At 39.7% G+C, this 1,153,433-nt stretch overlaps 5 protein-coding genes, 10 long non-coding RNA genes, 2 other non-coding genes and 2 pseudogenes across 66 annotated transcripts in view; 6 read left to right on the top strand and 13 right to left on the bottom strand.

Moving 5' to 3' along the window:
- Positions 1 to 60,013, bottom strand: part of CYTIP (cytohesin 1 interacting protein) — a 73,082-nt gene extending 13,069 nt beyond the window's left edge. Inside the window, exons 1-7 of one of the 4 annotated variants that reach the window (XM_077883409.1) lie at positions 59,766 to 60,013; positions 59,187 to 59,277; positions 11,290 to 11,339; positions 11,008 to 11,062; positions 7,124 to 7,226; positions 6,822 to 6,915; positions 3,922 to 3,991 (exon numbers count right to left, since the gene is read on the bottom strand). In XM_077883409.1, coding sequence (XP_077739535.1) covers positions 3,922 to 3,991; positions 6,822 to 6,915; positions 7,124 to 7,226; positions 11,008 to 11,062; positions 11,290 to 11,339; positions 59,187 to 59,189 — 375 coding nt within the window. In that variant the 5' untranslated portion in view covers positions 59,190 to 59,277; positions 59,766 to 60,013. Of the gene's footprint in view, positions 1 to 3,921; positions 3,992 to 6,821; positions 6,916 to 7,123; positions 7,227 to 11,007; positions 11,063 to 11,289; positions 11,340 to 12,449; positions 12,725 to 17,632; positions 17,898 to 59,186; positions 59,343 to 59,765 lie in introns of those variants that run through there. The other 3 variants (XM_077883408.1, XM_077883406.1, XM_077883407.1) reach the window with 3 other exon arrangements.
- LOC144304818 (uncharacterized) lies at positions 14,275 to 37,099 on the top strand. The gene is made up of 4 exons (XR_013371788.1): positions 14,275 to 14,404; positions 22,605 to 22,710; positions 35,817 to 36,349; positions 36,545 to 37,099. It is a non-coding gene; the product is annotated as an uncharacterized LOC144304818 (long non-coding RNA).
- LOC144304816 (uncharacterized) lies at positions 53,462 to 114,030 on the top strand. 7 transcript variants are annotated; one of them, XR_013371781.1, is made up of 7 exons: positions 53,462 to 53,604; positions 54,691 to 54,800; positions 89,661 to 89,692; positions 90,796 to 90,869; positions 109,463 to 109,613; positions 111,860 to 112,005; positions 113,575 to 114,030. It is a non-coding gene; the product is annotated as an uncharacterized LOC144304816 (long non-coding RNA). The 7 variants fall into 7 exon arrangements; XR_013371783.1 differs by lacking the exon at positions 89,661 to 89,692; XR_013371782.1 differs by lacking the exon at positions 109,463 to 109,613.
- ACVR1C (activin A receptor type 1C) lies at positions 91,914 to 171,528 on the bottom strand. 4 transcript variants are annotated; one of them, XM_077883402.1, is made up of 9 exons: positions 171,431 to 171,528; positions 141,004 to 141,234; positions 118,560 to 118,796; positions 113,560 to 113,790; positions 110,769 to 110,936; positions 109,049 to 109,205; positions 107,112 to 107,236; positions 104,825 to 104,955; positions 91,914 to 99,059 (listed from the first exon to the last, which is right to left on the bottom strand). In XM_077883402.1, the coding sequence occupies exons 1-9, from the start codon at positions 171,498 to 171,500 to the stop codon at positions 98,934 to 98,936; spliced, it is 1,476 nt and encodes a 491-aa protein (XP_077739528.1). In that variant the 5' UTR covers positions 171,501 to 171,528; the 3' UTR covers positions 91,914 to 98,933. The 4 variants fall into 4 exon arrangements, with proteins under 4 accessions (XP_077739528.1, XP_077739530.1, XP_077739529.1 ...); XM_077883404.1 differs by lacking the exon at positions 171,431 to 171,528 and adding an exon at positions 171,201 to 171,270; XM_077883403.1 differs by lacking the exon at positions 171,431 to 171,528 and adding an exon at positions 171,136 to 171,234.
- Positions 171,529 to 189,426: 17,898 nt separating this feature from the next.
- LOC144304778 (uncharacterized) lies at positions 189,427 to 303,767 on the top strand. The gene is made up of 4 exons (XR_013371750.1): positions 189,427 to 189,606; positions 231,853 to 232,038; positions 302,895 to 302,979; positions 303,631 to 303,767. It is a non-coding gene; the product is annotated as an uncharacterized LOC144304778 (long non-coding RNA).
- ACVR1 (activin A receptor type 1) lies at positions 301,342 to 428,650 on the bottom strand. 4 transcript variants are annotated; one of them, XM_077883335.1, is made up of 12 exons: positions 428,528 to 428,650; positions 376,210 to 376,473; positions 370,404 to 370,484; positions 357,863 to 357,936; positions 340,788 to 341,051; positions 338,354 to 338,565; positions 334,919 to 335,018; positions 331,443 to 331,589; positions 324,947 to 325,222; positions 320,454 to 320,651; positions 303,311 to 303,441; positions 301,342 to 302,562 (listed from the first exon to the last, which is right to left on the bottom strand). In XM_077883335.1, the coding sequence occupies exons 4-12, from the start codon at positions 357,927 to 357,929 to the stop codon at positions 302,428 to 302,430; spliced, it is 1,530 nt and encodes a 509-aa protein (XP_077739461.1). In that variant the 5' UTR covers positions 357,930 to 357,936; positions 370,404 to 370,484; positions 376,210 to 376,473; positions 428,528 to 428,650; the 3' UTR covers positions 301,342 to 302,427. The 4 variants fall into 4 exon arrangements, with proteins under 4 accessions (XP_077739461.1, XP_077739458.1, XP_077739459.1 ...); XM_077883332.1 differs by lacking the exon at positions 370,404 to 370,484; XM_077883333.1 differs by lacking the exons at positions 370,404 to 370,484; positions 428,528 to 428,650 and adding an exon at positions 382,672 to 382,819.
- Positions 396,117 to 397,492, top strand: LOC144304691 (uncharacterized). Its single transcript, XR_013371626.1, has 3 exons — positions 396,117 to 396,583; positions 396,689 to 396,752; positions 396,835 to 397,492. It is a non-coding gene; the product is annotated as an uncharacterized LOC144304691 (long non-coding RNA).
- Positions 428,651 to 506,204: 77,554 nt separating the features above from the next.
- On the bottom strand, positions 506,205 to 518,591 carry LOC144304623 (uncharacterized). Its single transcript, XR_013371550.1, has 3 exons — positions 518,532 to 518,591; positions 516,950 to 517,287; positions 506,205 to 506,319 (listed from the first exon to the last, which is right to left on the bottom strand). It is a non-coding gene; the product is annotated as an uncharacterized LOC144304623 (long non-coding RNA).
- On the bottom strand, positions 512,915 to 513,021 carry LOC144305003 (U6 spliceosomal RNA). Its single transcript, XR_013372036.1, has one exon. It is a non-coding gene; the product is annotated as a U6 spliceosomal RNA (small nuclear RNA).
- A 10,888-nt stretch (positions 518,592 to 529,479) lies between the features above and the next one.
- On the bottom strand, positions 529,480 to 530,620 carry LOC144304443 (uncharacterized). Its single transcript, XR_013371355.1, has 2 exons — positions 530,005 to 530,620; positions 529,480 to 529,600 (listed from the first exon to the last, which is right to left on the bottom strand). It is a non-coding gene; the product is annotated as an uncharacterized LOC144304443 (long non-coding RNA).
- Positions 530,621 to 627,711: 97,091 nt separating this feature from the next.
- Positions 627,712 to 909,243, bottom strand: CCDC148 (coiled-coil domain containing 148). Of its 15 annotated transcripts, none has more exons than XR_013371894.1 (17): positions 908,973 to 909,243; positions 846,495 to 846,548; positions 845,206 to 845,327; positions 838,118 to 838,221; positions 832,459 to 832,535; positions 832,100 to 832,251; positions 830,919 to 831,014; positions 830,659 to 830,840; positions 815,144 to 815,282; positions 812,767 to 812,973; positions 754,104 to 754,244; positions 725,532 to 725,650; positions 679,274 to 679,391; positions 676,857 to 676,997; positions 644,155 to 644,890; positions 628,135 to 628,345; positions 627,712 to 627,796 (listed from the first exon to the last, which is right to left on the bottom strand). XR_013371894.1 is itself a non-coding variant. In XM_077883545.1 (14 exons), the coding sequence occupies exons 1-14, from the start codon at positions 846,418 to 846,420 to the stop codon at positions 644,729 to 644,731; spliced, it is 1,866 nt and encodes a 621-aa protein (XP_077739671.1). In that variant the 5' UTR covers positions 846,421 to 846,440; the 3' UTR covers positions 642,976 to 644,728. The 15 variants fall into 15 exon arrangements, 4 of the variants coding, with proteins under 4 accessions (XP_077739671.1, XP_077739672.1, XP_077739673.1 ...); XR_013371892.1 differs by having other exon boundaries at positions 627,713 to 627,796; positions 846,486 to 846,548; XR_013371891.1 differs by lacking the exons at positions 846,495 to 846,548; positions 908,973 to 909,243 and adding an exon at positions 846,315 to 846,439 and having other exon boundaries at positions 627,720 to 627,796; positions 644,155 to 644,338; positions 644,770 to 644,890.
- On the bottom strand, positions 643,024 to 643,130 carry LOC144304995 (U6 spliceosomal RNA). Its single transcript, XR_013372029.1, has one exon. It is a non-coding gene; the product is annotated as a U6 spliceosomal RNA (small nuclear RNA).
- Positions 646,282 to 660,619, top strand: LOC144304912 (uncharacterized). 2 transcript variants are annotated; one of them, XR_013371902.1, is made up of 7 exons: positions 646,282 to 646,585; positions 647,609 to 647,624; positions 648,291 to 648,369; positions 648,448 to 648,560; positions 648,697 to 648,831; positions 651,124 to 651,296; positions 659,678 to 660,619. It is a non-coding gene; the product is annotated as an uncharacterized LOC144304912 (long non-coding RNA). The 2 variants fall into 2 exon arrangements; XR_013371903.1 differs by lacking the exon at positions 647,609 to 647,624.
- On the bottom strand, positions 704,525 to 708,251 carry LOC144304550 (methylosome subunit pICln pseudogene; annotated as a pseudogene).
- Positions 802,015 to 803,138, bottom strand: LOC144304696 (TP53-regulated inhibitor of apoptosis 1 pseudogene; annotated as a pseudogene).
- Positions 909,244 to 909,621: 378 nt separating the features above from the next.
- PKP4 (plakophilin 4) lies at positions 909,622 to 1,143,530 on the top strand. 16 transcript variants are annotated; one of them, XM_077883072.1, is made up of 23 exons: positions 909,631 to 909,775; positions 946,835 to 947,068; positions 981,752 to 981,888; positions 1,038,151 to 1,038,263; positions 1,066,018 to 1,066,052; positions 1,083,737 to 1,083,868; positions 1,083,981 to 1,084,171; positions 1,087,157 to 1,087,709; positions 1,093,169 to 1,093,357; positions 1,096,568 to 1,096,787; positions 1,103,892 to 1,104,024; positions 1,105,089 to 1,105,302; positions 1,119,468 to 1,119,651; positions 1,122,698 to 1,122,815; positions 1,124,123 to 1,124,314; positions 1,124,519 to 1,124,692; positions 1,128,349 to 1,128,499; positions 1,131,987 to 1,132,182; positions 1,136,133 to 1,136,217; positions 1,136,339 to 1,136,456; positions 1,138,959 to 1,139,087; positions 1,140,735 to 1,140,808; positions 1,142,522 to 1,143,530. In XM_077883072.1, exons 3-23 carry the CDS (start codon positions 981,757 to 981,759, stop codon positions 1,142,768 to 1,142,770), a joined length of 3,582 nt encoding a protein of 1,193 aa, XP_077739198.1. In that variant the 5' UTR covers positions 909,631 to 909,775; positions 946,835 to 947,068; positions 981,752 to 981,756; the 3' UTR covers positions 1,142,771 to 1,143,530. The 16 variants fall into 16 exon arrangements, 15 of the variants coding, with proteins under 15 accessions (XP_077739206.1, XP_077739204.1, XP_077739205.1 ...); XM_077883085.1 differs by lacking the exons at positions 909,631 to 909,775; positions 946,835 to 947,068 and adding exons at positions 982,009 to 982,105; positions 1,046,996 to 1,047,102 and having other exon boundaries at positions 981,751 to 981,888; XM_077883080.1 differs by lacking the exon at positions 946,835 to 947,068 and having other exon boundaries at positions 909,622 to 909,775; positions 1,083,737 to 1,083,862; positions 1,096,571 to 1,096,791; positions 1,103,896 to 1,104,024.
- LOC144304581 (uncharacterized) lies at positions 924,435 to 977,329 on the bottom strand. Its single transcript, XR_013371517.1, has 3 exons — positions 977,228 to 977,329; positions 976,975 to 977,080; positions 924,435 to 924,897 (listed from the first exon to the last, which is right to left on the bottom strand). It is a non-coding gene; the product is annotated as an uncharacterized LOC144304581 (long non-coding RNA).
- On the bottom strand, positions 1,035,842 to 1,082,146 carry LOC144304580 (uncharacterized). Of its 4 annotated transcripts, none has more exons than XR_013371516.1 (5): positions 1,082,001 to 1,082,146; positions 1,078,945 to 1,079,122; positions 1,057,116 to 1,057,319; positions 1,056,937 to 1,057,040; positions 1,035,842 to 1,036,164 (listed from the first exon to the last, which is right to left on the bottom strand). It is a non-coding gene; the product is annotated as an uncharacterized LOC144304580 (long non-coding RNA). The 4 variants fall into 4 exon arrangements; XR_013371514.1 differs by lacking the exon at positions 1,035,842 to 1,036,164 and adding an exon at positions 1,053,505 to 1,053,710; XR_013371515.1 differs by lacking the exon at positions 1,035,842 to 1,036,164 and adding an exon at positions 1,055,932 to 1,056,275.
- Positions 1,143,531 to 1,147,616: 4,086 nt separating the features above from the next.
- On the bottom strand, positions 1,147,617 to 1,151,611 carry LOC144304868 (uncharacterized). 2 transcript variants are annotated; one of them, XR_013371862.1, is made up of 3 exons: positions 1,151,491 to 1,151,611; positions 1,149,993 to 1,150,117; positions 1,147,617 to 1,148,248 (listed from the first exon to the last, which is right to left on the bottom strand). It is a non-coding gene; the product is annotated as an uncharacterized LOC144304868 (long non-coding RNA). The 2 variants fall into 2 exon arrangements; XR_013371861.1 differs by lacking the exon at positions 1,151,491 to 1,151,611 and having other exon boundaries at positions 1,149,993 to 1,151,477.
- Between the last annotated feature and the right edge of the window lie 1,822 nt (positions 1,151,612 to 1,153,433).

The raw sequence follows: 1,153,433 nt of genomic DNA, 5'->3' as shown, positions 1-1,153,433 counted from the left end.
CCATCAATAGAGGAAGTGATAAAGGTGTTGAGATATGTATATATATATATATATATATATATATATATATATATATATACACATACACACACACATACACACAGTGGAATATTACTCATCCATATAAGAAATACTATCTTGCCATTTGTGACAACAGAAGTAGGCCTAGAGGGTATCATGCTAAATGAAATCAGAGAGAAAGACAAATACCATATGATTTCACTTATTAGTAGAATGCAAAAAAAAAAAAAAAAACCCCACAATCAAACAAACAAAAAAGCAGAAACAGATTCATAAATACAGAGAAGTGGTGGTTACCAGTGAGGAAGGGAGACGGGGAAGGGGAAAATAATGGTGAGATCCTTCATCACTAAGAAAACTCACTACCAAACAGATGTTAAGTGTTTTCAAATTGAAATATCTACACAAAATGTAGTATCAATCAAAATTCCAAAATTTATCTATAGAACTAGATAATCTGAGTCTAAAATTTATATAGATGGTCAGAAGAACCAAGAATAACCTGGAAACCTTGTTTAACTGGATAGCAATATTTATTGCAAAGGTATATATACTGAATTTGAGAGAAACAATGGATCAGAATATGGAGCCAGTAAGAAAATCCATGCATATAAGAAATTTGCTTAAAAACAGAGGCTTCGCTGTAGGAGCATTGGGGGGGGTGAGGGGAGGACTAAAATAAATGATACTTGGGAGAACAGAATATGGAAATAAAAGAAATAAAGTAAAATAAAAAGAAAAGAAAATTAGAATCCCATATCTACCACATACACAAATTAATTCTGGATGAGTTGAGGACTTAAGTATAAAAAAAAGGAAAAACTTTAAAACTTTTGGAAGAAAATATAGAAAATGCAGATTACCTACAAAGGATAAACAATAGGAGCTCTTTCATAAGCAAAAATATCAAAGGCATAATACATTTAAAATGCTAAGGAGACAAAACAACAACTGAGAATAGTTTAATCACCTAATCAAACTCTCCTTCAACATTAGCAGTAAAAGATTTTTGGGGGTAAGCCCTACTTACTCTTGCTAAAGGAAGTCCCACAGCGAAAAAGTAAACCCACAGAGAAGGGAGAGAAATAAGCAGCAAGCACGTCAGTTCAACACGAGTGAGTGTTATGTGCTCACTACCAGCTACTCAGAACAACCATTTGTAGTGTTTCATTCTAAAAATTGATAAAACAATAATAAAAAAAGATGGAGTCTTAAGATGAACATTTAAATGTTGAGGTCTTCTGGGGATCCCTGGGTGACTCAGTGGTTTAGTGCCTGCCTTTGGCCCACGGCGTGATCCTGGAATCTCAGGATCAAGTCCCAAGTTGGGTTCCCTGCAAGGAGCCTGCTTCTCCCTCTGCCTGTGTCTCTGCCTCTGTGTGTGTGTGTGTGTGTGTGTGTGTGTGTGTGTGTGTGTCATGAATAAATTAAATTAAGTTTAATTTAATTTAAAAAATAAAAAATAATAAATGTTGAGGCCATCATGATGCTCTGAGAGAGGATGGGTGTATTGAAAAATTTATCCCTCATTTGAAAAAATTGCTAAGTATGGATATTACAACTTCAAGAGAAAACATTGAAGGAACAGAAATTGCTTAGAGACATGAAGTGTGTTTTTTGCAGGACAAGGCTATATTCCATGAAATCCAGACCTATTTGTTCAGTTATGTTTTGAATAACACCACCAATTTGTTTTGTTTCTTTCCTTTTTCTGCAGAGAGGTAGAAGAGCTAGGTTTACTTAATAAAAGATCCTCACTAATATTCTCTTTTTTATAAAAACAAATTATGTTTTAACAGCTTTAAAAAATAAATATAATATGAAGTACTGCTTATTCCATACAAAAACTTAATGATAAAATGTTAGAGGCATTCCCTTTAAAATCAAGAATAAGATTATCACTATTTATAATAGTCCTAGCCAATGCTGTAAGAGAAGAGAAGCAAATGGTATAGTTGACGCTTGAACAATACAGGGGGTTGGCGTGCTGACCCCTGCACAATAAAAAATCCACATATAACTTTGCCTCCCTAAAAGCTTAACTACTCATAGACCTACTGTTGACTGGAAGCCTTATCAATAACATAAATAGTTGATTAATATATATTTTATACATTACATTATATACTGTATTAATAAAGCAAGTTAGAGGAAAAAAAGTATTTTTAAGCAAATCACAAGGAAAATACATTTATAATATTGTAACATATTTATTAAAAAAAAAAAAACCCTGCATATAAGTGGATCCATGCGATTCAAACCTGATGCAGTTCGGGAGTAGTTGAATCATCAGGGGTAAATGAGCAAATTTTTCAGTATCTGCAGATGATGTTATGCCTATGTAAAAAAATCTAAGGGAATCAACAAACCTATTGGAATAGAGGGCTCAGCGAGACTGTCAGATTTAAAAAATTACTCAAAAATCAATAGCAACAAAATAAAAGATCTTTTAAAATTAAAAGATCACCTTTATTATAGCAAGAAAACTTAGAAGGTACATCAGAATAAGTATAATAAAAGATATATAAATGTGTATACAGAAATGATGAAATGTTTTCGAAGTACCTAAAAGACCTGAATTAAAAGGCCAAGATTCGGGCAGCCCAGGTGGCTTAGTGGTTTAGCGCCGCCTTCAGCCCAGGGCATGATCCTGGAGACTCGGGATCGAGTCCCACGTTGAGCTCCCTGCAAGGAGCCTGCTTCTCCCTCTGCCTGTGTCTCTGCCTCTCTCTCTCTGTGTCTCTCATGAATAAATAAATAAAATCTTAAAAAATAAATAAATAAAAGGTCAAGATTCTGTGTCTGAAGGAGGAAAGGTGAACACCATAAAGATGTCAATTGATATTTATTCTATAGATGTCAATTCCGATCATCATCTGAATAGAGGAATTTTACAAACTAATTCAAAATATCACAATAAGTAAAATGGCAAGAGTATAAAACCAGAGTTGACACAGAAGGAAACAGGCAGGGCTCACTGAGGAATTAGATACGAGGGGGGTATACAAGATAAAAGATAAAAATAGTAATTCTATCCTCACGGGCTCAATAATTAAGAACACATACTTCATAAAGAAAATTCATAAATGCCAGTTGTCACTAAACACAGTCCAAGCGACAACCCGCCTGGAAGCCCTGCAGTCCCTGCCCAGACTGGCCAGAGCACGGCCACGTGGGGCAGGTCTCGGGGAGAGGGGTCAGGCGGGCCGCGGGACACTGACTCAAACGCATTCGGACGGGGGTCTGCACGTGACAGGCTGGCCAGAGCCACAGGCTAGCAAACTGAGATTCTCAAGACCCTCAAAGAGCCATCCCAGAGAATCTTCTCTGAACATCCTGCATCAGGTGCTATCTCCTGGAAACGTTTAACTTTCTTTCCCACTCCACAGTTGCTTGCGTGTTTGCCACGAGAGCAGATTCAAGGACAGCCACAGGAGCAGAGGGAGAACGGTGTCTGTAGGAAGAATGAAGCAGAACAGGACACGGAAGAGAACAATGGAAAAGCAAAACTTCCAGGCCCGCCTGCACACATGCAGCACTTGGAAAAATGTGGAAAAGACCAGCGACTCCTCCTTTGTTTTTTGTTTTTTCCCCAGACAAATGTAAATCAAGAGAGATCACAGGTGCATGAGTGAAAAGTTCTTCAAGTGACGTGCCTTCCTGTTGCCTTCCTGAGCCTCATAGAAACACGGAAGGAGGAAGGAAGAAAGTGATTTGCACTGGTTTATGGAATTTAATATTCCTGTAAAGGTAATTGTGTGGCTCTTGATAATTCAGCAGTTTAGACTCATCAAGACATTTCATCTTCAAGGGCTATTTCAATCCCTCAAATAGATTTTTATTCTACTACTCACACATTCAAGGATGAAAAATGTGCCTCATTGTATTAAATTAAATTACCTTTAAAACTTGCAGTTTTGCTTCAAGCTCTGCTCTTTTGAGAATCATTGTTCCATTAACAGTCTCTATCCTGTTTTAAGAAAAAAAAAAGGGGGGGGGGACAGCATGAGAGATCCTTTCAAACTAGCACCATCCTTATGGAGCACTACACTTTGAGCACAGACAATACTTTGAAAAGCAACCTAAATGTTATGATTCTCATGGTGTTTCAAGTACCTGGACCTAGGTCAAATCTTCCGACAACATTCAGAGAAAGAAAATGGAAAAACAAAAAAATCCCAAAAATCCCGTTGAGAGGGTGGTTGAAAAGAAAAGATATTGGTTAACTTGTAAACTGTAGCTCTTTTTTGTACAGTTGCCACTCTATGGCAATGATTATTGGTCTCTCCTGGAATTTACTCTTATGAGCTCTGACTGAATCACCTATTTTATTCAGTGAATGCTCACGGGGCATTTAGTACGTGCCAGACTGTCGACACCATGCTAAGCATGAGTGGTCCAGCAGTGAGAACAACATGTAATGGGAATTTTCAAACAGTGGAATCAACATGCCATTTCTTGGAAAAGGGAAAATCCTTCTTTCCTAGGATTCTAGGAACCTGTGTCTCTGGAAATTGCCTTCATTTTGCAACTAGAACAAACAGAGCCAGAACCATTATGAGCCAATAGCCTTCATATGACTCTCACATCTCAGAACCTTTTAAGTTTATAAACTTCAATCCTAGAATTATCAGTTTAATGGCGTTTGTTTCTCCCTATACCAAATGCCTTTCTAAAAATAAAAAGATTTGTTCTATCCTGAGTGATTTGATTTGTCTTATGGGCTCATGTTGAGGCCTTTATTTTGACTACTAAGTCAATAATCTGAATAGGATAAGACATTTCATGTGTGAGTCACACACCTAAGCATTTTTAAAATATCGGTTCAGATTCCTTCTGATAAGTTAGCTGGAACTATTATATTCAGATGCAGAAATTTTTCAAGTCATGGTAAAACAATAGCATTAAATATGAAGACCTATTTTCCTCTATTGCTAATAGCACCCTTCCCAAGATAACGCGATGACAATTCAAGCCAAGATGTCTGCTTTCTCATTAGGGTGGACTTGTGTCTGGACATTTGGGAGGATCCTATGAATCCATTTCAATCGGACTCTAATGCGCATCTGACCTGCCCAAGCAACAGATGTCTATGCACAAAACCACAGGCACACATCAGTTGTTCGCTTCAGTATTTACACAGATGTCGCTCGTTTTCCTGATCTCTGGATCTCCATTTGTCTCCACCCCTTACTCCCCAACTGTATGCCTGTGTCCTGCCACTTTACCCATTTGGAACGTAGCTTTCTGTTTCTAACTGCCACCTTTCCCCCTTAGACTCTCTATGGCTCCAACCTTATAGATGCAAGCTCTCTGGAGTAAAGAGAACCCCCATCCTCTACCCTGAACTCACAGGATCCAGAGTTGGACTAAGTCCCCCACCATCAGGAGTCATTTTTTAAAATGACACCCACACACTCCCAGGACATCTTTGAAATTTTAGACTAGGATCGCTAAAGGTAGAGCATCCCGCAGATTTTCTTTCTGTTGGCAGCTTGCAATGAGCAGCTGTGGGGTAGCTGAAGAGAATGGATCCTGGCATCCGGAGCAGGTGGTCAAATCCTAGCCCAGTCACTTATGAGATCATTGATCTTAATTCCACCTAATTTAAGCTTCAATCGCTTTAATCTATAAATAGAAAAAAAACTAACCTCACATGGTGCCTGTGAAGAATGAAGGAGATCATGTAAGACCCACCTTGGTTAGAATAAATCCTGAACTAAGCCTGACAAGACCCATGCTCTGTCCCCTGGCAAGCTCCCTGCCTTCATTTCTTATACTCTCTCTAATCTACCAACCAGCCATCACACTGGTTCTCTCTCTCTCTCTCAGCCATGCCAAGCCTATTTTGAGAATTCAGAGGCCTCTCTCTTTGCCTCAAATGCTTTCACCAGGAGTTCACATGACCATCCCTTCTTTTAGGTCTCAGCTCAGATTTCCCCTCCTCAGAGAAGATCCCTTTAAACACCCAAGCTACAGGAGCAGCCCCCTTAATCACTATTTTATCCCACTCCTTACCTTACTTTCTTAACAGCAGTAATTAATAATTGAAATATCAAAACTAATTCTTTTGGAGGCTTTCCTTGTCCACCTCCTTCCACAATTAATAAAGCGCTACGAGAGTTTTTGTCTGTCTCTCCTAAGTCTATCACAAAACTGGAAACATCATATTTGCTCAGTAAATATCATTTAAATGATTGAGCAAATTCCATCTTTTAACTAATACTGAAGTCTTATTAGAAAAGCCAGTCAAATCTCTAGCTGAGGAGGCCAATCTCCCATTAGTAAGTCTGGAATATTAGTAGGTGTGAGTGTGTGTGTTGTAGGGCAGAGAGGATTGAGCAGACTTTTTTCTTCCTTCCAAATGGGACACTAGAAAAGAGTAACAATTGCCTTGTGGTATAAGAGCAAAAACTTCAGCCCTTCTGACCTTTTATTTGTTCTAACCACAAGATTATATCAACCATGGAAATTGGACCAGTTCCTCTCTGACCAAAGAGAATGTGTGCCAGTTTAATTGAATTTGACATAGAAAAATAAATTTTCTAAATGCTATCCCTCCCACTCAGACGTTTGGGCTATTGATGTCTTCTGACTTCAGATGTTGACAGTATGTTCAAGTTTGAGGAAACCTTGAGAAACAAAAGGAACTGATAAAAAATGTCTGTACCCAATCCCAAAGTTATGGTGCACTGCCTCCCTTCTTGTGATCCTGAACAAAAAGCCTATTCATTCACTCAACAGGCATTATAGGAGACTCTAACATTTTTGAAGCCCCGCGGAAGCAGATGGATAGTTACGTTAACAGGTTTCCTGAAGATCTGATCAGGTCAACAACTTGTTTGTGGGTAAAGCCTTCTGTGTTCACACCATTGATATTTGCAAGGACATCACCTGGGAGATGCCAAGAAAAACGAGTCGTTAAAATGCTGCCTAAATAATCCCTCCTGACACGAAAAGAAAACAAGCAAGCCCCAAACCTTAGCAACATAAAAGAGCTAAGAAAATTCAAAGCAACGATCAAATCTCAACCTTTGATATCAGAAAGTTTTCTTTTCTTGCTATTTAAATAATTCCTAACAAGAGCAAAGCTACAAATTACCAGTTTGCAGGCCAGCATGGTGTGCTGGGCTGTCCTCCTGGATTTTGCAAATCAGAGTGCACATCTCTAGGGAGCACATGTTCTGGTTCTGGAGCCTGTAAGTCTGCAAAAATTAGAGTGATGCATAATTACTATTCAAAGAACTCAAAATCTCTGTGTCCAAAAATAAAATGGTGTTGATTACCTTAAGCAGTACAGTAGGTAAGTACAAAGAACAATTTGGAAAGGCTTTCTTGAATATAAACTGAACCAAAGATACCAATCTTGATATTCTATGATGCAATTCTATGATGCCAACTCCATTCATTTAAAAAAGTGTGGTGGGGGGCACCTGGGTGGCTCAGTCAGTCAAGCGTCTGCCTTTGGCTGGGGTCGTGATCCTGGAGTCCCGGGATTCAGCCCCATGGGCTCCCTCCTCAGCGGGGAGTCTGCTTCTCCCTCTCCCTCTGCTCCTGGTCCCCACACCCCCACTGGTGCTCTCTCTCAAAGAAAAAAGAATCTTGGCTTGAGACAAAGTAGGATAAGACTGGCTCGCTCAAGATTTTGAATGTTCAAGCCCAAGAGATCACCTGATGCTGTCATTATTTGGTATCTGTTAAGAAAAATCAGGTTTCTTATTTCCCAATAGGATAAAACAAAAGCAAATAAAAAAATCTCTGTGTAGTTCTCCCAAGCTAAAGTACTCATTACAGGAGCATATGGAACAGTACATATCCAGGGAGGGAGATATGCCAACAATAATTATTTTAAATCAGAGCTCTGCAAATAATGACAATCTGCCCTGCATTTTTTCAAAAGTACTATAATTGACGCGATTACCTTCTTGTCTAAGTGGTCTCGTATGCCTGCCCTGAATACTCACCGGTTCGTTAGTTCGCCAACCAAATTAGAAAAAGTTATGCTTCGTCTCTTGCCTCAGTTTGGCAAAAACAGTTTGGTTTCTTTCTGTTTTTATTTTTGTTTCAACTTGTACCACGAATACTGCACAAATATTGCTAGATACAGTGGCCCGATGACCTATACCAAACATATTTCCTTTTTCACTCGTTTAAGTTATGAAGCCTATTCTATTTAGAACCAAAATCAGTATCCAAGTTAAGTAATCTGATTCCTAAAATTAAGCCACATTACAGTACTGCTTCCTCATGGAGAAATTAAGGTCTGATCTTCATTCCTTATTTTATAGACCCACAGGCTCCAGAACCAGAAGTCAATCGCATGCAAGTAACTGCCAGAAGCTTGACTTGGTTAACATCTGAGGAGTTGCTATTCACTCTGCAAGGCAGCATTTAGAATCCCCATATCATAAAGGTAGAAAAGACCTTCTAAAGATCATTTAATATACTTCCCATCTATGACAGAGACCTCTTTAATGGCTTTTCTGCCAGAAGTCTTCCTAGGGCCTGGACCCTTCCAGGAATGGAAAGGTGATCTAGATCTGGTACAGGAACCAAGGCTCTAACAGTCACTCCTTCGGGAAACCACTCCTCTAACAGTTTGAATTATTAGCAGTGAGCGTCTACCCCTCCAGGTCCAGTGACCAAGGGAGTACAGTGAGAGAGAAACGTGCTGATTTCACAGCGGGCATATATATCTGCAACCAGGGTAAAATGTGCGGCTTGGCGACAGAGAGAAAAACAGAGGCCCCAAAGTTATGAACAGAAATAGTCAAATACGTCTTTCTCTTTCACCAGAACTTCTTGGTCCCATTTTTAGAAGCCAATGACAGAACAATCCACTGCATTTCTTAGAGATACAAAAGTCACGTTGCCCTCTCTCATGTCCAATGGCCTTCATGCTAACACCTGCCACTGGCTGACCTATGGTACCAGGCATGTTACTAAGTACTTTACAAGATGTGTTATTTCATTTGAAACTCCTAAAAACCCCACAAGGCAGCGTTGAGAGAACAGGAACTTGTTTCTATGAATCTAACATTTGTGCCGCTACCGTACCCCCACGATTCTCACTAGCAGTATAAAACTAGCACCCATGGAAATTCAGAGGAGGTGGACTTAGCTTCTTTTCCAACATGCTAGAAGACCAGGACCCAAATACGTGTGACCGACGGGCACACAATCGGGGTACATGAGGCTCTATCCGGTCTTCTAAGAGTTCTCAGGGCATTTCCCCTATTTGATGACTCCCGCAAATCTTAGAAGTGCTAAAGAATGGATTATGGTGTGGAGCTGGCAGTGAAAGTGTACACCAAATAGAAATTGGCAGAGGAGTGGGTTCCTGCTTTTCTGGAACACGCTGCAGTTCAGAAATGAAATCATGAGCTCATGTTCATCTACCAGGGATCAAGGGGCTGGAGCTTGTAGTCCACTAATGGAAGTTTTGACTCTCGCTCCCTTGTAGAGTCGGCATCCGCGCTGTGGGGGAGAAACATGGGGAAACAGTGGCATATATCATAGAAGAGTGAGAAAAATAATCCCCATTTGTTACATTACATAGGATCAGGGAGTAGTCATTGATCCTGTTTCCAGCAGCAACTGTTTCAAATCCTGCGTTTAATTCTCATTTATTTATTTTTTAAAGATTTTGTTTATTTATTCATGAGAGACACAGAAAGAGAGAGAGAGGCAGAGACACAGGCAGAGGGAGAAGCAGGCTCCATGTAGGGAACCCAACGTGGGACTCGATCCCAGGACCCCGGGATCATGCCCTGGGCTGAAGGCAGGTACTCAACCGCTGAGCCACCAGGGCTGCCCAATTCTCATTAAAAAGGAAGCAGTCACAAAAAAGCATAGACTGTCCACGTCAGAAAGGGAGTGGTTCATGCAGATGAGGAATAAGTGAGAGTACGCTGCTTGTAAAACCTGAGAGAAAAATTATAGATTTCATCAAATTTAAAAATAGAATAGCTCAGAAAGTGGAAAGCATCTTTCCTCCTCCTGGAGCCCTCTCCCTATTCATTATCGCTAGAGTTCCACTTTGCTTCCTTATTCAGAAAGCATGTTTTACTCGGCAGTTTCCTGTTCCTAAGGTTCAAATACACACTGACTTTCCCATTTGGGGGTTGGTATTCAGCCACCAGAGTTTTCTGAAAGCAGCACCAAGGCTAAGACCTAGAGGCTGATGTGCAGTGCAAGAGCATGATAATGCAAAAGAAATTTCAAATAATAATTATAAGGTGTTGTCATTAAGAAAAAAGCCAAGAGGCACCTGGGTGGCTCAGTCGGTTAAGCCTTTGACTCTTGGTTTCAGCTCAGGTCGTGATCTCAGGGTCATGAGATCAAGCCCCGCATGGGCTCCATGCTCAGCATGGAGTGTGCTTGGGATCCTCTCTCCCTCTCCCTCTGCCCTTCCCCCTGCTCATGCACACGAACACTCTCACTCTCTCTCAAAATAAATAAATCTTTAAAAGAAAAAGAAACAGGTCCCAATTCCTTCATTATATCTGAGACACAATCATTAGTATTTAAAAATGTAACAGGAGTTATATATGAATACATGTAGCCTCATACACACAACTCTACACTCTTTCAAGTATTTCTTGAATAACAAAGTACAGATTTAAAACCTGATATATGGTATAAAAGTGATTATCCAAAACACATCTGAAATGCAGATATATAAAAATGCACACCTGTAGAGAGTGTTTCACTCTAAGTACTTCTGATCAGTCTCAGACTTAGAGGAAAACTAAAGCAATAAGAACAAGGAGCTGAGCATGTCTCGGGAGTTTTATTTTATCTGCTTCAATGTTTTCTTTGCCTGATGGTACCTAGCATGCTGAAAAACTACCTCAAACCACAGCATATTGAAGAAAAGTCACAGTGTTCATCACTCTCTAATCCTGACTTCATTCTTCCTTTGCAAATATAACTACCAGCACCACTTTTCTTCATTAAAAGTCTGGAAAATTGAAAACTGCCCACCTGAATTTCAAATCCAAATGTCCCATTATCTTGCTTTTCCACGGTAATGAGCTTTCTGTAATAAAAAATTAAAAATATGCATGAAGATCAAATAATCACACTTGGCACATTCTTATCACGAAGTAACTGTCACAATTACAGATAGCTGACATTCGTGCAAACTGTAGTATGTAAGATTGTGTGTGCATGCGTGTACATGCGTGCACACCCAGTCCACAGTCTAAAGAGCTGTGGTCCTAAATGCCTTGGTGAGAGACCAAAAAAATACATGAATCTCTTTACCTTTGAGACCAGGAAAAGTCACCTAAAGAACTTGATCTCGTCAAAGCAAGCTGAAAAATATAACAAGCACACAGTTATTACAAGGTCCCAATACACATCTATAAAATGTTCTAAATCACAAAGGACTTTGTTCTTTATCACCTTCTTTGGCCCAGCTCTGGGAAATTGTTACGTAAAGGAAGTCATTTCCATTATCTATTGGTAGCGAAGGAGAGCCAGAGCCAGGAAAGGCAACATTCAAGCATTAAAAGGCTACAAGAGGCTCAGATAATGAGACACCATGGCAAAAGAGTTCCCATAATGTGGCAAAACCCCAAAGCTTCCCAAGAGAACCTCATATCTAATCTGTAGTTAAAATAGCCCCTGAAAGATTAACCATAGCAAGTTATAATCACACGGAAATCCAAAGAAAACACCACCCATAGAATGGCATATAAAACTCCAATACTTGATAGTTTTTTGACATACTGATGAAATGACTGTATTTATTATTAATAATTCAATATGTTACTGTTTTTAGCAAGATAAACTAATCTGTAAAGAACCAACTCCTATTCAGGAACACCATTCAGGTGAAACCAGAGACTCAAAACCTCAGTTCTGTTTTATGATTTACTTTTACAATAATTTTGGAAAAGTGCAATGAGATTTCCAGCCAAGAAAGGAAAGGAATTACAGAATGGTATAAACAGTGTGAATTGTCACCCTCACTCCCATGCATGCTTTGGAAAGAGATCATATAAACATAAACTTCCAGGATACATTCTACCCTTGTGAGTAGAAAAAATAAACAAAAGGCGGCACCTCGTTTTTCAGATAATTGCTGTGAGTTTTGGTGTGTTTTCATTTTATTCATTTAGGAATTGACACATGTTAACTGGCTCTCTCTCAAGTCTTGGTCTGGGGACCCAAAATGTCAGCTTATGGTTCTAGCTAACCCATGGGGTTTCACTGTCAACCTGGTATGCTTGTCATCTTTCAGTGAATACATAAAAAAATGTCAGGACATCGACACATAGTCCAAACAAACACAAACAAGACAAACAGAGAATGAAAATCAGGAGAAAAACATGTAAAAGAAATGAATGCACCAACAAAAGCCTCATTAAGGCATTTGTTAGGAAAGAAGCCTATTACCACTGTTAATGAATTTGAATTACCGAGTACCAAATGGCAGCGTTCTCACAAACTTCCTGGAATGGCTCCGTGTTCAGAATTCGGCTATTGATCACTAACGCCACAGTAAAGAAGAGCTGATCTTCTCTCATGGATTTGATGTAAATTAACTACATTTTGCAATTGCTTGTCTTTTCAGTTCTGGACCTCACATCATTTATATCACCCTGAAAACTGCAACAGGAAGGCTCAGAACAAAAGAGTCTCTAGATTCGTGAAAAAAGTATTTTCAATTTGCTTTTTTTTAAAAAAAAGATCTTATTTATTCATGAAAGACACACACACACATTGGCAGAGACAGAGGCAGAGGGAGAAGCAGGCTCCATGCAGGGGAGCCCCACGCGGGACTCGATCCCGGGACCCGATCCCGGGACCCAAGGATCATGAACCGAGCAGAAGGCAGACGCTCAACCGCTGAGCCACCCAAGGGCCCCTTTTTTTTAATTTGCAAGGACTGACCGTAGAAGGCCTACTGTGATGGCTTATTTCAGCCTGATTTGTCCTACCTACTGCACAAGCATGCGGACCACTGAGCTATGTGATGGGGCCACCTTCTTACGGAGGGGACAGCAAACGACATTCCCAAGCGTTCTCCTCTCTCCCCTATGCTATACTCACATGGTCTTCGTCTATGTTCATTATTTGCATCTCCCTGGCTTTTATCCTTATTTCCGATTTTAAAGTACTTCGGGAGGTCAAATCTACTTATATTACTTATACTTTTTAAAAAACGTTCCTCTTGCTATCAATATTCATCACCTTATTCAGTATATTCATACTTGTGAGACGTGGATGCAGGTTCATACAAAGGGAGGCTGGGCCAAATACCTCCCCTCCGTCCGTAATTACAGTATCCCTTGGGCCTCCTGGGGAATGTTCTCGTTTTCCTCTCTACCCCAGGGCCTAGTGCTGGGCCTGGAATAGGGCGGAATGTTACAAATGGCTGGACAGGGCAGCCCGGGTGGCCCAGCGGTTTAGCGCCGCCTTCGGCCCAGGGCGTGACCCCGGGGTCCCGGATCGAGTCCCGCGTCGGGCGCCCCGCGTGGAGCCTGCTTCTCCCTCTGCCTGGCTCTCGGCCTCTCTCTTTCTCTCTCATGAATAATTAAAATTCAAAGAAAATAAAGCTCAGCCCAGGAAGAACGTTCCCGACCCGAGCCGCAGGACCGCAGCGGGGGGCAGGCGGGCAGGGGCCCAGCCGCGCTGTCCCGCGGTCAGGCTCGGGTCCCCGCGACTCCCGGCCCCCTGGGCTTGCAGCGCCCCCAGGCCAGCGGCGCCCGGACCGGACCGCGGCGAGCACCCGCCCGACCTGCAGCGGGGGGAGGGGGCGCAAAACAGAAACCACGCCCAGCTGCTCGGACTCGAAGCCAAAGTCTCTGAAGTCCGCGAGGCGAGGCCGAGAGGCCGAGACCCGGGCCCGAAGGCAACGTCCCGGGTTCGGGGTGCGAGTCCGGCGGGCGCCGGGCGGGGCAGGTGGCGCAGCTGCGCAGGCGCGAGCCCGCCCCGACCCCCCCCTCCCCCCGGGAGCCCGGCTCCGCGCCGCCTTGGCCGCGCCCCGTGTCAGGCCCGAATCCCGGAACGCGGAGACCCGAGCGCACCTCAGCGTCCGCCTGACACGTGCGACGCCGCGGCACGAAGCCTCGGGCGGGCTGGAGGGGCGGGCGCGGGGGGCGGGGGGCGGGGGGCGCAGGGGGACCCGGCTCTGCGCGCAGCCCCGCCCCGGCCCCGCCCCCGCGCGAGCCCCGCCCCCTCTGCCCCCCTCCCCCCGCCGGGGCCTCGCCCGCGCCTGCGCCTAAGGGACTTGCTCCCCGACGCGGGCATCACGCGCTCGGCAGCGCCCCAGGAGCCCAGGTAAAGGCCGGCGCCTCCCGGGAAGGCCCCACCGCGGACCCCGGAGCCTCTCTTCCGAGGGGAGTTGGCTGTTGGTCGCGAACGTGTCACGGTACGGACTGGAGAAGATTTTCCCAAGTCTTGTAGTGAAACCATCCGCCTCCCCCCTAAAGCCCTGGTGAACGAAGGCGCGATCGCCGATAGGAGCCCTCGGGAGCTCGGGAGCTCGGCAGCAGGCGGGGGGCGGGTGGCGGGGGGCGGCCAGAAAGGGGCGAAGACCCCCAAGGGGCGGAACGGACGCCGGAGCTGCACCTCCTACGGATCCTGCGTCCGAGCCGCTAAGTGACCTCACCCTGCAGAATCTGCCCGTTACTTGGCAGTAATTGGACGCCGCGCCCCGGAGGCTGCCGGGCAAAGGCGCCGGTGGTGCCACCGAGGCACAGTCCAGCTCCTCCCTGTGCGCCTCAGGTCCCTGGCTCCCGTCGCAGCTTTTGGGGAAACCTGGCCTCCAGATGCAGCCTCCTACCCTGCGCGGGGCTCCTCTGCCATCCGCCGCCTGTAAAGCCTCTGCTCACTTCCTCCTGTCTCCTTCCCACACATTGCAGGGATTTCTTTCCCCTGAAACTGCATTCAGGAGGAGAAGCTGCACTGCGGCGCCTGTCACCTCCCACAAACACAGGTATTCAGATAATAGGCACACACACAGTCTATTTTTAAGCCATTCCAAGTGTAAACACCCAAATGCTTCTGAAGATTAATCTGAAACTACAGGCTCACAGATACAGCTTTGCAGAAACCAAAGCCAACAATAACGAGAAGTATGAATTGTTGACGTCAGCCCTGAAAGTGTTGAAAATAACAGTGGGCAGAGAAACACCTGCTCATGTGATTGCCTCACAGGGATCTTGTTGCCTGCAATTCAGTCGGTGCCAAGTGGGTGATTATTCTCTAAAAACCACTTAAAAGAAATGAACATCCATTTGGAAAACTCTGAAATGTTGGGATAAACTTGCATCAAGTCTCATTGATGATAATTGTACAGAACCCTAAGTATCGCGTAGAAGAGGTTTTGTTTTGCTTTTTTGTTCCCCCTTCAAGTGATTCTCACAACAGGAAGAAAAAGCTGTTTCAATAGGGATTTACTCTGGGAAAGAATAGGAGAAAAGAGAGGAGAAAGGGCCTAAAAAGATGTGAACAGGAGATAAAGCAATCGGGGTGTGTGTGGAAGTGGAAGTGGTAGATTCATACACACAATGTGTGTGTTTGGTGTGCCTCAGTTCCCCTCAATATCTCCTTCCAACAACCCCCTACAAAGGCGCCTGCCTTCTAGGCCATGCTTGCTTCTCGCAGCCCTAAAGCCAGATGGGACTCCTGCATCTTCCCTGCCTCTCACGGCCACGTATCTGGGTCTCCTCTCCCTAACCCCCACCCCTTTCCTCTTCCTCCAACTACTGCAAAAGTTGCTCCCTACCCACTTACCCAAACACCACGTTTCTAGGGTAAGGTTCCTAAAACCCTCTTCTGCTCAGACACACCCCGTGGCTCCTGTGCTGGTCAAATTACCACTTCCTCAGGGGGGAGTGTTCAAGTGTCTAGGAAAGCAGCCCAGCTCGAGGGCTCCCCTCCCCTCCCACTGACGCGCCTAGATGCTGTTACCTCAACGTACCCTAAAGGCTGACATCTGTGCCTCGGCGCTAATGACTGCCTTGCTCTGGAATACCCTTCAATAACCAGAACGTCTGTCCTTAAAGGTTACATTAAAAGGCGTGTCCTTGGGTTAGAGCATTTATGGTGTATCAGGCCTACTGGTCCTGCGAACTGAACTGTTGACCCTACAAGGCGGGGAAACAGGTTCTTCTCACCTCTGTCCTTCCACACTGCTCTATATCTGAAACCTCAACAAAGATCTTGGTGCTTCCCACAGCAGCTTTACTTTCAGGCAAGTAGTAAATTGGTAGACATGTTCATCATTTGATTAAGCTTAATGTCATAAAAGCATTTTGGATTAAAAAAGATCAAAAATCCAAACCATGGCAAATTATGCCCTTATCTTCGTTGCAAAAAATAACGAGGAATCAGCTATATACATCACTGAGAAAAGATCATGACTCTCCCACTGCGCTCTGACTCTCTAATCCTGAAATTAGACGGCTTAAGAGGAGCCCGTGATGTGAATGCAGGATTTAAGGGCAAAACTTCATGCTTTAAACCAATTCTAATGTTAAATTCAGAAACGTACTTGGAGGCTTGATAGCAAGTTGTATTACCAAAACCTGACGAGGTGTTACAGTCAAAACATTGTTTTAAAAATTGGAAATTGGGGATTCCCTGGGTGGTTCAGCGGTTTAGCGCCTGCCTTTGGCCCAGGGCGTGATCCTGGAGTCCCAGGATCAAGTCCCACATCAGGCTCCTTGCAGGAGCCTGCTTCTCCCTCTACCTGTGTCTCTGACTCTCTCTCTCCCTTTCTCATGAATAAATAAATAAAATCTAAAATAAATAAATAAAAATAAAAATTGGAAATTGCAGCATGAATGAAACTAAAGACAAATGCGACTAGATGTGGATTTTTCTAAACAAGTTTTCATCTCTAGGGAAATACCTTGCAGTAAAAATTAAAATGGTAGCATAATGATAGAGCACACACTACATGTCAGTCTCTGTAAGCACTGCACATTTCCTCGCTGAAGCCGCAGAAGAGCTCCTTCAGGTGCTTCTGTTATAATCGCCATTGCAGGAAAAAGAAAACTAAATCTTAGAGAGGCAAGTGACTTGCCCAAGGTCCCACAGCTAGGACGTGGCTGAGCTGTATTCGATCAGCCATCCACTTATCCAGTAAAAGCCTTCATTCCCAATAGCAGTAGGTGCGTGCCTGTGCCCCAGCGCTAGAAATAATTTAGTCGACAAAATTCGTCCTGAAGAAAAAGTAGCCTCATTGGACTGGAAGTGACTGCCAAGGAGTGAAGCTGGGAGGGACGGAATCAATGGGACCCAGGCGGGGAGAACACATCGCTAACTCTCCAACTGGCCGTGTCTATATGCACTGTCTACGTTCCATGTCCTTAATGATGTTCATTTTACCTTAACGCCTCTTCAAATGAGAAAGACAGTCTCCTTTTAAGTTTTGCCTCGAAAACCCCCCCCCTTTTTTTTTATTACGATCTTAACATATTTTGGACTAGTCCACGAGCTCTCTGGACTCCTTGTTGCCTTCCTCACCCACACTCTTGGTGACTCACTGCAAAGCCTCTAAAATACCATTTCAGTGTCAAGTCAGACAAACCTATCAAGTCTGCTCTCAAGAGAACACACACACTCTCAAAGTACAAAAGAGTAATCCTACCTGCTTTCTTCCCCGGGGCAAAGTGGCCACCGTGTCTGCCAGCATTTGAATCCTTCTATTGTCATCCATGTGGAAGGCCGGGAGGGGGGAGTAAGAGCTATAGGCTGGACCAGCACAGTAGTCCACCGGGTTGGGGTTGCCATTGCTGCTCTGCTGCAGGAGCCTTTGCAAAGACATAGTGAATAAAGATCACTCCAGCTCGCACATGGTTGACCGGCCGCAGGATGGGGGAAGCTAAGAGTAGAACTCTGACAAGTAATCAAAAGTAGCAAAGCAGAAAGAGCCCATGTGACTTCTGTGGTTTTAGGTACTTGTTACACAAACCCTCTCTTGCAGTTCACTCCCATTTCTCAAGGCTTTTTTTTTTCTTTAAGGCCTTGGGAGAAACTAAAGTTAGTTCTGCCATTAAAAAAAAAAAAAAAAAATCAACTTATTTTTTTCTCTTTCAAACAGCCAGAACTCTCATGCTTTTATGTTCTACCGCAAGTTGTGTTCAAAACACCATCTGCCTTTTTTTTTTTAAAGGAAGAAAGAAAAATGTCCCCAAGTTCTGCCATTTGTTATCCACCCATTCTCCTACTTAATATGGGCAGCGCAATGTCAAAGTCAGGATATGCAGACGTTCAGTTCTTGTGGACGTAAGCAAGAATTACAGGGTCCAGTCATAGCATCTCTCATGAAGTCCTTGTAACGTACTTTCCCGAAAGCACACCCTAGCTCATTAATGTTCATCAAAAAGACATTACATCTGCCACTTGGGCTGTAACCATTCAGCACTCTTCTGGTTGCCCTTCTACTACTTTGTCCTGACTAAAGTTATCCATCATCTTTACAAGGAACAATTGGAGGAGAAGACCGGCACACTCAGAGCTCCAAGTTGGCCCTTTCTTAGACTGAACTTTGCTGCAGCATCAGCATGAGGTCCTGGGGGCAGGATGGAAAGGACAGGAAGGTATCAGGTAAACCAAGGTAGCACAAGCATGTCACCTGTTGGCCCCTGCTTGCTCATATGGGCCAACGGCCCCATCATGGTGTACACAAGATCACAGATACTTTTTTTGGTGAGGGTGTGGGGCATTGCAGTTTCAAGAGAATTGGTTTCAAAGGAGGAGCAGGGGATGTAAGCAGAGGAAAGAATCAAAACAAAAATCAAAAAGAGAAGTTTAACGTACTACAAAAAGTCAACTGTGGTTTTCAAAATAATTTTGAAGGTCAGTAGTAGAACATGAAAGGTGAGAAAGTTTTATTTATTTATTTTTAAGGCTTTTATTTATTTATTCATGAACATTTTAAACTAAAATGGAAGCTATGGTGATACAGTTCAAGCAGACCTTGCCAGATATAAATGGTAAAATCTTCTGAGTTAACAGTGCTACAAGAGATAGAACTACTTCAGAAGTTTCTAAAACCTGATCACAGCTAATTCACTACACTTGGAACTGGATTATGACATGAACAAAATGATGTCTCAAAAAACTTAAAAATATCTAAATCATGGATTATAAATGCATTTGCCTTCAGGGGCCAGGTGGGTAAAATAATGTAACGTAAATGTGTAAGACAAAAGAGAGTGGTAGAGGCTTTGGCAGCTAAATGATATGTCAATTATGAAGACATTTACGGTGTGTGTGTGTGTGTGTGTGTGTGTGTGTGTGTGTGTCTCAGAGAAAGAGAGAGATTTTAAAACATCTCTAGGCTATGAGGTACATGACTTAAATCAACACTATTAATTAAGGACATCAGTCCATCTGTCACCTAGGAATTTTATGAAATTAGGTAAATATTTTAATATTTCAAAATGCCAAGCAGAAATTATGCATTTGCCTGATATAAGGCCATATAGGCCAACTGACAAGCAAGTGTTATAGATGGATGCCAAAATTGTATCAGTTTAGTAGGTTATACTGATCTTAAGCTAATATAAATTACAGAAGTATATTATTAAATTGAGAAATTGGAAAATAATTTTTTTACTTAATTTATGAAATGCATTTGAGAAGAATCTTTCAAATCATGAGACTTATGGCTGTAGAACCAGAGACTAAGGCAGGTCTCACATTCAGCCAGAACATACCAGCATGGTCACATTTGTTAATTTTATATATATATATATATATATATATATATATATATATATATAACCTGTTCTGGTTTGATTGGCCAGTTCCCTGTTCTGATTGTTAAAGTATCACATCATACCAGTCATTAAATATTCTGAATAATATTCTGAATCAAACATATCCTTTGTGATATAATGTGGGGAAACACTAATTTTTTTCATACAAATATGACTTCAAGCCTCAAACCTTTGATTCACAAAGGTGTTCTATTATTTACAACTTCTTTTTTTCTATAGAATTTACCTCAGGACAATTACGCTATTCTGAACTCTCCTCGTCTTCATTCTCCCCTTTATTTTATAAAGGTGATTCTGAAAATGAATCAGATCAAGCTACCTACCCACTCAAAAGATTTCAGAAAGGCCTCCTTGTTCATTAAATAAAATAAAACTTTAAAAAATTGCAGTTCTTATCTAACTTTATTCTCTGAAACGTCATATCTTTTTTTTTTTTTCCAGATCTGTCTTTTGAGACTTAATATACTTAGATTATACCTTGGAAGCAAGGGCCATTTTGTATCTTTAAATTTACATTCATGTTGTATATATAAAAAGTGTTCGAGATATGTTTGTGAGTAAAGTGAAAAGGGTAAGGAAGTAGATGTTTAACAAAATGAATTAAACAATATTCTTCTAAAGCATCACAGAAGAAAAACTAAACTAGCAGAAAATGTTTGTATTATGCACTCATATTCCAAAGTGCCACAATCTTCTGCAAGGAGTAATCTGAGGGATGTGGAATCTCTTTTAAAATATGTCTGTCAGGTATTTAGAAAGCTAACATCTCATTATCGGGGGGAAGAGCCTTTTTATTTGAGGCATTTTGTTCATAAATGTACAAACACTCTTGGAGTGGATAAAGCTTTAGCACAAATTAGATGACCCCTGAAGAACTAGCTAGAACATGGGGAAGATGTGATGGAGCAGGTGAGAAAGGTATGCCCAGAGTACAGAACACAGAAAGGCAGAAGGGTCTAGAAGACAAACTTGGCCAACTCTGTGACAACCATAAGACTCACAGACAGCTATAAGGAGGTTGACAACATGGGTTTCAGTGTTGAACTGCTTAGATTCAAATCCTGGTTCTGCTGTTCAACAGTATTGTGACCTTGTGAAAATCACTTAATCTTTCTGCTATGGACTGAATTGTGTCCCTCTACACTCATACGTTGAAGCTCCAAACCCCAATGTGATTGTATTTGGAGAAAGGACCTATAATTAGGGAGGTAATTAAAATTATGAAGTCATAGGGTGAGTCGTGATCCCACAGGACTAATATCCTCTGTCTGTCTGCCGTGTGAGGACTGAGAGGGGGGTAGTCGTCTGCAAGCCAGAAAGAGAGCTCTCACGAGGAACCCAATCTACTGGCACCTTGCTCTTTGACGCTTCACGTTCTAGAGCTATAATAAATTTCTGTTGTTTAAGATATCCGGTCTGTGGTATTCATTACTATGGTATTGGTCCAAGCTGCCTAATATGCTTTCTAAACCTCAGTTTTCACATATCTTAAATAAAAATTTATAGGGAGGAACAGATAAAATAGCCCAAGCATAGCACTTGGTACAAAGTATTACTCAATAGTTTTAAGTAATAAGAATTCAAAGGAAAAACTTCAAAGGAAATTACTCGAATTTCCTACAAACTGTCTTATCTATTACCAAATGCTCCTATATACAGCAAGAAAGCAAGAATCCACGAGCAGACGGGGCTAGAATGCATATGCAAATCCTTGCTGTCGTGTACCAGGTTATGCTTGTAAAGCATTGTGAAAGCCAATGTCTGAATTTCTGGGTTACCATCAGCCCAATTCATCTATTCATTAGCGTAGATATGGGAGAGGAGTAAGTGATTGTTCAAAATAAACAAGAATTCTTCTGTGTCCTTCAGATTTTAAGATAGTTGCTGAGTTAGTTTGTTTTATTTTGGCCATTTGCCTTTATTTGCACAGGAGGCCTTTATTTGCTTCCTAAAATACCATAGGGTTTTGTTTTGTTTGGCTTCTTCGTTTTGCTTATTTGTTTTATTTCAGCATTTTGCCTTTATTTATTTGTTCAGGAAATCCTTATTTGGCTACATGGACTGAAATAAGAGACAGGATAAAGTCATCCAGATAATATTTGAGTCTTTTATATTTGAATTTATATAAAGTAAATTTAGTTTGGTAAGCTTACTCTCATATCTGAGAGCCAATCAATAGTGACAACTGTTTTGTCCTATTTCTCACCTTATTTGAGTAACTGGACTGGGTGGATGGGTGTCTCTGTCTTCCCCAAACACTCAGTGTGGGTCACTGGGATTATGAGAGCATTCCCTAGAGAGGAGGAACCTTTTTCAGAAAAAGGTAAATTACAACTAAGCCTGGTTCTGAAAAATAGCGAGCTCAGGAAAGGGAAATAACAGAAAACGAGGTCATGAAGTCTCTATATTGGACATCTTAATGTGGGTACAAACCAAATATTAGCTAAGAGTTGTGACGTCCGTGTTTAAAACCACACATACGCACAACTCTAAATCTAATATAAATAACAGTTAACAATAGATCATATCCATTATGTTTTACTATAAGTGCAAGGAAAAGATTTTCTGATCCATTAAAGCTAAATCCAAACAAATCATGAAGCTATGGGTAATTACAGTATCAGACAAGAGATTTAGCCACTGAATTCATCTGGGTCTTTAAACAGATTATCTAGATCAGTGTTTCATGAATCCACTCAGTAAGATAATTTCAAGCCTTCTTTTAAATGTAAAAATGCATGATCTTGATATGTTCATTTTGTGCATTTATCCTATAGAAAAGTCATCAACTGCATTTTAAAAAATTCTATTTATTTATTTTTTAACCCCCTTCAGGTTTAAGGAGAGTCCTGTGAGCACAGTGAAACATACCAAAGATGGATCTCTGGGAGTGTCCATGTTAAAGATATAAAGTTACACGTGGGCCACTTGGAGGTGATAGGTAGGTATGCAGGGTTTTTATGGGATCTTGTAGACACATCAATGTTATCTAGACAAAATGCTCCATAGGTACAGAGGAGTTAAGTCTTTAGGAGAAAGTCTCTACCATGATTTTAAGGCTGTCCTCCTCTGAATGTAAAGAGATCCTTTGAATTACCTGGAGAGGAGGAAAAAGGAGATGTGAGAGCTTCTGAGATTTCCATCCCTGACTTCAACCACAGCTGCTCTGCTTTTATATTTTTTCTACTTTGTTCCTCCTATCACATAGTTTCCTTGGGTTAGAAGATAAGTGAATGAAAAGAATAGGCTTATAGAAGAGAGAAAAGAATCAACATATACTGTGCAAAGAACAGTAGCCTTTGAAGTCACTCTATAAGAAAGTGTCAGTCCACAAATGAGCTTCCCCAAATCCACAGACACGGCTCCCTTTTGGAGGGAGACTCCCTCATCATGAGACAGTTCCACGGTAATGAGCTACCAGTGAAAAACACTGGGGACCCAGGCCCTTTCCGTTGCCTGCTATTGTTAACCTGCTTCTGCTCCAGAGCTGCACCAGAACACTGCCTCATACACAAGCTGAACTTAAAAACAATAGGACCCGCGCTCCAAAGAGCACCAATGAACTTCCCGAGTTGCCTCCCAATATTGACCAATCAGGATGAAGCTCTTCCAATTGGTTAAGAAGAGGATACTTTCTCCACAAAAGCAGGCCTCCCTTGGTTTTGGGAATGGCTACCTAGCTGCTGCCTGTAGGTGCTGTTGCTCCCGTACCAGTAGTAAAAACTCTCTTTAAGCATAAACACAAAGTAACCAGCTAATCAGTAGTCAAAAGATCCCTAATTCTGGATTTGCTGAAAAGAGTGTTTACACAATTTTTCTTCATGAATTTATTAGGACATAAGTGGAGAAGGTTTAACCAAACTGAGATGCATTTGCATCCTAAAAAAGTCATTCTATGAAATGAAGACACATTTCTGAGAAATATTAAGTCTCTAAGAGACTTATAAGAGACTTATAAGAGACTCACTTATCACCAGAGTATTTTCCTTGCTTGAGAGATACTACCTTACCCAAAACAAAAACAAGCAAAAACAGGTAGCTATTTTTCTTTCAAAGTTACTTGGTAAAATAAGGAGGAATATGTCCAACCAAGTTTAAACTTAAAGATCAAGGCATATATATATATATATATATATATATATATATATATAGAGAGAGAGAGAGAGAGAGAGAGAGAGAGAGAGAGAAGAGAGAGAAATATATATATATTTATACCAAGAAATATATATATATTTATTGCTCTAATAACCATGAAATAAGTGAATAATATCAACCATGCCTAATAAAAACTACATCAGTAAAGTAAGTAGTTTCCATTGAATATAGGGGTAATTCATTGAAATGAGTGTATTCAAAACCATTTGAGTCAAAAAGCAGGACCTTAAGCATTTGGGCAAGAAGACAAAATATTTATAAATAGATAAATATACATATGTGTGTATATATATACATATATATGTATGCATATGTATGTGTATGTGAGAGGAAGAGAGAGGGAGAGGAAAAGTAGAAATTATAAATAGACCAAATATCATAGAAGAAATTGAAAAAGTAGTCAGAGGCCTATCGTTTAAAAATATCATGAGGTCCAGGTGATTTTATCAGTGCTATGCCAAATTGTCAAGGTAGAGGTAAATCTTTTTTTTTTATTTATTTTATTTTTTTTATTTTTTATTTTTTTGAGGTAAATCTTATATTAATTGCCATAGAGCATAAAACAAGATGAATTCGATAAAGTTAAGTAACCTGATGTCAAACTAGATATAGAGGGTAAAAAGTAAGGAAAAAATGGAAGGAGGAAAAGACTGATGGGAGGGAGGGAGAGAAGGAAAAGAGGGAGGAAAAAATGGAAGGGAAGAAAAGGAGGGAGGAAATTAAGTCAATCTCACTTATTAATTCTGACACAAGTGTCCTAATTAAAATATCAAATTGAGTCCTCTAGTGAATTAAAAATAATGCCTCTCAACTAAATACAGTTGAGTGTATCACAGGAAAAGGAGAATTGTTCAACAATAGGATTTAAAATATTAACAGAAATCACTAAGTTTCCGGATGAAAGAAGATTTCAATGCAATAGATGCCAAAGCCATCCAGGGAATAGAAAAATCCAAGTAGGAATAGGAAGAAAACTTTTTTTTTTAACATAATGAAGAGTATCTGCCAGAAACACCCACCAAATATCATCCTCAATGTTGACATGCGTTTCCACTGGAGTGAGAAGGAGACAGTGATAACAATAGCCTTCATGCCTGTCACTCTTGTACCCTGCTTCACAGATAGGAGGTAGAAAATGTGTAAAAAAAAAAAAAAAAGAGAGAGAGAGAGAGACAAAACCATAAGCTTTATTGATGATATGGTTGCAAACTAGAATATTCAAGACAGTCCACAGTCTACCGAAGAACAGACTTAGTAAGACAGTTTTCTTAAGTGTAGAAATCAAAGGACAACTATATAAAGAGAAACGAATTCATCATTCTGGAGCAATGGATAAAAAGAATTGTATTAACAGAGGAAAGAAATATTATCAAAATAGCCAAAAGCCATAAAATAGGATTGAACTCAGTACGCTTAAGATTTGATGAATAACATTATAAAGTCCAGACTAAGGAAAATAAATACCATGTTCCTATATAAGGAGAGTCCCTCTTCTTCTTGTTTTTAAGATTTTATTTACTGATTTGAGAGAGAGAGCACAAGCTGAGGGGAGAGGGAGAAGGAGGCTCCCCATTGAGCAGGGAGCCCAATTTGGGGCTCAATCCCAGAGTCCTGAGATAATGACCTGAGCTGAAGGCAGACACTTAGTCACTGAGCCACCCAGGTGCCCCCAAGTGAGGGATTTTAAATGCTTTCTCAGATACTACATTATGTGGAGATTTTAAGATCAGATATATATCACTGACTGATGATCCAGTAGACCAGGGGGTCCCGTTCATTAGACTGCAGCCATACCCATTTACTTCTGTATTCTTTTTTTCTCTAGTTTATTGAGATATAATTGACACTTAATATTATGTAAGCTTAAAATATACAATATAATGGTTTGATATATGTATTAATTGTGAAATGATTACCATAATAAGTATAGGCAACATTCATCACCTCATATGAGGAAAGTTCTTCTTGTAAAGATGCCTATTATCCCCAAATTTTCTAAAGTATTCAGTGCACTGCAAATCAAAATCCCCACAGGTTCAGTTTGCTTCCTTATCACATTTGACATACATTCTTGCATTCATCTGAACAAGAAATTACACAAGACTGGACAAGAATAATTTGAAAATACTAGTGGTGGGTGAGAATGGGCATTGAGAAAACTGCCCTACTTGGGTATCACAAAATGTTATAAGAGTTAAAACTGTCAGATAGAATGGGTCAATAAAAAAGAACATTAACAAATGGAATATCATCAAATGAAGAGAGAATACAAAACCTATCCATGCATATTCAGAAATGTATCATATCATCAAGGTAAGTTATTTCATTAGGAAAAGAATAGACCTTTCAATAAATGGGGTTGGGACCCATCTGGAAAAAATTAAGTCATAGTCCTTTGTTACAATACAATAATAAATTCCAGATGGCTTAAAAAGTTAAATGTAAAGGTAATTTTACATAGATGATATAATAGCAGAAAATATAGAATATTGTAGTAAGATTAGGTTGGGAATGGTTTTCCTAAAGATACAAAAGTCCAGACAGCATTAGCGACATAAAGATTAAAAATTTGTGTTCAATGAAAGCTATAATGTACATAGGTTAAAGCTAAATGGCAAATAACAAGAAATTACTTGTGATGTACAATTGATTTAGGCCATAATATACAACATAAAGAGTGCTTCGAGTTACACTTTGCAAAAAAGTACATTTAAATGAGTAAAGGCTGTGAACAGATAATTCGCAAAAAAACAAACAAACAAACAAAAAATAAAGCATCAACATATTTATTAAAGGATATTCAAACACTTTAGCAATCAGGAAAGTAAAATTTGAAATAACAGATACAAGTTTTTGCCCACCAAATGAACAAGAAATAAAAATGGTTCACATCTAGTATTGTTAAAGTTACAATTAAGTAGACTTTTCACAGTTTATAGGAATATAAATCAATAAACCTTTAATAGTAGAGTAATTTGACAGTACTGAAATTAAAACCTACATACCGCGAATTCTATTAAGAATTTACCCTGCAGAGGTACTCTTAAATGTTCAGAAAACAGTGCAAGAATGTTTCTGTGGTAATGTTTGTAATTGTGAAAAATTGGAGTTTTAAATATATATCAGATGAGAAGTGTCTAAATAACTGATGATAATTCAATGGAATATTCTGCACCTGTTAGATAATATAAAAGAAACATCCATATGCATAAAGATTTTTAAGGCAAATAAAGCAAGAGAAAAGAACAATGTGTATAATGGGATCCCATGCTTTTTCCTTAAAGAAAGATCACATATGTATATGTACTATAACATGTATAGACCTAAAAAAAGTCTGCACAGATATATACCAACCTGTGAGTAGTGGTCACCTCTGGATAAGGAGTAGTGGGGGCTGTGGGGGGCACAGTGTGAAGGAAGACTGACAAAATTTAGTCTGTGTATGGTTTAAACCTCTTTTTTTTAATTTTTTTAAATTTTTTATTTATTTATGATAGTCACACAGAGAGAGAGAGAGAGAGAGAGAGGCAGAGACACAGGCAGAGGGAGAAGCAGGCTCCATGCACCGGGAGCCCGAGGTGGGATTCGATCCCGGGTCTCCAGGATCGCACCCTGGGCCAAAGGCAGGGGCCAAACCGCTGTGCCACCCAGGGATCCCAGGTTTAAACCTCTTATAATTAGTATGCATTCATATATTAGTTGGTCAGTTTTAAAAATACCAACAATTCACAGAGAATTTGAAAGAGCCAATCACATTTCATTGGTAATAATATCTTCACATTATCTAGGTCCTCATATTATGCATATCGATGAAAATTGTTGGATGTTTGCTGTTTGTTCATTGGCTCACATTATGTTCTGCTTCGTGGGATTTTTTTCACCCATTTAGGAAATTCTTTCATATTTCTTTATCATTTTCTTTAACCAAGTAGTCTTCCTCCTCAGAAAGGACTGCCGATATCCCCATGACGTATTGTAATAAAGGAGAGGAACACAATCACAGGCCACTAATTTTTATACAGGTAAAGGGCATCGGTTTGTTCTAAGGAAACCCACTGTGAAGCGGCAGCTCTCAGCTCCCTAGTTCAGTTCCCATTAGTCATTTATTACCCCTCCCCTCCCCTGCTACACATGCAGAGTTCCATTTCAAAACCCAAATCTTTCATCAAAATTCAAAGTAAACGAGTGACAGCGTTCCTTCCTCTTCCCTTAGCTAACACCCTGGGTCACCTAGTTCTTCCTTCAGTTTTTTCTTCACTTGCCCAGGGGCTGTGGGCAGGTCCACCCAACAGAACTGGGAAGGGCTTGGGAGCCTTAAAAAGTAGCTTCTTAGAAAGCCAGAAACCTGTTTGGGACTAGAATTTGGGGTACTACTTGGAACAATCAAAAGCCTGCCTGACAGGTAGGTAATTTCCTCCCAGCCTTTGGATAAAAGTCCAAACTCCTTAGCCTGGCCTTCGAGGTTGTGTATGTTCTAGTAGATCCTATGACCTCATAGCATCCCGGTTACACTGGCTTTTCCTCTTGCTCCTCCAACTGAAAGCAGTTCTTCCTCAGGGCTTTTTGCACTCACTCTTCCCTCTGCCTGAAACAGTGCTCTCCCCACCAATCTTCAGGTGTCTTGTCCTTCTCCCTCTCTCTCCCTCTCCAAATCCCAGTTCAGATATTACCTACTGGAGAGGCCCCAACTATTCCCAATGGAATGAATAAAGGTGTTAAAAGAAAAATCACATTCAAATGGAACAACTCTGGGGAGAGGGTTTGTCTTGGAGTCCCCTCAGTAGACAACTCTCCAATCTACTGAACATCCCGAGCTGCCTGGATTCCCCCTGCCACCTGTAAAGGACTTGACTTTGAGGATAGTAAGAGAGTCAGTGAGAAAGTATAGCAGGAAGCAACTTCAGTGTTCCTCACCTTCTCCATTTTTCTTTAGAGTCTAGAGAGGTGAGAGTGTATGTGTGTGTACTTGTGCAGCAGAAGGAACCACAGAAGAGCAATAAGATAGCCTCTTAGAATAGCAGGATCCTCTATTTTACTTCTTCCATCCCTGTCTACTTACAATAAGAGGAAAAGACAGGAAATCTTAATTTCTTTGAGATTCAAGTGTAATATAGGAAAGAACAGTATATTAGTCATTTCTATACGCCCATAAGCCTAGCACAGAGCCTAACAATGGGCATCGATACATCTTTCCTAACTTTATTTAATCAAAATAATAAAGTCCAATAGAGCACGAAGTAGGGTGGCTCAGTGGTTGAGCATCTGCCTTTGGCTCAGGGCATGATCCTGGGGTCCTGGGATCAAGTCCCACATCGGGCGCCCCAAAGGGAACCTGCTTCTCCTCCCTCTGCCTATATCTTGGCCTCTCTCTCTCTGTGTCTCTCATGAATAAATAAATAAAATCTTGGGGAAATAAAAACAGCACAAAGCAGTGAGCACAGGAGACAAACCAATAACAATACATCCTCTTTGGTAAATCCCCAGTATTTGTTAGAACCTTCAATATAGAACCAACTAAATATAGAACCGAAAAAATATATATCCTTAAAGTCATAGGATGATAGTAGCTGAATGTATAGAACATTTGACTGGAAAGAACGTCAGAGCCATCTCACCTAACTCCCTTAAATTTCAGGTAAAACAGACAAAGTAACAAAACTAAGGCCTAGGAAATGTCAGTCGCCCTGAAGAGACAGTACTTTCATGGCAGAGCTATGACCAGACTACTTGCTTCCTTCAGTTCTGCAAGTATTTCCTGAGTAAATAACCATAGTAACATCTAAGTAATACCCTGAAGTGTTTACTCTCGTTAAGTCATGAGAATAGTATCATATTTATCATCCTTTTTCAGGTGAAGATACTGAAGCTAACAGACTTGCATAATGTTACACAGCTAATCCCGAGGACAGCCAGGATTAAAATCCACATCATGCATTTCCAGTGATAAGAGTGTTAACCACTGTGCAATATTGCTTCCCCAAAATTGCTCTAATTCTGTGGGGATATAAAGATGAGCCAAATGTAACCTCTTTCTTCATGGAGATCAGAATCCAGGTAGAGAAAAAAGCCTCCATATGATTGCAGTTAAAACCACAATTCTAAAAAATGCTATGGATTTATCAAATAGGGGCCAAGTGTTTCCTCTACTGTAGCTCAGCTCATCCCCCTAAGAAACTTACAATCAGATAAAGTGACGTGGTTTGTATATAGTAACTATAATAAAAGGAAGAGTGCCAACTGTTGCTTGCAGGTTGAATTGTGTCTCCTAAAAAGATATGTTGAAGTCCCAACCATTGGTACCTGTGACTTTATTTAGAAATGAGGTCTTTGCAGATATGATCCAGTTAAGATGAGGATTTAGGGTGGGCCCCAATCCAGTGTTATGACTGGTGTCCTTATAAGAAGAAATCCTGTTGAAGGAAGACACGCAGAACTCAACAATGTGACAGAGGCAGATGTTGGATTGTAAGTTTTGTAGCTGCAAGTCAAGAAATAACAGGGACCGATGGCCACCAGCGGAAGCTGGGAAGAAGCAAGGAAGGATACTATCCAGAGTCTCAGAGGGTAGATGGCCCTGATGATGCCTTGATTTCAGACTTCTAGTTTCTAGAACTATGAGAAAAAAAAGTTCTGAGCTAAGCCACTAAGTTTGTGGTAAATTGTCATGGCAGCCCTAGGAAATTCATACACATCCATTCTTATATTTAGAGATAACATAACAATATCAAAGGTGAAATGTGCAGTCAGTCTTAGGAACAGGTGATCATTCGGCACCTCCTTGGTCTGGGTATTGACTCAAAACACAGTGAAAGGTCTTTGAAGTAAGAAGTATTGAAATTTTATACACCAATTCATGATAAAGAATTATGCTGAACTTGGAAACAATGATACCTTCTCTTTAGCCAACCACTGGACATACTTTTTTACTAATGACCTGGGTGGAGCTGGCAGGAATGTTGTGAAATGAATGATTTAACCTAAGATAGGCAGACAGCTGGCCTATATCCCAAAACAAAAGTCTTGGGAAATTGCCATGAAGTCTGGACACTAAGTCTCCAGAGACAGCCAGCTAGGGCTTTTCCTTCCTCATCAGTGGAAAAATACAGAAGCTATTGCCTCTCTGGACAAGCACCTGATCATGTGGTCCTGCCAGTATCAGCCAGAAAGTGATCCACTTGTCTTACTGGGCAAGAATATGATCTACTTAAATGACTACCTATTTCCAGGGTTGAGCAAATGCATCCATTGCTATGTGGATGGCCATTTACATATCTGATTGTAAGGAGGGAATTTATAAGGTAAAAGTAAGCCAGGGCAGCCCGGGTGGCCCAGCGGTTTAGCGCCGCCTTCAGTCCACGTCAGGATCCTGGAGACCCAGAATCAAGTCCCACATCGGGCTCCCTGCATGGAGCCTGCTTCTTCCTCTGCCTGTGTCTCTGCCTCTCTCTCTCTGTCTCTGTGTCTCTCATGAATAAATAAATAAAATCTTTAAAAAAAAAAGATAAAAGTGAGGAATGAGTAAAATAGTAGCAATGATGTAGGCTCCAGAAGATCTTGTTTCCTACCCCAGCTCCACCACCTATGAGCTTTAGGGCTTTGGTGACATCAGTGCCAGTTTGGGGTCTATTTCTCCATGGACCCAATGCAGGGAGAAATACCATATCATTATGATAATTGAAATAAATAACATACGAAATGGAAAAGATCTACGAGATTATAGTGTTATAAGAACTTGAGAGTCTTAAAGTTTTGCATTTCCCGGAGGGTGCTGGAATTTGACACCGAACCAACACTCTTCTGGTATCATATTTCTAAAAACGATTCTGGTCCAATTCCATTACACACACCATAGCAGTGGTGACATTGTATGAATGCCGTCACAACAGCTACAGAGTAAACTTCGGAGTCCTTCACATAGTTTGTAGCACCTTCCTTGGCCTGTGTCTTACCCCTTTTCAGAGCTGTATGTGACCTTACATGTACACTGCTGTGAAAAGAGCAAAGTCAACCTGTCCAGTTTGAGTTCTTAGGTCCCAGGGCAAGTTACTGAGCTGATCTGTGCTTTATTGTCCTCACCTATAAAACAGGACCAATTATACCACCTATCACCACATAAAACATAAGAGTACCCAGCATATGGTATTGTTCAATAGATGTTTCCTGCAGTCATTATTACTGTTAACTCATATTTGCCCTCCAGCTACCCTGGGCTGCTATGTTCCCTTTATACGTGTGGTTTTTTTCCACCTTCTTACTTTTGTTCATAACACATCGTTGACCTGAATTTACCTACTCCTGCTCTATCTGGAGGATAGGAACCTACCCATTCTTCCACATCTGGCTTAAATGCCATATCCTTCATAAAGCCTTGCGTGATATCCCCAAGCAGATATGTGCATCACCTCTCTGGGGCACCCAAAACACATCTTGGGCATCTCTGTTACGGTGAATCACATTATCTCTTCTCCCTTAATAAGTTGTGAGCTCACCTCCCCACCCCAAGACAGAGTTCTTTCCTCATTCATTTTTGTATCCTTCTAGCACTTGGAAGAGTGACTTTCCCATAAGAGCTGCTCAGTAAGCATTTGATGAATACATTCATAACCTGCCCAGAGCTCTGGCAGTTGATTTATTCTCCTGGTGATTCTTTACTTTGGGCAACGTAGGTATTTGATGAATAACATTTGCTGTGTTTTTAATATTCAAATGTAATTTAGGTTTTCTAGATTGTTTGGCTTAATTGTAATGAATATGAAATAATTTGGCAGTTTGAAAGGAAACCTAATTCAGTAATAATATACATATTATACTTTATTTCTATGATGATAAGGTGCCGTTAACTGCAATGTGTACCACTGATTTACTCTACTTTTCAAGGAAAACTTCCACCTTAAATGTATCCATAGATGATAAGAAGCATCCTAATATCAGAATTGTAAATTGTGAACAAGATATGTATTAGAATGCAAGAGGTGCAGTTAGGGTTCATTTCTCCCAACATAGCCCCTTTTGTACTCCAAGCTGTACACACGTTAACCCAGACTCACCTAGCCAGTCCCGTAAGGCAGAATGGAGCCTCTCATTTCATTTGTCTCAGACTTTTTTTTTTTCCTACTTGATTGAACCTCAAGTTTTGTCACTTCTGCCTCTAGAATGTCTAACATCTGACAACCCCCCCACCCCAACCTACCTCTTCAAGCTCAGCCCTCTGGGTTCAGCCCTCAACACAACAAAATGGCAGGCAGTTGATCTCCCTCCATATAGTCTTCCCAACCTAACTATTCCTATCCAATTATGCCATAGCCCACACCTACTTAATTTAAGTTTAGACTTCTTCTTCTTGCATTAAAAATCACCCACAATCTAATTCTTACCTAATTTTCCAGTCTTAACTTTTAATCTAAATAAATTCAGAGGCCCTAAGACATGAAAGCCTTCTTCCTGAGAATACACCTAGCACTCTCATACCTCTGCATCTTTGTTTAAACTGTCCTCTCTTCCTAAAACCCAATCCCCATTGCTATTCATTGAAATTTCCCCCACTGTTAAGAGCTACTCTCAAACACTACCTCCTCTGTGAAGTATTCCCTGATGACAGCAGCTAGCATATCTCACTACTACCACCACTGAACTCCTATAAAAATTTAGAATCTGCCCCATTCACACAGCCCTTAACACATCACCAGATATTTTAGTTATTTATTTGAAGAGCCATCCTTCTAGTAGGATGAGAACCCTATTTTATATATATTTGTCACCTTCATAGGCTTAAACAACATGTTAGTTCAGTAAAAATTGAATGAATATACATCAAATGAATAAATAAGCTTTTTAGAAAAGATAATTCAGTTGACTGAATATCACGTGGAGGTTTCTGAGGTGGCATGGAGGCAGGCAGAGCAGATAAAAATTACCCAAAATAAGAATTTTATTTCAAGCTATTTCATGTGCTCATTTGGCAGGGCACTCAGAAGCGTGGTAGAGGAACAGTTGGCATGTTTAAGGATGTACTAGGTGGTTTAACAGCCATTGTCCCTGGCCAATTTGTTTTGTTTAGACTAAGTAGGAAAAATGCAAAGTAGAAGTGATAAAATATTTAAAAATTCTTGGGATCACAGAGGGGAAACACTAAAGTATATGGAATGAGTAAAATACCTGCTTTAGGTTAGCAGTGTCAGAAAAAGTTGTCACCATTTTATAGAAAAGAGAAAAGGATGGGGAAATATGCCATTTTATGAAAAGCGAAAAGGAAGCATTTTTATGTCTTCCCTACTGGCGGTTCAACCTCAGCCGACAAGCTCTACAACACGGAGAATTTCAGCACCACCCTCCTCTCTAACACTGGAGAAGAATAAAAATGAAGTCTGTAGAAGAGATGCATCTGGAGAGAGACAGTAATTACTGGCCAGGACTGATTAAAATTCTCTCTAAGACCTCAGAGAAGCACTGATCATGGCTAGGCAAAGAAAGGAAAGCATAACTACTGCTTCCCCAGAGCACGTGTGGAGGGAGGAACAAAGACAGGAAAATATATCACTGGCTTCTAGCCACAAGCTAAGAAAGTGAATGAAGGAAAAGCCAGATTGTATCGATCTGTCGCTCCCATCTATGATAGGATATTCAGCTCCATCATCAGTGTGAGGACAACACTCGCACTCCCTGTAAGCAGATTGTGAATATTCCCTAGGCCTTTCTGGAACTGCCGCATTTCATCTCCCCAAATAAGAGCAATCGTAGGGGCAAAGTTTGCTTGTGTCACATATTTGTCTCACCCATACACCTGACAAAAAAATTCTGCACCTATTACAAACTGATAGGCAGCCCAAAGGGGAATGTTCCCCTCCCTCTTCACTCCAGAAAAGACTTAAGGTTTTACTCCCAGAACCAGGGAATACAAGGTGGGTTTTTTGTTTTTTGTTTGTTTGGGTTTTTTTTGCCAGTCTGTTGACTCCCACCTTCCTCTGGCCTAGAGAGTTAGTTTACTAGTTGGCTTCTCGAATAGATTTTTTAGAATAAATGCTTTTGAAATATTCTTTCCAAAACGTGGGGATAATATGAGCAATGGTATTCACTACAATATGAACTTTGATTTGTTTTCCAATAACTGCTGATGACTTTATTAAACTTATGTCTCTGAATTTTTCTAAGGGTAAAAATTCCCTTCAAGAGTAAATGCTTCACAAGTGCACACCATTATAGATTTGTCACTCTCTACCATATCCCTGGCTTGCTGTTTGCTATCCTCTGCTTAATGGTTTAGCTTTCGGAACACGGTTCACTCTCCCAAGCAACAAATGAGAAGTCAAACCAGTGAACTCCCCAGGAAAAAACAATGTACTTGAAAATGCTGGGAGTGTTTAGGGACACACTAGGAGGTTATGTGCCTTTAGTCATTTTCAAGTGAACCACCTGGCTTAGTGTAAATTTCCCCTTTCCACCACTTTTGAAATGTGATTTCCTTATGGGCAAGGATCATGTCATGGAAACTATGGACTAAATGGGATTTTGAAGATCATCTAGTCCTTGTTTACCAAACTCTGAGGCCTTCTTTGTCATTCCCCAAATAAACAGTAGTTAATTATTTACTTAATTTCTTGGGCGCCTGACAGATCTAGGTACAGAGAAGAATGCAATTCTGTGTTACCTTGCTTTTAAGCACTGGTAGTCTGGTAGTTTTATTTAGTTGCTTAGTTGCCTTTTTTTTTCCTTTTGCCACCACTTTTTTGTAAAAACTCAAACAAGGTTTGCAAGGAAACATGAAATGGGCATGCAAACAAGATTGGAGGAAAAAAACAGGGCAGACTGAGAGGAAACCAGTGGACTCCCAGAAGAAATTGTACTTGGCAATAATTTTTCTATTTACACTGTTTTTTTCTTTCCTTTTTTTAACAGCTGGTATTTGAAAACTGTTAAGAATAAGCAAGATACAATGGGCTTTGCAGAGGGAAGGAAAAGAAGATAAGCATTGTACCCAAATGCCGACATCATAGATTGACTAAAATTTTCCCAAATTTTATGAGTATTTCATTCCTAGCCTTAAAAATGCTGTACATTTTTCATATACTCTGTGCATTTCTTCTATATTCCTAGTAGATGAAAAGCCATTATAAAGTTTGAGCTAGGAGTACCTTAAAAATCATTCAACACAATGCCCTCATTTTACTGCTATAGAGGATTTGACCCAAACAGGTCAAACCACTTTGCCTAGAGACACGTGGATTCCTGGGAGTAGCTGCAGAGTAAGGCACAGGCCTGCCGCTTCCCAGACCACTGCTGTTTCTGCCAAACCGCACCACCTTTTACTGGAAGATCATCATTGGAAACTGCTTTGCCTTTTTCTCATTTTTCCACAGAAGTCCAGCCTTCGATCATTTTTATGCTCTTTCAACTAATCTCTAAAACTTTGACATGGCATAAGATAGCAGGTAACTTTTCAATAAAATACAAAACAATCAGTTCATTTGCTCATAATGGTATCTAATGTTCCAGCTCTCTAACCTTACTATTTTTCTGTTCCTCTTAATAAAAATAGTTCTTTGCTGCTATTTTCTGACTTAAAACTAAACTCTCATACGTATTTCTGTTTTTGCTCTTTTCCTATTCTTTCTCATGTGCTACAGATCAGACTGCTACGATTTTCTGAAGACTGACACAAGAGTCGTTCAGTACTCAATCCTGCTGCCTACTGCCTGTCAGCCGTCCATCAATTCAAAAATGAATATGTAGGAATGTATTTCACAGTCTTGGCAGGACAAATTTTTTAAAGACTCTGACTGATTTACAACATTTAACCAAATTGCTAGAAATATACTCTGACAAAAAATAACCCTCAATACTAAAACATAATTATAGGAAAGCAAAAAAAAAAAGAAGAAGAAAAAAGAAAGAAAGAAAAAAAGGAAAAAGAAAAAGAAAAAAATGCACTCTTCTCTACCTGGAAACAGTCTGAGATAACACTAGGTGAAATACTGATTTTCTTTCTGCTTTTTCTTTTAAATTAAATAAGCTAAAATACTTTTTGGTACTTGATTATTTGATGTGGGGTAGGAGAGGAGACAGAAGGTATATTCAACCACAATAACTGGAATTTCTTTTTTTTTTATTTTTTTTAATAACTGGAATTTCACAAGAAAATAAGATTAACATATTAAAGCAATAAAAATCCATTGAACTAAAACTGCACACTGAATTAGCGTGCCCTTTTGTCATGAGAAATAAAAAGGCTGTGCATATGGGAGGCATCTCACAATCTAATAAATATTCTCTCTCCTAAGCCCTTGTTGTCTCACGTGGAAAACTGGGGAAATGCAAACATAACTTAATACGCTAATAGTAAAGTTTAAAAACGACACACAGACACTGCCACAGTCTTTTTTGTTCAGTATGAGTCTACCTAAGAATAAGAACCTGGGGTAGTCTTTCCCAAAACGTTCCAAGTATGCTGCTTAGAAAATTGTGCCTTCTTGCCTCTGAAAGGATAAAATGAAAAGAAAGAAAAAGAAAGCAGAACATAAGGGGAAGGAGAAGGAAAATAGAAAACAAAGAAGAATAAGAAGAAAAGCACCAGGAGGAGGAAAAGGTCAAAGACTGTTCCTGACTTATGGGAAGACTCTTGCAGAGGGAGGAAGAGGGTTCGGCTTGACACCCAAATTATTTTTAACTTCATAATTCATGTCTTTCTACCCCACTGTCCTTTCCAATCACCTTTCCAGGAACATTAAAGTTCACCTAAAATCACAAAATTAAATATATATATATATATATATATATATATATATATATATATATATATATAAATTAAAGTTAAAAAAATCCTTGGGACATTCCCTTCCTCCACTGCATTTTACAAAGAAACTCAGGTAGAAACAGGGTATTAGATTTGTCCAAGAACAGAGAAAATTATTCTAAATAAATTAGAAGAAATAAATTAATTCCATAACGAAATTACTCGGGGCAGGCGCGTGGTTAGCACCAGTCTTTTAGATCAGTTTATCACAGTGGGATATTTAGAAAAGATCTATTGGCTGCCCTCAACTGTTTAATCCCATGCATATGAAAACACTCAAGTTAGAGGACTAAGAATGTCCTTTATTAAAAACTTGTCACCAGGGTAATTTTTCCTGGTCCTTGAGTTCCTGAACCAGAAGAGCCAGAGTTGAACTGGTTGGTGAAAAGCAAACTTCTCCCCATTTGGTTTATTTCATATAGAAAAAAACTTAAATATGGAGACTAACTTAGAGTAAAGAAAGCCCCAGTTTTCATCTGCCATAAGTTGCAGATATTTGGAAGGAGATGCAGAGAAGAAACCAGGAAGAATCTAAGCCCTGAGTGACATGGGTTTGAAATAAAACACTAGAGCTGACCTGATGATATTGGCCTTTTGATTGGCTGACAGAGGACAAGACTTGACATCCTCAGATGTCCAGGCAAGAGCAATTACCAAATTTCTTTTATTACTCTTTAAGTGACTGGTTATTATTATTCTTCCGTGACTACCTGAGGTGACATTTTCCAGAAAGGAAAGACCATTCAACGTGAACATGTACTGGCAAGGCATTTGTGGAGTCTCTTTTTCTGAAGTTTTACAAAATTAGGTAATGATATGGGAAAGCTTTGTTCTTGTCTCATGGAGTCAAAGAATGAATCTCATGGACAGTAGAGACTTAAGCAGAGATAGAGAAAGCTCTCAAAAGTAAGAGGGGTTCCCCATAGGGTTGCCACTGGGGGCTTTCATGGTCTGTCTTTTATAGGAAACTGACCAGGAAACTTGGTAAATTTCTTGTCAATATCAGGTGGATATTTAGAACAAAGGTGTTGACTTGTAACTATCATAACAACAAACAAAATGTTTTTGTAAATATCATGAGCCCAAACAAGGCATTTCCTTATCTCTGGTTAATATCTCCTTCATAATATTTCTCTACATCTGGGATTTCTGTGAGCCTAGTCAGGTAGCCCATGGCCTTGAGATTCATGTCCCATCTTGGTTTGAACAGGGACTATTAATAACACCTTAATGACATGTTTATGTGATTACCTAGTAGCCATTAAAAAGGTGATACTCCCTCATATTTTGGAGCTAGGGAGCCAGGTTTATTTTTTTCTATTTTTACTGTCTTATCTCAGTTTTCTTGGGATGGGTAGGAGCCTCACTCTGGGGTCTTTTCCTTATGTTTCCCTGCCTAGCCCCATCTACCCCTAACTTGTTCCTACATCAGTAAGACATCCAGGGAAGAAGATTGGATGAAATCCAGTGATTACTTATAAGAATTGAGTATCAGGGCACCTGGGTGGCTCAGTGGTTGAGCATCTGTCTTTGGCTCAGGTCATGATCCAGGGGTCCTGCTTTTCCTTCTACCTATGTCTCTGCCTCTCTCTGTGTGTCTCTTGTGAAAATAAATAAATAAAAATCATGAAAGAAAACGAGTATCATTAAGTACACTTCTCACCCTAACAAGTCAAGCAAAAGATCAAAAATGTAAAATAAAGAAAATATATTCTATTCTCCTTTTTTAAAATTAAAAAGAAAAGGCAGTAAAAAGGGCAATAGCCTTAGGCTATCTCCTAGCATTTGCAGAAGAGAACACAGTGTTTGCACCTATAAGGACTGGAAGACACTGTCAAAAATTATCAGTTTGTGGCATGACAGTTCCTGCTAGAGTAACCTAATTGTCTTTGACTCACTTTTAATCTGGGTGGATGTGGTGAGAATGGCTGATGTTGCTTAACAGCATTTGGTGTTGGTGTTAAATATAGAAAATTCACAAAAAGATTCTTATCTACAGAGGAGTGGAAAATATTGTTACACTTGATGAAAGAGAGAGAGAGGAAGGTGGGAACAAAGTTCCCACTGGCTTCAAAAAAAGATCTGTGCCCAAGAGAAATAGGTAAATGTGTGGTGGGGACTGAAAAAGCAAGTCCATTATGAATAACATTACCCCAAGAAAGTCTACATTACCTGAAGGTAATGATGGAAAAATGATGCACCATTCAAAACTGAAAACAGGATAACTAAATATTATTACAAGGTGCAAAGAGAGTCAGTTCTGAAAGTGATCATTTTTAATGCAGGAGAAGAAAGATTCATAACAAATCACAAAAACAGTTTTGCTTTAAAGATAGTAGTTTTGTGCAATTTTACTATGCAATTCTCAGTGACCCCAATTCTCAGGCTAGTTCACACATCAGCTTCTTAGTATAGTTGAAGACAGGAAGACATATTGGTGGTCTCATGTCTCATAAGGACACCACACAACAGAATCACCTCTAAAAAGAGATGAAGGGGGCACCTGGGTGGCTCAGTGGTTGAGCATCTGCCTTTGGCTCAGGCTGTGATCCCAGGGTCCTGTGATCAAATTCCTGTGATCAAATCCCACATCAGGATCCCCACATGGAACTTGCTTCTCCCTCTGCCTGTGTCTCTACCTCTCTCTGTGTGTCTCTAATGAATAAATAAATAAAATATTTTTAAATAAATAAATAAATAGGAAAAATAAAGGCATAAGATGTGTGTGTATATATATATATATATATATATATATATATATATATATATACCAAAAATATTTAAGGACTTCCCATGTCAGCATATAGGGTGAACAACTATTGGTATTACCAAATATCAGGAGTTTGTATCTACTCCTGTAAAAGCTGTTAGAGTTGATAAATTCTAACACATACTGTACATCCAGTGTTTGAGAAAACAGTCCTATTGTCCTTCAACAATTATGTCTCTTAAGCATTCTTTATTCAATCATATTTAAAATGTTTTACTCGGAACACATAATCATAGTCATAAGAAAACAAACCAATCATACATTTTCACCACACTTGCTTTACACACTTTGTATAGAGAAAAACTTGAATTGATAGTCTGGATTAAATTTAACTTTTTCCCCAGAGAGATTCTGTGAAAATTCAATTCAAAATAACAACCTTTAGCAAAGGCCTACTATATATCTGGCTCTAACCTAAGGGAAAGCGATGCTGAAGTTTTTAAAACATCATCTCTGCTCAGAACAAGTCTATAGTATAGTAAGAGATCAACATACCCGCTTCTACAGAATAAAAGATAGAGAATGGTACAAAGAATTTCAAGAAGACAAAACCAAGAGATTAATTTCTCCTTGGGATGGGACAGGAGTTGTCTTTGAAGGAGGAAGACAAGTTTAGAGATATTAGTATAATTTCAACAGTTAGATATGGTGGTCATGGAAGAATCAACATTTTGTATACAGAAGACAGTACAAACAGAATTGTCAGGAGGAGAAAACACAGAGAACTGATCAGAGACTGGTATCAAGGCTGGTGTTTCAGGAGCGTGGGCTGCTGGGTAAGAGATAGCTCCCAACAGCTTACTGGGACTGGATGGGTGAGGGCTCTATCAACTATGCTAAATATTTTGGACTTGATTCAAGAATCAGAGGGAAATCACTAATTTTTTGAGCAGAGGCATAAGTCAACTAAATGGACATTTTAGGAAAATGGGCTTGCTTGTAAAATAATTGGAAGGGAAAAAGCAAAAGTCTAGTTTGACTAATGCCATAATCTTAGAAATAGGCAATAAAGGCTTGAACTACAGCAGGATCCATGGAGAAAAATGGGAAAGAGTAGAAGCCAGAAGCACAGGAGGATGGGAATAGGACTTACATAGTGACTCTTAGGTGTAAGACACAATGGGCGTGGGAGTTGAACTCTGAGAAATACTGGGGAATAGGAAGGATGATGATCCCGTGCGCAGTGATGGCAAGGAGCCTAATGATTTTGTTCCACTGTCTGACTCCAATTTTACTGCCCCCCTCTGCAACCAAAGTCCCAGCAAATGGTGCTTAACCTTTGAGGTCCAAAAATTAAATCACATTGGGAAATTGAATTCTTTCTTTATCCTACACTACAGAAGCTGTTTCTAGTAGGTCAACAAGTATTAAAATTCTGCAATTTTTGAAAAACAATAGTTCTGCAAGCCACACTAAGTGCATATCCTAAAGTCACTAGATAATTTGAGTCTGACCATCCCTTCAGACTAATTTCCAACCAGAGAATCCAACCTGAGCATCCAAAGACTGTTGTGGAATTTCTTTCAGTTGCTTCCTCTTCCTGTATGAGACAACTTCCCAATGGTTACCAAGAAATTATACTCCACTAGTGAAATCTTATCAGTAGAGGAAGAATGTGGACAGTGATTGGTAGGCAACTAAAGGTTGGCCTTTGATGACCTATTCAAAAAAATAATGTCTTATTAAAGTAGTTTAAATATTAAAAAAATAGTAAGAAACTAAAAGGGAAATGGGTACAATACAAACAACACAATGAGTACCCATACAGATGGAGAAGTCAGCAAGGGCAAGGTGACAGAAATTTCCACAGATAGCCAGAAACATTTAGCCAAAGATAGTGCCCTTGTTCCTCTGATAGATGTTTTCTCAACACAATTAAATATGAGCACAAACTCTTTTAAAGTTATATCTCTGGTTCGAAGCTCTCGTAAGCATATCATCACGGAACCTTAACGATTCTATCTAGGCCAAACTAGGAAGAGGAGAGCCCTTGGAACTTGAATGCCCTATTTACACCCCTATTTACACAAGTATGCATATTGCAGGCGTACATGTGAACGTGGTGGGAGATGGGAGAAAGATTATTCCCAGGCGTCAGGGGGGTCTACTTTGGGGTTATCGGTTTGAGTGATGTGACACCAAGAGATAACAAACGTGTCAACGACCGGTGAGCAGAGGAGGTGGATAGCTGAGTGAGGAAGCTAAGTGTGAAAGGATGTAGGGCAGGACAGAGGAGAAAGGTAAAGAAACAAAAAAGAGAAAATAAGACGTACTAGGAATGGGTTGTGAAACACATCCCATGAATAGAGACTTCCCTCTCGTGTTCACATCTCCTTACATGTAGCTGACTCCACTTTGCTTGGTCAAGAGATGTGTTCTTTGATGCCAGACCTTAGTTGGTGTTATCGCCGTAGTGTCGGTACCAGAAGGCCAACAGAGACACCATCGTGTCCAGCCTTTTCTCTCCTAGTACCTGTAATAACGATTTCTACCAAGTCTAAGAGCCAATAGGACATAGCCTAGACCCTCGGACTTCATCTTTTCTACGCAGGCTTTCACTTTCATCCTCATTTCACTACTGTCAAACCATTGCTCAGACTTTTGAGCAACTCAGGTGAGCTTTGCTAGGAAGGGGCAGGGCTTTAGGCGCTGATTGTGGTCCCCGGAGGATGCAGTTTTAGTGCACCTGCTCACATGAAACCCAGCACGGCACTAGTCCCGGTTTCTCTTGCACAGTCAAATAGCACTTTTCACACACCTCGCGGACAAAGAAGACAGAGTAAAGGCATCTGCAGGTTTCCCCAGGGGAGTCATTTTATAAGCACCTTTTCTAGCAACCCCTAGCAATTGTCTCTGGTGAGATTTTACACCTGAATCCTCCTTCTTTTTTTTTTTTAAGATTTTATTCATTTATTCATGAGAGACACACACACACACACACAGAGAGGCAGAGACACAGGCAGAGGGAGAAGCAGGCTCCACGCAGGGAGCCCGACGCGGGACTTGATCCTGGTCTCCAGGATCACGCCCTGGGCTGAAGGCGGGGCTAAACCACTGGGCCACCCAGGCTGACCTGAATCTTCTTTTAGACATAATGGGACAGTATCTTCATGAGCTCCATCCTTGTTAGCCCAGTTAGTGCAGAAAACTTCTTCCTCTTCCTCCTCTTAACTGGGATGGAAAAATTCAGTTTCATAGACATTAATTGAGCACGACTATATACAAAGCTCTGAGATAAATCTGGACAGTAGAGGTATGAGCCTAAGATGATAGGCTCCTCGAGGCAAATTGTATTTTTTAAAGATGGCCTCATCGATGTCGACAGGCTATCCCACAAACTTTCCTTACAATGTGACTTTTGAGAGGCAGGGTGTACATTCTATCGCCTTGAGTCTGGGGAAGGCTGTGGCTACCGCAGAAATGATGCTCTGCAACATCCAAGAGCACATCACACAAAAAGTATATATAGTATCTGCCCTGTTTTCTTTGGATGCATGCAACCCGGCCACTATATTGAGGAAGCCAGCTCCACAGAAAAACCACGGGAGGATGTCCCAGCTGCGGTCTAACTTGGGGTCCCAGCTGGAACACTCACATATGAGCGGGTGAGCCTTCACATGACTCCAGCCCCAGCCTCTGAGCCGTCCCAACCAACGCTGAGTGGAACAAGGATGATGACCACCCCTACCCCCGGAGCCTCACTCAAATTGCAGATATGTGAGCAAAAAAAAAAAAAAAAAAGTTATCATTAGTTTTAACCTCTAAGTCTCAGGATCACTTGTCATTTATTAACAGATGACCAGAACAGCATGCGTAGCATGACCTCCGAGTGCTCACTGTCAGTTTAGGGAAATAAGCATGTTCACAACAACTATAATATGTCAAAGTGTAACACAAGGACCTTAAGAGATCCACAAGTGCAAATGAATGTGCACGCAGAGGTGTGTACATCCTGGTTTGGGTAGAGGCAATTTCTGAATACATTAAAATTAATAGTAATTACCTCCATGGAGTAGCGTTTGGGTGTAAGGGAGTCTTGGGTGTGCATCTCCTTGAATGTTTTGAGCCCTGCCTTATTTATACACATCCTTCCTTCTGAAACTTCAAAAACAGCTTAACTGCCTAAAATAATGATAAAATAAGTGTGTGTGGGGGGGGAGATCAACTAGTGCTGTCAGCACCTTATGAGGCCAGAATGCAAGGAAGCTATTAGAAGAGCTGCATCTTCTCTCCGCGTGCCTTAGTGGTCCTATCTGTGGGAAATACTACCAACCTCGAAGACTCTAGTGCACACAAGTGCTTCCTGACACCAGGAAGCACTCAACAAACATGGATAAAAAGATCTAAGCAGGGTGTCTGCGTGGCTCAGCCGCTTCAGTGACTGCCCTTGGCTGAGGTCATGATCCTGGGGTCCTGGGATCGAGTCCTGCATCAGGGAGCCTGCTTCTCCCTCTCCCTCTACCTGCAGCTCCCTCTGCTTGCGCGCTCTCTCTCTCTCAATCTCTCTCTCTGTCAAATAAATAAAAAATATTCTTATCAAATAAATATAAAATCTTAAAAAAAAAAAAAGATCTAAGCAATCCTGAACTGCTGAGAGTTGCCATGGCAGGTGGACTAGAGGGTCCCAAGTCACAGAATCAGACTGTTGCTTTAGGAAGAAAGACCCTCTCTCTCTTCCGAAGATTAAAGGATAAAAAGGAACCGGTGTTCTAAGGTACAATTACACAAGCGCATGACGGCAGTGATTACAATGTGACAACTTCTGCAAATGCCACATTGACTTACTCGTTTTCCAAAATGTGAAGAGACCACTAAATTCAAACTTTCCATCCCACTTCCCCATTGTGCTTCCCCTTCAGGGTTTTCACTGGGTGTAACCAGTTGCCTGCGTCTTACAGGTGACTGCCGTCCGCGGGAGGCCGAGGTTAGTGCTCACAGAACCTTCGCATCTAACGTCCACTTTTCCCCTATATTTTGAGAAGCTGGGCATTGCGTGGGTTATGTCAGAGGAACACTGATCTTTCCATTTGTCCTCATGGATGGTTTCCCCACTCGGGTTACGTAGGATGGGGTAGGCCACCCAGAAGGTAGAGAAGGATAAGTTAACTTCTCCCTCAAGGTGTCCTGTGTTCTAAAGCATTTGCGAAGACGTGATCTAGTTCTAGAGGTCGGAAGGATTGGAATATTCTATAAGAGATGGAGAAGGCAAAGATGCCCATGAGATGACATGATGCGAGAGTATCAGCCTAGTATGTCAGAGTTGACAGTGCGTTACCCTGAGGGCAGTACGTTTCAGGGCAGTGGCATCACCGCTGTGCTTGCAAAGCCAAATGAGTAACGAGCAGTTCCTCTCTGACTCAGAAACTTCTGTTGTTTCCTGTTTGATTTAACTTCCCCAAGTATCTTAGAAACAGATGAACTATTCTTTCGGCTTCTTAAAGGTGACCCGGCTTGATGTCTTTTCTTATGAATCAAGCGTTTCTCCTCCTCCAAATTTCTGGCATTTCAGGAACAGTTTCAAAGCTCCATTCTCCTTTCCCTGACTTAGAGATGATACCAGCCTCCCAAGTGCAAGAGAACTCTCTATGCTCACAATGAATTAAGCAACAGCAAAAAATAGTAAAAGAAAAGAGAAATCATGCTAAATGTGGTCAAGAGCCAACTTGTTCAATTTGACTAAAATGTAGCCACGTCAAATCCCTTTTGGTATCAACAGGGATAAAATTAAATAAACCAAGAGAATGACTGTGTAACAAACAAATGCTGCTGGTTCCATCGCTGCGTAGTGAACATGAACAAATGTCCGTGTGAATTGTAATGAGTACAAAGAGTACATTGTGCAAACGCATACTCGGGGTTCTCCCTGACACGTGGGGTGGACTGGGATGGGGACCCGAAGGCTCCCTAGTTCGCTCTACATGGAGTTCTCGAAGGGGAGAAGCATTATCTACAAAGGTTCGGTGGCAATTAGTCCCCCTTAGCTGGGACTTCTGAAAGCTGGTTCAAACCACCAGCAAAAAGCATCATCATCATCATTAGCACAAGGGGCACATCAACAAGAAGGCTGGCAGTCCAAGACGGGTGAGCTCTGAGGCTCTCGTGTACAACGTGGGACTGCGGTTGCTAACACTATATTATATAACTGAAATTCGTAAGGAGAGTAGAACTTACATGTTTTCCCCACACCAGAGAAAGGGCTAAATAGGTGAGGTGATGGATGTGATAATGAGCTAAAGGGGGGGGGTGGATTTCATGGTGTTTACATGCATCAAATCATCATTCTGTACACTTTACATTTCTTACCATTTTGTCCATTTTGCCTCCATAAAGTTGGAGGGAGGAGAAAGACGTCTACTGGGGTTGACATTACTTCAAAACAACAAGAGACAGAGCCCCACTAACTCATGACCTGAGGCTGATGCACCTTCTATTCTTAGCTGCGCAGGCCATACCTCTTTCTCCGCCACTAAAAGTGCCTCTTAATGATCTGATTAGAACCAATTTGACACCTGCTCTATCTTCATGCCCTCTAGGTGAGGAATTTCGACACTTTCTAATCCATCTGTCGAGGTGCACACAAGCACACAGCCCCTCACCTAGCATAGATAGAAAATTTTAATTAATTTATGTGTTCTTTCTTATTTTTATGTATTCTTACAATAAGTAAAAATTTTTTCATAATAAAGTGGTTTATTTAAAAAAATAGTAAAACTTTTAGGGCATGTCAAAGAGTCCGTATATTCGCAAGGAAGTGCTTATGGTCACGATGGTGATCTCATAATCCGGGCACCTGTTTCCCTAACCCCCAAGAAGGGTGGTTTCAACTACAGTACCTCAGATTAATTTTTTTGCCAAGAAATAACATCGCTAAGCCCGTGACAACCAACACTCAGCAGACAGCACAAACAAAAACAAAAAGAAAACAAACCAGAAAACTAATGCCCAGTGACATTCCTGCCCCAGGATGGAGTATCCAGGGCTCCTCACTGATTCCTGACTCGAGTCTCCTGGACTGTATTTCTCCTTTAGTGAGACCCACTCACCCCCAGGAAGACCCTTTGTTTGCCTTGTCCTATGAATTGCATGTTTACATCTCTACCATCACCAAATTTATATATTGAAACCCTAATACCAGTGTGGTGGTATTTGATGAGGAGGACTTTGGAAGGTAAATACATCATAAGGGTGAAGCCCTAATGATGGGACTAGTGTCTTTATAAGAAAAGCCATGTGAGCTTGCCCCTGTCTCTGATCTTTTCATCATATGACACACAGCAAGAAGGAAGCAGGCTGTCAGCAGAACCCAACCATGCTGGCACCGTGATCTTAGACTTCCCAGTCACATGAACTGGGAAAACTGGGAGAAATAAATGTTTGTTCTTTAAGTCACCCAGTCCGTGCTATTTTTTATAGCAGCCCAAGACTAAGATTCCTTAAAACCTGTGATAACTGTCAAAACCCAGGCTTTTGCTGCCAGTGTGTCACAGACCGGGAACGCTCCTGGGACACATGGGCCTCCTGAATCACAGGGACTGTAAACAGAGCTCAACAGCAATTTGCTGTTCCATATTGTATATTAACTTCTAATGTGCTCCATAATAAATTGAGGATAATATTCAATGGATGAAAGTTTTTGAACTCTCTGTGCCTTGATATCCTCGCCTGCAAAATGAAGATAATATATTTATTCTGCAGGATTGTTCTGCAGATATGAAAAAATGCTTTGGACAGTGCCTGGAATATAGTCACTCAACAGTAACAACAACAGAAACAACAAGAAGCTTTAGTAGTGGTGGTAGGAGGAGGAGGGGTAGAAATGGTGGTAGTAGTAGCATCAGCAGTACAGGTAGTGGTAGTAGTAATAGAAATGGTGGTGGTGGTAGTTGTGGTAGGAGAGGTGGAAGTAGGAGAAGTAGTAGGGGTGTAAACAGCAGTAGAAGTAGTAGTTGATGTAAACGTCATAGTAGTAGTGTTAGTAGTAGTACAAGTAGTAGTTTAATAGTAGTAGCAGCAGCAGAAGGTATAGTACAAATAGCAGCCATAGTGAAATCGTGGGGTGTGCAAGTAATAAAAGTGGTGGTGGTGGTGGAAGTAGTAATAACACGAATGAGGATATTTGGGAGGAGCCAGATAGAGACGTTGGACATTACAGGCAGATCAAGTTGGAGAGCGATTGTGGCCAGCAGCTGGACACTAAGGTTCAAAGAATCTGAGGCAAACAAAGAGGAATTTACAGAAGGCATCCCAGGGAACCCTCAGCGGCATGTCAGCCTTGCCCACGTGGACCCTCTCGAATGGGGTTATTCACGAGGTGGGTCCATTCTCAGAGGTCACTCTGGGCCTCCAGCGAACTGCCAGGAAAGTTAGATCTGCAGCCAGACACCAGAAGAAACCCTGGATCCAGGAAGACACATTCAGGATGTTTGTTCATGACAAAGAAATCACCATTTATATATATATATTTTTTTTGTTTAACATGTATTAACACTGAGAAAATGCCCCCCAATTTTAACAAATGGAAACACCACCAAAACCAGAGAATAATGACTGCTGTTTCCCTAGAGCCTGGCCAAGTTTGGTCTGGATGATTTACTGCCCTCTCACCCTGGGGCTTCTGGAAGTCTTGTATGTGCCGGTGCATCCCATGGAGGAGGGACCTGAAAGCATCAGACGCACATAGTTTTTGCCTCTCTTCTTCAGCTTCTATGCGGTTTCTCCAAGAACTTTCCCTGACCAATCCTCTCCAAAGCCATTCTGGGTGCCCCTCTTTTGTACTCGTGTTCCTATAACATGGGGGATTTTTCTTTCCACAGCATATTATTATTTTTTTTTTTACATTTTTTATTTATTTGTGATAGTCACAGAGAGAGAGAGGCAGAGACACAGGCAGAGGGAGAAGCAGGCTCCATGCACCGGGAGCCCGACGTGGGATTCGATCCCGGGTCTCCAGGATCGCGCCCTGGGCCAAAGGCAGGCGCCAAACCGCTGCGCCATCCAGGGATCCCTCCACAGCATATTATTAATTGGCTCTTTCCTTCCTGTATTTTCCAATAGGTTGTAAGCTCCCTCCGGGCAGGGTCTCAACTCTTTCTCACTTGTGTCTCTAGCACCTGTTGGAATGCCTGGCAATTGGTGCTCTTTCTACTTGCTGAACAAATTACTGAATGCTACAGGTAGATGCAGTGGCAGGGTTACATGAAAGGCTAACAGCACCAGGATTTCTAACAGGAAACAAAGGGGGCTTATGGAACATGGGGTGCAATCCCAGCCTAAAACTGGCTCCACGCTTCTGGAGAGATTTGGTGGCTCCACAGGCATTTGAACCTACCTATAGACATTCTGATTTTAAATTAGCATTTTACAGTTCTGTTTGTGACTTCTGTATTTCTAAAACAGCAGCAAAAACCATAGCTGTACTACTAGTAGGTATGACTCACTAAAAGACGAACTGGCCCAAGTGACAAGATGTTCCTATAAATAGGCACAACGCCACTTGGTTTGAAAATTTGGCACTTGGCGGACAGTGTTTGGTGATGGCCAAAAGAAATGGAGATGGGAGAGGAAAGAAGGTGAGCGTGGAAGAGTGTGAATCCATACACATCATCTCCTCGGCGCCACAGGGCAGAGCAGTGAAACAACGCACACGCCATGGTGATTGGTGACGCCACCTTTTGAGAGCCAACAGCCCGAATCTCATATCCTGGGCTGAGGGAGAACCCCACAGGATCTTACTAAGGGAGGGGAAAGAAAATGTTCTCCACATAAAACACTTCATGGGATCCCTAGATGGCTCAGTCAGTTACACACCTGCCTTTGGCTTGGGTCATGATCCCAGGCTCCCTGCTCATCGAGGAGCCTGCTTCTCTGTCTTCCCTTCCTCCGGTTAGTGCTCTCATTCTCTTTCTTTCAAGTAAATAAATAAAATCTTTATTTTATTTTATTTTTTTTAAATAAAATCTTTAAAAAAAATAAACAATTCAGTGATGACTCAATGGAAAATACCAGCTTTAAATACACCTTATTTCTCTTCAAGTTTATTAGAGGTAATTACATTCATGTCTGAACCAAATACATTGATACCTCCTAAAAAGGAATGAAGAAATGACATTCCTTTCTACCATGTCTGGATAAATGGCCGCTCACTGTGGACCTACGGCTGAGGTGGTGGTAGGCAGGCTGGCGCAAGGGAACACAGGAAGAGATCCGGGGTTGTGAGGAGACAGGCACTGAGAGCGTAAACTTGAGTGTGCACCAGGATCCAGCATGCTGAAAACAAGCAGGTTAGGGTCCAATTCTGGAAGGGTTTGATTAGAACCAAGAGGTCAAGATGAGAACTAAAAATGCACGGTAATCAATCCTCCTGGCCACGGAGCAGAGCTTATAAGACATAAATACATCCAACTTCCTGGGGTAGACAAGCGTTTGAAGAAAACAATTAGAACTTCAAATTTCTCTAAGACATTTTAGAAAGTCCTGTTGAAGTGAGGGTGGGGAAAGTTGGAAAATTCTGTGTATATTTATAGAAAACTGAAAGCAACAGCTAGTAGACCAATTACCTCTACTCTTGTTGCTGCCCCCCCGCCCCCCCGCCAAGTTATAACAGCATGAACTGGAAAGTCCATGGGCTTAAATAAGAAGAAATGCTGCACACTGAATTTCGAGACTCATTCCTTTGAAAACATCTTAGCCAGACAGTTGAGAGGTAGCACTGAAAATCTATGTGACATCTGTACAAACAAGAGCTTGGGCAGAGAACTGGTTTGCTTTAGACAAACACTGGCTTCTATCAACAAACCCCAGGGGATGGATTGGCAGGTCTTGCCAAAGGTAGAGAGAGAAGCAACTATCCTTGCAGTTTTGCTATTGACTCCATTGCTTTGAAGGAGCCGGCCAAGAGCGTGAACAGTCTCAATATTTTTATTCACTCTAGACTTTCTTCTGGCTCTGCCATCATCTCTGATTTGAGATATTTGTGTGCCTCTCACCATTTTCAATGATCTGTCTGCCCTTTACCCTTGGTCTGTGTATTGCCCCTATACTTATTTTTTTATTGAAAATACATTTCCTCCCATTATTGGCTCTGTTTTAGGCAGCTTGTAAGAGATAGAAGTCCCTACCACTAGTTATAGCCATGGTGAGCATTTGTCATAATCCTTCAAGTCCTCTTTTACTGTTATTATTTTTAACTACATAAATAATTATGTATCATCCTTTGTTACACTTAAAAAAGCACTATCTAATAACCATGTTCACTTCTCACTAAGAACTACTCATGACAGGATTTTAATTGTGGTAGGATAGTCCACCCTACAGCTATGCCATATTTTCCAGTTATTACCAGCTAATCCAATATATAATATTAAGTAGTTTCTAACATATCACTATTAGAAATGATGATACGATGAAAACTTGAACATAAATATTTGTCCACATAGCCATTTTCTTAGGATGAATCCACATATAAAAACACTAATTTGAAAAATATGGCTATTTTCAAACTTTCAATGGCTATTGGAAAATTATCTTTAGAAAGGCTATACATGAAACCATCCATCCATCCTGCAGTGCTCCTGACAAACTTGATTATTACCAGTTAAAACTTGCCTGGTTTTTCTTGTAAAATGTCACCTGGTTTTTTATGTAATTTGAATTTTTGAAAATTTGCGAGTATTTTTCATATTTTGTTAGCCACTTCCATTCTTCCTTTGTGGTTTTCTCACAAGTGTGTATGAAAAAATTATAATTTCTTAAATATGTTCATTGTTTATTTTTTCTGTCTTATGATATACTAAAACTTTTATTTTTTTCCATCAGTATTTTCCTCTGTGATTTTTTAAATTACTTTTACGTTTAGAAAATCCTTTTTCATCCAGAGATCAGATACATACCTATCTATATTTCTTCCAAGTTATTTTGGTTTGCATATTTAGATTTAACGCCTTAATTTATTTGGAATAAAATGGGTAATTATTTTTATGGAGGAGGGTATGATAAACTGAATTTTAAAAATCTAAATAACTACTTTCCCCAAATAGAGTTGTAAAATTACCCACCTTCTGTTTCACTGATTTATGGTGCTTCATTTTTCCTATTAAGCTTTTCTATATTCTATTTCCAGTCTATTTATTTTTATTACTTTAAGAGCTCTGATTTTCAGTGAATGTTATGTTGTTCTTACTATTTTCTTTTTTGTAACTCAGTAGAGTGATAAAGATCCTGCACTGGAGCCAGATGCTTATTCTCAGATTTCAACTCTACCCCTAACGAACTATCTTACAGTGGGCTGGTTATGGCCTCTCTCTGATTCAATTTCCTTCTCTGTAAAATGGGCACACCAATATTATTTCCCTCATGAGGTTCTGAAGACTAAATTCATTTATAAAATAATGAGCTTAGAATAGTGTTCAGCACATAGAGAGTGCCCGTTCTGTGTTAACGGAGGAAGCCCCTGTAATGCTCATCCTTCAAAATTTTCATAGCTACTTTGTCTGTTTTTCTTTTGAGCAATATAAATTCTCAAAAGGAAATAGATTTATTTTTTTCTGATGATATAACAATGCATCTTCATCTTAAGGACAATTTTTAGATAATGCATAAATGTACTTTGAAATCACCTGTAACCCCATCACCTAGAGATACATGCAGGAAATCTCCAAATAGTCACTCTTCGTTAGTTGTGTAAAACATTTTAATTTGACAGAAGGTGTCGGAGAGACCAAGACCCAGAATGGATGTTTACAGCTAAATGTGAAATAATACTACAGTGGTCAAGTGCCAGTGTTGTCCAAGTGACTAAATGTCTCAGGGCTACACCACGCCTGACTTGACAGCTTCAGTTTTGTCTTTCTCTGCTTCTCACGCTGATTAAAGACCAACTGAAGTTGTGAACAGAGAAAAGAGTGTTCTAAGAAAACAGAATCCCAGATGCTTTTTTTAAGGTAATAATGACTCACTGTGGAGTTACATCATTCAGAACCGTAACTGATGCAGGGTTCTCTGCAGCCCTGAGGTGGCTGCACCATCTAGGAGAAGGCTTCCAGGAAGAGGTCTCTGTACCCCTCCACCTGTGCTGTTGCCCAGTCATCTCAGGATCAGTATCTCCCAGCATGAACTACAGACAGGAGGTAGAAAACTAAACTGCACCTATCGTTTGTTAGGCATTCTCCGTCCAAGAGATGGACAAACATATAACAGATTACTTGGTCCCATATGGATGTGAAGAAATCTGTTATCCATTTGGAAAGCAGATGGCTCTATTTTGGCTACCTATGACTCTTTATAAGAATAGTTCTACTATAAATGTTTAATAGACCTTATTTTTTAGAGTAGTTTTAGGTTCACAGCAAAACGGAACAGAAGGTATAGAGTCCTCATGTACCCCTAACTCCTACACGTGCACAGTCTCTCCCGCTATCAACATCCCACACCAGGGGATTTGTTACAATTTTTTAAAAGATTGTATTTATTTATTCTTGAGAGACATGGAGAGAGAGGCAGAGACACAGGCAGAGGGAGAACCAGGCTCCCTGCAGGGAGCCCGATGTGGGACTCGATCCCAGGACCCCAGGATCACACCCTGAGCCAAAGGCAGATGCTCAACCACTCAGCCACCCAGCGTCCTGGGACTTGTTACAATTATTAAACCTGCACAGACACATGATTATCACTGAAAGTCCATGGTTTACATTCGGATTCACTCTTGGTGTTGTACAGTCTAGAAGTTTGAAAAAATAAGATATATATGCACCATTGTAATATGTACAGATTAGTTCCATTGCCCTAAATATCCTCTATCTATCTATTCATCCCTCCCTCCTCCTGAACCACCGATCTTTTAACGGTCCCCATAGTTTGCCTTTTAAAAATTTGACATAGTTGGAATCATACAATAGGTAGTCTTCTCAGGTTGGCTGCTTTCACTTAGTAATACGTATTTATAGTTCCTCCATTTCTTTTCATAATTTGATAGCTTATTTTTAGTACCGAATAATATTCTATTGTGTGGACGTGCCACAGTCTCTTCACTCACGAAAGGACATCTTAGTTGTATTCAAGCTTTGGAAATTAGGAATAAAGCTGTTATAAACATCTTTTTGCAGGTTTTTATATGGACATATAACTCATTTAGGTAAATATCCAGGAGTGCAATCATTGTATTTCAGGGTAAGGACATTTTTAATTTTGTAAAAAACTGCCAAACTGTCTTCCAGAGTGGCTGCAGTGTTTTATATTCCCACTACAGTGAATGAGAGTTCCTGTTGCTCCATACCCTGGCCAGCATTTGGTGTTGTCAATATTTTGGATTTCAGTGTTCCAATGGGTACGTAGTGGTATTTCATTGTCGTTTTAATTTGCAATTCCCTAGTGACATATGATATTGGGCAGCATACAAATGCTTATCTGCCATCTGTGTATCTTCTTTGATGAGGAATCTGTTCAAATCTTTTGCACATTTATTTCCTCGGTTTGTTCATTTCCTTATTGTTGAGTTTTAAGTGTTCTCTGTACCTTTTGGATAACAATCTTTCAGTAGATATGTCTTTTGCAACTATTTTCTACCAGTCTGCGGCTTGCCTTTTTATGCTCTTGACAGTGTCTTTTGCAAATAAGGAGTTTTTCATTTTATATCAATTAAATTTTGCCCCCAGAAGGGCACAAATGTAACAGAGCTGCTAAGTGCAAGTTTCTCTGCCACCCCGCAATGAGCCAGGAGGGCCCTGATCTCCTCCTGCAGCCTCCACCTTCTCCCAGGCACCCTGATAGGATGGCAAGTGCTCTCACCCGCCACCCCCCACTGCCCTCTCCTTCCCCAGGGCAGTCTAAGCAGACGACTGGAGAGGGAAAGGAGAAGCAGCAAGTCTTCAAAGCTGTGAGGCGGCCTTGACAAGGGTGGAAGAGGGTGACGCTGCAGGTTCTTCGGCCACTCCCCAGACATACCTGTCACCCCTGAGCCAGGGCAACCATTCTTAAAGCCCGGGAGGGGGCCGTGGCAAGTGGACACCAGCCAGCATGGCCTGGCTACCTTTGACATCTGCATAGGCAGTGGTCTTGTCCATTCACTTCCTGTATCTGTTTGAACGGAGGGAGCAAAGAGGAGAGAGGGCGCACAGCGCTGGGGCAACTTGCAAGCTTTCCTCTTGGGCCAAGTGAACTCAGGGGAAGAAGCCAGTTCGTGTTACCTTGTGGGGTTCCCGGGGTAGTCATGGGCTGCTGACTTCACAGACCCAGCAGCAGTAGGCTGGGTGGTAGTGCTGGGAACAGGGGCTGTTACATTTATAAAATCTTGCTGGAGCTGGATCTCCCATCAGTAATTTGGAAAGGCCCCCAATGGGCACTCCAAAAATGGTCATGTGGATGCCTACCATGCACAGGGCCTCAGTCTGCCTGGTCAACATTAACCAGAGAAAGAGTCAAAATCTTGAAGAGGAAGGATGAAAACTTCTCCATGACATGTGAGAAACTTGTCCTTTCTTCTCCTTCCTCCCTGCCCCAAATCTCCTCAAATTGTAGTAGTCTGGAAGAAGGAGAGACAGATGGTATCCCAGAGACCTACCACACCCCAACCTTCCTTCTAAGATCTTCTACTAACCGACGATGTCAAAGGAGATACTTTTAAGTTGCATTGAGATTGAATTTATATAACACAGAGTTGGTTGTGTTTTGCTTTCATTTTTTTTGTAGATCATGGTTTCTGCCCAATGAAAAGGGAAATTTGACAAAGCTTAAGTAACTGGAGAAGAAAGCATTGTCACCTTCATGTAATACGCACATGGGCATGTTCAGACTAGTCAGTAAACTCAGTGCTCAAAGTAAAAAAAAGAGAGAGAGAGAGAGAGAGAGATTGCTGTTAGGAAAAGTGCTCCCCTCACGTGGTCACAAGTGAAAAATGTAGCAGGAGGACAATACACACACTTTGCACTGTATTTTTGAATAATAGAAGAGTCTGGATCAGGGTGCAAACTACACAGGCTTACTATGGACGCACCTAATAGAGCAGATTTACGGTGTCCTACAGGATAGAAACATGGAGTGAAGAGTTAGAAAGACCTGGCCTTGGATCCCAACTCTGCTCTTGGTTCCTCTGTGACTTCCCATAGAAGTCATCATAGAATTCTCGTCAAAACTGGCCACAGAAAACCCAAACAAACCAAACCGAAATGGCCACAGTGATGCCTCCTAACAGAGCCAGAATAAAGATTAAAGAGGAACGAGAACAAGCATAACACCTAGGAGATCATAAGTGCTCAAAAATGGTGGCTACTGTTCACATTTCTTTCTTCGTCATTTATTTATCATCACCATGCACTATCATACTTATTTAATGAGAAGATATCCGGAACATGCAGAGAAATAACAGCACCGGCTAAAATGTATTTAAGTTGAAATTTGTGTTTGTGGAAAAGCCCTGAAATATTTGTATTTCAGGGTAAACAAAATTCTTCAAAATAGCTAGCATTTACAATAACCTAGGTGCCCTCGTTTGGGGATTACTTCCCAGGTAAAAATATGACAACATCGGGATGTGTCCCGCCATCCGTGCCTTACCACCGTGTGTCAGGACGAGACGGGCATTTAGGGAGAAAAGTAAGGCCCAAAGAGGCTGAACGAGGTGCTCGGATCAGTCTGGTGGCATCTCACCCCCGTTGGGCCTTGTATCCCCCACCCATTCATTGGTTGGCTGTGTCAGTCGTGGCATACCTTGCAGGGCCTCTGAATTTTACCTGTGTTTGAGGACAGGCATCTCCCCAGGGGTCGGCCTTTTTCCTCTGCCCCTCACGCCTGGCCCCCGGGGAGCACCTTCAGTACCACCCGGCCCCGCGCTCAGTCACCAGGCAGGGGGTCATCTCCTTACAGCCTTATGATTGGTGCTCCCTGCTCCTTTCATTCTCTTCCTTCATTCCTCCTTCCGTGGACAGTGGGCGGCAGGTATGAACAAGCCACCGAATTGCATGCATTTCCCTTCGATCCCCTCTAGAGGCCCTTATAAAGGTTTTCCCAAGGAAAATCAATTTACTGCTGACTTGCATAGCACGGGGGGATCAATTTCAACTCCAATTAACTGTGCCATCTGGGCTCTGATTACCGCTCTTGGGAAACATTTGTAATGGTGAGAAAATGTGTCTCCCATCCTCATGTTTATGCATTTTCTGGTCTATGATCTATCTTCAGACCTCTTCCCTGGACCCCCAGGATCCAAGAGCCGGCCTCCTGGTCGGTCACACGTTGGCTCTGCGGGCCCCAAACCATCCTCCTGGCCACAGAGGGCTTATCACCGACATTTCCCTTCTCTCTCCACCACAGGAGGTAGTATTTCCTACTTGCGTTATTTGGTGCCACTCTCCTAAGTGCCTTGTGTGCATTATTTCTTTAAATCCCTAGAGGTAGACAATATGGTTGTCCTCTTTTAAAAAGGAGAAACCTGAATTTCAGAGAAGAAAAGCACTTTGTGCACAGCCACGGGGGATTCAAGCCCACACCCGTGTGACACAGGCAGTGCCTCTTCATCCCAACTGCTAGGAGTCTCAGAGCCAGGCTCCTGGTGGTCTCCGAACCAACGGTCCTCCAATGGGATTAACAACCCAGAGAAACCCCACATATTTTTCTCAAAAGTGGGGTCCTTCAATACCTGCACCTTTTACAAAATGAAGATTCCCAGGGATATATTCATTCCCCACCTCCCACCCCGGCTTCCTGAATCAGAATCATTACAGGTAAAACCCGGGATCCAGTACTCGAACACCTGTCATTCTTAAAAGTTTGAGATCCACTGTCCTGTTCCGTCTGACACCCACTGTCCTTTAACAAAGCTTTCCTGGAGACGATGCGCTGACCCCTGGTGGTCTAACCCAACAGTGTGCCGGCGGTGAGGACCTTCTGAGGGGAACACCTGCTGAGCTGCTCACCTTTTGACTCATTTGATTGGGTTGCAGCGGCCTGTGTCTGAGCCCTGCCTACCTTACCCAGGTCCATCACACATAAAGGACCTGAGAGCAACCAGTTTGCTTTTTTTTCTTGGAGCAGCTATAAAAAGAGATAGCTTTTTGTTCAATAAATATTTGATTGTTTCTTCTTTGCAGATGATACAGAGCTAAAGACACACACACACACACACACACACACACACACACACTGAATTTCCATGAGCTGCTTTACACAGTCTTCATCACTAGGGCATCACGTTTGAGCTCCAGTGCTTGGTCAATTTAAACTCGGCTCCTTTCCAGCTCTTTCTTTTCTTTTCTCTTAATAAGAGCTTGCAACTTTCTAGTCCATTCTCTTTTTTCCCTTTTCCTTTCCGTAATATCACACTCTCGTATTTATTGGACCTTCCTGGCTCTTAACAACAATAGTCGGGGTGTCACAAGCTCATCATCTCCCTTTACAGAAGACATTCCACCACCAGATCCACTGACCCTATTACTAAAGAAACAGTAGAAGGATTCTAGTAACAAGAATAACAAGAACAAAAAAAGACCAACTTCTAAAAACAAGTAGAAGTCCAAAATATTTAGGAAAGAAACCCGAAAGAGCCAATCAGCTTACTCACTCAACGCATGAATGAGGAGTTCCCGGCAACCATTCCCTCAATATTTTATTTATCTTACTATGTAACACTTCGGTAAAACTTGTTCCCTTCCTCCCCTCCTGGCTGCAAGAAAATAACCCAAAATGAGAATCAACCCACACATTTCAAACTCCAACTTACCATAGAGCTCTGATTGGCAAATCTCAGCGATCCCTCCCGGCTTCCAGGCCCCGGCTCACGGGGTGCCCTGCCGTCCGGCCCCCTGCGACACCTCGGGACACCAGCATTCGGAAAAAGAAATGTGATCTCCCCCTAATTCATACGGCCCTCCCCCTCCTTCCTGAAGGGAGATCCCGCCTGTTTATTTTAGAACCTGGGCAAACTGCCTAGTATCAACCACCTCACAAAGAGACGGGGGAGAAACCAATAAAAACTCAATAACCCCCATGTGATTCTCAAGCTCCAAACAAATGGAAAATCAGGGTTCTTCATTTTATAATGAATCGAGCAGAGAAAGAAACCATTTCTTATCTGGAGTCACCCCCAAATAAATGTCCCACATGTGGCTTTTATGGGGACACTAAGCTCTCAGAGTTTGAAAGTGTGCACTGTAGTCTAGCTGTAAACGTGCCCGGCCCTGTGTGTCTTCAGGTAGATGAGCCCACTTTAATAGGAGACACGTTTCCTCCCACAATTTCCTTTTAAACAAAATGTAAGACTCTTGGTTGGCTTCATGCTCTCAGCAAAAGCCAGACTTACCTGAGCTTTTTCCTCGAAGCACAACAGACATCGTCTATGTGGTCTTTTCAATGGGAAACCGTGTTCATTTCTGTCCACGTAGCACCCACTTCCAGTCCCTAGGGACGACCTAGGGCCAGAACAAATTTGCTACATGTCCAGCAACAGGCATATGAACTTGTATCATGGAAAAAAATGAATATATATCATGGAAAATTTTCCACACACGGAGGAACCCTCGTGAGCTGGTCTGGAAAACAAGTCACTTCAAAGTTGTGGAAAACAGGACCTGTTCCTGCCTTTAAGGCAAACTCTGCCCCGAGGGTCAATTCGGCTGTTCTGCGTCCAACCAGCCCTTCCTGCTTTACTTTGAGATGTTTGTTGAGTGTGAGCAGCTGAAAGCCAGTATATTATGACCTGCAAAACCCCACAAACCTCTCTCTCCCGAGTCTGTCCATAAGGAACAGCCATCCTTGATAAACCAAAACACAACCAAAACAACAACAAAAATAAAATAAATAAATAAATAAATAAATAATGAAAACAACAACAACAACAAAAATCTTGTTTCCCAAATCACACTTGGACTGCTTCATTATTGAGCTGGTATTGAAGGCAATCTTTATAGTCCTCAATACGTGGGAGGACGTGGAAGCCTGGATCCCTCGTGAGGCAGGCCCCTTTATTCGCCACTACCGAATATTTAAAAATTATGGAGAAAGCAGTCATAAGAGCTGAAACTTTTACCCGCGTGAAGGCCATCTGGCTCGTCTCAGGAGTCCTTGTAAGGCCACTACTTTCTCCAGCTGCTGGTCAAGGCGTTGCATTATGTGTGCAAACCCGTGGACACCAGGCAGCCACCTGCGCTGGCACATCCTGCCGGGCGCCTGAGTGACGCGCCCTGCTTCTCCTTCACAACCTGGTCCTCGGGGCCCAGCCGGGGAACCTAAGGGCGTCTTCATGGGGGCCCGGCACCCCTCTCCCCAGAGCCTCTTCGGAGGCCTGAAAGAAATCTTCCCAGGCCTTGCTGTGTCCCCCCCACCGTCCTGGGGTGCTGGAGGGGCTGGAGGGAGGCAGGAAGGGCCTGCAGCTGCCCCCCGTGCCATCGTGGCCTGGCCCTGAGCTGGGGGAGGGCCCCGCGCCAGCAGCTGGAGCCAGACAAGGAGGGGCAGCTCGTGAGCAAACACGCCACCGAGCCAACAAAAACACCATTCTTCCTCCCAAGAAGTTCAGAGTGCTTTGCAAACATTCACTCGTGGGCCCCGGGAGCCTCGGAGCAAGCACTAGTTCATGGGGCCCTTAGGAGGACCACGGCTAGCCAAGCACCGAGGAAAGGGCGACTGTCCATTGCTCCCTTGTTCCTCGGGTGTTTATTGAGCACCTGCTACGCGCCAGGTACCTGCCAGAGGAGAACAAGCAACCCGGGCAGGGTCGGGCCCCTACAGCACGAGGCACCAGGCTACCCTGCGTACACTTATGTACACGTTATTTCTGTCCAAATTATTTAATGGAACGTGCCCCCTTCTTCAGATGGCCTGCAGTGTGCTAAGTGCTGAGCAAACGCACAAAAGAAAAATTGTGTGAGTTACCTGTAAATCTCATTATGATGAGAGGAACTGGGAATATCAACTCAAAGTGCTTTCTCTTAAGATGCCATAAAGCCTCATTGTGAGCGATCCCGTCTCTTGCGATGTTTATGGGATCACTAGTCAGACAAGGAGAGTTAAGATCAGTAATATCACGCCAGTTTATATAAATAATCCGGCTTTTGAAAAATGATTAGTCAGATGGGCAAGCGTGTTCAGAGAAGCAGAGAGCCTTGATCCACAGGTCTTTTCCTGACCTCCTTTTTATTTTAATGTGAAAAAATGGCAGGTCTGATAGAGGAAATGACTCATGCCATGTGCAAAGTCTTTTCTTCAGGCACTGGATTCCAGATATTTTAGAGTATGTGGTTATCTATAGTAGATAGATATGGTCATCTAAGCCTATGGTTATCTGAGTAGGCACTACTACTTTTAAAAGATGCATGACTCTCTGATGCATTAAAAGGGATTTAAGCTGTTTTGTTTCAAAGATGCTAAGTAAGGATTCTAGTCTGTTCTAGGAATCACTAATTCAACTCACTTTCATTTGGCAACTTACACATATTTTAAAAGACTAGGGAATTATAATATCACTCTAAAACCCAACTTTCCTCCCTAGGAAACACTTCCCTGACTAACGAAGATTATAGATGTATGATATTGATCCGCCACTCAAGTGTGTTGGTTAATACACATACCCAGTGAGAGTCAAGCTCCATTTCTCAGCCCTTAAATAGGGTCTCCATTTGGCCCCAAACTACCTTTCTAGGCTCAAGATCACCCACACTCCAGTCATTCTAGCAACAGCACAGATTTCCATAAACTATACACACTTACCTGGTACACTGCCATGAAGGCTGCTCCCTTGCCTACTTCTTCAACACACGCACACACACACTTTGCCCACCTGGAAAATTTTTCATTCTTCAAGATTAGATGACTTTTTCTGGTTATTTCCTCCTCAATTCCCACATACTTAGTCATATGTGTATCTAAGATTGTCTTATTCCTTTGTATCTTCGGCAACTAATATTAAATTTTTGTTGAAGTAACATTTTCTACAAAACATCAATAGAGCACTGATTGAGGGTGGCAAGGAGATCATTACACTTGGGTTTACTCTTCAGCTGGAAGCACAAATGGGAGGTTTTAAAACCCTTTATTAAGCAGAGCTGCTAACTAAGAGAACAAAATCAATTAAACAAATTTTCACTTAAAAAGTTTTTTTTTATTAAAGAGCTACTACATTAATGTGAAAAACATTGGCATTCAACTTTTCGCACTTTGGATGACCAATGACTTAAGACCTGGGACCATATTTTACCCCAATCCTAATCACAGCACTGAAGAGCAAAAAGTCGGTATGCTTATAGAATTGCTATATGGACAAGAAATGGCTCACCCTCACCAGCAATGACAATGCTAGTGGAAACAACTGACTTCAGGTTTCAAATCAAACAGGAGGAGAACAGGACAGAGAGGAATAGGGAAGAACCCAGAACAAAAGAGGAAAAGAGGGAAGAGAGGGATTGGATTCCTGTACAAGATTATCCTTAGAATTCATTTTGGCCATTTATCTATTTATGAAGGTGATAAATATAGATGTTCTTATGGCTTATCCAGAACATAGTGATAGGCACTAGAAGGTAAATACTACACAGTAAAAAGTTGCTCTGTCTCCAGATCTTGTTACAAAAATTATTTTAAGGCCATCCTGCTTTCTTCCAATGTTTAGGAAGGCTTCTTTCATTCTCTAGATTTGAAATATTGGTATCTGTTTTCTAGTTTTACCCAAAATCAATTTCAGGAAGTCAATAAAAGCCAATAATCAAACAGTGTTGCCTGGTACTTTTGTGTGAACCTCGTGTGTGTGTGTGTGTGTGTGTGTGTGTGTGTACATGTACTCTTGCATGAACCTGTGCATAGTCCATATGTATAAAATGCCACAGTTTTAGTGGGCACAGTAAAGTCCTTTCACATACATGATTAGCTTGCTTGATCCTCACAAAAAAACTTTCATAGTGGGTTTGGCATCTGACACATGAAGAGACTCAGTCTCAGGGAGATTTAGTATCTTGCGAATTAAACCCAGGCAGGCTCACAGTACTCCTGAAGGCTTCTCCATCACCATCTAAATACATTAAAAATTATTAGAGATGTGGCTTTGATTCTTTACATGGCTTTTAAAATGTCTGCACTGTGTATTTCACACCCTTGTTTACTGAGCAGAGAGTATACTTGTGATAACGAATCTTCCTGGATACCTGAAAACCCCCTAAGAAACCAGATGTCATTTAAAGGATGTGCTCCCTGATTAATTAGACCCCATCAACACACAAGCAAATATTTGTTTTCAGATAAAATAAAAAAACCTTCCATCTAATTAATTCCTTAGCAGGCAACGCAAATTCATTCTTCCTGCCAAATCCAGCAGAGGGCAGGATGCTCCCACCAACAGCCGGCTAGCTGGTGCCACCAATCAAACCAGCACCACTACCAAGTAGAGAGTGATCCAGCATTACAACCGTCATCATTTGCTCATCTGTATCTGAAAAAGAGTTCAGGCTCGAGCTGAGAATAGGGGCTGTGGGATGAGGACTGGGGAATGTTAGGGAAGGCTTTGCCTCAGGGCCTGCCCACGTTTTTGGGGGATTTGATCCTTCACGTACCTGGAAACTAGCCACTTCCAATTATCTTCCTGGAATAACTTGCCGAGGAGGCCACCCTCGGGGATTAATATAAGACAGAGCGTGATCATTTCTGTTTCTAGTTTTAGGCTGTCTGGGGTTGCAGTGAGCTGTTACACTTATAGGCCTTGTTGGGGGGACACCTATCTCTGTGTGTCCTCCAAAACTTGTGATGGTTCCTCATTGCTTGGCCTCCTTTGTTTGACATTACCGCACAGCCCCCACTGATAAGAGATAATGACCTCTGTCCCCAATTCAAATCCCTTCAAGGTCCCCAGGCCCAATTCTGGGGCTATCTCAGGAAGATTTCTAGAATTCCTGGTCCTGTGCTCATCATCAAGAAACTTTCACCAAATGGACCAATAGGTGAAGGCTTTGTACCAGGTCTTGGGCCTAAAAAGATACACTCCATTCTTTCTAGTCCAGATTGGAGCATGGTAAATACAACACGGAAGGGAGTGGTCCGCAGTTTCCAGAAGACACCAACCAGTGCTTCTAAAGATGGCAGAAATATTGTACCAATCTTCTATCCCAGAGTTTTCAAACTATGGACAAAAAGTTCGTCACCCATACCTCAAAGCCTCCCAGAGTGGAGTGGTGGCTAGCAGTGGGGTGGTCAGTTGGAAGGACTCTCCCCCACCCCCACCCTCATCTCCTCCAACCAGATGAGAGCAGTTCCATTTCTACCTGTATTGTTCACGAACACCTCTGGGTATTATATAATGATTTTTTTTTTTCAAAGAAAAGGAGCCAGTAAACATGAGCAAACAATCTACTCATCAGTAATTACAAAACAACAAAATAAATGTTAAAAACACTTTGAAAATCATTGCTCAAAAATACAAAGGCCTCTCTTCACTTTTGAAGTAATTGAGCCTGGAAAGGAGGAAAGACCTGAGGTGCGCTGTAGGCCCGAGTACGAAAGAAAGGGCACCCGAATACCTCTATCAAGTCTCTAAAGCCTGAGATGCTTCCCGATACAAAGGGGGCTTGCACTGAGCCTGAAGGAAGGAGAGGCATTAAATAAAGGGGTAGAGGCCTCAGTCACCAGTGAACGGAGTACTCCAAGCAGTGGAGGTACTCACAGCAAATGTGAGAGACAAATGTGCTTGCAGGGGCCTGACCAGCAAAGGAAGACTAAGGGTGTGCTTTTCTGCACGTTTATTGGATAACTATTCCGCCCTGGGACAGCTTGGTGAATGAGGTGGATGGGCACCGTGTTCGGGGAGCTTATATGCTCACAGGGGAAACAGACATGTGATTTTAATTTGATAAATGCTACACTGGAAAACTAGGGGTGCCCACAAGACCATTCTTAAACCCTCTGACTCATACCACCTCCCGGACTACGCACTTGGCCCACTTTCTTCAATTACTCAAGCAATCACCTATTCGAATAGCCCCAAGTCCTGCCTGGCTCTGCAGAGAGCTTCCCCCAACCCCCAAACAAGACAGAAGCAGGAATCCCCACACTGCCGTTGGCCCTTGTGTCTTCTTGGTCATCTCCAATCTGGGACTGGCCCTCAGTCTCATTTCCTTTGTCCTTCACGGCCTTGACACTTTTGAAGAGTACTGGTCAGTTGTTTTGTAAAATATTCTTCAGTTGGGGTTTGTTTGATGTTTCTTCACGATTAAATGAAAGTTGCGTATTTTTGACAAGAAACCACAGAAACGGTGTCATGCCCTTCTCAGGGCATCATGTTGGGAAGTCCAGGATGTCGATGTGTCACGCTACTGGTAATGTTAATCTTGATTACTTGGTGAAGTTAGTGTCTGCCAAGTTTCTCTACTGTAAGGATACTACTTTTTTTTCTTTGTAATTAGTATCTTGTGGCGAGATATTCTGAGATTATGCAAATATCTTGTTTCTAATTATATGTTTGCCCACTAATTTTAGCATCCATTGAGGCTTCCCTAAAACAATTATTACAGTGGCATTTGCCAAATGGTGATTTTATATTTCCACTGTTCCTTTTGCATTTACTCACTGGAATTCCACTGTAAGGAAAAACAGTCCTTTCTTTTGTATGTAGTTACTTGTTCAATTATCTGTTTTATCGGTACAGACTTGGATATTTATTTTAACTGATGAATTATAATCCAATATTCCCAGCTTTGGTGATTGGGAACTACTTCAGGTTGGTATCTAACCTTTTCAACATGCTTCCATCATTTTTTGAACATTCACTTTCTGGCACCACAAGATAATCCAAGCTTACCTTGCACTCAGCCCTGGACTCAGCTATTTTATTGAGAAACAACATTTACAAACCAAGTTTTGGGCATTAGGTATACTCATTGCTGCTGATTTGTCATTGCTTCTATGTCTTCTAAGTGAACAGAGCAAGGAACTACATATAGGTACACACAAGTACATGCACAGCTGCATCTATCTCTGTATCTACCTCTCTGTATATGTATTGAAAACCACTAGTTAAAACTCCGCCCTATGATCCTAATCCACAGGGTTCATTCTAGCTTTCCTCTTTCCTCATTTTTAACTCCTTTCCCTGACAGTAATAAATTGGCTCTCACAGTCCATAATTTATTTACTCATTTATTCAATTTTCGGATATACATGAAGTAGTTCCAGAATTACCAAAACAAACCTCTGTGAAAAACAAATTTACTTAAAAGAGTGCCATAATTGTGTGTCTTTGGCCTTGTAGGCCAAATATTTCCAATATTGGGCTTATTATTTTCTTTTTTTATCCCATTTGTTATGGCTGTGGTATTCATTTTCAGCAGTTGGATTCATTGGTTACCATGTGCATTCTGTTTGGGTCCCCACACATCCTAGTTAATACTAATTACCTATTTTTTAATATGTGAAACACTACATGGTCCTAACGGTCAGAACTATAACAGAAGGTGAGCTTAGAGATATGCCCCTACTCATGCCTTCCACCCATTCCCACTCCTCCATTCTTCCCACTCCATTCCCAGTCACCTCTGTAGGTTAATTCAACACTTTAGAGTCTAATTTATGCCTTCCATATTCCTTTTTGCCCAAGTGAGCAGACGTTATGTATATTTTCTTAGATCTTCCTCATTTTTACTTGAAAGATACCCTACTATGGGTATATTTTGGCATTTTGCTATCTTTCACATAAAAGTATATTCTAGATTCTACTGTATGTTGGTTTGGTAAGATCTTCTTCATTCTTTTTTATAGCTGCGTAATACTCTCTATTATATGGATGTACCATAGTTTATTTGAGTATTCTCTTACATATGGGCATTTAGATGCTTTTCCATATTTTGCATTTTCAAATGGTGCCCTAATGAATAACATTATACTTGTTATTTGTATTGCTGTCTTCAGAATAACTATCTACAAACAGGATTGAGCCAAAAGGCAATGCATGTATACCTTTGTTAGATATTGCTAAATTTTCCTGGGGATATTTAATACCTAACAATGTCCACCCCCTGCCCCCAGAGGTTCTGATATAATTGGCTGAAGAATGCAACCAAGAATTGGTATCATTTTTTAATACTTTTTGTCACTTTATCGAGGTATACTTTACATCATAAATTCACACACTCTAAGTGTATGATCCAATAATTTTTAAGATAAATTTATAGAGTTGTACAAACATCACCAGTATTGATATGTTTTCCAAGCTAATGAAAATCAAGTTTAATTCCACCAACTGGTACACTATTGTTGGTACCACATGGTACCACATGGTGTCACTATTAAAGGCCCGGTCTGCTACTTGGAGGCACCGGGCTTTTCCTATACTGCAGCGCCCCTGCTGGTTTAGATCCAGCGGAACTGTTTCACATTGAACAAAAGCACTCCGGCCAAAATCAGTCCTAATCCTTAGAATCACTGGGCTGTAAGAATGGCATTGGAGGGACCTTCTAGCAAAAGTTACATGCTGGTCCAAACCGGTTCTCCTCCACCAGACTCTTGCGCTATGAAACTGTGTCATTAAATCAGACTTTGTGACTTCTTTAAAGGTGTTCTCTTACTCAGGGTCTGTTGGTCTTTTCTGTCCCAGCAACCAGCTGTGCTTAACCCTAGACAGAGGAGAAGCCAATATAAATTTTAAATATTTGCCATGTGAGATAGCCCTTGGGATGTCTTCCTTAAGAAGCACTCATACAGTTCCATATATAAAGGGTCTCGCCAGCATAAACCCAGTCTGGGAATGTCGGGAATGAATTTCTTTGGCAAGTGATATTTGAACAAGCTTTGGCTGATAACTCCTAATTAATCTGGTAAAACGGGAGTGGGGGGGGGGCGGTAAAGCAGTGCACATCCCGTGCAAAGCAAGTGGTATATGAAAAGAACCAGTTGGAGGACAGAACAGGAGAGCTGACGTGACTGGTTTGCACAGAGAGGTGATAGGAGAATACACCTCCCATCTAGATAAGACTAGATGGGTAGATCTGAGGCCAGATCAGACCCTTTTAGACCTGAAGGATTTTGCTCCTAATCTTAAAATTAGTGGAGACCCACTGAAAAATTTTAAGTGCTGGATTAGAAGAAGATAAGGGGGAAGTACATGAGCTTATTTACTGAGAAAAGTTCACTGTGACAGCAGCAAAGGAAACAAATTGACGAGAGTGGGTACTGGAAGACCGATTAGAAAATAAATGTTCTGAAACAGGGAGAAATGATTTTTTCAAAAATCTGGCTGGTGACTAGAGTTGTGCTATATTGAGAAAAGCAATAGACTGATAGGACTTAATGATTGGTTAACTCTGGGGCTGAGAAAGAGAAGGTATCAAGGATGACTCAAGTTAACAGCCTATACCACCCACTTCTCCTCCTGGTGGCAGTAATCTCTGGTTCTCCCCTCATTACCCTTCAACATTCCTTTGAAACTTTAAGCTCCTCACTCTGTCATTCTCACCATCCTATGATAATTCTTGATGATTTCAAAGTATATGCAAACAATTCTTCCATTACCCTGATTGTTTGGTTCCTTGATTTCCTCTTCTTCAATCATTTTGTATTCTATGTTACCTTAACCACTGATTCCCATGGTCATATACTTGACCTTTTGCCACTATTAATTGAAATCCATCCATAATTTTATTTGCAAAAGCCCCTTCTAGTACTCCAACTCCAATAATCCTTTGACCCTACTGGGCCTTATATTCCATTGATACTACCAAGATCACACTGTCCCTCATCCCATCATGTGCTCAAGTCCATTACTAAAAAGCTTAAATTCCAGAACCAATCATTCCAATCACTCCAACTCACTTACCACCCCCACCACCCAATCTGCAGAATCTCTTGTCCAAGTTACCATTCTGACAATTTTTTTTAAAGATTTTATTTATTTATTCATGAGAGATGCAGAGAGAGAGAGAGAGAGAGAGAGAGAGAGAGGTAGAGACACAGGCAGAGGGAGAAGCAGGCTCCACGCAGGGAGCCTGACATGGGACTGGATCCCGGGACTTCAGGATCACGCCCTGGGCCAAAGGCAGGCACTCAACCGCTGAGCCACCCGGGCATCCCCCATTATGACAATTAAATGATGCCCTTTGAACTTGAGTAAAAATAAGGTGAATGCAGGTATCTTCTATTTTCATCTTAAGATCCAATCTCCTTCCTTCTCCTCTCTACCTATTGCTGACCTAGAGGGACCACATACTATAGAGCAACCATACCCTCTTGGCTTTCAAATGGTTCAAGCAACGGATAGGCCTGGCAGGAAATGGAAGGGATAAAGGATAATTGAGTTCTGTCTGGTTCTATTCCTGCAAGTTCACCAAAAGTTGTCTTTGTCTCTAAGTGAAGTCAGTTCACTGGCTTGCTGTAGAAACTCACTCACTTGATTTTTGGAAATCTCTGCTCCCACCCAGGCCTGCCCTTCCAGAGATGTTAGTAGCTCTATTTCTAGTAAACCTGGGTTCCTACACATCTCTGTAGTTCAAGTGCACCCTACCTACAACGTTTGCATTACATTTATTATTAAGGTATGATTGACACAGTGAAATGCAGCCAATCAACTTTGACAAATATACACACCTGAAAATCCCACATTTCAATCAAGCTATAGAACATTTCCATTTCATCAGAAAGTTTTCTCATGACTCTTTCCAGTCAGTGTACTCTCTACTGAGGCAAGAACAATTCTGATTTCTATCACCATCGGTTAGATTTGCTTATTTTGAACTTGTATACATTTAATTATATAGTTTTTATTCTTTTGTGTCTTGCATTCAACATCACATCTATGGACTGATCATATAGTTGAATCATGTCTCTTTTCACTGTCTTATTCCATTGTATGAGTAGACTACAATTGACCTCTTCTCCTAATCATGGACATTCTAGTGGCTTCTATTTATTGGCTTTTATACCTGAAGATGTTATGAGTATCCTTGTACAATATTTTTGTAAGCATATGTTTTCATTTTTCAATTAAAGGAGAGTGGAATTGGGCACCTGGGTAGCTCAGTCAGTTAAGTGTCTGCCTTCAACTCAGGCCATGACCCCATCAGGCTCCCTGCTCAGCGGGGGAGTCTACATCTCCCTCTCCTGCCTGAGGCTCCCCCTCCTTGTGCTTTCTCTCATTCTCGCTCTCAAGTAATAAATAAAACCTTTTTTTAAAAAAAAAGGAGTGAAATTGATGATTCTCAGGGAAGATCTATTTTTTTAAAGAAATTGCCAAGCAGTTTTTCAAAGTGGTCGAATGATTTTATATTCCATAAGCAATGCATAATAGCTCCAATCACTTCATGGTTTTGCAACATTTGGGGATGTTATATTGTCTTGATGTTTTTAGACATTTTACCGAGTATATAGTAGTCTCACTGTGGTTTTAACTCACATTTCTAATTCTGAGGACCTCTGCATGCACTTATTAACCATTTGTCAATATTCTTCTGTGAGGTGCTCTAGTCTTTGGCCCAGTGGACAGGGAAACATTTATCTTCTCTGAGTTGAATTATGACAGTTCTTTTTATATTCTCAATATAAGATCTTTGCACATGTATATTTTGCCAATATTTTCTATTTAATGCCTTGTCTCTTCGTTTTCTGTGGATCAGAGAATAGAATTGTATCAATGGTAACTTCTTAGTTTGATCACTGTACCACAGTCATCTCGGAGAATGCCCTACATATTTGAGTAGCTAGAGGTAAAGAAGCATCATGTCTGCCATATAGATAAAAGAGAGAGAAAGAGAGAATGATAAAACAAATATGGTAAAATGTTAACATGAGGAATCTGAATAAAGGGTAATCAGGAATTCTTTATACTAGCAACTTTTCCGTAAGTCTGAAGTTTTTCAACATAAAGTTTAAAAACCTTATGTGCTAATGAAAACTTGAGTCAGTTAAAAGCTGGCATATGTTGGAAAGGTGTGTACAGGATAAGTGGTCAGAAGCCTTAAATGTAGGACTAAAGGTAATTGTATTCCTGAGAGCAACTGGAATAAATGAACAGTTGTTGAACATAGGAACATATGTGATGTACTATTTTAGGAGTATTAATCCACCAAAAGCATTCTTGGGAAGACAGGAGATTAGCTGGAGACACCACTTAATGGATAATTGCTGGCCTAGCAAATGAAAATGTAGACTTAGGTACTAAGGTACTATTCTAATGAGAATAGAAAGGAAGGGACAGATATGCAAAGAATTATGGTGCACTAGCTTTGGATGGGCCTTAGAAATCTTTAATTTTCAAATATCTCCAGAGAATTCTGAAACACAGCTAGCCATGGGAACTTTGAGACTAGAGTAGGTATTGGCACCTTAAGGTAACATTAATTGAGACATGGACCCCTGGATGGGGGAATTAGTGGTCAAGGGGAACCAGATTGAGGCTAAAGAAAATGGAAAATTACCATAACAAAATTGTGGGTTTAATTATTTAAAGACAGAGCACTTAAACCAAATAAAAATTCAAAGTAATAAATCCAAAGGAAATGCAATGAAATTAACAACTTTACATTGACTGGAAATGGAGCCAGAGATTTGGATGGGACTGTTCAATATTGTTTAGGCCAAAATATTGCCACATCTTGATTAGATTAAAATGCCTTTAAAGTTTGATTTTGTTATTGTGTTTTAGTTTGTGTTTTGAGGACACTACCAGTGAATAAAAACATGTGTGACACAATACAAGCTCTATCTACTCCTATTCCCTTTCTTCATCTCCTTCATTACCCTGAGCTTTTGTAAAAACCTTTCCTGAGTATTTCCTAAGGAGTGAGTCAAATGCCTGTTCAAAAGACCTTGCAGTTATATACTTCATTCTCTGTAATTCTACCTCAGGAGCCTCTGCAGCTCAACATAGAGAAATACTTTTGTCAAACAAGATGGAGTAAAGTCACCTTGCCCTAGTCAAAGGAAATACGTAATTACCTTTTCCTCTTTCTTTCTTTCTTTCTTTCTTTCTTTCTTTCTTTCTTTCTCTCATTTGAATGTCTCATAGAACTCAAATAATTAGTAATAGTGAATACATTTCTAAGAAAATAAAGTTTGGCTAATCCAGAAAGTAAACACACAAGCAGACAATGGCATTAAAAGAAAGCTACATAATAAAGTACTTCCTATGTCAAGGCGATCAATAAATAGTAGCCTCCTCCCATACCCAACTCCATCCACTATTTAAGGAGAATAAGAAGTAGAAAAAAAAATGTCACAATAAAGTTCATTTGTGTTTTGCTGACAATCTCAGTTCTCACCCCAGGCAACAATTCATTTCCATTGGGCCCTGTTGGGATATGGACTGTTTTCCAAAAGGGGTGCAGAGAGGTTACAAAGTAGCTTTCAGGAATATTTTTTGCTTATTGTGGGTGGAAAGAAAGAGTAGGCAAAGAACTCTGGGAACAAAATTGTCTCTCCCACTACTTCTAACAATTAAAGATTCATAGTAGTTAATGAGCTGTTCTTTTAAAGTGCAAAGGTCTCATGGGGTTAAGCCTCATTTGCACCTGAATGTCATTAAACAAATAATCGATTTTAGCTAAAATTCGAGGCAGAAATTTTGTGATACCAGGGAGATGTGAAGAGCCTTTTTGAGGCATAGGGGAAGCAGCAGAGTCCTCATAGCTAGAGGCGCTGAGGGAAGTGAGTGTCTAAAACTAGGGGAAGAGATGGCAGGTGGCAGCGGGATTTCAAAAGAGAGAGAGAGAGAGAGAGAGAGAGAGAGAGATAATGGCCAAGTTCAATGCTGACATTTTGATCTGAAGTCAGAGAGCAATGAGTGTGTGCACCACCCATATTCCAGCAGGATTTTCAGATGACTACATTCAGACATCTAGACTCATAATAATAATTTCTCTTATTTCCATACAAAAATTATAATCGCTACAACCATTTTGCAAGGCAGATATATCATCATTTCTCAGCTTAGGAAACCTGCATACAGAGAAGTTATATAGCCTCCTCGAGGTCATACCAAAGCCCGTAAATATAAGGGCAGAATTTGACCATAAATTTTCTTGACTGCAAAGTGTGCCTTGTTTTCAAGGAAGGCCCATGTACTTGGCAGGTTACAAATCTCATCTTCTTTCTCCTGGGCTCAATCTTCTCAGGCTAGAGCTTAATGGAATTTTTAGTTCAGCTCAATATCTTTCTGGTCAACCTATGCCTTCTCACAGGAGTGGGTCAAAGAGTGGAGAGAATTCAAACTGTGGATTCAGACACCCTGGAATCCACAGCTCAGCTCTGCCATTTACATGCTAGGTGGCTGTTAGCGTTTTTCTTCATCTGTAAAATAGATGATCATATCTAGCTTACAGTATTTTTGGTGTTCATTTGAGTTATCTATTGCTGTGTGACAATCACCTCATAATTTAGTGGCCTCAAAATTTTGGTATTTATTTGGCATAAATCCATAAACTGACCAAAGTCTGGTAGGGATAACTCATCTCTGCTCCACTCAGGGTCACAGCTCCAAGGCTGGGCACAGAATCATGTAAAGGCTCAGTCACTCACGAGTCTGGCAATTGATTCCGAGTGCTGTCTGATACCTCAGCTGGTACAGAGAGCCAGAACATCTACACATGGCCTCTCCCGTGACTTGGCCCTCCTCATAAGGTGGGATTCCAAGGGTCAGCATTCCAAGAGAAAGAAGTCAAGTGGAAGCTCTATTTCTTTTTATACTCTGGCCTCAGAAGCCACACAGCATGACTTTTGCAGCCTTTTATTCTCTGATGTAGTCACTAAGGTCTACTCAAGTTTTAGAGGATGAGATATGTATCCTATTAATTGGCAAATGGCAACATCCTGGAAGAGCGTTTGGGACCAGAAGTATTGTGGAGGCTGCTCTTAGAAACTAAAATCTGCCACAATCCACTTTTGGCCACACCAATTCACATCTCCTCCATATGCAAAATAAACCCACTTTCTTTGCCATGATCCCTCTCTGAAGCTCATCAGGCTTGGGCTTGAGATCCAGGATCTTGTCATCAAAATCAGATGACATTCTTTGGGTGTAGTTCCTTGGGTTTAGCCTTGAGTGACTTTCCTCTTGATATGCAGATGTGTGAACTAAAGAGATGATTCCTTTATTCCACACACACCTGACATACAATAATGTGATAGGTGGAAGAAAACCATCAAATGTGCTCACATTCAAAATGAGGAAACTTGACAAAACACAGCTGTCACTGGTTCATTCCAAAATACAACCAGAAACAGTTACCAGTTCCTTGACCAGGACTCAGCCTTATCACCTAAGAGTTCCCCATGGCTCTTTGCCCTGTCTTTGGGCTTTTTCAACCCAGTACCTTATCTTTTCTATTCCATAAAATGTGGATCGTCTTTGCATCTGAATGATTTTCTTAATATGCTTCCTGCCCATAGATTTTTGGGGATCCAATGGTCTCTTAATTCTGTACTGTCTCTATCCTTTTTAGTACAAGAAGACAAAATTCCTTTAAACAATTTGTGGGTTTCTTATGAATCACTTTATAACCCACCCCATTATACAAAAGTAATATGTCCAAGTCTCACTGAGATAAGCCTTTTTTCCCAACTTGGGCTCTCTTGAAAGACACCCACCTTAAGATTCTCAGAAGCCCTATTGTTTTACAGAAGGAAACTATAAGGCACTCCTTAAGATTCTTATGGGTACTTTGGTCTATTTGAAATGGTCTATAAGGCACTATCTTAAAATTTTATGAGGCTTTAACAAATGGTTTTATATTTAGACCATGTTTTCCTGACAGCACCCTGGATTTGATCTCTGCTCAGAAGCCACATCTTAATTTTAGTATCATTTGCCATCTGGAGAGGCTGGGAATGAGAAACAGTTTTCTTTTCCAACCCAGCAAGTCCTGGAGACTTTATATATAACAGTTCTTTCTTTAGCTCATCTCTTTTCCTTACATTTTACTACAGGCAGCTAGAAACAGACAGGTGGCAAAGCATTCTCAACCCTCTTTCTGCAAATCTTCTTAGCTAGAAAATAGGTATGTTTCTTGTTTTCCACCTTACTGCAGGAGACATTGTTGCTAAACTTTCTATCACTATATTACAAGAGTCCCCTTTTCTCCAGCTTCTGATGCCATATTTCTCTCTTTCTTTTAAGTCTTTACCAACAGTCTTTCCAGGTCCATGAGGCTTCCTCTAATGGTCTCCTTGACCCCTTTAGTATTTCACTAACACTCTTACAGATGCTTCCCATTTCTGCCTGCCTCCTGGTCCTAAGCTGCTACTACATATATTAAGTTTAATTTTGGCCACACTCTACTCCCCGAAATTAAAATGTGTTCCAGCTGTCTACTGCTGCCTATAAAAGCACCCTAAAACTTAATGGCTTAAAAGAATTATATTTATTTTGCTTGAAAATCTGCAATTTGAGGAAGACTCTGTGGGTTGCTCATCTCTGCTCAACGCAGCCTTAGTGGGGGCATCTCAAAGACTGAGGATGAAATTAACATTTCACCTCTGCTTTATGATGGGTTTGGTACCCCAGATGGTAGACCTAAAGCCAGTGGATGACTCAGGGTGGATCCTAGAATCACCTGAGGGCTTCTTAATTCATATGTCTAATGGTTGATACTGGCTGTTCAGGCTGAGATCTTTACTGGGGCAGTTAGTCAGAACACCTACCCATGATCTGTCCATGTGTCCTAGGCTTCCATCATGTGGCTGAATTCCAAGAGTGAATATTTTGAGAAAAATAGTGAGCCAGATAGAATATGTATTGCCTTTCATGACTTAGTCTAAAAAGTTATGTATGTCACTTCTGCTGTTGTCTTGTCATTGAGATAGTTACACAGGTCCTAAGTTCAAGTGGCAGAAAAACAGATTTCATAGATAGGACAGTGACAAGTTTCTAGAAGGGCATGTGAGACCAAAAAAACATTCCACCACTTTTGGAAAATATAGTCTGCCTCAAAAGAGTTAAACAAAATAATTTATATCAAAAAATAGATGTTCAATATATGTCAGTTCCTTGTCTGAAGCAAAATAAACATTTCTATCTTCACCCAAAATATGGACTTAACATGGACTATATTCATGATTTTTATTTATTTAAAGATTTATTTATTTTTAAATAAATTATTTATTTTTATTTATTTTTTAAAGATTTTTTTAAAAATATTTTTAAAGATTTTATTTATTTATTTATTTATTTATTTATTTATTTGAGAGAGAGAGACAGAGAGAGACAGAGAGAGAGAGAGAGGCAGAGACACAGGAAGAAGAAGAAGCAAGCTCCATGCAGGGAGCCCGACATGGGACTCGATCCCGGGTCTCGAGGATCACCCCCCGGGCCAGAAGCGATGCTAAACTGCTGCGCCACTGAGGCTGCCATATTCATGATTTTTTTAAAGATTTATTTATTTATTTATTTATTTATTTATTTATTTATTCATGATAGACACAGAGAGAGAGAGAGAGAGAGAGAGAGAGAGGCACAGACACAGGCAGAGGGAGGAGCAGGCTCCGTGCAGGAGCCCAACGAGGGACTCGATCCCGGGACTCCAGGATCCCGCCCAGGGCCAAAGGCAGGCGCTAAACCGCAGAGCCACCCCTGTTCATGATTTTTAAAGATAACTTGGATTTAATGTAAAATCTGGTTAGTATATATCTGTGTACATATATCTTTTAATATGGAGAGAAGCCATTAGAGTATTAAAATATCAATGACCAGGAAAAACATGATTGGAAACTATTTGCTGTGGTCTGCATCATAGAGTGCACCATTTTTTAAAAATCTATTTCTCCTGTAGTGCTGAAGGTCAATTTTATAGATGTTTCCTATAGAGAAATTAGCAGAAAGATAAAGGAGCATTGATACAAAAAAAAAAAGTAAATTTTGTATCACTTTATAATCCAATCAATTTGCATTGTATATTCTGAAGCAAACACATATTGTCTCTTTGTTCCATCCTGTCCCTAAATAAGCTCTCAGAACTGAAAACAAAACCAATTTGCAGTAATTTAGCATTCCTATTTCATTAGAATGGCCACCAAAAAAAAAAAAAAAAAAAAAAGTATATTATGATAGTTCTGAAAGCCACTGTGTCAACCTGCCCCTTGAGGTTTTTTTTCCTTCAATTTCAATAAACAAGCTCTGGTGTCATGAATCTAGCCTCACAAGACTATAAACTAAATTTATGTGGATCATGAATCAAAGGTGACCAAGCCATGGGAAGGAGGAACTAATGAGTCAAAATTCTTTTCCTCTTCAATACCAATTCTCAACAGTGTAATTCCCAATATCTACTCCTTCTTGAGTAACAAAGGGTAGGAAATGAAAGAATACACACAATCAGAAAGGAGAAAAAAAGTGGAAGGAATAAAAGGGAGCATAAGTGCCACATTAAGAATCATGTCAGGCACCTGCCACTCCAGCCCCCACCATTCAAGAGGAGAAAAACATGATAACTGTCAGAAATAAGGTAGAAGTATCAAAAGTATATATAATTACCTACATTCACTAGAATAATAATCAATGGTCTTGTTCTAGAGTTCTGTAAAAATTGCAAATTTGTAAAGAACTAATATTAAAGATCCAAGTAACATAGGTGTCATACGAAACATTATGTTCAAGCTACATCTATGATGAAATTGAGCATTGCTGGTATGATTCTGGAGATCTTTGCACCGCGTACAAGTAGCCCATTCTTCAAAATGAATATCATTCATTATCTCCCATCATGTTTATACTAACCCATCAATATGAGCAAATGATCATGAAGCTCTTGTGATCTTTCTCTCAATACTTGTCCCCTAGTCATGCTTCATATTAGAAACACATTTAATAAATTGAACATGTCCAAAATTTTACTTTAGATATTTATTCTGTTGCACTTGACCTCATTCAGTTTTAATAAACTAAGTCCATAGAATAGATAAATTATTGGATAAATAATTGAAAAACAAATATAATACGTAAAACAACTTTAAAGCTAAAGAGACTTCTGCGGGCAGCCCAGGTGGGTCAGCGGTTTAGCACCACCTTTAGCCCAGGGCCTGGTCCTGGAGACCTGGGATTGAGTCCCACGTCAGGCTCCCTGTATGTCTCTGCCTCTCTCTCTCTTTCTGTGTCTCTCATGAATAAATAAATAAAACCTTTAAAAAAATAGGAAATAAAGAGACTTCTGCTTCCATTCATAACAGACAAGCTGGTACTATAATCCTTCTACCATAAACAGTTAAAAATCTGAAATAGAGGGAGGAGTTAAGATGACAGAGTTGTTTAGTAGGGGGCCCTGAGCTTACCTTGTCCTTTGAACACAGCTAGAGCAACATCAAATCATTTTGAACAACTAGGAAATCCATCTGAGGATTAAGAAAACAATGTGCGGGCAGCCCGGGTGGCTCAGCGGTTTAGCGCTGCCTTCAGCCCAGGGCGTGATCCCGGAGACCCGGGATCGAGTCCCACGTCGGGCTCCTGGCATGGAGCCTGCTTCTCCCTCTGTCTGTGTCTCTGCCTCTGTGTGTCTCTCATGAATAAATAAATAAAATGAAAGAAAAGAAAGAAAGAAAGAAAGAAAGAAAGAAAGAAAGAAAGAAAGAAAGAAAGAAAGAAAAAACAATGTGCACAATTGGAGGGAGAGAATGTGACAGATGTGAGGTTTGGAGCCATGCACTGGTGGAGAGGAAAGCCTTGGAGTGGTGAAGGGGAGGGAGCCCTTTTTGTGGAGAAAAGTCAGGGAGAGAGGGAGAGAATAGGAGAGGGAATGGCACATGGGTTTTATACAATATGCCATGGTGAGGGGATCCCCTAGGTTGCACTGGGAGAGCTCACTGCCCTTCTTGAAGTACATTTAGAAGGTAATATTTTGCCTCTCCAAAGACAAATGGCCCACCAGGAGCCATTGAGCAGCCAATCAGTAGCAGGGGACAGAGGAGCATTTAGGGGACAGATAACCTGGTCACAGCTTTTCCCTGTGCATCACAATAGACAACAGCCACCGTGCATGCACCACGTGACTGCTTTTCTGGGACAGAATGGTGCCACATGAAAACCTCCCTTCTGGGTGAGGTGAACGGATCTGTGCCTTACCAGGCACCTAAAGTTTTGGAGTTTTGAATCCCAGTCACCGGCCAGAGATAAAACACAGGAGAACTATGGCATTGGGTATGCCCATGGCCTGGGCACAGACAGGTTGGGGGCAGGGATCTATCTGACCAAAGCTTGGGACACAGGAGGGGAGGTTATTTGCCTTTCTGTGAGGGCCTCCTGAGCAGCAGCAGCTGTGAGTTCTCCTACCCAGGGATGAGAGGGCAGGGTGATGTCATCTTCCACCCCACCCTCCCCCACCCTCAACATAGTCAATTCAGAGAGTAACAGCACCTCCAGGGAAAATAGAGTCACTTACACCAAATCCCACCACTCTGTGCTTGGCAGGGGAATCTTTACCAGGGCAGATATGACTGTGAGTCAGTCCAGCCAGCCTCTCCCTCAGAAGACCAACACAGGCATGCCACATGTACCAGGTCCACTGATAGAGTGCTCCAAAGCATCAGCTTCAGGAGTCTGGTGGAAAGGGAGCCAAACTTCTCCCTTCCTTCCTTCCTTCCTTCCTTCCTTCCTTCCTTCCTTCCTTCCTTTCTTTCTTCTTTCTTTCTTTCTTTCTTTCTTTCTTTCTTTCTTTCTTTCTTCTTTCTTTCTTTCTTCTTTCAATTTTTAATTTAATTTTATTTTCTTCTTTTTTTCTCTTTTTCTTTGGAATCAGATTTATAGTTTTTTGTTCATTTCTTGGTTTGTTTCCTTTTCTCCCTTTTTGGATCAGGCTTCTTTTTTCTTTCTTTCTTTTTCTTTCTCCTTTTTTCCCCTTATTTCTTTCTTATTCTTTGGCATCAGGCTTATAGTTTTTTGTTTGTTTGCTTGCTTTTTTGTTCCTTTTCCTTTTCTCTTTTCTAGGATCAGGTCGGTTTTTTGTTTGTTTGTTTTGTTTTTGTTTTTGTTTTTTCAACCAGGCTAATCTTAACAAACAAATCAAAGCACACCTAGTTCAGGTCCAAAAACTCCCCACTGCAAGCAAGAAGGAACTCTGCAGAGAACTGATCTGTGGGAAAGAACAGCTAAAACACAGCAGAGTGCACAAAGCATACACCAGAAACACTTCCTGAAGCACTAGGCCCTGGACAACGTAGGACTCCTTCTTAATACAGCATTACTCTCAGGAGCAGGAAACATAATACCTAGATTGTAATGACAAGATGACATATTACCTAGATGTAATGACAAGATGGAGGAATTCTCCTCAAAAGAAAGAATCACAGCCAAGGATTTGCTCAAAACAGATATAAACAATATATCTGAATAGGAATTTAGAACAACAGTCATAAGAATACTAGTTGGGCTTGAAAAAAGCATAGAAAACACCAGAGTAACCCTAGCTGGAGAGATAAAAGACCTAAAACCTAGACAGGGAACATAAAAAATGCTATAACTGAGTTGCAAAGCTGACTGAATGTAAGTTAAGGAACTAAGGGATTCTACAAAGCACAATAATATCTGTATCATAGGAGTCCCAGAAGAAGAAGAGTGGGAAAGGGGGCAGAGGGTTTATTTGAACAAATTATAGCAGAGAATGTCCCTGATCTGGGGAAGGAAACAGGCACACAAGTCCAAGAGGCACAGAGAACTGCCCTCAAAATCAACAAAACCAGGTCAACACCGAGACATAGCATAGTGAAACTTGCAAAATACAAGGATAAAAGATAATTCTGAAAGCAGCTAGGGAAAAATGCCCTTAACCTACAGGAGTAGATACATAAGGTGAGCAGCAGAGCTGGCCACAGAAACTTGGCAGGCCAGAAGATAGTGACATGATATAGTCAATGTGCTAAGTGTCAAAAGCATACAGCCAAGAATACTTTACGCAGCAAAGCTATCATTCAAAATAGGAGAGATAGAGTTTCCAAGACCAGCAAAAACTGAAGGAATTCATGAACATTAAACAAGCTCTGCAAGAAATACTAAGGGGGACCCTTTGGGCAGGAAAGAGAAACCAAAAGCAAGAAAGACTAGGAAGGAACAGAGACAATCTACAAGAATAGTGACTTTCCAGGTAATACATTGGCAATAAATTTTTATCTATCAATAATATCTCTGAATGTAAATGGACTCAATGTTTCAAGCAAAAGACATAGGGTATCAGAATAGATGAAAAAGAAAACAAGACTCATCAATATGCTGCTTACAAGAGACTTATTTTAGACACAAAGACATCTCCATATTGAAAGTGAGTGGGTGGAGAACCATCTATCATGCTAATGGACATCAAAAGAAAGCTAGAGTAGCCATACTTACATCAGACAAACTGGATTTTAAACCATAAGAGATTGAGAAGGGCACTATATAATAATAAAAGGGTCTGTCCAACAAGAAGACATAGTAATTGTAAATATTTATACCCCCAACTTGGGAGCAGCCAAATATATAAATCAGTTAATAACAGACATTAAGAAACTGATTGATTGATTGATTATAATACAATAATAGTAGGGGACTTTAACCCCTCACTCACAGCAGTGGACAGATTATCTAAGCAGAAGATCAAAACAGAAATCATGGCTTTGAATGACACACTGGACCAGATGGACTTAACAGATATATTCAGAGCATTTCGTCCTAAAGTAGTAGAATGCACATTCTTTTCAAGTACACGTGGAACATTCTCCAGAATAGATCCCATCCTGGGTCACAAGTCAGACCTCAACTAGTACAAAAAGATCATAGAACATATATTTTCAGACCACAATGCAATGAAACTTGAAGTCAACCATAAGAAAGAATTTGGAAAGACCGCAATACATGGATGTTAAAGAACATTTTACTAAAGAATGAATGGGTTAACAAGGAAATTAAAGAAGAAATTTAAGAATTACATGGAAGCAAATGAAAATGTGATAGTCCAAAACCTTTGGGTTGAAGCAAAGGTGGTCATAAGAGAGAAGTATATAACAATATAGGCCTTCCTCAAGAAGCAAAAATGGTCTCAAATATACAACCTAAACATACAGTTAAAGGAGCTAGAAAAAGAACAGTAAGTATAGCCTAAAGCCAGAGAACAAGGGAAATAATAAAGATTGGGGGAGAAATAAATGACACAGAAATTTAAAAAACAACATCAAGGGTAGAACAGATCAAAGAAACTAGGAGCTGGTTCTTTGAAAGAATTAACAAAATTTATAAACTCCTAGCCAGACTTATCAAAAAAGAAAAGAGAAAGGACCCAAATAAATAAAAATTATGAATGTAAGAGGAGAGATTACAACCAACACTGAAGAAATACAATTATAAGAGACTATAATAAGCAGTTGCATGCCAATAAATTGGGCAATCTGGAAGAAATGGGTAAGTTCTTAGAAGCATATAAACTATATCAACTGAAACAGGAAAAAAATAGAAAACCTGAACAAACCCATAACCAGCAAAGAAATAGAATTACTAATCAAAAATTTTCCAACAAACAAAAGTCCAGGGCTAGATGGCTTCCCACAGGAATTCTACCAAACATTTAAAGAATAATTAATACCTGTTACTCTGAAACTGTTCCAAGCAATAGAAATGGGAGGAAAACTTCCAAACTCATTCTGGGAGGCCAGCATCACCTTTAATCCAAAGCCAGACAAAGACTCCACTAAAAAGGAGAGTTATAGACCAATATCCCTGTTGAACATAAATGCAAAAAATTTTCAACAAGATACTAGCTAATCAAATCCATCAGTACATTAAAAGAATTATTCACCATGATCAAGTGGGATTTATTCCTGGGTTGCATGGGTGGTTCGGTATTCACAAATCAATCAATATGATATACCACATGAATAAAAGAAAAGATAAGAACCATATGATCCTCTTAATAGATGCAGAAAAAGCATTTGACAAAATAGAATATCCTTTCTTGATAAAAACCCTCAAGAAAGTAGGGATAGAAGGAACATACCTCAATATCATAAAAGCCATATATGAAAGACCTATAGCTAGTAACATCCTCAATGGGAGAAAATTGAAAGCTTTTCTCCTAAGAGGGAGGACAGAGATGTCCACTCTCATCACTGTTGTTCAACATAGTACTGGAAGTCCTAGCCTCAGCAATCAGACAACAAAAAGAATAAATCAGCAAAGAGGAAGTCAAACTTTCACTATTTATAGATGACATGATACTCTATGTAGAAAACCTGAAAGACCACCCAAAAATTGCTAGAACTGATACATGAATTCAGCAAAGTCAAAGGATATAATATCAATGTACAGAAATCTGCTGCATTTCTATACACTAACAATGAGACAGAAGAAAGAAAAATGAAAGAATTTATCCCATTTACAATTGCACCAAAACCCATAAGATACCTAGGAATAAACCTAAGCAAAGAGATAAAGATCTATCTGCTGAAAACTATAGACCACTTATGAAAGAAATTGAAGAAGGCACAAAAAATGGAAAATCAGTCCATGTTCATGGATTGGAAAAACAAATATTGTTAAAATGTCTATGCTATCCAAAACAATCTATATATTTAATGAAGTCCCTATCGAAATAACACCAGCATCTTTCACTGAGCTAGAACAAATAATGCTAAAATTTGTATGGAACCAGAAAAGAATCTAAATAGCCAAAATAATGTAGAAAATAAAAGCAAGGCAGGAAGAATCACAATTCTGGACTTCAAGCTGTATTTAAAAGCTGCAATCAAAATAATATGGTACTGGTTCGAAAACAGACACATAGATCAATGGAACAGAATAGAAAACCCAGAAATGAACCCAAAACTATATGGTCAACTAATCTTCAACAAAGCAAGGAAGACTATCCAATGGAAAAAAGACAGTCTTTTCAACAAATGGTCTTGGGAAAACTGGACAGCCACATTCTAGCCACATGAAACTAGACCACTTTCTCACCATTCACAAAAATAAATTCAAAATGGATAAAACACTTAAATGTAAGACAGGACCCCATCCTGATCCTAGAGACAGCAACCTCTTTGACCTTGGCTGCAGCAGCTTCTTACTAGTCATGTCTCCAGAGGCAAGGGAAACAAAAGCAATGAATAAACCATTGGGAACTCATTACGATAAAAAGCTTCTGCAGAGCAAAGGAAACAATAACAAAACTAAAGGCAATGATGGAATGGGAGAAGATATTTGCAAACGACATAACTGATGATGAAGGGTTAGTATCTAAAATCAATAATGAACTTATCAAATTCAATGCCCAAAAAACAAATAATCCAGTTAAGTTTTGGGCAGAAGACATGAATAGACACTTTTCCAAAGAAGACATCTAGATGACTAATAGACACATGAAAAGATGCTCAACATCACTCATCATCAGGGACACACCACCTTCCACCACTCAGAATGGCTAAACTTAACAACTCAGGAAACAACTGGTATTGGCAAGGATGCAGAGAAAGGGGAACACTTTTCCACTCTTGGTGTAAATGCAAACTGGTGCAGCCACTCTGGAAAACAGTATGAAGGTTCCTCAAAAAGTTAAAAATAGAACTACCCTATGACTCAGCAATTGCACTACTAGGTATTTATTCAAAGATACAAAAATGCTGATTCAAAGGAGCACATGCACCCTAATGTTTATAGCAGCACTATCAACATCAACAATAGCCAAATTATGGAAAAAGCCCAAATGTCCATCAACTGAAGAATGGATAAAGAAGATATGATATGTATATAATGGAATATTACTTGGTGATCAAAAAGAATGAAATCTTGTAATTTGCAACAATGTGGTTGGAGCTAGAGTGTATAATGCTAAGTGACATAACTTAGTCAGAGAAAGACAAAGACCATATGATTACACTCATATGTGGAATTTAAGAAACAAAAAGGTGAACATAGGGGAATGGAAGGAAAAATAAAATAAGATAAAAACAGAGAGGAAGCCAAACCATAAGAGACTCTTAACTAGAAAACAAACTGAGAGTTGCTAAGGGAGGTGGGTGGGAAAATGGGCTAAATAGATGATGGGCATTAAAGAGGGCACTTGGGATGAGTACTGGGTTTTGTATGTCAGTGAAGAATCACTGGATTCTGCTCCTGAAGCAGTACTGCACTGTATATTAACTAAATTGAATTTAAAATGTTAAATATCTGAAATAAATATATGTGCAATATAAGAGTGAAATAGAAATGTAAGGTTTTATATCTAATATACATGTTTATATATATACATAATATATATATATATACATTTAACAATAGGACATACAGGATTATAATCCCTAAAACAAGGGAAACACATGAAACAAGCACGCCCATTATTGCCTGGGTTCTTTTCCCAGAGGCACTTCTTGGAGGAATGTGAGAAAGGAGGAAGCAAGCTAAGTGTGGCAGTTTGCTGATTTGTAGAGACAGAGACTGCATTTGAGAAGGCTAAGATAACTCATATTTGCAGAATAAGGGGGAGTTTTACAGAGAAATAGCTTCAAAAGTCTGCACTGAGAGAACTTTGAATCTTTTGTTAAGTGCTAAGACTACTTAGGTGGATTTTCGTAAGACAAGGCAAAGAACACATACTGAGAATCTGTGAACTGGACAATTTGCCAAGTTCACACAGGCTAGCAGATGTTTGAGTTCTGACCAGCAGAGTATAGAGAGTTTATCAAAACCTGGGGCACGTGGTTGAAATCCTAAGAGTCCCACTTTTCCCGTATGGCTAAAGTAGACCTAGGATTAGGCTACTCTAGACCTATCCTAATGAAGATTAAAACAAGACTTGAAAGAATAAAACTATTCTAAATGCCTTCTAAATCAAACTTCAAATCTCCAGGGGAAAAAAATGACAATAAAATCTAGAAACTCAATTATTTAACCTATACAATGTCCAGAATCTAATTAAAAATTACTAGACATGCAAATAAAGAAAATATGATCCATAAACAAGAGAAAAGACAATTCAAAAAACATCCCTAGAGGAAGACAAAGATTTTATAAAAACACTTCAGGACTAAAATACAAAGTACAGAAAGTAAAGTACACATGAAAATAATGAGAAGAGATACAGTATAAGAAAAAGATTTAAGTGATACTTCTCAAGGTGAAAAATACAATATTTCTGAAATGAAAATTTCACCAAGATGGTGTGTCAGGAGAGTGGAAAATGCAAAAGAAGGGAGTAATGAACTTGAAGTCACAGGTAATCAAAATAAATCAAGTTTGGAGCACAGAGAGGAAAAAAAAGCAGCAGAAAAAACAAACAGAAACTCAGTTACCAACAGAGCATTTCCAAGATGTCTCACAGGCGTGTATTTGAAGATCTCTACAAGAGAAGACAGTTCATGGGGTAGAAACATTCTGAAGAAATTATGGGGATTAGAAATTTTCCAGATTTGATGAAAACTGTACACATGCAGATCCAGGAAATCCACTGAAACAAAAGTAGAATATAAACAAAGAACTACACCAAGGCCCATCATAATCTGATTCATGAAGACATGGGGAAGAGAGGAAATCTTAGAACAGTATAAAAAGGCCACAACACAGGAGAAGACAAGAATTAATGCTGCCTTTCTTATCAAAAACAATGCAAATGGGGAGATAATGAAACAATGACTTTAAAGTACTGACAAAAGAGACTCACAAACAAAAAAAGAAACTGTTAATTTAGAATTCTATGTCCAATGAAAATATTCAACAATATTTGCAAAAAGGTATTTGCAGATTAACAAAAGCTGAGAAAATTCAATTCTGTACAAGGAAAGTTAAAGGAAAATTTTCTGACTGAAGAACATAATATCAGATTAAAACTCAAATCTAGGGGCCCCTGGGTGGCTCAGTCGGTTGGGTGTCTGCCTTTGAGCTCAGGTCATAATCTCAGGGTGCTGAGATCAAGCCCCTAAATGGGTTCCCCGTTCAGTGGAGAGTTTGCTTGTCCCTCTCTCTCTGCCCCTCCCCCCTGCTCGTGCTCTCTCTCTCTCTCAAATAAGTAAATGAAATATTTAAAAAAATAAATAAAATGCAAATCTACACACAAGAAAATGAAGATATAGTAAATATGATGGGAAATAATCTTCATTTAAAAGTCTTAAATTTGGGGCACCTGGGTGGCTCAGTCAGTTAAGCATCTGCCTCTTGGTTTCAGCTTAGGTCATGATCTCATGGTCATGAGATCAAGCCCTGTGTCCAGCTCCATGCTTAGTGGGGAATCTGCTTGCCCCTCTCCCTCTGCCCCTCCCCCCTCTCAAAATAAATAAATAAAATCTTAAAAAAACAAAAATTAAAATTTTAAATGTAATTTAATTTTTTAACATATAATTCACAGTTTAAAGCAAAAATTAAATCAATATATTGTGAAATTATAACATATATAAAAGGACATCGTACAACAACAGAACCACAAAGGACAAGAGAAAGAAAATGAAAACCTGTTTTGTAAAGTTCTTACATTATATATAAAGTGATATGACAGTATTAAAGGTAGATTGTGATAAATTAATGATGCTCTAGGCTACATGATGCCATTTGTAAGCATAGGGAAGGCAGATAGAAGAGTAACGAGAGCAAAAGGTCCACTGTGGTGGACAGAGAAAGTGGATGGGCAGAAAGGAGATGGGGACAGGAAATGGTACCCTACTTCTACAAACGTTTGTTTCAGGAAGGAAAGAAGAAATAATAAATAGCCAAGTCTATGTGTTTCTGAATGTCATCTTCCTACCTGATTGTAAATTTGGGGTATTTACTAAGTACTTTGTAGCAAATGGATTCTCAGTAAGAAGTTCATGATATCACCCATGTATTTCTGGTAAAGGAAAAGCTGACTTTGAGAAAAGTGCACTTCATGAACTAGTTCACGTATTATATAAAAGCAAAGATCTTGATTGCAGTATAGAATTGAAATGTGTTTTGCAGTCTTGCTTTTGCTCTGTGCAGAAAACTAGGCTCTATTTCCCTGTTCTGGTTCACTTCTATCTCTGTGTCATCTTGTGTTTTACTATTAAAAAAAAAAAAAAAAAAAAAAGGCAAACTCAGCAGTTCCTTTATCTTAAACTGCTTCAGTAACCAGCAGTTGCCACATTAAAAGCTTTAGCAGGAAGATTATAAAAATAGCCTAATGCTTCCTAGCAGGTAACTACTTTTGAACCAATTCTCCTTTCAGGGATGTAGCGAGGTCAAATCAAATGGCTAAGGAAGGACGGGCTATGGGAGAGAAGAAAGCTGGTTGACATTCAAAGGGCAAAAGTGCATTGTGTTTGGAATGTTTTGTGTAAATGTTAAACAGTGCCCACATTTAACCACCTGCTTCTTGTTTGGAAGAGTTCAAATGAACAATTTCAAGCACAATTGAGTAACACTCAAAAGAAAATCAAGTGTAATTTCCTAAGTTGCTGAAGCAAGGGTTCTTCTATGAAATCACCATTAGTATTTCTAAGCCCAATTTGATTATATTTGAAATGTACTGCACACAGTTCAGTGGCACCTGGAAATTTTTCATGTGGAGATGGAATTATGAGGAAGACCTTTATAAATGCTTGTTTCTATGTGTGTGTTATAAAATTCATATTTGCAATAAAACCAAACTATTAAGGATAAAATCTTTCATAATCTTTAATTTTTTTATCTTCCTTGTGAATATATTCTGCTTTGCTTTTAAGACACATTAAAAAGTGGGGGGAAAGCACCATATAAAGACACCTACATCACACCAACTGTACAGCTCATCTTAAAATTCTTCACCTGTCTGCTGTCTCTAAATATCCAGCAATTAGAGAGGAAAGGTAATGGAGGAATCTTCAGGTCTCTTTGATATATCTCCTAAGAAGGTAACTTTTAAAATTCCTTTATGAAAGTGAGGCGTAGCTTCATTTTATTGTGCTTCAATTTATTGCACTTCACAGCTATTGTGCTTTTTGCAAATTCAAGGTTTGTGGCAACTCTGTGTTAAGTGAGTCCCTGAGTGCCATTTCTGTGACAGCATCTGCTCACTTTGTGCCTCTGTGCTGCATTTTGATAATTCTTGCAATATCTGAAAGTTCTTCATTGTTATTTTATTTGTTATGGTCATCTGGGGTCATAAACTAAGACTTGCTGAAAGCTCAGATGATGGCTAGCACTTTTTAGCAATAAGGCACTTTTAATTAAGGTATTTGCATTGCTTTTTTAGATGTAATATTATTGCACACTCAAAAGACAATAGTAGAGTGTAAACATAACTTGTATATGTACTAGGAAACCAAAAAATTCATTTGACTCATTTTATTGTGGTATTTATTTGCTTTATTGCAGTGGTCTGAAGTTGAGCTAGGAGGATCTTCAAGGTATGCCTGTCCCAAAGTCCTATTATCATTGCTGCTTTAAGACCTTCAGTCTCCCTCAAAGGCAGGATCAAGCTTAAATGCTGTAATCTGAATTTATAAAAAACCCTCCTTTCTACTCCTGTAGATTGCTCAGTGCCTTGAGCATTCCTGTCTTTGTTTCAGACAGTTTTCCTACCAGGGACCTCTCTGTCTGTCCCACTTACCCAAGTCTTTCCCATCCTATAGCATCAACTCCTTAATTTTCTTGAATATTCCAACTTAACCTCATGCCTCATTCAACTCTTTGCTATCATTTATATCTGTATCCACACTCGGCCTCAATAACTTTCTTCCTTATGACATCTCTTCTGATACTAGCTTCTAAGGTTAGACAGGCCGTTTGTGTGCACGCCTCATGTTCTTTCAACAGATTATTTTCTGAAATGCAGGAGCTTATTGTTTTCTTAGTAGCATCTGCAATAACTGTTATGATACTATGCACTTTGCAGCAACGTTTGATAAAGATTTATTTTTATCTTTATTTTCTATTTAGTTGATAAGGATTAATATTTGAGAGGGAAAGAATTTGAATCTATTTTAAGTACGGAAGGGATTGATGGTAATTACAATTTTGTTACATACAGCATTAACAACAACAATAATAAAGAATTTCTCTATAGAAAAGTTTTTGTTTCTATATAAAAGTTTTTGTCATTAAACAGATTTTAAAGAAACTATTCAAAGTTCAAATACTCTCTTTAACCACAACAAGGCTCAAAGTCATAGAGCATTTCTTTAAAATTGCACCTGTAGAACATCCCATAAAACAGCCTGGATTTAGTTATCCCCCAATGTCATGGAATCTATCCTAAGCGAAAAAGAGGTGACTACCCACTTTTAAGTTCACTCATTAGGTAAATTATTTCATCATTGTGAATGTTCATCCACTTTGCACACATTGGTGTTAAAAAATAAAAATGCTGAGAGGCTATTGCAAAGTCATAACTGAAAAAACCCGCTACTACCAGGCCTGCTGAAACAAAATCATTTGTCTTATTTCAGGCAGGAGTTTCACAATCTAGACTGACATAAGACAAATAGTTTGCTTTTCTCCACAATTCCAGGAAGAAGCTAATCATGAAGCCAAATGAGAACCTGACTTAATGATTGTTGGGGAGAATATTCAAGTGTGAACCTGGTTAGTACCTACTTAATGCAATGAGGATACGTGAATAAAACTGCCCTCAACGTGAAAAAAATGAAGTAAAGGGACCGAAAACCCACACCAACAGTAAAACCAATGCAGTATTCTGCGTGTCTATGCTGAGTCCCAGAAAACAACCGGCTTCATAGGGTTGAAAGTACAAACCACACAACCTATTTTTCCCATCATGTCATTTTGCAGCAGCCACTATGAATTTGGATAAACTCTTCTTGACTGGGTTTATTACAGACATGAGGGAGGGGATGGGTGGGTGATGAGTCCCACAGATGATTTCTCACTGTGCACAACACATTATTCTTCATGTTTTAAAATGACATCTTCAAACTTACGTGAAAAGATCCCTAATTCTACTGTTCAAGGTCTATGATACAGTATAATGCCAGTTAATGCAAAGTACAATAAAGAAAAACAAAACAGGTTAAGTGGACAGTGAATAATAAAGGGCGCTACTCTAGAAAGAACGGCCCCAAAACACCATTTGTTGTGATAGTATTTGACAGAGACCTACACCACCCGACTACCTGCAGGAAGGATGGTCCAGGCAGAGGGAATAGAACAATCCCCTGGGGACAGGCAACTGTCCTGCAAGTTCAAGGAGCACCAAGAAGCTCAGTCTGGAGAACAGTTGGGGCTGGAGGTGGGGGGATACCAGAAATGAAGGCACAGAAGTTGTCAGGCCCCATACCCTGGAGGTGGTTGTAGACCATGTGAGTGTTCAGGATTTTATTTAAAAGTGAAGGAAGCAATTTTTGGCCTGAGAGCAGGCCTACCCAGAAATCTTTCAATACATCCTTCAATAAATACAAGGAATGGTTACTCTACAGGAAAAACAAGACAGACTATTGTAAGTTTCACATAGAGAAATAAATGCCTATTGAAGAAGCAAGTGTCTTTTCCAGGAAGAAGGAAGAAAAATCCAGTACCCATTGGAGCCAACATTTGAAGTTACAAAACCCTCCTATTTACTGCATGCAAATATAAAGACAATTTTAAAATAATAGAACATAAAAACTGAAATAGGACACATTTTCTTTTTATTTAAAATAGAGCTCTATATGCTTCACAGAAACAAGTGCAAGGAGTGATTGATTTATTAACTTGGCCACTTTACAAAACAATACATTTTCAGAAATGCATACATAAAAATATAACATTTAGGCTGATAAGTCTTTACATTGGAGGCAGCTGAAAGTTATGCAATAATATTTAAAAAGCTTTAAAATAAATACTTTTCTGACTTGCTGTTGGTAAAGTTAAACATTTTGGTATGAAGGCTATCACTGAGTTCTTACTAAATTTTAAAATACTATTATTTCTAAAGAAAATAAGTATACGTGTTACTACAAAATGCATATTTCCATAGACTAGAAGTTAATGAAACATCTGAGTATCATTCATTTCTCTTTGGAATTTGGAATTCTTTTCAGTTTCAACAATTAAAATTGTAACTACAGAAATTGCCATCTGCATTTTTTTATACTATTTATTGCCCAGTTCTTATTTAAAACCTAGTTTATTTCTTCATATTCTTTATATACATTCATTTGAGCCTGCCCGTTCAAGAGTAATATCTTGCTACATACCTATGAATATCAGCCAGCTTACAATAAGTCTTTACACCAGTGATTCTTTTCACAGTAGTTCAAGAGTTCAAGGCATGTTTTGCGATGTCAAAATGCAGTGGTTTTGACATTTGTAATATGTTCTTAGGTATAAGAAAAGTCACACTACCAAAAGAAAAGTATAATTAATATTAGTACTTTGAAAGTCAATCCAAAAATTTTTTTTGAGATATGAATCTAATTTTCTGATTTAGGACATTTTAAAACCTGAAATACAGATTAAGTTTGAATAATTTTCTCCAGTCTAGGTTCAGATGAGTACAAGAGCTTGACACTAGTCATTGTGGAAACTAGAAGTTAATATTTTGGGTCAGACATCCTTTATATAAATAGAAAAAAGAGTTAGACTTCTGGAAAGTATTTAATTACTTGTCTTCAGCCTATTTAAGGAAATGGAGATACTAGTAAATCTCATCTTATCCTTGCATTAGTTAGAATGTAGGCATGTAGTTGCCTCTTTACAGGCAAAGCCGATGAACAGGCTTACACATGTAAAGACCACTCAACGGAGATATTAAATGTGGGCCCATGTGTCTTGCTGCAGATTGTCGGGGCTGAAAAATTAAATCGACAGAATAAACACACAATCTCTTTTTCCTGTCTTGGAAATGCTAGGATGAAGATCTAAAGAATTTCCCACCAAAGTTCTCTAGTCAATTTGCAGATGTCAAGAAGCATTTTGAAAGTTTAATTCTCATTTTCTGAGGTTGTACAAGCAGGACCCTTTTTCTGCACATAAGGTGCATTTCTGAAAAATATAAAAATATTTGAATTGGAGGAGCCAATTGCGGGTTAGATTTCAGCTCCTATCTGCCCCTCAGGGGAGAGTACTTGTGTAAAGTACAATATACCCAGCTGGATCTGGTGACACTCAATATAAAGCTCATTTCCTAATACATTCGGGCTCTGTGGCTCTATTAACATTCAGGTTCACGTGCCCCAGTGTAAAGATATTAAAACCGTTAGATCTGCAGAGAAATTCTTCTTGTACAATAACATGGACCAGTGATGAGAAAATATAGTCCTATCTGAATATATTAAAATCTAGAATGAGACAGTGTGCATATTCTCCCAAATGTTGTGTTAATCTACAACTGAATTAAGAAGTACCCTGGAAGTTCTTAACAGAGGGATTTTAAAAATGGGAACTATTACTTAATTTCAATACAATCTTATGTTACAAACCATATGCCATAACAGCTTAATTCTAAAAGATGGCCGATGCAAAACAAAGCAATTGTATGAAACAGCAGAAATAAATTTAGCAATCACATTATGAGACTTGGATTTCACATTCTCTGTCCAAGTCATCATCTCTGAAGAAGAATTTGGCATTAAGGCAAAAGTAGACATTCCTTACATGTTAGCTAAAAGCTAGAATGTAACTAACTGGTAGTCTTTTTAAAATGTAAAAGAAAATCTTCTCTGCCTTTAAGAAATACTCTTTTCATTGTGCCAAATGAAAAATCACTGGAAAAGGCAGGAGACAAGACCTCTCACATGTGGGCATGGCAAACTAAAATCTTGCCAGGAAGTTCAGTGTGGAGCAACCTGAACATGGGCTAGAAGACTAAAAGAACAGGAATTACAGAAGAAAAGCAGAACATAAGGTAATGAGAAACTGAGACGAGAGAAGACAATATGCTACTAGCCATGGTCTGAGATTCAACTACCTATCATCTCTCGCTCCCATTCTCAGGCATAAAAAGAACAATCCTTACAGAAAGGAGGAACAAGAGGCATGAGGTGTCTCATCATTACTTGCCACTTGCACAAAGAAATTCTACATTCTCACAATTCCTAAATTTCATTCAGCACTTTAGTGGTTGCCTACCTAACATGACAACTATTTTACGACTTTTCCCTGGTCTGTTGTAGTTTTTCTCACTGACTCCACCATGAGTGAGCAAATTATTTTAGCAGAAAAAAAAAAAAAAAAGAGAAGTGAGATTTGATCAACACCATTAAACGGTGCATTCTATCAGTATACATTCCAGGTAGGTCTCAATGCATGCTAATTATTTTTTAATTAGCAAATGTGGTAGAGCCCTGTGGTGGGTGTCATCATTTTTGCTAATAATGAGTGACTTTAATCTTTGATCCTTGGTTTCACCATCTATACGATTTGGGAGTTGAATTATAAAATCTCTTACATCCTTAACAATTTCCGAGTTCTGGTTTTTGTTATTGTCTGTGACACATATTAAATAACTTAGGACAACCAAGGAATTCTTTTTCATTGGAAGGCAAAATATTAGATTAAGTTAAATAATATAGTTGCTTTTTACAATTGGGACTAAATATAATTTTGGAAGACAGTAGGGAATTTTTTAAAAGGAGGCGAAAAAATAAACATAAAAGCAAAGCTAGAGAGAAAAGGGAGTGTCAAATATTGGAAAATTTGCATTGAAACACTTTGAAAAGCTGCCTATTATGGAAATTCTATTTAATATTAACATTTTTAACGAAACTTTTGTATTCCAACCAACATTTTTTCCTTCTGTTTAGAAGAAGCCACCAGAAGCAAAGGGATGACTGTGTTCACTAAATAGTGCATAAAGTCCCTGTAGGCATTACCTTAGGGAGCGAGCCAATACAGAACAGCGTCAAACATAGAAGGGACACGTTTCACATGGAGAGGATATTTAAAATATCTTCAAAAACCATGACACCATTTTAAGATATGAATTCTTAAATATTTCCAAGTAACCTAAAATGCTGTATTTGTAAATTTATTTAGAGGGATGCTTATTGAAGGCATTGAGCGCCATCAACTTGACTCATTTGCTACTGTTACTTTCTCAATTTCCTGATGGGAAATAAAATGTCCAAACTTTAAATGAATTTATTAAAACAAAAAAAAATCTCCATATTTATTTTAAATAAATAATCAAAACATATCCCCTCCTAAGCAATTTTAAGTTGAATTTCATGTAATGGCAAACGTGGGCTCCCTGCTTTCAGATAACTTGCTCAGCAGGTTCCCTGGTATTTTTGCGTAAACTCTAAGACAGCCCTGAGTTTTCTCTGCCCCAGTAAGTCACATGGTGGCAAAATTCCATCACAGTAGTTTTGTTTAATAATTCTACTATAGTAGAAGTATTAAGAATAATAAATTCTTATGGAACTCATAACCTAATGAATCTATCGTAGATCTTCATTTTAAAATAAAAGCTGATTTTGAAGTCTTCAGACACTGCAACCAGGTTACTATTTTCATACAATCATGGAAATTTAAAATGCAAAGTTAATTGAAAGTATAAAGATGAAAAGCAAGTGCTATGCCTAAAATAGTGCACGACACAGTCATGTTTCACTTAACTTTCAAGTCAGAACATAAATTAAGAATTCTAGATGTGACATGCCAAATATTTTAGACATAGAAGAAAGCACACAACAGAATCTGTACAATTACACACTTAAATGCGTAGCTTAAAGGCAACAAGTTCATGCTTAATATTGACAACAAATAATGTTTCCCTTATTTTAAGGAAGTGATGCTGCATAGAAACCCCATCACCACTTTATACAGTACCAACATTTCATAAATAGCATTTTCCCAAGGTTCATATTATACTCAAAGTCAAAATATTTGAAAGGAGCAAAGAACACTGACACATTGAGCCTAAGAAGAATATTTTTTTTCTTATAACACAATTCAAAAGAAATAAATATTATACGATGACACCCCATCAAAAACAAATAATACATACTTTAACAGCCTAGGTATATACAATAAATTTGTTTTATGCTCTAAACTTTATCCTGCTTTTTTAAGTGAGCATTTTCCATTTGTAATCATGTAGAGGATTAAGGAAAATTAGAGCTTTTAATTTTTTTTTTTTTTTTACCATTTTTGTTAAACTATTTCTTAAGAAGTGTGTTTGGTAATTAAGATGTAAGACTAGTCAGTCAGAAGCTATAGTAAACTAAGACAAAACCAAGAAAAAAACATCTCAAAATGTACAGATTTCTCTAGAGTAGAAGCTGAACCAATAAAAATATGGAGTTCTATTTGGACACACCCAAATAAATTATAAAACATAGTATCAAGGAAAATGGAGATGTTAAAACATTCTCTCAGAAATTAAATGAGTATATTCACCCAACACAAGTGAATAAAACAGAAAATACTATTCTCGTTTATTTGAACAACCATATAACTATAGTACAACCACAGTAAATAAATAATTTTATTCTCATATATTCAAAAACAATCTATGAGAAATCAAGGTATTAAGCACAAGCAAGATTACTCCTTCACGTAAGTTCTTTTTAAAATCCCTTCATATACGCAATTTAAAAAACTGATTACATAATTTGGATTGTCTGCAATAGCCAAATAAAGACACTTTCTAAATGTTTTGCAAATTGAAAATAATTTCTGGAACCCACTGTTGTAGGGAACTCAAGACTTCCTACTTTGTACTTCCTACTTTGTATTTATTTCCTTCCGCCAACCTGACACCTACATCCCTGTTCCCATTTCCAAATTAGTCTTTAAAATCCCTGAGGGCAGATCCCATCCATCTTTTCTCTATTGGCCCCAATACTGTGGCAATGAAGAAATGGGGTCCCCTATCTTATTTAATGAATGGATAACTGCATGAGTGAGAGTACCACAGCTGTCAGATATTTGCCTTCGATATCTCATCCCAGTCAAATGAAGATGGATTCAGTAACAGATCCCATGGCAAAATGAACTATAATCACTAGATTGTGCTCTGCATGAAAATACATAGATATATCCTTTCAAACACTGTTACTCAAGTTATGGTGTGTAGAACACTAAAATGTGGGATAGTAAAAAGGTTTCCCCTCTCTTCATAAAAAAGTTCTATGGTCAAATAACTTGGGAAATTTAATTCAAAGATATTCAAGTAACATTTCTTTACTGCTAGATTCCTCAAAGCACATGATATGCTAATGTGTACTATCACTTTCTAAGAATCTATCAAAGAACGCTTTCAGTCTTGGAACATCTCAACAGAAGAATGTACTAAGGAACAGAGCTTAGGAAATAATGTTTTAGAACAACAAAAGATACCATGTTAAATCTCCTTTACCAAAGCAGAATTATAGATTTGAATGAAATATTCAATGTTCCATGTATTATTCAGAATTCATCACTTCTGTCCCCACAGAAAGTAGAATAAAGGCTAAAGTGTCAGGAGCCTTCTTTTGCCTCTACTTGCTCATTTTGAAAGAGGAGGGAAATAACTACTTCTAGTTACTGAAAGAGTTTTCATATTTTTTCTCAGAATATTTCCTACTTTCCTCCTCCTCCTATTCTTTCTAAGTGTGTATGTACAAAAGTAGTGGGGACCTCTGAAAAAAGTCTTAAAGATCTCTTCTAACAATGAGTCTTTATGCCTGATTAATCTCTGGAAGAATTCAGAAAATATTTTGTTTATCTAACAAATAGGCAGACTATGAAATTTCTATGAGGAAAATGTCAATGGATATTGTCCTCAGAATTCACGCAGGTCCATTATGACTGTGCAGAATGACCCAATTTGTCTTCTGTTTGACTAAATCACAAATACCATCACGAAAGACTTGTTTCTGCATAGGCAGAAAAGTACTGTAGGGGAATTAAAGGGAAAGTAGGAAGCTAGCTAAGTCTACAGTGTGGATTATCACAAGATTTGGACCTAGTGCCAGCTCCACCACTAACTATGTGACTTTCGGGATTTCTCAATGTCTCAAGCTGTCAGATATCTCATTTGTAAATGAGAGAGAGTAACAACTGTATGGCTTTCATACTGCTTCAGGGGCTGCTGTGGTAGTCGATTTATGAAGAGCAGGGCAGCAGGAAGAGGGGAGGCAGTTTCTGGCTACTTTGACCTCACTTCCATCTGTCAACTGAACACCTCCCCTTTCAAATGTTTTAGACACTAGAGTTCAGAGAAATATGTAGTTTTTTCAAAGATCCTTCTTAATTAAAATAAAGAAAAAGAAAACCACAGATTATGCAATCTAAAATTCTGCTGAGATATAACATGTTCTAGTTCACATTTTTAATGAATATGTTTTCATCTCAAAAAAATGCTTTTACATTTCTTTTTCTTCATTCATGTGCTCTTGATTCAAGTAAAATAAAACCTTAATGACTTGTATTATTTTTGTCTAGCTTATTTTACATTTTTGTAATATCTTTCATATTAAATAAAAAGATGAATTGACGTGCTGCTTTTCAAAATAAAATTAAAGACAACATGGAGATGAAGTCAATTCTGGCCCGTGCTTGACTTTAGAGTTATTTTTTCCATGTTGCCTCTGGGCTCTTAAATACTGTACTGCATTATATTTGAGGTAGAACAACAACAACAGAAAGGAGAAATACATTCACAGAAAGAGGGAAAATGAGAAAAAAAGAGCTGTGAGAGATTTCTTTTTAACACAATTATCATCATTAGGCTTTGCAGTCTTCTTTGACACAAAGTTGAGAGATCGTCTTCTTAATACGAAGGGCCGTTAGGCGGGCTGCCCCATTGGCATACCAACACTCTCTCATTATTCTCCCCATGACTCGGAGTGCCTTTAAGAGAGAAAAATATTAAACATTTTAGCTAGTCACACAAACACAGTACAAGAGAAGCATAACCACAAGCCCAGGAATTGATGCTAAGCTCTGGTGAAGAAACAGTAAACCTAAAACAGTATTAGATCAGGACCAAACCTCTTTTTTAAAAAAGTGGAAACATACACATTAACCTTATACAGACTCTTTTAAATGAAAATTCAATCTGGGAATTTTCTGAGAATATGGTAGAGTAGCTATCTTTTAAAATCTGAGAAGGGGCATGAAAGACAAAAAGGGATATGGGATGAGTTGTAAATTCCTCTATACTGATCTGGATGGTGAGTACGTATGTGTATACTTCTTTTTTTTTTTAATTCATCAAGCCATATACTAAGATTTATGCATTTTAATATATTTAAATTATGCCATAACAAAATAATGATTTAAATGTAAATATCAAAAATTCTGAATTAAAAAAAAGTACAAGTGAACTGCTAAATAAATAAGATAAATACTCAGAGGGGAAAACAAGAAGAATGCATGAATCCAGAGAGCTATAAGAAATCACTGAAGTAAGTGGCCACTCTGGTGACATTTGCTGATCTCAAAGCCTAGAATTTCAGAATTGATGAACCACTTGTGAAAGATAGGAAACACAGCCCAAAGCACACAGAGGGTGTCAAGTCAAGATGTTTCCAAAAAAGTCCTTAATATAAGGATGAATCATTCTTACCAGGAGTTTTGTAAAGAAAATTATCTAAATCTTGACTTTTGGGAAGGAAAAAACCAAGCCCAGGTCTTAAAATGTTACAGTAATCCTAAGCTCAAGACAAAAATTCATGAGCACAAGGGAAAATAAAGTATCATAAGCTGGAATCAATTGAAACAACGAAAAGTAAAATCAAACCATCAAAACATTATATGCTAGAATTAAGTGTATAAAATACATAAAAATAAATATTTAAAAAGCAAAGAGGAAATTAAAAAGATAAGTTAAAAAGAGTTTTTTTTTTTTTTTAAGAAAAAGTATGAATAAAACATCTTGACAACTCCTCAGGGGAAAAAAGTGCAAAAATAAACTTTTGGGACTAAAACAAAATTAAATGCTTTTCCACAGAGAAGAAAACCATCAACAAAATGAAAAGCCAACCTATGGAATAAGACAAGATATTCACAAAATATATATCTGATAAGGAGTAATATCCAAAATATATAAAGAACTTGTACCACTCAATACACACAAAAAACAAATAGTATGATTAAAAAATAGACGGAGGACCTGAATAGATATTTTTTTCCATAGAAGACATACAAATGGCCTACAGACATGAAAAGATGCTCAACATCTCTACTCATCAGGTAAATGCAAAACAAAACCACAATAACATAGCACCTCCTACCTGTTGGAATGACTAGAATCAAAAAAGAAAGAAATATCAAGTGTTGGTGAGGATGTGGAGAAAAAGAAACCTTTGTGCACTGTTGGTGGAATGGAAACTGGTGCAGCCCCTGTGAAGAACAGTGGGGAAGGTCCTTAAAAACTTGAAAATAGAAATAGCATATGATCCAATAATTCTACTACTAAGTATTTGCCCCCTTCAAAAAAACCCCACTAATTCAAAAAGATATATGCACTCCTATGTTTATTGCTGCATTATTTACAATAGCCATGATATGGAAGCAACCTAAATGTCCATCAGTAGATGAGTAGATAAAGAAGATGTGGCTATAGATACACAGTAGAATATTATTTGGCCATGAAAAGGGAATGAGATCTTGCCATTTGCAACAACATGGATGGACCTAGAAGGTATTATGCTAAGTAAAATAAATCAGACAGAGAGACAAATATAACATGATTTTACTTATATGTGGAACCTAAAAAACAAGACAAATGAATAAATTAAAAAAAAGCAGAAACTGACCATATATATATACAGAGAACAAACTGACGGTTGTCAGTGGAGAGGGAATAGGAAGTATGGGCAAAATGGATGAAGGGTAGTGGAAGGTACAGGCTTTCAGTTATGGAATGAGTAAGTCACGGGGATGAAAGGTACAGCATAGGGAATACGGTTAATGGTATCATAATAACATCATATGCTGACAGATGGTAGCTACACTGTGGTGAGCACAGTATAATGTATTGAGTTGTCAGTGTTGTATACCTAAAACTAATGTGTCTCAACTACACTTAAATAAAAAACAAACAAACAAAAACCAATAAATTCCCATCTTTTTCTGACTGAAGGAAAACTTTCTTGACATGAAAAATATTAAAATAAAAAACTAAATGGATGAGATAAATGGCAGATAAGACACATTTGAAGACAAAATTAGTGAACTGGAAGATAAATATGAGAGATACTATACAAAGACACAAATATGGAAAATAGAGAAGAATAAGAGACAAAAAAAAAAGAAAAAAAACATAAAAGGTCTAACATGCATCCAATGAATTCTCTAAAAATGGTCAAAAGAGGGCAGCTCGGGTGGCTCAGCGGTTTAGCGCTGCCTTCAGCCCAGGGCGTGATCCTGGAGACTTGGGATTGAGTCCCACGTTGGGATCCCTGCATGGAGCCTGCTTCTCCCTCTGCCTGTGTCTCTGCCTCTCTGTGTGTGTGTGTCTCTCATGAATAAATAAATAAAATCTTTTTTAAAAAATGGTCAAAAGAGACAATGAAAGGAGGAACTATTTGGAGATCATGGTTCAGAATTCCCCAGAACTGAGGAATGTCACAAATCCTCAGAATTAGGAAGTCCAGGGGTGCCTGGTTAACTCAGTTGGTAGGGCATGCAACTCTTAATCTTGGGGTCATGAGTTCAAGGCCCACATTAGGCTACTTAAAATAAAATTTTTAGGAATTTAATAAAAAAAAAAAGTCCAAAAATTCCAAGCAAGATTAATGAAGAGACACCAAACACATCAGAGAGAAATGGCAGAATACCAGACATACAGAAGTTCTTAAGGTAGTCTGGAAGAAAAGATAAATTAACTAAAAAGAAAGAAAGCTCAACTGACTTCTCAACAGCAATAATGAAAGCCAGGGACAGTGGAATAACGCCTTCAAAGTATTTAGAGAAAATAACTGAACCTAAATTTGTTCAAGATAATTTGTTCTGAACCAAAATTTGTTCAAGATAAAAAACCAAATAAAGATATTTCCAGACACCTAAGCACTGAAAGAACTTACAATTCCTAGGTCCTCCTAAAAAAAAAAAATGTAAATATAATACGTTTAAAGAATGTTCATCAGGAAATCAGAAAAATGATCTTCAAAGGAAGCTCTGAGAGGCAAAAAGGAATGTTGAACAAAGAAAATGATAAACATGTTCTTAAGTCTAAATAAATAATAACAGTATAAAATTACAACAGTATCTAATACATGGGATTAATACAAAACAAAATAGAACAAAAATACTAGACAGAAATGGTCAAAAATTGCTCATATCCACAATGTACAAAATTGATCACATTAAAAAATGACTATGTTAGGTCTATTCTAGAAATGTGATTGGTTTAACAGTGGGAAAATCTGTAAATGCAATTTATCACATTAAGAGATGAAAGTAGAAAGACCATATCATCCCCTCATAGATAAGAGGAAAGCTTTTATCAAAACAAAGTCAGCTTTTATTTAACCTGATTAAAGTTTTGACAAACAAAGCCTGCAGCAAATATCAGATTTCATGAGAAATGTACACAATTTTAAGAAGTAAAACACAGATATCCACTATTAACCTTCGAGCAACATTATACTGAAGGCCTAGAAACTAAAGTAACAAAGAAAAGGCTCGAGGATTGGTCCCAGAACTCACATTTTTTTGAGATATGATTGTCTATGTAGACACCTCCCCCAAAATCTACAGTTTTATACTCTAAGACATTTTTCTCCACACACATGCATATGTATAGCAGCGTTGTTTAAAAATATTAAAATCGTACATAAATCAACAATAGAAGAAAAAATTGTACTCTAGCCATATAATGGACTACTGCACCAATATGAAACTGAATAGATCATAGCTACACGTGTAAAGGAAAGAGAAAAGAGATTAAGAAGAATAACTACAGCAAGTTTCAATAATATGTTTCACAATTACACAAAAGTAAACAATGTATTTTTAGTGTGAGTATATATACACATATACACTTTTTTCTCTCATAAGGAAAAGCAAGGCAATAATAAACAATCACCATAGTAATCTCTCAGAGGGGTAAGGAATCTTGGTTCTATTTTTTGCACTTGGTAGTGAATTCACTGATTTTCATTTTATTATTATGCTTTGAATTTCGTATTATACATGAAATTGTTAACATTAGAAATAATTTAGTTCAATTTCAGTTTGGTTGTAAATGTCTCAAATCCTGCTTCTAAAATAAGTAGGTAGGTAAGAAATCTATATAAAATAGGAAACGTCAAGACATAAATCCTTTCCTAAGTAGAGAAAGAGTGAAACATGAAGGAGGGGGAAATGAGGAAAAAAAACTACTATATAAATAACCCTTATGACAAAGCCAAACTAACAAGCGACACTTTAAAAAGACCTCAAGGGCAGCCTGGGTGGCTCAGCAGTTTAGTGTGATCCTGGAGACCCAGGATCGAGTCCCACGTCGGGCTCCCTGCGAGGAGCCTGCTTCTCCCTCTGCCTGTGTCTCTGCCTCTCTGTGTCTCTCTCTCTGTGCCTCTCATGAATAAATAAATAAAATCTTTAAAAAATCAAAGGACCTCAAGTATTATAATACAGCAAAATCTAACAGTAATAGGGCTGGGGGAGATTAAAGCCTCAAAATAGTTGTGGAACTAGTTAGATGGTTTGTAGTCTTTCCCTCATCTTCCCTGCCTTTTCCCTGAGGGAACGGGAAGTCTCCACCTGCCTGTCAGGGAGAACAGGCCCTGCCACAGCCACGTCATATGCCTACGGCCTACGACATGATGCTCACTGGATGCATCGTTGGGGATGAGGAGGTAGCAGTGGACTCTGCCATGAGGAAGCTTTTCTGATAAATAAGCTGATAAGCTCAAACTTGGGCCAGTGAGGGGTTAGAAATAATTTACTGGCTATAAAGATGATTGAACCTGTAATCATCCAAAACAACCAAATGTGTCTGTGCTCCTGGCGGGGATAGGGGGGCTGTGCAACTGACTCTGGTCTAGGAATCGTGAATGCAAGTGATGCGGGTCACCTGAAGCCAAAGCACAGAGGCACGTGTGCCCCTCCAGCTCTTCTCTTTTCCTGACCTAGATGCTTGGGAACTATGTGTTGAGACAGCAGCACCCCAAGATCAAAGTTACCTGGGTTACTGAATCACCACAAGGAGCACAGCTGCCTGACGGGTAGGGGACGTTACGCAGCAAGAAATAAAGGCTTGTTGGGTAAACTCACTGGGATACCAGAGCTTGTTACTACCACTTAACTGAGCATTCTGTATACACATGACTAAAGGGAATAAAATCTTTCTGAAGACTGATCCGAGGACATACACTTACATATGTGAAAGGAACTGGATGCCTAGATTAAGAGAGAACTGTATGGGCTTTGAAAATCTTCCCTGATACCCCAAAATTATAACAGATAAAACATATAAGAACACAGCCTGGGACTCCTGAGTGGCTCAGTTGGCTAAGCGTCCAACTCTTGATTTTGGCTCAGGCCATGAACTCAGGGTTGGGGGATGGAGCCTCCCATCAGGCTCCACGCTGGGCATGGAGCCTGCCTGAGATTCTGTGTCCCTCTGCCTCTCCCCCTCTGCCCAACAAAAAGGAACATAGTCTTACTTCACAGCTTTGCCACTGGTTTGGGATACTTGGTCGAAATTTCTGGTCACAAACAACTTTCCTCATTTCTTCTATTGAGGGATCTGAAGGCACCATGTCATAATAAGGCAACTGGTACTCCTCAACAATTCCTAGAAGAAATTTGCATAATAAATTTCCCAGAGTGAATAATAAACAAAGATGCTTATTTCAAAAGAATACCAATTAAGTCCTTAAAAGCACAAGTGTCACCCTGGGAAACTGGAAAGTCAGGTTTATGAAAACTTTGCATCACTATAAAACTGAGGATATAAGGATAAAGCACTTGGCTGAATAATTATTGCATAAGTTTATAAAATGTGTACTATGAAAACTTACATAATTTTGATAATTACAAAAATTTTACATAAAACAAATTGTATCTATTTTATAAAATAATTTCATACAATTACATTATATATAATTTTATATAAATGACATTTACATAACTTAAATTACATAAAAGATAATTTTATATTATAAAAATTATGTAATTTCTGATTCATATAAAATACCATCATACAATTCAAAAGTTATGCCTAATTGCAAAATTTATAGCATGGCCTCACTTGAGAATAGAGTCTGTTTCTGAATTAAATAACCTTTTCAAAAGAGAATAGCTTTCTCCTTTTGAAAATTGATAGTCTTTTAAAAGTTGAATTTCTTACATTTGGATTTTGGAAGTACTGGACCTGAGAATGTGCCACAGCAGCAGCAAAGGTACTAAAGATGGAGAGTTCAACATGAAGGTTCATAAAATCCAAAAAATCTGTCACAGAATTTTGAGACCCATTAAAACAAAAGTTTAATGAGAAAAAAAAAAAAAAGAGTCTCAAATACAAAGACCTGACCTTAATTATCAGAATATTACCTGAACTTGAGAATTTCCTCAAAAAATTGTTTGGATTAACAGTCCTTTCAATTTAAATATTGAAAATATGCCCTAATATTATGTTAACTAATATACTATTTCAACAGTTGAAGAAAATTTAAGGACAATGACCTAAAAGCAGATCCAGAAAAATATTAATATGAAAACTTTAAAAATTATTACAAGCATGTTTGAATCTTGCTATTTACCACACACTGTCCTAAGCCCTTCACATGTTTTAAGAAGAACCATATTATCCCTACTTTACAGAATGAGGAAACTGAGGCACAGAGTCATCAATTTGCTCAAGGTCAAAGAGCTTCTAAATGGCAGATCTGGAACTCAATCCCAGGCTTAAGAATTCCATTATAATTCTACTGCTTCTACAAATAGCTTCACCTTCCTGAATGGTTTACTATCTTATCTGTGAATAAAAGGGGAAAAGCATATTCTCTCATTCAAAAGAATTTTACCCTTGTAAGTTGAAAACATTTGTTTTTACTCATTTTTTAAAAAATGAAATTGGTGTAAGGCAAAATGACAGCAATACAAAATATAAAAAGTGACACTGATTTGATAATGACAGCTCTTTTATAATGTTTTCTATGGGCACGCTCTGTACTAATTAATTAACCAAATTAATCCATGAAATCCTCAAAGGCCAAGGGGCCAGTTTTGTTATTCATTTTACGGATGAGGAAAGTGAGACCAAGCAACCTGCCTCAAGTCAGACATTGAGGAATTTGCTAAACTGTGGCTCAGTTTTAAATCTATCTCACTGGAAAGTGAAAACTCTAATCCGTTCTCAACCAGTAGTTAACTCTTCTCCACGGATGCCACAACGTCGTCAGGCTGCATTTGGAAGGTTCATCCTTTCAAACTCTTCCTCTCATTATTAATCTCTAAACTGCTAGGAGAGGTAGAGTCAGGAAGTTAGTCTCTGCCCACCTCTGCCCTCCACGCTCTCCCCTCCATATTCATTATCACAGGGGAAAAACAAGTACAACAGCAACAGGAAAAGCCTGAAAACTAGAAGACCTCAAGTCCCGTGGCTTTTGGTAAGTCATTTAACACGTTTGGGTCCAATTTCTGTTAGAAAGTAGGGATCCAGCTAACTTCATACAACCTCAAGAAAATTTTCAAGTGCTTTGCAAAATATCATTAAGAAAATCAGAATTATCAAGACACTTGTCACCCCTACTTGAGCTGTAATCATAATACAAAAATCATCATTTTATGTAGGATGCTCCACTTTTGCCACTGGAAAGACCAGCAAAAGGTATTCTCTTAAATGTTAAAAAATGATTCAATATAGTGCTTAACAAATACATAGAAATCATATCTTATATTCAGAGCATCAAGGAAAGACAGATGCGAAGAATACTTCCAACACCTTACCTCCAACTGAACACCTTCGGGCTATTTCCCAGTAAACCAGACCAACAGAATAGATGTCAGCTCGTTTGAAGGACTCAAAGATATTCACATTCATTGTATCGTCAAGCATTTCAGGAGCCATATACCTTCAAAAACACGCACATCTCAGATCCTCTGTATGACTTTATAGCAATCCGGTAAAATACAACCTTAATAAATCCTCACACAAAATATAAATCAATAGCTTACATCAATTTTGAAAGTAGATCTAAGCCACTGTAATAAATTAAATTTAAATAATACAGTTATTGACTGACCTATAATTTTATTTTATTTTATTTTGACTGAACTATAATTTTAAAAACGTTTTAAATAAAACTAGAGGTCATCCTACTCAGTGTGTCAAAGCACATGTGCCAGGAGCCAAATACTTGCAAGGACAAGCTAGAGGGAAATTCAGTAAGCAAAGCACTCAATAAGAGAGATGGAACTCAACTTCCACTAACAGACGTTGCCATGGAAAGCTCCTTGAGGGCAAAGAGCACCTCTTATTCATCGTGGTGGGCCCAGGACTCTAACAGAGTGCTCAGCAGCATTCCATAAATACCTTCTCTGAATGAACAATTTTATGGCTTCAAGAAATACATACACATTATATATTGGCTACAAGAAAAGCACAGCCTTGGTTGAATAAGATGAAATCAAAGAAAGTACAGCCCATTGGAGCTGATGGAGTCTAGCTGTCCTAGGGGGATTTTGACGATTTCCCAGAATATTAAGATGAGGATGCAATTACTACCCCCCCCCCAAAAAAAAAAACTCTTAAAAGTTTTAGATCCTCTGAAGGAATCCAGCATCCAAGACTTCCCTGGGGGTCTCTAATGTGGAGGCTGTCAGATGAGCAAGTTGAAGCTTACTTTTCAGAGAAAAGAAGTCCCACAGGGCCACTGGGTTTGAATAAACTTCCCTGAAGTGTTCCTGGAGCCTCATTAAATTCTCCTAGGGAACCAAGTGAAGGGATCCGAGGGACGGGCCTGGAATCTCAAATATGGTTTGGAGGCCAACTGTACCAGAAAGTCCGTAGTCCCAAGAGTCTTTAACAACTCCGGGAAAATATTTTGGTTGTTTTCTGATTTCAAGGTCAAGAACCCACGAATTATGTCAAAGTAGCATGAGCCTGATATTCAAATAAAAGGAAATGGAAGTATGCTGGCCATATGGCCACAGGCTGTCCTGAACAAGAAAACAGCAGAAATCCCATTACTAATGGGCCTGTCGTAATACGAATGTAGTACGTTCTGCTTCTCTTGTACTTGTTCTGAACTTTCAGAGACTCTTTCCTTGAATGTGGGACTTATGTCCAAGCTCCTATTATCCTAATATACATCAATTTGGGAGACTTGTGCAATTACAGTAAATACAAAAAAAAATGTTACATATTCTTAAATATTAGGGGAGTACAGTAGTACATGTACGCATTTATTTAGAGTCCCTCACTTATCTATCTCCATATATCGACCCTGCATCTATTGTTTAGAACAGTGAACAAACAGATCTAGCCCCGAGCTTCAGTTCATTTATGAGTGTAATGGCTTTGGAGAGCTATATACTGATGACATTTATTTTCCTTCCTACCCATAGGAAAATGTATTCTCAGAAAGTGGTGCACTCAAAATAATGTATCATCATCTCTTCCACCCTCCCTCCCTCTCTACTGGATTCGCCACTCAAATGGCTACTGTCTATATGACTGAGATGCCAACCATCCTTGCTTCATAAGCATTGTGTCACTGACTTCTCAATGACCCAGAAAAGACTCTCCGCTTTCCTGGGCCTAATGATTTTCCATTTAGACCCCCACTCCGACCCCACTCCCCAAAAAACCCCACATACTCATCCCAGGATTTCATGCTTACAGGGCAGTCATACATCTGAGTGTGCTATGAAAGTTATCTTACCTTTTGGTTCCCACTTTAGGATTCTGAGGTATATCTATCGTGTTCAGTAGTGAATCATGCTTCACAGCCAACCCTAAGTCTGCTATGGCACAAGTTTCACATTTTTTCACTAAGATATTCTTTGATTTTATATCTCGATGAGCAATAGCAGGTTTACCTATGAAACATAAGAAAGAATACTCATTTTTCCTTTTTGTTACTGAAGACTGACTCTCTCCAAAAGGAATCATTTTGAAGACCTGGCTCAAATGTCACCTCCTAAGACAGGTCTTCCCTGTCCATACATCCCGATTCCCAGTCATTCTCCACAGAGTACTCCATTTTGCCCTCTTCATAACCCTTATTACTATCTAAATTATATCGTTCATTCACATGTGGTTTTTTTCTAAAAGATTTTATTTATTCTTTCATAAGAAACAGAGAGACTGGCAGAGACATAGGCAGAGGGAGAAACAGGCTCCTCAAGGGGAGCCTGATGCAGGACTCAATCCCCGGGACCCCTGGATCACGCCCTGAGCCGAAGGCAGACGCTCAACCACTGAGCCACCCAGGTGCCCCTTTACATGTGTGTTTAATTATCTGTCTCTCTCAACTAGACTTTAAGCTGCCTAAGGGCAGTGCCTCTGTCTTACTCATCAGCATGTCTCTGATGCTTAGAACACTAGGTGGCACTTAGTGGCCACTAATAAATTTTTGTTGCATGAACAGGGAAAGAATTAGCATTGCTACATCCACATTAGAACATAGCAAATATTCTCTTATAAAACAAGTTTCAAACTTCTACTACCCTAGACCAGCAGTTCTCAGATGTGACCCCCCAGATCTTTGGGAGTCTTGAGACTCTTTTCCAAACACATGTCTATGTGATGTTACCTTTTTTCACATACTTCAACAAAACAATATGATGGAACAACTGAATGAAGAATATGCATGAAAATCCATACATTAAGTCAGACAGTAAAGATATTTGCAAAAGTGTAAAACAAAACCATCACTTTCACTAGGTTGGTTTTGTATTATAAAAAAAAAAAAGATCCAAATTTTTGAAACTTATTTAATATTTAATTGATTAATTATTAAGCAAATCAATAAATAATTTTTCAATTTTTCAATCTTAGCTTCTAATATAGTAAATATTAAAAGATAGAACCCAAACACATAAAAACCTTTGGGGTCCTCAATAATTTTTAAGAGTTTAAAAGGATCATAAATCCAAATTTGAGAACCACTGCTCTGACAGGATAAATGACTTTCTAGAGTAAATTCTCTATTAACTCAATAAATAGAAAAGACAGTGGGTATTATTTGGCCTCTGAGAACATGATAAGTAAATATTTTTTCAAGATCACATTACCATCTCCAACTATTTTATCTATCAAAGGTAAATATTTAAATTATTTATATTCTCTGAATATAGAGCATTTACCACCAAAGCAAGATCTCCCAGGTATATACACTAAATGGCAAAGTTGGAGCCACCCAGTATAAAAATATTATTATGGCTAACATATAAAATGATGAGTATGTAGATGAGAGTTGGCTATACCATGATAGTACCCTCAGCTTTATAAAGTACCTTAGTGTTCCTTTGATCACTGTTTATTAGTGTTAGTTACATTTGATCATTGTAATAAACTGAAATACAGCAAAACACTAAAACACAACTTGATGTTTCTATCCTCATACTCAAGCAGAAAAAACTTAGAAAGAAAACGCATACCTTGTGTCCCAACAATCTCCATATGTAGGTGGGCCAGACCACTAGCTATTGAAAGTGCCAGTTTGATCATGCCAGCCACTGTCACTATGTTTCTATTCAAATAGTCATATAAAGAGCCCAGCTCGTGATATTCGGAGACAAGCCAAAGTTGAGTCCAAGTTCCGTTATCTAAATGGGAAAAAGTCATTGTATTGCTGTAAGTATATGATGAGGAAGAAACCAAAAGCTTTTAGCAACTGTCAGCATTTAAAGTAAATCTATGTTGTTAACAAAGCAAAGTTAATTCCTTTAGTGATGATGCTGACAGTCCAAGATGGCAAAGTAAAATTTCTCAACGAATCCCTGAAGATATTGATGTACTGGGTCCTGTTGTATGTACCCACCATAGCTACAGGAAGCTGTGAGAGTGGTTCTGACCAAGTGACAACTCCTTTCTTATTCCCTCTATGTATTGATAGTACCACATTCTAAGAGGAATTACTGACAGCTGCGTTTAGGCTCAGTGCTGTGCTATAAATTATGGTGAGCTTTTAAGAAAGATTGTTTCAGCACGAGCCAGAAATGCACCAAGTTTACACAATGTGTTATTACTGTAATAAAAGCTCTAAAAGTCTAAGAATGTTCACCTTGTTCACCTTTCAAAATACGAAGTCGATTTTCTCCAAAAGCTTGCGTTAAAGAGTCAAATACAGTTATTAGACATTTTCAAATAATTTCCTTCGTTTAACCAAAAGCTAACCCAGCTTATAAAATATTTTTAGCAGAACAGAAATTAGCCTAAAACTTCTCCAGGTATTAGAATCCCTAGAGTTAGCTTTAGCTTTCAGAATAGTGTCTACAACAGCCCTGGGCAGTCCTGACCAGTTCTGACGCTCAGAGAAGGGAAGGTATAATGAACATTTGCTAAGGACTTTTCTATTAAATGCTTTATGTACAAAAGCTACTCTTAGTTCAAATATTTAATTTCCAAATCTGGGTAGTGATAAAATTTCCTAGGAATACAGAAATCAACATAGCATAATAAAGTTCAGTCATAAACTGACCACGTATAAAACTAATTCTTACTCATACCTCTCTCTCTCCCTGCTCAGCACCAAGGGCTGTCTTGCCCTCTCACATCAACGTCTTTGTCAGACAGTTGACTAACAAGTGGAACTATAAAAATACCACAAAAGATTTAGAAATGAGAATGTAACAGGATGTTAGCGGTCATTTGAAATCACCCACAAAGCCACTGGTAAGTAAGCCAGTGACAGAGGCAGACCTGTTAAACTGAAGAAGAGACAATCAAGGATGATCTTTCTTGGGCCTATTGTTTTATAATCAAATAAACATCATGATTAAATTAGCCACATCAAAATAATCCATATAACTAAAGTCATTACTGCTTTGACAAGAATGCTAATTAATCTAATCAGTAGGTGCAGTTCAGCTCAATTTTAGCAAGGAAAAGAAAAAGTTCAAAGCTTACTAAGAAATATCTCATTTTTGATAGTCTGGATATATTTTCAAAGTATATATATATATATATATATATATATATATATATGAAGTTATGAATTTGGAAAGAACCCGTTTTGTTCAAAGCTCATCTTGGTTCTACTCAGTTTATACCTGGCAAATCAGACAACACATGCCATCAGCAAACATAATTATGGCCAAAATGTACAATAGTTCTAAGCCCCTCTTTTGTCATCTACTTAATAAGAATCAAGCTTATACTAGACAAAAATAACCATAGATTTTAATTTTTATAGGCAATGATGGATCCCTGATATCCACAGATAATCTATGTTTTAGATAAAGGTTGCAATCTCTGCCTCACCAAAATTTTTCATGAAGTATTACTGATTTGAATAAAAAAATTGATTGGGTCAAGTTTTGCTCATCCTTGTGCCCTATTTCCCTCTGTTATGGGAACTGATGCACAGTTAAATGAGTAAAAGCTATGCAAAAAGAAGAAAGAAAGCATAGGTAACCCACAAACTATATCTAGTCCCCGATGACTCAGGGATTTATGCCATATTTTATGAATACTGATTTAAATACCAGAACATTGCTGCTCTGTCTTGTGCCACAAAACTCAAAAAGTCACACTGTTTGGGGTTGTTGATGTTAAACCTCAAGATATAATTCATATTCAAAGTACATTAATAGAAAATTTCACTAAAATTAATTTGCTTGCTGCCATTCTGTGTTCATGGAAAATGTGAGTCCTGGAGTCGAAGCCTATTTATATAGATGATAACTACAGTCCTAGCAAAGGTGAATATTCAGCTAGCACTTGCTGGTATGTCTGTACCAGTTATTAAAATATTGAAATATTTCTGTCCTCACTGGCTAACAGTTGGTATTCAAAATTCCAATGCCTTTCTTTGCCCTAGATACACAAAGCAACCTCCTCCACCTCCCACCACACCCCCTGACAAGATGCTTTCAGATCTCTGGGCAAATAAGGCATAAAAGTTAGCATGGCAGGGTTTCCCCAGGACTCTGTGCCAGCCGAAGGTGCTCTTCTGATTGGTTGATTCCTGTGACACACCAGTCACCCAATATTTTAAATATCAACCTGGCTATGGCGTCACTATGGTTTCATATTACTTGTTTGCCCTGCCTTTATTTATTGTATGGCTCTGTACATTTATCTGTGAGGAAGAGGAAAAGCATTTTCTACCCTCAATAAATAAACTAGATTTTTATGTAGATTTTATTAAAACAAAGAAATTATTTATCTTGACCTGATGATAGACAGAACATATTTACTTGCTGAACCCAATTACATTGAAAATACCTTTGTTGTCAGCAGCAATGAAGCCAAGTATGTTTTCGTGTCTCAGCATAACCGTCTGGTAAATCTCTGCCTCACGAAACCAAGATCTTTCATCTCTGGAGGAGAATATCTTTACAGCCACATCTTCCCCACACCATCTTCCATGCCAGACCTCACCAAATCTACCTTTTCCTACTATCTCCTGAAGCACAATCGTCCTTGCAATTGTTCTTTGAACCAACAGAGGTAGACCTAACCAAAGAAAAGATGGAATTGATTAAAAACAGGCAAGTGTCAGAAAAGAACTGTCATGATGACCATTGTTTTCTCATAAAAAGGCAAACATTTAAGCGCTTTCATAATCTTACCAATTTTGAAGAACTAAGCACCATTATACCAAACTTTAATGTCAAACCATGCTCAAAAAAACCCTCCAAATTCTAAATATGAATTTCTCTTCTCACATTCCCAAATAAAGATTTCTTGAACGTAGCCTACTGATACAGATACCTGATTTTCCAAAACTGTTGCAAATCTCCCTGATTTGCCCAGAGAGCTAGTCAAGTTACTAAATACACAAAGGTCAAAAAAAAAAAATTGCCATTAGCCTCTAAAAAAAATGCATTGTTTCTAGTACAACTAGGGAAGCAGAAGAATCCCTTGTGAGTTTTTTTTTTAAACCAAGTTAAAATTGCACAGTGAAGAATCAGATTCAACAATCAAGGGAGGTAATCATGTTACACAAAAAGCAAGGCATCGTCATAGAAAATAATCAAACGAAAAAAAAAAAAGAAAATAATCAAACGGGTATCCTTTGTGAAAAAAAAAATTCAAAGAAAATATATTCTGAGTGTATGTGAAAAGTTCAGGCTCTTTGAACCAATAACCCCCCCACCCCGCCCCTAGAATTCTATCCTAAGGGTTTAATGCAAAACATAGAAACACTTACATCAAAATATTTGATACATTATTATTCATGGGAAATAGAAGGGAAAGTTTGAGATAATAGAAAAAGGTTAAACATAGTGCAGCGATTAAGAGGACAGATAAGAAAGACCTAGGTTCAAATTTCAGCCGTGCCACATGGTAACCACAGGCAAGTAACGGGATTTCTCTGAGCTTCAGCTTCCTTAGATAAAAAATAGGGGATATTACCCCTGTCTCATAGGGGTAATACAAGAATGAATAAGCATGTTAAGCACCTAGCACAGTATCTGGTAGAGTACACGCTCAATAATGGTGAGCCCTTAATATTCTATCTTGGAACAGATTACTTCGAGCAAATGATAATGATGCTGCTGCTTATGAGGAGGCATTTCTTAATGACATGGGAAAATACTTTTGCCATAATGTTAAATGAAAATAGCACAGTAAATTTTACCAGCCATCTAGGTAAGTGTACCTAGCCATTCAAAATACGCACAGGAGAAAGACTGGAAAGGAGATTTGCTAGATGCTATGATGGTTATTCCTATTTCGTGGAATCAGGGTGAATCGTGATTTTCTTCTTTCTAATATACATTTTCTCAATTTCCACAACGGGTACTTATTACTCTTATAATTAGAAGAAAAGAGTTAAGAGGTTACAGTAGAAGTTTACTCTGGGAAGTCATGTTTAGTTATTATCCTCGTACTCAGATGGCTTGGAAACTCTCATTCTGCAGCCCTGTAAGCTCTGCAGGCTTCGGCCTCTGCTCCTGAAACGAGCCGTGGTTTGTTCAGATGTTCTCCTCTCCATGAGAACCACCCACTGTGGCTAAATAAGCACAGACTATAAGGTTGCTATTATGGATCTCAACAATTAGTCATAGAGCCCCATAGCCAGAAAGTTCTGAGATTGTCTAGTTCCACTTTATCATTTTAGAGCTGAGAAAATCAGGGCCCTGCAGTAATCCAAGACTCGCCCAGAAATATGCTTTAGTGGGAGGCCGACCTTAAACTAACATACTGGTGTTCGGTCCAAACTCTTGATCTCCCCATTCAGTGGATGTGCCTGCTGTCCTCTCCTGTTGGGAACACTTCCAGCAATAACTCTAAGGGCTGTTTCTACTGAATACGGTCAAGTTTACTACTTGACGGCACAATAAAAGTTGTACTAGCAATTATCAGGTCAAACTGCAATCTCAATCTCTCTCCTCCCTTCCCCCAGCCCCCCCCCCACCCCCCCGGGCCCAGTCTTGCAGGCACACACTCGCAAAAACATCACCATTGTCAACTGCAACCAACAAGAGCTGACCAGAGAGCTGGATAAGCCCATGTTTTCAAACTGCAAATTGACCAAAGCACAAGACCAATGCCACAGACCGTAGACAAAGTAAGACAACATCGAAGGTACTTAGCACAGCAAGTAAGCTAAGACACTAAAACTCTGTAAAAGCTGCTTCTGTATCTTTCCAGGCAACCACCTCAAATAATCTAGTTCTTGTTCATAGGCTTAGAGATTTCGTTTAAAGATACAGAGACTTCAATTCTTCCTGTAGGTTCATTTTAATTATTATTATTATTATTATTATTATTAATTTTAACCAGGGTTTGTAGAAGGGAATGCCTGTCTGATGGGAAGGCATCTTTCGGGAATGTCACCACCTTTCAGAAATGTTACATTAGGACAGGAAAGCAGTGATTCCCCCAGTCTCTTAGGAGCCACCTGAGACACCATCCATTCACAGAACCAGTCCAGCAGCACATCAGTCCACTCTCCTTTCTTGCAGGTATCACATCTCTTTGAAATATGTCCCTGACCTGGTCAGGAATAAGCTTCATACTGTTCACTTCTTACCCTCTAACAAACTGCCTTTGCCTAAAGTTGGCTGGCCAATTAGGAGAAGCAAAGAGGGAGCAGAACCACCTGATTTCCTCCCAATGAATGAGCTTTCGTAATGGAAACCTCCCTGCAGCTAGACCCGTTCTCTCTGATTACCAAAGGCTGCCATCAGCTACTCTTGGCCAGTGCTCACTGCCACATGGATGTGGATGTAGCTGGCTTTGAGAGAAAGTGCCTACAACTCTTTAGATTTGGTCATTTAAAAAAGTCATCTGGGCTTGGATACATTTACAGCTTTCTTTTTAAGAATGATCTTAGAATAATCTAAAGATGAGAGTCCAGCAGGCATTAAATCCAGATTTAGATTTAAAGGTGCATAAAAACACCAAAAATCTTAATGTTCATTTTTTTTTTTTAATTTCATGCCCTGGCTCACGACTATTTTCTTAAACTAAATAAATATCCAGTCTCCGGTTATAAAATCTCCACTACTTTTATTTGAAAAGGAAATTCTTAGTCATCTTAAATATATTCAAGGAAGAGCTCTAAAATACATATTTCTACTTAATGTCTTCAGAGGAACTGAAATGTTGGGGGGCATTAAATAGATGGTTATTTAATCACTTGAACTTTATAAAGAAATTATATTAGAGGAAGTGGGCACAAATCAGAGCTCTCTGTGTTCATATTTTGTGCCTAAAATGTTACCAGCGTTCAGGAAATTAGCCAGCGCTGGGCCTGGGATGTAAAGTCAGGGAAGGAATGAGTACTACATCTGAACAGTTTTACTTTTAAAGGAAGAATGTCAGATTTCCATGCAATAGTTTAATTTGGAATTTAGTTCTATAAAATTTTCCTGGTATGCCTCCTTTGAAAACCTGCCACCTCCTTTGTGGCATAAACATTGTGACCACTGTCAATGACAGAGCAGGCGATCTTGCCCCCAGAAGCAACAGACTACCTGGGCTCTGTGAATGACAGAACTAGGCCTCTCTTTTCTGGACTCTTTGGTGAGTCTAAAGCTGCTTGATGTTCACTACAGATGCTCATACAGATGCTACCGCCCCTCGGTCATCTGCCCTTGTTAACTGTGCTTGTCTGGAAGCTCCTAAAGGCCAGGGGCTGTGGAGTTTCTGAAAGTCTGTTTGGGGTAATCATCCTTAATGACCCTTCCAAGCAAGAGGGGGACCCAGGGGCTTCTGAAGTGACCCCCCCCCCAGGCTTATCCTGGTTCACATTTCCGCTGTACCACATGCCAACAGGATTTCTGGACATATACATGAGGAACGGGCATTTTAGAAAGTCTGGTATTATAGAGAAATCTGCGTTGTCGCCAGAAACCCAAAATGCCCTCATACAGCTTGTGCTACGAGACTCATTTAGGCCATAAAACAGCTTGGTATTTTGAATTGCTTCACCAGGGGTCCTGGAGTTCCCCTGGTTCTGGAGAAGAACAGAACTATCATAGCATCTTAGCAAACGCCAGCCCAGCAGTGCTTGCCGCTCCCTACCATCTCCGCTTCTATGCTTTAAGAATACATTCTTGGGGGCCCTGGGGGGCTCACTGGGTTAATCACCTGCCTTCGGCTCAGGTCATGATCCCAGGGTGCTGGGATCGAGCCCTGCGTGGGGCTCTCTGCTCAGCGGGGAGTCTGCCTCCCCCTCTCCTCTCTGCTCGTGCTCCCTGTTGCTATCTCTGTCTCTCTCAAATAATAAATAAATAAAATCTTTAAAAAAAAAAGAATACATTCTTGATCCTAATTTCAGGTCGGCTCCCTGTTCACTTCACACACACATCCGGGGCGGGGGGAGGGGTGGGGGTGGGGAACTATGGATTCTGAAGACTTTGGTTACACCAAGCAAAGACACTGTAGGAATTCCACTTTGTAGAACTGACATCTTTGCCTCAGAATTCAGCTCCCTGGATGTGGTGACTTTTGTGCCCATGAAACATCCTAAGAGAGCAGCAATGATTACTACTGACCGTCACGGAGGAGGGAGAAGGGGAACTCTGTCTTGCTTCAGAAATAAATTCTGAACGAATATAAAAATGAGAATCTTACTACCCAAAGGCAGAAAAGGCAACGGGGAAGACTCCAACCTTCTGGCCCCGACAGCGTGTTTCTTCATCAACCCCCCAACAGGATGCTACGGCACGTCGAGCCCTCTGAGCCATACAGTTCGGAATAATCGCGTCCTTGGTGTTAGATCTTTTTGACCAAGTCTCTCTCACTGTGAAGCGGCGCCGAGCACCTACCGGAGCCGGATCCAGAGGCCGCCACGTCGCAGATGAGGTCTTGCAGGGTCTTGCCGGCGCCGACGAGGGCGCGCTCGGGGACCGCCTCCTCCACGTTCCGGCGCCTCCTCTTCCTGCCGCCGCAGCGGCGCCCCCGGCGGGCGCACAGGGTCAGGGCGGCGGCCGCCAGCAGGGCCCCCGGCACCGAGACGGCGGCCGCCAGCTGCACGGGCCCGAGCCCCGGGGCGTCTGGGGAGGCTTCGGTTACAAGAGAAAGCACAGGAGCGTAAGTCAACCAGCGGGACACTCCCCGAACCCGGACTGCCGTGGGTCGCGGGGTCGGGCATCTGCGCTGCGGGGCTCGGCGGCCCGGGGCGGGGCGGGAAGGGGCGGGAAGGGGCGGGGCGGGAGCATCCCCGCGCCCGGGGCACGCGGGCCAGGGCGGCTTCCCAGAATGCTCGAGGCTCGACGGGCACTGGGGGGCGCTGGACGGGATGAGCACCGGGTGTTATTCTGTGTGTCGGCAGATTGAACACCAATAAAAAATAAATTTATTATTAAAACATAATAATGATAAATAAAATCCGCCGAGGCGGGTGACAGCTGTTTTCTCCCCATTTCCCGGCTGCCCTCCCGCGGAGCGCAGCCTTCACCCCCCCCCAGCCCCGGACCCCGGGCGCCCGCGCTCTGTCGGGGGCTCCCGCTCCGGGCCGGGGGGCCAGGGGGGCCAGGGGGGCCGGGGGGCAATGGGGGGCCGCAGGGGGCCGCAAGGGGCGGACCCGGGGCTACGGGAGGACAGGCCCCCCCACCCCCCCACCCCACCCCGGCTGCGGGACGGCACGCCCGGGAGCCCCGAGGCCAGGCGCCCCCCAAGCCGGGCAGCGCAGGTGCGGCCCCCCGCCCCCTCTCCCCTCCCGCCTGCCCCCTCTCCCCGGCCCCTCTCCCCTCCCCCCTGCCCCCTCTCCCTCCCCCCCGCCCCCTCTCCCTTCCCCCCGGCCCCTCTCCCCTCCCCCCTGCCCCCTCTCCCCTGCCCCTCTCCCCTCCCCCTCCCCCCCAGCGAGCTGCATCTGCGGGCGAGCGGCCGGGCGGGAGCTCACGTGCAGGGCGCGAGGGCGGCGGAGCGGGCGGGCGTGAGCGAGCGAAGCCGAGGGGCCCTGCGGTGGGTCCCGGTCGTCCTCCCCCCCCCCCCCCCCCCCCGGTTGGCCCCGATGCCCGGCTTCCCCCCCGCCCCGCCCGGCCACTCCCCTGTGTCTACCCCGCGAACGGGCGCTGGGGGCGAGCAAGCGGCGGCGCCTACCTGGGCCCCGGCAGGCCTCGAGCACCGAGCACCGGAGGCCCTGCCGGCTTCGCTCTCGGGAGGGAGGGATGAGATTTTTAGTTTTAGAAAAATAAACGCGGTGACTGAAGCCAGGCAGCGCAAGGATGTAATTAAATTTGCGGGTCTGACATGAAAACACAGCTAGGCACTTTTTCCAAAGTTCATCTTGCACTTAAGAAATCTTAATTTAGGGAAAACAGTGATACAGGAAAAACCCATTTGACAGATATTTTTCAAAGAAGTAATTTTGACCCTTGAAATGAGCACATGGTTCATTTTCTTTTCGTTCGCCAAAGACAGCCTCAGGATCCATTTCATGTCATTTCATCCCCAAGTCCTATCATCAGGGACGTTGGTTTTCGTTTTTAATAAACCTTAGGAAGTATTTTGTAGGATATGGGAACACAATTCTGGAGCCTCGGGTTCTCAAACATCACAGAAGTAGAAGGACGCAGGCTTTGGAGAAAGAGAAGCCAAAGCGAGCCGACGTTGTTTTCTCCATCTGTGGCCTCGGTGCCTGGAGCAAACCGAGGGGACCCCCCCCCCCAGGCCTGCAGACGACCTCTCTCCAAAGCAGCAGCACAACACCTGCCCCTTACAGTCTAAACAAATGACCCTGCCGACAAAACAGACCTCGTGAATTAACCATTCCTCCGTCTCCCTCCTGTACGACGACAATCCTGGAGAGCTTATTACATTAAATGCACTTACATTTTACTTAAAACATGTCAACTGGAATATGTAAATATAAATTTAAAACAAATATTATTTCATTCTCAAGGAAAAGGAATCAAATTCCTCAAAAATGTGTTCATAAGAGTTTCATTATAATCCAAAAAACTAGGTGGGGTTCTTTTTTTGTTTGTTTTTTTGGTTTTTTTTATACTATCCCTAAGTAAAAGATCTTAAAATGTCACGTGAACTCTGGAAACAAACATAATCCCTGCTCTTCTTACTTTGCCCAGGAAATTCTGGCAGATAACCAATGTTCCTGCTCCAGGTGTTCCAGGATTCCTCTGAAGGCATCAGAGGTTGTACAGGTGCAGATGAGGAGAACTTGGCCTTGAATGTCCTCATGACAAGGGACTAAAAGAGTTCTCGGACTTGACTTTGCTTTAGAAATCATTAACCGTGGTATCTGCCACTTCTAACGTTTGCTGTTATAAAAGAGTTTTATTATCCATTTCACAATGATCTTTCATATCTACATTTCAAGTTGTGTCTCTATCTTTAGGTCCTTCACCATGGTATTCTAGGAATCCTATGAAAGCCACAGAAAGCGCCTAATCACTTGGAACCTCCATAAACATCTAAATTAAACAAGTTTTTAAAATAAAAATAAAATTTAAAGAATAAGATTCCGCTATAGATACATTTATATGATTATCTTATTTCAATATATGTTATCAGGGGCTATCAATATAAACATTAGAGTTAAAAAGCTTATTGATTGTCTTCATTTTAGTAAAGCCCTATTAAGCAGAGCTCAGATCATCACTATGGTAACCGATAAAGAGGCAAAAGGTCAGCAACCCTGAAAATAGAATAAAAGTGTACTGCTCTAGTGAAGGTTACTGCTCTCAAAGATGTTTATTACAGATGGGCAATGTTTCTACTTTTGTGAGCAAATTTACTGATAGGCGTTAGTAATAAAAAAAGATTACTCAGCTAGAAAAAGGCTAGAAGCAATATCCAGAAAGAGCTCCTTCAACACTGAGCAATTTTTAAAGCAAACATTTGTAAGGCCATCTTCTAAACCAAATGTTGATTGTAATCTCTGCAGGAGATAAATGAAAAAAAAACTGTAGTCTACACCCACCGAGTCATGGCAAAAGGAGATAGTAGTGTAGTTAAGAACACATTTTAATAAGTTACCTTATTAAAGTTATTTATTTATTTTTTAAGATTTTTTTATTTATTCGTGAGAGACACACAGAGAGAGAAAGGCACAGACACAGGCAGAGGGAGAAGCAGGCTCCATGCAGGGAGCCCGACGCGGGACTCAACCCAGGGACTCCAGGATCACACACTGGGCCAAAGGCAGACACTCAACCACTGAGCCCCCAGGGATCCCCAATAAGTTACCTTTAATGAGCACATTGTTTCCTAGCTGGTTTTACATTCTAAATCACAGGACAACTCTTATTATTCAATAATTTCCAATTTGAGATTGACTGTGCCAAATGAAATGCATTCTCCATAATCTGAGTAGCTCCGTCGGGGACTATGTTAAACCCAAAAGTGAGGGACGCCTGGGTGGCTCAGCGGTTGGGCGTCTGCCTTCAGTTCAGGTCATGGTCCCGGGGTCCTGGGATCAAGTTCCACCTCAGGCTCCCTGCGAGGAGCCTGCTTCTCCCTCTGCCTATGTCTCTCTGTGTGTGTCTCTCATGAATAAATAAATAAAATCTTTAAGTAAAAAAACAAAAACAAAAACAAAAAAACCTAAAAGTGAGATTTGGGGAGTGCTGCATTGTCCACTCATGTTACTTCACTCCCTAGCGAATTAAATAGAAAAGAATGGGGGTGGGGGAGCACTAGCCCAGATGGGTGAGAGGAGCCTCACTCACAAGTATCTTCCCTATATAAGCTCTATAATACACTGAACCAAGTCAACACAGAGAATGAAGTACTTACAAGGCAGGCAGAAGGGTTGACCAGATGGGGATGGAAGATTTTGGATAGCTGGAGAGAGTCATGGGAAAGGTAGATGGATGTAAGAAAGATAACACAAAACAACAACAACCAAAAAGGAAGAAGGGAGGAAGGAAGGAAGAGAGAAAGAGAGGGAGGAAGTGAAAAAGGAGGACTTAAAAAAAAAAAAAAATTTGGTGTGTGAACTTTGCAACTTCCCCTACAGACCTGAGTGGAACTGTTGATGAAAGCCAATGGTCACTGCCACTGCTCAAATAAATATCAGGACTAGTTTCGATGCTTCAGCTTCTCCTAGGACAGCGCCTCCTTGCCACTCCCTACTTCCAGCTTTAGGTAAGCAATCCTCAAGATTAAAAGAAAAAGATAATATGGGTATGATCCCCATGACCCCCATGTTTCCTCCTCTGCTGACCTCTTCTCTTTCCTTATTAAAAATAATTTTTATGATTACTGATGTTTATGAGATTTATGTGACCTTTAAATTAATTAATTTATATCTTCTTAGCATATGCTATTAGTAGGAGATGACTTAGAACTAAGTGGAGCTAACATAGAACTAAACGATCTATGGACAGATCAATTGTTTCAAATAGTCCATATTGACCATTGGCACGGAAATCTTATAGAATGTCTGTTCCACGTAGAGACACATTTCTTCACTACATTTGAATGACCTTCAACTGACTACGAACTAAGACGTTACAATGGGGTGAGGAACTGTAACTCTTTGAAAAGGGGCATCTGGATGGCTCAGTCAGTTAAGCATCCAATTCTTGATTTCAGCTCAGGTCATGGTCTCAAAGTTGTGAGATTGAGCCTTGAGTTGGGCTCTGTGCTGCATGTGGAACCTGCTTAAGATTCTCTCCTTCTGTGTCTGCTGCACTGCCTCCACCAACTTAAAAAAAAAAAAAAAGCAGCTCTTTGAAAATAGAGTAACTGAAGAGATATGTGCTGGCTGGACAGTGGTTAAAAAATAAAATCAGGGCAGCTCAGGTGGCGCAGCGGTTTAGCGCTGCCTTCAGCCCAGGGTGTGATCCTGGAGACCCGGGATCGAGTCCTACGTCAGGCTCCCTGCATGGAGCCTGTTTCTCCCTCTGCCTGTGTTTCTGCCTCTCTCTCTCTCTCTCTCTGTCTCTCATGAATAAATAAATAAAATCTTAAAAAAAAAAATTTCAGACGGGGCATCTGGGTGGCTCAGTGGTCGAGCATCTGCCCTTTGGCTCAGGTCATGATTCCAGGGTCCTGAGATCAAGTCCCACATCCAGCCCCCCTTGGGGAGCCTGCTTCTCCCTCTGCCTATGTCTCTGCCTCTCTCTGTCTCTCATGAATAAATAAATAAAATATTTAAAAAAAAAAAAACTTCAAAGAAAACAGAGGTCTCCATCCATCCAAAGTGAAGTTTTGTAAGACTTTACAAGGTTAGTGTTTCCTTCCCAGAAGCCACTGGAGCAAGTAGCCTAGAGAAATTGAAGAGAATCCAAAACACTCCTAAAGAAACCACAGGCAAATTTAATATTAAACCACTCTTATTCCTTTCATTAAAAGTTTTGCCCCAAGTGAAAAGATACCATCCTGCAAGATAACATTCATGAATGTATAAATATCAAAGTCTTCAACTGCCTCCTCACCCATTCCCCCTACAAGGAAAAGCATTTCTTTTTCCAGCTTGGAGCGTGTTCTCAGGTAGTAAGCCAACCAAAAAAGATAACGGTGCTTGAGATGCTTTCTGACGGGTCTGCTTCTGTCCTGGCACATGGGGGAAATGCCACCAGGGTCAACTGAATGCTGTGGTCCCTCCACCTACCCTTTAAATCCTCTATTACACAGGTACGTGACATCAATGAAAGGGTCTTTGTTTAGTTTCATTCACAGGTTTCTGGGGGAAATCGTGGAAGGAATACATGCAACTGAAACAAGAGAATACGTTGCCTCTAAGACATATTGTTGTTCATGAGCTCCACAGGAATAATTTCTTTTGTCAAAAACAGAGTGGCTAAGCATGGAGAAGTCCCCCAAATCTTCCTGATGAACCTTCTTTAACCTGCCATTTCAAATCCTCCTCAAATGTGGATACTGTCATTTCAAAACATTTGCTTGATGATAACGAAAATACATTTTGAATCGGTTTCTTACTGCTCAACTAAAGGACTGGCTCCAAACGGATTGCTTTGTATAATGTTGCACTGAGAACAACTGTCTAGTGAAGATGCCAGAAAGTCGGGCACAGTCCACATCCTCATGGAATTTAAATTCTACTAAAAAATACATGATCCATCTAGGGAACAATTCCAAAGCAATTCCAAAAGTAAAAATATGAAGACAACTTTACATAAGAGCAAGGGAAGTGAGAGATAAGAGAAAGAGCATGATGAAGAATTCCATTCATGATCAATCAGTCCAATAGAAAACAATATGGAAAAAAATATGGAACATGTACTTACTACACTTACTCACATGAAGTAGAATGGATCTCAGCTGCTAAGTCAAAAATATCAGTTTTATTGGTCTAACACTCCTATGTAATTCTGCACTCCCTAATTGCAGGCAGCCCTCCACTCCCTGGAGCTTGTCCTAGTTTCCTACTTCTTCACAGTGACCCTTAAGTGATAAGTGTCATCAGGAATAATCCAGGTAGAAGTTAATTCGGTTAGATCCCTCCAACATACTCCACTATAGGGAATAGCAAATGGTCACCCTTCTCCACAGAGCAAGAATAATCATGTCGAACAGGTTGTTTGTGATCAACATGAAGCTCAAGTACTGAACGAGGGCAGCATATCTTTTAATCTAGGGACACCTGCGTGGCTCAGTGGTTGAGCATCTGCCTTTGGCTCAGTTCATGATCCCGGGGCCCTGGGATCGAGTTCTGCAGCCGGCTCCCCATGAGGACCCTGCTTCTCCCTCTGCCTGTGTCTCTGCCTCTCTTTGTGTCTCTCATGAATAAATAAATAAAAATGTTAAAAAAATAATACCTTCTAATCTAGAGATTCAACTGGGTGAATGAAGGGGACAGAAATAACAAGAGCACTGATCTCTGCCTTTTAACTGGATCAGACGAGCTACGGATGGGCCATTCCACTGTTCAGTGCTCAGAGAATGGCTATTTGCACATGCTGTCTTCCCCTGGAATTATTTCATGATTTTATAGCATGTGGGTCGCACTGCACCTGAAAGTATTTCCTGTATAACAGGAAAGTATAACACTCTCCTTGTGTTATGGGGCTTCTGGGCGTAGGTGAGGAACACTGGGTATCTCCAAATCTTCTCTTGTCCACTTTTGTCTGAATTTAAGAATAATGTTTTTACACATTAAGGAATTAGAAATGTGAGATTGAAGAATATAATCTTTGACTTGGGGTCTGTAGAACTTTGAATTAAACAGAGATGAGATTAATCAAATGTAGAAAGGAAAATTTAAATCAGCTCCATGGTTTTTCTCAACTTCAGTGCATCCACCCAGAGGTGAGTTTATCTGTCATCAAAACACATATTCTCAAATGATACCTACTTGTAAAAAAATTAGATAGTAACTATTCAAGGAATATTTCAGGGTTTTTTTTTTCTTAAGCCAAACTTTTACATGGAAAAAAGGAAAAATCCTTGAAAGTAGCACCCACATGTCCTATCGCAGTTCCCCCTCGTTCAGAGAAGGCATTTAAAGACATTGACCACAAGGGAGAAGTTACACTTCTCTGTCCTGAGGCTCACACTACTATAAATTCTCCCACAGCATACACAGTCACACAAAGTAGCTCATTCACTCGGAAAAGACTGGTGTGAGATGATTCTATTTTGACCCAGTCCAATATCCTGTACATAATAATCACCCAAAAAGGATTTCAGTAAACAGGTAATAGTATTTACATAACTGAGAGAGTAGGTGCTCACATAGTGTGAAATTCTCAATTTAGAATTAGTTATAAATTTACTTCCAATTTCCTATTACATCCCTATGAACAAAATTTCATAATTGAAATCAGTGTACTTGTTTCCTGGGGTAGGAAATCCTTCCTATATTAGACTTTAGAAGCACAAGCTTGACTTCTTTGTATCCTTATATTTCAGAGCACTTTCCTAAATATAAAAATCATAGCACCTTTCAGTTTACGGAGGGAGAAAAAAAAAAACCCTGTCTGGCACACCTGTCAGGTGTGCACCGAGTCCTTGGAGAATGAGCTATAAATGGATTTGTTCATGTGATAGCAGAACAATTCCACAAGGGGTCCCGTGAGTATTTCTCAGCATGTAGATGTCACCTTAGACTGACTAGAGCGATGAATTGGTTTAAAATAGAAAAGCATAAGAAAGTTAGAAAACAACAATGCATTTTTTAAAAGATAGTAGATCACAAGACCTTTAAAGTCCCAAAAGAATAATATGATCAGAGCGCAATTTATATACTTATAGCATCCTTTAAAATCATTAATTTTTGATCAATCTAATTGTACTGTTTTGGCAGTTTATCTTCCTTCAGATGTTATCCTTCAGTTTGGTTGAAATGAAAGTCTAATTTAGACATGGACCTAATCAATATGCATTGTTTACCTACCCTGACTGATATAAATAATCAATTTCCCTTTTTCTCTTTACACATCTGAGAACAGAACAGGAAGGTGGAAATTGTACTGAGGTTAATAAAGCACCCAATATTTTAATGTTGTGCGTGTCTTTTCTTTACTGAAACCAATTATCTGGAAAGCAAAAAAATATAATAGCATTATTAAAATAGTGTATGAAACCTGAAAGGAAATTATTAGCACATTTACCCTTTCAAGTGCTGTATGTTTTGGTAGCAAAATGGAAACAAAGATACCTGGAATTTGGATGTTTTTGTTGAATAGTCGATTTCCATATGAAAGGTGGTAATTAGTGTGAGCACGAACTAAATAGCAATTCCTATCAAAATTAACCCAGTAAATACCCAGCTTCTCTTGCCGGGGCTTCCTGACCTTATCCCCGATGACTCTTCATAGAAATTTTTAGAGTGCTCTCAATGCTATCTGATATCACAGCTATTTCTCTGAGCATGTCTCTGATGTCACCTAGAGTCACAAGAAATCATGTTACAAACCGAAATGCAATCCAACCATGAGAGAATCAAGCCACAAAATGCGATTCCTTCACAAAGGAGAGACATACGTCTTAATAATCAGGAAGAAAAGTGAGATCTAAAATTGTATTCAACAGAAAACAAAGGGTTGCAGAAGGGGAGGTGGGTGGCGGGATGGGGTAACTGGGTGACAGGCACTAAGGAGGGCACATGATGAGATGAGCATGGGGTGTTATATGTTGGCAAATTGAATTTAAATAAAGTTTAAAATAAAATTGTATTAAACAGAGTAACTCAACTATGCTAAAATAGAAATCTACTAAACTATTGATAGTGGGAACTCTAGGCCAGTGGGTATAAGCTTGCTACACACTGGGGCGCCTGGTGGCACGGTCGGTTAAGTAGCCAACTCGTGATTTGTCATGGTCTCAGGGTCCTGGGATGAGCCTGCATCCAGCCCCAGGGGGAGACCTGAGTTGGGCTCTGCACTCGGCAGGGAATCTGCTTCTCCCTCAGCTCCTTCCCCCTGCTTGGTCTCTCTCTCTCTCTCTCTCTCTCTCTCTCTCTCTCTCGCCCCCTCTCTCTCTCTCTTAAATAAACACATAAAATTGTTTTAAAATAGAAAAGGCTTGCTACACAGAGACAGAGTGAATAAACAGGGAAAGCCCATGTCTGCTAAGGAAGACTGAGTTACTTCTCAGCTTCGACCACCAAGTAGACTTCAAGGATGCCATGCCTGATTGTTCAAGGCAAGCCAGATATCTAGAAGTTTTATAATAAAACTCTTAATTTTTAACAATGTCATGAAATTCATGTTTCTTTCCTTTTGCTGAAACTGTAGGTCAAACAAACCCAGTCTGTGAACCAGCTATAACCCCAAAGCAGAAAGAACTCTGGAGGACTTGTCGTTTCTATGTTCATTGGAACTGGGTTTAGCCACAAATAACAAAGGAAATCAGACAGCAGTTCCTTTTTCTCTTTCGTGTGAAAGTAATTTGAAGATGGGTTGTCCAGGGTAGGAGGGTAAGTGGTCAGCCAGGACCTCCCATGCTGCCACGCATATGGCGCCACGCATATGGCTCTGCACCCTCGTGGTCCGAGGGAGCCACTGAAACTCCACCCTCTACACCCAGGCAGCATGATGGAGGTGGCATAAGAACGTATCAGTTCTGTTTTCACGGGTCTGCTCAGAAGTTTTCCAAAACACTCCTCTGGCCACTCATCCCATTTGCCAGAACCTAGTCATACGGCCACACGCATCAGTAAGAGTAGCTGAAAATACTGTGTTAGGTGGACAGCTGATATTATCAGCTAAAAGTCTAGGGCCTGCTACTAAGTGGGTATTGGGAGAAAACAATATGTCGTTGAAACTCTTATTTACAAGCATGATAAACCTTGATCTATTAGATTTTTTCGGTAGAAAAAGAACATATGTGCAAAGAGACAAGTCAGACTGTACAAGAATTGATAAGGAGTTACATAATGTCCTCAGCTGTTCAGCGCTCCAGTACCAACTTAGATGTTAATAGAATGTGCCACCTCAACTCAAACAACTTTGAAACTTGATGTTTTGTTCTTCTTTTATTTTTAAATATAGTGAATATACAGAAAAGTGCATACGTACATAGGTTGAGTATAAAAAGACTGATAAGTTCCCATGCATCACCACCCTCCTTCATCCCCTTTCCCCCTCTGCCCTCACTCTGAGATACTCCCACATGATTACAACCTTATTCCCTCATCAAGGGTAACCTTTACTCTGATTTGATGAAAAATGATTTCCTTACCCTTGTACTGTGGTTCCCAGAATCCCTTTTCTTATATGGTTCCATGTTCAAGTTGGCATATTTGCATACATGTTCAAATATGAGAGTGGCATGTAATTTCCTTTTCTTATATTGTCTTTGTTGGGTTTTGATATCAAGATTATGCATAAAATGGGGCACCTGGTGGCTCAGTGGTTGAATGTCTGCCTTCGGCTCAGACCGTAATCCTGGTGTCCTGGGATCGAGTCCCACCCACATCAGGCTCCCCACAGAGAGCCCGCTTCTCCCTCTGTCTGGTCTCTGCCTCTCTCTGTGCCTCTCATGAATAAATAAATAAAATCTTTTTCAGAAAAGATTATGCATAAAATGAATGAAGGAGTGTTTCCTCTTTGTCTACATTTTGGAAGAGTTTGTGTGAGTTATCTGTTTCTGGAAGTTTGTCAAAATTTTCTGGTAAAGCCTCATGGGCTTTGAAATTTTCTTTCTGGGAATATTTTTCACTACCTTTTAAAAACTATGGTCTTTATCATCATAAGACTATTCAGATTTGATTAATTGCAATTTTCTAAAAATTAGGCTGCTTGAAAACCATATTGTTTCAACTCTATATGGTCTCACTAATTATTTTATCTACTTGTTCTATCAATTACCAAGACTGACTTATAAAAATCTCCCTCTGAGATTGTAGAATTCTGCATTTCTCCTTATAGATCTCGAAATATTTTCTTTATTTTTTAGTCGCATCCTTAAGTCCACAGAAATTTAAATTTATTAAGAATCTCTGGTAAATTGAAACTTTAATCATTACAAAATGACCCTTCTTAACTCTAGTAATATTTTTTGCCTTAAAGTTAATTTTGTCTTCTCTTAATATAAAGAAGCTAACAGGGATGCCTGGGTGGCTCAGCAGTTGAGTGTCTGCCTTTGGCTCAGGGCGTGAATCCCAGTCCCAGGATCCAGTCCCGCATCGGGCTCCCTGTGAGGAGCCTGCTTCTCCCTCTGCCTCTGTCTCTGCCTCTCTGTGTCTCTTGTGAATAAATAAATAAAATCTTTTTTTTTTTTTAAGAAGCTAACATTTTTTGTTTTAATGTATGTATGGTCTGTCTTTTCCATCAAAATAACTTAAACATTTTTGTAAACTTTCCTTTTTCAAGACATTTTTAAAATGATACTTAATTGGATTTGTTTTCTCTAGTTTGGTAACTTTTGCTTAGTCTATTTACATTAAATTATTTACATTTAATTATTATTGGCATTTGGATGCTTTCTTTTTGTCACCTCTGTTACGCGCTTCTCTCTCTCTGCCTCTCTCTCTCGTTACTTCTTTTGGATAGTTTTTATTGTTTTATTTTTCCTATTGTAGATTAGAAGGAACGTAGTCACACTCTACTCTTTTAGAAGTAATTTAGAAATGACAACAGAGACATTTCAAAGCATAAGGATTAACAATCTTTTTACCTTGACAAAAAAAAAGGCCCTTAGAAAATTTTAATTCCATTTACCCCTCTCTTGATATGTACAGTATGCTATTTTTATACTGAGTGACCATTTTATCTCTATTTTTAAAACCCTAGAAGACATTGCTGCTCTTGTAGATTAATGCTCTTTAGAATTAGTTACATAGTTAGTACCTTTTTTTCATTCCTCCTTGCATGCCAGAACTTTGGTACAGTTCCTTTCTGCCTAAAGTTCATCCTTAGAATTTCCTTAATCAAAGACTTTGATAATGTTAAACTCACTTATTTGTGTTACTTTGAAAATGTCTTTTACTTAACCTCATTCTTTAAAGATATTTTTGCTCTGTAGAATTATGGATCACCAGTTAATTCCTTAGAGAATATCGAAGATATAATTCCATTTTTTCTCTTTTTACTTTTTGCTATTGAAAGGATATCAGTTCTTCTGTAACTCCTTTGAATTTCATTTACCTTTTTCATCTGTCAACTTTTAGGATTTCACTTTGTCTTTGGTGTTCTGCAGGCTTGCTATGCTATTTCAAGGTTTGGCTATCATTTTATTTCTTCTCTTGATATTGATTGAATTTATTGGATTTATAGATTGCTGTTCATCAATTCTAGAAAATTCTGAGCTGTTAATTCTGCAGAGACTTTTTCCCAAATATTTCTTCCTTCTCCTAGGACCACTGTGTAAAAGTATACATTAAATCTTTTTATGCATTCCTCTATTTGTCATTCTCTCTTCCATATTTTCCATCACATACTCTCTGTACTACTCCATACAAAAAAACTTCTGAACTCTATATGAGATTCCTAATTCTCTCCTTATACTAATTGTTATTAAACTCATCCATTAAGTTTTCAACTTTTGTTATATTTTTAATTTTAAAAAGTTTTATTCTGTTATTGTTCAAATCTGGTAGGTCACTTTTTTATAATATTCTATTCCCTAAAAATATTTCCAAATTTCTGCTGGGTCATGCTTGCTGCCTTGCATCCCTGTGTGCTTGGGGTGCTTATTCTTCACTATGTACTGTTCCTGTCCTTGAAAAAGTATCTATTTTATCTGCTTGAGGCCTAGCATTAAAGTCTCTTTCTCTAGAGAGCTAGTACTTTCTTCTGGCAGACTTGGGAGTGAGAATAGTCTGGGACTGCCTTAAAGAAAGTTTGTTCTCTGCAGAGTCCCCGTACCACTCACTCAAGCAATGGGAACATAGGCCTAAAATCCATGTGATGTCCAGGCCCTGTGCATAGCTTCGGAGGAACAAGTTTTATGTTTGTCGTTCATTGCTCCTGTTCTGCTTAGTGATAAGCCCAAACCTGCCCCCCTGGACTTAGAAGGAGATGGGTTTATATCTCATTTAAACCTGCAATAAGCAAAGAGACCTTTGATATCACTGCTCAACATGGTGACTTCTATTAGATGATCTAATTTGAGCAAATTGTGTTTCTTGACCTTCGTCATCCTTCAACCTTGAGATCCTTAATAATAAAACTCAACACGTTCCATATTAGAGAAAGCAGACACACATGAGGAAAAGAGTATCAGATAAAAGTATCAGAAAGTCATATAATACTGTTGTAAAAATAAGAGTGTTTACTGGTTCATATAACAAGAAATCTGGAAATACGCTGATGACATTGTTGAGTTTCTTTGTTAACAAATTTTAGAACCAATCTACCTCCAGATTTCCTACCATGATGAGTTAGCAAACTGCCTTATTAAGACATTATTATCTAGGTTTCTGGTACTTTTAGTAGAAAACATCTTGACTGATACCTTATTCTTTTAACTTACGTAAATCTAATGGATGGAAAAGAATGGTTGTTTTAATTTGCATCTCTACAGCTATGAGTGATGTTGAACATCTTTTCAATACTCTGACCACTTAGAACATTCTCTTCCATAAAATTTCTGTTTGTGTCTCTTGCTCACTTTTTCATTTAGTGCCCCCTGTCCTTCTCTCTCTCCACTCTCTTGCCATGCACAGGCACATAAACACACGTACACACATATGAGCTCTTTACCTTCTCATGGTTAATTTCCTTCCAGTCACACATACTGCAAATATTTCTATGCCATATTTAACTTATCTTTGGTTTTATTTATGTTATCTTTCATTACTCATTTTTATTTTAGTTTGCATGCAATTATATCTCTTTTCCTTTTATAACAGTTGGATTTCCTGTCTTATTTAAAAACAGCTTCCATACTATAAAGTCATAAAAATCTTTTTTCTAAATTTTCCTCTGACATTTAAATTGTTTTATATTTCACAATTAGATATTTAATCAAGCTGTAATTTATTTTTGTATATGGTATGACACTGTGGTACAGCCCTGTTTTCTTCCAGATGGATAGATAATTATGCCAGCATCATTTCAAAAATAAACTATCCTGGAATTTCCATTTCTGCCAAGTTACACTTTAGATGTCCACAGAAGCCCTTCTTGGTACAGCATACACAAAAATGCTGAATAAAATATAAATGAAAAAGTCTTTTTTTTTTTCTATTACATGATTAAGCTTGTTGGAAAAGAAGTGAATTGCTCAGAGCCACAAATAAAGCAAAACTCCAGAGAGACACTTGAGCACTGGGACTGCTATTTACCCTGGAGGCATCTGTCAGCTTCTGGTGGTTACACAGCTCACCAGACTGGAGCACAAGATCAGAAGATGAAACATGGTTCCTAAGACAACGAAAGGCCAGATCAGAGATCCTCATATAAATCAGGCAGCTAAGAATGGCATTACAGTGGAAATAAACAACACACAAAGTGTTCTGTAGAGAGAGACAGAATCTGAACCTTGACTTTGATACAGAAGAAAAAAACCTTCAAGAATTTCTCCCCCACCCCATGTATATACCATAGAATACTAGAATACAGGGTATATACCCCAAGTATGTACTAGAGGCAGGCTTAGAGCTTGAATTCATATTATATGTTGGGGCTTCTCCCTCTGCCTGTATCTATGCATCTCTCTCTCTCTCTCTCTCTCTCTTTCATGAATTAATGAATAAAATCTTTAAAAAAAAACTAAACATATTATATGTTGGCCAAAATAAACCTAATTGAAACAATGGGTTTCAGTCGGTAGATCCCCAGGTACCTAAAAGAAGCTACTGTACATCCTCTCTAGAGGAACATATTTTAAATACAGGCCCGAAAGTGTCCTACAGATACAGTTCCCAAAAACATGAGCTCACATTCAAAAATCACAAAACACAAGGTAAGCAGCCACCAAAATATGAGTCAGCAAAATAAAAAAACAGCACATCCAAACCCACAAAAACTGTAAATATTAAAACCATCAGAGATTCAAACATTAGAAAATATGGGAGAAAGATTTTAAGAGACACAAAATAGATACAGAAGGCCCAGCTCACACGAACTCAGTGAAAGAATTGTGAGAAAAACTGAAGAGAACCCATCAGAAGACTTGCAGACAAAATCCATCATAGAGACACACCCAAACGCCTTCCAATGCGAATGGAACCTATTATTATGTGTTTACCCTACTTGATTCCCCAGCTCCCCACCAAGTGCACAGCAATTTGTGGAAATAAGTCTTTTATTTTTGAAATGGAAGAATTTATCAGTTACTTTGGAAGACAAATTTTCTCTCCTAAATTCAGAGGAAACTGAGAGTGGACGATTGCAGGAGTTACTAGGCAGGAAGCTTCCTGAAGCCTGGAGTACTAAATTAAAGTCAGAGCCGGAGTCAGAGTGAGAAAAGTAATATCCAGAAAGGTAAGCAGATATCTTGGGAATTGCAGATAGCTATTCTTATCTGATCTAAAAATAAACAGGAAGGATACATTAGACAGGGAACACTACATAAAGTATATGTCTCTCTTGTTTAACCGATTTGCATGGTCTATATTCAACTTTTAAATATTTAGCACTAAACTTGTTTTGTGAAAATAGTAACATATTTGCTGTTAATAAAAATGTGAACTCAAAACACTAGTCAAATAAAAGGCTATTTTTTGGAAATGGATGTTGTCTTTCAAAATTTTATATAGGAAAAAATCTCTAAATATTTGTGATAATACTTGAACTTGGAAGGTCACTCCAGCGACATCAAAGATACCAACTTCAATAAGCTTCAGGGAAGGAGGCAAATTTTTTCTGATATTTTATCTCTATCAAACTATAAAATTGCTTCTATCCCCCAAATTATTAACTCCTAAAAATTAAACCTGTGTGCAATGTCAAAGAAAAAAGTATGTTTTTTAAGGGCAAATGATTGAATTAAATGTGATCTAAATCAAACCTTGCTTACAATTATCTAAATTAATTCAACTTAAATCTAATACAACTTAGTATTAAAAATGAATGGGTAAAAGGCTTTTAAAGGCCATTTAGAAAGCATTTTAGATTAAAACAGTAACTAGATTCTTAATAGATTTTTGTGCAAGTAAATGAAAAATAATAAGTGTCCTTGCTCCATTTTAAATTACCACATTTTAAAGTTTTTTTTTTTTTTAAAGTTTTTTTTTTATTTATTTATGATAGTCACACAGAGAGAGAGAGAGAGGCGGAGACACAGGCAGAGGGAGAAGCAGGCTCCATGCACCGGGAGCCCGATGTGGGATTCGATCCCGGGTCTCCAGGATCGCGCCCTGGGCCAAAGGCAGGCGCCAAACCGCTGCGCCACCCAGGGATCCCAAATTACCACATTTTAAATACCTACTAAAGTGGTGTTTCTTTAACTGTGAACAATCTCTTAATGGAGTCTCACCAGAATTCTTACTCAAGGAAAATTCATATGGAACCTCATACATTTTAAGGATATATTCTGTAAAATTATTTTTTTTAATTTTTTTAAATTTATTTATGATAGTCATACAGAGAGAGGCAGAGACATAGGCAGAGGGAGAAGCAGGCTCCATGCACCGGGAGCCTGACGTGGGATTTGATCCCAGGTCTCCAGGATCGCGCCCTGGGCCAAAGGCAGGCACCAAACCGCTGCGCCACCCAGGGATCCCATATTCTGTAAAATTCTTACGTCAGTTGGTGTGCATGCAGTTTGAGGGAAATTGTATAAAATGTATTTCTTTCTGTGTGCCACAGTGGAAACCTGTATAAAAGCCACTAGTCTAAGGCTTTAGAAATTAGAACCAAACTTAAAAGGATTTTTAGGAGGTAAAGGGTGAGGGTCTACATTTTTCCAATTGCTGAGTTACAATTGCACAAGCAGAGAGGGGCAGGGAGAAGAAAAGTCCTGAGCTGTATTCAAGGTAGGGATTTTGTCACAAAGAAACAAAGCAAGAGCCCAATGGTTACACATAGGACTTAAGGACAGAAGAGGGTCAGCTGAAAGATCACAAGCCTTGGTTACTACACTTCCCATCAAGTCACTACCCAGAAATGGCCCCACAGCCTGGGGTGAAGGCTGAAAGAGCCAAAGAGGCAAGGATCCACCTGGCTTTCAGAGGAACCAAGAAGGGAAGTCCAGGTTTTCTCCAATCTCTTTCAGTGAACCACTGTCTCTTTTCCTATTTTGTTCACAATGTGATGCAGAACATGAACACTGTCGAAATGTCACACTCTTTACTTTGCACAGTGCTTCTGTATATTTCATGTATATGTAACCACATTTGAAAGTAATAAATGTCCTCCAAGCAGAGCAGGGGATGGATATCAATCACGCTTACTGATGACACAAAAATAGTGGAGTTCTTGGCACTGTGGCTGGGTCAGTGCTCAGCCTGGAAGCTCCTTTCCAAACAGCTGCTGTTCCAAATACAGCTAATAACCATTTAGTGCTGCCTTACAGACAGAACAACCCGACACAAGATGACTACACATACGATCCTATTCAATTTCATGTCCATTGACCATACCATGTCACTAAAAGACAAAATTTCTTAGTTTCAGTGCAAAAATTTGAATTCAATAAATGTCACATAGCATTTTGTGTAGACACATTAATTACTGGCTAGACAACACATATCTTCCCCGTTATAAGTAATATTTGGAAACCAATTAATGTAATCATCACATCAATACACTGGAGAAGAAAAATCATGCTATAATTTCAATAAATTCATGAAAATACTTGAAAAAAATTTAATATCCATATAGGATTAACCTTCCCCAAACTAGGAATAAGAACAAATCTCATCAACTGATAACAGGAATCCATAAAAATCTACAGTTAAAATCATATTTAATGGTAAAAGAGGGAGTGCATTTATTCCTAGGTCAGGGAAAGGCAAGGATCTTCACTCTTAGCGCTCTTATTCATCATCATATTAGCAGTGTTAGTGCAAAAAAGCAAGAAAAAGACATAAAATGCATACAGATCAGAACAGATGTCAAATTGTCTGTACTCACGGATATGATGATTATATATGTAGAAAATCCCAGAGAATTTTTAAAAAGAGCTACCAGAACTCATATAATTCATTTTGGCAAGCTTGTAGGAAATAAGGCCAATATACAAAATTAATTTTATTTTCATACATTAATAATTAACATGGAGCTATTAAACACACCATTCACAACAGCACCCAAACACAGGTAATACTTATACATTCCAGGAAATACATACGAGACCTGTTCTCTGTCAACTACGAAACATTGCTAAGAGTAACTGAAAAAGAATTTAAAAAATGGGAAAGCATATTATATTCCTGGTTAATATTGTTAACATGACCATTTTCTTCAAATAACTTACACGTTCAACTCAATCTCATAAAAATCTCAGCATGTGTTTTTGCAAAAAGCATCGAACTAATTCTAAAATTTAAATGGGGATCCCTGGGGGGCACAGCAGTTTGGCGCCTGCCTTTGGCCCAGGGCGGGATCCTGGAGACCCAGGATCGAATCCCACATCAGGCTCCCGGTTCATGGAGCCTGCTTCTCCTTCTGCCTATGTCTCTGCCTCTCTCTCTCTCTCCCTGTGTGACTATCATAAATAAATTTTAAAAAAATTAAAATTTAAATGGAAATGCAAAGGACTCAGAAGAACCAAAGCAACTTTTAAAAAGAACAAAGTTGGAGAGGTCACAGGACCTGACTTTGATACTTACTATATTAAGCTACAATAGCTACAATAATAAAGAATGTTGGATAGTGACATAAACATAGACATACAGAATACTGAAGCAGAAGAGCAAGGCCAGAAATATACCCACATATACATGGTCACTCATATATATGGTTCAAACCAAGTGGCAAGGTAATTGAAAGGATAGATTTTCAAACAATTGATGCTAGAACAACTTCAGATCCATATACAAAATAAAATTTCACCTAAACCTCACATAGTAGCACAAACCTCACATAGTAACACAAATTATGGTTAAACTGAATATAGGCTTAAATGTAAATGCTGAAATATTAAAATTTCTGGAAGAAAACATAAAAGAGGGTATTTACAGCCTTTGAGTACACAAAGACTTCCCCATTTAAGGCATGACACATAAAAACAATAGCAAAATACATACTTCATCAAATGTTAATCTACTCTGCAAAAGGCATGTTCATGAAAACAGCAATCCACAGAGTGGGAGAAAATAGAATACACATATCTGATAAAGGACTCGTTATTCAGAATATATAAAGAAGTTTTAAATTCAACTATAAGAAGATAACTCAATGTTTTTAACATGCAAAGATTTGACATGTTATAGAAGAAGATACACAACTGTCCAATATGCACCTAAAAATAACTGAATATCATTAATCATCAAGGAAATGCAAACTAAAACCACAGTGGAATACCACTACACAATCACTTGAATCACTTGAAAGGCTACAATTTAAAAAAAATGATTATCCTAGGTGACCGTAAAAATAGGACCAGCTGGAACTATTGTATATTTCTGTGGGGGGTGTAAAACAGTACAGTTTAAAAACTACTTGGGAGATTATATTTGTAAAGTAGATACTTATATGATCCTAGGATTCCACCTTTAGGTATTTTCTCATGAGAAGAAAAAAACACATATATCCAAAAACTTATACCTAGATGTTCATAGCACCTTTATTAACAGCCCCCACATGGAAAAGATCTGAATACTCATCAGTGGGTTACGGGGAAAACAGCAACAGCTATACTATATTCATATAATGGGTATCACCCAGGAATAAAAAAAGGATCAAGCTACTAATATCCCCAACAACATGAATGAATCTCAAAAAGATGCTGAATGAAAGAAGCCATGTGCAAAATAGTATCTTCCAGAAGGACTCTATTTTGTGAAACTCTGGGAAAAATAAATCTAGTCTATAGTGATAGAAAATAGATCAATCTAGCCCTGGTCAAAGTGGGGCCTGAATGAGAACATCCTGAGGCAATGGAAAAGTGGTGGTGGTTACATGGGGTATATGTGTGTCAAAACTTATCAAACCGTGTGCTCAAAATTTCTGCATTTTATATCTAAATTATACCTCAATAAAATTGATTTTTTAAATAAAAAGACTGGTTCCTACATGGACTTGAGGGTAGAACATAAGGTTCTCAGTAGTTGTTAGGCAGAGCTTACTGTTAGGCTGGAGAGGTCCTACATTCTAGCTACACCGAGTTTCTTTAATTTGCCCAACTGCATATGAACCATCTTGTCCTCCAAGAACTGCTGCTCTCAGCGTTACTACGGTCTTGTGTCCATCCTGAATGGCTGAATGTGGTCTTGTGAGTGATTCTTTACTGAGAAGCCTCCTCAAAGATGCCACCACTACAGCCTAACGCAGACCTACCGCCCCCTTAATTTTTGGATCTTGGTCACGGGAAGACCAGCATCAGATACAGGGAACTTCCGTTTCAGGCTGTCTTGGGCCCATACATAACCCTGGGAGAAAAATATAAGGGAAGAAAAATACCCAGAACAAATGCCAGATCACCACCAAACCAAGGAAGTCTATGGAATCTGAGGCAGGGGAGTAAGTGTGGTCTAAGAATCAAGACTGCAAGATGAAATATGGCAAGTATGACTTCTAAGGCTGCAATAGGTAGTATAATGAATTAGAACATTCCCAGAGTGGGACAAGTACCGGTGGTGATTCATGAAATGATTCTAAGGGTTCTTGAGACCATTTGGAGTGGTCAACAAACATGATTTAAATAACACTGAATCACATAATGATTGATAATTTTTTCTTTAGTTCTCTTAGTTTTGCTGATGATCAAAAAGCCTCATTTTGTACCAGTATGTCTTGAACATCGCATTCTTCTCCCTCTTAAACACAGAGAAAATCCAAAACACTTAACTGGAATGCAGTAGCTATGTTTGGTTTTGTACATAGTTGTCTTCTACATATGGTAAGGAAACCAGTTTTTCCTTTGTGGTAGTGACGCCAAGTTTCTGCATAAAATAAATGTTCTTTGGTAGGAAAGGGGAACCGTGAATTTATTGAAAAAAAAATTGGTTAAAAATACCGGAGTAGGATATTGATAGGGTGACGCAGGAAGACCTGAGATTGGATAATGGTACCTTAAAATGTCACTTTGTAAATAAGACTATATATCTGTGTGAAGATATTATATTAGCATATCAATAAGCACTGGATTATTACTAAATTAATAAACAATAAAGAAAACCCACTACATAGTATTTTCAGGTCATACATTAGCTTGTGATTTTAATTACTTGCCCCTTAACATCCCCAAAATTACTGAAAAAACACCAGACTGATTGTCAGTGTCTTGTAAATTAGGATAAAGCACCATGAAACTGGGTGAAAGGCAAGACTATATCTGCACAATAAGGAAGAGTTACTTTCCATCCTACCTCCATCTTTCTGCTCATAAGTGCTTGCACTTGAGTGTGGGCAGGCAAAGAAGATATGCAGAAGGTGCCCATGAGAAAAAGAGTTTGTCTCCATAAAAGTTGGCAATCTACTAATTTTAGTTTTGCTTCCTTTTATCTTTTTTTTTCTTCATATATGTGTTAATTTCTTTCCTTTACAAGAATTCATACAAATTGACATTTTACTTTAGGTCCATTAATCACTTCAAAAAATACAATCCACGTGGACAAATGTCTTCAAAATTATTATGCTGTTGTCAGTGTTTTGACAGTCTTGTGCAATTTAAAAAAAAAATCAACCTCATCTAGGCTCTAGAGAATGTCACCAGTCAAAAAAAGGAGAGAACCATAAAATGGATTTTCTTACTTAAAGAAACATCATGGGATGATGAAGGCCTACTATGCTTATAATTTCCCAAGAGTACAATTACATTTGGAATGAACAAAGATAAATGCATTACCTGTGGGAAGGTGCAGTGTTATGTTGTTGCAAAAGTCTGTGAAGCAGCATTCTGTTTTGGTAACATTGTTGGAACTATGACAGAAGACTTGAGCATTCAGTTCTGGGAGAGAGACACAGGACTTGATCACTTGTTCTTTTCCATTGGTCAGCATAACTGAAGCCCAGCATGCTCCTTCAGTTTGGCAGGTAAAGTTTGAAGAGTCACACAAAAGACAGACACACTTCAATCCTGAAAAGTGTAAGACAGAAAGCTTTAAGATATAGAAATATCATGCAAATTTATTTCATAATACTTGAATTTAAGAATTCAATCTTAATTAGAATTGAAGAAGGATTTCAATGAACGGCACTGGATAAACACAGGCTACTGTTCTCAGCAGTCATGCATTTTATTACACAGGTGGCCCAATCATCATTTACTACTGCTTGTATTTTTGTGACTTTATTCAGTTGCTACTACATTATAAAACCATTTTCTTGGCCATGGTCTAAGTCCCTCCTTCTCAAACTCAATTGGCCTATTTCTAAGTCAACAGCTCTCATGAAATGCTGGGATACCGCCACACAGCAACCAAGGGGTGCTGTCCAGTATCACTTGTAAACTGTGGTTGGAGAGCTAAGTAACCAAACCATCCAGGGTGCTCTGTTCATTGACCCCTTCTCCCTTGAACTTTTAAGTGAATGTTCTAAACACAAACCTAATCATAGAAATTTACCGCTCTAAAAACAAAACAAAAAAGTGTGATTATTTACCCTTATATTCGATGATGTGTTAATATTACTGCTATTGTCATAGTAGGCACTGATGAGCCATGACACTTTCCCCCTCTTCACTAAGAAATACATCATAGAATAAGAGTCATCTGAACAGAGACCATGACCTTCAGGCAATTTTCTTTAATGAACACATCTATTCCATGAAGCAAAATACATCAACAGTAGAATTTAATATCTCAACATCAATAAAACTTTCAAAAATTGGACTTTGCTAATCTGTCCACTGTATAAATTTCCTCGATCCTCCTCACTTACTACACATACACAAACACCCCCCCCCCACACGCTCATGAACTCACATGTTCCAAGTGACACAGCATTCCTCTGTGCTGATGTAAAATATCCATCAGCATGAAGTTCAGTGGTTGTGACAATTTATTCAAATTTTATTTAATTACATTGTTTTTAAATAGTACAGTACTAAATAAGCCTTTGTATTATTATTCTAATGAGTTTTCTGTTAAATCATAACTACTCCCCACAATTATCTGAATGCACCAAGTTTTATAATAAAAATCATTTTTTACTGGAATTGAAGTCTTTAAATCGCTAATTACTGAAATTGGAACTGTTATAACTGTACAATTTTTGATACATAAATAATAATTTTTATACTTGACTTCAAATATCAATATAAGGGCAAATATGGATAATATTCTTACATAACTGTGTAAGAAAGAACAAATTACATATTGACCAATAAAAATTATCTTTCCTCTGGTCATTTTTCTTGATTGATATAAAAATACCATTTCTATAAACATATTTATTATGGGATAAAAGAAATACATCATAAAATAAAGTATTCTTTTATTAACGACATTGGGCCAAACATAATAGCTCACTCCTCTGTTTATTCTAAGGGAGATTAATATAAACAAATCTACAGCTGACCCTTGAACAACATGGGTTTCAACCACACCCATCCATTTGTAAGTGGATTTCTTTTCAATAAATGCAGTACCATACTCTAAATATCCTTTTTCTTCCTTATGGTTTTCTTAATAACATTTTATTTTCTATAGTTTACTTTATTGTAAGAATACAGTATACAATACATGTAATATACAAAATATGTGTTAATTGTTTATGTTATTGGTAGGGCTTCCAGTCAACAGGAGGCTATTAGTGAAGTTTTGGGGGAGTCAAACATTAAGCAGATTTTCAACTGTGTGAAGGGTTGGTGCCTTTCCATGCACGTTGTTCAGCAGTCAACTATACGCATTTGTTGGTATGTATGTGCTACAGTAGAACCTTGTAATCTACATTGATTAGGATTCAGTAGAGCTAGATGTATAAAATCCAGGTGATCTGAAAAATGTTTTAAGTCCCTTTCCTTGTATAAAAGAGAGCTCATATTGTCACTATCCATCCAATCAGGTGTCTTCTGTCAGTGGAATCTCTCTCTAGTACTTTTCAATTCCAATCTGACAAACGCCTTCAAATCCCCGTTATATTAGCTTTGAATCTTGGCCATTACTTGGCCTCTTTATGCTTCCATTTCCTTATATGAAAGATGAAGAGAAGAATAATATACCTCCTCATACTGTTGTGAAGAATAAATTAATCTACATAAAGCTCTTAGAACAATTTCTGGCGCACAGGAAGCCTATGTAACCATCAGTGACTATGACTTGCCCTACCAGAGGAGGTAAAGCTGGTTGTCTTATGCTAACAATTGAAATACATTCATAATCCATAAAGGAATGGCTGAATGGACTAGGCTGTAAGACCATTTAAGAGGCATACAGGGGGGATCCCTGGGTGGCGCAGTGGTTTGGCGCCTGCCTTTGGCCCAGGGCACGATCCCCAGGATCGAATCCCACGTCGGGTTCCCGGTGCATGGAGCCTGCTTCTCCCTCTGCCTGTGTCTCTGCCTCTCTCTCTCTCTCTCTCTCTCTCTCTCTCTGTGACTATCATAAATAAATAAAAAAAAAAATTAAAAAAAAAAGAGGCATACAGGGATCCCTGGGTGGCGCAGCGGTTTAGCGCCTGCCTTTGGCCCAGGGCGCGATCCTGGAGACCCGGGATCGAATCCCACGTCAGGCTCCCGGTGCATGGAGCCTGCTTCTCCCTCTGCCTTTGTCTCTGCCTCTCTCTCTCTCTCTGACTATCATAAATAAATGAAAAAAAAATTTAAGAGGCATAACAAAGAAATGCATCCCTCTCTACTCTGTGGAGTAACTTGAATGTTCTCCTTCTTCAAATGGCCCAGATTAGAATCTAGAGAGTCACACAGCAGGGTGGTGTTTGGCCATGGTCTAGATAAAGAACTCAGGAAAAGAAAGTCTCAGTTCTATCTCTGTCACTAACATGCTCATTGCCTTTAGAGATGATATTTGACCTTACAGTGCCTCAGTGCCTACTTCTGAAAATGGGAAATGAACTGGGGTCAGGGTAGTGGATCCCAAATCCTGAAATCTCAGAGTGCCACCATTTTATGACTCCATGATTTTTTTAATTCACAGAAATTTACAACTGCAAAATATAGAAAACGTTTTGACATTGAAGAAACTTAACCCACTGTGGTTATTCTTTATCCTCATATTTTAAGGGGCTGAAGTTGGGAAGACTAAGTCTCCTGACACACAGTCTCAAACCAGTTATTACTGGACTCCTCATCAGAGTCTCCATGAATTTTCTGTTTCCAGGAAAAGCCTACCTGGAAATCAATGCAATTAACTACAGAAGAGGGGTTCATGGAAGGAAGACAACCATAAAGCACTCAACAATTAAACATATGTTAGTTTCATGTATGTTTATCATTACGCATAATTCCCAGTGCAAATGTGGGATGCCATCGTCTCCGTTTTCTAGATAATGAAATATGAGGGTCAAAAAGATCAAGTGGCTGAATTAATGTAGCAGTTATTAGATTATACAAGCAATGTTGTTTCTGCCCCCACCAAAGCTGATACATATCTAAAAAAATTTTTTTAAATGATAGGTTCATAAAACATTTTCCAACCTCACCAATTTCTCGCAATTGAATAAAATATAATTCTAATACAGCAGAAAGAAGTTAATAATTAACAATTGATGATTGAGATGTTGCCCTGTATTATCCTAATTATCTTTTAAAACACAATGATACTTTTTTAAAAAAAATTTGTACCTACTTATTTTCTGAGAAGACAGGAGGTTAAATAAGAGTCAATTATCATGTGTGTGCATCTACATAAGTAACCTTATCTTTCAGATTGTCTAAGTTTTGTATCAAGTGTAAACCTCTAAATACCTAACCTGATACTTTTTCTTTGAAAGACTACTAGCTCCTTATAAATATGATTATATAATAGCTCTTATCAAGGAATGATATGGATACTCATAGAATGTTTAACAAGCTATAAAAATTTCCTTCAGTTTTAAATAAAAGGTATGAATAAGAATAGTAATTCAGACCCAGGTGATAGAGTTAAGACACAGTAAATACCACCTCACTTTAAATGGTGCACAATGGAAAACACTGACAAAACTGAGAATTTGTTGATAACAGCTTCAAACATCGGCTAAATGTTTTCATCTATTCCAGGTCAACTGGTAGTACCAGAGCACTGATGGAGAACAAACAACAAACTGAAAGAAACCTAAGATGTATCACTAACATACAACATACTCAGTCTTGCATTTTTCGTTTCCCACCAAACCACTATATGGTTACATTTGGTATATAATTAAATTATATTTATATCAACCACCCTCAACATAGAACCCTTGTGCTGCCAATTAAAACATAAGTTGCCCTTAGTGATTAGACTTATGCTTTCATATTTTGTTTTTTAAAAGACTGATGTTAATTGAGTCAATTATACTAGAATATTCCATGACAGGATAAATCTGGCTGTTAGCAGACAGTAGTCCAGCCTTATGTTTCTTTATTTTGTACTTTCCCATTATAATGTACTTGAGTCATATGGAAAGATAGCAAATGAAGTTGAAGAAGGAGGTAATTACCCAGAATAAGGAGGTCTATTAGAGTTTTCCCCACAAGAAAGATTGCACTTTTCTTGCGTCTCCTCCCACCCCTTTAATTAGCCCCCTTTCCCCCTTTTTGCCAATTAGTCTGTAAAAGCCAAGACATCTGTTACTCACAAGACATCTGTTACCCACATGAAACCAAAGGATGTGCACATTCCTAATCAACCAGAAAATAAATTTTCATCCATATTTACATGTGATGGCAAGCACATCCTGGTGTCCAGAAATGTAAAAACCATCAGACTACAGAAAAAGAACCAAATTCATTGATTTGCATTTATTCTTTGCACTTACACTATTCTCGTTAAATGGCCAAATATTTGCTTGGGAAATATTAGTTGTTTTGAATTAGGTACTATTTTCAATAAGTTGGTTGCCTACATTTTGGGTCTATATGCTGAAATATCTATTGACCAGTGCTTTACACCAATTTCTGACACATATGCCCTTCCCTCTTCTCTAGACATCAGTTGATTCCATTTCCCTAATTTTAGAGTAGGGTACTGAACACAACTTTTTTTTAATTCAGAAAACTGTCTCAAATTTGACCTGCTGCATATATAATCTTTTCATCATTTGCAGGCTTCTGAGTTAACAAAGGAACAATTCAAGCTCATCCATGTGCTGAATATGAAAAGAACACCAGGACAACCAGCACTAGGATATGTAAAGGAAAGCCAGACGGGGTCAAAGGAAATCAGGCAAAGACCTATCTTCCCTTCTTTTCCTTTTCAACATTTGATTTTCATGTCATGGGGTCGTTTCAAATCATTTCTCTTTCTTTGTGGTAGGGAAAAATATGATAGAGAAAGAAAGCAGCATTAATGAAATATGGACAATATGAATGTAAATCTTTTGGCCAAAGGAGTTTTCAATAGAGACATTACTTTTAGAAATTCTATTTACCAGGCTGTATCTAAGGACATTCAGAACTCCTAAAATATGGGAATACATCCAGCATAAAGGAAAACTGTTCTTTTGTGTTAAGTGGTAATTATGCTCCCTGTTCAGGAAGGCCTCATCCTTATAGCTGAGAAGGAAAAGGAACTACTCTCATGGGAGGGATTCCATCCAGGACAGTTGTTTTCACTTCCAGCTGCAGGGCTCAAATTAGGAAGAGTCCAGCACACTTTGAATTATAGGACTAGCCATTTTGAATGTCCTCAGTCCACAGGTAACACTCAATGAAACCGGAGGTTTCGGCTCACTTCCACCACAAACCACCCAACACTACACCTCCACATCTTAGATTCTTCACCTGAAATGTGATCAGGTCAGGAAGCAGATTAAAAGATTTCTAAAGATCCCAGTTTTATAGTCTTTTCCTGCTCTGAGCCCATGTTGCAATTCTCAATACCAGTAACTACAGGGTTATCTATGTATGACAGATAAAAAGAGATAGCACCCAAAGTATAGGTTTATACCCCAAAATTCACGCACTGGTATTTCAGTGGATGAAAGGATCCTACTAGTTTATAATCCAACAAAATTTCTCCAGTTGGTATTAAAGATGATTTATCTTGTCCTGTATCATATGGGAATCTAATGCTCTTTCCAATATCAGCACAATATTTTTAGGAAGTAAAGGGAAAGTTCACAGCTTCTCTGACTTGGGCCAGACACCCAGAGTCTAATCCCCCAATATGATATATATATGATATATATATCATATACCATCACAGAAATGGCACGCAAGACCAAAAGCTATTCAAGGGTACCACACCATAGCAACCGGATTCTATTAAACAGAAATGAAAACACTTCCCAATAATGTCTAAATGGCTGACAAAAAGAGTAGAGTTCAAAATTGGCCAGGATTAGGCTATTTATTTAGTTACTTATAGCCTCAAAATGAGGACTAGATACAGAAAGGACATGTACTGCGGCATAATGTCAAAAAGCTTTCAGTACAATTTAAAAACTTTTTAAAAGAGGAAAAATGATCAGTTTAACATTTTTGCTTATCAGCACAGTTATTAACTGAAAAGTTCACTTTTCAAAGAAATGCTTTTCCAAAACTACTATTAATAACATTAGCCCCTAAGCTCGTACAGTATGGTACAAAAATAAGTCAACCATAAAGGGATATAAACTTGTCTAAAAGGGGGATGGCAATATTATTTGTGCAGATTCTCTGAAAATATCCCTGTGAAAGCATGAAAATGCAGAAGGATTCTGAGCTGTGGAGAGGATAGCCTTTTCCTTCCTGCCTTTGGAAGTCAAGGCAGTAGTTAGCAGCAGGCTGGCAGGGGTGGCGGTTGCATGATGACTGCTTTTGGGAACAGTGTGACATCTCTTAGAGTATATGCTTATCTCCTTAGGGAGGGCACATTTCCTGCAATCTTCTGGCCAACTTAAAACTTTATGGTCATCCACGGAAGAAAAGGACCTCATTTGGGGCCTCCTATATCAAAGGATCATATCAAAGAATAGTGTTCCTAATCACAAGACACATTTCCTCTGCCACTCTCCCATGTAATTTTCATTTAATTTAACAACAAGTTATATTCTTGGGCTACCAGCCTAAATGGTTCCTCACCAAACCATTCTCTTAGTCTTGCATTTTTTTTATTGTCTTCTAATGAAGAAAAGAGCTATCTATGTTCAATGGATTCTAATTACATCTAGAATAAAATAAAATCCACAATCATTATTTGTGACCTAATAGGCCAGTAGGTCTGGGTTGGGTGCTTCCCACTTTTGAACCTCATTGCTTATAACAGCCCTTCAGACATACTGGTCTCCTTTTCATAGTTCTAGATAACAAGCTCTTTCCTGCCTCACGTTTTTTTCCTCTGGCTATTCCCTTTGCCTGTAGTGTGCGTCCTCTGCTTCTAATTCTTCAAGCTCAGCTCAAATGTCATCATCTCAGGGAAATCATCAGACATTCTTCTTGATGAGTGATCTGCTCCCCATCCTTTCTGGCATATACTGTAATCTGTAGTAAGCTAATTTATTGTATCAGCCCTACCAGAATTAAAAATCCACGAAGGCAGGGATCTTTCCTACTACCATCTACCATCACATCCCAGTGCCCACAATAGGGTATGACAGATGATTTTTTAAAAAATCAAGAAACATGTATTAAATTAAAAAGTATAAAAAACTCTACAGAAGAATGCAAAATGGCCAAACACATAATACTCACAACCAAAAAACAAACAAACAAACAAAAAACAAACAAACAAACAAAAAAACTCACAACCCTGTAACTATTCTCATTATGGTATATTATCTTCCAGTTTTCTTCTATTCCATAATAGATTTCTATCTATAAACACAATTTTACATGCTGCCTTTTTATTCTATTATCATCATGTCATAAGCTTTTATGATCTCTTGTTTATAGTCACTTAATGGCATTTACAGACCTCCCATTAGTGTAACTGGATGATATCCAGCATTTTCTTGCTTTCAGGCCTTTCACTTGTTTCCAATTTTTGCAATTAAATAACACTGTGTTGAATATCTCTGTGGATTAATCTTTAACCAAATTTAGTTTCCCAGGCTAGAGTCCCAGAAGTGGAATTACAACATCAGACCTTCTCGAGAGACACTGTCAAATAGCTTTCCAGAAATGTTGTACCAATTAAGATTTCCACTGGCCCTGTATGAAAGTACCCATTTCATATACACTTGTCAGCATTAGCTATTCTCACTAAAATCTTAATAAAGTGGTGGGTGGAAGTTGCATCTTATTTTAATTTGCATTTCCCTATGATTGGGGTTGAACTTTTTTTCCAAATGTTTCCTGTGGATTTTCTCTTGGGTAAGTTTTTTGTCCATGCCATTCAGCTCTTTGATTAGTCTTAAATTTCTAATCGATTTAAAGAGCTCTTTATAAACATAGAAATCCTTTGCTATATGTGTTACATACAACTTTCCCCACTATCACATTTATTTATTTCTTCCTAATGTACCACCTTCATTGTTTTGGAAGGGAAAAAAAGTACTTATCCCTTGTCAAAAAGAAGTCAAGTTACATGTATTATATAATACATATAATATAAAGAAGTAAAATCAAATACATCACTCCTAATCCCATATCCCCAAAATGACTTAACATCTTCTCCAAATATTTTTCTATGGAGCTTTACTTATAGCTATCAAAAAAACTAATGTAATAGATGGAAATTCTGTTGATCCATCTTTTACTTAGCACTTTCTTCCTTTGCCTTTAAGCTTAGAAAATCCTCATCCAGTTTATGATTTTTTGTAATACATCTAACCCCTAAATTTATGTGGATTTGATTGTGGTGTTAGGTAATACATAAATCTAATAAATAAATCTCTTTGACAGGTGATAATTGAACTATTTTATGGTAAATGTCTAGTTTTTAAAATTTTTCTTTAAATTATTATTTAAAGAATATTGTATTAGCCATGCTTTTCCAGAAACACAGAGCCAGTAGGATGTACATGTATACACACACACACACACACACACACACACACAAAGAGAGAGAGAGAGAGAGAGAGAGGCTGAGATTTCATTTTAAGGAATTGGTTTACTGGATTGTGGAGGCTAATAATTCCAAAATTTCCAAGGTAGGTTGCAGAGAAGAGTTGATATTGCAGTTTAAATCTGATGACTGTGTGGAGGCAGAAATCCCTCTTCCTCTAGGGACCTCAGTTTTTTTTCTCTTAAAGTCTTCAGTTGATTTGATGAAGCCCATCCAATTATGGAGGGTAATCGACTTCATTGAAAGTCTACTGCTTTAAATAATAATCTCATCCAAAAAATACCTTCACAATAACATCCAGACTAGTGTCTGACCAAATATGCAGGCAGGTACTGTGGCCTAGCCAAGTTGATGTATAAAATACACCTTCCCAAACATATACTGTATGTCAAATATTATGCTAAGAGCTGAGAAAAGAAAAAAAGATCATTCCCTAAAGGCATTGTAGAGTCGAAGCACATTGGAATAGTGTGGTGAAACAGTCAGGGACGTGCGCACAATGTGTTCGGGCACAGAGGCTGAGCACTGCTTAATCCAATCTGGGGGAGAAGGGACAGGTGCAGGCAGGAAATTTTCTTTGAGGTGAGTCTTGAAGAGCACAATAGTTCTTCACCATCCCCAGCCCACTTCCCTCCTCCACTGTCCGACCTACCCTCTCAGTAGTGGTCATAGATCCTCCAGCAATCCCTACCACCCTGGGGAAAATGAGACAGACGGTGGGAAATGTCTCCTGTGGGTGGGGCTGATATGTATGGGGTTTAACTTGCCAACGTGTTCTTGTCACACACACACACACACACACACACACATACACCCTGTTGGATCCCCATTTCCAGTTCCAAAGGCATCTCTGCAACCCAGGCACAGAGGTTGGAAAAGTTCAGCCTTCCCTGGAGTTGCAGGATGGGACTGGGAACCCTTCCCTAGGACAGGGCCCTGGGTCTTCCACCTTCTCTTCAACTGACCCATTTGCCAGCCTCCTCTTGGGTCACGGGGGACCCTCAGGCTTTCAGCCAGGCACTGGCATGAGCGCATTCCAGACCTGTCAGCCCCTGGCCATATAGCTGTTGATATTCACATAAAATCATACTTGATAGTGATTACCAGATTGTGAGATTTCATCAACGAGTTGAATTTCAAAAATAATTTTGGGATTCAATCAGGATTGCATTAAATTTTTGCTTTCCCCAAGGAAGAACACTGGGGACCAGGGGAAGCACCCCATACCACCATCTCAAAAAGAAAGGTTATTATAATACCAAGTACATTACAATATAAAGAATTATAGACTGAGGGATAGATCAAGGATATCTTTTTAAAATTTCAAATGTTGAAAAATATAATTATCTTCTATAATGTTCAATTTCTTTTGTCTTTTTCTGAAACAAATTGTTAATCTGGGGGTTGACTATGTATCAGAAGGCAGAGCTTGAGTGCCCAACCTGTTCCTGCGCTTTGTTTTGTTCACAATCAATGGCCATAACCCACGTAGGAATGTTCTCTAAAATGGAAAAGGCAATTTTCCATACTGCTATCTCTACTCAATATGGATATTCTGGAAAACTGAAAAAAAGCTGAATAAAGAAAGCTAATAGTCCCAGATCAGTGGTCTGGCCAACAAGGAACTTCCTTGTTTAGTGAGTGGGCTACTGGGCCTTTTGGCCTCAACTCAATGAGTTCACTCTAGGCAACGCCTCCACCAGTACTGGGGCACAGAGCTTAGCACTATATTTGATCAACCTGCACATTAGAGTCTATTTTACAAAATTTGGAGGATGATATATAATTTTTGGATCATTACACAACTGCATTCAACTTGCTTATTGTATAACTTGCTTATTGTATCTATGATTTACTTGATAATAAACTCCTGATCAGGAACATCCAATATAATTTTAATACTGTTCACATGGGAAATTATGACCAATTATAACCAACTCCAGTAAGCTACAATTTCCAGCAACAACTTGTGGTGATATGCAGAGATTGCTGTTGTGTTGCATGAGGAAATGAACCTGGGTAAAGAGAGGAAGAGTGTAGTTGTTCTAATCCAGTCTGGTGCATTAGGGTCATGTTAGGAGACCTGAGGTTCTGATCCTAGTTCTACTAATGTGGCCTTCGAGGCTTCTGTGCCTTCAACTGATCTGTCCAAGAAAGAATTCAATTTGATGATCGCCAGTTGTTCTAAAGTTGTAATACCCAAAGAAATGAAAACCCTGGCTGCCATGTAATATCAGCAAGAACAATATGAGTGTCTGATATATATATAAAAAAATTGTTGTCCTGGAATCATAGTTAACAAAGCAAATTGTTCAGGAAAATACTGTATCATTCTGATAAGGACTGAAGTGAATAATCTTGAGTTCATACTTTGGAGGTCCATTAAGTCATAGAAATCTAGTTTCATGTTTCCAATCCCCATGAGGTACAAAAGAAGGAAAACAAATGGGAGAGGATCACAAAGAACCTGGTCATGGAAGGAAAACAGGAGCACATGACATGGTCAATCTACTTGGGAGACAAGAAATAAACTACAAAATTTAATGATAAAAACGTAAGTTTTTAAAGCTAAGGAAGCTCCGACTTTTTTAAGGGAAGCAACTAACTAATCAGTAAAGAAACAAGTAATCAATAGTTAATAGTCAAACCACAAGGCTAAAAGAATATGCGGATAGGAAAAGAGACAAAACTATCCCAAGTTAAAATGAAAGTAGCAAAAAAAAAAAAAAATTGAAAAGTTAAAGTCCTTGAGTTCTCAGGGGTTCACTTGTCAGAAATTTTTATCATGATCCACAGCTATTCATTTATATGATCAGATATGGTAAGGAATAGATAATTCTCAATCTAGAAATAAAAGGAAACTATCCAAAGTAAGATGATCTAACTAAAAATAGATTGCCAAGTGAAGAGTTGAAAGGGGAAAAGGAGGGCAAGTGATTTTAGAAGGAAAGTTTTTTCTTAAAGGCTGATCCTAATTGGGCCTCTTTCCGAAATTGACCCCAAAACTAAGGCCTGGCTTAGATAGTATGAAGAGCTTATATTATGCAAGCATAAGACGGCAGCATCTCCTGCTCCTCTATTCATAGAAGGTACCTGGGAGTAAGAGCTGAGGCACCTGGGTGGCTCAATGGTTGTCTGCCTTTGGCTTAGGGCATGATCCCAGGGTCCTGGGATCGAGTCCCACATCTGGCCACCCGCAGGGAGCCTGCTTCTCCCTCTGCCTGTGTCTCTGCCTCTCTCTGTGTCTCTCATGAATAAATAAATAAAATCTTTTTTAAAAAGTGGAAGTATCTAGAATGTTAATTCTTGTTTTTTTTTTGTTTTGTTTTGTTTTTGTTGTTGTTTTTTACTATTCAGAAACAAGATGGACTAGGTTGTAGAAAAGGCCCTTTGCTTGACAAGACGGTTAATGTTCGATGTTAATATTCAGCATTTAAAAACTCGGGATCGACAGGAGTCAGAATTGTTGAGTTAACGGAGGGATGGACTTAGGTTAAGAAACTAGTTTTTCAAATACCGCTTCTTGGCCTTTTGGCTAAGATCAAGTGAAGAAACTAGCTTTTCAGAAAAACCAATTATCTTGGGGGTTGGCAATCAGTTTAACAGATTCAGACTCTTGGATTGATCCCAAAGGCTAGTGTCTCTTCTGGAGCAGCTGGAATCTGCTTCCTAGGTGAGGCTGGAGGCTCCCTAAGGAGGGAACGTGTAGAGCCCACCCTGCCCTTCCAACAGACTCCGCAAGAGTCTTCTCCAGAGCTGAGTCCGCAGGGAAGCTTCAGTCTTGTAGTCGGGGGGCTGCTGAAGGTGGGAAAGTGGGGCTCCGCTTAGGAGAGCACTAGATCTCAGTACCTAAGACTCTGCTTGGTGAGGCTAAAGGATGGGGGGAGACAAGGTCCTGTACTTAAGAAGTCCCCTCCACTAGTAAAACCAAGCACAACCAGGAATGAACAGGAGAGGCAGACTGGGCTAAAAGACGTGTCTGTTTAAGTACAAGGCCTCGCAGGCTCAGTCTAGAAACGTGATAGGAGAAATGCTGCTGTGACACACATAAAAGGTGCTTGACCGTCCCACAGGAAGAGGCTCCATGAGGAAGGTAAGTGGGAAGAGGTCTCTCCCCCACCAAAACCCAAAAGGGGTTCACTTGTTCTTTCCTGGTTCATAAACCATAATAAAATTGAAGCATGACGTAAAGGATGCTAGAGAAGAAGAAGAAGTGTGTTTTGCTCCCCACTGTCTCCATTTTAAAAAGGAGGCAGAGATAACTGGTAATAAAGAACTCCGTGGTGTTCAGCGGAGCACATCCTGGAGCATAGGCCGGAGATAAGAGCAGAATGTTAATTCTTATATTGGTTACTACATTAATTTTCTCCCCTTCTTGAGTCTGACAAATTATTCCTTGGGTCTGACAAATAAATTTGGGAAGGACAAATATGTCAATGAAAAAATAAAATAAATGACAATATATATTTCCACTTGCCAATTAAGAAATGATTTTGCAAATTAAAACACCCAGAAGTGATAAGGGGCTATCAGTGAAATTTCACCTTTTTTCATAGCTGGTAGAGTAACAACTGGTACAAATTTTGGGGAGTGCAATCTGAAATGTTTGTCTCAGGATTCCTAAAATGTTTATACTCTTTGTGCTTGTATTTCCTCTTTATGAAATAATCAAGAAAACAAAATTTTATTTTAATTTTCCATTGCAGTTTATTATTCACAAAAGTAAAAACTGAAAATAATAAAAAATCTCCCTAAATCAAAATGTTTAAGTAAATTTTGACAAAACATATGATGGCATAATATCCTGTTTTTAATAATATTTAAATAGAATGGAAATTGCTCACTGTGAATATTAAATGAAAAGTAGAATCATAGGATGCCTGGGTGGCTCAGTCCATTAAGCATCCGCCTTCAGCTCAGGTCATGATCCCAGAGTTCTGGGATGGAGCCCCAAATTGGGCTTTCTGCTTAGCGGGAGCCTGCTTCTCCCTCTGTCCCTCACCCCACTTGTGCACTCCCTCTCTCTGTCTCTCTGTCTCTCTCTCTGCCTTTCAAATAGATAAATAAAATCTTTAAGAAAAAAAAAGTAGGATCATAGAGGATATGATCTCAATTTACATATATATGGACAGGAATAAAAACTAGAAGGAAAATATATCTAAATATTAATAGTGGCTTCCTCTGAGCTAAAAACTAAAGGTGATTTTTACATTTTTCAACACTTTTCTCTAATTTCCTATAATGAACACATATTAATACTATGACACTAAGATCATATTTTGTTAAAATCATGTCTTACTCTGTTGAAGTATTTCATTCATGGAGATTTATTTTGGAAATCACAGGGATACCATCAGTCAGCAATTGTGCACAGCCTTTAAAATCACACTGCTGGTGGAGTCTGGTGAACATCCACATGCCCACTGCCATGTTACTCCATAGCTTATAGCAACTCTATTTTCTAGGCCAAAAATTGGAATTTGTGGTCTGAAAATAGGGTAGCATATTTGAAAGCTGGTTGTCCCTGAAAATTCAGATAGATGATTATTACAGAATGACTGCCACTCAACACTGGAAACATCCCTGATCCTGAAATGTAAACCAACAGACTTGCTAGCCTGATGATCTTTCCATAATTTTACCCCTCATCTTTAAATCTGTCTTGGTAGAGGATTAAGACAGGTATCGTGACTTCCCTTACTGTGTGGAAGACAATCAAGAAAATGCTGACTGCCCACTGTGTACATGACATTGTACTGAACAAGGGGTACCTCTAATCTAACTCAGCAAAATGAGGTTTGTTAATGCAGTAATGAGCCTGTGTATGGACTGCTGACGCAAGCAAAATTCTCCATAAGCAAGCTTAATGCTACAGGAAACCAACAAAAACAGCCCAAGCAGCCCATAAGTGCTCCCTTGTAGGTGATAAATGACCTTTCAAGTCGAACCAAATGCTTTCACCTAAGGAGAGCAGGGGAGTAATGCTGCATTTACAATAGGCTTTATCTACATGTGGAAAATGTCCCTCACTTGAAATTTTCTTTGCCCAGAGAAGAAATCACTACTCCAGTCTAATAAATTAAACATAGTCTGATCTAGCCTAATTTGATTTCACTTCAATCTATGCCATTTGACAGGCTGAGGATGATACAAAAAACATTTTAACAGAAATCCCTTATTTACATAGAAGTTACATAGCAAAAGCAAATCAATTCTGTGTCATTTTAAAATATCTTTTGTTTGTACAACCAACCCTATCAGTGCATATGGTAAAAAATATATATATATAGGAAAAATTAAAATAGAAAGCATTTATCTAGTGACCCACTTCTTTCCCCTGTCTCACTTCACAAAGGCAATTTTAACCGTTTTCGTTGTTCTCTAGGACGTTTCCATATATGGGACATTAACTCTAAAACTACACTGCTGTTCTTAATTAACCAATTTGAAACGGTACTGGCTGACTTCTTGATTGATATAAGACTTCTTAGTTCTCATACATGCTCTCCAATCTGGGGAGGAGGATCAGGTTTATTAAGATTGAATTTACATGTAGTAACATTCATCCTTTTTAGTGTACAGTTTTATGGGTTTTGACGACTGCAGTTCAATCGCCCCTCCTCCCAGATTTTCTCAGACTCTTTTAGACAACTCCTGCCACTCCAGCCCCTGGCACTTTCTGTCCCTGAGGTTTGTCTTCCCCAGAATGTCAAATGAATGCAGCCTTTTGATTCTGGCTTCTTTCATTTACTTCTTAAGGCTTTCATTCAGGTTCTTGCATACATCAGTAGTTCACTGAATGGACATACAACAGTTTGTTTATCCATTCGCAAGTTAAAAGCCATGTGGGCTTTTTTCCTCAGTTTTTTCTGATTTAAGAATAAGCTTGTAATAAACATTAATATACAGCTCTGTGTGGGGAATAATTTTCATTTCTCTTTGCTAAATCTAGAATTGAAATGACTATATTTTATATAAAATGTATGTTTAACTTTATATAAAATTACCGGTGTTTTTTCACTTTATATTCACCAGTAATGGATAAGAGTTCTAGCTACTTAGGATTCCTACCAATACTTGATATTGTCATCTTTGGTTTCTTGAGCTCTTTTTTTGGTTGTTGTTTGTTTTAGCCAATCAAATAGACGTGCAGGGGCATACCGCTGTAGTTTAATAAGGACTTCTTCAATGACTAATGATACTCGGCAATTTTGGTGTGCTTATGTACATTCATATGTCTTCTTTATACCTGTTCAATTCTTTGCCCACTTCTTATTGGGTATTTTCTTACTATTAAGTTTTGGGAACTCTTTATATGTTCTAAGTGTTTTATTAAATATGTGTCATGTAAATACTAACTCCCAGGCCATGGCTTGTCTTTTCATTCTCTTAACAGTATCTCTCAAAACAAAATAAGTTCTCAATTTTGATGAAGTCCAATTTTTCAATATTTTCTTTTATGAATTATGCTTTTGGTGGTCACATTTAAGAAATATTGCTTAAACCAAGATCAAAAGATTTTCTTCTACTTTTCTTTTAAAATTTTTTATAGTTTTAGATTTTATTTTTAGGTTGATGGTCCATTTTAATATTTGTACACATGTAAAGCATATTTTGAGGTATTCTTTCTTTCTTTTGAATATGAATATCTAATTATTCCATAATAATTTGTTGAAAAGACCATAGCATTGTCTGTACCTTAGTAAAAAAAAAAATCAATTGGCTACATACATATGGGTCTACTTCTGGTCCCTCTATTCTATTCCATTAATCAATGTGCCTCTCCTTTTGCCAATAACACAGTCTTAATTACTGTAGATTTATAAGACTTCAAATAAGTTACTGTAAATATGACAACTTTGATCTTTGTCAAAACTGATTTGGTTATTTTAGTTCCTTTATCTTTCCTCATAAATTGTAAAAACAGCTTGGTGACTTCTGCAAAAATCCCCACTGGAATTTTAATTGGGACGTTGATTGGGATTACACTGAGTCTATAAGCCAAATAGAGGGATAACTGTTATATTAACATTTTGACCTTGATTCTGTGAATGTAGTATAACATTCCATTTATCCAGATCTTCTCTAAATTCATTCAATTGTGTTTTATAGCTTTCAACAGACTTTCCATATTCTTGTTAGATTTTCACTTAAGTATTTCATGGTTTTTTAGGTGCTATTGTAAATGGCTTTCCAATTTCTAATTTTTCATTGCTAGTATATATAAAAATACAATTGATTTTGGTGTATTAATGTGTGTCTTGAAACCTTGAACTAGAATTTATCAGTTCTAATTCCTTTTTTTGGAGATTTTTTGGCATTTTCTCTATATAAAACCAAATCATCTGTGAATAGAGAAAATTTTACTTATTCCTATCCAATCCGTATGCCGTTTATATATTTCTTTTTTTAAGATTTTGTTTATATTTATTCATGAGAGACACAGAGAGAGAGGCAGAGACATAGGCAGAGGGAGAAGCAGGTTCTTTGTGGGGAGCCCGATGTGGGACTTGATCCCCAGACTTGGGATCACGCCCTGAGCCAAAGGTAGACGTTCATCTACTGAGCCATCCATGTGTCCCTATTACTCTTATCTTAATGCATTGGCTGGGACTTTCAATGTAGTAATGATTAGAATTGGTAAGAGCAGACATCTTTGCTTGTTTTCACTTGTAGTGAGAAACATCTAGTCTTTGATTTTGTTTATTATCTACCATTTTTCTGGTTGCTTTCTATTTGTTCTGACTGTGTTTGGTACACCTTTGCCATTTTGTCATATTTTTGGATTAAAATTTTTTATTTCATTTTATGTACTTTATTATATTATTTATGCATTAATATTTTAATTTAGATTTCAGTATTTTAGGGGTAGTTCTTGGTTGTACAATGTGCATCTTTAATCACAGTATAACTTGAAATAATACTATAATACTTCACATAAAATACAAAAAACTAAACAATTGTATATTCTCAATTTCTCCTCCCCATCCTTGTGCTAAGGCTGTCGTATATTTTGTCTACATTTTATCTATACATATGCTATACACTCAAAGAGCATTGCTATTTTTGCTTTAGAAAGTCAATGATATTTTAGAGTGATTAAAGTCAAGGAAAATATATCTTTTATTTATCTTCATTTATTTCCAGAGATATTTTTTTTTGTGCATTCAAATCTCATTCAAATCTATGATACTTTCTGAGAAAGTTCCTTTAACATTTCTTGCTGTACAGGGGAGTAGTGAATTCTCAGTTTTTATTTATTGGAAATGTCTTCATTTCACCTTTATTTTAAAAGATACTCTATGTCATGAATAAAAAATAAATACAATCTTAAAAAAATAAAATAAAATAAAATAAATAAAAGATAAATTCAGGGGTGCATAGGTGGCTCAATTGGTTAAGCGTCTGCCCTCAGCTCAGATCATAATCTCAGGGTCTTGGTATAGAGCTGCATATCAGGCTCCCTGCTCAGCGAGGAGTCTGCTTCTCCCTCCTCTTCTGCTCCTCCCCTGCTTGTGCACGCATGCCCTCTCTCTTTAATAAAAAACTAAATCTCTAAAAAATAAAAGATAACTTCATGTGGTATGGAAAAATTGGTTGCTTTATACTTGCTGCACTTTAAAGTTGTCACTTCATCGTTTTCTTGTTTGCACAGTTCTGATGAGAAGTCTGCTGTAATTCTTAACTTTGTTCCTCTGTAATAGATCTATTTTATTCGGGCTGCCTTCAAGATTTACTTTTATCTTTGAATTTCATCAATTCACATATGATGTGTTTAACAGTGTAAGTTTTGGGAAAAGAGATACTTATCCTGCTTGAGCTTCTCTGAGCCTCTGTGATTGGTAATTTGATATATTTCATTGTAATTGGAAAATTATTAACCAATATCTCTTCAAATTTCTATCCCATTCTGTCCCTTTTCCATCTAGGATTCCATCTACATATATGTTATACCACTTCATATTGTCTCAGCTCTTAGATGTCTGTTTGAGGCCTTTTCACTCTTTCCTTTTTACCTCCTGACACCTTCCACTTTAGTGTAATGACTTTATAATACTATAATTACACATTTCTAAGGTCATTTCTATTGGTCTATCTTCAATTTCATTATTCTTTTTTTGGCTGTGCTAAGTCTATGAGCATATCAAGAGTATAATTCTTCATCTCATGCTTTCACATCTAGCATTTCCATTTGAAATTTCCTTATATTCTTTTCCTGCTAAAATACCATGTATTTTCATGCATATTTTCTACTTTTTCTACTACAGGTTTTAGTCACAATTATTTTAAATTCCTACACAATAGTTCCAACATTTGCATCATACCTAAATCAAGAGTGCCCTGTTTCTTGCAAGTCAAGTTATTTCCTTGATTATTTGTGTGTCTCATTATGTTTGGTTGATGTCAATATAATTACACTACTGGAAAATGTAATCATACTATTATAAGGTCTTTACAATAAATGTAAAGGAGGTGTCCTGGGATAAAAAGGGAAGTAAAGTAGGCAAAATGAGGTGTCAAGTGTAAAGACCGATGTATGAAATAGTATAATACTGACTCAAAATGAATATTAAACTAAGAAAAAATACACACAAGCCTACAACTACTAAAAAACTAATTAAAAGAGAATGTTAGGAAATCAATAAAGGGAATGAAATGGAATACTCAAAAAAGTGACTAGCTCAAAAAAGGCAACAAATGAGAAACAGAAACAATAAAAAGAAACAAATAGCAACATGGTAGGCTTGAATCCATACCACTAATTACACTAAATGTTAATGGCCTAACCACTTGAATTAAAGGCAGATATTGCCATATAGTAAATGGGTAAAAATCAAGAACCAACTATATACTATGTACAAAAGTTGCACACCCAATGTAAAGACACAGATAGCATGCAAGTAAAAGTATGGGAAAAATAAACATGCAAATATGAAGCACAAAGAAGTTGGCATGGTTATATATAACATTACACAGAGTAGATATGAAGACAAAAGGATTACTGAGATGAAGTGGGACATTTCATAATAATTAGTCATTGCATCAGGAAGACATGACAACTGTAAATGTGTGTGTACCTAATAAGAGAGTTTCAAAATACCTGAAATAAAAACTGACAGAACTAAAGGGAGAGAAAGATAAATCTACGAGTATAGTTGGAGATTTTTAACATCCCTTTCAGTAAAAATATAGATGATGTGAACAATACTATCAACAAACTTTACCTAGTTGGCATTTACAAAGCATTACACTCAACGGTCAAAACTAATCTAAAGTGGAAAAAATAAGTACTAAAGAATGGGTAGAAACATGAGGAAACTCATTGTGGTGATGTTTATGATTAATATCTTGAAAAGATTAAGAGAATGAATTTCTCAAAACACCATGAATGCACATATAAGATTTATGAATGTTATTATATATAAAGGTTTCATCAAAAGAGAAAAATGATAGCACATACTGAACTTGTGTAATATGCATACTGAAGTATTTAGAGGCTAGGGTACTGATATTTGTAATTTATTTAGAAATACATATAAAATAATATGTATTAATGAATAGAGGAATAGATAAATGGATATATATGTGATAAAGCAAGCAAAATGGTATAATCTAGTTGGTGGATATATGGGTGGATGGTAACTAAATATCTTTCAATTCTAGGTGATGAAATTTTTTTATTATTAGTTTAAGGGATAGAATTTAGTGATTCATCAGTTGTATATAACAACCTGTGCTCATTACATCACCCAGTCACCCCATCCTTCCACCCCTCTCCCCTCCAGCAATCCTCAGTTTGTCTCCCATTGTTAAGAGTCTCTTATAGTTTGCCTCCCTCTCTATTTTCATCTTATTTCTCCTTCCCTTCCCCTATGTTCATCTGTTTTGGTTCTTAAATTCCACATATGAGTTCAATCATATGGTATTTGTCTTTCTCTGACTTAGTTCACTATCAATATCATTGCAAATGGCAAGATTTCATTATTTTTGGTGGCTGTGTAATAGTCCATTGTATATGTATATACCACACCTTCTTTATCCATTTGTCTATTGATGGACATCAGGGCTCTTTCCATTGTTTGGCTCTTGTGGACACTGTTGTTATAAGCATCGGGACACAGGTACCCATTCAAATCACTTTGTTTGTACCCTTTGGATAAATACCTGGTAGTGCAATTGCTGGGTCTTAAGGTAGTTCTATTATTTTTACCTTTTTGAGGAACCTCCATACTGTTTTTCAGAGTGGCTGCACCAGTTTTCATCCCCATCAACAATGTAAGAGGGCTCCCCTTTGTCCACATCCTTGCCAACATCTATCGTTTCCTGAGTTGTTAATTTTAACCATTCTGACTGGTGTGAGGTAGTCAGTTGATGAAAAGTTTAATAAAATTTTTGAGGAAAAATGAAAATGAAATAAATCTTTTCCAGAAAACAAAAAAGCATTAGGATTCATTGTCACAAGAACTGAAATACAAGAAATGTTCTTCAGGCTGAAGGAAAATGACACCAGATGTAAAATCACATCTACACTGAGTAATGAAGAGCAATGAACAAAAATGATATATAGGTCGGTAAATGCAAAATCCTACATTCCTCTTTTTAATTCATTTAAAGGTAATTAAATATTTAAGCCAAAATAAGAACTATTTTTTCAAGGTCTATAAGATATTTAGAAGTAAAATATATGAGATTAATAGCACAAAAGACAAGAAGAGGAAAATGGAAGAATATGATAATAAGGTTCTTAAAGTACAATAATTTAAAGATGGTTATTATAAAATCTGGAACAATCACAAAAAAGAGATGTAGCTTATAATAACTAATAATGGAAATACAGAATAGTAACCTTTTTAAATTAAGCCAAACAAAGGCAAAAATAGAAAGAAATAGAGATATAACAAGATGACAGATTTAAACACAACCATATTGATAAGTACATTAAATGTATATGGTCTAAATTCTCTATCTAAAAGACAAGTATATAAGACCTAATAAAAAAGCAGGACCTAACCAAAAGCTCGCTCTCTTCAAGAAGCCCAATTTAAACATATATTTATGTGTGTGCACACATAAGTATATACATTTATATACAATAAGAGTTTAGAATGAGAGGATAGGAAATTTATGATATGCAGGCACTCAGTAAAAGAAAGCTGGAGTAGCTATATTAAAAGAGATATATAAATATTAAGCGTAAGAAAGCTGGGATACTAATGACAGAGCAGACTTTAAAGTAAAGATTACCAGTGATAAAGAGAGATGTGTGTCATAATAATAAACACCACCAGGGGTAAAGTGGGAGATTGCCTAATGATATAAACACACATTAAGAGGACATAAAACAATCTTAATGTATATGTACTAATTTAAAAACTTTTCAAATACATGAACCAAAAATCAAAAAACTAAAAAGAGGAGTAAACAAATTCACATGGATGTGGGAGATGTCAACATCTTGTCTTTTGGTAATTGATAAATCAAGAAGACAGAAAATCAGAAAAGATATAGAAGCCTTGAATAACACTGTCAAACAACTTGACCTAAATAACATCTATATAATATTCCACCCAACAACAACATAATATATGTTATTTTCAAGAGCATGTAGTATATTCACTAGGTCAGACACATGCCTAGACACATGCTAAAACAAATAGACAAATTCAGAAAAATTAAAATCACACAGATTATGTTCTTTCCCAGTGAATTTACTTTTTTTTTTTTTACTTTTTTTACCCCCAGTGGATTTAAATTAGAAGTCAATAACAAAAAACAACCTGAAAACTCCCCAGATATTTGGAAATTAAACAACAGACATCTAAATAACCCACAAGTCCCAGAAAATCATAAAGAAAATTAGAAAATATTTTGAACTCACTGAAAGGTAAAACACAACATAGCATGATTCATGGATGCACTGAAGCATTGCCAAGAAGGAAACCTGAAGCTTTAAATGCTTATATTAGAAAAGAAGAAAGGTCTTAAATGAATGATTTAAGAAAAGACCATCAAACTATGGTCCACTGGCTGGCCTATTTGTAAATAAAGCAACACCTAGGGGCACCTGGATGGCTCAGTGGTTGAGTGTCTGCCTTCGATTCAGAGCGTGATCCTGGGGGTCCTAGGATCAAGTCTCACATCGGGCTCCTTGCAGGGAGCCTGCTTCTTCCTCTACTGATGTCTCTGCCTCTCTCTCTGCATCTCTCATGAATAAATAAATTAAAAATCTTTTTTAAAAATAAGGCAACACCTATTTGTTTATGTATTGTCTATGGTTGCTTTTATATGAAAATGGCTGAATTAAGGAGGTGCAACGGAAACTGGCCCACAAGCCTAAATTACGTATTATTTGATCCTTTAAGAAAAAGCTTGCCCACTGCTGATTTAAAGTACCAACTTAAGAAGCTAGAATAAAAAAGAATAAATCAAAGTAAGTAGAGGAAGGAAATATGAAGATTAGAGTAGAAGACAACTAAAGAAGAAAAAATAATCCTGAAAATCCAGAAAACCAAAAGCTATTTATTTGAAAGAATTCAATAATTTTTTTAAAAGATTTTATTTATTTGTTTATTCATGAGAGACACACAGAGAGAGGCAGAGACACAGGCAGAGGGAGAAGCAGGCTCCCCGCAGGGAGCCCAATATGGGACTCAATCCCGGGTCTCCAGGATCATGCCCTGGGCCGAAGGCAGATGCTCAACCACTGAGCCACCCAGGTGTCCCGAATTCAATAAAACTGATAAACTTCCAACTATATCGATCAAGGTAAAAAGAAAGAAAATTAAAATTCCCAATGCCAGGGATATAAGAGAAGACAGCACTATAAATTCTATAGATATTAAAAACATAACAGAGAAACACTAGGAAAAACTTCATGATAATGGCAATACCTAAAGCAGAGTTCAGTAAAAGCAATTCTAAAGGAGCATCTTCATCTTGATTTGGCACAATAAATCTCATTCTTTTAAAGAGGTCCATTTGTCTTAATGAAGTCAACTTTCTTCTCTGTGCAAAAAGTAATACCTTTTAATATAATATACTCAATATACAGCTAGAGAATAGCCGTAGGAAAAAAATTTAAAAGAGAGGTTCATTTAATTACACATTTATTATTCTGTAAGAAACGTTCTGTTAATCATATATTTATTCTTTATTTAGTGTTTCAAATTTACAACATATTATCTACTTCCTGGAAATAACACTACAGATTTTAATGGAATTTGAGTGAGAACAAAGTTTCACTTTGATTACTAGAGCAGGCAAATATTCACAGAGCAGATCTTTACTCTTGAAGAGCAATAATGGTGATGGAGAAAAGAAAAAAACACACTTTTAGGGGAGCAGGCCAGAAAAATGTCATCAGATAAAATTATGAGATGTGATGAGTTAATACTCTTTAATATATTTGGCTCTGTTTTAAAACAATCTGGTTCCTTAAAGCTGTGTTAATCTGGATTACCACCCTCTGAGTTAACATCTCTTGGGTAAGCACGCATTTATGAAACTAAACATTTTGCTTTAAAATGATCATTGTCCGGACCATAATGGGTTAGATTTATTTCTAATCCTGTTTTTGACCACGGAGTACTTATTTCAGTCAAGCATGGCGTTAAGCGAAAAATGTAAAAGGAACTCCATCAACACCAGATATGGCGTCTTTATCATTGTACCTTATCATGAGATAAGGATGATAAAACAAATTAGAAAAGATATGTGTCTCACTTTCAAAACTAAAGCATCCTAATCGTTTTCTTGATGTGAAAAGTTTAATGAAAAAGTAGATTGATCTAATTTGGGATCCTTAAGTCACTGGCAAATTTAAATTGTTTAAAAAAATAATAAGCCAAGCTCTTGAGTCATACTGAATGATTCACCCATGAATTCTTGAGGGGATTAATTTAAAACAGTTCCAAAGAAACAGTATCTTCACATACCTACTCTAAAAAACAGAAGAGAACAACAGAAAGGGGAAATTATTCTAAAGGAGAAAAAATAAAGAATGAGGACAGAGCAGGGCCTTATTCTCCTCGTTGGCCAGAGTAAGTGAATTCAAGAGCCACATGATAAGGCAAAGGAGCATCCCCTGAGAAACAGGGGCATTGGCATCTACGGAAATAAAGTCTTCATGCCTGTTTCACACTCCTACTCACCTCCTCCCTCCTTTTTACTTTTTAGTGGATCCTAAGAATGAGGAGTAGTGGTTTTACTGTCCTCATTCCAGGGAACCAAGAGGTTCTGGGCTTTAGGGAAGCAGCTTTCAAAGAATGGGAAAGGCATGGGGTTCATGACCACAGTCCCATCTTCTCCGGAGGCAGCACATGTGGGAAGGGCAGGACCCGCTTCCTCGTAGAAGAGAACCAACCACCTCTCTCCACCCCTTCCTCCCTGAGCAGTAGCCCCTGACATTATTGCCTGAAACTCGCCCGAGCTCCCAGGAAGGCTGGGTTAACGTGAGGCCCAAGGGAAAGAGGTCCCCACTCGGCCGTCCGGGCTTCACCTTGCAGGCAGCACACAGCGTCTCAGTTGGCGTCAGGATCCAGGATGCTGATGGACCACAGCCTCCTCCCTTTTATCCTTAGGCTGTTTAATTACTAAAACTAGTTTTGAAAAGAGGAGTACGTTAGAGATCTGCCGTGCAATTTGGGGACGAAGTACCAGGTAACCAACCTGCTTTATTTTGCCTCTCCTTTCCAGGTGTCACCCTGAGTAACCCCTCTGACACTGCAGGAGGCACGGCTGAGACAGGAGGGCATTTAGGTATCCCTTCTTCGCTTAGGAAAAGTGGAAATTCTATATCACTTATAAACATATCCCTTTACTATCCCAGTTTCTTAAACAACATAAGGATAAAACCTGAGATCTGACAATCAGCTGCGAATATTTAAAATAGAGAAGGCCAAAGCAATGAAAGATCCAGAGGTGGCTTCACAGATGGAAGTGAAAAGGAATAATACACAGACCACTCTTTGTGCTTAGAATTATCCCCCTTTTTTTTCCTGTTTAGTTCTGTTTTCCACTTATATTTAGAAATAAACTCTCTTTATTTTATTAATTCGACTCTTTACAAACACGTGAACAGATCCATCTGAGCTTGTTAATGGTCCAGGCATAGAGTTGTTCATTTATAGGTCACTGTCCTCTACAAATCCTAAATTGAAGCCAATACTAATCATTTGGTAGCAGGTCAAGACTTGCAAGTCCTTTGGGAAATGGGCAGGGCTACATTAACATCAGCTACAAGTTCTTTAGTTCCTGCTCCTAAGTCTTGACCGTCTCATAGGCACCTGCTCGAAAACCTCCGTCTGCCTCCGATGAACAGGGCCTGTGAGGCCAACCACCTCCCTGGCTCTGACTCTGTCCGTTCTCCAGTCCTGTTAACCTTCTCTTATTTACAGTAAGACATACAAGTCCTGCCAAGAAAAATACAACGAACTGCATCTTGCCTACTGCCTGGAAGCACTTCCCCTGAAAGAGAAACCGGGGGGATCCCTGGGTGGCACAGTGGTTTAGTGCCTGCCTTTGGCCCAGGGCGTGATCCTGGAGACCCGGGATCGAGTCCCGCATCGGGCTCCCTACATGGAGCCTGTGTCTCTGCCTCTCTTTCTCTCTCTCTCTTTCTCTCTCTCTCTCTATCATAAACAAATAAATAAATCTTAAAAAAAAAAACAAAACATTTTGTGTGTGTGTGAACTTTGCAACTTCCCCTGTACTTCTGCTGATCAAAGGGTCAGCCCCACAGGCAAGGGGAGCAGCTTAGCTCACCGCAGTATTTCTCTCGCGTCGGGCTGCCAGGCCAAAGCCCGGAACACCCGTGAAATCAGATGAAACAGCAACTAACTTAACCCTCGATTTTTTAGCATTAGCCTAGCCTTGCGCCCTGAACCCTGGATCCCAAACAACCGATGGCTTACTTGGTATCTCCACTTTAGGGTGCACGAGGCATTCTAAGTCCCCACAAGGAAAGAGCAGCCGCCCTGGGCTCCACCCCTCCCGGCCCGCCTGGGCCAGACCTGCTCCTGCTGTGATCCACCGGCCTCACACAGGGCTCTGCTCCTCCAATGCTCCGGGCAAAACTTTGGTATCATTCCCCCATTCCTCTCTCATACCTTACAATTATTTGTGTAGGATGATAGCCAAGCAGAGGAACTCTATTTGATACTCCTGTAAACTTGAGGCTAGATAGCAGGTTGGGGCACTATAGTTAATGAAGAAATATGCCCCCAAGGACTTCTGCACAGAGTTTCTCCCGGGCCAAAGAAGTGTCTTCCTTGGAACCAGGAGCCTCCTGTCACATGTGTGTCAACCGACCAATAAATGACCCTGCTTAAAGGAGGGCAAAGGTAGCAACATCTGCATTTATGCACTCAGCCAGCCCAGGGCTTTCACTTTCACTTCCAGCACACCTTAAACTGTGCAGTGAAAAAAATCTCCCTACCTGAAACCCCTACCCTGGTTATTAAATGAAATGATTATCTTTTTACTTCTAGAGCAACAGCATCTAGCTTTCCAGACTCTTTTTTTTTTAAAGACTTTATTTATTTGAGAGAGAGAGTGAGAAAGAGCACCAGCACAGAGGGAGAGCTGGAGAGGGAGAGGGAGAAGCAGACTGGGGGATGGGGTGTGGGAGCGCCATCCCAGCACCCCAGGATCATGACCTGAGCTGAAGGCAGCCGCTTAAGCAATAGAGCTACCCGGACACCCCCTGGACTCCTTTTTTTTTTTTTTTTTTTAAGCTTTCTGGACTCTAACTAATCCTTTCCCAACCAGAAGCCCCAGGACTTTCATGAAATTAGTAGAGAATGCACAATGTATAAATTCATAGAATATTCCAATCACAGCTTCAAACTTCAGATCTCCAGGATAGTTTGTGCCAACTCTTTAATATCCTGATAAATGTGAGATCATGTCAGGCCTCTCTTACCAAGTAACAGGGAAACTGGAAACTAGATAATTAGAGTAACTCATGATAGACTAATTTCTTAGCCAGCCCAGACCAATAAATACCTTCTCTAAGTTTCCATCAGTGATAACCCTCTAAGAGCCTCATCAAGGAGCAATGGTTTCTACCCTACTGCTAGCGCAAGACGTGCCTTAGGTGACAGAGATGCTGGGGAATAACAGCCCAGGCAAAAAAGGGTTTATTGGCTTATCGATGTCTCCAGATAATGAAATTCCTAGGCCTGGTGGTCAGCAAAGTCAAACTGGTAGGTTGGTGTTTTCTGTCACCCAGCTATCACAGAGTTAGCAGCAACTTATCCTACATTTTCAAAAATATCCATTATGATGAACCATGTAATTTATAAAAGTGACTAGATAAAAAATGATGTAGGTAACCACATGAGAAAAACAATTTTAAAAATGAAATAAAGAAACTAACTTGACTCCCTCTACCAAATAATAGATGTGTATAAAAGTTAAGATTCAAAAAAAAGTAGACAGAGAGACACGTGGGTGGCTCAGGGGTTGAGCATCTGCCTTCGGCCCAGGGCATGACCCCGGGGTCCTGGGATCGAGTCCCGCATCGGGCTCCCTGCATGGTGCCTGCTTCTCCTTCTGCCTGTGTCTTTGCCTCTCTCTCTCTCTGTGTCTCTCGTGAATAAATAAATAAAATCTTTAAACAAAACACACACACAAAACAAAAAAGTAGACAGCAATAGACATTGTTACTGTGGGACACAAAGAGGGATAAAGTTCTTAAAAGAGATTTGAAAGTGACTGCATTTGACATAGAAAAGCTTATTGTAAAAGTTCAATTTTGGTAAGTACTTCTCTTCTGTACTGACACATCATGTCCATATTGGGCATTTTTCTTAGCCTTCAAATTTTGAGGAGGAAAATCACATTTGAACGGATAATCTGTTTTTTTTCCTTTATGTACATCTCGATGTCAAAAGTTTCCATCTCTTTTAAAGACCACAGCCTGGCATGTTCTCCTGTACTGCTATGCCCAGGGCCTCGAAACTTTCTAAAGAGTCTGTCATATAATAAAACATGACTTTCAAGCTATATTTTTTTAAAAATTGAGTATTTCTTTAAATGTCTGCATCAAAGTTATTAACTCCCTAAAATAAAAAGGGTTGTACAGACAGCGTGTGGAGGCCATTTCACAGGTGCCTAGTCAAAACTGTGATATCTAGAAGGCTTTTTCATTCTCTTTTTCTGATTTTTGGAAAACCTATTAAATTCGTCAGGAGTACTCTGAGTATTCCAAGTCAGTGGAGTTTCCAGTTATTTCTTATAAAGACTCTCCCATTGTCGGTTTTCTTCCCATTGATGAATTTACTAACTCTGCGAGTATTTCACTTTGTCCCACTATCCTCTGGACAGTCTCTGAGTAACGGCTTTCCTAAAAGGCTGTGCTTTTCCAAAGATAACTAAAATGCTTGAATCCTCATATTGTATTAATTAATCAGTCCAATAATGAATTTTCATCTGAATATTGTATTTAGTGATTCTCTCACACCATCTGAAACATGAAATCTGCACATGACAGCAATCACACTATTCAAAACATTCCCCTGCACATGTCACCAAGAGGAAAACTAACCACCCTGGAGTATAGCTATTAATGTCAAACAGATTGTCATCTGGGAAAACAGAAATGCATAAAAATCAGCTTCGGACAAAGTACAGCTCTACGGGGGGGAAAAAAACACCAGGTTTTTGTGTGCAAATGTCTTCAAATGTCTGATCCAAACGTTTTAAAGAATGAGTTAGCAAGGAAGCTGCTGCCGCTCACGTATCCTGGGATAACGTTATAACGAAGACAGTCCCGGAGCTGGAGGGTTTTCATCAGGGCACCCTGGGATCTCACCGGACCTGCATGTGCCCCAGTTGCTAGTAAACATCAAAAGAGATGTTTGGTTTCTAGCTTGGGCCAAGGGCTCTATTTAGCCTATCAAGGCACAGACCTGCTAAAAACGCTGGGGCGCTTGCCGGAAGGTTTTTTCCCTGCGACTCTTCGCGAAGACCGTACCTCGAAAGCAGTGTGGCTGCAAACCGCGCAGGCTACGCTCCGGGTCCGCCCGCGCACCTGGCGCCGCTGCTGCCGACGTCCCCGCTCCCGCGGCTCAGCCCGCCCCCGCCCCCCCGCCCCCCCCGCGGCCCCGGAGCCCCCCGCGCCGCCCCCGCCCCCGCCCCCCGCCCCTCCCGGCCGCACACCTGCCCGACGTCAGCTGCCCCCCGGCCGCAGCAGCGCCCGCGTACCTGCCGACAGCGCGGCCGTGGCGAGCAGCAGCAGGGCCTGGCGGAGCGGCGCGCGCGGCTCTCGGGCCATGGCCCCGCCGCCCCCCGTCCCGGAGCCCGGCGAGCGGTCGCTGCGGCGCGGGCCGCTTTGAAGTTCCCGGCGCGGGCGGGAGGCGCGGCCGCACTAAGCCCCGCGGGCGCCCCCCCGCGCCGCCCCCATCCCGCGCGCCCGCCGCCCGCCGCCCGCCGCCCGCCCCGCGCCCGCTCCGGGGGGGCCGAGCCCGCCCCCGCCGCGCCCCGCGGGGCCCGAGAGCTGGGGACGGGCCGGGGCGGAGGGACGGCGCCGCCGAGGCTGCGGCTCGGGACAGCTGAGCGCCCGCGGCCCCGGACGGAGGGTCGCCCGCGGACGAGCCGCGCGCCCCCGCGCCCCGACCGCGAGCAGCCGGCCGAGGTCTCTACGCGGGCGGGTCGGGGCGCAGCAGGCTCAGGGCGGTCGCCGGCCCCTCCAACCCCCCGCGGCCCGACCGCCCACCTGCGCGCGCCCTGCTCCGCGGCCCGGGGCACGGGACCCGCCCGCCCCCCCCCCCCCCGGGGGACCCCGGGGCCGCGGGGACGGGGCCGGAACAGGGCGGCGTGGGCCCGGATCGCGGGAGGCCGGAGAGCGGTGTCGGCGGAGCTCGGCCGAGCCCAGTTCCCGAAGCCGCGAGTCTAGGGAGTGAGCCTCCCCCGCGGGCTGTGATGGGACGTGGAAGGGCAGCGTTACAGCTGGTAGAAAGTAGCCCAAACCCAATCCTTGCAGGCAGCCTGCACAGCGACATGGCGTGGTTGTCATCCGAACAACCCAAAAAGCCCAAAACCCAACGCTGGAGTTGTCGCCACTGTTGGGGGGTTCCTTGAAAATCGACCGTCCTACGAATTAAATGCTTCGGAGTAAAAGCTACGACCTGCTTCCTCCCACCTCAGCCCCGAAGAACGCGGGTTCTTTGTGAGGGCTGCGAGGGACCAGAGCTGAAGCCACGCAGCTCCCTCACTTCACTATCACAAGATCGCGGGGGGGGGGGGGGGGTTGGATTTGGTGACAGTCCTGGGGATCTCACCCCCACCGCCACCACCCCGGATGAATCAAAACATTCCTAAGCGTAAAAAGACTTTGTTCTAATTTTATTCTGGATCCAAGCAAACAAACAAACAAACAAATGGAGTTGTGGGACAAGACTGAGCCCTTCCACACACCCACAAAACAGATGCTTCAAAAAAAAAAAAAAAAAAAAAAGCAAGAAAATGCTAGGGCACGTTATATTTTGGCTGACTTGGCTCACTCATTATTTGATAACTGAACCCTAGTTTGTGATCTGCCGTTGGATCATGAGATTTGGAGCTGAAAGCGAAGGATTTAGTGTCTGCGCCTGCTTCTTCAAAAGTAATTGGAACTTCATCTCCCCTTTTCCCCCTGATTTCTTGGAACCATGGATCCAAGATTTAAAGGAGGAGTGAATGTGAAAGCGCTGTTAAACTATCAGGCATTGTACTAATGTACTAATATTTACTTTCAATATCTATTTTGTCTCTTGAATACAGTGAGCAACACCCCTGCCTGTTGGAAAGCTCTCATCTTGTGCAAAAAGCAAGGTTCGTACCCAAGAAGTCTAATATTGAATGACTTTAGTATTCTAAAAAAAAACTCTGCACTGCCCTCTGAGGCCAGGGGTGCACGCTCTGCTGCGGTGATCCACTGGCCACACGCTGTGGTACGGCGGCCACGTCCAGGGAGTAAGCACTTAAAATGTGTAGTCCCAACTGGCATGGCCTAGAAGTATAAAATACGTGCTGGATTTCAAAGACTTGGTACAAAATAGAATATAAAATATATCATTAGTGACTTTTATGTTGTTTATGTTGAAGTGATAATATTTTGGAAGTACTGGGATAAATATATTGCTAGAATTAATTACACCTATTTCTTGTCACTTTTTAACACGACTACTAAAATATTTTAAATTACGTATGGCTTGTGTTATATGTCCACTGAACAGTGCTGGTCTAATGAATCTTCATCAAATGGCAAGGATCGTCACCTTTGTCTTAGGCACAGTATAAAAAAAGAGTTGTTAGGAGCCTTGCCAGTGGACGGATGGCCAGGCAGTAAAGGAATCAGGATCTTTTGAATTCTTTGCACAAAGTTCTGTGACATATCCACACAAAAAAGGTTAGTATGTCAAAAGCTAAGTACTTAATTTGTAGAAGTATTTTACTTTTTTAAAGATTTTATTTATTTATTTGAGAGAGAGAGAGCACACGTGCAGGGAGAAGGTCAGAGGGAGAGGGAGAAGCAGACTCCCTGCTGAGCAAGGAGACCGATGTGGTGCTCCATGCAGTGCTTGATCCCACGATCCTGAGATCATGACCTGAGCGGAAGGCAGCTGCTTAACCAGCTGAGCCACCCAGGCGCCCCATAGAAGTATTTTAAATTTCATCTTCAAATACTACTTCTCTCTGTCCTCTTGTGCATGTTCTTCTTCCAACATCAATTCTATAGAAGCTTTGAAGTAAAGAGTTGGTCACTCTAAAGGTATTAAACCCCAAGAGCTGGCAAAGTATATTCTTAGGTAATTATAAATATTTCTGGTATATACCACCTTTGTGACAATCAAGAAAAAAACTTAATCCTCATAATGTGTCCAGTCTTTACTTAAAAGAGTATACTTTTAACACACACACACACCCCTATAGAAATTAATCCAGTTCTAATCCAGTAGATTTTGTGTGAGAACTATTATTGAGAAAATACCCTTTGAAGCATATTGAGTGATTTCCATCATTTAATATAAGAAACACAATGCACTGCTTGTTGAAGATATGATATAATATCATATAATGGAATATTACTCAGCCGTTAGAAACGAGAATACCCACCATTTGCTTCGATGTGGTTGGAACTGGAGGGTATTATGCTGAGTCAAGTAAGTCAGTCGGAGAAGGACAAACATTATATGGTCTCATCATTCATTTGGGGAATGTAAGAAATAGTGGAAGGGATTAAAGGGGAAAGGAGAGAAGATGAGTGGGAAATATCAGAGAGGGAGACAGAACATGAGAGACTCCTAACTCTGGGAAACGAACTAGGGGTGGTGGAAGGGGAGGTGGGCAGTGGGGAGGCAATGACTGGGTGATGGGCACTGAGGGGGGCACTTGACAGGATGAGCACTGAGGATGCTATATGTTGGCAAAATCGAACCCCAAGAAAAAAAAAGATATGACATAATATAATACATCTTTTATATTTTTTGTACACAACAAAAATTCATGTGTGAGTGTTTTTTTATTCACTGGAAAAAATTTATGTGCAAATGTGTTTCTTAGGATTTAACCTCCCCCCCACCCTTAATCATCTATTTGTACATATTCATTACCATAGCAACATTACATCATGACTCTTGGATTCTCATAATCAAAAGAAAACAACAGCAATAATCAAGGAGTTCATAACCAACCAGTGAAATAGACTTTGGTTTAATAAATCTTACATAACCAAGGGAAACAAGTATAAGGACTTTAAGCTATAAAGACTTGATACATCTGTAGATTAACATCCCTAATTAATAAGGCAAATAAATGTGTATAATAATTGAACTTTGAAAATGACTACTTGTTGGGTATGATTGTTTGGGATTTTTTTTATCATACATGTTTCTTTTTTTGTTATCCTTTCTAGAATCTCCAATGCCATGCATCTTAATTTTTCATTTCATCTTGGAACATGAACTTATCATGGAATGAGCATATGGTGAGGAGGCATACTACGATAATTTGCTATATACTATCAAGGTCTAATCTGTTCTCATTTGACTGCATTTTTCCTTCCCTAAACTCATTCTCCCTAAAGGAGCCTACAACACACTCATTTGCGCTCATCTATCTCATCTTGTAATCCCAGAAATCTTTCTATTAGGGAACCTAGGCTTCACCTCTGTTCTCCTCCTCCTTTTGATAATGCCATTCCATAAAAATAGTCGTGTGTTTCAGGAGCTTTATTAAGGATCTACAGTGTGTACCTTCACTATGTCTACTTCATGGGACAGCTCGAGTCTCATAAAGGAGAAAAATAATGGCATCTCTGTGGATATGATAATGGGCATCAAACAGTTCTTTAATCAACTACCACCTCTAAAAGCTTAAAGTCTTTGAGTACTTACATTAACTGTTTTCACCACCTTCCAAAATGGTTGCACCCCTTCACTGATTTTCCATATCCTTTTAATACTATAACTATGGTCTCTCCACACAACTCAAACTTTGTCTGAGTTTTGTCTGTTTTCCCACGCACTGGCTAGTGTCAGTGTGCTGGGCTGATCAGCTGCATTCAATACAGGCTTTGTCTGTAACATGCAGGTCAGAGATTCAGTTCCAGGTAAGCAGGCCGCTACCCCTTGGCTCATTTCCTTAGAAAGGGCCAGTAATTATACTCTATCAGAGTGAGTTATGGGACTCAGTACAAATCCATCCCTTCCTGAGTAAAGAACTAAAAAAAGAAAGAAACAGTTATTTCACTCCCAGCCAAATCAGCATTGGCATTCTGATGACCTTGACTCAAGCAAAATAATAATCTAAAGCTGCTGTGTTGAAGGTGGTAGCCACTAGCTACTTGTGGCTCTTGAGTACTTGGAATATGACTAGTCTGACCTCATAGGTACTGTGAGTGTAATATATACACAAGATTTCAAAGACTTAATATCCCCCAAAATCTCAATAATTTTTTATGTTCACTACATATTGAAATGATCATATCTTGGATATATTGGGTTAAATGAAATATATTATTAAAATTAATTTTACCTCTTTTGCGCAGCTAGTAGGAAATCTAGAATTATGGCTTTCATCATATTTTTATTAGATAGTGCTTACCTCATGAATCTTCATCAGATGTCAAGGATCATTTTTCCTATACTTAAAATGGTAGGAGAAACAAGACCTTTCTTCCAAACACATAGTTCCAACACCAGTTATCTTTTACTCCTTTCCTTTCTTTAATAGTGACCCACAATCAGTCAATAATAAAATCACATTTATTTTCCTTTTGTGTTGTCCGTTGTCATTCACACTGTTATTTCCAAAGTTCAAGCCCCTAGCATATTCATTCCCTGAGTTGTTATAATTACCAACCAAAACACCTCCACAACTTTATGTCATCCCCATCACAATGTATCCTCAAGACTGCCATCAGAATAACTTTCTATTAACATGACCCTGATTATGTTTTCCCATGCCCTCAAATCTTTAACGATCACCCTTGCATGTAGAATCAAGGCTAAATTCTCTAGGCTGCTGGTTCTCAGACATTTTGATATCATCATCCCTTTACACTTCAAAAATTCTGAGGACCCTTGAGAGCTTATGTTTAAGTGGGTTAGAACTATCAACATTTATCATATTAGAAATTTAAATTGAGAACATTTTAAAACACAGGGGTACACAAGCATACATTCCATTAGCCCTCAAAGCAATGACATCCTTAACACATCTTGTAGCTTCTGGAAAATTCCATTGTACCTTTGTGCCAGAATGATACTGGAAAAGAAAAGTTACATCTTAGCAATACTAATAGACATAGTTTTCACCTTGTGAATCCCCAAAATAGTCTTGAGCACCCCTCAGGGGTCCCTGAATCATACATCGAGAACTGCTGCACTAGATCATTTCTCTACACTTCCCCTTGGTGATCTAATAATTTTCCATGACTTCATGTCTATTTCTGTGTTATGTGCTTATGATATGTGCTTATATCCTACAGTCCTCTCTACCTACATATTCCAAAAGTGGCCAAAACTGACATGTATAAAACAGAACCTGCTCCCAAACCTACTCTCCCTGTCTTACTTATCTCAGTAATTGTCACCACTTGAGCCAGATACCTTGGTGTTTTTCCTTTTCTCTCCCTTCTTTCTCATCATTCACATAACAATTAATCAGTAGTTTCCATGGATTTTAACTCTTATAAAAATTTTCTCAATTTTTTTCACTTCTTTCCACTTCACTGCCACCACTCTACTTCAGATCAACCATCTTCTTTTACTTGAAATGTCAAAAAAGCTTCCTAACTGTTCTCCCTTCCTTAAGGTTCACTCTTCTCCAATCTATTCCCACTGAACCTTCAGCCAGAGGGATCTTTTTATAGCAAAGGTGTGATCCTAGCACTGAAAGCTATCTAAGACATATTGCCATTTCTAACACCAGCAATTCTAACATTGGCATTTGAAATCATCTTAGCTCATAATAAGCACTCAATAGCTACTTGTTGAACGAATAAATGACATTTAAAACCCTCAACTGTGTTACCCCAAACCTGCTTTACCAAGTGTATATTCATCTTCCCCTCCGCTCTCCTCACACTGACACTATATTTGTTGAGTGAATGAGTTAGCTGAACAACAAGTGGCATTTTTATAACTAAAGATTTGTTCCCTTTGTATTCACATTGCCAAGCCAGAGACAGTGGTTTGGGTAAAGTACACATAATGAGAGTGATTGCCAAAGCTGAGAGTGAGTAAACATTTTTAAGTGACCAAAGAGCGTTCATTAAAGACTCTCTGGCTTGTGGGCTAAGTCATCCCAGTAAATAACTTGAGCTACATATCAGTCAAAGATTTCAGTTGCAAACAAAGAAAGCTGCCCTAATAAGTTTAAGCAAGAGTTAAACGTATTAAAGAATCTTAAGTAGCTCGTAGCTTCTCTAGAAAAGTCTATGAACCAGGCTTGGAAGCTACATGGCCAGGGACAGTGTGCCCATCCTGCCACACACCTGGCCTCAGAGATACTCTGCCTCTGTCACTTCACTAAGCATAGACCATGCATCTTGCACCATTACCACCCTGAGATTGGACAGCTAAAGCCTTTCCAACCACTGCATCTGAATACTAGCTGCAACTTCCTTCATCCTAATGGGAGCTTCGAGGGAGACTTCGGAGCTGAGCATCAGGCTTTTATAAAGATGCAGGGATTCATAAAGTAGGGAATTCCCTTCAAACTGGATGAATACTCACAGGTGCTGGTGGTCCAAAAGAAATGACAAACCAGAGTTCTAGTCTCAGTTTTCCAAAATTTAGGCACATTACTTAATCTTTCCAAAGCTACAGTCAGAAACTGAGATTTTTTTCCTGTACGCCTTATGAGCCACAGCTTTACCACATTTTATACTCTTTTATTATGCAAATATAAAGAGGTATAAATATTATTTTCGTGAACTGGGTATACTATTTTCCCCTGTATAGAATTGTTGATATGAGATAAGATCATGCGGAGTCTTTTTGAATTTCCAAAAAAGTTGAACAAACGCAAGGAACAGATTTTTAATCACTTGCCTGAGAAAGAAAAGAGTAGAATACTTAAATGTAACTTAAAAAATCACAAGTCACACTGTTGCTAAAATTTTTGAAAAATACTGGATCTTTGTTTGCCTTTTCTGTTTTGATGATAAATGAAGTTTATGCGCAAATATTGGTTGGCATGAGTGACCTATTTCCAAATGAAAGGGACCATGTATTTTTGTTTGTTCCTATTTGCCTGTTTCTTTGTCTGGCAGGGGCTTGGGTCTCCATGTTTTTCAAAACAAAATGTGAAACATAAAATGTAAAAAATCAAAAAAAGATTGCAAATGACAAAAGCCCTAAAAATACATATACATATATCAAAAAGAATCACTTTCTGTTCCCTCAGATGAGGCCTCTTGTCCCTAAACACAGAAATCAGGGCTTCTTCCAAAACCTAATAGGAAAGAAACTAAAAAGAACAAGGATGGAAAGCACGACTGTCTGAAGCTCCAGAAACACAAGTATGAGACTGAGGAGAAGGATGGTGGACCATCTCAATAAAATCCAACAGGGTTGGATTTTCTATGTGACCCAATATCTTTCATAATTCTGTTGCCAAATTGGGGTACTTGTCTTGTGGTAAGATCCCCAAATGTATCTCTGCTCTGAGAATTCATAAGCCATTATTAACCCACCTATTTCCTTTGAGATGACTCTTATATCAGGACTTCTAACATACAGCAAACCATGACATTTTGGATGATGGGATTCATTATTTTCTTGGTACTCCCCTCCTCCTTATCTATTGTGTAGAAATGTAAAATGCACTGATACTTGTATTTATGCATTCTCTGGGAGTCAGATGGTCTCTAAGAAACCCTGCTATGGTTGGGGAAAAAGTCACCCAGTACTTGGCCCATCACTCCAAACCATGTGAGTTAGGCTCATAGCTCATAACCAGGCTCATAGCTTATCACTTTCCCCACAGAGCAAAAGGACTCAGAACAGGGCCTGTTACCCATATCTAGTTGAAAGTAAATATGCCTCATTCCAAGAAAAAAGGCAAAGTAACCCCAGCTTGCCTTTGATATTCCTAGCCTCTCTTATTTCCTTCTTCCCTACACAAAAGGATCCTATTTCTGGCCCATTCCTCCCGTTCAATCAAGAAATGTCAAGAAATAGTATGTTTGTGGGTTGTTATGTTGTATTTCAGAATGAACAAAATTCTATCAGACTACTACTATAGGTATTTGTTTACTGTGCCCTTCAGCTTTTTTTTTTTTTTTTGAGAAAATTTTTTCTTCAATGACTTTCAAAGAACAGCAACCTGATTAGGCAGAAATCTGAGAGCTCTGGAGAAACTTGAAATGTTACTGTAAGAAGATTCTAAAGATATTCCTCTAAGGAGACCAGAATCTTGCTCAATACGTCTAATATCTTCTGTGATTTCAATGGGGAGAATATTGTAAGTGGGGAAGAGATAGATGGATAGATATCTACTAATCAGTTCTGCCACCATCACATGGTCCCAGAGAGTGAGGACATGAGGGACACAAGTAGAAGCAAATGTCCACCTGTAACACTCTGGGTCAAATGTGGACCACAACTGGTCTCTAAATATCTAGTACTAGAGTTAATGCAGGAATGGAGCATTTAAATAAATTCCACTTAAAGCTCAGATACAATAAAAAAGGAAACAAACCAGATAAACACAAAACCATACAACTAGGCAACATAATTCACAAAATATCATTTGCTCTTGTTTTATCTCATTGTCTCTAGAGAACTCTTCATGCCTCTTTCCCCAGCTCCAGGTTCCTTTCTCTGTGGCCCCTCTTTGGCAGGGGCCATCTTTAATGAAGTGGAGGCTGACCCCAGAGAGCAACAGATATTTCCTCTTGCATTTTTAAGCCTACCTTCTAAATGTTGATTTTTTCCAAGAATCCTCCCCTTTACCACCTCATTGACTCCAGGAATATCCAACTCTTTAAAGTGAAATTCTTCACTCTCCTCCCACCCACATAGATACCACTTCACAGAATAACCATACCAGAATCCAATGCAAAAAGGCATGGAAGAGAAACAATGCACACACACACACACACACACACACACACCACACACACACACACACACAGTAGCAAGGGTCTCAACTCTCTGTAACACCAGATTTATCTCTCTGTGGATGACTGGCAGTCAAGTCTGAAATCAAGAGCACCTAAGCTGAGTTTCCCTGAAGAGGATGGCCAATTCCATTACCCACTTGCAGCTGTCTCTAAAAAACCAAGCCCAGAAAATAAGATAGAGACATGGAAATGGACAACCAGCTGTCATCTGCTTCTTCAAGGTCCTGAAACATGTCATGCCATAGCACAGACACATCTAGTAAGCTCTAATGTCCTTAGGATAAATGAAATGGAGAACAAGAATGGTTTTAGATGCTTTCATAAACCTCAGAGGTCAAAGTTTCTAATAGCACATGTCAAGATAGAAAACTTGCTGTTTTCCACCTTGATTAGATGAAGACTACTTCTACAAAGCCCCAAAGTTTTATTTAAGTTTTAAGTTTTCAGGGCCATTAACACATCTTTAGTTTATGTATCAAAGCACTATTGCTAATAGCTATCTTTTCTTCATTCTTTCAGAAGTGATCATTATGTAATGGAAATGGTTTCTTGACACACAAGTCAAACAGACTTAGATTCCAGCAACTTCTTTTGTTAATAAAACTCTAAATAAATCAACATAGTTGTTTAGAAATATTTATTGAACATCTACAACATGGGAGATGTTAATCCAGGGTTCTATAATATGTAAGAAGATAAATTTGATCTGTCGGAGGTAGCAAGGAAAGTTTACAGTAGAAAGTTTATAGTAGCAAGTATGCTGAAGAGAACTTGAAAGTAGAATAGAAATTAGTTAGGTGTCATGTGTACATGTGTGTGTGCGTGTGTGTGTGTGTGTGTGTGTGTGTCTGACGGACTCAGGCAAGAGGGTGCATGGTTTTAGAGAAACCTGAATAAGGCCAATGTGACAAGATGGGAAAGTACTAGAGATGAGTCAAAAATAAACATTTAGATCAGGTGGGTGTCTTTTAGGCCACATGAAGGACTTAGGTCCTAATTTCTTACTTTTTTAAATAATAAATTTATTTTTTATTGGTGTTCAATTTGCCAACATACAGAATAACACCCAGTGCTCATCCTGGCAAGTGCCCCCCTCAGTGCCCATCACCCATTCACCCCAACCCCCCGCCCTCCTCCCCTTCCACCACTCCTAGTTCGTTTCCCAGAGTTAGGAGTCTTTATGTTCTGTCTCCCTTTCTGATATTTCCCACACATTTCTTCTCCCTTCCCTTATATTCCCTTTCACTATTATTTATATTCCCCAAACGAATGAGAACATATAATGTTTGTCCTTCTCCGATTGACTTACTTCACTCAGCATAATACCCTCCAGTTCCATCCACATCGAAGCAAATGGTGGGTATTTGTCATTTCTAATGGCTGAGGAATATCCCATTGTATACACAGACCACAGCTTCTCTATCCATTCATCCTTTGATGGACACCGAGGCTCCTTCCACAGTTTGGCTATTGTGGACATTGCTGCTAGAAACATCGGGGTGCAGGTGTCCTGGCGTTTCATTGCATCTGTGTCTTTGGGGTAAATCCCCAGCAGTGCATCCACGAAGGCAAAAGAAACAAAAGCAAAAATGAACTATTGGGACTTCATCAAGATAAGAAGCTTTTGCACAGCAAAGGATACAGTCAACAAAACCAAAAGACAACCTACAGAATGGGAGAAGATATTTACAAATGAAGTATCAGATAAAGGGCTAGTTTCCTAATTTCTAAGGTAATGGGAAGTCACTGAAAAACTTCAAGAAAGAGAATACCATTATCAAACTGAAATAGTAAAACATCACTTATAGATCCTAGTGTGGAGAATGGGTTGTGCCTTGGCACGAGCGAAATCTGTCACTAGCTGGGAGGATTATTCAGTCATCTGTGCAATAAAAGAGTTTTGGCAAGAACCCACTGGGCAGGGGAGGTGGAAAGAAGGGAATTTTATTGAGGAAGGAGTAGGCAGGAAAAGAGAGGAATATTCTCGGTATGCCCAAGAGTTCTGATCTCTATACTGAGGGAACGAAGATGTCATTCACTAAAAAAGGGAAGAGTCAGATCGGATACGTATGAATCCTGCCTAAGACTTTGAGTCTGAAGTGGCTGTGAGAACCCCAAGTGGAGCTGAGGAGGCAGGAATTTAAAAAATAGGTTTAGGGTTCAGAAGATTGGTCTTGGCTAGAAGCAAGAATTTGAGAGTTCTCTTGGTATACAGGAGATAATTAAAACCTGTAATAAGGTTTTCTGGATACATGTTTTTAATCTAGACATCTAGTGAAGGTGTCTTGAGTTTTTTCCTGATTTTTTATAACCTCCTAGAAAACCTCAGTTGGTTGGTTCATCCTGACTTAAAATGTTTTCAAGAGCCATACTCTATGGCACCAAGGTTTGGGTTCTCAACCAATTACTTACTGTAACTACTCAAAAAAAAAAATCCAGAATTCTTCCCTAAGAAAAAATACCGACTGTATGCATAGCTATCACTGTACTGGCCAATTCCTGTCCTGGTGTGTTGGGCTTTTGACTGGGATAGACCTCACATTTATGTACTCACATTTATGAACACATTTATATACATAACTGACAGAGAACTTTGCCCCTTTGAATCTGGGGTTGAAAGCATATGGCCTTCACTGGATTCAAAACACAAAAATATATAATAGAGGTACTTTTTAGAAAATCTAATAGTGAATGAAAGTCATTTTTCTCGCCTCAGATAAGCATTCGTGGGGGAAGAGGGAAACAAGATAAAATCCTCTCCTAAGTTAATCAGAAAAGTGTTTGCCATTGAAGGTGTTTGTATTATTGCAGCTATGTTGCCCTAAGTGAAGATCTTTTTTTTTTTTTTGTATTGGTGAAGGTTAAGGTATTAAAGAACAAATTTCTGCAAGATTTCAGAGCTCTGCCTCTTTTTAGGCATAGAGTGGCAGAAAAGGCAGAGGCAACCAAAGGTAAATTTTTAATTTATATTTCTCTGTGTTCCATGAAGAATTTGAGATGCCTTACAGTAACATATGAAATATATATATTCAAAACAAGGAAAAATACAAATTGGAGCAGATGGTTATGACTGAGGAAAAGGTAAAGTGCAAATATATAGGCCAAGGGCCCCTGCATAAGCGCTATAGCTGCGTTGCAGATTTGAGTCTGACATTTCTGCTTTTGAATAAAGGGATACATCATTACATTCTTCATCATACACAAGGAAGGTATTTTCTTTCTTCCAAAAGTCATTTATTGCTTGAGGTTTTCTTTAAAGGACTCCAAATGATATATTTAAAAATATACTCAAAAATATCTCTGAAGAAAAATACAGTAGTCGATTTTGTACAGCTATTTCTGGTAGTATGCTTCAGTTCAAGATTAGGGCCTGATTCTGAAACCAAATCCATACGAGCAATTCTGTGAAGTGAGAGAAGTAGAAGGGAGATAACCCATGTGGCCCAAATATGTGACTCTTTGATGGCCTTACTTAATCCACAGCTAAACCCTGGAATAGCTACATGACTGACTCTTAACTGCTTGGTTGAGATATCCTAAGGGAATCTGATTAAACTATGCACCTCCAGCAAAACAAATATTACATGCACGCATGTTGCACACACACACACACACACACACACACACACAATGTAGTATATAAATTCAAAGGATTCACTAATCCTTCAGAGCCTAGGTTGGAACATTGGACCTCAAGTGCCTGAAAAAAAATATTACGTAAAAAATCAGATAATATGAGAAACTGCTTAAGAGTATATGTTCTGGCATCAAACAGTGTTCCGTTTGATTCCAGGTTCTGCTCCTTGCTGGCTGTAGAGCTTTAAGCAAGCTGTGTAACTTCCCTATGCCTTAGTTTTCCCATCTATAAAATGAGGCCAATTAAATTTTTACTTCATAGCATCAAGGTAAGGATTAAATGAGATGACACATAGAGGGAGTTTAGCACAATGTCTCTAGCATAGTAAGGACTTAATAGCTATTGTTTCTCATTGGTTTAGTTAACCAATGATTAATTGAAGCTATAATTTCTAGTTCTATTGTTTTCATTTCCCTATAAGACCAAGAACATTACAGGGGAGCCTGCCTGGGTGGCTTAGTCAGCTAAGCGTCTGACTCTTGATTTTGGCTCAGGTCATGGTCTCAAGGTCATGAGATCAAGCTCCCAGTTGGGCTTCCCGCTTAGCGGGAAGCATGCTTCCCTGCCTCTCCCTCTGTCCTTCCCCCTACTTCTCTCTCTCTCTGTCAAATAAATTAGTAAATAAATCTTTAAAAGAAAGACCAAGAACATTAGAAAAGTGGTAATCAATCCACAAAACACTATGCTTATATGTAAATGCAAAATATTTCTCCAGGAAGGGTATATAGAATCATATTTCAGATTTTCAATAAAGTCCATGAATGAAAAATGTGGAGATCACTGCAAAAAGGCAAATGTAAGTTGGCTCTGTTCATTATGAAGATACTGACTCACAATCACTCTTCTCTACTCTCCATTTCAATGGAACATTCATGAGCTCTGAGCATATATTTATCTTATAAGCTGTTTCTCTAAAAAATAATAGTGGCCTCATGGCTCACTAAGTGTCAGTCAGGAAGCTCCTTTATTGATCTGGTTCTATTTCTGGACACTCTGTCATTGACCTGAGTATGCCTGGCTCACCCCAGAAATCTCTGGATATGTCAAAGACGCATTAACATAAGAAATGACAGAAAAACTCCCAGGTGAATTACTGAGCTGTGCAAAATTACTTTAAAATCCCACCAAAATTGCCAGCAATCATCACTGCTTCTCCTGTTTGGGACTACTTTCTCCCGTTCCCGGACTTATTTTACCTTGTGCCTCTACTGCCCTTTTTTTTTTTCCCTCTCTAACCCAGACTCCCCATTTTGTCCTTTTAAAAGCTAGCATTTGTAATAAAAATTATTCTTTTTGTTGACCAAATAACTAATCAGAAAAAAAAACTAATCAGGATAAATCTCAAAACCTTAACTCTTTTCCACAGTTTATCGCATCCTGTTCAAAGATACTTTTGTTGTTGCTGTTGCTAGACATAAGACATAGCTTGTTTTATTTTTTCCCCAATTCAGAGCTATTCTGAATACTTGAAAGAGTCTCCTTCCATACAACCAAGAATTTATGGTATTGGCATGAACATTTTAAAGCTTTAAGATTTGGAAAACTTCCAAAAGCCTCGCAACATTAGGGTTAAAGATAAGGCCTGTGGATCTAGGGGTCAGTGAGCTTTGTTTTCTGCCAGCTCTGACTTGCTAATGTGTTTACACAGTATGTGGCTCAAATAAAAGCCATCTCCAGCTCATGCCATTGCAGTGTTATCTTTGCTCTAGTATCACTATTTCTGTCCTTAACATTTAATGTAAATAATACAACCATGAATCTCTTAGCTCAAATAACTATTTAATATTCAGGCAATATCCTCACTGCAAACCAAGCAGGCTCTTTTTGAGTGCGCACAATAAATAACAGATATTTCTAGTACTTACTATATGCTAGAAGTGTGTGCTGATGCTGTCCTACGTTCTTTGCCACACTGGTGTGAGGACAGCTACCATTCCCATTCTTTAGGTGGATAAACTAAGGCTCAGAAGGCTTGCCCTAGTTCATTGTTAAGAGTAAAGTTTTTATTTTTAACTCAAGTATGTCTGACTCTAAAAAGCCCTTCTTTCTCTGGCTAATAGAGATCCAATTAATTTCATGAGAACCAATGAAGGAACTTCATAAAATTGTGTATTTTTGAGATCCTGAAGCTTCTAATTCAGGAGATCTAGGTGGAACTTGGAAAACTGGTAAGGATTGGATTAATGGTATCTATTGTTAGTTGTTAGTTATGCTGCTTCAGTTTTTTTAATAGGACCAAGAACATTAGAGAAGAGGTTATTAATATTCAAAACATTGCATGAATATGCAAATGCGAAACTCTGGGAAACTTGCCATAATCTTGTTCAGATTCTCAATGAGGCCCTCAAACCAAGAAAGTTGAAAACTACTGGATAGAAGCAAACACAAGTAGGTTTGTTGTTGTTGTTGTTGTTTTTAAACGAAGGTTTCTACTCACACCTAAATACATTTTTTTCACCCTTTAAGAATGCTAATACGCTCAGAGCAGGCATGCTTATTTTATATATTGTCGCTCTAACTCTGTAGGTCACAAAATGTCTATGAGTTTTTTGTTGTTCAAATCACAAATACCTTGGACCATTCCATTTTTCCCACTAATGCTCTTCATCTATCCCATAGACCCTTGGAATTTCTAAAGCCCTGGTCATTCAGATTCATAGCCAGTTTTGGGAACAACCAGTATTTACTGACTCTTTGGTGTAACATTAATCTTATTTACTAACTAAAACCTCTTTATTAACTAGCATCAGTTACTGGCCTAAAATAACAAAAATTTTCCTAAATATACCTCAACATGCACGGATACTAGGGCAGTCTTCAAGTAGTTAGGATACATCTTATTACCACAACCACGTTCAGAATTATTGCTTTTGCACACCTTTTACCCCCAAGCTATTTATGAACGTGAATGCCTAATCATTAAGAATGCCATCCTTGATGTGAGATAACATTCATCTCTGTGGCACTAGGATTTGTTCTTTGAATTCATTTCTATGTGTGATAAAGCACACAATGGTGGTTACTTTCTCATCACTCATTATCCCTTTCCTTCTGATTTGTTTGCTTCGGTGTTGATACCCATAGGATGAATTATCATTGGCCCAAGTCACTCTCCTTTGCCAATGATTAGTCTAGTGGTAGACATATAACACACTTCTTTTCATTAGCAAGGAAATTAAATGCAGGCAGTCTCAGTGTTCATTTCATAAATCAGCCTGTCATCAAGAACCAAGGTTCTATGCCATTTTCAAAGCTGCACAAATAACTTATGAACTCAAAAAAAAAAAAAAAAGATTTAGGTTCCTGCCATACATTGAGCTAGCTCTAATTTAGCATTATTGTTTTCAGTAAAAACAAAATGATTTCTGTCAGCCTCAAAGCTGGAATTATCCCAAGACATTTAATAGATATCTATTAAAACTAATTTTAAAATAATTATTTAAAAATGATTAATTTATCATATATGATATATAGTCTATATCAATTTGTACATATATGATCAAATTAATCAGTTTCCAAAGAGTATGGCTAATATGAAATAATGTCTTAACGCCTAGATAGGAAATACTATAGGCAAGACAAGGAAATTGATGCCAGACACTTCACCAAACAGAACATTCTATATAAAGCTGAAGAGATACACAATTGGTTGCCCCACTGCAATGGTACAATATTCTTTGGTTTCTTCAGACACTTAAGAATCCTGAACAGTTGGTTTAAAAACAAGAACTTCAACAATGTGAAATGCTACAGATAATGTTTAGAAGAGTAATTTATTCTCACTATTCACAATGATTATGACTCAAATACTTGTCATGATTTTAGCAAGGATTTGCAATGCTGGCCATTTTATAAACACAGTGTCATTAAGAGGACATAGCTGGACACGTTTCTCAACACTTCACCTTGGATGACTTTTTTTTAAAGACTGCAGGCAAGCTTGATTCGAATGTATCTAGTAGCTTATGTACATGTTTTACATTATATATTACATGTGAGAAAAAGAATTTGTCGATTCACTCAGTCCAGACTGTTTTGTTGTTGTTCTCATTTTGTTTTTGCTAGAGAACTTTCCCATTACCTAGCATTTACTTTTAAAAGCTCTAGCAAAAAGCCCTCATCTGAGAAAACACACTAGGTATTAGGTGCTTGTGGGTAGGCCAATGCGAGAACTAGGAAACATCTAGTCTGCCATAGAAGAGAATCAATCAAATTGTTGAGATAACAAATTGAGTTCTCCTTCTGGCTCTTCCACTAAGTACTATTATTTTAGGGGCAAACAACTTAATTTATTATGACAACTAACATTTATTTAGTGTTTGGAACATGATAAGAATTTTACCAAGCACTTAAAGTAGGTTTTCTCATTGAACCAACCTATTATCCCTATTAAGGACCCAGTATTCTTGACCTCATTTTCACATCAGAATCTGAAACTCAGAATTTACGTCTAATTTCACAAAGCTAGGAAGTGTTGGAGTCAGAATTTGAACCCAGACAGTCTGATACCAGAAACCTCTTAGTTATAATTACGTGAAAAATATATTGATAAGAGAATTCCTAAGGCACTTTTATGCTTTAACATCTTTTTAATTCATCAAGAAAAGTCTTCAATGCAAATACAATACTACAAGGCTATACATAATAAAAATGGAATAGCTCAATCTAATAAATATTAATTCAGCACTGCAGTTGTACCATATGTTGTTTAGATATATAATCGATAATACACTGCACAGTTACACATATATGAATAAAATATTCAAGATGGGAAAGCTTCCAGTCTAGGGAGGAAATGACAAGTGTCAACTGATCATTTCAATAATATGAAGCACGTGCTATGATGGGGGTATCCTTAGGATGCTTCTATGAGGAAGCACAAGGCACTTCATCCATTCGGAAATGAAAGAGGAGGCGGGAAAAGTCCTCCTCTGGGAGGCAGATGTCCAAGCTGGGCCTAAGCAGAAAGCCGGAGTCGGCCACGGGGGGCGGCGTGGGCGAGGGAGGCTGCAGAAGGAAGGCCGCAGGCCGGGCCGCCGGGACGCACCGGGAGCAGCGCGGACCCCGCTGGGGTCGCTGGAACCTCGCGTCAGAGGCAGGATGCAGGGGAGGAGGAGGCTGGAGCAGAAGGTGGGTCACACCATGAGGAATCAAAGTATCATTTTAAAAACTACAGATCCGGGATCCCTGGGTGGCGCAGCGGTTTGGCACCTGCCTTTGGCCCACGGCGCGATCCTGGAGACCCGGGATCGAATCCCACGTCGGGCTCCCGGTGCATGGAGCCTGCTTCTCCCTCTGTCTATGTCTCTGCCTCTCTCTCTCTCTGTGCGTGACTATCATAAAAAAAAAAAAAAAAATTAAAAACTACAGATCCCCCCCGGGGGGCACGGTCAGCCGAGAGGCCGCGCGCGTTCTCCACGCCCACCCACGGCCGGGGGCGCCCTCCTGCCCCCGCCGGGTCTCGGGGCGCGGGTCGGCCCGAGGCGGGCTCCACGCGGGCCCCTGGAGGGGCGGGGCGGCGAGGGTGCCCGGGCTCAGGGCGGGGAGCCGCGCCCCTCCCTCGTCCCGGGGAGGCCGGGAAGCCCAGTCTGCCGCCCGGAGCTTACGGCACTGATTTTCACGCACTATATTGTGTATGTATATTTTTTACTTCCCAGTGTCTAAACATTGGAAAAGGTCGCATATAATCAGGGCTTTTGACTTCTCTCTGGCAGTTAGAAAATCTGCAGCTCTGACCCGCGGCCTCCCTGCCCCGCGTGCGCGCGCCCCTGCGGCCCCCCCTGCGGCCCCCCCTGCGGCCCCTCTGCGGCCCCCCCTGCGGCCAGCTCGCCCCTGGGGCCCTCCGCCCCTCTGGCCCGCGCGCCCTCCTGCCCGCCCCCGCACGCCCCCGCGGCCGCCCGCCCCCCTGCGGCCCTCCCGCCCCGCCCCGCCCCGCCCCGACGGCTGAGCACTGCTCTGCACCGCCCGGGCTCGCCTTAACTTTGCTCAGACAGAGAGTGTGGACAGAGAAGACGCAAGTGGAATACTTTTTGGACTCTCATCTTTGTCAGAAGCTGGAAAACAAAGCACACACCGAAGGGGCCAGTCTTGGAGGCAGAACATGCAGGGATGTTAGGGCGTCAGTGTCCTTCCCACGAAATTTCAGGAAAGATTGACGACATCCTTGTGCAATGGCTTTGCCAAACAACTGCTTTAAGTCAGTTTCACAATGTTAATACGACCACGGGAGTTTCATTCCGCCAGCTTTTCTTATATGTTAAAGAGCAAAAGGGCAGCCGGGGTGGCTCAGCGGTTGAGCACCTGCCTTGCGCCCAGGGCATGAGCCTGGGGTCCCGGGATCGAGCCCCACGCCGGGCTCCCTGCCTAGGACCTGCCTCTCCCTCTGCCTGTGTCTCTGCCTCTCTCTCTGTGTCTCTCATGAATAAATACATAAAATCTTTATAAACAAACAAACAAACAAATCTTTATTTAAAAAAAAAAGAGCAAGAGTTGAGCAGAGGGCGGCGCAGAACGCGCTCCGGCGGGCGGTGGGGCCTGCATGCCGCGGGCCGCCCGCCGCCTCCCCACGCCGGCTCCGGCTCCGGCTCCGGCTCCAGCTCCAGCTCCATCGAGGGCCTCGGCGTGATCTTAGAATATGTGCGGTGGGGAAGCCAGTCCTGAATTTAGTTGTCGATGAGCAGTCCTGAGACACTTCCTGATTATTTGTGATCTCATATTTGAATTTCCGATTGTATCCTGAAAATATGAATCATCTCGGGTGAAATTTTGGAAGTAATCATGCTGGTAAACTTCAAAGCAAGCAGGACTAAGGATGACATTGATACGGGGTGGTTGGGTTTTCAAGTTTTAGTTACACGAGTACCTGTGAATACATTCTAGTCATAACCTCGACCAGGGGGCACCTGAGGGGCTGAGTTGGTTGAGCCCCAGAATCTTGGTTTCTGCTCTCATGGGAGGTGGGATCAAGCCACCCATGGGGCTCAGCGGGAAGCTGCTGCAGGACTCTCTCCCCCTGCCGCTCCCCCCACTCACGCAGCTCTCTCTCTCTCTCAAATGAATAGGTAAATCTTAAAAAATAAATAGATAAACAGAAAGGCATAGAGAATAAAAAGCGTAACTCTCCTTTACTTCCCCAATGCCCCCTCCCCCATGGATCCCACTCTCATTACCAAAAGCACCCCATGAACGTTTAGGTGCGCCTTTTTCCAAACATTTTTCTTCATAATTATATATATGATACATACTTTTGTCTGAAGGATTTATCATTTATGGAATCACACTACACATTTTGTTCTGCAACTTGCTTATTTATGTAATAAAATGTTGGGAAATCTTTCCTCGTCAGTACTTTAACCACATGATTTTTAACCATTTTATAATGTTCCATATCAACTATTCTTTTTCTATTGCTAGATATTTAGATCATTTCCACTTTTCCTTTCTGATGTGGCAATTAATTCCCTTAAGCATATGTCTCAGTGCCCCTATGTGTGTAGAAAAGATATCCAGAAGTGGCATTTGCCGGTTCAAAGTATGTGTATTGCATAATTTTTTGGTACTTCCAAATTACAGTCTACCTGTGACGTACCCATGCTCTTGCCTTGTAAGTATTTTGAGTGTTTGTCTATCTGAAGGGCAAAAATATGTCTCTGATTTTGCATTTGAACATTTTTAACATGTTTATTAACCATTTGTAATTGTTAAGATTTCTACTAGGATGCTTTTTCCTTCTTAATTTTCATGAAACCTTAAATATTCAGGCTGATATCTTTTTATGTATATATGTGGCAAGATTTTTTGTCAGGTTGACAGTTGCCTTTTAACTCTGCTTTTGACGTCTATTGAACAGAAATTCTCCACTTTTAAAAATTAAAATCAGTTTATGCTTTCCTCTCTAATATATGAATTTTGTGAATCCCCAGGAAGATTTTTAATATACTCTTCAGGGTTATAAATATACTCTCCTTCAGATTCTATATGTGTTACTCACCAGGCCTACTGATTTGGGTTTGAATCTCATAATTAGGTAAATGTAGTGGACACTGAGCATAAGCAAGGCTCTTCAGGGTCCAGGTGGCAATGTGCAATCAGAAACAGGCCCTTTCTCTATCTTCTAACATAATCCTGCTCTAAAATACTGTGGCTTTGGGAGTGTGGCTTGTCCGGAGACAGCATCTGAGACAAGATGCCCACTCTATGTACCTTTGTCATCACTCAGGCTCCTTTCCAGACCAGCAAAGGCAGCCTTTTCAATGGGACTGTACCTAACAAACTGATTTTAATGGTCATAATGATAATAATATCATTAATTTTTAATAACTATGTTAATAATGATGATAATGATTATCATGCTTAACATTGCCAAGAACTTTCAGTGTAACAGGGATGACATGTATCATCTCATCTCATACTCTCCGAAACCTTATGATGTAAGCATCACTGCTACTATGACCATTAGCATCGACTCATGTTTTCTGAAAGTGCCACAGCTAGTAAATAGCAGAGTCAGAATTTAAATCAAAGTCTGTTTGACTCCAGAAGCTATGATTATTGCCAAGGAATTATCCTGTCTCAAACTTAGATGATTCATGAAATTATCCCTTGAGAATATGCAAAAAACAATTGAGGGAGACTAATAAAGTGGCTAAGGTCCTCAAAACTAGTAAATAGGGGTATGTGTCTTGTAAGTTGAGTGTTCAACCTATAGAAGTAGAATGAAAAATTGATAGAGAAAAAAATAGAATGATCTCTAGAAGCATATAAGATCAAACGTGATTAAAAAAATAATCCATAGAAGTACTAAAAAGATCAGGTGATTTTTCAAATAACTTGGAAGAGGAAATAAACTTTCTAAATGTCAAACAAAATTCAGAAACCACTAAAAATTTTTTGTAAAAATAAGAACTTTCTGCATTGCAAAAATGACCAAAAGCCAAATGACAAATGGTAACTTCGGGGAAAGAATGGGCTAGGAATTTGCAACCAATGTCACTAATAAAAGACCAAAAGCCTTAAACTTATATAACTCAGTAGGAAGAGTCCAATAACCAAACTGAGAAAAAACAGAAGTCAAATATTAATAGAAAATCTTTTTTAAAAATTGGTTCTTAGACACATGAAATATTCCTCAGCCTCACTGATAATTTTTAAAAATAATAAAATGAGGTTATATTTTCATCTACCAGGTTGGCCATGATAAGAGAGAGAGAAGGAGAGAGAGAAAACTTATGCTGGGCAGAGCTGAAGGGAAAATACATTATGAATACGTGTATTTCTTATACATTGTTGGTTGAAAACTATATTGGTATATCCACTCTACATAGGAAGCTTACAATTTTTAATTTTTTAAAAATAAAATTGCACATACTCTTTGATCCAACAATTCCACACTTAAGTATGATGCTACAAATAAATGATCACTTGTGAAAATGGTATTAATATAAAGATATTCATCGCATTACAATAGCAAAGATGGAAAACAGCTTAATAAGGGATCATATAATATTTAAAAGGATGAATAAATTTCAATATATCCATATAAAGAAATACTTCAGAATCGGTAAAAAGAAATAAGCAGCTTAAACAGACTACATTTTTATTAAATTAAAAAGCAAAATACAAAGGAGTATATAGATTATGGCAATATTTGTGGGGGGAAATTTTGTATACATCCCCCCTTCCCTGCCACACACACACATAAACACATACAGAGAAAATCTCGGGAAGTAGTCACAAGAACAGGAAGGAAACTGAATGGTTGGGAAATAGGAGTCGGGGTGCAATTATTTTTCACCATATACTCGTATGCATGTTTTGAATTTTGAATCAAATAGAAATAATACCTATTAAGATTTTAATGATGAATGTTATTGGGAAATTTACAAGGATATCTTCAGCAGGAAGTATTTTTATAGAAAAAAGATATTGAAGATGACCTCAATATTTATCAACAAGGAAACGATTTTTTAAGTGGTACATGGAGTGGTCTGCAGTTGTGAAAACATTAATTTAGTCTTTATAAATGTTCACTTTTAAGATTAAAAAACACATACAATCAGTGTAATCTGATCCCAAGGTTTATAAAACAAAAACTGTGTATATGTATGCAAATGCACATATCTAGGTGTGTTCATGAAAGAGGGCCTTAGGCTTTTATACTCTATGGATACCTGAAAAATAGGAGATGGCAGTGTGTAATCACTCCAATTTTTATTCACTTCTGTGTTGTTTGAATTGTATAAGGCCATGTGTTACATTTATTGTTAAGTACGTATAGTCTTACAAATCAAGTCATTGAGACCTTACTTGTAAGTGGAGGATAGAGAAGTCAAGGACCTGGCGGTTATGTAACACCAAGCTATTTTATTATTTTTCTCTGAGCTACCCAAACAGGCATAGTTTCTGCTTCATCTACTCGATATACTCAAACATTAGGAAATACATTTAAATGAGAAATATGTACTTGTTTACAGTATGCCAAAGTTTATATGCTAAAATTAACCTACAGTCTACACCTCGACCTCAATAAAAAAGAAGTGTTTGATAAGGAGCTATAAAGGTACTTGATTGGGTTAAAAAAAAAAGTGAGGTTTCAAATTAAGTTAAGAAAACAGCCTCAATTTTAACTCTGAATTTCTTATGTATTTATTCTTTTGAAGCCCTATGTCAGGCCAATTTACAGATGGTCTGGTAAGCCACAGGAAAATAACCCCACTTAGCTCATGAATCATAAGCAGTTACTCTAAATAGTTATTAATGCAACTTCTCAAGGCATCTGCCTTGCCTCAAGGGAACATTTTACCCATAAGTTTGAATCTTGCTCAAAAGTAAAATGGGTAGATTGATGCCCTGCTTATAACTGAAGCTGCTTCCTAATGAAGTCCTTTGGGTACTTTATAATCTAAATTCTCCACCACAAAGAAGGATTAAAATGACTTCAATTTCATACAGAAATTCTGTTCTGTAATTAACAAAGTTTATACAAAGGCCCACGTTCAACAGAGTTTCACAGTTAAAACCACGGGCACTCTAAAATGCTAGCGGACCTTCACTTTCAGATTTTTTAGAATGCCAGCTACTAATGCGCAGAAAGCATGTTTTCCACATGTTCTTTAGTGTACTTGAATCTTTGGTTGTACTTAACAGATATTAACCAACAATGAGTTTTCCATTTTCAAAAAAAGTCACTTACCTTGCATGTGCCTAAAGAACTAGTCCTGGATGGGAATGAAACCCTCCAAGGACTCAACCGGGTAAATCAAGTTCTGTTCAGTTACTCGAGTACTGTTCCACTTGGTGTCAGGGATGTGGATATTTAACTTTATTGTTTTAGATAGGAAGGATGCATACTCTATGTTTTTGCAACATAACTCAACATGACTCATTTACAAATGACATTAAAGAGAATGGGTGTAGGTAGGGATACCTGGTGACTCAATAGGGTAAGTGATCTCAACTCTTGGTTAAAAAAAGAGAGAGAATGAGTTTAAAAATACTGGACTATAACCCTTCATGATTAAGTACATTGGCAATAAAATGGCTTTCCTAAAGGCTAACTATCGATGATATCCTATGCCATCCATGAAATATCCAGGTTAACAGGGCTTCACGGTAAGCAATGAATGTAAAAATATTCCCAGGGCTCTATTTTGATCAACAGGCTAAGTCACCGCCCCTACCAAACACTTTGTTTATGGAAAGCTTTGGTTTCTTTCTTTTCATCCTCTATGAAATGGACGTTCTGGTGAAGCTTGTATTACCTAGAAAACAGGGACAAATTATAATATTAGAAAGAGTACAGTACTGGAAATTAAGGAATGTAAGTTCTAGCCAAAATTCTGTCAAGAACAGGCTGAACTATAAAGGAAAGTCAGTTCTCTACAGTCCTTAGTTCCCTCACTTTATATATAAATAAAGGGCTAACATTAAAATTTCCCTTGGGTCTCACCAGGTCTAAGGCAATATAGAATCATGTTTAAGAGATTATCCTCAGGGGGATCCCTGGGTGGCTCAGCGGTTTGGAGCCTGCCTTTGGCCCAGGGCGAGATCCTGGGGTCCCTCCCTCCTCCTGTGTCTCTGCCTCTCTCTCTCTCTCTCTCTGTGTCTCTCTCTCATAAATAAATAAATAAATAAATAAATAAATAAATAAATAAATATCTTTAAGAGATTGTCTTCAGTGATATGTACTGCTTGTGCAAATTTGGGCAGGATCATTAACTTTTTGTGCTTCAATTCCTTATCGGGAAAATCAGGATAATAATAACGTATACTACGTTGGATTATTGGTAGTTGTCCATGAGTTAATATGTGTGTAGAATCTAATCTGCTCCCAAAAATCACGATGGCAAAGATGAAAATGATAATGGTGGTGATGCTGTTAGTGATGACTATGATTTTATGGACTGAACATTATGAGAGAAGGTAAAGTACAAATATTTGGATCAGCTACAAGCTGTACAAAATCCTAAACAATACAAAATATGATTATATATATTAGTCAAAGAAGAAATTCAGTTGAGAAACTCATTTCCCTTTTTAGTCTCTCAAGAACAGAGCCACCGTTCGATAATACTCCTTTATAAAGCCACTCTCAGAAACATTGAGTCCCATATTCCTACACAAAAAGACTCTTCACAAATGAATCAACTAATCCCTGTACCACCTGGAAATGGAAATTCTTAACACCTAGATCATAATCCTTCTGCCCAGATGGCTAGCAGTTTCACCCCTGAATGTAGCTGGCCCATCGGTTCCCTCTGATTCATGGGGCCTCCTTTCTCATTAGCGGAGGCGTTCCCTGGAGGAGCCCAGTCCAGCGACTGACCACATGCAGCCACTTAGGCAAGCCTCCAGGAAGTACTGCTTTGCCAAAAGATGGTGAAACTCTTGCTTGATGTTTTCCGCCTCACATCCATGTCCCTGTGAAACTGGCAGGGGGTGGGGCGGGAGCAGAAGGGGGGTGTATGACTGAAAACCACTCCCCTTTGGTTTACAGAAACTGTAGTTAGTGACTGACTGGAGCCATTATCGATGCACTAGAGCCATGTCAGGGCCCACCAATCAGCGAGCGATGATCGAGCAACACCGTGAAGGATGCAGTTATTTTCAATAAAAAGGATGGTGGTTTTAAAAACAGACTGTTAAACTCAATCACGCTCTTCCTGGGAAAGTCTAATCAAATGTGTTTGTGTTGTTAAACAAATTTTCTATACTGTCTCCCAGTTCAGGGGGACAAAATCAGCCCTCAGCAGAATTATAATAAGTTTTGGGGGAAGTAATCTAATCTCTTCTTTTGTCCATCCAATGCCCAAGGATAAACAAGTTCCTTTTTAAATTTACTGTAAACTGCAAACAGATATCCAATCATGTTAAAATTTTGTGTGAGATTAGAGGAAATTGGCTCAAAGTGAGGGCCTGGATTGTTTTCCTGCAAATAAAGTATATGAGCTTGGTAAATAGACTTAGTGACTTCTATTTCGGATACTTAGAGGTTCATTTTTACTTATTGGATAGATGTTATTTTTCAAAATTTGAGATTCTTGAATTAGTGAGCTAGTGTTGCTAATGAGCACATTTATCATTGCTTTAGAGTCGCTTAGTCATCTCCATGTCTATTATTTCCATCATGAAATAGAAACATTGAAGGAGCAAAGGCTCTGCCAAAGCCACTTCACACAGGTCTTACACATGGGCCATACAGTTAGTAGAGTCCTAATGCCAAGTAAAAGCAGTAAAAGAGATTTAAAAAACAACAACGACTCAAATTTGTAATGAAAAACAAAATCCATATCTTCCAGCTTGGCATACAGCCCCCTGAGGGCTAAAATAGTGCCTCATTTACCTTTTTATCCCAACACTGAATACAGTGTCTGGCATATTCTATAGTAGTTGCCTTAATCATTACTTGTTGATAATGAATAAATAAAGGAGGTCTTTTTAACTGACTCCTAACACAAGGCAGCCCAGTGTAATGGCTAGACTATTTACCCATCGTGAGTTTTTTTTCTCATCTGTAAATTGAGTATGATAATATAATACTCAGGAGGGTAATTGTAGGACCTATGCTGACACAGGACCCGGCCCAAAGCAGGTACTGTTTGCTGAACTGGAATCTTAGATACTTTAAAATAAGTTAATAGGCAAAGAGAGAACATGCATGCCATCCGTTCACAGAGTTTGTTTAGATCAGAACAGCTTGCTGCAAAAGAGGAGGTGGACTTTCCCTCAACATGGGGAACATTTATAGGTAGTCTCCGTTCCCTAGTTATGGAGATTGTATTTATCAACAGCAAGGGATTTGCTAAGAACAACTTGCAACAGACCAGAATCTTACATCTGTGTAATTGCTGGCTGAGCTATTGGGCACTGCGTCATTCAGAAACACGATGGGCACAATTGAAATTTGGGTCTGTAAACCCTCTTGGGCCAGCAACCCCAACCCTACTCAGTTAAGAGACTGACTACTTTAATGAATCTATAAGACCAGTTTCATATTTAAGGGCTTAAATATCCATTTTGGAACATCCAAGTCTCGTTTATCTTTTTTTTTTTCTCTTAGACACAATTTTGATTTGATTTTTTTTAAGATTTTATTTATTTATTTATTCATGAGAGACAGAGAGAGAGAGAGAGAGGCAGAGGCAGAGGGAGAAGCAGGCTCCTTGTGGGGACCCTGCTGTGGGACTCAATCCCAGGACCAGGATCACGGCCTGAAGGCAGATGCTCAACCACTGAGCCACCCAGGCATCCCACAATTTTGATTTTAACAGACTCATTTGCCACTGCATCAAGAAAATGGTAAGCTTAGGTAAAGAAAACCATATCAAAATCATTCACATTTATTATTTAATAGCTATAGAAATGGGTTTAGTGTGGGCAGAAAAAGGTGACATCAAAACCATGGTTTCTAAACCAACCCTGTCCCCTATTATGGTGATGAATTGAAAGTGGCTAGGACTACTCTATTCAGGTTTCACAAAATCCAAAGTATGCTTTTATCCAATTAATAAACTAATAAATTTAGAGTGTATAGAGTGTTCCTCTTTTATAAAGGAATCTAAGCCCAAGGTTAGTGAAATAAACATCTTAGCAAAGCAATAGCAACAAAAACAGAGAAACCAACTTTTTATATATTCCTCACTGTGACAAAAGGTTACAGTGATGGAACTGATTAGATTGGTTAAATTTCCCAGGTTGACACACTGGAGCCACTCACCATAACAAGAGAGCACTCTATGTCCTCCAGATTTTATTTTGGATTGTTGGGGAAGGTAAACACATCTCCTGCTCTAAAGAGGAACACCATGTGCTGTTGGAGACATTCCTGGTCTTACTACCTAAATAACTTACAGAATATTCCACAAGTCTTACTGGAATTCATGCAGAAGCATTATTTAATGGTAATCAACTTATTTCTTGTGTTGGAACAAATGCTATCATGCTGTCCCACTGTTCACTATGATTCTCACAGGGTTCCAGGAATTATGCCCAGTGTGATGTCTCAAGAGCAATAGAAAAATAGCTTTGTTTTGCATGACTTTTTTTTTCATTTTAGAGCCACCATAACAAATTATGGATAGCAAATAACTTTTTTATTTTTTATTTACCAAACCTCTCTCCATCAAAGCTATTAGTACTAACCGCAGCCATGGGGGGATATAAATCAGAAACAGTGAGGTGGACAAACAGAGACTGGGTATTTTGTCATCAACCAAATGGAGTACTGAGGCATGTAATAAAACAGTAACTGCTTTTGACTACAACCACTAATCACCCATAGCCACTCTCAGATTCGAAAACTGCTCAGGGTTGGCCTCTTCCTTGATAGTCAAAGTATGTGGCTGCCTAACGGTATCATTTGAGGAGTACTTCAAGTCTCTCTGACTGATAAATGTCCACCTTGTTAGTTTCTAGAGTTCTAAGACTCTATATTAAGGTTTTATTCATTAGGGTTAAGCCCCATGGCTTGTTAGCATAGTAATATTCCTGAAATCCATAAACAGTAGGCCTTGATCCAAACTCTCTGTATCCAGTAGAGGCAATGCCTTCTGAAGAATGACTTCCTTTGGGCTTCTCCTGAGTCTCCCAAAGGCAACTAGATGAGTACTCTCCAACTTTGACATATATACAAATTATCTGGCCATCTTATTAGAATACGGTTTCTGATTCAGTAGGTCTAGGGTTGAGCCCAAGATTTTCTATATTTATAATACATTCCTTGATGCAGCTGCTACTGATCTGTAGACCACACTTGGAGTAGCAAGCTCCTAGACTTTTCCCAAGGTCCCCTAGGCTGGGACACAAGACCAGGGGTCAGCAGGACTTTACTGTAAAGGGACAGATAGTAAATATTTTAGGTTTTGTGTGCTATAGGGTCTTCGCTGCAACCATTCAACTTGGCAGTTATAGCAAGAAAGTATCCATAGACTATATGTAAGTGAGTAGGCGTGGCTATTAATAAAGTATTTGAACAAAACTTTATTTACCAAACCAGGCAGCAGGACAAATCTGGCTCACAGGCTATGGTTTGTGGACCTCTGCTCTAGCCATGCCTAATCAAGGCAAAGAAAAACAATGCAAACAAAAGAGCAACCAGGAAGCAAAACTGTGTGTTTCACTATCCTCATAGAAAATTTGGAGTTACCTTGAGAAGCCTAGCCTTATGCTCTAAACCAATAGGACATGAGAAATGGACATTCAAGAGTACCAAACCACCTACCACTTCACAAGTTTATGTGTAACTTGCCTTGTGCTCATTTTGGGTTGTTCCTAGCAGAATAAGGGATCTAGGACTAAGAAAGAGGCAAGGCAAGTTTATACCCTGTGAGCTCATACCCCTACCACCAGCCTTTTGTTAATACAGGTAAAATCACATAAAAAAAGATTGTTGGCAGCCAAGAGGAGAAAAGGTATTCCTGATGTACCGTGAGGTTCACTGTACAAGCAACACAGAGATGGCCCTCCCTTTTGTCTAAGAGATCTAACCCCTGCCCTCAGAGTTGATGGTGTAGTGGTGGCTTTGCTGTGAGAAGAACCATGAGGGCAGGAATTCTGGAGCTTTGAGCAGTAACAGGACAAACATATAGCTCCACTGTGACTGCAGAATGAGCGGCTGTTACCCAGGATTGAAAAAGGATGCAAAGAGGCTCAGGAGGAAAGAAGTGTATGGGAGCAAAAGAATCACATATGTCAGAACTGAAAGGCCTTTGGAAAAACAGAGTATAAGTAGGAGATAGTGAGAAATAAGATGAAAAGGTAGGCAAAACCCAAATAATAAAAAGTCTTATATATAGCACAACCCTATAATCTATCAACCAAAGCAGAATACATTTGTGAGTGAAAGGAGGGACTGTTAATTATGCTGAAATAACAAGCATAAACTGACACTATTCCAGGAAAGTGGATATATGGTCAGCTTACTTATAAACCATATGAAGGAAAAAATAAACATAAATAAATGATATGAAGGAGATAGGTCTATAAGTGCAATGGGAAGCTGTTAAATATTTAGGGCAAGTGGTGATATGACCATATTTGTGTCTTAAAAGAATTATTCTGGCCACATTATACCGAAAATGGAGGCAGGACAATCATGAGGCAATTACTACAATATCCATGTGGGAGATATGGTAATCTCAACCAGAGACATGACATTAGGCAGGAAAGAAGTTAATAGAGCCAAGAGCTACTTGGGACTTAGAATCTGTAGCACTCAGAAATGATTAGGTTGGTCACTGGGGGGAGGTGGTAAGGAGAAAGAGAGAAGAGGGCGTCAAGGATGAATTCTTGGTCTCCACTCTGAGCAAATGAATTCATAGTGGTGACATTCAATATTAGTAAGCATAGAAGTCATTATAGATCTGATTATAGATAAGTATGAATGAAGTTTTTGTATATTCTAAGCTTGAGAGGTTGTGGACCATCCCAATGGAAATGTCCAGCAGGCAACTGGCTACATATGTGGACATGAAACACATGAGAAAAGATCAGGGTGGAGATATGATTTGATGATCATCACCTTATAGGTAGTAATTGAAATCATAAATTGTCCATGTAGAATGTGTAGTAAGAGAAGAGAATGTGGCCTCAGACTTAACAGATATGAATTTCACAGGCCCCAAACCAAGGCATGCAAAAAAAACACTAACTTCCTTTATTTTGGGAAATATTGCATTACATTTTACCCCCTCTTAGATAAGCATCCTTGGTTGAGTGAATTCCTTTATAATCAGTTGCCATTTATTAAGTGCATGTTCTACAAAAGGCATTGGCATAGCCTGGCACCTAGTAGTCTTCTTATTGTATCTCTGATGCTGACACCCAGACCATGTATTACTCTTTTTTTTAATTTTAATTTGATTAATTAACATATAATGTATCCCTGGTTTCAGAGGTAGAGGTCAGTGATTCATCATTCTTATGTAATACCCAGTATATCAAGTGCCCTCCTTAATGTCTGTCACTCAGTTACCCCAACCCCCCCAGACCCCTCATCTCCAGTGACTCTCAGTTTGTTTCCTATGATTAAGAGTCTCTTATGGTTTATCTCCCTCTCTGATTTCATCTTGTTTTATGTTTTCCTTTCTTCCCCTATGGTCCTCCATTTTGTTTCTTAAATTCCACAGATGGATGAGGTCACATGATAATTCTCGTTCTCGGATTGACTTCTTTCGCTTGGCATAATATCCCCTAGTTCCATCTGGATTCTCTATTCTGTTCCATTGATCTAGTTATGCCAGTACCACTCAGTCTTGATGATTACAGCTTTGTAAAATAGTTTGACGTCAGGAGTTGTGATGCCTCCAGCTTTGGATTTTCTTTTCAACATTCCTTTGACTAAAAAAAAATTTTTGATTAAAAAAAAGCATTCCTTTGACTATTTGGGGGCTTTTCTGGTTCTGTACAAACTGAAGGATTTTTGGTTCCGATTCTGTGAAATAAGTTGATAGTATTTTGATAGGGATTGCGTTGAATGTATAGATTGCTCTAAGTAGCATAGACATTTTAATAATATTTGTTCTTCCAATCCATGAGCATGGAATGTTTTTCTATTTCTTTGTGTCTTCCTCAATTTCTTTTGTGAGTGTTCTATAGTTTTCTGAGTACAGATCTTTTGCCTCTATGGTTAGGTTTACTCCTAGGTATCTTATGGTTTGGGGTACAATTGTAAATGGGATCAGCTCCTTAAAAACACTTTCTTCTGTCTCATTGCCAGTGTATAGAAATGCAACTGATTTCTGTGCATTGACTTTATACCCCGACACTTTGCTGAATTCCAGTATGAGTTCTAGCAATTTCGGGATGGAGTTGTTTGAATTTTCCAAATACAGTATCATGTTATCTGCAAAGAGTGGGAGCTTGACCTCCTTGCTGATTTGGATGGCTTTCATTTCTTTTTGTTGACTGCTGAGGCTAGGACTTCTAGTACTATGTTGAACAACAGTGGTGATAGTGGACATCCCTGTCGTGTTCCTGACTTGAGGGGAAAAGCTCTCAGTTTTTCCCCATTGAGAAGGATACTTGCTGTGGGCTTTTCATATATGGCTTTTATGATATTGTGGTATGTTCCCTCTGTCTCTACACTGTGAAGAGTTTCAACCAAGAAAGGATGCTGCTGTACTTTGTCAAATGCTTTTTCTGCATCTATTGAGAGGATCGTTTGCCTCTTGTTGTTTTCTTTTATTAATGTAGTGTATCACATTGATTGATTTGTGGATGTTGAACCACTCTTGCAGTCCAGGAATAAATTCTACTTGGTTGTGGTGAAATTTTAATGTACTGTTGGATTTTATCGGCTAGTATTTTGGTGAGAATTTTGGTATCTATGTTCATCAGTGTGATATTGGTCTGTAATGCTCCTTTTTAGTGGGGTCTTTGTCTAGTTTTAGGCTCATGGTAATGCTGGCTTCAGCATTTAGAAAGAGTTTGGAAGTTGTCTCTCCATTTCTATTTTTTGAAATAGCTTTAGAAGTATAGGTACTCATTCTTCTTGAAATGTTTGGTAGAATCCATCTGGGAAGCTATCTGGCACTGGACTCTTGTTTTGATTACTCCTTCAATTTCCTTGCTGGTTATGAATATGTTCAGGTTTTCCATTTCTTCCTTTGGTAATCTATACATTTCAGTTTTGGTAGTTTCCAGGAATGCATCTATTTCTTCCAGGCTGCCTACTTTGTTGGCATATTGTTGCTCATAATATATTCTTATAATTATTTGTATTTCTTCAGTGATGGTTGTGATTTCTCCTCTTTCATTCGTGATTTTATTTATTTGGGTCCTTTCTCTTTTCTTTTTGATAAGTACGGCCAAGGATTTATCAATCTTATTAATTCTTTCAAAGAACCAGCTCTTAGTCTCATTGATCTGTTCTACTGTTCTTTTTGTTTCTATTTCATTGATTTCTGTTCTAATCTTTATCATTTCTCTTCTCCTGCTGGGTTTAAGCTTTACTTGTTGTTCCTTCAGGTGTAAGGTTAGGCTGTGTATTTGGACCTTTCTTATTTGTTCAGAAAGGCTTGTATTGCTATATCCTTCCCTCTTAAAACTGCCTTTGCTGCATCCCAAAGATTTTGAACAGTTAACTTTTCATTTTCATTTGTTTCCATGAATTTTAAAAATTATTTTATTTTAAAATAAATAAATAAATGAATGTTGGTCCATTCATTCTTTGGAAGGATGCTCTTTAGTCTCCATGTATATGAGTTATTTCCAAACTTCCTCTTGTGATTGAGTTCCAGTTTCAGAGCATTGTGGTCTGAAAATACGCAGGAAATTATCCTAATCTTTTGGTACCAGTTGAGACCTAATTTGTGACCCAGGATGTGATCTATTCTGGAGAATGTTCCATGTGCACTCAAGAAGAAAGTGTATTCTGTTGCTTTGAATACATCTGTGAAGTCCATCTGGTCCAATGTGTCATTCAAAGCTCTTGTTTCCTTGTTGATCTTTTACTTAGATGATCTGTCCATTGCAATAAGTGGGGTGTTAAAGTCCTCTACTATTATTGTATTATTATCAATGTGTTTCTTTAATTTTGTTATTGATTGACTTATATAATTGTTTGCTTCCATGTTAGAGGCATAAATATTTACAACTGTTACAAATTCTTGTTGGATAGACACTTTAATTATGATATAGTGTCCTTCCTTATCTCTTATAGTCTTTAGTTTAAAATCTAATGTCTGATATAAGGTTTGCCACTCCAGCTTTCTTTTGATGTCCATTAGCATGATAAATGGTTTTCCACCTCCTCACTTATGTATAGAAACACTCACTTTACAGGTAATACAATGGCACTAATTTCATATCTCTCAATAGTTACTCAGAATGTAAATGGGCTAAGTGCTCCAATAAAAAGACACAGGGTAACAGGTTGGATAAAACAGTGAGACCCATTGATATGCTGTCAGCAAGAGTCTCATTTTAGGACCAAAGACACCTCTGTTTTTAAAGTGAGGGGGAGAAAACCATGTCTGATTCTTAGCAATGGACCTAGCCTTGCTCAATCTAGAACCTCTGTTAACAGAGATAGTGATCTAAAATGGTCATTCTTACAGAAATGAGGCCAAGAATGGGGCCTCTCAGACTGTCCAGACAAACAGGAGGTTTTCTCCCTCCTAACAGTCTGTATTGGAGATCCCTCTTTATCTATTTCCAGGGCAACACAAATGTAATTCCATCCGAGCCCTTGCCTCTCTGTACTGTATCATCTGCTTCCTTGTCATTTTCCCCATGAACTGGAAGTCTTTGATGATAGGAACTATATTTTGTTTGATGTTATGGCCCAAGGCCCAACATAGTGCCTGATGGGTAATAAGATTCCTTAAATATTTGCTGAATTAAGAGAGAATGGGCAAAAAGAAAGATGTTTATATCTTCTTCCCCACTGTTCTTGTTGGTATGTTTTTATTAACCTTTTCCTTTGTTCCTTGTAAGAAAGAATAATTTTGCTAATTAAAGAAGCCTTTGGATTCAGAGTGTGGTGCCTATCCCCTGTATATGTCATAGCATATGGTATCAGGATGTCGGAAACCTATGAATTGGAAAAAAAAAACAACTATGTAGAAGAGAAACCCAGTGGATACTAAATATTAAATGGCCCTGAGAAAGAAGCACCTCAAACAACAAAACTACTCCTTTGGTATAGGATCTCATAACAGGGACTCACAAACACATTTCTAGCTTGTGATCTTCACAAGTTGGATAAGATGTCAGTGCTTCAATTTCCTTAATTGTAAAATGAAGGAAGGGGAGAAAGAGGGAGAAAGAGAGAGAGAGAGAAGCAAACCACAAGAGATGAGAACAAACTGAGGGTTGATGGAGGAAGGAAGGTGAGGAATGGGCTACATGAGTAATGGACATTAAGAAGGACACTTGTGATGAGCACTGGGTGTTACACATATGTGATGAATCATTAAATTCTACACCTGAAACCAATTTACACTATATATTAATTAACTAGAATTTAAGTAAAAAATTAAAATAACAAAATAAAAAATATCAACAAGCTGCATATTTAAAAGCTGTGCATTTTGCTATATGTTAATTAGACCTCAAACTTTTTTAGAAAAAAAAATTGTCCTTGGTTATCAGAAAGCATTTGGTGGGTAAGAAAACATTTAAATTATATTTTATTGATGAAATAAGCAAATCTCATCACCTGTGATATCCCATATGCTCCTCCCACCTTCATTCATGATTCACACCTGATTAACAAGAAAGCTAAAGTTATAAGGGTCTGGAAATTTATCACACCTGATAAAATAAAATAGCGTCTGAATAATGATATTAATACAGTTTAGTTCTTGGTCTTCAAAAAATAATAATGTAGTTAACATTTATTGAGTGCTCACTGTGTGCTGAGGAATATAGGACTCAGCATGCATTAACTCATTTAATATTTACAATACCCTGAAATATAGGTACTATTTTTTCATATTATAGATTTTTTTAAAACCTGAGACATAGTACATTTTCTAAGTTATATTCAATCTAGGCAGATTGGCTCTAGCACTGAACCTTTTACCACTATACTATATAGTCTCTCAACAAAGATGGCCATTTTCACTGAAATCCACATTTACATAAGGACTATAACATCGTCTTTTTATTGAGAAACATGGGTTTGCTTCTTCCACACTCAGGTCTTCATTGGCCTCTGGTTTGTACCTCCTAAATACGCAGTATTTGGCAGTTAAACTAAGGCACACACAGGACATGACACCAAAAACACTAGCAACAAAAGCAAAAATAGACAAGTGGGACTATATCAAGCTAAAAACCTTCTGTACAGCAAAAGAAATAATCAGCAGAGTGAAAGGCAACTTACAGAATGGGGGGAAATATTTGCAAACCATATATTAGATAAGGAATTAATATCAAAGGACATAAGGCACTCCTAAAACTCAATAGCAAAAGAACAACAGCAACAACAAAACTAATAATCCAATCAAAAAATAGGCAAAGGATTTGAACAGATATTTCTCCAAAGGAGACATACATATGGCTAATGAGAATATGAAAAGATACTCAGCATTACTAATTAATGGGGAAATGCAAATAAAAACCACAATAGGATGGCTATTATAAAAAAGAAGAAGAAGAAGAAGAAGAAGAAGAAGAAGAAGAAGAAGAAGAAGAAGAAGAAGAAGAAGAAGAAAAGTATTGGTGATGATGTGGAGAAATTGAAATCCTTGCATCCTGTTGGTGGAAAAGCAAAGTAGTCCAGCCACTTCAGGAAACAGTGTGGAGATTTCTCAAGAAGTTAAAAATAGAACTATTATATGATTCAGCAATTCCATTTCTGCATATATATTCAAAAGAATTTGAATTCCGCACTTCCATGTTCATTGAACCATTATTCACAATATCTAAGCTATGGGAACAACTTAAATGTTTATTGATATAGGAGTGGATAAAGAAAATGTGGTCTACACATAGAGTGGAATACTATTCAGCCCTAAAAAGGAAGACAATGCTATCACACGCACCAGCCTGGATGAACCTGGAGGACATTGTGCTAAGTGAAGTAAGCCAGTCACCGAAAGACGCACAGTGCATGTTTATATGGGGTATCTAAAATAGTTAAACTCATAGAAACAGTAGAATGGTAGTTGCCAATATCTGTGGGGAAAGGAAAAGGAAGAGATTCTGTACAAAGGGTATAAAGATTTAGTTATGCGAAATGAGTAAGTTCTAGAGATCTGCTGTACAACATAGTGTTTATAGATTACACCATTGTATTGTACTCTTAAAAATGTATTAAGAGAACGGATTTCATGTTCAGTATTCTTACTACAATAATAAAAAAAGAAAGGGAAGCCGTCATCACACAACATATAATTAGATTCATTCCATTTACTCAAAGCTTTATGTCTCGTCCTTCAACGTTCAATAATCTGCTAAACTACAGTAGACAAATTCTCTTTTTTTATCTCATTCTTCCTTTGTTTAACTACTTATCTATAAAGAAGCTCAGAATAAAAACAATAAAGAAGAAAAAAAGTTAAAGCCCACGGTGAATCAGGAGAAAGTATGAAACCAACAGTATTTAGTCAATCCTTAAAAGCCTGTCTCAAATGTCACTTCCTCTGCAAAGTTTTCCCCAAATCCCAAAGCCAGATGAATCTCTCCTTCCTCTCTGTTCTTAAAGTTCTGTGGCTTTGAGCTACGTTAACATTTGCCATGGTAAAATATTACATTTCTAAGTCTAAGAGGAAATGAATCATAACCAGCCTTCTATCCCAGAACTTAGCATATATGGCATACAGTGGGTGCCCAATACATATTTGATTGCTGAAGAAATGAAAACACTTTTAGAAGTGCTTGGAAACTTTGTGTTATTTAGTATATAAAGTAGCATCCATAAGTTGATTGTATAGAAACTGAAATTGACAATACATTAAGATTAGGCAATGGTTAGTTATTAATTAGCAGTCTGCTGTAATAGCCCTTGCATTTGTTTGGTTATAAGCAGAAATTCTCTCTGAAAAACAAGTGATTTTTGAAGTCATTGACGTAATTTTTCCAATACATTCCTCCATAAGTTCTTGCAAACTCTACCTCCACCAATTATCTTGAGGAATCTGTTAATATATTTCTCATTTCAATATCTACAGTGCTTGACAGATTAAAGCATTTTATAATTCAGATTTCCTTTTGCATACAGCAATCCAAATATTTGTGGTTAGTTCTTTTTAAAAGCTTATTTTTTTTTAAATTCCAGTATAATTAACATACAGTGTCATATTAGTTTCAGGTGTAAAACTCAGTAATTCAACAATTCTGTATATTACTCCATGCCCATCATGACAAGGGTACTCTTAATCCCCTCTACCTATTGCACCCATCCTCCCACCCACTTCCTCTCTGGCAACCACCAGTCTTCCTTGTAAGAATCTGGGGTTTTCATTTGTTCGTTTGTTTCTGTTTTTTCTTTGTTCATTTGTTTTGTTTCTTAAATTCCACATATGAGGGAAATCATATGGTATTTGTCTTTCACTAACTGACTTATTTCACTTAACATTTATACCCTGTAGGTCCATCCATGTTGTTGCAAATAGCAATATTTCATTCTCTTATGACTAGGATTCCATTGTATATATGCCACATTTTCTTTACCCACTCATGTATGGATGGACACTTGGGCTAACTCCATATCTTGTCTATTGTAAATAATGTTGCAATTTGAGTTCTGGATATTTCCTTAGACCATTCTACCAAATGCCTCTCAGAGAATTACTGAGGCTGTACGTCTGCTACCATTCTCAGCCCCTGGCTGATATTTGAACCAATTATAACCCTATTTCCTGCACCTTCTGAAACCTCAACACATACTCAAGACAGTCATTACTAAATAACCGAATAAGCCTAAGCAGTATTTCTAATGACCAAGAGTCATTCTCCCATACCACTGGTCTGCTTTCCAAGCCATGTTTTCCCAATCATTGCCCCACTCACTGTTTCATACATACCCGAACCACCTAATGAATCTGAATCTGAAAACCTAAGCAGTTATCAAGATCTTCCTTGGTCCCAGGCTTTGAAGTTTCCCCACCCTTTGAGTTCTTGTACCTCTCAAGACCTTGGTCTCTAGCCTGAACTCTGAGCCACTTGCATTCTCTCTTCATGAGTATTTTTTCTTATGACATGGCATTCAGAATATTTGGTTCTTCAATTCAAGCTACCAAGGTCTTACACCCTGGACTTCAATAAGCACAATTTCTTGTGCTTGTGAATCTTTAGGAAAAAAAAAAAAAAAAAAAAGAAAGAAAGAAAGAAAGAAAGAAAGAAAGAAAGAAAGAAAGAAAGACAGAAAGAAAGAAAAAAGCTCAGAAGATTCCCATGAAATGTGAACAAAAAGTTCAGGAAAGAATTCTCAAGTCTTGCTGAATATAGCTTTTTCATTACCACATTATCATTGTGGGTGCCAAATTGTTAATGGCCATCATATAGGCTGGGTCCCTAAGGAGTAACGTATTCTCAAGGGTGGGTTCTTTGTTGATGGGAAATATCTAAAAGGTATGATAATTCATATCTAAGACATATAATTTTCCTGATTGCAACTCTCCATTCTTTCACTCATGTCCAAGTACTGCAAATCCAACTTACTAAATACGACCTGAAATTCAAGAAACAGTCACATTTGCTTATTGGCATAAATTAATGTGAAATGAGTCTTTTCAGATCTGTAACTTCCTTGACTTTCTGTAACTTTCTTGACTCTTCCTTCGCAGGGCACCTTTTCCTTTCTTTTTAAAAAGATTTATTTACTTATTTACTTATTTACTTATTTATTTATTTATTTATTTATTTGTTTATTTATGAGAGAGAGAGAGAGAGGCAGAGACACAGGCTGAGGGAGAAGCAGGCTCCCTGCAGGGAGCCCCATGTGGGACTCCATCCCAGAACTCTAGGATCACGCCCTGAGCCGAAGGCAGCCGCTCAACCACTAAACCACCCAGGCATCCCCCCGGGGCACCTTTTCACTGAGAAACTGTTCTTTCCTTATCCCGTGTGATAAAGACTGAAAGTGTCAAAATGGCCAAGTGGTCCTAAGGCACCAGACTCAAGCTCTGCTCCCCATGTTATTAAGCCTCAGCCGTCATCCTCTGTTCATCATGACTGGTCCACAAAGCAGTCACTAAGAGTCCTTCCCAGACATATCCTATATATGGGCACTAAGAATGAAGTTTCTCTAATGTGAAGTGGAAAGCTGTACTAGCCACAGAAGACCCAAGTTGATGACTATAATTCCCACAGAAAGAGATAAATTCCTAATGACATTCCTGATCCATTCTATCCCTGACTTTGTCAATCACATTGGTCAATAGAATTTTTTTTTTCTTAAAACAGTTTCAGTTGGGTTTGGGTTTTGGTCACCAGAAGAAATCTGACTAAAATATATACATATATGAAATGTGTATTATTTATAGGACCTATGATATGCTTAAAATTTGAGAAACTCAAACTATACATTGTAAATATGCTCATTGGAGCTGCCATTATATTCCAACTTGCTGTATCTAAACTACTCTCCTGAGTTCCTAGCACCCAAGACCTAAGTATAAGATAAGAAGGAAAAAGCAAGAACCATCTTAATTGATTCCTCCTCTGGCCTGGTGTCTCCACCTGCCTCCACTTGTCTTCCTACCTCAGTCATATTATTCCTAAAGCTACTAACATCCCTACCACTACATGGTATGTAGCCTCCTACTTTATATTTATATATAATGTTTTTCTCCTTGACTAAATTATAAGATTTTTAAGGAGAGAAAAACATTGTTTCACACTACTTTGAGCCCCCCAAAGCTCAGAGATGAAGGTCTGCCTCAAATTTGTTTTCTTGGGATTTTTTAAATTGCTACGCAAAGTATTAATTTTCCATAGAATATTGCTTTAGTTATTTATTGTGATTCTGGAAGTTTCATTAGAGGCAGCAACTGCAAAGTGATTACTAAAACAGATTCTGAGTGAAAAATAGTTGCTACTATTGATGTGGGCTCAAGCTTACAATTCTGTAGACTCAGCTTCTTCCAACTAAGCACACTCCCTAGTTAAATATTCTAGGCAATTGTCCATTTATTTACTTTTGTGCCAGGAAGCTAGAATAACTTTGCAGAATCAAACATTCTGATGAATGACTTACAGTTAACCTGAAATCTCTTCATGCTCCATTATCATTAAAACATTTTCTGAAATTTCTAAAGTTCCACCTTTTAAAGATAGAACATAATTTTTATCTAATAAAAATTACTACAGTGTCTTAAGGTTATCCTTTGGAACTGCAATTCTCTTTGTCATTTAGAAATAGAAAATGTAGACTGTGGGCTCACATCTCTATCAGAATGTTTATTTTGTTTTATCTAAATTCCTGATAGGTTTATTATGTTGGGATTTGTTTCACCTAGAAGTTGAGTGCAGAGAAAAACAATCAAATCAATTGAAGGATTTGCATATCTATCATACTCTGTTTGAATGGAGTTAAAATTCATGAATGAGGTCTTATTTTATGTACTGTATTAAGTGTACAATCTCTTATAACACCTCAGTAAGCCAGAGTTAACACATGAAACACAAATCTGTTATTATGCTACAAACACACTGTGGATGTAAATTTTTGAAGACACAAGAAACAGTAGAATTGCCTCTAGACTTAATGTGGTCAAAGTTTCTATTTGTTATGGTGGGAGGAAGAGTTAGACTTTCAGGAGTACATTTACTTTCCATGAGAAAGAGATTTGGAAAAGAATACCACAAAGAGAATGGAGAGGAGAGTCCACCCACAAATTTTGGAAGCTGGAAAATGGAAGGATGACATAGCAGACCCAAGAAGCTGTCTTAAGCTGGTAGTGAGGAGAGCAGAAAAGCAACTTAATTAACACTACAGAACCCCCAAAGACTCAGGAAGTACACACTAGGTACCTCTAGAGATGGTATGAAGGAGAGGTTGAAATCAGGCTGGTTGGTTCTAATTCTGTTTAAGAAACAGTTTACTTCCAAGATCCCCTCTCTCTTGGCAGAAGAGAAGAGTTTATTCTCTGGAGAAGGTAAAATAGAGTCTCACTGGGGGACTCTGGACTCAGTTGACAGTGGGTGTCCTAACCTGATTAAAAAACAGATGTGTAAAAGATTGCATATTAAATGTTGTGACTGGGACACCTGGGTGGCTCAGCGGTTGAGCATCTGCCTTCGGCTCGGGGCATGATCCTGAGTCTCAGCGATTGAGTCCCACATCGAGCTCCCTGTGAGGAGCCTGCTTCTGTGAGGAGCCTGCTTCTCCCTCTGCATGTGTCTCTGCCCCTCTCTTTCTCTATGTTTCTCATGAATAAATAAATAAAATCTTTTTAAAAATATTTTAAAAAAATAAATGTTGTGACTCTTAGCCTTTTGCTCCATTTGGATTCTGGAGCATTGGCAGCCTGTCATATACCCTCCAGGTCAAAGATTATAAGAGTTTTCTCCAAGGAATCTGACCAGCCAAAAAGAAAAGTCATCAAGATAATGATATTGGGGGACACGTGGGTGGCTCAGTGGTTGAGCGTCTGCCTTCAGCTCAGGATGTGATCTGGGGGCCTAGGGATGGAGTCCAGCATCAGGCTCCCTACAAGGAGCCTGCTTCTCCCTCTGCCTGTGTCTCTGTCTCTCTGTGTCTCTCATGAATAAATAAACAAAATCTTTTTTAAAAAAGACAATGACAAAAAAAAAAAAAGACAATGACAGTGGAAGCTCTTTAATTAAATGGCTCACCCCATACACAGAGAGCTTTCAACTGATTTCTCAGATCTCCACTCTTACATATAATCAGCAAACACCTGGAAAACAACTCTAACATGAATGCAGAGGTCAAAACTAACAAGAAAAAAATAAAACATAGAGGAAACAAAGAATTCATTCTCATGAAGAAGAAAACTACACATGAGCTATAATTAATATCCAGAGAATTAAAAGACATATGCTGTAACCATTGATATTGAACAGGAACATGTATGTGTGTGCACACGTGTGTGTGTACATATATCCATACTTACATATATTCAAAAACAACAACAATAAAGGTTCTTTGGAAATTTAAATGACAGTAGAAATTAAAAAGCCCAAAGAATCAAAAGGTAGAGTAGAGAAAATTTCTCCAAAAATCAAGCAATATGACACAGTATGGAAATAGGAAGCAAACAAGATTTCAGGAAGAAACCAGATGGTCCAAAATCTGATTAACAGGTGTTCCAGAAAGGGAATACAAAACAGCCAAACAAACAAAAAGAGAGAGAAAGAGAGAGAAAAGAGATAATTATCAAAAAATAATTTTAAGAACTTTTCCAAAACTGAACAACCTAAGTTTCCATACTAAATGGGCTCATGAAAAACTCAGCATGATGAAAGCAAAAGGACATACACTGTATCAGACATCTCTTATGTAATACATCAAATCCTCCTGGTCTCCCTTGTCCCTTGTTTCAGTCACTGTTATAACAACCAGATCTGCCAGGCTCCCACAAGCTTCACATATGTCTCACCTCCAGCCAGCACTGCATGCCTCTTGACTCCTGCCCTGAGGCTTTTCCATTGGCACTAAAGAGTGAGATGCCCCAAAACTCTATTTGACATGCACACATGTACCTACCCTGAAGCTCAGAGCAAACCTTTCACCAGTAAGAAATGGAAACTAATGGATAAACTTCTTTCCTTTCCTTTACCTAAAATGGATGATCCTGAGATGCATTCAATCCAAGAGGACAGCTCCATGATATTAAGCCATTAGCAATTCATCTTCATATTGGCTCTATTTCTTTTCTCCTTCACTCTTCTTGTTTCTCACCGTGACTTCTGGACTTGTAGTACCAGTAAAATAATTGCAAATAAGCTTTTGCTTCAAGTTCACTTTCTGGGAAACCAATATAAAACATACTAAGATACATCATAATGAAATTTTTGAACTCTAGAAATAAAGAAAAATGTCCTAAAGGCTTTTGGAAAGAAAAAAAGTAGGTCACATGCAGAGGACCAAATATTACAACAACAATAAAAGAAAGCTTGAAGAGAGTGAGGCAAAACTTTCCAAGTTCTGAGAAAACGATGTTCCAATATTTGTATCTATAAACAGAGGCCAAAAAAGCCATTTGATAAAATTTAACATTCATTTATGAAAAAAATTTTAGCAAACAAGGAAAAGAGGAAATATTATTAATCAAATAAAAATGTTTATAAAAATAGGGGCACCTGGGTGGGTTAGTTGGTCAAGCATCTACCTTTGGCTCAGGTCATGATCCCGGTATCCTGAAATCAAGCCCCATGTTGGGCTTCCTGCTCTGTGGTGAGTCTGCTTCTCTCTCTAGCTCTACCCATGTTCATGCTTGCTCTCTCTCTCACTCTTTATCAAACAAATAAATAAAATCTTTAAAAATATATTTATAAAAATGTAATTTGCAAATTATCAACCAAAAATCAGGTAAAATAAAGGCAAACAACTTCACAAAAAGCAAACAAATAATAAAATAAAACAAGAATATCTCTCATGTATCTATTCACAGGTAATTACCAGAGGATTTGCTCCACCAAAAATCAGGGGGTAAACTAAGAAGAAAGAAACCCTGGGATACCAGAAACAGGGAACCTAATCTAAGAGACAGGAAAAGGTAACCCTAAGATGATCATAAAAAGAGATATCAGGAAGAAGGTTGCACACAGAGCTCAGATGATAACAAAACCAGCTTAGATCCTCTAGGTTCTAGAAACTCCTTCAATAAGATGGTAGAGATAGAATATCTCAAAGGTTCAAACATAATAAAAGGATAAATACTTAACTAGAGGAAATTTTGGAGATGAAAAAAGCAAGATAGTTATGAACTCCAGGAAAACTAACTTTATTTATTGTATGTAATAAATAAAAATAGCATATTATGTGGTCCAGCTAAAAATACATACTATAATATAATCAAATATTTACACAATCAAAATTATGGTGTGATGATATTGGGAAGATGGAGAATGGGAAAGTTTTATGTATGGAGTAAGGGTGGAGAATAAATAAAAAGCCAAATTTCTGTACTCTCTCATGGAAAATCAATGTTTAAAATAAGACTAAGGAAATAGCAACCTAAGCAAAATGGAAGTTAACATGAACAATCAACAAGAGGATTGAAAGTAATTGCATTTGGGAGTGAGCAATGGGGTCATGAACAGGTAAGTGCTATTGTTTTGTTTGCTTTATAAAAACAAAGGAAAACTATTTGACTCTTTAAACTGTGCATGTACAAATGTGAGTAAAAATTAAAATTTGGACTTTTTATCCATAAGGAAGGAACAAAGTTTAGACTTACTGTCAGCCCACAATCAACTAGAAAACTGTACAAAATATATAAAACAATAACTCTCAGACTTTGAACAACAGGTAGCACAGGACTGTGATGGATAAGAGATGGGAAGTTAATAAGGAGAACTCTGTGAATGCCTAGGATCTATGCCTGGAAGTAATTTCCAAAAGTCAGTGCAAAAGAAGGAACCTATCAGTTTCATTGGGTAAAGGAGACAGACTTCGGAGTTCAAGGAGGCTGAGGAATTATTTGTGCAGAGAAGAGTAATGAAGAGAAAAAATAAAGTGCATCAGAAATAATCATGGAGTCCTTTTTAATGTTTGGCTAAATATCAATCTGCACAAGCATAAGGCTGTACAAAGAACAACTTCTAAGAGGAGAACAATTGCCAAAGAACTGCAAACAACTCCAGAGTTTACACGACTGGGAATATTTTGAATTAACAATAGAAATTGAAAAGAAAAAGATAGTGGACTTACAGATAAGGCAATACAAATTCACCAAAATGAAGCATGAAGAGGATGAAAATTAAAGAAGGAGGAAGATCCTCAATGGCATGCGAAACAGTATCAAAAAATCTAACATAAAATACGTGGGACTGGAATCCCAAGAAGAGTTAAGAAACAAAACGGGGGAGGGGAGACTCTTGAAAATATCATGGCCAACAATTTTTCCAGAATTAAAAAGACTATAAATCAAGCGCCTGGATGGCTCAGTCAGTTAAGCTTCTGACTCTTGATTCACACTGAGGTCATGATCTCAGGGTCATGAAATTGAGCCCTGTGTCATCAGGCTCTGCACTGGGTGTAGAGTCTGCTTAAGATTCTCTCTCTCCCCCTCTGTTTCTCCCACTCCCCACTCACTTTCACTCTCTCTCTCTCTCTCAAAAAAAAAAAAAAGAAAAAAGAAAAGACTCTAAATCAAGACTGAAGAAGCTTAATGATCCTTATGCAGGACAAGAATAAGGAAAACCACAACACATCATAATCAGAGTGTTAAAAAAGTAGTAGTAAAAATGAAAATATTACAGGCAGCCAGAGGGAAAAGAAAAGGCAATAATAAAAAGTGGAACAAAGAAAAAACTACAGCAAGTTTTTCATCAGAAACTATGAAAGCCAGAAGTCAATATAATAATATATTTAAGTTCTGGAAGAAAATTTCAATCTAAGCTTTTATACCCAGAAAAAAAAACCTTTCAAAAATGAAAGCACTTACATATAAATAAAAGCTGTGTGAATGCATAGCCAACAGAACAAAAAATTGCACCAGATGACAACTTAAATAAATAGGACCAGAAATGGTAAATGAGTAGATAAATAGAAAATATATTATTTTCCCATTTCAAGAATATTTTAAATAGCTGTTGAAAATAATAGTGAAAATAATGTATTTGGAGTCTCATAATACATGTAGAAGTAAAATGTATGACAATGATGCCACAGATGAGAGAAGAAAGGAAATAGGTTATACAGTTGTGAAGTCATTCATTATATGTGAAGGCTTTTAAAAAAGATTAATTTATTTATTTTACAGAAAGAGAGAGAGCACACACATGAGCAGTGGGAGGGGCAGAGGGAGAGAGAGAATCCTTGAGCAGACTCCCCACTGAGCACAGAGCCCAACTTGTGCTTGATTCCAGTACTCTGAGATCATGATCTGAGCTGAAATCAAGAGCTCATTGCTCAACTGACCAAGCCACCCAGGCATCCCACATCATATGTGAAATTTTGCATAATTTGGAGATAGGCTGTATTAATTTTAAAATGTATATTGTAAAGCTTAGAAAACACTCTAAGTGGTAAAACAGAAATATACCTAATAAGTCATTAGTGAAAATAAAATGGAAGAACAAGAATAATAAATTATTCTTAAAAAAATAAGACAGGAAAAGAAATAAGCAAGGAATAGGACAGATAAAAAGCAAGTTGCAAGTTGTTAGATTTAACCTCAAATGTATCATTAAGTACACTAAATATAAGTATTTTAAACTCTACAATTATAAGTCAGAGATTGTTGGACAGGATAAAAATGCAAGATTCAACAATAAGCTATCTTCAGCAAATTTACCCTAAACATCAAGACATCACTAGGTTAAATGTCACTAAATTAGAAATCAATAATAAAAATTCCCAAATGTTTAAAAATTATACAATAAATTTATAAGTAACCTATGAACTTAAGAAGAAATTACAGAGAAATTAGAAAGTATTTTGAACTAAATGAGAATGAAAATACACATCAACATTTGTGAGATGTGGTGATACGTAGAGATGTGCTACCCAATAGGGTAGCAGCCACCAGTCACAGGTAGCTATTTACATTTCACTTTTAATTATTTAGAATTGACAAATAAAAATTCATTTCCTCAGTTATAGTAGCCATATTTTAAGCATTCAATAAGCTTTTGAGGCTAATATCCACCTTACTGAACAAATCATAGAACATTTCTGCCATCACAAAAAGATCTATTTGCCAGCATTGTCTTAGAGGAAATGATCAATCATTAGATAATTATTTTGGAGGATAAAATGTTCAAAAACAATTATCTAAATGTAGTCTTTAAGAAACTAGAAACAAAATAAAACTCCAGCAAATTTAACTCAAAGTAGAAAGAAGGAAATAATAAAGATTAAGAGTGGAAATCAATGAAATAGGAAACAAAGAAAAGTCAATGAAATCAAAAGCTGGTAATTTAAAATAATCAAGTAAATTGATAAACCCCTAGATAAACCAAACAAGTAAAAAAAGAGCAGACACAACTTACCAATATCAGAAATGAAAGGGGATTTTACTATAGATTATACAGACATTAAAAGAATAATAAGGGAATATTACGAACAATTTATGTCACTAGATTTGATAAACTGGTGGGGAAAAAATTCCTTGAGGGTCCCCTGGGTGTATCAGTTCATTAATCCTCTGACTCTTGATTTCAGCTCAGGTCATGATCTCAGGGTGGTGAGATCAAGCTCTGCATAGAGCTCTGTGCTGCGTATGGAGCTTGCTAAAGATTCTCTCTCTCCTTCTCCCTCTATCCCTCCCCTTCCCTCTCAAATAAATAAATAAATAATGAAATAATAAAATGTTTTTAAAAATCTGTTTAAACTTCCTTGAAAGACACAAATTATCAAAATAACTCAAGAAGAAATTTTTTAAAATGAATTCCAATTTAAAACCTCTCCAAACAGAAAATATTATTAAATTTAATCAAGCAATATCTAAACAGCAAATGTGGTATCTAAACACTGTAACTAAGTGGCATTATTGCACAAATTCATTTCAGAAATGCATAACATTTTAAATATCAATTGACATAAATACCCAATAACAGAATAAAAGAAACAAACATACAACCATGTCAAAAGATATAAAAACAAACATTTGATAAATGTTAATAACCATTCACAATAAAAATTCGGCAATCTAAAATAGAAAGTTTTTGAGCTAAATAAAAGGCAGCTGTAAACAACCTACAGCTAACTTTTTTTAAAGATTTTATTTATTTATTCATGAGAGACACAGAGAGAAAGGCAGACAGGCAGAGAGAGAAGCAGGCTCCCTGCAGGGAGCCCGATGTGGGACTCGATCCTGGGACCCCAGGATCACGCCCTGAGCCAAAGGCAGGTGCTCAACCACTGAGACACCCACGTGTCCCAACCTACAGCTAACTTAATGGCAAGAGATTGAATGCTTTCCCTCTAAGATCAGGAATAAGACAAAATATCATTCTAACTAGTTCTGTTCAATTATTGTACTAGAGGCCCTAGCAGTAAGGCAAGAAAAATAAATAAAAGCATATGTATTAAAAAAGAAAAAGTAATGTTGTCTTTATTTCCAGATGATATTATTATCTATTTATACATACTAAGAAATGTAATTTTTAAAACTCTTGCAAGTAATAAATAAATTTAGCAATATGTCAACAAACATTAACACACAAGTCAATTATATTTCTATATTCCAGCAATAAACAATTAGCATGTGAAATTTAAAAAAAAAATAGTGTAACTTCTAAAGCATTTAGTAGTAATTTTTTCAAGACATATGCATGATATCTACACTAAAACCCAAATTATATCACTAAGAAAAATTAATAGGATCCAGATAAATGAAAAGATATATCATGCTTAGATAGGAAGACTCAATATTTTTATGATGCCAATTTTTCCCAAATATATTCAATGTAATCCCAATGAAAATCACAGCAGGCATTTTTGTTTTTAGAAATTGGCAAGCAGATTCTAAAATTCATATGGAAATGCAATGGACCTAAAGTAGCCAAAAGACTATATTGGGGGAAAAAACCCACAAAGTTTGAAGGCTGATATGCACCTGATTTTAAGACTTACTATAAGACCAAAATAATCAAAGAGAGTTTGCTACTGGTGTATGGGTGAACATATAGATAATGAAACAGATAGAACACGTATATATGGTCAGATGATTTTTGACCAAGGTGCTAAAGTAATTCAGTGGAGGAAAAGAAAGACTTTTCGACAGATGGTACTAGAACTGGGATATCTATGGATAAAAATGAGACTTGTATCGCACATCACATGAAAAAATTAATTTGAAATGGACTATAGGCCTAAATGTGAAACCTAAAAGTGTACTACTTCTAAGGAAAAATATATGAGCATCTTTGTAATGTTGGAGTAGGCAAGGATTTCTTAGGACACAAAGAGCATGATAAAAGAAAAAGTAATGAATTAACCTTCATAAATATTTAAAACTTCTCTTTGAAAAATGAACTAAAGAAAATAATAAGGCAAACCACAAAGTGGGAGAAAATTCACATGTCTACAAAAGGTAGACATCACCCCCCCAAAAAAAAATGCCAAACTTATACATGTTTAAGAAAACAAACAAAATGGACAAAACATTTTAACAAAACCCTTAGGGAAAAAAAATACACAAAAGGTCTTTAAAGTATGAGACAATGCTTAACATCATTAGTCATCAAGGAAATGCAAATTAAACCACAATGAAATACTTTCACTTCACACCTACTAGGATAGCTAAAATAAAAGACTGACAATGCCGAGTGTTGGAAAGAATGTGGGCAACTGAAACTTGCATACTTTTTAGAGGGAATACAATGTGATATTGGCATGTTCTTATGAAGTTAAACATAAACTTAACATTTGACTGAACAATTCACTGCAGAAGAAATGAAGACGTTTATCCACACAAAGACTTGTACATAAATGTTCATAGCAGATCTATTCATAATAGCCAAAATTTGGAAACAATCAGATGTCTAACATCTGGTAAAAGTATAAAGAAATTATAATACATTCATACTATAAAATAGTGCATAGCAATAAAAAAAGAGCAACTTATTGGTGCACACAACAACACGGACAATCTCAGAAATAATATTTTGAGAGAAAATAAGGCAGAGAGAAAATAATACATTCAGTAGGATTACATTCACATGAAACTTTAGAAAAATCAAATCCAATCTATGGGGATAGAGAACAGATCAATAGTTTTTTATGCTTGGATTGCAGGTGAGGATTGACTAGGAAGAGGTACAAAGCAATCTTTTGTGGTGATAGAAATGCTATCTTGAATGTGGTGTAGATTCAAATGTATATACATTTTTCAAAACTAATCACTCAGCACAGTTAAAATGTCTGTATTTTATTGCATGTGATTTATACCTCAACAACATTGATTAAAGGACTAAAAATTTCAAAACGGTGACAAGTGGAGAGACAGAAAAGGAAGAGGGAAAGGAACTTGGGAAGTAAGAGGAAAATTATGGCCAAGTTAGAAAAAGAAAATTGAAGAAAACAAGAGATTAAAATGGAGGGAGTTTCAAATTAGCTCTTACAGGACTCACGGCTATGGGCTTGGTACTTTACTATTTCCTTGAATTCTCACAAAATTCTGTAAGGTATAGATGATCACCTTCGTTTTTTGTTTTTTGTTTTTTGTGTTTTTTTTTTGATATGGAAATTGAGACCCTGAGAACTCATATGCTTTTCCAAATTTTCGTGTTCTGTCAATGCTCCCAAACTCTTCCTATCACATTACTAACATCCTTGGGAAATCAATTTTCATAGGGTCAGCTCTCCAGCTGCCGAGTTGGTTTGCGTGCAGAGTATTTATTAGGGATCAAGTCCTGTGGGAGGCAGAAAGAAGTAGGATTAGGCAAAAAGCGAAGTCAAACTAGAGTGCGGGGCCCCACAATGCCTCCACCACTGCTGGGCGGGGGATGGGGACCAGAGTGTCATGCAAGTCACCCGCCTTTCACTGAAGTGATTTCAAGACAAGAAAGGACGGGAGAAGGAAGGATATCCAGTAACTATAGTACAAAACCAGTTGCTAGTATGTTTTATGTGCACCATACATGTTTTAACTTCATTTAGAACTCATAACAACCCTTTGAGGTAGATGCCGTTTTCTAATCTGTACTTGATATCATGGAAACTGAGGCAGATATCAATATAACTTCTGGCCTAGGCCACATAGCCACTAACTGCAAATGCTAGCATAGGATCCCACAGTCTGACTCCAGACTCTGTTTACCCAGCCTCAAAAAGACAGCTAGCCCTTGTGAGTGGCATCCTGTAGATATACTTGATCCAGTGCCACCTGGAGTCATATAGCTCCTCCTCAAAAAAAGCTACCCACTGAAGTCTCCAGGTTGCTCTTCCATTTAAAACAAGAACCTTCTGTTGGATACTCTTTCTCCTCAGGCAACTGGTTCTGATACACTTGGCCTTGAAGCCTTCTACAGTAGCTCAAAGCTATGAGGGAAAAAAGTTTTAGTTAAAGCAAAGAGCCACCTTGAGGGAAACTAGAGTGAATTTCCTTTGAATTTGAAATAAAGGGTTTTTGGGTGCTAATACCCTGCCTCCACGAAGCCCAGATTGGTCTGTAACACAATCTGACTCTTGAATACTTAAAAATAGAGATAATTGAACACCCCACGCTGTAATGTGGGGCCTTGAAATTCAGTGCTGAATTCGGTGGTGGGAGTGCTGATTTGCATTAACTTAGTCATGCCCACCTCATCAACTTAGATAACTGATGTTAGGTCCCCAGAGTTTCCTAGGAACCTAAGTGTTCCTAGGAACACATTAGACTAGGAATCAGACTAGGATTTTATTCCAAGTTCTGTATTTAACTAGTTCACTAACATTAGACAATTCACCCAGTTTCTCTGGGCTTCAGGTTCCTTCACCCATAGACTTTGGAGCTTGGATTGTAAGGTCCCTTAGTAGCTAATTCTGCAACTCCAAATAAACAAAAAATTTAACGTATCAGGTTATAATAGGTGCCATAAGGATAAATGAAGCAGGGAAAGGGGAGCCGAGAATGGTGGCATAAAGTACTATTTTAGAAACAGCAACTAGGAAAGATTCTTTGTTAAGATGAATTTTGAACAGAGACAGAGGTAAAGAAGGAGCTAGTTAGCTATAAAGAGGAAGAGTGTTCCAAGCAGAGGGAACAGAACAAACAAAGATCTTGAGATGAGAATATGCTTGGCATATTTATGGAACAGCAGAGAAACCAATGTGCCTGGAGTCAGCAAGGGAAAGAGTAGAATCTGGGATTAGACCTTAGAGGGAGCAGGTTATAAGGTTTTGGAGCTAAAGTAAAGACTTTGACTTTGACTCTGAATGGGATGGGAAGTCCTTGGAGCATAATATTAAGATGATGTAAAAAAAATTAAGATGATGTGACTTAAGTTTTAGAAGGATCACTCTGGCTGCTCTGTGGACATAGACTAAGTTAAGAGGGCAGGGGTGGAAAGAGAGAAAACAGTTGGGGATCTATAATGATAATCCAGGGAAAAAGTGACGGTTGGTTGGTTGACAGTGGTAGTGAACTGGCAAGAAGTGGTCAGATTCTGAATACATTTCTAAGCTAGAGACTGCATGATGCGTAGTTGAATTGGATGAAGGGGGTTAGAGAAAGAGAAAGAGACAAGGATGACTCCAAGGCCCTGACCTGAACCACGGGTTGAATGAAGTTGCCATTCACTGAACAAGAAGAGGCCACTAGAGTAGTTTAAGCTGACAAGGAGGGGCCAGTATGATCACGTTCGTTGGTCCAAAGGAGCATTCTGTGTGTCATGTAGAGAACAGGTTGGAGGTAGGTGTCAAGTCAGGAAACTAAGCAGGTAGTCTAGACAAGAGACCCATTAGTGGACCATCCACAAACTCTTTTTTCCTATTTTAACAGCTTCACTTAATACTTATATGTTTATATGGAGGAATATTAGAATAAATAAAACACACCAACCCTGTGACTTCAGGAAATCGCTTAGGAAACAGGGTAGTATGGTACCTTAAATTTGATGTAAGAAATATATTTAGTAAATAATGAGATAGTTGGGACTCAGAAATGCAGGCAAATTTGTGATCATGATATGTAGATACTACAGTTTGAAGAAGATACTCTATCACACTGCCTGTTTAAAGCCTTATTGATTAAGTGAGATCCTTTGAGCGACTCCTACCTTGAGATATACACTCAGTCCACGAGCTAAATTATCCCACAATGCTCTGGGAAATTTCCTTTACTTGAACTGCAGCTGTGTCTGTCTGATGTGACCTAGCCACTGAGTATGGCGATGGGACCAGGCAGGAACAGACACTGTCTTCTGGAGTGCCGACTTAGGACAGTGACAGCCAACTAGCTTCTGTGGATGGATTGAATGATAGCCCGTAAGCTCAGGACCTGGGGGTGGTCATCATTTGTTCTGTGATATGGAGAAACAGGGGAAGCTGGCTGCAGTAAGAAGCAGAAGGAAGCAGATACAGGGAGAGGTGCCAGGATAAGACAGACAACTGACAGATTTTCAGCCTCTAGTTCTGGTTCCTTCCCGAGGCCCAGCGGCCTTTCTGCATTGGATCTGAAGGCAGTCTTCTACAGTGACAATTAACACAACTTTTTAATTTAGCTCTCTCAATAGTTTTTCTTACTTGCTAAAAAAGGGTCACACCTAATGGTTATTTTCACACTTAAGAAACAGTGTATTAAAAGCTGTATTTTTGTTTATGACTACCTGTGGGACTTTTAAATTTTCTATATCCAAACATCACTCCAACAAAAGAAAGTTCTAAGTTGTCTAGTTGGGGGCTAGAGGATTCATATGGCTCTAGACTTGTAGAAGCAGTAAAAAGAGGGGTTCTAATGGATGAAGGGAAGCCAACACCGGTTGAGAGAAAAATTAACAGAAGACACAACAATAGTCCCATTTAGGAAGAAGAAAGAATGAGAGAGCCCTAGAAAGACATCAGTGCTGAAGAATTACTTCAAGTGAGAAATTTGATCAAAGTATGTTGTAAAATTAATTTAAAAATCAGAAAACTTCACATAACCATCACTATTTGAATTCCTGCATTGTATGAAAGCATGGGACATCACATCAAATTGGGGAGACTGTTTTCACAGGAAGCAGTGTTTTGATGTTTTTACTTAAAAAAAAACTATAAGCATAGGGTATTAGATTCCTTCACCTCATCCCTGATGCCACCTATTCCCCTTATCCATGGTGGTTTTCTCTCCTCTACCCTACAAATCTCAGAGGGAAAAAAATGTGTAACTGACAGAAATATTATAAGAGCCCACCAGAGTATAGGAAACTGCCCACAGGTTGCGAAAGGTAAAACACCGTGATCTGTTTCTAGACTGTAGGTAAAACAGTTTATTTTCTTTTGTTTGTTTAATAAGATGAAACAATAGAAATTAGAGAACAATATTAAACAGAATATTCCAGCATTCTCTTACTCAGGTGCTCCTCTCCTAATGCTCCTCTTCTTCTTCTTCTCCTCCTCCTCCTCCTCCTCCTCCTCCTTCTTCTTCTTCTTCTTCTTCTCTTCTTCTTCTTTTCTTCTTCTTCTTCTTCTTCTTCTTCTTCTTCTTCTTCTTCTTCTTCTTCTTCTTCTTCTTCCTCCTCCTCCTCCTCTTCTTCTTCTTTTCCTCCTCCTAGTAGAAATGGTAGTAGAGTAATAGTAGAAAGACTAGTAGTAATAGGGGTCGCAGTAGTAGCAGCAACTACACCACCCTACAAGTTCACCACATTACACTTCAAGTACCACTACACGTACAACTACACCAATAAAACTGTTCCCATCATGTATTGTGTCTTTATTTTGTGTGAAGCACTTTATATGAAGAATTTCTAATGTTTCTAATGTTTACAACCATCCTACAAGATGGGTGCTAACTTATTTTACATACAACTCAATTAAATTAATCAACTTTCTTGATATCACAATCAGTGTGATACTGATTTATAATAAGAAATATGTATTTGGTCTTTCCTGGAACAGTGCTTCTAAAATCCTTGGAATTTCCTATAATAAGAGCAATACAGGTGGCTTTTGGAAAGCATGTAAGGACAGAGATTATTGACAGAAAAGCCAACCATGTGACTAAAGGGTTAGAACTCTCAGTCCCTGTCTCAGAACTGCCACCCTCACACATACACCTCCAGGGAGGTGAGAGGGGCCTGGAAAATTTGATCACTAATGACCAATAATTTGGTCAGTTGTGCCTATGTAATGAAAGTCTCCATAAAAACTCAGAAGTATGGATTCAGAGAGCTTCTGGGTTAGAGAAGACATGGAGATGCAGAAAGAATGGCAGCTCAGATGAGGTGTGGAAGCTCTGCACCTTTGCCCATACCTTGCCCTATGCTTCTATTCCTCTGGATGTTCTGTTTTATATTATTTTATAATAAACAAGTAATCTAGGAAGTAAAATGTTTCTCTGTCCTGTGAGCCGCTCTAGCAAATTAATCAACCCAAAGAGGGGTTTGTTGGAACCACCTATCTATGGTCGGTGGGTCAGAAGCACAGGTGGTGACCTGGACTTGGGATTGGATCTGCAGGAAGTGGAGGGCACTTATAGGATGGAGCCCTTAACCTGTGGGATCTGATGCTATCTCCAGGCAGTCAGTGTCAAAAATGAGTTGAATTATAGGACACCCAGCTCTTGTTGGAGAGTTAGGTTGGTGGTGGAGAAAAATCTCACACATCAGAATCTAATTGATGAATACATATCATAGTTAGTAATTAGTAAATACAAGATCATTGGAAACTTTATACCATGCTACTTTAGGTAACATCTACTGTCCAACTAAAATTTTCCACCTTGTGGCCCATTCACTTAGGATAAACTTGCCCTTTGGGTAATAAACAAACCAATTAGGTTTATTTGGTAGAATGTTACAAACTAATTCTTAAGTTATTATTTTTCCCCTAAATAATGTTTTAATAAGATTTTTCATGCCTTAATTTCCAAAAGTGATCAATGAAAGGAATTTTAGTCATTACTATGGCATTGTGTTTGCATCTGTAACACTTCTAAAGTCATGCCAAGTTTGTGGTCATATACACTACTGGCATCAGAATTACTCAGTTGATAGATGGAACATGGAATCTAGAGGTGGGGTCCGCAGATATTTTTTTTCTGCAAAGGACCATATTTTTTTATGAAGGGAGGAGCTTTTTTTTTTTTTTTTTTTTTTTGGCTTTGTGGGCCATACAGTCCCTGTCAAAATTTTTCTGTCATAACTAATCAATTTCTGTTTTAAGGCAATGGTAACCACACACAAGAGTATAAAATTGGGAGTAGCTATATTCCAATGAAATTTTATAGACATATTTGGCCTGAAGTCCGTAATTTGCCCCCCCCCTTATCTAAGTTTGGCCTCATACCAGCTCTGTTGCCATGATGCGGATGGGGGGATCACTTAAACATTATTAACCCTGCTTTCTTCATCCATAAATATGAGGATATTGCTACTATTTCAACTAACTTGAAAATATGAAAAGGAAGAACCAAATTAGATAATTGACATAAAATCACCTTATAAACTGCCTAATAACAGATTGTTTAATAACTAATTCACAAACATTGAGGCTTACCCAACTAATATTGGGCTTCCTGACAAACTACCACCTTTTGTTTTCTTCCATCTCTCCTTCCAGTTCCCTACCTATTTATTGCTGTTCACAGTTCCTCTTACACACACGCACACACACACTCTCACACACATACATACACACACATACCACATGCCTAGAACCATATTCCTACCTGTTCCGACTGTACCCTAGAGCCCCTTTTTCCCACCCATACCCCCAGGCTTGATTTTTGCATGCTCCCTTTCAGCCCATGACTGAGCCAACATGCTTTCTCAAATGAATGATTTATGGATAAATGGCTTGTTCCGAGATGCCCTTAGAGCATCTCACAAGAAAAGTCTAGAAATTCAAGTGGAGTGTGTGATTCTTTGTAGAGTACATTAAATTACTTCTGAGAAACTCACTTATTGCCCAAAACAGCAACCCAGCTCTAGGAAACTAGAAGTTCAGGCTTGGAGGATGCCTGTGAAGCTCCTTGCACACAGAGTTGCATTTGCCGAGTAGAAGCCACTGGCAGTGTGCAAAGGCAGGTGGGCTAGGTGTGCTGAGTCTGGACCCGGCATACCACCTGCCAGTTGCTGAAATGAACAAATTAAAAGAAAGAGTGGATTCATGGCAGCGTTATGCTGGTCAACTGGGAAAGCAAGCAAGCAAGCCAGCCCTGTTTGTAGCATTTAATCAACTTCTATGATGTAAATACTCCCACCACAGATGGTATCGAGCTACCAGTGATTTAAGAACCAGCTCCACAAAATTGCCGAATATTTCACCGTTACTTGTTCCTGGCAGCTCTGGTACATCCCTGACTCCATGACTTAACTATTGAGCAGTTTAGATAAAACAGTTTAGCTCTAATAGTCCCTAGAGGAATGAAAGCCCCCCCCCCCAATTTTCTGACCCAGACCAGATTAGTTCAGAGGCAAAGAATTTTCTCCATATCTTGATCTCAAGACAATGTATAGATAATAAGCTCTTCCTCTAAATGAAACAGCGTAACTAATTAATAAGCTATTTCATTTACACAGACACACACACCCCTTAGTATTCTCTTCATGAACTAATGGCTATTTTCTCCCCTAATTATGTACACCATATGTTCCTTTGTAGGTGTTAGGATAATTTTTGACAGAAATGTCACTTGTTGCTATTTAACGTACAGTCCTCAGATAAGCAGCACCACCTTACCTGTAAGTATATTAGAAAGCAGAATTTCAGATTGCACTCCTAATGAATCAAAATTTGCATTTTAACCAGATTTGTTTATGCAAAGTTTGGAAAATGCTGCTCCCTGCCCCATTCAATTTACACCCAGGGGATAGATAAAAACCTTGATGAAATTTGCTATTTATCATGCCACAAAAACAAATACTCAGTCTTGCCCTTTTGCAGTGATGATTTGAAAGATTCTGTATGAACATTTTTTCACTCAGATATAAATATATTCCAAAATTAGTCTTATTTAAAACATGAAAGCAAACTGCCCTTTGCAGAATCATAACAGTGTACTCTTAGGTAACTACCAAAAATAAGGCAAATTAAAAAGATGTTCTTGTCTTGGTTCCAACCTTCCTCTTCAGCCTTATGTCTGTCATTAAATGACAGCTCTGATAGAAGAATAGAGCCCCTCCCCCAAGATGGCCCCATTCTAATCCCCAAAACCTGTGAATATGTAACTTCAAATGGCAGAAGATACTTTACAGATGGAATTAATTGAGAATTTTGAGATGCGGAGAATCTCCAGGTGTGCCTGATGGAATCACAAGCTTCTTAAAAGAGAGAGACAGAGCCAGGAGAGTCAGAGATGTGACCATAGAAGCAGCCGAAGGAGCGTTGCAGAACCGCAGACCAAGAACTTGTCCTGGAAGCTGAAAAATGGTAAAGCAATTCCTTCCTACAACCTCCAAAAGGAACGTGCTCCTGCCAACACCTCGATTTCAGCGCAGTGAAACTCAGTTTAGACTTCTGATCTCCAGAACTATAAGGTACCAAATTTGTGTTGTTTCAAGTCCTAGATTGGTGACAATTTGTTACAGAAGCAATAGGAAACTAGCGCAAATGCCTTCTCCCCTTAGACTGTGAGAATTTCAAGGGCATGACTATATCCTCTCTGTATTTTGACTGACTACAGAGCCTAACCAGAAGGTTGCTTGGAGAAGAAATGAGTGAATGAGCTAGTAACTCATTCTCCTACGTTACAGCTAAGTCTCCTCTCATGCTTTCCCTACCTAAAGCGTGTCAGTGGTTTTCCATTATCCTTAAGCCCTTGACAGGACTACAAGGGCTGCATGCCAGACCTCTGCCCTTTGGCCTAGCCTTGCCTCCAGCACTTCCAGCTCTGTCAGCTTTTTTCATGTTTGAATCTCTCGCCTCCCTTTCCAGCTCCTCTGTATTTGGTTAACTTCCATTTCTTCCTTCAGATCTCTCTCAGGCATTACTTCCTGTGGGGAGCTCATCCTTCTTTGCTTAACAGATTTCTTTTATAGCACTTTCTTTTATAGCACTCACTTGCATTTGTAAATATAAAAAGTTCTCCTTCCAACACTAGCTTCTAGCTCTAGGAGAGCAGAGGCCATGTCCACTGTGTATTCCAGTACCTGGCATAAGGTGGGGACCCAGTAGCTTTTGTGTTGAATGAAAAATATTTGTTGAATAAAAAGTATAAAGAACATGTATAAAAGAGAAAATGCCTTAGTGATTTGAGCCTCTAACTCATAAAGAATTATGTGTTGCAAAATTCTTTTTTTAAAATTGTTTTTCTAAGTCTCTGTAGTACACAGTATTGTTTTTACATTTTAGTAACTGACCCCAATTTAGAATCCTCTTCACTGAGCTACTGCACATATTTAATGAGACTTAATATATGTCTGTTAAGGGGCTGCTAAATGACTCTCCAAATTGGTTAAGGTCCTTTAATCAACATTTCCTTCTAGAGTTGGTCCATGGAGTCAGTAATATGCTAGAATCTATATCTTCCAAATTTTGTGTTCAGTCATTTTACTTTGGTAGCTTGAAATCTGCCTTGGTGACAGCCTTTATTTACCCCACAGAAATGAGCAAGTGCTTTAAATTGAGGCTCTCTTGATCTTTCCCCTTGTTCTCTCTGTCCACCCCCCACCATCGCCAGTTGTCAAATGTGTGCCTACACACCACTTACCCGGAGTCTTTTCTTTCAGAAGCTTATCATGGTGCCGAGCATGACATATGATGTCTTGAGGCGTTACAGGGAAATTCTACTGCAAGGACACCAACTCTTAGTTAACCATCAGGTCTCTTCGGTCACACTGCATTCTGTCAAGGAACTCCAACCTTCCCACAGTCAACATCAGCTGTGTTTATGTGGCCTTAGGTTCCCCTTAATGGTAAGTGTTTTTCAAATTAAAATATAACACTTTTCCTTGATGAAACTAGGTATCAGAGCTGAGGTCCGGAGGAAGAAAGATGACCAATCCCAAAGACTTACTTTACTTTTACAATTTGTGTATTTCCATCATTTAATATTATAATCTAATAGATGCATGAATATGGGCTCAAGGGATTTAGAACATATAATAAAAACTGTGCTTAAGTATCCCAACCTATATCTCTGAGGCCTCTGGTTTTGATCAAGCAAAAAGCAAATAATTGGCCTACCCCATAAAGGTCTTGCACACTCACAGGGATCTAGATGGGACCCCTGTATGAGCAACCAACTGTGTATAGCTTTAAGTAGCTACCTTCTCTTAAGGTGAAAAGATTCATGTAAGTGGTTTCCAAGGCTTTAGTTTACTAAAGATTCTGATGTCATTAGTAAATGTTTAATAGGGTGATAAAGTACACAGTCTCTTAACAGCCTGTCAGTGTTCTACACATAGTGGGGTTTTACTAGATGATGGAGAGTGATTTTTAACCAATGTCTTATGTTTCTCTTAGTATCCATTAATATGATAACTACAGTTTTTTTTCTTTGTGTTTTACCATTCCTACCTGGGTTGAAAAATTTACTCTTCTAGCCAAGATATTTTGAATGCTGCTTTAACTCTTAGCAATGGTTAGACACAGAAAAGAGAATTTCATTGTTAATGAATTAAGCGCATGGAGGGAACATTGCACTAGTATGAAGTTAATCAATAGATAAAGGTATAAAGATATGTTTTATGTTTATAGAAGAAACCAAATAGATAAAATTAAAATCAAAAACATTTGTTAATAGTCTCACTTACACTTGAGTTAATTCCACCACTTAAAAAATGGACTGCCAGATGTTTCTAAGTACTTAGAACAAGAAATGATCAATAAACCGATAAATGATTTATTCAGTGCTTTAAGACTGGGATCTTGAACTTGAAGCTACAAAGAAGCTGATGTGGTGTGGCTTTCTCAAAGTAAGTTAGTTGAGCAATGGAAGGAGAAAAAAATGAACTCATTTGCTTAGATATCATTCCATTTTAAAGTAACTCTTTTATCCATTCATCTTTCGATGGACACCGAGGCTCCCTCCACAGTTTGGCTATTGTGGACATTGCTGCTAGAAACATCGGGGTGCAGGTGTCCCGGCGTTTCATTGCATCTGTATCTTTGGGGTAAATCCCCAGCAGTGCAACTGCTGGGTCGTAGGGAAGATCTATTTTTAACTCTTTGAGGAACTTCCACACAGTTTTCCAGAGTGGCTGCAATGGAATATTAGCCATTAGAAACGATAAATACCCACCATTTGCTTTGACGTGGATGGAACTGGAGGGTATGATGCTGAGTGAAATAAGTCAATCGGAGAAGGACAAACATTACACGGTCTCATTCATTTGGGGAATATAAAAATTAATGAAAGGGAATAAAGAGAAAGGAGAGAAAAATGAGTGAAAATATCAGTGAGGGTGACAAAACATGAGAGACTCCTAACTCTGGGAAACAAACAAGGGGTGGTGGAAGGGGTGGTGGGCAGGGGGTTGGGGTGACTGGGTGATGGGCACTGAGGGGAGCACTTGGCGGGATGAGCACTGGGTGTTATTCTGTATGTTGGTAAGTTGAACACCAATAAAAAATTTATTATAAATTAAAAAAAATAAAGTTTTAGGAATGTTATTGATAGGTGTATACTTGGCAAGATATTGAAGGGTTGTTTGCTGATAACCATTAGAATTTAAAATTCCATTTCTAAAAATAATGACTTATACAAGTATATAAAAATATACAGATGTGTTCTAAACTTTGTAATTGTAAAACATGAATAGCCTAACTGTCCATTAATAGAAAATCTCTTAAGTAGACTATAGTGGCATCATCAGCTGTTTGAAAAGATAAGATATCCGTATTACATTATGCTGTGATAAAGGAGGTTGCATAACAGTTTTTATAATTTTACATAGTGCTTACTTATGCACTGAAAAGTCCAGAATGATATGACAAACTACTAACAGTGAATATATCAAGAGAATAGGATTGGAGAAGGAAGCAAGATTTTCACTTTCTAGTTTATATACTTCTATACCCTTTAGGTTTTATTTTTAATTTTCTACTACAAAGATTAATGTAAAAGTCTTTTACCCTATTTGTGTGTGGACATAGGTTTTCATCTCTTTTGGGAAAATCCATAAGAGTGAAATCGATTGGTTGATACAATCCCATCAGCAATAATTAAGTTTGATGGCATTTGATGTTATTGTTAATGGTATTTTTTTTATTTCTATTTCTAGCTGTTTCCTGCTGCTATGTAGAAGTGCAACTGATTATTGTAAATTGATCTTGGTAAATTTGTTTTAGTTGCTGTGTAGTCACATTTCTTGGAATTTCCTATCTACATTTATTTCTAGACAACACATGATCATGTAGTTTTTTTAAGGCAAACATTTTAAAATGCATTATGTTAACTAGAATTTAAATAAAAAGTTACAGGATAATATTGGTTTCAGGTGTACAACACAGTAATTCAACGTTTCCATACAACACCCAGTGCTCACGACAAGTACACCCCTTAATCCCCTTCACCTATTTCATTCATCCCTCACCCACCTCCCCCCTGGTAACCATCAGTGTGTTCTCTGTGGTCAAGAGTTGGCTTCTTGGTTTGCCTTACTTTTTCCCCTTTTGCCCATTTGTTTTGTTTCTTAAATTCCACATATACATGAAATCGTATATTGTTTGTCTGACTCTGACCTGACTTATTCTGCTTAGCATAATATTCCCTACCTCCCACCGTGTCCTTACAAATGATAAGACTTCATTCTTTTTATGGTTGAGTAATATTCCATTGGATATACGTACCACGTGTTCTTTTTTTTTTTTTTTTTAGGATTTTATTTATTTATTCATGAGAGAGAGGCAGAGACACAGGCAGAGGGAGAAGCAGGCTCCATGCAGGGAGCCCGACATGGGACTCCATACCCTGGGCTGAAGGCGGCGCTAAACCGCTAGGCCACCCGGGCTGCCCTGTACCACATGTTCTTTATCCACTCATCAGTCAGTGGACACTTGGGCTGTCTCCATAGATTTACTGCTGTAGACAACACTGCTATAAATATCAGGGAACATGCATCCCTTTGAATTAGCATCTTTGTATTCTTTAGTATATACCTAGCAGTGCAATTGCTGGATTGCAGGTAGCTCTATTTTTAACTTTTTGAAGAACCTCCATACTGTTCTTCAGAGTGGCTGCACCAGTTTGCATTCCCACTAACAGTGCAAGAGGGCTCCCCTTATTCCACATCCTTGCCAACACTTGTTTCTTGTGGTGCTGATTTTAGCCATTTTTGACAGGCATGAGGGGATATCTCGCTGTAGTTTTTATTTGTTTTCCCTTGATGAGTGATGTTGAGCAACTTTTCATGTGTCTGTTGGCCTCCTTTTTGTCTTCGTTGGGAAAACGCCTATTGTGCGCATTTTTAATTGGATTATTCCTTTTGGGGATGTTGAGTTTTTAGAAGTTCTTTATATATTTTGGATACCAACCCTTTATTGGACAGATCTTTGCAAATCTCCCCCCATTCCTTAGGTTGCCTTTTAGTTTTGTTGCTTCCTTCACTGTGCAGAAGCTTTTTATTTTGATGAAGTACCAACAGTTTATTCTTGCTTTTGTTTCCCTTGCCTCAGGAGACCTCTCTAGAAAGAAGCTGCTATGGTTGATATCCAAAAGGTTACTGCCTATGTTCTCCTCTAGAATTTTTATGGTTTCAGGTCTCAGATTTAATTTAAGTCTATTTTTAATCTATCTTTGTATTTGGTGTAAGAAAATGGTACATTTTTCTTTTGCATGTTACTGTCCAGTTTTCCCAATATCATTTGTTGAAGAGACTGTCTTTTCCCATTGAATATTCTTTCCTGTTTTGTCAAAGATTAATTGACTATATAGTTGTAGGTACACTTCTGGGTTTTCTATTCTGTTCCACTGATCTGTGTGTCTATTTTTGGGCCTGTACCATACTGTTTTGATCACTACAACTTGGTAATATAACTTACGGTCTGGAATTGTGATGCCTCCAGCTCTGCTTTCCTTTTTCAAGGTTACTTTGATTATTTGCAGTCTCTTGTGGTTCCATACAAATCTTAGGATTGTTTGTTCTAGCTCTGTGAAAAATGCTGTTGCAATTTTGATAGGGGTTGCATTAAATATGATCGTGTAGTTTTATTACTTCCAATCTTTACTTTTTAATTTTTCTTGCATTGAGACCTGGCTGGGATCTTTTATATAGTGTTAAAAGGGATAAAAGGTATGTATGCTCTTGTCTTGTTCAGAATCTTCTTTTTTCTTCTTGTTCAGAATCTTAAGGGAAAAGCAACTTAGTATTTCGCCATCAAGCTGTAGATTCTTTATAGATCCCATGTGTTAGATTGAGAAAATCCCCTGCTACTACTAGTTTACCGAGGGCTTTTATCACAAACGTGTATTAAATTTGTCAAGCACTTTTTCTATTTCTCCTAAAATGATCATGTATATACTTCTTTTACCCATTTAATATGATGAAATACATAGGGGTTTTTTGAAGTACAGTTGACACAAAATTCTATAGTTTCAGGTGTACGACACTTATTTGACATTTATATACAACACAAAATGATCACCACAGCGAGTCTAGTTACCATCTGTTACAGTATTATTGACTACATTCTCTGTGTTCTGCTGTATATCCCTGTGACTTACTTATTTTATAACTGGAAGTTTTTACCTCTTATCTCCTTCACCTATTGCTAAGGCTCCACCCTCCTTCACCCTGGCAACCACTAATATCTTTTCTGTATTTGAGTCTTTGTTTCATTTTTTTCTACATATGAGATTCTACATAAGGTGAAATCATCCAGTATTTGCCTTTCCCAGTCTGATTTATTTCACATAGCATAATACCCTATAGGTACATCCATGTTATTACAAATGGCAAGATTTCTGTTTTTTTTTTCCTATGGCTGAGCAATATTCCATTGTGTGTATATATACCACCTATTCTATAATGTTATGCCCATCAAAGGACATAGATCGTTTCCATATCTTGGCTATTATAAATATCATTGCAATAAACATAGGGGCTCCTATATCTTTCCAAATTAATATTGTCAGTTTCTTTAGGAAAATATCCAGAAGTGAATTATTGGATCATATGGTAGCTATGTTTTTAGGTTTTTTAGGAACCTCTATACTGTTTTCCATGAGGGTTCCCTTTTCTACACATCCTTACCAATACTTGTTAGTTCTTGTCCTTTTGATACTAGCCATTCTGACAGGTGTGGCGATATCTCCTCGTGATTTTGATTTGTGTTTTCTTAAAGATTAGTGATGCTGAACATCTTTTGATGGGTCCATTGTCCATCTGTATGTCTTCTTTGGAAAAATATCTTTTCAGGTTCTCTGCACATTTTTAATCAGATTGTGTGGAGTTGTTTCATTTTTTTGTTTTGTGTATATAAAGTTGTAGAAATTCTTTACATATTTTATGTAATATGTTAATATAACCCCTTATTGGGATATATCCTTTGCAAATCTCTTCCCCAATTCAGTAGGTTGCCTTCTCATTTGGTTGATGGTTTCCTTCAATGTACAAAAGTTTTTAATTTGGGTGTAGTCCCATAAGTTTGTTTTCACTTTAGTTTTCCTTGTTTGAGGGGACCTATCTAGAAAAATGTTGCCAAAGTTGAAGTCCAAGGAATTACTACTTAGGTTTTCTTCTAGTAGTAGTAGTATTTCAGATGTCACATTTAGGTCCTTAATTCATTTTAAGTTTATTTTTGCATATGATGTGGGGGAGTGATCCAGTTTCATTCATTTGCATGTAACTGTCCATTTTCCCAGCACCACTTACTGAACAGAAGATCTTTTCCCCATTGTATATTCTTGCCTCTTTTTGTTGTAGATTAGTGACCACATTAGTAACTGTGGGTTTACTTCTGGGTACCTTGTTGTGTTCCATTGACCTCTGTCTTCTTGTGTCAGCAGCATACGGTTTTATTATAGCTTTGTAATTTATCTTGAAATCTGGGATTGTGATACCTATAGTTTTGTTCTTAAGATTGCTTTGAGTATTTGAGATCTTCTGTGGTTCCATACAAATCAGGATTATTCTAGTCCTGTGGGCAGTAGGGAGCAGTGGGTGGGAGGGGGGAAGCTGTTGGTACTTTGATAAGGATTGCATTGAATTTGTAGATTGCTTTGGGTAATATGGGCATTTTAACAATATTCTTCCAATCCATGAGCATTGTACATTTTACCATTTATGTCATACCAAATTTTTTTTCATCAGTTTCAAAGTTTTTATTTTATTTTATTATTTTATTGACCAGAGAAGCCCCATATAACTACTGGCGGCTTCTGTAATTAAAAACTTTACTGAAGTAAGGTAGATTCACACGCAGTTATAAGAAGTAACACAGAGATCCTTTGTAAACTTCGCCCAATTTCTCCCAAAGATAACATTCGTGTAACTACAGTAGTGTCACCACCGGGACGTGGATGCTGACCGTCCACTCACCTCCTTCAGACTTGCCGCGTTTCCTGTGCTTATTTGTGTCTGCGTCACTGTGTGTGTCCTAAGTTTTACAAAACGTTTTCATCTGTGTAAGTTTTGGGTCCACCACCTCCACCACCACCACCACCACCACCCTCAAGACACCCAACTGCCCAACACCACGTGGATTCCTCATGCTGGTCTTTTGTAAGTGCACCACCTTACTCTCATTCCTGCAAACTTACCCCCACTGCTAACCCTGCAGCTATTACTTAACGAGGCCTCGGTCTCCAAAACGTCATTTCAAAATGTGTCAATGGAGTCATGCCTTCTCAGAAGTCATTTTCTCAGAGTGCGATTCCTTGTTTTTTTCCATGTCAGTGCGGGCTGCACTCCGTGGTGTGCACGGGTCCGTTTACCGCTCACCCTTTGAAGGACATCCTGCCTGATTACTCCAGTGTCTGGCTGTCATAATACAGCTGCCACAAACGCCCATGTACAGGTTTTTGTGGGGACACAAGTTCTCAGGGAAGAAGTCAGAGGTGACACAACAATGCTGCTTGAGATCTAGGTCAAGCTGTACATGCCGCCAGATGCTGCGCGCACGCACGAGGCGTGTGGGTTCCTGTGAGGTTTCCATCACTTGCTTTACATTGCTAGCCAGTGTGGACGTGTCGGGTATTACACACGATCTCACGTGGAGACTGGAGAGATTATGATTTGGGCGATGGTGTTTTACAAGCATACACTACATAAATGTGAATCATGTTAGTACCTTCTCACAAGTCATGTGATCTCAGGATAGAGCAAGTATCTCCCATTCATCCAGAAATATCCACTTTTTCTTATGAACCAATATTGAGTTTTCTCTCACTTGGTTTCACTGTTGTAGTGATCATATAAGCCGTCAGACTGGAGCTGGACAGAAGCACGAATTGCAGGATATTTATAAATGAAGCTCATCTGGAAGTGAACTCCCTGAATTTTTAGGGTATGTGTCTTTTACCTCAAGTTTATTCCTAGGTATTATATTCTCTTTTGGTGCAATTGTAGATGAATCGTTTTATTTCTTTCTGCCACTTCATTATTAGCATATAGAAATGCAGCAAGTTTCTGTATTTATATCCTATAACTTTACTGAATTCATTTGTTCTCAATTTTTTGGTGGAGTTTTTAAGGTTTCCTATATGTATCATCTGCAAGTAGTGACAGTATTACTTACCAATTTGGACGTCTTTTAGTTCTTGTCTGAACGCTGTGGCTACGGCTTCTAGTACTATGTTGAATAAGATTGGCAAGAGTAGATATCCCTATCTTGTTCCTGATCTTAGAAAAGTTTTCAGTTTTTCACCATTGAGTAAAAATACAGCCATTATATGTTGAGGCATGTTCCTTCTAAACCCACTTTGAGAGGGTTTTTTTTTTTTTTTCTGCCATCTACTTCTTACCTACCATTTGGATGACTCATTTTTCTATTTCTTTTCACTAAGGGTAGGACTTCTAGTACTATATAGAATAAAAGCTAGAGAGAGTGGGCATCCTTGTTGCTGTATAGCTGATAAATATATTTTGGTCATCTAAATGATACATTTGGTTGTCATCCACATGTTCTGAAAATATTTGAGTCATGAAGGTGAGGTGGGTGTCTTGATAGTAATGAAGGTGGCTTTTGGACCCCATTCAAAGGCAGAGGCTTGTTTCCAGGAGGAATAATCATGTGAATATAAGGTTAGAACTTTCAGTCCTCCCCTTCCCCCCCACCTCCAGGGAAGGGTGAAAAGCTGGTGTTTAAATCAACCAATAGCCATTGACGAAGTCAATCATGACAACACAATGAAACCTCCATAAGAACCCAAAAGGACTGGGTTCAGTGAGCTTCTGGTTTGGGGAACATGAAGTAAAAGAGTGAAGAGTAGATCCAACTCTTGGGGAGTTGATTCATTTGATGTATAAGGAAATGCAACCTAATAAGAAAAAGACAAAATATTCTTCCCCATGATTATCTATAACAGCTAACCTAAAAAGTAAGTGTGCTGGATCAGACCTTGATGAGACCAAGCTCAGATTTCAGTGAGTCTGAGCTTAGGCCATTAGCATCAAATCCCCCTAAAAATGAAAAATCGTACAGGGACAACCAAAAGTACACCAAGGCCTTTTGTCAACAAGACACTTGATGTGGAAGAAGGGCAAAACCAAGAAACTATTGAAAGCAGAGGGTTTAGTGTGAAGGAGTGGTTTCATTTTGTCAGTTAATATCACAGGCTTCCTGAGAAACCTTTATTGAAATGAATTATGAGCACAACCAGTTTGGGGGCTGTGTCTTTGTTTTAAATGCTGCAAAGTACAAGAACATATTTGATGATATGGTTGATAGGTTGATACAGGACCCACATCTCATGAAGGAGCAGTCCCAGATGACTGTATGTTTTATGGACACATAGGAAGTTGTTCTGGAGGGAACAGCCAGCCTGTTGGGCTAGACAAAAGCCATGATTAAATATTTTTATCCTAAGAGGGGCTGTCCAACATGCCCAGTAAATACCAAATGGAATACCCCAGATGAAGCAGCTATGTTCTATATGCTAACCCTGTAGGATTGGCTTTATAATGAAGGGGTATTTATCTGTTAGATATGCCAATGAACCAGGTTATGGCAAATGGTGTGATTAAGGAGACCCATGTTGCAGTAGCATACCATGTAACTTTCCTGCTACGAAATTGAAAACGGTTTGAGTAGTATCACATTTGCTATCTCTGCTTCCCTGTATGATTTTTTACTGATATCATAAACCTATAAACATTACAGTAAGAAAATTGGGAGTGGGGATGGACAAAGGGGGACAAAGGACTGAAGCTAGCAAAGTGAAAGTCTTCAGATTGTTATTGAAAAATAGGGATGAGTAAAGCAGGCATTGATGGAACACTAATAGAGATTGAATAGACCAGTGGGACCTCTGTTGCCCCAACATTACAGGGCCCCAAAAAAGTCTGTTCTATTAATCACTGTTTGGAGGAATTGAAAAAGCCAGAAGGCAAAGATGACCATGAGCTACCTCACCAGCAACCTCTTGGGACAGTGTTTGGGCAGGCTAATCAAGTAAAGGTCAACAAAAGGGCCAGAGTCCCTTGGCTCAACCCCTCACTGGGAACCCAAAGTCTTTTGCAAATGAGTAGGTAAAATGGCCAAGGGTTGGGAGGTAGAAGGTGATATGGGGGTAGGGGAATGAAGAGGAAGAAAAGATTCCCGGAGTCTTTGATATGGGATTTCCATGGACCATTGTACTAAAATCCACTGGCAAGGTTCTGACATGGTCTACAATTAGATTAAGATAAATATAATGGTTGCTAAGGATTATGAAGTTGGAGTGTTTAAGCAAATATTACATAAAGATGTATCTCTCCCACCTGAATGGTTAATTGGCAAAAGTACTCTGGCCAGCAAACACTTCCCCTACATAGTATTTGTAAAACCAAGTCTTGTAGTGACGTTCTAATTGAGGCTACAGTTAGGAATGTAAGAGTTGATGGAATTATGTTAAAAGCTTATAGAAGAATTATGTTTTTAAAAGGCTCTGTATGAAATGGTTGTATCTCTTATCAGATTGTATTATGGGGATGGACATTGTATTTCCCTGGGAAACCTTTCTCCTACCTCGTACTGTAAAACAGGAGGCATGTAAATCTACCCTTCAAGCAATATTAATTGAACATATTAATGGGAACCAATAGGACTGCCTGAGCCCACAGAGTGTAGAGTAGAAGCTGGAGCACTGAAGGGACAAATTTTCTACATAATAGCCCTGTGTGGAACCTAGTCTGGCGCCAGGCCTATAAGTGCCTTTCAACAATGACTACTGGGACATCGGATGAGAGAAGTGCCCTTTGAGGGGCATTACTGCCTTGGTATTGAATATCATCAACTGAAGCTACCACTATTACTTAAAGACATGAGATACGGGTACTCTGTGTTTCAGGACCAATGCCTAAAATGGTGTTGGAGGGTGCCTGGGTGGCTCAATTGCTTAAGCATCTGCGCTTAGCTCTGGTTATGATCCCAGGATCCTGAGATTGAGCCTCCGTCGGGCTCTCTGCTCAGTGGGGATCTGCTTCTCCCTCTCCCTCTGCCTGCCACCCTACTGACTTGGATGCTCTCTCTCGGTCAAATAAAAAAAACCTAAAAAATAAATTAAAAAAATAAATGGCGCTGGAGGAACACCCTAATACGGACGGCAGTGCCCAGAAGAGTTCCATAATATAGAAATGGCTTATACAAAATCATGCTGCCTGGAAAATGAAAGGAGGGGATACCCCAAAGCAGAGAGCTTCTTTTCCTTTAGGACCAATTTTGGAGCCCCCCGAGAAGCTGCCAGAACTAACTGCCACATGAACAGTACCCTATGAACAGCTCTCCACTGAACAACAAAGAGCTGCTTGGCTTATGGATGGTAGTTTCAAGGTGAATGGACAACATTCTATTTGGAAGGCTACCACTGTCATTGAAGAAGGTAAAAACAAGCTTGGTGGGCCAAACCACATGCTGTTTTAAAAAGTTACTGGAGAACTGAACTGTGGTAAAAGCCCCTATGCTTGAGTTTTTACTGGCTTATGGGATGTGGCCAATGGCTTGGCCATATGTCAGGTGGATGTGCAATGGAAAACTGGGCTATTAAGAGGATTCCCTTGTGGGGCATGGCCCTAAGGAAAACATTCCAGGAATCTAAGGAGCATATAAAGAATATGCTGATGCCCATCAGAAGAAACCCTTCCAGGTTTGGAAGGTGAGTAGAACAAATAAGTAGATGTTCCTGGGGGCCCTCTCAAGATGGCCATCTGGGTCCATGAAATGAGTGGACATGGGGATGCTACAGCATTGCAGAAATGGGCCGAATGTGGGCATAGTCCTCTTGAACCCTCTGAGACATAAAATGCCAATAAGAATGTTCTCTGTCTCATTTGTTGGCAGATAGGTTACACATGGCCATGGGGCAGATTCCCTTGCGGAAAGGCCCTGCACATAGCTGGTGAGTCAAATGGAGGCTGGCAGCCTTCACCGGGCTACAGGAGTCCTGACAGGAGTAGACCCTGACTCTAGACCGGGCTTTGCTTTCTCCATGGTAGATGCAAATACTGAGGGTTTGAAAGCACCAGAACGATAGGTGATGGTCTGCTGTCCAATCGGTACAGTTATTTCTTCAGACCATGGGATTCCCTTCCTAGCCCATGATGTCCAACAACGGGAAGAGAGCTGGTCTCCTCCGAGTCCTGTTTGATAGAGAAATGGATACGGCAATTAAAATACTGGCCTTCTACGATGTGTGGGTGATGCGGGGGAGAAGAAGGGCTGAAGGTTTACATGCGTTCGTGACATGTGAGCACGCTGCACAGGAACACGAGTGGGCTCACAGGGGTGGCCCCCTGGATAATTTCTTTCTTTTTGGGGGGGGGGGCAGATCTGCAGGTGCTGGTATTCTTCTTTCCCCCACGTCACCTTGCCTTCTTTTCCCCTACCTACCTGATGCAGTGGTCATGAGACCAGGACTGCAACTACATGGACCATAAACAGGCATGATTCCTAAGCAAGAAACTGCAACAACACTTTTAACTTTTTTGTCAGAATTCCTAAGGGCCTGAGGGCAGGATGGGCCTTCGCCCCATCCGGCAAAATTGGGATTCACAGTGAATGCAGTTATATTGCCAGATAACCTGCTGGCTCTGTGCAGCCCCACTCTGCGGGATAGGAGTGGACTGAGGGGGCAGCACTTTCTAGACTAGGATTGCTCCTTGCAATCCACACCGGCGTGGTGGCCAACGTCCCTTCCAGAGATGGAAAATTTGGGATGTAAATTGAAAGAAAGAAAAATAGTAGCTGAGGGTGAGGGAATGAAAAGATGCGTTCCAATATTGCATTAACGCCTGGGAGGAGACCTGAAGCATGAGAGGATCTTGTCTCTTAGACGGTTTCTCCCTTTCAGGCATCTGGTATAATCGAGCTATTACTGGGACCATTCCCGCTTTTGGAAACCAAAGAGATCAAATCTGAAGGGCCTTACCCTGGGTAACTTTTCATATGATACAGTGCTGGGCTAGATAGTTAATGGTGACTCTGTGAGATTTTAGTCACGGGCTAGTATCTTTTAATTTATGGCTGTATTCCTGTCTGTGTTTGAAGACCAGGGGTTGGACTGTGATGTAAAAAATTATAAGAAAATCATGTTTGGTTATTCCAATGACCAAAATAGATTTATCAGATTTATTGTTTTCATCCACATTTCCTAAAAACCCTTCAGATCCATTTAGGTGATGGGTGTCTTAATAATAATGAAGGTAGCTTTTGGACCCCACTTAGGGTAGGAGTTGGTTGCCAGGAGAACCAACCACAGAATTAGAGGACTGGGACTTTCAGCCCTACTCTTGACCTCCAGGAGAGGGAGAAAGGCTGGAGGCTGACTCAGTCAAGGAGTGTTGGATGATGAAGTCTCCATAAAAACCCAAAAGCTCAGAGAGCTTTCCGAGTTGGTGAATACATTGGAGGTATGAGGAGAGTAAGAGAAATGGCAAAGGCATGGAAGTTTTGTGCCCTTTCCTCATAATTTGCCCTATGCATTTCTTCATCTGGCCAGTGATTCATATACTTTATCACATCCTTTAGTAAACATAAGTGTTTCCTCGAGTTCTTTGAGCCACTATAATAAATTAAAAGAACCTAAGTTGGAAGTCTTGAGAACCTCTGATCTAACCAGTTGGTCAGAAGCATAGGCTACAACTTGGAGCCTGTGACTGATGCCTAAAGTAGGGGATGGGACACAGCCAGGTCGCACCGAAGCCTTATCTTGTGGAATCTGATGTGGTTTGGGGGTAAATAGTGTCAGAATTTGGTTGACATTCTCAGACACTTTGCTGGTGTCTGAGAATTGCTTGGTGTTGTGAGTGAGGGCACCCCCACCCCACGCTGAATTGGGTCTGGTATTTCTAAAAGAGATGGTATCAGAACATTTTCCCATTCCTGATCTTAGAGGAAAGCTTTCAGGTTTTCACCTTTGAGTAAAATGTTGGCTGTGAGCTTCTAAAACGCTGTTATTATGTTGAGTTATATTCCCTCTATATCTACTTTGTTGAATGTGTTTATCATTAATGGATTTTGAATTTTTCCAATGCTTTCTCTGCATCTATTGAGATGATCATATCATTTCTCTTTTATTTTGCTAATGTAGTATACCACAAGGATTAATTGTAGTTATAAAATCATCCTTACACCCATGGAATAAATCCCATGTTATGGTAGTTTATATACCTTTTGATATACTATTGACTCTTCCTTACTCATGCTTTACAGATTTTTTTAATCTATCTTTATCAAGGATACTGGCATATAATTTTCTTTTTGGAATGTTTTTGTCTGTTTTAGTGTCAGGATAATGTTGGCCTCATAGAGTCAGAATTAAAGTGTTTATTCCTTGCAAGTTTTTGGAATAGTTTGAAAATAATAGGTATTAATTTTTCCTTAAATGTTTGGCATAATTCACCAGTGAAGCTACCTCATTCTGGACTTTAGTATGGGAAGATTTTTATTATTGAGTCAATTTCACTAGTAATGAGTCTGTTCAGATTTCCTTTTTTTTTTTTTTTTTTTTTTCCTGATCCACTCCTGGAAGACTGTGTGCTTCTTTTTTTTTTTTTTTTTTAATTTTTTTTTATTTATTTATTTATGATAGTCACAGAGAGAGAGAGAGAGAGAGAGAGAGAGAGAGGCAGAGACACAGGCATAGGGAGAAGCAGGCTCCATGCACCGGGAGCCCGACGTGGGATTCGATCCCCGGGTCTCCAGGATCGCGCCCTGGGCCAAAGGCAGGCGCCAAACCGCTGCGCCACCCAGGGATCCCCAGACTGTGTGTTTCTAGGAATATTTCTATTTCTCGTAGGCTGTCCAATGTGTTGGTATATAATTGTTCATAGTAGTCTCCTATAATCCTTTGTATTTCTCTGGTGTTGGCTATAATTTCTTTAATTTATGATTTTTGAGTCCTCTTTTTCTTGATGAGCCCGGTAAAGGCTTATGCATTTCCTTTCTCTCTTCAAGGAACCAACCCTTAGTGTCATTGATCTTTTCCATTGTTTTTAGTCTCTTTTTCATTTATTTCCACTCTGATCTTTATTTCAGTGGAAAACCACTGAAATGTTTTAAGTTTGTCCCAGTGACTGCTTAGTTGCATGTTGTTTAGCCTGAATGTGTATTTCGATCCTAGTTTTTTTTCTCATAATTGATTTCTAGTGTCATACTGTTGTCATTAGAAAACAATGCTTAATATGCTTTCAGTTTTCTTAAATTTAAATTGTTCTGTGGCCTATTAAGCGATTCATCCTGAAGAATGTTCCATGTACACTTAAATAACATATATTCTGCTGTTTTGGATGGAATGTTCTATAAATATCTGCCAAGTTTGTCCAATCTAATGTTTAAGGCCTACTGATTCCCACCCCTCCCCACCCCCCCCACTGCCTGGATGTCTATCCATTGATGTGAGCAGGGGATTCAAGTCCCCTTCTGTTGTATTTCAATTTCTCCTTTATGTTGGTTAACATTTGCCTTATATATTTATAAGGTGCTCCTTTGTTGGATACACATCATCTATAATTGCTATATCTTGTTGGATTAATCCCTTTATCATTATGTAATGCTCTTCATTGTCTCTTGTTATGGTCTTTGTTTTAACATCTATTTTTTTTTTTTCATATAAGTATCGCTACTTTGGCTTTCTTCTCGTTTCCATTCACATGGAATATTTTATCACAACCCTTTACTTTCAGTATGTATCTGCCTTTATGTCAAGAGTGAGTCTCTTGAAGGCAGCATATAGATGGGTCTTGGTTTTTTTATCCATCCAGTCACCCTATGTCTTTTGATTGGAGCATTTAGACCATTTACATTTAGGGTAATTGACAGGTATTGCCTATCAATTGCCATTTTGTTAATTGCTTTCTGGTTGTTTTTTATAGTTCTCCCCTGTTCCTTTCTTCTCTTTGCTCTCTTCCCTTATGATTCCATAACTTTCTTTGTGTCATATTTGGAATCCTTTTTCCTTTTGCATATACTATTATAGATTTTGGTTTGTGGTTATACATAACACCCTAGGTTTATAGCACTCTTCTAAGTTGATGGTCACTTAAATTTAACACCTTCTAAGAGCACTGTCTTATTTCACACATAGGCACACCACGCATCCACATTTGTGTATTTGATGTCTTATTTTGCATCTTTTTTTTTTTTTTTGGTGTCTGTATCCCTTAACTAATTATTGTAGACATAATTGATTTTACTACTTTTATCTTTTAACTTTTATACTAGCTGTATAAGTGGCTTCAGTATGTTTTCTTTTGCCAGTGAAATTTTCCTTTTAACACTTTGCATGCCAGAGAGATGGCATGATATATTCAAAATTTCTGCTGAAAAATAAGCTGTTAGCCTTATGGGTGTTCTGTTGTATCTGTCTAGTTGCCTTTCCCCTCCTGGTTTTAAAATTCTCATTTTTAACCTTTTATATTTTGATTATGTATCTTAGTATACACTTATTTGGGTTCCTCTTATTTGGGCCTCTCTGTGACTCCTGGACCTAGATGTCTATTTTCTTCTCCCTGTGAGGGAAGTTTACCTGTTTCTTCAAATATATTTTCTCCCCCTTCACTCTTTTCGTTCTGGGACCCCTATAATGTAGATGTTAGTATATTTGTAGTCCCAGAGGTCCCTTAAAACTTCTTCATTTAAAAATTCTTCTTTTTGCGGATCCCTGGGTGGCTCAGCAGTTCAGCGCCTGCCTTTGGCCCGGGGCGTGATCCTGGAGTCCCGAGATCAGGTCCCACGTAGGGCTTCCAGCGTGGAGCCTGCTTCTCCCTCTGCCTGTGTCTCTGCCTCTCTCTCTTTGTTTATCATGAATAAATAAATAAAATCTTTTTAAAAAATAAATAAAATAAATAAAAATTCTTCTTTGTTTTTGTTGTTTGACTTGGGTGGTTTCTACTAACCTGTCTTTCAGATCACTGATCCATTCTTCTTCATCCTCCTTCTGCTATTGATTTTCTCTATTGTGTTTTTCATTTCAGGTATCATATTATTTAATTCTGATCAGTTCTTTTGTTTTCTATTTCACTGTTGAAGTTCTTGCTGTATTCATCCATTCTACTCCTGAGTTTGTGGAGCATCTTCAGGACCATTAGTTTGTACTCATCAGGTAGATTTCTTATTTCCATTGTATTTAGTTTTTTTGGAGGTTTGGCCTTGTTCTTTTGTTGGTAACATGTTCCTCTGTCTCCTCATTTTGCTTGACTCTATTTGTTTCTATGTGTTAAGTAGATCAGCTATGTCTCCCAATCTTGAAGGAGTGGCCTTACATAGAAGGAATCCTGTGGAGCTCAGAAGCACAATCCCTCCTGACCATTACAACCAGATACTCCAGGGTACCCCTTGTGTGGCTGCATGCACTCTCCTATCATGACTAGACTGTGACCTGGCTTGGCCTGATGAAAAGTCTAGCTGTGGCTGCTATGGGTGTACTGGTTGGAAGGTCTAGCCCCCATTGTGGCTGACTATAAAGCCCACCCACAAATGTGGGCATGCTGATCAGCAGGCCTGCCCCCCCCACCCCACCCCAGCAGAAGCTACTTTGTGGAGAGCTGTTCCCAGGCACAGCTGTCTGCCAGATGTGGCAGGGTGGAAGTTGCTTTGGAGGGAGTGCACCATTGCCAGCTGATGCCACCCTGCAGGTTGGCAGGGCAAGAGCCACTTTGGAGGGCACTGGTCTGGGCCAACGCTGCCTGGTAGGCCTGAAGGGGTGGGAGGAGTATCTGCTATGGTAGGCCAGTTATGTCAGCACTGGCACCTGCTAGCATGGAGCCAGCTAGGTAGTAGTATGGCAAGAAAAATGGAGTTTTCCAACACTTCTGCTTCTGGAGAAAGTTCCTACAGATTCCTGCCCCTCTGTCACATGCCTTAAAATTTGTTCAAAAATCTCCTTTACATATGGCCCAGGTGCTTTTCAAACTGCCTCTGTACTGGGTTCCTTAGTGAGTGAGTTTTGTATGTGTCCTTTAAGAGTGGATTCTATTTCCTTCAGACCCCCTGCTCTCCTGGAGTTAAGTCTCACTGATTTTTCAAAGTCCCAGATGTGGGAGCTAATTTCAGTACATTTTCCCAGGGTGGGGAATGCCCAATGTGGAGTTTCAACTTCTTGCTCCTCAGGGAGAACCTCTATGCTTATGGTATCTCTCCTACTTGTGGGTCACTACTGCAGGTGTGGATCCCAACACCCTGCTACCATTCTCCACGTGACTTTTTCTTCACATCTTTACCTGTGGGATAGCTGTTATGCTTATCTCCAGGTCATTCTCAGAATTGCTCTATATGTACACTTGACCTTTTGAACAACATGGGATTGAACTACATAGATTCACTTAGAAGATTTTTTTTTCAAAATATACAGGACTATAAATGTATTTTTTATGGTTTTCTATTTTCTATTGGAGTTCAATTTGCCGACATATAGCATATCACCCAGTGCTCATCCCACTTATGATTTTCTTAGTAAGCATTTCTTTAGCTTTATTATAAGAATGCAGTATATAATCTGAATACAAAATATATTAATCAACTGTCATCAATAAAGCTTCTGGTCAACAGTAGGCTATTAGTAACATTTGGGGGCGAGTCAAAAGTTATACACAGATTTTTGACTATATGGTGGGTAGGTACCTATAACTCCCATATTGTTCAGTGGTCAACTTGGTGCATCTATGGAAGGAAGTTGGCTCAGAATTCTCCTGCTCTGCTATCTTTATTTAGATCTGAAATTGATTGATTTTTGTAATAAGCCAAATTTGTATTCCTAGAATATACTCCACTTTTGATATATGACTGGATTCAAAATATATATTGCTGTATTAATTTAATATTTTATTCTCTCCTCTATTTTACTTAGATATAATTGACATATAATAGTAAAGGTATACAAGATAATTATTTGATACAGGTATGTATCATGAAATGATTACCACAATAAATTTAGTTAACATCCATCACCTCACATTCTTTTATTTTTTTTTTAATTTTTTTTTTATTTTTTATTTATGATAGTCACACAGAGAGAGAGAGAGAGGCAGAGACACAGGCAGAGGGAGAAGCAGGCTCCATGCACTGGGAGCCTGACGTGGGATTCGATCCCAGGTCTCCAGGATCGCGCCCTGGGCCCAAGGCAGGCGCCAAACTGCTGCGCCACCCAGGGATCCCCATCACCTCACATTCTTACTGATTTTTTTTTTTTCTCTTGTGATCAGAATTTTCTAGAGCTACTCTTAATAGAATATTGTATATTTGGAAGTTACTAACTGCAGTAACCATGCTGTATATTACTCTCCTAGAACTTACTAATTTAACTGGTTGTAAACTAATTTAACTGGTTGCCTTTTCAGCGCCTTCACCCAATTCCTCCAACCTCACCTATGACCAACACAGATTAAAGTCTGTTTCTATGAGTTTATTTATAATAAATTTCACATATAAGTGAGATCATATGGTGCTATCTTTTTTGACATATTTCACTTACCACAATGCCCTCAAGGTCTGTTGTCATAAATGACAAGATTCCCCCCCTTTTTTAACAGCCAAATAGTATTCCTCTGTGTGTGTGTGTGTGTGTGTGTGTGTGTGTGTGTGACATAACTGATTTTTAGCAATTTTTTTTTTATTTTTAGCAATTTGATTTAGCCATACCTTGGGGGATTTTTTTTCTTAGTTTTTATTGGGTTTTGTGTATATTTGGTTGATTAAGTTTTATAGGATTTCACCCACCTCTTTTGATCTCTATGTAGATAGCATTCATCATATTTGGTAAATTTTTAGGTCCCACTCCTTCAAATATTTTCTTCTTTCCCCTCACTTTCTGGGGCCTTTGACTACACCTATGTTAGACCTCTTGATGTTGTCCCCAAATAACTGAAGGAATCTTTTCATATTTTTTCATTTTTTCCTTTTGTTAATTTTTGTTGCTATGTCTTCTGAGTTTAATCACTTTTTTTCTTTCAGGATTTTATTTAAATTCCAGTTAATTAATGTATAGAGTAGTATTAGTTTCAGGGATAGAATTTAGTGTTTCATGACTAGCATATAACACCCTGTGCTCATTACAAATGTATTGACCTTTTGATCTTTCCCCCAATAGTGCACAAGGTTCCTTTTCACGTATATCTTGTCTTTTCAATGACAGCCATCCTGACAAATGTGAGAGGATATCTCATTGCGGTTTTGATTTGCATTTCCCTTGTGATGAATGATGTTGAACACCTTTTTTTCATGGATCACTGAGCCATTTATCTTTATAAAATGTCTATTCAGTTCCTCTGCCCATTCTTTAATCATTTTTTCCTATTGAGTTTTATGTTTCTTAAATATTTTGGATAGTAACTCCTTAACAGGTATGTGATGGACAAATATTTTCTCCCATTAGGTAGAGTGTCTTTTCACTTTATTGATAGTTTCCTTTGCTGTGCAGAAGCTTTTTAGTTTAATGTGGTCTCGTTTGTTTACTTTTGCTTTTGGTATCAAATCTAAAAAAAATCACTGGCAAGACACATACCAAGAAACTTACTGCCTGTGTTTCTTTCTAGGAGTTTTATGGTTTCATTCTTGCATACAAGTCTTGAATCCATTTTGAGTTTATTTTTGTGTATAGTGTAAAATAAGGGTCTGGTCTTTCTTTTTGCATGAGTCTGACCAGTTTTGTCAACACCATTTATTAAGGACTTTCCTTTCTCCACTGTATATTCTTGGCATCTTTGTTGTAAATTAATTGAATATCAGTGCATGGGTTTATTTCTGGATTCTCTATTCTGTTCCACGCTCTTTGTGCCTGTTTTTATGACAACACCATACAGTTCAAATTAAGCTTTGTGATACAGTTTGAAATCAGGAAGTATGATGCCGCCAGCTTTTTCCTTTTTCAAGAGTGCTTTGGCTATTCAGGATCTTCTATGGTTCCATACAAATTTTAGAATTCTTTGTTCTATTTCTGTGATATATAATTACTCTAATAATCTGATGGGATTTTGTTAAATCTGTAGATTGCTTTGGGAGCATGGACATTTTAATAATATTCTTTAAATCCATGGATTAATCTCCTTTGCTAAATTCCTAAGTATTATTCATAAGTATTATTCATAAGTATTATTCATAAGTATTATTCATAAGTATTATTCATAAGTATTATTCATAAGTATTTTTGATGCAATTGTAAATGAGATTGTCTCCTTAATTTCTGATAGTGTCATTGTTAGTATACAAAAATGCAACTTATTTTTTTTACGTTAATTCTTGTATTCCACATCTTAACTGAATTCATTGATTAGTTCTCAATGTTTTGTGTGTGTGTGTGTGTGTGTAGTCTTTAGAATTTCCTACATGTAATATCCTATCATTTGCAAATGGTGACCGTTTTACTTCTTCCTCTCCAATTTAGATGTCAGTCATAACCCAAACTTGCATTCCTGGATAGCACCCCATTTTTTATATATGTCTGGACTCAAATTCTATATTGCCAGATTTAATTTCTATTATCTTTTTATGAATTCTTGAATCTATTTCCATGAGAAATTTTGGTCTTTGTGGTTAAAGTTTTTTATTATGGCCAAATATTTGGCACATTAAATGTATGGACAGTCTTTATTTTTTAAAGAGTTTGCATAGGATTGGTATTATTTCTTCAAATATTTGATAAATTCATCAGTGATAACATTTGAGCATGAATTTTCTTAACAGTAATGATTTAAAATGCACATTCAATTTATTTAATTCATATAAGGTTTATTAGGTTTTATATTACTTAAACCAATTCATAACTTATTTCAAGAAATTTGTTTACCTTGGTTGCCAAATTTCTTGGCATGAATGTATTCATTTTTCATATCCTTTTGAATGTCTGGAGAATCTCTAGTGTTAACCCTTTTATGCTCCTGATACTGATAATTTGAGTCATTTATGTTTTGACCTTTTAACCAATTATTTACTTTTTACTTACCTTTTAAAAGGCAGATTTTAACTTTTTTGGTTCACTTTTATGTATTTCTGCTTTTATATTTCCTATTATAGACTTAATTGCTTTTCTTTTCCTAACTTCTTGAGGAAGTTTAGATCATTTCAGCTATTTTTCCTAACATAAGCTTTTAATGCTATGAATTTTTCCCTAACCATTATTTCATTTGCATCTCACAAATCTTGATATTTTGTTTGTATTCTCTTCAAAATATTTTCTAATTATCTTGTGATTTCTTCTTTGATCCATTGGTTACTTCAGTGTCTAATTCCTAATTTGGGAAATACTCTAATTTTCTTTTTAATTCTGTGAATGGGGAAATAAAAAACGTAATCTATAGTCCCTTCAATTATTTTTTAATCTACTGAGACTTTTGCGAGGCAGCATAGGCTCTCTTGATGAATGTTCCATCTGCACTTCAAAGGAATGCATATCTTATTGATGAGTGAAGAGTTATAAAAGTTGGGTCAAATTTGTTGATTATTTAAATCACGTAAATCTCTACTTTTTTATAATTACTAAGAATATTGAACTCTCCAACTATAATTATAAATTTGTGATTTTTTTTTTTTTTTTTTTTTTTTTTTTTTTAGTTTTTCAGCATCTGTCATTAGGTCCATACATATTTATGATATTTCCCTTTTTAAAATATTTTTCTGTCTTGTTGCTAAATTGATCTCCTGTTCCTTTGTAACTCTGGATATTGTCCTTCTCCTGATCACTTTGATATTGCTAAAATTATACCAGGGATCTTCTAATTGGGATTTGAATAATTTCTACGCTTCTATTTTTACTTAATCTGATCTTAGTGAGTTTCTTATAAGCAGTGTAGGATTGGGTAATAAAGACTAGAGCAGCAATCAATGATATATAAGTCAAAAAACCAGTAGAACAGATCAACGAAACTAAGAACTGGTTCTTTGAAAGAATTACTAAGATCGATAAATCCCTAGCCAGACTTATCAAAACGAAAAGAGAAAGGACCCAAATAAAATCATGAATGAAGGAGAAATCAAAACCAACACTGCAGAAATACAATCATAAGAGAATATTATATGCAACTATATGCCAATAAATTAGGCAATCTGGAAGAAGTGGATAAATTCCTAAAAACATATAAACTACAAAAACTGAAACAGAAAGCAAGAGAAAACCTGAACAGATCCATAACCAGCAAGGAAATTGAGGCAGTAATCAAAAATCTCCCAACAAATAAGAGTCCAGGGCCAGATGGCTTCCCAGAGGAATTCTACCAAACATTTCAAGAATTAACACCTACTCTTCTGAATGTGTTCCAGGAAATATAAACAAAAGGAAAACTTCCAAACTCATTCTATGAGGCCAGCATTACCTTGATCCCAAAACACCACACTAAAAAGGAGAATAACTGACCAATATCCCTGATGAACATAGATGCAAAAACTTCTCAATAAGATACTAGCTAATCAAATCCAACAGTACATGAACATGAGTATTTACCATGATCAAGTGGGATTTATTCTTGGGCTGCAGGGGTGGTTCATTATCCACAAATTGATCAGTGCAATATGTTACTTAATGAAAGGAAAAGACCCCTATGGTCCTCAATAGATGCAGAAAAGGCATTTGACAAAATACAGCACTCTCTCCTGATAGAAACCTTCCAACACTTAGGGGTAGAGGGAACTATTGTAAATGAACTGAGTTGCTGGGGCGTGGGGGGAGATGGGGCAATTAGGTGATGGGCACTAAGAAGGACACTTGATATAATGAGCACTGGCTGTTATATGCAACTAATGAATCACTGAATTCTACCCCTGAAACAAATAATACACTATATATTGACTAAATTGAATATAAATAAAATATAAAAAATAAAGTTTCCTGAATTATATTTTTAAAAAAGCTGTCAGCTTTTGTTTGTCTTTAAAAAGAGCTTTATTCAACTTCATTTTTGAAGGACATTTTCACCAGCTATCTTATTCTAGATTTACAGTTTTTCTTTCAACACTAAAATTGCCATTCCAATGACTTCCTACTTGCATAGTTTAAATGAAAAGTTGCAGACTGTTGTACATATTGTGGGCTTTCTTAAAATCGACAATATATTTTTCACTGATTTTTAGCAATTTGATTCTATCTCATCTTGGTGTAATTTTCTTAGTTTTTATTGGGTTTTGTGTTTATTTGGTTGCTTAGGTTTTACAGCATTTCTTTCATCTCCTTTGATCTGTGTTCACCATGTCTGGCAAATCTTTAGACCTCATTCTGTCAAATATTTTCTTTCCCCTCACTTTCTGGGACCTTCAACTACACAGATGTGAGACCTCTTGATGTTGGGCCCAAATAACTGACGTATTCTTTTTTTTCTTTCATACTTTGTCCTTTTTCCCTTTAATTTTTATTGCTGTCTTCAAAATTTAATCATTTTTTTCTTTCAACATTTTATTTAAATTCAAGTTAGTTAATGTATAGTGTAGTATTAGTTTCAGAGAAAGAATTTCATGATTCAACAGTGGCCTAGAACTCCCTGTGCTCATTACAATAAGTTTACTGACTTTATCTTTTTTGTCTAACCCATTGGCATCCTAGTAAGTAATATTTCCATTTTGTACATTGTCATTTTCACATCTAGTAGTTCAGTTTGATTTTTTATCTTTCATTTCTCTCATTATGTTCATATTTTAAGTCTATGAACATATTAACCATATTTTTAGCTGTCTTAGAATCTTTGCCTCCTATTTCTATCACCTAGAACTGTATTGTCTTTTGTTGTTTGATTGTTTATGTATTACATTTTCCTGCTTCTCTGCACAATAATTTTGGGCATTTTCATTGTTGAGCAAAGGGTTTTGTTAGATTTCTTACAGGAGTTTTGAACTTTGATCTCAAGAGTATTTAAATTATTTGTGAATGAGTTTGAAAATTCTAGTTGGTGGAGTTTCTTGTCGTTTGGGTCTTATTGGTTTGTGTGTGTGTGTGTGTGTGTGTGTGTGTGTGTGTGTGTGTGTGAGTTGTTTTGTTTTTAGAATAGGCCTGTGAGAGACCTTCTTCTAAGGCTAATTTAATCCTGCTACTAAGGCATAACCCTTCTGATGGTCTACATAGAATTTTTTATGTATTCAACAAGGATTCTTTACCCTAGCTATTGTGAATATGTTCTATTCCTGTTTGAGCATGGGGAATTTTTAACTCCATAGCTCCCCTATGGTTATTTATTCCTTAGGGTAAAAGTTCATGAGGCTACACAATAAATTTTAAGCATATGCAAACTGTTATTCAACCAGAGATTTGAGCACACTCCCATAAATATTTATAATATTCTTTGGGACAGAGTTGTGGGGAGGAAGAAATTATGCAAATTCCAGCTGCCTTGGTTTCTCCAATCTGCTCATCCTGGCAATATTGCAGGGATTGTTCATTGTTGTTCCCCACCTCTACATCATTCCTACCTCATTTCTAAGACTTACCTCATTTGGCTTTCAGCTCTTTATAGCAGAAAGCAAGTATCATTATAAAGCTTATCTCATTTGTCTCCCACCTCCTGGGTGTCACACTCCAGTTTTGCCCATTGTGCTGCCTCATGAAAAATATTTCATATATTTCATCCAGTTTTCTAATTATTTATTGTAAGTAGGTAATACTGCACTTTCTTGCACTCAGGTCAGAAGCGGAAGTCTGGATCTTAAGTAAATTTTATTAACATTTAAAAACAATGCCTGGCTGGCTCAGTTGGAAAAGTATGCGACTTGATCTCAGGGGTGTGAGTTAGAGCCCCACATTGGGAGTAGAGATGACTTAAACATTTTTTAAATTTAATTTTAAATCTGTAATTTTAAACTTATAAGTCACTCATTTTAAGAATTATTAGTTTCCTATGTCCTGCCATAACAAATTGCTACAAATTTATTGGCTCAAAACAACACAATGTATTATCTTACAGTCCTATATGTCAAGAGACAAAGACTAATCTTTTCTTGCTTACAGCATCTAGTATCTAGTGGCCCCCTTCCTCCATCTTCAAAGCCAGAAGCACTGCATCTGTTACACCTTTTTTCCATAGTCCCATTTCCCTATAACTCCTCTCTTCTTCCAACCTCTTCCATTTTTAAAAAACCTCTGTGAGGACACCTGGGTGGCTCAGTGGTTGAGCATCTGCCTTTGGCTCAGGTCATGATCTTGGGGTCCTGGGATCTAGTCCCACATCAGGCTCCCCAGAAGGAGTCTGCTTCTCCCTCTGCCTTTGTCTCTGCCTCTCTCTGTGTGTTTCTCATGAGTAAATAAATAAATAATTTTTTTAAAACCTCTGTGACTATACTGAGTTCACTTGAATGATCCAGAACAATCTCCTTCTTTTAAGCTCAGCTAGTTAGTAAACTTAATTCCACTATATCCTTAATTCCCCTTTTCCATGTATCCTATTTACAGTTCTGGGGACTAGGAGAAGAGCATCCTCAGAGTGCTATTAACTACTTACAGCAAAGGACAAATACACAATCCATCGTATCATCTTCCAATTTTGATACTGGATTTGGCTTAAGACCTAAATCTAAAAAAGTAATTTCTTATATAACATTAAACCCTACTGTTTACAGTCTTAAGAATACCATTGGCAACAGGCTTTCAAAAGCATAAAGTTAATTTCCATTTATATTTTCGTAAACTAGAATGTAAATGAGAAAATGAAAAATTCTGATTTATAGATTTCTAAATGGGTACTTTTTTCTTATAAGTTATAACCCGTACAAATCATAAATAGATGTAGACATGGAGATACTAAGGTACATCTCATTTATGGTTGTTGCAAATTTTACTATAAAGCCATGTACTTATATGAATACACAGCTCCTTTTCTAAGGTATGGGATCTTTGAGGTTTTTTTTTTCCTCCAGTTATATTCAGATACAACTGATATACTGTGTTTATAAGTTTAAGGTGATAGGAGTTAATGATTTGACTCATATTGTGAAATGATTACCAAAATACGTCAATTTTGACTATATATTTACTGTTATCAGTGAGTTTTATACTAATTTCTTATGTTTTTATGATAGTTCATATCCTTTTATTTCCATTCAAAGAACTTCCTTTTAGAACTTTTTTGTAAGGGAAATCTAATGGTGATGAACTCTCTCAGCATTTATTCAGGAAAGTGTTTACTTCACTAATTATGAAGGACAACTTTGCTTGGCATAGGCTTCTTGGTTGACAATTTCTTCTTCCCATATTTTGAATGTGTCCTCCCATTCTCTCCTGGCCTGAAATGTTTGTTGAGAAATACACTGATAGTTTTATGGTGGGTTTCTTTTATAGAATTTCTCTCTGCATTCTTGGTATATTAATTTTTTTGTCTTGACTGTTGACAATTTAATTATAATGTGTCTGTGTAGCCCTATTTGGTTTCAACCTATATGGAGTCCTTTGGGGCCTCATGGATCCAGCTATCCCATTCTCCAGGGTTGGCCATTATTAGCCATTAAGTTTAGCCATTATTGCTTAAATATACCTTCTATCTCTGTCATTCTCTTCTTCCAGAATTTCCATAATACATATACTGTTTCTTTCAATTGTGTCTTATAAGTCCTGTAGGCTTTACTTACTCTTTCATTGTTTTTCTTTGTACTGCACTGCCTGGATAATTTCAGATTTCCTCCTTTTAGTTCATTGATTTCACCCCTCTCAGTACTACTCCACCCCGACCCCACCCCCATCTTTTCTTGCTTGGTGAATTCACTTTTGAAGCTCTTGAATGTTCTTCAGCTTGGTTATTATCTTTTTCAGTTCAAGGAGTTCCATTTGTTTTTTTAATGGTCTCTATTTCTTTGAATTTCTCATTTTTTTTCATACATTGCTCTGATTTCTTTTAGTTGTCTGTGTGTTCTTGTTCACTGAACTTAAGAGAATTATTCTGAACTCTTTAAAGCTCATAGATCTCCATTTCTTTAGGGTTAGTCATTGCAGGTTTATTTCCTTTGGTGTCATGCTCCCCTGATTTACTTTCATGATCTTTGATTTCTTACACTGATATTTACACATTTAATTGCATGATCCCCTCTTCCAGAATTTAGTTTTACTTTTCAGAGACTGTTATTTACTTTTCAGAGACTGTTCTTTTCAGAGACTGTTCAGTTTAGCCTTGTAAACATGTCCACTGGTAAAATTCCTGGGCTGATGCAGTTTGCTATTAGGGTCTATTTTGGGCAAAGCCACCGCCTGAGCTCTGAACTTGGGAGAAGTGCCACTGGCTGAGAATTGTATTGGCTTGGTTTCAGTCCCAGGTGAGGCCATAGGATGAGCTCCATGGTTTCCTGGGCTTTCTACCAAGGCTTACTAGATGGCCAGTACCAGGTGCGATACTCAGTAGTAGGTGGGGCTGTGAATTAGCTTCCTTGCCCTGGTGGAACAAGTTTGGGGCTCATGTTTGGGGAAATGAATTTAAGCAACACTGTGCACTGAATTCCCTGGCTAGACAAGCTATGAAGTTTTTGCTCTACAGATGGGGAAAACCGCAGTCTATGCTTTCTGCTCAGTAGCCACTGTAAGTAGGGCCAGTGGCTGGTCCTTTTCATTAGGTTGCCTGGACAGACAAGCTGAGGGTGGCCATTCAGTAATGAGTACAACTATAAGTTCATTGCCTTGCCTGAGTGGAGCAAGAGAACCAGCCCCAAGTCTGACTAGTCATCGTCGTCTTTCCCCTTCCCCCTCCTTCTTCTTCCTTCCTTCCTTCTTCTTTTTTTTTTCTTCTTCGTTGTTCTGCCTTGAACTGACTAACATTCCCTGGACAAACAGGGCAACCATCTACTCTGTGGATGATCAGCTCTGCCTGCTCTAATCAGCTCATGCACTGGGGCCTGTGCAGCTTAGGTATTCTGGTCCGCCTTTCTCATTAGGTGGGGCAAAGAGTTACACCCAGCAGTGGGGTGGACTTATGCCCAAGAGTAGGGGCAGAGTAGGCTGCAGGGATGGCAAGACTCTTTGTTTGAAGACTCAAATCAGGGAGACCTACATCCTACCAAATTCCCTGATTAGACTATACCACAACTTGGTTCCGCAGATGAGCAAAGCCACTGGCCGAGACTAATACTTGGTCATTGCCAATAGGAATTTGGTCTGCCAAAATTTGAGTGATGGTTATTGCAAGTCTCTCTCCCTTCTACATCACAATCAGATCCCCAGTGATACAGCCCATAGATTTCCCTGCAATTCCTATGGAGTGAGACCAGAGTAGGGTTCCAAAGAAGTAACCCACAATGCTCTGAGAGCTGAATGTTTACCCTGTGTTCTTTTCCCACTGGAGGAACCATGGGCTCATTGGAGATCTCTAGCTGTGGTACTACCCTTGCCTGGAGGGGGGCAATGCAGTCAGCATATAGCCATCTTTCTTAGCCTATCCTGGTCTCTGTAGTACAAAGGGGCACTTCAACCTCACCTCTGTGTTCTAGGATTTTCTCAATGGTGTCTCAACTATAAATAGTTGTTGTTCTTGTTGCAAGGGGAGAAAAGACAGGGATGAACTATGCCACCATCTTGTTGATGTCACCCTGGCTTTCACTTGGTTATTTATAATTGTTTTTTATGTATGTCCACTTCTAATCTTCTGATCTTAAATGCAATATTTGCAGTTCAGAATACATTCTGAGGTTTATGTTATCTGGAGGCCATATTAAATTTTTGCATTAATTGGAAGAAGCTACTAAGGCCTTGGGACCTTGTTGAGCTTTTCTTTTAAAGAAGAAAAAAATATGACTTTGTTTTTGCAATATTAGATTGCAAGAGTATGAAAAAAAATAAGCCTTTTTGTGTGAGGAGATCTTGGCAGAGAAACTCTCAGCCAAAAGTCAGGATGCTTGTTCCCATCTCTGATTTCTCTCCCCTCCTTCTTCATATTTTGCAACTTCCTCATAAATATTCCTGTGGGGCTGGCTCAGTTTTCTTCCCAAGCCAATTATATGTTTCTGAAAACATAGACATGACAGCCTTTATTTCGTGTTAGCTATTTTTTCCTCAATGAATGTTGTTTATGACCACACCTGGTGCACAAAAGGTGTGGAAGAAACATTCCTAAAAATTAGCAAATGCTTCTCACTCTCCTGAAGATGGTGCCATCTTCCAGGAAATTCTTGACACATTCCATATGAGCTTGTGGTATTCTCAAAATCATGGTTTTTTTCTGTGGAAAAAAAAAAAATCCTTTCAGGCATTGCTTGTGTTATGGGTCTTGCTCAAAACAATGATTATGAGTATGACTGCAGGCAAAGGGAGTTTCTAGAAAACATTTCCACACATCAGCAGGTTCCCCAACAAGCAACCCAGCAAAAACATTACCTTAAATTCCAGAAAAAAACTCCAAGTTCCATCCTGTCACATGGATGCCACAATAACAAAGCATCACAACTTCTTAGTGATGTCCTATGAACTACCACTTCCCTCAGAGAACAGGTTTAGTGAAAATTTAGTCCAGTGATTAGATTTTCTACACTTCCCCTTTATCCTGGAGTTGTTCTCATCGCTATTTCTCTTCACCTTTGTTCTGTCTCCTTTTGAAATCCTTGCCTCCTCTATTAGCTTAATGATGGCTTCATCTGGTTGGGCTCTGTTATGGATATCCTTATAAACTACCATTTGGGGTGCTTATATGTGTGTCTGTGTCTGCGTGCTAACCAAATCATTGTAAAAAAAAGCTGAATTTTTTTTTTTTTAACTAAAACAGAACTCACTTAAAAATTTGAACCTCAGATTTTCTTGGTGTGGCAGCTTTATACTTTAATGGAAAATTTTATATAACAATACAAATTTCTGACTTATCTCGGAAAACTGGGAGATCTGGCAACATGAGAGGTCATCATTCTTACATGGCAGAAATTGGCTGAAAGTAAATTACAGTTGCCTCCACTGACCGAACCCGTACTTTCTAGTTTGTCTCGGTCCTTACCACTGCCTCTTCTATTACCCTTAGCCCGCCCGATGGATTTAAATATAAGAGCCCTAGACTAGATAGTATCGCCAAGTAACACAGGCTCTACAGGAAGGCACAGCGACATTTAGGACACTTCCAGTTTCTGCAATAAAGGGAAGGGAAAAATCTTATGTATCAAGTAGTGCCAAGTGATCCCTGCTATTAAATAGCTTATATTGTATTAGGAGAGAAGCCCAAATAAACTGTCCAGGTACAACAAGACACGTACTAAGACCCAGGAAGAACTTCTTTCTTGTTTGTGATCAGCATTTTTCGACGCCAGCTGACAGCGTGATTTCAGCGGCGACTACAGACTCGGGCGTGGGAACCTGCATTTAGGACACAACTCCAAAAACTGAAGGAGACGGTCAATGCGAGGCAGGAATGGGAATTATCTAAATTCTTCATACATCATTTTTCTCTTCTCTAAATAATACTCTCTTTAGATTGTGAGAATTAAAGGAGTTGAAACAGTAGATGAGCTGACGTTAAGTCCTTAGAGTGCCTTGGAACGAATTAATTTCAAAATATTAATTTTAACAAAACTTTTATAATAACTTTTAAGACAGGGTTCTAAGCTTGGAATTTGATATGGAGATAGTGGTGAGGTGAGGGAGTGTAGGGACAGGTAACCAGGACAGACTCGATTATGAGAACAGGTGGAGAGCTCAGAGACTGCACCTAAACAAAAAGAGACTATAAAGACCTTGCAGCACTAAAAAGCTCGTGGTTCAAGATTCCTGTTTCCCTTTTTTTTTTTTTTCCTAAGATTCTTGCTTCAGTGAGAATACACATTGCATTTTTGCACACCTTTCTTCTTTGAAAGCAAGATGGAACTTCTTGTTTCCTAGCACCTGCTACAAGCTTGCCTCTTAGTAGATCACCAATAAAAGTTTATCGAAACAAGGGTATGAAAGAAGTATATTAGCAATCCAATTTTAAGTCCTCGGTTGTTACCAGAGCTTTAGGAACTGCAGGGCTGAGGCTAGAGATGAGAGTAAAGGAGCCCCATCTGAGAAACTGAGTACCTCTATGGGCTAAGAATGTGATGCCAATTTCAACAACTCCTAAGTACTGAAAAATTTGTGGGTGATTGTATCAACTGTGTATATTGTCCAGCCATTAGCAAAATAAATTTCTTTATATATATCACTTTTTCACACTACCCAATGTGTTCCTCAGGCTAACAATCTTTTCTCAAATTAGGGTCTGTTTAGGAAGAGCCTGATTATTTAAATATGAATAAATTTTCCCTTGGGCAAGGAGGAGATAAACCACTTACAGAAACCAAGAGAGCAGCCACTTTTGTCTTCTCTTTTGTCCTTGTCCCATTCTTGATTGGCAGAGAGGAGAGGCAGGGGCCATTATGTGCCTAAGAGAGACAGTAAGAGGCTAGAGTGAGGCCTTCAGGACAAACAAATCTGCCTGCCTGGGCATCTGGCCCACTGCTGTTGAAAGCCTATTTTTTCTCAAGATAAATGCTTTTGCCCAACATTGTTGCAATTCTTTTTCAATGCATGCTGCCCTGTGGCATGAACTCTCCCCTTTCTTTAAATGCTGCCAACTTCCTCTCTGGAGCCAATAGCCTGTTTACCCAACATGGCATTAGGGATCAAGAAATCCCAAAAGCTGGGGCTATGGTCCCTAAGTGTGGTCCCTTAGCTCATTTCCCTTGAAAGCCTTATGTGCATAATAGGATTAGTTACCACCAGTTCCCAACTCTGTACAACCCTCTCATTTCCCAAACTCTTTCTGCTATGAGGGAAGAGAAAATTTGGAAATAGTATTCCTAATCAAGAAGCTTTCCAAGAAGAAAGACTGTTTTCTACTTCCTATATTCTCTACAGCTTGAGTAATCCCTGTGTACTCAATTCTCTATCTGATTAGAACCAACCTGTATGCAAATGAGATTGGCAGCTGCCTGATACTGAGGACTCAAGGGCAATGGAAATGTTCCCTAGGCCTCCTCCTCTACTTAAACTGAATTCTAAGAACTTGTATCCCAAACATTAGCACCTATCAGAATTATCTGCAGGGCTTATTAAAACACAGATTGCTGGCTCTACCTAATGCCTCCCCATTCAGTTTCCAATTCTGTAAGTCTGAGGTACTGCCTAATTTGGAGTTCTAATAAGTGGTCAGGTGATGCTAATACCACTGATCTAAGAACCACACTTTGCCACCGTCCTAAGGTATCAACTCAAAATCCAAACTTAATTTTCAAGCACTAGAGAAAATTCATGCTGTGTATTATATGTGTAAAACAGTAACAAGATTTCAGATAAGGTCTTCCGGAAGTGAAGGCCTATACTGTATGAAGAATATTCAGCTGGGTACCGATTGTGCATAAGGAAAGTACACAAAGCTAGAGAAAGAACAAGCTGATCCTTTGATCAGAGGCAATTGTCCTTGGTTTTCACACATTTTTAAAAAAAAAAATAAAATGCCTATTTCTACTGAGGTTGAAAAATTTATGCTTTAGGGGGGCATTGGGCAAAGTACATAGAAGAGTCTTGCCTCAGTAGCAGGAATGACTTTCCCTAGGTGGAGTACAGCTCCAGGCCCACCTAATAAATCTTGAAAGCAAGAACCAAAACGCCTGAATTGCTTTAAAGTAACTTGAACTAAGAACAAAATTTAGAAATATTTAGAAGAATAGAAAAATATCTGGCACCCAGTAATTTTATAGAATTATAAAATTTATATAAAATTCACAATGTCTGGCACCTAATAAAAGATTAGCAGGGTTGTAAAGAAGAAACAAAATATGACCTATAGAAAAAAACTAATGAATGGAAACTGTCCGAGTTGACATGGATGTTAAAATTAGAAGACATGCACATGAAGCAGTCATTAGAACCGTATCCCATATAGGCAAAACTTGAGTGACATGAAAATATTTTTAAAACACTCAGATTAAAAAAAAAAACTCAGAATGAACAAGAATTCTAGAAGTAAAAAACTACAATAAGTGAAATGAAAAACATTTACATGAGATTAATATCAAATTGGACATTGCAGAAGAAAAGATTGGTGAATTTAGTGTAATAGAAACTTTCTAAAATAAACCCTAGAAAGAAAACTACTAAAAAATAGCATCAGTGAACTATGGAGCAATTTTAGGTGGCCTAATACATAATTAAAATCCCCAAAGGGAAGGAGAAGAGGATACGGAACTGAAAAAAAATTTTAGTTGAAGAGCTGTTTTTTCCAAACTTTTTTTTTTTTTTTTAAGATTTTTACTCATGAGAGACACAGTGAGAGTGAGGCAGAGACACAGGCAGAGGGAGAAGCAGGCTTCCCTCAGGGAATCCAATGTGGGACTCAATGTGGGACTCAATCCCTTACCCTCACACCTGGGACCAGGCCTGAGCCAAAGGCAGATGCTCTACTGCTGAGCCACTCAGGCATCCCTATTTTTTCCAAACTTAATAAATGATATATTCAGATTTGAGGAGCTCAACAAATGCCAAGAAGAAAAATGAAAAAAAGAAAAAACCACTAAGGCACATCATAATCAAATGCTCAAAAACAATTAGTAAAGATCTATTAAAAGCAATGAGAAGGGCAGGAAAACAGTTTTAGTATATATGTGGGTTTTTAAAAAAAAAATTTATTTCATTCATTAAAGACACTGAGAGAGAAGAGAGAGCGAGAGAGAGAGAGAGAGAGAGAGGCAGGCTCCATGCAGGGAGCCGGACGTGGGACTCGATTCTAGGTCTCCTGGATCACGCCCTGGGTGGAAGGCAGCGCTAAACCGCTGGGCCACCCGGGCTGCCATGTGTTCTTTATTTTGGGCTTAACTAAGGCCATACTTGATCATATCTGGCCAGCCATAATTTAAATACTTCTATATTATACATTGTGACACTGATAATTAGCACCATGAAGAAAACCTTAGGAAAAAAATTTTGAAGTACAGTGAGCTAAATAGTATATGTGTATATTCTAAAAATACATAGTAAGCATTGATTATAATGCCAAAATGTAGAAGCAACCCAAGTGCACATCAACAGATAGATTGATGAATGTGGTGTATTGATGACTACAGCTGTGTAGTAGAACTTGAAGTCAGGAATTGTGATAATTCCAGTTTCATTTTTCTTTTTCAAGATTGCTTTGACTCTTCAGGGTCTCTTTTTGGTTCCGTACAAATTTTAGGATTGTTTGTTCTAGTTCTGTGAAAAATGCTGTTAGTATTTTGATTCGGATTGCGTTAAATGTGTAGATTGCTTTGGGTAGTATACACATTTTAACAATGTTTGTTCTTCCAATCTGTGAGTATGGAATGTCTTTCCAATTCTTTGTTCATCTCCAGTTTCTTTCATCAGTGTTTTATAGTTTAGAGAGTACACGTCTTTAACCTCCTTGGTTGAGCTTAATCCTATGTATTTTATTTTTGGTGCAACTGTAAATGGGATCATTTTAACTTCTCTTTCTGCCGCTTGATTATTAATCTATAGAAGTGCAACAGATTTCTGTATATTGGTGGGGTTTTTTTTTTTTTTTGTATCCTCTAACTTTACTGAGTTTAGTTCTAATAGTTTTTGATGGAGCCTTTAGGGTTTCTATATATAGTGTTGTATCATGTGCAAATAGTGAGAGTTTTACTTCTTCCTTACCAATTGGATGCCTTTTATTTCTTTTGTTGTCTATTGCTGTGGATAGGACTTCCAGTACCATGTTGAGTAAAAGTGGTAAAAGTAGACATCTTTGTCTTATTCCTGACCTTCGGGAAAAAATTCTATTTTTCTCCATTGAATGTGATGTCTGCCATGGTGTTTTTCATATAAACCTTTATAAATGTTAAGGTATGTTCCCTCCAAACCTACTTTATTGAGAACTTTTATCATGAATAGATGTTGTGGGACGCCTGGGTAGCTCAGCAGTTAAGCGTCTGTCTTTGGCTCAGGGCATGATCCTGGGGTCCCAGGATCAAGTCCTGCATCAGGCACCTTGCATGGAGCCTGCTTCTCCCTCTGCCTGTGTCTCTGCCTCTCTCTCCCCCCTCCACCCTCTCTCTCTGAAATAAATAAATAAATTCTTCTTAAAAAAAAACAAAAATAAATTCAAAATGAATTAAAGACCTAAGTATGATACCTGAAATCATAAAAATCCTGGAAAGCACAGGCAGCAATATCTCTGACAGTGGTCATAGCAACATTCTTCTAGATATGTCTCCCGAGGCAAGGGAAACAAAAGCAAAAATAAACTATTGGGACTACCTCAAAATAAAAAGCTTCTGCATAGCAAAGGGAACAGGCAACAAAACTAAAAGACAACCTATTGAATGGGAGAAGATATTTGCAAATAATATATCTAAAAAAGGGTTAGTATCCAAAATATATAAAGAACTGATAAAACTGAACACCAAAAATTCAAATAATCCAGTTAAAAAATAGGCAGAAGACATAAACAGACATTTGTCCAAAGAAGACATACAGATAGCCAACAAATACATGAAAAGATGCTCAGCATCACTCCTTAGAGAAATGGAAATCAAAACTACAATGAGCTATTATTACCTGACACCTGTAAGAATGGCTAAAATCAACAACACAAGAAACAACAGATGTTGGTGAGATATGGAGAAAGGAAAACCCTCTTGCACTGTTCATGGGATTGCAAACTGGTGCAACCACTGTGGAAAACAGCATGGAGGTTCCTCAAAATATTAAAAATAGAATGACCCTACAACCCAGTAATTACACTACTATTTACCCAAAGAATATGATCCCTATATCCCTAATTCAAAGGGATATACTCACCCTTATGTTTATTGCAGCACTATTTATAATAGCGACACTATGGAAGCATCCAAGTATCCATCAATAGATAAATGAAGAAGATACGGTGTGTGTGTGTGTGTGTGTGTGTGTGTGTGTGTACACAGTGGAGTATTCAGCCATAAAAAAGAATGAAATCTTGCCATATTCAACAATAAGGATGGATCTAGAGAGTAAAATGCTATGCAAAATAAGTCTAAGAAAGACAAATACCATATGACTTCATGCATATGTGGAACTTAAGAAACAAAACAAATGAACAAAGGGGAGAAAAAAAGATACACCAAGAAACAGACTCTTAACTACACAGAACAAACAGATAGTCACCAGACAGAAGGTTAGTGGGAGGATGGATGAAATAGGTGAAGGGAATTAAGGAATGCACTTGTGTTGCTGAGCATTGAGTAATACGCTATTGGATCATTATACTGTACGTCTAAAACCAATATAGCACTATGTTACTACACTAGGATTAATATCCTAAAAACATTTTTAAAAATATTTAAATGTGGTACACACATTAAATATTATTGTATTAAAAATGAAGAAAGTTGAGAAATTAGATCTCAAATACATGCATTTATTGATATAATCTTTCTTAAAACTGCTTTTGCTGCAAGCCACAAGATTTGGTATGTTGTATTTTCATTTTTATTTGTTTTAAGGTAATATTTTGCTTTGACTTCTTCCTTGCCTTATACATTGTTTGGAGGTGTACTTTGTAGATCTTGTTGATTTCTAGCTTCATATCATTGTGGTCAAAAAAGATAGTTGGTATGATTTCAATGTTCTTAAGTTTGCTAAGATTGGTGTTTTTGTCATATCATATGACCTGTTCCACAGAAGGATGTATATCCACTTGAAGAATGTGTATTCTGCTGCTGGTAAATATCCTGTGTATGTCTGTTAACTTCATTTGTTCTAAGGTATGGTTCAATTTTAACATTCTAATTGATTTTTGTCTGAATTATCGCTGTAGTGTTGTCTAAGATGTTAGTATTTGCTTAATGTACATCAGTACTAGTGTGTTGGGAGCATATATATTTACATTTATTAGATGACCTTGATGATTTGGCCCATTTATCATTGTATTATGTCCTTCATTGTCTCTTTGTACCATTTTGGCTCAAAGTCTATTTTCAAGTAGATTTGCTACTTTGGTTATGTTATACTCTTGGTTTCTACTTCATCCCTTCACTTTGTGCCTATGTGTGTCCTGCGAGCTGAAATGAGTCTTCTGTAGGCAACATATAGTTGGGTCTTATTTTTATCCATGTAGAAGGGGAAAAAAAGCCAGAGGTATTATACTTCCTGGTTTCAAACTATACTACAAAGCCATAATAATAAAAACAGTATGGTACTATCAAAAGAACCCCTATAGGTCTATGTGTCCAGGATTCCAGAACTACTGTTAGCACATATAGTTAATTCATATTTGACAAGGGAGTTAAAAACACTAAATGGAGAAAGGCTAGACTCTTCAACAAAAGGTGCTGGGAAAACTGGAGAAATGCATGCAATGAAATTGGACTCCTACCTCACACCACTTATAAAAATTAACCTGAAATAGATCAAGGGCTTAAACATACAACCTGGCACCATAAAACTAAAAGAAAACATAAGAACCAAGCTCCTCAACATTGGTCTTAGCAATGATTTTTTTGGACATGACACAAAAAGCATAAACAACACAAGCAAAAATCATAGCTGTGACTACCTCAAACTCAAAATCTCCTGAACAGCAAGTGAAACAACTGACAAAATGAAAAAAACTGCAAACCATATTTTGGATAAGGGGTTAATATACAAAATATACTTAAAAATCAAGAAATCTGGGAAAATGCTGTATGTAGATAAATGCCTAATTTAGGGAGGACATCAAAATGGCCAAAGGACATCTGAAAGGATGCTCAACATCACTAATCATCAGGAAATGCAAATCAAAACTGCAACGAGCTATCACCTCACAGCTGGTAGCCAGAAGACAGACAGTAGGTGCTGCTGAGAATGTGGTGGAAAGGAAACCCCTATACACTGTCAATGGGAATATAATTCGTTCCAACCAGTAGGAAAATAATGTGATGTTTCCCCCAAGTAATTAAAAACAGAACTAACTATAGCCAAGCAATTGCACAATTAGGTCTTTACCCAAAGGATACAAAATTGCTGATTCAAAGGGGCACAAGCAAAAAAAAAAAAAAAAAGGGGGGGGGCACAAGCACCCCAATATTTATAGCACCATTAAAAGAAATAGCCAAATGATGGAAAGAACACAAATGTCCATCAGCTGGTGAATGGATAAAGAAGCAGTGGTGTATACATACAATGGAATATTACTCAGCCATCAAAAAGAATGAAATCTTGCCATTTACAACAATGTGGATAGAAATGGAGTGGATTACACTAAGCGAAATAAGTCAGAGAAAGACAGGTACTGTAGGATATCACTTACACGGAATTTAAGAGCATCAACTCAAAAACAAACCCAGTAAAATGGTGGTTCCTAAAAGATGGGGGTATGGTAATAAAGTTGATGTTGTTTTAAAGTATAAACTTGCAAGTAAGCTGCAGCAAATCTACTGTGTGGTAGGTACGATGACAATATTGTACTGTAATTATATAATGTAAATAGCACTACAGCAACAATCATATTACAATATATAAATGTATCAAAGTAACACATTATACATCTTTTTTTAACATTTTATTTTTTATTTTTTAAAATTTTTATTTATTTATGATAGTCACACACAGAGAGAGAGGCAGAGACACAGGCAGAGGGAGAAGCAGGCTCCATGCACCGGGAGCCCGATGTGTGGGATTCGATCCTGGGTCTCCAGGATCGCGCCCTGGGCCAAAGGCAGGTGCTAAACCGCTGCACCACCCAGGGATCCCCACATTATACATCTTAACTCTAAACAGTATTATATCTCAACTATATCCATTTTTAAATGTGTTATCATAATTAGAAATAGCAAAATTAATGTAAACTGAAAAATTGCAATGCAAAAAGAAAATAAAGGAAATTCTGACATATGCTACAACATGAATTGACCTTAAGGCTATTGTGCTAAGTTAAATAAGCCAGTTAAAGCATACTGGATGATTCCATGTATGATGTACCTAGAGGAGTCAAATTCATAGAGACCTATCAGTGGTGGTGGCCAGGGACTACGGGAAAGGGAAGGGAGTGGGAGGTTGTCTAATAGGTATGGTTTCAGCTTAACAAGACAAGAAGATTCCTAGAAAGTCAGTTGTACAACAACTGTACTTAACACTACTGCACTTTACACTTAAATATGGTGAAGAGGGTAAATTTTATGTTATGAACATTTTGCCACAACTTTTAAAAAAAGAATGAAATTCTGATACATGGAATAACAGGGATGAACCTTGAGAACACACTAAATGAAATAAGCTAGCCCTAATAAGACAAATATCACATAATCTCTATGTGATACATAGTATAGTCAGACTCATACAGAAAGAAAGAATAACAGCTAAGGGTTACCAGGGACTGGAAAAAGGGTAGAATGAGAAGAATTGTTTTTAAGATTTTATTTATTTATTCATGAGAGACACAGAGAGAGAGAGAGGCAGAGATACAGGCAGAGGGAGAAGCAGGCTCCATGCAGGGAGCCTAATGCGGGACTTGATCCTGGAACTCCAGGATCATGCCCTGGGCCGAAGGCAGGCACTAAACCACTGAGCCACCCAGGGATCCCAGAAGAATTATTATTTAATGGGTAGAGAGTTTGGAATAATTCTAGAAATAGATAATGGTAGCTTCCCAGCACTATGAATGTGCTTTATGCTGCTGAATTATACATTTTAAAAGAGTAAAAATGTTGTTTTATGTTGTATACATTGTATCACAATAAAAAGGAAAGCATGTGATCTGAAATTTTCCCTTTTTTAATAAAAATGGAGCTTATAATAGAAAACACTTAAGTGTTACATATTTTATATACACTGTTTCTTAATTTCACATGTTGATTTGTACACAGGGTTCACGTTTTAAATTTATTAAATTCTTATCCCCAATGCCAATTTTTCCCTTCCTCAGGAGGTAGATGATAAGTTGCACCTATTAGCATTTCCTCCTTTTTAAATTACAGCTCCAAAACACATTTGGGGCTTGTTCCTAAGATGTGCCTACCTTTGCATATGATTAGCTTGAGATTATACAACTTGTTGCTACAGTGTTTATAGATAGATACAAGGGCAGAAGAATATCATAGGAAGGAAGCTTTAAGATGTAAGATGCTTTGCCAACAAAGGCTTGAGAGTATAAGCACTTTCCATTAAAGTTTGAGCAAGAATGTGAGAGCCAAGTGTATTCTTTTCCTTTTAATGATATATTTGTCATCTGTGGCTATAACAGCTGGAAACTGAAGTCTGAGGGGAAAGAATTTTTTAACGATAAATACAATTAGCAAACCCCAAGAAGGCAATTGCTTTCCTGAAGGCAGTTGCCTACACAAAGATCTTCTGGATGCTTCATGACCCTGACCACCAGATCAAGTACCACTGAGTCCTCCACAGGTCTAAGTGCAATCATAGTTCTTATAAGAACAAAACAAAAACTCTGAAAACTGCTATACTACTAAGAAAAAAAGGAGGTACCCCCCCAACAGGTATAAAAAAACGTGATTTCATGAATTCTAATGGTCTTCAAAGAGTGCATTTTTCCCTTCACAGTGGGTTAATAAAGAGCATCTTATCAAATCAAATGGATTGGCTACAATTATGTAGTAGATCTGGCTTTATGATGGCCTGAGTTTTTTTATGCTATGCGTGAGAGGCATGGCAGTAGTTAAGGGTTCCTTAGACTGAAAATGTCCATATGTTAGATTTCTGTATTTTATAGGCCCCTCTGTCACAAGAGCCTCAAAGTACTATCTGTGGAGTCTGGCTGCCTCTTCTGCAACATCAGGCCCCAAACTGAACTCAGAAGGTACTCTATCAATACCCAGTTATGTGGGATTTTCCCCTGAAGTTCTCTAGCTCATTTCAAGTCATTAAGCATGAGCCATTGATGATGGGGTTCTTGCTAACTGCATCTCATGGGCATGTTTAAACTCCCTGTACCTGTCCTCACATTTCCGTCCCTCTAATAAGCCTCTGAGTCTCTATGTGTATTTGTTTTGACCTCTTTGTTCTTTAGGTTGCTCCATGCGGTGGTTCATTCAGGGCACTGCTCAAAAGGCACTTCTTGACCTGTCATTGTCAGTGTGTGCTGTTGTATTGAGGTAAATAAAACACGAGTTGATGGAAATTTTTAAAAATCTACCATTGGGTGATGAAAGATTGATGTCAGTAATTTCAGTCTGGGCTCAGTTCCTGACTAGATTGGTGAACGCTTAAGGATTATTTTCTCCAAACCTCAATTCTAAGTTTCTATAAGGATAGAGATCACCTGCTGCTTCAAACACCTGAGAGGATGGCAATGTTAATGTCAGTTTCTGAAGAGTTTTCAACCCATTTAGGGGGGTAAAAAAGGCCCTTCTTGCCATGTGAGTGATTAATGAAATGTTAACACTGAGAAAGTCTTTTAAGTAGATCGTTTCTCCTCTAACCTTTTCATTTACTGAACGGAAGACTTGAAGAGAAGTCAAGTGCAATCTGGCAGTGAGGTACCTGAGCTTGGACCTCCTGATTCACTGCCCAGGGCTACTTTCCTGCCAGTCGTTCCAAAATGAGTATGAATGGCAACAAGTCCCTGAATCACTAAGACAATGTGAAAAATTACAAACTTACCATCAGAGAATCCATGTTTTGGCTCCTTACCACCAAAGAACCCTGCTATGGAGCTAAGTTTTTAATTACCGCCTCCTCCTAGCTGCCTGGGATCTGAGTTAGTGAGCCCAGTGATGACAATGAGAAAATGAATCTCCAAAAGATGAGACTCCAGGATCCATACATCCCAGGGGTGTCTCACATGATACGCTGGGTGCGGGAAGAAATCTCTGTGTATATGTATATGCTCCACGATATCTAGAGAAGATATTGTAAGTGTTATGAATAGTAGCTCAAGGGTGGTACTGGCAGCATCACATGGGTTACAAATCAGAAGAGTGGAGAGGCACCTGTGTGGTTCAGTTGCTCAAGCATCTGCCTTGGGCTTCAGTCATGATCTTGGGGGTCCTGGGATCGAGCCCCGTGTCAGGCTCCCAGCTCGGCAGCGAGTCTGCTTCTCCCTCTCCATCTGCTTGTGCTCTTACCCTCTCTTTCTCTCTCTCAACAACAACCAAAAAGCGTGGAGAAAGCCCATGTAGATAAGCCAACAGAGCACCACCGCTCCCCTCTCTGCCAAGCATTTGTTTGCTTTCAATGTATTAAAATGAATTGTTTTTTTTTTTAATTCATCTAGTTAACATCTAGTGTAGTATTGGTTTCAGGAGTAGAATGTAGTGATCATCACTTACATGTAACACCCAGTGCTCATCGCAATAAGTGCCCACCTTAATACCATCACTCAGCCCATCCCCACCACCACCTCCCCTGCAGCAACCCTCAGTTTGTTCTAACTATAGAGTCTCCTATGGTTGGTTTTTGCCTTATTTTTCCTTTCTTTCCACTATGTTCATCTGTTTTGTTTCTTAAATTCTACATGTAAGTGGGATAATATATTTGTCTTTCTCTGACTTACTTCAGTTAGCATAATACACTCCAGTTCTATCCACGTTGTTGCAAATGGCAAGATTTCATTCTCTTTGACGGCCAAATAATATTCCATTGTATGTATATACCACCACTTCTTTACCCATTCATCAGTTGTTGGGCATTGGCTCTTTCCATCATTTGGCTATTGCTGACAGTGTGCTATAAACTTCGGGGTGCTGTGCCCCTTCAAATCAGCACTTTTGTATCCTTTGGATAAATACATAGCAGTACAGTTGCTGGATTATAGGGTAGCTCTATTTTTAACCCTTTGAGGAACCTCCATACTTTTTTTCAGAGTGGCTGCCTCAGCTTGCATTCCCACCAACCTTTCTCCACATTCTTTCCAACATCTATTGTTTTCGGAGTTGTTGATTTTAACCATTCTAAGAGGTGTGAGGTGGTATTTCGTTTTGACTTTGATTTGTATTTCCCTGACAACGAGTGATATTGAGCATTTTTTCATGTGTCTGTTGGCCATTTGTATGTCGTCTTTGGAGAAATATCTGTTCATGTCTTCTGCCTATTTCTTAATAGATTATTTATTTTGGGGCTTTTGATTTTGAGGATTTCTTTATAGATTCTGTATACTAGCCCTTTACCCAATATGTCATTTCCAAGTATCTTCTGCCTTTCTGTCAGTTGTCTTTTGGTTTTTTAATTGTTTCCTTCACTGTGCAGAAAAGTTTTATCTTAATGAAGTCCCAATAATTCATGTTTGCTTTTGTTTCCCATGCCTTCAGAGACACGTCTAGTAGAAAGTTGCTGTGGCCCAGGTCAAGGAGGTTGCTGCCTCTTTTCTTCTCTAGGATTTTGATGGTTTCCTGTTTTACATTTAGGTCTTTCATCCATTTTGAATTTGTTTTTGTGTATGGTATAAGAAAGCAGTCCAGTTTTCCCAGCACCAGTTGTTGAAGAGATGTCTTTGAAATGATTTATTCTTAATGTTAGGTGAATTTGTGAATTACGTATCTACTTTAAGCCAAACTAATTCCTAGGAAATGACAATTTAAAGGGAATTGTACAAGGAAACTTCAGGTTAAATGTTATAATGAAACCAAAAGCAAACAAATAAAAAATATTAGCAAAGATAACTCTTATCCAGTTCTTAATGTAGCTGGTGCATAACTTTTACTATCAGGTAAAAACATGATTATCAAATAATGTTTTGGCTAACTTTTTTAATCTTAAGACTCAAATATGGATTTACACATACTATTGTTAATGAATAATAATAAAACAATTATAGAAATTGATATAACTAAAATAATAAACTTTCTTAGTTGGCTTTCTAGTATCTTACTCTTAAATATGAATAGACAGTCAAGGACCTTCAGACAATTAAGGGATTGTTCTAGTGGAAAACACATAAACTTGAATAAGAATTAGGAAAAAACAGAAATGAAGGAGTTAGAGAAAACTTAATCTATAACATTCTCCAAAGGATAGGAGAATTCTACTTCCTGCATGAAGAAGAGTCTTTAAAAAGGTGCTTTCACAACTTCAGGATATTAAAAGATTGTGAACAAAAGAAATATGAAACATACCTTATGAAATCTATAATAAAAATATTAAAAATGGAAAACTGTAATAAATATTGGAAGCCAAAACTGATAGTGCTAAAATATTAAGAAATACTAATTGCTATTATTTGAGAGTTTACCATATACCAGGTGCTATTCTAAGTACTATCTAGGTACTAACTTAATCGTCACAACAAGCCTATAAGATGGGTACTACTATCTCCATTTTATAGAGGAAGAAAATAAAGCATCAAGAAGTAAAGTGACTTGGTCAAAATTGGACAGCTACTAAATAATAGGACTAAGTAGGATTAAGATTGAAGTGGATTTGTGTAGAGTCTATTTTCAGATCTTCATGCTAAGGCAAGTACAACAATCTGGAAAACAGAAGTTTTTTTAACGAGCAAACTAGCTAAGTAGGTCCAACATTCAAATAGCTTCAGATAGAAATGTGGGGACAAAGATCATATTCTAGAAATTCTGAGAAAAATAATCTGATTACCACAAAGACTGGTAATCAATACATGATACTTGCAACATCAATAGAAAAAGCTGGATGATATCATAACACCCTTAAAACTTAAAGAAAAAAATTAAAACATTGAATTCTACACCCAGGCAAACTCTTAATTAGGTGATACAGTAGAATAGATGCTTTCAGACCTGAAAGCTCTCCAAACATTTACTAAACACACTCAGAAATTTATTGAAAGATGCGCTTCAACAGAACAAAGGAATAAATGCCAAAGATACTAAGAACCAAGATTCCTACACAAGAATGAGCCTGCGGAAATTCATAGATAATTGTATGGGAGACCCCAGTGGATAGCTGTAACAGGTTTAGACAGCAGCCAGTTCAGACTGGTACAGAGGGACAGAGACTCCAGGGGTTTATGTTTGGGAGAAAATATTTTAGGTGAATGAACTGGGAGGATATTAACACAGAGGTAGCCTGTTTGGCCAGGAGTTATATAGTACATTAAAAACCAAACAGATGTGAAAAGAAAATCACCTCAAAGAAACCGAAGACTCATATAGGAAAGGAAATGTAATCATTGGTGAATAATATTTTGTTGATGACAAAATAAACAGTGGACATTGAGTCGACACAAAATTATATGCTGTACAAATCTGAGGAAAGGAGTTTTGCCTGTTTTGTTCATCACTGCTTTTTTTCTTGGCAGTCAGAGGTAGGATGAGGGTGAGGGAAAAGCTGGTAAGAGAAATGCTCATCTTCCATAGAAGCTGATAATATATACAACTAAAAAAATGGAAGGAAAATTATATTTAGAACAAGGCAAAAATCAGAAGAGACGGTTTTAGAAGTAATGGTTGCTGTTGTGGGATGGGAAAATGGGAAATAACAAAAGATTGCTACTATTCTAGTTTTATTGAGACCGAACACAGCACTGGAGACATTTCAGTTGTACAGCAAAGTGATTGAATTATACATATTGATAGTGATTACCACATAAGTCAACATGCATTATCTCAAATGGATACAAAAGGGAAAAAACCAAAAAGGAAAATAAGCCTTGTGATGAGAACTAGGATTTAGTCTCTCAACCACCTTTAAAGATACCAGATGGAAGTGTTCACTGCAGTCATCCTGTTCTTTGTTCCTGTTACTTTATCTTATAACTGGAAGTTTGTACCTTTTAATCACTTTCATCCAATTTGCGCTCTCCCAAACCCAGCCTAGGGAAATCAAAATCTTTTTCAATGAGGTTGCTTTGTGCATGTGTAAGATTGAACATGTAAGTGAGATAATACTTTGTATTTCTCTGCCTTACACATTTTACTTAGTGTAGAACGATCAGGGTCCATCTAGGTTGTTGCAAATGGAAGGATTTCCTTTTAGTGACTGCATAATATTGGTGTGTATGTGTGTGTACATATATACATATGTATGTAGAGGCATTAAAGGGACGTGTAGGTGGTTTTTATCTCGTGGCTATTGTAAACAGTGCTCTTATGAAAAAGGCAGCGCCACTAGCTCTTTGACAGGACGCTTATATTTAGATATATTCGCAGAAGAGGAATTGAAAAATTATATGGTAGTTCTACTTTTAATTTTTGGAGGAACCTCAATACTGTTTTTTTTTTTTTCTCAATACTGCTTTTTAAAGTGGCTGTACAACTTTGTTTCCACTAACAGTGCATAAGGGATCTCTTCTTTCCAAAGCTGCGCTGTATGTTACCTCTTCTCTCTTTAACACTATCAATTCTAACAGATATGAGGTTATATTTCATTGTGGTTTTGATTTGCATACCCCTAGTGATTAGTAGTGCTGAGCATCATCTCATGTACCTATTGGCCATTCATATATCTCCTTTATAGAAGTATATATCCAGGGCCTATTGCATAATTTTAAAATTAAACTATATATATATATAAATTTTTATTTTTATTTATATATATATATAAATTTTACTTTTAGGTGTATTTGCGTAGTAAGATGAAAACTACCAAGTTATGCTCACCTAAAGTGGAGCTACAATCTGGTACAAGACAACACTATTTAAACACCATTGGCTACATTACCTATGTTGTACCTTTCAAGCCCATGACATGACTGAAAGCCTCTGTCTCTCACTCTCCAGCACTCCTCGTGCCCATCAACTAAACCCTCCATGCAGGCCAATATCAACTCATTCTCTGTATTTATGGAGCTGGGCAGCTTTTTGTTTTTAGTTTATTCATTTGATTGTGAAATTCTGCATATAAATGAATTATATGATACTGGATATTTCCCTTCTAGCTCCTTTCACTTAGCATAATACCCTATCTATCCATCCATTTTCTTGCAAACGGCAAGATTTCATCCTTCATTTTATGGCTGAGAAATAATCCATTTGTGTGTGTGTGTGTGTGTGTGTGTGTGTGTATCACATTTTCTTATCCGTTCATCTATTAATGGATATTTGGGTTCCTTCCATACCTTGGCTCTTATAAATAATGCAATAAGCATGGGATGATGTTTACATATCTTTTGGAATTGGTGTATTTGTTTTCTTTGGGTATGACCGAGTGGTGGAATTACCAGATCATATATTATTATATATTATTTCTATTTTTAATTTTTTGAAGAAACTCCATACTGTTTTCTACTGTGGTTGCACCAATTTACATTCCCACCAATAGTACATGACCACTCTTTTTTCTCCACATCCTTTCCAACACTTGTTAGCTCTTGTCTTTTTGATATTAGCAATTCTGTGTGAAGTGATAACTCACTGTGGTTTTGATTTACATTTCCCTGAGGATTAGTGAAATTGAGCATATTTTCATGTGTCTAACAGTCCTCTGGATGTCTTTTTGGGAAAAACTTCTCTTCCGGTCCCCTCCCCTTTTTTTACCTGGATTGTTCTTTTACCATTGAGTTCTTTTAGCAAGCTCTTTATCTGTTTTAGATATTAACCCTTTATCAGATACTTCATTTGCAAATATTGTCCACCATTCACTGGGTTGGTGTGTTTGGTTGATGGTTGCCTTTACCATGCAAAAACTTTTAATTTTGGTGTAGCCACATTAAGTTTGTTTTTGTTTCTAATCCCCTTGCCTGAAGGAGCATATCCATAAATATGCTGCTAAGGACAATGGCCAAGAGATTACTGCCTCTACTCCTTTTAGGAGTTTTATGGTTTCAGATGTCACATTGAGGTCTTTAATCCACCTTGAGTTTATTTTTGGGTATGGTGTAACAAAGGGATTCAGTTGTGTTTCTTTTGCATGTAGCTGACTGGTTTTCCCTGAAGCATTTATTGGAGGGAAAAAGCCATTTTACTTTTGTATATTCTTGCCTCATTTGTCATAGATTAACTGACCATTTAGGAGAAGGTTGATTTCTGGGCTCGCTCTTCTGTTCCACTGATCTATATGTCTGTTTTTGTGCCAGTAGCATACTGTTTGATTTCTACAGCTTTGTAGTATATCATGAAATTTGGGATTACAGTACCTCCAGCTTTGTTCTTTCTGAAGATTGCTTTGGCTATTTGTGCTCATTTGTGATTCCATTCAAATTTGGGGAGGATATGATCTAGTTCTGTGAAAAGTGCTATTGGTACTTTGATATGGATTGCACTGATTCTGTAGATTGCTTTGTGGAGTAGCCATCTTAACAATACTAATTCTTCCAATCCATGAGCATAGCATACTTTTCCATTTGCTTTCGGTAGTCCTCAACATCTCTCATCAATGTTTTATAGTTTTCAGAATATAGTTCTTTCACTTCTTTGGTTAAGTTTATTCCTAGATATTTTATTCTTTTGTGGTACTATTGTAAATGGAGTTCTTTGCTTAACTTCTCTATTATTTCATTATTAGTGTACAGAAATGCAACTGGTTTCTGTATATTAATTTTGAATCCTGCAACCTAACTAAATTCATCTATCTATTCTAATCATTTTTTGTGGTGTCTTTAGGATTTCCTAGGTATAATATCATGCTATCTGCAAATAGTGATGGTGCTGAGAGTGGACATCCTTGTCTTGTTCCTTATAGAGGAGTAGATGTCATTTTTTCACCAGTAAAGGTGATGGTAGCTGTGGGGTTTCCATATATGGCTTTCATTATCTTCAGGTATGTTCCCACTAAACCCACGTCATTGAGAGTTTTTATCATGGATGTTGAATTTTGTCAAACACTTCTGCATCTATTGAGATAGCCATATGGCTTTTATCCTTTCCCTTGTTGATGTGATATATCACATTGATTGACTAGCAAATATTGGATCATCCTTGTACCCCTGGAATAAATTTTACTTGATTACCATGAATGATTTTTTTAAAATACTGTTGAATTCAGTTAGCTAATATTTAGTTAGGGATTTTTGCATCTATGTTCATCAGATATATTGGCCTGTAGTTCTCCTTTTTTGTACTGTCGAGTTTTCGTATCAGGGTAACTCTGGCCTCATAGAATAAATATGGGAATTTCCCTTCTGTTTTTTGGACTCATCTGAAAAGAAGAGGTATTAAATCTTTTTAAAATAATTGGTAGATCTAACCTGTGAAGCCATCTGGTCCTGGACTTTGGTTTGTTGGGAATTTTTTGATTACTGATTCAATCTCATTGTTAGCAATTGCTCTGTTCAGATTTTCTATTTCTACCTGGTTCAGTTGTAGAAGATGGCAGGTTTCTGGGAATGTGTTCATTTCTTCTAAGTTGTCCAATTGGTTGGCATAAAACATTTCATAATGTTCTCTGATAATCCTTTGTGTTTCTGTGGTGTCAGTAGTTATTTCTTCTGTATCCTTGATTTTATTTTAGTTCTCTCCCCTCCCACCACTACTCCTCTTTCCCTTCCTTTGCTTCTTTTTTCTTTGATGAGTCTGCTAAAGTTTTTATCAATTTTGGTTATTTTTTCAAAGAACTAGCTCTTAGTTTCACTGATTTTTTTTTTTGTTTTGTATTTTTAGTCTCAATTTCATTTGTTTCTGCTCTATAATCTTTATTATTTTCTTCCTTCTTCTGGCTTGGGCTTTGCTTGTTCTTTTTCTAGCTCCTTTATGTAAAGTTAGCATGTATATTTGAGATTTTTCTTGTTTTTGAGGTAGGCCTGTATTGCTATAAATTTCCCTTTTATAGCTGCTTTTTTCTTCCCAAAGATTGGAGGCCATTGTCTTTTCATTTTCACTTGTCTCCATGTATTTTTGCATTTCCTCTTTAATTTCTTAGTTGGCCCATTGGTTCTTTGGGAGCATGTTGTTTAGCCTCCATGTTATTTGTGTTCTTATCAGATCTATTCTTGTAATTGAAATGTCATTTCATACCATTGTGCTTGAACAAAAGTTGCTTAATATGATTTCAATTTTCTTAACTTTCTTGAGACTTGTTTTGTGGCCTAACACGTGACTTATCCTGGAGAATGTTTCAGGTGCATCTTGAAAAGAATGTGTACTCTATTGTTTTGGCCTGGAATGTTCTGCATATAGGTTAGGTCCATCTGGCCTAATACATTGCCCAAAGCCGTTGTTTCCATGTTGATTTCCTACCTGGATGATCTATCCATCAGTGTAAGTGGGGTGCTTAAGTTACCTGACATTGTATTACTGTCAATTTTTCCCCTTATGTCTGTTAATATTTGCTTTATGTAATGAGATGCTCCAATACTGGATGCATAGATATTGTTATATCCTCCTGTTGGATTGATCCTTTCTCATTATATTATGTAGCACCCTTCTTTGTCTCCTGCTACTCTTTGTTTTAAAGTCTGTTTTGTGTGATAGAAGTATCGCTCCCCCAGCTCATTTTCAGCTTCTGTTTGCATGGAATATCTTTTCTACCCCTTCACTTTCTATGTGTGTCTTTAGTTTGGAAACGAGTCCCCTGTAGACAACATATATACAGGACTTGCTTTTTCATCCATTTGGTCACCCTATGTCTTTTGATTGAAGCATTTAGATCATTTACATTTAAAATGATTGTTGACAGATGTGTCCTCCCTTGCCATTTTATTCATTGCTTTCTGTTTTTTTTTTTGTTTGTTTGTTTGTTTTTGTAATTCTTCTCTGTTCCTTTCTTTTTTTCTTGCTCTCTTTCCTTATGATTGATGACTTTTAGTGTTATACTTGGCTTCCTTTTTATTTTGGATGTGCCTATTATAGGTGCTTGGTTTGTGGTTAGCATGAGGTTCATATCCAGCCTCCTAAGTATACAGTAGTCTATATTAAGTTGATGGTCACTTAAATTCAAATACATTCTAAAAGAACTTCATTTTTACTCTTCTCCTTCACATTTTCTGTGTAGGTTGTCATATTTTACATGTTCATTTTGTGAGCACCCATCACCAATCTTTTAGATATAACTGATTTTACTATTTTTGTGTATCTATATTCATACTAGTTTTATTAAGTGATTATTCTACCTTTACTGTGTGCTTGCTTTTCCTTATAATTTTTTTTCCTTTCATAATTTTGTCAGTTTATGCTAACTTTTTATGTTTTTAATGATGTTAATTAGCATCTTTTTACTTTTATGCACAGAACCTCCCTTAGCATTTCTTATAATGTAAGTCTAGTGGTGATGAACTTCCTCTGCTTTCGGTGATTCAGAAAGTCTTTATCCATTTCTGAAGGACAGCTTTGCTGAGTATAGGACTCTCAGTTAACAGGGTTTCCCCCTCCCATTCAATATTATGGCTATGTCATCTCATTCTTGGAGGGCCTGAAAAGTTCCCATTGAGAAAACTGTTGATTGTTATTAAGGTTCCCTTGTATGTAACTTACCTCTTTTCTTTTGTTGCTTTCCAAATTCTTTGACTTTTTACAACTTAATTATGTCTCTGTGTAGCCATATTCAGGTTCTACCTATTTGGTATCCTTTGTGCTTCATGTATCTAGATATTCATTTCTCTTCCCGGGGTTAGTAAGTTTTTAGCCATTGTTGCTTTAAATATATTTTCTAACACTTTCCTCTCTGGAATTTCCATTATATAGCTGTTATTTCACTTGAGTACCAGAGGCTTTCTTCACTGTTTTTTGTTTGGTTGGTTTTGGTTTGCATTTGTTTTTTCTCCTCTGGACAATTTCCAATGTCCTGTATTCTAGGTTACTGGTTCTTTCTTCTGCATGTTCTAGTCTGCTTTTAGAGATCTATTGAGTTCTTCCCTTTGGTCACTGTATTTTTCAGCTCTAGGGTTTGTTTCTTTTTATGTTTTCTATTTCTTTGTTGAATTTTTCTTTTTGTTCATGCATAGGTTTAATTTTGTTTAGCTGTCTGTTTGTTTTGACAAGTTACTAAACTTCTTTAAGAGAATTATTCTGAATTCTTTATCTAACAGCTCATATGCCTCCATTTCTTGTAGGGTAAGTTTTGGGAACTTGATTCGTTTCCTTTAGTGGTGTCATTTTACCTAATGTTTCATGATCCTTGATTCTTCAGATTGGTACCTGTACATTTTAATAAGTGGTCTCCTCTTCCACACTTTATAGGTTCATTTTGGCAGAGATGGTTCTTCACAATTCAGCTCAGTTTGGGTTTCTGGATGTGTCTGCCAGTAATTTTGGGGCAGGTGGGGCCCACCTTTGGATGAAGCCACTGCCCTTATTCTAGGCTGAGGGTGGGAGTAGATATTAACAGGTAGATAACTGCTGGCTTGGCCACCTGCATAAGTGAGACTGTACGATGGACTCGTGTTTGCCTGGGTTCTCTGGTTAGGCTTAACAGACAGTCATGACTAGGTACCATCTGTAGTAGGTGGGCTATGAATAAGCTCCTCCATCTTGGCAGAGCAGCAGGATGCACCCCGGGGTCTGCATAGCTCATTGTTTGGGGACTTAAATTAGGCAAGACTATGCATTGAATTCATTGGCCAAACAGGGCCACCAATTTGCTGTACAGATGGGAAAAGCCACAGGCAGTGTTCCATTCAAGTGCCATTGTAAGCAGGACTGTTGGATGGGATATCAGCTTTCTGGGATTTTCTTTAGGTTCCTGGCTGAAAGATGTATTCAGCAATGGGCAGGGCTGTGAATGAGTTTCCATACTTGGGTGTAGTGGGTGGACAAGCTCCAAGGCCAGTAAGTCTCTTTATTTGTGGTCTTGACTCAAGACAACACTTCTCCCAAACCCAAGCTCCTGGCCAAACAGACCCCCTTGCATTATTCTTTAGACTATTAGCTCAGCCTGCATGCCCTCTGCTTGAGAATATAGGCTATACAACTTCTAGGTGTTCTAGTTCACCTCTTTGGTCAGCAATGCCCAAAAGCTACGTTCAGCAATGGACTGGGTTTGACTCCACTCTCCTGCCTGACCGAGTCAGACTGGGCTCCAGCTACCTGCCAGCTATCCTCTTTGTTGGAGAACCTGAATCATGCAGACCCATACACCACCACATTCTCTGGTTAGACTGTGTCACCAGCTTCATCCTGCAGATGGCAAACCACAGGTAGGGACGACTGCTTGGGCATTGCATGAAGGAACTCAGTCTGCTAGATCTGAATGTTTATTGTCACCATGCTTCCAGCATTCAGATTCCCAGTGATCAACCCATAGATCCTCCTGCAATCCCTAAGGTGAACCAAAGTGGGGACTCCAAAAAAATAAAGTGATCCATAATGCTGAGGAAGCTAGATTCCTACCCTGAGCCCTCTTTTCCCCAAGAAACCATAAGTTTGGTAAAGACCTGTCTGTGTGCTGTGCCAGCCTGGAGGTGGGGGTGGTATAGTCATCACGTAGCCATTTCTCTTACCCTTCCAATGTACTTTGTCTTCGTATCTGTGGTGCAGTAAGTACTCCAGCCTCACTTTGTCTTCTAGAATTCTCTGAGTCGTGTCCAGTCCATGAACAGCTTTTAGTTGTTTTTAGAATATCAGGAACACCTATGCCATCATCTTGGTGATGTCATCCCCAATTGCTACTTTTTATTATAAACCTTGTAGAATCATCAACTTTTTTATATAATGACATGCATAGCTTAGGAAAAAAATAAAAGTATAAGTTCACTAAAATAATTATTAGTCATCCACTAAGTCTCATTAATTAGCTGACAAACCAAGTTTCTCAAACCAGCACAAAATTGTCATTTCTTTAACAGTCTGTAATACATCCTCAATAAAAAGATGTTAAATACAGAAAATAATGAGCACTTGAGCACTACTCAAGGTAACATCGTTAAAAATTTTTGTATAATCTGATTTTTTTTCTAGGTATTTTTTTCTAACAACTTAGTTCATAACCCACCGTGGTAATTTGTGCCTCATGTTCATTTCTAAAAATATTAGAACTAAACAGGAGGAAAAAATCATTTGGGAAGAAAAAAAAAAGTCAACCTCTCACTACTCATAATGTGGCAATTCAGTATGTATACTCAACTGAAAAGAAAGTCAATGACATCATTTTCATGCAAAAAAGTAGAAAAAATGAGTAATTTCTTTTAAGAAGCAGCCGTGCATGGTATATTAAGAGCAAAGTACTGGAATCAGTCTACCTGGGTTTAAATCCTGCTTTACTGCTTCCTGGTTGTGGAATAGACACAGTCACAACTGCTCTAAACTTCAGTTTCTCTGTCAAATAAAAATTATGATAATGTCTACCCACTACTCTTGCTATAAGTACATATAAAACAGCACAGTACCAAGCACTCAGTAGTGAATGCTCAGTAAATGTTGATTATTATTACTTAAGTTATTATGACTAATAACCATCCAGAGCATGAAACTCACACTACAAAAAAATATACCAGACAGGATAAACAAAGGGCTCTTATAAAACCTTACACAACAGGTTATCGGTGTGAGAGGAAGGACAGGAGGGAAGCCTCTACTCTCTGGAGAGGCTTAGTAGACACTCAATGTTTGTTAAATAATGAATTGTGGACACACTTTAATGGCAAATCTTAGCACTTCTGGAGTGGCTTGGTGATATTATGACTTTGGGATTAAGAAAAGGTTGTCTGGGTAGGATAACAGCTATTTGAGGGTGATTCAGCAGGTGGAAACTATCAAAATCAGCGTGCAGGAATAAACTCAGAATAGAAGTCTTGCGTGGCACCATGCCTCCTGAAATATGTGAATTAATAAGGTTTTGAAAAACTGTATTGGGTGTCTGAGAGAGGGAGAAGATAAAGCAGGAAGCTTTGAAAAGAAAGCTTGGGAGCGATAGAAGTGTTCAATGATAATACAGATCTCTTGTAATTGAGAGAATCCTTAAAGGCATTCCAATTTAAGGGGAGATATTGTCATTTATTTTGGAATCGGGGTGGAAAAAAACCAGAACAGCTCCTCTGTATAGAAGTGAATATTCCAGGGGGAAAAGATTAGTTCAAGACGTGTGTTATTTGATCTTCCTGTGGAATACAAACACGGTAAGAAATCCGTAAACACAGGCCAAATGACTTTCCTCTTCTTGGTCTTTCTTCTAGGGAGATATATAAACTGGTGGGGGGCCGGGGTAGGCATCAAGGAATCACCAGGGTAACAGAGCTCTGGCCTCAAAATTTAAGAATCCAATCTTAGTTCTGCTACTGATTAGCTAGACAGTCACACTTTATTGCCTCAAGTTTCTGATCTGTAAATCGGGGTTGTAAGAACCTCAAAAAATGTCAGTTTAGTCAGGGCATAGAGACCACACCAGACTTCTGTTTTTCAGTAGAGAGACTAATCAACTAGGTATAAAAATTATTAATAGGGTATAACTAAAGAGGCCAAGAATACACATTAAAGTATGGCCAAGGAAACAACTATCAGAGCACCTCCACCCCAAAGGGTAGAGCAATAAAGGGAAGAGAGCAGAATTGTTAGAATTTAAAGGTTTAAGAGGGAGGACCACAGAGCTGACATTCAGCTCTCAGAAGAGGTGGTGCTGTATTTAGAGGTGGGCCCCAATGCAGCGAAGACTCTACACCCTGACAAGTGAATGCTTGAGGGTTAGTTCATATCTTGAGGTGGGGGCACAATAAAACAACTTCTGCAAATATTAGAACAACCGCAAACTGGATTCACCTGCTTACTATACTAGAAGGGCCTGCCCCTGCTGGAACCATGTGGACAGAATAGGAAGCATGCTGGAAGGGGCAAGTCCCCTCTTTCTCCTCTGGCCTTTCAGTTTCCCTTTCATGCCTCTCCCTCCCACGGCAGAGCCACGCTGCATGCTCCCAGCCCCACCATCACAAGGTGCTATATAAAGGATAGGTTTGGGGGCACCTGGGTGGCTCAGTGGTTGAACATCTGCCTTCAGTTTAGGCCGTGATCCCAGGGTCCCAAGATCGAGTCCCACTTCACGGGGAGCCAGCTTCTCCCTCTGCCTATGTCTCTGTCTCTCTGTGTCTCTCATGAGTAAATAAATAAAATCTTTAAAAAATAAAAATAAATAAAAGGATAGGCTTTCAACTGGAAGAGAACTGCTTCACACCCAGTACAATGCCCACAAGAGAGAGAGAAAACAGCCTGCCTGCCTCTCTTTTCTTACAGGTCCTTTGAAATAGGACATCTCCATTATACTAGAAGACAGCTGGGTAGGGGACCTAAGGAGGTGAGCAAGTCAAATATGCCCTCATCCAGAGCTTTCAATAGTATCTGCGCAGCTTGGAGAATGTGACTCCACGCAAAAGAAGGTAGAAGAGTTTGCTTTGGAGGACTGCAGTGTAGCCTGAAACAGTTTACGGTGGTCTTAGAGTCAAAAGGTCTAGTCCTGACTCACCAGCAAAACTCTTTGGACCTCAGTTTCCTTACTAGATACCAAGGTAGTGTGATTCTATGTAAACTTGGCTTTTTAGAGGGGCTAGTGTGTTTTGTTGTCTTCTTACCCATTCCCTGGCCTCTTTATAAACATAAATCTTAAATTGTGATTAGGTTTCAAGATCAGCAAATAAGGGGGGGGGATGTCATATGTGGTCAAACCTGCCTTGAAATATGCCATTTGGGGGTGCCTGGATGGCTCAGTCTGTTAAGCATCTGCCTTTGTCTCAAGTCATGATCAAAGGGTCTTGGAATCAAGTTCTGACTTGGGCTCCCTATTCAGTGGGGAGTCTGCTTCTCCCTCTGCTCTTGCCCCCATTCATTCTCTTTCTCTCAAATAAATAAAATCTTTTTAAAAATATGCCATTTCGAAACCTACATATAACCTATCATCAACGCAGCCAGATTATCCTCCAGAGTTGGAACAACTTTCTCAAAAGATGAGTACCAGATGAAGTTGTTAGATTGTTAAAGGCTCATGTTGTATAAAAAATAACATGGATCACAAAATGCTAGACTCCAACTCAGCCAGCACATGGGAACTGAAATCTATATATACATCTTAGAACTTGTTCTCACATGTGTTCTACAGTCCCTGAGAATGGCAAGAGCTATTTAAACAGTAGCATTTACTCCACCCTTTCTTTGTTTTTTTGTGTTTTTTTTTTTTGAAATATGTGTACAACACACACCAGAATGACTAAAATGAAAAAAAAAAAAAGTACTATTGGTGTTATAGGACAACCAGTACTCTCCTACATGGCTGGTAGGAATTTATATTGAACAATCCCTTTTGGAAAATGGTTTGGTAATGTTTACTAAACCTAAATCTGTGCCAAATCTTATAATCTAGTGATTCCCCCTTGCATACATACCTACCAGCATTCATACTGTATAATTCTATAAGTTCAATAAGTGAATATAATCTATGCTGTTAGGAGTCAGGATAGTAGTTACTCTGAGGGATTGATGAGGGAGACAGGAGCAGAAGGGAGGCTTCTAGGGTGCTGCTAATGTTTTGCTTTTTTAATTGAAATACATTTGACATATACATTGCATAAATTTAATGTGTACAGCATGTTATTTTGTTACATTGTATACTGTAAAATGATTGCCACTTCTATCACATTACATAATTATCTTTTTAGTGGTTGGAATAATTAAATTCTAGTCTCTTAGCAAGTTTGTTGCTTATAATGCAATATTGTTGTCTATATTCATTATACTGTGCATCACATTTCTAGGGCTTATTTACTACTACTAAGTTTTCACACTTAAACATCTGTCTTATCCCTCCATTCCTTGGTAACGACCATTTCACTCTGTTGTTACAAGTTTCATTTTTTTTAGTTTGCGCATATAAGTGATATCATGCAATACTTGTTTTTCTCTAACTTATCTCACTTAGCATATTTTACTCAAGGATAATTCATGTTGCAAATGGCAAAATATCCTCCTTTCTCATGGATGAAATTTATTCATGTATGTATTCAGGAATTTATATACCTAATTTTCTTTATTAATTCATCTATTGATGGGCACTTAGGTCATTTTTATATCTTGGCTATTGTGAATAATGCTGTAATAAGCATGGGAGTAGCTCTTCAAAATCCTGTTTCCATTTGCTTTAAACATTTACCTGGAAGTGAAACTACTAGATCATATGGTAGATCTATCTTTAAATATTTGAGGAAGCCCCATATTGTTTCCCATAGAGGTTGAGCCGATTTGTATTCCCACCTACAGCTTTATAGGGTTCCCTTTCCTTCCACATTCTGGCCAGCACTTGTTACCACTTGTCTTCTTGAGAATAGTCATTCTAATAGGTGGGAGTATCTCACTGTGCTTTCGATTGAATTTCCTTGATGATTAGAAATGTTGAGTATCTTTTCATGTACCTGTTGGCCATTTGGCTACATTCTTTGGAAAAATATCTATTTAGATCTGCCCATTTTATATTTGGACTTTTTGTTGATACTGATTTGTATGATTTTTTAAAATATATTTTGGATCAATATTAACCCCTTGTCCAATATATGACTTGCAAAAATGTCTTCTCATTCTGTATGCTCCCTTTTCATTTTGTTAACTGTTCAACCTGTGCAGAAACTTGTTTGATGGAGTCCCACTTGATTTATGCTTTTTTTGTTTCTGCTTTTTGTGTCATATCCAAAAAATCATTGCCAAGACTAATGTCAAGGACTTTCTTCTCTATGTTTCTTTTTAGGAATTTTATAAGATTAAGTCTTTGATCCATTTAGAGTTGATTTTAGTGAGTAGTGTAACATAGGGGTCTTATGTCATTGTTCTGCATATTTTTCCAACACTATCTGTTGAAATAACTATCCATTCCCCACTGAATATTCTTGGCTCCATTCTCATCTGAGTTGACCAGATATGCAGAGGTTTAATTCTGAGCTACTCTCTTCTGTTGGTCTAGGTGTCTACTTTTATGCCAGTATCATACTGTTCTTATGATTATAGCTTTGTAGTATAGTTTGAAGTAATTAAATGTGATTCTTCCACCTTTACTCTTTCTTCAGAATTGCTTTGACTATCAGGGTCTTTTGTTCCTTACAAATTTTAGAATTTAAAAAAAAAAATTTCTGTAAAGAGTGCCATTGATATTTGGTGGGTATTTTATTAAATCCATAGATGGCTTTTAGGAGTATGGACACTTTAACAATAATAATTCTTCCAGTCCAGTAACATGGACTTTTTGAGTCCATGGGAATGGACTCAAACATTTGAGTCATGTTTGATTCCCTTCAGCAAAGTCTTGTAGTTTTTATTGCACGCATCTTTAGCTTTCTTGGTTAAATCTATTCCTAAATACCTCATTGTTTTTGATGCTATTGTAAATGGGATCGTTTCATTTAATGAGGAAACATCTGAAAAAGAAATAGGGTATAGAAATGCAACTGATTTCTGTATGTTGATTTTGTTTCCTGCAGCTTTACTGAAATTGTTAATTAGTTCCAACAGTCTTTTGGTTGAGTCTTCAGATTTTCTGTATTTAAAATTACATCATCTGGAAATAGCATCAGCTTAACTTTTTCCTTCTGATTTGAATGCCTTTTATTTCTTGGTCTTGCCTAATTTCTGTAGCAAAGACTTCCAGTGCTATATTGAATAGAAGTGGTGAGACTGGGCACCTTTGAAAAACTTTCAATTTTTTTCCCATGGAGTATGATGCAGTTGTGGGCTTCTTGTAAGGACTTTTCGATGGTGAAAGATGTTCCTTCTGTTGAAAGTTGATATCATGACAGTATTTTGTTGTATGCATTTTCTGCCTCTATTCAGATGATCGTGTATTTTTTAGCTTTCATTTAATTAACATGTCTTAAATTTATTGATTTGCATATGTTGAACCATCCTTGTGTCTAAAGGATAAATCCCACTTGGTCATGATGTATAATCCTTTTGATGTGTTCTTGAATTTGGTTTGCTAATATTTTGTTGAAACTTTTGCATCTATATTCATCAGGGATATCGGTCTACAGTTTTCTTATGGCGTCTTTATTTGGTTTTGGTATCAGGGTAACGCTGGCCTTGTAGAAGGAGTTTAGAAGTATTTCCTTCTCCTCAAATTTTTGGAGGGCTTGAGACTGATTAGTGTTAATTCTTCTTTAAATGTCTGGTAGAAATCACCAGCAAAAGCTGTCAGGTCTGGGCTTTTTTTCTTTTGGGAGCTTTTTGATTACTTATTCAATCTCTTCACTTGTTAATGAGCTGTTCAGATTTTCTATTTCTTCATGGTTCAGTCTTGTTAGGTTGTGTGGCTCTAGAAATGTATCAATTTCTTCTAGATTATCTTTGTTGGCATATAATTTTGCAAATGTCTCTTGTGATTCTAAGTATTTCTGTGGTATCTGCTGTAATGTCTCCTCTTTCACTTCTAATTTTATTCATCTTACCTTTTATTCTTAGTCAATTTTATCCTTTTGAAGAACTAGCTCTCAATTTCATTCTTTATTATTTTTTTGGTCTGTTTCATTTATTTTTGCTGTAATCCTTATTTCCTTCCTTCTAACTGGGCCTAATTTGTCCCTCTTTCTCTAGTTGCTTGAAGTTTAAAGTTTGGTTGTTTGAGATATTTCTAATTTCTTCATATATGCACTTGTCACCATAAACTTTCTGCTCAGAACTGTTTTTGCTGCATTACATAAGTTTTGATATGTTGTATATCCATTTTCATTTGTTTTGAATAATTTGTCTCCCTTTTGATTTCTTTTTTTTTTTTTTTTTTTTTTTTTTTTTTTTTTTTTTCCTTTTGATTTCTTTTTGACCCATTGGTTGTTCAGTATGTGGTGTTTACAAATATATTTCCCACATATTTGTGTATTTTCTAGCTTTCCTCTTGATTATTGCTAGTTTATACCATTGAAATCAAACCAACTACCTTCTCTGACCACGATCTTCTTAGATGTGCTGAGATTTGTTTTGTCTTTTGTCATATGATCCGCCATAGAGAATATTCTGTGCACATTTGAAAAGAAAGTATATTTTGGTTACTAATGGACAGAATGTTCTATAAATGTCTGCTAAGTTCTAACATTACCTTATTGATTGGGTGACCTATCTATTGCCAAAAGTGGGGTATTGAGCCACACTTCAAAACAAATGAACTTGAGTCCCCTACATTATTGTATGGTTGATCAATTCCTCCTTTTCAATCCTAATTTGCTTAATATATTTTGGTGCTCCAGTGTTGGGTGTGTATATATTTATGGTTGCTATATATTCTTCATGTATTGACCCTTTTATCATTATATAATGACTTTATCTCTTGTAACTGTTTTTTGGTTTTGGCTTGAAGTTTACTTTGTCTGATAAAAGTATGGCTATTCTTGCTTTCTTTTTGTTTTCACTTGCGTGGAATACACCCTTCCATCTCTTCATTTTGAGCATATGTGTGTCTTTAGAGATAAAATCAGTTACCCTGTAGGCAGGGTTGGGCTTTTTTCTTAAGAAAGAAATCTGGCACACCTGGGTGGCTCAGTGGTTGAGCTTCTGCCTTCCGCTAGGGCAGGATCCTGGAGTCCTGGGATCAAGTCCTGCATCAGGCTCCTCGCAGAGAGCCTGCTTCTCCCTCTGCCTGTGTCTCTGTCTCTCTCTTTCTTGTTCTGTCATAAATAAATAAATAAATAAAATCTTAAAAAAAAAAATCCCTTTAGTGACTTTGTGCCTTTTGATTGGTGAATTCAATCCATTTACATTTGGAGTGATTATCAATATGTAAGGAATTATTATTGACACATTATTTTTTTCCTTCTGGTTATTTTGTAGCTCCTTTTCCCTCCCCCTTCTGTTTCTGCTTGCCTTTGAGCACATCACAGGGAAAACCACCAATTTACAATTTCCCCCTTATGATTTGTGATTCTTTTCTAGATTTTTGCTTTGTGGTTACCGTGAGGCTTACATAAAACATCTTGCATATAAAATGGCTTTTATGCCGATAGCAACCTATCTTCATTCACCTGTAAATTTTCCACTTTTACTTCTCCCTTTATATTTTTGATGCTACAATTAGAATATAAAGGTTAAAATAAGGAGGATTAACAAATTCACAGCATAAAAAGAAATTGTTTAACACCATTAATATAGTTTTCTAATGTTTACCTTCACCAGAATTTTCTGTATTTCATGCTTTTTGTTGCTAATTAGAATCTTCTCATTTTTTTCTTGCAAGGCAAGTCTAGTGGTGGTGAACTCCCCCAGCTTTTATTTATCTGGCAAAGACACCCTTGAGATATGAAGGGAGTTTCCCAAAGTGTTCTTTGCTGGCATTTTAGATCTTTCGACACTTTGAATATTTCATTTTACTCTCTCCTGGCCTGTAGAGTTTCTGCTGAAAAAGTCTACTTCCTTCCCCCTGCCCCCAGAAGGTCTCTTTGCATGGAGATAATAGAGTATTCCACTAGTGTTGTCCACCTGTATGTCCAATTCCTTCCCCAGGTTTAAGAAGTTCTCAGATATTATTTCCTTAAAATCTGCCCCTCTTGTCCTCCTCTTCCTTTTTCTCTTCCTCTTCTTTTTTGAAAAATGGCATTTTTGTTTACAACTCTTTAGTTCAATTAACCTTCTGAACTTCTACAACAGTTTTATTTCCTTCTACTTTTTGGCTGTGTATTCTCTGACCATCTTTTCATATGGTAACAATTTTACAATATTTCCCCTATAGAATGTAAAGAATAATTCAGTCTTTTACCAGACTGATTGACATTCTTTAGATCGTAATTTTACTTTTTATATCTTTTAAGTTTTTAAATTCCAATTGGTTAATATACAGTGTTAAATTGATTTTAGGTATGCAATATAGTAATTTAACACTTCCATATATCACCATTACAAAAAATGCACTCCTTAACCATCATCACCAATTTCACCCATCCCCTCCTGGAACCATCAGTTTGTTCTCTACAGTTAAGCATCTGTTTCTGGTTTGCTTCCCTTTACTTATTTGTTGTTTCTTAAATTCCACAAGTGAGTGAAATCATATGGTATTTGTCATTCTCTGACTTATTTTGCTTAGTATAATAATCTCTAGCTCCACTCATGTTGTTGGAAATGGCAATATTTCATTCTTTTTTATGACGAATATTACGCTGAATATGTATATAGCACATCTTCTTTATCACCAGTTGATGGATACTTGGGCTGTTTCCATAGTTTGGGTGTTGTAGATAATGCTGCGATAAACATGGCAGGGGATATATCACTTTGAATTAGTACTTTTGTATTCTTCGGATAAATATGTAGTGGTGCAACTTCTGAATTGTCAGTAGTTCTATTTTTTAATTTTTTGAGGAACCGCCGTACCATTTTCCATAGGAGCTGCACAAGTTGCATTCCTAACAGTGTGAGACAGTTGATTCCGCTTTCCCCACATCCTCACCAACACATACTGTTCCTTGTGTTATTGATTTTAGCCATTCTGACAGGTGTAAGAGGGTATCTCCGTAGTTTTGATTTGTATTTCCCTGATGATGAGTGATGTTGAGCATCTTTTCATGGGTCTGTTGCCCATCTCTAGGTCTTCTTTGGAAAAATGTTCATGTCTGCCCATTTTTAATTGGATTATTCATTTGGGAAGGAGTGTTGAGTTTTATAAGTCCTTCATATATTTTTGGATACTAACCTGCTATGAGATGTGTCATTAGCAGATATGTAATCTCCAATTCCATAGGTTGCTTTTTAGTTTTATTGTCTCTTTCATTGTGCAGATGATTTTTTTATGAAGTTCCAATAATTTATTTTTGCTTTTGTTGCCCTTGCCTCAGAAGACCTATCCAGAAAGACATTGCTAGGGCTGATGTCAGTGAAATTACTGCCTGTGCTTTCTTCTAGAATTTTTATCGTTTCAGGTCTCACATTTAGGTCTTTAATCCATTTTGAGTCTATTTTTGTGTATGGTGTAAGAAAATGGTCCAGTTTAATTCTTTTGCATGTTGTTGTCCAGTTTTCCCAATACCATTTCTTGAAGAGACTGTCTTTTTCCCATTGGATATTCTTTCCTGTTTTGTCAAAACTTAACTAAGCATTTAATTACGGGTTTATTTCTGGATTTTCTTTTTTGTTCCATTGATCTACCTGTTTTTTTTGTGTCAGTACCATAGTGCTATATGTTTTGATCACTGTAGCTTTGTGGGTTTTTTTTTTTTTTTTTTTTTTTAATGAAAGATACGGGGAGGGGTGTGTGTGTGTGGCTGAGACACAGGCAGAGGGAGAAGCAGGCTCCACACAGGGAGCCCGAGATGGGACTCGATCTGAGGTCTCCAGGACCAGGACCTGGGCTGAGGGTGGTGCTAAACTGCTGAGCCACCGGGGCTGCCCTCACTACAGCTTTGTAATATAACTTGAAGTCTGGAGTAGTGGTGTCTATAGTTTTGCTTTTCTTTTGCAAGGTTGCTTTGGCTATTCAGAGTCATCATGGTTCCATACAAATTTTAGGATTATTTGTTCTAGCTCCATGAAAAGTGCTATTGATATTTTGATTGGCATTACATTAAATGTGAAGATTGCTTTGGATAGTATAGACATTTTAACAATATTTGTTCTTCCAATCCATGAGTATAAAATATTTTCCATTTCTTTGTATCATCTTCCGTTTCTTTCATCAGTGTTTTATAGTTTCCACACCATAGGTCTTTCACCTCTTTAGTTAAATTTATTTCTAAGTATCTTGTTTTTGGTGCAATTGTAAATGGGATTGAGTCCTTAATTTCTCTTTCTGCTGCTTCATTATTGATGTATAGAAATGCAACAGATTTCTGTATGTTGATTTTGTATCCTGCAATTTCACTGTTTTTATGATAAACATAAATGGATGTTCTACTTTGTCAGATGCTTTTTCTGCATCTACTGAAATGATATGGTTCTTATCCTTTTAGTAATGTGGTGTATCACACTGATTGATTTTATGAATATTGAAACACCGTGTTTCAATATTCATAAATCCTGACAACTCAGGAATAAATCCCTTTGATTATGGTGAATGATTCTCTTAAAGTATTGCTGCTAGTTTATTAATAATTTTTGCATCCATGTTCATCAGGGTATTAGCCCGGAGTTTTCTTTTTTAGTGGTCTTTATCTGGATTTGGTGTCAGGGTAATGCTGGCCTCATGAATGCATTTGGAAGTTTTTCCTTCCTTTTCTATTTTTTGGAGTAATTTGAGAAAAATTAGGTATTAACTCTTCTTTAAATGTTTGGTAGAATTCACCTATGAAGCTGTCTGGCCCTAGACTTTTGTTTGCTGGGATTTTTTTTTATTATTAGTTATTTAATTTCTTTGCTGGTTAGTAGTCTGTTCAAGTTTTCTATTTCTTCCTGTTTCAGTTTTAGAAGATTGTATCTTTCTAGGAATCTATCCATTCTTCTAGGTTATCCAATTAGTTGGCATATAGCTTTTCACAATATTCTCTTATAACTTTATTTCTGTGGTGTTGGTTGTTATGTCTCCTCTCTCATTTGTGATTTTATTTATTTGGATACTTTCTCTTTTCTTTCTGGTAGAAACCTGCCTCCTGCCTGGAGGTTTATCGATTTTATTAATTTTTTTCAAAAAACCGGCTCTTGGTCTCATTGATCTGTTCTATTGTGTATCTTTTAGTTTCTTTGTCATTTATTTTGGCTTTAATATTTATTATTTCCTTCCTTCTGTCAGCTGTAGACTTCATTTGTTCATTTATTTGAGATTGTCCTTGCTTCTTGCTATATGCTTCCCTCTTAGGACCACTTTTGCTACATCCCAAAAGTGTTTGACCGCAAGTGCCGTTGCGGTCATAGATGAGTGATACTGTGTTTTCATTTTCATTTGTTTCCATGTATTTTTGTAATTTTATTATCTGGTTGACCTATTCATTTCTTAGTAGCATGTTGTTTAACCTCCATATATTTGTGCTCTTTCCAAATTTTTCCTTGTGGCTGACTTCTAGTTTCATAGCATTGTGGTTAGAAAAGGTGCATGGTAGGATATATTTTAATTGGTTGAGGCCTGAGTTGTGACCTAATATGTGATCTATTCTGGAGAGTGTTCCATATGCACTTGAAAAGAATATGTATTCTGTTTTAGGATGAAATGTTCTAAAAATATGTTAAGTCTATTTGATTTTTCTCATTGAATCTAATAGCAACCATAGGATTTCTTCACTTTTAAAAAAATCTTAGTTCTCGTTTCAAGCCACCTATTTTCTTTCATCTGGTCTATCCTGTTACCTATGCTCTCTAATGCCATCTTTATCTCATTCATTGAATTCTTCATCTCCGTAACTTGTTTGAAATTTTTTTTAAAAAGAACTAATGTCTTTGGTAAAGAACTATTTAATTTATTTCTGAGTTCATTGAACTGCCTGAGTTTTCTTGTAGCTTGAATTTCTTCATAATGGCTATTCTCAATTCTATGTCAGATCACTATATTCTGTGCCTTTGAATTTGGTTGAAGAATTATCATTTTTTAGTAATACTGTATTTCCTTGATTTTTTTGTGTGTGTGTTTGCTACTTCAAATGCAAAAGCAGAGGTGCATATCCTTTCTTTAGTAAAGAATTTGTTCACTTCAGCTGTTATAATTCAAAATGCTGACAATTAAAAGCGTTTCTTTTGTGTCTCCGAGGTGATCCTAGAGCTCATGTGTTTGGTTCTCCCCTGGGGGCTAGAGACTGCACTCAGCAGCACCCAAAGGGAGCTGAAAGAAGGATCAGGGAGGCGTGGGTTTAGCATCTGGGGCTTTGCAGGTGCCCACGACTGATAGAGGCATTCTCCAGTGTGGGACTCCAAGAGGTCCATAGGTGGACCTCCTGCCAAAAGCCAGAAGTGGACAGCAGGAAACATTTCTTCAACACTCTTTGGTATCTTTCTTGGCCTCTTTTCCTTTTCTTTCTTTCATCTCAGTCATGGAGATCTCTCCTCCGAAGATCAGGGTCCTACTGGAAAGAAATTGGTCACTTCAGCTGCAACCCCTACAGGAGGGCAGCCATTTTTGCTTTCCATTTCTTCTAGCAGCAAGGTAGCCAATGCTGCTGACAAAAACCAGTATATTGCCATGTTGCCCTGGAGAGAGGGGCACCTGGGTTCCTATATAACTGTACCCCAACAGTCAAATATGGATGATGGTCCTGTAAGACCAAAGAAATGACCAGGAGATAGTGAGTGAAACACAGATTTACTGGGGAAACTTAAAGGGAGTCCAGGACTGGCTGACTGGAAAAGCATCCACCGCTAGAATCTGCGTGAAGCAACCAGCCTAGCAACTATCTGTAGCTCTTCTCCTCCTAGCAGGCCAGCATTCTAAGATCAAGGTCTGCCACCCAGACATTCTTTGTTACAAAGAAGATGCTCCGGGTTGGCCATTCCCAGAGCCCCTGACTTTGAATGCTAAACAACACGTTCTTCTGTATCTTCTGCTTAATGGGAATATAGAAGGAGAATGGGATCTGTATATTCTCAAGATAGTGATTAACAGGGGCAATCAGGATGTGCTTATATAAACCAGCCATCTAGCATGTATAGTTCCTCTTTCTCCTCTGCCTCCAACCTCCTCCTTGTCCCACTGGAGGACATGCTGGGATCTTCCATCAGGCTGGCTTAGACCGCTACAAATTCTCTGTCTCCTGTGAGTGTCCACCCAGTTGTGTACTCTCCAGGTTCCCCTTTCCCCCCCAATCATAGCAAGGGGAGAGGGATAGGCTCACTGACGCCCTTGGGTCCACAGTCTCTTCCAAGATCCTATCCACCTACTTTCAGATGCATGGGTGTATAGAAATTTCCCAGGTGTCCTGGTATAATGTGCAGAGGCACTTTTGTTTGATTTACATCTAACTGGACATCAATAACCAAAGGTAAGAATAAAAAGGATTCATACCACCATAATGCTGATGCTGACTTCATTCTAGAGAAATCAAGGTTGTGCTTCTTGATCTGAGTGCTGTTTCCATGAAAGTAACAAATTTACAAATTTTTATAAACAACAAAAAATTTAAACATGCATCAAGCTCTACAGTTGGACATAGGTATACTTATATATGCAGGACTTCAATAAAAGTTAAATGTGATTCTATTCTACTTTAGGGTATACAACCAAAAGAAATGAAAGCAAGAAATCCAAGATACACACCCATGTTAATTGCAGTATTATTCACAAGAATAAGGTGGAAGCAACCCAATTCTCCATGAAAAGATAAACAAAATGCTGCATAAATGTAACACTGGAATATAATGAGCCATAAAAAGAAGGAAATTCTGGTACATGCTATACCAAGGGTGAACCTTAAGGACATTAAACTAAGTGAAATAAGCCAGTCTCACAAATACTGTATAATTCCACTCCTATGATACCTCATTCAAGTAGTCAAATTGTAGAGAAGGAAAGTAGAATGATGGTTGCCAGGGACTGTGAGCAGTGAGGAATGGGGAACTATTGCTTAACAGGTAGAATGTTTCAGTTTTGCAAGATGAAACAAGTTCTGTGGATGGAATAGTAGAAATGGCAGCAAAAGTGTAAATGTACTTAACCACCTTTAAATGGACAATCCAATGGTATTAACACATTTTACCAGTGTTTTTTGAGTTTTTGAGTTAATATACACCCTTTAAGTAAACATATCTTAATGATGTTATCAACTTACCTCTGATGAACATTCCAAAAATTCACCCCTCTTCTCTTAACTGGGCTATTTTAAATCTTACCTTTCAAATCTGTTGAACACAAGAAGTAAAAAGGCCAACAGCAGACCCTTGCCAAGGAGTAAGGTGAGACATATCGATTTCCACTTATGCAGGACCACATACTAAAAATTGCTTGGATATCATTCCTTCTTTATACTCAAAACCCTCATGAAAGGAAAACGGATCAAACAGGTCTATCACCCTCACTTCACAGTGGGGGCATGGACCAAGAAAAAATAATCACAACCAAAAAAAAAATTCAAATTTTTGGATTCCATTTTCGAGCTGGATATCATCCTCATAGGACCCTCAAAAGATTGTTAGTAGATGTGAAAAGCAAATTTGATTTACAAATTCACATTATGCTCCTATTGTTTCCATAATAATATGCATTCTAGAATATAGATTTTTTTAATATGATAAAAAAAATTCACTTTGACTTGAAAACCTTTTATTTAATTTATACAAATAACTACTAAATACAAAAAGTAGATTAAAACAAAATAGTTATTTTTTTTCTGGCAGAGTTTAAATGCACATAATGGATAATTCCGAAGAAAATGCATTTTCCCCACAGCGTTCAGGACTAAAATTCTACTGAAATCTTTGCTTCTAAATCAGTAATATATTCGGTGGTGTCACATGGGTAATGGCTAAATACATTTCTGCATATGAACTGAAAAAAGTTACAGTCTACACACATACAAATGTGAAGCACTTAAAATGTGAATTTAACTGATAATAAAAGAAAAATGTCCATTTCAGAGTATAGTGTTAAAAACATTTCAGTAATAAAATCATAAGACCACATAAAAATAAGCTTTAACATATGCGCGAAGCAGTTTTGTAAAAACTGCTAAGTGCACAAGTAATAAATAATTTGCAAAGTTGTGTATAAACAATTCCTAATGTTTCAGCATCATTGTAAACATCAGCACATGTGTAAAATGCAGCAAAGTCTGACATTACATTTTGTTTTGCCAAATTGAATTCCTATTATCCAAAGACAGACCAGTGGAGTACGCAGCCAACGTTTTGGCAAGTTGGGTCTTTAAAATTAAGAGTAACAGTGCAAGTAAGGAATGCAAAGAATTCCTAGTGCAATAAAGAAGAGAAGCACAGGCAATATTGCTGATAAAAATTCACCACCTCCTTGAGTTTCCCATGGGGAGAGTCTAGGAGACCTGTGAAAGATATGCAAAGCCACTGTCTTAATGCCCAGATCTCTTTTAGGATTTCTCTGTGTTCCTCCAGTTCCCCTACCTTTGCAACAGTGTCTGTCCGACATTAGTCTCTGCAGTGTGAACAGTTTGTGAAATGCCCAGGTCACAGTCATTGAGCGAGGTTAGGGTGGTTTTGGTGTCTCCCCAACACACGGCTGGGTGGGATGTCTGCCTTGGCAAAGCAGCCATTTGCGGAGGGAGACAGATGGATTCTGTTCTGACAACCAGTCAGGCCAGCATTAGGTCCCAGCTGGACAATGACAACGTCAAATCTTCCTTCTTGACTCCATGAAAATGTCAACAGTCAGTTTTCAATTTGTCTAGGGAATTATCAATTTTGGTCAAAGTCTTTTTGATACGCAGAGCTGTGAGTCTTGCAGATGGATTCTGATACCAGCATTCTTTCATCAGCTTAGCCAGAGAGGTTAATGTCTGAGGAGAGAAAGAACAAAGACCACAGTGAAAAAAGTGGCTTTTTAGGGGCCCCAGAAACTTGGCAGATGTTGCATCAACAGATTTTGCAGAACTCTGCAGGTATTGGGAAGTCAGTAAGGTTACTTACTGTCATGTTCTTTAAACAAATAATCAAGGCCTTGACCACTGAAAAGGAGTCACTCTGGCCTTTGGACTCGTAATGCTACCAGCTGACTTTATGAGGTAAATTACACAGGATGGACCTCCTGAGGTCTTTTGGGTGCTAAAAGAGATAATGCTACCCCACAGTCCATGACTTCTGCAGATGGTGTCATATCCTGGTATTTCAGGTTTGCTGCTACTAAAGAGAAGCAAGAAGAGCCTTCAGTTGAACAACTTCTGATGGGAATTGGAGATATGCAGAGATGGAAAGAGGTTAGTCTTTTGTTTTACCTGTGAAACTGCAGCCCTAGGTCTAGTGGCATAGTCTTGAGTCTCCTGACTCCTAGAGCTAGTCAACAGTAGAAATTCTTGTGAATATTGTCATTTATTAGCAAGATCGGAGAACTTCACTCTTTCGATGAGACTATTTTGTAAGGGAGACCATTTTGTGAACCTACTTAACTAGGTCCAGGGCCCCTCTACATAGGGCAGGAAGCAACGGGCAGGGCAGATCACTCAGAAGCAACGTTATCTGCTCACCCTTGAGTTTCACCCTAGTAAAAAGGGGAAGACAGCTCGGAAACTAGGAAACTGGTGTGCTTACCGGGTCTGAGAACCACCTATTGGGTATGTTTGGCCTCTGTTGATCCACACAGACCACCTTTCTCATATCTTCAAAACTTGGGTCATTGGGGACCACATCGTAAAATGGTGGCTTGTAATCCTCCACAATACCTGCACACACGGACAAGAATTAGGTTGGTTAGCAAGAGCGCGGAGGTTTTCCCCAGGCCTTTATTGTTATCACAGATTATAATGTGACAGGAGAAGGACTGAACATCTTCCTCACTTCAAGGTAATTCTGAAAGCAACACAGTAAGTGGAGAACACAGTAATAATTATTCTTCCTCCAAATCTCTGCAGGAATTACGTTAGAAGAAAATGTGGCTACTACTCACGTAATTACACTTACTGACAAATGCTCCGTAATACCCAAAATGTAATTGAGGGCAAAATTCCTTTGATGATCAAAAAGTGACAACATTCTGGTACAAGATGGCGACCCAGGAAGACCCTGAACTCCTCCTTCATGGATACACCAGATCTATATCTATTTATAAAGCAGTTCCTCCTGAAGAAGAACGGGCGGCTGAATGAACAGCTTCTGTACAACAAAAGACCATAGAGAGAATGGCAAAAACATAGAGACATGGTAATGATGGGAACCCCCACCCTCAACACTGTGGAACTGCAGTAGTTCACTGAGGGGCCGTGAACAGGTTTGTCTACCTGGGGCACAGAAAAAATGCTGCAGTTCAAAAGACCAACTAGTATAAAAGATTAGCCCTTACAACTGCCACCGAATGGCAGGGGAACTGCTACGAGTCTCTCAGTCAGGGGCTGGTGAACACCACTGCTAGGTAGCCTTGATAGTGCAGACAAGAGCAGGGTCTGAGCACCACAGCTGGCCTACTGCCTCAGTGAGCCCCAGGTCCATGTCCCAACCAGCCCCAGCCATCCACCAAGGCAGCCACTTGCAGCACACACTAAGACACTCCCTGTCAGTGCTCACTATGGCTCCAGTCACCTTGTCAAGGTGACAGAGATACAAACTACCCAGGAACACTCCAGACCCACATCACTTCAGCTCCAAACAACTTGCCAGGGTACCACCAGTTTGTAGGGCCCTGGGACCCACAGCCTGCACCTAACCCAACAGGTTTCTCCTTCATGTAGCACCTCCACATAACCTGGCCTGTGCAACACTTCAGCTCCATTTGCCCTGCCAGGATTCCCTCTGCACAGAGCACCCTGGGATAACCTAGCTGACAGCTATTTCAGCTGTCCTGAAAGGATACCCTCTACGTAGGAGAGGGTCCCACAGCTGGCACTCTCTGACAGGAGAGCCCCAGACTTCTCAGTGCCCAATTCAGCTCTGGCCATCCAGTCAAGGCAGCCCCAGCACCCCCAGCTCACATCAGCCATAGCTCCAGCCAGCTAACCAAAGTCACCAGGCATAGTCTCACAGTTGGGAAAACCACAAAAAAAGACCATCCCTTCAAGTTTAGAATGAGCTTCTCTGCCTAATTCACAGAAACACTGAAAGCCACGCAAAGTGAAGAGATGAAGGAATATGCTCCAAAAGAAGGAATAAGATAATAGAAAAAGAAGTAAATGAAATAGAAATAAGCAATCTACTTCTACTAAAGAGTTCAAAGGGACAGTCATAAAGATGCTACCAGACTGGAGAGGAGAGTAGATAAACTCAGAAATAATTTCAATAAAGAAATAAAAAAACATAAAGAAGCAATCAGAATTGAAGACACAATAACTGAAATGAAATATACACTGGAGGGAATCAATTGTAGATTAGAGGATGCAGAAGAATCAATGATCTACTGGAGAGCAATCCAAGGTAATGGAAAGCATCCAAGCTGAACAGGAAAACAGAAGAAAAAATTTAAATATAAGGATAAACTAAGGCATCTCTTAGACAACATCAAAAAAAAAAAAAAAATCTGCATTATATGGGTCCCAGAAGGAAACAGAAAAGGGGCAGAAAATTTACTTGAAGAAATAATAGCTGAAAACTTTCCTAATCTAGGAAAAAAAAATAGACTTTTATGTCCAGAAGCACCAAAAGTCCTGAACAAAATGGAAACCAAGGTAGCCCACACCATGACAAATAATAATTAAAGCGTCAAAGAATAAAGGTAAGGACAGAAGCAAATAGTCACATACAGAGAAAACCCCAAAAGGCTGTCAGCTGATTATACAGCAGGAACTTTGTATATAACATGTCACTCCTTTCTCGCCTGCAAAATGCTGAAAGGAAAAAAACCTAAAGCCAAGAATATCTCTCCTTAAATTCTAGATGATAATCTTTCTGGGTAAAGAGTTCCCCAAACAAAAGTTAAAGGAGTTCATCACCACTAAGAAATGTTAATAGGACTTCTTTAAAGTGGAAAAGGAAAAGACTCCAAAAGTAGAAGAAAATTAGGAAAAAAAAAATTCATGAATTAAAAGTAAACACTTAAAAGCTAATATGAAGGTTAAAAGACAACAGTAGTAAAATCATCTATACCTAAAAACTAGGTTACAGGGCATCATAAAATAAAAATGTAAAATCTGACAACATACAAAATGAGGAGAATAAAGCTCTTTAAGAATGTGTTCAAATTTAAATGGCCATCAACTTAATACAGACTGCTGTATACTTAAGATGTTATATATAAATCTTATGGTAAACACAAAATAAAACCCTATAATAGATACACAAAAAAGAGAAAGCCAGGTAATGACTCTTAAAAAAGTCATCAGTCGGGATCCCTGGGTGGCTCAGCGGTTTGGCGCCTGCCTTTGGCCCAGGGCGTGACACTGGGGTCCCAGGATCAAGTCCCACGTCGGGCTCCCTGTATGGAGCCTGCTTTTCCCTCTGCCTGTGTCTCTGCCTCTCTCTCTCTCTCTCTCTCTGTGTCTCTCATGAATAAATCAAATCTTAAAAAAAATAAATAAATAAAAGTCATCAGTGATAAGGGAAGACCAAAAAGAAGAACTACAGAAACCAGAAAGCAATGAGCAAAATGGCACCACAGGGTACATACCTATCACAACTATTTCAAATGTAAATGTTAATCTAAATGTGCCAATCCAAAAACTTAGAGTGACAGAATGGATCAAAAAAGCAAGTCCCACCTACAGGAGTTGCCTGTAAGAGACTCACTTCTGACCCACTGAAAGTGAAGGGATAGAAAGAGATTCCATGCAAATAGAAGCCAAAAAAACCCACAAAAACCAGGGAAGCAATAGTTATCAGACTAAATAGATTAAAACAAAGACTGTAACAACAGACAAAGAAAAGCATTTCATAATGATAGAAGGTTCAATCCAACAAGAGCATATAGCAATCGTAAATATCTATACACCCAACACTGGAGCATCTAAATACATAAAGCAAATATTAACAGCCAAAAGGGAGAAATTGACAGTAATATGCCAATAGTACAGGACCTTACCACCCCACTTACATCAAAGGGTAGACCATCCAAGCAGAAATCAACAAGGGCACAATGACTTTGAATGACACATTCAAACACACGGACTTAACAGGTATATATAAAATATTCCATCCAAACGCAATGGAATACACACATTCTTTTCAAGTGCACATGAAACATTTTCTAGGACAGATAAAATGTCAGCCTACAGATCTCAATAAATTTAAGTAGAATGAAATCCTACCAAGCATCTTTTCCGAACACAACAGTATTAAACTAAAAACCAATTCTAAAAAAAAAAAATCTGGAAAAAACAAAAACATGTGGAGGCCAAGCAACATACTACTAAAGAATGAATGGACCAACAAAGACATCAAAGAGGAGATACAAAAACACATGGAGAGAAACGAAAATGAAAACGCAATGGTCCCAAATCTTTGGGACACAGCAAAAACTATTCTAGAGGGAAGTTTATAGCAATACAGGCCTACCTCAAGAAACTAGAAAAATCGCAATCTAACCATATACCAAAAGGAACTAGAAAAAGAATAAACCCAAAGTTAGTGGAAAGAAGAAAACAGTGATGATCAAGGCAGAAGCAGAAAAATTAAAAACAGGGAAAGAAACGAACAGAAAATATCAATGAAACCAAGAGCTGGTTCTCTGAAATATCAAGAATATTAATAACCCTTGAGCCAGACTCACCAAGAAAAAGAGAGGGCCCAAATAAAAAAATTAGAAGTGAAAGAAGAAAAGTAAAAACAGAACACAGAAATAATCCCTCCCATTGGTAGAATGCAAACAATACGAAATATTCATTTCTTCATTCTGTGGGCAATGAGCAATCTCAGACTGCCAGACAGTTGCCTGCTTGATGGCTCTATTATTTACCCTCAGATTGAAGGCGCAAAAGAAAATGTAGAGAAAGACAGTCATTTGGGAAGACAGAAGAATGGCTGATAAGCATGAACTCTCTTCTTACCCCCAGGCAAAGATGAAAGCAGTTAATTTTGGCTTAGCGTGGCTTCCAATGTCTGAGAAACTCTTTTTCCCCAGAAAAATTACTCTTCCTTGTGAAAGAAATTGATGTAATTCTACAAATAGAGAAATTTTAAACTTCATCACTTAGAATTAGAAAATTGATTCTTCTCCTTAAAGAGAAGAAACTAAGAAATCCATTTTTCTTCTATCATCAAAGGCTTCAACAATGACACTGGGGGGACTGTTTGGTTTATTGCCATCTTCCTTTCTCCATGTAACTTTCTTTTATTCCCAAATACTTAATAGGTTGTTTGGGGAAAAGAAAAAAAAATTGAATTATAACTTTTCTCACAGCCTTCTAATTCCTCTGGATCACCTGAAAAACTTCAATCCCCTTGTCATTGATCAAAGAAATTAAGTTACTTAACTGCAAGAATCCATTTCACAAATCCCAGATAAATACACACCATTTATGAAAAGATTAGCCATGAAAAGCAACATGTTAAAGAAACTGCATGGATCTTCTGAAACTTCATTGATTTGACTAAGTTGATTTATACTATATTCCATGTTCAGTAATGTAAAAGTAAATTTCTAGTTGTGTTTAAGTTTAAATAACTTACCCACATTGCATAACTGTAATCATAAAGTATATTAGTGAATGGATTAAAACCTTTCCTGGTAAAACACAAACCACTGCTTTTAGGAGATATGTGACACCTCATCTCAAAGGCCTTATCTGCTTTCATGAGGATCCAAAGAAACTTTTAAACAAAAATACTTCCTTCTAATACTAAGACATACCACACAAAATACAACTGGACATGGATGTATAAGATCATGTATACCTTTTTCAAGGACCACATGAACTTACAGGATATATAATATTTAGTAGCCTCCTTTAATTTCTTAGAATTTAATATAATGACGTTCCCTGTTCACATTCACTTAGCCAGTTATTTGGGATCATTGGCCTGGCTAGCTTGGGAAGGGCTAAGTGGGCATTATCTCTAGAAATGCAAAAGAAAAAGGCAAGGGTGGATTTTTTTTTTTTTTTTTTTTTTAAGGGTGGATTTTTAAAACACGAGATCTAGTGATCACCAGCAACAAATTTCACTGTACGAAGCTGACGTTCTCCCTCCTGTTTGTATTTCCCATCCTTTAATCTCATTAACTGCCCCCATGTTTTAACAAAAGGAATCAAATTCAAAAAGAAAGACCATCTAATTGATTATGCTTGGGATTTAGTCACACCTCTCTTTCTTCAATCTCTGGTCAATTGCTAATGATTTCCATCTTACTCTGGAGAAGCATGACCAGTGCCAGAAAAATCTGAGATTAAAGTTTAGCAGTCATGTGGAACCTGCTCTAGTCAAAGAAAGCACTTATTTCAATCAATATAAAGTACATTAGGTACCTACTATGTGCGGAGCACCGTATCAAATGTTGAGGATAACAGAAGCGTAAGACGTGCTCTTGTCAAGGAACTCAAAATCCGTGGAAGACAGGGACAAGCCCTTCTTTCCTCAGATAATGGAAATCGTATAAAAAAAGAACCTCAGAAGTGCTTTTTACCCCACTACTATATTTGCCTTTCAAAATATATTTTTGTGTGCGAGTTCCTAAACCAGCACGTACAGTTTAAGGATCAGGATGGCTACTGAGTCAGAGGTCGTGCTTGGCACTGGGGATGCAAAAAATAAAAAAGATGCAGTGCTGGTAATAAGTCCCAGAAGAGCAAACAGAGAATATGACAAATTACAAACTAGGCATTCGAGGTAAGAACAGCGAGAAGGTGCAGGGATGTGGTGCTCAGCAAGTCTTAAAGAGAAACAAACAAACAGCTGGATGGTTTAAGTACCAGACACATCCGGGTTTCCTAGAAGTAGAAGTAAGCTTTCTCGGAGCTAGGGCTTGAGCTGACTTAGAAAGATAAGGAGTTCGCAAGGCCAAGAAGAGGACAGGGATGAGAAACACCAGCAGGGGGAGGGGGAGGAGGGGTTACAAATGATCCTCACTTGTAAAGAGGGAGGGGAACTCCCTGGGGCTGAAATCAGGTGCTCACGAGGGTCGGTCGAGGGTCGAGGGTCAAGGGTCAGCAGACAGAGAGGGCAAGGGCACTGAAATGATGATATGTCGTCAAGGCAGGAAGTTACTTTGAACTGTTCCTATTTGTGCCAGAAAGCTGGGGATCCAGGCAAAAAAGTGAACGTTTAGGTTCTTTAAAGACAGCACTCAATGAACAACTGCCAAATTATGAGCCAGCAGAGAGGACAGCAGGAAAAGTGACTAAAAATGCGCAGGACTCTGAGTGCCAGCTGAGTGGTGCACACGACAAAGGGTGCAGGAGCACAGGGGAAGAGGAGCTCTTCACAGTAGTCAGGGAAGGACGACATGAGCCAGGCCCGGCTTTCCCATGAAAGGTGGCCAGCGTGACTCAAAAGGCCACGAGAAAGGAATCAGATATTATTCATAACCTACTCCCCCACAACTCTTGGCATATGTATCTGATTTATACAATAATTTTTCCCCCTGGGCATATGTCTATTTGGAACTTTTCTATTCTCTGGTGCAAATATAGCTTTACCAACCAATATCCGTACCATTAGTTTGCTGCATGGTCCTGAGTCAACCCCTTAATTACCGTGCCTTAGTTCCAACACCTCCAAGTACACAACACACAAAGCTGACGCACAGATCAAAAAGACAGAGCTCCAAAAAACATGAAATGCCAGAGCTGCATTTCAGACCACTCTCTGGAGAGAAAGCCTTCTCTGTGGTCCTCCCCACCAAAGCCTTAGACCGGGGTACCATCTCTTCCCCCTTTGACAGCTTTATCTGGGTCATACATGTATGTCTACTTCGAATCCTCCCCTGCTAGCCATCTACCATAGCCCATGGCCCCTTGCTAAATCTTTAGGAGAAAACCAAGGGAAAAGCTCATTATGTCTCCACGAGCTTGTGCTCATTCCCCTCATGGCCCTCCTGGGCATCAGCCAACTGTGTGCCTTGCAGTCTAGCCAGAGGGCACCTGTACCATTCCCCACAGTGCTTCCGCTTGCACAGGGTACCACCTGTCATCATCGCCGGATTTTATTTCTCATTCCCAAATAAACATCCACCCAGGCTAGTCCAACCGACTAGGTCCTTTCATCTCATTTATGACTCCGTTCATGCTTTCTATCTTCTGAGAAGACCCTCCCATCTCACTGCCACAATTCCAAGCCCCTAGATGGAGTTCAGTGTCTTCCCTATACCTCCCTATAAACCTCAACCAGAGTTGCTACTAAAGAAACATTGAGGAGATAAATGACAATGTCTTTGTTCCACTGCTTCCCAGAGCCTAAAGGAATACCTAGTATCTGTATACATACTATTTGAGTGAATGTTGATTGTATGTCCACAATCCTTTATCCAAAGTCCTTTGAGTTGGATGTGTTTGCAGAATTTGAAATTTTTTATACTTTACAAAGGCAGTAAGAGGCCTACACCCTATTTATGTGACACCCTAGCGGAGTCTGAAGGATACCCCACAACTAAACACACTTCTGTAGTGAAACACATGAATAATGGGATAAATAAAAGCTATAAATAGACCCAATTCAAGTCAAGTCTGACTGCTAAATGAGTTCAGGTGTTCTGTCAAGTAAGTGAAGAACGGTTTGGATTCTCAAGTTTGGGGATTTCTCAGTCACAGATCAGGGATCATAGACCTGCCTATACTTTGAATAATCTGAAGGTAAGGAGAAGAGAGATCATGGGATGTTGGAACCACATAGATTACATCACAGTCCTGTTTTCCTTCACAAGAGAAACACTGAGGACCACAGAGGAAAACTTACTTGTCCAAATTCACAGGTAATTAATGACAAAGCTAATAACAACATCCGATTGCCCTGTTTATGTTCTAGAATTCTTCCCAACAAGACACAATGAAATATGCTCCACTCTGCATTAATCTCATGTCACAACATGTTAATTTCATGGTCTTTCTTCACATCCTCAACATGGGTAGTCCCCGTGATAGTCAGCTCTCAGGGACGGAGAATACAGTCCCTCACACCTACAGCCATATAGAGAGCTACTGTTACCAGTTAACGCCTACAGAAATTCTGAAATCTTTTAGAGGTTAGACCTTTACAACTGAAGTCATTTTAGTAAGAGAAAGAATGGTTTATGTTTGGCTTCTGAGAGAACTTTAAGATAATACACTGTTTCCTTCAAGAGTGGCATGTGAGAAAATTTGAAGTAGTTCATGGACAAAACTTTTTCATCTTCACAGCCAATATCCTATTCAATGGTGAAAAGCTGAGAGCTTTTCCTCTAAGATCTGAAAAAAGACCAGGATGTGCACTCTCGCCACTTTTACTCAGTATGATACTGAAAGTTCTAGCCACAGCAATCAGACAAAAAAAAATTAGAAAAGAAATAAATGGCATCCAAACTGGTAAGAAAGTAGTAAAACTGTCACTATTTTTAGATGACAAACTACTATACATAGAAAGTCCTAGACTCCTCCAAAAAATTATTAGAACGAATGAATTCAGTACAATGATAAAACACAGAATTAATACACAGAAATGTGTTGTATTTCTCTGTACTAATAATGAAGTAACAGAAATTAAGAAAACAATCCCATTTACAGTTACACCAAAATGAATAAAATACCTAGGAATAAACTTCCCCAAGGAGGTAATAGACTTGTACTCTGAGAACTATAAAGCACTGCAGAAAGGAATTGAAGATGGCACAAACAAATGAAAAGATCTATCATAACCGGAAGGATACTGTGAAAATGTCCACACTATCAAATCAATCTACAGATTCAATACAATCTTCATCAAAATAACAATGGCATTTTTCACAGAACCAGAATACATAATCCTAAAATTCATGTTGAGCCACAGAAGACTCTGAAGAGCCAAAGCAATCTTGAGAAAGAAGAAGCTGGAGGTATCACAATCCCAGATTTTAAGACCTACTACAAAGCTATAATAATCAAAACAGTATGATATCAGAGTAAAAACAGACACATAGATAAATGAAACAGAATAGAGAGCCAGAAAGAAACACACATACTTATATGATTATTAATCAAAAACAAAGGAGGCAAAACTATACCATGGGAAAAAGACTTCAATAAATGGTTCTGGGAAAACTGGGCCACTTTCTCATACCACAGACAAAAATAAATGCAAAACAAACTCAAGACCTAAATGTGAGACCTGAAACCACAGAACCTCCTAGAAGGTAACACTGGTAGTAATCTCCTGGACATCAGCCATAACAACATTTTTCTAGATATGTCATTAGGCACTAAAAACAAAAGGAAAATGAACCTTTGGGACTAGTCCAAAATAAGTTTTGCACAGTGAAGGAAACCACAACAAAATGAAAAGGGAATCCAGTGAATGGGAGAAGATATTTGCAAATTTTATGCCCAATAAGGAGTTAATACCCAAAACATAAAGAATTTAGGTAACTCAACACCAAAAAGTAAAAACAATCTAACTAAAAATGGGCAGAAGACATGAATAGACATTTTTCCATAGATGACATACAAATGGCCAACAGACACATGACAGGATGCTCAACATCACTAATCATCAGGGAAATGCAAATCAAAACCACAATGAGGCATCACCTGATACATGTCAGAATGGCTAGTATCAAAAAGACAAGAAATAACAGGTGCTGGTGAGAATGTAGAGAAAAACCCTCACACACTATTGGTAGGAATGTAAATTGGTACAACCACTGTGGAAAACAGAATGGATGTTCCTCAAGAAAAGTTAAAAGAGAAATGCCATCCAATACAGTAATTCCACTACTGGGTATTTACCCAAAGACAATGAAAATACTAATTCAAAAAGATATATGCACACGTATAGTTATTGCAGCATTATTTACAGTAGTCAAGATACTGAAGCAGTCCACATGCCCATCAACAGATGAATGAATAAAGATAATGTGTGTGTTACACACACATGCACATGCATATTATGTACACATGCAATGGACTATCACTTGGCCATAAAAATGAAAGAGACTTCACCATTTGCAACAACATGGATGGACGAAGAGGGTATTATGCTAAGTGAAATAAGTCAGAGAAAGAGAAATACCATATGAATTTACTTACTATGGAATCTTAAAAAAAAACAAACAAACAAAAACAAATGAACAAAAAGAAATGGACGAGAGGGGAGGGGCAGCTGGGGAGATGGGCAAAATGGGTGAAGAAGAGGTATAAGCTTCCAATTATGGAATGAGTAAGTCAGGGGAATGAAAGGTACGGCACAGGGAATATGGTCAGTGGTATTGTAATAGTGTTGTATGGTGACGGTCACTACAACTGTGTGGGCACAGCATAATGTAGAGACTTCTCGAATCACTATGTTGTACATATGAAACTAATGTAACATGGTGTGTCAACTAGGCCTCGATAAACTAAGTTGGAAAAAACCCAAGTTAAAGAAAACATTAATAATGGTGCTAGTACCACTTGGATATGGAAAAAATCATGAAGGTAGTATGTGTATAAATGAATTTAGTCTCAGCAGAAAGAATGCCTTTCTGTGAACTCTGTTCTTCAAAATTCAAAAAGGTATATCCGATATTTGTGTAACTTCACTTAACATTCGTAACAGGAAGACTTTAAACATTTTTGTGCCATGGCCCACATCAGGCATTACTGATAGATAAATGGATGCAGCTGCTCATGGCAGAGGTGACAACAGTGCAGGAAGTTCTGGTCCCCCTGGGTCCTGTCTCACTGCTGGAGGTTTCAGAGAACAGGTATCTCAGTCACTTCTATAATCTAACACAACAGACTTATCCCAGGCAAGTACTCCTTTCTGACATAGTAAGGGAATTGGAAGCACAGCTCTATTCCCTGCTAGGTAGGATACATGTGTAGCATGTCCTCATCCCTCCACTCCTACTGCAATGCATATGGAACCATGCACCTCACTCAAGCCAAGACTGACTCTATTCTCAGAGATCTGTGTTAAAATTATAAACATAATTTCTATTATTGAGATTCTCATTAACGTAACATAGCAAACGGTTTATATATTATTATGTAGTCAGGCCCCACTAAAAAAAAAAAAAATACATTAATACCACAGTTGTCAGAGGGAAGGACAAAAAGCCTAGGAGAGATACACAGCCATCCTCTAAACTGAGCTCTGAACAAGAGGTCTCTGGTCTGGCATAGTGCCAACACCTGGAGAGAGAGGTTCTACTAGAGTTTGAAACAGCTGACAGCTACATGGGTCTCATATGGGAGGAAGAAGGTCTTGCTCACTGAATGCTGGGCTGTTACAAGGTTTAAGACCCTAATACTTGGGGATCCCTGGGTGGCGCAGCGGTTTGGCGCCTGCCTTTGGCCCAGGGCACGATCCTGGAGACCCGGGATCGAATCCCATGTCGGGCTCCCAGTGCATGGAGCCTGCTTCTCCCTCTGCCTGTCTCTGCCTCTTTCTCTCTCTCTGTGTGTGACTATCATAAAAAGAAAAAAAAAAGACCCTAATACTTGAACAGCACCCAATAATGGTCAGCCAGATTCAGGTTATTTTGTCATGAAGTCAGTTGACTACCCTCCTCTAGTCTGGATCTCTAAATTCTGGAAATCAGTAGGAAAATATCCTTCTTTCCCCCTCCACCTCCATATTCCTGTCCCCAGCCACTTAACTAAAGGCTAATAAAACAAAACAAAACAAAACAAAACAAAACAAAAAAACACCTGAAAGAAATTAATGAATATGAAAGAAAATTTCCCTAATGTTATGACTCTTCCCTTTGTTCAAACCTTAATATAATACACACTAGTGACATAAAATCATGAAACAGTGGATATTAACTTGCTCCAGGAAATAAAAGTTGTCAGGTTTCCATACACAAGGCCATTGTGCTTAGGAATTGAAGTGTATGCAGTTCCCTGGTAAGCCCAAGGATTACTTAGAAGTAGTTTATGTTTGACACACATCCTTTGGAAAACCTACTCTAACAAATATTTCCTAGTCCTCACCCCGTAAAAGATGCAGCTAAGCCAGCAAGGATTTTTCTATGATTATGTTTTAACACTGGAAGCCATCACAAAATAAGCAAAGCTAGAAACAGCGAAACAAGAGTGTGTCCACCCAGTCCTCCGGTGGGAAGTGAAGAGGGAAACAAATGTTAGTATCTGAATGAAGGATCAGCATAAGGAGAGGTGAAGGAAGGCCAACTGAGAAGCACACGAGCGGCCTCCAGCACTCATTGCCAATGAACAGTAAATACCCGTGGCTCTGTTACTGAACACTTACTACACGCCAGTCACACGAGGTGCCCAACACACGCTATCTCACTTCATCATCAGAACTCTAAAGTAAAATACTATTACCACCAATATTTTTTTAATGATGGAATTGATGGAAGTGATCAAATCAGGGAGTACGATCACAGAGCCTGAGACGTGAAGGAGTACACTGTACTGCCTGGAAGGGCCCATGAGCAGCAGCACACAGCTGCACAGAGGGCTAATTCACATCAGCTTCTGTGCGCAGTGCTCCGGCCCCGAGGAAAGCCACAGCAAGGACGGAGAAAAACATGTCCCAACAAGGTATTTTTTTAGCAACCAAACATAACAAAGGAACAGTATCTACCCTAACTTCTAAATGTATTTGCCTATACAATCTGAGTATGCTGCCTTTTTCAAAATTTCTAGAGTACTGATGATAGTGAAGTGTACCTGTCACATAAATGACAAACTGACACTAAGTTGCAATGAAACATAGGTAGACTGTGAGCTTCATGAAGGTGAACAGGGCTCATGCTGCTTAGGTGATGCAATATAGGTCCAAGAAGCGCTGGTTTTTAAATCCATGAGCAGATGACCACAGTCTGAGAACAACACAACTACAGTTTCTGCATATAGACATCCTAACAAGGTATAACACTGACAGCTGAGGCTCCAGAGAAAGGACTTCTATCCTGGAGAGGGGACATACTATGGGAGACGCTTGGGAGGGGCGACTAGAGGTCTTCTATCAGACCAAGGCTAAACAGTGCAAGGTCCACCCATGTAAGTTCTCTCCTCACACCACAATGAAGACCAGACACAAATATGTCCACAGAACTATCAAAAGAGGAAAAGAATACTGCCAGAGAAGTAGCAAAAATCTAAAAAGAAAGGCCAGGGACTAGATACAAGACTCTTTAAGAAATGAACCCCTCTTAAGCTTGCAGGAGGGAACGTCACCTAAAGCAAATCATCGGAAACAAATCATGGCATCCTGTTTGGACAGACTGTCAGCATCCTGGAGGCAGCCGATTTCCCCGCCTGGGAGGACTCACTGATGCCATTTCAATGTGAAATCTCAAGAGTATAGTCCCTGACCCGAGAGGAGTGTGGCAATCACCTGCGGCCCCGTTAGAAAAGGAGGTTCTCCATTCTGACCTCCTAAATCAGAAATTCTGGGGCAGCGGGCCAAGCATTCTGTATTTCTGGACTAATCTGACATATACTCAGGTGAAGAACTATTGATCCAGACAAACCTCTTCCTTTGGTTGACACAGAATTCACACAGGTAAGTTGAGAAAACCATTTTCCTTCTCACCAATTCCAAATTCAGTGTCAACCTAAACCTAAGAAGTAAATTCCGGAAGACACTACTGAGAAGTTTTCAGATGTGCAAATGGACTTAATTCTCATTTCCTGTACAGAAACAGCATGAAGTTCATTATTAGCAGCAAATAAATGTTCCATTCCAATGAAAATACTAAATGCAACATATTTTTATACTCATGGTTCACTTGAGGATCATATTGCTCCAGAACTATCTGGTCATCAATTTTTATCATGGACTCAGAAACTCAAAGGACGCATAATTATAATGACCTTCCTAAGATAAGATATTCATATATTTAAATGAGGTACATTTTATATGCAATAATTTCAAAAATATATATTCTTTTAATGACAGTTCCTAAAGCTGGTAAGAAAGGGAAATAGGTACATCACACCCTGGGGTGAGCAGGATATTGTAAATTAGTACAACTCTTATGAAAAGCAATTTGGCAATATGTGTCAAGCCATAAAAACCTCCACACTCTTTGACCTATCAGGTCTACTTGTTTTCAGATTAAGAATTAATTCCCCCAATGAAAAAGTTATGTGAACAAAGGTACCTACTACAGGCCCCAAATGGAAGAGATGGGATGTCTGAAATATGAAGATGGCTAATAAAAACATCATGTGACTACGTAAAATAAAAACAGACTATGTAACGTTAAAAGACACACTTGAAAGTAGAAGATGATACAGAAGAGTATCTCTACTGTGATTACAACTGAGGCAAAAACATATGCAGGGGTGCACCCAGGAGAAGTGGGAAGGCTCGCGGAAGTTAGAACATAAGGGCAAAATTTCTCTTCTCTCTACTCATTTCTGTTTTGGTGTAGTGATGACTGAAATATTAATAATAACCCTGAAGGGTTCAAACCTATTCTGAGTCCAGATAAAGTGATTTCCATTTGTGCGCGTGCGCATGCCTGTGACCATTCATGCAAGGAGGAGGACCACGGGGAGAAGGGGAAAATATCAAATTAGTCACTGCCAAGGGACAGTAACTGACTTAAAATGAGACACAACATACCGTTACCTCCCACTAAAACTCAAACCACACCACGGAAGAGAAGTTCAACCCACAGAATTTTAGAAACCACAGCCACCTCAATGATGACGTAACAGGAAGTCAATCAACCAATCAAACAGCCAAAAGTAGTCTCTCTTCCTCTACTCTTTATGATATTTTTCGGCGAAATAACATTAAACATGGGACAGGTGATACAAACTACCATTTGTTGAGCTCAATTTTAAACTGAGGACTCTAATTTCAAATGGACTCCTCTATTAAGTGCAACTGATCTTTCAGAGCCACTTGGGTTTATGCCTGTGACACAGTGAATGTGCCTGCAACACGAATTCTTACAAAGCCCAAATCCCACGTTTGTGCCAAGCTCGGCTTTCATCATGCAGGCTTGCTTGGAGCTGCTCCAGCACAGCCGCCGCTGGACTACTACCATCCTGGCCTCGGGGTATTAGTTTCCTCTTCATTTGGGGCAAGTTCTGTGTTGCATGGTTCATTATGACGCCAATCCTCCTCTAAATTGTTAAAATGAACAAATTAAAATCAGATTTTCAGTTCCAAGATGCTCAAGGATTATTGGGGAGGGGGTGAGTAAATGGAAGCCAATGTGCAATTCCAGGCAAAGTTCAGAAATTCATAAATCAGCAAAACAATCTCCCTGTTGCAGATAATTCTCAAGGCACTTGATGGCACAAAGTGCTAGTCAGTAAGCTCCCAATGATTGAGAAACAATTACCAAGAAAATGTTCATGACTCCATCAGAAGAAGGAAAAGAAAAAGAAAATTAAAAGAACGGTCAGGTAACAACGCATGTATGTTGACATTTAATCTAAAACATTGCTTTTAACGAACTCTCTAAGGGTATGGGAGCCAGATGCACTCTGCTGTCAGAGAAAAAGAAAGGGAAAAACAACATGAGCTACCACGAAGGCATGCCAATTTGAATTACTGCACACGAAAGCTATGGTAAATTACCCACTTTCCTCAAAGAACTTCCTATTCTCTGGCTATGTTGTTCAGGAAAATTATGATTGCCCCAAGAATCTCAATCCTTGAGAATTCACACGTTATTTCTTTCATACTTCAAGTCCAGGATTCCAACGAGTCCTAGGAGTGGAAAATATCTTTTGAAAATAATATATTCATCTAAATATATGGCATTTTCTTATTTTTCTGGAACAATTTCAGACATGTCCTCTGAAAGGAGACTTCCGGTTGAGAAGACAGAAGTTTATTTAGGTGATGGGAGAGGGTCTGCTGTAACATCCACTTTGTGGGTAGATGCGGGCATGTTCAATTTAAAACAACAGTATCCTCAATGCTTTCACAATACAGTGTGCTTCCAGTAAAGTTCAACAATGTGTTTGTGGCTGACGTGAATATATGAAAGTCAAGAGTAAGAGTTTACCGTAGGGGTCACAGGTTAACAATGACTGACCTATGCTTCTCTAACTGCTAAGATAACACTATTTCATAAAACTTGCTTATAAGAGGACCCGCATTAGCCTACTCTGGGCTTCCCGAATTTAAACTTGACTAATTCAGAAGGTACAGCCTGCTTCTTACAAAGAGGTGAATTCTGAGTGGGCAACCTGATTCTTTTCTCAATAACCTAAATTTAAGAAGTAAAAATATCTAAAATAACAAAATTCACCCTTAGATTTACTTGAGCATTCTTCTCATCTTAAATCTCACTTGTGAGAAGAACAAAGGAGGAGCGAGGGTGGGAGGAAGGGCAGGAGAGGAAGATGAAGAAATGAGGGAACGAAATATGGACCAATCAAAAGAAAAGCCAAAGAATAACTAGTCTTTTCCAAAAATACCCTTTTTTTTTAAAGTGTTTATTGGGGGCTTATACTCAAGCACCAGGGAGGCGGCGCCAGGAGCAGATGTCCCAGCCCAAAATATTCTTCTTTTTCAACCATCATTTCCTCTTGTGTAGCTAAAATATAATGCCATTACATTCCACCTACTAGCCATAAATCAAATATAGATGCTGATAGCTTGATGTATGATTCAAGGAATAAGTATGATTCATGGAACAATGTAGATTTAAATATTTCCCTTGCCCTTTTAAAGACAGCAGAATCAGGAGGACTCGGAGAGGATCTACTACGTTAGATCAGATACTTACCGTTGCTTACCATACGCCTGGCCACTTCCCACAAGACAAGACCAAAGGCCCAAATATCAACTCTCTTGTAAGAATCGAAACAGTCCACCTGGATGGTTTCATCTAGAACTTCAGGAGCCATGTAGCGTTTGGTGCCCACACGGGGGTTGTTCCCCACATCGAGCTGATTGGTACTCTGGGAATGCATGACTGCCAGGCCTACAGGGAAGAAGACAACAGGGTGGGTCAGGTCACTTGCTTTCTCACAGAGGGTTGCTGAAGAATGTCTACACTGACCCCAGTCAGAGGCGCCCTCTTGTGGTATTCGTGGTCACTGTGCCACTGCCCCCAAGTCATTGGTCTCTTGTAGGGGTGATGTCTGTGACAACAGCAAAAAGATCTAATGCCAGAAACATTCTGATGCCATCAGGTGAACACATGAGCCTCTGAAACAATAAGATCTGGATGAATAATAAGCCAAGGCACCGCACCAAACTGGTATGAGGCCAGCATTTCAAGTCCACAGGATAATAGACTCACAGCGGGACCCCCAAGGGTCTCCTTGAGAAGTGAAGCTCTCACGGTCTACCACAGCTCCCAACAGTGCACAAACTCAAATTCCTCACGCTGCGAGGCCCAGAATTTGAGGTAATACACCAATACTTCGGCAGCAGACTGCCACAGGTACCGCTCCAATCCCTTCAGGACGAGCTGCACACCTGAGAAACCAACTCTGACCAGACCCACAGGCCTTTCTCTGCAGTCAGGCGGGCGGACAGCATTAAATGAGATTCAAAGCACAACTCTCATGCTAAACAGCTCTGAAGCACTTTCTGAAACCATGACTCATATCAGAATTCCTCAGTTAGAGAGACCTGGCATTCCTCGCAGACCGGGAGGGTTAGGCAGATAGACGCGTGATTCATTTGAGAATGAAATTACTTTGTGATGTATATGCTGACCAACTCAAAACGATTCCGTTAACACTCAGAATAATGAAAAGCGCCAGAGTGGAACAAGCAGCCTCTGTAAACCTTTGCAACCCAATGATCCTTTGAGGCTCCCTCAAGCCTTCTACGGAGAATGCTTCTCCTCCCGCTCCATGGCTTTAAATGTGTGGGAAGAGGACTCCTTATCATGCCAGGGAGATGGCACATGGTATCACACCCTTAATAATTAGCAGCGAAATCAGCAACTGCATTCACTGAATCAGTCTGGTTCCTCTTTCCCTGATTTTTATCATCAACTCCAAGATTCTATGGCCACTGTGAACATCTCCTGAAACACATACACCTCTCTACCCTTTCCAGAACCAAAGAAGTCAAAAATAACAGAATATGAAAAGGTGCAGCTTAAATAGATCATGGCAATACTAGCTGTGGTGGTTTAAAAATATGTCCACAAGTTCTTTGAAACTTCTCCCTTCAGGAGGTGAAGCTCAATTCCCCTTGACTTGAGTGTGGGCTGAACTATCAAACAGAACACGGCAGATCTTCAAAATTAGGACACCAACGACATCATGGCTTCCTCTCCGTTCTCTCAGTTCTCTTGTGTTATGAGGACACTCATGCAGCCCCGTGGAGAGGTCCCCCTGACAAAGAACCGAAGCCTCCTGCCAATAACCATGTGAGTGGAGCCATCCCTGACGAAGCCCTCAGACACTTGCAGCCCTAATCGACAGCTTGACTGTAACCCCCACAAGATCCTGAGCCAGAACCAGAGAGCTAAGTCATTCCAAGACTGATGACCCTCAGATGATTACGTGAGATAACAAACTTGTGTTATTTTAAGCTGCTAAGTTTTAGGAACAATGTGTCACCCAGTAATTGATAATTATCCCACTATCTAAAGACACAAAACATCCAAATGCAATGTATAAACTTTGGCTGAGTTCTTGTTGGAGAAAACTAGAAAAATATGAAAATGGATGTCCAACGATATTAAAGAATTATCAATTATTTTAGGTGAGAGAAACTGTGATTATTCAGGAGATACATTTTGAAGTATTTAGGAGTAACATGGTGTGATGTCTGCAACTTGTTTCAAATGTATGAGCAAAGACAGATGCACAGCTACATATAGATGAAGCAAATATGGCAAAATTTTAACAACTGTTGAATCTAGGTGTTGTGAATATGAATGATCATTATGCTTAGTATTCTTTAAGCCTTTCCGTATGTTTGATTTTTTTTAATAATAAACAGAAAAATAAATAGAATACTGGTATTTTTGCAGTATCAATAACAGAACATGATTTCTGGGACGCCTGGATGGCTCAGCGGTTTGGCACCTGCCTTTGGCCCAGGGTGTGATCCTGGAGTAGTGGGATCAAGTCCCATGTTGGGCTCCCCGCAGGGAGCCTCCTTTTCTGTGTCTTTGCCTCTCTCTCTCTCTCTCATGAATAAATAAAATCTTTAAAAATAAATAAAAAATAAATAGAACATGATTTCTAATGAGTGATCCTTAATTTCTGGGTGTGAAGTGAAAAATTACACACAAATGATGCTCTTATAGGAGCTGTCTTCTATACCAAGGAACCACTCCCTGAATAATAACACCTTAACAAAGATTTTTGTACAAATCCATGTATCTAATTGGAAGGCTACAGGCTAAAAGAAAGATAAATGAATAAATAATTAGTTGGACTTAATGAAAAACACCTCTGACTCCCTATCAAGTGCCATAACCAAATTTAACAGCTTCCTAATTTTCCATCTCCCCTAGACCACTGGACTATAACAGCAGCTACCATCTGAATGTTTATTATTTGCCAAGCAAGTATAATAATTTCTGAATTTTGTAAGAACCATGTGAGGTACATAATAATTGATTTTTTAGTAACATGAACAATACTTCAACACAGCGTTACAAACATTTGAAACAATACAGAAGTACAGTGCACAGTGTGAAACGCTAAAGTGTTCCTTGCTTAGCTCCCCATCCTTACATCAAGTTATAAGCAGTGTTGTACTTTAGGCAGGTAAATAGATAAAATATCTACATAGATATATGGGGAAGATAAAGGGGAAAGCCAGGATTCAAGTCCAAATCACCCTGCTCCACAGCCATGGCATGGCCATAAAAGTCCCCTAACCACAACTAAAACTGCCCATGAAGAGCTTTGGAGCCATACCCTTTCAATGCCATCCCAAATATTTCTCTTCTCACACTTGCAAAACTGTGTAAAAATAATACTCAGCATGAATGCAAAGACTTTAAGGAAATTCAAAAGAAATAAATTTTTCTGACATGTAAACTCTTTTGTGTTTAAAATAAGAATTGAATTTTATCATTTATATGAAAGAGCTAATACTGTCCAAACCTTTATCAGCCTAACAATAACTACAATGATATCAATATAATATAAACCATTTTTTAATCAAATTGAGTGAGGACTCTCAATAGTCCACTGAAATGAATAACCAATATTACAATTCAGTTCTCATTAGCATAATTATTCAGCCAATACCCAAGTTGAATATGGTTTTATATACAATGTCACTATAAATGAAAAGAATCTTATTTATAATGCAATTAAAGTTACACTGAGCATTACCCTAACACCGCAGGAATGAGATATCTCAACAGGGGAATATATAAATTGGTTTAGGAATTATTTTCCTCTTTCTTGACTGATAATTTTACCATGATTACAGAAAAACAACTTTAGAAACCATTTTTAAGATGAACTCATTCCATAGGTTACTTTTTTTTAAAGATTTTATCTACTTATTTGAGAGAGAGAGAGTGAACAGGAGGTAGAAGGAGAGAGAATTTGAAGCAGACTCCACACTGCATGCAGAGCCTGATGCAGGGCTCGACCTCACAAGCCTGAGCTCATGACCTAAGCTGAAACCAAGAGTCAGACACTTAACTGACCAAGCTGCCCAGGAGACCCTCATTCCATAAGTTATTTATCTGTGTACCTATTCTGTGTAAAGGTTTGTGAAACCAGAATGCTACAGACTATTGGTTGCCTCTAAGGGTGAGGCTGGCCAGGAACTGACTAAATGAGCAGTTCACTTGGGAGTGACTTTCCAAGGTAATGTGAAGGTCTGAATTTCGATGGAGATTTAGATTTTACAGCATTTGTCAAAACTGTGAGAACGTATTACTTAGATTTGTTCATTTCTCGTGAAATTGAAATTTCACCTGGAGAGAGAGAAGTAAACAAATAATAGACTCACTCTAGTGAGTGACACAATATACAGATGCTGAAGTCTTTAGAAGAGCTCTCTTGTCTGCAGTTTACTTGGGAACATATCAATGATTAAAGATGGACGGATGAGTGGAAATGGATGGGTATGTGACAGAGCTTAAGAACAGTAAACTGTTGATGGGAGAATCTAGGCAGTGGGTACCCAGCTATTCACTGGGAAGTTCTTTCAATTTGCCTGCATGCTTGAAATTCTTCACAAGATGTTCGGGGAGGGGGCATAGATGTAACCTAGCTAAACAATGGAATCCAACAAAAGTTAAAAACTAAATAAAAAAATATTTTTTTAAAAATTTACCCAAATCTGCTATGCAACACTGTCCATTCTTCTTAACCAGGATGTTTTTGCTCTTTAAATCTCGATGAGCAATGGCTGGCTTTCCTTGGGTCCCAAATATCTCTATGTGCAAATGTGCAAGACCACTAGCTATGGACAGCACTATTCGCAGGCAGCTAACAGTATCCAGAGTAGTAAGCTGAAGATAGTCGTACAACGATCCCATTTCATGATAATGTGTGATTAACCACAACTGGGTACTGGAGTGTCTTGATGTCATGTCTGAAGCAATAAAACCTGGAGAGAGCAAGAACAAAAGGAGCAGACATGTAAGAATTTCACGTTATAACTTATAGTATACAGAAATAGTGACCCACACAATAGATACCACCTATAACCAAAAACAATCAAACTAACCAACTACCATGAAAGGAGGTTTACAGAGGTGTCAACAGAAAAACATAATACTATTAATACTACCATAAAAGGTACTGCCAATGAATAAGCAAGTTCCATATTCATTTTCATTATAAATAATCCTTTTAAAAAGAGTTTACTTTGCATTACAATTTGGATAGGAATAATATCTTTGTGTTCATCCATAATAATAGTATCAAACTCTTTATCATGCTCATATTCCAAGCACAGATTATTCATCAACCACTCAAAAAGAATAAAAAAACAGAACCTAAACACCTATGTTCTAGTATTGACTCTGCCTGTGATTTGCTGTGTAATCCTGAGCAAGCATTTAGGTTCTCTGGATTATCTGTGCTCAAATATAAGATAAAGGATAAGTTTTATTAAATGACTGACTACTCATCAAATAAAAAAGAAGCCAAATACAGTAAGAATCTGTGATGCTCTTTGTCATCACACAGGAAAACCAAGGGGATAGCGTCTGTCGGCTAGAACAAAAGACTGATATAGGAAGGAAAAATTATAGTATAACGTAATGAATATAATGAAAAGTACTGTTAGATCCGCAAAAGGCAGTGTGAGTCCAGAACAGGGAATCCTAATGATTCAGACTAGATGTTACAACAGGTTTCCATTGAGAAGTGATAAAACTGAAGCGGTCTTGCAAAGAAGTGAGACTTGAGAGATGCCAGTAAAGAGGTAGGAAGAGATTTTTCTAGACATTCTAAGGGGACCCTAGAGCAAACTGAATGAATTCTAGAACTTCCTAACCTACAAAATAAATTATGATGTGTGTGCTTGCCTTTCCTGCCATAGATGTGCTCTCCAGACCCTTGCTTGCACATTCGCTCTCCATTTGTGTGTATATAAATACACACACACACACACACACACACACACCCCTAATGGGCACACAGGTGGTGACCTCTGGTCTTTATAAATTAAAGAATATTTTTTTAAAAAGACAGATGTGGCTTGGGCAGGATTAAAGGACTTTTCTGTAAAAAAAAAAAAAAAAAAAAAAAAAAAAAACAGAAATATGCGGAACATGCCTCACGCTTGCAGAGCCGGATACACAATTTGTGCCACTTTCACACATATTTTCTCCTAGGATTTTTCTCAATACACCAGTAACACAGATCTCATTATACTCAGTTTATAAATAATAAAATTGCTGCTAAGAATAAAATAAAATAAAATAAAATAAAATAAAATAAAATAAAATAAAATAAAATAAAATAAAATAAAATAAAATTGCTGCTAAGAGATGTCAAATTACATATCTATTAAGTTGTTGCTGACCTCAAGTTTGGTGCCAGCTACCTGGGCACACCATACCTTGTACAGGAAATTCTGGGAACAAAGAAAGGTCCCCTATTTGATCGTCATCATCATCAACAATAGAAGCAGCTAGTAATTACTGGGACTAACACGGTGCCAGGCAGAGTTCTGCACACTCCACATGTAATTGTCCAACACTCACTGGAAGGAGGCAGAGGATATCGCTGGCACAAAGGCTAGTAATGGTCCCCAACAGTCTGCTCTAGCACCCATACTCTTACCCACTATGCCAGACTGCCCCCAAACAAGCTGACTTCTAGGAGAAAGACAATTTGACACTGAATCTACTGCACATCTGTAAAGTGAACAAAGTGATGTTTCCACACTTTGATCCCCTACCTCTCTCTCCTTGCCCTCTGCGCCCCTTCCCCTGGGCAGTCTCCATCTCTCACTCCTTCCCTCTCTCCAGTCTGTCTCTGTGGCCCCGCAGCGATTTCTCCTGGAGCCCTTCACTGGCCACAATATGAATAATCAAACTGTGTATTTAGATATTTACTGTTACTAAAGAAAATGTTTCTGCTTTATTATTTTAAACCAAAGGCTATTAATCATTAATGACTTTCAAAAATAAATATCCTAAACTATAAGTACCACTCGAAAGGAATCAAATTACTGTTGTGTATTTAATGTCACCTCTACTGATTTCTCTGCCCAAGGGAAAGCAGCCTCTGATTAAATAGATAAATAAATAACAAATAAATATTTATTCTCTCACCTTCCCTAAGCCTCTTAAAGTCTCAGAGAAGGATTTTTGTCTGTCCCGTTAATTATGCTCTAGATCTTCCAGAAAAAGGACTTTTAAAAAGGCAGGATTTTTTTTTTAACTGTTTATCTCCCAAGCATGAATTACAGAACTACATTTGTTTCAAAATGCTAGGGCATTTTTATGAAATTTCTCCATTTTCAGTCAAAGCACTGTACTGGTAGTGAACGCTGAACAGGTCCTTAGAAGCTGGGATGCTGGCATGGCCACTGGACGTGTTCATAACGGGGAGGGAAGGTGATTAGAGCAAAGGCTTCTTATTTAACAGCCAAGGTCATCCTCCCAGCCTCCTCAGGAAAGAAAACAAACCCCAAAATCTTAAGCAAGGTCATCAGTGGCCCTTGCGAGCCTCTTCCAGCGAACCTTCTCCTCCAGGAACCAGGCAGCTACAGCAGCTGAGGACTGAGGCCACCTCACAGTGGGGCACGGGGGTCCAACCCTGGGGACCCACATGAGCTCTCCCATTGCCCAGCTGGGTGATCTCACACAAGTCCTATGAAAGGTCCTCCTTGGCTTCCTCGTTTGTAAGATAAGGATAACGTCATGAGCAATCTCAAAGGGGTACTGTGAGAACAGAAGAGTAATTATAGGTACAGTGCTTCCCACCTTGCCCAACCCAGGAAGTATCAAGAATAGCCGACTACTATTACATTCAGAAGAGCTCAGGGTTCAATTAAAACCACAACAATTCTGCAACATCATATCTTCTGTGGGTAACTTCCTTTACTTCCACGTGGTCTCAAGAAAGTCTGATAAAACGGTTAGGCATTACCTCTGAAGAGCCCGGGGCAGTTCTAGAGATGGAAGGCGGTAATGGCTGCACGATGTGAATGCACATGTGTCACTGCACTGTCCACTTAACATGATTAAACACTAAACTTTGTATCTTAGTGTAATTTTTTTAAAAGAGCCTAAGATGAGACTTTGGAATAAAATTCTCACACTAACTCAACTCCCTTGGTCTTAGTAATGAGGACAAGAATACTCCAAAACATGTAACTTTGGCCCAGAGTCACAGAGTGGGCCTGTTCGAGGCGCTGAGAGTAGAAACCAGTTTCTCAAATCCCCCGACCACTCTTCCTGCCACCACACAGCACAGCCACCCATTACCCCCTTGTCTGCTGAATTCTATACCAGAGCAGAAGGAAGAGTCAAAAGCCAACCTAGTCCCTGGAAAGATATTGCTGCAAAGGAGATAAAGAGTGAGTGTGCAGAGTTTTGTATGTATGCGTGTGTGACTGATTCATTCTGAGGGGCCAGAGTTAGCAATTCTCAACGGTGGAAGGACATCATCATCCAACACTCGATACAATATGCTCCTTTGATAGAAAAAGAAAAGATCACAGAAAATCTTGAGGTCTCTATATCCAGAAAACTGGTAAAGCAAGGAAAGGACTTTAACCAAATTTAGCCCCCCCCCCCAAAAAAGTGTGGTGCATTTCTGTAAGCTTTCTTAAAGTTAAAAGAACTACACAGTAAAATCAGTCCATATAGCTCTAAGTATGATGACGGTGGAAAGACCTCATGAGTACAGAATTTCCCTGGATCACCAAGTAATAAGAAATGAACAATGTTTTGCTCTATGTGGTCACACTAAAGGAACCTCACCTCTCACATGAATCATATCGCAAAGGTGACTTTCAAATTCCTCTTATGATTACATCCAGTTTAACAGATATGTACTAAGCACCTAGCATGTGCAGGGTACTGTCCTTAGCACGTGAGAGCAAAACCAATGGAAGTGATCCTTGTCCTTGGCATACAAGGGAATGATATCACAATTCATTTAACTCAAGGGCACTGATAAAGTGACTATTTGCATAGCCCAGCAATATCTAGCCCATTTTGTTCAATGAACCTGTGAGCCCATAAGAGGGGTGCCTGAACATGCCCTTCTATTCATGTACTCAGACCCCGCATACTTCTTAACAGTATGTGCACCTGCCCAGTAAGAGTAATTCCACTGCCTAGGGACGCCTGGGTGGCTCAGTGGTTGAGCGTCTGCCTTCAGCTCAGGACGTGATCCCGAGGTCCTGGGATCAAGTCCCGCATCAGGCTCCCCATAGAGAGCCTGCTTCTCCCTCTCCTATGTCTCTGCCTCTCTCTGTGTCTCTCATGAATAAATAAATAAATAAAATATTTTTTTCTTTTTAAAGAGTAATTCCACTGTCTAAAGAGTACTCCTGATACATCATGGCTTCTAACACAACTGACACTCTATCCGTTACTCCCCTCTCTATTCCAGTGTCAGAGGCAAAAGTGGGACATTTAAGGATAATTTTGACTGTGGATGAATCTTTACCTCATCCTCTTATTACAGAATCACAGAAGCAATTCCACTAGCTAACCACAACACAGAGTACAGAACTGTGGTTAAGAGACACACTGCCCAGTAGGATTCTCAGCTTTGCGATTTAACCTGATGGGTGATGCTAACCTCCCCACCCTGGTTACCTCATCAGTTAAAACTAGAAAAACAAGAGTACCTACCCACTTATGATTGTGGGGAAGCCAAAATGAGAAAACGCACATGAAGCACTTAAAGCAGCGCTTGCTGCACAGTAACGAGTGATTGTTGTTACACATGTGCATCTAACTGTGACACACCGTAGTGTGTGATCAGAGTTACAGCACAGCTGCAAAGTAGGGAGTGCAGAAAAGCACAGGTAAACCCACTGGGAGAGACTAGATGGGAACTGCGACATTTTGATGGAAAGAAGGGTGGTTGGAGTATAGGGTGTGGATCGTGGGTGATCAAGACTGTGAACAAAGGCACAGACACTGGAATGCTCACAGCGATCCCAAGTAATGGTAAATATCAGAAGTGGCTGCCATCTAGGGATATTTGTAGAGAAAGTCTGAGCCTCCTTGGGACCCCAACATATAAGGAGTCTGGAATGCCAGGCCCAGAAGGCACAAATGTGACAAGCAATGGAGGAGTCATCAAAGATACTTTGAGGAGTACCCAGCTACCCAGTGAAAGATAACTCAGTGTAGCAAGATGGACTGGAAATGGGAGACCAACAGCAATGATATGAGTAAGGGGGGCTGGGTGACAGCTGGGGCCCCACAGTAAGGCAAGGGGAGAAGACAACAGCAGAAACACACAAGTCTAAGATGGAACACACCGCCACACTGTTAAGGCAAAACTTGAGACAACTGTCAAAGCGTTCCTGGTAGACAACCTGACTCGGGTTTCATACTAAATTGGCAATAATGGAATCGAAATAAGTCATGGCCAGGGCCTTCTGATAAGCCAAATCTCATCCAATAGCCATGAAGAGGCCAGCACTATCCTAGGGAGTCAATTTCTCTATAAACTTTATATCCCCTATTTAAAAAGCACTCTGAGCAGCACTCAGCATACATGTATTGGTATAAACACACTGAGAGAAACTTTCCAAAAACAGAGAAGTCAAGGAATATTCTCATCCCTTATACCTCCTTAGCAGTATTTCGATGGGCTCTTCACATATTTCACAAATGGTTCTAAGCTTTAGTTTCCAAATTAAAATGGATGCTAAATCCCTCTGTAAATCTGGGCTTTAAAAACCATGCCTAGTTTGAGGGAACGTGCATTTAATTACGATGTCCCTGGGAGCTGTGAATCTCTAGGAAATCGTCCAAAGAGCTTTCTTAGTTTGATTCAATAAATATTCAAAAAGGGTGCGGTAAGTAGAACAACGGATGAAGCCTTGAAGTGAACAATATGGGGTAAATTTTTGTTGCTTAAATAACAACCTACAGAATAAGAATTAGCAATAATGATTTCATTTTCATCATCCAGAGAATCTTCAAACTTAGCTTCTTTGCAGATTTAAACAAGAAATTAGTGTTAAAAGAAAATTAAACATGATATAAACGCTGATGATTCCTATTATCGCTTTTCAGGGGGAGACTTGCAGATTCTCATACACCAAATCTGAGAGGGCAAAGGTAGGCAATTATTTCTTTCTAGATAAAATTAATGAGTGGGATTATCTTTGTACTTACCTAAAATATTTTCATGCCTCAGCATCACAGTGTTGTACAATTCTGTTTCCCTGAACCACGACTTCTCATCCCGGGAGGAGAAGATCTTCACAGCAACGTTCTCCCCTTGCCAGCTGCCCCTCCACACCTCACCATACCTGCCTTTCCCTGGGGGAAGCAACACAGAGGTGACATGGAACGGCAGGACAGGAGACATAGCCAGGACATAGCCTGCAGCTCTTCCCCCCCACCCCCCCATTGTTTACTCAGGGGAAAAAACTTAATCTGGGGATCTAAATATCACAGCTTACCTGTGAAGACATACAGAAAGGTGTGGAACCTGCCCCTCCCAACCACCCACTGTCATAACAAATCCAACACCCCCAGTATCTACACTGTACAATTAGCTGCTAATTACGAGGCTTACAGTTAAATTCTTCTATCAAAGGTCATGAAACATATGATTTTTAAAAGGACATAAAAGTTAGTAAAACGAAGAAAATAATACAGAGTATTAGGTTACAATGTGCTGAAAGCCAAAAGAAAAAAGGAAAGAAAAAGCACATGTGGCTACATTGAATAGCTTACTGGATCCCTTCCCTTCGCACAAGATCAAAGCGGACATTTTCTTGAGGAGTCCAAATTTGTGAATTTACATATGCATTTATGTTTTTCATAAGGGAGACTATTAGGTTTGAGATCTGCATTCTGAAGAATCCCCCAAAATACACACAAATACACAAGTACACACACACACACACAACAGTGCTGTGGAGGAGACTGACAAGCAGCCACTACCTTCCCTAAAGGATTTCTGGGCAGAGGATATATTTCAAAAGAGGATTTGCAGAGTCTTAAGACATAATCCCAGCACAGTTCTGATTCCTGACATTGGTCATGGGAATTTGCTTGTTAGCCCCTGTGATGCCAGAAGTGGGCCACATTGAAAGGGCCGCTTGGAGAAAGCATTTCCCAAAATGTGACTCTGGTTTGTGACCTGGCTCTTTGGGGCACAAGCCCCGTCCTGCAGCAGCAACACAACTCTCAGCCTGTCAACAACATGCTCCCTCTTCCATTCTTCTCCTTAATTACAGGTAGGGGTGATCAGGGAGGCTGGGGGGAGGAGGAGGTAATTACCATGAGACCGTGAGGATCAACTCGGGGGCTATAATCAGGGTAAAGACACACACGGCACCTAGAGAAGGCTGCAGCGGGAGACAGACCTTGCAGGGCTTTCTACCAGGCAAGGGTTGCTGGGAGTCACAGCTCGTAACAAGCAGCTGCAGCACCACCTGCACACACGGGAATACAGCTCTTTGCTGAAAAATGAAGCCACGAGAACCCAAGAACCCAAACGTGGAGAAAGAAAGCATGCTTATCCAGGGGGTTATGTCCTGACATAGAATGAAAATGACACAATCAACACTCCCTCGTGATAAACAATGTCCTTGTGAAATACCAATGACTAATCCAAAAGGATGGTAAATGTGGCCAGTAAGTCATCACTGTGGGCTGCCGTCAGGTCGCAAAAATGGTATTTAGAGCAGGACCCATTTTAATACAGTCACAGCAATTGCCCAGCATTTGGAGTTCAAGACGAAGGCTAGTGCTAAGGTACTACAAAACAGGCTGCTAAAAAACAGTATGCTGATCTTTTCCTGCCTTTGGTGAAATTCTTTATTTGTCATTTGTCCTCATAGTCTTATTGGGAAGGAGAGAAAAAATGTCCCAGAGAATTGTATACATTACTATAAAGTAGCCTTAAATCCTTTTGAAAGAAAGAAAGAAAGAAAGAAAGAAAGAAAGAAAGAAAGAAAGAAAGAGAAAACAGAGATGGATGTCAGGGTAAGTAGACATTTAAAATAGAAACCTACTTCAGTGGCTTTCAAATGCTTTTAAGTTGTCAAGTGCTTTTTAGAAATGCAACCTTATTCAAAAGTTCCTAAAAACAGAAGCAGAACTGCCCAAAAGTACAGGCCATGGAGCCCCCCACAGGAATCGCTAAGGTATCTGAAATTTGGGGGGTTCACAAATCACTATCTGGTAACAACTGATCTAGTCCAACTTCCCATTTTGAACCCAAAATGGCAACATACTATCCAAGCAGTTCTTCACATACATTTTTATTCAAGGCTGCACGCGTGAACACTAACTTTATAAGCTACTGAAATGGCATTGCTTTTATGAAAGTCTTTAGCACTAAACCAACAAAATGCTATAACTGAATTTATACTATTTCCGAAAATGCTCAAGAATATCTACACTAGCAGAAACAGTATGTGTTTTTAAACGGTGCAATACTGTTTTGCCCTTTGGACTCTGGGGTCGGTCTCTGAAAACTGATACTGACATTGGCTGCTCTGTGAATGGTGAGTGGCCACGGGACAGGGGGGTAGGGGTAAGCAAGACAGGTAAATGTCGCCTGTCACCGCCTTCTCACTCCTACCCAAATACCCCCGTTCATAATCAAACTGCATGTTAGGCAGCACAAGAGGACAGCCCTGGTTGTGTGTGATGAGCGTATTTGGGGCTTTTCTATTTGTATCTTCCCTGCTCACAGTCCACTGTGCAAGAGAAGCATGAAGTGTGGTTCCCAAAAATTACTGACACCTACCACATGACTCATAAATACCTACCAAATACAAGTAAAACTAATAAAACTCAGGACTCCCCCCCACCAAAAAAGGCATTTTGCACCATCTTCGTAGAGGGCAAATCAGCAATTTACAAACAAGCCATAAAAATGTCACAAATTTTGACCCAGGATACTCCAACTCCTGGGAATTTTTTCTGAGCACTCAAAAGAAAGATGCAATACGTGCAGAAGCTTTCTTGAGTGGTAGCGTTAAAATGAAACAGTCATTCAAGGGACCATAGTTACACTATCTTTTAAAATATTTGTGATGTGTATAGATATGTGGAAATGTGTACGAGCTTAAAACTGAAAGAAGCAACACAAATTGTATACACATTCTAATTGCATCTATATATAAACATGTTCCTAGATGGGGAAAATATGAGACCACAGAGAGAGAGATATTGCTCTTGTTTAAACAAAGCAATTATAAAGGTAGCTTTGATAAATTTATCTCATTATTTTTAAAGACAGTGGGAGAGTGAGCGGGCTTGGAGGATTGCCATAAGCAAGTGTATTGTCCAAACGCCCACTCACCTCACATCACTCAATGCCTGCAGCCAGGAGCAGCCATGCTAATTCATTTCTCATGCCTTCCCATCATCCCAAAGGGTCTACTTGCAACTAAAAGCTTTGGACTAGCCATTCTTCAGACTAACTAGCGATGGACTCCTTTGACAAGAATTCCAACAACTTGAGGTGCTCCAACTCAAGTCACAGAGAACAGATACATGGCCACAGCATCTCCTGTTATTTCACAAGCAATAGGCAATGCAAGGCAGATTTTCCAAGTTCTGTCCTGCTTCTAGAGCCACTGCTAACATTGCATACAACCCACAAAGAGGAGGAAAAAAAAAATTACCGACACACTCCAACAGTGTGATCTGACGAGCCACTGTTCTTTGTACCAGAAAAGGGAGACCAGAGCCACTTCCTGATGTACACGAATGATCCAATAAATCCTGTGGTTCAAAACAAGGAGAAAAAGAAACTCCTGAGAAACAGTTCCAGTTTAGAGTATGAGCATGCATATCACTTTAACTTGCATGGAGACGGCGATCCTGGGCCTGGGGCCCATTTGTGTGTATGAGAGCCCCACTGGAGGAAGAACTGGTATTCTTAGGAAAACCAGATGCTAGCCCTTTCCCAAACATATGATAGGTTTTCCTGAGGGATAAGTAGTCTTTTCTTGCATCTAGAGTTTTAGAATACAAAATATACATTGAAAAAAAATATATATATATATATAAAAGCTGAGTGGACAAAGTCAAAGATGCAAATTAGAAAGTCCAAGAAGCAGGGCTGAGCACACGGGAAAGCAGCCAAATGAGGGACCGGCGGGGCAAAAAGAGGGAAGGGTCTTCAAACCCAAGGCCTGGGCATAACCAACCATGTTCTGCTCTGCTCCTAAGTATCTATGAAAGGATTCACTTTGGTTGACAGGCTAACTAAGGAACTCTAATAGGAACAAACAAATTAGGAACAAGGAACAAACAAGTCTCTAATGTTGTTTCTCTTGTAAAGACTCCAATGGCCACGTGGGTCATCTAGCTGGTACACTCAAGCAGAGAGGGGCCCCGGGATGGAGGTACCCTTTAGGTAAGTGAGGAACAAAAGGATCACAAAGGCTAACCCTCAGTGTCATTTCCGGATGTGAATTATTCACAAATGAGAGAGGGAAAAAAATAAAACTTTCATACAAAACATAAAACCATGCCCAAAACCTACTTCTGAAAATGAACATATTGTGCAAAAAAATCCTCAATTAGTTCATTCCTAAGTTTTCCCTTTTTATCCTCAGTGCAAGCCGAGGAGTAGACATCTCTTTGTATGGAATGGACTATTTGGAATACACCATATTATGCCCATGGAGGTAAGTTTGCAGCAATGTTGAGCTAACATTCCCCAAAGCTCATTCTTTCCCAACATGTTAGCTGGCCTGTTCAAGCAATACATTGATTTGTCTGAATTTCGTCTTCTTTTACTTACTCTGAGCACCACTGTGAAGTACTGTTGATCAGCAAAATTACCAAAATCTGAACATCCAAAGGAAGATATTTAGAATCCTTAAAAACCACAAAATGGATAATCAACAAGAAATTGAATGTAGATGAAGTAGTTTCACATCTCCCTAACCATCTCTTTTGCTGTTCTTTTTTCTCTTTATTCATTCAATTTTTTTGAGAGAATAATTCTGAAAATTAAACAAATGCGTTTTTTCATAATGTATAATCGTGATTTTAAATCTAGTTCGTAGACTTAAGGCAAGGCAGTGGCATCCACCAAAGACTAACCAACCTCTACTTCAACTCCTGGGTCCCAAGGCTTATTTTCCAAGTTAGGAAGCTGTTCAGTAAGTCAGGCTTTGCTGAACCACATAAGTGAACATAAATAAGCAAGTATAGAGACCAATAACGACAACTTGCTGTAAACAGTGTTCTTCACTGTGCTACTGTTACCGCGATACCCTGTCCTCAGACACCACGCAGTTGAGAAGACGATTTTAGCACATGCTCCCATTCCTCTTCCAAACTCAGAGAAGCTACATAAACAGTGATTTACGCTAGATAGTCCTGTCCTTGTCCATCGTGGTTAACGGTCCTGGGGAGCCAAGTGCTGACTAAACTACTTAAGAATCTTGCTTTGCTAAAGCTTTGTCAGGATTCAGCTTCATCTCTTGCTACTGACTCCAGAAACTCAGTTACTCTTCCTTGATGTTTGAAGCAAACTTCTGAGCACATTGCTAACGAAAAACTGTATTTCTTCACTTTGGGAAACAGACTGTCCTCACCTCCTCTTTTCCCCAGTTCTGCTATCCCGTAATCCAAATACATAGGTGAAAGGAAGCCAATGAGATACTCTCCCGCCCTTCGCCCTTCTTTGACTGGTGGCCCGATGACCGGGAAGGCAGGAGGGTGGGATATTTCCCAGCCTGAATCAGCCACCACCAAATGTCTTAACAACTCGCCAATGTTGGTCCAAGAATTGCCCTTGAGCTACAAACACTGGTAAGGGCGTGTCTCCTCCAGCACAGAGGAAGCTTAGCTGCGACCTACCACACATTTGGAAGCTTGTTGTCTAGCAGAACAAGACTTAACACGAGATGGTCTTAAGGGATGCGTGGCCATGGCCATGACATAAAATAACACCAGATCATGTCAGAAAGGTACAACCTCGATGGTCTTCCATCAAATTATGACAAGGAAAGTCTTTAGTATCAGCATGTTTTTAACACCTAGCACACACTAATCTTCACCTTTTCCAGAGGAGGCATCAGACTCAGCATAGTACCACTTCAGAACTTCTGTCTTCTGCATTTTATGGTAACCTATTTATAGCAAGTGGCTCCCTTAAAGTTTCTTTGAAAATAACACTGGACAATTTTTAAAGGTAAAAAGTGTTCATGTGATTTCATCATTTAAAAACATGCAAAAGAACAACTTTAAAAACTGGTGTCTAACCCTGAGCTGTCCACGAAGGTAGCTACTGGCCACATGTTGTTGACGTTTAGCAAATTAAATGTAGTTACACTGAACTGGTATATGCTGTGAGTGTAAAATATACACCAGATTTTAAAAACTTAGCTTAAAAAAAAAAAGAAATTAAGAAAGACATCACATTCATGATTCTTTATGGTTAATGATTATATGTTGAAAGGGTAATAACCATATATATTAGGTCAAATATGTTGTTAAAATTAATATCACCTATGGTGGGAGGTTTTTAAACTTTTTTTTTGAGTGGCCACTAGGAAATTTAAAATTATATATGTGGCATATGTATTTCTATTGGATAGCACTGATTTAACAAATGACTACCCTCCACCAGGGGGCAGCACGGGAGCGTGAAAAGTTTAATAGCTGCTTTTTTGGATGTCAAGTTTTAAAGTCTTAAATTACAGGGTGTTAAAATAATCTAGAAGGGAAAGTGATTTTAATATTAAGCAAAGGTGCTTTTTTTGAAGGCACTTTCATTGCTAAAAATAGGGTAACTGAGTTACTCCAAGCTCCCCCCAAAATTAGAGGCAACCATTCTCTGTACCTTTTCCCTTACTCCCCAAGAGAAAAATAACTACCAAGAATCTATTAAAATAAATCCCCTCCCTCATTGAACATAAACATGTGTCTAAAATAAATGTGCTCACATAGGGGAGACTAAACAGGTGCCAACATGTGACCAGTGGTATGTGTGCACGTTGTCCAGCCACCAGCTCCTGGTTAGCATTTCAGGGTGGAAATAAGAAAGCATGTTTAGCCATCTTTGTCATGCTTGGGATTCCCTGGGGTCACAAACTCACTGCTAGAGTGCTGTCTCCAACATTGGTGGTGATGAGCCCTTCGATGGTGCCGTACTCCACATCTCTGGGATTGAGGCGTTCTTGATTGCGCCTTTTAAATTTTCGGAGAGCGACTCCCAGTAGGCAAGCTAGAAGGCATACTGCAAATACTACGGACAGAATAATGAGGCCGACCTCCAAGTGGAAATTCTGTGTTTCAGGAAAGGATTTCCCTGGAGATGAGGGAGAAAAGGGCAATTGGTGGTAAGGATCACGGTTTACTTATTATTTAGCATAACCAATACCTGACAAGTAGCTCCTGAGCCTGACCACACGGTCTCACAAGTCACAAACTGTTAAAAACTGAAATACTTCCCAATGCCTGGCCAGTGGCCTGGTCATTTGAACCATTATTCATTTAGGCACAACCAGAGTTTGAAAAAAATCCACTGAGAACCAACCATATAATTCACATACGTATGCATAAGCACTTTCAAAATATGAAGTACTACACAAATCTCTGGCTCTACTGTTACTAATGCAGACTTGATCTGTACAAATGTTTTATCCTTAGCCCTTCTAGACAGAGATGATGATGTAATATTCCTATGAGAAAGTGCTATCTGAGTTAAAAACAAATTACCCAATCTGTGGTCTCTCTCCTCAGTGTATCTTGGATGTCTACCACTGAATTCTCATTGATCTTTTCACATCACGATTTCTGCCTAGGAACCCATTCATTCATCTGTTCTTTTACTCACTTATTCAATATTCACTCACTTGAAACCCGCATTCACTGATTCACTCACTCGCCTAATCACTCATTCACCCCCTCGCTCGGCATTATCACATTACCCATTCAAACATCCCTGCATTCACTTCAACACTTGCATACCACTCTGGCAAATACAAAGACTTGCTACTTGCCTAGCGATCTAAATAAAAAAAATTCCTTGGTTGGATAGTAATAGTTCATAACTGAAAGGTCTCCAAACAATAATCATCTCTGAATGTCTAACCTCTAACGACATGGTGTCACCAAGCCCTGTTTTTCCCCACATAGGCCTTTTCCACATCCCTGCCTCCTTCCACAATCCAAGCACAAGCCTGACATCCTTTTTACATTTCTTTTAACTTTCCAAATCCAAATTAATCAACGACTTGGCACATAATACTCCACGGTACGTGTCATTTGTACAAAAAAGTGTAAAACTAATTATATACAACATTAAATTATAAATATGGTGTCTCCCTAATTGAATTAGAAATTCCTTAAGTAAAGAAAATAAATTTTCTATTACAACTCAGTCTTGCAGATTGTGCTGCAGATTAGGAACTTTCCGCACTATAGGTCTTACTTTTGCGTGAGTGCAGATATTTCTTCATGTCCATCCCCTCCAATAATTACAATTTAATTCACAAAGGTTAAGAGTAAAGTTTATTCCATCCGGGACTCTTTTAGTTTTAGCCATTTAAATACTTAATCTCTCTTTTAAATACCTTCTTTTATTATTCAATGATATTTGCATATCAGAATTAACATATGCCTTAAGGTCATCACCATAACTGAAACACTGCAAAGCATAATCTTGTATCAGTTTTTTTCCTTTTTCTTTTTTTTCATTTTTCTGTCTCTTCTGCCTAGTTGACATTTCTGGCAGTGGACAATCCTAGTAGCCTTTTCACTCCACTTTTTTGGTCTGTTTATTCTTTTGCGAGGCCAAAATTAAGTAATTATGCCTATTAAAATGTTCTATAGGTTAAGAGAATTAACTTTGGCTTGGAGTGGGTCTACAAACACCAAGGAACATTAATATTTGTAGTGACTTTGAGGCAGCAAATTAGGGCTCATTTTATGGGGAAATGGTTTTAGAGGAAGACTGATTTCCATAGATATGGAATCCATCTAATACAACACAGATTCCACATAAACTACAAGGTTCATGTGAAATCTTACCCAGCTTCAAGCTTCAGTGATGGTTCACTGGGAAATCAGATATGGGAACAAAGGTCAGCGAGGCTTTGTTTCTTTCCTCATGAGGAAGGAAACATATTCCACTCAGCCACCAGAGTCTTCCGTCCCATTTTCCTTCCCACACACCCAATATAGAGATGAGTATTTACCAAGCAGAACTGTTTCAGAAGTTATGACATCATGGTTCCTTGATGGAAAAAGGAGCTATTCACATGCTCATGATCTAGTCAGCCAAGCAAGCCGTCTCTCCCAGATGGCCATTACCTTGCTCACTTACCCAAAGGTATTTATCCTCCTTTTAGACTCCAAAAGGCCATGCCTTTTCCTTCCTCACCTAGAGCTACCTTTCTCTGTCACCCATGGCCTCTAGTTCAAAAAGTAGGAAGAAAGCCTTGTGACTACTTCCATCTTTAACCCCCAGAGAATAAGAACAGCACCAACAGAAACCCTTGATCTAGCAATAGAAAAGTCAACGGGAACCTTTAGTGGGCAGCTGGGCCGTGATGTTCCTGTTACACCAGTCCCCTTGGCAGCACTCCACAGCTTGGCCAGGTGATGGCGGGGTCTTACAGGTCATCTTCCCCTGCTCGTAGACCTGGAAGCAGCCTTTCTGGTAGACATGGAAGCCATCGTTTATGCTCAATGAGGAAAAGCACTGCTGGCCTTCACAATGGTCCTCGTTCCCACAGGAGAGGCCTTCACACACACACATGTAAAGTTTGGGGTTTACCTTGGGCTTCTCATCTGCAAAGGAGCAAGACGAAGCAAAAAAAAATATCACTCTGTAGGTTTTACTCTCATTAGGGGAACAAGACAGTTTCTCCAAGACCATTTCAACACATTTACCAAATAGAAAGTCAGGCCAAGCATCATCACTAGCCGTGAGGTGCACATTTTGTTATCTCATACCTTTCACTTGATCAACCAACCACCAAATAACCATCACCTTTCAATATATGAGTACATTTATACAAGCTGTGTACTCTTTTAGATCATACCAGGCCAAAGAATGGTTATCATATACCCTCAAGGCTTCTGACATTGAACTTCCCCCACTGTGGTTTTCACATTATCTTCAGCCTGATGGGCTCTCATCCCAATTTTCTTGCATCAAAATAAAATATTATTCCAGAACATAATGTTCATCACCTTTATTTTATAGGATTTTTTTTAAAGGCTCCTAAATACATGGCAATTGTTAATACCAGTCCCTGCTAACTCCATACTAATCCATCAACTAGTAATACAAGGGATGCTGGTGTTCCTGCCATTGTCTATAATATATCAGTATAATCAAGGGTTCCCAAGGATACAGCCTATAATTACAAATATCTCTTACCAATATTTGCAGCTAGATGCCTAATTTTTCAATAGGAGTAACACTGAAGTTCTCATGTTGAGTACAATGGAAATTCTTGGCGGCTTACACATTTTTTAATGGCAAAAAAAAATTGGCACCGATCATTAAAGACGAGGGTACAAGAAGACAAAGAGAACAGAACAATGTTTTAACAGTAAGGTAACAGGTAGGACCACGGGAACAGTCCACACCTAGTAGGTCCAAGGTATGAGAGAAAGAGGCAGAAACGTATCATCCATCAGTGAAGCCTAATCAGACCGCCTAATTAACTTCTTCAGGAAACACTTATTTGTGATCTAATTTTTCAAACTGCTCTGCTCCTTCTTTTCCCTTCCCTTGTGAGGATGATTAGTTCATACTTGCTGGTCCCAACAGTTTGCACTAGTAGGGAAGGAAAGTGAAGATAGAATGTAAACAGCCAAGTCCTAGAGGTTCTGAAGCAACGCTCACATTAAAAAAAATTCAGCTTTTAGAAGCTCCCTCCGAAGGTCTATGGCACAGACTGACTGCCTTCTAATTCTTGAACCCCCTGTAGCAGGTCTGTGAGATAACTGCTTCTTTCTTAAAATAACAGGTCGGGTGGCTGTGCTTTCAAGAGGAGACCTTAAGGTAAGGTCTTTGAAAATGTCAAGTTCATTTACACAGATTTGTGTGGGTGTGTGTAGAGACGTGGGTTATCTCAAAAAGAGAAAAGTGTTCTTAATCTTTCTTCTTCCCTCTTCAAAGAAGTGAAAAATAGTTCACTACCCACTGTAATGTGGGTGCCTCATCCCACAGAGTAAGTGCACGCAGACACACAGACACAAGCCTTCTATTTATAATTGACTTGCTAGTTCTTTTGAAAACCACAAGGGGCTCATCCAAGAGCAAAGACATGCCTGAAAGCAGAAAATCCAAAATAGCCGCTGACAGTATATGTATGTCACCAGTCTCACCCCCGAGAATCAAGAGCCTCAGACATTTTTAATGAGCAAAAATTTTAATGAGCCAAAAGATAGTCTTTATTTTCCCTGCCTAGAGAAACACCAGCACCAATCTATTTCTATGAGGATGAGAAACATATATATCTGTTGACATAATCCCGCAAAAAGTTTACACTTGCCAAAAGTGAGTTGAAAGATAATATTTCTAGGGAGTCTAGACTCTTTGCCACTCTTGAATGGCACAAAATTGGGCTGAGGGTTGCCAACTATGCTGCCCAACAGGTGATGATTCTTTGGAGGAAAATGGATAGGCAGGGTAAAAGGGAGAGAGAGTTAATGGTGTCATGTTGATTTGTTTGTGATCTACAGCAGGGAATTTAAAATACCGTATTTTAAAACTGTGCAAGAATGCATGTGTGAAAATTTGAAACACGAACATATATTTTAAAATCCTAAATATTTTCAAAGGTCATAGATATCCAAAGACACACACTAACACCTTATTATTAAAGAGGTTGTGTCTCCTGACACTGGGTTGGGGCTGACCAGTCAGTGTAAGGATGAAGGGGTAAAATGAAAATAAGGTAAGAGAGTAGCTGTTTGTGGACTGATAATGGACCAAGGAGTGTGGATCCCTTAACTGGCTGTGCCTACGGTCCAGCAGGAGCAACAACAAACTGGTAACGCCAGACAACAGAGACCTCGCTCATCACTGATCCTATGGAAATAGTCCAGTTACAAAAGAATTGAGGACACCTTGTGGTTATAATTTAAAATGTCAAATTTAAATTAAAAAATAAGATAACGATAATTCACGTGCTCTCCGACTGAACATTGCTTTTTAAAATTAGAGCCCTTGGGGTGCCTGGCTGGCTCAGTGGTGGAACGTGCAACTCTTGATCTTGGGGTCACGAGTTCAAGCCCCAAGTAGGGGGTAGAGCCCCCTTAAAAATAAATTAAATAAATAAATAAAATAAATAAATAGATAGATAGATAGATAGATAGATAGATAGATAGATAGATAGCCAGAGTCCAAACTGAACCCCTGCTCCACAGATAGAAGGTGTGGACTGCCCTTCCTAGGTCCCTATCTTTTGACAGGATGTGGGGACAGTCTGACAGATGTTTGGAATGTAACTGAAAGAATTTTGCCAGCACTGAGCACCTTCAAGTAAATACCATCTTCAGTAAAAGTCAACTCACCACACCCAACTATGCAGCACACACCAGCATCGCGGGTCATAAATTGTAATCAGAGCTTATCCTGGGGGGATCATAAACTAAGTCAAAGGGATTCATTCATTTATTAAACACTCTCCTTGAATCTTTATATTCTTCCCCTAGTTGTATACAGATGGCCACGAGTTGACTACTTTTAAATAGGTCATTCTTTTTAAGGTGTCAAAAACTAGAGTTTTCATATCCTCACCTCCACAATCCAGAAAAAGAAAAAAGGAGGAGAAAGATGGTTATTAATGATATGTGATATTAAATTAATCTCTGCTCTGAGGGCCCATGAGCTCAGTCCAGGGGTTAGCTAATGGGAAAAATACAAAACCTTCACCAGCTTCACTTCCAATTTTGCTTCTCACCAACATTCAACCTTCCTAATTTGTACATTTCCATATAACTAATTAGCAGAGCCCTTCATGAATCGATTTTTTTATATACCACCAAAGATGAATGAAGACCCCCAATTCTAAGTATATCAGAATGACCACACGCAGCACACACATGCCTGCAGGCACACACACACTCATGAACTGCCACTTTGGCAGTTTCATTCGACATGTGTGGATTAGTCGAAGAGATGCCAGAAAGATTTCTGAGCTGGGATTACTAAGTCAACCAGGAAGGTTAAAAGCAAGGTGGTAACATTTTCAGATCTTAATATCCACAATTCTAAGAGCACACAGCAGGCCCCAAAATGGCTGTGACTCACTCTTTTAGTCTGATCAAAAATTTAGGAATAACCATAACATGTGTGGGCCTGTGATACTTTATTTGGAGTGGGGCTGGGGGGTACACAGGATGCAAGAATTATCACAAAATCCCTTGTAGGGCCCGGGGTAGGAGTGTAATCTCTCAGACAGTGATGTGAATTCAGTACGTACTGAGGTACACCGAGGCCTGGACAGTCACCTTCTGTGACTTTCGACAACACAGACAGGAAGCGCCGTATCTGACATGAAGTATTTTACACTTGCCTGTGCAAATAACTAGGAAGTGCCCTGGCAGAAAGCAGCAAGTCTACTCCACCTAATTGACACTCATTTAAATAATTCAGTAATTTAAATGTCAAGCCAGAGGTATTCCCTCTCTGTGAAGCTCACCCACATTGTTTGTTCTAAGAGGCACCTCCCAGTATTACTCAGTGTTATGGCTGGCACCGTGTGCCCTCTGTATCACCAGAACCAAGTCCCTGTGAACAGACTGGGAGGAGCGGGGAGTCCTCCACTCCCAGCCAGTCCTGGGAGGACTGGGGGCTGGCGCTACAACCAGAGGCACGGGCTCAGAATCTCAAATCTTTTAAAAGATCTTTCTTGTTCTGGGCGATGCTCTGCTCACTTCTGGACACAACTGCTCTCATCACCTAACCAAAGACCGTCACAAGAAAAGGCAGAGCAAAGAGCATTGTGGACTTTTTAAGAATGTCCACAGTTTCACATCACCCTGTAGCTCAGAGTAAAAGTATTCACATCAACGTTTTAGGGGGGACTTGAGAAATCTCAGCACAACACTATGGGCTCATCATCCACATTCTTAGTCATGTACTCCAGAACACTTGAAAGCATTTAAGCTGATTATCAATCTAAATGGTGCACAAAACCTCATATTTCCCACTAAAGTCTGACACAAAAGACAAATGAGAAAATGCCACAAGTAAACCAGCCTGCAGCCATGACCCCAGAGATCAGCAAAAGGAACAGACTTGAATTTCTCAGAAACTCACCGCAAAGCAGCACAAGTAACAATGTGGTGACTACACTACTACACTATTCTTACAAAAGTCATATAGCTCAGAACCTGATAGGCTAAAAAGGGAACCCCAAACATCCCTGGACTCCTTCCAACAGTATAAATGATTCATTCATTTGAAATGACAGCTTCTATTAGGCTTATTAGATGGGGGGGGGGGGGGGGGGGGGAGGGAGTCTTTCCATGGCCTCCTAATCCATGAGTGCAGCTTGGCACTTCTCCAGAATCAGAAAGCATTTGAGATCTCTGGCATTAAACAAAGGCTCAGGGATGGATTTTGCAATGCCAGGTATCACTGCCAGAAGCCTGCTCCTAAGACAGAAACACAAAGGTCAGTCTGGAACGCCCAGGGAAGGGCATTTGATGGTCTGACAAGAAGGCAAGCTATATGCTTGGGAAGACAATACCCCAAGAGTCTAAATGCTCTCATAAAACACCCAGACAGGGAACCCAAATCACTGCTTTTTTGGGTTTGTTTGTTTGTTTTCTTTTTTTTTTTTTTTTTTTTTTTTATTTATGATAGTCACAGAGAGAGAGAGAGAGAGAGGGGCAGAGACACAGGCAGAGGGAGAAGCAGGCTCCATGCACCGAGAGCCCGATGTGGGATTCGATCCCGGGTCTCCAGGATCGCGCCCTGGGCCAAAGGCAGGCGCTAACCCGCTGCGCCACCCAGGGATCCCTGTTTGTTTGTTTTCTGATCAGAGAAACCCATACCCTGCAAAGTTGTAAAGCCAAGAAGAAAACATATTCCAGGAGTTAAGAAAGATCGAATAGGATCACATATACATTAGAATAACAACAGAACATGATTTCATGATTCCCAAGATTTCGAAAATGACAATAGCTACAAATATGTCCTATCCTCCAGCATTCTGGAACTGAGTAGATGGCATCCCCATTGAGATGTAGTCCTCTCTGCCTTCCATGATTGTTGAAATGGGTTAATGTGGCCACAAGTCCTGGTAGAGCTGATCCCCACCTCTTTAGGCTGCCCTCACCACGCCTCCGTTGTCAGAAGGCCTCTCTTGCTCCAGGATGTCAGGTCCTTTAGGTACAGAATTTCCCCCACAGGTAAAGCTTATTAGCTCCCTCCCTGCCGACTCCCCATTTATGTATTCACACTCACTTCCCCCTTGGAGAAACCTTTGTTAATACCCTCAAATTTCAAGTAAGACCCACCTGCATATACTCACATGCGTGTATCTGTCTGGCTACTGAATGAGCATGTCTTTCCTCTCGACTAGGAGCACCATGAGGGTAGGAACTAAGCCTATTCCGCCCACTGGTATATACCTGCCCCCCTCCCCCACCTGCCTCAGTAATTGACAGGAGTACCAGCCTGATGAATATTTGCTTCAGAATGAATTCACAGAAAGGATTTAGAGGTGGGAAGAGACATGATACTGGTTTTCAGAGCAGACTGAGCCTATAAAGTCTTTAAATGTCAGCAGAGATCTTAAGGCAAGGCTTAGTCACTGAGCCAGCATGTCTGTGCAAACCACTTTTTCGTAGAGGAGCTCACCATGGCGTCACATCTGTTCACCTACTCCGGCTTACAAGTGTAGAAAATTAATACTTGTTGTGGTGCAGTAGGTGTTCTGTTTGCCTGTTTGTCTGTTGCAAGAAAGAGGTAAAAATACAAAAGTCCCTAAAAACAAGACATTATTTAATACATTAATAGAACAGCAGGGCTTTCAGGGATGGTCCTTCCTTAGATGGTTGATGTGAGGACTCTGGGCTACTACGATGCTCAGGTGACCAGAACGATCAATACAAAGTAAGCGCCTTGACTCCAGCCACGTGAGGGGGGTCATGCAGGACTTGCCTGCTCGGCAGTGAAAAAGATGCCCCTGGTTTTTGCTGCCACTTTTCTCCTCTTGGTGAAAGTAATGGCGTTTTCAGCAGGGAGTGGGGAAGAGTGAATTACATCATTTTCCCTTCCTTGCTTTGCTCAAGGTGATAAGGATTCCCAAGTCATCCTGCATTTGAACTGCTGAAGCTGAGAGGGGAAAAAAAAAGTGCCATCTGTTTATTTTGTGTCTGGGCTGACTCCTTGTCTCTGAAATAATCCCTGTAAATTAAGCCCTATTGCAGCAACCACACCTTCCATTTCAAAGCCAAAAACTTGGTCTGTGTTTAAGTGACTAACAAGTGAAAGAACATTGTCGGGTATTGACCTAAGACAATATCGGTCTGTCTTTTCCATGCTTTTTATGATTCCCAGAACGTAGCAAAGACACGGCTTTCACACTTGCACCATGTCTATGAAGCAACTCTTTAATAGGGGGAAAATAATGACCCCTTTCTTCATCGTGTCTTCAAACTTCTTGAATCTCTGCTTCAGAGAAAGAAATGATTACAAGGCCTAATGGGAATTACCTACTAAGGAATTCTTTTAAAGACCAGAAAACATCCCCACCCCATATACGGACAGTGCCCGGGTCTGAGCAAAGTTCCACTTACAGGAAGAGTAACAGTACCACAGTCTGGGGGTGAAGAGAAAAAGACCGGGTGCATTTCAGGAGGGACGCCTGTGTGGCTCAGTAGGTTAAGTGTCTGCCTTCGGCTCAGATCATGATGCCAGGGGTCCTGGGATCAAGTCCTGCAGCGGGCTCTTTGCACAGCAGGGAGCCTGTCACTCCTTCTGCTTAGACTCTCGCGCTCACTCTCTCTCACTCTCTCTCGCTCTCTCTCTGACAAATAAATAAATAAAATCTTTTTTTAAAATAACCAATTCAGAGAAGCCATTCCTTGTTTAGACTTGAAGAGAACCAGCGATATAGTCCCATCTAGCCAATGTTGAGACTGGAAGGTCTGTTCACAGTGTGGGAAGACGTGTGCCTGACTCATGTGGTTGTCTCTCAACGCTCCACCGGCTAACTGGGGAGCACGTGGCTTGCTCCAGTGAAGGTTTCCTAGCCAGGCTCTGTATTGAAAATTCTGGTGGTAGGAAACCTCAACCAAGGGCTCTACGTGGGATAGGACAGTGGAGAAAGAACTACAGGGCGGCTTCGGCACCAGGCTCCCACCTCTATTTGCCCTTCCATGCCCTACCAGTGACTGGGCCTTCAAGGTTGCCAATCTTGGCTCTACGTACCAGCAGCAAACCACCACCACACCCCACAGCCTTTCTGGAAGCTTTCAAACCACAGAGATAAATCCCTCAGAAGATGGGCAGGGCTACAATTTGTTGAACAACAGTCTTAGAATGCCAGCCTCCAGGCATCGCAGCACCCAAAGCCAAAGGTAAAAATGTCCAGAATTAGTTAAATTCCTCCCCTCTAGCTCCCTACCGTACCCCACCCCAGGAAAACCACAGAGGGATCAAGGTGCTCTCTAGACTATTTTCTGTCCAGCCTGGATGGAGCCCAAGAGATCTGGATATCCAAGGGTAGAAAACTGGGGCAATGATCAGGCCTCTGATACTGCTACTTCTCTATCCCCGGATTTCCCAATTCATGCCCTAAGGCCCTACCAGGTCCAGAAGGCTATGCAAGGCTCATTACGAGAGGAATCCCATGCCTTCAATCCCATGAATTGGGACTGAATTCCAACCTTTAACTTGATCTTTGCTTTGTATATCTTCTTTCTCCTATCAATCTAATTAATATGGTCCATAAGAATGCACTAATTCCCAAATTCAACACTTAAGAAGATTGGCTTATTAGTCATAGACTAAAGGATCCTACCGTCACCATGACATAGTTGAGTCTGGGTCATTGTGAGCTTATTCTTTTTTACCCCTGAGCCCGCAGAAAAGGCTCCAGGTACCTACACTCAAGGTAGAAACCAAGCATTTTTTGAGAGTGCTGTGACCCAGAGCTGGTTTTGCAAACACTCGTTCCCTCCCCCATCCCACCCCCCAATCTCTATGGCACAGCACACTGATCCTACTTCCACAATCATCTCGGACCTTGGCAGAAGAAAGGCAGCTAAATCTGAGATGTGTCACGAGGCCACTGGCTGGGGAGCAAGAATATCTAAACACACACTAAGGTGAAAGCAACAGGCCAGAGTTTCCACAGACTCCCACTGGCTCCTGTAGCTGCAGAGCACTGACAGCCTAAAGATAACCCAAGTATCTACGAAGGGTCACTTTTAAATAGTAGCTGTAATACCACCAGTCATTTCAGAAGTATTTCCTTCCAGAGCCCGCTTCCATCCACACTGACATGCCAACTGTGCCCAACAACGGCAAGCCCGCTGAAGAGATGAAAGCCCAGAAGGAAATGGAAGGAGTCCCAAGGGGGAAGAGAGCCCTGTAACATGCTGTGATTCTATTCCATGCCCACATTTGGACCACTGAGCAAGAATCATTTAGCAAAGAGACACTGGGTAGAAGTGATCTAGTGACAGTCATGGGCGATTAAAGGGCAGATAGAAAACCAAACCAAACAGCTTAACTCAAGGTCTCCCCATCCTAAAACTGAGCCAGTACAAACCACGGATATCTACCTTCCAGGAGTTTTTCAGGAAAGCTATTACCTCCACGAGAAAACATCTACCTCTCAGTCTCCTGGACCACAGTGTGGCTGGGCAAAGAGCACCGTAAGGAGTCTTCAGCTCGTACTGTACGTCCTGCAGCCCCTGTGACCAGCCACCAGCTGGTCAGAAGTGCCAAAGGGAACTGCTCAGAAGAGGCTGCTACCTCTTTTCGTCCTCTTAAGCCAAGGTCACGGGTCCCAAGACCTTCCTAGGAACCACTGAAGTCCACTCAGCCCCCCACCGACCCACCAAAGTGAGTCCTCACTGTCCTAAATGGCAGTCGGCCAGGGGCTGGTGTACAAGGGACAGGTGCTCCGTGGGCTATTTTCAGTTGCTATCGGCTCAATCGGGAGCCGCACATGCTCCGTACGCAGGCCAGTCTGGGTTGCGTTTCAAACTCCAGGCAGCCAAGAGACACACACCTTGCCCAGCTGCCAGGGAGCCAGCTGCCCGGTGCTCCTCCCAAGACGGGAGCAATGAAGACAGTGTAACCTGGCCAGCCGACATGCCAGCGAGCAAGCCCTACCTCGCATGTCACTGCCTGGGTTATTCTGAGCCGGGCTTATTGACACTCCATGGCAACACAGGAACAAAGGGCCAGCAAGAGGGATTTAAATGTCCTGCAAAAGTTGCTAGAAAAGTCAGCAGCTCAGGCTTCTGTTTTCATAATAATAAGAGTAGCTGCTGAATTATTATTAGATTATTATTTGCCTCTCCAGTTATTGTTATTTGTGAACAATAATCACCAAGGTCCCCTCTCGGAGCTACGGTTTTGTTTTCGTTTTGTTGCCACCCTTACGTTGCTATAGTTGGGACAGCTCCAAAAATACAACCGGCGGGCCTGTGCACCACCCCAGCAGCCCGGCACGGCTGGTTTGCCTCATCCGCTTACTGCTTGCCATACCCTGTGGTCCACGTCCACCATACAACTCTGAAAACACACCAACTGCCCCTCTTTCACCTTTTGGTAGCCCTCACTGCCCCCAGGATAGGAGGCAACCAGCTCAGGACGGCAGGACGGCCAGGCCAGCAGGACCTTTAGTCCTAACCCATCCCCCTTCTTACGGCTGCCCTGGCCAGACTGGGACGGCCCAGGTGGTGTCCTCCAACCCCAGCCACCGCTTCTCTGGGGGAGGCCCTTCCCCACGCCCCAAGTCTTTCCCAGTGCTTCCTCCGCTGCATTATGTGTCGATCCTGCTGGGCTCTGGCTCCCTGGCCCGTGGTCCCCAATCCCAGCCCAGGAGGATAGGAGGCCCTTCCTGTTGCGCCCTGGCACCGGCAAAACCCTGGCGTTGGGCAGCTAGACGGGGCTCCCTGACAACGCGACGCTCCCGCCCCGCCGACACCACAGCGCCCACCAGCTCCCCCTGCTCACCCAGGGGTACCGCGGGGCTACAGCGGTTTCTCCTCCCAAACCCACAATAAAGTCTTTGAAAGGGGGATCCCTGGGTGGCGCAGCGGTTTGGCGCCTGCCTTTGGCCCAGGGCGCGATCCTGGAGACCCGGGATCGAATCCCACGTCGGGCTCCCGGTGCATGGAGCCTGCTTCTCCCTCTGCCTCTCTCTCTCTCTCTCTCTCTGCGACTATCATAAATAAATTTAAAAAAAAAAAATAAAAAAAAAAAAAGTCTTTGAAAGACGCGCTGCCGCCATCCCCTCGGGCCAGGCCAGTCGTCCCAGGGACTGCATCACACTGGCTGTGCCTGCGGCCCACGGGACAAGCCGCTCACTGCCAAGTGCCCCTGGAGCACCCACGGCCAGGCCTGCCGCAGGAGTGACGCTGCCCAGGGCAGGCCCCCCACGGCCAGCCACTCGCCACGGCCACCGGCCGCCCGCGGTCTCCATCGCCACTGCGGGCACAGCCCAGCCGGCCAGGTGACCCACACACACTGACACTGGGCGGAGTGGGGAGATGCCCGGCGTGTGTCCTGAGAAAGGCTGGGGCCTGCCCCCTTCAGAGGACACCCCTCGACCAGCAACCCCATCTGCCCGCCAAACGTCACCGTGCTCTGCACGACTGACACTGTGAGGCCCCAGGGCCAGGGCCAAGCCCCAGAGAAGCCACGACTGCCTGACCCCACACGGCACCTGGCACCACACCGCCACGGAACCCCAGTCTCTGGGGGTGGCCTCAAGGTGCCCTGGGGTGGCTCAGCGGGGGCTCAGTGGGGGGCAAGGGCCGCAGAGGCCTACACGGGGTCACCACCGGTTACAGGGGGGTGTTCACTCTGTCCTGTTTGGGGGGATCATCACCTCCTCCTTCTCAAGAGCAATTTCCCTGCACCTCCTACCCCCGTCTCCCTCCCCGCCCCAGGCTCACACCCATGTCCCCGCATGTCCCGCTCGGAGCCCGGAGGCCGCCAAGCAGGGAGCAGCGCTGCGGCCTCAGCGCCCGGTTGCGGGGCACACACCTGCACCTCAGTCTCCCCGTCAGACCACTGGGGACCAGTGGGGGTAGGCTTCATGACCTTGTGGAAAACACATGAGGTCCGAGCCAGCGCTGCTGCAGGCCCCAACCGGCAGCGGCCGGGGCACTCACCCAGGGTGGCAGAGGTCACCGGGCCGCGAGCTCGGGAACACAGCACGGGCACCTTCTCTAACCACTGGGCCACTACCCGAGCTCGGGGACACACTGTGGACGCCTTCTCTGAACCGCTGGGCCACCACCCATTCCTGGGTCAGGAAATCGATTTAGTGGTTCAAGACCAGACCAGGTCTCTCGCTTTCTTTTTAAACAAAATAAAGCCAAATAGAATGGGGGGGGGGGGGTAACATGGGAGTACATTAAACACCTTAAGAGTGACTACTGTGTTTTTCATGACTTTTTTTGTTTCAGATGCGTGTGGGTCCGACTCTAAAATTTTTCTCACTGTGAGTCACAGTGAAAAGTTTGAAAGTCACCCCGCCCTGTGTCTTACATGATCTTGGAACTGACAGGAGTTCTGAGTAATTATGACGACTGCGTATAATCATTATCCATGGAAGCTCGCCTGAGGTCACGCTGGGCTGCAGAAGGAAGTGCGAGGCCGCTTAACAGTGTTCGGGGAATTGCAAAGTCATTTTTTATTGTGTCTTGTTTTTCGTGGTGGTTATTTCTTCCCAAGAGCAAAAGTTGCATATATGACACACCTACAAATCTCCTGCTTCACTAGTCGTTCCATAAAGAGAAGATGGGATCCATCTTCTCCTTCTTGAGACCCGTCTTCATGAAAGAGAAGCCTAGAAGCAACTGCACTGCCCTCTCACTGCTGACCACAAGGAAATCATTTATCGAGCGTAGGTCTTAGATTTTTCGTATCTGTTCAATATTTGACTTAGATTGAATTTTTAGATTCTCCACACCCTACTGACACTACCCATCTCTCATATAAATGCACTGAATGTGAATGTTTTAAAATGTCCACTGGGGGGGGGGGGGGCCGCTGGTGTGGCTTTAGTTTAACTAACCACTGCCAAAACAAATGTTCCCCAAGAAGTAAAAGCTAAATGGAAGCTTTGTCATAGTTCACCTTACATCAACTAATACACCACCATCCTGTTAGATAAGAAAATCTGACAACAAAGAAGCAGTATCTTCAAAGGGTGCAGCTCCATCAGATATTTACAGTTTAGGTCCTAGTAGTGAGCAGCCAGTAGCTCGGTATTTCTCATCTCTCTCCCCAAAGAGTCTCTCATTTGATGATGTGTTGGTAAAAAGATTTTATTCTGAACAAAAGGGACAAATTATAGGAATGAGAAATGAGAGCAACAAATTTAATAGAGACATTTCTCTTACATTCATTCATTCAACCCCTTCAAGAACTTCCTGAATCTTCAATAATGAGAAATTCAAAGAAAGGCTTATTCTATTCTTCTCCCACAGTGGCAAAGAGGGGCACCTTTGTGGACCCTAACAAAAAGTCTATTGAAGTTAGCCCCTTCCTTCCCTCATTGGGTAATTGGGGTGGAAAGTCTGAGTGGTGGTGGTTTTGGAAAGAGTAAAATCAAGTCAGCCCACAAAATAATTTAGAACTTGGCCATCTTCTCTAGGACAGGCCAAAATCTCTTACAACAAAACTCTGCACAAGGCCAGCCCTCATTGCTACAATCAAATCAAACTATGGCTCGTAAATTTGATAAAATGTGGGTCATCTTAGCTTAGAAATATTTCTGAAGCTATATTCCATTTTAAGTATTTGTGTCATGGATGTCACCTGCAAATGCTCTCAGGGACAAAGGGGAAGCCAAACATGGAAGTTCTGAAACAAAAATGGACTTCTCCCCAGTGGCGTAACAGCAATATTAGAGCATGATTAGTTTTATTAATGGGAAGGGAAAGGAAGGATATACGGATAATTAGGACTCAAGTGCTCTTCTCAGTAAGAGCAAATAAAACTCTTGCTGCAGCTAGAATTGTGTATATATAATGAACATGAAAAATGAATATTGGTGTGAAAGAGGAGAAATAAAAAAACACAAACCCAGGTGAAGGAGCCTGATCATTTGCTATTACAAGCTCTCATCTCAGCTCTCAGACTGGACTGAGCTGGATTCTAGATGCACCAGACATAATGTGGATGTGGATATAGCTAATTTAAGGTACCCCCTGCCAAAAGAAGCCAAATTTTGAAGAGGATGGATAATGATTGAAACTCTTGAACACCATCTCTTAAAGTATGTGGTACCTTTTGTTGGCTGTGTAACCTCAAGCAGGAGTTTTAAACAATTCAAAGGCTCATCTCCCAAAAGCCTATCTCATTAGGGTAATCATGAGGATTTCAGGAAATGATGCATATGATTTGGGAGACAAAGGGGAAGAAGTCTTGCTTGCTTTTATTTTTTATTTTTTCCAACTAACTAAAAAGAGTGCATTACTCAACAAAATATACTGGAACAAAATCTCTATGACTTTCTTATTTGTGCCCCGATAATACCACTTAGCTTCACTGAAGCATAATCAATAAGGTGCCATAACTACCCTGCAAACATCAAACATGGGCTACTTTCTTTTAAACTTGGTAGTCTAAAGGTCTGCACTAGACCATCTTTGGGGCTAGTATAAAGATTTTAGTTGTCTACCCTATTATTTACCTCTTTTGGTTAAGTATTTCACATTTGCTCTATGACTAATGTTGAATATATTAGAGTGTATTACAATTAGGGATTCTCAGTGTTTTTTTTTTTTTTAATTCCTAGTAAATATACAAAAACAAAGAGTCTTTTCATAGAATATGCTATTGACAGTTACCAAGGAGTTGAGTCATGGAGGGAAGACGGACTACGGCAACTGTTATTATGATTAGAGTACTCTAGGCTGTAGCACTCTGGATATTCTGGTTTAAGGGGAAAAAAATAGTTATTGCAAGTAGAGGATGATGTGTCCTTTTCCTTCCTTGTAAACATGCTAGTGGTGGTGGTATATTAAACAGCAAAACTTTAGTGGCAATCCATTTCCACTTCAGCCAGACTGACTTGCTTCATTACATAATCTTCACTGTGACATTAGAGGGTCATTTGCTGGATTCTTAGCGCAGCTTAAGAGCTAAAAGCAGGAAAAAACAACCAATGGCATGGTTGTTAATATTGATTCATAAATGTCCTTTTCCCCTTCTCTCCTCTCCATTCTTTCTCAACTTCTCCATCTCTATTTGTACCACATTTCCACCTCAATTTGTCATCCATTCTCTTTCTTTTCAATCATGCCCACAACCACAGCTCCACCCACGATATCAAATGAAACCAAATGGAACTGCTTAATATCACACAGAACTGGTACCCTACCTAGGGAAGGGAATGGAATTTGGAGAGACTTTATTCCGCCACATTCTGTAGATTTTTTTCTACTTATCATAGTGCTTATCGATTACACAGAGAAGGAAAAATCCTAGAAACCTGTCTGTTTTATCTCCAGATAATGTCAAATGTTCCTTGGGGAGTAAAATAAACCCCAGGTGAGAACCACTATTAACCCATCAAATTTTTCCAACTCAATTCTTATTAATTCCTACAACTTAGACCCAATCCCTCCTCTGGTTTAAACACCTCCAATTCTTTTACCACATGGGATCTTTATTTTATATCTTCTTGGCACTAAAAGATTACAGCATTATTGAAATGTTTTTTAACAAAACTGCTTAGAGCAAAATCTAGACTGTGGATACCTAAATTGGTTATAATAGCACTATCCAATAGAAACTCAGTGTAAAGCCAATTACGTAATATTACGTCACGTAATATTATTAGATAGCATAATAGAAAACCCAGATGACCTTGGGTACAGCAATAACTTTCTAGAGGCACAATCCATGAAAGAAATAATTAATAAGCTGGACTTTCTTAAAATTAAAAACTTCTGCTCTGTGAAAGACAACGAAAGAGAGTAAGAGGGCGAGTCACAGTGGGAGAAAGTATGTGCAAAAGACACATGTTTATTCAAAATATACGAAGAACCCTTAAAGCTCAAAAATAAGGAAACGCACAACCTGATTAACAAAAGGGTCAAAGATCTTAATAGACACCTCACCAAAAAAGACATATAGATAAGCATATGAATATGCAAATAAGCATATGAAAAAATGCTCCATATCAGATGTCATCAGGAAAATGTAAACTAAAACAGCAATGAGACACCACTACACACCTATCAGAGTGGCTAAAACCCAAAACACTGACAACATCACGTGCTGGTGAGATTGTGAAGCAACAGGAGCTCTCATTCATTGTTGGTGGAAATGCAAATGGTCCAGCCCCTTAGGAAGATAATTTAGAAGTTTCTTACAAAACTAAACATACTGTACTATAACAGCCAGTAATCACAAGCCTTAGTGTTTACCCAAAGGAGATGAAAACTGAAGTCCACAGACAACCTGCACATGGATGTTTATAGCAACTTTATTCATAATTGCCAAAACCTGGAAGCATCCAATATGTTCCTTCAATAGGTCAATGGATAAATTGTGGTACATCCAGACAATGAAATATTATTCAGTGCTAAAAGAACTGAGCCATCAATGCATGAAAAGACATGGAGAAAACTTAAATGCCTATTAATAAATGAAAGCCAATCTAAAAAGACTACGTACTTCATGATTCCAACTATCTGACTTTCTAGGAAACACAAAACTATAGAGGCAGTAGAAAGATCAGTGGTTGCTATGGTAAGGAGGGTGGAGGGAAGGGATGAACACGTGGAGCACAGAGAATTTTTAGGACAATAAGATACTCTGAATGATACTATAACGGTGGATACATGTCATCATACACCTGTCCAAACCCACAGAATACACAACACCCAGAGTGAACCCTAATGCAAACTACGGACTTGGGTGATAATGATGTGTCAATGTAGGTCCATCAATTATAATAAATGTACCACTTTGGTGGGGGATGTTGGTAACGGGAGAGGTTCTACATGTGTGAGGGCAAAGGGTATGAAAACTCTCTGTACCTTCCTCTCAATTTTGCTGTGAACCAAAAACATGACTTTAAAAAAGGAGTCTTGGGGCACCTGGGGGGCTCAGTTGGTTGAGCATCTGCCTTCAGCTCAGGTCATGATCCCAGGGTCCTGGGATGGAGCGCTGCACTGGGCTCCCTGCTCAGCGGGGCACCTGCTTCTCCCTCTGACTTCCTGTTCATGCTGTCTCGCTGTTTCTGTCTCTCCCTTTCAAATAAATAAAACCTTTAAAAAAATAAAATTAAATAAATAAAGTCTTCACAAAGGGGGAGAACGGAGGAGTACTGAATGTGATAAGATTAAGAACAAACTTGTTTACAGACAGCCAGTCAATCCGCAGGAACTTAGCCTACTCCATATAGCTGGGAGCCACTTACCTTCCATACTAGGGGAAGGGAAGGCGATCATCATTAGCACAGGAAGTATCATCACTCCATCTACCATTGTACAACTGTGGAGGAAAAATAAGAACTATAAGTACAACAAAAAACTTAACTGCAGGATGACAAATTAAATTAAGCATACTATCTTCAAACTGCCATTCAAGGCCTTTCTTACAAATCCCCCTCACATATGTCGCCTTATTTCTTGCTAAATTTAAACATATACCCTTTACATAGATCTAAGCAAACGATCTTAAGGAGTCAATCAGATTTATCTCCTACTGGTGGCCACTCTAAGGTGATGACCCTTTCACAGAGAACTCAATAGGGACGTGGAAAATTCTCAGCTATAAGGCTAAGCATTCTCAAAGAATTTTAAGTTTGGAATTTTATCTGAGCCTATGAAATGCAAAATTGGCACTAAATTTAAAAACTCTGAGAAGCATGAATAAACTGTTGTAGCATCATGTTAAAGATTAAGTGACTGAATAATTCAAGCCAAATTACTGCGTTTGAACCTTACTTCTCCTTTAAAAGAACTAGAAGTGGAGTATCATCACACAGCCCAAAAGGGGAATAACAAGGACAACCAAAAAAAAAAAAAAAAAAAAACCCAAAAAACAAAAACACCTACAAAAAGTGAAACACAGAATGGTTATCTGGGTACAGAATGGCAGTCAGTGTATTGGTTGTTCACCCTTGTGATCCCGTGGCTGACTGGGAGCCATAGCTGGCTGCCACTCCCAGTGTCAAGAGGGAGGGTTGTACCACACATCGCTAACCCAGGAAAGGATCCGAAGGTCAAAGATCAAAATCTGAAGTATGGTTTCTATTGAATTCTTTATCACTTTCACACCAAATGTTTTGATTAAAAAAAAATCATTAAACCAAACCACCGTAAGTCAGCAGCTGTATGTACTGCAAGTTGCATCTGATAAAAAATGTTTTAATCGAATAGAGCAATAAATAACTTGAGCCTTTGTTTGGTGTGTTCTCAGTTCCTAAGACTGTCTAGTTCAGGAAGTGTCTTCTAGAAAGAGTAGGAGTTACTAAAAAGGTGGACATGGTTTGCTTAGAGTACAGCCATGTACTATACTTTTGAGGGTCGATTTAAAAATGTTATGAGGGGCACCTGGGTGGCTCAGTGGCTGAGCGTCTGCCTTTGGCTCTGGGCGTGATTCCAAGGTCCTGAGATCGAGTCTCACATCAAGCTCCCCACAGAGAGCCTGCTTCTCCCTCTTTGTCTCTGGCTTTCTCTGTGTGTCTCTTATGAATGAATGAATGAATAAATTCTTTAAAAAATAAAAAATGAAATAAAATAAAATGTTATGAAACAAGCCCTTCCCAAATTGCAAGTGTTCTAAAGCCATTAAAGAAACTAGAGATTGGATATATTATTAATGAAAGCACCTGAAAGAATAAGAAAATGGTGGAGCTGGTTATCTCTGTTCCTAGTGGTTCTTTGTTGATCACTTCATTAAGGGGGAAAAAAAGCAATTAACATTCACTTCAATCTGACAGGAAGCACGATCCCCAAATTCAAAATTAAAAAATACTTGAGGGGCACCTGGATGGCTGGGTTGGTTGAGTAACCAACTCATGATTTCAGCTCTGGTCATAATCTCATGGGTCATGGGACAAGCCTCTTGACCAATGTGCTCCATGCTCAGCATGGAGTCTGCTAGAGATTTTCCCTATCCCCCTCCTCACTCTCTCTCAATAAATATATCGGGGTGCCTGGGTGGCTCAGTCAGAGTCTGACTCTTGATTTCAGCTCAGATCAGGATCTCAGGGTCCTGAAATCAAGCCCCATGTTGGGCTCTGCACTCAGCATGTAGTCTCCTTATCCCTCTACTGCTCCCCCTGCTCATGCTCTCTCTCTCTCATAAGTAAATAAAATCCTCTTTAAAATATTTGAAAAATGATGTGCATCCAGTATCATAAACAATTAACATTATCCTAAATGACTTGAGATTCTCATTAATAATAATACAATAATAATGGTGTCATCACCATTTACAATACCTTAAATATTTCATCTTCAATCTTTTTTATATTTCCGTTTTATGTATGTCTTATCATACATGATTTTTATTTTAGATGAAACTTGTAACCAACATACATACTAAGAGTGCATGCTTAAAAAGCTTTTAATGATGGGATATGTCATCAAAAGCCTTTGAAAATCACTGGACTATATTGTTCTTATCATTGAATTCACAGTTCTTCTCTCCTTCCTTCCTTCAACCCCTATTAAGGGTTTACTATGTAGTAGATGTTAGAAACTTAAAATGGGGAACCCTGGGTGGCGCAGCGGTTTGGCGCCTGCCTTTGTCCCAGGGCGCGATTCTGGAGACCCGGGATCGAATCCCACGTCGGGCTCCCGGTGCATGGAGCCTGCTTATGTCTCTGCCTCTCTCTCTCTCTCTCTCTCTCTCTCTGTGACTATCATAAATTTAAAAAAAAAAAAAAAAAAGAAACTTAAAATGATAAAGATAACACAAACACGGTCCTTACTATCACAAACCTTACAAGATCTATGGTGGTAATCAAATAATCATCCAAACGATTAGATACTTAAAAAACAAATTAAGTATCAGTTATAAAGAAACATGTTAAATAAGACCAGTAACAAAATAACTTGAGATTTTCTGGAGGACAGAAGAACTTCCCTGGGTAGGTTATACCTAAATAGGGAGAAACAAGAGGAGTAGAAGGTACCAGAAAAAGGGTAAGAGTGTGTGAGCGTGCATGCATGTGTGCATCCGTGTTTGTGTGTGTTGGGGTGGGTAGCACCCTGTGGCAGAGGGTGGCGTTTAAGGAAAAAGGCACAGCTTCTTAGCTTCCACAAAGGCCCTGCGACCCAGGGAAGCCTGATGTCCTGTGGATTTATGACATATTTCAGAAGTAAAGAAAAAAGCAAGGACAGGTCACAGACAGCCTAGACAGAGGAGGTAAAGAGGGTGGAGAGACCTAAAAAGACTGGAGGAGTAGGCCAGGGGCAGAACCCCAGTAAGCTACAATAAGCCCAGGCAAGCCTTCTGCTCACCTCTCGCCACTCCCTGCCAACCAATCACCTTTCGCTGGGTTCTCACAGCTGTTCCCTAAAGGTGCATTTTCCCAGGCACTCTGACCAGCCAGCTTCCTAGCTTTGCATACATGATGCTCCTCAAGATTGGGCCCTTTTTTCACAGTCCAACCTGGCTAATTCCTATTCATCCTTCAAGTCTCTGATATTACTTCCTTCTAGACTGTCCTTGCCTAAACCTTCATATGCCCTCATTACACGCTCACATACCACTGTTAATTTTCATTCACAGCACTTATCATAATTAATAATTATGTATTCATACCTGTCTGTGCTTTTGAACATCTGTCTCCTCACTAGACTGTAGATTCCATGGTAGCCAATTCTATAGTTTATTTTATTAATCACTACCAAGTAGATGCACATTTAATATTGTTAAATTCAAAATTTCCCTGAATTAATCAGCTCAAGTTTAAATTCTAAAGAATTAGCAATCGCTCCCATGTTCCAACACACAAGCACATACACACCTGCAAAGAAATTGTAGGATTAAAATATTTATCATCTCTGGGACTTTAATCTCTACAATTTAGCTCAAATACTAATAAAAGTCAACAGTTAATAAGCTTCAAGCTTCAAGATCAAGAATCCTTTCACTATTGGGGAAAAGGAAAAAAAAAAAAAAAAACTGAAAGACAGTCACCAGCGGCATTTTTTCCTGTCATAAAGCCAACAAAAGCCCATGCCCCAAAAGATATTTTAACAGATTATTATCATGCAAGCAAAATTAAAACATTGATGTAGGCTCATAAATGGAAAACAGGAAAAAGAAGTTATAAATTCAGTCCCCCAAACCAGTCTGTTCATAAGATAACTCAAATCTGTCAAAAAAAATCTTTGGAAAAGTATATCAGCATCACTACTAGTTGCCATTTTGTTCAGTGTCTGCAGTGTCTCTGCTGATGAGGTAATTCAGCTATTAAAAATACTATCTCCAAAGGAAAGGGAAAAAAGAATGTAGAAAGGAGAATGTTCTGGAACAAATTTCCTGGTCATATTTTAATTATGAAAAAAAAAAAACTAATGCTAATAAAGTCCCAATTGAAGCTCCAAGGGTCTATTCCCAATTTTAAAATACACTATAAAGAAAATGTTGTTTTTAAAGGTAAATTTTCATGGGGAAAAATTAGAAAGGAAGACAAACCATGAAAGACTCCTAACTCTAGGAAACAAACAAAGAGTTGCAGAAGAGGAGGAGAGTAGGGGGATAGGGTGACTAAGTGACGGGCACAAAGGAGGGCACTTGATGTGATAAGCACTGGATATTATACTATATGTTGGCAGACTGAATTTAAATTAAATATTTTTTTAAATAAACGTTAATTTTCAACTATCTTGCTCTGAAGTATTTTTTGGTTAAAAGTTTCAGATATAGGTTGGCAAAAAAGAGGGACTGGTGGTGGAAAAAAAGAGTAGCAATAAATCAATAGTTCGGGGAATGACTTACACCAGTAGTTTTCCCACTTTTTGGTCTCAAAATAACTTTTAGTCTTATAAAATATTGAGGACCCTAAGCAGCTTCTCAATGTGAGCCACACCTATCAATATTTACTCTATTAGAAATTAAAACTGGAGAAAGGGATCCCTGGGTGGCGCAGTGGTTTAGCGCCTGCCTTTGGCCCAGGGCGCGATCCTGGAGACCCGGGATTGAATCCCACATCAGGCTCCTGGTGCATGGAGCCTGCTTCTCCATCTGCCTATGTCTCTACCTCTCTGTGTGTGTGTGTGTGTGTGTGACTATCATAAATAAATAAAAAATAAAAAATAAACTGGAGAAATGTTTAATATTGCATTTGTTTTAAAACAACAATAAACATATTACCCTGTTTTATAGATTTAAAAACTATTATTTTCTCCCCCAAAAAAGTAGTATTTTAGAAAAGTGCCATCATTTTCCATTTCTGCAAATCTCTATATGTTTAGCTTAGTAGAGAGCAACTGGATTCTTTTTTTTTTTTTTTAAGATTTTATTTATTCATGAGAGACATGGAGAGAGAGGGAGAGAAGCAGAGATACAGGCAGAGGGAGAAGCAGGCTCCATGCAGGGAGCCCGACGTGGGACTCGATCCCGGGACTCCAGGATCACTCCTTGGGCCGAAGACAGGCACTAAACCACTGAGCCACCCAGGGATCCCCGAGCAACTGGATTCTCATATATGAGAAGCTGCATTACATCTGGTCGAAGTGTGTATAGAAAATACAGCCTCACAGATATATGTCATTAGAAGAAGGACCTCACGGAACTACTGAGAAAATCATGGAAATTCCATGGGATTCTGGACATTCTGAAAACTATTGCCTTACTCTTTATATGACCGTTCCTCCTACCATACCAGATAATCAGATGGCACCTGATATTTTAGGTTGCACATTTACCTGATACATGACAAAAATACTACTGTTCTACAGGTTTAGAAATCTTATTAACTTCTCTAACATCAAAGAAGTCAACAAGTCTAATAGACAAGGAAGAAGGCATTAGACATTTTTTTAATGTAGGAATAATACTTTATGTACACAACCAAGTATTTCTTAAATAAGACTTAACCCTGTGATAAAAAGGTTCTCAACTGTTCAACTACTTTAGGTTGAACCAAAATCTTTATGCAATGTTCTACAGTCAAAATGCCTAACTGAAAAACCATAGGCTACAGGGATTACAGTCTCTTATCTGAAGGGGTCAGAGTATAATAAATTCTTGCCTCCAGTATACACCATCTCCTTTCTGTTCTTGGATAAAGCCTTCTAACCCTAGTAATTGATCTGTTTTTTCTTCAGACACAAGGAAAATAGCTATTCAGAAAAAAGGTTAAAGACCTCCCATCTTAACTAAGGCACCCTCTTTAAGTCAGCACCATCTCTTGCAATGTTTCAGGACTACTCCCTTGGGAGATAGAACAGTCCCATGATATTCTACTACAAAAAGGTATATCATCAGGGCAGAACAGAACCGCTTTCCAAATCCCATGGTACTTTTTAACTCCTTTTATAGACCAGACTGATATCCAGTTAAAGAGCCACAATTTAGCTCAGTTTCTAACATGTGTGGGCTTGAGACCAAGTTTGGCACTTCTTTTGCTCATCCCAATTTTACAGCTGGATAAAAACCACAGATACATTGCAACACATTACCCCTACTGCTAAGAAATCAGAAAATATTTCGGTATTGGTCACAGAATAATCAAGAGTATAATATACTTCTGTATTCAATTTTTGGAACTCATATTAAGCAATCTAGTTGATAATCCACTATTTGAATAAAAGAGATTTCTAAAACCTAGACTACAATGTTGAAGATGAAGGAAAAATTGTAAGATGAATTAAGATTCTTTCCCATCAGAAAATTCTACAAAGTGTTCATTGTCTGGACAGCCTAAATTCATTTAGCTTGTCCATTTGTTCAACACATAATCTACTGAGTACTTATTCAATAGAGACTTTCTTGATACTCTCTTCAATTCAACTTCTAACGATATCTAAGTTAGAAAGAATCTTAAAAGACCAGGTTAGAGAACCCTGGTATCTCAGTCAGTTGGGTGTCCAGCTCTTGATTTTGGCTCAGGTCATGATCTCAGTGTCCTGGGATTAGCCCCATATCAGGTTCCACACTCAGTGGGGAGTCTGCTTGAGGGTTCTCTCTCCCTCTGCCCCTCCCTCTGCTCACGCACAATAAATAAATAAATAGGCCAAGTTGTATAGCCACCCCCTCCCAATTTTGAATGACTTTTACACCATCTACATGAAGTTGCCTGCTCATCATTGGTGAGGGCTGTCAGTACTTTTCTGGTTTTCTTCTTTATATTTCCATATGGTCTATGCTATGCCTTCCATAAGGAAAACAAATTCATTCTCTTTAATATAAAAGGTAAAGGCAAAGCAGGAAAAGGACTGAGAGCAATTCTGTTAATTATCCGTCAACATTACATCATTATCACCCAGCAGCAGTGGTACATACTAACCAGCCAGATACTGTGCTTAGAGATCACATGCATTATCTCATTCCGTCTCCCCACAAAATACTCTAAAATAATACATTTATCCCATTTTTCACATAAGAAAATGGGTGGGTCAAAGTAACTTGCTCAAGGACACAAGGTTAAGCTCAAGACCATCTGATCAGAGTTCAGGTCTTATTCAACCACCATCCCTAACCTTCGTTAAACCAGCCAGCCACAGACTAGCAACCTGCTTTTACCATACTTAATATTTTATCCAAACTTCAACACATTCTGTGCTTTAACCATTTTGATTTTCCTCTTAGAAAATAATCTTTACTCATGGTTATTTGGGCCACCTTTCAATCATGCCCTCTTTCCATCCCTCTAACCTCAAAATTAATTTCATATGTTCTGCAACCTGATCCCTGAAAAAAACGATCTTGATAGGACAGGAAAACCAAGAGACACCTGGGTGGCTCAGCGGTTGAGCATCTGCCTTTTTTTTTTTTTTTTTTTTTAAGATTTATTTATTTATTTATTTATTTATTTATTTATTTATTTATTTATTTATGAGAGAGAGAGAGAGAGAGAGGTGCAGAGACACAGGAGAGAGAAGCAGGCTCCATGCCAGGAGCCCGATGTGGGACTCAATCCCGGGACTCCAGGATCGCGCCCTGGGCCAAAGGCAGGCGCTAAACCGCTGAGCCACCCAGGGATCCCCGAGCATCTGCCTTTGGTCCAGAGGTGATCCTGGTCCCTGGATCAAGTCCCACATCAGGCTCCCTGCGAGGAGCCTGCTTCTCCCTCCGCCTATATCTCTGCCTCTCTCTGTGTGTCTCTCATGAATAAATAAATTAGATCTTTAAGAAAAGGGGGGGGGGGTGCGGAAGGAAAACCAAGCCACTCTGATATTGTTCATCAAGTGGTTTCTACCTCCCATCCCTCATCCCACTCCGTGGTCCTCTTGTAGCTCATATCTCAAAATAAAAAGAGGAATTAGTGTAAGTTGGGTACATTTGGGGAAAAGATCTATAAGACAAATTCTAAGATATAAAACTTTGAGGGAAGGTATCCTTAAAACCACCACCCCCAAGGAGGACAAAAATCATCCATTATATATCAACAATTCTCTTCCTTCTATGCTCAACAGGCAGAGAGAGAACCCCAGGGCAGCTTGCTCCAAACTCCAGCTACCTGGGCCTGTGGCATGGGTAAAAAGAGACAGGAGCTGTCAGTTACAGCTTGGGGGAAGAAAAGGCTAAACCAAAGCCATCATACCATATAAGTCAGGGTCTTTTCTCCAGTTCACAAATGACCTGTGAAATATTTTTAACACCACACTGTGTCTGAACTGGCAATGTGTAAGTTGCCAGGACTTGGTTTTATATAGACTTCACTGCTGCTGGAGGGTTTCTGGAGGGGTGTTACTTTCAGAATATTAGCATGTAATTTGATCTTCCGCGATAGATGAATACAAATAGCTTCTTGGACAAGTCCTATAGAACTGAAACCCAGCCCCTGGATCAGTTCATCCTGTAGTTAGAGGAAATAATTACAGATTATTTCAGGAAAGAAAGGGTTTTGACTGAAAGAGTTACACTACAAACATTCCAGCTGTGACAGATGGACCCAAGATAAGGCCTGGAAAGGAGGGGAAAAGAACAATATAATCTGTAAGGGGTGGGGGTAGAGGGGACATGAGGCTTAACTGAATGAAAACAAGTGAAAGGTTTACGTTAGGCTAGTATGTAAGAACCAAAGAACCCCCGGTACATTTATTTTAATTGTTGTATACAGGACAAAACTGACTTTGCCGCACCCCTATGGATAACAACTAAGCAAAGCTTCTGAGATTCTGATGTTTTGATCACCCACTGCATTGCATGCTTTACTATCTAAAGACTAGGTTTTATTTCAACATGCTTGACTAGATGGAAACTGTCCCTCATTTTCCACTTCTTTCCCTCTGTATCAAATAGCCATGCCTCTCCTGCTTTGTTTCAACTGATAGGACCCCATCATCTCCCAGCTGTTTTGTTATATTCTCCTCAGAAACTCAGGGCTCATGCCTCTCCCTCCAGTTCACAAAGTGTGGCTGGAACAGTATTTTTGTTTTAGCCTAGTGATAGGAAGGACCCTGGTATTCCCCACCCCCATAACTCATGGATGCCTAACTACAGAGTCCATCTAAGATCCCACTGCCTCCCTAAGTCTTCAGGCAATGGCAGCCTTGGCCCTGTCTTCTCCTTTCTAACTATGCCCAAGGTTTCCCCTTTCACTTATAGTGCAGAACTTCCTACCCCTCCCGTTACCAGACAAATGATGTTTCAGGCTCCTACATCAGACACAACGGTCTCAATTCTAAGACCAGTATGATTAACCTATAGTAATTAAAAGGTGGGAGGCAGTGGGGGCAGGGGGATGTGAAATAAAAAAGATGTCAGCACCAGGAAGGTATCTCTCTCTCTCCTTCTCTCTTTTTTGTTTGTTAATGGGAGAAAGTAGAGCATACTTCTGTGGAAGTATTAAAAAAAAAAAAAAAGCCCACCCTTTGTACACTAGCTTGACCAAAGCCTTCCTTCGCATCCACACTACCTACACACTCAAGCCCATTCCTGTCTCAGACTTCCCCATCCCCACCCTGCATTATATTACCCTGACGTATCTTCCTCATAGCACTTAACGCCATAAAATTTGTTGCTGATTTATTAGTTCATTGATTTTTATTGTTTCCCCCTCTCCCACTCCTCCATCCCCACACATCAAAATATAAGCAGCACGAAAGTAAAAATTCTTCCTAGCTCGTGGCTACCTCGCCATGTCTGGCACATACTAGGCTCTCCACATAAACTAAAACACATTAACTTCTTAGTCTATGCTCCCCTTGGGTTTAGGTAGGGAGAAGGAGGTGAGGTTTAAGGAACTGTATACAGGCTGGCAAGGAAATGACTGGGGAAGGGGAGTGCTCCTCATCATCAACTTAATATAGTAGCAACCAGGTATTTGAGATAAATTAAAAGATATCATTTGTAACTTGGATTTCAGTTTTCAAGGGTGTCATCCAAGAGAAGCCGCCAAACCAAAAGACGGCTGGCAGACTCCGGGTATACCAGACAACTCCCTGGTGGACAATATCCCATTTGGAAAGGACTGCTTGGATCTCTAGTTGCAGACACCAGCTGATATGCCCAGAGCCATCCCCAGTGACCTCTGAGACAGCTTCTGTAGCTTGAAAATACATCTTCTACAAGTCAGAAATTGACATATTATCTCCTCCTCCAACTCCCAGTCTTCTAACAGTTATTGATGCTATTTGGAAAGCCATGCTTCCATGCCTATTAATAACCTTCAGAAAGAACCCCAAGGAAGTGTCAAGAGAAAAACAGATCTGGCTGGTGGAAGCCAAAGATTCAATCAGAGTTAGAATTAGCAATTAATATATTTGAACAAAAAGAAAGTTGTAACATCTTCTGTATCATATGTTATCTGTCCAGGAGACTTAAAACAAAACATTTCGCCAATGAATTCAAGAAACGTTCAACCAAGAACACTGGTCTTTACAGAGAGGAACACTTTTAAGAGGCCCCTTTATCTATTTAAATAGACCAGCACCAGCTACTAACTTTATCTACACATCAGTGATCCCAGGGAATTTTGCCTACAAGGTGGGTATCATTAAACCTCTATAGTTATTTATTTACCTCTTTATAAAGTTTCTTCAGGTGACACCTCAAGGAGCCCCGATATCAATCTCCTCTAAAATAACGGAGTAACGAATTAACTCTTTCCAAAGACTTTTCTCGGTGGTCGGTCTTTCTCCTCCCTCCTTCCCGACTAGATTAATGGAAGTGATTAATGGAATTCTCTCACAATTTCGCTTGAAATATGCTTTTGCCAGTCGAGCAGCTAGAGCAGAATCAGATAATTGTGGTATGACTCAACAAATGCACAGCTGTTCATTTAAATATATCCATCAAAAGTATAAATATGATCATGAGAAAGAAAATGAACTGTGTACACAGGGTCAGTGTACAAGTTGAAAGAGTTAGCACCGAAGTAACCACAAGAGAAAACACCGGGAAGGGGAGACGGAGCTAGGAAGGACTCCACAAACTGGCTAGAAAAAGACCAGAAAAACCAATGTAACTGAAAAACCACTCACCCAACCCAAACACTCACTGGCCTAAATAAGAAATTAATGGCAAATTAAAAGTAAAAGTAAGTGTACTCTACTCTGCGGGGAGAAAGAAATGGAATCTAGGAGAGCCTACAAGGCAGAAATGAAGAACCCAATCTGGTATTAAAAACAAAACAAAGGCGTTAAGGCCGAGGAAAACAGGAGGAACAGGATTCTCACCTCAGTCCTCTCTCCACAACCTCCAAAGACTGATTATGAAATCCTGCAATGTGGGAATCCCTCCAATAGTCCCAAAGCAAGTAACTGAAAAATACTGCCCCAGACCAGGCAACATTTTTGAGAGGCTCTGTGTACATGAGGGGGCCCCCTGAACACAAGGGAAAGGAAACCAAGAGGAGGAAAACAGAGGATGTGAAGAGGAGCCAAGGGAGCACTGATAAAGAGAAAAAAGTGCCTCGGGGGCCCTGAAGACCTTTTTCCTTCCTTGTTCCTCAGGGATGGGTCCCAAAGGCCCATCAGAACTTGAGAAGCAAAGGCATTGAAAAGACATGGGTGCCTCTCCTCTTTTAATACGTAATTCAAGATAACAACAAATGAGTATCTAATAATCCATGATGATGATTTCCAAGCTTTCCCTGAACTATCAAAAATCAAGTTCTTGCCAAAAAATAATCTCTCCGGGAGTGGGGGGCCCATGCTTAGCCTGACTACTCAGTCATCTTGTCGGAGAACCATTCACGGTCTCCATATTTACAGGCAAACCCCTCTCATATTCTATAAGCGACAGCTATTACAACAACCGCCCTGCCTCCTGCCTCAGCCCCTAGTCCTCCCACAGCTACCCTCCTTCCAGAAAACGTTCTGGAAAGAGCAATCTAGAGAGCTCCTTCCACATCCTCCCTCTCCTCCATCCAGTCCATCACCAAATACCTCTTTGTAACCCCACCTTATCCTTCAGGTCTATAAGGGAGCTTCTTCAAAATGTGGATTCTCAAGCTTCAACCCCAGAGATTTTGATTCGGTTGACCTGAGAGGAGGCCTAGGAACCCCCGAGCCCACAGCAATTCAGGTGGTGCTGAGGATGCCGAGGGCGGGCTCACTTGCCCATTCTGTGCAGGAGCCCTTCTGTTCCCGGGCTCTCCCTGGCTAGGATGCAGAGGCTCTCCTCTCTCTGGATCTTTACTTTTATGGTTTGGACTTTCTCAGTTTCCTTAGATGGGGTTTTCCCCTTCTGCCACCCATCCCTTAAATCTTAGTTTTCCTCAGGGCCTCACATCTCAGCTCCCTCTTCTCATTCAAGATGGTACCCAACTCCTTAGCTTCAAGGCCGCTGAGCAGAGACTTGAATTATCACGTGGAGAATGGAATCACCTGTTCTTTACTCATATCGACCCCTCCTCCACGCCACTGAATCCTGATGACAGTCTCCAACCGTATGTCCTTGTCTTTTCACTGTTTAAAAAATTAATTTAAAAAAAACTGTATTATGTATATTTCAAATTACATAGAAACTGAAAACTATTAAAAACCCTATTTTTGACCTCCCAGTTTTAATTATAAGCACCATCCCACTACCCAGTTTCAAAAATAAGCCATCTTATTTCCTCTAGTCTGCCCATTTTCTTCCTGAGGTATTTTAATGAGAATCCCAGATGTCACATCATTTCACCCACAAAATTCTCTCACGAATAAAGACTTTTTCTAAATACAACTATAAAATCAACATCTCACCTAACAAAATTAAAAGTATTCCTCCTCCAAATATCATCTAAAAGCTAATCAGTGTTTAAATTTGCCCAATTTTCAACTATAAACATCCCCCGCACCCTCCCCCCCAACACCCGCCAAAAAAAAATTGCAGGGAGAATGGGAACAGCATACCAATAAGAAGTTGTTTTCATTGCTTTTCAGTTATTATAACGAGTGGTTCAGTGTTAGGATTGTGGCAGTATTGAGAATACTCTGTGTATAATGTGGCAGAAAGCAAACGAGTTACTGTGGTACATTCAAATTCTATCATCTCCTGCTGTTCCGGAGAACCACAATGTTCCATGTGAAATAAAGGTAATATAGAAAAGGTTAAGTAAGAACCTTAGCAACAGAATTTGAATTGGAAGTATCAGTATGAATTCATGAAGTATTTTTTTTTTAATTTTTTATTTATTTATGATAGTCAGAGAGAGAGAGAGGCAGAGACACAGGCAGAGGGAGAAGCAGGCTCCATGCACCGGGAGCCCGACGTGGGATTTGATCCCGGGTCTCCAGGATCACGCCCTGGGCCAAAGGCAGGCGCCAAACCGCTGCGCCACCCAGGGATCCCCATGAAGTATTTTATATGTAGTTATCCTCTGTCCACTAAAAGGCCTAGAAACAATGACCTACCCAGGAACAAGTATTCTTGGTGCCCAGAGAGTGGTGTTAAAACACTGCTTCTCACTAAAAGAAAAAGAATAAGCTGAATTGAACTATGAGGTTGCAATCACCAAGTCCAGCCAGTAGGAAATTAGAGGTCACATGGATGGGTTCTTCAACAGATAAACCTTAAGGAAAGGAAAGGGGTTGCAGGGGGAACCTGAGGTTTAAGAGGCTTAAAAAAACATAAAAAGATGTGCAAGACTAAAGTACAGTGGCTAGGTATGCACACATGGGTGATAAAACCATAAAGAAAGGCAACAGAGCAATTACTACGAAAATCAAGAAAGCAGTGACTTCTGGAGGGGGAGAGAGGCTATGTCTGGCATGGGACATGCCAGCGGCTCGAGGGAGACTGCTAATACTCTGTCTCCTGATCTGTGGGGTAGTCACAAAAAATATTCATCCTATAATAATTAAATTATGTATGCTTTGTATGGACATCTGTGTCTGTGTCTTATTTTACAATATAAAGATAAAAAGAAGATAAAAACAGAATGTGTGCTGTTAAAAAAAAAGGTGCAGACTAACATTCGCTCACACACACACACACACACACACACACAGGAAGTAACAACAGCACTGCATATAATGTATATACGCAAAAATCTGCCCAGATTTATGTCACAAATAAGTTTTTGTAATAAACTTCTGAAATATCGACTATTTTTTATCTCCAAAGGAGAACTGTTTTTTCAAGTTCCAAGTTTATCCATTTTTAATAGAGAAATAGGCATCAGTTACCTAGTCATAATTGGAAATCAAGTATTAAATAAAATTAACACAATATCTCATAAGTTGGTGCTTTTTCTCTTACTTCAAATACATAAGTTTGATGGGTCAAGAATATAGAAAGATTGTAGAGTCCAGATAATGTTTCCCAAACACTGCATAACATTATCATCAAACAAGAAAAATTAACATCACAAAGATGTGAGCACTCGAAAAGTATCTATACGTATAACACAACCCCAATCATAATATTAGCAGGCTTTCTTCTTAGAGAAGAGGGGGTGGTGACTAGATAGGAGTATTTTAAAGTTCATATGTTTTTTAAAAACCTCACACATGAAAACAGACCTGAGTATTCTTTAAAATGGAACTTTAAAATTCTGTTAAAGGAAACAAAATATGAAAATTTTGCAAAATGGAACTATCCCCATCACAAGGAAAAACACAAATAAGCTCCAAGGGTTAAAAAAAACTGTGATCCTGGCACACACTTGGGCAGAGAGGTCAATGAAACTAAATGGATACCCCAGAAATAGACCAAAGTGTCTACAAGAATGTATATATAATACAAAAGAAATCAAAGGAGAAAAGCTGGGACTACTCAGTAAAATTGGAATAACTAGCCAATGTGACAGAGACCACTAATTTTCCACTAAATATTCCTTCTTGGCTGCTTCTTGGGTGCATGCTGACCTGCAGAGATTGCACTCCCCACTCTCCCTTGCAGCTAGATGTGCCCCCAAGACTAAGTTCCCACCAATGGAAGTAGAAGTGGTGTGTGTGCAACTTCTGATCACCTACCCTGGACTTTCTCCTTTGTCCTTCCCACTGAGGGAGCCCAGATATGTTGCAAACCATCTATGACCATGCAGATAACTACAGTGACAAGCGAACAGAAGGAACATGAGTCTCAATGCCTAGTGGAAATGGGAGGTTCTGCTGACCTGGTTTGCTCACATGGGGACAGTTAAGTGAGAAAAAAATCAACTTCTATGTTCTTTGAACCACAGCATATCCCTTGGTTACAGCCACTCAGCCTTATCCTAATTAACAGAGCACCTAGAGAAAAATTAAGTTGGATTCATACCTAACATTCCGGATGGATCAAAGATTTAAACCTAAAAACCAAACCACACGACATACAAGGAACCGTGAGATAGGTTTTTTAGCTTAGAAATGGAAAAGGTCTTTTAACTGTGATACAAAATCCTGAAGCCACAGAAAGTTTATCTATTTAGCTCTACAAATCCTTTTGAACATCTGTTATTGACTGTCTCTTCCACTACAATGTAAGCTCCATGGAACAAGAATTAGGATGGGTTTTCTTCACTGTTAAATATACTGCTACCTAGAACAAGTGCCTAATACGTAAGAGGCATTCAGTAAGTATCTATTGAATGAACTGGTAAATTTAAGTATATAAATTTTAAAATAATCTGCACAGCAAAATAATATTTTTGTACAAATGATAACATATAAATATCACTTATCATATTCAATTTTATTAATGCATAGGAGCCTCCTTTGAACTGATAATAGAAAGATCAATAACCCAATGGGAAAAGAGCCAAAGTACACAAACACAGGGGGAACACAACAGGAAATACAAATGGTCTTTAAAATTATGAAAAGAGGGACGCCTAGGTGGCTCCGCGGTTGAGCGTCTGCCTTCAGCCCAGGGTGTGACCCTGGGTCCAGGATCGAGTCCCAAATCGGGCTCCCTGCAAGGAGCCTGCCTCTCTCTCTGACTTTCTCTCTCTCTCATGAATAAATAAATAAATCTTTAAAATAAAATAAAACTATGAAAAGATTCTCAATGTCAATGAAAAAAAAAACACAAACTAAAGCTACATTAAACCGTCATTTCTCACCTATCGATTTGGCAAAGAAAAACACCTTGACAATCACCCTGTGATCAGCAAGGGTATGAAGAAGCAGCGTTCTCATCCACTGCTGTTGAAATCTAAAACTTCACAAACTCAATGAACTGAGTAAGTTGTCAATAAATTTCTACCAAATTTAAAATGTGTGCACCTTTTGATATACAGCAATTCTACTATTAGAAAAGGATCCTACAAATATGCTCATGAACATGTTTGAAACGCTATTTGTACAAGTTTATATTCCCTAGAGCCTTGTTCATAATAATAAACAATAGACTAGAAGTGATCTAGACCGCCACCAACATGGCACTGGGTTAAATAAATTACAGCAAATGTCCACCGTGGGATAATAGGCATCCACTAAAAAAGAATGCAGTATTAATATGGAAGATCTTCCAAGAAATATTTTCTCAGTGAAAAAAAGGTACAAAACAGTATAAATTGTTATCATCTGGGTTATAACACACACATCCACACACACACACACACACACGAAACTGCAATAATCTATAGGTTATGTGCTGATATAATATATATGCCCTGAAACCTCTGAAAGAATACACAAAAAAAAAAAAAAAAAAAAAAAAGAATACACAAAAAATTAGTAACAACAGTTGCCTCTAGGAAAAACAACTGGGCACTTGGGAGATGGGAAGGACTAAAACTTATTTTTTCGCTCTTTCGTAGCTTTTTAATCTTACAAACACTACTTATATCACCTTCCTAAAAATAAATATTTTATAAAGGAACAACAATACAAATATTCATCCCCAATCCCAGATATCTGAAAACTTCTCTGGCGATTCTCACTGTCACACACACTAGGGAACCACTGACTGAACAATTTTAACCCTGTTTCATAATTAAGAATTGCAGGGTTAGCAATTAACAAACCCCATCATCTCCTCCTCCATCAAACAAATACATATGCAAAAAAAGTCAGTCTCTTAACTCCATCCCTGTTATTCATTACTTCCTCTTAAAGCTAATTCAACCTCATGCCACCTTAAATGGGCATGAAAATCTCTCAAAATTCTCCAGGGATGGTAAGCCAGAACCAACAACTATACTAATATATTAACACAGCCTAGTGCCAAAGAAGTTCCTTCCAGACACCCAGAGGATGAAAATTTGACATAACTGACACCTCGGCAAGAGCCCAAAGCTGTGCATCATCTGCCTTGGAAATAGAAACTCACATCATTAAACTAAAAAGTTCCAACGTCAACAGTCGTGGCTTTTGTTTTCTCCCTAATGGGAAAGGTCTCCCCCCTTGCATCCCCCTTTAAATTATAGGCTAACCCCTCACTTGAGGACTGGTTATTATGTTACAGCCTTATAAGGAACACTAAGCAGTCATTATTCAGACTGAGATTCTGCTTAAAAGGGAAAATGTCCGCAACTTATCAAATGGAAGGAAAAAGTAAGCCGTAAAACAAAATGTGTACTCACGGTCTTCAATTTTTAAACATAATGAATATATATATTTTATTTGCAATACGGTAAGATTTGTAGGTGGAAAGTATGTGTTCCAAATTATTAGTTGTGTGTCAAAGACCAAAGGCAGGGAGGAAATACCGTTTATGTCTGTACTTTATACTGTTTTGTACTATTTGAAATTAAATAATCAAGGGGCACCTGGGTGGCTCAGCCCGTTAACCCCTATAGCCTGGGGTTGTGATCTCAGGGTCCTGCCATCAAGCCTGCTTCACGCTCAGTCTGGACTCTGCTTCTCTCCCTCTGCCCCTGCCCCTGCTCCAGCTTGTTCGCTCTCTCTAGCTCGTTCTCTCTCTTTCAGAAATAAATAAAATCTTTGAAGGAAAAAAAGAAAAAAGAAAAGTGGCTCTATAGGGGGGAAAAGAATAGCAAAAGTATTTTACACTTAGGGAAATATTTATAGTATTTGAATAAACTGGTCAATGGTAAAGAATAATTAAGCAGCTCCACCCAAAAAAAAAAAAAAAGAGAGAGAGAGAGAGAGAGAGAGAGTGAGTGAAAGAAGAGGGGAAGAGAGAGAGAGAGAGAGAGGGAGAGAGAGAAGCCCACCTCCAAGGCAATGCAAGACCTAAAAACACTCAGGCCAGGGTCCTACCCTTCTCGTACTGGATTCGTATAAACCAACAAAATCATCACTGTGGCTAAGAATTTACCGTGTAGATTTGATCTCTGCCAAAGAGCATTAAAAGAGGTGATTTGTTGCAACGGCTCTGGGGCCGCAGTGGCAGCTGCTCGGGCGCGGGCAGGCTGACTCAGCTCCCTTGGGCCTGGCGCCGCATCATGCCTTCCCACGGCGGGTCCCGGCTCCCGCAGGCCGAGGTCACGGGTCCCAGGCACGGAGACGGGGGGCTGGGAGGCTGGCAGGCGCTCCGGGAGCCAGAAGCTCTCCAGCAGTTCTGCTCGCAGGCGGCTCAGGGCTGCAGAGGGGAAGAAGGAGGAAAACCAGCTAAGAAGAAAATTCTGCAGGTGTGAATGGGCTGGAGCCACTGGACAACTGGGGCCACAAAACTGAGGCCAATCTGCCACTGAAGCGAATATGGAAGGGTTGACAAACAATGACATGTGGTACATTGAGGTCACAGATCCATGCTGGCCTTCAAATACTTTTCTATGGGGCACCTGGGTGGCTCAGCAGTTGAGTGCCTGCCTTTGGCCCAGGGCAGGATCCTGGAGTCCCAGGATGGAGTCACACATGGGGCTCCCCGCAGGGAGCCTGCTTCTCCCTCTGCCTGTGTCTCTGCCTCTCTCTGTGTGTTTCTCATGAATAAATAAATAAATAAATAAAATCTTTAAAATATTTTTTTTTTCTAAATGACACACAACTCAGTAAGCTCTGCAGTTGGTAAATTTCAAAAGCAAGTTCCTTCAAAGCTATATACCACGGACTCCAGCCAATTACAAAAACAACCCCAAAACAGGCTTTGCATATATTAATTATATATACTTGGTTAAAAACAGAATAGTCCAACAGTACACAAGTATAGAACGAAAGTCTCTCTCCAGAACCTCCCCCACCCCTCCTCCTCCTAGAGACAACCCCTTGTACCAGAGGAACCAGTTTCTTGTGTATCCCACCCAGAAATGATCTGGTTTAGGTCCACTTTCAACCATCATTCTCAGTTGTAGATAGAACTAGTTCAAAGGCTCATAAAACAATGGTGGGGAAGGAGCACCAAGCGGAAGGGAAGGGGCCCTAGATAACTAACAAAAAAACAAAAAGCCACCCCAGCTCCCCTTTCCTTTAGGAAGATTTTAAAAACACCGACATTTGCCAAAGGAAGAGGAAATTTTTATTAGGATCAAACTTTTCCACTCAAATAAATCAACGAAACACTGAAGAACTTACTCCGTTCAAAAAGCAGCACTTTTTTTAACCTCGAGGAACATTTTGCCAAGAAAACGTTCATGTAAATACATTTAAGCAGAAAACAAACCCAACAACAACATCCCTAAATAATTATTTGGAAGAAAAATCACAACCCTGACATTCAAGGGTAATGCTTCATAAATAATATCAAACCTTTCCTTGCTTCAGTTTAAATGAAGGCTCGTAATCAATTTGAAAAGACAGTCTAGACATGTAAAAGGCACACTAAAAATAAGACAATAATATCCCTATCCCTCCTCCTACAAAAAAGGTCAACCAGAAATTTCACATTTGCAGCAATTGTTTAGTGAAATTAGAGAGGAATAATCCACTTCTAGAGTGGACATCCTTAAAAACAAACTCATTAACTAATACGCAGCATCTACGACCTTGAGTTTCAGAATGGACTGCTGGAATCCTGGTATTCTCTGAGATGCTGGGGCCAGACCCACTGGGTGGCTTCACACTGAAGCTGCCTTCCCCTTTGCCACAAACCATGTTTTATCAGGGGACCACTGTGAAGCTGTCCTGCCTCGGGCTTACCATGTCTTTAAGTTACAGGTACTCGTTGGGAGGGAGCTTTAGATCGTATGGAAATAAGGAAACACTGGTGCATATTTTTCTGATTCTTTCAAAAAAAAAGAATCATCAGAAAAACTGTCAGAGTTTGACTACTTAATTACAAAGGTGCTTGTATTTCCTTTCCAACTTCCAGCCCTACCTATTACCTTCACTGCATGGAATTCCTTCAACCCATGCTCTCCTGCCTCTCTGTTTAGCCTTCTCTCTAACGATCCTTATATTTTCCAGATCTTTCCATTCTGACTCCTCTGGTATTTATATTCTATATGACTCAACCTGGCACTTAATCCTCTGTCTTGAACTAGACAAAATTGGTTTGTCTCAAAACCAATTTAAAACTAGGAAAGAATCACATACTATCCTTCTGCTGTATCATTTCTTCCCAGTACCTAACATATAGCTGGTGCTCTTGAGTTACTGGATAAAACTCAAGTCTTCAAATTAGACATAATTTAATATTTGTTTTGGAATTCATCAGGTTCTCAAATAACCCATGGATTGAAGTCAAAACTGTGGTGTACTACGAGGAAGAACAGGTTGGCAAAAAAGGAGCCAAAGTGGAAAGCGAATTCCAGATACTTAACTCTTCAAATGTTCTACACAGGACACCCATCTCCCCACAAATACACTTCATGCCAATAGCCAAGCTTGGCAGATCCTGAAAGGTAGTGGAAAGCGGTTATGTTCAAAACCCCAAGAATGGTTAAAAAAATTAAAAAACAAACCAAAACAAAAGAGACGTGTGCCAATTAAAATCAGTGCTGTAAAATAAATATCTATGTAGCAAACTCCAGCATTTAGTCACAAAACTTTCATTGAGCTGAGTTTTTTTCTAAAATCTTAGCCGACTCCTTTGTTTGGCTTATTGTATTGAGGTTTGATTATTGGCAGCAAATCACGCTGTACAAAAATCTGACCCTTCATAAAGGTTACAGGCACATTCCTCTGAAGTGGTGGAGAGTAAGGGTAAGGAAGAGCGAAAAAGAGGAAAAAAAAATAGTTCTAACTCCAAGTGTAGGTTTAACATGGCAGTATGTTTTTCTTTAATCCAATTTAAAAGAACGTGCATAGTTTCTTAAAAGCTATTGTAATATGATGGGACCTGAGTACCAGGCAAGCATAAAAGGTACTTAAAATCAAACAAGTTCTTGGCAGTCAACATAGCAGCTAAGCAACAGGAAGAAAAAAAAAATTCAGGGCAAGTTTTCTCAACTATTTAATTATAACTGCATCCTTGGCCTCTAGAAATTGTAGCTTCCAACTACTGCAAACTTCAAGACAGCACCCTTTGTATGGAGACGGATGGATGTTCATTACACTTATTGTAGCCATCATTTTACAAGATACACAAATATGGAATCATTGTGTTGTATACCTGAAACTAAGATATCGTTATATGCTGATTATACTTCAAGAAAAAAAAAAAAAAAAACCTCATCCCATATCTTCCCTGTTTATCCACCCAGCCGCATAACCCAAATAAACCATGGTGAATCTTGCTGTAAAATTACTGCAATTACTTTAAGAAGCAGCATATGGTTGCAAGAACATGGACTTAGGAAAGAGCCAAACCCAGTTTTTCAACCTACTTAATATGATCTTCCACATATCACTGAACCTCTGTGAGTCTGTTTCCTTTCCCATGAATTAGGGTATAAGTGCCTTCCACCTTTGATGGTTACTAACAATGCCAGCTATCATTCAGTGAGCCTTTAGTTCCTGAACTGTGCTAACCACAAACTTGCATCATTTGATTCAATCCTAAGAGCACAAAAATTGAGAGGAAGGTACAATTATTCCCATTTGAAAGATAAGAAAACAATGTTAGAGAGATGACGTAACACTGCCCAAGATCACACTTTTTTAATAAGCGGAAAAAACAAGAATCAATTCAAGTTTTGCTGACTCCAAAATCTATGTTCTTAATTGCCAATAAGTAAAATTGCATCTTGACAGTTTGTAAGAACTGAACTCAACGCTCATAGTAAATATTCTTAGTTCCCTTTCCTGTTTTCTACTTCTCAGAATAATAGGAGTGCAAAAGCACTGTGGGAGGAAAAGCATAAAGCACGCCAATCCCAAACAATAACACAAATCATCTACAAATCACACTACAAATGTCCTCTTGTTCTGGCTCTAAAATAATATTCGCTATGACAAGCAAATAAATGTCGAGTATCCTTGAAGAATAACCTATTCCAGACACTCGAATATGTGAGAAAGGCAGGTATGATAGTTTAGTAATTCTGGAGAAAGGCAATGGGATATCAGCTGGTTCCCAAGATCCCCAATCTCCCAGTGGAACAAAACTAGGCCACACGCCCCAGACAACTGATAAACTCGGGGGACACCGTGGAGCAGAAAAAACAGGGAAAGCCATACAAAGCTGAGAAAAAGATAAATGGTGACAAAACCGAGAAGTAGGGAGGAGCATGGAGATACAGCAGATCCCCTTCTCTGGGGGGTTTCCAAGTTCTCAAACAGATATTAATCTTTGGATTTAGGGATGAGAGATGTGAATTTCCAGGAATTTCTCCAGAATTCTCCCAATTATAGCTATTCTTAAAATACTTCCAAATATTCTTTACTCCCTCTTATGAGGATATCTTTTTTAAAATGTCACATAAGTAAGAAATAATGGTATTTACAAAGAATTGTAGCCTATAACAAATACTCAAACGCTAGAAAATGCCAGTGAACATTATTGGGTAGTATGCCAAGAGCTGGCCAAATCCAGCCCGCAGTCTGTTTTGGTAAATAAATGTTTTATTGGAACACAGCCCCACTTGTTCATTTTACGTATAGTCCATGGCTGCTTTCATGCTAAAACAGCAGAGCCGATGGCTTTGTCAGAGTCCATATGCCTTGCAAAGCCTAAAATATTTACTATCTGGCCCTTCAGAGAAAAAGTTTGTTGACCCTTGCAATAACTTGCATTTGAATCTTATGAGGAGGGTTTTAACAGCACTGCATAAAATCACATGTTGAAATTGCCATTTTATAGACTTCTCCTGCTTCAGAAACGTATTTCTTGGAATACCACGCGCAGGCTTTGTATACAATATGCTATGTATATAAACTTATTTTATTTGCAAGGATGACTCACCAGTAGCAGCAGACAGGGCCACAAACACATATTTATAACATAGCAACAGCTACACGCAATCACAACCAATTCTTTCCTCTGTACGCCGACCCAGTCCTGGCTCTGGGAAATGTCATTCTTAGCCTCCACTCCACAGGCTAGGGTGCAACTTGACATCCGCGGATTCCTTCTATCTACCCAGTGTTCATGGTTTCATTCTCACAGGAGAAGTCCACACATTTTCCCATTTACCTGATTTCTTGACCGATTGCTTTGGGGATCTGGAAAGACACAAATTTCCCAAGAAATCCTGGGCAGGAACCCTGCCATGGAAATAACTATTCTCTTCAAGTGTATAGACAGACACTGAGTAGAGATCAACCCCCCTGGCCTTGTAAGGAACAGAAGAAAAAGAGTTGAGGACAGGAGGCAGAAAGTGGGAAAAACAAAGTCTTCAGGATGTTTTCAGGCAAAGATTAAGGTCTGTCTCAAAGTCTGGAGAGAAAAGCAACCAAAGTGGAGATAAGATGAGGATGAAAATTCCTAATGCTATGGCCTCAGTGATAGGTTTAAGGCCCAAATATCAAAGCACCTTTCTCCTTCCAGAATTTAAGTGCTAATTTGGCTGAGATGAGAGATATTCACTGTGAATTATGACAGGAGTGAGTGTAATGAAGCACCAAACTATTCCTGAATATAACCTGCTTATAGTTTATAGTCTCAAACACCCTCATCTGAAGTGCCTGGATGGCCCACCAAAATCCCATTTATCCATCTGTCCAGCCAAAGATTCATTTATTTGTGCCACGAATACAAAGCATAAGGACCAAGGGTAAAACGCAAGGGAACAAAAGCCGTGGTATGCAGCAGCACCAAAAGGGTTCCAGGCTTAAATCAAAGGGTCCTGGGTCGAATCCCAGCCCTGCCAATCATGTAATCTTGGGCCAACTGTCTGAGCCTCAGTCTCTCACAGGCAAAATGGCCATCATGACTTCCTTGCAGAGTTGCCACATGTGAAGTCCACAGCATATGGTGGGTGCTAATAAATGGTAGCTATTATCATAAACAATATTAATGGAGCAGGTATAAGAAGAGGAGACAGTGATGAAGACAGAGAATCACACGGGTTGACATTATGTCGAGTCATTTGAAAATGTTATAATTTGACCATTTTGACTCATAAAAATAGCAATTTTTAAATAAATATTATAAAGGGCTCTGTAAGGAAGCCTGAAAGGAGACAGCATGAAAGACTAATACCCCATCCTCATTCCCCAACTGGTGGCAGCTTAGAAGAAATCCAGACACCAGATGGGAAGGCTGCAGACTAAAATAGAATACCCCTTAGTCAACTCCTCACTAGAGAGGAGGTGTGACTTCAGGGAAGAGAAGAGTCAACAAAAGACAGACAAACACACACACCTCACTCCTAGGTAGCCCACGTAACTCTCTGCTTCTCTCTTTCCTTCGCCGTTTCTGCCCTGTCCTTTCCTTTCATTACTGCTGTCCCGAGGCAAAGCCCAGTGGTGTCTTATTAACTAGTTTGGGAAGGAAATGGCATTTCTGCTCAGCTGATGTTACCAATTACACAGCAAGCCTTTGGTAGGCCTTGTAGGGCAGCTGGTAGCTCAATAAAGAAATCCAATGGATTTGGGGTGCCTGGCTGGCTCAGTCAGTTAAATAGCCAACTCTTGATTTCAGCTCAGGTCTTGATCTCACAGTCGAGAGATTGAGCCCATGCTGGATGTGGAGCCTACAAAAAAAAAAAAAAAAAAAAGAAAGAAAGAAAGAAAAAAGAAATCCAATGGATCTGTTGCATTTTCCCTGTTATTTTTAATATCTTCCCTAATTAACCACAGGTGTTAATTTTTTCAAGTCCTGTTAACCCTCACCCAGCTAATGAGTCTGTGGTTGATCAATGTCATCATGTCAGTTCCTGGATGAGATCCGAGTTTCAAGCCACCCCACTCGCCCAAACCCAAGTAGCTCTATTCCAGCTATCTCTAAATCTCCAAAGGGTTCTAGGTGAGAAATCAGAACACCTAGTGTACAGAGGGATGAATAACAGAAAGAGGTAAGAATGGAGGAACATGTCATTTCTTCCACCCTCCCAACCCATGTTCTCAAAACAGAATTAGACTTCCCAGGTAATTAGATTGCCTTTCTCAGTCTGTTGGGTCAGCTTTCATGAAGGTAAATCCAATTCCTGCAGGACATCGGCAATCCCCATCCCCATGTTTCATCTGTTGTCTCAAAGCAATGTGGCAATCCTTGATGATTACCTTCACACAGAAAACTATGGAGGCTTTCATCAGCTGATGATCTCAAAGCACTTTTTACAAGAGTTCGAGTTCGCAGGGATGCCTCCCACGTGGGCCAGAACCAGATTTTCTGGTTTTCTAATGGGGTGTCTGGCATTTTGTTTCTCCTGAACTTCACTCTGGAGTTCCTGTGTTATATGCTCACTAGATTGACATTAGCAAAGCTTCAACAGGGAAGCTTCTTGGAAGCAGGGACTCTGTGTGTCCAATATCCTGCTGGACCTCCACAACCTGGTCTAGCATCACACCAGACCGATTTAAATGTTTGTGGAATGAATGAAGCTTAAAACTAGAAAACAGGGATCCCTGGGTGGCGCAGCGGTTTAGCGCCTGCCTTTGGCTCAGGGCGCGATCCTGGAGACCCGGGATCAAATCCCACATCGGGCTCCCGGTGCATGGAGCCTGCTTCTCCCTCTGTCTATGTCTCTGCCTCTCTCTCTCTCTGTGTGACTATCATAAATAAATAAAAATTAAAAAAAAAAAAACTAGAAAACATCTAAAGCATTCATAATTTCAAGCTCATAAACTTACTAAAGAAAACTTCTCTCTCACTAAATGGCTAAGTGTCTACCCTAGACTTTAATTTAAAACAGTACAAAATGCGCTAAATACTCTTGAGTGGGACAGACCAACACACACACACAAAATAAACATATAAAATATTGTAGAAAAACTACTGTTTCATAAAAGCAGTCTTAACTTTAGAATGGTAGTAAGTTTTCTTAATACATTTATTAACTAAACAGCTCCAAACTTAAGGTTAAGTTTTTCAAAATTGTATCTACAGAAATTTCCAGAAACACTGATAGGGCTACTACAAAACCAGGGTACCAAAATAAATGAAGAGAGAACTAAAGCTTTTAAAAACCATTCTTCCAAAGCCCTCTTGAAAATATTTATGTCAACTACCAACCTAAATAAAATTTTTACCAGATCACTCTCCCTAATTAAGGTTTACCAAGAATAAACGGAATAAAAAGCAACCAACATTCTTTGTCTGTTTGGCTTAATAGATTATTTGCCCATAGGCATACTGGCATTTCTGAGGCTAGGAGGGGGAAAATGTTTGCCCCGTGCGCAGAAAGAACAAAGTAACAAAAAAAAAAAAGACCCAGTAAAGTTTTAAAAAATTAAAGTGAGGGATCCCTGGGTGGCGCAGTGGTTTGGCGCCTGCCTTTGGCCCAGGGCGCGATCCTGGAGACCCGGGATCGAATCCCACATCGGGCTCCCGGTGCATGGAGCCTGCTTCTCCCTCTGCCTGTGTCTCTGCCTCTCTCTCTCTTTCTCTCTCTCTGTGACTATCATAAATAAATAAAAATAAAAAAAAAAAAAAATTAAAGTGAGCAACATTTTTATGGCTTTCTTTTTTTGTTGTGACTGTATGCATACGTGTACATATACCACATAGTCATAATTACGTCAGGCGAGCTATGCACTTTATAAGCAGTTGCCAGTCCTATAATGAGTCATCTGAAAAACTAATCTGCAACTTCTTAAAGAGAAACACAGCCAGCCACTTAATTATCTTCTAGTTTTATAATAATTGGGAACAACCCTTCCATACTAGTCAACAAATACTTGCTGACTGATGAACAGTGAGATTAATTTGAAGATGAAAATCAAGAATCCAGGTACCTCGGTCTACCAGAGACTGAGCAGCCTTGAACATTATACTTCTTCCAACTCTGTTCCATCATGCTGATGGGATTATTGCAGTCATCAATGTATGGTGGAGAAAACACTGAAGTGAGGAGCTAGACATCCCTGTGCCACAGCTGTGTGGCACTGGCAAGTCACTTATCCTCTCTAGCATCCATTCTCCCTAATAATACATTGAGAGTGGTGGCCCAAGTTGCTATGTTTCCCTCCAGCTCAAAAATTCTGTTTAGATATTTCTTTTACAATCGCTAGCAGGATTCCTCAAGAATTATGCCAAAGAGAAAGGCTATGTCTTTAATTAAAAATGGTTTTCCAATCTACCCCTGTACTGAGATGGCACACAACCCACTCATTAAAAAAAAAAAAAGTAAAAATAACATTTTTCATTTAATTTAGCCAATTGGTTCTTAACTCATACACGTTTGCTTTTAATTTAATTTGCTTACCAATAATATGTTTGCCAACTGAAGGATAATTGAGTAAGAAAATGCACAAAAAGAAGTAGAACAGTAGGGGGGGTATCTATCAAGAAGTTTCTCAAGAGGCATGAGAATATTCCCTGTTCCCAGGACAAGGAATCAAGATAAACAAAACTAAAGTCATCAAGTCCACTTCACCCACCACTCCAAACCTGCCAGTCTTCCTTTATGTCATATCTCATGCAATGGAACCACCAATGAACCCTGATGACACAGTTGGAAACTGAGAGGTTCACCTTAAAAACCCCACCATTGCCTTTGTCTCAGCTCCAATGATCTCCAACCAGCAATATTTCCAACCGCTTCTTTGGTGATCTCCTCTGGGTACCTGCCAACAGTTCAATCAATACCACTGAGCTCTTTCCTCTGCTTGACCATCAATGGCTCTCCTAAGCATGAGCAGATTCTTGATTTCCATGACCTGGCCTGTGTCCTCTCCAACCTCATTCAGTTATCACCCTACAAGTACTCTGACCCTAACTGTGCCATATAGCACCCTGAAGACACCACAATCTTATTCACCTCCTGCCTTTACCCTTGTCCCCACGAAATGTCTTTTTTCCATCTGTCAAATCCCTATGGTGCAGGATCAGGTCACCAATCACCCCTGATAGAAGCCTTCCCTGAAGCCCCCATGCCTACACCCTGTCTGGAGTAAATGCACCATCTGTTGTTCCAAAACTTAATTTCCATGGCACCTAAAAAGTACATTTTTTTTTTTAATTTCAATGCTTAGTGAGTCTGTGATTCCTTAAAGATAAGGAGCATTTTTTTTTTCATCTCTAAAACATCAAGGACAGTCTTATAAACAATAGGTCCTTAATAAATGTTGATGGATGAATGGGTGAACCCTGATAATGGATGCAAAGCATAAGATGGATTCTCCAAAGGAAAAACGAACAATAAAAATTGAGAAATAATTATGCTAATGGAAAAAAAGAGGTAGGCCTACCAGAATCCACTTTTAGTGTTGTCATGGCTTTTAATTCAAGGCAAAAAAAAAAAAAAAAAAAACCCTCCTCAAATTCTAAATTATAGAAACTAAGAGAGAACTAAAGTGTTTCTTATTTCATACAAAAAGATAATGGGAAGATCCCTGGGTGGCTCAGTAGTGGTTTAACGCCTGCCTTCGGCCCAGGGTGTGATCCTGGAGTCCTGGGATCAAGTCCCATGTCAGGCTCCCTGCATGGAGCCTGCTTCTCCCTCTGCCTGTGTTGCTGCCTTTCTCTGTGTGTCTCTCATGAATAAATAAATAAAATCTTTAAAAAAAAAAAAAAAGAAAAGACAATGGGTAAGCTAAACATATACACCAAGCCATAGTTTCCCACTGACTTATGTACATACACAGGGAACTATTCCCTACTCCAACACTTTAGAACATCATATTTTTCTAAATTATATACATAAAAAAGTAACTTGAAAATTGCAGTTGAATACTATGATAACACTGTAATACTATCAGAAACTGAGATGCGGTCAGTAAAATATAAGAAGACACTTCATCTTATAAGAAAAACATGCGTTTTTTATCCCCGAAAATTCTTCCCAAGGTGGTCCCTTAGAGCCAAGCCCCTGTACAATTCCCAAAGCTAGCCTTTCACTCCCTGGCCTCCTTTCAGATGTCTCCAGTCAAGGCGCTGGGGGCCAGAGTTGGCAAAAGAGGAGTTCTTCTTACCATGACAGTGCTATCTTCTTAATGGTTATTCCACATCCCACTGCTGATTCCCTACCCCCTCAGCCCCAATCTTTTTATACCACAGAGCAGGAAGAAAAAAAACATACATAAACTGCTATATAATGTAACTGAGCTTAATTTAATGATATAAAGAAGGCAACAGAAAGGAGGAAATGGTCAAAGTTGAATATTAAAGAAAAGAGAAGGAAGATCCAAGGAATACTTGCCTATTAGTAGTACTCACTGGCTGGGCTTACTTTAAGTTTACGCATGAAATTGCTTAATGCATGAGTCATTTTAAATCAAGACTGTATTGATTCATTTAATATGTTCAAGCAAACCTGCAATGTAGATGACCTAGAAGTCAGGAGATGCAGATGATTCTCCAATCCAAAGAATGGGTGTGGCATATATATTCTAGAAAAACCAAAGACATAATAAAGTATGTGTTTGGAAAAGAAAAATTTTTTTAAGATTTTTTTTTTCTTTATGAGAGAAAGAAAGAAAGAGAAAGTCTGAGTGAGAACATGAGCATGGGAGAGCAGAGGGAGAGGAAGAAGCAGGCTCCCCACTGAGCAGGACCCCTGGACCTGATGACCACACATAAAGGTAGATGATGAACTGACTGAGCCACCCAGGTGCCCCTGGAAAAAATTTAAATCCTGTCGAGAAGGTGAGATAATTTATCAAAATTGAACACAGGTTTTAAATAAAAAAAAAAAAAACAAGTTTAGAATGTACTATTCCAAAGGCTTCTGTGACACAGTCAACAAACACTGGTGCCCACTGGGGGGCTGGTCCAGGAGCTCAGCTTCTACCCTCACCCAGTGCACTGGATGACTGGGAGCCCGACCTTCAGCTTCTACCTCAATGATCTTAGCTGTAAAATCAGTCTTATATGCTGATGGTTTCTTTTTGGGGTGATGAAAATGGCCTAACATTGGATAGGTGACAGGTATACCACTCTGTGGATTTATTCAAAGCCACTGAATTGCACACCATGAAAGGGAGGGATGTTACAGTATATGAACTAACTCAACAAAACCATTTTGAAAAAAAAAAAATTAGTCTGAAAACTCTTAGGACTTTTTCTATAAAGCTTAAGAACCTGAGTAAGTGTATCCTGTGCTATTTACAATGTAGACATATTGTGTCTCCCAACTCATTTTTATGGACAGAGCTGAAGCTCTGGAATCCCACCGTTCAGTTTGGGAACTGAACCTAAGTCTGTCATTTCCTAGGCTCCGGAATCTTGAGCATGTTACTGTCTGAGTCGTAGTCCTCACCTACCTAACAGATGAGCAGACCAAATCTGCTCAAACTGATGCTAACTGGCAGAAAATTAAAACAGAAGGGGCTCTCAGAAAGGCCATGCCAGCTGTACAGAGAAAACTAAAGGGAAGACACAGAAGCAGAAAAGATATGGCAAGCGAAGAGTAGAGACTGAGGCCAGCCTACCTCGATTAGGGCAAATCCCTCTGGATTCCTCTTTTGGGTTCCAAGGATGCTTTGGGGTCAGACCGATATGGGGTAGGAGGGTAAGAGAGGTCTGCTCCCAGAAGCATGTGCTGCTATTATTATCAGACTACATTACGTATGACACCTAAATTTCTGGATCCCTTACCCAAGTAATTTTTATTTGAGGAACCACAAAACAGATTTTCTATACTTTTAATCACCTCAAGAGTCATTAAGCATTCAGTCCACTAATGGAATTATTTGGACTGCTATTAATTAGAACACATAGTTTTGCACCAGGATTCATTTTTTGTAGATTAATTCTATATAATAAAACATGCCTGAAGTTGATTGTGTTAGCAGCAGACTTTTCATCGCAAGCCTCAAGATTCCACACCTGTGATTTAATTTACATCAGCACAAGTTGAAACATCAGCTTTTCGATCATTTGTGATATCGCAACTCTTAAGAAACAACTTACCCGACAATGAATACAAACAATCTATATTTACCATCAATAACCCAAATTCCCAACTGGGCCAGAATTTGTAATGTGAAATTCATTCCTCATAGTGGTTTTAATAACACCATTCTCACTTAAAAGGGGCTCTATGTGATCAAGTAACTGACCCCTTCAACATATATACTGTGTATCTATTTGGGTACATGTGTATGTACACATGTGCGCGCACACACACACACACACACACACACACATTTTAAAACATACCAACATTATGCTGCACAGGTTTCTACCCTGGAAAAACAAGAGCTAAGGAGGACTAGCGACAGTCGTCAGCTCTGCCCTCACCCAGGCAGTAGAAGCTTCAGAGCAAACTAAATTGTCACACTCCAAGACCCCGGAGGGACCCACAGTGTCACAAAGTAGTCTCCCCGCCAGGCACAGAAGCACTGAGTGGGGACTGCTGTCTGCAGGCGCCACACAGTGAGCTGAATACCACGGCGTGGAGAATTCCTTCAGGAAGACGATGGGACCAGGAAAGCCCAACCCGGGATTCACAGGAAATAAAACACGAGCGACCGCCTGTTTACCATCCGCACTGTCAACAATTCTGAGAAAACTCGTGCTTGAGCTTCAGGTCACTAAACCCTCATCCATTTTATAAATATTTGTCTCCCTGATTTGGATTTTTTTTTACTTTTTTAGATCCCAGAGGGAAATGACAATGTCCTAGAAGTTTTAGGATGGCTTATTTTGTAAAATCAGCAGGAAGGAAAAGGCTGGCTTCTGCTAGCTCTAATTCTGAAAGCAATAAGTATTGAGGGAGGAAACTCCTAGGTAATCATTTTTTTAATAAAATTTTAGTTGTTTCATGAGCAGCGTTTTTGTTGGTTCTACCAGCATTGCGGTGCAGTCAGGTTTATTTTAAGACAACACGCTCTAGCATAAACTCGACAGAGTCTCCGAGAACTCACGACCAAAATTTAAACTGGTTTAGCAAAACACTGAGATGTCCTTCCATCATTTTTCACTTCAGATGTAGGAAGAATAGATCAAATACATGTTTAGAAACTCTTTTAAATATAATTTTGTAGGAAGTTCTCTAGCTTGCACGCGCGCACACACACAAAATGCTTTCACTTCTACTTCAGAGTTATACTCAACTTCTAATGCCTTTGGCAAAGGCAAGATCCAATATGTAAGGTAATTAAGGGGAAAAAAAGGCAAATAAATATGAATATTCCACGGAAGTAGTATGCCAGGTTTGGAAAAAGCTTCCAAAACTTCTGTATATGAATATGTTCTCTTTCTAAAGGGAGAGAGTGGTTTGCAACTATAGGGTTTTTTGGTACATCAAACATCAAGAATGTAAGTATCTCACACCCACATGTGTCATTTTTCAAATACAGTATGATTTATGGATACATATTGTATGAACATACATTTAATCCAGATTTAAAATGCGACTGCAACCTTTAATGCAGGTCCTATTATGTTTCATAGGAAATGACCAGCACTCCATACCCTACCCCAGTCATACCTTCTTCTTCCCCTACTTGTAGCTAAAACTTAGAATTAAGACAAGGGGCCTACGTTAGAACCGAGGCCCGGCAATTCGCTATCTTATAGCCTTAGGGGCATTCATTTAGTGGGCCACATTTCCTCAAACTATAGAATTAAGATTAAAAAAAAAAAAAAGTTGTGCCTGCCTCAGAGTTATTAGAAGGACTAGAAGAGTGAAAATATGTAAAGCACTGAGAACAGAACCTGACATACATGTACCATTAAAGAGTAAGCCACTATTGCTGATGCTGTTGCTACTACTACAACCATTATTTTAACTTTTGTGATACTCATTTCCTTCCTTTTCTTTTTTTTTTTAAGATTTTATTTATTTGGGATCCCTGGGTGGCGCAGGGGATCCCTGGGTGGCGCAGCGGTTTAGCGCCTGCCTTTGGCCCAGGGCGTGATCCTGGAGACCCGGGATCGAATCCCACGTCGGGCTCCCGGTGCATGGAGCCTGCTTCTCCCTCTGCCTGTGTCTCTGCCTCTCTCTCTCTCTCTCACTGTGTGCCTATCATAAATAAAAAATAAAAAAAAATTAAAAAAAAAAAAGATTTTATTTATTTATTCATTCATAGAGATGCAGAGAGAGAGAGAGTAGCAGAAACACAGGCAGAGGGAGAAGCAGGCTCCATGCAGAGAGCCCGACGTGGGACTCGATCCAGGGTCTCCAGGATCACACCCTGGGCCGCAGGCGGCGCTAAACCGCTGCGCCACCGAATCTGTCTCCTTCCTTTTCTTTTTTTTTTTTTTTTTTTCTCTCCTTCCTTTTCTTAATAGTTCTTACCTTTTAACAACTAAAAACTATAGTTACTTTGGCTTGTCTTTGAATTCCCTTCTTTTCTCACTCTAGAAGACATAACAGAAGCCGTAGGGGAGTGTGGTGCTGAATCTGCTCTAAAGTATGTCAAAACTCCTTTACCTCAAATAAATAATAAACGACCTGTGATACTCACAATGGACTGCCATCTAGCTCTGCCCACGGCAGAACTGAAAATCAATGGTAAATGCAAAGATCCCTTAACCAGTAGGGCTTATTGACAGACTCAAGAAAAAACTTCACACTGATAACGACTTTGCAGATTCTATCCTTCAAGGGTTATCTAGGGAGGAGAAAACTGAACGCAAATCACCACCAACCAACCAGCCAATGACACCTTTAACTTAATATACAGTGCTAGGGATGTCTGGGTGGTTCAGCCGTTGAGCGTTCAGGGCATGATCCTGGGATCCCGGGATCGAGTCCCACATGGGCTCCCTGCATGGAGCCTGCTTCTCCCTCTGCCTGTGTCTCTGCCTCTCTCTCTCTCTCTCTCTCTCTCTGTCTCTCATGAATAAATTAAAAATCTTAAATAAAATAAAAACAAATAAAAAATAATAATAAAAAGTGTTTATTTATCAAAAACACTATGGAGCCATTTATACAATAATATCTAAAAATGAAAACCAAAGAGTTCACATCTGGAACTCACCCAAGTCCTTTATTTTTTTTTTTTTTTAAGATTTCATTTATTTATTTGACAGAAAAAGAGCATGCACAAGCAGTGGGAGAAGGAGAAGCAGGCCCCCCGCTGAGCAGGGAGCCCAAGGCGGGGCTCGATTCCAAGACTCTGAGATCATGACCTGAGCCAAACGTAGACACTTAATGGACTGAGCCATCCAGGCACCCCACTCAAGTCCTTCAAAGATATAAAATTAACATGGTTGTGGCCTGATATTTAGAAAAAGACAAGGTGGCACAATAGTGTAAATGTCCTATTTTAAGGGCCATTCAATCAATATTAATTGAATATTAATCATTGAGGAATCCTATTTCCTCAGAACAGTATCTCTAGTTTGCCATCTAAATAAAAATTATACTAGGAAAGGCCACATACCTTTTTTTAAAAAATGCCTATCATAGAAGTTTTACATAAAGGACACAGTTTGTCCATGAACCTCATTTTGCCATCCTTAGTCGCAAGAGAAAAGAGACCATGCTTGAGATGCTATGGCCACTGGCCCCTTGCCATGGCCTGGAAGTGGCCTGGGAGGAAGAAGTCTGTAGCCAGAATCCGTGAGACCACTATAATCCGCATGGAGCTTCCAAAAGGGAAGGAAACCAGATTGCACCTAAAATCAGATCTGCATCTCCTAACCCTGGCATGGTGCCTGACACAGGGCTTGCACACAAGGGAGTGGGACTGTCTCTCCTCTGCCACAGAGCCTTCCAGGTGCCCCCACGCCCCACCACCAGCATTCTGCTGGGTCTAGATACAGAGCTCCCCACGCTCAAATATCTGTTCTCTTCCCGTCACGTACCAGATATCAAAAAGTCAAAGTAACTTAGATTATAAACTTACAGGAAACAGACCATACTAGGGCACTGGATCACCTCTCTTTTGAATTCCCTGAACTGCTTTTCTACACCACTCAAATAGCATTTCTTTTCTTTCTCTTCTCTGGAGACGGTCAGAGCTCACCTTGTCTTGAGTCCTGAAACAGTAAGTTCCTAAAGTGAGGTCTCCTGCATACAGCCTTGCCTGCATGGCCTAGGGTCGGAGGAGAGGCTTTACTCAGAGAATGGGCTCAGAAGGCACAGAGAGCATGATTGGGACTAAACCAACCTTCGCCACTCTCCAAAACAAGGTACCTTGGGGGAAAACAATTTTTTTTTTTTTTTGCTACTAATTTTGGACATGGAAATTCAAAGATGTTTGAATTTTTTTGGGGGGGGAGGACTACAGCATTATCTCAGTGACAAGTGACTATTCTCCTGCTTCCTAAGCAGGTCTATCAAACTTTAAGGCTAGTAACCCTTGGATACACTTTATATAAATTAACAATTTCTATTGTCAAAAACTCAAACTAAGCCAGACAAATAGGCTTGGAAACTACCAGCCAACTTCGTTCTGTGAGTAATCATTAAGTTTTAATCAGATGTGGTCCAATTTCTGGAACAGCGAGCATGAAGAAGGGATCATCAAGGAAAATGGGCAAAAGTGGAGGCAGGAGGAGAGGGAGGAGGATGAGGACCAGGAGGAGGAGGAGGAGGAGGACGAGGAGCAGACGGGAGGAGGAAGGAGGAGAACAAAAGAACCGCCCCCCAAGCCAGTCATGTAAGGCAGACTCTTGACTGAATACTTCTGCCCCTCTCTGCAGCTGTTGTCTCCTGCAGTTGGCATGAAGCGCTGCCAGTCTGGGACCGGCTTCCAGTGAGGACAGCATTGTTTTATTGGCTACTTAGGCAGTGCACACACCATTAATGGAGTTTTTATCTCTCCATTTTCCTGTCAGTACAGAACCAGCCAGTCTGACTCTGTTATTATCATTAAGAAAGCTTTTTTTCTCCCCCCCTCCCCACACACATCTTTAATCCAAACAACATCTGGGAACTTCAGCCTCTATCATATAAAAGGGAAACAGATTTAGAGGTGGGGGTGGGGGGGGTGAGACAGTTGCATCCACACTGAACAACAACCAAATTCCAACAGCCAAACTTCTCTGGAGCCACTCAGTATCTCCAAAGTGCTCTTCACTTCAAAAAGGCAAAGGTATTTCCCACCGCATTGCTTTAAACGCCCTCTGGACCTTTGCTACATGAAAATAATATCATTTTGACATGTAGCTTTTGTAAAAAAAAAAAAAGGGGGGGGGCGGTGAGGGGGAGTTTATTGCTGCTTCCTTGGGGAGCAAGTTCCATTGTGAAACCAAAGTCAGGAATAATATTTAGGGAATGCCTGGGTGGCTCAGCGGTTGAACGTCTGCCTTCAGTCCAGGGCGTGATCCTGGAGGCCCAGGATCGAGTCCCACGTCGGGCTCCTGACGCATGGAGCCTGCTTCTCCTTCTGCCTGTGTCTCTGCCTCTTTTTCTCTCTGTGTCTCTCATGAGTAAATAAATAAAATCTTCAAAAAAAAAAAAGGAATAATATTTAAAAGAGGATTTTTAGAACACTGTATTTCTTTTTCAAAAATGAAAAAAAAAAGACCCTTCATGACACATACCAAGCAAGTACATCTCTAGTGTACAAACTAATAGGAAAAAACTGGCGCCATTAAACCCAGAAAATATGTCCCCTTGTAACAGACAGCTGTCTCCTCTGTAGTTTAAATGTGCTTTTTGCTTAGATCACTCCGTGAGTCATGGAATCAATACAGGAAAATGCACAGAGCCAGCCACACTGCAGATTCACGCGGCAGAGCAGGTTCAAGCCACAGGGCTCCGCTGTCCCGGTCCTGCCTCTGGCATCTGCACCGGTGGGGGTGCGGGGTCGGGGGCCAGGGGTTCACCCTACTCCATGCCTCAACATGCCTCAGGGGGTCCCCAATGCTGATCTTTTCATCCAATTCCTTCTACATAAGTAGAAACTAAAAGTTACAGACCTCAAAAACGCAGTTGTCAGGCAATCCCTCTTGCTCTGCGCCCCTGTCCTTTCCAAGTTTTCTAGAATGCACCAATAACAACTATACTTAGAAGGGATTTACTTCCCCAGAAATGCCCATCACCAAACAGAAGGCACAATCAGAACGTTTTGGAAAAGCCAAGATGTGAGAGTCAGCAAAGGTTAATAGTTTATTTTTAATTTATCTTTTTGTTTCATTCAGCAAAAAAGAGGGGGAAATCACTGGCTGTCTGCGCCACAGGCTCCTGCTCACTGGAAGCTTTGCCTTAGAGCCCCTTGCAGTCTGTTGTTAATGACGGTCTCAGTAACCTGATCCTCCCACAGTGGGAGACTTGAGTAAGCACTGGCCTCTCTCTGCTCTCGCCTTTCCATTGTCCCACCCCACAGGGCCAGCTGTTTCTGACAGCCAAATTGCTGCGTGCTAAGCAATGAATGCTGTCAGAGAAGGAATTTTCATTTCTATAATGCATAGGCCTCCGTGGACAAATTATACAGCTTATGGTGCTGGCTGCAGGATGCTGCTCCAGGCTTGAAGTCCTGCCAAAATGCAGCCTTTCCTCCCATCTCCCCAGCCCCTAGCTGACGAGACAGTCACTCAAAATGAATCTGAATGGCCAGAGAGAAACCGAACACGTGCTTTCAGGGACAAACAAAACATATGTCAAGAAGAGCTGTCCAGCTACGATCTTCGATTTAATGGCATACAGTGAAAGCTAATTGAGCTAATGTCACACTGTAGAGCCACCTAGCATGGCATCCATTAAGACCTCCTGTAATTTGACACCCTGCAGTGAGCATCCCTGGGGCATCAGCAAAATCACTGGCCCTCTGCTTCTAAGGGATGTCAGACTTACCTAGAAACCATACCAAGAACTTATGGCTTCCTGAAAACCAACGTCGTAACCATCAAGCAACAACCCAGGAGGTTCCGTAACAGTACTCTCTCATGGTAACAAAGGCTCCTCGTAGTGATGCACGGAATTCTTTTGGAGGAACTGTCTGCCTCCCCAACACCACCCCCCACTTCCAGCAACAACCCCTTGACCTGGGTTGGAGCTACGCCCCTTTCTTTCCTGAGTGCTGGGGGTAGAGGGACTAGACCAATCGACACACTGCATTCCATTGGGGGATGTGACCTTGGCTGGTCCAGTCAGAGTGACTCCTGGAATTCTGCCGGAACTGCTAGAAGAGAAAGTCTGATTTTCTCATTATACTCGAACCTGAGAGAATATGCCACAGCCATTTTACTACCATGGATGGAGAATCTGACTAAGATTGGAGGCGGCAAAGAAAGAATTAGAGGGAAAATAACAGGGTCCCAGGGACACCTGCTTGAATCCTGGGTCAACCCAGATCTAAAACCTGCCCTACTCTAGGCTCCTGAGGATGGCAACCCTCGTATTCTCATCTTACTAAGGCCAGTCTGGGCTTTCTGTCACTTGCAAATGCAAATTAACAGATGAACCATCATTCCATCCTAAGAACACCCACCGGTTAGCACAAACACATATGTTATACCTTACCATGTAAGCAAGAAAAAGTTTTTGTATTTTTGGTTGTTTCCTGTGAGAACTTACTCTTTCACTTTTCCCTTCTAGTTCTTATACCCTAACGGGAGCCAAAATATGCAAAGCATCACCCTGATTTTGCCCCTTCGGCACAGTGAGTATAAATCTGCAACCTGAATTCAAGGAGAGTGGAGAAAACTAAATGCATGACCTGCACTTTCTTTTTGGTGTCTTAGATCTAAACATGACCTGGCCCATGTGGCACAGAGGAAGCGGAGCCTGGCTAGCAAGGCTCCACCAGCACTGTATCGACGATGCCATCTCAGAGAAAGGCCAGGAAATCATCGGAGCCCTGACCAGAGGATGGAGGGGGACACCTGCTCTTCCGTAGGGGTTCAGGTCAGCCAAAGCACAAGCACCTGCAGGCTGCAAGCCGCCAAGGCCATCACGCGCGCCACATCCCGCAGCCACCCGCTTTATCATTAACTACTGTCTGGCCAACAAGGGCAGGGTTCGGTTCAAGAACACCGGGAACTTTAAGGCAGGAGGCAGATCCAGAACCATGGTGGGCTCACAGCCACTCACTACAACTATAAATATCCTCCTGGCTGCCGGCCTGACAGCAACCACAATTCCTGCTCCCTTGTTGGTAATAGCACTGCAGGCCTTCTCCACCTCCATCCCCCCCCTACCCCCCGCCAGAAATTCAGCACAACCAGCAGCAGCAAAAATTATGAAATGTGTGCAAGAGCTTACTCAATCCCCAGGCAAGCCTTGTTTCCCCACCCTCCTCTCATCTGTACCTGACTCCTGGGCCCCAAAGATTAAAATGAGACTTTAAAGTTGAAACTCATATGATTAAGATCTCAGTTTGGCGCTTAGAAAATACTGTGGGAAAAGGGTCAAAATCACAAAAGATGGGAGAGAGGCAGGAAGGAACAAGATCAGCCCACTCTCATCCCCTTTGCATCATGATGATCATTAGGTTTGAATCCCAGGCCCCGAGAGTCATTCTTTTATTGGAAGATATGAAGGAGCACGGTGCCCTGACTCTTCCCTCTCTGGTGCAGAACGCAGCACAGGAAGCCCACTAAAACTGCTTAGACAGGGAAATCATGTAAATGAATGACGCACTTGTCTTGCTGTTTCTCAAGGACAATAAAAAAAAAAAATCCAAAATTCTCAAGACTGATTTAGGCTTGATGGTTGAAGATCCACCCAAAACCTAAATCAGAGCTCTCCCTTGTACTTTACGAGGGATCATTCTAGGGAAATATCTTCTGTTACAGCCCCCATGGAAGCACAGAAACCACAATGATCCAAATGCTGAGGAAGACCCTGGATAAGATCTTTTGTACCATTTCATCGTCCATACCTGGCACGACCCATAGAGCTGGCATCTCAACATGCCATGTCCCTAGGATGCATGGCTCTCTCTTCCAAACAACTTCTTGACCCGAAGGAAAGGCCAGTCCAGGAAAAAGCCAGCACAAAGTACGGAGGGTATTCTGAACCCTACACCAAGTTCACTGCCTTGCCCCATGCACTTGACCAATCTGTCCTGAGCGCCTACAAGCAGCCAGGGACTGTGTTCAACTCTGGACACATACGAGCAAATGTGACCAAGTTCCTACCCTCATGCAGTTTCCATTCAGGCAGAAAACTCCACATGGAAGGACCTTCACGCATCTAACCACATGTCTTCTGCTTAAGGACCTAAATCTGAGAGTTTCCCTCCATTAGAAGAACACATGCCCCTTTATATAAGGAATTCTTCATCTCATGAACCAAATAACTCTGGAAAAAGTCTTAGCCACTCACAAAAACAAAGTTCAGCATCAGATGATGGCCCAATTTACCCAATTTCTACCACTTTATGCCCCTTCCTTCTTTTTCTCCCTGAAATGATCTGATACACAGAGGGACTTATAAGGAAAATCATTTTAATCCAAAAATGTTGCCTCTCGGCAAGGGTCTGTTCCAAGGCTCATCTACTATGGTTTCTTTTTTCGCCCTGAAAATCAGTGAGGCAGTGTATGAACTGAAGCTTTCCTAGTACAAAAAACAACGTATTTAATCACATCTCTATTATATAAACCAAGTGATACAGAATAAAGCTCTCAGACTTTAACAGTCACAAGATTACTCCTAAAAATATGAATTTAACACTCATTGAACCATATTCTGTAGTCTACCCTCCCACTGACTTTGGAGGCAGAGGCCTTGGACTAAAGAAAAGTATAACTTTACAAAGCTAGCATGATACATGCCTCCATTCAGTAATAGTAAGCGTATTTTTATCCCTGCCATTTTTCTATCTTTCTACAAACAAACCAAATAAAGAACCTGGGCAAATAAAGAACCATACGGCCAGATTATAAGGACTGACATATTCAACACAGCATTACCCAACACACACTGGTCTGTGTCGTAAATCCTGCAAGTTAGGATCTTACTGCAGGGGACTTGGAAACATTGCTCGATACCACTAGAATCCCGGTTTTCCCCTGCAAGGTGAATAACAATAGCAGCCACAAGTTTTTGAACATTTCTCAGGGTACCCAGATAGTGCCAGATTTGCATGTACATTATCACTTGATCCCCCCAACATGGATAACGATGCAACAGGAATTATGATCTCCATTTTACAGACGACAAAACTCAAGGAAGCTATAAGTAATGTCACAGCTGGAAAGTGACAGAATGAAATTCAGATCCACACTTGCCTGAAAGCATCAGGCATTCTTACCCATCCCATTAAAGTCTCTGCGTCATTGGGGGGGCACCTGGGTGGCTCAGTCGGTTAAGCAACAGACTCTTCATCTCTGGCCAGGTCACGATCTCAGGGTTGGGAGATGGAACCTGGTCAGGATCTGTGCTCCGTGTTTAGCGCAGAGTCTGCTTGTCGCTCTCCCTCTACACATCCATCCCCTTCCCACCCCCACTGTCCATGCATGCATGCACTCTCTGCCTCTGTTTCTCTTTCAAATAAATAAATAAAATCTGTTTTTTTTTTAATTTTTATTTATTTATGATAGTCACACACAGAGAGAGAGAAAGAGAGAGGCAGAGTCACAGGCAGAGGGAGAAGCAGGCTCCATGCACCGGGAGCCCGACATGGGATTCGATCCCGGGTCTCCAGGATCGCGCCCTGGGCCAAAGGCAGGCGCTAAACTGCTGCGCCACCCAGGGATCCCTAAAATCTGTTTTTTTTAAAAAGTCTCTGCGTCACAGGGGAGGATCAGCAAGCACCTTAGGGAGCACCCTTGCCACAGACACTGCCACCACAAGCAATGGCTACATTTCACAGCCTCAAGCAGATATATCAGGATTCAGATATAATAAAACTCCAAGTGAAGATATAACCACCTTGAAAACACCAAAAAAGGCTGAAAATCAGTCACCTTCAAATGCTTAGGACAAAAAAAAAAAAAAATCAGCTTAAAGTTTAATAGGGTTGTACAGCCAGCATCCATTCAAAGTAAGACTGAGACTGAAGAAAAAAAGGTATTACCAGATAACCTTGAAATTACGCCCAATAAAGAAAATAGTGGGGAAGGCAGCTGTGTTTGTGGGGCAGGCCAAGGAGACCGAGCCTGTAGCCTGGATGACATGGTGAGGCTGGCCTTTGGGGGCAGCCAGGCGGAGTCGGTGCACTCCACTGTGCTCAGGGAGACCGAGGGGCGGCACCTCGGTCTGGAAAGAATCCACTGGAAAGGGTTCCGGTGAAGCCTAAGATTTCCAAGAGACCAGGTAAGACAAATTCCAGACAGTGATGGATCTGCCAGCCAAGTGGCCTCGGAGCTTCACCTGGCAGGGCTCCGAACGCACCATCCCCACCGGGCCTGCCCTGCCCCGCGGATTCCTCCGTTGTTTCAGAGCTGCCCCCCTCCCGACTACTCACTGGACATTTCTGAGATGTAAAAAGCTCCCCACACAACGTACCAGAAATTAATAAACCAAAAACACTGAGAAAGATGACTTGCTATATTTCAAAATAGCACCCTGACAATCACCATGCCAGGATGCTTACATGCTTCTGTTTTATTCAAAAAAAAAAAAAAAGCAAAAAAAACTCCTCTTTATCATTTCTTAAGCTCCCTGCCAGGAGCTAAGGGTTGCTTGGCAAAAGAAACCTTCTTGCCTTCAAGGGCAGGAATTATCCATTAAAGCACAAAATAACAGGACAAAGATGGGGGGTTCCAAGTCTAAAGTTATGTCACTAATGTCAAGAGGTCAAGGAAATAAACCACAACTGCTGGCTGAGATGTGTCATGGGTTGAATGGGGAGATACACCTCCCAAAAGGTGTATCCACATCCTAATTCCTAGAACTTGTGAATGTGACTTTATTTGGAAAAAGGGTCTTTGCAGATATCATTAAATTAAGCATCTTGAGATGAGAATGTCCTGGATTACTCAGGTGGGGCCTAACTCCAACAAGTGTCCTTCTAAGAGGCACAGAGAGTCATGGAGAGAAGGGAAGGCCATGTGCAGATGGAGCAGAGGCTGGAGATATGTAGCCACAAACTAAGAATCGCTTGGAGCACCAGAAAGCAGAGCAGGGAAGGATCCCCACATAGGGACATCAGAGAAGCATAGCCAGGCCCGACATCCTGATTTCAGACTTCTGGTCTCCTCAACTGTGTAGGAATAAAATTCTGGAGTTTGAAACCATCAAGACCGTGGCAATTTGTTCTGGAAGCCTAGGAAATGAACACAGAAGGTGAGGAAAATGCTGCTCAGGGAAGAGGCCTTGCAGGAATGGTACAGGACACCCTGGGCAGGAGGAGGAGGATGGCCCAGGGCACCATGGGCACTGCAAGCAGAGAGCCAGTGGTAGTGGAAGCACAATGAGGAAATGCATGCTGCTGCACTAGAGACCAGAGAGAGAAGCCTGAATGTAGAACATGCTGGAGAAAGCAAGTGGAATGTCGATCTAGGTCATGTTAATTTTATTAGTTAATAGGGGAGTCACCAAAGACATCTGAACCAGGGAATAAAATGTGCAATGGAGTGTTCAAGGAAAAGTAACTTAATGTGAAAAAGGAGAATGAACTAAAAGCAAATATCCAACAGACTTTCTTGTTGTGAAGAAGGATTCTTTGAGGAACAGAAACCAAGTGTCCACGTCCTAATCCCCAGAATCTGTGGACGTTACCTTCTATGACAAAGGAACTCAGCAGATGTGATTAAACTAAAGATCTTGAGATGGGGAGATCATCCTGGATTATCCGGCTGGCCTTAAATGTAATCACAAGTGTCCTGTTAAGAGGAAGGCAGAGGGAGGCTCAACTACAGTGAGAAAGTGGTGTGACAACAGAAAGACTGAAGGAATATGCTGTGAAGACAGAGGAAAGGAGACACAAGCCAAAGGAAAGAGACTCTTCTCTCAGAGCCTCCAGAACTCTAAGAGAACACCATTTGTGTTGTTTCAAGATACTAAGTTTGTCATGACTTTTTACAGTGGCAATCCCAAACTAAGTTTTATGCTTTCTCCTCTGAAATTCAGATAAAACTTCTGAATTCCTCTGGAAGTGATGCTTCATTGTTCTTCCCCTTGGCTCACCTATGCTGGTCCTGTCTTATTCTTCAAAAATTCATATTCAACATTCTCCATCTTAACACTTCCTAACTCAATTGCTTTAGACCTTCATACACTTTAAAATTCAACATTATTACCTATATATGCCATAGGATTCAGAAGATAGAATCTACTAATTTACTCACCCACTCACCCACCTTGTTCCAGAAAGGATTTAAGAATAAATCTCTTTCTGGGACATCTGGGTGGCATAGTCAGTTGGCCATCTGACGCTGATCTTGGCTCAGGTCATGATCTCAGAATTGAGGGATGGAGCCCCAAGTTAGGGCTCTGTGCTCAGCACAGAGTCCGCTTGAGATTCTCTCCCTTTGCCTCTCCCTGACCCCGTGAGTGCACATGCTTTCTCATTCTCTCTCTCTCTCTCTCTGGAATAAATAAATAAATCTTTATTTAAAAAAAAAAGAATAAGCTCTGGGATGATAGAAATGTTTTCTATCTTCATCTGCATGATGCCTTACATGGATGAAATCAGATGTCAACATTCACTGAGCTGTTTGCTAGGGATGTGTGCATTTTACAATATGTGTGCTATACCTCCATAAAAACATAAAAGAGGAAAAGGAATTATCTAATTTCACCTCTTCTCCTCTTGAGGACAGAAGACTAGGCTTAAAGTCTCCAAAAGAGAAGAGAAAGCAATAGGTCACATTGGAACAGTGAGGTTTATTATAAAAAGAGGCTAGATAAGTGAAGAAAAGCTTGAGCATAAACGATGGTGTATACAAGGTCCTCAGAAGAGATCTGCAGATTAGCCTTTAGAAAAAAAACCATCAGGGGCACTTGAGTGGCTCAGTTAAGCAACTCTTGATTTCTGGGGATCCCTGGGTGGCGCAGCGGTTTGGCGCCTGCCTTTGGCCCGGGGCGCGATCCTGGAGACCCGGGATCGAATCCCACGTCAGGCTCCCGGTGCATGGAGCCTGCTTCTCCCTCTGCCTGTGTCTCTGCCTCTCTCTCTCTCTCTCTCTGTGACTATCATAAAAAAAAAAAAAAAAAAAAAAAAAAAAAAAAAAAGCAACTCTTGATTTCAGCTCAGGTTTTGATCTCAGGGTCCTGAGATAGAGCCCTGCCTCAGGCTCTGCACCCAACAGGGGGTCTGCTTGATATTCTCTCTCCCTCTGCCCCTCCCCCAGTACGTGTGCTCACATATGTGCACACACGCACACGCTCACTCTCTCTCCCTCTAAAATAATCTTTTTCAGAAAAGATTATTAAAAATATCAAAAGCAATAAATCTAAAAAGGGAAGGAAAGAAGGCAGGGAGGGAGGGAAGGAGGGAATTAGAATACCAAGAGTTTAGAAGGCAGTTGAACAGTCTTTCAAGCTTTTTGACCCCAAATGTAGTAACAAATATCTTACATTTCAACCCATTACATACATACATATGTAAAACCAAAACAAAAATTTCATGAGGCAATTCTTACTCTTGCAATACATGAGTTTTTATTCGAAATTCTATTCCCTTTTATTTCTAATGTTGGATGTGACTCACTAAATTGATCTAGTAATAGATTAAAACTCACAGTTTGTAAAAACAGTAAGGCATGGGTAGCAGGAATTGAACTGGACAGGAAGAAGATAGTATCAAAAAGCTACTCTCCTCTAATGTTATGCTATGGGGAGAAAAGTTCATAAGTCTTACTTTTCAACAGAAAGCCAGTTTAAAAAAAAATCTTTGAAACAATCTGTATTAAAAGGAAAGTTTTTAATTTTCTCATTAAAATTTTCTACTTAACCGCTGCCAAGTCCCAACCCATCTGGGTCCCAAATTTGAGACTCAGTTCGATACTGAATGTACAATCAAGGACTGTATCTGCTTAGATTACGCAAAGGTAAACAAGATATGGTCCTTACCTTCAAAGAGTTTATAATCTACGAATAAAGAAAAAAAATAATGAAGCACTTAAAGGACGGAGACACTGATTTTCACCAGAGAATGGGATATGGCAAAGGCGCATGGTAAAAGAAATGGCATTTGAACTGGGGTGGGAAGAGAGAGTGGAGGAGGGGAGGGAGAGATGGGGGGACAGCAGCTGACAGAGAAAATTAGACACAGTACAGAGGAAGGCGGCTAACAGTAGGCTGTGGTAGATTTAAAACATGGCCCCAAGATTCACTGGCCCTCTTCCCACCAAGGCGCAGGCACTACATCCCCTCCCCTTGAATCTGGGCTATGTGACTGTGTGAGCGATAGAATATGGTGGAAGTGACACTGTAACAGTTGCCAGGAACAATCCTCAGGAAACTAGAAGCTTCCATTTCCTGTTTCCTGTGACACCTGCTCTTGGAACTCCGCCGCCATGCTCTGAGGAAGCTCAGAGAGACCACATGTAGGCGTTTTAGCTGACAGACAGCATCACCCACCAGACATGTGAGTGAATGAGACTTCAGGTGATTACAGCCCCCAAACTTCAAACATTCTCAACTAAGACACCAGACACAGTAAAATAGAGACACACTGTCCTTGCTGTGCACTGTTCAAATCCAGATTCGCTAAACTATGATCATAACAAAATGCTTGGAATTTTATACCACCACATTTGGGATGATTTATTGTGCAGCAACAGACTGAATGAAACAGCACAGCCAAGAGTATGAGAGGTCGTGGTATAAGACAACCATGGGAAAGAGTCTAAAGGAAGATGCCACACATCTTAAAAGTCAACCTACACAGTTTAAAACTTCTTCTAAATGCAACAGTGAGTAGTTGATGGGTTAAGGGTCAAGGAAATTATATAACTGGATTAGGAAGATTACATTAGCAGCACCACATGCAAGGGATTTCCAGCAAGCTCAGAGAAACACTTGAGGTAGATATAACAATCCTGAGTGTAGCTCTCATAACATTCCCCATTTTACAAATGAAGTACTTGAGGGAAAGATAATCTAGAACACTCCAGCATCTAATCCAGTAATGAATCCCATTGGCTCAATCTTCAAAGCATTTCCTGATTCCAATCAACCTCTTCTCATGCTTCCAAGCCTGGTTGAAGCCATCACTCTCTCATTTAGACCAGTGCTGATCCAACTGAATTTACCATCTAGAATGGATCAAAACCGATGTAAGAAATCCTGTCCAGTGAGTTGAGTCCACTGATCACATGTCAATAGCGGCAACATCAAATTGCCTTAACAGTTTCTAAACTCTTAATCATAATTTCTGAACCTACCACATTTTAGATCAGGATCAAGTAGTTTTGGGAACAAGCACTATGGATTATTCCCTACAGACATCAACCTTTGGGATCTGAGAAGCAGCAATTGGGATTCCTGGGAATTCTTGAAATCACAAGCTATTTTAAAACATTCCCAATATTCTTCACTCTTTACTATTACGAATATATTTTACAAGAAATGTTTAACAAGCTTTTATAAGAAATGTTAAGCTTGGTAGTACTTACAAAACTGAAGCATATAAGAGTAAGCAAACACTAGAAAATGACAACAAATATGTAGCATTTGAATAGGTTAGTAGCACTATGCAGAATCACATGTCAAAATTACCAATTTAAGGATTTATTTTGCTTCCAAAACTTATTATCACTACCCACAGGGTTTTTATTTAAAAAATACTCTACATAAAAATTTATTAATATTTATTTGCAAAATGACTCATTGTTAGCAACAGACAGGGCAACGAATATACCATACATGGATAATCTGGCAATAGCAACAGGCAAGTCTGACTGGTTAAATCTTGGCCACTTCTCTCCTTGGTGCTCTTCTTCTGATTCCCAGAATAGTCAAACTTAACCTTCTACTCCATGTGTCAGTGTTTCCTGCTCTGGCTTTCAACTTGAAGTCAGTCAATTCCATACACCCGAGAACTTCTGTAGACTGTGGCTAGTGGCCACCTTATTGGATAATGAAAGTATTCAGAACTTTAGAGAACAAATGAGCAAAGGGAAAGAGAGAGAGAAACCAAGAAATTGGTTAATTATAGAGAACACCCTGCTGGTTTCCAGAACGGAGGTGGGGGGCGGGGAATGGGTGAAATAAGTGATGGGGAGTAAGGAGCACACTTGTGATGAGCACTGGGTGATGTAAAGAAGTGCTGAATCACTATATGGTACACCTGAAACCACTGTAACATGGTATGTTAACTAACTGGAATTAAAATGAAAAAACTGGGAGAAGAAATGTGTGGGAAATATCAGAAAGGGAGACAGAACATAAAGACTCCTAACTCTGGAAAACGAACTGGGGGTGGTGGAAGGGGAGGAAGGCGGGGGTGGGAGTGAGTTGGAGACGGGCACTGAGGGGGACACTTGACGGGATGAGCACTGGGTGTTATTCTGTATGTTGGTAAATTGAACACCAATAAAAATTATTTTATAAATAAATAAATAAATAAATAAAATGAAAAAACTGTTAAAAAAAGAATCTTAAGAGGATGGAAATTAAAAGAGAGAGAAACAATCTATCTCAGAAAATTCCAGAATTTGGTGGAAAAGGTACAAAGAAGCCAGTAAAAAACTAAGTCAGAAAGGATTAAATAATCAATAAAAGCTCTAAAAAATTTAAACAAGGGGAAAATGTTAACAGACTATAGAGACACAGACCAAAGTCCTGGGCAAGATTTGAGAATGGATTTTAAACATTTAGCAGATGATAATCCCTGGTGACCCCAATACTAAGAGCAGGTCATATAAGATTAACCTAATTTCCTGTTTCAATAAGACTCTGAAACTGTGAGTTCAAGGAAACACTTCTAGATTTTGGCAAGGCGTCTGTCTGACAAAGGCTCTTACGAAATACCTGTGGTCAAGATGGACAAAAAGATAAGCAGATGTATCTGTAGGTTAGTGCATTCAAAGGATGCATTAGGGAATCCAAAATGTTCAAGGTTATTGCCACATGTAAGAACTGACAAACTGAAAATTACTCCAGGTAAAGGTAAGGTCTTCTATTTAGTGAAGGGAATAAAAAAAAAAAAAAAAAAAAACCAGCACAAGTGGACACGTGGAATTGGAGGGAACCAGGATGTAGCAGCAGCACCTAGATATGAGGCAGCTATGACAGAACAGGATACTTTTTGAGATTCCTGTTGGTAGTCACCTCACCTAAGTAGGACTACGTGGCTGTCGGAATTACGGCAGTTTGGGCTGCACCGCGCAAGCATGGAAGTCAAAAAAATCGGAAGACAGAAAATCCAGTCAGATGTACCGCAATGCAATCCACTCTAAACACCGACCTTTAAAGACTTTCAAGCAGGCAAAGACACGCGCAACAGGCGGGCAAGACCACAGAAGCTCCAAAAACATCGCGCTCAGATAAGAGGGTGGGGGGGAGGGGGGGGGAGGCGGTCCCTGGGTGGCGCAGCGGTTTGGCGCCTGCCTTGGCCCAGGGCGCGATCCTGGGGACCGGGGATCGAGTCCCACGTCGGGCTCCCTGCGTGGAGCCTGCTTCTCCCTCTGCCTGTGTCTCTGCCTCTCTCTCTCTCTCACTGCGTGCCTATCATAAATTAAAAAAAAAAAAAAAAAATTTAAGAGTATGAGGGGAAGGACAGTTCTAATCACGTAACTACAGTATTCTTCCCGATTTCTTATAGCTAAAAAGAGAACTATGGCCGAAGGATCAACAGAAGCTGCACTTTATTATAGGTGAAAACAAACAATCCGTGAAAAGACACAGTGTCTACAGGTAGAATGGGCACCTCCCGGCGCTGCATCCCTAACCCTGCAGAGGTCCTAACCCTGCAGAGGCGCCGCGGCCGAGGGCTCGCAGAGGGTACAAGGCAGGGCGGCCCGGGGCGCTGGACAGAGCCCCCCGCGCCTCCCCCACGCAGGGGCCCCTGAGGAGGCCACAGTCGGCCCTGAGGGCCCGCCTGGCGCTTCAGAAGCAGTGAGCGGGAGCAACTCGGAGGAATGGGGAGAAACGGAATGTTCTGTCTCAAAGACCATGACAAGGGGCTTAAGCGGCAGCAATGAACGCAGACTCCTCTTTTTTGGAAACGCTTCCTCAGAAAGCAGCCCATGGAAGCTACAGCGCTCAAAACGCACTCGGGCCGGGCGGCCTCAGCCTACGTCTGAGCCCAAGGCAAATGCCAACAGAGGAGGAAGCGGAGGAGGGAGGGAAAGGGCAGAAGAAGACACAAAGCGAGGCCTTGGGAGGGAGACCAGGCCCGGCCGGGAAGCCTCTGGGGCAGCGGAGGCGCCGCGGGCACGGCTAAGCCGCTTCACACGAACACACACTGTCCTGAGGTCACCGTCGCACGTGGCCGGCGCAGCGCGGCGGGGCCCCGGGCACCCTGAGCCTCTGAGCGCAGTGGTTCCCCGCGAGCCCAGTTTCCTCATCGCCCAAATAACCAGGAGAGCCTGGGGGCCCCTCAGGAGGCCGGACCGAAGCGCCGCTCTGGAGGCTCAAGCACCGCCGCCCGGTCCCTGAGGGCCCGTCCCGGGGCCACACGGCCGCCCTCACGCGTCCTCGCGGGGCACGGGGCCAGGCGGGCGGCGCCTCAGGACGGGGCCAACACCCGGGGCCTCGCCCTCCCCGCCTCGCGCTACTCCCCTGGGGCCCGGACGCCACGTCAGGTACCGGCGGCCTCCGCCTCACGCAGACCTTGCGAGCTCCTGCCATGAGGGCGGAGTGAAAGCGCCAACCGGACCTCAGATTGCGTCGCGGAGACCCTGCCCCCGGCCCGGGGCCCCTCTCCGGGCCGCACGCACCGACCGCCGACAACTTACCATCACGGGGCTCTGGGTCACGGCGTCGTGGCAGCCCCGGGCAGGCGGGGCGGGTGTGGTAGATACTTCCCCACTTAGGGCATTGTCAACTCACAGTGCGTTCCTCAGGACCTGCCCTACCCTAAGCTCGGGGGGCCTGTACCGGGGTCCCCGGGGGCCCAGCGGCTGAGCGCGCCTTCGGCCCGGGCCTGGTCCTGGGGTCCGGGATCGAGTCCCGCCTCGCGCTCCCTGCACGGAGCCTCCTTCTCCCTCCGCCTGTGTCTCTGCCTCTCTCTCTCCGTCCGTCTCTCTCATGAATAAATAAATAAAATCTTAAAAAAAAAAAAAAGGAAGCTCTGTACCATCACACTGGGGGGTCAGAGTTTCAACACACGAATTTGGGGGGACACCCACATTTCAGTCCATTGCCTAAATGAACAAATAAAATTATTAAAGATTATCTTCAAAACTGCTGCCAGTGAATGCTCCGAAATCTAAGTGGCCTCGGACCCCTTTCCTACCCAAAGTTCCCTAACAGGTTTGGGAGTAGCTCTGACTTGTGCAGCACAGAATAAGGAGTCCTCACAGCGTGGCCTCCAGCCGCCTCTCGGGCCTCAGGCCACATCAATCCCCTCAGGAACCCTAAGCCATAAGCCACACGCGCTGGGGTCGCGCGGGCACCACGCTCTGCTCCTGCCTCGTAGCTGCCTGCGGCCGTTCGCCAGGTTAGGACAGGCTGCCCTGCCGGCCAGGCCATTTGTACTTATTTTTCAAGTGTGCACTTAGTACCTCCTTGGGCCAGAGACTTCCCCACATCCTTCCCCCGCGGCGGGTCGGGCGCTCCTCCTCCGGACCCGCCGCTACGGCTCCTGCACGCTTCTGTGCGGGCTGCGCGGGCCCCTCCGGACTGTGGCCGCCCACGCAGGGGTCGCGCTCCTAGGCCGCGAATACTCCTGAGGCGGGGAGCAGCGCTCTGGGATCAGCACGGGGCCTACCACGCACCTGTACCGAGTAAGTAAATATTTTTTTTAAAAAGAACAGATAAAAACATGAATCAAAATAGACCATCAATGGATCATAAAAGTTTGAAAGAAGAAAGATGACGGAAGCCCTTTTTGTTGTTATTCCTAACAGTTCGCATCCACCTTCCACAGACATGGCTCTACTCAGAAACTCACACAAAGCTTCGGTGATGATCTCGATCACCAGCGAACTGGAACACGGCACAGAAACCACCGGAAGGCCAAGAGCAAAGCCAGCGGGAAAGAACGACGGCGCTTGGCACAGGAGCGGCGCACAACGCACAGCAGAGGCTGCTTCTCCGTAAAACAAACTTGACGCTCCTCCCTTGGGTTTCCCGCCTTTTGGTCCTTCCGGTGAAAGCCGCCGCACAACTGACAGGCCCCTCACCAAAGCAAGGCCCGGCCCATCCATTCAGGCGGGCACATGGCCCTCTCAGGGCTGAACTGGCTAAAGCCCCTTCCCTAAGAGGCCAACTCACGTGCACCTCACTCACTGAGCAGCAGGGACACACACACACGCACACACACACACACGCGCGCACACACGCGCGCACACACGCGAGCCCGCAGGCGGCCCTGGGGAGGCGGCCCCAAGTACGGCGGGTGCCCGCGCCAGCAGGCCCTGCGGTCTGACGGAGGAGCCCTGTGGGTCTGTGCTCCAGCAGGAGGGAGGCGACAGCCAGTGGCGGGCACGACCTTCCGCTCTCACAGTCGGCCTCTCTCTCCTCTCAAGAGAAACAAGCTCCTAACGGCGCATTTTCTGATGACCAAACAGCAACTCATCTGCCTAAATTTCCTCAGTGACTAAAGAGTCCCTCGCTTCACGCTGAACCAGTAGCTTGAAATTTTAACATAAATACAAAAAAGGGACTCAAAATTTTATGCCTCTTCCTCAATCCGCTGCAGTCTTAAAAAATAATGTATCTGGGGGCGTCGCGGTGGCTCAGTGGTTGGGCGTTGGCCCCTGATCGCAGGGTGCTGGGATGGAGCCCCGCATCCCCCATCAGGCCCCCTGCTCAGCGGGGAGTCTGCTTCTCCCTCTTCCACTGCCCCTCCCCCAGATCATTCATTCTCTCTCTATCCCTCTCTCAAAGAAATAAATAAAATCTTTTTTAAAAAGTAAAAAATCAAAAAATTAAATAGAAGACATTTTAATGTGGTCTGAAGTGCAACTGCTTGGACGGGACCCTACAAAAGAGCTTACACCCTACCATCTCTTCGCAGAAGTAGAAACAAAGTGCTATAACGTGCTTTTGGCCCGTGGCTATAATTAAGCTTGAAAAAGACTTTCTTCAGTTTCTCCTCTAAGACATCATCAGATGAGAATCACTCCTGTCTCGTCCTCACCTCGCCTCTGTGGGCTCCTTCAAAAGTGCCTGACATCCTTCCAGTTCCCCCAAGCGACTCCCTGCTTTCAACTTTTCACAGCTCACTCAAAACCTCTCGTCTCTTGTCCTAAAACTTGCTGATTCCATTTCTTCATTCTCTTTCATCATTCCCTTTCCCCAAAACCTAACATCGTATCTTTAACGACTCACAAGGAAAAAAAAAAGTCATTTTAAAAACATTGATGGGCAGCCCGGGGTGGGGGTGCTCAGCGGTTTAGCGTCGCCTTCAGCCCAGCGTGTGATCCTGGAGTCCCGGGATCCAGTCCCACATCGGGCTCCCTGCATGGAGCCTGCGTCTCCCTCTGCCTGTGTCTCTGCCTCGCTCTCTCTCTCCCTGTGTCTCTCATGAATAAATAAATAAAATCTTAAAAAAAAAAAAATTGATAATGGTCCCTTGTGATAAAATGGAGAAAGTGTGATACAAAACAGCATCTCCCTTATTCAAAACAGTATTTATTGAGTGCCCACTACGTGCCCTGTAAGGACTACAAAACAAGACCAGCTCTCCTGAACTGCGAACGTGGTTAGAGAGGCTGACCCACCTTCACACCACTCTTCACAGCCCATCAGGGAACCTCAGACATAAAGGAAAGCCTCTCTGAAGTCCAGAAAGCTTTGGGCCTCTTCCACTAAGAGGACTTCTGGTATTAAAATATGAAGAAATGCCAAAACAGAGTGACAAAAACCGTGTATGTATTCAATGTTTACAAGCCATGCCAGGCAGTATTATTGGGCTGGTCTCAAGATAATTACATGGTTCAGTAATGAGACACAAGTTCAAAGTAACATGACCCATGATGCCTTCGTTCAATCCTGTTGTTATGTTTCTGAGGCCCTGTCATTCAAAAGTAATGTCAAGACCAGTGTGAGGTACCTCGTGAGTGGGAAGTTTGGGCCAACAGGCCTCCTGCCCACTACCACCTCCCAGCCCTCTTTACAGTAATGGGTGAAGGAGTCGATAAACAGCAGGAGCCACTGAGGGCAGCAAGTTCTGCCCTCAAAGAACTTACAGACTAATTGGAGGAAAAGGGGGGGGGGGTGACACTCTCCATCCCCACTCATTCCAGAATGTGATGGAAGAAGCATGGTGCCAGGACACCAGGATTCCAACCCCGCCCGATCACTAAGTCATCAATCGTGGGCAAGTCCTCCTCAATATATTAAACCTCAGAGCTCTTATTCTTCTTCCCTGTAAAACAGAAGAATTCTTTTCTCAGCCCTGCCTTCTGTACAAAGGTTACTGCAGCTCACATAAGATGGGGTGTTGCTTTGGGAAACTGCAAACCCTCCACAAACGTGAACTACAAAGGAACAAAGGTGGCATGCTCAATCACATGTGGCCGTATCATCAACATTAAAAAAAAAAAAAGTCTAATGACATTTATAAACATATAAATTCAGAATTTGACATTGTTGTGTCCAGGGAATAGTAAAAGAAGGAGAGAAAATGTGAATGGTACGATTTGAAAGTTAAAGCGATTTTATGGAACCCCAGAGAGCTCTGGCAATTTGTCTGTGAATATCTGAATATTCGTTATGATCTTTGTGCCTTGTTGAAATAACTTCCATGAGTAACCAGAGGATGACTACTTCCCAAACAAACCCAGATTTATTCCCTAAGGTCCCATACGATCCCAGGCTTTTTCTTCAGTTAAAACTAGCTCTAGCAAGTCTCTTCCCTCTGGACCCGCTGTAATCTTGTGTCCTCCCTCATGCCAAATTTACACAAACATGACTAATGACGTCCTGAATAACCGAAACAAACTGCCCTCTGGAGCTCTTATCTATCTGGTTCACAGGACTACCTTCTTTAGGGTGAGTGCAGGAAGACACACTCTCCCGAGCATCCCTCCTACTCCTGGGGCCGTTCCCAGACTCTCCCCCCCACCCCAGGGCCTTCTCCCCGCACCCATCCTGGGCCCTGGCTGCAGACCACCCTCAACCCTGTCCCCAGGCAAGCTGATTCCCCACCTGGGACTTCACTGCCATAAGGACCTGGACAGGCTCTCATTTGTTTCCAGCCCAGCCCTTTCTAACTGCTCTTTTCTTCTAACAGGCCATTGGTCAACTCCCCCAGGATGTCCCAAGGCCTTTCAAACAGGGCTCGTAAATTCAGCCCTTCACCTTCCTGCATTCTTTACCCCTCCCTATCCTGTTACGGGATCACATCTATAACCAATGTAGCCAGAGACTCTCCTCCTGTTACCAAACCACACCCATCAGGATCAGATCAGTTTTCCACATCTCAACACCTCACTCCCCTCGACGGCTCTGAAACCTCCACCATCTTCTCCAGCCATATTTGTCACCACTGCTTGGCCAGTCTGGGATCCCCAGCCTCCACACAAGTGTTTCCCAAAGTGTGGAACACGTACTACTGGTGGTCCCCCAACATGATGCTAGATCAAGTTCTAGAACCTTTTTTTCTTTGATGATTAATGCTTCTCTTCTAGAATAGAAATTAATTCAATGAAATTAAAATCAACTCTTAAGGTGCATATCAATACTGCATTTTCAGTGATAGTTGTTTTGAACGAGCTTTCACGCCCCTAATCTAGGGGGCTATAAAAAAATCCCACGCCAGGGTATATCCAGACCAATTAAATCACAACCCGGTAGGGTGGGAATGAGCGCTGGGTTTGGAAATCCCTCTGGTGCTTCAAATGTGCAAGTAAATTTGGGTATTATCCCATTAGAATGAGCCTAAAATAGGTATTTAAGGTCAAAGATTGAGCCCATCTAAAGAAAATGAAGTAATTAGTCACAGGCACAGAACACGAATAGGAAGGGTACCCAACTCACCTTGTCTGCCCACAACTTCAGCACGGAACGTCTAGCAACCCTACAATGGCCCTCATTCTCTGGCAACCCCAGAGAGTTGGTCACCCTGAGTAAGGCAATGTCTCAAGTGTGGGAATAAGTGCTAGCATTTCCCAAAATGTGTTCTGCAAAATGCTATCCACCCTCCCCAGGGTGTTAACAAAGGGGTCCACGGTGTAATAACCTCAAAGACTAGGGATATCCGGGCTATCCCAGGGTAAGTGATAAGGGGTCCCTCAAAGCCAATTCTCAGAACTTTCAATTTACTATGAAAATTTATACTGGCAGAGAGAAGAGTGTAATGTCCTGCATTTTTCAAACTTACTTAAGGACTTCTTTTGTGGTGCACTTTTTGATTTCAGTTTCAAGAAACTTCTTCGAACATTCTGCCTCACTTCCAGATAACTTGGGGAAAAGATAAATCTGTTAAAGTTATTTTTCATTATCAATCCCATGTTTGAAAACAAAAGTCCAGGCTCCTTAGCAGGCAGTCTCCTTCCCCAGCTCTCGTGCTTGTTTCTCTAACTTCTAGAAGCATTCAAGTCACCTGGGGATCCTGTTGCAACACTGATTCTAGTTCAGAACTGGGTGGCCCTGACACTCCCCATTTCTGGAGAGGCCAGTGCCCCAGTGGTGCCACTCCTGCTGAACCAAGCACCAAACTTTTGAGGAGCAGAGCTCTGGTAACACTTGGTTCTGAAGGATGCTGTCTTTCCTAAAAGCCTCTGTGCCTCAAAGGCCCCTTTCTCACCTGCTACCTTCTTCCTCAACCTTCAAGATGCTCAAGAATATCCTTCTGAAAAGAGGACTTCAGATGCCCCCTCGAATAAAACTGCACACCCCGTCTTCAGGTTCAGAGTCCCATTCTGGTGTTTGCTCTGTTGTAATCTGGCTATTTATTTTTCTGCCTCTCCCAAGCTGAGCCCTCTGACAGCCATTCTGTCTATATACGTTCAGTGCCTGGCACATAGTAGCTACTCAACAAATCTATAGGGAGAGAAGGAATAGCCAAACAGAGGAGATAATATATGAACTTGGTCTAGGGAGACCTTTAGAAAGTAAGGTTGTCATGCAGAATCAAGTTTGTCGGTTCGGAGTTTCGTGGTTGGAGACCTTAGGCAAGAGAAAGAAGCAGAATCTAAGCTAACGCTGCAGAGAATCAAATCATAAATGAAGAGCATCACCTATTCTTTATACTATACAAAAAAATTAAATTCTCAGTTTTCCTGAAATGAAAACTAAATCCAGATAATCTTCTGATTAACATTTAACAGACAAAAATCACCAGGCACAGTGGGAAATAAAACACCATTTGACCTCTAAATCTGTGTTCATCTACTTCACAAAGATTCCTTCTGACAATTCTAAGTTTAAACAAACCTTTGTGCAGAGTGCTCCAGCAGGTTTAATGTAGTCACAGCTGTCAAAATCATGGGCAATGTATCATACTTAAGAGAGCATTTGAAAATGTGTCAATAATTATAATTAGACACTTGTACCAGATCTAATATACTTTCACTACCCTTTAACTTCATCTGATGTAAAATTAAAACCAGTTTCTTAAAAGTGCAACTCTCAGATCATAATTTAATTCTAAAGTAGATATAAAACCTGTCACACTACAGAGATACAGTACATTTTACTCAAGAGGAGAAAAGGCCACGGTGTTGTAATACATCATTTTAGGTAAGGTGACCACCTTTAATGCTGAAAGGGTAAAATACATTCCTGAGGTGACATAATCTTCCAATATTTACTTCACCCGTTTGTATTTAAAGATCTTTTTCTTCAAAATTATGCATGACCCACAGCTCAAAGACAGTAACTGTTAACAGGCCCGTTTATTTCCTACCAGCCTTTTTTTCCCCTCCATGTCCATATGTGTGTGTGTATATATACACATACACACACATACACGTATGTACATATATATATACACATACGTATATACATACATATATATGTCTGGAATTGTACTGTTTTCTGTTTACTTACACTTATGGAATTACATAGAATTTATGGGTATGGAACTGGATAGTTTTTGTGTCCTGATTTTTCTACTTAATGTTGTTTTGTATACAACAGCCTGTCCTATTCATCCCCCACATTTCTGCATGCCCACTATGGATAAAGCAGCATACCAAGCATAGGACACACATGCACACTCAGAGTACCAAACAGTCTTGGCTCTTGGTACTTACCCCACAGATATATACAGAAAAGAAGAAAGGATCTAACTAGATGGAATAGCCAACAAAACCCTCTTTTGAGAAGGTTACTTTGAAGGTGAGATCTGTTCCTGAAGACTTATGAGATAAAAAATTTTGATGACTATATAATGTTCCATTTCGTGAATAAAAATGTATTTTTATGTACCTAACATATGTAAAGGTTATATGTACACGTTATTAAAGAACATTTAAGTGTTTTGTTTTGTTTTGCTACTCTACAGCTAGATGAATACATTTGTATATTTAAAGAGCTTTAGTAAGTAATTTTTTTTTTTTTTTATGAGTAACCAAGGGCTCAAAATCTTTTCCAGGAAAATTACATTTATATTGGCAGCCCAAAATTTTTAAGTCTTTGAAATAAAAAATCTAAGTATGTTGCTTAATTCTGGGGGAGCCAATTTCTAAAGAAAAAAATGCAGCATGGGAAAAAACATGAATTTTATATTAAATTTTATTTACTTGAGTTTGAATTTTTAAATACATCTAATTTGGTAACTGCCAGGAAACCCAACCATTTTATTAAGCTACACCAGCTAAATACCTCAAAATTTGCAACAATCCCCTAACATATCTTCTTCATATTATAAAAACTTTGAACGATCAAAAGCAGCCCACTCTGGTAGGCTCCAAAATCATAAATAAAATTTTGCTGTTTTTTAAAAACTGTCTATCATATGCTTATTGCTTTTTTAAAAAGCTATTACAAAAATAAAACTTTTTCCCTAAGTCTAAAAATCCATTGCCTCTATTCTTGATCAATAATAAAAAGCTGACTATACAAGTTTCTTGGTCACTAAATGCCTACTTACCACTCACCATATTTTTTCTAAAGATAATCAGCCATATAAGCTCTGCTTTTAACATAAAGCACAAACCAGACACAGTGCTTTAAAACAATCAAAGTAAAGCTGTGGTTAGCAAGGCTTCCAAAGCCCAGGGTTCTTCAGTCTCAAACTTACATAGGAAAAAAAAAAAAAAAAAAAAATCATCAGGTTCCATTTACTGGAAGTACTAAAAAGCAGGCAGACTGAAAGATAACCAACAAATTATTAAACTTCAGAAATAGCTGAGTCTATGCTCTTTCCAAAGATGAAGAAAGTACCATGAAGAAAAAAGTCAAGAAAGTGACTTTCTTGGGCCACAAAATTGATTTACACCAGAGAACAGATTCCTGCTTGAGTCTCACGCATTGCTTTGTCATTTCCACCACGTCACTTTGCTTCATTACAACAACTCAAAAATCAAATTCTTGGTACAACCTATACTATAATTTAAAATGTAAATACCGGGATCCCTGGGTGGCGCAGTGGTTTGGCGCCTGCCTTTGGCCCAGGGCGTGATCCTGGAGACCCGGGATCAAATCCCACGTTGGGCTCCTGGTGCATGGAGCCTGCTTCTCCCTCTGCCTGTGTCTCTGCCTCTCTCTTTCTCTCTTTCTCTCTCTCTCTCTCTCTGTGTGACTATCATAAATAAATTTAAAAAAAAATTTTTTTTTTTTAAATGTAAATACCCAGGGCAGCCTGGGTGGCTCAGTGGTTTAGCGCTACCTTCAGCCCAGGGTGTGATCCTGGAGACCCAGGATCGATTCCCACATCGGGCTCCCTGCATGGCGCCTGCTTCTCCCTCTGCCTGTGTCTCTGCCTCTCTCTCTCTTTCTCTCTCATGAATAAGTAAAATCTTAAAAAAAAAAAAAAAGAAAAAAGTAAATATCCTTAGATTCAGTAATTCCAGTCCTTGATATTTACAGCCAGCTACAGGAGACAGACAGATCTACATAGTAGCATATGTAAAGAGTCACTGCCACACTGTAACACATAATGTCACCTAAAATAAGTAAAAGACTACTTACATAAATTATAATACACCTACACGAAGGAATTACCTTTCAAAAGAATAAGAGAATTGTTCATACCAATAGGAAAAGATTTCCAAGAAAAATTCAGTGAAAAAAGTCAGGTAAAGAACCCAAATTGTACGATATACTATATTTATAAGAAAAACACATTAGTATGTGTTTGTAAATATAAAAATGATCCCTGGAAGGATACACAATCAGTTTTAATGATGGTTTTTCTCTAGGAAGGTAAAGAAAAAGCTGGAAGACAAAAGTTACCTTCCCTATACACCCTTCCTATACTTCAAATCTTCTACTGAGCACATGTAACACCACATATTGTCTCTAAAACATAAACTATCGTAAAAAATAAAAATATCTGGTTATTAAGAAAAAAAGAAAAAAATTATGGGAATCCACATCAATGTACTCAGGTAATGAAATAAAGCTATGAATTAGAAATAAAAACACCAATTTGGGTTTGTTTTTGTTTAAGTCATGTGGCCCAAAAAGGAGACTGTAATGTCTGAGACAAAAGCATGAAAACGATAGAACACTGTAAGTTAACTATACTGGAATTAAAATCAAAAACTTAATTTAAAAAAAAAAAAAAAGTATGAGAACAAAAGAAATTCCCTCCTGGAAGATTTTCATGCTCAAAGGCCACATCTGGGAAAGATTCACTCCACCTGTGCCTAGAATGTCCTAAAACAATAAGACCTTCAGGGATCACAAGGGGAACCAAGTGGGAGAAGGAGAACAGCTAGCTGATTAAGTAACAATGTGTTGGAGGGAATCCTAAACAAACAAGCCAAGATAAGAAGAAGAAAAAAAAACTCATCTGTAATTTAAAAAGGACATTCCATTCTAAACTGGCTAAAAGAATAAATCTCAAAACAAATCATTCGCTCCTGGCACTGTTTTCCCCATCTCACAGGGCTAGAGTAACCACTTTTTCTGTCACCTGTGATGAAAGAAGAAAGAAAAAAGGGGAAAAAAGAAAAGGAAAGGAAAGGAAAGGAAAGGAAAGGAAAGGAAAGGAAAGGAAAGGAAAGGAAAGGAAAGGAAAGGAAGAAAAGAAAAGAAAAGAAAGGAGAGAAAGAAAGAGAAAGAGAGAGAAAGAGAAAGAGAAAGAGAGAGAAAAGAAAGAAAAGAAAAAGAAAAAGAAAGGAAAGAAAGGAAGAAAAGAAAGGAAGAAAAGAAAGAAAGAAAGAAAGAAAGAAAGAAAGAAAGAAAGAAAGAAAGAAAGAAAGAAAGAAGAAAGAAAGAAAGAAAGAAAGAAAGAAAGAAAGAAAGAAAGAAAGAAAGAAAGAAAGAAAGAAAAAGAAATCGTTAGGGTTCCTTTCACTTAATTTAGGCTCAGTGCAATAGGGCATAAACCTAAATTGCAGGTGTCAGCCATCAAACAGTATATGTGCCTTTGATTCTATGAGCAGATGTTTATCAGGCCCCATGGTCAAAAGTTGAAGACTGTAACGGTATTCCTTTATTAGGATAAACATTTGATTTATTTGCAAGATAAGGTGCTTGACCCAAAAAAGTCAATAAGAGACTTTGAGCTGTTTGTGTAGCTGGTTCATTTTATCATTCAGACCTCAGCCCATTTCTTCCTAGTTCCAAAAGGGACCTTTCTCCCCCAGATCCAAGTGCCCTCAGATGGCATTCTGTGACACAGATCGAATCCCCACAGCTCCAAACCCTTATCTGCTGGGTCCAGGGCCGTGTTTCCAACTCCTCACAAGCCTCCAGGAAGCCCTCTTCTCTATGCTAACTCCAGAAGCGGAAACCCAATACCATGCCCTGCTCCAGACCAGCTCTTAACCTTTCGTTTTAAGATCAACACCATGCTCTGGGCCATCCAAGTTCCCCAGGTCAGATGCTTCTGCCTCTCACTTGCTCCTTCCCTTCTTCACAAAAATGATTTGTGCACCTTACGGCTTCTCCGGCAAGAGGCCCAAACCCGGATTCCATCCGCTCGTTTCCCTCAGCTCCTGGGCATCCACCCTCACCCCTCAGGGCGGCGACAGAGAAGCCTACCCACCAGGGGACCCACCCAGAGGCCCACAGGGACAGCGCGATGCCGGCCTCGGGCTGGGAGGTCAGGTCCCCGCAGAGGCCTGGGCCCCGAGCTGCCAGGCCTGCAGGTTCGCAGAAGAACGTGCAGAGTTGAACATTTTACGGGAAATACCCCCAAGTTTAAACGACAGCAACTACTTCAACAATGAGAAGGAAAAACTGTCTTACGTTCGGGATCACACGGGACAGAACTCTGAGGGGTGCTGGGCCTGGGGCCACCGGTTTTCAAAGTCTGCGTTCGAGCAAGTGCCTTTGGGGTGGACAGCGTGGGTGCAAGTTCAGGCAAGTTTTGGAACAATAACTGTGTCGGGTCACCTCCGACATCTTCCATCACCCCTCTGAAGCCTCGGTTTCTCCTGCTGTAAAATGGGGGTAGGAGAGTAGGTCGGTCAGCAGGGGTGAGCCTCAGGGGAGAGCACACAGGGAGGGCGCCTGAGCAGGCCTCCCCATGGCCACGGGCTCACGGAACCAAGTCTAAAATTTTGAGCCCGGCACTCAAAGTAAACCAAAATTTGGCTCTCAGCCTCCGTTTCCACGTTCTTCCACGGCGCAAACCCCACCGTACTCTACACGGTCACACCATGTCACCCGGCTGGTCGCTCCAGGCGCTGCCACATAGCCCAGCAAAACGTGACAGGACGGGCCAGCGTGTGCAACAGAAGGCGGCGCCGCACCGACCGTCCTACCCAGCTCCGCTCCAGAGCCCGAGTCAGCTCTGCCTTCCAGCCGGCCCAGGTCCCGCTGCCTCCCCGAGGAGCTGCACCTCAAGGCACGCAGCCCAATTCCAGGGGCAACAAATACGTGCAAATGCGTTTATACAACTTGGCCCTTAAACGAAAGCCAGCCACCTCATAGGCATTCGCCCGTTCCCTGCTTGGGCAGGGTGCCTAGTCCACATCTGTACGATGCTCAAAACGGTACCATCAAAGTGGTACCTTCTTCCAAGGCCAGCCTGTCACTTCCACAAGTGTTATTTGCTCCTTATCCCTCTGTGTCTCCCAAGATACTTGGCCTCCTGCCATTTATAGTTAGATGTCCGATTCTTCAGTCTTCCTCTTAGTGGCCTCTTACTCCAGTGCAGCCTAAGATCAACTTAATTTTACTGTCCTTTCCATGCCCAGCCCCAAGTCCGGGAGGCCTTGATAAATGCTCAACAAATGAAGGAAGAAGAAAAGGGGAAACGATGGAGGAGCAGCAGCAAGGCAGGAAGGGATTTTAATGATAAGGACAATGACAGCTACGAGGACTGCAGTCACCAATTCAGCTCTTACATCTTTGGATGCAAAGAGCTGGCCCCTACTAGCCTTGTTTTGTGTTTTGGAACAATAACTGTATCGGGTCACCTTGCCTACTTCTTGCCCATTCTCCTTTCGGTGCAGGTGACCTAAAAAGGGACTCCTGCTATCCCCTCATTACTGACGGCCACCATCCCATTTCAAGTATAATCTAAATAAACAGGGATCTAAGTGGCTCCTGCCCCCAGTTTAAATTAATTAGGCCCACCTTCGATGCCGATTAGGATCAAGACGAGCATGTACTTTTGGAGCTGATCCAAAGCACATATTAGTCACTTTAATCTGATATACAGAAACAAGCAAAGACCCCCTACACAGAGAAGAAAAAACAATGGGTGGGGGAATGGTGGGAGAGCAGAAGGGCACGGACCATCTGTAGAATAATTGAGACTCAACAAAAAGAAAAACAAAATTCTCATCCAGATTAGCAAATGTCCAATAAACAAATTAAGGCTGATTTCCACAATATCTCGAATAGTTGTGGGTTTTTTTTTTTTTCCAAACTGCTAGTTAGAACCTATTAGCAAGTTGTGAAATCAATTTAGTAAACAGAAACCAGAATTAAAAAAAAAAAAAGACTAGAAATTAGGAAGCATTGCTATATTGTGTTGTAAAAATTGTAATTCAGCTTTATTTTCAATATGCATGTGTGTATGTGTGTGTACTCAGTCATGATGTAAAATGTATTGCTGCGAGTAAAAAATGTTTTTAAAACACTGAAATAGAACATTTATGTTTATATAATCTCCAGGGACTGAGATTTTCCATTTTTTACTAGGGCCACACTCATAAAGTAAGAGAATATTTGTTCTTGCCACCTGTTGTGCACAACAGTTCAGTTCCTCAAGTTCAAAAACATCTAAAAAAAATATATCACTTGGCACACTTGTCCCTTACCATTTTCCTTATTCTCAAAAGGAAGATAAAGGTTACTCCAGATAACCACCTACACTTTTCCCTCCTACTGGTTGTCCTATGTATATATTTCTATCTTGTGTTAAGTCCCTGACATCAAGTTACGAGTCCAAAAGCTTCAGCTTCCTTAGTGGTACTCACTTATAAGTGAGTATTAAAGTATAACTTATAAGTATTAACCTATAACTTAAGGAGAGTGATCCATCAGGCACATTATGTTTTCACGAAGAGTACCCCACCACTCACCAGTAGCTACAATAGAGGAAGTTTGGCTTAAAATATCTCAACTCATCCCCTCTACACCAGAATGCCTTTTCTCAAGTTCTTTTTATTGCACATCTTTCTCAGTATCCAGTCTCTTCAAATTCCAAGTACCATCCCACACATCTAATATCCAGCTTTGTCTCAGACCACTCCTATGTTCCTTTATCTCCTCTGTACATTTCCCATCAAACTCAAGGTTATTTTTAGAAGTTCAATCAATAATTCTTCCATGATTGCTTTAAAAAGAAAAAAGAAAAACTGGAGCAATCTTGTTTTCTCTGTGTTACAATTTTTTTTAAGTAAGCTCTACATCCAATGTGGGACTTGAACTCATGACCCCAAGGATCAAGAGCAGCATGCTCTACCAATTCAGCTAGCCAGGTACCCCAGAGCGATCTTATTTTCAATGTCATCCATGCTGCGTGGAGGCTAGCGAGGACCCATCCTAGCTTTCACAGATGAGCAAGGCACCCAGTTACCAAGCATTCAAGCAGAAAAGGTCGACATGGCATGCCCACTCAAATCGGCCCTTAAAAACCTATCAAAAGAGAAGTTCACTCTGGAATCTCTCCATTTTCCAAAGAGGTCATCCATATTCCACCTCCACGGGAGTGTTGCCTACCATACTGTTTTCACTGTCAACTGTTTGTGAACATATGCAACAGGACAAAGTCAGTGTGAAGGAGTCAACTCACCAAGAGTCCCAGCCATGCACTCAGTATCACAGGATTCCATGCTCTGTAGGATATTAAATATGAGTTGAGATATTCCTCCCCAAAAAAGGTTTTGCCCTTAGACCCAAAAACAATAGGAAGCATTAAGTTTAAAAGAATTCAATAAATGCTTGTTGAATCCACTATGTTACAACACCAAGCTCTTATGTCTTTCATCCCTTCTTCCCAAACTTATGCTTAAGGACTTCTGTGTCTGGTATCCTCTGCTTTCAGGCTGCCTCCCTGACTCCCTAGAGTACTGGGCTTGTCTGCTTCTCTAATACGCAATCATACAGTCATTCTCTCGACAATTAAAAAACCACCTACTGACTGTGTAGTCGGGGCCAGGCACTGGGTTAGGTACAAAACATAGACCAAAGAATAAGACACAGTCCTTGCCCTCAAAGAGCCCAGTGAGAGAATTCTGAAAGGTCTGAAGTTGGTGAAGGAGAATGAATGGTGTCAAACAAATAGACGGAGGGGTGAATAACTTGAAGTCTCTGCCCTCAAAAAGATCAATCAGTACAGAATGAGTAGTAAAGATGATAAAATGCTAGGAAAATGCCAAAAGGCGAAATCCAGGACGCATTCCTGCACCGAGATTACCCAGAGCCCTGAGGATTTGGCCGTCCCCAAAAGTGGGGGGAAGGGCAACGCAAAAAGACCGACTCCAAGGCTTGGCCTCCATGATGAGAAAGTGCTGAAACTATGAGGACACCTGAGAGAAGAACCATGAGGATACCTATGCTGAAGGGGACCCCCTGAGCTGGCCCCATTGTCCAAAGACCAAACCCCACCTATGGCATGAACCTCCACAAAATCTGGAAAAACTAAAATTCAGAGTCACTTTCCTGATCGCAGAAATAAAGGCCAAGTACCCAGAGCAAACAATGAAGCAACCCGAATGGGCAAAGTGGAATGTTGGTCAGAGACTGAAACCCAAAAATCAAACAAATGAGTAGTGGTGGCTCTGGAAAACAAACTCTCATGGATCACAGAAGAGTCTTTAGACATATAAACAAGCTCAGATTTCCCTAAATGCATTTGAGAGCACAGGAATATTATTCAACTGGGCAGTTGGTTTGAATATTGGGGACAGGGAAGTATCTGTTTCAACTTCAAAAAGGAAGCTGCTGGGGGTCGTTAGTTAATTTGGGGAGCGTGAATGCAAACAGAACCACCTCCCATCTGAACCAAAGGCCACGGTTTGCCAACCACACCATCTTCGGGAAGCTCTTTCAAAAGGAGTCTTTGATTTGAATGCCCTTCCCAACAGACAAATCCTGCTTAAACTAGCAGGGCAAGCAACAGCAGTCTAGGGCCAACCAACTGCTAAAAAAGAAGAGGTAAACCTTCCACTTGGTTCTTCGGAGAGCTGCAACTGGCCACAGAAAGAAACACAAAGTTCTCACTCCCGGAGATCAAAGAAGGCATTTTGTACCAGGAAACCGAATTCAAATTCTCATTTCCAGGAATAAAGCCACAGTGCCCAATATTTGCTTGGGAAAGTAAAACAGGAGACCATGTGGACTCCAACTAAAATCTCTGATGGCTTCACTTCTCAGCCTCGCCAGTGTAACGCTGTTAACATCTTACCCAGGCTTTGCTTTAACTTAAATCCCAGCTTCCCAGCCTGAATGGTCACACGTGCCCACTGGGTAAAAATGAAAGCACTGTAACACTTCATGACAGCGTTTTCTGACCCATCCTGAGTACTAGATGTATGCGACGAGGTGAGGCTGACAAGTGCCAGCTTCCGCTCAGCCCTAGCCTCCCCTAACCACAGTCAGGAGAAACCACTGCAGCCCACGCTCTGATGTTGGTCACAGTATTGAAACGAGAGTGGAAGCAGGAGAATACAGAAAAGGGGGACATACCTCAATCTCCTTCAGGTATGACAACAATCAACTTGCTTTAAAATTATCACCTGGGGTCTTATCAATTAGCCAACAGCATTTGCGTGCCTACTTCGCACAGGCACCGAGCTGTCTACAGTCATCATAGTGCAGGGAAATATTCCCCAAGTAGTCATTATGTTAATAGTCATGTGTTTAATTTTCTTTATCTTTTTACCAAAAAATATGTATCATGTATGTAGGTTAGAAAGTCTAAAAATAAAATCAGCACCCTTGAACCCACCACCCAACCCAAAACCCCAGAAGGTCATCAATGCTCTATCATCTACCTACTTCTTCCTCCCTGAACCTCCCCAGGTCCCTGCAAAATACACACACACACACACACACACACACACACACAAGGTAATCATTTAATCATTGTCCTGAATCTGGGGTTTTATTATGAGTACAAATGCATCTTTATGATTACATCCTATTACTAACAAGGGAGTTGGCTTTCCAAATAAGGCAATGATATATTGGTTCTTCTTAAAAGATGACATCTTTTAAGTTTTTCTAAGGGCAATCACCACTTTAAAGAAAAATACTAAATAATTAATAGACTGAAACTTAGCCATAACAAACTCCTGAAGACAGTGTATGAGTGAATGAAATTTGTCAAACACTGGCCAAAAGGGGCTGAGGACACGCGTTCCAGAGTCCCACAAACTCCTGGTTCAAATCCTGACTCCACTGAGGACTAGCTCTACAACTAGGGCAACTACTCAATTTCAGGAAGCCTCAATTCCTCATCATAAGAGTGAAATAATAATAAAACATGTGGTTGCTGTGAAAATGTAATGAAAAATGCATGTGAAGAGCTGAGCACTGTGCCTAGCACATATCCGGTGCTCCCCAACATATCTGTCACCAAATTCATTCAAACATATCAAAGGGTTTTTGCTACCATTAACAGTATACTTCTCCCCAGTGTCTAACAAGTTGTACATTAGACCCCTTCACATAAAGATAAATCAAGATGCAGAGATCCAATAGCAGAACAAGCATAGAGGACTGTTCCCAGTCCCAGCTCCTCTTTGTCTAAAGTACTTTTTGCGCACACGCACGCGCGCACACACACACACACACACACACATTGATTCAATCTTCACCTCATGACCTTGAATAACAGGATCATTTTTCAAGCGCATCTCTGCCCTGTCCCTTCCTCCCCCATAAGGCTGGACTACTTGATCCAACAACCCTACCTAGAAGTCTATCATGATTCTCACAGTATTGGTTCAGTGCAATCTAAGGTAAGTCATAGTCTCCACTGCTTCAATCACTGTTAGCTGTTTGGTGGACAGAGGCAGAAAATTTGGTAAATCACTACTGTGAAAAAAATTATTACAATGCTATTAATGGCATTAAGGTCCCCACTTCTGAAATTAATTACATTCCTGAAGAAGGCAAACTCCTCCATCTCAAAGCAGCATCCTTAATATTCTTTTAAATTACTCAGAGATAACAAGAAATTCACTCGGATTCAAATGATCACTCTCTTCCAAGGTACAAAAGTTGTAACACCACTACCTAAATCGAGTTTTACTTAAAACCCGCTCTCTCCATTTCAAGAAAAATTCACCCGAACTCCAGAAAAGGAGGGTATGAACCCATTCTAGCCCCCCTCCCAGCTCTTGAGTTTTGCCATTTATCCAGAATTTACTGCAACATCATTCACCACCTTCTGAGTGTTTGCGTGCATGTGGGGTGAAGCAGAAATGCTATTAACCCACCACACAATTCCGTCGATTTAAGACCCACACATTGCAGCTTCAAAAGACTTCCTTTTTGGTTTTTGTTTTGTGTGTTTAGTTCCAGGCCAGAAAACAGAAACGACTGCATCACAAAACAAAGTGATTAGGTCTTAGGAGCCAGGTGATCCAAGTCCCGTCCAGGCCTAGGACAACCTCTTGACCCCTCTGTCCCCACCAGCTAAACAGGGGAGGCCCCTATTTCATACCAAAGCATACTGTAAAGCTGGATGGCGAGGCCAGTGTCTGAGGTCAGCACAAGTCTAGTGTCTGCTGGCTGCCCAAGCCCGGGCCCCCAGCCAGCCACCCACCTCCAGAGACAAGTGCCAAGACATACTATAGTGTTTCCATTTAAGGCCTGCCACTTGGATCAGCCCATCTCTGAAATTTCTTAACACCACCTTTCCAGGAAGAATTTTTTTGGGGGAAAAGGGAGGTGGTGTCTATTTTTTGCCACCGCCTTCCCTTGGGCTGTCAGAGCAGTCTGCATCTCTGGGACAGGATTCTTTAAAACCACTGGGTTATATCTAAGTCTCAATTAGACGGCCTCTTCTCAAAAACAATACAAACTGTGCATGAGGCCAGTCCTCTTTCCCATCCCCTACTTGCCATCACTCCTAGTCTCCTCTCTCTCCATCTCTCTGAAACAGACACACACACACAAAAGAAAGCCCAACAAAACGAACAAATCCACTGATTACTCTGCTACCACCTTCCAAAAGCCAAATTAAGCACAACTTTTTAACCATGACTTTCCTCCCGCAGTGTGTTTTCCTCCCTCGGTAGCTTCCTCTGCAGCTTCTCCCCCAGGCAGGGAGCGTTCAAAACTCCGGGGAAAGGGGGCTGCGGGCGCGGGGGGAGGGGAGCCACGTCTGGCGCGGGCCGGACAGACCGACAGACCGACGGCGGCCTAGAGCCCGGGGCGAGCGGTGCGGCCCCGGCCCCGGCCCCGGCCCCGGCCCCTGCGCGGCGCCCCCGCCCGGCCTCCAGCCTCGCTGCCGGGTTACGGCGGTGAGCGAAGGGCTTTAAACTTGGCAAAGTCTCGTGCAACATCTGTAACCACATTCGCCTTCTGGGGATCGGGAGACGAATCCCACATTCCTGGCTTTGAAGCTTTTTGAAACTGCAGCTCGGAAGCCCGGGGGGCGGGCGGGAGTTCAGCGGAGTTTACTGGCTGCGTCTCCGCAGAAAATTCCTCCTGGAAGCGCCCGGCGTTCGGCGGCGGGGCCGACGCGGCCGGGAGCGGAGACGCGGCCCCGACGGAGCGGCCCCGGGCAGGACGGCCGGGCTCCAAGGCGCTGGCCCCGCCGGCGGGGAGGCTGCGGGGAGGAGGCACCGGGGGCGCCCGCGAGGCCCCCGCCGCCCGCCCGCCGCCCGCCGCCCGCCGCCCGCCGCCCGCCGCCCCGGCCCGGCCCCGCCGCCCCCGCCCCGCCCGCCCGCCGCCCGCCCTCACCTCTGGTCCCGCCGCGGCCGGGCTGAGCCGGGAGGCGGGGAGCGAGCCCTCCGGGCGCTGCGGGGCGGCGCGGGCGGGCGGGCGGGCGGGGCGTGCGGGCGGCGGGCGAGCCCGGAACTCGGCGGCGGCGGCGGCGGCGGCGGGGCCGGGGCGCTCCTGCCCTCGGGCCGGCGCGCTGGCTGGGGCTGGGGGCAGCCTGGCGGCGGCGGCGGCGGCCACCGGGGAAGAGCCGGGGAGGGAGGGAGGGGAGGCGGGGGAGGAGGAGGAGGAGGAGGAGGAAGGGGAGGGGGCGGCGGGATAAACTTCCCGAGGCGCGGGGGCGCGGGCGGGGCGCGGCCGGGGAGCTGGCGGGCGGCGGGCGGCGGGGAGGCGGGGAGGCGGCCCCGGAGTAGGAAAGTTCCCGGGCGCGGAGGGGAGGCTGCGGCGGCTGCGGCGGCGGCGGCGGCGGCGGCGGCGGCGGCGGCTGCGAAGAGCAGGAGCCGGAGCGGGAGGAGCGGGAGCGGCGGGAGGAGGAGGAGGAGGAAGTGGCTGCGGAGCGCTCGGCCAATGGGTGTCTGGAGCTGTGATTAACCAGGCAGCAACACATCATTTCCTCCCGGCGCGGATCCAGGAGCCGGGAGGGAGAGGGAGGCGGCGGGGCGGGGCCGGGCCCGCGCCCCCTGCAGGCGCCCGGCCCGGGGCGAGCCCGCCGAGCCCGCCCCGCCGCCCGGCTGCCCCGCCGAGCCCGCCCCGCCGCCCCCGCCCCCGCCCCCGCCCCGCCGGCCCCGCCGCCCCCGCCGCCCCCGCCGGGCCGAGGACGCCGCGAGCGCCGGGCGCGGGGTCCTGGGAGGCGGGGCGGCGGCGGCCAGGCCGGAGCGGGGCCGGGCGGAGAGGCGGGCGGGCGGGCGCGCAGGTAGGCGCGGGGGGGCGGCGGGACGGCTCCCGGGGCGCGGGGGGCGCGGGGGGCGCGGGCGGCGGGGCTCGGCGTGCGCCTCCGAATCCCCTTCCACGTTGCTCACTTCCCCGCGAGGTCCGGGGTTATGCAAGAGCTTGCCATCCTCGCAGTCGGCCTCCTTAGCGATAAAAATGAGCGGGGGGCGGGGGAGGGGGCTTCTGCGGCGCTCTGGCCCCGTCCTAGGCGCCAGGGCAGCTTACTGCGGAAAGGAAGGAACATTCCCCGCCGCACGGAGGCTGACAACCTCGGTCCTTGGATACGCGAAAACACTCCAGTGTGCTAATATTATCCAGAGCATCAAAAAGGCATGCGGGGATCAAATTTTGCATGGTGCCTGCTGAGTGCAAGGAAAGCACCAAGCCATTTCCTCTGCCCTCTAGAAGCTTATAATGTACAGTCCTATCACAAAGCAGAGTAAGAGCCTGAAACCAATAAATGGGGATACCATAAAGTATTTTTATCTCTACAGGTTCATTCATGCAGCAGGCATTTATTGGGTGACTGCAGTGCTGCAAAAGGTTGCAAAGGAAATGGAAGATCTGGTCCCTGCAGGTCAGGAGTTTACAATCCAATTAGGAACGTAAGGCACATATACGTGAGACAGCTAGGAAATAACCCCCAGGTGTTACATAAGCAATAGGATGGAGAAGTCCGGGGGGGGGGGGGGGCGTTTTTTCGCAAGGGGACTCCGTACCTGCACGCTTGCTTGCCGAGAATCGGGAGAGGAAACTCCAGGTCAATCAAGCAAAAATGCCTACGTGTACCCCTGCTCTGTAAAACAGTACAACGGGGATCTCGGTGTCACTTGGCTGAAGCTCCGCCACTTAGAAACTGTATGACCTTGGGCATGTCTCTAACCTCTGGGGAGGGAATAAAGCCTGTCTCCAGGTTCGTCGTGGGGTTCAAACGAGATGACCCTTACTTGAAAGCCCGTCAGGGTGCTGTGTGAATGTTCCTCAGTCCCGTACATTTACAGAGTCCTCATTTTACCAGCCTCTTCTTGGTAACCTTCCCAGTCCTCCCTAGGCCGTAAGCTCCCTGAGGGCAGGGACCAGGTTGGCTGTGTTCACGTGTATCATCATGCCCAGCAGACTGGAACACGTGGGTGCCCAATAGACGTTTGCTGAGTAAGTGGATAAATGAACCAATGAATCCTGTTATGCTTTTAACTGTTGTATCCGTACCTTCAGTAGTGGCCTTGTGTGACTTTGTCAACACAAAACCCTCTAACCCAACCTCCCTGGGACTACCTTGCATTCCAGGAGACTATCTGGGAGGATTCTAGGTAGTTCTTGTGGCCTTGTAATATAAATTGATGATTGCACATGCATGCATGTATGTGTAAAGCAGGAGGATACACATGGATACAGCCTGTCACACAAGCCCTGTCCAAACAAGGATACAGCCCAGATACAGTCCTTTGGCTTGGACACCTTGATCCAGGGTCATTCAACCTTGGTACTGTTGGCATCTTTGGCTGGATAATTGCTGTGAGATGTGCCCTGTGCAATGTAAGGTGTGTTGCAGCATCCTTGACCTCTGTCCATTAGATGCAAATAGGATGCCTTCTCTCCACAGTTGTGAGGTTTAAAAAAAAACGCCTCCAGAGGTTGCTAAATGTCCTGTGGGAGCAAAATCTCCCCCTGCTGAGAACCAGTGCCTTACCCCACCGTCTAATCCACTGATTTAACTCTGGTGGAGAAATCATACATGTAAAGTAACTTGAAAGAAATACATCTTCTGTTATTCCAAGATTCTTAGATCTCTTCCATCATATGTTTCCAGGAGCACGACTCTTGTTAATTAATTGCCTGCTGCATTGTGAATTGGCATCTCTTCTGTTTTCTGCGTATCCTCCTCCTTTACACCCAGATCAACATGTTCATTTCTAAAAGTCAACAGCTTTCAACAACTATTAGGAAACAGAGTCTTGAGCAACCTAAGGGTCCTGTATAATATTTTCCTATAAAATTTGGAGAATTCATTCCATAAGATTTTGCAGAAAGCTTCCCACTTGTAATTAAGCTCTTAGACCTACCACCGCCTCTCTGCACTCAAATTGTAAGTAATACAGAATATAAATTGTGATTTTTAGAAATTATTGCATTTAAAATATTTAAGGAGCTACTTTGAGTGATTTTCTTTCATCTTGAAGCCATTTCTTTCTGGTTTTAGAAAGAGTTTCCCTTTCCTAGCAGTGTAGAGAACATGGCTTATTAAAACCTATAAAGCAAAAATCAGCTTAGTTATACGTATCAACTTCCAAAAGCAAGTTCTAGAAGAATATTAGGATGTTTTAGAGCTGGTGTTGATGAGAATCCTGACGGTTGATGTGCTGCAGTTCAATTGTTTAAGGTTTCTTGAAGAAAAATAAAGATTAATGGTTGAAGGAATGAACTAATTCTGACAAGTCCGTTCCTTCAGTACAGGCATGTAGAAGCAACCAAAACAAACCCTCCTCCTAGCAGGCAACAAGACTGTGTTTGTAAGGTGAGCAGACATTTTTGTTCAGCAAGACAATGTCATCTGTCTCATTAAATAAAGTTATTTGAAACATTGCTTTTATAGTCTTATTCATATTTCGTTTGGGCTTTACAGTTGTGTAATGGTTATGAGCATATGGAGATTAGTTTACATCTAGTTTAGTGATTATTCACACTTACGTTGAGCCTTGAAGATGAGGTAGGCATCCAAACTGCTTAGAAAAAGGGCAAAGTTTGAGGGTTGGATGTGGTTTATGGGAAAGCAATTTTCTGTTCTGTTAGACTGAAAATAGGACACATACTCCAGGGATCCCCAGGTTCTCTATGAAATCCATGAAATTTGTGTTTTTGCTTCAATTACAATATTTTTAAAAGAAATTAGTATCATGTTAAACTAATATGATGCATATTCTGGATCATATGAATATCACCTAGCCATGATCCCACTACCCTGTTTTGCTATGTACCTGTAGGAATATGCAGTTTATCTAAATGGTATCTTAATAAAAATAATTGAAGTCATCACTGAAGGTGTGTGGGAATTGTCTTCCCTTTAGAGGTGTCTACATATTACTCAAGTGTAAGAAATACTGATCCAGCTGCATCATTAACTATTCTTGGAGAATGATGAATTTATTGAATGATAATAATCTGGAATTTATTCCTAATCCTGAGGCCATAAGAAGCCATTATTATATTCCAAAGATGGAAGTGACTGGATCAGAATAGTAGGAGGTGGAAGAGAAAATCATAACCTGTAAGGGTCACTAAAAATCCTATCAGGCCTGGCACACTTGCCCCAAAAAGTAAACATTTAACCAGTCAGGACAGACATTTGTTTATCTTCCAGTTAAACTTTCCCAGGTGTATGAATGACTCATTAATTGTTCATTTCATACAAGACCTTATTGGCCATCTACCATATTCAGAGAACTGTGGGAGCTGCCCCGGGAGTCCTCAAACTGCCTACAGTTACTTCCCACTGGGAAAGTTAATCCAGACACTCCAAGCACAGCAGGTTACATGCAAACCAGTGTGCGACTCCCAGCCAACCATATGATAAAAGAGGCTTTACAAAACCATTGCAGAAAGGAAAGATTATTCATTAAACAGTGTTGAGGCACTTGGGAAAAAATCCTGTTAGTGCTCCCTCTCACACCATTCCTGAAAATATTTTCAGAAGGAACAAGCATTAAATATTTTTTTAATTATAAATTAACTCGAAGCAAATATAGGTAGATACCTATCTTTGGATGGGAGAAGGACTCTGTTAAGTAAAAGCTATGGAAAAAATAAATACAATTGGCTGACCTGACTATGTAAAAATTGTTCCCTAATTTTTTTTTTTTTTTTTTTTTTAGGAAACAAAAAAAAAAAAGGGAAAAGCAAAGTAGTGAATCCAGCTACCTACAACCTATATGCAAAGGGTTAAAATCTTTAATATATAAAAAACTTGAATGAATCAACAAAATGTACTGTTTGACAGAAAGTTGGTTAGATGTTATGAATAGGCAAAAATAAAAATAAAATATATGAGCATTATGAAAAAAGTTTAAAATTCAAAAAAAGGGCATGCAAACAAAACAGATAAAGTATTTCAGGGACACCTGGGTAGCTGAGCGGTTGAGTGTCTGCCTTTGGCGTGATCCCAGGATCCACGATCGAGTCCCACATCGGGCTCCCCGCAAGGAGCCTGCTTCTCCCTTGGCCTGTGTCTCTGCCTCACTCTCTCTGTCTCTCATGAATAAGTAAATAAAATCTTAAAAAAAAAAATATTTCGGGTAATGTGTCAGCAAATGAACAAATTCTTGGTTAAGACTGACTATAAAGGACACTCCGTTGCTGTCGAGAGTGTAAATGGGAAAACAACTTGATGATAATTAGATGCCAATGTATCAAACCCCTTAAAAATATGTATACCTTTTGACACTTTAATCCCACTTCAGGAATTTATGCTATGAAAATAATCATCAATCACTCAAAGATGTAAAAAAAAATCACTCAAAGATGTATATAAAATGATAATCATCTAGTAATTTTGGAAATGCCAGCAATAAAGCATAAGCTGAAAAAAAGAATATAAAGCTAATATTCTAATTCAGTAACCCCTATAAACACATGAATCCCTCATGTTCACATGTACACTAAGATAAAAAACTAGAAGAAAATATTCCCAGAGGTACAGTCATTATTATCTCTGGATCATGGATATGGTTGACTTATATTTCCTTCTTTACACCAGTCTATGTGTTCCAACTTCTCTATACCATATTACTCTTATAAGCAGAAACTTTAAAAAACATTATAAAAGTAGAGCTAGAAGGCACCTGCCTGGCTCAACCAGTAGAGCATGTGACTCTTGATCTCAGTTCAAGCCCCACTTGGGCCTAGAAATTACTTAAAAATTAATTAATGAATTAATATAAAAGTAGAAATGCACATATTTGAAAAAGGTCTGACAATTATAGAACAAAACCTAACCGGTGAAGATTGCATATGAATTTATATTTGTGAAGTGGGAGGTAGGGTGTAGAGAATGGGATTCAAATGTATCATTTTTGTGCTCTTGCAGGTAGGTCCATTTCTTTCAGAAAATCATTTCCCAGAGGGCTCACAGCCTTATCTTTTTGCCTGCATCTCAGTCTGTGACCCATTTCCTTGAAACCTTGAGGGCTAGATGCTCATCAGGACTGTCCGTGGTCCTGCTCACATTCTGAAGCTGCTTGAGTTTCTAATTTACTTAACTATGGTTAATTTCGCTGCGTTGTGGAGATGTGGGTTTTAAAAGCTGGTCCTGTGGATGAATGCCCTGAGGACTATCAAATTAATTTCTTCCTCAAATTAAACAAATATATTTCAAATATAATTGTGTAGTTCTTGGTAGAATCCAACATCACAGAGGCTTTTCATTTTTAGGGAACATTCTTTTGCCTGATTGGTCCCTCTGAGCATTGGCATCATGAAGACATTTTCATGGATAAGAAATCAAATTAATTTTCCAAGTCCTAGTGTAGCTCCACTCTACAAATATCTAAAATCTAAAGGCTTCCTTTTTATTAACCTACTTTTGTTTAATGAAACTCCAGAGATCAGCTGCTAAGGTTAATTACATATAGCAGAGAACTAGCTGTGTGACCTTAGGCAGGTACCTTCAGATTGTAGAGCCTAGCTTCTCCTTACGTGTAGTAAGGTAAGGGGCGGGTTGCATTTTGGAGGTCTCTTAGTTTTGAAACTCCACGACTTGAGTTGGAATTCCTAAAGAAGCTTATCTGAAGTTGCTGGTGCTGCATTTGACATTTCTGGAGGTGGAGAGCTTAAGACTTCTAGGAAATGATGATCAAGGTGAGGGGAATCAAAGGACCATGTGGAGAAATGTCACAGAGAGGACTGAGCCTGGCCCGACCATGCAGGTCTCAGAAGGACTGTGCAAGGGAGGAGATTAAAGGGGTTTAGCAAGGGAGTGAGTGACAAGTTTGCCTAACACCACCTATCATTACACCGAGATATCTAGATTCCTTCATCAACAAGACTTTCCCCCGATGATTATTTTGTTTAAAAAAGAGAGATGCAAAATATGGAAGTGCAAAAAGATATATTGTATAATGAAAAATACATTCCAGGGACTCCTGGATGGCTCAGTGGTTGAGAGTTGGCCTCTGGCTCAGGTCGTGATCCCGGGGTTCCTGGGATCAAGTCTCACATTGGGCTCCCTGAATGGAGCCTGCTTCTCCCTCTGCCTGTGTCTCTGCCTCTGTTTGTCTCTCATGAATAAATAAAATCTTAAAAAAAAAAAAAAAGTAAATTCCAGAACTACCCACTTCCCATTCACCAACTTCTCTGTCCTTGATGCCAACTTCTCTGTACCCTTACAGAAATGCAGTAGACATATGAAATTATACCCATATTCCCTTCTGCTTTAACCAACTGAGCCACCCAGGTGCCCCTGATTATACTTTCTGATTACAAAGTTACACATTTATAATTAAAAATATTTTTCAAATGGGGACACCTGGGTGGCTCAGTCAGTTAAGTGTCCAACTCTTGATCTTGGCTCAAGTCTAGATCCAGCCCCATGTCAGACTCTGTGCTGGATGTAGAGCCTGCTTAAGATTGTGTCTCTCCCACACTCTCTTCCTGTGCCCCTCCCATCTGCTCCCCATCTCTCTCTCTCTAAAAAAAAAAAAAAAAATCAATGTTTCAAATGACATACATGGCGTGATCTGAGTTTTATTATTTAAGCAAGTATGTATGATGCACAGAAATGAGTTAATAAGGCTATGCACCAAGATACGGGCAGTGGAAATCTTGGGATGGTAGCAAGTAATCTTTTTGTTTGTTTTAAAGATTTTATTTATTTATTTATTCATGAGAGACCCAGAGAGAGAGGCAGGGACACAGGCAGAGGGAGAAGCAGGCTCCTCGCAGGGAGCCCGATGCGGGACTCGATCCCTGGCCCAGGATCACGCCCTGAGCAGAAGGCAGACACTCAACCACTGACCCACTCAGGTGTCCCTCTTTTTGGTTTTTATAGCAGCTTTATTGAGAAATTATTCACATACCATACAATTCACCCATTTAAAGTGTACAATTCAATGATTTTTAGTGTATTCACAGAGCTATGCAAACATCACTACAATTAATTTTAAAACATTTTCCTCATCCCCAAAAGAAACCCTGTACACATCCCCATATTTATACTTTTTATTCTTGTGTTGTATTTCCAAAACATTTTACAGCGACTGTTACTTTTATAATAAAAAAATCAATTAGAAAATATTAAAATAGGGATCCCTGGGTGGCGCAGCGGATTGGCGCCTGCCTTTGGCCCAGGGCGCGATCCTGGAGACCCGGGATCGAATCCCACGTCGGGCTCCCGGTGCATGGAGCCTGCTTCTCCCTCTGCCTATGTCTCTGCCTCTCTCTCTCTGTGTGACTATCATAAATAAATAAGAAAATTTAAAAAAAAAAAAAAAAGAAAATATTAAAATAATGCAATATTCACAATAAAAGCCTACAGAGGAAATACAGAAAAGTATTTCAAAGAAGGTAAAATCACTTAATTTATTATTTCCAGTATAAATAGATAAAATATTTTGGATAATTTTCTCTTGGTCTTTTCTATGCATATTCATATATTTTATATAAGTACACATCATTTTCTTTTACTCTTCTTGCTATATTACAAGCATTTTCCTAGGTCATTAGATATTCTCTGAGAGTATGATTTTTTGACTGATTTAAACCCCTGAATATACCACAAATTTTGACAGCATCTCATTGTTTCCTAGGATAGATTCCTAAGAGTAAGAATCTAGGTCATATTTCCAACTGCTAGGTGCTTTGAACTGTTTCCAGTGGCTTGTCCAGCTCCCCACACTCTTTACCATTTCAGTTAGGATCCTCCCTATCATCCTTGCCAACGTGGAAATTTTAAAAATTTTGTTTTAATTTGCATTTGTGTGGTTGCTGCTAAATTAGTACCTTGCTCATAAATATATCAACTGTTTGTATTTTTCTAATCTTCTCTTCAGTTAATGCCCTTTACCCATTGTTCCATTGGAATGTTAGTGTTATATTTATTGATAAGAATATAAAGAGCTTTCTTTTTTTCTTTCCTGCTGAGAACTAAGAAGGTAGAAATTCCAATCTACAAACAACTTTTAAAGATTAACTTGGTTTCTAGTCATTGTTTCCCACATCTCTGTAGTGGAGCTGGCTGCCTTTCTTTAGGGGGACTCTTCGTTTTTCATGCACTGAAGAAAGTGCTGGGGATGCAGTAGGGACCAGTCTGTGAAGTTCCTCATATTTCGATAAAATGGTTGTTTGCCAATTTCAGTCTGAAGTTCCCCAAAATAGGGGCATCTGACTGGCTCAGTCAGTTGGGCGTCTGATTTCGTCTGGGTCCTGACCCCTGCATCAGGCTCCCTGCTCAGCAGAGAGTCTGCTTCTCCCTCACCCTCGCCCCTCCCCCTGCTAATGCTTGTGCTCTCACACTTGCGTGCAGGTGCTGCCCCCCCCACCATGGATAAGTAAAATATTTAAATCTTTTTTTTTTAAGATTTTATTTATTTATTCATAGAGACAGAGAGAAAGAGAGGGAGAGAGAGAGAGAGGCAGAGACACAGGCAGAGGGAGAAGCAGGCTCCACGCAGGTTGCCCGACGTGGGACTCGATCCCAGGTCTCCAGGATCACGCCCTGGACTGAAGGCGGCGCTAAACCGCTGAGCCATCCAGGCTGCCCTAAAATCTTTAAAAAATAAAAATAAAAACAAAATAAAGCTCCTAAAAATATACTTACCAGCAATAAAATTAAAACTGCCTTAATAAGCTTTGATTTTCCCACGTAGCCAGACAGGTTGTGTTCAACCAAATTCATCCATCCCTATACAGGAGGACATCAATGCTGGGAAAACAGTGCCAGGGTGTGGAAGATGCACCCAAGTCTCTCTTCACTTTTCTCTCTGACGAGCAGGAGTGTTTATGCCCATGAACAGTCTGAAGTTTAACTCTCAGTTCTCCTAGTGTTCCACCACAGAGCACCAAGGGTTGTCAGAGCCCCGAGTTTCTAACACACATCCCATCTGGAAGAAAGGGAGTAAATGTATCCCTCTCTAAACAGGTAAAGGTGTTCTACTGATCATATCTAAGAAACTGGAATTTCAAAATGTGAATTTTGAAAAAGTTTGAATCTCTTCATAATAGAAAGGACCTTGGAAAATAAAAGAAATACACAAACAGCAAGGAAAAATTGTTGATGACAGTGCTTATTAGATACAAAATAGCCAGTTAAGATTTTGATTTAAGTGGGAGAAAAAAAAGAGGCGGGGAACCTGGGTGGCTCAGTCCTTTGAGGTCGTGTTCCCAAGGGTCATGGGATGGAGCCCAGCTCTGGGGCTCCTTGCTCAGTGGGAAGTCTGCTTCTGCCTCTCCCCGTGCCCCTCCTCCCTGCTTGTGCTCACTCTCTCTTTTTCTCTCAGATAGATAATAAAATCGTTTTAAAAAATAAAATACATTTAAAAAGAGGAAAAAGGCAACTATTTTTTTAATGATTTTATTTATTTATTTATTCACGAGAGACACAGAGAGAGATAGAGGCAGAGGGAGAAGCAGGCTCCATGCAGGGAGACCAACGTGGGACTCGATCTTGGGTCTCCAGGGTCAGGCCCTGGACTGAAAGCGGCGCTAAACCGCTGAGCCACCAGGGCTGCCCTGAAAAAGGCAATTTATTGTTCCTGGTGAACACACAGAAACCTCATATGGAGCAGAGATGAGCTTTTGATTTAGACAAGCTTACTCTATTGCGGCTAAAGGTTGGGGTTCCCTCTTGACAAATCAAGTGTAGATTTGTTGACAAATCTGTTCTGTTCATCAGAACTTCTACTGTGAATTGTCTGCTTCTACTTGATTTTTCAGTTATGTATGAGGCATCTGTAAAATTTAATAACCAGAATACAGCCTTAATTCAATATTATTTGATTTTAAAAATCAAAACAAAAATGGCTTTAGATTTTTACAGCCATCACTACTCAGCGTTTGAAATAGAATGATGGAGTTTTCTTTTTGGAAGAAAATCTAGAAATAATTTAATACAGCCTCCATTTTTTCTTTTTCCTTTTTTTTTTTTTTTTTGATTTCATGATATTAGTGTTTCTTTTTTTTCTGTGACGATTTTATTTATTTATTTATTTATTTATTTATTTATTTATTTATTTATTTATTTTAAGGAGAGAGAGAGAGAGAGAGAGACAATGCTTGCCCACATGCACCAGCTGGCAGAGGGGCAGAGGGGGAGGGAGAAGAAGAGGGAAAGAAACCCAAGCAGACTCTGCATGGAGTGTGAGTCGACTTGAGGCTCCATCTCATGACCCTGATATGACCAGAGCAGAATCCAAGAGTCAGATGTTTAACCGAATGAGCCACCCAGGTGCCCCATATTTGTGTTTCTTTTTAATGAAAAGTCTCAAACATAAACAAAAAGAGAAAGAAACAGAATAAGGGACCCCCACATACCTATGAGCTCGTTGAGCAATGACCAAGATAAGTCTGGACATGTTGCCATCCCACCCCATCCCACCCCACCCCCTGCCCCCCAGCCTGACTTTTGGAAATTGTTTAAAAGTAAACTTGAGCCATTGTGTCCTTCCATTCCTCCGGATTTCAGCAAGCAGCTCTAAAACATAAGGACATTTTCTTACCCAGCCATAATGGCATTATCAAACCTAACAAAATCAATGATTACTCAGTACATTCAATTCCCAGTTCAGATTCTAATTGCATAGATTTTCTCAGAGAAGTCTTTTATCACATCAGAACCCGGACAATGACTATGTAGATCATTTGGTCCTTTGGCCTTTTGTGAAATCTTGAATTCTGAGATTAGTCCTTCCCCCTCCCCCAACTCCACTCAGTGTTGTTGGCGGTGCTGGTGATGATGCCATTGATTTCGTGAAACCAGCTCAGTGGGCTTCACCTCCATTTTTCTTTCTAACTGTTGAAGAATACAGGCTTGGATGACTTGAGGGAATTCCCCCAGAAGAGGTAGTTAACCAATACGGAGTAGAATCTCCTAATCCCATTCTATCACACCTTTTCCCATGTCCTGTTGCCGTGCCATAGTTTTACAACATCTCTGATAATAGGGTTCTGGTGATTCAGAAAACGTTAGGAAGAGTTTAAAATTTAAATTAAAAAAAAAAATTTAAATTCTATTTACATTAGGAACATTTTTTAAAATATTTTTTTTTTGTTGTTTATTAATGAGGGACACAGAGAGAGGGAGAAGCAGAGACACAGGCAGAGGGAGAAGCAGGGTTCCCCCTAGGAGCCCGATGCAGGACTCGATCCCAGGCCCCAGGATCCCGCTCTGGGCCAAAGGGAGCAGCTCAACTGCTGAGCCACCCAGGTGTCCCTACATTGGGAACATTTTAAACTCAATCTCTTCCATGTCTGTTTACATTTAAAACTCCTAGTTATTTTCTAAAAGTTAGTCAGGATTTAGAATCTGCAGCTTGCTTTTCCCTAATACCTGGCCTGTCAAAGTTACTTCAGAAATGGTATTTTCTGAAAATATGCCAAAATGAATTCAGAAACTCAAGTTTCCAAAAACAAAACATCTCCTAGCAGACTGATAAAGAGTACTACTGCTTTCCCTGAGAATGGGAAGCAAAACTACTCCAACAAGATTGTACAGACACATATACCAGATATTAGAATCAGGCATTGAAAACTTAGAAAACCTCCAAGACAAACCGACTTACCATAACCTCTTTTAGTTAAGCAGGGCTTATATTTTTCTATCAGTGATAAAATGAGTTCATGGAATGAAGTGTAGTCGTTGGTACTTTGTATGCTCCCAGGAAGCATGAAGGTGGAGAGGACGCTGGGGAATCCAGGGCAGAGAACACATCTTTCCTCATCCATTTCTTAGAGCCTCCAGAGAAGATGGAGAGAAGAAACAAAACCTTCAATCTATTTCAGTGGCTCTGGCTTTGTCGTTTTCTTTAAATTTTTTTTTTTTTTTTTTTTTTTTATTTATGATAGTCACAGAGAGAGAGAGAGAGAGAGGCAGAGACACAGGCAGAGGGAGAAGCAGGCTCCATGCACCGGGAGCCTGATGTGGGATTCGATCCCCGGTCTCCAGGATCGTGCCCTGGGCCAAAGGCAGGCGCCAAACCACTGCGCCACCGTTTTCAACAAGTCAACCAACAGATCATTTCTTTAAAACCAGTTTTAGCTATTAGAGACTTAGTTGCATATGCCCCATGCATTCCTTCTGTGTTCTAGAATTCTGATTAGGAATTGTTGCCTTCCAACACCACAACTTCCTCACATAAAAATGAAAAACTCGTGGCTACATGTTCTCCTCAGTCCCTTTTAGCCTGCTAAAACTAGGGGGCACCTACTACTTTCTGAAATCTGTTTATTTCAGCCCTTAAATGTATCTGAACAGAGATTTTAAAATATTACTTGTTACAGTGGAACGGATTCTGCATGGTTGCTGCTGAGTCTTTTCTTTTCTTTTTCTTTCCTTTTTTTTTTTTTTAGAAAGGAGAAAAAACCACATTGTTTTGAAAAAACATGTTTTTAAAATAATTTTATAGATTGCAGATTTTGTAAATGATCATGTTAATTGTTGGGAGGGGGTTCCCAACCTTGTTAATGTCCCCTTAGCATTAGGCTTTTGTTCCCCAGCCTTGAATATGTCATTTTCTCCCACAGACTGCATTTCTAGGGGTATAATTGCTGTCTCCATGTAAAAGACAACTCATGTGCATAAATTTCCACTCACTGAAACAAGACTCTGCCTCCCCTAATTTTAATGCAGATGTGATCCAGGGGGTAGAGTTACACTTACTTCCCCAAGCAAAATGAAACAGATTACACATTAAATATTGTCTTTGGAACCAGGTGCACAGAAACAACCAATTACCTAGACAGCTCATCAAGTCCTGATATGTTTACCACATTGTTTTTTGTTTTCTCTTTAAACATTTGGTGAATTATTCTGAGGCTTTCATTTCTCTATAATGAACAGAATATGCGTATTAATAAAGGCCCCTTTTGTGTGATTCACTAACAGTTGACTCATAAAAGCCTTTAAAACCATGTCTGAAAGTTTCTGAACTGAACTTGGGTTCCCGTGAAGACAAAGCCTTCTTACTACAAAGAGGCTATAATGCTTCTGGTTCATCTTCTTTGCTAAATAATGGGTTATCCAAAAATGACTTACAAGGGGAAGGGGTCCGAAGTCGCAAAAAAGAGCGATGAAGAGGGCACTTCTGTTCCCCCTTTAGATATTTTGAGTTGCTCATACTTAACAGTATCCATATTATCAAGTTTTGGTCACTGCTCATTATAGCCTCTTGAATCTTTGTGGGTATCATTATTTCTTTGGGGTTTTTAATCAATGGCAAATGCTGATGAATTCAAGGGCTCTTTCAAGACCTTGTTCCTGTTATTCCAAGAGACTTCCCACTTCTTGAGGAGGGGCTGTTTTAGATTTCCACAAAGTCATTAACCTCCTGAAGAATGCGAAGAATAAATAGAATGGGATGGTGCCAACTCTTGGGAAGGTGGAGGCAGGGCGCCCTGTAGGGGGCCCTCCTGACAGCCCACTGAGGGGAGGGAGGGCTGGGGGAGAGGGAAGAGGACGCTGTTGTTGGAAATCTTACAGAAAGCTGCAGGGGCGAATGGCCTAGAGATGGACCATCTGCTGGTTGAGTGGTGACACGGCGCTAACGGACTGAAGAGGAGCCCAGCTTTTAACCGTGCATCCTCTGAGCTTTCCCTGGAAGTTAGGGGGAGCTCTAAGCAACGTAGGTGAAAGTAGGCAACAGAAAAAATTCCCTATGTGTATGTATGTGACCAGGTTGCAGAAACTGAGTGTAAATTTTACGTTTTTCATTTTATTAATTAAACAATTTGAGACATTTTAGAGAAGATGAAACTTACAGGTGTGGAAATTGAAAAAACCCTCAAAATAGGGAGAATGCTGCAAGTTACTCTCATATATTAGGGTCACATTGGAAGTTGGTACAAGGAGGGCATTTGACCTTTTATTGCAAAATTACAAATGCGGACACCCTATGACCTTGCAATTCCAATCTAGGAATACTTCCTCACCCAACTGTGAAATGATGTATGTACAAAATTTTCATTGCAGCAAAAGTAAAGGGTTGAAAACAACCTAAATGTCATCTGTAGGATACTGAGTCCCTCAATTATGGTATATTCGTACAATGCAACACTAAGCAGCTTTTCTTTTTTTTTTTTTTTTTTTTTTTTTTTTTTTTTTTTAAAGGTTTTTATTTATTCATTATAGACATAGAGAGAGAGGCAGAGACACAGGCAGAGACACAGGCAGAAAGAGAAGCAGGCTCCATGCACCGGGAGCCCGACGTGGGATTCGATCCCGGGTCTCCAGGATCGCGCCCTGGGCCAAAGGCAGGCGCCAAACTGCTGCGCCACCCAGGGATCCCTAAGCAGCTTTTCTTTAACAAAATAACAAAGTTCTTCATATATTGATATGATTGAGCTCCTCAATAGGGTGGTAAGTGAGGGGAAAAAAGCAAAGTTGGGGAAATTGAATTATAAGCTATCATTTGAGTTAAAAAGGAGAAATATACATCTAAATTGGCTAATGTAATTGGACAAAGATTCTCGAAGACAGTGGGGGGTGAGTGAGAATGGAAACAACAGAAAGGCAGGGGAAGATATTTCACTACTTTGAACAGGAAAAAGTGGAAAGTTTTGATGAAAAAATTGCTAGGTCTAGAGTGAGGCAGTCCTAGTTCCACGTAGGGGTTCTAGCACTTTCTAACTATAAACTCGGGTTCCTTAGCAGAAAGTAGAGAGAATAATACTACCTGTCTCAGGAGGGAGCTGAAGAGAGTAAACAGGGACACACACAAAGCGAGGGGTAGAGGTGGTACAGTTCCCCGGGACATGTTCCATAAGTGCCAGGTGTTTCCACTACTACTATTAACATCACTGCCACCTTTCTCCCAAATCGCTGGGTATTTGGGCAAAAGGGAATTATGGAAATGATTACTAACACAGAACATTTTCAGCTCCAAAGGAGTCTGTCGAAGGAATCATTTGTAGACCACCTCTCTGTATTTGGCATTCTTCTCTGCACAACTAACAAAGAAAGGCCTTCTCCTGAGCTTCCCACCATGCACATCTCTTTCCAAGTTCCATCATAAACTTGTTTGCCTGCCTTGGGGCAGGTGCTTTTCTCTGGGCCAGGCAGTGATGGCCACACCATAAATGTCAGCTCTCCCAAGTACCACCACATTGTTGGATTGGGAAGGACCAGATCCCAAGGAAAGAGGAAGAACTCTCAAGATAGCTGTTTTTGTAGTGTTTCTGATTTTAAAGGTGGGGGCAGGGGTGGAGGGAGAGGAAAGAGAGTGGATATTTTCTGTACTACCTCTGTGAGTTCAGGCAGCAGCCTGGGTGGTTTTGCCCTGGGCAGGCAGTGATGGAAGCTGGTGTTCCTCTCAGAAATATAGGTAAGGCTTAGAGGCTCAAATGCTGACCAAAGAAGTTCAGAAAGCAAAGAAGGAGATCGCCAAGCAAATGGACCCAACCTTGAATTTATGAACTTGAAATCTCCAAGTCCATAGATAAACTCCAAGTGGCCCCCAAAACCCACAAATTATAAACAGGAGTTGATTTGTATATGAGAATATATATTTTTCTGGTGAAATCCATAACTTTCACCAGATTCTCAAAGAGGGCTATGATCTCAAAATGATGACAAGCCCCCACTAGACAGATGATGACAGAGTGCTGTGACCCAAGGAGTATGATTCATCCAACATGGGTAACCTGAGGCTCATACAATACGGCTTTTCCAAAAAAAAAAAACCAGAAAGAAAGAATAAAAGAGCCACTGCTCTGCTATCGTTGCTTTCTAAGCCACCATTCTTGTACTTCTGCTTCCGTTTTGCCATATTCACTTTTAGTATTATTACTGAACATTCTTCCTTAAATTTGTTCACTTTTAAACTTAAGAGCCTAGTTTAGGCTCATCCTATGGGGGGAAAAAAAAACTCTGGGAAATTGTGGGTATATTGTGCCATTTGCAGGATTTTTTCCCCTAAAGTCTATTAGAAGAAATCTATTACATTTAAAATGTAAACTGATGCAACAATGTTTGTATCCTTTCCAAAAGCATTCACTACATGCACAGAGGTGAGCTCATGGCACTTCGGAAACCCCTGTCTCCAAGTATTCTAAAATTCACAACACAGAGTCCACTTTATAGAGAAGGAAGCCGAGGCGTGAGGCAATTAACGTACCTTCTTAGAGATTCCAAGCAAAAGGTGGAAAACCTTGAAGTCAGGTCCTGGGCAATACTGTATCTGCTAATGACTTGGCCACGTTGTCTATCCTATTGCTATGCAGCCGGTTTAGAGAGATTTTTAAATGCTCTCACGTTTCCCCACTGCCACATGAGGGGACCAACTAGGCTAGAGTACAAACTTGCTCGATTTAATACTCTGGTAATGATCCCAGTAACTGAGGAGGTGGGGGGAAAGCCAGTGAGTTTCTTTCTGCTGAAATTCCATCTCATTTTTATTTCTCTTAATGTTGTTTTTTTGAATCCCAAGTTCCAAAACCTGTCCCCTATTATGCAGTGCAAACGAGAACAGATGGGGAAAAGTTATGTTGGAAAGGGCTTTGGAGGGCCACCGAGAAGGGAAATATGACTACTCAATGTGTCACACACCAACTTGCAGCTGCCACCAGTCCTTCCACACGATGCACCGCGTATGGAACCAGCCCGTGGCGCTCAGAAGGCGCAGGCAGGCTGCAGGAAGGGAGCGCAATTAGGGAACAGTCGCTTGACTTGTGTTTCCTTGAAAATATGAATAAAGAGCAGAGCAGCGGCACAGCCAGTGAAACAGAAATCAGTCCAAAGGCCAGCCTGGAAAATGGGTTGCTGTACCCCTGAGTTTCTCGAATGTTAACCCATAACTGGCTTGATCCCCGCCTTTTTGTAGCCAAGAGTTGCCTCAGAGGCTCTCAAAGTCACCACTCAGCTCTTCTCTGTCTAGGAATTACCCTTCTGGAAAGGTCACATGAGCCCACATGCACGATGTGGCTTCCGACAAGGATTTTTCAGGACTTGCACAGTGCTGACGAGTTCACTGAACAGTTCAAGGGCCAGGCGGCTGGTCTGGTGTCAAGGGGCAGGTGTGCCAGGGACTAGCTGTGAGACCTTGGGCAAGTCACCTAGCTTCTCTGAGACTGGGGGCCTGCAGCTGGGAAACAGAGATCACCTGACTTACTTTTGAGGGTTTCAGTGTTCGAAGTAATGTATGTAAATTCCTGGTACAGGAGCATTGTTCAATATATAACAACTATTACTGCTGTGATAATCAAGAAAATTAGCATAGAAAATGCATAGTCCTGAGAATCCATGTTGAAAGTAATTATCATGGCTTACATTATGTTATTCAAAGGGTGATTCGGGTCATACAGATGGTATCAGTGAACAAATCTTCATGTTGTAAAAAAGTTGTGTTAAGTCCTGCGGAGATTTCCTCTGAAATCATGCCTGTCTTTGCAGAGTAAGTACACAAGAACTTCATGTCATGGAACACACTTTTCCTTCCCAGGGAGGCTCAGCCATTACCTAGGTCAAAGTACCTGTGGGAGGGTGTTCGAATGCAGTTCTCTGAGCCCACCCCACACCCTATTTTCAACATCTTTAAGGTATGGAGTTCAGGGATCCTCATTTTGAATAAAAACGATGGGGACCCTTAAGCCCAGAACCCCCTTCCTGAAGACATAGGGACAATGATCATTCTCATTGTGAGTCGTTTCCACCTGCCTTCCCTCTCTCACCACACACAGCCAGGCCCAGAAATGCGGCAACTGCTCACGGGGCAGGGGTTTGGGTAGTTCTAGCTTCTGTTCTCTTGTTTTGCACAGTATTTAGTTAATCCTGGTCTCTTCATATTCTCTTAATCCACAGGAAACATTAGCTTGGTTAGAGTTTGTCCTAAGAGGATGGCCATGCACCCCACTTTGCCCGGGGCAGCCCTCAGTAGCCCAGCATAGTTATTAATAGCACTTCTTTTCATTATCAAAAGTGTCCCAGTTTGTACGAGTAATTATATCATTCATTACCTGAGGTCTAGAGGAACTTTGATTAGCACATGTAGGACATGAATGAGGGCTGGCAAAATGTGTAACACATGCGACTCACTAGCAGAGGAGAGACACACCTCAATACCATCGGCAACAACGAGGAGGTACATCAGGCTGAAGTGACCTAGGGAGGATCAAAGAAAACTGTACTTTTTCAAGTTATTCCAAAAATTGGTGTTGGGAAAAGAAGGGTACGCAGCAACTAGGGATTCTAGACTGGTTGGTAGCTCCCCTCTCACCCAAGCGGCTGGGCAAGAAATGGATCTTGGCACCATATAGAGTTAGATATTCTCTACCTTTCTGTTTACTGGTTGTGACCCTGGGCAAGTTATTCAAAATCCCTGAACCTCACTTTACTCACGTGTAAAAAAGATAATAAAGGTGACTTTAGTTGTGAGGATTTAATAAAACATGTGTATAAAGCCACTGGCTCAGTGGGTAGTGCTCCATGACAGTGGTTCTGCCATTATTCTTTCCATCAGGGCCACGGCGTTGCAGTTCTACCAAAGACACAGGACTTCTAAAATAACAAGTCCTTTCAAGAGGAGTCGTGAAGGTGCTGTAGAAATGGGAATAGATTCCAGGGTATAAAAACTTTTTCTATCTTCTTTCTATTTTTCTTTCTTTCCTTTTTGTGGCAAACTCAAAGTCACACTCTTTTGGATGGAAAAAAAAAGTCAAAGGCCAGGGGCACCTGGGTGGCTCAGTTGGTTAAGTGACCAATTCATGATTTCTTCTCAGACCATGATCTCAGGGTCATGGGATGGAGCCCTGCATCGAGCCCCACGCCTGGCTTCACGCTCAGAGGGAGTCTGCTTAAGATTCTTTCACCTTCTCCCTCTGCCCCTCCCTTCCCTCATGCTCTCTCTCTCTCTCTCTCTCTCTCCCCCTCTGGAATAAATAAATCTTTTAAAACAAGTAAAAGGCTAATGAGATAAGTAGTGACTGAAGATGGATCAAGAAAAGCATAATTATAATCCCAGGTGAGAAAGGAAGGAAGGAAGGAAGGAAGGAAGGAAGGAAGGAAGGAAGGAAGGAAAAGAAAGAGAGAAAAACAGGTGATGGATTATGATCTCTAGCCAGCAAAACCTGAGTAGCATTTGACCTGAGAACTTCCATAAGAATGCTGCAAGTTTTTTGGGAGGATGGGGGGCGTAGTCCATCCTATGTTCCCAGGCTTCTGTTCATCTAACTGATGCCTTGCAGCCATCCAGACTGCTGTTTGGGTGGGCGGGATGGAGAAATACTATTCTGTTAAAACTAAGAGCTTCGAAGTGGAGACAAACACAATCTGGTAGTATTACAGAGGCATTATCCACCCTGATGACTCATTCTCTTTGGCTCCCACACAGCAGAAGCAAGAAGTAACATCAGTGACCTTGAAGATGTTGGCCAAGTATAGATCTAGCCCGAAGGCCTGATTTTTCAAATGAACACGTCTGTGTGTGTGTGTGTGTGTGTGTGTGTGTGTGTAGAGAGAGAGAGAGAGAGAGAGGTAGAAGGAGGCAGAGGATGGGGAATTCACGTTAAAGAGTAAGAATGTATGGAGAACAATTCTAAAGGCCCAATATAAAAACTCTTAATGCTTAGACAGCAAACAACTAAATAACAAGTACTTAAAAGGAAATAATCTCATGAGTAGGTCTCAGTTCGATGCTTTGAAAAGGTGGCTCAGTGTGGGAACATTTAAATTAAGCATTCTAACCTAGGAGTTGAATATGAATCCAGTCCCTATTCGTGGGCTCAGATCTCTCTCATTATTTCCATTCATCATGACTCCATGAATCCAGTTTGCTTAGAGTAATGTTTTCTATGTTCCAAGCCACACACGGCTCTATGCTCAGAGCCTACAAACAATTCAAACAGATGCAGTCCCCAGGTCTTTGACAACATGCAATGGAAAGCAGACAATAGTAAAAGGGTGCATCGGAACATACAGATGTACAGGCAGCTGCACAAATGGCAAGCAGAGTCATGGCCTTAGACCAGATGGTCCTTATGGTCCCGTAAAAAAAAATAATCAACATGGAACCCAGTAATGGTTTTGAGTTGGTAGAGACAGTTCTTGGAATTTTACATTGAAGTCTCAAAGAAAATAAAAGCAAAACCGTAAAGTTATTTGAAGCTAATATAAAAAATAGAGAACTGCAGTTGAAGCACTAAATAGAATAGAAAGGGTTTCTAGCTAAGGGGTGTGCAACACAGAAAAGCCAGGAGGTGATAGGAAGCATGGCATTATAAACCTGGAAGAGTCTCAGACAGATCACCATGTTTGTATGAACAAACAAAAGGATTGGATTGGAAGGGTTGTAAATGATGGCTTAAAAATAGACTTGAGACAACTGGCCTCACATAGCTTGTTCTTGGCGTAAGTTTTCAAAGGTTTATGATCATGTTTTGAGTCATAATTTTCTCACGGTGTTTCTACTTTACATAAAATTTTTACTTTTCATAGGTTCATATAAGTTACAGGAAGTAAGGTACAATTTGCTCAAAATTAAACAAACAAAAAAAACCCTTAAGATCTTTTTCCTGCGATGAGCAGAAGCCCAATTCAACATAGCCTAAGGACAAAGGAGACTTCATTATAAGAAAATTCATGTGTTTCCCAGATCCAAGAACTGGAATCCAGGTGGGTCTCGTAAACCCCTGGAGCCACACTTCAATACCGTGATCATTCTCTATCTTTTGTCTTTGTTTCTCCATCCATCTGCTTCATTCTCTCTTCGTGCTGTCTGCTAACCTGTTTGCGGTGCTCATGAGTACACACAGGAAATACACTGCCAAAAGGCCACAAGTTCACGTTTCTTCTACTTCAAAAAGCAGGAAGATGGAGCTTGACTCTTTTAGTCTAATTCCAAATTCCTGAATAAAAGCTAACTTTGGGTCAGGTAGTTATTGCTGAATAACTGTGGCCACAGAGTTGTACTGTATTACTTTGCCCCCCTCATATCCATGCTTGTTTAGGTGTAAGGAGACAGTGCCTCGAAAAGGATGGTACTGGGACACCAGGGTCACAGGATCGAGTCCCACATGGGGCTCCCCGCAGGGAGCCTGCTTCTCCCTCGGCCTGTGTCTCTGCCTCTCTCTCTGTGTCTCTCATGAATAAATATTTTCTTTTTAAAAGAAAAGGATGGTACTGTTTAGACACAAGGTATTGGAGTATCAAGATGCTTTGGCTATAAGGAAACGGATATTTCTTATCTCATATTACAAAAAGTCTTGTCTAAAATTTGGAGAATCTGAGATCCAAGACAATTCAACTCAACCAGTTTTCCTTGAGTACTTACTATGTGCCAGGACTGTTTTAGGTGCTGGAGATATTTGAATGAATAAAGTAGACAAAAATCTCTGTCTTCAGGGAGCTTATGTTCTACGATTGGTTAGTTTTGTGACTCAATAGTATTGACAAGTTTCCAAGGGTTTTTGTTTAAAAAAAAAAAAAAAAAAAACCTCTTGTCAAACCAGCATGTCAGCTATAAACATTTCTGACAAGAAGAATCAAACTGAGGAACACAAAGTTTTTGGAATTCACCTGAAGTCATACAACTACTAAATGAAGGAGTGATGAGCCCAGATGCTTACCCCGCCTGTGGTGCTGCTCCTTGCCCGAGGCCTGGAGAGGAGCCCAGCCTCCCTGAAGCACAGGGCTACCTGACTCCTGTACAAAATTGGGGTCTAACCTCCAGGAATAGATGGTGGATGGCTTCAGGAGGGGGAGCTAGGGTGATTTCTACAGCCTGCTGCATTGAGACTTCTTGGGTCAAACGCTTCTCTAAGTCTCAGGATTGACCACTTTACTTTTAGTCAGGTTTACTCAAGGTCAAGTTTAGCAGGTTGGTGGGAGAGAACCTGAGGTAGCTCACGCAGGATCAAGGTGCCCGTGGGTCAAGCTTTCTATTTGCAAAGGCAGTGATGAGCACAGAAAAATGGGGGCTGGTCAACAAGCACTTTTCCTCAACTGCAGAATAGTCAGTTTGACAGGCAGAAAGCATACAAACGCTGGAATTTAGAGGCTCTGGGCATCAGTCTCTACAATAGAATGGCCAGAAAGTTCTTAAGGTGTGTCGGGCATCCTTTTGGCAGAGGCTGATGAAAACTATCACCACTTGACTTTACCCAAGAGAGGAACTTCTGCATCTCAAGTTCCCAACATTGGTGTAGGTGGAAACGAGGGCATTCTGGGGGGTGGGGGTGGGGGGGTGGAAAGCAAGTATTTAAACAGAATTTAGGTAAACTTCAATAATATAGAAGGAAGGGGAATCATAGATAATTACTTCCATGAATAAAAACTGGAGATGTAACATCCTATAGAAAGAAAACAATAATAAGCCTTCTTATTGAGATAAGGAAATAATCAGAAATGCTGATTAATACACAGAACAGAGTTCAATTGTATTTGCAATATTTTACTTTAGGTACTGAGAGGTGGGTACATGGATACATGTTATATTATTCTCTATGCTTTCCCTTTTTTCTGAGAAAAAAATATTTTTTAATATTTATTCATGAGAGACACAGAGACCCAGGCAGAGGGAGAAGCAGGCTCCCTGTGGGGAGCCCGATGCGGGACTGGATCCTGGAACCCCAGGATCACATCCTGAACCAAAGGCAGACGCTCAACCACTGAGCCTCCCAGGTACCCCTGAAATATTAAATTAAAAAATATTTTAAAATATGAAATATTAGATTAAAAAATAAATTTGGTATCATTCTGGTTTTTTTGGGGAATCTGCCATTTGAGATTTCATGAGTTGTCATTAGTGAGAGGGGTGGAGAAAAGAATCTGAGTTCTGAAGTCCTCTTCCTTCCAGAAAGAAGGACAAGACCTTGGGTTCCTGATTTCAGATTGTCCACAATATTCCTCACATCTTTGCAAGTCACCGGGTTGCTTTTCCCTCCGGGTCCCTTGCCCCCTTGCAATTTTTCCCTTCGTATTGGAAACTCAGTTGCCTCCTAAAATTTGCCACTGCCCCAGTTGTACCAAGGAGTGGGTGTAGTAGAAATTCAATATCCACTGCTATGTGTCATGTTCCTGAGTCAACTTTGCTTTTCAAAAACACAATATGTTATTAAACAAAATCTTTCCTCTGCTCTGAACAACAGACTAGCAGTTGGGGAGATATATATATATATATATATATATATATATATATATATATATATATTTAAGAAAATAGTATACATGTTTAGTCCACTCAGAGGCTAATCACTTGCCAGGGTTTATTGAAAGTTGCTAGGGTGGTTCCCCCCCACCCCCAATACCAGTTTTTGAGTCACATAATGGCAACATTTTGCTATAAAAATGCTAACTTCTCTTCTGTTGTGCTTCTGCTGTTATTCAAAAACAGCCAAATGGATGTTATTGAAATCCGGTCCCAAAAAAGGTTGAAATTGCTCCCCAGCTGGGCCTGAGACCCTGTGTGCCAAATTTCAGCCTAAAGAGAATTCTTATATTTGAGTCACTGTGAGCAGCTGAAAATACGAGGTTTGGGGTGGAAATGCTAACAGACTCTTAACTATCATTTTGCAAACCATGTGATTATAACACAATGCAAACCTCCTCTGGAGCAAGTCTCTGGCAAAAGCAACAGAAACAAGATGTCTGGGCCTAAAGTTCTGCCTTTACAAGCTTCTGCTGGGCCAGCAGGAAGCAGGGGAGGCTGGCGATGACATGGCCGACATTTCTGTTCTTGCGGAGGTTAAAAGATGGGTCCAGTTGGTGAATTTTTGTTAAAGAACAGAAGTATGTGCAGCTCATTCCTTTACAGGGCTCCTTGGAACACGGGTTTATGGTCACCCTTGCTTGTTCTGGAAGTGTTATCGCCAACACAGTGCTTGGTTCCAACCAGACACGAATTGTTTGCCACCTCTAGTCCCATTGGCTTAGTCACACTCGCTCCCATTCCAACTTGGCAAAAATGCCTGCACTGCTTGGCCACTTGCTTCTATCATCTGGCATTTAAATGTGGGCTGAATCTCTCCTCAGTAACGTCCAGGGCCACAAAGATGCTTTAGTTCCAGGCTTCGAACACATGTTCCAGGCGGCGGGTGCCCAAATGTAGGTAGAGTTTCCATAGGCCAGTCCATTCATGGACCCTTCAAATGACGAGAGGTGGTTAGAGCTTCTTGAGGACAGGCCCCCGGAGTACTGTTTCTAGAAGGGTCCTCATCACACTCCGTGCAACGCTCAGCCCTCTCTAGGGGCTGAGAGAGAGCTTTGTCCCCAAAAGCCTGGTCAGAATGCGGTTAATCCGTTTCGGCCACTTGGCAGCCAGTCTACTTTGGGCAGGACACTTCACTACACTTAGCCTCAGTACCTTCGTCTATAAAATGGGGATGGCACCTGCCTTCTATCCACTTGTAAGGATCATAGAATACAAGAGTGTTTCCTAAATTGCAATGCACTATACACATTTTTGGCAGTGTTATTATCTCCAGAATCTCATTATAGCTGCAGAATTCTAATCTGAGTTAAAACTGTGGTTGAAGCCAATAGGAATGGATTTAGAAGATCTGCTCCTATTAGAAATAGCGGGCCACAGGGGCGCCTGGCTGGCTTAGTTGGTGGAGCATGTGACTCTTGATCTTGGAGTTGTGGGTTCGAGCCCCACGTTGGGTGTAGAGATTACTCAAAAATAAAATCTTAAAAAGAAAGAAAGAAAGAAAGAAAGGACTAGCAGGGCACAGTTCGAAGAATGAATATGTGTTTATCAGATATCTCCTAGGTGCTCAATTCTCTGTAGAGGCTAGCAAGGATGTACAGAAAGAGAAGACGCGATTCTAAACTTTAAGAAGAATATAATTTAGCAGGAAGCAAAATATCTGATAATTAAGTGATAAATACTTTAAATACAGGATCAGTTTAGAAGTGGAGAGAAGGAACGAAGGCTAGACAAAAAGAGGTGGTTTCCCGGCCCAGGTGGTGTGGTAGGTCCTATTGTTTGTCTTTATCAAGATCCCTTCTTCAGGGGGTTTGATCTTCACCCTCCATGTGGTTTGACTGGGTTTGCCAGTCACAAGAGGACGTGATTATAGTGCAACGCAAACCCCCTCTGGAGCAACCATCCGGCTAAATATGGGCATATGCCCCAGGCTTGGCTACTGCCCAATCCCATCCCTCTAGCTAGAATGCCACTTGATTCAAATCAGGCCAATGAAAAATCTACCCTCCCCCACAAGGTATTATAAATGAAAGAGACGGGGGAAAGTTCTTTCTTGTGGGTTTTGCTTAAGAGGGGATGATGTAACTTTGGAGTTTTCTGCAGCTCCTTCAGTCTAGACGGATAGGGTGAGAAGGAGAGAGTAAGTCCAAGGCAGAGTGCAGTGCAGACCAGGCATGAGAAGAGGGAACCTCAAAGCACTGCTTGGGTTCCTGGCATCCTTGGGACAAGTTCTTCCATTCTTCTGAAGCCAGACTTCAATCTTGCGCCCACAGAAGTTTGGTTTAGATTTTCTTCCATTTGAACCAAGAGTCCCAGCTCTTATAGGGTGGGATTTGTGTTTAAATTATGTGTTTAAAAATGGATAGGATTTGGATATTGTCAGGGAAGGAGGCAGAGTGTTCTGGGCAAGGTCCACACGTGAATGTGGAATGAGCATGGTATGTTTGGGGAATCTGAGAAAATCAGGCTAGGTGGAGCAAAGGAAATGGGTCTAGAGTATAAACAGGGGGATTATTAAGGGAGAGGCCAGTTTGTGAGTTTTTGCAAATTAGATAAGAGTTGAGGTTTGATTGGGAGGAAATCATTCCTAAAAATAAACCAAAAAACCCTGCAATCTGTTTTTTTTTTTTTAAGATTTAATTTATTTATTCATGAGAGACACAGGGAGAGAGAGAGAGAGGCAGAGACACAGGCAGAGGGAGAAGCAGCCTCCCTGCAGGCAGTCTGATGCGGGAATCAACCCCAGGACCCCGGGATCACACCCTGAGTCAAAGGCAGGCACTTAACCGCTGAGCCACCCAGGTGCCCCTCCTGCAATCTGTTTTAAGGCAAAAAATTAAAGTCTGCTCTATTGGTCTCCTTGGGCTGCCACTACAAACTACTGCATGCAGACTGAGTGGCTTCAACTACAGACATTTCCTTTGTCACAGTTGTGTCAGCTCAACGTCCATGACCAAGGTGTCAGCGAATCTGGTTTCTGGTGAGAGGTGTCTGGCTTGCAGATGGCCATCTTCTTGCTGTGTGTTCACAGGGCTTTTCTTCTGGGCGTGGTTGGAAGGAGAGCACTCTGGTGTCTCTTCCCCTTCTTATAAGAACATCAGTTTTATCAGAGCAGGGCCTCACCCTCATGATCCCATTTGACCTTGATTTCCTTCTTACAGACTCGCTCTCCAAATACAGTCACATTGGGGGTTGAGACTTCACATATGATTTTTAGGGGAATTCAGTCCATAACATCTTTCAAAACTAAGACTAGGAGAAGATGAGGTTAATGAGACTCTGATACACTGTCATTGGCAGAGTAAATCTAAGGAGAGAAATCAGGTAAAATCTAGTCATGTTGAAAACATGCATGACCAAGACCCAGAAATCTATTCTGAGATTTAGAGTCTTTTGTACCATGAAACACATTCAGAAATGATTCTTATAGCATTGTTTTTAAGGGTCAAAAAACTCTGGCTAACCCGACCCCTACATGCCGCTCTCCTAAATGTCCATCAAAAGGGACAATAAATTTTATTTTTATTTATTTATTTTTTTAATTTATGATAGTCAGAGAGAGAGAGAGAGAGAGAGAGAGAGAGAGGCAGAGACACAGGCAGAGGGAGAAGCAGGCTCCATGCACTGGAAGCCTGACGTGGGATTCGATCCCGGGTCTCCAGGATCGCGCCCTGGGCCAAAGGCAGGCGCCAAACCGCTGCGCCACCCAGGGATCCCGGGACAATAAATTTTAGTGCATTTATACAATCTTCAGCCCCATATGGCACTAAAGGTAAAAAATCCTAGAAATATGTGTATCAACATGAATAAATCTCAAATATAATGGTGATGAGGGAAAAAAATCAAGTTGCCCAACATATAGAGCAGTGTAACAAATCAGTGGCGTGTTGGAGCCTGCTCATACCTATTGGGCTCATCTCTTCCCAACTCCTTGTTCACTGACATCAGGTGGTAGCTTGAAATTGGCTGCGGTGGGAATACTTACACTGTTGTAATTGGCAGGAGCTTTAATCAAGTCTTTTATTTATTTTGAAATTTTTCTCCTTCCTTGGAGATCCAGTTGTTAAGCATTTACCAGGATACCAATGAAATAACATTTTTATAAATAGTAAAATATTTAAAACAGCACAGTATATCAAGGTAATCATATAAAGACAGAATTTGGTATGATAAGCACCACATTCAAGATAGCGATTACTTCTTGAGAAGAAGGGTCAGGATGTGATAGGGGAGTGATACACAAAGGCTTCAACTGATCTTAAAATGTTTTATTTCTTAAACTGAGGAGCAGGTGTATGAGTGTTTGTTAATTTATATTTTATACTTTGGGTTTTTTGGAAACATTTAGTAAGTCAGTGCGATATGGAAGCCAGTCTTCTCATGCAGCAGTGTTACACGGGCACGATGGGGGAGGCACCAGACTCGGTCTCTGTCTTTGCACCATTCTGCTGGTTCAGCAGTGATGGGACATCTGTGGCTCTCAGATTTGGCCACTGGGGCATGGGGGAGGCTCCAGATGAATCTGTAGTATCTCTGGGGCTGCACACAGGTGCCACATTTGATTCTGAAGTCCCAAGACGAAGAGGGAATAAATACCAGCACAAGAAGAGGTGAGATAATCTGAGGGAAATCTTCAGGTGGTTAGCAGGCTAGCGTGATCATTCCCAGATAGACGCCCCTTCAACTCTGGCTAACCCGACCCCTACGTGCCGCCTAACACACAGGGCAGCATATTCACATTATGTGTCACAAACAGAATTTTTTTTTTTTTTTTTTTGGTATGGGTGCTTGTTCCTAGTCAACTTGGGTCATAAGGGAATTCAGATTCTCCTAGAAAGGGGCATATCTTGGAGATGTTGGGCAGATTTACAGCAAACTGGTTGGGAGATGCCAGGAGGGGATGACGCCATTCCTAGGGGAAAGACCTTTTAGCCTTTCTATTTGGATTTATGGCATATTTTCATTCCTAGGTGAGGTGGACTATAGTGTTCTATTTTAGTTACAGCCCCCTTCCCCTTGCAAGCAAGTCAATAGGCTGGTCTGGATTTTGGACCTCTACCCGACCTCCTTTCCTCCCCTTCACATTTAGCCATACTCAACAGTTTGCTAAACACACCATGCTGTTTTCTCTGCCTAGAATCTACTACCCCACTCTCACCCCCACAGTCCTTCTCTTTCTTTAAGCTCCTCCTGCGTGAAGACTTTCCTCCCCACCTTCCACAGGAGCAGCATTTCTCTCTATCTCCTGTGGGCACCCCTCCTCCTAAGACACGGCTTCTGCATTCTCTGTACACTCGGAGTGGTACTCACTGCTCATCTACCCACCTCCTCTGCTGTAGCACTGAGCACCTTCATGGCAAGGACTCTGTGTTATTTTACTTTCTACCGTCAGGGCCTAGCATCCTCTCTTTTCTCTTTAAAATGATCTATGAACATGAACACCCCTGCAGAATCCAGCTGTAGGCAAGGAAGCCAGGCAAGGGCGGTGGGGCGTACCAAAGACAAGGAAACAGACACTAGCGGGCACAAAAGGCATGACTCCATGCATTTGTGAAACTTCAGCTGACTTTGTGCAGTTAGTGGAAAATAAACCAGAAATACACAAAGGCTGGAAGTGCAGAGAAGGCGGGGTCAGGGCTGACCAAGCTCCTGGTGCTTCTTCCTTCCCTTCAGCCGTGACCCCCTTCTCCTCCTTTTCTTGTGCCTCGTTAACCTGGTCTGGAATCTCCAGAACCGTTGTCAACAGCTAGTTATTCCATGTGTGTTATGCCCTGAATCCTGTTCTGAATACAACGCTAGTAGGTTCCACTAATTAATTAAATTGTACTTCATAGACTTGGAGTCAGGGCTCTTGAATACAAGATGCAAATTTATGCAACATATGCAAATCACTCATGTTCTCAAATTCCATGAACAAAATCTGGTAGCCTTGAGATAAAAAAGCCCCTGCCAAGCATCATCTCTTCTAATTATTTCTTAATTCTCCCCCCACCCTCCACCCCTTAGCACTGAACTAACACTTTCAGGCTTGGCAGAAACTGGTAGAAATACAATGAGTGTTGGTTATAAACAGGAAGTTCCTTAAGGGCAAAGACCCTCTAATCTACTTGATGGTCTCTGGTGGCTCCTAATTTACTGTTGAGCACACACAGCCTTGCACAGGGCACACCATCAACAGTCTTAACTACGAAATTCTGGATAATTTGGATGAACAAAAGTTGAGAGCCCTGTTTGTAAAACGTGGCACAAAAATCTAGGAACAAGGAAATGATGACCTGTACAGTCTAATACATGTGGTTACATAAATTCAAATTAATTAAAATTAAAATTAAATAAAACTGAAAAATTCCATTTTCAGAATAGCCACGTTTCGGGCGTCCGATAGCTACACATGGCTAGTGATTTTCTTGTTGGTCAGCGCAGACACAGTCCATTTCTATGATCACCGACAGTTGTATTGGACAGTGCCGATCTAGACTTTGCCACTCAAAGTCTGGTCCTGGGGCCAGCAGTATGGCATCACGCGGGAGCTTATTGGAAGTGATGAATCTCAGGCCCTAACCCAGATCTGCTGCAGCAGAATCCACATTTTAATAAATTCCTAGTTCATTCACGTGCATATCAGAGTGAGGCACATTGGTCTAGAGCTAAAACAGAGATCGGTGGCTCTCAGATTTTAGCATGCATCAGAATCGTCTAGGGGGATTATTAAAGCCAGATTGCTGGGCATCGATATGTGAGTTTCTGATTCAGTAGGTATGCTAGAGTCCTGCCGTAACAAATTACCCCAAGCTGGCTGGCTTAAGACAAAAAAAAAAAAAAAGTCTATTATCTCTCTCAATTCTGGAGGCCAGAAGTCTGAGATCAAGGTGTTGGCAAGGCCATAGCCCCTCTGAAAACTTCCTTAGGTAAAGAAGAATGCTTTCCTGCCTCTTCCTAGCTTCTGGTGGTTTGCTGGCAGTCTTTGGTGATTCTTGGCTTGAGGCTGCATAGCTCCAACCTCTGCCTCCACCAGCATATGGTGCTTGCCTCTTGGATCTGTGGCTCTGGGTCTGTCTCTTCTTCTTAAAAGGACACCAGTCATATTGCATTAAGGGCCCACTCTACTTATGGTGTCCTCTTATGTAACTAATTTCATTTGTAATGATCTTGTTTCACGTTCTGGTGTCCTAGGGGTTAAAACTTCAACATAGCTTCGTGGGGGGCGGGGGGGGTGCTCGATGTAATCCATCCCAGGAGTTCTGGGATGGGACCTGATAAATGGCATTTGTAACAACTTCCCTGGTCACCTTGATGTCACTCCAGGGACCACACTTTGAAGACCAGAGGTCTAAAGTATCTACAAAATGGGACTACGTGGGACTACAAATTGGATTATACTATAGAAATAACTGTGTTCAAGATTCTATTTTAAAGCATACATGAAAGATCGTCATCCAGTCTGCGTGTGAATACTTCCAATGACAGGGTTCTCATTACCAGCAGAGCAGCCTTCTCCACAGCTATTCCTGTGAAAATTCACACCCTTTGAACTTTCTAAATATCTGATATATCTAGATATATCTAGATATCTGATGGCAGCTGAATGTCTCAAGCCCGTACCCTGTCTACATTCCCTCCGTTTGACAGAACTCTCAGGCGCCTCAAGGTTCTGGCTTGCTCCCGACGGCACGCTTGCTAAGGCGCATAGGGGTGCTGATCACGCCTCCCACTGAGTATAAATTAGAAATAGACACTGGAATTGAACAGATAAAGATCAAAAGGTCAGCTTTATTTCCAGCAAATGTATGTTGGAGAGTAGACCCCGGACCTCGACTGCAGTCAGCCTTCCTCACAGCCCCCACCTACTGGGATTCATCTGACACGGTCTGATCCGGAGAAGTGGGACGACTGAACCCACCCCACTCTGCAAGGCTCTGAGGGTAAGAGTGGCAGTTATTACCACACGAAGAAAGGCTCCACCACTCAAAGACAGGTTTTCCTTCTTTTTTTTTTTTTTTAAGACAGGTTTTCCTAAAAGAGAGATGAAAACTACATCGCTTCTCTTGCCCCAAACCCACCCATCGAAGGAGACAGCCTTCCTCCCTGGTTGCCAACTGGCCACCCACTCCCGCTACTTTCCCCCTTTCAAACATATTCCCAACGTTCTTTATAAAAGCCCTCCTCTCCCATGGTGCCCAAATGTCTCTGGAAGTTGACTCCATTCTCAACTCAAGCCAATCATAGTACCTCTAATCCCCTTGCAAGTGATGGGTTCTGCAGCTCAAGCTTCAGCCAGTTGGTTCACGGCATTGTTCTAGAGCCTGCTGTAGGACCAGGGATGGGCACATGACTCCAACTAGTCTAATGAGAATGAACGAGAACTTTCATGCAATGGTTGGAAAAGAGATTCTTTTTTTTTTTTTTTTAAGATTTTATTTATTTATTCATGAAACACACACACACACACACATACAGAGGCAGCGACACAGGCTGAGGGAGAAGCAGGCTCCAGGCAGGGAGCCCCATGCGGGACTCGACCCCGGGTCTCCAGGATCATGCCCTGAGTTGAAGGGAGGCGCTCAACTGCTGAGCCACCCAGGTGTCCCAGAAAGGGGATTTTCTAATGAGGAAGTATTTTGTTCCAGGACTAATGGTAGGTCTCTTCTAACCACAAGGAGACTCAGTCTGAAGAAAAAAGCCCCCACCTGGAGGCTGGAGGAGTTCAAAGAGCAGAGAAATAGATCTTCAGCTCCAATCATAGCATGTTGGCTCTATCTTTGTTTTTTGTTTTTTTTTTTTTAATTATAAAAAACCCAAACCCAAGTTTCCGTATTGTTTAAGCTAGGTATATCAGTGTTTCTGTCATTTCCAGATAAAATGTTTCTTCCCAATAAAATATGCAAATATTGTTCCCATGAGCTAGTGAACATTGCCTCACGGAAACTTAGAGAAATAGGACTGCGTCTCCACCCGCCAATGCTCTATTTTAATTCATTAATGCTGCTTTTAAAGTATATGCCCTTCACTGGACAGATTACTCCAGACACTGCGCTGCTGCCAAGTCCCAGATCCCATCACAGTACCTTCCACAGAATGTACCCTAAGGAATCACCTATTGAACAAATGCACCTGGAGACCGCATCAACATTTTCAGCAGACACATAATAGTTGTCATATTAAGTTCAGATAAACTAAAAGCTCTAGAACATTTTTTATATGAATTGATGTCAAAGCTGTCCGTCTCCACCCTGTATCTGAGCAATTGCATTGTGTATGGAGTTTGCTTTTGAACATTTTTACCTAAATAAAGGCCTTGATACTTCTTGCTCGTCAATTATATCTAGGAGATTCCAGCTCAGTTGAGATAATTTTTAATTGTGGTTTCATCATTTGTCATGTCAGCTATTCTTCCTAGTTCAGTGTCAACTTCAAAAAGATAGATGTTCCTTCTCTATCTTCGTATGAATCAAATATCTTGTCTTGTGGAGCCACCCCCATAAACGACAATTCCTCTAAGATTTCTGTGGCTATCAAATGGCACTTGGATCTCCTCCAGTCCCAGGAAATGTAATTCCCAAGGTCCAGAGACTTGAATTCATAAAAACCAAACAGATGAACTCTTACCAAATCTTGTCTCTTGAGAAAATTCAAACCATAGCAATTGTCACTCTAAGTTGTCAACTGTCTATGAGACATTCAGAGATCCATGGTCGGTAACAATTTGTTACTTTGCTGGCCATCTGGCTCTGGCCCACTCTCATAATGGTAAGTGGCATCGGTTTGCCTACTGGTGACAGCCTAGTCATCTGCCCAACATCCCCATCTCAACTGTGTGTTCTGTACGTGCTCTAACTCATCGTGGTGACTACAACTGCTCTGTCTTTATGAAAAAGATGCTTTAAAAAAGTGGTTTCTTATTGTTAGGATAGAAGTAAAAAAAAAAAAAAAACTAAAGAAAAGATTGCATTCTTGAGTTTAAAAGTTTATAATGGTCTTGAATCAAATGTCTCATAATGCCAGTGAACTCATGTACGTTGGTGGCATGATATGATGGTTTATTGAAATATTGATTTGTGTTGTGCTCTCTGTATTTTTCTTCTTTCATTTCAAGAGGGTAGTTGGGCCATTGGTTGGCTGAATCAGAAGCTGTTTCAGAATAACTTTGTTTCCTGTCTTCTGGGCAAAGCTGAGCACATTGAAAGGGTTACGCCAGGAGTCCCAGAGAGAGGTCAGAGAGGACAGAGGCCGTCCCCAGACAGAGGAGGAGTAGGATTTGATGTGTCCGTGGGGCCGGCTCCCGGAGAAGCGGCAGGGCCCCCGGGGTGGGGTGGATTCTGGAAGCCAGCAGCTGCCGCCGGACCATGTGGACTGAACAGGGAGAACAGCAGAATCCTGTGGCCTGAAAATTAGATATTTTGGAAAAGGTTGCTAAATTGTGTCGGTGTCTATTTGCCCTCTCCTTCCCGGGGACCCGGGCCCACCCCCGGCCCCGCCAGGGTCCTGCCGGCCAAGCGGAGCCGAGGTGTCCCGGCCGCCTCTGGGTGCCGCCTGAGTCAGGCAGGAGGCGAGGGGCTGCGAAGCCGGGGGGGGGGGGGGGGGGGGGGGGGGGGGGAGCGGGGAGGGCCCGGGAGGGGGGAGGGGAGGGGGAGGGGGAGGGGGCCCAGCCGCCCCGGGCTTCCCGCCGGATGGCCACGTCGGGCTTCGGAGCCGAAGGGACGAGGTGCGGGAGGCGCGGTGGCCGGGGGCGCCTGGCTTCCCCAACCGCGCTGCCTGCAACGGCGCGACGTCCTGGGCTCAGCCTCTCGTCCCGACCCCGCATCGGAGCCCCGTCGGGTCCTGGAGGAGGTGGGCACCAGGCGCCTGGCCCTCCCGACACACAGGGGTGCCCCGGCCTCCGCCCCGGCCTCCTGGCCTCTGCCCCCGCCCCGGCCTCCACCCCGGCCTCCACCTCTGTCCCTGGCTTCTGCCCCGGCCTACCCCCTCCGACCTCCCGGCCTCCCCGCTCCGACCTCCCAGCCTCCTCCACCCTGGCCCCCCGGCCTCTGCCCCGGCCTCCACCTCTGTCCCTGGCTTCTGCCCCGGCCTCCCCATTCCGACCTTCCGGCCTCCCCACTCCGACCTCCCAGCCTCCTCCACCGTGGCCCCCCTGGCCTCTGCCCCGGCCTCCCCCCTCCGACCTCCCGGCCTCCCCCCTACGACCTCCCAGCCTCCTCCACCCTGGCCCCCCGGCCTCTACCTCTGTCGCTGGCCTCTGCCGCGGCCTCCCCCCTCCGACCTCCCGGCCTCCTCCGCCCCAGCCTCCTGGCCTCTGCCCCCGCCCTGCCCTCCCGGCCTCCACCCTGGCCCCCCGGCCTCCGCCCCGGCCTCCACCTCTGTCCCTGGCCTCTGCCGCGGCCTCCCCCCTCCGACCTCCCGGCCTCCGCCCCCGCCTCCCGGCCCTTGCCCTCCCGGAGTGTGGGCCCGAGCCTGAGAGCTTCCGCCTTGCTCTCAGGGCCCGCGCTCCCCCCGCGGCTAACGGGCTCCAAATGTCCCTCGGCCGCCGGCCCTGGAGGGCGCCCGGGCCGGGGGTGGGGGGGTGGAGGGGGACAGCGCCGCCCCGAGGCCCCGCGGCCGGCCCAGGAGCAACTGCCGGGCCCTGTTCAGCGCCCCCGCTCCTCCCTTCCCACGGAAGCTGCTCTCGGTTCACCGCGAGGGATGAAGAGCTTCTCAAGGGCGAGGCAGAGCACGCCTCGGAGGGCTCCAGCCCAGCTGCCCCGGAGCCTGCTGGGGGGACACGGGGGGGAAGCCCTGGGGGGGACACGTGGTCGTGGGGGGGAGCCCTGGGCGCGGCCTCCTCTGCTGGGGGGACACGGAGGCAGGAGGCGGCCTTGGACTCCGGCTCAACCCCCGGGCCTCACACCTGGCTCCTGGCCCCGGAGCCTCCCAAGGGGTCGGGGCGTGCCCCCCCCCGGGCGTGCCCCCCCCCCCCCGTCGGGGTTTGCCTGCTGCCGTAGGTTTCTCACATCTACTTCCTCCAAACAGGAAACAATCTGCTTGGTTCGCCTCCAGGAGCCCGAGGGGAGGGGCCGCCTTTGTGTCCTCTCCTGTCTCCGTCAAGCCATATGCAACTGGCAGCCGCCACGCTCCTCCCCGGGGGAAGAGGAGAAGCAGCGCCGGATTCCTGCATGGAAGGGCCCATGCGGGGGCACCGGGGGCCTGGACTCCCACCCCGGGGAGCTGGGCTCAGGCCGCCCCTCGCGCCTCCCTGCCCCGAGGCTGCGAGGGGACAGGGGCACGGGCCTCGGAGGCACCTGGGGAGGATGCCCCATCCCAGGTGGCACCCTGGGCTCCTCAGTGACCCGAGCGCTTGGCAAGACCCGCTCTCTAATTTCTTTCAAGAGCAGAAAACGGTGCTGCCGGGTGACGGAAGAGACGAGCCGAGGGAGCGGAGGGTTCAGGAGGCCTGAGATGACTCTCCAGTGTCCCCTCCCGTTAAGCTTCTCCGAGAGACAAGGGGCAGGGAATGAAAACGAGCCCATGGTTCCGGCAGCTTGGGGAGTGAAAGGCCAGACCACCTGCTGAGAGGAGACCAAAACATGGACTAATTTCATGCAAAGAATGCCTAAAAGAAACATTTTCATTATGATGCACCTTGCACCACCGAGGTACAGGGCTTACCGAGACACACGGCAGGGGCAGGACGGGTTTTTAAAGGCAACGGGACAGCCGGAAAAACAAAGACCTGGGCCTAAGGGCAAAGAGACTGCGGATGAACGCGTATAATAAGGTTATACTGAGACCGAGATGGGGCCACCAATTAGGCCCCGAGCTTCCAGCAGGCCAAAGCAGAAAGGGAAATATTATGTTACCAAATGTATATCTTTCATGAGGAACCCCCTACTGCTACCAGTTCCTCATCCTTTTTTATCATAAGATTCATAAGCATGGATAATTATCTTCAGGAAGAGAATACTTAGGGAGTTTCACTACGGCCTCTTTCAAGTATTTGATGGGCTGCCAAGTACAAAAAGGAAAGATTGCTTTGGGTAATTCCAAACCACAAAACTAGAATCAATGAGTGTAAGTTAAAGGGAACAGATTTTGGTTAAAAATAAAGAACTTTCTAACAATTAGAGTTGTCCATAAATGGAATGAGCTGTCTGGCAAAGAAGTGAGCTCCCTGTTACTGGAAGTGATCAAACAGAGGCTGGCTAACCATCTGTTAAGGATAAAAAGGATTTGTACATAATGAGAGAATTATGCAACAACATAATACAAGGCTCTTCATGACAGTTTTATTTATAATAGTAGGAAAGAAAATAGAATCAACCTAAATGTCCAACAATAGGGGATTAGATTATTATGGTACTCTTATCTGATTTATTTTATTTTATTTTTTACAGATTTTACAGATGTTAAAAATCAATAAAATGATGACATGGGAAATGCTTAGAATCTATTACTAGGTGGAAAAAAAAACAGGCGACTGTAGCGTATATATCGTGATGCCATTTTGTAAAAAATATTTGTGTTTGGACAAATAACACTAAAAAGTACATAGGTGAAAACATTAATGGTGATTACCATTAGTGTTTGAATTATGGGTGATTTTTCTCCTCTGGGCTTCTCAGGGTTTTCCTGGTTTTCTATGTTGAGCACTTACTACTTATGTAACTAGAAAAAAAAAAAAAAGTAAAAAGAAAAAAACTCCAAAGAGTGTCTTATTAATTAGTAGCTTCAACTAGATGATCTCTATAGTTTTTCAAACCAAGAGTCTATGATTTTTTTTTTGAGTCTATGATTTTTATTTTAAATTTAAGTTGGTTGTTTTTCCTCATAAAATAACTTATCTTTCTAAAAGATTTTAATCAGGGGGCCCCTAGATGGCTCAGGAGTGTCTGCCTTTGGCTCAGGTCATGATCCTAGGGTCCTGGGATCTGAGCCCCTTCTGGGCTCCCTGCTGAACAGGGAGCTCTCCTCCCGGTGGGTGATCCTCCCAGTTGATGCTCCGTCTCCTAGTTGGTGCTCTCTCTCACTATCCCTGTCCCTATCTCTGTCTCTCTCTCTCTCTCTCAATTAAATAAATAAACTATTTTTTAAAAAATATTTTAATCAAATATAAACACCCTCCCGCCAAAGAAATGTTGGCTAAAACCATAAAGTTTTTGGTATAATCGAATGTATTTCTGATTGCTATGGCCATTTTCATCTGAAGTCTCTTTTGAAAATACATGGGATATAAATTTAAAAATCCACACGGTAGAGTAGAAAGAGCTTACAAATTAGAATCAGATACCTCTGGTTCTCAAATTTTGACTCCACTACATATCAGCCTTAATTTACTCAACTTTAATATGGGATAAAAATTATAATAATAATAATAATAGCTAAGATTTGTAAAAGATTCACTATGTGCCAGACACTGGTTAAGTGCTTTACATGCAATGGAATCCTCAATAAAGTCCTCTGAGGTGAATTCTCTATTTTTCAGATGATAAAATGAAAACACCGAGAATTTCCATGGCTTGCCAAGATGAGGCAGCTCTAAATGATGGAGTAAAAATTCAACCTCTGGCAGTTTAACCTTAGGAACCACGGTGTTAACCACTGTACGGTACTGCCTTGCAGCGTTGTGGAAGGACTAGTTAGTTGAACGTACCCAAAGTGCCTAGCAGAAAAGCAGGCCATCGGTATGTTAAGTTTCTCCCTCAACTTTTCCATAGCTATTTGGCCCCAGAAAGTCTTCTGATTATCTTCTCCAAGAATGCATTCAACGAACACACTGGAGAAATGAGGCTATGTGGTAGGTAGTCTTACAACAAGTTCGTTATCAATGGCATTCATGTCAAACTCAGAGATATTAGAAATCATGTCCCACAGGATTCCATTCTGGGACTGATTCTTTAATATTTCATCAATGATTTACATGGATAGAACAGAAAATAAGCTCCTAAAGCTGACAGATGATACATGCTGTTAGCAGATGACACCCATCGTCAGTTAGGAGGGCTAGCATCCAGGACAGGATTAGAATTCCAAATGGTCTGGCAAGATGGAGAAGAGGTGGAGGCAAAAAGAATGAACTTCATTAGCAACTAGCACAGAGTAATACATTTATTAAGAGGGAAAACGTTATATCGGCATAGCAAGGGCAGTGACTAACAATGAAGAATTGTTGCTGGAAAGAGTTAATGGTTAAAGTAGCTCACAAGCTGGAAACGAGACAGAGGAAGTCAAGGATGATTCTGGAAATGCAGCGAAAAAATAAGATTGTTGGAGTAAATCGATTTACCATTATATACCATATTTTAAACACTCTTTTGAGTTCTGTATTTTTTCCCTCAACATAGTTCTGGACAGTTTGGAAAAGGCATACAAAAAAACAAAAGAAATCTTTGCAATTACAAAACACAACCTGAAGGCATAGTGAAGAAACTGAGATCTTTCAGTTGAGGAAGGCAAGTCCATTGCTGACAATTCGTTTAAAAATTGCTTACTGAGCAGCATCTATGTGCCAGCTTTTGTGCTGGGTGCTGGGAGACAGAGAGAATCAAGATGTGGTTTTTGACCTTGAGAAGCTCAGAGACAGGAGGATAATCACTCCTAAGTTTATAAAGACTCTTATTTAAAACTCTGATATTTGTGTCATTCCTGCCTAATTCCTATGTATCTCTCTCTCTCTTCTTTTTTTTTTTTTTTTTGATTCCCTCTTCCTTCCTTCATTTCCTCTTCTTTTTCTTTTCCTTCCCTTCTCTAGATGTTAGGTCTGTGATTGGAGCCCACTAGCATGGCAGGTTAGTTAGGTATATTCCATAGGGTCCCATCTGAGACTTGGCCAGGATACTAAGCCTTCTTTTCTTAACATTTCAAAATATTTCTATAAACTTATCTTTCAACCTCCAACACTTCCAATTAAATTGCAGGTGATGGAACAAGGCTGGGAGAGAGAAAAATAGGTTTCCGGATACAAAATAAGGCAGTTTGGCTGGAAAAGATGCTAGAGTAGATATATTATGAATATTATAATATTAAGGAATTTGAACTTTCTCTTACTGATGACAGGAAGTCAGTAAAGTTCAGTGAAAGTGTGTGAGAAAGGGACTAACAAGATCAATGTGGGTTTTAGGAAGAGTAAACCTATGTGGCAGACAGAATGGATTGTTAGGGGACAGGCTGGAGGAGGGGTCATGTTAGAAGGTGGTTATTAAGCAATAAACAATGACCAGAGTTAGACAGTAGAGTTAAAAGAGGCAGAAGACGGGATCCCTGGGTGGTGCAGCGGTTTAGCACCTGCCTTTGGCCCAGGGCGCGATCCTGGAGACCCGGGATTGAATCCCACGTCGGGCTCCCGGTGCATGGAGCCTGCTTCTCCCTCTGCCTGTGTCTCTGTCTCTCTCTCCCTCTCTCTCTCTGTGACTATCATAAAATTAAAAAAAAAAAAAGAGGCAGAAGACAGGTGGATATGAGAGACCCTGTAAAAGAAAAGTCAATAAGATTTGATGTCAAAGTAAATACGAGCATCGAGGGAGGGGGAAAAATGGAAAACAACCCCTGGATAGTAGATAAGGAGTTTGGGAAATGAAAAATGTACCAAAGTGTGGCAGTGGGAAGGTGAAGATGGTTTGTGGCAAGGGCGTCATGATGGGTTCAGGGCCAGAAAGGTTGTATTTGTGTCGATGGAATATATAAATAAAAACCATATATCCAACAGGGAACTAGGAATAGATTTTCTAGAAGATCATCCTCACAGAGGTAATAATGTGTTTTGGACACCTCCACCTGTATATCCCACTGATACATCACACTCTGCATGCCTAAGACTAAGCTCTACTGTCATTCACAAACACAAATTTTAATTTGTGTTTCTCCTCCGGGTTAATTATGCTTTTAAACACCCAGGCTGCCAAACTCAGAGTCATCTCTGGCACCTTTCTTTCCCACCCACCAGCTCCCACAAGCAACTAGCCACTAAAACAATTGTATCTAAGAGCAAAATACGTTGTATGTCAATTCCTAGTGCCATAGTTAACGCTCACGTGATTTTCTTAACAATCACACAGTTTATAACAAATTTTCTTGTCACGTGAGTCTGTATTTTTCCACTGGCTACAGAATGAAATTCAGTCTTCCAGGAATGAACATACCTGTCCAGCCTAATCACTGAGAATATCTATACATACCCAACCTAAGAGTCGCATCAGCTTCCTTGCCTTTCTTTAATGATGTCAGGGATTTCTATGCCTGGTGTGCCTTTATTGATGATGTTCCATTATTTTGGGATAATTTTCTCTACTTAAGAAGAATATTTCTGAAGTTCTGAGTCCCATCCTAATCCCATTATGAGGGCTTCTCTGACCTCCTGTTGCTTGTCTTACTTCACTCATGTTGCTATTTTTTTGGAAAGCAAGAGCCTGAACCAGGGAGGTGGAAGTTGACATGGGAGGAAGCAAACGATGTAATACAAGTCTAAGCAAAGGATAGATGCACACAGAGAAGGGAGAAGTTCAAGATGAAATGACAGTCTTGGCCAGACCTGGATAGCTGGAGAGAATTACCATGAAAAAAAAGAAAAAAGAAAATAAAAGAAGAAAGGAGGAAGGAAAGTTAATTTGGCTTTGAGCATGTTTGGGTTGAGAAACCAGCAATGAACCCAAGTCAAGCCTTACAGAAATGAAAAGGGTAGTTGAGGCTAAAGAAAACTATTTGTAATTTATATGCAAAGAGATAATACCAGATGTGAGGGGGAATAAAGGAATAGAAGAGTCTGTTAGGGAAGATGTTGGTCTGAGGCTAGAGCTATAAACATGTTACCAGAGTTCCAGCCAAGATGGAGACTTAGGAAGACCCTGAACTCACTTCCTCCATGGACACACCAAGTCTACACCAGTTTATAGGGCAATTCTTTCTGAAGAAGAAGATAGAGAAAAAAAGAGAACAAATAGAGAATGAATGGCAAGAGAGACAGAGACAGCGAAACAAAGGGAAACCCCACCTGCCCACATGGTGACCTATAGTCGGGAGAGATAGTACTGAAGAACCGTGAGCAGATTCATCTGTGCTAGGGCACAGAAAAAAAAAAAAGCTATGGTTTAAAAGGGCAACTGGAATATAAAGGGACCATCACTAGAAATCTGCCAAACAGCCAGAGAACTGCTGGAACTCTTTCCAGGTCAGAGGTGCTGGTGAGTGCCATGGTTTACATTTGGCCTCTACATTAATAGTGCAGACAGGTTCCAGGCACCATAGCCAGCCTGCCAATTCAGTGGGCCCCAGGCCCCTAACCCACATCAGCCTCAAATGCCCTAGGGCACAGGAAAAAAAGAGGTGGTTTATTTTTATTTTTTAGAAGATTGTATTTATTTATTTATGAGAGACACAGAGAGAGGCAGAGGCATAGGCAGAGGGGGAAGCAGGCCCCTGGCAGGGAGCCTGATGCAGGACTCAATCCCAGGACCCTGGAGCTACAACCTGAGCCAAAGGCAGATGCTCAACCACTGAGCCACCCAGGTTCCCAAAAGGTGTGGTTTCAAAGAACAACTAGAACACAAAACTAAGCCTAGAGCCCTGCCAAATGGTAATTCAGATTCAGCTGCCCTACCAGGCCACCCCTGCAAGAAGCACCCTGGGATGTCCCCACTTGCTCCCACTTCAGCTTCAGCTGTCATCCCAGGGTACCCTCAACTCAGAGAACCCCGACCTATGCCCACTTGAGCTCCGGCCATCCCGCCAGGGCAGGTCCCGCACAGTGCCCCAGCATACTGAGCCAGCCAGCCCCAGCGCCAGCCAGCCAGCCAAAATCATCTGGCACACATAGTTTACATAGGGGATGATCATACACAAGGTCATGTTCTTAGGAGAAGTAGCTGTTCCATTCACAGAAACAAACAGAAAGTTGAGCAAGATGAGACAGAGATATATACTCCAGATGAAAAAACAAGACAGACCCTCAGAAAAAGAACTAAATGAGATAGTAATAAGCAATCTACCTGATAAGGAGTTCAAAGTAACAACCATGAAGATGCTCATCAGACTGGAGAGAAAAGTGGATGAACTCAGTGAGGACTTCAATAAAGAGATAGAAAGCATGAAAAAGAACCAAGGAGAGTTGAAGAATGCAATAACTGAAATGAAAACTACACGAGAGGGATCAACAGTAGATTAGAGGATGCAGAAGAACAGACCAGCAATCTGGAAGATGGGGCAATGGAAAGCCCTCAAGCTGAACAGCAAAAAGAAAAAGAATTTTTAAAAATGAGAATAGGTTAAGGGACATCTTGGACAACATCAAGTGAACAAATACTTGCATTATAGGGATCCCAGAAGGAGAAGATAAGGAGGCAGAAAACTTATTTGAAGAAATGATACCCGAAACCTTCTCTAACCTGGGGAAGGAAGTAGACATCCAGGTTCAGGGAGCACAGGGAGTTCCAAACAAGATGAACCCAAGGTCCACACCATGACACATAATAATTAAAATGTCAAAGATCCAAAACAAAAATGCCAACTCCACGCTTAAAAGTATGATATTAAAACCTGTGAGGGTAGGCATCAAAATCAGCATTAAACCACAAGCCCTCTGTGTGACCTTATGCTTACTAAAGTTTTTAAAGAGCTGCTTGATATTAGAATGACAGATTTTAAATTCCTTAAGGTCGCTGAATGTGCGCGCCAATATATAATTAAGTGTGTGTATGTATGGTGGGGGTGTGGAGTGATGGTGGAGTATGAAGAGTGCTGAAGTTTGACAGACCTGGTAGTCTGGGAATTGGTTAGGAAAACAGTTTTCTTGAAGGTGGAGAGTATGGCGATCAGATAGGATGACAGAGAGGAGGTGTGTGAGCAAACCCTGGCGACGGCGATGTCTTATATGAATGGGTGCTTGATGGCTGTGGTTCACTATGTAAGTCCTGCTGTGAAACTCTGTTATGGTGATAGTTTTCAAAAACTATTGTGAGAAATAAACTAGATAGGCAAACATCTAAAGTATAACATGTATTTATGTTTGACCAATTCCTAAAAGATAAAAGTTGGTATTTTTAGGAGTATGGTATTTTAAAGCCCAAATATCACATGACTCATTATTTTGGATAACCTTTATCACTACTAATCACCCTCAAACCAAGTTATGTAACTTTAACTTAATAAGCTACCACTACCAAGTTAAACAATATTAATAACTAGCAATTTACCTCATTTCTTAGTTTGAGTACACATTAGTCTTAGAAATTCTCTCTTCAGAAAGATAAGCTTAAAATATAGACAATATATAGTGAAAGCTTTGTACTCTATAAAAAATTGCCATCAGTTGTAAAGCTGTCTTTTTTTTTTTTTTTTAAGATTTATTTATGATAGGCATAGAGAGAGAGGGGCAGAGACACAGGAGGAGGGAGAAGCAGGCTCCATGCCAGGAGCCTGATGTGGGACTTGATCATGGGACTCCAGGATCGTGCCCTGGGCCAAAGGCAGGTACTAAACCGCTGAGCCACCCAGGGATCCCCTGTAAAGCTGTCTATTAAAGAGAATGTTTATGAGGAAAGAAGAGAAATAATGAACACCCGTGTCACCCTCAAATACTTCATGCCTTTTGTGATTCCCTCCCTCTCATTCCTCTTCACCCTCCACTTGGTTCCAGGTGACTACTGAGTCTGCTTTGGTCATTGTCAATTAGATTACATTTTCTGGAATTTTATATAAATGGAATCATACAGTATGCATGTGCTCTTGTTTTTGTCTGACTTCTTTCACTCAGTATTTTGAGATTTCTGCAGGCTGTGGTGTTCGTAAATAGTTCATCCATTTTTATTGTTGAGTTGTATTCCATTGTGTGACCATACATTTATGTTAACACACCTACCGATGGACATGTTAATTGTTTCCAGTTTTTGGTTGTTACAAATAAAGTTGCTATGAACATTAAAACACACACACACACACACACACACACACACACACGTTACTCATTTCTAAGATGAGAGGAGGAATTCAGTGTAGTAAAAGAGCCAGACAAAGACTGGCCACTGTGGTGAACTTACATATTTTAGTTTTCCTAAAACTAAAAACATAAATTTTTTTATGTCTTTAAACTTTTATGGGAAACTTCCAATCTGAGATGTTCTATTTGTGATTTGAGTAAACTGCCATTTCTCTGCTCAATTGGGTCCCTTTTGATTACAAATTTTGAAAATTAGTCATTTTCCTTTCAAAAGAGGTATTACATTCTTACATGAGAGTATCTAACTGAAAACAACCACCAAAGATCAGGCCATAGAATTTAAAGAGAAATGAGTTAGTAGGGTCTGTTTTCACACGATCTACTAACATATTGGGGGGGGGGGGGCTGGACTAATATGTGTTAAAATGGATTCAATTTGACCAAATTACAGCTTTTGAAAGAACCTTTCTTTAGCACAGGCATTCTTTGTTGTTTTTAGAGGAATTTATTGAAATAAAAATATTGTAAAAATACATGCTTGTTGTATCCAAATAATAATAATAAATAATCCAAATAAGCCATAAATATAGAAGTAAATATGAAAGTCTCATCATAATAAGCAAGTTGGCCTATACCTTTATAGACTTTTCTGAATACATACATAATCATATATACCTATATCTTTTTCTGCATGTGACTTGTCCAACTTCTATCATCTCATTCCCCCTAAAAATAACAACCTATAACAATTAACAATTACATTAATAAAGATTACACTTCTGCAGGATGCTCACACACATTACATTTCCCAAGTGTTATATTCTGATCCTTACTCTGAGTGGCAAAAATAGAGAGGGTGGGATTATTGGTGTCATTTATGCAAAATCTCAAAGCTACCTGTGCTGAAGAAATTGTACTGGACTTGGGTCCTCCCTACCAAACAACATGTATCTTTCCTACATTACACGGTTCCCCACAGTGGGGTTTCCAATCCAGGTCTTCTCAGCCTCAGCTAAAATATCCTACAGAGTATGTCAGCTCAAATCTTGAAATAGATATCATTTTGAACATCACCATGTAGTTGCTTAGTAGTTTTCCTTAGATAGAAAAAGAGTGGCCTTCTAAGTTTGATCTACCAAGATTTGGAGTACATCTTGATGTGATGACAATGGAGCAGACAATGAAAACTCTACAGGACCCCGCACGGATGTTTCTATATGGTTTTTTAAAAATATTTTATTTATTTATTTATTTATTTATTTATTTATTTATTTATTTATTTATTTATTTATGAGAGACCCAGAGAGAGAAGCAGAGAGACACAGACAGAGGGAGAAGCAGGCTCCATGTAGGGAGCCCAATGTGGGACTTGATCCCCAGACTCTGGGATCATGCCCTGAGCCAAAGGCAGACGCTTAACTGCTGAGCCACCCAGGCGTCCCTGATGTTTCTGTATGTAATCCAGCTTTAGCCAGAAGTATTTCTGGCAATGGGCACATCCACCATTGAACAAAACAAAACAAGACAATGGGCCCAGAGTGGAGTCACTTATGCTAAGTCCAACATCACCAAATTGAGACTTAATTATAGTTTCAGCTTCCCCAGAAATGGACTCTTAAACCAGTCAATCAGGAGTCACCAGATCAGCACTAGTTAGGGTATAGTGCCGGAGAGAGCTCCATCCTCTAAAGAAAAGTAAACATGCAATAACCAACCCACTTTTTTTGCCTAGTAAAAACTGGCAAAAAACAACTGCTTCCCTCAGCCTGTAAAAGGTTATCATTTTGTACAGCTCCATGGAGCGCCATCCTGTCTGCTAGATTGGATGTTGCTTGATTTGAATTTATTTTTTGCCCAAATAAACTCTTAAAATTGTTCATATGCCTGAGTTTATCTGTTAACAGTTGTAGTGAAGGGAAGAGATGCAGGAGGTAGTGTAGGGGAAAGAGCACTAGTATATTTCATTTCTGAGAAACACATTTTTCCCCACATCTTAGTGCTTAGAAATAAGCATTCATCTTACAAATCCATGAATCTTTGATTTAGTAAAGAGCACTAAATGGGGACTCACTGAAACTAGACCCTTGTCTAAATTCTGGTATTTCCCCATCTTGGGAAGGTCATTTGACTCCCCGATGTTGTGAACAAGAGGTGACATATATGTAAAGCTCACTACAGGCTACACGGGAGTTGCTCTTAATGATAACTAACATTTATGGAGGGTTTACCCTATTCCAGTTACTGTTCTTAACACAGTGAGAGGATTTTCTCATTTAATCCTCATAGCAAACCTCTTAGGAAAGTCCTATAAATATCCCAGTTTTAGAGATGAGCAAAGTGAGATTTAGAAAGTTCAAATGAATATAGCTATAGGTTAAAACTGGTAAGTGGTAGAGCTGGGAGTTGAACAAGGTAGTACGAGGCCAGAGGCTCCCCCACTAACCCCAATACTATTGACCTACTTGCTAGCTATGAGTTCACATCATTGTCCTTTTATTTTGCTTCTTCCTATTCCCTTCCTCCATGGTTTACTAGGTGATCTTGATTTATTATAAACTCAGATGCCTTCAGGATTATAAATGTAGAACTGGTGAGGGGCAGTAAATGTTAGAGATGGGAAACAATATGATTCTCAGCCTACAGGGGCGCACACACATGCGCACGCGCACACACACACACCGCATACCACACACCACACTGACTTTTGGATTACCTTTTGCACACACAAACACACAGATTAAACAACACATCAAATTAAACTGAGAATTGGACTGGCTTTTTAAAAGTAATACAAATTAGATTTATTAGGGATCCTTGGAGTGTCCCCCAAAATGTCTTGATTTCAGCTACCGGTGTGAGACCTTCCATTAAGTCTGCAAGTACTACTATCTATTCCAGGTGGAGGATAGCAACACCTGCAAAAACTTCAATAAAGCTAAAGGAGATACTGAAATGGAGAAGAAAGTAACCCAGAGTGGATCTATAATTTCCTAAAGAGGAGGTCTCCAGAGTGACAGTTTTATTGAGCACTTCCTATCAAGTAACACGTCCTTTCTTTCTTTCATGCATCTTTACTTTATAGAATTTCTAAGAAGGACTAGAGGGTCCTGTTTTACAGATTGCCCAATTAAGGCTCTAGGGAGTGAGCGAAGCTTTTTTTTTTTTTTTTTTTAAACGATTTTATTTATTCATTCATGAGAGATACAGAGAGAGAGAGGCAGAAACACAGGCAGAGGGAGAAGCAGGCTCCCTGCAGGGAGCGCGATGCAGGATTCGATTTGGGGACCCCAGGATCGCACCTGGGCTGAAGGCAGGCACTCAACCACTAAGCCACCCAGGCGTCCCCACCCAAGTCTTTTGAAGGCTCAGCTTTTCCAGTACACTCTGTGGTCAGAGGGTGTATGTATCATGTATCACGAAGCCCCTCAGTTCTTTCCAAAACCCTGAATGTGATTTTGTTCATAGTTTTATGTTCTCTGTCTTAAAGAGAGCCCTCCAAGCTGTCTAACATCAGGCTCCCCCCAAAACACAGATCCATGCTGTAGGGGAGGCAAAGGCTGTGCTAAGAGGTATCTTGAGCAAGGTACCCTCTGACTACAGCTCCCTCCCAGGCAAAAAGAAAGCTGCAAACCCCAGGATCCCTGGCCCTCCCCAGGACTGTGGACTGTAGGCCTCCTGTAGTTCTCCTGGGGGGCCCTCCAGGAGAAGCATCTAACTCTCCCCCACTGGTCCACCAGGCAGAGACAATGATGACTATATTTCTGCAGCTCCAGTTTTTCTATTAATTGCAGTTGCCCCCAGCCTGCAGGAAATGAGATGCCCAAAGGAAGGGGGAGCGGATCTCTTCCAGACCTCTACAACTCTCAGATTATACTAAACCAGTAGCAAAAACCCTCGTTAGCATTTGAAAGGGAAGGCAATCGTATTACTAAGCCTCACTCTACCGCCTCCAGACTTTTCTCAGCCAGAGAACAAAGGGAAAAAAGCAAACACCACTTCACACTCTTATTCATTGGAGGTTAAAAGAGACCTCCCAGCACACAAAAGTCCCTGGGAGGGTCAGCTTGGGAGTGCACTGAGGAGGGCACGGGGGACGCGCTGTGCACCGGCTGGGCGGCTGCTCCTGGTGTTGGCCCAGTCCGGGGTGCAGCCGTCAGAATTGGGTGTTCTCATCCCCAGGTAGCTTGCTGGTGGCTGAAGTATATACTTCCTTGGCTTTCTTCGGTGTTTTCCAGATTCTGAATTCCAGTTGAACTAGGAAGGCAGGGCCCCCTGGGCTGGGCCAAGTCCCTAGGACAGTCATTCCTTCACTGTCATTGAGTCAGCAACCACTCATTGGGTACATAGCAAGCGCTGCAGCGAGGCAAGAGCTGAGGCCCTGTCTTAGAGCCTCCATTCAATGGGGGGGGAGGGGGGCTGACATGAAGCACACTCTCCATTTTTTAGGTGTGACTGTGACAACTGTCTGAAGGAGCACAGTGGGCAAAGAGTGGCTAACGCGACAGTGGCTGACCTCACTGGAGGAGAGGGGGCTTCTTTGAACAAGTGAAAGTGGGAGTCAGCTGTGTGCCAGGGCAGTTGAGATCATGCTGCGTATTGCAGGCAAAAAGTCCCTGACTTGGGAAAAATCTGGCCGGGCACAGGAACTAGAAGACTAAATGTGGCTGGAGCCCAGAGGGCAGGCCAGAATGGGGCTGGAGATTTGGCAGGAGGGGAACTTCCATCGGGCTTTGTATTCTGTAGGCTTTTGCTTCCGTCTCCAAAGCAAGGAGGAGTGGTGGAGGGAACTAGTTATAAGATTTGATAAGTGACTTACGAGGTTTGTAGTGTCAGGAAAGAGTTTTAGGAGACAAGAGACTAATTTAGGAAGACCAACTAATAAGCTATATCAAAAGCCAAAATTAAGGGGCCACCTGGGTGGCTCAGTTGGTTAAGTGTCTGCCTTCAGCACAGGTCGTGATCCTGGGTCCTGGGATGGAGTCCCAAGAGGGGCTCCTTGCTTAGTGGAAAGCCTACTTCTCCCTCTCCATCTGTTGCTCTTTCTGCTTGTTCTCTCTCCCTCTCCCTCTCTCTGTCAAATAAACAAACAAATAAATAATCTTTGAAAAAAATAAGCCAAGATAAGAATTCTCAAATTTTAATGAATTGCCTGGGAATACTATTAAAATGCAGATTCAGATCCGGAGGGTCTGCGGTGGGGCCTGAGACCTGCATTTATAAACCAGGTGCCCAGGTGCTGGTCTGTGCCACAAACGTTCTACTAGGAATTTTAGATTAAGGCACTTGTAATGCAGATGAAGAAAAGCCGAGGAACTTGAGAGGAGAGCCATCGTGTGGGAAGTCTCACGGGTCTCTGACTTGGGCAACTCCAGAGGAATTGCATTCATGGAGACAGGATGCACCAGACAAGAAAGAGCCGGTTTGGGTGGCAGGTGAGGAGCTCAGTTCTGGACATGCTGAGTTTGATATGTCTTAGGAATCTCTAAAGAGGCTGTGTTACATATGAATCTGAAGCTCAAGAAAGAAGGGGAAGCTGGAGTTACAAATTTAGGAGCTATCAATATGGAAATGGTAAATGAAACTATGAAAATGGATGCTATCGGCCTAGGGAGAGGGAATGCAGCAGGTGGCCCAGACGGCAGTCTGACCTGCCGGCCATCTGTTGTCCTAAGTATCTCGGGAAGAGCGGAGGCCCAAGGTGAAGCAAGTATTTAACAACTGAGTGGCGAGGAGAAGCCAGAACGAGGATCAGAGAAGAAACTGTGAAAGATGAAAGAAAAACCATGTTGTTATCCAACGGCCATTGGCTTTCTTTCTTGCTGACAACAGCTCTGAGAGGTGGGGATGGCTCGAGATGGCGAAGGCCAGCCCTCCAGGGCCCTGAGTCGCGCTGGGACCTAACCTCATCACCTCTGCCAGAGGCTGGACCAGCAGGGGCTCCGACCAAGGGGAGGAAAGCGCAGGCTCTGAGTGGCATCCAGGGAGGCCTTTTGCCTCCTCTAAACAAGGACGGGGAGGAGAGGAGCTTCAGGGCCCTGCGGCACATCCTGCCCGCTGTGAGCTCAGACCTGGTGTCAGAGCAGCTTCAGGCACCTGGGGCTGCGAGCACAGGACATGAGGGTGAAAACTCAACAGCTAAGGACGGTGACATTGAAAACGATGCAGGACACAGGTGAGCTGCTCATCAGCCCCCCAGGAGCCACCTCCTCCTACTGTTTTCATTAGGTGAGATGATAAATGCTCCTGCTGGCTGAGCCACAGTTAGGGGACTCTATCACTTGCAGCTGAATGGATCTCCAGCCGTTGACTAGTGTATATTGTGTAGTGTAGACCGGGAGTTAGTTAGACACGGTTCAGATAAATATGGCGTTTCACTGCCGACGGTTTGTGTGTCTCCTCATCTGCAAAATGGAGATAATAGTGGTATCTCCCCTGAGAACCCTCCTATACTGTTGGTGGGAGTGCAAATTAGCAAAACTACTTTGTGATTTGGCAGGATTTACTGAAGCTGAAAATGCATGAAGCCTAAGGCCCAGCCATTCTACTTCTAGGTAAATCTTTGAGAGATTCTTGCCCAGTGCGTTGGGAGACATATATGACATTATTCATTGAAGCCCTCTTTGTGGTAGGAAGGAATTAAGGACAGTGTAGCTATCCACTGGCAAATACATAGGTGAACTATAGTGTATCAATATGATAGTGTACCATGGAGCAGTTTAAACAGATGAACTAGCTCTCTCTATATATATCAACATGGATGGATCTCAGAAACATAATGCTGAATAAAAAAAGCAAATTGCAGAGTTAGACATGCAGTATGATCCATTTATATATATTTTAAAAGCAGACACTACACTACATATTTTTGTGGATCTGTAAGTCTATGGAGAATAGATTGGAACAACATACATTAGATACACTCGGGAATGAGGGATAAAGAAGATAAGAAAAAAATAGGGGTCATGTCTAGACAGATGATTATATCATGCCAGTCACGGGAAAGAATGACTGACTGAATCAATTCAGTTCTGTGCATCTGCAGCTCAACCTTAGAAACAAAATAAAACCAAACAAAACATAATAGTATTGCTCTTCTAGGATTAAATGACATAATCGCTCAGTGGCTCATAGTAAGGGCTTAACAAATGGTGGTCATCATCATTATTATTATGCCCACTTGCTGTGCTCTGCCTTTTTGCTTTCTATAGGCTCTTTCTATTAGAACAGTCTTAGAAAGTTGGAGAATTTGGTTGGGTGCTGCTCTCTGGACCTAAATTCCCAATTCCCATTTATTGGGTTATTTATGAGGGTTATAACAGCAAAAGGCTTGGTTTGGGTCAGGTCTCGATGTGCATGATGGCTACTCTAATAGATTAAAAAGAAGTGCCATAAAGCATACACAGTGGTAGCCCCAACCTCCCAGTGTCCCAAATAACCACAGAGAGGGGAACACATTGCTCTTGTGAATCCTTGCATTTTGCACACGTAGCTTCCTTTATCAGAACTAGATCGAGCAGGGCAGCCCCGGTGGTGCAGCGGTTTAGTGCTGCCTGCAGCCTGGGGTGTGATCCTGGGGACCCGGGATCGAGTCCCACATCGGGCTTCCTGCATGGAGCCTGCTTCTCTCTCAGCCTGTGTCTCTGCCTCTCTCTTTGCTCTCTCTGAATGAATGAATAAATAAATCTTAAAAAAAAAAAAAAAAAGAACTAGATCGAGCAAAACAAGAAATTTATTGGTACATGTGAAAACTGCGAATTTCAAGAAAAAGAACTGGCTTCGACTTTTTCACCTGAATTGGGGGAAATTTTCACTGCCCTGTACCTACCTGCAGCAGCCACTTCCACAGCTGAGATTTCTGTTGCTTGCAATGTTCATGTCCAGGTCCCAGTTTTTGAACCAGTTCCACAAGCAACTGAAAGAAGCCCTGATTCACATAGGTGGAAGAAGGAACTTAGTGGAAGCCTACCCTTTAGGTCACAGAATTAAAGGAAATGCTAAGAGCCGGGTCTTGGGAAGAGAGGGAAAGAAAGAAACTATAGGATCTTATTAAGGAATACATCTTTGTTTAGCCATGCCACAGGAACAGTACAGCTCCACCTACCTCGAGTCCCTCTGTATTTCTCCTTCAACAAAGAGTCTGAGTGGAGTAGTCTTACGGGGTGCCTCGTGACTGACAGTCCTATTAGGACTCCACAGAATTGGGAAGGAGTAGTCCCCTAAAAGATAAGCTCCTTCCAATAAGAGGGGAAGGGTGCTGGCCGAGCAAAAACAACAAATGTCTACTATACAGTTAAATGTTGTTTGCATGTAAGTGGGAATTTCAAAGGTCACAGATGGAAAGATAACGTCATTATCAGCTTGTTTAGTGACTTGGGGAGCTTAATTTCACGATTCTCTCTTTCATACTGGCAAAGCGGGATTCATGACACATATTCATTTCTTATGTCCCCAAATGTAAGTCTCAATAAATTAATAATAACCCTGAGTTGGAAAGGGTCTCAGAGCCTTAAGGGAGGGATTCTCAATCTTGCCTTGGTTGCACATTAAAATCACCTGAGACACTATTTTAAAATGCACACCCCCAGAGATCCTGATTTAATTGGTTTGTGAGCGAAAGTTTAGGCATTAGTCCCCCCTTTTTGGCATCAATATATTTAAAAAGTGTCGGGATCCCTGGGTGGTGCAGCGTTTGGCGCCTGCCTTTGGCCCAGGGCGCGATCCTGGAGACCCGGGATCGAATCCCACGTCGGGCTCCTGGTGCATGGAGCCTGCTTCTCCCTCTGCCTATGTCTCTGCCTCTCTCTCTCTCTCTCTCTCTCTCTCTGTGACTATCATAAATAAGTAAAAAATTAAAAAAAAAAAAGTGTCCCAGGTAGCATGCCTGGGTGGCTCAATCAGTTAAGCATCAGACTCTTGATTTCAGCTCAGGTCATGACCTCGGGGTCCTGAGATCGAGCCCTGCATCGGGCTCCATGTTGGGCGTGGAGCCTGCTTAAGAGTCTCTCTCTCCCTCTCCCTCTGCCCCTCCCATTCACACTCTCTTTCTTTAAAATAAATAAATAAAACATTTTAGAAAGAAATAAATGGAAAGTCCCCCAGGTCATTCTAATATGCAGCCGAGGTTGAGAAGCCCTGGTAGTTTGCTCTCGCTCCACTGTCCTTCGGAAAGTCCCTCTGTATCTCTGAAAGGTGACTGTCAGCTTGTTTGAATGATTCCAGGGAGGGGAGTATCTTAGTCTGTTCAGGCTGTGATAACAAAACACTATAGGCTAGGTGGCTTAACAGAAAGTGATTTTCTCACAGTTCTGGGAACTGGGAAGTCCAAGATCAAAGTTCTAGCCCGGCTCAGTTCCTGGTGAGAGCTCCCTTCTGCCTTGCAGAGAACTGCCTCTTCCCTGTGTCCCTCCCATGAAGAAGTGGGAACAAGCTCTCTGGTGCCTCTTCTAACAAGGATACTAATCCCATTGGGTCGGGGCTTCACCTTTCTAACCTCACTTAACCTAAATTGCTTCAATAAAGGCCCTATTTACACATACAGTCACCTTGGGGTGGCCCCAGGTACCCCACCATCGTGATGGCCACAGGAAGCAGAACAGCACGTCAGAACGTGTACACTGTCCCCTCCCCGACACGGTCATTGGTCTAGCTTGTCTTCTGGCAGCTGATCTGTGAAGGGCCAGTCCGAAGCGCCATGGATGCGGGGAGAAAAAGAGTTCTCCTTGCTGTAGCTGGCTGTTGCTGATGCTGGCAGCCACCCTCGTCCTCACACGGAGGGGGTCTGCCTGCAAGTGAAATGACCGTAGAGGGAAGGAGAGCATGAAGATGAAGAGCGAGAGAGACCAGCCCCATGGCACCGTGTCTAGGTTTGCTGACGGCTGTTTCTCCCTTAGGTGACCCTTTCCCTTGAGTCAATAAATACTGTGTGGGAGATCCCTGGGTGGCTCAGCAATTTAGCGCCTGCCTTTGGCCCAGGGCGCGATCCTGGAGTCCCTGGATCGAGTCCCACATTGGGCTCCCCGCGTGGAGCCTGCTTCTCCCTCCTCCTGTGTCTCTGCCCCCCTCTCTCTCTCTATCATAAACAAACAAACAAACAAATAAATCTTAAAAAAATACTGTGTGGTATAAGCTTCTTAGAGTTGAGTTTTTACTTCTTGCAACCACACTTTAAGCTATAAAATGTGTTCATTTTGTCCAACACCACACTCAATACTTGCTCACAAAATATGCACCAAATGAATGAGCAGAGAGAGTTCTCACTGTACATTTACTTTCCTGGGTCTCAAAATTGACTGAAATACCACAGCTCTTGCTGGAACTTCATGCAGAAACTGCTTTGGAATCTGTTTTTGATTCCTGGGCTGCAGCAGATGCTGGGATGGGAATAGTGGTTGAGAATCCAGGATTTGGAAGCACCTGGGTGGTGCAGTCAGTTAAGTGACTGACTCTTGGTTTTGGCTCAGGTCGTGATTTCAGGGTTGTGAGATTAAGTCCTGCTTCGGGTTCCACGCTGAGTGCAGAGTGTGCTTGGGACTCTCTCTCTCTCTCTCTCTTTCTCCCTCTGCCCCTCTCCCCTGCGCTCTCACTTTCTTTCTCTGAAATATATAAATAAATCTTTTTTTTTTTTTTTTTTTTAAGAAAAGAATCCATGGTTTGGGTTGGCCAGAATTGCGTTCAAACTATAGTTTTACAGGTACAAAACTGTAAACTCTCTGAGGCTCAATTCTTTCTCATTTTTTAAATGAAGTAACATTATTTATGAAGCAACTGTCACTTTGGTTTGTTCCATTCCTCACGCTCACTCTTTTTTTCCCCCATAACTCACGCTTCCCTAAACATGCTCCTCTTGCCCAAGGTGGGCATTTGTCTCAGGCAGGGCCAACAATAGTGCCTTTATTTCAGCAGAGTCAAATTAAACTCTGCTTGGAATTCAAATTGTGAGTGAAAACCCACAGAGGGCGAAGGCAGTTTAGGTAGAGTCAGCTGATGGTGATAGTGCCATAGACTGAGAAGAGAATCAAGAGCTGGGACTGAGTCCCTGGTAACCTTTCTGTTTTTTTTTTTTTTTTTTAAAGAATTTGTTTATTTATTCATGAGAGACACTGAGAGAGAGAGAGAGAGACAGACAGACAAACAGACAGACAGGCAGGGGGAGAAGCAGGCTCTCTGCAGGGAGCCCGATGTGAGACTCCATCCCAGGACTCCAGGATCACGCCCTGGGCCAAAGGCAGGCACTAAACTGCTGAGCCACCCAGGGATCCCCTTTTCTGTCTTTTCTAACACCGTTTGTGCAGCTCTTCTGACTCATGAGCCAGTCCAGAGGTCTTCTGATAAATCATTTTTTGGTTATGTAGGATACAACCAAAGAGTCATAGTCAGTCAATCCACCACTTCAAAGTTAGCTCTGAGAATTAAATAAGATAATACATGTGAGGTAATTCAGTCAGTACCGGGGATACAATAAATGCGTAATAAATGTTAACTAGTACTCCAGTTTGACTTCCTGATTGGTTGGTGAAGCCTCTGTTGGTTAAACAAATAAATTCCTATTTATTACCCAGAAGTCAGCTCTCTGGAGTTTCCCATGTGAGAAGCAGTTTGACTATGACCTGGAGCCTACATACCAGTGTCTACTCTTATACCTTCAGTGATTCCGATGCAGTAACTCAGGGGTGGGAAAGTCCAATTTGAAGCCACCAATTATTTTCTCTACCTGTGGTGTCTTGATCCACATGGTGGTTTTCTTCTCATTGGCAGATACATGGAATTCCCCTTGTTTCTCAGTATTGGGTCTAGGAGCAGATTGGTCTTTGAAAAGATGGAGTCCCTCAAAGTGATTTCATATGTATTAGGTGTTTAAAACCAGTCTCTCTGTAGCAGGCTGAATAATAGACCTCAAAGATGCCAGGTCCTAATTCCTGGAATCTATAAATGTTAACTCATAAGGAAGGAAGGAAGGGTCTTTGCAGATGTGACTTAGTTAAGGATCTTGAGATGGAGATTATCCTAGATTACATAAATGCTGCTACAACGTCCTTAGGAGAGAGGCAGAGGGAGATTACACACACACACAGAGGAGAGGGCCAATGTGAAGATAGCAGAATTGGAGAGATGTGGCCACAAGCCAAGACCTACTGACAGCCACCAGAAACTGGAAGAGTCCAGGAAGGGATTCTGCTCTCGAGCCTCCAGAGGGAGTGTGGTGCTGCCGATGCTTTGATTTCTGCGTAGTGACACCGATTTCGGATTTCTGGCCTGTAGAACTGTGAGAGAATAAAATTCTGTTGTTTGAAGCCACCAAATTTGTGATAATTTGTTACAGCAGCTGAAGGAAATGAATACACCATCCTAAATACATTTGTCAAATGTATTGAAAATATGTCTAACCAAAAGCTGTAAGAGAAACTTTATTCTGCTTATATAAATTATTGGCCCTTTCCATTCTGCTAACTTGCCAAAAAGCTGAGAAATGTTCTTTTTTTTTTTTTTTTTTTGAAGTAAGCTCTGCACACAATGTGGGGCTTGATCCCACAACCCCAAGATCAAGAGTTGCATGTGCTACCAACTGAGCCAGCCAGATACCCCTAAGAAAAGTTGTTAGGGCAAAGATTCAGCTCCTCCTGCGGTATCATGTACAAACGGCCCCCAAATGAATCACCTTTCTTTAACAGGCACACAGGTTGCCCTGCTTCTGATGCAGTTTCCACTGGCTCCGGATCTCACTTGCAAAGTCCATCGGCCCCTTCTGAAAAGGAATGAAAGAGTAGGGCTGACCACAGATAAGCCCTTTCCCCTCACTTCTCCAGGAGCAAGAGACTGGTTCATCACACAATGGCCTTCAGACATCCCTTCTCTTCCCGTGGGGTGGGGTCAAGTGAGGTCAAACCTCTTGGGAGAAAATCAAGAGCATTGCTAAAGATGTTCTTCTTTCATTTCTCTCTCTCTCTCTTTCATTTCTTCTCCCTCTGTGGCAATGATCATTTTAATTTTTCTAGTACTTTAAAATATTGCCCAAATGTTTGTAGTAAAAATTCAGACAACAGAGAAGAATGTATAGCAAATAGTTCAGGTTCCTCTCCCCACATCTTCCCATTTTACTCCCTTCCATATATGTGACTACTGTTAAAAGTTTGATGTTTCCCTCCAGAAATTTCTTTAAATGCTTGTGTACTCCGTTAGCATGTGCCTGCCCATTTGTGTGTGCTTGTACGCATGTTGAACCAGAGTCCTTTTGGGGTTTTCTGTTTGTTTAAAATTGATATCCATAATGGGAAAAGGTTAAATGCTAAATCAAAGCAACTCTGTTATGCAAAGATTAGGGTCACGGTTAAAAAAAAATAGAACACTGACACTCAAGCTGGGGACATTTGGGTAGATGCTGTTTAAGATTTTGAACCCTTGACTTCTTTGAATCCTCCTGGCTTACAGATTACAGGAGTGACCACCCATCTCCATTAAAAGCTAGCACTCTTTCCTTGCTTGAAGACAATGCAGAGGTGTTTCTTTGCAGGGCAGAATGTGCCTTCTTTATGATCTGCTCCACCCCCCCCCCCCCCCCACCGCCCCTGCCATTTTTCCCTCTGGTCATTGGGCCTCTAGCTAGGGTTAAGTTCCAACGTAACATAGCTGGGGACATGGTGGGCCTGATAAGGAAGGAAAGAGATTCTTACCTAAAGGAGTTATAAGACTTAATTAGAATGCATTGGTAGTAGCTGAGGGAACATTATAGGGACTGGATTCTGAGCTGCTCCATCAAGGCTAGAACAATGTATTGGATAGAGGAGAGTTTATTGACTTGTAGACACTTCCTAAAATATAACATTTAACAGCCTGCCAAGGATCTGAGCAAATAGTGTGAATTCACCAGTAGTATAGGTCCTAGAAGCATGGGAAAAAATGATAGCTCAGGCTAAATGAAGGTGAAATGTCAAAATTGCTGTGGTAGACAGTAGGGAAAGGGATTAAATGCCCAGGGAAATGGGCATGCTCAAAGAGATATATATGTAAGGCTGAAAGAGACACCAGATGATTATGAAAGGACTATTGGATACGTCATTGTCAAGGTCATAAGTGATGCACTCGTGAGACGGGTAATAGCACTACTAAAAAGTTCAGTGAGGAAACTCCTTTTTAAGACCGAGTTGACAGTGGGAAAGGCCGTTACAGAATTAGGCTCAATAATAGCAATAGCGTTGTTAGGACTCCAGAGCAGGAGAGAGTAGGTAGTGCCACTTAACTGCCAGAAGGAAGAGGGATGTAATTTTCTTAATGAGTGGCAGAGTCATAGGGTAGCTAAGGGGTCCTGATCTGCAGAGAGTAATAGAGATGGTTAATGGAGCACAGTATGCCATGGGGCAAAAGAGATGGGCACCCAACAAGGGTACAACTCAGCTTATTCCGTTGGAAGAAATAAAAGATGGATGACTGCTAGATGGCAGGCAATTAAATGCTTTGATTTCTTGCTCTGCTCCTGGACCTGAATTGGTTTTCTGGTACAGAACCCGTTGACTGAGAAATCCCAAACATTTTGGAGACTGTGGGAAACAAAGGTCTGAGATAATATGGATATTCAGAGATCCAATGTATCATCGTGGTCTTTCTTTTAGAGTGGAGGCTCATGGAATCTTGACCAAGGTTCTGCTTACAGTGAACCTACTAGATCTATTGATCCACCCAGCAGTCATCTTCATCATCTCTGAGTGTATAATTGAGATTGACCTATGCACTTGTTGGTGCAACTCCAACTTTGGGTTCTCAGCCTTTGGAGTATGCGCTTTCATGGTGGAGAAGCCCCCCAAAATACTTTATCACCCCCTGTCCCCCACCAACCCTGGTCCCATCCAAGAACCAAAACCAGTATCACCACCCCAGCTAGGGAGATGACAAAAGTTAAGGATATGAAAGATGTAGGAATGGGGGACTCTATCATATCTCCATGTAATTTGTCAATCTGTCCCCCAGAAGAAGATGGATCTTGGAAAATGATAGCTTACTGCAAACGTAAACAAACTCTCTCCTTAATTGTAGCCACAGTACTGGATATGATGAATATATTTGCTAGAGGAAAATAGCATGGCTTCAGGTACATGATACATGGTGATTGGGCAAACGTATTCTTTTATATTCTGGCAAAAATTGGCATCAGGAACAGTTTGTATTTACAGAGAGTGGATAATAATACATATTTACAGGTTTTCCCAAACCTATGTTAATTCTATGCTTTCTATAAGAATATAGGGCAAAGTGATCTGGACCATCCGGATGTCTCATAGAACTTCATATTGATCCATTACATCAACGATATTAGGCTAATTGGAGCTGATGAATAAGAATGGTTAATAGACTGGAAGACTTAGTAAGACACACACACTCCATGTGAGATAAGCTCTATCAAGAATAAGAATTCTGACACATAAATAAAATTTTTGTAGTCCTGTCGTCAGTGGTATGCCAGGGCATTCCTCCCAAAGTAACAGACAGATCATCGTACCTTGACTTCCCTCTGCAGAGTGGGAACTCCTATCTGCGATAGGTTGCTCTCAGTTCTAGAGACAGCATATTCCACACCAGAGAATACTTATCTAGCTCACATGCCAGGTGACAAGAAATGATGCCAGCTCTCTGTAGGTGCTAGCACAAAAAGGAGTTCTTCAGCAAATCCAAGCTGCAGTGCAAGCAGCCTTGCTGCTTGAGCCACACAGCCCTGCAGGTGTCATGGTATTAGAGGTAAGAGGCAGGACAAGATGCAATGTGGCGGCCCTGGTTTATGGCGAGCGCCAGCAGAATAGTGGCACAGACTCCCGAGATTCTGGCCCAAGGAGCATTATATACTTAAACAAATAAACAAAAACTTCAGGCCCGCTAATGGACATTGGTACAGATGGAATGCCATGAGACACTAAATGACCATGCTTCCAGAACTGCCCATCAAGAGCTGGGTTCATATAAGGTTGCTTGAATCCCATAACAGTTTGTTGTAAGATGAGCAGGAGCTCATGCATGAGAAGGACGAGAGAGCAAAACCAAGCTGCAGAAGCCAGTAGCCCATGACCTTCACCACTGTGCACCAGCACCTCGCCCTCACCACACTATGATCATATCGGGAATCTCTTATCCTCAGCTGACGGAAGAGCAAAATCTACAAGCTCGGTTTACAAATAGAACAGCTTAGTATGCCGGTGCGTAAAAATGGAAGCAGCTGCACTGCAGCCTCATTCGGAAGTGGCTTTGAAAGACACTAGTTAGTGAAGGAGAATCCTCCTAATGGGCAGAGGTTTGGGCGATGCACCTGTTTATCCACTTTGTGCCCAAGAGTGGCCCGAGGTTTCAATAGATCCAGATTCACGGGCTGGCACAGAACAGAGCAAGGAGGTAGATGAGCATGACGGCAGTGGGAACAAAGTATGAAAATCTTTGCGTTGTACACTAATGCTCACCAGAGAGCGGCAAGCAGGCAGGAAGATCTAAATGGCCAAGTAGACACAACTGCTCCATCAGTCTCTGTCACCAGCTATTTCAGTGCTGGCTCAAGGGGTCCATGAATACAGTGGCCCTGGGGGAGAGAAGGGTCCAACAGCTCACCAAGGCTGACTGAATTGTTGTTGTCATCAGATGCCCAGGGGGCATCAGAACACACCAATGCTGAGCCCCTGATACAGTGTTGTTCCTCAAGGACACCATTGGTGACAACTACGTCGAGTCCCTTCTATCCTGGAAAGGCCAGAGTCTTGTTCTAACAAGAAGAAACACATATTCTGGGAGCAGGTTTGCTTCCTGCCTGCAAGGCCTCGGTACCGCAACTATCCAAGGACTTACGGAATATTTTATCTCCGAGGAAGGACCCTAGATTACATTGCACCAGAGCAGGGAGCTTATTTTACTACACAAGATGGTGTGGGAGGGGAGCCCGACTGGCTCAGTTGGTAGAGTGTGTGACTCTTGATCTCAGAGTCATGATTTCGCTCCTCCTGTTAGGCATAGAGATTACTTAATAAAGTAACTTTTTTTTTTTAAAGAGGACTTATGGGAGTGGACCTATGATGATTGGGCCGACTGGTCATACCACATACAATACCAATCAGAAGCCACCTGCCTGATAGAGCATTAAAATGGTCTTTTGAGTACACAGTTGAGATGCTAGCTTAGACACAACCTTTTGTGAGAAAAGGCATCTACCTTCCAGAAGATGGAATCCAAGAAAATTTATGTGACACTGTATCCCTGGGTAAGATTAATACATAGATCTGGTAACTGAGGGATGGAAGTAGGAGTGATCTCAATTACTATGTCTCGCAATGATCCGCTGGGGACTTTGTCCTTTTTGTCCCCATAATTCTAGACTCTGTAAGGTTAGAGGTTCTGGTTTCCAGAGGGGCACACTTTTGCCAGGAGACCTAGCAAGTGTCCCATTGAAATACAGACTGCGATTGCCACTACAAGTGCTGCTAGACACTCGAGTTTCCTCGTGTCCAGGGACTGGCAAACAATGAAAGGAGGCACCGTCTTGGAAAGGTAACGGGACCTTCATCTTCAAGGGGCAGTAGAGGTGCTTTTATAGAAGGGATGAGTATGGGTGGCATCCAGATAGTCAGTACACTTGAGTGTGTTTTTGTACTCCTTTGCTCAATTGTGATGATAAATGGACACGTCAGCAACCCTGGCCTCAAGAGGGCGTGGTGTCCAGGGACGAACAATGCCCCTCGGGTATGGGAGGATGGGTAACACCAGTAGATAATCAACAGAAGTAGTGCTGAGGGAAGAGGAATCCAGAATGAATATTGGAGGAGAAAGATGATGAGTGTCATGGTCCTAAGACCAGTTCTAGTGGTAGGGACTACAATTTGTCCCACTAACCTTTCCCTTCTAAGTTTCTTTTGGAAAGAGGGACATTAGAATCCTGGAAGAATAACTCTCCAAATATATACATATATGTTCTGGAGTGGCACTTAGGGGAGACGAGAATGGACACGGATGTGAGCTACAACGATCCCCTTCAAGGAAAAACTTTCCTTGAAGCTGTTCCGTCAGCTTCTTCAGACTTCATCTCATCCCTTGCTCGGGAACACACCGTTTGCAGGGTATCCTACATCCAATGCCTTGTCACTTGAGGGCGTAAAGGCCTAGCTGTATACTGTGGAACAACTTTGATATGTGTGTTCCGGAGTTCCCAGAGAAGTTAGTTAAGACTTTGCTAGAACCACATCATAGTTCAGCTTCTCCCTCTACTCAATCACACTTCCTTGCCCTGCTTTCCATGAATGTCGACTTTTAACAACTAGGCTTCTTATTACACTTTACCTCAGACTTTGCTTCCGGGGCTCAACCTATAATAGGGGTTAACCCTATTCCGAAGATGTGAGGAGAGTGTCCTCAAAGCGACACCACCTGGAATGGGACGTGCGAGCTGATCAGCTGAGGAAAGCATTTATGCGAAGTGGGAATGACAGCAGCATTCGGAGATTTCCTACACAGTGGAATTAATGAAACAAGTAAATATGAATTAATTCACTAATGAAAATAAAAGAGAAAGGGTTTTATAAAAAGTTTCTGGGTCAGAGAATTCTCCAGGTCAGGCAAAGAGGTTTCAAGGGAAGATAAAAGAAGACATTTAAAAAAAAGATTTTATTTATTTATTCATGGGAGACACACACACAGAGGCAGAGACCCAGGCGGAGGGAGGCGCAGGCTCCACGCAGGGCCCCCGACGGGGACTCGACCCCGGGTCTCCGGGATCACGCCCCGGGCCGAAGGCAGACGCTCCCCGCACCTCCCTTCAACCGCTGGGCCCCCCGGGGCCCCTGAAGACAACATTCCTGCTTCCTGGTGTCACCTGCCCCTGGAGCCTGAGTAGGTTCTGGCAAAATCCTCCGTTGGCGGTCACTCCTGTTTATCCGACGGGTGGTGAGCTGGATGTAGCGGGGGTATCGCCGTGGGTCCAAGAAGACCTTTATTCTGGGGACAGTGTAGACGGTCAGCAGGACCCCCAGGGCTCTCCGCCGTGATACCTCCGCCCCCCCCCCGCCCTCCCCGCCCCTCCGCGGGCCCCGCACGGCGGCTTCGGGACCAAGCGCGCGGGCTCGGGCGCCTCGGGCTTGAGCAGGGCCTGAACCCCGGCCCCCGCGGCGCCCTGCGGCAGCGAAGCGTGACGGTGCTCGGGGCCGAGGGCTTGGGGCGGCCCCGGGACCCCTCGCCAACCCCGACCCCCAGGTCAGTACTTGAAAGTCGGTGGAAGCCGTTTTCTCAGGTCGGAACAGGGGGTGTAACTGCAGCAAAGACGGGGTGCGGGCTGGATGCGGTCGGGGCGCGCCCGGGGCGGCTCCGAGTCTTCATGCGCACGCGCCAATCCGACTAAAGACCCGACGCGGCCGCGTGTGTGCGGGGCGGGGGGGTGGGGGGGTGCGGCTGCGGGGCCCCCGGGGCGGGGGGAGGTGCGGCTGCGGGGCCCCCGGGACGGGGGGGGGGAGGTGCGGCTGCGGGACCCCCGGGGCTGGGGGGGTGCGACTGCGGGGCCCCCGGGGCTGGGGGGGGTGCGGCTGCGGGACCCCCGGGGCGGGGGGGGGTGCGGCTGCGGGACCCCGGGGCGGGGGGGGGGGGTGCGGCTGCGGGGCCCCGGGGCGGGGCGGGTCGGCTGCCGGGCCCCTGGGCGGGGGGGCGGGGCGGGGCGGGGCCGCGCTGGTGCTAAGGGCGCACGTAGGGGTCAGATGTGCGTTAGGTGCGGGTCCGTGGGGCGCCTGCGGGCGGGTGGGCTGGGGCCGTGACTGCAGGGTGCGGGCATCGCGCCCACCCGTCGCCTGCCGCCCCCGCCGTGCTCCTGCCTCCGTCAGATACAGAAGGAAGAGCTTCGGGGCGGCCCGGGGCGCAGCAGGTCAGAGCCGCCTTGGGCCCAGGGCCTGATCCTGGAGACCCGGGGTCGAGGCCCACGTCGGGCTCCCTGCCTGGGGCCTGCTTCTCCCTCTGCCTGGGTCTCTGCCTCTCTCTCTCTCTCTTGCTCTCTCTCTCTCTGTCACGAATAAATGGATAAAATCTTAAAAAAAAATCTTCAAAATAAGTAAACACTGTCTTCCACTCTGGGGACCCCGGGCTCCTTGAGGAGCGGCTGACGCCTTGCGGAGAGCGGAGAGCGGCGCCCGTTTGCGGAGGGCCCTGAAGGCTCAGGCGCGGGGGCCCGGGGGCGGGGGGCGGGGGGCGGGCCTCGGGTCCCCCAGCCTGCGGGCCCCCAGGCGCCGTTGCCTCCCAGCTGAGGAGGCCTGAGCTTAGGGAGCCTCGGTGCTGTCGCGAATTCCCTGCCGCTTGCCTCGATTTGACCAACAGGGCTCCCCTCCGGGACCTTCCCGGCAGCCGCCGTCGGCCCAGGGAGCTCAGGCCCTTCTGGACGCCCGTCGCGGGCGGCTCGGCCTCGTCTTGGCACTTAGCTCCTTAGGGACACACGTCCCGGTAGGCTCTGAGCTATTTGATTTCAGAGACTGGATTTTGCTGATCTCTGCATTCCTCGCGCTAAGTCCCGTACCTGCAACAGAGTAATTACCCATTTAAGGGCTTTTGCGTGGGCACGTTTGAGTTGAACCGAACCAATAAAGGAATCACAGCTGGTACCAACGTAAACTGCCGGGCTCATCCCATTACCGGGACCGGGACCGGGAGTGTCCACGTCGGGGAGGGTTAAAAGGGAAACGGTAACACAGATGCCCGCCAGCCAGGGAATAGCTACAGAAACTATGATACAGTCATACTATGGAATAGTCCACGCTGATTTAAAAAAAGAGACGGCCCTGTATGTACTGAAACAAAAATCTACGAAATATATTAAGATTTTTTTTAAAGGGGGATCCCTGGGTGGCTCAGCGGTTTAGCGCCTGCCTTCGGCCCAGGGCGCGATCCTAGAGTCCCGGGATCGAGTCCCGCGTCGGGCTCCCCGCGTGGAGCCTGCTTCTCCCTCTGCCTGTGTCTCTGCCTCTCTCTCTAGATCTATCATGAATAAATAAATAAATCTTTAAAAAAATAAAGAAAAATATTTTTTAAAAGAACATTGAGATTGAGGATAATACCTGTATTTGCAAGTCTGCGTGTGTATACTTATGTGGGCACATGTATACGTATATGACTGTGTAGTAAGCGTGTGTATTCCTTTTTTAAAAAAAGATTTTATGTATTTACTCATGAGAGACACACACAGAGAGAGAGAGAGAGAGAGAGAGGCAGAGACACAGGTAGAGGGAGAAGCAGGCTCCACGCAGGGAGCCTGACCTGGGCCTCGATCCCAGGTCTCCAGGATCACACCCCGGGGCAGAAGGCAGGCGCTAAACCGCTGGGCCACCCAGGGATCCCTGTTTATTCCTTTTTGTGACAGAGTCTGCTGTTTTCCCACCCATTGGCCTTTCTACCTTCTTCCTTGCAACAATATGTCGAATCCCAGGGCATGAATTCTATATGATTGGTCTAAACCATCATGGCAATTCCAATTCTCTTTGACTGTAGTTGGTCTAGAGGCATGTCACCAAGTTGTGCTCTGTTGAGAACTTTAGGAAATCATTATGTTCCAGGAGAAAGGTATGAAAAGAAAGTCTTTTGCCCACTCCTACTCCCTTCCTGTGTAGGTGTTACTCAAAGCTGATGTGTGAGACTTTTATGCTTGGAGTTCCAGCAGCCACTCTAGGACCACCATGGGAGACCTGGCTGACATACTGATGATGGCCCAGGAAAAGATGGGAAAAGCCTAGATCCTTGACTTCACCATGGGCTTCCAGAACAAGTAGGGACCACCTACTTCCATTTTGCTCTCAATTGAGGAAGAACTGTCCTAATAGTTGTTAATATTGGTTAATTTTTCTGTTCTTTACAGCCAAAATTATCCTATTTGCTATGTGCTATTACTATTTCACAGTGATACTATTTGAGCATTCCCTTTTGCGTTCTTTGTTTTTTAAGATTAAAATTTTTTTTTAAGATTTAAAAAATTTATTCATGAGAGACACACACGGAGAGAGACAGACGTAGGCAGAGAGAGAAGCAGGCTCCATGCAGGGAGCCTGATGTGGGACTAGGTCCTGGGACTTTAGGGTCACGCCCTGAACTGAAGACAGATGCCCAACCGCTGAGCCACCCAGGCATTCTTAATTACAAAATGTATAATACATATATTCTTGTTCTCTTCAATTTCCTACCTTTCTGCCTTGTATTTCATCCACATATCTTCCACAAGTTTTCTTACTTTAGCTTTGGACCATCTCCATAAGCATAATAAGAAAGAGTCCACGTTGCCAAAGCCTTGTTGGATTCCCAGTAAAACCAGACCTATCTCTGTTTCCCTTTACTTTCCACCTGAAATTTCGGATAGCTTTATGGGTCCAGTGAATACCTGGGATTTTTTCATCCTCTTGTGGATATTTATTACGGACAAATAATCATAGATATAAAACTACGATGAATTGAAGTATGGTGACTTTCAGACGTTTGATCAAGGTTTTGGTGAGTCCAAGAGTCACATTGTATTTGAAATCTCTCATCTGATTCCAATAATTTGCTTAAATAAAGATGTATCTGGTAGTGCCAGATGGAAAGATCTCAATATGGGGAAAGAATCCTTCACCTAACAGGTATGGGAGAGCGGGTGTTGAATGAGTGGGGATGATAGATAGAGCCATAGGAGACCAAGTACCATTGGCTAATCAGGACATGTATGTATGTATGTATGTATGTATTTATTTATTTATTTATAATCAGGACATTTTAAAGTCATAATAAGAGGTGCAGGTGCCTGGATGGCTCAGTTAGTTAAGCCTCCAACTCTTGGTTTTGGCTCAGGTCCAGACCTCAGGGTCCTGAGATCGAGCCCCTCATCAAGCTCCGTGCTCCACAGGGAGTTGCTTGAGAGTCTGTCTCCCCTCTGCCCCTCCCCACCACTTGCGCGCGCTCTCTCTCTCTCTCTCTCTCTCCTCCCTTCAAAACAAATAAATAAATATTGAAAGTCATAATAAGAGGTGAACATTGACTCCTTTCATAAATACTTTGTTATATTCAAGAAGTCAGGCTAGAACTTCAGGGAGCAGAGTCCCCACCTTGTCAATTAATATTTTTATGACCTTTGAAATTTTCCTTCCTTCCTTCTTACTTACAGAGTGGGATACCAGGATTGTTGTGAGGCCCAAAGGAAATTATGCATGTGAAATTACTTGAAAAAGAAAATTCGATGGGAGATGTTCACATGGAAATGTTAGCCACTTTCTTTTTTAAGTTATTAAGCTCCAAGAAGGAGAGAGATCTTTCTGACCATAAACAGATATTCTCATCTTCCTTCCCTTTTTCCCAACATACAAAATGTGTATACATTAGTGAATTAAAACTTATTTGGCCTCAGGAGTCAGAAATTTGGATTTGCGTTTTGGCTGTTAATGCTTACTCAGTTTTGCATGATCTTAGACAAGTCACACTTCTGTCAGTCTTTTACTATGTGTAAGGCAGGGGGTCCTCCTTACTTGTGCTCTTCCTTCAAAGGAAAGATGTCACACTTCAGTAGAAATAAATCCAAACTCTTGGAAATATTATCTCACAACCCTTCTCAGGAGACACCAGGAATGGGGCCAGTTGGTAGACGGGCAGGCACTTCTAAGTGATGTGAGTCAAATGGCCACAGGGCATAAACTCAGATACTTAAAATCTGCTGATAGGGGTGCCTGGGTGGCTCAGTCCATGAAACATCTGGTTCTTGAGTTTGGCTCAGGTTATGATCCCAAGGCCATGAGATCGAGTCCCACATTGGACTCCAGGATCAGTGGGGAGTCTGCATGAGATTCTCTCCCCCTCTTCCTCTGCCCCTCCCCTCTACTCTAAAATAAATAAATAAATCTTAAAACCTACTGGCAGAGAATCCTTGATGAGGGTCAAGTTTTCCAAACAACCAGAAGTTTTCTTTGTCTTCAGACATTTTCTTGTCATCCTAGTAAAAAAGTGTTAAATATCACTTAACGATTTCCTAAACAATGGAATTATTAAACCCAATTATTTCTTTTTTTTAAGATTTTATTTATTTATTCATGAGAGACACAGAGAGAGAGAGAGAGAGAGATGCAGAGACACAGGCAGAGGGAGAAGCAGGCTCCATGCAGGGAGCCCGATGTGGGACTTGATCCTGGGTCTCCAAGATCACGCCCTGGACTGAAGATGGCGCTAAACCGCTAAGCCACTGGGGCTGCCCCCAATTATTTCTTTTAAGTGTACAATACAATGATTTAACAATTGTATATATTACTTAGTACTTATCACTCTAATTGTACTCTTTATCCCTTTCACCTATTTCTTGTTTTTTTTTTTTTTCTAAGATTTTATTTATTCATGGGAGACACAGAGAAAGGGAGACAGGTAGAGACACAGGCAGAGGGAGAAGCAGGCTCCATGCAAAGGAGCCCGATGTGGGACTCGATCCCAGGTCTCCAGGATCACACCCTGTGCCAAAGGCAGACGCTAAACTGCTGAGCCACCCAGGGATCCCCTCTTTCACCTATTTCACCTATACCCTCACCTCCCCTCTAGCAACCACTAGCTTGTTCTCTATATTTAATAGTGTTGTATTATCTTTTTTCTTTCTTTGTTTTTCTTTGTTAAATTCCACATATGATTGAAATCATATGGTATTTGTCTTTCTCTCACGTATTTCACTTAGCGTTATATTTTAGAGATCCATTCATGTTGCCTCAAATAGCGTGATCTCATCCTTTTTCATGGCTGAGTAATATTCTATTCTCTATATAGCATATATAAAATGAAATGTTTTATATATAACATATATATGATATATATAAACGAGATACATATAATATCTTCTTTATCCATTCATCTATTGATGAACACCTGGGTTGCTTCTATATCTTGGCTATTACAGATAATACTATAATAAACATAGGGGTGCATATGTCTTTTTGAATTGGCACTTTCATTTTCTTTGGGTAAATATCCAGTGGCAGAGTTACTAGATCATACGGTATTTCCATTTTTAATTTGCCATCTATATGTCTTTTTTGGAAAAAATATTTATTCTTGTCCTCTGCCCATTTTTAAATTGGATTATTTAATTTTTGTGATATTGAGTTGCATAATATTTTGGCTATTAACCCCTTATTGGACATATCATTTGCAACTATCTTCTGTTCAGTAGGTTGCTTTTCGTTTTGCTGATGGTTACCTTTGTTATGCTAAAGCTTTTAACTTTGGTGTAGTCTCAATAGCTTAATTTTGCTTTTGTTTCACTTGCCAGATAAGACTTTTCTTATAATGTTTTTATCTGGTTTTAGTATCAGGGTAATGTTGGCCTTGTAGGATGAATTTGGAATCTTTCTTTCCTCTATTTTTTAGAATAGTTTGAGAAGAAAAAGTATTAACACTTCTTTAAATGTTTGGTAGAATTGACCTATGCAACCATCTGGTCCTGGACTTAGGTTTGCTTGGGGCGTTTTGCTTATTGATGAAATATCGTTGCTAGTAATTAATCTGTTCAAATTTTCTATTTCTTCTTGATTCAGGAATATAACCATATATGAACAGACATTTCTCCAAAGAAGACATCCAGATGGCCAATAGATACATGAAAAGATGCTCAACATCATTCATCATCAGGGAAATTCAAATCAAAACCACAATGAGATAACACCTCACACCTGTTAGAATGGCTAAAATAAAAAACATAAGGAACAATAAATATTGGTGAGAATGTAGAGAAAAAGAATCCTCTTGCATTATGCTTAGGAATGCAAGCTAGTGTAGCCACTGTGGAAAACTGTCGAAGGTTCTTCAAAAAGTTAAAAACCAGGTGGCACAGTTGGTTAAGTGTCCCACTCTTGGATCAGGTCATGATCACTAGGTCTTGAGAATGAGTTCTGCATTGGACTCTAAGTTCAGTAAAGAGTCTGCTGGAGTTTCTCTCTCTCTCTCTCTCTCCCTCTGACCTTCCCCACCCTTTCTCTCAAATAAATAAATCAATCTTAAAAAAAAAAAAATAGAACTATCCTACCACCAAGTAATCACACTTGGGAGTAAATATTCCCCAAATACAAAAACACTAATTCAAAGGGATATGTGCACTCCTATGTTTATGGCAGCAGTATTTATGATAGCCAAATTATGGAAGCAGCCCACATGTCTATCAATAGATGAATGGATAAAGATGTTGGTACATATACACAATGGAACATTATTCAGCCATAAAAAAAGAATGAAACCTTGCCATTTGCAACAACATGGATGGAGCTTGAGAGAATAATGCTAAATGAAATAAGTCAGCCAGAGAAAGACAAATACCATATGATTTCACTCTTTTGTGGCAATTAAGAAACAAAAGAAATGAACAAAGGAAAAAAAAGGGAAAAATAGAGACCAGGAAACAGACTCTTAACTGTAAGAGAACAAACTGAAACTTACCAGAGGGGAGGCCGGAGGGGGAGTGGGTGAAATAGGTGGTGGAGATTAAGGATTCATTTGTGATGAGTACCAGGTATTGTATGGAAGTGTTGAATCACTGTATTGTACAACAGAAACTAATATAACACTGCATGTTAACTATAATGGAATTAAAATTTTAAAAATAATAAAATAAATTTTAAAAAAGGAATATAACCACAAAATAACAACCTAATAATTATAAGTATTTATGCACTCAACATGGGAGCACCCAAATACATAAAACAACTATTAACAGATATAACAGAAGAATTTTTTTAAAAGATTTTATTTATTTATTCATGAGAGACACAGAGAGAATGGCGGAGACACAGGCAGAGGGAGAAGCAGGCTCCACGCAGGGAGCCCGATGTGGGACTTAATCCCAAAACCCGGGATGACGCCCTGAGCTGAAGGCAGATGCTCAACTGCTAAGCCACCCAGGAGTCCCTAAAGGAAAAAATTAATAGTAGTATAATAATAGTAGGAGATTTGAACACCCAACTTACATCAATGGATAGATTGTTCAGACAAAAAATCAACAAGGAAACAGTGGCTTCATCTTTTTAGAAAATATTATTTTATTTTATTTTTTGAGAGAGGAAGAGAGAGTGCAAGCAGGGGATGGGGAGGGGCAGAGAGAGAGAGAGAGAGAGAGAGAGAGAATCTCAAGGAGGCTTCATGCTCAGTGTAGAGCCGGACTCGGGGCTCAATCTCATACCTCTGAAATCATGACCTGAGCTGAAATGAAGAGTCAGACATTTAACCGACTGAGCCTCCCAGGCACCCCGGAAACAGTGGCTTTGAATGACACATTGGACCAGATGGATATAGCAGATATATTCAGAAAATTCCATCCAAAAACAGTGTAATACACATTCTTTTCAAGTGCACATGGAACATTCTCCAGAATAGATCACATGTTAGGCCACAATACAAATCTCAACAAATTCAAAAAGATTAAAATCATGTCATGCATCTCTTCTGATCACAACTGTGTGAAACTAGAAATCAATCATAAGACAAAGTCTGGAAAGAACACAAATACACAGAGGCTAAATAACATGCTACTAAACAGTGAATGAGTCGGGACGCCTGGGTGGCTCAGTGGTTGAGCATCTGCCTTTGGTTCAGGGCGTGATCCTGGAGTTCTGGGATTGAGTCCCACATTGGACTCCCTGTAGGGAGCCTGCTTCTCCCTCTGCCTCTGTCTCTGCCTCTCTCTCTCTCTCTCTGTGTGTCTCATGAATACATGAATAAAATCTTAAAAAAAAAAGACATTAAAAAAAAGAATGAGTCAACTAAGAAGTCAAAGAGTAGATAAAAAAAATAGATGGAGAGAAGTGAAAATGAAAACACCGTGGTCCAAAATCTTTGGGATGCAGCAAAAGCTGTTATAAGAGGGGAGATTAATACAAAACAGGCCTGCCTCAAGAAGCAAAAAAAATCTCCAACAACCCAGTCTTACACCCAAAGGAGCTAGAAAAATAACAAAGCCCAAAGTTAGTGGAAGGAAGGAAATAATAAAGATGAAGGCAAAGTAAATGAAATAGAAACTAAAAAAACAATAGAACAGACCAATGAAACTAGTAGCTGGTTCTTTGAAAAGATCAACAAAATTGATGAACCTTTAGCCAGAGTTATCAGAGAGAGAGAGAGAGAGAGAGGACTCAAATAAATAAAATCAGAAATGGAGGAGAAATAACTGACATAACAGAAATACAAAGGATTATAAGAGAATATTATGAAAAATTATATGCAACAAACCAGACAATCTAGAAGAAATGGATGAATTCCTAGAAATATATAACCTTCAAAAATAGAATCAGGAAGAAAACCAGCAATGGTTAATTCTAAAAGCCCAACTTGGGGATCCCTGGGTGGCGCAGCTGTTTAGCACCTGCCTTTGGCCCAGGGCGCGATCCTGGAGACCCGGGATCGAATCCCACGTCAGGCTCCCGGTGCATGGAGCCTGCTTCTCCCTCTGCCTATGTCTCTGCCTCTCTCTCTCTCTCTCTGTGTGACTATCATAAATAAATAAAATAAAATAAAAAATAAAAGCCCAACTCCCTTTCCTTAAAAATTATTTTTTTTTCTTTATTTGAGCCAGAGCAAAAGAGATCACAGAGGAGAGAGAGAAGCAGACTCCCCACTGGGCATGGAGGCCGATGTGGGGCTCGACCCCAGGACCCTGAGATCAGAACCTGAGCGGAAGACAAACTCTTTTTTTTTTTTGGAAGACAAACTCTTAATCAACTGAGCCACTGAGCCACACAGGCACCACCCAACTCCCTTTTTATTGATAGATATTTTATAACCTGCTTATAATTCTGTCATTAAATACATAGCTTAAATAATTTTTTTTTAAAGATTTTATTTATTTATCTATGAGAGAGGCAGAGACACAGGCAGAGGGAGAAGCAGGCTCCCTGTAAGGAGCCCAATATGGGACTCGATTCCGGATGCCAGGATCACGACTTGAGCCGAAGGCAGATGCTCGACCACTGAGCCACCCACATGTCCCTTAAATAAATGTTTAAATAAATATAACCGACATATGTATATAATTTCCAAAAAAGCAACACAGTGCTTAATTATAAATACAAAATGGTAATAAAAGCAAAGTTGTTTATAATTAAAAAGTATTTACTGCAATATGTAAATGTCTAGGTGTAACTAGTAGACATGACAACACAGTGAGAGGTTTGCATCTATAGATAGAATCATTGTAAATGAGACCACATTAAATGTTGACTGATAGAAATGTGCTATACTGGAGACTCAAAAACTATGTGCAGCATTGCCACTCACGATGTGATTTTCCTAAATGTTGAATAACATTTATGGTAAATTTCTAACAAAATATTCCTAGAAAATGGAAATCTATTAAATGTGTGCAGAAGATATTTGGTATTTATTTGTAGAATGGAGTTAGGTTCTAAGTCTAGATAGTTAAAAACCCACTTTCACCTAGATATATGTCTTGGTGGGTCTCAGAAAGGAAGCAGGAGAGGAGACAATTCTTACTGCATGAGACTGCACCATGCACTTTAAGAAGTGTTATATTTCCAGTACCAATCCACTAAATACTAGTAGCTCCCGTTATTTTGATATTACAAAAACCTTGCAACAAATGTCTGTAATGCTTTCAAATAGTAATATCATGCTTATTGCAAACTTCTGCTATAAGCACTATCTGGCACTCAGTGTGTGTTTAATTCCTGTTTATTGATGGGATGGATGAGTGAATGTATAAATATTGTCCTTCAAAAAATAACTTTAGCTTCTGATGACAAGTAACAAAGAACTCAGCTAACTCTACTTTAGACAAATTAGGGTTTATGACTTCTTTTTTAACAAAGTTTAGAATTAGGCCACCTAGTTTTGGTGCCACAGCTCGTAATGTTGTCATTGTCTATGGTTCCTATTTTCCTTCCATTTTGCCACTTGGCAAATCTGTTCTTTTATCAACTCATGAATTAAAGATCACCACAGCACCTCTGCATCTTATATGTGTATTCAAAGCAGAAAAAGGGAAGGAAGAAGAAAGGATCATTACTAGCATTGCTAGTATATTTTCTTTTTTATCCTATTGGCCAGAACTGTGTCACATAGCTAGTGCTGGTGGCAAGGGAAGCTATGATCCTCCCGCTGAAAGTAATATTCTCATATAAAATGTAAAACACAAAGAAAAAAAGAAACAAAATCTTCCAGATACATCACTGAGCTGCCAAGAAGTAAAGATTCTAAGGATCTAAAAAGTCAAGTGAACATAGAACCCCTAGTAGGTAAGGAAGTACTAGGCATGGCTTTTGCCTTGGACAAATGTGTCAAACCCCGGTGGTGTTGTTATTTCACTTCTTAGGTTTTACAGGAAGTGGGGGTTGGGGACAGATGATAACATTTAAGGCCCGCCCAATGGATGAAGTCTAATAGACTCTGACTCAAAGTTGGAAAATGAAAAGGCAAGGCACTGACTGGTAGAAAATATTCATAAAACTTTGTAGTCAGAATATATAAAAACTACAAATCAGCATCAAAAAGAAAAATAATTGAATATTTTAAAAGGACAAAGGTATTGAAAAGACCCTTCCGAAAAAACAATACACTTACAGCCAATAAGCACATAGAAATATACTCAACATCCTTAGTCATCGGAGAAATGCAAATTTAAACTATCCTACATCTATTAGAAGAGTTAAAATTTGAAAAAATTAACCAAACCAAATGTTAGTGAGAATATAGAGCAATTAGAACTCTCATACACTGCTGATTGGAATATAAAATATACAAATATTTTGGAAACCATTGGGCAGTGCCTTACAATGTTAAACACTTACTATATATCCAAGAGAAAGGAAAACATATATCTACACAAAAGCTTGTACTTGTGGGGCACCTGGGTGATACAGTTATTAAGGAATCAACTCTTGGTTTCAGCTCAGGTCATGATCTCAGGTCGTGAGATTGAGCCCTGGTCGGCTCCACACTCAATGTGGATTCATTTAGGACTTTCCTTTCTTCTGCTCTTCCTCCACATCCTCTTTCCCTCTGCATCTAAAATAAATTAAATAAATAAATAAATAAATAAATAATCTTTAAAAAAAACCAAAATCTTATTCTTGAATGTTCATAGCCACATTATTAGTAATAACCAAGATGTAGAAACAACTCAAATGTCCATCAATTGATGAATGGCATATCACAAAATGTGGTATATCCATATGCTGGAATATTATTCAGCCATGAAAAAGAAGCTGCTGATACATGCTACAACATGGATAAACTTTGAAAACATTATGCTAGGTGAAAAGAAGCCAGACCCAAAAGCCACATACTGTATGGTACTATTATACGGCATATGTCCAGAATAAGCAAATCCATACAAAGAGAAAGTAGATTAGAGGTTGTTAGGTGCTGGGAGGGGGAGAAGGGAGATAACTTCCAATAGGTATTAGGTTTCTTTTTGGAGTGATGAAAATGTGGAATTGGATAGTGGTGATGCTTGAACAAGTATACTAAAAATCATTGAATTGTACACCTTAAATTGGTGGAGTATATGGTATGTATGGTATGGTATTCAATGATGCTGTTATAAAAAAGAACAACAAAATATATATAAGGATCAATGGCATTTCCATCATCCCAAGATTACCAGTGCCATCATCTTGGTGCATAGACTTTTAAACTCATTTCCATGCATCATATGTACTTTTTTAAAGAATAAAAATTAGGTCATACCATGCAAAAAAAGTATTTTTGACTACAACATATAATTTTAGATTTATAAAGTGATGTCAGACTGGAGGGTGACTATCTTCTTCCTGGCTCTTTGCAGGGGAAACCCATTCTTTCACCTCTAAGTAGGATGTTAGCTGTAGATGCCTTTTATCAGGTTGAGGAAGTTTCTTTCCATTCCTAATTTCCTAAGTGTGTTTTATCATGAAAAGGTGTTGAATTTTATACAATGCTTTTGCTGCATCTATTGAGATGATCACACAAGTTTATTCCCCTTTATTCTATTCTTATTATTCTATAATACATTATATTATACAGATTGAGTTTTGTATGTTGAAATAATCTTTTGCCCCCATCATAAATCTCACTTGGTAAGGTATAAAATCTTTTTATATGTTTTGCCAAATTTAGTTTATCATTATTTGATTGAGGAGTTTTGATTCTATAGTTATAAGGATATAAATCTGAAGTTTTCTTTTCTGATGTCTTTGTCTTGCTTTAATATCAGGGAGATACTGGCCTCAAAATATAAATTAGGAACTGTTCTCTCCTCTCTTATTATCTGCAAAAGTTAAGAATGGTATTACTTCTTCTTTAAATGTTTGGTAGAAGTTACCAGTGAGACCATAAAGTCCTGGGCTTTTCTTTGCTGAAAGTTTGTTGATTACTAACTTAAGCTATGTACTTGCTACGTGTCTTTTCAAATTCTCTATTTCTTCATCAATTAACTTTGGTTGTTTCTATGTTTCTAGGAATTTGCCCATTCCATTCAGGTTCTCTACTTTGTTGGCCTATAATTGTTCACTGTATGCCTTATGTCTTAGCCATCTCAGGCTGCTATAACAAAATACTGCAGACTGGGTGGTTTAAACATCAGAAATTTATTTTATGGTTCTGGAGGCTGTAGAGTCCAGGGTGCTGATTTGGATCCTGGTAAGAGCTCTCTTCTTGGCTTACAGACAGCCACCTTCCCATTATGCTGTCACATGGTCTTTCTTCAGTGCACGCACATGTCGAAAGAGAGAAAGAGAGAAGGAGATCTTACTTTCTTCCTCTTCTTCTATGGTCATTAATTCCTTCATGAGAGCCCTATCCTCATGATTTAATCTAATCTAATTACCTTCCAAAGGTCCCATCTCCACATCCTATCCACCTTGCGGCCAGGGCTTCAACATACGAATTTTGGAAGGGGGGACACAAACATTTAGTCCATGATATTCCACCCTGGGCTCCCTCAAATTCATGTTTTCTCACACGCAAAATGTATTCTTATCTATTCCAACAACCTGAAACATCTTAACTTGCTCTAGCATCAACTCTAAAGTCCAAAGTCTCATTTAAATATCTAAATCGCACATAGTGGAACTCAAGTATGATTCATCTGGAGACAAATTCCTCTCCAGCTGTAAACCTGTGAGACCAGACAAATTATGTGCTTCCAAAATACAATGGTGGGACAGGAAGAAAGGAAGAAATACGATATAAGGAAAGGGTAATGGGTCCCAAGCAAGTCTAAAACCCAGAAGTGAGTTCCATTAAGGCTTGAGATTACTGTCTTTAGTTTGATGCTCAACCTTTAGGACCATTAAAGCAGAGATCTTGCCTCTGAGGCTTTGTTGGACTGGGGTTGTGCCCGAAAGACTGCCAGTCTCACTCCCAAGGCACCTCAGGGTAGCCCTGGCCCACAGCCCTGCAGGATGGTTCCAGTCCCCAGACCCCTATCAGAGGCCATCTGATCTTTTGAAACCAAGTGATGGCTCTGATGATCTCTGAACCACTTTTGGGTCATTTTGTCTTTTACTTAAAGAATAGCACATGTCCTAGCCTAATAGCACTATCATCCAGTCTTGTGAATTTATCATAAAGACCCATGGCCTTTCTTTACTTTGTCTCATTTCCATTCTCTTCAGTTCAAACTGGTAGTACTTCTCTTTGTATAACCCCATAAACTCCTTATCAAGAGATAGTCCAGAGGCACCTGGCTCTGTGGTTGAGTGTCTGCCTTTGGCTCAGGTTGCAATCTCAGGGTCCTGGGATTGAGTCTTGCATCAGAATCCCCATGGGGAGCCTGCTTCTCCCTCTGCCTGTGTCTCTGTCTCTCTGTGTCTCTCATGAATAAATAAATAAATTCCAAAAAAAAAAAAAAAAAAAAGATAGTCCAGTCATACCCATGGTGTTCTCTTTAATACATGTGATCTAATTTTTTGTAATATGGACAAGTGGAGAGTTTTTCAAATCTCCAAATTCAGATTCCTTTTTGCTTAATAATTCCTTCTTCAATTCATTCCTCTCTTGTATTTTAGTATATGTGCTGCCGAAGCGAGCACTCTCTCTTGTATTTTAATATGAGGAGTCAGGAGGAACCAAGACATGCCTTCAAAACTTTGCTTAGAAATCTTTTCAGCTAATCCCAGATTTCAAGATATACTACAAAGTGGTAGTAATCAAAACAGTGTGGTACTGGAACAAAAATAGACACATACACCAATGAAACAATAGAAAGCTCAGAAATAAACCCATGATTATATGGCCAATTAATCTATGACAAAGGAGGTAAGAATATAGCATGGGGGAAAAGACAGTCTCTTCCATTAAATTGTGTTGGGAAAACTGGATAGCTACATGTATAAGAATGAAACTGAACCATTTTCTCACACTATACACAAAAATAAACTCAAAATGGATCAAAGCCCTACATGTGAGACAGGAAACCATAAAAATCTTAGAAGGAAACATGGATGGTAATTTCTTTGGCATTGACTTTAGCAACTTTTTCTAGACATATCTCCTCAGTCAAGAGAAGCAAAAACAAAAATTAACTATTGGGACTACACCAAAATAAAAAGATTTTACATGGCAAAGAAAAGCATTAACAAAACAAAAAGGCTACCTACTGAAAAGGAGATATTTGCAAATGATATATTTGATAAAGGGTTATTATCCAAAATATATAAAGAACTTGTATAATGCAACACCAAAAAAATCCCAAATAATCCAATATAAAAGAGGCAGAGGACATGAATAGACATTTTTTCTGAAGGACATCAGATACCCAACAGGTGCATGAAAAGATGCTCAACATCACTCATCCTCAGGGAAATGCAAGTCAAAACCCCAATGAAATATCACCATACACACCTGTCAGAATGCCAAAAATCGAAAAAGGAAAGAAATAACAAGTGTTGGCAAGGATATGGAGAAAAAGGGACAGTCTTGTGCTGTTGGTGGCAATACAAACTGCTGCAGCCACTGTGGAAAACAGTATGGAGGTTCCTCAAATATTTAAAATGGAGACACCATTTGATCTAGTAAACTCCACCACTGGGTATTTACCCAAAGCAAATGAAAATGCCAATTCAAAAAGATATATGCACCCCTATGTTTACTGCAACATTCTTACAATACCCAAAATATGGAAGCAACCCAGGTGTCCATTGATAGATGAATGGATGAAGAAGAAATGGTCTACATAAACAATGGAATATTATTCAGCCTTAAAAAAGAATGAGATCTTGCCATTTGCAACAACATGGATGGATCTAGAGGTTATGATGCTAACTGAAATTAGTCAGAGAACCACAAATAACATGACTTCACTTATACGTGGAATCTAAAAAATAAAAACAAATGAATAAACAAACAAAAATCAGAAATGCTGCCATAAATACAGAGAACAAACTGATGGCTGCCGGAGGGGAGAAGGGTGGGATGGGCCAAATGAGTGAAGGGGAGGCGGAGTACAGGCTTCCACTTATAGAATGAATAAGTCATGAGGATGAAAGGCACAGCATAGGGAATATAGTCAATGATATTGTAATTGCATTGTATGTTGACAGATGGTAGCTACATTTGTGGAGAGCGCTGCATAACGTATAGACTTGTCGAATTTACTGTGCTGTACACCTGAAACTAACATAGCATTGTGTGTCAAAATTTTATTTTGAAGAAAAATAAATACAAAAAACACAAAATAAAATATATTAAAAAACCTTTTAAACTAAATATCTAGTTTCATAACTCACAAATTCTACTTTCCATAAAACACTAGGACACAAACAATTCAGCCAAATTCTTTGCCATTTTATAACAAGGACTTCTTTTCCCCCCAGTTTCCAAAAACATGTTCTTCATTTCCATCTGAGATTTCACAAATGGCCTTTCATGTCCATATTCCTACCAATATTCTATTCATGATTCTTTAAGTCTTTTTCAAGAAGATGGAGCTTTCTCTCTGAAAAAAAAAAAAAAAAAAAAAAAGGGTGCCTGGGTGGCTCAGGTCATGATCCTAGGGTCCTAGGTTGGAGCCCCAAATCGGGATCCCTGCTCAGCGGGGGAGCCTGCTTCTCCCTTTCCCTCTGTGACTCCTCCTGTTTATGCTCTTTCTCATTCTGTCAAATCAATCAATCAATCAATCAATCAATCAAACATCTTTTTTTTTAAAAAAAGAGAGAGAGAAGATGGAGTTTTCTCTTCAGCCCTCCTCTTCTTTCTGAGCTCTTACTAGAGTCTCCCTTAATGTCCGTATGTCTGGCATGCACCTCCATACTCTTTTAGGTTCTTTCCATTATCTAGTTCCAAAGCCACTTCACAGGTTTAGATATTTGTTACAGCGGTGCTTACCAAATCTGTCTTAACTCAGGCTGCCATAATAAAATGCTATAGACTGAATGGCTTTAACCACAGAAACGTATTTTACATAGTTCTGGAGGTTGGAAAGTCCAAAACCAAAGTGCCAGCTAATTTGGTTCCTGGCGAGAGCTCTCCTTCTGGCTTACAGAGAGCCACCTTCTCATGGTCCTCGCTTGGTCATTCCTTGGTCGTTGCATTTGGGACAGGGGTGCGGTGGGGGAAGAGGGGTAAGGGGAAGAGAGGAGAATCTTTCTCTTCTTCTAACTTCACTAATCTCCTTGTGAGAGCCCCACCCTGATGACATAACCCAGCCTGAATTATCTCCCCAAGGCACCATTTTAAACCCCATCACATTGATTGTTAGAACTTCAAGGTATGAATTTTAAGGGACATGAACCTTCAGTCCACAACACCTTATAATCTTTTTTTTTTTTTTCCTGTAAGTTTGGTAGATATGTCTTTTGCTGGTGATTTTAGCAAGTTCAGTCCTTTTTTTTTTGTTTTTTGTTTTTTGTTTTTTGCTTGATTAGGCTAGCTAAAGATTTGTCAATTTTATTAATCTGTTCAATGAAGCAGCTTTTGATTTTTTTGATTTTTCTCTATTCTTTCTCTAATATCTATTTCATTTATTTCCCTCCTTCTGTTTGTTCTGGATTTAGTTTGCTCTCATTTTTCTAGTTCCTTAAGGCGGAATGTTACGTTATTGATTGGATTTTTTTTTTTTTTAATATGGGCAATTACAGCTATAGAGTTCCTCCTAGGGATCCCTGGGTGGCGCAGCGGTTTAGCGCCTGCCTTTGGCCCAGGGCGCGATCCTGGAGACCTGGGATCGAATCCCACGTTGGGCTCCCGGTGCATGGAGCCTGCTTCTCCCTCTGCCTATGTCTCTGCCTCTCTCTGTGAATATCATAAATAAATAAAAATAAAAAAAAAACTTAAAAAAAAGTTCCTTCTAGGCACTATTTTCACTATATCCCTAAGATTTGGCATGTTGTGTTTTCATGTTCATTCATCTCGAAGTATTTTCTAATTTCTTTTGTGATTTCTTTTTTGAATCTGTGATTATTTATGATTGTGTTTAATTTCCATTTGAAGTGGTGCTTGAATGCTGAGTCGGTTAAGCATCAGCCTTTGGCTCAGGTCATGATCTCAGGATCCTGGGATTGAGCCCCATGTCTGGCTCCCTGCTCAGCGGGGAGCCTGCTTCTCCTTCTGTCCCTCCTCCTGCTGTGTGCTCTCTTGTTCTCTCTCTAATAAATAAAAAAAAATATTTTTAAGAAATATCTATTTGTAAATTTGTCTCATTTCCTTCCGTTAGTAATTCCTAATTTTATTCATTGTAGATGGAGAATATACTTCACATGATTTCAATCTTTTGAAATTTATTGACGCTTGTTTCATGGCCGTTATAACATATGTTCTATCCTGGTAAATGTTTCACATGTACTTGAGAAGAATGTGTACTCTGTAGTTGTTGAATGGAGAGTTCTATAGATCCTTGTTAGCTAAATTATAGTGTTGTTTGAGTTTTCTCTTTGCTTGGTGACTTTTTATCTGGTTCTATCATTACGGAAAGTGAGATATTGAAATCTCCAATATTATAGTTGAATTGACCATTTTTCCCTTCAATTCTGATACTTTTTGCTTCATAAATTTGGTATATATATATATATATGTCTATAGTTAGATCTTCTTGATGAATTAACTGTATTTTTATCAAATGCCCTTCTTAGTCTCTGGTACTAATTTTTGTTCTAAGATCTGCTTTGTCTGGTATTAAAGTAGCCATTCTAGGTCTCTTCTTGTTGTTGTTTACCTAGTATATCTCTTCCCATACTTGACTTTCAACTTCTTTGTATCTTGGAATCTAAAATGTGTCTCTTACAGACAGCATATAGTTGGATTTGGAGTTTTTGTTTTGTTTTGTTTTAATTTGTTCTGTAAATTTCTGCACTTCAGTTCAATCCCTTTCCATATAATGAAATTTCTGATAAGGTCATGTTTACATTGGCCATTTTCCTATTTGTTTTCTACATGTCTTTTTTTTTTTTTTCTTTTGATCCTTTCTCCATTACTGCTTTTATTTTAAAAGGTTATTTTCTAATGAACTCTTTTAATTTCCTTATTTCTCTTACTGTAGTTTTTTTAAAGGTTTATTTATTTTAGAGGGAGAGAGAGAGGAGAGGGAGGGGCAGAGGGAGAGAACATTCAAGCAGGCTCTCCAGTGAGCATGGAGCCCAAACATAGGGCTCAATCTCATGATTCACGAGATCATGACCTGAGCCAAAACCAAGAGTCAGTGCTTTAACAGACTGAGCCACCCAGGCACCCCTCTTACTATATATACTCTTTTAAGATTTCATTTATTTATTTGAGAGAGAGAGAGAAAGAGAAAGAGAAAGAGAGAGAGAGAGAGAGCATGAATGGGGAGAGAAGCAGAGGGAGAGGGAAAAGTAGACTCCTCAGCAATCAGGGAGTCTGACAAAGGACTCAATCCCATGACCCCAGGATCATGACCTGAGCCGAAGGCAGATGCTGAACTAACTGAGCCACCCAGGTGCCCCATTATATTTTTTGAGTCATTGTCTTAGTGGTTGCTATGAAGGCTCAATTAACATTTTAATTCATAACAAGCCAGTTCAGATTAATATCAATTTAATTATAATAGTATGTAAAAACTTTGTCCCTCTAGGACTCCTCCCCCTTCATTTGTGCTGTTATTGTCATGTAAATTACATCTTTTTTTTTATGATTTTATTTATTTATTCATGACAGACACAGAGAGGGTGAGAGGCAGAGACACAGGCAGAGGGAGAAGCAGGCTCCATGCAGGGAGCCTGACATGGGACTCGATCCCGGATCTCCAGGATCACACCCTGGGCCGAAGGCAGTGTGAAACTGCTGGGCCACTGGGGCTGCCCTAAATTACATCTTTATAGATTGCATGCCCATAAACACAGAAAATATAAAGAATGCTTTACACATTTATAAGTTATCCTTGCTCAGGGGCCATTCTAGTCTTTTTTGTATTGTTCCAATTTTAGTATATATGCTGCCAAATTGAGCGCAACATAATCTAATATTAGCTTTAAAAATGACTCTGGCTTCACGGTGAAAAACAAATTAAAGAAGAGGCCAGTCTGGAAGTGAGATGACTAGATAAAAAATGCTGAAATATATCAGGTAAAAGATGATAGTGGACTATCTAGAGTTCAGTACCAAAAAATTGGAGAACAGATGTAGTCAACAAATTTCAAAGATATTAAGAAGATAATATTAACTAGCCTTGGCAACTGGATGTATAGTCGAGCAAAAGGAAAGAGTCAAAATGACTAATTATCTGTATCATGTAACTAAGAGAATTATGGTACTATTCACAGAGAAAGATAACATTGAAATAGAGGCTTTGGGAAAAACTACAATGAGCTCAATTTTAGACTTAAAATTTATGATGCTTGTAGGATATTTAAATGAAAATAGGAGATGTTCAGTAAAGATGCGATATCTAGTTTTGAAACTTAAGTGAGCAATATGAGCTGTGCATAAAGATTTGAGAGTGATTAATATGTAGATAGTAATGAAAGTCTTGAGAGTTTATTAGAATGTCCAATAAGAATATATAAAGTGATAATAAAAGGGGACCAAGGTTGGAATCCTAAGGAATAGTAATATTTTGAGTTTGAGGAAATGAAGACGATTCATCACAAGAAAGTGAGAATAGCTTTAGAAGTATTGAGAAGATCAGAAGAGCGTGTTGTCATGGAAGTTGAAAGAAGAGAATATTTTAAGAATTGAGATGTCACATAAAATAAGGAATGTATTGTTTTCATTGGATTTGCAATAAGGAAAACCATTAATTACAGCAGTACATTAAAGATAGCTGCAAATCCTTTGATTTAATCTGTTGGTGGGAGGAATAGCAATTGTCCTCTTCAGTCTGGACTGTATTCGGCTTGTATTGACCAATAAAATGCGGCAGAAGTCTGACTGTTTAACTTCTGAGACTGGACAGCTCCTACTTTCACAAACTTAAAACATTCCCTCTTAAAACTCAGCTTTCATGCTGTGGGAAGCCCACATATGGAGGAACCATGAGAAGAAGGACTCACTTCCAGCTAAGCTCCCAACCTAGAGCTACCACCACCTGCCCGCCATGTGAATGAGCCATAGTAGATGTTCTAGTCCAGTCAAGCCTCCAGATGACCACAGCTCCACCCAATGCCACGCAGAAAAAAAATGTTTTAAGTGACCAAGTTTGGGTGGCAGCTTGTTACTTAGCAATCGATAATTTTATATTTATTACTATTTTTTAACATTTTTTAAACATTTAAACATTTTATAACATTTTAAACATTTTAAACATTTAAACATTTTTTAAAGATTAAAGATTTATAACACAATGTTCTGTTAAGGTATTGCAGGTATAAATTACCATGGATTGAAGAGTGACTTGAAGGCATCTGGGTGGTTCAGTGGTTGAGTGTCTGCCTTTGGTTCAGGTCGTGATCCTCGTGTCCCGGGATCCAGCCCCACATCAGGTTCCCCACAGGGAGCCTGCGTCTCCCTCTGCCTATGTCTCTGCCTCTCTCTCTGTGTCTCTCACAAATAAATAAATAAAATCTTAAAAAAAAAGAGTGACTCGAAGAATAGGAACTGGAGACAACTATTTTAGTAAGTCGATTACGAAAGAGAAAAGCTATTTAGAGTAGTATATATAAGAAAGTTTGAATTTGACAAAGGTATTGTTAGCTTTTAATATGAAAAGTTTACTTTTTTTTAATTTAGTTTTTTTTGAGAGAGCATGTGCACATGTGAGTGGTGTGGGGGAGGGACAAAAGGAGAGGGAGGGAAAGAGAATCTCCAGCAAACTCCTTGCTGAATGCAGAGCTTGATGCTGGGTTTGATCTCACTGCCCTGAGATCATGACCTGAGCTGAAATCAACAGTCAGATGCTTAACCAACTGAGCCACGGAGGTACTCCTTCAATGTGAAAAATTTAAATGGTATTTAAGAAGGTGCATCCCTGTGCCACAGTAGCAATAGTAATATACCTATAAGACAAAAGGAAATACTTAGAAGTATGGTTCTCCAGTGACTTAGTAGAGAGGTCCTTTCCACAGAAAACGTTGAAGAAACAGAAGAGAGATGGGTTAGCTGATAGAGAAAGGTTCTGAGGAAATGAGAGAAAATGTTATCTTTTTCAGAGCCCTGCCTCCCCACCCCCCTCCACCGGCTGCAGCCCCCTCAGGAAGGATCTGATTAGTCTCCTTGCACAGGATCCATTATAGAGTCCCTGAGAGGTGGACTCTCATGTCCTGACTCCTTGGCACTCACCGTTTGCATAGCTGCTTTTAGCTCAAGCACTAATCCTTTTCTAATAATCTGTGGTTAGGGTCTTAGGTTGTATTAGTTAGAATACTATATTTTGGGCCACAGGTAACTGAACATATATTTCAAAGTGGCTGAAATATAAATCTGGAGTTTGATGATTAGTTAACTCAGCAGCTCAACTGCATCATCAAGGGCCCAGGTTCTTTCCAATATTTTGCTCAGTCATCCTCACTCAGACTTTTGTCTCCTTCTCTTAGGTTGGCTCCTGTAATTGTCTCAAGATGACTGCTGTAGTCCCAGGGCTTATACTCAGAAGTTCATGTCATGGGACAGAAACAGGCGTTTTCTCCTTGTATGTTCCTTTCTCATAAGTCACATAGCAGATTTCCCTTCTAAGGTTAGAATCTCATAATATGGGGCACCTGGGTGGCTCAGTTGGTTAAGCATCTGCCTTTGGCTCAGGTGATGATCCTGGGGTCCTGAGATTGAGCCCCATGTCAGGCTCCCAGCTCAGTGGGGAGTCTGCTTCTCCCTCTGCTCCTCCCCCCTGCTCATGCTCTTTCTCTCGTTCATTCTCCCTCTCAAATAAGTAAATAAAATCTTAAAAAAAAAAGAATCTCATTATGCATGCAGTCAATTGCAAGGATGATTTTAGATAGGCTATTTATATTTTTTTTAAAAGATTTTATTTGTTTATTCATGAGACACACACACAGAGAGGCAGAGACCTAGACAGAGGGAGACATTCAACTGCTGAGAACCCAGGTGTCCCTATACTTTCTGAGCTTCAGTTTTCACATCTGTAAAATGGGTAGTATGGTACCTACCTTAAGATTATTGTAAGGAATAAAAGAGAGTATTCTCTTAAGTACATGGCACATTGCTTGGCTCACAGAGCCTCCTTTCTTCTATTCTATCCTCCATGCTGTGTTTAGAGTTTATTTTCTAAGAAGCAAACTTGAGATTCTCTTCCCATTTAAAGGACCATAACTGGCTTCAAATAAACTTGATTTGTCTTTTGGTGCTGGGGTCTACTTTTCTAAAAACACTTAGAAGAGTGGAAAAAATTGAGTGCGTATTAGAAAATAAAATGGCTAATGGGTGAGTAATAGTATCTGCCACACGGGACTACCAGTATACGAGAAACTCTTCTGGTTGCCTTGACTCGGGGGGTGTGAGGATTCCCATGTGCTGGGTAGAAACTGAGATGTCAGAATTTCCTTTTTGGGGTAAAGGGTGGGAATCCAGAGCACAGATGGAGTACAGGTTCTGTTATATGTGTTTGGGTGACAAAGTGGATGAACACTCAGCCTGATTTATTCTTATCCCAACTATATCCCTCATAGAATGGCCCTGGGCTCCACTACAGCCCTGCATCTGAGCCAGAATAATAAATCATAAAGTTCCTTAGGCTCCAAAGAGGGTGCTAACATGAATACTGAGTAGTATTCGTGTTATCACGTTACAAAGTAAAAAAAAAAAAGCAATGCATTCTTACATGCAGTGTGCTTTCTCTAGAAACAATTAGATTTGCCATCTAGACTCTCCTTTCGCTTATCTCAATAGACACAGTGCCATCTACTGAAACTAAAGCACCAATAGCCATGACACCCCGAGGGATTCCCAGGAGAGCCCCCCTCTCTGTGGGCTCCCTAGCGCACCCACCTCCCAGATGGACTGAGGCAGTAGGCGGAATCCACAGGCTGTTCTCCTGTCACAAACTGTAATGCATCTGTTCCTGGTGCTTTCTGAGAGCAGCAAGAGGAAGACGTCCCTGTAGGGACCTGGGGAGCCGGCCAGAGACGTCAGGGGTCCGTGAAAGCTCCTTTAGGCCAGCTTCTCCCCTGCGTCTCGCCAGGTGGAAAGTGAAGCTGGCCTGTACGGACGAGGCACGCTTTTCTCTTACAGCAGAACAGGGATTGTGACATGTTTTTCTTTGGGTGATTATGGTAGGTTTCTTCCCATGTGATAGCGTAGCAACGTATTCAAGTCTCTTTAGTTTTCTGTGAAATTCGTAGTGGGTAGAAGAGAGAAGAGATTAAGAACAGGATCCAGGAGCATTATCAGGACCCCTAGGTTTTGGGGGTTTGTGGGTGACCTAGGTTGCCATGAAAATTCATTCGTGCCCAATTTCGCATTCTAGTTAATTGCATTCTCTCCAGATTGCAGTGTCTCTTGGTTTCAGAAATGGAGAAATGGAGAAACAAAAGGAAGATTGTTGCTTACATTTAGCCACCACCGTCAGCAATAAAATAGGAAATGGAACTCTTTAAAATGCACAGCCTTCTGTAGGACACACTCAACTCTTGTCCTCTGTCCCTCACTCTACCATTCCTCCTCGCGAGGAATCCTGGCTCCGTCTGCTCGTAGCCCTTCAACGACCATCTATCATTTAAAGTTCTGCTTTGAATTGATTCTGATTTGGCTTTTTGTAGTCAGAGCTGGCATTCCTTCCCTTCACCCCTCCAAATCTGGCCCCATTTTCTGCTGCACTTGCTGCTCATTCTTTCTGTTTGCTTCTTATTAGATTTTCCAAAGCAAAACTTCCCACAGTTAAGTTTGTGGTCCGGCAATTTATCATGAATATTCTTAAAATCGCCTCATTAAAAGAGGCATTTGAAGCTGAAACTTAAGTGTCTGTTACCATGGTAACCAACAACAACTATTTAGAACTGCCTGCCTAAGAGGTAAGGGTTGCTGTTGGCGGAAGATTGAAGGTAGGCAACTAATGACTAGTGGGCAGGGAAGACAGACAAGGAAGGAAGAGAAAGACCTATAGAGCATGATGTGGAATTCTGAACCCCAAATTATATATCCTTCTACGCAACAAGGCAAATCAAGTTGGTACAAGGCTCCCAAATTTTCCACATCACACAATTCAGGAAATTTGGAGATAGGAAGTCCTTTTCACCATCAGGTTCCTGAGGGGAGTTTGATTCAAAGTTTACAACCTGAAACTTATGGAATCATGTGTTACCTGTTCTTGAGCCAATCACTTACCTCTCTCTGCCTCAACTTACCATTTTTTTTTAAATGGGCAAAAACATTCTCTATGTCACCATGTTATATGAATATCAGTGAGGCAATAGAAGTGAAGCCTTTTTGCAAACAAAGTGCTGCATCCATGCAGACAAAGACCCATGTTTTGAGTCTACAACTGTTCTCTAGAAGTTCTTCTGGATTACCACCAGTCAACCTTTCTCAAAGAAAAGACAATTTCTCCAACAGTAAGCAGTGTCAAACTAACCTTATCGATTGCTTTTTCCAAGCCAGGACTCTCTAGGTTTTCCATTATTCACCAGGCCTGTAAAAGAATATCTTGAACTATTAGGCATGTCTTGAACTGCTACAAAAGTGGTTATAAAAAAAAGGTATATTTGATAAATAATGAAGGTTACAAAGAGTACAAATTACATTCTTTCATTTTCTGTTTTCTTGCCTTTCCAGTTGCAGTTTGGGGCAAAATGTTAAAGACACAGTCGAGAGTGGCAAGCATTGTACTTAAAAAGAGAAATGTCAGGTCAGGGAATATATATGGGAAATGTAGGAAGATTTACATTTAAAAAGTAGTTAAATGCTTGGGAGTCTTTTCTATGTATTGCTTTCTTGGCTGAATCAATAGGATTAGACAAATATGACAAACGGGAAAATACATCTTGATGAACAACATATGGAGGGATACAGTCATATAAAGAAGAAAATACTGCACAGTGTTGACATTCTTAGGACCACAAGAGAGCGGCAACACTTGGGTGGGGTCTTGGTAGGAATTCTTATGGAACATAATAACTAGGAACATATGGAGAAGGGTTGAGTTATAAATGTGAATGAATACAGTAAATCTGCCAGATTCTAGTACTTCTTGGGCATTGCCCACTTTTGTTGTTTCTCTTATTAGCACAACTGTCATCAGCATAAATAATAGAAATTTTAGTGAATTTTTGATGACTCATCTGTGTGCCAGCATGAAGGATCTGGGATAGGCAAAGCTCCTTCTCATTCTCTAGGTGGTCATAAATTGTCAATCTACTGCTTCAGGTGTTCTAATTTCTCCTTCCTACCGAGTAGAAAAACCAAACTTTCCCAGGGATGGGTGGGGTGTGAAGGATTTCCCTGAATGTTGAAAATAGTCAGGTGCTCAAATCAGAATGGGTTCACCTTCAGGGATGACTTGGTGGCTCAACTGGTTGAGTGTCTGGCTCTTGATTTTGGCTCAGGTCTTAATCTCATGGTTGTGAGTTTGAGCCCTGCCTTGTGCTCTGGGCTCAGCAGGAGTCTGCTGAAGATTTTCTCCCTCTCCCTCTGCCCCTTCCCCCCGACTGTGCACGTATGTATGTGTGTGTGCGTGCATGGGTGCATGTGCACTTTCTCTCTCTCTCTCTCTCTCTAAAAGAAATCAATAAATCTTAAAAAAAAAAAAAGAAAGAACGAGTTCACCATCAGAGATGTCTTGCACATGTTTTGAGAAAGAATAGACAAAACAATTCCACACAAAATCGTTAGTTTTATGATTGTTCATGAGAAATGTCCAAAAACATACTTCTTACTGTTTATGTTTCAGACCTTATAAATCATGAAATGTAGTTTCAAATTGTAGTGTAAGACCTATAGAGTAACACGGGTATTGCTGTTAGCTGTAAATACAGTTCTTTATTATGGTTACAGCTTGCTCTTCCTAAAATAAAACTCAGCATTTGCTGAATTTAAGTTTAGCTTGGCTTACTTCTCTGCCAAACAGAATATAAGTATACCGGATACAATACTACGTTAGCTTTCTTTTCAACATCAACCTCAAATCTGAATGTTCTTATTGTTTATTATTAAACTGCCATGCAAAAAGAAAAAAGGGCAAATTTAAGGGCAAAATCTTTGGCATCGAATAGACTTAGTTCAAATCTTGACAACGCTGCTTAGTTGATTGTTAATCCTTACTTTATCTGTAAAAATTGGGTGACAAAAATGCTTATCTCATAGGGTAATTATGAAGTTTAAAGGAGCTAATGAATGTAGACTGTCCTGGGGTGTTTGTACAGCTTCGATAAATAATACTCATTTTCCCCACCCAAGTTCTGAACCAATTAAGAAATCGACAAGAGGAGGGCAGACAGGAGACGTTGTCATCGAAAAAGCTGACATCGGTGAGCATGGGCTTCCTGACACTGAACACTGAAATAAACAGACTTACCACTTGGTCACAAGCAGTCCTAGACAATAGGTCTCCCACTGGGAAAAGGTATTTGCTACTAAGCTTACAGCATGCCTGAGATCAATTGAGAACACATGCTCCCTGTGAAAAGATTTGCTACAGAGAGAAGAGGCTGGATTAGAAGTACCTAGTTTCTTCCAAGCTCCCTAATGAGATAAATCACTCCTCCCCTGGGGGAGGGTGGAAGGTATCCAGGTGTGTTACAGATCATGGGGCTCTTCTCATGGGAAGAAACATCAGGAGCGGAGAATTAGCATTCCCGGCAACTGAATGCTTAGCACAGCATCTGGCACAAAGAAACATTTATTTTATATGTTATAGGATAAACTGAGGCATACAAAAAATTTTAAGAGTTTACTTGAGCAAAAACTGATTCACATGGGGCAGCCTCCTGGCAAGCGGGAAAAAAGGAGATCCAAGGAACTGTACAAAATGACTTATTGGCAGAAGGGAGCAGGAACAAGGAAGTTCCACAAGGCAAAAGAAGAGGGTTGGTTATTGTAAGGTCACTTCCCATTAAGGGATGACCTATCAGGCATATTACCTCCCTTAGTGCTGACCAGGCGAATCCTGACTGACTGGTTTGAGATTCCATTTCTGGGAAAGTTGAGCCTAATTAAGTCCCAGCTTGGTGATGTAAGCAAGTATGATGTTAGCATAAGCCTTTTGGGACTGATGTCCTGTTTTTAACATGTCATTTATGCCTATTATAATTATTGATCCTTAATGAAAAGTGAAAATACAAATTATATTTCAGATGTTGGTACATGTGAGAGAGCGATAGGTGGCACGTCTAGAGAAGTGGGTAAAACCTGGTAGCAAAGATCTTCGTATGCCATAATGTGCATCTTTGTTATGTTTTGTAGACAGTGGGTAACCAAAAATAATTTTAAGTTGGGGAGAGACCCTCAAGCTAACGTTTTAGCCTATGATTTCTAACTGCATGCTACCGGATGGAGGAGACAGCCTCTACCAGCCAGGCACTATGTTATGTACACGTAATGATCTCTCTCAATTGTCACAACAATCTTGAGAATGCTGCTGTACTCTCATTACTCTGATCTTACAGATGAGAAAGCTAAAGCTTTAAAAGGTTAAGTGACTTCCTCAAGATACTCGCTCAGGTTGTCAATGGAAAACCTAGAATTTCATCTCATGCCTACCTGACCCCAAGACTGAGCTCTCACGTACGTTCCCACCAGACTCCATGCTTAGAAGGGTCCCCTTCTTGCTTTAATGCTCTGCTGTCACCATCTTGAAATTCTTACAACTTTTAGAATCACAGGCCCCCCATTTTCATTTTGCCCTGGGTCCCTTAAATTATGTAGCCAGTCCTGCCATGACGTCTTTCCTTTCCACTGCTCTAGTCACCACTTTCATCAAATCTGGAGGATTCTGCACAAGTGAAACCCCTCTTTCAGTCAAAGAAACATGGAAAATTAATTCTACTATAGGTAGAATATAAATATGTGGACAATTATATATGGATGTTTTAGCACTTATACATATAAATATCCACAATTCAGAGCCACATCTCTATCACCAAATAATCCTTTCTCCACCAGAATTTCTTTGGTTCCTGAGCACCTCCCCAGTGCTACATGTGGGAGCCAGGCCAAGAAATGGTGAGGACAAGGTCTGAGGTTTAGTAGGGGGTAAATACATTCATGTCTAAGCACATGTGTCTGGTCATATTCCAAGTTCAAGTCCAAATTAATTTAGGATTATCTTTTTGATGTTTTCCATATTTCAGCTCCCATCAGTTGGCACAAATAATTAAGGATGATGGAACACATCCTGGCACAATTTCGTGACTTTTTTGAAGCTATAGGACCACTGAAGGGCAGGCAGCTATTATAGAAGATGAAGAAGGATATTTCAGAAGAGCATGCTATGTGAATAGCGCTATACAGATGCTCATTTTCAATCACATTATTTAATCATGGATTCATATAGTCTTTGAAGTAGTTGGCTATTCTTAATATCTTTTTGAAGAAAGAACTTTTTTAACATTAGAGAAAAATAAGAAAATACAAAAAGAAAGACTCTAGGAAAATTATTCTAAGTCCTTCCATATTTTTTTCATATGCACCCACAGATACACACACACACACACACACACACACACAGAGTTACAAAATTGAAAATAATGGGCACATGGTTTGGAACCTGAATTTTTTTATACTTAATGTACTGGGTATTAATAATTTTGAAAAAAACCTCAATGGTTTTCTTGGGCATTTTAATTATTTCCCTTATTTTTTATTCTTATTTTTTGCCATAAAGACCATTGTAAAAGAAATCTGATTATTTTCTTAGGCTAAAGTAAAATATCTTATTCAAAACACATGTTAATTTTTGAGGCCCTTGATATATATCGCTAGATTGCTCTACAGATTGACTTTACCAATACGTAAGCATGGTTTAGTGTGAGAATGCCTGTTCACATTAAACCTCTCTTTAAAGTTTGGCTCTCAATTTAGTTTTCTTCTAACTACTTGTCAACCCAAGGTACATCCTGTGAACCCTAGGAGAGCAGAAGATGCTCAGCCACTATACCACATTCCTCTCTCCCTTGGACAGAAGAGCTTTTCTTCATGATTTTACTATAACTTTGGCTATGACTTTATTTACCATCGCCCTGGTTAGGAGACATCGCTAGTTTCTAAATATACTTTTTTTTTTTTTTTAAAGCTAGGTTCTATTTTTCTCTGAGCTTTTCTTGCTAAATGATTTTATGATTAATTGATTTTCTCACATGATGCCCTAGAGCTTGTTTACCTGCTATCAAATAAGTGGAACTTTCCAATCTGAAGTCATTAGACCTGTTGTTGCATATTGTTGCCTAATTTTGAGCTCCTAAAAATGACTTTTAATGAGTATTATAGTCTAAAGAAAATAATTCTTCCAATGAATTCTAAACCTTTGATAGCCATTTTGATGCTTGAGTTGTGTTCTTTGAGGCTTTTCATGGCTATTAAGTCCTTCTAGAGCCTTCTAGAATTCAGCAGAAAAGAAGCAGCCTGAAAACCAACATTATGGGTAAGCTCAGACATTGCTTATAGGAACTTGCACACTTTTCCAGATCCTAGGTTTGCTTTACTGGAGGCCATACTGATCAGGGCTTAAATCAATAAGAAGTTTAGTAGGGAATTGTTAAAAAGAAATCCTGTCTAGGGGCACCTGAGTGGCTCAGTGGATTAAGCAACCAGCTCTTGATTTCTGCTCAGGTCATGATCTCAGGGTTGTGAGATAGAGCTCTGCACTGGGCTCTGAGCTAGGCATGTAGCTTCCTTAGGATTCTCTCTCTCCCTCTGCACCACCGTGTTTCTCTCCCTCTTGAGAAAGAAAGAAAGAAAACTTCTCTACCCAGAAATTGAGTAAGTACTATTAGGGCAATATGACATGCTTTGAATGATAAATGCATTTTGCAGAGACATGTATTCAGTCCTACTAATAAAGCAATCATAATTCCTGTTTCCATCTCAATATTTTTCAGTCAGCCAAAGCCCCCAAAGAATAATAACACCAACTTGACCTTTAACTTTTAACCGCAGCAGTGAGTCTTCACACCACTCCAATAGCAGAGGCTGAAGGAAGGGCTGCAAGCAAGAGTCCTTCCCTCTTGTTCTCCCATTACATCTCTTTGGAATTGTACTCTAAGCCTGAAGGGTGATTTGTCTGCCTGTAACCTAAGGGGACTACTCTGATTATTAGGTCAAATAGGAAGGTAAACTAGAGAGCTCATCAGAGAATCAGGAAAACATATTTGGGACACCACAAATATTTGTTTCTGTCCCTCCTACTTTTGTTTTGCTGCCAGGCACTCTACTTGGAAAATCCTTGCTCATATTTTTTCTTATGGGGTTATCATTTTATAATACACTATTGAACATGTGTAAAGATCCCCACAGTTTTAGGTAGCTAAAATTGGACTTCAACATTCTTTGAGAACCCTGTTGCTCAGTAGAAGACAAGACTAAGGACTAGAAATAGCTATTTTTAAATTATTAGCAAATTCTGGTTTCTCTAGAGGTAAAAGTTTGAATTCTCTTTTCAGTACGCATTTTCCCTCTACTTCCACTCCTTAATTTCCAGATTTCTGTCTATTGGCTATGGGGGAAATGCCATGATGTCGTGGTCTCTGATTCAAAGCATATAATATACCTGGTAGGACAGGACTTCCATTTTTTTAGACTGTTGTCTCTCAAAAAACTCCATAACTGGGCAGCCCGGGTGGCTCAGCAGTTTAGCTACACCTTCGGCCTGGGGTGTGACCCTGGGGACCTGGGATCAAGTCCCACGTCAGCTCTTGCATGGAGCCTGCTTCTCCCTCTGCCTGTGTCTTTGCTTCTCTCTCTCTCTCTCTCTGTGTGTGTGTGTCTCATGAATAAATAAATAAAATCTTTTAAAACAACAACACCACCATAACTGAGTCTTCAGTAAGCCATTCTAGCCCTCAAATAGCCCAGCCATTTCTGAGAAGTGGGCCTGTGGTAAGACCATGTAATTCCATGAGCATTTAGTCCATTGTTGTACTTCCTTAGCTGGGAAAATCCTGGAATAACCTCACCTGGGGCAGATATCTTGAAAGGGGGTGTCCATTCTCCACAAGACTTACCACAACCATGTAACCATGGACCTATGGATTGAGTCAGATCTCAGCATGTTCCATGGAGATGGATAAACCTTATGATCCAGGAGGAAATAATTTACACCCCAAAAGAATTTCAAGACTTTGGGGCACCTTGGTGGCTTGGTTGGTTAAGTGGCTGTCTTCCGCTCAGGTCATGATCTCAGGGTCCCAGGATTAAGCCCCATATCCTGCTCCCTGCTCTGTGGGGAGTCTGCTTCTCCCTCTCCCTCTGTCTTCCTCTGCCTTGAGTTCATGAGTGTATTTGTTCTCTCTCTCAAATAAATAAAATCTTAAAAAAAAAAAGATTTTCAAGATATTTCGAAAATGTATATCAATAGAAACTGGGGAACATTTGTGTATTCCAAAGGCATTTATCCAAATGTAGTAGATTGAATTGAACTTATTGACATACGTACACTTCCTAGAGATTCTGGATTTAATGTGTCAGTTCATGAAGCTGGAGGTGGTTCTAACATCTTTCTTGGTTGATCAATTAGAGCTTGGACTCAGTGCTGACCTACATTTCATGAGATGACATGTCAAAACTTCCTTGGCATCATGTGGAGGAGGAAATGCACAGGCTTAGGGGATAAGAATGTTGGACTGGATTTATCACATGCAAGTTGCGTACCATCCCCCCACCTTGTTCCATGAAGGCCCCTTCATTAAGCCATTGAGAAATAAATTAATGAAGGGAACAACTGCATCTTTGGATGCTCTTATTTGAACACCAGGTATGAATTGTTGGGGATGCTGTTACTGATTATGAAGTGCCTTGGTATGGCTTCTTCATTTGTTTTTTAAATTAGGGTTTATTAAGTTTTTTGGATCTGGATATTTCTGTTTTCTCAACAAATTTGGAATAACTCCAGCCATTACTTTTTCAAACAATTTTTTCTGTCTCCTATTCTCTTTTCCTTTGGCGTACTACAATTACATGGATAGTAAATCATTGGAGGTTGTCCCACAGTTCACTGGTGCCCTGTTGATTTTTTTTCTAGTCGTTTTTCTTTTTAAGTTTCATTCTGAATGTTTCTATTGACATGTCTTTGAATTTACTAATGCTTTATTCTACAGCACCTGATCTGATTTTAATCCCATCCTGTATACTTTTTACTTCAGGCATTGTATGTTTTAACTCTAGAAGTTTGATTTGGGCCTTTTTTTTTTTAAAGATTTTATTTATTTATTTGAGAGAGAGAGAGAAGAGGGGAGGGGCAGAAGGAGAGGGAGGCTCCCAAGCAGACTCCCTGCTGAGCACAGAGCTCAATGCTGGGCTCAACCCCATGACCCTAAGATCGTGAAGTGAGATGAAATCAAGAGTCAGATGCCTAACCAACTGAGCCACCCAGGTACCCCTCCATTGGGATCTTTTTTATACCACTCTATTTCTTTCTCTAATACACTTTTGGTTCTCTCTACTTTCTTGAACATGAGGATTATAATTATAATTCCCTTAACTACTTAGTTCTAATATCTGTGTCATTCTGGGTCAATTTTAATTTAATTTAATTTATCTTATTTTGTTTTGTTTTAATTGCAGTGTAGTTAGGACACAGTGCTATATTAGTTTCAGGTGTACATTATAGTGATTTCAAAATTCCATACATCACCCAGTGCTCACCACAAGTGCCCTCCTTAGTCCTCATCACCTATTTTACCAATCCCTCCACCCACTTTCCCTTTGGGAACCATCAGTTTGATCTCTTACAGTGAAGAATCTGTTTTCTTGTTTTTTTTCTCTCTCTCTTTTTTTCCCTTTTGCTCATTTGTTTTGTTAAATGACATGTAGGAGTAAAATCATATGGTATTTGTCTTTCTCTGACTGACTTATTTCACTTAATATTAAACTCTCTAGCTCCAGTGTGTCTGGCTGGCTCAGGCAGTAGAGCATGCAGCTCTTGATTATGGGGTTATGAGTTCAAGCTTCATAATGGTTGTAGAGATTACCTGAAAATAAAATCTTAAAAAATATATACTCCCTAGCTCCATCCATGTTGTTGCAGATGGCAAGATTTCATTCTTTTTATGGCTGAATAATATTCTGCTGTGTATACGTGTGTGTGTGTGTGTGTGTGTGTGTGTGTGTGTATCACATCTTCCCTTCCATAATTTGGCTATTGTAAAGAATGCTGCTATAAACATAGGGGTGCATGTATCCCTTTGAATTAGTGTTTTTGTTTTTGGGGGTAAATACCCAGTGGTATGATCACTGTATCTTAGGGTAGTTCTATTTTTTAACTTTTTGAGGAATCTCAGCTTTCTACAGTGGCTGCACCAGTTTGTATTCCCACAGGAGGGTTCCTTTATTTCCACATACTTGCCAATACTTGTTGTTTCTTGTGTTGTTGGGTTTAGTCATTCTGACAGGTATGAAGTGATATCTCATTGTGGTTTTGACTTCATTCACCTGATGATGAATGATGTGGAGCATCTTTTCATGTGTCTGTTGGCCATCTGTATGTCTTCTTTAGAGAAAAATCTGTTCATGTTTTCTGCCCATTTTTAATCATATTGTTTTTTTTTTTTTTGATGTTGAGTTGTATAAGTTCTTTACATATTTTGGATACTAACACTTTATCAGCTATGTCATTTGCAAATATCTTCTCCCATTCAGTGGGTTGTCTTTTAGTTTTGTTGATTGTTACTTCTGCTGTGCAGAAGCTTTTAATTTTGATGTAGTCCCAATAGTTTATTTTTTCTTTTGTTTCTTTTGCCTTCGGACATCCAGAAAAATGTTGTTATGGCCAATGTCAGAGAAATTGCTGCCTATGCTCTCTTGTAGCATTTTTATGGTTTCCAGTCTCACATTCATGTTTTTAATGTATTTTCAATTTATTTTTGTGTATGGTGTAAGAAAGTAGTCCAGCTTCATTCTTTTGCATGTAGCTGTTTCAGCATCATTTGTTGGAAAGATTGTCTTTTTCCCATTGCCTATTCTTGCCTCCTTTATTGAAGATTAATTGGCAATATAATTTTGGGCTTTCTATTCTGTTCTATTGATCTATGTGTCTATTTTTGTGCCAGTGCTATACTGTTTTGATTATTACAGCTTTGTAATATAGCTTAAAGTCTGGATTTGTGATATTTTCAGTTTTGTTTTCCTTTTTCAAGATCGTTTTGAATATTCAAGGTCTTTTGTGATTCCATACAAATCTTAGGATTGTTTTTTCTAGTTCTGTGAAAAAGGTTTTGGTATTTTGATAGGGATATTCTGAGTACTGATATTTCTGAGTACTCTACTTGGTGTCTCATGTATTATAAGACTTTTTTTCATTCAGGTTTATGAGGTCACCAACTATTTCTGGATATATGTGAGTTCTCAAGATTGTTTCACCTGCTTCATCTGAGTCTTTCCCCAACCTTGGATGGTTTCCTCACATGCATGTGTTGATCACTGTTGAGCTGAAGGAGTTCTTACTTAGAAATTGTATTTATAGGATATCATTATATTTTTATATAAATATTACATTTGTGGGATACTTTTAATGATAAATAAGAAATTCAACTTAGATTAAGCAAAAAGGATTATAATAATTCAGATTAAGATAAAAAAGCATTTATTGACTCATTAAGAAAAATCTAGGGATAAAACCCACTTGAGGACAGCGGATGCAGGAGCAAATGAGGTCTTTTATCTTCTGCTCACTTTTGCTCTTTCTCCAGCTATCTCTTGTCTCTGTCTCTCTTTGTACAATATCATATGATTTCTTACCAGAGAAAGCTTTTCCAAGCAGATGGAAAGACGGCCCCAGTCAGTAGCAGCTTACATAATCATCCTGCTAATTCTTTCCCTAAGTCATATATCAAATTACCAAATCTCAAGGAAGACTTAATGGCCTGTTGGGTACATGTGCATGGGAAGTGGGTTGTTCTAACTGGCAAAGGCAGAGTTAGCCCTGAAACATGTAAAATGAAGTCCTTTCAGGAACTTTTGTTAAGAAGATATCGAGGGATGGATATTGGGTAGACAAAACAGCAGTGATCCCTAGCTCTAGTTTATTCATCTGCAAAATGATCTAAAATGTGATAATGTCTTAAGAGTTTAGCGCAGTATCTGGCCTGTAACAAAGGCACAGTACATCTTATGTTACTATGACTAATCTGAGCTTGGTATCTCCAGATGTCAGTGAATTTATTTGCTTCTCTGCATCCCTAATTTTCAGTGAAGAAGTTTCTCCTTTGTCTCTCTGGGTCAAGAGTGACTTAAATTCCTGCCTGTGGACCCCGGTTTCCAGGTAACTGGGTTCCTGATCCATTGTAATTTCTCAAATACACTTGTTTCTGCCTTGCTTATACAGAGATCTTGTGTAAGTGTCAAATTAGTGGCAGGAAGCAGACAGTCCACTGGAATTGGGTAATTTGAAGAGAGTTTAATAAAGAGATTATTAACAAAGGTGTTGGCAGGTTATAGGGAAATCAGGAGGGTAATTCAGGAATCTGGGCTAGCCAAAGGGTACTCTTATGCTCCCAACTGGAAGGGACAAAGGACAGAATGGCAATTAGAACCAGAGACAGAGTGAGCACCTGTCAGGACTGGGATATTTAGCCAGCCTGTGGTGACCCCACAGACAGGGAGCTGGTGAATAAACAACCCGACCTCCACCTCTCCCTGGTCCCCAGTGCTCCCCGTGAGGTGAGTCCAACAGGCAGCCATAGGACTGGGGCCTGCTGTTACGGTCCAAGAGGCCAGCCTCCTGCGTGTGTCACAGACAGGGGCGGCAAGGGCTCGAGGAACCTGCCCCATATCCTAGATCTTGGACCCAGTTTGGCTATTTCTCCCTAGGTTTGTGCATCCTGTTGGATGATCTCCCGGGCCGTTTGGATTCAGAGTTCTGTCCCTATCCTCAGAACTATTCCTGGTGGTATTCACAAAACCTTTGCACATCCAGGATCTCTCGGGTCCTGAGCGAGGGAACCCCGCACTTCCATAACCAGGAACGGGGAAATGGATGGAAGCCACCGCCTGGCATTCAAGGAAGCAAAATGCCATTCAAGGAATCTCCTGCCAGGAGGCTCAGTTCTTCAGCGGGGAGCGAAATCCAGCCAGTTCTTGGAAGGGGCAGTTTCAGTGGCTGCCAGGAGAGACCCTGCGTCAAGGAGGGCGCTGTGACCGCGCGTGGATTCACTCGGGCTTGGAAGGTCCGCTCCGCGTCTCCCGCGGACCCTCACTCACCTCATCTTCAGTGTCTTTGGAGAGGAGGCCCCCTGGGGCTGGGGCAGGGGAATACGAAGGGGGGACAGTGACCGTAGGAGAGAGGGAGGCGGCCGAGGGCGAACAGGTGGCGGGAAACCCCGGATCTCAGTGCCGCGGGGCCGCGAGGAGAAGGCCCTGGACGGCCGCGAGGAGCTTGTACCAGGCGGGGCTGCAGCTCGACGGCGGGGCCCGCGGGGCGGGGGGGGGGCGCGGGGGGGGCGCGGGGGGGGGGACGAGGGGGCGGGGAGGGCCGCGGGGGGGAGGGGCGAGCCGGGCCTGGCCTTGGGCCCTCGGAAGCCCTCGCGGGGAGCCCCGGGCACAGCCGTCCAGGCCCGCGTGTTCCGGATTTATTAGCTAATATCCCAAAAGAAAACTCACAGCCCAAGCGCCCCCGGGCTTAAGTGCATGTTTATTTTCACAGCCTTTGTCTGCCGGAGATCAGCACTCTGTCGCTGTGTTGCTATTGTGAGGATGGAAAAAATAGAACCATGTTAATGTTGTGCTGTTTGCATTTCCCGACAGTTAAGGAGCAGCCCATTATTAGCTGGTAACGCTGTTGTGACATCAGTGGTGACTCTGCTGCTTGAGATTCAGCTCATGAAATATTTTCCTCCCTGGTGCAATTATTTTTCTTTCTTTCTTCTTTCTTTCTTTCTTTCTTTCTTTCTTTCTTTCTTTCTTTCTTTCTTTCTTCTTTCTTTTTTTTCCTTGTCTTTCTTTCTTTCCTCTCTTTCTTTTTCTTTCTTTCTTTCCTTCTTTTTCTTCTTTCACCTTTGATGTTTCATTTTCATGCAAATGAGTGGCTGAATGGCCATCCATGCTTCTAGTCTTTTCAAGAATTGATGACCAGAGATGCTAACGTGTCAGACTTAACCCAATTTCAAAACATTAGATCCCCAGACACCACTTACTTTTATTTATTTATTTATTTATTTATTTATTTATTTATTTATGATAGTCACAGAGAGAGATGAGAGAGAGGCAGAGACACAGGCAGAGGGAGAAGCAGGCTCCATGCAGGGAGCCCGACGTGGGACTCGATCCCGGGTCTCCAGAATCACGCCCTGGGCCAAAGGCAGGCACCAAACCGCTGCGCCACCCAAGGATCCCCAACACCACTTACTTCTATCTATCTATCTATCTATCTATCTATCTATCTATCCATCCATCTATCTATTCATGAGTGACACAGACAGAGAGAGGCAGAGGCAGAGACAGAGAGAAGCAGGCTCCCTATGCGGCGCCTGAGGTGGGACTCGATCCCAGGGCCCCAGGGACCGTGCTCTGAGCCCAAGGCAGATGCCCAACCACTGAGCCACCCGGGAAACAAGGACGCCACTTTCTCAGGGTCTTTCCATCAATGGACAAGGGAGCTGTCGCTGCCACGCTGGCATGAGTTGGGGCGGCGGTGGCGGTGGGTAGAGCGAGGAGAACCTGGCACGGAGGAAGGAGAGTGTCTGTGCTCTGTTCTGGCACAGGTGTCAGAGCCTGAGCGGGGCGAGGCTGTCCCAGGATGGGGTGGGAGGGGGTGCGGGAGTGGCTTGGAGACTGGTGGACAGTCCTGACACGTTAGCATCTCTGGTCATCAATCCTTGAAAAGACTAGAAGGGCGGATGGCCATTCAGCCACTCATTTGCATGACAATGAAACATGAAAGGTGAAAGAAGAGAAGGAAGGAAGGAAGGAAGGAAGGAAGGAAGGAAGGAAGGAAGGAGAAAGAAAGAAAGAAAGAAAGAAAGAAAGAAAGAAAGAAAGAAAGAAAGAAAGAAAGAAAGAAGAAAGAAAAAGAAAAATCAGAAGGACACCCTGCCGGGGGTGGGGCCTGTGAAGGCAACAGGAAGGAGACTGGTCATTCGAAGGGGGAGTGGACCCAATACAGAATATATTGAGGACAATTGGAGTCAGCCTTCTCCTTATTGGAGAAGAGAAATACACATAAAAATAGGGGTGCCTGGCTGACCCAGTCGGAAGAGCAAGCGACTTGATCTCAGGGTGCTGAGTTCGAGCCCATGTTGGGCGTAGAGATTACTAAGAATAAATAAATAAACTTTTAAAAAAGAGAGAAAAATAAAACTCTAATTATAGAAATTATAGGCGTTCATAGATCTCATGGTTCGTATGATCTCAATGTATGGAGATACAGAAGTAAATGTAGACATAAAATATGCATATATGTTTTTGTGTGCTTTTCATGTTGTAACTTCCTCTAATTTGAGGTTGTTTCAAAATAAAAGCTAGAAAGCTGTTACTATTGGATGGTAGTACTATTTAAAATAGAGATAAGATGCTAACAGCATTTGACTGTTAAAAGAATTAAGTGATATAATTCATGGAGCGGGTATAAGATAGTACCTGGCACATAGTGAGCTCTCAGTAACTATTATTATAATTCCTGGGATAAAAGCATGTCATGAACACTATTCTGCATCTCATTTTTGTTTTCACTAAAAATACATCTTGGAAATCTTTTCATAACAGAACATACCTGTTTTTTAAAATTCATAAGCCTAGCTTGTGTTCTTTACTATATTACTTTTATAATTAGAAAACAACAACAAAAAAAAACCCCAATAATCGTGGGGGGATAATCTGCCTTAGTATGTCATCTGCCGATGACTCATAATTTAATTAATTCTTGTTGCTAATGGAAACCTCTGGTTGAACAAGGCGTAGTTGTATTTTAATAGCAGTTCTTTAGTAGAAAGAATAAGAAAAACATATCCAACACCAAATCCACGAACACATGGATATTTACACTAATTTTTCCTACTTTTGCACAGCTCTCAATCAAAAGCATTGGGTGATTAAACCAGCTGTCAAAATTCACTTCTTTATTCATTTTTTTTCAATGTATGGACAAGTCCCTACTTGAAAATTGCTCTGACCAGGTACCTTTGCTGCTTTAGGGGGGCAGCAGTGAATCACACAGACTCCCCACCCCCACAGGGCTCTCTTATTCTAGCGATGGGGAGAAAGATAATGAGCAAACACCCAGTCTTATATGATACATCAGTTAGTGATAAATTAAACATTAGATCAGCCCCTTTCCTTCATGAAGAAAGGTAATTTGGTAATTTTTAAAAGTTTATGCCTTACTAATCATTTGACTTTTAGTAACCTTTGGAGCTTCCGTTTCCATATATCAAAAATAAAGATAATAATATTTATCTTATAAGATGGTTGTAATCAAATATGTTAAATGCCTGGCATAAAGCCAGCCCTTAGCTGGTACTTGATAAACAGAAGCAATTATTATATGTAAGTTATACAATTTTGGGTTCTTGCTTTTGCGACTAAGATAAAGAGTGTTGCTTTGACTTATAGAGAAGCTGTTTCCTTCCCTGGGTTTGGTGTGTCACTGATAGATCCCCAGAACTTACCAACCTGTTCCTACATAATTAGTCACATTTCCTTTGCTGTCTTTTCACACTTCTCCCTCGTAGGGATAGGAAGTCCATAATTCTATTGGGTCACCTTCCAGAAGGGATCCCAAGAAATTGGTCATGGTTTCTTGTCACTTACCCAGGAGTCCACACTTTGAATGGACATTTTGGCACTGTCCTATCATTAGGATTTTTAGGCATCTCTTCTTGGAAGCCAGGACTTACACTAAAATCTTCAAAGCATCAAGTTTAGATTTGGCCTTGTAAAATATGCTGAATACTTAGGTCTACATCCCAAAAACATTGAAGAAGTGGAAAGGTTTTAGGAAGAGAATGACTTGACTTCACTTACATTTTAAGAATTCCCAGGTTGCTCTCTAAAGAAAGGAGTAGAAGAGCCAGGAGAAGAAGCAGGAAGACTGGGGCTGCTGTAAGCCAGGTGGAAAATGTGGAAGTTGAATTGGAGTGGGAGCAAGGACTAGGAAGGAGCATGGGCTTGGCATTTGGTCTGTTTGAAGCCAGGATAGATAGTACTTGCTGATGGATTTTATGTAGCAGTGGGAAGGAATAGGGGAGTTTGTAGTTTAAACATTTGGGCTGGGACACCTGGGTGGCTCAGTGGTTGAGTGTCTGCCTTTGGCTCAGGGTGTAATCCCAGGGTCCCAGGATCGAGTCCCACAGTGGGCTCCCTGTATGGAGCCTGCTTCTCCCTCTGCCTGTGTCTCTGCCTCTCTCTCTGTGTCTCTCATGAATAAATAAAATCTTAAAAAGTTTTTTTTGGGTAAATTTATTTTTTATTTGAGAGAGAGAGAGTGCATGTGCAAGGAGGGATGGTCAGAGGGAGAGAGAGAATCTCAAGCAGACTCCCTACTGAGCAGGTGTCCATTGCCTCTGGGCTTCATTTCATAACCCTGAGATTGTGACCTGAGCCAAAATGAAGAGTGAGATGCTTAACCTACTGAGCCACACAGGTGCCCCAAAACATTTGAGTAAATTTATATGGCTGTGCTATTTATTAAATATGGGGAAAACCTATGGCATCTAATAAAACCCTCCCAAGTGCCAAAGGAATTCCAAATTGAGTGCTTGACACTGCAGGGACCACGAGTACACTGAGGTTCACAGCTGGCCTGAAACAAACCTCTGGGTCCCAGCCTAGTCCCCAGAGGCCTCTGCATGGCCAGGACCAGCCCAAAGCCTCCAGTGCAAAGTGTCCAGGCCTCTGCAAGCTTCTGTCCCATGCCTAACCCGGTAATGCCCACAGAGCTAAGCACTTTCTCTCTCTTCTAGTCCAATGCAGTTCTATCTTCTAACTCAGGGTAATTAAGGATGGGAAAAACCATCCACCACACGGACAACGTTCTCAGCTTCACTGTCCAGTCAAGGCAATCAGCAAGACACCCCAAAGTACATTTCACATAGACTGGGTCCTTCAATAAGTACAATAAATGGGGGGAGAGTCCAGTTTATAAAATTCTATGGCCAGAAAAAAAACTACTGAATTCTTTAAGAAAAAAATCTAGTTAAAAATGTCTGTAATTCCCATAGGAAGCACAACATTTCACATCTTGCAGACTGTAGCATCTGTACTTAGATGTCTGGAACCTCACCATCTTCTCCAAAAACAAGAGAGAGAGGTGCTTGCTTCACAGTTTTGGAAATAAGGGGGCCATTCGCATAAATAAAAAATGATGGTAACTTCCAATTGTAAAAAATGATGGTAACTTGGCAAACAAGCTAAAAACTAATTTCCAGTGGATGCCCTACCACGTGTGCCATTTCCATTCTTTTTTTCTTTTTAAAAGATTTTATTTATTTATTTATTTTGAGAGAGAGAGAGAGAGAGAAGAGGGAGGAGCAGAGGGAGAGGGACAAACAGATTCTGTACTGAGTGCAGAGCTGATGCAGAGTCAGTCTCACAATCCAGAGATCATGACCTGAGCAGAAACCAAGAGTTGGATGCCCAACTGACTGAGCCACCCGGGAGCCCGCCATTTCCATTTTTATTTAATATATGCGCTTGTAAGATAACTGGGTCTTGATCAGATATGACACTAGGTTTTCCTTCCAGAGCAGCTACTACAAATGACTGGATTCCAAGGTATCTTTAAGACACGGTGGGGATAGGTGGACATCCCTAGTGGGAAGATTTAAGTGTACAAGACTTTTGGAACCAAAAAAGCTATCAGCTCAACTCAAAGAGTCGTCAGGAAAGTCCTCACCCTCCTGGCTCCCTTTGCCTTGCTTCCCTCATCCCCCAGACTTGGACTTCTCTGAGGCACCCATTCATTTCCTTCTCTGAGGCTGGCACTCAATTCCACTTTGCCAGCCTCTCTGGCAGCAGCAGCAGTAAATTATAATGGCTCGCAACATTTGTTAAGCCCTTTCTGTATACCGTTAGGCAATGTGCCAAACACTTTACATGCATCATCTTACGACCTTGTAAGAATTCTGCAAGGTGGTAATATAATATCATTATGCTCACTTTATACACAAAAAGTACCAAGTCTGAGAGATTAAGTCCCTTGCCTGAGGTGACACTGTTGGTAGAGTGTCAGAAGTCAGGTTTTTGTGACTTCAAAGCCTGAGCTCTTTCCTCTTTGCATTCAGCCCTTTATTGCTCCCTTTCCTTGTTTCTCCTGGCTCGTGCTTCCTGTTACCAGCCTCGCTATTCAGCTGGCTTCCTCGCAACAGATTGATCTTGCCCAGTGCCCGGGTGTCCTGAGGGTTCCCTGGCAACCACCCGCTCTTGAGGTCCTGGGCTCACCAGTGTCTTTGCAAAGTGCTCTCTGCCGCCCCCACCTGGCAAGCCTTAGCACGACTAGAGGGCCTTGGACAACACCTTGGCTAGGAAGAGCATCACTTTCTCACACACTCTATTTTCATTAATCAGATGCCTACGTGTCACCATTTAAATCAAAATCAATTGTCAAGATTAGGATCTAAGAATCCATTTAAGGTCTCAAAAACGGATTAGAAAGAATGTAAATTTAACTTTAATTGGATACACAGGTCCTCAAAAAAAAGTTAATGGGAAATAAGGACATTTCAAATTCAAAATTCTTTGAGGCTTTTCCTAGAAATGAGAAATTATAATTAAAAAAAAAACACTGTGTCTCTTTAACATGATTTCTTGCTTATAAATATGTTTGTGAAATTTGCTGGAGCGTTTCGGGCATGCCAGTCAAAAGTGTAAATTGACTGATTTGAGGTCATTGCTTCTTCAGCTTATTAGAAACAAGCCCGTGGGAGATTAGTCATGATCTCTTGGAGCACTATATTGCTTGCTTGACCCTGTTGTGTGCCGGGTATGCAGTAGGTGTTCAGCAAATGTTAGTGAATTATAAGGAGTATCTAAATAGCTTTTATAAGTTACAGAGGAGTGGAGAAGAATATTATTTAACTTGGGTTAACGCTAAAATTTTCCCTGACTCCACAGTTGTTTGGAGGGCTTTTTCAAGAAGATACTGTACTTGTACGATGAAATGGGTGCCCTGTTCCTCCAAAGTTAATGACTTTCTCAAGCATTTGGCTTTCTTGCCATACGCTTAGCACCATTATTTCTAGGCCAATCAATAGGCACAATTCCAAGATTAAGAGCAATTTGGATCATTATTCTCCTTTCATCACATATTCATTATTTTCTGTTTGAATAAGACCTGTAATCAGTGTTATTTACCAATCTTTACAGTGAAACTTTAAACCACTGATTGTTCCTGTCTTTGCAGGTATTAAATGCCATTTCAAATATCCTTTCAATAATTTTGTAATAGCTAATGAAGTCCATTTTTCCAGATTTTTCAGTCCGCTGAAGGAGCATTGAACCCCCCAGGAGTCTTTAAAAAGTATGTGTTGTTTAATTGGTGGCAGCTGTTCCTTAGAAAGTTACCCAAGTATATAAAAGTGTTTTTTTCCCCTGTTTAATAGCTTCGTTTTTGTGTTTTTTTTTTTTTTATCATGGTTTAAGTTATCCTTGAAATATATATGGAATACATATGAAGGTCCCCTGAAGTTTTTTGATATTGAAATTTTTCAGATACTATTAATTCCAACATATGCAAGACATTATAAGACAGTACCCTTTAATTTTGGATTTAATTACTAAAACTTAAATAAGTATATTCTCTTGGTACCCTGGATAGATTTCTTCAAGGCAAGTTAGTAGTTTATTGTGGTTAATTCTAAAACGTGTACATTCTGTGTTACTTGAATGCAACATTTTTCCTGCCTTGTCCTTGAATTCTTTCCAAAAATCATTAAGCATTGGATACATACAGCAATAGCAGATTTGCTTAAATGTCACTATTAATCCAGTTTATAACCTCCAACATTTTGTATGAAGAATTTTGGAAAGAAAGCCTCACATAGACATCTAATGTCCAGAATAAGCAGAGCCAAATATAATGATTTTACAGTTGAAGGATAGCCAAGATGCACATTTTCTGAGTGTGGTTTTACTGAGAGGCTGTGTGCAGATGAAATATGGCTTTTAAGAACATAATCTTCATGGAAAAGGTCTTTCTTGTCATAGCACTGGGCTGACTTTCAAGCCAAGGTCAAAGTACTTGCTGCAGGCCTATTTTTAGGTTTTCCATTTCTCAACAGGACGTTCTCGGTTTTGAGTTAGTGCAGCAGACTGCACGGTGCTGGCGAGGAGGAGGGTGGCCTGGTCCCTGCGGCTTCCCAAGGCTTCTGTCCCTGCTTCGTGCATCTCCCAGGTCCTGGGTGGACTGGCTCTCTCCAGCTGGGCGCCCCACCTGGCCCCCTGGCCCCACCAATCGGTGTCCTCTCTGAGAAGGCAAAGGCACACTGGGGCTCTCCTGCTTTTGTCTCTTGGATTTTTCTGAGGGTGGAAACGTTACGTAATCCTTATTAACCAAGAGCTGTCTAGATCGGCAAACTGTAAACCTGCAGGGAATGGAAGTAGTGAGGTCACCTGATTTCACCAAGACGGCGGTGGAAGGAGGCCGGGACACAAGAGCATGTTGCTAGAGGGTGTCAAATGCCATTCATTTGTTTCTGAAATTGAATACAAGGGCCTGGAAGTCTGTAACAAAAAAACAGATCAATGCATTTCCATTTTCTAGTATGGTTTTCTTTTTTTATTTACTTTATTTTATTTTTAAAGATAGTTTTAATTAATTAATTAATTAATTTATTTATTTATTTATGAATGAGAGACAGAGAGAGAGAGAGAGGCAGAGAAACAGGCAAAGGGAGAAGCAGGCTCCATGCAGGGAGCAGGACGTGGTACTCGATCCCGGGTCTCCAGGATCAGGCCCTGGGCTGAAGGCAGCGCTGAACCACTGAGCCACCGGGGCTGCCTGTCTAGTATGGTTTTCACTGAAAGAGTCTGGGGAAGGAAGCTGAATGGACAGTGAAAAGAGCAGTGAGCCACCTGGATGGCCACAGAATCTCTGAAAGGAAGACGTCTGATGGAGTGATCATGTATTTTCTCCCACAAAAGGAATCAGTAGGTTGTGTCTTAAGGAGCACTTCCTAAATTTGTTACAAGCAGCGCTTTGATTTTACAGAAAGTTTAGAAGTGTGTGCATTCACAAAACATTTTCTTTCTTCTCTTTTAGTGAGGGAAGATTGAAATGTTCCATTCTGGATGTTGGAGACTATTGCTTCCCCTCTCCGGCCCCATAAAATTTTACTTTCATTGCGTAACAGCCCCATCTTGTGGTTATTTGCAAACTTTCCATTAAATACATGTTGCATTTTCACAGTTACGGGCATAAGTGGGATCCACTCTGTTAATTTGCCCCCTAGGCTGGATGACATTAAGCAGGAACGAGGAAGGAGCGCACGTCGACTCAGTTAGAAGCCCACAGACCGGAGAGAGCACATAGTCAGCTTCAGTGAATAGGGGTTGAGTTGCTGTCGGGTGAAGGGACAGTAGTGCTGAGAGCCAAGAGGAAATGCGATGATGTCCCTGGGGGGAGGCACCATCAGCTGCCTCCTTATCTTGCCAAATTGTTTGACCTAGTACCTACCAGCTTCCCTCACCCCAGGGGGCTCGCTTCTCCGCCTCAGTATCCCTGCCACCTAACCCGAGCCTTGCAAAGCCCGGCGCTGCCCTTGGGGAGGACTCAGGTTTGGGTTTGGGTGGTGGAAGCACAGCGAGATCTAGCTTCTGAAGAGCTGGAAGGGAATGGCTCATGTAACCAAACAGCCAGAGGAACAGAGGAAGCGGTCAACTAGGGAGATCTGAAACCGGGATTTGAACGCCAGCAGGACTCTTTCTCCAGCTTGTGTATCTGAATATCTCTGCTTATTGCTCCATTTTCTTTTTTTTTATTTTTTATTTTTATTTTTTATTTTTTTATTTATTTATGGTAGTCACACAGAGAGAGAGAGAGAGAGAGAGAGGCAGAGACATAGGCAGAGGGAGAAGCAGGCTCCATGCACTGGGAGCCCGACGTGGGATTCGATCCCAGGTCTCCAGGATCGCGCCCTGGGCCAAAGGCAGGCACTAAACCGCTGCTCCACCCAGGGATCCCTATTGCTCCATTTTCTACTCTGCTTCTTAGGTGGCTCATCGCAGCTTCCAGGCCCAGATCTTCACAGCTCCCTAAACGGAGGGAAGAGGGGCCCCTGGGGGCTCAGTGGTCAAGCAAGTGCCTTTGGCTCAGGCCACATGGGGTCCTGGGGTCCTGGGTTCAAGTCTGGCAGCAGGCTCCCTGCGGGGAGGCAGCTTCTCCCTCTGCCTGTGTGTCTCTGCCTCTCTCTCTGGGTCTCCCATGAATAAAGAAATAAAATCTTAAAAAAATTAAATATAATGGAGGGAGGAAGCTCTTTTTTCCCAGAGAGTTTTGGAAAAAGCCAGGGAAGAAGCCTGACCTGGGAAAGAACAGGACCACACTTTGGTCAATTGCAATGGCCCAGTGAGATACACCGACTGATCTGCTAAGCTCGGGTAATTGGCCACGGCTCAGCCAATCACTGTGGAGAGGATGTAGGGTCCTGGGAAATGATGGAACACCGAACTGGAGAGGGGAGGGGAGGGGCAGTTTCTCTAAAGAAGGAGGGGAGCAGGTAGCTCAACACCCTTACCTGCAGCAGATTCTCTCCTGCCCTGTTCTGTCTCTATCATGTCACCCAATAACTATTTGCTCAATGAATGACAGATTCACTATATGAGTAGAAGACTGCAGGGTAGGCATTAAGTGGTACTGGGGCAGGGTGACAGGCGTGTTGGCTATTTTCTGGAACTGTAGAAACCACACATTTTCTTCCTTATTAAGCCTTGCAGCCTTTCCCCATTGTTGGCTTTGGTCATGTATGTGCTTTCTTCGTCAGAGCTTAAACCCAGAATCCTGGCTTTTTTCTCTACTGGATTCAGTGAATACCTTCTTTATCCTTTGCATGTTTTGTCCTTAGTTCTGACGTTGGGGTCACCTTCACTTTCCTGAGCATTCCTTGCCACATAGAATAATAATAATAAAAAAAAACAATAAAAAATAAAATAAAATGACAGAAGGAAGTTTCATAACAAATTGTTTTCCCTTTTAAGATATTTAAAGATGTGCCCAATCAAAAGGAGCTTTCCCCCCCATGATAATGCTTTGGTTTTATTTAAATACTGAAACAAGTTTGGTTGCTAAAATAACTTAAGTTTACTTTCGCTTTTTCTGTAACATTTTGTTTTGGTCATTTTTTGGGGGGGTCTTTATAATATTTTATTGTATTTTTTTTTCCATGACTGTGTAACTATTACCTTGTTCTTGGAATTTTAGTTATTAGCAATTTTTATTATTATTAATAACATTGTGATGAATTCCCTCGAGATCTTTAACCATGTGTTTGATTTTCCTTAGAGTTTCCTAAAAATGGGATTGTTAAAGTATATAAATATTTTTATTAAAAATGTATTTCATTTTTCCTTTGTTATAGCAGGTTTGAAAAATGCTAAAGATACATGCGAGAAAATACATATAATTCTTAATAAACTCATTACTCAGAGATAGCAACTATTATAATTTTATTGGATATTTATTTCATGTATACATTTACTTTAAATAAGAGTAATTATAAAGATACTTTATTTTTTTAAAAGATTTTATTTATTTATTTGAGAGAGAGAGAGAGAGAGAGAGAGAGAGAGAGAGGGAGAGAGAGAAGCAGACTCCCTGCTGAGTAGGGAGCCCCTGCAGGGCTGGATCCCAGGATCCTGAGATCGTGACCTGAGCCACCCAGGAGCCCCCAAAGATACTGTAACCACAGGGGCACCCGGGTGGCTCAGCGGTTAAGCGTCTGCCTTCGGCTCAGGGTGTGATCCCGGGATCGAGTCCCTCATCCGGGTCCCTGCGTGGAGCCTGCTTCTCCCTCTATGTCTCTGCCTCTCTCTCTGTGTCTCTTACGAATAAATAAGTAAATAAAATCTTTTTCAAAAAGGTACTTTAGTAATATCTATTCACCCAGCAAGAATTCACATTTTTCACATTATTAATAATTTTTAATGGTCCACTTTTAAGAAAATATTATTTATTTATTTATTCATGAGAGACACAGAGAGAGGGGCCGAGACCCAGGCAGAGGAGGAGCAGGCCCCACGCAGGAGCCCGACGCGGCCTGGATGCCGGGCCCCGGGTCACGCCCTGGGCCCCGCGGCGTCCCTAAGGGCCGGTGACGCCATCCTCTGAGATGGACGGACACTGATCCGTCGGAACGCCCCGTCGGACGCTTGCATTGCTTCCCGTTTGCTCCTTTCACCTTGGGGTAAACCTCGGAGCAGGTGCGCACGCGGCCGCCAGCCGCGGTCCTGGGCGCACGGGCGGGCTCAACGCCTGGGCTCCGGGGGCCCCGCGCCGCGTCCCGGGCTCCGCAGCCGCAGCCGCAGCCGCAGGGAGCGGCGGGCGCCGGGGCGGGAGGGCCCGGGCGGGCTGCGGGGTCGGGGCGGCTCCGCGCCTGCCCTCCTGGGGCGCACCGAGAGCGAGCGTCGCCGCGGCTGCTGGCGCCGCGTGACTTGGCGGCCCCTCGGGACCGCGTGGGCTGCGGGACACGGGCGCGGGCGCAGGGTCCCGGGGCGGGGGCGCCTGGCGACGGGGAGCGGGCGGCCCCCGCGGGCCTGCAGGGCTCTGCGCACGCGCACACTCGGGTCCGCCCGCAGCACGTGGCGCGAGGGAGCCCAGGCCGCGGCTCGGTTCTCTGCGGCTTGCGGGAGCGTCGTGGGGCCGCCGTGCGCTCGGCCTGAGCGCCCCCCCCACCCCCCCAGGCCCCGAGCAGGAGCCGCGGGACGAGCCGCCCACCTGCTGTTCGGAGCTGCCCTGTGTGGCGGGTCCTTCCACTTAGGGAAGCGCGCAGCGCACTTGGCTGCAGCCCCCCCCCCCCCACGAGCTCGAGGGGCCCGGGCTGCGGCCCTGAGCCCAGCGCTGACCCGGCCCTGGCCCCGGGGACCCCGCCTCGCCTGGAGCCGGCCCGGAGAGGGGGGGGTGGTCCGCGGTGGCAGCCGGTCTCCCGGGCCTGGCGGACGGACCAGAGGGGAAAGCGGGGCCCAGCAGGGGAAGGCTGGGCCCACCCGCCCCGGTCCTGGGGCCCTGGTGCGCTCTGGGGAATGGGCCTCGGGGCTGCCTGGAGCCGGCGGGGGGTCCAAGCTTGCTCGGGGCTTGCTCTGGGAAGCCAGGGGTTCCCTAAGTGTCCCCCCCCCGCCCCCCCGCCGCACTCCATCCCTTCGTCAAAGGACAGTGAATCCGGGCTTTCTTCCCCTTTAATAGCAGAAAAGAAATGTGTCTCTGATAGTAAACGTTCCCTTTACCGCACAGCTCTATTTCACCAGGGCTGTGGTCACTACATTGTTGCCGTGTGGCACCAAGCCGAGAGACGTGCGCCTCGTAGCATTTGCTCCTGACGGTCCAGTCATCCTCTGTTCTCCAAACCACAAAAGCAGCCCCATCCAGAAGCAATCGCACCAAGTCCATCCCCAAATGCCCAAACCATTGAGTTTCCGAGGGAAATTTGGTTGCCAATGAGCTGTTGGGTCACCACTTCTTTGGAAAACCATGCTTGTACTCCAAAAGGATCCTAGGCTCTGGGGCCATACAGAGTTTCAGAATGAAACTTGGTTTGTAGGAGGCGGAAATCTTGGGCGGGCAACAGGATGGATCATGAGAGCACCTGCCTTCCTATCCTGTAAGGAATCTTCTGGCCATCATTGAATTCCTCTTGGTTATGGTCATTTAAAACAAAATGAAAAAAATTTTTAGATGACTTTTTTTTTTTTTAATGTTAGTTGAGAAAAGATTTTTAATCAGTCCTTTCCACGAAGACCATCTTTGAGTGTCTCCAGCATACATTGAGCACCTTGGAGGGATCACGTGTTCTCTTAAAGACCTTACCTTGTGCAAAGGTTGATGGGCAACCTATGCTACCAAAACAATTCTTGTGAACCAGATAGTGCTGTGAGTTGTATACCACTGGTGTGTTTCTGCTATTTTATTTTTGAAAATTAAGTTTAATAAACAAATGCTGTAGGTCTAGGTCTGGATGACCCCAGCCCATCCCTTCTTCCTGTGGAATTTGAACTTGAAATTAGCTCAGGCAGCTTTGATGATTGCTAGGCCTCATCTGTAACCCTGGAGGGAGCCCAAGGATTTCTCAATTAATTATGTGCTGAGAGGGACCCCTTCCCTCCTCACCTCACAAGCTGAATCAGGTGGGTGATGGTTCAGGCATAAGTCCAATCCTCTTCAATTTTTCCCTCTGCACGGAAAGGAGAGCCGAAGAAGAATGAGTGACTAGACTTTGTAACTGCTCATTACGGGGCCATTCATTACACTTTTTAGTATGCAGTATGTTAATAAGCCAAGATATTATGGCAGAGGGTCCATAACTAATCTACTGTAATAAATAAGAGTAATGGCCATGGTACCAGTATATTCTATGGATATAATGTGCTGCTGGCAAAGTGTGACATTTTAAATAAACTTTATTCTTGAGGTATTTAAAAAAACATAAAGGCAGTAATGAAATATAGAGCACAACATTAGTTGACACAGCAATTCCTGCCTCCCAAGACCCTGCTAAATAACCAGAGTTTAAATCTTCATCTTGAAATACACAGCTCGTCTATGATTTTAAGTGAGTTGTAAAACTTTTATGGAGTGTGCCCTAACTTTATTTAAAAAATATTCTCCACTTTTATTGTAAAGGTGACCCAGAAGTACCTTGTGAATAATAGAACAACATATTTAAGCGATTAAATTCACCTCTCCAGACAATACCTGAGCCTTTGTGGTACTTCTGTCTCTTCCAGAAGGAAGTGAGAACAGGGAGGAATCTTGAATTAACAGTTTACCCCGAACACACTGATTTTTAACTCCAGAAGGGACAGAGCTGTACCTCAAATGGGCAAACTTCAAACTTCTGCCATCAGGTTGAAATTAGGATTCAAAAGCTAACACCACTTATTGTAGAAAGTCACAGAAAGTCAAATATTTGTATACCTGAGTGTTGAAATCACCAAAAGTTCATACCCCCCACACCTGGTTTTGAGCTGTTGTTTTTGGACTTTCAAAAGCTGGCTTAGGCCTGTGGGATGAGTTCATTCCCATATATGGAGAAGTAATTTTAAGTCCAAAAACTAATTAAGATACTCAAGTGCTTTTCATTTACTGCCAGTTTCATCACTGAGTTGCAATCTCCTAATTACATCAAACTCCTGTACAGTTCTCTGTAAAGAACAAACCGTTCATTTTCTACTTTCTTTGGTTTTTCTTCTTAAGCTTACAGTCTTTGAAGATACTTGCTGTCTATTAAATATATATATTATGTCTGTGGGTATTTATATACATACACACAGAAGGGTCTTGAGCCTAACAGTGTGTGCGGCCTCGTGTGGCTATGGCAATGGCTCACCAAAAATGAGGAAGCGAGGATTCGTCTCTTTATTTCTTCTTTTTTTCACTGAATCACATACAATAACTAGACTGTGTCATAACCAATAAAAAGCACTTAGCAAGTAGTTTCTTTTCTGTGGTGCCACATTGAACATTATTCAAATGACACGGGTTTTAGTCACTGCAAGTTCTGCTTTCTGTAAATTCCATCAAACATCCACTTCAAAAAATATTTGCAGGAAGGCAATTATTACAGAGTCTTGTGAAGACCACTTGGAGTTCATGAACACTGTCTATTGGAGTGTTTATAGAGGGCAGGGAACATGATGGCGCTGGGCCTTTTTTCCTCCATAGGACTCCCCTGTGTGAGCATTCGCTGCCTTTTTATCAGTGCTCGGTGGCACCTCTGTTCTCTCTCTGTCTCCACTTCCAGCCCCAGCTTCGAAGGGAAGAAGTCAAGAAGAGGCGCAGCAAGGCTCAGGTATGGCTGTCGCCCATGTGTCTTTGGGGAACGTGTGCTGCTAAGCCTGGCGGCCTGGAGCGAAGGTGGGCAGTGTGGACACATGTCTTGTATTTCAGGTAAGGTTAGGTAAGCGGTAGGTCTGTACTGGGGAAAGTCTTAGTGGGAGGGAAAAGGTAATCTTTTCCATGTTGCCAATACTCTTCCATTCCTTTTTTTTTTCTTAAGGTTTTTTTAAAAGAATTTATTCATGAGAGACACACACACCGAGAGAGAGAGAGAGAGAGAGAGAGAGAGAGAGAGAGAGGAAGAGTCACAGGCAGAGGGAGAAGCAGGCTCCCACTGGGGAGCCCTATGCAGGACTCAACCCCAGGGCCCTGGGATCATGACCTGAGCCAAAGGCAGACATTCACCCAGGTGCCCCTAGACTGCTCCATTCCTAGCTTACTTGCCAGAGGTGGAAGAGAGTAGAGGAGTGGCAAGAAGTAGAGAAGAGGCCAGCAGGTGGGGTTTATAGGGAGGGAGGCATGAGTGGGGAAGAGCGGAGGAAGCTGGAGGGATGCCAGGAGCTGGTGCTGGGGAAGGGGTCTGGGAGTAGGGTGGGAATGGAGGAGTGGAGGTTGAGGCTCCACTGGGTGGTGGGGAAGGGGAATGCCGGGACGCCTACCTTCCTGAGAGGCTACTTTCCTCTCGCATGGTCCCACCACTGCCCATACTGCTCTGATGTCTCCTGTTACAGCCTGCAAAGTCAAGCCATCATTTTGCTTTTAAAAATTATTGAGGGACCTGTGTGGATTCTTTCTCAATAATTTTTGTATCCTCCAAAGTGGAAGGAAATCAAATCCTCTAAAGCACACACGAGTTTTGTCTTACAAACAAAATGTGTATTTCATTTTACAAATATCTTGGTGGCTTTCAATTTATGTGTACACCAGGATAACTATTTTGAAAATCATTTCAAAGGGCCAGTATTCAGGAGCTTTTAGGTGTGATGGATCTGTCTCCTGAAGGTGGTTACACATATCTATACATATGTTAAAATTCGTGGAACTATATGCCAAAAAAAAAAAAAAAATCAATGATTTAAAAAGTAAAATAAAATACAGTATTTTACTGCCCCAAGAAAAGCCCAGCTCCATTGTAAGATCCAAGGTCTCTGTCTTTTTGTCTTTCTTTCCGTAATTAGCCTAAAGGCTAATGTGGCTGTTGAGAAGAGACTAGATTAACTCTAAAGGTCTAGACTCGCTCTCTACAAACATTAATGCATCCAATTAGACAACACTTACCAGACACTTGCTGTGGAATTCCCAAAAGGCCACTCTCCTGGAGGAGTGGGTGTTTTGTTTTCCCCCTCAGATGTTCAGCTAGAGCAAAGTTCAGGAAATCTGTGCTCTCCTTCTGACTTGACATCACACTTTTCTTGAACTTCACTGGTCCTCCTCTGCAGAATGGGCTTGATTCCTTTCCTCTCCTTAGAAAGGTTGGTATGAGGAAGTGGAGTCCTGGGAGTGAGCTGTGTGAATTGCGCTGTGCAACACAAGTGTGGGCTTTCTTAGGACCAGCTCCATGTACACTCACGTCCAAAGACCAGACAGCAGGGCTGAGGTAGCATCTCTGTTCTTTTGCTGAAAAGGAGAAACAGAAAAGGGTTTGGTTTTCCCTGTGCCCCAGGATACTGTAAGTGTCCTCCGGAGCATCTGCTAGATGGCACCCCCGATGCCCTGATGTTCTAGGAAGAAGGGAGGATGCAGCAGGGAATAATGTCCAGAGAGCTAGAGAAGCCCACTGGGGCAGCGACGAAAAAGACTCCAGGCACAGAGCTGAGGTTCAGATGGCACGCTCCTGAACTGTCTGCGTATAATTGGCATCCATTCCGATTGGTCAGTGGCCACACTCCACTGATGGTCGCTGATGTTGAACATAACCACCGCTGGGCAGGGACCACTGAGGCAGCATAAACAAGTGGGGCAGCTTACTGTAAGAATTTCAAGGCCCTCTTGGTTCAATTTTTCCCCCCAGCTTTTCAAAGAACATGAATACAGGGAAATATTTCATGACAGTGGGAAAAGCATTTCAGTGCAGCAGAAATTGGAAGTGAATGCATGGATGCGTGGCCGCAGAGCGAGTGAAGACTGATGATAACTGTGGCCAATTATGTGTAAAAAGGACAGCTGCTAGCTGGCTATAGACTAGGGGTTCTTAACCTTTACAGGGCCATCAGCCCCTTTGGCAGTCTGGGGAAATCTCTAGATCCCTTCTCAAGATGAGGTTTTTAAATGAAATAATATATGTAAGATTATAAAGGATACTATTATTTCAAAATACAGGGATCTCATCGGTCAAGTTTTTAAAAGCAATTGTACCCGTGTAGAAATATGGGCGGTGTGGTGCCAAATATTTTGATGTTTTAAGAGAAGCCGAGTGCCAAATTTTTAAATGAAGCTTTCTGAGTTTTAAGTGTCAACATGACATTTTTCAAACATTAAGCCAGTCTACCTCAGCAACATGTCTGGGTTGGGTTGGCTGCTGGCCACCATTTCGAAACCTCTGTGTTAGATGTTGTAGGAGACTCTGCACAAAAGGAATGGTGACAATAACACATGATGTCAACAGGTAAGAGTGGGAACAGTATCATAGCCAAACCAAGGAAAGCCTAACACTTAGCCATTGGTCCGATGGAAGAGTACAAAATATGGCAGAAAAGATGTATGTATCCCATGTGCTTGGATTCAAGTTCATAACAAGGTTAGTCATTATTTTTCTTCCTTTGTGATTTTAATTTTAGCATCCCACCTTCCACTGCGATTTCCCACTGAGATACTTAGATTTTGTTGTAAGTTTGGATTTGGAATTTAAGGTTTTTAATTTGCTTTCATCACTTCTTTCCACTGTTAGAAAATGGATTCTTTTTTCTTTTTTTTTTTTTCTTTTTTTTTTACCCTGATAGGAAAGAGGGGAGAGCTAGTCGGATGCTGTCAGTATAGAAAGGTAATACAGGAGTAGACACCAAAGGAAAAACAGAGAGGAAGGTTGTTATTTCAATGAGAATTTCTTACAATAATAATATCTAGAAAGGATTTTTGCTTGGTTGGAACTTAACTGAAATTAGGTAAGATCAGATAATTATATTTTAATATAATTAGAAAATACATTGATCTCTCAAAAGAGTTATGGAACCCATATATATTTACTTATAAATGGGTCCCCACATTCCAATAAATGGAAGCCATACCATGAGGCCAGTGAGTTATTTTTTCAAATGAAGTCAAGGTAGTATATAGGAATGACCTTTCCCAAATCAGTGGCTTCTAAATTTTTTGACTACCCCATGTAGAAGAGAAGTATATTTTATATCATTGTATGTGTGTGATTATATATATGTATACACATACAAATATTTATATAAAACAAAAGCTCCATAAAACAGTACTTGCTCTTGCCAAGAGATGTGTTTTCTAATTCTATTCCGCTCTATTTCATTTTAAAATGTTGGTCTGCGGCATCCCGGGTGGCTCAGCGGTTTAGCGCCGCCTTCAGCCCAGGGCGTGATCCTGGAGACCCGGGATCGAGTCCCATGTCAGGCTCCCGGCATGGAGCCTGCTTCTCCCTCTGCCTGTGTCTTTGCCTCTCTCTCTCTCTCTCTGTCTCTCATGAATAAATAAATAAAATCTTTTAAAAAAAATGTTGGTCTGTGACTTGCACTTTGATAAGCAGTGTTAGCATAAGTCACCATGTTTCTTCCATCCTCCGGGGTCCATCGGGTCTGGATCCGGTCCTTCTTTCTTCATCCAGGCTTGTTGAAGATTAGGTGTGTGGCTTCTGTATAATAATCCGTTTCCATCTTCTTAATTCTTTAATTTACTCATTTTTTCATTTTTAGTTTCATTTATTCGATAACATATTTCTTGAATATTCACTATGTGGTAGACACAGGTCTTACATACAGGGCACCAGGAGTGTAAATTGATTATAATGTCATGTATTAAGAACTGAGCCAGGTAGTGTATGCACAGGTAGTGATGGAATCGCGGAGAAGTGGCACCTGCTGGTGGTGAGTTTGAAAGGATAAGGATGGGCTGGATAAGGTCTGACTAGACAGTCGCTTGCAGGCATCTGAGTGCCCTCTAAAATAAGCTCCCTGGTAGGAAGTGAGTCCATACACCTGAGGCCGGGGCATAGGCGTTGGCATGGGTAGGGAGTCTGGGATGACAGGGTGAGCTGAAGTCTTTGGCTTATAGCAGGGGGAGGGGAGAGGAAGTGATGAGATAATGGGGTTTTGGGAAAGTTTGGAGGTCTCTCGGCCTGGTGCTAAGTTTTTCTCCCACAAAGAGGTGACATTGCAAAAGTGTGTTATTTTCATGTTGACAGAAGGATCTCGTCTTTCACCATGATACTCCCAGAGAATGGATTCCTGCAAACTAGTAAAACCTAGTCCTGAGCTTGGAATGAACAAGAACTCTCAAGATCACTCCTCATGAAGAGCCCCTTCTTCCTCTGAAAGTTCAAAATGACAAGAGATTCAGTTAGAGCTGGAAGAAAATTCAGTAATGGTCCTCCAACCACTCCCATTTTGTAGAGGACAACTGAACCCAAAGACCCACCCACGTCCACAGAGCTAGTCAGTAGGAGAGTCAGGCCCGGAAGCCGGTCTTCTGCGACATGCCCCAGCCTGGGCCCCACCCCCGTGACTACCTGACGAGGAGCTTCTGGAGGGTTGGCCCCAAGGAGCAGGGCAGCCTCTCCTTTGCCTCCTTGCCTTTTGCTGCTTCCTGTGCAAGCCCAGGGAGGCACCTGCACAAGTGGGCCACTCTTTTGGTAGATGACAGCTTCTTGTTTAGAGGGTCAGCTGCCGTCACAGCTCACTGCAGTCTTTATGGCGTCTTTTTTGTTCCAGCAGCAAACATTCTGGCCGGCAGGAACTTTGGAAACTTACTGCATCGGTGTCTTGAGCTCTGTTCAGCTCCAAATTCCCTCTGTCCCAGCGCCTGAGGGAAACTCCTCAGGGTCAAACCCAGTTTATTTGGGAGGCCTCTGTCTAATTTCTTCTTTGCGTAGACAAAAATGCAGCATTAACAATTTAGTGTGTGCAAAAGTCACCTAATGAACTTGTTAAAAATGCTAATCCCACAACCGGTCCCCAGACATTCCAGTTCTTAGGTCGTGCTGTACGTGAGCCTTTTAAATATCTTCTTCAGGATGGGGATACACGAATCCCCGTAGGGCACATTTAGAAAAAAAAATACCAGAGGACAAGCATAGAGGATTAGAAGAAAATGGAGAGCTGGGCTCCCCTGAAGTTATTTCCTCTCTTGGCTGAGGTGAAGTTAGAAGACCAAAAAGGCCTCCTTCAACGAAACCACTGAGGCCACTTAGATTAGCCTCCTTTCCCCAAACTGCCAAGAAATCTACACAAATTGGCCCACAAAGAAGCAGGCTTGGGACGTGAGCTGCCCAGGGAAAGGGGACAGTAGGCGCCCTTCGCTGTGGGGGGCGGTGGGCCCCAAGCCCAGGACAGAGCGGCGCCGGCTGGTCACAGGTCCCACAGTGGCCACAAGGTGGCGATCTTCTGCATCCATTTGAAAACGCTCTGTGCGTTCTCCTCAGGTTTAGCTTATTTTCAGTATTAAATACATCATTAGTTTCAGAAGGACGCATTAATTTTAAAAGGATGCAAGGAGAAACGGTTTAACAGGCAAGCCTTCAAACTCGCATTTCAATCAAATACTGACATACTCTAGATGGAAGAATTTAGTCAGATTTCCACATCAAACCCCAGAAAGATGATAAAAATCTGTTTGAGAAAAGGCTGTAGTCTTTGCAAAATGAAAAATGTCACTCAAAGAAAGTGTCTTAAAAGCTTTCTGAGAAGTTGGTTTTTTTTTTTTTTTTTGAGAACTAGCAGGTCATTAAGAAATAAAAAAAGCATCATGTGGTAAAACTTCCTTTATCTTGGTCTGCAGTCAGGATCAGAAAAGAGAGAGAGAGAGAGAGAGAGAGAAGCTCTGGATAAACATAGTACCAGGGCAGTTCTGAACAAAAGTGACAGCGGAGCTGTGGCTTGGCTGGTGCAGACCTGAGTTTCTCCCAGTGACACCCCCACCCCCCACCCAGGCCTCCTGGGAGGTGCAGCTGCAGGTGAGGAAGCCAGTGGGCCGAGAGCAGAGAGACGCTGTGAGGCACCACAGCACAACTCCAAGCCCACAGCGCGGCCTCAGACTACTGGAAGGGCGAGGCATCAGCAAGGTTGCACGCTGGGCCTGGGAGCTCAGGCACAGAGAGGCCTGGGGTTGGGTTTACAGTGAGAGCAAGACCACATTCCTCAGGGATAGGCCGAAAAAGATGGCAAAGGCCTCAGAGCCACTGGAGCATGCAGGGGACAGGGTGGCTGGTCACCTCGTGGGCTTTGGGCCATAGGTGTCCGTGTCTGTGCACACTTAGCAGGGAGCAGCCCTTGGCCGCAGCCTCACAATGAGGATGTCCCTGACACATTTGAATGTCGGAACAATGTGTCTAGGAGGTTAGGCAGGAGGAGAGCGTGAAGGGATAAAAACTCACTTTTCAAGGGCACATGGGAAAGGTGGCCTCACAACCTATCCTCTCATTTTAGCTTCTCCTGGAAGAAGAAACCCTGGAAGGCAAGAGGACATCACTGCCGGAGGTACAAAGGGCTGCCAGGACTACAGGGTGGCAAGGAGATAGACAGGCCTCCGTAGATGGGCCTTCCTTGCTCTCACTTTTCCTCATGTTTTCCCATTGCGCTCATGGTCAGGTTAGGACATGGTTGGAAGGGGAAAACTCTCATGAAGAGGAATGGCTGAAGGGACCGTTTTCCTAGGAATTTGGAGAGTGCAAGAGAGATGCCTGAGAGGTTGCCTTTTTTCTCTTTTCTTTACAACGTGGGGCTGGGGCAAAGGCCTTGAGGTCCTGGTTGTTTTAAGGGACAGCCATCCTTTGGTTATCCTCTGTTCAGGCCCACTCACCGCAGGGAAAATCAGCGAGAGCTTTGGCAGAGAGGTTAGACATTCTCTGCAGAGCTAGTGTGTTTGCAGGACAGTGTCCCATGAGAACCTTCCCTTTGCTGCTAGGCAGCTGATGGAGAGGCTTCTAGAGCTGAGGAGAGGGATATTTAAGAGACATTCCCTCGGTAAGACCGTTTCCCCACTGCATTATCTGTGGATCTAGGGAGATGGGCCTCTCGAAGCTGGGCCCATGGAAAGAGCTCAAATCTTGCCGTCATGAGACCTTGGGCCACGAGTAATGTCAAATACTGTAGGTGATTTAAGGATAAGCAGTTTTATTTAATGACCCTCGAAATGAAAACCATATCCCCTAGCCAGTGTGATAAATGCCTTACCTTTGGGGTACACGACTCACTGACCTGGGCTGATTTACTTACACTCGGGCAATCAGCTCGTAGAGGCAGGAATGGAGAAACATGGAAGTTGGTTTTAAGAAGTAAGGTTTTGAGTTTTTGTTTGTTGGGGTTTTCCTTGGATGGCAGATTTCATGTTTGGAGATGACGTTTCTGATCTACAATGAGGAGGGATGGTGCTTAGAGCTTATTTTCTGAGGAATGGGAATGGATTTGCATAGATTTGTCCTCTTCAGTCTCTGCATAACTGCATAATCGTGCAGGCAATCAGCTTGACCCAAAGAAAGGGAGGAGAGCTCGCGGGCTGGCACAGGGGCTGGACTCCTGATGTGGGTCTCCTGGGCCTAGAGCTTAGGGCTGCTCCTCTACCTGCTTCTACCCCCCTCATTACACGTGACACCCTCACCTGCAAGATGGTCACCTGGACATGAATTTTGCCTTCATCAAGACATCTTTGTAAGTATGAACAGTTACATCATAAAATAAGAAATAAAGACAAGTTCCCTCCAAATATTTAGAAATATTAAACTAATAAACTAAATGCATTGTTCTCAGATCAAAGCAGCTGTTTCTAACTAATTGAGAGAGTTTCTTGTAATTAGATTTCTTTTAAAGATTTGCTTAAAAAAATAATGTTTCCTTTAGAAGCAGATGCTGTGTTGACTGGTAGTCAAATTACCAGAATCTTAGACATTTTAATATCACTTTAGATAATTAGCTGCGTTGCATTAATTTCCAACTACTGTGCCTTTGAGTTCTGTCTGGCAGCCATGTGGGTATTAGTCTCACAGGAAACTTGCTGAATGGCCAAAATGTTGGATGCCTTGGCAAGGCCGCAGAATTACAATATACAGTGTGCTCCTTGCTGTAAGTGGAGTAGCGTGTAATTTATTGTCCAAACTTTAGAGAATAAAATGAGGCACAATTAATAATCACTCCAGGAAAACAGATATAAACTGGGATTTCCTAGCCTATAAGGCAAGGTTTTTCCTTCAAAGTTATTTCACAGAAAGATGGAAGGTACAGCTATAATTATAAATGTTATTCAGGTTCTCATGAAGTTATTCATATTTCAGGTCAAGCTCCCTTTTTTGTTGTTGTGAACTGGAAAATACTCTTTAGGCAAGACATCCTGAAATGATTCCACCACTGTTAGTTTTGCATTTCTGTAGGGATCAACTAATGGAAATCAGGTTTAAAAAGGAGGGATAGAAATTTGACACAGATTTACTAATTATTCCTGCTGGATTTTGCAAACAGTTCTAAAAGCAAAACGGTAAAATGGGTGGGCTGTCAACCTATAGGATAAATGGAAATTCCTATTGTTATGAAAATGTATGGGTTAGAAGAAATTTTTCAGCAACACCATCAAGCATGATTTTTAAAAGTACTATATGTCAAACAACTGAAGCGTGATGATATGTGCTCTGGATGACTCCTCAAAAGATAAAAAAAATTGGCCATTGTGATGAAGGACACAATGAAAACAGAAAATGTGTATGGAGACTGAATGTATAAGAGTGGGCAAAATGCTAAATGAAGCATTATTTTATGTAATACCTGATATTTAATATCAGTATATAGTTTATTTAACAAATTAAATATTATGATTAGACACTTGAGTATTTTATTCATATCCCCAAAAGTTTATGTATGCAAATTGGCCAAAAACTTCCCTTTGGATTTTCTTAGGGGAATCACTTTATATTTGGAGTCAGCTTACATCCAGGCATATGTTGTAATCACCACGTGGGTTTCTGTTCTGTGTAGGTTTGTAGCAATAGGCTCTTGGAATTTAAGAGGGGGTGGATAAGGGAGGGGTCCCCCTGACTTCCTGACTGGGCAGAAAATTCATCAGGACTCCAGGTGATAGAGCAAAACATTGAGTTTGTGAGCTTTGTCTTTTTTAATCCTAAATCCAGTTGCTGTCTTTCAAAATACCACCAGGGGGTAGGGGATTATGAATATGAGCAGGTCCTAAGATTAGTAGGTGACCAGCAGGGTCTCTGCAAGCTAAGTCTCTCAAGGCTACACTGAATGGCTCAGGGGCAGTTCCTTTCAATCACATGCTCTAAGAAGCCTCAGTCATGGACCCTTGGGTCCCTAACTTAGTTTGGTGTTAAGTACGTTTATCAAAGACCAGCCACTGTATGGCTCTGGAAAGAAGAGTGTGTCGTCCTGGTCTCTTCAGGCCTCCTGGGAGCTTAGAGTCTAGCTGGGGACAGGGGGGTGATAAGATGCACTCTTGGGATAACCAGCTCTGCAACTTCAGGCGAATCCCTTAAACCTCCTGATGGAGTTAGAGGAGTTTTCTTAGAAATGTTAACATCAATGATGTTAACAATGAAATGTTAACATCAATGGTATAGAAAATGAACACCTCCGAAATAAAAAGAAACAAGATCAGCGTGGCTGGGGTGATTGGGAAATCCTCTGATGTCTTAGGTCTTCATGATAAAAAGAAATTAGGCTTCCCTTCTCCATTTACTATGGGCTTAGTTCTACAGATCTTGGAGTAGAAGTACACTGAGGGTCAGGGAAGAGAGTTCACTTAGTTAAACCTATACAGATACATAAAAGGCCCTTAAGAACCAGAGAAAATAGTCTAGCCTCCCAAACCCTAACTTAAGGTATTACTCGGTAGAGTGAGTGGCAGAAATCATGTGATCCTGGTGATGACTCCATTCTCTTGATTGGTCCTCTAAGGGAACTTCAGAGATTTCGAGGTGCTGAGAGCAGGCTTAGGGATGAGAGAGGAGTGTAGAGATGGGGAGCCAGGGTATTGGAGCACCTCCAGGACTGCTAAGGTACTTGGTTGATCTGGCTGTTTTCTAAGGAAGATCTGGAGAGTCAGCCAGCGTCGGTTGGGGAGGCTTGCGGCTCTGATTCTCTTCCTTTTCCAACTTGCTCTAGTTACCTCTGTGGTTGGGAGCACATTGCTGGATAACCAGGCACATGAACTTCTTTGTAGAACTCACACAAACCACAACTATGCCATCAAAAGGCTGTGAGATAAAATTGAGAAGATGGATTCCATGTCTGTTGCAATCCAGGTGGTTCTAATTCCTACACTTTTGGTTTTCTTTAAAATTGGAATCCCTTGGTTGGGTAAAATACTTCCTTGCTTTCTTTAAAAAGAATTTCTTTCTTGTTTTAAGCAAAGATCATTGCAATCTGGTTCTGTTCAAGATCATCATGGTTAACATAAAAAAAAAAATCTCCTTCAGTGGGGTGCCTGGGTGGTCCAGTGGGTTGAGCTTCTGACTCTTGATTTTGGCTCAGGTCGGCTCAGGTCATGACCTTAAGGTCATGGGATTGAGGCCTGCATTGGGCTCCATACTCAGCATGGAGTCTGCTTGAAACTCTCTCCCTCTGCTCTTCTCCCCTCCTCTTTGAAATGAGTAAATAAGTTAAAAACAAAACCCAAAACACCCCAAGCCTCCCTCAAGTGCCTTCTTCCCTTTGTTTTGGGCTCATCACTCAGAATGCACATTTTCAATAGCCAAGTATTGTATTTAGTTCCAGGCAGCACATTTCATGAGGGATATCAGAAACCAGAAAGTTCCCAGGAGAGAGGGATGCTTTAGGATCTGGAAACTATGACAAATGAAGACCAGAAAAGAGAACTGAGGATCTCGTCTGGAGAAACAAATCTCAACCTAAAAATTGAGAGCTGGTGCTGCCCGTTAATGCAAAAGTGGGACTAGATATCGCTCATTTTAGCTTTAATAAAACTTGGGGCTAGTCAACTTTGGAATGGGCCGGGATGAAGTCACGAAGTCATGAGAAATGTCCTTGGAAAGATGAAGTAGGCCTCTTTCAGGGGTGCCACATCTGGGACGCCTCCCAGGTGTCCACTTGCTGTGTAAGGCTCTGAGTTTAAATCGGGGATACAGGTGATGTATTACAGAGTGCCTACCTTGGCAGTGCCTACTGTCTTCCAGAAGAAATGACGTCTAAATAAAACCATAAGTTAACAGTGTAGGAAGTGCATACCACGGACTAGGGACATACTGACAGATGCAGGACGGCCAGGAATCGGCAGACGCAGAGGGCTTCATTAGGAGGTGGGATATAGGATGGGTGTGAAATGTGGCTGAGATTCAGATAAGTGCTTGGGGAGGTTCTAGGGGTGCAGCTGGGGCTCCAGGAAGACTGTAAACAAAGGGCTGGGCTGGAACCCTGAGGATGCCTAGAACCAGGAGGAGGGTCTGTGAGGGGAGGACTCATAGGGATCGGAGATAGCTGGAAAGGCCACGTTCTGGAAATCCTTGAACTCTAGGTTGTTGGAGTAAATTCTCTGCTGGTACCTGAGTTGCTGAATAGCGATGTCTTTCATACTTGACAGGCAGTGTTGGCCTCTTTGTGAAGCACCTCGAGAGAAGACAAATGTTAGGGTAGAAAGCAACTACTAGCATGGCGTTTTCCTGACCTCTTTCATCAGTGGAGTCTCTAGCCTTAACAGGCTTTTAAGGGAAATAGTACATTCTTTCGGCATTTGCCCGTATTAGCCTGCCCACCCCTAAACCCTCAGAGCCCTCTGTATAATTACCCCAGGAGGCCAGAGGTCATTTAGAATGGCAAGTGTAGGCAACACCCAGCTATTAGAACTCAAATTTCAGAGCTCTCCCTAAATTCTGGCCTGAAGCCTTTTGGAGATGGCAGGGGGCCCCAAAGGTGGGGAGCCTTTGAGGTTGGTATTTCCTGCCTGCAATGAAGGCGTGTGGTTTCTGAGGTTGGCATGGGTAGGCTGTGTTACTGTAGGGAGGGGTGCGGGTCCACTTCAGGGAGGCTCTGTCTCCTAAGCACTGGCTGCAGCCCTACTCTTGGCCCCTCTACTTCCTCAGAGGCACATATTTGTCTGTTCTCCCTTTTCCTGCATTTATTTAGCTACACTCCTAGGAAGTGTAGGAAGCTCAGAGGAGACTCAGGGCTGCTCCTGTGACCTGCTACCCCAGATGGGAGGGGTGTTCCAGACAGGGAGTGCTAAAGGGCAGCTGTTCCAGAACGGTTCTTCCAGTGAGTCTACAGGAAGCCATCCAGCTAGCCAGTGCTTCTCTGGTTTCCTGAGACAAGGAGAAGCTGGGAGGTGGGCAACACAGTCGTTGGTCTGCATGTGGGGCCTTTGCTTGGCAATAACCACCTTTCTCTGTATAAGAGCTGCCCCACTTGTTCTCATGGAGGGGCCCCAGAAGCCCCTCAGCAGCTTTGGCATTAGGCTATCCGAGGTTTAAAAAATGCTACCATCAGGATGGATTCACTGGATTTTAGAATAATTCTCACTCCGGGGTTCTCTTTAAAAATGTAATTTCACCAGATACAATAAAATTAGTCTATTGGGTCACTCCTCCCTAGTAAGAGGAATGCATTGCCCTGGAGGCATTAGGAGTTGGAGAAGGCAGCCAAAGGCAGCTAAATATTTCGAATGGAGAGAACAGATAATACCAAGGGCCCTTTTACTTCCTTTAGGATTTGCCATGGGCCAACACAGACCCAGTTGAGCAGCATCTCTTGGCTCTGGGTAAGCTTCTCAGAGCCCAGGGTAAGGCTCTATACTCTAAAATGGATGCTTCTGAAGCCCTGTTTTATGTTCACTTTTCCCAGCAGCAAAGCACACGGGAACCCAGAGCTTAACCGTGATCTCTAATTCCACCCTTTCACCCCCGACCTGCTCTGTCTGGTGTCCTTGCGTTCATTTTCACCATCAGGGTCTTGTCTTTGAAGTTGGCTGGAGAGTCTTAAGTCTGTTTTTGGTGGGAAGGGGGCTCGTTTTCACTGAGCAGACCCAGCACTCATGAGGGCGTGGCAAGCTCTCCATTCCTACTCCAGGCCAGAAGCCAATGACCTGGGACCATCGCATGCACAGCAAAAAAACTTCTGCTCAAATGCTTTCCAGAGAGAACCGTCCAGCAGGTGTCAGTAAGTTCTAAGATGTGCAGTGAGCCTGGCTTGACGATCAAGTGTGCTCTTTTCCAAATCGGCTTAGCTTTCAAGGACTTCATAGGGGGATGGGACCCACCAAAGGGCCACGAGTAGTGGAGTTCCCAAACAGGAGAGCGAGGAGGGGAAATAGAAATGCCTTTCCTCACAGAGAAGAACTGAGATTTGTCGTGCGGCTGAGGATTCTAGAAGTCTGGCTGTGGAGCCCAGGCTGAGAAATGCATGCTGATTGACGAGGAAGAGATCCCAAGGCCCAGACAGCAGTTCATGCTGTCTTTTTTCACTGCCCCAGGGCACGTCCAATCTTACCTGGAGGCAGCCTGTTCAAACTAACCTCAGGTTTCCGGTTCTACTTGAATGAGGCCTGACCTGAGGTCATTGTGAAGAGCCCAGGCCCTGTCAGTTGGCCCAGGGGACTCCATTCTACACTAAAATGACCCTCCACCATATAAAATTGTGCACATTGGAAACCCAGGAGCCACTATAGCTTGGATGGGGGCCCTGTTTCTGGCTTAGCATCAGACCAGGCTCCAGGAGACATGAGGCAGAGGTGTGGAAAAGTCTTTACTTCTCCATATCCTCTTTGTTTGATCAGCATTTACTGAAAGACTGCTGTTCTCAGAGTTAGTGCTAGAAACTGTGGAGGATACGGAGAGATGCAATGTCAAGTGCCTGAGTTTAAGGGGATCGGTGTCCTGAAGTGGACTCCGGATTTACAATCATTGTCCATCAACTACTATCCTGTCCCTATTGTGCTGGTTCCAATTAGAGGAGCCCCTCCCCCAGCTTATAGAATCTTAATAGAGTGATCAATTAGGCATCATACCCTACTACTACTGGGGTGGGATTGTGACCTAACCTGGATGATCAGTCTACACTGACATAACTACAGGAGGTTCTCTTACAGCTAAAGGAAATGAAACTAATCCATAGATTGACGATATTTGAGCTGTCAAACTGTTTAACACTATATAAAAAACAGCGTGAAGTTTCCCAGAGAAAGGATTGACTGATCCAGAGATGTTCTTGTTTTACATGGGATGTAGTTGTTCAAATATACTGAAATTGGGTTTCCTCCGATAATCAGCGGATATCATCATAAGCTACTGGAACAGGGGATGTCTAGGAAGTTGATTTTCTCACTAAACTTAGATTAATGAGTTCTGAAGGACCAGGATTGTGTCAAATAGTTGGCCAGTAGTTTTTGAGCCCTTGGAGATGCTCTGACATGTGAGTCGGTTGGCCAGTGGGAGAAGGAACCTGAACATGGACCTTGAAGGAAACCAGGCTCAGTTTGAAAAGTAAAAGTGCCCATTTAAAAAAGGCAAAATACCAGCTTTGCTTCTTTATCCTGAGATATTAGATACATCATCATCAGAGAATGGCCAGGAAAAGTGCTTGCTGAGTTTCCTAAGCCATTCTCCAAGATTCATAGTGTCACACATTCTGTTATTAAAGTGATATTTTGTGTTTTACAGTTTTCCCTGTCAAAGTCTAACCTAAAGTCTTTCCACTTGAGCCTGAAAGGAAAGGGGGTGGCAACAAGTCCATTCACTACTGCTCTAGCCCCATGTGCTAAGCAGAGACATCACGTGTTCCTGCCAAGGCCAGGGATGGTCTTATAATTGACCTTAGTACAAAGCTGTCCGCCTTAGCATTCATTATGAATCCATTAGCGTTGGCCTACTGTACACCACACAAGATGAAAGCTGCTTTCCAGCATAAACTGTACCCAGTGATACATGTTTATGTAAAGACCATGAGCAGAAATTTTGCTAGCTCTTATCTGTTCATAAGCTGGTGTAAGGCTCAGAGAAAGACACAACTTCAAAATCAATCAACTATAGATTGTGACAGTGATGCTGTGAATATAAATGTTTATGGAAAGGCAAATGAAGATAAGACCAGTTGCTTCTAAGTACTCGACACGTCAGTTTCCTGTCCCTGTGGGCAGAAGATAAATATTCAATGAATGAGGCAAAGAATGGTGATCAGTTGAAAGGGGTACAAAGTTTCACATTTCCAGATGTGTTTTGCTTCACACTGACAGATCCCAGACAGTCAAGGAGACCCAAGGTCATCTGCGTGTGCTTTAAAGAAAAAAGTGACACAGCTTCCAACCAAACACTGGTCAGTCTCAAGCCTGCACTGGGTTGGGAAAGTTTCTGATCTTCAAGCTCATTTTGTTTCCTAAAATCTCAGATTCATTCTCACCTTACAGAGTCAGCCACAGTCTTTAACCTGACATAGAGGAAGGAAATGCAACAATCCCCATAAGGGGGACATATTAGTTTCCTAGAGCTATTATAATAAGGTGCTACAAACTGCGTGGCTTAATGCAATCAATAGAAGTTTAATCTCAGAGTTCTGAAGGCTAGAATTTCAAAATCAAGGTGTCAGCAAGGTTAGTTCCTTCTGAGGGCCTTGAGAGACCATTTATTCACTGCCTTTCTCCCAGCTTCTAGTGACTGGCAATCTCTGGCATCCCTTAACTTGCAGATACATCTCTCTAAACCTCACGTCCATCTTCACATTGGTGTTCATTCTCTGTCTTCATATGACCATCTCCTTATAAAGACACCAGGAATATTGGATTAGGGGCTCTCCCTACTCCAGGGTGACCTACCTCGTCTTAATTATACTTGCAACAACTCTATTTCCAAATAGAGTCACATTATGTGGTACTACAGGTTAGGACTTTGACATATATATGGAGAGAGAGAGAGAGAGAGAGAGAGAATTTTATGGGGCATAAGGGGAAACAATCCAACCCATAATAGGGAATGAGGAATTATCTGACCCTGTCAAATAATGAATGTTGCCAAAGCATATATGGTAACATCTTAGATAGTTTTGATTTGTGGTGGCAGGCCCAGGGGGCCTTTGAAACTAGGGGATCCGATAATGTATCCGCAATGGATAGAAGTGTTTGTTTCATTGTCTTTCCATCTCAGCTCTGATTAGAATGTCCACTGTCACCTAAAAGAGAAATTTCTATATCCCATCATGAATTTTCAGATCCATCTTATTTTTTGTTTCCCAAATTTGAAGATGTCAGGAACACATCCTTTGGTATTTGTGTCAATAATACGAGCTTTCTGTTTTGGTTCAGGTGGCTTCTCTCCCCAGAGCTTTCTACCTGCCAGATTTTCAATATAGCTTCAATACATGTAGAAACAGAAAAACTATCCCACAGAGGCTAAAGTAATATGAAGCTGATTTGTTAAAAAGTCTGTGTCTATAGGATAAGTGGATCCTCAAGTAGTCGATCTCAAAGAACTAGGTCGATAACGCCTCATTATTGAATGAGGACAACCAAAGTAATGCTACTTGGTAGCATGCATTTGCTAGTTGTTTATAACTTCTCACTGGGCAGATGTTGGAATGATATATTTTGTATCATGCAGCAACAGTAGACAGACAGCTAATATTTCTTTTTCTAGTTCAGTTATTCATGTCTCAGCACTGCTGTAGAAAGGAGTCATCTCGCTCCTTTTACCGCAGAAAAAGGAGTTCATACTACTCTTCGCCACTGAATTGGAATATCCTGTGGCTAATGCAAAACCACACTAGAAGAGAATTTTTTACTTTCCGCTTTCTGACCTCCCCAAAGAGATCACTGTCAAGTATAGGCATTAAAAACTCTATTGAGGGTTCTTATAAAGATAATAGGGATAAAGAGAGGGCTGTATGTGTCCAACACTTGGACTATATATAACTTTATCCCCGGGGACCAGGTCAGCAGGACTAGTGCATACGTGGTCTATACCATAGGTTCCACTGGGCATCTGTAATTTCCCCTGGGGAGGAAATGCCTTCCCTTGAGAGCCATGGGGTTCTGCATACTGCACTGAGGAGATCTAATCCATTTTGGCTGGTTGCACTGAGATACTCTCTGTTCCCAATTAAATCAATTATCTGGGCAATCTTCATAACTAGCGGCAGAAGACTTGAGCTGTCAGGACTGGCTGTAGCAAAAATATTTGGGCATGTGGGTTAAGCCACAGTTGTTCTGTGGGTGTCTGAGGCTGGGGCAGGGAAGTGGGCTGAGTGCACACTGGGGCCAGCTTTCTCAGTTATTGTTGGGCTCTAACTAAACAGCAGAAAGGGCTTTTGCCTGGAAGTCAGGACGTAGTGTTCTCACTCCATCTCTGGCACATTAAGCGAGCTTCTTCACCTCAGAGTAAACTTACCTTTACATTTACAAAATGAAAGGGTGAAGCCAGACGGTTTTTGTTAGTTTTTACAAAGCAAATGCTGAATATCAGGCACTGTAGTAAGCATTATTTCATTTAACCCTTACAACCAATCTCTTATGAGAAATGAGGCCCAGAGATGATAAGTAACTTGTCCAACGTCACACAGCTAGTAATTTTTGATGATCAGAACACCCCTAAGTTCCTTTCTGACTATAATTTAATGGCTATTCCTGGAGAAGTCAAGTGGAAGATCCTGTGTCCCAATAAAGACTTAAGTTCACTTAGATTCTTGCTCCTCAAAGTCCATGGACCAATCACATAGGCATCCCCTGCAATTTTTTTGGAAATTTGGAATCTCAGATCCCATTCCAGATTTGTGAATTGGAACTTGCATTTTTAATCAGATAACAAGTTGATTCCTATGCCTATTAAAGCTTGAGGGACACTGATCTAACTAAGGCTGACCAAAGGCCAAATTGAGACCATTCAAGGGATTTCTGTTTCCGGTCGCCTCTGGTAAGCATTGAAGGCTCTATACTAAGGGGCCAAGAGAGGGGTGCTATGTCTTCCTTCCTGCAGCACCAAGCCATCTGCCCCGGGCAAGGATCTGTGTTTCTTCTTGGACTTTGTACCCAAGTCATATACTCCTGACTGTTGGCTTCACTCCCAAAAGGAAGCTTTCCGTAGCCAGAGGAGATCTTTGTATCTTTGGGGGCTGACTGCAGTGGGAAGGCCATCATCAATGGATTAACATATGTTCAAGATGAAATTCTCCAATGTCCTTTTGCAGGCGGGAGAAATTGCTCTTCTCACTTTCCCACTGGCTTCCCTCCTTTATTTAACAATGACTCCACACAAAAGCTTTCTATGGAAAGATAATTGGATTTCTAACTCTATTTGTTCAAAACTCACTTAACATTATAATGGTCCCAGTTATATTGTTTGTATCAACTCATCAGTAGTAAAGTACCAACTTCTGAATAAATATGTAGATTTTTGTACATACATCCAGCATTACTAAAGCAGGAAAGGAAAACGAAATGAGAAATAGAAATCCATTAATAAAAACAGATACCAGGTACCTTGCTGCACTAGGCTTAAACATGCTGGATAAGTTAGATTTTCAACGTCTGAGTGCTATTTTTATCTTACCTATGTATGCATTTGCTTAGTGTTTAATCACTGTGGAACTTCTGGCAAACGGGTCACTGAAGAAGAGTATAGCCTGCTGTATTCAGCACTGAAGTGCCAATTTACCTCAATCTAAAAAGAATTAAACACACACTTTAACAGTGATTATCCCTCCCTCAGCATGGGGGTGCAACAGAACCTTGGATTCCTGAATATCCTAGAGGTTTTCCTTTAACATCTTTAGGCCAAAGCAGAATGTATGTGTGTGCGCGCTTGCGTGTATTTCTAGGGCTTTCACTAGTAGTTGGACCAAGATTTTTTTCACCTTTCAAGTACACATAACAAGGCCTTTTTTCCATGTTTTTTCTTCACTGTTCTTTCCCCTGGACAAGGAAGAGGCTACCACTCAATAAATGAAACAAAGGGCAGAGTGTATCATCCGCTAGGCCCAAACCAATGATGTTCATAAGACATCATCCTCCAGAAGAAAGCACGTGGCTGCTCTTACGTGGGGGTCTGGGGAGGCTTGGCGCTCCGACAAGTGGGAGTAGTTGGGGTTGGCCAAGGGGAAGCAGCACTAAAGTGTGGCTGCTGCTGATGGGTTGGGTTTCAGAAGCCTCATTATGGATTCAGAGTTGTCATTAACTAATTGGGAAGGGTTAAAACTGAATCGGGTGGTTACTTCTTGAAGATCAACTAGCCTTCAGTCTTTCCTTGTTGAATTTGGAGTCTAGACACTCTCTATGTTCACCTCCTGTCCCCACCTGCCACCTCAGGCAGCCCATGTACTCACTGTTGTACGAACTATTAAGGAATATATTTATGAGTCCACTGAATCTTAAAGTGCCATGCCTTGGCACTCTTCCCTAGGGAGAATAGGAAACACACGGCCCATGTGTGCACCCTCCCCTTCCAGGCCTGCTCAAAGCTCATGCCACTCTGCCACAGAGCCCACATTAAGACTTTGACTGCATTCTAGCAGCCTCTACTCATTAAGTGAGATTGCCAACTGAAGGAAGACGATTGCCATCTTTCATGGAGGAAGGCTGTCATCCCTGCTCTTGAACAACTTTGTAAATTTTTTAAAAAAGATTGTATTTATTTATTCATGAGAGACACAGAGAGAGGCAGAGACACAGGCAGAGGGATAAGCAGGATCTGGGTGGGGAGCTCAATGAGGGACTCCATCTCAGGACCCCAGCATCGCACCCTGAGCCAAAGGTAGACACTCAACTACTAGCACCCAGGTGCCCCAACCTTGTAAAATTTAATTATCCTGTGCCTTCTACTTTTCAATAAACCAGCTGAGGAGAGTTCCAGGCAATTTTCCTCAGAAAATGTAATGTGTTATGCAATGCATGGTTGTCCTATAACTGTTAAGGGCAGAGATCCTGAGTGTCACAATGTGGAATAGATCTATTCCTGCCTGAGAGGGCACGGTAGTGCGTCAGATAAGAGCACCAAGACAGATAAACACGTGGATTCTAATTCTAGCTGAAAAGTTTACCAGCTCTGGGACATTGGACAATCTTTTAAACCTCTCTGAGACTTACTTTCCTCTCTTGTAAAATAGGGATAAAGCACATAGGATTCTTGTAAAGATTAGGTGAGAGGAACACATAAGACACTTAGGACGGTACTTGGTAGACTGTAAGTGCTCAAAATGTTGGTGATAGCATAATTTGCTATTTTATCTGTAAAGAAATCCTGGACATGGGAGTCAGAAGGTCTGAATTTGAATTTAGCTAATATTACTAGCCCTGTGGCCAACAGTCACTAAAATTAGAACACTTGCAATGCCTACGTAATTGAAGCTGATGTGTACTAACTTTGTGGCACTGTTCAAATCACCCTTCCAGGGCCTCGACTATCTTCTCTGTACAATGGTGATAATAACTACTCAGTCTAAGAGATAAGGTGGCTGTCAGTATTAAATGAAATAATATCCATGACTTGATAAAGAACCATGGGTGGCACTCGTTTCTTGAGAATAATCGAGATTATTTAAAGAATAAAGGGGAAATAACTTAAACCAGGAACCAAAATTCCTCCATAAATAGTATTTTTAAAGTACTGGTTGAATTTTATTGTTAAAAATGAAATACATAGGGGCACTTGGGTGGCACAGTCGATTGAGTGATCTCTTCTTGGTTTCTGTTCAGGTCGTGATCTCAGAGTCCTGAGATTGAGCCCCATGTTCAGTGTGGAGTCTGCTTAAGATTTTCTCTCCTTCTCCCTCTGCTTCTTCCCTGACATCTCTCTCTCTCTCTCTCCACCCCCAAATAAATAAATCTTTAAAAAATGAAATGTATAAAAATAAGTTAGCTTATATTTTCCAAAATTTTATAGTTGTAATTATTTAGTAATCTTTAGAATTATAAAATGCATCTGATGTTCATTTTATTGGCTTAACTTGACAGACAAAACGTTTAGTCATCTTTTTCTTCACATTTGACTTTTGCTACACACTTATTGAAAGGGTCATTTTTTGCAAAAATATTAAAGGACTTCACTCATTCTCCCAAGGGTCTCTTTTAATTCTGATATTTAAATGACTCTCTTTTGAAGGTCAAATTGTGTCCTCATCCAAGTCAGATGAAAGCCCGCATCGTTTGCAGGATATGCAATTTCACTTTGTTGCAATCAATTTGCATTTGATTTGCATTGTATTATTGACCACATGGGAGTGTCCGACAAAGATCTTGATACCATATGTGAGGGTAGGCACCAACTTAATGGGAAGTTATGATTAAATAGGAACTAATTATAAAAGTGGTCAGTTAATTAGTGAATCTACTTCTGTCCTGAGAACTTTTGCTTCCTCACCAAATCTTGGCACTGCATAGATGTAGTTAATGAGTCTCCCTGTTCCCATTAAGACTGTATATGATCCATTTCCCAAGAATTTGATTTGGTATCAAATTCTTAAGAATCAGACTGTATTTCAAATGCCCTCAGATGGGAGATTCTATTTTAAGGCATCCTTTGATGTTTCTCAAGTAAAACGAAAAAGCTACCTAATCCCTGACTTAATCTTACTTTTCACAAATCTGAATTTCCAGGAATCACATTTTCTTAGAGCGGAGTGCATCCACATGGCTTCAGCAAGTTGGCGAGAGTGGGGGTGGGGGTGGGGGGGTGGGATAAGTGTTGTTGCCTCAGTTTTCTCTCTGCAGGGAAGGGGCGAGGCCCAAGACCATTTTGAAGTAGGTGCAGGTGGGCCAGGTATAGAAATAAATTCCCTACTTGCAGGGAAAGAGTGAACGCCCATGTGGAGCACCTTTCCCCTTCCCAGCTGCCCGACCAGTAGACGACTGGGGAACAGGACATAAGCAGGCGAGGGAAGCATGGCCCCATCTTTCCTCAGCACCTCCTGACCCTGTTACATCCCTTGACGTGTCTGGAAGGAGAAGCGTCCGGTGTTCGTCATGATCATAAAAGCCACCCTTTCCCCCATTTTTAAGAAAAGATTTTATTTATTTATTCATGAGAGACACAGGCAGAGGAAGAAGCAGGCTCCCTGGGGGGGAGCCTGATGCAGAACTCGATCCCAGGACCCCAGGATCACGACCTGAGCTGAAGGCAGACGCTCAACCACAGATCCACCCAGGTGTACCCCCACCCCCGCCTGTTTCCCCAATTTTGAACCAAACTCTACTCTCCTATCCTGTGAGTATGGTTGAGATCAAACCGGATTTCATGGTGCTTTTGTTAGATTTCCTAAACAGGCAGCTGTGGGCGAAAATTTAAACAAACAACAGGTCTTTTAAGGGGATCCTGAAATGATCTTGTCATTGTGGACTGTGTTGCTCCCAGGCTGCAGTCTGACCTTAGTATGACAAGAAGCTTGCCCTCTGAAGAACCGGGAGGGCCTTTTGAACAGGCTTTGTTCTTTTCTTTCTCCCAAGGAGGACAGTGGGGTGGGTAGAGAAGGAGACAGAGGGAGAGACAGGGGAAAGTTGGGGGCAGGTGGTGAGGCAGAGGCTCTGGAGAAAATGCTCCGCTCCCGGGAGAAGGGAGGCGCCATATTGCTTGTTGGGAGGACACCTGCGAGGATGTGGGTCTCCACCCGCTACCCCCACCCCTGGCAAGTTCTCCCACAGTAAAGTGGCCGCGGCTGAAACTTCTCCTGCCAGGCCTGGGTCTGTGAAGCTCCCACACATTATCCACGAAGACCCAAGCCAAATGTTGACAGTCTCCAAGCCTCACTTCACTACATCTTCAGGCAGTCCTAAATGCTTGTAGCTTCTCGTTTAGAGGAGGGGAGAGAGATCCCCTTGGGAGACTGCCTTTGAAGTCCTAAGCTCTAATGTTTAAAATCTGTTAGCAAACCACACATTTCTCCGCTCTCTCTGGAGCAGCTGGCTTCTCTCCAAATAAAGCACAGGGCTGCTGAGCATTCTAATGGGAGATCTTCGGGCTCTCCTTTAAACACTGCTCATAAGCCCCAGCTGCAGAGCGGTTGGCCTGAGACCACCTCCTACGGGCCGCAGTCCTGCTTATAAAGTCCTTTGGGACTGGTGTCTGGAAGGCGGACTTGGGACCATTGTGCGATCCCGACATTGCAAAACGGCGTCAGGTGGTGGCCAAGGCCCTGGGACATCAGAAGTCAGGCCTAGAAGATCAGCAGAGGGAAAGTTGAGGCCTCCATGAGGCATTAGATGCCTCCAACCTTCTGTGGATGGCACCTTAGCTGTGTGGGGGCTCACAGAACTTTCGCAGGAAGAAAGAAGAAACACAGCACCTAACCTCAGGAGAGTCTCAGTAAACCTTAGATGTAAAGGTCATGTTGTTCATATCTGAAAAATGGTGACTCAACTGGTTCGGGGGAGATGAGAAGTACCACTCCAGGGTCTGCTGTGTGCCCGCATGGGAGGGCCCAGAGGGCCCAGATGGCACCATCTGGCCATATGGGTGCTTGTCCTCTCGCTGGGGAGATGGATGAGGACAACTCACGTCAGAAGGAGGCATTCTCTGGCGATGATATGCCATACCAACTGAAAGGCCAGCGTCTGGAGTCCAGTTTCTTAGCATGAATCCCCCTGCGTCCCCCCACCCCGTGTACAATCTCAGTAGGGCCGAAGCTTGTTAAGGTTGTACCATAGTGCCCACCTCACAGGGATGCTGGGCATTTCAAGTGAGCAATCCCTGCGAGCCCATGGCAGGTGCTCAGTAAACATCAGCTCTTGACATTATCCATTACTCAAAGATGGACTATAACTAGGCTCTAAGTGGCGGGGTATGCCAGAGGGTGACCCACAGTTCGGAGAAGCAGAAGATACGTGGCTGTGAAGTAGGCCTGGAAAAATGGGCTGGATTTAACCTCTCAGAGGAGAGGGGCAAAAAACAGGACATGCAAAGGGCATGAGAGGAAGGCCCAGACAGCGGTGTCTATTGGGTCTATTGGGTCTAGACAGTCTATCGGGTGCCAGACTGGACTGGAGCTGAGCAAAGAAAGCACTGGGATTCGTTTACAAGGGCAGAGACAACCAGCGGGCTGGGGCAAATCGGACTGGCTAGGACAGGGAGGAGGGAGAGATGGAACTTCTCTGAGCAGGAGTGCCTGTGGTGATGGTGGAGTTTTAGGACTAGAATAACAGGACAGCAGAGAGCCTGGGGTCAGGCTGGCCAGCTAGGGTGCCGTAGGGGTGTATCGGGGGGTGCAATGACTGGTGGCATCTGGGGCTGGGTGGAGGGCTGCATTCGAAAGACCTTTGCAGGAAATAAGAAATGGGACTTGGCGACATTCACCTGGACGGTGGACACATTGTAGAATGTGAAGCCTTCGCTGAAAGCTTTCCTTCAGTCAGATATCTTGGCTTAAAGGAACAGAAATGCACTCAAGTTAAATGAAGTGATTAAAAATCCGTACACAAGCACAAGGATTTGGGAGAAGCTAGACAAGCAAACTAACAAAAGGAGGCCTCAGGGAGACGCTAAGTGGAGAGTCTTCTCTAACCTAAATGGCTCCAGTGAAATGTTTGTGTTTTTGGGCTCTACCGATAACAGGCTTAATTTTGCTCCAAGTGTGTGCATCCATCTCAGTTTCTCACTTCTGACCCCCTCCCTCACCCTTGACAATTATATTTTGTAGTCCCTATAGTGTAACAGGGATACTATTTGCAAACTAATATGTTTTATTCCCCTCTTCAATCATCTTCTTTGTAGCTTTCCATCTCCGAGGCTCCACCGTGAAATCTTTTATTCTTTGAGAAAAGAGTAGTTTTGAAAACTGGGCTAGGGTGAGAAAAGCTTTTCTAAATGCCTTCAGAAATTCAGGAACTGACCTTGTTTGGGTCAGATCATAGAACTCCTCGCAGGGCCTGGAGATATCTTTTCCATCTAATCTAGCCAAGTCCCAAGGCTTGACTAGCACTGGTAGAGGGATCACAGGGTGCAGGTGAAGTGAGGGGAAAGCCATCCTCTGCAGGACCGAGGGAGAAGGGAGAGAGGCAGAGTTGAAGGAAAGGAGATTTCAGACACCTGTTTTGTTCTTCTTCTTATCTCCCACAGTTGCCTCAAGGCCAAATTTGAAGGGCAGCGGGTAGCTTTTGGACCATCTAGGTAATGCGGAGTGTTCAATAGCATGAAGATCCTGCTCCGCTCTTGCCCAGGACACCAGAAGGCCATCACTTCCACGTTAGCTCTGGGACAGCTTCATCAAAGTGAACCCGGTGGTGCCTCCTGTTGCTTTAGTGTTTTCCAACTGCTTTTGGTGTTTCAGTGGTGTGGATTCAACACAGAGGAAAGAGTTCAGGGAGCTCTCTTTCTGAGCAAGAGTGTTTTGATGCTGTGACAAATGAATGGGAGTCACAGGCCTTTCATATGGGCAGGAGCAGAGGGAGGCCACAGGACAGGGAGGGCCACCAGCCATAGTCAGAGCTGCACGAGACAGGATGGCAGGTGACACCACCTGCCAGTGGCAGTGGTGTGTGTCAGCAGGGCCAGCTGTGGGGATGAGAAGAGACAAAGGACATCGCATGGCTTTTAGGGCTCTTCCCCATTTGCCCCATAGACTCAGATGCCATACTGAAATAGAGAAAAGAAAGAAATAAAATTCTAACACACTTCGTAATACCTAAAGAAATGTCAAAATTATTACTTCCAGTCAAGAACTGGGCTAAGGTGTTCTGCTTTATTTTGCTTTGTCCTTTGTTACCAGTCAATGGGGCCTCAAGAAGATTAAAGAAGCTATAAATCAAATGAGGAAACCACATTTTCTCCAATTCTGTGGAATTATACTTCAAATAAATTTATAACCTTACCATGAGGGTGTCTGCTTGCTCATAGTTTCCACTTGAATATGGTCCATCATGATTTCCCAGCCAACTCCCAATTGCTCTCTAAATCAGTATTTACAATTTTATTTCTTACTAAGTGTCTCATTTGCCCACCATTTGTTAATTTAAGGACCCCCCCAGGCAGAGAACCTGCTTTGGACCAGATCATCCCTTTGAGCCAGATTGTGCATTGGGCTCTGACGTTTGTGTCAGGAAATGGGAGACAGCTGTACATAGGGAAGTTCCAGGAAAGCATCTGAGGTACAGAAAGTAATAGCCTAGTGAATTCTTTACTATTTCACCTATGATTCAAGTCATAACCAAAGGAAAAGTTGGAAAAATACCCTGTAAAGGCATAAAAATGTTCTGTCTCAAAGACACGTTCCTTCCTCTGTGTCTTGCCAGTAGACCTTTGTAGTTGTGATTGAGTTTCTCCCCTACCAGAAATAAGTGTAGGGTGTCCTGTAAATTTCACCTTCTTCTCCCACATGGGGAACCGAGGATCCGTCCATTCTTTTTATTTATATATTTATTTACATATTCCAGTTCCTCAGATATTACAGTTAATATAATTTTGCCATTATATAAGTAGAATATGATTTTTCAAAGAATTCAAATATATTGGAACAGACGAACTAAAATCACGTATCGCATGCCCAAACACACTATTCTTATTTGAAGATCTGAAGATAATTCAGCATTTTGCAGTATCTCTGGGTTATAATTATGAAAGTCAGTTATCATTGTTCTTTATATGTGCATCTGAGAGAGTTTTGGCTAACAGTCTATGTCAGTTTATAATTCTTTCTCATGTTGGCATTTATTCCAAATTTCATTCTATCCAAAAGCAACTTTGAGGTGTCCTGTGGTGTATTTCCTCCCTTGTGAACATCTTTGTCAGGAGCTCCACATGTTCACACAGCAGGGATGTTGAGGATCATTTAAAGAGAATCAATCGTAAAACCCAGTCCAGGTGATACATACTTCATCATGAGCTCGGGGCTGGTGAGCTAATGAGAAGGCCACATGGTGACCGAGGGGTGTTTGGATATATAGAGAGCTGCTGGTTTGTTTACTCATTAGCCTAATATCAGCATAAGTTTAAACTTGCCTTTTCTGAAATTTGTGTGTCAGTGGCAAGAGCAACATGCCAATATGAAGATTTGGTAGCTGGCATCAGTTTTAACCTGGGTATTATCACCTACTCACAGCCATGAGACCAATAGAAATGGACAGCCACAGAAAGTCTCTCTTATTTTTTCTAATTTAGTGCCACTCCTTAGTGTCATGTGGAAATAACATTCACTTCAATATCAGCTGTAATTGTTAAAAAAATAGGTTAGGATAGAGCAAAATTATAAACAAATGTACCTTCAACTTTATTTGCAAGTAGGGAACAGCTGATCATCCTAATCCCATGCCCTTGTGGCTCATCTACTAATTTACTTTTATTCAACCAATATTTAGTGAACAGTTACTATATGCCAGGCTTTTTGTAAATTGCTGGAGCACAGATCTCCTCAGCTAGCTTTCCTCCCACCTCAGCCCTGGTATATTCGGGTATTTACTTGTTTTGTGGGATGTCCACTTCCAGGTCAGCTTAAAATCTGAAGAGAGAAGAGGTATGCAGGGTAAACAGTCTTGAGTAGCATTTGGTCAAGGGGAGATGAAAGGGTGAGGGCCTGAGAATCCATAGCTAGCTACTCAACCAGGGATAGATTAAGGGGTGAGGTGTCTGGGCTTCTGTCCCCAGCCACCTAATTGAGAAGGGGCACTCAGCATTACAGGACATTAAATAGGAAAGAACACAGGTTTTTGCAGCAACTGTTCTCAGACGTTGCCCTTCTCGTTTGGAAGGAATACATGGACAAGTGGGATGGGCTGGGCAGGAGCATTGTGAGACCATCCCCTGGGAAGGCTTTGGAAATAGTGAATGTTAAAGAGTGGTATTATTATTATTGTTTAGAGAGAGAGAGAGAGAGAGAGCGACATAGAGGAAGGTTAGGAGGGAGAGAGAATGTTAGGCAGGTTCCACTGAGTATAGAACCTGATGAGGGGCTTGATCCCACAACCCTGAGATCATGACCTGAACCGAAATTAAGAGTCAGAGACTTAACCCTGACTGAGCCCCAAGAGTGGGGTGCCCCAAGAGTATTCTTGTGTTGCTGAGTAGTGGGTGTGGTCCCAGCCAGAGGTGAGCTGCTCAGGAATATAAGAGAGTTGAGGGAGGCCCTGGGTGGCTCAGTTGGTTAAGAGGCTGTCTCTTGGTTTCAGCTTGGGTCATGATCTCAGAGTTGTGGGACTGAGCCCCGTGTTGGGCTCTGCTCTCCACAGGGAGACTCTGCTTGAGTCTCTCTCTCCCTTTGCCCCTCCCCCCTTCTCTTACTCTATCTAAAATAAAATTAATAAATCTTAAAAAAAAAGAAAAGACACTGAGGACCCCCCTCCTGTGTCTTCCCTCTCGGTTTCCCCTGATGTAACACATAGTCTGTCCTCTAAGCCAGGCAAGTACTTGAGTATTGGTTTAAAGGGGTGGCCGTTACTAGCTGTCCAAATTCCTGATTCCATGTTTAGCCATACTCTTCTAGTTTCTCTGGGACCTAAACCATTTGAGTGCTTTGAAAGGACATCAGAAAGCAGCATGAGGGCCTGAAGGGTGTTTGGAAATCGAGGTGAACTCCCATCCAATTTCAACCCCTGCTCCTCTCCCAGCTAAGCCGTGCAGGCTCTTTCAAGATGTGAGGTGAGTGAATATGTCCTCGGTCATTGCTCTTTTCCTCTGTAGCCCCCGCCGCCTTCAGGCACCAGTGCTATTGGAGTGCGCCCTGACACTTTAGGTCTCCCCGGTGGCTCCAGACACTCTGCTTGCCCACCTGCATCACAACTTAATTGTGAAGTGTTCAACACCCTTGGAGCTTCACCAGTGACTTTTACCATAGTATCATATTTCAAAATAGTAGTTGATTATGGCTCCATGTTGAACTTCTTCCCCAGAAGAAGACACCTTTTAACAGAGGTTAAAAGTAAAGTGTGAGAGAGAGACAGTGTATTTCAGAGGAATGCATGTGGCATGGTAGGCTGTGGGGACAGATAGTGATTTGGAGGCTTGTGCCGCCTGATAGTGTACCCCGGAAACCACAGCTCCTGTGGTATGAAAACTTCCCCATCCATGACTCGACCCTGCTCTCTTTCTTTGTCCTCAGCAGATCAGTTCCAAGTTATTTTCAGGTGCCATGCAAACCGGAGGACACCAGGTCTTATTATGTCTTTTCCCCATTTTCCTTTCTAAATTTCCTCATCCATTTGTGACTCAGCATTTCTTAGTAGCAGAGAAGAATTTTTCAGCCCCTTTTCATCTCAGGGTGTGACACAGTCGTGAGTTTTCTCTCTACTGTGAACAACAGGTGCATGGAAATCGTAGTTGGAGAGAACAGGCTGTAGCGATCAGACTCTGCAGGAAGTAGGGGCACCGAGCACTCCAACAGAGTCCTGTACTTGGGATCTAAAACCATTTCAAAAATCAGTCTGTACTAGAACAATCATCAGCTTTCATTTGGAAAGAAGTTTGTGTTTTTCATTAGTTTCTTATGATTATGTATTAGAATTCAAATGTATTTGTTTTAAGGCCTAAATCCTGTGGACAGTTTTTACCTGAAAGAGACTTGAACAAAATGGCTCAAATAAAGAAATTTAGCTGAAAAGACTTTTGAGGAGTAGACACTTTTATGCGCTGAGGCTCTCCATGAGCATATTCTGACATAGACCATCTCCTCAGACAGGGAACATAGTATTTTCTCGAATCTGCATTTTGAAGGAACTTGTGAAACTGTTAGCAACTCCTTGTTAAAAGCCTAGAGGCAAAGCCTTCAAGTGAAGACTAGGAAGTAAACAGTTTGGCTCCAATTTATTTACGTGGGTTACTTGCCTAAGTTTTTTTTCCCCTTCATGCTACTTTACTCTGTCCTTGTTTTCTGATGAGATAATTGATGAACACTGCATTGACTCCAACCAGAAAATTCCAGTCTCTAAAAGAGCTCTTAGAGTAAGAAGGACCTGGCATTTACTGAGTGAGCAAAGAGGACAAAAATTCTATTATTCAAGAAATTTTTTAAGATGACATTTTATTTGCTGCTATCATATGTGAATATGGAATTTGGAAAAGGGTGGCAGTCAGAGCAGATAGTATTACTGGTCGTGAGCTATTAAAATTCATCGGGGAACACTCTAAGGAATATATGCGTGGAATATCCTTCATTTTATAGCAACCTGAGTTGATTAATTGATTTTTTTTCCTATGGAATTTATAAACCAAGGAGGATTGCTTAATATTTAAATCAACTTTAATGATGAGTGAAATTCCTCAGTCAGATGCTAGAAAAGAAGGAGCTTGGGGACAGAATCCACTTGGGCTATGCTGAAGGCATATTGAGGAATATGAATTGAATGTGAACTATCAGAGGAAATGATTAAAATGAATTAACAAATAGTGCTTGGGGAGAAAACAGTTACTACTCTTTACCAAGGACAGTGCTTTACACATACAACATTTTATTGAGTCTAGGAGGACACTGTTATTCCCATTTCATGGGCCTGAAGTATAGGTACAATGAAATGTAAGTATATGACCCAGTGGTCCTGGCCCATACTTCTTCTAACAAGAAATCATGTGTTCTTTTTTCTAACCCACAAGACCTTCCATGGAAATGTCCTGCCATTCTGCAGTGGATAATTCATCTTCTAGCTACAGAAATATAGGGATAGGGTTAAGGTTGCCAGATTTAGCAAATACAAACATAGGAGGTCCCAAATATTGTATGGGACAATTTTTTCCACTTAAAAGTTACCTTAATTGTGGTAAGATACATGTAACATAAAATTTGCCATACTAAAAAATTGTTGTTTATCTGAAATTAAAAGATAACTGATGTCCTATATTTTATCTGGCAATGTTATGTAGGGGACATGGGGGATTGTGAGCATTTGCCGAAAGGGAGGAACCTGAAGGAAAAAGCAGGCAAGAAATTGGAACCCAACAGTGAACCCCTAGAGTCCAATGAACAGCAAGGAATCTTCCTAAGGAAAAAAAGATGCACCTTACTGAGTCCATTTGCACAGGAAGCTGTGGGAGAAAGTATGATGACAGAGACACCAGAATGTGGTAAGCTTGGAAAAAGTTCACTTGTGGTAAGTAAACATTCAATAAACCGTGGCAGAATTAAGGGCTGCTGTTATCGAGAATGGACTCACTTCTTTGTCTAGAATAAGACCGACCATATTACCCCTGATGGCTCATCCTCTGGATACCAACCGTACCCATTCATTGTAGAGGTGTGGAGCTACTAAGTTAAGAGCACAAACTTTGGAATGATACTAGCTGCCATTATTATCTCCATCACTTTGATCAGGTTATAAAAAGTCCGTGGGCTCCAATGCTTTTATTTGTGTAATAGAGTTGATATTACTCTCTTTAAAATCTATTTTTACTCAATAAACAGCAGAAGTGGCTTTTCTTCATCACCACCACCACCACCACCATCATCATCTAGAATGGGAATTGGTAAACATTTTCTGTAAAGCCTCAGATGGCAAATATTTTAGGTGTGATGGACCATAATGTCCCTGTCACAGTTACTCAACTCTGCTATTGTAGTGAGAAAGCAGCCACAAACAATATAACGGATACGGCTGTGGCTGTGTTCCAGTGAAACTTCATTTATGAAAACAGGCGTTGGGTCAGATTTGGCCTGTGGGCCGCAGTGTGCCAATTCCTGATTTAAAGCAGGGTCCTCAGTCTCCTCCCAAATCTCATTATCATGAGGAGGGAAGGAAAGAGGTGCTTCAGGAACTGCTGGATAAATAGGAATTTATCTGTCAGGACATCAGCTCTATGTGGTGAATGGCAAGTGTGGTGAATGGCAAGTGTGTGTGTGTGTGTGTGTGTCTGTGATCTTATATTTTTACAGCAGTTTTAAGTTCACAGCAAAAATGAGGAGAAGCTAAAGAGATTTCCCATATGTTCCCTGCACCACTCATGCATCACCTCCCCCTTACCAGCATCCCTCACCAGAGTGGCACATGTGTTAAAATTGGCGAACCTACTGACTCATCGTAATATCATAACAGCCCAAAGTCCGTAGTTTGCATTAGGGTTCACTCTTGGTGTTGTGTATTCTGTGGGTTTGGACAGGTGTATGATGACATGTACCCATCATCATGGTATCATACAGAGTATCTTCACTGCCCTAAAAAGTCTCTGTGCTCCACCTGTTCATTCTGCCCCACAAACCCTGACCCCTGGAAACTACTGATCTTTTCACTCTCTCTATAGCTTTGCTTTTTCCAGAATGTCATGTAGTTAGAATCATATAGTATATGTAGCCTTTTCAGATTGGTTTCTTTTGCTTAGTTGTATGTATTTAAGGTTTCTCTATATCTTTTCGTGGCTTCATAGCTTATTTTTAATGCTATATAATATTCCATTGTTTGGATGCACCACAATTAATTAATCCACTCACCTACTGAAGGACCTTTCAGTTGCTTCCAATTTTTTTGGCAATTATGAATAAATAAAGCTACCATAAACATCCATGTGCAGGTTTTTGTGTGGACATAAGTGTTCAGCTCCTTCGGGTAAACAGCAAGGAGTATGATTGCCAGATCGTATAGTAAGAGTATGTTTAGTTTTGTAAGGAACTGCCAAACTGTCTTCCAAGGAGGCTGTACCATTTTGCATTCTCACCAGCAATGAATGAGAGTTCCTGTTGCTCCATATCCTCATCAGCATTTGGTGTTGTCAGTGTTCTGGATTTTGGCCATTCTATTAAGTGTAGAAAATCTCATTGCTGTTTTAATTTGGATTTCACTGATAACATATGATGGGAAACATCTTTACATATGCTTATTTGCTACCTCTATATCTTCTTTGGTGAAGTATCAAGGTTTTTGGCCCATTTCTTAATGGAATTGTTTTGTTATTGTTCAATTTTAAGTTTCTTTGATATTTTGATGGACAGTCCTTTATTAGATATGTCTTTTGCAAATATTTATTCCCAGTGCCCTGCCTTTTGAGAAGGCCTGATGTGGAGGAGTAAGGAAGAAACATGTACGCTCTCTGTCAAAAAACTCTAAGGAAAAAGTTGAATTTTATGTATTTTGTGATAATATGTAACACGTACTGGATGCTTATTGTGTGCCAGCAACTCTGTTAAGCATTTTATACACATTATCTTGTTTAATATAGCTCAAGCTCTAAAAAGAACAGGTAGTATAACTATCTCTACTTTGCAGATGAAGAAACTGAGATTTGGAAAGATTCACAGGATCACACAGTTAGCCAGAGTTCAAATTCAAGCAGTCTTACTCCAGTGTCTGGATGCTCGACTCCTATACCATAATCCTAGTGCCTTGTCCTGGGCCTGGTTCAGTACCATTCTAGAATCAGTTGTAGAAGGAGCAAATGAGTGGGTGAATCTATGAAGCTGTAGATCACATCCTTCCAGGAAATTTGAAGCATTTTACGCACAAGTTGTTGAACTCATTGCCATTCCTTTTGAAGCCCAAGGGATTTATCCACTCTAAGTCAAATGTGGAGAGCTTGGCATAGACAGATTAAGGTCTTCTTAACTGGAGGTAGAAACAAGTAGTGAAGAAAGTAATAGGGAATAACACCCTATTATTATTCCAAAGAAGGTGTTTTGTTTACTAGGTGGTATCTGCTGTAAGCATTTGCACAATTTCACTGTGACTTACAAGCAAAATGTTAGTAGCTATGTTGAGTAAAGATCTGTACATGTAGGAAAGTCACCAAAGGGAAAAATGCAGATTTGCAAATGATTAATAAGGTTTTACTTTATTTTTTCATGGTGTTGTTTTGTTTTCTTGAAGAAGAGAATTCTTAGAATGTCTGGGAAGGAAATTCAATATTGTATTTCTCTGTGTGTTTGCAGAATTGTGGGGTCTGCATATTGAGGTTCCTGATAACATGGGATCATGCTGAAATTGCTGTAGTGGGCCATGAAGAAGAGTGAGGTGATCAAAAATGTAAAAACTATTCCCAACCCAATGACTTGTGGGAGTCCAGTGTGTGCTAGGGGTGCTTGGGGGACAGGCTCTGCCTGCGGCTTTTTTGAAGCCTTCTCCAGAAACATTGCCACTTGTATTTCTGTTGCCTGCTTTCATCCCCATAGGCAATGAATTTCACATTATAGTGAGCTAAGAATTTTGTCCATTAACAATTATTTTAATTGTGGTAAAATACATGTAATGTAAAAATTTCCATCTTAATAATTTTTTAAAGATTTTATTTATTTATTCATGCGAGACACAGAGAGAGAGGCAGAGACATAAGCAGGGGGAGAGGCAGGCTCCTTGCAGGGAGCCTAATGTGGGACTTGATCCCTGACCTGGGATCATGCCCTGAGCTGAAAGCAGACACTCAATCACTGAGCCATGCAGATGCCCTATTTATTTATTTATTTATTTATTTATTTATTTATTTATTTATTTATTTATTTTACTTTAGAGAGAGAAAGAGACAGAGAGCATGAGTTGGGAGAGGGGCAGAGAGAGAGGAAGCGTGAAAGAGTTCCAAGTGGACTTCACACTGAGCTCAGAGCCCAATGCAGGGCTTGATCTCACAACCTGGAGATCATGACCTGCGCTGAAACCAAGAGTCAGACACTCAACCAACTGAGTCACCCAGGTGCCCTCCATCTTAATAATTTTTAAATGTACAGCTTAGTGGCATTAAGAGCAGTCATAGTGTTGTACAACTATCACCACCATCCATCTCCAGCACAGTTTTCATCTTGAAAAATTGAAATTCTACTTATTCAATAACTGCCCAATCCCACCTCCTCTCGATCCCTGGCAACCACCGTTCTACTTTCTGTTTCTATGCATGCACGTGACTACTCTAAGTACCTTGTGTAAGTGGAATTATGCAATTGTTGCTTTCTTGCATCTGGCTTGTTTTCTTTTTTTTTTTTTTTTTTTTTTTTTTTTCTATTTTTTTTTTTATTGGTGTTCAATTTACTAACATACAGAATAACACCCAGTGCCCGTCACCCATTCACTCCCACCCCCCGCCCTCCTCCCCTTCTACCACCCCTAGTTCGTTTCCCAGAGTTAGCAGTCTTTACGTTCTGTCTCCCTTTCTGATATTTCCCACACATTTCTTCCCCCTTCCCTTCTTTTTCCTTTCACTATTATTTATATTCCCCAAATGAATGAGAACATATAATGTTTGTCCTTCTCCGACTGACTTACTTCACTCAGCCTAATACCCTCCAGTTCCATCCACGTTGAAGCAAATGGTGGGTATTTGTCATTTCTAATAGCTGAGTAATATTCCATTGTATACATAAACCACATCTTCTTTATCCATTCATCTTTCGTTGGACACCGAGGCTCCTTCCACAGTTTGGCTATCGTGGCCATTGCTGCTAGAAACATCGGGGTGCAGGTGTCCCGGCGTTTCATTGCATTTGTATCTTTGGGGTAAATCCCCAACAGTGCAATTGCTGGGTCGTAGGGCAGGTATATTTTTAACTGTTTGAGGAACCTCCACACAGTTTTCCAGAGTGGCTGCACCAGTTCCCATTCCCACCAACAGTGTAAGAGGGTTCCCTTTTCTCCGCATCCTCTCCAACATTTGTTGTTTCCTGCCTTGTTAATTTTCCCCATTCTCACTGGTGTGAGGTGGTATCTCATTGTAGTTTTGATTTGTATTTCCCTGATGGCAAGTGATGCAGAGCATTTTCTCATATGCATGTTGGCCATGTCTATGTCTTCCTCTGTGAGATTTCTGTTCATGTCTTTTGCCCATTTCATGATTGGATTGTTTGTTTCTTTGGTGTTGAGTTTAATAAGTTCTTTATAGATCTTGGAAACTAGCCCTTTATCTGATATGTCATTTGCAAATATCTTCTCCCATTCTGTAGGTTGTCTTTGAGTTTTGTTGACTGTATCCTTTGCTGTGCAAAAGCTTCTTATCTTGATGAAGTCCCAATAGTTCATTTTTGCTTTTGTTTCTTTTGCCTTCGTGGATGTATCTTGCAAGAAGTTACTATGGCCGAGTTCAAAAAGGGTGTTGCCTGTGTTCTTCTCTAGGATTTTGATGGAATCTTGTCTCACATTTAGATCTTTCATCCATTTTGAGTTTATCTTTGTGTATGGTGAAAGAGAGTGGTCTAGTTTCATTCTTCTGCATGTGGATGTCCAATTTTCCCAGCACCATTTATTGAAGAGACTGTCTTTCTTCCAATGGATAGTCTTTCCTCCTTTATCGAATATTAGTTGCCCATAAAGTTCAGGGTCCACTTCTGGATTCTCTATTCTGTTCCACTGATCTATGTGTCTGTTTTTGTGCCAGTACCACACTGTCTTGATGACCACAGCTTTGTAATACAACCTGAAATCTGGCATTGTGATGCCCCCAGATATGGTTTTCTTTTTTAAAATTCCCCTGGCTATTCGGGGTCTTTTCTGATTCCACACAAATCTTAAAATAATTTGTTCTAACTCTCTGAAGAAAGTCCATGGTATTTTGATAGGGATTGCATTAAACGTGTATATTGCCCTGGGTAACATTGACATTTTCACAATATTAATTCTGCCAATCCATGAGCATGGAATATTTTTCCATCTCTTTGTGTCTTCCTCAATTTCTTTCAGAAGTGTTCTATAGTTTTGAGGGTATAGATCCTTTACATCTTTGGTGAGGTTTATTCCTAGGTATCTTATGCTTTTGGGTGCAATTGTAAATGGGATTGACTCCTTAATTTCTCTTTCTTCAGTCTCATTGTTAGTGTATAGAAATGCCACTGACTTCTGGGCATTGATTTTGTATCCTGCCACGCTACCGAATTGCTGTATGAGTTCTAGCAATCTTGGGGTGGAGACTTTTGGGTTTTCTATGTAGAGTATCATGTCATCGGCGAAGAGGGAGAGTTTGACTTCTTCTTTGCCAATTTGAATGCCTTTAATGTCTTTTTGTTGTCTGATTGCTGAGGCTAGGACTTCCAGTACTATGTTGAATAGCAGTGGTGAGAGTGGACATCCCTGTCTTGTTCCTGATCTTAGGGGAAAGGCTCCCAGTGCTTCCCCATTGAGAATGATATTTGCTGTGGGCTTTTCATAGATGGCTTTTAAGATGTCGAGGAATGTTCCCTCTATCCCTACACTCTGAAGAGTTTTGATCAGGAATGGATGCTGTATTTTGTCAAATGCTTTCTCTGCATCTAATGAGAGGATCATATGGTTCTTGGTTTTTCTCTTGCTGATATGATGAATCACATTGATTGTTTTACGGGTGTTGAACCAGCCTTGTGTCCCAGGGATAAATCCTACTTGGTCATGGTGAATAATTTTCTTAATGTACTGTTGGATCCTATTGGCCAGTATCTTGTTGAGAATTTTTGCATCCATGTTCATCAGGGATATTGGTCTGTAATTCTCCTTTTTGGCGGGGTCTTTGTCTGGCTTTGGAATTAAGGTGATGCTGGCTTCATAGAACGAATTTGGAAGTACTCCATCTCTTTCTATCTTTCCAAACAGCTTTAGGAGAATAGGTATGATTTCTTCTTTAAACGTTTGATAAAATTCTCCTGGGAAGCCATCTGGCCCTGGACTCTTGTGTCTTGGGAGGTTTTTGATGACTGCTTCAATTTCCTCCCTGGTTATTGGCCTGTTCAGGTTTTCTATTTCTTCCTGTTCCAGTTTTGGTAGTTTGTGGCTTTCCAGGAATGCGTCCATTTCTTCTAGATTGCCTAATTTATTGGCGTATAGCTGTTCATAATATGTTTTTAAAATCGTTTGTATTTCCTTGGTGTTGGTAGTGATCTCTCCTTTCTCATTCATGATTTTATTAATTTGAGTCTTCTCTCTCTTCTTTTTAATAAGGCTGGCTAATGGTTTATCTATCTTATTAATTCTTTCAAAGAACCAACTCCTGGTTCTGTTGATCTGTTCCACAGTTCTTCTGGTCTCGATTTCGTTGAGTTCTGCTCGAATCTTTATTAACTCCCTTCTTCTCTTGGGTGTAGGATCTATTTGCTGTTTTTTCTCTAGCTCCTTTATGTGTAAGGTTAGCTTTTGTATTTGAGTTCTTTCCAGTTTTTGAATGGATGCTTGTATTGCGATGTATTTCCCCCTTAGGACTGCTTTTGCTGCATCCCAAAGATTTTGAACGGTTGTATCTTCATTCTCATTAGTTTCCATGAATCTTTTTAATTCTTCCTTAATTTCCTGGTTGACCCTTTTATCTTTTAGCAGGATGGTCCTTAACCTCCATGTGTTTGAGGTCCTTCCAAACTTCTTGTTGTGATTTAGTTCTAATTTCAAGGCATTATGGTCCGAGAATATGCAGGGGACAATCCCAATCTTTTGGTATCGGTTCAGACCCGATTTGTGACCCAATATGTGGTCTATTCTGGAGAAAGTTCCATGTGCGCTTGAGAAGAATGTGTATTCAGTTGAATTTGGATGTAAAGTTCTGTAGATATCTGTGAAATCCATCTGGTCCAGTGTATCATTTAAAGCTTTCGTTTTTTTGGAGATGTTTTGCTTAGAAGACCTATCGAGTATAGAAAGAGCTAGATTGAAGTCACCAAGTATAAGTGTATTATTATCTAAGTATTTCTTCACTTTGGTTAATAATTGATTTATATATTTGGCAGCTCCCACATTCGGAGCATATATATTGAGGATTGTTAAGTCCTCTTGTTGAATAGATCCTTTAAGTATGATATAGTGTCCCTCTTCATCTCTCACTACAGTCTTTGGGGTAAATTTTAGTTTATCTGATATAAGGATGGCTACCCCTGCTTTCTTTTGAGGACCATTCGAATGGTAAATGGTTCTCCAACCTTTTATTTTCAGGCTGTAGGTGTCCTTCTGTCTAAAATGAGTCTCTTGTAGACAGCAAATAGATGGGTCCTGCTTTTTTATCCAGTCTGAAACCCTGCGCCTTTTGATGGGGTCATTAAGCCCGTTCACATTCAGAGTTACTATTGAGAGATATGAGTTTAGTGTCATCATGATATCTATTCAGTCTTTGTATTTGTGGACTGTTCCACTGAACTTCTTCTTAAAGGGGAATTTTAAGAGGCCCCCTTAAAATTTCTTGCAGAGCTGGTTTGGAGGTCACATATTCTTTTAGTTGCTGCCTGTCTTGGAAGCTCTTTATCTCTCCTTCCATTTTGAATGAGAGCCTTGCTGGATAAAGTATTCTTGGTTGCATGTTCTTCTCATTTAGGACCCTGAATATATCCTGCCAGCCCTTTCTGGCCTGCCAGGTCTCTGTGGAGAGGTCTGCTGTTACCCTAATACTCCTCCCCATAAAAGTCAGGGATTTCTTGTCTCTTGCTGCTTTAAGGATCTTCTCTTTATCTTTGGAATTTGCAAGCTTCACAATTAAATGTCGAGGTGTTGAACGGTTTTTATTGATTTTAGGGGGGGATCTCTCTATTTCCTGGATCTGAATGCCTGTTTCCCTTCCCAGATTAGGAAAGTTTTCAGCTAGAATTTGTTCAAATACATATTCTGGCCCTCTGTCCCTTTCGGCGCCCTCGGGAACCCCAATTAAACGTAGGTTTTTCTTTCTCAGGCTGTCGTTTATTTCCCTTAATCTATCTTCATGGTCTTTTAATTGTTTGTCTCTTTTTTCCTCAGTTTCCCTCTTTGCTATCAACTTGTCTTCTAGGTCACTCACTCGTTCTTCCACCTCGTTAGGACTTCTAGTTTGGATTGCATCTCATTCAATTGATTTTTAATTTCTGCCTGATTAGCTCTAAATTCTGCTGTCATGAAGTCTCTTGAGTCCTTTATACTTTTTTCTAGAGCCACCAGTAGCTGTATAATAGTGCTTCTGAATTGGCTTTCTGACATTGAATTGTAATCCAGATTTTGTAACTCTGTGGGAGAGAGGACTGTTTCTGATTCTTTCTTTTGAGGTGAGGTTTTCCTTCTAGTCATTTTGCTCAGTGCAGAGTGGCCAAAAGCAAGTTGTATTGGGAAAAAGAGAAAAAGAGAGGAGAGAAAGAAGGAAAGAAAAGAGAAAGAGAAAAAAAAGGGAAGAAAAAGAAAAAAAAAAAACGAAAAAAAAAAAAAAGGGAAGAAAAAGAGAAAAAGAAAGGAGAAAAAAAGGGGGTGGGGGAAGGATACAAATCAAAAAGCAAAATAAAACAAAAACAAAAACAAAAACAAAAACAAAAACAAACAAAAAAAGAACCACGGGGGAGTATCTTCTGATTCTGTGTTCTTTAAGTCCCTTGGCTTCTCCTGGAAGTTGTCAGTCAGTCTAGCTGGTGTTCTGGGGGAGGGGCCTGTTGTGCTGATTTTCAGGTGTTAGCACTTGGGGGAGCTGCTCTGCCCCTGCCTGGTGCAGGGTTCAGTGGGGGTTGTTTACCCCGTGAGGCCGCAGGAGGAACAGCCCTAGTGGCGGGGCAGCTCTGGAAACCTGGATTCAGCCCCCGCAGTAGTTCCGCAGCTCTCCGTCTGCAGGGCCTGGAGGCTCCGGGGCGGGGCCGCTGATCTGCTCAGCTGGGGCAGGAGCGTCCTTGCTGTCCTGGGCCCTCCCAGTCTCTGCCTGTCCCGGGGGAGGCCGGATCCTGGGCTGTGTCCCGGCGCCCTGTGCTCCGGAGCCTGCGCTGGTGGATTCGCGCTCCCGGGGCCGCGCAGCCCCCTCCGCGGAGCCGCCGCCCGAGCTCCTCCGAGCTGCTCCGGGTCCCGCCGGGTCCCGCCGTGCGCGCTGCAGCCCTTAGGGAGCTCGGCGCACTCTCCTGGGCGCGCAGTTGCTGTTACTGTCCCGGGGAGCCCGAGGGCATCCCCGCCCTCCTGGGTCCTGCTCCACCTCCCCACGAGCCCCTTTCCGCCCGGGAAGGTCGGTGCAGCTCCTGCTCCTCCGGGACGGGGCTCTCCTGCCCTGGGGACCCTCGCCCCGGCCTCAGCCCGGCTCCTCGCGGGGCCCCTCCCCCTTGGAGGCCTTTGTTTCTTTATTTCTTTTTCCCCGTCTTCCTACCTTGATAGAAGCGCGAATTCTTCTCACTGTAGCATTCCAGCTGGTCTCTCTTTAAATCTCAGGCCGAATTCATAGATTTTCAGGATAATTTGAAGGTTTTCTAGGTAGTTTGGTGGAGACAGGTGATTTGGGGACCCTACTCTTCCGCCATCTTGCTCCTCCCCCTGGCTTGTTTTCTTTAGTCCCATGTCCTCAATGTTCATCCATGTTGCAGCAAGTGTCAGAGGGTCGTTCCTTTTTAAGGCTGAATAACAGTCCCTTGTATGTATGCACCACATTTTGCTTATCCACTTATCTGTCAAGGTACATGTGGGTGGCTTCTGTCTGTTGGCTACTGTGTGAATAATGCTGCTATGAACATGAGTTGAGCTAATGATTTCTTAACTTTTTTTTTGAGTATAGTTGACACACAATGTTCCATTAGTTTGGGGTGTGTATTATAGTGATTCAATTTCTCTGTGTGTTACGCTGTGTTCACACAAATGTAGCTACCATGTGTCACCATACAACACAATTACAGTATCATTGACTCTATTCCCTAGGCTGTGCCTTTTATTCCCATGACCTCTTCATTTCCTAGCTGAAAGCCTGTATCTCCCACTCTCCTTCACTCATTTTCCCTCTCCCTTCCTTCTGGCAACCATCATGAGCTCATAAATTTTACATAACACTGTGCTAAGCTCTGTATAGAGGAAATGCAGAGACAACTCTCTTGGAGTTTCTGTTTTATTTGTTTTTTTATTTTTCATTTTTATTTATTTATTTTAAGTAGGCTCCATGCCTGGTAGGGCCCAACATGGGGCCCAAACTCATGACTCTGGGATCAAGACTTTAATGAGATCAAAAGTCAGATGCTTGGAATCCCTGGGTGGCTCAGCGGTTTGGCACCTGCCTTCAGCCTCCAGCCCAGGGCGTGATCCTGGAGTCCCGGGATTGAGTCCCACATGAGGCTTCCTGCATGGAGCCTGCTTCTCCTTCTGCCTGTGTCTCTGCCTCTCTTTCTCTGTCTCTGTCTCTCATGAATAAATAAATAAAATCTTAAAAAAAAAAAGTCAGATGTTTAACTGACTGAGTCACCCAGGCACCCCTAGGAGTTTCTTTTTTAAAATAACATCACATTTAGCCAGCAAATATAATACCTAACTCTTAACTCTTTCATTTATTTGACATTTATTGAGAGCTTACTATGCACTCTTGTGTACTAAAGAATTTGGCCTTGCCAACGAGAAGTTCTAGCCTTTGCCTTTGACTTCTGGGAGGTAATCTCTGAGCCTTTGGAAAGTTATGCCTAGTAGGAGAGCTTTGTTTGCTTGGGGCCTTTAGGTCATACTAGACGTCTAACAATGTATTCAATCTAACAGTGTATTTATGGTGAGGGCTGCCTGCATTCATTAAACCTTAGGATGGGACTGACCAGACCAGGAAGATTAATAGTGTGGCCTAGGGTCAAGGAGTGAGGGCAATCTTGGAGACTTTATCTCTAACTTTGTACTTGGTCTAACTCCTTATACCTAGGTGTTGTGTTAGGCACTGAGTGTATCCTATTAGATACAACACAGCTTCCTCAAAGCAAGGGAAAGGAGAAGTTAGATTTCCAAGTGCTGAGGACAGACTGTTGGAAGTGCTGAGGCATGAAATAGCATGGTACATTTCAGAAATGGCAAGCAGTTTGGCATAACTGGTCTTATTTTGCTTTCCCATATTTTTCTGTCTTGGTGGATGACATCTCCATCTATCCAGCTAGTCAAACCAGAAATCTAGAAGTCTTTAACTTCATGATGTATCCCATTAATTTGACTTTCTATACCTCTCAAGTATCTACTCCCCATCTCCTTTACCACTGCTACCACCACGTGGTCTACACTACCATCAACCTCCATCTGGATTCCTGCAATAGTCATCTAACTAGTATGCAAGATCCACCTCACCTCTGTCAATCCAGTCTCTACACTGTAGCCAGAGTAATATTTTAAAAGTACAAATTTGATGATGATGTTACTTATTCCACCACACAAACATTTAATCTTTTATGGTTTCTCATTGTTATTAGGGAAAGACCAAATCCTTGGTCTGGTTTCAAGATCCTGTAGGGTCTGGGCTCCAATTTCCTTCTCCAGCCCCTTTCTACATAAAATCACTTCACCCCACCTCACTCAGGAAGATGATAGGAAGAACAGATGTGTAGGCACAATACCCATGAAAAAAGGGAGAAAGGATGTTGCCCAGATCAAGCAAAGATTTCCTGACTAGTGGTCAGAGAAGTGAAGGAGGAGAGATAAGTATAGGGATATAAATGAAGAGGACAGGGGTGCCTGGGTGGCTCAGTGGTTTAGCGCCTGCCTTTGGCTCAGGTTGTGATCCTGGGGTCCTGGGATTGAGTCCCACATTGGGCTCCCTGCAGGGAGCCTGCTTCTCCCTCTGCCTATGGCTCTGCCTCTCTCTCTCTCTCTGTGTCTCTCATGAATAAATAAATAAAATCTTAAAAAAATAAATGAAGGGGACAAGTACAGAGGGTCCCAAAGTCAGCTGGGGTTATCAAAGCAAATGGCCCTGTTATTAAGTGAGCTGTTGATTATCAGTCATTGAGGAGATCTTCAATAAACAAAAAAGAAAACCCTGGCTAGTGGTGAGATCATAGATTCCCTCCAAAAGGCCAAGCAAGATGGGAAAACACACGAGAGGGAAACTTTGCACTTACCGAATTTGCTGCCTAGCTCTAGCGATTTAGTGAACTTGACCATCAGGTAACAAATCTGGTGTTCTCAGCCAGCGTCATATTGGACACAAAGCCTATCGATATTTCAATCATAAGGCTATTTGATTGATGGTTAGGATAACTGTGAATTCCTTGGGCTTCTCTTGAGTGTTTTCCCATGTGAAGTCATGTTTTAACATAAGCGATATATCATATCTAGGCAGCAAGGCATGACCAAACTTGAGCACCTGGCTGGCACAGAGACAGGTTTTAGTGACTGACTTTGACTATGGTGAGCAACGGGCAAATGTAGACAAACCTCTTTGAGGGAGGCTTTACACAGAGTACAGATTTTTTAGTTCAAATGTTGGCTATTTACTTGGTATGTAACTTGAGGTATCTTATTCAATAAGTTAGCTGTGAAATGCAAGTAAAAAATTCAATAGCTGTGAAATGCAAGTAAAAAAGTTCTACTTCAAAAGATAATTGTGGGCAAAAACAAAACAAACGAACAAAGGAAGAAAAGAAAGAGACAAACCAAGAAACAGACTCTTAACTATAGAGAACAAACTGATGGTTACCAGAAGGGAAGTGGGGGGGAGAATGGGTGAAATAGAGGATGGGGAGTAAGAAGTGCATTTATCATTATAAACACTGAGCAATATATGGAATTGTTGAATCACTGTATTGCATGCCTTAAACTGATATAACACTATATGTTAACTCTACTGGAGTAAAAATAAGAAACTTAATAAAAAATAAAAATGAGAAATTAAGATGTAAAAAAAGATAATTGTGGGGGTAAATGAAATAAAACATTTGTAACATCTTCAGTAGAGTATCTGGCACACAGAGATCTGGAGAGGGCACACCCCACTTTCTGTAGCCATCTTCCTAACATGGCTTCCTCTTTCTCCTCCATTCTTTTTCTTTCCCTCTTTTCTCCCTTTCGTGTCTTTGTCTGATACCCTAGTTGTTCATGGCTCCTAAATTCAGCCTTCTATTCAGGCCTCTCATCCCACAGTTGTCCCAAACCAAAATAGCTTCTTGCTTGTTAACATTCATCAAAGCTCTATTTCCTGAAGTTCTGACCTCAGCCAGATGTTAAGGAAAAAGCACTTTGATTAGTTGGTTAAAGTAGTTCATTACAAAGTGTAAATAGTTTATAGACATTAATACATTAATTAGTACATGTCACTAATACATGTTATTTTGTTCAAGCATATCTCTGGTGTGTGTATGTGTGTGTGTGTGTGTCTAGGGACTCTCCCATTACTTGTGTCCAACCTGAGGCTGTACAGCATAGGTGATTAGGAGAGTAGGCTCTGGAATTAGTCTGCTAATGAATCATATCCAGACTCAGTGTCATATTAACTATGTGACCTTATGCAAGTTACTTAGGCTTTCCACATATTAGCCTCTTTATCTATACAATAAGTCTAATAAAATTGCAAGGTGAAATGAGATTATTCATACAACATACTTTGAAGAGTGCCTGGTGCACCATAAGTTCCCCAGTAAGTGTTAGTCATCGTGATAGTTGATCATCAGGCCAGTCATCCCTACATCATCCCACCTCTGCTTTGAATCTCAGAGAAAGTGGGACTCAATTTGATACTTCCTGCTCAAAAGTTTCCTAGTGATAAGAAGAGCTTCTCCTTTTGCTTTGTCCATGACCAGAGAGCAAAATTCCAGGAACTCAGCATCTAAGCATAAAGTCATTTCAAGGTTTGTGTGATGGACAAGGATTCAAGGGTAATTAGGTTCAGATGAGGTCATGAGAGTGGAGACCTCATGACGTTAAGTGCCCTTATAAGAAGAGACCCCAGAGAGTGCCCTCTCTTTCTTTTCCTGCCATGTGAGGACATCACTAAAAGGTGCCATCTGCACCCAGGAGGAGGGTCCTCACCTGGAATCAGCCATGCTGTCACCCTGATCTCAGACCTCCAGCCTCTAGAACTGTAAGAAGATAAATGTCTATTGCCTAAGCCACCCAGGCTGTGGTATTCTGTTACGGCAGCTCAAGCAGACTAATACACTTTGAATGATAAGAAGATCTTATAATCATCCAAGTATAAAATGTCACAACTTTTCCGTGCCCTGGTAGAAACTTACTAATAAAGCTAAGACTTTGCTCATTGACCTGTGATCTTGTTCGCTACGCTAATGATAGTCACGAGCTAAAACCCCCGTCGGGTGTCTTTTAGATGAATCACAAAATTGTTGTCCGAGTTGGATAAGAACTTCGGACTCATTGATTTACCTTCTTGTGTGGTGGGTGAGGTAATGAGGCCTAGAGGGGGTAGGAGCTCCGGCAGGAGCCGCACAGTGGGGGTCCGGCTCTCTCCCTCCGAGGCCTCTCCTCTCCACACAAGCCCATGGTACACATCATCAGTCACAGGAAGCCCTGGTGAGGCTGTAGAGACGAATTAGCTCAAGCCAGAGCTCCTAGGGCGTGCAAAGATTTCCTTTCCTGCTCTTCATGTGCACAGGAGGAAACACCGGGCAGCAGTGTTAACCGTTTACCTGCTCTCTAACTCAGAGATGCAGAGGGACTGGGGCTTGTTTCTTATTATAGGTCTAAGCTTCCTCTTGAGCCCCATCCCACCCCTCAGTGTGGGAGATGGGGTGACAGGGAGTGGTGTATTTGGGACAGTGGGTCGTGACACCTATATTTGCTATCAAACAGCATGGCTGCCTCTTCCACTTAGTCTCTTTTAGATCATTTGGCTTATTTGGGTTTATTATTCCAGTTTCTCCCCCCACCCCCACGCTCCTTCTCAAAATGGAGCACACCTTAAGTCAGTCTGTGCAAGTCTGTGCGCTGTTCTGCGGTGCTAAGTCTGGTCCTTGGCTGGTGTCTGCTGAGTTGCCCCTGGACCTGCATCATCACCTTTGGGTGCAAGATCAGGTAATTTGGCCCTATCGCAGGGCTTCACAAGCCTGCCAGTTCTTTCTGTGGCTCCTGTCCCTTCTCTGAAGCACATGGGAGCTTTGGATCCTCTGGACCAGGGATGGGCCCGCTGTGGCCCTCTGGCCAAAGCCTGTTTTTGTAGATAAAGTTTTATTGGAACATGGTCACGCTCATTCATTTTCACACAGACTATGGCTGCTTTCGTGCCAGTATTGAGTAGTTGTGAATAAGACCGCGTGGTTCACAATGCCAAAAATGTTACTATTGGGTTCTTTAGAGAAAATGTTTGCTGGCCACTGGTCTAGATCACTAGAGCTGTCCAATAGGGCTTCCTACAATGTTGGGGCCGCTTCTTATCTGTGCTTCTCAGTACAGTGGCCAACAGCTGCATACAGTTATTGAGCACTTGAAATGTGACTAGTACAACCAAGGAATCATATTCAAGTTTTATTTAAGTTTGATAACTTAAAAATTTAATTTAAATAGCCTTATGTGTCTGGTGGCTACTATGTTGGACAGTGCAGCTGTAGACACTCCGAACAGGCCCTGGGAGCCAGGAGTTCTGCCTCAGGATCTGCCCCAGCCACTCCCGGGGTAGATGTTCCTACTGAAGGCTTTTCACCAGGTGTACACAGCTTTCCTCAGGGAGTGGGGAGAAATAGGCCATTAGTCCCTGAGGTTCCAGATTCCTTCACTTCTATCAGATATCCTATAGAGTACCACCCACCCATGCTCTAGGTTTTGCCCCAGAGAAAGGTTGCAAAGAGCACTCTAACTCTCTTCCATGGCCCCTGGGTCCAGGAGGGCAGGTGTTTCCTCCTTTGTCCCGTGGCTGAGACTTCCCTTCAGTAAGGGAACTGCTCTGTCTTCCAAGTCCCCGAGATCACATTTGTTCTCTTGCCTTCCCAGGGCCATCTGATGGATGAGGTGCAGAGGAAGAAGCCAGCCTCACTATAATAGAGGGCCATCATGGCGGCACTTGAAAATACTGTTCTTAAAGGGCTGCTACATTAACTTGATTTATGTGAGGCTAGAAGCTTGACTGTGCTCAGGTCCAACACACATTTGTTGCGTACCTGATGTTTCAAGACCTCAACCCATTGCTAGAAAAAACCCTATCTGCTTTTCTCCCTTGGCTTTTTCTCTTCCACACTCCTAAACTGACAAATACAGTTTCACCACCATCCCTTTGAATCTGCTTCAACAGTTTTAGAGGAAATACCTGCAATACAAGCATAGTCTTTTCTTGAATAATCAACATATATGATCTTGAATAATCAATTATTAACTTTCCTGGAATGCCTTTCCTGATCCCGTCCCTTAAGGCCTCATCACTCGCCCACCTGTGGCAGCGCCCCCAATCCTTTCCCTGCTTCGCTGTTGTCCACTGCACTCATCATCACCTGCCAAACTCTGTGATTACCTGACTCACTAACTTCCTGTCTCCCCGCTTAGCATATGGCTATAGTCTCTGGTTCACAACTGTATTCCTAGAACACAGAATACTGCCTGAGAGAAGGTAGGCACTCCAATATTTTTTAAAATTTTCATTCCAAAATAGTTAACATATAGCGTTACATTTGCTTCTGGTGTAAAATATAGTGGTTCAATGATCCTGTAGATTACTCTGTACTCACCAGGACAAGTGCACCCCTTAATTCCCATCACCAATATATTTCACTCACCCATCTACCCACCTCCTCTCCGGTAACCATCAGTGTGTTCTTACAGTTAAGAGTCTTTTTGTTTGTTTGTTTGTCTCTTTTTCTCCTTGTTCATTTGTTCTTGAATTCTACGTCATGAGTACAATCATATGGTATTTGTCTTTCTCTTTTTTTTTTTTTTTATAAATTTTTATTTATTTATGATAGTCACACAGAGAGAGAGAGAGAGAGAGGCAGAGACACAGGCAGAGGGAGAAGCAGGCTCCATGCACCGGGAGCCCGACGTGGGATTCGATCCCGGGTCTCCAGGATCACGCCCTGGGCCAAAGGCAGGCGCCAAACCGCTGCGCCACCCAGGGATCCCCCTTGTCTTTCTCTTATGGACTTTTTTTTCTTAGCATTATACTCTCTAGCTCCATCCATGTTGTTCCAAATGGCAAGATTTCATTCTTTTTGATGGCTGAGTGATATTCTATACTACATCTTTTTGATTGTCCTAATTTTATTTTATTTTTTAGAATTTTATATAAATTCAATTAATCAACATATAGTGTATTACCTTTCAGAGGTAGAGGTGAATGATTCATCAGTCTTATATAATACCCAGTGTTCACTATATCATTAAGGAGGGCTCCTTAATGTCCATCATCCAGTTACCCTATCCCCCCATCCCTCTCCCCTCCAGCAACCCTCAGTTCATTTCCTATTTTTTAAAAAATATTTATTTATTTATTTATTTATTTATTTATTTATTTATTTATTTGACACATGGAGAGAGAGGCAGAGACAGAGGCAGAGGGAGAAGCCAGCTCCTCACAGGGAGCTTGATGTGGGACTCGATCCCTGACCTGGGATCATGCCCTGAGCTGAAGGCAAATGCTCAACCCTGAGCCACCTAGGCGTCCCACTTTGTTTCCTATTTATTAATTAAGAGTCTCTTATGGTTTTTCTCCCTCTCTTATTTCACCTTGTTTTATTTTTTCCTCTCTTCCCCTATGATCCTCTGTTTTGTTTCTTAAATTCCATGTATGAGTAAGTCATTCTCTGATTGACTTCTTTTGCTTAGCATAATTACCCTTTAGTTCCAACTACATCATTGCAAATGGCAAGATTTCTCTTTTTTTTCCATGGCTGAGTAGTATTTCATGCCATATATATATATATATATATATATATATATATATATATATGTAGTAGTATTTCATGCCATATATATATATATATATCACATCTTCTTCATCCATTCATCTGTTTATGGACATCTGGGCTCTTTCCACATTGCTGCTATAAACATCGGGCTGCAGGTGCCCCTTTGGATTACTACAATTGTTATCTTTGGGGCAAATATCCAGTAGTGAAATTGCTAGGTCATAGGATAGCTCTATTTTCCACTTTTTGGGGAACTTTCATACTGTTTTCCAGAGTGGCTGCACCAGCTTGCATTCCCACCAACAGTGCATGAAGATTCCCCTTTCACTGAATCCTCGCCAACATCTGTCATTTCTGACTTGTTAATTTTAGCCATTCTGACTGGTGTGAGGTGGGATCTCATTGTGGTCTTGATTTGTATTTCCCTGATGCCGAGTGATGTTGAGTATTTTTTCATGTGTCTGTTGGCCATTTGTAGGTCTTCTCTGGAGAAACCACTATTCATGTCTTCTGCCCATTTCTTGATTGGATTATTTGTTCTTTGGGTGTTGAGTTTGGTAAGTTCTTTATAGATTTTGGATAGTAGCCCTTTATCTGATATGTCATTTGCAAATATCTTCTCCCATTCTGTCAGTTGTCTTTTGGTTTTGTCAACTGTTTGCTGTGCAAAGCTTCTTATCTTGATGAAGTCCCAATAGTTCATTTTTGCCTGTTTCCCTTGCCGTTGGAGGCATGTCTAGAAAGAAGTTGCTGCCTGTTTCTTCTCTAGGAAGAAGAACAGATTTTGATAGATTCTTGTCTCACATTTAGGTTTTTCATCCATTTTGAGTCTATTTTTGTGTATAGTGTGAGGAAATGGCCCACTTTCATTCTTCTGCATGTGGCTGTCCAATTTTCCAAATACCATTTGTTGAAGAGACTTTTTTTCCATTGGACATTCTTTCCTGCTTCATAAAAAATTATGTGACCATAGACATGAGGGTCCATTTCTGGCCTCTCTGTTCCATTTATCTGTGTGTCTGTGTTTGTGTCAGTACCATACTGTCTTGATGATCACAGCTTTGTAATAGAGCTTAAAATCTGGAATTGTGATGCCACCAGTTTTAGTTTTAGTTTAGTTTTCTTTTTCAACATTCCTTTGACTATTCAGAGGGCTTTTCTGCTTCCAAACAAATTTTAGGATTATTTGTTCCATCTTTGTGAAAAAAGTTGCTGGTATTTTGATAGAGATTTCATTGAATGCATAGATTGCTCTAGGTAGCAAAGACATTTTAACAATATTTGTTCTTCCAATGAGCATAGAACATTTTTCCATTTCTTTTTTGTCTTCCTCAGTTTCTTTCATGAGTGTTCTATAGTTTTGTGAGCACAGATCTTTTGCCTCTTTGGTTTACCTAGGTTTATTCCTAGGTATCTTATGGTTTTGGATGCTATGCTACATCTTCTTTACCCATTCATCTATTGATGGATACTTGGGCTGCCTCCATAATTTGGCTATTATAAATACTGCTGCAATAAACATAGGGGTCCATGTATCCCTTTGGATTAGTAATTTTGTATTTTTGGGGTAAATACAGTAATGCAATTACTGGAATGTAAGGTGTTCTATTTTTAACTCTTTGAGGACTCTCCATACTATTTTCCAGAGTAGATGTACCAGTTTGCATTCCCACCAACAGTGCTCAAGAGTTCCTTTTTCTCCACATCGTCACCAACACTTGTTGTTTCTTAAGTTTTTGATTTTAGCCATTCTGACAGGTGTAAGGTGATATCTCGTTATGGTTTTGATTTGCATTCCCCTGATGATGAGTGATGTTGAGCATCTTTTCATGGGTCTGTTGGCCATCTAAATGTCTTCTTTGGAGAAATGTCTGTTCATGTCTTCTGCCATTTTTAAATTGAGTTAGTTATTTTTGGCATTGAGCTGTATAAGGTCTTTATGTATTTTGGATACTAGCACTTACTGGGCATATCATTTGCAAGTATCTTCTCCCATTCAGCAGCTTGTCTTTTAGTTTTGTTAACTGTTTCTTTTGCTATGCAGAAGCTTTTTATTTTGATGTAGTCCCAATAGTTTACTTTTGCTTTTGTTTGCCTCAGGAGACATAACTAGAAAAATGTTGCTTAAAAAAGAAATGTTGCTAAAGCCCATGTCAGAGACTGCCTGTGTTCTCTTCTAGGATTTTTATGGTTTCAGGTCTCACATTAATGCCCTCAGTCCACTTTGAGTTTATTTTTGCATTTGGCATAAGAAAGTGGTCAGTTCATTCTTTTGCATGTAGCTCTCCAGTTTTCCCAATGCCATTTGTTGAAGAGATGGTCTTTTTCTCATTGCATTTTCTTGTCTCCATTGTCAAATGTTAATTGACCATATAATTGTGAGTTTATTTCTGGGCTCTTTATTCTGTTCCATTGATTTATATGTCTATTTCGTACATTGATTAATTTTGAATGAATAAAAACATGGGATTATACCTCATAGTATGACTTTGGTATTTTATTTTATTTTTTATTTAAAGGTTGTATTTATTTATTCATGAGAGAAACAGAGAGAGAGAGAGGCAGAGACATAGACAGAGGGAGAAACAGGCTCCATGCAGGGAGCCCGACGTGGGACTCGATTCCGGGTCTCCAGGATCCTGCCCTGGGCTGAAGGTGGGTTAAACCACTGAGCCACCTGAGTTGCCCCTGACTTTGGTATTTTAAAATGAATTAAACTCCTTCCCTTCTGGGAGTAAAGATAGTAAAGGCCAAGGGGGATGAAGACTACAGAGATCTTTCTTTACTGGAGGAGCAAAAATTGTAAAAGAACATGGAATCCCACTCACATCATGGGTTAAAAAAACAAAACTTTGACAAGTTAAATGATGACTCATTGCTGGCAAAGAAGATGTAAACCCACCTGCTCTGTTTCCAAAATTCTAATTTTTCAACCATTCTTTACTTAATTATAAATACTGCAATGCAGATTAACTTCTAAAATTCATATTTACATAAAATTACCAACTTCTGGAGGTGTCTGTTCTTTTATAATAAAATAATGAGGTTGTGGAGATTACTTCAGTTTCTATTTGGAATTAACTAGAACATTTTCTGAATTATATTTCACCTAACATCTTTAAGCTTCAATGTATCCTAAATTAGGCCTCTTTCTTAGAAAATAAAAGGGTACTAGCAAATAAAATTTCTGGAGATTTATTTTAAATTAAATAATGTGTGTAAAAGCATATCATTAACCATGAAGTGTTCTGCATTAGTAAGACGCTGCTACTATCGTCATCATCAGCAATCTCGGGAAAATTTTGTAATACGGTTTCCTTTCTCACCCTGCCAAGAGTGTGAAATTATTTGGGATTAGAAATTGCCTAATGCTTAGATACTTAATGAAAGTAGCATATATTTCCCATTCTGGTGAAGTGATAGGAATCTGTACAACCTCATCACATGGAGAGTGATAGCTTTGAAAACACAGGACAAGAGAAAAGGGGGGAATCAATGGAATTGTTTTTGAGTAGTAATTATAGATTGTGAGGTGCTGATCTGGTTGTCAGGGATTGTGAGTGAGATTTTACATGAGGGCACACTTAATATCAGGGTAGTTAACCCAAAGAAAAACAAGTCTTGATAAGCCCCTGGGTCTTTTCTTGCCAGAGGATTACCTGAACACGTTTCTTCTAACAATCTCCTGATTTTATGTAAATGAGCAAAATCTATGCAACTTAAGCAGCCCAAATCCAGTGCAAGTGTTTGAGAAAAATCACTATTTAAGATAGGTTTATTTATTACTTCCACTTTGCCTTTTGTTTGAATATGACAGAGATGGGAGCAGAGGAAGGAGTAGCTAGTTTAAGCAGGCTGTTTCATTTCTCTGAGCCATGGTTTTCTCATCTGTAAGATGAAGCAGATAGATGGTCAGGGATCACAGATGATCACAGGGACCTGGTGTGTATTTGTATGAAGCCTGCTTGCTGCAGCTAAGGTACTAGGGAGTTCCTGAGAATTTGGTAAACCAGAAGGCCTTCCTTAAGGGATTCACAGTCAAAATGCTGTATGAGTTCTAGCTATCTTGGGGTGGAGTCTTTTGGGTTTTCTATGTAGAGTATCATGTCATCGGTGAAGAGGGAGAGTTTGACTTCTTCTTTGCCAATTTGAATGCCTTTTATTTCTTTTTGTTGCCTGATTTCTGAGGCTAGGACTTCTAGTACTATGTTGAATAGCAGTGGCGAGAGTGGACATCCCTGTATTGTTCCTGATCTTAGGGGAAAGGCTCCCAGTGCTTCCCCATTGAGAATGATGTTTGCTGTGGGCTTTTCATAGATGGCTTTTAAGAGGCTGAGGAATGTTCCCTCTATCCCTACACTCTGAAGAGTTTTGATCAGGAATGGATGCTGTATTTTGTCAAATGCTTTCTCTGCATCTATTGAGAGGATCATATGGTTCTTGGTTTTTCTCTTGCTGATCTGATCAATCACATTGATTGTTTTACGAGTGTTGAACCAGCCTTGCATCCCGGGGATAAATCCCACTTGGTCATGGTGAATAATCTTCTTAATGTATTGTTGGATCCTATTGGCTACTATCTTGTTGAGAATTTTTGCATCCATGTTCATCAGGGATATTAGTCTCTAATTCTCCTTTTTGGTGGGGTCTTTGTCTGGTTTTGGAATTAAGGTGATGCTGGCCTCATAGAACGAGTTTGGAAGTACTCCATCTCTTTCTATCTTTCTGAACAGCTTTAGTAGAATAGGTACGGAGGTACGGTTTCTTCTTTAAACGTTTGATAGAATTCCCCAGGGAAGCCATCTGGCCCTGGACTTTTGTGTCTTGGGAGGTTCTTGATGACTGCTTCAATTTCCTCCCTGGTTATTGGCCTGTTCGGGTTTTCTATTTCTTCCTGTTCCAATTTTGGTAGTTTGTGGTTTTCCAGAAATGTGTCCATTTCTTCTAGATTGCCTAATTTATTGGCATATAGCTGCTCATAATATGTTTTTAAAATCGTTTGTATTTCTTTGGTGTTGGTGGTGATCTCTCCTTTCTCATTCATGATTTTATTAATTTGAGTCTTTTCTCTCTTCTTTTTAATAAGGCTGGCTAATGGTTTATCTTATTAATTCTTTCAAAGAACCAACTCCTGTTGGTTGATCTGTTCCACAGTTCTTCTGGTCTCTATTTCATTGAGTTCTGCTAGAATCTTTATTAACTCTCTTCTTCTGCTGGGTGTAGGATCTATTTGCTATTTTTCCCCAGCTCCTTTAGGTGCAAGTTTAGCTTTTGTATTTGAGTTCTTTCCAGTTTTTGGATGGATGCTTGTATTGCGATGTGTTTCCCCCTCGGACTGCTTTTGCTGTATCCCAAAGATTTTGAATGGTTGTATCTTCATTCTCATTAGTTTCCATGAATCTTTTGAATTCTTCTCTAATTTCCTGGTTGACCCTTTCATCGTTCAGCAGGATGGTCCTTAACCTCCACGTGTTTGAAATCCTTCCAAACTTCTTGTGATTTAGTTCTAGTTTCAAAGCATTATGGCCTGAAAATATGCAGGGGACGATCCCAATCTTTTGGTATCGGTTAAGACCCGATTTGTGACCCAGTATGTGGTCTATTCCAGAGAAGGCTCCATGTGCACTTGAGAAGAATGTGTATTCAATTGCATTTGGATGCAAAGTTCTATAAACATCTGTGAAATCCATCTGGTCCAGTGTATCATTTAAAGCTCTTGTTTCGGGATCCCTGGGTGGCGCAGCGGTTTAGCGCCTGCCTTTGGCCCAAGGCGCGATCCTGGAGACCCGGGATCGAATCCCACGTCAGGCTCCCGGTGCATGGAGCCTGTTTCTCCCTCTGCCTGTGTCTCTGCCTCTCCTTCTGCCTGTGTCTCTGCCTCTCTCTCTGTGTGTGACTATCATAAATAAATAAAAATTAAAAAAAAAAAAAAAGCTCTTGTTTCTTTGGAGATGTTGCGCTTAGAAAACCTGTCAATTGTAGAAAGTGCTACATTTAAGTCACCAAGTATAAGTGTATTATTATCTCAGTATGTCTTAACTTTGGTTATTAATTGATTGATATACTTGGCAGCTCCCACATTCGGGGCCTAAATATTGATGATTGTTAAGTATTGGGACTTCATCAAGATAAGAAACTTTTGCACAGCAAAAGAAACAGTCAGCAAAACTATAAGACAACCTGCAGAATGGGAGAAGATATTTGCAAATGACCTATCAGATAAAGGGCTAGTATCTAAGATCTATAAAGAACTTATGAAACTCAACAGCAAAGAAACAACAAATCCAATCATGAAATGGGCAAAAAACATGAACAGAAATCTCACAGAGGAAGACATAGACATGGCCAACAAGCACATGAGAACATGCTCCGCATCACTGGCCACCAGGGAAATACAAATCAAAACCACAATGAGATCCCACCTCACACCAGTGAGAATGGGGAATAATAACAAGGCAGGAAACAGCAAATGTTGGAGAGGATGTGGAGAAAGGGGAACCCTCTGCACTGTTGGTGGGAATGTGAACTGGTGCAGCCACTCTGGAAAACTGTGTGGAGGTTCCTCAAAGAGTTAAAAATAGACCTGCCCTACGACCCAGCAATTGCACTGCTGGGGATTTACCCCAAAGATACAGATGCAGTGAAATGCTGGGACACCTGCACCCCTATGTTTATAGCAGCAATGTCCACAATAGCCAAACTGTGGAATGAGCCTCAGTGTCCATCGACAGATGAATGGATAAAGAAGATGTGGTCTACGTATACAATGGAATATTACTCAGCCACTAGAAACGACAAATACCCACCATTTGCTTCGACATAGATGGAACTGGAGGGTATTAGGCTGAGTGAAATAAGTCAATAAGAGAAGGACAAACATTATATGGTCTCATTCATTTGGGAAATATAAAGAATAGTGAAAGGGAATAAAGGGGAAAGGGGAAAAATGTGTGGGAAATATCATAAAGGGAGACAGAACATGAGAGACCCCTAACTCTGGGAAATGAACAAGGGGTGGTAGAAAAGGAGGTGGGGGTGACTGGGTGATGGGCACTGAGGGGGCACTTGATGGGATGAGCACTGGGTGTTATGCTGTATGTTGGCAAATTGAACTCCAATAAAAAATAAATAAATACAAATGTTTAAATTCTTTCCTGTCCTGGTTTGGTGGGCAAGCCTCTGGCTGGCTGCCCCTGGAGTGAGTGATTGCTAAGATGCAAGAAGTCATGTTCCACCAGCCTATATCTTTTCTTGTAGGAGAGTGCTTTTAATGTCCACCTGTGCAAGTTGTTATTGCATTTAGGTTTAAATGTGCCCTTTTTGCCTGCTCTGTGAAAACTAAGCTGGGCCGTTTATTTTTTTTAAAGATTCACTTATTTATTTTAGAAATAATGAGAGAGAGAGAGCATGAGAGAGAGGAAGGACAGAGAGAGGGGGAGAGAGAGAGTCTCCAGCAGACTCACCACTGAGCACAGAGCCTGATGCAGGGCTCAATCCACAACCCTAAGATTAGCAACCAAGCTGAAATCAAGAGTTGGATGCTCAAGTGACGGAGCCACCCAGGTGCTCCCAAGATGGGCCTTTAGATAGTTTTCTTATGTCAGGTGGCATGAGGTTAAGCTATGCTAGTAGGTGGTGCTGGAGAAAGATTATAGAAGAAAGAAGTTTACTTCTTGATTCTAGTGAACTCTCTTGGTGGGCTCCCTCTGTGCAAGCAGCTTCTCCAGTGTCCACGCCTGTAGATGCATATCCTCTCTAGCTCTTGGCTTTTGTAGCATGGGTGACTCCTCAAGCATTTGACTCCTGCATTGCGTGCAGCTACTGTAGTGCAGTGACTTCTTCAGTGCCCACTTTTACATGGAGAGTGATTTCTCAAGCATCTGGATTCTGCACCATAGCCATTTCCCCAACGTCCAGTTCCTATAGGGTGTGAAGCTTCTCCAGCACTCAGCTTCTACAGCATGGGTGACTTCTTAAGCATCTCTCTACTGTAGTGCATATAACTTCTCTACACCTGGCTCCTGGATATCTTTGGTCACGTTAGTAGCAGAATACTTCTGACAAGACACCTCCCTGTAAACAGCTTTTCCCAACACCCTAGAGGGAGGATTTCCAGCAAGTTCCACTGGTTTAGCATCACAGCGACTTTTCTGACAATCTGTGAGCCATAGTCATGCACTCCAACAAGATCTGGATTTTAGCCTTAGGTAGAAGAGGTCTTTCTTGGGTGCTCTATCTCAGCCCTAAGTGTAGCACCTGACCTTATAGCTGCTGTTTCTATATTTGTTAGAGTTCTCTTCATTTCTTAGTAGCTAATCTCTTGTGACTTCTTAGATTTAAGAATTATTTATAGTAAATTGTCCCTTGTTTAAATTACTGTGTGGTTTCTGTCTCGTGAATGGACCCAAACTGAACTATCCTGGAGGTCTCAGTAGCTCTCCCATTTATGTTGGTGTCATTCAGATGGGGCATCCCTACCCATTCCAGGTAAGACACTTCTATCTATCTCTTTCTAGAAATTAGACATGCCTTACAATATATGCTTAGGTCTCTTGTCTTGAGTGAAGACTCTAACCTCATTTAATAGATAAGATCTCTGAGAACAAGAAAACTTACATAATTTCTTTATGATCATGAAGCCAGTTAATTATGGAGGTGGCACCAGAACCCATGGCCTGACTCCCATTCTGGTGCTCCTTCCTTTCTGCCCCAGTGACATTATTCACCAAAAATATTGATTAAGCAACTATTCGCACATAACTAAATTTGTAAGTTTTAATTAAAATTTGAAAAATTGATCCAATATCCTTCTTAAGTAGAAGTGGAATTTAGGATCAGAGAGACAGGGGCTATTCACCACTTGCAGGAAGTAGGGAAAATGGATGAACATTGTTGTAAAAAGGAAATATCTATATTAAACATTTGTTGTAAAGAAGAAACAAGATAACATACACAAATCACTTGTCATCATTAGACACATTTAGGGAAGCCAGACAACTGAAAAAGCACTTAAATCATGCTGAATCCATTTCATTTCACACAATTCTTTTCCTTGCTTGCTCATTTCTTTCATGTATATTTTACTTTATTTATTTTTTAAAAGATTATGAAAGGGTATGATTTTACTTATACTGACACAGGTATATGATTTTACACTAAGATAAAACTAAAGAAGCTAAACATGTCTTCAAGAGACAGGGTGCTTTTTGCAACAGTATATGTTATAAAGCTTCATTTTCTCCCTCATCCCCCAACTTCATTGAGGTAAAATTGACAAAGAAAAATTGTATATATTCATGGTGTACAACTTGATGTGATATAAGTATACACTGTGAAAAATTACCACAATTAAACTGATTAACACAATTATTGCCTCACAGAACTATCACTTTCTTTTGTTCTCTCCTTTTTTGTGTGTGGTGAAAAACACATAAGATTTACCTTTTTAGCAAATACCAAGTATACAATATAGTATTGTTGCTATAATGATATTGTTGCACATTGATCTTCAGAGCTTATTCACCTGGCATAATTAAGACTTTGTACCCCTTGACCAGACCAACCTTCTCTCTCTCCCCAGCCTCTGGCAACTACCATTCTACTCTCCCATCTATGAGACTATTTTAGATTCCACATATAAGTGAGATCCTGTCATATTTGTCTTTCTGTGCCTGACTTATCTCAGCATAATGTCCTTTAGGTTCATCCATGTTGACACACGTGGCAGGATTACTTCATTTTTAAGGCCTAATAATATTCCGGTGTATATATATGTACCACATTTTCCTCCTGCATTCATCTGTTGACAGATACTGAGGGTGTTTCCATATCTTGGCTATTGTGAATAATGCTGACATGAACATAGGAGTACAAATATCTCTTCCAGGTCCTGATTATATTTCCTTTGGATATATACCCAGAATTCCATGCATATTTTAAGAAAAATAGTTTTTAAAAGGCTTTCCCAATTTTTTATCCTTTGTTTGTAACTATTTCTGCCCTCAAATAATGAGTGTACATCTAGCAAAGAATGGTCAAATTAATTAGAGTGAGTCACAATCATTGAGAGAGGGTGAGCTACATGCTGCCTGATTCATTGCTCCTTCATGGAATCAAGGTGGGTAAGTGTAAAGTTAACTGCATTCAGACAAATATATCACAGGAATCACTTTTCTGTCTGTCAGGCACTATTTGCAGAGATATCTGGGCCATTCAGTGTCATCACCACCTGTGGTTGAAGTCTGATTCTCTAGGGCAGACGCCTGCTTAGGTACAATACAGCCACATCAACATGCCTGGCCTCAGCCCCATGACTCTCCCCTTTTGAAGCATTCTTATTTGACAAAGAGATTTGGATTCCATAAACCACACATCATTTCACATTTCTCTAGTCGCATGTTCCACAATTTGTAAAAAAAAAAAAAGGGGGGGGACATAATAAGATAATAGGTGGTATTAAGGTAGAAATTGTCATCCTTCATTAAGTGCTTATTATAATCCAGGTGTTTAATATATATTTTCTCATTTTGTCTTCCCAACACTCCTGCGTGGTAATTACTATTATTTCCATTTTACAGAAAACAACCAAACTAACTAGAGTTTGAAAAGATGATGAGCTTGCCCAATAATACATGGATCCACTTGACATAAAAAAAAAATTATCTTGGGGATCCCTGGGTGGCTCAGCGGTTTAGGGCCTGCCTTCAGCCCAGGGCATGGTCCTGGAGTCCCGGGATCGAGTCCCACATCAGGCTCCCTGCATGGAGCCTGTTTCTCCCTCTGCCTATGTCTTTGCCTCTCTCTCTCTCTCTCTCATGAATAAATAAATAAAATCTTAAAAAAAGAATTATCTTTTCAGTACACCATATTGCCTTGGTAGGTGCAATTTGTTAGTCTACCATTATGAAACAAAACACCATTCATATACTGTGATAGAATTGTGCTTACTTTTTCCTTCTGCGTTCAGAGCCAAGAATATGGCTTTTCTCTGAATACAATGACTTTCCATTTATCCACACACTGATTATACTCAAGAACAATGCATCATTTGGTTTGTTGTTGGTCTATTTTTATAAATCTTGGTGTTCTACTCTCTTCAAGCTTATTAAAGCCATAGTTCTCTGTCCTAGCTAGCTTGACTTAAGTCAAAACTTGCCAAATTTTGCAAATTTTTTTCCCCCTGCTTTGAAAAAGAATTGTGATGCTTGTACCAAAATCCCAGCCCCTGCCTTTTGTTTCCCAGGCTATGTCCTCATTGGTCTGTGAATGAAGAAGGGATTAAGGCAAAGAATTAGGGTATTTGAATCAGGGTGGAATATCTATATGGTCCTGTTTCCCTGCCCCTTCTCTCACCCTAAGAATGGAGAAGGAGCCAGGCTCTGACAGGAAGAGAGGGAAAATGTCCATGAATGTGAGTTGTTAGGAAACCACATGTAGCATTTTGAAAGTATTTATTTAAAGGCATGTATTTAAAATTTTTCGAAGAAAATTTAGTATTAAAAATAGTGAGCAATGCCTGTGTCCTATTCTAAATGTTGATTTGCAGTGTTGTCACACCTCAAATGAGTTAGAGACATAAGAATCAAGCATTACCAGGAAAATAAAGGAATAGATATATTCTTATAAAGTAAATCATAGAATATAGCAGAATTATGTGAAATGCTAGTATTGGGGAAAAAAAGAACACAAGTCCAAAAGCTGCTTGTGTCAGTTCTTTAGTGCTTAATAGAAACAGGCCATTTTTAGTGCTTAACAAAAATCAATCCTATTTTAAGAAAAACTTGTGGCCCTGAATTATATACTCTGTACTGAGCCATGTTTTTCTTTCACCTGAGGACTCAGTTGAAAAAATCTCCAGTTTTTATAGTATTATCTTTGCTTATTAAACAAAGCATGTGCAAGCAACATGGAAAAATGAGCCACAGCGACATGTCTCTGAAAGTAAACAAGATTAGTACTGCATAAATGTTAATGAGTGCCCTTTAAGGAATAAAAGGGCTAACCCTAAACTGCAGAAATGAAGACCATCAGCTCATGAGCTGATGCTATCACGGCATAGTGAGGATCAATCTTGGAAGAGACCCTTATGATGCCAAGGTACACGGGTTTTGCAGGATGCACACACGTGGTCCTGGCTGACCAGAGGTGGGACTTGGACCTGAAACCCCTGCCTTAAGTTGAGACCTTGGAAATTCTGTACCTAAATATTCTAATGACCCGTCTTGAAATGCAAAGGAATTTTGTTTTGTCAGCAAATGTCGATACAAATGCAGTTTCTAGTGAGAGACAAAGTATGACGTGTGGTTGTACATGGTACTGAAATCCTTGGATAGGAAATTTATATAAGCCTGGTGCTAGACTAGGGCTACCCTTGGAGCTCCTGGTAGGAACAAATACAAAACCACTGTCTAGGGACACCTGGGTGGCTCACTGGTTGAGCATCTGCCTTTGGATCAGGTTGTGATCCTGGGGTCCTACTATCGAGTCCCACATGGGGCTCCCTGTGGGGAGCCTGCTTCTCTCTCTGCCTGTCCCTGCCTCTCTCTGTGTGTCTCTCATGAATAAATAAATAAAATCTTTAAAAAAACAAAAAAACCACAAACCACTGCCTAGGGATACTTTCATAAACCGGTGTGTATTAGGCTCATAGAAAATGGCTCAAAAATAAAATTTATAGGTAAAACTCAGAAACAATCCCTTATGAGGGAAAACAACAGACACAACAAACAGGAAGATTTGCACCTCCAAGGACTTGAGAGAATTAAGCAGTCTGAAAGAAGCTATAAAATAGCTCTGTTTAAAATGATCAAATAAACAAAAAGGTGAGATATAAATATATGGAAACAACAGGACACAACTTAAAAAGAATAGGCAAAGTTGAAAAATTACAATTAGAATATCTATGCATGGAAAACCACTCAGCGGAAGAGACATCTCAGAAGATGGTGTAGCTGGTATATGTTGCCACAGTAATGCTATGGCCTAGGACTTGAATGATTCACAATAAGCGTATGGTGCCCATGTGCCTGGGGTCAGCTGGGGCTGGCAAGGTGGCTCTGCTATCCTTGGCTGGGTCTACTTTTGAGGCATTAACTGGCTGTTGGCAGACCTAGGCTGGCCTCAGTTGGAGTTCCTGGGGTGACTGGGCTCTGATTTTCATGCTTTTCATCCTCCAGCAGACTAGAGTGTGCATGTTCTTATGGCAGTGATGGAGGTGCAGGGGCAGGAACAGCTGGCATGCTGCCTCATTTGTTTGATCAAAATAGTGACATGGCTAAGCCTGGTTAAGAGGCAGGGTAGGTCACTCCACTCGTGGTGAAAGGGAGGTCACGGAAGAGGGTGCAGATTCGGGAGACAGGAGGAATGGAGGATGTTGCTATAGGAGATAGTAATTGGGTGAAAAAGCTAGTTTAAGGACACCTACCGAGAGAATGAGTGAAGAGAGACCTGAGAAAATTTCTCAGTTCGTAGCAGACAAGTCAAGAGATAGAATATGTGAACAAGGTAAGACATTGGGACGGACTGAGATGGCCCAACATATATCTAATCGGAGTGCCAGAGAAGACAGTGCATTCAAGGAAGAAATAGTGAGAAGTTTAGAGTCTATAACAGATCTGCGGTCTCTAATTTGGAAGCACAATGAGTCCTGAGAAGAACTTTATTTTTTTCAAATGACACCTAAAATATACTTTAGAAAACTTGAGACTATAAAGAGAAAATTCAAAAGACAACAGAAAGAATAGTCAGGGAACTTACTAAGATAAAACAAGTAAATGAAAGCAAAATTTTCATTAGCAACAACAGGTACCAGAAGACAACAAACTAATACCCTCTGAGTGCTGGGGGAAAATAACCATCCATCCAGAACTTCATCCTCCTAAATAGTCACTCTAAAATGAGGGCAAAAATAAAGACATTTTTCAGATAAAATCCATGCTGAAGAACTATTATGTAATGTGTTTTAAATGAAAGAAATGAAACTCAGAAGGAAGGAATAGAAATGAGAAGCAACAGGAATCAAAGACATGGATAATTTAAAGTATTATTAACTGCAAATAAAACAGTAACCATAATAATGACTAATGGGGGTGGAGAGGCATGAAAACAGGATGCAGGAACTAGGATTAGAGTTCTAAGTCCTTGTGTTATTCAGAAGAGTAGAGGTATTAGTTAAACATAAATTTTATTAAGTCAGGTATGCTTGTTAAAATGTAAGAATAACCATTAACAGAACAAACATAGAATATATAACTTCAAAAACAACACGGAGAAATGGAGTCTACAGATAACCTATTCGACAGAAGGCAAGAACAAGTGAAAAGACGTACTGTCTGTCTCTGTCTCTCCGTAAACACACACACACAGAAACACAAAATAAGGCAAGAAATGAATTACAATATATCAGCGATCACAGTATTTGTAAATGCATTAACTCGGGTATAAAATTCTTAACCTTGGAACCCCTGGGTGGCTCAGTTGGTTAAGCGTCTGCATTCAGCTCAGGTCATGATCCCAGGGTCCTGGGATGGAACCCCTCATCGGGCTCCCTGCTGAGCAGGGAGCCTGCTTCTCCCACTGCCCCTCACCCTACTTGTGCTCTCTCACTCTCACTCTTTCTCAAATAAATAAATGAAATCTTTAAGGAAAAAAGGAAAATGTTTAACCTCACTAATAATTAGGGAAATATAAAATGAAGCAAAGAAACACCATTTTAGGACTGCCACCTTGTTAAAAGAATTATGGTTAATAAATAACACCTGATTTATTGCCAAGGCTATTGGGAAACGGGGCACATTATACACTATTGACGCAAGTATGACTTGGTAAAACTACTTTGTAGGGCCGTGTAACAACAGCTGGTGAAATTGAACATGTACAAACATATGACCAGAATTAGAGCTCATGTGCATACACAAGCAGATATTCGTAAGGAATCCAGAGAGAAAAATTGGAAGCAGCCTAAGAAAAAGGTAAGCTGTAAAGAATATTTATATAGTACATACACTCTCTCACGTTGTCTCTCCCCCCCCCACCCCGTAGCTTATATTACCACACGCACACACATGAGCACAGGCAGGTTTAAGGTACAGATATACATGTAACTCGCTCATGTAGATATAAACATATAATAAAAGTTTAAAATGTGAGGCAAGATTCCATCAAAATCCTAGAGAAGAACACAGGCAACACCCTTTTTGAACTCAGCCACAGTAACTTCTTGCAAGATACATCCACGAAGGCAAAAGAAACAAAAGCAAAAATGAACTATTGGGACTTCATCAAGATAAGAAGCTTTTGCACAGCAAAGGATACAGTCAACAAAACTCAAAGACAACCTACAGAATGGGAGAAGATATTTGCAAATGACATATCAGATAAAGGGCTAGTTTCCAAGATCTATAAAGAACTTATTAAACTCAACACCAAAGAAACAAACAATCCAATCATGAAATGGGCAAAAGACATGAACAGAAATCTCACAGAAGAAGACATAGACATGGCCAACATGCACATGAGAAAATGCTCTGCATCACTTGCCATCAGGGAAATACAAATCAAAACCACAATGAGATACCACCTCACACCAGTGAGAATGGGAAAAATTAACAAGGCAGGAAACAACAAATGTTGGAGAGGATGCGGAGAAAAGGGAACCCTCTTGCACTGTTGGTGGGAATGTGAACTGGTGCAGCCACTGTGGAAAACTGTGTGGAGGTTCCTCAAACAGTTAAAAATATACCTGCCCTACGACCCAGCAATTGCACTGTTGGGGATTTACCCCAAAGATACAAATGCAATGAAACGCTGGGACACCTGCACCCCGATGTTTCTAGCAGCAATGGCCACGATAGCCAAACTGTGGAAGGAGCCTCGGTGTCCAACGAAAGATGAATGGATAAAGAAGATGTGGTTTATGTATACAATGGAATATTACTCAGCTATTAGAAATGACAAATACCCACCATTTGCTTCAACGTGGATGGAACTGGAGGGTATTATGCTGAGTGAAGTAAGTCAGTCGGAGAAGGACAAACATTATATGTTCTCATTCATTTGGGGAATATAAATAATAGTGAAAGGGAAAATAAGGGAAGGGAGAAGAAATGTGTGGGAAATATCAGAAAGGGAGACAGAACATAAAGACTGCTAACTCTGGGAAACGAACTAGGGGTGGTAGAAGGGGAGGAGGGCGGGGGGTGGGAGTGAATGGGTGACGGGCACTGGGTGTTATTCTGTATGTTAGTAAATTGAACACCAATAAAAAAAAAAAAAAAAAAAAAAAAGAAAACAAAAAAAAAAAAAAAAAAAAAAAAAAAGTTTAAAATGTGCCCTAGAACAATATCCACCAACTTATCCTGCCTCTGGATAGAAAACAAAAGTAATGCAAAGGTAAGGAAGGTGGAAATCATTTTAATGGGTTCTTTAAAAAAAATTGTATTAAATGTGCAAATATTAGTAATTGGTAAATTTGTGTATTAACTACACGGGCATCTGTTATAGCTGCACGCTTTTACATGATTGAAATGTTTCATAATGAAAACTTCAAGGAAATTGACAACATAAAATACTGAGAGAAAAACCGACAATCATCACAATAGAAAATGAGATGCAAAGCCAAGGTGAAGTGTTCAAAAAAATCACTTTAGAAAAATCATGACATTTCCAAGGATGGCATTAATAGAAATGTGAATGTGACCATGATGATGTACTCAAGATTTTCTACTGCTTTAGAAAAAATGTGAGTTCAACTCAGTGTATTGCACTTAGTAGGTTAGGAGAGTTACCCATGGAACACGCTGTTCGCTGGCACTCAGCTAAACCCAAATTAGAATCACTCAGCTTTGAAATTTCATGACTTTCTGGGCCTGGAATTCATCACCTCCACGATGTATTAGCATTATTTTCCCATCTGGGCCTTCTTGGGCAGCAGCAGTAATAACCTTGGATTTTGTTAGAAGTTTGGGCTGCACCTGCCTTGAGTTTCAAGGCAAATAGCGTCCTCTCTCATTTCAGGGTGAGATCTGTCAAACTCACAGAGCTTCTTTCCAACTGAAAGTCTGATTTCCTGATGAACTTCACTTTCCAGGTGGGGCATTTTCTTTTTTGAAAAGTAAACTCTACACCCAATATGGGGCTCGAACTCACAACTCTGAGGTTAAGGGTCACATGCTCTGCCAGCTGAGCCAGCCAGACACCCCACAGGTGGCGCATTTTCATCTGGGGCTGTGAAACAAACTCGGGGCTTTAATCTCCAAGGCCTCAAATCTCCATAATGGGCAAGCCACAGGGAGCTAAGAGCCTCTCAGGCCCAGGGCCTTTTAACTCCCTTTATAGAAACTGCTCAGGAGCACACAGAACTGGCTACAGGTAGGGTGTTAAATTGGACCAAACTTTTTTTATGGCTGAATAATATCCCATTGCATATACACCACATGCAAGAGGGTTCCTTTTAATCCACATCCTTACAACACTCCTGGTTTCTTAAGTTTTTGAGTTTAGCCATTCCGACAGGTGTGAGGCGATATCTCCTTATGGTTTTGATTTTCATTTCCCTGATGATGAGTGATGTTGAGCATCTTTTCATGTGTCTGTTGGTCATCTGGATGTCCTCTTTGGAGAAATGTCTGTTCATGTCTTCTGTCCATTTTTAATTGGATTATTTGGGAGGCGCTTGGTGTTGAGTTATATCAGTTTTTTATATATTTTATATACTAACTCTTATTGGACATATCACTTGCTAATATCTTCTCCCATTCAGTAGGTTGTCTTTTAGTTTTGTTCATTGTTTCCTTTGCTGTGCAGAAGCCTTTTATTTTGATGTAGTCTCAATAGTTTATTTTTGCTTTTGTTTCCCTTGCCTCAGGAGACATATCTAGAAAGGCATTGTTTTGGCCAATGTCAGAGAAATTACTGCCTATACTCTCTTCTAGGATTTTTATGCTTTCAGATCTCACATTAGGTCCCTAATCCATTTTGAGTTCATTTTGGTGTATGGTGTAAAAAAGTGGTCCAATTTCAATCTTTTGCATGTTGCTGTCCAGGTTTCCCAACACTATTTGTTGAAGAGACTGTCTTCTTCCCATTGCATATTCTTATCTCCTTTGTCAAAGATTAATTGACCATATAGTCATAGGTTTATTTCCAGGGTCTCTATTGTGTTTCAAAGAGCAGTTATTTTCTTACAGAAAATCTCAACTTTATAAAGATTCCAGATGTCAGAGCTCTGTGGGTCCTGGAAAATATGTCATTTTTAATGTATTTCTAATCTCATACACAATTACTGAACTTTCAAAACCTAACTAGAGTAACTCTAGTATCCCATGGGACTGAACACAGGAGCCTCGGTCCTCTGCAAGGACTGGGGGATGCTGGCATCCACTCCATGGTCTCATTGTGGGTCAGTCTCCACTAGAATCCCCTTCAAGGGACCCCGCTCATGGCAAAGGCTTCATCCACTGCCCCTCTGCATGGCCCCATCTAGAAGAGGATCATATAGTTCAAGTACAGAATTCTAACAGAACTGTAGAGGGATAAGTACTCCAAAGAACAATATAAATACTGGTATTCCTGGCCTATGTGCTAAGGCTTTAATTCTTATTGCTTAGAAGTGTTATGGAGATAGTGGCTTTGAAACATATTACCAAGCTCTTCTTTCCTTTCTGGGCACAAGACCATTTTCATAGTCCATATTCCTATCTACTTGCTGAGGTAGGTAGTACCTCAGGGAATTAGGACTTTTTTTTTAGAATTTTACTTATTTATGAGAGTGAGCAAGCAAGCATGAGCAGGGGGAGGGGCAGAGGGAGAGGGAGAAGCAGACTCCCCCATGAGCAGGGAGCCCCATGTGGGGCTCGATCCCAGGACCCGAGATCATAATCTGAGCCAAAGGTAGATGCTTAACCAACTGAGCCACCCAGGTGCCTTGACTTAGGAGTCTTTTCACAGGAAGTCTGAGTCCCTAAGGAGGCAGTGTGAGGAACAATAAGATTTTAAGAATATTTGTTTTCATTAACTGTTAGAAGCTAGGTCCTGTGAACTTGAAGATGGGGATTTCCAGAAGCCAGGGAAATTTCAGTTTATGATACAAGGGTATTTTACTTTGGTCAGGTAGAAAAGATACAAAGAGGACCTCATCTCCCTGTGATGAGAAAGGTGGGCTTGGAAGCAGGGAGAAGTAGGGCAAGATGTTCAGACAGGGTTCCTGGCCATCATCTACCCCTGGGGATGAAATTCAAGGGAGACAGTACCATATAAGTATCCAATTAGGCATAGGTCAGCCTGAGACCACAGGAGCAGGAAGTGTGCATTCTTCGATGAAGCCTGGGAGAGATTGCAAGTCTATAGGAAAATCTCCATCTAGCATGGTGTGGGGCTCCAAGTGGGCAGAGAGGAATCGAGAGAGACAGCTCAAGACAACACCAAAGCCTACATCTAGCATGCAGAGTACTCTCGCAAGGAAGCAGAAGTTCTCAGAAGCCAGTGGGCTGTCAGGGGCCTCAGGACTAAACGAAGAGGCCACCAGAAAAGGGAGCTTTGAGACAAATAGGCCTCAGACTTCAGAGGTGGGTGCCAGCATCATGTTCCATGTGCCAGATGGGCCCAGCTACATTTCTGTCACCCCATTCAGAGACCTATAGACCAACCCAAATAGCTATAGGTTCTTCCCCCAGAACACAACGGATAGAGCCTGACCTGCCACCTCCCAGTGGAGCCAAAAGATGGGGACCTAAGAACATGGATCCCAGAGCCCTGATCTTCCTTCCTGTCAAGTAACCAAGTAAGCCTCTCCCCACCCATCCCATTCAGTGTGCGTCATCTCACATGGGAGCGGTGGGCAGAGGGAGGAAAACATGTACTTGAAAGAGATCAAGCCATTTAAATGAGACTGTCCAAAGCAAAGACCTGGGACACCTGGCTGGCTCGGTGGTCAAGAGTCTGCCTTTGGCTCAGGGCGTGATCCTGGGGTCCTGGGATCGAGTCCCACATCCCTGCAGGGAGCCTGCTTCTTCTCTTTCTACCTATGTCTCTGCCTCTGTCTCTCATGAATAAACAAAATCTTAAAAAAAAAAAAAAAAGCTTAAAAAGTAAAGCAAAGACATGAAGATGTTCTTGATTGGCAAGTTTAAAGTCACCATGCCTTGCCCTAACTTTCAGGATGGTGGGCATATTGGGAAAGATTGGATGGCTAATAGAAAATAAGATACATTTTCCTGTACATATGAGTAAAAATGTCAGGTTGCAACATGTCTATTCCATAAAGGAAACAATTGTGTGTTTTTTAATACCTCCCCTCTTCATTAAAGGATTTGAGGCAGCTGCAATCTATGTATTGGAGAGTAAACACTTAAGGAAAGATCCAAAGTTTCAATGAGCTTTAGTTATTAGGTATGAAGAAGAGAATATAATGCTGTATGTTAATTATACGAGAATTAAAAATAAAAATAGAATGTTGAATCACTTAGTACAAGTGATTCAACATACAGGTTTGCATGAGCAGTGTGGTAACTTGTATCTTTTCTATTTATGGAATGTCAATATTTTTGTGGAAGAAATCAGAGAAGCAAGAGCTCTCTTAATCATACCTGTAGCTCCAGCACTTTCTAGATTTCCTGGAGCGCAGTGTGTGCTCAGTAAATATTTGTTCAATGAATAAATGAAAAAATACACTGCTTAGCATCAGAATGGATAACTTAAAACATTCGTGAGCTCTTTCAAGCCATGGATGGTAGCATGGGCCAAATGGTGGAGCAGAGGAAACTGGGGTGCCAGGAGGTAGGCATTACCCCAAAGAGTTACCCCATCGTCACCATGAAAGACCAGCTTCAGAGAGAGGGACAAAAGAAAGGAGTAGAGGTGGGGCTTTGCTGTGCATTGCCACCCCTGTCTCTCACAGGGTGTGTGTGTGTGTGTGTGTGTGTGTGCGTGATTGTTTCCTGGGCAAGAGTGCTTGTTGCAGCCTTAGGAGAACTATAGGATCCTTTGTAGGCACCTCGTGGAGAGGCACTATCAAGACAGACTCTGGGCCCAGAGCAGAAGGGGTTGGTCGGGAGAAAGGAAAAGAGCACCAAGCATGGCCTCAGGGAGGCAGGCCCAGCCTAAAGGTGGGACAGTGGTTGTTCTAAAATTAGACTCAACTTCTAAACTTTGTTCCATTAAACTTACAATGTGTGATGAATTAAGAAATATTTTTATAAGCCCTGCAATGTCTTGTGATGTAATTCGACTATATTCTTTATTAAAAGAGTTAAGATGCCAATTTGTTAAGTATAAAATTTTTTTATTAAAGATTTTATTTATCTATGTGAGAGAGAGAGATAGTGAGAGAGAGCATGGGCAGTGGGGCGAGGGAGAAGCAGGCTCTCACGTGGAGCTCGATCCCAGGACCCCGGGACCATGACCTGAGCTGAGGGCAGATGCTTAACCGACTGAGCACCCAGGGCCCCCATTAAGTGTAAACTTTTAATGCATGACTACCACCACCCTATTTTGGCCTTTCTTTATTTTTTAAAATGCCAGAATTTTAAAAGCTGAAAGCCACCATGCCCTGTCGGAGATGTTCTGCTGCCTATAAGTGGAAGCAGAAGCACATACTGCTACAAAAGGCTCCCTAAGTGAGACGCTTGCTCTATCACCTCTGTGCATCTCACACACTGGCCCCTGGGCCCTGAGCACAGGCCGCTCGTATTCACCCCTGACCCCCAGGAATAGTTTTTGGGACTACATCTTTCCTCAACACACAGCCCAGGAATCACATCCTCCCAGAAGGGCCTGCCCCTCCCCGACCACCCCCCCCCCACCCCCCCGCCGCTGGGCTCAAGGCCTCACTGAAGGGTTTCCATAGATCCTGTCATATTCTTTACTGCTCATCTCTCTTCTCTCCAGAGTGTAAATACCTTTAGGGCAGAGGCCACCCATCTCATCCTCTTTATGTCCTCAGAATTCAGCACAGGGGCTGGCATGAGGTAGCTGCCCAGGCCTCAGAGCACGTTTCTGGGAGCCCCAATTCCTAGCCATGCTCCTCCCCAGAATGGTAGGAGCACTGTTGTCGGGGGTGGGGATGGTTCTACGTCTACACAAGTACATCTCACCGATTAAGCAGAAAGCATAATGATCTTGGAGAGAGACCCAAGGTCATCCGGCTGCACACTGGGACTGATTTCTTTTCTCCAACACTAAAGAGACAGGGGCAAAATCGAGCCAGATAGAGCATTGTCATGGGAGTGAGAATAGGAGAATGCTGGCACCGCGGAGCCAGCCGGAGGGAAGTAAAGGCCTTTGTCCGGGGCCGGGCCCTGTGAAGCGTGGATCTGGCAGAGCCGACGCAGGCCCACCGACCTCGAGGCTGTGCCGGGTCACAGGGCTTTGCCTGGCATGCGGCCTTCATTTACAAAAGGCCCAGTGCTGGCCCTTGGTTGCCCCGTGCAGCCTGTGCACCTGCTTTCTACAAACGAAAGCTTTGCCCTTTGCCATTCAAGTGGTTGGCCTTTTGCAACACAAAAAATTAATACCATCCAGGAACAAGCTACCATAAGAGTAGGATGGAGTCTGGGAAGATTGAAAACTAGGGAAAATCATTTAAGTCCAGCTAGAAGACATTAATCAGTACTCTGCTTTCAAGGATTCCACAAAGCTATTGTGCAATTCACCCCAATGATGTCCACTTGCCTTAATGTCCTGGGGTCTTGTTCTATGGGGCCCATGAATCTTGGCTGGCACGACCTGGCACTACTGGTGATGGAGACCATGGCTGACGGGATTTGCACTGGAAACAGTCTTGTTAATTAGTCTAATGAAGTCACAGGAGTCATTAATTAGCTAACACGTATCTAATTAGCTCGCAGTGTCGCCTGTCAGAGCCAGGGGTAAATGCCAGACCGGAATTCGGTGGTCCTCCTCATTATCCCCTAAAATAAATTGAGACATGCAGCATGGAATACCAGGTAAAGGGTGGAGATGCCCTGGTGGTGAGTGGGCATGCTGCAGCTCCCACGCTCAGGTGGAGCAGTGGGAGGTGGGTCACCAGGTTGGACACGGATGTATCATTGTAAACTACCAACAGGTACTTCTGTCTCAAGTCACAGAAGCAACACCCCTGTTCAGGCTTATGTTGCCTCAAGGTTGTTATGACCCATGCGAAGATCAGTTTCTTCGAGGACTTCTGAGTACTTTGGGCAAAGTTACACACATCTATTTGGTGGTGGCAGCGGCAAGGTTTAGGCTGCTACTATGTTAGTTCTCCAGTCGCTTTCTGTCTCATTCTGTAAGCTCTGTTAGCTGGGCAAGTTGGACTGAAGGAGCCCAGCATGGAATTTGAGGAGTTTTTCCAGAGTGACTATCACCACAAAGAGGAGCATCCTCAACATGGAGATCCCAGGTAGGATATGAACACTTGATTATTGACTGTCGTGCACATTCTTAGAAATCCGTTCACAGTATGCAGTGCTTTGTATTTGCTATTGTTTGGGCACTTATGGACATTTTGAACTCTGATTTGCTTGAAAGTGATGAGACTAATGTTCTCAAAGCTCTTACCAGCATAGGATTTTTTTTTTTCCAGCATAGGATTTTAAGTATCATAGTTGATTGCCATGAAATCTGAGGCAAAAAAGGATCGAGATGAATTTCCTCTAAAATCTTTTAGATTTTCTATTCCTAAAGTATAAAGTGAGAAGCAGCAGCAAGGTAGTATATTCATGGATTTCTTTTTTTTTGTTTTTGAAACAGTGAGAGAGAGCTCATGTGCATGTGCGAGCATGCAAGCTATGGCGGAGGGGCATAGGGAGAGAGAGAGAGAGAATCTTAAGCAGCCTGATGGAGCCTGATGCGGGGCTCGATCTCGCAACCCTGAGATCATGACCTGAGCTGAAATCAAGAGTTGGATGCTTAAATCCACTGAGCCACCCAGGTGCCCTAGGAATTCACAGATTTCTTAACACTGTGTTTTCTAAAACTATTGGACTATAGTTCATTTTTCTACCTGGATTAACCTCTGGCAGGTAGTTCACTGGATTTTAGCTAGGATTTAGCTAAGTGAAGAGCCCCTGGGAAATGGATTGTGTTTAATTATCAGAACTTCCATGTGATTTTGAATGGGCAAAGTTCACATGAAGTCCTGACTTTGAATGTTCTCCTCACTTCTGTTTATAAAGAATGAGACCAAGTTGGGGAGAGGTAGGGATGGGGGGTAAGAAAATGAAATGTTTGGAAAGGGAGACATTTTTGGGACACATTTTTGAGATAACCCAGTGGAGTTGCTATGGAAATCAATGGAGAACTCATATCCATGTATAGTTGTCTCAAAATAAATAAGTCAGTATGCTACACCAGACCCACACTGGGACTAAGGCCAGATGTGAGAGAAAGGCTCACTGGTTAACAGTTGACAAGCTAACCAACTTGGTCAAGAAGACAGGATGCCACACTTTCAAAGAGAGCCTATCACCTTGGGGAAGTGCTTTTCTGAGAGCTGGATTGGAGTATAAAAGGCCATGTCAGGGAGGATATTTTTGAATTGATAAGGGACTTTAGAATGCCGAGGGAAAACTCCATTAGCAATTTTAGAAGAAAACATAGCTTATAAGGGAGGGTATCATTCTAACTTGGAGCTGAACTACTATGATTTCATCTATAATTTAATAGCAAATCACAATATTTTTATTTTCTGACATCAACTTAAAAATGATGTAGTAAAAACTATGGCTTCAAATTTACTTGCTCAGAATAAACCCACAAAATCTGACAGGAATACATATGTCGAGTGAGTAATTTTGATTTTTTATTTGTTCTGATGAGATGGATATTCTTTGGATTTTATATTAAGTGTTATAAGATGGACCTCTGCAGTTATGGTTCTTAAATTTATTTATTTATTTATTTATTTATTTATTTAATTTATTTATTTAGGTTCTTAAATTTAGAGATAATACAGTTGGAACACAGCTCATAATACAAAACAGAATAAAAACAATTCACGTTTGCTTCCCAATGGCATTTTCATTTCTTGGTTCTTTATGGTATTTGGCTCATCTAAGAAAGTGGAGGAGTCTATCAATTATATCTCACTTAAAAAAAAAAGAAAATAGGACAGAAAAAAATGTCATAAAAAACATGCAAAGGTTTAACCAACCTGCATGAGTGAACAAACTCAAAGTTCAGCCTGGGATTCAGCCTTTAATTCCAGGACCCTGGGCTGAACCTAAGAAATAATTAAAGGAGCTTCCCAATGCCTAAAGGAGATTTAACTGTGTTGCAGCCTATTATGAAGTGATTTCATGTGCTTTGTGATGGACTTTACATAGAATTCACTTCTAAAATATCATGTATGTTATTCATCTCAGGGGTAGACATAAATCTGCCAAAGCTGTCTACAAATTTAGCTCCAATTCTTGCCCCAGGTTCACAGAACATAATAGAGCATTAATCTTCATGAGGCTTAAGGAATTCTTGCGAGTTCCCTCTGATTTGCTGAGAGTTGTGTGAAACCTCTTGCTAACGGCCTTTATCATGTCAGCATTTCAGAAAATGCTCCACTTACTCATCCCAAACAGAGGTAGCCTCCTAGGTGTTCATTTCTTTAGGGAAGCCAAAGAGAGGGATAGGAAATATTATGAAGATGAAAGCAAGGGTAAAATGAAAGACTTCTCAGCCAGCACTTTCCTTTGGTTACCAATATTTAAAACTGACCATTCTGTGTAACTTCTCATGGTTTGCTATAAGACTTTATTCCTAATCCCACCTTTGACCCATGTTTTAGGAAAAGAAAATACAAAACAAGATTGAGGAGGAAGTGGTAAAAGCAATTCTACTCAGTAAAAATATATTTTAGAAAGATCAAAGTAGGGGTACCTGGGTGGCTCGGTCAGTTAAGTGTCTGCCTTCAGCTCAGGTCATGAGCCCAGGGTCCTGGAATCGAGCCTCACGTTCGGCTCCTTGCTCAGTAGGGGAGTCTCTCTCTCTCTCTCTCTCTCTCTCTCTCTCTCTCTCTCTAATAAATAAATAAAATCTTTAAAAAAGGAAAGGTCAAAGTACTACCGTTGCCAGATTCATACTGGGTGGAATTTGGTGGGATACCCAAACGAGTCTTTCCTTTGATCATTAATAAAGTGATCATCTTAGGAGTGCCTCTTGGTGAGCTCAATGGGATAAAAATCTATGGATGTGTCCTCCAATAACTGACCAAGGGATTATCAGACATTGGGGCAGACATCAAGGAAAACTAAAGAGCAAAGTAAATGGTTGGCTGGCTTGAGAATTCTTGCTTCTTGAAGATAGGAAACACAGAGTAGATGGGTGATTTTAAAAATACCAAAGCCCAGATCTCCTTGACCAACTGAATCAGAATTTCTGGGGTTGGGGGCCCAGGTATCAATACCTTTTAAAGCACCCCAGGTGACTCTGAAATGTTGTTGGAGTTTAGAATCACCAGAGAAGATGAATGATTCCTCTTTTATAGAATAATGATTCATAGATTCTATTGGGAAATCTCTAGATAGTGAAAGCAGTTTTGTGGAGTAAAGCAGAAATTGTAAAAGTTGGAAGAGAAAGTGGATGGCAGTGTTCCTCAAACTTTGATGTGCATGAGAACAGCAGAAGAGCTGGTTAAAATCAGATTTTGATTTGGTAGATCTAGGTAGGGGATTGAGATTTTACATTTCTGACTCAATACCCAGGCAATGCAGCTGCTGCTGCTGGTTCATTGACCACACTTTGTGTAACAAGAGACTATGGGTAAATGTCCTCTTGCCCTTCACCAAGAGAAGAAAGGAGGTGTCCTTTTGCCTTGAGGCTTTGAGGCTTATTCTGAAATAGGAGAGTGTACTAACATCATGGAATGCTTTATTTTTGAAACCAGCTATGATCCACTAACTAATTAAGAATCTGTTACCCTAAATGTTTTTGAGGAGGAAGTTAATAGTACTTCTGTTCCACTTCCTGAACAGTTAAATTTAATTCAACAAATAGAATTTGTTAAGACTTAGGGATTAAAAAAAGATATATGAGACAGCTTGTATGAGGGAATTCACAATCTTTCTGGGGAAACAGAAAATTAACATGTAAAATGCTAAATCAGTGCTCTAGGAGCACAGCGGGGAGGAATCTGTATTGACCAGGGAGGAAAGATTCTTGGAAAAGCCTTCATGGAGGAGGTGATATTTGAATATGAGGTTGAAGAACAAGTAGGATTCTAATACGTGAAAAAAGGAAGGGAAGGGGAAGGATGCTTCAGGAACAAAGGCGTAAAGCAGGGGTTCCTAACTTTGGCTGCACATCAGACCATCTGGGAAGATCTAAAAAGTACTTTCAGAATCTAAATTAATTGGGGCCTGAGGACCAGTATGTTAAAAAGCTCCCTGGTGATTTTAATGGGCAATTAGGTTGAGGATCACTGGAAATATATAAAGATACTGGCTTTTTGTTAAGATTTTTTGAGGTATTTGGAGGAAAATGGGAGGAATGCAGAGCAAAGAGGTCCCAGATGGTTCTTGGCAAAGATGGCTTGACCCACTGCAGTGTAGGGAAGAAAACTTGTTATCACTAATAATTAAGGCAGTATATAATTATTACTGAAATAACCGAAGGCTGTGAATGATGTGCTTCATAAATATGGATTAAATTGAATTAAGGTCATTCCCATAGCAGCAGTCAGCTCCCTGTCTTGCATACATGGCTGACATTGTTTTCCTGAGAGAGGAGAAGGGCTAGTGGCCCAGCTAGCACCACTGTGCTGGAGGCCTGGGCTGGGCCAGTGGCCACCAGGGAGGAAAGGAGGTAGATTTAGCACAGGCGATAGAGGGAGTCCTCCATGGCAGTTCTCCTCAAAGCATGCTGCTTGGGCCAGCAAAATCAGCACCGATGAGGAGCTTATCAGAAATGCAAATTCTGACACATACACCCCCAACCTGTTGAATCATAACTTCTGGAAGAGGAGCCCACGAAGAATCCAGTGATTTTTATGTCAGCTAAATTTTGAGAAGCACTGAGCTACAGGGCTGAGGGACTACAGGACTCACAGATGACATGAACTTATACACAGAATTTCTATACACATAAGTTCTATGTATAGAACCCCATGGAAACCCAAGAAGGAGGCAAAGAAGTGGAGATGGAGAGTCAGGAGTGAGAAATGCCCCTCAGCAGGGCGTATGGAAGAATTGCCATGGGAGCATCAAGCTGCCAGTTCAGGACGCACTGCTCATGGAGTGGGGGAGGGGACAGGAGGACTGGCGGCCATGGCAGGGCTAGGATGGATGCTGCGGCGTGCTGGGCCATCACAACCAGGGTGAGCCCGAGTGAACAGGTCACCACTGAACACACTGGGTGACGGAGTGATGGGCTAGCCCCCTGAGTGGCTATAGTCCTTTCTTTCTGGCAAGCCTGCTTTCCTTTGCTAAAATTTCCCATATACTCTCCTGGGAATCTGGTGGAAAAATGCTGCTGGACAAATATTTTCTATATTAGAATGTCCTTCTTTTTCTCTTACCTTCTGTTTTTCAGTTTCACTTACCTTATGACAATAATTTTGTATTATGCTGTCACATGTTTGCTAAACTGAGGTCTTTGAGTCTCTAAGCTCTTTAGCCCTCATGTCTTCTTCATGCTTTTTCTTGAGCATTCCTTTTCTTGATAAACTCTAAATCCTGTTTCTACAGAACTTTGTGCCCATTCATTCTTTCTTTGCCCCTGTTATAACCAAATCCAGTCTCTCTGGTTCCTTCTCAGCTCTATGCTTCTACCCCATTTCATTTATTTCCTACTTAAATCTTCCAATGGCACAAAGATCATTTCCAAGTTGATAAAACTAAAAACCTCTTGTTGTTCAGGTAGGATAATCCTATTTACAAATATCAGTGGCTTCTGGGGTACCTGGGTGGCTCAGTCGCTTAGGTGTCTGACTCTTGATTTTGGCTCAGGTTGTGATCTCTGGGCTGTGGGATAGAGCACCATGTTGGGCTCTGGGCTTACCACAGAGTTTGCTTGAGATTCTCTGTCCCTCTGCCTCTCCGCCTCCTTGCTGGCTCTCTCTCTCTATTTCTCAAATAAGTAAATAAAATCTTTTTTTTTTTTTTTTTTTAAAGTGATTTTTTTTTTAATTTTTTTTTCAATTTTTTTTTATTTATTTATGATAGTCACAGAGAGAGAGAGAGAGAGGCAGAGACACAGGCCGAGGGAGAAGCAGGCTCCATGCACCGGGAGCCCGATGTGGGATTCGATCCCGGGTCTCCAGGATCGCGCCCTGGGCCAAAGGCAGGCGCCAAACCGCTGCGCCACCCAGGGATCCCGAGTAAATAAAATCTTAAAAAAAAAATCAGTGGCTTCTTGCTCAATCTAAAATAGTGATGTCTACCCTGCAGCCATTTGAGATCCAGGGACTTCCATCTCCTGCATTTTGGCCAGAAGGCAAAGGATTGGGTGAGATACTAGAAGATAAGTGTGTCATTTCCACCGACATATCATTGGCCAGAACTCAGTCAGATGACTTCACCTTACTGCAGGGAAGTTGGAACTGTGGTCTAGCAGTGGAAAAAGAATTGGCATTTGATGAACGCACTTTGCCACACCCTACTTTCTCAAGGTCAGTCTCTTTACAGCTGCTATCTTTCAGATTCTTCATGTGAGAGTTGTAATAATGAGAGCTAACAGAGTTAGTCTCTGTTTCGTGTACATCAGGTATGTCACAGACATTATCTCAGGCCTTACGGCAATCTTGCAAAGCAATTATTTTCATTCTACCCATTTTTACAGATGAGGAATCTAACAAACCAAAATAAAGTAACTTACCCCAGAACCCAGGCAGTCTGCTTCCAGACCCCAGTAGCTTATATTATACAGTCCCCCTGCAAAGAAAGAAAATGACCACTAGGGCCTGACAAAATTGGAGAAATGACTGTTCTGTAATCTACTGGTTGTATAACCTTGCATGAGTTTCTCAGCGTCTGTAAGCCTTGGCCTCATCATTTGTAAATTGCATTATTAATATTACTTACTTAATAGAATGATTATAATATTAAAATGTAACCTACTAGCAATGCTTGGGGATGTAAGGCTAAAACTATTTCTAACTTTAGGAAAAACAACTGAGTTTCCTCTGCTGCCGTTTCTTCTTATTTTCCTAAGAGAAAGTTTATACCTTTGGCTAGAGAAATGTCAGAGATCCCAATAGGAATCAAGCTATGTTCATACTCTGAAACCATTTAGAATGTACACATCATGAACAATTGTCTCCATCCCAACAAGACATAAAGTTTCCTAAACTAAATTGAATACAAATACGATTATTTGGCTGCTCTGGTCCCTAGAGATAAATACATTTTTATTGACAATACTGCTGGGTATTCGGAATTCGTTATGATGTTAGTGAACTTAACATCTACATTCAGAGCTGAACCTCATTAATTCTCATTTTATTAAATCATACACTAAATCAACAAAACTAACAATACTATCTTATTCCACTTCTTGAAAGTAACCATTATCCAATATTTCCTATTATTAAGATTTGTGTTATTTCATAAGAAATATTATGAGAAAATTGTTTATGTAAGACTGCTAGGAAAATTGTACTTCTGTATTATTTATTTTATCATATATATTTAAATATAAGAGCAACTCCTGTTGCTTATTTTAAAATTGAGAAAATACAAACAAGAACCAAACATACCTAAAATATACCCCTGACTATTTAAACACAGATACCATCAATTTATTTTCTTTTCTCTCAATTGTTTTTAATAAATATTTTAAACAGTTGGAATTATATAATTTTGCATTCTGCATTTTTCACTTAACTTTATGTCGTTAACATCTCCCCATATTACAACATTTTCTTTGAAACATGTGTATGAATGTCAAGTGGCTGTACCATCCACTCTCTAGTCTATGTTGATTTTTATGTTGAAGTATTTTCTATGATAAACAGCACTCAAATGGATATTTTTATAACTAAAGATTTTCCCCACTTACTTAGGATGATTCATAGAAATGGTCAAGGGAATAAACTTTTTAAAGAACTTTTGTTTTCCAAAAATCTGCACCTATTCATAGTACTGCCAGTAGGAAGTTGTGTGGTTTTCTTTTTTCTTCTCGGTTATTGTTATTATTTTTATTTATTTTGTACTTATTGACGTATAGTGACACACAGTGTACATTAGTTCCAAGTGTAGTACGACATCATGTTTCAACAAGTCTATAGGTTATGCTGTGCTCACAGCACATGAGAATTGTGTGAGAACTATCTGTGAGAATTGTGCAGTGTTCATCTGACTTTTATTCACTTCTTTAGTAGAAGGGAGCAAAAGTCAAAGTTCTTACATTCACTATCTTGCTAAAGCTTCAAATTAGGTCTTGTAGGTGAATTTAGCAGGTATTAATTTCCTCCATAAAACAAGGTAATTGTTCTGAAAGGTTAAAGGAGGTAAATAAGTTACATCATATAGTGGCAAAGCTAGGGCTGGGGCCAAGATCCTCTAAGTCCCATTTCCAGACTTCTTGCCCACTCTACTGGGTATACTCTGAGTCATAGTAACTGAGAACAGTCCATTAAATGGGAAGGGGTATTGAAGAAAAGGAAGAGGTTAGCTAGAGGAAGAAATAGGAGAAGAAAAGAAGATGAAGGAAGAAAGGGAGGGAAGGAAGGAGGGGGGAGGAAGAGAAGAAATAAATCTGTAATGTTCATTAATATTGGTGCTAAATTGCTTCCTTTCCTCCCATCTCTCCAAGGGCATCTGTGATAGGCATAACACAACTGGTAAATAAAAAAGCTGGGATTAAACCTTAAGTTTCTCTGATGAAAAAGGTCATGGCTCTTTCTCTATTTGAAAGAAGAAAGTACTCTACTTTGATATTCTAAAGGTAGTTTCTGGGAAGCCATTGGGATGGAAAGCTTTATTTTAGACATGAAAATTATGAGACTCATCCCCTCCACACACACACACAGTTGTCTCGTCTTTGCTACAATTCCAGGAATCAGACCTTTACCTTTCTACCCAAATAGATTTTCATTATCACTTATTCTCACACTTAGTCATAACCACTATCCAACTTTATAAACTTACATCTACTTGGTTATGGATGGACCTTTTCTGTAGATTGTCTTTTGGACAAAACAAAAATGAAAACATGCTGTATGGTCCCACCAGAGAACAACTCTTATTGAGTGGGTCATTTTGATGGCTAGGAGGCAAAAAGTGTGTGTGTGTGTGTGTGTGTGTGTGTGTGGTGTGGCTTGGGGAAGTATAGTCTGGTATGATCAGAATTGGCTGTTTAACCTCTAGCAGGATTCTTTAGAGGTAGCAGGTAAAGTAAAGTCTGTTTTACACACACAGAAGGTTTTCTCAGAAACTTGCCTTCTTCCAGCCACATTTTTATCTTTGAAAGAGAACATGCCAGGTTCAATCTCGACTCCCTTGAATTCCTTCAATCTTCTTCTAGCTAAGAAGAGAGGATAAAATGCATCAGTATCTGAAAATTTAGCCTTGTCTTCATAAAGATGATAATCATTATTAATAGTATTATCTACAAAGGAAAGGAGAACTCTGGGTGTATAAAATTTAAACCTCAAAGTTTCTAATAAACATTCTTTTGTCCTTCATTTCCTTGCTTACTAGATTTTAAAAGGGGTTGCTAGCTGCTGCTGAAAAATATTACTTGCTTAACACAATGTAAATTTATTTCTCACTCTCATAGATAAAAAGTAAATGTTCCTGGTGGCTTTCCCCCCAACTAGTGATTCAGGGACCCAGGCTCCTTCCATCTGGTTGTTCTGTCACCTTCAAGGAGAGGCTTAGGAAGTTTCCCTGGGTGTCAATACTCATTCAGCAGACAGAAGAAGTCAATCTATTAGAGCACCAGTGGGAGATTTCTATAGGCTAGGATGGAAGTGGTACTCATCAAATTTGTTCACATTCTAGTTGCTGGAATTCAGGCATATGGCTTCATCCAACTGGAAAGGAGGCTGAGAAGTTGAATTGAGTTGTGTGCCTGGAAAGAAGGGAGATAGCTCTGGTGAATAGCTTAATCAGTTTTTATCAAACTGACTAGAAATAGGACCAGATTAATGCAACATGGACAACATGGCAAAGTTAAGTCCTTTAAGACACTGAGTAGGGGCGCCTGGGTGGCTCAGTTGGTTGTCTGCCTTCAGCTTAGGTCCTCAGGTCATGATCCCTGGGTCCTGAGATGGAGCCCCATGTGGGACTTCTTGCTCAGTGGGGAGCCTGCTTCTTCCTCTCCCTCTGCCTGCCACTCCCTCTGCTTGTGCACTCATTTTCTCTGTCAAATAAATAAAATCTTAAAAAAAAAAAAAGACACTGGGTATATTTGAAAGTGAGTTCATTCTGGTAGTCATTACTCAAAGTCCATAACATATTTTTGTAATTCTTCAGAAGGACTCCTTCCCGATTTATTTCCTCTTTGATAAAACCAGGAAAAATGATAATTTTGCTTAGGACATAAATCACAGAAGGTGCCACTTAAGGTCAATGTTGATTGGTGGTCTTCAGCCATATTTTACTTCTCATTAAAGCAGGCAGACTGAAAATTGTGTCTAGAGGTGATATTTAGTAAGTCTGAGTTAGGAATAAGTCCTCAAGAATGAAAATGTTTCTGTCTGTACATATTATCTTTGTGTCTCCAGAAACATTCAGAAATTCCTGTTGATTACAGCAGTATCTATAGTTCAAAGAAGAATTCAAACCACAAGCTATTCTAACATCTGTTTTGGTTATATGGTCAATCTGAAGAGTTGTAATTTATATTCACTGGCACCACATAATGAAGTTATTTTCAAACTACTGTATTTTGTAAAAAGAAAACAACAACAAAAATGACCTCTTTGTACTTAGATGTTGAGCCGAGTCCTAACTCTCCATACCAACAGAAGGAAAAAATTCATGAGTTATGAATAATAACTTAAGACTCACCTTAGACCACAATCTTACCCTCTTTGCTACCCAGCCTTTATGGCTAACTTTCATTGCAGTTCATTACCAACCTTAGGCCCATCAGAGAAACCCGTAACAGGGCACTGAAAAGACAATAAGAGGGTAGAAGACTAGCAGAGGCCTTGGATAAAAGGATAATTATATCCTATAGTTGAAAATGAATGTGGAACAGGAATTATTGTTAAATGGAAACAGAACGCATCATATAATCAGACCACCCAATAGTCCTAGTAAATCTTTTGTGAATGAGGGGACCTACTCTGTAACCTCAGTTAGGTGTTTCCTTGGACAGATAGTCTTCATCGCTGGGAGGAAGCTCACCAGCAGTCCTTCTGATCCTGTGCCTAATGCTGCCCACACTGGTTAGGCGCCACCAACTGCCTTTTCCTTACTGGATTCCAACCAGCTTCATTTGTACTAAATTCTACAAGTACAGCAACAATAAGCAAGCTCAAAAGCAAGGCCAGGAAATTGCTACGTGATGTGAAAACTAGTAGTTGCCATTTGTTGGACACTTGGAAGTTACCTGGCTTTGTGCAATGTCCTCTGCCATATTGGATCCCATTTTATCCTTACCAAAACCCCCCAAAGGGTTCTGCATTTTTCTATCTTGGTGACAATGATCTGAAGCACATGGAGATTATGTACGTAACACTAAGCAAGTCACTAATCAGCGATAGGGTTGGGGTGCAAAGCCAGGTTTATCTAACCTCGGAGGGCAGGCCCTGAAACACTACATCCGTTGCCTTCCCCCTCTGACTTGGACCTTCTTTAGACTCTGTGCTCCTCACTGCTTAGCTCAGATTTCCAAGGGGCACCAAGCCCTTAGCTCAGATTTCCAAGGTGCCAAGGGGCACCTCTTCTGGTGCCCTTGTATGGGCAACTTCCCGGGGTCTCTGACATCTGCTACTGCTCATCTACTCCACTGCTGGCCCGGCCGCCCGCACTGTTAGGCTGCTACCCCCCTCCCTCTGGCCTCCGCCTCACCCATCCCCGAGGCGGGCTGCACCCCGATAGACCACTGCACACGCAACCACCAGACAGTTTCATCACCACATGGTTATTAGATTCGACACCCTTGACTACAGCACCTATAATTTCAGAGACGTTAAAATGTGAATAAAACTAAGACAAAAACAAATCATTGGAATTGATGAAATATCATAGTGAGATTTCCAGTCTACAACGATATGCTTATTTCACGAGAATTTCTTCTGAAGGAGAAGTTGGAAACTCTTGGTGTGATTTCTTTAAAGATTTAAGCTAACATAGCACATTTTACAATAAAGACTTATGTTGGGGACTGTGGAATGAGAAGACACATCTAAAACTCACTGTTCTTTTTTTTCTCCCCTCATGTTACTTATATTCCACATCCATGGTAAGCATATGGCCTGCTAATGCCCCCAACTGAGCTGTCTGTAGCAACTCAAGATGCTGGCTGGTGTTCACTGTAAACAAAATCACCAGGAAACACCTACCTGAGCAAAATCATCACTTACTTTGATTTGGTGATTATCTTTTTCTTTACTGATTAAGTACATCAAACTTGGAGTCAGGTTGCCTTATTTACAGGTCAGTGACACAAGTTAGCTAACTCATGAACATGACCCCTAGCATCTCTGGGCACCCACAAGGAAATTACTGAAAAAATAAAATAAAAACATTAAAGTTGAAAGCTGACCCTTGGTGCTTATACCACTTATAAGGTGGAGGTGTTTATTTTTATTCAGTTTGTCTGTGTTGGTGGGAGCCCGGGCACAATGAAAGAGTTTGCAGCGTTTATGCCTAAGAGGCTGGGATTGGAGGAAGATGGAGAGGACCTAAAGGACGTCTGAGCTGGAACGGACAGATGCTGCGTGCCCAGAACCGGTGCTGTGTCCTCCCCCGGCCTAGGTCCTCAGTGGCTGCCCTCTGTAGTCCTCACAGGCTAGCAGAAAAAGGTGCAAAATCCTGAACACAGAGTTCTTTCTCCTCGCCTGCTTTGCATTTTCACACAAGCAAATTAAGAGCCCAGCTGTGGCATTCATTGTTGGAAGAAGTCCTAGGGGCAGGACATGGCTTTGGGGTCACTTTAGTTGAGTTTGTTAGCTATCACTTAGCTATTCAAGTTAGGGGGGACAAACCCCTCAAAACACACCTCCTCTCTTTAGTTTATTACTGATTAAGCCACCAGCAATTTTCTCTCTTCTCCCCCTTATCCAGCTCTGGGAATGTTGTATTCCGAAACAATAGCTCCATGTTGTCGTGTGTCTGGACGTGGGAGCCCTCCCAAGGGGCCCAGGCCGGGGTGGGGGGTGTCCATGCAGAGTTGCGACACTTCTGAGGAGCTGGTGCCATGCAGGCCCTGCACTGGGGAAGAGCCCTCATCTGTCAAGCACCTCATGGCACCTGTGATGGACCGATGGTGACCGGGGCGGGAGGCCTGGGCAGCGGAGGTGGGCTCCCCTCTGGGCCAGGAAGACCTTACACCTGCTTTTGGGGCTCAGATGGAAAAATCCATTCATTTAACCATTTGCTCATTCAACTATTACAGAACGTCTGCCTTAGAAGGAAACTGAATATTCTCCGATCTCGGCAGGTTTTGTTTTACTAAACCTGTTTTTGCTTGACTTTTAGGCTACGACTGTTTATGCACAGTAAATGGGTAAGAACAATAAAGTGACATTTATATAAATGTGAAACTATCATAGACAAGCAGTAAAGCTTCCGAGTAAGAAATAAAAACAGCACTGGACTGATCCGCTGTCCTGTCTGGGAAAAAGACCTGAAACATGTGTCATGGCCAGGGCTCGGCCCATTAAAAGCAGCCTCCACTGGGCAGACAGAGGATTTCCAATGGGGACCCCTTTAAAAATTCCTTCTCTCCAACAGCTGCTGAGGGTGTGTGTGTGTGTGTGTGTGTGTGTGTGTGTGTGAGAGAGAGAGAGAGAGAGAGAGAGAAGAGAGAGAGAGAGAGAGACTTTAGCAGGAATACATTAGCCCATTTGTCATTTTATCATCATGTTGCATAATAAGTGATAATCATAAACCTATCAAATATCTGATTTAGAAGGAACCTAATAGATCAAATAATAGTTCCTTCTCTTAATTTATAGTTGAGGAGAATGAGATTTAGAGAGTCTACCCATTAGTGGCAGAGCCAGTGCCAAAGCCCAGGCTTGTTAATCTTGGACATGCAAATTAATACAGGTTTGATTCATGTCTCCAGGAGGCTTACAATGCATTTGGAAGCCAGGACCTGTTCAATGGGAACCAAAAATGGCAACCTAGGGGTTCAGACTTTCCACAGTTTAATACTCTTGATGGCGAGAGAGGGGGAACTCAGCTGAGCACATGATGGTCAGGTTGCAATAGTTTCCCAGATACGTTAATGAGAGAACTAGTGGCAGGTATCACCTCATTGCCAAGATGCTTCTGGTGCTTTTCCACACACACAGTCTTTGTACCCAAGAGGAGAACACACTGAAGAACACGTTTGACTCTCGATTGTTATGTTAGGCACGAAATAGCCACCGATTCAAAACTCAGCTCCAGCTGCTACCAATTCCAGCACAGAGGATCTTTCTGGAGAGTTATTAGAACATACTGTAGCCACCAGGAGTCACTAAACGCTCTTACCTTTGGGGACCCCTATATTTCTGGTGACATTGATTTTATTGTAGCAAATGCTGAGGAAAATACGGGCTGTGGTCATGAAGTACGGCGACATAGGCTCACTGCGCCCCGAAGGCCCAGGGGCGGTGTAGGCCGCTCCTCTACCCTCCCTCAGCCCACGCCGAGTTAGCAGCAAACGCATGAGCACGACGAAGCGGATTTACTATTCCATTTAGTACGTGGGAGAGGACGAATGACACGACAGCCAAATTTATATTTCCTCGGAATCAAGTCAGTCTCGCGAAAGGCTCTTTTCCAGAGGCTCACCGCGAAGAGCCCAGCAGGGCGAGGAGAAAGGCCGAGCCCCGACCCCAGGACGCCTCCCCGTCCCCATCTTCCGCTCTTGACAATGAGCGAGCTCCGTGTAACGGGCGGGGACACGGCTCTGTCTGGTCCTCACAGATGGACACATCTATCAGCGTGTCAGGTAGGCGTCAGTTAGAGCTGACTTACGTTTTCCTCAGCTTTGGCAAAGTCATAATGATTATGTAAATTTATCTGAGGGCTGCTAACTTGTAATGAAGGAAGAAAATATGTCCTGCTCGTGTACCAGTTTGCAGGATGTATAATGACTTTCTCTTTTCTCCCGACAGCATGGCCCTGGCAGTCCCTCCACTTCTAGAATGCTTATGCTCCACGAGCTCATCCAATTAGAGCACCAGGCCTGGTGCTGTGAAGTCACCGCTATCAGAATCGGTACCTGGAGGAGAATAGGTGAGACGGGCTGATTTCTATCATCAGATCCAAGTGACTGCTCCAGACAGGGAGCTGCCAAAGTACAGCAGCATGCTCCGGGCCCAGCAGATACCCAGATGGGCTAGAGAGTGTCAGGAGGCTGGGCCTGAGGAAATTTAAAGAAATTTAAATGAAAGAAAACTAAATCTAGTGGAATATTTCCTTTCTGTCTTCCTCCTTTTTTGTCCTCCATGGAAACCTGGTGTGAGAGATCACACTGCGTCTTGCCCAGATGGACTTAGGTAGTCTTACGGGGGAGGCTGAAAGAATTGCTAGCGAATATGCATGAGGATAAGTAGAAGTTTTGGAGATAAGTATGAGTAAATGTTGAGGCTGAGGAATTTTGTAAGTGACAGAAATAAGTGCTTTGAAGGAAAAATTAATCACTAAGATTTGCCTTGTTTGTCAGCTAAGGAAGCAGATTTCAGAGCTTTTAGGAAAACATTGTTTTAGCTCATGTCAGTGACTACAGCCCTTTTCCTGACTGGCTCTTTTCCTCATCAACACACCAGAAGAGATCAGGCTGGGCTTTTGGGGAAGGGCCAGGTGAGGTTTCCTAAGGTTTGGCCAGGGCCCCTCCTCCTCCCTTCTTCCTTCTTCCTCAGCCGGTCAGGGGCTGTGCCTCTGCTTCCATCCTGGGTTGACACCCAGTTCTGAGGAAATCTCCTTATTTTCCAATCTTTTCTCCAGGAGCAGACCGTGTGAGGAGGCGATTTTACTATGTCACCAAATTCAAATATAGACAGGACATCCTAACTGAGAAGGTTTGGTTGACAGAGTGACTGGATTGCATGGGAATTGTCAGAAGGCCTGTGACTCTGCTCTCAGAATTACACAGTAATTCTGGAGTAAGTTTGGACCTTAGCAAACTTCAGACAAAGACCTAGAGAAGTGATTTGTCCAGTTGCACAGAGCCACAGGTGGCTAAGCCAAGCTTCACCAGAAACAGACATGTTCACAAAGATTATGCCCTTTCCACTGCTGTGGTACAGGGCAAAGTCAAGCCATGGCCCTCACAGGTGGGATAGAGAACATCTGTGGATGGCCATTCAGAAAGAGAAGGACAATGTTAGCAAACACTGTTAAATCAGGCACCCTCCCGGACTGTTGTTCATCCAATGTTACTCCAAATAACCAGTATTATGTAACAGTGCATTTGGAGATGAAATGGGTAATGTTGTTATTAAGATTGCTTACAATTTGCGGTTGTGAGATACAAGGACCTGCTTGCATAGCCCACGCCCATGCAATGTACCATCCTTGCCGCTGTGGCTGCCACTTGATAGGAACAAGTGTCCAGCATGAGCAAGGTACTCTGCTGACCACCCAGCTCATGGTCATGGATTCTAGTTCTTTAATTCTGTAACATGATACATCCGGTCCACAGGCAGTACCAGTATCACAATGAACGTCTGTGAATGGTGGGAAATGAAACCACCGTGCTGTTGTGTATACTTTCATTTCGAAGTTTTATCCTCACTAAGAACACTTTACTTATTGGTAGGATGCAAATGTTTGTCTTGTTTTAAGCAGCATTGCATTCAGAGATGAAGGAGGTAAAACTCATTCCTTTGCTGATGTTCCCACTCCTTAGATGAGCCAACGAAACTTGATGAGGATAAAATACCCAATTAAATGGTACTTTGACCTTTGAGTGACTCTGACCAAGACGTAAATGTTCTAACATATCTAAATTTTAGGATGGCATGTGAATAATATCATTTTTTAAAAAAGATTTTATTTATTCGTGAGAGACACAGAGAGAAGCAGAGACACAGGCACAGGGAGAAGCAGGCTTGCTCTGGGAGCCTGATGCAGGACTCAATCCTGGGATTCCAGGATCACGAGCTGAGCCAAAGGCAGACACTCAACGACTGAGCCACCCAGGCATCTCCTCCCTTTTTTATTTTTTATAAGATAATATCACTTTTGATGCCCACATTTTCAAATTCCTTCTCAATCACTTTCCTGTTTCTAGGATATTATGTATAATTCAAGGAGCCTTTTGTTTTACTTATTTGTTTTATTTTATTTGTTTTACTTATTTTAAAAGTGTCTGACCCACCAAGCTCTTTCATCGGAGCCCACTGTGGGTCTCTCCCTGTACCTTCTAAATTAATCCCATGTTGATCAATTTTGGAATTCATAAAAACCCAGAAGGTTATGGCTGTGCTCTGTGGCACGGTGAGATAAGCTTCTGTAAAGGGCCAAATAGTAATTATTTTAGGCTTTGCAGATCGTATGATTTGTTGCAACATCTCAACTCTGCCATTGTAGTGTGTAAGCAACCAGAGGTAATGTATATGTAAATGAATAAATGTGGCTGTGTTGCAATAAAACTTTATTTATAAAGACAGAATTGAATTTGGCCCATGGATTGTAGTTTGCAGATCTCTGCTCTATGGCATCTCTATGGAAGCATTCACTCATCCAACAAATTTTTATTGAGTACCTATAATGTAATAGGCAAAATGCTAGGCTTGCAGGGACAACGGTAAACAGACATTGCTCTTATCTTTATAGAGCTCACGTGTTATCCGGGCAATAGACAGACAATGAGTGAGGATGATAAACTAAGGATGATAAATGTTAAGACACAGAGAGTCTAGGGCACTATTGGTATATGTCCCCTTATCCAGGCTCTAAACAGAAATCAGAATGGATCAAAAATTAGATCCAAAGCTGGGCTGGGGAAATTTAACATAACCTATCCATGTTGCCTCAACACGGATCATTTTTCCCCCATTTCCCCCCCATCTTCCCCCATCATTTTTCCCCCTCCATGGATGCAGATGTTTTGAAAGAAGTGACTTACTTGCACACCTGAAGAATGAGTTGGAGGTAGTCTGATGAAAGACTATGGGGGAGGACAAGAGAGCATTCCAGGCGGGGAGAGTAAGAGTTGGCATAAAATGGTTTCTCGAGTCCCTAAGTCTTGAGTTCCTGAGTTCCATGAACAAGCCAGGCTTTGCAGCAATGGAAGGTCAGCCAAGAGGCCTAATTTACATGAGGTGGGGGTGGGGTGGGGGAATGATGTGACAAGAATCAGAAGGAAGAGAGGATAGAGATGCACAGAAATTACAGTAATCAAGGAGTTGCAGAGAAGATTAAATATCAAGCAGTCACATCACTTTATGAAAGCTACTTGCTGGCAGGCTCATTTGGTTTATTCCTGACCTAATTTACTCAAATTTGAGCCTGAAGGCCGATCCTAATTTGCATGTCCAAGAGTCATGTTTGTCTTGAAATCTAAACCTGATCACATTGTAAATGCGAATCTGGAAAGACAGCAAATGTAAATGCCTGTTCTGAATGTGATCATTTAATTGCATTTGGAAAAGAAAATAATGTAAAAGATGAAAATAGGGAGAATCATTAGCAACCAGCACTAATTAATGTTGGCAGAATAGATTACATATTGCATGTCAAAAGTAAACTCTAAGTGACATTCTTCCGTAAGCACTTTTGGAATCCCACATTGCAGCACTGCACCGGGTCGGGTGTACCAGCAGATGCGGCCGACTGCTTCCCGGAGCCCCAGTTTGAGTAGGTCACGTTGGACAACATCACCACCTGAAGTACTAAGCTTGACAAGGAACTGGCTGAGGAGCACCTCAGCTGTGGGAATTCCCACTTCCCAGCCCCCATCAGACATGTGATGTGTACCTAGGATTTTTATAAAGGTGACAAGAAGTTATAAACTGAGAGAGGGACAGAAAATTGTCAGTAACTCTTTGTTATTCAAAGCCATAATTTATATTAAAAACTCTGCTTTAGAAAGTTAAATAGTTGGGGATTAAAAAAAAAAGAACTGAAACAGCCTTTTTAACTTATTAGAGCGTAGGACTGTAAGGACATAATAAGCAGCAGAGAAACATCCATAATGAATTTATATTGAGAGTGGGTTTAATCCTCCAAGAAAAAATCAAATACTAAAATACAATTAGCCATGTTAGCAAAATCTTATCTCTGTTTATGCCTTTAATTTAAATTGGTGACTCTGGGAAAAGAGGAAATGCTGATTATATGTTTCTGCCATTTTGTTTTGCCAAATGTACCTCAGAAAGGATCTGGTACCCAGGGAAGAATGGGGACCCAGAAACAGGGACAATTATTTAATTATTTGGGAGAGGGAGAAATCTAAAGGGATGGGTGGTCTCAGAAATTTTTTTTTTTTAATCTCTCAACCATGAAGGGTCCCCAAATTAGGTTTAGGGACAAACTGAAGGTGATTGCCAAGTAGTAGCTCTTGCTACTACTTGGTGAGGGAGGGGCCAGGGGAAAACATGCTCAGAGGCAGACCTTGCTCATTCCCGAAGAAAGAACCTAAGCAAGATTGCTACTGTTCCTTAAAGGGCCTTCTAGAAATCTTGTGGTGTTGTTGTGTTTGTGTATGTTCATCAAACTATCTCATTTTAAATTAGGTTTCTTTTCTTTTCCCTTGGATCAAACTTAGGGTATGATATAGAATTTTTTAAAAATTATGTATGGAGACAGGTTATACTATCTGTAAATGTTACTTCAGATTAGTAGAAGTGGTGTCAGTATGTATGTGTCATAAAATAGGAGGCATGTTGTGTCTGATAGGGTGGAGACTCTGTCATAGGCCCCTGGCTGCTTCGCGGGGAGGGTCATCGATAGGTTTCAGCCAGAGCCTGTAAATGGCAGCCTGTTGGAGCTGACGTTTTCTTTGGCCTGCACGGGTATTTTTTTTTAATGTGAATTATTTTGCCAACATTGAACATTTCTGGAGGTTTCGCATGAAAGTCCAGATTTTTGGCATCTTGAGATAACATAACATAAAAAATATAAAATAATCTATGCATGGCAGCCCTGGCAAGGCCCAGCCCAGAGCCAGGCTCCATTTGCTGAAGGTGAGGCAAGGCTGATCCATTCAGACCACGCAGACCTCATCGATGTTACCTGCTTGGCTTCTGGGACATCAGGGTTTGCATTGGCTCAAGTAACACCGTAGTAGAGGTGTTGGCAGACAGCAGGGAAGAGGGAGAAACAAGGAGAAGCAGACAGCCCGGGTGGAAGTAGTGTGTAAGGGGAATGGAATGGGAGGAAAGAAGGAGAAAGGAAGCCAAGATGGAGGCTGTGTGAATAATGGATGGTGACAGAGTGCATCGCCTCCCTGCTTCAACCCCCCCCCCCCCCCCTTAATTGGGAGCAGTACACACACGGTGGAGGAGGCACAATAGCATCAGGCTTTTCCAATTCCTTCTGGCTTCACTAGTTGGCACAGGTGAAATTAAGTGCTAAATGAACACTGAGAGCGGCCTAGAAGGGAAAAAGGGATCACAGAAGGGTGGCATGCTGCCTGAGACACGTGGGGCCGGGAAGAAGGTGGATGAGTATTGGTTGTATACAGCTAGCACCGTCCTAATGGACATGGGGAGCTACAATGTCCGAACCCCCCTTCCTGATCCACAAGTAGCTTCAGGAGACTTGAGGCTGCCTGCTGCTTCTCCGCCAGCGCCCGTCCCTGAACCATCACCCAGTCACGGAAGCAACCTGAGATTTTCCTCAAAGGGTAGATCTCCTAGCAATCCTCGAGGTTATGCTGTCCCAGTCCAGCGCTAGCTGCTGTGGCCACTCAAGGATTACTTGCCCCAGAGCTGGAGTGCTCAACACCATGGAGACTCCTCTCTACAAGAGACTCTTGAGCCAGGCACAGCCTTGCCCCAGGCCCCTTGATAGGAGGATTCAGATGGCTGGGTTTATCCTATCAGGAGCGCAGACCCAAGCACTAGAGGTAGCCATAGAGCGCTTGGGTCCCCAACAAGCCCCTTAGTAATACTACTGTCACGCTGGTAGGACGTCAAGTTGCTACATGTTCTCCATTCTCTTTCAGGCCAGGGTTGACTAGATGGAACACTGTTGGTCCTCTTCCAGAGAAGAAAAGTTACAGCGCTTGAAGAGAGCATATAAAGCCAGTGTTGGAAATACTGAAATGGAATCAACAGTGTTCGTGCCTGAGTGTAGATTTTGTGGTCTAAAAGGTAAGCTATTCATGAAAACCTCAGGTCCAATTCTTTTTCATGCAGTTATTTTCACTTTATAGGAGAAGAAAAAAGAATCCAACCATATATTACTTGGGGCTGAAGGCATGCCTTGTGATTGTTTATAATATGATAATGTCTTGTGGGAGGGCAGGACATTATTCTCACTATGAGATGAGAAAACCAAGCCTCAAGAGTCAAAAGTGAGTTGCCCAAAGTCATGAAGGTTATGTAGTCAAGACTTGACAGCAAGTTCTACTTTTTTTGATCCTGGCAGTGGCTGCTATTTTCTGTTACAATTCAATTTATCAAGATATGAAACAAAATATTCCCACCCAAGACAGTTTATCAAAGGACAAAACATTAGTGGAGTAGTATGTTTTTAAAGTTAATTTACATGCATTTTTGCTTTTCCCAGCTTTTTATTTTGAAAAATTTTCAGAATTCAGAAAAATTTAAAAATAGAATACCTGTGTGCACTTTACCAAGATAAAACAATTTTTAATATTTTGCCACATTTATGAATGCTTCCCAAATATTTATATACACCTATTATATGTATATATATTTATACTGGCATGTGTAAATTTAAGTATCTATACATCTATTTGCTCTTTTTCCTGATTCATTTATAAATGAATTGCAAACATGCCACTTAACTCTTGTACCTCAGCATCATTTCCTTTTTTTTTTTTTAAAGATTTTTATTTACTCATGAGAGAGAGAGAGAGAGAGAGAGAGAGAGGCAGAGGGAGAAGCAGGCTCCATGCAGGGAGCCTAACGTGGGACTCGATCCCGGGTCTCCAGGATCAGGCCCTTGGCTGAAGGCGGCACTAAACCGCTGAGCCCCCCGGGCTGCCCCTCAGCATAATTTCCTAAGGATAAAGATACTCTCCTAATAACCAAAATACCATTATCAAACCAAAAACAAAACAAAAGAAACTAAGGAAAGTAAAAACAGCTTCATAACATCACTTAATACCTATTCCATATTTAAATTTCCCTAGTTTTCCTAAAGTACCTTTTATAGATTTTTTTCTTACTCAACATCAAAATAATGGCATACATTATATTACTTGGCTGTTATATCTCTGTACTTTTTACATCTAGAATAGTCCCTCTACTTTTCTTTTCTTTTTTTCCTATGACAATGGATTTTTTTTTAAAGAGTCAAGGCTGTTATCCTGTTGAATATACCATGTTCTAGATTTGTCTGTGTGTTTCATCAGAGGTTCACTTGTTCATTTATACTGCAGATTTCCTGTAAGTGGAAGTGAAGTCCAGTGGCCTCCCTCAATCAGCTACATGCCAAGAATACTTTATGGCAATGTAAGCTTTTGATCGCACTGCCTCAGGGAGATGTAACATGAAGATGTCTCACTATTAGTAATTTAAAATTGGATTACATGGTTTAAGGGGTAACTGCTATTGTTTTCCACCGAAAAGTTAAAATTTTCCCTTTGCCTGGAATAAAAGAATCTCTGCAGGACACTTTGGCACTGCGTCAACACCGTGTAACCCAACCATCTTTTACCAATTATTTTAGCATGGGCTGCAAAATGGCTATTTTTTTTTATTTTATTATTTTATTTTATTATTATTTTTTTAAATGGCGATTTTTAATTCCATCATTCCCCCTATGTTTAATATCTGGCATTCTTAAGAAAAGTTTTTCTTTCTCACACTTCTCTTTCTTTTGGTAGTGGGGGGTGTAGTTATTTATGGCTTTCTGGATTTTGTTCAAATCAATGTGTTGTAAAGGGTTTCTGTCATTGTTTTTGATACTCAAATTATCCCAGTATTGACCAGGAAGAGCTCCTTCTAGTGTACTCTGTTGTCCTTTTGACATAATCCTTTCAACTCTTGAGAATTTTCTTGCTTTCAAACACAACAGGATTCTCAGGCACAGCTTGGGCTTTCCTTGCCTCGGGTCTGGAATGAGCCATTTCTCCAAGAAGCTCTAGTTCCTTTTGGTGGAGAATGGTAACAAGAAATCAAATATGGGTGTGCCATGCATTTTAATTTTTGGTGAAATTATTCCAATAGATTTATCTCAATTATTATCTTCTTAAATAAAGGAATTTCTTTTTAAATTAATTTATTCATTTTAGAGAGAGAGAGAGAGAGGACACACCCATGAGGGAGGGGTTGGGGAAGAGGGAGAGAGAGAATCTCAAGCAGACTCCCCATCGAGTACAGAACCCAATGCTGGGCTTGATCCTAGGACCCTAAGATCATGATCTGAGCCAAAGTCAAGAGTCAGACACTCAACCAGCTGAGACACCCAGGCCCCAAGAAGGACTTTCTTCTGTGCACCAAATAGTGGCCTGAGTGCCCAGGATTTAGTAGAGGACAACACAGACAGTCTCTGCCTCTGTGGTGTCTAATGAGGGAGACAAACAACAGCAAAGAGTAATGTGTAGTAACAGCAATATGTTGAATGCTGAAGAGTGCTATGGCAAAAATTGCAGCAGGGAGAGGGAACATGGACAAACAAGTTGGGGAGTAAAACCATAATTTTAAATTGCATGGTCAGGGAAGGGTGCATGGAGAAGGTACTATTCAGGACAATGGCACATGGATATCTGGGGAAGAGCCTGGGACATGCAGATCAAAGGCTGCCAGGCAGGAGCACACAAGCTATGTTATAGGAACAAGGCCAGTGTGACTGGAGGAGAGAGAGCAGTGCAGAGTGGGAGGAGCTAGTGGGTGCAGATTGTGTGGTCACTGTGAGAACTGTGACTTTCACTCTGAGGGACATGGGCAGCCATTGGAGGGCTGTGAATAGAGAAGTGACCAGATCTGACTTGCATTTTAACAGGAGCACACTGACTACTGACATGGGGAAAGCCTACTGGGGGGTTCGAAGCAGAAGCAGGGAGAGGGGTAGGAGGGTAGAACAGTGGTCCAGGGGGAGACGATGGACCAGGGTGATAGTAGTGGAGGGAGTAAGAAGTAGTCAGATGCAAGGTACATTTTGAAGGCATATCCAACAAGATTTGTTGACAGTTTGATGTGGATTTTGAAAGAAGACAAGAGTTAAGAATAACTTAGGGTTTGGTCCTGAACAACGAGTAGGATGAAGTTAACATAATTGGATTGGAGAAAATTAGGGTTAGTAGACATCAAACGGAGGCTAAGTAAGCAGGTGGACTTATGAACCTAGAGTTTAGATGAGAAGTTTGGGTTGGAGAAGCAAAATGTAAGTTGACAACATATAAATAGCATTTATTTTATTTTATTTTACTTTATTTTAATTCAATTTGCCAACATATAGCATAACACTCATTGCTCATCTCATCGTACACCCTCCTTAATGAAAAATATGGAGTGTTTCACAAATTTGCGTGTCATCCTTACACAGGGGCCATGCTAATCTCCTCTGTATTGTTCTAATTTTAGTACATGTGCTGCCGAAGAGAGCACTATATGTGGCATTTAAAGCCATGCAGTGGGGACACCTGGGTGGCTCAGCAGTTGAACATCTGCCTTTGACTCAGGGTGTGATCCTGGGGTCCGGGATCGAGTCCCACATCCGGCTCCTGCATGGAGCCTGCTTCTCCCTCTGCCTGTGTCTCTGCCTCTCTCTCTCTCTCTGTCTCTCATGAATAAATAAATAACATCTTAAAAAAAAATAAAGGCATGCAGTGGATGAGATAACAAAGTAAATAAGTCTAGAAGCAGATGAGAAAAAGTCTTTGGTTAGATCTGAAAGCTAGGGGAGGTGAGGGGGATCCAGCCAGGACCAAGGAGGAGGGGCCAGTGGGATGGGCAGTACACCTGGAGAGTCTAGTGTCCTGGTCCCTAGAAACCTCCAAAGAAGTCAATAATTACAGCATGTTAATGTGTCTTTTAAACACAGGTAGAATTTTAATTCCAATATTTGACCTTATAGTCAATCAGCTTCAATATATAAAACCACAAACAAAATATATGGGGTAACATTTCTAAAAAGACATTTTAGAAAGAAGTTATAGTTCCTAAGAGATTAATTGCAAAACCACTGTGCCTAATACTCCCATCTCTCAGAATACAGCACACGCAGATCCCCGCAGTATGTGGGGGACGAGTGCAAATGCACCGCACCCTCTTTAGAAGGTCAGCAGTAACGCCCTTTTGTCTCCACAAGCTAGTGAGGGTAAGAGCCACAGGCGGGGGCCAGACGACCAGGAAACCACCACCAGGTGATGATGGTTAATGGCTTCACTTATACATAACTTTTTTTCTTAAAGATTTTACTTATTCATCCCCAAGACCCACAGAGAGGGGCAGAGACACAGGCAGAGGGAGAAGCAGGCCCCCGCGGGACTCGATCCCTGGACCTGGGGAGCACGGCCGGACCCCAAGGCGGACGCCCAACCACTGAGGCACCCAGGCGCCCCCCATACATGACTTTTTATGTAACAAGCGTCTCTAGAAGCCATTGTACTACCTCAAAGGAGTGACTCACTGAATTTGGACTGATGCGAAGTCGATCTTCCTGCATCCCCCTGGGACAAGGAGGACAACCTTGTGTCCACGTGGATGGCCGCTTCCTATCTCTGTGATGAGCATCAGCTCTCGCCACAAATCTCACTTCACCAGGAAGACTTCCTTGTATGATGACCTCGACTCACCCACTGTACTTCATTTCCCTGCAGCACATTGACCACACTATAAATTAGATTTCTGGTTTCTTTACGTATTAACATATGTATTATTTTACAGATATTAATGAGTGGAGGTACATACTGAGCATCTCTCTCCATTAGCACTGTAAGCACCGTAAGAACAGAGACCTTGTTTGTGGTTTTCTTGCTGTTTCTCCAGCACTGAGGCTAGGACCTGCCATAGGGGCGGTCCAGACGTATTTGCCACATCAATAAACGAATGAATGAAAGCAATGGCCATTAACTCTCATTTACCATGAAAATTGGCTACAGCAAATTCCTCTGGTTCTCTCATTCCCCGGCCCCACTAATGACTTGGAATTCCTAAAGGCCCTTAGAGCATCTCGAACTGTCCAAATGGGAAAAGGTAAAGCCTTAGAGGCAGGCCTTCCTTTGCTGTGAGGCGCATGCCCTACCTCTGCTGGATCTCCAGCCCCTGGACCCTTTTGTGCAATAGGTGTACAATAGGTGTACAAGCTCCTCGAAGTGTGGCCACGGACACCCGGACGTTTCTGTTGTTATGCTGATCTCGTTATCCTGAAAAAGAACAGCGGAAATCCAATGTTGCTTTAACAAAGATTACAGCAAAGGGAAATAGTGGCATTCACAGAATCATTCTCCACTGGAAGGCTAAACCTTCAGAATAATGTAAATCCACTGTACAATGCGGCATGAATGAATTCATCTATGGTTCTGTAATCTGCATACATCTGTCCCTCCCTTAAAGCAGAATGTACTTTAATTAAAGCCCTAACACTCTGATTAAAGATGATAATCCTTTTGCACTGTGAACTTGTGATAAGTATGTTCAATTTGTATCCATTTAAAAGACCGTTGCTGCCTTTTGACCCAAGCTTGCTTGCATGGCTGTCTGTGAAACCTAATATTTATCTAAGATTAAGTTCTGCTTAAATCCTCTTCTCTGTCTTTAGCTGTTTGCAGCACTCACAGTGTGGGTTTTTTTGTTTTTTTTGTGGTTTTTTTTTGGGGGGGGGTAAAGGAAGAAACCAGTGTTATTTCTTTTGACAGATGCTGGTAACTTTGGGGATATAGTCGATCTTCATAATATTATTTTATTACAATTCAATGAAAAGGAGCAGAATCTTGATTTTAATTCAATTTTATATTCTTCTGCTGGTCCCAGCCATGAAGGATAGTGGGCTCTGGGAACTGCACAGAGATCACTGATAAAGTAGATATTACAGCGATTAAAGATTACATCTGGTCTAGAGCTGGAGCATTTCTTAACTGCAAAATGGAGAAAAACAGGGTTTTAAAATATTATTACACAAAGTATGAGGCAACCAATTGCAGTTCTCTTCACCCTCCCAAGAGACAAACTGTGGCTCAGAGAGGTTCAATAACTTTCCCAATTCTCCCAGTTAACAAGCAGCTGAGCTGGGATTGGAACCCAGCTCTGATTCGAGACCCTTTTGCTCCACACTCTGCTACGTCATCCCAGCAGCTCCCCATGGATACACAAGGTTCATAGTCTGTTCAGAACAGCAACGACAACAAAAATGCAAATTTCCCTATTTTAAAGGCTGTGAGCAGATAGCTGTTCTACTTTGCCAAGAAAATCAGTCAGTGTATCCAGGAAATTAGGCATCAGTGGCAGGTAAATCATTTATTACTTTTACAAAAACTAGATTTTTAAAAATTGCTTCTGTGTTAGTTTTTACATACTTTTAATCAATTTGAGCCTCTATAGTTTTATTTAATTTATTCTAGTTCTCCTCTCCTACCCTCTATCCAACTCTCCCCCCTCCCACCATACCAATACATTCGCGTATAAGGGGATCATTTAGGGTCAATGACTCAACCATTTGCCTGGTTGGTATTGCTTGTGACCTGTTTTGCCCTCACTGTGACCCCAGTGAGTATTCCTGGGTGTCCCTCCTGGAGTCTCCCACCCGCAGCACATCAGGTACCATCCTCTACCCATCCTGATGCCTCTGTAGTTGGGGTCCAGCATCCAGCAGACACTCAAATACTCAAGGCTGCAGGTGGACCTCTTGGAGATGACAGCATGGTCCTCACACTGACAAGATGATGGGAAGCACATAAGCTGAGGGTGTGGACTTGGGACACGCCTCTGAGATCCAACTTGCTCCCATCTAGAGGGTGAAATGAGGCAACCTGCCTAAGGAAACCACTAGACAGAGAAAAACAGATGGACGAGAACCGAGATTTCCTGTCTCCTGATCTTCACTCTCTCCACTATTCCATAAGGTGAAAAGAATAACATTTATCTATTAACAGGTTACTTATATTCTTTTTTTTTTTTGAATAGGTATTAGCAGCAGCTTTCTTTTTTAAAAAATATTTTATTTATTTATTCATGAGAGACACACAGAGAGAGAGGCAGAGACACAGGCAGGGGGAGAGGAAGGCTCCTTGTGGGACTCAGGTTCCCTGATGTGGGACTGGATCCTGGATCCCGGGATCACGGCCTGAGCCGAAGGCAGTTAGATGCTCAACCCCTGAGCCACCCAGGCGTCCCAGCAGCAGCTTTCAATAAACGATGAATGTTTAATGTAATTTAAGCAAAAGTAAAGAGAATTGAGGCATATATTTAAGGAAGTAGGTGAGCAGTTCTCAGTATGAAAGAGGCCACAAGGGAATACAGTACTAAATCTAAATACTTAGATTTAGATCTGAGTTTCCTGGAGGCCAAGTTGAAAATGGAAAGACGTCTGGGTTATATAGCACTCATCATCTAATAAAAGAAATATTCAAGGTTTATCATAAAAGCTTCATCCAAACATTAAGCTTGAGTGAAGTTGTCAGCTATATTATAAGAGATAGTGTCTTCAATAAACACTTTTATAAGTGATATGTGGCAATTCTTGATAGAATTCATTCTAAGTCTTGGTTCTGTCTAAAATCAGCATTTCTTTGGGAACCTAAAGCACTAGGGTTCAGATATGTTGTTGTAACTTGATCTGACTCAGGATAAAGTTTAAAGTCTTAAAAGCAAATGTGCTCAAATATCAATGTGAAAATAATTTACTGGTAAGGTTTTCTTTTTTAATGATATAAATCTATATTTTATTTTATTTATTTTTTTAAGGACAATGATGACCGTTTTTAATGATTCTTGTTCAAAACATTGCTGATCCCCTCATGTTTGCTCCTCCAGATTGAAGGAAACTTTGTCTCTAGAGATATCTGTAACTTACAGAACTTTTATGAAATGTTGTTTTGTAAACAAATTAAAATATTTATCTTTTCTCCCTACCTGTAACCCTCCAGAGTCCAGAAACTCTCAGTGAGTATTCTTTCTTTTATAGCAATTGTAAATCATCTGCGTAGATTGGGTGGGAATCTGTATTGTAACCAGATACCATTGGAAGGATTGGTGTGTATTATTTCTTTTTTTTTTTTCTTTTCTAATGTAGACTCACTGCCCTCTCTCACCCTCATCCTTCATTGTCTAGGCCTAAGAATCTGTATTATTAACAAGCACTGGGGGCACCTGGGTGGCTCAGTTGGTTAAACCTCTTACTCTTGGTTTCAGCTCAGGTCATGATCTCAGGGTCATGAGATTGGCCCCTGTGTCGGGCTCTGCACTCAGCATGGAGTCTGCTTGAGATTTTCTGCCTCTGCCTCTCCCTCACCCTCTCCCTCTGCCCCTCCTCCTGCTCACACTCAATTTCTCTCTCTAAAATAAGTAAATTAACAAAATCTTTAAAAATACAAAAAACAAAAAATAAGCTCTGGTTCTGATCCAGGTGGCCAGTGGGGCACATTTGAAGAAATACCAATCTAGAAGAAAATTATTCCTATGTTCCTTAGCTTTGATCCGCCTCTTTGAATATAAATTTTCCCCACTTGGTTTTGATTAGCAGCCAATAGCCTGAAATTGATGTTTCAGGGAAGACAGAGGAAATGCATAGGCTCTGGGTTGTTGAGCCTCCTATGCTTTGTATTCCAGGCATACACGAAGTAAAGATGGGGTCTGCTTAATGAACTCAAAGCTTGAGGAGTGAAGGGGGCCATGAAAAAGGTTGAGGGTAAGTGAAAGAAGAGCAGTCATAAGGGCCAGCCTGGAAACTCCAAAGCTGATCTTTGCTGCTTTGCTATTTTCCAAGGCCCAGTCCTGCCTGGCTTCTGCAGTGCACAGAGGCAATCTGTGCCTCACCTCGCTGTCTCTGCCTATGGTTTATGCAAAGCCCCTCCGAGAAGTCCATTCTGAATCAGAGAGGTAGGGCTAAAGTGGGGGGGTCCACTGGGGTCTGCGGATTCCTAAGGATTCATGGTGGATTTCAGGGGCCCTGAACTCCCTGAAATCATACATGAATATTTTGTGTGTATGTGTATATGTGTATTTTTGTGAAAAGAGTTTCCAGTTACAACTTTCATCAGATGCTCAAAGGGATTAGAAAGGATCCCAAAGAATGGAGAATCGCTACAAATTCCTGGTGCAGCAGAGCTCCATGTTCACGTTGGTGTGTTCCATCATGCTGCAGCCTCAGGTCAGTTAGCTGACAACCTCCTTGGTGACAGCTAGGTCACCAAGTCTCTCTATATAGGAGCCACTCTCCCTGCCCAATCTGAGGATTATGGTAGCAAAGCTGTCAGCCTTAATTTTGACAAATTGTTTTGGGTAATTAGTCCCTTTTAATTGCTCATGGAAATAGTAATTTTAGGTGACAAGATTATTATATGCTGCTTGTTAATGGGTCCTCCAGGGTCAAGAAAACACCTCTGGGATTGCTATGACCTGTTCTCTTCCATCTTTGGCATTCCCCCTTGAAATCACCAGAAAAGACGTTTAGTAAAGTCAGTTCCCACTCTGTGAAAGGTACAGAGCACGAGTTTCCTTTTATCCATTTGCCAAGTGAAGGATTAGAGGAGGACTTTCAACTTTTCCCTGCTACTCACTGCCAGCCGATGCCAGGCTTCACAGACTAGCTGATCATTAACTCGAAGGGCTGAGGAAGTTTCTGGCCCTTCTCTTTGCTTATTTACCCATTCAACCAAGTTGCTTTACAAGCGAGTGAGTTTTAAATAAATAGAGTCCTAGGTGATAAAATATTTGGCTCTCAGCTCAAGTTGAGTATTTTCATTGCTTTTCACTTCACTGAACAGGAGGGTCGGTCTGACCAGTAGGTCAGGGCAGATCCAGGTAATGGTTCACCATGTGCCTGCTCAGGGGAGCAGTGGATGGAAGGCAGAGAACTCTTCTTGGCACTTTAGGAGGCTGGGAATTGACTGCCTGTTTACTAACTGTGTCATTCTGGGCCAGTTGTTTGACCTCCTTAAGCCCTCATTTCATCATCTGTCAAAGGGGATAAAAATAATAGCTAGCTCATAGTTCAACCGTAAGGACTAAATGATATCATAAATACCCAGCATATAACACGAACTGAAGCAAACAAAAAAGATAGCATCTATTATCATTACAGTCCATTTCTCCTTCCGAAATCCAGATCTTATTAAGAAGTCTGAATTAGTGGGGAGGTAAAAAAAAACCCACAAATATTACATTCATACCCAACTTATCTCCATGTCTTCCAAGCTTGTTAAGGTAGGCACACCTAATCCATTGTATACTGAAATGTATAACGATCTAAAATGATGCAGATGAAGGGCACCTGGCTGGCTTAGCTGGTGAGCATGCGACTCTTGATCTTGAGGTCATGAGTTCAAGCCCCAAGGTGGGCATAGAGCTTACTTACAAAAAATAAAATGATGCATATGAAGGTAGAAATTACCACATTGCTATCTATTCAAGGCAGTTAACACGGATTTCAGTGTGCATAACCACGTTCCCTGAAATCAAATATTTCTTGTGAAACTGACAATAAAAGAATTTGCAGAGGACCCAATTTTTCTCTCTGGTTTTTCTTGATGGAAAAAACCCAAAGACACTACCTTCATGATGACTTTTCTTTTTTTAAAGATTTTATTTATTTATTCATGAAATACACAGAGGAGAGAGAGAGGCAGAGACACAGGCAGAGGGAGAAGCAGGCTCCATGCAGGGAGCCCGACGTGGGACTCGATCCCGAGACTCCAGGATCACGCCCTGGGCCGAAGGCAGGCACTAAACTGCTGAGCCACCCAGGGATTCCCCAGGGTGACTTTTCAAAACAGTTTCTTTTTTAGAAAAATATGTTTGTTCTTCTCCCCTGGTTTCATATTTATCTTAAAAATTTTATTCCTAGTCTTTAGAAACTAAATTTTAACAAATTTGCTCCTTCACGGAGCTGGTTCTTAGGTTTATGCATTTCATTTCATATTTTCCTGATCAAATTTCATAAGGGTCAGGGATCACACTTATGGGTATTTCCTGATGTCTGCAATCATACCTCTTCTCTATTTACTCTTCAGCAAGGGCTGCAGCAGGCAAACTCAAATATTGCATGACAGAGTAAAATGTCATCTCAAGAGTAATGGCTAGCTCTCCAGTAATACCCTCAAGTAAGAAGCTCCTGCTCTGGCAATAGGATAGAGAGCTGGAGCTTTGTGTGTCTAGGATGGCAAAGATCTCTCCTTTTCTTGTCCTGAACACTAAGCTTCCCCAAGCCTTAAAAAAGGGAAGGGAGAGTGCTTAAAATGATCCCAGCTAACTTATTTAGATAGAGGCTTGCTGGAGTCTCCAGAAATATGAATTATACGGAAGGCTAGAGGGTTCAGCAGTTTGCATCTATGTAACGGAAAATAACACAAAGCACATATGCTATGGAGATTGGAATATTTGTCTGGTTTCTACACAAAAGATAAACCCACTTATTCAGTAGTGATATTACCTGCTCTTCTAGCTCCTGTGATCCACATGACACATCTTGACCAGATCAGCTTGCCCCATGTATTCCGATGGAATGCCAGCAACGGCCTCAGCCTCTAATCTCCAACTTCCCAACAGCAGCTTGGATTTCATGGCCAGATATCAGAACTGTGCAGCCCAATCCTTCCCTGAAAATTTGCAGTTCAGGTTGTAATGTTGAAATCATATATTATTTGTGACATTTTTATATAGTTCTTATCCATGTGCTAAAAGAGTAATAGAGAGTGGTTTTATAAAACCCCTTTCTCTTGAAAAATGAATTTGTTGTAAAGGAATTTAATACTTAACATTAAATTAAATTAAATTAAAATTTCATCTTGGAATAAGTTAGCTAAGTTAGTCTAATAATTAAAATTTTAGAACTCCTGGATTGTAACATTTGGAGTTTCATATGCAGCATTAATTAAGCTCACATCAAAATAGATTAGCCACTTGTAGATACAGTTACCAGTCACTCTGTTTCTGGAACCAATCCAGAAATGTTGGAACATTGTCAGGCACTTACTAGGTGTTGGACAAGTGACAGAAATTGATGATGCACATTTAGAATATCTACAGAAAAGAAAGTGTCAGTGTAAAGTAGGTGTATATGAGAAAGCTGCCCTCCAGGAAATTTGACCATACTTTTCTACCACCTGCATGATTTCAGTGCACCATAGAATAGGATTAGAGGCCTATTTCTGCCTATGTTCATGATTTTATCATGGAACATAACAATTCTAGACCACACATTTATAGTCAGATGCAAAAAAGGATCCTGATTTTTTTCAGAACTCACAAATGACTAAATTGCCTTCTAGCATTTTTCTTGTCTTTTGAGGAAATGTTCTGAGGAGGCTATATTTTTAAATCTCATTTCAATATTCACCCAATAGGCTGAGGAATTAGTAACAAGTGAGTTTAGACTTGAGTTCAAGATGTAAAAATCATCCTTTTGTGTGACTGTGCTCTGGTGGAGTTACTGCCTCCTGGGGGGTTTCTAAAGCCGTGTGCTTGGAAGTTGGGAAGCAGGGGTGGGTGGTGGGTGGAGGATGGCTGACATGCTTGTGTAGTGTGTAATGTTGTGTGCAGATATTTATATGGTTGTGGCTCAAATAAAGTTTAAGTCCAACTATAATAAAGGTTCTTTGCATCCTGAAACCACTGCCACATGAGTGAGGCGCAGGGTGGGGTTCCCTGTTGGTGGTCAACAGGGTCTAGTCTGGTTGAGTCTGAAGGGGCCTGCTTCTGCTTAGAAAATGATCTTATATTTTAATCAGTGACAATAGACAACTCCCTGAGAGGTGCATCCATTTGAGGACTTCTTTTGACAGTAGATATGCTTGAAATATGATTTTTAAGGTACCCCAATAACTGACCATCAAATACACAGATCAGAGCTAAAAGTAATGTAGAATAACACTGCAGTCACTAGTGAGGTTTTCACTTTGTTTCATATCCTTTTTAGACCACGTGGAACATTTCATAATGTTCTCCATAAGACTCTCAGCTCCTGGAAAATCTCCTTTATTTTCCTTTTTATGGGAGAAGAAGAGGTTATGAAAGAGGGAGAAGAATGAAATAATTGTAGTTAATCATCCTCTCAGTTCCTGACTAGGAGTGTGTATGTGCCTGCCCACCTAAGTTTGTAAATGTGTATTTTCCCCACTAGTTATTTCCCATCTCAGAAAATGGTATCAGCCGAACAACCCAGAAACCTATTTTTTAAAAAAATATTTTATTTATTTATTCATGAGAGACACACAGAGACAGGGAGAGACACAGGCAGAGGGAGAAGCAGGCTCCCTGCGGGGAGCCCAATGTGGGACTCGATCCCAGGACCCTGGAATCACAACCTGAGCCAAAGGCAGATGCTCAACCACTGAGCCACGCAGGGGCCCCTCTTTGGTGATTCTGTCTCCTTCCAGTCAATCACCAAATCCTGTTAATTGATTTTCCTAAATATTTCTTCAGTTCCCTTCAAACTAGGGTTACACTAGGAAGATACCAATTTGTTCTAATTCCTATATTATGTTGAGAACATTCATCATTTTTCATGAACTTGGGTTATGACCTCCCAGCTTGGCTTCATTTGAAAGACCATGTCTCCCATCTACCCACAGACTGCCATGGAGTAGTCCTCTGTAGGTAATCTGCTCACCCGTGCCTGCCCTATGTTGGGGTATTGGCTTTCACTTCACTAATTCCACCTTTCCCACTCATTTCATCTTGCCCTCCTTAAGCACTCTGCAAGAATCAGGCTCAAAAAACTCTCTCCTGGTTATTCCTAAGTATGGCTGTTTGTGTACAATTTTTAATATGTTTGTTCCTTTGTTCATTCATTCATTATAAATACATATCCCTCCTTCTTCCCTAAAATAATTAGAGTAGAGACAGGTTATAAGGATAATACAAGCACATCAAAATAGTATAGATTAAAATAAGTGGAAAAAATAGGGAAGTGTGAAGGGAGGGGACATCACTGGCACAGAGCCTGGAGCTGATCCCAAGATGCATAGATGATGCATCCCATACAGTCTATTCTGTATAGAGCCTGGAAGATGGCAGGCCCTAAACTGGCTTTGGGCTAGCTAGCACTGCTCCTTAACGAGAAAAGTTTAGTGTCTCTAAGATAAAATGTGAACTAATAATTAGGAGAAGAACAACTAGTCCCGATTCTAAGAGGTCACAGTGTGTGGTATGGTGAGGAGCAGGGGCCCTGGAGCAGATGGCCTGGGCATGGGAGGTGGGGTGAGTGGTGGTCAGCAGTGGTACACATTAGGATCACCAGGGAAGCCTTTAAAAAACATCATCTGGGGCCCTTCCTCAGGACAACTAAGTACGAATCTCTGGGAATGGGACTGGGAAGCCCTATTTAAAAAATTTCCCCTGATGATTTGCTGCCAAGGTCAATGATTTAGAAGGATGGAGAGTCTGTGAATATGACAGGACATTCCTCCCGGAGAACTTCTACAAATCTTTAGGTGTGTCTCCCCTGGAATAGTTCTATAAAGATCAAGCTCTTTCATTTGAGTCTCAATGTCAGGAACAGTGTGTATACACACACACAGACACAGACACACATATTTTAATTGAAGTATAATTGACAAATAAAACTATATATTTACAGTGTACAGGGTGATATTTGATATACATATACATTGTGAAATGATTAACACAATCAAGTGAATTGACACCATCCACTACCTTCATAGTCCCCCCCCCTTTTTTTTTTTTTACAATAGTCAAGATATGGAAAGAAATCCTAAGTGTTGATCAATGAATGAATAAAGAGAATGTGGCATATGCACACAATAGACTATTATTCACCCATAAAAAGGATGAAATCCTGTCATTTTTAACAACAGGGATAAAACTGGAGGGCATCATGCTAGGTAAAATAAACCAGACAAAGAAAGACAAATACTGCATAGTAATACTTATATGTGGAATAGTTAAACAAAAAGAAGTCAAGCTCCTAGACACAAAGAATAGAATGGTGGCTACCAGGGGCTAGGGTGAGGGAAATACAGATATGTCGGTTAAATTGATCTGAGGATACAAATTTTAGCTACAAGATGAATACACTCTGGGAATCACAGCGTGGTGATTATATTCAATAATGCTTTATTACATACTTGAAATTTGCTATAAGAGTAAACCTTAAGTACCCTTACCACGGAATAAAATTTTTTAAGAGAAATTTTTTATCCCTTCTGAAATGTATGTGTTGAATTTCTGATCCTTAGCGTGGCTGTATTTGGAGATGGGACCTGTAAGAAATTATGAAGGTAAAGGAGATCATAGGGTGGGGCCTTGATTGGCTAGCAGTAGTGTACTTATAAGAAGGGACTCTAGAGAGCTCACTCCAGAATTGTGAGAAAATAGATTTCTGTTGCTTAAGCAACCTAATATTTTGTCAGCTTGAGCTGATTAAGACATGATTTATATGTATATAATTGTACATATATGAATTATATATGTGTGTGTATATATGTAATTTATGTGTATAACTCATTCACTCTTAGAATATACCAGGCACAGTGCAACTGTGTGTGTGTGTGTGTGTGTGTGTAGTATATAATGATATATATACAAAAATAAACACCAACAAAGCCATCATAGATAGATGATAGATGGATAGATATAGATAAAAGCTAATGTATAGCTAACTGCCTGTCAACTTAATCTTGCCCAAATGTTGTTCTTAACCAACCTTTCAGAGTAATATGTGTATATTATTCAATGTAATGTGCTATGTGAATTCATTAACAACCATGAGCAGCTCGTTAGTTCCATGTTTCACTTCTAAGCAATAACAAACTCAGTAATTGACACACTTAACAAATGCTTAGTAAAACTGAATCTTTGGTCCAAAATACACCAAATAACCTCCTGACTTATTTGTATAGAATGTTATTTAGTGCTTTGTACCCTGTAGATCCTTAACAAGGGCTATAAACCATCAAGCTCAGGGATTATAACAAAGTCAGCTTGAATTTTATTTCCATCTCTTAAAAATATAGCTCTTAACATTTGGGACTCATTTTGGAGATTGTTGATAAAATCTATGGGCCCATTCTGCAGGAGAAGGCACATCACACATATATTCCCAAATTTGTATTAAATTTCATGGATCCAGACACTTGCCTCTGGCTGTTCATGGCAGGATACCTCGTGTCCCCCATTCCAGACTTCCTGTAGGTGGCCCTTGCCATATTTCTGTCCTCTCCAGGTTCTGGCAATTGCTCCCCCCTATCCAGCTGTTCCCAGCTCACTATCCTTTCTTGTTCCTACATCCTGACCGCTCCCTTTGTAAATAGTAATTCTTCCAGTACCTCGGTTCCATTGTGCCACCTGATTCCTGGAATACAGCCTCCAAAATATATCTGGGGACCCCAAACCATTTTGAAAAACATGGACTTACAACTCCATTCCACATGAAGATCTTTCAGTTACTTTTTTTTTTTTTTTTTTTTTTTTTTTTTACTGCAAAACAGAAGTTAGTTTTTTTCTTAGCTGGTGGAACACTTTTTAAAAGATAATCTTCTATACAAGGATATTTACTCTTACATGTAAAACTTCTCAAGGAATTACCAGGGCTTATAGCTTGAGAAACATGGTGCTTGACTTATTTTCTTAACTGGCTGCTGGGCATCACATGTATGAAAGAATTGAAAGCTTGAGTAAAAGACAGATAAATGGCCTCTGTTGCTTGCCTCTAAGCTACGGTCTCGTCATCCTGTCATGGAAGGAAATTAAAATTGTCTGACACATATTGAGTTTCATAAAGCCACACTGTTCCTCTACGGGATCCTGTGTGCCTGTAGAAGTCAGTACCACAAGTAGGTTTTTTGAGGATTTGATCTACAATCTTCATTGGGAATTAGAGCTAAGTAAATTCATATTTAGTTATCAGGGTCTCTCTTTGTCCCTTTTAAAAAATAAAAGAACTATATAAATGTTTCTTTCCTCAGTCCTTCAGGACTTTTTCTATCTTCAGAGAATCCAAAAATAATATTCAGTTCCTCCTAAGATGAATAACTGAAATACTTGTAATTTGCAACCTGCTTAATTATTAACTCCTCAACTGTTCTATTTCTGGTTTGCTTTTTTATTCCCCCCAAATAGGTATTGCTCAATCCAGAATCAATTTATAATTTGTTTTTCTAAGCACTGAGCATGACAGTTTTCACTAGCAAACAAAAGCCCACCTTTAAACCACTTTTCCCCCCAAAACTTTAAACTTGATTTAAATATTATTTTTTATAAGTATAAAAATCAAAGAACCTAGAAACCAATATTACATATTTTGTAGAGGATTAGTAAAGAATTAGCCACAAAAGGCAGTAATTTAGGATTGTGCCTATTTTTTCTAAATTTCTTAGAAAAGCTGTTACTCTACAGTAGCTTATAATCATTACCATCATGAAACACTGTAGACATTCCAGAGTTAGAGAAACCATCTGAGTAATGTGATTTTTTCTCCATGCCCTATCAGAATAAGATGAATGAATTATTTAAGATTTAGGTTTTTCTGGGACACCTGGGTGGCTCAGTGGTTGACAGTCTGCCTTGGGCTCAGGGTGTGATCCTGGGGTCCTAGGATTGTGTCCCACATCAGGCTCCCTGCAGGGAAACTGCTTCTCCCTCTCCCTGTCTCTGCCTCTCTCTCTGTCTCTCACAAATAAATAAATAAAATCTTTAAAAAAAGAAAAAAAGATTTAGGTTCTTCTTTTTCATATCACTTTATTTTTCTTCTGAGTTTAAGATCCTTTGCATTTACATGTCTTCCCAACATGGCAAATAACAAAAACTAATGAAGAGGCAAACAAAATGTTAGTTATGTTTTACTTACTCTGGGTAAATAATCAGCAGTGGAAACTAGTCCACTACTTAGATATATTTCCTACACTTCACTGTCCTGCCTTCCTCTTTCTTCCACTGGGCCTCCGGAGAAGTCACCTCTTAGAGAGCTGGTTCCATGATTGATTTAAGGTTGCAACACCATGGATCTACTCTAAGTCAACAAGCAAATGATAGAAAAAAATGTATTTATAAAGAACTTATTTTGTGCAAGTCACAGTGATAGGTGTTGTAGGAGAGCAAAACACAGTAATTTCCTTAAATGACGTATAACCTACTAAGTTTGAGGCACTAAGACAAATGGGTGCATAGTTATAATTCAAAAGATAATCTGATAGACTCCAAAAGAGACATAGAAATAAAAGTGTTTGGGGAGTCAACAGAGGCAATGATCATATGGAGTGGAAAGGATTTGAAAGGGGTTCTTGGACAAGGTGGATATTTGAGACAAGCTTTATTTAAGAGCCACAATTTGAAAGAGTCTTTGGGGAGGGTATTTTCATCAAAAATTAAACCATGAAATAAGACAGAAAGAAAATAATAGGACACGGCTATTCTAGTCATATCCTATTTGGCTGAAAAGGTAACTTTTGTGGGACCCTACAAGTCAGGTTAAGGAGATCAGGCCTTGAGCCTAGGCAAAGGGAGGTGGCTGAGAGGCATAAAGTAGGACCGATGAGGAGTCTGTTGGAGGTAAATGGGAGGAGGGGGAGGAAGGTAGAGATAAGTGCCCATAGCAAGAAACTGCATCTGGGTGTGAATGACCAAGACTTGACCGCTACCTTCCAGAATATCAAGGTTGCGGGGAGGGCAGAGATGGATTAGAGACAAGTTGAAGCTGCCAAAGACATCATTTTCTTGTTAGACTAGTCAGCTCCCCTACTTGTGAAGGTCACTGCCTTCACATTTTCACCTAATAAGTTAAGCAGCTTACATATTTCAGAATAAAAATTCCCTTTTCATGTGAAGATGATGTGTTTCCAAAGTCTTTCTTTTGCTAAAAGGCAAAGGAAAGTTCAAGCATAACAGAGCCAGGAGCAGCAGCTATGGAAGAGAATGGCATCTAAAGGAAGAGATGTCGGCCATGGTCTCAGTATTTGTGCAGATAAAACACTTTCTGGCTTTGTGACTAATAAAAACTTAGCTTTCCCAGAAAGAAAAAAATGTATGAATTCAATGTTAAAATGTAAGGACTCAATGAAATTCTGACACATTGTACAACATGGATAAAAACCTTGAAAACATTATGCTAGGTGGAGTACGCCAGACACAAAAAGGCAAATATTGCATGATTTTTCTTATTTGAGATAGCTAGAGTAGTCAAATTTATAGAGAAAGAAAGTAGAATAGTGGTTACCAAGGGCTGATGGAAAGAAGACAAGGGAGTTATTGTTTAATGGGTACAGTTTCAGTTCGGGATGATGAGAAGGTTCTGGAGACGGATGGTGGTGATGGTTGCACAGAAATGTGAATGTACATAACACCACTGAATTGGATACTCGAAAAAAGGTTACAGTGTCAAATGTTATGGCATGTATATTTTACTACCATTTTTTAAAGAGCAAAGGTCTTAAAAAAAAAAAAAGAGCAAAGGTCTATTTTGTGTTTCTATGATGCCAAATTCCAGTTCACTAATTTTTAGAGAGAAAGTTCACACTCTGATCTGATAGGATCATGCCCGCAGGTTGGCCTTTCTACACGGACCTCTGTTCTATAGGAGAAGTCATGGTCTCTAAGAAGTTTGCAAGGGGAATTAGGAATCAGAGCAAAAGGAGTTGGGTATGGTAGTGGCTACCAGAAGAGAGATTGGCCTAACATTCTTGTCCTCAATGTAGAAATATATCTGCCAAGGAGGTCTGAATCTTTGCATTAGCCAGTCTGAGTACTCTTCCTCAAGATAGTGTAGCCAACCAAGGTTATTTTTCAAAGCACAGTTCATCATAGTCAGAAATGCAGTGAGAAAATATGATGAACACATCAATAGCTATCAGAAAGAATGATTAAATCTAAAATACTCACTAGAGAGAAAAGGAGTGACATCCGGGAATATTTCTACAGGATCAAAGTCTGATTTTAAAGTGAAATTTTCCTGTATCAACCCAATATGCATTGCCCTTGGCATAAATGCTTTGGTGTCTCAGTGACAGTAGAAGACCAATTAATAAGGCTGTTTATCTTTGCAGGTTGACATAGCACATACGGGACTCTGTAGGATTGAAATATGCTACCAAAGAAGGAAAGAACATGATGTGAAGTGGAAGAAGCTGATAAGAAAAAAATGAGAAGAAATGTTGAGAGGGAAGGGAGACTAGCAAGGAAGGAAAGCAGTTGTGAAATAATGTTATGAGAAGGAAGAGGTCTATTAGGGTTCTGCAAGATGGAGAGCTAACATATCCCCAAGGTGCTGGAAACAGCTGCAAAAGCTGTATGAAATAGTTTTAGAAGAGAATTAAAATATGCTTAAAAAAGAAAATTTAAAGTCAGAGTGGTGACCTGAGTGGATACCTGTCTATCTGGAGGCTAGGATTTAAAGTTCATGTAGGCATAAGCCTCATTTTGGGTGAGGCAAGGTGTTGGAACTAAGATCCCCAAAATCTAAGGCCCTCAGATCCAAAAAACACATATTTCCCCAAGTAATCCAAATTCCATGCTTGATCCTTATTCAGACTTGGAGCTTAAATTTATATCATATTCCAGGAAGCCTCACTTAAAAATATAAACAGAAAATTCGGTCAGGAAATTGATGCCCTGGCACTCCTTGCATAAGTAAATGCAAAACCCACACAGGAGAACACAGACACACCTAGGTGGCAAGGGATCCTCACAAAATGACAAGACTTACTGAAGATGAGCCCATGATAAAAAAGTCATAGAATAGCAAGTAACAATTTTTGTGTGAGGTACAGGCAGTGGACACAAGATACGGGAGGATTAGACCCAATAATGTGAGTTACTAGAATGGAACTTAGAAAGTAACAACCAGGGGCACCTGGGTGGCTCAGTGGTTGAGCGTCTGCCTTTGGCTCAGGTCATGATCCTGGGGTCCTGGGGTCGAGTCCCACATTGGGCTCCCCGCAGGGAGCCTACTTCTCCCTCTGCCTGTGTCTCTCCCTCTCTCTGTGTGTCTCTCATGAATAAATAAATAAAATCTTAAAAAAAGTAACCACCAAAGAAAAGATCTTTAACATTATTAAAGCTATCACAGAAGTAATTAAAACACAGGAATGAGAAATGGAAAAAGACAAGGCCACTTTGAATAATGTTGATGCTGCTGCTGCTAATAATAGTACAGTACTGGTCCTTTGCTAGGCCCTTTTCTAAATGTTTTGCAAATATTAACTCATTTAATCCTCACAACAATATTATTGTATTATGAGGTATTAGTACTTTTCCATTTTATAGAAAACGCAGCATGACATCATCACCTCCCAGAAGCCCCTTCTCCTAATATCAACACTGTGGGTTTGGATTTTAACACATGACTTTGTGGGGGGTGAGGGGGTGGGGGAATGGATAGGCACAAATTTTCAGTCTATATTCTAGAGTACAGGGTCTTAACCACTACACCAAACCAAAGAGCAAATTTTATTTCCAAATGAAATTCCAGATTCCAAAAACTTTCAAGATTTCAAAATTACAAAAGTGAAAAAACTTATAAAGAAAACTCAGTGAATGAATTAAACAGCAGATTAAGCACAGGTGAAGAAAGAATAAGTGTAAAACAACTGAAAAAAAAATCTGAAAATATAGCACAGAAAGAAAAAAAAGATGGAAAATATAAAAGCAAGAGTAAGAAATATGAGAATAAAATGAAAAGAACCAACATATTTCTAACAGAAGGTTGTAGTAGGAGAGGGTAGAGAGAACAATAAGTAGGCAATATTTAAAAATGTAATGACAGAAATTTCCAGAATTGGTGAAAGATATGAATGTTCAAGAAGTGCAGTGTAAGTAAAGGTAAATCACGAGGACATTTTTTAGTGAAACTAAGAAAACTAAGAAAATATCAAAAGCAAGCAAAAAAAAAAAAAAAGAGTGGGATTCCCTATAAATAATTAGATTAATAGCACATATCTCAATAGCAGCCATAAATTCTAGAAGATTCTTTATCTGAAAGATAATATCTTCCGAGTCCTGAGGAAAGATTTTTTAACCCTGAGTTTTATACTCAGGTAGAACATCCTTCAAGCACAAGAACAAAATAAAAATCCTACACTTAGATTCTTGCTGAAAGAACTAATTAAAGGATGTAGTTCCAGGGAAAAAATGAACTCAGAAGAATGTGTAGGATACAAGGAGCAATGGTGAGCAAAGAGACTGGAAAACATTGAGAAATCAATTTAGGGAATTAAACAGTGCTAGGTAACATTAAATGGAAAACTGAAATGTGATCAATTGAAGGTCCTCAATGCTCCCATCACCAGGGAGGAGAAGAAAGATATTTGGAACAGTGTTAGAGTTCACTAAGTTACTTGCGTGTATTAAAACATGAGGGCTTTATCAAAAGAATTGAGATTGAATGTTGAATTTTCAAATAATTAGAGGGGGAAAAATAAAGGAAAATTTGATTACAGTAGTAGAAGGAAAAAAGGAGAAGAAAGAGAAAGAATAGAAATAGCATGGGAAAGTGGGAACAAACATAAGGTGATGGAAATAAACGTAACAGTGCTCACAGGAAGTACGAATGAACTCCTTGGTCCATGAGACTGAGAAGTAAAGCCAAATCCAGCTATATTCCATATATGGGAGAACTTCTGAAACCTAATGACATAGAAGGTTGACATTAATGAGACAGGAAAAAAAATGTCAGATTTATATTTCCAACAGGATGGAGAAGTAGGTATAAGAAAACCCTCTGCCACCCCAAAACACCTAGATCTGCATAGATCGCTAAAGGACACTTTCAAATGTTTTATTAAACTCACAAGAAAATAGGGGAAATCCTTATAAGACAGAAGCAGCAAAGAGGAAGCCCGGATCACAGAAGCAGATGAACACAAACACAGAAACTGGAGCCGCTCTGGATCCGGGGTCAGCGGCTCCAGCTCAGGGGTCAGCGGCTCCAGCTCCGGGTCAGCGGCTCTAGATCGGGGGTCAGCGGCTGTAGGTCGGGAGTCAGCAGCTCTAGATCAGGGGTCCGCAGCTCTAGCCTCGGAGCCAAGCCCAGCCTGCCCTCCGTGTTGTCAAGCATTAGCGAACCGGGCCAGGCCTGGCGTTCACATGCTGTCTCTGGCTCCCCGTGCAGAACTGAGTGGTTTAGACAGAAATCATATGACCCGAAAACGCTGAACTATATCTATCCCTCTAGAGGAAAAGTTTGCTGACCCTTGCTCCCGGGGTCCAGAGATCTGAGGATTCATGGCTGCCGGGGTTGGCGTGAGGTGAGGAGTGAGAGCGGGAGCCCAGGCCTCCCGTCTGAGCACCGTGAGGACGATTACGTGGAGACTCCTCCAAAAGACACCATCGAAATGAATCTCCTCTCTGTAAAGGGGGAGTTGAGGGGACATCTGACTGTTTGCAAAGGGTGCAGGCCAGGAAACCTGTCAGCGCGCTGGGCGTTACTCTGAGGCTGGTGCTCATTGCCCACCAGGCCCACCAGGCCCCCCAGGCTCACCAGGTCCCCCAGGCCCGCCGGCCCCCAGGCCCGGAAGCCCACCAGGCCCCTCAGGCCCCCCAGGCCCGGAGGCCCACCAGGCCCACCAGGCCCACCAGGCCAGCACAAAAGCAGCCGGCTGGCTCCGAGGTCCACTTCTACCGGCGTTTTCTCTGCATCTGCCAGCTGTATTCTAAAGAAGGTGTTACCAGCATTTCCTCTCTGTTGCTTCTGTGCATTTTAAAAAAACAGTTTATTTATTTGAGAGAGAGAGAGAGAGAGCGAGCGAGTGAGCAGGGGGAGGAGCAGGGGCAGAGGGAGAAGCAGGCTCCCTGCTGAGTGGGGAGCCCTATACAGGGCTGGATCCTGGGACCTCGACCATGACCTGAGCCGAAGGCAGGTGCTTAACTGACTGAGCCACCCAGGTGCCCCATTTCTGTACATTTTTTCATTCGCTGTGGAAGACTGACTAGTCTCAAGGGAATAGTTTCATCCTTCAGGGCCTGACAGAGCTGGCGGCTGCCTGCAGGCAGAGGACACATTGGGTTCTCTCCCAAAAGCAGGCCACTACGACATCATGGCACGACTACCTTGGGGCAAGCCACCAGTGGCCGGTGGGAGACCTCCTGTGGAAGCCAGGGCCTGTGATCCCATCTCATATATTAGTCCTTTATTTCTCTGCTCATAACCCCCCTTTAATCTCCACGCCATCAATAAATCTTGTCACTCACTGCAGGCTGATCACAGCTATTAGGGTGCGGAATTAAGGAAATTCCCTGTTTTTATGCTTGTAGCCAAGCTTAGAGAGAGAACAGCAACTGCCCCTGGAAGGCCAAATGTGAGATGGCAAAAGATGGTCTTCAGAGCACGGGGCTGTGGTTGGAGCCACAGGACTGGCTAAGATGACAGGCTGCCACCAGGACACGTTTGTGTGACATGTAGCCATTGCCAGAAACCTGGAGAGGAGTAGCAGGTGAAGATACAAGCTGACGGTTATGGCAAGACTATTGATATATAAAAAAGAGGTGAAACTTTATAGTCACTAGCTGGGAAGTCATTTGGTACTTGAATAAATCTTAGGAAACGAGGTTCTATAGGATAGACAGATGGAAACAATGGCTCCAGGTAGCAGCCCTCACAGAGGATTCACATCTTCATAAATGCTTCACTACTAAAAGGGATTCAGCATCCATTGCAGATAATGAGAGATCACTGAAGGACACGGCGATTGCTGGGGGACTTCCCAGCACCTCTTAAATCACATTACTATGATACGTTTGATTCCATATCCAGGTAAAAACCCAAAGAAGAGTCGCCACTACCTGACTTGCGGTTATGTCCCGTCATTTTCAGCTGAGGCCCAACATAGTTCTAGATATTTGGGACAACAGAAGGATGGCCAGGTTGGTATATCCTGAGAGTGGAGGCAGTAGTGTTCGGGGCTCAGAGGCCAGGTTACCTGCCTCTAAATCTAGGTTCTGATGAGATTAGGAAGACAAGCCACCTTACTGTACCTATTTCCCCATTAAGGGCAGCCTGGGTGGCTCAGCAGTTGAGTGCCTGCCTTTAGCCCAGAGCATGATTCTGGAGTCCTGAGATCGAGTCCCACGGCGGGTTCCCCGCAGGGAGCCTGCTTCTCCCTCTGCCTGTGTCTCTGCCTCTCTCTGTGTGTCTCTCATGAATGAATGAATGAATGAATGAATGAATGAATGAATGAATAAATAAATTCTATTAAAAATATATTTCCCCATTAAGTAAGAGGGCTAATGTTAGTGCGTAGCTCATAGACCTGTTGCTGATCAAATGACTTCATACACGTAAAGCCCCTAGAAGAGTGTCTGGGGTGTGGTTAGTGCTCAGTGCACGTCGGCTGATCTACTAGGTGTTCAGGCAAAGGCCTGAACAGAGTCAAGTCCGGGATCTGTTGTTCAAGAGCTTAGATTCAGGTGTCGGTGTCTGCGCAACGAACCCCCTTAAAGCAATAAGGTGCTGCCATGTCTCATGATTCCGTGGGAGAGTGGCCTCAGAGGAGCGGTTTTCCTGTGGCTCTCACTGGGGTTTCTTGTATGGCCACAGCCATACGGTGGCTGGGGCTGGAGTCACTTGGAGACCGGAACCTACTGGAGTGTCCCAGATGCCTTCTTCCCTCCGCGTGTGGTGCTTTAGTGCTTGTCGCCTGGCGTCTCTCTCCACGGAGCCTCCCATCCTCCCCCCAGCTCCCCCCAGTCCCCGTGTGGCCTCCCTTCCAGCAGGGGCTGACTTCTCGCACCGTCTTTCTCCTCAGAACACCACAGCAGCAGCTGCCCAGGCCTTCCCTCGCGCTTAGGTCCAGGGCTGGCACGGTGTCCCAGGGGAGACAGCAGTCACAAGGTCACCTAGAGCCAGGGCGGAGGGAAGGGACTGCAGGCTCACTGGTATGGTCTCACGGGGCTTTGCAGAGGGGAAAGGAGCGATGCCTTCAGTTCCATTTTCCCCCTCATTTGACAAGGATCAGACTCCACTCCTCTTTATTTTCACATCACCTCACACCTAACTGATCATAAATGGTTCTCCCCAGTCCCAGTCTTCTCCCCACTTTCATCCAGCCTGTACCAACTCTCATGTTAGCCTTCCAGAAGCACAGTCTTTGTTTCCATGCCCAAGAAAGGTTAACTATTTAGTACTGTCTACATGATAAAGTGTGGACACCTTAGGCTGTTATTCAAAGGTCCACGGGCTTGTGTCTGAGAAGATGAGGTTGGGGATAGGTTGGAGAACGCCGGAAGCGAAACTCACATCCCAATAATTACTGCCTTCTAGCTTTATCAAGCCTAACAGGTGCACAAACAACACAAAGGAAACATATGAATAATGTATCATTTCTTTTCATCATGAGAACAGACCACAGAGGCGACAAGGGTCAGCAGCCTGCAGGGATGAAGAAACGGCCAGATTTTAACAAAAGGGCACCTGGAAATTCATTCCTTCCTCCTGGGAAGGGTCTCATTATCACCCCAAAGCAAACTGCTACCTTGTAAAGCCACTCAGCAAGCCACATCACCTAGGACAGTCATCTATGCCCAATGTCGGAGTTCTGGGTCCCAATATTCTTGTGGCACTATTTTCCTGTGCCTGTGCTATAGGTTATGCAGTTGCCTCTATTTATACCTGTGTAGGAGATTAGGGGGGTTTCATTTCTCCAGGAGGGAAGTTTGGGTCCTAGTCAACGACAGAATTCCTCTGCGATGGTTTCCCAACTTCATGTTTTAACTTCAGACTTATCTGTGCGCCACACAATGTTACTATAACACTCCCTTTTGCCCCTTGACACAAACATTTGCAGCCATTCATACCGGTCTACCCTCTGTTTCTCCACTTCCTAGTCCTTTCTCATCTCTCTGCGTAAGATAGGAAGGGACCGCAGGGAAATAATGGAGAAAACTCAAGCTGTTCCAATGTCCCACAAGCCATGAAGGTAGCAAGAAGGATAAGAAGGTCTTGTTCTTTAGCCCTATCATATTTACTGCCTTTTACTTATATTTTTTTCTTAAATATAGATGTTTTATTTCCTCAGCCATATGCTGAACATGTTCTAGGAAAAGAAGGGATTTATTTTATTAATTTTTAAGGATTTATTTATTATAAATCAGAGGGAGAGGACAGAGAGAATCTTAAGCAGACTCCACAGAGACTGACATGTGGCTCAACCCCACGACCCTGAGATCATGACGTGAGCTGAAATCAAGAGTCAGATGCTTAACCAACCATGCCACTCAGGCACCCTAAGAAGGGCTTTATTTTAGACTATGTCTTTCTACCTTATATATTTATATTTATTCAGAGCAGCAATATAAATAATTATCTGCTAGTTGATTATCCCATATAAAGACAAAGTTCTTACAGTTCACCTATCCATCCATCAACCCATTCTGTCATTGAGTCAATAATCATTTACTGACTGCTATGCACCTCAAATCTCTGCCGGGTGGTGCCCATCACAGGGCAGTTTATGCAGGTTCTGGAACTCTTAGATTCCTCAGCATCTGATACATAGAACCAAATAAAATATTCAGCTTTAACATTATAAAAATAAGGGGATGAAATTATGAAAATAATACAAGCTCATGGTAAACATTAAAACAGCATAGGAGGGCTTAAGGGCAAAAGTAAGACTCCGGTTGCCACTCCACACAAACTTCCTATTCTAATAGCCTAAAAGTAATAGTTGCTGAAGGATTCTCCTCTATCCTTCAGAAATTTGTATCTTTCTTTTACAAAAATATCATTCTATATGTATTTTTCTGTTGTTGTCCACACCTCTCATCTATACAATGTATTTTGGTTATTTTTTCATATAAGGTCATGTAACTCTCCTTGTTCTTTTTTTTTTTTTAACAGTTTTATTGAGGAGGGGCACCTGGGTATCCCAATCGGTTAAGCATCTGACTTTGGCTCAGGTCATGATCTCAGGGTCCTGGGATCAAGCCCTGCATCAGGCTCCTTGCTCAGACAAGAGTCTGCTTGTCCATCTCCCTCTGCCCCTTACCCACTTATGCTCTCTCTCTCTCTCTCAAATAAATACATACATACATAAATACATAAAATCTTTAAAAAAAAGAATCCACCCAGTTTCATTGAAGGGCACCTGGGTGGCTCAGTTGGTTAAGTATTTGACTCTTGATTTCAGCTCAGGTCACGATTCTCAGAGCTGCACGATTGAGCCTACATCACTGGGCTCCACACTAGACAAGGAGCCTGTGTAAGACTCTCTCCCTCTCTGCCCTCTCCCCAACTTGCTCACTCTGTCTCTCAACAAAACGAAACAGTTTTATTGAGCTATAATTCATATACCATGCAATCACCTATTTAAAAGTATATTATTCAGGGGTGCCTGGGTAGATCAGTGGGTTAAGTGTTGGACTTTGGATTTCAGCTCAGGTCATGATCTCAGGGTCCTCGGATGGAGCTGCATCCCAAGCCTGTGTGGGCTCTGGGCTCAGCAAGGAGTCTGCTTGAGGATTTTCTCTCTCCCTCTGCAAACCCTCCCATACCCCCCCACTGCTGCTCATGCTCTCTCTCTAAAATAAAGAAATAAATCTCTAGAAAAATAGTGTATCATTCAATGATTTTTAGAATATTCAGAGCTGTGCAGCCACCACCATAATCCTCATTCATTCTTCTTAATTGTTGCAGAGATTTTGTTTTATCTTATGCCACAATCTCAGTAAATATTTGTTGAATGAATTTAAACAGATTTGGATTGAAAAAGTGGGGGAAAAAGAAAATTAGAAACATAAAAATAAAAAGCTCCAAGGCTTCTGCTAGTCCTTTAAGACAGTTTTAAACAACTATGTCATAGTGATATAACAATATAAATGAAAAAATATTCTTTTCACATTATCTGAATCTTTTCTTTCCAAATAGCAGAGTCCTAATCCATGTGTACATAAATTCATTTTGCATTGTGCTGGATTTCCTTTAGCAAGTCAATTATTTTTGCTTTCAAGTAATGTTTTATTTCATTTTATAAGCTTAAAAACAAATATTACTTCCAATAATCTTCCAAATTAAGTTAGCTTATAATATTTCAACAGTAACAGGACAATTTTTCCAGCATTTGCTTCATATGTACTGTGAAGGTAAGCGTTTCAGATTAATACAATATTTATAAAACGTCTAAAGAAATGTAAGCAAATTGTTTTTGAAATTATTTATAAATATTAGGAGCTTTAAGCATATGTGGTGCTAAGTAATATTGACATGTCTGGGAAAATGTGCAAAACAGAGGGAAATAACACAACTACTCTTTCCCCACACTTACGTTCCCACATACAAAATAATACGTTCTGAGTGGGAAAAAAAGGCACTTGGTAAATTAGTAAGGCCTCCAGTGACATTAAAACATGCCCTTAAATCCAAACCTGAATCAAGCTAAGAATGAAAAATTTAGACTCAAATGCTGTTGAAGATAGGAGAGAAAAGAACACAGGCTCTTGTTCGTGTAAAAAGAGGAATTGTCTCTACAGAATGTTGGAAAACATCTTTCTGGAGATTTTAAAAACATGACAAGAACACGACAGATATGATGCCACATTCCTCTCTAAGGATTGAGATTTGATTCCATGAGGCCATACAGCTCATGGATTCTATTATTATAATCCAGGCCACACTGAGGCTCAAAGTGCAATATTCATTGTTCCTAAACGCTTCGTGTCTAAATTCCTGAAAGCTCTCCCCTTCAGGACGGCTCTGGTGCTCAGCAGTAATCTAGCAAGTGCTCAACTTCAAATGCATCAGCAAGCATATACCATTTTTCCAAAAACAAATCGATCAGATGTCAGAAACAGAATTCTCAGATCTTTTTCTCTCCTTAAACTTAATCATTCCTGGGATTTGACGGAGATCTGAAGAATTCTCTATCTTAGATTCTTCAGGCAAACAGTCTTGATCTTAAAAAGTTTCTAATTTCTCCAAGTTTCCTTAAAAATGTATCTTACCTTTCGAATGACTTTATACTTTGCCCCTGTGTCTTGGACTTAAAATCTAGCACAGGTAAGAAGATAATGGATCTGTTTTAATGAGGGCAAAATAAAACCCAAGAAAATACAGTCTCCATAAAAAATATCCAAATATATACCAGGCATAGGAAGCTCCAGCCTCTTCATGCTTTTTAAAAACACTGTACAGGACTTTGAATACGGGGAATTGGCTGAACTCTTTGAAAGTAGTTTTTACTTGGCCCACCCTCAGAGTGAAAATCATTGTTGTGAAAAACAGTCCTCAGGAGTTAAGGTGACCAAAAAGACGCCTGAAATGTTCTCTTCTTCCTACTTTCTGAAGAGAGGGGAGAGGGTAATAGAGAGGACAGATTACAGAGTCAGAGAAATTATCAGCGGAGGGAATGAGACTGTGCATGGTGCATCAGAAACCGCAAAAGATCAGTGTATTCCTGCAGCCATGGTAGCAAACTGACTTAAGGCAGTTTACATAGAAAAGCAATTTATTAAAGAGTGTTAGGTATTTCTGGTACACCAGAGAGTCTGTCTTTGAGGTTATCCAACTAGGGAAGATGCTCAACCTTTATTAGGAAGCTTCCTCAGGAGCCCCACTGCTCTACTTGCCTCACCTACCCTGAATGCTAGATACTAACAGCTATGCACCTATTACCTCCTAAGCTTGAAAGCCCCCACTGCCAGCCTTGCCAGAAAATGGATTCTTGCCTTCTCACATAGCTCTCTTATAACAAAATCTCAAATAGGTGCATTTGATTGCCATAGAACATATCATGAGAATGGGGAAAATTAAGCAGTTAGCTTCTACTCTGGGAGATGGGTACATGATGTGAGATAATCCCCAAATGTGAGAATGGTGTGGCTGGGAAGCTACAAAGCATGGTACGTTATCTTCCATTGGAAGAATGGTTCCAGTTATAGAAGCCAGAAAATCAGCAGGTCTTGATAGATTAGATATTACAAGTGAGGGAGAGGGGGTAGTATGAGTGACTCTCGGATTTCAGGTGTGCATATGTGGTGGATGGTGGTGCCATACTAAGTTGGGATGGGCATGTTTAGTGCAAGAAAGGCCATTGGGGTCAAGGATTCAGTTTGGGGGGATTCTGGGAAGACAATAGCAGAAGTGTCATATTTTTTAATCTCCTCAAAGCAGCCTATGAAAAGAAACCAAAAATAGAACAATAAAGCCAAACACTCATGGGGATAATCTTCAACAGTAGGCAACAAGGTGCTTATTTCCATCTACTACAAAATATGAACGGATAAGGAGTAACCGCTGACAGCTCTAAGACCTGCTTGTCCCAACACCTTTGCAGGACAGAGGGAAACAAGAGACATCAGATGGACTAGAGAACCCAAAAGAGCCAAGTATTCCTCAATGGAAACTTCAGAAACCCGAGAAGGGTTTTACATTCTAAAAATGAGTGAGCACACCGTTTGCGGTGAGCTCTGAAGGGGCCCCAGAAGTCTATCCCATCAGGTCCCAAGTCGTCAAAACTTACTTCTAGGACAAAGTTCTATCATGATGAGAAAATGCTGCAAGGAGAATGCAAATTGAGCACCACAGGAACAGTAGAGTCAAAGGAAATAGCAGGTCAAGATAAAATTACGGGAGGACACAGCTCCAGAAAGTAAGTTGCGAGATCTTTCGAACATTGTACAAATACAGCGAAAGAGAGAACTAGAACTGTGAGTTTAGAAGGATTATCTGGAGCCACACATATTTCTAGAAGTTAAGGAAAACAAAGGAAAGAATGATCTTAATCTTAATGTGAACAAAACGATTAAGAAGCAGAGTAATGTCTCTACAGAAAAGGAATGAACACTAGAGAGACGTTACCACAGTATGTCTTGCCAGAGAGAGAGGATGTGCTCTGACACAGCAGGGCTCTCATAGCTTATGGTCTGAAGCTTTGCATCAAATAGAGGACCCACAAAGGAGCACTGTGACTGTGGGAGACAACCTCAAGATAGTTGCCAAGGCTCACTGCCCTGAGTCTTGTTAAGGGTTCTTTCTCTTATGAGATGTGATGGTGCAAAAGGATGAACTGGGAGGGCATTTAGTGAATTGCAGATATAGGTAAGGGGTTTTGCCCATGGACATTTTTGTGAAAGTTTATTCTAATGAGCTGGGTTCACTATATTTTTTATTCCCACCATGTTGAGAATAATCACGAAGCCAAATATTCCACCAGTCAGACTGATCTTTGTCTTTTACATTTTCCAGCAGCTGCAACCTCCTGGGTAGGAAATGGCAGGGACTTGCAGTGGAGAGAAAAGACTTCTGCAGTGGAGGTAGACTTCTGAATAGTAATAACAGCAACTTTCAACAACACTGACTTGTTATTCTGATTAAATAATCAAAATTTTTAAATAGTAAGAAATACATACTTGAGGGTTTTTTTTTTTCAAAAGATTTTGAGAGAAAGACATGAGTGCATATGCACACACAATTGAGGAGGTGAAGAGGGGGAGAGGGAGAAGCAGACTCCCCAGAGCAGGGAGCCCAACCTGGGGCTTGATTCAAGGACTCTGAGATTGCAACCTACAGACTGAGTCACCTAGGCGCCTCTATGCTTGGGTTTTATTTATTTATTTTATCTAGTGCGCCTGGGTGGCACAGTTGGCTGAATGACTGACTCTTGATTTCCACTCAGGTCATGATCTCGGGGTGGTGGGGTCAAGATCCATGCAGTGAGCTCTGCGCTCATTGGGGAGTCTGCTTGAGATTCACTCTCTCTCTCTCTAAAAGTAGATAAATCCTTTTTAAAAATGCTCCTTATCTATAATACTATCTAGATATTAAATAGATAATTTGGAATTTTTGTTAGCATTTATAGATTTTAAAATATTCCTTCTAAGCAACCACACAAACACATTTTTTTCCCTAGCCAAAACACATATTCCCATGCTTGAAATGCTGTTTCTAATTTCTAATTTATTTTTACAGGCTAATTTGCAAAATGAAATTGTTTGGATGATTGGTTTGCAGTAAACATGGTATACCAAATTGGTTTCTAAATTTAGAGAAAGGTTGAATCTCCTCTTATAATAATCAAGAAGTAATAAAAGTATTAATGATAATGGAGCTTCCATAATTAAAAAGTCAAATTCTGAAATAAGCAGAAATGAACTTTAGCAGGTAGTAGCAACATAAATTATAATTCTTGCAAATGGTTATTTTGAGCTCTTTTCATGGGATAATGCAATCTCCAATATGCAATTTACTAAATGATAATACATGTATCATATGTGTCATAATTATGTTCATAGTCTTGTTGAATTTAGTACTATTAGGCATAACAAAGACATAGGAAATAGTACATGAGAGTCTAAGAGTCATAAAACAAAGTTGTTTTAATGAACGCCTTGATTTCTATGTCTGATATTTAAGAAATTTTTAGAAAGTAGTAATTGTTATCCATAGAAATGTTTTCAAAGACAAATCTTGTTTATATATAATAGGATTTGCAGATGAACTCTAGATTTTAAATATAGTAGACTCCATGTCCTTTCTTGGAGGTTTTTGAGGGTTGATTTTTGGTAAGATCTCTTTGGCATAAAATGTTTTATGAAGTCCAGCTTCTCGAAGTGCTAACTCAAAACGGAGTCTAGGGTCAGAAATTATCTGTGGAAATAAAATACATTTAAATAAGTGGCAATTCAAACTAATTAAATTTTACCATTTAGTTCTATATTTCCTCAAGATGTTTAACTTATTTTTTTCTGGGTAGATGACTAGATGAGAATAAACTTGGTGTACACTGTGACTATATTATTGGTTTGCCTTTTTTTTTTTTAAACTGAAAATGTCCAGGGCACCTGGGTGGCTCAGTCGGTTAAGTGGCCAACTCTTAATTTTGGCTCAGGTCATGATCTCAGGGTCCTGAGATAGAGCCCTGAGTTAGGCTCACACTCAGCCAGGGAGTCTGCTTGTGGATTCTCCCTCCCTTTCTTTCCCCCTCCCCCAGGCTCATTCACATGCTCTGTTTCTCTCTCTCTCTCTCTCTCTCTCTCTCTCTCTCAAATAAATAAATCTTAAAAGATAAGGTCCAAATCTTTTTTTTTTAGCATTTTTTTAAAAGATTTTATTTATTTATTCATAGAGACAGAGAGAGAGGCAGAGACAGAGGCAGAGGGAGAAGCAGGCTCCATGCAGAGAGCCCGATGTGGGACTGGATCCAGAGTCCCCAGGATCACACCCTGGGCTGCAGGCGGTGCTAAACCGCTGCACCACCGGGGCTGCCTGTAAAGGTCCAAATCTTGATATCATTTTCCAGTGCATCTGTGGTTTCCAATATAATGTGTAGGGAATATCATACTAGATTAGTCAAAATATGACACCTTGAAATTATTAAAAGATGAGGTAAAAAAAGCTCACTTTCAGTACTATCATTGATTCATAATTGATAGCTAGAATTAGAAAATACAATCATTGATTAAACCACAACCTTGTGCATTGGTCTTTAAACATTCTAATTTCTCCATCATTCAGTAATATGTAAGTTATGTTTAAACGCATGGCCCCTACTTTAAAAACAAAAATCAATCGAGTTCTCCTTCCAAGCCTGAGATTTCTATTTCAAGCAGAATTAGAAAATGTTTCCACCAATGTGATCCTAAATGGGAATCGAAATATGAATAGCTCAGTTTCTATTTTCATTTATAGCCAATTGGAACTTATTCTTCTTCCCCTCCTTCTATGAATGTTAAATGTCAACAGACATTATTTGCAATGATAAGGTAGCCACATATTGATTTTAGCTAATGGGACATTTTATGTGGACTTGAAGTCCCCCCCCTCCCCGCCCCAGAGGATAGGATAATAAGCTGTTGAATGCAGCCCCTCCTTCAAGAAACTCTTAAACTATTTGGGGTCATAAGAAAGTATGCAGATAACTACAGCTCATGGCACATGTGACTGATGTTCCAAGAATAGAATACAGAGGTACATCTCCTGGTGCGGGTGAGACTAGGATGACCTCGGGTAAGGCGGAGCACTTGAGCTAACTATAAAGCCCACCCTATTCTTCTATGAAGCAGAGTGGGGAGGAAAAGAGATGGAGCAGAAAAGGAAGTCACATGCACATTCAGAGGTCAAATAGGTCAACTTGGGAGCAGGGCAGTTTGGGTAGAATGCTGGAGTGGCAGTCTACTACAATTGTCTACACAGGAAGTAATAAATGCTAAACTTGACTGGTCGCAAGGAAGAGAGAACCGTCAGAAACACTATGAAGAGAAGAGTCAAGTGATGAGGTACAGGAATGAGAGGCAGTGATGCGTACAAGTCAAAAATATGACAGAGATTTGTGTCTGAGAAGCAACATATATTTGAGCCTTAGACCTAATTTCTCCTCTTCTGGCTATAGTCTCTGTGCTCACTTCCAATGATTTATGCCCCACCTGTGTGCTCCCTAATTATGTCCTGGACTCACCTGTCTTCTCTCACCTTCTGGTTCATAAGGTTTAAAACGTCTCATTATACTATTTGTAAAATAGAGATCAAATGAAATGGAGACCTCTTTCGAAAACTGACCTCCATTTCCCCAATTTACCTCCCCAGAAGCAGCCCATCAGTTTCTTGTGAATGTGTCCTAGACATCTTCACCCTAAACCTGACAGGAACAAAACAAACTCTCTCCCTAAGTCTGTTTTTTACTTCTGTTTTCTTATATGGTTAATGGCAGCCACACCTAATGATTATAATTTACTGAATTACTTCAAGGTGTCAGACAATAGCCTAGGCAATTGACATTTATTATCCTAATCCTCATAAGAACCTTACAAATTATTATTTTACAGATGAAGTAAACAAGACATAAAGATGTTAATAGCTTACACCAGTTCACACAGCCAGTAGATAGCAGATGTGGGTTTGAATCCAAAATGCAGGCTCTCCTCAGTGTCACTTGCTGCCTTGCTTAGGATCATTACTCCCTCCTCCCAGCCAGGGCCATCCATGACCACCCCCCCCCCCACCTCCCACTTTCAGGAGAGGGGCACCACCTGAAAAGGATCTGACCCCTGCCACCAAACCCACCAATTTGCTGTCCAGGACACGTGGCTAAAACACGCCTGATTGTATAATTCACCTGCTTCTGAGTCGCCTGTGCTCTCAGGATAATATCTCCGCAGGCAAGAGTTACTGTACTTTTTGGTCTGACCCTACCCTGTTCCCAATCTCACCTACCAGCACCCACCCTTGCCACGTGCCTTACACTGGAGACACGTCAGTAAGGGCCCCTTTCCACCCTCTTCTGCTTGGTGAAACCCTTATTGCCTTAGCCCAGGTACCCGAGAGCTCTCCAATTTCTGACTTCGACTCTTGGCCAACCCCAGCTGCCCTGCTCACTTCTCCAACAAAACAATGCATCTTGCTTGAGGAGGCAGCCCTGGCGACGTTGCAGTGCCAGATACAGTATACGTTCCATACATATTTGTCCAATTAGTAAATGAGTTGTTCAAGAAGAAGCACACTCAATTTGTTAGTAAGTGAACAAAGTTTCTTACTTTTTAATTAAATATTTAGCTTCTCTCCTTAGATCTGTAAAATTAAACTAGGGAGAACTTTCTCCCTTAATTTCAGCATTGACTATGTTTTAGTGTGTTTATAAATGTGAACTCAGTTTCTGAAATTAAACTTTTTATTTGCAATTTTCAAAGAAAAAAAAAATTCAGTGACATCCATTCATCTGTCCTCCTTCCCTGCCTTCCATCCGTCCATCCAAAAAGACTTTAAAATCCCTTCTCAGTAACAGGAACAGACTAAGAGGAGTCAGAAGTTCCTAGAAATGGTTAAATGACGCCTTAATACTTTTCCACAGAAAATGTTTTATCATTAGCTCTATTATCTTCATTTTAATTTCTGAAAGCTTCCCTCTGCTTTGTCTTATCAGTATCATCAGTTGTTGCTTTAATGGGATTTACATTATGAATTTAAACAAATTCTGAATGATAAACATTTAAACAATAAAATATGGTATTAAGACAACCTAAGTTTTAAAAATTATTTTTAACATAAAAATGTAAATTTAAAAAATAATTTTCAATGACAGATTCCTAATACCTTCAGATAAACTGTCCCATGGTCACCTATCAACTATTTTATAACATTAAGAATTGGGCAGTAATTGTGTGCTATCATTTAGCAGTAAAAATTATGCTAATCTATGTGGCATTCAAATGTAAATCTTGAAAATAATCTGAAACCCAAAACACTTCCATAAATCTTAACATCATGATGGCTTTTGCATCAATCATGCTAATTCCCATAATTACCTGGTGTTCATTGTATGTATTCAGTGTAAAGAGTGGCTTTTGAAGAATAAATTCTTCTTCAATTCCAATACCCATCCTTGCTTTTGATGCCGTTGTGTCTGACATCATTCTAACAGGGTCAAACTGAGCAACAATAGCAACCTAAAAGAAGAAAAAGCATGGCTACTTCGATTAAGATACAAGCTTCCTACATCTGGGGAACCCTGTTAATGTTTAATGTCCATTAAAGATAAAACATCTTTAATAAAATTTCCTAAGGACAGGCAGACAGAACAGTGAAGCAGGCCAATCCTAGAGATCCTTTTTTTTTTTTTTTTTCAATCCTAGAGATCCACAAAGGAGTTAATGGTTTAAAAACAGAGCGTATTAAAAGGCCATGATATTTATTGTTTGCTACTGACTGAATAATTAGTTATTATTAAATTTATAATTAAATTTAGATAAAAATTTATCTATCTGGTACTAAGTCACAGGAGATCTGATATAGAAAACCTACACATGGACTTTAAAAGTAAAAAATATTAATCTTTAACCGCTAGCAACTTATGGCCATGGTAACAACCCCACAAAGCTTTTCAGAAAGTTTAATCTGATCAAGCTCAGTCTCAAATATATTACTCTTGCCTACAGTTGAGTTGTGTTGGCATTACTGGGCAAGATGGGTGAATCCTATTAAGTAACTAGAGTTCCAGGGACTGTTGTAAACCATTGACACCCTTCTACTGAAAAACTGCAGAGTCATTTTAACCTAACTGACCTTGTCCTTTATGATAATTGAAATCATTCAAACCTGTATCCTAATGAAAAGCCACTAATTTTGTAAATTATATGCACCATTAGTAACACCTGCCTGTTAATTCCTAAAGTCAAGAATTAACATTAAGAAAATGGCATTTTTAATGCCATTTAGAAACTGTAATGACATAACTGGGGGTTGAACATACTTTAATTATTATAGGTTTCCTAGTCAAAATGTCTTATACTGGTTCTAAACACTGATTACAGGTAATGGGCACCGATATTTCCTCTCTCAAAGAGTTCACAGATGGAAAGAATTCTAGTCATAGGGACTCTGTAAGCTGTAAAAGTTACACTGTGATCAAGAATGTGTTTAGTAATAGTGACATTAAAGTTTTATCCCCAGAAGGCCATGGTATGTAATTATTTGCTAATGATTGAATAATTTAAATTTTGTTGAATCTAGGATGACAAGGACTTACATTCCTACACTTTGAATTTATTTCTGTCATCTATTTTGTCGAAGAAGATGATATAACAGTTGTATGCATTTACATTTCTTCTAAATTATGCCATTTAACTAGACCTCCTTGGTTTGAATCCAGTCTGACAGTTAATAGCTGTGTGACTTTGGGGAACCCCTGTGCCTCCCCAGTTTACTCTTCTATAAAATAATATTGCTATAAAATAGAAATAACACATATCATGGGGTTGTTGTAGGTATTAAATGGGATAAAACCTAAGAGCATTCAGAATAGTGCTTTATACTTAGTATTTTTTAAAAAAATGTGAACACATTGCTACAAACCTCTGAGGCAGCTACTATTCTTATTCTCATTGTTCAGGGGAGGAAATGAGCTTAGGGAAATTAAGTAAAAGATCTAAGTTTCCTCTGCTAATAGGAGCAAACCAGGTTGTACCAGGTTTGACAGACACCAGAGGCCAAGTTCTTATCCGAGATTCCATGTTGCCTTCACTGACATGGATGGGAAATCAGAGAGTCATTTCCTGTCAGCCAGAAAATGGTGTCAATGGATTTTGGAGCTTATGAGTTGAATTAATCACTTCCAGATCAAATCTCTGAAAAATTATCAAGTAAAACTATTTTAATCACATTTCTCAAATTCTTATATTCCTGCTTTTGCCATCTACTGTCCACTTTAAAAACTTTGGTCTACTTTCTACGAGGCAAAGCAATGGGAGGCTCTAATTCTCTCACAAAAAAATAGTACTTTTAAAAAGTGGTTTTTCACGTGTTTGCTGATTGTAGGGTATTTCCAAACAGAGGTTTCTATCCCCAAAGAGGATTACCTGGCTCTAGCTCCACCAGGTTTTTTGAGACCATAAAATCCTTCTGGTAGATGCAAAGTTCCACTCCTGTAAATGGAAACTCTTCAGCTAATAAACTAGAGGAAATATGAATGCATTTACATCTTGGGAGAGCTAAAAAAAAAAAAAATCTTGGGAGAGCTTTTTGAAAGGTGCTGATAAAATTATTTTAATATACTAAGAAACTGGAAACTGTTCAACATGAATCTAATTGTTCCCAGGAATGAAGACCGGTGTCCCAATTTGGCAAAGTTACATTTTATAATCACAGATGTTGTGAACTAAGCCTGCTAATAATGTTATTAAGGACACTTACAAACCACCCATGAAACTTTCCAAATTAAAAACACCTGTTTCCTCAGGGCTTCTAGCCGCCTCTCTCTCTCCTCTTCTTCATGTGCTTCTTGAAGGGCCACTTCTTTTTTCTCCACCAAACGCTTTTCCAGTAATTTTTGTCTATATTTCACCCTTTAAAAATAAATCACAAAGAAGTTGGGAAAATAATTATGGAAATTATATGAATAGGAGCACAGGGGCAGAAAGCATGTTGGGGGCGACATCATGGGCATAGTTTATTTTTACTTGTTTTTGGCTGATGTCTCACATCCACACGATAAAATGCAGTGGTATAAAATGCAATCTACACTAATTCGAATAGCCAGAGGACTGCAGATCATGAGGCAGGAAAACACAGAGTAAAATCCAATAAATCCAATCCATCTCTTTCTTCCCTAGAATCATTGTATTGACTCTCAAACTGTCTGTCGCCTGCCACAGTTGCAGCTCATCCAACCCAACTGATGACAGTCTCACTCTTTGATTATTCCAGCAGTTTTCTGAAGACGAGTTTTAACACAATTTGAGATGTTAAAAGGGCTGTTACCAGTTAAATACACTTGCTCTTAGAAAGAATAGTAAATAAAATACTATATTAATATGCCCAAAAGGTCTCAATTACTAGAACTTAAACCAAACTTTATATTATCACTCATTTTGTCAAGAATGCCTTCGGGGGTAGGGGGGCGTGTGTGCATGTGTATGAAGTTTAAAAATTGCACTTAGACTGTAGATGGCAGCAAAAACATGATTTTCCCATAGCATTGTTTCCATTCTTTTTAAACTCAGCAGGTACCAAAGCAGAGCACATTTCAATACCTCCAAACTCATTCGGTCCTCTTCTGCTGTTTTTAGACAGCCTCCCTTCCTATCTTTTTGCCCAAGCCACTCTTCTATTGAATTATAGAGAGGAGATTTATCTTTTCTAAAAGAGTAGGCACTTGGGTTCTCAAGGGAATAGGAGGCCATTGCCTGTCTTCCATTATTGATGGTTTAGATTTAACTTTCTTCAAGACATCAGTCACAAATGTGCTTTGCCCTTAGTGCGCCTACCTGGATTTTCCACAGAGGTACCTTCACTAAAACCTTTTAATTCTGGATCTTGAGGTTTATTTACTGAGGTAGGTGTTCACTATGCATCAAGTCCATTGGTAAGTGCTTTATGGGTTTTAACTCATTTAGGCTTCACCACGACCGGATGTTGGGGTACTATAATTGACCCTATTTTAAAGGCAAGGAAATGGAAGTATAGACTGATGATATAACTTGCCCATGTTCTCACGCCCAGCAAGTGGCAGAGCCGGAGATCAAACCCAGGCAGACTGACCCCAGATCTCACGCCAACCCTGACCTTCCCAGCTCCCTGCAATTAGCCACTAAGCTCTTCTCTCTTCCCTCCTTGATTGCTCCCCTCACCTCACTGACATGAATACTTACTGTGTGCTTACCCTGTGCTAGATATTATAAGCACATTGAGAGAAAGATAGCCCTTAGAAGTTTGTAGTTTAATAGAAAGACAAAAAACAAAACAAAAACAAGCCTAAGAACTAATCAAGGTATACAGTGCCTTCAGAGAGGTATAAACAAAGTCCACTAGGATTGACTGGGTTGTGGGAAAAACGGAGCAGATTCAACAAGAGCTTTGTGGAGGAGGCAGCATGTGAGCGGGGGCTCAAGGATTAGCATTTGGAGAGACGTGGTGGTGGAGGGGAGGCTGGCCTTCCTGGCAAACAGTGCCGGACAAGTGGGACTAAAGAAACGCACTCATACTCAGGCACCTGCAAATGTACGGTTGGCATCTAACAGTGGGCAGCTTTTTAAAAGATTTTATTTATTCATGAGACATAGAGGCAGAGACACAGGCAGAGGGAGAAGCAGGCTCCATGCAGGGAGCCCGATGTGGGACTCGATCCCCCGACCGGTATCACGCCCTGGGCCAAAGGCAGATGCTCAACCGCTGAACCACCCAGGTGTCCCAAGAGTGGGAAACTTTTAAGTTTTGCCCCTTGGGCAACTTGCTTGCCTTGCTGGTCACAGTTCTGAGAAGGGAAGAGGCCAAGGGGGCTAGAACAGAGTGAGTGAGGCACTTGAATCTGTGTCATTTGAACAGAGTGAGTGAATGAAAGACAAGCCCAGGGAAGTATCAGCAGGCTGAGCCCAGCAGTCACCTGGCTCCTTCAGGAAGATTTGCTCTTGGGGAGGAAAAGAATCTTTAAAACTAGGCTGCTCCTGAGGCTGACAGTAAGCAGCACAGGAGAGAAAGGAGGAGGGAAGCATGAAGTAGACGCTCAGAGTACAAAACCCACAATGGGCTTGAGTGGGAGAATCCTGAACTCCTCTCCTGGCCGTGGCTGTCCTCCTCCTCATCTGTGCTATCAGGAGTCCGTCATATACATGGGTTAAAGAAGACCCAGACCAGATCGCTTCCTTTCCTCCAAGGCCTCCACGTCATGGAAACCTATTTCTCATTCTCTCCACTTCCACTAAGGCATGACACAACCTCCCTAATGAGGTTCTACTCGATTTATGTACTGAGTACAAGCTAAGTACACTACTGTGAAGGTTCAATTAAAAGATACCCTGGGATTTTATAATTACCATATGCTAATTCTCAGAACCTTTGAAAAGTTTCTATTCCTTTGGGATATATAGGTTGCTTTGTCTGCAACTAAGTTTTGTCTCCTGTGGAAGAGTAATACTCGATCCAGTTAGGGGAGCTTGACTAGTGAGGAAGAAGTTGCAAATCAGAGTCAGGCATTTAAACCTGTGTCTGAAGAAGCCCAGCTCCCCCTTTACTCTGAGGCCCACTCACACATGCAACAAATGTTTACCAAGCACCTGCTCTGCATCTACCGCTGTTGCAGGCATTGGAGGTACAGTTTCAACACAGGAGACATGGTCTGTCCTCACAGAACTGACAATCTAGCGGGGATACATAGACCCAGCCAATTCTGTGAAAGGGTGGCCGTTGCTCTGAAGAGGCAATGGGACAGAGGCCTTGGGAGAAGCACTTTGCAGGCTTGGGGCATTCATTCAAGGAAGCATCCAAGAGAAAGTGCTCTAAATTTCAGACTTGAAAAACAGAGGGGGAGAGAATAAAAAGAATGTTCCAGGCTGAGAAAAATAGCATATGAAGTCCTAGAGGTGAGAGAGCACAATATTTTTGAAGAACTGAAAAATATTTGGAATGTCCAAGAGTGACGAGTTCCAAGAGCTAAGGCTAGAGAGACCAGAGGCTAGACTGGGGCTTTGCAATCATGAGGGCTTTGATAAGGGAAACGTGGTGATCCGAAAAACCTCTCCAACTCCTAACTCTGGGAAACAAAGGGTTGCAGAAGGGGAGGTGACATAGTCTTGACATAGACCAGCCTTTACAGATCTGGGCTGAAGACATAGACAGGGGGATCTTTATCAACAGCACAGAATCTCTCAGGGGGTTGGGGTAACTAGGTGACCGGCATTAAGGAGGGCACATGACGAGATGAGCACTGGGTATTAGACTATATGTTGGCAAACTGAATTTAAATATTAAAAAAAGGAAAAATATCTTCTATGGATATGGATTGTAAAGAGTCAAGACCAGGGAGGGGTATCCACATGCAAGTTGATGGTTTCCTAACCTAGGGAACTGGTAGGAGGTAAATATTGAGGAGATACTGAAGAAGACATAGATTTAAATTTTATGTAGGAAATAGAAAAAAATGGAATAATTTTTTTACGGGAGAGCAGAAGAAATAGAGAAATGAGTTAAGTTTTCCTTCTTGCATAATGAGCGACGGTGTCCCTCACTACAACTGGGAACTTAGAAAAACAGGGAAAAGAAAGAAATTAGGTTCAGTCTTGACATAGACCAGTCTTTACAGATCTGGGCTGAAGATGTAGACGGGGGATCTTTATCAACAGCACGGAATTGAGGCCATGGAGCAGATGGAATCAATCAGGAAGAGAGTGTAGAGCAATACGAAAAGTAGGTCTAGGAGTGATTGCCAAGGAAACATTTCAGAAAGGGACAGAAGAGGAAACCATTGAGGAGACTGAGGAAAAATGGTGCCAAAGCAGTGAAAGAAAATGACATTAACAATGTCAAATGCTACAGGAAAATCTCACATAACACCAAATGGTCACTGGACTAAATAGGGGGGAGTCATTGGTGATCTTGGCAAGAGCAGTTGGGAGAAAGGTGGCTGAACAACTCGTGGAGCAGACTAGGAGGAGGTGGAGGTGGATGAGGGAGTGGAGACAAGCCCTTCAGCAAGACTGGGGCCCCTGTAGGGAGGAGAGAGACGGGGCACTGCGGGGAGCGTGCAGCTGATCACACTTGTGTTGGCTCCAAAGTGATGATCAAGATCCCTCTGGCCACCTTGGGGATTTGCCACGAAAAGTTTAAGCAAACAGGCAACACACTCAAACTCTTCATTTATACGGATGCTAGAGTTTAAACTCAAATAACCATTCCCTTTAAAGGGGGAACTCTCGGTGCCTCTTTCTTCTCTCAGTCTGGATAGAAACTTTTCTTTGCCTAAAGAGAAGTGATGCAGAAAAACTCCTGGGAGAAAGCCAAATACTCACATATTCATGGGGAAAGAAAATAGCAACACAGTAAAGTCAATCATTTGGAAAATTTTCCACATAAATACCTTTAGCTATTTGAGGTAGCAGATTTTCTCCAAATTAAACTGTTGCTATGAAAGTCAATGTCAGGAAGTGGCTAAGCTCAATAGTCTTTAAGTCGTGCACAGAATTCCCAAACAGGAGTCCTAGGTCTATCTCTCAGTCCATTTTATTCTCCCAGAGTCTACAGAAGTGGGAAGTGTGGCAAAATGGGCATTTTCAACTTCTCGTGGGGGAGGAGAAGCATCGTATGGTTCAAAAGCAACAGCTGCTGCAGAATCAGGCTCGGCATTAACAATAATCTGGAAAGGATTTTGTTTAAGCCTCCAGGCCTGAGTGTAGTTGAAGGTACAGGGAGCTTTCATGTCGAAAGGGAGAGTTTAGGTACCTTTAGGAGACTCTTTATTGTGTACTGCACTCTAAGAGATGAATGGACAAAAGCAAATGGCTTGGAAGCACCTGGAACTTTAGTAGCAGGGTCTCTTCAGTAAAACTTCAGTGAAAACTGGACAAAATATTAAGTACTGAACCTTGACCTCCCCCCTGTCTGTAGCCGCAGGTAATTTCAATCTAAATAAACCTACAGCAACCAAGGGGGTTGATAGCTGATAGTGGCAGGATCTGCAACTTAAAACAACATCAGAAGCTTAGGCAGTAAATAAAACAACATAAAGGGATCCCTGGGTGGCGCAGCGGTTTAGTGCCTGCCTTTGGCCCAGGACGCAATCCTGGAGACCCAGGATCAAATCCCACGTCGGGCTCCCTGCATGGAGCCTTGCTTCTCCCTCTGCCTATGTCTCTGCCTCTCTCTCTCTCTGTGTGTGTGACTATCATAAATAAATAAATTAATTTAAAAAATTAAAAAAATAAAACAACATAAGGACACCTCTTAATTAGGATACTGGAACCAGTATTGAACTCCCCCCAGAATTGTTTCAGGAAAGTGATTTGCCCTACTGAGTTAAAGGCAGTTTATATGCAAATTTGCTACTTGGGGTTGAGGTCACGTGGCTCACTCACTATTGAACAAGAACTCAGTCAACAGGCACCTGCAGGAGGAGCTGCTGCCAGAGGCTTTGGAGCGGCAGCCTGGTGAGCCTGTTCCTGCCTGTTGGGAAATCCATTTTTGGCTCAAGCCCACTCAGAAAGCCATTCTGCCCACCAAGTGGAGAGAAACCCCTCTCCTGGCCATGGGGTACTCCACCAGGGAAGAATCGCAGATAGAAACACAGGCAGGCCAGGGGGCAGCACCTATCAAGAGTGGAAGGGGTGGGTAAGGGGAGAAAGGGAAGCCAGCCCAGAGAAAAGAAGGAAAAGAATGTAACTGGATGCTTCTAATAATATGAGCAATGAGATTAGACTCAGTGGGGAGCCCGGCTAAGGGCACAAGCGGGTGCCAATTTCTACAAATAGAATATGAATCCTGATACAAGGCAGTGACATCCTGGTATGGACAGGCATGGGGCAAAAACAAAGGATTCATAGTGTATCCACAGGACCAAGAGATGAACCCTTGCCAGCCCCAAACAGAGACTCTTCTTCCAGTTCAGAGCATTTCCTGGTCCCTTTGTGAGGTGTAAAGGCAAATTCCAATTGGAACTCTAGTCTTTAATTGATTCAGTTGGTCAACATATGGTTATTTGAGCACCTACTATGTGCCAAGCACTGTCCCCTGTGCTTAGGATATAACAGGGAAAAGATAAAACTAGACAAAAAAGATCCCCACCCTCTTAACTCTTACAGTATTTGTGGTTTGTCATAGGCTGCCTAAACTAACATTCTAATAAAATACGATTGTTCTTATTTAACTTATCACAAAGCCCTAAATTAGCCTCTTATATTGCTATAGAATAATGGTTTTCAACTATGACAGTCACTAGTATCACTAAAACTTATAAAAAGTTCTGATGCCAACCAAGGTCCCAAGCCAAACTAATTACATCAGAATCTGGGGTTGTGCTGTTGGGGCTCAAGCACTGGTGTTTTGTAAAAAGGTCCCCCAGGTGATTCTACTGTGCAGCCAGGCCTGAGAGCCAACACCCTTGGCCCACCGGTTCCCTAAGTTGAGCTAAGATCAGAACCACATGGAGGGCTTGTTAAAGCTCAGGTCACTCGCCCACCTCCAGGGTTTTTGATTCAATAGGAATGAAGTGGGGCCTGAAAATTTCCATTTATAAGACATTTCCAGATGATGCTGACTCTGCTGGTGTGAGGCCTACACCTTGAGAAGTAGAGTATAGATAAATATTCAGGTTAGAAGTTAGAAGGTTAGAAGGCCTCTGCCTGATTATTGTCACCAAGACAAAACCAGGAACAAATTACTACCCAGACAGGGCTTATTTCTGTTTGCAGGGGCCAAATAGCACACTTATATGCCTCCGGACTGACCCAAACTAGAAATTCCTGCTTTGGTGATACTGACTCTCAAGGGCAGCATCCTGCAACCTCACCTCCCCCTCCATGACCCTACCGCACACAAATGACGGGTTCCCCCCAAAACAGAGGCCTCTCAGGCTCGGGTCAGTGTCAGCGACGAGCAGTTGCAAGAATGGCTGCTACTAAACCAATTTCTTTCTCCCCAATGGACGAAGTGCGGGTGTATCCTGATGACAGTTGAAGACTGCAGGCTACTGGACATATTTAAAGGGTATACTCAGAAAAATCAAAGAAGGAAGAAATAACTTGAAAATATTTCAGCCTTAAAAAGGAAGTATGAGACATTTCCTTTGGGAATAATTCTTGTAGCTCCAAGGGGGTGGATATTTTTCATACTGCAAGTGAAAACCCACAAATGAGAGTGAAGTACATTTTCCTGTTTGTGGTGACCAATTTCAACCTAGCGTCTGACTTCCCTTGAGTTAGAAACACAGACACATAAACAGCTGCGAAACAAGGACTTAAACCTGACAATCTAGAGTTGAACAGGATCACATGTGGGGAGAGGGCCACTGAAAGACTGTTGCAAATATCCTATAAGCTCCTTCCCCATATTAGTGCAGAAAGACATTTCTACCACAATTTGTCCCCCTTCTTCTTGTTAAATTTTATCTCTTTCCTTCTAGATTTCAGTTATCCTTTTATACCCTTAAAATTTGCCTAGAATACTGCTTTCTAATAGCATTTCCAGAGGTGCACCGTTAATAAAGAATTAAGAATAATAAACATCTTTTTTAAGATCATGCACTAGCAAGAGTAAACAGCTTATTCCTGTGACCAAGCTTGGAGCTCGGCATCATCTAGAACCGCTTCCTGCCAGCATTTCAAACTGAAGAATTCTGTTCCGACTCCGATGTCTAAGGCCACCACATACACTGATGAAGACTATAGAACTCCACGCGTGGATTGCCTGCTAACTGCCTGTACTTTTTGTGTTCTCATCACTTATCCTTACTCAGCCTGCTACTTTAGCTCATCAGGCTCTCCATTTTTCTATGATCTATTTAAACTGTGTTCTGTGTGCCAGACGCGGAGCTAGATCTTCCCTCGTGAAGTTTGCTGTCCTACTTCTCCTCTCCCCTCCCCGCCAGGCTGTGAGGCACAGTCAGACTCCCTTTACCTCATTCCCTCTCCAGCTATGGATCCCCGGGTCTGTGTTTGTGAGGGTGTTATCACTAGTATCCTCTCATTGTCTTCTTTTCTTTCCACATATGCCCTGCAATTCCCAGCCCTGATCCTTTGCTGAATTTATTATGTATTTATAAAGTTGAACTTTACCTGGTCATTCAGCACTCCTCCAGATTAATTTTATTTACACCAGCTGCTTAAGATTCTCCCCCTTAGCAGAGAACCTCATCTCCTACTTTACTGGAAAGGCCATAAGCATTCATTTCCCCAATGTGTTTTGCCCACATCCAATTTTGTCAAGACTCATTCATATTTATCCTCTGCTTTTTAAGAAAAGTATGTATTCATGAGAGACACAGAGAGGCAGAGACATAGGCAGAAGGAGAAGCAGGCTCCTCTTGGGGATCCCGACCCGGGACTCGATCCCATGACCCTGGGATCATACCCTGAGATGGAGACAGATGCTCAACCCTGAGCCACCCAGACGTCCCTATCCTTTGCTTCTTAAATCTGGGCTTTTGTGCCATCAGCCTATTTGGTTCTAGGCTCTTGCTCCAGAAATGAATTTCTTCCTGTATTTCTTCAGTCTCTTTCTCATGGTCCTTTCCTTTATGGTTCTTTTTCCTCTACTTGCAAACTTCTTCAAAGGGGAAAAAAAATGTGCCTCTTATCTGAATCTCTTTTCAGCTGCCATCCTCTTCTTCATTTTCCCTTCACTGCAAAAATTTTTAAAAGAATAAGACATACTTTTGACATTAGTTCTTCACTACTCTTTTAATCCAAAACCCATGCAGTCTGGCTTCAGCCTCCTGCACTCTCTGGAAACTACTCTCCCCAGTGTCACCAGGGACTCCGGATTGTACACCTAGATTCTTTTAGAGCTTCTCTCTACTTAACCTGTCTGCATTGCCTGGGACTAGTGACCACCTCCTTGAAATGCACATCCTACCTCTCTGCTTTTCCTCTCTCTCTTTTAATGGCTCCTCTTCACCTGTCCACCCAGGGTCCCAACATGAATCCTCTTCTTAACTTACAAACTTCTTTTGGGAAATCTGACTCCAGCTACAATCAAGGCATCAGTGTCTGTAGCCTCCGCCTCCTTCAAACCCCCAAATACTCTGATCTTTTATTTTTTTCTTTATGTAAATTCAAAATTGGTTTCAGATAAATCTCTCAAGTGTAACTACATCATACTGATAGTTAAATACAGAGAGCATCTGCTTTACTGGGCATCTGAGGTTGGCGGCATAATTTTTTCACACAAAAAAAATCTTGGGAACAAACCTAATGACACATGCCTATGAGAATTCCGGAATGTCTCCCCGCATCCTTGTAGACACGAGCCACCCTGGTACCATGGAGAGGGCCAATATTCCATCTCGTCTGTTACTTTAGGTTTGTTCTAATTCAAAGGCAGAGATTAAGTTCCCATTGCTTGATACCTTATAACACAGCTGCAACAATTTTAACCTGAAATACTTATAGCAGGGTTAATTTCAACTACTTAAACATCACAGAATGTATAACTTTGAACAATATGACTCCTTGGAGCCAAGAAAATCTTTCATATCATTAACTGTCTGAGGTCACAACATTTGGGATTATTAGCTACTAATCATTTTATAAATCAGGAGAGGTCTTCCAAATATAATAATTTTATTAGAAGAGTTGTTGTTTTAATTTTATTCCTGCTTTTTGGCAGTAATCGGATACTAGGGCTAACTGCCTATTATGGCCAAATCTAGGTTTTAATAATTAGACCACATTGTGGTAGACATCTGTCTTTTTTTCTTTTTTTAATCTTCTAGCATCAACCTAGTAACAATCAAACCCTTTCAAACTGCCTTTCCTCATTCCTTCTAGGTCTGTTGAAACCTTTAATCAGAGAATCCTCCCCCTGCCTTTCCTGGTGACTAGATATGGTTATAATAGCAGTTACAAATATGGCCACAGTGACTGGCCCTCAGTGAGCTTCAGCTGAGCCAATCAGAATCTCTCCTGGGGATTTATAAATGGCTATTGAAGAAGAAAAGCTTTCTTTTCTCCCTGATGTCACTAAGCTAAAATAATGTAATTAAACCTGGAGCTGTTCAAGCCATGTCTCTTTTCCTCCCAGTCTCCCCAGCCCAGGCATATGAGGAAGTCCATATCAATGCACAAATAGATAAGAGTAAAAAAGTAGGAAGGGAGTGAGAGGAACCTACAGATGTCACTTGAGTACCTGAGGCAAGACCCACTCCTAGATTCCCATTCGGGTGACTCAATCTATTCTCCTTAAGCTAGTTTGAGTTAGTTTTCTCTCAGTTGCTTCTGAGGAGTCCTGACCAATAAACATATCATCTATGTATAAGGGAATACTTACTTATCTGTACAGGCTCTGGAACAGGAGGGCATGTACCACTCTGTTCCAAGTGATAATCAGTTCATTTCCCAAATTGATGGCCCATGGAATGTTAATATCCCACAGGATGTTAACATGAGTGCCATGGATAATGTGCTGGGTGGTCAAGGAAGCCTGATAAAGATAAACAAAGTGAATAGGTTCCTTTATAGGAGGATCTCTCAGAATACTTATTAGAATACGGTGATACATGCATTATGAATTTTCAGAAAGAAGACTAGTGTGCTAATTTCCCCCAAATTATCTGATAATAGAAGCTTTTTTCTAATAGAATTTAGTTTGGGAAATGTTACTTGCCTTCCACTGAACAAGCAGAGATATTCAAGTAAGCATTTTAACTAATAGGCATAAACACAGATATACTTATTTGTACTACAGTTATTTGTTTCCATGTGCTGTTTGTGTTAGACTACATTTCCTGAGTACATTGGCTATGGCTTAATTGCCTTTGTATCCATAATAACTAGCATAGTGCCTAAAACAGAAGGCAATATTCATTATAGACCAAGAAAGACAAGATAAATGATAAATTTTAAAAGTCATGGCAAATATTCAATCAAATTTTCTAAAATATAGGTAAATAACAGAACATTAGAGTTGATAATATAAAAAATTAAAAATAAGTTGAATACACACTCTTGTTAAGCCTGTCTAATCAGTGGGTATTCCTTTGTAAGATCTGTAATCATTTGAGGAGTTGAAAGAGAAGTAAGAGAAGTTGAAACACCGGAGAACAAATCAGGTATCTAGTTCCTTTTATCAGTCAGGAACCATGGATGCTAAAAGGCAGACTTAATTGTGACATCCATGACACAGACCTGCTAGTCCTGTGATTTCGGATAGGCAGCAGAGGCAGGAATGACTTGTTTGCTTTTAGGAATTATTTATGATGATCTGAAATTTAATAGTCTACCCACACAGAGCAGCATTTATTTGCCTAATTGCCTTCATACATTCATTTATTCAACATATTAAGTGCCACATATGTAAATATGTAAAAGTCATAATCATATCAAGTCACATAAGAAAAGCCCAGAGCAACTAGAAACACCAATAATGTAGATGAAAAGATATATTTGAATCCATTCGGGAGCTTGCCACTTGCCATCACTGGAGTTCACTAAGAAGAGACATCTGGGGGCACCCGGATGGCTCAGTGGTTCAGCTTCTGCCTTTGGCTCAGATCATGAGTGAATCCAAGGTCCTGGGATCAAGTCCTGAGTCAGTATCCCTGCAGGGAGCCAGCTTCCCCTCTCTCTGTGTCTCTGCAGCTCTCTCTGTGTCTCTCATGAATAAATAAATAAAATCTTTAAAAAACAAAACATCTATCATTCGACACTAATTGGGTAATTTGCACAGTGACTCTTGAACTCACAAATGGTTTATGGTAGATAAAGTTTAATGTCACAGGTAATATGGATTGCATTTTAAAAATCTTCAAGGATCTATCCAATCATTTTATCAGTTTTATAAGAAGAGAACTCATGTTGAGGGTTTACCTCACAATATTAGCTTTCTTTAAATTATGTTTCCACTTTGGCTCGTACAGAAAAAGAAATAAAGGTAAGAAGGTGACAAGCACAGATATTTAGTTTTATTGGATTTTTTCCTGAAGAATCTTGTAAGATACATATAATTTCTGATAACCCTAGTTTCAAGAAGAGTGTTTTCAGAATAATCGCAACTGAAAGAAGCATTGTGTTAGAATGAAATTTTAAAAAGCCTAACTAATGAAATACACCACTGGGTTATCAAGTTATAATAATTCAGTTTGGTTTTGCCTATTTTCAACTTCTGACTTTAATTGGTCCTATATTTCCAGAGACAGACTCCTGTGTCATTTTGATTGAACTGGTTTCTGTCCTCCAGGAATCCTGATGGAATGGCACAGAGAACAAAAGAAACCACAGTCCTCTCCCTCAAACAAATGCTTTAAGTAAATAGGATTAATAAAACTTGCCTTCTCTAATATTGTTTGAAAATCCCCCTTACATTCTCTTTCCTCCTTGCCAGGTCCCTCAGAACTTCTGTAGACAGCAAACATCAAAAGGACCAAAGATTTTTATAGTGATTCAACCGCCCACAGCAATGAAGTAAACCCTGATTTTCTTTCAGCCTAGGAAATGATCAGCAAAGAGGCTTCACAAACAGCCTCTTTAACATTTGAAGTTTAAAAAAAAAATCAGTGTAGCAGAACGGTTACTTTCATAAACACCTTTGGGGCTTTGTTTTTTTTCTCTCCTCTTTTTTTTTTTTTTTTTTTAAGTACCCTGCTAATCCCCCCTCTGCAAACATTATAGAATATTTACTTTACCATGACTTTTTGGTTAGGCATTTTAAATATGCTTTTAAAAAAACAAAAGATAAAAATATATTTCATTTTGGGCATGACTTTCCTCGTGCTTCTTTCCTTGGCTCCCTTAAGTGCTGATCGACTCCCCGTCTTGCCTGGAGTTCCTGCACGACTTCCTGCCCAGTCACGCCTCTCTTAGTCTCCCTTCAGCCCCAGAATTCAGCCTTTGGGGCTGAACTCTGAAATCACTGGGCGTTTTCTTTCTTTAGAGGCAGATCCCTCCACAAAGCAGGGCACCCTGCAATCCGGCCGGGTGAGCGCTGCGGTTGGGATCTGGGGGGAGGGCGCATCCCCAGGGCCAGCTCCCTGAGCTCCCAGGCCTGTACTGCGGTTTGTCCAGGTGAGACGCTGAAGCTCCTGTTCCAGAAAGGCTATTGCTTGAGGCCAAGGGAGAGATGTGTGGTTTTCCTCGGGGCTCAAGCAGATAAACAAAGGGGGTGCTCAGCGGTTTAGCGCCGCCTTCAGCCCAGGGCGAGACCCCAGATCCCTGGGATCAAGTCCCACGTCGGGCTCCCCGCATGGAGCCTGCTTCTCCCTCTGCCTGTGTCTCTGCCCCCCCTCCCCCGTGTGACTCTCATGAATAAATAAAAATCTTTGAAAAAAATTTACAAATAATACCCACAGGGGATGCCTGGGTGGCTCAGTCGGTTAAGCATCTACCTTTGGCACAGGTCGTGATCCCAGGGTGCTGGGATCTAGCCTCTAGTTGGGCTCCCTGCTCAGTGGGGAGTCTGCTTCTCCCTCTTCCTCTACTCGTCCTGGCCCTGCTCATACTCTTTCTCTCTCAAATAAATAAATAAACTCTTAAAAAAACAAAACAAAAACAAACCTACATCACCAACCCTCAGCCTCACTTTTAAAGGATATATATTTTTTCTCAGCACTATTTAGGTACAGGCAGAAATAAATCTACAAAAACTCTGTATTTTCCTTTCTTATATTAAGCTAGAGATATCCACACCCATGTTCCTTGGGACCTCTCTGAGTGCAGAAATGGAGAAATGCCTAGAGGAGAGTCATGGACCAGAGAAGTAAAGTGGGTAAACAAAAACACACAATTTGCACAATTTAATAGAATATCAGAATTATAGTTAAATCCCAAGCTTGGGGAGCAGCATGGGAAGCAGCTGGGGAAGGGTGGACAGGATAGAAGTAGGACCGAACTTCCTAAATAAGTTGTTGGTATAAACAAAACAGGTAAATTAACTTTTACGAAGTCCTACTTAAAAAAAGTTACCATGGGGATCCCTGGGTGGCGCAGCGGTTTGGCGCCTGCCTTTGGCCCAGGGCGTGATCCTGGAGACCCGGGGTCGAATCCCATGTCGGGCTCCTGGTGCATGGAACCTGCTTCTCCCTCTGCCTATGTCTCTGCCTCTCTCTCTCACTCTCTCTGTGTCTATCATTAAAAAAAAAAAAAAAAAAGTTACCATGGCCAAGCATTGGCCTCTCTAGAGCAGGAGATGGGTTGTCGCTGTTCACATTTTGCACAGCATGTAAAGCAACAGCACGAGAGCTTCCTTAGGGAGAAGAGCTCTCTCTAGTCACAAGACCTTCTTAGTTATCAAGCTCACAAAAGAAACAGACTCAGCTCTCTCAGGCACCTTATTATGACCCCCAAACAGTAAGCCCACAGGAAAATCCACTTAGTCCAAGTTAAACTAATGAAAGGGGCATTGATCTTGCTCCTCAAAGGTAGATTATTTACCCAAACTCAAGTCATTGGGTGATCCAATGGCCTGGGTAGCAAAAGAAAGTGATTTTATTTTGCCTAAAAGCTATAAGCTGAATGTCCTCAGAATTCTAACTTTTTTTTTTTTTTTACATAAGGAATTACTTTGTGGTAAGGAAACAAAATTGATAAAACTGGAAAAATATTCTCTTTAAACAAAAATGAAATATGGCTGCCCCAAATGACTAGCAAACGGCCAAGAGTTACATTCTTTCTTCAAATACTAACACTACATGTACACATCCTTCAACCTAACTTTTTTTTAAAATTGAAGTATAGTTGACACTCGATGTTACATTCATTTCTGGTGTCCAACATAGTGATTTGACAAGTCCATATGTTATGCTGTGCTCTCCACAAGCATAGCTACAACTGTCACCACACAACACTATTTCCACACCATTGGCTATATTCCCTATGCTGTATCTTTTATCTCTGTGGCTTATTCTATAAATGGAGGCCTGTATCTCCTATGCCCTTTCACCTGTTTTGCCCATTCCCCCTCCCTCTGGCAACCATCAGTTTGTTCTCTGTATTTACACGAAATTCTAATTTCTTAGAGATATAGCCAACCTTGTCACATATATGAAAGGCAACTCACATTTTCTCTCCAGGTAACTCTAAATTTCAATCTTTATTGTCCTCTCCCAGATGTCACAACTCCTCCTGCCAGATTCCCCATTATTTCAAGAGACAAGAATATTCCCTAAGGCCTCCTTTTAAATATACATCTTTCTGAGATCATGTTTCTGGTTTCCCTGAAGATTGTCACATCAATAAATCTATCTTCTGCCTGGATCCTCAGTTTTGAAAATAATTTTATCACCTTAGCTAGGTACAGCCGACATTTCTCTCTTATATGTATTCTTCAATCCAAACAGAAGGATTGTACCATTTGAAGGCATAAAAACATTTATATGTAGACCTTGGCATAATTGTAGATGCAGATGAGACTTTCTGCAAATAGGCCAATTGCCAAACCCAGACCACAGGAAGACCCTATCTGAACCTGGCCCAACATAAAATCAGTTATGTCCATTATGTGGAAGCCTTAGGAAAGTATGGTTTATGGAGCAATAGCCTGAGACATCATAAGGATTAACTTGCTCCCAGTATTAAAAAAAAAAAAAAAAGAAAAAAAAGGCATCAAAAGCCTTGCTCCTTTAGAAACATTTAGAGCTTTCAAGCCCACACACACTCAGATAGTACTGATAATTCTCTCTCTGTTTGTAGGATTTGGAAGAGCTACAAAGAATAAAGAGCCACAATATTTTGACAAAGTATGATGTATTCTTCTCTTTAGGTATGTTTGTTAGAAAACCTGGACTTTTTCCCTTCAATTAATAAAATATCATAAGTATAAGAAGCTTTGAATATATAAAGACTTTCTAGGAATACAACAGATAAATACACATACTTGTTATATATAAAGCACTGATATTTTAAAAATCACCTAGTTGTATAAAACCACAGTTTTCAAGGTACTCTCACATACATTATTGTGAAAGATTCAGTATAAAACATTTTATTCAACTAATATCTAAACAGCATTACTCACTTTTTCCACTTCTGAGTACATGAGAGAGGCCATCAGCAATTAATTTTTAAAAATTAGGATTTATATCCTACCTGTTCCCAAACAAGATTGAAATGATGCAGAATATTAAACCCAAGGTAAAATGGCAACATTAAAAATCAAAGAACATAGAAAACCAAGTAAAAGAAGTAGATGTTTCCAAGCAATTGCAACAAGTTGTGACACTGGGGGCCGTGAACGTGAACTTGCCTCTCACAGGAGTTAGCCTTTGCTCACCAGCAGGGCGGGGGTTGGGGGTGGGGGGTGGGATGCTGAAACACCGGGCTACTTAACAATATGTTTCCAGAACCATCTGACCATCAGGGCCTCTGGATTAATTATACTCCTGTATTTCTCAGAAAGTGATTGGTAAACCAACTGAAATGGGATTTTCAGTGATGCTTATTTTTAGAATGCATATTCCTGGGCTTAGCCTAAGATCACTGGTGGCAGGATTCTGGGATTATATTTTCACATACCCACTAGGTTCTATTTTTGCTCTGTAAATTTGGAAACCACTGCTTTTCTGGGATTAGTGCCTGTGATGTGGGAATAATAGAAAACCCAGGACCAGGAAGACAGAAAATAAGGAATGCCTGGGTGGCTCAGTCAGATAAGTGTCCAACTCTTGATTTTGGCTCAGGCCATGATCTCTGGGTTGTGAGATCATGCAGGCATGGAGCCTCCTTGGGATTCTCTTCCTCTTCCTCTGTTCCACTGCACCCCCCTCCCGACTCTCTCTCTCTTAAAAAAAAAAAAAAAAAAAAGTAGAAAATTGTTCTGTTCTGGTTCTCTATCTCTTGGATACTGCTTTTTGCCCTCCGATTTTTGCCCTGTGCTCATAGTACTTTCAAATGCCTGGTCCATTGAAAGCTTAATGTTTTTCTTTGGATGTTCCCATATACTTGGCCTCTTCTAACTATAGTATTCTCCTTCCAACTTCCCATCCCATCCCCTAAAATTGTTGTCTGTTGGCCATTTGTAGGTCTTCCCTGGAGAAATATCTGTTCATGTCTTCTGCCCATTTCTTGATTGTATTATTTGTTCTTTGGGTGTTGAGTTTGGTAAGTTCTCTATAGATCTTGGATGCTAGCCCTTTATCTGATATGTCATTTGCAAATATCTTCTCCCATTCTGTTGGTTGTCAACTGTTTCTTTTGCTGTACAAAAGCTTCCTATCTTGGTGAAGATAGTTCACCCAATAGTTCATTTTTGCCTTTGTTTCCCTTGCCTTTGGAGATGTGTCTAGCAAGAAGTTGCTGCAGCCAAGGTCAAAGAGGTTGCTGCCTGTGTTCTTCTCTTGGATCTTGATGGATCCCTGTCTCACATTTAGGTCTTTTATCCATTTTGAGTTTATTTTTGTGTGTGGTGTGAGGAAATGGTCCAGTTTCATTCTTCTGCATGTGGCTGTCTAATTTTCCAAAAGCCATTTGTTGAAGAGACTATCTTTTCCATTGGACATTCTTTCCTGCTTTGTCAAAGATTTTGTTCATAGAGTTGAGGGTCCATTTTTGGGTTCTCTATTCTGTTCCATTGATCTAGTTTCTGATTTTGTGCCAGTACCACACTGTCTTGATGATTACAGCTTTGTCATAGAGCTTGAAGTATAGCTAAAATGTCTGTGCTACCTAGAGCAATCCATACATTCAATGCAATCCTTTTCAAAATACCATCCACTTGTTGGTGGAAAAAATAATCCTAAAAATTGTATGGAATGAGAAAAGACTCCAAATAGCCAAAGGAATGTTGAAAAAGAAAAACCAAAACTGGTGGCATCACAATTTCAGGATCTCTTTTATAGCTCTGCACAGCTACAATCTCTCCTTGTCTTGCTTGGGATTAATTTACTCCAGCACTGTTTAGGGGAACATGTAAGATACTCCCTTCATAGCTTCTGGCCATCAATAACCAAATATGGACCTATGTAGGAGGAATTATCTGTTCTCTGCTCTTTAATGTTATTTCCAGTTAATGGGCCTTATTGGATTATTCTCTATATTTGAGGTACATATCTTATGTTTTCCCTACTCTCCAAATGCTCTCACATTCTACTACTCTTGCTATTTTCCACTTTAGCTCCATATATTCCCTGGCTTATGTTATCTCCTCATGTGCCTCCTGTATTTGACCATTCACCTGAAGGTACATTCAACATCTTGACTAAACTTAAAGTTTATGGTCCTAATTTCTGCAGTATAATGATCAATCCTCCAGTCATACATCTGGGAATTCATCATCATTCAACACCCATTTAGTCCCAAGGTTTTGCTGCTCTTGTTCCCTGTGAATTTTTGCCTTTTCTCTTATAATTTAGGATTTTACTCTGCTCTCCCCACTATGCCCCACCCCTGACTTTTATTAGGATTGTTAAGACTGTTGTCAAAAATATTTGCTCCATCTTTAAGAAATATCTTTGTCCCTAGCTCAAAACTTCTCTTAGATCATGTACAGCATGTCCTGAGAGTTATCTATGTTTGACTCTGCTTCCTAAGCTCCCAGTGTTAATAAGAGCATTAGATGAAAACACCCCCTCCGTACCCAGCTCCTTCAGTCTTACACTAAAGACTTCCAAGTTTCTAGAAAACCTTCTACTTTTCTTCGAACTGACCAGACAAGCCAGAACAAGGGCAAGTGTCTGCTGGGTGCATGGGGTTTAGGATGTCACTTCAGATTTTGGGGAGAATTCACAAGAAGGCCGGACAGCTAATATGGCACAGCAGGTCTGCATACAGGCAATTCCATAGCAATCCACAAGAAATCACAATTATCTCTTCACGGGACCTAAGTCCTATTATTGCTTTCATCTGCTGGGGTGACTGTGCCCCTTAGTCAAGTGCCAAAGCTGTCTCATACCAGCTGGAGGGTGACAACTGCTAAATGTTTAGGACCTTTGCAAGCTAGTTCTTTAATATAGCCATTAATAAACATTAACTTATATTAACTTACAATGAAATAAATTGTATTTAAAAACAAAGGGAACATGGCTAACAGACATGTGAAAAGATGATCAGTATCACTCCTCAAGGAAATGCAAATCAAAACTATAATGAGATATCACCTCACATCTGTCAGAATGGCTAAAATAAAAACCTGAGAAATAACAAATGGTGGTGAGGATGTGGAGAAAGGGGAACACTTGTGCACTGTTGGTGTGAATGCAAATTGATGCAGCTACTGTGGAAAACAATATGGAGGTTCCTCAAAAAAGTTAAAAACAGAAGTACTCTGCATTCCAGTAATCGCACTACTGGTATTTACCCTAAAAATACAAAAACATTAATTCAAAGGGATATATGCACCCCTATGTTCATTGCAGCACTATTTACAATAGCAAGCTATGGAAGCAGACCAGGTGTCAATCAATAGATGAATGGATATGGAAGATGTGGTATATATGCAATAGAATATAATTCAGCCATAAAAAAAGAATGAATTCTTGCCATTTGCATCAACATGGTTGGAGCTAGAGAGTATAATGCTAAGTGAAATAAGTCAGAGAAAGGCAAATACCATAAGAATTCACTCACATGTGGAATTTAAGGAACAAAACAAATGAACAAAAGAAAAAAAAAGAGACGCAAACCAAGGAACAGACTCTCAACTATAGAGAACAAACTATGGTTACCAGAGGGGAGCTGGGTGGGGGAATGGGTGAAATAGGTTAGGGGGATTAAGGAGAGCACTTGTCATGTTGAACACTAAATAATGGATAGAATTGTTGAAGCACTATATTGTACACCTGAAACTGAAATAACACTCTATGTTAACTATACTGGAATTAAAGTTAAAAACTTATTACAAAACCAAAAAGTCAATAAAAAATAAAAACAAAGGTGGCAATAAAAATTCATCACTTCCTAATTATTTTACTATTATCTGTGCTCTTGGGGTTATTTACATCTGTTGTATCTGTACAATAGAAATAATATATAATGGCATACAACCACACATGTCCTCTCAATTCTGTGTTAAGTCACATCAAGTTGGTTGAAGTAAGCCATGGTGAAAGTATGTACACCAGAGAAAACAGCAAATGCTACAAATCAGGGCTTATCCCATCCCTTCCTTCAACCCCTAGAAAGCTGTTGAATACTGACCAGTACATTATTACTGTGAATCCACTTAGTATTAAAATGGAAAAATACAAAGGTACAGTATAGTTAGTGAAATTTCCCTACTTTAATTCACACTTTTCCATTTCTTCCAACCTGCTTTTCTTTCAAAGTGTTCCAACCTCTCCCAAGTCAAAACATGTGGAAGCATAACCTATATCAAACAACTGACCTGAATAGTGTTCATATTATTACTTTATTAATTGGCTCTCCTAAGATGAAGAGCCAATTAATAAGACTAAGACTTCATCTCCTAAGATGAAGTCAGAAATTCCTTTATATAAAGGAATCTGATTTTTCTGTTCAAAATCCCTTCTCCTTTACCTACATTGTCCCCAGATCCTTTTCTGCACATGTGTGTTTGTACCTGTGTTTGTGCATATCCATTTGCTCTATGTATAGTTACTTCTTAATAGCTAACTTGAACTTCAAATAACTACAGTTAAAGCTCAACTCTGTATCTAGGAAGACACTAGAAAGGGAGATCATTAAATGCCTTAGAATCAATACTTGAATTCTTAAGAGGGAATTCAGGAGGAGATCAGCAAATGTTATTAAAGGATCAGGAACTGACTCAAGAAAATATAAAGAAAGTAAGACTCCTTATATGGCAATGATAAGGCTAATGGGAAACTGAAAGTGATCTTAGAGAATGACTGGGAATTTTATACAGAGGAGTCATTGTTCTGGGTTTCCACTTAGGATAAGTTAAGAGAGATTTAACTTACAGCACTTCATAGAAAGAACTTGAGAAGAATTCAGCAAGAGAAAATTATCTTAAGGGGTTATTTCCCCCTAAAGTTCTTTTTAATCAGCCATTTTAATCAATGTTTCCACAGAAGCTTAATTCAGAGGTAGAGAGTCTTATTACTAAAAAGTCACTCAAAAACGCAATCAATGGAAGATGGGATGTCTGGATTTTCCCCAAAAGTAGATATGGACTTTAGCTTTCTAAATATTCTCAGATGTTCTAAGCTCACCTGAAGATCATATTTACTGAGGCTTCCTCGAATAGGTGGGTACGTATACATAAGGGATGAGGATATAAATACCAAAGACACATAATACCAAATCAGATAAAAAAAAAACCTTCATTCTGAGACTCAGTTTCTCAACAAGATCCCTTTGTGGGAAGGCATGGGAGGGCCTTAAATAAACAAATTCCCCTAATAACCTACCATTTGTGTGTCTAATCCCATTTTGAACCCATTTACGCATTAATAAGTGCAACCTCCCAAGGTAGTTACTTCCCTGTTGTTTTTTTCTTCTAGTATTTGGGGATTTGTTAAATCCTATGCATATATTAAAACCCTTTTGGGATCCCTGGGTGGCGCAGCGGTTTGGCGCCTGCCTTTGGCCCAGGGCACGATCCTGGAGACCCGGGATCGAATCCCACTTCGGGCTCCCGGTGCATGGAGCCTGCTTCTCCCTCTGCCTGTGTCTCTGCCTCTCTCTCTCTCTGTGTGACTATCATAAATAAAAAAAATAAAAATAAAAAATAAAAAATAATAATAAAACCCTTTTGATGGGGATCCCTGGGTGGTTCAGCGGTTTAGTGCCTGCCTTCGGCCCAGGGCATGATCCTGGAGTCCCGGGATCGAGTCCCACATTGAGCTCCCTTCATGGAGCTTGCTTGTGTCTGCCTCTCTCACTCTCTGTGTCTCTCATGAATAAATAAATAAAATCTTTTAAAAAATCCTTTTGAAAATAAGGCTATAAATCACTAAATGTATTAATTAACTGCATTAATTATAATTAATAAATTAAAAGTCAGAATTTACCCTACTCGGGACACCTGGGTGGCTCAACGGTTGAGCATCTGCCTTCAGCTCAGGGCGTGATCCTGGAGTCCTGGGATCGAGTCCTGCATTGGGCTTCCTGCACAGAACCTCCTTCTCCCTCTGCCTGTGTCTCTGCCTCTCTCTCTGTGTCTCTCATGAATAAAGTCTTTAAAAAAAAAAAAAAAAAAAGATTTTACCCCATTCAATCCCTATGAGATGTAAGACTTCCAATGACTTCCATAATTTGGCCTCCACTTATCTATTCAATCTCTTCTCTTACCACCATTTCCCCAGCCCACTCCAAACCCTATGCTTCAATGGTACCAAATCATTGCCAGTTCCTTTAAATTGCATGGGTATTTGGCAGAAAGATATTTCCCATTTCTGGAAGATGTTTCCTTCTACCGTGAAGACTTCCTGACTCCCCCTGACCCCTCCTACCTGGTTTAGGTACTGCTTCTGTTTGTTCCTGTTGTACTTGTGCTTGCCCTCACCAAGAGTATCTGAATTCCCCATCAGACTGTCAGGTCCTTGGAAACAGGAACTGTCCTTTTTGTTCATCTCTCTATCCAACGTAGCAAGCATTCAGTTATAATTGTTAAACTCATAAATTAGAAAGGTTAATAGACTTAAAATAACATCACCACTACATTCCATACTTGAGGCTCAGTATATCAACTCTGGCCCTCTATACAGAATGGGATGATTTCATGGTCAATATAGTCACCACTTTCTGAATTTCATTAGGAATCATGCAGTCTCCCAAATGCAAGTTTATGATGATTTTATACACATATCAAGTCAGTTTTTGCTTTCTTTCCTAGTAGTGTCTGGGATTTCATTCAATTTTTTGGCTTATATCTTCATGCAATGTTTGTGGTGGCATCAAGGTCTATTTTATAGGTCGGAAAAGATCATTTATAACTATCATCCTATAAGGATGGTTTGTAGGATAAAAAAGGCAGAAACAGTGAACTGCATTTAAATTTATCTTGTTTGATTTTGTATATTACTGGTAGCACGTAATTCAGCCCTTTGTTAAACAAAATTGAAAAGCCACTGTGAAGTTCAAAAACATCTCCTCCTCTAAGGAACAAAAGCAGGAGAAACTTTCATTGTAATGAGGGAAATTAAACCTTGATTTTGAAATAGCTTTGTCCTCACAAAGATGAGTTATTAAGAGAGGAAACCAAGAGTGGAAAGATAAAGGCAGAGATGATCAGACTAGTAAAGATTAGTTGAATGTACGGAAGTCTGCTCTAAAGCTGTGTATAGGCTTTACTGGGAGAATTAGAAGAGTGTCATGGTGGTGAGGTGTGAATTGGGGAAAAATAAAATCCTGATCTATAAGAAATATTACTTGGCTTTATTTGCTCAAAAGCATATGATACTTTAAGCTTGGAAACTTTTAAATAGTTTCAATTAAAAAGATATGTTGATGTTGATTTAAAACCAGTTTTCAGCTGATGTTATTCTTAAGTTATTTCTCTATAACAGAACTTAGGAGTTTTAAATGACATTTTCTGAAATAAATTGAGATTTTAATTCCAAGTCATGTCTCACAGGAAAATTGCAGGTGAATAGGAAGGTCACCTTATTATAATTATTAGTAAAAATATAGTTATCTGCTTAGATTGTTATCAGGAACAAGCAAAGTTTTCTTTCCCTTTGGGAATAAAAGGGGTCAGTGATACAAACCTCCTGTTTGTGACTGATAATTAAAGATTGGTGATTAAAGCATAGGCACTTTTTTTCTGCCTCTCTTGCTCTTCATAAACTTGCTTTCTTAATGATTTTAATCAAAAGTTTACAGAAAAATAGGATTGATTTTATGTCATGAGATTGAAAAGCAACCCAGGAGGCTTGAGATACTCTCAAGTCATTCTGGTCATGATTACAAATCATTCTGATGGAGGAGAGAGGATAATCAAATGATCCTGTACATTGGTCCAAAAAATAATCTACACAAGAACAGGGTGTGGAGACAGGATTTAGTGGCACCGTGTTTAAAAAGGATGGTTGTTATCTAAATCCATACACTCAAACAGGTTTTTATGTCTCACTAATTTATTTTAGTCTAAATAGTCAACAGTTCCATCATGTTTTTAGCCATGATATTGACTTTTTTGAAGCATTAAAGTTGTAAATAGCATATCCATCATTTTGGGTTTGTCTGATTATTTCCTCTTGGTATCTAATGCTTTCCCTTCATTCCTCTTCCCCCTAACTTTCCTTTAAGTTTCAAACAAGGTGTTAACCAACAATATACAACTCAGAGGCCAAATCCAATCCTCCATTTTATTTTTGTAAATAAAGCTTTATTGGAACAGAGCCACACCCATTAGCTTACATATTGTCTATCACTGCTTTCCTAGGGCAGGGTTGAGCAATGCTGAGGAGACCATATGGCCCACAAAGCCTAAAATAATTATAATCTGTCTCTTTTTAAAAAATCTTTGCCAATTCCTATACTGGAAAATTGTTTAAATTGAGATAAAGTATTTTTGGCACAAAGGTGATGTATTTCATATTGCATCCTCTCAGGATGCACAATGTCAGGTTGTTAGTCCACTACTAGTGATGTTGTTTGTTTACTTAAAGCGGTGATAGCCAGATCTCCCCAATGTATAGGCATGTTTTTTTCCCTCTTTTCATTTAGTAAATAATTCATGAAGAGATACTTTGGTTCTGTAAATATTCTGTTTATCATATAAAAATATTCCATCTAAAGACTTTATTATCTACTGATGGTCTTTACCTGAAATAATTATTACATTGGCGATTGAAAAGTGCCAGCTTCTAAATCTATTAGGTCTTCAACATTTATGAGTGACAAAATGATAATTTCTTTGCTCCAAATGTAGAATCAGCCATTTTCTTCTCAGTTAATCCTGATTCTTTTAGGTGAAAATGATATTTAGAAATCAATATCTAAATTGATGTAGGTGCTAGCCTGTATGATTTAGTACCTGGAGTGTATGGCCCATAGGCTGAAATATTTATTATCTAGCCTTTTACAGAAAAAGCATACTGACTCCAGGTATAGGGAAATAGCACATGTCACATGTGCTATTGTAATGGGAGGGCCATTACATACCCTAGTCCTGTTAACATTAAAATGTTCCTTTAAACGTTTTGTCCTACCACAAATGTAAAATATTTCAAGGTCACAATACCAATGTTCTCACTAATAGTGAACCACTGAGTGAAGTTTAAGGTTTCTTCCCAGTACTTTTCCCCTTAAAATTCATCTGACTGGGATCCCTGGGTGGCGCAGCGGTTTGGCGCCCGCCTTTGGCCCAGGGCGCAATCCTGGAGACCCGGGATTGAATCCCACGTCGGGCTCCCGGTGCATGGAGCCTGCTTCTCCTTCTGCCTGTGTCTCTGCCTCTCTCACTCTCTCTCTCTCTCTCTCTCTGTGACTATCATAAATAAATAAAAATTTTAAAAAAATTTAAAAAAAAAGAAAAAAAATTCATTCTTCGACGGAGGATGTATAGAGGCCTAGTTTCTTTTCTTTTCTTTTTTTTTTTTTGAGGCCTCGTTTAACTAATATTTTCCTTCCTGTGGTTATATTAGTTGGGAGGGGGCTATAAAAACATTTAAATGATAATTAAGGAAATTAGAATATGGAGTCGATACTAGATGACATTATAGAATTTTTGTTCATTTTCTTAGCTATCCTAATGGTATTGTGGTTAAGTAGGTGATTGTCCTTATTAGCTAAATCATGCCAAAATATTTAGTGGTAAGATTTCATGTCTGCAATGTTCTTTTTTTTTTTTTTTTATGTTTCAGTTTTTTAGAAAACCTAGATTTATTTGTTAAGCTATTACAAAGACAGGACAATTATCATCTGAAGTACTCTGAGGACTTCATCCCAATTTCACTGGTTGTTATGGAAACCAACCTAAGAGGTTAGAAATTAAAGGATATAAACCTGAGGTTATAACAAAACAGACTGGTGACATGTGGCAAAAGGCATTAAAGGCTAATCAGCAGCACTTGTGTTAGTGATAGTATATGTGGCTAAGATATTTCCCAAGAGGCTCCCTAAAGACACTTACCCCTCTGGAGAATGAGCAGCGGTCGGGATTTCTCTGAGATTTTTTTTTTTTTTCTTTTTAAGGGGTAAGGGAAGGCCTAGGCTCTAAAGGGGGTAGATATTATACTCCACCTCCCTCTTCCCATCCAGCCTACCTACACTTTCAAGTGCCTGTGTATTCTCACCGTGTGGCCTGCCAGGTTACGGAAGATGCACGTAGTGAAGGTAGGAACTATAGGCCTACTCAGAGGGCACCTATATACAGAGAGTTTTAAGGTAGATGATAAACTACAAATACCCTCTTAGTTCATTCACCTTTGTTAATAAAGGTCATAGTTTCTTCGGTGACAACTTTTTAATCTCTGTATAGTCTGTCTCATAAAAGAACTGGTTTAGGTAAATTTTGGAGAAGGAAAAAGACTTTTATCAACACTTACTCCACAGTAGAAGAGGCACCAAGTTCTTTTCTACAGTGAGGAGTAGAATCTCACAGCAGCATGAATCATTCTCAGTGACCACAATCTGCATCCCCGAACTATCCAGCAACTGTTGGAAGCTACCTCCATCCCACCTCATAGTCTCTTGTTGACTCTTCTGTCCAGACTCCAGCCATGTTACACTGGCTGCTCAGCCTGAGAAAGCCTGTGTTCTAAACTCTTCAATGTGGCCGGGCCTGCTGCTGCTAATTGGGATAATCCTTCTTCATGGGTATAAAATGTAGGGATGTCTGCCCACCCTTGTTCATGTGCTTCTGCATCCTATTCTTCTCCATCCTCGTCAGATGGTTATCTGAATCTTCATCCTCAGGATCTGGAGGCAAAGTTGGGCGTTCACACATTGCAGTGAACATTGCTGATTTATCACTAGGCACAAATCTAAGTTCAGCAATAGGTTCAAAATTATCATCATTGTCTTATTCTTCAGCAACAGATACTTTTGATTCTTCCTCAAATTTGGCATTTACCATAACATGCAAATACTCACATGGATAGGCATCTAGGTGTCTGGACACTGTGCAAACTAATGGTGGCATATTCCATTGAGAATCCTAATCTAGGGCCATCTAACCAAGGAAGGTGGCTCTCAGTAATGTAAGAGGTGCCAAGATGCCAAAGGCCTTGCTGTTCAGCCCAGCCTTGATATCTGGCTGCTGCTGCCGGAGCCCCTCAGTTGAGCATGGCAGCAGGAAACTTTGAAGGAAGCTCACTGAAGCAGGAAGCACAGAAACACAGGCCTGGAGAGAGAACCAAAGCACAGCAACTCCACCACTTGCCTGAAACTTTTATTTTTTTATTTTATTTTATTTTATTTTATTTATTTATTTTATTTATTTTATTTTATTTTATTTTATTTTATTTTATTTTTAAAAAAGATTTTATTTATTCATGAGAGACACAGAGAGAGGCAGAGACACAGGCAGAGGGAGAAGCAGGCTCCCTATGGGGAGCCTGATGTGGGACTCAACCCCAGGACCCCGGGATCATGACCCAAACCAAAGGCAGGTGTTCAACCACTGAGCCACCCAGGTACCCCTGCAACTTTCTTTTAAATAGTATGGTAGACCACAGTGTATGGGCGGGGTGGAGAGAAAGAGGGAAGAGAGCAAGAATACAAATAAAGGAAATAGGGCATAATACTTAAAGTTAGTATATCTGGGTAGAAATTCTTTGTACAATTTTTGCAGTTCTTCCTTAAACTTGAAATTTTATCAAAGTTGGGAGATAGAGGAAAAAGAGAGAGATGATTGTGAGTTCAATAAAGATTTTAAAAAGTGATCCATATACACATGCACCAATACTTTGTCTCCTTGGGCAAAATTAATTAACATACATGTTCTGCGGAAGAACCTTTTCTTGTGCTCTGCTTTGGCTGAGGGTCAGAGCATACCTAGAGCTCTAATTACTTTAATGTGAAAGGGAACTGACAAAAAAGAATGACGCCGTCGATTGAATAGAATTGTCAGGTTTTCTAGCTTTCCTTAAGATTCCAGTTCAATTTATCTAGAGGCTAGTTATGGATAGAACCCAAATACATAAGGATATTTTACACAAAGCCACAGCATTGATGCGCTCCCCTTCTACCATCCCACTAACCTGGAGTCAGCAAACGTTTTCTTTAGAGGGTGAGATAATAAATATTTCAGGCCTGTTGCTGTGCTCATACAGTCACAGTATGTCCCATGGTCATTGTTACACTGACACTGTGGGCCATACAGCTGCTGTACGTGTCACACTATATGTGCCATTGTGGCCTACAAAAGCAGCCATAGATAAATGAACGAACATGGTTGTGTTCAAATAAAACATTTCTTATGGGCACAGAAATTTAAATTTCACGCAGTTTTCACATAATGTGATTTCTTTTTTTCCTAGGCATTTAAAAATGTAAATATTCTTGGCTTACAGACAATAGAAAAAATAGACAGAATGGTAGGTATGGTTCAACCTAGAAAACAAAAGGGAAGAACTTACAATTGCACCTTTGTGCAGGCTGTGTTTTAGCTGCCTCACTTGGCTCTGGTGAGGGAAAGGGGCTCCTCTGAATGGCCTGACAAGGCTAAACAGCTCTATGCTTTTAAATCCACTGAGCAGATACTAAGTCTGTTCCCAGACCTCTGAGATTCAAAAGGTCCGTTAGCTGCCCTAAATAGGAAGGTTCTAAGTTAGTAATCAGTATAATCGGGAGGAGTCAGTCATCATGTAGGTAAATAACAACTAGAATCTTGGTCTATCAGCTTGGAACTAGAGAGGTTTCTCATTCACTTCCTTCTGCAAGTGAAGGCACCTTATCCACTGTCTTTTTAACCTGGGGCTTTACCATGACCGATTGATCACATGTTAATACCTCTGTGCAATCAAATTAGTTTGCTTGTAGATGTAAATTTGTCTTACTTAAATAAATGTATTTAGATACTGACACAAATAGCGTCCTAAGTAATGGTTTTTATTTATAATAATCTCTATCCTTTAATAATATTGCCATAGTGACCTTGAACCATGATATGTGCTGAACCATGGTGGGCCCCTTTGGCCAGAGAGGGTTTTCCCCTATGCCTCTCCTTCATTGCAAATGACAAATGAGTTGAAAACCTACCTCTCCAAAAAGAGCTTATGAAAAGAAAGGGCTTATAGGGATAGAGATGGAGATGGGGAAAGAGAAATACATAACTATCCTCAGTATTTAAATGGTTGTCAAGAGAAGGAAGGTTCAGACTTGTTCCACTTGCTCTCAAGCAATAGAAGAAGGATTAATGCGTGGAAGCTGATAAGAAAGAGCTGGGCTTACTACCAAAAAATATAGAAATAACAAGAGGAAAAGAGAAAAATTCAATAGCTGTCCAAAGATGAAATGGACTGCCCTGGAAGACAGAAAGTTTAGTGTCTGGAGATACACACATACCTAGGATGTATGACCACTAAGTGGAGAGGTAGTAGAAAAGATTCAAAAATTGAAATCATTGAACTAGGTAACTTTAAGATCTATGACATTTAACACTTAGGCCTGACACTTTTGAGATGGCATTCTTAAGAAAAAAAGAGGCAGGGATCCCTGGGTGGCGCAGCGGTTTAGTGCCTGCCTTTGGCTCAGGGCGGGATCCTGGAGACCCGGGATCGAATCCCACGTCGGGCTCCCGGTGCATGGAGCCTGCTTCTCCCTCTGCCTGTGTCTCTGCCTCTCTCTCTCTCTCTCTCTGACTATCATAAATAAATAAATTAATTTAAAAAAAAAAGAAAAAGAAAAAAAAGAGGCAAAGATAAATAATCATAAGAGTGAGGTAATTCCTTATTCCTCTAGTTTAACCACAGCAAAGACAAACGTGGCTCATTCACCCACAACAAATTCAGGCCTTACCACTTTATTCTAGCTGTATGCATTCTCCCATTTAATGGATGTTTATTGAGATTGTGTGTTACTCTACAATTGCTAAATATGAGAACATTGTGGTGTAGACACAGATTTTGTTCTCATAAAATTAAAAATTTATTGGAAAAAATAAAAATCTAACAAGTAATTATAATTAAAATATGGGTGTTGAGATTGTGCAGATGTAGGACATTGTGCTGGTCTTTAAACATGATGACAGGGGCACCTGGGTGGCTCAGTGGGTTAAGCGTCTGCTTTCAGCTCAGGTTATGATCCTGGGTGAGGGTTAGTGGGATGGGCCTGGGATCCAGCCCCATGTCCAGCTTCCTGCTCAGAGCAGAGTCTGTTCTCCCTCTTGCTCTGCTCCTCCCCTCACTTGTGCATGCTCTCTCTCTCAAACAAATAAATAAAATCTTAGGGGAAAAAAAACATGATGACAAATTATTTGATACTTCCTCTTTTTAAGAATTTGGAGCTAAACTCCCTTTACTTGAATCTGGTTAGGCTTATAACTACTTTGACCAACAGGTAAAATAGAAGTAACACTATGTGATTTCTAGGTCATATGGCTTCTGCCTTGCTTATTGGAAGATGAGTTTCTGGAGCCCTGTGGTACCTTGTAGGAAGTCCAGCTGCTCTGAGCCCACTGTGCTTTGAAGGAGTCAAGCTTCAGACAGAGACCATGTGGAGCCCCAGAGCTCCTGCTTCTCCTAAATTTCTAGTCAACCCAGTCCAATGAAAAGAGGAAGTCATCAAATTATTCCAGCTCCAGGCATTCAAGCCACTCCTAGCCATTGATGTCTTCAAAGGTCTGATAGTCCAGACATCATGGAGCAGAGATAAGCCATCCTCTGTGGGACTTGTCTAAACTCCTAACCCAATGAATCCAAAGCACAATAATAACATCATTTTTGTCCCATGCCAACAAGTTATGGGATGGTTTGTCACCATATTTCATCACAACAGGTCTACGAGAACATGTATTAAGACCTAACCTTGTTTAGGGGCCAGAGAAGGCCTCCGAGGAAGTCACATTTGAGCAGAGACATGAAGGAGTAAGAATTAGCTGTGAGAGTGTTCTCAAAAGATGCAGTCTGAAGAGCCAGTGGAGGCAAGTAAAATACTGGGGCCCTTCAGGAGCTGGTAGTGTTTAGGAGTCTAAAGAGGAGTCGGATGGGCAAGAGTCAGGTGGGAGGGGCGCCAGGGTGGCTCAGTGGTTGAGCATCTGCCTTTGGCTCTGGTTGTAATCCCAGGGTCCCCGGATCAAGTCCCTCATCAGGCTCCACACAAGGGAGCCTGGTTCTCTCTCTGCCTATGTCTCTGCTTCTGTGTTTCTAATGAATAAATAAATAAAATCTTAAAAAAGAAAATCAGTCAGGTGGGAGGTAAAAGATGAAGTAGAGTCTGACCATGGTCATCTCCTAAGCAATATTATGGCATCTGAACTTTATCAGAAGTGTGAAGATGAACCACTGAAGAGTGTTTTGTATCAGAATCACATGACTGGATGTGTTTGCATTGCAGGCAAGGATGAAATAGTGAGAGTTATAGCTTTAATTCTGGTGAGAGATAACAGTAGACTGATGAGGATAGCAATAGAGACCAATATTCAAAAGGTAAATTCATGGGATTTCAGCAGCCTTTGGCTGCTGAAATGGGGAGTGAGAGAGGGAGGAGTCACCTGACTGGGCAGCAGGGTGAGTGGTAGTTTCCTTTACCCAAAAGGAAATAGTAGAAGAAGAACAGATTAGAAGGGTTGATGAATAGCTTCCTCTGAGGCATGGAGAATTTGAAGTGCCAGAGAGACATCCATGTGGCAGTCAGGAGACAGTTGGTTAAACATTATAGGTAAGGAGGAGAGTATGCAGAGGAACTAATATTGGAGTATTTTAATCCAGGTACTTTATAGATAGTATTTCCTTTAATTCTGATAACAACCATGTGGGACCTGCCTAAGATCAGAGAGACAGAAAGTATAGGGTCGAAATTTCAAGATAGATCTTCTTACTCCAGTTCAAAGTAAAAGACCTGTACTATTTTCCACTTATAAAAATCACAGTGCGGGCTGATAGCCTTTGGATTTGGAAAGCAGCAAAATCAGCATTTGGGAATGCCTCTCCAGTCAGTCTAGTGGGTGACCTGGAAAGCTACAGTTTGAAAAGGGACCAGAGACAAAGAAAGCTATCCAACTGATCTAAGCCACAGTGGAGACAGCAGTGCCGCTTGGCCTATGGCATCACAGATTCCCTGATGTATTCTGGAGGGTCAGAATGTTCCATAGAGCTTGTCTAATACCCTCAGGACTGGATAGCACACTCAGGTCTTCTTTGCAGAGTTTTCTTTTAAGAACCAGCTCTTGGTTCACTAATGGACGCTGACAATCATGATGACTAGCATTTGTCAAGCAGGCGCAATGTGGTAGGCTTTGTGGTGAGTGCTCCCATGTTCTAATTTATTTATTTCTCAGAACAACCTTATAAGATAGTATTATTTTTTTAATCTACCTTTTATAGACTAGTGTAGCTACCAACTGGACTATTGACTTTAAGACACCAGGTGACAATAAGACTCCAGGTATTCATAATGAGCTGGATGTTATCTGAGCCACCTGGCCATAAAGCTGGGAGTGACTAGCAACATGGACTAATGAAATGAAAGTAGATTGAGCTTGACCATGAGCATGACCAGAAGACACAGATAATTTTTATGAACAGGTGGCTCACCTTCCACACTGACATCACTCCTTCAACCCACACATATGGCCCAAGGGGCATTCTCAATAACTAGCTGACTGGAGAAGAAAAAAAAAAATGAGCCAGTTTTATAGCCAGGTCTATACATATCCTGGCCCCAGACAGATGTAAACTGCTATGATGAGTAGCTCTGCTCTGAAATCTCCCTGAAAGATGGTAGAGAGAAGAGAAATTTTCCAAGTGGGTATAATTTCAAGAAGACTATCTTAATGTTCACTTTACTTGAGGCAAAGGATTAGGTAACTGCCACACATTAGGTACTTGAATATTCTTTTTTAATTTTATTTATTTATTCATGAGAGATACATAGAGAGAGGCAGAGACACGGGCAGAGGGAGAAGCAGGCTCCATGCAGGGAGCCCGATGTGGGACTCGATCCTGGGTCTCCAGGATCATGCCCTGGGCCCAAGGCAGGCGCTCAACCGCTGAGCCACCCAGGCGTCCTGGTACTTGAATATTTTTAAGTAAATGAATAAATGATGGATTAATAACAATTTGTAGGTGGTAGTTAATAGTTTGGCCAGCTGATTAGGGACATTGAAGGAATATGATTGGAGGATTTGTGACAGGAAGAGTCAGGGAGATTATGTGTGTGGGAAAGTTCCCCTAATGGAACTGGTTCAGAGTGTGGGAATAATATATGGGTGATTTTAAAGAATTAGATGGAAGAGATGATCTGCTATATGTGTGTCAGTCTTCTTCTCCAACAAATTAATACTTGTTCAGTGGGCTCATGGTAAAATTCTCCCACTGGTGGGAACAAAAGTTATACATTGCTCTGTTACATGAATTTACCCTCATCAAGGCTGATCCGATTTTGTCAAGGGCAAAATACAGCAGGGATTTAGACAGTGTTAACTCGTTACAACGTTGTATCACACTCATTCCATCAGGGGAAAGGCAAAAAGAATTTGGATTTTCTTTCCCTGTACACCATGTTTGCACCATTTGTGCACTGTTGTTGCATTCTACAAGATGATGCTTCTTCCTAAGGAACTCCCTAACTGTGTAAGATGTAGGGAAATGGGCTGAAACCCCCATGCTGCTGTCCTTATAAAACAAAGAAATGGCCTATTGAAGACTTAGATATATCATGAGCTGTGAGATAGTATTTTGTGAGGTTGGGTGTTATTTTACAGGAGGCGGTTTTGCTCTCAAGTAGTGGCTAATATATTATCCTGTTTCTCCACACAGCCAGATCATATAGAGTGGGAATGGTGCTTTTCACTATTAACCCTAAAGACCCATTTGCAAAATCTCTTTTTCCCCATCCCTGAGACTCTAGTCTCTGCTGGTTTTAACTTCTAATACTGCCAGCGGGAGGATAACAATGGTTACATTGAAATGGGAGCTGATGTAAATATTTGCCTTTGGGGGTTTATCATACCAGTTAGTAAACAAGTAGAAAAGGAGGTTCTACTTGTGGAACAGTTGACATCAGAGGTGGAACAGTTGACATTTGGAACAGTTGACATCAGAAGGAAATAGGACTGCTGTCATCTAACAACAGAGGCAGGAAGAAGTAGGTGACCTCTAAGGAACTCCTAGGATATCTTCTGGCATTGCATGGTCAATAGTAAAAGTCACCATACATAAGCCGGTATAGGTCAACCCATTAGGTAAAGAACTTCACCCAGCCAAGATGCTGGCTGAAAGCAAAGAGCAAATGTAATGCATAATAGAAAAGAAAAATTATAAATAAATTTGAATTATGATTTTCACCACATACACACATATACATACATACATACATTTATAAATACAGATCTTCCTCGACTTAATAAACATCTTAATAAACCCATCGTAAGTTGAAAATATTGTCATTTGAAAATGTCAATAACACACCTGACCTGCCATACATCGTAGCTTAGCCTAGCCTACTGTGAGTGTGCTCAAAACACTTCCATTAGACTACAGTTGAGCAAAGTTATCTAAAACAAAGCCTATTTTATAATAAAGTGTGGAATATCTCATGTAATTTATTAAATACTGTGCTAAAAGTGAAAAAAGGAATGGTTGTATGGGTATAAGTGTACCGATTGTTTACCCTTGTGTGGCTAACTGGAAACTGCAGCTTGCTGCCACTGCCCACTCTCAGGAGAGAGTATCACACTGCATATCAATAGCCCAGGAAAAGATCCAAATCCAAAATTCATTATATATAATTTATATATATATATATGTATATATATATACATATATATACACACACACACACGCATACACACACACTAATTTTCTGTCTGCTTTCTTCACCTTTCTTTTCCTTCCAATTTTACATAAGGCATGTTTATTGGTAGTAATCTAATATTTAGTCCATAAGTCATGGAATATTGGGATGGATCATAATAGAACCAGAGAACAAAAAAGCAAAAAGACATCATTTAGAGATCTTCAATTTAGAGCTAGACAAAATGTAATACATGAGACTTCGAGTTGATTCCCTTTAAGATGAGGTAAGCATGTTTTGAGTTGTAAAAGGTAAAATTACTGTGTTTGGTGGAAGGAAATTTATTGGCAATGTGGTATGAAAAGAAGGGTATGTTGATTTTTGCCAACTCTAACTGTGGACTATAAGAGACATCTTTTTAATCTTTCTTTCCTTTTCTCAGCTTCTGAGTCCTTCTTTTGAAGAAATTTCCCCTGTAAAGCGATGTCCGATACTTGCTTTCCCACCTTGGCAGCTGGCTCATGAGCATGTGATCTGAGTTCGGCCCATCAGCTGCCTCACTTCGAAGCCAGTAATGCAAAGAGGCAGGGCCTGTGGAGACACCGTGAAGGCTACTGGTGGCAGCAGTGTGCCAGGAGTGTGACTAAAAGCAGCACTGCCAACTGGGACATCTGGAGTCCAGAAATGGCAGAGGAGGAGGTGCAAACTGTGGCATCTAATGGACTGTGGCTGGACTTGCTGGGATGAGTCTGTGCAGGGAGTTAGAGTACAGTCTTGCCTCTTCTTATCTTTCCAGCCTCTGTTATTCCCAGACATTTTCTAAGCTCAGTTCTGCAAATGATTCTGTAAGCTATCCTAATATGAAATGTTTTTATTGCAAAATCCAAGCAGAAATGATTTAGTTGTTTGTAAACTAGAACCCTAGTTAATACAAGGAGGCTAGGCTGGATGCTTTCCCAGCTCTAAAACTACATGACCCTATCAAACTCATATTAAAATACATAAAGTAAGAAAATAACCTAGATCATAAACACGTTCCTTTCACTAAGTAGTTACTATTTAATATCATCTGATAGCTGTGTGTGTGTGTGTGTGTGTGTGTGTGTGTGTGTGTGTTCCTTACAGGAGTAGTGCCAAGCAAGGAAGGGAAGGGTAAACAAGTGCTTGAAGCTATATTGTATCCTCATAGTGGTATTTTGAGGAGGTTACCATTACATTTCTCCCAGCCTGTGGCTTTATACATCCTTCATCTAACCATGCTTGCCAAGTTTCCACCTGCCTAGCCCTGCAGCTTTAGAAAATCTTCCTAGAGTTTATGCCTAATAGGTCAGTGTGTCATTACCGGAAAGTGCTTAGTAAAACTCCCTTGCTAAGGAGTTGGTGATTAAAAACCTTTGTAACCTAAACAGTGGTTGCCTCTACTTCACTCAAAAGACCATGTGGGGCATCGGAGAACAAGCATCCCTTTGCTGTAGAAAAGACATAGCAAATCATTTGCCTCTCCATATTGGTATAAATGTTGAAATGATAGCATCTGTGGTCACTTCATTGACACATACATATGAAGGACAAATAGTGATGGGTACTAAAGGGAACCAATAATGCACATTTGTATAAAAATGTATTATAACAGGTTTCTGAATATTGCCAACCCTCAACCAAACACATACCTGCTGACATTCCATTTTATGTCCTAAACAAGTAGCTGCAACAGACAGATCAATGTGGCATTTGGTAGAAATCCAGTAGCTTTTTTAATGAGCAAAGATTTCTAAAATCAAAAATCAAAGTTGTAAACAATAAATTAAAGCAGCCCAAACTCCTAAACAAATGGTACTCTCTGATTGCTATGGTTTGGAAAGGATCATAGATCTGAAGCTGGACCTGCCTACCTCAGGAGATAAATCATCATCCAAGACCTCTACAATGACCCTTAGCTGAGCCATCTATGCCCAGCTGGTGCTCCGTCTGCCCACTGGCACAAGATTGCTTATTTATATTCACATTAAAATTACTGTACATTACTTTGTTCATAAACTTCTAAGCCTCCCTCTGTCAACTATGCTTGTTCAGCTAAAATGCATTTAAGAACTATTACAATAGTCATTAACAATACAATATTACAATTAAGTCCAAATAATTTTTATTCATTCTCCAATATATGAAAATACACACACTCACACACATACATGCCATAGTTAGTTATATTATACTGATGAGCATGTTCATTTTTAAAAAGATTTTATTTATTCATGAGAGACACAGAGAGAGAGGCAGAGACACAGGCAGAGGGAGAACAGGCTCTCTCAGGGAGTCCGAAGTGGGACTCGATCCTAGGACCCCAGGGTCACAACCTGAGCCAAAGGCAGATGCTCAACACTGAGTCACCCAGGTGCCCCTGATGAGCAGGTTCTAAGTATTATTATTTTTAGACAGAATTGCCTCTATGGGTTGGAAAAATGGTTTTTTGGTTACCAGTGGGGTCTATTTCAGTCTTTTACATTAATGCTAATTTGTGAAACATTTCTAATATCATTTAAAAGACAAAGCAAACAGTCTTAATAAGAACTATATTTGTTTAATGTCTCACAGTGATCCTTGGTCGACATTATTTGGAACATCCACTTGGAATGGGGATTTGGTTGACAGAGATTTAATGAACAAGAGCATTCTACTAATTTTGGGAAATCTCTTGCTGAGAAGCAAAAACATAACAAATGCTGGTAAAGTTTCTGTTGAAGTCACTCTAATAAACATACTCTTTAAAAATCACAGATTAGACTGTGAACCCACTTTAAATGCCCTTAATGTCTTCCAATACAACATGCTGAATTTTGTATATTGTTAAGAAAAGGCATGGAAAATAGAAACATCTGGTTTTACTACTTAGAAAATGCAATAATTGTCAATTTCCTGCTGTTGGCAAGCACCCCAAAACACACACTAGATTAACAAAGGCAATTTAGTGTTAGGAAGGCAGCTGGCTCTAGTTTCTTCCTTCCCAAATGGTCATCACCATCTTAAACTTCAAATATGTACTGTGTTGCAACATAGAAAAACTCCCTTCTTTCAGAAACAATAACTAAAAACTAGTGTTTGTTATTACACAAAGCATTACTTTCTCCATTAAACACACACCCAGGCACCTGTATGCACACTCACACACATACACACCTGCTTAGAGAGAAACCTGCAAGATTTTTGCTTACAGAGGATTCTTGAATTGATAAAATCCTCCATGAATATAAAGTTTCACCTCCATAACTTCCCTGGACTATTTCAATGAAGGAATAGCATCAGAATTTAAAAATTCAGGGCACATCTACAAAGGATGGGATCTTCTCAAGAACCCAGTAGATGATTTGGGTTCATACTTCAAAAAATAGAAAAAGAAGTCCTGTATACTGGTCCTCAAACTTCACTGCACTTTAGAATCCCCTGAAGATATTAAAAAAAATGGTTAGGACCAAGATCCCATTGCTACAGATTCTGATTTAATTGATTTGGGGCCTGGCCTGGGCATTAGGACTTTCAAATACTCCCCAGGTGATGCTGTTGTAATCAAGAATGCAACCAAGAATGCAAAGTGCTCTAGGATTATATTAGCACTGACCAAAGAAGTTCTTACATCTTTACCTTCCAGTTGTTGGTCATGCTGGCTTCATTCAGGCATCTGGTTATGAAATGCTAGCCAGAAGAGCTACTTAGCCAAGAAAGTCTGTTTTAGAAATCTTTAAATTACCTTTTAGAGCATACAGTTAAAATTTTAAATATGTTAAAGTTATTACAAAGGAGGTAAGTGGGAAAGGCAGGCTTTTTATTAAATTACAAAGAACAACAGTGAATATAAATAAGTGAAATGTCACAATTACATCCATCCTTGTAAAAATAACAGTTGGCAAATACAGAGGAAGGAGAGTCTACGTTAGCTGCACTTCAGAGAGCTGAGCTTCAGAAAAGTTAGAGACTGAACATTTTAACAAGCATTTACAAAATGTCATCATGACAAGAGGAGAGAGGGCCCTCTGCATGGAAGAATGATCTAATTTCTGCATATTTACTCTGCAACTTTCAATGGTAATGGGAAGCAATGATGCTTTCTGCTCTTCCCTGTGCATATCTGACGTAAAGAATGCTCAATAAAGGGGTACCTGGCTGGCTCAGTCAGAAGAGCATGTGAATCTTGATTTCAGGGATTTGAGTTCCAGCCCCATGTTGGGTGTAGAGATTACTTAAAAATAAAATCTTAGGGGTGCCTGGGTAGCTCAGGTGGTTAAGCATCTGACTTGATTTTGGCTCAGGTCATGATCTCAGGGTCGTAAGATCACACCCAGTGTCAGGCTTTGTGCTGTTAGATGTGGACCCTGCTTAAAATTCTCTCTCTCCCTCTGCTCCTCCCCATGCTCATTCACATGCATACGTGTGCTATCTCTCTCTCTCTCAAATAAACAAATACATCTTTTAAAAAAATCCAATTCCACCTGTCACTTTTTACATCTTTAAGTGTGGCTACAAGAAAATTTTAAATTGTATGTTTGATTTGCATAATATTTCTATTGGATAGTACTGCCTATACCCTGGAGAGATAGAAGGATGAGATGAAATTGAACAGGGTAATGAGGACCCTGAACAGTGTCAGAATCTGTAGGTTATCCAGTCATTCCATCGGAGACTGGAGTTGGTGTTTTACACGCACCCCCCCCCCCCCCCCGCCAAATGAAGAGAGATAATCCAAAATGAGATCATTTTGAAATGAAAGAGCCTGAGATACTTTTATTTTTTTATTTTTTTATTTTTAAAGATCTTATTTATTTAATCATGTGAGAGAGATAGAGAGGCAGAGACACAGGCAGAGGGAGAAGCAGGCTCCAAGCAGGGAGCCCGACGTGGGACTCGATCCCGTCTCCAGGATCATGCCCTGGGCTGAAGGCGGCGCTAAACCACTGAGTCACCCGGGCTGCTACTTGAGATACTTTTAATGGAAAAGTTTTCATCTTTGTTCACTACCCTGGATGATGGGGTCTCATTAAGAAGTTGAGATCAGTTATTATTCTTCACACATTTGGGAATGATGTAAATACTTCACCTCAATACAAAGTAAAGTCTTTTATAGAGTTGATATCATACTTTTATGTAAATTTTGAACCCTGCTTGGTTAATCATCCTGTATACATTAATCTCTTACCAACATGAAGAAACATATATTGTCCTAGCAAAACAGATCTAAAAAGTAATACTGAAACGGAATACCATTTGGAAATAAAAAGGAAAAAAACAATACTTGCTATAACATGGATGAGCCTCAAAAACATTATGCTAAGGAAAAGAACTCAGATGCATTACATTTATATAAAATGTCCAGAAAAGGCAAATCTATTGAGGCAGAAATAGATTAGTGGTTATTTGGGACTTGGGAGTAGGATCAGGAATTAATGGAAATGGGTGTGAGTGATTTTTCTGGGATGATATAAATGATGTAAAACTAGACTATAGCAATGGTTGTACAACTACACAAATTTACTAAAAATTATTGTACACTGAAAACAAGAGAGTTTGTAATATATAAGTTCTTCAATAAAGAGGGTTTTTTAATGTTAAAAGCAGTAAGATTAATAGATTTCTATAGAGTATTCTAAATTTTTGTACATTATTATGAAAAGATGTGGAAAATAGACAAGTAGAAAAAATTGAAAACTATAAGTAACCTTGCCTTTGGCAAATACCCCAATATCTACCAATTTATTGTTAGGACATCAAAAATGAGATGTAAACTATTTAGAAATTAGATAATGAAACGCTATTTCAAAACTTGTAGAATGCAGCTAAAGAGACAGGGAAAAAAGGAATCTATAGCTAAATATATTTATTAGAAAATAAGAGATTGAGAACAAACTAACTAAATCTTTCAACCTAAGAGGATAGAAATAGCTCAATAATATTCAAGACCATGTTTCTTTCTCTGTCTTACCTCAAACTCTACTCCTAATGAAACAAGTCCTCATATTTTACCTAATCTAAATACTTGATGGACATTTGTCACCTCTGTGTCCCTTCCTAGCTCATACACTTTTCCTCACACAGCTACTAAAGAAAATCTAGAATTCGCTTCTTGGTCATCAATTTCTACTTATTCCAAAATAATTTTGAAGCCTTCACCAGAAAAAATCCTATGAAATCTTTTGAAGAAGCTGAGAGAAGACTTGAACTGGAGAGCTATTCCAGAAGGATGATCCTAGATTAGAGATTAAGTTTGGTATGTATTCTTTAACAAAATTTCAATGCAAACAATCAACAGAATTTTTTAAAATGAAATTTGACATAAGAAAAAGATATTTTTGAAAAGAATAATGAGTGAACACTTGCTCTATCAAATAGCAAAACAGATTAATTAAAACAGCACAGTATCAATGTAGAAATATAAATATAGATCAGTCTTTATTTAATCTAATCGAGAGTCCATATGGATATGAAAGTATAATTAGAAGTATAATACATAATAAAGGTGGCATTTCAACTTAGTGAGTTAGGATGAATCATTAAATAATTGATGTTGAGAGAGTTGGCTATCAATTTAAACCAAAAAATGAAAGTCAGACACTTAGCTCATAGCATTCTTGGAAATAAAGTCCAGATGGCTAAATTTTAGAAGAAATGTGGATAATACTTACTATTTTCAAAGAATTAGGTACATCTATTTGCAGAGATGCTACATATAATTTTAAAGTTTGTGTTTTGCAAACGTGATGCTGGACCAGGATTATAAACAGGGAATGAGTCCACTTTTGCTGCTGCTTGTCAAGCTGACTGCTATGGTTCAGAAAGGGGTCTTTTCCTAATTTGTCTATTCAGGTAGAGAATCTGTGCAGTTTGCCATTAAAACAGAGCACCTTTTCTAATTGGCACAAAAATCTTAAATGCTAGCAGTAATCAAAAAATAGTTAATAATAAATAGGTAAACTTATAGATACATAAATGCTTTTATAAACACAAATGGTTTTTATAAATTGAACATGTCCCTCTAAAATTCATATGTTGAAGTCCTAATACCCAATGTGATGGTGTTTGGAGATGAGGTCTTTGGGAAATAATTAAATTTAGATGAGGTCATGAGGGTAGACCCTCATGACGGGATTAATGTCCTTGTGAGACAAGACATCAGAGAGCTACTGTCTCTCTCTACCTACGGACACAAAGCAAGAAAACAGTTGTCTAAAAGCCAGAAAGAATTCTCCCCAGAAAGTCACCATGCTGGCATGTTGATCGTGGACTTTTAGTCTCCAGAATTGTGAGAAAATAAATTTCTGTTGTTTAAACCACCAGTCTATAGTATTTTGTTATGTCAGCTGGAGTTAATACAATAGTATTATATTATAAAATGTATTGGGTTTTTTTTTGTTTTTGTTTTTAAACTCATTTTTTATATAGGTACATATAGAATGTATGCATATATATCAGTAGATAACTGATAACAGAAAGGACTTCAAGAGAAGACATTATATGACAGTAGTGATCAACGGGCACTTTAGCTTGAACCTCGTGTTTTATTTTTAATAAAATGTCTCGTTATTACATGTTTTATCTAAAATGTTAAAATGCTTAAATATTTTGAGAAAAAAATTATTAGGAAGTATCTTATGTTTTAAAATTTCAATTGATAGTAATCACTTATAGTTAATGTGTGCTACATTCAGTACTTCTTTAATCCTTGCAACACCCCTATAAAGTAGACACTAGATATGCCTTTATTGTACAGATAAAGAAATTTAAGCACAGGGAAGTTGAACAACTTACCCCAAAGTCATATAGTTATAAAGTATGGAGCCAGGATTCTAATGTCGACAACCTGATTAAAGAACCTTCCCTCTTAACTTCTCTGACATGTTCAGAAAGAGAATAGAGCTTAGGAAATCAGGAGGTTAGTGGAAACTTTGGCAAAGACAACGTCAATAAAATAAAATAATTCTTAACTATGGGAAACAGAGGGTTGCTGGAGGGGAACTGGGTGGGAGGATGGGGTAACTGGGTGATGGACATTAAGGAGGGCACATGATGTGATGAGCACTGAGTGTTATGTGCAAGTGCCAAATCACTAAACCTTACCTCTGAAACTAATAATACACTATATATTAAATTTAATTAAAAACATTTTTAAATGAGGGTGAAACACAGATTATAACTGAGAAGGAAGACATAATTAATAAATAAAATGAATCACTATATCTTTTTATGCTGAACCACATAAAACTGCCAATGCTTAACCATTTCTGACCTGCAGAAATGGAATTTTCTTACAGTTTGACCTAATATATTTGGTAATTTATGGATATTGTTTTCAAGAAACTTAGAATTCAAAAATAGAAAAAGAAAATGAACAACAGAAGTTTTTAAACCCTCAAGGCCATAGGTGTGTGTTTTTAACAGATCTAGAAACTGTCTCAAGCTTTTATTCTGATGCGAAAATATGTGCCTTCAGTTAAAAAAATAAATATGAGATTTGTGAACTGTATTTAGTAGTAGAGAAAAAAATACCTAGCCAGATTTCTTAGTGTCAGGGTGGTTATTAGAGAACAGAACTTCTGGTTCTTGCCAGAAGCAAAAGCTACCAGTAGTTTTTACATGTTGAACTCCATCTCCCTAAGTCACAGAATGAGGACAATGCTTTCATTTACAACATTATCCAACATTTTCAGGAAACAATTTTTTGATACATTATATTATCCTGATGTTTTAATGAACTTCTCCACTGATTTCCCACTGGCATGCAAATATTAGGCTCATAACTATCCAAGTCTACACGTCACATGAGTTGAACCTACAGATCATAGACCCCTAAAAGTTGATAGCTCATTTAGCCCTCAGAAACGATCCAGTTCAATTTTACAAAGAACAAGGTAGAACTTCATAGAAGTTAAACGAATGGCTTTGGCCAAGTCATACACTATTCAATGAACATTTAAGACTAAAACCCTGGTCCCCTGATTTCTAGTACTTAGTACTCTTTTTGCTATGTGTGACATGCCTATTTTTTCCTGTTATGTAATGCAGATTAATCTGATTTTCCTTTTCTTCTTTTCAACTGGAGTTCTGAGTCAGCTAATCTTGATAATTATTGGAACAGGAAGCAAAAGACTGAAATGGCTCTGTAATCAAAGAAACTCCCTGGCTCTGAGGGGGAGATTCTATTAGAAGCATGCCTGCTAGATGCTGGGACCTCACATCTGTTCTGTTATTCCCACCCCCTTTAATTCCTATGGCTCTCTCTTGTTTTTCCAGCATAGCTTCAGACTACCTAACCAGCCTTTGGCCTCCACCATTGTCTTGTTCTTTAGTGGGATTTTTTGTCTCTGACTCATGGCATGACCTATTTGCTGGTATCCACCTTATCTTAGTTTGTGCTTGTTTGGCTGGTTTCTCATTGGCTGTTTTACCTCTTAGCCTTGAGCCTTGGCTTTTCTGTATTCTCAGTTTTCTCCATAACAGATTAAACTGAACTCTAAAATTCTGAGATATCTCAAAAATGATGTAAATTTCATCCAGAAAATCTTTAGGAATTGTCTGGCATCTACATGGAACTTCAGATTTACTCTGCAAACTTGGTGACTGGAGTTTGAGATAACTCCCATGGGTCACAAAGGAAGCTTCCTATATGTAAGTGAACCTCGTTGTATAAAATGGTTATATTTTCCAATATAAGTCTAAGGGGTAATTTTCATTATTTATTTTTTAAAAAGATTTATTTATGTATTTGAGAGAGAGAGTGGGGAAGGGGCAGAGGGAGAGAGAATATCCAAGCAGATCCCAAAAAGGGACTCAATCTCATGAACCATGAGATCAAGACCTGAGTTGAAACCAAGAGTCAGAAGCCCAACTGACTGAGCCACCCAAGCACCCCTATGAGGTAATTTTTAAATAGACTTTATTTTTAGAGCAGTTTTAGGTTCACAGCAAAATTTAGTAGAAACTACAGAGTTCCAGGCAAGTTTTTTACACTGACTAACAGTAAAGTTACTGTGACCCCCTTTGTGAAACAAAAGAGCTATTCTTAATTTATCTCTTGTTAAAATCTACTCAGAAGCCAGTTATCAATTTATTATCTCATAACTCCAAACCTACCCTTCATTGCCTACTCTATGAAAGTAGAGCTACACCCTGTGACTATTTCTCCCTTTCAGCTGGCACAATGTTATGTCAGAAAGGGGTTCTGGAAAGATGGTGATGGAAGAAGTGGCCTTCTTTCCTGTTTCTGGTGTACTCCTTCTTGCTTCTACCATATGGCTGCCTGCTGCATGTGTGGGGTACACCCAGTGGCACCTGTACCCATGGAGTTCCAATGGCACTCAATGATCAGCTTCCCATCAAATTTCAGAGGCACTCCCATGGTCAGATTCCCACTGAGTTTTGCAGGCCTCCCAGTGGTTGACTTCTAGCTTTGGCCTCCTATACTCAAGCAGGGTGTTTCCTGCTTGCCCAGTGACTATGAACATATGCTGGTTGAGCCCATCTAAGAACTTCACTATGCAGTGAACCCCAACTGTGTCTTCTACAATGAGGTTTGAATCCCAACCATGGAGTGTGTGTGTGGGGGGACCCTTCCACATTTGTTTCTGCTATGGGAACCTTCGTTCAGCCCTGGGATTTTCTTTAAAGTTCTCTTTATCTCTTTATATAACAGAAGTTTTCTATTAGAATTAGTAATTCTTTATCTTAAATTTTCCCTATTCAAATTACTATGTTGTCTCTGTCTCCTCACTGACCCTGATTGATACAGTAAACTTGGAAAAGTAATTTTAATTTCTCAGGGTACTCATTCATAAAATCAGGACACTGGGTTAGTTGATCTCAAATGTCCTTTTCAGCTTTAAAATTACACCATTCCAAGAAATCCTCTGTGTTTTTCTATATAGGGTGCATTCTAAGTATACTAGAACGAATTACATACAGGTATAATTGTGTACTGCCTTCCCCAGCCATCCTCACAGTAAATGGGTCTCCCTTCTTAACTGAATAATGGTTTCCTCCTTCTAGGTCAACATATTCAGTCACAGCAGCAGCCAGTATCATTTCATGCACACAGTGGGCAATCAAACACTATGAAATTGTCTATGAGGGTTTTAACTAGGAAGCTATCTAAGGAACTAAATGGCAAGCTAGAGATTTGTGTATGAATATAAGACTGAAATGCATTATAAATATCGTTTTATCTATTTGTGAATATAAATATTGTAAGAACACATTAAGTATAGAAAAATCCTCCCTCTGCTACTGGTTACCCTACCATCTCCATCACTATGCAATTTAAGATTTTTCTTTTACCTTTCTCGGTCTTTCACTGATTGTTCAGCCATTAATTTCTTCAGTTCTTCCAGGCGCTGAAGATCTCTCATTTCCATTTCTTGCCACTTCTGCTCTTTTTTAGCCCAGTATTTTCTTATCTATTGTATAAATGATACACAGAATTTAAATTAACAACTGATAAGTCAAAATCAGGTGAAAAGTAATGAGAAAATATTCACTGGTTCATATAGCCAATATTGAATTTAAATGGCACTTTATCTTTTTCATTTCTTAGATCTGGCCACAGTATATTGACAACAGAAAAAAAAATAAATGAAAACGTGAAGGTACATGTCCTGAGAAACTGCATGGTTTAACAATTTCTGAGGTGGAAACATAACTTATGCTGAGATCTAAAGTTTAAATCTAGGGCTAAAATAATTGACTTTCAGGGAACCACAATAGAAGCATGTTATTGTCTCTAAAGTATATGATCTACCTGTTACTCAAGAATATTTTTATCCCCTTATGGTAATGCAGTCTTTAACAAATATAGCTTTAAACCTATTTTTACTTTAAAAGCATGAGTTTATTTATGCTAATGGACAGCAGGATGTTGAAAGCTTTATGCTTCTGGGGAAGTGGCAGGAGATAGGTGGGAGGAAGGAGGAGAAGAAAAATTAGCAGAGTTGTGATATATAGTAGTTCTGACTTATGTGGTAAAATAAAGGACAAATTTATCCAGCTCAAAAAGGGTGAGAGCATTGTTCTTACTGGCCCTGATTTACTTCTGTTCTCTGAAAATGGAGGCAGACTGAGGAAACTGAAAGTACACATAGGGATTTTCAAGGGGATGAAACCATTATTCAAGGTCCCCTAGTGACGGGACAGTTGAAGTCAACCACTCTGGTTTGCCATGTTGTGTGTGACCCAAGAGACTGGATCTTGCTGGTAAAGAAAAGAGCAGAGCACCTCCATGGTGAATGATAGTGAGTAGCTGCCAGCAGAAGCTCTGTGTGGGGGACAGGTTAGCTTCACCCACAATGTGACATTGTCTCTTTTAAGAAGTAAATATGAGGGTGCCTGGGTGGCTCAGTTGGTTAAGCATCTGCCTTCAGCTCAGGTCATGATCCCAGGGACCTGTGATCGAGTCCCGCATTGGGCTCCATGCCCGGTGGGGAGCCTGCTTCTTTCTCTGCTTCTATTTCTCTCTCCCTCTCTCTCTTTCTGTCTCTCACGAATAAATAAATAAAAATTTTTTAAAAAGTGAATATGAAAAGCTAAGTGCTTTCAGACTTTCCCTAGCAAACATGGTCTCTGACCCCTGGGAGAACTAAAAGAAGCATCCCGAGCAACATGGCCACAGGCGTCGCAACTCCAACACCAGCAACCACAATGGAGACATCCACTCAGTGCTTAGTGAATAGATGAATAGACGCACAGTAATTTCACTCCAGACATCATGGAGATGTGGATTTAGGAAGAATGGAGACGAAGCTAGAAAGGTAGCAGAACCAAAGATGGGAAGTGAAAGGAGAGGGTAGGAGAGACAGACATAGGAAACACTGACAAGGTATGTTTCGGAGCCCTAACGGATAAATGCCGCAGCATTCTATCAGTGCCAGATGTGGAAATGTTAACATGGTTATATCTTCTTCCTCAGGGGTTTAAGTGGTCTTTTTTATGCTTTATGCTTTTCAGTGTTACTTTATTGTTTTACAATGAATATGTATTTCTTTTGTAATCAGAGAAAACCAACTTCAAAACTAAATGTTTTTTAAAAAAAGCAGATATTAAAGAGCATTTTCCTCTGGGCTCCAACAGACCAACAATGCTCATTTACACTGGGTGTTGGCGTTGGACGGAAGTCAGTGGTCCTTTTGTCAACATCCTTTGACTACAAGCAGACCAACCCCAGGTTGCTGGTGTCTTCAGATTGCAGACATCATTTGGCCTGCTATCCTCTGCAGGCTCTAGAAGTAAGTCATACCTGAGGCATTTGTCATCTTTGGATCAATCATTTCCATTCCCAATTCTCTGCCATCTTCAGACATTGCTAGAGTGTGAGCCTCCCTCTCCATCTTTCTCTCTCTTTCTCCCTCTGACTCTTCCTCTCCCCCTCTTCTCTCTCTCCCCTTCTTTCTTACTTCCTCCCCATCTCTCTCCCTCCCTCCTCTTATGTGAGCACAATTTATTCTCTCTCAGTGCTTTCTACTGGGCTCTCTGAAACTCCTGTATCATTACACATTTTGACTGTTTTGACTGCAATTCTCTTGAGTAAAGGATGATTATCTTCTGATTCCCCATGTGCCAGGAGGCTGGGGAATGGTTTGGGCATTTTCCTCTTTGTTCACTGCTGCTTTACACTCCAATGATATTCCTCTCATGTACAATGCTTTCTTCCTTCTGTGTTAACTGTATCTGGCTATATCACTTTCTACCTGTCCTTATCACTGGCATGTGTGGACTTCCAGGTCATTCACAGATATTCATCAAGAATTCAGATATGCGGGTCACAGCCACATAGGACTCATTGTCCAAAACAACTCTTTCCACTTTCCTACACAACTTCAGCATCTGCCTGAATGCCCTCCAATCTATTAATCTCACAGTTTCATGATTTCCTCCATTCCAGGGAGCCACCTCTTCCTCCAGGATCCTATTGTCATCAAGCACATTTCAGTTCCAATTCTGAAATTTTCAATTATAACCATCGATTCTATGACCCGAAACTACCCACTCCTTTTCTATCATCCTCTGTGTTCTGGTTGCATAATTTTATTCCTCTAGTAGAGCCCTCATCACAAGGCTTTGCTAATTAATATGCTTGTTTCTCTCTCCCACCAGACTTCAGAAAGTGGGATGTATTTATCTGGCATTTCCAACATCGACTAAAGGGTCTAGACCATAGTATATACCTAATAAACATTTGATTGATGAATGAATCACACAATTGTAGAAACTGGCACCAAACTTATGGTTTCAACTGAATCTTCATTGACAATCAGCATTTCTTTTTTTTTTTCTTTTTTCTTTCTTTCTTTTTTTTTTTTAGCATTTCTTTTATGAACTCCTGGTTAATGCCTCTTAATTTCTCATGTCTGTATTCTAAAACCTGTTTGCTATGTTAAGTTCCATATTTGCCTCTCCTTCTTCACTTTTATCAGGGGAAATGGAATCTCTAAATGATATTTTCCATGATGCCCTGCCCCTCAGAAGAAGAGATGCCTTTCTTTTGTTAAAGACTTATCCCTTTTGGGCTCTAGATCCTACTCCCCAATTCCATCTTCTTCATAACCTTTCTCCATCATCTACCTCTCTCTCCCTTGTACCTTCAAACTCTTGGTCTGTACTGCTTCCTTTTCCTCACATGGAAATATATACAGGTCTCACACATTTACAAAAATTTAAAAACTTTCTTTAGATCCCCAAGACTATACTTTCATTGTTCCCTTTTCAGTCAAGCATCTTAGAATACTTTTCTTCAACTTCACATCTCCCGTTTTACTCCTCACCCATGACATTCCTACCACTGCCTTCCCTCCAAATTCAGTACTCTCACCAGTGATGTCCAAATGAGCAAACTAAATGATCCTTTTCAATCCTTATTTTACATAATGTGTTTGTGTATTTAATTCTGTCAACCCTTATCTATAGTCTTAAGATATTACTGACTTTGGCATTCATTTGTTCAACAAATATTTATTGAACACAAGCTTTAAGCCAGATACTGTGCTATGTACTTGGAGTATGATGCTTAAAGAGAAATAAGGCCTCTATTTCACAGAGCTGCGACTCTCTAGAAAGAGAGAACGAATAAACATGTAAATGAAAATGAACAGAATATTACATCTCAAGTTCTAAGAAGGAAATAATTATAGAAATGATTTAGAAAAATTGGGGTAGAATTTTCATTAAGAAGGCATATTTTTGTAATGACACTTGAATTAAAACTTGAAAGATGATTGTGAGACAACTACAGGAAGAGATGGAGGGTGATCACCACAGGAAGTGGGAGCTCTAGGTCCAATAGCATTGAGTGGGAAAGACCTTGTGCATTTTTAAGACAGAGAAGAAGCCAGTACAGCTAGAGCATGTGGTATGAGTTAAGAATGAAGGTGAGATTGAGAAGCTAGCTGGGAGCTAAGTGGTAGGTGAGGATTTAGGTCTAGAAACAAGGAAAAGCTATTAGAGAGCTTAAAGCAGGGAGTGACATGATCTGACTTACATTTTTTTAAAAGTAGCTCTGGATATTGAGTGAAGAATGGATAGTAGAGGAACAAAGGAGAAACAAGGGGACCAGATAGAAGAATAAGGTAAAAATGATCACTTGGATCAGGAAATGAAGGGAAGTGTTCAGACCTGAGAAGGTTCTTGAGTGGAATCAAATTGTTCACTGAGGAATTAGATATGAAGATTGAAGAAAAAGGGAATCAAGGATGATTCCTAGCTTTTTGCTAGAGCAGTTGGTTGAATGATGGTACCAATAACTGGGATGGAAGATTGGAAGAGTAACAGGTTTGGGAAAGAAAGACAACCAGGAGCTCAGTATTGAATATTAAACAGTTGATGTGATTGCAAGACCTTGAAGTGGAGATTCCAAATAAGCATACATCCGTACAGCTGGGTGGCTGAGGGTCAGTTCAGGGCTGGAGATCTAAATTAAGGAAATATCTATTTACAATGGTATTTGATGCCACAGGATTAGTAGAGATGTCCAGGGTGAGAACATAAATAGAAGAAAAAGGTGGCCATGTACTTTCATTCCTATCTGCCTTTTGTAAACTTTCTTAACTAGATCTATTGCCTTTCCCTCTTCTACCTGTCAGTTTTACTCTATCCTTATCATCAGGATAAATACTATCTCCTCCTTGACTCATCCTCTGAACCCTCTAGGAAAAAATCTTAGCTCTATCCTTGGCACACCGATGACCCTTGGTGAAGATCTGTTACTCTCCCTTCTTTGTCCTGCCTTGAGTTCCTGGATTCTTTTTCACGAGGCTCTGCCACTGCATTATTACTGATATATTTCGTCTTTCCTACACAGCTGGCATGGTCTGCCCTGCCTGTAGCCTGCTGAATCGCTCCTGTCCATCCTTTAAGATGCAATTGTAGCATTACTCTCTCAGCCTTTCTCTTTCTCCCTCTCTTCCAGACATAGGCGTACCTTCTAAGGCACTATTTAGGTATCCTTAGTGTAGCACTTTCCATATTGGTCTGCATTATTCATCTTGGTATTGTGGTACCTTGTATCATGTCTGACACAGGGCTTAATTGATTAGGTGAGTGGAAGCTTCTTCTGGTCTCTCATCCGAGAATAACAAAGTTGTGGATGGGAACAGGGCCAGCAGTTTTATTTGCAGGATGGTAAAGTCTGAACTAAGCACTTCCCTAAGGACAGTTCCATTCACTTTTTGTCAATTAATAGGAGCAGGAACTATGTGTCAAGAATTATTGGCTTTGAATGCCTCAAGCTAAAGTTAAGGCTAAGGATATTTAGCTAGCCCTTTGGGACATTTGTTGAGACACAGATTTCAAACACCCTGCTTTTCACTTTTTGAGTGATCCTTGTAACATTCCAATGATAGGGAAATCAGGCCCTAATTATGCCCCTATTTCTTCTTCTTATCTATGATTCATATTGGATGTTCCCCTTCCATAGTCCTACATTTTGCTCATTTTGATGAAGTTAAGCCAGTAAAAGTGTAAATAAACCAAATAATTTTTCTGTAACATAATGCTATGCTAACTTTTCAAAGAGCTTGAGATCATTTTTATATCCTACTTTACCTTTCTAATCTTCCAAACAATATTTCTCCTATTAAAAACTCCACTAGGAAACAATGTTTACAGCATTGTAGTACCTCAGAGTTTATTCTAAAAAACTTGGACTGATAGTACATAGCCATTAAATTATATTTTTCACTCCTTCAGTCCAAGAATTATTATAATTTAGCATGAAATAAGAATTTTTTTACACATAGAAAGCAAAAAGTTAGGACTAAAACATTATGGAAGGAAGACAGTTTGGTTTCTGATTTGAAGCAATCTGTGTGATGTTGAATCCTTGAACAAATAAGCTTCTATACCTTGCTTCCAGGTCATTATTTCAAAGGTTTTAGTGACTCATGCAGAAGGAGGTCATAATTCTTAACTAGATACATTCCCTGCAATCAATTTGACAAGCATCTATATTTCATCATATAATTCTTTCACACGTTTGTGTGAATTTCTGAAAGGTAAAGAACATTCCTTACAGTATAGTATTTATTTGTATCTAGTATTGCCTCTTGCAAATGAGAAATACATGATAAACCTCTGCTAAATGAATCCAGAGAGAAATTATATGGAAAAGCAACATTGCACACAATACTTTTCTTATTTCAACTTATATAAATCCAAAACTATTAATAAAGCATCCAATTAGACAATAACAATAGACAATAAACAATCAGCAGTCCACCCCCTAAGTCATGTAGGGGTGGAAGTGCATTTAATTTCAAAAGAGCCTGGGGGGCTTGGTATTTCTCTAAGTCAGATTGTCCATGAAAGTCAGATTAAAGATCTTTTTTTTCTTCCAAAGATGGACACTTTGTCACCTCTATCCTCAAAACCTTTCAGCCAACATTATCTCTTCTATACTCTGTGGTACAGACAGCTCTGTGGGCTTAAACCCAGGAAGCTTCTGATAAAAATTTGGCCCCCAAAGAATTACTTTGCATGGCATTCTTTATGCAAATATTTTGAACTCTCTATATGGGCAAGAAATCAAAATAGAAAGTCAAATTTGCAACCATCCTGCCTAGTTATTTGAATAGATCTCCTTTCAGTTCACAATTCAGACTATTTGTATCACAGCCCCTTATCAGTGCCCTAAACTTGAATATTTTTGCCACCAATCTCCAACTTGATGAACAAGTACATCCACCATTGGTAAGAGGGTAGGTTGTCATACACTTTCTGAAGAATAAATAAGAAAACCACTCGCAAAAGCCTTAAGGATTAAGAAACAAAGTTTAAGAGGGCCTGGGTGGCTCAGTTCTTGAGCATCTGCTTTTGGCTCAGGTCGTGATCTTGGGGTATTTGGATCAAGTCCCGCATCAGGCTCCCTGCAGGGAGCCTGCTTCTCCTCTGCCTATATCTCTGCCTCTCTCTGTGTCTCTCATGAATACATAAATAAAATCCTAAAAAAGAAAAAAAAGAAAAGAAACAAAGTTTAAGAATTAAAAAGTAGGGACATATGCAAAGATTTGGGTATCGGTATGTTTATTACAGCCTTAAAATGGCAAAAAGTTGAAAATAATTTAACATTCCAAAATAAGAAATTGATTAAATGCAACATTTCCCATAATGAAATACTATATAAACTCTAAAAATTATGTGGTAGGAAAACAGGAGAAAATATACAATTTATTGATAAATTTTAAAAAATAGGTTAAAAATATTATATGCAGTATGATTCCAGCTAAGTTAAACGTATATATATCCCCATGTATATAGAAAAAGGAATATAAGGACACTGTTAATAATTTTCTTTTGGTGCTGGTTTAGGAATTGGGGTATATCATATTATATTTTGAGTGCTTGTTTGTATCAACAAAGGACAAAAATACTTTACAATTAAAGTATGTTTTTTAAGTCTGGCCAAGAAAAATCAATAGTTAGAAGGAATATCTAAGGGACACGACTATTATTCATTCCTGAAGTTTCCAAACTCTATTTCTATACCAAGTCAGATGACAAGAATATTGCATATCCTTGTACAATAACATTTTCACTTTTTATCACTTTGCATGCAGCATTTTCACTTTCTAGAGAAAGTTTCATAGGACTACGGTTTAATTTTATATCATAGGCCTTATAAAGGTTGATGCAATATCATATGAGGATTGATTTAGATTCTTCTGTAAAGCAGTTCTACTAAAAATGCTATTCACTGCATGGTTTGCCTCCCTCCCCCAGTACATGCTGTCAGCTCCTGATGTGCTGGGATGTTGTCTATTATTAGCAAATAAGAGCTAAATGCTTCCTTTTAACTTTAACCATGTTCAATTACAGCACCCCTTTTTAGTCTTGGTTTGCTGACATAACTATATTCCCATCCTCTTAATTTTTTGTCTTACATTCTCTTACTAATTTTCTATTTTAATGATTCTTAATAGGAAACAGATGGCACACTCAAAATTAGAATAAATCAAGAATATAATAAGGGGACAATTGACAAAGGAGGGTTGGAATTCAGGGCAATCATAAGACATCATGCAATAGCTGGGCTGCTTTATCACCCATTGACCAGAGTCAGAGAAAGCTGTGTGAGGAGGGCCACCTGACAGGAGCTGAGAACTCTGGTGGAGGACGCAGCTGGTCATCACAACTCTGCAGGGCTAGGAGCTGGGGAAACAACTCTCCCAACATCAGTCTCCTTTCTCATCCCCACCTCCAGTGTACCATTTTGGCTGAATCTAACCAGAACCCAGAGGGCAAGGGAGCTATACAAGACAACTCCCTGGGCTACAGGAAAGCATAGAGAGTAGATATGACCCAAGGGGGAGATGTCCAGCACAATAGTACTAATGCCTCTTACTATAATTTGCTTGGAAGTAGGTGATGTCTATATGCATAAATAAGTAACATGAATCTCTTTTAGGTGGTGTTCACTTACAAGAGCATTTTTCCATAGCAGAGCTGTCTACTTGAATTGGCAATAGCTGTTTTCTGCTGTGATGTAGTCTTATGTCCTTAGAACAATGATGAGCCAAGAAAGTATTCTGGGGTAAACACATTAGTTATCTCCCTCCTAATTGAAATGCCAGGTAGATTAAAAAATAACTGTCATGTCTTCTTTAGAAGTAAGGTCTATTTTCAGTATGAGCATTGAAATACTACATAATGATCGTGTCATATGTTGATATTGCTAAAATGAATTTGTCTGTAATCTTGTTTAATTTCTCTCTTTTCACTATTCATTAGGAAGGGAGTATATATACCAAGGATGTTGTATTTCACAGCCTGAGGTGTCACAGAGAGTAAAAAGTGAAAAGTAATCAAACCTCAGAGTCATTCAATCATAACTTCTTAGAGCTAAGGTGATTTTAGCGATCATTTATTCCAAACACCTCATTTTACATTTGAGGACGCAAACCCTCAGAGGCTGCATAACTTGCCCAAGGTCATACACCTTGTTAGGGCCTCCTAGCTTGGCATATTCTCCTCTATATCTCAGATTTAAAGTACAGTTGTATACTGCTTGTTCGTTATATTCGTTCATTCAACTAATATTTGTTGAGTGCTTTGTGCCAGGCACTGGAGATAAAACAATAAAAATAGACAAACCCCTCTTTTGTTATGGGCCTTACATTCTAGAAGAGAAAGAGAAAACAGCCAATAAATAAGCAGATGGGTGGCAGGTGGAATGATAAATGCTAAGAAAAAAATACAGTAGGGTAAATGGACAGAGTGACAGGAAAGGAGGATGCTATTTGAAGTTTGGTCATTGAAGTTGAACTTTCTCTCTGATAACATGATACTGCAGTGGGATCCTGAATGAAGTGAGAGGGTGAGTTATACAGACATCTGGTAGGACAGTATTCCAGGCGGTGGGAATAGACAAAGCAGAAGCCTACGGGGACCTGTACCAGGGTCTTGGAAGAGGAAGAAGTAGGCTGGTATGGCTTGTGCAGGATGAGTGAGGGCAAAAGTGGCAGGATATAAGATGTAACAGACAACAGATTATAGGAACTGACATAATCTGACATGAATTTTAAAAACATTTCTCTGACTGCTGTGTGGAAAATAGCCAGGAGAAGGAGAATGGGAATGGAAAAGGTGGAGGAAGAGAAATTTAAGGGATGGAGATGTTATTATAATAACTCTGACTTAAAAGGTAGAACCTTTTATTTATGACGATAGGTGAGGGTATTGGTAGGAGATGTGCAGGGGAAAAGTAAGAGTCAAAGATAATACCAAGGCTTTTGGCTAGAGCATTGGGATAATAGGTTTCCATTTTTTGAGAAAAAAAAAAACTGGAGAAGGAGTAGGTCTGCAGGGAAAAACAAGAATACATTTTGGGCATACTAGATTTGAGGCAGTGGGGTGTGTGAATTTGGAGTTCAGGAGAGAGGCCTAGACCAGGATCTTAATTGTATTTGTCAGCCTATAAATGACATCTAAATAATACCGCATTGATTGAGATCACCTAGGAAGTGTATATGCTTAGAGGATGGAGCCCCCAGGGCACTCCCAGGCCAAGAAATTAGAATGATGAGGAGGATCCATCCAAATTTATTGGAAGGAGAAACCAGTCAGGTCAAAAACAAAGGGAGATAAAAGCAGAGAGAGAGAATGGCTTCCTGGGAACCAAGTGTCAAGTTTTCCAAGGAGGAGGTGGTGATCACTTCCATCTTAATAGTTCAAGTAAAGTGAGGACTGAGATCTCCTGGAATGAACAAGATGAAGATCAATGATGACCTTGGTAAGCACAGCTTTGCTAGAGTGGAGGGACAAAATTGCCCATGAGAGAATGAGTAGAAAGAAGTTGGAGATAATGTGTAGGCCATAGAATGGTACATTTTCTACAGGAGGGTGCCTGGGGTCAAGGGAGAGTATTTTTAAAACAGAAGTCATAATGGCATGATTTGTAGGTTAATAGAAAAGATCTAGAAGAGAAGAGACAAGGGGTGGTGGGAGAGAGATTGAGATGACCTTGAATAGGAGAGAGGGGATGGGATGTAGCACATAAATGAAGGGGCTGGCCTTAGGAGTACAGATACTTTATGCATTGTAAAAGGGAAGGTGGGTAATGGGTACAAATTCTAATTGGTTGGTAGATGTGATATTGGAAGCCTGTGGAGATCCTATTCTTGCTAAATGAGATATTGATAGATAAAAAAAATCACATCAAAATCATTATTTTCTTCAGTCTACTCACCAAGAGAACAATGAAGGTGGCGTTTCTTAATCCATTCATAACACATCTTACACTTGACACTTCAACTATGATCAAACTATAATGGTATATGTAAGTGATGAATCACCAAATTCTACACCTGGAACTAATATTGTACCGTGTGCTAGCTAGCTGGAATTTAAATAAAAACTTGGGGAACAAAATCTATAATTGTGTGGTTTCTTATAAATTTCTCTCCCAAGGAGAGAAATCCTCAGGGAATATTAAGAAGAGTAAAGCGACAGACACAGTGAAACTGTTTGCACCCATAGAACAACAAATACTCCCTAGTAGGCAGACTACTAAAGAGTTTTAAAATTATCAGTTTCCAAAAAAAAAAAAAAAATTATTAGTTTCCTGTCTATTTAACAATTTTGAACTAAACTAGGACGGGACCAAAGCCATGAAAATGACCCTAAATAGTTTAAACTGAGCTTTCTCAAAATTGGTTAATCACAAAATTAACAGCAAACCGCAATCACAATGGTGCACAGCATAGCGTAGTGTTTAGAATCATGGACTGTGGAGTTAGGCTTCTTGGGTTCAAATTCTGAATCTCTTTATGTCAGTATGACTTTGGGGAAATTCTGTATCTTCTATGTGTCTCATTTTTTTCCTTGATAAAATGAAGATCATATTAGTACCCAACCCTTAGGGTTGTTGAGAAGATTAAATGAACACAGAACAGTGCCTTGCATGAAGCAAGCACTCTATAAATGTCTGTTAATTAAATCAAATCACTATGAATAATCCAGAGCTAGGAAGAAAATATAGCCAAAAATTAATACCTGGAATTAATTAAAAAAATTTTTTTTGAAAACTGCCTACTGGAAAATCTCTTACAAGGAAACATGTATCTGATTCTTGATGACCCAGGCTGCTATTTTTCCGTCTCCATCTGACTTTTTCTTAAAACTGCGCCCTGACAAAGAGTAGGAAGATTCTCTCACCAACTTTTGTTTTTACTTTTTAAAGAGAAGCCCTAGTAGAAAACTCCACTATTTCCCTAAGTTTTATTGAGAAATAATTGGCATACATCCTTGTATAAGTTTAAGGCATACTGTATGATGGTTTGTTTTGTATGATGTAGTGTAGGATGATTACCAAAATAGGTCCAACTAACATCCAATTTCTCATATAGATACAATAAAAAGAAACAAAGAAGAAAAGAATAAGGGAAAAATTTTTTTCTCCTTGTGATGAGAATTCTTAAGATTTACTCTCGTAACTTTCTATACAGCAGTGTTAGCTATGGTCACCATATTGTGCAATTAATACCTGTTATGCATTTATCTTATAACTGGAAGTTTGTACCATTGGACAATCTTACTCTACTTTTCCCTCCTGTCACCCTCTCTCTTGTGATCATAGTCCAATCTTTTTTTCAGAGTTTTTTTTTTAAGATCGCACACATAAGTGAGATCACATAGTATTTGCCTTTCTCTGATTTCACTTAGCATAATTACTTTCTCTGACTACACTTAGCATAATGATTTCACTTTCTCTTATTTTTTTAGCATAATGCATTCAAGGTCCATCCATGTTGTTGCAAATGGTATATTTCCTCAGTTTTAATGGCTGAATAATATTCCATTATATATATACATGTACATAAACCATGACTTCTTCATTCACCCATTGATGGATACTTAGGTTGTTCCCATGTCTTGATTACTGCAAATAATGCTGCTTTGAATATGGGGGTGCAGATAACTTTTTGAGTTAGTGTTTTTGCTACCTTTGGATATAGTCCCAAAAGTGGAATTGCTGGATTATGATAGTTCTATTTTAATTTTTTGAGGATCCTCCCTACTGTTTCCCATACGGCTGTACCAATTCATAATCTTACCAATAGTGCACAAAGTTTCCCTTTTTCCCACATCCATGCCAGTGTTTGCTACCTCTTGTCTTTTTGATGATGGCAATTATAAAGATCATTAGGTGATAACTCATTGTGGTTTTAATTTGTATTCCCTAATGACTAGTGATGTTGAGCATCTTTTCATGTACCTGTGGCCTTTTATATGCCTTCTTCATAGAAATGTCTATTCAGATCCTTTAAAAATGCCTAATTTTTAAATTGGGTTGTTTTTGTTTTTACTGTTAAGTTTTATGAATTCCTTATGTATTTTGGTTATTAACCCCTTCTCAGATATATGTTTTGCAAATACTTTTTCCTATTGCATACATTGTCTTCTCATTTTATTGGTGGTTTCTTTTGATTGCAGAAGCTTTTTAGTTTGATGTAGTCCCACTTGTTTATTTTTTATTATGTTGCTTGTTATTCAGGTATCATTCCTAAAATCCACGTCAAGGAGCTTTGCTCCTATGCTTCCTTGTAGGAGTTTTACAGTTTCAGATCCTATTTTTAATTCTTCAACCCATTTTGAGTTAATTTTTGTGAGTGGTATAATATATGGTTCCAGTTTCATTCTTTACATGTGAATATCCAGTTATCCCAGTTACATTTATTGAAGAGACTCTCTTTTCTTCAGTGAGTATTCATGGCTCTCTTATCAAGTATTAACTGACCATAAAGAGTTGGGTTTATTTCTGGGCTTTCTATTTTGTTCCATTAGTCTATTTGTCTATTTTTTATGCCAGTACTATACTGTTTTGATGACTATAGTTATAATATAGCTTGAAATTAAGAAGTATGATACCTCCTGCTTTGTTCTTTCTTAGGATTTCCTTGGCTCTTCAGAGTCTTCTGTGGTTCCATATACATTTCAGGAGAGTTTTTTCGACTTCTGTAAAAAATGCCATTGGATTTTGATAGTGATTGCACTGAATTTATAGATGACTTTCAGTAGCATTGACATATCAACAATATTGCTTCTTCTAACCCATGAACACGGGATACCTTTCCATTTAATTGAGTCTTCTTCAATTTCTTTCATTAGTGTCTTGTAGTTTTTAGCATGAAGATATTTTACTTCCTTATTTAAATTTGTTGAGTATTTTATTGTTTTTGATGCTTTTGATGCTACTATAATGGGATTGATTTCTTTGTTTTTAAAAATTTTATTTTTTACTGATCAGAAATGCTATTGATTTTTGTATGTTAATTTTGTATCCTGCAACTTTACTAAATTTACTGATTAAACAGTTTTTGGTTGAGTCTCTAGGATTTTCTATATATAAAATGTCATCTGCAAATAGAGACAGTTTTACTTCTACCCTTCTAATACTGATACCCCTCCCTCCCTCCCTCCCTCCCTCCCTTCCTCCCTTCCTTCCTTCTTTCCTTCCTTCTTTCCTTCCTTCCTTCCTTCCTTCCTTCCTTCCTTCCTTCCTTCCTTCCTTCCTTCCTTCCTTCCTTCCTTCTTTCATTGCCTGATTGCTCTAGCTAGGATGTCCAGTACTATGTTGAATAGAAGTGTAAGAATGGGAATCCTATGCTGTTCCTGATGTTAGAAAAGCTTTCATCCTTTCACCCACTAAGTATGATGCCAGCAATGAGCTTGGCTTATATGGCCTTTATTGTGTTGGGATATGTTCTCTCTATGCCTGATTAAGAGTTTTTATTAGGGGTGTCTGGATGGCTCAGTTGATTAGCATCTGCCTTCGGTTCAGGTCATGATCCCAGGGTCCTGTGATCAAGTCCCAATATCAGGTTCCCTGCTCAGCAGGGAGTCTGCTTCTCCCTGCCCCTTACTTGTTCTTTCTTTCTCTGTCAAATAAATAAGTAAAATCTTTAAAAAGAGAGTTTTTATCATGCATGAATGAATGGATTTTGCTGAATGCTTTTCATGCATCCTTTGAGGTGATCATATAATCCTTTTCTTTCATTCTATTAATGTGATGTATCACATTGGTTAATTTGCATATGCTAAACATCTTTGCATCCCAGAAATAAATCCCACTTGATCATGGTGAATGATACTTTTAACATGTTGCTAAATTTAGTTTACTAGTATTTTATTGAGAATTTTGTCATCATCAGTAATTCATCAGGGATTGACCTACAGTTTTCTTTTCTAGTAGTGTCCTTTTCTGATTTAGGAATCAGGCCTTGAAAAATGAATTTTGAATTTTCCCTCCTCTTCAATTTTTTGGGAAAAGTTTGAGACGGTTTGGTATTAATTGTTCTTTAAATGTTTACTGAAATTCAACAGTGAAGCCACCTAGTTCTGAGCTTTTCTTTATTGGAAGATATTTTATTCCTGATTTAAAATCTCACTAGTAATTAGTCTATCCAGATTTACTATTTCTTTCTGATTCAATATTGGTCATTCATATATTTCTAAGAATTTTCTCATTTCTCCTAAGTTGTCCAGTTTTTTGGCATGTAAATGTTCATAGTAGCCTCTGAAGGTCCTTTTCTCTTCTGTGGTTTCAGTTGTAATATCTCTTTACTCATTTATAATTTTGTTGATTTGGGTCTTTTTTTTCTTTAGTTAGTCTATTTAACGGGTTTGTCAGTTTTGTTTATCTTTTCAAAGAACTAACTCTTTGTTAATTTTTCTATTCTCTATTACATTTATTATGCTCTAATCTTTATTATTTCCTTTCTTCTGCTAATTTGGGCTCATTTTGTTTTTCTAGTTGCTTGAGGTATAGAGTTAGGTTGTTTTCTTGGGCTATTTCTTCTTAATGTAGGCACTTATTGCTATGAACTTCCCTCTAAAAACAGCTTTTGCTATGTCCCGTAAGTTCTGGCTTGGTAAGTTTCCATTTTCATTTGTTTCAAGAAACATTATTTCCTCTTTAATTTCTTCTTTGAGCCATTAGTTATTCAAGAGAACATTGTTTAATATCCATGTGTTTATGAATTTTCCAGTTTTCCTCTTGTTATTGATTTCTAATTTCATGCCATTGTGGTCAGAGAAGACACTTGGTACAATTTTAGCCTTGTTATATTTGCTAAGACTTGTTTTGTGGCCTAATATAAGGTACATCTTAGAAAATGTTCCATGTGCATTTAAGAATGTGTATTCTGTTGTTGGCTAGAACGTTTTGTATGTCTGTTAGTTCCATTTGGTCTACAGTATTGTTCAGATCCACTGTTTCCTTATTGATTCTCCATTTGGAAATCTATCCATTGTTTAGACTATTAAAGTGCCCAACTATTATTGTATTACTGTTTATTTCCCCCTTTTAGCTCTGTTAGTTTTTTGCTTTACATATTTAGGTGCTCCAATGTTGGGTGCATAAATCTTTACAGTTATATCATCTTCATGTCTTAAAACTTTTATCATTAAATAATGATCTTCTTTATATATTTTTACTATTTTTAGTTTAAAGTCTATTTTATCTGATGTAAGCATAGCTACTTTTGGAATTTTGCTTTGTTTAGTTTTTTGTTGTGGATTGGTTGGTTGGCTTTGGTTACCATTTGTTTGAAACATCTCTATCCATCCCTTGACTTTCAGTCTATGTCTGTCTTTAAGACTAAAGAGAGTGTCTTTGCAAGCAGCATATTGTTGGGTCTGGGGTTTTGGTTTTTTTATTAAGTCCATTCAGCCATTGTATGTTTTTTGATTGGGGAATTTAATCTGTTTACATTTAAAGTAATTTTTGATAGGTAAGAACTTATTATTGCCATTTTGTTAATTGTTTTCTGTTTATTTTGTAGATCCATTTTTCCTTGTTTCTTATCTGTCATTTCTTTTAAGTTTTGATATCTTTTGGTATTGATATACTTTGACTTCTTTATCATATTTTTTTGGTAATTACTACAAGATTTTCCTTTGTGGTTACCATAAGGTTTACCAAAAAATATATTAAAGTATATAACAACTTCACTTCAATAGAATATATTTTACACATTTACTTCTTTTCCCCTTTCATATTTTAGGTTATTGCTGTTACAATTGACATGTGTTTTCTTTGCATTGTGTAATAAAAGATCATTGTATTGATTATTTTTTCCATGTTCTTTTTTTTAACTCATAAACTAGAATTGTGAGTTATGTACCACTATTACCATATTGCAGAATCTAACAATGACTATATATTTACCATTACCAGTGAAATTTATGCTATTTTGTGTTTTTATGATGTTAATTAGCATTCTTTCACTCCCACTCAAGAACTCTCTTTAGTATTTCTTGTAAGGCAAGTGTTGTAGTAATGAATTTCCTCAGCTTTTGTTGTTTGGGAATCTTTACTCTTCCTTCATTTCTGAAGGACAGTACCACTGAGTATAAAATTCTTGATTGACAGTTTTCTTTCAATTTAATTGGACTTCAATTTGCCAACATATAAAATAACACCCAGGGCTCATCCTGCCAAGTACCCCTCTCAGTGCCCATCACCCAGTCACCCCAACCCCCCCCTCCCTTTCTACTACCCCTTGTTCATTTCCCAGAGTTAGGTGTCTCCCATGTTTTGTCACCCTCACTGGTATTTTCACTCATTTTCTCTCCTTTCCCCTTTATTCCCCCTCATTAATTTTTATATTCCCCAAATGAATGAGACCATATAATGTTTGTCCTTCTCCGATTGACTTATTTCACTCAGCATAATGCTCTGCATCACTGGCCATCAGGAAAACACAAATCAAAACCACAACGAGATACCACCTCACACCAGTGAGAATGGTGAAAATTAACAAGACAGAAAATAACAAATGTTGGAGAGGATGTGGAGAAAGGGGAACACTCTTGCACTGTTGGTGGGAATGTGAACTGGTGCAGCCACTCTGGAAAACTGTGTGGAGGTTCCTCAAAGAGTTAAAGATAGAACTGCCCTATGACCCATCAATTGCACTGCTGGGGATTTACCCCAAAGATACAGATGCAGTGAAACGCCGGTACACCTGTACCCCGATGTTTATAGCAGCAATGTCCACAATAGCCAAACTGTGGAAGGAGTCTTGGTGTCCATTGAAAGACGAATGGATAAAGAAGCTGTGGTCTATGTATACAATGGAATATTTCTCAGCCATTACAAACGACAAATACCCACCATTTTCCATTTTCTTTCAATTTTTTGAATGTTATCATTCAATTGTCTCCTGGCCTAAAATATTTGTGCTGAAAAATCTACTGATGCTCTTATAGGGGTCTCCTTATATGTAACTTTTTTTTTTTATACTGCTCTTAAAATTCATCTTAATGTAGCCCTATTTGGTTCAATCTATTTGGGGTCTTTTGGTATTCATGGATCTGAATGTTCATTTCTCTCCTAAGATTTGAGAAGTTTTTAACCATTATTGCTTTAAATATATTTTCTGTCCTTTTCTTTTTCTATTTTCATTCTGAAATTCCTATAATGTGAATTATTATATTATTATTAATTATAATTATTATAAGTGTAATTATTCTTACTCTTTTTTCTTTTTCTCCTCTAAGTTTTCTAATGTCTTATCCTCTCAGTTGCTGAATCTTTCTTCTGCATGGTTGAGTCTACTTCTGAAACTCTGTTGAATTTTTCAGTTCAGTTCAACTTAAAGATCCCTTTTTGTTTGGTTTGGTTTGGGTTTGTTTTTTTTGTTGTTGTTGTTGATGGTTGCCATATCCTTGTTGAACTTCTCATTTTGTTTATGTACTGTTTTCCTAATTTTGTTTAGTTGTCTGCATTTTCTTGCACTTCACTAAACTTCCTTAAAAGGATTATTCTGAATTTCTTTTTTTTTTAAGATTTTATTTATTTATCCATGAGACACACCCAGAGAGAGAGAGGCAGAGACACAGGCCAAGGGAGAAGCAGGCTCCAAGCAGGGAGCCTGACATGGGACTCGATCCCAGGTCCCCAAGATCACACCCAGGGCCAAATGTGGTGCTAAACTGCTGAGCCACCAGGGCTGCCCATATTCTGAATTTCTTTGAGAGTTCATAGATCTCACTATCTTTAGGGTAAGTTATAAGAATTTTATTAGTTCTTTTTGGTGGTATCATATTTATCTGATTCCTTATGTTGGCTTCTGTGCATTTTAGTCATGGAGCTCCTCTTACAGACTTTACAGGTATGCTTTGGCAGGAACAGTTCTTCACCAGTAGGCTCAGTTTGGGTTTCTGGGTATGTCTGCTGGTAATGTCTTTGGGTAGGTGGGGCTTACTGTTATGGCCTATTTTGGGGTGAGGGAAATATTCAAGCTCTGAGGACAGGGATGGGGATATGCCATTGACTGAGAACATTTAAATAGGACTGCTAGCTTGGTTCTCTATACAAGTGAAGCTATAGGATGGGCTCCACAGTTGTTTGAATTCTCTGGTCAGGCTTACTAGATGGTTGGGACTGGATATGATATTCAGTAATAGATGGAGCTATGAATTAGACTCCCTGCACTGTCAGAACAGCAGGACATGGCCCAAGGTCTGTTCTACTCACTGTCTGGGAAACCAAATCAGGCCTGACTGTGCACTGAATTCCCTGGTCAGGTGAGGCCACCAGTTTGCTCTGCAGATGAGGGAAGCCATAGGCTGTGCTCTCTGTTCAAGTGCCACTATGTGAAGGGCTGTTGAATCATCTATGCAACTTCTCAGGTGCTCTGGTTAAGTTCCCTAGCTGGACAGGTTAAAGGTTATATTCACCAATAAGCAGGGTGATGAATTAAATCCCCTGCCCTGGCAGAATGGAAGAGCAGCTCTAAAACTGTTTTTGTGTGTTGTCTTAATGAAGCCAACCTCCACCCCAAGTTCCCTGACTACTGCCTTTGCTCTGTAAACTATCAGCTCTGCTGCCCTTCTCTCAACTTGAGTACCACTGGACCACACAGCTTTCAGGGTATTTTTACCTCTGGTCAGATGAGGCTGGATGACACTCTCCACAGTAGGTAGGCCTGTGTCTCAGCTCCCTTGCCTGAATATGAAGGAAGGGATGCTCCTGGCTACACTCAAATTCCCAAACAGGATCTCTACTGGAGAAGGTCCGGGACCTATCCTCAGACTTGTCAATGAATTATTCCCCCTACCTATGCATAGCATAGGAAGCTTCCATGCCCTGTGGCTTTGCTCTGGGGGCTATCAGTTTTGTCCACTCACCTTTTAATTTAAGTGTCACTGGACCACACAGCTCCAAGAAACTGTTACAACCCCTTCTGGTTAAAGGGGACTGGATGGCACTTTCCACAGTGGGTGAGGCTATGACTCAGCACCTTGACTGGACATGGGCAAACTAGGCTCCAGGGTGGGCAAAACTCCTATCTGAGGATCCAAATTAGGCAGATCTGCACCCACAACTTGGTGCCGCAGATGAGCAAAACTACTCTTGTGATTACTATTTGGACATTGTGGGTACAAACTCAGTTTGCCAAGATCTGTGTGCTGGTTGTTGCAAGCCCCACCTTCAGCCTTCTCCATTACAGATCCCTAATAGCTGGGCCCCTGCAGATTGCCCTGCAATCCCTGTTGTATGAGAGAAGAGGAGGGGCTCCCACAAAGGGATTCAAAATGCTAGGGGAAGCTGGTCATCGCCCCTGGCCTTTTTCCACTGGAGGAACTGGAGGCTCAAGGGAGACCTCTTTGTGTGATGCTGGGTGGAGGATTAATGCAGTGTCAATGTGTAGCCCCTTTTCTTACTCTTCTCATGCAGTATGTGATGTCTGGTACAGGGGCCAGCTTCAGCCTCACCCCCATGTTCTAGAATTCTCCCAGTGCTGTCTTGCTCTTGAAGAGATGTTAGTTCTTTATCTGAGTGGGAATGAAATCAAGAATGACTTATGTCACCATCCTGGTGACATCACCTAGAGATGTTAATTTTTAAATACAGTTGAAACTAGAAAAGTGAGCTGCTTGGACTACCATCCTACCTTCATGTCACCTGTTGATTGATAATTGTGCATTTGAATGTACATTCAGTCTCATATTGAAATGTTAGAATCAGTTAATTAATAAGCTTAAGTTAATGTCCATTTCTAAACTTTAATAACAAAATCAGGAACATTATGAATATTTTAAAATTATATGATCTTTGATTTCTTTTGGATAATTAAACCTCCCATATTACATTAATTTCTTTACTTAATATTATTCAGAGGGCCAATATTAAAAATTCAGAAAATAATAAACTGAACCCAATTTATTTGGAGTCATTTTTACAAAAAATATACATTCACTATCTTCTTCTTCTAACTATTATAATATCCTGATAGTTACTTTACTCATTAGGTTTTATAGCTCCCTCATTTGTGGTATTTCATCAGACTCTCAAACAAAAAGACCAATAATTAAAAGACAATCACCCCTTTTCACAAGAGTGCAACTTTACACTTCTGGGAGTTAGTAATTGAGAGAACTGGGAGGTAGTTCAACAGACTGGGCCTTAGCCAGATGGCGCTACTTTGGCTTTAGTGGCAGGTGGTTCCTTTAAAGAGAGGATGTTTGCAAGTGAGAAATTTAAGTGGGTGTATATTAAAGCAGAGATCAAACTGGAGTTCAGAGAGTTTCAAAGACATATTTTTAAGGTCCAAGGCATCAATCAGAACTTTTATATTCTATATTCTCCATTTTATGAAAATGTAAAAAAGTGCTCTAAGCTCATTTTAGATCACCTGAGTGTCATGGCATTACTATGCTGCTGAGTGCTGCCATAATGTTTTTTGTAAGTTCACAGTTCAGTTGGTCCCTAGTGATACATTAAATACATTTACAATATTTATATCTTAAGTCATTTTAGCCTCAGTGGGATCCAGTTATCTCTCTTTTACACACACACACACACACACACACACACACACACACACGTGTGCATGTGTGCTGTTCCTTTAACCAAGGGATGTTGTCCAGGTAGTGTTCTTATCTTAAAGGCTCTTTAAGCCTTTATCCCACTACCTAAATCCTCAAATCTATATCACCTTCCCTCTGCAATAGCAGAGAATTCACTGGAAATGAAAGGCAAGCAGTCACAGGCATTTGAAAGAAATTGCATAGGACAGTTCTATGTCCTGCAGTTCAGGGCACAAATGCATACAGTAGCAATTAAAAGCCTAAACAAAAACAAAAAAAAATTAATAGAGAGTTGGTGAACCTTATTGGAGTCAGGCAGGGCAAAATGTTCATACACTAAGGCCTGAACTTTGATCAATTATAGCAAAACTAATAACTTATTGGCATAAGAGGATTCACACTAGGAAGCAATCAGGCTAGCATGGGCCATCATGAGGATAGATACCAAAGTATGGTTTGCTGATACAGGACCAGGAAATAAGAGAAGAGGAGATCCCGACATGAATGAAGGCAAAGGCGCTATCCTAAACTCCTTAAGCTATATCAGTACCACTGAGAGAACTGGGAAAGTCACACTGTAATTATGTGTGTGCATATGTACATACACAAGTATATCCATTTGTAAATACTGTGTATATATGCATAAATACTTAATTTACTTATGTAGTCATAATTTAATTGTAAACTCCATGTAGTCCATTTTGTATTTTTAATTTTTCTCTATTTAATTTTTCTTTTTGGTCTACTCATAAAATTTAAAGCTAAAAGAAACCCTTTTGTATTATTAGTAAGAGCTTCTACTAACCTAACCAAGAATTACATATTATCTTCGTGGTGGAGCAGGTAAACACAGCCCTTTAAAAAGATACCAGAGTGGTACCTGGGCGACTCAGTTGGTTAAGTGTCCAACTTTTGATCTCAGCTCAGGTCTTGATCTAAGGGTCATGAGTTTAGGCTTGACATTGGACTCCATGCTGAGTGTGGAGCCTACTTAGATAGATAGATAGATAGATAGATAGATAGATACCAGAAAAGGGGCAATTTCTGTTTGAGTAGGGTGACCTCTTAGAATTGCATGAAGGATTGTGTATAATGTGTCTCACATTGAAGACACTTGGTACACACTTATTGAATAAATGAATAAACCCATGGATAAACGATTATCCTATTTGGACCTTTAGTGACCCCCTTGGGTTTATACACAGTTTTACTGTCAATATATCCTACTGAGAGCTGATACAACTATTCTATGTATAATAAGGTGGTGAGAAGTGAGGAGTAATTTTACCTGAGCCTAGATGGGTGGGTTTGGTCTAGTGGTGGAAGTATTAGAAATGCCAAGTCTCTGAGTAGTTTTATCAGCCTGTTTCCTGCCATGAGAATTTTGGGAGGTCCATGAGCTTCCTTTCATTTCGTATTCACTCTGTCCTTTTCAGTCCAAGCTGGCAGTATTTCTGATAAAATTTTCTCAAGAACCAAGTGAACCTTTGCAGATTTTATGGGGATTTCACTCCATTAGACAAAAGCCACACAACCACAGGTCTTTTTGAGATAATCCTTTCTCTCTCTCTCTCTTGGTTTTCTATTGAAGTGGCTGAGAGAAATCACTCTTAAACTTTCAGAGTCTCTCTAATTTGAAATCTATGAGAAGCACTCTTAATCTCTTGGAAGGGTCTTTTATATGACTGAATACTCTGACCCTGTGCTCTTTGCAAGGCTATAACAAAGGGCTGTATATTCACACTTTCAGCCTTTTCTGTATGGCATGATGATGGCAATAATCTCTTAACTCTGGAGCTGTTTGCCACTTAGATAGGCTGAGAATTTCCCAGAGCATCAAATCTCTTCTTTTTACTATAAGTAGCAATAAACCCTAGTGGCATCTTCAACACTTTGGAAATCTTATAGCTCATCACATATGAAGTTCATTACTCAGGAATGTTCTCCACCTAACTGCAGCACAGAATTAATTCCTTAGGCTCCTTGTCACCACCTAGCAGTGACCCTCCTTTCCCCAGAGTTCAAGAGTATGTTCATCTCTTCCTTCTGAGACTCAGCAGCCACATCTTTAACATCCATATTTTTACTAAATCAGTTCAAGGCATTCTAGTCTTTTTCCTATTATGTTCCTAAAATTCTTCCTGCTTCTTCTCACTTCCCAATTCCAAAGCTACTTCCACATTTTCAGGTATTTGTTATGGCAACAATTCACTTCTAGATACCAAAAACTGTACTAGTTTTTTAATTGCTCTGTAACAAATTACCACAAATTTAGCAGTTTAAAACAACACTCAACTCAGAAGTCCGACATGGTGTACCTGGCTCTCTGCCCATGACATCACCAGAATGAAATCAAGGTGCTGACAAAACTGAGTTCTAATATGGAAGCTTTAGAGGAAATTATGCTTCCAAGCTTATTCTTGTTTTTGGCAGAATTCAGTTCCTTACAGTTGCAGAACCATAGGTTACAGGTTCCCATTTCCCTTCTGGCTATCGTCCAGGGCCACTCTCAGCCAGTAGAGTCTACACACATTCCTTGCCATGTGACTTCCTCATCTTCAAGCCAAACTATTGAGTCATGGCTTTTTCATGCTTTAAATCTCTGATGACCCCTCTTGTGGGTCATCAGCCAAAGAAAACTCTGTACTTTTAAAAGGCCCATGTGATTAGGCCAAGCTCTTACAGGTAATCTCCCTTTCTCAGGGTTATCTGTGCCATATAACATAACCTAACCCACAGAAGTTATAGTCCTGGTGATTATATAGGATATGTATCCCAGGAGGGCAGGAAATTTTGGGGCTCATCTTAGAAGCCTGCCTATCACAGGTGTTATTCATTAGCCCCCTTTAAGTCCCAACAATCCTGAAGAAGTAGAGTTTATAGTCTGGGAATTCATTTTTTTATCATTCTCTATGTCTACCTCCCCACCCCCACCATTCTTAGCTCTTTAGATCAGTACATTATTAGATTAAGAAACACTGGGTAAAAAAAAAAAAAAGAAGAAGAAGAAGAAAGAAAAAGAAACCTGGGTAAGGGATTTCATGATAAATTGTTCTCATAGGAACCCACAGATTCCCACACTGAGAGAATAGCTTTGATCTGAATTGAAAAGATACTCTGTATTCCCTCCTAAACACAGAGCTTCTTGAATCTTCTGGAAAGCAGTACTGTTCTAGCCTTCTAGCCTGCATTCTGTTTATGATAGCCTACCTTCTTTTATTTTAGACTTTCTGCTCTCCTCTGATTATCTGTGGAAGAATATAATTCTGAGTATTTGCTATATCACCTGAGGACAAGGGGGACCACCTAAATGCCAAGGTTCTACTGAAGTCTGGGTCTATTGATATTTACTGATATGATGTCACTTGAGGTTAAGAGATCACAAAATGATAGATTTCTCCCCAGAAACATCTCTGAGGTAAGACTGAAGGTCACATGGCTGATGGGCCATGGCTGGTGAAGTTATTCTGACTTTCCTGATAATGCTTCCCATCTCTTAGCTGTACAACGTGGAGGCTTCAGTGCTGGATTAAGAATTAGTAAAACTGGGAGAAAATTTGTAACATGCTAGAGCAAGGAAGGAATATGTCTCCTTTTAATGTAAGCCTTGCTTGAAGTCTCTATTTTGGGAGTGAGGCTGTAACTATCTTTGCTTTGACCCCATAGAACTCCAGGCATCAAGCAGCAAAAAACCTCCTAAAACTCTGTGATGCAGAATAGTTTTTATGTTGTTCAAGCCATCCAAAATCTACATCTAGTGAAAGGCTGGTACTGGGACCAATATTACATATCAGGCATTTTAAGGTTCACCTAGCACAGTAGTTTTGTTTCTTACAATAGCTTCTAGGGTTGGTTTATGGGAAGACATTATCTTTTGCTTTTATCATGACAATAATTTCAAAAGTGGAGAGATGCTTCTGAAATATTGCCATTATCACCAAACAGCCTATGAATCAAAACTTACCTTGAGTCTTGAGATAAAACTATGAAAACTGTGAATGCTATATTCAACTCAAGTTTTAAAGCACAGAAGAAAAAATGATCTAATAATTTAAAGGTCAATTTGAAAAGAGTTGGGCATCTACCAGGGTAAACCTTGGCACTAGATACAAATTAAAATGTTATTCCAGCAAAAAGACAGTGTCATTCCCTAAAAGATAAACTGCTGAGAAGAAGAATTAGGAAAAAGATTATTTGTTATTCAGAAATCCTTAGGTGGGGTTTTATACATGGAATAGTTTCTCTATCTCTACACCTGCTAACTTATAAGAAGAGAAGTCCAGGCAGGTGAAACAGTAGATGAGGAAAAACAGAGCACCAGCTGACAAAGCAATCAGTCTCAAGTCAGGGGGAGCTTCTGACTTGAGAAACTATAAGTGTGTTTCTGTCAAACTGCTGTTAAACACCAAAGAACTAAAATTGTTTCTAGCATAGAAAATAGAACAAAGAGAGTCTGGATTAGTAGTACATATAAAGGTAGCCAGAACTTTGGTCAGTTTGTCTGAGTTGACATAGAAATTTTGGATAAACTATAACACAACAGCACACAAACACACAGAGTCCCCAGTCCTGAAGATAAAGATGGAACTCAAAGTCAGAGCAGTAAGGAGCCAAAACCAAAGGACCCTGAGCAGAACTGGGCCAGATACAGACCTGAGGAGCTGGTGGCTGGGTCTTTAATATTAGCTGTGAGATTTGTGTACATGAGAGCTGAAATCGTGCCACCTAAAAAGAGTAAAAAGTCCTGTAAGACTTGTCCGTATACAAAATGGGAACAAGACACACCAGGACCACTCCCCAGAAAAGTGACATGAGAGCTAACTTTCTGCTTGGGACCAGAGGGAAAAAGGGATCATGAGCAGATCCCAGGCTGGTGCTGTGCGTGAGTGCTAGATGAGCACCCTCTGAAAGGTCCCAGAATAGGTTCCCAATCTCACAGGTAACCCACGTGGTCCTGGGCCAGTAAAATGTATAGGGCCCTAAGCAGAAGTGAACAAAACTCTCCATAAGGATGCTCTTACTGGGACGCCTGGGTGGCTCAGTGGTTGAGCGTCTGCCTTAGGCTCAGGGCATGATCCTGGAATGCCAGGATCGAGTCTCACATGGGCTCCCAGCATGGAGCCTGCTTCTCCCTCTGCCTGTGTCTCTGCCTCTATCTCTGTGTCTCCCAAGAATAAATAAATAAAGTCTTAAAAAAAAAAAAGATGCTCTCACTATCGGGTAACGGTTCATAAAGGAAAACACAATTCAAAAAAGGAAAAAAGTTTAATAACTTTGATTATTTGATCATTTTAAATTTCTGTGAAACTCCAGACACTATAAACCAAATTTAAAGGCAGAGGACCATTGAAAGAAAATATATGGAACCCATATAACTGACAACGAGAAATAGTATCCAGAATTTATAAAGAACTTCTACAGATTAATAAAGAAGAGACAAACAAAAAGTATTAATTGGCAATGCACCGAGGAAGAAAATGCCCAATGAACATGAGGGGATTTTTAATCTCACAAGTGATCAGATGAATCCAATTTAAAATACTAAGAGGGGGAGGAATGCCTGGGTGGCTCAGCGGCTTAGTGCCTGCCTTCAACTCAGGGTGTGATCCTGGAGTCCCGGGATCGAGTCCCACATTGGGCTCCCTGCACAGAGCCTGCTTCTCCCTTTGCCTGTGTCTCTGTCTCTCATGAAGAAATAAACAAAATCTTTTAAAAAATAAAATAAAACACTAGGATACTGTTCACATTCATCAGATTGGCAAAAGTCAAAAAGAAGATAATATTTTTTAAGAAGATAATATTTTTATAATATTCTTATAAACTAAAAAAAAAACTCTTATAAAATTGAAAGCATACAAATCATATCACATAGTAATTCTCTTCCTCAGTGTACCATAGAGAAAGCCAGGCACACATGCCCAGTCCACATGAACAAGGCAGCTGCTACAGCACGAACAAGAACAAAACTTTAGAAATGTAGTGTCAATCACTAAGAGAAGTGACGAATGGCAGCCTACTTCTCTAATGAACCAGTCTATAGCAGGGAAGGCTATAGCAGAGAAGGGCTGAACTATGTCTCCTGCTTATTCACATAGCTCTATCTCAAAAATATAAGGTTGAATGAAGAAGTACATGCCTCAGAGTGATATGAGAGTAATCACGAAAAAAATTCAAAAGTCACAAACCATACCTTAAAAGATGTCAAAAGCAATAGATGGCCAGAAAAGATAGGAATAAAATTTATAATTGAGTCTGACTTTGAGGAGGTAAGAAGTGGTACTGAGTAAATCCTCAAGAGAGGACTTCAACTTTATCTGTAAAATAAATCTGATAAAGAATTAAAAACATTAACAATTTCAGTGCTAGGTGATGAGTACTAATGTGTTCATTTTATCCATTTTTGTGGTGTAACAAACACAAGTAACTAAATAAATATCCCAGATATATTTTTAAAATCCTGCCTCAAATTCACTTTTTTTCCCACAGTTTCAGCAATCATTAAAGCTGTTTATAAGTGTTGTGACTAATATTTTGAAAAGTGGGAAGCAAACATTTGCTCAAAAGTAGAGTGATGCATTTGTATCAGCAAATGAAAAACAAACACTCTAACAAGTCAAGAAGTAAATTCTTGAAGAGGCCTTTTGGTATTCCATGAATTGCTCTGACTCTGGTACAATGTATTTTATCAGCAAAGACATCTCTTGACAGTCAGTTGCTCCACTGCAGTCAACCAAAATGCTATCCCAGTATCCTCTTATCTTTCCAAGTCCCTACTTAGTACAAGACTTGACAAGTCATAAATCCCATCCTTTCTTTACCTACCACATTTCTTCTAATTAAAAGTACCTGTGCTCCTGCAGGTCAGTAAAGTGGATTCTCCTCCATGTCCACAAATCTTTGAAGCTTAAACGAACTGAAGCAAGACGCCACTAGAACCTTATGAATCTTTCTAAGAACTGCCTCTGATGATTCCATGCCAAACACCAAGATCAGTCAAAGCTGAATCAGACAACTAAGCATTCGTTCACACATTCACAGCAACAGATTTCATACTTTCTTTTTCTTCTCTGCTCTTTGTAACAATTCTTTCTCCTTCCATAGCTTCTCTTTCTCCTCCTCCTTTTCTCTTCTTCTGGCAGAAATTTCCATTTCCAGTCTTGCTATCTCTTCCTGGTGAGCTCTCCATTGAAGAACCTGAAATAAATGGAAATTCATTCCAATAACTATACCCACTCAAGTGATTTTGCAGACATAATAAGACTACATTCTATATCAAGCAAAGGTTTTCCAAATACACATTAAAATTCTGTGTGCATATGACTGATATGTGCATGATATATATGCAAGATGTGTGTATTAGTGATAAGATGAGAAAGCAACTTTAAAATCATCTCATTCAGGGATTTTTCATTTAGATTCATGGCCTGAGACCCTAAAGAGTCTGTGAATTGACTTCAAAAAAATCTATGAATTCTCATAAACAGTATGTAAAAATTTTTGTTTTTGCATAGGTGTTTTTCTGTAACAACAGTTCTAGTTTCTGGTCAACAGTTTTCAAAAATTCTCAAATGATACTAAGCTCCTAAATAATTTAAGAACCACTGTTATATTTCATCCTTCCTATATTATAAGTGAGGGAAATGAGCCTGAATAAAGGTGAAGAAAAATTTTAAGACATTTAAAAGAACTTTCTGGGTACTGACAGGTATTATTGGTAGAAGCAAAACTGGTTCTGTACTTCTAAACGACACCGGGCAATATGTAAATAAATATATATCACAATATAAAATGTGCATAGCCTTTGACTCACAACCACATTTTGGGGAAGTTATTCAAAGATGATCAATTAGATAAGTGCACAAAAATATATCCACAGGAATGTTCACTATAGTGCTTAAATAGAAAAATTAGAAAGAGCCTAAGTGTCTGGCAACAGGAGGTAGCTTAAATTAATTATGGTACCCTCATGTAATGACTTCCATTGAAAAAGAATAGTCTATAACTATATTCACTGACATTAAAAATGTCTACAACATATTATTAGATGAAAAAAAGCACATGCTTTTACATGTAGTATGCATACATTAGTAGTATGATCTCCTTAATATAAAATATCATCTCTGTATGTATACATAGGAAAAGACTTGGAAGGAAGTTTACCAAAATAATAATACTGATTATCTCCTTATCTCTGAATACCATCATTTCATGAAAGTTTTCATTTTTCAAAGTTTGTTTTCTAAAAATATACTTTCCCCTATTTATCAAAATAATCAAGAGGGGTGCCTGGGTGGCTCAAGCCCAACTCTTGATTACAGCTCAAGTCATGATCTCAGGGTTGTGAGATGGAACCTTGAGAGGGGCTCCATGCTCAGTGAGGAGTCTGCTTTTCTCCCCCTTTCTCTCCCCATCCCTTTGCTCACATGTACTCTCTTTCCCTAAAATAAATAAATCTTCAAAAAAAAAAAAAAATAATCAAGGGGGCAGCCCAGGTAGCTCAGCGGTTTAGCGCCACCTTCAGCTCAGGGTGTGATCCTGGAGACCTGGGATCAAGTCCTGCATCGGGCTCCCTGTATTGAGCCTGCTTCTCCCTCTGCCTGTGTCTCTGCCTCTCTCTTTGTTTCTGGAATAAATAAATAAAATCTTTAAAAAAAAATAACCAAGGAAATTCAGACTCTTGGTTTTCAGACACACCTAGGTTTCTCCATCTGCTGCATATCCTGGCCATTATATTTACATTCTTCTTTGGAAGCCCATTCCTAGAATAAGATCATATGCTTTCTATCCTGATCTCCCACTCCCAAACCATTCCTTCCTATAAACCATCTTCCATCTGTAACGTACTGTATTAAAATCAAGTGTTCTATCAAGTGCTGCTAGTGATGCTGCTACATCATGTTGGCCTGTTGACCATCTTTTCCCAATTAAAGCTCTTTACTTCCTGCCCCACAACATTGTTCTCTCTGCTTCTCCACCGATGGATAGCACTCTCTTCTTTTCCTGTTCTCTGTGTCCACTCTCCATCCTCAACTCTACTGCTATCCTTTTTTTTTTTTTTTTCCGAGAGAGAGAGAGCATGAGTGGGGTGTGAGAGAGCAGAGGGAGAGAAAGGGAAACAATCTTTTTTTAAATTTTTTTTAAAAAATTTTTATTTATTTATGATAGTCACACAGAGAGAGAGAGGCAGAGACATAGGCAGAGGGAGAAGCAGGCTCTATGCACCGGGAGCCCGACGTGGGATTCGATCCCGGGTCTCCAGGATCACACCCTAGGCCAAAGGCAGGCACTAAACCGCTGCGCCACCCAGGGTTCCTGAAAGGGAAACAATCTTAAGCAGACTCCATGCTGGGCATGGAGCCCAACGTGGGGCTCAATCTCCTGACCCTGAGACCCTGAGCTGAATCCATGAGTCTGATGGTCGACCGACTGAGTCACCCAGCTGCCCCTATTGCTACACTTTTTCTTTGACCTCAGCCACTCTATACTTATTATGTGTGTCTCCTATGAGTTAACCTATCCTTCTCTGTGTTTGACTAAAATGTACAGTATCAGCTTTGTCTTTTTGCCTACAATCCTATCCTAAAAAATGCTTAAAGCCTTTACTATTTGCATGTGCACCCAAAATACAGTATTTTTAAAAATTAAATTCAACATCTTTAGCTCCACCACAGCTTCACAAGCCCTGTGCACCTGCTTCTTCTTTCAAATATCCTGGGTTGTCCTATGGAACCACAAGCAGTTTGTATTTTTTTATTACTGTATATACCTATCAAAATAACTAATTCTTTACATTTTATATCTGACTTGGGCTACCTTATATTTCTTAAGATTAGATGAGTTTTACTTATGACAAATCAATTTCTAAAGTATTGAATTTCCCTAGGCCACTTCACAGTAGGTTCCTAGATCACCCAAAGTCTATCTGCTAAATATATTGAGAAAAATACCAGAGTTCATGATGTGATGCCAATTTATCCCAATAGAACCTAAGTAATTTAGTTTTCTTACAATCAGTGTCCCATTTTAACTTAACTAAGTGTAATCTCGCATTATGTGAATATGTGGCTATTTTTGTTCTTAGCCTCATGGTATGGTCCAAACTATTGTCCTACCTGGAACACCCTCAGTTTCCCCCTATTTCATAGAATGCTCCTTGGGTCAGTACATGTCCCACATCTCCCATGAAACATTCTTCAACCCATGATCATTTTTCTTATTTCACTTACTAAACCATAGCTGCTCTCTAATCATTTTGAGCATAATGTTTAATTTTTATTTACAAGAGGGTCCATGATACACATGTATTTTGTCTTCCTCATACCATCTAGCAGAGTACTAACACATCATAGATGCTCAATAATTACCTTCTATTTAATTTACCAAAACAGACCTTTTTAAACAAAACCTAATAAATGAAGAAGAAATCAAGGCATTAGAATATACCATTTTGTAACATCTAATTAAACAAGGATCATAAATTCTTGTTTATGATCATCAATAGCTACTAAACACTTCACGTTAATAGCAGATGGGAAACTTTGTACTGGAAAAATCAGGCTGGTAACAACTGAACACACTGAACAAACAGATATTTTGGCTTCCTGATGGAAATATACAACCTTCCCTGAAGTATTCCTACCAAAAACTAAAAATGAATATCATCAAATCTCTAGACCTATCTATCAGGTTACAGGAAATTCAGCTAATGGAGAAATATATTAAACAATAGTATAGGGATACAATCAGCAAAACTAAAATTTGAAAAACTTTTTAAAAAAATATTTTATTTATTTTTTCATGAGAGAGAGAGTGAGAGAGAGAGAGGCAGATACACAGGCAGAGGGAGAAGCAGGTTCCATGCAGGGAGCCTGATGGTGGGACTCCATCCCAGGACTCCAGGATCATGCCTTGGGCTGAAGGCAGGTGCTAAACCACTGAGCCACCAGGGGATCCCCTAAAATTTGAAAAACTTTAAAGGAATTTAACAATTACAAGAAAAAAGGAAGGAGAACTATGGATTAAGAGATTTAAGAAACATATCAATTAGATGCAATATGTAGATTATATTTGGCTTTTATTTGAGTAAAATTAATGAAAAAATAAATTACAAAAAAATGTTTTAATATTGATTAATTAGTTGATACTATTAAGAAAATATTGTTGAAATTTTTAGGTATGATTTTAATATAGTTATGCTTTTTTATTTTTATTATTTACTTTTTAAGAGATCTATCCATTTATTTATCTTAGAGAAAGAGGAGAGGGGCAAACACGCTGAGTGTGGAGTCCAACCAGGGGCCCAGCCCCACAACCCCAAGATCATGATCTGAACTGAAATTAAGAGTTGGAAGCTCAACTGACTGAGCCACCCAAGCACCCCTAGTTATGCTTCTTTAAAGAGTCTTTTTGATTTTAGAGATATATATCAAAATATTAATAGATCAAATTGTATGATGTCTGGGGATTTGCTCACTCTTACCCAATGGTCATAGGTAATTGTACAGATGAGACAAATTTGACTAATGAATTGATAACTGTTGACATTGAGTGATAATAGACTTGTTTATGTTTAAATTTTTCCACACTAAAAACCTTGTAAAAATAAATAAACCATAAAATATAATGTATGTCCAAAGAGTTTTATGTAATAAAATATTGTAGTCTCAAGGTTCTCACACAGTAGAAAGGGAGATTTGAGACACACTCAACTAACGAAAAGAAAAGTAGCATACATTTAGCCTTTCTGAGTACTAAGACTATTTTTATAAATTTCAATAGAAAGAAGCTTGGATTTTAGAACTACTCTTCTTAAGACTAACTTACGGGAATTATCATTGAATAACCATTACATATGTGATATAATATTTAATGAAGCCTGCACATAAGCAAATATCTATAACTGGAAAAGATTCCTATTTCTAAAGACAAGTATAGCAAAATAATAATAATAATAATAATAATAATAATAATACCACCAATAAAACTAAGGCAACCCATTTTACCCATCAATTTAGCCAATTTACCCTTCCTTGTCATTTGCGAATCTAAATGATGTTTCTTACGTTCTCCAGAAAAAATATTATGGTAGTTTTTTAACTGGTTAAGTTCATATTAAATCTACATAAGTAAAAACTGTGCCATAAGAGGCTATGGTAGATTTTTAAAATATTTATTTATGATAGACAGAGAGAAAGAGAGAGGCAGAGACACAGACAGAGGGAGAAGCAGGCTCCATGCAGGGAGCCCGACGCGGGACTCCATCCCGGGACCCCAGGATCGTGCCCTGGGCCAAAGGCAGGCGCTAAACCGCTGTTCCACGCAGGGATTCCCATGTGGTCGATTTTTAAATGGGACAAACACTCTGAAGAATTGTAAAATAAAAGGAAGTTCAGTAACCAAAAGCCAATGGGTTAAGATGTCAAGCAACAGATGTATGTATGAAATTCTGGGGAAAAGACTCTTGAGCAAGTCAGCATCAATCTTTAGAAACTCAATTACTGGGGCAGCCCGGGTAGCTCAGTGGTTTAGTGTCTGCCTTCAGCTCAAAAAAAAAAAAAATTTATTTACTTATTTGTGAGAGACACAGAGAGAGAGGCAGAGACACAGGCAGAGGGAGAAGCAGGCTCCATGCAGGGAGCCCGACGTGGGACTCTATCCTGGGTCTCCAGGATCAGGCCCTGGGCTGAAGGCGGCGCTAAACCGCTGAGCCACCTGGGCTGCCCAATAAAATCGTTTTTTTGTTGTTGTTGTTTTTTGTTTTTTGTTTGTTTTTAAAAGAAAAGAAACTAAATTGCTCCACTTAATGGAATCACAAGAATGGTCAGGGACCCTTAGAGTTTGCTTGAAATCAATAACTCACAATATCATCTGTAATTATAACCATACTCAAAAATAAAAAGTAAAGAGTAAAAGAAGAGAAGGTTGTTGGAGTAGCATTATATCCTAAGCAGCTAGAGTTGTGAGATCTTAACAAGAAACCGGCTCTGCAGCAATCGGTTTCCAGGCAGTAAGGTAAACAGGGCTTTTCAGAATGCACAATGGACACGGTGAAGAATCTGGTGGGAAAAGGGTGTCATTGAAAAAAAAAATCCTTATCCCATGGATCCCCAGAGGCAGTCATGGGATTTTGATGGCTCCCATGTGGAGAGAATGATACCCAATTATTGTATTTTTGAGATGCCCAAGAATAAGAAAGCTGGCAGGTGGGCAAAGGAATCAATATTATCACAATAGGCTAAAGTATAGAAGACTTTTGAGCAAACAGTGAGTAAAAGGAAGAATAGTCCAGAAGAACATTTTAGTGGTTTTATTTTAAAGGGTTTGTTAATTATATAGCTTTAAATAGAGCATGTGAGCATAACTGTTCAGCAACTGTGCAGCAATAATAACCACGCAAGAACATTACCACAGTGGCAGTCAGGAGCATGTTGTAAGGAGAGCATTATTTAGATTATTAACTACAGGACATTTTTCCAGGTCTTTAGTTAATACTTTAATGTTCCTGCCAAAGGTACAGTCTGAATGAAACCTTAACCTAACAAAGAACAAATGGAGTTTAAAATGTTCATCTATTGCAAATAATAAAGCATTTAAGATAAAAATGGTTAGTAGCATTACATGTATTCTTTGCTTGAAATTAATAAACACATATATTCTCAGAGTAAATAAAGTACTAGAAAAACAAAAAACAAAGCCCATCAAAACTTCAAAGGTAATAATGGAAATTAACATCAAGGTAACAATATTAACACAATTTTACAACAAAGGTGAGTACATGAAAAATTCTATGATAAGTGGCAATGTGGTATAAAGGAAATGAATACTGAACTGTTGGTCAGAACACCTGCTTTTTTTTGTCTTATCTCTGCCAATAACCAATAATATTGTTACTTTGAACAAATGGCTAACCGTTTTCTTTCATGTGAAAGGGGAGGACTGGATCAGATGACTTCTATGATTTCTGCAAGTTATATTATCCTTATTCGATGTTATATTTTCCTTATATGGAGAGATCACAGTATATGATATGCTCTACAATTTTCTTCTACAAGCAAAAACGAATCGCAATGAGAAAATCAGTATTTTATAGGCCGGTTAAATAATAGACAATTGAATATTAATATAGAATTCTATCATTCATGTTTATGGAAACATTGTGTCATGTGTGTTGCCTTATACAGGAAAAGTTCTGTCTGGCCAATACCTATAACCAGCAACAATAATATTTTAAAAACTGCCATTTATGAGGACTTCTTGTGTGCCAGGCCCCTGCTACACAAAGGCAGTGAACACATGGTATGATGTAATCTTGGAAACAAGCAAGTTCTCTTTTTCACACTTCACGTGGCTGACTTCTACTTACACTTTTTCATGTCTAAGCTTAGAGATCATTTGCTCCAGGAAGCTTTCCCCAACTCACCATGTCTATGTTAGGTGCCTTTTCTAATTCCCTAGCACACTGTCCCTCTCTTTTATTACAACATTCATTAAACCATTTACCTGTACTTCCCACTTGGCTATGAACTCCTTAAGGGCAAGGACCAAATTGGTCTTATCCATAACCTTTCTACCGAGCCTATCATGGTATCTGGTACTTAATAAAGTTTCAAGAAATACTTGGGATATGCACAGAGAAGGCTCTGAGGTTTGCTTGGCAATTAGGTTGACATTTCCCCTTCCCTGCCACACTGGACTGGTCTTTAGAAAGAAAAGGCACCCCCCACCCCTACCATACACCACACATGCTACCATATTCTGACTCCTCCACAGGAGACTTCTGATTCTTGATTTCCCCAGTCCTAGTTGTTTCCATGCCCCCTAGGCTCCATCTCTGCTTGTCTCGACAGTGAAAAAACATCCAGAAAACGTTGTCAGGATTTTCAATAACTAATTCACATTGCTAGCAATATTAGAGGACACGTGCAAAGAAGTGGCAAGCTCTCTGTCTTCTCCTTCAATATTCCTATAAGTTTCTAGATTCAGTTGAGCTGAGTAAACTTCGAGTTTTCATTTTATTAAGTCTTAAACAGTCTGATAATTCCATCAAATTCTTTCCAGTTGTTCCACTATTTATCAATGTTACTTAAGCTTTTTAATCTCCTGTGTTTCATTCATGTTTAAACTTCATTCACATCATTACAGTACCTGTGGTATTGCCTATCTTACTTAAAGCTTTCTATTCTCTCCTTGGCATTTTTACTTAGCAGAAAAATTTGTTTTTTTCCTTTGGTTTCACAACTATCCCTTGGTTTCTTGGTTGAATCTGTAAGTGCATGTTTTATCACCTCACTTTGATAACCACTTTCCATTTTCTGTGGCTTTTTGTTAGTCTTTCTCAGAATCTCAAAGATTATTCACTATTATCTTGACTGTTTCATGTCCTTTACTTTTCTAATAAAGTCTTGCAAAGTTTCATTTAATTGGGTCCTATAGGGTCTTAACTTTAGTGTGAAATAAAACTTATGGAGAAAGAAGCAAACTAAATGTCAGTAAGCAGAAAACTACCAAAAGATATATTTTTTTCCATAAGAGGTGAAATCTACAAATCTATCACTCTGTTTTATATATGAAGCTGACAAAGCCAAATTGTATAATATTGTCAGAAAATTGTCAGGAAATCACTTGCCTGCTGGCTATGAGATCCAGGGGAATCCTTTCCTATTTGTAGGCCTCACATCCTCATTGAAAAAATGAGGAGGACTAGTTCAGTTTTTTAAATGAGGGCCACAACTCATTAGTAGATAATGAAATTGATTTTGTGGATGGGAACTAGTGTTTTCTTATGAAAGAAAACAGAACGGAAAATATCAGAGTGCATTTCATGTCATTATAGTAATGCCGTTGCAAGAAATTTTTGTTTCCATTTGTGTGTGTGTATGTGTGTGTGATCTAAAATACATTTCTCATTGTAGGCCATGGTCAAAGAAGCTCGAAAAATACAGCAGGAAGTTCTCTATAATCTCTTCCAATGCTAAAATTCTATGACTCTGTAATATAAAGAGCAAAGCTATTGTGTTGCCGTCATTAAGCCACAGTCCCTATTCCTTCTGTAATCAACCCAGAAGCGTGGTATAGATGAGAGAACCCAGGTTTTGAAATCATAAGCCAGAGCTTGAATACTTACCCCTGTAACTTATTAATGGCATTCTGTGGGGTACACTGCTTAACCACCTAGAACTACAGACTAACAAAAAAGGGAGTAAGAGTGATGCACGCCTTACAAGACTGCTGTGCAAACACCATCAGTTTATACAAGCCAGAAACTCATTCTGCTTGTCCCTGACACTCTATTTATAATCAATTGCTAAGTCCTGCTGACTGTACCTCTGTCTCTCAGACCCATTCACTTCTCTCCATCTTCACAGCCCCCATCCTAATCTACAAGGATGCATCTGGCACCCACTCTTAGTTCATTCCATGCCCACATCCCCATCTCACTGCCTACGCTTGCAATGGTTTCCGTTGTTTCCAACTATGGACCCTAAGACCTCCGGGATTTGGCCCTGCCTATATCTGCACCCCAACTCATTACCTCCTACCAATAATAGACTCATCCTCTGGGGTCCAGGTGCACCTGGCCATCCTACAAATCCCTGAACAGGCCACATTGCCTCCAGCTATGTGGATATTGTACATGCTATTTCCTTTGCTTGGAATGTTCTTCCCTTCCTCCTTGCCTCCCCCACACCTTTTCCAAATCAATCCTTACACAGTTCCAATGCTGTCAGTGAAGCCTTATCCACCCGCCCTACAGGAGGTTAAGCCCCCCAGCTGCATCCTCCCATAACAGTTTTACTTTGCCTTCAAGATATTTCTCATAGTTTAAAAGGAGGTATCCAGTGCTGGGATTACATGACCACCATCTGCTTCCCCACCAGACTGTGATCTCCACAAGAATAGGGACCCTATCCAATTGGCTCCTCATTATATCTTCAGTGCCTTACACACCACCTGACACCTACTAGATGCTCAATAAATAAGGTTGAATGGATGAATAATGGAATAAGAAAGCAGCTACAAAATGTTAACTATGTTCTTAGATTGCTGCAATTGCTTTCCAGTTGACTTTCCTGACTTCAGTGTCACTTTGATTTAACCCATTTTGTACACATTTGTCTATTGGATGACTTCTTACATATCTCTTTGCCTCCTGCTCTGCTCAAGATTTGAATAGTAGGGTCTTTGCATTGGCTATCATTTCAAGTGGTTTTATAACTATTTATTTGGACACCACCTTATTCATTTGAATAATTCCTTATTCAAAAGGAGGATTCAATCCTTAAAGGTAAATTTGGACTTGAACCTATATGGCCTAATTTCCTATTACTCCCCAGAGCAGACAGGCCAGACCTTTCTCCTTCTCCTCTGCCCCTTTCTCTCCCCACTACTCTTACACACTCATGCTTATCTCTGTCGCAGGCCTTTGCCTAGAAAGCCCTTACTCCTGTTCACCTATCCTTCAGGGTCATTCAGGGCCTCTTCATAACGATTTCACGCAATATTTGCTATCCCTCCCTCTGATCTGTACTCATGAATAGTTGTCTAAAATAGATACTATCCAGTCACTCTCTAACCTATCTTGATTTATTTTCATTTCACTTATCACTAGATAAAAATATATTATCCTAAGAGTTTTCAACCCAAGGAGAAAATTTTTTCCTTTCTTTTTATTGTTAGATACATTTAGATACATTGTAGATCATGAGATGGTGGATATTAATTAAACCTATTGTGGCTATCATTTCACAATACATGTAAATCAAATCATCAAGTTGTATGCCTTAAACTTATATGGTGATATACCAATTATTTCTTAATAAAATCGAAAAAAAATTATTATTAATTTATTTTCTTGTCTGTGTTTCTCACTAAACTTTAAGCTCCATGGTAACAGGGACTTGGCCTTATTTATCCCCTGCTCTATCCTCATTCCTGGAACAGTGACTTACTCAGGGTTAGGTGCTCTATGATTATTTCTTGGGTGGATGAATTAGTGTCCAAAACTCAGATTATAAATTTTATACTTGATTAGGCCGTAAAGCTCAGATCCAAATAAGTACCATCTAGCATGTCACTTCCGCGAGTCCATACTTAAGGTAGGAAAACTCAGGCTGACCAATTCCTTCTATGCGGCATAATTCCTTCCACGTATCCCCGGTCTCCCTCTGCTCTCTGCCCTTTTATTAACAAGATACGCTGAAGTCATTAAGATCTCACACCGCTTGTGGGACCTGAACTCGGCTTTGAACTTTCACAAGAAAGAAGGAGGATTAGGCTGTAAAACAACGGAAGACTTGAGAATACATTAAGACTAGTTTAGGGGAGGGAGGAGCCAAAGTGGCGGAGGAGCAGGAGACCTTCGTGTCCTCTGGTCCCGGGAATTCAGCTGGGGAGCTATCAAATAGGGCCCCCAGGTGGCCCAGCGGTTTAGCGCCGCCTGCGGCCCGGGGCGTGACCCGGGGTCCCGGGATCGAGTCCCCCGTCGGGCTCCCCGCATGGAGCCTGCTTCTCCCTCTACCTGTGTCTCTGCCTCTCGCTCTGTGTCTCTCATGAATAAATAAATAAATAAAATCTTTAAAAAAAATGCTGAACACCCAGGAATTCAACCAGTGACCTAAGGAGAGAATAGCTGGGAGTCCACGGAGAGAAGTGACCCCTCTCCGCAAGGTGGGAGGCACCGGAGGGTGGATGCGAGGGGACACCTGGGGGAGGGAGCCCTGGGGGAGGGACACCTGGGGGAGGGAGCCCTGGGGGAGGGAGCCCTGGGGGAGGGAGCCCTGGGGGAGGGAGCCCTGGGGGAGGGACACCTGGGGGAGGGACACCTGGGGAGGGACACCTGGGGGAGGGGGCCCTGGGGAGGGACACCTGGGGGAGGGAGCCCTGGGGGAGGGACACCTGGGGAGGGACACCTGGGGGAGGGGGCCCTGGGGAGGGACACCTGGGGGAGGGAGCCCTGGGGGAGGGACACCTGGGGGAGGGACACCTGGGGGAGGGAGCCCTGGGGGAGGGACACCTGGGGAGGGACACCTGGGGGAGGGGGCCCTGGGGAGGGACACCTGGGGGAGGGAGCCCTGGGGGAGGGACACCTGGGGGAGGGGGCCCTGGGGGAGGGAGCCCTGGGGGAGGGAGCCCTGGGGGAGGGACACCTGGGGGAGGGACACCTGAGGGAGGGGCCCTGGGGGAGGGACACCTGAGGGAGGGGCCCTGGGGGAGGGAGCCCTGGGGGAGGGCCGGCGCAGCTGACAGGTGCTGGGCGGGGCGGGAGTGGCCCAGGAGGAAGGTGAGGGCGCCGCCTGCGGTCAGCGCGCCCCGCGGGGCCCTGGCCCTGGGCCGGGGCTGCGGGGCGGGACCGGGGGTCCTGGGCGGGGTCTCCGCAGAACCCGCGGAACCCCCTCCTCCCCGGTCCTGGGCGGGGTCTCCGCAGAACCCGCGGAACCCCCTCCTCCCTGGCGCGGGCCGCGGGGGTCTGCAGGGCTCGGGCTCCGTGGGGTGGGCGGGGGGACACGGCCGCCGGGGGGCGGGGGACCCCGAGGGCGACAGGGCTCCGGGCGCCGGGCGCGGGGCGGGAGCGACGGGCTGCGGTTCCCCGCGTGGGGCCGCGGCTCTCGCTCCAGAGCTCCGGGCGGGACCGGGAGCCGCCACGTCCGCCCGCAGGCTGGGAGCAGGGGAAGGGCCGCCGGGAACAGCGGCCGCCGAGGCATCCCAGCGCCCTGCGCCGCGCGGCCCCCGGCAGGTGGATGGCCCCCCGCAAGCCCGCGCCGAGCAGCAGGTGGGCTCCCCGCTTGCGACCGTGAAACCCCAGCGCCGGGGGGGACACCCAACTCCCGGGGCTCCCCACGATCCTATAGTCCCGCCATTCAGGAATTCAACAAATGTCTTATTTTATCAACTCTTTTTTAAAATCTTTTTTTAAAAGATTTTACTTATTTATTCATGAGAGACACACACACACACAGAGAGACAGAGACACAGGCAGAGGGAGAAGCAGGCTCCATGGAGGGAGCCCGACCTGGGACTCGATCCCGGGTCTCCAGGATCACGCCCTGGGCTAAAGGCGGCGCTAAACCGCTGAGCCACCCGGGCTGCCCTAAAAATCCTTTTTAATTTTCATTTTTATAGTTAGTTACATTATATCCTTTTCATTGTATTTGATTTTATTTTTGAATGTATATATACGTCTCTCTTTACAATTTTGAAATGTAGTTTCTTCTAACATATTGACCAAAATATACTCAGGATATATTGTATTCTTCTGTTCACCTGTTTTTATTACTTTTTCCCTTGTTTTTAAATTTTCATCTTTATAGTTACATTCTATCACTTTAATGTATTTAATTTCATTTTTGTACATATACAAGTTTTTCTTTCTTTAAAATTTTGGGATCTGATTTTCTAACGAACAGACCAAAATACACCTAGAATGGTGTATGATGGATCTGACCTCCTCGCCTGTTTGATTATATTCTCTTTTAAAAAAAAAAAAAAATTCGGTTTTGGGTCTCTTCTGATTTGTTTAGTGAATATTTCTCTGGGGTCATTGTTGTCATTTCAGTATTTTGTTCTCTTGTTCATCTATTATTCTCTGAATAGAATGACAAGACAGAAAAACTTACCTCAAAAAAGAGGACTAGAGGGGCACCTGGGTGGCTCAGTAGGTTAAGCATCTGCCTTCAGCTCAGGCCATGATCCCTGGGTCCTGGGATCAAGTCCTGAATCAGGCTCTTTGTTCAGCTGGGAGTCTGGTTCTCTGTACCCCCCCTCCCCGCCCCATTCATGCTGTCTCTTACTCTCTCTCTCTCCTTTCCTCTCCCTCCTTCTCTCAAATAAATGAATAAACTCTTAAAAAACAGAGTGAGAACAAGAGGCAGTATTGACTGCCAGGGGCCTAATTACTATGAACATAAGTAGTATGTCATAATTAGAGTTCAGAATAATGATAAAGTTACTAGCTGGATCTGAAAAAAGCATAGAAGACACTAGAGAATCCCTTTCTAGAGAAATAAAAGAACTAAAATCTACTCAGGTTGAAATAAAAAAGACTATTAATGAGATGCAATAAAAAATGGAGGCTCCAACTGCTAGGATAAATGAGGCAGAAGAGAGCATTAGTGACCTAGAAGACAAAATGATGGAGAATAAAGAAGCTGAGAAACAGAGATAAATAACTATTATATCACAAGGGGAGAACTCAAGAGATAAGTGATACTTTAAAGCAAAACAATATTAAAATAATTGGGATTCCAGAAGAAGAAGAGAAAGGGGGGCAGAAGGTATATAGTAGCAAATTATAGTGGAGAACTTCTCTAATCTGGGGAAGGAAATAGGCATCTAAGTCCAAAAGTCACAAAGAACTCCCCCCCCTTAAAGGCATAAAAATAGGTCAATACCCTGACATTTAATAGTGAAACTTGCAAATCTTAGACAAAGAGAAAATCCTGAAAGCTGTTCAGGACAAGGGGTCCATATCCTATAAGGGTAGAAACATTAGACTGGCAGCAAACCAATTCACAGAGACCTGGCAAGCCAGAAAGGACTGGCATCATATATTCAGGGTACTAAATGAGAAAAATATGTAGCCAAGAATACTTCATCCAGCTAGGATGTCATTCAAAATAGAGAAATAAAAAGTTTCCTGGACAAACAGAAACTAAAAGAATTCGTGATTATTAAACCAGTCCTGCAAGAAATATCAGAAGGGATCCTTTAAGAGAAAGCCCAAAAGTAACATAGACCAGAAAGGAAGAGGCAATATACAGAAACAGTGACTTTACAGTTAACACAATGGCACTAAATTCATATCTTTCCATAATTACTCTTACTCTGAATGTAAATGGGCTAAATGCCCCAATCAAAAGACACAGGATATCATATTGGATAAAAAAAAAGCAAGACCCATTGCTGTGCTATCTGCAAGAGACTCGTTTTAGACCCAAAGACTCCTCCAGGTTGAAAGTGAGGGGGTGGAAAACCATTTATCATGCTAATGGACATCAAAAGAAAGCTGGGGTGGCAATCATACAAATTAGATTTTAAACCAAAGACTGTAATAAGAGATGAGGAAGGACACTATATCATAATTAAAGGGTCTATCCAACAAAAAGATCCAATAATTGTAAATATTTATGACCCTAACATGGGAGCTGCCAATTATATAAATCAATTAATAACAAAATTTTAAAAACATATTGATAATAATACAGTAATAGTAGACTTTAACACCTCACTCATAGCAATGGACAGATTATCTAATCAATAAGGAAACAAAGGCTTTGAATGACACAATGGACCAGATGGACTTCACAGATATAGTCAGAGCAACAGAATACACATTTTTCTGGAATGCACATGGAGATTCTCCAGAATAGATCACATACTGGGTCACAAATCAGGTCTCAACCGGTACCAAAAGATTGAGATCATTCCCTGCATATTTTCAGACCATAATGCTTTAAAGCTGGAACTCAATCACAAGAGAAAATTTGGAAAGAACTCAAATACAAGGAGACTAAAAAGTATCCTACTAAAGAATGAATGGGTAAACCAGAAAATTAAAGAAGAATTTTAAAAATTCATAGAAACAAATGAAAATGAAAACACAACTGTTTAAAACCTTTGGGATGCAGCAAAGGTGGTCCTAAGAGAGAAGTAGATATACTTAATATTTTTTGATATACTATATCAAAAAGAAAAGAGAAAGGTCCCAAATAAATAAAATGAATGAAAGAGGAGAGATCACAACAAACACTGAAGAAATATAATTATAACAACATATTATGAGCAACTATATGCCAACAAATTAGGCAATATGGAAGAAATGGATGCATTCTTAGATGTATATGAACTACCAAAACTGAAACAGGAAGATATTGAAAACCGGAACAGATCCATAACCAGCAAGGAAATCGAAGCAGTAATCAAAAATCTCCCAACAAACGAGTCCAGGGGATAGATGGCTTCCTAAGGGAATTTTAGCAAGCATTTAAAGAAGAATTTCTCCCTCTGCCTATGTCTCTGCCTCTCTCTTTCTGTGTCTCTCATTAATAAATAAAATCTTAAAAAAAAAAATTGGATGCCTAGGTGGCTCTAGCAGTTGAGCCTCTGCCTTTGGCTTGGGCCTGATCCTGGAGTTCCAGGATCGAGTCCCACAATGGGCTTCCTGCATGGAGCTTGCTTCCTCATTGGCCAATGTCTCTGCTTCTCTCTCTGTGTGTCTCTCATAAATAAATAAATAACATGTTTTAAAAAATAAAGAAGAATCAATACCTATCCCTCTAAAGCTGTTGCAAAAAATAGAAATGGAAGGAAAACTTCCAAACTCATTCTATGAGGCCAGCATTAGCTTTCCCAAAACCAAAGACCCCACCAAAAAGGAGAATTACAGACTAAAATAGCTGATGAACATGGATGCCAAAATTCTCACCAAGTTACTAGCCAATAGGATCCAACAGTACACTCAAAGGATTATTTACCATCACTAAGTGGGATTTATTCCTGGGCTGCTAAGGTGGTTTGACATGCACAAATCAATGTGATACACTACCTTAATAAAAGAAAGGGCAAGAACCATTTGATCCGATCAATATATGCCAAAAACATTTGATGAAGTACAGCATCCTCTCTTGATCAAAACTCTGCACAGTACAGGGATAGAGAGAACATATCTCAATACTGCAGAAGCCATCTATGAATAGCCCACAGCAAATATCATTCTCAATGTGGAAAAACTCTCAGTTTTTCTCCTAAAGTCAGGAATGTGGCAGGGATGTCCACTATCACCACCGTTGTTCAACATAGTACTAGAAGTCCTAGCCTCAGCAATAAGACAATGAAAAGAAATAAAAAGCATTCAAATTGGCAAAGAAGTCAAACTCTCATTGTTTGCAGATGACGTGATACTCCATGGAAAACCCAAAAAACTCCACTCCAAAATTGCAAGAAATTATACAGGAATTCAGCAAAAGTGGCAGGATATAAAATCAATGTACAGAAGTCATTTGCATTTCTATACACTAACAATGAGACAGAAGAAAGAGAATTTAAGGAGTTGATCCCATTACAATTACACCCAAAACCATTTAAGATACCTAGGAATAAACCTAACTGAAGAATCAAGGGATCTGTACTCAGAAAACTATAGAACATGCACTAAAGGAATTGAGAATGACACAAAGAAATGGAAAAACATTCCAGGCTCATGGATTGGAAGAAAAAATATTGTTAAAATGCAATCTATATATTTGGTGAAATCTCTATCAAAATACCATCAACTTTTTTCACAGAGCTGGAACAAATAATCCCCAAATTTCTGTGGAAGCAGAAAAGACCCTAAATAGTGAAAGGAATATTGAAAAAGAAAACCAAAGCTTGTAGCATCACAACTCTGGACTTCAAACTATATTACAAAGCTGTAATCATCAAGACAGTGTGGCTGGCACAAAAACAGACGCATAGATCAATGGAACAGAATAGAGAACCCAGAAATGCACCCTCAACTCTATGGTCAACTAATCTTTGACAAAGCAGGAAAGAATGTCCAATGGAAAAAAAAGACAGTCTCTTCAACAAATGGCATTAGGAAAATTGGACGATCACATGCAGAAGAATGAAACTACCATTTCTTCACACCACACACAGAAATAAACTCAAAATGGATGAAAGACCTAAATGTGAGACAGGGATCCATCAAGATCCAAGAGAAGAACACAGGCAGCAACCTCTTCGACTTTGGCCGCAGCAACTTCTTGCTAGACACATCTCCAAAGGCAAGGGAAACAAAGGCAAAAATGAACTATTGGGTGAACTATCTTCACCAAGATAAGAAGCTTTCGTACAGCAAAAGAAACAGTTGACAAAACCAAAAGACAACTGACAGAATGGGAGAAGATATTTGCAAATGACACATCAGATAAAGGGCTAGTATGCAAGATCTATAAAGATTGTTCTTTTCATCTACTGATTGGTATTTCTAATTGCTCTAAGCTTTTCTTTTTTTTAGATTTAAAATAAAATTATTTATGAGAGACACAGAGAGAGAGAGGCACAGACACAGACAGAGAGAGAAGCAGGTTCCATGCAGGGAGCCAACATGGGACTCGATCCCAGGTCTCCAAGATCACAAGGCGATGCCAAACCACCAAGCCACCCAGGCTGCCCACTCTGGGCTTTTCTTATGTGACTTGAAATGATTATGATTTTCACATATTTACATATGTGGCACATAATATGTTGAATGTATGAAGGCAATTAGGCAAATAAATGCTGATCTGCGTGGGTAGCCTGTTAAATTTCAGATCATCATAAATAATTCCTAAAAGCCAACAAGTCATTCCTGCCTCTGCTGCCTCTCCAAAATCACAGGACTAGCGGTCTGTGTCATGGATGTCACAGTTAAGTCTGCCATTTAGCATCCATGGTTCCTGATTGATCAAAGGAACTAAATACCTGATTTGTTCTCCAGTGTTTCAACTTCTCTTACTTCTCTTTCAACTCCTCAAATGATTACAGATCTTTTTTTTTTAAATATTTAAAAAAAATTATTTATGATAGTCACACAGAGAGAGAGAGAGGCAGAGACACAGGCAGAGGGAGAAGCAGGCTCCATGCACTGGGAGCCCGACGTGGGATTCGATCTCGGGTCTCCAGGACCGCGCTCCAGGCCAAAGGCAGGCGCCAAACCACTGCGCCACCCAGGGATCCCTGATTACAGATCTTACAAAGGAATACCCACTGATTAGACAGGCTTAACAAGAGTGTGTATTCAACTTATTTTAATTTTTTATATTGTCAACTCTAATGTTCTGTTATTTACCTATACTTTAGAAAATTTGATTGAATGTTTGCCATGACTTTCAAAATTTTATTCATCATTTATTTTGTCTTTCATTTCTTGGTCTATAATGAATATTACCTTCTGTTTTAGGCACTATGCTAGGATACAAAGGCAATTAAGCCGTAGCCAATGTACTCAAGAAATGTAGTCTAACACAAAAACAGCACATGGAAACAAATAACTGTAGTACAAATAAGTATATCTGTGTTTATGCCTATGGTTAAAATGCTTACTTGAATGTCTCTGCTTTCAGTGGAAGGCAAATAACATTTCCCAAACTAAATTCTATTAGAAAAAAGCTTCTATTATCAGATAATTTGGGGGAAATTAGCACACTAGTTTCCTTTCTGAAAATTCATAATGCATGTATCACCGTATTCTAATAAGTATTCTGAGAGATCCTCCTATAAAGGAACCTATTCACTTTGTTTATCTTTATCAGGCTTCCTTGACCACCCAGCACATTATCCATGGCACACATGTTAACATCCTGTGGGATATTAACATTCCATGGGCCATCAATTTGGGAAATGAACTGATTATCACTTGGAACAGAGTGGTACATGCCCTCCTGTTCCAGAGTCTGTACAGATAAGTAAGTATTCCCTTATACATAGATGATATGTTTATTGGTCAGGACTCCTCAGAAGCAACTGAGAGAAAACTAACTCAAACTAGCTTAAGGAGAATAGATTGAGTCACCCGAATGGGAATCTAGGAGTGGGTCTTGCCTCAGGTACTCAAGTGACATCTGTAGGTTCCTCTCACTCCCTTCCTACTTTTTTACTCTTATCTATTTGTGCATTGATATGGACTTCCTCATATGCCTGGGCTGGGGAGACTGGGGGGAAAAGAGACATGGCTTGAACAGCTCCAGGTTTAATTACATTATTTTAGCTTAGTGACATCAGGGAGAAAAGAAAGCTTTTCTTCTTCAATAGCCATTTATAAATCCCCAGGAGAGATTCTGATTGGCTCAGCTGAAGCTCACTGAGGGCCAGTCACTGTGGCCATATTTGTAACTACTATTATTAACCATATCTGGTCACCAAGAAAGGCAGGGGGAGGATTCTCTGATTAAAGGTTTCAACAGACCTAGAAGGAATGAGGAAAGGCAGTTTGAAAGGGTTTGATGTTACTAGGTCTATGCTAGAAGATTAAAAAAAAAAAAAGACAGATGTCTACCACAATGTGGTCTAATTATTAAAACCTAGATTTGGCCATAATAGGCAGTTAGCCCTAGTATCCGATTACTGCCAAAAAGCAGAAATAAAATTAAAACAACTCTTCTAATAAAATTATTATATTTGGAAGACCTCTCCTGATTTATAAAATGATTAGTAGCTAATAATCCCAAATGTTGTGACCTCAGACAGTTAATGATATAAAAGATTTTCTTGGCTCCAAGGAGTCATATTGTTCAAAGTTATACATTCTGTGATGTTTAAGTAGTTGAAATTAACCCTGCTATAAGTATTTCAGGTTAAAATTGTTGCAGCTGTGTTATAAGGTATCAAGCAATGGGAACTTAATCTCTGCCTTTGAATTAGAACAAACCTAAAGTAACAGACGAGATGGAATATTGGCCCTCTCCATGGTACCAGGGTGGCTCATGTCTAGGAGGATGCAGGGAGACATTCCGGACTTCTCATAGGCGTGTGTCATTAGGTTTGTTCCCAAGATTTTTCTTTTTCTTTTGTGAAAAACCTATGCTGCCAACCTCAGATGCTCAGAAAAGCAAATGATCTGTATTTAACTATCAGTATGATGTAGTTACACTTGAGAGATTTATCTGAAACCAATTTTGATGTTACATAAAAAGAAAAATAAAAGATCAGAGTATTTGGGGGTTCGAAGGAGGCGGAGGCTACAGACAAAGATGCCTTGATTGTAGCTGGAGTCAGATTTCCCAAAAGATGTTTGTACGTTAAGAAGAGGACTCATATGGAACCTTGGGTGGACAGGTGAAGAGGAGCCATTAAAAGAGAAAGAAGAAAAGCAGAGAGGTAGGATGTGCATTTCAAGGAGGTGGTCACTAGTCCCAGGCAATGCAGACAGGTTAAGTAGAGAGAAGCTCTAAAAGAATCTAGGTGTACAATTTGGAGTCCCTGGTGACACTGGGGAGAGTAGTTTCCAGAGAGTGCAGGAGGCTGAAGCCAGACTGCATGGGTTTGGGATTAAAAGAGAAGTGAAGAACTAATGTCAGAAAGTATGTCTTTTTCATTTAAAAATTTTTGCAGTGAAGGGAAAATGAAGAAGAGGATGGCAGCTGAAAAGAGATTCAGATAAGAGACCCATTTTTTCCCCATTTGAAGAAGTTTGCAAGTAGAGGAAAAAGAACCATAAAGGAAAAAGGACCATGAGAGAGAGACTGAAGAAATACAGGAAGAAATTCATTTCTGGAGCAAGAGCCTAGAACCAAGTAGGCTGATGGCATAAAAGGCATCTTAAAAATATGGCATCTTAAAAAGGTTTAAGAAGCAAAGGATAGGGATGCCTGGGTGGCTCGGGTGGAGCATCTGTCTCCATCTCAGGGTATGATCCCAGGGTCATGGGATCAAGTCCCACGTTGGGATCCCCAAGAGGAGCCTGCTTCTCCTTCTGCCTATGTCTCTGTCTCTCATGAATAAATGAATTTTTTTAAAAAGTAAAGGATAAATATGAATGAGTCTTGACAAAACTGGATGTGGGCAAAGCACGTTGGGGAAATGAATGCTTATGGCCTTTCCAGTAAAGTAGGAGATGAGGTTCTCTGCTAACGGGGAGAATCTTAAGCAGCTGGTGTAAATAAAATTAATCTGGAGGAGTGCTGAATGACCAGGTAAAGTTCAACTTTATAAATACATAATAAATTCAGCAAAGGATCAGGGCTGGGAATTGCAGGGCATATGTGGAAAGAAAAGAAGACAATGAGAGGATACTAGTGATAACACCCTCACAAACACGGACCCGGGGATCCATAGCTGGAGAGGGAATGAGGTAAAGGGAGTCTGACTGTGCCTCACAGCCTGGCGGGGAGGGGAGAAGAGAAGTAGGACAGCAAACTTCACGAGGGAAGATCTAGCTCCGTGTCTGGCACACAGAACACAGTTTAAATAGATCATAGAAAAATGGAGAGCCTGATGAGCTAAAGTAGCAGGCTGAGTAAGGATAAGTGATGAGAACACAAAAAGTACAGGCAGTTAGCAGGCAATCCACGCGTGGAGTTCTATAGTCTTCATCAGTGTATGTGGTGGCCTTAGACATCGGAGTCGGAACAGAATTCTTCAGTTTGAGATGTTGGCAGGAAGCAGTTCTAGATGATGCCGAGCTCCAAGCTTGGTCACAGGAATAAGCTGTTTAGACTTGCTAGTGCATGATCTTAAAAAAGACGTTTATTATTCCTAATTCTTTATTAACGGTGCACCTCTGGAAATGCTATTAGAAAGCAGTATTCTAGGCAAATTTTAAGGGTATAAAAGGATAACTGAAATCTAGAAGGAAAGAGATAAAATTTAACAAGAAGAAGGGGGACAAATTGTGGTAGAAATGTCTTTCTGCACTAATATGGGGAAGGAGCTTATAGGATATTTGCAACAGTCTTTCAGTGGCCCTCTCCCCACATGTGATCCTGTTCAACTCTAGATTGTCAGGTTTAAGTCCTTGTTTCGCAGCTGTTTATGTGTCTGTGTTTCTAACTCAAGGGAAGTCAGACGCTAGGTTGAAATTGGTCGCCACAAACAGGAAAATGTACTTCACTCTCATTTGTGGGTTTTCACTTGCAGTATGAAAAATATCCACCCCCTTGGAGCTACAAGAATTATTCCCAAAGGAAATGTCTCATACTTCCTTTTTAAGGCTGAAATATTTTCAAGTTATTTCTTCCTTCTTTGACTTTTCTGAGTATACCCTTTAAATATGTCCAGTAGCCTGCAGTCTTCAACTGTCATCAGGATACACCCGCACTTCGTCCATTGGGGAGAAAGAAATTGGTTTAGTAGCAGCCATTCTTGCAACTGCTTGTCGCTGACACTGACCCGAGCCTGAGAGGCCACTGTGGTTGGGGAAACCCGTCATTTGTGTGCGGTAGGGTCATGGAGGGGGAGGTGAGGTTGCAGGATGCTGCCCTTGAGAGTCAGTATCACCAAAGCAGGAATTTCTAGTTTTAGTCCGGAGGCATATAAGTGTGCTATTTGGCCCCTGCAAACAGAAATAAGCCCTGTCTGGGTAGTAATTTGTTCCTGGTTTTGTCTTGGTGACAATAATCAGGCAGAGGCCTTCTAACCTTCTAACTTCTAACCTGAATATTTATCTATACTCTACTTCTCAAGGTGTAGGCCTCACACCAGCAGAGTCAGCATCATCTGGAAATGTCTTATAAATGGAAATTTTCAGGCCCCACTTCATTCCTATTGAATCAAAAACCCTGGAGGTGGGCGAGTGACCTGAGCTTTAACAAGCTCTCCATGTGGTTCTGATCTTAGCTCAACTTAGGGAACCGGTGGGCCAAGGGTGTTGGCTCTCAGGCCTGGCTGCACAGTAGAATCATCTGGGGGACTTTTTTTACAAAACACCAGTGCTTGAGCCCCAACAGCACAACCCCAGATTCTGACGTAATTAGTTTGGCTTGGGACCTTGGTTGGCATCAGAACTTTTATATAGTACTAAACCATCAAAAAATGAAATATTGCCACTTGTAATGATGTGGATGGAACTAGATGTATTACGCTAAGTGAAATAAGTCAATCAGAGAAAGACAATTATCATATGTTCTCACTCGTAGGTAGAATTTAAGAAGCAAAACAGAGGTTCATAGCAGAAGAGAGGAAAAAATAAAACAAGACAATCAGAGAGAGCAACAACCCAAAAGAGACTCTTAATCATATGGAAACAAACTGACGGCTGCTAGAGGGGGAGACGGGGAGGGGATGAAGTAACTGGGTGATGGACATTAAGGGGGGCACATGATGTAATGAACTCTGGGTATTGTATAAGATTGATGAATCACTGACCTTTACTTCTGAAACTAATAATATATATATAAATTCATTGAATTTAAATTAAAGATAAGAAAAAAGTAAAATGGAGCTAGAGGAATTGTTTAATTTCTTCATGAGTGAAGATATAAAATCCAGTGCTCCCCACATATTACTGGTAGGAACATAAAACACTACTGCTACTTTGGAAAATAGCACCTCCTCAAAAGTTTAAATATAGATATAAAATGTGACATAGCAACTCTACCGCTACTCATATATCCAAGAGAAATAAATATATGGTCACAGAAAAACTTGTACCTGAATGTTCATGGCAACACTATTAGTAATAGCCAGAAAGCAGCAACATCTCAAGTGTCCATCAACTGATAAATGGATAAACAAAATGTGATATATTCCAATGGTATGGAATATTACTAGTCAATAAAAAGGAAAGAAGTAATGGTTCATGCTACATGGATGAACCTTGAAAATATTATGCTAGTCGAAAGAAGCCAATCACAGAAAACCATATACTCTATGATTCCATTTATACAAAATGTGCAATATAGGCAAATCCATAAGAGACAGAAAGGTTACTGGTGGCTGGGGTAGACAGGAATGATGAGTGACTGCTAAATGTATGGGGAGACTGAGTCCAGTCACAGAGCTGTGATTAAAGCAGTCATATCTATGTAATAATGAAACCTTGATAAAAACTCTGAAGAGGTTCAGAGAGCTTCCTGGTTGGTGAATTTATGAATGTACTGAGAAGGTGGCACAAGCTCCAGACTTTCCCATTTCAGACCTGGCTTTATGTGTCTCTTCTATTTGGCTGATCCTGAGTTGCATCCCTTATAATAAAACAGTAGTTAAAAGTTAAAAAAAAAAAAAAGGCTACTTTAGGGTATATATGATGAAGGTCTTGAGAAAGATTAGGCATATATATGAGCTTAGCTATCTTCTCCCAGTGGATAAAGAATACTGACTTATTCTCCTTTTAATCTCCCCCAGAAATTATCTCTGCCTGAACCACAGTAAATATTTATTATGTGTATGTTTAACATGATTTAGCACTTTATTATCTTACATAAAAAGGTTTTGTTTATATAACCACAAAACTGTCAGAAGAAAACAAAAAACATGAAAGCTCCTTCATATCTGCTTTGGAAATGATTTTTTTGACACAAAAGCAAAGGCAACAAAACAAAAACAAAAACAAGTAAGACTATGTCAAACTAAAAAGCTTCTCCATAGCAAAGGAAACCATCAACAAAACAATCTACCAAATGGGAGAAAATATTTGTAAATTATATATCTGATAAGAGATCAATATCCAAAGTACATAAAGAACTCCTACAACTCAATAGAAAAAAACAATTAAAAATGGGCAGAGGATCTGAATAGATATTTTTCCAAAGAAGACATACAAATGGCAAATAGGTACATGAAAAAATGCTTAACACCACTAATCATCAGAGAAATGCAAATCAAAACCACAACGAGATCTCATCTCACACCTATTTAAAAAGCTATCATCAAAAAGACAAGAAATAACAAGTGTTGGCAAGGATGCAGAGAGAAGGGGAATCCTTGTGTACTATTGTTGGGAATGTAAATTGGCACAGCCACTATGAAAACAGTATAAAATATTAAAAATAGAAATACCATATGACCCAGCAATTCTGTGTCTGGGTACTTATTTAAAGGAAATGAAATCACTATTTTGAAAAGACATCTGTAATCCCATGTTCATTGTAGCATTATTTATAATAGCCAAGACTTGTGAAAAATCTATCAATGGATGAATGGATAAAGAAAAGGTGTCTTATACACATATATGTAAATATGCATATATATCGTATATACATATATGTCATATATATACATATTTTTAAATATATAAATATTATTCAGCCATAAAAAGAAGAGAGGACCTGAGGGTATTATGCTAAGTAAAATAAGTCAGAGAAAGACATACTGTATGATCTCACTTACATGTGGAATCTAAAACAAACGAACTCATAGATGCAAAGAAAAGATTTGTGGTTGCCAGAGGTGGAGAGGTTGAGGTGAAATAAGTGAAGAGAGTCAAAAAGTACAAAGTTTCAGTGATAAATAAGTCCTGGGTATGTAGGTATGCAGAATGGTGAGTATGGTTAACAACACTGTATTTTATATTTGAAAGTTGCCGAGAGAGTAAATCTTAAAAGTTCTTACCACAAGAAAAAATAAATAACAAATATGTGTGGTGATGGATGGTACCTAAATTTCTTGTGTTAATCATTTAATGCAATGTATATGTATTTTAAATCATTATGTTGCACGTCTAAAACCAATACAATGTTATAGGTCAATTATATTTCATTTTTTAGAGGAAAAAAGGTTTTGTTTATTAACCATTTCAAATGCATATCTCACTTTCAAACTAGATTATATACCACTTATATTCTGAGATCAAGGTTTATGCAGTTTTCGTAATCCATAAAATCCACTACAGTACAAACTCATAGAAGGTACTCTATGAAATACATTATAAAGATATCTGTGACCTAAAAAAAAAAAAAAAGATATCTGTGACCTTTTAAAAAATATTTATTTATTTATTTATTTATTTATTTATTTATTTATTTATTTATTTATTTATTTTAGAGAGAGTGCTCGCATGTGTGAGTGGGGAGAGGGGCAGAGGGAGAGAATCTTCAAGTAGACTCCCTGCTAAGCACGGAGCCTGACAAAGCTGCATTCGAGGACCCATGAGATCATAACCTGAGTTAAAGCCAAGAGTTGGATGCTTAACCCACTGAGCCCTCCAGGTGGTCCAAAGATATCTGTGATGTTACATATATCCTATAAGAAAGTTGAGACAACTTTCTGCTGAGCAGTAATTGTAGTTTGGAATCAGGGATTTTCCATATCGCCACCAACCCTAGAATGATTTCACTTTTTATTCTGCAATTCTGAGCTTTCTTAACTTGGGCTCTGGTTAAAAATAAAATACAAATAAAATTTGCCTAATAAGGCATTTGCTTAATTAATGAAAGTGAAAGGGACTTCTGAAAAGAGGAGTTATTTAGAATCCTCTCCTGTATTCAGGATGCTATAACGTCTAGAGGGAGAAAGTGGAAGATGTGTATTATAAAATGTAAGTAAGCATTATTAAACTATTCTTAAATACACAAGTTTACACTAGCATAGTCATATACCTCACAGCTCTGATATTTCCCTCAGAGTTATTATTTTAATGAACAGAACCTCAAGAGAAATGCTCATAGATCATTAATCACTGGAATAGGGTTTTTTTTATGAGAATAAGATAATTTTGGAGTTACGATATGGAGCCCACTGCTGAGAACAAAAATTAAGGAAAATGATTATAGAGTGTGATAAAAGTGATTACAGTTTATGGATTTCCTAACTCTTAGGACCTGAACAGGAAGCCTACAATGAGAACATTGTTTTCCCCCATCAGCTCAGTTCTTTTTAGATATAGCACAGAATCAACAATAGATAATTCACAGAACTTGGCAGTACTTTTAATCTCTTCACACAAACTCATTATATCTTACCTATATGGGGACCAAGAAGAGAAGTCAAGCAGAGATCACAGAAAGATTAACTGGGAAAAATCATAAAAGAAAGTGACTTCCATTATCATCAGCAGAATCCCCTTCACTTGGGATGTTATTTGGCAATAAATATTTCAAACTAGATAGTGGATGTTGATATATGCATATTGCCTGAATGCCTTCCTGCAGAAAGTACAGTCAGAACATATCAGGGAAAAAAAAAGCAATATCTTCTTATGAGTAAAAAAAGCAGAAGGAAAACAGGAGGATTGAGGCAGACTAAAGTTAAAATACAAAATTAAGGTGCCATTATACCTATGCACAGGAACCTCACCCAGATTATCCTCCAAAATGCTAATGCAAGTTACACACAATAATTCCTCGAATAGTCACAAGATGATAAATCCTGTTGTCTTGAACTTTTTCCAAATAGATACTAAAGAAGAAACAGGATGCTATACTGATACTACAATATGTTCATGGAAATGGGAAATCTTATTCCATTCCATAAAGTCTTAGTAAACCTCTAAAATGAATGTTCTGAGCAGATAAACACTAGAACAATGTACATTATTTTGAATTCATTTATTTTATGTTCAAGATTTAACCAGTTTTACTTCTAAACGACAACTACACTGAAGCTCATTTACATATTCCTCTACCTTCCCCAAACTTCTAATTACTTATTCTGCATATGTTTCTCAGAGGAATAGCTATGACCTCTTACATAAAATTCTATACTACTCAGCCAAGGAGACAAGTCTGTCCTAATCCATAAAAACATATTAAATAGAACATATAAAGCATGATGGTGTGAATCTAATTGGCACTTAAACTAAAAAATTCAGAAATTTGAATTTGGTCTTTCAAGTCTACATTCTATCACAAGTTACCTGCTTATAGGTAATTGCTCCCAGTTAGGAAAAAAAAGATCCTATCTGTCACAACAGAGCTAATGCTACTTCCTGATAATTCTGTTCATCATTATTTGCAAATGTCTTGGGGATTTTTTACATTTAAAACAAATTTGCCTTTTATAAGAGTCAGATGAGTTATGGCAATCCAGATTTCTCATATGTGTGATTCCTCTATGTCATGCACATTACATGAATCACATAGAAAGAGGCTCTAATCCTTGAATAATATTATCATTAGCATTTAAATTGATGTATTCCATGACATTAACAAGAAAACATCTCTAACTTATAATTGAGTAAAAGCACATTTTAAAGAGTAACATGTCAGAACTAATAATGCCGATTGTCCATCTTCACTGGCTGGCTGGACCCACCCCCTGAATGTTCCCTCTGTGTTCCCAGGGTCTCCTTTTGGTTCTTTCCTTTTGACTCAACCCAGTGGAACTCCAGTACCATGAACATGCTCACAGCTCCCAAACTCATGGCTCCAGATCCATATACACAACTACCTGAAGGATAACCTACAGCCCTCTAAAAGTAATGCATTCAAAAAAGAATTACTATTCTTCCCTCAGAACCTATATTCCCTATCTAGGTTGATGGCATCATAGATAACCCTGTTGTCCAAGTCACTCCAGACTCCTTTCTTTCCTTACACCTCACATCCTGTCCCCCAAATCCACCTTAACATGTTGAAGATTCTTTTATCTCATCTCCAGGACCAAAGATACTATGTTCAGTCAAACTTTCATCATCTTTTTCTTATATCATGAGAATTATTTCCTAGGTGGGATTCCCACTTTTGATTTAGCCCATGTCGATCCATCCTCCACATCATGTCTGAGTAATCCTTTTATAATGAAAAATCTGATTGTATTACTCCTCTGCCTCAAGGCTTTCAATGGTTCACCACTATCTCTAGCAGAGGCACAAGTTCAAACATCTATTGGGGCCAGGCAAGTATTGAGTTAGTAAAGAGGGGGTGGGGATAAGATACCAGGTGGTGGCTAGGGCTGTACCCGGATGTATAGGCACATGCCTATCCAAAAGATACTGAAAGGAGGCAGTTGCTTTTGACCAGCTAGTTGTTGTCACATAGAAATGTAGGTCCTGGGACACCAGACATTCCAATTTTTCAAGAGATGCTGGAAGTCTGAAGTTTTATGGCCATTTGCCTAAATTATAATGTTGAAAATACACCTACTTCCTTAAAAACAAACATGAAGACCTAATTTAAAACTTAGGCTATCAGTTTCAATCTCTCATCTACTAGATAAAATTCAACTCTTAGCATGACATACTAAATACCTCTATCTGTCAGAGAACATTCCTTTCTTCACCCTCCATGCTCCACTCAAACAAACTACATGCCATACTTCTTTAGCCTCCCATGGCTTTAAACAGCCTTTCTACTTCTGAAACACCCTGCTACCCCTACTCACTTCTTATTTTAAAAGAAAATTGTTATTTATGCTTCCAGACTGAGCTCAAGCACTCTTTCTCTGTAGAGCCTTCCCAGACATAGCTACAGTAAGACAATCACTTTGTCCTTGGTGTCACTACCATTCTAAAACATACACTTAGGGCCCCTGGGGGGAAGGGGGGTTCAGTTGGTTAAGCGTCTGCCTTCAGCTCAGGCCATAATCCTGGAGTTCTGGAACAAGTCCTGAGTCCAGCTCCCTGCAGAGCATAGAGCCTGCTTCTCTCTCTCCCTCTGCTCCTCCATCCCACTTGTTCTCTCTCTCTCTCTCTCTCTCTTTGAAATAAATAAATAAAATCTTTTAATATACACTTATTACAAAATTAATCACAGTTTGAAATTAGTTATTTTAAAGTTGTTTCTCCTATCAGATAATGGAGCTGTTTTAAGGCAAGGACTTGTTCAGCTTTTTACATCTATTCACAGCCTACAGCCTGTTATTGAATATATAATACTTTTGGAAAGAAATAAGACTTCAGTGACTATGCCATTTTTCCAAGTTATAATAAAGTATTAACAGTAGGAAAACAGAGACCTTCACTCCTGTCTGAAAGAATTTAACTCTGCTTTCATATAAATATAACAACTTTAGCTTTAATTGAAAAATGCTGACAATCTGTCTCTTCTCTCAGGCTGGTCAGTCCTTCACACATGTGCAGTAGCTTCAGTCCTGTTTTCTGAATCTATAATTCTGCCTTTTCCAGAATGTTGTACAAAAGGAATTACACAGCATGTAGTCTATTGGGTTTGGCTTCTTCACTTATCATAATGCATTTGAAATTCAACCATGTGGTTGCACGTTTCAGAAGCCGATTCCTTTGTATTACTGAGTATTCCATTGTATGGATGCACCACAGATTGTTTATCCACTCACTAGTTGTAGGACATTTGGATTGCTTCCAGTTTTTTGGTGGTTATAATTAAGCTGCTATAAACATTTGCTGCAGGTTTTTGTATAAACATAAGTTTCATTTCATTTGCATAAACACCCAGTAGGATCAGTGAGTCATATGGTAAGTGTATGTTTAACTTTATCAGAAATTGCCAAACTGTTTTTCCAAACTGGCTGTACCCATCTGCATTTCCATCAGCACTATAAAGAGTTCCAGTTGCTTCACAACCTCTTTAGGTCTTGATGTTGTCAGATTTAGGGATGGTGAACTTTTTGAGGGGAGGAATGATTAGAACCATCCTATCTGAAGCGTAGTAGTGTCTCATTGTTGTTTCAATTCACCTGCCCTCTCATAAATCATTTTATCTTTACTCTCCCATATTAGCTAATACATCAGACATCTCTATGTCCCACCTCACATCTTCTTAGCCAACTTTTTAACTGTAGCTATTGTTGTGGAAACCAGCTGCTCACAGGTATGACCTGAAAGCAACTCAATTCCACCTCATTTGCACCATGGATCTTTCACTTTCTGCCCCACAGCTTCTCTGTCCCCACCCCTCATCTGAAATACACACAAAAACCTTCTCATTCTGATGCATGCATAAACATAGAAATGTAAGAAAATGTATACTCCATTGGGCAACTTTTGACCAAATGTGGATGGCAGCTGGTGAATACATACTCCTTCCTTTGGAAGAATTGTTCCGTCTCGATAGCACCTCAAAGGATGCCAAGTGAGAATGCACAGACTGAACATTGTGCTGCCCGCAGCGGTGGTCAGCAAAATAATGTATCTTAGCAATGGCTTTCCCTCTTTCTTTGACTCTTTTGAAGCCCCTACTTTTCTTCCTTGAGGTTATTTTCCAAAATAACTCTCTGTAAGAAACACAAGAACAACACTTTTTTTTTTTTTCTCTTTGGTGGGTGCTATTTTTAGGCATGTCTTCAAGCCTAAATCAAGCACAAGATCACTAAGTTATATGATTAAATGGTTGGACTTTTAATACTTAAATATGTCTCTTTGATTAGAATTTCCAGGAGATATGTGAAGATAGTATTTCAGATTTACTGAAAACAATAAAACATTAATGTCAACTTGCTAAACATTAATATTTAACTTTTATTCTTTTTAATTTGTAAATTTACATTGTTTTATTTTATTTATTTGCTCATTTTGTGACAGAGCCTCATGGAAATAATGAAAAACAACTGAGGCAGCTTATTTAGATGTGGTTTCTTATGGAAGGATGATGTTACTGGTACAAGAGTTCACATCAGGTCTGGAAAGAGGACATGAGTGACAGTGACCCTTGTGTCATTTAAGACAGAAGCAAATAGCAAAGGAAGGTTTTACTTTATTTTGTATTAGTACACAGTCTTTGATCCTGATAACTCTGGCCACTAAAAGCATAGTCAAGTGGCTCAGATAAATCTTATGCTTAGAAGTGTTCACATGGGAAATAATTTATAGGTAAACTTGAGATCTTACCAAGGTTTGTATTATTATCATTGCCTTTGACAACAGATAACTATTTTTCTGGTTGCCCATACAAAAGTAGCTTTTGTTAGCAAGCAAAAGAAAGCTAGTCTATTCATAAGGTTAGATCTCTAAATTTTCTTGATGACAATACAAGTATAACTCAAAGCTTTTTGGCATAGATCTTTCTGGCACACATACATTGTGTGTGTGTGTGTGTGTGTGTGTGTGTGTGTGTGTGTTGATTATATCTACAAGCACTCTTTGTGTGGGAATTTTTTTCCAATTATAGAAAGTATTCTTAGTGTCCTCATAAGAGGTAGAAGCTACATACTAGTAGACAGAAGCCACATATGTGTACTCTATTAGAAGATAGCCTGTGAATTTCATTCACAGTGTTTAGGCTTCATAGATGAATTCTGAAGGAAAAGCTCCTGGGAAAAATGAGCAATTTGGGTGTTATGTGATTCCAGATTAAAAAATGCATAAGAGAAAATTATACAAATAACTGCCTAGGATTTACAGTAATCAAGCATTGTAAATATTTACAACATACTCTTTGTGAAACTGACCTATCCTGTCTCACCATAATCATCACCACCTTCTCTTTCACCAACTAATGGAATTAATGATGCAGATTTTTACAGTTAATAAGCTATTTTGAGGGTTTTATATGTACTCTTTTAAACTTTTCAGATAATAATTCACCAGTATATGAGTGGCTTGCAACATATCTATTTTATTAGAAAATGTTGACTGCAAAAAAAAAAAAAAAAGAAAAGAAAGAGAATGTTGACTGCTGATTATATTTATTTAGGAGTACAACTATGATTTAAACAACATACCTTATAACCGAACTTAGTGATTTTGCCATGAAAGTAAATTGCTCTTCTCTTTTCTCTGTTATTCTAAGACACTTCAGATTGGAAATTTCAGGCCTCTTACCTCTTCTTTGTCTCCCTATAGTAAATTAAGTTATACTAATTCATCCTTTGTGTTATCGGAGTCTTTTTTTCTGTTCCCTCTCCTCCTATTCAAGCCCAAAAGACTAGGCCGATGCTCGGTCAGGATCTATCAGGACCAATTATAAGTGAGTTCTAAGACAAAAAAATTACCTGACAAGCTTAAATACAGCACTCCAAGAGGTTTTCATAAGAAGATGTATAGTGGGAATTTCTATAGTGGGAGAGCACAAAGAGCTGTAGCTCAGCTTCAGACTTATGAATGATCATGGAACAAGTCCCAGGGACAAGTAGAGCATATATGCTAGAGGTGGAGACAAACATACGGGTCCTAAATCCAAGTTAGTCTCCTTTAGAGGAGGAGGCTCCTTCTTAAAAAAAAAAAAAAAAAAAAAAAAAAAAGATTGTATTTATTTATTCATGAGAGACACACAGAGAGAGGCAGAGACATATGTAGAGGGAGAAGCAGGCTCCCTGCAGGGAGCCCGATGCAGGATTCAATCCCAGGACCTCAGGATCACACCCTGATCCAAAGGCAGATGCTCAAGCACTGAGCCACCCAGTGCCTCAGGAGAAGACATTCATAACTCCTTCTGCATCTCTGGTTTATGGAAGGTAAAGTACAGTTCTTGGATGAACAGATAAAGCATCCTTGAACAAAAGTCAAGAAGAAAAAGAATGCAACTACTTCAATGCTTTGGCAATTCTTATCTTTGACACAGAGAAGAAAAAGAGGAAACTCTATAATGCCTTACCTCTCCATCAAGTATGAAACCCTCCCCAAGTAGAGTAGATTCAGACCTTCCGATGTCATTGCAGAAGCCTCGTCCAGAGTATAGAATGCTAGTACTGCACAGGCATGGAGGCGTGGGGCTTACTGCAGAGGACAGGACACTGAATGCAAGTCTGACGTGGGGAATCAATCTTCCTGGGGTACTGAGTCAAGGTTCAAGAAAAGCTTGCCTAGAATCAAACATACCAACCCCTACATCTCTGCTTATTCACTGGGGGGAAAATGAATTAATGAAACCCAGCACATATCTCTGTCTGGGGCCTGAAAACCTTGTCTCCCAAATTGAAGCCTTAGAGACAAATGAAGTAGATTAATTTTTCTTCTAATTGGAGATTATGTATTTGGAAGGGGCCAGAGAATGTGAGAAGTAAGTAGCTGGCTCTGAACAAAGAACCAAGGAAAGATTTGCTTTCTCCACCACAAAGTAGGATTCTGGATCAGCAAACCCCTACGTGAGCATTCCATAAAGATAAGGAAGAAAATATAGGTGGGAGTCATACAGACCTGACATAGAAGATGTTGAACTGAGAGGAGATGAAGATGGGTAAGAAGTGTACATCATGGCGATGACAGGCATGATATACAGAGAGCAGCAGTAAGGAGGTATTTGATGATTATCAATAGCAAATGACAGTGTATCCAGTCCCAGTAGTAAATAACAATGTCCTCAGACTTCTTCAACCTGTGACTACAAATAATGTCACGTTAGCATTCGTGTACGAATTCTACTGCCTCCTTATGCTCACCTCCTCCATGGGACTTCAGCCCACTGTAAAGTGCTCCCAAGTACTTCTAGAAATTAACAGAGGGTATATTAACAAGCAAATGTCTGCTGGACATTTGCCTCTTTCTTAGACGTCAGGGAGGATCGGCCATCTCTCCTCTCATCCACTAAGTCTGCAGCTCTTACAAGGGATTCCCTTGCAAGTCATCTCCTGGTGCCGGCAAAGCCACCAAATCCTAGGGAAGTGCTAACGAGCCCTGCATTCCCTAGTCTCTTTATACCGCAGGGGTCTAGGCTCCTCACAGAAATGCATCATGTTCATTACTCCCTGCTTCAAGGGACTCAGATGCCATGCCGTTCCCTAACATCATCTCTCATCCATTTGTCTCAGGCACCGAATACCCAAATAGAGATACATGGCATGAGATTATATAATGGTTAAGTTTGGAAGGATCTATCTTGTTCCTCTGTACTCCCAGCAAAATACTACACTCCCTTGGAGAGGACTCCAGCCTTAACCACTGACTTTCTCACAGAAGGGGAGAGTGTTTTCTCTGCAGTTTCCTTGCCCTTGCTTTGGGCTCAGAGCTTAAGGTTGCTGAACTCCATGGCTATGGTCCAGGATAGCGGTTACTCCAATATAGAGATGACCCCCAATTCATAAAGTCTTGCGTGGGACTTCAACATTTTACTGGAATATCCCTAAATGTTATGAGCCTCTGCATACAAGTGAAGTCCCCCTGGTCTAGGCTCTGGCTATTCAACATGTGGTCCATGGACTTGCAGCATAGGCATCACCTGGGGGGGCTCATTAGAAAAGCATAATTTCCAACTCCATCCTAGAATGTGCAGTTTGAGGAGACCTCCAGGTGATTTATGTTTACATTCAAGTATGAAAAGATAGTGTTACAGACTATATCATTAAATATTACCATTTTAGAAAATTACGTCACTGATAGCAACACTGTTCATGAATGAGTCATGAATACATACATCTGTATCCACCTACATCTGCAGCCTTCACAGTCACTGTGATTCTACATATAGATGCAAGTATCTGACGATTGTATCTTCTTTTTTTTTAAGATTTTATTTATTTATTCATGAGAGACAGAGAGAGAGGCAGAGACACAGGCAGAGGGAGAAGCAGGCTCCATGCAGGGAGCCCGATGCAGGACTAGATCCAGGATCACGCCCTGAGCCAAAGGCAGATGCCCAACCACTGAGCCACCCAGGTGCCCCTGACCATTGTGTCTTTTGGTGGTGTCACACCCACACATTTACACACTGAAATACATATTATTTTATACCAAATTATTTTATTTTACTTCCTTTTCGCATTATTGTTTGGGCATTTTATTTATTTCATTTTCAAGTTATTTATTTCATTTTCAAGTTATGTATGTAGGCTGACTGTATTTTCTGTGTATTTCATTTTAGGACATTGAGATTTCATAGAACAGTTTTTGCAAATAGAGGGCATTGTGTCTGAGGGCATTGACGACCACTGCCCAGGTCCATGGGAAGACATTCACAAGTTTTAAGCAGGGAAGTAACATGGATAGACATTTTGTTCCAAGTAAATTATTCTGTTGGTTGTTTGGAGGATATATTCAGGTCCATAAGGCTGGTGTTGGAGGAATCAATTTGGGAAACTATTACTGCAGTCCAAGAGAGTCAGGAGTGGCCATAGCCCAGAAGAAAAACTTGGACAAGGAGGATTCTCAGAAGCAAGGATGGGAGAATTCCAAGAAGAAAGAGGTAAGTCAATAGAGTCAAATGGAGTTATATGAATTTATTTAAATTGGTAGCTAGGTGGCCACAAAATGTTCATAAGGCCAGGAAAAACAAGGCCAACTCACTTTGCCATGGCATGAATATTTAAGGAAACTGACATAGAAAAGGAGAAAGAGGAAGGAAGACTTGCTTTTCTCAGAGCAGCATTTTCCCATTTATTCCTATCTCCCTGCAAGTGACCCTGTAGTCTTTAGGAAATGGCAGTAGTAAGACTGCAGAATTAATTCTAGTCTCAAATCAAATGCCACATATGTCACTTCTGACAGACCCATTTTTTTGACTCAATGTCCTTATCTGGGGCTTAGGGGTAATAATTTGTCTTCTCTCTTAAGATAACTTTGATGGCAGAAATATACATGTCAAAGTATTTTGAAAAATTAAGGAAGATAACTAAATCGTGATTGCTATATTGTTCAGATTTCGACAATATAATAGGTTTCCATTCAGAGCATCAGTATGCATGAGTGGGAGCCACACCACTCACTTCTAGGTAGTAATTAGGTTTTCCTTTCTCAAAAAAGAAAGAACTTTCTGATATTAATAATTCTCTATGGCTTCATACTAGGGAATTTATGTGAACAAAGGGGCCTAACAGTTCTGTGGCTTTTTGGAGTCTCTATCTTTTTTAAAAAAATTCCTGTCAGCCTAGTTTTATAATCAAAGTACATTCTTTGGAGACCTTTGGTGACAGCTGGAAGTCGGAGTTGCAGTTCGTTATATTTATTCAAGTATTTTGTAAAAGATTCTTGATGGGGAAATTTTAAATTGAAAAAATTCTCTGGAGAAATTATTATTACTTTGAAAAAGCATAAGTAGTCATGATGACTTTGAAAAGGTACATATTAGGGTGAGCGTTTTTCCTGCAATGTAAGTTCCAGACAGAATCACCCATGTACATCATCAGCAGTCCTTGTTAGTATCCAAAGAAGTTTATGGCTTGAGCATATATTCACTTTAAAATCTAAGTATAACTATTATACCTATAAATTCCTGACAAGCTTTCTTTTTCTAGAGAAAGAGAAAGATGCCTAATGTCTCCAAAAAAATTATTTAGTTAAAAGGATTACTGTAAAATGGCAATATTTAGTTGTAATAAATTATTTATATAACTTGAATTTTTTTCAAGAATCTTATCAGACAGAGTGAGGCATTTCCTGGGTTTGTGTTCAAAATTACTTAATTGTACCTTGAGCCAACTTTAAGATTGAGTATGAAGGATTACATTAGGTGAGATGCAGCTCCATTCACACACACAAAATGGCATTTCCATTATCATTGAGAAGAGTTTTTTCAGCCATATGAAACACTGTGAACTAAGCAGGCATCCAATATGGTCATTTATACATGGATAATCATAGTTCTGGATCAGACTTTGAAAAGGTCTCTTGCACCTAACTCTGTGAAATGAACAAGGGGTAGTGGAAAGGGAAGTGGGCAGGGGGTTGGGGTGACCGGGTGATGGGCACTGAGGGGAGCACTTGGCGGGATGAGCACTGGGTGTTATGCTATATGTTGACAAATTGAACTCCAATTTTAAAAAAAGAAAAAAAATGAAAAGGTCTCTTGGATTAAACCCCATTATTTTAAATTTGTTCATAGATGCTCTGTTAATATGACAAATGGGAAAAGTATGATGCTTCATACTAATTATCAGCCTATAAACAGAAATTCGAACCTATGTATCTAATACTAGAAATTCACTCAAAGATGCAAATTCACAGCAGAGATATTAAAATTGCATATTAAATGCAAATCCTAGAATTTTAAAACTGGAGATAATTTAGTACAACTTTTGTCTTTGAGAGACAAAAAAATTGAAGCCTGAGAATATTAGGTCATATCTTTTCTAGATTACTTATGAGCTTGTTAAACAAGTTTACTTAACCCCTCTAAGCTTCTGTTTCCTTGTTCATAAAATAGAGAAAATTAAAGATCTAACTTACTGTGTTATAGTAAGTATTAAATGAGATCATGTATGTAAATCATGTGGCATAGTCTCTAAATTGTAGTAAATGTTTCATAAATGTTAGTTTTTATTTTCCTTGTTTGTGAGTCAGAGAAAAAAATTATAACATCAGCTTAATTTGGAACATTTGGTAGGTGTGAATTGTTAAGTATCAAGAATGACCATCATCACCTCAAAGAAGTGTAGGACATGTTAGAGTGGCTCTCCAACTCCTCAAAAGACTTTTTGCATGAAATAGTCAATCCTGCTGTGATGAGTCATTTAGGTTGTACACTACCCAATTTTAATTATTGTGCATGTCACCACCCCTTGAGTTGTGCTCTATATTTACTTTGCACAACTAACATGTAGTAGCCCTGGGAATAGTTTTCAGTAACGAAGGTCTTAACACATTCACAATACTCGATTGTGATCTATAATTGGACTTAAGGTATCTGTTGTAATTAGTCCAAACAATTTTTTTAATTTTAAAAAGATTTTATTTATTTATTTATTTATTTATTTATTTATTTATTTATTTATGAGAGAGAGAGAGAGAGATCACAGAGGCAAAGGAGACAGAGAAGTAGATTTGCTGCTGAGCAGAGAGCCTGATGTGGGACTCAATACCAGGACCCTGAGATCATAACCCAAGCCAAAGGCAGATGCTTAACCAACTGAGCCACCCAGGTGTCCTATAATTTTTTATTTTTAAGAGAATTTTTTTGGATTCTAGTTTCTGCCCTGGAGATAGATAAAAATGTTTTACACAAAATACAAAAGCATTAACCATGAAAGAAGTTGATAAATTTATTATTACTTAAAAATTAAAAACTCTTTTATGTAGTAAGTTATTACTCAATGAAAATGAGAGTTACAGAGTGGGAAAATATATCTGAAGCACATATAACCCACAAAGAGTTTATACCCAAAATATTTAGTGAACAAGTATAAACCAATAAGAAAACGACAGACGGCCCAATAGAAAAAAGATGAGCAAAAGATTTGAACAGGCAATTCTACAAGAAGAAATAAAAAGTGTAGTAGTACCTTACAAAGTTGTAAATACACATATTCTATGACCCAGCAATCCACTCTTTAGTATTCTTCACAGAAATGTAGTACCAGGGAACATGTGTAAAAATGTTCATAGCAACATGGTTCCAAAAAGCTCTAAATGTGTAAATGGCTCAAATGTCATCATTAGCAAAATGGATTGATAAACTGTGGTATACCACAGCCACACACAACAACAAAATATAGAGGAAAAGATGCTATGTACAATACAAGAACATACTATTTGATTCTATTCACAAAAGTTGAAACACAGGCAAAACTAGTTTGTGTTGTTCAGGGATGCATATCCAGTGGTGAAAGCAGAGAAATGATTCTCACAAAAATTTGCTTATACAATTCAGAGGCTGAGGGCTGATGTTAGGGTAGAGCCTGAGGGGGAAAGTATGGGTCAAGGCTCAAAGAAATGGACTAAGAGAAGCACACAGCCAGGGACTGGGGTGAGGCAGAAGTCTTGGAGAGGAGGGGGGAAGAATTACATGGTGTGTGATAGACCTGGAAGGACAAATAAGATGCAGATATGGAAGATGAGGTGAGTCACAGAGGAAAGGGAGCTGAAGCACAGCAGCAGGCCAAGGAGGGGATAAACTGGGGTCACCACAACAAGCTAGGGAAGAAGGAGGCTACCAGCTGGCAAGAAATGGGCACAGGCATATACGGTTGTTGTTATATATTAACATTTCATACTATCATCTCAAGCCTGGCTGACTGCAAAAGCCTCCAAATGGGTCAGCCATCTTTTTCCCTTGCCCCTCTAGCCTATTCCCAAATCAATAGCCAGGGGGATCCTGTTAAACTGTTTATGTCAGATCATGTCACTCCTTGTTCACTATAGCCAAGTATTCTCACTTCTGTTCCTCAACTATAGTAGGCAGTCTTGGCACTTGCTACTCCCTTTGACAGATTTGTCTGTTACCTTTCCTCTAGATAAATAGCTTTCTCTCTCAACTCTTTCAGGTTTTTACTCAACTGTTTTCTTCTAAGGCCTTTCAATGACAATCCATCTAAATATTCAACAGCACACATACCCCAGTTTGTATCACTCTCTCACTAATACTTACTACTCTCTTGCACTATATATTCTACTTATTTACCTTGGTAGGCATTGTGACTTTTATTAGAATGTAAGTACTGACATATATACAAGGGTTGATATTTATGAATCTTTTTCATGTTTGACTCCCTAGTACTTAGAAGAATGCCAGTATATACTCAGATTAATATTTGTAAAATGAATGAACAAAGAATAAATAAACAAATCCATCCATCTAGTAATGAAAGCTAGAAACCTGGGCACCTTTTGTTCTTTCATTTCCATCATTCAGTCTTGTCCATTTAATTTTCTAAATATCCCTCTACCCCTTCCTTTCCATCTCTATTTCCATCGCTCTAGTTCAAACCACTGTCATCTTTCACCCAGACTATGACAATACATAACTGACTTCCCTCCACTCCCCTAGTCTATGTCCCATAAAGTCCATCCTCCCCGAAACTGTCAGATTGATCTTAAAATATGTCGATATTCTGCTAAAACCCTTCGATGGCTTCTCATCACATACAGTGATTACAACTCCAGCTCCTTGACATTGCACATTCCTGTAAGATCTAGCACACACTTACCTTTCTAGCCTTCCTCTCATTACTCTCTGGAACACAATTTACAATCAGGAAACACCAAAATGCTTTTGTACACTAATATATTTTTTATCTATGGGAGACTGTCTCAGTCTCGGGTTTAGAATGTCTTCCCACTTCTCACTTTACCATAATAATAAACACCATTCTTTAGGATTTAGTTCAAATGCTTGCCACTTCCAGGGTTTACTATTGTTGCCCCCTATGCCCCCCATACCCTCCTCCATTATCCCATAATTTTCATATGTACTCTCCTATGACCTCACACTCCATAATAACTATATTTATACACCATTGTCTTCTACTGGAATCTAAGATCTTTGTGTGCATCTTAGTCATCTCTGTATGCCTAGTGCTCATATTAGTGCTTGGCATAGGCAGGTGCTCAAAAAATATTTGGTGATTGAGTAAATGAGTGAGTTGTGCTATACATAAAAGTAATTTTTATAATAATCACTAAGGAAATTGGTAACAAGCAACTTGTGTCGCTTTCAAATACTCAAGCATTCAACATATGTCTTTTACAAATTCCATCTTTTGTGAAAGTAAAGAAATAGGCACAGAGCCCAGAAGAATCACTTTTAACATGTCTCTTATGGTTCTTTCATGCCCAGAAATTTGATTCTCTTTATTATAAATGCCTCAGGCACCAACAGATCATTTTTCTCATTTTTTGTTCAACTGTATCCCTTCGCTACTCTGCCTCTCTCACCCACAAAAAAGAACTTCCAGTGAACCACTATAACCAAACATAACATTTGTTATAATAAGACAATATAGGAGAAACTCAATATACATTATTTTAGACATTTGCAAAATGGGGATTTTCTCAAATAGTCCTCAGTGAAAATAGGCTAACAGGAATTCACTGGATAAGATTCAGCTTCGTAACAAGAGACAAGCAATCATTATGTTCAGAGAACTAAGTGCTCCATTAGGTAGAAATATACCTATATACCATAGACATCACAACAGAGATTTCCTTTAACAACTAACATATTTAATTTCTTCATTATTACCTAGAGAGGTCTATGAAGATACATGGCACATTAAAAAGATGCCCTCATCTGTCCGTTTATCAACTGTTAATCCTAAACTTGAAATTCTTTTGATAAAAGATTTCCTGTTCCATCTAGAGCTAAGAGCAAGGAACCAGGACTAGATTTCTCTACCCAATTATCCTCTCATTCACTGCTTAAAGTTTCCCAGTCAAACAATGCCAGGGTAAAAGGGCAAACTATAAAAGGCATACAGATCTGCCCTCTGAGTTTCTAGTTGGAGAAAAGTATATATAGTAGCCAGAATAAGCTTTATAGTTATGAAAACTACGGAGATTGTCTCAAAAAGACTTGGATGAGTTAATACCACAATACCATACCATACCGTTTGATTTTAAAATGCAAAATATTGGGGCTTCTGCGTGGCTCAGCTGGTTAAGCATCTGCCTTGGGCTCAGGTCATGATCCCAGGATCCTGGGATTGAGCCCCACATGGAGCTCCCTGCTCAGTGGGGAGCCTTCTTTTCCCTCTCCCCCTACCCTTTCCCCCTGCTTGTGCTTGCTCTCTCTTTCTCTCTCTCTCTCTCATGCTCGCTCTCAAATAAATAAGATGTAAAAAATTTTTAACATTGAAAAAAACATAAAAGCCATATGTGAACAATATGAAATACAAGCAGATTATCAGAGAATATAAATGGATAAACAGGATTCTTCTCCTTGCACTTTTATTTTTATTTTTTTTAAACATATACTTGAGTATAAGTTGGGAATTTTTTTTTTAAGATTTTATTTATTTATTCATGAGAGACACAAAGAGAGAGAGGGAGAGAGAGAGAGAGAGAGAGAGGCAGAGACATAGGCAGAGGGAGAAGCAGGCTCCATGCAGGGAGCCTAATGTGGGACTTGATCCTGGGTCTCCAGGATCACGCCCTGAACCAACAACGGCACTAAACCGCTGAGCCATCCGGGTTGCCCCCCCTAGCACTTTTTAAAAATAAAGTCAATTTTATACAAATACAACTTATTCAAGGGTATATAAAATCAATATTGGGCTTTTTGAGTACCTATTATGGATTGTAACTGATGTTAGGCATTAGTGATATAAAGATGAATAAAAAAATGTATCTTTCACTTGTTGTTTAGAGTCCAGCAACAGATATACAAACATTAAGTTCAGATGGAATAAATGTAATGTGGAAGGGGAACATGGGGAGAATAATGTGGAGTGGGGGAGGAAGAGCACATATGCCTACTGCAATACATGTAAAAATTAGATCTCCAGAGACAGTTGCACTATTAATATACCATTATATATAATGTAAAAAGACCCAGCACCCCTTATACTTACCTATATATTAGGATGTGCCTGCCATAAGAAACTACTAATATTCAACCTTTTCTGACCTACAAAAACAGCAATTTGATATGATTTAACCTGTGAGTTTCAGGACAAAGTTTCATGTATTTGTTATACTAATATTTGGTCATCCCATATCAAGGGCAGGGTGAAGAGGCATGGAAAGAAGAGTAAATGGCACCAAAGGGATGAGAGAAGCTTACTATAGAGAGAAACTGACTATAGTCATCGTTTAACCAAATCTATTTTTTTCCAGAGTTTTCCCCTAAAAGACAATAGACAGCTCTTCAAGAGAATGATGTGTCTCTGAGGGTCCTGTGTTTGTTCTTACAGATAATAAGCTTTTGTGAGAATGTCTGAAGCAGAAGTAGAGTCTTAAGGAGGCAGGGACCCCAAATCCCTTGCTGATAACTCATATCCATAGTCTGCTGTTTTTTATCCCTCTTATTTATTCTCCCCTTTTTTCATAGTACTGACCTCTTAACTAGGGTGGGACATAAATCACCTGAAACAGACCACATTGTTCACATTGCAGTCATGTATGGCAGGTATTAATAAGTGCTTCATGAGAAGCTAAGTGGAATCAGGGTGCAATTTCTGGAAAGTTAACTTGAAGCGAAGTGGCCTTCTCTGGCCTTCTTTTCCTCTTCCTGCTGATTAGGAAAGTCCCCCATTCCCCAGTTCCTATAGTTTTTTCTTTGCAAGAAGATTGTATAAATGAAACTACACACTATGTCGCCTTTTGCATCTGGTATTTTTCACTTAGCATAATACCTTTGAGATTTGTCCATGTTGTTGCATATTTCAGTACGTATTACTTTAATTGCTAAGTAATAGTCCATTGTATGGAAGTATCATAGTTTATTATCCCTTCCTCAGTTGAGGGCATTGGAGTCTTGGAGTTGCTTCCAGTTTTAGCAATGACAAAGCTGCTGCACACGTTCACTTACAGGTTTTTGTGTGAACACAGGTTTCCATTTTAAATAAGTAAACATCTAGGAGTAGGACTGCTGCAGGACTCGATCCCAGGGAATGTGGTAAGTGTATATTTAATAGCATGAGGAACTGTAGAAATGTTTTATGAAGTGACGCTATCAGTTTGCATCCCCCCAGCAATGTGTGAGATTCAAGTTGTCCCACATCTTTGTCAATATTTGGCATGGTCAGATTTTTTATTAGACTTTTTAATAGATATATAGCGATAGCCATTGTTGTTTTAATTTGGATTTCTCTGGTGACTAATGGCATTGAATATCTTTTCATGTCATATTTGCCAAATATCTTTTTTGTGAAGTGACTGTTCTTTTTTATTGAGTTGTTTACTTGTTATTAAGTTTTGAAAATTCTTCATTAACTCTGATGTGAGCCCTTTATGATATATGTAATTTGCAAATATTTTCTCCTAGTGGGAGGTCTGTCTTTTTATTGTCTTCACAGTGTCTTAAGTTCTTTATTTTTCTAAAGATTTATTTATTTGAGAGAGAGAGAGAGAATGTGAGCAGAGGAAGGGGCAGAGGGAGAGGAAGAGAGAAGCAGACTCCTTGTTGAGCATAGAGTCCAACAGGGTAGGGGGGCAATCTTACCACCCTGAGACCATGACCTAAGCCAAAATCAAGAGTCAGACACCGAAGCAACTGAGCCACCTGGGAACCTCAAAGGTTCTTAATTTTGAGAAAATCCAATTTATCAACATTTTTTCTAGGGATATTGCATTTGATGTGAAGAAATCTTCCCTATCCAAGGTCAAAAAGATTTTATCTTTTACTTTTTCATGTTTTATAGTTTTCAGTTTTACATTTAGATCAATGATCCATTTTGAGTTAATTTTTGCATAAGAGTACAGGTATGTATCAAGGTTCATTTCTTTTTGCATCCGGATATTCAATGGCTCCCACACCATTTGTTCGTGAGACTACTCTTTCTACATTGAAATGACTTTGTATCTTTGTTGAAAATCAATTAAGCATAGATATGTGGGTGTATTTCTGGAGTCCCCCTTCTGTTAAATGAGACACACTTAAAATTTTCTTAATGTATGTACATATATATATTTATGTATGTATGTATGTATGTATTTTAAAGACTTTATTTATTTATTTATTTGAGAGAGAGAATGCACGACAGTGAATAAGCACAAGCGGGATGAGGAGCAGAGGGAGAAGCAAAGGGAGAAGCAGGTTCCCTGCAGGTAGCCCAATGTGGGACTCGATCCCAGGACCCCTGAATCATGACCTGAGCCAAAGGCAGATGCTCAACCACTGAGCCACCCAGGCGTCCTTATGCATTACTTTTAATAGGAATTTCTAAAAGGCTGGATTTCGTAACCCCAAGTTGCGGCTTCTTCTCTTAAATTACCCAGTCCTTGTGATTATTTTGCCTAAAGTTATAATGCATAAACTCACTCTAAAATGCAAACATACAATATATGTCACAACAAGTATCCTCATTTGTAAAACATCTTATGAGATGTATTTTAAAGAACATTGAAAAGTACAGCCTCTTTAGACTTTATTAAATAGACCTCAATGCAGACAAATATGCTTTTTAAAACTAAGACATTTTAAGAGTAGGGCTAGTTTGACTATTTTACTTGGAACTAATACATAGATTCATCAAGTCCCCAAGCCCTGTGGAATTTCAATTAGCTACCTGCCAAGAGCCACAGATAGCATAATATAGCTGTATAGAGGAAATACCATCTGCTTCTGTGAACAAAAATCACTCTAGTATTGATGCCTATAGTTCCTCAGGGCTCCCTTGATTCTGCCAATATCATACTCATGGTTAACCACAGAGGACTTCTCTGTGAATGTCCCCAACTGCAGAGACTACCTTGATTCTGCCAATATCATACTCATGGTTAACCACAGAGGACTTCTCTGTGAATGTCCCCAACTGCAGAGACTATAGGGAAACCAGTAATGCAAGGGATTCATCAATAACACTGATTATGCCGATGGTGCACGGCACAATTAACCACACTAAGACATTCATAAACAAATGCCCTAAATTGGCAGAAACTACTGAATCTTGATAGTTCCTGTGATAAACTAGACATCTAAGTTTTTCCAATTATATTGTTTTTTTTCTTTTCTGATCAAGGAAGCATGTAATGTGAGCATCATTAATGCCCAAGAAGAAACTTCCTTATCTCCCATTACCAAGGAAAAACTCCCTGAGATGATATCAGATATATAAATAGAAATTAATTGCAACTATGGAAATTGATAGATTGTTATCATGTGGTGAAATTAACTTTTCCTTTTGTCATCTAGTCACTCAAGCCATGTGACTTATGGGTAAGCTTTTATTGGCCACCTCTCTTTTAAGATGATCCTATATAGAGTCTTGTGTACCTATAGAAGCAATTCTAGCTTGAACCAGGTAAGTGCTGGGTCATTATTGATTCTGACTTCTGTTCATCTTAGCCTGCAGTCAGCAAGCAGACAAGTGAGAATAGCATAGCAGAACCCAGACATCATCTATCTGGGTTTGAGTTATTAGGTGCATACATCAGAATCCACCCTACTTAGTTCAAGAAGGAAAGTGTGAATTGCAGGGAACTTCACGTCTTTGGAAGGGTCAGAGAAGCAAGGTCTAGACTAAGCTTCCAGTAATAACATCTAGAACCACGTAACACAGACCTGATCAGGTCATATTGACTCTGGCATGACTGGAAAGTTGCTGCCATCATGACTGATCCCAGGACATGCTGCTTTTGCTGTTGTTCACACCAACAAGATGTATCTCCATGCCATATCTGTCTCTTCACATAACTCTCTTTCCCTTCACCTTTTGTTTCAGTAGTTTGATTACCATGTGCCTCAGTATTATTTTCTTTGCATTTATCCATCTTGGGGTTTGCTAAACTTCTTGAAAATATACACAGATGTTATTCATCAAATTTGTGAAGTTCTTGGATATTGTTTCTTCAATACTGCCTGTATTTCATTCTCTCTCTCCTCTTCCTGGGCTTTAATTACATGTATATTAAACCTGTTTGCTATATTCCATATCTCTCTTATGCTCTCTATTCTGCTTTTCATTTTATTATTTTCTCTTTATGTGCTTCAGTTTGAATATTTTCTGTTAACCTGTCTTTAAGTTCATTAATTCTGTCTTCTGCTATGTCTAATCTGCTTTTAAAGCTCATCCAAAGTGAAATGAGTCAATCAGAGAAGGACAAACATTATATGTTCTCATTCATTTGGGGAATATAGATAATAGTGAAAAGGAATAGAAGGGAAGGGAGAAGAAATGGGTAGGAAATATCAGAAAGAGAGACAGAATATAAAGACTCCTAACTCTAGGAAACGAACTAGAGGTGGTGGAATGGGAGGAGGGCAGGGGGTGGGGGTGACTGGGTGACGGGCACTGAGGGGGCCACTTGACAGGATGAGCACTGGGTGTTATTCTGTATGTTGGCAAATTGAACACCAATAAAAAATAAATTTATTATAAAAAAAAGAAAAATTGGAAAAAAAATAAAGCTCATCCAAGGAGTTCTTAATTTCAGGTATTATATTTCCTATTTCTAGAATGTATTTTTTCGGTCTTTTTTAAAAAACTAAATGTTACAATTAATTCCATCTTCATGATTACAGATATTGCAAGGCTAGGTGGGTACACAAGGCAAATAAAACAAACTCTTGTCCCATTTAACCAGATGCAGCATTTTGGCAGTTTTATGATAATATAGGTAGACCTAAATAATTGACTTGGGCTGAAAGCTGGGAATAGCAAATCTCTGCAATTTAGGATCTTCTTCCATTGTTACTCCAAGGATCTTAATTCCTAGGAGCTCTGAAAGGTGTGTACTGCGACATTCTTCAAGCTTTCACACCTTAATCAGAAATCTGACACCTTTTCTTAAGGTAAGGAACTCTTAAGGCTGTCTTCCTCTTGGCTAACCCAGTCCACCAGCAATCTTAAAAGTTGTTATATAAAAATAAAACCATGTCCCAAGCATTGATTAGAACCATTGTGCTGGGATCCCTTTTCAGAGCCTTAGCTCCCTGAGAGAAAAGACAGATCCTAACCAGTTGCTTCCATAATAATAATAATAACCCTGATACAATCTACCTAATGTCCTTTGAAGCAAACTCAAGAGGTCAGGCAACCCTGATCATCCTGACAAGTTTAATCAGTATTTACACACAAAGGATATTTAAAGCTGATCCTAGACCAAGTATTGCAACCATAATCCCAAGAAATCATTCAGTTTTAGCAGGTGAAGTTCCAGCAAGATGCCACAGCACAAGTGAGAAATCATCTCAAAGCAAAGAGTGATGGTTCATCATCTTTTACAAGTGAGAGGAAATCAAGGAGAAAAGAAAACTCCCTTCTGAACTCCTCATCAATTCAATGGCTATTTTCACAGCCTTAATTGATGAAATCCAGTGTCCTCAATTTCCTGATTGGAGGAGTCAATTTTCAAGGTGACTGTCAAGTTCAAGAAGAGCTTTCAGGCTTTTCTTTGCCATGGCCCATGAGTTCCAGTCCTTCAATGGGAATCTCCTTCTCCTTTATTGCTTTCTGAACACACTGCTGAGAGTGCTTGAAGAGGTCGGTGCACGGATCTCTGGAGCCGTCCCCCTTAAGGAACTTCTCCGCAAACCAGGAATTGAAGCACTGGTTGTACTCACGCTTCATGTCGGTGCAGGCCTCCCCTACGCTATTCATGGCAGCGGAGGCCTTTTTTATTGGTCTTTTAACTACAATGTCTATATCATTTCTGAGTCTGTTTTATTCCTTGATTATCTTTCAGTTACTTTTCCTGTTTCTTTGAATGTTTAGCTATTTTTACTATGTGAATATAGGGCTCAACTTCAATTTTTTTTTCATTTCAAGAATTTTATCTATGCACTTTATGTCCAATGCCTACAAACAGGTTCTTAAAAAATATTTTGTTCAGTTTTTATAGTTGTTTACCATTTTCAACTATTCTTTATCACTGAAATTGGACCTCAAAAAACTTCCTACTTTTAATGAAAGTACCATTTACCATCTGATTTGTGAAACCTAAGTCCAAGTCTGTTCTCCATCAGCAAAGGAGCCTGAAATCTGTGAAGAGGGGACTTTGCAAATGGAGTTAATGCTATGAGAAACTATCAAAATGTGAAAAGCATGTCCAAATAATATTTATTCAAAAAAGAATCTTCTACCCTATTACTATCTGATTTTGTAACTACTATGGCTTCTTGATAGGTAAGCAATCAGCTAGAGGTGGGATAAGGAACACAAAAGTAAGATGAAGTGGAGAAGAGTAGAAGACTGCCTGGTAGCTTTATTCATGCCTAAAATGTACCTCGGTTTTATAGATTACCAGGTTTTATTTTTAAAGCCACATTTGAGAACAGGCACCCTGATGTTTATAGCAGCATTACCAACAATAGCCAAACTATGGAGAGAGCCCAAATGTCCATTAACTGATGAATGGATAAAGAAGATGTGATACACACACACACACACACACACACACACAGGAATAGCAATAAGTCAGTGAGAGAAAGACAATTATCATATGATCTCACTCATCTGTGGAATTTAAGAAAGAAAACAGATGAATATATGGGAGGTGGGGGAGAGAGAGAGGAAAATCAACCATAAGAGACACTTAACAACAGAGAACAAACTGAGGGTTGACGGAGGGAGGTGGGTGGGGGGAATGGGATATATGGATGAAATGCATTAAGGAGGCATTTTTTATGATGAGCACTGGGTGTTGCCTGTTACTGATGCATCACTGAATTCTACTCCAGAAACCAATATTGCACTATATATTAACTAAGTAAAATTTTAATAAAATAAAATAAAAATAAATAAAAACCATGTTTGAGATTTCAGCATATTCAATATTGACAATTAAGACTTATACGTTACTTCTTAATGATTTTGCATATCCACGTACCTGTTTCTACAGCTAGCTTTCTCATAAATAAGGTAGAAAGAAGATAGTGAAAATAGTACTATATCAGGAGGTATTGAGAAAAAAGAGGGGGAAAATGCCTACGGCTTATTATATACTTCATTTCAGCAAAAGTTACTGAGTACCTACTATATTCCAAGCATTAAAAATCTGTGACAGTTGCAGGGAATGGTGGATTGGGATGGGAGGTGAAGGCATAGAGGAGTTGGAGGAAGTTTATGCTACTCAAGATGAATAAGATGAGGTTCCTGCTTACATTTGTGTAGGAGACAGAGATTGTCCAGTGTGCCATAATCACTGTCAAATCAGGGTTATGTACAAGGAGTGATTGAATCTGACCAAGGACTCAAGAAATCTGCTACAGAAGCTTCTGCTACCTTCTGTAGCAGGTAATTTAAGCTGAATCTTGAAAACGAGTGAGACTTAGCCAGATGAAGCAAAGTAGGAGCGATATTCCAGGCAAAATCAATAATAGCAGGAACAAATGAAGAGTAAGGAAACAAAATGTTGTATGGTGCAATGGCAGAGGTAAAGGGGGAGTGGGTTACAAAGGGTTTTACATTTCTAAATAGTAAAGTGCGAGGTTTAAGAAAGGAGGCTGGAAAGTGAGTTGGGGCCCATGTTATTGAGGACCTAGAAAGCTATGCCAAGAAGTTTGGCCATTATCATAAACAAAGGGTGTCACTAAGGAGTTGTCATCATGGGAGACCATAACCCTAATTGTATTTTAGATAGAGCATTCTCCCTATCTAAAATTCAGAAGGGCAAGATGTGAAGCATAGCCATTAGAGCATGATTGCAAGAGTCCAGGGACAATGCCCAGGGCCCAGTGATAGGAAAGAAGGGGTAGAAAGTTAAGAGATAAAATGTCCAAAGTTGGTAAATGGCTATGGGGGTGAGGAAGGGAGAAGAGGAAGCTAAGATAAGATTCAAGAAAAGAGTGCAAATTTACTGGAGGGAAACAAAAATTCCTATTTTGGACACAGGCTTTGAGATAATCAGTATGTAGCTGGATAAATGACATTCAAGAGAGAGAGGCTCAGAGATGGGAAAAAAGATTTGAGAGTAATTAGCATATAAAATAGGTAAAAACATAAGTGGGGTTAGGAACCTGTGAAGTAATGAGAGAGGGGCAATGAGCAAGGACAATAAATTTGAGGATACCAGGGTTTTAGGATTGTGCAGGCAATGACAGATGCACAGGCAGACTAAGATATGGCAAACAGATAATATTTTAGAAACCGAAATAATACTTTAGAACAGAGTGCTTGGTCAACAGTGAGAAATGGTCTACCAGCATAAGGATGGAAGAGCACTGACAGGATTAGATAATTGGAAGGTCACTGGTGACTTTGGGGAGAGAAGAGAATCTTGGTAGAGTAGAGAGGTCAGAAGTCCTGAGAAAATATAGATTATTCTTTCAAATGGTTGATTTCAAAGAAAGGGATAGAGATTAGAGACTTCCCAGAAGCTAGAGGATAACTTGGAGTCCAGAGAAGTTTTGATTTGAATAAGAAAGACTTAACCATATTTATAGGCTGGGAAAAATGCAGAATAAGAAAGAAAAATCATAATAAAAGGAGATAATCAGTAGAACCACGTTCCTAAAGTGGTTTAAAAGGTTTAGAAAAGGTTTAGAGTCCCAAACACTGCGGGAAGGACTGGATAGGAGTATGCAGAAGGCATCACGTCTTGGAGGAAAGCAGGGGACTAGCATAGAATGGGGTAGGAATTCAGGACCTATCTCACACTCCATGACTTCATTTTATTTTGTTTTATTTATTTTATTTACTTATTCATGAGAGACACAGAGAAAGAGGCAGAGACATAGGCAGAGGGAGAAGCAGGCTCCCTGCAGGGAGCCTGATGCAGGACTCAATTCCAGGACCTCAGGATCATGACCTGAGCCACTGAGCCACCCAGGCGTCCCTCCATGACTTCATTTTAGTGATAAAGTAGAGGTGGGTTGTCTCCTGGGGGCTGGAGGGGGAGGGTATATGGCATCAGGTTAAGTATGTATTTAAAGGACATATGACTTTTGAAACAGTCATATGAGGAATAGGGGAGAAATGGTGAGCTAAGGACAGGACTAAGGCCTCCCATGTGGGATTGAGAGTCCAAGTGAAGCTGAATTTTCCTTAATAGCACTTGGCCACCCAGCATGGATGCAGAGAAAGTCAACTGTAAGACAGATCTGGGAATGAAGTTCCCCAGCCATGGTGTAGACAAGCAGGCAAAAAAATCAAGGGCACAGCTAACTGAGTGGTTAGGCTGGATGCTGGGGAGGGGCTGGTAGTCCAAGAGACCTTCAGGGATCAAAGAGCAAGGAGCAGGAGAATGAGAGCTCTACTTCTCTGCTTTCTTCTCACCACTCTGGTGAGAGGCCTCTACTTGCTACAGCATTCATTATGGATAGAAAAACCAAAATAAAACAGAGAAGGAGAAAACGAGAAAACTCATTATTTCAAAATTCCTTTAACACTTTTCTTAAAAGGTACAAATCATCTAAATCATCCCCCAAAAGCCTTTTTAAATTCCAAGACTAGGAACAAAATTATGGTTAAATGTTTAATTAATGTTTATTATAGCTAGCATGCTAGTTTTAGAAGGTCAAATTTATGATACAATAAAGTAATATTTTTCACATTTTGTGGGTCTATTTTATAGTGCATTGGGGCTCACAGTATAATAAATATCTTCTATTATTTTGTAAGATTCTTGTATGCAAAGCTGTACAGGGCTGAGATAATATTGAATTTCAAGTCAAATTAGCTGGCATGAACATGAGGCAAGTCACTTTATCTTTCAGGACTTCAGCTTTTAGAGTTGTAAAATGAAGGATGGGGATAAATCTCCAAGTTTCCTTCCAGGATAAAAAAAAAAAAGAGCATAATTTAGTATTTTAAATTACTATAGAACTGATAGGACTACTCCTTTTCTTTTATGATAGACTTTTGTTTCAAGCTATAATTTATTGAACCTCAGTCCTTGATCACGAACACATACTCCATGATAACACCATCTCTATGGGAAATTGAATCCAATTGAATCCATTTTGCATCACAATCTACTCTACGTTCCACCATTCTCTGCTCACATTTATTCTTTGGAAGCTTCATCTTCAAAAGTTCAGAGAGACTTTTTTCACCACCTTGTGACCATGGGTCTCTAAGGAGAGGCCATATTACATTGCTTCCAAAAACCAAGCCTCTGATTTCCATGGGTGGGTACTCTGCAGCAACGCCTGCACATCTTGGATTTGTCACTGAGGATAATATGATAAAATGCCTATAGAGTATCTATTAGAATGCTTGAGATGTGGGAACACTCCATAGAGTATACCCAATACACTGAACAGCATGATACACGGGAAATCATCAAAACACAGCATTATTCTTGTCCCATTTAGGTATTTCTCCTGCTGCTCAGTGAAAACTAAGCAGAAACCATGACTCACTCCTGGGTTACAAAGGGTCCTAAAGTCACTTTAAGACACAAAGTACAGCCTTGATTCAAAATTAAATTGCCCAGTTCCAAGAAATGAATCAACTCTTCCCTCTTTATTCATATGATGACATCTTTCATTCCCCAGACGCTTAGACCATCAGAGTCCATGGGTAGAAAGGAAAAGGGGAAAACTGCTTAGTGATCCTGGATGGCTCAGTGGTCTGCTCAGGGCATGATTCCAGAGTTCTGGGATGGAGTCCCACACCTGGCTCCCTGCATGGAGCCTGCTTCTCCCTCTGCCTATGTCTGCTTCTGTGTGTGTGTGTGTGTGTGTGTGTGTGTGTGTGTGTCTCATGAATAAACAAATAACACCTTTAAAAAAAAAGGAGGGGGTAGATATATATAGGAGAGGCCAGCAGAATTCTCATTAGACTGGTGACTGGTGCTGTCCCAAGTTAACCTGGCAGGTGGCTAATGCTGGCAGGTGGCTAATGCTGACTCTTGCCTTCCTACCAGTTTTGTTGCCTTGATTCCTAGCTGGGAAACATTTCTGGGAACATACCCCTGATGTGGGTCATTTACATTTTCCTTTGTCTAGGTGCTTCTCTTCCACCTATCAGGTTCTGATTTATTGCTATTCCACCCCTACTTCTGGGGGGGCGGTCCCCCTTCCCATTGGCAGGAGTCCTGTTGGGCAGAAAAATCTCAGGCAGGCTGCCTTTGAAAGTGACCTTGTGCTACTAGGTAATGATTTCTTAAGTAGGGCACATAAAAGATTGATAAATAGTATTTCGTGAGGACCTTCCAGGTTCCATTTAGAATATAAGAAGCTGGAAAGAATGTCATCTCCCACTTTAAGCACAAGGAAAAGCTGCATCAGAACTTTTCTCAAACCCATCAGAGAGCCGAGGTCACAGGCAAATAAACCGGAGATTTAAAGAAAGGCAGATGTTTCCAAGGAGACAGGCAATATGGAAACTTGCTTACTTGAGACAGAGCATCTGGGAAAGACAAGGCCACCACAGAAGTGGGTAACAACACTTTGTAATTAGTCAATGAATTTTTACAATTTCCTGCTGTTGTAGAGCCTGAGAGTGTAGAACCCATGGAAGTTTCAGAGACAGGGGAATTTACATGCCCTTACAGGTTTTTCTTTATAGAAAGCTCATAACAAAGATAAAGGTCAGGGGAGAAGAGCAGATGAAGCCTCTAAGGTCTAACAGATAAGAACAAAAGCCCTACGTGAGTGGCAACTCTTGCTTTGGGCTCAGGTTGTGATCTCAAGATCATGAGATCAGGACCCCCACCCAGTGTCAGGCTCTACATTCAGTGGAGAGTCTGCTTGAGATTCTCTCCCTCTGCCCTTCCCCCTAATCCCCCCCTCCAAAACAAATAAATGAAATCTTTTAAAAAGAAAAAAAAAAGAACAAAAGTCCTACAGAACAAAATCTGTTGGGGGTAGTGAGCGGTGTCAAGCAGCAAACCCACCAGGGCATAGTGTAGACCCATTACAGCTGGGGGGAAAAAACAAAAACAAACAAAAACAAAAAACAAAGACACCCTCCTCTTCTAGGGGAGGGGGAGGAAGCTCTCTCCCACACAAGAACCCCCAAGACAGGAGGCACAGTTTGTCTACCATGGGGAGGAGAACAAGATCACTGAGCAGGTTCTAGCCCCAAGACCAAGTGACAACAATCCTGCCTGAGACTGAGGCTGAACCAAGAAAGCAGAATGCCTCTTGCCTTATTAGATACAGGCCAGCAAGTGTCTAATAAGAATCTTCTGAAGGGGAAGGAACAACAGGAGCAAGGCTCTCTGAGGCACAGGCTCCCAGGGAAAGCCAAAGCCTATGTCCACCATAAGCTATGCAATACTAATTGCCAATAACTGAAAATAGCTGGTGAATGGATAAACTGTGATTAACCCCAATCATGGCATACTACTCAGCAATAAAAAGGAACTATTGATACACATAACAATGTGACTAGATCTCAAATGCATCATGCTAAGCGAAAAAAGCCAGACCCAGAAGTCCACACACTGTATAGTTACCTTTATATAACATTCTAGAACAGCCAAAAGTATAGGAACAGAGATCAGTAGTTGCCAAAGGCCAAAGGTGGGTATGGGGTTGAATACAAAGGGGCATGAAAGATTTCTTTTTTTTTTTTTTTTGGCATGAAAGATTTCTTAAGGGTGATGAAGCAGTCTATATTTTGCTTGTGGTGGTAGTTAACATGTCATGCATTTGTCAAAATTCATGGAACTATACACTAATTAAAAAGGGTGATTTTACTGCATATAATTTATATCTCAGACATTTAAATTTTAAAAAAAGAATTTCGTTAAAATTAAGAACTTTATCAAAAGACACCATTAACAAAGTGAAAAGTCACAGAAAGAAAGGAAATAGAACTTGCATACAGAATATATAAATACACAAATGAATAAGAAAAAACAGACAACCCAATAGAAAAATGGGCAAAAGTCTTGAGTGGACATTTCACAGGAGCTGATATCCAAACGGTCAATATGCACAAGAAAAGACACTCCTATGAAAAAACATTCATCAGGACACTGGGGTGGCTCAGTGGTTGAGCGTCTGCCTTTGGCTCAGGTTGTGATCCCAAGATCCTGGGATGGAGTCCCGCATTTGGCTCCTCTTAGGGAGCCTGCTCTCCCTCTGCCTGTGTCTCTGCCTCTCTCCTCTATGTCTTTCATGAATAAATACATAAAATCTTTAAAAGAAACAAACAAAGAAAACAAAGAAAGAAACAAAGAAAAGACAATTCATCATCTATCCTAAATGTATATGAAAACCTTGTTGAGGTACCACTACACATACATTAGATGAGCTAAGAGTAAAGACTGGCAACCAACCAATGTTGGTTAGGACATGAAGCAATTGAAACCAGCTGCAAATTTGTGTAACCTCTTTGGAAAACTATTTGGCAGTGTTTACAAAAGCTAAACATACCTGATCCAGCCATCCCACTCTCAAGTATAAATCCTATAGAAATGAGTGCATATGTCCACCATAAGACATGTTCAAGAGTGTTTCTAGCACCATTATCATAAGAACAAAAACCCGGAAATAACACAAATTTCTATTAACAGGGTAATATATAAGCAAATTGTGGTATATGTCTACAATGAAATACTACCCAGCAACAAAGAAAAACAAATAATTGCAACATGCAACAAGAATGAAACTCACAGAAATGACAAGTCAAGGAAGTACAAGAGTATATACTGTATGATTTGAATTATATGAAATTTATGAATAAGTAAAACTAATTTATGGTGATGAATTCAGAATAGAGGTTATGGGTGCAGGTAATATATACTGAGAAGAGGCATGAGGGAAACTGAGCTTCAGGAAACGTTCTATATTTTCTTTTTTGTTGTTGTTTTTTATTTTTTTAGATTTTATTTATTTATTTATTCATGAGAGACACAGAGAGGGAGAGGCAGAGACACAGACAGAGGGAGAAGCAGGCTCCTTGCAGGGAGCCCGATGTGGGACTCGATCTCGGGACTCCAGGATCACATCCTGAGCTGAAGGCAGATGCTTAACTGCTGAGCCACCCAGGAGTCCCCGTCCTATATTTTCATCTCAGTGGTTTTTACATGAGGCAATATATGTCTGTAAAATTTCATTCAGTCACACACTTATGTTCTCTGCTCTTTACTGCATGTTTACCTCAATACAATACAATAAGAAGAAAATACCCCCACAGCACAGTGGAAAGGCTAATGATAATGTGCACAAATTGAATATCAACAAGACTAAGGAGTATATAAAGACTTGTCCTAGTCTCTGACCCTAGTGTGTTTTCTTATCAGCTGCAGACGAAGAAATGTGCCTTAGCTCTATAGCCCATTGTAGATAGATCAGGCTTGGATGCAGCCTCTCTCCCTTCTAGGGCCCAAGCTTATGCAATGCCCAATATAATATCTTTTTGTTTAAAGCACTGCAGAGCAGGCATTTTCCTCTAATGTTTTAAGAGATATTTGTTTTTATACACTATTAATTGCTGTAGTATAACTATTAACTGCAGGTTATTTTTTTTCTACCACTAGAATAAAATTTCTTGTTGCACTATCATTCTCCTACCATGTCATTTACCAATAAGTAAAGATTTGTGTGCTTTACTGTATGTGATGCTGTACCTCCATAAAATCGGTTTTTAATGGTCCTGCCAACACTCCTAGGGAGGCTACATCCATCGACATAGGGCCTCCAGGACTCATGCACTGGCGACCAGTCTGGGGAATGCAGTTATTTGCAACATAGCAGCCATCCTTGTTTTCAAGTCTGCCACAGAAGCAGCTCCTCTAGTTCCCTGTGAGCATCAGACACTGATCCTCAAGCCCCAACTGCAGGGCTTCCCCATTAAACTTTCCAAGTCAAACTGGAGGCCGCTCACTGGAGCTATAGAAGAGGAATAACCCATCCACTCCACCTTTTGCTTTGCCCATCGGGCTCTTCCCAACATATCTCTTCACAAATCCTCTCCCCTCTTCGTAAATGTACCTTTTTTTTTTTTTTTTTTTTACATCTTTAATGTGAATGAGAGGTCCAAGAGTGTGGGAGCCAGAATCAGACTTCACTTTATAGCTACTTTCTGCTTTTTCATCCAGCACCTTTCCCTGGTGTGCAGCATTTGTGGTTTACGTTGGGTATCTCTCAATCCAGACTTAAATACTGACCTCCTGTTGCAGGAATTTCCACTTGAACCATATTAAATTGTTGATTGTTGACTACTGTTGATCTACAAGAATTGCAATTTCATATGGTTCAAACTAACAGTTTTATTCAAAATAAAAATTTTAGAGAAACCAAACTTTAGGTTGGGTTTGAGCAAAAGGGAAAAAGGGTTCTTAAATGAACACCAGGGCAAACCCTGAAACACCATCAGCAGAGCATCTCACCTTGGCTTTCAGATGAGCACACAGTTCCTGTTGCTTTCTTCTGTCCTTAGCCAAAGTACCCTCTATTGCATGTGCTGCGCAGGCCTCCGCAAGGGTCAGCACAGCCTTCTGGATAAAGTCTCTCCTGTTCTTATTCCAATTTGATATCAGGATCCTTCGCTGCTCCCTAGCAAAGCGATATTGATCACAATATTTCTCATGCTCCACCTGAAAAGATAACAGATGGCAGACACTTATTATGAAACTGAGCCTATGCTTTATGTCATTGTTATTAAAATGAATTATAATCAATGATTTAGAAAAACTGGGGACAAACATCTTAATTGTGAATGTAGTAACCAGGACCAGGTACCAGTCTGAAAGTTATAAGCTGATGGTTAACTGGTGACTAAGGACCAGTTATTTAATGTTTGTAAGTCCTTAGTTTCCTTGTATAGGGTGGACTCTCACTAGGCAGTCCTAAAACAACTTCCACATCTACACAGCAATGAAACTATTCACAAAAAGCATTATTTCCCCTGTATATAATTTCAAAAATGTTCTATCTTTAAATCAGTTGGGATATTTTAACAATTACTTCAAGTGCTTCACCTAGACACATGCCAATAAAAGTATATTCCTATCATAATTCTTAAAACCTCAGTTTGCCCTTGATTACTGAAATATTCAGGTGATAGGATGTCTAAATTTAAAGGAATTACAGCAATTATGTTAGCTTTTCCCATCCTGCAGTCCTGATGGACATGGACAGTCTAACATGGGTACTGGTAGTTCCTGCTGGCAGTAAATCTCAACCATGAGAGATCTCAGAGTCTTGAGGGGAAGAACAGGAATGGAGATTGCCTGAGCAGTTTGAAAAATCTTTGTAGGTGATTCTGAGATGCTCCTTATATAAAGTTGTGTCTCCTGAAATTGAGAGCCATTGACCTACATAATTCTTTATTTTGCCAGTTTAGACCACATCTCTGAATTTAATATATTATTTAACCCCTAAGTGGAGTGACAAAAGAATCTAGCAAGCAAGATAAGGTTGTCCTAAAACAATAATTTAGTTATGGTTAATTAGGTACAGGATGAAACAGGCTATGGATTCACTTAGACCAAATATCAGTTACTAAAATATGTTCTGGAAACTTCTGAGCTTTGTTTCCAAAAGCTAAAAATATACTTAAAATCTGTCAAACACTAAGAAAGGAAGCATACACCATGCAGAAATGAATACTAATCAACCTAATGTAAGAAGTGAGTATAAAAATCTTTATCATGTCAATAGCAGGTAAATACAAAAACTTACAAAGTTAAAAATGACAGCTGGTTACAGAAATAAATAGAACCAACGGGGAATAAAAATAATGATCCAATTTAATAAATTAAGACTTTAAAAATCTAGAGTGAATTATTTATTACATAACATGTTTTTTACATAACAGGTATCTACAACAAAATAAAGATCAGAATTAAATAATTGTTGGCGGGGGAATGGGGGTAGGAGAGAATGGTCATCTGGATAAGTGACCTTTGCTTAAGTTTCTTTATCTGTAAAATAGGATAAAAATAGTACTCTTTCATCCACTGTTATACGTCTTATAGGAGCTTACACATGACTGCTATAAGGTAAATTCTACTTGCTTAATTTTAAATAATTACAGAAGTGCAGAGTATGTGATAATATTTTGTAGCGTGGCCCATTTAAAAGTTAAGAGTTCACATGTGTTTGTTTGCATATGTGTCAAGGTGAGTTATGGTAAAGTTAATTGGTGACATGGTAACTTTTGTTTACTTGTCTTTGTGGCCTTATGAACTAAAGAATGAAACAATAATTTCCCAGGACTTTCTTGGGGAAATTTCATTCATGACTCTGAGCTCTAATTTGGGGCATTTGTGTTTCAGACTCACCAAAGGGGATCAAGTGGAATCACTGTTGTGGGGATGACATAGGTAAGCGCCAGCCCCCAAGGCAAGTGCTGGCTTCCCCATGACCAGAAGGGCTCAGATGTGACAGGCTCTGTGGATAGATGAGCTGTCACCACTTTCAAGACCCAGAGATTCCAGAATCTTTGAAGATGAGCAGGTGAATGCACAGGCACCCAGAGGCCAAACACTGGTAGAGGAACCCAAGAGATCACAGTAAAGATCTTGGTGCAAGCAAGCATGGAAGAGAATAAATATTGCTTAAAGGGTTTTCCACCTTCTTATGGACCATAGGATTTGACAAATGAGAGACTCAACCTATAACTCTGTTATTTGCTAGAGTGTAGGAAAAAAATAATTTAAAAAATGTATATATATTTTAAATTTATATCTAAAAATATAAATTTTGCCTAGTAATTACTGACCACCAGAATTATTTAATTTGCTGTTATAGTCCAGCACTCACCAAATCATGCCTAGATTTGTGAGGAAAATATCTTTGTAACATGTTCAGATACAGAGTCCTTCTGCCACAGAGATCTCCAGGATACTGATCCAAAACAGCCTGGTAAATCCAGTGGTCTTCTTCACTTAACTGGAAATTTCTGGAAGCAATAAAAAAGTCATAACATATTGTTAAGCAACCATGGAGTTACAGAGAATTCAAACTGCTCAAGCTACTAACAAATGGTACAGATTACATAAAATGAAGCCTGGTGTTTGTTTATTTGTTTATTTTAAATACATTAGCCAAATTAAATGTTTGCTATAGAAAAAGTTCTAAATTCTAATCCTTTATTGGTCTTGCCACAAATTCCAGGCATTATTTCAAGAAGTTTGCCAAGTGACATAATATTTTAAAAATATTTATTCTATCCTTCCTATGATAATATTTTTTAAATCATGGCCAATGAGAGAAATAAATGAACATGGGGAAATAAATTATTGAGACATACAGAATAAAAAGAATTTTTATTCCTGGAGGAAAGCACAAATGTAGACAGCTAAATGAACAATTACACAAAGGAAATTAAGGCCTGAGGAAAGCACTTATTTAAAGTTTCACTTTAAAATAAGTCTAAAATTGTCATTTACTTTACCCTTTCAACTTCTCACTATGGAATTAAGACTAGATAATATTAGTGAGAAGATTACCAGTGGTATTAAATTTCAGATCACTAAAGAAATAATTTATAAATAGGAACAACTCTTCAAGGCCCTACCTAAAAACATGTCCACCCTACACCAAAAATGCCTTTATCATTTCAGGAAACTCCTAGGCACTGGCCTGGTTTGTGTTCTACATAAGGTTTTAGCAAAGCCCTGTGCAGAGTGGAAAGGTTGCAATAATAGCTTGAAGTATAAACGGAATTAATGTCTCTTTATCATTCTGGGTTTATTTGCATATTATTATTCCTGCTTAATAAATTGGAATAATCAAATACAGATGCAATCAGAGAGAATATTATTAGCAACAAGTATTTCTTTGATCCAAGATGGAGACTTGCTATTGTTTATTTCTACTATATCAATGATCTTCTACTTTGAAGTTAATTGTGCAATTCAAAGAATTTCTCATATGTCTTCTATGTCCTTGAAAAATATTTGACAACTTAAAATAGAATAAAAAGCTCTTTAAATCAGTAATACTAATGGGAATTCCACCGTCCTCATACAAGGTTACCTAGTTTTTGTAAAGCATTTCATTATTCCAGTAAGTAGCAAGAAAGAAAAAATTCTCTTTCAAAGAAGATAATCTTTACTAACAGCTCTATAATGGGAAGAAAAAAGAGGGTTGGAGGTGCTCTGCTAGGAAGCATACTCCACACTTCTGTATGACACAATAATCTATGGCAGAGAAATACTTTGAGAGGAGTTGTTTCATTGAACACACCAAGTGTATTGGTTCTGTCTGAATCAGTTATGAATGCATAGACAGTCGAAGCCTTCTGCAAACAAAGCATTTCAAATAGGGGTATGAACCTGCAGAAATTCTTGCCTGAGTGTACTTGGCATTTAAAATACTCTCAAGTCTAGGGCGCCTGGGTGGCTCAGTCAGTTAAGTTTCTACCTTCAGCTTGGGTCATGATCTTAGGGTCCTGGTGTTGAGCCTCGAGTCAGCCTACCTGCTCAGCGGGGAGCCTGCTTCTCCCTTTCCTTCTGCCCCCCACCTCATCCCACTCCATCCCACCCCCCGCTTGTGCTCTCTCTCTCTCAGATAGAGAAATAAAAATCTTTAAAAAAACGAAACAAAACACCACCCTCAAGTCTTCACGGATAATACCTAAGCTCCTCTCTTGAACTCATTTTCATTCATGATAACAAAAATGTATTTTAATAGCAGTTAGCCACATAAATTCTCTTTTACTGCACCACAAGTAACAAAAAAAAAAAAAAATTGACCTGAAGTCCATGTCTTCATTCATACTTTTAAACTGTTTCCTAATCAAAGGGACTTGAACATGGTTTGACTTTCCACCTTTATTTGATTATAAATGTGGATGTATGTAGTAGGGTGTGTGATGAGGAGGGGAAAGTAACAGAATCAAGGTCCAATACATTGTCCAATCTCTTAAGTTGTCATTCATCTATACAGTGGATGCTGTTGTGTTATGCCATATCTCCCTTATTGGCTCAAAGTCCCATCACCAAAATGCTGATAATTCACAGATGTACCTCCATTCACTGGAGAATTGTCCTGGACCAAATGGGAACTGCCTCACCCAAAATGTTTCTCTCCTACCTGTTTTTGAAGGCCAGCTGCAACCAATGTTTGGCTGACATTGGGTATAGAACCGCCAGCTCACTTACCTCCTGATGGAACTAATCCCATGATACCATTCATGCTCTAGAGTTTCACTGTGGGAGCAAACTGCAGCCCATTTCCACTGAGATCACCTCCATACATAGACATTTTCCTCTCCTCTTTCCTTCTTCCCCTTACCATCCTTCTGAGAGTATTTCCCAACAAATCACTTGTTTTTACCATTTCTGTCTCAGCTTTTCTTCTACAGAACCTGACCTAAGATGATCTCTAAACTGTCTTACCTATAATTTTCAAAGATAGTTTTAATCCTTTGGTAAATGGAGAAGTACTTCTAAGTTAATTGCTTTGATGATCTTTCATATTGAATGGTGGTACAAGATTGCGGCTACACTCAAAAAGAAAGTATAAATGGCAAACATTTACAAAAATGCTTTTCAAATAAAAGCACACATTAAGCAGTGTACATTGCTATAAATAAATGCAGCAGCAGGAGAATTTGTGGCACTGAGTGCATTTTAATGTATTGTGTGAATGTATTAATTAGGTGCCATTTTAGCGACAACATCAAAACCACTTAAACATATGAAATGATAATACAACATCAAAACTATTTCAAAGCAAGCATGCTACAAATGATCATATCCATTTTGCTCTTCTTATTGATTTTAGAAACCTCACATCTCAACAGCTTTTTCCAATTACCACAATTACACAAATTGTAAGTCATTTTTCTAGAATACATGGAATAGAAACAAAAAACATACTTAAAATGATACATAAATACTCACAATGTTATTATTTTAGAGTATTTATAGCAGTTTCCAGAGCCACAGGCCTAAATTTTGAGGCAAATATTCACACTGGCAATAGTTAATGGCACCGTCATACATCATCTCCATTAGGATGCTGTTTGCAAGGGAGAAAGCTCCCACCATTATATATACACTGAGTCTTCTGGATAGTAAAAATCTAAAGGAATATTCAAACATAATAGCCTCTTCACAATAACAAAGTAGTTGTTTCCTACTTGGCCCCTAAAATAAAATCAAATTTAATAAATCTGTATTTCTAAATTCCAATCTGAAAATTTATCTTTACTAATCGTCTTTTCATTGTACAGGAAAATCTATATAAAAAGCTAAGCTATATAGAATAACTAAGGTTAGCTTTTACCTTCCAAAGTTCCTGTTTTACCTTCCAAAGTTTTCTGTTTAATTGCTTTGCTAGTGATTCCAATAACAGAAGTAGCTAAATTATGCAGCTATTGAAAACTATTCTGATCACTTATCCAGATTTCTAAATTTGAAAAGTGACTCTATAATTTTAAAAAGTTTAAAGAAGGCTTTAAAATTATCCTAAACTTCTGCAATTTTTAAATTATCTTTAGACAAAAAAAAAAAAAAATCCTTGGCAGGTCTGTGCAATTTCTTTTCTTTTTGTCCACCCAAATTTTCTAATTTAAAATGTTTCATAATTTTCATCTTTATAATAGCACAAGATTTTATAGTTTCCAGGCTTCCTGGGCACTTCTAATACTTCAGGGAATTCCAGACTCTAAAAATGTGAAGTATCTACCATTCAATCTCCACCCACCCCCCCATCCCTGCCCCATAATGAAGTCCCATGATATAATTTTATCATGATATCCCAGGATGTGAGACAAAATAGGTAATTTAGAAAAGGAGAATGTCAGCTGTGAGAATCAAACTACACCAGGGTTGATAAGTCTCCCTAATTCTACCCGTTTGGATCATCCAAAAATCCTAAACTGACTCACAATTAAATGAACTACTAGTTTTCTTCTTAGTCATGCTTAAGTCACTTCCTTAACATTCTGGTTCCATCAAAATACATTTGTGGTGGAGGAGAGGCAGAGAGGTAGCCAATGATGGCAAACAAGGTACATGAGGGTAACAAAGTATTTTAATAGCAGATATAAGTCTATGAAACTAAACATGGTGTTCACAAATGGCTGAAAATTGTTTTATAATTTTCTCAGAGTGAAGGGAGTTTTCCAGCAAAATGGTAGCACCTCCTTAAGCTGCCTGATACATCCAACAGCTAGCTCGAGATTGGCAACTGGCCATAGTGAATCTAGCCTAGAGAAAAATTCTTAACTCTTCTAGTATAACAGTGGCAGGAGACATCTAGTGCTTCTCACCACTAAGAAGCAGGATTGGTTCACTGATGGATTAATGTGAATAAAAGATAGTTCTGATGTAATCGGCTTATTTGGCTACACTGGGTCTGACCTTCTAGGAAATACAACTTGATTCTACATTTTAATGTTGTCTTTCCGACTCAGACTCAAACACTGAATCTAATCAGCCTGGTTCCTGAAACGGTCTCCTCACTCCACCCCACTCCCTTTATTCAAATATAAATCTATCTTTGATTTTTAGCCTGGTTTACAGGGGGCTCCCCAGCCTTACACTTATTTCTGACCAACAGAATCTCCTCCTTGGGTTTTGTTTGAGTAAGTACATTTCTTTCCAGGAAATCTATTCTCACTTAGTAGTTCTCACCTTCAGGGTCCCAAGCTCCACCCAGTCTGCCTACTGAGGTGGGAGCTGATGGCTAGAATAAAGTAGGCTCTCAGAAGTATGACCTTTGCTTCTCAGCCTTTTGGCTAAAATGAAATGTAGAAGCATGGCCAAAATCCACTGAATTAAAGAATGAACAACAAAATTGCCCATAGGATAAAGCAAGAACTTGCATCAGCATCCAAAGCCATAGTCTTTGAGAGGTGACAGGAAAGTAAAACTATGGCAGAGTTCTAAAATTGATGACTCCAGAATTTTTCATAGAAAGGTTTAGGGGTATGAATCTGTCCAGAAGAGGAGGTTAAGTGACTTATTTGGAAGTTGTAATTGCTATTTACGTAGCAAGTACAGTGTTTTTTCTTAGATGGGGGAGGGTGGTAATAGTTGTCATAGAAAGCTTGATTTTTTTTTTTTACTACCATGTGTATTTTTTAGAAGTGGAGTAGCTGGGTTGATGGCAAGACTCCTAAACCACCTTATCCCTACATCCATCTACACAATTTTAAGAGGCAATATAACTCCTAGTGGAAGTTTTGAGATCAGGGGATAAAACAGCCTGTTAAAAGTAAAATATAATAGCTCAACCACTCCATGTGCTGGGTTTTAAATAATTATATTCATCATAAGAAGTATAAGGAAAAGGTAATTGTAGCAAACATTGCCCCTACTCCTGCTTCTGCCCACCAGAATCCTAATTTTATTCAAGATCTACCTTCTTCCATAGGGCGCCCTCTCCAGGGAAGGTGAGCACCATCCCCATCCCTGAGATTGAATCTTGATTGATTTAATCCATTAACAATCATCTATTTACAAGCATCCTGTTCTTCTGGCCAGTGTTTGGTATAAGCATGGATGAAAGACCCAATTCTGGCCAATGAAATGTAAAGAGAAGTCTTCTAAGGCAAAGTTTTCCTAGCTTACAAGGAAGAAATGGTCCTTTTCTGCCTCTGAATATTATGGTGGGAACTGCTGCAGGAAGCATCTAACTTGTAGGAAGGCAGGGCACAGAATGCAGAAAACCCAGACTTCACTGTGCTTGGACTTCTCTACTTCTGCACTTTTTGGGAAATAAGAAAAGAAATCTCCTTATTGCTTAAGTGGTATTGACTTGTGTTGAGATTTTCTTACTTATAGCCAAAGATACCCTATTTGATAGCTAACTGACGGAAAGAAAAAATGACTTTTTAAATATGGCATCCTAATATTGCTTTGGAAGGAAAGTGCTATGAAGGATATAGAGATTAAAGAGATGCAGATCCAATATGTCCAGAGACCACTATCTACGGTAACATTCCTCAGATGATTAGCAACTGTCAGGTGTTCAACATCAAGGGCCATTTTTAAGACAAAAACCCAAAACTAAACATAACCAACTCAAACTCAAATGTATAGAATCAGTAAAGACAAGATCATGGGATCCCTGGGTGGCGCAGCGGTTTAGCTCCTGCCTTTGGCCCAGGGTGCGACCCTGGAGACCCGGAATCGAGTCCCACGTCAGGCTCCCGGTGCATGGAGCCTGCTTCTCCCTCTGCCTATGTCTCTGCCTCTCTCTCTCTGTGTGTGACTATCATAAATAAATAAAAATTTAAAAAAAAGACAAGATCATCTACGAGCATGTTATATGCTCCATTTTTAAAATCCTGCTGATCCAGAATTTGCAACCATGTTACTATTTTATTTTTCATTTTGAGGAAGTAAGAACATTTTTAAGTGCAATAAAGTTGAAGTGAATAAAGTTACCTGTACAGACATTAAGACTCAGTTTTAAGAATAATAAAACTGGTCTACTTCTTTGGGATGGCATGAGGAAAAATTCAATTAACCATTGAGGGCTTTTGAAATTTTATTTACTTATTTATTTTTTAAGTAGGCTCCATGCCCAAAGTGGGGCTTGAACTCACAACCCTAGGATCAAGAGTAACATGCTGTTATGACTGAGCTAGCCAGGTGCCTCAGGCTTTTGAAATTTTAAATGCCACATAAAAATAGGAGAATATCACTTCAAATCAACTGTCAGTAATCACTAAAAAATTATAAGAATTGATTAGTACTGACAGTCCTCTTTCTCAGTTTATTATTTTTTAGACATTATCAATATTCAACTTTATTTTCTTGCATAGGCACTAATATGGCAGATAGACATAAGTCTGAGCATGTTGATTATAATTTCTTACATTACTGGTTCTTCATAGCCTCAGTTCTAATGATATGGTTTCCTCAAAGGATTGGGCCTCAAGGTATAAGGAATATGCTACACATATTTTATTATTTTAATAATAAATTCTATCTGTATTAACCAGGTTAAAATAACATATGTCAATTGTCCTGGGCACAAATCTTTCAACCTGCTGTTTCCATTTTCTCCAATCTGATTTACTCAGGATTAATTTGATTTCACATCCAGCAAAGAAGAGAAACCTCTCATAAATGACTCCCACTCCTTCATCCTGCAAAACCCAGATTTTTCAGTCTTCAAAAGTATTAAAAATGTAGCTTCAGACAACACTACACTGTGTAGTTTCTAGCTGAAACAATTATATCAAGAAGGCAGATACGGGCTGCAGTGATTTTAACAATAAGGATGGTTGAATCTAGAAACTTATAGCCACTATTCTTATATTTTCACAGACATATTTAAACAAACATCTGAGTAATTATACAAGCTGAATTATTAATTAATCAAGCAAACTTTAAGATTAGCTTTTGGGGTACACTACAGAAACTGCATCCATTTTTTTCCCTTGATAAAATGCATTCCACCTTAGCCAAAAGAACTTAAAATATACTTCATTCCCATAACAAACCAAAAGAAGGTTGAACAATTGTCAAATATGGCTTTTAGTTCAAGAGTCATAAAGTAATTAAGTATTTTCAATGACATATTTAAGAGAAAGCTGTTAAATATATGTGACAAAAATAAATCATAGTCTACAATCATGGCTTCTCTCTAGCAAAAATTGCGAAGTCAGATTGGACAAACCATGTTGGAATATGCCAAGAGAAAATGAGAGTTACCGTAACCTAGGATGCTGTACAAGTGGGTCATATAACCAATGTGACTAAGTAAACATGCTAATGTTCAAATAATTATGTTCCTAATTCTGAGCACTTCTCCCCTTAGGGAAGCAGAGGAGAGCATGTCTCAACCTTGACATACAACCAGCCCAGATCAGACATGTAGAACATGAGATTGGACATCCCCAGGCACTGAAATTTTCTAAAATTTCCAAGACTACATTCTCAGAAAAGAATCCCACCTGGTAATTAAGGCCCCGATGTTTTAACTTGTTGTAACATCATCAAGTAAGTAAGTATCAGTTATTCTGTTCCTTTCCCTCTCTTTCCTCTATCTTGTATTTATCAAGCAACACCCTCATGTGTAAATATTTGTTTATTAAAAACATTTTAAAGAAAATTACATGAAGCCACTCACTGTTTATTGAGTGCTGGCTTCTGATGCTGGCTCTTATCTTTTTCATCTTTTTTTGCCAATTCTGTTGGCAAAACTTTCACATAAAGATAGTGACAGAGCTATGCTACGTAAATAAGTATTGAAAAAGAGAGAGAAAGAGCATATGAGCAAGACACTGGTGATATTCACACATGATTGCAAAATCCAATGAAGCCCAAAAGATGAGCCAAACAATGGAAAGTCTGCTGGTCAATGTATAAATTTTCTACTTTTCTGGAGAGCAATATAGCAATACTCTTAAAAACGTTAGAATTTTTCAGTCCTTTTGACTCAGCAATTCACTTCCAGAAATTCATGTTAAGTGAATATCATGGGATTACTCAAAATACAGCAACAGAGTTATTTGTTCCAAGGTTTTTAAACAAATATCAAAATGAATCCAAAACCAGGAAATGGGTTGAATTTATCTGGTACAACCACATATTGTAATATCATGCATATAATAAAAAATATGTTGTAAAGGAATATTTAATACAGCAACCTAAAACATAGGTTAGTAAACATTGATTGGAAAAATGAATAATATTGGACTTCATTCACAAACAGGAAAAACAATGAGTACGTGTAGAGTATGTTTCCATTTTTATAAACAATATACATATAACTTAAATATATAAAAATGCTACCAGAGACTATCTCTTAGTGTTGGGAACCTAAGACTAACTTTCACTTCTCTTTGCTTGTCTTGATTTTTAAAAAATATTCTGTAATAAATGTAATTATTTCTGTATTAAGATAAAATATATATATAAGGAAACATGTATATAAGGCAACCAAACAGTTATCTTGAAATTTACTAACAAGTAACTTCACAGAGTAAATTAAAATAATTTAATTGAAACTACAGGCCTTGATAATGTACACACAGAGGGCAAAATTGTTATAATCATTGTGAATTTTAAATAGTACTCAGATTCTGATCTCATAAAATAATAGGATAATAATTATGAATCAATATTTAAAATTTAATATACCTATCAAGCAATAAAGTAGAAATTATTTGTTATCTCTCTATAGCTTTTGCTGCATATTGGCTTCAGATCTGACATAGCTAAATGGAGCAGACAATTATGTCTCATCTATATGATTAATTCATCCAAATATTAGGAAATTAAAGCCACAATCTCATCTGAGTCTAAAACAAGCAATTAAACTTGTCTTCATGTTACTAATGAAATACAGCCTAAATAGAATCTAAATAGCTTTATACATATTGAATAAAGAAATAGGTTCAACTGTAGTCAGATTTAAAATATATGTAAGTTAGAGTAGAAGACAACATTCTTTAAAGCTGTGCTATCCAAGACAGTAGCCACAAGCCACATGTGACTATTCAGGACTTAACACATAGCTAGTCCCAATTAAGGTGTGCTGCAAGGGTTATCTGCAGACCAGATTTCAAAGACTTCATGTGAAAATGGAATGTATTGTATCTCAATAATTTTAAAATATTGATTATATATTAAAATTATAATGTTTTGAAGTATTGAGTTAAATGAAATATACTATTAAAATAAATTTCATCTTTTAAGGAATATTTTAACATGGCTACTTAAAAATTTTAAATTATCATTATATGAGGTTCAAATCTGTGGCTCGCGTCATACTTCTATTCAACAGCACTGATCTAGTAATCAATGCATGACCAACACAACTGATATATGTACATGCTTGAAGTGGTATAGTGTGAGGGAAAAGCTGTCAATTCAGATGAGCAGAAGAAACTCATTCCTGTTCAACTATCTGCTACCTCAGAAACTTTGGAGAAATTCTTCACTTTCCACTTAGCTGCAGTTTCTTCATCTGTAAAGTCATTTTTAAAATGGGCTGTATTGAGGATTAAAATGGCATATACCTGTCATGTCATTTAACAGTCATTAAATATCAACAGTATCCCCTTCACTCTTTAGATTTTAAAAAATCTGTGTTTTTGTTTTACAAAAACAACAGGTATGCCAAATTATGTATAATTTTACCTCCTGGAGATAACTGTTGTTATTGCTTGTTTAGATAAACTTCCAGTCTTTTTTCTGTAGCTTTATAAATGTAGATGTAACACTTTCAGAAGGAAAAGGAAAAAAAAGAGAATCCACTATTTTTCAGACTAATTTCTAATTGCATAGCAACTTATTGCAGTTATTTGTACCATTATAAATTGTTTAATATAATTATTAATGAAAGTGGATATATCATAATTAATGGAGATAATCCTCTAATTGTTGGCTATTTTGTCACCTTAAGGATTTTGCTATCACGAATGAAAGGAAAAAAACAATGTTGAATATCCTTGAAGCCAACTATTTATTTCACATCTATGATTGTTTTAAGATTATTTCTAAACAATTACTCACCTTTATAAAAATTTTTGATGACATAGTGTCAGATTGCTTTCCAAAAGAATTTATATACCATTCATGTATGAAAATGCCCATTTCTTCTATATTTTCAACTTTGGATAATTTTTTATGTTTTACCATCTTATAGGTAAAAATCTGAGTATTTTTAAAAAATGTAAATAATAGTGAAAGGGAATATAAGGGAAGGGGGAAGAAATGTGTGGGAAATATCAGAAAGGGAGACAGAACGTAAAGACTGCTAACTCTGGGAAACGAACTAGGGGTGTTGGAAGGGGAGGAGGGCGGGGGGTGGGAGTGAATGGGTGACGGGCACTGGGGGTTATTCTGTATGTTAGTAAATTGAACACCAATAAAAAAAAATGTTTATTGCTTTGATGAGTAGAAAGGTTTTCATAAATTTCTTTGTCATCTGTATTTGGAATTCCTACCCAGAGTTCCATGGACTGCCACTATGACATCTATTCACCTCTCAGTACCCGCACCATGTACTGTGTGTCTCTACCTGTTACTGGGGTAGATGAACTATCTGTTTGTTCCTCTATTTGTGTACCAAATCCCATTATTGGATTATTCTTATCAGTATCAAACAGAGTAATATTTCCCCCATTTTAAGCAAAACAAAAGACAAATCAACAACATAAAAGTCTGGCCCTACTTTCTTGCTCTCATTTACAAAGAACTTCTCAGAAGAGCTGGTCTATACTCATTGTCTTCAATTCTCTCCTCCCATTCACTTAAATCAAACCCAATTGGGCATCTGTTCCCACTTCTTCAATGAAAATGGTTATCAATGACTCAACAGTTGCTTATCATCTCGAGCAAACAGTCCATTATCAGCCATATTTATTTGACTTAGCAGCATTTATTCAGTGATCATCCCTCCTCAACTCACACTGCTGACCACTTCTTCTCCATTTGCCTTCCAGGACAGTATAGTTCCTTGGTTTTCTTCATATCTAATAGACCTTTCCTCAGCATACAGTATTGGGTTACCCCTCTCCTTGCTGATACTTTAATGCCAGCAGACCTAGGGATCCATCTTTGATCTCTCCTTTGTCTCTTCACTCACTATTTTGGCGATCACACCCATTTTCATGGTGATGACTCACCAATACGAATCTCCAGCTCAGATCTCTCTCCTGGACTCCAAAGTCATATAACTGACTTCCTTCCCAGAATCTGTACTTGGATATCTGACAGGAACTCAAACCCATGTCTAAACCGAAACATCTGGTCTTCCACATAGCACAACCCTACTTTTCTTATAGTCTTCCCCATCTCAGTTGATGGTAACTACATCTTCCCAGTTGCTCAACCTCAAAAATTTTGATTATTCTTTTGTTACTCTTTTTCACATGCCTTTTGAACTCTTCAGCAGATGCTGTTGGTTCTACCTTTAAAATATGTTCAAAAGCTGGCTATTTCATAACACCCCCACTTCCTGATCCAGGCCACCATTATCTCCCACCTAGGTTACTTTAGTAACCTCCTAAGTGTTCAATCTTTTCTTGTCCCTCTCTACCTCCATCTTAAACACAGCAACTCCCAAAGTGATCCTGCTAAAACACGTTAGGTCTTGTTACTCCACACTGCTCTCACACTTTTACTTCCAATAGCTTCCCATGTCAGAGTAACATCTAGTTGCTGTAGCTCAGGGGAAATAAGGTTACTGACTGGTACAAACTCCCATCCAGAGCCTACCTTTGGATATGGGGATAGAGTCTTTCCAACCCAAACCAATGAGCTGCTACAAAATAGAAGGAATTAAAATAAATGTTGGGGTTAACCATGCATCCACTGCCTTTAGCCCAATGAAAATGTTATAATTTAAAAATGTCCCCTCAATATTTCAACTTTCTTATGTCATAGCACCACACATCTGTTTAAAATAAGCATCCACTCACTTGTGTAGGTATGTACATATATGTACACAATCTATATGAATTCTCATAAGGCCTAATAGCTAGAAGCAAAATGGGAAATGGCCATATCAACATAGTGGCAGACACTGGCAATCTATAAGTCCAATTAATATTATAGCTAAACATATCATTCATTTTGCGAATTAGAATAGTACATTTATGTGACTTACTGCCCAGCAGTCACAGATTGCTGATGCCAACCACCTCTGTATTTATTCAAAATAGTCCATTTACTCTTTTTTTCTCCTCAAAGAAAGTACTCCTGAAAACTCAATTTTATTGATGCTTCATCATTCATTACAAGCATTTTTATAAAATAGTCTCTTCAGTTAATGTTTACATGTAGTTCTTATTTGGTCGGGATACATGTGTATATATGTTGCTTCCCCTAAATATTCTAAGCCTTCTAAATGGCAAGGACATATTCTAGTCTAGTCTGTCTACTGGTGCCCCTACCAAGGAGTTTAGCAGAAATCACTCTATGTTAAGGATTACTCAATAAACATTCACCAAGTAAAAATATCAGTAATTATATAAAATTTATTTTGGACAATTACATGTGGCAAGCAGACTTTAAACTAGAACTTATGAACCTATATTTCTCCAGAGTGGATTCCTACTGCTCCCATAACATGCCTTGCCACTCTCACCTTCATTGTTTTCACCTTTAATTCAACTCAACTGAACAATTATTTATTTGAAAGCTACTATGTGCCAGGATGTGCTAGGTGCTAAGGTTCTGCTAGGTGTTAAGGATACAAATATTGCTAATAAATTATTTTGTCTTCAAGGGGTTTACAGTCTAATCATTTAATATCCCTTCTTAGAATGTCCTCCCTGCTTCCTTTCTGCCTTTTTCTAATTCTACTCAATCTTTAAACTCTGTAGTGAACTTTACTTCCTCCACTAAGCTTTCTTAAGCTATTTTTCCCTCAGTGTGTCTTCCCACTGCAGAAATCTTAGCATGTAATATATTTTCATCTTATTCTCTATTTAACCTTCAGTAATGACAGTGGAACTGTGAATCTCAACTTTTTCTGAGTGGTACAGCACTGTACAAAGGAAGAGCAGAAACTGAGTTCACATGACAAGGGAAGTAGGAAAATGAGCTGTGAAGGATAGGTCTTAGTGGAAAGTATCCACTTAGGCTACCAAGGCAAACTTGTCCATGTTTAGGAGCTACTAACTCAGAAACACCAGTCTCAGCCAGATTTCCTAGTGGGCCAAGACACATCTGGGAGGAAAGGTAATAGGGCAGTCAGCATGCTTAAAAAGGAAGAAGTCAAATTTATCTAGCCACAAGCAGCCTGATTATAATCCATTCCCCAGAAAAACAAAAGAATAAAATTTTAAAAAACATCTCCTTCTTACTTGATAAGCTCTAAAATCTCTTCAACAAGATTGGGATGGGGAAGGAGAGAGGATGTTTATTTTACAATTAAAGACTTCAACTAAGTTCATGGTTGAGTTAGCATTTCATTGTGACTGAGTTTCAATTAAAGTGTAATTAATTAATCGATCCGCACATATAAATGATATATTATTAATTTCTTTTCTGAGCTTTACTGCAAGGTAAAGGGATGGAAAAAAAGAAGGCAGAGAGACAAGGGAGGACCGGGGCTCTTATAAGCCTAAAAAGTGTCTGCCCAAGAACACGTGACAATCCCCACAGAAATGTAAGAAAAAGTGTGGGTCAGGAAAGATTCAGGCTTCATCTGAGATTGCCTCTCCAAGTATGTGAAGACAAGTAGAAGCTGTACCCAGAGGCTATTAAAGTAAAGAACTCTACTTAGTAGGATTTAAAGTTTTCCTTGTTGTTATTTCTTAACACTAGCAATTTCATATAAAGGAGTTTCATTTATAGGCAATTCATTAAGAAATGTAAGGAATTCAAAATATTTATTTTTATTCAAAATATTTATTATTTTAATATTTTATTCAAAATATTATATTAGCTTCAATATAATAGAATTTATATTTTGAAAAAGAGGAAAACTATTGAAGGGACAGATTTATAGTAAATTAAAGTAAACCTTTTACTAAATTCCTTACATTTAAAAAATAAATAAATAAATAAATAAATTCCTTACATTTTTTTAAACTCCTTACATTTCTTAAAAAAAAAATCCTTACATTTCTTAGTGAATTGCCTATAAATGAAACTCCTTTACATGAAATTGGCTTCAATATTGGCTTCAATATAATAGAATAAAAGGCATATTTTCCTATGAAATATTCCTCAGAAATTCATATATGAAACACATACATGAAGTAAGCTAATGATCTAACCTACAGTGGCATTTCTGGCTTTGTTCACTTATTTAATTAAAAGATGACCCCGCCAAAACTGAATTTTAAATCCCCTAATGTTGTATTTGACATTCAGAAGAGGACTTGTCATTTTCAGGATATATCCAAAAGTCCATTTTCTAAAAAAAATTTAACATGTTTTTAAAAATTTATAAAACATATTTTGTGTTTGCTCTAGAACAAAATCACAGCGGATTATCGGTAACATAATTCCATGGACACATTTTCCATTGAAACCAACTATTACTAGTAATGATTTATAAATTTCCACTAAAGAAGAGTTTCACATCTTAAAATAAAAATTCATAGTTGCTGAAAATTCATGCTTGAAAACTATTTCTTAATTATGTAGGAAAGAGCTCCGTGAGGGGCATATTTTCATCATGTTTCAATTTTATAAAAATCTTTAAAAATAGTGTTCAGGAAAATTATTTTGGAGGAAAGAGAACCCTAATTAAACAAATAATCAATCTAAACATTTATTGATTGACTATATTCTAACCACATAGTAGCTATGAAAACAGTAAATCAGAAGTATAGTAACCCTTAATACAAAAATAAAAATTTAGTGGCAAAAATCTACATAATTCAAGTAGTTTTATCTTATCACCTGGATATGTCTTCTAACTGCAAATCAAACTCTTGAAGTTTCTTTTTATATTTCTCTGTAAAGTTACAGAACTCATGAAGAATTGAAGATTTCAAATCAGGGTATGGGCATTCCAATGTTTCTAATTCCATGGGCAGTTCACTAAGCAGGTTACTTCTTTCTTCTGAAGAATAATCTAGTATCTGAAAAAAATTAAATGACTGTTTTATTTAACACAAGTGACAGATTGATAAACAAATTACTATATGCATCACACTTACCTTCATATTCCAGTCTGAAAGATAGTTTTCTATTTTCTGTTGCTCCAGACTAAGTCTTTCAAAGACAGCTTTCAATTGTTTCTTCACGAAATCAACCTATAGGATATAGATAAGAGAAAGTCTTTTTGAGGACATGTGGAAAAGGGTTCAAGAGATGCCATAGCCAAGCAGTGTTTATCAGAGGGAGCTTCCAGAAACATATACTAAAAATGGGCCTAGGAAGTATGTATAGTGGAGTCATAGCCACTCTGCACCCTCATTTGGATTTTGTTTGTGGTAAGGCAGAGAGCTTACCAGATTATCTCCGGTTCAATCACCCCTTCCTCCCCTTGCATCCTTGCCTCCAATCCCCAGCTGGGCATGAGATTTTTAATGCCTTTTAAAAATATATATTATTTATGAAAGCAATATAACAACACTACAGAATAACTGAAAAATAGTAAGAAAAACCACCTAGAAGCATACATCTAGTGCCACTATGACTATGGAGCTTTTGCTGTAGCTGGGGGAGGTAGTCAATAAAGTAATAAAAAAAATAGATAAGACAATTATCAAGAAGAGGTAAGTGACATAAAAACAGGGTAATGTAATAGAGAATGACTATAGCTTCTCTCATGTGGGTGATCAGGATAGGCCTCTCAAGGGAGAAGACCTTTAAGCTAAGACCTATGTGACAAAAAGTGCCATCAGTGAGACAGATAAAACAGGTGATACAAAGGCCTTGAGATGAGAAGGAGTCTGGCACGTGTGAGGAATAGATGGGAGGCCAGCCCTAATGTGACAAGGCCCAGGGGAAGGTGAGAGTGTCAGGTAGGAGAGGAGGTTTGAGAAAGAGACGGCCAGGTGTATAGGGAAGAATTATGGGCCAGCAGGAGCCTTGAGGGGATCTCCCAGGTTGATGAATGATCTCTCTGCACTGAGAGTAGAATTCCAAAATGCACTGTGAAGAGGGGCAAGAATGAGTGCAGATGCAGGAAGACTATTCATGGCCATTGTAACTTTTCAGGAGAGAGATAAGCATGCTTGGATAGATTCAGGGGTATGTTTAAGATATTGAAGAGATAGAATTTGCTATGTCTTCTATTTAAAGACAAGGCACACATTTGTTTCTGACATCAAATGGTTCTAGTTGGGACCAAAATGAAATATTACATTAATAGAAGTAAAGGTAATATACTGACCTCTTCCAGTACTTTCACTGCATTAAGCTCAATATGTGAGTATGAGTGCTGTGAAATATGATGCTGTCTGTATTTTAGATCTGTTCTCAACTGCTGAATAGGATTTATCACATTTTTAAGATACATGCACCATTGTTCTGATAACTCTTGTTCTATGGAGAAACGAAATTAAATCCAAGTAATACATTATTATTTTAAGTTTCTTTAAGAACAGGTCCTTAGAGCACAGATTTAGCTTTGGATTCCTTTAGAAAAAAGCAAGCAGTTAATAGTAAGAAAACATAAAGTGAGTGGCCCACTTTCATCTTCAAAACAAAACTTCCCTTTAAATACAGGATCAAAAAGGAAAACAAACTTACCAAAATTTATAAGGTCAGACAGACATTCATTTCCAATGTTCTTGAGAAAAGATTTTATTTCAGATTCCATTTTACATCTGAAATAGACATTTCCTCCATCAATTTTTAAAAAAATAATCATAAACATATATAGATTTTAAAAACATGTAGCAGTAGAAATTTAATCTAATGTGGTCCCATTCACCTGTTCATTTATGCAGACCATACACTAAATTCCTAATGTGGGTTGGACACTTGCCAGACACTGAGATAGAAAGAAGCATAATGAACACTTCAGGCAGAAGTAACAGCATGAGCAAAGGCAAGCATGTAGCACATCCTAGCATTGCTTCACATGGAAAGAGCTTAGGGCACTGGGAAGCCACTGAGGGATATTAAGCTGACCTCACCTGCTTCAGAAAGATTCCCAAGGCAGCAAATGGAGGGTGGGCTGGAAGGAAAGGTGGTCAATAAAAATAGAAAATGAAGAGGAGGGGATCAGGTAAAGCTGGACCAACGAGGTGTTATTTCAAAAGTTAAGAGATGATGAGGTCCTGAACTAGGGAAATGGGAGTAAAAGTATGTTTTATTTTTATACACTAATATAAGTAATAAATCTTAATGACTTTTTGTCATATTATTTAAATATGGTCATTTTTAGAATAAAACCATAACCAGCTCTAAGTGGACAACCAAAAACATTGTAGTCTATCCCTTGCTTATAGCAGATTTAATTAAATATTAGAGGAGTTTTGATGTATCATGATTGTTAAAATATAATATTAGAAATGCCATAAAATAGGGGCCTCTGCATGGCTTAATTGGTTAAGTGTCTGCCTTCAGCTCAGGTCATGACCCCCAGGTCCTGGGATAGAGCCCTGCATGGGCTCCCTGCTCAGCGGGGAGTCTGCTTCTCCTTCCCCCTGCTCTTGTGCTCTTGTTCTCTCTATCCCTCTCAAATAAATAAATAAAATCTTTTAAAAAATGAAATAATATAAAATAAGAAAATAGCATAAATTGCAACACTTTAATACAATGATTATTTTAATTTTTGCATATAAGTCCTTGTCTACATGCTTGTATATCTTAAATGACTATAATTATGGCATATTTACCATTTTATGCTGTGGTTTTTCAATAACACTTTAAGATATGTCTAAATAATTCCAATTACCATTCATTTTAATGACTGCACAGGATTCTATTTTATATATGTGCCACCATCTTCTAAGCCAACTCACTTACCTGGGAAAGAGGTTTTATTTGTATCTGTAAAGGACGGGTGTTATTGTAGATGAAACTTCACTATCTACTTTTTTAATATACAGTTTTTTGCCAGAAATATATTTGAAACTGTTACATGGGAGGATAGGTGCATAATAGTGGAAAAAAACACAGAAATTATTTCATGGTTGAATTGTTTAAACAAAAACAGTACTTCTCAAACATCTAGCCAGATCCCTTATATTTCATCACCAAGAAAACCATAGTAAAACATACAAGCCAACTGGAGAACTGGGTTTGTTCATACAGGAGACCAACCTGCTACTTGCCTGTAATAATTCTAATAAGTTCCATCTTGGCTTCCTAGATGGACACCCAATCCATCTGCCAAGACTAGGCTTTTTCTCTGATTGTTCTACTTTCCTGACAAAATCCAAAACCATTTTACCATGCCCTCACGAACCATGAGACTCTGAAACTAGCTGTGAATATAGGCTAACATTTCCCAAATTGTGTTGTAGAAGACAATAATGTCAATGAGATGCTGGAGTTGGGGGGAATGACATGTTTCTACAGTACAGGATTTCTCAAAAACTTGATTATGCTAAAGTACACTGAGGTTATCCAAAAAGGGTAGGAAACATATTTTCTAATTTATAGGAACATGAAATTCATTATTCTTAATGGAGTATCTTGAAGAATATTTCTGTTTTATAGAGCATGGTTTAAGAAATATAAAAATTGTGGTCTAGGGTGCCTGAGTGGCTCAGTCGATTAAGTGTCTGACTCTTTCAACTCAGGTCATGGGATTGAACCCCATGTCAGGCTCTGTGCGCAGCATGGACTTGGCTTAAGATTCTCTAACCCTCCACCTCTGTTCCTCCCCCTAATATAAAGAAATAAACCTTTAAAAGATAAGAGCATTAAAAATGGTAACTGGAGAAAAGAATCCTGCCCTATTCATCACTGACATGCTAGACCAGGTCCTGGATGTTCTCCAAGTTGGAACTTTGTATCACATACAATGTCCTCCCCATCCAAAGAGTGAATAAATGTAAGGCAGCTCTCCGTGCCCAAATTTGCCAATTTAAGTACCTCCTAATGTTATTTGGCCTAGCCTCTGTTACCAACAAATTTGATGGTACTACAAAAAAGCCTCCTGAGTTTTTGTGAGACCATTTGCCAAGATGATATGTTAACCTATTTCCTAGGTCAGCCTAGTTGCAATGCAACCACTTGCAAGGTAAACCAGCCTGGTGATGGGTGTTATTGAAATCTCAGAGTCTACTGTCATACAGGTCCTCATCCTTCCAGGATGGTGCCGAAGTTAGGTATAGACTCCGTCTCCTCAGAATATCAAACATCCCCAGAGCTGCCTGAGATTTCTAGAATAACCATTTAGTTACAAATTTGGATAGAGTAAGCAAAACATGGGGCACAAGAATGGTAGAGTCAGAAACCATAAGCAAATAATAAGCAAAAGGACATGGATCACAAAATGCAGAGCAAGAGAATATGTTAAAGTTCCATAATAGAACTAACAGCCAGGAGACCTGTAGAAAATTAGGTACCAGAGCAGGCTAATGGTCAGTCAAAGCTCTATCCCTCCCGCAGGGAAGGAATTCAGCAGGTCAGACAGCTTGGTTCCTTACACTTGGCTATTTGATCCACTTCTCACTTGAAAGAGTCTCACTTGAAAGAGTGAGCCTACGAGAGGCAGAGAAGGGAGTCTCACAACCAGCAGCGAGGGAGGGCACTCAGGAGCTCAGCTTAGAGCGTCCTCGGAGGCTCTGAGTTGCACAGTATGAATACTGGTGTCAATTTTATCTTTAAGGATGCATGCACAGACATTTAATGGTTGTTGGCAAAACCCCATGATATCCTCTGTTAAAAGGAGATATTTTCAAAATCATATTTTAAAACTAAAACTGTGAGCAAGAGACTGCATGTATTTCTAACAGAGATTTGGTTATAAAGCATCCCTTGTAGGAATCATCATAGAAGTAGTGAAGCTTACAAATAAATCCTCCAAATTGTATGATTCAACAATACTGATTAAAATAAAAATTGTAAAAAAATAAAATAAAATAAAATAAAATAAAATAAAATAAAATAAAATAAAATAAAATAAAAATTGTAATTCTTTACCACATGGCCAATACAAATAATTCCCGCCTTAGCCTCTAAAATCAGTCATTTTGAAACAGGGAAGCAAGTGCCCCTGTGAGAGTATATCAAGTTCTCCGAGGGATGTAGTTTGAGAAAGAATACTAAATACTAAATGTAATTTTATAAGTTTAAATATTAAATTTTATAAATTTAAATATTATGTATTTTAAATAATATATACTTGGAAATTTTATGTGTCTAGTTTCTTTAGGACAGATTTCAAAGAATTAAAGTTCAGCAAAAAAAATTTTTTTTTCTAGCAAGATCAGACCAATTAGACCTTTGGGTGATATGAATGGAACTCTGTGGGGGGAAAAAAGCTTCTCAACTCCAAGTTCATGGAACACAGGAGTTAAAGGCAAGTACTCCAATGCCACCTTCACATAAACTAGCTGATTTGCCTTCTGTTAATAACTTTAATCCTCTGAAACTCACAATTGTCACCTGTAAAATGGGGATAGCATTGATACCTACTCTGTAGGGTTGCCGTAAGGACTTAATGAAATAAAGCATATAAATTATTTATCATATTACCTGTCACACACTAAATAACCCAACAAAAGTTCAATGTCATTGTAGTCCCCTACCTTCCGTGGGCCTGAGATTCTCAAATGGACTCTCTTACAGTTAGGCATAAAAATATTTTACTTTTAATTTTCTATTAAAAGAGAGTACAGGGGCACCTGGGGAGATTAATTGGTTAAGTGGCTGCCTTCAGCTCAGGTTGTGATCTTGGGGTCCTGGGATTGAGCCCCACATCAGGCTCCCTGCTCAGTGGGCAGTCTGTTTCTCCCTCCTCTCTCTGTCCCTCACTCAACTCTCTCTCTCTCTTTCAATGAATAAATTTTTTAAAAAATATTTTTTTAAAAAAGGGGGTATAGGTTTTTCTTTTTTTCTTTTTTTCTTTTTTTTTTTGTGGCGAGAGTATATATTTTTAAAGGTTAGAGTCAAACTCTCGATTTTCTGGTGGTCTCTAAATTCTTCACAAATCCAACCACTTCTCTAACTTTTTCTCCTTTCACTACTAGTTTTTAATTTCACTGAAAACATCTTGAAATGAGTCTATTTTCTAGACTAACACAGAAAATTATCTTAGAATTCTTCTTTTTTGCCCAGTTTTCAGTCCTTCTAAGTTTCAAGACATTAAGAGTATTGCTTGAAAGCTTCTCCCTTTCATTGCCTTTGTGTCATTCCAGGTCACCCAGAACTATTTTCTATATGATATGTATATACCTCTTTTATCTAGCTCTAGTTATGCAAATTTTGAAAAAAAAATTTCTAATGAGCTTAATCATACTCTCCATAAAAGGTGACTTTTTGAGAGAGAGTCTGATTTGTTTTTATAGCAGCATGGTAACAAAGTCTATGTCATTTTGTTTTTCGATATTTTAAGTTATACAATGATGTAAAACTATTTCCAATCATGAACCTTTTAGTTCACAGGTATGAAAATCTTGCAAGAATAAGAAACTCCTATTAATTTGAAAAGTACCTACATCAAAAGCAAAGCTAATGATCTTTGAAAATTTGACTTAGAATAAGATCACAAAATGATCTAGTTTGATATAAAACATGTGATTAAAAATATACATTTTTAAAACCATACTTAATAAATACCACTATCATTAAAACTAGTATATATCCCAAATGGAGGAGAAACACTTCTGTCTTCTCTTTTTGCTCTGACCTTTGAAAGAGATTTACTTTTCAGATAAGAATTAAGAACAAGGATAAAATCATGATTTTGTTACTTCATCTTGAAACAAGGGCTGGAAATAATAACAAAAGTAAAAGATGCAAACTGACCAAGCTAGTCATGATGCAGCTACATCTAGAAAGCAGTCAACAACTTGAACCCCTTCATTTGTTCATTTATTCATTCAGTGAAAGCATTTCTATTTCTCCTCCTATGAATCCTGTGATGAAAAGATGAAATTGATGGGATGTTGGCCCTTGTTTGCCACTTCATAGGGATGACAAACATGGAAACAAGCAGGATAATTCAATGTGCTAAGGGCAACATGAATAATTACAAGTGTGACAGATTGTGTAGAAGAGTAAATGATCAGCACATATAGAAAATTATCTATTTTTCCTAAGGAAAGCAAAGGCCATATTAATGTCTTCACTAGATTCCAAATTAAATTGAGGAAGTGAAGGAATTTTAATTTGACTTACGAACTGTGTTTTTATTTTAATAGTTTAATTAACATGGAAGTCCTAGAACATCTAAATAGATGTAACTCTTAGCAAGTCTCATCTTATAGAGATTTCCCTCAGTTCTTACCTGACATCAGTTAGCCTTTGATGCTCCTGCCACCACACTTGCTTGTGTTGTTTTATTAGTGTTTGTTCCTTAGATATCTTTGAAATCTGCACTGCTTTTCTGATCTAGATTTAGAGGAACAAAAAAGGAGCTATTCCAATGTTTTCTAAATGTGTTTTCCACAACGAAATTGTTTAAGTTAAATATTTATCCTTTTTTAATCGTATCAGTGCAACACAAAATCCACCTTAAAATAAGTAATTCATTAGACAAAAAGCAGGAAGGTGAAAGAGAAAATGATTTGGAATACCATCCAATTTAAGTTGTTTTTAAAGTATTTATGAAAAGAAAGGTGAAGTAATTCTATTCTCCTTACATACAATAAAAAATACCTTAGTTCATATTCATATAGTCTCAGAAAATTTTTCAAAAGCTTTCCATATATTTTCTCATCTTTTTCATACATCTCCCCGGCCAGGCATTATGGGCATCATTATTCCCATTTGACATATGAGGACACTGAGGATCAGAGAGGTTAAAAAACCTGGTCAAAATCATAAAGCTCATAAACACCAGAAATACATAGAACCTTGGTATTCAGGTTGGCTTTTATATGATCCTTCAGCAGAGGATGGGGAAAAGTCATTGGATAAGTTATTAGAAATCCTGGGCTTTAGTCTCAACTTCAGGACCTGCTAGAAATATGACCTTGAACATGCAATTTTAATTTTCAACTCCATGACTTCATAAATAAAGTCTTTAAAAATTTAGGCAAATATTTTTAAAATTTAGGCAAATATTTATTTGAAGGAAATTAACAAAGAAATAGTGGGAAAAAATCACATAACCTTGAAACCCACATTTTTAACTAGATGTAAGTTTTCCCCAAATTTTATGGCTTTTAAAAAAATGTAGCATGTAATTAGTGCTTTGGGGTTTGTTGGCGAGTTGTATCAGGCCTGGGTCAGCTTGCCTCGACATCCATTCTTGGCCATCTCCCTGGTCTGCTCCATATCACAGAGCAGCCTTTATTTCCCAGACAACCCAATTCACTGGCTGCCAGCTGGTTTCAGCCAAAGGGAAATACTGGTTGTAGGAGATTGAAGGGAGGGAGGAAAGGAGAAGCCAAAGGATTACTCTGCCTGCCTTCTCTCCTCTCAGACTGGTCTCCAGGAGCATCTGCATCTTCTCCATTGCTCTAACTATTCCTGACGGTTACACTACAGTTCCAACAATTTCTGAGTAAACTCAACCCACAGAATTTTGTACAGCCCTGCTTTTTATAATGTCCCTCTGACCCTTTTTATAATGTCCCTAAGCATGGCAGTGACTTCTGCTGTTGTTAACCTCTCTATTGCTTCATGGCAACCCGGTTTGGCTTCTCAGCTCTACACCTGTGTAGCCAACCATTTCCTGCATTTAAAACCCCTCTACTCAAAAAAAAAAAAAAAGATCCTTCTACTCTAAATCCTCAATGTCTGTTTACTGGTTACATTGATATGCATGTGTTCATTGAATTCACATATTCCATATTAATACTTCTAAACATCTACAAAAGTGCTACTCTCAAATCAGAAGTTTGATGAAATATGCATATTTTATTTTTTCTGGGTTACTAGAATACTTAGTACACAGAAAGCCTTAACAGATCAATGCCAAAGATATAAAAACTTCAGAAGACAAGTCCTAAAAAGACTCTTCATAATGCATGCTATTTTGAGCTGTCATTCACTGATTGCTTTAACCTTGAGTTTATCTTTCCACTGTTCTGGTTACTGATTCAAAATTAGGGATATAAGAAAACAAAAACATGGAGTCAAAGTCAAATTTTTCCCTCAGGAGGTCTTAAGAATGCCGTAATTATGAAAAATACATTTAAATAAGAACAGGACACTGCATAAAAACATTCAGCAATCCTTATCCTAACCTACTGAAAACATACTGTCCATAGTCCATAGTGTTTCTAAAATCTGACACTCTAATGTTTGCTTTAAGAATGTCTGAAACCCATTCCAACTACTTGCCACCTACAGCCTCTAAAGTTTGTTGCAGCAGACGCAACTTTTAAAATTAGATTTCTCTGACATATTTGGTCCATGTTGTACAAAAAAATTAAAACACATTGGTGAAAGATGTAGACACATTTTTACAGCTTAAAAAAATCAATGCTGTTGCTTTGAGCCCAGGGAAAGACCAATTAAATAGACTATAAAAGTCAGAATAAAGCTACTATTTTTCACTAGACACTTCCAATATTTTAAAGAACATCTTGATTTTTTGTAAGTTCACTCATTGACTCCACTTCTATCCTCAGGCCAAAAATGAAGAAACATAAAGTCTTGAAAGAACAAAAAGATTTAGAGTTGTATCTTTATCAATAGATTTCTAGGTGATTCCAATTCATTTTGCTAGGCAATAAGCCATATGAAATCAATATTGAAGGTGCATGATGATTTATGCAGAATACTGGTGAATTAAAAATAGCAAAAATAATAAATTCATTAAGGAATAAGAAACTAGAGGTTTTCTATGTGGTTTCTTGTGAGATCCAAGATGATAAGACTCTATATAAACATCTTGATATGCCATGAAAGCCCTTTGGGCCAGATGACCCATCTTTAAATATTGGCAACAGTAACTAGTGGACCACTTGAGTGTTGGTACATATGTACATACATTTGTCAAGATTCATTGAGATATATACTTCAGATCTGTGCACTTAACTATGTGTGAGTCATACTTCAATAAAGGTAAAAGAACAGTTAAATACATAAAGAACTGTTAACCTAAATAAAAAGAAAAAACTCAACTACGCTAAGATGCAATTCCTCATCTATCAGGCTAGCAAAACCTCAGATGTGTTACAAAACACTCTGTGAGGCTATAGGGAAACATATTCTTTCTTATGTTGCTGGTGGGAATGCAAAGTGGTACAGCCTCCCACAGAGGGGAATCTGGAGGTGTATAGCAAAATTTCATATGGATTTACCCTCTGACCTAGCAATCTTACTCACATAAATCTATCTGAACACTATACCAACAAAAGTATAAAAAATAAATGAACAAAACTATTCACTGCAGCACTATCTGTAATGGAAAAAGACTGTAGTACAAAATTCCATCAATAAGTGATCCTGCCAAAATAAATTGAACCCGAATCTGACCAAGTTTCCAGATATAACTACCAATTTACTAGAAATACAAGAGACAGAAAAACATGTTAAATGACACCACCAGGATGTAGTCAGCAAAATCCAGAATGTTAGAAAGTAAAGAAGACAAACAATACAATTTCTTCAAAAAATAAATTATACAAACAAAAGAAGATAGAGGAGGAGACCTAAAAAAATAAAAATTAATTGTAATATATTGACCTTACTTAGATACTGATCTGAACAAACTTTAAGTAAAAAAATTGAAGACATCATGGAAATTTAACACACTGGATCTTTGAAATTAAGAAATTATTAGTACTCTAATGGTAATGGTATTGTAGGATGTGGGGTGGGGCTGTTTAGCCCTAATCTTTTAGAGATACATGCTGAAATATTTATGGTTAAATATGATGCCAGGGCACCTGGGTGGCTCAGTGGTTGAGCATCTGCCTTTGGCTCAGTTGTGATTCCAGGGTCCTAGGATGGAGTTCCACATCAGGCTCCCCACAGGGATCCTGCTTCTCCCTTTGCCTGTGTCTCTGACTCCCTCTGTATCTCTCATGAATATATAAATGAAATCTTTAAAAATATATATTATGATGCCTGATATTTGCTTCAAAATAACCTGGCACAGGGGAAAGTTGTGGTAGAGAGTATAGAAATATAGAGAAAACAATAGCCAAGAGCTGATCATAGTCAAGGCTGAGTAAATTACATAGAGATTAACCATTCACTCTAATTTTGCATGTGCTTACAATTTCCCATAATGTTTTAGAAAAAAGAATTAGTAGACAGATACTTAAACACCAAGAAATATTCATTTTTGGTAAGCAAAGCAATTCAAAAAAATAATTATAAAGATCTCTTTAATACTTAAATTAGAAATGAATACTTAACATATAATATACCAAAAACTGGTCTGTTTCTGGCCCAAATCTACTATTTGGCTTCAGGTTCAATCTGAGCCTGTGAAAGACTAGATCATTCTATGTTCACATCAGTGTCTTATCTAGCAGCCCAGAACTCGTGCATGATCGGTGACATTGACACATCTGATCAATATAACAATATCAGTAATAGAAACTAGGCAAGTCATCTGAATTTACTGTTAATTAATAATTATTAGAAGAAATTAATACTCATTATTAGTTAAATGTTATTAATTATTAATAATTAAGTGTTAACATTCTATCATTCAGTTTAAGTATGCTTACATTTAATATTGCCAGGGTATACTGCTGTAATAATTAACAATGATTGTTAAAGCTGTTAATTTCCTGTGCTCCTTAATTAGGAAAAAAAAAGTAGGAAATGAACCGATCTTTAATACAAGTATTGAAAGAATGTATGAACTATATAGCATTAAGAATAAAATATATTTTTCATGAGCCAATGCATATTTTATAAAAATAAAAACAATATAAGAGTAACAAAGATGATATTATAATCATAATCCTAGTTAGTGTAGATTGATTGATATATATATATCAGCATTCATAACATTAAAAAAAATAAACTGTAAGAATTATATTTCAATTCCATTTAAGCCACAAATCTTTCAAAGAAAAGTCTTATTTGGAAATTGTTCACATTTTGTAAGAGTCAATTAAAAGCAAAATGTCAACTTGCCATCTTTAAATGAGAAGGAAAGGTCAAAAGTCATGTAAAACAACATTCCCAATACATCTTTCTTAATCCAGCTATACTAAAAAATGAAAACTATAGAAAGAAAGAAGAAAGTATTAGAAAATGATGAGGTATCCGGGACACATTTTGTTCTCACTAACCAAAATTCAAAACAACATATACTATAAAAATGCTTTAGCAGGACAATTCTTCATCATTATGAATCTATGGAGACTAAAAATGGAAGCAAAAAGCTTATCGAAATGATTGCTACAGACTGTGAGCCATTTTCGGTAGTTGAAGACAAGGGATTTTTTTAGATTTGCCAAGCTATAAATCCCAGGTACAGTTATTTCCAGAAAGTATGTAACTAAAAAGCTTCTTCCTGAATTATATTCTATGAACAAAAAAGTTACTGATGTTATTTAAAATATCAGTTGAAAGAGATCATCTGTTTAATCTCACAAATACGTAACACATGAACCAGAGAAGCAATCTAGTAGCAGACAAGGCTGAGAAATTACTGCCCTTGTACTTAATATCAAAAAATTAAAGCCACATCAATAATTAAAATTTTTAAGCATATTTATTCTTTGATAGTGATTCTATTACCATAGAGAAATTCACTGTGACCAAGCACTGATTTTTGATACTCAACTATTCCACATTCAGCTAAAAAAAAATTTATTTTTGGTATATGATGGATGGATAAACAGATATAGAGATGATAGTTAAGATATATGTATACATATATAAATATATATGTACATATTTCAATACTGACAGGGTATAGAGAAAGTGTCTGTGGTGGTATCTTTATTAGAATAACACTTTGGGAAAGAACTTTTAAAAAAATGCATATTTTTTGGCCCAAACATTCCAATCATGGGAATTTATCCTATGTATGATTTCCAATATTGTAAAATTGGAGACAATCCAAATATCCAAAACTCAGGATGTGATAAGGCATGTATCTTTTTCTATTTGAAGTACTCATCACGCTTGCTTTTGCTTAATTTTTATCAGCCTTGAGATCCCAATTCCAATGTCATTGCCTCAAAAAAGCCTTCCCACTCAACTAGGATCAAATCCTGTTAGTATACATCAGACAGCATATCTATTATTTGATAAACACTGACTTTCCTCCTCCTCCTCTCCTGCAAACAATATATGCCATGAAGCTAGGGAATGCATTTTGCTCACTATTGTATCATCGAGCCATGTGATAAATATTTATTGATGAGAGTAATTAAATATTATATAATAAATATCATAAAGACTACGTGGTAAATTGTTAGAAAGTACACAGGATTTCATGTCTATGTTTATCATGGGAGAAAATAAAATATGTGTGTATATGTTTATATCTCTAAATATGTATGTGTGCATATATACGTTATACATACAATGGGTCAGAATAGAAGTCAGAAACATGAAAATAGTTTCATTAGGATAATAATTATATAAGTGATTTTCCCATAAAATTTCTTTCAATGTTCTGAAAATACCAAATTCTTTCAAAGTCATATCTGAACAGAATAAATAATGCCCTTTATAAGAGGTCTCCTTAATTTGAGGGGATATATCTCACTGATAGACAGTCATTTATTTGTAATAGGTACAAAATGTGCTTTGGAATCATGTTTCCCTTTTTAAAAAGATATTAACCATAAAAAAGCATGCAAAACTAATGCAACACAAAAATATTAAATGGAAGTGAAAATTTGTAAACTACTTAATATGTCACTTTGCCAAATCAGATTTTTAATGCAACCGAGCAATGATAATGTTGTTTGTAAGATGCACAAAGAGAGAAAGATATTGCATGAGTAATACTAAATCATTATTGGTCCTAAAATACTGTGCACACTTACAAATAAACCCCTTTCAAATTTAGTCCAGGTTCACCTTTTCTGAGATCAAGGCAAAAAAAAAGAGAATTGTAGAAAAAAAAGGCACCTGAGGGCATATTTATATCATATTGCAAAAGGAGCCTTAAATCAGATGATAATCCATGGCTGGCATTTATTTGCAATTCTTATTTTTCAGAGTAAGTTAGAAATTGCTGAATGTTAATAAAATGGCTATCTTTCTAAAAGTAAAGACCTCAGGATTGTTAGGACCATTAACTGAGGAATGCATATAAACTATACAGCACAGTGTCCCAGAGCACTCAATAAACATTAGCTGCTATTCACTAGTGAATAGTGGAAGATTCTAAAAACTATTTAGAATGTCATTTAATTTCACATTTACATTGTAAACATCATTTTACTTTCTGGAAACACAATTTTCCAAAACTAGAAAACACACATACACACTTCTAACCTTAGGCTCTATAGAGGCAGACGCTAATTTTTTTGCTTCTGTTAACGCATGCAACTGTTGATAGTCTACTGGTTTATACTTGATGCTTCTCATTCCATTTTTCATTTGGAACACCAGATTATCTGTTTTTCATCAAAAACAGAAAATGACAAAAAATAGTATCATATTATTGGAAGTCTAAATATAGTTATGGCAACATTTTGACTGCAGGTCTTATTTTTAAATATTTTTAAGCAAAACCAAGAAATAATATTACAACATTCATATTATATTTGAAACTCTAGCTCTAGAAACTTTAAAAATAATTACCTCTATATACTTTGCATAAAATGACTTCTAACAGAACATAAAGGGAATATTTCCATTTAAGTAAGTATATTGAGAATTTCAGAAAATTATAATGCCAAGATAGAAAGCATGACCATTCTTTTTATTTAAAAAGTTTTAGGCATCAACCGTGAATATTTAAGTATCATCTTATTATAAATTAAGTTAAGTAGATTTTTAAGTCATAGTTGTATTTTTTTTTTAAGATTTTTATTTATTTATTCATGAGAGACACAGAGAGAGGCAGAGACACAGGCAGAGGGAGAAGCAGGCTCCATGCCGGGAGCCTGACCTGGGACTGGATCCTGGGTCTCCAGGACCACACCCTGGGCTGAAGGTGGCGCTAAACCGCTGAGCCACCTGGGCTGCCTCATAGTTGTATTTCTAACAGAAAAATTGAAAATATTTCAATTAAACTTGAAAAAAGGTTGAAACTGAGAGCTAAAAAACTTAATAGGTCAAATAAGAATAAAATGATATAAAATGATCAGGTAAGCATTATCCATTCAAATACATAAAATGTCCTAGTTTAGTATGATATTCACTGTTCTGATCAAGTAAAACATAAGTAGAAGGTACTCAAAGACCAAGTAGATTAAGTATAATAATCTGAGTAATTCAAGCAAAAAATAAAATAAAATAAAATAAAATTTAGCCCCAATTATACGAATACTTATTCTGTGCCATATAAAGTAATTGAGACTAAGTATATCATGGATCACATAACTTTAAGTAGACTCCAAATGATTGAGGACAAGCACAGTAAAGGAAAGTATGGTTACCTTGACCACTATTGAAGAAGATTAAAGCATGCATTGTAAGGCAACTGGAGACATCTTCAGTATGACCAAACAATGAGCTTTCCAATAAAATTTTGAAAATCAACATTCCAACTTTACATCATGCATAATCCACAATAAGTCATAGAACACATTTGGAAGTAGGAAAAATACCTAAAATACCGTTTTTCTGAACTGCCATGAATGGTTGGTCTCTTTTATTCAAGTCCTCCATATCTGTCAAAAAAAAAAAAAAAAAAAGACAGCTAAAATTTCACACTGTTATTTTCCAAATGTTTTTAAAGATGTGTTAATCATTGTGTTTTTTTAAAACAAAGCCCAGGACTGAGTGCCTTAACTCTTTGTATTTACTAAAATTTGCTTCTCTGAGTTTTAGAAGCTGCCTTCCATTAGTTTTTTCCCTCTATGCTTTTCCTGTTCTTGGTGTCTCCTTCCAACCTCTGAAATTTTAATCTCCTTTTCTTGGATTGTATCAGTGACCAATAAATATTTTGTGATTTAAAAATTGTGTAAGTTTTATCTTGAGTTCCTAGGAGGAAAAAAACTACATAAATTAAAGAATAAAGTCAAGTAACTCACTACTACCATTAAACCAATCAGCCTTTGTGGCTGACTTCTAGAAAGCACTCAACGCACAGCTGCCCCTTCTTTCAGAGCTGGACTCAGTTTCAGAGAGTAGCCTTGTCCTAAGGTATATCATGGCTGGGGCAGCCTGTACCCAATGACTAAGCAAGGAGGGACTATAAATCCTACCAGTTTGGGCCCAATGTGGGTCATTCTGATGGACAATATTTCATCCAAAGCTCCCTGCGGGGTTGACCCAGACTTTGTTGGACCTGCATTGAAACTGACTTTTTCATCTGCTCAATCCTGCTTCTTCCTTCTTCCTTTCATGGGTATGGATCTCTAATGAATTTCCACCCCAAGCTCTGTCTCAGCATCTCCTTCCTGAGAACCCAACCTGCAGTAGCACAAAACTAAGTTAACATATTTTTAGGGTGCCTCCAGGGCAACAGATTGGTCAAGTGGTGCTTTAAGTAACTGTAACATTTTTCATAAATTTTTGTTCCATATCCACTAGATTGAACTACTCATGTCTAGTGACTTTTGCAGTAGCTTAAGTCTTCTTAAAGGGAAGAGAAAGCACAAGTTCATGACTTTTGGAAACTCTCTCTCATCCCATTCCTTTCCTCCCATGATAATTTATATCTGTCTTCACATCTGCATGTTTACTGGCTCAAAGTCTGTCTTCCTCCACAGACTGGTGGCCTATGTGTGTCTTACTTCTGATTGCATTCCCAGTGCCTAGCACAAGTAGTAAATGTTCAATAAATATTATTTGATAAAATGGATGAAAGATAGCTGAAGATAGCTTGATGTGTTCTAGCCTCGAGAAGGGCTGCAATACCAATTCCTTAGTCTGTACTACAGCTTCTCTCTCCCAACAATAAATTTTCACTTTTCAAAAGTCTGACTTAATTCTGTAGTCTACAGGCAGAAATGGCAAATTTACATGCCTTAGAAGGTCATCAGGTCAATGAAAGAGTTACAAGGTACACAACCACAGGGAATGCAGAAATGAGATGAAATGAAAAATTAAAGAGCATTTCATGCCCACAGATAATCAAATACATTTTTTTTCTTTTTATTAACAAAGGTATTCCACAAATAAAGCCAGTATCCAAAACAAATGGTTGCTACATTCAGCAGCCAGTTCATGAGTTCTGGCCGACTGAGTCTTACCTCTAGTTCTCATCTCCATTCCCACCTGGAATTTGTCTGAGCTTGCTATCTCCATCTTGGAGAGACCTTGTCAGTTCCCTCATTGATTACCTTTAGGTTTTCCTCAGATTTAGGATTCATTTTGGGGGAATTTAGTTTGCAAGACTGAGGTCCTGAAACAAAGTGGGGTTTTGCAGACTTCCTTTAGGTTACCTTGGTCTAACATTGCTTAGATTCTCAGATTTTCTGAGGAAAGTCAGGACGTCCACACAACATTTCTCACTATTTCTACATGATTCAAATAAGAAACTTATAATAGAATACATTCTGGAAATGAAAATTGCAAACAAAAACTACTCTGTCTTCATGAACTTGAAATCTAGTTTGGTTGCAACTCTATAGAAGACCAAGCAAAAACACTTCTTGACCTAAATTTTTTAATATTTATATATAAGTCATAAATAATTACACTTATCTTTCAGGGATGCTGAGGATCCCTGAACTAAATAATTGTTAAACTGAAATAGTATAAAATTGACAATTGTAGTTTTCTAATATTGGAGAATTAGATAGGCATTAGATTTAGAATCTGAAAAGTTCACATATAATTTAGTCTAACTTCTCATTTTAACGTATAAGATGATTGCAGCCCAGAAAAATGACCAAGATCACAGAAAACTTCAAGTCCAAAATCTCATATTAATAATACAAAAATCTCTGAAAATGAAGATGTATATCATAAGCAATATAGTGGCCAAATCCAATCTGAGCTGAAATCATTTGGCAGCAAATTTGACCCAAATCAAAGTTCATTTTATTTAATGTGGACATTCATACATTTGTCCAAAAATGTTAATGTGTTTAATTTTGGGGTGCTACCCAGATATCATCAGTTTTAAGTAATGTAGGGCATATGCTCTATATCACATTTTTTTTAAAAAATCTGAAAAATCAAAACTACATATCAAAACTACATCTGGCACCACAGCCTTCTGATAAGATATTATGAAACTGTACTAAAACAAACAATCCCTGATTCCCAAACAAGCATATGTCATCTAGGCCATTTCAATTTTATGCTTACTAGTGAACTTCAAAGTGGCTACTTCAGCCTAGAGTTAAAATGCTTTTGGCTGAGTAACGGCTATTTGAACAGAATTTTCCATGTTAAATAATTTTAAAGCACTTAGTTCTAAAAATTATTCCATGTTCACATTATGTGACATTTTAGAAATCGCTTATGAGTATTATCAAAATGTTAGACCTTTTAGATCTACTCAATTACTGAAAATATTTTAAAATAATATATTTTTATGAGAAGTTTCTTATGGTTTAGGAAGACTGTTTTGATATATAATGTAACGACAGCTTTGCAGTAGCTAGAGGATTGGATAAAGATTTTAATATAAAGTTAATTTTTACAGATTTGATAGAGAATCTAAACTTAAAAAACTACATGACCTCAACTGGTCTCTATGGGGTAGTTAAGCAAGAAGGACTTCTCTAGAGATGAGAAAAAATAGCAAAGAGATCATTTATATAACAAGGCAATCTTTTTACAGTGATAAAATTTGTATTATTCTCTTTCCTAAGAAAATCTCTTTTAATACACCAAGGAAGACAATGTCAGTTGTACTTAGGCTTAGAATCGTACAGCACATAGCTGGTTTGTTAGCTCTAAACTGCCTGACTGTGTAGACATGTACATTAGCCAATCACCCCATGAAGGGAAGTTTTCAGAAGTGTCAGGAGTTTTGCTAGGTCAATTAGGGTGAGAACAACACCAATATGAAAAAATATCTTGGGTGTAACATCATATTATAACCTTTTTTCATATGAAAGATCTCCTTTCAAATGTGACTTCAAATACTACAGCCAAAGTCTGATTTAAGCAATACTTTTCTAATATGCAGTATTCTCTTTTTAATTCTAAGTAGAATGGTGCCCATTACTTCCATTGTGAAGCATTATACATTGTTGTTGGTATAAGGTAAAAATATTGTCCTGGAAAAATTAATGGAACCAAAGCAAACCTATTAAAGTTTAACAAAAATAAAGTGTTCAGTTACATAATAAATATTTCACAACCAATTCAAACATAATGGGGGAAGCTCTCACTCAAAAGAGCAACTACAACAGAACAAACAAAAACAAAATATCTGGGAATAAACTGTACAAGAAGTGTGTAGGATTCATACTCTAAAAAAAAACCAAAAAAGTTTGCTAAAGGAAACAAGACTTAGATAAAGAAAATCAATTCTGATTCTGTGGACCAAATATTTAACAGTGGCAATTTGGGGATAGTAGGATTATAGTTGATTTTGATTTAGAAATTCTGTTCAAACAAAAAGAGAAAAAATATTTTTTACAGGAAAAGAAATACATTTTAAAAAATACTAAGCAGGGGCAATAATTATTTCACTATATATTAGGGGAAATGATGCCACAGTTTCCATATTTTACCAGTCAGAAAAGAAACTGGATTTCATGACACCAAGAATCCTTTAAGTTGTGAACTTGTATATATAATTTTCCACACTAATATTGAACTGACTTATTTCTCCTCTTCTATTAAAAAACAGGATATGCTAAATACATTTGTAGAATTTTGTAGAATTTGAAAACATTACCATTAAAATATTAACAAGTTCGTTTTTTAATGCTATATGTGGAATAAATATATTAAACTATCCTTTCAATTATAAAAGTACTGGTTAAATAATATGAAACTGTATAGAAAAATATAAGGTAAAAATTAAAATTTCCAGCCCTACTTAGCCCTAATACTCCAAATTTTTTAGCCCTGGCAGTCATTTTCAATGTTTTATTGTATCTTCTTTCAAAGATTTTCTATGCACATGAAAGTACATGTGTATATTATGATATATGCAATTATGCATATATCATATGCAATTATGATATATGGACAGTTCTACAAGTTGTTTTTCATCTATAACTTATCTTTCCACATCATTCTATTTATATGTCTAAAGATATGTACAGACATATGCATGTGTCTAAAGGTATATATAGACATATCTTTAATGGCTGTTAAATAACTAATTCACATACATATCACTATTTTTAACCAGTACAAGAATTCAAGAATGAAATTTTTCAAAAAATACTTTACCCTTTTACAGCAAAATAAAATCCAGAAGCAGAAAAAGGAAATCTATAAAATTTCTGCCCTTTTTCTAATTCATATAAATTTGCTTATGAAGCAAATTCTATATATACTCACCCTTTATGAATATCCCTTTCTTTATTTCTATAATAGCTCAAGGAGGGAATCTATTTAGATTCCCTCAACTTCACTAATGAAAATGATTTAAATAAAAATTTACTTTTCCTATATGCTTTTCCAATAAAAGTCTGGGGAGCAAAGTCAAGTAGAAAGAACAGAATTAATCAAGGCAAGCAACCCACAAGTTTCTGAGGGACTTCAGAGTTCCACAGAGAGTAGAAGTAACTTCAGTGGAGCCTCTCATGCCCTTGTTTCTGCTACATCCTCAAAGCTGTTCTCATCATTTCAAAAACACAAGAGAAGTTGCATGTGTACCTAGTTTAAAGCAGTACATAGTAAAAACAAAGAGTGGGGAGAAGAGGGAAATATCAAGAAGAGGGAATAGATAAATTCACAAAACTCATATTGATAGACTCAGAAATTCTAACCAGAAGCCATGACTGGCGATTTTAAGCTCTGCAAAACAACATTGGGAAATTAAATAATTATTTATGAAGAAATATTACTTTATCCCTAATTTTCTCCCTAAATGTGCAAGCCATAAAAGAAGAGTATTAAAAGTGATCCTCTGTTGTGAAAAGACTCACCACTTGCCCTTTCTGACTTGCAATTTTGGACATGCTTAAACTGGACACTTCGTCAACCTTCTTCTGACACCATCTGGGAATCCAGTTCCTCATCCTATACACCTGGACTTGAAGTTAGAGGCTTGTCTGCTTCCTCCTGGTCCTTTTAACTTCTAACTTCTCCATCAGTAGAAGAGCATCATGAAATTCAGCCCCTCCAAATCTTTTGTTTAGATTTTTGCAGTAGCATTTTATCTGTTCTCTGGCCCTGGCTGCCATCACGCAAGTGCCTGAATGAGCGATGTCTCAAAAACCCAAATATTTCTAATCCCCCAAATGTTTTCTCATGGCCTTCCAGGATGAGGTTCAAACTCTGCATACCAGGACCTTTTATTTTTTTAAAGATTTTACTTATTTATTCATGAGAGAGGCAGAGACACAGGCAGAGGGAGAAGCAGGCTCCATGCAGGGAGTCTGATATGGGACTTGATCCCAGGACTCCAGGGTCATGCTGAAGGCAGACACTAAACCACTGAGCCACCCAGGGATCCCCACTAGGACCTTTTAAATCTAGCTCTTCTCTTTTAGCCCCTTCCTTACCCATTACCCCACATGCGCGTTACACTCCAGCATTCCTAAAACATTTGCAGATCTCAGAATACTCACAGCACATCTGCTATGGTAGGCAGAACAACGGCCTACCAAGGATGTCCTCATCCTAATCCTCAGAACCTGTGAATAAATGTTATGTGGCTAAAGAGAATTAAGGTTGTAGCTAATTGGCTAACTTTAGCTATGGAAATTACTCATGTGGGCCCAATGTAATCACAAGAGTCCTGGAAAGAGAAGGCAGGTGTGTCATAGAGAAGGAGATGGGAGTGAAAAGCAGAGGTCAGAGAGAAGATAGTTTTGAAGATGCTATTCTGCTAGCTTTGAAGATAGGGACCAGACTCAAAGAATGTAGGCAATTCCAAAAAGCTGGAAAGGGCAAGGAAATGGATTCTCCTTAGAACCTCCAGAAGGCATGCAGCCCTGCTGGAACCTTTATTTATTTATTTATTTATTTATTTATTTATTTATTTATTTATTTACTTATTTACTTATATTTATTTTTTTGGAACCTTGATTTAAACCCAATGAGACCTACTATGGATCTATGACCTCCAAAATTATAAGATAATAAATTTACGTTGCTGAAGCCATGAAATTTGTGGTAATTTGTTATTTAGCAATAGGAAATTGACAGTGCTCTTTCATACCTCCCTACCTTTGCATATGCTGTTACCTATGGTTGGAATGCCTTTCTCAACTCCTGCTTCTCTGGCTAATGCCTACGTACTTTTCAGTCTCGTTTTAAGCATCTTACTAGAGTTTCTCTAAATCCAGGTACAGATTATTTGAATCCTTTCTTGTGCTACAATTATACTTTTGTAAATCTGCTGATGCAATTATTCCTTTGTTTAGTGTTAATGGAACATCTATAACAGACCAGACTAAGGAATATGGATTTATTCAGGCTCTGCAGAGAGACCTGCCCTGAGTATCTCATCTTTAGTAGCCCCCTTAATCCCCAGTCACTCTTTATTCCTCAACCTAATCATTTCCCTTCATAGCACTTCTCACTATGTAGCATTATGCTATGGACTCGTTCATTTATTTGCTTATTGTTCACATCTACAACTAGGATGTATGCTCTAGAAAAGCAAGTCCTTTAGCTGATTATCTCTATTTCTCTTGAGTGCCTAAGATAGTGTGTATTATATACTAGACATTCAACAGATATTTGCTGAAAAAGCACCAGGTGATTGCATTACAGGTCATGTCCAGGCCCTAGGCATGGTACTATTAGAGGCAAACTCATAGTTTCCCTTCCTCTTTCCCAATTTTTAAAATCTAGGCTTGCTTGTAGGAAATGAAAATTATTATCAAAAACAAACTCCAAATCAAAATAGGCAGTGCACTGAGGCATATGCCAATAAGTAAGAAAGGAGAAACACCCCCACTTGACCTTGGTGAGTTTCAGCACTGACAGTAATGTAAGTTCCTGTTAATTACAGTTGGAGGTGCCCCTTGACCAGCTATTCAGCTGCCAGTCACAGCACATAACACATCTGTGTCATCTTACCTCTTCAAGAGTTTGAGGATAAGAAGGACATTTCTTGCATAGTACACACAGATTACCTGGCTTTATCTCCAATATATATTGTTCAATGAAAAAAGCAAGTTGCACCATGATACCATTACATAAACATGCAAAGACACCAAAAAAACGTTATGCATATTACACACACACTCCCCCATACATGCATCCTACAAAGGACAAACGTCTAAAGGATATACAAATAGATCAAACTAGGGAGGATACTGCAACTGGAGGTTAGTTTTAAAGGGAACTCTATCTGTACTGAAATCTTGGCTTTTTTACAAAGAGAATGTATATATGTATACTTATGTAAATAAAAACAGCAAACATTACCTCCCAAAGGTCTTTTTTTTTTTTCCAAAGGTCTTATTTCTAAATAATTATATTATCTATTGTAGAATAAATACAATTATATTTGAGTTTATAAGGGATTATCCAGTAGGTTCTGTCGGTGAGAGCCCCACAGCCTACTAACCCGACCACGCCCATTTCTGAACCTCCTGAACTTGGACTCCTCCAAAGGACCTTTATCCTCCCAAGTTGTGACAACTCTGTGAAGCCAGGCCTGAAATACCCGGTTAACTTTATCTTTAGTTTTGAATATAATCTTTCTTTTTTTTTTTTGAGAGAGAGAGAGAGAATGAGAGTGAATATGCACAAGCAGGGGGTAGGGAGGGGCGGAGGGAGAGGGAGAGAGAGAGAATCTGAAGGTCCAGCATGGAGTCTGAGGTGGGGCTTAATCTCAGGACCCTGAGATCATGACCTGAGCTGAAACCAAGAGTTGGATGCTTAACCAACTGAGCCACCCAGGTGTCCCAATCAAATAATTTTATACAAATTTGTTGTGCCTTATACAAGAAATTTCTTCTGACATCTTCTTTAACTAAATGATTCAAAACACAATATTTTAAAATTTTACTTAATGGTCACAAATGCACTATTCATTCTTTTGATTGTAATTTTGTTCACTAAAGGAAAACTATTAACATCAAGGCCACAAGCAAGGTTAGAGAGTTCAACAACTAAATCGAACTTTTCACTATCCCACTATGACTGCTGAGGAAATTCTATCACCTTCATTTTAAAACTATGGCAGATATAACTAGGTGTCAATATCTATTCCCCCGTTTTTCCTTCCTAGCAGAATCCAATTTTTTTCAGGATTAAAAGATTGGCCTTCCTTGATATCCCTGAGACTCAAAGTGACCGTGTGACACAGTTCCAGCCAATGTGACCTAAGCAGAGGTCTTCTGGGAATTTGAGTACAAGATTTGTTTTTTTCATATGAGCACTGGTCCTTTTTCCCTGTTCTTCCTCATTTCTTCTTACCTGGAAATGTGGATGTGAAACTGGACATGGAGAGGCCATCTGTGACTATGTAGTGAGTATTAGGATGAAAGATATATACTAAGTATCGCACAGAAGAAAGCCAAAAGGAGCTCAGCACACTGATGATATCAAGAATCTGCTATACCAGCTGTGGACTACTTCTCTCTGGGCTTGTTATGAGAGAAATAAATCCCAAGCTTCTACAAGCAGTTTCTGTAACTTTCAGTCAAACAAAATTCCCAATTGATACACAATGGGAAAATATGAAGCACCCAGAAAGTTTTGATGCTTTTCCACATAAAGCAGAATAAAAATTCTTCTAGAAAAGAACCCATCAATACAGCACAGGATAAAATACTAGAAAATATTATTGTGGTTGCTTTTCAATAATAGCATGAGAAAATCACAGCTAGAAAAATTTTCTGTTTGAAAACTCCAATAGAGTTTCATTTGCAGTGTAGGTGGTTCTGGAAGGGGAAAGAAAAATATCTTAAGAAACTTAATTTCACCATCAAAAATAACACAGAAGAATGTATCTGTGGGGTTCAATACTCTAAAATAAATAGTTTTTCCACAAAGGATCAACTATATGAGGAGAAATAAATCGGGTTTTAAAATTTTTTAATAAAAAGTAACAATTAGCCACTCTTAACAATAAAGACTATAGCACTCTGTTAAATGACAGTGCTTGGAACACAGTAGCACTAATACATTTTGAATGAATGAAATATAACGAGTAGGAAATATTTATTTTTGTGTGTAAGAGAAAGATCTGTAGGTGAAGATGTGAAGAAATTAAAGGAAAAGATTAAAGGAATTAAGATAAAGTTTAGAAGAGGAAAGAAAGTGTGAAGAAAAAGAAAATTAAAAAGAACAAAGAGAGAAAGAAAAATGTGCTCATTTCCTATTTCTACTTTCTAGTTCCCTTAAGTTTGGCCAAAAACAGACAGCATCTTCCTCCCTATAAAGGCAAACTCACAGTTTTGATCAGCTACACTGAAGTGGCTAGAAGTTTTACTGCAGAGGAGGTAGAGAAGGTAATTTTCAAACACAAAGGTGGGCCCTAAGGCAGGTGTGGTGGGATTTCCATTGGCAGGAGGCAACTAATTCAGGAAGAGCAGCTGCACTCTGAAGGAGACGGAAAATCTATCTGATGTAAGCAGATAGGCTGAATGCAGAAAGGGTAGTGAGAGATGTCACTCTTGTCTCAATTTTTGTTTCAATCTAATTCTTCACCCAGAAAAAGGGGAAGGAAATCCTCCACTATCTTCTATTTCATGTACTCCTTCCACAGGGATCCATATTCTCTGAATAAAGTTGGAAGTCCTTGTATGAAAAATATCAATAATATCTTATGAAAATCTCAAAAATATCTTAGAAGAAAAATAAATGTCTCTCCTTTAACAAAAAAGTGAAAGAAGAGTTCTTTCTGCCTGGGATGGTGTGAAAGGAGGGTAAGGGGGAAGGTGGTGGGAGGCCAATTGTCATGTAACACAAGGACAAACCATAAGAATTTGGCTGCATGTGGATTTTCCACTTGGCTTTAAAAACACCATCAGAATAATTTGTTCTAAAATATAATGGTCAATAATACATAAAATAGCCACTAACTACTTGTCAGTGGCAATTGAAGACATGAGATGCAAGAAATATCCATGCAATGGGAGATTTTAAAAACCTGCTCCTGTAGAAAACATTGCCAACAACATGGATTTGTTTAAAATTTAATTGATATGAGAACACTACATTCTCAAAACTAAGATACACCTTAACTCTAAAGCAGTGTTGGGCTTTGGAATGAGACTACAGAAGAATGAGTTCCAGCACACTATTTTTAAATTATGGAACTCTCTCAGCAAATGACTTAAATGATAAAAAAGACCTAATATTGTAAATGTCAACTCCTTCAAATTAATTTATATACTTCAATTGAAATCCTAAGAGCGGAGGTGGGCGGGGGGTTGGGTGACGGGCACTGAGGGGGGCACTTGATGGGATGAGCACTGGGTGATATGCTATATGTTGGCAAATTGAACTCCAGTAAAAAAAAAAAAAAAAAAAATCCTAGGAGATTTTTTGGTAGAAATTGGCAAGCTGATTTAAAATGTGTATAGAAATGCAAAGGACAAAGGATAGCCAAGGAAATCTTGAAGAAGAGAACAAAGCTGGAGGATTTATAGTATTATATATCATGATCCATTATGAAACTGTAGTAATTAAGACAATGTGTTATTGGCACAAGGATGGACAACTAGGCCAATGAATAGTACAAAGGGGCAAGAAACAGATCCATGCATAAATGGTCACCTGATTTATAAGTTACACTGAGTAACACTGCAGTTTGCAAAAAACAGTCTTCAATAAATGGTTTGGAGATAGCTGGATGTCCATATGGAAAAAATGAATCTTGACCCCCTACTTCCTAACATTCACAAAAATCAATTCCAGATGTATTAAAGATCTAAATGTGAAAGATTTTAAAAATGAAACTTTTAGAAGATTACATAGGACAACATATTCATGACCTTGGAGTTGGCAAAGATTTCTTAAACAATTCACCAAAAAAGCTAATCATAAATGGAAAATGTAGTAAGTTGGGAAATACTAAAATTAAGAACTTCTGTTCATCCAAATACACCATTAAGGGAGTAAAAAGGCAATGCAGAATGGGAAAATATATTTGTAATACACATATTCAACAAAAGACTTGTATCCAGAATTTAGATGTATTTAAATGCCTACAAATTAATAAGGAAAAGTCAGGGAACCCAATAGAAACTAGGGCAGAACACCTGAATAAACACTCCACAAAAAAAAAAAAAAAAAAAAAAAAAAAAAAAAAAAAAAAAGATCTCCAAATGGCCAATAAACATATTAAAAGGATTCAATTTTATTCATTAGGAAAATCCAATTTATTTTTTTAAGGATTTTATTCATTTATTTGAGAAAAAGAGCATGAGTGGGGGAGCAGCAGAGGGAGAGAAACAAGTAGACTCCCCACTGAGTGTAACACCATCTTGGGGCTCGATCCTACAACCCAGAGCCAAAACCCGGAGTCATATGAGCTGTGTTATAGTTAAACACCTATTGCATGGAAAGATAGGTATTAGCTTCCTCACATTGCTGTAGGTCAAACACATTGCTGTAGGTTTCTGGCAGCTCCTTAGGGAGCCCCAGCATGTTTCCTAGAGTGTGAGGTCGCCCTTTGGCAAGACAGGGTCACCTGAAAAGGGAGAAAACATTCCTTGACAACTCTCTGGTATGCCTCTTTGCCAAAGCAACAAGGGCATCCTGAAGAGGAAGACTCTGCATTTTCTCCTCTGCTTTTTTCTTTTCTTTTTAAAGATTTCATTTACTTATTCATGAGAGACACAGAGAGAGGCAGAGACACAGCAGAGGGAGAAGCAGGCTCCCGCAGGGAGGAGCCTGGGATCACTAAAGGAGCCAAAGGCAGACGTTCAACCACTGAACCACCCAGGCATCTCTCTCCCTTGCTTTTCTGTACTGCTGCCTTACCCAAGTCCTTAAATTGCAAAAAGTGTGGCCTTGCCTCTTATTCCTAATGTATAGCTCCCTTTATGCTAAATGGGTTAAATTATACTCTCAGCTTAGATTCTATATACTCAGAAATAAAAATTATACTCATTTTTATTTGGTTTTAGCTATAATGAGAGGCATCCAGGAGTAAGAAATACGTATGAATTGAGGTAAAAGGGGAACAGAATTTACCACTTATTGAGAGAGCATCTGTAATACTTTATACACTATAAAATAGCTGCTATCAGTCCCATTTTACAGGTTAGAAAACTGAGGCTCAGAGAGGTTAAATAAGTTGTTCAAGGACATGCTTTTAGGAAATGGTTAAAATAGGTTTTAAAGCCACTGACTTCTTTTTACCAGTCCAGTGATTCCTGGTGATTTCTTAGGCTTCATTCTTTCATTCATTCATTTTAAAGCTCGCTAAGAAATGTCAATGATTAGCCCAGGTTAAGACCTACTGTAGTACATATCACTGCTTCCCTAAACCTGAAAGCAAATTAGCCATATACAATATGATTACAGTGCAGATTATTTTTTTTTCATGAGCTTTCATCAGCTCCAGCCTCTCAGAATTTCACTCTCAAATTAGGAGATAATGCTTTTAACTGGGGCATCCAGATATCACCATAAATTCAGATTGAAACAATTTTTCCCCTTGCTCTCTCAACCCAAAGACAAATACTCCGAATTCCATGTTTAGAACTAGCATCTTACCATAAGCCCCAAACCCAAGGACAGTTTCTTCTACCTCTTTCTATTACACAATTCTTGATAAAAAGTCAACCTAGGTCCCTAAAGTCACCAGGTGTCCATTTTTTCTTCAGGGACTCCCCCAACCCCACCCTTCCCAGATTCCTTCCCACATATTCTATTATCCCTCATGTTCTCAGGACTGGTCACTATGCATTCACCTTCATTTACTTTTAGCTTACGTTCATCCTTAGCTCTAACAGTCTGCCCCACTCCCATTCTAGTTTTTGCTAATCTATCTCTGGTAATCAACTCAAATCCATTGTTATAACTGAGCATCCTTGCAGGGAACAAAAAAGTATGTAAGAATACATATATGGTTAAGTTCTGTGTCCTTTTGAAATCGTCCTTTGAGTACTTCCTTGTCTTCTGGAATAACATATTTTCCAGTGTCATCTTGTGCTTTACTTGTCACAGTCCTGGAATCAGCTATTTTTTCCAAGGAGCTCTGGTTTTTTGGAGGATGGTATTTAGAAGTCAAAATCTGGACATTAGATGTACTCATGGCTATTGGGATGTCACTCCTCCCTGATCCTCCCTATGAGCAAAGCTAGAAATACACACACACACATATACACAACCCTCTATATTTACTTCTATCTCTATTTCTTCTTAAAAATTAGGTAGATAGTGCCACCTGGGTAGCTCAGCGATTGAGCATATGCCTTTGGCTCAGGCTGTGATCTCCGGGTCTTGGGATCAAGTCCTGCATCAGGCACCCTGCAGGGAGCCTGCTTCTCCCTCTGCCTATGTCTTTGCCTCTCTCTGTGTGTCTCTCATGAATAAATAAATAAAATCTTTTTAAAAAATCAGATAGATAGATAGATAGATAAAGAGACTATACGATGCACACTGATATGTCCAACTGCAATACAACAGCATGAAATTCATTCTCATTTTCTCCCTTTCTACATTTGTAACTCATTCTAATAGTAAGAAACCCAGCCCCTGTTATGCTTTATATTTTTTTTATCTCATCAACGCTCCGTATATAACCAACCTCTCATCTCTGATGACAGCATTCCTCCTCTACACCAACTCTCTCTTCAATCCATTTGAGTTCCAACAATCCACAGCAGTACCTTACCACTACCACATAAGCTCCAATATCCCAATGCAGACTAGAACCTTCTAAATAGATTTTTTCCTCACTCTGACTCCCCATCTGTCCTGCAGCCCTCTGCATGGACATGGCTTCCCCTCTGAGTTTCAAAACTTCATGTGATGTATATATTCACACTCTACTCACCCCACTTGAGCTCTAACACATTACACTGGATTACCCCCATTCATAGGTACTCCCTCAGCTTCACTTGAGTTCTGACACCCTCATGGGCTGCTCTTGCACATAAATGCAGTCCTTATCTTGGTTGATCTCTGACATCAGCACTGGTCAGGCCTCCCAAATGAATCCTCTCTTCCCCTGTTCTGGGTTCCAATGCCATGTCCTGAGCCACCGACGTTCCTTCCTCTGCTAGTACAGAGACCAGTCTTATTCTGCCCCTTCTAATGGCTTCAGAACTGATCATTCAGGAAGGGAAGAAAAAAAAGAAGAAATTGGGTAGAGGAAACATTGCTGTCTTCCTAAATAGGTAATGTACCTCAACAGAAATTCTCTACTTTATTCTTACTACAATTTGACAGTTTGCTATTGACAACTCTAAAAATATCTGATATACAAATGAATTTATCCTATAAACAGTGACACTCTTAAAATAGGAACCAGTCAGTGGAGCATCTGCATGACTTAGTTGGTTTAGCATCTGACTCTTGATTTTGGATCAGGTTATGATCTCAGGGTTGTGAGACTGAGCCCCACTTTAGGCTCTGCACTCAACAGAGTGTACTTGTCCCTTTCTCTCTGCTCCTCCCATCACTTGCTCTAACTCAAATAAATAAATGAATGAAATCTTTAAAAAAAAATAGGAATGAGTCAACATTTTCTGCATTTTCTGAAGTCACTTTATTCTAAGAAATTAAAGTTTATAATCCTTAAATTAATGAAAGTAATTATCTTTTAGTGATTAGAAGGATGGGTAACCAAGGACAAAAAAAGAGAATAATATCCATTTTTCCTTCCAGAGAAGGAAAATATCATACTATTCAAGAGTGTGAGCTCCCAAGAGTGATCCCTGGGTGGCGCAGCGGTTTGGTGCCTGCCTTTGGCCCAGGGCGCAATCCTGGAAACCCGGGATCGAATCCCACATCAGGCTCCCTGCATGGAGCCTGCTTCTCCCTCTGCCTGTGTCTCTGCCTCTCTGTCTCTCTCTGTGTGACTATCATGAATAAATAAATAAAATCTTAAAAAAAAAAAAAAAGATTGTGAGCTCCAGAGCTAGAATATTAGGTTCAAAATGAACTCTGAGGCCTTTGGCAAATTCCTTAATTCTTTTATGCCTCAGTTTTCCCAACTGTAAAAAGAGGATAACAGTGGTACTTCTTAGAGTTGTGAGGACTATGGCAGATAATATACAACAATTCCTTAGAAGAGCATCTGGCATCAAAAATATCATAAAATATTACTTATTAATGTTATTACAAGGGTACTCCCAAATACTTGAAAATGTGTCCATAGGGTTTGATTCTTAGACCCTGATTTGAACAATATATTAAAATGTAGACTCTGAAACTTAGGTCTTAGCACTTATGTATCAAAAATCCATGAACATACTAAAGAGGGCACTTGATGGGACGAATACTGGGTGTTATACTATATGTTGGCAAATTGAATTTAAATAAAAATAAATTAATAAAAAAATAAAAATACATTTTGCTTAAAAAAAATCCATGAACACAAAGATAGGCACCAAATTTTATGAATGGATTTAAGACTGTATATTTATCTTCTTCCCTTAAAGACTGTGTTTGAATTAAAAACATAAAAATTTAAATTTTCACAGAAAACTTCTAAATCTCCTAGCATATGTTGGTGATCTCTAGTGTGGCAAAAATTCCTTAGAACATAATATATTTTCATTCTCTCTATAACTTGAGGTAATATAAACAAAGATGAAATAGCCCTTTTAATGAATTTTAGTTTAGTTTAAATAGGCAGGACTTGTTTCAATTATTCTAAATAAGAATCACCTGAAACAAACTAACCGGAAAAAAAGAGAAAGAAGAAAGTTTATGTATGATGGACTCTGCACTAATCAACTGCAGAACATGAGAAGATTATGATGCACTTAATTGAGCAGATCCTAGATCAACTCCAGTTTTCAACCATAGTCTCTTATGGCCAAGATCATTACTCTTTCAGAAACATTTATCCACATCACATCTTCATGAGCTCATTAATGTAAAACTTTGGTTTTTTTTTTTCATTTAAAAATAATTTGACCAAAGAGATAAGTGTAGAATGCTCTGTAGGACTACTGCCCTAACTATTTAGGTTCATTCTGCTCTCTGACTTTATTAGTAATTATTTTCTCAAGATTTAAAATGTATTTCCAGAACAAGTTTCTCACATTTTCTAAATTCAGTGCAAAAGTTTAAATGAAATAGTGAAGATGAAATATCCTGCTCTAAAAATGGCTGGCACCTCCTTGGTCATAGTCAAATAATGTCATCGTCAAACCTTGACTCAGGTTAGGCTCTGCTCATGATAAAGGAACTTTAACTGTCCAGAAATAGACAGCAAACACTGTATTGTTCATTCTCATGCTTCAATATGCATGTAGCTCTTTACTAATCAAGGTCATTCCTGAGCACTTTTTCAGAGAAAATTCTAGTTGTCTGAGGATTGAAGGTGTCCCACTTTACAAAAGAAGTTATTTTAAGAACTTCTACCCTATTTACATGCTGCTTGGGAGTACAGTGGATATAAAATAACTGCCCTTTGTCCTTAAGTGAAAACCTTTTAAAAGCAGCAGAAAGATTTAATACAGCTATGGTGTGTGTACTTTTGAAACTTGTACATTATATGGCTCAGTTCCTCCCAGATAGAAAGCTGGAAGGGGATTCCTTGGCCAGGGAGTCTTCACTCAAAACAGGAGGATAGAAAGACTCAAACACGTATTAAGCCCAAGGAACAGAAAATCTCAGAGCCAAACATGCCAGGAGGAGAGTTAATAAAGAGGGAAAGACAAGGCAGGGACATCCACGTTCACAATGAGGAAAATGATGCTGAGGAAAAGCACTTGGGGATGAAATCAGAAGAGTTAAGGAAAGAGTGGTGGGATTACGAATTAATTGCTTAGAGCAAAAATTTTCAGACACTTTTCAATAGCCAAACTCTTTTGTAAACAAAATTCCTTTTCCAAGATTTTAAACTTAAAGCCAAAGAAAGCTTGAAGTTGGTCTTTATCCATGACTAAAGTTCTAAAACATAAAGCTTAACAGCTGTCACAAACCATGTTTCCCACTAAAAGAAACCAGTCTGCAGTGAGCACGTATGAAGCCAGTGTGCTGAGAGATGGAGGTGATGAATTTTTCTGAGGCAAACACTGAATCTTGCCCTTGGCTTCATTTGTTCTAGCTTTGTTGGTATACCTGAGCAAATGTTTTTTGGTTTTGTTGTGCTTAAGCTATATTGCATTGTAACTAAGAATCCTGACAAATATGCTCAGGCCTTGTAAAGATTTGGCAGAAAGTAATTTACTCTGTCCAGAATCCCTCAGCATCTCCACAGAGCACCAAGGTTCTCCAGATCCGAAACTGAAAGTCACAGCTCTAATAACTATTATTTGAGACTTGTCTTTCTGTACAGAAATAGGTTTAATATGTGGCTGGTGTCAGGGATGAAACAACACATATTTCATTCATTCATTCAACACATATTTATTGGATTCCTGTTAAGTGCTAGGCACCATCCGGTGCCCCTGGTCCACTATAGTAGATGAAAGAGACATGCTCCCTGCCTTCATGGTACTTACTAATGGCCTGATGTGCTCAAGGGCAATGAATTACAGAAGGCAAGCTCTCCTGGCTATTGATGGTTGTTACTCTTTCATAATAATGCAATGAAAAACATTAGTGCTCAAATGAATTGTCTGTATTTATCATGAACATTTAATTAAAAAATCAATATTATTTGTGAAATGCCTATATCACTAGTCCTAAGACATGCTAGCTCAGCTTATAACTGCCATAAAATCTCACAGAACATTTAATCAAGGTGACATAAATGAATTAAACATTTGCCACAAAGTAATGAGGCTTTATTTTATACTAGTTATTGAAACTATTTTGCTCTTTTAAAATACTGAGAAAATATCTTTCTTTACTTCTGAAAACATGTTAATTGCTAGCCCATATTGCTTTCCTTAGCACTTAATATGATTACTTATGCATAGAAATGGTTGAAGAATCCTTCTATTACAAACCAAGATCTCCTAAGGATAACTAATTCTTAAACAGTAAAACAATTAAGTCCTAAGGTGAGATTTTTGGTGTAGTATCATGACATGAATTTGAAAGGTTTTTGCCACTATTTTGAAAGACAAGCCTGGGTTTGTAGGGTTACGCAAGTATAGTTGTAATCATTCATCAGAAGATACTTTTGGGACTGTGACCAACTAGAGACAAATAAAATCGTTCAGGAATGCAGGTGAGTGTTTCAAAGTTCCACAAAGTTTCCACAGTCACAGAGGCACAAGTGGAAGGTGTGAGAGGACAAGACCTGGATGAGAATCTGAGCAATGGGATTCAGTTTTAAGATAAAACCACAAGGAGAATGATCCCAGATTCGTTCCTTTAACTGGCAGTCTCTCTTTCCCCATGAGACAGGAAGTGCTGACCTCACCAGACATATCACATTGCAGGGTCATAATTTCGCTGCATGTACTCAGATATAAATTCACTTCCTGCATCTGAGTCATCTGATTTTTTCATCTTGGTTTCTCACCTCTAGTTTGAGGTTGTACCAGTACCAGTTTTAAAAAAGAGAAATGATTTGGGTTTCTCTGCAGAGCATTCACCTTCTGTATTGATCCTTCCATTGATTTACTCCCTCACTCAATATTTTCTGAGCATATACTGTGTTTCAGTTGCTGTGCTAGGTGCTGGAGCTACAAAGATGAGCAAGACATAGTCTCTATCCTCCAATAGCTTTGAGCATATGGTCTCTAAACTCATGATAGTGCTCTCTAAACTTTTCAAATCCATATTCAAATCCATATTCTTAATAACATTTTTATTATGTTCTGTCAATAACAGAGATTTACTATTTGTAAATTATTACAACTATTACAGGTTATTACTATTATTCTATTCCTTTCATCTAATATCTCAGGGCAAAATAAACCCTTAGGATAATGTTCTTAGATAGCAACAGTCGATATAAATCTATTTTTAAATTTTTAAAAATTTTTTCTTTTTAAGGATTTTATTTATTTATTTGAGAAGGACAGAAAGAGAGAGAGAATGCCAGAGAGAGTGTATGGGAGAGGGACAGAGGGAGAGGGAGAAGCAGACTCTCCACTGAGAAGGGAGCCTGGTACAGGGCATGATCCCAGGACCTGGGGATCATGACCTGAGCGAAAGGCAGATGCTTAACTGACTGACCCACCCAGGTGCCCCCTATTTATTTTTTTAAAAGACTTATTTATTTGAGAGAGACAGCACGCAAGCAGGAGGAGGGGGAGAGGGAAAGAGAATCCTCAAGCTGACTCTGCTCTGAGTGCACAACAAGGGCCCTGAGCTCATGACCTGAGCCGAAATCAAGAGCTGGCTACTCAACCAACCAAGCCACCCAGGTGCCCTGATGTAAATATATATTTTAAGTGATCTTAGTAATTTAAATCTTCTTCCAAACACAATCAGGGTGCTACTGTTATTGGGTTTACTTATAATGGGTTTAATAGCAGGGCCACTGCATATTGCTGCATCCAGTCACATGCCATAATGCTGCTTGGGAAATCCTCATAGAGGTATAGAGAAGTCAGCTCTGCTATTTTCTTGTTACTTGTTATACCTACATTATACATATCATTAATAATCCAGGGATTTTGTAGGAATATATTTAAGGCATTTGTCCATTTTATAAAGGTTAATTTTGATTTTAAAAAATGTTAATGTAGGGTAGCCCGGGTGGGTCAGTGGTTTAGCGCCGCCTTCAGCCCCGGGCGTGATCCTGGAGACTCGGGATCGAGTCCCATGTCGGGCTCCCTGCATGGAGCCTGCTTCTCCCTCTGCCTGTGTCTTTCCCTCTCTCTCTATCTCTCTCTGTCTCTCATGAATAAATAAAATCTTAAAAAAAATTTTTTAAAAATGTTAATGTAATGTGTAAAAAACCATATAAAAGTAATTTATAACATTTCAGAATATGCTGAATATGAGAAAATGAGAGCAAACTTGGCATAATGGGGGAACTGAGCGTAAGTACCAGGATGCATCCATGCATTAAAGATAAGAAAAGTTTCCTCAGATTTGAAATAAATATAAAAAGAAGATCTAACATTGCCTTCCTGCACTCTCCAGCAATGGGTCAACCTGTGCTCCACCTGGAAGAACACTGGTCTGCAGAGTGAGACAAAGATGCTGACATCTGAGATACCAGAGCACAAAGGGCAGATAACCTCATTTCACTTGAGATGGAAGAACAAGGTGGACAAAGGTAGGGCTGGTGACGTGTAAAGTGAATCCTAAAGAACAGTAAGGTGGTTTCATCATATATAGGAAGAGAGAAGGCCTTAGAAGACATGGCTATTGAAATCAGGGAGCACAAGAGCAGGATATGTTTGGAGGAGTACCAGCAGGCAATTATGCGTACCTACAGGTGAGGGGGCCAACTGGGCAGCCTCAGATATAGGCAGAGAAATAATGGATGAGAAGAGGATTGACAGAAATCTGCTGGTGCTAAGAACACTGATGACTTCAATTTAGAAAAGGGCAGCCAAAATTAAATAGATGAGCTGATGAGAGAGCAGATCACAGAGGTGGATAGGTTTTTAAAGAGAAATCATCGAGGAGCATGTCATATTAAAAGACATGGCTGTAGAGCAGCTCTCTTGGTAACTAAATAAATGGCCCTTATCTCCTGGAATATCACAGAGAATAGAGCAGTTATCCAGAAGAGCCTTTCCTAGTACCAGCTATCCGTGAGTTAGACAAATGGAATAATTACATAATACATTTGATTTTAAAGGATATCATGATCATTTTGCCTTTAATGGCCAAAGAGCTTTCTGAATTCTTTGCCTCTGATATTCCTCTTTGTAGCCTTGTTACTCTTCAAAAACTCTAAGGGACTCTGGGCTTGACCAGTGAGAGGTGTGTAGGTTCAAACAGCCAAGTGAGTCCTTATCAATTAACTGCTTTCCACTTACAATCACTGTCTACCAGTTTTGAATTTATTTATGAAAAGTAAAGCTTAGCTATTATACATTAATATATGCATACATTCAAACACCACTCTTTTTTTTAGAGAGAGAGATTTTATCTATTTATTCATGAGAGACACAGAGAGAGAGGCAGAGACATAGGCAGAGAGAGAAGCAGGCTCCCTAAGGGGAGCCTGATGCGGAACTCAATCCCAGGGCCCGGGGATCAGGACCAGAGCCAAAGGCAAATGCTCAACACTGCCCCATTCAAGCACTACTCTTATTAGGTGAAATTGTATCACATTAAATACCTTAAATATCTTACAGTTTTGTCAATTATTCCTTAACAAAGCTGGAAAAAATATTACTCTTCTATTCCCAGAAAACGCAAACTTATACAGAAAGACAATATACTATATAGTTGAGGCAAAGCAGCAATTACCACTTAACAAATAACCAGGAAATTCAGTTGGGGATTCCAGGTTGCATTTGAACCACAATAAAAGGATAAAAATATTTCATAACTGGTTTCCCAAATGAAAGAAAAGGGAAAGAAAACAGAACTCTTCTGGGATTGCTAAAAAGGAGAAAGGATTCATACTGGAAGGAAGCATGAGAAAATTCTACAAGAATTGGCATGCTAAATATTAAGGGGATGTTTGGGGCAAAGCTGTCTAATAAATAACAGTCAGTCAGAGAACAGGTGTCAGGGAATTCTTAGCATCAAATCTCCCTGACTTCTTTCAACCCTTCTCACTCTTGCAAGCAGAAGGGAAAAAAGTCTGAGGAAACTCCATGCTCCAGGACTAGGGAGAGAGAGAAAAACTAACAAGGACTTTGAGAGCCAGCTCCTCTGCTGCTCCTTTTCATGTGTCCTACACCCTCACCCAGAGTCCCTCTCATTAAAGTCATTCCCAATTTAGCTCATAAGCAGTAAAACTTGCCCACCTATTCTTACACACCTTGACAGCTAAGAATGAAAGTTTCCATTTACTGTACTTCCATAATATAACTCTGTTGTTTGCTCTTCTTCTAAAATGAGTTATCTTATTATAAAAAATTCAAATAGTACATAAAATGTCCATCATAATCCTATCCCTTAGAAACAGCCATTTTGTGATTATTTCTTCAGCTTTGTTTTCTCTTTCATTATTCATTGGGTCTGTTCCTTAATCTGAACAATAACCAAAAAACCCACAATTTTTTAAAGATTATATTTTTATTTTAGAAGTATAAAAGATGTTCAAAATATTTTCAAAGCAAAAATTCTGTGTTCTTTTTTTTAACTTAGTTGAGTATAGTTGACACAGAATATTACATTAGTTTCTGGTGCACAATCGAGTGATTCAACTTCTTTATATGTTATGCTATGCTCACCACAAATATAAAAATGCTGCATTCTTGTAGTATGAATGTAATAGAATAAAAAGCACAAAGCAATAATATGGTCTCATCTGTTTGAGGGGATAGCCCTAAAGTAAAGTGGCTAACAAACTTCCCTGCCAGAAGCCGAGCCCTGACACTAGGGGCCTGTCTCAAGTCACACTACACAGTCCCTCCACCAAAACATTGACCCATACCTCAGAATAGACCCTTCTTCTCCCTTGTGTTCTAGGAAAATCCCATGATCTCAGCTGGTTGTTTGAAGAATATTTTCTGCTTAATTTCATGTTAACATGTGAATGAAAGAAAGGTTGCTTAAGCAGGGGCCTTCCCAGGAGAATGCTTGTTAACACAAAAGAATCTCTATAGGCTAGAATTTCAAGGTGTGTGATAAGGTGAAATGGAAGAATTTCTGGTAGTGTGCAAAGATAATTTTGATTCAAAGAACTATCCCCCACTGAAACTGAAAACCACATGGAAAGACTGTCCCACATGCTTGAGTTCCAGCATAATGCTCATCTCATTGGAATATTACACTATAAAGACAGGAGAGCCGAGAGTAGCAAGATGAAGGGCTTTGGACATAGGTACATGTGGATTCAAACCCACACTGCCCCTAGCTGGAGGAATGCCTTTGGTGTGATGTTGTTGCTCTTACCATTGAACTTTCCAGACTTATTTCATCACCAGTGAAGCAGGATTGTTTTGGAGAATAAAATGAATAAAAGAGCATATATAAAATGTTTGGCACACAGTAGGAACACAAGAATAGGAGTTACTGTTCTTTATGATGTTTCTTTCAGTCTCTATACAACATGTGCTAAACTGGGATTTTTCCAGTCTTCTGTTAAGCGATTGTTGATGGAGTGGCCAAGGATGGTCCAACTACTGGCCAAATGGGAACAATACATCTCTTATTGTACTGTACATTGAAATGATTAGAATGTTGCCCAATTTTTCCCCTAAGAGAGGTCACAAACCAAGCTAAATTTGGCCCACAGATATAATTATTTCAACCTTCACAGTACTGTTTAGGTTTCTTATCTGAGTTAGTTGCCAGCATTTCATGATCAGGAAATACAACACAAAATCTATATTTCCATCTTTTTTTTTTTTTAAATCATGTTTCTGGGAGGCCTGAGTGACTTAGTCAGTTAAGCATCTTACTCTTGGTTTTGGCTCAAGTCCTGATCTCAGGGTCCTGGGATCAAGCCCCACACTGGGCTATGTGTTCAGCGGGGAGTCTGCTTGAGATTCTCTGCCTTTGCCCCTCTCTCCATTTGTGTGTTGTCTCTCTCTCTCTCAGATAAATAAATAAATCTTTAAAAATTCATGTTTCAAAGCTTATTCCTTAATGAAAACAATGGCTGGAGTAAGTAGCCACTAGCTTTTTTAGGTAGAACATAGGCTCTCCTTACCATGCTTATAGCACCCCAACATGGTGGAAGAATGTCAATTGCCATTTGTCATCTGGCTTGCACTGCTGCCTTGCTAACTCCGGGCTTTCCCCACTAATTTTCATTTCTGGCCTAGTTCCTATGGGCATTTGAGTTAGTGACCTCTGCCATAAAAGCTGATGAACACATTCCACAATATATAGCAGTATATTCAGGTTCCAAAATCCGATAATCTGGGTTTGAATACTCATTCTCCAGATTACTATGTGACCTCAGGTAAGTTACTTTACTCTCAGAGCTTCAATTTCTTTAACTCTGCAAGAGAAAGAGTAACTGGCTCATCTGACAAGATCATTGTGAGGTTTAAGTAATGTAACACATATGGAGAACTTTTCACAATATTTGGCTATAAATGTCAACTACCACAGTGACAACAATGACAAGGACAATGTTGATGATGCTGTTACTATGACTCTCACCATTACTGCTAGTAGTAATTGTACCACTACAATTATACTAGTGTTCACAAACACACTTCTGGGCTTTCTTCATTCACATTTCTGTTTTCTCAAGCTAGAAACTGAAATTATTTAGAAAGTCCTAGGGAACATGGAGCCTTTCAAAAGATGGGAAAGAGCAATTTCTTTTTTTCAAGATTTTAATTCATTTATTTTTGCAAGAGAAAAAATGATCATAAGCAGGGGGAGAAACAGAGGGAGAAGCAGACTCCCCACTGAGCAGGAAGCCTGAGGTGGGGCTCAATCCCAGGACCCTGGGATCATGACCTGAGCCAAAGGCAGATGCCTAACTGATTGAGCCACCCAAGTGCGTGAAAGAGTAGTTTCTATCTGGTGCTGTGCATGAGCACATTGAAAATGGCTGTGGGAAGAAAGGAGAGAGCTTCTAATCTCAAAGGCAGTGAGATCACCAGCCAGCCAGACTCATGATCAAGCCCAGGTGAAAAAGGCAAGAATCTGGTGCAAAATCCCAGTTGAAAGTATGTTTTAGGGCAGCCCGGGTGGCTCAGCGGTTTAGCGCTGCCTTGGGCCCAGGGTGTGATCGTGGAGACCCGGGATCGAGTCCCATGTCGGGCTCCCTGCATGGAGCCTGCTCCTCCCTCTGCCTGTGTCTCTGCCTCTCTCTCTGTGTGTGTGTGTCTCATGAGTAAATAAATAAAATCTTAAAAAAAAAAAAAAGTATGTTTTAGAAAAGCCAACCAAGTAGCCATACCAGAAAGGGAAGATAGGACCTCTAAAGTCTTGGAGCTAGAAAGCTTTAGAGGGGCAAGGGAGATACACAAAAGTTGGAACTGACCCAGGGAAGACAAAACTTTCCCTCTGAGGAAGAGGTACTGGGGCAGAGCAATGGAGGAAAGGAAGAGAACACAGCAAGAGAACCAAAGACAAGACTAGAAGAGAAGGGAGATCACGTAGACAGTGCAAATCCCACCATGTGTGATGACACATAATCTGAAATTACTTCTCTTTAGGGCCTCCACAAAGTGGAGAAAAATAACTAGGCTGTACACCTAAAGTACCTAATAGCCCCAAGGCGGGATTTTCATCATCAACACAACAACTACCATCCATCTTGTGCAAAGTACTTTCATGTTTATCATTTGATCCAAGACTAGCTATATGAAGTCCTATACTCTTATTTTACAGATGAATAGTGAAGAAGAGATTAAGTCAATTGCTTAAAGGCAGAAAACCAGTAAATGGTGATGATTGCTAGAGCTTAATTCTTCTGAAACCAATTACTTTGCACTGCTCACTGCACAGTCTTCAGAAATTGCATTTTGATCACTGTGTAGTTTCCAGGTTTGGTTTTTTCCTTTATAATTTTCCTAATCTGCCTAAGGAAGTTTGTTTTATTATTGTTTGTTTGTTTGTTTGTTTGTTTGTTTGAATGCAGGTAAGACTTGGTTGAATACAGAAGAGAAAGGTCAGGAAAAAGATATGTCAAAACCTGGACCAGCATGCCTAAGAAGATCAGTTTCTCTGGGATGTCAGGCATAGGGTCACCAACAGTCCCAGCAACAGATTAGGATAACCCAATTTTCCTACCATCACCCAGCTCCAGACCAAAGAAGTTGGAGATTACAATGTAATAACATCCCCATAAGGGGATTTATAGTAACTTCATCCAAAATATCTTTATCCTCCCAATGGATAGGTTAATCTTGTATTATTCTAGTCAGAATGAAGATTTTAGTCAAGAAGAGACTTTAAAAATTGTAGGAAAATGTAACTCAAAGGAATATTCTCTGCCAGGATTTGGAACTTCCCTGTTTAGATAGTATAAGTTTGCCAAGGACTTTCCAGTTAATATTATGCTTTCAACAATGATTAGAAAGTAAAATGTATTATCTCAAACTGGACTAATATTTTTTTGCAGGTCATGTGATTTTGCCTTAAAAGATTTTTCCAGAGCTGAGAATAGAACATGTCTCTAAGGCTCCTAGTCCAGGGAACTAAACAATGTGGTTTCCTCACTTTTAAATGGTCTGTTTTGAAATGAGCACATCTCAACACTTCATCAAGCTAAGAAAAGAAACAAAAGGAAAGAAATAGTCTCTTAGGCCAGGAAAAGCTGAGATCGGTTTGAAGATGCAGAAGCTGAAGTTACCTGTAAGGCTGCCAAACTAAACTGAATCAATTGATTCAATTTTTTAAAATCAAACAAAACTCCACACAAATCTATTTTTCATCTTCTTCTGGCCCAAACTCTGCCTTTCAAAATTAGACAAAATGCCTGTTAAATCCATTGATACACAATAGATTGGGAGATGTTGATATTTTGTAAGATAGGGATTTAAGAATCCAGTTTTTAAGTTTGTAAAATGGGGCTTTCAAACAAGGTGTGCATGTGTGTGCGCACACACACACACACACACACACACATTCACATGCCACACCTGCATATACCTTCTCTCCAGAAGGCATAAAGATACTCATTTCAACCACTGAGGGAAAGCACCTGCAACACATATAAAATATCTATTACATCACCCATTAAAGTGTGTATTTTTAGAGCCACTGTGACCTTTATGTGAACTGAACAATAAGCTGTTCACAAACCTGACAGAGAGCAGCTTTTCCAAAGTAAAACAGTGAACCACTGTCCCTAATGCACCCATCAAACTAAACAATTAAATGGCATCTAGCACAAAATTTAAAAAGCCATTGTAACAAAACACTGCCAAGATTATTGGTCCTATTTCAAAAAAAAAAAGAAAAATCATTGTTTTGCTCTGGCATTTATTTTAAAAAAAAGAAAAAGAACTAATTTATTTATCAGATAAATGTCTTGAATAAATTTAAGTCCCAGCAATTCAAGCTGCCAAACTAATTTGAGTGCTGGTAGCCACAGGCTAATCCTAATAACACTCTCATAACAAATAGTTATTGGCTGGATGAATACAACTCCTAGTTCCTGGGTTACTAGTTGCATGACCTTAGGTAAATTACTTAACATCTTAGTTCCCATTGTCTTTTCTAATACAAGTATCATAATAACAGTTGCCTATTGGAAGTTACACTATATGCAGTTATAAATGAAATCATATGTGAAGAGTTTAGCACAGTGCCTGATATAGAGCAGATGCCCAATAAAGGATAGCCATTATTACAATTGAGAAGTCTCATAGAGTGATTATGTAATTTCTTATTCAAACCAAGACACTTTTGAGATTGACAGGGAGCTCTATTAGCAATATAGTGCTAGGGATGGAAAGTCAATCTAATCATTGTATAGCACAGTCTGGTAGCATGGAATATAGACTAGGAGCAAAGTTTTAGTGATAAGCAACATGAATATAAAATTGCATTAGTAAAGAAGAATGCCTAGCTACCTACCTATGAACAGGAAAGACTCAAGTTAATTAAAAATTTCCAATCTTGTGCAGCAGAATGGATGGAACTAGAAAGTATAATACCAAGTGAAATAAGTCAGTCAGAAAGACAAACACCATATGATTTCACTCATATGTGGAATTCAAGAAACAAAACAAGCAAAGGGGAAAAAAGAGAGAAACCAAGAAACAAATTCTTAAATAAAGAGGACAAATTGGTGGTTATCAGAGGGGAGGTAGGTGGAGGAATGGGGGAAATAGGTGATGGAGATTAAGGAGTGTACTTGTTGTGATGAGCATCAGATGATGTGTGGAGCCATACAATTACTATATTATATATATATATACCTGAAACTAATATAACACTGTATGTTAATAATACTGAAATTAAAAATGAAAACTTAATAAAAATAAATAAAAATCTGCAGTTTTATAATTAGCTGATGATAACCAGAGACAACTGTCAATATCAAAAATTTTTTTAGCATTCTAAATTTAAACAGGTCAAACCCTTTTGCACCACTTTACACAACACTTTGAACTTAAGAGTTTTTAACATTTGCATTTATCACAAAACATTTTTAGCCATTTTTAAGTCTATATATATCTTCCCATGTGGTGTTTTTAGCATAGCTTTTATGCTAAAAATTAAACTAAGGTTTAAATTATGGAAGAAATAGCACAGCAATTATCCAAATAATCAAACCAGAAAGGCAGTAACCTGGATAGTGCACCAAAATATTCCAGTCACTAAAGAGGACAAGTTTCCTCTCTGACATCCTTAATTCAAGCATTGTGCTTCTAGCAAATTAGTCAATCAATTTGGAAATTTATAGAAGTACAATCCATAAATGTTTACTTAAAATCATCCTGTTAATTTTGATAATTTTATAGAGATTTTTGTGAATGTGTATGTAGATGATTTCATCAGCCCTCTTTAAAAGAAAAGGTAAATTACCAAATGACAAATGAGTTAGTAGCAATATTAAAAGGACATTACGGGGGATCCCTGGGTGGTGCAGCGGTTTAGCGCCTGCCTTTGGCCCAGGGCACGATCCTGGGGACCCGGGATTGAATCCCACGTCGGGCTCCTGGTGCATGGAGCCTGCTTCTCCCTCTGCCTGTGTCTCTGCCTCTCTCTCTCTCACTGTGTGCCTATCATAAATAAATAAAAAATTTTAAAAAAAGGACATTATGGGAATTTGTATGGAACTACCAAAAGGTTCCGAATAGACAAAGCAATCTTGAGAAAGAACAAAACTGGAGGTATCACAATCTCAGTTTTCAAGATAGATTACAAAGCTGTAGTAATCAAAACAGTATGGCATTGACACAAAAATAGACACACAGATCAATCGAACAGAATTGAGAGCCCAGAAGTAAACCCATACTTATATGGTCAATTAATTTATGACAAATGAGGTGAGAATATATAATAGAGGAAAGACAAGCTTTTCAATAAATGGCATTGGGAAAACTAGACAAAATTTACATTCAAAAGAATGAAACTAGACCATTTTCTTACACCATGCACAAAAATAAACTCAAAATGGATTAAAGACCTAAATGTGAGACTTGAAACCATAAAACTCCTAGAAGAGAACACAGGCAGTTATTTCTTTGACATCAGCCTTAACATTTTTCTAGATGTCTCCTGAAGCAAGGGAAACAAAACAAACTGTTCAGATTACCCTAAAATAAAAAGCTTTTGTACAGCCAAGAAACCATCAGTGATCTACTGAATGGAAGATATTTGCAAATGATATATCCAATAAGAAATTAATATGCAAAATGTATAGAGAACTTTTTTTTACAGCTCAGCACCAAAAGAACTAACAACCTAATTTTAAAAAATGGGCAGAGCACCTGAAGACATTTTACCAAAGAAGTCATCCAGATGGCCAACACACATGTGAAAAGATGCTCAACATCACTTATCATCAGGGAAATGCAAATCAAAACCACCATGAGATATCACTTTACATCAGTTAGAATGGTGTAAATGACAAGAAATAACAAGTGTTGGTGAGGATGTAGAGAAAAAGGAACTCTCATGCACTGCTGGTGGGAATATAAACTGGTACAGCTACTCTGGAAAACAGTATGGAGGTTCCTCAAAAATTAAAAATAGAAATACCACATGATCCAGGAATTCCTCCACTAGGTATTTATACAAAGGAAATGAAAACACTAATTCATAAAGATATAAGTACCTCTATACTTATTGCAGCATTATTTACAACAGCCAAGATATGGAAGCAACCCAAGTGTCTATCAATAAATGAATGGATAAAGCAGATAAAGTATATATATATGTGTACACACACACACACATATATATATATATGTGTGTCAATATATATATATATATGTGTGTCAATATATATATATATATATATATATATATTGACAGACACTGAAACATTGCTCATCCGTATAAAAGGATAAGACCTCACCATTTGCAACAACATGGATGGACCTAGAAGGTTTTTTGCTAATTGAAGTAAGTCAGGCTGAGAAAGACAAATACCATATAATCTCACTTGTATGTGGAATTTAAAAAACAAAACAGGGATGTCTGGCTGGCTCAGTCAGTAAAGTGTTTGACTCTTGATCTCGGGGGTTGTGAGTTTGATTCCCACATCAGATATAGATATTACTAAAAAAAAAAAGATACATCAGTAAAAAAAGATAAAAAAGAAAATGTGTGAGAGGTTTTTCAAATTTAATAATTTGATTTAACAAGCTAGTAGTATAAGATATCAATATTGGGTAGCTTGGGTGGCTCAGCAGTTTGGCGCCATCTTCGGCCCAGGGCATGATCCTGGAGACCTGGGATCAGGTCCCGCATCGGGCTCCCTGCATGAAGCTTGCTTCTACCTCTGCCTATGTCTCTGCCTCTCTCTCTCTCTGTGTCTCCCATAAATAAATAGGTAAAATCTTTAAAATATGTATATATATATATATATATACACCAATATTTTAGGGACATTTATCTGGCTCAGTCAATAGAGCATTAGACTCTTGATCTCAAATCATGACTGTAAGCCACACGATGGGGGTAGAATTTACTTTAAAAAATTAATAAAATAAAATTAAAAAATATATCAATATTCTGAATAAACAATATATAATGTAATTTTCCTTCTTAGCAAAAATAAATGGACACATTTAAAAAAAATTTTGAAAAGGGGCATTATGGAAAGAGTTTTTAAATTTTGCCTATTTTTGAGGCACAGCTGGGTGGCTCAGTTGGGTAAGTATCTGCCTTGGGGTGAGGTCATGAATCCAGGCAGCATCCTGGGATCGAGCTCCCCAAGGAGCCTCTTTCTCCTCTCCCTCTACCTGCCATTTCTCCTGCTTGTGCTCTCTCTGCAAATAAATAAATAAAATCTTTTAAAAAATAAAATAAATTTTATCTATTTTTGAGAGAATAGGAGAAAAACAAGAATGCATATTTGTGTTTTCTTGTGTATTCATTAAGGAACACAGAAAAGATTAAGAAGAAACTACTAAAAATGATTATGTACAAGGCAGGAGAAATAGGGGAACCAGGAATGGAATGATGGTTGGATTTCTCCTTGCATACATTCTGACATCATTTTAATTTTTGAACCATATCAAGTATTAAAAAAAAGAATTTTAAAACTGTCTATTTTAAAAAGTAAAAAGCCTTTTTATTTAAAGTAAAAAGTTTTAAAGAGACCATTTTGAATCTACAAACAATGAAATGGAATTTAAACACTGAGGAAGAAAAAATACCTCCCTAGCTCTTACAACTATAAATTTTATTAGTCATGACAGATGATTAGTAAGTCTAATTAAAGAAAATAGTCCAGCCTTATAAGGATAATCCATATAAAGACAATAAACACACAGACACAATTCACATTTCATCAGCAATATTTTATTATCCAGATTTTCAGTGACTTTGCAAAAGGAAATAGAAGCAGAGGAAAAATTGAAGAAAATATTGTAAATATGAGCAAAATATTTTAAACAATCATTAGCATGAATAAAATGTTAGATGTTTAGTTAATTAGCATTAAACATTAAATTAACAGTTTAGTAAGATTGAATCGTGTTTTCTAAAATTCCTCAGGCAAGTTAATGACTGCCTTATTTACATATTTCATATTTTGTTGTAGTAGACAATAGGCATTATTTACAATATTTGAACTTATTGGATAGTATTTTTTGGATAGTATATTTTTGGATATTGTAATAGTTCAAAGTAAATCATACGGAAGAATAGCTAGGATTCACGAATATATGATGCATGTATATGAATTGTGTGTGAATATGTGTATGTGCATATTTTATAAGGTATATATGAATTTGATGACTTATGAAATGATTTTGATGATTATTTGTAAAAACATAAAAATTATAACTAGCTTTTGAATGTGAGAGCAATCTGGCCTAAACATCTGCCTCTTTATTGATTGTCAGGGGTTCTGTGTGATGTCACTGGCTAGACCAGCACTTCACTTCCCCACTGATTTCTCAGTGTAATCTCTCCCAAGCCAGCCTGATCTGTGACCTTGCTACCCTGATTCACATTTCATCAGCCAGTATGAATCCTAGAAACAAATCACAATGCTGTAGAAGCGCTGGCTGAGACCTGAAATGTCTTTACACAGTTATGAAGGCTCTACTGCCCAAAGCCTAAGGAGAAACTCAGTTCTTTGTAACAGGGCTGACACATAGGGTTGGGCAGGGAGTTCACTACACAAGTGGTTCTGGCCATGAAGAGATATGGTGTCTGAAGTCTCGACTGTGCTTGCTGGCTCGGCCGCATGCCGTGGTATGGACTGCACGTCTGTTTCTAATTTACACAGAAGTGTCCTGTGGGCTAGTATAAGCCCTGAGTTAAAAATCTGACATACAGGTGAGAGACAGGCCCTTTTGTATTTGTTTTCTCTGATACTCTTCCCCTCACAGTGAGGCCTAAAACACTACAATGTACACTTTCAGAAAGTCATTTTAAAGTACACCCTCGAGATTACAGCCAGGTAGGCAGATTACATTTGCAGTGTATGGATGAGCCCACTTTCGTCTAGTTTAATATAAGTGTGTTTTCTTTCCTGAACTTCTCTGTCTCACTCCCCTCTTGCTCTTCCCTTCTCTTCTCCCCCCCCCCCCACTCAGTATTTCTCTATCTCTCCCCCTCAACCTCATCCCTAAGACCTTGAAGAAAACAAGATACTTTCTGCCTGCGTTTTTGATACAATGCTCAAATTTGGGTTAAAACAGTTCTCTCTAAAGCCATCTGCCACCCAAGCTGTTTGCATCCTTTATTGAATTCTCATTTCTAAAACTAGGGAGGAATCAAGAGCCCCATGCTGCCAGCTTCCTCTAAATTCACCCCTTTGACTCCAGACTGCCCTATGGTTTTCATTGCTGGTTTCAGGTTACCTCAGCTTTCCCCCCAGGCATCTTCTTTTTGATCACAAGGTCTATTGGGAGTCACTCAGTCTCAAGGTATCCATTCCTCTTTCATTCCACCAACAGACTGTCAACTTTTGCTCTTTACATAAATAGCATCCCCCAAATATACAACTGTATCAAAACACATGAATCTTTTAAAAGGACGTGGTAAGCAAAAGAAGTACAATGACAATATATGTCCTATTCAACTGTAAAGAGAGAGATATGCAATCAGGGTAGCAACACAGTTATTAAAGTTTTGGCTATATGGCATCTGACAGATTTTTTCTAAAGACATCTAGATGTAGAGGAAAATTTAAAATAAAGTGGGTTTGGGACGCCTGGGTGGCTCAGTGGTTGAGCGTCTGCCTTTGGCTCAGGGCATGATCCCGAGGTTCCGGGATTGAGTCCTGCATTGGGCTCACTGCGAGGAGCCTGCTTCTCCCTCTGCCTATGTCTCTGCCATTCTCTTTGTGTCTCTCATGAATAAATAAAATTTTTAAAAAAAATAAAACAAAGTGGGTCCAACTAAAGAACAGACCTTAAATTGGCCTATGGTTGGAGTCCATTATTTATATGTCAGGGTTAGTAAAAACCTTCTAATTAGATGCAAAATTTTTGTGTGTTAATTTTCCTGGGGAGAGATTACACAGATTTCATCAACTTCTCAGAGGGAATCTGTGACCCAAATAAGCTTAAAATATTGAAGGAGAGTCAGTGACTGAAATATCAAAAGAACCTCAAAGTAATTGATGAAATTAACTAATATTTAGCCAATTTTAAGTGCAAATATCAAATTCTATGTGTAAATATTAAAATGGCCTCATTATTGGTGGGAGTATATTAAAGGTCCAGATAAGCTTTTTAAGCCCATTCAAATTACTTCATACACGATCAAGAAAATGTGAAAGTATTCTTTAAAGTAGCATTTCCTAAACTTCTGTGACTATGTGAGCCACTTGGGGTGCTTATAATTAAAAAAGAAGAAGTCTTTGGTCCCACATCATAAACACTGAATCAGAATTTAGAAGGGAGGGGCCTAGGAATTTTTTATTCAAGTTTTTTTTAAGAGTAGAATTAGATTCACAGAAAAATTAAAAGGTACAGAGATTTTCCATACACTCCCTGCCCCCCAAACATACAAACAAGTCATTATTAATACCCACCATTATCAATATCCCCAACCAGAAAGGTGCATTTGTTACAATCCATGAACCTACATTGATATATCATCAGCCTTCAAAGTCCATAGCTCACCTGAAGTTCACTCTTGGTATTGTACATTCTATGGGTTTGGACAAAGGTATAATGACAGAGTAGTTTCACTGCCCCCCAAAATCATCTGTGCTCTGTCTATTCATCCCTTCCCTCTGGAAATTTTTTTCAAGTGCCTCTGGTGATTCTTATCAACGGGAAGCATTTTATGGAAATTTTCCAAAGCTGCTATCAATTAATGTCCTTGTTAATTACACAAAACCAAATGGACAAAAAAAACAAAAAAAAACCAAAAACCTGCAAACCTATGCCCTACTTTTTAAAAAGTATCATTTATTTAAAGTTAGATTACTTTCTTTATGAAATTTTGAATACAAATGATTAATAAATTATAATAGTTTAAAACATTTTCACCTCTATAATAATACAAGAAGTATTAATTTGGTAATCTGGATACAAAGGTTTTTCTACCCAATTTTTCCAAACCAGGTACTACAGTACACTTGCTGAAATATTTAGAAAGCTTCATGCATGTGAGTCTAGGAATTTGATGAACTATCATGCCTAAAGTATTTTTTTTAAGATTTTATTTATTTATTCATGAGAGACACACACAGAGAGAGAAAGGCAGAGACACAGGCAGAGGCAGAAGCAGGCTCCACGCAGGGAACCTGACGTGGGACTCATCCCAGGTCTCCAGGATCACACCCCAGGCTGCAGGCAGCCCCAAACCACTGCGCCACAGGGGCTGCCCAACTATCATCCTAAGGTATTAAGAAATTACAAAAGGAATCTTAGTATAAAAAGCAAAAAGTTAAAAGAAGCAGCAGGGGGCCAAGTATTCTCTTTCAAACATATTATTTCATTAAACTAATAGTTTATTCACAAATGGAATGTTTTTCTAATGTATTATAAATCACCCCAGGGAGGTTATTTATAATGGTCACTCTAACGGGCTAGCCCAGCTAGTTTATTCTATAGTGCCAGCTTTATTAATTAAAAAAAAAATACCAGAAGGAAATTTCTTTTTAATTTATTTAATTTTTAAAAGTAATGCAATCAATTCAATTTCACAAATATTTGTTTAATATATACTATAAGCCTGGCTCTTGGCTAGCTGCTAAAGATAAAGCTATCCTGTTCTAGATATATTTTTTATTTTTATCCTGCTTTTTAAAATTTTAGGTAAACTAAAACAGAGGTTGACAAACTTTTTCTGCAAGAGGTCAGATAATAAATATTTTATGCTTTGTGGCCCATATAGTATCTGTTGTAACTATTCAACTCCACTAAGTCGCATGAAAGCAGCCAATATATAATCTAAAAAGCATCATTCCAATAAAACTTTATTCACACAAACAGGCTGCTGGCCAGATTTGGCCCTTGGGCTTTTGTTTGCCAACCACTAGACTTAATAATTTGTGAATGCTTATTTAACCTTTCAAATCTTACTTAACCTTTTATCGTACCTGCCTTACTTAAAATGCTTATGCCAGGAATAGTGAAAAGCAGGTATATCAAGGAGATAGGTAATTAAAGAATTACAGAAAACATAGGCTGAGAAAAATCAAGGAGGTTGTTAAAAGAGGAAAGGCAGTGTCACCTAAATAGAAAATGATTCATCAAGAAAGGTAAAGACCTAGAATGCAAGTATGAAAACTTTGATAACATCTGTGTAATAATGGCAGGAATAATAGTATTATACTATAGAATAATCCACTTCTACGCAAAATCACCTCTATAGCTCTAACTTGCTTTAAAAGGCAGAGGATTAAAGAATTGGGCATAAAATTAAAAATGTAATGCATATTCATTTTCTAAATTAAAAATACAAATAAGCACACACAAAAAATATTGTATCTCCTCAAATGCTATCAACTCAGAGATACTACTTTTCAACTGAATAATTTTCAAATGTGTTAAAAGAGCTCACTTTTCAAAGGATCATTCTGTAGCTTGAAGAATCAGTGCTTCAGGTATTCATTCACTCTTAAAGTTCACGTTTTAGATTGCCCAATCTGCTCAAGAGGGCATACTGCAGTGCTCGGCACTCAAGGGTCTATCACCATAGGAATAGTGTGTGCCAGACATTGTATGAGGAGCTTTCTGGAGATCATCTTACTGAATCCTCCCCACAATCCAAGGAAGCAGGCACTGTTACTATGTTTGTGTTAGAAATGAGCAATCTGAAGTACAAAGAAGTAATTTGCTCTTGGTCAAGTAGCTAATTAGTGGCAGAACCATACTATGAACCCAGGAATTTTGTCTCTAACATCCATACTCTGAATCTATAGTGCTTCCCCTAAGGAAAAATAAGTACATACACAGCACATCATATATCCTACCATCAGTATTTCTGACACTAGTTGCTTTGATTGTGATAAACATAAATATGAAAAGTATGAATGTTTCTGCCACTCATGAAGAAATGATGGGGACAATGCCACAATTTTCAGTGATTTGATAACTCCTTTTATTGACTTGTAGTAATAAATCTGAGTCTGTTGTTCAGTTGCTGAGGGCCACAATTTATTATTTTTATTTTTACTTTTAATTTTAATGCCACTGTGGTTAACATACAATGTTATATTATTTGTAGGTATACAATATAGTCATTCAATAATTCCATATATTGCTTACTGCTCATCAAGATAAATGTACTCTTAATTCTCAACACCTATTTCAACCATCTCTCTATCTACCTCTCCTCTGGTAACCATCAGTTCCCTACAGTTGAGTGTTTTTTGGTTTGTCTCTTTTTTCCCCTTTGTTCATTTGTTCTGTTTTTTAAATTCCACGTGAGTGAAATCATACGGTATTTTTCTTTCTGTGCTTGCCTTATTTCATTTAGCTTTATGCTCTCTAGATCCATCCACATTACTGGAAGTGCCAAGATTTCATTCTTTTTTATGGCTGAATAATATTCTGCTGTATATATATCACATCTTCTCTGTCCATGAATCTATGGATGGACATGGGCTGCTTTCATAATTTGGCTATTGTAAATAATGCTACAATAAACATAAGGGTGTACGTATCCCTTTTAATTAGCATTTTCATATTCTTTGGGTAAATACCCAGTAGTGAGGTTACTTGATCTTATAGGAGTTCTATTTTTTATTTTTAGGGAAACCTCCATACTATTCTCCACAGTGGCTACACCAGTTTCCATTCTTTGAGGGCCACAACAGAATCAGATAGGTGTCAGAACAGTCAGTGGTTCAGAACTTTTGGGGGGGAACCTACCCTCTTTGCAAATATGACAGAAGCCATAGATGCTTTTTTCCCAAGGGAATGCATGTAAGCCTAGTGTGATGGTCCTGGAAATGCACCACTCAATCTCCTTCCAGAGAACTGTTGCCAGGAGCAGAGTTGACAGACAGCCCAGCTGTGGCCCCTTTGGATCGATGATAGCATTCACAGCAAAACCACACTTCCCCTGGGGCTGCTTGGAGCCAATAACTAAGCATAGCAGGACACTAGTGCCAGTACCTTTCTGCTGGACACAAGATACTTCAAATTAGCAGTTTTTCCATGGGGATTTCCCCATCAGCCTTGCTGACTTTTTCTTGGAACTGTACTGATGTTTGAGATTTTCTACCCAATATTCCTTCCCTTTTTCCCTTCACAAATGTCAGACCCACCTTGTGGTCTCATTGCTACCTATTCCTGCTCCCTCTCTTTTATCCTCCATAGGCATTTTCCTATAAATTGTCTAAACCTGTCTTGATGTCTATTTCTTGGAAGAGCTGAAATCATATTCACAAGCATGTAAAATGTGCAACTTTCCAGAGGGTTAATAGAACCTTGCAGCCCGTTTGTGCATTCCTTGGAGTATAAGAATACCAGGTTAGAAAACCAATACAGATGGTACAATGAAAGTCATATGAAAAATAGATACTAATTCAACATCTGCATTATTCTGTTCTTATAAGAATGTGGCCAATGATTTTTTTAAAACCCTGTGAAATCCTAAATCAAAAAGCTTCCTATATACTGGTTAAATTATGGTAATTTACTATTTTTTTAAAAAATCTATATTATGCTGAGTGAAGTAAGTCAATCAGAGAAGGACAATTATCATATGGTTTCACTCATATGGGGAATATAAGAAATAGTGAAAGGGATTATAAGGGAAAGGAGGGGAAATAAGTGGGAAAAATTAGAGAGGGAGACAAACCATGAGAGACTCCTAACTGGGAAACAAAGAAGGGGTTGTGGAGGTGGGCAGGGATTGGGGTAACTGGGTGACAGGCACTGAGGAGCTTGATGGGAATGAGCACTAGGTGTTACATATATGTTGGCAAATCGAACTTCAATAAAACAAAAACAAAATGAAAAAAAATCTAATGGAAAAAAGAAGAGACATGGAAATGCCATAAATTTGAAAACCTTTGAATATTTTGTTTGAGTGTTTTCTTAAAAACTGGTTTCTGTAAAGAACACTGGACTCTGCAATACTGAAGCCTGAGCTCAAATCCTAGTCTGCCTGGGCTTGCTGAGTTTTCTCCTGCAAGTCAACCTTTCTGGGCTACCATTTCCTTATTTCTAAAATGAAGAGGTTTGACTACAGAATTCCTAAGGAACTCATCAACTTAAAATATCATGATAATATATATTTCAATTAATAAGTTGTTCCAGGGAGATAAAGTCAGTTTAAATATAATAATATCAATAATGTTATTTCAGAAGAAACTGATGGTAACTTTTTATCTGTATCCTCACGATCTGGCCCTACTTCTTTTTCTAGTATTATGAACTGTGTCCTAGCAACACCTTCTTTCTGATACCTCCCAAGATCATTCTTGTCTCTAGGTCTCTTGCATCTGTTTGGAGAGTAGTTCTTGTAACTTTTCAAATTGATGGCTCCTTCTCATAGTTCAGGCCTTGGTTCAAATGTCACCTCCCCCCAAAAGACTTTATATGACCATCCTGTCCAAAATAAACCTCCCAAACCCTTCCCAAGTCTTGTTATTAGAAAAGCCTGTATATTTTCTTATCAGCAGTTACCATCACTTGTTTGGTTGTCCATTTCTCCCCACTAGAATAGAATCTCTATGGGGAATACATTTTGTCTGTCTTGTTTAACATTATATCTCCTAGAATGATGCCTGGCATGTAAGAAGCTCTCAATAAATGTCACATGAATGAACAACTTAGCAACTGAATAAATGCACCCTTAGAGAAAACATACATTATAACTTTTAAGAGAATGAAAGGAATTATAAAAATCATAGCTCATTCAATTTTCCAGAGTCATATAAAAGTAGAATATAAACTTGGCTCTCTGTGTTGTTTTTCACAACTAGGAAAGATTATACCCCAAATGTGAGCCAGAAGTAGCATTAGTTTTAGCTTTCAGCTAGGTATTTCTGCAGAAGGTCAATAGAATTATATGCTGATCAATATCAAGATGATGTTCTAACTAATTGAGCAAAAAGGCTTAAATTACTTAGCTTTTAATATTTGGAAACAAGCAAGTATCAAAATAATTCTATTGATTTTCAAAGAATTGAAAATCACAATACCATATAATAAAGTTATGAAATAGCTCTATGAAAATTTAATCATTATAGAAATGTTATATTAAGAATGAGTCATAGAAATGTAAAGAAAACATTTTTCACAAGAAAATCCTTTAAGTGAATTTGATATTATAAAGTATAAGGAGCAGACAAAATTGAAGTGAATTCTCAATTTTCCATGATATAATCAGGAATTGGCTCATGAAGAGGTAGCAGATTTAAATGGTATAGGTTTTGGAGCTTTGTAAATCCTGGCCCTGACACCAATTATGGCTTTCAGTAGCTCACTTAATTTTTAATTTGTAAAATCATACTACTAATGCATGTTGCATTATTAGTAATAAATGTTTCAAAGATTCATGATACTGAACATGGGATTAGGAACATATGAGATAATAAACGGTAGCTAAGCTGGACAATGAAAAGGCACTAGCAATTTAAGTCCCTGGTGCTCTAGAGTATGTGCGTGTGAGAGAGGAGAGAAATGTCAGAACTACTTCTTTAAGCCCATTTCCCTCACTAGAAACTAGCTACCTTTGCCTTCTTTGTGAAAATATACAATATGTAGAGTTGAAATTTGACTGAAATATTTTGAAAGTAGGCCTTTTTCCCCTCTCTAGAAATATGAATGGCAAACAGCAACCATGAGGTGAATCTTTCAGCCATATTTTTAAAAAGAAAAAAAAATTTTGCCCTCATAATAAAAGTTTACTTGAAATTAAATTCCTCTATGCTATTATTTTCAATGAAATATGAATCTCATTTTTTAGAGACTATAAATAAACTGTCATTCAGAATATATGAAATGATGCATATTAGGCAATAATTCATAAAGTGGTCAACAAATTTTCATTTAGGATCTATCATGCTCATGATTCTATAAAAATAAAAAGGCAATCATTGACTTGTTCATTCAACAAATATTTATGTAGTGCCTAGTGCTGAAGACGTGAAGCTTATTTCCACTGGGGACAAAGAGGCAGTGGCATAATTAGTTTTATACAATTATACACAAAGTGCATGTTTAAAGGTAAAGGAAGGCTTTCTTGAAGAGGTGACAGGAGCTAAAAGTCTATAGATAAATAAGAATTAACCCAGAGAAAGGTATGATTTGAATGTGAAAAAGTACATTCCAGATGTGACATCTCCCAAGAACTGAAAGAAAGCCACTGTGGCTGGATAAGAGTAAGGGTCTTATGGTGAGGGAAAAAGAGAAGTAGACAAGGGCCCTTTAGACCTCACTTAAGATTAGGGTCTTTATGTAAAATCAGTATGAATCCATTGAAATGATTTAAGGAAGAAGGTGACATGTGTAGATCTGCATTCTGGAAGATACCACTTTAGCCTGAGGTATTGGGTGGATAGTTAGAGGGCATATACAGAGGCCAGTTAAGGGACTATTACAGTAGTAAAGGTGAGAGGCAATGTTTAGCTTGAGCTAATTCAATGGCAATCATGAGAAAAGGATGGAGTCAAAACAATTTAAGAGATAAAACGAGCAAGACTTGCTGATAAAGAGGCTACACAGAGACATAGCTAGGGATGGCAGAAGAATAAGGGAAAGGAAGCTAAGATCTCTCCCTGGTTCTGACCAGCACAACTGGATTGGGTACAGGTATAAAGTACTGAAGTATGAAACACTGGAAATGGGTCAGGTTTGGGGGCAGGGGTCTGTGCAGGTGAAAGGATCACAAGATAGACTGATCAAAAAACAGGAAGATACAAATTATCAATATCAGAAATGAAAGAAGGGCCATCACTACAAACTATACACACCTTGAAAGCATAAACAGGGAATATATTATAAACAACTTTATACCAAGAAATTCAATAACATAGATGGAATGTACAAATTCCTGAAGGTTATAAATTATCAAAGATTACTGAAGAAAAGAAAACATGAATAGCCTTTTATTTATTAATCGCATTAGTTGTTTAAAAAAAAACAAAAACCCAAGACCTCTTGTAGGTCAAAATTCCAGGGCCAGACCATTCTACTGGTAAATTCTATTAATCTTTTAAGGAATAAATAATGTTACTCCTAACCCAACTCCTTCTGACATTAAAGGAGAAGGGAACACAGCCCAACTTATTTAAAAGGTTGGCATTACTCTAATACCAGAACGAAAAATGAAATTATAGGAAAAGACAACTAAAGACCAATATTCCTCAAGAACAAAAACAGAAAACTCCTTTATAAGAGAGCATATCGAATCCAAAAATATATGTAAAGAACAGTACATTGACCCAGTGGTGTTCATCCTAGGAATGTAGTTATTGGTTTAATATTTGAATATCAATCAATTAAATTAAAGATATTAACAAAATAAAGCAGAAAAACCATTTGATCATCTTCAGATGCAGATATATTTGACTACATTTAACATTACCTCATTACTGAAATTTTCAACAAACTTTGATACAAAGAAACTTCCTTAACTTGATAAAGGGCATTTGTAAGAAACTGACAATTATAATCATACTGTATGGTAAAAGAATGCTTTTCATTTTCAATCAGAAACAAAGCAATGATGTATACCTTGACAGCTCCTAGTCAACACTGTTCTGGTCTTCCCAAGTACACATGAAGAAAGAAAAATGACATAAAATGCTGAGACTTTGGAACTATAACCACTATCTTTATTCAAAGACAGCATACTGTGCCTATAGAAAATACCAAGTAATATACAAAAACAAAACAAAACAACAACACCATCTACTGAAACCATATGAGTTTAACTAAGTCATGGGATATAAGAACAATATACAATATTCAATTGTATTTCCACAATATTCAACTGTATTTCTACCATTCAATGAATGGTTGGAAAATGAAATTTAAAATACCATTTAAAATAGCATCAAAACTATGAACTACTTAGGAATATATAACAAAATACTTTGAAGACCTCTATCTTAAAAATTGTAATATATCTCCAAGAGACATTCAAGAAAATCTAAATTAAAAAAAGAGTATACTATACTCATGGATCAAAAACTTGATGTTATTGTCAGCTTTTCCCATAGTAATATCAAAAGTAATGCCATCTCAATAAGCTTCCCAGCTGGCTTCTTTAAAAAATAGAACTTGACAAGCTGATTTTAAAATTTATCCAGAAAAGGAAAAATGACTTTTTAAAGATTTTATTTATTTATTAGAGGGAGAGAATGCACACAAGTAGAGGGGAGGGGCAGAGGCAGAGAGAGAAGGAGAAACAGACTCTCCACTGGGCAGGGAGACACAGGGCTCAATCCCAGGACCCTGAGATGATGACCTGAGCCAAAAGCAGACACTTATCCAACTGAACCACCCAGGTGCCCCCCAGCCAAAAGAATTTTGGAAAGGAACAACAAATTATCTCATCTTAAGACAATATAAAAAGTACAAATATCAAGACATTGGGGTTTTAGCAGAAGTATAGACATACAGAACAATAAAACAAAAGAAAGCCTAGAAATAAAATCAAGGGATCCCTGGGTGGCGCAGCAGTTTGGCGCCTGCCTTTGGCCCAGGGTGCGATCCTGGAGACCCAGGATTGAATCCCACGTCGGGCTCCCGGTGCATAGAGCCTGCTTCTCCCTCTGCCTGTGTCTCTGCCTCACTCTCTCTCTCTCTCCCTCTCTCTCTCTCTCTCTCTGTGTGTGACTATCATAAAAAAAAAGAAATAAATAAAATCAACAAATAAATATAGTCAGTTGGTCTTTTAAATTGTGGTAAGATATATACAACATAAAATTTACTATTTTTGAGTGTGCAGTTCAGTGGCATTAAGGACATTCCCATTGTTGTGCAACTATCACCACCATTCATCTCCATAATTTTCTCACTTCCCAAACTGTATCTCCATATTCATTTAACACTGACTCCCCATTGCCCTCCCCTCTGGCCTCTAGGAATCACCATTCTACTTCCTGTCTCTATAAATTTGACTACTCTGGGACCATACAATATTTTTCCTTTTGTGACTGGCTTATTTCACTTACTGTAATGTCTTCAAGATTCATCCATGTTGTTGGGGCACCTGGGTGACTCTGTGGTTGAGTGTCTGCCTTTGGCTCAAGTCATGATCCCAGGGTCCTGGGATTGAATTCTGTGCATTGGGCTCCCCATTGAGAGTCTGCTTGTCCCTCTGCCTATGTCTCTGCCTCTCTATGTGTGTCTCTCATGAATAAATACATAAATAATAAATCTTTTAAAAAAATTCATCCATGTTGTAGTATGTGTCAGAATTTCCTTCCTTTTAAAGGCTGAATAATATTCCATCGTATGTATATAACACATTTTATTTATTCATCCATCCATCCATAGACACAGGTTGCTTCCACCTTTGGCTATTCTGAATAACACTGCTGTCAACATGGGTGTACAAATAACTATTTTGAGTCCTTCCTTTCAACTCTTTTGGATATATAACTACCAGTGAAATGCTGGGCCATATGGAAAGTCTATATTTATTTTTTGAGAAATGGACATATTGTTTTCCATTTTATTTCCTACCAGCAATACATAGGAGTTTTAATTTCTCCATATTATTGTCAATACTTGTTATTTTGGGGTTTGCTTATTTTTATCTCTTTAATAATGGCCAACCAATGGATGTAAAGTGATAGCTCATTGCAGTTTTATGTTCAGTTGATTTTAACAATTGTATGCTGATAAATTCAGTGCTGACAGGATGGCCTTTTTAACAAATGGTGCTGGATAGCTACTGAAAAAAAAAATGAAAGTCAAACCTTGTTTTATACCATATAATAAAATTAACATAACAGGTAAAATTATAAAACTTCTAGGAGAAAACAGACATAAACCTTCATCACTTTGGAGTAGGCGATGAATGTTCAGATTAGACAGCAAAGCCCAACCATAAATGAAAAAATTGATACAGTGGACTTAATCAAAATTAAAACTTTTGCTCTTCAAAAGACACTGTTTAGGAACTTAAATTGCAAGCAAAACACTAGGAGAAAATATCTGTGATACATATATCTTACAAAGAACCTAAATCTAGACTATATAACAACCTTATAACTCAATAAGATAACCCAATTTAAAAAGGCAAATTATTTGAACAGATAATTCACAATACAAGATGTACACATGCCCAATAAGCACATGAAAGGATGTTCAACATCTTTAGTCACCAGAGAAATGCAAATTTAGATCACAATAAGATACCACTACACATATTTGAATAGTTAAAATTGAAAATATTGACAGTACCAAGTATTGACTAGAATATAAAGCAACTGGAACTTCATACATTGCTGATAGGTATATAAAATGGTATAGCTACTTTGGAAAACTTTGGCAGTTTCTTTAATAGTTAAATTTACCATAAGACCCAGGAGTTCCAGAGAAATATAAATGTATGCCTATGCAAAGACTTGTATACAAATGTTCATAGTAGCTTATTTATAATAACCACTGAAACAATTCAAATGTCCATCAATAGGTAGATGAATAAACCAATTATAGTAAATATATATAATACAACGCTCAGCAATAAAAAGGAATGAACTAATGATACACACAATATGGCTGCATCTTAAATTGCTATACTGAGTGAAAGAAGTCAGACACAAAAGAGTACATGTTATATAATTCCATTTAAATGAAATAAATCTAATGTATAATAACAAAAAGCAGATCACTTGTTGCCTGGCAAGGGATAGTTAGGAAAATTTTCAAGTGATAGAAATTATTCTATTAGTGCTTATGTGGATGATTGATCTGTCAATACTCATCAAACCATACTCTTAAAATAAATACATTTTGTTTTATGCAAATTATATCTTAACAAAGTTGATTTTAAAATAATACGAATCATCTCCATCCTCATGTTCAATATTGAAAGAGAGAAGAAACATGAAACAGGAAAATAAATAAATAAAAACCTATCAGGAAATTGGATGCTTTGGTAATTGGAAACTCAACTCTGAGTCTTCCATGTAATACAGTGCATATAAATCCAGACTCCAGAATTAGACTCAAGCTGGTTCAAATCCCAGCATATGCCACTTAGTAGCTGAGTAATTTTGGGCAAGTAACTTATCTGTGCCATAATTTACTATGAAGTGAAGATAATAATAGTATACCTACCTCGTATATTTCTTACAGAGACTAAATGAAATATACATGAAGTGCTTAGCACTGTGTCAGGTAACAGTAAATGCTATGTGTTAGATATTATGGTGCAAATAAAAATGACTACAAATCTACTTCATACTGCTTGTATCTGAATGGTTTTTATCTGACAGATGTTCCATATTCTAGTAAAAAGAAAATGCAACATGCTTAACAGTGAAAACCACCTCCTATGAGCTATATAAGCAGACCGCCCAAAGATTTCATGGAAAGAAAACTTGGAACAAAATCTGAAGTACTATTATAATCCTGAGGTGAGTAGATTAGCATATAGCCCCAAGTCTGAACAAATTAAACATCTCTTTTAAACTTCTCTTACACGGATCCTAATAAAAAATGGGATTTGGAGGCACCTGGGTGGCTCAGTTTGTTAAGCGTCTGCCTTTGGCTTGGGTCATGATCCCAGAGTCCTGGAATTGAGTTCCATATCAGACTCCCTGCTCCTCGGGGGGGAGCCTGCTTCTCCTTTTCCCTCTGCCTATCACTCCCCTTGTTTGTGCTTGCTCTCCCCCGCACCGTCAAATAAATAAATAAAATCTAAAAAAACAAAATTATTTAAAAATGGGATTTTGATTTCTTGAGCTATCAATTGGCCAAATTAAACTGTGAAAAATCTAAATGTACAATACATAAGAAGCAAATGAAGAGATTCTCGGAACTAATTATATTAACCAAAACATTTCTAAACTAAATATCACACCAAAAATCTAAGATAAATCAGAAATACCTGATTATAAGGTTGCAAACTAAGCATAGAATTTAGTTACCTTATACATCCTGGAACATCTACTGATTTTTTTTTTAATTTAAATTCAATTAGCCAACATATAGTGCATCACTAGTTTCAGATATAGTGTTCAATAATTTATCAGTTGCATATAACACCCAGTGCTCATCACATCATGTGCCCTCCTTAATGCCCATCATCCGATTTATTTTTTTAATGTAATTATAGCTTCTTTTTACTAGTAGGAGTGGTAATAATATAAATTTTTATTGTGATAAAATATATATAAAATTTACCATTTATCCATTCTTTCCAGTTTCTTGAAATATCTGACATACAATGTTGTATTAGTTTTATGTCTATAACATGATGATTTGATATATGCACATATTGTGAAATGATTACCACTGTATTAGTTTAGTTAATATCTATTAAGTCACATAGTAATTTTTTGTGTGTGTATGACAACTTTCAAGATCTACTCTCTTAGCAACTTTCAAATACACAATATAATATTTTAAACTTTAGTCACCATTTTATACAGTACATCCCCAGGACTTACTTATAACTGAAAGCTGGTACCTTTTGAACTCTTCACTCATTTCACTTTCCTCCCTTGCTTCTGGCGACCACCAATCTGTTTTCTGTATCTGTGGATTCTGGCTTTCTATTTTTATTTATTTATTCATGAAAGACACACACAGAGAGAGGCAGAAACATAGGCAGAGGGAGAAGCAGGCTCCCTGCAAGGAGCCCGATGCAGAACTCAATCCCAGGACCCTGGGATCACGACCTGAGCCAAAGGCGGATGCTCAACCACTGAGCCACACAGGTGTCCCTCATTCTGGCTTTTTAAATTCCACATATAGATGAGAATCATACAGTATTTATCTTTTATTGTCTGCCTTTTTCACTCAGCATTAATGCCCTCAAGGTCCACCCATGTTGTCTCAAATGGCAGGATTTCCTTCTTTTTTTATGGCTGAATAATAGTTCAGCATGTGTGTATCTGCATGTGTGTGAGTGTGTGTGTGTGTATTACAATATCTTTATCCAATGCTTAGGTTGTTTCCATATCTTGACTATTGTATATAATGCTGCAATGAACTTGGAGGCTGCAGATATCTTTTCGAGACAGTGATTTTTCCCCCCTTTGGATACATAGCAAAATGTGGAATTGTTGAATTGTATGGTAACTTTACTTTTAAGTTTTTGAGGAAATGCCATACTGTTTTCCACAATAGCTGTACCAATTTACATTCCCACCCAATGCACAAGGGTTCTCTTTTCTCCATGTTCTTACCAATGTTTATCTCATGTCTTCATGATGACAGACATTCTGACAGGTGTGAGGTGATATCTCATCGTGGTTTTGATTTATATTTCTCTGATTGATTAGTGATGTTGAGCACCTTTTCATGTTTGTGCTGCCCATTTGTATATCTTCTTTGGAAAAATATCTATTTAGCTCCTCTGTTCATTTTTTAATCTATTTTTTTTTGTTACTGAGTTGTATATACAGTTTCTTACGTGATCATGTGATGTGACTTTTTCTCTTATTTTAGTATTTGAAATAAAAATATGCTGAGGATATTTTATTAAAAGGCATATTTTTTTGTCAAGTGACATCTTATGACGTCACTTCTAATTTCTACTTTTGTTGATATATTTTTTTGAGCTTCAAAAATAATATTTGTGACCTGACAAAGTACATGTACTAATAACATTTTCCTTCTTTCCTAGAAAACCATGAGGAAAAGTAAAGTATTCATTGATTTATCCAGATTCAATATCTTCCATGTTCCATCAGGCATGTGCAGGATTACAATTTTCTAAACACTATACAACTTTGGCTTCTCACCAGTCAAAATTATCTCTTGTTTTTTTTTTTTTTACATGACATATTTGTCATGCTAGCTCTACAGAACATTATGTATAATGGACTCCTTAATCAAAATGGATAAGCCCCTCCCCATTTAAAAAGCTCATGTGGTTGAATATTGAGGTGGAAAATATTGTACCCAAATGAGAATCTTGCTATTAGATTTGGCTGCCTTTTTCTTATCAAAAGAGCAGTTATATTTTTAAAACCTGCTTTGATAGAATAGAAAGAGAGCCCCATTATCAAAAACAAAGATTTGTTAAAGGTAGTATTGAAAATAAATAATTGGCTTTTGTTCATGAATGGCTAAATCTATTTTGTGGTTTAAAGAGCTAAGAACAGATTGCTTCCCTTAGACTGTTAGCAAAGAAATGTTTTCATCAATTAACATTCTTTGCTAAGAACAGTTTTTTCCAGTGCTATTTCTCAAATGGAGCATTACATAAATAGAGCTGCCCAAAGGACAATTCTTGGGCTTTTTTCTTTAATGTTTTAGAGTATAATAATTATGGCATGCCAGTTCAAAATGCTGGCAGAAAACAAAACAAAAAAAAAAATCACATTTCAAACAGATAATTTACTTGGAGGAAAAAGTTGCCATTAGGTAGCCATTCCTGCAAATTAGATAAAAGGTACATCACCCACAAATTGTGCCAGTCTTCCTCTTCATCATGCTTTTGCCCAATATTTACATCCCAGTAGGATGAAAAGTAAAGGGCATTTATAGAATGGGTGCAATAATCATGAACATTTGTTGAGCAAGTTCTTACAAGTCAGGCACTATTCTAAACGCTTTATCCATTTTGATTCATTTAAGCCTCACAGTGATGTTTGGGTAACACTGTTGTTCCTGCTTTGCAGAATAGGAAATTGAGAAAAGGATCATACAGCTAGTGGGTGGTAAAGACCAGATGCATACCCAGGCTCTGGAGCCCATGCCCCTAACCTCTCTATTCTCCCTATCAGTGATGGGAGACCACTCACAGGCAGTGCTCCTGCAGAAGTGGACCTCTGTCATGCTTTTTTTAGTAGACAGCTACTCCCAAAGGGGAAGAAAAGGGGAAGATCCTAGAAGGAGAGAAAAGAAGGCAAGATACAAGTGGGAGTTAAAGGGAGAGGCAGCTTATTGAATCAAGAAAAAGAAAGAAGCGTATTCAAAGGCAGTTTATGGGAACATGAGAACAAAGAGGGTGATGGAAACAGACTTAAGCGCTGAAGCAAAGTGATAAACGTTTGTGGTAAATTTCCTTCAAGAAAATAAAGAAAACAAAGCCAAGATTTAGAATGAGATCATGCAGCATTTTATTTTATATACAAATTAACCTAAGCCCAGAAAAGATTTGAGTTTGACTGATACATTTTATAGATCAGTAAACACAGGCCAGAGAGATTAAATGACTTGTCTAAGACATGAAGAAGCAGGTAGCATACATAGGCAAGGCTAGAACCCAACCAGATCTTCTAACTTTGAGCTCTGTGCTCTTCCACCAGCTCTATCAGCTTTTAAAACACAGAGGTGGTGGTCAATAGTTTTTGACTCAATTTCAGAACCATAAAAAATAATTATAGAGTATACATGTTGAAGATTAGACACAAAATACCTCAAGTTATCATCTTCTCAAGAGTCAAATAGCATTGTAGAAGAGCAATGTAGATAAAGTAGTCATTTCTAAATGCAAGGAAGAGAATTCTTGGCATAAATTCCTATTTTTTTTTACCTCTAATGTTTTTCCCTTAAAAATTTTTAAATTGAAATTATTTCAGCTTTAAAAAATTTAATCATACATGTATATGTGGCAAAGAGTGAAATGAATCATATTAATTTCTTCTTTACTAGAGAGACTGAAAAGGTTGGATAGAAAAAGAATCTTAGGTGGCAGTTACATAGCCAGTTTAGATACTGGTTTGTCATCCCTAAAGTTCTTTCCAGCTTGAAAATTCTATACTTTTAGAAAATTGGTAATTGAAATAAACATTAGATGAAAATATTATAATTTAAGTATATTTGACCCTAAGATTATGATACATCACCTAACATAAGCCTATGAGAAAATTGCTTATAGTAGCTTCCTAAGAGGGAGATTAATGAGTTAATAAAATGCCAGTGGTTGTTATCCATGGCATTTCAGACACGATAATTGATTAAAAACCTTTTTTACCTATTGAGAAATAGAGGGAAGAAAGCTAAAAGGAAAGGTGAAGTAAAGGAGAAATGAGGAAAATTTTTCTTATATAATCTCTTAGATACCAAAGACCCTGGTATTTATAGTACAGTACTATATGCATACTAAAAGCCAGTAAGATTAAATATTTCACATTTTTTTAAGTTTAAAAGTTAATGAGTAATGTTTGTGAGAATGGAGAAGTATATTATGAGTCATTGTCACTAATATGGGGCAGTCAGTGGAAAAATTAATGAGTTTTCCAGAGCCAAATAGTAAATCATTGAAAGCCTAGTGTTTTGAAATCAGGTTTTCTATTGACTGTAGAAATGAATTAATTCGGGTGTGGGTGGAATTTTTTTCTTATCTCAAATTCTCTACTTTATGGCAATTTCCTTGCCTTCTTTCCACTATATTTTGTTATATATGTCTCACTTTCACATCATTTGGCTATGTCAAAAGAATAATCTTCTCAGTACCACTTGGGACTTCATTGATCTCTCTCAAGTTGGATCACAGTTATGATTAGGGACTCTGATGATGTTAGAAATTCAAATGTGACTTGTTAGAGGTAAATGATCTAACTGATCTTCAAGACAAAGAGAACACTGAAAAGTTAGAGTGCAGTCTTCGAAAGATTTATTTCTACCACTTGAGGTAGATAGAAGAGAAAAACAAAAACTGATAGAAACAAACCTAACAAAAGGGAAAAACAGTCTCAATCACATACGTCTATTACTAAATGTAATTATAAATTGTTTAAATGTCATACTGTGTTAATATTATATAAATTATAAAACACAAATATAGGACACTCCATAAGTACAAAAAAGATGTATTAAATATATAGTATGATTTTTTTAATGATTTATTTATTTGAGGTGGGGAAGGGCAGCGGGAGAGGGGGAAACCAGCATGGCGCTGAACATGGGGCTAACTACAGGGCTGGATCTCACAACTCTGAATCATGACCCCAGTTGAAACCAAGAGTCAAATGCTCAACCCACTGAGTCACTACTCAGGGGCCCCTATAGTATTGATAATTTAAATAAAATTTTTTATTTTTTTTATTTTTTTTAAATTTTTTATTTATTTATGATAGTCACAGAGAGAGAGAGAGAGGCAGAGACACAGGCAGAGGGAGAAGCAGGCTCCATGCACCGGGAGCTTGATGTGGGATTCGATCCCGGGTCTCCAGGATCGTGCCCTGGGCCAAAGGCAGGCGCCAAACCGCTGCACCACCCAGGGATCCCCTAAATAAAATTTTTTAAAGGTTTATTTATTTATTTATGATAGACATAAGGAGAGAGGCAGAGACATAGGAGGAGAGAGAAGCAGGCTCCATGCTGGGAGCCCGACGTGGGACTCGATCCTGGGACTCCAGGATCGCACCCTGGGCCAAAGGCAGGCACTAAACCACTGAGCCACCCAGGGATCCCCAATTTAAATAAATTTTAATGACACTTTTTTGATGGAAAATACTGCATTACCTTGAAAATCCTGGTTTCATACCCAGTCATGGAAGGATTCAAGTTTAAAATCAGCTTATTCCCATATTTGGCTGTAAGGGCTATAAAAGCTAAAATAGATACCACAAAAAGATATGGAAGAAATACAAAGTTGGCTTCATGTACTCAATTATGACACTCAAATTTCAACTCCAACCAAGAGTTATAGTAAGGTTGTAATTTAGCCTTTTTCTCTAACAAATTTCTGACTTCCCTATCAATCAGTTTTCCCTGAAAGTTTTTTTGTTTTCTTTAATGTTTAACAAATAGCATCTCAATCCACTGAAATGCTATTTGGAAAATTTTCAATCATGTTAGAAAATTGTTTCCAAATTTACTAAGTATTCATATATGAGAGTTTTAATATTATATGCTTTTATCACTTTTGAAGTTTTTGTTTGTAATAGCTTTATTGAGACATAATTTACATTCCATGAAGATACATGCATTATAAGCATACAATGTGATTATTTTTAATAAATGTATAATTGTGCAACCATCACCACCATTCAGTTCTAGAGTATTTCCATCACATGAAAATCTTCCGTCATAGCCACTTGCATTCAATCTACACATCCAGCTCAATGCAATCACTAATTTGCTTTTCATCTCTACATTTTTTTTCCTTTTTGGAAGTGTCATACAAATGGTATCATGTAATATGTGGCCTGGGGGTGCCTGGGTAGCTCAATCTGACTCTTGGTCTTGGCTCAAGTCATGATCTCAGGGCTGTGAGATCGAGCCCCTGGTCAGGTGGGGTGCTCAGCCCCCAGAGTCTGCTTGAGATTCCTTAGCCTCTTCCCTCTCCCTCTGCTCCTCCCTCCAATCAAGCTCTGTCTCTAAGATAAATAAATAAATAAATAAAATCATGTAGCCTTTTGTGGCTCTTTCTTTTTGGCATTATATACTGCATGTTTATCCATGTTGTAGAAAGAGTCAATAGTTCATTATTTTTGTTGTTGAATAGTATTCCATTGTGCCACGTTTTATCTGACCATTAATTGATAGACATTTTGATTATTTTGGGGTTTTTTTTGGTTACTATAAATATACTGATATTATGATGCAAACATCTTTGTGTGGACATGTGTTTTTATTTCTTCAGTAGAAATCTAGAAGAAGAATTACTGAGTTATATGGTAAGTTTATACTCATATTTTATTTTATTTTATTTTTTTTTTTTTTTATACTCATATTTTAAAGAAACTGTTAAATGATTTTTCAGAGTGGGTATATCAATCAGCAATTTATGATAGTTCTAGTATTCCACATCCTTGCCATCACTTAGTATTATCAATCTTTTTTTTTTAAAGATTTTATTTATTTATGAATGAGAGAGAGAGAGAGGCAGAGACACAGGCAGAGGGAGAAGCAGGCTCCATGCAGGGAGCCTGATGTGGGACTTGATCCCGGGTCTCCAGGATCAGGCCCTGGGCTGAAGGTGGTGCTAAACCACTGAGCCACCTGGGCTGCCCTGTATTAATCAATCTTTACCTTATACCCATTCTAGTGGTTGTGTAGTTATATTGTGGTTTTAATGTCCATTTCCCTTATGATTAATTATGTTGAATATCTTTTCTTGTGATGATTAACCATTTGCATAACATTTTGGTGAAATGTCTATCCAAATATTTTGCACATTTTAAAATGGAGTTCTTTGCCTTCTTACTTTTGATGTTTAGAAATTCAATATATATTCTAGATAAAAGTCCTTCCTCAGATTATGATTGGAAAATATTCTTTCCCCAGGCACCTGGCTGGCTCAGTTGGAAGGTATGTGACTCCTGTTCTTAGGGTCGAGTTTGAGACTGATATTGGGTGTAGAGATTATAAATAAACAAACAAACAAACAAACAAACAAATAAATAAATAAATGTAGAAACTTAAAAAAATATTTTGAAAGACAAAACTTTTATTTAAAAAAAAACCCTTATTTTTATTTAAGTCCAATTTATCAATTTCCTCCCTTATGGATCATGATGTGGTATCGTAGCCAAGAAATTTTTGTCTGAAGCAAGTTACAGAAATCTTGTACTATGTTTTCTTCTAGAAGTGTCAAAATTTTATTAAGATTTTATTTTTAAATTATGTCTAAACCCAACATGAGGCTTGAACCCATGACTCAGAGATCAAGAGACCTAGCTCTTCCAATGGGGAGCTAGCCAGGCACCCCAGAAGTCTTATGGTTTTAGTTTTTAGGTCTATGATGCATAATGAGTTAATCTTTCTGTGTGTTGTAAGGTAAGAGGATAAATTCATTATTTTGCATATGGATGGATGTCAAATGTATTTCTTGAAGAGACAGCCCATTCCCTATTGAACTACCTTGGCATTTTTTTTTTTTTTTTAGATTTTATTTATTTATTTATGAGAGACACACAGAGACAGAGAGGCAAAGACAGAGGCAGAGGCAGAAGCAGGCTCCATGCAGGAAGCCCGATGTGGGACCCAATCCTGGGTCTCCAGGATCACGCCCCAGGCTGAAGGCAGCACCAAACCACTGAACCACTGGGGCTGCCCTACCTTGGCATCTTTAATGGAAATCAATTGACCATAAATGTAAGGACTTATTTCTGTACCTTCTATTCTATTTCATTGATCTACATGGCTATAATTATGCCAATACTAGTTAATAAATTTTGAAATTGGATATTGTAATTCTTCATACTCTGTTGGGTTTTGTTTCTTTCTTTTTTGATATTCTTGTTTCTATGTATGTGCTTCTTAAAGATTTTATTTATTTGACAGAAAGAGTACAAACAGGGAAAGCAGCAGAGGGAGAGGAAGAAGCAGACTCCCCGCTGAGCAGTGAGCCCAAAGCAGGGCTAGATCCCAGGATCTCAGAATCATGAACTGAGCCTTAGGTAGACACTTAAATCTCTGTATGTGCATTTAGGACTGGCTTCTCGATTTCTACATAAAGTGTTTGTTTGGATTTTGTAGACAACTAATCCAGGGATCACACTGAATCTACAGGTCAGAGTTCTTATACTTTTCTAAAATATATTCCTAAGTATCATATTCTTTCTCATGTCATTATTAATGGAATTGTTTTCTCAAGTTTATTTTTAAATTGCTAATTTCTAGTATATAAAAATGCAACTGATTTTTACATAGTGATCTTACATCTTGTGACCTTGTTACATTCATTACTTCTAGCATTATTTTTATTGTATATTCTTCAGACTTTTCTATGTATACAATCATGTCATCTGTAAATATAGCTTTAAATTTCCCTTTCCAGTTTATATGCCTTTAATTTTTCTTTCCTTATTATAATGGCTAACCTCTAGAACAATGTCAAATAAAAAAGATAAGAGTATATATCATTTTATTCTCAATCTTAATGGAAAATATTCAGTATTTTACCATAAATGTGGTGATAGCTGCAGGTTTTTCATAGATGCACTCCATTACATCAAGGAAGTGCCCCTCTATAGCTATTTCGTGGGACATCTATATCATGAATGGTGTTGTATCTTGTCAATTGCCTTTTCTTCATCTATTTTCATCATTTTTCCTTATTTTTAAAAGCTATTAAATAACAGAAAAAATATGGCATTTCTTGATTTGTGGTTCCTGACAAGATAATGTACCAGCCAGTGCTGTTGACTTGTCCACCTAGGCCAGTCCAAGATGCACAGAAGTTGTAACCAGCTGTGTGGAAGCCCTGTGATGAGTTAGCTGACCTGGTATGTAAAAGAAACAGGGGTCTAGGAATGGGAAGGGTCAGGTGCCAGGGTGGGAGGATGGGCTATATAAGGAGTGCTCTTATGTGTGATTTATGTTCTCTCTCCTACTATTCTAATCAGCTTAATGCCACCTTTATGAAGCAGACAGTTCTGGAGTTAAGAAACTAATGAAGTTATATTTTCACAGAATTTATCTAAGGAAAATAACTTCAAATCTAGTACTTTACACAACATTTTGGTATGATGACATTTGATGTCCCAGGGTTGGCACTGAGTCTAGAGTATACTTTACAAATGGAGACTATTGACTTTTCAAGTGCCCTGCATCTGACAGCCTTCTTTTGCTTTGGGCTTCACTCTAAGTTGGCAGCTATATGGATTCTATCAGTAATTACTTCTAACATAGATCCATTAATGAGGACTGTCACCTTAATTTTTGACAGATCATTTTGCTTAGTATAGAATTCTTGATTCATAGATTTTTTTTTTCTTTCAGCACTTCAAATCTGTTCTTCCATTGTTTTCTGGCTAATTTGTTTCTGATGAGAAGTCACCTGTTAATTTTATTGTGGTTTCCTTATATTATAATGAGTCATTATTCTCTTATTGCTTTAAAATTTCCTTGTCTTTGTCTTCTAATGTCTTGTCTTTGTCATGTTTTCATGTTTGATGATGATATATCTAGTTTTGGTTCTTATGTTTATTCCACTCCGGACTGAGTTTCATTGATCTCTACATTAAATTTTTTTATACAATTCAGGAAGTGTTAGAAGTTGCTGCTTCTTCAAATATTTTTAATATATCCTTCTATTCCTCTTTTCTTTTTTTTTTAATTTTTATTTATTTATGATAGTCACAGAGAGAGAGAGAGAGAGGCAGAGACATAGGCAGAGGGAGAAGCAGGCTCCATGCCCCAGGAGCCCAATGTGGGATTCGATCCCAGGTCTCCAGGATTGCACCCTGGGCCAAGGGCAGGCACTAAACCACTGCGCCACCCAGGGATTCCCTATTCCTCTTTTCTTTGTGTACTCCTAGCTATCTCAAGTTTCTGGGGCTCTGTTCATTTTTCTTCAAACTTTTTTTTCTTTCTGTTCCCCAGATTGGATAGTTTCCATTTCTTTTTTATCATTTCTACTTCTTTATTGAGAGTCTCTATTTGTCGAGTCATTTTACCTTAAGGTTTTTAAATATATTTATGGTAGCTGTTTTGGATTAGTTGTCTATAAAATCCAATGAGTGGGACCACTCAGCACGTCCATTGGCTACTTATTCTTCTGAATTTGGGATATGCTTTCCTGTTTTTTTGTTTTGTTTTTTGTTTTGCAAGTCTCAAAATTTTTGGTTGAAAACTGAATTTTAGCTAAATATTATTGCAATATTGGATCATGTCTAGTTTTCCTCCTGAAAGTTTTTTTTTTTTAATTGCTAGAAATTAGGCTTTAGGATTTGTTTCTTCTGAGCTGTGGGGCACTGATATCTCCGGTAAATTTTCCTATCCCATTTTTATTTTTAAACCTAATTTCTAAAAAGTTAATATACATATATATAATAAATATAAATTCTAATATTTTCTTCCTACACCAGTGGCATGGAAAATGATTCTACCTTGAAAAAGCAATCATATTGCTCATCTTCTTAAAGTTCTTCTCTTGCTCCCAATTTCACAGGAAGAGAACTAAGTTGAAGAATAAAAGGCTTTGATTGGGGAGTGGGGAGGAATAGACACCACACTAAATAAAGCTCTTTTACTCAAATGAGACTGGCAATACTTGGAACTAGACAGATCATTCATTTTTTTATAGCTTGACAGTTTTAGACTGTTACTCTTCATAGTTCAATAAGAGGTCATAATACGTGCTCTGTTTTCTTGTCATATACTATATTATTGTCATGAAACCTTATTATAAGAAACAGAGCCTCACTAAAGGCAAAACAGGAAAAGTATGTATTGGGGTGACTATAACAAACAGCTCATGGAATACTAAAAAATGAAGTGTATTCTGGCTTTGTGAGGAGAATAGGAAAAACATCAGGGCCATGGCAGCAGTTCTCTCTGGCTCACTTGTTCTCTCAATTCTCAATTTCTAGGAGATGAATCTGATTGGCAGTATTATAGGTTATGGTCAATGGTCTGCAATGAATTGGTTAATTTTGAGTCAGGTCTCCCCTAGTTAATACAATGGCCAGATGCTAGGTCTGAAGCTTGCAGGGCTGCATACTTCAAGTGTTTTGTATATGGGTACTTGGAAACATGTCTATTACACTCACCAGATGTTGGATGCCCTTATGATGTTATAAAGTTGTTACATTCTCATGACTCCACCGTGTTCCAAAAAACAGAGCAAATGGATGCTTTAGATGAAAAGAACAAAGCACAGAATTTTAACTCTGAATATGATAACTTTATGCCAAAGCACATACAGCCGGTCCTTCTCACATTGGTCCCTCACTCATAGAGGTGTAGGGATAGGTCCTCTTAGATGTAAGATCTAACTAAGGCTTTTCTCTCTTGGGAGGCTGCATGGCGGAAACCTATACTCTGCTCTGCCATATGTTATCTCAATTTTCTACTTTGATATTCTAGTCTCGTCTTTTTGTAAGTACTTCTCAACATCACTGATTCTATGCTTTCAAACTTAGAAGTCAAATTCTTCCAAGGACTAAAAAAGGATTAATGAGTGTTGGCCTTTCTTAGTAGAGGAGACAGTTTAGTAGTCCAAGGCACTATGGAGGATACAGTCATGACTATTCATGTATCCTACCTTCAAGGAGAGAAGGCTCACACAAATGACTACACCATAGGGTAGAGAGTATTAAATGCCACCCTCTCCAGAGGTGTGGGTAAGGTCGGGAAATTTTCAGAAAAAGCTTCAGAGGTAACTATTGGGCTGTGCCTCTATTCAGAGAATGGTCTGGAGGTGGGACACAGGCCGGGAACTCTGATCAGAACGATTATTAAGCTTTAGCAGCCATTCTCAGGACCAGTTTATTCCAGGGCTCTCTTTCCCTCACTTGCCACCAGCTTTTGTTTTAACATTCCTTTTTAAAACAAACAAAATGGGCAGTCCTGGTGGCTCAGGGGTTTAGCGCCCCCTTCAGCCCAGGGTGTGATCCTGAAGACCCAGGATCGAGTCCCACGTTGGGCTCCCTGCATGGAGCCTGCTTTGTCTCTGCCTCTCTCTCTCTGTGTCTCTCATGAATACATAAAATAAAATCTTTAAGAAAAATTAAAAATAAAAACAAACAAAAAAAGCAACTATCAATTAGTGTGTTTTTTGGAATTCTTGTATTCTCCCACCTTCTCCATAGGCTTCTAAGAATGAGAAAGGAGGCAGTGTTTCTGCTCTCCCCCTTTTCCTTGTGGCCTCTGCTATTATTTTTCAGGAATACTAATCATTATGAATTATTATGAAAACGACAAACATTGGAACATTACAAAGCATTCATAATCATGAAAGGTTCTGATCGCCTTCTTTCTAAGATGGTAACCAAAAAAAACATCCCTTTGACTTCTGCTGTTTACTTCTGTTCTAGAAGGTGGTGCTCACCAAAATTTGTAAGTCTTTTGAACTTTGCCCTAGGTCCCACAATCAGCCTCAGCAGAGCCCCCACTTCCGATGTCTACTTCTCAGAGTTAGACCCACCTACCAAGGTGGTAGGATAGCAGGTTATATGCTTCCTCTTCTCAGGTTGTTCATTTGCATTTATATGGAACCTCAGAGTGGGAGACAATGGTTTCTACCCATCACTGGAAATCTGGAATTAAGGCATTGCAATTTGCAAATAAAAGGCCCTTTTGTAGGAGAGAACTTTACTAGTAAAATGAGTTAGGATTTTGAGGAGACAGTGCACAACAACCTTCAGAATTTTTTTATTGAAGGTTACAAAATAAAAGCCTTAAGAAATTCCTTCCAGGCTCTTTTTTGGTGTAAAGAGAAGCCAAAAGATAGAGAGGGAGGTAGACTGGAAGGAGTGTGGTTTCACAAAGGGTCAGATATATGTCTCCCATCCAACTTCTAACCAGGCCCAACCCTGCTTAGCTTCCAAGATCAGTCGAGATCAGGCACGTTCAGGGTGGTATGGCGGTAGACAGGGCCAGATATATGTAAGGAAGGTGTAGAGAAAAAAAATTTTGAGAAGAAAATAACATATAATCTAAGAGAGAAATTATAATCAATGGAGGGGAATCCTGAGGTGGGAACATGGCCCACGTTTAGGAGTAGAAATGGAGTATGAGTTTAGAACAGAGAGTGGCACCCCTCCTCGATCAGGACTGAAGTAAGTGATCAGGTGTAAAAACTGAGACAGGTTTAGGAAAGTTAAATAGAGAAACCTCATGATGGATGCCTCCATCAAGTACGTGGCAAGATCATTTCCAGAACTAGAAGAAGACAAAGTACAGTGGGGGCTGGAAGAGAGCAGAACTAGGACAGGTTTGGGAGAAGTGCCCTGGATAATCACCCTCCTGATGAGGAAAGGAATTTAGAGAATCAGTGAAGACCCAGCCAAGTCTGGATAGCATAGACTTATACTGGAACAAAGTGATTTCTTGGTCTTATCCAGGAATGCTTGTTAGTACAGGAGCAGGTTCAAAAGAAATCTTTCAGCTGTGTATAAGAATTACGAAAAATAATAATGATGATGTCAAATGGCAACATTTTAGGGGACTTTATTCATGGTAGATTCCAGTAACATTTTAATTATTATAAACATGAAATACACACTATCAAAATATTCATCACGCATGTGATCTGAGAAAAATACAAAAGGATCATTGGAGTAAAAAAGAATTAATTCTTGCTTTTTTCTTTCCATGCTAGCCTAAGGCAAGAATAAAGGAAATATCAGTGTTGTTCATTCCATTAGGCACATCTTCTATTCATTCAGTGTTATTAAATATTTTTTAAAAACAAATCCTTGGCATCTTCTTAGAACATTAAAAAATAAGTCATAAAAACTTGCATTTTACTTTTTCTGTTCTCCAAAAACAAACACACACACACAAAAGCCAGAAATGAAAAGCATGATGAGCAAACTTCCATGATGGCAAGACATGAGACAGGCACGCACTAAGGTCTCCGCTGCTTCCCTCCCAATTCTGGAAAGAGTTAGGAGGATTTCTGTATAGGATCACCAACAAAGTTTAAATTTTACTACAAATTCTAAGAGATGTTTTTCCAATCAATGCACCATATTAACAAGTCTTACCTATTTTTGTAATTTTCAATTATAGTAAGACAAAAACTAATAGCAAAGCATATTATTCAACTTAAAATTCAGGACAGTGGTTAGACATAATGTAGCTTGCACACACATTCATTTGTTTCTCACAATAAATATTTATAATTTCCAAAATCCTATCAGCTTTTTCACAAAATATGGTCCCTCTAACTTGAGGGGTGGTAGCACAAACATGGTCTTCTTATGTCTTACTGACATGCCAAAATCACCAAAATGAGGAACTTAAGAATGTCAGTGGCTACATGACAGAGCAGTATCATGCTTAAAGCCTAATATTTTCACGTCGAGTCACCTGAATAGCCAGTATCTAAATATGAAAGTTGTTTACATGAAACAACTGTTTTGACAAACTAGCACAAAGTGACTAAATGAAAGCAAAGAACTTGTGATTAAAGCTCAAGATCTTTCTGTGTACTGATTGCACGTCTCAGTTCACTTAACAAATTCGAGGTAAACTGGAAAATACCCAGAAAACAGCATCTATCAACTGTAATCTATTCCCTCCGCTCTCTGAGATCATCAAAAGGCATGGAGAACTGACTTTGTCACCTGTCTTTCCCCACCCTGTAGACTCTTAGGGGAAAGAGCGTGCACCTGCCAGGCTCCCGGAGCAGAATGTACACACAGGTGGGTCTTTAATAAATATCCTTCCATGGAGAGATTAGAGGTTTGCTTGGAGAAGCGGGGAACACGCTATCTTACGTGACGACTCACTGTCAGCCTGCTTCCTTGCCAAAATATCATTCAAAGGAAATCTTGTTTGAGTCTCCTTCAGGTAGGGCTTTAAGTTTTTAGACCCAACATTTTGAGGCAAGGTCTGCCTCAGGGACAGAGGGGTGCTTGGATGCAGACCAAGTAGAATTCAGGTGGGTCAGTGACGTCAGGAAGAAGCAGCGAGTTAATGGGTAGGGTGCAAACTCACCTGGAGTAGCCGAAGCTGCACACAGGTCAAAGGTCAAAGGTCAAAGTCTCGGGGGCTCCCGGAGGCAAGACGAGCGAAATGCCCACTCCTAGGCTCTCCAGGGTTCCTACAAAGGCTCAGCGGTCGCCGCCTTGGAGGTGAGGCGAGGAACGAACCCTACGTGCACAGCTGGGCTTGACAGGAAGCCGAAGCCCCAGCTGCCTCGGGTTCCCGAGCCTGCTCCCGGGAACCCACGCACCTCCTCCCTGCGCCCCCGCCCGCCCCCAAACCCCAGGCACCTTCAGCCTCCCTCCCCGCCTGCTTCGGGCCCTCTCGCTCTTAACAGCATCGGTCTCTATGGCGACCTGAAACCGCGGCTCTCATTGGCCCGTTCAACGTGAGGGCCGGGCCAATGGGGAGGGCCGGCCTGCTGCGCCCGGCCAATGGGCTGCGCGGGGGGGCGGGGCGGGGACGGCGGCGTGCTGACGTTCCCGGGAGCCCGGGGCGGGCTGGGCGCGCGCGCTGGCGGCCGGGCGGGCGGCGGCGGCGGCCTCTGGGCAGCAGAGGGGGCTCCGGCGCTGAGTCCGGGTCGACGCCGGCCGCGCAGGCGGCGCCATGGGCACCGGCTAGAGGGGCCCGCGGGCCGCCGCCGCCGCGGGGGTGGTGGGAGAGCCGCTCCGGGGGCGGGGGCGGGCGGGGGAGGGGGGGCGGGCCGCCGCTGGGCCGCGGCACTTTTCTAATTTCCTCGGGTGCCGCAGCGGCGACCCCTCGGCGCGGATGTCCCCGGGCCCGCGAGCGACGGCGGGCGCAGCCTAACCGGGAAAGTAAGTGTGCGGGTCCGGGGGGCGGGCTCGGGGGTGTGGGGGGGGCGGCGCGCCGCTCCGGGCCCCAGACCCAGACCCAGACCCAGACCCAGACCCCGGCCCCAGACCCCGGCGCCCGCGCCCGAGCCCAAGCCCGAGCCCGAGCCGGCCGTGCGGGGCGCGGGGGTCGGCGCCTCCCTCCCTCCCGCCGCTCGCTGCGTCCCAGCGCCCCGCGGCCGCCCGGCTTCCCCGCCCCGCCGCGTGCTCCTGCCCGCACTCGCCTGCCGGCGCCCCTCCCCCCGGCGGCGCACAAGTTTCCCCCGCATTGCTCTCCCCGGAGCCCCCCGCCCCGCGCCGGACGCCGCGCCGGAGCCCCCCGGACGGCTGCCCGCGGCGGGCCCGCGCCCCCAGCGCTCGGGGCGGCGCGTCGGGCCCTCCGGCCGCTCTCCTGCCTCCCACGCCCGGGCTGCCTGCCCCGGTTGCCTGCCCCGGTTGCCCCCGAGCCCCGCGCTCCCGCCGGGCTGCCCGCCGCCCTGGCCGGCGCGCCCCGCGCCCTCGGCGGCGCAGCCCCCGCTCCACCCGTCGCGGCCCCCAGCCCGGGGCTTCCCCGGTGCCGCCCTGCGCCTGCCAGGAGTTGAAGCGGAGCTGCGGCACCCCCAGCCCGGGCGGCTCCGGGGTCCCCCCCCCGCCCCCGGCCGGGAAGCGAGGGCTGGAGCGGCGGGGCCGGGATCGGCGCGGCTGAGTGCGACAGCGGCGGGCGCGGGCAGGGGAGGCGCCGCGGCCGCCCGGGGCGCAGCGATAGGCAGGTGTGTGTGTCCGGGGGAAGGGGGGGCGCGCAGCGGGCTCGTCGGCTGGCGACAGATTGTGCAGGAATGCGAGGAATGCACCAGGGGCATAGTCCGGGCGGCCCGCCGCCGCTGCACTAGCGCCTTCCCGGCCCGGCTCCCGCCGCGCAGCCCGAGGTCGCCGGAGCATCCTCGGAGCTGGTGAGCGAAGCTGCGCTCCCCCGCGCCCGGCTCCCCGCGCCTCGCTCCCCCGCTCCCCGCTCCCGGCTCCCGGCTCCCGGCTCCCCGCGCCTCGCTCCCCCGCTCCCCGCTCCCGGCTCCCGGCTCCCGGCTCCCCGCGCCTCGCTCCTCGCTCCCTGCGGCAGACGGCGGCGGAGGGGAAGCGCGGCGGCTGTGTCGGGCTTCCGCTAGCCTCTAGCCTGGGTTTTGCTGCATTGGTCTCCAGGACCGGGGTTTTGAGGCGGAGGGTGGTGTAGCCAAGGTTATTCATCATTGCACAAGGTTCTTGGCAAGTTTGGTTTGCAAGGTTTGAATAGAGCCTGGTTTTTACGAGGGTTTTTTGAAAGCCTGCAGGAAAGGTGCCCAAGGTTCTTGGAGTAGTGAGCTTGCAGCCAACGCATTTTAGCTCTAGCAAAAATGTCTGTTAATGCTCATGGGTAGGCATGTGTTGCAAGAGAACTCGAATGCATCACTTTGCTATCATAAGAATTGTAATTTTTTTCTCGTCATGCTGGGTTGTGTTTAGACCTCTTATAATACATGATGAATAGAAACAGAGAAGCAGTGTTTGGTCAGCGATGGGACAGATAGAACTGTCTGGTACAGCTAAATTCGGGGCGTGTCAGTTACCACTGGAAGTAACACGGGGACAACACAATCATGTATATTTCAAGATGTAATTTATTAGTTGAGGTCGTCGTTCTTTTTGTTACCGAGTTTGACTGAAAAACATAAATAGAACCCTCCAACTTTTAAAGAATTGTAGTCATGTATAAAAATCATAATGATGCATATATATTTTTTGGTCGAATTTTATTTTCTTTAATGCAGAAAAGCAGATTTTTGACAGTGCTTTTCTAGAATTGGACTTAGATTATTTTATTTTAAAAGGGGAAGTAGAAGACAGCTTCTCTTCTTGAATGCAGTATATTGCTATAGAAGTATCTTCTTGTGCCTGTGAAACAGTTATGGAAATGGTAACATGAAAATGAGAACAACTGAGGTCCAAAATAACATTTCTGGATGTTGAAAAGCATACTATGTGTGCCTTTCTTTGACACAGTTTGCTCTGGAGGTTGAGTTTACTATAAGCCTCTCCACACTTGGTTATTTTGTATCAGATTCAGGAAAATAATAAGTTGATTGTCTAGCTGTCTTCCAATACCTACTTTGTGTGGAGCAAATGCATTGAATAGTATAAGATGAGAACCTTTTAGTTAGGACTCAACAGAAAGGAAAGATAGAAGGGGGGAAATAAAACCCAAAACTTTGCACCTGGAAACGTTGCGTCTTTTGCCTGCTACATTGTTTTTCAGGTATGTCCTTAATCTGTGGATCTTTTAATTTAGAGGCTTAACTCTAAATTAGTAACACTGTATTGGATATTGGGACGTGTTTATAGATGCCAACAGGAAACTTGTTATGTAACAATATCATATTACAACAGAGTAGAGCACCTGCTTATTTGATTTGATGTGAAGATTAGAAAGTAAAAGCACTTTCAGTTTCTCTGCTACATTAGAAATTGAAACAACTGGTCTAAGTGTATAGGTTATGTATATACATGATTGGCTGTACAAATAGTTTTACTTGCTTCAAGTAAAGGTAGGCTTTTAGTTAGAAATATATTTTAGTTGTTATAGATATTTGAAGGGAAGTTTCAAAAATAGTGATCATTCACAATCAATAACTGTGTTTTGGCCAAAGTCTATTCCCTCACCAACCCCCACTATTACATAAGAAGAAGGTGCTGCATTTCACATATTGTATGTTATCACATATTGTATGTTATGCTGAAGATTCCAAAGATTGTGGAACTAAGTGTCTAGTTACCTTAATTCTTACCTATGCTATTTTGAAGGGAGATAGTGGAATAGGATAGTGATGGAAAGCATAAGAGAAGGTAAGCAGAAAATAGGAGCAGCTGGCATTCATCCAGAAAAAAAAATGTTAATGCTGCATTTACAAGCTGAATGAGCCAAATCTACTTTTGTAATTCTGATATATTTTGACTTAAAAAAACTATTCCCAAACTCAATTTAATAAAGACTTTAGCAGTTGTATGACCTTGAGTATTTGAATTAAGTGTATATTAAGTCAGAATTGCAGTCTTTTTCCTTTACTATACAAATTGGGAAAGTAAATTTAAAACTTTTATTTTTATTTATTTATTTATTTTTTAAATTTATTTATTCATGATAGTCACACGGAGAGAGAGAGAGAGGCAGAGACACAGGCAGAGGGAGAAGCAGGCTCCAAGCACCGGGAGCCCGATGTGGGACTCGATCCCGGGTCTCCAGGATCGCGCCCTGGGCCAAAGGCAGGCGCCAAACCGCTGCGCCACCCAGGGATCCCAATTTAAAACTTTTAAATTCACTTAATTAAAAAATTCAGTTATTGATAATTTAAAAATTGAATTATTTCCTTATTGTTGGTTAAGAATTGATTTGAATAGAGAATTTTTATATCCTAGAAGATGCAAATCACTTGGGAAGTCCAGTCTCTCACCTGACCAATCCAAAATATTAAGATATTTTGATAATGCTCTATAATCTATTGTTTGTTTTTCTATTTCAATCAAAAGATAAATCCCTAATTTGCTTAATTCTAAAATGGAATCATAATAATGAAGTCATATCTTCATTATTAACTGAAAGATAAAAGGTTATTCTAGGGTTATTCTAGGGCATTAACATTCATGGAATTGTATGTCACTTTGGGAAGTTGCCTTCACGCCTTCAGTGTACTGGGAGATAATTACTTCTTAAGTGTTAAATGGTTTTGTAGTGCCTTTCCTGCACTGAAGGTGGAGGAAGAATCTGATACAGAACACCAGTGGACTGGTTATGTTTGGAAAATTAGGTAACTATTTCATGCCCAAACTGTAACTACATATAGTTGCAGCGAGAGAGAGAGAGAGAGAGAGAGAGAGAGAAAGAAAGTAAAACTTTAAGCATAACTGGATGTAAGGCTTCATAAACTACCGGTAAGTGGTGATAGCAATCAACAGGTCAATTTGACACCCAGCTGTGAGAAAAACACGCTTCTTTTAGGATAAGGAGATAACGACCCTAGCTCACAAAGATCAATAATTCATGTGCTTGCTGGTTTCAGTTGAGAAGTTGTATGACATTCAAATGTTGCTTACATTATCACTTTAATAATTCAGTGGAACTATCTTCATCTTTTGGGGACTATGTTATAACTAAGTTGAGGATATTAAATGATGGTGCTCTTCAGTTTGCTGCAGGCATTCTGTTTGTCATTCGTCTAAGTTTTCTTTTTATAATTTAGATTTACTTTTATTTGGTACACTAATATATGTTAGCTACATTCTTGATCATTTTATTATTCATAGTCTTGATAATATAGTTTATTGTGATTAATACATAATGATTCACTGCAGATGATAAAATGTCATTATATTGTAAATGTTTAATACTATAAAATATATAAATTAAAACATGGAAATGTCTGAATTATTTTAAGTCATGTCATTGTGAAACATTTTTCTTGAACTGAAAAATGCCTCCCAATTGGGTAGATGCCAGTCCCTCAGACAGATAATATATCATATAGCCCTCATAAAGTCTAGAACTCCCAAATGAGAGGTGGAGAGGGAGAGGGCAAGTGAATCAATAACCCTCTTTCTTCAACAGCCAAGACATGTTTGACTTCTATAATTATTGTCTATGTTAAATATAAATTTAAATATAAATTTAAGGGAGTTGTAAATATGCAAGGAAGTCTATTCTGTTCTTACCTAATATGGATTCTCTCCCTTACCTCCCTCCCCCCAAAACACACACACCACCACCCAATGCATCTGTCTGTTTGGAGAGGCAGAGAAAGTTCCACTTTCCACTTTATATAGAATTTGGTGCTTAGTATTCCAAGTTGAATTTAGAGTGGATGGAAGTTTTTGTCATAAAAATGGCATTATATATGAAACTTAGGTAAAATGTGTAGTTGAAGAGGGGTTATCAAAGTACTCTATAGAATTTGGGGTCCTGGCCTGTTTTTCATAGACACCCACAACTGACTTACAAATAGACTTTTAAAACATTGAGTAAGTGGTGTCTGAAATTCTAGGCCATTGTAAGCTCTCTCTTAAATTGCAAACATGAGGGGGAGGTGAAAAGCACCCTACTCCAGAAATTAGGAGATCTAAATCTTATGGCGATAAACCATTTAAGAACATTCAGGTTTATAGCCTCCTCCTTTTGAAAATGCAGTGTTTGGATTGCATTGATCTTAGATATATTTCAGCTCAAGATTTCCAAAGTCCTCAGTATTTTTTTTTTTTTGTTCTTTTGTTTTCTATGAAAAGGTTTCCTAAGCATTCGTTTATTTACTCAGTCCTGTTTCTCCTTCTATTGCAAATCATATCAGCAAGGAAGTTGAGGTTCTCTTTTGAGACTTTTGAATTTCCATCATGCTCATCTTAAATTGTTTTGTTTTCCTTTTTTAAAGATACCATTTTGGGGAGGTGAGGAGAAAAGGTATACAGTGTTTTCAAGGTCTTGGCCATCTACCCTCACCCCTCATCCAGGATTCACCGTGGTAGTTTAGGCCAGAAAAAGTCCCTGGGCTTTCACCTTGACACCAAGTGAAATACATAAAAAGTGTCATTAAGGAAGTGAGTGAGGTATTTGGTTAGTAGCCAGACTGTCATAGGTGAGTTCTGTTTGCTAAGTGTGTGATTTGGTAAATTATTTATCTCTCTGGATCTTGTTTTACTCATTTATAAAACAAAGTAATAAAAATATCTACTTCAAATGGTGGTTGTGAGGATTAAATGAGTTAATACATGTTAAACACTGGAAGCTCCAGGGCAGCCAATACCTTTAAGTCATTATTTTTGAATTGTGATGTTTAATGATACTTTCTTTTTTTAGGATTTATTTATTTATTTTTAGAGAGGGGAGAATGAAGGAGAGGGAGATAGAGAATCTCAAGCAGACTCCCCACTAGCACAGAGCCCAAGGCCAGGCTGGATTCCAGGACCCTAAAATCATGACCTGAGCCTAAAGGAAGAGTCAGACACTCAACCAAATTGAGCCACCCAGGTGGCCCCTTAATAATATTTTTGTAGCATCTACCATATATTGGGCAAATTATTGACTTGCTTTCACCTTAGTCAACATAATTATGAATCTAAACACTATTTCAGGAAAGAAATAAACTACTAAAGAGAAATTATGAGCTTGGTAATTTGCAAGAGATTGCCCATAAGGAAGAGAATCCAGCAAAATAAATCAAAGAAGGGCCCTTTTAAAATAGGGAACTTAATACTTTTTTTCAGGTAGGCAATACGTACAGGCATGTAAAACACCACTATCCAATGCATGTAAAAAGTTTGGTTAAACATTTCTTAATACACTCATGTTTAAAAGGTAAAGTCTGGTAGCATTATATTGCAGGGGTCAGAGTGAAAATACTTGCAAAATGTAAAACATATATTTTAAATATGTATATAACTATGGCATTTGTAATTCTAGTCATTTTATGCAATGTCTTGCTTGTCAATACATGAAGAAAGTGCTAGTGTTAATCATTTATGAGCTAATATGCAGATTGTAAGTTAACTCTTTAAGCTGCCTTTTCTGTCCAGAATTGATCACCCTTGAAATTGGTAGGAAACTGCCAAAGCAAGAAGGACTAGAAGAGAAGTTTGGAAGATAATTGATGTAATAAACCCAACAGTCAGACAAATGATTTAAGAGATATGAAGAGTCTCTAGTTCTAGACCTAGCTGTACTACTAAGCTGTGTGTGTCCCATGAGTAAGTCATTTAACTCCTGGGCTCTAGTTTTCTCATGTGTAAAATGAGGGAGTTGGACTAGATGCTCTCTAGAGCCCTACTACTTATATTTCACTACTCTTAGAGTATTACACATTCCAGTCCATTTCATTTTTTTCCCTCAGCAGTAATGGAGACCATCTTCTCAAGAGTTTATTACAATTTACTCTTTGGGATAAGGGGAGAAACTTGAAGTTGTATACCTGAAATACTCATAAAAATGTGTTGTGGCTAGACAGGTATTTGACCCCATACTGGCTGAATTAGTAGCTAACCTCTTGTATTTGTTTGTTAAGTCAGTCTCCTGTGTACTTTTGAGGCTTAGCCTCTAATTGAGACTAAATTTTCTGGAAGTGGGATAAAAATAGAAGGGGATTTAGGTAGTGGTTAGAGGGACTAGTCTTGTTAAAATGAGAAAAACACCTACCATTTGCTTTGGTTTGATTTGTTCTCAAAGAAATTAACTGAGACAGAGTTGTTCCTCTGAAAGCATCTTGCTTTTCCATGAATACTTTATGTGTGTGGCCTAAGAACTCACTAATTTGTATATCATTATAGAATATAGGTATCTTTGATTTAGTTCTAATCTTTGCACATAGACAATGTACCATTGTTCACAAACTGGTGGATCTCGACAGAATGATACTGTACTTGATTGAATTTGTGCTCCCGGGCTCCAGGGTCTTCCTTTTTGCTTTTTTTTAAACAATTGAAAACTCCATTGAGGAGAGCTGCTCTAGATCCTGCTCCCCTACAAAGGGGAGAAAAAAAATCCTTATAGAACTTATAAATGTATATGTTCCCCATAAATAGTAGTTTAAAAATAATTGGGATTGACTGTTTTTCTTTGCTAATCCAATAAGTACATTATTTTCAAAAGGAGAGTCAGTTATACTACTAATGCATGCAATATTAAATTAATTTTCAATGTCATGATCAAAGTAAACACTTGAATAGGCTTTTCAGCTTCCATACCTTCACAAAAATTAGAAACACTCACGTAAAATGGAAACCAGTAATAACGACTTTGAAGTGAAGTGCATCATATTTTCTGACACCTGTACCCTAGATTGAATAGGAAAAAAGTACTGATCTAGTTAGAAGTAACTTGTTATTCCTGAGTACCACCAGGAGTCCAAGCAAGGGGACTGAACACAATTAGTGCTTCATTTATTTACTGGAGCCCTACTGTGTGTGAAGTATTGTGTTCTGTTTTGGAAACCTCTTATTTAAAAAGATACAGGATTCATTTTCACTCCATTCAAGCAACTTTCATTAGTCCCCTACTCTGTATCTTCAGACTTTGCTAGGCCTCATGGCCAAATAATGATTTCCCCCAGGAGTTTTACAGTCTGTGTTGGATTCAGTATTGAGAGTCTCCATCTTTAAGGAATCTGTGATTGATTTTACAATGTAGTTGGGAAAGATAAGATACATGAACTGGTAAAAAGGTGTCCTAGAAAACTTTGGTATATAAATAAACATGCAGATTTTTTCTGTGTTAGGAATGAGCTGTAAAATGACTTTGTATTAACTAGGTTTTAGCTAAATCTCCTTTTTAGGTATGTGTTACTTGATAGGTGCTGCATTAACCACTGTCAGTGACTTTCTTTGGAAGAAAAGACCTTCATCTGAAAAAGTGCTCCCTTGCCAATAATAGAGCTTTCAGAAAATATTTTAATCATGAACCTGATTATTTTAGTTATATTTCTTGGAATACTTTACCACATAGCCTATATAAAATAATTGATTACAGTGAAAATGAATTATTTATGAAATACCATAATTCTTCAAGACTTGCATTTTAAGGAAGTTCTTATTTTCGTACAGTAGTACTTTGGCTTATTGTGCTTTGTGTTCTTTATTCTTTATGCAATTTGTGTGCCTTTATAAGTCCAAACTTATTATCTATTATTGAAAATATTCCCTTCCGTTGGTATGAATAAACAGAAGAATGTTTTGAAAATCTCTTGTGACATCTGCTAGAATAAATAGTCTCATTGAATCTTACCTTGAATTTCAGACTGATGCACTGATGGGAATTTTCCACTTATTGTCAATTTGTCAATGACTGAATAAGCAGAAAAGTCAGTTTTTCTTAAAGCACTGAAAAAAGAATCAGAAAACTCAGTTTTCAGACTCAGTTGTCAGACTTGCACAAGAACTGCTATTATTTTGAGACCTGTGACAAAAAATCATCTGTTAAATGTCTAATTCATACTGTCAGCAGATGAAAAATATATGTTGGTCTGAAATCTTTGGACAGTATATTGGCAGGTGTCAGTCTTCAGAAATATTGTTTGTGGGTCATTTGTTTGGAGCTCTGAACACAGTTTTCCACAGAAGCAACATAAATCCAAAAATTCACCATCCTAAATGTAACTGGAATGTATTAGTTCCAGGGTCCCATCCTCTTCCTTTTCCTTTGAGCTATTCAGCAGCAGGGACTTTGTCTTTTTGTGTGACTCTAGTCTTTCTAGATACCTTATATGAATAAATTAGTTTTTAAAAAAATATTTTTATTTGGGCATAGCTGACACACAATATTACATTAGTTTCAGTTGTACACCATGGTGATTCAACTTGTCTATATGTTATGCTATGCTGACCTCAAATGTAGCTATGATCTGTCACCATGCTATGCTATTGTAGTATCACGGACTTTATTCCGTATGCGGTGCCTTTTGTTCCCATGATTTAACTCATTCCATAACTGGGAGCCTGTATCTCCCTCTCTCCTTCACTCTTGTTGCCCATTGCCCCCCTCCTTTCTGGCAACCATCGGTGTGTTCTCTGTATTTATAGGTCTGATTCTGCTCTTTGTTTCTTCTTCTTCTTCTTCCTTCTCTTCTTTTTCTTCCTCCTCCTCCTCTTTTCCCTCTTCCTCCTCCTCCTCCTTTGATTCTATATAGGAGTGAAATCATGGTCTTTGTCTCGGTCTGACTTCTTTCACTCAACATGATACCTGTAGATGGATCCGTGTTTCTGCAAATGGCAAGATCTCATCCTTTTTTAAGACTATGAAATATGTCACATATATCACATCTGCTTTATCCATTCATCTATTGATAGACACTTGGATTGCTTCCATATCTTGGCTGTTGTAAATAATGCTGCAGTGAGCATAGAGGTGCATATATCTATGAAGTAGTGTTTTCATTTCCTTTGTATAAATACCTAGTGGAGGAACTCCTGGATCATGTGGTATTTCTAATTTTTGAGAAACCTCCATACTGTTGTCCACAGCAGCTGTACCAACTTACATTCCCACCAACAGTGCTTGAGAGTTCTTTTTTCTCTACATCCTCACCAATACTTGTTATTTCTTGTCATTCTGATGTTAGCCATTCTAACTGGTGTAAGGTGATAATCTCATTGTGATTTTGATTTGCATTTCCCTGATGCTGAGTGATGTTGAGCATCTTTTCACATGTCTGTTGGCCATCTGGATGACTTCTTTGGAAAAGATCTATCGAGATACTCTGCCCTTTTTTTTTTTTTTTAAATCAGATTGGTTTTTTTTGGTGTTGAGTTGTATGAGTTTATATATTTTGGACATTAACCCCTTATGAGATATATCTTTTGCAAATGTCTTTTCCCATGAATGAATGAGTTTTAAATTACAATTTTTTTTTAAGATTTTTATTTATTTATTCATGAGAGACACGCAGAGAGAGAGAGAGAGGCAGAGACATAGGCAGAGGGAGAAGCAGGCTCCATGGAGGGAGCCCGATGCGGGATTCGATCCCTGGTCCCCAGGATCATGCCCTGGGCTGAAGGCGGCGCTAACCGGTGAGCCACCCGGGCTGCCCAAATTACAATTTTGGAATACCTTCACCTACTACTCTTGGGTAAACAAGAGTTTATGCAATCCTCTTTCCTTTTATAAACTGTCTTAGACCCTCAGAACTGTTTATCATGCATATTTCAATGGGAAAATTGCATTTGCTTTTTAAAAATTACCTTTGTAATACAACTTTCTAGGTAAATAATTCATTATGGCAAATTCCTTATTAAAAACCATCAATTAGAAGATTTGTAAGAGATTTGTAAGAGATTGATTCATATTCATATTAATTGCCTGGATTATAACCATAGTGACATGAATTTTTACATAGTGCTCTTTCTCAAACTATTCATATGCAGCCATCAAAGCACCAAGACCAGCTTGGTCAGGCTTTGGCAGTATGACTTTGGGCAAACTTTCCATCTTTTGTGAATTAATAATAACTTTTACATACCGAACTTATGAATTGAGGTCAAAAGTATATGTAATTTAAAAAAAAGTATATGTAATTTTAAACGTGAAGTTATTCAAAGGAAAAAATATTACTAAAAAAATATTACTAAAATGGTATAATTCATGCTATAAAACTACATAAACATTAAAAGTATTAAAACGGATTTCATAGCTTGTTTTAGCCCAGTGGGAGCCACAAACTTTTGTTTGATTTAAATAGTGTAGTTAGAAATACTCTTATACATTTTGGTGGTGCTTCCCCCAACTTGAAGTAATCACAGTGGTAAAATTTGAATAAATAATAATTTAAAATTAAGTTTTATTTGTGAGATTATTATGAATTTACATGTGGTTTTAAGAAACAGTAAGGAGATCCTGTATACCCTTAACCTAGTTTACCCCAGTAGTAACATTTCGTAGAACTATAGTACAGTGTCACAACCAGGATACTGACATGGATACAATCACAATACAGAACATTTTCATCACTACAAGCATCCCCCATGTTGCTGTTTTACAGCCAGGCCCTTACTTCTCTTTCACTCACACCCCCTCCTTAATGTCTAGCGACAACTAATTGTCCTCCATTTTTATAACTTGTCATTTTAAGAATGTTATATACATAGAATAATATAGTATGTAACTTGGGGGTTTTTTTGCTTATTTTTTGTTTTTACTCTGCAAAGTTCTTTAGAGATTCATTCAGGTTGTTACATGTATGAGTATCTCTTCTGTTTTATTGCTTTGTAGTACATAATATGATGTACCACAATTTGTTTAATCATTCACCTGTGGAGGACATCTGGGTCATTTTTAATTTATAATAATTTTCAGTTTACAAATATAGCTGCTATAAATGTCTGTGTCCAGCTTTCTATGTTACCATAAGCTTAGATTTCTTTGAGGGAGATATCCAGGAATGCAAGTGCTGGATTGAGTTACAATTTTTTTTTAAGATTTTATTTTTAAGTAATCTCTACACCCAACATGGGGCTTAAATTCACAACCCTGAGATCACAAGTCACAATCTCCACTGACTGAGCCAATCAGGTGCCCCGAATTATAATTTTTTTTAAAGCTTTCTGTAATTATACATTGAAATACATCAAAACTCAGTAATTTAAAAGGTAAATTATAAAAGCATCTATAAAATATACAGACAGCTTGTTTATTAAATATATATAAATTATTTTGTTACTGATTATTTGTTGCTGAATAAACTCCTATGAGTTTATTTTATTTTTAGGAAAACTCCATTCATTTTAAGTGGAAATCATGAAGTTGCTTTGTAGCAACTTCAGTGTTTCTGTTTTTCTGTTTTGTTTTAGGGAGCAGGTGTATTCAATTTCTGATAATACTATTTTTAAATGCAGTTTTTAACATTGAATTTTTTTCTGAATTTCATCTATGTAGGATGTGAGTAATCATAGGTAATATTCCTTCAAAAAAGATGTTTTTTTTGTGTACCATTCCAACAGGCAGAGTAGATATACAGTGAGGACAGCAGTATCCTTGTGTGATTGGAATTGATCCAGTTCTCAGGTAGAAGATAATAAGCATACCTGATATTTTTAAAGGCAGGGATTCTTTCTTTACTAGAAAAGAAGACATGTTTTTTTAAAGCACAATTCTCTTACTTTCTCCCCTTTTTTTCCCACTGTCTGCTTTTTGCATAATTATATACAGTTTCTGCCAGAGAAAAATGTTGAAATTGTGTCTGGCCCAAATAAAGTCTTTACTATTGATAATTTGATTTTTTGAATTAATGTCCTTTCTACCTGGAATGTCAAATATGTTTCCTTTTTAAAAAATACTACCAGATAATTTAATTAGTTTTATATAATTTTCTGTATTATATATTTAGTTTAATATTTTTATCAATGCTTTTAGCATTCAGAGTCTTCTGATATCATAGCTGGGAACATAACTAATGACCACTATCAGTCCTAAAATACAACTTCTACAGTACCATTTTTTTAACACTGTGCTTTTTTAAAGCTTTGATCCTTTCTCTGTATTTGAACGGAATAACCTCAGTGCCCTTTAATTTCCCAGTATGATCTTCCCAACAATTTGTATATTTCCCGAAGGTTTTTCTCTAGGTAACTAGTATGCCCTTCTCTGCCGAGTGACCCCGTGGTTTTCTTTCTTCGAGGTCTCAGTGACCCTTCCTTAGTGAAGCCACCTTTGGCCCTTTGTTTCTTACCACTTTGCGAATAACTGCTACAAACATGTGTTATGTTGTGTTCGAGTGGTTTCTGTGTCTCTTCATGGCTATGTTGTAAGCTCTGATCAGGTTGGAGCTGTGTCACAGCCATCATTGTAGCTCTCACCTAGCAGTGTGCCTGCTGTTCATTATACACCAGATGCCTGCTTTGGGTAATGAACAATTAAATACTTTGTTTACAACCTTAGTTGTCCCTGTCTCCCCTAACTTTCAGTAACTCCCAGTTGTTTACCCTACAGTATGGCTTCAAACCCCTTAGCCTGCCTACCATTTAAGTCCCTTTACAATAATTACTCTCCTTCCTGAACCTTCCACATCAGCAAAACTAGTTTCTACTCACTGTTCCTTTCCTTCCTGCATCCTACATTTAAGTCTTTCTTTGTCCTCAAAGACCTAGTTCAAATATTGCCTTGTGTGGGTGACTTTTTAGGATCACTCTGGATGACCATCCTCTCTCCAAACGTTTTTACTTGTGCTCTGGCTTTTAATAATAAACTCTCCATGATGGTTTTTCTCTTGTTATATTTGATTGTTAATCTCTACCTATTAACTTTTCTCTTGTCTCCTTCTCCCAAGTAGATTATAATCCCTTGAGGGAAGGGTTCTTGTCTTGCACATTTGCTACCCAAGTGACACTTTTCAAGTAGAGGTGGTGCCTGTGGTGGTGTTGCCAGGCAGACTTATCCTCTAATTTAGGCATACCGAAATGTCCATGAAAAGGCAGTCTCTCATTTGTCCTTTAATAGTTATGTGCATAGCACCTACCATGTAGCAATCTTTAGTATATGCCCCTTAGGTATATTAGTGACCTCAGTAGCCAAATAAGCTACTTATTTTGATGGCTGATTGTGAAATAAGCTGTATTAAGTGAAATTTTGCTTCTCTAAGTTACTGCCGTCACATTGAAAAGAGTGAAACCTATGGCTAAGAAAACAGACTTACCTCTTGAAATTTTTGTTTAACAACAAAAAGACTATCTACTTCTGAAGCTACAGAGTTGGGATGTTCACTATAGTAGCTACTGACCTCATGGGCTATTTAAATTTTTTAATTAAAAATCTAGTTTCTTATACTCACTGGCCACATTTTAACTGCTGGATAAATACACATGACAAGTAGCTATTATTATTATAATAGGCAGAAACAGAATGTTTCTGTCATTGCAAAAAATTCTGTTGGAACTTATATAGAGAGTAACTGGGACCAGTTATAAAAAAAGAACATTGTAGATGCTTTTACAGTAACAAAGCAAAATAGTCTAGCTTTATAGTCTTCAGAGCACTTATATTAATACTCATTTAATCTTTTTAATAACTGTAAAATAGGTGATATGCTACCTTCATTTCACGTGCAAGGAAATTGTGAGCATCACAGTGAGGAATAAAAAGAATAACTCTTAAAGGGCATCAAAATATACTTTTAGTTTGTGGTTCAGTTCTTCATACTGAAACATAGTTGTTATTTAGTAGTAAATATTTGATTAATGAATTATGGAAAACATTTGATGTACATGACTGTATGTTATTTTTGCTTTCACTTAAAATCTCACCAAGTTAAAAAAAATCTTGATTGTCTTTTGAAATTTTCAAGAGAGCTCAGTGAATTCTAGTCAATAACCATTTTCTTCTGAGGCTCTGTGCTAGGCATGAGGAGGGATGTGGAAATGATGCAGAAAAGGTCTTATCCTTTGTTAATGTTCTACACTAAGGATATTAGCTCTTAGAAGTGATACTATAGTAGCATTTGAGCCTCAGAGATTCCAGAAATGTCATTATTGATTAAAGAAAGGCTTGATTGTCTTCACTTATGTAGCAATTTCAAGTCCACCGGAGCCTTTTACTCTCCTCCATTTTATCTGTACGCTGAGACCTAGAGGGGTGGCAAAGGTACAAAAGGCAAAGAACTTATTTTTGGGAAGCTTGTATTAAAACTCTCTCCATAATTCTAAGGATAAAAGAAGGAAAACAGTTGTGCCATTTGTAGTTTTGCTTTGGAAATTTTAAATTAAAATTGCCTGGAACACTTAGAAATTTGGGTATATGGAATAAGTCAACCTACATGCAAAATACAGTATTATATTCATTTAGTATATAGACTGAGCCCTTGCTTCATAGTCATCCGGAGGTTAAAGCAGAGTCCCCCTTCTCTTGTTTCTTCCTTTAATGCTGACTTAAGACCCAGACATTTCTTCTTTTTTTTTTTTAATTTTTTCAATTTTAATTTAAAATTTTTTAAAATTTAAATTCAAATAATTAACATATAGTGTATTATTAGTTTCAGAGGTAGACTTCAATGATTCATCAGTTGTAACACTCTGCTCATTACATCACATGCCCATCATCCAGTTACCTCATCCCCCAACCCCCAAAGACCCATACATTTCATCTGATTTTAAATGTCCATAAATTAACTTCAAAGCAAAAATGCTGACATACAATTTGATTTGCTTTAAATTGATATACAACTGGGCAGCTCGGGTGGCTCAGTGGTTTAGTGCCATCTTCGGCCCTGGGGCATGATCCTGGAGACCCAGGATCCAGTCCCACGTCAGGTTCACAGGATGGAGACTGCTTCTCTCTCTGCCTGTGTCTCTGACTGTCTCTCTCAAGAGTAAATAAATAAAAATCTTTTAAAAAAATGATATATCTTAACATTTCATGTTTTTAATGTTTAACATATAACAAATCTATGCGATACAGACTGTGGTTTTATTTTTCACTGCTTTTATTTTTTATTTATTTTTTCCACTGCTTTTAAAAAACAAGGTGATTGTCCCTCCTCACATGAACACGTAGGCTGTAACTAGTATCCAGGCCACCTCCCTCTTCTGTCTGACTCGGTTTGATTGTAAAGACATGAGAGCTGATAAGAGTCCATCTGAAGATAGTTTTTCATTCACTTTTTCTGAGTTCATTGTAACTTTCGGTTTTGAATTAAGCTGCTTAAAGCTTTTTGGAGCAGAGAAAAGAGCTGAGGAAGAATGCATTTTCATTCTGTATCTTTTAGAAACCATTTGATAAGCTATGTTTAAGTTTTGGCTATCTTGTAGAATAAGCCTGAATAATTTAAACATGTTTAATTTTTCAATAATCAGAAGTGTTTAAATGCTTTTGTTAAGTTTAATGCAATAACTTAAATGGAACTACTTTTCAATGACTAGTGCTGCTTTTCTTTGAAAGAATGCTTAGTTCAGTAAATGGCAGTTAATAGAAGGAAATTATCCTGATTTTGTAGCTGTGAATAAGATTGGAGAAATATTAAAATAGGCATTCATTGATATTTAGGTTGGATACTACTGCTTATGTCAAATCAACTAAATGAAGAGATGAATCTTACTTCCAGTATGTCTCCTCTCATATGTGTGATGAGCTTCTGTTACTGCAGTGATGTGCACAATTTGAAATAAAGCACAGTTCTTCGTGTCAGCACTTGAAGGCTTTTTTTTTTGACAACAAGCAAAATGTTAGACATTTCAGTGTGAATAGCTCTCATGATCCAGAAAATACGAGCAGACAATTTAATTGTTCTTGACTGTAAAAATTAAATCTGATACTAAATTTAATCCAGGAATCTATTCATGTAGGATTTTTCCCTTATTTTAAACAAAAATTAAACTTGCATGTCTAAGCAACTACATTGATGTAACATTCAGAAGAAAATCCATGCTAAGTGATTTATAACCCATCTTTACTCACCCGTTATTATTAATCATACCATCTTTAAAACTTTCCTTCCAGGAAGCCCACTCTTGGGCCATTATTATTTCTTCTTGATCTCTAAGGCTCTGAAAAATTCCTCTGTCCTGGGTGTTCAAGTAGTGTTTGTTGAAAGGGGCTTAGACTCGGCCTGGGACTTAGGGTAGGACCAGAGTGTGAAGCTCTGTTGGAAACAAGCATAGTGTCTTGAAGTTAGGCTGCTCATAAAATAGGATGATTTAGTTATACTGACAAATTCCTAGCTGCAATGGGCTTTCAACCAAATGTCCTGAGAAAGACAGGCTTTTTGCCCTTCCCTCAGCAGTTTGAGGCTTTGTTCCATAGTAAAGCTGAGAAAGGATGATCTAGGCAAGCTTTCGTGCCTTTCCCACCGCAGCTGCTGTTTCCGTGAATCAGGCTTGCACCCACTGGGAGGCTGTCTGAGGACTCTTATGTTGGCCCCTGGGGAGGTTCATGTAGAAGAACCTGAGTGTGTATTTACCACCTGTCAGTGGCCCTGCAGGATTCTGTGTTCTCTTGCTTGCCCACATTCAGGCTTTACCAATTTGCTAAAAATTCTAACTCATTTCTTACTGGCATTCAGCAGCATCTGCCCAGGTAAGCCAGTCTGTCCTTCAGGGTGCCTTTCATCCTTTAATTCCAGGTTAGTTGTTTTTACTGAGGTTTCAGCTCTCTGGTGGATTGGAAGAAAATTGTGAATTAGCAGATTGTGTGGTATTTTTGTTGGTGCCATCAGGGTGAGATCTCTGTTCTTCCTTCCTCTCTCCTGCAAAAAATGTTACAAGTACTTTTATAGCTGCTTTGTAGAAGATAATCTTCCTACTTGAAATGCCGAGAACCCATGCCCTATTTTTTTAATCATTTTATTGGAGCTTTTTCATTTTGAATAGCCTGTGGTCCATGTCCCTACTAAGTAGTGGACTAAATGTCATGAAATTGACTTTGTTCTTATTTTAACCTTTAGCACCCAGCAGAGTACCTGGCACAGAGTAGGCACTCTGTGTTTGTAGACATTGGAGTAGCATTTTAACTTAAGTAAGTGCATTTTTCTTATTCTTTTTTTTTTTAAGATTTTATTTATTTATTCATGAGAGACACAGAGAGAGAGAGGCAGAGACACAGGCAGAGGGAGAAGCAGGCTCCATGCAGGGAGCCCGATGTGGGACTCGATCCCGGGTCTCCAGGATCACACCCCAGGCTGCAGGCGGCGCTAAACCGCTGCGCCACCAGGGCTGCCCCTTATTATTCTTAATAGTGGCAGCATATTCTGTGTCCTGCCCACATCCCGTGGAACTCCCCATCAGTTCAGTGTCTCCTGACCCCACAGTTTCCTAGCCCCAAGCCCCTGGGACATTGTGCTTGAAGGCCTTCTCTGCGTCCAACATGGGGTCAAAGTGAGAAGTGCCAGGAGGTCCTTACCTGTAGGAGCCCTAGCAGCCTTCAACCATTAAGGAACAGGAGCTAGGCCAGTAACCTCTTACATGAAGTATCTCTGAAGCCTGCCCTCTGTAGACTTCAGAGTTCCCAGCAACCATGTGATCTCCTTGCTCACAGCACTAACCTGCTCATGCTATGCATGTTCTATTGATGTCCTTCTCTGGCCTGTCTCACTTGTCCACTTCCCAAGTCAGTTATTGTACTTAAATCCTTGGTGTCTCATTCTGGGGAAGTTCAATTCACTGCTTATGTTCTGTTTTCTGATTATGAAAGTGATCCATACTTTCATAGAAAAATCTTTAAATGCAGAGAAGCACGAAAGAAGAAAGTAAAATCCACCTATATTTTCTTGTACCCAGAGGTGACACTGTTGCCATTTTGTTGTGAATAATCAAATTCCTTTTTCAAATTTATGGTGATATTAAAGTTAAGCCACAGATACCATGATCCATACTCACTCGAGGGTAGCACTGCTGTCAAGGCTAATGCTTACAGAATCAGACTTTTTTTTTTTTTTAAGATTTTATTTATTTATTCATGAGATACACAGAGAGACAGAGAGGCAGAGACACAGGCAGAGGGAGAAGCAGGCTTCCTGTAGGGAGCCCGATGTGGGACTCCATCCCGGGGCTGCAGGATCACGCCCTGGGCCAAAGACAGGTGCTAAACTGCTGAGCCACCCAGGCATCCCTGTCAGTGCATTTTTAAAAATATTTTATTTATTTATTCATGGGAGACACAGGCAGAGAGAGAAGCAGGCTCCCTGCAGGAGCCCGACTCTAGACTCGATCTCAGGACCCCAGGGTCATGCCCTGGGCCGAAGGCAGGTGCTCAACTGCTGAGCCTCCCAGGTGTCCCTTAGAATCAAAGACTTTTAAGACCAAGGAAGGCGGTTAAGAAATCACCACATGCGGTCCCTTCCTTTTCCGGGTAGATGACCCGAGTTCTGGAGAGGTGGTCAGTCAGGTTCGTGTGTGTGCCTGGATCGGGAAGCCTAGGTGTTCTCCTCAAGTATTTGTGTCTGTGTTTATCTGCCTGGTCGTCCTTTGTCAGAATAGTCTTTGCAGACGAGGCCTCCCAGGCTCCTAATGAGGCCTTCCTGTGACAGCTGCTAGTTTGTTCTCTGTGTGCCATATCCCTCCTTTACTTCTTCAGGTAGTTAGCTTGCTGCTCCAGTGTGGTCACCTTGCCTTAGCTTAACTGTGGCGGAGTTATTTGGGAGACTAAACTTCAGCTTGAGTTGCAGGAAACAGTGGCTGGGGTGTACCATCTTCGGAATCTATGTTAATGATATCATTTTTGTTATCCAGTTTGCCAGACAGTTCTAAGTCATAAAGCTGAAAAACAGTGAGACCTAAGCCTTGGCCTGAAGCCCAGCCAGACACCATGTTAGTAACCCAAAATTATTAGCCAGGTCATAAAAGATACGTTGACCTTAATGAGAGTTAACATCTCTTTTCTGTCATTTCATGGATTAATTTCATGCATTTAATTATGATTATTTTTTTTTTTGTTTTTAAGATTTTATTATTCAGGAGAGACAGAGACAGAGAGAGAGAGGCAGAGACACAGGCAGAGGGAGAAGCAGGCTCCATGCAGGGAGCCCGACATGGGACTCAATCCCAGGACTCCAGGATCACTCCCTGAGCCAAACGCAGTGGCTCAACCACTGAGCCACCCAGGCGTCCTTAATTTTGATTCTATGTTTTAGTTTCTAGGAGTTCTTTTTTTAGCTTTCTATAGTGATTGCTACATTATGCTGTTAAATTTTAGGAAGTACTGAAGAAAAAATGAAGAAAAAAACATGTACATGAAAGTGGTATGGAATACACATGTGGCCTCAGATTTTACATTCAAATGTTTTCAAAAAGTGGAATCAAGCTATTTGCATATTCAAAATATACCCTTTTCTTTTTTTTTAATTTATTTTTATTTTTTATTTATGATAGTCACACAGAGAGAGAGAGAAAGAGAGAGGCAGAGACACAGGCAGAAGGAGAAGCAGGCTCCATGCACCGGGAGCCCGACGTGGGATTCGATCCCGGGTCTCCAGGATCACGCCCTGGGCCAAGGGCAGGCGCCAAACTGCTGTGCCACCCAGGGATCCCAAAATATACCCTTTTCTAAAAAGTAAATACAGGGTACACAGTTTCCAGAATAACTCACGTGTTCAGTGTAAGATGAATCAAGTAGTATTGATCCCTAGATCATTCATTCTCACTGGGTTACCAAAACATTTAAGTGGCCCTTGTATCTGTTCTTGGGCTTATCTTGATGTAATAGCCTAGCCAAGAACATCTTTCTGCTTCATGAGATAGCTGGCTGCAGTACATAAAACTTTGACCTACTAGTACATTGTGATGATACTATTTACTGTTTATTGATAAGGGACCCTTAGCTAAATCTTAGGTTCTAGAAGTTACAGAGAAGAAATTAGTGAGGTGGCAGTGACTGATATGCTAAATTTGCATCAGGATTTGTCTTCTAGGGCAGCCGGGGTGGCTCAGTGGTTTAGCATCGCCTTCAGCCCAGGTCCTGATCCTGGAGACCTGGGATCAAGGCCCACGTCGGGCTCCCTGCATGGAGCCTCCTTCTCCCTCTGCCTGTGTCTCAGCCTCTCTCTCTCTCTCTCTCTCTCTCTCTCATGAATAAAGAAATAAAATCTTTAAAAAGAAAAAAAAAAAAGGATTTGTCTTCTACTCATGTAGTTCAATTAATTTGTTGCTTCAAGTATCATATCTTATGGTCATTTTATTTAAATCTAAGAATTAAATTCAGAGTTGGGGGGGAAGGCCTATCTATGCTATCTAGCTAGCCAATTTAAAAATAATCTCTTAAGTGGCATGGTCAAACCCTTCCATAATAGTATTAGTGGGATACAAAAAATTCAGTTCTGTGAAATGTGGAGTTGGATCAGTGCAAGGTTAATGAGGTCACCAAAATAAGCCTGCCTACAAAGCTAGCCAAGCACAAATTGTGGGAGTTTGAGTGTCAATTTAGTTAATATAGAAGTTTTTTGTGTTGTCCTGATTTGTATAGTTGTGAGGCACTTATCAGAAGATTTTTGCTTTAACTTGTTCATTACATAAAGCCTTTCTTTCATAGGTTCTAGACTTGTTCCTATCCTGCATTTGTTGGTGAACAAAAAGAAATTCAGGATAGGGAGCAATTGGTATTCACTAGTCATTGTAGCAAGTACGGCAGTAAAACCATCATCAGTAATTACAGAAATCTTAAGTGCTTGGTTAGATATCTCTTATTTTGGAACACTGGCAATGGCCAAATATTTAGGTCTAGAGTATGAACCTGACTCTTGGTTTGGCCAGAACTTGTCTCAGACCTTTAGATGTCTACATGAACAGCTCTGTGCCTCATACAGAAAACACACATGGAAGCTCAATGCACTATGTGAGCTTTTAATCTACAGTCAGCCTCCACTAGTGTACCAAGGAAAGGAAGAGAACTTGTTGACAGCAATAGATGATGGGCCCAGTTGTTTCAAGGCCACAGAAAACTTTCTCAAGCTTCAGGTCCAGGGTGATTACATAGCAGCATCTTGAGCAGGGTACCATGTTTCCCATTAGCTAATTTAAATGAGAATTTAGGACTTTAATCCTCCTCTCCCCTCCTCAAAAATTTAAAAACAGGAATGATCTAGGCCAACTCAGCTGGAGGTGTGCTTTTTACAAATAAAGAACTGGAAGAAAATCATGCCAAAGTGAATGAACTACTTGAGTGCAGCAGAAATATCAGCTCTTATAACCCTGAAATATTAATTATGGCCTGATTTTTGGAAGCCAAGCAGTAAGGGATGACATTGTAAAGAAAAGTGAAGTAGCAGTTTTATAGCAAGGATCCCTAAAATTCTATTGTCATATTGATCAACTGAGATTAGACTGAGGTTCGATTTCCTGGTAATAGTTTCCTGATTAAAAATGGCTAGAACTCCATGCTGGCTAAGCCATAGGGACTGGCTTCTAAGGTATGCAAATAAATAATCTAATAACTATAATAATGTTTCATATATGTAACAGATAAGCCAGGGACAAAGTTTATTCTCTCAGCTCTTGTGTTCTAGAGAGAAATTTCTGGTTCAGGCTGAAAACATTTCCAGTGTTCTAAAATAGACTGGCAAAAGTTAGAGATCTTAAATTTGCAGTTTTGTTTCTGAAAGGGTGTGGCTTGGAATTTAACTCATGCTAGCTACAAGATGTGAGGTCATTGAATAAAGAGGAATTTTAACTTTTTCCCAGATTCTAAAAAGTCATTATTTAGATTGCTTTGAGTTTTTTTTTAATTAGAAGTATTAAAAAAAAAAATTCTGCACCTTAAAAGTAATCACATTATGTTGTATACATTGTTTCTCCTTTCAGTGAGTTAGAATATTTTAAGATGCCATGGTCACAAGCTGATAACTTGCTATGACTTTGACTTTCAAAGTTTAATAAACACTTTGGACCATGCTGACAATGTGGTCTTTAAATTCTTTGTACTAAGAGATAGTCACATATTTCAGAAGTATTGTGCCAACTACAATACTAATCAAGATGAAGATGAATGGCATCGTCAGCAAGTGTGTGTCATCTGCCTGCTGTCCACTGCTCTTCCTTGGCATTATTTCATCTTTTTCTGTTAAATAGCTTTGTAAATATTTTTTATTGAATCACCTAAGTTATTAGTAATGGCTTAAACCTCAGTCAACATGTTGAAACACAAAATATGAATTATCTACATAATACTTTGGTAGTTGTACAAAAATATAGTTTGAAGTATAATAGGTGAAGGGGGGTCAACAGATACCAATTTTCTAGTTATAAATAAGTCATGGGAATGTAGTGTACAGAATGTTGGCTATGGTTAATACTACTACATTACATATTTGAAAGTTGCTAAGAGTAGATCTTAAAACTTCTTTATCACAAGAGAAATAATTTGTGACTGTGGTAATAACTGTTAGCTAGATTTACTGTGGTGATCATTTCCCGATGTATAAAAATATCAAGCCATTATACTGTATACCTAAAACTAATATAATGTTATATATCAATTATACCTCAAAAAAAAGAAACCCATAATTTGAGCTTTTGGGGTAAATGAAACTGGCAGTCGCTAATAATAATGAGGCTTTTTGTTTAAGGTTTTTATGGAATATTTCAAATACAGAGAATAATGGAATGAATACTCATGAAACTAGCATTTAAACTTAAATCTTGTTTTGCCAGTTTTGCTTAAGGTCTGAAGTTGGTGTGTGTCCTTTTCATTATGTTTTAATTTTACTATGTACATTTTATAAATATGACCAGGCTTTTAGATGCTAAAAATCTTTGTTATGGTTATATGATTAGAGTTATAGTAAATTAAACCTATTAAGTACTTCAGTCGAAGTACTTGCATTCTTTTTCTAGGCTGGGCTGCCGCCAAGCCAGCCCTCTCCAAGAAGTTTCTATTATTTTTGTTTTTCCATTAGTAGGAGTTACTTAAACAACATTAATTTTTTTTCAGCACTCCAGCAATTTAGATGTTAAATATTAGGTAACTTTTAAATGCAGCATAATTTTTAAAATGTCAGGGATCCCTGGGTGGCTCAGTGGTTTAGCGGCTGCCTTCGCTCAGGGCAAGATCCTGGAGTACTGGGATCGAGTCCCACATCAGGCTCCTGGCATGGAGTCTGCTTCTCTCTCTGCCTGTGTCTCTGTCTCTCTCTGTCTCTCTCTCTCTCTCTGCCTTTCATGAAAAAATAAAATCTTAAAAAAATAAAATAATTTTTCCTTGATATATTCATTTTTAAGCTTCTGTAAGCAGTTTGACATTTTTACACTGAAATTGAGAATCTTGGTATATTTATAAATTTGGAAAAGAATTCAACTAATATCGCATAATCACAGAAAAACTTTATTAACCTGCAATAGGCAGTAATTTGGTTTTTTAAAATGACAGCTGAGTAAGAGTTTGTAAGTATTAATTACTCTGTGATTCAGTAATCTCTTACTATATGACCGGAAAGCAACCCTTTTTCCAAGTCATGAATGAAATAAAATGCATTTTTAAAGCATTTGTGCTTTCTCTTTTGGATCTATGCAGATTTTGTACTTCTCTGTCCTTACTTGCTTTATTCTTTACGCTTAATTTCTCTTTGTATCTTTAAGGAGAGAAATTTAGCCCATTTCTTATGTTTCCTTGCCTTAATTTTGAAATCCAGGGCTTGCCCGTAATGTGGCTCCAGTTTTGCCTTCAGTTCTAGTGTCAGCCACGGCTGCCCGTATGACTTAAATCTTCACCTTACATATCCATCCTTTGTCAGCTGAGGAGGATGTCAGAAAGAGGGCCACTCAGTCTTTCTTCTCAGACTAAAGTGTAGAATTCAGTGTTTTTTAGTACATTCACATAGTTACATGGTCATTACTCTTTCTTCAGAACATTGCATCACCTCCAAAATAAGCCCTGTACATGCAAAGCAGTCCCCTGTTTCCTTTTCCCTCTAGTCCCTGGAAACTACAAATTTACTTTGTGGATTTACCTATTCTGGACATGTCACATAAATAGAATCATACAAAATGTGGCTTTTGTCGTTTTGTCTACATCTTTTACTTGGCATAATATTTTCAAGATTCATCCATATTGTAGTATGAATTAGTACTTCATCCCTTTTTATAACTGAATATTCTTTTGGATGCATCTACCACATTTTGCTTATCCATTTATCAGGTGATGCTCATGTGAGTTGTTTTCTTTCTTTTCTTTTTTTTTTTTTTTTTTGACTATTAAGAAAATGCTACTGTGAACATTTGTCAGGCTCCATGCTGGATGTGGAGCCTGCTTAAGATTCTCTCCCTCACCCTCTCCCTCTGCCCCTCCACTCCCCCTCACCCCTCCATGTGTGTGCATGCATTCTCTTAAATAATTAAAAAGAATAACTTTATTTCTCTTAAATAATTAAAAATATTTAGTAGCTTTTCTCTATCCAGTGTGAAAATAGTAAATATTCATAACTAGGTCCTGAAATTTAGGCATTAAAAAGTCTCTTGGCCCATCTCCAAGTTACCAGTGAAGCTATCTGCTCACTAGTATGTGCTTACAAAAATCAGTATTTTGAATTGGGGAAATTACTAGCTTTTAAAAAGTTGAAGTAAGTGTTGGGAACCTATAATAAGTTCTGTTTTATCCAGTTCTCATGGTAGAGTTAGTTTTTTGTCCTCAGTTACTTGTTCTATTCTTTGTTAATACAGTCTTCTCAAAGGCTCCTCCCTAACTGATCTCTGTTATTTCATATAAATTTCGTGTGTTGGTAGAGCCACCTGGAGATTAATTAGCTCTGGCTGGACATTAATGATAAAATATGTAATATGTTACAAAGACTCTTAATGTGGCATGTTGGAGAGAAAGTAATGTTTTGTGCATTGAGATGGTGTTTGGGGAACCTACCATCTAGAAGAGTGATTTTTGTTTGTTTTATTGTTGGTTATATTTTGAAACTTTTTAAAGCCCTTAACATTAAAAATACTAATAGTTTTTATTAAAGTTAATTATTGTTTTTAACTCTTGAATTTATTAATATTTTTAAGACCAACGGACTTCAGAATTATGTTGTCCTCTAATAATATGTATAAAAAATAAAATTAGAAATTAACAGATAATCTGAAAAGTGTTGCTTTTCATCAGTTCTGCAAAGTATTTTAAAGCTAGTAAAATTTATTGTCCATTAATTTGAGCTTTGTTTTCTCATCTTTTGTCAATCTGACCGATGAATCTGTATAAGGTATATGTGAACATTAAAAAGTTAACCATAACAGCATGAATAATTACATATTTTTTCCAGATCTTTTGATCCTGGGCTAATTACATCAGTTTTACTACTTGCCTCTGAGAATTGAGACATTGAAGTTCTGTTGTTTGAACTACCCATTGCAGTTTTGATTTAGTAAATATGTTAGAGATGGTTTGTGGTTCAAGGTTAGTGTTTCTTAATATGTATGTTGTTTATTCTTAGGAAGAATTCCTTCCTTTGACAGTCACATGTGCATATATGCCTTTCTCAAGGAAGACTTTACCTAATGAGGCCACTGGTGTTTTTTTTTTTTTTTTTTTCAAAAATTTATTTATTAGAGAGAGAGAGCAAGCGCAAGCTGGGGGAGGGCAAAGGGAGAGAGAATCCCAAGCAGACTCCCCTCTGAGCACAGAGTCCTATGTGGGGCTCAGTCTCCGGCCTCTGAGATCATGACCTAGTCCAAAATCAGGAGTCAGACACTTAACAGTGTCTTAACACTTAACACTTAACTGAGCCATCCAGGCACCCCCCATGAACGTATTTGAAATGTAGTTACAGGTGAGAGATAAACAGAAGATTACCTGGTTCTATAAACACTGTTAATAAGTGGGGTGCCAGCACAGCCACACGCAGAATTGTTAGAAGGGAGTAGTTAATAGTAGGAATGTTCTGCAAGGGGCAGTCAGAATGAAAGATACTACTAGGATATTATTACTAAACCGTCCAGTTTGGCATACTGAAATCTCACCTCAGTGTACCCCACTTGTTGTCCCCAAGTGCCAGATCTTTGAAAAGAAAAAAAAAAAAAAAGAAAAAAATCAGTGCCATTCGAATAGGTCACTTTTCTCTTTCCATGACTTACACCATTGCTCTATGATAAAGATTGAAAGCCTGACCAGATCCTACCAGGCCTTGTATGACCTGCCTTCCTCTCTATGCAGAGGTTCCAAACTGGCACAAGTCCAGATTTCCAACTTCTCTTCAAAATAATGATCTTTGCGTATTGAGTGCTTACATATGACAGGAACCATTTTAAGCATTTTATGTGAATTAATTCTTTTAATCCTTACAACCACCCTACAAGCAAGGTATTATTAGCTGTGTTTTACAGAAGAGAACATAGAAACGGCAACAGTGTAAAGTATGTCATATAGTCAAACATGGCTAGGAAGTGACAGAGCTGGAATTTTAGTCCACACCCCTTCATCCTAGACCCGATACTCATCACACCTTACTTTGCTGAGATAGGCTTTCAGTGTGACTCATATCACCGCCATTGATAATTTCACATTTATTTGTAGAATGATTTGATTGAAGTCTCTTTTTCCTACAAGACTACAAGTTCCATGAAAGAGGAATTCATGTCCTTTCCCCTTTTACCATTGTTTTTAGAGCTCATTACAAGCATCGTACTAGGTGGCCCATGTATATTTGTCAAATGAATAAATGAACATGATTTGATGTGACCCATCAGTAAGCTTGAACAGGAGACTAACCTCTTCTGTAAGCAAAATTATCTAATTCTTTAGTTCATTATCATCTGTAAAATCAGAAAATGATCTTGAAATGTCTACAAAGCATGTTGAATTCTAATACAAAAAATGTGTAAGTTCGTAATGGCCAAAGCTTGTTTTTGTAGTTTTGTTTTGATCACAAGTAATGAGAATAGGTATTAGTTTATGCTCAGTTACATCCATCTGGGACACCTGGGTGGTTCAGGGGTTGAGCGTCTGCCTTTGGCCCAGGGCGTGATCCGGAGATCTGGGATCGAGTCCCGTATCAGCTCCCTGCAGCGAGCGTGCTTCTCCCTCTGCCTGTGTCTCTGCCTCTCTCTCTCTCTCTCTCTCTCTCTCTCTCTCTCTGTCTCTCATAAATAAATAAATAAATCTTTAAAAACATCCGTCAATAATCAAAATATATTAGTAAATGTAATCTAAGATTATGTTTATAGTACATTATTTCAATTTATTTAAAACATGACAGCATATTTTGTTACAGAAAGAAAATGTACATCTTAAGTCCCATTGAATTTTTTATTTTAAGATTTTATTTACTTGAGAGGGACAGAGAGAGATGAGCAAGAGCACAAGAGCAGGGGGAGGGAGAAGCAGATTCCCCACTGAGCAGGGAGCCCAAAATGGAGCTCCTCCATTCCAGGACCCTGGGATCATGACCTGAGCTGAAGGCAGCTGCTTGACCGACTGAGCCACCCAGCACTCCCAAATTTTTAATTCCTAATTGAATCTATGTAATCACTAGTGGTGGAGTTCAAATTAAAAGAATTACAAAAATGGAATTTGATAAGGAAAATTGTATTTGGTAACATTTAATTTATAATCACAGTGAAATTATTTTGGAGATGCTTGGCAGCTCAATTTCTAAATTCTTATTTTTGTGATAGGCTATAATTAAACTAGTTTCTATTTGAATATGTAGATATGATATAAGAAAATTTTATTAAGTTGTTTGAAATGTGGAGAAAAAATTGTCATAAAAAGTAGAATTTTTTTCTTTGAAGTTATTATTAATAAATCATGATGAAGTCGAGAAACTTAAGCAATATATGGCCAAACCTTTTCCATTGTATCAAATCTGACCCTTTTTGAAACCTAATGCTTCATGGCAGTGTAGAACTGCATTTTAGGTAAAACAGAACACTTAAAGGACAAAGTTTTAAATGACTGTGTGAAACCCTGCAGCTTTCTGAGCAGTGTTTCAGTTTACTAAGAGTCGTGGAAGGTCAAATAAAATGTAGGATTTAGAACCAAGTGTCCCATATTCCAAACCCAGCTCTTCTTGGCTAACCCATAAAGCAGAGAATTGGTTAAAGCACAACAAACTAGTACTTGCTACATGGCAAACATAAACACTTGAAAGATGTACCCCAAGTATCACTAGCAGCACATTGTCCTGAACTATAGAATAATAGCGATTGAGAGTTAGTGTTTTTGCTTGGGATGGTTCCTCTGGAGCATGAACAGCTCAAGGCTGGATCATAGATAGTAAAATGTTTGATTCTAGTGACTTTCTTTTTAAGTTGAATAAGCCTATTTGGGGACTGGCCATTTTAGCCATGGCTCTGCCTGTGAAGTATGGTTATTGTCAGAATTAAGGTTAATGTTTTAAACACAAAGTATATTCCATGTAACTTATATGTAACTTCAAGTACCTGTTTCCATCTCTGAGATGTATTCTTTATGAAATGTTACATCAACATTATACATTATATAAAGTATAACTATAAACAAGGGAAGGATAGAGAACATAGGAAAGTTCTGTGGCTCATGGGCCAAAGCACGGAGTTCATCCTTTAGCAGTGATTTCAGCACTAGCCTGTCAACTTTGTGTGATACTTAAAAACAATTGCAAGTGCCATAGGCCTTAAGGGCATACATAAACAGGACATTTTCAACTGGCGCAAAGCCCTTTTAAAATTGCATTTGTGACACACCTAGGTGGCTCCAGTGGTTAAGCATCTGACTCTTAGTTTCAGCTCAGGTCATGATCTCAGTCAGAGTCATGGAAATGAGCTCTGTGTTGGGCTCCACATTCATCGTGGATCTGCTTCAGATCCTCTCTCCCTCTCCCTCTGCTCCTGCCCCTGCACACTTGCTCATGCTCTCTCTCTCCAATAAATAATTTTTAAAAATAAAATTGCATTTGTATAAACCATATAATACTTATGTATATTTTCTAATTTACCAGTTGTCATAACTATAATCTTTGGAAATATGTCTTAACTATAATCTTGGGAAATAATAATATTATACATGTTTTAAACACCAGGAAACAGACAAGAAAGATCTTTGACTTGCCTAGGCTCCTGTAACTAGTAAGTAATAGACGCAGAATCTAAACCTTAGTTTTCTGTTGTAGAGATAAAAAGCCTCTCTAACCATGCTGATCTCTGAGTTATCAATTTGGGCTATGTCGTGTGTAGAAAGAACCCATCAATTTAGAGTTTTGGTTTGTTCGGGTATAATGTTTAGATAATTATTCACATTAAATTTTAATAGACTTAGGGATCCCTGGGTGGTTCAGTGGTTTAGCTCCTGCTTTTGGCCTACGGCGTGATCCTGGAGTCCCAGGATCGAGTCCCACATCAGGCTCCCTGCATGGAGCCTGCTTCTCCCTCTTCCTGTGTCTGCCTCTCTCTCTGTCTCTCATGAATAAATAAATAAAATCTTTAAAAAAAATTTAATAGACTTGTGAAAGAACGTAAACTTTAGAATAGTTTCTACGGGGGTGCCTCGGTGGCTCAGTCAGTTGAGCAACCAGCTCTTGGTTTCAGCTCAGGTCATGATCCTCGGGGTCCTGGGATTGAGTCCTGCATCTGGCTCTGCATTAAGCAGGGAGTCTGCTCAAGAGTCCGCCCCTCCCTCACGCTCTACCCTTCCACCCACTCCTGTTCATGCTCTCTCTCTCTGTGAAATAAATAATAACATTTAAAAAATAATCCACACTTTTTTCTTTTTAAAATTTTTTAAAGATTTATTTATTTGGAGGGGGAGGGGCAGTGGTAGAAAATCTTCAAGCAGACCCCCTGCTGAGCACTGAGCCCCATGAGATCATGATCTGAGACAAAACCAAGAGTCAAACACTTAACTAACTGAGCCACCCAGGCACCCCCCCCACACACATTTTTCTTTATATTGTTTCAATTGCTCAATAAGGACATTGTACTCTACTACTGCCACACATAGCCCTGGCTCCTAGGGACTTCGTGAAGTTGAATGAATGAATGAATGAAGTGAATGATTGAAAGAAAAATAAAGATTTGGCAGATATTTGTGTCTTATAAGAGCAGCTCTTTTGGGAATAAATATGGTGGTGAAATATAACATGCAAAATAAGTAGAGAACTCCTGATAGGTGCCTAAATCATAAGAGGAAATGCTGATTTGTTTCTCCCGTTATGGAATGATTCACTTCTGAATTCTTCCAGAGGATCAGACCATATTCTATGTAGACCTTCCACTTTTTTCAATTTCTTCCCTATTTACCCACAACTTTATCACTGCCACCTACTAAGTTATTTCTAACCATTGTCTGTGTGATCCTACAGATTTCTTTACACATGCACTACAAATCAAATTTTACATTCTAATAAAACCAAATTATAAAAATTTGGGGGAGGAAGAGGTTTAAGATGCAGATAGGATATAAACTTCAAAAATGTATAAAGGGGGCAGCCTGGGTGGCTCAGTGGTTTGGCGCCGCCCTCAACCCAGGGCATGATCCTGGAGTCCCTGGATCAAGTCCCACATCGGGCTCCCTGCATGGAGCCTGCTTCTCCCTCTGCCTGTGTCTCTGCCTCTCTCTCTCTCTCTCTCTCTCTCTCTCTCTCTGTGTCTCATGAATAAGTAAATAAAATCTTTTAAAAAATGTGGAAAGGCTAAATTTAACAAATAATTTGTGTGCTAGGAACCACATCCTCTTTAAACTCTAGCACATGCTATCCCTGCTAGAATCCCTTTGCTTTCTTCTCCTCATTCCCCACAGAGATGAATCTTCATTTGGTCTTACTCTGACTACTGAGGCTTTTCCGGTGATGGTGCCTTGCTGAATTCACCCAATCTACTATTTTTTTTTTCCTATATTGCTTATATTTTCCCACTACTTATAAAGAATGTGAGGAAGCATTCACAAAGAAAAAGAGGTCATCCCCAACCCTTTCTTGACTCTGGTACTCACTTATCTCCTCTCACTTATATCCAGGTATAAGTATATGGCAATATGTGGTAGACAGTTCTTAAGATAGCCTTCAGTGATGTGGAATGCATGCCTTTGTGTAATCCCCCTAGAGCATGGCCTGAATTTATTATTCAGTTCTTATGAATAGAATATTCCGTAGCATGATGGAATGTCACTACCAAGAACAGCAGTGTTACCAGTATCATAATTCTTGATACCTTCGGTGAAAGAACTTCCAATCCACTCCTGAGTCAGGGAAAGAACAAGGCCTGCGACTACTTAAAAAGAGCTATCCAAAAGGTTATCTAGAAATATATAGGAGCAGGTGAGAGAGGCACTAGGCCTTCAAGAGTAGGCTTGTCTTCATTTCTGTGGACTACCTTAGTGGTCTGGGAAAGGCATTATTACATCTCTCTGAGCTACTATTTTTTCCTTTTTTCAGTTGGAGGGAGTTAAACTTGAGGGTTTTGATAAATCTCTTCAGTTCACATTCTGTACACCCAGAAATGTAACATTTTTCTTTTTGATAAGGAGGTTTCATTTAAACAAAAAGTCCCATCCAGGTAGAGTGAACTTTTTTCCTTCAGAAACCATGTCGTGCATATGAAATTTATGTGTACTGTCTTAAAACTTCTGATATTATTTCACCAGATATTAGCTTATCCAGGCCTCTCATTTTTGAGTTACTATTTATAGTAACTTCTTAGAGTTATACCTTTTATAGCTATAAAGGAAGTTTTAATGTGGTCACACTATCTTAATCTTTTTCAGCTTGTGTTCCTGACCAACAGGTTTCTAAAACTAAAAATTACTTGCTAGGGGGAAATGATGTGTCTCTGTCTTTGCTGCATGTATTTTGTTCCTCTTGTGGATTTAATATGGCATGCCTGAAATCATCTTCTATCCTCTAAAATGTTCCTGGTATCTAATGATGGCACTCAAAATGCAGATATGGGGTTCCCTAACCCTTTGGCTTCCTGCCTTAGCTGGATGCTGGCAGATGGCTTTTTGCTAAGAGCCCTCTTTTTAGAGTCCCTTCCCGCTCAAGTCTAAGGTTTATTAACCCTTTTCAGAGTATAAGAAACTAAATTCCACCCATATAACATAGCCGTATGTTATTCATATGGTTTACAAAATTTTCTTGCCACTTGGAATCTGTGGAAATAATTTTTAAAGCTACGTCTATCAAAGAAGACAAGAAGTATGTATGTTAAAAATATAATTGTGTCCAGCAAAAGTTTAAGAAGATATAGTAGGAGGGCATTGAGATGAGTGGGGTCTGGCTTTCACAGGTCTGGCTCTCATGCCAAAACCCTTGTCACACCCCTGCCACCTCCTTTAAGAAAGCAACTAGGACTATAAATCCTGTTTCTTTAGCTGCTGGTCATTAAGGATTAACAGGAGAAACTATTCTCAAATTTTTATTTGAGATAAAATATTTATTATCAAATATTTTTATTTATTTTTAGTTTATTCAAATTATATTTTTAAATGGACAAATTAGAGATAGTAGATTAAAGAGTTAGATTTATTTAAAATATTGTCAGTCAATTTAAAGATGTGCAAATCATTAATACCAGATGGCATCTACCTAGGATATTTGAGAGGATCTAGGACATTAATTGATCACCTTTCTTTCCTTCTAGGCTACTAGTACCTCTGTGATAACAGACACGGTTACCAATCCAAATTTTAAAAACTCTGGAGAGAGAGCAAATGTGATAATACAAGGAAAAACACGGGGTACCTGGGTTGCTCAGCTCAGTTGGTTAAGTGGCTGCCTTCAGCTCCTGTCATGATCCTAGGGTTCTGGGATGGAGCTCATTCATTGAGTTCCCTGCCCAATGGGGAGTTTGCTTCTCTCTCTTCCTCTGCCTCCTCCCCCTGCTCATGCTCTTTCTCTCTCAAGTAAATAAAATCTTTAAAAACAAACACACACACACAAACGAGGGAGGGGCACCTGGGTCATTCAGTGGTTGAGTTTCTGCTTTTGGCTCAGTCATGATCCCTGGGATCAAGTCCTTCATCAGGCTCCCTGCAGGGAGTCTGCTTCTCCCTCTGCCTGTGTTTCTGCCTCTCTCCTCTCTCATGAATGAATAAATAAAATCTAAAAACAAAAACAAGGGAAAACATAATAGCATTTTTTGAGGAGATTAAAACATAGTATTTTTTGTAGATCTTCAAAAAACTTGTAACAAATTCTGTTCTTTTTTTCTCCACACCCAGTGTGGAGCTTGACCTCATGACCCTGAGATCAAGAGTTACATGCCCTACCCACTGAGCCCAGCCAGGTGCCCCCAAATTTCTGCTTTTAATGGCTATAAAAGTTGCCGTTGGGCGTTAAGTGGCGATAATAGCTGATGTGTCCTAGATGGCTGAAATTTGGAAATGGGTGATAACAAGTTGGAATACTGAAACATTTTCCCTGGAGAAAGAAGTGCAAATAGCAGTGTTCTCTAGGAACCCATGCAGGGAATGGTTTTCAACACCTGTCTAATCTGTTTTGAAGAGGGCTTGAAGTTTTGGGTTTTCAGTAGTGGACACCCTAGAAGAATAGTGAAACTGCTTTCATTTGTTGTTTTCACTTTTATTTGTTCTCCCTACTTTGTTTGCATTGCTAATTTTTATTTAGTAGTAATTGGACTGAAGTGAGGGTTGAGTTGTTCATACATTTCAGTTGGTGATACTTTGTCATCATTGGACTGGGCCAAGCCAGTGTTTTATTTATTCCCTGTTATCTATCTCCTACATATACCACCCCCCACACACACTACCACAGGCACTTATGTGTTTAGTGTGGGGGGTTTTTATTGTATGTACTCTCTTATAATATATATTTTATATTATGTAAATTGTTACATAAATGGTATTATTCTCATTTAGTTTATATTTTCACTCAGCAATTTCATTTAAAGAGCTGTCCCTGGGCCTGTGTGAATATTCATTCACTTGTTGGTTTTTTTTTAAGATTTTGTTTATTTATTTGAGAGAGAGAGGGAGAGAGAGAGAGATAGTGATAGAGATAGCAAGAGAGAGCAAAGATGGGAAGAGAGAGAGAAGCAGGGTCCCCACCGAGCAGGGAGTCAAGATGCTGGGCTTGATACCAGGACCCCGGGATCATGACCTAAGTTGAAGGCAGATGCTTAACTGACTGAGCCACCCAGGTGCCCCAGCTTGTTGGTTCTGACTGCAGCTGAGTATTTTATGATATACATTCATCTAATTTTACCTCTCTACTTCTTCACTGATAGGGATGTAGCTTGCTTCCACCTCCACACCATCACAAAGTGAGATCCAAATCCCCTGGAATCTGCATGATGATTTGTTTTGGAACTATGCAGATCACTTTGTCATAGACTATAAGTACATTTAATCGGCATTGGCAGCGCCTGATGGTCCCTGGGATGGCTGTATCCATCTATATATCCCCACACCCCACCAACATGTGGTACAGCTTTCTAACTTTTGCCAGTCTATCAGATATAAAATACCTATTTCCCTACTTGTGAACCTCATCATCTATTCATCTACTTGACTTTTTGGATATCCTCTTCTATAATTTTTTTTTATTAGTAGATTTGTTGGGGCTCCTAACTTCTTATGTTGATTTGAGGGATATTGTCATATTCCGGATATTAGTCCCCTATCAGGGTATTGCAAAATTCTGCTAATCTCTCATCTGGCTGTATACTTTATCCTTTGAAAAGAAATACTTAAAATACACTATCAAAATGGGGGGTGGTTCATTTTATTCTTTTTTTTTTTTTGCCTTATGACAAGTAGGTACTGAGTTCTTCCCTACTCCTGGGCTTCAAAGATGTTTTCCAACATTTTCTTCTTTTATACTTTTTTTTTTTTACATTTCACTATTAAGCTTTCCTTCCTCTGGAGTCCACATCGTGTCATGGCCCTGATTAAAAGCCTTCATAGTAAAGCCAGAACCCACAGAGGGCATATGAAGCCCCTCAGCATTTATCTCATACCTTTTCTCCCATTCAGATGTGCCCACACTGCCTCTTATTCACCTTTGTACTACAAGTACACAAAATCTGATGTTTTCTAAAACATTCTGTAGCAGAAAAGTGAGCATTGTGACATAATTCAGAAGTATTTTCCCTATTTAATTTAAAACCTTAGAAAGGGACATTTCTTTGGTTAATTTTTTTTAACAGAAATACTTCTATTTAAACTATAGAAGGTAGTACATTCCAATTATTTCAGGAGTCAAGCAGTATAGAATTGTACAAAGCATTAAATGAAAAATTCTGAACACCAACCCTTTTGAACTTTTCTCTTTGGAGGCTAGAGGGCCAGGGAGGGATGTCAAGAATTCTAATGCCCAGGCCATGTTCCAGACCAAATAAACCAGAATCGCTGGGGGTGGGACCCAGGTGTTGGTATTTTTAATAGCTCCCTAGGTGATTCTAATAAGTAGCCAGTGTTAGATGTACAGCAGTTCTTACAATACTTTAAAAAATCAAAATGGCTTATACCAAACGTATTGTTCAGCATCCTGCTTTTTTTCAGAAGAATTTGCTAAGTGAGATTTAAAACTCTACCTTCAGTTTAAAATTTAACTATAATTTATGAAGAATTCTGTTAATTTTGAACATGTTCTCAAGTATGCCGGCCTTGTTAATCAACTTGTACAGCATTATAGAGTAACTATTTTATTTTTTAAAGATTTTATTTATTTGAGAGAGAAAGAGAGCATGAGTGGGGGGGGGGGGGGTTGGGGCAAAGGGAGAGAGAGAAGCAGACTCCCTGCTGAGCAGGGAGTGGGACTCGACCCGGGACCCCGGGATCATGACCTGAGCCCAGGCAGATGCATAGCCGCTGAGCCACCCAGGCGTCCATTGGGTAGCTATTTTAAAGTGGTCGAGTATCCTTGTGAATAATGGTAACTTTTGGCTTATACATTAGTGATAGTGTGAAGTTCTTCCCTTTTAACATTAGAATTCAGAGTTGTCAGCATCCATGATGGATGGCCAGAGCCCTTTTGGGTTCTTTGTTTTTATTGGGCCAAATGGCAGAATGTAATCGGGCACTGAGTAGGAACTAAGGTGTATAAAAATTAAAAGCCAAAATAATAATAATATAATAATAATAATTTACTCAAAGTTTTTTTTTTTTTTTTTTGGTTTTTTGGTTTGTTTGTTTGTTTTATACTGCGATATCTTTTCTCTTATCCTCAGTAACTTCCTTTCCACCGCCTTCTCTTCAACAAGTCTCCCCGGATTTCAGCAGCCTGCCGCCTGCCCTCGTGCCTCCACCTCCTGCGAGCGGGCCTGCACTCCGGTACCTTCCACGGCCCGGGGCCCAATGCTGCCCCCTCTTGCTCCGGCTCCTCTCTCTGCTCAGCTTGGGAAGATTCTCTTCTCCTCACTGAAGTTTATTCTGCTTCATCTTGCCCGGCAGGGCAGCATTCGGTACTAGTGACTTCCCGCTCCCTGGGGACATGTCTTGTCTTCCTCCCTTACCTCTTAGGATACTTTGTTTTTCTGTGTCTCCTTTTATCTTTTCGACTCCTATTTCTTTTTCTTTTTTAAGATTTTATTCATTTGAAAGAGTACAGGGTAGGGGTTTGGCTAGTAGGGGGCACGGTAGGGGCAGAGGGAGGGAGAGGAAGGGCAAATCTTAAGCAGACTCTCTGCTGAGCAAGGAACCTGACCTCGGGCTCCATCCCAGGAGCCCCAAATCGAGATCATGATCTGAGCCTAAATCAAGATTCTGCCGCTTAACCGAGTGAGCCACCCAAGTGCCCCTCCAACTCCTATTTCTTAGTTCCATTTTCTGCTATTTGCCTCCCATTTGCTTAAGTTACCTTTCTTCCTTCTTAAAAAAAATTTCTATATGTTTGCAGTAAAAAATATGGAAACATTTTAAAAGACTATCAGAAATCTTACTGTTTAAAAATAACCTTTTGGTTTTGATTCTTTATGAAAAATAGGATCATGCATGCTGCATATGCAGTCTTTATAAATGATCTTTATTTTCTCCCTACCTAATAACATATATTTACTAAACTCTTTGTTTTTAATGTTGGTTTCTGTTTGAACTTTTAAAAATTCTTTTATCAGTTATGTATATAGTTCAATAATATTGAAAGGCATATAATAAATTAGAGTAATCCTCTTGCCTTGTTCTTTTCCCCAGAGGCATATGCTTTCAATTATTTTAGCTACTTTTCCTGATATTTATCTCTTCATTTCTAAATAACGTGGTTATACCATTTCTTGAATAATATAAGACGTTATCTACTTACTTTTTTTAAATGTAAGTGAAAATTTATACCTTATACCTCTTTACCCTCTTTCCATTTTTCTAATACTGATAAATTACAAGTATTTAAAATAAAATCACTATTCATTGTTTACATTATTTACACTGTGTAAATGTCATCCATCAGTGAGCCCAATAGTCTTTTTCTTTTTCTTTTTTTTTATTTTATTCATTTATTCATGAGAGACACAGAGCAAGAGAGAGAGGCAGAGATACAGGCAGAGGGGAAGCAGGCTCCATTCAGGGAGCCCGACATGGGACTCGATCCTGGGTCTCCAGGATCAGGCCCTTGGCTGAGGGCAAGCACCAAACCGCTGAGCCACCCAGGAATCCCCAGTCTTTTTCTTTCTGGAGAAGTATTTATCCTCCAGTGGAAATGCTTTCCTCATTTTCCATTTCCTTACTTTTTTTTTTTTTAATCTTTTTTTTTTAAGATTTTATTTATTTATTCATAGAGACAGAGAGAGAGAGAGAGAGAGAGGCAGAGGCACAGGCAGAGGGAGAAGCAGGCTCCATGCAGAGAGCCTGACGTGGGACTCGATCCAGGGTCTCCAGGATCATGCCCTGGGCTGCAGGCGGCGCTAAACCGCTGCACCACCGGGGCTGCCCCGTTTCCTTACTTTGGTTTTGATTTATGGCTGAATCTTTCCACACCCTTCTTTAGTCTCTTAGTACCATTTTCCATATGGCAGTCAGTCTAGCAGATATGTGAGTTTCACTGTTTTCTTTTGACCCACAGTCTTTGGGCCAACCCTATCTTCCTGCTCCAGACTGGGTTGGTTGCCCTCTAGGCTTGCTTCACAATTGAATGTCATTGCACCTGAGTAACCCTCATCAAGGGCGTGAAGGGATCTCTGACACTCCTGCATGTCAAGGGATAAATTCAACTATATAATGAGGTTAGCAAATCTGGAGACTTGTGAAGGTCTCAGAAGGTCTCTAGTCCCTATAGATGTCAAGCACTTAATGCTGACAGTGAGCAATGGTTGACCCTGGTCTTATGATTTGTATGTGCCGGCTCATTGGTCAGCACACTTCCTGATGTTTCATTCGAGGTCTGACCATTGATTTCCTCCTTCCTTTTCCCCTTTCCTTGCCCCTTGAGATCCCTTCTCTCAATCTTATTTCATTCTTCCATGTGATTATTGATTGCGCTGCCAACATTTTTTTGGTCTTTTGGGAAGAAGAGAATGGAATTCAGGGGTGCAAGATTTATTTAAAATAAGTCTGACATTTTCAGACTTCAGGAAGTAGGCACACTCTTGCCATTATAAAAATTGGATCATTTTCTTTTTAAAATTTAGGAACTTTAAACGATTCCCTGATGAAGAGGGAAAAGCTGTTTGCACTCAGCATATTTCTCATTATACTTCAACTCAAGATACTCGTCTATTATACTACTTTAGGCATTTGCTCTGTTTTCAGCACTCTAGGACAAGAGGTTATATATTTCCATTATGTGCATCCTGAAAATCATTTCATCTCAGCACTAAAATTGTTTTTTCAAATTGTAGAGGAGGAAATGAGTTCTGTTTAAAACAAAAAAGATATCTTAGTAGCAAAAACTGTAACCTTTATACAATCTTACCTAAAGTTCACTTGAAATATCAACTGTGCCAAAAATACTCTGTGAACTAGAAAGTTCCTTGCAATACTTTAAATAAGTGACTTAAAAAATACCTTACAGAGTGCTTGGTGGCTTAGTTGGTTAAGCAGCCATCTCTGAATTTCAGTTCATGTCATGATCTCAGGGTCCTGAGATTGAGCCCTGCATAGAGCTCTGTGCTCAGTGAGGAATCTGCTTGAGGATTTATTCTCTCTTTCTCTCACTTTCCCCCCTCTGTCCCTCTCTCCCTTCCCCTCTTCCCCCTGCCCTTCAGCTCACTCAGACTCACTCTCTCTCCTTAAGATACACAAATCTTTTAAAATATATATATATCTTAGTTATTTGAAATCAGATGAAATTATGAATCTGATAAGTCTGAAGTGATGATTAATAACATTAAGGATGGTTTCTTATAGAATAAAATATTTAAACTAGGCAATCACAGATAGTAAAAACACTTTAAAACATCATAGCAGATTACTTTCGTTACTTCATTTTTTAATTTATATTTTTAAATAAATTTTCTAAACAAAACCGCAAAGACTTTTTTGAGGTACTAAATATTCTCATTATAGATATAATGCATTTAATATTTCTTATAATTTGTAAGTAAACAGTTATGATTTTTTAAAGCAAGTAGAAGTTTTAGTTTTGCTATTTGCTTGTCCATTAAATTTAAACAAATATTTAAACTGCTTTGAACCTGTTTCCTTATCAGTGATGTCAAAATAATTCCTACCTTTAGGGGTTTTTGTGTTTTTGTTTTTGTTTTTTAACTGAATGAGATGAAATAAATAGCCGTTATTTTGTTTTAAGTTCTGCCGTTTTAGTTGTAACTATTAAACCAAATGGTATCATTTTTTTCAAACTCACAAAGACTGGCAATAATGAATAGAACCTTGTACAGATGAGGCTCACTGAGTTGAGCTCACGTTGCTGCAAGTGTTCTGGAAAGGAAATTGGTACTAAGCATCAGTAGCCTTAAAAAAGTACATTTGGTCCATGACTTCTAATGTGCTGAAAGGCAATAATCACTCAAAAGGACAAAGATTGTTTTCTGCTGAGTTGTTTAGAGTATTAAAAACTATAAATCTAAATATTAAGTTAATACATCATATAATAGACTTCTGTATAGCCATTAAAGATAGACACATTTTTTTTGAGAGAGATGTTTGTATTTTTAACCTTTCATTATGGTAAGTGGATATCAGTTTGAACATATTTTTTAACTGACTACAGGACTGGCTAACTTTTGCTATTCTGTGTTGGGCTATCTTTGCATTTATGCATTTTTGAATGCCCTTCCTTTTTCCCTGGCTCTTTGCCTAGTTTAAAGTTCCTAGTTGTCTTCCCTCTTGTCTACTTTTTCAACTCCTCTTTAGTTTCTTTGCTTTTGCTTGCCCAATGCTAGATATAAGGCACATGGAGAAAATAAGTGCTGGGTGAGGAAAAGCTACCTTCTCTTAAAAAAAAAAAATCCAATTCTTTACATTGTGGTTTTAAAAATGGTCTCTGAGTTTTACTGGAAACTTATGGAAAGAGCTTAGGAGACAGGTAGACCTGGGCTTGAATCCAGACTGTTTCATTTGCTAGGTGTGTGACCTTAGGGCAAGTTATTTAACTTCTCGCTTCTGTATTTTCAACAGTTATGAACCAGGGTTAACTTGTGCCTCGGTTTTGTCTTGAAGATTAAATGAATTGTATGTAAAGTGCTCATTATGATTTGACTTATGGGAAGTGTTCAATAGATTGTTGCTGATGTTGCTATTTTAACATTAACTTTTCAGAGATGGAGACCAGACACCTTATTTCAAGTGCTATGTCAGTGTTTAAAATGCCAATAAATATTGCCTATTTGGTGTGTAGTCAAAAGCCCAAAAAACAAATAAACAAAAGTTTTGGGTTATAGTACTCAAAAGTTCATCTGATGTTTTACATTTGAATTTGTATAAACTTAGATGTGGAGTGTGGCAGAAAAGGATTATGGGGAAGGAGGAAAAAAAAGTCTTAGCTCTCACCTAATTTAAAAAAAAAAAGAATGAATGACTGCCTTGAGGCAATGTGAGGATGGGCAAAAAGGGGAGAGGGAGAAGATTCTAAATTGTGCAGCTTTTCACACATTTTTAAATGAATGTGAATATAAAATTAGAAGGTGTAGGTGATTTGAGATGGACAAAAAACCTCCTCAGATATAAAAAAACATTTTTACAGTCTTCACTACATTCTCGTGATAGATTCTGTATATGTTACTAGTTTTTACCTAGTGTTCCAGAAATGTTAATTGTGTTGTGAATAGTAATTTTGTTTCTTGGGCTGCATTTTTCTTTTCAGCATTAATTTAGTGGTAAAAATCATTGGGAATCTGGTTTATTATGTTGATATTGGCCATATAGCCATCTCCTCCAGGATACTTCTTTAATATCTGGGGATACTGCACGGATAAGCCGTGGAAATAGGTTGATAGGGCAGTCTTAGGCTGTTCTGGAACTTACTCTGCTTTGCTTTGCTCTTAAATATACTCTTGCTCCTTTTGTTCAGATAATGCTGTTGCCCCTGTGCCAGCAGTAGAAGGGCTTTAAATGGATTTTTCATTAGAGGTAGGAAAGTTGGGGAGATCCAGTTGCTCTGCCTCTCCTGACCACTTGACTTTCCACAGCACAGCTGGTGATGGTAACATCATAGCCTGTGGCTACAGAAAAGAGCAGAGCTGCCTGCCCATGGATTGAGCCCATGGGGCTAGTGCATCAGCTCAGTGCTCTGGAATCCAAAAGTATGTAAGCATGTACAATAAGAACTGTAAAATTACCTTACATGAAAGGGTGCCTTCAGGGGTACAAAGTAACAATCACTTTAGATTTCCTACATGTTTGAGCAGTTTATAGTAGTGGTTAAGAGAGAAGCCTTTGGAAACTTCATTTTAAATGCATATGACCAAATGATCTATTGGCCTTTTTTAAAAATTAGAAAATGAGCCCCTTTTACATCAGCACTGTAGATGTGTACGTTGCCTGAGGATGCCTAACTGCCAACCCAAACAGGCATCGGTCCAGCCCGCCACCCCCGACCTTAATGCACAGCAGGCCCAGCAGCCTCCTGCTGAGCAACCTGCCCTGTCCGGTCCCCACCTTCTGTCGTGAAACATGCTGTTGACCCACCTTGCTCAGTTTCTGAGCTTGTTCTTGGGAGAAATTCATTCCTTGTGACCCAGTTGTATCTCTAGCTCTAGAGAAATCATAACACCACTGAATTTTGACCAGATTTTTTTTTTTTAAAGATGTATTTATTTGAAAGAGAGAGAGGCAGAGGAAGAGGGAGAGAGAAACTTAGGCAGACTCCCCACAGACCTCAGAGCCTGATGCAGGGCTCAATCTCACAACCCTTAGATCATCACCTAAGCTGAAACCAACAGTCTGACTCTTAATTGACTGTGCCACCCAAGTGCCCCTGGCTAGGTAATATTTATTTAACACATATCTTCATTTAAGTTAGAATAGCAGAGGTCAGCGTTCTGATAATTCTAAAGGATAGTTGGTCATTTGTCCACTAGCCTAAAGGAAAATTTATATTTGTGTGGTGACAGAGCAGAGCATCATTGACCCCTACTACAGCTTGAAAGCTCAGTGGCCTGACTTCATGGCATTGTGTTCTAAATCATGCCATTGTCTTAATACTTGTTCTTCAACTATTTAGTTACAAATGAGGTTAATTATTTCTGGAAAAAAATTTGGTAATGCATGAACCAAGTTAAAAAATGCCCTTGCCCATATATTTGTCTAGTTTTCTTGAATAAAATGAAGGATATCTGAACATAAAAAGTATAGAGATTCAGAGTTTAAAGTACAGAATGCATGAATTGATCAAAGTCTCACCTCTCCAGACTTGAATTTGCAATTTATGATTCTATTATTATGCATCTAGTATATATCAGGAGTCAGATGCTAATCTTACAGAAATGTTAGTACAAATTATTAAACTAATGCTAGAGAAAGTAGTTGTGAAAGTCATCTTCCATAGTAAGTTGTTGGCACTTGTAGGGTTAGTATATAAGGTAATTTAGTATGTTTTACATTCATGAATAATCAGGGCAGACTACTTTTGCATGTTTGTTTCCTGATTATTCTATTTTTAGCACTTCTATCATTTCTCTTTCTACTGCAAGAAGCTGGAACATTCTAACCGCAGTGCGGTGCACACACCCATAGCGCAGTGGCAAACTTGAAGGCCCTGGTAAACTCAGTTGCTTCTTTAGAGAAAGCAATCATCCTGATAAACTGCCAATGATGACAAGCTAGTTGATTATACCAGTCAAGGTTTGTTACTAAGCATGCAGAAATTTTTATTTTTGCCTTACAAATAATGTTTTTGTTTTTGATAAACGTGTATAGTAGAAAAATAAAGATAACCCTTTCTCTTTTTAAATATTTCATTTATTTATTCACAAGAGACACAGAGAGAGAGAGAGAGAGAGAGAGAGGCAGAGACACAGGCAGAGGGAGAAGCAGGCTCCATTCAGGGAGCCTGATGTGAGCCTCGATCCCAGGACTCCAGGATCATGCCCTGGTCCGAAGGCAGGCGCTAAACCAATGAGCCACCCAGGGATCCCAAGATAACCCTTTCTTATTAAAACGTGAGTTCATAAAGAAAAAGGCACAAAAGGCTTCCCTGTTCATAGATATTTTCCTTCCCCAAGCAACAGAAACAACAGTCCTTATTTAACTTAGCAGCATAAGCCTGCAAGTGGTATTGGCCTCCATTTTCTCCCCACACATGTGTCTCCTAAGCAATCTCTGGCTTACTTCAATCATGGAGACCGTGATAGCGTGTATGCAATTGAACCAGCTTTCCTGTGTTGTTGACCTAGGGCCCCCCTGGGTTGTGGAACTACTCTTGTAGAGTTGGCCACTTTGGGCCTTGAATCTGGCTGAGCAAAAGCAATTTGTAGCAGCTGATGAAGCTGTGGATCTCGATTAGGTCCTTTCTGGTTTTCTTCTGGCCTCCCTCAGAGTGACCCATCAGGTCTACAAACCTGGTGTGTCCAAACTGAGAGTCCTTATTGGCTCTGCCTCTCGTGTTCTCTAGTTTCATCATGGTACCAGACAAAACCGTAGTTCATGCTTGAATTGTCTTTTTCTGCTGCCCCCATGTCCAGTCAGCTATCTTTGTTTGATTGACTTGTGTAAGATTTCTCAAACCTGTAGTCTGTCCAATTCCCACTTGTATTTTTCTTCCTACCTGAATTGTTAGGATATGCTCCCAATAAGGCCTCCTGCCCTCTCTTCTTCCCAGCCAGCCTAACATAGTAGCTAAAGTGATCTTCCTGAGATATGAAAGTGATATCATTCTCCTGCTTGAATATTTTGTTGGAGTCCTGCTGCGTATCACACAGGGTCAGGCTTCTTAGCCTCGCCTGTAAGACCAACAGCCATCCATGTGTTTCCCAGGATTTATCACTGTCTCCCTTCAGGGACTCTGTCATTCAGCTGAACCCCAGTGATCCTCAGATCTATACATATCCTGCAGTATACCACCTCCATTCTTTCTGACCATGCATTCCACTCTCCCTTGAGTTTCTCCTTCCCATTTTTTACTCAGTGTCTAAGGGCTGTGTACCCTTCAAAGTCCTGCTCAAGTATTTCTTCCACAAAGATGTTTCCGATCACTAGCACCTCCTTCTTCCTGCCTGTATGTGTGCATATACACCATTGCCCCTTTATTTATACCTCTTTTAATTACCTCAGGTACTTTTTGACAATGTGTTTATAGCCATATATCCTGTTTCCTTTTTTTTTTTTTTTTTAACTTATTTATCCATGAGACACACACAGAGAGAGAGAGAGAGAGAGAGAGAGGCAGAGACAGGCAGAGGGAGAAGCCGGCTCCATGCGGGGAGCCTGACCTGGGAATTGATCCCCGGTCTCCAGGATCACGCCCTGGGCTGAAGGCGGTGCTAAACCGCTGAACCACCTGGGCTGCCCTGTTTACTTCTGAACTTACTTTGAGGTTAGAATTAGCTTCTGATTCACTCTTGTATTCTCCTTGGTGCTGAGCATGGTGCCACACACATCAGTAAGTGAATCCACAGATCTTGATTTTTAAGATTCCTGCTTATCTGTGTTTTGTTCTCTACAAATTGCCTTTGATATTTGGTAATATTTATAAAGTTGTGTAGGAAGTAATGTTAAGAAAACTTATCCTTGACCATTTATAAGAGAATTTGATTGACATTCCTTTGTTTTAAGCAATTTTATGAGGACTTTGTGGTAACATTTATTATACTCTATTTATAAGTGGGGAGAGACAGCCTTATAATAGGAGGATGGAGAGATCTACTTGTTTATACTTTGGAGTAAAATTCTACCAGTCAATTTGATAAGATATTAAATGTATTTTTAAATATTTCTAATAAACCATGGGAGTTTGTGTATTGGTGAAGAAGTCATGAGGATTGACTACCATGGGAAATGACTTCCATTCTTCTGTTAATTAGAAAAGATTTCCTATAAGAGAGAATCTTTTAGACTTTCCAATATTAGAAAGAAATTCAGAGATGTAGGTATCTGGGAGAAGACATGGACTAATGTAAAGGTATTTATATTCTGAGTTACCGTGACAACTGTGCCTTTAGGAGCCATCCTCAGCAGCTCTGCTCCAGGCAGAATGAATACCAGAGAGCTACGACAGATTCCGAATCACCTTGCCCAGTGTCCTTGCTTTTACTGGGCTGCTGGAGGCTGCCTCTAACTAGGAGCCATTTTGTAGAACTATTGCTTTGTCTGAAACCTGGCAAAATATAGCATGGCTGCTAGACCTAGGCACAGATGGGTTTTAGATTGAACTTGGTGAGGACAACAAGCATCTTCAAAACTCCCTAAGGAAGGGTCCAGGCTCAGCAGCAATCTGGGAACACTGTAATCCCTGGGGCGGGCTTCCCTATTCTACTGCAGCAGACCCTGGGGCCTGGTGGGCTGTGGCCTCAAGTGGGCTATGTGACTTCAGAGATGTGTTATTAAAAAGGCTAACATTACCAGTGATAATGTCTCATTTAATAAAGCGAAACAACCATAAACCCAATGTTTATTGTTGCCTTGCAACTCTGCCCTTCTAGGTATCCACTGATGTCACTTAAAATGAGCCACTTTATTTCTAATTGCTACATGCCAGTTTGGTTTATGTGCTTCTGTTTCTCAGCATTCCACAGATGCCACATTACTCAAAGCTGCACTTTAGTGCATCTTCACAGATTTCTCCCTCCCTGCCCTGCACAGCCTCCCTGCTTGAGGTTCTCATGTAGCAGCTGCTTGCATACCCTGCTGATACCCATCCACTGCACATGTCCAGACAAATGAGCTAAATTGGAGTGAGCATGGCTTCAATGCTGGTGAACTGGCTATGCTCCAGGACTTTGCCACTATGTCTTGTCATCTGATACTGTTTTGTTAAAGAGGCAGATTTAAATACCCGAGTGAGGGCACAGCCAAGTTTATAGTTGTGTGAAAGGTGCATGATTATTATTTAAGTCTCTGTTAAAATGTATGGTTTTGATTCATTCTCATACTGTCTTCTTAGCACATGCACAATATCACCATGCAGATGTAAGATTTTCTCACCTAAAACAGGTTGTGACTTTGATCTTCTTACTTTTCAGTCCTTCGTATCTTTAGAACTACCAGATATGTTGATGTTGGTTCCTGGAAATAAGGTACTGGACTCCTTATTAGTGACCTCCAGGTCCATTAGAATCCAGATTCCTGCCTTGTAGCTTAGGGTCCATCTGAACTCTGGTTCTATTTCTTCTGAGATTGATATCTTCCTATTCCTAGTGTGGGAGCTCCCCAGAAAGCTTTCAGAGAAGCTAGAGCCCAAGCTAGTGCCCTGGGCTGGAAACCTTAAGTTTCAATCATCTCTCAAGCCCCTTTGAACTTTAAAATTCTGTTACAAAATGCCTCACCTTTAGTTCCTAGTCCTGCACTTTGCCTGCCGTCTTACTTATCCCCAAGTCCCATCTGGTCTGTAGCTGAAGTGTCTTCTCTTCACCCCTCCCCTTTAGCACCTCCTTTCCTATTCACCTTTGAGGTGAATCTCTACAGTTGCCTGTAGCTGACCTCCCACCACCAGACTTCTGCTCCCTCAGCCCAGGTAGTCTCATGGCAAACAAAAAGCATTTCCAATGCAACACTACCCTTGAGATTCACTTGGTGCAGTTGGAGACATTGGTTCACAAAGTTGTGTTAAGTCACCTGCTGATAGGTGCTGATGGTGATACAGAATGTTTATGTGTGATATAGTGTCTACAGTGTGTTAGAAATAGTTTTTGTAAGAATAAAAGTAGACATTCATAAAAGCAAGAATAGTAAGCTCTCCCTGTTTTAAAATAAACTTTTGGCACAAATCCTTGAGACTTTCTGCTCCGTGGTCTTCTATTTATATATTTAAGAATGCTGTGGGAATTCTTGGTAAGAAGTGTTAAAGATTTTAGGGCCATCTTCTACCTCTCTTAGCTTTGCTATCCACATCTGTTTTGCATAAATCCAGTTAGAACCTCCCCTCATAGGAATTCTTTAGCCTAATTAAAACTTTGAGCCATAACACATATGAAGGAATTGGAAAAACTCCTGGAAGCGACATTTGTCAGATGAAATAAGCAATATCCAAATTGTTAACTGTACTTGTATGCTTCTGATGTTTCATAGATGCATGTCGTCTCGTGTAGAAGATATGTTGAGAGGAATTTCAGTGATGCTTTAATTTGTTTCATATTTAATTTAATTGGTAGCCAACTCTAATCTAACACTTTAGCTTCAGATGCCATTGATTCTCCTTTTACCTCTAATTTCCTCCTCCCGTGATTCAAAAGTACTGTGATAACATATAAATAAATGCAATGCAATGGTTTGACTAAGAGAATTCACTACTAAAAATGAATCCCATAAGTAACTTCATGAAGAATGTTTTTGTAAAATGAAATTCTATTTTCATATATATATACAAACATTTTATCTTATATTTTCTTACTGGGGATGCACTCGTAAGTTTTTTAAATTGTGCTTTTAAGATCTTACATTATTGAAATTTTATGTTAAAAATTTGAACACTCCAAGCATTTTAAATATCTAATTTTTAATTGAATATTTTAGCAGCTTGGGGCATCTGGGTGGCTCAGTCAGTTAAGTGTCCTTGATTTCTGCTCAGGTCACCATCTCAGAGTCGTGAGATCAAGTGCCCTATAACGGGCATGAAGCCTGCTTAAGATTCTCTGTCCCAACATTATATGGTCTCATTCATTTGGGGAATATAAAAAATAATGAAAGGGAATAAAGGGGAAAGAAGAGAAAATGAGTGAGAATATCAGTGAGGATGACAGAACATGAGAGACTCCCAACTCTGGGAAATGACAAGGGGTGGTGGAAAGGGAGGTGGAGGGGGGTGGAATGGGGTGACTGGGTGATGGGCACTGAGGGGGCACTTGACGGGATGAGCACTGGGTGATATGCTATATGTTGGCAAATTGAACTCCAGTAAAAAAATAATTAAAAAAAGATTCTCTGTCCCTTTCCCCCTGCCTATTCCCTCCCACTCACATGTTCTCTCTTAAAAAAAAAAAAAAAAAATTTAACAGCTGGGCAAAGTTTATACTTTACTTGGAACAATTTTTTAATTTCAAGCCCAATAAATAATTTCTGAGTTATTGACTTATCTAAAAGTTCAACATTGATTCTATAGTTAAGAAATTGTGTTCTTTAACATTTTATTGTAAAATTTTCTATAAATATAAACCCAAACTGTATTTTTTATCTTTATAGAGTTATGAAAACACTGTTTTATTATGTTACTTCTGATTTGTTATTTTGGCACAGTGATTCTCAACCTTTCATGTGTGTGTCTGAAACACCTGGAGCAATTGTCAAAAACAGTGACTGTGATCTCCTCCCAGGAACTCTGATCCAGTAGGTCTAGGTCTTTGCTGAACCTGCTGGACTGTTTACTCAGAACCACTGGTTAGGAATTCTAGTAAAGAGTGATCTTTATGATTTTCAAATATAATGAGTCTGAAACACAGAAAATGTAAGAAAGTTTCACCAGAGATCTCATGGTTTATAATTATATTTAAGACTTGGAGCCTGACACAGGGCTCCATCTCATGACCCTGAGATCATGACCTGAGCTGAAATCAAAAGTCAGTCACTTAGCTGACCACCTGTGTGTCCCTAAGATGCTTTTTAGCCATATTCCTTTTCTTGCTGTTCCTAAGATACTGCATTCCACATATTTGGATTTAAATATATGTAGTGCTGACAGTATGACTGCTATTACTTGGTAAATTACCAAATGTACATTTGCTAGTTTTCTTTAATTTGAGAAGTGGCGATTTACAGCATTGCAGTGACTTTTAAGCTGTTAACTTTGCATCAGTGTTAGAAAGTCAATATAAATAGGTTTTTATAAAGCACATGGCCCAGTGCCTCATACACAGTAGATGCTCAGTAAATATTGGAATGGGCAATGAATGTACATGCAGCCCGTTTTCTTCCACCATAACAAGAGTTACTCCTTGAAAACTTGGCTGATCCAGCTTTGAATATCTGAGACTTATCTGGTGCATTGACTTTACCATTTTTGCCATCTTTGCTTCTTATGCTTATATTCCTAAGAGATGATTATCTCACTGTTAATTTAGCTCTTCTAGTAAGAGTGGGAGACAAGTTAAAACATAAAACTAAGCCCTCACTTTTCTCTTAAATGTTAGTAAAACTTACTAAAACAGGTAGTGTTAAAGTTCCTTTGGGGATGATTTAGGTTCATTAATCAGGTTTATTCTTCTAAATACATTTTTTTTAATTAATTAATTAATTTATTTATTTACGATAGTCACACTCAGAGAGAGAGAGAGGCAGAGACACAGGCAGAGAGAGAAGCAGGCTCCATGCACCGGGAGCCCGACGTGGGATTCGATCCCGGGTCTCCAGGATCGCGCCCTGAGCCAAAGGCAGGCGCCAAACCGCTGCGCCACCCAGGGATCCCCTAAATACATTTTTTTAAAAAAACTTTATTAGCTAACCTGGAATATAAGTGACAGCAAGTTAGATGCTATTTTTGTCTTTCTTACAAGTACACAGGAATTTCCAGTTCTTTATTCTGACCAAATTTATTATAATTCCCAAAATATTAAATATATTGAATATCTAATGTTATATTTTCTAACAATTTCAATGATGTTTTTAGCTTTTTTGATGGCTGTGCTATTGATTATAACATACGAAGAGTCACTGTAGACTGCTAAACTCCTGCTCATACCAGTGTTCACAAACATGATTCTTTCCATGAGAAAATGGACAGAAGAGCTTAATAGTGTCTTCAAGTTGAAATTAAGAGAAAGCTCCATTCCTGTCCTGGCTCTGATGCCATAACATCATGGACTCTACCTCATAAAACATTTGCTTTAAAAAAAAAGATTTACTTATTAGAGAAAGAGAGAGCATGTGCACATGCACACACATCTGAGGGGGCTGGGGACTGGGAGGTAGAGGAGAAGCAGAGATTCTCAAGCAGGCTCAGTGCTGACCATGGAGCCTGATGTGGGGCTCCATCTCACAACCTGGAGATCATGACCTGAACTGAAATCAAGAGTCGGACCCTTAACTAACTGAGCCACCCAAGTACCCCCTCATAAAGTATTTCTGTACTGCTCCTCCTTAGTTCATAAGGATATTATAAGAATGAATTGGGTAACTATTTTGAATGGCTTTAGATACTGGGAAGAAAGGTATTCCATAAACCATACAGATTTAGGAAAACAATGAATTCAGCTGTGGACATGATGAATTTGAGGGTCTGGAAGGACACACCTGTTGATGGCCAAGAAACATGAAAATTGAAACTGAACTCATGGCTACAGAATTGTTTTTAGTGGTTACAGGAGGCTCATCCTTCAACTGCTAGTGCAAGCAGTCCTCATTCTGAAGCATTAAAACATTTGGAAAACAATAAATCCCAACTTTTTCTCTCATAGCTATACTGCAGATTTTGAAATTTAAAAAGGTTGCATAGCATTAAGAAAGTACTTTTGAGTCAGATGGTAGCTCACTCGTGTTCCTTTTAGGACTGCATTGCTTTGGTTGCATCCTGCAATTGAAAGAACTCTGCCTTGTGAACCAGCAGATGCATTATTAGCTAGACCTTGGGTAGGTTGTCTCCTGGCTCAGAGCCTCCCGTCACCTCTCTAAAGTGCCATTCTCGATGATGGTTTCTTCAGAGGAGCAGCCTGACCAGTTGTGGCAGAGGAGATAAAGAAGGTCCAGGAAGAGTAGCTCCTGCTTTTATTGTTTTATGTATTGGTATTACTTTTGGAGTTTATTTAGAGAAAGGGGTTAAGAAAATAAGAAATTTGGAAAACTTATCTTGTTGATGATCTTCAAGGTCCTTCCTGTCTCTAGAGTTGTGTGAGGCTGTTTTTATTAGTCCTCAAGTATAAGTTGCTACCACAGAAGTTAGCCCCAGTGTTTGGTGTCTGTTGGTGATCTCCAGCATTTCTGACCAAAGTGCTTCTTGACTAATCTTGTATTTGGTTAAATGGCTTCCTTAGAGTTTGTTGCTACTCTGTTTAATACTATTTTGTGATTTTTGAAATCTGATCGATTCGACATAATTATCTCTTCAAAATTTATACTTATGTCTATTTTTTCACTATTAGTAAAATTTTATAAATTAGAATATTATAATTATCTGAAGAGAATAGGAAAGAAACATTAGAGTGGAACTTTCCCCTGTTCTGTCTGACTAAAATGCTTTTATGAACTGTTGCCAAGAAATTCCTGTAGATATAATTTCGCCTTGTATACTCTTAGGATGGATGGGCCAGCCAACGCTGGTAAAAATATTTTGGCTAGGGAAGATAAATCAAAAGCGGTTATTAAAAGAATGGCTAAGTGGTTTCCAAAAGAACCATATTTAGTTAATGGTTTTCTTCATGGTTGCACTCACTTTTGAAGACCTGGTCTTGGGAGTTGCTGTTGCTACTTTGTCTCTCTTGGTTGACAGTACAGAATTACAGAAAGTCAGAGGTGAGAAATGGTCAGTGATTCCCCTGGTCAACCTAAAGCCTATTCCATCCAGCCATAGGCTGTTTTGTACTTGGTTTTGCTTTGAAAGCCGAGATGACATGCCAGTCACTTGGACGTTTTCATATTTTGTACGTTTCTCATGACATATATTTTGCAGTGGTGCACATATGTTGATCCATAAATGATTGGTATGACATACTGAATCGGAATAATGAATTCAAGTCTAGAGAGAGACCTGTGTATTTCTCAGTGTTTCTTTCCATGTGACTGACAACTGTGAAGGTACAAAGATGACTTCATGTTGTTAACGTAGTGGCTTTGTTGTGATGTAATTTCAGTAGCTGTTCCTGGCAGCTGTTAGTCAACAGTAAATTGAAAGCCAGCTGGTTTAGATATCACAGTGGTGAAGCTCTACAGAGGTCTGTGAGACTGGGACTCAGTTATGGCAATGTGAGACTGTCCCAGCCGACTCTCAGTTGTGTTTCATCTGATGCTTTCCCAGCTCTATCTCTTGCCTGTCTTACTCCATTTGAAAAACTCCACTTTCTTCAAAAGGTAAATTGCAGGCCTTGATAGGACAGACTTTGGGCTTCTTGACAGTAAACACTGATTTTCAGTTTGTTTGTTTTTTCAAGATTTTATTTATTCATGAACGACATGGAGAGAGGCAGAGACACAGGCAGAGGAAGAAGCAAGCTCCCTGCAGGGAGCCTAATGTGGAACTGGATCCCGGATCCCGGGACTGCAGGATCACGCCCTGTGTCAAAGGCAGATGCTCAACTGCTGAGCCACTCAGGCGTCCTTGTTTTTCAGTTCTTTTGTGACCATCAGATTATTAAAGTTAATGTTGATGTCTTGCTCAAACTTCTTTTGTTTTTTTCACAGATACCAAAAGAGCAGAGGAAATGTATTAAGCAATCGATAAGAAAGTGATGCTTAGGGTCACGGAATTTCTTAGGCTACTACTTGAAAAAGCTCTCTCAATCTTTATTGCCAGTTGAATGCAGGGTAATGTGAACACAGTGCTCTCCGTGGTGATCTTTTGTCCATGATTTAAAAATTCCTGGATCCATCCCCAGTAGTGGACTTTCTTCACCTCTGCTCATTGTGGCTCTACTACAAGGTGCCTGCTGCCTTTCTCCTTTCATAGACATGTGCATTTCCCCACCCAAAGAGTACTCTGTCCCTTAGACATTCCATTGAAAACACGGAAAACAGAAATGAAGATGCCAGTGAGAGAAGATTAGAAACCACTTCAAGTCCTAGGCACTTCCAACTCCCACTGACAGTTCTTGCATGTGTTTTAATAGTTTACAATTGATATATAGGTAGGAAATTGATAGTGAGAGATCTGCTACTTTCAGAGTAGTAGTAGTGACTTAGAAAGAAGAGAGAATTGTTAGGCTATAAGATAAGCAGATTGCCTTTTCAGTGTCTTTTTCTACTCCATCAAAGTGACAGCTTGCTCCATCTTCATCAAACGTTAAATTAAATGTCTAATTTATCATAATACCTCTGATGTTCAAACTTATATATGTTGCTGTAATTCTTACAGGTTGTGAGGGTATGTGCTTCCATTTAGACAGATGGTATTTTTGACACAGCCATTATACTCCTGCTAGGCTGATTGGACATCAAAATTTTATATTCACACTATTACCTTAATTGTAGAGAGATTCTGGGGTGGCTGTGGAAAGTCATCTAACATGTGGTCTTCTTTGCACTGCCAAGGTTCTAAATATTTATCAATCATTATTTATTTATACTCGGTAATGCCATACTTTATTGGTGAATGTTCTACTTTTCAGAGGGCATTAGGTAGGTTCTCTGCAGTATCTAAAAGAAATATGAGCATATCCCTGTCAACCTGTCAATGAACTTCAAATCACTATTTATGATCTTCAGATTAATAAAAGCAAGTCTTCCTGCTACCCCTACCCCCCAAATTAAAATGACATTAAAATGCATCTAGGACACAGTATTTTAAATTCAAAATGCTTATGTTTTGAGACTTGGTTATGTCACATTAATTTAGATTCTGAATTTGTGATCAGTTTGATAAACTAAAGTTACCTTTACATTCTGAAAAAATGAAATATTAAGCAAAAAAAAAAGTAAAATTTTAAGAGATGTAGATATAGTTCCTCTTTGAGGCATCCTGTCACATTGTTTTAGTATCACTAAATGCTGCTTTGGTCTGCTCATTAAATTAGGGCACAGATACCTTTATTTTTAATAGTGGCAATAAGAAACATGTTTTTATAATATGGAATAATCTAATTATTTCATTTTCCTGCCCATTTAATCTGAACAGGTAATGTTTTAGTATATGGAGACATCAGGACTTTGATAACAGCTTTCTAGATTATTGCAGGGATCAGAATTAAGAAATACCAGAGTGAACACATCGTGACACGGGATGAGTTATCTCCTGCTAGTGGAATGTAGCATTCTTGAGTTGTGGTTATTCTTCCTAAATTCTTCCTTTAAGGAAGTCAAAACTCTCACCTAAAAAGAAACAAGTTACCTAACTAGGAAGATAGAAAATGAAATCTGATTCGTTTTGACATTTTTAGTGCCAGCTACTGAACAAAGAACTTCTTTAAGGAAGTTCATTGTTCAGGGGTTCTTTTGCTTTGAATAGGAGCCATCTAATTTATTAAACATTTTTCTGCAAGTGCAGTAGTACAAGCCAGTTTCTGTTTTCAACTCCTCACATAGTAAAACCAGTTCTGTCAGGAGGCATTGTATGCAGTGCCCCAGCACACATACTACGTACCAGAGAAAATACAGATATATATACACTTAACTCTAAATAGGTGAGGGCATTTTAAGGAACAGATACAAGTGGGTGAAAATGAGCACTGTGTGTTGTTAAGACTCTAACTAGATTAGTTGGACTAGAGAGATGAGTCATCCAAAAAAAAAAAACAGTTGCAGAACACATTAAGGAATGCCTTCTTAAGGGTGAGGCACTTACAAAGTATGTGTGCAGGAGGAAGAAATGGTTCGGTGAAGCAGAGGCAGGGAGCTTGGTTTACACTTGCTTGTGGAGTTATAAGGACAGAGGTGGAGGGGCTGTGTTCTGGAAGCAGCAAGAAACAGGACTGGACCTCTGCTGGGGAGGGGGAGGCAGGAGGGCTGAGTTGAAGGCTTGAAAATCCTCACCCACAGAGGGATGTGTTGAGAAGGAGCTGCTGTTAATAAGGATACCCACAGTGTGGGGACAAGCAGACACAGAGGGCCCCCTTCCAAATTTCCACCTAACTTTGGCCTCTGAGTTTTTTTTTTTAAGATTTATTTTTATTTATTTATGATAGACATGGGGGGAGGCAGAGACACAGGCAGAGGGAGAAGCAGGCTCCATGCCAGGAGCCCGATGCGGGACTCGATCCCGAGACTCCAGGATCGCGCCCTGGGCCAAAGGCAGGCACGAAACCGCTGAGCCACCCAGGGATCCCCTGGCCTCTGAGTTTTATAGTGATCTGTACTGATATATCTGCCCCATCATTGTCTTAGAGTTCTTCATTCCTCAAGGTCCAGCACAATTCCTGTTGTCCCTTGGGAGCCAGATCTGTAAGCCTCAGTGAGTTGAGGAAGGAGAGCCCTAAGAGAAATGTAGGGGAGAAGGAACATTCAAAGGTCTGTAAGACCCATGTTAGAGTCCTGCTGTGTCACCTGCCCCACAGAACCTTTTCTCAAATCCTTTAAATTGAAGGTCTTTATTTTTCTCACACATACTGTATTAGGTTGATCAAAAGTATACTTTTTGGTTAAGATACACAATTTGATTTGAATGCTAAAACTTACCAGTACCTCCAAACAAATAAATGTTTGGAAGAAATTAGCAAGTTGAAGAATTTGATGTAACTTTGAACAATTTAATGTATTATTTATCTGATGAATAACATTTGCTCAGTTAACTGTGTCACCCGATTGAATTTCCTTCTGGAAATCTGATAGTGAGACGTGAGGAAGACAGACACACTGAAACCAGTTAGGAAGACATTTTCAAAGTGAAACTTCCATTGCAGTTTTATATTTGTTCAAGTTTTCAAACCAGAACACTTATTTACCTTTCCTGTGACTAAGACACACCATTTAAAATTTACACATGAAATAGGAGAATATGTAAACACAAGCTAGCCAATAATAGATACCTACTCTGAATCAGCCCCACTGAGTGTTTCAAAAATCCTGAATAAAACATAAAAATTTTTATAGTCATAAAAATGGGGGTAGGATTAAAGCCAGTAGAAATGGTATGGTATAAATTATAAAACACAAAACACTGTGAATTCTAATGATAGGCTTTATTTTAAAATGTATAAAACAGACATAATTGCCTAGGTGCTTTCTAGATATGTGTGGAATACTGAGTCATATTATCCTGGTTCTTGTTTTAAAATTGTTTGCCCTTCAAATAATGCACTTCTTTTAAAGCAAATTTTAAAACAGATTACTAGACATAAATGATATCTCAGAATTAAGGTAAGCTTCTGCAAAAGTTGACTTAAACTAATGAATGTTGAAAGAATCTAGTTTAACATGCATATGTTGGAGTTGCAATGCATAGGCATTGCAAATGCACAGCAGTGGTAGAGATTTGTGGAACAGTTGGCATGGAAAACATTCCTAGGCAGCTCTGTAAGTACATAGCTGTTTTCATCCTGTTGTAGAGTGACTAACAGATGTATATTACTCATGGTGACTAACCTTTTTATTTATGTGAGTTTTGTGTCACCCTTTCTTAAATTTCTGAATTATAACGAGTCACTAGTCAGCTAGATTGTTGTCTAGAGAGAATGAGATAGTGGTAGAAATGAGGCTTCCCCTAAATCACACCAGAGCTTTGAAGTCACTGCAGTCCTGAGCCTGGCCTCAGTTTTTTTGGTTCTAAGAAGGAAGACTAAATATAAACCAGAGTGCTAATTTGTTAATTCATAATTATGAAAATGTCCATGTTTACCAGACAGACTTTCTTCTGGCCATCAGGGTTTCTGGGTGGAAAGAGAGTTTCAAGAGAGAATTCATTTCAGGACTGTTGTCCCTCATAGATATAGAAGAGCTCATATTTTTCACTTCCCCAGGCAGAGCCAGGATCTAGGTTTTCCCTTCCTGGGATTCATAATGACTGTTCCCTTCTCCAGTTTTGATGGTAATAACACATGATGGGTCACAATCACATTCTCATTCTGGGCCGGATGTTAGGATCCTTTCCTTGATTATTTTATAAAGTTATTTAGAAAAATGAATTTACTGATTCTTAGTTTATTTCTGCCCATATCTAATCTTACCCTTATTTTATTGAGTTTTCTAAATCTCCTGGGAGCAGCTCTATTTTCTTTCTCTCTAGATTTTGAGGATCATCTCCCTGTAGCATCTAAGTGTGCCCTGTGAGGATATTGAAGCCAAGAGGATAGTGATACTCGAGGACTTCTTTGTAGTCTCCTTAAACAGATCACCTGGACAATGAAGGACAAGTTTTCCCAGGATTACATTTATCATTGTATTCCCAGAGACTTGGGCACATTATGGAAAGAAGACTTGTTTTCCCTTACAGGTCCTGCATGGCATGTGGTGGTGGTGGTGGTGGTGGTGGTGGTGGTGGTGGTGGTGTTCTTCTTCTTTCTTCTTTCTTCTTCTTCTTCTTCTTCTTCTTCTTCTTCTTCTTCTTCTTTCTTCTCCTCCTCCTCCTCCTCCTCCTTCTTCTTCTTCTTCTTCTTCTTCTTTTCTTCTTTTTTTTTTTTTTTTGGCATATGTTCTTCTTGAAGTCTTCTTTGGTGAAGTTGCTCCATTCCCCGCAGTTGCTTTCTAGCTCCTCACGGGGCTTTCCAGATGTTTTCCCACTACTACAAGTTGACACCATCTAGCTTCTACTCTCTTCTGCTGCTCCTCCTCCTTGGTATCTGAGTCCAGGTTATATTCCCACCTTCGCTGGTGCAGAGTGCATCTCTTCCCTGCCTTCGTGGTTCCTTCATCTTCTCATCTCCAGAATTTTCTCCCCTGTTTTCTCCACCCCCCAGGTTAGACCATCAGCATTCTCTGCACACAGCACATTGGGCTGTTTTCTACCTCTCTGTCTCTACAGTAACTGTCATCTTCCCCGATGATCCTCCTACTGGTGGACCTTTTATGCATCTTTACTGTTGGAGTCATTTCGTTCATCACACTGTTTTTATTCCTTTCCTGCTAGACTGTGAGCTCCTTCAGCATCTTGATGGTTCTGAAATCTAACACTACCTAGCATGTAAATGTTACTTCAATGGGAACACAATATGCTGCCACTCTTTCCCTCTATTTTTTTTTTAAGAATGTATTTATTTATTTGTGAAAGACACACAGAGAGAGGCAGAGACCTAGAGGGAGAAGCAGGCTCCTTGCAAGGAGATTGATGTGGGACTCGATCCCTGGACCCAGGATCATGCCCTGAGCTGAAGACAGATGCTCAACCACTGAGCCACCCAAGCGTCCCACCCCTGAGCTACCCAGGCAACCCTCTTTCCCTCTGTTTAATTCTTTCACTGAACAAACTGTTGAACACGTACTATGTTTCAGGCGCTGAGAATACAGTGTTGATCCAGATGAAAATAGCCCCTGCTCTCACTGAACTTAGAGTGCATGGTTGAGGGATATAGAACACTGATTCAGAACAGTGGTTCACTGATGCGCCATCTGTAATCAACAAAATTCTAGAAACTTTGTAATGGTTGGTATTTTTTCCTATGCTTTCTTCAGAAAGATGTTTGGAGATGTTAAGTGTGAAAATGTGTTTGTCTTCTTGGAAACAAACTACGGCATTAAACATACAGAATCTAAACTGAATAAATGAGACTAAAAGATAATTATCAGTTTTCTAACTTCAAGTTGCTGAAGACAGGGACAGAAAGAAAGGATTGTTTATAAGTATAATTATTAATCTCCTGTACTTTATTTTGGATGCCTAAAATTTTCCCTTTTACACTAAAGAGCTGCTTACAAAGTTGGAAATCATTAGATGCATCATTGCTTAAATCAGCATTATTAAAAGTGACTTTAAACATGTATAAAATCAGTATTTTTTGAGACTCTCATTCAAAACTATCAGCTTTTCTTTCTCATCTGGGCTTTCAGTGAGAAATCTTATAGATTAACATCTGTCCCAAACTGGACACCTTAAGCAAATTGTTATAACCTAGATGGAGAGGTGATCTCTACAACCAAAGTACCAGTATACATTCTGTTTCCATGTAAGTATTCATGAGGCAAGCATTAAAAATATAATTAAAAGTCACACCTGGCCTGGAGTGGGCCAGGTTCTTTTTCTGGAAAATCATTTATTCCTTCATTTAGAAACTAAGTTTTCCAAGAAACTGGTACCCAACTTACAGCCAAAACACAATTTTGTGGTTAATTTTGTTGGCAGGAATCTTTATTAAAAAGACTTAAATTTTTTCTTTCTCATTTTCTTAAGAGTACTTAATGAATGTTTTTCTTTTAATAAACTGACATTACTGGAAAAGCTGGGGAGAGCCCAATTTTAATTGTAAAGGTTGGAGCAATACCTCTTTTTAGCTACATTTGCCCATTAATAATGATTATTGTGGAAGTTCTCAAAGTATTAATAGGTGACCCTTAAAAAGCGTAGGGGTCAAACAAATATGCGATACTAAGATGAGATTAAACAGGTTCATTTACTTTAAGATTTCTCAAAGTTTTTAAATGGCTCTATACTATTGCTTAAACTTGAAGGTATGTATAGTAGGGATCTTATTCATAGGAAGATTCTGATTCAGTAGGTCTCAGGGCCTAAAATTCTGCATTTCTTACAAGCTCTAATGGGCTGCCATTAGGCAGTGTAACTGGTCCACAGATCACCTGTTAGAACACAAGGTTTTTAGGGATCTTCAAGAGGAAGCAGGCTCTGTAGTATTTCCCACATGTATAATCATAGGAACCTTGTTTTTGACATACTAGAAATTATCTAGGCAGCATACTTTTGAGAATTTTACATTTTAAATGGAATCTTTCAAATTACAAATGAATGTATAATTTAAATAGAAGTCTAATGCAGAACTTCTAAGAAATCTAATACAGAACTAGATTATTATCAGCTAGACAGCTTAGTATAATCCCAAGACACTGAAAAGTCATTTAGCTAGTCCATGTAAAAAGAAAAATCAATATAATGAACTAAAAACACAACCACTGCATAAGATAGCAGATTGTTACTAGGTTGTATACTTTTTATTTTTAATAGACCTTATAAATATTATTAAATGCCCAAGTCCTTAATTAAACAATTTTACATTATTTTTATTGCCTCTAGTAATTCACTTATAAATTACCATATTTCTGAATTCTCATATGTACTGTTAGTGATTTCATTAGTTTCTAATCTTTGTTAATGCTAGCATTTGATATGAAAAACTAATGATAAAAACAAATCTTTTATTTAAACAGCTTGAGATTTGATATGGCTTAAATATTCTTAATTGCAAATGATGTGAAACAATAGTCTAGGGAGGTTTTTGAGAAATCTATTGGACCTAAAGCAAAGTTTTAAATGTAAATAAAAGCTTAATAAAATTAATTAATACATTATAGGTGGGCTTTTCCCCACATGGGTCCTGCTGCACCTGGAATAGTGTCCCCATTTATTCATGCCTTTCGAAACCCTACTTTGAACACCTGCCTTCCATGTTCGAGCTCTTACTGCCTTCTTGATCTCAAGCTGCATTTTATTGTAATTGCTTTTTCATTTGTCTTCCCTTTTATGCTGTAAATTGGATTGGAGTTCAGGGTCTTACTCATCATTAAACTCGTCAATAACATCTAGCTTATAGTGTAGTACATAATAAATGGAAGATCAGTAATACTTTAAATTATATCTTATAATTCGGCATGAAAATTTTAATTTTTTAATCTTATGATTCTTAAAAATAATGTAAGTTAAATATTTTCCCCTGCCCTCATTAATGGCTGTATTAGTTTCACTTGCTCATCATGTAATAACAAGTCATCTTAAATCTCTGTGGCTTAGACAATGGTTTTTTTAAATTTCTCACAAGTCTTGGTTGGCAGGGAGGTTCTGCTGATCTTGCCTGGGCTCACTCATGCAGTAAGCTGGAGACTTGGTCAGGGCAAGGCTTTCCAAGATGACCTGGGTTACATGTTCTCAGGTATTGGCCATAAGGGCTGGGAGTGCTGAGCCTCTGTCTCCATGGCATCTCTTAATCCTGAGCTCTTTCACAGCATAGTGATTTCAAGATTCCAGAAGAAGCTGCAAGGTCTTTTAAACCTCAAAGGTTGCACAAGATCTACATTGGCCACATTTTGTGAGTCCCAGGAGGCCAGCCCCACATTCAAGTGTTGAGCAGTGGTTCTTCCTCTTCCTTAGGGGAGCAGCAAAGGCACACTCACCTGCTATGTGTTTCTTCTCACTAGGTTAAATAAGAACATCAGTACAATTTGATTTTCTTCAGCTTCTCACCCCTCTCATGTTGATATCATGGGGAGTTTATTTAGACTTTAATCTTCATTTGTCTGAATTACTTGCTTAGCACTGTTTGTTGTGTTCTAATCCTTCTATTATATATGTTATTTGGTTGCAGAACTTCTTTTAAAGATTGTTGAAGCCAAACTTTCCCTAGTACCAGTACTATTACTAGTAGATAAACATAACCTTGGACTAGTCTCAAGTCTCCAAATGTCTTTTACCTTTTTCATCTTTTTTTCTTATTTTTTAAATTTTTGAATTATTTTGATCATTCTTATGCAATACCTTTTTTCTAAAGTAATCCTTCCACCCACTTGGGACTCAACTCACAACCCCAAGATTAAGAGTCACATGCTCAATAGACTGAGCCAGTCAGGCACCCCTCTTATGAAATACTCTTTAAAAAAAAAAAAATTATTTATTTATTTTAGAGAGAGAGAATGCACCTGTTTGCACCTGCTTGCACCTGCTCATGCTTTAGGGGAAGAGGGAGAGGGAGAGAGAAACTCAAGTGGACTCTATTCAGGTCTTGATCTTACAACCTGAACTGAAACCAAGAGTCCTACGCCTAACTGAGCCACCCAGGCACCCCAGAAATATTCTTTATAGAAAAAAAATTGTTCTGCTATTTATTTCATTGATTGAGATTTTTTATTTATGTCATAACTTTTTTATTTCAAGGTCTCTGGCTGTTTCTCCTTCATGCACACAGCTTTCAATTTAAAAACAGCATTGTTCAGGGGCACCTGGGTGGCTCTGTCAGTTAAGTGTCCAGCTCTTGATTTCAACTCAGGTCATTATCTGAGGATTGTGAGATCGAGCCCAATTGTGGAGCCTGCTTAAGATTCTCTCTTCTTGGGACACCTGGGTGACTCAGCTGTTGAGCGTCTGCCTTCACCCCAGGGCATAATCCTGGTCCAGGGATTGAGTCCCACATCAGGCTTCTTGCATGGAGCCTGCTTCTCCCTCTGCGTGTGTCTCTGCCTCTCTCTCTCTCTCTCTCTCTCTCTCTCTCTCTCTGTGTCTCTCATGAATGAATAAATAAAATCTTTAGAAAAAAAAAAAAAAAGATTCTCTCTCCCTTTCCCACTGCACCCCACCCCCGCAATAAATAAATAAGTAAAGCTTCGTCTAATGTTATTTCTACATACTCCACTTTTCTTGCTTAGAGAATCAGTCCCTTTCAGACATCAGTAGTTGACCAGGGCCCTACTCTTTCTGGATCGACTTCTTTGCCTGTAGCAACTGTTTGAACATGTACAGGACAAGGGCAGACCAGCCAGCTGCACTAGCTCTACTCTTGATCATCTGATCTTGACCCTGACTGAAGAACCTAGAATCTGGTATCTGAGTAGCCTGAGCCTGCATCCTGCCCCCCGCCCCGTGTGCTCCAAAGCAGGCCCTCTTCTGTTTGGTACTATGGGGGTTTTTTTGTTGTTTTTTTGTTTTTTGTTTTTTTGGTGCTATGCTATGGTTTTTTACCATAGGTTTACAGTCTTATTTTTCTGACTTCACACTAAAGCCATTTTCTAAATTTCTAGACTGATTTTCTTATCTTGAAAAATGCCTTTTCTGTAATTTTGTGGTGTTTTGAGTTGGAAAAGAGAAGAAATGTGTGCTCATCATGCCTTTTGATCCAGTCATCACACCTCAGCTTTATTCTTTTTTAAGGATTTTATTTATTTATTTATGAGAGACACAGAGAGGCAGAGACATAGGCAGAGGGAGGAACAGAGGGAGAAGCAGGCTCCCCACAGGGAGCATGATGCAAGACTTGATCCCTGGACCCTGGGATCAAGACCTGAGCCAAAGGCAGACACTCAACCACTGAGCCACTCAGGCATCCCTCTTTTTATTAACTCTTAACATTCCAGGCTTCTCCTTTTTCCTCATCTGTGTGTTGTAACCAATCCCAGATCCTACAAGGTGAGCCTGTAGAACTTTCCAAAAAGAGATTTCCATTTCTCCTTCTTTGCTGTTTGTAACAAATAAGATACTTTTGGGATTTATTAACAGTTTTTCAGTGTTTCCCTATGTTACAGGAACCATGTCCACACTTTGCACACTCCAAGGAGCATCATTCATATAGAATACAATGTGAACTGCTGCCTATAGGTATGAACAGAGTTGACCCTGATGTTACATATTAACTGTGGGTTTTGTTCTCAGAAACTATTAGTGAATGGTAAATGGGGTTGCAGATATTTTATTTTGTGATGTAAGCCCCTTTTTTATTGAAATAAATACCTTCAAGACACTTATGAGTTATAAAATTTAGTGTAGGTTTTTTTAGTGTAGTTTTATAACCAGAAGTAAACCATAGTATTTAAGCTGTTATACACTATTGCATTCTATTTATAAATACTCAAGTTTTTCTATTTATAGATCACATCTAATAATAATTTATCGGGGATCCCTGGGTGGTTCAGCTGCTTAGCACCTGCCTTTGGTCCAGGGCATGATCCTGGAGTCCCGGGGTCGAGTCCCACATTGGGCTCCCTGCATGGAGCCTGCTTCTCCCTCTGCCTGTGTCTCTGCCTCTCTCTCTCGCTCTGTGTCTCTCATGAATAAATAAATAAAATCTTAAAAAAAAAGAATTTATCATGTTCTGCATTTATATTTTTCCTTTTTCATGAGAAAAACTATAGAAGAGTGCAAAAAATGCATATACAGCTAAAAAACATTAAAAACCAAAAATATCCATTGATAATTACCCATACCAGTCCAGCACTCCAAAAGTTCTTAGTGTCCCCTCTGAAATCTCCCCACAGAGGAGATTCTACTCCTTGTAGAAGTAACCACTCCTCTGACACTCCTCTGACTTTTTTTTTTAATGACTATTAAATGACTTTAATAGTCATTTCCCTGGTGCCTACAAATGCATCCTTAATAAAGTTTTATCTTGCCTATTTTTTAAACTTTACTGACCTGGAATTCTACTGTTTGTATTCTTTTGTGACTTCCTTTATTCAACAATATTCTTGTGAGAGTCATTCTTGTTGTATAGTGCTGTTGTTTACTTGTGTTGTTATGGATGAAACACGATGTGTGACTGCACAATTTATTTACCCATTTTACTGTTAATTGTCATATAGCTTGTTTGTGTTTCAGAGCTTCCACAGAGTGCTGCCATGACCTTATTTCTGTGACTCTCCAGATGTTTGTGTGCGGGAATGTCTCTAATCGGGACTGGAATTACTGGCCTATAGAATATATTTATCAGGAGCTTAACTAGGTATAGGTAGATGTCAAAATGTATTCCCAAGTGATGGCTCCTTTACATACCGATCAGCAGCCTATGATATTTACCAGTGTTCTATATCTTCACCAAAATTTGATATTGAAAAATGTTTTGTCATTCTGAGGTTTGTTTCATTGATATCTCATTGTAGTATGGATTTGCATTTTTCTAGTTACTAGTTGTCTAGTTTTGGCCATCTAGATATCCTCACCTCTGAAAAGCCTATTTACACCTTTTGTATTTTTTTTTATATCAGGTTATCTTGCACTGATCTTTTGGTTGTAAAAATAAATCCAGAAGCCAAAACACTTAACTGCTATATATAGTTTATTCTCTAGAATTACTATGCTGTTTGGCATATATATCTCTTCTAAACAAATTCTTGCCAAGAAGTTTAAATTTTTTGGATGAACTGTCTGATTAGAAGTTTAGTATGTAACTATCTGTAAGCTTCCTAAAGAGTTGCAGATTTTAGAAATGCTTCTTACTTCTAGGATATTTTAAAACTCTAACTGTGAAAAGTTCATCTAGTACTCCTTTTAGAATTCTAGAATAGATTCCATATGGTCCTGAAGGTGTTTAACTTCTGAAGCATATTCCTGATTTCCCAGTACCTCATTCTTCTATAGTTCCAGTTTTGTTATAAGTAAAGCAAAGAAACTTGTCTTTGTTACATAGGATGCTCAGTGATTTTTTTTCTGTTTATTGTTAGAGTATTTTGTTCATCTAATGCTTATTCAAAAATATTTATTATCCTATATTATTAATATCTTAGTTTAAATCAAATTTGAATATTTGTGCATTTTGAAATGGTTGTCCTTTGTCATCCATAGCATTTTCTGAGTGTTGAAAATGAAGTCATGAGATATGTTATAGTTCAAAACACTAATGCAAAAGAGAGAAAAAAAATATGTGGATTCCAGTTTATATCACTGGATAAAATGAAACAAAGTATATTTAGTATACTTTGGCCAAAAAATCGTCAGTAAGGACAATAGAAATGAGTAAATAGAGGAAAATACAGTATGTAGTTGATCTTGTATCCCAGAGAGATTTATCACAGAGATAATTTTGTGGATTGGTATCATCTGTGGTAAAAGTGATTATAGATACTGAGTCATAGGTTTTGTGCATGTACATTACATGCATAGCTGTTTGTTGCATCCATACCCTGCATTTATTACATCCACAGCCTCAAGATTCAGTATTCACTCTTGAATGTATATGGCCTGCAACCTTGGGCAGGACAATTTCCCGTTATTCAGTGATAGTTCACTCTAAGATTGAGATACACACACATACACAATTATACTACAGTTGCACATAAAAACGTCTTTGTCTTCAATAAAGATTATAGTGAAAGTACATAGTCTGCCTTCCAAAAAGTATTTTTACAAGGCACAAAAGAATGCAGTTCAACAGAATGATAAAAATAGACCTGGGCAAAGAGGAAATTTAGTATAAGTAAAGCCTGGGATGAAATGAGAAGATACTTGTAAGAGTTGGTCATATATTCATCTCAGCTTTGTATAGCCAAACAGAGAAACAGCGCTAAGATTTCTGCTGTCCATGATGCCTTCAGGAAAAGCACAGCTTCCTAAGCTCCAGGTGCCTTTTTACAGATAGCGGTGATATGATAGACAGCATTATGAAAACTGAAGAACACTCACATCAATTCAGAATGTAGAAATTGTCTTATCTTAGTGTCTGCCTCAGACGCTTGAATGTTTGCTTCAAAAGGAAAGACCTTCCTGAACTTGCTTTCACTGTTCCAACCTTTAATTTTAATTAAAAAGAATACAACCATTAGCCAAATTTGATTAAAAGTATAAAGACAGTAATAATAAAAGCAAATACGAGTTTGTTACAAAACTGTTAGTTTTTGATCTATAGCTCTTTGGATCAGAACCTAAAATGTCTAACCTTGTTTGTTAATAGCAGTCCAGTAGAAGTTTATAGACATCTGCTTGTCTGCATAGTCCTTCTCTTCTTGAGGTCAAACTTACTCTTCTTGTTCCATTAACCGCCCTTCCTGTGCCCCACCCCCCATCCCACCTCCCATTAAGGTCTGAGCTCATAAGGAGTAGGAGGTGTCATTCATTTTGTCCCCATTCCTGTAACTGATAGAAATAACTGAATCCCTTCACCATCCTGCTCATCCCCTCCTGAAGGGATACATTTGTATCTGTTCCTGTATGTGTACATCTGTAACTGGATGTGGACATGTCCCAAGGAGCCTGAAGATGAGGTGTACACTCACACGTCCCTCTCTCCTATCATCTTAAGTACCGATAACAATACAGTATAAAATCACCTTGACTTAGGGGCAGCTTTGTCTCCTGCATGGTTCACTCATTCTGCTCTTAACCTGAAGTGCCTAAATCTTTTCCCCAGTGTGCTGCTAAGCTAACCTCAATATAAGACCCCACATTTATTCCTGTTGTTTTTATCTCATAGAGGCAGCTCATCACAGCAGTATAGCAATGTTTTTTATATTTTAATTTATTATATGAATTCAATATTCATTGTCATTGAAGAATTTGAGCATGCCTTTGTATTCTTTACATTATAGCTAAAGTTTTTGGTTAAGATTGGGTCAAGATCAGAGTTCTCTGGCATTACATTGGAAACCTTTATAGAATGATCTGTTTCCTTCAGCTATTTACAGACTGTGAGAGTCAGCAGTTGCCCTGTACCAGACCCATTTCTCCGCTGATTATAATATCATGGGGACTTCTACTATACACGCCTCACTGGAGTCTAGACACACTGCATTTCCATGGTTACGCTGCCAAAGACAGAAATTAGAACAGCTTAACGTGACTTTTCTTTGGTGTGCCCCTTTCTGGTTCTCACAGATCATCTCTTGGATAAAATCCTTATAAGAATCTCACCTAAGATCTATGTCTAGCTCTCTAGTTTCTGATGTGAAGAGAGTCTACTTTCTTCTTTTCAAAAACAGCAGTGGCATTTTCCTGCTTCCAGTTTCCTGGCACCTCTATCATTCCCTGTGATTCTCCAGAGAGCCCCCCAAATGGTTCAGTTTTCTAAGGTCCGTGGAATGTTATTGTCCAGATCAGGCAAGCTGAGGTCATTGAAGGAAGCATAAGGCCTTATTTCTCATGGTCCCTTTGCTATATAAGCACTCATTGTTTTTTGGTGTTTTAATTTGTTTTTTTCCTTTGCTAATGGGAAATAGCAAAATCCTGTGACTCTAGTTTTAGCTTGATTCCTATGACTCCTTAAATTGTTATGAGGACTACAAGAAAGTGGCTAGAAGACCTTACTAAGTTTAGAACTTGTCAGTACTGTGACATCCCTCCTCTGCCCATTGTTGGTTATGTTATTTGAGGGCTGTTCCAAGAAATGAGGGGCTGCGAAGTGTCTCACCCTCAGGCATGCATGGGCACCGTGGTCATTCTTCAGCCCAGCAGTGTTAGCAATTGTCTGCAATGCCTTTCAGTCTTTGAGGAATCAGAGAATAAAAAACATCATCCCTGCCTATGAAAATCTCTCCTGCCAGGTACTAGTTTCTTTTACAAATTCCTAAGTGCTTCACAGCCTCTACCTGTCAACTTTGGTGGTGTTATACCATCGCTTGCATCTTGCTGTACATGGCCCTGATCTGATTGATATTTTGCTGCCTCAGCTAGATGATGAGGCACTAACGGTCAGTGACTCTGCTTTATGCCCACACCTCTTATCCCCCTGCACATTATGCGGGCAGAGTGGTATTCGGAAAATGGTCATCTGATATTGATCCTGGACAGTAGGAATCATCAAAATAACATTGTGAAATTAAAGTGTGGTATACCTACAGTGATGTAATAGAATTACAATAATACAATTATATATTTCAGTAAAGCTCCTCCTATTTATATAAAGAATTAATAATTACTTCCCCAGTGATATTTGTATTTTCTCCTTTTCTCAAATTCTTTTTGTTCACTGAATTTATGTTTCTCTTTTCCTTACACATTGGTATTTCATGATATTATACTCTTGACATTTAAAATTTTTGATTCTTGGCATTATTTGTTTCACTGTTGCGTAGTAACATTTTTGTTCTTTGCCACCATCTGCTTATTTTAAGGTGTGTAGTTTTACAGTGGCATAGAATACTTTCATATCTTTACTTGCCTTAAATATTAATCTAGGATTTTTATGTGAGGCATTTTTTTTCTTCACAGACTTCATCTCGTTTCTAGTGAGCACCCAATAAATTAAAAAATGGGACATTTTATTCGGTTGATGATATTTTAAGTATATTTTATATCTCAGTAAGCTTACCACATAATACTGAAAAATAAAGATTCCCATAAAATCCTTCCATTTTGTTGTAGAAAGTATTAGTAAGCCCTTTTTTAAGGGGGAAAGTAGGACTCAACAAAGTGGTAACTTGTTTTGGGGCACTTAGGTTTTGATCCTAGACCCACTTATCTAAGACTAAATGAAGTTCCTCTTCTACTCATACCTTCTCCTTGCAGGTGAGCTCCATCTAAGCTTGGGTACCATAAAAATGAAAAATAGAGAATTCATGTGCTAGAATAGGTATATGGGCTCTTAATGAAGCTGGCATTAGGGAAAATGTACAAATTCATCATGTTCACTGCCCATTTTGGACTATTAATATGCAAGAATATAGCAACTACTGTTAGAAGCCTGGAACCTAAACCCTCCTTCACTAATGTGAAAGTCAGAAGAGTGAGGATGATAGATGGAGAGAGGTCCGGTGGTATACATATCTTCCCCTGTCTTACAGATGGTGATTTTAGAAATAGCAAGCTGATACTGAAATTTAGGAGAATGGGGGGAAAATCCTCAGATCATACTATGGAATTGAACATTGTAGAAGTTGATTTTAAAAAATCAAAATATAACTATAGAGTAATAGGAGAAAACTATGAAGAACATCAAGAATAGTATTTATGATCTGATATATCCATATGTGAGTATACAGAGTAACACATTGAACAAATAAGGTCTCATAAGCATCATAGCACGTGGTGAGATTAGCTTGATGACTGCAGTGAGACAGGGAGAAGTTGGTCAGTCCTTCATTTGTATATTCATTTATTCAGCAAACATGGATTGAATACCTATTACATATGCCAGGCACTAGGCTAGTCTCATAGATGATAGACTGCTCTCAAGGAAACAAACTGCTGTGTAAACTAGTTATTAAAATATTTACAAAAAAAAAAATATTTACAACATCTTAGGTAGGAATCTTTTCCCAATCTTCCAAATTTATGAAAAGTCCATATCAGGTCACTGGTCTAGCAGACACACCATTCTCGGTGTGTTATCTTAGGAGAGGCGCTCTATTACTTGCTTAGGACTCATTCGTCTTTCACAAGTTGCAGGCCTGAAAAATAGACCCTCTTTTTAAACACCATCTCCATAGCCATTGTCATTTTTGGGTAATCAGATTCTTCTAAGGAAACCACGTTAGCTATAATACTCCATCAAAGATATCCTTATTCTGGTTATTAATGCCTTCCGTTTCTTTTAAATACAGGAGACTTTTGTTTATTTTCAAGCCCAAGTTTTAAACCTTTTTTTCCCTGTTGCATAAGCCTCTTCTGTAACTGGTAAAGCCTTTGTGTATTTGTAAACGTCCTCTTGTATGTGTACTTTACAAACTGGCCCCTGTTGCAGTCTAGAGGATTTATTATTATTTGTTTCATGATATGATCATATTTACTTACTGTTTTTTTTTTAAGATTTTATTTATTTATTCTTGGGAGACACACAGAGAGGCAGAGACACAGGCAGAGGGAGAAGCAGGCTCCAAGCAGGTTCCCCACAAGGAGCCTGATGTGGGACTCTATTCCAGGACCCCGGGATCACGCCCTGAGCCAAAGGCAGACACTCAACTGCTGAGCCACCCAGGCATCCCTACTTACTTTTTTCGATTTAAAAAATCAGCAAATCAACAAGCTTCTAATGGCTTTCTTGTCCTTGGTACATTTTTAACTAAGAGCCTTCCCCCACAACACTTTTATGTCATTTTTTTGCTATGATGTTGTTCATACATTTTCTTAGTATGTATTTTATTATTACTATTACTATTATTATCATTTCAGTGTTTAATCATACTAGCTGTATGTTTGGTCTTAGATGTTATATTTTAAAAATCAGATAGCTAGGATACCTGGGTGGCTCAGTAGTTGAGAGTCTCCCTTTGGCTCAGCGCATGATCCTGGGGTCAGGGATCGAGTCTCACATCAGGCTCCTTGTGGGGAACCTGCTTCTCCCTCTGCCTGTGTCTCTCCTGAAGAAATAAATAAAATCCTTAAAAAAAAAAAAAAAATCAGATTGCTGTGAGGAGTTGTGTGTGTAGAAGTGTAGTATTTCCTAGGAGCCATCTGCAGATCCTGTCCCTGTCTGTTCCTGCATAGGAGCCCAGGAGCAGGTGTTAACTCTTTGCCTGCTTGTTTGCAGGAGGAATGCCCGCTCCCGAGCAGGCCTCACTGGTGGAGGAGGGGCAACCGCAGACCTGCCAGGAAGCTGCCTCCACTGGCCCAGGCATGGAACCCGAGACCACAGCCACCACTATTCTAGCTTCCGTGAAGGAGCAGGTACCTCCTCTTAGTGGAATGTGCAATCAATTATTTCTTCAATGCCTTTAAAAATTAATCTTTGGTTGTGTTTTAAATTTGTCTAACGTCCTTGATGCCTTCACGTTTTTTAATTATAAGGTGTTTACATCCCTGAGTACATTGGGATGACTGGCACGTAGAGCCGCTCCAGGTGCCAGTCAGAATCGGAACATGCAGGATACTTGTGCGTCTGCAAGTAAGGACAATATCGATGGTGATTGGTGTCTCTGTCTCTCCCACATTGCAGAGTGTGTGCATGCACGCAAGCCTTGTAAAGCATATTTTACACTGCTGACTTCTCTATCAGGACTCTGGCAACTTGAGGCCTGTAGTATCTTAGAGATGTTGAACATTTTAACATTGTAACATAGGTATTCTGTAGGGTTGTCTCTGTGATTTTTGGATAAAGGCTGTATTTGTTGTGTTTGTCTGAATCAAAATATATTCATTTTGTGAGCTAGTGTTCTAAAACTTGTCAAACTGTGCCAGTTTGCTTCAATGTCATGTTTATGTTGACTTTTCTTAAGGTACTTAATACCTTGTATCCTTCACATACAAGTAGCCTTCTAAATTAGATCTTATCAGTTGTGCTGAGAGAAATTGGAATGCCTGAATTTAATTTCTTTAGACTTAAAAGCTTAATAAGGTGAATGTAAGTTTAAAGCTCCAGGGATAGTTTTCTTTTCTGCCCCCTCCCTCAAAAACAAAACCAAACAAATGAAGAGGTGTTCTATGAGAGTTTTTCTGTTGGAAATAAGTTAATAATACATTTTTTTTGACCTTATGATTAAACCACTGGTTCTTTTTTTCTCAAGAATTACAAACTTAAGTGTATATTTGCTGGAATATCCTTTCAGAAATCAGTATCAGCAATTCAGATGACTAATGATGAGAGTAAAGAAATATTTCATACCTCATTATTCTACTGTTTGCTGTAACTTAAAGCTAAACATGCAGAATAAAAAAATACTCCAGAATGATATTTGACATTAGAGCTATGTTTTCAAGAAAAATTATTTCATAGCTTACTCTAATAGCAAGATATATTTTCCTTCCCCCACTGAAACTTGAAGTTTCCAAAACATTCCACAAACTAAAAATTTGAGAAAACACACAAAAAAATTATAGTCAGGATTGTTTTCGTTTTCTACCAAATTATAGATTATCCAAGCTTTTCTCACCTCTGAGGTGAGAAAATGAGGAAGAAAGGACTCTTTTCTTACTGTACTTCATAGTTGTAGAGATTTGACCCAAGGAGCTGTAAAATGAGACTGATTTATTTGGAGCTCTTAGCATATTTTGCATTTTAGTGAAACATGATGGTAAATTTATCAAAATGCCCAGAACTGACGTAAAGCTAGAAACTGTGTTCAGTAAACACAGCTACAGGAACTTTGCATTTGTACCTTGAAACCAGATGATACCTTACATGTTGAAGAAAATTGGAAAACTATCATGATTTTGGCACTGGAATTCCTTGACAGTCTCAAATGACTTCAACATTCTGTCTTTTGGGATAAATAGTGTTCTGAATGAGTATGTGCTGGGAAATAGCATGAAAGGTTCCTGTTTCTGAAGATAGCCTAAAGAATGCAGGTATTTGATATTTATGAGAATTACCATATATATCCCAAATTATTTAGTTAGTGGGAGGATAAACTCTACTCTGATATTCCTGTTCTAAGAATTTGAATCCATTAATATGTTTGCAGTTTTCATGCTTAATTTCTTTTAAAATTGTTTATCAGTGCTCAGTACTAAGCATTTCGTTTAACCCAAGACACCATATCCATCTCTTGTTCCAAAATAGTCACCTGATTTTAAATAGCCAACTTGAGCTTCTGTAGAACTTTTGTGCTGCCATGCAAGATCCTCTAATTTCTTTATAGTTGGGGTAGAAATTTCCTTTTTTGGGGGGGGGGAGGGGGTAGAAATTTCTTAGGGCTTTCCTGAAATGGCACTCCCTATCATCTGCCCAATGAGACAGCACAGAAAAGTCAGGAATAAAAAGCTAGTTAGTATTCACCTTATATATTTGATTTGAAAATAATCAGAATGTGACATTCTTAATTGTATTAGGCCCAAGTGAAATAGTTAATGTCCTTGATCATGTCTTATGTCAAAAGAATAATCTTCTGGGTGGGATATATAATTTTTTTTTAAGTTTCACTACAATGTAATGTTCACAGCCATGGAGTGAAAACATGAACTGCTCTGACCTCAAAGAAAAGACCTTGTTTGATGGCAGCCATGTCTCAGGAAGGATGTTTTATTGGGGTGCAGAAAGAAGAGACGTTTAGTGCAACTGAGTAGATAGCCTGGGTTCCTATCCTGCACGTACTACTTTCTGTGTAATCTTAGGAAGATTACTTAACCTCTCTGTTCCTTCGTTTCTCATCCATCTGTAAATTGGTGACAATGGTAGTTATTGAGGATATTAAATTAACCATTATAAAATGCTTACAGTGATGATTGACACTTAGTAAATGCTCACAGTAAAGGTTAATGTTATTTTTTTTTTAAGATTTTATTTATTTATTCATAAGAGACACAGAGAGAGAGAGGCAGAAACATAGGCAGAGAAGCAGGCTCCCTCCAGGCTCCCTCCCAATCCAAGACTCATTCCTAGGCCCCAGGATCATGATCTGAGCCGAAGGCAGACGCTCAACCACTGAGCCACCCAAGTGCCCCCCAAAGGTCTAATATTACTATTTTAATCGGCATTTCTACCTAAGAAGAAAAGGCTTCTCTTAGGAGGAACTGGTATTTTTGTTTTTAAGTATATGTGGGGATTCCGTGAGCCTTCTTTGGACATTGATATGAAGATAAAACAACTTTGTCAAGGTTGAGCTATGTTTATGCTATGACAGTATTTTAATTCTACATGGCATTCAACTTTCAAACCTTCACCTTGCTGGTCTCACAAATTAGAACAGTTTTATGTATGTATTATAAGAAATCAAGCATGTAAAAATAAATTTCACCAGCATGCTGATTTAGTGCAACCCAAACATGATGTCAAAGCACTTAAAGAATTGGAAAATAATGTCTTTTAACACACACCTGAATTTTTTTTTTTTTTAATTTTTATTTATTTATGATAGTCACAGAGAGAGAGAGAGGCAGAGACACAGGCAGAGGGAGAAGCAGGCTCCATGCACCGGGAGCCCGATGTGGGATTCGATCCCGGGTCTCCAGGATCGCGCCCTGGGCCAAAGGCAGGCGCTAAACCGCTGCGCCACCCAGGGATCCCCCACACCTGAATTTTGAGAGGAAAAGTTTGGGTTCTTCTTGAGTAAAGCAGTCTCATTAGCAAAGCATTAGTCTGTTAATATCTGAAATTGGATTTTGGGTGTCAAACCACAATTATATCTTACTCTACTAGGCCACACTTTCCTTAGGGTCCCAAAGACAGAAGCTGTTCCTTATTCCTTGACAAAATGTTGACATTCACATTCTCTCTCTTTTGTAAAGTGATAACCTTCTATGTTGATGTTAGTTACTTAAGTGCATACCTGCCCAGTGACAGAAAAAATCCTTGCTCTTTGGCAGATAGAAAGAAGGAGCCTACTTGTGTTCGAGCATTGTCTCTTTGTGAAGCCACTTGTACCCCAGCTGAAGTCAGATCTCTTCTCCTCTTTAGCACTTTATAACAGTGCTTTGACTCTTATTGTATGCTCCCTTGGATTATATGATCAGCTACCTGATGACAGAGCCATGTTTCATACATTGTTTCATGCATATGTTACAGGCTTCTCCTCTAGAGCCTTTAATAATATTAGACTTGCAATAAACGATTGCTCAGGAAGGGTGTGGATGAATAATACTGGCTCTCAGGTTACTTCGTAACCAACCTAACTGTTTTGTGAAGATAATAGGACCTGTAGCCACATTCATAGAACATTACTGAGCAAGAGAAGCTCACAGATAGCACTGAGAAATGGAGCTACTCAGCCATATATTCTTATCCTTAAGACAATTTGAATGGAATGTATCCATATTGACCTAGGAATTAAATCTGATCTCTACATGGAGCAAACTAAAATTTTATTTGCTATTAGTTGTCAAATAATGACATAGATGTTATGAATTTCACCTCCCATCTGTCCAACTTAGCTGAAAATTAAGTGTGCAGAAAGGAGGACGTGGTTTATCTTGGTGATGTCACAAAATATCCACCAGCATAATATTTACCAAGTGATAGAAGTAACCCCTGAGGAAATCTCTTCAAGGATCATGCTTTAAGAGAACTAAAAATCATCCCATGGGAATAACAAAATAATGTGATCTTTGAATTCAAATCTGAAATTACATGAAGTGCCAATTAAACATAAGCCACTACTTGGCTATAATCAGAATCAGCATTGGTCAGGTTCTCCTGTTCAGCTCAATTCCAAATAAAGATCCAGGAGTCCATGATGAATACAGATATTGGAAACAAGAAATATTTTTGTGTATCGCAATGGTTTTCAAGTATCTGGCCAATTTAAGAATGGTCTGGGATCCCTGGGTGGCGCAGGGGTTTGGCGCCTGCCTTTGGCCCAAGGCGCGATCCTGGAGACCTGGGATTGAATCCCACGTCAGGCTCCCGGTGCATGGAGCCTGCTTCTCCCTCTGCCTGCGTCTCTGCCTCTCTCTCTTTCTCTCTCTGTGACTATCATAAATAAATAAACATTTAAAAAAAAAAATAAGAATGGTCTGTGCCTAGCTTAGTATCTTACATGTAGTAAGACAAAGAAATACGGCCAAATGTGCCCTCAAAGGGCCCTGCTTCCTTTGAAATCCTTAGACTTAAATGATTGAGTTCTCCTTGAAGTGGTTGGTAAATATTTGGATGCAGTAGAATTGGAATTTGATAAGACACTGGCTACTCATCCAGAGCTCTGCCACTAGCCCTGCAACTTAGATGTGGCAGTGTGCTACCTTCATAGGTACAAAGAGCCAAGGGCTGAGAATAGGACCTTACCATCAACTGGTAGAGTATATTGTAGTTTTGTTTTGTTTTAAGGATTCTATCTATTTATTCATGAGAGACACAAAGAGGGGCAGAGACACAGACAGAAGGAGAAGCAGGCTCCCTGCAGGGAGCCCAGTGTGGGACCTGATCCCTGGACCCAGGGTCACGCCCTGAGCCCAAGGCAGACACTCAACCACTGAGCCACCAGGTGTCCCGATATTGTAGTTTCTATAACTGATAGGATGTAATCAGGATTGTAGAAACACTCTTTGAAAGACTATATGGCCTATCATAGGGTTAAAAAGCATATTTCATGGCTCTATGTAGGATGCAAGTTGGTTTGTATTCTGCAGAATCACACATAATATTTATTACAGTCTTTTATCTTGTCATAAAATAGCTTGCATAATTGAAATCTCTATTTGAACTTGGCCATAGTCAGGCACTCTCCCATTCTGCTGTTCCCTCAAAAACCGCACTCTCATATTTTTGGTTTCTGATTTAAGAAGTTTGGAAATGACATTTAAGGTCTAGGCCAATCTAGGTAGCATGAAATCGTAAGCACAGAAGAACAGATTTGGTAAAACATGCTCATTTTATGTATGCTTTTCTTACTCTGGTGAAATCCTGAATTAGGTACTAATTGTTATTTTTGATGAGTGAAAATTGCATTGTTCTTTACTGGTGAGGCTCTCAGAAGCCTCAAGACAATATTTTCTGACTTCAGTGAAAATTTCAATTCTACCTTCGGTGTATCTGTATTAACTTAAGTGATATTTAAATATCAAAGGCTGAAAGGAGAGTCATTAAAGATCCTTAATTTTTAAAGATAGAATAAGGAACTTTGGAGCCAACTGTGCCCTATTGATATCACTTCATTTTTACATGGATATGTTAGCTTCAGTAATTACACACCCTTCCTGTATGGCGGAATGCCCAGAACTGAACAAATTCCAGTGCAATTATTTACTTTATTCCTCTGAAACTGAAACAACTCAACTGTTGTGCACCTGCCTTTGCAGCTTCCTTTTATTTGGCCCCTAAGTTTATTTACAATGAAATCATTCTCTGACACACCTCAACCACATGCAGAAGACGGAATTTTTATTTGAACTGTAAACAAGCATAGTTTTTTGCTTAGCTAAAAGCACTGTAAGTACAATGCCTAAAACTTCACATTTTTCCCGTTAGTAACTTAATCATTTTCCTACTGGTAACTGAATTATCCTGGGAGTTGTAATTACTGTGTAACATATAATGAAGTCTTCCATGCCTGAACTGCATCATCAAACACAAGGTAAGATTGGATCTTTTCTTAGCGATTTCTGTAGGATCATCAAGTTTTACAGCTATACCTCCTTAATATTATGGAAATGTGGTTCAACATGAGGTATGAGGTCAAGTGGCAGAGCTCTTATGACACTATTTGGCTGTATTCAAAAATTCTGAATCCTGCCACTCGGTTTTCAGATCAGTCCTCTTAAGTTGTGTGTGCTGTGGTTAGAATATAACGTTTCTTTTCCGTGTGTTGATGGTGAGGGTATCTTCCATTTCAGGTATCTCTGTGGTTAAGGAATACAACAGAATATGGCCAACAGGTTTATTCAGGATGTGAATGTATGCAAAAAAAATTGCCCGTCAACAAAAAATTAGACTGCCAATTTAGCTAGCAACAAGTTTATACACTTTGTGATAGCTTGATAAATGATCAGCTGGACCTGTTCACAAAGTTGCCCAGTCTTACATGTCCCAGGAGTACATCCTGAATAACTAAGTATTTGTTCTGTTTGATTCAGTTGGAGACATCTTAGGTTTGTTCAGACTTTAGTTTTTTAAGTTTTGTTTTGTTTTGTTTTGTTTTGTTTTGTTTTGAAGAGCTCTTAAATCCTAGGAATTTGAACAGACTCCGTCTGGCTTTTCACACATAGCTAGATCACATATGCAAGCATGAAATATATAGTAGGTGCCCAAAAATATTTATTGGTTTAATGAAATGGGAATGTAAAAATGCTTACAACTCCCTGTAAGTTAGCTTTAGTGATTGCTTTTAACTAAATAAAAAAATGTCGATTGAAAGCCTACTGTGAGCCAAGCACTCTGTCCAGGAAAGGGAGGGGAAGGATAGTAAGGAGGCCTAAGAAGATGATCTGTAGATGATCTCTTCTGATTCACTCAGAAGAATGAGAGGCACAGACCATATTTATACTTCTATATGAAGTAATTGGTACAGTATGAATATTCATTAATGGAACCACAAAATCCAACAATTTGTGCTTTTGCTCCTTTTTTAAAGCAGGCTATAGATGTGTATTATATCAGTTTTATGTAAATTTGCTAACTTAGGCATTTTTAACTTCAATTTTTACCGTCGAATTAGCATTACCTTTCTGTTTACATTTGAAAGTAATAGAGTATTTTTCCTTTATTAACACTGAAAGTTAAGCCTGACTTTGTATACTTAAAATGATAATTTCCTTTTCAGTTGAATAACAATTCCTGTTCAGAGTTAAATTATGAATATATGAAAAATTTTTTCCCCTGTACATGCAAACCTTATGCTATTAATGTTGAAATGAGTGACTGCTGAGTTGGTGAGATTAAATGGGTGACAGGATCGTTCAGCACTGAATTCTCTGCACTGTGTGATTGTTTTTCTTTTTAGAATCATTTCTGGAGAGAAGAATATGTTAGAAACATTCTTTTTCCCTCAGGTCTAACCCTGCAGTTAATCCATAGCTATAGCAAAACAGTCTGTCTTCATGTGCAAGTGCTCTCAATTTCTCAATTGCCATTTTTGTTACTTCTGCAGAAATGGGCCCATATGGTCTTACTGTGTCTGTTTATATATTATGAATATATTGTTTCCAAAGTGATCAGATATGCTTGTACGTCAGCAAAGTAATTTAGGTTATGATTATTTCACTCTAGACATTCCTAAGTTTTTTTTTTTTCAAGTAGTTCAAAGACAGATCTTTGTCTTAGCTTATAGAGTCTTAAGAGTTTTTATGTACTCAAACCTTAATACAGGGGTTGCATGTAATAGAAATAGTCTGCAAACACATTGAAAGACCACATTTAAAAAAAAAAAAAAAAGAACACATTTTTGAAACCTGAAGATAAATGTATGTTATCCAATTAAACTCTATATAAGTCATATTTCAGATATGAATGTGGCTATCATTAATTGATAGATAATTGATAGATAATTAATTGAAAGATAGTTTTCTTAGAATTGAAATCTCTTGGCTCTTGAAAGAAAATGTAATTTTCCTTTAAAAATTGGAGTTCAAAAAAAAATTGGAGTTCAAGGCATTTTTCAATGTATAGGCTCTTTAATTTATGTTTTAATTTGCATACTTTTACATAGGAAAATTGCTAAAGAGCAGCATAACATCAGAAAAGTATTCATCATATGGTATCATCCTCTGTAATGGAAATATATCTGATTTGCAAGTTCTTCTAAAATCATTCCTAAACCCTAAATAAAGATAAACCTCCTTAGCTTACTATTAAGGCTTACTATTTCCTTTGTACTTGGCATATGTGCATTCTGTTATTCCTGTAGAAATTCCTTTCCATCATAAAGTTGATGTAAACTATCAGTTTTCCTCTTTGCAAGTATTTTCATAAATTGTTTTATTTAAAAAATAGAGAGCCTGCCTTGCACTTGGCACCTCCTTTTTTTCATTCATGACCTTAGGTGCCTCCTATGTTTCCTGCTTGAAAACCATAACTGCTATAAGGGGAGAAGCTTGTTGGAGTATTCCCATTGCCCTGTTTTCTCATTTGTTTCTTAATAAGGTGAATATTGTTTCCTTTACATAATGGAAGCGCTTCACAGCAGGATCTTGATTTTTCTCTTATTTCAGTTAGCAAAGTATAATGAAAAATGAAAAAGTGAATTCTTATTAAATTATTTTGTAGAGAAATGTATCTTAGTAATTGCTACTGTTGGCATTATTTTAAGTTGATTGATGAGAAGATTTGATGGTCTGTAGGTAAGAATAGGAAGATTTAGATTTGTATAACTAATGCATACTGAACAGAATGCTGTTATATGTGGCTTATTTGATTTGCAGCACAGAATAAAGAAAACATATTTTACTGATGTGAAACTATTTTATTTGGTTGAATTTTTTTTAAATTTCTGAACTCTTGATAAAACTTTTTGATTTCCCATTAAAACTATGAAGATATTCACCCTATTCTCAGAGTTCTCCTCTTGTAAGGCCAGTAGAACAGCATTGAAAAGAATAGTCAGTGAATTATCTATGCCAGTTCTGCCTTTATGATCATATAGACTGACCCAACATCGGTTTAGGGGGTTTGCTGCTTTTTAGTACAGCCAGACTGCTGTTTTCTTCTCTTCCTATCATCATCACTGCTAACACTACCACTACTGGAAACAAATGAAAACTTTAGAAAAGATTTTGTCATACAGGTAGAATGTAAGAATCAGTGAACTCTGTGGAATAGAAATCTATTAGGAAACTAATAGCTAACATTATAATTTATCATGTGCCAGGCATTGTGCTAAATGCTACATATGGAGGATCTCCAATGTTCTTTATCCCAACTTCATAAGTTAATGCTTTGAAAATCTCCATTTTTTGGCCACAGAACTCTGGTCCAAATTTCTTTATTCCATGCATTTTTGTACCTTATTAGACTTGGTGGGAAAATATATAGTCTTAAGTGATACAGGTAAATAGTTTCAGTAAATTTTTTTAATCCTTAAATTAGCCATGGCATTTTCTGTTGCTTTTAAGTAAAAATCCTGAATTATTTAGATAGTTGTTACTATTGCCCCTACTTAAAGGGAAACTGAAACTCAGGAAAGTTGATTAACTTGCCCAAACTTATGCAGTTAATAAGCAGGGAATCTGGGATTCGTATTCAGGCAGTTAGGTTACAGAGATGCTTACTAGGCAATTAAAATCTGCAGTGGAAGCAATAAAGAGAAGAATGGATACAGAGGAAAAGTGAATCACTGACAGTCACAAGATTAGTTGAGAAGTTATCTTGGAATATAAAGGAAAAGAACAAAAAAGGATATGATAAATGTTACTAGACATGGAGGATATGGAAAATAAATCTAACATAAGCATTGTGAATGTTCTCAAGAAAGATTTTATAGTAGCTAGAACAAAGACAATGCTTAATTTTAAAACATTTTTTCTAAGCTGAAAGTAAAGCTGTGAATGTCCAGATTTGAAGGGGTCATCACATTCCAGGCATCACCTATGAGACCAGTCTAGGAATAACCTTGACAAAATTTTATATTTACAAAGATACAGGAGAAACACCTACAAGAAGCTATATAAAAGAAATAATTTATCTGCAAAAGATAAAATCAGACTGAGAACTAGCTTTGTTGAAGCAGTAGATATAAGAAGAACATAGAGCAATGTGTTCAGAGTGTTGAAGGAAAAATGCTTTTAATCCAGGAGTTTTACACCCAGCTAAATTGTCTAATATGTGAAGGATTAAAAAGATATTCTCAGATATTCAGGCTCTCATGAGATATAGTCACCTTTGTACCTTGGTATCCTTTCTGGTAATTAAAGATGTGTTTTCTTCAGAGAGTAACTGAATTTAAGACTCACAAATGAGAAATTCATGTTATAAAATAACTAGTGCATCTTTCTTTATTAAGACTCCAAACCAAGACTCCAAACAACCCTTGATTAAGACTCCAAATCAAGACTTGTTACATGTTATCAATTAGATTTTGCAGTTATTCTCTTGTGCTCACCTGCTGCCTGTGGTCCACAAGCTACATACTCCTTGGATGGATGGATGGATGGATGGATGGATACATACATACATATGCTATTCTGGTGACTGCCATTTTTGGCCATTGTTACTATTCTGATTCACTTTTGATAATAGTAGCTAAGCTGCTTACATGTTTAGACAGTCCACAGGGAGAATACCCAGTCAGTGCAGAGTTCAAGGAATTCAGTGGCATTTTTCATTGTCTCAGCACTTAACAATGTTTTACAACCTGTAAACTTATATTGAATGACTTGAGTCATGGTTTATTGGCTTATTGAATTTGTAAAGACAAAAAAGAGAGAGAAATCTGCAGTTTGAGCTGGAAACAAATTCCTATTCTTATCATATTTCTTGGGCCTATTTAGTAGTATTTTAATTGTACTTAAAATATCAACGTTAGTAATATGATCTTAGTTATGTTGATATATACTCACTTAGCAAAGGTCTTGTAAGGAAATTCCCAAAGGTGTTCTGGACTACAAAGGATAGGATTTGTATCCTTAGCACCAAACAAGGTAAGCAACAGAAGTTGAGTGGATACCTGTTGAATGTGTGAATAAAATAAATGTAATCTGTGTAGAGTAATTACAAATGAGTAAGGAACAAGGGGAGTATTTGATATTAACATAATTGACAACAAAAGGAGTATAAATGACCAATATGCACATGAAATAATTTTCTCAACTCACTAGTAATCAGAAATATGAATTAAAATAATGGGAATATATCTGCTTTATGTTGCCAACTATTAAAGATAAAACAGTGCAAGTGTTGTGATGTTGGCAATTTCATGTAGTTTTGGTCGGAGTAAATTGACACAACCATTTTGGAAAGCACTTTAATAATCTGTGGTAAAGGCCTTAAAACTGGTTCTATCTTTGGTTCAGTAATTCTGATTCTGGAGATCCAGTCTAAAGAAATACTTACTGTTAACACAAAGATATTAATTATAGTGATGTTTCTAATATCTAAAAATTGACAACCTAATTGCCCAATATGAGTAGAATGATTACATCATAGTATATGTATATGATGGAGTTTGCACAGCCATTAAAATCACATTTTTAAAGAATATTTGATGACCTGCAGGGTGTTCATAATACAAATGAAAACATAAGTTATCTATGTGTGTAGAATCTTGTTATAGAAATACATATGTATATATGCACATGTGCACTCAATAATACAGGAGGTACTCGTAAGTAGATACGCTTTTCCCTTTGAATTTTCCAAATTTCTTATAAAACACATGTAGTGCTTAATAAAAATTCTAAAGTCACAAAATAATATGACCTAGGAAGGAGGAAGCCTTTATAAAAATGACAATAAAAAGTTACTATAGATTATGGTTGACAGAGAAGGAAAGAACAGACATTTTTATAGGTTGTAAGATGTGGAAAACTTGTCAGATCAATCATATTTGAAATGGAAAATTTTGCATGATTGTCAGTTTTCAGATCCAGAACAGTGTCAAGGCAGTGGTTACTAAGCTCAGGAGCTCCCACTTCTACCCCTGGTTATGTTGTGTAACTTTGAACTTTGAGTGAAAGCTCCTGTGTCCTAATAATGTCTTTAAGTCTTATTAAAATAGTAAGTACTCAACAAACATTCACTACAATTGAGATGATAAAAAAGTTATGGAAGCAACATATTTTAGCCCAGGGCCACTTAGGAGGGTCCTGGATCCAGAATGAGGTATACTCAACAGGGTGGTCATAGGCTAAGACTTGACCCATGGAAGGAGTTCCTAGCAAAGGACCAGTCAGGGGTTACGTGCTGAAGGGCCCTTATGTCATGCTGACAAAACTAATGGGAGGGGTCAGTGTCTGTCTGGATCCGCGGAGATATGTGTTGTATCATCTTAAAATAATTTTGCAAATTCAACTATTTGCAGCTATCTTTAGAGTAATTTTAGGAATGTCATTAAGAAATTCCTTAGATGGGGGATCCCTGGGTGGCTCAGCAGTTTAGCACTGCCTTCAGCCCAGGGCGTGATCCCGGAGTCCCGGGATCGAGTCCCACATCAGGCTTCCTGCACGGAGCCAGCTTCTCCCTCTGCCTCTGTCTCTGCCTCTCTCTCTCTCTGTGTCTCTCATGAATAAATAAATAAAATCTTAAAAAAAAAAAAAAAAAAGAAATTCCATGGGTACATCTTTACTAGTTGCCTCGGAGGGAATTCTACCGAGTGTCATTAAGTAAAAGAAGGAAGATGCAGAGAGGTGTAATAAATACCCATGTTTTTGGACTGCCCCCCTCCAGGATATAAATTCCAAGGATGCTTTCCACTGTATTTCCAGAGCTTAGAATAGTGTCTGGTACTGATCAGCTCTCAAGACTTGTAGAATACATACTTGTTGAAAATGTTTGAATGTTTGTGGAAAAGAAGTAGGAAACAAGACACAAATACACTAGGCACATCAGACTCACATTAATTACCTAGGAAAGGTGAGGGAGTAACTAAGTACCCCTGCCCAAAAAGCAGTGTAGGAAGGGCATTTCCGGAGTAAATAGTCTCTTCCTGACATGTTTATGATAGGTTTTACCTGATTATCTTTTCCTCGCTATTAGAAAAATCCGTTCTGGAGAAAATCAGTAGTCAAAAGAGATTGTTCAGAAATGGGTTTGTTTTCCAGAGTAATAGTGGTCCTTGATCTTAATCAAAACCACACTACACTTAGGGTTCTTCTGCATATGCAGATAGATATACAGTTGACTCCAACCCCACAGCCTAGTGACAGCAGACTGACTATATCTTGAAGTGATGTCACACGTTTTTGTGGGGGGTGGAGATCATCTGTACTGACGTGACTATGTTTCCTAGCTTTTAAATGCTTCTAGCTATATTTCATTGAAAATGTAGCTTTGGTGAGTCATGTCTAAAACCGAAGAAATACTGTGCTTTTACAGAGAAGTTGAGAATTTGTCACTGCTCTGGTCTCGCCTTCCATAACCTGAATGCGGTCCAAAGCCACTTTCCATCACTTGGGCTGATATATTTGACCTGGCAAACTCAGGCTGGTGTACCCCAAATGTTCTCTCATGATATATTCCTACACAAAAAGGTAAATGTAGTAATTAGGACTGTCTTATTTTATGACTAGAACTATGCAAAAAAATATGGAGCCATACCTAGTATAATTCTTGTGTCTGGAAAATAACCCAATTTCAGAGTTGTCTTTCCCAGGCAGACTAGAAATGCACAAAAAATGAGTAGACTGGCCACAAAATATTGCAAAACACAAGATCCAGTTTGTTATTCTGTGGTTATTTTAGCTAGCATTTCGACTGCCCTGAATAAGTTTTTAAACATCTCGAGGAAACCATGTTTCATTACAAGTACCTTGACAGCTCCAAAAAAATGTCAAATGGCCACCTGAGAGCCCAGGACAGGGAGTAGGTAAGGGGTAACAGCAAGGAGAACCGAGCTCCAGTTACCTTCAGTTGGATGATTTGGAAGGTGCTCCTGGGTAGGCTGATCATGATCAGCCTATCAACTAGAGCATCCTCCCAGCCTACCTGCCAGCCCACCCCTAGCATCCTCTAGAAGAGGCACACAGAGCCCTGGGAGCTTCAGTTTGTCCTAAGGACATATGTTTAAATGAGGTTACCCTCATTATTTATGGTAATAATCTGGTAATCCTAACTCAGTGAACTCTTAATAGAATTTCACTGTACTCTTCTAAAGATTTGTTTATTTTTTTAAGATTTTATTTATTTATTCACGAGAGACACAGAGAGAGGCAGAGACACAGGCAGAGGGAGGAGCAGGCTCCCTGCAGGGAGCACGATGTGGTACTCCATCCCAGTGCCCTGGGATCATGCCCGGAGCCAAAGGCAGACGTTCAACCACTGAGCCACCCAGGTGTCCCAAGATTTCAGTTGTTTTAGAATTCCTCTAGGAATTGGTGGGAAGAATGTAGGTATTGATGTCCAACCAACCTGGCTTCAAATCCAGACTCCCACAAATAATTTTATGATATTGGGCAGGCATCCTTAACCTCTCATAGTCTGTTTCCTCCTCTGTAAAATTACAGTAATAATGTATAGGTTGTTGATTGTATATTTAAAATGCGGATAATGGTGGGTACTTAATAGATGGTCAAGTCCCTCCTTAGAAGCAGAGCTATCTCAGGTGTTTCATGAATAATGACACTTTCTCTTTTGGGGAGTTTTTAGTGATAAAGCTGACATTCAAATCTAATTGCTCTTGAAATTGTTATAGCAAAATGAAGCCTCTCACCCAGTGTGGAGTATTATTTACTCTGTTGCTCTTTATTTCCTGCAGAGCATTACATTTATTTTCCATCTTTATCTACCAGAAATTTTTAACTCCCAATCTTCCAGTTTTGTTTGGTGAGTTGAGAAAATCCCCATTTTTTTTTTTTTGTTAGAATCTGCCTTAAGACTCTTCTTTACCTGAAATAAATTTGACATTTTGTAGTCTAAAATGATGTGATATGGTTATTGCACAAGAGCTCTCTGTTGGATCTGAGGAGCCATTAATTGTTTTGAGAATATGAGCTGTGACTGGGTAGAGGCAGTAAGTTCTGATTCACAGTGCAGGATGATGTGCTCAAGCAATCTGGTGTGCTCCATCATAACATCGTCACAGAGAGATGGCTAATGTTCTATTTTGAATCCCTTAAAGAAGATTCCCAGCCTATCCTATCAAAAAGAATCCAGGAATTAATTTCCTGAAAGCTTTTAATATTTTCTATTTTTTAATACTAGATCCCAAGTGCTCTGTTGAGACACATTATGTTCAGTAAGTCTTTGTCTATAAGACATATACACAATTCCTATCAAACAGATGGCAGAGATAAGAAAAGTTAAAACATTACAAATAAAATGAATACCAAACTCTGATTGGACACAGCAGTGCTGACTTGTGTTTCTTACTGAGGGCTAAAGAATAGTGCTCCAGTGCTATGGCATTTATTATCTGTACACCAAGCACAAATTATTGACGGTTCTTAACCATCATTAATATTTATTGAGTACTAATGTGCATGTTAAGTACTTTGTACATATCATCTCACATAATCCTCACAACCATCCTATGATAAGTCTGTTGCTATTGTTATTCCTGGTTTACAGATGAGGAAGGTGAGTCATAAAAGAGCTTGTGGAACACAGGTCCTCCAGAATGTTAATACCATCATCCACAGTAGAATCCTTTGTTCCTAGAATGGGACCTGCTGCATAATAGGTACTGATTTTGTTTGATGACCAAACTTGCTTATGTTCACAGTCTGGTTAGAATCCAGAGACTGACAAAAGGTTCAGTTCCAGGAGACTGACCATAAAGCCTACAGCTTGAACTTATTTCATTTTTCTGCTCCTCTCCTCCTTCAGTCAGCCCTGTATTAGACTGAAATAGAGACCATGATCCCAGCCCATTGATCACCATCCAGTGAAGATGCTCAAAACCCAATAAAGGTGTTCAGAATAGCCTCTGCTAAGCTTTAGAACAGGAGTTGAGGCAGGTACGCACTAACAGTCAGCTCTGTCATAAATATGTATTCACTGGGCTTCAGGTTTACCTGATAATATAATGAGACAACATAATAGTGTGTCCTAAACAAGATAGAAATATAATCTCTCTCATGAAACGTTACAGAGAGTAGCAGTCCAGAGTTAGCCAAGACAACATTGCCACACAGTTGCCTTCTCTGGGTCTGAGTTAGCTGCCAGTCTCATTAGGACCTGGCTGGTAAGTAGGGGTAAAGAACCAGGGGGAACGTACATTCCCTTTGGAGAACACGATCTAGACAAGGCTTGGTCTTAAGAGCAAGCAGCCCCAAAAGCTGGGAATGCATGCTCCAGTTGAGCAACAATGGGATCATCGAAAATAATTATTAACAACTGTCAGTCTCCCTGGGAATAGGGTGGGTGCCCTGGCACCTGGGCCTTGTTGGCTCCTCACTCTTTCAACCTGCCTTACTGTACCCTTAGACTCGGCTGTGCTGTACTAGATGTTTCATGGTAGGTCCATAAAGGACCAGAATCAGTCATTACATTGATTTTTATATTTCTTGGAAGATGATTTTGTTTTTCTATTTAACATTTGTAACAAAGAGTAGCTATGAAGAATAGACTAAAACTTGGTTCCCTTGTGTTCTCAGTAAACTTTTAATATGCTTCAAGTTTGTTTCTCCTGTAAATACTGCTTAAATTTTTAAAAATCCTCATATTGAATTTTTCATGATATTGCCATTCTTGTAAAATGATAATAGAAATTAATTTTTTTTTAAATCTCATTTTAAGCTTTTCACGTGTAGGAGAGGAAAAAGTTTTTCCTTTTTTTGGTGAAGGTTACTCTAGCTGGCTTAGGAATTAAACTGACCTGAGACAGATTAATAGGAAAAAAACCCAAAGTTTTATTACATGTATGTGGAGGCCCAATAATGAAATTGAGACCCAAAAAAATGACCAAGGCAGGCAGGTTTTAGATATTTTAGAAAAAGAGATGTTAAGTAGTGAGGAATTGGCAGGATAAAGAAGGCAGATGCTTAGGAACCTTAATTAGTAAGGAATTCAAAGTGAAATTTGGGCTGATGTAGTAGTGGTAGTTCAGTAGAAAAGTAACAAGGTTTATTTCTATAGCCTTTATAGCTTTAAAGTCCCTGTCTCTGGTCATTTTTCTTCTTGGAACAGGGTGGCACTTTTCATATGGAAGACATGTTTCCTGTTTCAGGAAGCAGAGTCTGAGTATCCTTGCACTGTTTCCCAAGTAGCTTCAATTCAGAATGATCACTATGCACATTTTGCCCTGGGCTACTATACATGCTGTTATCTTGAAAAATAGTAATGTAAATTGCTGAATGTGCCCTCTGTGATAATCAATGTTGCTATGAGATCCTAAATGTTTTGTATCTGTTTCTTTACTTCCATTCCTTGCTTTTGGAAAAATCATTATATTACCACAGCGTTTTAAATTTAAGTATTTTTTATAATACGATCAGGTTTCTCTCCAGAGAACTCGAGTCTCACATTATATTTGTAAGTACGTTGAATGTACTTCCCTCATTACTCAATAATTCCCTCATTACTCAAAAACTTTTTCCTTTACAATTTATTTCCTTTTTCCAATTTATAATTGGAAATGAGTAAATTTCAAAGTATAATCTCAAATAAAGCAAATTGCTTTTAAGAAAACAAGACATTGTTTAATTCAAACATTTTAATCCATAAGAGTAAGAAAATTATCTATTTTATTCAACTTCTTATTCCCAGTACCTAGAATAGTGCCTGGTACATGGTAAATACAGTACTCAAATATTTGTTGACCAAATCATATTTAACTTTTTAAAGTTTCCCATTTAAAAAAATAAAAAAAAATAAAGTTTCCCATTTTTAATCTATATGCCCCAAACTGTAACATAAAACACATAAAATATCTTGAATAGCAACTACCCCCCAAATACTCAGTATGTCCACATACTGCACTCATGCATACACATACACCCCAGTTATGCACGTACCCATGCATTTATTTAAATGTCAGGCTACTGGCAAATTCAGCCCTTTGAAACATACTAAAAATTACAATTAAAATGTCTCTCAATAACTACATGGATCCTATATTTTACTCTTTAGCCCTTCAACTTCATTCATTCTAATTTAAAGTATTTAATTTGGTTATCTTTGTATTTTTGTAGAATATGTTTTAGATATGCAAATTTGGGTAAAGGATGGGGGGAGGGGTGATGAGAGGGACCAAATGTCAGGAACAGAAAGAGTGGAGATCAAAATTAGAAGGGGAACAGTGGTAGCACCAGCTGACATTTCTAAGTCAAGAAAGGAGACAGCAGCTTACAGGCATGTCCAGTGATTAATGATGTCTTCATCTTGTGAGTGTTCATAGTGATGCTCTTAATTATCAAGAAAAGTGTGTATGTTCTATATATCCTATTTAACAAGTTAGGGAAAAGTATAATACCTTAGGAATATTTGAAATTAGAAAATAAATTGGCATTAGAAGGATAAGCTTTGGATACCCAGAAGTTTTAATCCTGTCAACAGCTTTTTAATCAAAGATGACAGAGAAATGAAAAATGATTACATAGTACAAAGGATCCAAATAAACAGTTTTTCAAAAGAATGCATTAGGAAGCCATAACTAGGGAAAAACTCCACTGAAGGACTAGATTAGTTCTACCCATCTGGTTATCCTCACCAATAGGCAGGGTAAGATTTTTATGAGAGAAATATAATTAGTGCTTACTAAGCACTTACTATGGGTCAGATGCTGTGCAAGTGCATACCTTAATTCCCCATGGCCCTGGGATGCCTGGGTGGCTCAGCAGTTGAGTGTCTACTTTCGTTCGGTTCAGGACATGATCCCAAAATCACCGGATCGAGTCCCATATCGAACTCGGATCGAGCTCCATGCTGCTTGCATGGAGCCTCCTTCTCCCTCTGCCTGTGTCTCTGCCTCTTTCTGTCTCTCTCATGAATAAGTAAATAAAATCTTTAAAAAAAGAAATTCCCCATGACCCTGTAATTTAAGCATTATAGGGATTATTTCATTTTAAATATGAAGAAACTGAGTGTAAATGGGTTGAGTTGCTGCTAACGGTCACACAATTCATAAGCATTTAACAGACATCTTCCCCTGTCCCTCCACTCCCATTCCACCACCGGTTGCTGAGCTTTTGTTTCTTGTCCAGGGTTCAGGAGAGCCACATTTAGTTGAAACATAACCACTTTGTAGTTGTGTGACCCAAGCCAGACCATGAAGTGTTCCCAAGCCTTAGTCTGTTGAATGATGGGGATAAGAGTAATTAGTTGACTGCCTACTGCAGAGGGCATTATGAGACTCATGAGAATAAAAGTATGTAGAAATCCTCCAAGCTGTAAAAATTATTGTTCTAAAACTTTGTTATGATATCCTTATAGTCCACAAAATGACAAAGTTACTTCCATTTAGGAAGTAGTATAATATAGCATTGTGGACTAAGAAATAATGGGTAATTTAGGCCTCAAATATTTTCAAGTTAGAAATCTTAATTTGGTTCTCCCTACCATAAACACTCTCCTATTCTACTTTCACCACCACCACCCTTAATTAAAAAAAAAAAAAAAAAGTCCTGGTTATATTTGTTTCATTCCATTGATATGTAGGCTGCATAAAGGAGACAGTGACAGCAATGAAGAATTTGCTTTGATTGGTGATTCCTTTTGCTCTGATTAGTGAATGTGGTTTGAATTGAACATGCCACCAGAAGGCAAAAGGTCCTGTATTCACATGCAGTCATCCATCCAACTCAGTATATACACATCTATTTTCCATATATAACTAAATGTCAGACAAGTGCACATTCATCATCTGTTGGAACTTCAGAACAGCAGAAACCATGTCATGAAAAAGCCCTCATTGCCTGCAAGTGGAAAGAGGGAATGGTAACTTTTAAGGAAGTTGGAGCTTAGTGATTGAAATTCAGCTGTCCGACTAGGCTCCTTCTGCCCTCAGGGCTTTTCATTCAGAGGACCAGGATCTAGTTCTGTCCTATGTACATGAATACACAGTATGATTGGGCACCTAGAGTTCTGAAATTTGTAGTCTTCAGTTGCGAGCATGAAAGAGAGCTGACTTAGCTTTCACATTTATTCAGGAGCCACAGGACACAAGACAGTTGAGAATTACTTCTGATCTGCTCTTTGTTTCCTCTGGAGGAAACCCTTATTCTCCCTTTGGGGGCTTGGCTTCCTCGCCAGGCGCCTGGGCCTCCTCACCCTCGCCCTGTATTCCCTCACTTTAACAGCTGTTTCCTTTTCCTGCTTCCACAGTTTTGTCCTTTTTGCTCTTCCTCCAACTCTCCAACAGCGTTGTTTCCTATTGTTTGTTCAAAGAAAGGGAGGTAGAGAAGAGTTTTTAAAATTTGAGGTTCGGGTGAATCTGTTCTTTTAAGTTGAAAACTGATAGTTGGCAAGTGCCCTTGTTACACATTGCAGAGCACTGATAAAATCTCATGAGTTTAACATCACAACTATTATGAAGTCTAAGCGTATTCAGGGTTAGGATTTTCCTAATTATACCTGCATTCAGTTTACAGCCTTCATACTTACTTAAACCCACCTCCAATAGTTCATCATCATATCTGAGAGCAACTAGAGCTATTCATTTATATATATTTGTGTGTGTGTGTATTTACTAGCTAGGATCATGTTTGATTCAAACCTGATACTGTAGCTTTTCCTGTCTTTAACTGTTAATGAAATTTTGTAAGTGCATTGCATGATTTAATTAATGTTTATAAAAATTCTTTGAAGGTAAAATCTCTCCATGAATGTCAAGAATTATGATTGCTTTCTTCATGTAATTCCCAGGACTCAATTTATAGTTTCTCACATGATCAATCAAGAAAGGTTTATATGTAATACTTTTGACAGTATTTCAACTTAAAAGCATATTTTTGGTTGAGGTGGATGCTGGATTATTCTTGCTGCTTTTAATCCTGAAAAAAATGAACTGTGTAAACTCAGATTAAATTGATATCTCTTCAGTCCTTTATACTGGAATACCTTTTGACGTTTGAATACTACCCATCAAACTTTCCGCATTAGACTGTCAGATTACTTATTAGTTATATACTGAATTTGTGTCACTATTCTGGGATTTATTTGAACTAAATTTTATTTTAGAAGAGAATTCTGTGATACTCTAAATGGTATTAAATAAAATGAATAATGAGATTCAAATATCTGTCTTTTTAGATTCCTTTGCTATGTGAAGTTTTTGAATTTTGTTTTTGGTTTGTTTGTTTTTTGAGATGAGGGGAGAGGGCGGGAGAGACTCTTAAGCAGGCTTCACGCCCAGCACAGAGCCCAATTTGGGGCCTCATATCAGGCCTCTGAGATCATGACCTAAGCCAAAATCAAGACTCGGACACTCAATCTACTGAGCCACCCAGGCATGCCTCCTGCCCAGTTTATTTTTTGATATAATTTTGTTCAAACATCGTTTTTCGGGCAGCCCCAGTGGCGCAGCAGTTTAGCGCCGCCTGCAGCCCATGGCGTGAGCCTAGAGACCCTGGATTGAGTCCCACGTCGGGCTCTCTGCATGGAGCCTGCTTCTCCCTCTTCCTGTGTCTCTGCCTCTCATTCTCTCTCTGTGTCTCTATGAATAAATAAATAAAATCTTAAAAAAAAAAAAAACATCGTTTTTCTCCAGATTTTTGTTTTATTCTCCTTGAAAGATTGTAAGAACTGTCTCTTTTATCACTATATTCAGAGAACCCTGCAAATAAGAAATGCTTAGGTAAAGATGGTTAGATGGAAACAGTCAGCACTGCACATTTAAACTTGATACTTTTGAAGTCTTCTTTACTATGTAGTCATAAAATACTTGGAAATTTTGTCGAACTTAGTATAAGAGGAAAGGAAAGTGAAATTTTGGGGGGAATAAATAGGTGCATAGATAGGGCATGGGCCAAAGAGCCACGCAGTAGACAGCCTAAATGAAGTATTATATTTAACCTAATTTCACTTTTGAAAAAAGGATTCCCTTTAAGGCAGTGCAGCTTGGTGGATAGAAGATAGGCATAGAAAAACATCATGGGGAGCAGGAGGGGGAAACAGATAATAAATAAAACGCAATGGAGTACAATTTATGGATAAATGGTATAAAAATAGGTCTGAACAGAAATGGAGAAATGCAATAATGGCTGAAAAAAATCAAAATTGTGATGGTTAAGGGTAAGAAACGAGTTGGAATCACAAAGCACAAGGCCTAGAGTAAGACATGGACTGCTTTTATTTAATTATTTATTAATGTTCATTCTGTCACTGTACATTGAGTAATTTTAGAAAAGACATGTGACTTCTTAGCATTCCAACTTCCCTACTGACAAGTGACTGACCCAGGATGATATGGCATGGCAGTTCAGAGAATAGCCTTTGGAGTTTGGCCAATCATGAACTTTGAACTCATTTTTAAATGGTAAGTATTATATCAGGGTAGTAAGTTATATATAGCAAGTATGTTTCAGGAATTTGATCTAGAGAAGTGCTTATAAAATGCAGATTTGTATTTCTTTGCATATTTTATTTTATTTTTAAAAGATTTTATTTATTTATTCATGAGAGTGTGTACACAGAGAGAAAGAGAGGCAGAGACACAGGCAGAGGGAGAAGCAGGCTCCTCGCAGGGAGCCCAACATGGGACTCGATCCTGGATCTCCAGGGTCACGCCCTGGGCCAAAGGTGGCACTAAACTGCTGAGCCACCCGGGCTCCCCTCCTTGCATATTTTAAAGAAGACAGATTATTAAAGAACTTCAAATATATCTAAACTTTTGAATAGTACATGCAACATTACTCTTAAAGCAAAATCAGCAAACATTACAAGAAAACCACAAATCACTATCTCAGATAAATATAAATGCAAAAGTCTTTTTCAAAATATTAAGTCCAATCCAACAATATGTAAAAACTTAATCTGTGGGGCTCCAGGGTAGCTCAGTCAGTTAAACATCTACCTTCGGCTCAGGTCATGGTCCCAGGGCCCTGGGATCAAGCCCCATGTGGGGCTGCCTGCTTCTCCCTGTCCTCCCCACTTGTGCTCTCTCTCGCTATGTCTCTCTGTCTCTCTGTCTTTCTCAAGTAAATAAATGAAATCTTTAAAAAACACACACACAATCCATTATGACCAAGTGTGGTTTATACCAAGAATGCAAGGTTGGCTTAGGATTTGAAACCTAAGCAATGTAATTCACCACGTTAATAGAAGGATGGAGAAAACCTGTGTTATTATCTCAATAGATAAGAAAAAACATTTGATAAAATTTGACACTCAATTATAATGAAGTCTTTCAACAAATTAAGATAAAATGTAAATGTGGAAAAACTAAAATTTAATGATGAAACACTAACGACTTTCCCTTTTAAGATTTTAGCCAGTCGGGGATCCCTGGGTGGCGCAGTGGTTTAGCGCCTGCCTTTGGCCCAGGGCGCGATCCTGGAGACCCGGGATCAAATCCCACGTCGGGCTCCTGGTGCATGGAGCCTGCTTCTCCCTCTGCCTGTGTCTCTGCCTCTCTCTCTCTCTCTCTCTGTGACCAAGAGAAAGAAAGGAAGGAAGAAAGGAAAAGAGAAAGAAAGAGAGAGAGAGAGAGAAAGAAAAGAAAAGAAGGAAGGAAGGAAGGAAACTAGCAAATCTTAAAAAACAAAAACAAAAAAAAAAAAAGATTTTAGCCAGTGTAGTAAGGCAAGAAAAAGAAATAAGAGACACATAGATAGGAAAACAAAAGTAAAACTTTTTTTCCCCCAGAAGTCCTGATTTTGTATGTATAAACTCCGAAGAATGAGAGTCAGCAAATTATAGCCAAATTTGGTCTGTCACCTATTTTTGCATGACCTGTGCCTAAGGTGGCTATTACATTTTTTTTGCTGGTGCGGGTATAAAATGGATACAACCATGTTGGAAAACACGTTGGCAGTTTGTTATAAAATTACTTATATGCTTATCATATGACCTAGCAGTTCTTCTGGGTGTGACCCAAGAATGAATGATATATGTCCACACAAAAACTTGTGTGTGAATGTCCATAGCACCATTATTTACAGTACCACCAAATTAAGATTTTATCAGTAGGTGAATAAATAAGCAAAGTATCTTATGTTCATACTGCTCAACAACAAAAAAAGAAATCACAAACAACATGGGTAAAGTCTCAAAAATATGCTGAGTTAAAGAATTCAGACGTAAAGTACATTGTGCATTATTACATTTACATAAAATTTTAGAACAGAGAAAATTAATCTATAATGATAGCAAATCACAATTGCCAGGGAGCAGTACCACAAAGGAGTTAAGGCAGTGTTTAGAGGGTGACGGAATTCAATGTTATTTGAATTGTGGTTCATTGTTGTGTACATATAGTAAAACCCATCAAACTACACCTTTAAAATGAATGTGTTTTATTGTATGTAAGTTATATTTCAACAGAGTTGGCTTTAAAGGTAAAAATATAGGGCAGCCCCGGTGGCCCAGCGGTTTGGCTCCGCCTTCGACCTAGGGTATGATCCTGGAGACCTGGGATCGAGTCCCACGTCAGGCTCCCTACATGGAGCCTGCTTCTCCCTCTACCTGTGTCTCTGCCTCTCTCTCTCTCTCTCTCTGTTCATGAATAAATAAAAAAATAAAAATAAAGGTAAAAAATATTAATCTTTTTTATTTTTTATTAGTATTTTTTTAAAGATTTTATTTATTCATTAATGAGAGACCCAGAAAGAGAGGCAGAGACATAGGCAGAGGGAGAAACAGGCTCCATGTAGGGAGCCTGACGTGGGACTCGATCCTGGGACTCCAGGATCACACCCTGAGCTGAAGACAGTCATTTAACTGCTGAGCCACCCAGGGATCCCTATTAACCATTTTTAAAATCCCACATGACTTAGCTTAAACTAGACACTGAACTTCACAAGGCACAGATCCTTTGGTAGACTTTTTTTTTTTTTTTTTTAAACCTCCAACATGCAGCTTGGTACCAGGCACCCAATAAATATTTTTGAGCAAATGCTTGAGTGAAAGATAGGAGCAAGGTGACATAATAGGCTAGGACTAGAAGAACAGAGTTCAAGTCTAGCAGAGGCTGGGTGAAGCTTTTGGATATAAAATTTTTGTTTTAGATTTGTTCATCCTAACATTTATTTTTCTATTGGAGAGGAGTGTTTGCAATGTAATCTGCAATGGCTGAAATCATAGATAAAGTCTTTTAGATGGCAGACAGGGATTCAGACGATTAACTGTGGAGTACTATATATAAGAAACGATTTTATTGAAATAACGTAAAGAAGCTTGTGTTGTAGTTTTAATCAAATCAAGCCTGACTCATCCATTTGAGGGCAAGATTACGGAAATAACAACTTATGTGCTTCAGGAGTATTTTAAGTATGAAACAGTTATATTCATATTTACTTAGGAAGAAACAGAATTGGTGGATAAGTAAAACTTTAACCCTGTGGGAAAATTTAATATTTGTATTTGGCTTCTCTGTGTTAGCGCTAAAGAAATTGCTTTAGGTTATACAACTCCATAAATGTTACATTTCTAGTATTACCAGAAGGGTATTTTTTAAAGGGGAGAATCGTGTTTTATTTTACATCTGAAAAATAAACTTGAATCAGTGTATTCTGCTTTTTAATCCTTTAAAATGTTATTGTAGTACTTTTCTGGAGTTTTAGGAGAAAATTCTCAGTGGCCTCACACCTACATCCTTGTAAGGGCTGAGTGGTTTGGTTGAAGTTATCCATATTTCAATCTTTTATATTTTTTACTGTAAAAACTCACTGACTCATCTTTGCTTATCATGAAGTATTCACCTATTTGGTTTCATAGGCTTGTTTGGATCAACGAATGTGGTTAATCTAGGGAATGCATCATTGTGTTTTACCTAAAACACCCATGTCTTGTAACTGAACATAGATGTGTCCTTGGAAAGAGAAGAAAATTAACCCCACCCCAACCTCATTCATTTATTTGTAATTTTCCTATGCAGTGTTTGTAGTCATTTGGTACTTAATACTTAACCAAACCTAGTATTTTGACAGATGGGACTGTTTCCTTCTGGTGGAGGGTCTTAGTGGGGTTGGTCCAGCCTTCCTCTCACAGCCTTACTTGAAGGTAGTAAAAACCAGATCCAGATTTCTTGGAGTGTGGTTGATAGACTGTCTTCCTCAGAATCATCCATTATGTTTGCTTGTGAAAAATTAATCCTAAAATGATAGAACTGGGGTGGTGGTTGCACAACTGACAGTCACCACAGTAGTAATTGTTTCAGGCAAGGATCACCAGTGGCTGTGAAAACTAGTAGGTAAGTATGAGAAGCAGGGTATTATTTACATGATCTGTTTACATTGTCTCAAATTATCTCCTCACAAGATATTATTAATTACCAAGAAAAATTAAGAGCAGAACAGTGGAGAAACCTGGCACAGACCATCTAAACCCAGTGATGGAAGTCCAAACCAACCTTGATGGGACAAATCAGCCTATGCATTTGCCCTCCCCCTTAGTTTCACATGCATATAGATGAATTTGAATAAGCTAAAATTTGTCTTTCCTCTGGTCCTTCCTGTGTATAAAATGTCCAAACCAGTATCTGTAGACCATGATTTCCAACATGGAACAAAAACTGTGGTTACCCTTCAGACTATGCTACATGCCATTATATTTCAATGCTCTGATGTATTTTTACACCTTGAAAGCATATAGACCTCTTTGGTCTTACCTAGCTAGGTGTATTTGCTTAGCTATTTGCCTCTCTGTACAAATACCTGTTTTAATGTTTCAAATAGTATTATTTTTTGGTTCCCAGATGGAGCTCTTGGAAGGAACACAGCCCAAAAATAGCCATACAGACTAGCCATACAGACCTATATTGGATTTGTTAAGGCTAATTGGCAGTATATTCCTATATTGCTGTAAGACCTCCATGTCTCCCAGGATATATTATTCATCACCAATACTTGATCCATTTCCTTGATGAACTTACTATGCAAACATCAGTGCTTTCATTGGTCTAGTGTTTAGTGTGAGATTCTGCAGTCACCAACAGCTCTCTGTTCCTAGAAGGGTGGAGGCCAGTGTCCTCTCCCCCTGTGAGTGGCCCTGCATATAAGATTTTGACAGAATCACCAGAGACTAGCTCAAACAGGTAGAAAACAACTTTTTATCCTCCTATAAAATTTGTTTTACACAGACTAATTGGGAATTGAAAACAAACAACTTTTTTACCCTTCCTTTTAACATATTACTAAGCAAAGGAAGAAGTTGGAGATTGACTTAGGTACATAGCTCAGTATTTTATTTTTTTTTAAGATTTTATTTATTCATTCATGAGAGACACAGAGAGACCCAGAGGCACAGGCAGAGGGAGAAGCAGGCTCCCTGCAGGGAGCCCAATGTGAGACTCGATCCCAGGACCCCAGGATCACGCTCTGGACTGAAGGCAGATGCTCAACCGCTGAGCCGCCCTGGGATCCCCATAACCCAGTATTTTAATCTTTTGTGTTAACTAGTTTGGAAAGAGTAATTAATATTCCAGTGCCTATGTTTGCATTTATTAACAAAATTTAAAAACTTTTCCTGATTTAAATGTAACACTTTTATTGAAGATCTAGTAGCTTATTTTGATGAAGCTTATTTTCTCTCAATCATTTCTTTAAAAGTTGTATGAATTTATAGAAAAAAAATATCGCAGTTGTGAAAAATACTTATGAGTATGCCTAACATATATGGTTATGGTTTTTTAAAGAGTTCTAAAATGATTCAACGTAATGTAAGTGATATTTTACTTCAGAGCAGCATAGCTTCAACATTTTGGAGGAGAAGACACAAGAAGGATCAGGTACAATGAGGACCGAAACCTCACTCTCTAGAAGCCCTCTTTGTGGCACTGTTCCAAAGTTGTATTTATAGATCTCTCAGGAAAAAATTATTCTATAGCCCAGGAGAAGTTAAATTGGACAATCTATTAATGAGGGGAAATGTTGCCTAAAACATACTGTGCATCAAGGTGTATTAGTGAGTAAATCTCAGCAGTATTGCCAGAAACATGAGAAAGCAGCGTCTGGATGGCTTAGCCTGTCATGCGTCTGCCTTTGGCTCAGGTGATGATCCCAGGGTCCTGGGGTCAAGCCTCGCATTGGGCTCCCTGCTCAATAGGAAGTCTGCTTCTTCCTCTCCCTCTGCTTCTCCCCTGGCTTGTGCTCTCTCTCTCAAATGAGTAAATAAAATCTTGAAAGAAAGAGAGAGAGGAAGGAAGGAAGGAATGAGAGGGAGGGATACCTGTACATTAAAATGTTGTACCTTAATAGAAAACAGATGTGGTTCCTGTTTTTAAGGCAAGTTTACTGAGGTCTTATTTACATGCAATGGAATATACCTTTTCGGTGAGTAGTTCTAAGACTTTTGACAAATGAATACAGCCGTGGAGTCACAATCAAAATATAGACCATTTCCATCACTCCAGAAAATGTTCTATAGAAGGTTTTCCAAAAGGTGATTGAAGCCTTTGGACAAGCACAGTGTGATACAACAAGCACTTGCCACCATAGCTGTGACTGATAGGGTGATCTCCAGTCCTCTTTGGCTGCAGTGTCTGCAAGGGTGGCAGTTTGGGATCTTTTCAATGTAAGAACTTTTGTAGTTAGGCTCATAAAGTCTGTCTGCTTCTCAGTCAGACCCAACTGAGAATTTCTGGCACTCTGTGTTCCAATGAAAACCAGTGTTTGAAATTGCTCTTACCACTGAAGTCTGCAGCTGTGAATTTTTAAGTTTATGCAGGACTGGGCTTTTATATTTTACGCATTTGACATTTATTGTTGTTTTGTTAGTTTAGGTTTGCAAAATAAGTAATTAAGAGAAGGCTTATAAACTTCTGGGAAACAAATGGTATGCCCTACCAGGGAGCTCACAGGCTAAGCAACCTGGCTTTTTAACCACATGAATAGCAGAGAAAACAGATTAGATTGCTTTGCTGCTTATTTATGCTTCTTTACATCAAAAATACAACTATATGCTCAAAGTGATCTGCATGAATCTGTTTTTGTGAATAACATTTTACAAATGCAATTACTTGGTGATCATTATTCCTTTCACTATTAAGTATTAATGGCCATTCTCTAACATAACTCTGGTTTGCCTGCTAGCTTAAATGGGAAAGAAAAATATCCTTTTTTAGTGTAGAAATTTGTACCAGTCCTGTGACCTTTGGGTTAACTTTACCAAAGCAATTAAAACTGTTAATAAGGACACAGTTTTTATTTGCCAGTTAACAGCTCTAGAGGGAAAATCCCAAACTGTTTGCTTGTAGGTTAGAGAAAAAGCATTAATTTGTTTAGCACTACCAGTGCTTCTCTAAATCTTACCTTCTTTCCTATAGCAGTAAATATGGTTAGGGAACCAATTTCTTGGCTGTGAAGCCACTCTTTCGACAACTGATCAAATTAGCAAAGACTAGTTGCCTGCTCTTCTACCATAACCATCTCAGCCAGTATTCTCCCATCTGTTATTTGATCACCATTGGCTCTTCTTTATCCCAAAGAGTCGATGTATAACCTAAATAAGTTTTAAAAGAGAGATGTCAACCACTTATTTAGCCACTCCTTAAGTGGAGAAAACATTTTCCTAAAGAGTACTTTCCTGAAATAAAGGCATATCTCTTCCTAAAATCTTTTGACTCTCTGCAGAAGTTTTTTTTTTTAATCTTTGCAACTATTTATATTTGCTAATTTACCAATGCTTACTCTATTTAGCTGTACTATCAGCCTCATTTTAAAATTATGTTTGCAAAGTTAATTGCAGTTATCTGTAAATGGAAAAATCAGAATAAGTATTTCACATTAACATAATAGCTTTAGAAAAGTAATTTTTGCAGCTTTTTATTGCAATATTAAGTAACAAATGGTCACTTTGAAAGAGCCAAAATTAATGTGCTTTTCTTCTATAATGTGAGTGTGGTGAGCAAAATAATGCTCCCCTCTCCAAAGATATGAGGTCTTAATACCTGTAGCCTGTAAATATTACTTTATTTGGAGAAGAAATATTTACAGATATAATTAAGGGCCTTGAGAGTAGGAGATTATCCTAAGTTATCCAGGTCAGCTCTAAAATGCCTTCAAACAGTCCATGGAAGAGAGAGACAGAGGGTGATTTGACACATACTCAGAGGAGAAGGCAATGTAAAGATGTGGAGACAGAAATTGCAGTGGTGTGGCCACAAGTCCAATAAGCCACCAAGCACCAGAAGCTATAAGGGAACATATTCTTCCCTTCATCTTCTGGAATGAGTATATCCCAATTTACAACCTTGATTTCAGCCAAAGCCAAGTGAAACTAATATCAAGTTTCTGATCTCTGGAACTGTAACAATATAAACTTCTGTTGTTATAATATACCTGATTTGTGATGATTTCTTCCACACCAGGTTTGGTTGTAGGAGTTGAGATGCTGATGTAATGCTGATGTAAAAATGTGGAAGTAGCTTTGGAATTTACAATGGGTAGACCCTAGAAGAATTTTAAGGGATACAGTAGAAAAGGCCCAAACTGCCTTAAACACACTTGTGGTAGAAAGATGGACTTTGAAAGATGGACTTTGTAGGTGTGTCTGGTGACAGCTCAGGGGAAATGAGGAAGATGTAGTTGGAAACTAGAAGAAAAGTGATCCTTTTTATATAGTGGGAGAAAACTTAGCTAAATTGTCTACACGGTTGTGTGGAAAGCATATAAGCAATGAACTTAGATATTTAGCCAAACAGACTTCCAGCCAGAATGCTGAATATACAGCCTGGTTTCTTAGGGTTTGTGGTGAAATGTAAGAAGAAAGATAGAAATTGAGGGAAAAACTCTCAGGGCAAAAATGAGCTGCAACTTGATGGTTTGGAAAATTTCCAGTCTATCCAGATTGCAATCAACACTAAAATTAGGAAATGTATTGCTGGGAAAGTGTGCTCTGGAGAGAAGGCCAAAGGTGTAACTGGACAATCTTTAGTGCTGACAGAATGAGATGTATGACTCTTAGATGCCCTCAGCCATCTCAACAGGAAATAGGGATGGAGATGGGATTTTCCAAGAAAGATCTATGGAGGACCCTCTTGTTTAATGGCATAGATACACAGGAGATCCACATGGTTTTTGAGAATATCAAATTAGCAGAAACCATGACAGCTTGACTGAAAGGGACAGAGACAGGATGAAATGTAGGAAGGCTGTGGGACTTTCAAAATTCTATAGGCAGAAAACAGCCTTTATAAAATACTCAGATGCAAATATGTGCTACCCTTTAAAAGAAAAAAAGGAAAAAATGATTCCAAGTGTAGAGCTTCAAGCCATGGAATATTACTTTCAGGCCTTGAAACCTTGCCCCACTGGATTTTAAAATTACTTGAGCTGCATGACTTCCATTTTCTACCTTGTGAAGTTGGGGATGTCATAGCTTTTATCCTATGCCTGCTTTACCATCTTATTTTGGAAGCAGATAACTTGCCTTCTAGTTTCACAGATCAACAGATAGTGAAGAATTGTGCCCCAGGATGGATCATACTCAGATCTCACCCATACCTAATTTAGATGTTTAGATGATGAGATTTGGGATTTTGAGCTGATGAGGTTTACATGAGACTCGGTTTTTCTGGTTGATGTTATTTATAATGGGCTTAGATTTAGGATTATGTTGGGATGGGGTCCACATATTTTGCACATGGGACAGACACAAATCTTTGACTGCCAAAGGATAGACTGTGGTAGGCATGATAATGCTGTGGTCCATATCCCACCAACCCCTCCCCCCAAAGATATCAAGTTCTGATTCCTGGACCTGTAAATGTTCCTTTATTTGGAAAAATGTCTTTACAGATATGATTAAGTATCTTGCGATGGGGAAATTTTCCTGACTTAGGTTGAAGCCTAACTGCCATCACAAGTGTCCATGTAAGAGAGAGGCAGAGGGGGAGTTAACACATAGAAGATAGTATGAAAGTAGAGGCAGATAGATAGTGACGTAATGAGACCACAAACCAAGGAAGATATGAGAGGCAAAGAATGGGTTCTCCTCTGGAGACCCCCACAGGTATTGTGGCCCTGTGGGCACCTTAATTTTGACCTGCTGAAATTGATCTTTAAGTGCTGGCCTTTAGAATGGTGATAATAAAGTTTTGTTGTTTTAAGGCATCAGGTTTATGGTAATTTGTTAAAAAAGGCAGAAGAGACTAATACAATGACCCTTATATATTTGGCCCTTAGTAAAATTTTCCATTTCAATTTGATCTATCCCAGGTTATTGCTAAGAATTATCTAACATTTTGAGGAAATACTTTTTTTTAAGATTTTATCTGTTTAGAGAGAAAAAGTGCATGCACATGAACAGGAGGAGGGGCAGAGGAAGAGTGAGAGAGGATCTCAAGCAGACACCATGCTGAGCACAGAGCCCAACTCCTGGCTCTATCCTACCATGCTGAGATCATGACCTGCGCTGAAATCAGGAGTCGTCAGACACTGAATCGACTGAACCACCGAGGTGCCCCTCGAGAAAATACTTGATTGTACTTTTAGATGTTTTTTCCCCTTTTTGTCAAAAAAGAATTTAGTAATTTCTCAGCTTTATTGATTTTTTAAAATGTGATGCTTGGTTTTGAGCTATATATATATATCTTAGAATGTTTACTCATTTTTGTAGGAATTCTTCGTTATTCTTCTTATATCTTGGGGAGAAGTAATTTTTAAGTGTTACCTTGATTTATATTTATCTTATGAGTATTTCAGATACTAGGATAAAAGAAGAGCTTTAAAAGATATTGAAATTATTTTAGCTGTTTTAATCAGAAGTGGACTTCAGTTATTAAAATTTAAAATGATTGTAATTAAATGGCAGTGTTAGGCAATAGTTTGAAGTCTAAAAATATATTGACAAATAACTATACATTTATCTTTCAACCTGTGTTTGGTAGAACGAATACTGGTAAAAATACAGTGAGGAAGAAAAATCTAAAATGCATGCTCCCTACCCTCATGGAGCTTATATATACTTGAAACTCAGATTCAGCAATTCTAATCATTAGAATCTATACTGTTATTTAATGATGGTTCCATTCCCAATTTTCTTTTCTTGTTTTTGATCATGTTGGGATTATAATCTCAGGGGAGAAGGCACACATTAAACAAATAAACTCAAAAAAAAGTACATATATAAATTGATTTTTGAGAAGTATTGTAAATGAAAAGGATGGATATTATAGGAGAATATCTAGGGGGAACGTACTTTTAATGGATGTTCAGGTAAGGCCTTTTTCAAAGAGGTAGCATTGAAGCTACAAAATGAAGAATGAATATTCTTATCCTCATGTTTCCCACTGCTTCCTTTATGCTAGTTAGGAAAGCTCCTTGAACTAGAAGAAGACCCATGGGCTTCCGTCATCAAAATACGTCCAGAATCCAGCTACTCTATTTCCATTATCCAGTCACTCCATGGTCCACACACCACCCTCGTCAAACTGCAGCCTAGACTTGTGCAGAAGCCTCCTAACGTGTCCTCCTGTTTCTACCCTTTCCTGTATAGTCTAGTCTCAACAGAGGGAAAAAATTAAAATGGATGCTATCACCCTCCTGGCCAAATTTTTTCTAACAATTTCCCATTCTTGGTATAGAAGCTAACTGTCTTTACAAGGACCTCCAAACACCTCCATGATCAGACCCATGGTTTCTCCTCTTTCTCACTTGCTGCTTCAGATACACAGGTTCCTCAGTGAACCCATGCCAAGTGCATTTCATGGCCTTTGCACTTGTCCTTCCTGCTGCTTGGAATACTTTTACTTCATTTATGCCTGCTTTGTTGTTGTTGTTTTTTCCACTTCTTTCTAATTGTGATGCATTTGGTAATCACTGAAGGATAGTGTCTGTGTACAATAAGCAAAATTTGGAAACAGAAAGGAGTTGCTGGCTGAGGTTGCCATGTAAGAATATTTAGAGTAGGGTTTTCTTTTGGCTCCAAAGTCCAGGAGTCTGCAGATATGACCTGATGATGCTGTGGATCAGGATCTACTTAACTCTCAGGCTGTGACTACCTGCACACTGGATATAAGATCTGTCACACCAGGAACAGATGACTGCCAATTCACCCACTGAGGCCTACGACCATTTAAAACCTGGAGCACCTACCATACCTGTACCTGAAGCTAAGAGAGCTGTACTCAGTTATGTACATCCCTTTCTCCCAACAATCCACAAGTTCCTGCCCTGTACTTCTAGAGATATTAAGGGACTCATCTTTCACATGTCACTTTTCTTTGATTCATCACCAGATGTACACTTCTGTCTGGTTATCCTGTCAGATGCCAATCTCCCATCTCCATCTTTCTCTTTATTCTCTTGCCCAGTCTAACCCCCATCCTCCCCGTGCTCCCTCTCAAACTCTTCTGGGTTCTCTGGAACCTCTGCTCTATGGCCAGCCACTAACCCCACATTCTCAACCTCCTCTTATCATCCCTTCCCCAATTCTTGCCTTTAATAGTGGTCTAGCTGTCCCCTGAAGGGACTCCGTATACTCTAAAATTCACCCTACAGACATCTGATTATTCTCTTAACCTCTGAGGTTCTCAAACTCAGGAAATAGGATCATTTTTCTCCTAGATCCCCAGTCATTTACATATATGCACCCTGCACAAGTCCCTGCTCCTTTGAGATTTCACGCCTGACTCTGTCACCCTTTCCTTCTCATTACTGTCATTAAACAGCCTTCTGGTTATTCAGCCTCAGTCATTGAAGATTCAACTCTCAGTTCATAGCAACTTCTCCAGTTCACCTCTGCTGTGCATCTCTAGGTGACTTCAGTATCCACCCAGACATCCCATCCAGTCTCTGGTAAAGCAGTCCCTTGGCATGCTTCTAAAAGTGACCTTTTCCTTTGTATTCCTAGACCAGATCCCACTGTCCTCTAGCTCACTCCCAGAAATAATTTATCATCTTCATTAAAGGTTCCTTTTCATTGGTCTTGCCTTAACCAACTCTACTCTTGATACACCAACCTCACACAGTCCAACAATAGGGAAGGTAGCAAAAATCAGATTGCCATATCTACAGGAACAGTAAAAAAATGTTAAGTGGCAAATCAATAAGGATCCACTATGTAATCCTTGCAGCATTGCATGTTTTCATTGTATTTTGGTCTATTTTTTATTTTGTTTGAAATAACTAGTCTGAATATTCTAATTATATGTATAGATGCTAATGAAATTATCTCTTCAGAGCCGTGTCTAATCAGTTAAATATACGTACATGTTTATTTAGTGAAATGATCATTTCTAGTTGTGTTTAAGGTACTTCTCAGTTTTCTAAAAGATAAAATGCAACATCAGCAAAAATGGAAGAAATAATTAACATATCAATTTTCTGTAGACTCTGGGTGCTTATAAAGTATTGAGGTTTGAGATTGGCCACTTCTTTCTTCTCTAGAGCCTGTCTGATATATTTGTAATTGTGAACCAGCTGTCCTCCTGCCCAGCAGTTTTCTGGGACACCACCTTTCCCAAACAGCAGGTGTATATTAAGGACATGTAAACTGATTTGAATAATAGAGCAAAATGCAATTAGAAAGGTAAATCTGCCACAGAAACATTATACCATGCATTGCAAAACCAAATGTAAATAATTTGGATTAGATTCACACCATTGGGTGTCTCTAGTAGCCTAAATAACAGAATTGGTTGTACAAAATAACACGTCATGAATGCACTTCAGTCCTTTGATTTGAATGTTTGTAAAATGTTTTACTCTGTCTCTAGCACCCTTTACAGCCACCTGCAAGACAAGTTAGTTAAATGTGTTCTATTTGGACATGAAGATGGATGGGAATAATTCACACTCCTCTAGATTTGCTTTGAGTTGATTTTCTGATGGTTATGATGGATCTTGTCCATCCCATCTGTATCTTCACCTGGTCTTAATTTGATCATGACCTTATTTGTAGGGTGGCTGGCATTCTGTGATAATACACAGACATAAACTGTTTTTTTTTTTCTCTGCAGCCTACTTTTTTGTTATCGATGTACTCTCCTAGCTAAGCCACATAGGCTCAGTAAAATCTACTATGAGACTGAGGTGGTTTTAATGTCAGATTGTTTCTTCTATAATTATTTTGGCCACTGTTTACCTAACTCAAGGTACTTTAATACTCTTGATCAAATTCTAAGAACAGTACATTTATATCCTGTCATAATAACAATAAAACATTAAACAAATATTTATGAACCAGAATAAGAATTCAGTATTTGCCTGTGATAAAGGGTAATGCCTTATTTATCACATTACTACACTGTGACATTGGCAAGTTCTGAAATAGTTTAAAGATGTCTCTCTTATTTTCCGAATAAAAGGGAAGTAGGCTGTGTGCAATTAAACACATATCAGTGTGAATGTATGTGTGAAAAATATCTTCACACAGGGTAGTTTATTCTTTAAAGTTCCTTCAATACACTAATGACATACAATTTAGTTTAACAGCTCGGTGTGTTGTAATCAAGAGTGTGAATAGGCAATCAAATACTTCTGTGAAACTCTCCCCAAAGAATTCATAGCAAGCCTGTTGCTATGGTGCATTCTCACCTGGGACTTGTTTAGCTTCTTTCTCAATCAGATATATTGACAATAATGAGCTAAAAAACAAAAATCCTCATAGAAAATTCAGAGAGAGAAATCCAGATAGATAGATGAAGCAAGGCGGCTCTTCTTGTTCTACTTGCACTTAGGAGTTTTTATCTATGATCCCAAGAGTCTCAAGATCCACTGAAGACATTACTGTCTCAAAGTGAGCTGGATGTCATAGAAGTCACTGTTTATCAAATGGAAACCATGGAGAAGATCATCTCTGAAAAGTGCAAACTAGATTTTCTCCATCCGCAACTGCTTCCCTGGAACTTTAGAAACTGTTTGTTGTTTGAGACCATCAAACTATTCAGACTATTCAGTAGTGCCATTTTAAATATTTTTTTTTAATTTTTATTTATTTATGATAGTCACAGAGAGAGAGAGAGAGAGAGAGAGAGAGAGGCAGAGACACAGGCAGAGGGAGAAGCAAGCTCCATGCACCGGGAGCCCGACGTGGGATTCGATCCCGGGTCTTCAGGATCGCGCCCTGGGCCAAAGGCAGGCGCCAAACCGCTGCGCCACCCAGGGATCCCAGTAGTGCCATTTTATTTAGATAATGCCAAAAAAGAGCTTGTGAGTTGCAGTTATTAAATTGAAGGAGATGATCACATTAGAGTTAAATAACAAGCGAGGTGGTGAGACCTTTGATGGATTATTTAGGCTCATACTGTTTTTTTCAGAGATTGTTATCTTTCCCTCTCCACCTTGAAATCAATTTCATTGCTACACTGTGTAGGTCATGGTGTGAGGCTGAAAGACGGTGAAGAGCACTGACTCTGGAGTCACACCTCTTACCTTCATATCCCTACCCTGCCATCTACCAGGTGTATGACCTTAGACACTCATGATCTGCATCTCAAAAATGAAAATAATAATACAGACCTCGTGGAGTGGTTGTAGAAATTAAATAAGGTGCTTATTAGCACATAGAGATCATTGTTTGGGTATGGGTTGTACTCACCACTTATAATATGCAGAGAAAGCATTAGTACAGTAGCTAGTTCATAGTTAGTGCCTATTAGATAATAGCCAATAATCCTAGTGTCATTATAACTCCTTAAAATGAATCTGTGCCAGATACAGTCTCTTTATAAACATAGGAGGAAATATAAGGAAATGGTTAAAATTTGATGTAATTCAGTCATAAAAATTTTTAGTCATGTGAATGAGATGGGATAGGGAGCCAGAAAACATTGCAAGCCATCCTTTATACTGTCCTAGAGCTACAAGGTTGCTGGATCTAGAGTCATCAGCCCTATAGCCTTTGCAATTAAAGTGTCACTGTTGTTAAATTCAATCCATTCGGCCAAATATGTTCTGTTCTAAAACACTGTTGTTCAGACCAACTTAGTATATACTACTGAGAAAATGCTGATTTGCCAAATCATGTATTTTTACCTACTGTTTGATGTTCCTGACACTCATTACCCAATGCTATTATAATGTTTCAGTTTAATTATATATACATTATTTTAAAAGATAATGTCACAGATATTGATTTAAATTGACAATTTAGGGTTAGATTCAAGGAAAGCGAGTAGTAGCCATAGCCTGCCTATGGTGATCTTCTCCAGAGCCCTCACATTCACTGTGCTGGTCGGTTCAGGTTTCCTACAGCAGACTGTGTTATCCTTTCTGTCCGATGGAAGCCAGTCTCCATATCCTTGCTCACATACACACACAGGCATGGTCCCAGGACCTAATGCTGATGGCACCTCTGAGGCAGGTGCAGGCCAGCATGCTGGCCTCGGTTTACCTGAGCCTACAGCCTTGGACAGGAACACTGCTGACCATTTGCACCAAGCAGTCAGTTCAGAAGAAGCATCCTCTTGACAAATCAACTTCTTGCTTTTAGGAGAAAAGACAAATAATTCAGCTTGATATTTTTATGTCTGTCCGTTAGAGATATGAGCTTTTGGCATGAAAATGACTGGCGAAAGGACACCTGGGTGGCTCTGGGTCTGGACTGGAGATGAAGCCCCGTGTCTGACTCTTTGCTCAGCTTCCCCTTCCTCTTCCCCTCTCCCTTGATCCCTCCCCAGCTTAAGCACTTGCTCTCTTTTTCTCTCTAAAATAAAAAAATGAACCTTAAAAGAAAAATAAAATTACTGGCTGAGATACCCTCAGAAAACTGCTATTTTCAAGTATGTTTATAAAGATGGACATAAGGAAGGAATTCTTTTTTTAGAAGTTTGAGATTTAATTGATATATAACATTAGTTTCAGGTATACAACATAATGAGTGTATTGCAAAATGCTCACCATAGTAGTCTAGTTAAGGAATTTCTTAATGGCATAAGATGATAGAGAAGATATTGAATAAAGGCTTTATGCCTTAACTCAGTATCTGAATATTAAAGAACAACTCCATTTATTTACCCACCATCCCCATACTGGTTTTTGGCATTGATATTTTGATATCTGCAAGCTGGCTATATAAAGAAATTATGCGTTTTAATTTTGTGAGAGTCATGAGAGCCCCTAAATTTGCTAAAATTGCTTGTTCTAAAATTTAAGAAATAGAAAATAGGGCATATGATAGTAGCATATGCTCTTCTCTAAGTCATTTGTTATGAAAGGTGCTTCAGCCACTGCTTTCTTCTTGTGATTTTGTATATAAAATTGGATCCTCTTAAATGAAGATTAAGAAGAAAGAACAAAAAAAATGACGAAGCAGAGCTATTGAGAACAGAATATGATCAGATGATGAAAGAAAGATGAATTATTAACTGAGTGGTATAACATCATATAATGCTAACAACTTAGTTAAAATGGAATCCAAGACATCTATCTATTGTCCAAATTGCTTCATTTTTTCTTCTACTTAGAAATTGAAAATACATTCCCAAATTTTTGGCAAGTAATCCTCAGAGGAGAACATGGTGCATTTTTTAAATGTATATTTTTACTTTATAATGGCTAATTCTTTAAAAACAGCTTGACAGTTTTCACAGCATTTAGCATCTTATTCATATACTCATACCAGCTCCTATGTGATGTGGGTGTTATCCCCATTTAACAGATGATTAAACTGGGGTTTATAAATGTTAAAGTGATTGGTCCAATATTATACAGCTAGTAAGTGATAGAGCCTAGATTCAGATGTAGGTTGGACTCCAAATCCTATAATCCTTCCATCTTTGTTTCTGAAATCATATGCCTTTAAAGAAGCTTACAAGCCTTTAAACTAGGGTCTAAAAAAAAAATAAAAAATAAAAAATAAATAAAAATAAACTCTAGGGTCTGGGTTGGCAAGCTGTGGTCCATAGGCCAAATCTGGCCCTCCACCTGTTTTTTGTTTGTTTATAGCTTACAAGTAAAGAATTTGTTTTTACATTTTTTAGCAGTTTAAAAATAATCAGAAGAATATTTTGTGACACTTGAAAATTAGATGAAGTTCAAATTTCAATGTCCATAAATAAAAATAACCACACTCATTTTATGTTACTTTCCATGGCTGCTGTCGTACTACCAAGACAGTGGTGGCTAGTTGTGACAGAGACCTAGCTTACAGTCCACAAAGCCTAAAATATTACTATCTAGCCCCCCCCACACTTTTTTTTTTTTTTTTTAGATTTATTTGAGAGAGGGAGAGCTTGGGGAGGGGAAGAGGGATAGGGAGAATCCTGAAGAGACTCCCCACTGAGAAAGGTGCCCCATGTAGGGCTCTGTCCTAAGATCATGACCTGAGCTGAATGAAACCAAGTCAGCCTCTCAACCGACTGAGCCACTCAGGAGTCACTATCGACCCCTTTATAGAAACTCCTGCTCTAGGATATTAGTACCAAAATCTGTGATTAGTAAAAGTTTTTTGTGGAACATGAAAATTCCTTAAAGCTTTCATGCACCTTAGATCTTTTGATGGTCCCAACAGCTAGTGAGGCAGATGGTGTTTGCCTTCTTGTACCAGGCAACCAGGAAATGGATGCCAAGTCACATGGTCTCATCAGCACCACACAGCTTTCCATGTTCACTAGCTTTCTAGGTACTTAATTTTATTTGGCATCCTGAAGTAGGGGTTTATTTTGATATTTCAGCTTGAATGTTATAATCCGATTTCTCATTGTCATAAAAAGAAACTTCATGTCAGATTTTGTCCATTCTGCTCCTTTGGCTCCCACAGACCTCCTAGGGCCTATTGTGAAACTCATGCATTCATACTCTCTCTGTTTCTCTCCTTCCCCCTCTTCCTCCTGGCTCTCTCTTCCTTTCTTCCCACCATAGTGCCTGTCACGTAGTAGGCACTCAAAGTTTAAATGAATGAATGTTTAACCAAGTCAGTCTTTTAAATTACAGAAGGAAAAGCTGTAATACTAGTTTTATCCTTGTAGATAAAGCCTTTCACTACTGAATTTTGTGAAAGTTAATAGGATCTTGACAGAAGAAACTAGTAGAAAAAAATACAAATGTGAACTTCAAGATTTTTTTTGTGAAATTTGACTTAAATTTGATGTAGAATTCGGGGTTTTTAAAAATATATAGTAGCAGCCCAAGTATCCATCAATATAAACAAAAGGTGGTATAAACCTACAATAGAACATTATTTAGCCCTAAGTAGAAAAGAAATTCTGATGAATGCTGTAACATAGATGAAACTTTAAAACATTGTATTAAATGATATAAGCCAGTCACAAAGAACAAGTATGATTCCACCCAAGTAAGATACCTAGAGTAGTCCAATTCATAGAGACAGAAAATGAAAAAGTTATCAGGGGCTGGTTAGAGGGAAGAATTAGAAATTATTATTTAATAGTTACAAGATTTCAGTTTGGGAAGACAGAAAAGTTCTGGGTGTGGGTGGAGGTGATAGTTGCACAACAGTGTGAATATACTTAATGCCACTGAACTGCACACTTAAAAATTGTTAAAATGATAAATTTTTATACTATCTATATACTATAATATTATAATAAAAATACTATATAATCAGCTACTTTAAAAAGCCATTTAGAATACCTATCGATTACATAATACAATAAAATGATTACTCTTTCAAACTACTAAAATTCTTAGTAAAATTTTACTATTTAGTAAATGAAAAATTTACTATTTAGTAAATGAAAAATTTACCATTTAGTATATAATACCTTAAATGATTTGGCCCTAAAGTTATTTAAAGTGTAAAGTGTAGCATCCTCTTTCATGTTTTATTCCAAAAATTATGTTGACATAGAGGATTGATAAGAAAAATCATGTAAATTTGATTTTATGGCTACACTGAGAATAAATTGCTCTTTTCTTCCTTATTAGCAGTTTATGGAAGAAAATTAATTAAAACCATAGTACAAAAAAAGAAAAAACAAAAAAACCACAAAACCATAGTACAAGCTGAGAAAAGCACCTTTCCAAAGGTACCAGTTCTTTATTGAAGAGTCCTGTGGAGTTTTCAAGAGAAATATATTCCGTGGAATCCGTTAGATCAGTCAATTCATTATACAGCATATATTTTCAAATAAGATAATTATTATTGTTGTCATGTATTTCATGCCCTTCATGAAAACTAATTCTTAAACATTGCCTTCTTTAATAGGTGAAAATTGGAACATTTAACTAATTGTGAAAATTAGCATCTTGGTGTGGTTTTACATGAATAGACAACTCTTATTCTATTTTATTTATACAAATAATTACAAATGAATGCCCAAGCTAAGAAATTAAATATCCAAAGAAATTAAATATTCAAAAAAAGTATAAAATTAAAAGTAAGCCATCCTATAAATGTAGGTTTCCCTTTCACAACCATTAATACTTTCCTCGAAATTAAGTTTCTTGAGCATATGTCAAGAAAAAATTTTTCTGCATACTCTAGCAAAAAAAAAAAATTTGTCTTTTTAAAAACAAGTGTGTGGCTCTACTTTCCTGAATAATCTTTCTTGGAGATTATTCCACATTAATGCATGTGGATTTACTGGATTTACTTCAGTCCTTTCTAGCAATTGCATGCAGTTCTGTTAATATAGATGTATGTAATATATTTAATCAATTCCTCATTGATAGGTGTTAGATTGTTTCCAGTTTTATTTGATTGGTTGGTCTGTGTACTTTTCCAAGTATATCCAGAATTTCAGCCTTTGAGCTGGTGGACCAATAGGTTGTGGCATTTTTAAGTTTTTTTAGATATTCTTAAATTATCCTCTCAGAGTTTGCACCAATTCACATTCTCACAGCACCTTTTCTCCACACCCTTACCAGTGCTGTGCACTGTGAAATCTGCCAAGTCCTGTTACTCATTGTTAAAATGGGACTAAAATGGGCACTTACAGGTCATCAGAATATTATTGAACCCCTTAGAGTACCTTGATAGCTTCAAAAAAGTAAATATAACTGTTCTCCTTTCACTCAGAACACCATTTTCAGAACATAGTTAAACAGGATCTGCCCTGATAGTATTCAAACAATACTCCATTTTTCCCTCTCTCCCTTTCTTTTTCTTTTTCTTTTCCTTTTCTGATTTATTTTACAAACAGTGAGTGAGCAGAGGGTGGGGCAGAGGGAGAGGGAAAGAGACTCTTTTTTTTTTTTTTTTTTTTTATGATAGTCACACAGAGAGAGAGAGAGAGAGAGAGAGAGGCAGAGACACAGGCAGAGGGAGAAGCAGGCTCCATGCACCGGGAGCCCGACATGGGATTCGATCCCGGGTCTCCAGGATTGCGCCCTGGGCCAAAGGCAGGCGCTAAACCACTGCACCACCCAGGGATCCCATGGAAAGAGACTCTTAAGCACACTCCATGCTGAGCATGAAGCCTGACACAGGACTCCATCCCACAAACCTGAGATCATGAAATGAACTGAAATCAAGAGCAGGACACTCAACCAGGCACCCAGGCCCCCAACAATACTTTATTTCTTTAGCGCTCTTTTCTTTCTTAATTTTCTGAATTAGATTTTAATTAAAGAAGTCCTATGCTAGTTGTAAAAATGAAATAATGTAGAGAGATAAAATAAAAACGTAAATAATCTCTCAGTCCCTTTCTCAATCATCCCCTCCTAAAGTTACAAATTTTACTGACCTGCTGCATTTCGATCACACTTTTCTTCCTGCTCAAACTCATGGAGTATCTTTTATTTTATTATTTTAGTGTGTTTTACTCAGTTCCCCAATTGGCTTTTTCTCTTAATCATGTGTAGTGGTTTTTCTGAGGGAGCAGATAAAGGTTCAGCTTATTCTTTTTAATAACTACAGATTAGTCATTATATGTAGTGTGGAGATTCCGTAGTTTGTTAAAGTATTGCCATGTAGATGGACGTTCAAATTGTTTCTTACAGTGCTGCACTTAATATTTCATATATATGGTTGCTTTTATTTCTGTAGGGTAGATATCCAGGAGTTGAATTGCAAAGTCATGGGGAATATGTATTTTTAATTTTAGTAGATGTTATCTGGTTGTTTTCCAAAAGGGTTGTAGCAAATCACACTAACATGGCTCTTCCCCAGCCCTGGATGTTACCACTTTTTAAAATGTTTGCTTACATGGGGGCACCTCGGTGGTTCAGTGGGTTGGCCTCTGACTCTTGGTTTTGCCTGGGACCATGATCTCATGGGCGGTGGGATCAAGCCCCCTGTAGGGCTCTGCACTCAACATAGAGTCTCCTTGAAGATTCTCTCCCTCTGCCCCTCACCTCACTTGCACTCACATGTGCATGCATTCGATCTCTCAGAAGAAATAAATCTTTTTCTTTAAGTATTTGCTAATATGATGAAAATGACATCTCATTGTTTTTTGATTTTCTCCTTATGAATGAAATGAGCAACTTTGTCTAATATTTTAATTAGCATTTACGTTTCATCTTAGGCCATTTGTTTTGTTTTGGGTTTTGCTTTTTTTGGTTTTTTTTTTGTTTTTTTTTGTTTGTTTTGTTTTGTTTTTTAGATTTTATTTATTCATGAGAGATACACAGAGAGGCAGAGGGAGAAGCAGGATCCATGCAGGGAGCCCAGTGTGAGACTCGATCCTGGGACTCCGAGATTACACCTTGAACCAAAGGCAGACTCTCAACCACTGAGCCACCCAGGCATCCCTGCCTGCTTGTTTGATACCCTTTGCCTATTTTATTGTATATTTTGTAAAATTTGTTTATATGAAATTTTAAATGTCTGTTATGTGTTACAAATATTATTTCTCTCTTTTCTGGTCATGTTGACTTTGCATGATATTCTGGCATATGAAGTTTTATTTTTATGTAGTTAAATATGCCTATTTTATCCCTTATGATTTCAGGGTTGCTTGTCTTATGGAGGGCTCTATCATCCTAAGGTTATAAACATATTTTCCTAGTTCATCTTTACATAATTGGGAGTTTTTCTTATTGATTATAGGACTTGTATATGTGCGTGTGTTGCAGGCACATGTGATTCCAAGATAGTAATCTAGCTTTGTTTTCTCTAATTATACCAGCAGTTCTTTTCTCATTGAATGAAATTCTACCTTTGTCATAATTAGGAAGTTCCCACATATACTAGCATCTGGCTCTTTAATTCTGATTACATTCCAGGGCTTTATTTGATTTGGGAAGAAAGTTTTGAAACAGGAAAACCTATTACAGTTCTAAATACAACTACAGGAACAGAAAAGGAAACAACCTCAATTTTTTCAGTTTCCTATAATGGAAGGAGCAAGAATTTAACATTCCATTCTTGTTCTTCACTTATTAATTATATCACCTTGAGCAAGTCCTTTATTTTGCCTCTCCCAACATAAGGTTGCTCAACTCAATAGTGGCCTATACTTTTATAAGGATTAGAGAAGACATGTAGAGTGCCTGACCCACAGTTGGCATTCTTCAGTGATACATAGCATATAATATGTTATGATTTAATAAATAAGGAAGTAAGATACTTATATCAAGTTGTACCTTTTCTAAACATAAACAGATACATTTCTTCACAAGTATATGTTATTATATACAAAGAAAAAATTCTTTTTTTAAGAAAAAGAATTCTAAATATGGTAATTTAATTATTCTTTCAGATAAATATATTAATCTGAACAATAAAAATAACATATTCAAATCTGGCACTTTTTTCCTAAAAACATTTCTTGTTTATTTTTTCCTAATGAGAGCCACAGAGACTTAACACAATTAAAAAGCAACAGCATGTAACTTTTTTTTAGGTAAGTGGGGGAAATACAGCTATTAAAGGTAACAAAAAGTAAGTGAAAATTGTGTTTATAAATGGAAGGAACAGGATGTTTGAGGAGGAAGCAGGAGAGGCAGAGAAAGAGAGATGTTGAGATAGGAAGACGAGGAGGCACATTGTAGACCTGGAGACAGCAGCAGGCATGAGTCTGGATGCAGACTCATGTTGGCCTCAGCCTGTGGCCAGACATGCCCTAGCTCTTTCCTAAGGCTTTCATGCTCTTTGCAGGTTAGATGTATCCTATAGTTATCAGTAATACAGTGATTTTCTTAACCTCATTTCTCAAGAATCCCAGGACAAGTTAGGGAGGTTTCAGAAGGAAAGATCATGTTAGCGGAGCCATATGAATAAAATGTAAAACTAAAAAGTTTAGAAAGCAGAAAAAGTTGATCACCTCTTACACCTCTTGAGCCAGGTAACAAGCCTTCACAGGGAACCATTTATTGGTTAGGGCCCAACCATTAAATATACATTTTAGTTCTACTAATTACTCACACACTTTAGCCATAAAATATTTGCAAAACAGAAAGAACAGCTATAAACTAAGCTTAGTAATGAAAAAAAGTATCATCATAAGAAAAGATCTACCTACACTGCTTGTTGTTTCCTTTTCCCATTACATTTCATTAAGTTACTAACCAAATCTTAAATTAATCATTCTTTAAATTAGCCTTATTCCCTAGTGCTATTTATTAGACCTACCAAAGAAAGGAAGATTAAATTTAGCCTCGTTTTTGTTCCTTTTACCGTTTTTATGGTTTTTACTATGCTTGCTATAACTAGTCCACGTGGAGGAAGTGGAAGATTGGTCATTTATTTTTCTCAGTTTTCCATTTCAGGAAATAATGATTTATTTCCATTATTATCATCTTCTGTGCAGTCAATTAACTCTCAAATGAGCAACTCACATTACGTGATATGCATCATTGGTCTTACTAATTTTGAAATATTTATATACTAGAAAACCAGATAAATTGTTAATGTTAAGTCATTATTATCTTTCATAATTTCTTAATGAATTTTAAAGTATTGGCTAACAGAATTTTCAAGGTATTATATTTTAAAGAAAAATTTCCTTGTGCTTTTGACATTTCGATTCTACCAAATAACTACCTGGTTGGAAAAATGACAGCAACAGTTATTGTCACCTGCAGTTGACACTGGCTCCGGGTATCAATTTTCCATGTTGCCTCCCTTTCTCAATATTTTACTACTAGGACTTCTCCAAGTATACATAATTTTAAGCACTAGTGAGAAACTCCTCATTTCCTCAGAGCCAAGGTAGGAAGCTCAAGAGATCAGAGAATTCAGCTGGTGGACAAAGGTGTAAGAATGAGGTGGCAGGGGGGTGGGGTGTAAGCAGTGGCATAAGTCATATTAATGGTAGTAAACCACAGTGCCGCTGAAATTATGTACACATCATTTATTTTTAAAAACAAAACCTTGGGGTATCCCTGGGTGGCTCAACAGTTAAGCGCCACCTTCAACCCGGGGCCTGATCTTGGAGTCCCAGGATCGAGTCCCACGTCAGGATCCCTGCAGGAGCTCCCTGCTTCTCCCTCTGCCTGTGTCTCTGCCTCCCTGTGTGTTTCTCATGAATAAATAAATAAAACCTTAAAAAAAAAAAACCTTAATTTGCCCATGTCACCATGAAAAGAGGAAATTCCTGCTAGAACTAATTTGTTAAAAGAGTAGTCAACAAAATTATGGGAAACCGAGGTTCTAGTCCCAACTCTGCCCTCAAATATCCCTAAACTTTAAATAAAAGTAGAACATATTCTGTACCACTGATGACCTATATTTTTTTTTGATGACCTATATTTTAAGGACATGATCATTATTGTATTCAAAATGCTTTAAGAGCATAAAAAAGGATCAGCCATAATATATCAAGTCTGTTTCTGATACAAATACTCAGGAATTAATTAGTTTAAAGGTTTATACAATAAATTATAACATACAAATAAAATGTACTGTATGAAATCCAACCTGCATGAATTAGCAGGGTTTTCTTGTTTTGCTTTTGCAGAGAGCTAGAAGGATACTGAGATGAATGAAATAGATTCCAATTCTTTAAGAAGAATCAAGCTTAGTATTGAGCACATGTAATGGGCCAAGCACTTGTCCAAGGGCTAGATAAAGGGCTCTAGGCATTTAGGGGAGGGTAACATTTCAGGGTTATGAAACATGAGAAAAAGCTTTGAGCAGTATGTATAGGAAAATCATTAATAGTTCAGTCTAGTTACATGAAGGAGAGTGATAGGAAACAAAAAAAAAGTATTTGGCTGGAGGGGAGAAGGAGGGCACACTACCCTTGGTCTTAAGATACAACTCCGTTGACTTCATAAGTTATGTTATGGGTGGGGCAGGCAGGTCATGGTGCACAATGGTTAACACTATGAAATTAGGAATCAGGTTGATTTGATTTCATATTCTGGTTTTGAATGACCTAAGGCAAGTCAGCCCTCTATGGGATGAGGGCAACCCTGACTACTTTGCTGGCTGAATGGGGGAGTTAACCAAATAGTGCATTTAAAGCACTTGGCAGAGAGCCTGGAGCCCAGATAGCTCTCAGTAGAAGATTAAGATTATTGATGATTAGAATTGTGCTTTCAACAGATATAGCAGGAAAAATGTTAAAAGACAAGGCCTTTGACCACCATGGTTGGAGGAAGACTGAGAGAGGGGTTACTGCTGGAGTCCAAAGTTAATGTGAGCCCAAATTAGTGGGGAATGGCAGGAATCGGAAGAGAATGGACCCAACCTATGTCAGAGAAGCGGAGTGACAGGATTTTGGAAAGCATTTATCATGAGAAGTATAGGGAGTAAGAGAAAGGAAGGAAATGGTGCAAACACTTATGATTTGAGCCTGGGTAAGAGGGGAAGGGTGGCTCCATTAGGACACTGGTCCTTGAAAATCTGCATGCATGAGAATCTCCTGGAGGAATTGTTCAAGTACAGATGGCTGGGCCCCACCCCTTCTGATCCAAAGTTTCCAGGTAGTATGGGTGCTAATGCTGCTCGTTCAGAGCACACACTTTGAGAACCACTGCAGTAGAGGAAAAACACAAGAGGCCAAGTGGAGGACACATCTTTAGGTATAGTCACTTAGCCAAACACTGAATCTGATTAAAGATAGTGAATTTGTGTATCAGCAGTATGTATGGACCAGTGTGATGGTCAGATTGCCAAGTGAGACACTGAAGGGGCAATGGCAATGAGTTACCATTAAGGAGACAGTTGTTTCAAAGCCATTAGTTGTGCTATTGAAAATGCTTGGACTTTTACCTTGAGTTCTCATCTGCGTCTGGTTTGAGGCAAAAAGCTTTCCTTGTAGGTTTTAATGTAAACCTATCTTCCTTTATTTTGACTTCTAATAAAGGAGCTTTGGTGACAGCATTCCAAATATGAGACCTAAGCTTTGGGATAAAAATTTAGAGCATCTGGTAAACTTTGCTGTTTTCTCTCTGCTTCATTAAAATTGAAGAATAAGAAAGATATCAAGGCTAGAACCTGGTATAATCCTGTGTGTTTTGGTGGGAAGATAAAACAATAAATATCTTAATGTTGCTCATCCTTATTGGAATGTTAACTAGTATAATGAAAAATTAGACTGGCAATTTTATCTTGTATTTTTCTTTTATCTTAAGCAAGATCTAAATATAAGCAATGGGCTAGTGTCAGGCAACTAGTCTAGCAGAGGTATCCTAAACAGGTGTACCCTTCATATCTTCAGAGTGGGATGAGGTCAGCAGTTTCCATTTGAAGGTTAACCCTTTGTGGTGCCCTGCCTTTTGTAAATATTGTCTGGACACAAGTAATTAAAATTTTGTTTTCCAGTGTATAAAATACATTACTTCAGCCATCTCTAATTATAATAAATGAGCTTTATTTTTCAGTATTGCCTAAGTCATGTTCTGCAGGACAGTATTTTTTTTTTCTTGAGATTTTAATAGTTATTCCTTGGAAAAGAAAAAGTGTGCTTAGTTTCAGTAAATCAAAGAATTGCTAGGTTATACAAAGGTAAGCTGATTTCCTATGGATAGACTTCTCAGAATTTTGAATATGCTAGTGTTGCCATGAATACCTAAGATTTAGAAACTTCTGGGCAGCATTTCCCAAACCTTGTTGACCTGGAATCTCTTCCTTTCAGGGCAAATTTTATGAGACACTAATGTTCTCAGAACACAGTTTAGGAAAGGCAGTATTATTTAATTCTTTTTAATTTTGAGTTTCCTTTTAGCAAAGGGAGCTAGCCAGTGCAAAGGAGATGGATATGTTATGCCTAGCATTTCTATAATTATGTACGATTTAGGGACTGCCAAGTAGACCTTATAATGATTTGTCAGTTATTAAACTGTTATAGGAAGTCAGGACGTGGGACGCCTGGGTAGCTCAGTGGTTGAGTGTCTGCCTTCAGCTCAGAGCGTGATCCCAGACGCCTGGGATCAAGTCCCACATTGGACTCCCTGCATGGAGCCTGCTTCTCCTTCTGCCTATACCTCTGCCTCTTTCTGTGTGTTTCTCATGAATAAATGAATAAAATCTTTAAAAAAAAATTAGAAACTCATGACAGTTAATCTCCTGTACATTACTGACTTGGTAATTTTGAGGCTGAGAAGTTCAAGGACCCTTTAAAAATGTGGCTCCTTTGCTTTTAGTACCAGCCTAGATTAAAGAACAGCATTCAGGATGTTTTTGAGGCTTTCTTATTTGCTCTTAAATAATAATTTTTAAAATAGTTCCCTAGGCTTGGCTCAAGACTCTTGAAGGTATGATTATGACCATAATTTGCTCATATTTTGAACATGAGAAAGAGGGAAAAAAAGCTATAGTATGTCCTGAGAGCGAGAGCAGGACCTATCCAGCACAAACCTATATGTACTTTAAAAATCTAACATATTATTTGGTGATAGTCTCTTAGTGATACAAAACTCTTTCTTTCAGCATACTAAGGCAGAAAAGTAAAAAATTTTTTGGAAGATTTTTAAACAAAATTGATTGAAATAAAAATGCTTTCTTGCTTAGCCACTGATTGCACCACTAATAACCATGTCCATTTTCTTCTTTCAGTATAACCAGTATTCAGGACTTTCCTGCTGAGATTTATGGGCATGGCATGTTACCCCCGTGTTGTACATATTCTGATGTGAAATGATCTTTAGTACGCCGATGAACCTCTTTAAAAATTATTATGTATTTTAATTTATATTAAGAAAATTATAAAAAGCCTTAGAAAAGAAATTATAAAAAGCATTAATAACTGAAATATTGTGTTTTCAAAATAAGTCAATTTAAAGAAAAATAGTTGGCAAAAGATAGTATAGGTCAAAGGGGAAGAAACAGAGATTGATAAGAAGGGAAAAAGGTAGAGATTTCACTTCCAGTGAGCATCAGAAACAGATGGATATGTTAAAGAACCAACTAGAAGTCTCAGAAATGGAAAATATTATCATTAGAAAACAAGTAAAATCAATGAGAAAAACCCTTAATAGGGCACACAGAGAAACAATGAATTGAAGGTAATACTGAGAAATTTCCCCTGAATATAGCTCTGAGAAATTAAGAGAGAATATGAAAAATTTGTTTAAACTCTCGTCCTTTCCCTGAAGGAAATAAATATGCTGAGTAAAATGTTTGCATTTTTTTAAAAGCAGGGCTAAGCTGGAAAGAAAATAAAGAATTCACAGAGATCAAAACTGAAATGAAAGTGGGAAGTGAGTAAGCAGTGAGTAAACCTTTTACCTTGAAGGTACCTGTCCAATCTAGGTGAGCTTGAGCATGCCATTTGATAGCTACATGCTACGTGCTATTTGAGGGCTGTCCAAAGTGGGGATTCTAATGGGAAATCCCTTGCCCAACGCTAAAACTTGGCCAAACTACATTAGTAGAAGGGTAATAAGAAACCTATCCCACAGAAGACGACAAGCCTGGGTGCTGGAAGTAGGGAAACATCCTTCCCCTGAGAATTTATGATACTTAAGATTTTCAAAAATCCGAATAGCCAACAAACATACAAAAAGATGTTGGCTATCAGGGAAATACAAATTAAAACAAATGCAAGGTAGGTTCCCATATTTATCAGATTACCAAAAAGAGAACTGGGGATTTAAGCCCCCAAATGCAAATTGATGTCCATGAGAAATGTGGAGAAACTGGAACTCTCTCATATACTGCTAGCTGGAATATAAATTGGTACAACTGCTTGGGAAAATAACTGTGGCAGTCATTATCCAGTATCTCACAGAATTTAAAAATTAAGAGTGAGAGAAAATTTCTTTCTTTACAGAAAAGGAGACCAAAAAACAATACTATCATAGGTTGAGTTCTTATTGAGATGGAGTTTGGGGTGCAGAGTATTAATTGCAAATTGACACCTGTGGAGGAGAAGGGAAGGAAAAGCAGGATTGGGTGGAGTTCAAATAAAATACTCTGCAGACTGGCCCAGCCCCCAGCCGGGGGGAAGGGTTGGGAAGCAGGGGAGCAAATCTGGGCTCCGCCTTTGTACACCCACCTCCATCAGTGTCTGGCTGCAACCTGCCCAGAGGGCTTGTCCTTGAACCAGGCAGTTTTCTGCAGCTGAGTCACCCCTGAAGTGACTGATAGCAGAGGCAGCAAGTCCTGCCTCAGGCTCCCTGTCCAGCTCGGTCCACCATACAAAGCATGAAAATTAAGCTTTGTTTTCTTCTATTCCCTTGGCTCGCTGTCAGAGAATATTTATCAATGTATTTACTGAGAGATGAGGTAAACATAAAGAAAAGCTTTCAAACACATGCGAACAGACTTCATTTTATAGCATATTAGTAGCCTTGACTTCCTTTCTAAGTTTGTTTATGGTCTTGTGTGCCAGAATTTAAGAGGAAGTTGTCATATGCTAAATCATTGGCAAATGCTTTTAATATTATTTTCCTCGTTGACTCAAAGGAGAACAAATACTGGGTCCCCTTATAATTCAGATGCCCAGTTTTAGATACTGATTTCAGGATTAGCCTTCACAATGTAAGTTCAGATGATAAAATATGAAGTTTAAAGTTATAGGTGGTATCTGTGTGGTCATCTTAATGAGTGTTATTTTAGAAATGATGAGGTGTGTTTTTATATGACTGTGTAATAAATACTGTCTTCATCAGGCAGTCTAAGAAGCTGGAAGAGACAGAGTTGTCAAATATTTATATCCTGCTCCCCCATCTTGGTGCTAGTCCCATACGGCTGTTCAATTTATATTCTATAGGTGTAATATTAATAATTTTGCAACAAAGCACACATATGTTCTACTTGTAAATATTCACAGGTATTAGGTAACCTTTACAAATTTCGTGCTTTATATCTTCCTGATGTTCTGGTTTCAGGACTTTAGTGACATCCTGCTTATGAAAAGTGTGAACAAATAATGGGCAGAATGATTCTGATAAAAGTAGCTGGTGATGTCCAATATTCTAAGTCCATGGCCAGTAGTGATATAATGTGAACTTTACTCAGTAAAATGAGTATGAATGAGTATGAAATGTATGAATGTTGAAGTAATCACCCAACTTTTTTTTTTTTGGTTTTATTTATTTATTTATTTATTTGAGAGAGAGAGAGAAAGCAGAGGCAGCGGGAGAGGAGGGGCAGAAGGAAAAGCAGGCTCTCCACTGAGCAGTGAGCCTTATACAGAGCTCCATGCCAGGACCAGGCTCTGTCCCAGGATCCTGGGATCATGACCTGAGTTGAAGGCAGATGCTTCACCGACTGAGCCACCCAGGCACCCTAGAATCACTCAACTTTTAAATGAAAAATGTCGTTACATCATGGGTACATAGGTTCTCCTATCAACTCAGCTACTGTAAATGGTTTCTGTAGTTGCTTCAGTCAAGATTTCTAGTTGCAAGAAACAGAGACTGACATGACTAATTAGGCAGAAAAAAAAGCATTTATTAAGCAAGTATTTGTGAATTCCCACATTTTGTTGCAAGAGCTGGAGAACAAACCTTGAGATTTAAATTCCAGAAACAGTGCCACAAAATTGGTTAGAAAAAGAAACCACCTATACTGCTACCAAGCATCAACTTAGCAGTTTGTGTGGAGGCCATATCTGTATTAGGAACTTGATCTTGACGTCTGTTGGAGGGATTGCAGCAAGAAGGTGAAAGAGAGAAAATAAGCTTCCTGTTTTCTGATGTCAGAGTCTTAGCTTCAGCATCTCAGTCGCAGTCTGACATCTTCTTGGCAGAGCCAAAGTCACCATATCCCTGCTTCTGAGGAAAGGAATTATGGGACAATAAGTTCCAGTTTCTGCCTTCAAGGGGGAAATTTCCCGATTACTTCCTTGAAAGGATGCTTAAAAGGTCATAGGCAGCCAGCACATAATAAAAATCCACTGAAATGGAATTTTTTGTATGAATGAAAATTTTTTTTATGTTCTAATTTGAAATATACTTTAATCCTACCCTGGTAACTTTTGGCCATCCCAAAATGAAGAAAACACAGCAGCCCTCCATCCCTAGTAGCCACTGAACTCAGAACACAAAGGTAATGTGATGGCTCTGAGAATATATTTGAATTCACAGATGGTCCCTTTCTGGCCCAGCATGATACAAGCAACCAGTCTTCCGGGATTGAGTGTATAACAAACAATTGAGTAAAATTATTGAAAGAATGGAAGTGTGTCACAAGAAATATGATGCTGTTTAAGGGCAAAGAAAGACCAAATGTGAGAAAAGCATAATACTATTTGCTCTTAAAATCAATTATCTTAGCCTAATACTGAATGTTGCACAGTTAATATCTATCAAGTCTTTCGTTGGTAAACATTTTTTTTCTCCCGTTGGTAAGCATTTATCAAGAACAGAGGTCTAGGAAATGTTAAGCAGGGGCAGGCAGCGTCCCACTTTGATCATATTGTACAGCATTACTGAGCCAACTATTATTCATTCAGGCCATGCCCTATATACGCACACCACCTGGGCTCATTAGAAAAGTATTCTCAGTATCAGAAAGCATTAAGGAGTTCAGGGACTGTATCTTAAAAATTATTCTAAGAATAGTTTGTAGAATTTACAGAGCCAGTATTGTCAAGTAATAAATAGCATGTTTGCCTGACTCCACAGGGAGCTAATACACTTAAATTGTTTTCAATTTTGGCAAACAAATAGCACATATTGTCATAAATAATATTTAAGATAGTTTTATTTCTGACTAGTTTCTAGGTTTAGGGTTCATATGCGTGGTATTTTTGACTTAGCAGTCATTTTCCAATTAAACTACTTAGAGTTCATCATTTACTTTGAGTAGATTTGTAAGGAGATGATATGGTACAGGGGAGCTTGAGGTATTATTGAGGTGTTACTTGTGGCTTAAAGCCTTTGCAGTATACTTCATTTGATCTATAGATGTTTTATAGCATAGCATACTTCCTATGCTAAAATTAAAATTAAAATCTTGTTGAGATAACAATTAGATAAGTACAAATAAAGTTAAAATCTTGTTGAGATAACAATGAGATAAGTACAAATAAAGTTAAAGCATCTTCTATGATAGAATTTCCTTGCCTTCATAATGCAGCATAGAATGAATAAGATAATTTCTTTAGACCTCACAGCTTTTAAATACAATTTTAAATTCTATATTATGGCTCAGACTTCATTTTTTTCTCCCCTTCACAATGACACATGAACAATGAACATGTTATTTCCTAACAATAGAAAATTTTTTTGTTTATATTGCAGATAAATATAGCAAGACTTTTTCTGTAGGGTAGGAATGATTTTTTTTTTCTTAATGATTAAAAGGCTCTGTGTGAAATATGATAAAGTGATCTCATCATGGGAATTTACATTTTTTCAGTATAGTCGGAAGAACATAAAAATTAGCTCTTGAGGCTGAAGAGCTTACGTTGGTTGGTGGGCACCTGATGTAGACACATCAAGGATTCTGCAGACCTTATATTTAATACAGCACTGTAGCAGAAGTACTATTTGCAAACCTCAGAAGAACAAACAAAGCAAATATCTATTTTTCCCATATCAAGCAAAGGCTAATATGCTAGTGCCTTTAAGTTTGAAAAAGGTACGTATGAATCAGTAGGTTATGTAGGTCAATAATTCCACCGAAAACTTTTTAATTTCACAAAGCCACACCATATATAGTGCTGTGTAATGGGTATGTTCCTGTTTCCTATGACATACATTCATGTATATATCTGTCTTGGCACCTTATATGCCTTTTATTTCCTTGAATCACAGGAGCTTCAGTTTCAGCGACTCACCCGAGAACTGGAAGTGGAAAGGCAGATCGTAGCCAGTCAGCTAGAAAGATGTAGGCTTGGAGCAGAATCACCGAGTATCGCCAGCACCAGGTACAGAGCTGATGGCTCTATCTTTTTACATGCTTTCATGTTACATGCCTTATTAAGTTTTCCTGGGTGCAGCAAATGATTCTGTTGGTGTTGTCAACTGTTAACTTGCCTTTCTGAATTTGACACCAAAAATGTCAATTTATTCAAATTTGAGAAACCTCTTGCAATATTGATTATCATTCATCCTGTGCTTGAAGTATTTTTTATGGCATTGGGAAGTTTCTGTATGCTACCTTTAGAAATTTTATTTCTCATATGTAGACATAGTAAATGATATTTTTCACATCATTTACTACTATGTTTTGATGTTTTTCAAATCATTAATTACTAATAACATTTAAGCAGCTTTTAAAAATGTCTTCAGTTGACCTTGAGTTTTTCTAGAACTCTGTAAAAATGCTATACAAAGTAATTACTATATGAAATAATTCAGTGTATTCACATACTAAATTCAAAACCAATATATTACTGAAAAAACTATATTTAATCAGAATTATTGTTTTGTGTTAAAATAGCCTCTTAAGTTATTTAAAAACATTATTATTATAAAAAATTACTGCCATGTTACCAAATGGTGAAATCACTGCTGATCCTATTTGTGGATTTCTTTCTTGTTAATTACATATTCTAGTAAAGCCAACCATAAAATATCTTCTATTGCTTGCATTTTTAAGTTTGGTTTCTTTACTACTGTGTAAGTATGTGCCAACAGTAACTTGTCTCTTAAGTCATTTCTAACATTATTATTGTTCTGCTTGTCAGTATTGCCTATTACTCTTAGCCAAGAAAGTCTTCTTAGTGAATAGAGTGCTGTCTGTAGTTCCTCCTTCCTGGCTAATTATTGCTATGGATTTAAAAATATTAGGCTAATAAGTTGTGTTCTTGTGAATGTTTTCATCCCAGACCCTGAAGAGTTGTGCATATTGATGTGTTATTAAGACATAAAGTATTCAAATAAGATTAATAAAACTTCTAAAACACAAATATCAAGCTATGTGATCATTTTTTAGTTATCCAAGCAGGTTTTTTTTTTTTTTAATAGGAAGGGAAATTGTAAGCAAAGAGTAAAAATGTACATCAAATATTTCTAACTCTGGCTTTGTACTTAATGAAATAATTTATCAAGGAAGTTAAAATTGTTAAAATCAATTTTAATTCTATTCAGTATTTTTATTCAATATATTTTTTAAAAAACTATCTCTATCTTTAGCACCAAAAAGAAAACTCAATACTATGATATTGTATAGTTCCAAAGACATAGACCAACAGATTTAAAAATATATAATTTTACACTAACAGAAAATTTAATTCAACACTTAACGAATTCAGTTAGGACTTTTATTCTGGCAATTTGGCTAATTAAACTAACATAGAAATTCTCTTGATAAACCCCTAGAAATACTTGATATATTGATAAAATAAGTCTAATAGGAAAATCTCCAGGTACTAGAAATAGGAAAGAAACTCAAAGGCAGAGCCAGAAGCATTTGAGCTAACTCTGGAGGAGACCTAGGGACGATCAACTCCTCCCCCCTTGAAAGCACTAGTCTTAGATTTAATACCCATGCACATGTGAACTTAAGATTAGTATATTAAGCTCTGACCCTCAGTTGGCTGCACCCATGGGTAAACTCCAAACCACATGTGGGTTTGGAGCTCCAATGTAATTCTTCATGTTGTTCAGGATCCCCATCTGGGAAACTGGCATCACTAAGGATGAGCTCACAATCAGATATTATAAAACTTGAGTAAAAAAAAACTCAACAATGAGTGAGAATCAATTGGCAGAAGAAGACAATTTAAAACTTCAAGAACATGCTATTCTTGGAGAAAGTCTGATTAGGTGTGTACAGGATAACAGACACAAGGATGTTCATTATAATATTATTTGCAAAAGTAAAATATGAGAAAGAAAGTATCCATCAGGATGAAAATGGGAAATAAACTGGGTAAGTGGACTCAAGAACAGTTAAAATGAAGTAATTAGATTACATGTATGAACATGAACATCTTTGCAAAACAGACCTTTTTAAAAGATTTTCTTTACTTATCTGAGAGTGAGAGAGCATGAGCAGAGAGAGGGGCAACGGGAGTGGCTTCCCACTAAGCAGGGAGCCCAACACAGGGCTCGATCCCAGGACCCTGAGATCATGACCTGTGCTGAAGGCAGGTGCTTAACTGAGTGAGCCACCCAGGGGCCCTGCAAAACAGACTTCTGAGTGAAAACCACAAATTGCAAAAGAATAAATATAGGAGGATATAATTATGAATACTTTAAAAATATATGTAGCAGCCCTGCGTAATTTTTAAACAGTGTTTGATAGTGTTCACAGATATATGCATGTGTAGTAAAAGTATAAAAAATATTTTGGAATGACACCAATTTAAGATAGTGGTACCTCTAGGAAGAAAGGGAAGAGGAAGCTATCAGTAATTAGGCTTTAGCCAAGTCTGTAACATGTTATTTAAAATTGACATCTAAAGCAAATATGACACAATAGTAACATTTGTTAAATGAGGGGGGTGGTTGATATGTGCGTGGCTATTAGATTATTTTCTGCACCTTAATTTTTAAAATCTTAAATAATTTTAATTGAATTAGCTAATTCCATAGGTTTAAAAATGTTAGTAAAAGTACATGTTATATAACATTTACTCTGAGTGATTTTGGTGTTTTGTCACTGGATCTCAGGGCCTAGTGTGATGTGTGACATGTCACTGGGCTTGGTCAGTGACTTTTGTCTAAATGGATGGTTCTGCAGCAAGGGAAGCCGGGTTGACCAGAGAACAGGGGAAAGCATGCACAGAGGTAGATGGGATTCCTCACTGTGGTTGTATTGAAGCACACCAAGAGGTTCAGGTACCTAGGATGTGTCCTAAAAGGACCTAATGACTTGTGAAGTTAGAAGGGTACAGCTGGCATCTGGTTGTGGAGAACTGGGGACAAATGTGATGATAAGTAACCTTCATGAGGTCTTAAAAGAGACCCATTGAAAGTTATTTTTGGAAGTGGTTGTCTGGTAGTGTAGTCCATGGGTCAGAATGAGAGCAGCAGGCCAGGGATCTATTATGGAATATTAGGGTTATGAGAAAAGCTGGTTTTGTCATTCAGTGAACAGTGTTAAGAACCTTAAAAGTTCCATTTTGCTTGCCCTACTCACATCTCACATTGGATTCTCATGTATTCTCAATGCCCCCAACATAATGTTAACACTTCCTCACAGCCTTTCCCTAGTTTCTCTGGGAAGGTCATTTCTCTTCATCTGAACTCAAAACTGTTCATGCATTTGTCAGCTCTCCCAGGAGATGGTAAGGCCCACCTCATCCCCACAGCCCTGGCACAGTGCCTGGTGCTCAGCAGGCAGGCACCCAGACAAATACTCATCGAATGAATAATGAACTTCAATGAAGTCTCGTGTGTTTTAAGCTCATCAAATAAGAATGCTTCACCATGAGGTTTTCTATTTGGCATCTTTGGATATCTGTCTGCCCTTTCTCCGTATCTGTTCTCTTTCAGTGTGCTTCTCAGTGGACCTCAAGAAGACTATTGACACAGTTACTTTGTTCTGTGACCACCAGGTTTTACACACTAGCAAGAAGCCCATTAGATAACAGTGTTAGTGAAGAGGGAGCATAGGTTTTTGTCACTTGAGAGATCCTTCTTGTGTCTTCTAGTCCCCACCAATTGTCAGTCTTAGAACAAGAATCTAAAGATAAGGAAAAACAGAAATTAACTCTCATTCCCAAGCCCTCTTTCCTGTCAGCCATTTCTGATTTGCTCAAAGGAAATTAAAAGCAGGACTACTGCTTATGACAGAATTCTTGAAGCTCCATGAATGAAACTTCCTTTGGATTCAGGTCATTCTTACATGAATTGAGTTTAGTTAGCAAAACGGGGATTTGATAACTAGTTATCTCTCATATTGTTTTATTTAGACCCTGTGTCCGAGTTGGTAAGGTGATCTGTAAGGTTTTCTTAGGTTTCCTCATCCAATGATGACATTATAAAAACCCAAAAGGAGATGAAAAGTACATTTTTATTTACTTTTTCTGTTGTTCAAAGCATTTGCTTTTATTGGCCTTACCCCGTGAATAAGAAGGAGGCTGTGGCATGAGGTCCTATTTAATAAATGATTCTTATATTGTGCTGAATAATATACCATAGAGCCCTCTCCCAAAGGAGTGCCTCTAAAACTGAGCAGTTTGGTTCCCTCACACTGGTAGTACCATAGGTGAATTTTTATTCATTTTATTATTTTTTTTTAAGATTTTATTTATTCATGAGACAGAGATTGAGAGAGAGACAGAGAGAGAGAGAGAGGGAGGGAGGCAGAGACACAGGCAGAGGGAGAAGCAGGCTCCATGTGGGGCGCCCGACGTGGGACTCGATCCCAGGTCTCCAGGATCAGGCCCTGGGCTGAAGGCGGCGCTAAACTGCTGAGCCACCCAGGCTGCCCCATAGGTGAATTTTTAACCCATGCCATGAGATGTTGTTCTTCATTTCTAGGTGGAGAAACTAAGCCTCTGCTTTTTATTTAGAAAGTGTCCTCAAATGTGAACAGTTGCCATTGGCAATTTGTTTGCCATATGCCTTGTTGAGAACTTAAAAGCAAAAATCATTAAAAATCATTTTAAAATCTTAATGATTAAAGTAATTGCTTAGTTTTTCTATTAATGCCTCTTTGGAACTCTGGTTCTAAACAAGGTTAATAAAAACCCCATTTCTGATTTGATTTCTCATTTGCTTTATTTACTACAAAAAAGCACTAATAACCCAAGCAATATCAACATATAATGATCCTTAATCTACAGTTGATGGTGCTAATATCCTAAGATGAAATGTCAAGCCAAAAATAATCATTATAACTTTGAAAAACCTGAAGGTGAGTTATGAGATTAGTTAATAGAGAAGTTTATCTATGTATTTAATGTTTCCCCTCATCGAAGGTAGGCTATGGAAATACTTAATAAGGAACTTATAACTTTTCTCTATTAATACTAAATATACTTCTTTTATGTACTTAATATTCACTTCATTTAAAGTAGGCTGTGGGATCAGTTAATAGAGAACAGAAGATACTACTTTTCTTCATTTGTTTGGAGTATACTTATAGTTATCTATGTATTTAATATTTTGCTTCATTCCAAAATTATTTGAAATATTTCTTAAAATACAAAAATCAAAAACAGAGTGAGGAAATTAGAGCAAATGGAAGATAATGATTAGAACCATAAGATGAGACCAAGGTTAAAATAGTATAAAAATGTATGTTGCTAACATTCCATGACATTTGCTAAAAGTAAGGGAGCCATTTTGGCTCTGAGTATATAGATTTAGCGTATATACATGGGTGGGCTAATTTCAGGTCCTTCAAGCAGGCAGTGTGCCGTGATGACTGTTTCTGTCTGCCATGCTTTTTATTATGGTCATGGGTAACAACGGGTGCTGAGACGTGAGGTGTCCTGTATTACAGGTCACTGTGCAACTACTTGGCATGCATGTCTTAACCAAGGGACCTGGCCCTCATGCGATGCTAAGGTGTGTACAGCTCATCTCAGGAGAATCTCAGCACAGTTAACTCAGAGGGACATTTGCCCTTTAAATCTCTTGCCTCCCATGGGCTAAGCAACATCCTTCAAATCCAAATCTGATGAGCATGGACTTTATTCTTTTTCTCATTGCAACATCATCAGTGGGGTTTCTTTCTGACATTAGTCTAGGTTAGATTTCAAGCGATAGGGTGACAGTAGACAGTCCCTGTAGCCCACTGTGAGGGGCCCAGCTCCTCACCCTGAGATTTCCCCTGCCCACCTCCACTCCCAAGGGCAAAGGAATGGGCAGGGGTGGCCACAGCTGAATTCTTCCTCTGTTTTGGGGTCTGGGTTTTGTTTTGTTTTTTACTGACTGTGGAGTTAAATAATGCTCATTTTAGACAATTTGTAAAATTCAAATAAGTATAAAGAGAAAAACCCATAATTCTACCATTCAGAGATAACCATTTTGTTTTCAAGTCACACTTACTGAAGTGTAGTTTACTTACAGTAAAATTCACCCTTTGTCACATACAGTTTTCTGATTTTTGAGATTTTTGGCATGTGGTTATATAACCACCACCACATAGAACATTTCCACTAACCCCACAAAAGAGGCAATCACTTTTATGTTTCGTTCTCTTCAATTTATTTTTTTAAGTTTGAGGTAATTCCCCCTGGCTAACCTTTTGTCTTGTTCCTAAAGTCCCACTTTGACATGCCAGACCTAACTTTTAATGGCTCCCACTTGCCTGAGGAATTCCCAACGGGACAAAAAGTTTGAGGCTGAACCAGTGACCTAGGGATGCTAATTCAGCAGTGGTTGGAGATCATTACAGCCTCCCAGTGGCAAACAGCACAGTGTGGGTGGAAGACTTGGCCAGAGGAAATACTACAGGGCAGATCAGCCTTCAAGTGTACAAGGTGTGGCCTGCGTTTCACGTAAGCAGAGAAATTACAAGTAGTGCAACTTGGTGGGTAAAAAAACTTGGAAGGAGAAGAAAATGTAATTTGAATTGAAAAGTCAGTAAATGAAAATATGATCATCTTCAACTTAATGAAACTATTTCTGAGATTCTATTATACAGAATTTCAAAATTATCCCTGGTTGCAGATTTGGAATCTTGCCATTCATTGCCCAGAAACAAAGTTTCTAGACAAGTTGTAGATGGTGAAAGAAAAAGCTTACTTCTTCAGGGCACATAAATTGGTTCTACAAATTTTATCTTGTAAATCATAGTTTCTCCACTTATTAAGAGGAAACACTAAGTTTTCATGTACGTTGAAATAAAAAAAAAAGATTCTTAAAAAATGGAACTTTTAGTATTTGTAGGAAACATTAATTAATGGCAACTTTTGGAATCAAAATACAATTTTAAGTTTTCATTTTAATTTGTGTACATTGTCTGCATTTGGAAACAGTTGGTCCCTTCACATTGCCTGTCCTTTAACTGACTACTACTGATGTTGGAAGTTAGTCTAGACTGAGAAGAATTCTGTCCATATCAGCTGAATAAGGGGGAAAATGGGTGACAATATTGAAATTAAATAACTTTACACTCTTCCCAAGATTATCGCTCCCTTTCAGTTAGTTTGAAGCCCTGCTAAAATAGAATTCTTTATGGTTTCAAAAAGGTCATACAATCTTGACAAATAGTCTTCTTATCGCCACTTAAGAAAAGAACTGTGTTATTTTTTAATGAAAAGATTTTATTCCCCACTGCCATTCACATATTTTTTTTACACTTTATAGGGTCATCTGCTAGTGCCCATCAGGCTTCCATTGATACTATTAAAAATTCTAAAAATATTTTAGGCTGACAGTAGCAGAAAAGGCTTTTTCATGGTTCAGGTCTTTTCTTCAGTGAATATTTTTAAGTCATTGTGAAATAAACCTCCTCAAATGATACATTTTTAAAAAATGAAGTCTTTGGAAAGATGGAATGTTTATGCCTTGACAGTTTATTACTTATTTAATGTACCACTTAGGAAGATGCTTGATAAAGTTCTGTCCATTTGACCTCCAGAGCTCTCACCAGACAAAACCCAAATTTTAAAATAATAGTTTTATTGAGATATATTTCACATACCATAAAATGCATACTTTTAAAGTGTACAGTTCAGTATTTTTAGTGTATTCACAGCATTGTTCAGCTCTTACTCTGTTCCATGTCAGGCCATTTTTGTCACCCTAAAAAAGAAGCCCTCTACCCAGTAGCACTCCTTTACCATTCTCCCCTCTCCACAGCCCGTGGAAACTGTTTGTCTCCTTTCTGTCTCTGTGGATTGATCCTTTGGACATTTTCTACATACGGTATCAGACAATCTATGGCCTTTTGTAACTTGGCTTCTTTCACTGAGCATGTTTTTAGGGTTTACCCATGTTACAAGCATGTATCTGTTCTTCATTCCTTTTTATTTCCAAATAATTATTCCATTGTATGGATAAACCAACTTTTATTTATTCATAATAAACAAACATCTTATAGACATTAGGGCTATTTCTACTTTTTAACTATTGTAAACAATGCTATGTGTCAGGTATCAAGAGGATAAGATCCCAGGAGGTTTGCTTTAGGTGTTCTTAGTCTGGGGGTCATGGAGAGACACAGGGAGTGATAGAAGTTTTCCTTAGCCTCTTCACCCATCCTCCTACTCCCCCCAAGAACTTGCCTTCTTTCCTTTTTCCTCTGCTTTCTGTTATGGTAAATCTCTGTATCCTGCTGAGCTACTCAGAGCTACTGGTCTGCGTTCAGTTACTTTCAGTACCTAGTAGCTAAAGCTATTTGGGAGTCCTGTAATACTCGTCGGAATATAGTTCACCGATTTCCATTCCTAAGTATTGCCCTTTGGTCACTAGTGTCTCTCTTAATGGTCAAACAAATAAAAGTTCTCAGATATCATTTCTAATGGAGATCAAATGAGGAATAAATTATTTGATATTTGAATGTAATTATCAGAAACTCTCTTGAGGATCTGTGCAGTGAATATTTATTAAATGGATGCTCTTACGAGCAAATTTAGTAACACTGAATTTTTATGATGCACTCCTATTGTAAACACAGTACCACATCTGAAAGATATATAAATGAGTCTATGTCTGACCTGCAGCTCTACAGAAGTCATTTATCTTGAGCAGTTTACTTAAGCACAGTTCTTCCAGAAGGCATTTTAATTACTGCTTCTCATTGCCATTCCAGTCACAAGCCAATTTCATCTGGGACATACAAATCCAAGTGGCAAGTGTTTCTGCTGATTTGAATTAAACTTGTCTAACTAGGTCTTCTGCAGGGCATGTGAGCCCAAGGTAATTCAACCAATATTACATTAAACTAACCTATTTTAACCTAAGAATGTTACCATCGAGAATGTGGATTTAAGACAAATAGTTGTCATAAGTAATAGTCTTTATGGATATAGAACATTATACAATAAAATGTGTTAATCATAGCAAATATTTCAAAATGAATTGCCTATTTCTTAGACTGAACATTTAAAAATGTTAATTGCATGATATCGTTAGAAGGAACCACAAAAAGAGATCAAGTTTATAGTTTGCATCAGTTTCATATTATCTTAAGACTATTTCAATGTATTTGGTTAAATATGGAGGCAGCCCAACTATAATAATTTTCCTAATTAATGAAGAGGAAAATGCTTTTTAAAATTCAGAGGCCTCTGCTTCTAAAATATATGTATCATGCCATTATTTAATTGTCTTTTAAAGCACCATTTTAATTAAAATAACAGTATTTCATTTTCTGTAATTTTTCATAGTTCACATTCTATAATTACTATTCTCAAGATATGTAACAGCAATAAATTACTCAGTCAATACAGAAATTACATTACCAGCCCCCACTCTTAGTCATTAGGTTTTTTTAACTATGTGTATATATTGATGAATTACAAAGTAATTTAAATAGACCATATCATATATTTCAAGATGCTTCCTGAAAAAAAAATTACCTTTACTGTTTCATAAGAATTAATAATTCCTTTAATCACGTATCTTCTATTTACTGTCATTTTGGGTTTTATCTGCATTTTTTAATCTTTAAGAAATGTTGGAAATACTAAGCACAAAGAATAATATAACAAAAGCTCAAGTACTTATATCCCATAACTGAATATTGTTGATAATTCATCATATTGGCTTTTATTTAAAATATCTTTATAATGCAAGCCCTCCTTGCTCCCATTCTGTCTTCCCAATAGCTGACCACAAGTATATAGTTTAGTTTACTTTGTGTACTTTTATATCATTATTCATCCTTGGCCAATATTTTGTGTTCCTTTTTTAACCTACACAAAATGGTATAGTGTGTATATCATTGTGCACAAAAATACAGAGTATTTTTCTACTCTGTATTTAAAATCTATCCATGTTGATGTGTGTAGATCTAGTTTATGTTTTTAGCTGCTGTTATATATATTTCATAGAATAATCAATTGTTTGGCCATTTCCTTATTGAAAAACATTTTACTTCCACTTTTCAACACTATAAATAATGCAGTTGTAACCATTTTTGAACCTCTATCTTGGTTTATACATACAAGATTATGGAAAATACATCATTATAAGTTGAATATTTGGGTCATAATAAATATTTCAATATTTCTAGATCTTCCTGAATTGTTTCCTGAAGTATCTCAACAATTGTACCCTCTCAAGCAGTATGTGGAAAAGTTCCAGGGTGTGTGTGTGGGGGGGTGTCTGTCTGTCTCCCCCTCTCTCTCTTCGTCTTTTTTTTTTTGCCAACATTTAAGATTATGCAGGCTCTTTATGCCAATCTAATGTTATCTCATTTTATGTTACATTTTCTTGATGACTAATGTGTTTGAATATTTTTGTGTCTTTATGATCCATTTGAGCTTCCTCTTATTCATATTCTTTGCCCTTTTTTTTTTTTAAGATTTTCTTTCTTCCTTTCTTTGAGAGAGAGAGCAGTGAAGTAAAGTGAAGGGATCAGAGGGAGAGGGACAAGCAGACTCTGCACCGAGTGTGGAGCCCAGCAGGGGACTCGATCCCACAACTCTGAGATCATGACCTGAGTCAAAATCAAGAGTCGGACACTTAACCAACTGAGCCACCCAGGCACCCCTCTTTGCCCACTCTTTAATGAGTAATTTGGCTTATTGTCTTTGGTTCTATCATTAGTTTTTTTGCACTGAAATAGCTCTGGGATGTATATGTTAAAATAACACAGGTCATGGTGTATTGTAGCACTAAAAGTACACAATGTTAATCCATTTTTAGAATACAAGTTCTTTAGTATCATTACAAGTACATAGAAGATACAACCTGTATATATTATATATAGTAATAGATACCTAATTTCCAGATCTGCAGTTGAGGGAAGGTAAAAGCCCAAGCATAATACTAACATTACTTTCTATTTCCAAATTTCCTTTTGTGATTTTGCATTTATTTATATATTTTTTGCAAATATTTATGCTGTCTTCTCTAAACCCACTCAGTAAATACGTATACCTTTGCTATATTGTAGAGATACAAAGATATTAAAGCCTGGAAATTTCCAGTCTAGCAGAAGGGACCATTTTGTAACTAACATAATATGACAAATATGCTTAGTAGCAGCCTAAAATATATGTTTATATTTTATTATTTCTAATTTTATGAAGAGCTCCATGGTGATCAGATTATACTGTCCTAGCTCTGTGCCAGAAGACTTTACCTGTGTCGTGGATTGTCATATCCTTAGCTTAAAATACTTTATAGTATTGAGGACCTAATCCATAATAGAAACCTGTGCTAACAGATGTTTTATACCCATTATCTTCTTAACTGTTAAACAGTATTTCCTTGTTGGTGTTGTGTGTTTAATTTGCTTTGATTTACTCATTACTGTACATCTGAATTTATCATTAGGATGATATTGTCCCCTAAAGATAGTATATTCTATTGGTTTTTCCAGTGGGATGTCAATAAATGGTTTGAGAAGACTTAAGCCTCCCACTTATATCCACTATACCAATCTAAATAGACACAACCTATATAAAATGGTGTTTAACATACAAAGACAATTCTAAAACCCCTAGCCACTAGCTCCATCTCCACTACCACTATTTTGCCTCTCCTTTATGGAAACTGCTGTGGCTTCTATTTATATTATTCTTGGTTGATCACAAACATTTTTAAAGAAATCATGTAGACATTAATTCAAAAATTCTAGAAAACAGTCTTGAAAAATATATTTCCCACTAATGTACTTTCTGAAGTTCATTATTTTAGGGGGAAAGTTTACCATTTCTTCATCTAATCATTTTAATCTCCATGATGAAATAAAAGGAAGTTAGTATTAAGTTCACATTCTCATTACCATTTGGTAGGTTAAGGACATGGAGTGGAAAGGCTGATGAAAATATAATGAGATGTTTCTTTAACCCTTCAGAGAACTGCTACTTTATCTAGGTCTAAACCAATGATGTATGGAAAAGAAAATAGAAAATATGATTAGCTACCTAAAAGTGAGTGCCATCCATTAGTGCATTTTCAGCAGTTAATCAGCTTGCCCTAAAAATGAACATGGCTTGTCTGCCAGGGTGGGGAGGGGAGGCACCCGACAAGTTTGCCAGACTTTGTAGTGACGGAATTTTTATTATGGCTTTCCTCCCTGAGGCTTCACAATCTACTTAATAACAAATCAGTCTAATTTGTTTGTTGCATGGATTTTTCTATTGTTTCTCCACTATTAAATAGGGGGGAAAACACTCTAAAACTGGAGAGGAAAAAAGCCTGTCGGCTATATTTTCACAGCTAAAAAAAAATTATATTAAATAATCATGCATTTTAACCACTGTCATGGAGTTTAGATATAACATTTGGTATGCATTAATAGACCTTATCCAAGGAGGAATGTCTTTAGGTTATATGAGTGTGTTTATTTCTTTTAGCTTTTTCTTTATTGCAAAAGAACAAGTAACAGTTATTCTAAGGCCCTGTGATGTGTTGTTTCTGCTTGAGAACAAGTCAGTTAAAGGTTGATCTACCCCCACCTTTCTTATAGTATCAATACTGGAGTTATTTGAGCCACAGAGGAAATTCAAATGAAATTATCAACCATAATACAAGAACCCAAGTGCTTAGGAAGGACAAAGCATAGATCTATATCTATTTTCTCAGTGGCATTTACAAAGTACTTCCCAGTAAAAACTTACTTGTAAATAGTGAGTAAAGCAGTGCTATATTTCTATGAACATAAATACAAATACATAGGTAGAAATTATATTATTGACAGTAGTACATATGTCTAGAAGTTAAAATATGAGTGAATTTTGCAACCACCAATGAAATAATTAATGTATCTAGATAAGTAATCATCAACAGCAGCTAAAATCATTAGCTGAAGAGATGATGGGAAACCTTACACTAAATGCATCAGGCTGAAGGCATCTGAACCCATCGATCTATCTTATGTTAATACTGCAAATCAAGAGGGGATCCCTGGGTGGCTCAGCAGTTTAGTGCCTGCCTTTGGCCCAGGGCGTGATCCTGGAGTCCCGAGATCGAGTCCCACATCAGGCTCCCTGCATGGAGCCTGCTTCTGCCTCTGCCTGTATCTCTGCTTCTCTCTCTCTCTCTCTCTCTCTCTCTGTATCTCTCATGAAGAAATAAATAAAGTCTTTAAAAAAAAATACTGCAAAACAAGAGACGGTCAAAATTTATATTATCCTGATGTGATGCAGTGGATGTACATGATGTCACTTGTGACGAATTCTTGCCCAGGAATTGCTAGTCATCTAGATATAAATACCAAGTCATAGGAAATACGAAGCCAAAGGAACATGTTAAATGACAGTGTGCTGATGCATTAGTCAGATCCAGTCTGTTGGGCAAATGAAATAATTTCAAACAGGGAGGAAAAAAATTAAGAGAGAGGGAAGATGAAACTAGACATCATTAACATCATTAAGAGAGATGTTTAGAGACTAGTAACCAGATACAGCAAGTGGACCTTGATTTGGTTAGACTCAAACAAACCATCTGTTTTTAAACATTGAAATAGGGAATTTGAACACTGACTAGATATTTGTTGTTGATATTAAGCATTTTACTTTTAGGGGCACCTGAGTGGCTCAGTCAGTTAAGCATCTGCCTTTGGCTCCAGGGTCCTGGAATCCAGCCCCATTTTGGGCTCCCTCCCTGCTCAGTGGGGAGCCTGTTTCTCTCCACCTGCCTCTCCCCCAGCTCATGCTGTCTTTTGCTGTTTCTCACATTCTCGTCTCTCAAATAAATAAAATCTAAAGGGAAAAAAAAAGAATTTTACTTCTAATATTTTAGGTATGCTACTGTTATTGTGATTCTGATCTTTTTAAAGTTTCTATATTTAGAGGTACATCTTATTACTGAAGTGATAAGATGTCTGAGCCTTGCTTCGATATAATCTAGTAATCCAGAGAACGTAGTAAGTGAAGGTATAGATGAAATAAATGTGACTACATGTTCCTTTTCTTGTTGAAGCTGCGTAATGAATACATAAGGGATTTAATATACTGTTCTCTTTTTTTACATATGTGTGTTTTAAATATTGTATAACAAAAAGTTTTTTAAATGCTAAGTGATTCAGCTCTTTATTTTCTGACTGAAATTATGTTTAAAATTTGTTTCCTTTTTATAAAATTGGGATGATTCTACATCTTATCTGAGTGGTGGATGTTCTCTTTAATTGTTTAAATAAAGACTATTTAAGTTGCATAGACTGTGAATCTATAGAGCGCTCCACACACTTCATGCCGCTGTTTCCATCAATAATGTTGGCTCACTATGGCAATGCATGGGAAGGAGGAGTAAAAGGGAAAAAGAAAGATAAAGCTGATCAACCACTTCTTCTGTCATGTTGCCAACCATTGTTATTCTTTTCATTCATAGCTCTCAAAAGGAAAATGCTGGCCATTAAAGCTAGGAATTTAACACAGTCTTGCCCACATACTTGCCCTGTCTCTTTGCCATGAGGGTGCTTATTCAGCCACTGAACATTGTGTATGGAACATTCCATATCCAGAATACTGTTTTAAGAGCTTTACCCTGACCCTCCATTATCATGATAGTCATTGCTTCCATTTGTTCTAATAGGCTTTTTTCTTTTTCATTCCCCTAATTTGGTAGTTTGGAAACCCTGTGCACTGATGTGTGGGGGATAAAAGAGAAGGAAACGAGGGTAAGAGAGGGGATAGATGTGTGACAAACTGGGGATCCATGAGAGCTTCCAGAAGATTTTAAAGCATCCTAGAACCATTTTCCTAAGTTCCATAGGTCTTACTACATAGACACGTAACATATGCTATGCCAAATGTTGACTGTATCCTTGTGTCCATTCTTTTTCCAGAACAATTATTGCTGATCCTCGCTCTGTACTCTATCCCACATGTGAATTCATTCTTCCTTCAGCACTAAAACAGCGATTTATGGTGCTTGTCCGTGAATTAAAAACTGAAAATGCTGTTACAGTGAGAAACACCATTTTTTTCAAAAAACAAAGAGATTTAAGAGATATGCTCTTTCTTTCCACACTTACAATACGAATAATTTTTTTTTTGAAAATTAAAGAAACTTTACTGTTTATAAAAATTTTTAAATAAACATATTGGGTAATCAACGGAAAGAAAGTAAATAGCATTCTTTAGACATATGCCAAATTTGATAGTGTCTTTATATGAGTATAAAGAATTGTATGTGAATAAATCATTTGCTTTTTTTTTTTTAATATTTTATTTATTTATTCATTCATGAGCGACAGAGAGAGACAGAGACACAGGCAGAGGGAGAAGCAGGCTCCATGCAGAGAGCCCGACTTGGGACTCGATCCTGGGTCTCCAGGATCACACCCTGGGCTGAAGGTGGCGCTGAACTGCTGAGCCACCCGGGCTGCCCAATCCTTTGCTTTTGAATGCCTAAAAAGGATAAGTAATCAGCGGAGTACATGTTTAATAAAAAAAAAATTGAGGCTTATAATAACTTAAAACTCCTTGTAAGTAAATTTTTACATAGGCTTCTCAAAACATTTAAATTCTAAAGTAAAAAAATGAAATTGTATGCATCATAAACAAAGCTATTTATAATGACAAATTTTAAGGGGTTTGGATGCCAGTCAGTGTATCTCACTACAGATCTCTACGGTTTTATCCCATGTTCACTCTGCTCAATCTCATGCAAAACCAGTAGAAAAAACAGGACCCTTTTCCTGCTCCCTACCAGTGCCAGCTTCTTAGAAAATATACATGATTTAAATTGTTTTACACATTTCTTTTTTTTTTTTTTAAGATTTTTATTTATTTATTCATGAAAGATACAGAGAGAGAAAGGCAGAGACATAGGCAGAGGGAGAAGCAGGCTCCCAGCAGGGAGCCTGATGTGGAACTCCATCCCGAGACCGCAGATCCCACCCTGAGCCAGGGGCAGGTGCTCAACCGCTGAGCCACCCAGGTGTCCCATCCCGTTTTACACATTTCTAAAGAGAGTATATTTGTGTGTACTCTTTCTTTTTTTATTTTAAATCTTTAAAAATGATTTTCATTTCTGTTTTTTCACCTTTAGAGGGGCTTTGGAAGAAAATAAGCGACAGAAACAGCAAATTTTAGATCATAGATACAATTTGCAATAGCCCATCTATTCCAAGACTGACCTTTTGCCTAACTAGGACCCTAAGTTATGACAGAGTACTTAGGGAAGAGAGCCTGGTGTTGTAGTTAGCCATTCTACTATTGTCATCTAACTTGCTTTCACTCTTTCAAATGTCAACTGAAATGTTAGAAAACCCTTCTATTCTGACTTCTACTTTTACTGGTTGGAACACCTGTCATGGGCTGGGCTTAAACAGAAATCATGCTTCCTGTATAATTTATGAGGATACCAGAGGGAACTGTTTGTTTCATTTTTGTGTAGTACTACATCCTTTTTGATCTTCCCCTTCCCATATGGTCTTTTGGATCTTTTATTCATAGATTTAAAGCACTAACACAAAATGCTTTTGTCAGAGAATATTTAACATCTTCTAAAATGTGTTTACCTCCAGTCCCTATGAAAGTTACTTGAATTGTGAAAAGGACTAGTATTTCCTGTTCCTTTAATCTTTTTGCTCTGCATTAGGTACATAATTCTCTCTTTAGGAGACTGGTTGGAATACTATTTATTTATATCTTACCTTTTCCTGGAATTCATTTTATACAGCTGTTATAGAATCCAAAAATATGCATGGGCAGAGTAGCATAGGGAAAAGTGGAATGAGAATTAAGAAAACAAGGGTGAGAGCCCATAGAGCCAGTAATGAGACCAAAAATGTTCATGATGGTGGCTGGTTATACATCTTACTTTAGCCTTGCTAACAGCCAATGGAAACCAAGACTTTGCTGTCCCTTCACTCATGATATTTTAAAGACTAAAATTGTAAAGCATATTCTGAGAGCATGGGTAGTTTTTCCAGGTAAAATGTCACTGAGAGGGAATGTATGCGTCAGACCATAAGCCTTCAATCTTTTCCACCTTGCATGAGGTGTTGGTCTGCCCTTCCACGGCCACCTTGTTTGCACCTTCTGTTAGTCATGCAAGTGACTGGGTGTCAATTGCAGATGGGTCAGCCCAAATCCATCTGCATGAGTGAAAGGTGAATCAGGGCTCCTGTCCTGGTACTGACAGGTTGGGGACAACTACATCTTAAACGAAGCACATCATTTAAGTGCCCTTTCTTTTCTCTAACCTCAGTATCACTTTCAGATCATATGAACAATTATGAAAAGAGATTCTTTACCCTGTCTCACTTGTTATGACTTGCTTAGTCCAAATTATAGGTATATACTATTTCAGGGGCAATTGAGAGCCATAACACACAAGAACAGTAATAAGTTATCATTATGAGCATGTTGTCATGGTTTCCCTTTTCCTGACTCCTGAGTTCAAGTGGTCTTCTTTTAGGAAGAAGGCATCAGTTTCCATCTAATAGAGATTTGTCCAGGGTCTGATACCGTAGTAAAAAAACACAGAATAGAACCTCAGTCCTAGAAAAAAATCATAAATTTAGAGGAAGAGTTTTTGTTTTTCTTGGGATTAATTGTGAATAGACAATAAATAAATTTGGAAGAGATTTTTTTTAATATTTTTTTTTTTGTTTATTGAGAGACGCGGGGGGGGGGGGCAGAGACACAGGCAGAGGGAGAAGCAGGCTCCATGCAGGGAGCCCAATGTGGGACTCGATCCTGGATCTCCAGGATCAGGCCCTGGGCTGAAGGCGGCGCTAAACCACTGAGCCACCCGGGCTGCCCTGGAAGAGATCTTTTTTTTTTTTTTTTTTTTAAGATTTTTATTTATTTATTCATAGACATAGAGAAAGAGAGGCAGAGACACAGGCAGAGGGAGAAGCAGGCTCCATGCAGGGAGCCCGACGTGGGACTCGATCCCGGGTCCCCAGGACCACACCCCAGGCTACAGGCGGCACCAAACTGCTGCGCCACCAGGGCTACCCCCTGGAAGAGATCTTAAAAGTAGTTAGATACCAAGAAGGATTGCTTTCTGAGTATTATTACTAAGATATCGTTATTGCCTATAGACTAGTGATTTTTCAAACTAGAGTCCTCAGAGCCCCGTAAGAACAATAATGTAGTAGATGGACATAGCTGTTTGCCTTCTGCCTCCTCACCTCTGCTTCAGCCAGGCAAAGCAGTTCACTTTCATTATCTGTCCTACATATTAGCCTTCCTACTTTTGACTTACTGAAATAGCGTAGTGGAGGAATGTAGAGCTATCCGCTCCCATCTTGTGCTGAATAATCATTAAGTATTATAGTTTAATTTTTTCTAAGTGCTCTGGTTCTGGTGGTAGGACGGAGCAGAAGTCTCTTTAATGTAAAGGATCTATTTCCCAGTTTGTTTACTTTTGTTTGTTTGTTTGTTTGTTTGTTTGTTTGTTTGTTTAGAGAGGGAAGGGGGAGGGAAAAAGAATTTTAAGCAGACTCCATCCCCAGCCCCAAGTTCATGACCGGAGGAGCTAAAATCAGGAGTCAGATGCTTAACCTACTGAGCCACCCATGCACCTCTATCCTAGTTAATTATCTAAGTAAAAGTGAGAGATGAGATCCTTGTTTCCCAAATACAGGAAAAATTAAACTAGTTAGAAACTAACAGTTACCTTTTAGTAGGTGGTATGTGTTCTTGGAACATCAGAAGCTGGCTTGTACATTAGAGGGGTCTTGATTCCATCGCAGTCTTCTGGACCCCCCACTTTTCACCCTGCTAATTATGAGTGTAAAATAAGTTCAAGAACATTCTTGTTAAGGGTCACAGTGAGAAAAAATTTGACCTACTTACATGGTGAATGTTTTTAAGAGTTGGGACTTCCAGGTTCCTGGTTAGCTCAGTCTGTTAAGTGTCTGCCTTCAGCTCAGGTCCTGATCCCAGGGTCCTGGAATCAACCCCTGTGTTGGGCTCCCTGCTCAGTGGACATTCTGCTTCTCTCTCTGGCCCTCCTCCTACTCTCGTTTACTCTTTCTCTCACAAATAAATAAATAAAATCTGGGGAAAAAAAAAAAAAAAAGACTTGGGACTTCCACAGACATTATATTCAACAAGTAGCATTCTCAAGCACTCAAGAAAGCTAAAGCACAGAATGAGCTCTACCTACCTAAGAGCTCACAAGAAACTAGAATATTTTGTAAATGTATTGGGAGAAATAGAACAAAATTTTAAATATACTAATTTTAAAGGATGTCAAAATGATACTAATGAGAAATAAAAAGACTTAAAGTATATTATGATATTGGGGCACAGGGTGGCTCAGTCAGTTAACTGGCTGACTCTTGATTTTGGCTCAGGTCATGGTCTCAGGATCATGAGATGAGCCCTGTGGTGGCTCTTTTGCTCAGCAAGGAGTCTGCTTAAGATATTTTCTCTCTCTCTTTCTCTCTCTCTCAAATAAATAAATAAACAAACAAACCTTACAAACAAACCTTTTTAAAAGTATGTTATTATATTATCTCCATATCACAATTGAAGATTTAATTATAATTAATGAAGATATAGAAATTTGTGTTCAACAGAATGGTTACTCATTTAAGGGCGTTTAAATTTATCTTGTAACATTACCAGGTAGAGACTAAAATTTAACAGTCATTAGTAGTTATTTTGCTAGATTCCTAGGGTAGAAAATCCTAGGTGCATAATAGGAAATATGGAGTGACCTGGGAACTCTGGAGCCCAGAGTCCATATCTAAGAAGATTATGATGCATTTCATTAAAAAGCAATTTGTAATGCCTAGAGGATAACAAGGTGCTAAGTCATTGCAGTATGAATTCATTGCCAAAAAATAAAAACCCAAACAAACCATTTTTCTTTTTAACTGAGAAATGGACCTTGGAATCAATTAACAAGTAGACTTATAAATCTGAGAGCAATGGATTATAAAGGAAATTATAGCAAACTAGTTAGTCACCAGAAGTTTTCACAATGGATTTAGAATCCAGAAGACGTACACACTTATTAATAGAATAACTCCAATTAATAGAATAATAAAGCCCACCAATAACAAGTGAAAAAGTTGAAAGGTAATTTTAAAATGAGCAAATCACAAATTGGAAATAAGACAGTAATGAGTTGGTAGAAAAAAAGAAATGCCGTTTAGAATTTATTTGAGCTACTGAGATTTCATCTGTAAACATGTGGTATTCTTAAATTCAAGAGTTAACATATACAGAAGAAATACAGAACTTTTGGGGTGCTTGGCGAGCTCAGTTGGTTAAGCATCTGCCTTCAGCTCAGGTCATGATCCTGGGGCCCTGGGATTGAATTCTGCATTGGGCTCCCTGCTCTGCAGGGAGTCTGCTTCTCCCTCTGCCTGCCATTTCCCCTGCTTGTGCTCTCTCTTTCTTTGTGTCAAATAAATAAATAAAATCTTTAAAAAATACAAAACTTTTGTATGGAACTCAGAACTTAAGGTCAGAACTCAAAATAGTAAAACTAACAGTAAAAATAGTTAATGAATATATGATTAATGAGTGTTCATCTGTTAATTATCTCCTTTCAGTAAAGGAAGATCACCTAAGAATCATTTTAAAAACATAGTGAAAGAATATGTTGTAATAGTGAAATAAATAGATCATGTAATGCTCCTAAATTGGGATGGTTTAAACAACCATTTCAAGACATTGTCATAACACAGAAGGGAGAAATGTTCATCTTACTTGGACATGTAGAATATTAATGTTGGTGGTCTCCCAAACTGGCTGATTCCCAACTCTTCACAATTTTTGAGCTGTGGGAATTGAAGCGAACTCTAGAATATGGCAATATATTTCATACTGCTACATATCTCTCCCAGTGGAGCCTTCACATTCAAATTTCTACCTGAGTGGTCCCAATACTAATATACTTTCTCTTGATAGGTGAGTAGGAGAGCTAGATCTTGTTTTTTGTTTTAAGACAAATGTTTCACACTTTGGGTTGTGATACATATGTAAATGCTTCTTCCATCAAACACTGCTGGGCCCATCGGAGTTTTCTCACTTTAAGTACAGCCTCCTGAAAATCTCTTGATACCTTCATGACTTTGGGCATGTGATCCAGTGAGGGTACCACACAAGTACTGTATTAAGTATTTATAAGACAGTTTAAGCACTGGAAGACATGGTTTTTGTGTCTTTTCACTATTACCACCCACCCTATAATAATGTCTTGCACTCAGTAGGTAATTAACTGGATTCATGTTATATGTACAATAAACATCTTTTTTTATAAGATGTAGAAAAAGCCACATTGGGGGCTAAGGCATGGTAGAATCTGACACCTTCATAAAATGATTGAAACAATTTCTAAAATTACATAGGAATTGCCTTGAAAAGAACAACCCAAAGAGTTAAGATGAATATCAGGTATCATTTATTTATCATCCTACTCACTACTAGTTATAAACATAGAATTAAAACACAATCTTGGGGCACTTGGGTGGCTCAATGGTTGAGCATCTGCCTTCAGCTCAAGTCATGATCCTGGGGTCCTGGGATCAAGTTCCACATCAGGCTTCCCACAGAGAGCCTGCTTCTCCCCCTGCCTGTGCCTCTGCCTCTCTCTCTCTCTGTGTCTCTCATGAATAAGTAAATAATCTTTAAAAAAAATACACAATCTTTATCCTAGAGAAGATGGTCATAGTTTGAAATAGTAAACAACCATTGCAATTAAAATCATATGAAAAGTCAAAAGTTGAAATGGGTTATTGGGCACATTCTTGACATACAAGAGGAAGTAATCAAATGTCATTGAGTTAATTATTTTATTGTTGTTGTTGAGTTAATTCTAGAAGGATAGATCACCAGGGAGAATGTGCTGTTAGGGTACATAGTCTAGACAGTGACACATGCTCATGTTCTTCATAAATAAAAATTTCTAAAATAATTCAGTCCAGTGATTCCTCTCCATTAATAGAAGTGAAATTTGTTATTGACTATGCTTACTTTTTTAACTATTAATGAGGGTTCTTTATATACATATATATGTATGAGTAGGTATAAAATTTCTTAACACAGTGATTTTTTATTTCTATTCCCCTTCTCCCATTTTGTCCATCCCGCACTTCCCTCCCCTCTGGCAACCATCAGTTTGTTCTTCAGATTTTTGGGTCTGTTTCTTTTTGTTTTTTTAGATTCCACATATAAGTTAAATCGTATAGTATTTGTCTTTCTCAGATTTATTTCACATAGCATAATACCCTGTCGGTCACAAATGGCAAGCCCTCTCCTTTTTTTCCTTATGGTTAAGTAATATTCCTTTGTGTATTTTTACACCACATTTTCTTTATCCATTCATCTCTTGATGGACACTTGGGCTGCTTTCATATTTTGGCTATTGTAAATAATGCTGCGATAAATATAGGGGTACATATATATCTTCAAATTAGTGTTTTCATTTTCTTTGGGTAAATACCCAGGAGTGGAATTACTGAGTTGTATGTTAGTTCTATTAATTTTTTGAGGAACCTCCATCCTGTTTTCCACAATGGCTGTACCAATTTACATCCCCACCAATAGTGCCTGAGGGTTACTTTTCCACCTCTTCACCAACACTTGTTATTTAGTGTCGTAGTCTCCTGTTCTTTCGCCTCTGCTTCCGCCTCCTCTTCTTCTGTTCTTGCCCATCTTTAATTAGATTATTTGGGGGAGGGAGGTTGGTTTTGAGTTGTATATGTTCTCTCTATATTTTGCATATTAGTCCCTTAGCAGATAAATATCATTTGCAGATTATCTCCTTCCTTTCAGTAGGTTGCCATTTTGTTTTGTTGATAGTTCCCTTTACTGTTAATACAGAGATTTTTTTTTCAATAAAGCAGTAAGTTTTATAGTTTGACTGTGTTCTACTCTCAAGCTGTGGCCTGGTTTTCTTTTCAAAAGAGAAATAACTCTTGGGTTCTGTTCAATTCAGTGTGTCTTGTAGGAGAGTAAAGGTAGTAGCCTGCCCCTGTTACTAATAGAAAGAACCCCATCTAGACCCAGAAAAGAGGGAAAGGGCATAGTAACACTACCATGTGGCTTCATCAAATTCTCCACTGCCCCATTAACTACTGCTTACCTACTAGTGTCCACTAATGCAGGCTAGCCCACATCAGACACAGTAGAATCAGAAGGAAATTGAGAACAAACTTATGTAGACCATTTTTCAAAAATACTCTTAAGTGATACATAGTAAAGGTAAACTTTATTAGAGTGTTTAATTTCATGGGTATATAACAAACATATTGTAACATGGTACCTGCGTATGCCATTCTAGAATTTTGGTAATTCTGAGTTTCAAGACTGTGTTTCTATACATTCTATCCCCAAAGTAGCATTGGAAGCATGAAGCAGCATAGCCTATGAGGGAACCTCAAGAACTAGAAGTTCCTAGAATGTAGGTTTGTGTGGAAAAGGGCAGACTAGAAGGAACCAGGTGGCAGAGGGCTGTCCGAGGCATACTAAGATGTTTGAATTGTTCCTCTGTGGATCTCTTCTCATTAGCATCATAAGAATGATGTTGGACCTAAGGATTGGAAAAATCACTATAGTGGCAGCATGGAAGAAAACCTGAGAAAGTGAGAAATTCAAAGCCAGGAAAATAGGTAAGGAAAGTCTGAAAGGATGGTCCAGCCAAAAGACACTGCGAAGGTGAAGGCCTGAACTGTCTGTGCTAGTAGGGATGAATTCAAAAGATACATGTTTTAAGTGACTGCCATGGGCCAGATACTACCTTAGTTTCTGGAAGTCCATCTGTGAATGAGGCAGATTTTTCTGTCCTCATGGATCTTGCCTCAGTAGTGCATGGAAAACAATAAAATGACTCCCATGTTCTTCAGTTTGAGTGACTAGGTGGTCATAATTAAATGGGAGTTGGTTTGCAGGGAAAAGAGTTTCAATATGTTGAATACAAAGTGTGTTATATCCAGTATGCAGTTGGAAGTACAGCTCGGGAGTTAAAGCCTGAGGTTTTGGCTCTTTGCAGAGGACCTATTTGTACTTTTCAGTCATAACACTTCATTTTATGATAACATCAGTCAAGGCTTTTGGTTGCAAATAAAATCCTCTCTGGCTTGTGTAAGCACAATAGGAACTTACTAAGAGTTTTTGGGTATCAACTTGGTGGAATCTCTAGGAAGGCCAGACGACCTGATTCTGAATCAGGGTATCCAGAAACAGTGCCCGCTGCCACCGCTGGGTCCGCTGTAGGTGTCTTCCCCAACCCCCGCCCCTCACCTGGCTTCTTACAGACCCTCAGTCACTGACCGGCCCTCCCTGCAGAGGAGTATGAACAGGCTCATTCTCTGCCTTGGGGGACAATCTCAAACTGCAGGGTTTTGAAGACACTGCATAGCCATACACGTCTAGCAAACATTTTTGCCTCCATTTATGTCTTTGAGATGAAAAATAAACTATTTAATCTCAGAAGTTTGTAGAATTTTACAATGGTTTACTACAAATCTTTTTGTAACATTGTGGTGAAGGTATGGTGTCTTCCTTAAAAGAAAACTAATACTGTTCACATTAATTTATTAATTTGCTGATGAACTTGCTTTTAAGGGTTCACTGTATGACTAGACAGTCCCAAACTTATGAATGGATTTCATTCTAGAAGGTTGTTGATAATTAAGTTATTAGAAATTGTGAATGCATCTTTCCACTGAAAGTTATTGTGGATGATTCAGTTCTTGTATTTTAAAATGTGTTTTACATTCCAGCGGAAGCTCCTAGAACACAAGCTACTTGGCATCTTCAGAGAAGAAGTGAAAGGGAATGGGATGGCATCATTTGTGGGCACAGTGCCTGTAGACACATTGTAGACAGTCAATTAAACTGGGGAAGTGTTTCTAGGATTAGATGGTTGGAGAGAAGAAGGGAAGAAAGGGAGAATAAGCCTGTTGCTAATAAGGAACTACCTCTAATTGTTCTAATAAAAGCAGGTTACATTAAGTGACTTATAACAGCATTTCAAAATTGCACGTATTTATTGTCTGATCCCCAAATCCCAGAGTGGTAAACAATTTGAGAATCATTTAAAGTGAATGCTTCAAGAAAATGGACTGTTCTGAATAACACGTAGTGACCAGTTATAACACAGAATTGTAAGATTAGTGTGAAGTAATTGGGCTGAATATACAGTCTTCAAAAAATACCATGGAACTTTTAGCTTATATTTAATCCTAGTATTAGCTTATTTTCCTAATGATTTTCATCTTTTACCTAACTAAGAGTATAGAAAAATATTAATTGAGGCTTTCATTGCCTTTACCTAGGATTGGCTGCTTGTGTTTTGATGATCAAAGGCCTTTTCAGCAGTAAAGATGCTGTTTGCCTAATTGAGGCTACTGGAATTTCCTACCTAGAGTGAAGTTAAATAGTTGACCTGCTTGAGCCCAAGTAATAAAATTTTATATACATCTGATCATTCAGAACAATTGAGAACTCTTGTGAGTGCCTGAGTGGCTCAGTCAATGAAGCATCTGCCTTCAGCTCAGGTCATGATCTTAGGGTCCTGGGATCAAGCCCCACATCAGGCTCTCTGCTCAGCGGGGAATCTGCTTCTCTCTCTCCTTCTGCCACTGTGCCCCGCTTGGGCTTGCTTGCTCTCTCTGTCTCTCAAATAAATTAATAACAAATAATATTTTTAAAAACATTTCAATAAAAAAGAAGAACTTGATATTACTTCTACACGGTTTGTTGCAACAACATATATTAAGCACCTGCTATGTGTGAGGCAGTATGGCAAGGTCCTGACATAAAAAGATGAGTGAAAGAGCCACAACATTTGCCCAATTTGAGCAATAGACATGAATTATATTCTGTGACCTATAATTATGAGTATAAAAGATCTTGTAAAGGTATTTCATTAAAATTTATGTAAGTTTCAAACTCAGAAGATAATTTTCAAGATATTCCCACATAACCTGAGGTATATTAAACATTTCTGGGTGGCAGTTTAATTTATCACGTATTCTAATAGTGACAGACAATATTAACATTTTGATAGGAAAACAGTTGAGTAATATCAACGTCAGTATTTAGAAAACTAATTTAGGTGATCAAATGAAATAAAAACACATTCAAGAGAAGTTGAAATTCAGTGTAAGAAACCACTTTTAGAGTCACAGAATGTGATAAGCCACTCAAGAGCAAGACAACAAATGTGCCCTTATTGGTATTTGACCAAATTTGCATCTTTTCCTGACCCATCAGAGCCTCCTGCAATCAGTTAGGAGTCCATCAGATAAAGGAACATCAGCGAAGTGCTAAGGATTTGCATTAACTGATTGACTGTTCACTGGGAGCATGCCCCCCTTGCTTGGAACTAGTTCAAGGTCCTGGAATGTGAACTGCTGTGCCTCTGACAGAGGAAAAGCAAATTACATATGAGTTGAAGTTCAGGGAGCTCTTACTGAATCTGGAGTTACATTAACCACTTAATGAATTGGGGAAATATCAGGGGGTTAACAAGAACTTAAAACTATAGCACTGAAAGCAATTTTCCCTTCTGTTCCAAGTCCTTTATTTTATAGTGTTTTCTTACACCCAAAGTCACACCACTTTTCCTTAAATTTAATAAATATTCCAAAAAAGATGTCAATATCTGCTGTTTTTCTGATCTCAAAAAAGTACAAATGTTTAAGAAGGAAAAGAAAAAAAAAACTTCTAGTTGTACCCCACAGAAATAATTTAGTTTTTATTTTTCCAGACTTTTTTCTGGGCATATTGTGGGTGTGTGTGTACATGTGTAATGCAAAAACAGGATCATAAGCCATTCTGCTATATATATAGTAGTGGGAAGCCCTGACTTTGGAATCAGGCCATTGTGGGTATGAATCTCAGCAATTCTGTTTAATAGCAAAGACTTTGGCCAGTTTCTTTACCTGTTAAATAAGGATGATAATGTGTCTATTCATATGGTTGTTGTGAATAATATAAAGGGGATAATTTATGTGAAGTATTTCATTAAACAAATACTTAATAATCTAGCCTCATGTTCTCTTGTTCCTATGTCTACCACACTGTCCCTGTAGCACCATGATTCCTTCCCTGTATTGGGGGAGGGGGGGCATACAGCGCAGGGGGGCAGGGATGAACATGTATGCTTTTATGTACAAATTTATTAGAATTTAAATTTATTAAACTCTATAAGAGACGTGTATAGCTAAAATATTCTCCTGGATTTTCAAACCTTGTATTTTTGATAGAAGGGTTTGTTATATGATTTAAGTTTTATAAGGTAGCTTGCAATTCAAACTAACCCCCTTAACTTCTGTGTCTATTAAACAATTTCTAGGGCTTCTTTTGAAAATGACTAAAAAGTTCATAACCATCTTTTGTGTCCTTTTTAATGTGTTGTATTCAGTGTATACATATATGTCTTGTGTATCATGTAGATGGTCTTTTTAATGTGTTTTCATATTAATTATCAAAAAAAACCATGAATATCATGCATAATTGTTATTTTATTTGTCTTATCCAAGGAGAATCTTTTATCACTTTATAATTTGCCTTAATTTTCAAGTAGAAATATAGTTTTGTCCTAAATTGATATGGAAAGTTAAATAGTGCCTAAAAATTAACTTAGTTAGAAGAGTAGCTTTAAATTTTGAGATTTTTATACTTTCATGTAATAAAATGTGAAAATTAAATGTTTATGTACAAAATAAGCCCACAGTTAAATTTTATGACAAAGGAAGTAAATGTTCCTTTTTTTTCCTCCCTTTTTCTCTAGCTCAACTGAGAAGTCATTTCCTTGGAGATCAACAGGTATGAGTTTTTATCATATAAAAAACTCCTTTTTATATCTTGCACACACAAGAGTGGTTTCATAGCCTGCTTTCTCAATTTACTGCCTTTTGGTGAAATAAGCCAAGCAAAGCCTTTACTAGTTACAATATTGAGCTACTTTGCTTTGATGTACTTAATCTGATTGATTTTTTGAACATCATTGAATAGGTTTGTATATGTTAGTTATAAAGAAAGTTAAAGCATTGGACATCAACATATCAGTACTATAATCATGAGACACTTTTAATATCAGCATATATTATCTGAATATTTTCTTTTCTATTATAAGAAAGTACAGCAATGCCCTCACAAAAGTTACTGCATCATCTGGATAAGTTGACTAATTGTTTATATAAATCAAGGTCTTTCCTTTCATAATATTTCCCACACTCAAGAGTTGCCAGAAACATTCATATTCTTTATGTATCCAGATGTAAAATATGTGGTAGCTTCTAATATTAGTCCAGAAGCTTCTAATGTAATCTCCTTAACTTTTTACCCCAAATTCATTTCATATAAAGGATGAATTACATTAAGGAGACTGTCTGCCACATTCATAAATATTTGATGTCTTCATACTCAATGTTCATTCATTAAATGATTGCTGTGCATGTACATCATGGACCCAGTACTATATACATGTGATGGGCACAACAAGTACACATTCGTGCACTCCACATGGCATTTATAATGTGAAGGATGATGTCATCAATATATAAATGGTAGAATAAGCCTTGATATCTAAATACTTTGACCACTTTTTAAAGATTTTATTTATTTATGAGAGACACACACAGAGAGAGGCAGAGACCCAGGCAGAAGGAGAAGCAGGCTCCATGCAGGGAGCCGGCCTTGGGACTTGATCCTGGGTCTCCAGGATCACACCCTGGGCTGAAGGTGGCACTAAACCACTGAGCCACCCGGGCTGCCCTACTTTGACCATTTTTAAACGAGTTTTGAACTTGAATAAAATTCAAAAATCACCAAGTGCCTGGTATCCTAGTTTACCAGAAACTGGTACCAGAATTCTAGATTATTCACAGTGCATTCAAGGCACTCTGCTATTTTACAAAGAAGCTATTCCCAAGAATTTGTTGTTTATTCAAACCATAGATTAGGTAAAGACATATGAAAAGCTACTTAACAATAAGATTAGCAGTAGTTTAATATAAGGAAAATCATGCCATGAAATAATATGCAGTTAGATTCCAGAAATATATTATGTGGGAAGTATTGTTGTAAATGGACAGCCTATTTCTGAGATCGCTTTGCAAGAAGATGGGCCTGGAGCCTAGAACTTGACGGGTGGCCAGGGTCTGGAGAGCTCTTTGTCATTGTGCAGTAGAAGAGACAGAAATATCACATCCAAACATTTAAAACTCTTTGAGGAGATGATAAAATATGCAAAGTCTGGATAGCCACTTTGGGTCAAATTATAGATATCTGTAAATACAACTCTAAATTGAACTCTCCTGCAGGTCAAGGGGAGCCACTGAAAATCCTTTGACCAAAAACTCACCTGATTTAAGTATTCCTCAGGAGAAGCAGCAAAACTGTGAATTATTAAAAAGTGATTTGAAAAATTTAAAGAAAAATGCAAAGAACACAATAGTGCATTTGGTACTTGGTTATGGCAGAAATTTACATTTGATATAAAATTTGATAAAAAATTCTTCTGTAAGTTTGTCTTTAATAGTGCATCATTAATTTAGTTCCAGAAATATTTCTTGAGAGCCTTAAACAGTTGTCTGGCACATAGTTGTTAATGTTTAAAACAAATATCCTTGTCCTCTTATATGCTTCAAGTCTAGCTGAGTTGTGTATACTCGAAATTGGGAGGGAGGAGAGCTCTAAAGGGAAACTACAGGTATATATCAATTTATTGAGGTCTATTTCTAGCCATTCAGGTTGTTTCTAATTTTTTACCAATATAAATAGCATTTTGGTAAACATCCCTGTATTTAAATTTTATCTGCACCTTCGATTTACCTTTAGCTAGACTTCTAGAAAATAAAATATCATTTAGAGTATATGAATATTTTAAGGCTTTTTTTTTTTTTAATTTTTTTTTTTAATTTTTATTTATTTATGATAGTCACACACACAGAGAGAGAGAGAGGCAGAGACACAGGCAGAGGGAGAAGCAGCCTCCATGGAATGGGAGCCCCACGTGGGATTCGATCCTGGGTCTCCAGGATCACGCCCTGGGCCAAAGGCAGGCGCCAAACCGCTGCGCCACCCAGGGATCCCTATTTTAAGGCTCTTGATACATGTATTCAGGTTACTTTCCTGAAAAGATTGTGTGATTTCTCCCTCCCTTTAGGTATGTAACATTGATCCTCTTGTACTTCTTCATTTGACATCATCATTTATATCTCTATCTACAGAATATTAACATCTCCTATATACTGCTCTCTTCTCTTGAAGTGGCAGTGTTTGATAGGCAAGAGCTCTTTGCAGCCCAAGGATGATAGCTCTGTCAGTCAGGTGGAGAATACCCAGCCCATGTCAGGTAGTTCCATATGAGGAATTTGATGCTCAAGTGAGGATTGCAGGGTTTGGGAGGATTAAACAGCATGCTGAAACACTCAAGAGACTGACCATTGCCCAAAGCCACTATCATTTCAGGACCGAAGGTGCAAAGGGTTAGGTGGTTTTGTTTTTAAACTGGAATACTGGTGGGGGTTGTGGCAGGGTGAGATTTCCAGCACTAGCTGGAACCAGGAAGGAGATAAAGCCAAGCCAGAAATACTGCCTAGAGCAGAGCTGGAGAACATCTGGCTGAACAGAACTGGAACATGCAATTGGTGGTTTCTCACTACCAAAAGCCAGCCAGGCACAGTGTCTAACTATGTTGATTTACATAGAGAGAGGATGAACTTAGATTAGGAAGGACATATAATAGAAAATGAAATATTGGATCCTTGATGTCCTTTTCTGCCTCCTCTCCCCTCTGGTACATTTACTCAAGTTCAGTCGTTTCACCCCCACTTTCATGATTTACTAATGAGTTAAATAAAGATAAAATGTGTGTGTGTGTGTGTGTGTGTGTGTGTGTGTGTGTGTGTTGTCCAAGTAGCTCCCCAAATACCTTAGTGCTAGGGAAGTACAACTCCAGTAATTGATCTGTTTCCACCACAGCTACATTGATAAGTCACATCTAATAACTCTGCTTCATCCTTTACTTTTGTCAGAATACACTCTTATCCAAACTCTTATTCAAACCTGGCAGCTGTTACATTTACTTACCCTTTTTTTTCTTTGGGGGGAATAGGAGTGTATGAATTTTCAGCCGCTGCAATCACAACTGCTATTTACTTCACTTTGTATTATTTAACTGTATTAACATTACTTGTGTGTTTTCTTAAATTTGCCTACTTTTCAGCCATACTTATGACATTTAAGCTGTAACTATGGCAATAAGCTAGCTACAAAGATAAGGAGAGAACATTGAAATTTGATTGTATGCATGAAAGAGTAAAATCTGATTTGTTTTATGTTTCTTTTTCTAAGTAGTTATAGATGTCTACTTTAGAAGACATCTATAGAATGTAAGTAAAATTTAGAAGTTGGAATGTAAGTAAATAATGGCATAAAACGGCAGTTTTGCTGCTACTTTTGCTGTAAAGCTTAACTATTATCTTCTCTTTACCAATTGTATGCAGAGATACTAAACATGAAAGTCATCTCACCTTTAGAATTTGGCATTTCTGACCAGAATAAGGAGCAGGAGTGGCTTAAAAGTAAAATATATATTATATTTATATGTTATAAATAAGTACATATATAATATAAATATATATATCAGACTGAAGACCTTTTAGGTAAGTCTTCGGTCTAGCCCGTGTTTAGCTAGATTTTGACAAAGGAACATCTTTATTGAATTTCCTTGGTTTCTTAAATAAGAAAGGATTACATGAGAAGATTTAGGGTTGAAAGTCTCTTATTGTTCCTCATTTTTCTTTAACATTTTGAACATTTTCTTAAAGACAATTTCTCTGCCTTTATATGTATACTAGAAATTTGACTTGAAAAGCTTGGCTCTTTAAAAGCTTTTTAGCATTCAGGTAAATTGTTAGCAGGGCAGTGGTTTGATCACTACCTGGGAGAGATCCCTGCCTACTCAGGTATTTTCAGGATGGTACATTCTGTTGAAATGCCAAAAACTGAGGCCAGCTGCTGAATTTTGTTTCTAAATAGCTAACATACTGCAGAGGCATTTTCTAAGGAAGAACTCAGGGTGCTCTAGGCAGAAAAGATTTCCACTGCTTCATGATTCAGTTCAGGAGAATCCCTTTGCTCCTTTGCTTGAGTTGATTAGTTGATCTGATTAGTTGGTTGGTCTGTCAGTCATTCAGTTAATTTTTGTATGAGGGTTAGTAGGCTGTTTGAAAGAGAAAAGCCAAAGCTTTTTGAGTTTGGTGCTCAAAGAGATGACTTCCCAAAGCATAAGGAACAACATCCACTCTACAAAACACTTCTGTGTTTTCTGGCTTGTTGGGAATGAGTCTTTAAGGAGAAGCTTCCCCTGAAGAAATACAGTTGTTTTGAAGCATTTATGCTTTATTGTTATCTCACTTTATTGTTCCCCCTCTCTTCATTGTTTTGTATTTTTTAGTTTACCAGCATTTCATATCTGCTCCCTAAAAACATAAATGCACATCCTTTTGTCTTTTGTGAAGAGAGCTTATCATTTTCTGTGTTGGCTTTGTCTCTTCCTTAGCCTTACATTTCTTATAACCTTGCATTTGTGGGACTTTTTATGTATGTTCTGCTAAAAAGGAGGAAGAAATGTTATCTTAGTGTTCCAGTTTTGCATCATTCACATCTTCATACTTCTTAAAAACATAGATATTTGTACCATCTCTTACGTTCTACCAAAATTTGAGGTAGCTTTTGAAAACACATAGAATAAAATAGAAGATAAACACCATAATCATGAAAATATATAATAGAATTATAGGTAAAGGCCTGAGGAAAATGAGAATGCAAATATATGCACATGTAATTATAATTCTTCATGATGGAAAATATTATATAGAGTAGCTTTTAAAGAAAAGAAAAAAGGAAAGAAAAAACCTTGGGCTCACATCTCTTTTACAAAAAAGCAAAAAAGCACACCAATTCACTCAACAAAACAAAACAAAACAAAAACAACACCATACATAGTGTGTGTTACCCACCAGAAAGAAGTTATTGAAGCCATAAATTGAGTTCTTTTGTTAGAGTGTTCATTGGTTGTTACTTAAATCCTCCAGCCACATCCTGTAAAGTGAATTGTGCCACAAGTCACAACTTCACAGTTTTTCTGTTCCAGGAAAAAAAAATTACTAGAGACTAAGCAGTTTCCAGTTTTAGTACTTATGTGTAAAATGAGAGGAGGGGAGCAGCATGACATCAGCCTGAGAATCCTTCCCTCTTCACCTCCAGCCCTGTCCCCCCTTCCCTGCAGATGAAGAGAAGGAGCCTCCTTCTGAACCTGAGTGCACTGTCTCTTCCCACAGGCCAAAGAACAGGCTCACTTGCACTTGAGAGAAACAGTCACAAGAGCAGATTTTAATGTATATTAAGTAACTGATTGCAAATTACTACGCCTAAGAAAGTAAAGAAGGCAAAAGGAAAAAAAAAAAAAAAAAAGCAGCAGCAGCCAAAAGATCAGAGTCTTTCCTAAAGCAACGAGTTAGCAAAGGACACAGGAGAATGAAAGTAAGGGGAATTTTCTGGTTGACCTAGAAGGTATTTAAGGGGTAAAGAAACTTGGTTGGGTCTTTTACAGTAAGTAAAGAGAAGGAGAGAAAATAGTAATGACTTCATATAGTTGAAATAGTTGATGTTTGATAATAAATATGAAAGGAATGAAAAAGATTGTGGTAAAATAGGAGTTTTAAACTGATACGATTATTTAACTTCACAGTGCTACATCCATTTACTGTGGAATATGTACTGAAGTGCCACAATTTTCACATACTGTCCATTTAAATCATTATGGTTTGGTATGTCCTGACAGTAGTAGCTCATGTATACTACAAAATTTAAGACTTTAAGGGTTAGGTTTTGCATTTTGTTTATATATTTAAATTTTGTTCCTAAAATGAATGAACACAACTTTCTTCCACTGTGTTGGGTTTAAAAAATATATAAAAAACACGTAAATAAGGAAGATAAAAGATAAATGAGAGACTAGCCCTGAGTCAATTTATCTTTCTTTTTTCCTCCAGCTGGAGTAAGTAATTTACAACACAAAAAAGCATCAGCATATCATGAGATAAGACGCAAACTTAAATGGGAACACTTTATGCCTCAGTAGAAATGTACTGGATTTATAAAAGAGATAGAATAGGAAGCTGTGTTATACATGTTCATAAATAGGATATTAGATTAGCAATCATGTATAAAGGACCATCATCTTATTGAGGATTTGGGGTGTTATGATTTATTGTGGCTTATAAATTGCACAAATGATAATTTCATCACACATTCATTCCTTCCTGTTTCTCTTCTAAATAACAGGAGGATGTGACTTTCTGTGAAAACTGGCCAAGTTTTTCCTCCCTCATTATTTCAGGCCTTTTGAGCAACATAGTCATGATAGTCTCCTTACCACAGCTGTAGCACCGTAGCTTTCCGATCGCCACTGTAAAGGTTCTCTTCACTTTTTAATGTTTTATTACTAAAGGCCTTCTCTTATATTTTACAAAAATTAAGTCCAAAAGAACTTGGAGTAAAGGTAAAAATTTCCTTCATTCCCACATCTTTCCACACCATGGCCATTGCTACACACACACCTGTACACACACACCCACACACACATATACGCACCTTTGAGCTTGTTTTGTTAATTCAGTGAGAACATATTATGCATTATCCTATGCTTAAGTTTTTTTCCTTAAAAGCATTATAAAACACGTTTTTATTAATATGTAAAGATCTGCCTCTTTTTTAATGGCTCAGTAGAAGAAAATTTACTGATAATAATATTGATAATAAGCAGTCCCTTATTGGTAAATATTTTTATTCTTTCCAATTTTTTCCTTTGACAAACAATGGTAAAAGTTTTCTCTGCACATGAGTGTCTTTGTCGATAACATTTTTTTTTAAAGTGGAACTGCCTGGTCAAGAGTATAGACAGGGGCTTTTTTTGGCAAATATTCTCAAGTTGCCCACCAGAAATGCTTAACAATATGTGGGAGGGGGTGAGACTTTTCCTCTGCCTTCTTACATTAAGTGACTGGTTGGGGTGGGGACAGTGAATTTAACTGACAAGAGTTAAATTAATAAGAGAATAATCACAAAGTATTCATCTACACAGAGGAAGTCACAAAAGTAGTTTACCTAAATGGATAAAGTTAGGAGTTATTTACCTAAATGGAGTAGAGGAAGTAGGCAGAAACGTCTTCTGTGGGGAAAAACAAATGGGTTTCTAGGGGAACAAATGGATATAAGAAATTTTGTTTTAATGTTTATTAATGCAGGTGCAAGTGGTCCTCCTGTTTTTTTCCTTCATGCCATAAATCTCCCCCAGAGGGTATCTGTGGCAGCCTCACCCCCAGAAATTTCTGCTTTTAGTGAAATAAGGGATGTTCCAAGAAGGCTTCTTTCTACATCTGTTGAATCTCAAATGTCTTTAGTTTAAAATAACCTGCATGCCAACTGTCAGAGTCCGAGTGGGTCCCTGCAAATACATATTCCTACCTATACCAGCTGCTATGTTTGTCTATGCTTACGATGTTGCCAGGGGATAGGAGTGTACATTTTCATGAATATATAAAATTTGAATGAGTTATTAGACTTCTAAAAGGCCATTTATTTCCAGTTGCCCTGTATCATAAGCTTTATGGACAGATTAAACAGTAAAATCACTTAATGAAATAATTCTTAAATATTCATTAAATCAAACGTCACGTGAAGACCAGCATGCCACCAACCATCCTTAAATTTGGTTAGTTCTTACAGAAGTTGGAGGTCAACCTGCTCTTGGGATTTGATAAGATTGGCATGTTTCTTGTCCTTCTTTACTTTTCATATCTGGCTCAAGATGATCACATACATTTTTCTGTTGGCAAAAGTGCAACAACCACTAGCAGAACAAGCAAAATACAAACTTTTTATCACCATTGGAGGTAATTCAAGTATGAGCATCTTGTTCCAGAGGCTCCCAACTTCACTGTGCATTCAGACAGCCAGCAGGGCTGTTCAGGTTTGAGGCTCAAACCAGGCATCCACGGTGTTTGAAGGCCCCCTGATGATCCCAACACTGCAGTCTGAGAAGACTGCCTTACTCATTAGTAAATTAATTTAATTACAAGTAATTAAAAAGAAGAATTAAAAGTTTATCCTGCCAGTCCTGTACAGATTATATTTTAGGATAACCAAATAACCCTGGCCATGAATAGCTACTGAAAGATATCTAAAATATACCAAAGGAATTCCTGCTGATAAATGTAGAAAGAACAATAAAATTTGAAAAATCACCGATTTGCATCCTCTAATGAAATAACTGATTCAAGCAAAGATTGTCAGTGTATGCAAAAAAAAAAAAAACCCTCTGTATTTTCGATCCTGGCTGCACATTAGAATCACCTTGGGAGTTTTTAAATTCCTTCAGACCACAGTTTAGGCAGATTAAATTGGAATCTCTGGGCGTGGGACTCCGTCAGCAATAGTTTCTAAATTCACACCCACCTCGCTACCCCAGGCGATTGCCGTGTTCATCCAACATTGGGAACCATTGCATTAGGAGAGAGGTTGATGATGAACTTGAAAATACGGAATGATCAGGCTGTCACTGCTTGAATTGACTGACTGATTTTAAAAGTTGTAAAAGTCCTAATACATCATGATGTAAAAACTACACCGCGCCATCCGTATAGTATTCTAACCACAAAAGTTTGACCTGAAAGCTTCTAGCTCTAACTTTCTGCTTGAAAGACATACAAAGGTTAGAGGATATATAAATGCCACCATGAGAAACCCCCACACTCATTCAGAATGTGGAGCATTCAGAGTTTATTGCTGTGGTTCCCCCAGAGACCCAAGAACATGAAAATAAGGGTATGGGAGCCCCTTTTTTTAACGTAAATAGCAATCATGGTCCCAGCACCATCAGTAAATCTTATTTCAGCCTGACTAGCACAAGCCAACTAAAGAAAAATTTTTCAGATGTCAGGAAAATTTGACTATGAACTCATTATATGGTATGATGGAATAAATGTAGTTTTTTGAAATCCTTGTTTTACAGAACCACATATGGAAGTATTTACAGTCAAAATGATCTGATATGAAGGGTCTGTTTTATAATTCTAGAACAGAAGAAAGAAAAAAGATAAAATGGAACATAAAAAGTATGGCATAATGTTGTAACTATTAAATTGGGAAGGTGGTTAATTATACTACTCTTTCTTTTTTTTAAAGATTGACTTATTTATTTATTTTAGAGAGAGGGAAAGAGTCCCAAGCAGACTCCATGCTGAGCATGGAGCCTGACGTGGACTCAATCCCACCACTCTGAGATCATGAACCTGAGCCAAAATCAAGAGTCGGGCACCCCTTCTCTCCCTACTTTTATGTTTGAAAACTTTAATTTTAAAACACTTAAATATAAATTCTCTAGACAAAGGGGTCAGCATATTGGGTAAAATAGTACATCAGAGTGACACATGTTAAAGCCAAACTGCCAGTGTGAGCCATGACACATGACAGTTTCCCAGCCAGTAGATGTTATTTCATGCATATTTACATTTGGGCAGGATTTTGTTAAATGATTCTTGATTGAAGCTGAATTACCTATAAATGTGCTAGCCTTTCTGCTAGTTTAGAACTATACATTTATTGCTGTGTTTGTGCAAGTTCTAGGTAGTTTCACTGTACACATCTTAGCTGAAGACACTTTCACAGCATAACTAATTCACCATAAGGCAGCTGTGCTATAAAAGATAAAAAATCATGAAAAATAAAAGGGGGACATTCATTCAAAGGACTTAATGAAATAAGAAAAATGAGTAGCAAAATGTAGAAGGCTAATGCAAAATATTTGAATACATTCAAAATGTGTAATGTAGAATCACAGCAATACTGTTTTTATTTTGTGGATTGTACCTAAGCATTTGTCTTCAAAGTCTTTTGGTTTTTTTTTCTTTTGTTTTTTTCAGTCTTTTGTTGATAGCATTATTAACTTTTGCTTGTTGATGTGTCTCCTCATTTGACATCACACTTTCTCTTTTTTCTTTGTTAGGAGATACATCAGATTTCAAATATTAGGATGCATCTTTGAAACTGAAATTTTGTGTTGTGCTGTGATAAGCCTTCTACACAGTTGTTTGTTTTTGGCATATTGTCATATATCCATTGATAGATGTTCCAAAGTTCTTTGGGAAATGTGTGTTCAAAACTCTGCATCACTATATAGACCTTTATGAGGGCTAAGCTTTATGTAATATAAGAATAGAAGTACTGCATCACTGAAGAAAAGAAACCAAACTCAACCAGTTTGTTGTTTGGGTTTTTGGGGTTTTTTTAATCTTTTATGACAAGATCGCTTTATCGCCAATTAGTTTCTAAATATTCCTACACCATTTACACATACTATATGGGGATGTATATAATACATTCCCCAAAGACTTAAATACAGTGAATTAGGACTTTTTTTTTTCTAGAGAGAGAGAGAGAGAGAGCATGCTCATGGGGTAAGGGGTAGAGGGAGAGGCAGAGAGAGAGAATCTTAAGCAGGCTCTATAATCAGCACAGAGCCCGACACGGGGGCTCAATCTCATAAATCTGAGATCATGACCTGAGCTGAAATCTAGCTTAACCAGCTGAGCCACCCAAGGAGTTAGGACTTTGTATTAAAATCATATATCCAGTTTCAGACCCTAACATTTTATGTTTCATATAAACATGTTAAATAAATATTTACGTGTTCTCATACTTTTAGTGATATGTGAACAATTATTCTATTAACTACCTAACATAAAATAGAATTTTTTATAATAAATTTATTTTTTATTGGTGTTCAATTTACCAACATACAGAATAACACCCAGTGCTCATCCTGTCAAGTGCCCCCCTCAGTGCCCGTCACCCATTCACCCCCACCCCCCCGCCCTCCTCCCCTTCCACCACCCCTAGTTCGTTTCCCAGAGTTAGGAGTCTTTATGTTCTGTCTCCCTTTCTGATATTTCCTACACATTTCTTTTCCCTTCCCTTATATTCCCTTTCAAAAATAGAAATTATCTATTTTAGTTTAAAAGCTCCTCTTTTTCCATTACCACCTCCTCAACATACAGAGCCACACTTCCTCAGTTTACAGTTGTTGCTTTGGGAAATGTCAGAAAGACTACCATCTCTAACCCCATATTTCATTCTTATGCCAAAGTTACCCTGCATTTCACTCTATCTTGATAATCTACCAAAAAAGATAACCCAATAGAAGATTATAGGAAAACCTGGTTTCAGAAGACCTATCTATTCCTTTTGATAGGAATATCATCCTACACCTACATATTTTTATGTGTTTTTGTTTTTGTTTTTGTTTTAAGTTTTCTTGGGATGCCTGGGTGGCTCCATCCGTTAAGCATCTGCCTTCAGCTTAGGTTATGATCCCAGGGAACTGGGATCCAGTCAGGCTGCCTTCTTGGCTGGGAGTCTGCTTGTCCTTCTCCCTCTGCCCCGTGCCTCTCCCTACTCCTTGCTCATGCTTTCTCTCAGATAAATAAATAAAACCTTTGGGGAAAAAAAAGGGTTTTGGTTGTTTCGTTTTGAGGGTTTTTGTTTCATTTTAACAGAGGGGATCTATCTTATATCTCCTACTATCAAATATACCCATTTCTATATTTGGTAACATTTTTTTCCCTAAAAGGAATAAAGTGTATCTTTGAAAAAATAGTTGAATGATTTTTGAGCACTAGTTTTTTTTTTTTTAATATCACAGCAAGTCCTTTATTCTTTTTTCAGCTTTCTCTGTAAGAAGCAAGAGACCCATGGCCTTTTATGGGTGTTGGAAACTTGACATGTGTGATCCATTTCTTTTCATTTTTATAGTTCTAAACTCCTTGTTTTTCTAGTTTTCCTCTTACAGATATAAATTCTGTATGGTAAGTCGGACACCTGTATTTTAATTCATGCCTAGACTAAAAATACTTGATAAATACCCATTTTAATATGACTATTTGCAGAAAGACCTTTTTTTCCTAACAATTATTTTTAATCATTTTGTATTCCTGAACAGAATTCAGGAATTTTAAATATTTATGAACAAGAAATCTCTCTGGCGACATATAAAACTATAAAATACTTTTTAGATTTGCATTAGAGAAATTAAATAAAGTGCTTTATACCAGCTTATACAGAAACTAAGTTTCCTGAAACCACAAAATTGAATCCAGGAAGATGAGCTTTTGTGGTAGATTTCAAGGCAGCCTAATTGATGTTTAGAGCAAAGTTTAAAATGAACTAGAAGATACTTCATTAATGGTTTCCATTTTCCAAGACTTTTCGCTCATCATTTTCTAGATGAGTAAAATTTTTAGAGCTACTGTCTTAATATTTAAAAGATAGCATAAGACCCAAGAATCTAGATATACTCAAAGAGAACCAGACTAGAAATAGTTTCAGTAAACAAGATCGTCTGCCCGTTATCTCAAGTTTTTATTTCCATTAATACCCAGCTTAGAAGGATATCATATGTATACAGTAATCTGGATTTGAGTAAATACTCCAGGTATCTGTAATATTCTTAAGATATCAGTCAATGTCCAGCCGTGTCTTCTGTGGATCAAAGAATGTTTTTATGATTCCTGTTTCTGTCACCCTATTCACATTTCCGCTCTGCAACAGTATTTCCAGATTATCTTATTTCCTCTGATAATAGGGTTACCTGCTGTAGAAGTGAATCATGTACATTGAAGAAGTTACTGAAGAGATGAAGTCTTTTCAAGGCCATCATCCGTATCCTCTTCCAGAATTTTGTCTAGAGCTTTTCTTCTTAGCCATATAAGGCACTGGAATATATCTGTAGCTTTGTGAAATGTAGATTCCTTCCTGAACCTGCAGCCCTACAGGAAGCCAGAGTACCATAAGCCATTCAGGAAGTTGAGTCCCCATAAGATAAAATGTTCTACTCATATTTTCATGAAGTGATGCCACTCAGAGTATGAAAGCCTAACCTTGACTCACAGGCCAGAGTTGGAAGAAAAGTGAGATACTCCGTTCCCTTAACTGTCAAAGACAGCATCATCTGCCGTAACACTGCATTCTGTTACCGTCCCAGGAGTCCTGCCAAAATTCACATTGCACTATCTTTTATGTAAGGGCAAACCTTAAAACACCATAGCAACTCAAACAAGCACAAACAAGGAGACTCTAGCAAAAAATTATAGTATGCTGGACTGTGAAAGACTAGCTACAGAGTTGTATATACCAAAAATCTCCTTACTGATCTCTAAGTTCCTATTTCCATGGTGATTTTACACATAGTACAGACCTCCATTTCATATACCATAAACAGACACAGATTAACAAAGCAGAGGAATTTCAGTAATTTCAAGTTCTTTGGAAAGACCTTAGCCTTTCTCCTGAGCATATTTTTATGCACACTTGGTGTGTATTTGGGAGGTATATCATAATACACTTTGTACTTTATCTTTCACTGTGAGCTTAATGGTGGATAATAATGAGATTTACATAACCCTACAGCATAATTGTCCCTTACTCACTAGTATTTTCTTAGCTACAGTCTTCTACTTTTTCTAATTATTTTCCTTGTTTAGGTGATATTGGGGCACTCAGATGAAATGTAACAGGCAAGAAGGACCATGTTTCCAATAATCTCCCATTCATAAACACAAATGGAGATTATTTCATTCTACCTTGAAGTTTGTCCAAGTTCCATATTTTTAGACATGCATTTTCATGGAAGATGCTAATTTGATGTTTGAAAATACTCCATAAGATATTTCTGATGTCCCACAAAACATGTTTGTGGAAAAAGTAACATGTTCTTCAGCACACAGATGAAAGAAGTAGCATTAACATTCTGTTTGCCATTTTTGTTCATCAAAATGTCTCAATTTCATGTTCTCATTGCATTAAATCACAACATGCCAAATATTTAATTCTAGTTTATAGCAGTGATTGTGAAGTGATCCCATCCTGTAAGGCTCTGTGGTTTCTCTGGTAAATGTGACTAGTGTCTTCTTTCATTCCTCATAGCACATTTTTGAAAGACAATCATTTTAAAGTAAGACTGCATAAATAACAATAGGTGATCATCTCAAACCTTAATCCTACTACAATAAGAATGCCTTCTACAGTAATTAGGAATTGGGTCTTACCATAGGTAGAGACTATCTGTGTATAATTTATGTGTGTGCATGTAATTTGGGAATTACAAGTTTTCAAGGCAACAGTAAATAATAGTAAAACAATTTGAAAATAATTTAACTTTCTTTCAATGATTGAGAAGAAATGTTGGTATCTTTTTGTCTTTGCAGATATACATTACCATTGGGCTTCATTATAGAGTAGAAAAATGACTGAAGACCTCCTTGATAGTTAAGAAGTGGTTGCTTTATAGTTTGTATTAGATTAATCTCACTTATCAACTTTTTAAAACTCAAACTTTCATATTTACTTAAAGATAGGGGCACCTGGGTGGCTTGGTTGGTGGAGTGGCAGCTCATGATCTTGGGGTTGTGGGTTTTAGCCCCATGTTGGGTGTAAAGATTACTTAAATTCTTTTTAAATCTTTAAAAAAATAAACTTTGATCCTGCTATCTATGCTCAGTTATTTAAATCTACAAATTGGATTTGGAGGACATAGGAATGTAGTATTTTAGTCTTCACATCACTATCTTACTCTCTTTTTCTGCATACTATGTTTTTGAAGCTTTGTGTTTAAGAGTATAAGAAACAGTGGTGCCCGGCTTGGTTAAGGAGGATCCAGCTCTTGATTTTGGCTCAGGTCATGATCTCAGGGTCATAGGATCAAGCCCCACATAGGGCTGTGCAATCAGCAGGAAGTCTGCTTGAGATTCTCTCCCTCTCCCTCCATCTTTCCTCTTACTCTCTCTCAAATAAATAAATAAATCTTTAAAGGTATAGGAAACAAGTACTAACATTTAGAGAGGATTTATGGTTGTATTATTTTCAGGGTAATTTTTAAAATTTTGTTTGGGTTTTTTGTTTTGTTTTGTTTTGAGATACTAAGTCTGTTTTTATTATTAGGATGACCAGTATGGAATCCTGTATCTCACAGTTTGTGCTTGCTCTGTTTAAGATTATTTATTTTAAATAGCTTCTCTTAAAGAAGAGTTTAAATAAGCACAACTGTCACATGATTTGTGAGAAAATATCCTACTGGATGAGGAGACACAATTGCTGAGGTTACAGATTTTTAGGGTGCCTCTTTCTATTTAAATACTAGCTCCTAATAGTTTAAAACAAACAAACAAAAAAAGGCGTACATGGAACTCTAATGGGTTTCAGTTTCCATGGTGATAAGTTTTCAGCTCCTGACACTGCATGCCACCTAGTGTTTCCAAGGCAAAAGCTTTGATGTATTGGTGTCCCACGTTTTATCTTGTACTAAAGCTGAAGCTGAGAACTATCTGAACCTCCTTTTCTTTTAAAAAATGCTACATTTTCCATGTATGAGAAGTCGTGGAGCTACCACGGGGGTGCTGCCGTATCTACAGAAAGTTGTCGTTTCCCATTTGATGTTTGAGAGCTCCATTTTGGATGAAGCCATGGTGGACTGCGGCACAGCCTGCTCTCAGGCCGTCCTCGGTGTCACTATTCGCAAGCACACCAATTCCTTGCACAACTCTTCTAGCCTAGCTAACTACGTATTTTAGTTAGTCCTTGATAAAATTCCATCCCGAAGTGCTATGTAAGAATGTATAGAACCCTAGAAACTCCTACCAGAAGACTTACAGATGAAGCAGATCACTCTCCAGGATTATCAGCCTGCCAGAGCCTCAGATCACGTTTCCATGTGTACCCGGGAAACCATAGACAATCTGTAATCTGTATTGAAATTCCAAACTTAAGAATTCAGAACTGCCTCAGAACTCCACCACCTAGAAGTGTACTGTCAAATAATAAATCAGGAGACAGATCGTTAAAAATCTATATTAAGAATGTCAGCGAATCTTTCTGGAGGCTAGGAAACAAAACCTTGGATTGAATTCGGCATCAAGCTAAAAATTTAGAATGCAGTTGGGCTCCCAGCTCTCCTATAAACTTTATATTCACTTTCCAAACTAGCTTGATCAGCAATGCTTACAAGTTTTACTTTGCTTTACATAGATAAACTTTACTGAGTATAATAAAGCCATAGCACAATGCCAGGCGTGAATCAGCACTCAATAAAGAAGCTGCTCTTCTTACTGCGAATTTGTTTGTTAGATATTACTGGTCACTGACTGCACACAGTCTACATGTCCTGGGCACTTAGGAGATACCAGTAAGCAGACCAGACCAAACTCCCTGCTCGCCCTGTTCCTACACTCTAATGGAGAGAGAGTTCAAGTGTAGGATAGAAGGGACACACTTTACCTCCCTTGGGAAATTTTTCCTAAGCTCCTTTCCCCCAGGTGCTCCCTGTGTCCCACACACACACGCGTATCTTTTCACATAGCTGCTTTCTTAGGGCCATAATAGTTAAAGGAAGAAAGTTAGAAAGGAAAGACAAATGAGAACACTGAAATCCTTAGGATTGTACCTTGGACCAGAATGTGATAGACTTCATGTAAATCTTTAAAGAGAGAGTGAAGCAGTGTTCTTGAAAATGTTTGTTAGCAATCTGAGGGTTAAATTTGAGGAAAGAGACTTCTGAAGATAATCAGAACGTGGGCAAATATATTTTGAAAGTGCTAGAGAAAAGAGGTCACGTTTGAATGGAAATGGGGAGACGCAGTATGATTTACACCACTTCAATTTACAGCGTACAAAATGGAAGTAGGAATAGAGAAGGAGAGAAATAGTTTTAAGATCAAGATGACAAAATGATACTGTTGAAAGTAAGAGATAATGGGAGAGATGGATTTGGCTAGAGGAAACGAGGATAAGGTTTAGATTTGTCTATATTGATTCAGAAAAAAACTAAAAATAAGGAAAGCAAATGGATAAAAAATTAAAGTTTCCATCATTTGTAATTCTGTAGACAATGTACAGAGTTCCATTGATTTTATATAACATGAAGTATAACATAAAAACCTAGCTCTGCCTTCAGAGGTTTCATTACCAAGCTCAGTAATATAAACATGCAAGTTTTTATTTCAAACATTTGGAGGTATGGAGGATCTTTTATTAAACACGTGACCACCATTCTTACTCAGAGTCTTCCTCTTGGAGGAAGTCACCCGAGAAGTGAATCTTCCAAGGAGGAACAAAGTCAGTTTTCAGATTTTAATTTTGTATAACATGTAAGTTAACTTGGGGTGGTAATCAGGATAGACAATTGCCATAAAATTTAGAAAAATATGTTAATAAAATGAGTCTATTGAACACTTTCGTGTAGAAAAGAGTCTAAATGATTGTGCAGTTTACAATGAAAATAGTTTTGTATTGACTTAAATTATAAGAAGTTACAAATATCTGAACCTTTTTAGCAAGTTTTAATGTAATACTGTCATTAGATTTAGCTGATTAAATTTATCTTCTTACAGATGTGCCAAATACTGGTGTAAACAAACCTAGAGTTTCTGACGCTGTCCATCCCAACAACTATCTCATCAGGACAGAGCCAGAACAGGGGACCCTCTATTCACCAGAACAGACATCTCTCCATGAAAGTGAGGGTCTGTTGTATTATCTTTTAAGTATTGGATTTGCTTTTAATTTGTGTGCTATTTGAAAATGAGCATCAGAAGTGTAAAATAAAGATATTTTCTGCTGGTTTCATTCCTGCAGGATCATTGGGTAACTCAAGAAGTTCAACACAAATGAATTCTTATTCTGACAGTGGATACCAGGAAGCAGCAAGTTTCCACAATAGCCAGAATTTGAGTAAAGCAGATAATAGACCCCAGCATTCATTCATAGGATCAACTAATAACCATTTGGTGAGGAACTCAAGAGCTGAAGGACAAACACTGGTTCAGGTAAGGCAAGCACATCAAGATCCTTGTGAGGAAATACCCTCCTAACTGAATATCTGTTATAAATATTCTTTATTAGAAATAAAACCAATACTTACATTTTTATTTTATAGAATGGGCAAAGTAGCAAAATCATTTTAACACTTTTCAGGTCTGTGATATTAAAAAAAAACTTGTAGGAATTATTTAGGAGCTCATATTAATGAATTCTGATAAATATCAATACAAGAGAATAATTCTCCTAGAAGAAGCAAGTTTGGCATAAAAGGAAGAGTCCAGGGCAGGAGTGTGAGAAAACTGGGTAGAATATTGTAATCCCATAGGGATGTGCGTTCCTAAAAATACTAGAGCTCCAGTATGTTCTGAAGAGTCCTAGAGGCCTAAGCACTATTCCAACACCTGAATAAAATAGGACTGGCCCCTTCTAACCAAAGATTTTTGCCTTCACCTGTGGAATTATTCCCTGAAATCCCATTTCTTTAAAATGTGGATATTCTTGCCTATAGAAAGGTATCATGTACAAGTGTAGCCATTCTGTTAAGTTAGGATTTTCTAACTTGTGGGTCAAAAAAAGAGATGGCCTGTGTACGTTTTTATAAAAACTCATTAGCTCCTCACTCATTGCCGCTTCATTCCCATCAGTCCACTAACATGTGCCAGAATTCATGGAAGCAGGGTGGCAGTAACCAGTGGGGATAACAGTCTGTCCAAGTACCCCAGTGGTTTCTCTGGAGCTAAAAAATGGCAAGATCATCAAAGAAGTTAGGCAGACACTAATCCTCCCATAATGTAATAGAGGAAGCCCTGCGTATAACACTGCAGTGGGCCAGGCTTCCCTGCACCAAAGGAGAAACACAGGAGGACTTTGGAACTTCGGCTCAACAATTTAGGAGAAATTCTTAAGTAATGAAAAATAGTTCTGTATTAAACAAAAATATAGTGCATGAATTTTTAAGCCAAGCTGCACCCCTAGTCCTTAGAGTATACATTTGTTCCTTTGCCATTAGGGATGGTTTGATAGGAAAGTTTGAGAAGCTTTGGACTAGGTACTTACAGGAGTTTATCCACTTGGGTGAATTTTTATGTCAGCTGGCTTGAAGTCACACTTTAGAATAATAATCATCTTAACTAGAAAAATTGTCTTAACTAGAGAAATTGTCTTTTCTCCCTAAAAGTGGGGTACTTGGTACTTACCTCTTTTTTTTTTTAACTTACAGTAAGTTTATTTTGTTCCTAGAGCTGAAGAATTAGGTTGCAAGGGGGTCTCTAAAACTCGATTTGCATGTAGTCTGGGCAACACGTTTCTAGCTTTTGGACCAAGTATCCCATTTTGGTAGGAAACCGCTCATATGTGAGATCTTCTTCACTTATTTTTAGCACTATTTCTAAACCCCAAGCACAGATTTTAATTTTCCAACTGTCTACTAATTTGCAAACTCCCTCTTTCTTGCCTTGTTGTTTATTTACAATTGCTTTCCTACCCCAGATCTTCTCTCCATGGCTGTTGCCTTCCTAGAATTGTTGAGTTTGAACACACTTGAGGTGTCAGAGCAGGTGTGTCAGCTAGTCCACTTGCTTATGATGCATGGAGACAAAGCATTCTTTCCCTTAACGACATCTAAAAGTCTATAAAATCCTTGCCTTATTCCTGTTTCCTTAGAGCCCCAGCTAAAAGTGAAAGGGAGTTGGTGGGAACTGTACTCCAGCAGCCTGGTCTGGGCTTGGAATTCAGTGCCCTACTGTCTCATCCTATGCCTGTTCCTCTCAGGCCAGTGCCTCCGTCCAGCCCCCATCCCTCATTGTTGTGCTGCATTACAAAAGGCATCTGAGACCTAGTGCTTGCAGGAGTGAGTCTACAGATTCATAGAAGGACCAGCCATGGCAGAAATGTTCTTCATTTCCCATTCTGGTCTTTTCCAGCTGGCTAGCGAAGAACCCACCAGAGACTTTGAGCATTTCTCCTTGCTGCAACAGATTTTGGGGTACTTTTTTGCATCTCTCTAAATCCACCAGCTAAAGATAAGAGCTTATAGTTCAAAAGGCGGTAGAAAGAAATGGACAAAATCACTAGGAGCCACACTTGAGCTACAGGAAGAAATTTGGCTAGAGCACCTGTGCAACCAGGCTGTCCCTTGACAGTAGATTCACCAAGGAGAGCTTTGGACCCCAGGCCCTATCCAAACATTCATTTATTCCACATTGAAAGAACACATTCCTTTTGTTAATGGGGCCAACCCATAAAGATGAATTAATTATAGACACTCCTCTAGTCACATTTAGATTGATGCATTCAAATACTGTTTTGTTTTGTTTTACATAAATGCAGTACCTTGGCCAAACACACAGTGTTATATTAGTTTTAGGTATACCATATAGCAATTCAACAATTCTGTATATTACTCAGTGCTCATCACCGTGTTTTCATAATTCCCTTTATCTATTTCATCCACCCTCCTACCCACCTTCCCTCTGACAACCACTAGTTTGTTCTCTATATTTAAAAGTCTGTTTTTTTTCTTCCTTGGTCTCTTTTTTTCTTTGTTTCTTCATTTGTTTTGGTTCTTAAATTCCACATATGAGTGAAATCGTATGGTATTTGTCTTTCTCTGTCTGACTTATTTCACTTAGCATTATGTCCTTTAGATCCACCCATGTTGTTGCAGATGTCAATACAACATTTTATCCATTGTGAAAAATGCATAGGCAGGAGGGTAAAAAAAATAAAGGTGAAAGAAAAATGAATATTAAGTATCTTTGGATCTCTCTTTACTGGTTGATTTAGTATTCTGAAGGGGAAAAGGTAGAGGTTAAACTACCAAAAGAAGGTAGGCCAAGAAAAGCACAGTAAGAACAAATACCCAGCTCTAAAGCATAAAAAGGAAAGGACAGTGAATTCAGTCTTTAGTGAGCTATGTGCATTTTTTTCTGTAATGACAGTGGACACAAAACCCTGGATAAACCCGTTCTCTTTTTTCCCCCTTTCATCAGCCATCAGTAGCCAATCGGGCCATGAGAAGAGTTAGTTCAGTTCCATCTAGAGCACAGTCTCCTTCTTATGTTATCAGCACAGGCGTGTCTCCTTCAAGGGGGTCACTGAGAACTTCTCTGGGTAGTGGATTTGGCTCTCCGTCAGTGACCGACCCCCGACCACTGAACCCCAGTGCATATTCCTCCACTACCTTACCTGCTCAGCGGGCAGCCTCTCCGTACTCTGCACAGAGACCCGCCTCCCCTACAGCTGTGCGACGGATTGGGTCAGTCACCTCCCGGCAGACCTCCAATCCCAACGGACCAACCCCACAGTACCAAACGACCGCCAGAGTAGGGTCCCCACTGACTCTGATGGATGCACAAACTCGAGTAGCTTCCCCATCCCAAGGCCAGGTGGGGTCGTCGTCCCCCAAACGCTCAGGGATGACCGCTGTACCACAACATCTGGGACCTTCGCTGCAAAGGACTGCTCACGACATGGAACAATATGGACAGCAGCAGTATGAAATTTACGAAAGAATGGTTCCACCTCGGCCAGACAGCCTGACAGGTGAGTGCAAGTGACAGCACGACATAAAGCCGGATGAGGAAATCTTGTGCGTGATCGTCACTGAAACAGAGCATGATAACATGGGAAAGCTTATGTTTTTATCTCAGACTTTACACTGCTAACTTCACACTGACTTGTCTTTCAGGCTCTATAATTCTTAGTGCATGAAACTATATACATTTATATCAACCAAAAACCTCCCCCTCCCAACATTGGGTACAAAAAGTATGTTTTTGCATTTTAGAAGCACTGGTTGTAATTCTAGGCTATTTATCCAGTTTTGTTTTTGTTTTTTAGTGAAAGATTTTTCACTAGATAAGCTTACTCATATCCAAACCCCTAAATGATGTTAAAAGATGGCATCAGAATATCTCTTTAAATATTTAGCTTTTTTAAAAGAAAAGCTATAATGGTATAGAATATGGATTTTTCTCACCTACTGCCTTGATTTTAGCTTCCTATTGGGAAATTCACAAAGCTCTTATGATTACCTTCAAATGCGACTCAGATTAAATCAGAAAGACACCAGCAAGGTGCCTGATACTATAGCCATTTCCTTCAGGGTAGTTTCATGGAGGATTTCCCACATAATGTATAGACATAGTTCTTTTTATCAAAATGAAGTTTATCTTTAGTTAGTGTTTTAAGTTGCATTTTAAAGTAAGTTGCATTTTTCCCCATTTTATACACAATGGGGAAAAAATTAAAACTATGTAAGAAAATGTGAAATGAGAAATGAAAAATCTCAGGCTCCTCGACCCTTAACCAGTCCCACTCATCAGTGGAGGGTTCTGTGTTTACATATATAAGTTCATATATTACATACAAATGTGCACACATTGTGTTTTATACTGATGGGAATTCTGTTATATATTTATATATATTAAATACCTTATACATATGTAAATATGTGTAATATATATATCTTCTTTTTTTAATATGTCTAAGAGCTCCATTCTGTCAAGAGATGCCTATGACCCCCATTTTTATAGATAAAATTCCTTTTATCTCTACTTTATTAATGGACATTTGGGTTGTTTTTTCATTTTTAGATAGTAGAGACAACCATGCAATATATATAGTTAGTTCTATTTTGTTCTTGCATATTTTGCACTACTCAGATAACTATGGGATTCATTTCTTTAAGTAAAATTGCTAAGTCAAAATATATGTGTATTTGTTCTTAAATATTGTCATACCTCCTGCCTTCCAGGAAAGTTGCATAAATTTCTATTTCCACCACTAGTTTTGAGCCTATGTATTCTCCTAGACCTTCACTAGCACTGCACATTGTCAGAGTGCTTCGTCTTTGCCAGTGTGGTAGGTTAAAAGCTGCATCTCATTGTTTTAAATGCCCTTTATTGAGTTATGACTAAGATTGAAGATTGTACATGTTTATCAGCCATTCTGTTTCTTTTCTGCAAACCGCAAGTGTAGGATTTTTTACTTTGTTTTTGGTATTTCTTATTTATACGAGTTTGTATTATTTTGTATAGTAACATTAATACCTTTTCCTATGGCTTCTGAGAAAGATAAAGCCTTTATGAGATTTTCTAGTTGAATAATTTTGCATGAAGAATTAAAATTGAACTAGAACTTGAGCTCAGATAAAGTACTAGTGGAGAAACCACCTTTTTTTCATTCAATCATCAGAGGAGAGCACTTGGCTTAGATATTTTCTAGCATGCCTCTGAAAGTCTGCAGCAAAGTGAGGTAGGAATCATTTATGAAATTCTGTCTCCCAAGGAAACCTTGAAAGATAAATCGTTCTGAGAATTTCTGTATTCCCCCCTGTGTATGTATAGAACAGCTATGCAGAAATCTATGTTTGCAGTAGAGTGAAGTAGAAACCGAGGAAAGGAAGTGAGCACATAAATTACTGTCTATGTTTAACCCCAAGACGGATGGTCTCCTTTGGTTTAAAACGCCTGCCTTCTGACATTGCAGGTAAAATTAGACTGTTTCACGGGGGGAGAAAAGCAGACCTAGACTATCACAGATTTTTTTTTTCCCTAGTCGACTACAGTCTTCAAAAGAAGCAAAGAGTTTCCTTATAAAGGTTCTAGGAAAAAAAATGAAAACTAAAAATAAAAAAATAAAATAAATTAAATAAATAAATAAAGTTCTAGAGAAGCTTTGCTTCTCATCATCTACCTGCCCACTTATTCTGAATGTGGGTCCTATTTTGTGAATTCCTTTCTTTTATTCTTACTTTGGAAAGTGTTGTGCTTGTCACGATATTTACTATGGTTCTTGACTTCAGAGGATTAATAACCTTCTAATTGATAAGCCTGAAGCAATATTTTATAATAGATTCAGACACTTGCATATTTGTTTATAATAATTTAAGTGATGATATAATATGTGTATAAATTACTTCCTACAACAGAAAAATATGCCTGCTCTAAAATATTCATTTTAGTAAAATCAGAGCATGTCAGGAAAAGTTTCGAGAATACAAAGAATACCATTTGGGAGATAAATTTATGTCTATTTCCAGTGTCTTAAATATAAAGATTTTAAATCACAGAGTATATGTCATTGTAATAGGTAAACTGATATGTATTTGTGGTATTGCAAATAGAAACTATTGGTTAGGTAAATAATATTGTGGAAGATCAGTCTTTTCCATTATTTGGAGGGAGAGAGAAGGCTATTAAAAATAAATTTGTGTGAATACTTCTGGAAAAATTATTTCTAATAATAGTTAAAGAAGAAATTATTTGTCTTCCAATTTAAAAGATACCTAAGTTATAGTGGATTTTCTACACATAATCATTTTAGTTATTCTATAGAAGCAATGCAATTTTGTGATTCTTTTTAAATGTAAATGTATAGGACATTTGAGTTTTATTTGTGTGTGTACACGAACAGGTGAACAAAGATAGTAACCATCGCTGTTTTGTTATTCACAAAGATTTCTAAAATCAAAAAGTACTATATTTCACTCTAATTCTAAGGCTTTTATTTTCCATTATCGTATGCCACATATAGTAATTTCATCTCACTAATAATCTTAAAACAAGTGAATATTTGCTGGATGCTTTTTAGAGTTAACAACAACCTCATTTTGTTACCTTTCCCATGAAATTATAGTAAATATTTACAAATACTTAAAAATCATATCATACCTCATAGTTGCCAGCAAAGAATCTACCAGATGCTTGCACCGTGAGACTGTAACATTCTGAGAATGATGCAGAAGGCTTTGTTCTTATTTCACATTACCAGGGAGGGTAGTGGGGCCATGGGAGCTCAGGCAATTTCAAGAGCATCCGGGGCTTGGCTTGCCTACAGTGTTGAGTGATTTACAGAATCCCACAGCAAATCACAAGTATTTGTGGCTCTATGGAGTGTCAAAATAGCACCTTGTATTGAAAAGATTGCCAAGGACCAGGTGTATTTAACTGCCCACTTTATATCACCATTAACAAAAACAATGTCTGCACCTTTCTTCAGAATACTCATGGATTCCGTAAAGCAATGGAGCTTTCCTCTGCTAAGAACGAGAAATTTTTTTAAAGATTTTATTTATTTATTTATGAGAGACACAGAGAGAGAGGCAGAGACACAGGCAGAGGGAGAAGAAGGCTCCCTGCAGGGAGCCTGACCTGGGACTCGATCCTGGGTCTCCAGGATCTGGCCCTGGGCTGAAGGCAGCGCTAAACCGCTGAGCAACCGGGGCTGCCCCAGAACAAGAAATCTACAAGTGAATAAAAAGTTGGAATCTCCAAATGAGAACTTTACAGTAACAATCCTAATACCATCTTTAGAGTTACGTTGGCTTCCACGTACCCCTGGTGGGCTAACTTTGCCCCTTAATTCTGTGCTCTTTGAGGGCTCTGCCAGGTTCAAGACCTCTCACGCCATGTCTCCTTGAACCTTGAGGATTAGCTGTAGCCAGTGTTGTGTGTTCCTTCTCAGCCCTACAAATAAGTAGTTCTCTGATGGAGACAAATCACATTTCCTTTTGGGCTCTCAGTTTCCTTGGTTTTGAAATGAGGTTTGGCCAGATAATCCCAATTGTATGATTGTTTAAGCCCATGATCTTGTAAGTGGAGAGCCAGTAGCTAAAACCTGTATTGGTCCATTTAGTTTCTTTCCATGTCACATTGCTGTCCAGGGTAGGTAATAATCATTCATCCCAGAAGTTCTGCGTATTGGGACGCCTGGGTGGCTCAGTGGATGAGCTTCTACCTTCAGCTCAGGAAGTGATCCTGGAGTTCCAGGATTGAGTCCTGTGTTGGGCTCCCTGCAGGGAGCCTGCTTCTCCCTCTGACTGTGTCTCTGCCTCGCTCTCTGTATCTCTCATGAATAAATAAATTAAATATTTTTTTTTAAAAAGGAAATTCTGCATATTAAACTTTCTTCCCACTCCTCACAAGCAACATTATCATTCATGTTCAGGCCCATTTGCCTTTAGGTATCATATGATTAACTGAGCTAATAGGAGGTGAATGATCCTATCTTTTTGTAATTAGTTACTGTGTTAATTATTTGCAGTCATTTTAAAAGCAAGTAAATGCTAACTTCAGATACGTTTGTGCTTTCTTTTGCTCATATTTAGAACATAACTTTAATGTTCTTACCAAGTGACAGATTTTACTTACTGATGATGATAAATCACAAACTTCTGAGCATCATAATACAGACTGTTACCAATTCAATTTCTTTAATATTTGGGTTTGAACTGTGTACTTTTTTTTATCACAAGTCCAATCTGTAAACTTCCATTATTAACAGTTTGAATGAAAGAATTTTTCAAATGATTTAATATTAATGTACTAACTTTATGCTTTTCTTTTGTACTAGAAAGAAGGTAAACCAGAATCTAGTATGTGGGTTCCTGCCAAAACAACTATGTTTAAAAAGCAGAGAAAAATACAAAGCCAACAAATAGTAAAACAATACCTCATAATAATAAATGTTATTGGTCCACTGATAATAGTCTAATTTTATAACAGAAAATTTCATGTTTTCCTGTAAAAATCATGAGTGAGTTGAAAGACATATTTCTAAAGTGTTCTTAAACATTAGCCTTTACTAAACACTGTTATGTAGACATTGTCTTAGATGTTGAGATTTAAGAAGTGTGGGACATGGTGGGCCCTGCTGCAAGAGCTGGTAGTCCAGTCCTGCAGAGCAGCAAAGAGAATGGTATAAACCAGTGTTCTTATGTTTGAACAAGGGAAATTGTGTAACAGTAGAAGAGGGCATTCTCTTTTCTGTCACCGCGATAAAATAGCTTACCGTTGGGGAATGAATTTCAGAGTATCAAACCATCTAATAACTTATTTTTTCTTAGAAAATTTACCTTTATCTGGCATCCTCTTGTAAAACTCAGTAGGTTTGGTGTTTAGACTTAACATTTGGTCCTATTGGTAAGGTCCTATTAATAAGGCTTTTAACCTCACCAGAATTTTCTCAATTTCTTAATGATGTGATTTTCCCTCCTCTAGGCTTACGAAGTTCCTATGCTAGTCAGCATAGCCAGCTTGGGCAAGACCTTCGTTCGGCTGTGTCTCCCGACCTGCACATCACTCCGATATATGAGGGGAGGACCTATTACAGCCCAGTGTACCGCAGCCCAAACCACGGGACTGTGGAGCTCCAAGGATCACAGACAGCGTTGTACCGCACAGGTTCAGGTGGGCCTCGGCACCATTCAGCTCGTTTCCCAAATGCACAGGCCCAAGAGCAGAAGTTCTTCTTGAGATTGGATGCTCTGGTAGTAAGAAATCACAGTGCCCATTTGATTGTCAGATGAGCAGCTGTGACAGCCAATAGATAAGCAATAGCACGAGTTCGTATTGTACCTGTTTATAAGTGACATATTTTTTACCTTAGTTTAATCTAATCAATGAACATATTAATTGGGATCCCTGGGTGGCGCAGCGGTTTAGCGCCTGCCTTTGGCCCAGGGCACGATCCTGGAGACCCGGGATCGAATCCCACTTCGGGCTCCCAGTGCATGGAGCCTGCTTCTCCCTCTGCCTGTGTCTCCGCCTCTCTCTCTCTCTCTCTCTCTCTCTCTGACTATCATAAATAAATAAAAATTTTAAAAAAAAACTGAAAAAAAAATGAACGTAGTAATTATACTGTTGATTCACAAATAAGTTTGTAGAGCTACGAATCTGACTCTCCTTGGATTCGAAATATATCGGATATAGAAAGGAAAACCTTTGTTGGGATGTTCCTTTGTGCTTTTGTTTCCTGGAACGTGTATGTAGAGAAGATCCCTTGATAAGTTATTTGCCTATCTTTAATTTAGCATCTGTGCAGCCCAAGTACATTTCGTATTACTCCTTTTTAGATACTAGATTTCCCCTGAACGTCTAAGTGTAGAATGTGAAATATATATTCCTCATGATGGACTCAGTCTGGGACAGAATACAGTAATTGTATTTATAAAAATATGGAGCTAGTACATCACACCCTTGCATCCCCACTGTCACTTTTATACCACACCATAGTGGCTGGTAGAGCAGAAGCTATAGCCTATGGCCACATGACCCGTCAGATTATACTGCAGGTCTGGCTCATGGAATCCCAAGAGGCCCCCTTTTTTTTAAAAAAAGAGATCATACAGGGGATCCCTGGGTGGCGCAGCGGTTTGGCGCCTGCCTTTGGCCCAGGGCGCGATCCTGGAGACCCGGGATCTAATCCCACATCGGGCTCCCGGTGCATGGAGCCTGCTTCTCCCTCTGCCTGTGTCTCTGCCTCTCTCTCTTTCTCTCTCTGTGACTATCATAAATAAATTAAAAAAAAAATTTTTTTTTAAATTAAAAAAAGAGATCATACAGAGGTGCCTGGGTGGCTCAGTTGGTTGAGCATCCCACTCTTGGTTTCAGCTCAGGTCATGATCTCAGGGTTGTGGGATCAAGCCCTGTGTCAGGCTCTGGGCTCAGTGCAGAGTCTACTGGAAATTAACTCCCCCTGCTCGCTCTCTCTCTCTTTATCTCTTTCTCAAATAAATAAATAAATAAAATCTTTTTTAAAAAAAAGAGAGATAGTAAGATTTATTAACATGCCCACAGTGGTAACCCCACAAAGGCATAGCTCTAGCAGACGTACCTCCCAGAACACTAGGAGGGAAGAGACTATCTGAATTGATTCTTTGCCAGAAACTGATGGTTTGGTCCACTGCAGGATTTTTCTTCTAATAGAACGTACCAATTTTTAATAAATATGAATGAAGAACTATTGCACGTGTTACATGCTGTAAATTGAGGAATTTTTTAAGATCTGATTGGCTTTATTAACTGATTCATGATTCATCATCCTATCTAACAAATGGAAAGGAACTCCTAAGGAATTTCTTTCATAGGATTAAGAAAATGATGTTAATAAAATCATTTAATTGTGGGAAGAATATGTTTGCAGTCATTGGAGAGATACCTTCTGCAATAATTAAGAAAGAACTATTATATACAGCATATGGTACCTTTATACATAGCATGATGCAAAAATTTAAGGGAGTAGCCACAGAAGAATTTGCTATATCAGTCTTCTTTCTTAAGAAATAAATTTTCCAATATTACCAAAGTTCAAAGGTCTATAAATAAAATACATATCAAAATAACCTGTGTTTACACTACGTGTTCAAAGTTTGATGATCTCAATTATCTACAGATTTGAATAATTGTTTTTATTGCTAAAATGAAATTATGACATTTTACCATTTATTTCTCAAATTAATTCCTTTTCCTATATTTACCTTTCACTTTTGTTACTAAATCTTAATAAGTAAGATCAATCATGTAAGCAGATCTATAGTTTTATTTTTGCTCTTTTCAAATAATAAAATTGACATAGTCTTTGTGTATATTAAAAACTTTTTTTTTTTTTTTTTTTTTTTTATTGGTGTTCAATTTACTAACATACAGAATAACACCCAGTGCCCGTCACCCATTCACTCCCACCCCCCGCCCTCCTCCCCTTCTACCACCCCTAGTTCGTTTCCCAGAGTTAGCAGTCTTTATGTTCTGTCTCCCTTTCTGATATTTCCCACACATTTCTTCTCCCTTCCCTTATTTTCCCTTTCACTATTATTTATATTCCCCAAATGAATGAGAACATATAATGTTTGTCCTTCTCTGACTGACTTACTTCACTCAGCATAATACCCTCCAGTTCCATCCACGTTGAAGCAAATGGTGGGTATTTGTCATTTCTAATAGCTGAGTAATATTCCATTGTATACATAAACCACATCTTCTTTATCCATTCATCTTTCGTTGGACACCGAGGCTCCTTCCACAGTTTGGCTATCGTGGCCATTGCTGCTAGAAACATCGGGGTGCAGGTGTCCCAGCGTTTCATTGCATTTGTATCTTTGGGGTAAATCCCCAACAGTGCAATTGCTGGGTCGTAGGGCAGGTATATTTTTAACTGTTTGAGGAACCTCCACACAGTTTTCCACAGTGGCTGCACCAGTTCACATTCCCACCAACAGTGTAAGAGGGTTCCCTTTTCTATATTAAAAACTTAAGTGCCAGGACGCCTGGGTGGCTCAGTGGTTGAGCATCTGCCTTCGGTTCACGGCGTGATCCTGGAAACTGAGGATCAAGTCCCACATCGGGCTCCCTGCATGGAGCCTACTTCTCCCTCTGCCTATGCCTCTGCCTCTCTCTCCCTTTCTGTCTCATAAATAGATAAAGTCTTAAAAAAACAACTTAAGTGCCTTTTTTAGCACTAATGAGCTAGATTGGTAAAATCTAAATTGTTAGTATTGGTAACATTAAGCAATTTATGTAATTGTTAAAAACTGTAATCCTTAAAATTAAAAATAGTTTTACTTTGAAAAGTATCACCTTGTAGAGAATATACTAATCATTTTTTAAATGTTGACTTTCTAGTAGGTGTTGGAAATCTGCAAAGGACATCCAGCCAACGAAGCACCCTTACATACCAAAGAAATAATTATGCTCTGAACACAACAGCTACCTACGCGGAGCCCTACAGGCCAATACAATACCGAGTGCAAGAGTGCAATTATAACAGGCTTCAGCATGCAGCACCAGCTGATGATGGCACCACGAGATCCCCATCAATAGACAGCATTCAGAAAGACCCCAGGCAAGTACTGGTTATGAGTCTCCAGAATGCTACAGTATCACGAGCATCAACCGTCCCTTTATTCTGTTTGTTTGTTTTTTTTCAAGTTGCCAAGTCTATTATAGTATCAGTTAACTCCTTATCTCTAGTATCTCCGGTTGTATTTTAGCACTGTAGGTCATTGAGGTTCATTTCATGATAGATTCCTTCTTTCAATGCTTTAATAATAAGTTAGAGAATGCACAAGTCTGTGTAAGTATCTGCAGCGTTCATCACTGACCTGCTTCACCAAAACAGCTCCCTGGGATAGCCTTCTTGGTCTGAATTATACGAAAGATTTTAAAGGATCATTTTACCCCTTTCCCTTTATCCTGACTGACTCATTAGATGAGGGCCTCAGAAAAAAATGTATGGTGATTTAAACTGGAAAAAATCCATGTTGTGTACATTTTAAATCCTACTGGTCAATGCTGTGTTGTGCTTTTTTTAACTAGGTCCTTTGAAAAGCTTTCTGCCATTTAGGAGAAGATAGTTTACAAGAAATTCTCATATCTCATAAGCAAAAAATATTTGGCTAATAATACATGTCTCCTACTTTTAATTTTATTTCGCCTTGTAGAAAGCATGTTTTATTAAGATAAGTGTGAGTCATTTAGTACTTGATTGATTTTGAAAAATAGCCTCATCTGTAATGAAAGCCATTTAAAATATTCAGGAAATAAAAAAGATATTTAGAAACTGAAAGAATTTTAATTTCCGAAAGAGTGGAATTATTTCTAAATTTTAAGCAGCTTGAGTGTTATATGAAGGCATATATTAGCAAGATTTCATTCACTCTTCGCCTACGAATTGTTGTTTTACTGGAAAATTGTTATAATTATCAATTCATTTTTAGCAACCTACCAACCTATTCTAATGAAACGTGAATTAAAAACATGAGTGAGATTTTGCTCATTAAAGCAAAATAAAAGTACTTTTGAGTTGAATGGGAAGCCCACCGCTTCACTGAAACCTTTGCATCTAGTCACTCTTGCCTACAGTTCTTTATAGTTCATACATACATTTGGTTCTGCTAGTCCATGTTCTTGCCATTTTAAGGGTTTTTAAGTGATTTGTTTTATAGTACCTCCAATATAATTAGGTCAAAAATACTTTTATATGATTTCATTTTTTAAAACCTCAAAATGACAAAATACACACCCTAATGGATGCAGAAAATTCCCAAAAGGGGTTTTGAATTATAGGCAATTTAGACCATACCTCACCTGAACCTGGAGAGGAAAGAATAGCTATCCAGAAAGACAGTGAAGTGTGATTAGAGTTTTGAGCTTAATCTGTGTCTCTGAAGACTTCAGTTTTGACCTCTAGAATGAGTTGATTCACCATAAATGAGGATTTCATGTATGATAATACACTTCAGCTATTCATAGTATGATAATTTTGTAGTCTAATGCGTAAAACTGTTATGGCTAGCTTTGATTATGTGAAGCTTTACTGATAATGCATTTTGTAAGATGAATAAATGATTATTTTATAATAATAAATGCATTTATTCTAGACAAAACTGGAATCCAGGTGAATCTGAACTTTAAATATTCAAACCAAAATAAAAAGCTCCTGACAGCTTTTAATTTTTAGTTTTGAAAATAGCAAACTTGACGTAATATTTTTATTCACTTCCAAGCCCACGTTCTTTACTATTAATGCTGCATTATAATTAGCCTGGAAAATTTCTTCTAAGACTTTAGCAGTTATTGATGTTTTCTACATAAATGGAAATCTGTGATTTTTTTTTTTATAGTTATCTAGTGTGGAAGCAAAATTTATTAGTAGTATACATGACACATCTAGAAGGAGTAACAAAGTACTTACTATGATAGTGTTAGTGACATAAAGAATATTAGCATTCCTGGTGTTCCTTTTGAACAGGGCTTATTTACTGTCCTGTTCAGCAAAATAATTCCATTTACTATCTCTTTGACCTCATAATTGTCATTTTATAGCTTCATCCATCATAAAACTTATAATTTAGTGTTACTATTTTTATGTAAATATTCAGTTTACCTTTTAAAGAAATTAAGAGAAGAAACAATGATTTTCATATTCACTACATGTTTACCATGTATAGTTCTTCTCTTCCTGTATATTCTTATCATAAATTCAAGTTTCCATCTCAACCCATTTCCCTTCCACCTAAACCCTTCCTTTAGCCTTTCCTGTGTTGCTTGTCTGCCAGCAACAAATTCTCTTAGCTTTAAGTTATCTGAAAATGTTCTGATTTCATTTATTTTTAAAGGATATTTTTACTAGATATAAAATTTGGGACTGGCAAGTGTGGGTTTTTCCTTTCCTACTTTAAAAGATGTCATTCATTGTCTTCAGACCTCTATTGTTTCTGATGAGAAATCATCATTCTTATTACGTAATACATCTTCTGATCAGCCACCTTTCAGGTTTTTCCCTTTATCTTGGACTTTCAGCAATTTTACTGTGACAGGCCTAGGGTGGGTTTTTTTTGGGGGGGGGGGTGATTTTTTTTTTTTTTTTTTTTTTTTTTTTACATTTACCTGCTTGGAATTCAGCTGAGATTCTCTGAATGTTGGTTGATGATTTTTACCAAAACTGGGACATTTTTACCCATAATTGCTTTAATTTTTTTTTTTTTCTGCCCCAAACTCATTCTCCTCTCCTTCTGGAATAAGTTGGCATTATCCTACAGGTTACTAAAGCTCTGTTTATATTTTAAAATCTTTTTTCCCTATATTCTTCATATTGGATATTTTTTATTGATCTGTCTTCGCATTTATTATCTTTTCTTCTATAGTCTCCATTGGAAAGCCCATCCAGTGAATATTTTATTTCAGATACTTGACCTTAGTGAAGTTTTTTTATAGTTTCCATGTTTCAGAAGACATTCTTCATCTATTCATTCCCTACGTACATCTTTTCCTTTATTTCTTTGAGCAAATCTGTAATGACCTTTTAGAGTCCCCCTCTGATAATTCTAACATGGGTTTTCTCTGGGTTTGGTTCTGTTGTTTGGAGGGTTTTCTGTTTTGTTTTTGACGTCTTTGTAGGTTACATTTTTCTATTTCCTTTTATGTGCAGCAGCTTTAAATCCTTTGCTAACTATTATGGATGATACATTGTAGGAACTCTGGATTCTGCTGTCTCCTCTTAGGATTCTGAGTTTAGCTGTGGCAGACAACTAAATTACTGACAGATGCTTCTGATCCCATCAAGATTGGTTTTGGTCTTCTAGGTTGGGTCTGTTTCAGGTTTGTTTTACTCCTAGTGTATTCTTCTACTCTTTCGCATAGTTCATTGTGGAGACCAAATCCTGAAATGCTCAGTAAAGTTTGCGCTCCGACTGGCCTGGCAGTCGAGCATCACCCAGCACGTGCTCAGCTCTGTCCTAAACAGCTGCTCCACCAGACCCATACATCCATTATGGCCATGGACAGCCCAGCCGTCAACTAAGGACTTGTGAGCAATCTCCTGCATAGTTCCCTCCCTCCAGTACCCTGCCCCACAAATTCTAAGCACTCTGGCATCCCCAAATTCTAGTGCCTCCCCCTCAGTTCAGTAAGTCCATTGCTCTACTTCATGGACTCAACTTTGTGTGTCATGATTCCAAAAATGCCCTGCAGAAAGCCAGGGAATACAGGGCTGATGATTCCTGTCTCTCAAGCATTACATTCTTGTGTTACCTGTTGTCCAGGACCTAAAAACAGTTCCTTCATACATTTAGTCTGGTTGGATAGTTGTGTTTTATGGAAGGGCAAAGTCCAGTACCAATGTATTCTATCATGGCTGAAAACAAGTCTGGGCCTAGGTTTTAGTGAAGAAAACCCTGGCAGGCATTGATGCCATCCAGCCAGCCCATGAATTGATAGCAGTCTTTCCAGGGTAAATTTCTACAGAAAATCAGGGTTGGAATTGATGCCAACCAAACCTAACTGCCCATCTCCAGCTGGAGCCCACCTTTTGTGTTGTCGGGCCCTCATGATACCCAATGGTGCCGGAAATCTTGATCATATCTGTGCCATTTAAGGAGGAGAAAAATGTGTATTCGTAATGATTGTGAGTCATCTAGGAAAGATGAAGTCACACTCCTTGCACTCTGTTAATTACAGCATAGATTTACATAATAGGCTTTAGACAGATTTTGACCAGAAATAATTAACATAGTTTCAGTGCATAAAAGGGAATTTATTTGTTTTAGAGAGAGTGACCCAACTTAGAATAGTCCCCTTTTATAGGGCTGATGATTAAAACACATATCATATTTCAAAATATATAACTTATTTTAATAAATATCGGCACAATTTAATCATCACAGCCAACCTAAGAAGGTAGAGATGACCATTTTATTGTTCCTACTGTACAGGTGGGAAAGATAACATTCCAAATAATTAAGTAGTTTTCAAAATCACATAATAAATAAAGGTCGTACAAGTTCAACAGGGGCAATCTAGTTATGTGTTTCTGCTGTGTTAGCCTGCCTCTCTTGGCATTTGTGGTATTCTTCATTTTTTTTTAAGATTTATTTATTTATTTATTCATGAGAGACACAGCAAGAGAGAGAGGCAGAGACACAGGCTGAGGGAGAAGCAGGCTCCACACAGGGAGCCCGATGTGGGACTCAATCCTGGATCCCAGGATCACACCCTGGGCCAAAGGCAAACGCTCAACTGCTGAGCCACCCAGGCGTCCCTATTAATGATATTCTCCTCCAGTTTGTTCCCCAAGCCAGAATTCTCCATCTCACCTTTGGCTTCAGTTTTCCGAAAATGATCTAACTGCTGTGCAGAGTGGATGAGGTGAGAGAGTGATATTTGAAGCAGAGAGAACATATAGGAGGCGGTTAGATGTGCCAAGCAAGATGGGGAGAATGGATGGGTTGGATTTATATGAAATATTTTAGAGATAGTCAACAAAGCTTGCTTTTAGGTTGGATAAGAAGGATTTAGGAAAGAGAGGTCAGAGATGGCTCTATTTTGTTTTGAGCAAATGTGTGGATAGTCTTCTTGTCACCAATCTTTTCTGATTCTAGTACATTCTCTACTTGGCCACCAGAGTTATCTTATAAATGTGACTTTATAGGGCAGCCCTGGTGGCCCAGCAGTTTAGTGCCACCTTCGGCCCAGGGCGTGGTCCTGGGGACCCGGGATCGAGTCCCATGTCGGGCTCCCTACTGGAGCCTGTGTCTCTGCCTCTCTCTCTTTCTGTCTCTCTCTGTGTCTCATTAATAAATAAAATCTTTTTTTAAAATGTGACTTTATAAATGTTGCATTCTCTCACTCTTCTACATCAAAACCTCTGCATTCGATTCCTTATGTGTAGGGTCAGCATACAGGCTACCTGGGTTTCACCTACCTCCAGTCACTTCATTACTAATCCCAGTTCATTGCCTCTATCAAATGTTATTTAATAGTGCCTACCTCGTGGGGCAAGTCAAGGTAAATGAGGTAATGCATATAAAGCTTGTGACACAGTGCCTAAAGCAGACAAACTCAATAAATATTAACTCCCTGTTATTAATATTAAGACTAAACTTTTTTAGTTGGGCATCCAAGAATCTTTACATGAAACTGTGTCTTATTCAATGCTTGTATCTCTCTGGCACCTGCTACAGCACCTGCAGCATAGTAAGGATTCACTATTCGTGTGAATGGATATGTATGTGTGTGCAGGTTTAGATTACCCCTTTGTAGTGACAAGCAAGTTAATACATGGAGCCTTCCCAGACCAAGAACGACTCTAGGCCTTTATAAACTAGGCAATAGAAGTATCACTGCCTTGCTAATTTAAAGAGTTTTTCTTAAGGTTTATTCAGTATCAATTCATTTTTTATAACAGTTTATTCTGTAATCAAAGTCTGCAAATTGATTGTCTTGTGAACCATTTCTAAGAAATTGGTCTTCTTATATGTAATGTAAGCATATGTTCATATTTAACAAGGATCCCAGTGAGCCAATCAGTTGACATCAGAAAATTCTAACAACGTGATATTATCTAAAAAGGCACAGTGTAAAGGTGTACATGCTTAGTAGGATTGTACATTCATTATACAAGAAGTTGGGGTAGCATAGGGGTTGATGGTACAAACTCTGAAAGCAGACTGCTCATGCTAGTTGAATGACTTTAGGCAAGTTGCTTATTCCCTCTTGTCTCAATCTCCATTTCTATGTGGTTGCATTAAGAATAAGTGAATTAGGGGATCCCTGGGTGGCTCAGCACTTTAGCGGCTGTGTTTGGCCCAGGGCATGATTCTGGAGTCCCAGGATTGAGTACTGCATCGGGCTCCCTGCAGGGAGCTTGCTTTTCCCTCTGCCTGTGTCTCTGCCTCTCGCTGTCTCTGTGTCTCTCATGAATAAATAAATAAAATCTTAAGAAAAAAAAAAGAAGTGAATTAAATACATAAAATGCCCAGAATACTGCCTGGCACAGAATAAGACTCATAAAATATGAAGTGGTATTTAATATGATCCAGTTCTTTGAAAAAGAAGTTCTTTATGCACATGTGCACATTTGCACACCTAATAGGAAAAAAAGACCAGCAGGAAATGTCAGCAGTGGTTTTCTCTGGGTATAGGGTTATTGATTAAATATTTTTTAAGTAATTTGCTATGCTTCTATCTTATAATCAAGAACAACCATAAAAATTAAGTTTCTTAAAAATCTTTGGGCCCACATTATTTGCAGTTTCCAGGCTGACATCAGATCTGCGTATTCCCACCAGCGTCCCTTTCTCTCTTCTCACCTGACTAAAGTGCACTTGTTTACCTGAGCCTTGCACCTGCAGATTTCTGACAGAGGCAGAAAGGCATAAAATTAGAATCGAAGAGGAAAATGAGAATGGAGACGTTTTTCACAACTTCCTTTGTTCTCTCGAGTCTCTTCCTGCGCATCTGTTTATTGTGATTTCTTTAAAATCTAAAGCATCCAGGCCTCTGCATGTGTTGATCACGGGGAAAGGTTACTTATATTTATCTATTTTAGGAGTCCTATAACTTCCAATTCTGGTCCCGGCCAAGCTTTTTTTCTTCTGACAAACACTTCCCTCAGTGCATTGTTAAAACCTGGTCCTTCCCTCTCAGAAACAGCATTTTTCTCCCCCAGGGAGTTTGCCTGGCGTGATCCCGAGCTGCCTGAAGTCATCCACATGCTGCAGCACCAGTTCCCATCAGTCCAGGCGAACGCAGCCGCCTACCTGCAGCACCTGTGCTTTGGCGACAACAAAGTGAAAATGGAGGTACAGCCCCCAGCACCTGGCAGGCCCCAGGAGGCAGCACCTTTCTGTTGAGCAGTCGCGTGCTTGCATGCTTAAGAAATTACCAAATGCCATTCGGAGGCCCTTTCAAAGGGATATTTAGATAATCAGATACCCCTCTACTTCCTAACCATGCCTTGCAGTATTTCTCAGGAGAAACCAGGATAAGTATCCTTCTTGGAGCGCTGTTAGCATTTTCAGATCATGTGTCCACTGTTAGCTGATTTACAAAACATGAAGCAAAACTCAATTTAACCTGCACTTTTTAAAGCATTTGCCAAAATTCTATTCGATAAAAATTATGTATGAAATTAGTGAGCTCATATATTTGAGGAGGTTCTGGTCAAGACTGGGTCAAGTTACAGACCTAAGTTACTAATACTGAACCTATATGAATATTTCAGATGAGTCATTGGTTATTGACTAGTGTCCTAGGACATACAGGTTCTTTGTTTTAACATCTTAGCATTTTCCCCCTGCAATGGCATATGGAACTTGGTTGTTTTTCATCAACTTTTACTATACAAAACAACATACCAGTTACTGAGCCAGAGGTGGGTGAAGGAAATAAAGCCCAGAAATATCCATGTAATATACTGATTAACTGACAAATGGAAGATTAGGGAGAGTAGTCTAGAGAAACAATTCTGTAATCCTGGTGACTTCAGCCAGAAATCCTTTCCTCTGTGTTACCTCTGATCCTTTATACAGCTTTGTTGTGTTTGTGTATTTGCCCATTGCCCTCAGAAGTGGAAGTATAACCCTTCCATGTGTTTAGGAGGTTGGAGAAGGACTCTGCTGGCTTCCTGTGGCCATTAATACACCTACTTCTCCCTTCCTTTTCTATGCCATGAACCCAGGAAAAGAGCTTCAGCTTGGAGAGTGCCCTTAATGTTTGTAAAAGATATGTTATTTAGAATAAAAAGCAACCTTTTGAAATGATCTGGAGTTGTCCATTTCCCATGATCTTTCCATAACAGGCTTCTGTTTGATCACTGATTAATCGTATGTCACTCAGGCCTGGTACCTTATATTTTTCATTCTAGGTATGTAGGTTAGGGGGAATCAAGCATCTGGTTGACCTTTTGGACCACAGAGTTTTGGAAGTTCAGAAGAATGCTTGCGGTGCCCTCCGAAACCTTGTTTTTGGCAAATCTACAGATGAAAATAAAATAGCAATGAAGAATGTCGGTGGAATACCTGCCTTGTTGCGACTGTTGAGAAAATCTATTGATGGAGAAGTAAGGGAGCTTGTTACAGGTGGGTAAACAACGTGATCTTGTCCTGGAGGAAATGTTGAAACCCATCTAGATGAGGTCTTTTTGCGGGGGCAGTGTGAAGAAGTTTGAGGTTCTGGGTAGGAGACGTGATGCAGTGGTCACTACAACAAAGGCTGAATCTAATTTAATCTAATGATTCAGAAAGCACTTGCGGTGCTACAGGGTCATCTTGACTCGTATCAGTTATTAATGCATAAGTTTCAGCTAACAGATATCTTGTGCATACAGGACTGAATATATTTTTTTTAATTATGTATTCCATAGTAAATATCCTTTGTTTTCAGTAAACTAGCTCTCCTTTATTATGAAAGAAAAATACACTTAATGGATCGACTACCTTCCACTTGAGTTCAGCCAGGTTTTAAATGCCCGTCAGAACCTCAGATGCCTTCCTAGGTACCGGAGATGTGCAGGTGAATACAACTCCGTGCCTGCCCTCATGTAGCAGTTCAGCTCAGGAGGAACACAGGTGGTTCTCTGCCAGTGAAATGTGACAAGTACCAGGACTCAGTGGAGGCTGCATTGGGAGCACAGAGGACAGGTGGGGAAGTTCCCTGGTCAGTGAGAAACCAAAATTGCCCTAAAGGAAGGGGAAGCATTGGCTGGGGAGATAATTCCAGTCACAGGCAGAGGCTCAGAGCCAGCATGGAATATGGGGTCAGAGCTTCTAGCAGAAGAGGCATGCTGAAGGAAGACAAAGCCAAAGAGAAATGCAGGTCTGATTTGGGGAACTTTTATGAGGAACTTGTGTCCCATACACAGTGAAGGTGGTTATAGGGCATGGCGTGACCGGTTTGGGCCTTTAAGTGCATTCTTCCAGCAGAAAGCAGGGTGTGGGATTGATCTGAAGTAGATGAACCAGTGTCTGGGAGGCTGTAATCTAGAGGTAATAGCTTGAGCTGCATCAGTGATAGAGGGTTGAAAAGAGGGAACAATGAGAGAAACATTTCATGGTGAGGGCACAGTGAGTGGTCCAGGGAGGGCAGTGAGAGAACAAGAAGAAATGAGTGATGTTTTGTCTTGAGAGACTGGACCTTGCAGCACTGTCCATGGTTCAAGGATGCTTGAGGTCCAGACGAGAGACTAATTCTGCAGCACAGCAAATTATTGACAGCATTATTTATGATAGAGAATTAGGGGGAAATAGTGAGTATTCCCTGGTAGGAAAATGGTTAAATAAACGGCAATACATTCACACAGCAAAACCACATACAAGGGTTAAAACCCACGCGCATTAAAGCTACCTATGGCAACATAGATAAATATCTAGAAACAGTGGGAGAATGATAAGCACAACATGATACTATTGGTATGAAGTTCCATAATATGTAGGCTGAGGCCATATATTAGTTTTCGATATACGCACATGCAATAAAATTAAATTTTTTCATTGGAATAACAGAAGCTAGATCAAGGTTGTGTCTAGGGGACACTGGTAGAGAAAATGGGATCGAGGGGTATCCTCCAGCCCTGTTTCTTTAAAAAGAAAAAGAAACCTGAAACAAGACAAATGTTAATATTTAACAAAACTAGATAGTAGTTACTAGATAGTAGTTACCTGGGTGTTTTATATTTGCTATGCTATTAAAGTAGAATTAAAGTAGAATATACTTCATGTATAACCCTAAACTCTGGAGTGGGCTGCCTGCCTGCCTGCCTTAGTGTAGTTTGAATATTAACGTTTTAACAGATCTAAATTACATATTGATTTATTAGTATTAGTATTTCTCTTTCTCAAATGCTTTGAGGGCATCAAACCGTCCCACACCAAAAAATAAATTACTTGCACTTACATAGGTCTGGCGTATGTAACGAATGTTCTAATGAGAGTTAGAACAAGCTAGATAGAATTAAGAAGGAAGAATATAGACAAACCCATTCTAGAAGTCAACACACTCACTGTGATTACGCCCCCACATTAGCATTAAGCTCTGTGGTAAGGGAGGCTTAGAGGAACCCGCGTGTATGCGGCATATGAGTGCTCTCTCTCCTTGCCTGGTGTTTCCTTCCTGTCACTCTGAACTTCTGCGTAATTGTCCAAATACCTTCTTCCAGTAATACCTGTGCAGCCAACGAGGGTGCAGGCTGATGTGTGTGGGCTTCCTGCAAGATCCATGGACATCCTGATGTTAGAAGCACAGCTTCTACTTAGATTTGATTCTCTTGATTAACTAGTCACAATAAATGTGCAGTCTTTTTCTCTTCTGTCATAATTTCTCACAGGAGGAATGTCTTTACGGGATTTTTGTTTCTGAGGTTTCATCCTTGGGTAAAATGGCTGCAGTGCTTTTCCTGAGCTAAGCTCAAGGAATTCGTAAGATTTAGTGATAAACAAGAAGCAAGTACATGAAAGTTTGGTGATTTCTTTTTCATTTGAGAATAAATCTGGTTTATTTGAAGTATAGCCAGGCTTCACTACTAAGAGCTTTTATGTACTAATTTACCTGGCGTACACTCTAGATGTAAGTGCTAATTTAGATGCTTCCCTCCATATTTCACTATTCGTGTGTGGGTCCAGTATTAGTTGCTGAGAACACAAGATGTTTTAAGATATGGGCCCTAGCCTTGAAAGGAGGATACGAGTGTTATTAATTCAAAAAGGCCCTGTTCCTCCAAAAGATTTTATTGCTTCTAATGTAAAAGCTAGCAAGAACCTGATTTTTTTTTTTTTTTTTTTTTTTTCTGAAACAACTGCCAGTAGCTTTTAGGCTTTAAGTATTTTTGTCCATACTTGTAGGAGAGGGAAAATTAAGAATTGCTATATAACTCTGTACTTTTTCTCCTAATAATTCATACTGATATAAGAGCTGATTGCTTACAAAACATTCTCTTCAAAAGTAGTCTTTGCTTTGGAATGGGAGTGGTCAGTTTGTGAACACTTCACTCAGTTGACATATATAAAGGAGTTGGAGCAGAGGACTTCAAAACTGAATTTCTAGCTCCAAAATGCTGAATGCCTGAGTCTGATTTGTATATAAACATTATCTAGCTAATATGAAATTACAAAGTTGTAATATAAATCTAGCATAGTTCTGTGTATGTGTTACATGTATGCATGTATTTATAGACCAAGATTTATGAAGATAAGAAAAATTATATGTTCATTTTTCAGTTCCAGAATTTAGTGGTACCACCTTTAAAAGCTGTTCAGTAATTTTTGTTACTTTTTAAAGAGCATTGCAAATTAAGACATCCTTGAGCTCCTTCGTTAACTCTTCCTTGAGTCGAATACTCATAAGCCATCTATGAACCATAGAATCAGTTCAGAGGGGTTGAAGGGGATCTCAAAATAAATTTTGTCCCATCATCAGCTATCCAATGCATGTATCCCTTATACAGCTTCCACATAAAATAGCCGCCATGATGTGCTTGGGCCCCAGGGACAGGGAACTCACTGCTTTGTGGGGTTAATACTGAGCCTTGGAGCTGTCCAGAGAACAATAACAAAACATTAAGTATGGCTCGAGAAGGCAAGAAAGATAGGCCCTCAGGAGCTTATTTGGGCTAGGAAGAGCCCTCTAGGAGTCCATTTGACCCTAAATCCTGCATCCCAACCTCTCCTAACCAGGAACGTGTGTCCCAGTCCAAACCATTCTCATTAAAGCATGTCTGTTCCAGATGTGGGCAGCTGGGTGCTATGTGACCACATCACCCAGCATGCCCTATGAGCTGCCTGTCTCCTGTAAAATCCTCTTTGAAAACAGAAAATTATCCCTTCAAACCTCAATTTTCGGCCAGCAGCTCTACAAATCACTCTGGCCCTGGCCAGCCTCGCACAACTCTGGCCCTTCGCAGCCATGGTGTAGGAGCTCCTCGGTGGGGACTGTAGTCGGCCTAGGATCATGAGATGTTAAAGCACAAATGAACTGCTGTGTTTGAAGTATTATATTATCTGAAAAAAATATTATCCCCTTTTAAAAGTAAAAATACTTTTTATCTTAATAGTAAGTAATGCAACCTAGTTATTAATTCAAAGACTTATTTTTTCTTCTACTCCCCTTTGTTTCATTTTGGCATTTTTATGTACATACATGAAGAAATTTTAGCTATTCTTTTAAGAAGATGCTTCATCTTTGCTTTAAATATAATAATTGCCCAGCACCTGCATTTTGGGGCCACATCTTTATTTGCAGGGAAGAAAAGGAAAAGTGCTTTTTGCCAGGTGTATTATCTCAAGACAGTATGGCTGTCATCGTTAATTAAAATGGTCCTCTAATAATGTAACAGGTTCTGTGTGTTCTCTTCGTTGTGTTGAACATTTTCCAGGTTGAAACCTAATGAGCTTTTCTTTCAGTATTTGCTGATCTATATGAGTGGTTAGGGTGGTTGTTTTTGTGTTCGTTCGTTTGTTTTTTTTAATCACAAAGATACTTTTTGCCTTTATTGTGTTTAAACTTGAAAGCTGTATAAAGTATGGTTGTTCCCAGTGGAGTTATAAAATGAATGTCTTCTAGGCCACACATTATGGGTGGAAAGTGGGAACATCTTGTCACTAGAAAAGATATGTTGAACTCATTTGCTTGAGATAATTAAATAGTGTTTCTAAGCCAGGAAATATGAGTTTCGAGTTACTGAGCATCCTGAAAGCATCATTTTTTAAAAGCTATAGAAATTGATATTTCACAGAATCCAGAGGCCTGCCTTTTAATGAATCAGAACGGCCCAAAACTACCAAATTTCTATTATCCCTATTAATGCTGATGTTAAATATCAAAAAGTAGCCTTTGTTCTTGAATAATAATAGACTTTGTTTAAATGACTGCTATATTCACATTCTTTCCAATTTAGCAAGTGATTATTCATCCATATGGCTAAGTAAAATATTCCCACACTGTTTATTTAAAAATTTTTGGATGCTAGCAGTAGATTTCAGATACTATGCAGAACATGAAATTAGGTTTATTCCCTTACTGATCATTAGTGCCATGTTTCTAATTAGGTAATAATTAAGAAGAAAATGATAGTCCTGCACTAAGGAAGGGTAGATGGGCCAGGCTAAAGTTTAGCAAACAAACAGTAGGTTGTTCTATAAAGAGCTTAGTGGACATGCACTCAGCCATTTGGACTGTTAAGTGCCATTACAGGATGAAATAATTTACTAAACATGTCCCCATGGTCTAATTATTATGCCTTCAAAAAAGTCACTTGTTCTTTGGTCCAGAGAGGAGTTGGCCTATTTCTGTCCTGCTTTTTGTGGACCATTAGAGGCATCAGGAGTTGCATGGGTAATTTTCAGAAATCTAGCAACATCTCTTCCCAGTTCTCAGCCAGCATCCGTGGGATCCTTACCACGTGCCCTAATTTATAAAACAGGAACAACAGAATCATGTACTTTCTTATTTACTGAACATTTCACACCATAAAAATTGGTAATAAATAGATAAAATGACAAAGAAGTTTAATTGGTAACAAAAAAAAAAAAAGGTGTATTATAAATGGGACAACTCCTAATTCAGAGTCACAGAACTTTGAGCTAGAAAGGGCTGTCAAGAAATCTTCATAAAGCATCAGGTTGCTTAGAAAACGTGAAATGTGATTTTAGTCTTGTGAATATTTCAAGGTTTATAGTCCAAGTATGAAAAGATTAAACCTTGTAAGTAGAATATGACCTTCTATACTATATGTAGGCTTCTACATGCCGTGCAAAATGAGACAGTCAAGTGGGGAGTCTCAGAGGTCCCTAGAGAACTCAGGTGGTCAGCTGTGGGTCAGAGTAGAATTTTTTGGCACAAGAGAGACCCCATAGTGACACACTCCCTCAGGTGATTAGACAGCCAGTATATGTGAAAAATATGAAGGCCTATAACAAAAATATAAAAAGAAGATGCCCAAGAGACATGAGCCCAGGTCCCTTGAGTGCTTTGCGGTTTCTGAGTCTGTAGGACTTCTCATGTCTTAGTACCGGAGGTACTTTTGTCTCTAAGCTTCTGCTGGTGCCAGACAGCTGGTTGAAGATTCAATGCACATGAAGCAGCACATCCCTGGAACCCATGAAAGTCAACTGTGGAACACAGAACTTCAGTGACTTTTTCTCAGGCAGATCTCTAAGACAGTGTAAATGACCTAATTCTGAGCCAGACGCTGAAGTAACCAGAAGAATAACAAGGGTGGCTGGGTCACTGCCCTCCTGCCACCTTGGCATCACTGTGTTTCTCTCAGGAGAATTTCCCTTTGTGTGACCCGTTCACTTTTACAAATTCCCCTGACAGAAAGAGCCATCTTTTACATCCCTTACGGGCAGTTCTCAATCAGCATTTCTGAATTGTAAGCTGATTTGTTTTCAGCAGAAATGCCTTTCCAGGCTATGGAGGACTCCGTGACTACATTACATAATTAATCCTCTCAACCTACCCATGAAATTGCAAAATTAACTGAAATAAGACTATGCTGAAATGTAAATGTGAGTCTGTAAACGGATCTCTAGAAATTGATAGATCTTTTCAAAGATGCTGTGATCCACCTTTGTACCTGAAAAATCACAGAGACATGGGCTAACCCTGTGTTCTTTAAAGACTCTAAAGATCTATCACTCGTGTCCTTTGGCAGGGAAAGATTTAAACAGCAGGAACAATCTCCTTCAACTTGAATTTGTAGGCTGGAGCCCCACTGTGTGCAGCCTCTGCGGCTAGCCCAAGCCATCGGCTCCACACTGCCACCTCCAGGGAAGTTTCCTTCTCCCACATCACCTAAGTGTCTTCTCACTACTGCTGCTGAAACCAGAGGTGGTGGCCACTTTGCTCACAGCTGGACCCAAGTGAACTTTCCCATGCCTGACTTGGAGTATGCATCAGCTGTGTGCAGGAAACCACAAGGAGCAAGCAGGCGAGCAAGGCCAGGCCCACCCAGCTGGCTGGGCCAGGCCTCCCAGGGGACCCAGCCCTCGGGGCAGCTGGACTGCCCATCACCTAAGCAGCCGGCTATGCTGGCCGGCAGGGAGGGCAGGAAGAAGGAAGACATGAGAATCCATGATGGCATGTTCTGGGAGTCCCCACACATGGTTCAGCAATCCCTGCTGAGACGGTAGCATCTGAGGAACCCTGGGAGCGATTATACACCACCATGAGTGTTGTTCCCTCAGCATTTAGCCAGAGCAAGAAAGGCTTTTCTATGAGTAAAGATAGTACTTCTGTCCCACTCTCATAATAATCGCTTTCCCATTATTTCATCTCCATTCCAGTTTCATAATTTGTTCACAGCATTCCAGTCCTGGTGAAAAGCTTGAGTGATTTGCCTGAAGCCACAAATGGTAGGCATTTTCTACTGTACTGCTCTCTTCCTGCTGCCCCAGTTGCCTCATTCCTGTTACAGCTCCAGGTTCTCAACAGATGCCGAGCTGGGGCTCAGCTGGGATGGATCAGCCCTCACCTTGCATCAGGCTCCAAACTGTGGTCACAAGCACTTGCCCTTCCCCTTGGCCTTCCCATCTCCTCCTCACTCACTCCTCAGGCCCTCATCACATTCCCCCTAAACTACTTCCTAGGACATAGGCTCTGCTCCCCTTGGTCCATCAGCCCTCCATCATCATCCATGGGATCACACTTATCCCTGCCTCACACACTTCCCCACTTGGCATATGACATCTACAGCCCCCTTCCTTCCCTTCTCGGCTAGCCCAAGCCTTGAGATCCCCACTAACTCCTCCTCCCCCAAGGCTGTGGCCCACCTAGAATGGTTTCCCCGACCCTAGTGCTTCTCCCTGGCTTCTGCCCTTCACACTCCAGCTCAGATGTGGTGCTCCCCAATCCTACTGGACAGGTTCCTATGCACAGAAAAACATCTAGGGAGAAGCAGCATGGTGTTGGGGCTGAATGGGTCTTGGGGTGAGATCAACTTGTTTCCTTGCAGCTCTGTGGCCTCAGGCAAATTACCCATCCCAGTGCCGGCTTCCCCAGTGATCAACGCAGTACCAGTTGCTTGGCGTGAGGATAGCTATGGAGTGCCTATCACAAATGACATGGAAGCTGTGCTTGTTGCTTCTCATACTCTTGGGTTCTTTGTGATGACTGCCCTGTGTTGTAACTATTTGTGGCGAGGCCTCTTGAGAGCAGAGGACTCCCCTCCATGTCTCCCGTAGATGCTGGCATGAAATGAACAAGTATCTTTACAAACACTTCCCAGTAGAAGTATAATGTAGGACACGTATAATTCTGAACTTCCTACTAGCCACTAGGAAAGGAAAAAGGAAAGAGGAGCAGGTATTATTTATTTTGACAGTGTGATTTATTTAACCCAATTCTTCTACAATAATCAATTTATAAGCAATATAAAAATTATTAATAGGAGGCTTTACATTCATTCCTTTCATACCAAGTCTTCATATTCTACTGTATATTTTACACTTCTAGCATGTGTCGATTTGGACTACCCACATATGGCTGATAGCTCATCTCTTGTACAGCACAGATCTGTACCATGCTTGGGTGTATCTGAAAAGCATGAGCTGCATATCTTTAATGGACAGGGATATAGGAGACCATATTGTGACCTAACATAGTAACCACAGAGTCATGACATTACTATCTTCCCAACAAAAAGCCTCAGAGTTGTAAAATCCCTACAGGGGTTAGGGGAGAGCTTCAGGGGCAGCTTCAGTGAGAAGAAATGGAGAGGTGTATTTGCTAGATCATGAGTGTTTCAGCCAATGACTATCTACTGGGGAATAATCATGGAGGCACGTGCTAGGAGCCCCAGTGGCCCTAGAGCTTCAGAAGCCCACGTTCCTGCCTTGTCCACGGACTGAGTTTGCAAGATGCACACATACTCTGACCTTCATATGCGATCTAAAGCCTTGATGTTTTGTATTTTCACCATTAGCCTAATATTTCTATCCCCACTTGTCAAAAATGTTTGCAGGGTGGGTATCCCAACACCAGTGTGTTCCAGGGAGCACCATAGATGGAGAAGCGCCAGCGGGGGGGTGGGTTGTGAACACATTCTTCTGAGCTGAAGCATAGTCATGAGAGTGACCTGTCATGACGCTCACTCTGTGCCAGAACAGCAGGGCCTTAGCATCTGTTCTCTGCTATAATAAGGCTTGGGCAGTTCTACGTACCTAGTAGATGCCTTGTGAAAGGAGGACTGATGGAGGACCACCAACAGACCCCAAGAATAAGGATGCAGGAACATGCCCAATAGTGCCGTTTAAAGTGCACTACTTCTTTTGGCTATTTTATTTTTCTTTTTGCAATATCCACCAGCATTTTTTTTTATAATTAGGAAACTGGACATAAATTGAACGCTATATAAAAATTAATGGTTTTAGATTTCTTTCATATCACAAAGAAAAACAATTGTGTAAGCTGTTACATATTTATGCTAGCAGAGAAGTAACATTTTCCAAATGTTTTGTTGGTTTTTTCCATTAAGAAACACATTTTTCAGATAGTGCCATTATTTTAACTAATCAGTAAAATCAGTTTCTGATTTGACTATAAAATTATCAATTGGTTGTGAAAACAGCTTTATAAAGCTACTTTTAAATATGAGCTCTTTCAAAATTCTGCAGTGTAGGATTTATGTGAAAGAGTATTGTAATTACTTTACTCATTCTTTGGGGGGAAAATGAACTTTCATCTTTCATGGGAGTATTTCATTGCAATTATTGGCTACTGAAAAATGTGTGCACTTTTTTCTGCAGTAGAGAAGAAGCAGCTTTTTCTACAATAATATGCATGAAATTCTCTAATATTTTCTAAATTAGTTTGTATGTGTATATTCTTAGTCCTCACAACAAATAGCTAATTACTTTAAGTTAAATAAAATATGTAGGCTTCCTAAACCAAATTATGATTCATTTTTAACTTTCTCTTTAGAAACCAGGGGATAATGGAGTACGCCACTAAATATTTTTGAAGCAAACTTTGCATGAGGACGTAGAAGCTGGAGGTTTATCATGTTGATGAGGATGCTAATCCTATGGCTCTCTATTTTCTCTGCGGTCTTGCTACATCTGGGAGTTGGTGTATTTACTATTCATTACTTACTGCTCTAGCAACATTCTTCTGGACCCATTAAATGAAGGCCTAGACAGACTAAGTGGAGAGAACATTGTTTTATTACTACTTTAGTGAGGTGGAGTATACATAGGTATTATTAACTGGTCTTAAGAATGGTGCTTTTTACTTTGAATAGATAAGCCAAATTAATCATTCCACAGCTAAGGCTTTTAAGTTCAACTGAACCTTCTTCATCCAATATTGGTTTATCAGAACTGGTTGTTTAGGCTTTCCATAACCTTATTTTCGAAATAGAAGATAGGGGGAAAAAATATTAATGTCTTGAGACTTGCTTTGAGATTTGAAGTGGCTAGTTTAAATCCACACCCAGTGCTATAGCTCTTTGTGTTACGTGGTAAAGTGCAGGATTAGAGGCATAACATAACTCAGTGCAAGATGATAAAGCTGCCTTGGTATGGGTCTCCTGAATGCAACAGACTTAGCAAAAATAGTATCTTTTCTTTTTTTCTGGTCAAGAATAATTTTGAACATTTTTTGAGAAACGTTCACAGAAAGCCTGTGATTTTATGATCAAAAAGCCATCTCAACTGACCAAAAGATAACACAGTCACCTTGTCTATTAAAGGGTTACATATTTTCAAACAATTTAACATTTTTTAATTGGGCGACACTGATCTTTTCCATTTTGCGGTTTTTAGGGGTTAGGATTCTAGCACACTGCTATAACTCTTAACTTCTGGTTCTAGACATATAACAGAAATGTGATTCTCCTATCCTCAGAGCTAAGATGATGGTTTCAATAACCATCTCTTTTAGTCTTCATAATGAAAGGCAAGCAAAACTATGCTGGCAAATTTCCTTTAAAGATCCAGGACATTGTTCTGACCTCTCCCCATAGTTATAAACCTTAAAGACACTCCTGACACTCAGCTTAAGAAAAGCAGGTAATAATTATGAGCTAAGTCTGGCAGAAAGGAAATCCAAAAATAAATATGTGCTATTAAATTGGATCCATCAACAAATATTTTTGAGCACCTATTATGTGCTCTGCATATGTGTAACAAGACATGTAAGAGAATGGATCATGATAGAGTATTTGTTCCTCATTATACTTGCCTAATGATATTAAAATTAAATTAAGAAATACAAACACTCATCCTTTAAAAAATCAACATATAGAATTCATTTTGTGCAGCCTGACTCTGTGTAAAGCCCACAATGCCTGGCACAGAGTAAAATCATAATAAATGATCATGTTACCATAGTTTATATTGATTTATGACTGTTCAGTCCCATGTAGATAAGGGCTAAAAGTAAACTACAGAATGGCATATAACTCCACTGGTCATTCTAGATGCCTGATGAAAGAAAGGGCAGGACAAAATTCTGGTACCTACACAGAAAATTGGGGAAATCTGCAAATCTGGAAAATCTCCTCTTCCCAGAAGTAGGTCCTACAGGAGCCAGGAGTGGAGGCAGGAACCATAAAAAACAAGATTTTCTGCCAATGATCAGAGACCTTCTAGGCATCAATTCCTAGATCCATCGTGGCAAAAAACCACCCCTGTCCTTAGTTATGTTTTCACCTGAAGTCTGTGACTCACGCTGTCTCATTTCTGTAGCTGTGGATCTGATTTTATACCTATAGCCTATAATGTAATAGGCTTTCCTTTCCAAAAGCCTTGCCTTAAAGTTAACTTTACAAGAATACATTTATTCTGTGAAGTACAGCCTAGCGTTTTAGAAAATGCAGCCCTTCCCCATGTGTTGAATTCTGTGGAGTGAGGATTTTGAAAACATGTCACAAAATTGTCAAGGAAGTTAGGAGATGACCCTGCCCACCAACAGCATCTGGGCTACATGCTGTCCTGTGGCTGGCACAGGTCCCAACAGGCCCCAGAATACCCTAGGTCGAGTCTGTCCTCATTAGCAAGAAATATTCAAGCCCCATTCGTGGCAGCCTTTATCAGCCACAGTTTTATGGCTCAACCTACTCTTTCTTCCATCTTCTCTCCCTTCCCCTGTCTTTGGATTAGGACAGACCTCCAGGGACTTTTCATCCTTAGCTCCTGGGCCCCTCCCATGGTCATCAGTCCTCTGATATCTTTCCCCTAAAAAAATGCTTTTCAGATGTCTTTTAGACAGGAAACTTTTTTTCAAACAGAAACACACAGTACAGCCCAGTATTGAGAACAGGTAAGTATGGAGCCACTCTGGGTGAATTGGTGTGGGGATCTGGCAACCTGCTGCCAGTCCTCCCTCCGCACCTCCCGTGGCTGCCCTTGAGAGAGTCCAGCGAAACTTCCAAAAAACAGGGAGCACAACCTCCCTAGATTAAAATCTCCTTGGATGAAAACCATTTTATATAGAAACTTATGGCCAATTCTGTCAGAATCCATGGAGAAATAGCTCCACCTGAGGAATTGAAGTTCCTTTCATAAGCACCCCCAGGGTATGCCGCCCTCTTGACTAGAAGCCATCTGTTGTTTGCCACATGATAATCATATAAGCAAAGGTCTGTAATGGTAGATAGAACAGGCTTTCAGAGACAAATCAGGGTCTTTACGTTTCCTGATCCCAAACTGTCTCAACCTCCCTCCCATTTGGGGTCTAACTAGATGAAGCACTGCTGAGGCTGAGATCCTTCGGTTATGGTGAGCTAACCCACCCCAAAGGGTAGAAGCCGAGAAAGAGCGAAAGTCCTTGGGAAACAAGGGTAAGCCAGGTCCAAAAGTCAAAGGCGAGTGAGAGAGGAGCGGATCCAAGCATCAGCTGCCACCAGCAGCCACTCCCTGTGCAGCGCGGGGAAGCGCTGGCCCTCTCCGGGCTGGCCAGAGCATGGGGGGGGTGGGGGGGTTGCTCCCGTTGGTCCGGCCCTATGCTTGTACTTCTCCTTCCTGGAGAAGGAGGGAAAGGCTCCTGTCGGCCCTCTCCCCCCTCCCTCCTCTGTCGAGGGCCCTGCAGTTTGTCCAGGAGAAGGCTGAGCAGAGGCTGGGTTGCCTTGCCCTGGAGCAGTACTTCCCCCCATACTCTTGATCAGTCATGTTCGGGGCTTGACCCACTCCCCTGGAAGTGGCCAGACCTTGCCAACCCCCTCCCCTCCACACGGCCTCAAGCGTTCTTGTATGTTGATAATTCTAAAAGCACCGTCCAGGCTTCTGAGCGTCTCAAGAATCCGTCAGGAGCGCAGGGCTCGGAGGGACCCCGGACCTCGGCGCCAGCAGCGCCGCCTCTCTTCGCCCCACTTTTCTCTAACTTGGGAAAATGCGTTGATGTGAAAAGGACAGAGAATAGGTATAATCTTGAATTTGCTCTAATTTCTAAAAGAATAAATCTTCGAAAATCTGTGTGCTATAACAATAATGTAAGCACCCCCAGGGTATGCCCAGAATACAGACACAGAATTGTCTCCTCGTAGTTGACACAGAATTGAAGGCGCTCTAATATGCTGACAATTTAAATAGCACTCTGGTAAGGACGCTTGAGGTCTGCTGGCCGCGGCCCGATGCGAGGCTTAGTGTGCTGAGAGTCTCGTCTCTATCCAGAAAGGAATGGCAGTGACCCGCACATGGAAATAAAGCTCATCACCTGAAAACAAAAATCTTTCAACCTTACCTAAATGAGGGAGACGAAGCACGTGTAACCACCCTCTATGTATTTTACTGCAAGCATATTTAAGCGTGAGCTTCCCAGTGGCAAAAGTAGAAAAAGGAAGCATAATAAAAAGAAACATGTCAGCCTTTTGAGAAAGAGAAATGTCTTCCAAGTACTAAATTCTAAAAGTGGTTTGTCACACAGAACATTGAATGTAAGGGATGAAGGAATGAATGACACCTTTACAACAATCAGAGATGCATTATATTTATGACCGTTGATTGGATTGTGCCCCTTCCCCTCAGAGAGTAGTTCTAATTTGCTTTGCAGAGCTGCAGTCATCTTGTCTGATAGATGGATAGGCTCTAAAACTTAGGAGAAGGACTGTTACAGCTTTGTAATACACTGCCAGAAGCTCACATATGTTCACTCAACGTTTATTAGAAGTCCATCCCCTGCCTGGTTGTAAATTCAGGCCATAGATTAGATTTGGAACAGACTGAGTTCACATCAATTAGGGCTGATAGGTTTGTTGTATTACTAAACCTGCAGGATCGTTAATTGATAATTTGATTTTTTTAATCTCATTTTTTAGGAGTTCTTTGGAATTTATCTTCATGTGATGCTGTAAAGATGACAATCATTCGAGATGCTCTCTCAACCTTAACAAACACTGTGATCGTTCCTCATTCTGGATGGAATAACTCTTCTTTTGATGATGATCATAAAATTAAATTTCAGACATCACTCGTTCTACGTAATACGACAGGTTGCCTGAGGTAAATTCTTTATTTCTTCTTTCCAATTAATACTTTGATCAAATAACATGTGTCATGGGTAAGTTGATTTTAGAAGGATTTACTTCATTTTATAAACATTTACCTACATTTCCAAGTTTGTTTCAAAATTTAGGCCACTGGACTCTTATCCTGTGAGGAAAACACCATGAGCACAGGCTAGTGGCCTGAAAGACATTATCTGATAAATGACTCTTCTGTGGATTAGTAAAAAGGACCCTTTCAGTCTGAAATTACTGCCAAAATTCCAGTGTTTTCTACTTTAACAGCAATTTTCTGGGTTCATCACATCCTGACTGCTAATGTGTTTGTGAGCCTGGTTTTTGTTTAAATTCAAAATGTGATGGTTAAAACTTTCTTGCTTTTAAAAGGTAAAAAAGGTGTATGGCTTAAGCAATCATTGGGTTTGAGTTTTATAAATAAATGAAGATAAACTCAAATACTATTTGAGCATGTGAAATTCATAAAGGCTCCTTCAAGTGTGGACAGTAGTGCTTATTATTTGCCATTAATACTCATCAGCACAGTTTCTACCCAGTGTCCCAAGCATACAGTGCTCTGGTAACTTGAGGCAGAAGCCTTGGGGCAGAATGGTGTGGTGACGCTGAGAGGCAGCCTGGCTTCCTGTCCCACTCTGAGCCTCAGTCTCCACATCTTTACATCTTTACTGTCTCACACTTACGAAGAATCAGCTCATATAAAGTGCTTAGGGTAGTGTCTGACACACAGCGACGCGATCTGACATTTAAGTGTCCATCCAAGCATCTCAGTAACAGCTTGAAAGATATGGAGGGAGCCTGGGCTGCTGCTCTGAAGCAGCACTATTGTGACAAGTGAGTGTCGGCCCCTTTGCTATGGGTGGATGACAATCAGGATCCTGGGAAACAGGCCAGCTCCCTAACTCAGATATGTGCATCAGAGGGCAGATTATAGCACCTACTGTGGAAGGAGCATCTCATCCTTTCTCAGTGCCTGGTTCTAGGGAGCTAGCCTGCCAGGCTTCCCAGAGACAGGACACACCAGCCCGGCTCCCCCAGTGGTTCAGGGCTAAATGTTCTTGGCGCATGCCCTCTGTGTGAAATCCGTGATGAACAAGACAGGCCCCTGCTCAGACAGAACGATATTCTATTGAGGAAAACAAAGAAGAGAATAACAGTAGGTGCCACAGTGATGTGAGTGATGTGAGAGTTCCTAGGAGATGATTTTGATAGTCAGGTGGCCCCTCATAAGAGGTGAAATTGAAGTCCAGATCTGAAATACCACCAGGAGCTGCTTATATGAGGGTGAGGTAGGAGTCAGGAGGAGGCATGTTCTTAGCAAAGGGAACAAGTAGTATAATGGCTCCGGGCAAAAAATGAGCTTATGGCTAGAGCTTAATGGGCAAGGCACAGAGTGGTACCAGATTACATAGGATTTTTAAAGTTAGGGGAAGGAGTTTACAGTTTATCCCAAGTGCCTTTCAGAGGGCTTTAATCATGGGAGTAGTAGGACTGGCTCCTGGCTTCAGTGTGAAGACCAAACAAGGGCAGCAGTAGAGCTGGGAGGCCGAGGCTGTTGGAGTGATCCAGGCAGACCATGTGGCCTAGACCAGGTGCTGGAACAAGGTAGGAGATACTGAGTATTTTTGTGGAGGGGGAGCTAATACCTAAATCTTTGGCTGAATCAATTGGGAGCACAGGAAGAAGAAAGGATGGAGGCATGAGCAGTTGAGAGTTTTGATCACGTCATTTTGAGATGTCTAATTAGCCATCCATGTGGTAACACCAGGAAAGCAGTTGGATAAAGGAACCTGAGTTTTAGAGGGGTCAGCCTAAAGACAGACCTTTGGGAGTCCTGCATGGGCCCATGGGTTGTATTAAAGCCAAGGAGCAGAAGGAGACTACCCATGTAAAGATAAAAACAAGAAGAGACCAAAGTAGTCCTGGGCACTCCAGAGGGACCCACCAGCAGAAACAACTGAGGAAGGGCAGCAAGATGGGAGGAAAAGCAAAGGAGCGAAGGGTCCCAGGGGCTTATGAAGGAATGGAAGACAGCAGCTGTTGAGGGCTGCTGCTGAGAAGTGAACTCAAGATAAGAGCAGAGGAGGGAGGGACCATGGGTGACATTGTTTCTCTGGCCCCAGAAAAAAAGATGAAAAGAAAAATCATTCAAAATTCCCCCTTATTTGGCTTGTGTTTGGAAAATCTCAGAATTTGCTTAGAACCCTTGTTAACAAGACATAAAGTAGATCTTCAAAATTTGGTTATCAATTCATGAAGACAAACTGATATCAAAAGTTTCAATATGGTGGCACCTGGCTGGCTTAAGTCGATACAGCCGGCAACTCTGGATCTCGGGGTTGGGAGTTAACATTGGGTGTAGAGATTTTTTTTAAAATAAAATCTTTAAAAATATATATATATTTATATAAAGTTTCAATATGGATGAGACCTAAGACAATCTTCAGGGTTTTTTTATATTTGAAAAAAATGAGAAAAATCATAGCATAAGAAATGTCCATATTTAACTTGAATAGTTCTACAAGAAATGACATTTCTCCTGTTCATTCAGGAAGCATATATGACCACCTACCTACTCTAGGCAAAACATTGTAATAGGTGCGGGGGGCTGCCAGACTGGTGGCCCAACCAGGGAAGTAGAGCATGTCTAGAAATAACCACCCTGGCTAACAGGCGTTGCAGGCACTTTTCCGAATGCTTTTTATGGAGCATCTCTTCCTCAGCATGACCCTCTGAGGTGATCAGTATTCTCCCCTTTTTGCATATAAGGAAACTGAGGATAGACCCCAAAACAATTTTTAGGAGGTTAGAAAAGTGTGCCATAGTTTTAGGGCTTCAGAGTTCAGAGGCCCTGCTCCCTTCTATTTGGGTAGATAATGGGGAGCTAGTTATTGTGAGTTCTCGTGATGTTAAACTATCTCCTCTCCTGGGACCTGCATGGCCACTGTCGTCCGACCTCTCAGATGTAAGGTCAGGCTCTGTGGCTAAGGAGTGAGCTCAGCAGCTCCTATATGTCTCTGCCCGTGCAGGAACCTCAGCTCCGCAGGGGAGGAAGCCAGGAAGCAGATGCGCTCCTGCGAGGGGCTGGTGGACTCGCTGCTCTACGTGATCCACACGTGCGTGAACACATCCGATTACGACAGCAAGGTCAGTGCTGGCTGGCCGTGCGAGGGCCACGACGGCAGGTGACAGCGGCTGCCTGACGCTGCTCTTTGCATGCCATTCATTCTTTCTGGAATTCTTGAGCCTTTCCTACTCATCACGCTATACTCCAGATTAAGGGGAGTCTCTCTAAAAGTTACAAATTAACAGCGACATGACAATTTAAGAAAATAGCCTTAAAACCAGGAAAACTGAGTGACTCCATGTAGCCAAGGACTTAGCACAGGGTGGCAGGGTCTCGACTTCCTTCGTGGTTCTCTTGGGCTAACGGTCACTGTGGTTGCCCCTGCTCTGCTTCCTCCAGTTGTGTCCTCTGTGGCTCGAATCTGATCCATCTGTATTTGCGTAGTGAATAAACCTTCCTGGTCGAGGCCCTGTGACCCACCGACTGCTCTGCCTTTCTAGCCCCAATGCAGGCCACAGCCTCCACCCCGCACCCGCTCCGATGCCCTCCTCTACAGCCCCTGCCTTGCCCTTTGACCCCTCCCTCTGTTGCCCTGCTGGTTAGTCTTTCCATGAACAGAGGTCTGCGGCAGAAAAGGATGATGAGTGGTGGGCTCGGGGAGAAGGGAGGGGAAGAGTTCAAAGCGATGGCCAGGTTTTTGTTTGAACTTCGTTGAACCAAAAGATCTGTAGATAAAGTTGAGAGAAGTAAGCAGGTTGGAAGGAGAGCTTCCTAGGAAAGAGCGGAGCTTGGTTTTGGGCGCTCTCACTGAAGTGACGGCCGCCCAGTCAGAGGTGTGACTCAGTCTTTAAGAGGCAAAAGGAGGTACAGGAAGCAAAATGTACGGGAGGCAAAATGTCAACAGAGAAGGAGATTGTGGAGCTTTCCAGAGGGAGGGGAGGGTTTGGAGATGGCTGGAGAGGCCAAGGATGGGGCCGGGGGAGGGGCTTCCCCAGAGATGGGGCTAGTCACACCTCTTGTCACATGAGGACTTCCGGTGGCAAGGAGGAGTGAGGGTGCGGCAACTGGGTGTGTCTGCTGCTGCAGCAATCCTGAGGCAGGATCTCTCGGCATCTCCCCTTCCAGAGCCTGGCACGTTTTAATCAGCATGACATGAGATCCACAAATGTACTTACAGGGATGGCTCTGCGCTCTGTCATTTGGGTATCCCACAGAAATTCTAGAATCGTGATCCTCTCCTTAGATTGTTTCAGGTTCCTATAAGTTTAAAAAAAAAAAAAAGTTCTCTCATATTCTGCATTTACTTAAGATCACGGCTGCTCGGTACAGAAGCATTTTGCAGTAATGTGCCTCAATGGTTTTAATTATACGCTGTGTTGGTTTTCAGACTGTGGAGAACTGCGTGTGCACCCTGAGGAACCTGTCCTACCGGCTGGAACTGGAGGTCCCACAGGCCCGACTGCTGGGGCTGAGCGAGCTGGACGACTTGCTAGGAAAAGAGTCGCCCAGCAAGGACTCAGAGCCAAGCTGCTGGGGGAAGAAAAAGAAAAAGAAAAAGAGAACACCCCAGGAGGATCAAGTTAGCATTTTATTTGACATGAAACTCTGAGGTTTCATTTTTCTGGGAATAAGAAATCACATATTTGGCAAGAAAAGAAAATTTCTCATTATACAGTTTTTCTACCTCACTGTAGCTGAATCCAGCAGAGAGGAATGTTTTCAAGTATTGGAGAGTGTAGTGTGTTCATTTGCTTCCATTTCACGTGTGCTCTTTGTCTTGCAGTGGGATGGAGTTGGTCCTATCCCAGGACTGTCAAAGTCCCCCAAGGGGGTTGAGATGCTGTGGCATCCATCAGTGGTAAAACCGTATCTGACTCTTCTAGCAGAAAGTTCCAACCCAGCCACCTTGGAAGGCTCTGCTGGATCTCTCCAGAACCTCTCTGCTGGGAACTGGAAGGTATGATGTCCTCCGGGACCCCACACTTCTTTCCATCTGTGCGGCCAGCCCAGACCAACAATGACGGTGAAAGGGACACAGCCGTTAGGACAGACCTGGGGAGGGGGGATTGACAGCAGTTGGCTCTGGGGATCCAAAGATGAATGTGACACAGCCCTCCCTGTAGAAACTGGAGGCTAGAAAGAAAATGTACAGATCAAGTCAGTACAGTGTAGACTCCACAGGATCTGTGTACTGTGGGGTCTTAAAAGGACATCTAACCCAGCCTGGCAGGTGAGAAAAAGGCAAAGAGGAGAGCCAAGAAGTAGGGAAGGATTCTGGGAAGAATGGTGCTGCCCAAATGGAGTATTTCAAAATGAGCGGAAGTAAGCCCGCAGAGTCTGAGGTTGGTGCTACAGAGGGAGTGATCCAGAGAAAGGGACAAGAGGAGAAAGACCTTGAGGTGAGGAAAGGACAGTGTGGCAGAGACTACAGGATGCTTGCTGGGGCATCACAGGCAGCTCACACGTGGCCCAGGTGGGACCCAGGCGGTGTAGTCAGGCCTGATGGCCAAGGATGATGGCCACATGACCTGCACCAGAAGGGCCACTACAAAGGTTGAAGCGGACAGGCGACACAGATGTGGATACTGTTGGGTCCCCTTAGCCGCAGTGCAGAAGACAAACTCAAAGAAGTAGAAAGTAGAGGCTGGGATTCTGTGCTGAACGTGCCAGGGGCCTGAATTAGCGCTGAGCTAGGGCAGCACTTGCAGGGCAGAGGGACCACTGTTCCTGTCTCAGACTCTTCCAGAACATACGTATAGCAAAAGTTACCCCTTCTCCTCAAAGCTGTGTGGCTTCTTTATGAAAATTCAAAGTGGTTTCTTACCGTTACAACTGTAAGAGGGTCTCAGGACTTTTTAAAACATCATCTACCAAGTTCCCAGACAGTCCTTTTCTGAAATATTTTCAAACTCTAAAAATCTCCTGACCAGTGTATTTTTTTTGTTTCAAGTTTTTCATTTAAATTCTAGTTAGTTTATATATAGTGTAATATTGGTTTCAGGAGTGGAATTTAGTGATTGATCACTCACTCAACACCCAGTGCTCATCACAAGTGCCCTCAATGCCCATCACCCACTTAGCCCTTCCCCCGCCCACCTCCCCTCCAGCAACCCTCAGTCTGTTTTCTATAGTTAGGACTCTCTTATGGTTTGCCTCCCTTTTTTTTTTTTTCCTTCCTTCCCCTTATGTTCATCTGTTTTGTTTCCTAAATTCCACATACACATGAAAAGTGGCTGCACCAGCTTACATTACCACCAACAGTGTAAGAGAAGAGGGTTCCCCTTTCTCGGCATCCTCACCAACCCCTGTTGTTTTCTGTGTTGTTAATTTTAGCCATTTTGACAGGTGTGAGGTGGTATCTCATCATAGTTTTGATTTGTATTTCCCTGATGATGAGTGAAGTCGAGCATCTTAACCATGTGTCTCTTGGCCATTTGTATATCTTTGTTGGAAAAAGTCTATTCATATCTGCTGTCCATTCTTAACTTGATTATTTGTTTTTTGGGTATTGAGTTTAATAAATTCTTTCTAGATTTTGGATATTGACCCTTCATCAGATACGTCATTTGCAAATATCTTCTCCCATTCCATAGGTTGTCTTTGAGTTGTCTGACAAGTGTATTTTAGTAGAGTTATTATAATGCTTGTTTTTGGCTGCTTCCTCCACCATCACCTCCCAAAATGGGAACCTTTTGGCCACTGTATTATCCATGAAAGAGAAAAGCATTGGTAAGGCTAGGTGTGGTTTGTTTCATGCAGTCAACTGCTATAATGAATGTATACAAATGTTTATGGCCTAGTGCTAAGCCAGCATGGTTAGTTTGTTATTATTGTTTTTAATTAACGTTCTAATAGCTTGGTATCTAAGGGCTGTCTCTGGAGTCAGACCCCTTGGTTTCAAATCCTGGCCCTTACATTTATTAGCTAGGGGGCTTGGATCTTTCCATCCTGTTTCTGCATCTGTAAAATGGAGGTAATACCTACCTCACGAGGTGGTTGTGAGAGCTAACTTAGACAATAACATGAAGGACCTACGACTGTGCGGCACATAAGTAGTCATAAATATATTTATGTTGATGACTCAATGTTCACATCCAGTTTCTCATGACCCGAGAGACACATTCGATGATAATAAAAAAGACAATAATTGAAATAGATGTGATATGAGTTGTGTTTAATTACACTTCTCGAGTCATTTAGTGAATGAAAGTTAGATGGCAGGCTCATTTAAAATATAAATACTGTATTAAAATAATTTCAAAAGTATCTAAAATCAAAATATTAGATCCTCATTAAGAAAACAAGATAATCATCACCACAGATGTTTTCAAGTCAAGCTATTTTGGGAGTAGCGATGACTATAGTGCCCCAGAAGGGAAATGCTCTGGGCTGGGCTGAGCCAGGTGGTCTCCAGGTGAGACAAGTGTCGACTCTGTCCTTGAAGATTTCAGAGAGAAGTTGAGAAAGTGCTTTAGTCTACAGCAAGTCATGTATTCCATTTCCTTCCCCTCCCCTACCCATAGATTTCATTTGATTTAGAAAAATAGGAGTATTTGTTTAGGAAGAATGTTACTAGGACCTTTGAAATGCATCTTTTCCTCTTCCTTGTATTATTAAAGTAATCTATTCTGTTGGTATGCAAGGAACCCAGTGGTCAATCATATATTTTAATGTTCAAAGTAACACAAAAGGCTGGCAGATCTTTGTCCTCATGCCTTGACCACAGCAGGAAAGTATTAGATGTTTTATGAGCAACATTTTTCAATTATCCTAAATTTTGAAAAACAATTTGCATTGGTAAAAAATGTCAATAAAAACTCAAAACAAGATGAAAGACCCAATTTTCAAATGCTACCTTTTTTTGGTTATTTCCCTGATGACTTAGCTGGCGTTCATTTCCAATTCAAATGGTACACACGCTGACTCGCTGAACAGACTTGCCTCATAGTCACAAAAGAATTTCTTGACTATGAATTTAAAAAAGCAGCAGCAGCTAACTAATCTTGCATAAGAAAGCACTCTGCACGCAAATATACTTTTTCACTAGTCTGTATGAATTACGATGCTCGGTGTTTCTGGAGAATTCTTTTTCTTCTGAGGCAAGGGCTTTTTTTCAGTCGATCTCTTTGAAAGGTTACTGAACTCTAAATATTGGTGCAGAGAATATAGGAAAAGAATGTATTGATGGAGACCGGTTTTTCTATAATGTGCACTGATCAGTTACTGTCTCTGCGATCCTATTTATAGCCTCTGGACCTGGCATGGGGCCAAGTACAGAGAAGACCCAAGATCCTTCCTTAATCATGTATATGTATCTGAGGTAGAAAGCAATCACTGCCTTCTCTTTTCTGCAAAAAATGTATGGCAGATGGTGGTTTGAGATTTCCAGGCTTTAAGATTTCTTTTTAAATCAGTCATCCTAGCCTGTCTTTATCCCTAACTATAGTTGTTGTTTTTCTTTTTCTTTACTGACACCACAGATTTAATCTCCAATTGAAAAGAAAACATTTAATCTATTAGTTTATCTTTTGGAAACATCTTTTTTAGGTGACAGTAGCATTTGAGAGTTGAACTCTGTTTTACACTACTCTATGGCTTGTTTTTACTCACTAGTTTGCAGCATACATCCGGGCAGCTGTCCGCAAAGAAAAAGGGCTCCCCATCCTTGTAGAACTGCTCAGAATGGACAATGATAGAGTTGTTTCTTCGGTGGCAACTGCCTTGAGGAATATGGCGCTAGATGTTCGCAACAAGGAGCTCATAGGTATGTTCTGGTGACAAGGTAAGCTATAAAGAAAGAGAAACTACATTTATAAAACTAGGGCTGCCCGGGTGGCTCAGTCCATTAAGCATCCGACTCTTGATCTCAGCTCAGGTCTCATCTCTGGGTTGTGAGTTCAAGCCCCGTGTTGGGCTCTACACTGGGTATGAAGCCTACTTTAAAAAAAAAAAACTATTCTTTTGACTTATAAGAAATATGACATTTAAAATGATTAACTGAAGTCTACTCTCTAGTGTCTCGGCAGATCTGTGTACCCTTTGTGCTGTCTATACTTTGTGACCATTCCTTTTCAGCAAGAGGCAAACTCATTAATTAAACCTTGATCAAGAAAGGAAAATCTTCAAAAAAGGTAGCAATTTCAGTTACACATTACAACACTACTTGATAGAGTTGGTGTCTCTATTTCCTAAGAGAGGTCCATTTCCTGAGCAACAAAAGAAGTTAATTCTCGCTTTCTGATTTTTGAGACTGATAACTGCTAACTTACCAACACCACCATGTTCTAAATAAAAAAAGAAATCACATAAATGGTTTGTAGCTTTTCCCTCTCAGATCTGTGCAAGTGCTCACGCCATGGCGGGACCACTATCCCAGGCCATCTCCCCACCAGGGCAGGGTCAGGACGAGGCTAAAGCAAGTGAGGCACATAGGGTACAAAATGGTAGGAGGCACCCTCCACCCGGGGCTGCCCAGATATAGGATTGGCACTTGCATGAACCTGACGCTGAGCACTTCTTCAAGCTTGCCACCCTCGGCAGCTTAGCTTGCTTGCCTGCAAGGCCATTGCCACACTCAAGCAGAGTATAGGAGGGAGGGAAGACCAGAGACTCCAGCTGACCTCAAGTTAAACCCTGACCTGCTGCGCACCGGCTGTGCCACTGGGGGTCCTGTGGTGAGCCCACCAGCCTCGATTCTTTCATCTAGATATGAAGACTCTTCTCCAGCCCTGCCTCTGAAAGGGAGCCGACCACCCTGCGGTCCTCACCATGGGTTTGCTGTGCAAATCAAACAAGAGGATGGACGATGAGCTCCACGCCAGCCCCACCGCCGATGACAGGCCAGGAGGGAGGGAGGGGAGGTTTGACAGGATGTGGGTTAGTGAATAGGTATTAAACTCGATCAAATATGCCTGCCCTGAGAGAGGGGGAAGACAGAGGGAGAGAGACCAAGAACAAGGGCAGCAGTGCTTACCTGCAGGAGTCGCCGTGAGGACTCCCTGGCAGCTTCCGTGAGCGCTGCGACGCGGAGCCCGGCAGAGCTGCTATTTTAAATTATCACTGAGATTAACCTGCTCTTAACACACCATTCCTTTGAGCCAAATTGTGCCCCCCCCCCCAGGAGAGAAAAGGAGCTTCTTCCACACCCTGTTCACAGGCCAGCAGGTCCTGCTGCCAAGATGCACTGTAACCCTTAGTTCTCACATTTCCTGGAGAGAAATCCTGTAGTTCCCTGAAGAAAGTTTTTTAAGTTATTTTTGTTACATCTATAGTGTTTCAATTTCTTATAAGATGTACATATAGCCTGGGAGTCCCTAATGCTAAGAAATAAACAGTTGACCACATATGACGTGTGGCCCATATTGCACAGCGGGGAGGGGGCACAGAGGTGCAGGCCCCATACCACCGAGGGCATCTGGCCTTCTGTCAGTGCACTCCTGTGTTCCCCGTGAATGTCCTGACCCACTTGTAAACTTCTGTGAGCATTTTTTTACCCAACTGGAACACTCTAAAATGGTTTCATGAATCCCTTTCTTGTTTCTCTATAAAGATCCCTTTTTCCTGAGGCCTAAACCCCTCCCAGATTCAATATTCGATCCTAATATACTCAGCACTTCTGTTCCTAAGAACCATCCCCTTCTGAACCATCCCCTTCTTGGACACCCCCACTCTCTGCTCATGCCCGTCATCAGCTCTAGCAATGGCCTTTCTCTCCAGAGCCGTCCTCCACAAGGAAACCAAGTTTTGTCGCCCCACGGAAGTTCCCGCGCTTACCAACCTGAGTGGGACCGAGCCAGCTGTCCGAGCCGCAAGCTCCGAGGGAACCACCAGGCTCACTCACAGGCACACGGAGCTGCCTTCCCAGTCTCGGGGGGCAGTTTAAAGTTGCGCCCAGCAAAAGGACAAAGGGCGTGTCGCGGACATTGTGGTTTTTTGCCAGTATTCAAAATCACCAGTGCTAACTTCCATCTGTTCTAGAAACCACATTTATCTTCTGGCTTATAATGTCAACATTGTTTTTCTGTTATTCACAACAGTGTTCGCTGTGAGTGAGCCAGAGCCTTCCCTGTGAAATGCTGTGAATTACGCAGCGTATGGTCAGGGCCTGTCCGCTGCTGCTTACTATTGTATATAAATAGGTCACTAATAAAAGCCCCATTTTGTATCCACTCAATCATTAGCATAGAAAAAAAATAAAATATTTACTCGAGCTTTAGTTCATTTCTTTTGTGTGTCATACAATTATTCTAGTTTGTCAGTTGGTAATTGACATTGAACAAGCTAGAGAGATTTTGGTTTTGGGGAGAAGTAAGGGAAACTGAGTATTTGTAAAGAAATGCTTCAGTAGCTCGGGGCTCCCCAGCCTGTCCTGTCAAGAACTCTGTTATCTTTGCATCATCCTATCAGATAATACAGTCATCATTTTAATGCCAAATGTCACTTTTGTCTCTTTAAAGAAACTAACATGTTGTTATCACTACTGATGTCAGATCAGCTGGTATTTATCTTCAACTTGATAAAAATGTGCAGTGGTTCCCTGTTCTCACATAAAGACCCAGAAAGATTTAATGAAAAGTATTGTGTGGCAGCCTTACTTGGTCCAGCTTTAAAACTTATTCAAAGATAAGTTTTTAAAGGCTTTATAAGGAACTTAAGGTATTGTTGATGTATAGGAATTCAATTGAGAATAAAACCATTGTAATTTATGTCTCACTGTTAATGAAAATAGTTCAACTGAAGCAACTGGTATAACCAGTTTTATACACTGATTTACATTTCCTTTCAGTGGCTTCCTGTAATGTTTTATAACCCAATCATTTCTTCAAGTCGGCATTGTAGTAAACATTAACTTCCCCCCTAAAGTTCTGGTATTTGTCACTTTCCATTTTGTCATGTTTTTTCTTTGTGTTATTGCCTTCTGAGGTTTGAGGCGGGGGGGGGGGGGGGGGGGCGGCGGGATGGATTGTTTTGTTTTGTTTCTTTTGAAGATTTTATTTATTTATTAGAGAGGAGAGGCAGGTAGAGATGGAGACGCAGACTCCCCCGCTAAGCAGGGATCCCGATGCAGGGCTCAACCCCAGACCCCTGGGACCATGAGCTGAGCCGAAAACAGATGCTTAACTGACTGAGCCACCAGGTGCCCCTGAGGTTCTGTTTTTAAGAGAGAACACATTGTCAGGATCTTGCGACAGCAGCAAAAACAAAAACCTAGTACCTTTTGAAAGTGGAATGAAATCTTTTACATTTGGCAGGTAAATATGCCATGCGAGACCTGGTCAACCGGCTTCCCGGCGGCACCGGCCCCAGTGTGCTGTCTGATGAGACCATGGCGGCCATCTGCTGTGCTCTGCACGAGGTCACCAGCAAAAACATGGAGAATGCCAAAGCTCTGGCCGACTCAGGGGGGATAGAGAAGCTGGTGAACATAACCAAGGGCAGAGGAGACAGGCAAGTCTGGTGCAAGGACATGGGAACACGAGGCTCTTCTCCTTAGAATTGTCCTGTGATGAGGGCCTTTGAAGGATATTCTCTATTGGAAAGGATTTATTTCCAATAAGCTAAACAGTCTCCGCCAATTAAAATCTATGTTAAGAGGCATTTGCAGTCATGTGGCCCCCTTTTCTGATTTTTGCTTTGTTCTGACATCCCTGCATTCATTTTTGTCTCTAAAGCCATGTTTGCTTGTGCTGACCCTGGGAAGAATCAGAAATGTTTTGATGAGGAAAATCTGAGGTCACCTTCCCTTTCACCTTTGACTTTACTCCAGGCTCTAGAGCCTGTTCTGCAAGAACATCTTACTGAATCCTCAGCTCTGGGACTGATTCCTCTGCCAGGTGCTCAGAAAGTATTAAAATCACTGCTCTGCAGCAGGGCCTGCTGTGTGGCCTCAGGATGTGCCCTGGGCTGGGATCATACATTTCCCTTTGCTTCTGGGTGAACCTAACTGATGAAGCAGCAGAAGTAGGAATTAGAGAGTTGGTGGCAAAAATAGAAGGGTTTTTTGGTCACAGAGCTATAGCAGTTGACTATAAATTTGCCTTAGTATCAGATCAAAGAATCCTTCAAGGAAGTGGGAAGTAGGGCTGCTTAGAGCCTTCTCAATACACAGGACACCTGATCCATAAAAATGGCACCTGTCTCCCCACTCTGCACCCCCTGCCCCTGCTCTCCTCTCCTTCACAGCACTGATGAACCCGATATATTACCTAGGGCTTTCTCTGGCCTCTGACTCCCCAGTACCAGGGACTTTGCCTTTTCTTAACTATTGTACCCTCTACATGCAGAACAAAACCTGACCTATAATAGCTGCTTGGTCACTGTTTATCACTTGGCTGAGTGACAATGCTAGAACTCACATTATTTCTTGTCTAATCTTTTAATTTATACTTTTGTAGGAATTTCTAAAATAGAAAAATAATGTAGCAAAGCATATTCTCATCCTCCAGAAGTCACACCTATCAACATGAACCATATTTCCTTTCAGTCCTTTTTTCTTATGTATCTTTTTTATCTCATTAGTAATAAATGCACACACACCTTATTTCAAAAGAAATTAAATGTTACAGATAAAGCCAAAGTAGCCATAATCACTTTTTGTGCTCTTAAAATTTCATTAAAGGGCCTTCATTGGTGAAAGGCATAAGAAGAAACTAGAGAGATGCTGAACCAGTGCCAGAACCTTTGTATATTTAAAAAAAAAAAAAAATCCAGTGTAATTTTTTTTTTTTTTTTTTCAAAACAAAGACTCAGAAAGTCCTAGATCAATTCAGATTGCCCTCTGAACACACGCTGACGTTCCTGGAGTCATTCCCCAAGTTTACTGCCTACCTGCTATGTACTAGAGCAGCAAACAGATCACCCAACAACCCCCTGGTAGCTTACATTCCTAGGCAAGGTAGATGAGGTACTAGTGAGTAAGAAACACAGCCTGTCAGATGCAGATGGAGCAAATAATAAAATCGGGAAAGGTGATGAGGAGAAAATGGAAGGGCTTCATGTGTGGTGGACGATGGGAAGCCAGTGGGAACAGAGTAAGGAGGAGCTGGAGGAAAGAAATATAACCAGAAATACAGGATTCTGTGGGTCAGTGTAAGGACTTTTATTTACTCTGAGGAAAACCAAAAGCCACCGGAGATTGTTCAGCAATGGGGGGGACACAGCCTGACTTCCTTAAAGGGGTCATCGTGACTTAGTGAATCTTCTCCACCAAGTAGAGGCTAATGGTGGCAGCAACTGTAGTGGTGAAGAAGTGATCGATTCTCACATGGTTGAAAGAATCAACAGAATTTGCTGAGGGGTCAGATGAGCAGCAGGAGAGGAGGAAGATGTCAAGGATGACCCCAAGGTCTTTGGCAAAAAAGACCACAGGATGAAACTGCACTTACCAACATGGGGAAGCCCACAGGAGCGGATTTTTTAGGGAAGACCAGGTGTTTGTTTTGGACATGTGACATCGGAGACGTCTATTGGACGTCCACATAGACTGCATGGTCAGCAGAATATATTTGCGTTCAGGATAGAAGTCCAAGCTGGAAATATAAATTTGGGAGTCATTAGTGTATAAATGGCATGCTTCGAAAAGAGAAATAGGCTGAGAAGGAAGAAAATATAGATGGAGAAAAAAAGAGGTTTCAGGGCTCATAGCTAGAAGCCAAGGAAATGAGCCAGCAGAAGAGCCCAGGAAGGGGAGCCAGAGCATTGAGAAGAGGAGGCACTAAGAGCTAAGGGAGGAAGGGTCTCACAGCTGAGCTCATGGCAGGTGCTCCTGCTCAGTAGGATGAGGATTGAGACTTGTCCAGTCGAACACTACTGACGTCACACATTTCAGAGAGGATGAGAATTAGAGTTCTGAAAATCCGTAACTTTTCCAAGGAGTTGTGCTGTAAAGGGGAGCCCGGAAACATCCTTGCTTTTCTCAAGAGTTAGGTTTCCACTAAGAGAACTCCTCCGCAGATATCCAGCCCACCTGTATCAAGGTGTGTAACTGGCACGCTCCCGCTGTGTCGAGTGCTGCGTAGTCCTTGGAGCCCACGTCCTTTCCTGCCTCCCGGCTGCCCAACAGTTACAGACAGGAAGGTGAACACCAGCAACAGGGTCAGGACCCAGCTGAGAATGGCATGGCCGTGAGGTGTGAAGACTGCAAAGCCATCCTGGGTGTCAGAAATTCCATCTCTGCTTTTTTTTTTTTTTTTTTTTTTTTTAATCTCCTTGTTCTGTGGTCCGTTTTGAAAATCTAAAATTTAGAATAGCTTTGGGTCGGTTGGTCTGACCTGGTTCTACCCTTGACTCGTGAGGAACACTGAGAAGGAGTGTAGGGTAGGAGGGAGTAGTGGAGATGGATGCAGAAATGCCCCACCTCTAGGAGCAGACTCAGCCGGTGGGGGTGCCTGTACCCCACGGCCTTGCTGAAGCCCTTGGAGGTCATTGCGACCCATCTCCTGTTGTTTGGGGCAGAGAAAGTGCCTCCAGGCTGCTCGCCTCCCTACTTCTCCCCTTCATGAGAGTTTAATTGGGGGGATAAGAAGAGGAAATCAGATTTTAGATCCTGTGATATATATTTGAAGTCAAGTTTTCAGTGTTGAAATGAATTGTGAAGAGGCATTCCCTCATCCTTACGGCGGACTCCCCAGCTGACTCCGCAAGCGCCGCCCCAGCCCTAACGGGTGATCTGGGGGCCTTTGTTGAGGCAGGAAGCTACACTTCCCTCTTCACTCACCACTGAGGCCACGGTGATTTAGAGGAGCAGCTCCCGAGCTGAAAAGCAGTGACCCGTGGTCAGCAGGGCTTGAGCAGAGTGCCAATATTCAGCAAATGCCTTTGGAGAGAACTTCTAACCAACCACGTTTCCTACATTGAATGTCAGGGCATATATGTACATTTGTTTACACAGAGACATAAATGATAAGAAGGCAACGCAGGTATTTATATGAAGACGGAATAATGGGGGGAAACAAATTAACTTGGGAGGGTCATCCGACACTCGGGATGCAAGGTCATAATGTAGCAAAGCGTATTCTCATCCCCCAGAAGTCCCAACATTCTCCATTACTGCCTTTTGGTTAACCGTGTTTCCCCTCGTAGATACGGGGGAAGGCTAAGGGCGGGCAGCTGACAGGCCCCAGCTAGGAAGGTCACTGCTTATCCCGATCACAGCCTCTCCCCACAGACTTGACCGCCTGAGAGCATCACCTTGGCCCTTGCCCACCCCGACCAGCCCTGAACTTGCCCAGCTCCGAGGTACACCTGATTTCCTTGGTTGTATTTTCCAACAGCGGCCCCTATGCCCTCTGGTCCTTGGAGAGATGGCGTCTTGGCCACTGGTTTGCAGTCTGAACCTCTGCAAGTGGAGCCTGTGGCTGTGCTGCCCACGTTCATTAACATCTTTGCTCTCTCCCCAGATCATCTCTGAAAGTGGTGAAGGCAGCAGCCCAGGTCTTGAACACCTTATGGCAATATCGGGACCTCCGGAGCATTTATAAAAAGGTAACTTCCAAGAACAGCTCCGGCATAATTAGCGTTCATCAGAGCACACATTCATAATCATTTATTGTAATGAAATGTCATTATTCATTTTGAGAGGTTTCTTTTTCTCTTAACTCCACAGGATGGGTGGAATCAGAACCATTTTATTACACCTGTGTCGACGTTAGAGCGAGACCGATTCAAATCACATCCTTCATTGTCTACCACCAACCAACAGATGTCACCCATCATTCAGTCAGGTCAGTGGGCAAACTCCACTCCTTCGCTAGAACATTTGTGTGACAGGCTTTCTTTTCCAGCCAGAGAAGACTGAACAGAGACAATTAAGCCTGTCACCTCCAAACACTCAGGAGGTGTAGTCGATCTTCATGCCAAGAGCCTCCTCAGATGCCATTATAAACCACAGGCCCGCTCTCCTCCTTTCATTTTAAAAGTTTATGCAAGTTTACACATAAATGTATCCTGGGGCCCTCCATCCCACCTCCCCCAAGGTCCTGCCCCCTCGGTGTGAGAAGGGGCGTGGGCCGCTGTTGGACAGGCTGGCCAGGTGGATGCAAGAGTGGAGGAGCACACTGAGAACCACAAGCCGTGCTTGAAATGAGCTGCCCTGCCTGCCTGCTGGCCAGAAGTTTGGAATCTCCTCCAAAGTGATTTTTTAGTTTTCTTGGTGAGAACTCTTAGAAACAGGGTCCTTTAGACGTGATCTTTATACCTGCATTCTGGGGGGGCTACAATCTCCCGCACCTTCCTCCTTCCCAGTTAAACCTCCATGCCCTGGCTGTATTCCAGACACTGACCCCCCTCCCGCCCCCCATTCACGACTGGTGGGAACAGGCCCTACAGGTGGGTTTCAGGAATTCCCTTTGATCTGTAAAGTGGGAATCTTGGCAACCACAGTACCTACTTATTAGTGTCTAATTTGGTAGAAAGAATGTTCTGAGACTCAAACTGTCTTTTACATGTAAGAGCAGAATATTACTACCAAGCCAAGTTAGTCCGATAAATTTAATTATTAGCTAAATGACATAGGAAAAGTAATAAATATCTTTTTATTTGGCTTTAAATCTCCCATTCTGACATATAAATATTATCTGTTGTATTCAACTGTGCTACTGCTGGCAGTCTTATTTCTCTTGTGGACAAACGTGGCCAAAAAGACAAATATAGGACTGGCGGTTCTTGCCACATAATTGGATGTCTCCACTTGTACTAGGATTTTTTTTAAATTATCTGTGCCTACTGTGTATGGTGTATATTTTTATCTTAGTTTTTAAATTATGAGTTGTTTTCTTCAAAGAGACTTATGCTCGGTTTTTGACATCCTTGCTGAGCTCCCAGGTGTAGCCTGAGGCTGTCTTCTTTTATAAAAATGCTCAGAATCCTTTAGGGACTCAGAAGTAGGGGTGTCAGGGGAAACAAGAGATTTGGCTGCTTAACAAAAGGTACAGGCAAAAGAATAATTTCAGACAGATGAGGCCATAGTTACTAAGCAGTGAACTTATTTTGAGGACCTCTTACATATACACACTGGACAGTGTTGATGAGCTCATCCAAGTGCCTGGGTACCTTTTTGGATTCTGTTTCAGAGGTAAGATGTAATCCATACTTGTTGCTCCAGTTATTCTAAGGGCTAATCCTCTGCCTCTCCGCACTAATGTAGCATTAGCTTACTGGTACTTCTGATGCCTTGCTAATGTACTTGTGGGAGGTAGGTGGGCACATTCTTTGTCCTCCTACCTTCTAGAAAATAAACAAGAGTAGTAGCACACAGACACTGCCCATGCATGCTCACCTTTGTTTAACACACAGCAACCCTACGTCAGTGAAATGACCTTTCAGGGAAAATATTTCTGTGTCCGTCTGCCTCTGAAAGCATCAAGGCATGCAGAACCACTGGTGGCAAGGCTTGGGGGCTGTTGCTTTCAAATGGATCGAGTGAATAAGTGACCACTTTCACTTACAATTAACCTTAGTGCAAGCAAGATGACTTTTTAATGAGAAAAAAAAAGGATGTGTGGTGCTTTCCTTCTGTGCAGAAATGCTCAAAAGACTTATGGCTAGATCAGTTATTATTAAATGTTTGGCTCCAGCTGGGACAAAAAATTTTCTGGGGTTTTGTGAGGCTCAGTTTATTCACACTGTGAACTTCTTGAGGAGCCAGGCTTACTGACAGCTGATCACCATAAAAAGAATTATAAATTTTATGGGCTGGGCACTCTTATTCAAACGCATTTAGAGATGCAAATATTTTTGAAATAATTAAAAATCAAAATAAGCCATAAAAAACCTACTTACTAAAGAGCTGTACATAAAGGATAATAGATGGGTGTCTTACAAGCAACTGAACTGAGATCATAAAATAGCAAGTGTAACTCTTACATGGCTAATCAGTCACTTTCACTCCGTTGTAAGAGGCGGTGGGAGTCCCTGAGGCCACTAGTGAGAAAGCCCCGTGGTTCCTGCGCTGCGCCCCTAAGCCGGCAGCCTGCACCCCCGCTGGGGGAGGCTCTGGCGGGGCCACGCTGGCCCTGCCTCTCGCAGCAGCAGGCCTGAGGGTCGCCCCCCCCTCCTCAGCACCGGCTGCCCGTCGGCTCACAGTAGTTAAGAGCTGATTTTTAGCACCAGCTGCGTGGCACTTCTAATTGCTGACCTTTATTTTTCCAGAGAGGATTTTGCAGAGCCACTGACAGTGCTTTCTCTTCTCCTCCTTTCTCTCCCTCCTGCTCCGCCTCTCCCCCCAGTCGGCAGCACCTCCTCCTCACCAGCACTGTTAGGAATCAGAGACCCTCGCTCTGAATACGATAGGACCCAGCCACCTATGCAGTATTACAATAGCCAAGGGGATGCCACACATAAAGGCCTGTACCCTGGTAAGACGCCACCTGGGTGTGTGATAGAGTATCTCGAAAAACCACGTGCTTCCAGGCCCCCTGCCAGCAGCCTGGGAAGTAGCCCGTGCCTGTATTGAGACGGTCCCCCAGCAGCCCACCATGTTCCAGTCTCTCCATTTCCTGCCCCCGGGGCTGCTGCCTTTTCCGCTTGTTATAAGGAAAACAAGCCAAGGGAGTGGCCTAGTGACCACCAATAAAGAGGGCACAGTATCCAAGAGAGGTGGTTCTGGCTTCCCCCAGGCAGTGCCTTGGCTCTGCTCGCGCCCGTCCACGCCGTGTCTCCCCGTGTTCCCGTGTGTCAGAGCTCTGAGCCTGTGACGCTTGCAAGGCCACACCTCCTAGACTGACTCATCTCTTAAATTCAAACCTGGGAATGGAGATCAATTTCATTTACATTTTCATGGAAAAGAGTTTGAATGAATAACGAAATGTATAATGTGATTCTTCCCAGGGTGATTATATTTTAAGAAAACAGAAATAATGTTGCATACTATTAATATAAATTTTGATGTCATCCAGAAAGCTGGGCATGTAATTTAAAGGATGCCAGCGCAGAGTTACCAAGATTTCATATTATCCCCATTCTCAACTCTCTTGCAAATTATAACTACTCTAGAGGTTTCAAATAAGGCAGTGTGACTGAGCTATCACAAAAGAGTACTCCTTCCTCAAAAAAACCTGTTTATTAAAAAGAAATAAATAAAACCTGATGGCAACTTAACAACTGCTGGGGGAGCCGTCTCAGTTGTGCTGTTGTCTTTGAAATTGTGATTTCACAGGACTGTTTACTAATCGACTATTGTTACTATGGCAATTAATAGCTCAGAAAATTGCAGATGCTACATTTCAAACACCAAGCTCTTTGCAAAGGAAATGCACAAACTGAAGCGCATTGTTGCTTCAGATTTGCAGCAGCCTGCTTCATTTTAAAGACTGCCTCTTTAGCATGCATGCCCTTCTGTATCTTCTTCGCTTGCTTCAATAAACTAATTTGCCTCAAGTATGTTTCATTTTCCTCATTAAAAAAAAAAAATCTTTGCTAGCCCTAACAATAGAAGGGTAGCCAATGACATCACTGGGAGTCTGCCGTGAACTCTTGAAGACAACCCTCTGATTATCAGACTCTTTTTGTTTCAAAATGTACTTAAAAATGGCAGAGGCAAGACTGTGCCTCACGTGGCCAGCCGCCTAGAGCGTGCCTGTGCCTGTCCTCCCGCCCGGGCCTCAGTCCCAGCTGCTCTGCAGGCCTGGAGCTTGTTCTGATCGGTTTCCCGTCCCCGTCTGACCCGGGGCTCGCGGAGCAAGGCTGCCGGTCAGAGCCAGCTCAGAGCCGGCCGGGACATCTCCGCTGCCAGCGGCTCCCCCACGGTGAGCAGAGGTCGAGAAGGAAGCCTCTGGGCTGGTGTCGCGTTCTGGGGAGACCCACGACTTCCTGGGGCCGTGTGCACGATCCCCTGGTGGCCCGGGCGACCGCCGCTACGCGAGAGCCAGGGAAGCCCGGCCCCTGTCCCCTGTCCCCGGCCCCTGCCCCGTTCCTCCCCACCCCCGCTAGGGCAGGAAGCCCGCGCAGCCGGAATGCCGGAATGCCGAGCGCTAGTTTTAATTTCACAAAATATTTTCTTACAGGCTCCAGCAAACCTTCACCAATTTACATCAGTTCCTATTCCTCACCAGCAAGAGAACAAAATAGACGGCTACAGGTGAATTTGCAATATCATTTTTACAGAAGGTCATTTAGCAGGGATGGAGCCAGGAAGGGGCCTGGCCGCTGGAGCCAGCAGGGCCGGCCAGCGCAGCGGGGCGGAGGAGCTTCCCCTGGGCATCGAGCTCCCCAGAAGCTCGTCTGTGGCTTGAGCAAATCACTTCCGCAGTAGCCTCATGTGCTTGAATATTCAAACTGGTGCTACTGAGACCACCAAGCCACTGATGGGAACAGCTGAGAAGTCTTTACTCCTGTTCGCCCACCAGTCTCCTTGTCCCACTCCTTTCCGTTAACCTCTAAAATCTCTTCCATCCTCTGAGTGGGGAAAGGTTGGTAAGCACGCTTCATTCTCTCAGCTCATTGTTCTCTTTTGTACACCTCATCCTCATCTTCGTGACTCCTCCACATCCAAACATCCATGGTTTGAAAACACTTGGTTGGTGGCAAGTCTCCACTAGTCTCCGAAGTCAAAGTGGACTCAGCTGTACTGGGTGGACCCCATTCTCCATCAGAGTAGGGACTAATGGTTGTAGCAGCCAATCTCTGCTTTCACGGGGGCCTTAAATTTATTTCGGTCCTTCCGGATGCCATGCCCACAGGGGTCATGTGATCTCTTCCAATAATACGTGAGCAACTGGGGTTTTCCAAACAAGCCCGTATCCTAAACTTGCAATAAGGATACTCTAAGACTTTCCTCCATTTCATCATTTTTTCTCTGTAGATGAAGAAAAAAGAGCTTCCCAAATTACTTAAAATTTATGCTGTAGTTTTTAAGTCAGGGGGAAGAAAACCTTAAAATCATAACTCTAACTTAAAAAGAGAATTTTGTTCTGAAATGCTAATAACGTTAGAACGAATTTAGTTCCAGAACATGATGGTGATATGTATGTGATAAATTTATTACATCTTACATCTTACTAAGTGGGGGGATTTGGGCATGAGCAAAAGGGAAAAAAAAAATATAAGAGCCATGACAGTTTTTCTCCAAACGTATTTGAAGAAATTAACATGAGGTCAGAGATGAGATAACAAAAGAAAATGGAGGCAGTGTCCCCTGAGGTGGATGCCCACATGGGTGTCACCTTGCTTCTTTACAAACCTATTAGTCCTGGCTTGGGAAGTCTTTCCTTCAAAACTATTTGCTCACGTGTCTCTTCCAATTTTATTATTCTGCTGCCCGGAGATTGTTTATCACTTCTTTAATAGTACCTCACATTTCTTTTTAAACTGAGGGATGGACTCCATCTTCACCTCTGAGGTAAATGCTTTAAAGGATGGCTCTGTCTACACATAGCTATCTGAAGCATGAAAATCCAACCTCCAACCAAACTCATGATGTGCTAATGGTTCCCTGGTGTCAAAGCAAAAATCAAGGCCCAGGGAACAGGCCCCTCCACAGCAGAGCACAGAAGTGGACCTCTAGTGGGGAATATGGCAGCAGGGGCAATCTTGGGTGCTCTGGAGACACCAACTTCTAGACACCTTAGAACAGGACTTGAGTGAGCTTTGCCAGCCCACTTGTAAACACAGTTTAAAATCCTTACAATCTACTAGTAAACATACATCATGTACCAGAAAGAACTTTGAACCATATGTTCAGAAATATTAAATACTACTTTAAAATATGAAGCAGGAAACCCACATTAATTTCCCTTAAACACATATTTCCAAAAATTGCCTTGATTTATTTGCTTTTTCATTTCATCAACAGCATCAACAGCTGTATTATAGTCAAGATGACTCCAACAGAAAGAACTTTGACGCATACAGATTGTATTTGCAGTCTCCTCATAGCTATGAAGATCCTTATTTTGATGACCGAGTTCACTTTCCAGCTTCTACTGATTATTCAACACAGTATGGACTGAAATCGACCACAAATTATGTAGACTTTTATTCCACGAAACGACCTTCTTATAGAGCAGAACAGTACCCAGGGTCCCCGGACTCATGGGTGTAGCGTCAAGATGCTCGGTTGAAGAACTCTTCTTTCTAACCTTGTTTGGATTGAGATGAAAAAAATCCGTCTTGCTGATTTGCTGATGAAATGTGAAAGTGAAATGGAAGGACCGAGTGAAGAGCATATTTTTTTTTCTTTTTTGAGGAATTATCAGGGAAGTAAGGAAACCTTTGGGAGAGAGGACTTTCTAAGCTCTATTTAGGTGTTAGATCTAATTACTTGTAGATTCTATAGTCTGGTGAAGGTGTGGGCGATGTGATGAGAGGTTTGAGAAATGGGTGAAATGAGATGGGGGATGTGTAGGTCAAATCAAATTAAAGATGATTTTTTTAATGTGAATAAAGTTATGTTCCGATAGTTTGTACAGAAAAAAAATAATAAAATGGATGCCCTTCATGTTTTATTGCTATTACTAAATGTCAAGATTGTATGCTATTATGTCTTGTAAATTTCTTTTGTTGGTGTAAATATGGAAATGCCACATTGGTTAAGTGCCATCATTTGTAATGCAGTGTGTCATTTGAAAAGAGATTTGAAGAAGCTGACAGCTAAAAAACAAATGGGAAACCCAAGGAATTCTTAGCAATTAAAAACAAACTATAACATCCTTTGTTTTCAAAATGAATAGTGTACCTTTGAAGCACAAAGTCCAGTCTGGTATAGAAGCGCCATGCCCATTCCCTGCCTCTTTCATAGGACACTTCACTGCCATTTTCTATGCACATGAAAGAAAAATAAATGTGGAAATTTCATCCTTGGAGATTTGTTCCCTGTTCTTTTTTTATTTTCTGTGTGTAATACGGGAAAAGCACATTCTATAAATGTGAATATAACTACATGTTGGAGACAGCTTAAATATACCCAAGTTTTATGGACTTTTCTAGTTTTATACACTTTATGAGATGAACTGTACCAAAGAATGAAACTATGAAATTTCCTCCTCGTTATCTACCTTAGTATTTTTATTTGGGGGGGATCTGTTTTGAATCTAATGTACATTGTCTTTTTTTTTTTTTTTTTTTTTTTGGGTCTTCAGACTGCCGTATGTATCAACACTGCCTTTCGCCTGAATGCAATTACATCTGGCAAGACCAGCCCTAACTGAATTGACAAAGACTCCTTTTGGCAATTTTTTAAAGAATTCAATAACTACGTAAAAACAATGGTTGAGCGCTTACTGGTAGACACCAATGTAGGAAACCAAAACAAATACTAAGTAACTATTTTCCTGAATGATCCCATAAGACAATAATCCCTAGATTAGAGACCGTGGAGGAAGCCCCATATACATGATAGGAGTTCCAGTTATACCAAGCAGCATTACTTGTAAGCTTTTCTCCATTTGTTGAGACCAGGGGCACCAGCCCCAGGAGACCCAGACAGGCCTTCCCAAGTCTTGAGGTTTCCAACTGGATCTTACATGGGAAACAACCTGTATGGCAAGTGAAACCCAGAGCTGTTGACTGGGCTCAGTATATTCTGCAAATGAGGCACAAATCATAGGTTATAATGTGCGCTTATATTTGTATTTGGAAGAAGATGTAGGAGAGAAATGCTTTCCCTTGTTGAATGGACTGCAGCCCAAGATTAGAATCCAAAGTGAAATGGAAATACAAATACAAACTGGAATATACCTAAAGTCTGTCAGTGGGGGGGACTTTCTGACACGCAGGCTTTCTCAAATTCTCCTCATAGGCCCTGACAGCTCAGCAAACAGCCCTCTGGGTGGCCGAGCTGCCAGATTTCCCTGAGGAACTGCCAGCAGGACGTTTGACCGCTCTGGTATCCATCTGAGCTTTGAATCGCTGACTTCTTTGAACTGGACATTTTCATGTCTGGGTTGCAGGCACTCAAGGAGTCAGGAGTACGAGAGAATCTATAGTTGGCCTGACATGAGTGACAGTAACTGACTTGCTTTTAGTGACTTCATATGTCTTTGGGGTAACTTAGTGGACCCAGGCCCCCAACTCTGACAGACAGCATTTCAAAAACAGATCTAAATTTGGGTTACAAAGAACTCACTTGGGCATCCACTTGGATCTCCTAATGGGGCCAGAAGGCCTGTGGGTGAGGCCTGAGCAGATCAGATGCCCTATAAGGCTCCTTCCTTGTGACCAAAGAAAAGAAGCTTATGGACAGCTTGAAAGATACAAAACTGTCGCTGATCAAAAAACTAATCCCAGTCTCTCTTCCAAGGTATAACGAGCTCTGCTATAACACAGTTGACTTTTTAATTGCTGCCCTTACGTCACAAGATAGGATGCAGAATTCTCCTAGAGGTGGTCTGTGGTTCTGCTCAGTGCAGGTCCACCCCATCCTGCAGGGTCAAGGCAGAACTGAGCCAATGTTGATGAGCTAGACCAGTGTTTCTTTACCTTAAGGGTATGTTAGAACCAACTGGGCAGTTTTCACAACTAGGAGGGCCCTATCCTGACCAATCTAAAGTACAAGAGGTGGGGTCCAGGCCAGCTCTTGAAAAGCTCCCTGTATGACTGATATGCAGCCAAGGTGAAAGCCACTTGGCCCACACACCATTACCCTCTACCTTCCTGCCCTGTGACATGAAATTTTGGTGGGTGGGGTTTGAGGTGTAAAGTTTGCCTGGAATAGTGATAGAGATTTGGAGTATTATAACAGATTCTAAACTTGAAATGTGAGAGGTATTAAGTGTGCTGTTTAAAGTTATGTCCTTTTGAGCCCAAGGACATTTCATGAGTATCAGAAATGATGACCTTGCAGTCCAACAATTAATCCCTGGCCAATATTTGGTTGTCCACATGACTGCTGATTATTGCAATGAAATACCAATAGTTCACTTTCTCAAGCACTCACTTTGTGCTATGAGTATCACAAATATTATCATTTATCCCTCATGGTCAATGTATGAAATCTGTACTAATACCCCATTTTATAGATCCTAAAGCCAATGTGGAGCAACTTGCTGAAGATGATACAGTAAGTGGCCAAGGTCAGGTTAGTACTATAGTCTGTCTTAACTATGACACCAGTGTTTTTAAAATTCAGTCATTTGAGTTCCAACTGAGCTATTCTTTAAGGAAAACTGTTCATATTTGTCTTTAATTTTCCAAAGGAAACTCTATCACTGAAGGAAAAAAATGTCACCTGCCATAAATAGTCACCACGAAAATGAACATTTAGCTATTCAACATACAAATTTTGAGGGACCAAGAGAATTCACTGTCCACCACCTCTGGTATTACACGCACCTCATTTTGGGAAATGTGGGTCCTTACCAGTTTGCTGTGTATGATGGTTTAGGTGAGCTGAGAACTCCACTTAGGACATTCTGAGTCATGCCTCTGACTACAGGCCCATTAAAACAAAATCTGCCAAGGCCCTTTTGTTCAGAGGCCTCAGCAATATGTTTAGAGGAACACACATTTGAATCCAATGGATGGTGGTGTTATTTCTATGATCATATCATATTATAAGGAAAAAAGTATTTGTAAACTTGGCCACCTCTGTTCACTTCATTAGATTTTTTTGAAAGTTGTTTATAACAGCATTATTCATAAGAGGCAAAAAACTGGAAACAACCCAAATCTCCAACAGGAGAATGAATAAACAAACTGTGGTACATTTATGTAATAGAATACTAGTCAGCACTTAAAGAAAAACCACAGACACAATAATGGATGATCCTATTTCAAGACCAAGTAAAACTTATCTATGGTGATATATTGTTTCCTATAGGAGTAAGTACTGACTAGAGAACTTGTGGAGATGATGGAAATGTACTGTATCTTGATTGGGGTGGCTCTTACACAGGTATGTACCGTTATCAAAAGTCATCAAAATTTTCACATAAGATCTGGGCATTTCATCACATGTAAGGTTTATTCCAAGTTAAAAAGTTATTAACATTTGTTTTTAAAGGCACTAAAGAAGTATGTGATGACATTGTCTGAGGTTTAGTTTTATGACTTAGAATCAAAGTGATTACAGAGTTGAGAAAAATCCAATTTATATATTTTAAACATTCCAAACATCTACTTAAGACTGGTCATGGAGAGGATGTAACCACCAGTTGACTTGAGAGCTGAAACTAGGCAGTCAGAGGCTCCCCATCCCCTTCCCTGTCCTTAGAATGCGCATTCTGCTTGCCTTCACCACCCTAGAAGCTGCCACAAGGAGAGAGCCCTGAGACAGTAATGTGGCGTTGAGGCCATCTGGATGGCATATGTTACTAAACCCAGTTAAGGCTTCAACATAAACTTTTAAAATTCTGGTGGGCAGGTGCAGAGATATACTCACCAAGACAAGCCTCATAAATTCTCTTGCTTATTAAATCTGCCACCTACAAATCTGATTGGTCTGCCTCCTCTCTGGTCTCTCCTGGCCCTCTGTCTACAGGGCCCCTTTTGCAGACCAACAAGTGGTTTCTCAAAAGATTTTAGCACAAAATTCTTTGTAGCTATATGCACAAAGTTTATTTAAAAGCTGACAGCTTACCAAATTTAAATTTAAACAGAATTCTAGAAAACACATATTTGAAAAGCAGTATATGGGAGTGTCTTTTGAATGAGCTATGCTTGTACAGATTTACGTGTGTGTGTTGACAAGAAAGTAAGTTGAAAAGTAAAACAGGCTCATGTTTAAACATGTTACCAAGAGAGAGAAGTGTGTCACCCCTTTTACCTAATGATCCAAAGAGATGTGTAAATAAACACCTCAAGCCACAGGGAAGGAGTGTGGGAGGGAAATCCTTTCAGCAAGTTACCAGAGAGGTGTTAGCAGCAAAACAAACAGGTCAGTGAAATCAGAGGCAGAGCAGCTAATGGGACTTTTAACTCTACAAATGCAGAGCAGACTTTGAATTCTAAGAGGATCTTTGCTGTAGGTCAAGGAAATCCTTGTTGGAGAAGAGAAGTCTTACTCTTTTTTTTTTTTTTAAGATTTTATTTTATTCATTAGAGACAGAGAGAGAGATAGATAGAGAGAGAGAGAGAGAGAGAGAGAGAGGCGGAGACACAGGCAAAGGGAGAAGCAGGCTCCATGTAGGACTCCAATGTGGGTCTCGATCCTGGGACTCCAGGACCACACCCTGGGGCAAAGGCAGGTGCTAAACCGCTGAGCCACCCAGGGATCTCCCAAGAACAGTCATACTTTTAATTAGAGTGGATCTGGGGAGGGAGCTAGAAGACAGAAAAGGATGCACACCATGTTTGGAATTCCCAGGGCAGTTTCCATCCTGATGGACAGCTGCCCTTTGCTGACCTGTGCCAAGGAATGGACTCAGCCTCACAGAACCGTGTGTAGCCAGGAGCTGCCATCCATACGGAGTAATACTTCTCAGCTTGTCTCAGAATCTTCTCAATTCTGCCTCACTTTAGAAGATTGTGACTTTTGTCTCCAGCCTCACTCATCCTGTGATAACAGTTGACTGTTCATCTGCCCTACGGTTTGACTTAACTTGTTGTCTTTATGAATTCACTTATTCCGGACAATCCTTCAAGCCTACAGACACAAAAATGAAATTATTAGCAAGCAAACTATGACTTGAATTGTATCTGTTTTAGTGCCATTCCCCGTTTTAATGTCAGCAGCTTCGCTGGAAACAGCTGGCATGTCCCTTAAGTGGCTGTTTGTGTCTATTGCTGTTGCCTAATTCTAACACAAAATCACTAAAAACCATTTTGTGCTATCATAATCGTTTGCATGAGCCATAACTAGCTCTTTCGTTATTAAAGCCCAGCCAATGGTTGGGGGAATTTTGATAAAGACTTCATGATACAATGGACTATTTCACCCTCCATTCACATCCCAGTGATTCCAGAGCTGACCAATGCATTGCCTTGTAAAAAACAACTAAACAAGTTGCACTGGGTCAAAGGTGTAATTCTGAGATCAGTGGGAAAATATCCAATTCTTCCTTCAGAAATGCCCTATAACTGTTCATTTGCTTCCCCCAAAGGCAACACCCCCGAAATCTGCCTTCATTTGCTGGCAATAAAATGTAACATGTTGAGCTTTGGCCTTGATGAGCTGCCATCCACTGAGTACTAATCCAATAAAATGACTTCAGGGAGGATGACATCCCTCTAGCACCTCTCTTCAGGGTTCTTCAGAGTCAGTGCTGTCCCAGCCCAATCCCAGGAATCTCTCTTTCCTTCCCAGGTATGAGAATGAGTTGAATGAGGTATGCCGGGCTTCCTGAGGACTAGAGGAAAGAATTCAATCCAGATGGGCTCCAGGTTGGAAATTACATCATAGGAGGAGATCTGGCCATTGTAGGGATGGTTGTGCTGTGAGGAATGTATTTCAAGCCTTTACAAAAAAAAACTTGTGAAGACAAACCAGGAAGCACTTCCATAGCTAAAGGATTAAAATATTTACATGCCCACCAATATCACTACAATTATGTCTCTGGCCTCAGTGACCAGAAGGAAGGCTCATTCTTGCCTGTAAACTATGGTCAAAAGATAGTGGTGTATTTATTCAGTTTGCAAATAATTTGGTGCCTCTTTTTTCATTTTCCTCTCATGTGCCTACTTTTTTTAAATTTTTTAATTTTTATTTATTTATGATAGTCACAGAGAGAGAGAGAGAGAGAGAGAGAGAGGCAGAGACATAGGCAGAGGGAGAAGCAGGCTCCATGCACCGGGAGCCCGTGGGATTTGATCCTGGGTCTCCAGGATCGCGCCCCGGGCCAAAGGCAGGCACTAAACCGCTGCGCCACCCAGGGATCCCATGTGCCGACTTTTTAATTGTTTCTTTGATAATTCTTTTATGAAGAAAAACTATCAAAGGAAATGTGAGATTATATTGAAACTCTCCAAGTCTGCCATTATAGAACATCTTCACTGGAGAAAAGCTGGTCCAATGCCACTTGAAACTAATAATATTGTCCTCTAGGGATGCCTGAGTGGCTCAGCAATTGAGCGTCAGCCTTCGGCTCAGGATGTGATCCTGGGATCCTGGATCAAGTCCCACATCGGGCTCCTTGCAGGCAGCCTGCTTCTCCCTCTGCCTGTGTCTCAGCTTCTCTCTCTGTGTGTCTCTCATGAATAAGTAGAATCTTTTTTAAAAAATATTGTCCTCTAGGTCCACATTACTGGGTCATAGTAGTGATGTACCATCACTAAGGAATTATACTTGACTGATAATAACAAAGTTTCCCCAAAGTTGTGGCTTCAACAAGATGAGTTATAGAAGGTTTTGGGTTTTCTCTCCTTCATATATCGAACATAGGAAAACAGACCAACACTGGTTTGGTGGCTCTATAAGGTCCTCATGGATCCTGGCTCCATCGTAATCTCGGGGCATGGGCCTCATCCTCGTGGTTTCCCAGCTGACTGCTGAAGCTCCATCCATCACATCTTCAGTCTTCAATAAGCAGAGAGGAGTGGGAAAGTAGAACCTTAAGGTCATTCTCTTAAAAGAACTTTCCTATAAGCCTCACCTGTCCACCTTATTTTTACCTGGGCCCATTGCCATCTCTACTCATGTAGGGGTTCTGTTGATAAGGAAAACGAGGAGATTGGATAAGGGGAAGTCACAATCAGTCTCTGTGTAGGATGCAGGTGATTCTATGAGGTGATCCCTACACTCCCATTACTTTGGCTCCTATGTAGGCTCCAGGCCAGACCTGTTGTTGTATTAATTCCCTGCCTGGGGAGAAACCATTATACCCATCCCTCCTTAGACTTGAAAGATAACCAAAAATGGATGAAATTTCTCAAGTTCAGGTTGTCCCCAGCAGGTCATTTTCAATCGGCTGTTCCATCTCATAGCTTAGAGGTTAACCATCAAAAGCCAGTTACCATCAGTACTCTGTGGCCGAAACCCTGCCCTCATTAGGACTTCCAATCTCCAGGGGGAAAGCCGTGAGAGTCCACAAAAGCACCTCAGGAGTCAAGCGGAGGGACTCCGGACCCATCTCCCCACTATACAGACAGCAGCGCACCATCAGCAGTTTCTATGCCCTATGTCCACGTAGGATTATATTAAAAAGTTTCCACGGGTAAAAGCTGGCAAAGTAGGGACAGCCACCGTATGGTCCATGACTGGCCGAGGCGCAGGCCTGCAGCCCAGTGTGCTCCTGACTCCCAGCAGCAGCAGCCTTTCTCGGGCGTCACCTGAACTCACTGTGAGTCTGGGGGGCATCCCAGATAAACCTGGAGGCTGGGGAGGCTGCCGTCCCCCCAAGAACCTGAGCCTCCCTGAAGCCATCAAGTGGGAGTTGGGCTGCCAGGGAAGGCCTCAGAGAGCAAGAGGGACTCAGCTGACCTTCAGATTAATTCTAAGCAGAGGTGCCAGGAAATAAATAGCAATGGCAGGGGGTTAAGGAGAAAACCCTCTGAACCCAGCACAGAAGGAGGTCAGGTGAGAGACGGAGAGACAAGAGAGGGTTTCTCTCACTGCTTTTGGGTCAAAACAAACCCAAAAATAACCCTCTGCGGAGATTTTACTAGGGTCAAGCCTGTGCTAAGGGCCTCATCCCCGTTATTCCGCTTAGTGTTTGGGATAATCCTCCGACATACAAGAGAAAAACCTGCCGGATTCTGGAGCCGCCGCCAGCGCCCGGGGCCTCGCTGCGGAGACCAGGAGGCTCGGGGCCTCTCCCACTCGGCGCTTACGCCCCTGACCCCATGGGACAGCCGCCTCGGCGCCGGGCACCCCCTCCCAAGTCCCACCAGCTCCGGGGCCAAATCGGGCTCAGAACGCAAACCAGTTTTAACGTTTGCCTTGGCAAACACCTGCTGTGCTCAGACGAAAGCCGATGTCCTGAAAACCACAGAGAAGTACCGAGCGGCCCGCTCACGAAGCGCTCGGCGCGCGGCACGGCCGCGGCTCAGGACCGGGTCACCGGCCCTCCGCGGGGCGGCCCGGGCTGGGGGTGGGGGTGGGGGTGGGGGTGGGCCCCGGGCGGCCGCGCAGCCTCCGAGGGAGAGAAGGGCCTCCCGTGGCCCAGCTTCGGTGGAGAAAGACCTTCCCCAACGACGGCCACTCACTGCCTGCGAGTCTGGAGAGGGAGCCGCGGACGTCCGGGAAGGCGCCGCGACACACCTCCACACCTCCGGCTGCCCTTCGCGCTCCGCTCCCGCTCTAGTCCTCACTCCTCTTCGGGAAGAGGCCACGTGAGGAGAGGGCGGGAGGAAGGTGGCCCTCGAGGCCGCTCCGCCCCCGGGAGGCCCGAAGCGCTGCCCGGCCGGGACCCCGCGGCCCACAGCCCCGCTGGCGGCCGCCAAGGCTGTGGGCGCGTCACTACGTACACGTGCCCGCACTCCAGACAGAGGAGGACCGCGTCCGGCCGCCCCGCCTCAGGCCGCCGCCTCAGCGCGCGGAAGTCCCGCCCCCCGGCCCGGACGGCTTCCGGGACCCAGAACCGGCTTCCGGGAGCGCCCTGCGCGGCCGGCGGGGTCGGCTGTGGAGGCCGCGTCCCCGCAGGGACAGTCAAGTCCGCCGTGCCGGCCGGGAGACCGGAGAGGGGCGACCGTCGAGCCCAGCGAGGGGTGCGGCGCGGCCCTGGAAATAACGCCGCCGTCCTTCCGCCGAAGGTCAGGCCCTGCGAAGAGCCCTCACGTGCGCCAGGCCACCCCGAGGCTGAGGCGCGCGCCGCCCCTGACGCCATTTTACAGCTGAGGGAGGCCTCGCGGGTGACCGCGCAGGCCCGTCCCCCCGCCCTCTCGCATTAGCGAGGGCCCCTCCGCACGCACCGAGGCCTGCCTGGTTTCCACCCTGGTCCGCAAACTCCAGCTTCCTGCGCTCGGCCGCTGGGCGGCCCCAGGCCCGTGGCTCCCGCCGCCCCTCCCCGGCGCCCCGTGCTCTGCGCCCGCGCCCGAGAGCCTCCGGGCCGCTCTCCCCAGGGCTGCCCTGGCCTCCAGGTCCGTCCCACCCGTGGGCCGGGTGAGCCCTGCGCAGCCCCGTCACCCCAGCCCGACTCCCGGTACCAGGCCGCCCCCCGCGCTCGGGAGACCGCGCCATCCTTGTGCCCGACGCAGACCTTTCCCATGTTTCTCGGAAGATCAGTTCTACAGATTGTCCCTAAGAAGAATTTTATGGTCCGGTGAGTCTGGTACAGGCAGCACAGTGTGTCCCAGAGAGTCACGGTATCTTTAGTGCTTGTGCTGAAGGCTCCGAGAAGTTTGTAGTAAACACTGGATTCGGAATCCAGGGTTTCTCAGCTTTATTAGACCAAAGAACCTTCTCTTTGGGGGCGGGGGTACTTATTTCACTAAGAGTTTTCAGCAGAACTCCGTGCAGTGTGAAAGTAGATAACAGTTATTTTTCCTCACTCAGGTGATGCTTCTTTTTTACTTACATATTCTATACTTTCATGATCAAAATTTATCTTATTAGACTAAGTTTTCTTTAAATATAAGGTACCCTAATTAAAATCTAGACCCATTTATTTTATAGCTGTAGGGAATAGGGATAGAATAAGATCGCAGGTACTGATACTAAATGATGTAGGGGTGTTCTTTGTACTCAGTAGCTTGAGTAGTTCTCAACCTTCTTGGTCTCAGGACCCTTTTCTTTTCTTTCCTTTTTTTTTTTTTTTTAAGAGATTATTTATTAGAGAGAGAAAGCACAGTGCAGGGTGCTGGAGAGGAGAAGCAGGTGCCCCGCTGAGCAGGGAGCCTGATGTGGGGCTTGCTCCCAGGACCCCAGGATCACAACCCAAGCCAAAGGCAGACCC

The sequence above is a fragment of the Canis aureus genome, chromosome 34 (genome assembly GCF_053574225.1).
Source record: "Canis aureus isolate CA01 chromosome 34, VMU_Caureus_v.1.0, whole genome shotgun sequence".
In the NCBI taxonomy this organism is placed as follows: domain Eukaryota; kingdom Metazoa; phylum Chordata; class Mammalia; order Carnivora; family Canidae; genus Canis; species Canis aureus.
The sequence above is the reverse complement of the archived record's forward strand: the minus strand, read 5'-3'. Positions and strand labels throughout refer to the sequence as shown.

Bases quoted from the DNA above. Each gene is read 5' to 3' on its own strand.
- ACVR1 (XM_077883335.1), bottom strand. From the start codon at position 357,929: ATGGTAGATGGAGTGATGATACTTCCTGTGCTAATGATGATCGCCTTC. The intron at 338,566-340,787 runs GTTCCCGTTGAC...CCTCATCTCCAG, and splicing joins GGCCCAGCTGCCCACTAAAG to GGAAATCCTTTCCTGAAACA. The intron at 325,223-331,442 runs GTAAGTACAAAG...TGCTCTCTCCAG, and splicing joins GAGGCATGAAAATATTTTAG to GTTTTATTGCTTCAGACATG.
- PKP4 (XM_077883071.1), top strand. From the start codon at position 981,757: ATGCCCGCTCCCGAGCAGGCCTCACTGGTGGAGGAGGGGCAACCGCAG. The intron at 1,066,053-1,083,736 runs GTATGAGTTTTT...ATCTTCTTACAG, and splicing joins ATTTCCTTGGAGATCAACAG to ATGTGCCAAATACTGGTGTA. The intron at 1,128,500-1,131,986 runs GTATGTTCTGGT...TACATTTGGCAG, and splicing joins TCGCAACAAGGAGCTCATAG to GTAAATATGCCATGCGAGAC.
- ACVR1C (XM_077883402.1), bottom strand. From the start codon at position 171,500: ATGGCCCGAGAGCCGCGCGCGCCGCTCCGCCAGGCCCTGCTGCTGCTC. The intron at 110,937-113,559 runs GTATTTTCAATG...TTTCCCATTTAG, and splicing joins CATTGCTGCTGACAACAAAG to ATAACGGAACTTGGACTCAA. The intron at 99,060-104,824 runs GTAAGACTATGT...TCTCTCTTAAAG, and splicing joins ACCAGTGGCAAAGCTGTGAA to GCACTCCGAGTCATGGGGAG.
- CCDC148 (XM_077883545.1), bottom strand. From the start codon at position 846,420: ATGTTGATTTTCAAAATTTTATTGGAAAGCTCATTGTTTGGTCATACT. The intron at 832,252-832,458 runs GTAAGTTTGTTT...GTTTCTCCATAG, and splicing joins GTCTGACCTTATAAATTTTG to AACAAGAGTTATCAGAACAA. The intron at 676,998-679,273 runs GTGTTTTTAATT...TTCTTCTTTTAG, and splicing joins TAGAAGCCCTGAGGAAACAG to GTTGCTATTGTTGCTCAGTT.